The sequence below is a fragment of the Paroedura picta genome, chromosome 3, assembly GCF_049243985.1.
Source record: "Paroedura picta isolate Pp20150507F chromosome 3, Ppicta_v3.0, whole genome shotgun sequence".
In the NCBI taxonomy this organism is placed as follows: Eukaryota; Metazoa; Chordata; class Lepidosauria; order Squamata; family Gekkonidae; genus Paroedura; species Paroedura picta.
Genome location: NC_135371.1, coordinates 135,942,475 through 137,051,916, shown reverse-complemented (window position 1 = coordinate 137,051,916; position 1,109,442 = coordinate 135,942,475). Strand labels below are relative to the sequence as shown.

Here is a 1,109,442-nt window from a genome sequence, read left to right as displayed (position 1 = left end):
ACTCTGAATTTGGGCGGAATGGCAGCACAGAAATACATTTTAAATAAATATTTAATAAATGCCAGGGGAGAAAACACTGAGCAACTGCCTTCTATCTTGGACAACAACAACAATAAAGAGGGTAAATGGTTTTGTGCAAATAAAACAGAAGCAAAAATATGCACTATTGCAGCTACTTCTTGAGGAGCAGGTGGCACTGCTGCTGCCTGAGCTGCCTTCTGCATGATAATGGAAGAGCCTCCCATGAAGCACACCACAGATCCTTTTGCTAATCCTGCTGATTGAAGGAGTGAGCCTACCTACGCAAATCCCTCCCGTGTGCTTGGCTATCTTCTTTCAGTGCTCAAGCAACGGAGCTTCCACAACACTCAAGCCCCAGTAACAGCATTCTCCATAAGATCAGGCCAAGCAGCTCATTATTGAACCCAAAGACTCTTGTGTGTCCTTCAGGCAAACCCAACAGCCTAATCATTTTGGTTTCTTGTCTTTGGCTTGTACTTGCAGAGGTCATAGGAATAGAGCACCACCTGCTGTCTGCAGCCTCAATTACCACGTGTGAGTGGGAGCCCTTCAAGCATCACCTGGCCCTTGGTGCCGGGGCTCCTTGCAACGGCGGGTGTGTGCTGGGAGGATTTTCAGGCAGGCAGTTGCCAGAGTTAATGATGGAATGCTGAATCTCTACTGCTCAGCAGTCCAAAGGTCAAAATCTCATGTTTATTCCACCCATGCAGTGTATTAACCAGAAGCTATTAGAGGATGCTGCTTTACAGCTTAATACTCTTGTCTCAGTAAAAGCCCTGGAAAGAAAGGGAAGGGGGGGGGAGGGGGTTATGAATACATGTTCCTTATTGATCTCATTTAGTTATAAAAAGCAGTTGCTTTAAACATTTTCTGCAGTAGACTAGGAAGTAAGCAGCTTTGAACATTCAGGGGCGGAGCTGGGTATAGCTGGTCCTCTCTAGAGAAATGTCAGAGGAGGAGAAATGAAGTAGGCCAAATAGCTAAGAGAAAGACATTTTTGTAAGCGCAGACTCCAAGCAAACGTGTGGGTAGGCAGGTAATTATAGTTCTATCCCAAACTATCCGAGGCCTTAGTCACGATTTAAGGTTAAGAACAATCTCTTCCACTTAAAGCACCCTTATTTCTAAAAATAGCCGGAGTATGCATTAATAATAATTGCATAGGGATGTGTGTTTCAGAGCACCAATGGACAGGAAGACATTCCGGTTGTGCAGCATTACAATACAGTTTAGGAAACAAAGCTCATAGATAGGCAGTCATTTAGTTACAACAGAGATGAACTTGACAGCTTTTGGAAGGAGGTTTTGCTTCCTCTGAGGTATGCAAGCATTAGTTCCACCTGATTGTCACCACTGGCCAAAGATGTATGAAATGACAAAACAAATTGTCTTTACGTGAGTCAAAAGTAGAATGTTAGTTGCGCCAGTAGCACCTGTGGTGTTTTTTCTTGAGCAATTATGCGAGTTGTTGCTATAAAAATCAACGCATTATGATGATTGCTTGGGCTGGCCCTACCCACAGCGTTCCAGGATTCACATGCATCCCAAAATAGCATGACATCACATGTGAGTACATGAATGAGGTCCTCCAGTTATTCTGTCCAGGTGCCTGGAGTGTTTGGAGGGGTGTGGGGGGGGGGGAATCTCAGTGGCAGAGCATCTGCTGGGTGTGCAGAAGGTTCCAGTTCCAGTCCTCCGCATTTCCGCTTAAAACAATCAAGCAGTAGGTGACTTGAAAGGCCGCCTTCTGAAACCTTGGAATGCTGCTGACCTTGCTTGAGCTATGGTCTGGGTCAGTGGGATTCGGCTTCCTGTGTGCAAGTGCAGAGTGCTGAAGATGAGGATCCCCGCACATGTGTTTGTTTACTTTTATGAAGTTATCCCATCCTGCTCTCGGTTGCCTTCAGTCGTTTGCTGAGATGACCGTGTTTTAATTTCCCCAGACATTCTGGGAACATCATAATATGTTTTGGCAGCCTGAGTCCAAGTGAACCAAACTGGTACAGATGAGTTCTGCTTCTTCATGGTGAATCATGTCATTTTAACTCTAGCTGTTCTGAGGCCTTTGGGTTTTTGCTAGTTCAACCTTTGGGGAAATAAATTAGTGTTAACCCCAAAGCCAGAATACATCAAGAGAGGCCACGAGAAGAATTATAGTAGGCTAACCTCCTCCATAAAGGATATAAGGCATGATTAGACCTCACTCCTTTACAAGAAAATTGATTATAAGGAATTAAAAGGTTAAGGCATCTTGACTTTCTGTTGGCAAGCGGGTCTCTCTTTTTGCTATGGCTATGATTCCACCTTGTGCTGATCCAAACTGGAAAGATGCAGGCATGACCCTATAGCCTTAGTTTTATCAGCCTGAGTATTGTAGAGCAGTGGTCCCCAACCTTTTTATCACCAGGGACCGGTCAATGCTTGACAATTTTACTGAGGTTCGGGGCGGGGGTAGTCTTTTGCTGAGGGACGTTGCCACCGCCTGAGCCCCTGCTCCACTTGCTTTCCCGCCGGTGCCACTGACTTCCCGCCGCCCGCTGGGGGGGGGTGCTGCCAGCAGCAGCTGCGCAGTGCCATGCCAAGGGGGGAGCCCCAGCCATGGCAGCTGCTGGAGAGCACCAAAGGAGAGCCAGTGGCAGAGTGGCAGGGCAGCCCCCGAGGCAGCAGCCGGTGAGGAGGACAAAGAGGAGCCACGGCCCGGTATCGACTGATCCAAGGACTGGCACTGGTCCCCAGATGGGGGGTTGGGGACCACTGTTGTAGAGGTCTGTAGCATTTCAAACAGCAAAACGGTTGTCTCACAGTGTGCAGGGATTTCCCCAGTGTGTAGGCTTTGGCCCCAGTGGATCACTAGCCTGGCCCTTGGTGGAGGAAAGAGGTAAAGGATTACAGCTATACTATAAGAAGGCTTAGAGGCTTGCAAGGACACCAGAGTTGGCTCTTATTATCGCTTTCGTTTATCAAATCCTTTCATGTTCAGGGTATTTTTCCTCCCCAATCAAGGTATGTATGCTTGATGCAAATCTTGCTCGAGACAGCTTTTGAACAGATCATTTTCCAGCTCTTAAACCATCCCTTGTCTGCCTTCCTACCTCAGTTTCAGAAGAGGTACTGCTTTGTTCTGCTGCAATTCTTTGGATCACACTGCAGAAATGGATGCAAATTGCCCATGCAAATCAAGAACATCTCTAAGTTGGAGGGGGAAAGAAGAAGAGTGAAGCTTCTGGGACTGTGTTTTTAATTTTTGTTTTTTATTTATTTCGATTTTTATTTCCCACCACTCCTGGAACCGGCTTGTGACGGGTTACAAATAGTCCATACATTACCCCCCCCCCCCGTAAAACCCCATTAAAATATCAAACATGAGATAAAATTAAATATATAAATAAGAAAACATGCAGGATAAACCACTACCCCCCCATACCCCCAACAAGACATAGAAGTTTCTCCAAGTTTAAGATATATTTATTTTATTTTTTATTTATCTCTTCGATTTATGTCCCGCCACTCCAGAGACTGGCTTGTGGCGGGTTACAACGTCCAATAAAACACCCATAAACCCCCATTAAAACAGACAACTGTCACAATAAAATCCAAACAACATGGCAGTAAGAAATCCCCAAAACTCCCCCCACCTCCCACCCTACTTCTATGTCATACTGATTAAGTCCCAAAGCTGTGTTCCAGGTCTCATGACTCCTTTTGGAAACATTACGTGTCTGTCATTGTGTAGTAGCTGAAAATATAAAGGGGGAGGGGGGACATCCCCTGTTTCCCCTTCAGGAAAACAGCATTTGTGCTAAAGCCTGTGTGTGTGCCATCCTGGTCGTACAACCTCTCAACACTACCTCTCACACTGCCACACACACACACATATACACACACGCACACCCTGTGACCTACAACCCTGAACAGTCAAGTGAAACTTGGCATTTTTAAAAATTTATCTTGTATTTTGCTTGAATCGCTGCTCTGTTGGTAAGTTACAGTCCATTACATTAGCAGGTTAAGAAGATGCTGTACGGCAAAAGGAAATGGCATAAACCTTCTTTAAGCTCTGCTTTGAACTACAACAGAAGAAGGAGAAGAAGAAGAAGAGTTGGTTCTTATATGCCGCTTTTCCCTACCCGAAGGAGGCTCAAAGCGACTTACAGTCGCCTTCCCTTTCCTTTCCTCTCCCCACAACAGACACCCTGTGGGGTGGGTGAGGCTGAGAGAGCCCTGATATCACTGCTCGGTCAGAACAGCTTTATCAGTGCCGTGGCGAGCCCAAGGTCACCCAGCTGGCTGCATGTGGGGGAGCGCAGAATCGAACCCGGCTTGCCAGATTAGAAGTCCGCACTCCTAACCACTACACCAAAGTGGCTGTCCGCTGTTGCAAGAGACGCCATGAATACTCTTGAAAGCAGTGCTCCTGGAGCATTTCAGCAAATCACCTGAGAACGTGATCTTGCTGTATTGGAAAGGTGAGGTCTAGCAGTGCAGTATGTTCTGTGCAGATGGCTATCTCCCTGTGCTGGAAATGAACATGATGTCCTGGCCTGGGCCTGTGTACTAGTAAAATGACTGCTATAATTGTTGAGCACACTTGAGTGGAGAAGATGTGCTGTTCCATCCAAGTATTGGGTGGGGGTGGGGGGGATCTGTTAAATTGGCATACCTTGCAAGGTCATTGTAATGCTCCCATGATCATCTTCAGACCTATTTTGTTTGGTCCTTTCATTGCCGGGCAATATATGCGAAGGTAAACATAAGACTCCTTGCTAGTTGTGTTCAGAGGTCAGTCTAATCCAGTGCTCTGTTTCCAACATGGGCCAGACATACATACACAAAGAGCAGCTCAAAAGTAGGGCAGCGTATAAAACCATGCCCTGTTTCTTGTCCACAGCATTCAGCAGAATGTCAGAGTCTTCAAGCAGGGGATAGAATCATAGAATCGCAGAGTTGGAAGGGGCAATACAGGCCAATACAGGATCAGCCTGTAGCATCCAGGGTAAGTATCTGTCCAGCCACTGCTTGAAGACTGACAATGAGGGGCAGCTCAGGGCAGTTGATTCCACTGCTGATCTATCATTCTACAAGTAGTCTAAACCCATTACTGAGGTTTATATTCTTTGCTACAAACAGGAACCTTTCCTTGCCCTCCTCTAAGTGACAACCTTTCAAATACTTAAAGATGTCCCCTCTCCACCTCCTTTTCTCCAGGCTGAACATTCCCAAGTCTCTCATCCTTTCCTCATAGGGCTTGATCCCCAGGCCCCAGATCATTCTCATCACTCTCCTCTGAAACCTCTCAATGTTGTCCACGTCATTTTTGAAGTGAGGCCTTGTCCGGATCCTCCTGGATGCGAGACCCACAGCTCCTGGGTGGGGGAGAGACCAGCATGCCCCCCCCTGTTCTGGCTAGGGGAGAGGGGGTGACACTGAACCCGCAGGTAGATGGGAGACGGACAGTCGCCCCGACCATGACAAGGAAGACAGCAGGAGCCAGAGCAGTGCAACATGGGAGCAGCTCATCAGCCCCGGGCAGGCCAACATGTCAGGAAACATGCTGCCCAAGTGTGCCAGGACTAGCCCCCCTGCCCCAGGGCAGACACAGGCTGAAAGGCCAAGAAAGGAGGTAGGTCTAGGGTGACCCCTGGACCACCCCCAAAGAGGAAATTCACGAGAGAAGCCAAGAGAAGGCGGAGAGTTGGGACACCCAGGGAGCTGAGAGAAGCTCGACCTCAGACGAGGCAACCATGAGTGGCGGCGTGGGAAAGGCAGGAGGTGGGGCAGAGCAAAACAGACACTGAGACACAGGGCGGGGTTGAAGTAACCTCAGCCCTAGGGGATTGGGAGGTAGAGCCAAGCCAGGTGGTGGGGGTTAGTAGGGGGAAAGGTGGAGTGGCAATAGAGCAGAGAAATGAAGGAGATACAGAGGAAAGAGGAAAGAGATGTGAGTGTGAGCACAGAACAGGTGAAGCCTGGAGCCAAAGCGAATGCTGGCAGGGGCTCATGGGAATTGTAGTCCATGGACATCTGGGGGGCCGCCGTTTGACTACCCCTGGCTTAGTGGCTGTGCAACAAATTCTAAAAATCATACTTGCGCCTTCTTTATTTGCTTTATTTGCTTAAAGGATTTCTGTGCTGCCTCTTCAGAGAGCTGACTGAGGTAACTGCCAAGCAAAAATATAATTAGTTGTGAGTTCCTGCACTGTGCAGGGGGTTGGACTAGATAACCCTGGAGGTCCCTTCCAACTCTGATTCTATGAGTCTATAATAATTTTAAAATATTAGTACTAAAAGCTCATAACTCAAAAGCCCAGGAACATAAAAACTGAATAAAACAACTCCTGAACAAGCAAAAATAAAACAAGACTTTAAAGCAATAATGATGATGATGATGATGATGATGATGATGATGATGATGATAAGAAAACCCTCTAGTTGAGAGTCTGAGTAAAAAACAGTGTTTTGTCTTGCTGCCTACAGTAACTAACACCATGTAACCCACCAGACATCTCAGTGAGAAAAGTGGACTATGAAGTAAATAAAATTTAATCCAATAGAGTTCTTACTTTCTGATCATTGGTCTGGGGCTAGGCAGAGAGCAGAAGCTGGTTTCACTGAGTGTTTCCTGAGGACTGCGGTGAGAGTAATAGGACCCCTGTGTTTTTGCCACTGCCCTCATCTACCCTTAGTGTTTTGTTTTTTAAAAAGGGCCTAGCGGTGTGTTCCATTGCAAGATAACTAAAGATTTCTCTAATAGCTTTAAGATCACAGAGTCGTCCATATGTGGGAGAGCCTTCTGTGTGCTGCTGATCGCATGTCAGAGCCTTGCACATTCACATCATACATACCTCTAACAGTGCTTGCAATGGCTTGTGGAATTGAGGGTATGCTTGTGTTATGTATTGTACTCTTTTTAAATTTTGAAGTATCCCTTGAGACTTTATATAATAAAGTAAATAGAATCTAAAAGGGGAAAAGCTGAGCTATATGCTTTTTTCCACCGCTTCTCCATCAGTTGGGAGCTACAGACACCCTGCTTGATGTATAAATGTTTTGTTCTATTGGGGAATGAATGTGTAAAAATTAGATTATATGCCACATTTCCTCCTTTGATGCAGATAAAAGTGCAAGTGAATGAATATCCTGTGTCTCGTGTTAGGAGACAAAAAGGCCTTTGCATGAAATTGGTTTGGGGGCTGAAATCCAAGCTCTGACCAATTTTTTTCCCACCCACCCCCACTATCACCACCATCTTATGCTGGCTTCATCTCCCCCATGGGTTATTCCTAAAATTCTAAGTGTGTAATATCACATTTCCTACTACAGCAGTAAGTTGTTACTATCAGGGGGTTTTGTAGCAGTCTCAAGCCACCAAGAGTACTTTGCCCAAGTAAATTTAGCATTCTAGCTCAATATAGAGGACTTAACTTAGAAGTCAGAACTGACACTTCTGCCTAAATCACCCATTGCCTTTGTACAAAAGTCTAGCCAGAAGTCCCTGGACCACATGAAAACATAAATGCAGGCTTTAGATTGCTTGCTAAGATTACTTCCAGTTTGCTATGCTGTCTCACTTAGCGATGATATATGTCCCTTTCTGAAGAGTACCAGGTACAGAAGATGAGAGTACCAAACTGTGTTTGGCGTGGGCCTGTTCCATTTTGGAACTTGTAGGCTACAGTTTGGGGGCTCTCTTTTTATATACTGCCTTTATTGCTGAATAGGAGATCTGCAATGAATTATGTTGTAGCAGCTGTTGGCCCTAATAAGTAGCATAAGCAATGTTTGTCCAAGTTACAACTGTCAAGAGGGCTCCTTTTTTGGGGCCAAAGGCACCAATGGGACAATCAGTCCTAGGGCAGTCCCTCTCTGCTTCAGCTGATTCATGTTTGAATACCATGGAGTAGAACCTGGCAGTCTTTTGCCTGAAATGTCAGCAATTTGGATGAGAGCTCTTCTACCACAGTTTAGCGATGAGAGGTTTGAAATCCTGCTGCTGATCCATGTGCACATGTTAAAGGACTTTGTTGCCTTTTAATGTAATATGAAACTCCAATTAAATGCCTTAATTGGATGAGCACAGTGAAGGACATTTGATCCTACAGGTTACACTCTCCCAGGGGAACTAAGAAACAAGGCAAAAGGAACTTGCTCTTAGGGAAATGGCTCATTGCAGAATCCACTAACTACCCATGAAAATGTATTTGGATTATTTCTACTGGGCAAAATCTATTTTCTGGTCAATGAGGGCTTGAAAACGTTCCCTGCATAAACCCCCCTGAAATCACAATAGATTGGGCAGGAGGAGTATTTAGGATGTGGGACTCTTATGATCAGCTTGCATCGTTTGAGACTATATTATATAGTGTCTGGTTTCCACTATGTATCTCGTCGTCTTGCATCTCTGCTTCCTTACATATTGCTCTTTCATTCTGCCATAACAATAATTTGTGACGGGAATTTCTTGTCCATTCAGGAAAATCCAGTTGCAAATGACTGCTATGATCAGTGATGGTACCGTATACAATTATGCTTGCAAACATTCTGGCCCCATGTAATTGGAAGGTGCCCGAATGGCCACTAACTGGCAGGCTCTTAGAAGAGTTTGCAGACGTTGGGAGCAATTGCCCAAACCTGTCCTTCATTTGATTGCCCCTGCTGACATATTGGCCCTAAGAGTGAAACAACATGGAAGTATTGGCACATATAAAAGATTTTTTAAAATCAAGCCAGAGGCTGAGCTTTCTGAAGTAACCTAAGGGAAAGGGGAGAATGATATATTCTATTAATAATAAAGAAAAATAAACTATCTCACAATTACATTTTTTTTATTTTGCCCTTCCTCAAAGGCACTTGAGCAGTAGCCATAGTTTTCTGAAGTCCTTTCCTCCTGCTTTTGACAGCCAGAGAGCAATCCGATTTTAAAATTTGAGTTCATTTATGTCCTATAAAATAAATCATTGGAATAAAATCAGCTCGTATTCTACATGGTAGGTGACCTAGCATGTGCCAATAACCATAGCACTGAGAACTTTAAAGTGTTAAGACCTGTTTGGAAGAGCATTGTTACAGCTTAAATTTTTAAAATTTCTATAGACAAAGAATGACAGAGTGAATGACATGGTAATTCTGTATTCTGTCAGCATGTTATATAGGTACCCTGCTTGTAAGAGGTGGCATTAACTGTGAAAGAAACAGTGACTAGGAGGGGTCTCAGGCAGAGCATTAAGAGTTGGTCCTTATATGCCACTTTTCTCTACCAGGAGTCTCAAAGCGGCTACCAATCCCCTTCCCTTTCCTCTCCCCACAACAGACACCCTGTGAGGTAGGCAAGGCTGAGAGAGCCCTGATATCACTGCTCGGTCAGAACGGCTTTATCAGTGCTGTGGTGAGCCCAAGGTCACCCAGCTGGCTGCATGTGGGGAGCGGGGAATCAAACCCGGCTCGCTGGATTAGAAGTTGGCATTCCTAACCACTACACCAAGCTACCTCCTACATCAAGCTGGCTTTGGTTTTCATGGGAAATTAATGTGCAATTAAAATTGAGACAGAATAACTAAAGTGTGAAATATTTCCTATTGCAACTTTTGAACAACGTTGAGCTTGTAAAAGCAACTCATCATCAATTTTTAGCCTTCGTTAAAATAGAAGAGGGAGAAGAGTTGGCTTTATACCCCACTTACAATTCCCTTCCTTTCCCCACAAAAGACACTCTGGGAAGCAGTCAGGGCTGATCTCCTCTAGAACTGACCAGTTTGTTCGCCTTGCAGTCCAAGTGACTCGCAAGAGTCTTCTCCAGCACCAGAGTTCAAAAGCCTCAATTCTTTGACGCTCGGCTTTCCTTATGGTCCAACTGTGAGTCACCCAGCTGGCTGCATGTGGAGGAGTGGGGAATCAAACCTGCATGTTCAGATTAGAGGCTGCCTCTCTGAACCACGACATCATGCTGGCAAGGTTGGCAAATTTTCTGAATTTCTAATACAAGTCTCTGGTGGCAATGTCAAAGAGATAGGCGTTATCTGAGAATGCATTGGTCAGGCTGTTATAAAGCCAGCAGTGAATACTTGTGCATACAGGCACAAACATCACGTGGTGTAGAAATATTTTCCCCTGTACTGCAGTAGTGACACAACTACTTTTGTTTGTGACTACTGTATGACTCCACTTCTTTTGTGTGCTAACTCCCAATGGAATATCAATGGTATTCCATAGTGTTTCAGCTGTTTCCATAATGGGTAGCTCAGATGGCCATGATGATATATATTGTTGCAGCCCTTGAAAAGAAGAAAGGACAGTGATTTATTTGATGTGGGAATCTTTCCTGTTTCTTTCTGTTACCTGTCTAGACAGGTGGATGTTTCCCAAGAGCATCTCTTTCCTAAGAGAGTTTGCATTTTAGTAGACAACCACATGGCTATCCTTCTGCTTCCTCTGGCCCTGTTACCTAAGAATGTGTTTTGACCTTGATGCAGCCATCTTCAAATGGTTGCCTGCTGGCTTGGAAAGGGTAAATACTTTACTAGCATAATCCTGAAATTTTTACAGCTCTAATTTCTATATTTATATTTATAGACCGCCACTCCCGGCACAGCCGGCTCCTGGCGGTTTATATAAAAACAACATAACCCCCCAATACAATCGGAATACAATTGATGGCGGCAACAATTCACAGTCTACTTCCCCATGTGAACCTTCAGCCCTCCTGAGTAGCAGTCGCTGTTGTGGTGATAGATGACCGCAGGCGATGTTTGGCCTGGAGGGCCTACAGATACAAAGGGGTATAAAGAGTACTGACTTGAGTTTTGTTTTGAAGTCGGGTGCTGAAATGCTCTAGGAATTCACCTTGGTTAACTTTCAAAGAGTAGTTTCAGATGGGGGTGCCTGTCCAGTTGGTGCAGCATGAAAGACCATAGACCACGAATCGAATCGCCTAGCAAGCGTTCACTGATACGATGATGAAATACTTAGTTCAACGTGTAGAGGAAAAGAAGGATCTTTCTTCTACCTGATTTTCCTACTCAGTTATTTCTGAACAACATTTACACACGTATAATACATTCTTTGTCCAATGGAATCAAGCTTAGGAGATCATGGCAGAGCCAGAGCTTTGACTCTAGACTGTATTGAGAGTCAGCCCTTAGCTGTCTTGATTGAGCACGCACATCCTTCTAACAGGATATTCATCCGGTGCATTTCTCCCTCTTAACAACCATTTCCTGTATTTATTTAGAAGTAGGTCCCCCTGATTTCAATCCTGTTGAATTTAAATATGGCAGACTTTAAAAGCCTCTGTCAGTAAAAGATGACTGAATACAAGACAGCAACTCTTAAAGAAAAATAATAAAATATTAATGATTAGAAATAAGATCCCATGGGGTAATTTGCCAAATGCATGCTTTTAAAAATTGCTATTAGGCTTTTCAATTAAGAGTAGGTTAACATGAGCTTAATTTAAGCCTAACCCACTAGGAGTTAATAAACCCTTTTTCTGGGCTGGGATGCAAATATGAAACCTAGGAAATAGCATAATCCACAAACAGTTTGTTCCTTACTAACTAATTGCTGTATAAATCTGAAAATTAAGGGCAAGGTTTCAGCCAGAGGCCAAGCTGCCATGCCTGTGCAGGCCCCAGAATCCTCCTTTTTACAGCCAGTCCAAGGGAAAAAGTCATGTGGGAATCAAGAAGGACGGATTCCATATTTCTTTGACAAATGGCTTTGTTTTGTTCCTAGCAGGTTGCCTCTGTGGGATGCTTTTCTGCTAATGAGTTTTATTAAAATCATTATCCTCTTGCTGAATGGTGACTGTCCTTGCTTTAAAATGCAAACACACCCTGTCAAGCCACATCTCCTCTTGTCGGTTGCTGAACTGGATAGTTGCTATGCTTCCTCGCCTCACGAGTGGGCTATAGGTCTAAGGAGCCCGCAGCTGATCGTTCAAAAACCAGCCCCTTTTCATTGTATCGGAAGAAGTGTGTGCGCACACACGAAAGCCCATACCTTGAATAAAACTGGGTTGGTCTTAAAAGGGCTGCTGGACTCCAAATTTATTCCGCTCCTTTTCAGTGTAGGATCCAGTTACTCAGCAAAGGTGGGCTAAAAACAAGCACTCTCACAGGTTCAAGTGGCTGGGAGGCTGGACTCCTAAGAAAGTAGCTCTTTCTAGCGCAAAGAGTCTGATCACCTGCCCTTTTTGGGTAGACTGGCTCTAGTCTGCCCAGAGACAATTTAGGTCAGGGGTAGTCAAACTGCGGCCCTCCAGATGTCAGTGGACTACAATTCCCAGGAGCCCCTGCCAGCGAATGCTGGCAGGGGCTCCTGGGAATTGTAGTCCATGGACATCTGGAGGGCCGCAGTTTGACTACCCCTGATTTAGGCAAACTTGATGCCTGCTTGAAACTGAAGTAAGAGAAGCTGAGCCCTCCAAGTCCCCATCCTTGATACTAATCCAATAGCATCAGGTGTGCTTTAAATAAATATTAGTCACCACAGTGAAAAAGCCAATTTAATGAGAAGGACATGGGCCAAGATGGAAACATTTATGAGCAATTTATCCTGACTGAACCCAAGTGCTTTTTCTGTGACAACCGTAGCCAGCAGGCAAATGCTTGCAAGTTTGGGTGAGACAATGTTTAGTCTATAGGCAGTTAACGGCACAACAGAGCAATGAGTATTATTATTACTAGCAACTGCGTGTTGAAGCTGTTCCTCCTGTTTTAAAAAGCTGCCTGCTCTTTAAAGCCCTTTTCTGAACTGACAGCCTGGCCTTAGGGATGAAGGCGGAGTCAGGAAAAAACCCAAATCCAGTTGGAAAGTTCCCCTACTTGTGTCATATTTCTTCTTCCACTAGTCCCACACTGAGCTGGGGGGAGGGCCTTTTTGACTGAAATAATCCCATGAATTACTGCTCTGTAATCATTATTCTTGCATGTTCTCAAAGGCATCCATTACTAAGCATGTGGGCAGAATGTGTGCCTCTCCCACTTAACATGTTTATTAGGTGCCGCTAATAAAACATTTAAGCACTTTACAGCATAAGCGAACTGTTATGTATGTGGTTCTGTTAATGATACTCTTGAGGACTAAGCTTGAAGTCCAAGGTAGGATCAGCACAGGCAATGTGACTGACCAATGCACTGCTAGATCCCCGTCTTGGGATCCAGTAAATTTAAACTGAAATTGACCAATGGTGCGCACTGGTGGGAAGATCCATTGTTTGCGATTGTATAAAAACTGGGGTTTCTGGGGAGGTTTTGGTTCACCAAGTTCATCGTGGCCCTCCATAGTGCACCTAGTTTCTCTGAATTCTGGGACTGGGAAGAGATGATCCAGGAATGTCTTGTCTGCAGCCTCAGAGATGAGCGCACCCAGTGCCACCTGTTTGCCATGCAGAACCCTGTGTGGCACTGGCCAAGGCTTTCTTTGCAGAGACTAGAACACCAGGGAGATACGGGACCAGAATTTTAAATAAATATACCACCTTGACCTCCTTGGAGGAAGGGTGGGATAACAATGTACTAACCGGATAGAATAATAATGGATGCTAGTTAAAAGTTGGCTAAGCAAACCTCCTGGGATTCAGAGCCAGAGCAGCCCTGGGAGTGGACACACATGCGTGGCTAAAAGGAAAGATGCATTTCCCTTTGAGGCTGGTATATTCCCACTCATGTATGTATGCACAGAGTGAAGCTAGCAAGAGCTTGTAAGCAAAAAGGGAATTCTGAGTACAAGGAGCTGGACACTTATTGGAGACAAAAGTCCTGGGATGTGTGTCATTTTAAGCAAGATATACTCATGATGCAATCTTAGTTTGCATCACTGACTCACGAGCCTTCTGTGAGGGCAGTATATAATTATAAATAAGTAAGTAAGTAAATAAGTAAATAAGGGTACCCTGACACTGCTGAGGATGCTCTTCACAGAGGGATGTCTTTCCCTGTGCTGGGTACCAAACAAACAAACAGACCCTGAGATGGGGCTGATTAAAGAACGTAGGCAGAGCACCAAGCTTGCTTCTTGTAGTAGGGATAGGAGACAGCTGGACCCAAGCAAATTAGGGTTGGTGTGGAGAACCAATTCCTTCTTAGGGAGGGACTGTTGTAAGCTATGATCAACAGAAGAGCTCATGCTCATACCTCCTTTTAGATAGTAATGATGGGGTATATTGTGAAAGAGGAGAGTGGAGTCATCTTTACTCTTATAAGGAAAAATTTAACATCTGACTTTGCATCAGTTCCCCAAAGAAAACAGGAATGTTTTAACCTTCAGGCAATTCATATTCCTCTGTCCCTAGTCTTTCTGAATTCAGGGATGGATGGATGGAATTTATAAAAGGAGTCTTTACTGTTGTCCCTTTACCATTGTAAGCCCCTGATTTCACTCAACATGCTCTTCTTGGATTCCTGGGAATAATGAGGAATTGGAGGTGGGGGCCTGATACAGGAAAGGGAGCTGCCAAAACTGCCATTCTCTGATGTTGCCTGAGTACCTCTGCAAATGCAGCAAGAAATCATGCAAAGGGCAGTGAGATTTTTGTCAATGCCCTTTCCCACTGCAGCCTGTTTCACATCCCAAACTATTTCTGAGGGTCCTCTGAATTTCTAGACCTAGTTTTCAGGAAAGCAGGAGAATGGAGCATAAGACTGCTCCTTTGAGAGCCAGTTTGGTGCAGTGCTTAGGAGCACAGACTTATAATCTGGCGAGTTGGGTTTGATTCCCCCTCCCCCACATGCAGCCAGCTGGGTGACCTTGGGCTTGCCACAGCACTGATAAAGCTGTTCTGACCGGGCAGTGATATCTGGGCTCTCTCAGCCTCACCTACCTCACAGGGTGTCTGTTGTGGGGAGAGGAAAGGGAAGGCGATTGTAAGCCGCTTTGAAATGCCTTCTGGTAGAGAAACGTGGCATATAAGAACCAACATTTCTTCTTTGACAATAAACTGGATTTAATCCAAAATGCAAAACTGCTTCCAAGGATTTCTCTGCCCTTTCCCCTTACCTGGAAGGCTGCCACTTATCAAAGCTGTATTGGTATGGTATTCCAAAATCTGCAGAGGTATTCTTAGTGAGTACACTTCCTGTCATTAGCTGAACCAACAGGCTGTTAGCCCAGCATCCGTAACAATATCAGAGGAAGGGCTGCAATACACTAAATCCTGTAACTATAAATTCAGGTATATAGCCATGTTGGCAGAACAAAGCAGCAGAACAAAGTTGGAGTCCTGTGACATCTTTAAGACCAACATAGTTTGCATGCACACTTTGTCACATAAAGTGGAACAAAAAAATCTTCAATCATTACATATAATTAAAGGGGGGGTCGTTAATTACTAGGAAGGGCTGGTTAGGATGAAGATACATCACAGTGGGTGATAGTAGCTAAGACTGGATTAAGGCAGTTATCAAGATCTGTGAATTGCCATAAACAAGCATACCAATACAAGAGTCAAGGAACAGACATGAAACGTTTGAGGTCAACAACAGTCAACTGTGCATGCTAGCAGGAGCTGGGAGATGTACACAAGGTACAAGGTAGGTGTAGATGTACACTCCTTCAGTTATATTAGAACAGATTTCTTTAAATGTTTATTTATTTATTTATTTATTTTTCAGTATGTATACCGCCGCTCCTCCAATGGTCTTGTGGCGGTTCACAGGAATAAAACATTAAAATACAATTAAAACCCTATAAAACCCCCCAATTACGACAAAGACAGCAAGTGGCCAGATATTCTTCTAATTAACCCCATCCTATCTCACCTTGTGCAGCCGGAGGCCAAGTCCTCTTCCACTGAGAGTGGGTGCAAGTCTGATGGACCTTGGGGGGTATCTTTGGTGGGAATACCGGGACTCTGCCCTGGCCTCAACCATATGCCTGGCAGAAGAGCTCTGTCATGCAGGCCCTGCGGAAAGCTGACAACTTCGGCAGGACCCTCAGCTCTTCCAGGAGCTCATTCCACCAGGATGGGGCCAGGACCGAAAAGGCCCTGGCCTGCGTCAAGGCCAGGCAAATGTCCCGGGACAACCAGTAAGTTCATACCCACAGAGCGGAGGGCCCTGCGGGGGACATAAGCAACCAAGTAGTCCTGCAGGTAAGTAGGACCCAGGCCGCATATGGCTTTAAAGGTTAGTACCAATACCTTGAACTTGACCCGGAAATAGACTGGTAACCAGTGCAGGTGGTGAAGCACCAGCTGAATATGGGCCCTCCAAGGTGTCCTAGTGAGGACCCTGGCAGCCGCATTTTGTACCAGCTGTAATTTCCGGATCAAAGTCAAGAGCACATGGGGGGGGGCTAGATGCCTAGAGGGGCTTAAAACAACTGTAATTGGAATAGCACATGTGGCAAGATATGTAAATAACAGAAAATTGGCATATAGATGATAAAGGAATAATCTACAAAGGTGAGAACTAAGTTTGAGTACGGTCTCTCCCCCCCCCCCCCCGCCCAAGTTCAATTTTTGGATATAAGTGAAAACTGAGTCAACTTATGCATCTTCACTCTAGCCAGCCCTCCCTGGTAATTAACCCCCCTCCCCCACCACCCTCTTTCCTCTATATGTAATAGCTGAGAATATTTTGTTCCACTGTATCTGACAAAGTGTGCATGTACACAAAATAAAACTCTGTTGGTCTTAAAGGTGCCACTGGACTCAAACTCGGTTCTTCTACATCTATAGTTAACTGCATGTTACTGTTGTTATTTAATGTAGCTGATTATTTTCTGCAAAGTTTAAGAGAGGACTGTGTATTTTGCCTTAAAAAGAATAAAGCTACACACAAATGTCAGTCAAATAAGAATAGAAATTACCTCATCGGTTATTTCAGTCCAGTGCTCCTGAAAACAAAGCCATCTTACATGCTTGTCAAAAAGACAAGAGCAAAATACCATTCTGGACAAGCTCTTACCAAATCTCTTACTTGGCAGGCAAACAGACTGAATTGCCAAGAGAGATTTATTAGTAGACCCGGGTTAGTCAGCGAGGGTGCACTGGAAGAGCCTATCTTCAAATTGCATCTCCAATGAATTTTTTTAATTGGTAAATTTAAATGTCTTTCCTTGCATATTACCTAAATAGCATTTACACTAATGGAGCACTAGAAAATAATTAATACATCATTGTGCTTCATGAGCAACCAGGTGGTGATAAATAACTAATTTCTACTCTTGGCCACTCCAAGGATTATTGTAGACATTGTTTTTTATGCTGTGTATTTCTTGCAGAAGCCTGCTTCACGGGACTTCAATGTCTGTCTTCCCTCTCATTTCCTTTCTTCATGTCCTCAGTATAATAGTTCCAATTTGTAGCTCCAAAACACATGGATATAAAGGGATTAAGAAAAACTTAACCAAAAACAAAAAAGGTTTTCCCTCCAAGATGATCATGGTACTTCCTTTTCTCCTTTCTAATCAAGCCAAATGTGTTTATTCCACTGGGAAAGAAATTATATCTGCTAGTGACTTCACGGTTTATGCTAACTCCCACATTTTGTCTCAAAGAACAGTGCTGAGATGAAACCACCTGTGAAGTTATTTATTGTTGTTCATTTTTCTATGTACATTTTAATAAACACATATTGTTAGGTGGATCACAGAGAACAGGAGGGCCTTCTGGCTATTCAACAGCCCTTTCTGTCTCACTACTTGCCAAGGGATTTGCACTACCCAGCTAGAAGGTGTTTCCTCATGTCACTCCCAAACAGAGCATAGATGTTTTGTCCCAAATCCCTCCAACCCTTTTCATAACCCTTCTTCTTCTTCCTTAAAATCCTGGGTCTAGATGGGATCTCAGAAGACAGGTCAAGGCTCATGTGGCACAAGCATTACAGCCAACAGTGAAATGCAGAATATGTATGTACAGGACATGCCTCCAGCAGATAAGCGTGTAAATAGTCACTTGCCTTATAGATACCAAATAATTAAAAAAAAATTCAAGTAGCCAAATAGGAACCATTTTCTAAACTGGAAGAGAGTTGCTACCTTTCCCCTCCCCTTCTCTTTCGGGTGACCAATATACCAAAATTGACTGGATTATATGATTAGGCAAGCAAGCTTAATAACATTTTGTGTGAGCTGCTGATGCGGATCAATACCTAAATGGGAGACCTCTTGTGAACAGAGTATGTGCTGCCACCTAGAATTGTGTAATGGAAGAGTGGTGAGATACGAATAGATAGCCGCTTTCCGTAGCGAGGTCCAGAGTGGCAATGCCATGCAGCTGTTCTGGGGGATGCAGCTGTTCCTTTATGTCACATACGGGTTCCCCCTCCCCCGGTCGTCTGCCATGCCGAAGAAGCAGTAGCATGAAACGTGGATGCAGCATTTCCCCCCTTTTGCCCTGTCTTACCCCCAGCAGTATGGGAAAGCAATCCTTCCACGCTGATTATGAAAATCCCCTAAATATGTCAAGATTGCCATTTCATCCCTCCCCTTAATTGTCTTTGCTCTAAGGTGAGCGTAACCAGTTCTTCAATCTTTTCTTGTTTGTCAGAATGTCACGGTTTGTGACCCCTGATCCCCTCATGTGAAGCTGAAACCATTTTCTCAATTTTTATGGAGAAGAGTGTTGAGTGGACCTGCTGAACTGCCATAGGCAATGGCCCAGGGACACTCCTGTTCTTTGGGAATGGTGATTTAATTTCCCTTACAATTGCTGCTGCAATATCTTTCAGGTCTTGCTAGTGACGTGAGAAGCCAAGGAGCCATGTTTTGATGCTAATAGAGAAACATCTCTGTTCTTGCGGAGAGGTAACTAATGGCTCCCACTGGGACTTCATGATCATTGCATACTAATCACAGTGTGCAAGGGCAGCCTCTGAGAGTCTGGGCTGTCAGCAAATGACACAAAAACTCACAATATATCCCAGATGTCTGAAGGCTGATAGGATGACATGCTGCAGCAGTCCACAGAGCCAGCTCAGCTGATGCAAGATCAGCTCTTCGTTGCTCACATTGGAGAGCTATTTTGGTCCTCTTTTCACTAAGGGCTCTGCATATTCTGTGGCTTTGTAATTAAAAAATCAATACTGGGTACAGAATTCAGCATCCTGAGAATCTCAGTGTTCTGATTTTGTTATTATTGTTGTTAAAGCTTCTTGGTGCTAAACCTGAAATACCTCGTCCTCTGCTTTATGCTCTTTGAGAAGCAGAATCAATTATGCAAAATCTGTAAATGCTAGAAAATTTTTCAATTCCATAATGCATTTAACTTTTGGTGTTAATTTAGTACAGAATATGAATTTAATACTTGACAATATGGAAGACACCAAGCAACAGTGAATGTAGATGCCCAGTGGGTCCTGTTATGGTACAGGTGATCCCTCTAAAGTGCTGGAAAGGGCAGCTTTGCCTTCGTTAGAGATCCTGGCAGATGTGGGATCTTTGGCATATCTTTCAGTAAAATCTCATTAATAGGCAAAAATATTTGTAGAATGTAAACCATAAATTACCGTGTACAATATCCATTTCTAATATAGGGATGCCTCATTCTGAAACACAGTTTAAAAATTGAAAGTCAGGCAGATGTCTGCTGCTTATTTGCCTGTGTCACGAGATACTCAGGGCCGAGGTATCAGCAGAAATATTATCTTTGCTCTGGAATCTCTCATTATGTAGAGGTTTTTAGGTTTTGAATGGATGGCTTTGGTGGAGGTAGTATCAAATAGAAACATTTTTTTCTTACATCAAATAGTATTTTTATATGTTTACATTTTCTATATTCTTGGGCTACTGTTATCCCCCAGAGAAGCGTGTAGGATTTTCTGCCTTTGCCACCTTTTTACTTGCTCTGGTTATGAAACATGCACTATTACAGTATGGCGTGGGGTTGTTATTAGAGTTGGTGATTCTGGGCTGAGGAAATACCTGGAGACTTTGGGAGTGAAGCCTGGTTTGGTGTAGTGGTTAGGAGTGCGGACTTCTAATCTGGCACGCCAGGTTCGATTCTGCACCTCCCCCACATGCAGCCAGCTGGGTGACCTTGGGCTGACTACAGCGCTGATAAAGCTGTTCTGACCAAGCAGGAATATCAGGGCTCTCTCAGCCTCACCCACCTCACAGGGTGTCTCTTGTGGGGAGAGGAAAGGGAAGGCGACTGTAAGCCACTTTGAGCCTCCTAGTAGAGAAAAGCAGCATATAAGAACCAACTCTTCTTCTTCTTCTTCTTCTTCTTCTTCTTCTTCTTCTTCTTCTTCTTCTTCTTCTTCTTCTTCTTCTTCTTGGGTGGGGAGGGACCCCAGCAGGGTTCAATGCCAGGTGAGAAGTCTAGAAAGCAAAAAGCATATGTGAATTATTCCTTGAACAAACAGGAGTGAGGAGAATTTATCACCAATTATCTAAGAAGTTGTGCTTTATTCCTTGATTTATTATTTTATTGCTAGGACCCCCCCCCCCTGCAAATGAGCTCATGGCAATTATTCATCTCCTGGCAAACAGAGTAGCATGGGCAAAGATCTAGGGCTGCCACAAGTTTATCTTGCATGGTCAGCCTTGCTCTTGTTTCAGTGTTCCTTGTTAGGAAATATAAAATAAATATGAATTAATACAGAGAGCAATGACTGTTGGCCAATGTTTTTGCTCATTTTTTTAAAGAAGAGAAGACAACCAATGAAAATAATCCGAAGGCAGTCTGGCCCGAAAGATAACTGGATTTCAGTTACAGCAGTAGTTCCTACAAAGAATGGAGAAGGCCTCTAGATTAGCTGTCTTCCCCGCCCATCCCCCAAGAATTCCATAGGGTTATACAAACTAAATTTAGAATTTCTGACTTATAAACCATGAGATCCTAATCCAAAGCAGTTATTTGTGTTAACAAGCAACACCATTGCCCACTCAAACCTGACTTAAGCGTAGAGGTGCCAACCTCCAGGTAGGATCTGAGGGTCTCTTGGAATTACAGTTCATCTCCAGACTACAGAGATACGTTCCCCCATAGGGTGGACTCCATGGCATTGTACCCCACTGAAGTCTCTGTCCTCCCCAGATTCTATCCCCACATCTCCAAGGAGCTTCCCAACCTTGATCTGGCAATTCTACTCCCCACCCCCCACCAGGGACATAGACAACCTGGCAAACCCAACTTAAGTGACTCCAGCTGCTTCAGTGTAGGTAGAACATGGTAAATGAGCAAGGAATGTGGATGGGTACAAATAATTATTGAATGACACAGAGGGCAGACACTTATTGAGGGAACTGCTGCCATGGAATGACTTTGTACACATACAAGGATCAGGAGGGCCACGTGGTAGATGAGGTTTAGCAGGCTTGTTTAACAAAGGCCTTTGTTTTATGTTGCTGAGGCCTGACTGACTCTTTCATGGCAGCAATGCCTCTTGCAATAGGATCTGTGTCACTCGTTTATTCTTCCTGCCCACTTTCCTAACTCCCTTATTTAGTTCCACCTACTTTAACAACTGGCTTTTAGTCACCCTTGGTATGTGCAGCTGCAGTGTTCTTCTGATGTACTTCAATGCTTGTGGGAGTACTTCTTGCTTCCTAACTTAATGCAATATGTATGTTGTTATAGTCTCTCAAAAGTTGTTGTTCAGTAACAGAAGGCATGTGCCAATAAACAGGATTCCCCTGTCATGCATAAAGGCCCAACACAAACTCAGAAAAGGTTTTTGAGGTATTTGTCTTGGACTGTAAAAAGAAGGGGATTGTTGGACCCCTGAGAAGCCAAAATACACCATTGTTCAGCTGCAATAAATTTGCAGGTCACAAATTGTACAGGCGTGCACTAAAGCCCCATGTTCTCCAACCTACCTATCAGCTGTCACTTCACCAGTTCTTTGGATAGCAACATTAAGTGACTGCAAACAAATAGATTCATGCTCCCTTTCTTTAGCTCAAAGATAGTCAATTTCAGGGGTAATCAAACTGTGGCCCTCCAGATGTCCATGGACTACAATTCCCAGAAGCCCCTGCCAGCGAATGCTGGCAGGGGCTTCTGGGAATTGTAGTCCATGGACATCTGGAGGGCCGCAGTTTGACTACCCCATTTGCTTCAAACCCCCTACGCCCTTCAGATTATCCAAACTCCTATAATGGCTCTGTTGATTTCTCAAAATGGCTGGTGGAATTGCAATATTGCTACACGAATGTTTGATGGTGTCTCCCTAATACAGCAAGGTTACTCTGGTTAAAATGAAAATGTGCGTATGGGAAAGAAAAGTATCTGTCCATGAAAAAAGTATTAGAAACCGGCAGCCTTTCATCCTGGAACACGATTGAACCTAAAGAAAATGTCAGAAATGTTACTCTGTTTATAGATGTTCTGTGCATAGAAAGTAATATGGGACTAACATAACTCCATATGTCTTTCTTTTTGGGTTGTACCATATTTGGATTCTTTTGTGTATTTCTATGTAATTGTTTTTTTTAAATCAAAATGACTATAAGAGAAAGTTGCTTTTCCTCAGAATCCTGCAGCGTTGAGAGGATGAGGCAATCTCTTCTTCTCTTTACTTCAGCAACTGCCTCTGCTTGTTATTGCCCCTCTCCTCTTGAAAATGTTGTGCTGAAGGGGGTGGTCCAGAGCTCTGGGAGAGCTTTGATTGCCAGGGGAGTCCTGAGGCAGCAGTTTACAGGAGGTGGCGGGAAGGGTCGGTGTGCGTTTCAGAGTCTCCTTTCTGACTAATTGTGTAGCACAGGAACAGGAATGAGGCAGGCCTAAGCTGGCAGAAAGCCAAGGTGGAGGTGTCTGCCCTGGGACTCTCAGGTGTTCCACACAATGATGCAACAGCCTGCTCAGGATTGCAGATGTTGCATTAGTAGGTTCTCACAGTAATCAATGAGGTACAGAGAAGGGGAAATGGGGCAAGCTCTTCACTCACAGCCGAAAGGGTCAGAATGGAATGTGTACACGCATATTATACGTAATATATATCAAGGATCACTTCATACATCTCTTTTTCTTGTAGCACTACTATTAAAAATGTATTTGGCAACATGTAGACTAGACAATAGCCCTTTTCAGATGTTTTACCTATACATAATAGGAGCCCCCCCAGCCCTGCACAGATCCTCCTGATGCATGTGGTTAATATGTTATCTGTATGTTCAGACAATATGAGCATATTGTATGCATGTATTTTGCATCTGGCCACCGAATTTATTTGGCTTTTATGAAGCATGTCTATGTTGTATGCATATAGAAAATCTGTGTTCACATGCATCTGTGTGTTCACATGTACAGGAAACATAAGTAGTATGTACTCTTGATACCCATGGTTGGAGGGCTCCTGGCACACATGGATGTAATGTCTGGGGAGGGCGGTATAGAAATATAATTAAATAAATAAATAAATAAATAAATAAATAAATAAATAAATAAATGTTTCTTGTACCTAAAGTACATACTGAAAAGGAGAGACCTGTATTTTGCCCAGACTGCTCCATTAGGTCTAAGATGATTCTTGCTGAAAACACAATGTAGATTTTACCATATGCCCACCAATATAAAAGCTGTGTGTATACAATGAACTTATAAAAATAACAGTTAGTTTAACTCTAGCAGTTCACTTAAATTACTGAAAACCTGGTATATGTTGAAAAGTGGACCTGCCCTTTTAACAGGCTGCCAGCCTCCAGGTGGTGCCTGGAGATCTCCCAGATTTCTCCAGACTACAGAGATCAGTTCCCTTGGAAGAAATGGCAGCTTTGAAAGGTAGACTGTGTGGCATTATACCATGCTGGGATCCCTTCCTGCTCACAATTTTACCCTCTCCAAGGTCCATCCCCCAATCTCCAGGAATTTCCCAAGCTGGGGTTGTCAGCAGTACTATTACAAAGGTCATGTAAGGAGTTCTTAGTCTGACCAAGAGTGCTTGCACTTGAAAGCTCACGCCCTGAATAAATCTTTGTTGGTCTTAAAGGTGCTACTGGACTCTGATTTTATTGCAAAGAAATATTGTTCTTTTTTTCTTGGACTTTAAATAATGTAGCAATGTATTTTCATAGGACTGAATACACATTGCTACGTATAAGTTTTAAATTTAAAAAAAAGGGCTAGACCAGCAAACAACTGATCGGTTGGCCCCATTGATTGACAGGTGAGTGAAATAGTGCATTGCTTTCTCATTTGCTGTTTGTGCTGCATATGGGAAGGGCAGGAAGGCTGTGAAGTGTGGAGAGGAGGAATAGTGTGGTTTAATATCATGCTATTGCAGGTAGGAGGCATCTCATTGGGCCATTCAGCACAAGGACCAATGTTGCCAAATGTTCACAGAATGCAGAAACGCTATATTAAATAGTGGAATTTTGTCATTCCGCATACCTTTATTTTTAGTGGAATACAGAAGTCCCAGTAGCGTTTCATTCATTCCCCACAGGTTTCCAGTCTCGCTGGCATCGCAACAAAGGAAGCGATTTTTTTTTTCTGCGCTTCTTCCCCCCTCTGGCCGTCAATCAAACGAAACAGCCAATGGGCTGTTGTGTTCATGCTCCCGAAAAGACCCTTTCCCTTTAAGAACTGTCTTTTTAAAAACCAAACACACCCATTGCAACGAATATGCGTTCAATCGTTGCATCAGTAAGACCTTTTTGCTTGAGTAGGAGCTGGCGATTAATCGTTTACATGCTCCTCAAGTAGAACACCCCCCCCACGAGCGCGATTTGTGGCCGAAATTACAGGCAGTACCAAACAGGGGGCTGTGTTGTGCTTGGGAACTTAGGAAGCTTTGTTTTACTTTAAATCACTTCTGTGGAGGGACTTTAGCCAGAGAAGCCTCGCTCATTTGTTGCTTTTGCAAGTCTAAGGGAAAAAATGGCAATCGCTTCTCCGGAAGTTCGAGGCAAGAGCAGGGAGGGACTTTCTTTCTACTGTTACATTGAGAACACACATGTCTTTCACTGGTTTGTTGCAGCTTGTGCGCAGAAGTGTAGTGGTTTTTCAGGGGGGATCCACTTTACCCGATTCCCCGAAAAGCACTACAACAAAGTGCTTTTTGCGGGAGTGTTGCAGGAGTGTTGCAGATTGTGTGCGACATCATGCGGAATGTTGAATTTGTAGCGTTTACCAAAGGTAAGACTTCTGCTATATTTAAGTCATGCGGAATGGCCCATTATTTTGGACACTGTGCGTAAACTAGGGGTTTATTCCCAGAAGAAAATGGACACATCTAGGGGCTGTAGTAGGCAGAAGAAGAAGAGTTGGGTCTTATATGCCACTTTTCTCTACCCGAAGGAGTCTCAAAGCGGCTTACAGTCGCCTTCCCTTTCCTTTCCCCACAACAGACACCCTGTGAGGTAGGTGAGGCTGAGAGAGCCCTGATATTGCTGCTCAGTCAGAACAGTTTTATCAGCGCCGTGGCAAGACCAAGGTCACCCAGCTGGCTGCATGTGGGGGAGCGCAGAATCAAACCCGGCTTGCCAGGTATAGTGTCTGAGTGGCATGGACAGAGAGGTTGTTGAGAGGTACTTGGCTGCACTGGATGAGTTCAGATCCCCTGGGCAGAATAGTGTGCACCCAGGAGTGCTCAAAGAAAGTTCTGGAGAGCTTGTGGAACCCTTGTCCATCATCTTTAGGATCTCTTGGAGGATTAGAGAGATGCCAGAAGACTGGAGGAGAGTTAATATTACCTCAGTCTTCAAAAATGAGAGGAAAGATGACCCAGGAAACTACAGGCCAGTGAGTCTGACCTCAATTGCAGGGAAAATAATGGAGCAGATTTTAAAGGGGTTAATCTGTAATAATCTGGAGAACTATTTGTTGATCCGGGGAAGTCAGCACAGATTTTTCTCCAACTGGTTCTGCAAGACCAACCTGGTTTCCTCCTTTGACCAAATGACGAGCTTATTAGATCATGGAAACTCAGTTGATGTTGTTTACCTAGATTTCACTAAGGCTTTTGACAAGGTTCCTCATGATGTTCTGATTGGTAAATTGGAGGACTGTAAACTGGATTTTCAGATGGTTAGGCGCATAGGGAACTGGCTAGAAAATCACACCCAAAGAGTATTTTATCAGAGTGGAGGGAGGTGAGCAGCAGAGTGTCACAAGGATCAGTACTGGGTCTGGTACTTTTCAACATTTTTATCAATTATCTGGATGAGAAGGTAGGATTAAATTTGCAGATGACACCAAATTGGGAGAAGTAGAAAATACCCCAGAAGATATAGAGTTCAACAAGATCTGAACACACTGGAAAAGTGGGCAAATAAGAACAAGATGCAATTCAATAAGAAGAAGTTTAGAATTCTGCATCTGGCTCACAGAAATGAGAAGCATGCATACTGGATGGAAGATACAATTCTGGGTAGCATTGTGTGTTTGTGTGTGTGAATGTGATCTTGGAGTACTTGTGGTCTGTAAGCTAAATATGAGCAGACAGTGTGATGTGGTGGTAAAGAAGGCAAATGCAGTCTTGGGTGGTATCAATAGAAGGACCACATCAAAATCACAAGATGTCCTAGTCCCAATGCATACCACATTGATCAGATCCCACCTGGGGTACTGTGTGCAGTTCTGGAAGCCTCGCTTCAAAAAGAACATAGACAAAACAGAGAGGGTTCAGAGTAGAGTGATGAGAATGATCCACGGCCTGGGGACAAAGTCCTATGAGGTAAGGGGGCAGGGAAAGGTTTCTGTTAGCAGCAGAGGTTAGGACCTATGGGTTTAAGCTATGTGGATAATGATATTGGCTAGATATCAAGGGGGGGGGGATGACACATAGCTAGAGTAGTTCAGTAGTAGAATCAAGTGCCTAAAGAGATTGTGAGCTCCCCCTCACTAGCAGTCTTCAAGCTGCAGCTGGACAGATATTTATCCTGGATTCTTTAGGCTGATCCTGCATTGAGTAGGAGGTTGGACTAGATGGTCCCGTATGGCCCGTTCCAACTCCATGATTTTATGACTCTTTGATTCTATAAGGAAGAATCCCTATAAAATAGCTATGCTCTCCAACCATCTTTAGATTTCTCTACTCCATTGTAATGTATCATTATTATTTTCCCCACCATTCTCCCCAATGGGGACCCAAAGATATTTACAACTGTGCTCTCCCCTTCTCTACTTTATTTTCACCACAACAGCTTTATTTGGTAGGTTTGTCTGAGAGTGGGGAGGGGGGCTGTCTGCCTGGCTTAGACTCTTCCAGCAAACTTGATAGCAGAGCAGCTTCTCCCAGATCCTACACCAACACTCTGACCCACCAGGGGTCAGTCCAGTGTGTCAGTCCAGTGTGTGGCCTAATCTTAAATTTGCTCACCTTGAAACAAGGAAGAGAAATGAGTTGTGGTGGGAGATCTCTCACAGTTTTAAAGTTAACAATAGTGAAAACAAGGGGCAGGGATGGTGGTAATCAGATTAAAACTGCATTGCAGGGGGAGGGCTAACTCACTTCCATACACCAGTCCCCTGATTCAGGCTCCCCTTCCAGCAGCTAATTTCTTCATACCTGTGTGCCACCAGAACCATCCCCTGAGCAAACAGCAGGTCTAGGGAGGCAATATAAATTGGCAAGAAAGGGCACCTCCCCCCTCCCACACATACAGCCACAGCACATCTGCTGTGATTCTGTTTTCATCTCCACCTGCAGCCATTGCCAACATTTTTTTTTAATGGGGAGATCCAGTCACAGCTCTCCCACCCTCTTGTCTATCCACCATACTGAGTTTTTGCAGCTATAGAAACCATACATAGACCTGCACTGTGGCCATCCAGCCACAGTCTTTGGGAAAGTTTGTCAGGTGCCCATGATGTGGGCAGAGCCACTGGTCTGAAAGCTCTCTCAAGTGAAAGGGCATTCATTGCTGATGGAAGTATTGCGCAAAATGTACGTCACTGGATTCAGACATGTCTTTAATGATTAAAGCAAAAGGCAATCATCTAAGTTTTTGTTTTAATGAGGTCAGCAGTTCTAGCCTAGCTCCCAATACAAATTCTGTCTTGCCTTCATTAATTCGAGGGGAGTCTTGGCTAACTGCTTCCTCCTGACATCTAATAGATGCTTTTCTGATCCATTTGTTCATGTGTACACAAATTCTAGGCTGGCGTACCTGCCTTTGCCAGCTCCGCCTTTCTGTGGCTTCTGCTGAGGCCTAATGTGGCTGATTCATCCTGTTCTGCAGCCCTTGCTTATGCACTGTTTACTTCCGTGCCTGAATGGATAGTTTGCTAAATTAAGCCTTTCAACAATAGTTTGTTAAGTCTATCATTAGATTTCTGTAGAGTTTAAAGGGCAGGAGCAACTGCTGAGCAAGTGATTCAAGAAAGAAACGGACCTTTGCTATTCTGTAAGAGGCCCTTGAATCTAGGCATATCTGGAAGCATGAGCATTCCCTATGGATGTGAGTAGATACATGTGAGGCTGTCGAATTTGTTGCCATTAGCAATGGCAAACTAATAGTCTAGGTTAAAACTGGCTTCATGTGCTAGTTCCTGGCCCACACAGTGAGATGTTATTTACAGGGGAAAAACTCTTAAGGCCATTCCGCACAGCGTTAATGTTGCTGAAGTGTTACCACACTATTTATTTTTCGTTATTCACGATGTCATACACAATCTGCAACACTCCTGCAACACTCCCGCAAAAATCGTTTTATTGTAGCAATTTTCAGGGAATCCACAAAAGTGGATTCCCTCTAAAAAAAAACCCGCTAGATTCTTGGGAACAACCTGCAACACATCCGAAAAAGACATGTGCGTTCTCAGTATAGCGGTAGCAAGCATGTCCCTCCCTAATCTTTCGCACCCGAGCTTCCAGCGTCGCAATTACCATTTTTCCCCCTTAAACCGGCAAAAGCAATGAATAAGCGATGCTTCTTTGGCTGAAATCCCTTCACAAGCAATTGTCTGTAAAATTTCCAAGCACAATACAGCCTCCCGTTTGACACTGCCCATAATTTCAGCCAGAAACAGCACTGGGGGGAGGGGTTTTTTTTTACTTTGTACTTACTGTGTAAACAAATAAGCGCCAGTTCCTATGCCAGTGAAAAAGGTTTTTCTGATACATCAAATGAACGAATATGCGTTGCTAGTGTTGTTTCCATGTTTTTAAAAAACAGTTTTAAAGGGAAGCATAAACACAACAGTTCATTGGCTGCTCTGTTTGATTGGCAGCCAGGTGTGGGAGGAAGCACGGAAAAATATCGCCTCCTTTGTTGCAATTTCGGCGAGACCGGAAACATGTGCGTTACAAGAACAGCGCTAGTGGGAGAACCATTTTTTCAATAGAACCGGCTGTGTGCATTACCAAGACCTGCCGCTTTTGCTTGCAGCGCTTTTCAATAGCGCTTAGATTTAGCAACATTGCCCGTTGTGCGGAATGGCCCTTATTTTTGTCAGTCTAATCTAGGAACCATCTGAAACTCTATGGTTTTACTATAGAGTTTCCAGGAATTCATACAAAGGCATGATGATACTTTTAGGCTTTCCTCAGAAGTGATCTCATGTCATTGCCTATGCACCCCATGTCCCCACACCTCTGGGCCCCTGCCAGTTGGCAGCCACTAGTTGGCAACCCTACAACCAAACTGTTAGGCTTGCTACACTGGGCTTAAGAAGTACAACTGTGCCATTATGTTTTTAAGCACCAGGCTTAGATGCTGTGCTAATTTCCAGGTGCATTTGCAAGCAGAAAACTTTCTATTTGTGTTTTTCCAAAGATCAGGACGTCAAAGATAAGACTCCTTTCAAATTCTGAGCCAAACTTCAAATGGTTTACAGAGCACCCACAAAACCTTTGTGCTTTGACTGTAGCTCTCCAGGCTGCTCCTGGGGGTATTTTGGAATATCCAGCTGGAAACAGATGTATGGCATGTTCAAGATGGAATGGCAGAAATTATTAAGGGTAGCTTTTTTCAGCTTGGGCAGGTGCATTATATCTAGCTAAACCTGACAAGACCTGACTTTGCTATAGTTATGTATGCTTTGGTAACATCTAGACTGTTTCAACGCACTCTACAACACACTCTACATGGTTAAAAAAGGGAGGAAGGATGACCCGGGAAACTACAGACCAGTGAGTCTGACTTCTGTTGTGGGGAAGATAATGGAGCAGATATTAAAGGGAGCGATCTGCAAACATCTGGAGGACAATTTGGTGATCCAAGGAAGTCAGTATGGATTTGTCTCCAACAGGTCCTGCCAGACCAACCTGGTTTCCTTTTTTGACCAAGTAACAGGTTTGCTGGATTGGGGAAATTCAGTTGATGTCATTTACTTGGATTTTAGTAAAGCTTTTGACAAGGTTCCCCATGATGTTCTGATGGATAAGTTGAAGGACTGCAATCTGGATTTTCAGATAGTTAGGTGGATAGGGAATTGGTTAGAGAACCGCACTCAAAGAGTTGTTGTCAATGGTGTTTCATCAGACTGGAGAGAGGCGAGTAGCGGGGTACCTCAGGGCTCGGTGCTCGGCCCGGTACTTTTTAACATATTTATTAATGATCTAGATGAGGGGGTGGAGGGACTACTCATCAAGTTTGCAGATGACACCAAATTGGGAGGACTGGCAAATACTCCGGAAGATAGAGACAGAGTTCAACGAGATCTGAACACAATGGAAAAATGGGCAAATGAGAACAAGATGCAATTTAATAAAGATAAATGTAAAGTTCTGCATCTGGATCAGAAAAATGAAAAGCATGCCTACTGGATGTGGGATACGCTTCTAGGTAACACTGTGTGTGAATGAGACCTTGGGGTACTTGTGGACTGTAAACTAAACATGAGCAGGCAGTGTGATGCAGCGGTAAAAAAGGCAAATGCCATTTTGGGCTGTATCAACAGAGGTATCACATCAAAATCACAAGATGTCATAGTCCCATTGTATACGGCACTGGTCAGACCACACCTGGAGTACTGTGTGCAGTTCTGGAGGCCTCACTTCAAGAAGGATGTAGATAAAATTGAAAGGGTACAGAGGAGAGCAACGAAGATGATCTGGGGCCAAGGGACCAAGCCCTATGAAGATAGGTTGAGGGACTTGGGAATGTTTAGCCTGGAGAAAAGGAGGTTTAGAGGGGACATGATAGCCCTCTTTAAGTATTTGAAATGTTGACACTTGGAGGAGGGCAGGATGCTGTTTCTGTTGGCTGCAGAGGAGACAACACGCAGTAATGGGTTTAAACTTCAAGTACAACGATATAGGCTAGATATCAGGAAAAAAAATTCACAGTCAGAGTAGTTCAGCAGTGGAATAGGCTGCCTAAGGAGGTGGTGAGCTCCCCCTCACTGGCAGTCTTCAAGCAAAGGTTGGATACACACTTTTCTTGGATGCTTTAGGATGCTTAGGGCTGATCCTGTGTTGAGCAGGGGGTTGGACTAGATGGCCTGTATGGCCCAACTCTATGATTCTATGATTCTATGATTCTATGCTCTTGAAGACAGTTTGGAAGCTTCAGCTAATATACAGCAGATAGCATCCTTACTGGAGTCCAGTAAAATGATGAAACAACACTGGTTCATCTATAGCACAGTTGGCCAAACTGTAGCTCTCCATGGCATGGGCTCATGGGAATTGTAGTCTATGGACATCTGGAAAGCCAGTTTGGCCACGCCTGATTCTGCAGCTACTCTGGCTTCCAGTTTGCTTTGAGGCTAAATTCAAGGCACTAACTTTCCTCTTTAAAGCCCTGGACATCTTGAGTTCACGTAGATGAAGGACCATCTTTTCCCATATCAACTTGCCTGGGCCCTGAAATCAGTGTGTGAGAATTTCCTGTGGAACCTGTGTTGTGTAAAATGATACTGGCAGGGGGCCCTGAGAGGCCATGCCATTTGCTGCTGTCAGAACTGCCTCCTGTAAGAGGTGGAGATGACACCCCTCATGGCAAAACCTCTGGAGAAAATTCAAGACATTTCTATTTTGGAAGGCCATTGATCTGACTGAATGCTGAATGGTGCCTCATCCTCATTTTATTGTATATTATGGGTTAATTTAGGTGGTTTTAATATCAAGTATGGCTTATTATCATTGTTAGCTACCTTGGGAGCTTCTGATGGGCACAGAAGGTGACGTACCAATCATCTATAATCTATCTATCCCTGCAAATATAAGGCTGGTATAGAAAGTTGCAGGTACAGAACCAGGGAAGTAGTGACCTTGAACTCACTGTGAAGGTTAGTGGTGGAATGCAGCCCTAGAGGGCTTCCTGGCAGCTCCACATGGGCTGCTTGGCTCAGATTCAGCCACAGCTGCATGGGAGGAGATGTCAAGCAAGGCCACACACCTGTTGTTGCCACTGCTGTGAGCTGGGTCTAGCTGGTTCTAGGGATGCTGATTCTGGGTTAAGAAATTCCTGGAGATTTAGTGGTGGAGCTTGGGAAGGGTGGGATTTGGGGAGATGTATCTCAGCAGGGTATAGTACCATAGAGTATATTCTGCAAAGCAGCCATTTTCTCCAGGGGAACTGAATTTGGCAGTCTGAAGGTTGGCGGTAAGTGAATGTCTCAACGTCCCACCTGGAGATTGGTCATCCAAAAGGCTCAGCTTCCTCCTTGGTGATTTTAACAGTGCAATCTACCCCAGTAGCGCCTCTCTTCCTACCAAACTGAATTTGCATGGAGGGTGTTTTTTCTTAATGATACTAAGGATCATTCAGTGCTGAGATCCACCCCAGTAGGCTTTATGTGGCCAGCTCATTCTACGACCTCATTGCCCCTTCATTTTCCTGCATACAGAAAACAGGACTTAGATACAGGAATAGGAAAGTAACCATCTACTTTTATCCAGAGGGGTGAGAAGACATAAATATGAATGGTTCCAGAATCTTCAGCTTTTGTTATTCTTTTAAAATATGAAAATGTAAGTATCAGTCAGATATCACCACCATACCAGTTTGAAACCATGGAAATTTTTTATAGCTAGGACTTGCATGTACAGAACATAACTTTCTTGCCTCTCCCATTGCAGCCCAAAATATCCCCTGAAAAGCAGCTGCTGGTGGACAAGGACCCTTCCAGGAACATCAGGGAGGAATGTGAGGTCTGCAGCAGCAGGAGGGAATTGGTGAAAATCATCCCTCCTTCTGACAGCAAAATACTTCTATGAATCAGAATCGTACAGAACTGGAAGAGACCACAAAGGACCATCCAGTCCAGCTCCTCACCTTCTCAGGCACTTAAAAAAGCCTGACAGGTGCTTATCCAATCTTCTCCTAAAAGCTTCTGATGAAGGAGACTCCACCATCCCCCAAGGCTGCATATTCCATCTATGAGCAGCCCTCACCAACGGAAAATGCTTTCTAATATTTAAGTGGAACCACCTTTCCTATGATTTGAACTAATTGCTCCTAGTATTTATCTTTAAAGCTGCAGTAAATAGGCTGCCCCCCTCTTTCACATGCCTTTTACACAGCCATGATATCACCCTTGCCCTCCTCTTCTCCAAGCTACACATAACCAACTCCCTCAACCTTTCCTTATAATGCACGGATTCCAACCCGTCAACTATCCTAGTCACCCTTCTCTGAACATGTTCCAACTTGTCAATATTCTTCTTGAATGGGAGCATCCAGAAATGGACACAACATTCCAAGTGAGGTCTACCCAATGTGGAATAGATGTAATATTATTCCCCTTGCTCTAGATTCTATGCTCCTAGCAACACAGCTTAATATACTATCAAGGCAGTATCACATTTTTATTACCCAAATATAATAAAATGTTACATTTTCATACTTCTCCCGATTAAATTTCATTTTGTTGGCTATGGCTCAGTTTTCCAATGTATCAAGATCTCATTGAATAGCAGTCCTTTCCTCAGGAGTATTAGCCACCCCACCCAATTTAGTGTCATCTGCACATTTGATCAATGTACCCACTATTGCCTCATCCCAATCATTAATGAAAATGTTAAACAATACTGGCCACAGAAAGTCAAACTCTGCAGTCCAAAAATATACCAGTCAATACAGTTTCTTGCTGATCCCCAATCCAAAAAAGTAGAGTCACTTTCTCTTTGCTCCCCAGTATTCTGCTGCCTCTGTCTTATGCCTTCTCTACAAGAACCATGTCCGAGGATCACCCATGGCAGGCAGCAACACAGGGTTACAGCTGGCAGGTTCACCCTACATCTCTCTCTCCCTCTTGCAGACACAAATTTCATCCCTGTTTTGTTCTGAATCAATTTAATTTTATTGCCCAAATCACTCAAGAGCAATTTTTCAGGTGCAAAAAGGTCAGCACATCCAGGTCTAATCAATTTTCTTCCCCCACGGCAAGAGGCTGGGTGACATGTACGTCTTGCCACACTTTTATTATCTTTATGATGCTTGTCATTAGTAGCAGGTATGATGTGCCCCAGAGTGTCCTTATGACAGAAAAGAGGCGGGGAATGCCATGTAGCAGGAGCACCCATCAGAGGACACTTACAGCCGTTCAGGACAAGTTTGATCACAATAACTGTGGCTCCAGCTGAGGAACTGGCCAATTAAATGGCAGGAATGATCAGGGAGCTGAATGACTCCCTGAGCAGCTGGATGTAGAAGTGGAGCACGAGGTAAGAGGCACTGCTGGGAGCTGAGGCTGAGATAAAAAGTCATAGACCTAGAATATCAACTCACAAGCATTCATGTCCCTCAAATCTGCAAACTAAGACTAAAGCATTTTTTCAAAAATCTATTCAAGTTGCAAAAATGCATTTGCCCTCTGATAAACACTGTTTTACTTTTGATTAAACAGCTCAGTCCATAATATTTCCCACCCTTCAGAAAGCTTTAAATGAATTGTACACCTCTATTTAAGGAGCTTGCTCCATGAACAAATTCTTAGTACATTTTACAGTACTTAGAGAAACAGATCAATCATGTAGCAAAAACTAGGTTTTCTCCTTGACCCTACAGCTTATAGTCTCTTGGAACAGTGGGCCTGTTTACCTTTGTGAAAGGTTGTCACCTTTGACCCCCACTATGACATGTGGCATTAATCTTCCCAAAGGCCAGGTACTGCTCCAATATTGCTGGGAAAGATATTCTAGACTGATAACAATTTGCAAGAAGAATGTTTTCAGTACTTCATTAAATCAAGCCCAAACCTTGCATTTTACGAAGAAACTGGATCAACTTCCAGGATTCCGTATTGTTTGGCTGAACATTTCTCTTTAAAACATTAATCTTCTCTCCTTTTCTGTCATTCACCACAAACTCCCCCCCCCCCTTTCAGAGTGATTAGACCTCAGCCATGCAAACTGTTCCCAGTGGCATCTGTACTAGTCTCAGAGGTTTCAGAGAAGCAGCTGCAAGTCAACTCTACCAGTTTGAGGTGAATTCATCCAAATTAAGCACTTTAAAAATATATATGTAGCATACTTGTATCCCACCCTTCCCCCTTCCCCCCCACCCTTCCCCCTTATGCAGCTACCCGCCCCAACCAATCGATCTTCACAACAACCATGTAAGGTAGGTCTTCCTCAAATACTGGTTTAATTTCTTCCAGCTCAAAATTCTAGCATTTGTAATATTCTACTCAGTAATGAAGTAATGAAGAAGTAGTGAAGAAGGAGAGGAGTTATCAGAAGGCCAAGAAGGGTGTTTACACCTTATTATCTCGCCAAGGTTTAATTTATATGAGCGGCAGCTTACCCCTAAAATGTATTGTTACAGTCTCTCCACAACAGCATTTTGAATGCCGGAGTACAGACCTGCAAATTGTGAATCAATATTAAACGGAGCCTCAAACTCTGAGTATATTTTCCCTTGCATATTTGCTCCAACAAAGCAAATAACAGTTGTATGGAACAGGTTCATAGCTTGAGGATGCTGCTGGCGTCCAGACTCTTTGTTGATGTCTGAAGTCTCCTCTGTGGCACATACTAATGTCTCTTTTCAGCTCCAGCTGATGCTCCAGCTATGGCTGTTCCTCAAACAGTGTAATCTGGTAATGGTGACCTCCGATCACAGTCTGGCTAGTCTACCGTAATGTACTCTCAATGTGGGGCTGCTTTTGAAAACCATCTGGAAATATCAGTTGGTCCAAAATACGGTAGCCAGGCTATTTCAGGTGTTGATTAAAAAGATGGTACCACTCCCATGCTAAAATATCTGCTCTGGCCATCTATCTGTTTCAAGGAAATGGTTCTTAACTTTAAGGCTTGAGGCTCAAGGACCTGAAGGACTATCTCCTCCTGAACTGTCCAGCCTCCTGGTTAAGCTCTGCTTCCCAGTCCTTGCTGACTGTTCAAGAGATGAGGTGACTGGCAATGAGCACCATGGTATTTTCAGTGGTGGTACCCCACTTCCTCCTGTTACTGTCCATACTGTTTTTAGACACCAGGTCAAAAGTGTTTCCTTTTTTATTCACACTTTTAAACTGGATAACTATTATCTTTTTAGCTGTTTTATAGTATGCTTCTCAGGTCTGTTTTATGGATGTTTCAATGCTTTTTTATATACCCCTGCTTGGCATTTTAACGTTGTGTTTTGACTTCATATTAACTCTGACTGTTTCTGCACTAGTGACATGGTTCTGATTTGCATTATTAAGGGTCAGTGGTTTTCTCTGTTTCCACATGAAGCCTGCTTCTTCAGGCACAGACCCAAAAATGCCCCACACTTGCCCCACAGCAAAGGAATCCCCAGAAAACAGGATTTAATCTTTTCAAGTGTGGTCTTACAGGGTCTAATTCAGGGCTGCCCAATGCAGAGATACATGCAGTCACCATTTTGAGTAGCTTGGGCCTGCCACTTTCCTTGCTGCCATCCTCAATGCCCCCACCCTTCCTCTCCCAATTGAGGGAAAGGTGCCCTATTCCTCCCCATCTTCCATCTGCTGTGCATCTGGGAAGCATAATTCAGAGACCGTCCAAAACAAGTGGAGTCTCTTTGCACCTTTCTTTTAATTTGTCCTCTTCATTACACTATTCCATGTCCTCAATCACCTCCCCCACTTCCTCAGGTGTGTTTTTTTTTTTAACAAGGTTGTCACATTACAACACTGCAGCATCTTTAACCCGCTCCTAGCAGAGCGGATTAAATAAAACAGTAAGGACCCTAAGGGCGGGCCCTGTCTGGGATGAGGAAGGGTGCCGATCGGCCCCTTCCCCCGGACTGACAATTGGAGGGACCAATTGTCAGTCCGGCAGCAAGGAACCAATCATGAGCCACGCAGAGCGCGGCTCGCAATTGGTCCCTTGCCGCCGGACTGACGAACACGCCTCCCGATCCGCCCCACCAACTGAGCCACATCAGGCCGAATGCCACCATTTTCCAGCTCGCCTCTGATACGCGAGTTTGCCGCCTGGCCGACCAGCCAGGAGGACCAGGAGCCGGCCCCAGCCGCCAGCAGGCCACCTCGCCAATGCCCCACGCGACTTCCTTCCACCCACGGCCGAGCCTCCACGAACAACCGCTACTGCTCCCGAGCCGCCGTCGCTTTCCCCCACCACATTGGTTCTGACGCGAGCCGTGGCAGCAGCACCAACTGCTTCGCCCGCCCCACCGGCCCACCCAGGATCCAGCCGCTGCCGCCTGCCGCCCCACAAGCACGGGACAAACCGCCCCCAATCGCCGCCGCCACGTCTGCTGCCAGGACATCAACTTGCTGCTCTCCCTGGCGCCCAGCAGCAGGATCTTTTCCAGGCACTGCATCGCCCTGCATTGCCTCGATCTCCCGCCGCGGCCGTGCCTCACGCTTGCTGTCCCGCCGCTGCTGTTTGCCCTCTGTCCCCTCAGCGACCCCGCCTGTCGCCTCGCCCAACAGCAGGCACCGGATCAGCAGCCACACCACCCCAAACATGGCGGTTGACAGCAGCGCGAGAAGCAGCGGCCCCAACGGCGCCACTGCCGCCTGAACACCGAAGACCTCGACTCTGTCCCGCCAGCCAGCACCGCCAACAACATCTCCCTGCCCTGCCACGATTCAGGTAGGGCCCGCCCAGGGGGGAGACTTTCCACAGCTGCCAGACCACGGGGGAGGGCCTTGCCCCGGCCCATCCACAGGCCTCCGGCCGCCGCCAAGCCGCACAGCCACCCAGATCAACTCCGTTGGCCCGCTAGCGCCCGCTGTATTTAACCTGCAGCGACCTTAATTACTAGTTGTAACATAAAAAACTGCTTCTTAAAAAAAATATTGGGAACAGTGAAAGCAGTCTTGAGAGGTGGGTCAAGAGCACCCAGCACACCCGCTTCCTGGAACATGATGCTGCCTTGAGAAGTCAAGTTCCAAAGAAGTCTCTCCAGCCTACTGCCAAGGCTTGCCTGCACACTTGCCCTTTGCCACTCTGAGGCTGCAGGTAGCAAAGGGCGGGTGCTCTGTGCAAGCGAACCTCAATGATGGGCTGGAGAAGTGCACAAGAAGCCAAGCTTCTCCAGCTCTCTTGCCTGTACAACTTGCCTGCCCTTCACTGCCCTGAGACACCCATGAGCCTCCCCCCCCCCCAGCAGCTAAGGGTGGACATGTTGTGCAGACGAGCCTCAGCAGCAGGCTGGAGAGGCTTGGCTTCATGTGGACTTGACTTCTCCAGGCAGCACTTTCCCTCTTCCTTTTTTTTAAGCAGCTGAGGGGCAAGAGGGGTGAAATTCCAGGGCACGGAATGGTGAAATAAAGGGGCACAATTAAAATACAAGTGAAAGCAGGCATCATTTTGCAAAAAAAAAAAAAAAAAAAAAAACCTTTTGGAATAAGGGAAGGGAGCAAAGCTTTATGGGAGGCTGCTTCCTTCTGACAATGTGGAAACCATATGGCAAATTACAGCCTGGAAAATGAGGTGAGGAAAGCCCAAGTACAGAAATCAAATTTCAACTCGCAGGCTCCAATCGAAATCCAAAGTGAGGCTAAAACAGGATATGTTCTAATGCAGAAATCCATGGCGACATCATGGTGTAGTTTTTTGGGGAGGTAGCAACTTCAGCTTCTGGAAAAGCAGCATAAAAATATTTCCTTAATAAATAATAAATTTCAGATTAGGAAAATGCTGTGTGAGGCCAGTTGACCTCACCGCCCCCCCCCCTCATGCTGCAATCCCCATAGGTTTTTACTTCAAAATCAGGCACACAGTGGCCAAATGCTCAGCAGAGAAAGCACTGGGACCTACACCTTTTGTTGTTGATCTGAGTGACCCATTGTATGGATTACCATGCCTAGGTTAATAAGGAAGGCAGTCAGCGAGTGGGTATGATTTCCAGTCAGGTTTTATCCCTGGTATCTCTCACAAATAGGCACTGTTTTTAGCCCACTGGCAGATGTTACTCAGCTGTATTCAGTTTTTTTTTTACTGTAACAAACTTCTAGCAATATATTAATCTACTAAGTGCACAGAGTTGCAGCCTAGGATCACTGTAGTGGTAAACCATGGAATAGAATCATAGAGTTGGAAGGGGCCATACAGGCCATCTAGTCCAACCCCCTACTTAGTGCAGGATCAGCCTAAAGCATCCAGCCGCTGCTTGACAACTGTCAGTGAAGGGATGCTCGCCATCTCCTTAGGCAGTCAATTCCACTACTGAACTACTCTGTGAAAATTTTTTTCCTGATATCTAGCCAATATTGATCTCCACAAAGTTTAAACCTATTACTGCAAGTCCTATCCTCTGTGGCCAACAGGAATCTTTCCCTGCCCTCCTCTAAGTGACAATCTTTTAAAGGCAGTAATCATGTCCTCCTCTTCTCCAGGCTGAGTATTCCTAAGTCCCTCCTCCTTTCCTCACAGGGTTTATTCCCCAGGCACCGATCATTCTCATTGCTCTCCTCTAAACCCTCCCAATTTTATCCACATCCTTTTGGAATTGAGCCTCCATAACTGCACACAACTGTGGTATACAGTGGGACTATGACATCTTGTGATTCTGATGCCATATCTTTGTTGATACAGCCCAAGACTGCATTTGCCTTCTTTACTGCCGCATCACACTGTCTGCTCATATTTAGCTTACAGACCACAAGTACTCCAAGATCATGTTCACACATACCCAGTGGGTATGCATTTCTTCTTCCTTGGTGTTCACACTTTCACACACTTCTTCCTTGGTGAAGAAGAAATCAGCTTGTCTTCTTAAACTTCATATTCCATAAGTAACATGCAGACTTCTTTAGCATACTGGTCTATATTTATGTATAGACATCTTACTTTATCTAATTATTCCCATTATGCATTTCATAATGTAAGAAAACAAGTCCCAGAGAACAATACAGAGAGAATGAGTTTATTCCCTTCACATGTGCTTAGGCTTAGCTTCACAGAGGATAAGAGCCAAGACGTCGTGCCAAAGGCTCCGGGCTACAGGTGGGCAGCAATGAAGAGGTGAGTGCAGGGTGGGCCTGAGCCTAGGAGCCTATGCAGGCTACCTCCTTTCTCCGGGTCTTTTTGTTTACTGATTGGGTCAGGGAGATAAATTAATGGAAATTACCTATCTTTTCATCAGCCATTCTGGAAAATATCTACCGAGCAGAGCACTCTATTCCCATTCTTTGAGAAGCACATTATATGTTTCAATCTTGTACATTTATTAAGTATAGAACCGTGGATTCCTCAATGTGGACTCAGAAGAAAAAAGGAAAGCACGAGGTACGATGATATAGTCGTCTTCTCTATGTTTGAAAGTGAAAAGGTTATAACAAAGTCTAAATGGTCAAACATAAAGAGTCAACCAAAACGGGATCCTAGGTTAAGTGACCCGCTTTCTGATTTATCTTCGTCAGTGGTTGCTCTTCCAATATACTGTCATAGTAGTAGTTGTAGTATCACATTGGCAAAATGCTCATAATCATCTGGGGATTTCATAGAGTGCCCCTTTATGACAGTTTTGGTTGACTCTTTATGTTTGACCATTTAGACTTTATGTTATAACCTTTTCACTTATAAACATAGAGAAGACTACTATATCATTGTGCCTCGTGATTTCCTTTTTTCTTGTACATTTATTAGTCATATTACATGCAGCCTGAGATAGGAAGAGGAAAATGGGCTGAGCCAGTTCTTAACATTAAACCAGAAACATGAAAGAAAGAACAACCAGATAAAAAGGAAACTCTGAGTCCATTCTGTTATATGGGTGGTGCAGCATATGTGCTGGTACCAAACATTTGGTGTCAGACCTCTATCAAGTACACAAAGAGGGAATGGGGATGATCACCACTCAAGACAGCGTGACGTCAATGAAAGTTCTGGACAGGTCGTCTACATCTACCCCCCCCCCAAAAAAAGCACAACCTGGTCCAGATACATTTTCATTCAAACACTTTCAGAGGTACAATGAAAACCAGATGTGCATAGCGAAGGAGTTGGCACTTTTCTCAATTTGGCTTCCTTTTTCTCAAAGCAAAGCAAACAGATTTACAGCATTCTGCTGATTTGGGATTGGGTATATGTCAAATTCTGCTGTCAAAGTTCAGACCATTTAAACCTTAGCGGCAACTGACAAGATCAACAGCAGCACTGAAATGGCTCTGGCCACCTTGGTCATACAGGCGTAGTTACCATCCATTGACACTAGATGTCCTCTAGAGGTGTTTTGTCAAAGACATATGAAGCCTTGCCTCATATAGAAAAAGACAGCTTTTCCCTCTTAGCATGAGTTTAACATGTGAAATAGCTGCCATTTGTCACTAGGAGCATCCCAGTTGGGGAGGGGGATAGCCGTTCTGTGCAGGAATGCTCTACTTGTCTCTCTTGCTTTCAAAAGAGAAACAGGAGATGTGCACTGCAGAGATGGAACGGGGTGGGGGGGGGAAGCATTTAACACTGAAGGAAATAAATTTAAAAAGAGAGAAATGAATGAAACTGGAAGCAAAATCATGTCCCCCATGAGATTCATAAAGTGGTAAGGCACTGATGCACAGGATGAAAAGTTTGACTCAAACAAAAAGTCAACATTGTCAATGCTACATGAATATATGACTAGTAGGTTAAATTGCTGCCTGGGTTCTCACCCATACATAAACTATCACCGATTTCACAACATCTCAAATGAACAGGATTTTGTGGCACCATAAAGACTAAGAATATTTTATTACAGCGTAATCCTTTATGTTCTCGAGTCTATTTCTTCAAATAATGCTGAGCAGATATTACCTATACAGTCATGTTATATATGCAGTATGAAAAATAAACAGCAAGGCCTGGGGGCCATGAAAAAAACAATGTAAATGGTGAAATGTAATTATGTAAAATCAAGAAAAATACAAAGGCCATTCACTAGTTATGCTAAATCTTTTTAACATCTGTAATGGGTATGGAGTCCAAGGTTTTGCCAAGATAGTTAACACCTGTAATGTGTAAGAAATCCTAAACCTTATTCACATGCTGGGGAAAACCTCTCACCTAATTCCTGTTCAGCAGTTTCATGCCAGAATAAAAATCTGTCATTAAAAATGCAATGTTCATTTAGGGCAGGCTTTTGGGAAACCCTGGGGTTTCTTGATGGCCCTCAAAGGGTTTCCTGAATGGCTGGGAGTTAATCAGTGTTTTATACGTTTTTAAAATGTGTTAAACATTTCTCAGGTGATATGACCACAGATGGTCATGTTGACCCCTGCCTCCCCAAATGGCCAATGATGGGCCTGGAGAGGGTGGGAAGGGGAGGGGCCCCTGGTGGGCGTCTACACAGCTCTGCTTCCCAACCATATTCTGCATGATTCTGCCACTTCTGGGGTTTCTCAAAGCCTGGAGAGTGTTTCAGGGGTTTCTCAACAGTAAAATAATTGAGAGAGGCTGATCTAGGGGGAGAAGATTTCAATCTCCCTGGACACTCTTTTTCTGAAGCCACAGTTCTTTAACAAAAAGAAATTCTGAGAAAGTCTCCAGCATGAAACTGCTGTTGGGATTTATTAAGAGGTTTTACATTACCTCCCCCCCCCCCCCCCGTATTGAACAAAGATGTGAGATTTCTGATTTATCCATTACCAGGGCCACCCTAAGTAAAGTAATTTGAATAGTATTTGGCATTCTTGGTGTCCAGATGCCATATATTTCTGGGGAATATTTGGGGCTGGCATTTAAGGGCTTGTTCCCCCCCCCCCATTTAACTGGTTTTCACCTCATTCACAGGCTTGAGTTTACAGGGTTGGCAAAATTAAGCCAGAGTAGCAACCCTCCTCATCCCCCCTGTTCTGAATAAGCAGGGCCCTTCTGGAAATGGAGCCTTTCTAGTTGGGGGCCAGCCACAGAGGGCTCTGAAAGCGGAAGAGACTGAGGCGGCCTATAAGTTCATAGAGAGAGAGCAGATCCCTAAAGTCCTGTAACTACAAGCAGTCTGTTCAAAATAAAAGATAAGATGAAAAACTCACAGAGCAGCAGTCAACATGCCGATATCCTCAGTGTCTCAAACTGGACGTCAGTCCTTCAAGTCTATCTTTTGAACCAATGAAGTGGGCACTGGTTCACAAAAACTAAGAGCTCAATAAATAGGTTAGTTTTTAAGGGGTCCATGAGGTATTTCATTACAGTGTGATCCTAAACAGACTTACAGAGATGTTACATTACGTTTCCTGGAATACTGATTGTAATTCCATTGCATTCTACTACCATTCAGTTCTTAGGGACATGCTGTACCCTTCCCCCCCCCCGGAAAAAAAAAACAGGAGCTGCCCCCCAAATAGTTTTGATTTCCTCTATGCACTCTTCATAACAATCCTACACAAAGTGATGAAATATTCCTCTACCACCCACATTCAAGGCATAATCTGTGTCCCTTATAAAGCCATGAAAAATGTATGTTTATAGGAATTTGGAAATGGCACAGAAGCATTTTTGACATCACTGGTTTATTCCATTAAAGATAGTAATTGCTTGCAAATCAGCACTCACTCGGTAATGCTTTAGCCTTGTAAATTATTGTAAATTATTGCCATTCCAATAAATCTATGGAAACTGCCTGAGTTCTCTTGGACCTGCTCAAATCAATGGGCCAGTGGCAGATTTGGATGCATGCCAGTGGTCAGAAGATCCCAGGAAACTACACCACAGTGCAAGCTGACTGAGTGCTGACTGTGTGCAAATGCATAAACCAGGGAAGGGATCGAGACATACATTGAGGCAAAAATTAATGCCTGCTCTACATCAAGAGCAAGTGTTGGTGATGGGTCAGGAGTGCACCACACTTGCTTCCTGCTGCATGCAAGCAGCCACAGTGAGAAGTTGCATGTGCAGCCGAGACACAGAGAGAAGATTAATGCTTCATGGCACAGTGGTCGTAGGTCAAACGTGAGATTCTGCTACAAATTTGAGGACAAGTACCTTGCCAGTTGTTCAGAGCAGCACAAGCAAAGGTTGAAACAGACGGAAGCTGTTTGGGGGATTTTTCAGACATAAGTAGCTAGATTTGCCACCCCACATTTTTGTATGTGATACAAAATGACCATTTTTGTCATATTGGTGATAAAGAAATGAAAGCTCCAAATCCATCCCTACCAAACATGAAATTCACATCTTGAATGACAGGGTTTGACAGTGGACGGCATTACATGCAAAAGATTTATTTGGTAAATTTATGTTAGCCTTGTTGACCAATGGGCTGATTGGTGATGCTGTCCACAATGTGTCAGTTTTGGGTTGTATTTTTGATTATTCTAAAGGTGAATCCTCTTGAAAGGCAGAGGTACTGGTTGCCGCTTTGTGGGGAGAAGACCCAAGGCACCTCCTGTTAAAGGATCTCAGGCGGCCAGTGTTGGGAAAGACCTTACTCTGTCAGAGCACTGCTTCTATCAATCTAGACCAGGGGTAGTCAAACTGCAGCCCTCCAGATGTCCATGGACTACAATTCCCATGAGCCCCAGCCAATGTTCTCTGGCAGGGCTCATGGGAATTGTAGTCCATGGACATCTGGAGGGCCGCAGTTTGACTACCCCTGATCCAGATCCAATAATGGTGAACCAGGTGAATTAGGCGTATGAGACCGTTTCATATTCATAAATGAGAAAATGAATGCATGTTTATTTTTTACTTCTGCAATTTGTAACTTGGTATATAGATCCATTGGACTTGGACAGGCTGTGATTTGAGTTCTATCCCAGAATCCCCTGGTGTTACGTTCCATAGATTGTGGTTTGATAGGGATTTTGAAGAAAGTTCTTATTGAAGGAGCTATATACTGAATATGCATCGTTTCTCATATCTCGTTTGACACTCTGAATATGTTCAAATATTTGGGGGCTATGTCATGGCTCAGCATGAATTGTGAGGTAGAAAAGACAAAACAAGTTATGTTCTTCAAGAGTTCTAACTCTTAAGAGAGTTGATTACTTGTGATGCTATGAATGAAAACATTCATAGAATCATAGAGTTGGAAGGGACCGGCAGGGTAATCTAGTCCAACCCCCTGTTGAATGCTGGAAATCCACAATTACCTGCTCACCCACAGTGACCCAGATTCCATGTCCAGATGATGATGATGATGCTGTCCGTTCAGTCATGTCCAACCCTCAGCGATTTTATAGAAAACTATTTGCCATATGTTTCTGTCAATGACTGCTTCTTTTAGTTTGTTCATGGTCATACTTGTTTCGGCTTTAATCTTGCAAGCCAGATGATGCCCTCCCCCCAAAAATCCCCCAGAATCCCTGGTCGGTCTGGCCTGGAAGAAATTCACCTCCCGACCCCAAAGTGGTGATCAGCATCTCCCTGGGCATGCCAGAAAGGGCCACAAGAGCCAAGCAAGGACACAATCCCTTCTGCCCAGCCACTCACAATCTGCCTAAATCCACAGATGTGCAAACAAAAAGACCAGCCAGCCAACAATCCAGATAAACCAATGCAATGCCAGGCTGGCTGCTATGGCTGAAATTTATTCAGTTTCACACAATGCCAGAATGAGATCCGGTGTACCTCATTTTCAGATACATATGCCTTCATCAATGGCTATTAATAAACAAAATTAATAGCAATATCTTATATATTTCTCATTATTAATAATATTTCTTATTTCATGTATATAGTTACCTACTAAATGTCTGATAACTTAGAACCTGTACTGTTAATGTTTCTGTATCATCTGTAAGACAAAATACAACCCACAAGCATCATTCACTATAATTCCATATGTCCCTATATTGCTAACTCTATTAAAATGTTATTTATTTATCATTAATACTTCCTTAATAGTATCACCTTGCCTGAAAGGTCTTCTATTTATAAACTGCACTGGAAGGGATCGTGGTCTCAGCCTACTCCTTCGCCCTCATAGGAGCTCTAAAACGGCTTAATTTAAACACACACACACACATTTCTTCTTTTCGCGTGGCTCTTAAAGCAACAGTTCCCTATTTTTTCAACACAGAGGGTACATTCAATTGGAACCGTTTTTTTTTCACTAAGCAAAATGATAGTTTTAAGATAAAGCAAAAAGCAACTTGGTTTCACAGAATTTGAATGCTATAATGTCTCACCCGCCTTTAGATGTTGGCAACGCTTTTAACAAGATGTTGCTTCGTATAGTGATCTTTTTCTTTTAAAAAACGTATTGCATGGAACTGATGCCCTAAATTTAGTTTGCTTAATAAAATATACATATAATATATCTTTACTACCAAGCTCTTTCAACCTTTCCTCATATGTCTTGGTCTCCGCACCAGTTTGTCAACATCCAAGAGTCATCTTGGTGTAGTGGTCAGTGGTTAGTGGTTAATGGTTAGGTAGTGGTTAGGAGTGCGGACTTCTAACCTGGCAAGCTGGGTTTGATTCCTTGCTCTCTCACATGCAGCCTGCTGGGTGACCTTGGGCTCACCACAGCACTGATAAAGCTGTTCTGACCAAGCAGTGATATCAGGGCTCTCTCAGTCTCACCTACCCCACAGGGTGTCTGTTGTGGGGAGAGGAAAGGGAAGGTGATTGTAAGCCACTTTGAGACTCCTTTGAGTAGAGAAAAGCAGCATATAAGAACCAACTCTTCTTCTTCTTCAATTGTGGTGCCCAAAACTGAACACAGTATTCTAAGTGAGGTCTAACCAGAGCAGAGTAAAGCGGTACCATCACCTCCCGTAATCTGGACACGATACAGTCACCTTGCACAATCTGGACACTATACTTCTTTTGATACAGCCCCAAATCCCATTTGCCTTTTTAGCCACAAAGTCACATTGCTTACTCATGTTCAGTGTATGGTCTACTAAGACTCATAGATCCTTTTCGCACATACTACTGCCAAGGCAGGCCTCCCCAATCCTATAGACTGATTATACATGGGGCAGAACTCCCGAGATGGCAGTGACAGGACTTCTGGGAAAATCCCCAATTATGCCCAACGTTGCTGCCATTCTGGGCACCGCCGAGCCCAGGCCTGACCCAGTCCCCTGGAAGACCTTTAAGGAAACAGAGTCTTCTGCGTTCCAGGGGCTGCTTCAGGCACTGGTGAGGGCTAGGTCGCTAGTGCGTAATCAGCCCTTGGGCCCGGCTCCTCCCCTGACCTATGGCATTGCCTGCACGCTTGTCTGCCTATTTCTAGAAAGGTCTAGAAAATTAGACCTTCTAGACCTGCGGGAACAAGGGAGAGGGAGGCGGGTGTGAGGACGGGAGGAGGCAGGCACCTTTAGTGCATTTGAGCTTCCATACCTTCCTTCTGCTGGTTGCGATGGCCAAATAATAACCCCTCACCCAATCAGTTGCCTGCTGGTTGCTCTCCTCTAGTTCGTGCTAAATAGGTTGAGGAATCGACTTTATGTGATTTCCCCAACTAGTGCTTTAAGATGGAAGATGTAGCCAGCTGGTTAGTGCCCAGACGGATGTTTGCAATGTCATATGGAGGGGCCTGAATATAACAACTACTTAAGGTAAGCATTTCACTATATTTAACGGGTACAGAAATGCCCCAGGAATTTTCCAGCTAGGAGTTGTCAGCTCTGTTATGTACACCATGTTTATGCCTTAGCTGCAGTTGAAGCTCACATATCAGTTGAACTAACTCTTGGAAGATTCTCATGATTGACTTTCTGCAAGAGACCCTATCCCACAAGATAGAAATCGCAATTACTGAAAGGCATTTCTGCGGTGATCTGGCTTTCAGGGAAGGCTGCCTTCTCCCAGCTGGATCACTGTGGCTCCTATACATTCACCAGCAAGGCTAAGTGGGTCATTCTCTGTGCACATCCTGCATTCTGTTCTCTGGTCATTTGTTTGGCTGCTGTTCCTTTCAGGCCTCTTCCTTCCTCCAGACCACATAGTGTGCGCCTTTTTCTTCCACTATGGATGATCTGTGGCAAAACGATCAGATTTTTATTCAAAACTTTCTCTAAGGAGCTTTGGATAGCCCACATAGCTCCCTCTTCATGTTCCTTTTATCCTCCAAATAAGAGGCAGTGCTTGACTTAAGGTCACTGGGTGAGCTCCATAGCCAGTTTAAAATCTGGACCTAGATCTTGCCCTTCACAGTAGGATTCTCCACCACTATCAGGCATGACTTGGGTTTGCCTGTTGATTTTTAATTTCTTCCTGACAGCTTCTTACTCTTACCAACTACAAGCTAAGAACTTGAGTATTACACATGGCAAAAATGCTTTGAGGACTGGTTCTACAATATATGGCAGGGCACATCTAGGCTTGTCTTAGCTCGTGTGCATTTAGTCTATATGCACAACCTTTTGCCTTAGTAATGAATACACATACATATTTAAGACTATATATACTTCCCACATGCTAAACTCCAACTGGATTAAATGGAAACATGGTCTGATTCCATACAAGGCAGTTTCATACCTTTGTTTTTGTTTTTAATGGTCAAAATATACATGAACATGAACCCAATCACCAGAACGCGGACTAGAGCCCCTCTCAAATGAAATCAAGAAGGTAAAGTCTGGGGGAGAAAAATGTAAGTCTCAGCTTGGCAATAGGGATTGCTCAAGGAATCCATCAAGGATATCCCAGTCACTGAATTGCACTTGTGGAAAGAAGCCTGCACCACAGCTGTGCATTTAGTGCGCACAAGAGAAAGCAACATCTGCAAACACCCTGAGTGAGCTGTGACAATCTTGGGGTGACACTTGGCTGTCCTCCATGTTGCTGGAAGTGTTGAATGTCCTTCCCGCCTTTTGCTCGGTGACATGAAACCGCAAGGCAGAAGTGGCATGTATAAAATTAGGACCCACCAGGAAATGACATGCAACTCTTAATGCCCAGCCTGAGACAGCTAGAGTTTCCAGAACCTACCTGGGGAGACTAGAACAGCTTAAAAATAGATAGCCCAAACTGCATAATATCCCCCCACGCTCACAATAACAACAAAATAAAAACGAAGACAGAGAGCTTGGCAAAATTTCCTCTTAATCTTTCAGCCAGCTTCATTTGAATTTTGATTAATATGATATAGCTTCTTCATAGTCTTAAAAAAATTGTACTGCTGCAGATGTGTCCTCAGAAACTGAACAGGAAACCTGGGGCATATTTTTAACAGGAAGGGAATCTTCCTCTCACTCCCTGCCTCTTCTTAACTACAATCCTATTCCAGCTTCATCTCTGAAATTGCGATAAGAAGATTTATTCAATAAGAACCCAGCAGCTTATCTCCACCTTTGGCTCTGACATCATTGTTGTCTCCATAGCAACCAGATGTGATGTAACATTAAAAAGATTGCTGGACTCTCTGGGGGAAGTCAGGTGGACCCTGGAAGGACAATCCCTGTCTCCATGAATAAAATGCAGGTCAGGGCTGATGAGAAGTGGGTTGCATCACTGTGGAATTGTGTCATGTCAGATGGATTCCCCCACCCCTTTGCACGGCAAATGCCCCTGTGGGCTATGGGAGGCATCCTAGTTAATGAATGGCTTTTCTCATTCAGTGAAGTAGGATGGAAGGATAATGACGCAGACTCACCCCGTTTTATCAACAAATGCATTGCCTTGCAGTTCTTAGAGACAGATGCGACAAAGAACGACAGCACTTGGTCAGAATTTCTTGCTAGGTGCTTTTCATCCGGATGTTTTCCTTTCTTATTCCAGATGTGGGGGCTAGGATTATGGATGCTACAGTTATGTCTCTCTTTTCCAAAGCGCTTACTGCCATATTTCAGGCACTGCTAGCAAACAGATCAAAGTGGGTTGTGCTATGTAATTGGTCGAGGTACAATAAGCTCAGTAGTGATTAACCCAATCATTGCTGGGTTCCCCTTTGCAAACCACCCACTGCTAACAGTGGGATGGGGGTGGGACAGGGTGCTGCATGATTAGGGATTGTGGGGACAGCAGAAGAACTGGGTCTGGATGTGGGGGAAGGGATGCAGCGTATTTGTGCTGGGAGAGTTGTTTGTTTGCCTGCTCTTTTCCTTCTGCCTTTCCATCCTATGCATTCCTGATGCTCTGTTACAATAGCCTTGTTGGCTAGTTCAGGTATAAGGAGTTAAGCCACCACAATCATGGCCGTGACTTACTAGTGGAACTGAGTGCCTACCTTCAATGCAAATCATCCAGTAATAGGTTTAGGTCTGTGGCACTAAGCAGCTTTATAGCAGAGAGCAACCCCAGTAACAGCAGCACACAGGGCTCCCTGGCTTGTCAACTAAATCTTTCCAAAACATAAAGGGCCCTCTGTAATCTGCTGAGAGGATAAAGGGGGAAGGCAGGGTGGTCGCTGGGCTGGTGACATCGTCTCACAAATGGCCGTGTGCTGACACTCCTTTGAGCCTGTCAATGCGGTGCTGGTGAGTGCAGGCTCTCCTTGTGGGGAGCTGGCTGGGTGGGCTGTTGGAGGCAAATGCTAGCGATGGGGAGGGCAGCTGCCTTGGCTTCTCTGGTTAGGTATGGAGAGGAAAAGGCAGCCTGCCTGCACAGCAGCCAGCAGTTGGTCTCCTTCCTCTGACAGCAAAGCAGAGTAGAAGAAGGCACCTTATCCAAAACACACAATATACCAAAGCCACAAGCCAGTTATGCAGAAAGCCTTGGTCTGAAGCTGACTGACAGCAAGCTATTGTGCTACATGTTTGACCGCAGCAATGCCACTAGGGGTGTATTTGCCCTTGTGGCTATCCCAGCATCTCATGTCCTGGCTTGCCACTTCTGCTCTCACAGATCCCTCACATATCATCCTTGCTGTGTCTTGCTGGGGCAAAGGGCACTGGGAGCATGTTGCTCCTCTCCACTTGCTGAAAGCCGTTTGTGAATCATAGAGATAGCACACTTCCATGGTGCAGGGGTGCTCTGCCACTTCAGCTAGTGTAGCTTAGTGAGAAATGACCAGGGTGTCACTGTCCTCCATTTTATAAGGTACCACATAATATCCTTGTTAACAAATTTGCAAAATGTGGTATGGATATTAGGTGGCTGATCGCATTCAAAAGGTGCTTGTTAATGGCTTCTCGCCCTCTTGGAGAGGAGTGTCAACTGGAGTTCCTCAGGGATCTGTCCTGGGCTCTGTGTTGTTCAACATATTCATAAATGATTTGGATGAAGGAATAGAGGGGTGCTTATTGCAGAACATACTAAACTTGGAGGGTTAGCAAACAGCAGAAGACAGAATCAGGATACAGGATGATCTTGATGGACTGGAAAACTGAGTTAAAATAAATAAAATGAATTTCAGGTAGGGAAAATCAAATGTATCATTATAGGATGGGGGAGGCCATAAGAAGTTTGTGACAGAGCAGTTCTTCAGTGGAACAGACTTTCTCTGGAGGTGGTGAATTTTCCTTCCTTGAAAGTTTTAAAGCAGAGGCTAGAGAGCCACCTTATTCTGATTATGTGAATTTAGGTAGATTGTAAGTGGATAGGCAGAAGGGATTTTGTCTATGTTTGGCTCTTGTAGCCCTTTCTTACATACCCAGGGAAATACCGATCAAATCAAATAGGAGAAATCAAATGCATCATTGTAGGATGGGGGAGACTTGTCTTGGAAGTAGTATGAGCGAAAAGGATCTAGGGGGTCTCAGTAGACAAAACACTGAGGGCAACCAAGTTGGTGAAGAGTTTGGATACCAAGTTGTATGAAGGAAGGTTGTGGAAGCTTAGGCTGTTTAGCCTGGGGATAAGTGATATGATAACTATCTTCAAGTATGTGAAAAATCCAGATGCACTATTGGTAGAAATACCTCAGTTTGGTAACTTTAGTAAGGAAGAATTAATTGAGCTTGGTCCCATTTCAGACCTGGACATTCTTTATGTTCTTTATATTGCTTAGAGCAGGGGTAGTCAACCTGTGGACTTTGCTGGCATTTGCTGGCAGGGGCTCATGGGAATTGTAGTCCATGAACATCTGGAGGACCACAGGTGTTTTGCTGTAGAGAAAAACCTCCTGTGAAGTGAGGGAATACCAGAACCTTGTGCAGCACTGCTTGCTGATATATTTGTGCAGCTTGTTGGAAACATTTTTCTCTGAATAATTTCCTCTGAAATATTCTCATTCCATATCAAGATTTAAACAGGAAATGATTAAGACTTTTCATTACTTATGCTATATTCTATAAATAGAAGATATTGGCTATGCACGGAACATTGGTTCTTTTCTGTCATATATTGGGGATGGAGCAGAATTGATTTCTGTTGACACAGAGGGTCAGACCAGAATCAGCGGGATGAAATTAATTAAAAATAATTTTCAGCTAAACATCTGAATGAAATTCCTGATAGTTTGATCAGTTCTTTAGTGGAACTGACTTCCTCAGGAGGTGAGTTCCCTCTTTTTTTTGAAGTTTCTAAGCAGATGCTAGATCAGCCTTTGGTAACCTTTTGCCATTGAGAACCCCCTGAAATGTTCTTCAGGCTTCAAGAAATCCCAGAAGTTACATGATTGTGCAGAATATGGTGGGGAGGCATAGCTGTGTCCATGCCCACCTGGGGCCCCTCTCCTTCCTACCCCCTCCAGGCCCATCATTGGCCATTTTGGGAGGGACTACGTGGGTTGATATGACCATATATATGACCATATATGATATGACCATATATGGTCATACCACCTGACAAATGTTAACAAATTTTTAAATGAATTAACTCCCAACAAATCAGGAAACCCTTCCGGGACCATCAAGAAACCCTGGTTGAGAAAGCTTGGGCTAGATATTCATCTTACAGAAATGCCGATTCTGTGAGTGGGTGGGCAGGAAGGGTTGTATCTGTGCTTGGCTCTGTAGCCCTTTCTTGCATGTCCAGGGAAATTATGATTGATTGCCACTTTGGGGTCAGAAAGCAAATTTTCTCCAGGCCAGACTGGCCACAGATTCTGGTTGTTGTTTTTTTTTGGGGGGGGGGGGTATCATCTGGGCATGGAATTGAGGTAACTGCCAGTGACCAGGTAGTTGTGAGTTTTCTGCATTATGCAAGAGGTTGGACTAGACCCTGACGGTCCCTTCCAGCTCTATGACTCTATTCTTCATACCTTTGTATATGCTTGAATTAATGCATTGAAGGAAAAAATGCACATGCTTCTCTTGATTGAATGTTCTGTCTCACCTATATATAGGACCAAGTATGTTGAGTATGGTTAATTCAATCTTAGATTAGGCCTTTTTTAGCCTAGCTCATTGTGCAAGCAGACGGCCTACTGCTGGGGGCCCTGGTACCTGAGAAGAGCTCCTATCATGCAACATGCTTTCTGCTGCACAGCAGGCCTAGCCTAAGATGCCACCCTCTAAAGGAGGCGCTTCCTACAGGAGGCTGGGCAAGGGGTTGCCTGGCAGCTACACAGGAGAAGGAGGGGGAGAACTTCAAAAGGGAGAGCCAGAGGAGACACCGAGGCAGTTTTCCTTCAGATGATGAGAAGCATTTTTCAAGGAGAGATTCCTGGGGAAAGCTGAGTGTGGAAATGGAGAGAGGCAGTTAACAGAGGAGTGGCCTTCTTCTGGACTGAGTTGTCATTTCTGTGAGGGAAAGTGGCTGCTTGATGATGGTGAGATAACCTAGCTTCTCCGTGATTCTGAGGAAAAGGGACCAGAAAACTTACCTCTGTTTTTCTCCTAAGTTTGCCATTATAATTTTTGCAACAAAAGTTGAGTCCAATAGCACCTTTAAGACCAAGGCGGAGTCTGCACGGGGCTTATTACCCACTCCCAGTCCAAATAAATCCCTGCCGTCTACACTGAATTCGAGTTCCACTTTGATTTGGGGCACTTTAAATTTTCCCTCTGCAAAATGCATGATCAATCCTGAATGACCTTAACTTTCCTCCGTGATATCCAGAAGTGGATACAATCCTCTATATTTTAAGCTTCCAGCTTTTTGCGAATTAACTCCTTTCTCTGTGCCTGGTAGCAAAGCAGTATTCCCTGATTGGCCAGGATGACAGTTCAAAGACTTTCTGGTTCCCAATTGCAAGGCTTGTCTTAAAGGGAAAGCCCTAACTTCTCTCAGCAGAGGCTCCAGAAGCCCTAACTTCTCTCAGCAGAGGCTCCAGAAGCCCTAACTTCTCTCAGCAGGATTTTCCCCCCTCTTCTGCTGTCTCCAATCCTCCCCCCCCTCCACCCTCATTGAAGAAAAGAAAGAGACTCCTGCTGAGCTTGGCACCCCTCCCCATTCTGAGCTTCCCCAATTTAGTGCAGAGCACTTTCTGTTTCAATTGTGGGGAGAGGATAGAGGAAGACCTGAGTTCAAATGGATCTGAATTCAGCAGGATCTACAATGGAAAAAAAACAAAGTGCAGAATCAGCCCAACAAAGATCTTTTTGAACTTAAATTTTGTTGTGATACTTCAGACCAACACAGCTACCCACTTGAATCTATTATAATTTTTCTTCATTCATTCTGTTTATTAATCCTCCCTATCTGAACTTATTGTTTCCCTCCCTCCTCAATAAATGTTATATCTTGGTGTTCACATTTTGACTGGGGTATCCAGAAAACGCTGTGGCCAGTAACCTGGCCCTTTAAATGCAAAAAGGGTTACATATTTTTGTTGGGTTTTTTTTGGGGGGTGGGCAGATGTCTACAGATGCTACATCCTTCTTGTTAGATCCATGGGCAGCTGGCTTGCTGTGAAAATCCACATGTGTCCCAGGAACCATGGGAAGGTTTCCAAATGGTGCCTCACTATTAAATTTGTGAGTCAAGGACACACAGACACTGGAATTGTTGCAGCTCTTTACTGGTGACAGCAGTAATGTACTGGTGACAGTACAAGGTCACAAGATCAAGAAGTCACTAAACATCACTCAAACAAACCCCATAATATGTACAGCTGGGGAACAATAGACCAACCTACAGCTGCGGGTGACTGGATGTGCAATGGTTTGAACTGATGGGATCCATGGAGGATCTTGCTGTGAGCCATCCAGTTAGGCTGCAGTTAGCTAATACAAATCTACTGGTTCCCATGGGGAAACCAGCTTGCTACGAGCCAATTGGTGGCTCCAAATATCAGTCCTGTCTAGGACCTCAGGTTCAGTCCTCGGCAGGACTGCATATGCAACACCCCTCTATTCTAAGATAGTAATTTAGCCAATTGCTCACAAAGTCCTGAAGGTACCAGGGAACTGTCCATGTGCGCAAGGACCTCTGGGTTTCCGTGGCTTTGGGAGCCAGAGGTGGAGATGAGCCCAACATGGGATGAGAGTCCGCCACAGCTGGGCTGAGTGACTCACAGGGGGAAGATCCAAAACCACCATTGTCGCGGTCTGTGGTGGCGGCAATGCTGGCTGGGGTGCCAGGACGGGGGTCTCCTCTGCAGGCATGGACAGATAGAACAGTCCAGTATCCTGATGCCACAACTGGTCAATGTGGTGGCTGAAGGTGTGGCCACCAGGAGAGTGGACCTGGTAGGATACTGGCCCAGTGGCCTTGAAGACCATAGCAGGGATCCAGTTGTGGCTATCTGCATAGTTCTGCTCAAACACTGGGTCATCAGGGCCAAGTGACTGGGGCATGGGAGGAGGTGCTCAAAGCTTCTGTGCAGACAGTTCTCTATATGGTCCAACTGTAACCTGTCCAGGAGGGTTGTCAGGTGCTGGTTCATGAATAGTTCTGCTGGGCTCTTTCCAGTCTTGTCCATAGGTGTAATGTGCTAGCGAGCCAGGAAATTCACCAAGCGCAGGTGTCAATTTCCTGCAGTCATCCAGAAGATGGTATACACCATTCTCTTTGCTTGGTGATTTGTGGAAGGATGTAATGGCAGGGAGGTCACATGTTCGATAAGGTGGGCTGCCAGGAAGTTCTTAAAATGCATGGATGTGAACTGGGCCAGTTATCAGACACAATAGTGTCAGCCAATATGTGGGTGGCAAAAAGCCATAACAAAGCCCTGATGACCACAGCTGAGGTCATGGTGGTTGCGAGAACTATCTCCAACAATTTGGAGTATGATTCCACCACCACCAGGAACGTGTGTCCCTGGAATGGGCTGTCAAAGTCCATGTGAAGCCACAACCAGGCCTTCTTAGCTGACTCCCAAGTCTGCACTGGGGCTCAGGGCATCTCGGACCAGAGTTCCTGGCACACCCAGCATTGGTGAACTCAGGACTCAACATCCCTGTTGATCCCTGGCAACTACATGTAGATCCTGGCCAGAGCCTTCATACGGACAATTCCAGGGTGGCCCTCATGAAGAGTGTCCAGAACCTGGGGGCTTGGCTTAGGTGGCACCACTACCCGATGTCCCCACAAGATGTAGCCCCTGTGGATGGTCAGTTCCAGGCATTGTGTAAAGAAGGGCCCAAAGTCTTGATCCAGCTTGCCACTGGGCCACCCCATCCACACTCAGTTGAGGACCCAGAAGAGCAGCCAATCCTTGGAGGAGTATGTGGCAATATCTGAGCTGTGGAGCGACAGAGAGAGAGTCCAGAAGAATGATGCTGCAGTAAGATGTGGGTTTTATTTTGAACATGCCATGGTGCATCACGATTGTCTGGGCCTCAACCAACATGTCATCCAGAGGCAGCTGCTGGTAGACCTGAGTGAGCTCCAGCTTTGTGAAGACCTGGCCGTCTGTGAGGAATGCAAGTAGGTGGCTCATAACAGATACAGGGTAGGAGTGCTGCTGGAGTACCTTGTTCACGGTGCACTTGTAGTCCACGCGGATTCAGATGTCTCCATTGTTCCTGAGTGGGATGACAATCAGGGCCTCCCAATGGGCGTTGGGCACTTGTCCGAGGGCACCTTGCTAGATGAGGCAGTCCAGCTCAGCATCGATTTTTGGCTTCAAGGTGAAACATCAGGCCTTGGGGCAGATTGGGTAACTTGCGGGTGAAGGCCCAGGTGTCTGATTGAAGTCAGCTGGGAATTCCAGGCAGATGTCAGCAAGGGTGGCAGCCTGGAGCCAGTTGATGCCTGTGACACTGAGGCCCAGTGGCTTGAACCATTTGAGGCCAAGGAGACTGATGAGGTCCCCCTTGACCATGACTAGCCACAGTAAGCCAGAAAAGTTCTTGTAGGCTATCTTGAAATCTCCTGTGCCATGGACAGGGACCTTGACTCCCTGAAAGTCCTTCATGGTGAGCAGCAAAGGGTCAAACTGGAGACTCTACAGATGAGCAGAGATGCTAAAGTGTGGAGCTGGGGATGATGGAGAGTGCCAAACCAGTGTCCAGCTACATTTTGCATGGTGAGCCCTCAGTGTTGATGGTGAGCCCACTCTCGGGCTTGTTGTTGAGCCACGTGTTGGTGGTGGTGGTCATGGAGGGATGGCCAAAAGGACAAAGCAGAGGAGGTCAGATGAGGGGACTGGTGGAGGCACTGCTGGGACATAAACCTCCCACTTGGCTGGTTGGCACAGGTCAAATGGCTTGAGTTGGGCCTGGGTGGCCATATCGTTTTCTGTAAGACTGCTTTCCAGGCAGCATATTGAGTCAGTCAGACAGTCCTTGCATATACAACACTCACCCTGACTGTTTCAGGTTAAGAAAATGGTATTAGGAGGAAGGCTGAGCTCCTTTTCAATGGTCCTTCATCAGCACAGGACTTCTGAGAACTGAGGTCTTGCAGCTCACTTCTGACTGTTGCGTCTGATACAAGGTGTGGACCCCCTCCATACTTTGTAAAATGTGAATCTCAAAACAGGAAATATTGGTGTTACTTCTCTAAGGTCTTTATTTTTTTGCAAAAGGGTGCCTGCTGGGCCTCTTCCTTTCAGAATTTTGTGCCCTTGGCTGCCTCCCTCTTTCCTCACCCAAGTTGTTTATTTTTTTTAAAGGTTATTGTGTTACAGCACTGCTGCATTGTAACATGCGAGACTAGGGGGGGTTGCTACTCACAGGAGTTCCTCCTGTCTCCCCTCCCTGATCCAAGCTTGCAACTGCCACCTGCAGCATCAGGGAAGATTGGGGTGGGGAACTCCATGCCAGCCTTCCCCATATTAGTCTGCAGCCCTCTTCTGAAGGAAAGGGGAGGTGGATCAAACCTCCACTCCCTGATTCAAGCCCATAGCCAACTCCCGCAGCATTGGGGAAGGTTGGCTGCCAGATTGCATTGGGGAGGGGAGGTGCAGAGTTCCCCATACCAACCTTCCCTTATGCTGCAGGATGTGGCTGCAAGATCAGGAAGGGGAGGCACAAATTCCTCTGTGCCCACCTCCCCCTGTCCTTCAGAAGCCATCTGAAAGCTCAGATGGGGAAAGGGAGGCAGGGAGAACTCTGCACCTGCCTTCCTCAATTGTTGTAAGTCATAAAAAAAAAGTCTTGCATGTTACAATACAACAGCATTGTAATGCGATTACCTGGGGGAAAGCAGGGGAGGCAATCAAAGACAGTTGGAATGACAGGACACTGTTTGGGTGGAAGAGTTAGACCCATGGCATATTGAAGAGGGGAATGCTAGGGCAACTTTACCATGGGAGGGGAAGGAAGAGCGTAGGGAGGGAAGATGGAGACAAGGGGCATGCCCATACACACAAAACGGTGGTTGCAGCTAAACCCTGTATGCATGCATTTCCATACTGAGCAGCCCCGAGCTAGACCCCTCTTGAAAAGTTGTAATCTGGTTTCCTGAGGAGTCCTGTGCTGTGGGGCAAGTGAGGGGTCAATTAGGGTCCACACCTGAAGAAGCAGATTTCAGTGCAGAAATGGATGAAAAAGTTGACCCTTTAAAAATACAAATCCAAACAATATTGCTAGTGCAGAAACAGTCTCTGTGAGTATCCAAAGCCATCAAGCATTGGGTTTGATCTGTGAGATGGAGGAGCAAGTTGCCTTTCAAGAGGGACAATAATTGCAAATCAGATGGGCTTGTTCAATACTGTATTGACAGATTTGCCTTGGCAACCCAGTGCAAGGATTCTTTGTGTGCCTCTTATTTCTGGCATCCAATTGATTTTCACTTTCATGCTCCCCCTCCTTTAAAAGATCCCCTACATGCTCATCCTTTTCTTTCTCCTCCACAGCATCAAATATGAACCCCCCCCCCTTTTTTTCAGAAAAGTGGATCATTATTACATTTCTGACATATCTGTACTTCAGTAGGACACAGGCCAGACAAAGGCAGGAGGAGCTATAAACAGAATGAGGGAGGGGCTTCTCACCTGTATCTGAGAATGGATGAAGGAAGTAAAGAATATATATCTGGACTTGATTGGATTTTTAGCTTCTTTATAGATAAGATTCAGTCTTCTGTAAATAATTCAGTCTTCTGAGTCTAATAGGAAACCATTAGACTCAAAAAATTTTAAATGGCTATTAGGTGATGATGAAGTTTTTTTAAAAAATTATTTTAAAACAAACCTAATTTCCCCTTTCTTTAATGTGCTTTGTCCCCAATCACACAACAAATATCAAGGGGAATAGCGTCATGCCAGTGAAAGTGACACTATTAAAAATCGTGCCCCCACCATTTCTCACCTTCTTGCTCTGCCGCTTTCTCCCGCTTTCTCCTGCTTCCTGGCACTCCACACCGTTGATTAAAATGGCGGAGGGAAAGAGCACACTATACAGCAGACAATCACCTTTTCCCCTGTTTTAAAGGGACAGTGATTCATTTTCTTTTCTTAGTGAAACTTCTCCATTGCAACACCTATGCAGCTCAAAAACAGTAATTGCTTTCAGAAAGGGGGGGGAGGCTGAGAGGCATGCTTTGTGTGTTAACTGGTAGGGAAAATATTTCTTGGCCTTGCCTGGCCATAGCAATGCATATTCATTGCTCCAAGCTCTTTGCTCAAAAAAAAAATTTTTTTAAGCCCCGTTCGGGTAGAAGGGAGAGGGCGGCGGGCTCAAGGGCGGGCGCTGGAGACAGAGACCGTGCTACTTTGCTCACATTGGTTATGCACATGTCCTTGGCATGTGGCTTGCTGCTTGTTCTCCTCCTGCTAGCACTAGATAATTGGGGGTATCCACTTTTTGGGATTCCCCAACTATCGCTATAAAATGGAGGATTTAGCTGCCAGTTTACTGCTGGGACGCTGGATGCAGACAACGTCATATAAAACATCACAAAAAAAAAGCGTCTGCATAAGGTTAGTATTTCACTTCTTTACTTGGGTGCAGAATGGACCCCAGTCATTCTTCACCAGAGAGCTTTTTTAAAGCCAAGAACAGTCTCGCTTTTGAAGAGCTAAATTTTTGTCCTTTGATTCAAAAATTAAAATAGATGAAAAGAAATATATTTTAAACATAGAATGCTAAAAAATAAAATGTTAATTTGGAGGAACAACATTCCCTATCAAAATGCATTAAAAACAGTTGAAAGAAAATAACAGTAGCTCAATAGCTTAATGTTACCAGTCATAGGCAGAGTTGTTATATGTGGCTGAACTGGATGAGCTCATGCCTGCTAACCAATAGTCCTAAGTGTCTCCTATTCAATATTGGTGATGAGGATGGGATGCTAAGCTTGGTATGCAGCCCTGGCTAGCATTGGCTGAATCACTGGCTCCCTGCTTCTGAGAAAGGACTGCTAAATTGCTCCTGATTTCCTGCCTTCCAAGGGGGACCGCAGAGGTCACTCCATCTGGCCTTCCAAGGAGATCTATCCCTGATGGTCTAGGGGAGATCACTGAATTATACCACTCCACCGTCTGAGGTGGTCTGCCATTGGCTCCTGCTGTCTATCAATCCCAGCTGAAGACATCAAGGACATCAATCCCATGCGCCTAACGCGGGATCTGCACTCCAGTCTTCATCATGGTGAACAGAAGCTGTATCAAAGAATTCAACCTGGCCTTCCCAGCCAAGTGGGAATCCTATGCCATGCGCCTAGACTGGTTACCTATCAGCCAATGATGTCATCGCTGCAGACAAGAAACAAGACACGTTTCGGAACATCTGCAGCCCAGCAACATTTTACCTGTCTCAAGATTTGTTGGCACCTGCCAAGCTCAACATCATCTCATTCAATGAGATTATAAAGGCACTCACACAACACACACCAGCCCACAGAGATCGCCAACTGTCATGCCTTTTACATCCGGAACCAGAGAGAAGGTATGTCCATGGCAGAGTTCATGACTGCACTGCGCCAGGCTGCCCACTACTACTAACGTGGACTCCATTTGCAAGACTGGCTCATCTGCACTTTTGAGACAAGCAGACAGAGCAATGTCTGTTCACCAAGCAGGACCTGATCTCCTGTCCAGCCCTCAAAGTTGCCATTGCTGCTGAGACCGCCACCAGGAACATCCACAAGACCTTCAGTCAAGCATCCAAGCATCGTAATTTTCTGGAACATGTGCACCACAAGGACATGGAGGAAGATGAAGAAGTTGACTCTCTGCATGCCAATACATCTGCCTTTTCCAACCAACCCTGTCAGTCTTCAGCCCCTGCACCAGATGTGGAGGTGACCACCCCAGGAAGCTGGTCAAGTTCAGGAATGCCAAATGCCTGAACTGTGGCAGAGTCAGCCACATCACAAGGGTCTGCTAACCCAAGGGACCACCTTGCACCTCAGCAGAAGAGGGGGGGAACCCTCCTTCAAGTTAGCACCAGTCAGTGGACAGGTGAAGATAACGCATGAAAGTCACTGACTGACATTTGCTAGCACCTTCATCTGTGCTACCCCTGAGTCTGCAGTCCAAGAGATCCAGTTCCCGGTCCAACCAAAGATCAAAGTGATCATCTGAATCCATGGTCAGCCATGCTTCATGGAAATCATCTCAGATTATGCACTTTCCATTGTCTCCTTCATGACTTTTAAGAAACTGAGCTCAGGCAATTTCCCACTCCTGAAGCTGCTGCATCTAACAGACTTTCAAGTGAAGCCTGTCCCGGTCTGTGGAGCCCCCATAATCCAGGTTTTGATAAAGGACTTTACAGGCAACCTTCCCCTTGTGATTGTCATTGGTTTCCATACCAATCTCCTTGGCCTGGATTGGTTTGACCTCTTGGGCCTTGGAAACTCCAGCATCAACCATGTTCTCCTGAAGATGTCTGCACTAGGTTCCTGAGCATCTTTGACTAATCCCTCAGCTGCTACACAAGACCACATGTCTCCTTGGCCTTCAACCCTGGCTGCATCCCAATCCACCTGAAAGCTCACAATGTCCCCTTTGCTTTCAAGCTGAAGATCAACGCTGAACTCGATCATCTCATTGAGCAGGAGGTCTTGGAATGCATATTCCACTCCAAATGGGAAACCCTCATTGTTACTCCACTCAAGCCCAACAGGGATGTACAGATCTGTGCAGATTACAAATGTGCCATAAACAGGGCACTCAGCATCATTCATACCCGGCCCATTATCAACCACCTCCTTGCATCCCTCACCTGTGGCAAGATGTTTGCGAAGCTCAACCTTACCCAGGTGTACCAGCACTTTCCAGAGACAATGTGGCTGCAGGAGCCCAGACAATCATGAACCACAGAGGTGCCTTCCAGGTCCATCGGTTGAAGTTCAACATAAATGTGTCCCTGTGCATCTTCCAAAGCCTCATGGAGGATGTCCTCAAGGGCCTACCAGGTGTCATTCCGCACTCTAATGATGTTCTGGTCTCGGATTGTTCCATAGCTAAACTCACCACTCACCTCTTGAGAAGTCCTGCACAGGTTCCATATTGCTGGGCTCAAGGTGAAAAAGCAATGCCACTTTGGAGTGCTTTCAGTAGAGTTCCTCTGTTTCTGCATCAATGTGGATGTCGTTCACCCCACAGCTGAAGACATCAAGGCCATCCAGCAGGCACTGCCACCCTCATCCAAGTTGGAAATACAAGCTTTTCTGGGACTCCTCCGTTTCTACCATGCATTCCTGCCCAATAAAGCCACCATCACAGAACCTCTCCATAGCTTCCCCGACAAGAAGACATCATGGATCTGGGGCCGGGTACAACAAGCTACATTCTCCTCCATCAAGGGCCTCCTGTCTTCATCTTGGCCCACTTCCACAAGGCACAGCCTGTTGTCCTTGCCTGCAACACATCCCCTCATGGACTCGGTGACATCCTTAGTCACCAGTTGTTGGATGACTGGGAGGCTCCCATCATCTTCTAATCTTGGACTTTGTTATCGGCGGACCAGAACTGCACACAGACAGACAAGGATCTCCTTGCCATCATTGCTGGGGTCAAGAATTTCCACGACTATGTCTATGGCTATAAATTCACAATCTTCACAGATCACAAGCCATTGCTTGGACTCTTTGCGCCTTACTGGCAAACTCTGCAGATCTGGTCCCCTAGGATGCTGTGGTGGTCTATTTTCTTAAATGGCTATGACTACTGACTCCTACACTGGCCTGTTCAGGTCATGGGCAATGCCGGGGCCCTCAGCCACCTGTCCCTGCTGTTTGTTGATGAGGACCCATCATCAGCTGATGGCATCCTCCTCCTGAGGTCCTTGCCTCAACCACCGTTCCATGCATTGGACACCATGGCCTTCTCCACCAAGGACTGCACTTTCTCCCACATCCTCAACTTGGTGTGGAGGGGGTGGCCAGAGGGACATCAGGACTCTGTCTTCAAACTGCTCATATCCTGACAAAATGTCCTGACAACATTTCTTGACAATATGAGTTGTCAGTCCATAAGGGCTGTCTGTTGAGGAGGAACCGAGTTGTCATCAACACAAAGATGCATCTCTAGGTGCTGGAGGCTTTGCACGAGTGCCACCCAGACATCATGCAAATGAAGGTTCTCACAAGCAGCTATGTTCGGTGGCCAGGCACAGACAAAGAAAAGGAGAATTGGATCACTCACTGTAAAACCTGTCAAGCAAGCAGAACAGAGATGCCTCTAGCCCTGGTTTACCATTGCGAGTCTACTTGCCTACATGTGGACTTTGCAGGACCATTTCAGGATAAGACATTCTTAGTTCTGGGAATACAACTTTGAACAGTGTGATAGTATGGAAACTGTTATTTTATGATTTTATGTTTTTATGAGCTCCCACGAGATGGAATGAGCTCCCAGGATAGCTATGGGCCTTGATGGAGCTATCACAGTTCCACAGAACCTGTAAAACAGAGTTCTTCCACCGTCTTTGGTTGAGTTCAGAGCAGGTAAGATCAGGGCCACACCAGAACATCAGACAAACCTATATTCCAGCTCCTTCCCCCAAGGCAGGAGGCCATCTGGTTGCAAGGGGGGAAGGAGGATTTCTGCTGCCAACTTTTGTGATGCTTTTGTGATACTGGATTTTATGTGGGGAGTTTTAATGTTTTTTTTATTTTAACAATGGGTTTTTTATTTTAACAAAAGAGAGCCACTTTGGTGTAGTGGTTAGGAGTACAGACTTCTAATCTGGCATGCCGGGTTCAATTCTGCACTCTCCCACATGCAACCAGCTGGGTGACCTTGGGCTCGCCACGGCACTGATAAAACTGTTCTGACCAGTGGTATTAGGGCTCTCTCCGCCTCACCTACCCCACAGGGTGTCTGTTGTGGGGAGAGGAAAGGGAAGGCAAATGTAAGCCTCTTTGAGCCTCCTTCGGGTAGAGAAAAGCGGCATATAAGAACCAACTCTTCTTCTTCTTCTTCTTTTTACACACATGGTTATTACCCTCCAAGAGTCGCTTGTGAGAGTGGTGGGCTAAAAATCCAGTCAGTCAGTAAACAAACAAATAAATAACGGTCTGAGTTTTTAATGCTAGATTTTAAATAAAATCTTTTAACATTTTGTTTTATTATTATTATTATTATTATTATTATTATTATTATTATTATTATTATTATTATTATGACTTATTGCCCACCACTCTCATTTCTGGCTCGTGGCTTGTTACAAATTCATCTGCAATTTAAAAAAAACATTAAAAACCCCGTTAAAAACCATACCGGACGTAACAATATACATATACATGTCAAACTCCAACAATAAACTGTAACGGAGAACCCCTCTAACCCCACCCGGAACTAATATAGTAAACTGCCTCAGGCAGCTTCATTACCGTTTTCTAAATAAATCTTCCTCTCTGTAGGCTGACTGTTAACTATAGACCTCGGCTTCCATTTGCTTCACTTGTTATTAACATAGTGGACAGTGGGCTGCCATGACCATTCTAGATCAGAACAGAGGCAAAGGTGTTCCGGATGAGTAACAGTTTGGTGATTACTCACCCAAACAATAACTAACATATTTAATAGAATCAGGAGTGCCAGTTTTCCTGCTTGATCTATTTTCACTCACAAGTTAGTGTCAAAACTAAACTGCCCTACTGGGATTTTGTTCCTGGTCTCCACACCTGGAACCCAGAGCAACCGTCTCAAGATCTGGCAAAACCACCAAACCCAAATGTTCCAAGGTGATTCCTACTTACAATCATCAAACCAGATACAACACAGAGATATTTAATTTTAAAAATGATAGAAAGCAAAATTATTAAAATTCCAATACATTCTCTGATTGGCCCAAGAGCAACAAAAATAACAAAATGGACTCACTATAATTCATAAAATGCCTGCAGTACTAGCAGTAAATCTTCTGTCAGCAATCCAATAACACTAAGCAGTAAAATAGTACACATTACAGCAAAACATATCAGCTTGAGCATTGGCTAATAGGCACAGGGAAAGCAGAAGAGAATAAAAGAAATAAAAGTATACCAACCCAAACCCGATTATAGAGTTCGACTATAGCACTGAATAATACACTTCAAACAATAAGATCCTCCCTCCTTAGGAATCTTCCAGAAAACACTGGCACCTGTTCCTTCTTTCCCCCTTACATTCTTTTACCACAGCCAGGCCTGGTTTTCAAAAATTACTCCTAATTTAACATGTTATAGTACCGCCAAACCTTGGGAGAGATAAAGGCCTTTTTAATATTCATATAAACCTCAAGTGAAATAAGGGGGTAATTGTATCACAGTTAGTTCGTAAGTTTCTTTTTTTGTCAGGTTATTTGTTACATGTATTCTTCATTCCCTGACATTTGTGGAGAGAGAATCTCATTTTCCTATGCCCCACTGTTTACATTTCCCATTCTCTGAAAGCTCCGTTAGTCATTTCTCTTTCTCTGCTTCCTTCTGTCCTTCCCACTCATCAATCAGCCTATCTTTATCTCCCTGCATCTTCAACTTTCCTTCTTTCCCTCCCTCTAGCAATGTCTCCCCAGGAAAACTGTGGTTCAATTACTTTGACCTGGCTTGGCCCAGTTGTACAAAGATTTGCACCTTATTTTTTCCTATGTTCCTTTCCCCACACTAATTCCGCTTTCTCTCCTCCAGGCAACCCCCACATTCTTACCTTTCTATGCTTCTTTCTGTCCTTCCCACCCACCAAACCAACCACATTTTTATCTACCACCCATCTTTAACCGCTCCTATTAAATAAAAGGATAAGGCCACCTGGGGAGGAGTTAGGGCGGGCCCTGTCCAGGATAAAAACTCCGAGTGTCCATCCAGGGCCAAGCAGCCAATGGGGAGGCGCGCAAAGTGCCTTCCTATTAGCCCCTCACCAGGACAGACCAAAATTCCATTCACCCAGCCCAGTCTGGCTACCAGTTTGCTCCTGACCACCGCAGGGAGAGGAGGTAAGCAGGGCTGCCAAGGGGGATGAGGCTTGGACAGGCTGCGCCAGCCCTTTTCGCCCCAAGGCTGTCCCAACTGTCATGTCCAACTGCAAATTGCCTCAAAACCCTGACAGAGCTGGCAGGAAGCTGCAGAATGCTCCCCCTCCCCCCCCTTCAGGCCTGCTGTGAAGGAACCTCTGACAGCCCCTGACTGAGGGGTGGGAGGCCTTTCCAAGAGCAATGCAGGGGAGTCTGAGGGCCTTCCTTTTGAGGGGGGGAGGGACTTTCCCCTTCTGCCAAACAGTTGCCAGACAGGGAGGCCACAGAAAAGCCCTTCTCACTTAAAATACTGCTCTGCCCGGAGGTTAGACACAGCCAAGCCATGTGTCTTTCTTCTTTGCAACTCTCTCCAGATTTGAGGCCACTGTACAGCGTTATTCTGCAGAGGAAACTGGCTATTTTGTCTCCTGTTTCATCTGCACAACAACCCTGTGCAGTAGGCCTCAAGTATTTCAATTCAACAACAACCTGTGTGGGAAACCTTAAATGTTTCTTCTCCACCACAACCCTGTCCAACGTAGCCCTTTCTGCCTGGGGAGCTGATCTTTATACTCTGCAGGTGAGCTGTAATTCCAGGAGCTCTCCAGGCCACACCTGTAGGTTGGCTACCCCTGGGTTGGAAATATTCCTGGAGGTCTGGAGGTGGGACTTCAAAATCATACAATGCCTCAGAGTCCAGCGTTCAAATGAGCCATTTTTGCCTGCAGTTGTTAGGGAGTGGTGCAGGAGTGTCCCTCCTGGCCTATAGGTTATGGCCAGCCCTTACCAGCAACTGTTTGTATTCTGGGGCGCAGACAGGCTGACCAGCATCAGTCCTGTGAGTCTGAAAAGTGCAGGAAGATCTAAATAAATATTTACAGCCTGAAACTGTAAATAGAGAACAAGTAAATGTCTGGAGAGACATAATAACTGAAATTACTTATTGGCCTGGCAAATAACCTTGGCCTGACAAATAAAAAAACAGTATAAAAAAACCTTACTAAGGTCAAGACTGCTGTGCACAGAGAGTCTTCCTCTTAGGGTTGCCAGCTACCCTGTGAGGCTCGCTACCCCACCTCCCTCATGGGGAATCTGCTATGGGGAGAGAAGGGGAAGACGATTGGAAAATGCTTTGAGACACCTGAGGCCTGCTGGCTCACTGTGGCCCATTCCCAGTTCTCTCAGATCTCTCACAACCCCACATACCTCACAGGTTGACTATTGTGGAGAGACGAATGGAAAAGGTGTTTGTAAACCGCTTTGAGACTCCTTTGGGTAGTAAGCAACAGGGTACAAAAATCCGTTCTTCTAAGGAGCAACCATGAAAGAAGCATGTGGGCACATAACATTTTACCAACAGTGAAAACATGGGAGACAGAAGGAACAGGGTGGACACCTGTGTACTGTGACTACCCCATGTGTATTAGGGCAGAGGGGCATTTTGGTGAATGTGGCCTAATTCACACAAGAAGGGAAATGACGCAGAACTGGGAGGAATTGGTTGCCATGTAATCTTCCCCTTAGAAGAGTCTCCAGTCTGATTTTCCTTTCAAATATCTGAGGACATGGCTCTGGAAAGCTCATCTGTAACCACTATGCCAAAATTCCCAAAGGTCAGTCCTCTCCCACACTCAACGAACATTCCACACCACAGGTTCTTGACACCCATATCTCCATACCCATACCTTCATTTGCCACCATGCCACCACAACCTCCCACACAACACACACATTCAACCCCATGCCCTTACAGATTGGACAACTCCTCCCCTTCCTCTTCCCACTGCCAATCTCTAGCGCCCGTTGTATTTTTGGATAAAGCGGGCTTTGCCCCTAGTCCTCAACTATATTTTATTTATATCACATCTTAGCCAGCTTGGTGTAGTGGTTAGGGGTGACAACTTCTAATCTGGTGAGTTGGGTTTGATTCCCTGCTACCCCTCCATGTGCAGCCAGCTGGGCTTGTCACAGCACTGATAAAGCTGTTTTGACTGAGCAGTAATATCAGAGCTCCCTCAGCCTCATCTACCTCCCAGGGTGTCTGTTGTGGGGGGAGGGAAGGGGAATGTAATCCACTTTGAGACCCCTTCTGGGAGAGAAAAGCAGCATATAAGAACCAGCTCTTCTTCTTCACCACACAAAGCAGCTTACATCATTCTCCGCTCCTCCATTGTATGCTCGCAACAACTCTATAAGGGAAATTAGGTCAACCAATAAGCTCTCTTAGCAAAGTAATATGTGGAGTTCCACAGAGCGCTATTTTCTCCCCACTATTACTATCTATATGCATCTCCTCATCCAACTGATCTGGAGCTTTGGGTTGGGTTTGATCAATATGCAGTATCCAGCTATGTCTGTTGATGGATGGCCACCCAACCACACCCCTGGATCTCTGGCCAGATGTCTGGAGGCCATGACAGACTGGCTCAAGTTGATTTAAATACAGCTAAGATGGAAGTCCTTTGGGCTGGGATGCCCCAAATGGTCTGCAACAAAACCCAGGTCTTGACTGAGTCTGATTAACAACTTCAGAGACAGTCAGGAGTCTGGGTGGGATTCTGGATGTCTCCTTATCCATGGAGGCCAAGGTTACAAACAGCACCTGCCAGGTGTTTCATCACTAGACCCCACTATTAATATCCTGTCGGTCAGCAGCCAGCCTAGATTCTATGATCCATGCAATGGTCATCTCTGGGGCAGGGCCAGCCTAGATTCTATGATCCATGCAATGGTCATCTCTGGGGCAGGGCCAGACAGGATGCAGCCAGCTTTGCTAGCTGGACCCTGATTGGCCCTAGTCCAACTTGGACAGCCGGACATGTTTTGCCCCAAGGGTGTTTCACAAATATATAGAGGAACCATGGATTGCAGATATCTTAAAGGCACAGTACATTTATGCACTACACTACAGTGATGTTGCAGAATATGGTTGGGAACCATACTTGTGTACATACCCATTGAAGACCCCTCCCCACCCCCTCCAGATCCATCACTGGCCATTTTGGGAGGCAGGGCAGGTCAACGTGCCTATAAATGGTCATGTTACCCGATAAATGTTTAACACATTTTTAAAATATATAAAAAATTAATAAGCCACTAGAAACCCTTCCAGTATACCAAAAAACCCCAGGGTTTCATGAAAGGCTGCCCTAAATTGTTTGAGACCATAGAATCATAGAATCATGGAAACATAGAATCATAGAGTTGGAAGGGGCCATACAGGCCATCTAGTCCAACCCCCTGCTCAACGCAGGATCAGCCCTAACCATCCTAAAGCATCCAAGAAAAGTGTGCATCCAACCTTTGCTTGAAGACTGCCAGTGAGGGGGAGCTCACCACCTCCTTAGGCAGCCTATTCCACTGCTAAACTACTCTGGCTGTGAAAAATTTTTTCCTGGTATCTAGCCTATATCATTGAAATAGGTATTATACTTGTTGGCTGCTCTACTATCAGGAAAAAGAGGGGCATCATAACAATTCCGTCTGAATTAGTCAGTAGATTCTGCCAGGCAAATCAACAGGTCAGATTATTTAGGCCTCAACAACAGGCCTGGCAGAATAGCTCTACCTTACAAGCCCTGTGGAATTGTTTGAGGTCCCACAGGGCTCAGGGCTCAGTTGGCAATGCATTCTATCAAAGCAGGGCCAGGAGCAACAGCATGATCTCATAGGGACTGGGGATCCCACGCAGGTTCTGCTGGCTAGATCTTAATGCTCTCTGGAGGTCATAGTTGGGAGAGGTGGATCCATAGATATGATGCAGATATTAAAGGGAGCGATCTGCAAACATCTGGAGGACAATTTGGTGATCCAAGGAAGTCAGCATGGATTTGTCTCCAACAGGTCCTGCCAACCTGGTTTCCATTTTTTGACCAAGTAACAGGCTTGCTGGATCGTGGAAATTCGGTTGATGTCATTTACTTGGATTTTAGTAAAGCTTTTGACAAGATTCCCCATGATGTTCTGATGGATAAATTGAAGGACTGCAATCTGGATTTTCAGATAGTTAGGTGGATAGGGAATTGGTTAGAGAACCGCACTCAAAGAGTTGTTGTCAATGGTGTTTCATCAGACTGGAGAGAGGTGAGTAGCGGGGTACCTCAGGGCTCGGGGCGCGGCCCGGTACTTTTTAACGTATTTATTAATGATCTAGATGAGGAGGTGGAGGGACTACTCATCAAGTTTGCAGATGACACCAAATTGGGAGGACTAGCAAATACTCCGGAAGATAGAGACAGAGTTCAATGAGATCTGAACACAATGGAAAAATGAGCAAATGAGAACATGATGCATGCCTACTGGATGGGGGATATGCTTCTAGGTAACACTGTGTGTGAACGAGACCTTGGAGTACTTGTGGATTGTAAACTAAACATGAGCAGGCAATGTGATGCAGTAGTAAAAAAGACGAATGCCATTTTGGGTTGTATCAACAGGGGCATCACATCAAAATCACAAGATGTCATAGTCCCATTGTATACGGCACTGGTCAGACCACACCTGGAGTACTGTGTGCAGTTCTGGAGGCCTCACTTCAAGAAGGACGTCGATAAAATTGAAAGGGTACAGAGGAGAGCAACGAAGATGATCTGGGGCCAAGGGACCAAGCCCTATGAAGATAAGTTGAGGGACTTGGGAATGTTCAGCCTGGAGAAAAGGAGGCTGAGAGGGGACATGATAGCCCTCTTTAAGTATTTGAAAGGTTGTCATTTGGAGGAAGGCAGGATGCTGTTTCTGTTGGCTGCAGAGGAGAGGACATGTAGTAATGGGTTTAAACTTCAAGTACAACGATATAGGCTAGATATCAGGAAAAAAATTTCACAGTCAGAGTAGTTTAGCAGTGGAATAGGCTGCCTAAGGAGGTGGTGAACTCCCCCTCACTGGCAGTCTTCAAGCAAAGGTTGGATACACACTTTTCTTGGATGCTTTAGGATGGTTAGGGCTGATCCTGCCTTGAGCAGGGGGTTGGACTAGATGGCCTGTATGGCCCCTTCCAACTCTATGATTCTATGAGATTAGTGACTGAAGGGCTGTCCCCCATATTCTGACATTGGCAAGGCAGCAAGCTAGAACCTTATGGTCGACTGTGTTAAACGCTGCTGAAAGATTTAGTAATAACAGCAGCGCCAACCCACCTTGGTCAAGCTGGCCATGGAGGTCATCCATCAGGGTGACTAGCAGTGTTTCTACCCCATGACCAGGCCAGAAACCTGACTGGGATGGGTCTAGGACTGAAGCTTCTTCCAGGAATGCTGCTATTTGATCCATGGTAGCCCTTTCCATCCATTTCCCCAGAAATGCTAAGTGTGAGATGGGTCAATAGTTGTCAGGCTCTCACAGGTCTAAAATTGTTTTTTTTTTTCAGTAGCAGGTGTACCACTGCTGCTTTTAGTCCCTCCAGGAATTCTCCCATTGTGAGAGAAAGGTTTATTATCTCCCAGAAGGGGGCCCTTATTCTTATATCTGGAGTTTTTAGAAGCCACGATGGGCAAGGTTCTAATGGGTATATGGTTGGCCATGCTATGTTAGCATCCTGTCCACCTCAGTCAGCGTGTGTCATCTTAAGTTACCCAATGTTCTCTCCAGAGACGGCCAAGGGGCCTCTAGTTTACTTTCTGTGCCTAAGGTTGGGGGGAGGCCATGACGAAGTGTCAAGATTTTGTCTGGAAAATGACTTGCAAATACCTCACAGCTGTTGTCCACAAAATCATAGAATCATAGAATAACAGAGTTGGAAGGGATCTCATGGGTCATCTAGTCCAGTGGTCCTTTTTCAGGCTGCGGACCGGCAGTGACAGGGAGGGCGATCGCCCGGGTGCTCACTTGACTACTGTTTTGGTGCCCTTCTATCAGAGCAGTGAGAGATTGAACTATCCTAAACAATTGTGCCATGCATGAGTTTGCAGATGCAGTCCAAGTGTGTGATTAGTTGAGTCTTAGGTCATATTGTGTATTGGGGTTTCTGGTTAGGATTAATTAGTGGAGGCAACGTGGGCACGGGTTGGTTAGGGCAATCAATTTGGAGCAGATTAGGAGCAGTCCATTTGGGTTGGGGCAATCAGTTTGGTTGGGTTAATTAAGAGTGGAGTATTGAATTGATTGAGCTAAGAACTTAGATTGGGGGATTGATGTGGGTAGGAGGAGCAATCAGTTTGGTGCAGACTGAGGGGGATAGGTGAGGTAATTGAGTTGACAGGGTTAGTTGGTACTTATTTTAAATCTATATTTTGTATTATAATTTTATATGCTTTTACTTTTATTGTAATCTGCACTGAATCCGATGAGATAGGGCAAATAATAATAAATATAACAACAACAACAACAACAGCATGATGATGATTTGAATCTGTGTCTCTCAGGTCCTAGTCAGAACTCGGCTTTCGTGGAGTAGTTGCTGTTGAATATTTAGGCCTAGGTGAGTCATACAAGTTGCAAGGTAGTAATTCTCCCAGTAGATTCTGCCATACCTGGCCCTGATAAGTCCCCTCTCAAAGGCCAGAGCCATTTGCTGACTGAAACCAAGGCTGAAGGCTGACAATACAGCCACTGAGAGCATTCATTTCTTAAAGTGACAGGTGCTGCTTCTGTTATCTGGCGTGGGGGATGTTAGCACTTCAATATTTTTTTGTTATTTTAGATTTATCTGCACACTTGAGCCATACCCCCTAAGCATCTCTATAAGTTCTCAAAGCCCTAGTTAGCATTTCTGTCCTTCATCCAGAGTTGGACATTCCATGCCAAACCAAGAAATAGAGCTTGCTTCATACTTGTAGGTTATGTTGAAAATTTGCAGAATTGTTGAAATTATCTATATCAAAGGTACTGTTTTTTTTTTTAAGTTCTATCACTAGGTGCATGGCTTTATCCCTCTAGGTCACATTGCCTATAAAATGCATGTAGGGGGTTTTCACCCATTATCAGAGACATACTCTTTCTACAAAAGTTATTAAGGTCTCATTTTGAAACTCAAAATATCTTTCAAAAATAGTACAGGTGCAGCAATAACTGATGGCAAAGCGTTTCCACATTTTCAGGAATTCCTGTGTCCATAAGCACACATGGACAAGTAAATCCAGTAACAGGTTTTGATATGTGGATTAATGAACTGGTGATAATGTACTCATAATGTTTTTGGGCTGCCAAATTTTGGAAAAATGCAAGATCTCCCATTTTGGCCGCCTAAAATAACATGTATGCAAGATACTATGATAACTAAAATCCACTTCTCTGGTACTTTAGGATATGTTCAGCCCGCCCAAGCAAAATGATTGTAATCCCTGGACAATGGCAGATGGTATACATCTCGTTCTATAGCAGGAATGAACACACATTTTAGGGGAAATTTGATCTTGAACACATTGTTCAAAGGCTAGGGACAGTGATAGATTTTTTAAAGGGCTGTAGATACATTTCAATATGTATAAAGAATACAACATTTCAACAAAATCCATTGCTATGCTTTCATATGCCAAATGATATGTTGGCTTGAAATGATTGGTATACTACATCTGCTAGATTAGTATGAACATAACTGTTTTGCATGTTTTCATTATTTGCATGCCTTTCCTCAAATAAATTTTTAATTAAATCGTGTGTGTTCTGCCAATGAAGATGTAAGACTCTGTTCTACTACTTTAGTCATCATATCAGATTATCCCCACAGCTTGATCCTTTACTTCCAGAATATTTCTGGTGGTAGCAGACTTCTACCATCCAGGTCAACAACAGATTGAAACTTTGAGCTGGTTTGGACTGGATATATCTATTGACAAGGGTGTTCTTATATACCAGAGACCGTAAAAAACATGAAGGGTGTTCCGTTAGTGGGAGGAGAGAGCATAATTTCACTGTCAAACCAAACTGGATCCTTTTGTGTTTGGTTTTAGGATGATATTGTTAGGTAAGAATAGCTGACTAAATGGTTAACCATCTGCCCACTCATACGAATAACTCAGTCTCATATAATCAGCACATTTTCTTCAACTCGCTCTATGATATAGGCAAATATTATTTAAGTCTTACAGAATGAAAAGGAAGGTGAGAAAAGGCAAAAGACTGTGAAAATCTTAAATCCTTAACATTGCAATCCTGAAAATGTTTTCCTAAGAATGTGGTGGTTAGATACAATCACAATGGACACTGGCCAGAACATTACACAACGAAAAGCAGTGGTGCAAGATCAGAAATCATGGTGACAATTGTGCCATAAAATCGTCAATAGTCTGACTTGACTGAATGGCTAACATCATCATCTGAGATACAATTAGGCTCCAAAACCAGTAACTCATCATGGCATATTTGGTTTCAGTTAGTTTTATTGAGGAGTTTTGAGCAAAACTATCTATCTGTATCCAAATTTGTGCTGCTCTATGATTGTAATAATAAAGACTGATTGATCTATTTCCTGAAACAACCTGAACTCTGAGCAGGAATTTATAGTTTGTTTTTTTCAGTGAATAGGCATGTTCCCTATGTATATACTACTCAGAAAGATAACTTGTATTATGTACTGAGAAAATGTGCTCTAATAGATAGACTTTAATGTCAGAAATTTGGTTTACATCTCTGTTTAGCATCACATAGATTTATTGGCTAGAATCAGTTTCCTATCTGTAAAATAGGAGTTGTTAGGATCCATATCTCATGGGAATGTTGTAAGAGCACCCAGGACTGAGATTGTAAAATGTTCTATGGATTATTAAAAGTGTTGTATGAATGATTCTGTTTGCACACACATACTGTAGATGTGTGTGAAATAATACAATGCCAATGAATGCATGCTGGCAGTTATCGGTGCTTCTAATGAACAATAAAACAATATCTATAATAAAGATGGCTTACTCTTCAGCAAGGGTTGTTAAAGCTCTTTAGAAACCTTTCAAAAGAAACCTTGTGAAAGCCTTTTTTCTTTTACCTTTTTGTCTGATATGAATGAGAAGAGTGTCAATAGATTCAGGGGGTTTCTATCACGGAGTCATGTACTGTCCATATAGCTACGCTGGTATCTCAAAACCAGAAATATTTAGAGAATTCTCCAAACACCTTTTTATATTAAACCATCTTAGGCAACTTCTTGAATCAAGGATGTGTACAGTTTACAACAATATCATAACTCTCAAATGCCCTTTCACAAACATCTGCCCTTAAACCTTGATGAATAATCTTTTAAAAAAATAATCACACCTTCTGTTTGACTCATGTTTTCAGGCCTACACGTTTGTAATATGGCCTTTTCATTGCTTGGTTCCAAAAAGGGAAAGTATTGCACAACAGAAGACCTGTGCCTCTCATTTATCAGGCATGCTGGTTTCGCAAGTCCAAGTATAGACTATTAAAAAAACCAAAACCCTATGAGGGAGGAGATGTCCATGGACCTCCCAAGCAGAAGGAAGGCAAAGACAACATTATAAGGCTCATTAGAATCGTTCCTGTCAAATTGTGTGCAATCAGTCTGGGACGGGAAGGCAGATGAATATCCTGCTAAAACCCATATTGTCAGATCTGGCTTTTTAGCAATCAAAACTCTTTGCAACTGAATGACTGGAAGCATCAGTGCTAGCTTCCAAGATAAATCTTTCACCGTTATATACTTCAATGGTGGCCTATATCGTTTCCACCTGAGGACGGATTTTTTTTTATTTATTTAATCTATTTATTTATTAGATTTTTATACTGCCCTCCCAAACACTCACACCAAACAACTGGAGAAAATTAATTTGTGTGTTTAAAAAGGAAAAAAGGTAGCTCTCTGATTGACCACTTTTATGCTTGACTGGTTCTCTAGAGGGAATATTGAGGTTTCAGAGATGCAGTCATCTATTTAAGGTTCAGGGCAATAAATGTGGGATGTCTGCAAAAATACCCTGGTACAGAAGACTGAATGTAATATATCCAGAGTCCCTGAGCATATGTGCTCAGATCAGAGATTTTTCCACTTAGATCTTCTCTAGTTTTCTTGTAAACATTTGTTACTTAAGCAATGTTATGGAGGGAGGGCTGCGAGAGAGGGGGCATTTGATTGGTTCAAAATGTCCGGAGAAGTTTAATGAACTCTTAGAGCATACATTTCAATAAAAATGTTAGCATTTCTTAGGGAAAGCATGTTTTATTATTTATTTCTTAAAAAGCCATTTCCTCTGTACACGCTATATCAGCTGCTATTCACAATGGATAATAATTCTAACATTAAGCTCCTTCAGGTCCCCAGGGAAATCAAAATTGTAATATCAGTTTGCTTTTTATTGGCTCAGCTCTGTGACAGTGCAGTGGGAGAGTCTTTGTTCAGCTCTTAGCCAGAGGAGTGAGATCCAGCAAGCTCAGCTAACATGAATGCTTCACTCCCAGCCAAAATGTTTGTCCTCTCTAATGTGGACAAACCTTGGACTACTGGCTTTTTGGCTTCAGTCTTCTTGCTTATTTTGACTTGGTGATTGAGTAATAGTCTCCCTTGTCCCCTGACAGACACCTCCTGCCTCTTCGCTCTAAATAAAAAATGAGATTTCCCTGTCTGACAGGACCCACACACTATGGGGCAGGGAAACATCCTTTCTTATTTATTTTGCAACACACCAACACCTTACAGAGAATAATGAGCCGCCAATTGAGGAGGGGCCGCCAACTGCCCGGGCCCTGGGGAGGCTTTTCCCATGAAGGGGCCCAGCCCTTCCCACCCGTCCGGCCAGCGCTGCCCAGGTGGTTGGGAACAGCTAGCGCCCACTGTATTTTTCTTACAGCGGGCTTAATTACTAGTTCCTAAATATTTTACTTAACTTAAACTGCTGAACTACTGGATTTGCTCCAGATAAACTGAAAGATGGCCTAAGGCCAAGTCAATACCTGCTGTGGGTTCACAAATGTGTTCACAGAGATTCCAGGCATCCAGTCCATAGGTCTAAGCTGAAATGGGCCTGAGAGTCTGGCCATCTGGCTGGTGTATCATCCGTCTAATACACCGGGAGCTTGCCTGTTGGGCCTGCTTGAGGCAGCTACAGCCTGGGCATTGCAGCACCCAAGACTTATCATCTTGGGCGACTTAAATGTTTATTATTATTATTATTATTATTATTATTTCATTTTTAGACCGCCCTTCTCCAAATAGGTCTCAGGGTGGTTTACAACATAAACAGTTAAAAACACAATAAAATCCCCATTAAAACCCCAATTTACGTCAAACAAATATCACATATAACATATAAGCAGCAGTGGTCACAATTCTAATCGTATTTACCCGACTTCCCCCAAGTTCAGCCTGGTGGGGAGAATAATATTCAGAAAAAGGGTGGTGCCAATGCAATAGATCTAACAATGATCTCGATGTTAGAGATCTCAATATTGGAGGGGATCCTCCAATGGATTAGTGGGAGAGCTGCCCTGGCCTCAACCATATGCCTGGCAGAAGAGCTCCGTCTTGCAGGCCCTACGGAAAGCTGGTAGATCCCGCAGGGCCCTTAGCTCTTCTGGGAGCTCATTCCACCAGGTTGGGGCCAGGACTGAAAAGGCCGTGGCCTGGGTCGAGGCCAGGTGAACATCCTGTGGGCCTGGGACAACCAGTAAATTCATACCCGCAGAGCGGAGTGCCCTGCGGGGGGCATAAGCAACCAAGTGGTCCCACAGGTAGATGGGACCCAGGCCACATATAGCCTTAAAGGTCAATACCAATACCTTGAATCTGATTCGGAAACAGACTGGTAACCAGTACAGATGACAAAGCACCGGCTGAATGTAGGCCCTCAAAGGTGTTCATGCAAATGAGCCTGCCTTGGGATTGGGCTCTGATCCAGTGTCTACCATAGCAACACTAGGGCTCTCTCAAATTGTCACCAGCCCTACCCACCAAGCTGGCCACACCCTTAATCTGATCTTCTTTGCAGGAATAGGAGTGGAACTGACTGTGAATGAAGCAATGCCATGGTCAGACCACCATGCCCTAAAAGCCCTGCTCTGTATCCCCTTACACAGGGTGCATTTTTGTCTGCCTGCAGAAAATCCAAAAGGATTCCTGAATGCTCTGCAGAGCCCAAACCTTCCTAACAACTTGTTAGATGTAATGGTTGAGGACTGGAACAACCGAATATCAGCTGCCATCAACAAGATCGCTCCCAGACATCCTCTCCAACCTCACCACAGACCAGCCTCCTGGTATACAGAGGAGCTGTGCAAAAAAAGAAGAGGGTATTGAGACGAATAGAGAGAGCTTTGAGAAAGACTTGCAATAAAGGATCAAGGACATCCTATAGCAGGGGTCATCAACCCCCGGTCCACGGCCCAGTGCCAGGCCGCAAAGGCCACGGTACCGGGCCACCGGCAGCCGCGCCTGCCTCCCCCCGGCCGCAGCGAGAAGGAAGGGAAGAGGCAGGCGCAGCCGCCAGCACGTCAGTGACACAAATGCGCATGTGCGCAGTTGCCACGCATGTGAGTTAGTGTCGCCTGGTGGTAAAAATGCACACACACAGTTGCCGCGCATGTGCGTTAGCGCCACCTGGTGGTGAAAGTGTGCATGCGCAGCAACTGCGCATGCGCGTTTTCGCAGCACCTGGGCTGTCAGCTCTCCCCTCACCCCAGAGGCGGTCCCTGACCTGAGAAAGGTTGGAGGCCGCTATCCTATAGGACATTTATGTCAGCCTATGAGATCGCAGTGAAGTCTGTAAAACATGCTTACCATACAGCTTCCATTGCATCCCCTAGCTCATGCCCAGCACAGTTGTTCAAAATAATTCAGTCTTTAACCAGCCTTGTTGAAGGACACCAAATTAATAACCAATTAGCTATTAGCTGTGAGGCATTTGAAAGCTTCTTTGTGGGTAACATCTGGATGCTCTGCCACAACCTTCCCCCAACTTTGAATACAGTGACAGTTCTAGAGGCCCCTTAACCATCTCCAAGCAGGGGATTCAATCAATACAGGTTGCTAGCTTCAATGAGGCCCACCACTTGTTCACTAGACCCCTGCCCATCGTGCCTCCTGAAAACGAGCCACAAGAAAGTAGGAGGCCCATTTCAGGAGATTATCAACCTTTCCCTATCTTCAGGAATCTTCCTAAATGAGCTGAAGGAGGTAATGGCATGTCCCCTATTGAAGAAACCATCACTGGACTGGCAGCACCTTGGCAGCTACTGCCTGTCTCACACCTGGCTTTCCTGGGGAAGTTAGCAGAGCAAGCGGCTGCTGACCAGTTATTAGCATACCTGGAGAAAGATTCCGTCCATGATCCCTTCCAGTCTGGCTTCCAACCTGGCCACAGGGTAGAGACAGCACTGGTCATCTGGATGAATGACCTTCAGTGCCAGCTGGACCAAGGCAGTTTGGTGCTGCTAAAATTCCTAGATCTCACAGCAGCATTCAACACTATTGACCACAAGCTCCTTGCTCACTACCTCACCACTGCAAGGATCCGGAGGACAGCCATAAAATGGCGGATCTCTTTTCTCCAAGGTCAAAGATTGGCAATGGGAGAGGACCAATTGCACCACTGTGAACTCAAGTGAAGAGTCCCCAACACTATTTAACATTTTCATGTACCCTCTTGCCTAGCTGGTTCAAAGCTCTGGCCTGGGTTATCACCAATATGCTGATGACACCCAGCTCTACCTCCTGATAGACGGTCAGCTGGATTACCCCCCCCCCCATTCCTTGGCCACTGCTGAAGAAAACATCTCTAGATCTGCGAGAGCCCAATAACTATCGAAACATCTCGCATTTAGCGTTTCTGGGGAAGATGGTAGAAAGGGCAGTCGCAAACCAACGGATGGTTTGGAAGAAGCTTCGGTCTTAGACCCATCCCAGTCATGTTTCCAGCCTGGCCATGGGGTAGAGACAGCGCTAGTCGCCCTGATGGACGACCTCCGCTGCCAGTTGGACCGAGGCGCTGCTGGTATTACTAGACCTCTGCTGATATTACTAGACCTAGACCTGATATTACTAGACCTATTACTGCTGATATTACTAGACCTCTCAGCAGCGTTCGACACAGTCGATCATGAGCTTCTAGCTCGCCGCCTCATCGATGCCAGAATACGAGGCTGATCTTCAATGGCTGATCTCCTTCCTCTGGGATCGTGGACAGAGGGTTGCAATAGGAGAGAGAACATCGGACTGCTGACAACTTACGTGTGGAGTCCCACAAGGAACGGTCCTCTCTCCTATTCTATTCAACATTTTCACGCGCCCTCTTGCACAACTGGTACGGAAGTTTGAGCTGGGTTGCCATCAATATGCAGATGACACCCAGCTCTTCCTCCTGATGGATGGCCGCCCTGACTCTCCCCCAGAAGCATTAGCCAGCTGCCTAGAAGCAGTGACGAGATGGGTCAAGCAGAGTCGCCTGAAGCTCAACCCTTCAAAGATGGAGGTCCTGTGGCTGGGTAGGAAGGGCCCATGTGAGGAAGCGTGCCTGCCCACCCTGGATGGCATAGAGCTCACTACGGCTCACTCCGCCAGGAATCTGAGTGTGATCCTGGATGCTTCCCTCACAATGGAAGCCCAGATCACGAAGGTAGCACAGCTGGCATTCTACCATCTCCGCCAAGCCAAGCTACTAACGCTCAACTTGGCCCCAGAACACCTAGCCACAGTAATCCATGCGACAGTCACCTCCAGGCTGCATTTCTGTAACTCACTGTACGCAGGCCTGCCCTTAGCCTTGACCCGGAAACTACAGCTGGTCCAAAATGCAGCAGCCAGGATCCTCACTGCAACACTGTGGAGGTCCCACATCCAGGGCATACTACATCAGTTGCAATGGTTGCCTGTTGAATTCCGGATCAGGTTAAAGGTTCTGGTAATTACTTTCAAGGCCATACGCAGTCAGGACCCAGTGTACCTGCCTATGCCCCCAAAAGAGCTTTACACTCTGCCGCCACCAAACGGCTACTGATCCCTGGCCCAAAAGAAGTTTGCCTGGCCTCGACCAGGGCCAGAGCATTCTCTGTCCTGGCCCCCACCTGGTGGAATGAGCTCCCAGAGGAGATCAGGGCCTGGACAGGACTAAAACAATTCCGCAGGGCCTGCAAAAGAGAGCTCTTCCACCAGGCATTTGGCTGAGGCCAGGCCAACCAACCAACATATGCAGGGTCCCTGTCCCCTCCCCGCCCCCCAGAAACCCACTAAGACTCCTGGACCTGTTCAAGTTACCACTGTTTGTTATAATGTTATACTGTTAAGTTATAGTGTTACCTGGTTATACCAGTTAATAATATGAATGTTATTATATGTATAGTTTTATGTATAGTTTCAGTTATATGTAAACCGCTCTGAGCCTTCAGGGAGGGTGGTATAAAAATACGAATAGATAGATAGATAGATAGATAGATAGATAGATAGATAGATAGATAGATAGATAGATAGATAGATAGATAGATAGATAGATAGATAGATAGATAGATAGATAGATAGATAGATAGATAGATAGATAGATAGATAGATAGATAGATAGATAGATAGATAGATAGATAGATGATAGATGATAGATAGATAGATGATAGATAGATAGATGATAGATGATAGATGATAGATGATAGATGATAGATGATAGATGATAGATGATGGATGGATGGATGGATGGATGGATGGATGGATGGATGGATGGATGGATGGATGGATGGATGGATGGATGGATGCCTGGAAAAGGGTCAAATCAGGAAGTGTGCCTTCCCAACCTGAACAATGTGCAATTTAAAGTGTCTTAAAGTCAGGAACTTAGGTGTGATCCTTGATGCTTCCCTAAGCATGGATGCTCAAGTCACGAAAGTAGCACAATTGGCATTTTCTCATCTCCGCCAAGCCAATCCAAGCTATTAGAGTCCTATTTGGCCCCAGGGCACCTAACCACAGTGATCCATACAACAGTCACCTCTAGGCTACATTACTGCAACTCGCTCTATGCAGGTTTTCCCTTATCCCTGCTCCAGAAACTGCAGTTGGTTGAAAATGCAGCTGCCCACATTCTCACTCAAACACTATGGAGAGATCACATAACCCTAATTCTCCAGCAGATGCACTGGCTACCAATTGGATACTGGATCAGGTTTAAGGTACCGGTACTCCCCCTTCAAGGCCCATAAGCAGTCAGGGTCCTGAGTATTTCAAGGACTGTTTGCTTGCTTATACACCCCGAAGAGCTACCCACTTATCATTTCAAACAGACTGGTGATCTCTGGCCCTAAGGAGAAGCACCTGGCCTCAACCAGAGCCAGGGCCTTCTCCTCCACCCCCACCCCCACCCCCACCCCCAAGCTGGTGGGATGAGCTCCCCAACAAAATCAAGGCTCTGTCAGAACTCAACAGTTCCACAGGGCCTGCAAAATGGAGCTCTTCTGCCAGGCTTTCAGTTGAGGCCAGCACCAGGGGCCTCCCTCAAACCCAGCCCCCTGTCAAGCAACTCTGAGGGCCATTTCGCACGGCTTCAAAATAGCACAATGGTTGCTAATTGGAAACGCTACTAATTTGCCATAACCCACGACGTCGTAGACAATCTGCAACAATCCTGAAACCGACCCGCAAAAAGCGCTTCGTTGTAGCGCTTTCGGGGGAATCCAGAAAAGTGGATTCACCCTCCGGATAGCGATACACTCCTGCAACCAATCTGCAACAGTAGCGCTAAAGACCTGTGCGTTACCATTGTTGCTGGTTCTTCAAAGTCCCTCCCCCTGGCTCTCTCCTCCAAACTTCCGGCGAAGCGATCGCCATTTTTTTTTCTCCGAGCGAGCGGGGATAAACGCACCAGCGAGCCTCTTTCTGTTTAGAGGCTTCCCTGGCTTCAGTCCTTCACCTTTAGTCACTAAGCACAAACCACATAAAAGCCCGTTTGCTGAAATAAAGTCCCTTTATTTTTTACACATAAATTCAGCCGAAAATCGGGCCCGTGAGGGGGGGGGATTTTTTTTTTATCACTCGAGGCAGCGTGCAAACGATCATACAATCAAACGACAGCTCACGTTAGGCAGCTGGATGGGTCTCTCCGTAGCAACGAATCTACCTAGATTCGTTGCTATGGGTCGGTTTTTTTTTTTTTTAAACCTTTCTTAAAGGGAAAGGGGCTGTTTGGGAGCATGCTAATGGCTGCCCATTGGCTGCTTGACGGCCAGGGGCGGGACGAGCTTGGCAATAGCGCTTCCTTTCTAGCGATTTCTGCCGAGACCGGAAGCCTGTGGGAAACGCTAAAAAACGCAACTGATTCCACTACAAAGGCAGGTATGCATAATGACGAATTCCACTATTTTAAATGGCGATTTTTCATTCTGCAAACAATTTGCAACAAAGATCCCCGTGCGAAAAGGCCCTGACACTCCACACACCTCAGCCGAAAGCTACCACCCAGCTGCTGTCTCCCCTCTCTGAGGTGATCTATTACCCTGTGCATTATCCTGTTTATTACACCCTCTGTTCATATTGTGATACATGTTTAAATGTACGAGTTCTGCTGTTCCATGTAGTAAATGCGTTCCCTGAGACATCGCAGTGAGGGGTGGTATATATATATATATAGAGAGAGAGAGAGAGAGAGATGCTTTCAGACATCTAAGGCCAGAGCAGAGTGGAAGTTGCTGACCTGATGTTATTCTAGGATCCTTGAGACTACCACTGTTTGAAAAGCCTTGAGAATCCAAAGTACAGCTAAAGCATTTGGGGCAGACAGGTGGATTTGTGCATTTGCAAATAATTCGTACAACAAGCAACAGGGAAAGGCAATTCACTTTGTTTCTTGCACACAGATTTTAGGGAAACTGTAACCGAGTATTCCAGGGAGTCTCCTATTTTGGAGACTTTTATGACTATCCCAATAACTGAGGATAGAATCAGATTGGTCTGAAGACCAACAGGGTTTTTTTTAATTCAGGCTATAAACTTCCCTGGGCAAGCACACCTCTCCTGTACACCGAGGCTTACACATTGAATAAGGCTTTGTTGGGCTGCAGGGTGCCTAGAGACTCAAACAGTATTCAAATAAACGAAGGCCCCATTTTTTATTTCTAAACCTGCTCTCTGCCCGGGAAGGTCAGGACTTGGTTCCAGCTGGGCACGGTGACAGAATAGTGTTGTCTTGGAGGTGATCCCGGGTGTGCCATGGTAAGCTTTCCAGGGGCTTCAGCCATGGGGTCCCTTGATGCTGCAGGCGTGACCTTGGACAAGTTTCTTTTGGTTGTACATCAGGGCACCTGGGGCTAATTGGCTGCCGGCCGCCACTGGGAAGATGGGGAGGGGGGTCATTTATGGGGCCAGGCCAGGGACACGATGGGCAGCCCTTCCCTGCTAGTCTGCCAGGTAGCAGCTAGGTCGCCCTGGGAGTCCCTGCGGGGTGCCGAGCGAGCACTTGGCGAGTGGCACCTGCAGCTGCCCCGAGAAACGCTCCTGCAGGGGGACTCTGGGTTGACCCACCCAGCAGCTGGGGACAAAGGGTGGGATTTGGGAGGTGATCCCGGGATTGCGCGGCCGCAAGGGGGAGAGGGCGCTTCGAGCCTCTCGTTTTGATGGATCGGAAGCCCAGCCTTGTTGGCCGGCAGGCCCCCGGCTGCGCCCTGAGTCCGGGCCCTGGAGGAAGGCAGCTCTCCTCCGAGAGAGGCGCCTGCGCTTGCGGACTGCAGAGGATCGGCCACAGTTAGGCAGTTCAGGCTTGTACAGGTCAAGCTATAGGGTTGACGTTCATGACTATAAGGCATTCTCTGGATTGTTCTATGAATTCACTGTAAGCTGCCGGGAGCCGCAAGGGAAGGTGGCATAAAAACGTGGCAGGAAGGAAATTCAGGGGGGCTGCCCCGGAATAAGCCTTTAGAGACCATAGCCTTGATCCTGAGGGGGGATTTCCACTTGCGGGCTTTCCCCCATCCCGGAAGAAAACGACACCTCAACTGGTCGGAGAAACCCGACCGTCATCGACAGCTGTAGAGCTGCTTGAGAGCCGCCCTGGTTTCGCCCACGGCTACTGATTCCCAAGGAAACGCATTCATGGGAGTGTCGCTCTGGTTCCCAATTCAGTCCCGGAGACATCGTGCCCGGGTCACACGGAGGGAGCCTTCGGTTTCCCGACGGAGGGCGGCTGTGGGCGCCCCTTGGGGAGGTCAGGCTGCCCGTGTCTTGGCTGGCCTGCGCAGGCGGAGGGCGTCCACAGCCAGAGGGGGGCGCGGGAGGCGAGCCTCGGAGGCTGAAGCCCCGCTAGGCTCCCTGGAGCCGGGCTCTGCAGCCAGGTGGGTTGCGCTCGGCTGGAAAGAAGCGACTTCCCGGGGGAGGGCGGGGATCAGGGGCGCTTCGCAGCCGGGGCCCGGCCTTCTTCCAGGGGCAGGCGCCGGCATGCTTGGCCGGGGACCCCCGCCCCCCTCCGTCCCCTGTCCCCGCAGCGGGGCTGCCGCCGGGCGAGCGCCTGCAGTGCCTTTCGGAGCGGACGCCGCCCTCTGCCCTGCCTGGTGCCCCCGCCGCCTGCCTCGCTCGCTCGCTCGCTCCGGGGACTCCGCCGGCTCCTGGCCTCCATTCAGCGCCGAGAGCTTGGCAGCCGGCTCTTCGCCCTTCGGCCGCGGGTGACGCAAGCGGAGGCGGCCGAGGCTGCGGGAAAAGGCTTGAGCGTTGTGAAGGGCCAGAGGAGCCCTTCCCCTGGGCGCCCCTCTCCCGGCGGCCGCCGCCCAGAACGGGCCGCCGCCCTGGCGCTCAAATGCAGCAACGACTCCCTCCCCCCCCCCCCCCTTTTGTATTCTTCTTTAAATATTAGGTTTGAGGATGATGCCACACGCCTCCACCACCAGTGCATCAAAGAACATGGAACCGGATTGCTTACCTCTGATTCCCCCCAAATACACCCAAATACACTCCCACCATGATGTCCCTGCAGTCCAGAGGTTTAAAGAGGGTCAAGAGGAATGGTTTCGCATAATAGAATCATCGAATCGAATTGGAAGCGACCTCCAGCATAATCTGGTCCAACCCCCTACAAAATGGAAGAAATTCATTACTACCTGCCCACCCACAGTGACCACAATTCCATACCCAGATGATGCCCCCCCCCCAAAAAAAACCCCAAAGCAGGAATCCCTAGCCAGTCTGGCCTGGAGGAAATTTGCCTCCTGACCTCAAAGTGGTGACTGGCATTTCCCTGGGCATGCCAGAAAGGGCCACAAGAGCCAAACACTGACACAATCCCTTCTGCCCACCCACTCACAATCTGCTCAGTCCACAGAATCAGCATTTCAGTGAGGTGGCTCTCTAGCCTGTGCTGAAAATCTTCCAAAGAAGGAGAAGCCACCACCTCCCGAGGAAGCCTCCCAAGGAAGTTCCGAGGAACCGGAAGGAAGGGTCTATTTAATCCACGATGTTTATGGTCACAGGAGCAAGGGGAGTAGTAAGGTTACATGGATGTAATCTTGTTGCACGACCTGGGCAATCTGTTCAAACAAACGGAGGACTGTCCGCTTCTATCAACCAAATCCACATATTAGGTGGATTTGGACCATTGAAGCTCACCGACTGGAATAGGTTGGGGATTGCCTTCTCATGGATTGTATTCATTCATTGATTCATTCATTCATCGATCGATTGCGCAGGAGCACAGGCCTGCTACGCTGCCTAAGGAGGTCCCAGCAACCGTAGGTAGGGGGCGCGCTTCCAGGCCGTTGGGTAAAGATCAGGTTGCTTCTCAAAATCAAGGTGGGGAAGAAAATTGGGGTTATGAACCACAGTTCCAGAAGTCCGCCTTCCTGCCAGATAATGATGACCCATCTGGGTTCCGTGGTCCTTCCACGGCGCTGAGTGTCTAGAAGAGCTCTATGTAGCCCCGCTTTTGCTGGCTCGCCCTCTATTCAACCGCCTCCGAAGATCAGGCGCCTTTCTGGAGAGCCCCTTTTGCCAATGCAGATATAGGATCGCGAGAAGCAGCTGGACCTCTTTTGCTACCTCGCCCACATCCCTTCAGTGCCCGCCCGCGCATTACCCACACTGGAGGTTTCAGCAAAACCTTCAGCAATTGGCTCCCACTCCGCGGCAAGGAGGATCCCTTTCCCGTCGGCAAAGCCGTCGCGATTCCTTTCCGCACGGGGCGCCCAGACCCTTGGTGCGCCGCAGCATGCTGAGGCCACCCTCGCTTCCCTTGACCCCTAGGCTGCCAGTCCGCAGGGGCTCCCGAGCTAGCGCGCCTCGGGCTCTGCATGGGCGTCCAAGAAAGACGCCATCTGGCCCGGACCGGTGCCCTACGATGAACCGTCGGGTTTCGGAGCAAGGTGCGGCGGCCTAAGTCCAGAGGCCGCCAGGTGGCAGCGGGGCCCTCGGGGACCGGCCAGGGCCATGCCGTCCCTTGCCTTCTCCAGGCGGTGCACCAAATCCGCTAGAAATCTCCCGAGGCGCCCTCGGCCTCCCCGTGCAAAGGCGAGACCTGTCCAGCCCCTTCTCGAGGGAACCCGAGGCCGAGTCCAGCGCCCGAAAGACCTGCCCTTCTTGGCCGCCTTGAGCGAAACTCCGCGGAGAGAAGGGGCCCCCGCCAGCGCCTCAAGCGCCGGTTGCGGGGACTCCCCCCCCCCCCGACACCGCGCCAGCAACGCCGGGTGGGCGCTCTCGATCTGCTCCCCCCCCCCCCCGCTGTGCCCTCCTTCCCTGGCAGGCCCCGAGGCCAGAGCGGATCTCCGCCGCGCCCCTCCTCCGGGCATTGACGGCGCTTCCCCCTTCAGCCCCCTTCCTCCCCAAATGCCCCGGATCCCATTGGGAGGGGGGGGCGCTTTCCCGGGGTTGGAACGCCCTTGCCCACGCCTGGCTGGCATCACTGCCGTTCTCCATCTTGCCAGTCTCTGCCTGCCGCCCAACTTCGCCAGCGGGTGCCCTCCTGCGCAGCAATGGCTCCCCGGCCCCCCCACTCCCCCCCCCAGCGCTTCTGGCCTTGCAGGGGTCGCGCGCAGGGGAGGGCCAGAAACCTCCAGAACCGAGAATTGCCGGGGAAATAAAGGCGCCCCCCCACCGACCCTTAGGGGGACCTTTACTTTGGGGCGGATGCCGACACGGGGCCCGGGCGCCCTGAGCTGTCGGGGGCCGCCCGCGCCCAGGAGGGAGGCAGCCTGGCGAGTGTGGGCACTGCCGAAGGGGCGCCCTTTGCACGGCACACTGCCCCCCCCCGCCCGCCCGCCCCAGCAGCCCCGGAGCGGGCCCGTCATCCCCCCTCCCTCTGCGGCGGCGCCTGCAACGGGGGCCAACGCCGCTCCCCCGCCCCCGCCGGCGCGCAGCCAATCCGCGGCCCGCCTCTTTCTTTGACAGGCAGCGAGGGCCCGCCCCCGCTGACGCGAGGGGCCGGATTTGCATGAGTTGCGCTGCCGCAGGCGGCTGCCGCTCAGTTGTCTGCGCAGGCGAGGAAGCGAGCGGGCTGGGAGAAGCGCCGGCCGCCCGCCTGCCGCCCGCCCGATCCCCGCCCCGCCATGGAGCTGCCGGCCGTGGGCGAGCACGTCTTCGCCGTGGAGAGCATCGAGAAGAAGCGCCTCCGCAAGGTGAGCGAGCCGCTCAGGGCGCCTGGGGCAGGCTGCGGGGGACGGGAGAGGGAGGGAGGGAGAGAGATCCGATCCGCCCGCGGACTGACGCTGCCTCCTCTCCCCGCAGGGCCGAGTCGAGTACCTCGTCAAGTGGAGAGGATGGTCGTCCAAGTAAGTCTCGGGGCCGGCGGGGTGGGGGGGTCCCTTCCGCCCGTCGACGTCGCCCCCCCTCCCCTGCCGCTCCGCCAGCTGGCGCCGGGAGCCCTGCGGAGCCCTCCTCGCTGGTGGCCGCGGGCCTGGCAAGGGGGAGGGCGGCGGCGGCGGCGGCGGCGGTCCTGGGGCGGGAGGCGTGGAGGCGCTGGCGAGCGGCTAGGCGGCGGCTGGCGTGCAGCAGCTGCAGAAAATGGCTCCTTTCCCTGGGCAAGGAGGCTCCCTCCATATTGCAGAAGCCAGCAGCCCGGCGATCGGGAGGGGGGAGGGGAGGGAGAGAGCGGGAGGGGCACTAAGCCCCCCACCCGCCACCAGCTCTGGGCTGCCGCGACGCGAGCGGGACCCGTCCGGCGCTGTCACCCCTCTGGCTGCCCCCGATGCCGTCCTTCTGCCGGGCCGCAGGGGCCGTGCGTGAGCCGCGGCGGTGGGGGGCGACGGGATGGCGGAGCCCGAGTGGCGGGTCGCAGAGCCGGGAGGGGGGGGGGTCGGCGGCGGCGGTGGAGGATTCCTGCGGCATAACAAGTGCGCTCATCCTCTCCGCTCAGCGGCAGCACCTTCCGCCCGGGCCCAGCCCCCCTGCTGGCGGCGCACTCGGAGCGGCGTCCGGGCAGCGGGAGCAGGAGGGGGCGGGGCGGGAGAGGCTCGTTCTGGGCCGGGAGGTCTCCGTGCCAGAGCTCTCTGCAACGGCCCTCCCTCCCTTCCTTCCTTCCTCCCGCAAGATACAACACGTGGGAGCCGGAGGAGAACATCCTCGACCCCAGGCTGCTGATCGCCTTCCAGAACAGGTGAGAGCCGCGCGGCCGGGCTGGCGGGGGGGGGGGGGAGTGCGCCACCGCCGCTGTCTGCTGCGCCGGCCGGAGGGGAGCCTCGAGCCAGCCGATGCCGCGCGGCGGGATGGAGTCGGGCGTGGAGCGGCAGCACCTTACTTGCCTCGGCGGGCAGGCTCCAGCAACTCGCCCGGCGCGCTACGGAACTTCGCTTTAACCCCTTCGCCGCTGCAGCGCCGCGACTTCCTTCGCACTGCCTGCCTGCCTGCCTGCAAGGGGGTGGCGGGCACGTGACGGAAGGGAGCGGCGGCCGCGGCGGGCGGCCGCTGGCTGCAGCTGCGACGCTTGGCGGTCCCTGCTGCAAGCCTTCGGAGAAGGAGGTGTCGCGGTGGTTGCAAGCCGAGCCGTCCCCCTCGTGCCGCAGCGCTGTTGGAGCCGGAGCCCGCCGGGCAGGGGGCAGAGGGCGGGCGGCTGGTCCGCGGAGGCTTACCCCTTGCGGCTTGTCCCGGGGAGATGCCGCTGGGCGGGAGAGGGGGCGGCCCCTGTGGGCTGAAGGGCAGGTGGGTGGGCCAAGCGACGGGCTCCAGCTTCCTTAGGGCCCCTCCTAAGGAAGCCCCCCCCCCCCTAAGGGCAACGGGCCAGCCGCTTTGAAGAGGGCGGTGGGGCCAGGCACTCCTAAGGAGGTGCTTAGCATCCAGGGCAGCTCCTGCTTTTCTGCCGGGCTTGCCGTCCCCCCCTCCCTCACACACACACACACACACTGCATGGGAGGGAAGTGGGTTGCCGCCTGCCGCTGGTGGTTACCAAAACCGTGCAGTGGGGCCAGGAGCAGGCTCAGGCATACTTGTGATCGAGGCTAAGCTGATCCACCCCAAATGTGTTTGCTGGCAGTTCCTCAAGATCCCAGGACAACTCTTTGTCCATGTCCTTCCAGTTGACTCCTTTGTAGGCAGTTGTTTGATTCTCTGCTCCCACTGGCTCTTTGGAGAGAAGTGGAGAAAGCTAAGAAGGAATGTGGAGTGTGGGGGGAAGGGAGGGGAGGGGTAATGTAGCCCAGGCTGCCTCCTTCCCAGGTCTTGTATCCTTTTCTTACTTGAAAGTGGATCTCCCCCTCCCCCCTCCATTGGTTTCAGGGCAGCAGCTCCACAGAGAGACCCTTAGCTTGGAAATAAAGCCAGTAGAGTTCTATAAGGCAGATTGGAAAGTGTCCCTTGTTTAACTTGAAAAGTTTTACCCTCAAGTAATTGTGCATTTGTTTTGATATTTAGACTGGGATAGTCCCATCTTTTATCAGTTTGTAAATTGGGATGAAACAGATTTTCTCAATGGATAACCTACCCTGAGCATTTTAATGTCTTATGCCAGCCTTTCTCACCTTTTTTTACTGCTGAGAAACACCTGAAACATTCCTCCGGTTTCGAGAACCCCCAGAAGTGGTGCAATCATGCAGAATATGGTTGGGAAGCATAGCTGTGTACACACCCACATCCCCTCCCCTTCCCATCCCTCCAGGCCCATTATAGACCATTGGGGGGGTCGACGCGACTATATATGGTTGTCACCCAACAAGTGTTTAACGAAGTTTAATTTTAAAAATTTATCAACTCACCCTTCCAGAGTAATCAAGAAACCCCAGCGTTTTACAAAACCCTGGTTGAGCACGCCTGTCTCATGCAAAGGAAAATAATACTAGGTGATCCAAAAAGTTACTGCTTTTTCTGTGTGAAAAATTGTGTGTTGCTAGGAACTTGAAACATTTCCCTCCAATTTCAACTGATCTACTGCTTCTTAGATTTTCATAGGGGCCTTGATAATTTATTGTTGATACAAGGCAGAGGACACTTTCATCTGAAATGCTGCTTCTGGGACTGCTGTGTTTATATCCAAAAGTCACACTCCTCTACCTTAACCTTCATGCATGAAATATCCAGAGGTGCTTTTGGTTTTGTATAAGAATGCTCTTGAACTGGGTGCATCCATGGCTTTAAGTCTGTTCTGTATGAATAACTCTGGCAGGGGCCTGGGGTAATGCTGCCTGCAGGCTGGTATCAGTTCCAGCAACCTCCCGTTTTCTTCTTGTGCACTTAATACTGTAGGTCTCTCCTCCTCCTGACTATTGCATGGCTACTGAGGAGGAGGAGTGGCTTCCCTGAGGTTCAGTGGGCTTCCTCCTCCCCATCACAGCAGCCCTGGTGCTCTCTGCGGCCTTAAGAAGAATGATAAAGGCCATTCCCCCTTCCCTGCCCAGTTTTGAGTATGCTGTTGAAAGAGAGACTTTCTGAATTACTCGATATTCTTTTCACATATACTAATTTCTTCAGGGAGAGGCAGGAACAGCTGATGGGATACCGCAAGCGAGGACCAAAGCCGAAACCGCTGGTTGTGCAGGTAAGTCTTGTCTATCCTTCTGTTGTTCCTTTGCTTTAATTGGGCCGAAGCAATAAACAGTAACGCTGCCTGAGTCCTGAGGATTGCTTCATAGGCTGATAACAGAAGCTGTATTATTGGTGGCATTTTGCATCTTAATAAGTATCCCCTTCCTTGCTGAGCTCTTTTCCCTGTGGAGGGGAGTTTCATCTTGGTTTCATCATGCTTGGGGGGAGAAGGTGTACACCTGCCATACACAAATCCATTGTTAATTCTGAATGCCAGAGGAAGCCCCGCCTACCTTCTCTCAGCCAACCAGCTGTGACTGCTAGGGCTCTTTGCCAACATGAAAAAAAATATGAACTATATTCTGGTAATTGTTCAGCAGACATGGATTGCACCTGGGATATTCAAACCACTTTTCTCCAAGATGCTTTATGGGGAGCATAAGAGTCCTGACTTTGATTCATCCTCTCTTCCTCTGCCTACTAGTTCTTGTAGAGATTAACAATCTGTGATGCTGAGAAAACACAAATATATAAAGTAAACTGCTGTCTTCTTAATCCTCCATGTATATGTTCAAAATCTGAGTAGGTTGGAAGGATCTCTTTCAGTTCAGCCAATGTGCAGAAGGGTCATAGCTCAGGGGTAGACCTTCTGCTTTGCATGTCAGATGTCCCAGGTTCAACTCCTAGCATCTCCAGTTAAAAAGGATCAGGTAGGAGATGATATGGAAGACCTCTACCCGAGATCCTAGAGGCCTGAGAGGTTGTCAGTGAGAGTAGATCATGCCAACCTTGATAGACCATCAGTCTATGTATACGACAGCTTCATGTGTTCATATATAGCTCAGCCACTTGGGGGGCAGATTAGACAAGTACTTGGCATTCAGAGTTTACTCTTAATGATGTAAAAGCTTTGTTTTTTTTATAGGATGTGATTTTTTTTTTACAGACTTAATAATAGACCGGCTATTTGTTGTTGACTCTTGCTAGTCATTAATGGATGCTTTTCTTTCTCTTCCCATTCCCCTTTACAGTTGCCATCCTTTGCACGACGCTCCAATGTCCTCTCTGGTCTTCAGGACTCTGGTATGGAGAACAGGTCTAAGCTGGACCTCGGCAGTTCTGGGAAAAGCCAGCAGCATCAGTATGAGTTGAATAGCAAGAAGCACCACCAGTACCAGCCTAATGGCAAAGACAGCACCATAAAGCATCAGTCACACAGTAAAGGAAAGTACTACTATCAACTGAATAGCAAGAAGCACCACCACTACCAGCCTGATCCCAAGATGTATGAGCCTCATTACCAGCCAGGCAACAAGGAGCCACAACAAGGGCAGGCCTGCTTGGATCACAGCAAAAACTCCTTGATGTCTCATTCAGACAAATGGTCCCATGGTGCATCAAAAAGCTTGCTGAACCCCGTGAAGAACCTGAATACCACAGAAGGAAAGAATGGGACGGAGAAGAACCTGTCAAGTGGCACAGGGCCGCCACTGCCAACGCCCCGAGATGGGGTAGCCAGCAATGGTATCGGGGGTAAAATGAAGATTGTCAAGAATAAGAACAAGAATGGCCGTATCGTGATTGTCATGAGCAAGTACATGGAGAACGGCATGCAGACGGTGAAGATCAAGTCTGGAGAGCCACCCAAGAAACGAGTGGCTGAGGACAGGACTACTAAGAAAGGGACCGAGGACAGGCAGGAGTCCTGGAAAAAGCACGGGGAGGAGAGATGGCTGGCCAATGATCCCAAAAGGAAATCTGGGACTGAGGCAGGTCAGGTCCCTGCTGAGGGTGGAACCAGTCCCCAGACGGCTACATCACCAGGCAAAGAACCGCCTGTTCCTGATCCACAGCCTCTGCAGCTTACTACCAAGCCAAACTTAGTCCCATGGTCCTTGGAATCCAGTCAGCAAGAGCACAATCCAGCCACCATGGGAGTGAACCTCTCCTCCAGCTGTGGCGGATCCCGAAAACGCTGCCTCTCAGAGCCCCATGGAGACAAGGAGACTGGAAAGAAACGCTTCACCTCCCGGAGCATCAGTACTCCCACCTGCTTGAGCCCACCTATGCCGGAGAGACCCGAACCCTCTACTTTGCTTGCCTCCCAGCCGGAGGTCATCCTGCTGGACTCAGACTTAGATGAACCCATAGACTTGCGGTGCGTAAAGGCTCGGGGGGACAGTGAGCACGGCCTGGTGCAAGTGAAGCCAGAAACCGTGGTGCCACCAGCAGACAAGCCCGTGCCAGAGCATCAGAAGCAGGTGGAACCATTTGAGGTGGAGGAAGAAGAAGATGAGGAGGAGCCCGTGCCAGAGTTCAAACCTTTCTTTGGGAATATAATAATAACAGACGTGACAGCAAACTGCCTGACTGTGACTTTCAAGGAATACGTAACAGTGTGAGGAGGTTCTGGCACAGGCTCTTGGCACTCTCCCTTGGCAGCCTGGTACATGACTCCTCCTCTAAGGTATTGTTCTACCCAGAGTAACTATATGGTACAGTATAGAGGGCTGGTCCTGCTGAGATTGGATGCCTCCCTGTCCAGGAAGAAGAGCCGGGCAGGCAGAGGGATTCAGCCGTGCTTGACAACTGGTTGGTTCCTGAAGTGTCATCTCGGCCCTGGGGGGTGGGTGGGATGTCTTAGGCAATGGGAGGGGCTGAGGGTGGTGGCTTCCCAATTAATGCACGGGAGAGTTACATAGTATTATATTTTAACAGTGCTAACTTGTTGAGTGATTTTTGCTCCCGTTTGTACGTGGTGTTGCTGAAAATGTATTGTTTGAGCTGAAAGCGGGCCTCCCTGGGTGGGCCATGCTAAAATATTTATTTGTAGGTATTTATATAATGAAATATAAAAATAAATCCTAGATTTATGGAGTTTCCTAGATCGCCATATTATATATATATATAATTATATAAAATACATATATTATATATATATAAACTATATCAAATATTTTCTGTTCTTCCTTTTTTGAAAAAAAAGCCACTTGTGGTTTTGTTTTCCTTGCCCTTCCTTTTTCACAAAACTGCAAGACCGTCCCTTCCACTGGTATATATTTTTTGATACTGTCTACACATGTTTTTTTTCAATGTGCAAAAAAAATCATTATCTGAAGCTAAACAAGCTACTATAGAAACTGCTGCTACTAGAAGTATCTAAACTATAAGCTTCCAATTATTATTAATTGCTTGAATGTAAATATTAAATGGAGATGTTAAAAGTGCATTTGATGTTCTGCAGCTAGCCTAGGTCTGCATTACAAAGACTAGCCGTAAAGCAGTGGGAGCTGGTGGCCGCCTGTTGGGTCTTTTGACGGTTGTATCACTGAGGAAGGAAAAGTGTCATGCAATCACTGCAAAGGACTATAAACCTTTCCAAAAACAACAGGAAGTTTTGAGTGCCTTTGTTGCAACTTTGGTGTCTCTTCAATCCTGCTGTTGTACACAGTCTAAGCATATGTTTGGACTCTCCCGTCTTAATTGGGTTACTTTAAATATGGCCATTCTTCTCTGTTGCCGAGAGCTGATCATCTTTAAGGGTTTTCCCCCAAAGGAATGGAACTGAAGGAGGTTCTGCATTTTATTTCTTTACATTTTGAGTCTGTCCCTTTCTCTAAGGAAGTCAGGGCAGTTAATATTCTCCCCTTCCATGCCATTCTCCCTGTAGCCATGGGAAGTACATCAGGCTAAACCAGAATGAGTGGCCCAAGGTCCATCCATTGTGATCATAAACTTGGTCACCCAGTTGACCCATATGTAATTGAAGGAAAAATAAATCTTACCGGATTTTTAGTACCCAATCCCTAGACTCCACATATAGTCTTAAAGTGAATTTTAAAAAGAAGAGGCATGACTTCTTAAGGAATCCTACTCTGACCTATGTTAGAGAATGTTGCAAAGTCAGTGGTTTGTGACTTACCTGCTGAGAAAAGTACCAGGAAGCAAGGTTGCTGCCAGATCAGTATTCCCAAAGGCGAACACTGTAGCGCTGTAGCCATGGATGTCAATTGACCGTATTGTTTTGTGGCACTATGACTTCGAAGAATCTGTGATGTTCCTAGAAATAAAGGATGTCCCTTAGAAACTATGCTGGCTCTGCTGGGAAATGTCTCGAGTAGAATGTGTGATCAGCGCTTGGGGTGTGAGGTCACGGGTGCCCTACAGCTGTTGCTCTGAACTTTTTATTTACTACATTTATATACCACCCTCCCCGAAGGCTCAGGGCGGTTTACATCAAAGAGAGATAACTGTACAAATAACTCAGTATATAATAACACAATAATAATTATAACATTATGAACAATAGAACATTGGGGAGAACAATAACTCAACGCTTACTGATGGCCCAGTGGGATGGGTGAGTCTGCAATGATGGTTGTAGGAGGGACGCTGAGTGGGGCTGATTGGAAGTGGTGGTACTGTTTGATCTCAACCAAATGCCTGGTGGAGGAGCTTCCTTTTGCAGGCCCTGCGGAATTGTTTGAGTTCTGTCAGGGCCCTGATCTCCTCTGGGAGCTCGTTATACCAGGTGGGGGGCAGGATGGAATAAGCTCTGGCCCTGGTTGAGGTCAAGTAGGCTTCCTTGGGTCCAGGGATCACCAATGATGGATACGCACATACGACATAGGCTGCCTGAGGAGGTGGTGAGCTCCCCCTCACTGGTAGTCTTCAAGCAAAGATTGGATACACACTTTTCAGGGTGCTTTAGGATGGTTTGGGCTGATCCTGCGTTGAGCAGGGGGTTGGACTAGATGGCCTGTATGGCCCCCTTCCAACTCTATGATTCTGTGATTCTATGACATACACATCTGAAATGTGCTCAGGGTGTCCTGATAAATTTCTGCAGCTACTGGACTCATATCATCTATCCTTGCGCTATAAGAAAAAAGGTGCTTGCCTTCTGAGACCTTGGTGTTACTGAGTGAATGAAGAATCCATGGACACTTGGAGTTTAGTTATAATTCTGCTCAGAATTAGGAACTGGTGGTCCATACAAGATTCATGGTTGCTAACATGCAGATGTCCTCTTCTAGAATCACTCATGGTTTTGATAGGCATTCCTTGCTACATGTGCAAAGTTTCCCTTTTGTGTAGCAAAAAAAAAACCCACAGATTGCTTAATATCCTTATCCTAACATATTTGAGAATAAGCCTCATTAAACTCTTGAACTTTTTTCTTGGTAAACATGCATAGGATTGGACTGGATGGTTTTACTCTTACAAGAACCTTTTTAAAGAAGGCACTGAGAGCTGTAGTTTCACAAAATTGAACCACAGTTCAGTTACAGCTGTACTTTATCTATATAAACGACTATCTAAAATCACAGGATAGCAGTACAGATGCAAGCAATGGCATAGACTAGTTTATGGAATGTATCACTTGTCTCCCTCCCCCCAAAAAACTCTGCCCTAAGAGCCAAGTGTATTAACTTTGCATATCAAATTTGACTTCTTGCTAAATATGAACCAATCATGTTGGGGAATATTATATTGGTACAGCTGCAATAAATGTCTCTTAGCATTTTAGAAAAGGATTTAGTTTATTTCCATTAAAATTTATATGGCTTTTCAGACAAAAGTTTGATATGTTCTTTAAATGAAAATGTTGCCCCTGGCCCTATCCGCATAGATTTGTGCATTGATGCCTGTGTTAACAGCAGAAAGAACTTTGGTCCAGCTTTTGACTCTCTGGATGAATGCAGGATTTTTACTAGTGGGCTTTCTCCTAAGTAAGCATGCATAGGGTTGCTTGCAGCCTCCTCTCACACGTCAGGCATGGAGCTACACTTCCTATGTCACAAACATGTCAGTCGTTATGAGATGAATCTTCCTGTTTCTCTAGTAACCTTAATTATATTTAATAAACTTTAATCATTGGTGGTTTGCAGTTTGTGCAAAATGCATTTACTCTATGAAAAAACAAAGTAATTTCAACTTGTGTCTTGCTCTCGTGCAGCCCGTGACTTCTGTTGGGCTTCCTCCCCTGCTCTTTTTCCTCCCAACCCCACCCCCCTTAACCGCTACCCAGAAAACAGAAGCAGTTTAAGCATTAGGCTTCCTGGCAGAGCATCTGTGGGTGTTTTGAGGGGCCATTTCCTGCCAGCTAGATTGTGCTCTGAAAACCTATGCAAGTAATTGGCAGCTTGATCAGGTGCAGCAGATTTCATGAATGGCTGAACTTGCTGCAGGCATCTGGGGCTTGTCCAGTCTTCGAATAGTGAGGAAAGTGGGAGTATTTTTAGTGCTTCATGTTTCCTATAGAAGTTCCTTAGTAGCTGTAGTTTAGCGACCTCTCCCCACAGGAATTGCATGGGAGTGTATGTTTAACAAATGTTTTATATAATCCTATTCTTAATGTAGAACCCCCCCCAAAAAAAGTTGGCAATTGTATTGATCCACAGCAAGATCTAAAAACAAAAGCCATTTAAAAACCTTGCAGTAAGACCAATATTCTGTATGTGTTGCTTGTTCATAGGAAAAGGTCTTACATGGCTTTCATTCCCCTGTACTATTAGCTGGCCCTGTTGGGCTTCGTCTAGAACACAGAATGGATTGACAACAGCAGGTTACTTGGAGGTGAAGCAGGTATCATTTTTGTGCCCGGATAAGTAGTGAAAACTGTGGTGCATTTCATGTTGTTTCTTTTGAAAAACAAAGCAGTTGACTTTGGGATTCTTAGGTGGCATTCTAATCCAGGGGCCCTACCAACCTGAGGCCTGCTCAGTTTCAGCGTTCCTTAATACCTCCATGTGAAATTGTGGCATCACAACAGACCTTGCAACCAGGAGGCTATTTTATAAGAGTTCGTGTGGCCAGGTTATGATGTGTCATGCAGTGCCATGGTGGAAACAGCCTTGATTTCTACATGTTCACTATGCTAAAAGTGGGAAGGTGGTGAGTTTTTACTTTAATAGCTTCTCACATAAATGTCTTGGTGTTGAAACATAAGCAATGATTAAGAGTCTTCTGTGCTGTTTCACACATGCAGAAAGGGCTCTGTGATGGCTGGGCTGACACAAGTCAAAAGACCAGCGGAGGGAACTCCTCCTGCACACAGCCTTCTTTGGGGAGGAAACTTTCTCATAGGGAACAGGACAGACAGGAATCAACATTCACTTCATTGAATGGCCTGCAATACTGTGGCTTACCTTGTATGTACTACATGCAGATGGCTGAAGAGATGCAAACCCTGGGAGCTGGTTTTGTGCAAGTAGTTTGGCTTGATTCGATGCATAGGATGCTTCATCTAAATAGCTCTAAGTCACAATGTCCAGATGCACAGTATGTACAAAGAAATAAATGTACATGTTGCCTCTAAATTGCCTGGCCACACCCAGCAGCTAGGCTGCCATATGCTTAAAGGATAAACATTTTGTCATGCACCACACAAATCAACCCGTGCTGCTTGTGTTGGGCTTCTACCACATGGGGCATTGCTTCATATGGGTGTGGAATCTTCTCCCCACACACAGTCTTCCCCAATTAGATGATGTAAATAGAACTAGATGCCAAGGGCATCACTTCTTGTTTTCTGGCTCCCCTCTTTTCTTTCCAAAAGAACAATAATGGATTATCTGTCCAAATCATGCAAATATTTGCACAATACACATGACAGGTTTATCAGCAAGTTAAAATCCAAAATCTAAGCTGTGCAGTTCTCTATAATCTGTATCTCTTGACAAATGGCTTAAACTTATTACTTTTGGTTTTGGTCCTGCTTCTTTAACAGCCCCAGGCAAGTGGAACTTTAGTAGACAAAACTGTTTTTCCCAGCATAGAGCTAATGGCGAGTCCATCACCATCTGTTGTCCAGGGGGCAGCAGGGCTGTAGAATAGCTGCCAACCCTTCTGCCATATATGGCTACCTCTGCCAACTGCCCCTCTACAGTAAGGACTGGCACTGATGGTAACTTTTTGTTTTCCATCGACTTGGGGATGCGAGTTTCAAGACTTATCACCATCAAGCCTAGAAGAAAGTGTCTTATACCTTTAAGAGATGCTCAATGTATAGAAATGAGCAGTTGAAGCTTTTCATGGCATGGAGGTAAATAACATCCCACTATTAAAAGAACAGAATACTTTTCCAGGTAGTTGGTAAGAGGTGGCCCTGTGTATCCTGAAGCCCTGGCAAAACAAAAGCATCCTAGCCACCAGTCCTAATCTGAATTGTTCAGGCAAACGGCAAATTTTGTTTACCTCACATTAAACTTGTATTCTGGGTTTTGATACAAAATATCATCTGTGAAATCAAGATACCCTGGCCAGCTTTCCAGACCCTGTGATTGAGCTTCAGTCTGTTGCTTTGCATGTGTTTCCATAGCACGTGGTTCAACTACACAGTGTTTTTTTTTTAATCTGTGGTTGGGCTTGTTTTTCCTTTTCCAAATACTGCCTCTGGGATTGCTTTCTCAAAAGGAGCAAATTGGAAGGGGGAGGGGAGTTGTTGGACAGGGCCCTGCTTTAGTGCAATAAATAAATAACTGTACCTAGATTTGGTCTCAGTCGCTCCCTGCATGACACATATCACAGAGCAAAATAAAGCTTTACTGAACAAATTGGGGAAAATGGTTTTTAAACAAAGCATGTACCGTATTTGCCGGCGTATAAAACGACTGGGCGTATAAGACGACCCCCAACATTTCCACTCAAAATATAGTACTATGGGCCACTATGGGCAGCTATGTCTATCCCAACTGAAGTGCACCCGGCGTATAGGGCGACCCCCCCCCCACTTGGAGGCATGTTTTTCAGGGGGGGAAGTAGTCTTATACGCCAGCAAAGAGCGGCAGGAGACTCACCGGATGCCGCCATTGACGAGGCGGCGAGGCGGGAAGGAAGGAGGACGCTCTCCGGGGAGCGTGCGCGGCTCGGAGAGCCGTCACGTGGGGGGAAGCGGGCTCGCGGCGCCTTTATAAGCGCCACGTGCCTCGAGCCTGGCCTCTTTCTCCTCCTGGCCTCTTTCTCCTCCGGCAGCAGAGAGAGCAACAGCCCACCCTCCCTCCCTGTGTTTCAGTGCATTGCCATGTTGGCAGTTTGACGTGGTTCTTATTTGTCACAGCTACGGGGACAGCAAGGGGATGGAGCCTGTAACAGGGTCAGGGAATCAGGAGGGAGTAAGGGATTCCCTGCATGGTAGGCCACCTCAGGATTGAGGGGCAAATTGGGGGTGAGCTTACCCGGCTGGGTAGCTCAGGGACCCAAAGAGGGGGTGACCTGGGATGGGCTAAGGGAGGTCCACGCCTCCCAAGGCATTGCAGGAACACACTCTCTGGGTCAAAATCCTACAGCAAGGAGCCCTGCAGATCCAGAGGGATCCTGGGTGGGGTCTCCAGGAAGCTGTGGGAATATTGGTTGGTTATTAAGGCCTAAGGGCCTGTGGACAGGCTCCCTCTCCCCTTGCTGGCGAACACAATTGTTGGAATTTGTTGCTGTTAATAAAGCTGTGGCCTGTTTTTTTGCCAAAAGTTGATGAGTAAGCGTCTCCTTCTAACCCAAAATGCCCGCCTGCAAGTCAAATACTGTAGTTGTGGCAATAAACCTTACTGGAGCCATAGCACAGCTGGTTTTAGGAGTAGAGCACATATGCTTTCCTGGTAGCATCAAGGCACAGAAAAGATAAGACCTAAGGAGAAAAGCTCTTCTCAATGACTACTTTTTATTATTTTAAAAACTATAGGCCCTAGACTCTTGACCTTCTCAACCAATCACTGGTCAATGTCATGGAATACTGCAGGTGAAGGCAAGTGCCCCATCAGATCCACAGCTGACCTAAGTAAGCTCAATTAGCAGGCCTGGCTAGCTAGCTACTTACCCATTACCTGCAGCAAATCAGAGAAGGATGCTCAACCGTGACATAGCTTAGGGAACAGTGCTGCTTCAGCTGGCACAGACTAGAAAATTATCTGAAGATGCTTTCAGGAAGGAGGGGGTTAAAGGAAAGTTATTCTATAGCTTCCCTTTTCTTACCAGTAAAATCCCTCATTTAGCAGGGAACAGGCTACACAATACCTGTGAGTTTTCCCCAGTGGGGTGAGGGTTTTCCCAGTGAGAAAATGGGGGTTAAGGAAAAATGGGGAACACTTCACTGCTCTTTCCCATTCTCCTAATTCCAGAGGATATAGTTATCTAAGATGAAAGCAAGTTGTTTAAAATAAACACAGAAGTCACCATAATGTGTTGTTGACTAGGGACTCAATTTTCGCATAACGAATGAAAACTGTTCTCACTCCATTTCACAGGATCAAGAGGAATAGTTCTTTAAGAACAACTGTCAGAATCAAGAGATATGCTGGGGCCCTAAGAAAGCCAGGTGTCATGTGCAGCTTAATGAAAGGGGCTAAAAGGTATTAATTGGGATGGGAAGGATGGTCATTTAAATTATTATTTAAATAAGCCTGCATTTAATTCTTGCACATTTCTCAATTTGTATTCTAGTCCTCTTTTATTGAGCCTTCTTCTAAAAGGGGCCAAACAAACAAACAAACCTGTAGGAGGGAAAGTTGTGATGTCGTTGGCAAGCCCTGCATGGCTAACTGCTCTTCCCTAATCCCTTTGACATACAGGATCTGTTTTCTCCTTTGGATTTGCTTGCAGGGAAGTTTAGTAGCTGAACTAAGTGGATGATGGAGCCTGAACCTGAAGATAACAACAAAACAATTGCAGGGGACATTCTCCCCTCCCCCCTCAATGCTATGGTTTCAGTGTTGCACAAAAAATGAGCAAAATTCTATTTTTGACAACCGGCTGCTACAAGCAGAGCCTACTACCTACAAAATCTTTCTTAACTAAGGGTGGTATGTTTTGTTTTGAGTGTTTCTTGCCAATCAAGTATATAGGAGACACTGGCAAGGGGGGGGGGGAGTATTATATTCACTGATGTGGGCATAGACCCAGAGCTGGGTCATTGTCTGAGACAACAACAGTTGCTTTCTGGCAGAAGCAGGGCCAAGGAAACTTCAAAGCCAAGCAAACATTCTTCAGCATTATGGTAAGCAGGAGAGAAAGGTGGGGCTCGAAATCTGCTTCACATTTCCAGTCTGGCTTGATTTCAGCCAAGAGCAACTTCTTCCTGCTGTACCCTGGCTGTCACAGGTGAGTGCCAATAAACAATTGTACATCCATATGCCAAAGAGGAAGAACAGAGGGGACACGAAAGTGTGTGTGTGTGTGTGGGGGGGGAAGATAGCATTATTTTTGTTTCTTTCACAGTCAATATAGGTCATTGCAAACTGGAGACTATTGGTTTCTTCTACTTGGGGGTGTCTTTTTGCCTTAAAAGAAAGGGAAAGTATTTTAATGTGCTTCTGGAGGTTATAGAACTATATAGCTGAGTGTTAATTTGAATGCACTGTAGGCTTGTCTAGAAACATTTTGGAGGGAGCCTCATTTCAGAGTGGCTTAAGCCTTTTTTTAGTTTAAAGAACTGACCTACCCCCATGACAAGTGATCTGGCCTTTCAGCAGCAGGAGTCCATCTCAGTATCCCTTTTGCAATTCTTAAGCCACCCTAAGCACGTGTGTGTGTGTGTGTTAAATGGAAAACATCCAAGGGCAACAGTTTGATCTTGATGGACACAGATATCACCCATAGCTATAGTCCTCAGTTTGCCTTATTTTTACCTGCTCTTAAGAGCCAGCCCTGCTCCCAAATGGGTCACAATTCTGTGTATATAAAATGAGGATTGTACTGACCCATTTTGCTAGGTTGTCTTGAGAATAACTGGGATAATCATAGAATCATAGAGCTGGAACAGACCTCCAGGGTCATCTAGTCCACCCCCCCTGGACAATGCAGGAACTCACAATCACTTTAGCCAAGCACACAGCTGCTCTATATTGTAGTCTAGAAACTTTTAGAATTGGCGTTTGAGCCTAAGGAAGTGGGGTAAGCTGGAAGAATACATTTGGAATGGAGCTCCAGTTCATGAGATGTGTGCTTAAAATGGAGGTTCTGTTCACAATATTATTAGCAGGCTAATCACTATCTTTTAAAGAATTGCCTCTTTTCCAACAAAAGAAAGTAAGAAATGGAAACAGGATTTACAATACTTATTTAGAATGATGGGAAAGATACAATGACATACCGTATATACTCGCATATAAGCCGACCCACATATAAGCCGAGGCACCTAATTTTACCACAAAATCTCCGCAAACTTATTGACTCTCATATAAGCCAAGGGTGGGAAATGCAGCAGTTACTGGTAAATTTACATTGAGGCACCAGTAGGTTACAAGTTTTTGAATACTTATTTCAAAGAAAAAACAGTAAACTAGCTCTGTAAACCAGGGCAGTACAACAGTACCCAAAGTTGGCAACCTACTACAACAAGTACAACAGCTACCAAACTGGGAGAATGGACAACTCTAACTACAATTGCAGTGCCCCCCTCCCCAGAACAAAACACTGAAATAAAGAACTATAAAACCCAACACTGAAATAAAGAACTATAAAAATCAACTTTTAAAAGAAACACAGCCCCAAGAAGAAAAGGCAAACAATGCAGCCCCTCAGAAAAAAGAAGAAATAAATATTAGGAGAAACAGTAAATCCCAAAGCAACCCACCCCACCCCACTCACGGAAACCAAAAGAACAGTTTGGAAGAAGTGAAGGCAAGAGGGGGGGAAAAGACCAGAGTCCCTCAGTCAAACCATTGCTGTCCTGCAAGCAGCCAGAGCAAGCAAGCTTCAGCTTGCAGGAGGTTTGCAAAAGCAATGTAACAATTGGCTGGCTGGGAGCAGGCTGTTATTTCAATTACTGTATATACCCGTGTGAATACTGTGCTGAAAAACTTGCCTTATACATGAGTATACACGGTAAATGGAATCTGTATAACAAGTGGCAAAATATTTACAAAGAAATATGTAACACCAGGGTCCAAGCCCATTGCATTCAGGAATACAATGGGTGCTAAATTAGGGGTGTAGAGCAGAAGAACTCTGTGGCCTGCCACCCCCACCCCCCTAGGACCTGGAGGCTGCAGGCAGCTGTTAGAGAATTCACCAGCAGAGGCAGCTCTCACCTGGCAGGGATCTGCAGCCTCTGAGCCTTGGAGGGAAGTGGAGGCCAGGGGTGAGGGACCGGAAGCCAATTGGCTGGCCGCTGGGCAAACAGGCAAGCTGATTGGAGGAGGAGGAGGCACTCAGGGGCGGGACAGCCATCCTGAGTGGATGTTAAACACTGAGTGGTACTTAAGCCATGAGACACATTCTTCCTCCAAGGCCTTACCAGAAATATTAAGTGGAACAGATTATGACTAGTGGATTCCTGTATAACCTCACTAAAGCTCCTCGGTGAACATACACTGCATAACATCCCATCTCTCTCATCCCAATTCTTCTTTCCTAGTCAATACTTGGGAATGTTTTTAAGCTTCACTCTGGGGACCTTCATGTGTAGATATTGATCAGAACTTACAACTTGCTCTTGTATGTCAGCAAAAGATGTGTCCAGCCTGGAAAGTATCTCATCTCCCCTCCCAGGAGTCTCTAAGTGGCTCAACTGAGCCGATTTCCCCTCCTCCTTCTTGATTCCTCCCCCCCTCTTCCCAGTTCAAACTCCTACATTTGTATCTTTCCTGCATACCTGGGAAATCCTCCTGAGTAGGAAGAGACTTTCCCTGCTTCCATCATCCACAGGGAGCCCAAACTCTTTACTGTTAGTTATGATGAATATTCTCAAACTAATGAGGCCAGTTTGTGGAGAATGGATCCATCAGAATCTAGATGTGCAAGGTCTTTATGTTCAAAGTGTCCTTGACTCATGGAAACTCAGAAGGAATGTTAGGAGGCTTTAGTTCTTGTGAAGGGCAGAGCAGCTACATCATTGGTCTGCTCCCATGCAGCAGCACATCGGTCCACTGCAAATGCCCAGTAATGCCCAGTAATGTCCAAGGTTGCACCTTAAAACTTTTGTTCCTGAACAATAGGAATGCTTCGTTGGGAGCCTGAAGAGGAGCTTTTATAGTAGTCCTTTGTTATTACAGTAAAGTCAGTCTCCAATGTTTGTGTTTGTACTTTAGTTCAAAATAAGGGAAATTAATTTTAAGCCTCTGCAGAGTAGAACAGAATTTTTTAAATGTAGTACTAATATTTATTTTTAAAATGCAAGGCTTATCCCATAGCCCCAATAAAATCAGTGCATACTTGCATAACAACACCTCCACTGACCAGACACGTTTTGGCATTACCGACTATACCGATGGTCAGGCATGAAAAAAGGACAGCATACATAAAACACAAGAATTACGAAGACTGTTATATACAGAGTTTGCTCCTATACATAAAATTACATTATATTACATTATACACTATACATTATAGTGTCCATCAGGACACTATGGACCTTAGTCAATTCTGTGGACCTCTAATGTTTCAAAAACAGGCCCTGGTCAAGGTAAACACTTTCAGTGTCCAGTAAGTATCACGTAGGAGCCAACCTCCATACAAAGTATGCTGCAGGATGTCCTCTTCATTTATGGCTTCTCTGCCTTTTGAATGTGCTTTAATATGCCCACTTTGGAACAACTGAGAATTCAAGCTTTTTTCCTCCTCTGTTCTCACTGATATTGCTATTGTTGCTAGTCTATGGCAAGGTACATTAATATACATTTTCCCCATTAAACGTATCTGGTTAGGAAAATGCTTTTCACAAAGTTTGCTGAGGAGCCTTGACAGAGGGCTCTGCGCTCTGCCAGTGAGAATCTTCTGGTCGTTCCCGGCCCTAGGGAAGCACGCCTAGCCTCAACCAGGGCCAGGGCCTTTTCGGTCCTGGCCCCCACCTGGTGGAATGAGCTCCCGGGTGAGCTGCGGGCCCTGCGGGACCCTTCAACGTTACGCAGGGCCCGCAAGACGGAGCTCTTCCGCCAGGTGTATGGTTGAGGCTGGGGCTGCTGGGGTACATCGACTGCTCTCCCCCGGGCTTCTTGACATCGTTGACCTTCTTCTCCTCCACCCCCCCTTTTTTAGGAATGGGGGTAGGAAGGGGATCTTATTATTGTGCTGCCATGTTGTGACATTTTAAAGTCTTTTAATGGGAGTTTTAATGGTTTTTTTAAGACATTGTAACCCGCCGCGAGCCATTTGGGAGTGGCGGGAAATAAATCGAAATAATAATAATAATAATAATAATAATAATAATAATAATAATAATAATAATAATAATAATAATAATAATTGCTAGTATCCTAGATCAAAAGATGACTGAATTTTCCTACAAGATGGTTTGTCCACTATAACCAGGCATTCCATCGCATGTCCCCTGGGGCCACTGTTTGGAGTGTGTTTAGTTCCCCTGGCCAAGGGAGGTGCCTAGGATGACTGTCCCATGTGATCTGAACACATGATCTTCTTGAAATGTCCCCAGAATTTTTTATGGGGGGGGTGATTTCCTGAGGGAAGAATTTGGAAAACTAGAATAGAATAAGATGGTCAGTTTGATTTCTTATAGTCTGAGCAGGGTGAGTCACAAGTGTCCCCAGTAGGGGAAAAGGTAGAGTATAACTGAAGTAAATAATTTAATAACACTTACAATGATCCCGTAAAGTTCACTAGCCAAAGAAAATTTGATATCGTTTTTGTTCTGATTTGTTTGCATTTTATTACTTACTTGATGTTAGATGCCCATGCATTGATTGCTCAGCAGCTTCTATTAAAGAGAGAAAGATGTGTACACAACAGTCCAGTACAAATACAACTATTCTTGAGCCCTTTTAAACTTTCTGGCTTAGCCCGCATGCGTGGGGCTGATCACCGATAACGGATCCTGCCTGAAAAGACATTCCTTCTTCCCCAACCACCCCCCTCCCGCCCCAGGATTTATTCTTGCTCTGTGTTTGAGCCAGATCAGTCATTTCACAGGACTGATAGCAGTTTGTATGCAAGCATCCCATCCACCCCACCCCTTTGCTACACCTGATACAGCTCTCATTGGTCTATCCTTGACACACAGACACCTGGAACTCCTGCCACATTTCTTTAGTTATTGTACACAGTCAGAGCCATCGGGCACCAGGACAAGAAGCTGAGCAACTAAAGGGGAAGACTTGTTAGTTTGCTTCAAACTAAACTCACTGCAAAACGCTTCTACAGGAAGAAACAAAGAGGAACTATGTAAGGCTTCAGTGTACAATTTCTATGAAAAACTCTGATCTAATAAAGTACAATCTATCACTTTTTGCATTATTTTTTTTCCAGCTTACATTACATAGAAGCATTCAAAAGGCAGAATGGATGTCATTTTGTGAATGTATGTGCATTGGATGGACATGAAAAGAAAGGCTTTAATACCCAGGGGGCAGGTTCTTTTAATTAAAACCTAATGGCAGCCATTAGAAAGCTGCTTCGGAGTTGGGAAGCTGTAGACAGATGAGAAAGCAGCCAAAGGTGCAAAATGCATGCAATTTATCACATGGGTCAAACTGTTTCCCAAAGGCTACAAGAAGCACTGAGTTCTGCATTAGGGCATACTTGCCCATCTGTCCCAGACAGCAAAGCACGGCTGCAACCGCTCTGGCTGCTGGAGGAAATCATTCCATGCACAGATTTGTTAATGCTGCTGCTGTCTGTTATCTAGTATGTAGATAGATTTAGTAGTTAGGCTTTCTCTTCCTGATTTTGCCTGTGCTGCCTAAAACTGGGAGGCTGATTTTGGCCCATGTGACTGAGTGGTGATATGCTGGCACAATTGTAGGGGTACCTAGATACTCCCTGAAGGCCAAGTGTTACAATGTCTTTGGGAATATAATGATCCTTTGAGTTACTGTCTGTAAACATTCCCAGGCGTACATGGTCCTTCCTGGGACTCCTATTATTTCTGAAGAACTTCTCTGGGTTTTGTAAGATGGTGTATCTCAAAAACAAAGCTCAAACAGAGTTTGAATAAAACAACAGTATTATGTGAGTTTGGTGGCCTCCTTAGAACATGCCTTGGCCTCCTAGGCATTATTTTCAGAGCACAGAGATCATTTCCTCTGGAGAAAATGGCTGCAGGGTATGATAACCCAATGAGGTCTCTCCCCTTCCCAAAGCCCATCCTCCCTGGGATTCACCACCAAATCTCCAGGTATTTACCAGTTCAGTGCTGGCAACCCTGCTCCCATCTCAGCATGAAAAAATAGCATTGCTATCTCTTTCTTTCCCTCTGTACAAAGCAGCGATCAAGGGCACAGGGACACACAGGCACTGAAATTCTATCACTGGTAAGTACTAAGGCCTACTAACTGTTGTCAAAATCCTTTCAGGGGATTTAAAGCTCCTTGACAGCTGACAACTTCCTACAGTGCTATAAAGTACTTGACTATTAAAAGGGCTTTTTAATTTTTATTCTTTTTGTTAGCACAAACTGACTGTTTCTTCTGGGAGGGTCAGACATCCCTGTACCCTGGAGAGTGTTGGGGATTTTTTAATACCACTCTCCAGTGTCTTGCTCGAGGTGGCTTACAAGTAAAAATACATAAAAACCAGCCCGGACTATCAATGTAGAAACAAGCAAGTTATTCAAAACAGCCTAAATCTATCAATTATCAACAGCCTTCAGCCCAAAAACAAACCATAAAACAGCTTTTAAAAGCCACAAGTTTCAAACCTGGATTTAAAAAACCAAGTTTTTAATCAGATTAATCGTACTGTATGGGCTGCTTTTGTATCTTATTACTGTTGTGAATGGCCATAAGACCTGGAGAGCGGTGGTATAGAAATTTAAGAATAAACATTGTCCAACTAGCTCAAGGCATATTTGCATCCTTTCCCCCCATTTAGGGTTTCCCCCCCCATCAGGCAAGCTTCCAGGGGCGTTTCCCTGTCCAGAAAGGCTGCTGGGCACCTTGCAGATATTTTAGTCTGTATCAGGGTCACTGCAGCACTTCTTGATTCTATACAAAGTTCACTCTCCACGTCTTTAATGGCAGGACGCTTTTAAAAGAGGGAAACCCCCAGTGATGGTCATGCAATCTGCATGATTGTGTTTCTTGAAGCCTTAGGAAAGTTTAGGGGTTTCTCAATGGTAAAAAAGTTGCGAAAGTCTGGTCTAGAGAGAAGCAGAGCCAAATGACTGGACACTCCCCTTTGGGAAGAAAAATATAAAATTTGAAATGAGAAATAATACATGAATAGGGGAATCAGCTGCTGGGACACTCACACAGGGAAGTTGGAGTCTACCCCAGTTCTCATCTAGTACTCAGGAAACTAGTTCCAAAAGCACCAGGGGCAAGAGTCACTTCCTGAATTGGTTTCAGTGACCTTAGAAAGGCAACAGTGCTACTTAGAGTACCTCTGCAGATGTCTTCCTGCTCCTGCCTTTCTGAGGGGGCTCAAAGAGACAATGGCAGGCACTACTTCAGCTCAGAGTTGCCAGCTCTGGGTCGGGAAATACCTGAAGACTTAGTGGGTGAGATTTGGGGCAGGGCGGGACCTCAGTGGAGTATAATGCTGTGGAGTCCACCCTCCAAAGCAGCCATCTTCTCCAAGAGAATTGATCTCTGTCACCTGGAGATGAGCTATAGTTTCAGGGCATCCTCAGGTCTCACCAGGGGACTCCCTACTTCAGGTACGTTCTAATCAGTACTTCAGGCTAGTTACATTCACCCCTATTCCTCACCATTGCACACCCTTTACATTCTGGACCTTTTGCTTAGGTTGGGACTTTTGCTAAGGCCAGTGGTGCCTGTCTGACTGACTGTGAGAACATTTCCTCAGCCTTTAAATATAGTGTAACACTTACCTTATGAAGTCATTATATTCCAGTCCCTCCATATGACGTCGCCAATATGCAGCATCTGGGCAGTAACTGGCCAGCTACATCCTCCATTTTAAAGTGCTAGTTGGTGAATCCCAAAAAGTGGATTCACCAACATATGTAGCGCTACCTAATGGAGACCAGCCAGCAGCCCACCAGCAAAAGAAATGTATGGAGGCTCAAATGTGCGAAAGGCGCCTGCCTCGTCCCACCCTTGCTCCCGCCCCCTCTTCCAGGGACGGGAGCATCATTTTTAAAATGTCTGACATCTTAAAATGCCCCTTCCACCTGCAGCAAGGGAACTCTGCGGAGTGTGTGTGCTTGTGTGTGTGTGCATGCATGCATGCAGGGGAGGGGAAATAGCAGCAGCGAACCCTCACTGCTTGTGTGCGTGTGTGCGTGTACGCATTTGCGTGCAAGGGGGGGGGAAGCAGCGGCAGCAGAAGGGAGGGTTTTTTTCAACTGAATTGCCTAGAGCAACAAATAGGCATTCAGTCATGGAGGCAAAGGGGGGGGGGAATTCCCCAAAGTTGCAGTACAAAGCATGCCTCTCTAAGCTTCCTCCCGCCCTGCAATCAGGAACCAGATTTATTTTTAAAAGAAGCATGTAAAGGAAGCATTGCCACCATAAGGGGTGGCAATAAATAGATGCATAGACACTTCAACAGAAAACTACTGAGTTTTTTAATTAGCGGGCATCGTGGGGGCCCTTCAAAGCATGGAGAAAGGGGATTGGCTGCCTGGTTTGATTGGCAGGCAGAAGAGAGTCAAGTAAAAATCGCATTGCTCTTTTCTACCATTTCCAGCAGTCCTTGTGGAAGGGGCGAAGTGCAAAATGGAGGCAGAGAATAGCAAGACATCCGGAAAGGTGAGGAAGGGATGGGAGGCGCAATTATATTTAGCGTTACACCACTCAGCTGGCATAACACTATTTTTAACCATGTGCGGAAATGCTCTGACTTTCCAGCTAGAGGTGCTAATCACCTAAGATTCCATTTTGTTTTTAGCTGGACAAGCCGCAGGTTGGACCTGGGCCTTTCTGCATGCCAGGCAGATGCTCTGATGACAAGCCACAGCCCTCGCCTGAGCATCTCTGCTTATGAATTTTTGCTTAGCAGCTTGTTTGCATGCTGTGTGTTTACCTTGTTTTCAGCCAATGCTGGGCATGGCCTTGAACCAGCACTGCCAATACATTCTATGTAGTGGTGTATCTGATAAGTAGATCTATGTAGTCTAGAGTCAGGCTAAGATGTTTAATGAGCTGCCCTGGAGCAGGCAGTAACAGAAGAGGTGGAGCAGGTTCAGTCCTAGCTCATGGTTTTTCATATGCAGGGCTTTAAAAGTTCTTCCTTCGTTTTTCTTTATTTTCTCAACACCCTCATGGTGCAGACAAAAAAGTGAGGTGTGGCTGGTCCCTGGAGCACCAAATTATGGAAGCAGTGCAATCTTCTGCCTCCATCTTTAGGTGTTGTTTTTAAAAATGAGTGGGGAGAGGTGTCATTTCTGCTTCAGGTATCAAAATGTCCAAGGTCAGCATGTTAGCATCATGTTCAGTATGCTCTTTTTAAAAATTCATGCAAGCTTTCCTGACTTGCCCCAGTATATTAGCTACTAGCACCCTACCTGCCCCCAAAGCATTTGGCCACAGTGATCCATGCAGTGGTCACTTTCAGGTTAGACTTCTGTAACTCATTCAACGTGGGCCTTCCCGTTTCCTTGACCCAGAAATTACAGTTGGTACAAAATGCAACTGCTAGGGTCCTCAAGAGATCACCTTAGAAGAGGGATAGTCAACCTGTGGTCCTCCAGATGTTCATGGACTACAGAAAATGCTGGCAGGGGCTAATGGTAATTGTATTCCATGAACATTTGGAGGACCACAGGTTGACTACCCCTTCCTGAGAGGGCCCATATCCAGCTTGGGCTGAGGCAGCTGCATTGGTTGCCAATCGTGTACTGCAGGAGTAGTCAACCTGTGGTCCTCCAGATGTTCATGGACTACAATTCCCATGAGCCCCTGCCAGCAAATGCTGGCAGGGGCACATGGGATTTGTAGTCCATGAACATCTGGAGGACCATAGGTTGACTACCCCTGGTGTACTGGATCAGGTTCAGGGTTTTGACATTTACCTTCAAGGCCATATGTGTTCTGGTCTTCACATATCAGAGGGACTACTTGTCTCCTTATGCCCCTCTCAGGGTGCTTCACTCTGCAGATTTGAATCTGTTGGTAGGTCTCGGTCCTTGGAAAGTGCACCTGGTTTCAACCAAGGCCAGGGCCTTTTTGGTCCTGGCCCTGACCTGGTGGAATAAGCTCCTGGAAGAGCTGAGGGCCCTGTTGGTGCTGCCACAGTTCCGCAGAGCCTGCAAGATAAAGCTCTTCCGCCAAGTGTTTGGTTGAGGCCATGCCAGGAAGCTTTGGGTCCTTTCTCTAGTGTCCTAGGATGCCCATCCATCTAGACTAAGGTGACCAGATTTTAACATTGGTAAAGCAGGACACCATTGACCGGGGGGGGGGGTTCTTGATTAAAAATTTGGTCTGTATAGAGCAGGGGTAGTCAAACTGCGGCCCTCCAGATGTCCGTGGACTACAATTCCCAGGAGCCCCTGCCAGCATTCGCTGGCAGGGGCTCCTGGGAATTGTAGTCCATGGACATCTGGAGGGCCGCAGTTTGACTACCCCTGGTATAGAGCAACAAAAAGTTTCATAGAATGCATAGAACGCAAAAATAGTATTGCAATATATATATATATATATATATATATATTTTTTAATTTCAACATAAGTACAATTTGCCAGGTACCCCCAGATGTCCCTCCAAAAGTGGGACAATCTGGTCACCTTAATCTAGGCAGACGGCCTTTCCCAAGGCTGGAGGGTGGCTGGAGAACTGGGTCTGGAGTGGTGTCTTGGGAGGGAATTGATGGGATTATGCTGCTATTTGTGTAAGTTTTATTCTCTTTTTATAAGTTTTATTGTAAACCGCTTTGAGCCTGCATGGCTGGGAGGGGCAGTCAATATATTCAAATATAAATAAATAAATACCCTCACAAAGGCACCATTGGGGTGACTAAGAGTACCCTGGATGTGGCCAGATCTCAGGCCTAAGAAGCACATTTCCAGGCTTTTGTGATCACAACATTTGCTGTTCTTGAAGAAATGATTTGGTAATAATTATTTAACCTAAAAATATCCATAAAGCCTCACTTACAACAATAAAACCTAAAACCCCACCACAAAACTGCTGAAAATGTTTAGTATCTGCATCAGAATTGCCTGGGCCTGCTGCATCAGAGACAGTAAGATCAGTATGGGACCCCACAGAAAACGCCCAGTCTGTAGTTGACAACCTCCTCACCTCTCAGGTGGGGACCTGTAGCAGGCTTTGAAGAGACAGGTTTTAACTGGTGGGCTGGACACAATCAAAGGAGGGGGGTGAAAAAATGATCTATAATGACATACTAAATATAAATCTAAATAAATAAATAAATAAATAAATAAATAATGGAGTTTATTGCATGGGATATTTTGACTGTCAGGGGCATAAATAGCTTTATTAGCCTAGATTAATGAGTGGAAGATGGGCTTCTCATGAGCCATTACCATAATATTCATTTCAGAAGCAGTAGGCCTCTGATCATCAGATACTGGAACCAACTAACATCTATTAACATCTTTGCCTATTTGCCCTGGACTATCACAGGGGAATGGATGGATTCTTAGTGAAACAGTATAATACCTGTTCCACTTAATATTTCTGGTAAGGCCTTGGAGGAGGAGAGTGTCTCATGGCTTAAGTGCCACTCAGCACAACACCCACTCAGGGTGGCTGTCCCGCTACTGCCTCCACCTCTTCCAAATGGTTTGCTTGTCTGTCCGGCAGCCAGCCAATCAGCTTCACCTTGACTACCCCTCCTCCTTCCACTTCCCTCTGAGGCTTGGAGGCTGCAGATCCCTGCCATGTGAAAGCTGCCCATGCGAGTGAGTTCCCTGCCCACAGGCCTCTAGCCTGCAACCTTTCCAGGTCCTGGGGGGAGGAGGAGGCTGTCCACAGAGTTCTTCCATCCCACCCCCCTAATCTAGCGCTCATTATATTCCTGAATACAACAAGCTTGGCCCCTGGTAGGCAATATAAAGGTGCAGAGTAGTTCCCTTTTGATTCTCCAGCTACTCCCAGTGATCTTTTCCCTCAGTTTTTTCTGTTTTTGCATACTCACTTCATTTGTTGAGTATCCACTTGTTCGTAATATGCCATTTGAGAAGGAGGGTTATGGTAGGAGTCAGAAGGAACATGTTCTGTGAAAAGTCATGGACTAGCGAACCCATTAGGCTGCCTTGAACTAGTCCCTGTATCTGAACCTTAAAGCATTGATTTATGCTCATTGCAGCTCTATGTCTCTTGCCATATAATCACATGAAGAACTCTTGTTTTATGATCTTAGTCTGGTATTTAGATGATCTTGAAATGTTATGCACAAGAACAGAGACTGGCGATACAATTGACGGATCATGTTTTAACAGATTTTTCCCCACCCTTCATCTAAGAAGCGCAGGCTGACATACACTGGACATTTCTGAGGAATTGTTAAGAACGTAGGTTAGCATATGTAGTGAGTTGAGAAACCAGTATCTTTCTCAGGTTACAGTACAATTTACTTGTGCAAACCAATTGTTCCAAAGAAGAGATAAATACAAATACATGGGACATTTCTCTTTTCTCTGTTAAGAATGCAGGTTAGCATATGTAGTCACTTAAGAAACCAATGTCCCTGTTGAGTCCTGGGGATTCCATTGTTCTGGGTGTTGTAATAACTTGCATTTCAGCAATTTCCCTTTCCACTCTGTTCTTGACATTCCTTTGTAATAAAACAGCTACTTTGATGTCACCTATTGAATGCCCTGGAATGTCCCCCACAGGTTTATCAGTCTTGTGGTTCCTGATGTCAGATTTGTGTCCATTTATCTTTTTGCATAGGGTTTACACTGTTTGCCCTATGTAGAGAATGGAAGGGCATTGTTTGCATTTGATGGTGTATATAATGTTAGGACTGAGAAAGTGATTGGCCTAAGAAGGTCATTCAGTCAAGTTTATGGTAGAGTAGAGATTTTAATCTAAGTTTCCCAGGCTCCATATGAACAGTGCAATTATATGTAAAGATACACCCTTCTCAATGGATATGGATTCCAAAGGATGTACTTTGCTGAGGACTCACCTGCAGCACTCTAACCCTACACTACACCACTTGAGCAGGCAAGCTAGGGTGCTCCCACTGATATAAATCATTTACTGTCAAAATCCTATTGATCGTCACCTGGGACAAAGTCCCTTCAAAGGAAACATGTATAGAAGCAGGCTGTTGGTATTCACAATAGGAAATTATCAAATGTGTTCCAGAAACAGGACATTCTGTCTCACTTGCTTTCTCTTCGACACTCCCACACACATATACCTTGATGTGCATTTATCTATGATGCATACCTTTGGGCTTCCATGTATATTCATTTTCAAAGAACAAATAATCTCAGAGTGCAAAAACCCTCATCAGAAATCTGCAATCAAAACTCAACCCATAAAAATATTAAATTAAAATGCTTAATTAAAACCTACACAGCAGACCTGACATGCACTTTTATGTATACATAAGTCCACAACTGCCTTTTAAAACCAGGGGATCTGAGCTCTCAGAGTAAGATATATGATGGCAGATTATGCCAAGGTCTTGATTTTAATAGGCCAAGGCTATCTCTTGTCCCACCTGGCAATATGAAGCAAAACTATGACTGGGTTTGGCACATGTAGCCAGAAGTGACTCACAGGTCTGGCCTCCTTCCATATGACCCTGCTGTGCCATTCATACTGATAGAATCTGAGGGGTTCTATATTTGGAGGAAGAATTCTTACTCAGTGTTTTCATCCCCAGGCAGCAGGCGCAGCACAGGAGCTAGAAATGACCCCTCATAGTCAGCAGAAAGCCACTGTGTTATTGTAGCAAGAATGTTGGTCTGGGTTCAGAGCCCCCATGATGTTTAATGTTATGAGACCTATTATTATAATCCATAATTCTCATCAGGATAGAGAAAAGGAGAGATACATAGTAGGTAACATTCATCATGGTAGGTGGATTATGTACATTATTTTTCATGCTCATTTCTAAAAAAACACCAGTTTATAATGCTTACCAAGAAATAAGGCCAAGAAATATGCTGAATGATGCACGACTTTGAGCTCAGGCACATGTATGGGAGAATAATTTATAGGCTACCACATCAACGATATCTAGTCCAACTCTCATTCATTTCAAAGTAGTTCATTCCGCATCAGGAATTATGTTCTTGGGTATTCATGTTGCTGTAATATAAAGGGTCGCTCACTCATCTTGCTATGCAGGAGCTTTTCTGGAAAGTTAATACAAAATGGCTGCCTTACAGGTTAAAAAATTGCCTTTATTTTCCCAAACAGCATCTTTAAGGTCATTGATTTCATGTTATTTTCAGATGGTGAAAGGATCCTGAGGCACTTTAAAAATATCTGGTGCTCCATCCAAATCTCTAATTTTATTGATTGCTTAGAAACCAAGAAACATGACGCCTGAGGGTTAAGGATTAATAGTGTACATTCCAGCTGCTATATGTCTCATTCACTGTGAGTGTGTATGGTCTCTGTGTGTATTTGTCTGTGAATAACTAAGGATTGGGCACAAATCAACTCACAAACTCAAATTCATTATGAATGTTGGCCGGTTTGTGGCAGGATGACTGGCATGAACATTTCAAGGACTTTCATGCTGTTTGTGTTGGTTTGTGAATGGATGCATTTCCAGACAGGCTGTCTCCATTAAATTTAATTTTTTTTTTACAAAACTGCAAAGCAACAGGGGTAGCAGAATTTTCCAGTCTTGGAAATACCAATAGAGGCCCTCCAAAGCTTAACAAGCACTGCTGACTGCCAATAATAAGCGTTCTTGTTCTGCTCTATGGGATCAGAATGCTATATATGCCCTCAGCTCAACAGCCTATATTCTGTTGGCAGGCAGAGCAGCAGGGAACTTGTTAAAAGCAGAGCACATTTATTTATTCCCAATTTGGGAATATGAACACTTCACCCCTGCTGGGATTTAGGTATTAGGCAGACTCGGGGTCCTGAGTCTTTCTGTTCATACTGAGTGGTGGGACTTAACTGCTTAGCTGAGGACCCACATTTTATACTCTCCTGATTGTGAACTCCTCTTCCCTGATGGGGTTTGGATGTTAAGTGGACTCAGGGGATTTGGGGAGGTACTCCCTCACCGTCCCCTCTGCAAAATCCTCTGCCATTGCATTCCTGGTGTCCCATTGCCCCAAATGCTTACTAAACAGAATTTGCGGAGGAAATTACCTTAGCAAGAGGAGGGTAACTGAGATTTTTTCTATTGTGTGCTTACGTTTGTTTGTTTGTTTATAGCACCCTCCCTTGCAGCTCAGGGTAGTTTACAACATAGTTCAGTATACATGTTCCCGTGTACAATAAAATACAAGACACTCCAAAAGTTAGCTTCAGTAAATTGCAACAATATTTTAAAACATTTAATCATTAACCAGTTAACCATTTTATCATGTAACCATAATTTAACATAACAGGTTGTCAGGCTGAGGATTGCCCCGCAATGTATCCAGTGGGCATGTCTGAGGGGAGTGGGGAGGGTTCTGAAGGGCCAAAGAGATGTGATCAACTCATTGGCCCCAGCCAGAAGCTTGGCAGAAGAGCTCCATTTTGCAGGCCCTGTGGAATTGTACTAGTTCTGACAGGGCCTGGATCTCCTTCAGGAGCTCATTCCACCAGGTGGGAGCCAGGACAGAGAATGACCTGGCCCTGGTGAGGCCAGATGTGCCTCCTTGGGGCAAGGGATCACCAGCCAGTTGGAGTTGGCTGAGTGTAGTGTTCTTTGAGGGGCATAGGCAGAGAGGCTGTCCCTCACGCATGCTGGACCTAGACCATGTATGTCCTTAAAGGTGAAAACCAAGACTTTAAACTTGATACAGGATTCAACTGGTAACCAGTGCAGCTGCTGGAACACGGGTCGAATGTGAGCCCTCCAGGGTGTTCCTATGTAGTAGTTGTAGTTGTAGTTTCCAGAGCAGGGATAAGGGTAGGCCTGTGTAGAGTGAGTTACAGTAGTCCAGTCTAGAGGTGACTGTTACAAGGATCATTGTGGCTAGGTGTCCCGGGGTCAAGTAGGGTGCCAGTAGCTTAGCTTAGTGAAGGTTGAGAAATGCCAGCTTCGCTATACTTGTGACTGGTGCCTCCATAGAGAAGGAGGCATCAGAGATCAGGCCCAGATTTCTGATGAAATGTGCCACTGATATCAGCACCCTGTCCAGGCAGGGCAATCACGCTTCCTTGCTGGGACCTTTCCTACCCTGCCACAGGATCTCTGTCCTTGAAGGACTCTGGGAGTGAGTCAGGGCAGCCATCCATCAGGAGGAAGAGTTGGATATCATCTCCATATTGATAACACCCAAGTCCAGACTTCCATATGAGCTGGGCAAGAGGGCACATAAAGATGTTGAGTAAAATTGGGGAACCACTCCCTGTGGTACCCCACACGGGCGTTGGAAGCTATGTGATTGGCTCTCTCCAATTGCTGCCCTCTGTCCACAACCCTGGAGAAAAGAGATCAGCCACTGAAGGGCTGTTCCCACATATCCCAGTGTTGGTGAAGCACTGAGCTAGAGTCTCACGATTGACTGTGTCAAAGACTGCCATGAGATCAAACAACAAAAGCATCACTGTCATGCCTTGATCCAGCTAGCGATGGAGGTCATCCATTAGGGTGGTCAATTCTGTCTCTACCCCATGGCCAGACCAGAAGCCTGATTGGGCTGGATCCAAGACTGAAGCTTTGTCCAGGAATGTTGAATACTTGATCTGCGGTAGCTTTTCTACCACCTTCCTTAGAAATGCCAGATGTGAGACAGGGCAGGAGTTGGTGGGATCCTGTGGATCCAAGGGTGGTTTCTTCAGTAACAGCCATATCGCAGCCGTATATGCACATAGTTTAACATATATGTGTATATACCATGTGCATACAGGAAACCTTGCACTAAGCAGGCCTGAGTGGTTCCAAAAAGGATTTTGTATTTTATTAAGTAACACACATACACTATCGCACTAAGTTCTGTAGGTAGGAAAGTTAGCTAAATAGGGAAACAGAAAATATACTGCACCTATCTTGGAGAAGGGTGAGCCCAAGAAAGCAAAGATTCAGGGCCATTCAGCATTAGTTCAAAATTGCACAATGGTTGCAAATTGAAATCGCTACTAATTTGCAGTTATGCACAACATTGTTGACAATCTGCCACACTCCTGAAACCAATCCGCAAAAAGCGCTTCGTTGTAGCGCTTTCAGGGAAATCCCCAAAAGTGGATTCACCCTCCGGAAAGTGCTACACTCTTGCAACCAATCTGCAACCCCAGTGGGAAAGTTCTGTGCGTTACCATTGTTGCGGTTTCTGCAAAGTCCCTCCCCCTGGCTCTCTCCTCTGATCTTCCGGCGAAGTGATCGCCATTTTTTTTTCTCGGAGCGAGCGGAGATCAACGCACCGGCGAGCCTTCGTTTACCCAGCGAGGCTTCCCCGGCTGCAGTCCCTCCCCAGAGCTGTTTTAAGTCACCAAGCACCAGGCACCACACAGCCCCGTTTGCTGGTTTATTTTCCCTTTTTTTTCCCCTTTATTTTCGGACGAATTCGCGTCCGTGCGGGGGGGGGGGTATTTTTTTTTTCACTCGGGGGGAGCATGGCAACGATGAAATGGCAGCTCAAACACCACCTGCTAGCTAGATTGGTCTCTCCGTTGCAACGAATCAACGCAGATTCATTGCAACGTGTTTAATTCTTTAACCTGCCTTAAAGGGAAAGGGGCTTTTCGCGAGCATGATAACGGCCGCCCATTGGCTGCTCGTTTGATGGAAGGCCAGGGGCGGGACAAAGCTTGGCAATATCGCTTCCTGGCTAGCGATTTTTGCCGAGACCGGAAACCTGTGTGAAACGATAGAAACGCAACTGAATTCCACTACAAAGGCAGGTATGCATAACGATGAATTCCACTATTTAAAATGGCATTTTTTCGTTCCGCAACCAATTTGCTACATGGATCCTGGTGCGGAATGGCCCATAGGGTTGACGACATTGGGCGTGGAAAAAGCGGCGAAGACTTAGCTGCAGCCGCCATTGATGCAGCAGAGGAGCAGGCGGTGGAAAGGCACGCTGGGGGGAGGTTAAGTAGCAGAAAGGACAGGCGCTGTGCGAGAGAGTTGTGCACGCACCATTTGGCGCCTGGGCGTGGGCTCAGGGTGCCTTAAAGGGCACCACGTGGAGAAGCCCTGCCTTTCTCGCCAGGGTCACCGCCCGAGCAGCTTCCCTCCTACCCACCCTGTTTTGTTGGCTGTTTATGTTTGGATGGCCACTGGGTTAAATGTTTATATTGCATTTTGTCACAGCTGGTGATTTTGGCATGGGATGGAGCCTGTTTGGGGGGAGTTCTGTCTGTGCATCAGACTCCCCAGGTTGGGGACCTCTTAAGAGGTGGCAGGTCTGCGAGCAGGGCCGACCTGGCTGGGGAGGCTTGGGGCTCGCAGGGCCAGGTAGCCTGGGGTGGGACCAAGAATGAGGTGGGCACTTCTCCTTGGCACCCCAGGGTTTACAGTGCCGGGTGGCCTGGGGTGGGTCCATGGGAAGTATGCACTTCCTCTTGGCATCCCATTCCCTATGGTGGGAATCCAGCCGCAAGAGGACCCGCATTCCCAGCGGGGGAACCGGGTGGGCCCCAGGGCGCCGCTGGCTCTTCCTGTGGGTGGGATCCTGGCAGCAAGGAGACATGTATTCCCAATGAGGATCTGGATGGGCTCCAGGGCACTGCTGGGGTCCAGATTCTTGTGGTCTTTGGACTGCTTGTCAGGCTCCCTCTCCCATGCTGTGCCAAAACTTTGGAGTAATAATAAAGCTGTGGCCTTTTTCAAGCTGATGAAAATGTGTGCGTGTCTTCCTTGAGCCCAAAATGCCCTCCTGCAAATCAAAGTGATGCCAGATTTGGAAAGATCACAACACACACACACATTCAGCAGAGCCAGGGCTCTGACAGGTAAAGGGTTTGAGAAGTCCGGTCCAGCCCACAGACTGGCCTGCATGGCGGAGCTGTATGATGCAGTTGTTTGGTTATAAGTTATAGACTAACCTGACAGGTGAGTTGGCATTTGATCTTGTGTCATGTAAGGCCATCAGGTAAAACAATACCTTGGCTGAGCATATTCTGAAGATATTAAAATTATCTATGGCTTGGAATCCAAGGAATGGAGTTATCAATTCTTTCCCTAAATCTATTTAATAGCTCATATTATCCAACCAGGAAGGGTCCCAGGGGAGCACAATATGGATAATTGCAGCAAGGGAGATGCTGCTAGAAGTTACTCAGAACAAATAGAGAGCTTGGGGTAAGTAAACAGGACTGGAAATAGACAAAAGAGATTCTAATTAGATCCTGATGGGATATTCCATTCCTGTTGAAATTCCCAAAACCATGGCTGGCAGTGGGTGGGGGTGGGTTTGTTCATAGCTTAGCTAAATCAGTTGGACAAGTTTCAGGGAGGAAGAGACAGCAAGAGAAAAGTTTGATTCTACTCAAGTCCAAACAGGATGGAGGTCTGGCCTGGCTTTACTAGCTTTGCTGCTGGACCATTTTGACTCCATAGTCAGTCTCTTCCAGGCCAGTTTCTGTGTGCACCAGCCAGTAGTAGGGATTCTCCCCAATTGAGCCCTTTGAGGCAGAGGTGCTTTGCCTCTTCCGCCCAGCCTCTTCCACCCACTGTTCCCTCTGGCCATGTCTCTTGGTCTGGAGCAGCTGCTTTTTTCCAGAGCTCATATTTCCAGTGCAGAACCTCTTAATTCCAGAGAGCAATGCTGCCCTTTATCTGGGGGTCACAGATACAGGGCAGCTTATCTTCCCCTTGCTTGCAGAGGATGCAACCTGGTACTGGTGCCCACCGGTAGTCACTCTACAGAGGCCCTGACCCATGGAAGAACAGTTGTCCCCTCGGGGCCCTCCTCCAGTGTGGAGGCCAGCGCTGTGTCTGGCCCTGAAGTCAGGGATGTGGCTTGCCTCAGGATGGCCATATGGGTGCAGAGTATGTTGATGGTGTCTTGGAAGAGCTTGAGAACACACACCATTTGGGAGAAGGTCAGCCAGTCATTAGAGCTGATACTGAGCTCTTCTTCCCCATGCAGGAGGGCACCATGCTCTTCTGCTCCACCAAATGTGCAATCATGGTGTAGGTGGAGTTCCTCATCCCCATAGCCCTGCCTCTTGTGCAGTAGATGGGCAGACTATATGCTACATGATAAGTGGGTGGTCAGGTGCCAGCAGATCTTGAGCAAGGAGCACATCTTGAGGGCCAGGCTCTCAGGTAGCCTTGTCTGTGTCCCCCCAACCCCAGAGCATCCTCCACCACCAGGTCAAATGTGAATGGCAGACAGACAATGCCCTTGAGCACAGCCTTCACCACTGCCCATATGTTGACGCTGGCTTCTGTGACCATATAGCCACAAACCACGTTGCCACCCCCATTCACCCACCTCCACAGGCAACTCTGTATGTTGGCAACAATATTTTGCACCATGTGGCCTGCATCCATCCATCCATCCATCCATCCCCTGCACCTGGAGCACAACCACTTTATAGACTGGTGGCATGATTGTCCCTTCCTGAAGTCTGGGCTGTGCCACAGCAGTCCTTCTGCTTGCTCCAGAGATCTGCCATGAACTGCACAGTTCTGCCCTGCACTCTGGAGAGATGTACCTTGACCATCACTACTGAAACTGACCAATGGCCATGCCTTCTATGAGGGAAAAGGGATGGTCATCCAAAGCAATCATCTAACTGACGAGGCAATTGACTGCATCTCCACATGGCCCTTTTGATCTCTTGGAGAGTAGCCTGCCTTGAGGTCCCACATACAGCAGCCCCAGTGTGGGCAGCCTTTCCTGGAGGGGCTTCCAGTTCCCCCTCCACTTCTCACCCTTGAGAGGGAGTGGGCCTCTTCTTCGTCCAGCTGACTGCCACTCTTTCATCTGGCAGCAGCTTAGTTGGACACACCCTTTGCAGGTGCCTGTGAAGGACAGAGGAGGACAATTGTTGAGGGGTTGCACGGGTGAAGCGCATCTGGCACACAGGCATCACCAGGGAAGGTGTGGAAATGCACCACCACCCCCAGCCCTGAATCACTGCTGTCAGATTCCTCCTTGCTAAAGAGGGTGAGCAAGTGCTGGTGGTGTCTCTAGGCAGCGCCAACAACTCTTTTGCCTCTGTGGAGAGCTCTGCTGAGGCCTTACTAGGGCTAGGCTCCAGTGGGCTGGCAGGATGGGCTTGGTGCCAGGGATGGGGGCCTGTGGTACACAGGGGGTGGAGGACTTCTTCTCCCCAAGATAAAAACTCACCACACTTGGAGGGCAGGCAGAGGAGATGCATCCAGAGATCCCCTCTGAGTTTGGTAAATCTAGCAAGTTGGAAAGGTGGGGGGGCATTCTACCATCTCATGAATGTCACAAATGGAACCAGTTTGGCACCTAAAAGTATGCATTGTTGCATAGTTCACAAACTCAGCGCACCATGAACCACAAACCAGTTTCCCAGTTCGTGCCCATCCCACAGTGGAATGGGTGTGTTTAATCCTTTCAAATGTTGCGTATTAATCTAGCAGGTGAGCTAGCTTTTGAGAGGACATAAATTTATAGGCCCACAACACTGGAAACAAACTTTCACACTGCCTGGAGTAATGCTGTAGACTGGAGATATATATATATATAGGCAGGGAGGCCAGTTGAACACCACACTAGAAAAATGGCGTGTGTTTTAGACATGGCTTTTTGTCGAACATCCTTCCTGGAGAGAAAATTCAGTATGACTCAGATACTTGCTTCCGTTATTGGATCATTCAAATAATAAAATTATTATTTATCAAAATAAAAGTATTATGCTTTGTTTTTAACTATTCCACGTTCTTTATGTAGAGTCGACCTTTTCATCTAAAGGGTGCAGAAAGCCAGACTTTCCTCCGATGTTGTTAGACTTTCTTGCCTACAAAGGTGGCATCACTTGTTTATTTCCCAGCATGGGCCAGGAATACTGCAGGCTTGGCCAGGGGCCCTCAGAAGTCCCTACCACTAAGTTCCCTTTGCTTAGGTGACCCATTGGTCAGCCAGGGGAATATATCTCAGAAAGCAGCAGCTAGACACAACTACTGGATTCCCTCTGCAAACTACTTCCACTCACCCCCCTCCACTAATAAACACACGATCTCCCCAACATTTCAGAAGTTAGCAATTGCCCAAAGATCTCCTTTGTTTGAAAAGAAAGAAAAGGCTGAAGATTCTTAACCTTTTCAGAGTTCTGTTGAAAGATAAGACAATGTTTCCACGACCCCTTTCCTCTCAGTATTTGTTGCTGCTGGATGAGGAACTTCCCCAGCCACCTCAGGTCTGTGTTTCATGGGGGTCAGACACTTCTGCATCTATTCAAAATGCCCAGCCTCTCATCAGACCCTTCCTAAACATTGCCTCCTTTATCCTCCTTTATCGTGTGATAGATGCAGTCCCCCATTTAAGCGTCCCTCACACAAAGCCTTACTCCCATTGATTGCTGGGCAACTTCCAACGATGTTACACCTTAGAAGGACTTAAGCTCCCATTTCAACCAGCCCCATAACCAGCCCGAAGTATTTTGACTTCAACTAGGGGATTGCCTTGAGCACAAGGAAGGAAGGAAGGAAGGAAGGAAGGAAGGAAGGAAGGAAGGAAGGAAGGAAGGAAGGAAGGAAGGCAGGCTAGATGTTAACAAAGATTTCTTTGGGTGTTTTACTGAAATCTATGGGGCGTGATTCTAAATCCGACTCCTATTGTTTATGCTGTCAGGCTATGCAGCCAAAGCTCAAAAATAGCAGCATCTCAGCACAGTGTATTAGGTTGAAGGGAAGTCCCTTTCCCTGTTTCTGCGGGAACATGACTGCCCGTGATAGTGAGAGGAAAGGGTGTGCACCTTCCATTGGTCGAGCCTAAATTCCCCCCAAAATATTCTAGAGCTGAGTCCTCGCTAAGATGAAAAGAAAACCCAACCTACGCAAGGTAGGATCAGACACTAGAGCTTCCGTGGCAGGTGAGCTCCTGGCAGCACGTGATCCGTGTGCCTGGCCAGAGAACGCGGGATCCCTTTGAACCCTGATCGTGGACCGCTGTCCTTGGCTCGGACTGCCAACAGAGAGGCTGCTGTTCCTGCTGGACTAATGCAGTCATGGGTGTATCTGCTGGTGGCGGTTCTCCGGATATAGTTGTTGTAGGCTGCGATGGTCATTGGTGACAGAACACCTGCGCTACGTGCAGAAGGTCCCAGGTTCGAGTCCCAAGCACGTCCCGCGAAATGGTGCTGTGGGGAGCGGAAGGAGACAGAGACAACGGAGCCCCTGCGAGGGAAAGCTTTGTGTGGTTCGCATTGGCTTCCTGGCGGCCCAGGATGAGGTCGACCAGTGAGGACTACACAGGAAAGATGTGCAGGAGGCGCCCCCGCCCACCAAGCCCCCTCTTCCAGGATCAGGGGCCGCTCCCAGAAGGCGGGAGAGAAGAGAAGCCTAGAGGAGCAGCAAAGCCCTCGCCCTTGTATTTTACAAAGAAATAGTGGCGTTCCCGAAAGGGGGGGGTGGGGGATCCAGGCGAATGAGGGCAGGATTACGGGGTGTCGGTGGTGGTGGCTTTAATCGACCAAACCCCGTCTCCTCTAAGGTTGCACAACCGTCCCCCCCCCACACACACACACACACAAACACACACACACAGAGCCCAGCCTGCAATTCACTTTCGGCCCCAGTTAACCCCGCCTCCAAGAATCGTGGCCTGGATTCCTGTGGTCTTCTCTCTGAATTGCTGTTTTCCAAGCAGGCTAGGCATATCTCAAGCATTGTGGCCAGCGCGATCCTAGCTAAGTCCCGCGGCTTCCGGAGCCCGACGCTAGAAGACTCTTCTTGGCCGCGTGGCAGATTTCCTTGGAAGGAATCTCAGTTGCCCAACGAGAGAGAGCCCTCCTGGGCAGCAGAGCGGGCAGCTGACTTGTGAGAAACCCCGGCTAGGACTGCGAGGGCAGGTCTAGGCTCGTCCCTGAGCGCAGTTCATAGAAAGCCCGGTTGAAACCCATGCGGGGCTCCGGGGCCCCGCACACCCCGCCGCGCCCCGAAGGGAGAAGGGCGCCCTCCCGCCCAAGAGAAGACGGACCGGAATGGTCCGAGGCCAGCCCGCGCCTTCGTGCCTGAGCACATCCGCGGGGCTAATTTATGGGGCTGGATAATCCAGTCTCTTGAGACCAAGCAGGCGATGCCGAAATCTTCCCAGCAACTTCCTCTGGAGCTCCAGCTAGCCGGCCTCTGGCGGCTTGATGAACACGGTGGGAGACGGAGAGCGCAATCCTAACACGTCTGCCCGGAATCCTACCCGGGGCTGTCCAGCGGGGCTTGTTTTTAGGATTGCGCTGTAAGTGGGTTTGTGAATTAGGAGCAGTGGAGATCTTAACATTCGCACCCCCACTCCGAAACAAGGGAAATTCTGAAGGGAGAAGGGAAGCTAATTTTCTCTTTCCCCCAATTCTCTTTGCGGACGGTGCTGCGGGCGCCTAGGCTTCGTTTCCAACCCCTCCCCGGTCATCGTAAAACGTTGCGGCTCAGACTCTTTCGCACCTCTACCTCTTTGCTAAACAAGGGGGTTGAGGACTTCAGAGCCACCTATTTCCAGCCCCCGTGTCTAAAGTGGAGGTTTGCATCCTTCCCAGGCTTTCCTCTAAGGTGCAGCTGGATCGGGACCACTCGGCTGCAGGAGGGGAGAGACGGGAGAGTGGGGAGCATCTGGGCAGAGGAGTCCCACGCCCCGGAGAGCCCGCCGGGTCCTGCTCCTCTACCTCCCCCAATCTCCCTTGCAGCCAGACTAGCGCTCCCCACCCCCTACCTGCATTGCAACACTGCGGGTCCCCTTCCCGTTTCCCCCTCTGCGCTGTGCCATCCCCTGCAATGCAGCACTGCAAACGCCGCGCTCCTTGGTCCCTTCTCCGCGGCAGTAAGGAAGCCCGCAGTCCTAGGCGGCGCACTCCCTCGTGGGGGGCATCGGGGCTTCCCGCCGCAGGGCACTCCCCCCCCCCCACCGCAGGATCTCTGTCTCCTTCGGCGCAATTCCTGGACTCTTTTGCACACCCCATCACGAAGGGAGCCCCCCCTCCCCCGTCGCCGCCTCTAACTGAGGCCGCTTTGGATGGGCGGTGGAGAAGGTTCCCGCCAGGCTTTCCACCCGGGCCGGCCCCACCGCGTGCCTCGTGCTTATTTCTGCAGAGGATGTGGCAGGAGATGGGCACGAGAGCACCAGCGCGCCATCTCAGCGCAGGCATGGAGAGATGAAGCCCGCGATCCCGAGCGCTGCTGGGGTCGCGGGAGGGAAGCCGCTGGGCTTGTTCCGAGAGACAAGAGCAGCCTGCTGGGACGCCATTCCGCGGCCAGACATCCGCCCCCTCCTCCTCCTTGTCGCGGGGAAGGCGAGGCTGCGCGGGCCCAGGCAGGCCGCTAGACCCCGAGCCCGTGGCCGGGGCTGTCCGTGCCCCCCTGGCCAAGACCTCGAATGGGCACCCGCTCACCCACCCTCACTGCGGGTGGTTGGGGAAAGCTGAGGGGCTGCAGACCCCCAGAGGGCCAGTGAGTCTCAAGGCCACTGCTTTGAAAGGGGCCTGCTTTGGCGCAGTGCTGCTGATCTCCTGCGCAGGTTCCCAGACCGGGGTTTGCACGAGGCCCGTGGTCGGCGGGCAGCTGCAGGTCTCTGGGCGACGCGAGGCGAGGCTGGAGGCGGCCGCGGGAGACGCCCCCGCAGGGATCCTACCTTGCTCTGGCCTGGCTGGGGGGGGCAGGGTGGCCCCAGGGCTCCGGGCAGAGAGGAGCGGGCCCGGGGGGGGGGGGATGGGCTGCCTGGGAGGGCAGGTGGGCTCGGGAGCGTGGCGAGGGCAGACGCAAAGGAAACGGTGCTCCGCTGAGCCCGCTTGGGCCGCCTCCGGGGGAAGGAGTGGGGCCGGCTTGGCTTCTGGCTGCCCGGGGTTGCCTGGCCGCTGCTAACCCTCGCGAGGCTGAGCCAGGCAGAGGCCCTCATCCCCAGGAAAGGAGAGGGCGGCCGACGCCAGCACGGGCAGTCCTGCCGAGGCCACGGTGGGGGGGGGGGGCGGGGACCTGTAGATCGCCCCTGAGCAGGAGCCCCCCCCCCCACACACACACACACACCTGGGGCAGGAGGCAGTCGCGCCTTGGCACCTCTCCTTCCCCCGGCGCCAATCCCCCCCCCCGCGTCAGCCTCCTTTACCTGCTGGGGCGGGGGGGGGGAGCTGGCGAAGTACAAAATGGCGTGTCAAGGCGGGGGGGGGCAGTCGCCAGGCAGCAATGGCCGCTTCCCGGCCCCCTCCCCGCAGCACCTGGCGGCAGCGACCTGTCCCCCCCCCCGCGGCCCCCCTCCCCGGACTGCCCCCTCCCGCCTTGCTCCTGCCCGGAAAGTGGTCCCGTCCGAAAGGCAGCGGAGGAGCCACAGAAAATGGCTGCCTGGCAGCGGCGGCGGGGCTGGATTCCGCACGAGCCACGAGCGCGGCAGGACGGCGGCTTCCTGGGGGGGGGGAGCCCTTCCCGCCGCCCAGCCCACCCCCCATAGACCGGGAGGCAGGCCGAGGGGAGGAGGGCCAAGGGGCCGGAGCCTGGCCCGGGCGGCTCTTGCCTCGCCTTCTGCCGCACTGGGGGCGGGGGCGAGCCGCGCAGCCGAGGCCCCGACCTGGCGTGGCCCTTGTCGCCGCCGGTGGCCGAGGGGATCCCTGGGGGCGCGGATGAGGGCAAGCGCCGCCACCCAAACCCGCAGGGAAGGGCCAGACGCCGTCAGCAGGCAGAGACCGGTCTGCGCCCCGGAGGGCAGGGGCCCTGTGGCCCGGGGCTCGGGTTCAGGGACGGGGGGGGATGGGAAGCGCCCCTTGCCAGGCGCCCTCCGGCCTCTGCGTTGCTCCGCAGGCTGGCATCCTCCAGAAGCCCTTCCCGCTGGGAGCCTGGGCGGCGCGATCCTGGACCACCTGTCCGGCACAGCTCCTTCTCCCTCCTCTGCCCCCAGCCCCGCAGGCGCGCCCAAGGCAGGGCCCTTTGCAGACGCCCGCCAGGCTTTGGAGTCGGGCTTTAGACCTGGGATGGCCACGGCGATCTCAGAGGCGGAGGAGGGGACCCGTTCCCGGTTCCCTCGACCCGGACAGCGAGGAGACTGCTCTGCAGAGGCAGCAGATAACGCGCCCGGGTCTACCCCACAGGGTCCCGACCTCCGTTCAGGGAGGAGAGGCTTTTTCTGCAGAGATACGGCCCGACTGGCAAGCTGCACCACCCAGCCACAGGCAGAACTGGGGTCTCCTGAATCCGAAGCACATCCCCGTCGCCAGAAGGAAATCGCTTCTATTTGCGCTCCTTTGTGCAATGGGATCCGGAGGAGTGGTCTACCTTTTCGGGATGCTGTGAGGAAGGATGGGTGATCTCAGTCCTCCTAAGCATGCTTACTTGGAAAGAAGCCTCATCACTGAAACAAACGGTGTGGTCTGCTTGTGGAGGCTGCGACCTTGTGCTCGCTTGCTTGCGAGTAAATCTACTGAAACAAGTGGGACACGTCCGAGTTTAGCCTGCTGGTGGCACGGAGCTCGCTCACTGAGCTGGGCAGGACGCTCTGCTTCCCTCGCCCAGCGCCAAGGGGCGGCTCAAACGACCTCCGCAGAAACCAATAGTTAAATCCCGGGAAGCCTTTTTAGGGACTGGCATTTCGCCCTGGCTAAGGCGGGTCAAGGGGAGGAGAACGACGCCGCCGGGGGACGGGGCTTCTCCGCAGTCGCGTCAAGTTTAAACTAGAAGAGCTGATGTCAAGGGTATAAAAAGACGCGGACGGCGGATCGCCAACCCTATAAGGAAGGCAACGTTGCCGCCTTGGCGGGGACGAGCGACAGGATCCAGCCGCAGGGAGCCACCCCCCTCGAGCCCACCCGCACCGGCTGCAGGCACCCTACATCCTTCAAGAGAGAGACACAGACCTGGCTCCCAGTCTCCCTCCTGGCCCTCGCCGATCCCCCCCCCCCATTCCCGTGGCCCCTACAAATGTCTCCGGCTAACCATTCGGCCATCTAGGGACGCAGGTGCAGAGCGATCCTCGGCATGTGTCCTTAGAAGGAGAGTTCCCGGGCAGTTATGGTTTCAGGCGTCAGGTTTCAGAAACCAAGCAGCGTCGCCCCTGGTTAGTTTTGGATGGCAGGCCGCCAAGGAAGGCCAGGGGCCTCTAAGCCGAGGCAGGCAACGGCAAACCACGCTCTGGCTTTGGAAACCCGGCGCGGGGCGAGGGTGGGTAGGTGGGATGAGCCACATGGGCATCGGGCTTGTGTTTGGGTGGCGGCCTGGAACCCTCTTCCTGGCCCTTCTCTTGAAAGGCACAGCTCCAGAGCACAGGGCAGCTCGGGCACCTCCATCCCTTGACTGAGAAGGAAGCCAAGCAGTGTACACACCGAAACGGTTTACTCCGAGTCCGAAAGCTGGCCCTGCCCTGGGACGGTCAAAGAATGTGCGGGTGGTTTTGACTGCGAGGACTGGGATGCGCTGGGGTAGCTGGGCAGGCAGCAGAGGGGAGGGGGCCGGAAGCGGTTTAGCAGTGCCCGAAGGGTGCGGCCGAACCCAAGGTCTCCTTCCTTTGCCTCTTTTCTTCTATGCAGACGCCTGCCATTTTTATTTGGGAAGACAGGTGATAGCGTCCCATTGCCTTTGACCTTCCTATAGGACTCTCTCTCTCTCTCTCTCTCTCTCTCTCTCTCAGTGTTCCTTTGAGGAAGGCCTTGAGCGGAGCTACCCTTGCGGGGCCGGTGTGGTCACTGGAGCCAGAGGTGATTAACCTTTGGGAGAACTTGGGCGTTCTCGGGCAGTCCTGTTCGGTCACCCGGACCTAGGGCTGTTTTTCTTTGTTCCCGAAGCGATCGGGCACTTCCTCGGGAGGATGCCTCACACAATGGCCTGGGACAAACTCTCGAGACTCGGCTGTTGGCAGCTCTCGCGGCGGCTGGAGACCAGAAACGCGGGAAGGCCATCTGACGGGAGGGACAGGTCATGAAAGCAGGCGCGTGTCGCCATTCACCAATGGTGGGGGGTGCCTCAGCCGCTCCGAGGGGCATGGAAGCAACAGTTTTCGCCGGGCAGGGATATTCCGAATAGAAGATAACCCCGAGCTAATTGGGACAGGCCGGCCAAGAAGTGGCAGGATGCCAGGCTTCTGGTCTGCTTGGAGAGACTTCCCTGGCCTTGCCGCCGCCCGCCCAAAGAGGCGATCTCTTGGGATACTCACAGAGGGCCTCCATAGGCTGAGAGAGCTGACAAAGGGACATGTTTCTCCCCCTTCCAAAATACCAAAGGAGAGACTGCGTAACACAGAGAGTGAAGAAAATGTGGAATTCGCTGCCAGATGATGCAATGATGGCCACGGGATTGGACAACTTCAAAAGGGGATGATCTGATTAATGGAGATAAGACTGAGGGGAGCCTCCACGTGCAGAGGCGGTAACCTCTGAATCCCAGAGTCAGGAGGCAACACCTGGCGAAGGACTGGGCCTCTGTGACATGTTCTTGGCTGTCCAGAGGAACTGCCTGGCCACTGGGAAAGACTGGATGGACTAGATGGACCCTCACTGGTCTTCTTCTGTTCTTATATTTCCGGATCCCAAGGTCCGTAGCAGAGGCGCTTCTACTCTACCCTGCAGCACTCGCTACCGAGTTCAAGGCCCTAACTGCATCTGGCTACCTACCAGCCGCACATGTCTCTGGGGAAGCTGGCTCAGCTAGGGAGCTGGGAGCTCCGGCTTGCCATCGGTTGGGACTTCACTCCCCCCCCCCAGCACACTCAAAGGCATCGGAGTAGTGCCGATCCCTCACCCAGGATCCATGGAGGAAGGAGGCTCGGCTGAGTGGCGGACAGACTATTGCGGGGCTGCCAGCCGAGCCATCTCAGCCTGCAAATCTCCCGAGGTGAAGTACATTGCGAACTGCAGGGAGGGGAAGTTAAACCCAGTGAGACGGCGGGCCCAGTTGGGATTGAGTCCCGGAGGAGTCTTGCTGTTGGCATTTTAGACATCGGAAGACCTGGGGGGGGGGGAGGCATCGCCAACCCCAACTGGTTTGCTTCTACTTCGCTCGATCCCTCCCAGAGCAGAGCAGAAAGGCTGGGATTTAGGACGATTTCTACCCACAAAATCGGATGTTCGCGATGCAAGAAGCTAACTGGGCCGTGTGTCTCCCTGGGAACGGCGGGACTGAAACGAGGTGGTCCGTGAGAGACGAACTGACGCATCCACGCCCTCTTTGGCCAGGTTTGCCGCAGCCATTTTCAGCTCCTGTCCTTTAGGCAGAAGCTCCAGAACAGAAGCTCGAGATTGTTGCCGGCCATAAACAAACAAACATTAAAAAAAACCTGCCTCGCCCCCGCAAAGACGGCTTTTTAATTAATGTATTGGGCTATATCCCCTGGTCTTCCTGCTTCACCTGGCAGAACTGGTTTATCCTCCTCCGCACCTCCACCCACAGTGTGTGTGTGTGTGTGTGATATCTATGATCAACTCCCTCTGTGTCCATGAAGCCTCCTTTGAAAGCTCATAGTGCAGCGGATTACTCATTTGGTTAGCTTTGCCCCCCACCCCCCTCCCTTCCGTGTGTCCTTTGCCCACCTTAAAGCTCCTCTAATTCTCCCTCTCTCCTTCCACTGACAGGTTCATGCTGCAGTGCCCCCCTCCCTCCCCGCCCGGTATCTTCAGGGCCCTCCCGGGACTTCGACCTCATTCCCAACGCTGCCTCTCCTTTCCTTGGCAAGCCCTTGGCTTTCCCAAGCCACTGGGCTGAATCTCCTGCCAGGGTGCCTATAACGATCTCTGGAGAGGACGGCGCGCCTGCCAAGTGAACAGTGGAAATGCCTTCGGATGCCTCGAGCTACGTGGGGGGTTCCTGGGGACTTGGTTCAGAATTGCTCTCAATGAGTGACATTCCACAGAACTGAGGTCCCGAACCGGATTTCCATGGAGACCCTATAAAATATAGGCTCTTGTGAGTTCCGAGCTTCCATTGAGGATTTTGACTCGTTTTAAAACCCTGGGGCCCGCAAGCAGCTTCGTGTTGCCAAGGCCTCGTCTTCATCCCCTGTCACAAAAGCCTAGGCCGACGCCTAAGGCTTTGTAAGCCTACACCCTCCACGTGTGAATGCGACAAACAGGTGTTTGGAAACACCTGCATCATGCCCCCCAGGGCCAGGCTGCTGGTCAGCGGCTCTCCTTAAGGCACAAGAACGCGCGAGTGTTCTCGCTTCGCCATAAGTCGATGCCAGCCCCCCCCCAGCTGCCTCCCGCGCCGTAAGCCGCCCCCCTCACCCGAGAGCTCCGTCCCTTTCTTGCACTTGCTTCTCCCTGCCTCCCCGCCCCCCCCCCGGCCCCTCTGCTGCTCAACCCGGCCGTCCACGCACGGCCGCCCGCCTGCCCGCCCCCACGGGCACAGCGCCCTCCGTCCCGCAGACCTGCACCCGCCCCGCCTGCCCCGCCCGCGCTCGCCCCAAGGCCCGCCACTCCACTCGACGCCATCGCGCTTTTCTCTCGGAGGAGCTAATTGTAATTATGGTGACGACGCCGCTTCTGCTTCCCCGGGCAGGCCGCTGCGAGGGGGAGGGGGGAGGGGAGGGGAGGGAAAAGGGGAGAGAAATAAAATTGCCGCCGCCACTGCTGGGGGGGGGGCATTATCCACTCCGGGCCAAATGGGCCGCTGGTGAGAAAGCCCCCACCCCGCTTGCCTGCCTGCCAGCCAGCCATTGGGGGTGGGGAAGACAGGCCTTGGCCTACACGGAGCCTCCGCGGCTTTTTTGCAGGGGGTGCCACCATTTTTGCCTTTCCTGCCTTCAGGGGCGAAGGGAAAAAGGGCAGGAGGGGAGCCAGCGGGGGAGGGGAGTGGGACTCGCAGGCCCGTTTCCACCACTGAAGTCTGGTTGCCGAGAGACGCGCCGACCAATCCGCTCTCAACAGCTCACCCAAGGCTCTCGCGCCGCTTCCTTATATGGTGCAGCTAGTCTGCAGGGCGCCACGTTCATCTCCATATAAGGGCATGAACCTAAATACAGTATCTACCTTGTTCTCGCGCTCGCTCGCTCTTGCCTCCCTCCCTCCCTGCCTGCCTGCCTGCGTTTTTCTTCCTTCGCCCAAGACGAGTTAAAGGCGATCGATGCCAGAGTGGGGAGCAGCCGCCGCCAGAGGCTGGGCACAGCCCCATGCCTAGGCAGAGAGAGACACACGGAGGGAGGAGCAGGCCGCCGACGCCTCTGCAAGGCCGAGAAGAGCGAGCCAGCCACAGATGTTGTGGCCACCCCCCCACCCACACCCCCCCGCAGGCTGCTGCAAAATTCTGCGCTTGTTTATGAGGGGGCGGGAGATTCTCCTGCATGCAGCAATCTGGCTTTTGTTGAAGCGCAGTTCTGGGCTCTGCTTCCCGCACGGCAAGCGGGGCGGGGCGGAGGGGCGGCCGCCGAGGGCGCCTTTTTGCTGCAGTCATCTGGGTACCCCATGGAGAACGCGCAGAAGGCGGGGATCCTTCTGCTTCCAGATGTGGGGGGGAGGCGGCTGACAGCTCTCGCCCTCCCGGCCTGACCGTGTTTCCGGCCTCCCCTCCGCGGGTTCGGCAGCTTCGGCCAGAGAAGGGGGGAGATGGGCCAGGGGTTGCAGCTGACTGCGAGCCTTTAGGAGATGCTTGGGGCGACTGCGGAGCGGGGAGGGAGCCAAGCAGCCCACACACGCTCAGGGGCACTATTTTTGTCGTCATGCTCCATGCTTAAGGCCTTGGTAGTGGAGACGGATCGAGGGGCGAACCCCTGGGGATCTGGGTCCTGCCTGGCTCCAGTTAAACCGGCGAGGTTTGCGGGGGGGGGGAGGGGGGCGTGCTCCGAAGCGCCTCCTCGGCCGATGCGGAGGGGCGAGGGGTGCGGTCACACCTCTTTGCAGCTGTCAGATGCCGAGCTATGCCCCGCCCCCGCCCCTCGCGCTGACGTCAGCGAGCTGCTGCGCCACCGGTGGGGCTGTGCCTTGCGCGCTTTCACGGGAAGACAGGACGGGCCCCCTCCCCTCCCCCTCTGCGCAGCAGGGGGACTTCGCGCCAGCCAAGGGGAGGGGAGAGGAATGGCGCGCGCGCCCGTGCGGGTATGGACGCCGGTCCAGCCCAGATACGCCTCTTCCCTCTCCCCCCTCCCCCCCTCCCCCGCTAGCGTTTGCGGGCTCTTTCCAGGGCCCAGCGGGGAAGACAAGCGATCCCGGAGCGGCCGCCCCGGCCTCGGACTCCAGGGCTGGGAGGGGAACTGGAGGGCGGCCGTCTGCACCGGCGACCTTTCGTTAGCTCTGCCGGGGGACCGGGGCCTTGGCTAACATTTCTCATTCTGACCATCAGGGGCGAATGGGGGGCGGGCAGGCGGGGGGGGGGGGGCTGTCGTCGCTGCCAGGAACAAAAGGCGCCTCGCCTGAAACGTCCTTGCCGAGCGCGGTGGGTCAAATCAAGCTGCCCCCCCCCCCGACTCCGCCTGCTCCGCCCCGCCCCCTCAGAGGGAGGCCATTGAATCTCACGAGGATTTCCCGGGGCTGCAAGAGCCACGTCCCCTTCCCGGCCGACCGGAGAGGCTGGCTGGCAGCCGGCCAGGTACGCGTGTGCGCGTGCGCGCGCCCTGGAGAAGGCGGGAGAGTCTGCTCCGGGCTCTTGCCAAAGGCAGGCTGCTTCGGGGGACCCCTCGGAGATCTTCACCGCCTCGGGAGAAGCGCGCCCGGGCGGGGGTGGAGTATTCTGCGGCATCGTCCCGACGGCTTTCCTCTTGGGAGGGCGATGCCCAACATCTGTACTGCCTGCGGCTCCGGACACGCTCGACGCATCGAGTTCGAGTCTCTGCACACCAAAGCTTAAGTCCAGAATGAAACTCTGCCGGCCTCCAGGGCGCCACTGGGCTCAGCCCCCCCCCCCCCCGACAGCTCCCGCTCCGATTCTGCGGCTTTGTATACCGCCCCCCCCCCCGTCTCCCTCGACTTCTGTTCCATGCCTCAGCGGCAATACACATCGACCACCTTCCATTCAGTCTCGAGTGTCCGCGCCCCCTCCCCGCTCTCCAGATTTAGCCACTTTCAAACTCGTCCAAACCTCTTCCGACCAGTTTCCCTAATCCCCAGCATCTTTCTGTCCCGGGAATGGCTGGTTCCGTCACGGGGCTCTTGGAGCAACCCCCGGCCTCCTCTGCTTAAACTCTCTTCCCCTGGTTCGTTCGGGTCAGGAAAGGGAGGCGCTCAGCACTCCCGATCGGTGCCTTCTCGGCGCGGGACTATTTAGGAGGGAGGCCTCGGGCAAAACCTATTACTGGACGCCCCCCGTTTGAGCTCTCGATTCCCGAGACTCAGTCCCCAAGGGCTCGAGCACCGTCCCTTGAAACAAGAGGCCCCCCTCCACGGCAGGACTCCTCAGACTTCCTGTGTGTGTGTGTGTGCCTGTGTAAAGTGGCCTCAAGTGGCAGCCGGCTGATGAGGACCCCAGCAAGGGGCTTCCAGGGCAAGTGAGAAGCGGGGGAGGGGGAGGGGGTGCCGCTGCCTTCCTCTGCAGAGCCTTCCTTGGCGGCCTCCCCTTCGAGTTTTGGCAGTGTTTCGCTCCCGAGATCGGAGGGGCTGGGTTATGTCATGCCACCTTCCCTCCCAAATGGATAAACATATAACCACAAATATTTCTGCGGACTTAATTATCAGAGTTGGAAAGAGGGGCAGGTAATGGAGCAGAAAGTGTGTTTAGGTCCCAGTTCTAAAGCTACTAGGATTGGCGGAGGGGGAAGAACCCAATAGGACCCCACCGTTCCTAAAGACATGTATCTACAGTCGCAGGTGTGAATCCGTGACTCTGGTTCAGACAGGGTGGAAACCCTGAAGCGCTTTCTCGGCGGCCCACCAGCCTCTTCAGTGGCCTCCGTCCCCCTTGATCGGAGGAAGTCCCATTCAGAGCACGGCCCTCCTTCCAAGGATGCCGTCCCGCGTACAGCTTCTTGGGAGGCGATCTCCTGGGAGGCTGTCCGAGAGCTTTCGGGAACAGCCGTGGCTTAGGCAACTCCAGCTTGGGCCTCAGAAGCCCGGCGGGCCGTGGGCAGCTCGAAGCGAAGCCCGAAGCGAAGTCCCCCCCACCGGGCAAGCGGCCAACTTCCCGCCGGAGCCCCCGAGGCCGCTCTGGCTGCTCGCCTCCCACGCCGAGGCCATTTCCAGTCGCACGGTGCCACCTATGGAATGTACCTGGAATTATTCTTCCCAGCCTCCGCGCCTCTTGCCCCACTCCGGGAAGCCCGGGGCTCGGGAGTGAGAAGTGTGTGTGTGTGGTTTTTGAAAAAAGAATCGACCAGTTTCCCAAACCAAGAACGGGGGTGGGGAGAAGCTGAATGCATCACCTCTGGGGCAGTTTAAATCTCTCCACTGAACACGGGTGCCAAATGAAACCAGAGCCCCACCGATATCGGGGCACCGCGTCGCCGGCTCCTTTTGGCTGGCGGCCTGGAAAATGCCGCCAAGTTGCCGCTGACGACCTTGTAGGGTTTCCAAGGTCAAAAGTCATTCAAGGTTGGGTTGCGGTCGTTGCCGGCCTCTGGTTGGTGACCCTGGACTTCCTTAGCGGTCTCCAGTCCAAATAGTAACAAGACTCTGGGTCGGAGATCAGGAAATGTGAAATCTATGAACTGTAGAACAAGCGTGCCTCTGAGCTTATACAGGGTGCCTTTTTCCTCCCAGTTCCTGAGCAGGTCCTTATTCATTTAAGATTAAAGAACTGGGCTTCCAAAGCGGCTAAGGTGGCATTTTCTGCCCGCTGGCCACGGAAGTGCAGTCACCCAGGGAGGAGCTAGCCCAGGCTTCTGCGCTACAGCGTTACGACGGTTTTAAAACATTTATTTACAGTATCACAACAATCACTAGGGTTTGTATAAGGCTTGCGCAGTTGGAAGTTCTTCACACACATGTCCTGTAATCCTGGAGGGCAGGATGGTGTTATTGCCCCGGGAATGTCGACGAAGAGCCGAAAGGCCGTGCCCCGCGTGAAGAAGACACCTGGCCCCTTGGTGGCATCCCAGCTGCAGAAACTTCGCTTAGTTCCGAAAGACACACGCTCGTCCGCATATCTCTCCCGAATTTCGGCTCAGCAGGTTTTCGGGAGCCTAGGCCTTCTTTGTATGAACAAAGACGTGACCGGAGTCACTCACCCGAAGCCGCGAGCTTCGCCGAAAGCACCTGGGGGGGGGGGGTGGCATTCCCTCGGGAAGCAGCTGGCTCTTCCCCGAGTCGCTGCAGCCCAAACCGAAGTGGAGGCACACGCCCCTCCTCAGCGGGGCTGCGCAGGCTCTTCCTCAGGGCGGTTTAATGAGGTTTACTCCCGGGCAAGTCTCCTTCGGCCTGCAGTAGCCGGAGGGGTTTAAAGCGGCGCTACACGATCGCCTTTTTCAACGGAGAGAGCCGAGCGATGGGAAGAAGGGACGGCCAGGATGCTCTCAGGGGCCGCCTCCAGCCTTCGGGTCACAATCGCCATCCCGTCCTGGAGCTCGAAGTCCTTTGTGTTTCTGAAGCCCCCCCCCCCCCCCCCCCCGGTTGCTCGAGCAAATATTGAAGATGGATGGGGGAGGAGAGGAGCTATCTCTTTGCCTTAATGTTGGGCCTCAGTCTGCTCAGCGGAAAGCAGAGCTCCCTGTGCAGAGAGACATTCAGTCGCAAGGAAGTCCGCCTCTTCGGGGAAACACTTGATTTCTTTGTCACTTCACCGGAAATCGCTTCCTTAATTTGCTGTCCCGTCCCGGCTGCCCCTGAGGCGTGAGAGCCCCCCCCCCCCCGTTGCACTCAGGCAAACTTGACGTTTTTCTTCTCCCCTGCTCAGGATTTTCTGGGGACTCCATGAATATTAAACTGTCATCTGCTACCCTCCCCGGGACAATCCCACGCACAGCTCTCCCCGCTGGGACTCCGAAGGGGAGTGGCAAGCAACGCTCGAGCCTGCCAGAGACCGAACTTCAGCAGAAGTTCTGGAGGGATCCAGGAGCCGCTCTTCTTGAATCTAGGCCAGGAAGGAGCCCTGGCATCCGAAGCATCTCTTCTCTCCGTGGGAGGAGAAGGCTCAGAACACCCCATTGGAACAAGCAGCCCGGCCGCCGGGGACCCTCGCTGGAACTTTTCGCCTGGAGAACACGGCAGAAAATGCCCAGTGCGTTCTTATTGGAGGAGGGAGCCTGCTTTGAATACGCGTAGACTTTGTCCTCTTCCTTCAGTGCCTGTGTCAAGCGTCCCTTCCGGGAGTCGGAGTGCCACTCTTGCTGGCACCTCCAGGAAGAACAGGTGGTCCGAAGCAGGCAGCGGTGGCGCCTTGCCCATGGCTTCAGGTCCCGCAGGCAACACTTGTTGGATAAAGGTGCCCGGTGGATGGGAAACGTTTTGGTCTCTCTCCGTCGTCCTACAAGCTGGCCCGGGCTGTTGGGCATCAGAGAAGGGATTGATGGTGTGGTTTTTGGTACAGCCAACGGAGGTATGATGGCTAACCCTACTTATGAAGCCCATGTGCTTAGAAGTCAGCTGCTAGTCCTTCAAGGAGACTAACTTTATAGTACAAGAAAAGGAGGTAGTTTTGTGTTGTTTGAGAGCTGCGAACCGAGGAGCCGCAAGTGGTCTTGCCGCATCCCTTTTCAGAAAAGTTGTGATCCGGTGCATAGCTGGACCGAAATCCTTGGGTTTAGTTACCTGCATTGTCCAGTAATCGCCTGACTGCCCGTTGTACACATTCATCCCCCTAGCTCTGAGTAATCCTGCCGGCCTGTTTTGATTACACTGAGAGCTCTTGCACCGCAGGAGCCCTCTCTGCTTCTTTCTCCACTGTTTTTTTTTTTAAATCATTGAGAAACCCCTGAAACATTCTTCAGGCTTTGAGAAACCCCAGAAGCAATAGGCTCGTGCAGAATATGGTTGAGAAGTATGGCTAGGTACAGCCTACCCGTGGCCTCTCCTCTTCCCCCCCCCAGGCCAATCTTTAGCCATTTGGGGGGGGGGCAGGTCGACATGACCATATATGGTCACATTATGATAAATGTTTAACACATTTAAAATATGTTAAAATTATTTAACTCCCACCCATTCAGAAAATCCCTCCAGGGCCATCAAGAAGCCCCAGGGTTTCATGAAACTCTGGTTGAGAAAGACTGGAGCAATGGCCCACCTTAGCTGAGCCTCCTTCTGTTTCCCATAATGGACAGCAGATACGCTGGCCTAGACTGAAGAAGGTCCCACCAGGGACACAGCGACCAAAGCCTCTGCCCCCCTAGTACTATTGGCCTTCACCAGTGCGTGGCTGCTAAACACAGAAGTCCCCTTTAGCCATCCTGGTTAATAGCCATTGACGGGCCACAGATGTGTCTAATTCTCAGTTTAAACCACGGAAGGCAGCCATCACTACAACTCCTGAAGGCAATTCCCATAATGAGCGATGCTAATTCCACACTTTAATGATCCATTCTTGGAAGAACTCTTTCCTCTTGTCTGTTCTCAACCTGCTGCCCATCATCCTCACTGGGTGCTCCTAGGTCTAACTTTATAGACTAGTATTGGGGGGGAGGGGCGAGAGACAACATCTCTATCCACTTGGCTCTGCACCACATATAATTTTATATGAATCTTCTGTTCCCTACCCGCTCAGTTTTAGAAAGCAACCTTCAGCGGGGCTACTTGGAAGTAAGTCCCATTTTATTCAATGGGGCTTGCTCCTAGGAAAAAGTTGCAGCCTATCCATCCCCTCGCCTTAGCCTTTCCTCTTAGGACAGCAATGCCTCTTCAGATCCTTGATGGTGGGGGAGGCAATATCCCCCCCCCCCAGTGTTCAGCTGTCCCTTCCGAGATTGGAGAGAGCAGAGGGGGACGCAGCATTTCCAGTGCGGAGGCATCGTGCACTTATGGGCCCTTTTAATAAACTTGGAAATGGACTTTACTTTCAGTCCGACCTATTTCCTGTCCCTGCCACCCAAGGGGATCGGTGAATTCAACACTTCAGCTCTAGGAATAAGATCCATCGATGGTCTTGGCACTTCGCTCCAAAAAAAGGGGCTGCTGTCCTGAACACGCCTCGGGCAAATAATTCCGGGGAAATCCTTAGGAGGAGGTCTCATGATGCCCGGTGGAACCTGCGCCCGAGGGCATGCGGAGAGGTCGGGGCTAACTCAATAACCGGGAGTGCTGCAATAACTCAGTCGTGCCGGCGGCGTTTCGCTTCGGAGTCTTCTTGATTGATTGATGGTGGTCCTTCCGTAGACACAGTTGCAGAGAACAGCGTCGATCCTGTTCAGCGACCAGCAGATAAATTCCGCCGGCTCTGACCTACTTCCTATCATTCCCTCGCCATGGAGCAGGCTGCGCGTCTCCTAGGCCAGTCCTCCGCAAAGTTACCTGGAAGTAAGTCCTGCTGAGTTCAGCGGCGACCTCGCCACTTGCCCATGGCAGCCCCTTGCTTTGGAGTTTTGCATCGCGCGCCGGATTCAAGGGGACCTGCCGCCTTGGTGCTGCCCGTTCACCCTTCGAGGGAACTGCGAGCAAACACTCTCAGCGCAATCCTAAACACTTCTGTGTCCTGCTAAACACGTTGACCTCAACTGCTTTATAAGGGCGCAACTCCGTCGAGGATTGCACCGTTAGGCGTCGTGTGTTCACATTCTTGCATTGACAGGTCAGAACATGCCACAGGGGCACGCAATAGAAAGGCCGCGGAGCGACTGCCGGCGCTTTCACTACGGCCAGCAGGGGTCCGAAAAGGCGAAAAAGCGAAATCCTGCGGGGGGACATAGTTGCCTTCCTTTCACTCCCTGCCCAACTGCTCCCCTCCCTGCGGAGTAGCCTTTCAAGGGCCGCTTCACGCAGGGACGATTGCTCAGCTTTTGAGAACCAGCCGCGGATCCCGTGAACGGCGCCCGCTAGCCAGCTCTGACTTTTGGAGTTGATGGCTGGCGGAAGCGGAAACATGCCCAGGTAACCCCTCTCCTAACAAGCAGCGTCGGAATTCTCCATTTCTCTCCCTTTCTGGAGTGTAGCAATTGGAAGTGGCGGAACAGAATCTGAGAGACCCAGGTTCGAATCCCCACTCTGACAGGAAGCCTGTCGGGTGACCGTGAACCAATAACTACTCCCTTTCAGCCTGCCGTACCTCTCAGGGCTGTAGGATAAAACAAGGGCAGGGAGAACGCTTTGGAGGATAAAGTGTCTAGAGGTTAATAGTCACGTGGGTTGTCCTATGTGCCACGCCCAGATCATATGTATGTGTGTGGGGGGAGACAGGACACGACATCTTTCCTTCTTGGATGTTTGGTTATTGTATTCCAGAATATTCAAAAGAATATTCGAGGACGGTATTAATTAGGAGAGTCTGCTAAGAAAGTTAATACCTTTGAAACACTCTACCCTAGAGAACAAGTGGAACTCTTTCACTTAAGCGGTTCAGATCTTTTCCTCTGACAGACTGGCTTTGTAGCAAACAGGGTTTTCATGGAAAGAAATCATGTTAACCATGCCCCCTCCGCCCCCCGCACTGCAGTGATGCTGTCCCTTTCAGGCCAGGTACGGGGGCTGGTCTACGCGGGCCCAGCGGATTGCAAATAATATCGTTGTCCATTGGCACTTGAAGGATGAAGTACATTTGTTCCGCCATGAGCTTCCCTGAATCAGATCTCGCTTCTGCAGAGGCTTATGGGAAGGAAATCAATTGGAAGGTTTCCTTCCCAGAAACATTTGAAGAGGTGAAACTCTGATTAAGGAAAGCTCATGCTGGGATTTTTCAATAGACGAATAGGGCTACTTCCCCTGCTGGATCACGGGGAAGTTCTCCCAGCCAAGGGAGGAGGGATGGGGCGAAAGATCTTCTGGCTCTCCTTTTTTCCTGACACTTGGCTCCGTGCCCAGGGAAACAGCTGTGCGGACACTCAGAGCCTGGCACGGAGCAATCCTCAGTCACTCCCCACTGAGGCCACGTGGAAGAGCCGCGTTACTTCCACACCAGCATTCTCCTGCGGCGGACTTTGATGTCTTTCCGCAGCCCAGTAAATCACCGAACACCCCCGCACCCAGCCTCTCTCTTACCCGCCAGAACCCTGCAGCGATGGCTTGGCCAGCATGGGGCAGTGGCTAAAGAGAGGAAGACTCCAATTTGGAGGAACAGGTTTGGTTCCCCACTCTTCCACATCCAGCTAAGGTGACCCTTGGCCAGCCACAGTTCTCTTAGAGCTATTCTCACAGAGCAGTTCTCTTAGAGCTTGCTCAGTCCCACCTACCCCACAGGGTGTCTGTTGCTGAGAGAGGAAGGGAAGGCGATTGTAAGCCGCTTTGGGACTCCTTTGCATCGTGAAAAGCAGAGTATAAAAACCAAGCTTTACTTCTTGTGGGCCACCGAGGGTCTCCTTGCATCAATGAGAATTGTGCCTCTGCCAAAGCAGTCTGGCAGCAACTCTGGGTGGTCTGTACCCAGTGAGTTCCACGGAAGGTCAGTGTGCAGAGGTCCAAAGCCTTGTCCAGGCCTGGAGGGCCTGGAAGTCCAAAGTCTTGACCAGGCCTGGAGGGAATGGCTCTCCGTTGAGCAGAAAAACAACTCACAAAACCCGGGGCCTGGACAGCCCTCACTCCCCAGAGCCTGGATGGGGTGTCATGCAGTGGTGGTGACTGGCAAGTCGTTGAGTCTTAGGAGAGCCAATGCGGTGTCAGGGGTGAGTGAGTGTCAGACTGGCCTCTGGGAGCCCCAGGCGAAGCTCCCCTCCCCATCATGGAAGCTTCCTGGGGGATCATCCCCCACCATTCTGGACCCTCGGCCTACCCTCCCAAGGAGGAGCAGTTGGAGGAGACAGGGGCCCCCACCGGGGAGAAAGGCGGGGTAAAGGAAGTAAAAGAATCAATACCAAATTGAAACCATGCATGGCAAAAGCTCTCCAGCCCACCAATACTATTCATCAAGCTGGGTGATACAAAACTGAATAAGCCACCATCCACGACGACTCAAAGAAAGCCCCATCGACAGAGGCAGCCGGTGTCTAAACCCCGGTGCTCGGAGGCCGTAAGAGGGGAAGCTTGGCTTCCGTGCTCTTTGTTGGCTCTCCAGGGCAACTCGTTGGCAGTCGGCTGCTGTGTGAAACGGGGCTAGCCTAGACGGACCACCGGTCGGATGGCTGCAGCTCTGTTACTCCAGCCAGCCAAAGCCAGGGACACCAGTGTGTTCAGACTGGAGCAGCTCTGAGTAGGAGTGCGCTGCAAGCAGATCTCACAAGAGCAACTGGACTGGTTCAACTACTACAGCAACGATGATTTCTGAGAAGCAAGGAGTTGGTCACAACCCAAACCAAGAATGGGTGGAAGCATGCTCAAGGGAAGACTTCTCCTCTTGGCCTCCCCTTGACCCAGGATTCCGAAGAAGAAGACCTGGTTCTTATACACCGCTTTTCTCCACCAGAAGCAGTCTCAAAGCGGCTTACATTCCCCTTCCTTTTCCTCTCCCCACAACACAGACACCCTGTGAGGGAGGTGAGACTGAGAGAGCCCCACTAACCCTAACCATTGGGTTTCCGAAATCATTCACAGATTTTAAAATCTGCAATATACTAAGGCCTGCATTGAAAATATGTGGAAAATTACCCCTGCAACACCACATCCCCCCCCCCCACACACGCTTCTATTTGGGGGCGGGGTGATTAGAAAACGGTGAGTCCTCATGAAGGGACCTTGAGTATCCCCCTTTTGGTGCGGGAAGGCAGTTTTCTCTCTTCTCCAACTCTCTGCCTGGGCCCTTCCTTCCCCTTTCCAAGAAAAAGATCCCAGCCACAGAACCGTTGGTGGTTTCCTCTTTATTAACTGAAGACCGGGGAGAAGATGCAACCGTCTAACTTGGGCTACACCGCCAAGGCTGAAGGGTGGGACCAGGTTTATACAAGCCTGGGAGGGAAAACTGGCTACAGCTGGATTCATTAGATGCCTGCCAAGGTCTACAGAGGTCTGTTGGAGCCTCACACCTAAGGCTGGAATCTGTGTCGAGTCTGGTGACGCTAGAATCTGTGTTGAGTCTGGTAATGCTGGAATTTGTGCCCAGTGCGGCTTGGACAGGTGCTTTAGCTCTTGTGCCCCTGCCTGATGTCTTCGATCGGGAATGTCCCTTCCCTCGTTCTTCAAGACGCTTTGCTTGTCAGGATAACTAACTGTCCATAAAGCCAAGAGTTATATCAATATTACTATGGAATGGGAAGGAAACGGCAGTTCGAGAAAGACAAAGCTGAGACCACCCACCGGTTGTCCCAGAGCTTTGGAATCGGACTCCATAGGAGTCAGTGTAGTTAACAGGGACTGTACTCCGGATTTACTGGCCTTGTGGACCAGGAATTTGTGCGCGTGTCTGAGCCTGTCACGTTTTTTAGAAGTTTTTCCCCTTTCGTTTTTTAACCTCAGATTCTTACGTGAGAGACACCACAGATATTGCCATTGTGTGATCTTTCCAAGCCCATCTGAAGAGTCTTCCTCCTGGCCCTCAACAGCGTGCTGGGCCTTTTGCATTGTTTAAACGTGTATTCGTACCAAAATAGACATATTTCAAATGACCTAAAATAATACTGGAAAGTCAAGGCCTACGGATGAAGCCAAGATTGGAAATGGTGCACATTGTTAATAGAAACAATGGGGCCCGCTCCTACAGAGCTCGACTCGGTTTATCCCTCCACCTCTGGGCTCCCCCTTTGGCCCTGCCACAAGGAAAGCCGCGGGAGCTGACAGACGCAACCTCACCCAGTGGGAGGCGTCCCCTCGGGCTGGGTCGCGGGGGCTGTAATGGCGAAGAGGCCACTGCCCCCCCCCCCCGTCGCAGGATTCCTGGGACCCCTTGCCCCCTGCCTTGGACGCACGCTCCGTGGGGCTGCGTAGAACGGAGCCCCCAGGGACAGCAGCGGAGCTTGGCTCGAGCTGGCCGGGAGGCGCATTTGTGGCCTCGCCTTCGCTTCCCTTCGGCAGTAAGTGGGGGGGGGGAGCACTCCGTCCGCGGCCCCGCCCCGCCCACTGCCGTGAGCGAGGGGGCCTGGGCGGCCGAGAGCTCCTCCCGGAGAACGAAGGCCGGGCCCAAAGGACGCCGCCAGCCCTGCTCCTCTCGGGAGCGACGATCCCCTGGCGGCCACCTGGGCTGCAGGAGCACGGCCTCTCCTTCGCGGGGACGGGGGCCGGCGGGCGAGAAGACTCGGCGCGTTGCCCGCCTCCGCTCGTCCCGGCATTGTCTCGAAGCGCGGCCCGGGCCTCTTCGGGGCGAAGAACGGCATCTTGCCTGGGGCGGGGGGGAGAAAGGGACGGAGGACGGCGCTAGCGGCGGGGGAGGGGGCGTTGCTCTGAAGCAGCAGGAGAAATCTGGATCACCAGAGAGTCCCCCCCCCCGCCTCCGTCGGATTAGCCGCATTCGAGAGAAAGAGCGAGGGAGGGAGGGCGGCGGCGGCAGAAACAGCCAGCCCCGGTCGCCTGTCCTCAGCCAGCCAATGACCAGGCAGCTCCTGCCGATTGGCCCGTCCCCTGGCCGCGCAGAATCAGTCCTTCCTCTCGCCGGCTTCCTGGCCCTCCGCTCTCCGGTGCCCTTCGCTCCCCTCCCCCCCCCCGCCAGCCATTGCAAGCCTTTGCCTGCAGCCAGCGCCTATGCGGGGGGGGGGGGGGCAAGCAGCCCCGCAGTTGCTTTCCAGGCGCTGGGTGGGACTGGGATGAGAAGCCAGACGAAACAAAAGCCACGGCCTTGGCCTGCGCTCCGCAGCGGTTCTCTCGCTCCCTTCGCAGGGGGAGAGACAAGGCACGGGCGACTGAGCAAGCGGCGTGGTGCAGTGGTTGGAATACAAAACTGGGGTTCACAGGACAAACAATGGCTGTCCGGCGACGTTCTCTCTAATAATGGAGGCCATTGGGGCTACCCATCCCCTTGCAATGTGGAATTGCGTGTCAGTGGCCCTAGCATGGCAGCCCCTACCCGAGACCTCGTTCCTGTGCCGGACAGCTGAGCTCCTGAGCAACTGGCTGGGAAGGGCTTCGGCCAGATTCCCGTCTTTTCCAGCGTGTTTCGGCTCGGGGTGTAGAAAAGATGATTCCACGCCGGGCGCAGTCACGATGGCTGGATGACCCACAGCCCTACGAGAGAGGCGTTCATATCATTTCACCTCCACTCCATCACGGTGTTTTGAAAATTTTGCACGGTCGGAGTGGCGTCGGGTGAAATATCCTATGTTTGCGTGAAGAAAATCCTCCGAGCAGATTCCACTGTTCGGACTCGGTTCTGTAATATAGCGCTTGTTTTGCTTTATAGAAAGCCCAGGAGGCCAAGCGCTTGGTAATCCTTTGCCGGGTCCCCCTGTCACATGAGCGTGACAGGCCTTGCTTATTTCACCTTAGATGAGGTGAAGAGAGAGCTTCGGCTGAGCAGGGACAGCGACCTCGATGGCACTCCAGAAGCAGGCAAACCACAAGCGATTGGACCCGGATTAGAAATATTCTCACGCCGTCCGATTGTATGAAAGCTCCCACTGCATTCAGTGGGCTTTTGCTTCCAGATCCGTGTTGATAACATTACACTTGACTGCCTAAATCCCGCTTTCGGGGCAACACTAATAGCTAAAATGTATCTGTCTTTTCTCCACGAGCTCAGCGAGGCCTCCGTGCTTCTCCTCTCCCATCTTGCTCACACAACAACCCTGTCAAGGAGGTCTGAGAGAGACAGATCGTCCCAAAGTCATCGAGGGAATTCCATAGCAGTTTAGAGCCCTGCACCCATTTCACCCAAATCTCAGTGGAACATTTTAACCATGACACCCCACCGGCTTTTTGCCTTCTCATGAGTAAAACATGGATTATAATCCCAGGCGAAGCCTTAAATAATCAGAGGATCCATCCTGTCCTTCGATCTCCAGCCGGCAATGAACACGGCTACCTAATACCATGATAAGCAGAGCTGAGCCACGGGGCTTGCCACCCGCTTCCCTCCCTGGGGCCCGGAATCCCGGCTCTCCCAGCGGGCTCTCTTTGGAAAGCTCCATGGCCCTACCCAGGCCCCTTTCCTGCCCCCTCCGCCCGCCCGTCAACCCTTCGGAGCCGGCTCGCCCCCTGCTGTGCAACGGCCCTCAGCCTCTGGGGCGGAGGGGGGCGGACTCCTCGCCCTCCGCAGTAGCGGGGAGTCTGGGCTTGGCCGCAGCCGGCCCCGGGTCAGCCCTGCCTGACCTTTGTGCCCTCCTTCCCGGTCCCCGTGGCTTGCCGGGTCTCCCGCCTCCCCGCTCCCCCCTTCCCCCTCCGGGGCAGCCAAGCGCGATAATGGGATTGGGCGACCCCCGCTGGCTCTTGCCTGCACGGACAGGAAGGCTCCCGGGGCAGCGGCGACAGCGCTTCAAGGAAGGCGGAGCCCGCCACCTGCTCGCACCGGCCGCCCTGCGCCTGAAAGCCAGTGGATCTCCGCGGGCAGGCAGGCAGACAGGCAGGCAGCGGCCACCGCGGCAGCTCTGCCCCGGCCAGTTCTTGGGTAGCAAGAGAGAGCACCGCTTCTTCCTCCTCCTTCCTCCTCCTGCTTTATCGCCCAAGCCAGTGCCCAGCGCCCAGCCGGGAGGCCTTGGAGGCTTCTGGATGTTCAGGGAGGGAGAGGGGTGCGCGGGGGGGGGGCACAAGACAGACTTCGCCCCACAAGCTCCGGGGTGAGGAGCGATTCTCAAAGAAGGGCCCAGGGATGAGGGCCGCCCCAGAAAGGCCCGTGAACAGCCTCTCTCTGCCGCTCCGAAGTCCCAACTAGCACCCGCCTGCCCCCACTCCGCCCCCTTCTTTCAGTGGCCATGGAGACCCCACCTTGGGGCCAAGAACGACCCAAGAGCCCCGGGATGCCCAGAGCGAGGGAAGCCGAATACTCGGGCCGGGGCTGGGGGAAGGGAGACTTCGGCGAGCATATCCTATTTCTCCCGCAGCCAGACCTTCGCCGGTGCCCCACGGGCCTCATCCCAGTGGAGGGCCTGCTGGGCTGACTGGTGACCAGGATTTTCGACCTCTCTGTCTCCCCTTCCCTCCCCTCAAGTGGTGGCGGGCGCCTAATATGTTCTGTTTAAAAGGTTAGGACGAGAAGGGAAGTGGCCCAGGTATGGAAGAGCGGGGATACGAACTTGGGCCTCCCGGGTTTTCGTTCTTTCCTCCCCAGCCAGATTTCGTCTGGATTGGAAGCGGAGGAGGGGCCACACACTCGCCCACACCTGGAACGCCGGGTTGATTATTTTTAATTTTGTTTCTATTTCAAACCCTGTTCAAAGGTGGTTCCCCGTCGCCTGGCTCCTCGTCGCGACCCGGGTGCTTCTTGGAGGTCGCCCGTGCAAACACTGACTCAGGCCGGCCCTGCTTAGCCCCCGAGATCTGAGGAGTCCGGCTAGGCTGGGCTGTCTGGGTCAGGACGTTTGGCTGATGGGGGCGGAGGCAGGGATTCTTAGGCAAAGAGGAGAGGTCCTCGGAAGGATTCCGGGAACAGGAAAGGCGCCAATCCCCCAGTCCTTGCCATAGCTTCTCCTCTTCCAACCCAAGGCCTTTTGCTAGCACGGGAAGGGTGAAGACACAGAATAAGGTGACAGGGGCAGGGCAGCGTGTCCACCTGCCGCCTGATTCCCCTCCCCGCTCCCCCTCCTCGTCACCGGCGCAGCGCCGTCCTTCCCCACCCTGGGCTCGCTGGTTTCGGCAGAGCGGCAGACAAGCTGACAGGCACCCGCCGTATTTATTGGTTTAGTAGCTCCCACTCGCCGCCCTCCCGTAGCCTTCCCCGCAGGGACTTCGAGTGCCCTGCCCAGCACCGTCCTCAGCAGTTGCAGAGAGACAAGCCGCCGTGGCAAGGAGAGAAACCGCAGGGGGCCCGCTCATCGAGCCGCCCTCGTCAGTTAACAGGTTGGAGGGTCTCGCCGGAGCCGCGGACAGGCAAGTGAGTAAGGGCGGTGCCTGAACTGCCTTTGAACTAGCCTTGGGGAGAATGGGAAAGGATCGGCTGGGATAACCGGTCTAGCACCCTGAAGCGGACGGGAGCTTTCATGCTGGGCGGGTGCAGGATTCACCCGACCTTTCACCAACACACTCACCGTATTCAACCTTACCCAGACGCCGGCGACATGGAGGGACACCTGCGCCCACACAGACAGAGAGCACACTGACTGGCATGCCTGTCGAGGCACACTTGTTTAGCAATAAGCCCCCTAAGAACAACTAGGCTTACTTCAGAGTAAACGTGTTCAGGGTTGGGCAACATTTTGAATTAATTCACGACAGAACTCTAGGTCGCAAAAGACTTGGTGCAGTGGCTAAGAACAGCGGCTCCTCCACGTGCAGCCAGCTGGGTGACCTTGGGCTCATCACAGCACTGATAAAGCTGTTCTGACCGAGCAGTAATATCAGGGCTCTCTCAGCCTCACCTCCCTCACAGGGTGTCTGTTGTGGGGAGAGGAAAGGGAAGGCGACTGTAAGCCACTTTGAAACTCCTTCGGGTAGAGAAAAGTGGCATATAAGAACCAACTCCTCTTCTTCTTTAGTAACATCAGGGCTCTCTCAGCCTCACCTCCCTCACAGGGTGTCTGTTGTGGGGAGAGGAAAGGGAAGGACTCTTTCTGGTAGAGACTCCTTCTGGTAGAGAAAAGCGGCATATAAAATCCAACTCTCCTCTTCCAACTCTGGGTCCAATGGTCCACCTGCTGGAGCCTCACATGTCCCACGAAAACCCAGCTGAGAACCTTGCTCATTTCCTGATAGCTGCCTAGGCAAGCACCCCATTGTCAGAGACAGAAAGCGCTGGGACTCATTAGGCTATCGGGGCTAATCGCCTAGGATAGAGCTATCCTCGGTTGAATGAATCCAACCCGCTTTGAAAGTCCTTAGCAGCCACCACCATTCTTGTGGCAGTGAATCCCACAGGTCAGCCACCCACTGTAGCTCTTCCTTGTGCCTGTTTTGAGCCCGCTGCCTGCCATTTCATAGGTAGACCCATAGGTAGACCAGAGTTCTGCCGTTACTGGCAGATAGAGAAAAAGCTCCCTGTATCTACACCATACAGATTGTTAAGTCTCTCTCATGTCACCCGCTTCTTGCCATAAACGGAAATGTTCTCGATGCTTCCAAAGAAAACCTCTCTCCACTCGAAAGCATTTAAAGCACAGCTGCGCTCCGCCATGGAAGTTCGACGCGCCCGCCACCAGTTGTGTGCTTAGGCATCGTTTCGAGGCTGGCGCCGCCCAGACTCATGAACTGGCAGACACATACACGTCCGTTTCAGAACCGCGTCCCCACGGGATTTCGGTGCCGCTCCAAACGACTTCTCTGGCACAATGAGGGAGAGGGGGCCAAGAACACGGGGCCGACCCAGAGCCAGCCGTGAGTCTGGAAAGAAGACAGCTGCCCTGCCTCTACGAGGAGTCCGGGTCTCATGGCCGAATCTCCCGCCCCGTCGTTTTCGTGGTTCAGTCGGTCCCGCGAGACCTCGAAGCAAGCAGCCCCGGAGCGCGCTGAGGGTTGAACTCCGTCCGCATCATGCGCTCAAGTGAAGGGCCGGGTTATTGTAGTTGTGGCTTTGATTAGACCATTTTCTGCTGCTGCCTTGTGGGTAAATCCCCGGGGAACACGGTGCGGTTCATGAGCCAGATGAAAAATACTGACGGAGTTGTTAGTTTCATAGAGGCAGATGGAGGTGTGATTTAAAAAAAAGAAAGACACGGATTTGGTTCGTTTAGAAAAGGGGAGGAATGTATGCTGCGGACTAGGGGCGCTCAATCGGGCCACGCGGAAGCAGCAGTCGACGCCGATTCCCTGTCGCCGGACAGCCCCGCGCAGAAATGCTCGCTGCAGCCTCGTCAGCCAGCGCCACAGACTCAGGCGGACCGACCGCGCTCCAGGCTGCGAGCCGCTGCGCGTTCCCTCCAGTCGCTCGGTAGGCGCAGGCGCACGGCGCAGGCACGGACGCGCGCTCCGGAAGACTGACACTTCGCCCCGCCCCCTCTCCCGAGCCTCGCAAGAGGCGATTCCCTCCCGCCTCTCGCAGGGCTGCTCCTGACACTGCAGCGGCGCTAGGCCGTCGTCAGGCCGCCAGGCGCAGAGGCGCGCGATTGGCTGAACGGATGGAGAGCGGTGCCAGCTCCGCTTAAAGAACCAAAGGTGGTTCTTGTTCTTGCCTTTCCTCCTTCCAGTATTCGGCCGGCCGGGGGCCTCCTTAGGCAATTCCGTGAGGACAGCTAGAGGCATGCTATGGCGGCCCTGCCTCCTCCCTCCAGGAAAGGAGCTCCCAAAAGGAGCTTTCTCCCTCAAATTCAAAGAGACCAGAAAGAGAGAGAGAGAGAGAGAGAGAGAAAGGGAAATCCGAGCACCGGTAAGAAACAGGTGTCTCGCAGCCCGTATCTCATTAAACGAACACATGCACACAAAGAGACACAGGGAAGGAGGGCAAGGAAAGCCAATGAGAAAGCTTATTTTTCATGCAGCTAACGATCTTAAATGGAGCTGCTGACATTTTTTCCTTCGTGAAATGGCAATGCTCGCCCGTTTTATTTCCACTTTCACACAGGCGCACGCACTCACCCCGAGACAGGCAAAATTGCAGCCAGATGGAGGCGACCTAGGTGGAAGAGAATGCGTTTACCTTATTTATCCAAGCGGAGGCGCAGTTACAAAGCAGTATTGCAGTTCTGGCAAGCCTTCTGCCTGAAAGCCACTGGGAATTGAGCAGCCAGGTCGCAGCGCGTTCTAGATTCTGTCCCGGGGGTGGAGTGGGGTGGGGTGAGATGGGGTGGGGTGGGAACGTGCTATAGAATCTGAGGCTAGGCACATGCAATTGGCTCGAAATTCCCCAAGAGCGATGTGCCCCGTTGCTAAGATCGTGGGGAGGGGCGGGGGGAGTAGAGTCATATGAGAGGCAAAGCTCCGGAGAAAAATGTACTTTAAGAATCAGGTTTTATGCCGGAGATCAGATCTCCGATACGGTAAGCAAAAATATAGGAAGACAACCGCTTTCCGATATTGTTTGGGGGGACTGTGGAGATTGTTGCCTACTGATAAAATAAATAGGCGCCTTTAGCGGGCTTAAAGGTAGCATATTACCCCAGCACCAGCTTTCGATGACTGGAAGGTACCTATTGCTTATCTATATACCCGCCTTCGAGTGGCTGGCCATTCAGACCAGGCTGCACTATGACCATTTTAGGAGGCGGGAAAGAAGCGTCTTCCCTCCGCACTTTCTCCATCGGAGATGGAGAGACGGGACCCCTTCCATGAACGCTACTGCGACACCTGACAGGTGATAGCGCTGGCTCTTCCATTTGCTGCCTCTACTAGCCATGCATTGCACTCCAGCTCTGTGCTAGGAGCCCTACCAAACGTTATTAAATAAGCCTGCCCTTGATCTTGACAGTGAGGCTGCTGTGAATCTCTCCAAATTAATTCGAATTTTGATTTGGACGCCACCCTTTGTGCTCGGATTTTGCCGGACTGACGGCGTCTATGTGCGTATTTAAATTCGAGAATCAGAAAAAAGGTTTCTTTCTCTCTCGATCCCCTCTTCCCGTGGAGCCTGAACTTCGGAGTCCTTTCAGTGTCTAAAAAGTAAACATTGTTAACTAGAATAATGAGCCAGTAAAGTCACTGAGGGATGAAATATAGAGAAGTGCTACCTTGAAGCAAATAACGGAACTCTTGGAGCCATCATTGATTTAAAGGGGCGGGTGGGGGAGGAAGAGAGACCCTGCGAGACTCGAGGATTCCGTCCCCGGGCACCCAAAAGCACAGTGGGGCGTGTGCCTCGTTAGAGCCCGATGGACACTTCTGGGGTGCTGATTGTCGTGACACGCAGGCACAGGCGGCCACAGGAACACGCCTTGCTAGATTCTTAGATCCCGGGGTCACCGGAAGCCCAGGGAATGTGTCAAGCTCAGCCTGGCCACACTTGCGAAAAGCCCAGCGGGACTCGGAGCTAGGAAACCAGAGCTTCCATCGTAGGCTCTTGAGGTCGACTTTATTTGCACGACCCAAACTGTTGGAAAGTATTGAAGCTTTAAGCAGAAACAGCTGGGTGGATGGCACCGGTCTCGGTTACTACGGAGTACTTTGCAGCACAGGACGAAGTGGCTTCTAAAAGGGAAGGCAGCATTGGCAACGCCTGTCCGGCGAGGTGATTTCCCACGTGATTGATAGACGCCCCCCTCCCTCGCGGGTCTACAGCCTCCGACGTCTTCTTAACCCGTAACGGGACTCTCTGTGGGGTGGGTCTGGGTATCTTCTGAGAGGTAAGTATACTCTGAAATATCTATCGATGTTTTAATAAAACCCTGACTAGCTAGTTATTGATGAATGTATGGGTAGCTCTTTATTGCAGACTATTGCAACAGGACCCTCACCAATCAACAGGAAGATTTAAGATAAGTCAGACTTAAAGTCAGTCTATCAGACTGTCGGTTTGCCTGTCTTTCTAGAAAGAGATTTCCCCCTCCCCTTGGTCAGAATTAGTGACTGTTTTGTGACTAAAATACTTGGGTTTAAGGGTGTTTTGGGCTGGTCAGGGATCACCATAATAACACCATAATAACGTCTGGCATTTCCATGCCTAATCTAGCGGAGTCCAAAAAAGCCCCCTGGGTTCAAAGGCGCCTCTTTCCAGCGAAGTCGTCTCGGGTTCTCGCCTTGGAAGCCACCCCGCTCCGCTCCGCTCCCACCGGCTCTGATTTGTTATTAGCGCTGGCCATGGAAGTGACTCCTGCGTAGCGGGACTTGTACTTTTGTTTCTACTTACAGAACAGGAAGATCACTAGTATGTAACAAAAAAGTCCCCCCTGCAAATTGGATGACTGTACAGGCATTCGTAAGAAATGTACGCTCTGTCTGTGTGTGTGCAGGCGCGCGCGTCTCACGCAGAAAATATGCCGAAGTCAAAGTTCACCTAGTTTCGCTCAATGCGTTGTAATAAAAGCGCAAGAGTGTTGCGCGCTAACTTTTCTTGGAGGACTCGCTGTTTGTTAGGCAGTTCATCGGGAGGCGACAGGGCGACTCTTCCCTGGGCATTGGAGCCGACGCAGCGCTGTCTTCAAGGCCCGGCTGCATGGGGATCTGCGGGGGCGGGGGTCCGGCCCGGGGAAGAGAGGGGGGCGCTGCGACGCGGTCCGACTCCGACTTTCCCAGCCCATTGGGTGTGCGCGCCTGTTAAAATCCGTTTCTCCGCCTGCCCGTCGCGGCAGCGTTTCAGGAAAAGCAGCGACTGGCCTCGCCGGCCGCCTGAAGGCCTCGTGCAGGGACTCCGCGGTGGTGGCGGCGCAGAGCCCGCGACGGTCCCGCCTCCCTCGCTGCTCACCGACACTCCGGGCGGCAGAGGCGCCGACGGGGGCGCGCAAGACGCACGGCCGGGCGGGAGGGTGGGGGACGCACCCCTGCCTGCCTGCCTGTTTCCCCGCCCCACGAGCACCCCAGCCGGGAGCGCCCCAAGGAGACCCGCTGAGGCGGACCCGCCGCATCGCGTCCCTCCCCGAACCGCTCGTTAGCGCCCCCTAACCATTTCGGCCGCCGCTCGCGTGCCGGGGGAGACTCGGGTCTGGGAGGGGATTGTGTGTGTGTGTGTGGCGGGGGGGGGGTGTATGGGAAGGGGGGGCGTGATCCCCACGGCCTCGGCCGCCTCCGGCTTCCCCAGATGCCCGCTGGCTCTTTCTTTGGACGCTGCTTCTCCGGTGGCGATGGGAAGGGGCGGGAGCGTGGCGGGGACTCGCTCGGGAGGGCCGGGGAGAGCGGCCGGGCCTGGCCAGGAGGGCTGCCCCGACCGGCGCCCTTCCCTCCGCCCTCCCCCGGCCCGCGCAGCCAGACAGCTGAGGCTCCCTCCCCGCCCCTCCTGCGCCGCCTGGGAGGCCGCCTCCCCGCCCCCCGCCCGGCCTCGGCCTGCTCCGCTTGGCTCCGCCTCCTTGTGATTGAAACGCGGCTCACGTCGCGAGGAGGCGGGTGGAGTTGGGGAGGGTGGCTGGAGCCGGGCCCAGCCAGCCCGCGAGCCTCGGCAGCCCTCCCCCCCTCGCTCCCTCTCTCGCTCCCTGCCTGCCTGCCTGCCTGCCTGCTCCTCCGAAGCAGCCAGCCAGCCAGCCAGCCAGCCAGCAGGCCGCCTTGGCCAGCAACAAGTGCGGAGGCAGGCGAAGCGAGGAGCGGAGAAAGAGGGCGGGCGGGGGCTGACGTCAGCGAGCGGAGTATTATGGTCTGGGCTGCGCTGGCTGCTGCCGCCGCTGCCGCCGCTTTTCTGCTGCCAGCGGCCGAGTAAACATGGAGCTCTCCGCCGTGGGAGAGAGGGTGTTCGCGGCCGAGGCCTTGCTTAAGAGACGCATCCGCAAAGTAGGTGCCTCCGCTTGGCTTGGCCGCGCAGCCTCGCCTTTGTGCGCCGGCCAGCCGACCCGCCAGGCCCGCGCCAGGCCCGCGGGCGACCGCGAGAGGAGCGAGCGGCGCTCCGCTGGTGCACGGCTCCTGCCTGGCTCCCCCCTTTCTGCAGCAGCAGCCCTTCGTCGCCAGCCGCTCCCCCTTCCTCTGGCGCTGCGCAGATCGCCACCATCGAAGGCTGATGCTTGCTTTTTAAAAAATGCATGCACGTTTGGGCTGCGTACATATTGAGCTGCACGAATTTTCCTCCCTCTGCATGCACATTTTAGCATATCTGGCAGCACCGCCCCCCTTTTTCATGCATGGATTTTTCTTCTCCTCCTTTTCATCTTACATATGCATTTGTAAGACTTTGGATACACCTTTATTTTGATTGAATGCATGTTGGAGTGGCGAAATCATTGTTTGCCTGCAGCCCCCCCCCCCCGGAAAAGCATGCTTACTTCTCTTTTCTTGGCCTCTGCAGGGTCGTATGGAATATCTTGTGAAATGGAAGGGCTGGTCCCAGAAGTAAGTAACTGTCAAGGCTGCCCTTGATGTCCACTAAATATGGTGGTTTTGCCTTATTTTACAGTATAATTAGGCCTGATGAGTTTTTGGGTAGAGGGATGGACTAGATGATCTTTTAAGGTGTCTTGCAGTCGCCATGCTCTGGAAAGATAACAAATATATAAAATTATACAGCTTTGTTCTCCCCCACCCATTTGTTAGGTACAGCACTTGGGAACCTGAAGAAAACATTTTAGATGCTCGCCTGCTTGCAGCCTTTGAGGAAAGGTATGCTACTGGGAAACATATCCATCATATTTAGCATAGCAATAGCACTGTCCTGGGGCAATACTAAACTGATGTTCCTTTTAAATCCCCCCTTCAAAAATTACACACACATATAGGGAAAGAGAAATGGAACTTTATGGTCCCAAGAAACGAGGTCCGAAACCGAAAACCTTCTTGTTAAAGGTAAGAGAAAAAGATTAGTATCTGGGCCGAGGACCCATGCATTTATAAAAGATGTGCTTGAGAAACAGACACCAGGACTGGTGTGTACATTGCAATTGTGGAATGCTTGTGGAATCTCCTCTGGTAACTTTATCTGTTTTTCAGGCCCAGGCAAAAGCCAAAGCCAAAACCTATGAATTCCGTAGTGACTCCAATAGGGGAATCCGGATGCCTTACCCAGGAAGGTCTCCCCAGGAACTGGGTTCTACGTCCAGAGCTAGAGAAGGACTGAGACAAATCCCCCTGCCCCCTCAAAGCAGCTCCACCACTGTGACCACCAACCCTTCCCGAGTGGAAACAATCCAGGAGAGCAGGGTTGGGGCAGAGGAGGATCGATCTGAAGGAGCCTTAAAAAAGCGAGGCCCAAAGCCCAGGAAAGACCTTTACAAAGACCTGCCTGAGCCTGCTGATGTGGCCTCCAAGAGGAAATCAGTGGAACCAGGGGACAAGGTGGTGGCAGATTATCTAAAAGCCAGGAAGTTGGAAGAGGCTACAAACCCTGGTGCAGCCAAGTTCAGTTCGGGACATAGTGTGATCCAGTTAGCCCGGAGACGGGAGCCTGAATTACCCAGTACTGTTTCCAGTCCCAGAGCAGAAGGTGGCATGAAGCTGGGAGCGCCTGAGACTTACCCTCCCAGGCTCACCAAGCACAGGGCTGATTTTCTGGATCCAAAGGGGCAAAGTGGTTTGGACTTGGGTGCCCCTAAGATCCTACACAGCTCTGCAAATCAAGGCAGTTTATACCGAGATGGGCTAGGGAGCCAGGCTGGCAGGCCTTCCCTCATCGCTCGCATCCCTGTCTCCAGGATCCTCGGGGACCCTGAAGAAGAAGCTTGGAGCCCATCTCTCAACAACTTGGAGAAAGTGGTTGTGACTGATGTGACATCAAATTTCTTGACAGTTACCATTAAGGAGAGCAGCACAGACCAAGGGTTCTTTAAGGAAAAGCGATGAATACACTTGGAGAAGAGGAGGCATTTAAAGGGTTTGGTAGAGCTTGGTTTTGGCTTTTTTTCTTGGACAAGATTAAAAAATCTGTCCTTAATTCTTTTATTCCTCCCCTTTCACCACCAATTTCAGTTTTGGTTGAAAAGATTATCACTAGAGTTATATTTTCTATTAGATGTAAATATGTTATTTAAAGAAAAATACATATATATATATCTATATACATATATATATATTTCAACTCTAAGTTGTTTTTTTTTTAATTTAAGGCTCTTGGAGGACAAACAAACAAAGAACTGATGTCTCTCTTGCCTCAATGGTAAGAGCAGGTGTAGATAGCAAATGACCTTATTAGCTAATTATAGTGTTTTGATTTCATTTTTTATTCAATTATTTCTCCTCCCTTCCCCCCCAAAAAATGATGTTGATGGCAAATAGGGGATATTGTGTTCATCTGGGGACCCAAAAAGTCTCCAGCTTCTTGATTGTTATATTATAAGGTATTGCTTTGTACAATCAAGTGTGTTGTATACCCAACTGTTGTAGCTGGACAGCTGAAATAAGCACTTGACTTTACAGTATTGTCTTTCTTTTGTGTTGCTCCAGTTTTTAAAAAAAGTTGTTGGCTTCAGATGTTCATTAAAAACAGTTGAAAGATGTTTTAGCAAAGAAGTATTAACTTGAATGACCTTTTCTTGCAAGGGAGAAGAGAAATTGTACGTTTTGAGATTCCGAAAAGGAGTAGCTGCTGTCATGCACTTTAATACAATTGTCAAAGGGGGGAGGAGGGGAACTGAACTGATCCTTTAGTTTAACTTTCTCTGAGATTTTTCTCCCTTAAGTCCATCCCTGCTCATTCCAAAAAGATAATCTGTTTACATTCCTTACATGCCAGAAAAGTTGGGGAGGAGAGTGTTTTCACTGCTCATATTTTAAGTCCTCCTGCTGTTATAATGAAAGTAGAGTCTCCTTGCCCCCCCCCCCCAGTGATTATGGATCTGTTCCAGGTCTCTGGACAAATCGTTGAAAAGTGTTGCATAATATATATTCCTCATAAATAAAAATATCCAGTTAGAGATGCAGAGAATACAACTTTTAAAAGTCCATTAACCATGAGGCAAGACCTGGTACTCCAATAATCTCCTCCCCCCACAAGGCTTCTGCAGTCTGTTAAAAGTGAAGCAGTTCTTTCCCACCAATGCTGTGTAAAATGTAAACCCCCCCCCCTTTTCCCTGCTTCCTTTAAGAAAGCATTATGACATCTGATGGATTTTGGAGTCTCTTTTATTTGTCTCTGCTCCACTAAAGGAAAATAAGCCTTTCTTTCATAGACTAGCATTAACCTCCTTTATTAGGAGGAGATGTGCAGAATGGGGGTTGGGGTTGTTTTCATTTATGTACAGCAGGTGCTGTGGTGTCCCAACAGATATTGATTTAAGGATCTCTTGTTGGTTCAAAAAGCACAAATCTGCCTAGCAGCCCCTAAGGGCCTGGCAGGGGGATGAGTAGCCTTCTCTATCTTCCTGTGAATGGCTTACTCACTCACTGGAGCTCTTTATAGCATTTTCACATTTGGGGACTGCACAGGGGACAGAAGCACATGTGGTATTAGAAAGTGGCCGAGGGGGGGGGGAGGGAGGTAAGCAAGTGGGTGCAGAAGGAGCTTTCACTCTTCTAGGGATCAACCGAAGTCTACCTTTATTTCTCCCATATATTCTTTTGCGACTCCTCCGCCCCTTATCCAGCTAATTAAATATGTTTTTGGTTGTTTATTTAGACTATGAAGTTAAGTTCTTAGTTCCCATCTAAAGATATTGTCAAGGTTTTAAACTTCAGTCATTTCAGATAATTAAGCAAATAAACTGCAGATATGCTCAGTTCCTTTCATATTAAACCTACAAGGGAGTGGAGGTGTATGTCAGCATATGTATGTTCACAGAGGTTCCGTAGCCCTTTACAGAGGATGGGGGAGGATGGGGGCAGAGGAGAGCTATAGGCCAAGAGAAGCACTCCTTGAGTTGAAAAGTCCTACATGGTGTCCTTCCCCCCTCAGGTGTCAAGAGTGGTATATGCCACCTATGATATGTGTTTCTAGAAGACTAGATACACAAATGGGTATATAAATCCTAGACATACATGTGGGTGTATATGTGTATGTACATAGTTACATATATTGAATGTATGTGTGTGTGTGAGTTATTTAATTCTCTTTAAGATTTGTAAAGAAAACAAACCTATAATCATTTGGCCTAACAGTCTCAAAAGTGAAGCTTAAGTAGGTGTCTTCTGCCAATGTTGAATGTCTATTGCAATACCTGCTTTTTATGTGAATTGAAATATATATATATTCCTTTGTAAATAGAGATTTGGCTTTTGTTTTGTGTTTGTTGCTATCAGAGGGGCAAAGAAAGAGAAGGTCATTATGAATTCCCCTTTACTAACTGAGCAGCTCCTCCTGGTGTGCTGGAGGAGTCTGTGTAGGATGCCTTGCCTGAGTGAGGTGCTCCCATGAAGGAAAAGAGTTGCTCTCACTGCCTTACTGGATGAAATCTCCCTTCTAGTGCAATGGCTAGTCTCAAAATTAAGTTGAAATTAAGGGAACTGAAATGGTTCCAATCTGGGTAGACCTCACTGAACACCTGTATCTCTTCCCATACCTTTAGGTAAATTAGCATCTATACAGCAGATGACATTTGATGGCTTTTCAGTTTCCATTATTCCTGGCGTATTTTTCTTTTGCCACACTTTTTGCAGGGTCCCTCCCATCTATAAGGGTCTGGGATTAATAAGGAGTAGTTAACCTGGATTTTGCCCCTGTATGTCTTCCCCAGCTGTGGAGGCTTCATCCAATAGACACTACACAAAGCAGCCTATGGATTTCTTATTTCTTTTCATAAATTCAACATGGCTTCTCCTGGCTGGAGGGTGTTCCAGCCCATTCTTCCATGCAGTTGAGCAGAAATGCAATAGAATGGATCTCATTGACCTCACTGGGGATGAAGTGAGCTGTTGATTGGCTCTGGTCAGTTTTGCCCTCTCTAGAAAAAGCTGTGGCTTCCTAAGGTTAAAGTGACAAAAGTGCCAAAACAGCTGAACAGTCACCTCTGAGGCATCATGTCAGTGACCTCTGTCTCAAGCCAAACTAGAGAACGTTCTGTTGTCCCCATTGCCCCTCCCCCTTTCCAGCTCTTCCAGTAATATCTAGCTGTGTCTTTGTTCTAAATGGAAGCTCAAGGTAAGTAAGCCATGTTTATTTTCCTCTCCAGCACTCGAGCCAAATAAAGTTGCAGCAGCCTCCCCTGATAGTTGACCTATAAGCATGCATTTCTTGCCTCTGAGGTGAGAGAAAAGTCTTTTATTGAAAAATGTATTCCAGCTCTTACCTCTGCTCTGCTCTTACCTCTAGCTTCTAATTCCAGGTCAAAGCAAATGGAAACCTGGGAGACTAGGAAGTCCAGGCAGCTGTCTACAGAGATTTTTCAAGAACCAATTAGGGAGGGCAAGAAAGTAAAGAATCTCTCTTAAAAAATCTCTTGGTCTGCCCAATGTGAATCTTGGCAACCATGAAGCTCAGGGCTGAATCGGCAGGGTCAAATCTCACGGGGCAGTGCTATAACAATCCTTTTTGGATCGGGGTGAAGAAATCTGGAATAAACTGGATTTAGCCACGATTGGTATTTTCTGGGCAAAAGTTTAATGTAACTAGCAGCCCTGTCACCAACTGGACAGAAAACCTCTCAGAGGTTAGCGAGATTCTGCAGCTGCAGCATGACTCGAGGTCTCCTTTCAAGAAGAGGCTTCTGAGTGTAAACAGCAGCTGTGTGGAAGACCACATTGCCTTAAGAAACAAGGGCATCTTTAGCAACTGCCCCTTTTAGAAAAGGAATTTGGGGTGGGGGGTCAGATCAATGACTATACACTTTCCAATCATTCCACGGTTTTCTCACACTCCTTCCCCAGCCAGGAGAGCATCCCAGTTCTTTCCAGGCACTTGACAGGCTACGCTTCTGACCTTATGTTAAATACGACTCCAGCAGCACCACATACCTTGGAAATATTGTTGGTTTACTCGAATCCTGCCTTCCTACTGCAGCAGCCCAACACGGCTAATATCTGCAGCTGTCTTGATGTTGTTGCCAGCAAAAGAAGTGAGGAAGGAGACAGTTTTGTCTCTGAAGAAAGGGATGTTTTGGCTGGAAACTTCTTGCTTACCTAGACGCTGCGCCTGGAATAATTGTTGTTGTTATGGTGCGTTTCCCTTACGTTGTGTGTCATCAGGCGAGCAACTAGCCTGGCCAGAAAAGAGGGTTGGGCTGCCTGGTCTTGGGTGGAAACATTGAGAAACCAGCAGCACATGCCCTTACGCCTCCCACTGTGAAACACTCTCAGCCAACCAGGCCTTTGGCAAGACCAGTAGCAAAGGCTTGGGGAAAGCCTACAGCACCAGAGAGAGAAGGGGGGGGGGTATTTGTTCCTGGGACTGGGACCAAATTCTGATCTGAAAATGTTCTTCCTGTTCTGTCTCAAGTAGAAAGCCAGATTGGAGGGAGGTGGCAGAACCAAGGCCAACCTACACAACTTACCCCTGGGATCTGCCCCTATAGTGGAGGGGACAGCAGCCTTTATTTTTCCCTTGTGAACTCTCTTCTTACATTTACAGGTCATTCAGGACTGAGTTGCAACAATAAGTCCCAGGGCTTAAGTATATGAAAGCAATGATCTTCTCACCTCCTTCCCCAAAGGACTTAATGCCCTGGAAGAGCTGCAAAAGTTGATGGGGCAGGAAAAAAGTGGGTTGGGCAGTCCCTGGTTTCCTTCCACGAGGGTCTAAGAGGAGAAGAGTTCCTGCAGGCCTCCTCCCCTAGCCCATCTCCGGCTTTTGGTCTGATGGGTTGCCTTCTCCCGCATCTCATTCCTGGAACACTGGTTTGGGGTTCCCCGAAGCCTTCTGGCGCTCTTGTGGAGAATGAACTAAGGGTAAAGAAGAGGAAGGGATGTAGTGACTGCCTTAGACAATTTTCACTGGGTTGTTTTGGGATGTGAGCATCCAAGAGTGGAGGTGGGTCTGGAGGAACAAGCTGATGCACCTAGACAAGAGACTTACTCTACAGCCTTGCAGTGCAATCCTAAGCAGAGTTAGGCCCTTGTTAGACCATTAGAAGGGTGCCTCTCTCTTTAAGATTGAGCTACCAGTGATCAACACACAATGAAAACAATGGGTTTAGAAACTCTGATTAGAGCTGTGAGGACCAGCCTAAATATCTCCACTGGGGGAAGGGGACCCATCCAGTGGAGTAAGATAAAGGTCTGTCTCCCCCCCCCCCCATGACGTTCTCTGGCAGTCCAAGCCTTGCTTGACCCCTTGTCTTTCATTGAGGGAGTTCGACCCACCGCTCCTAGGGGCAGGGTGGGGGCTGCGGTGGCTTCTTCCCGGGGAGGCTCTGGGCTGGGGGGAAACTCCCCCGGAATCGAATGGGTTTCCGGCCATGGCGCTTGCTATGCTGGCGTGGTGAGATTTTTTAGAAAACTGGCATGACCTGAACTTCCTGAGTTTAGTTGCAGGGACTGAAATTGGTTTTCTGCACCGCATGTTAAACTCTCGTAAACCGCCCTGAACATTTGGGAAGGTGCGATGTCAATACAAAATGTCACAGGTGGAGGAGCTGAGCCCCTCCCCGTTCTCCTCCTGAAAACGTGTTAGTTCCCAAATCCCCCTGTTCAAGGCTCCAGAAGAGATGGAAACGGAGTGGCAGGATTAACCAGTCCAACCCCCCCCCTCCAGAATTTAGCCGTTTTAATCTTCAGTTTGGACACAAGATGAAGGAGTGGGGGGGGGGGGGCTGAGGGAAGGGAGCGAGCGAGGGAGGGAGAGAGAGAGGGGGGGGGGAGAGAAAGAGAGAGAGAAAACAATGCCCCGCCTAAATCTTCGACGTCTTCATTTGTATAATCTCCCAAACAAAGATATGACTACACAAACACCTCAATTTCCCTTCACTGTTGGGAGAAACTCCAAACAAATCCAAATCAAGTTCTTCCTAATGATGTGTTTAGACATCTCCATATATTTAAAATAATTAAAAGAGAAGAACAAAACAGATCTAGCACTGCTTTCGGGTTCTTCTGCCTTGCTGGGAGCAGACTCGCCCTCCCAGACATGTTTGTTCTGCCCTTGACAAAAAGGGCAAGTGACGTCGGGGCCCAGGAGCGGGAAAGGAGTTTTTGCCCACGTTAAAAAAGACTTCGGGGAGGGATGGCGGGAGGCAGAGCGCGTGGGAGGAACAAAACCTTGGCAAGATGCAGCCCTTTCCCCAGTCGGGACTAAGGAGACCGGGCAGGGATATCAGGGCTCTCTCAGCCTCACTTACCTCACAGGTTGTCTTTTGTGGGGAGAGGAAAGGGAAGGCGACTGTAAGCCGCTTTGAGACTCCTTAAGGGAGAGAAAAGCGGCATATAAGACTTCTTCTTTCCCCCCATCCATTTCCCCAAGTACATGTGGTCCTCCACCCCACCCCTCATGAAACCAGGAGAACGCCAGACTCGGGAGGACTTGAGCTCCTGTAATTTAGCAGGGAAAAGTTTGCCCACATTTAACGAAGCCGTGAAACTTCTAGAGGCGGATCCAACGGCTTCATCAAAGCGCCTTACTCCGTATTCGGGAGGGGTGTTCTACTTCGGATTCGGTGGCCAGTCCCAGCTGAAAATTCTTGCAAAGCGCAGCAGGTGTTTTTCAGAGTAAGAGTTCAGACCTGAACTTATCTACGGGCACCGTGACTCATAAAAGACTTCTGTTGACTGCAGCGACACTGACCCAGGTGGAAGTCTAAAAAAATGCAAATGCTCACCTGCAAGCCCAAACCCCTCTATTGTAGCGAAAGGCCCTCCTCCTCCCCCCCCCCGGTTTCAGATCATTCACTTTTCCCTTGGCGATGAGCTTTGCGCCAGAATAAAGGATACGAAAATGGGCACTTGTATTTCCCCACTCTTCGTTTATAAGGCGCAGCGCTGCGCCGTCTGGATCCAACCCGAACTCCCTCATTCACGGGAACGCAGAAACGGCCTTCTATGAAGCCAGACCCTTGGTCTATCGAGGCCAGGGAGGTCCCCCCAGACAGGCGGCGGCTCTCCCCTGTCCCCGGCTGAGGTCTCCCCAGTCACCAGCGTTTAGCCGTCAGCGGTTGGGCCTGGGACCTCCTCCATGAGAGCACAGCCTGCCCCCCTGAGGCCCTTCCGAGAGCTCTCCGGAGGGTCGTCAATGGTGCAGCTGGGCACTTCTGCCACTGCGCGCTGAACATTCCCGATGTGGCCCTGCTTGCGCTTCAGAGCCTCACTGGACCCCCGGGCCCGCTCGCCTGCCCCGGCCTTGAGGCAGCAGTGCCCTCCTCGGGACGCCGTCTCGGCAGCTCCCCACGGCCGGGGACACGGAAGAGTCGCGCCGTTTGTCATGAAGCCACGACCTGGCCCAGGAGTCGGTCTCCTCTGACAATCGCGACCTCTGCCTGATCAGGAGATGGCAGAATGCCTCGCTCCACCCAGTCTCGCCTCAGTGGGGAAGAAAGCGCGCCTCAAGTCCGTTTTCTCGTCATTCCTTCAGCCTCCAAAGAAGGGCGGCAGCCGCGGCTCCGCCAGCTCTGACTTCTTCGTGCACCCGGGGAAGGCGACGGAGGCGCTAAGGCCGGAGACCCACTGGGTTCTCTAAGACCCCTTCGTTTCCCCTCGGCGCATTTCCTTTGCACCGACGGCAACAACAACATCCCCATTGTAACCGGTTAAAGGTTGCCGGCCTGTTGTCCAGCTGAAAAGACCCTTCGAAGAAGGGAGAATTGTGCTTGTGACCCAGACTACCCGACTCCTCGTGGCCTTCCGGCTCTCCTTTGGCACGGGCAGAGGCAGAGCGGTTTCGCGCAGAAGGCTTTGCAAAGAGATTGGGCTTCAGCGGCAGGACTCGCTTTGGCCACCAGGGGCGCTTGAGTCGAACATTTGCTGTCGGCCTGCGGTTGATTCTTCCCCGAAGCCGGCCCTGCCAGGCACGAGAGTACCTGTGCTGGAATCGGTTAAGAAAGGGCAAAACTGCTTCTCTGGCTGTTCTTCACATTTATTCATTTAAAACTCAGTATCAACCCCCCCAAAATGAATTAAAAATGAATAAAACACGAATAAAAAGGCATAAAAAGTCACATTTTCAGTGCTCCAGTTATGACTGTCAATAAATTAAAAGCTCAATCAGTCAAAAGCAGTCGTGAATAATTTGGCAAATAAGTGTCCATGGCAGCACAGATGGTGGTTTTCCTCACCCATGCCAGGGAGCTCCTTGTTCCTCTGGGTCAGACTTCACCCCAGTGATCCATGCAATGGACACCTCCAGACTGGGCTACCATGCTCTGTGTAGGGCTCCCCTTGAAAATGTTTTGGAGACTGCAGGTGGTCCAGATTGCAGCTGTCAGGCTGCTGACTAGACCACCATAATTAAGTCATACTCTTGCATGTCTAAGGCAACTACCTCTGGATCCAATTCAAAATGTTGGTGTTCACTTTGAAGCCTTTAACATTCTGGGACCCTCATACCTACAGGACCAGCTCTCTTGTTACCATCCCCCATCAGTCATTGTCTGGACTAGAGGCCTCCTGCAGGTACCTGGCCTCAAGATGGGGCTGTTTGCTGTCACCAGGGAAAGGTGCTTTTAAATTGAGGTTCCTATTCAGTAGAGTGCATTCTCAGAAGGTACCCGTTTGCTGCCAGACTGTTTTTCAAGACTGATCTTCAGACTCCGAGGTGGACAACCACCCTGACTGGGTGTTAAGCGGTCAAGTGGCACTTAAGCCATGAGACACGCTCCTCCAAGTCCTTACCAGAAATATATTATGTGGAACAGATTGTATGGCAGGTGTAATATAGTCAGGAGATCCTAGGATTGTCTGGCAGCCAGGCAAAAGACATTCAGAGATGGTTTATATTTGTTCTTATGTTGCTTTTATCTCATTGGTTTTAATGGTGTAGATCACCATGAGACCCTTTGGGTGAGTGGCAACTAAAAAACTAATACACTAAATAGGTTTTCAACTGTCTCCTGGAGACTGACAGTCAGAGGGACTGGTGCACTTTCCTGGAGGGGTGGTCCCATAATGATGAGGCTGCCCCCAAAAAGGACCCATCTCTCTCACTTGCCAAACAAGGCAATTGGATTGGTGGGACAGCCACAGGAAGGCTTGTTTGTGATTTTATCCCAGGCAGGAACAAGCTGTTCTTCAAATACCCCAGGCCTAGACTACATAGGGCGCTAAGAAAATCAAAATCCATATCTTGTTGTATCAGGCCTGGGAGTGGAATGCTAACCAGCATGCCATAGTAACAGCGTCACATGATCCGAGTAGATGGCCCTGAACAGTAGTCTTGTGGTTGCATTCTGCTTTTGCTGCGGCTTCTAAACACACTTCAAGGGTGGTCCTAAGTAGACTGCATGGCAATAGCTCAGTTTAGATATAACATGAATCACAGGGGCTATATTAGATTGATACAGGAATGGGCATAGCTAGGGCACCAGCTGAAGCAGAGGGGACTGCTGTATCCAGCAGCACTTCCTGATTACAGCATTAAATGGAAAGTGTTATGGCTGGAACCATTCCAATAAACCAGAGACAAGATTCAGCCCCCTTGCCCCTGCTTCTCTACCTCCAATTCTATAAATACCTATAGCTTAACATTTAGAAAATGCAGAAAATTCAGGGTTGTCAATTCACACAACACAGAGGTTTTAAAACGGTAAGACTCCACTATGCCCTTTCCCCTTTTGGTCTATTCCACTTCTACACAGCACAATGCTTTCTCTCTTACCATGTGAAGAGAGACTTGCCCTGAACAGGAAAAACAACCACCCATTAACTATTGTTAGATCTATGAAAGTGCAGCAATAATATTGCTTTCAATGTACAGAATTCAATTCAGACATAGTATGTAAGAGTATTTCCCCAAGCCTATAGCAAGAGAAATGCATCCTTTTAGAGAGAATTCTGTTGCTCCAGATCTGATGAAAAATCTGGTCCTTATTCGCCAAAATAGCTTTAATCATTCCATAAATCTGACTTTATTTCTTACTCAGTCATATAATAGCCAAAGGAGAGCAAGGCAATTCAAGTTCACTAGTAAACCCAATAATTTCAATAGAATTTGTGTTTTTTGTGGCTACAGCAGGTCACTGTAGCCAAATGGTCCCTTTGGAAGAGGCAGCAACCACACCGTGTGCTGACCAGTTTCATTGGAGATGAAGACAGTGCACAACTGCATGCTTGCTACCTGCAGCTGTATCAATGTTTAATGTCCTAGAACAAGACGCTCTAACGTGGACTTGTCTATAGCTGTTTGCAGGAAGCAATCCTCTTTAAATAAATCCCTGTACATTAAAGTAATTCTGCCTGTGGCCCAAGTTCATGATTGTTTGGCACAACAATTGCAGAGTGTTACTTATGTTTCAAGTAGAAATATTTCCCAGCACTCAAACTGCACTTTTGTCAGGAAAAAGAATCTTTCCTGAACCAGCATTTGTCACTACATGGAACCAAGTCATGTAAGGCAGGGGTAGTCAACCTGTGGTCCTCCATATTATCATGGACTATAATTCCCATGAACATCTGGGGGACCACAGGTTGACTACCCCTGATGTAAGGCACCTGCTGGCTCTGGTAATATAAATGAGACAATTTCCCTGCCTGCCAGAAACATGGTGTGTCACCATTCAGTACATTCCTAATGCTTTTCCAAGAAGCTCAGGGTGGCATACATGGCTCTTCCCTTCTCCATTTTGTGAGGAGGGTTTGGCTGAGAAAGATGGTGTGGCTCAGTGGCACAAGGTGGTTTTTGTGCCAAATCAGGATTCGAACTCTAGTCTCCTCAGACCTAGACCAATACTTTGATGGCTACTCCACACATTGGCTTACTGCGGATGATACAGCCATTCAAAAGTGTTACAAAGTAGAGTACACATGTGATCCTGCCAGAACTTAAGTATGAAAAAAAAATAAAGCTTTTTGCTTGTTGGTTGTACCTCCTTTCTCAAGCTAGATTAGAATTTTCACCCCAACTTGTTATGGATTCCATCCCCAACCTCTCCACTGCTTACTCTGAATACATAAATTACATGCTAGGCAGCAAAGATGAACCCTCACACAGAAGGGGACCAACATAACTGAACTACCACCTAATCCTATATATCCTACATTTACTCAACCTCAAAGGTCATCTTTCCGCTTTGGGTGTTCCTACCTTCTGATACACAAGAGAGGGCTTGTGTTGGTAACTTGTGGCACCAAAAGTGAAAGCCGTTTTTATTGGTATTTATTAAAGTCTTTAATAGAGAACCAATTTGATTATTTTGGTGATCCCTCATTTTTGCCACGTTTTAATCACTGCTGAGTGACTTACATTTTGGTTTTGTTCTTAAGAATTGTTTGTGCTTTTATGATTTTTTTTCAAGTCCTAGCTTCTGAGTGGTTTTTGGGCAGAAAAGTGGCATACAGATTTTGTAAATAATCGTATAGTGAAAGCTTAGAATCAGTTTTTAAAAAATTGCTGGACAGTTTCTTAAGTCTCAATTAAGACACAAGATGCAGCAGTTTAAGCCAATGCAAGCAGGCCCCCTCCTTTTATGCTTTGAGCAGATCAATTCTAGTAAGACTATCAAAGTGTTAAAGTTTGCCAGTACTTTTAAAACTATTACCCATCTAAGTAATGATGAAATTTCAGTCTCATGCTCAATTGCTCAGTGCACCTCAATCCTCTTCAATGGACACATCAAGCAGGGAACTGAACAGCCAGTGTACAAAGATCACCTCACTTCTATTACTCTTGCAAGTTAACTGGTAGAATTAACTCCTACAAAATAGTATTAAATAAATTAACACGTAAGCCCATTATGAGCCAACATGAACAAGACAATGTCCACAGGGATGATCTTTATGTTCACGATGTTCCTTGGTAGATGGAACAACTCCCATGTTTCTTTTCCCCCATGTACTTCTAAATGCTGTCCAAATCCTACTGGGTTAGATGTCGCGCTTTGTTCTTATGACCACGGTCCTAATGCTGAATCTGACTGTGGAGCACAGTGTTAAGAACTGTACTAAAGTAGCACAGGCCACACAGTGAAATGAAAATTTAAAAAAATATTTATTGAACACTAAAACCAAGAATAGAAAAGTTATACAAAAATTGTCCAGCATACCATCTTCTAGGAATTTTTTCTTTTTAAACCTGCAAAATAAATTAAACAGCCTAGAAAGCTTAAGTTTAAACTAGTGTTAATGGCCAAGAAACACTAGTAGACATCGTACAACAGAAGCCAGCCAGCCAGGGTCAAGCAAACAAACCCCAAACGTAGTACTGAACCCACAGCAAGATCAATGGGCAGACAGTGCTTGCAGCCTTATTTAATATTCTGGTTGGAAAGGCTGCCCCCACTCTAACAAAGAACCTAAGCGTTCCCAGGGTAATAACATGTCCAACTTTTGTTCTTTTAGCATAAAAGCAAAGAAACAGCTCTAGTTAAAGCAATTAGAAAATGTCATACAAGAGCTATTTGGCTTTTAAAAAATTAAACACAGTTACAGACACATATTACAAGAAGATGAACCAATGCGTACAAGTTTCCTCTTGTGAAAGCCATTTTTCTTGCTTAAAACGGAGTATACAATATTATTAGTGTATCAGAAAAGAACACACGATAAAATAAAACTGGTTTGTGTTTTTTGTACTGTGCATATTAATTCTAAGGAAGTGGGCTGTATTTAGCATTTTTCCCAGTCAATGTAAAAGAGTCACTAAATATTCAAAGCAAAAAAATATCCATTTGATATACTTCAGCACTATTTAGTTACAAAACAACCCCACAACAACTCTTCAATAACTGAGCAGAATAGCCAACATAATTTTAGCCAGTTGTCTGCCATACAATTAGAACACTCAGACATATAGCAGCAAACTGAAGAAAATATATAAAGGTTGGCTTTGAATACTAATTGTATTAATTGGTAAATATGGTTAGCATCCACTTGAACCATCTGCCCATAACAGATTTTTAAATTTCAACTGTGAATTCAAATATACTGTTATATGAGATGGTAGTTTCATTTCTCCCCTTCTTTTAATCTTCTACTCAGTTTTATACATCAAGCACTAAGCACCAATGTCAATTGTTAGAAAGTGGTTCATCTTACTGTTTAGTAAGGTATTTTCAGGATTGTAGACTTTGGAATTGAAATAGCTGGTTAAGCAGAAAGGCACAGCACTAGAACTTCTAGGAGGAAGAGCATCAGATTTCTGTTTTCCAAGGGAACAGGGAAATAGCAAGAAATCGATATCTATTAGCATTGATTAAAGAGCATAGTTGAGAATCCCAAGCAACTTGTGCAGATATCTGAAAAAGGTAGGTGCATCCCTGGATAATGGGAAGCTGCTGCAAATTAGAAATTTAAGAGCAACACACAGGCCTGGTCAAAAGAATATACCAGAGCAAAAGGGAACTATATTAGTGAAACAATGTAATGCTCTTGAAAACAAGGTATATACATGCACACACAATAAAGTTAGAACCCAACAGATTTTATTCAAGACAGTGGGGCTTCTGGGTTACAAAAAAGCTGGTACCTACTCTTGCATTCTCAGTTGTATGAACAAACCTCTTACCTCTAACCAGCAACAAAGCCATTCCAGCAGCACAAGACCTTTCCTTATGAATAAAGCTGGTCTCAACAAAGCAGCTGTAAGCTCTATTAGCCAAACAGGCCAATTTAAAATACGCACTCGCATGTTATGAAGTCTTTCCTCCTACTCTGCTTCAGAACCCTGCCTCTTCATAATGACCTTAATATTCAGTTGTGATAAAAACACAAAACTGCTGCTAGCAAACACCCAGAAGGCACATGAGTCAAAAGGGATTTAGTTCCATAAAGGCTAAATACAAGGTAAACATCTAATAGACAGCATAGCAATGAGATTGTAGTTTTTCATTTTACCACAAAAGTAAGACCTGTCAAATTTTCAAAAAAATAGGAGGGGGGGGCATTTTTACCACATCTTGAAGCCTGGTTTTGCCAAGAGCTTTTTAGAACTGAGGAATATTTATTTTCCAGTATCCCAAATGGAGAATTACTTGCCACTAATGGGCAGAAAGAAGCATCAACACAACATTGTATTTTCAGCATCTAGAGAAAAGGATCAATCCTTTTCTTAAAAGAAAAAACCCTAGACCATATGGCCACAGAGGACTTGAATCTCAGGCAGACTAGTCATTCATACTGAAACAGACATTTTACCCCACAAGGCAAGAGTGTAGGCTAGAACTACAGGGGGAGATACCTGCATTCAAAATTAAATGTTCTGCTGCACTTGCGTCTATTTACAAGGATGCCTTTAGTAAGTACTCATAGCTCTCACATCTAGAGAGCATGTGAGAACCAATGACAACGTCTTCTACCATACTAGCAAAAGAGCTGCTAGCTGAGATCTGGCCATGATTCTCTGATGCTATTTTGTTATGCTTCCAAAAGAGGTATGTCATCAACGATGTGCTAAACAGCTATTTAGTGGGCAAAGGGTCACCTGTTCTCTTAACAATGCTCAATCAGTCTTTTTGGCTCTTGAAAATAGGGACTAATGTATCAACTTTGTAGGGAGCCAAAACTTTAACATGCTTCCATCGCCTCATTCCAGTACTGTAGAACAAAAGGATTGAGGAACCATCACCAGAATTTTTATCAAAATTCCTCTTAGATGCTCAGTGCTTCATTGGAAACTTGCACCTCAGCTGTAAACACTACTTAGAAGCAAATCCGATTAGTTTCAATAAAGTTTACTTCTAAGTAAGCAAACTCGGGCTCACAGGATGAGTGAATACTTATGTAGCAGAGATATATTCAACATAAATGCAAGCAACGTCTTATCCTTGTGTTGCAGCCTCTCAGTTCTCATCTTTGTTTCTACTACTACTACATGAATGCCAAAGGATATATGGACAAAGACGATAGCGAGAAACCACCAGGCTTAGCCACTAGATTTCCAACAGAATGCAAAGAAAATGGTCCCAGAGTTAGTTTGGGTATCATAACATGCACTAAGCTTGTTCAGGGCAGACAAACCCAGCACACAATGCCTCTTGACAATCGAAGTATTTGTTTGTAGGAGTCACTCCACGGAAACACACCTCCAATTGCAAAAGCCACACAACTATAGTGAAACTTGGCCATGTGATCCCAGATCATTCAGGTCCAGAAGCTTTTGGCTATCAATACTCTGGCACTCCCTGTTTCCAAGCAATGCTGCAGCTTCTAATACAGTGCCAATTACAAATGTAAATAAACAAGCCATCTGTAAGACGAAACAATAAAACAGAGCTCGGGGAAATAAATTCAACACCATTATTGCACAACTCCAGACTCCTGATGCTTGTACCAGCATTGCTCCCAGTCCTCCACTACTCTTTTGTCCCATAATCTACTTTAGAAGAAGATGCTGGTGTAACAGTAATACTCTTTTCTGAGCCCACCAATGGATGTTTCTGTGTGACAGCACAGAGCTGCCCTGTGGGGACACTGTGGGTTTGGAACCCTTGCAAGAAGCATACTGTACCCCTGGTAAGTTAGCAAGAGAGGATTCATCTGTAATCCTATAAAACAGTCAAGATTGAGAGCTAGACTTGCCGTTCAATACTAGTCCAAGCTTGGAATATAATGGTTGATTCCAATGAGACGTGTCAAATGAGAAAAACAATATAAACCCAAACATAACTTGACTTCAAGAAAACCTAGGCCCAATCTAGACTTTGGTGCTAGATTGCCCTCCAACCTAACTTCTTTCTAGCTTTATGTACTTCCACCAAGGTATGGCTGATGTATGCCTTGGTCTGACGATGTGAGTTTAGCATCCCAATACACAAGTACAGTTGCACATTTCAGTAAAAAACAGCACAGTTTCTTATCAGAATATCAGCGCGGAATGTTTTGTGGCTAAGCTGGAAGTAAGGGTGTGTGACAGTCATTATGATAAAGACTGGTCTCTAAATACTGGAAGTCTTAATTTGGTCAGCACACATCAACAGAATTTGCTTCTCTCACTTGCTCCTTATAAGTTGGATTCTCATCAGGCCCACCTCTTCTCCCAAGATTCTGTTATTATCCTTTTATGCAACATTGTTGTGAGTGATGGGGTACAACCTTAAGCAGAAATACTTTCCATTAAATGCCTTAGTTACAGGTCTATGTTTATGTGTGCATACATGGGTGATAACAGAGGAAAAAGGCAGTGTAAGTAGCATTTGCCAGGTGAAAAAGGTTGCTGTGTCATGGATGGACTTTGTTCTGGGAACATTCCAAGACTTTGTTTTTTCAAACAATTTCTTGCATGGTCCAGTACAAGGGTTGACAGCAGTGATGTTACCAGGGCAAATGATCAATCTGCAATGTGGGAAACAGCAAACAGGCAGTTTCACCTTGTAGCCAATAGCACCTAGTTTCTAGGCCCAGCCCCCAAAGCTCTGAGGGCAATATCCTCTTCCCTTTAGCTTCCAAAGCAAAGCAGACTTAAGGAAATGTAAACATTATTCCCATTTCACAGCCCTTTTGTAGTCACTTAAATGTTAAGATTCTTATTCAAGTTTATACTGGGTTCACTGTCCCAAGCTCAAAAAGTTCTGATACTGATTATTTGGTGGAGGAATACATTTATGTGGATAAAACAATGTAATCATAGAAGTTTGTCTTTAGAATCCTTCCTCACAAACTTACCATGTGGCTGGATACTCAGTTTTCTTTAATTTTAAACCACAAAGCTAGGAAATCAAAGTACAGAAATATCTCAATGAGTAAGTCTCCTCTATATTGGCTGATTTCAACTAAAGCTGATGCTTGCAAGAAAGAATCCTCATCCCTGTCTTGTTTTTTTGGCAGCTGCATGACTAGTTGTTGCCCAAGAACTCCCAAGTCTTCAAGGAATTTCCATAAATTAGACTAGCAGAAGCCAAAAGCTCTCACACTCAGCAAATATACACTTTCTCAATGTAGGCTCACCATTTACTAGAACACAGCTTATTAAGGGTGAACACAGACAGGTTAGGTCTCCCCTTCTGGCATAAAAACCAACAGTCAAGAGTCAGTGAAAAAAGGTGAAAGGAGAAAAATTTCAGTAATGCTGAAGATTAAAAAAGCCAACACTGGTTGGGGATTCCTTGACTGTCACTGTGATCAAGTTAGCTGTCACATCTGTGACAAAGACATGTTCAATGAGACTACGAGGGGGCTTCCAATCCTGGCTGGTCTGGATGGAGACAGACATATTCTGGCCTGTTCCAGGGAAAGACGCAGAATCTCGGTCTGAATCAGAGCTGGTTTCCTCTTCCCCAGTGCTCATTTCTGACAGGGTTGATGTTTTGTGATTTTCTGCTGTGGTACATCCCTCCTGCACACTTGTGGCAGTGCTTTTTGCTGTCAAATCTTTCTCACTGGTAGCTGTTCTTTGTGCTGGCTTCTCAGTTTTGTGAGCACCTGTGTCTGAAGTTGCAGTGTTTGTTCCAACGGTTGTCCCACTGCCCTTGGGCACAACTGTGCTCATAGCTACAGTGCTGCCAGCACTTTTGGCCACTGATCCACAAGAATGCCGTGGAAGGATGCTCCCGCCAGTGGAAGATGGTCCGTTTTTCACACTCTGTAGATTTAAAGCTTGGAGATTGAGCTCCTGATTGGAAGCTAGCTGACTGCCGGGGGAGCTGGCAGAAACCTTGTTCCCATTGTGCAAATTCTGAGCACCAGTACCAAACCCTGTTTTCTGTTCCCCCAATGCACTGCCACTAGGCCTCTTGGTCACTTTGGATCCTTGTACAGTCAACTCCAGATCCCCAGCACTTTTCTGGTTTTTCAGTTTTAAATCCAATCCTAAACCAGTCTTGCAGGACACAGCTGACTTAAGTGTCAGCCTTCCCACACCTGAAGCATCTGTTGAGCTCTGGTTCTGTGACATCCTGTTCATATAATGTACAATGGAGCTCTGCCAACTGATGGCACAGTTTGGACTTCCAGGTGAGTTACCTTTCACAATATTAGAAAGGTTGTCAGCAGAAGATGCTCCAGAACAAAATCCACCAAATGCACCCTGGGCTTCCTTCATATGGGATTTAAGCATGGCAATGCCAGAACTCTGAGCATGGTGCTGTGGTTGTATCTTGCCCATCAGTTTGGGACCACCTCCTCCTTCTCCCCCCAGCTCTTTCCGATTAGTTTTCAGCACTTTTGTTAGGTTGATGGTCCTCTTCACCACCTTCTGCTCTGGAGGTATTGGCTTCCGCCCTCGCTTCTTCCCAATAGCATCCTTACTGTCAGGTTTGGCAACCAGAATCTGAGCTTTCTTTTGTGGCACAGGGTGACTCTCTCTACTCCGCTGACCTCTCTTTGTATCAATGTCACTTTCATCCTCTTCATCAGAAGAGGAAGACGAAGAGGTGGTTGATGAAGAGGAGCTGCTGGATTTGCTCTTTGGTGGTGCCTCAGGTTCCTTTGAAAACAAAGTTGAACAATGAAGAGAAGCAACTGTAACAGGATCTGATTTTTCATTAGTAGTGAAAGATTTTTGAGAAGAGTTACAGTGCAGTCCTAAGCAGAGTTACTCACCTCCAAGACCAATCAAATGAATTTCTGTAAACCATATTGTATTTCTGAAAGGTAGACTATGATACACCCACCATTAGGGAGTTCAGGTTCATTTTACTCATTGTGGGGAGGTCCAAATTATGCCACAATGCCAGAGAATTCTTTCAAAATACCATTTTAATTGCTGCAGCATTAAAGATGTGTGACACTAACTCCTGTCTAAAACCCAGTATCCACCCAAAGCCACACTGCGTTCAGATTTTTATAGTCTGAATATAGCACACCCAAATTAGGTCTATATCTAATTAACCACTCTGTACAAAGTTTGATAAACATTTATCCAATTAGCTCAAGGCCCCTGCCTTATCTCATCTTGTCCATCTTCAGGCACATTGGGGTGGGGAGTGTTTCCCCTGTCCGGGTAAGCTTTTAAGGAGTTTTCTCTGCCCTGGCAAGGTGCCAGGCACCTTGCAGATAAGTCTGTACAAAGTTCACTCTTCATTTCTCTAATGGTAAGATACATAACCCTCAGTAAGCTAACCCAGCCCAGTTAACAGAACTGCTTTATAGTCCACCATTAACTTTTTGCTATTGAAATGTTGTTTTATGCAAGGCTATATTATACTAATTTTGGAATGTCATACAAATATGAGTATGTTCCACCTTGACAACCTCTTATAAATATTTGCCAAAGAAACCTTGTGCAAAGTTAATACATGCAAATAGAGAGCAGAAGCATGCACACTGCACTGTTCCTGCCTCTAACCTATCTGTTCACTTTGAAAGGGGATCTGAGCCTATGGTACAGAAAGTTTATGTACAACGCACACAGCAGCACTTGTCCCTGCTCCCCAAGCCTGCATGGTACCTCCACTTCCATCTGCATCTCAGCAGTCCCCTTACTCACAACATTTTTTCTGGGCCTGCCCCTTGGTCTCTTGCCCTTCTTCCGATTTTGGACCTCCTTCTCATGTTCTCTGGAAAAAAAACAACACCACAAGAGTCCATCATCTCTGTCCCTCATCAACAGACACCATACTTCCACTCAAAACAAAGCTTTTGATTATTCACAGAATTATAGGGTTGGAAGGGGCCATATAGTCCAACCCCGTGCTCAATGCAGGATCAGCCTAAAGCATCCAGGACAAATATCTGTCCAGCTGCTGCCTGAAGACTGCCAGTAAGGGGGAGCTCACCACGCCTTAGGCAGTCGATTCCACTGCTGAACTACTCTGAATTTGAAATCCGCCCCCCGATATCTAGCTGATACAGTTCTCCATGCAGCTTAAAGCCATTACTGCGGGTCCTACCCTCTGCTGCCAACAGGAACCTTTCCCTGCCCTCCACTAAGTGACAACTTTTCAAATACTTAGTCTTCTACTTTTGTTTTTACTGTTGCCTCTGTTCTTGTTTCAGCATCTGTAAATTCTCATACAGAAATTCATCACTGTCAATCTCCAGAATACGCACTGGGCAAGGCAATCTAGATAAGCTCAGGATTCTGTCTCCAGACAGTTATTAGTTTCAAGACCACAATTTTGAGAATTTCTTGTAATTAATTCACTTCATACCAAGCATGACTTGTAAATCTCTTATTTTTTGTTGTTTTTAATACCCCGCTTTTCACTACCTGAAGGAATCTCAATCACCTACCCTTCCTCTCCCCACCATGTCAGGTAGGTGGGGCTGGTAGAATGCAGAGAGATCAGTGATTAGCCCAAGGTCACCCAGCTGGTTGCATGTGGAGGAATGGGGAATCTAACCCGTTTCTCCAGTTTAGAGACCGTTGATCTTGACCACCACACCACACGTCATTGTTATTTTTTCATTTAAGAATTAACACATTAAAAAGCACAGCATTCTCAATGATGGTTACATTTTGTAATTATTTTTTGTATTTTGTGTTATAACCACTAGAGCCATGCATCATATGCAGGGGGATGGTGCCTAGACAAAACACACAGCTAACTGATGGGATTACACAAAAAGCAGGATCAGGCCCTTAAGAAAACAGACAGCAAGCTGGACCTTTAATTGTAATACAGGTAGGAATGGGGTGGGGCTACTTACTGTCACTATAGAGGCAGCACTCACAAGTATGGAAAGTTGTGAAACCAGCAGAGGCCGTTTCTGGACATCACTACAAGGTACTATTGCAGGGACGTATCTTACATAATGAATAGCAAACTTTTATGGGGGGTAGGGAAAGGCAAGACTTTTATTGGGCTTTTACATACAGCCTCTTGCTCACTCACCTGTGAGGATACTACTAATGTAAGAAAGAAAGTGGCAAAGATGGTTTAATTGTAGCCAAAATGTACAATATCAAATTGGGAAAAATGGGAATCACTGTAAACAACCACCATACAAATCCAAGCCTCCCACATCTCCTTAAACCCCATCATGATTAACAACAAAGGAAATGTTTCCGTTTAAGGGGACAACAATGCACATGCAGTAAATCATTTTGTATTCTGTTCCCATACTACCAGTTGGTCAACCTAAAGGAATTTCACATCAACAATTAAAGCTTACTCACTTCTTCTGAAAAGCCAGCAAAAGTCTGGGATCAAGAATGTTCTCCTCAGGTTCCCAGCTGTTGTGCCTAGAAAAAGATTAAGAGGTAACTACAAAAGTAATTTCATAAAGCAGTTAAGTTAAAATGTATTAACTACATCATTACTATTGTAGATGTCTCAATCTGACGCTTTGCATGCCTCTTTCTCCAATTGGTTAGCAGTACTTTCTTTTCCTAGATAGATCTTGAGCCCTACTGCCCCAACTTATACAAAACTCTTATACTAGAAGAGTACTAAATTCATTCTTAGAGTAGATTTAAAAATTATTAGGAAAATGGAATTTTAGAGTTCCAGACATTTAAACAGAGAATTAAATTTAACAGGAAAGATTAAATTTGCTCAAGAGTCAGGGGAAAGCAGACTATTAACTCGATAGGCAAAGATTTGGCTAGATTACTGATATATCACAAATGTGTTTGGGAGCCTAAAGGTAAAAAGAATGAAAAGCAGTGAGAGAGCAGCTGGCAGAACGAGAAAACAGAGAAGGTTCTCCTCTTTGGCTTACAACCCCCACCCCCATGCATCAATTGATGGCTCAGGTTTCAGAAGGGACTCCACAGACAACAAGGGAAGCATTTGCATTTCTGCTCTAGAGCTCTTAGCTGCTGCTTTCCCTACAAGGAGTATAAAAGCAGCCAGGACGTGGCTTTTGGCTTAGCAGGACAAACACAGAGACATGCAACACATGGGAAAGAGAGGCAAGTTGCAGCGGGGAGAGTTTGGGGAGGCGAGGCACACAACAAACCCTTGCTAAACAAAAGAAAGCGCCCTCGTTCCCAAGCACGAAAGTAACTTGTAGCAACCGCCAAAGGAGAGGCCATCGCGACGAAGCCTCCCCCCGCCTTGTTTCCTCGCGGCTCCTCGGCAGCCCCGAGCGCTTTCCCCAGACGCCCTCCTCAGCCTTGTTTTCCCAAACTCTACGGTCGCCTGGGCCCAGCATCCCCAAGCCACGCCCATGGACCCCCTCCCCCCGCCTTGTTCCCTCAGCCCAACGGCTGGCTGGCTGGCGGGCGGGCGCTCAGCTGCTGCGCTCATTGTCCGGACTCACTTGGAAGACCAGCCTCGCCACTTCACCAAATACTCCAGCTTGCCCTGCGCGGAAACAAAAAGAAAGAGGCGCGTTAGCGAGAGGCGAGCGGGCTGCCCAGCCGAGCTGAGCCCCGGCCGGCTTGCCTGCCCACCTTGCGGAGTCGCTTGCTAAGGATGCACTCGGCGGCGAAGACCTGCTCTCCCACGCTGCTCAGTTCCTCCATGGCGCCGGCTGGGCTCCCTCCGTCTTTTCCGCCGCCGACGCCGCCTCTGACTTGCCTGTAGCGGAGCCAGCGTTGTGCCTGCACCAGGCGGGAGGCTCCGGGGGCGCGCGCTGCTCCTCGCCCGCTCCTGCGCTCCTCCAGCCAGGAGCAAGCGCGCGCCGCACCAACCCTGCGCTTTGCTGCTGGCGCACACAATGCAACGCGCGCGCAGTCGACTCCGCCTTCCCACGCCCAGCTCAGGGGCTCCCCAAATTCCCGCTGAGCCAATGAGAAATGAGGAGGCGGAGACTGATCGCGGACGGCAGGCGGGCGGGGAGAGAGAGAGCGGAGCGGAGGGGCTGCTATTGTGTTTGCTCGGAGACGGCTTGCTGGAGAGGACTAGGGTCAGAGCGGCTATTAATCCCTGGAGTTTAATCTTTAGGAAAACAGTATCAAATGGGAAGAAGTACTGCTGTTGTGGAGTTCTCGCGAAGTCGGGCAGAAGTTGAAATTCGTTTGTGGTCTGGGGTTTTGAAGGCAAAGTCCTCCTTTCAAGCATGAGACGAGCCTCATAGATCAGTTAAACGCACAGTATTCCGTTTTAATTCGGTACATGACCCTTGGCCAGGTCTGTAAATTCAGCGGGGCGTCACCGAATTCTGTGATGCTGGTGATAAATCTTTTGGCATTGGACCGAGCCATCCGGGGATGATAAAAAAATCACCGACCTGTTGAGGTTCAAATAGTAATCTCTTAAATAGTTCACAAATTAACAACAGATTTTAAAATATGTGTATTAAATATTGAAAACGGGGAGGGGATAAATAAGTATAGTGGGGAGGGGTGAGCTGTGAGCCAGAAAATACTGACCCTTGAGGTCAGTTGTGACTTTAGGACAAGCCATTATCCTCCTCAGCATCCCTCCAAGGCTTGATAAAACTTCTTAAGAGACTGCTGAGATAATTAAAGGTGCCACTGGACTCTGATTTTGTTGAGCTGCTTCAGACAGGCCAACACGGCTACCCACTAAACAGATCTACTCAATTGTAGGCATGATTTTAGTCAAAGGGGCTTGTTTCCAGGAAAGTGCTTTTAGGATTGTAGCGGTGATGGGTTCAAAATTCTTTAAATGCTCTAAAAATCACCATATGAATATCTAATCTCTTCCTTTTAAGTAACTTAACCTCCCTTCAGCCAGCCAGTGTTGTGTAGTGGTTAGAGTGCTAGACTAGGGTCTGTTCAGTTCTCCACTCTGCCGTGGAAGCTCTCTGAGAGAACGTGAACAAGTCACACCTCCCTCACAGGCTGGAGGAGGGGGCCGGAATGTGGTCAGCTTCAGAGGGAGAAAAGTTAAACAAAATCAACACATTTCAGGAGGGAGGCTGAGAAAGGAAGTTTGCCTAAGGCTTATATGTTTCGCCTTTCTGGTTTGGTTGTCTTGAAGGGGCATTTGAGACTTCTCAGTTGCGAGTGGCGTAAGGGGAGGCTGCTGGCTGTCCTGTCATAATCCGTCATTCTGCTGAACTTGTTCTGATTCAACAAGACAGTTTTTAGACTTATATGAGCATAGTCATCATAAAATATAACAGGTTAACATTGTAATACAGCTGAGGAAGGAGGAAAAAAACTTGTTGACTAATGAGATTCTCAGATCATTCTTCCCTCCTCCTGATACTGACCTGGTAATTGCTGGCTCTGATCCGGGAACATGTGGAGAAGAAAGAGCATCTGGCACACTGTAATTGTTTGAGCCTTCTGTTAACATTCATCAATAGGCTTGGTGTGTTTATGGAGGATTCAGCACTCCATGCTGACCACTGGCACCTGGTGCTAATGAGTATGATCAAACCTGCATTCCTTGTGCATGCTCAGAGTCTAACGTGGTTTTGGGGAATGGAAAAAGGACACGATATGTTGGATGCATCAGACTGGGTTCTTTGTAAGGGATGTCGTGGGCATTTTTTCTGTTCTTAAACTGTTTAAACCTTTCTTTTCTGGCATAACTAGGAGTGGTTTAAGGATTCACGGGGCCATAACACTGCAGCCAGTTTAAGGATTTGTGGGGTCCTAGCAGAGTACAATTGCTATGGGAGCAGCCAGACAGAAGACATAAAAATAAAGGGAGAGAAGAGAGGCTACAGCCCTGATTCATAGAGGGGAGGGGGGGGAGGCACTGCACAAGGCCTCTGGTAGCGTGGGGCTATATGGATAAAATGGCCCTGGGCATAACCTCAGGATTGGGACCTAACTGCCTAGAAGACCTGCACATTCATAAATTTGTTTTGTTTTATTTACTTCATGTATTTATTTACTTCTCAGTGGAAACCCAAAACCTTGTGCATGCTCAGAGTCCAGTGTGGTTTTGGGGGATGGGAAAAGGACACGATATGTTGGCTTTGCCAGACCAGATAACTGAAACTCAACATCAAGAAAACAAAGATCATGGCATCTGGCCCTCTCAATTCCTGGCAAATAGATGTGGAAGAAATGGAGATAGTGACAGATTTTATTTTCCTGGGCTCCAAGATCACTGCAGATGGGGACTGCAGCAAAGAAATTAAAAGACGCTTGCTCCTGGGGAGGAAAGCGATGGTAAATCTAGACAGCATCCTAAAAAGCAGAGACATCACCCTGCCAACAAAAGTGCGTCTAGTCAAGGCTATGGGATTCCCAGTTGTAATGTATGGCTGCGAAAGTTGGACCATAAGGAAGGCCGAGCGTCAAAGAATTGAGGCTTTTGAACTCTGGTGCTGGAGAAGACTCTTGCGAGTCCCTTGGATTGCAAGGCAAACAAACCGGTCAGTCCTAGAGGAGATCAGCCCTGACTGTTCCTTAGAAGACCAGATCCTGAAGATGAAACTCAAATACTTTGGCCACCTCATGGGAAGGAAGGACTTCCTGGAGAAGAGCCTAATGCTGGGAGCGATTGAGGGCAAAAGAAGAAGGGGACGACAGAGAATGAGGTGGCTGGATGGAGTCACTGAGGCAGTAGGTGCAGACTTAAATGGACTCCGGGGAATGGTAGAGGACAGGAACGCCTGGAGGGTCGCGATGGGTCAGACACGACTTTGCACATAACAACAACAACAAATCATGGGTACCCAACCTCCCTTTGTTCTATTTTCCTCCATTTTTTCCTCATAAGAATGCAGTGAAGTCTGTGAGGCTGACAGTATGTGGCCTGCCTTGGTCACTCAGAAAGTTTGCACAAAAAAATGAAGATTATAGCTTGGTTTTTCCAGATGCTGGTCCTACCACATTACACAACAGAAGGAAAAATGTGACATACCTACAACCAGCTCCATCTCTGTCAGACAACTCTATCCGAGCTCATAGTCTCATACTCTGCAAATTGCTGCAGTTAGTGTTCAGTATTTCCAAATTACATTTCTGACATTGATATTATGACTGCTTTGATCTGTTACACTGTTAACAATAGTTCAGTGTATGTTTTACAACTTTAATGGTTCCATATACACCACCCCAAGATGTCATAGTGAGGGGCAGTATATAAATTAATTGAATAAATAAAATAAAAAAAGAAATATTGGGATGTATTACAAACTCAGGTTGATGTAGTGGTTGGTGTATTGGTCAGGAGCACCAGCTTCTAATCTGGTGAGCCTGGTTTGATCCCCCACTCCTCCTCCACATGAAGCCAGCTGGGTGACCTTGGGCTCACCACAGCACTGATAAAGCTGTTCTGACCAAGCAGTAATATCAGGGCTCTTTCAGTCTCACCTCCTGCACAGGGTGTCTGTTGTAAGAAAGAAAATAGGAAAGGGAAGGGATTGTAAGCTGCTTTGAGACTCCTGGTAGAGAAAAGTGGCATATAAGAACCAACTCTTCTTCTAATTCTGTCAACACACTTCTTAGTCAGGCCTAATTCTGCGATAGCATAAGATGTATTCAAACAGGAAACAAATGGAATTCCAGTGACCCTTTAAAGACTGACAGAATTTATTCCAGCATAAATCTTGATGAATCAGAACTCTCTTCAGTACTTCTGAGTAGCGAACTGGCCAGGAAAAATATGTCCAGTATGTTTAATAGAGATTTACTATGCAGAAATGGCCACCGTAAGTTTTTCATGTCATGGAACTAAATATTGTCAGATGATAATTGCTGCAGATTAAACTCATATTAATGGGACATCTGAAGGACCAGTTCAGAAGTTAGGAACCCCACTGGATTATTTTGCTGCTACAGACTAGTACGTTGTCTTTGCAGCACTGATCCTGTGTGTGTTTGTTCAGATGAAAATCCCATTGAGGACCTTTGGGGCTTACTTGCAAGAATGCATAGGGCTGCCCACATAAAGTTCCATTTTCTGGTTGCCAGTTCCTGTTGTAAATAGTTGCAAGCAGCAATGAGTGGGGCATTTCTGGTGCCTTTGGCTGACATTGTCTGTGTAAACTTGTTCCCAAATAAACATTCATTTGTTCACTTCTTTAGTAAATCATATCTGAGAGTTGCTAGTTTTTGCCACTTTAATTTTTTTGTGATGTTAAAAATCTAAGCCATGTTGCTATTTTTTCCAATATTCATAGATGCATATAACTCCTATGTCAGCAGAATTGGTGCTCGTGAGTGCAATCTTGTTCTATTTTCCTGACATGTGACCAGGATAATGAGATCCTCTGTTGACTGATGCTACTTCTGACCATGTTGCCTTATTCAAACTTCTCTCTTTAAGTCTGAGAATAAGTTGGCCTGCTGTGCTTTGCTGAGTTAGCTAGAGATTTTTGCAGAGGCAGCATGAACCTCTAGCTTGTTCTCTGATTACAAGGCCTCCAAAACTGGGGAAGAACGAGCGTGCTCATTTGGAATCTCTGGGCACTGCATGGAGGATTCCAGATGACAAAAGAACCCTTAGCATTTTAAAAATAAAATCCTGACATCTCTGGTCTGGAGGTGTGTAAATTCTGACTCCTACCAAGGTATTCTAGAAAATCTTGAGACATTTGTTATGTGTCATCAAAACAACATGGTGCAAGTGATATTTTTAAGTAGCCAGGCACCAGGTGTTTTGTACAAGATTATGAGATACTTTAAACGTTGTTAAGGGATGTTTATATTTATATCATTTGTGTGCTGCCTGTCTACCCAATCAGGATCTGCCAGCAGCAAACATTAAAAATGTAAACAATTAAAATTACAGTTAGAATTATAAAAATCAACTATAAGCACATGAACACCAGAAGGAATGCCAAAGACTGTTATTAAGAGCATGTCAAATGAAATAAATAGTCTTCACTTGCTGGTGATAGAGTAAGACAGAGGATTCTCTCTGGAGAAGGCATTCCCTTTCACAAGTTGCCACCTGTCTAGTGTCAGGTGCTGGTGGCAACCAAAGCAGGGACTTCAAGGATGATGGGAGTGAGTGGGTATGTTTATGTGGGAGAAGGTAGTCCTAAAGGTATGATGGTCCCAGGCCATATAGGGCTTTAAGGGTGATGCCATGACCTTCAATTGAGTCTGGAAGTAAAATTGGAAGCCAACGCAGATGGAAGAAGACTGAAGTAATATGGTCCCTATGAACTTTCTGATTACAGCATTCTGTACCATCTACAGCTCATGGACAGTTTATACAACAGGAGACCCAGGTCCAGGAGCCCTTGCAAACTATAGTATTTACAGGGAATTGCAATCCCATCCTGAACTGGGGTTAACCCAATAACAAATTTAGAGTCCAGTGGCACCTTTAAGACTAACAACGTTTTATTCCAGGTATGAGCTTTTGTGTGCATGCACACTTCCTCAGATACGATATCATGAAATGGTAGTAAGCAGTTGATACTTATAGGCAAAGAGTGAGAGCGAATTAACATACAAAGCAATGAAAATGGTTAACAAATTCCAAAGATAAATAGGAAAAAAAACAACAATTTGGAGTTGTTTATATTCACTTGAGATTGAATTGCATGGGAGACATTGTGGGTTCAATAAATATGTCTACATTAAGAGATTAATGGGGGACTAGATAATCAATTGCTAGCAGCAATAGGTGAGACCTTGCCCTTCTGCCCCCTGCTTGTCTTCTCAAGCATGGAAGCATCTTTGAAGTAGAGCATTTGGCTGTTTTCTGTTTACAAACCAGAGAAAAGCATGTATATACCATTCTAAATTACACTGAATTATATTAGTTATAGATACATACAATCTACTTGTTCAAATCAATTATTACACTAAAGTGATACATTAAAATATAGAGGATATCTGGCTTTTCTGAGGAATTGTTAAGAATGTAGGTTAGCATATATAGTGAGTTGAGAAACCAATATCTTTCTTAGGTTACAGTACAATCTACTTGTGCAAACCAATTATTCCAAATAAGACAAATAAAAATGCAGAGGATATTTGGCTTTCCTGAGGGACTGTTAAGAATGCAGGTTAGCATCTATAGTGAGTTAAGAAAGTAATGTTGTCAGAAATTGTATTCCTTCTATAAGGTCTTCCCCTGCCCAGTTAGCATTTGCATTTTGTTGGGATTAAGTTTCAGCTTGTTAGTACTCATCCTTCCAAAGCAGCATTCAGGCATCTGTTCATGGTTTCCATAGCTTTCCTGGGATCCTCTGGTAGCACTAGATAGAGTGTCATCAAAATGTCGGTAGCAGCTCTGCCAAGACCTCCAGATGACTTCTTCCAACATATTTATATAGATACTGAAGAGCATGGGGAACAAGATGGAGCCTTGGAGAACCCCATAGGCCAAAGACCAAGACGTAGAACCACTGTCTGTCAGCACTACACTCTGAAACCGATCTTCTAGGAAGGCCTGGAACCCCTGTAGAACAGTGCCACCCAGTCTCAAAAGGCAATCCAGAAGGACACCAGTCCGTGATCAGTGGTATCAAAAGGCACCAAGATGTCCAGGAGAATTAATAGGGCTGTACCCTCCCTGTTCATCTTCACCTTGTCTCCTGGAATCCAGTACATACTCCCCAGCAGATTTAAGAAGCCAGGAGGAGCAAGGGTTGTACAGAGAAGTGGTTGGGTCTCAGATTTCTAAGAATTAATTGTGCTTTTCATTAGGAGCACATAATTTGGTCTGCTAGCTCATCAGGTTCTTCTTCCCCATTTCAGTCTCACAACCCAGTGATCACCCTAAAATCAGAGTCCAGTAGCACCTTTAAGACCAACAAAGATTTATTCAAGGTGTGAGCTTTCGAGTGCTTGCTACTGGACTCTGATTTTATTGTGCTACTACAGATCTAACACTTTAATGGTTAGAGACTAACCTACTACACCACACTGGCTATGTTCCATTACTTATACCTCTGTAAAGCCCTTCAAGCCTTTTGCAGGCTGTCAGAAGTTATGAAGCAGAGAAGCCACTAGTATGTTGCTCCTGGCCTGTCACGAGCAGGAAATCTTTGGGGCAAAGGTACATGATTCCACTCCCCACAGCTTCACCTTGGGGTTCTGAAGAACATGTCCTTAATCAAGGCTCGTTCTACCACATTTTCAAAGAGGTATAAGAAGAACTTTATCAGTCCATATTTGGGAAGCCTACATGCACAAGCTTGTCCTTCTCCAGGTGTGGCACAAGAAGAGGCTTCAAAGCTGGTTGTGTGTGTGTGTGTGTGGGGGGGGGAAGTGTTGCAGTGTGATTCCTCTTATACTGCTTGGTAACATCTGAAGTCATGGGAAATAAAGTAATGCTTCCTCTTATATTGTTTCTTAATTTTTAATTTCCCCCCTAAAATAAAGTGAAATATAGAAGAACACAGAAAGGAAAGGATTATGAATAATATGTATGTAACAAATTGTATGTAATAAGTCATATTGCACTCAAAAGAAAACTTTTCAGGTTATACCAGACAACTTACCCAGGGAGGAAGATATGAAAGCAGGGGCAGCTCCTTAATTGCCCTTTCTGTTTTCTTGAAGTTTTCACCTGGATAATGGGATTGCAGAGATGTGGAATAGGATTGTACAGCCTGATCCTGGATGCTCATCTGGGTTGGTGCTTGGATGGGAAACCACCAAGGAAAACATTGTCCAGAAAGACAATGGCAGGCCACCTCTGCTTAATCACTTGCCTTGAAAACCCTATGGGGTCACTACGCCAGCTGTGATTTGAAGGCACTTTAAACATACACTGTGGGTTAGCTGGCATGCTGGACAAGCGGAAAGGGCCAGTTTTTCTTTTCAAATGACCTAGCTTTTCCAGCCTGTACAGATAATAAAATGCACAGTAGTAAAAGCAAGAATGGCTTATTTCTTGGGCACAGGGAGAGAGACGTTATCTTGCAAAGGAAAAGGGAAAGGGCCATCAACAAAGAACTGCCAAGATTTATCATTTTGTTAAATTGTCATATAGTGGAAATCACAAAATCCCCACCATTTAATTGTGGCTGTTTGGTTTAGTAATTTGGATGCTTCAGATTGAAACTCATGAAAAAAATGCATCCCGATTAGTGTGGGACGACAAAATTCAAATGGGGCACTTGTGTCCACTTAAAAATTAAGAGATTTATAGTGCAGTCCTAAACAGGTCTAATCAGAATCTTGCTAGGTCTATTTAATGGGGCTTGCAACCAGGGAAGTGTTTTTTGGATTGCAAATTATTGTGGCATGAAATTTTGTCGATTGGAGTCCACAAGGCTTCTCTTTGTGAAAATATTTCAGACTTTGAAACGGACTCCTGATCAAGTGCATTCAGCACCATACTGCTGAACATTGACTTGTGTCCTTCACCAGCCAATCATAATGAGTAAATATTTTAACTGAGAATAATGTAATTCCTAGTGTGTGTTTGCAGTATTCGCTGTTGCCATTAAGTATGAAAACAGGGCTGCTGTGTCCCTGTTGATGGCAGCCTTTCGTACAATAACCTATCAGAGTGCGCACAGTGTGCTTTAAGAAAACTACAGATGTATGTTTTTGGAATAGCCATGAGTCAAATGTCTGGAGTCTCCCTTCGTTTCTGTGGCCTTTGGGTAACCATAGGAACACCTGGAGAAAACCTCAAGCTGGTCTCCTGACAGGCAGCTTTTTTGGACTTAGCTTCCAGCTCCTTGGTCAGTGAAGACCCCCTGGGCAGCAAATTTCTTTTCTGCATAAGAGAGAGAAAGGGAAGCAAATGGTGTGGAAATGCATAGCAAATTGGGATGCAGTATAACACAGGACTCTCCCCGCTGTGCTGTGTGGTTCCTCTTAGCCTGGGAGGCAGGACAGGCAGATGGGGAACCAATCGTTCTGGGAAGGGAAAGACAATAATTGCCTTGCCAAACATTTCTTGTGGAAAGAAGCACCAGCTAAACACTCCTGAGGGTTTAAGGCATTTATAACAAGGAGAGTGGGGCAGAGGAATACAGGAACTTGCAGGAATAATTTGGGTTCTGACACGTGTTACAATTGGCTTGGATATTATCATGTTGGTATGTTTTTAAAAAAAATAAAGTTAGTCACAAAAATGGCCAAGACGGTGTTTATATTTTTATTGATTGATGTTTCTCTTTATATACCGCTCATTCTCAAATCAAGTTGTATCTTAACTCCTTACTACCATTCCTAGTTCTCTAGTCACAGCAGTCATCATCAAAATACTACAGTGTTTTAAAAATTCTTTCTGTATACTGAAATGGCCGGGCCATTAATGCTGAGAACTGTCTTATTTGATTGTGCAGTGCATTTATGCATTTTTGTCCTTTTTTCATTTTTGGTTTAAACAACGGATCAGATAAACCAGCTTGGATAAAATGTCCATGCCTGGAGTTTCCACAGGACATCTTGACAAGAACATGTTAGCTGTGTTAATATGGCAATTAGAGAAATTAATTCTTCTCACCAGTATCCTACAATTTACAAGTAGAGGCTGTAGCAGGATTGCAGAAACCATCACCCTATTTCACACGTTCAATGCATTGCTTCTAAGACAATCCAAGAAGGCCAGATGAAGACAATAACCATGGAAGTGACCTTGAGAAGAAAATATCAAAAGTATTGGTTCCTGTTGAATGATATCAAGTGAATAAGCCTGTAGAAGTCCCAGGAGAGATAGACCTGAGCAAGAGAAGCTGTAATCAATAGTCAAAGCCACCCCTGCATTTTCCTTTTATGGGAGAAAGCGGACCCCATCTACTTCAAGGCAAGGAATGTTGTGAAACTGGATGACAGGTTAAAGCTGTGTACTTTTAGTGATGGTGCTACCCATCAAAACTTTGCATAGAAGATGTTGTGGAACAGAGTCAGGAAGACTGTTCCACTGGCTTGGCAACCCTATACAAGCAACAACAAGTCTATTTGGATGCCAAAGAACAGTGAGGGTCCGGGGACCGGGACCGGTCCGTAGATCAGTCAGTACCGGGCTGCGGCTCCTTCTCGTCCTCCCCCCTGGCTGCTGCCCTGCCACTGCCGCCACCTCACCTTTGGTGCACTCCGACGGCCACCATGTCTGGGGCTCCTCCTTGGCGTGGCACTGTGCAGCTGCTGCTGGCAGCATCTCCCAAGGGGCAGTGGGAAGTCAGGGGCGTTGGCAGGAAAGCAACGGAGCAGGGGCTCAGGCGGCACCGATGACGTCCCTCGGCAAAAGACTACCCCCCCCCCGGGCCTCAGTAAAATTGTCAAGCGTTGACCGGTCCACAGTGATAAAAAGGTTGGAGACCACTGCCATAGAACATATGTAATATTCAAGGGAAAGCATTGTAAAGAAGTTTAGCCACTGGTCTTTTTATGAACATCACCCTTGCATAACTAAAGAAGGAATCAAGAATTTAAGAAAACTCAGTCCTGGTGACATTCAGGTTATCAGAAATAGTAGGTATAGTAGTAGGTATACTCTAGGTATAGAGTAGTAGGTATAGAATAGTAGGCTATACATTCAACTAGGATTAAAAAGAAAGAGTTATGCAAGGCCTTAGGAAAGGACAAGATGTGTGATTTTTGCCTTCAGGAAAAAAATGTGGGCTAGGCTCTCATGCAGTTATTCACCTACCCAAAACAGCTGAAATGATGTGCCGAAAGATAAAATAAGTCAGATTTCAATACACCCCTCATGAAACGTATTGAAATCTGACTTGCCTTCTTTCGTCCTTCATTTCACCAGCACTGCTTCAACTGATTTGCCTGGTCAACACCCTGGTAAATAATGAATAATTAATAAATATTTTATTTGTATATTGCCCCATCCTATCATCTTGGGGGCAGTTAACAGCATTATAAAATCAAACATAATACAACCATACAATAAGTTACAGTCTTACAATTAAAACCTGCTTTCTAATCTTAATTCCTTTTAGGGTCTTTCAGAGTTTAGAGGGGTCTCCATTGGTGGATTTTTAATCTGGGGAGGACAATATTTCTTGGTGACATTGCCTGGCCTCAACCTTAGGCCTGGTGGGACAGCTCGGTTTTGCAGGGCCCCTGTGACTGAGTTCCCAGAGGGCCCTGATCTACCAGGCTGGAATCAAGGCTAAAAAGGCCCTGACCCTGGTTTTATCTCCCTGGGACTGTGGACCCTGAGCAGATTTAGACTGCCTGAACTTAATGCTTTTTTTGGGGGGGGGGAATAAGGAAGGATGCAGTCCCAACGATACAGGGGTCCCAGATCATTTAGGGCCTTGAACATCAAGGTCAAAACCTTCTATTTGAACTGGTCTCTAATGTGGAACCAGTAAAGCTGGGAGAGCGCTGGTGTGATATGTGCATTCCATGGGGCTCTTTCTCTGATTTGATGTTTTCTTATGCCATTAAACGTGTCTTCAGTCCACGGGGCTCTTGTCAGGAGCCGCGCTGCTGCATTCTGGACCAGTTCCGGAGCAACCTCAAGGGTAGCCCTGCATAGAATGAGTTACAGAAGTCTAACCTGGAAGTGATCATTGCATGGATCACAGTGGCTAGGTTGGACATTGTCATGTATGGAGCACGCAGTCATGTCTGGCAGAGGAGGAAAGATGCCCAATGGACAGCATCTGTGGCCTAGGTCTCCATGGATAGGGAGGCATCCAGAATCACCCCTAGACTCTTGACAGTAGTTGCAGGTATCAAATGGACCCCATCAAGAGCTAGGATCTGCACCATATTACCTTCTGTGTGTCATCCCAACAGCAGAACCTCCGTCTTTAATTTCAGCTGACTCTACTTGAGTTACTCCACCATGACCAAGATGTCTGGCTGTCCATCAATTGAAATAGCTGGGTGTCATACTGAGTCTCCAGACCAGCTGGGAGAGGGGATACATGTTATTATTAATTAACATAGCCCCTTGTGGGACACCACATACCAGAGCCTGTCACTGGGAGGTTCTCTCCCAAAGTGCCACCCTCTGTTGCTGATTCAGGAGAAATGACAGCAGCTATCTCAAGGCTGTGCCCTGAATCCACCCCCCATTGGCTAGGCAGCGGGCTAGTAGTCCATGATCAACTGTGCTGAACTCTGCTATCAGATCCAGAAGAAACAGCAGGGTCAGTAGGGTCCAGCCCAGAAGTGGCCTAACCACTGGCTCCTTCAAACTCTCTGGAAGGTCCCTGTAGTCAGGGATAGGTTAATGATCTCTCAGGGGGGCAGAAACTACATGCCCTTTCTTCCCAAAGAAACAAAGTCTCTTTCCAACTCCTGAACAGGACATGGAGAGAATTTACATGATTAGGCTCCAGTGATTAGTGCATGATTTATATAAACAGTCTGGCTGGGAACTAGAACACAACCAGGTTTTGAAGTGGTAGAACATCTGTCGCTTTTGGGGTTTTCAGTATAAAATCTAAATGTGAGCCCATCTAAGCTTCCAGAACACTTCTAGCTGAAATTTAGCAGTAATTATTACACTTGAGGGAAAGAGGAGTAGGGAGCTTTACTGTTCTAGATACACAGGCTTGTTCGGCCCCCTCACCATGTCTTCCCAGTTGACTGAGATTGATTTGCAATTAGTCATATTCCAGCTGATGAAATTTGAGTATATAAATATAAATGAATTGTTAACACTTGGGAACAAGATATTAGGATTCAAGAGTCCTAATATCTGTCTTAATAATTTATATTTTCTCATTGTGTGAGAAGAGTGAAATTAAATCCACTTCTGCAAGAGTCTAGAATCAACATTAATAGTTAGGTTCTTTGGTCCCAGCACACATGGAAACTTGCCTGCCAGGTGCTTGCTGCCACACCAATATTACAAACTGCAAGAGAATCTCTGCATAGGAAGCACAATGACGGAGGACCATTTTTTAAACTGATTCTGCACAAAGTCTACAGATGCAGGCGTCTGACAAAGTGATGCTGGATCTTTGACTGGAACTGTTTGCTCATTTGTCTGCAGGGCAAAAATCAGCTTGGGAGGGATACTGATTTGGGATTGGAGTTTTTTGCTTCGAAAAATGTTGCAACGGAATCAGGCTAGAGTTTCTTTCCCTGTAGTGGAGTTCAGATCTCCACCAACCCTGATGGCTTTAGGTTTAAAAAAAAGAAAAGAAAAGAATATGCAGCCAGGGATCCTAAATATCTACGTACCAGAACGTGAAAGTGACTGATCCTTTACTGCCTGATAGTGGCTTGCTCTAGTGCTTGACCATTTGACAGACAGCGAGTTTATGGTGAACACAGGAAGTTAGTTTTCAAGGTAAGCTCTTTTCTGCTGTGGTAATCATAGAATTATAGAGTTGGAAGGGGCCATACAGGCCATCTAGTCCAATCCCCTGCTCAACGCAGGATCAACCCTAAGTATCCTAAAGCATCCAAGAAAAGTGTGTATCCAACCTTTGCTTGAAGACTGCCAGTGAGCAGGAGCTCACCACCTCCTTAGGCAGCCTATTCCACTGCTGAACTACTCCGACTGTGAAAATTTTCTTCCTGATATCTAGCATATATCGTTGTACTTGTAGTTTAAACCCATTACTGCGTGTCCTCCCCTCTGCAGCCAACGGAAACAACACCCTGCCCTCCTCCAAGTGACAACCTTTCAAATACTTAAAGAGGGCTATCATGTCCCCTCTCAACCTCCTTTTCTCCAGGCTGAACATTCCCAAGTCCCTCAATCTATCTTCATAGAGCTTGGTCCCTTGGCCCCAGATCATCTTCGCCGCTCTCCTCTGTACCCTTTCAATTTTATCTACGTCCTTCTTGAAGTGAGGCCTCCAGAACTGCACACAGTACTCCAGGTGTGGTCTGACCAGTGCCGTATACAATGGGGCTATGACATCTTGTGATTTTGATGTGATGCCCCTGTTGATACAGCCCAAAATGGCATTTGCCTTTTTTACCGCTGCATCACACTGCCTGCTCATGTTTAGTTTACAATCCACAAGTACCCCAAGGTCTCGTTCACACACAGTGTTACCTAGAAGCGTATCCCCCATCCAGTAGGCATGCTTTTCATTTTTCTGACCCAGATGCAGAACTTTACACTTACCTTTAATAAATTGCATCTTGTTCTCATTTGCCCATTTTTCCATTGTGTTCAGATCTCGTTGAACTCTGTCTCTATCTTCCGGAGTATTTGCCAGTCCTCCCAATTTGGTGTCATCTGCAAACTTGATGAGTAGTCCCTCTACCCCCTCATCTAGATCATTAATAAATATGTTAAAAAGTACCGGGCCGAGCCCTGAGCCCTGAGCCCTGAGGTACCCCACTACTCACCTCTCTCCAGTCTGATGACTGGTTGGTGCATGCGCTGATCCTACTGAGGAGGAGGAAGGTGTCCATGTGACACTACCCCCCTACCAACATCAACCCCCTCCTCTCCAGGGGAACTCAGATGAGCTCTTTGTGGACTTCAGTGGATCTCTAGTTCTCACCTGTATGCTGGCATCCAAGCAGCTCTGGCATGCAGTATCCCTTTTCCTCAGGCTAGATGATGGTCTCCCCACTGTCTGCCACCAGCCCCCTTTCATGCCTCCCCTTTCTGCCTACCTTAGTGTTGTCCACCCGACTGCCTTGCTCACAAGCCCTGAAACCTGCCTGCCCTCACAGCTACCTGCTCTTTGCCTGACAGTGCTGGTTGGTAGCTGTAGCTGGTAGTGGTGCTTCTGAGGTCACCAGGAGCTACTCAGATGAACTTCTCCATCAGTGCAGGGAAGCTGGAAGCAAAGGGTAAGGGAAAGGCACAGGGACAGGTAGCAGGAGGGAAAGATGGGGGCCCCATCAGAAGCCCAGAGCCCTGGCAACTGCCCCTCCTCAGGTTATGCTTAACTTCTTAACAGCAGTTTTCTAAAACCCTGGGGTTTGTCGACAGCCCTGGAAGGGTTTTGCCAATTGGGTTGGAGTTAATCTATTTTTTAATTAAAAAAAAAGTTTATTGGGTGATATGACCATATATGCTTATGTCAACTGACCTCCCCCTCCCCAAATGGCCATTGGTAGGCCTGGAGGGGGTGGAAGGGGGAGTGGGAGGGACCCCAGTCATAAAAATCCTTGTTGGCTGAGGCTTGTCGCACACGGAAGTGACTGGAGTCCAGAGAGGTAAGTACTCTCATTTTAACTTAACTGCATTGGGGTGTGTGGCAGGGGGTGTTGGAGTGGAGGATGCCTGCCCCAGCCCTGTTCCCAGCCCAGTGGAGCAGGCATTGGGAGGGATGGGGGTGAGAAACGTGATGTCATATCCAGTGGGAGTCTCTGGATGATGTCACTTCTGGGGGCTTGGTAGGGAGGTGTGGCCTGCTGACATCATTTACGTTTTTTTTTTCAAAGCCTGAAGAATGTTTCAGGGGTTCTCAATGGTAAAAAGGTTGAGAATGGCTGCTCCAAAGAGAGAATTTCATGTATCTGGAATTTTTATAATTCTGAGAAACTTGGTATGGTAGAGAGATTTCTGCAGAGTGACTATTACCAAGATATGTTGCTCGATAATCAGTATCAGTAACTGGCCCTGTGTAAGCATATGGATGAGAGTTATTTTGGAAAGATGTCAGGTGACAGTTGTGCTATTGCTTTAGTTCTGGAGCAAACCTAGTTTGCTATTGGGAAAACTTTTAAACTGAGCACTGTTGAGATTTTAATGAGAACAAGAGGGGGGCATCCTTTTAATAGTAATTGAAGGATTATCACAGTCTTTTCATTTTCCATTGCATTGATCAGCTGTCTTTTAGGGAGAAGGATGCCAGTTACCAGCTAGAAGGAACGGATCCAAACCTTACAGCTTTTGGACTTGCATGGCAACCATGCCAGCTATGAGCTGATGAGTATTTCAGCAATATGCTGGGGGAGCTTATTAGACTGTCAACCTTTCTCTTGCCTGTTCTTCTGACCCTGCAGTTGCAAAATGCTTACCCAGGGGGTTGAAATGCAGCTGAGGCTATTTCAATAGTAGCACAACTTGGGGGCCACCATCTGCTTGCAGATGGTATTGCAGAATGCTGGACTGGCTGTGAGCTTGACTCTAAAGCAGGCTTTCTCAACTTTTTACCGTTGAGAAATCCCTGAAACATTCTTCAGGCTTTGAGAAACCCCAGAAGTGGCACGGTTGTGCAGAATATGGTTGGGAAGCATCTGGGCCCCCTCCCCTTTCCTACAGGCCCATAACTGGCCATTTTGGAAACAGTGGACAGGTTGACATGACCATATATGATCATTTCACCTGATAAACATTTAACCAATTAAAAATATTTTAAAAAATTAACCCCCACTCATTCAGGCAACCTTTTCAGGGCTGTCAGGAAACCCCAGGGCCCCCGGAACATTCACCTGGCCCCATCCTGGTAGAATGAGCTCCCTGAAGAGCTATAGGCCCTTTTGGAATTGTCAGCTTTCCGCAGGGCCTGTAAAACAGAGTTCTTCCACCAAGCGTGTGGTTGAGGCCATGGTAATTCCCAGAGTTTCCATTGTTGGGTCCCTTTGCATTGGTAAATCTGGACCCCTGCTCCCAATGAAAAAGAGCTCTCAGTCCTCTATAGTTGGACAGAAGGAGGGGGTGGGGGTGGGGGTTAGAACTCTCTATCACCATCTTTTAATGCTCAGTGTTTAATGCTAATTTTTCACGGGTTTTAATGGGGTCATACTGGTTTTTATAGTTTTATTGTGAATCACCGCGAGTCCGAATGGAAAGTGGTGGTATATAAATACAAAACAAACAAACAAACAAATAAATAAATAAAACCCTGGTTGAGAAAGCCTGGAAGGTAATCAGATAAGTCAGTCTCCCTCCTTCCTAGGAACCATTGTGAGCTTGCAGGAAACACGAACATTAAAAATAGCACAACCTTTCCTCTCCTTTAACAATATAAATAACTATGGTGACACCTCAATTAACATTCCTGGAGTTTTTCCCTTCTAGTTCCTAAAGCATCTACAAAAAGTGTTCTTATTGCCAGGTGGTGCCTGGCTGTGGTTTTTGAGGTCAGTCTACTGGGAAACATCTCCTACACAAGCCCCACTGAAACCAACGGGATCAGTTCATCATTTTGAAGGATCAGCTTGAATATATTTCTCTGATCAAGGGGGCTTACATGTCATCAGCACCAAAATCCTTCTGTAGGGAGTAGATCTGATTAGCAAGCAGCAGCTTTGATCTGTGATAAGGCAATTAATTGCATTGATTAATGCTTTCAGCTGTTTGGGTGTATGATCCAATCTGGTTCACTACAAGGTTCTAGTAACTTGAACTGTTAAGGTAAGTGGGACTTGATTTAAACAGCATGTTAAATTAAGTTGGGTCCTTGATTTGCAGATTCACCCCTTCATTTCATTCTGAACTTTCAAATATAAATAATTGCCTATTTACCAATTATTTTTTGTTAAAACTACTGCATGAAAACAGATATTATTTAAGTAGCTTATGTTATCAAACATATTGAAATATCATATTTCTAAATTGTAAAGTACCACATGATGAATGACTAGCAGAATGTAAATCTGATACTAAAGAGACTGAGACCACTGTTTGCAAAAGGTATGAATTCAGTTTCAGTCCACAAGAGAACTGCTGTGCTGTGATTGGTGTCCTTCTGTGATTGACAAGCCAAAGAGCGGAGGGAGAAGTTTGACTTGCTTTCCCTTGCAGCCTCGTCAGGAGGGGAAAAGCCTCGACAGGGAGGGGTCTCCCTGTGAGGAGGGCTGCAAATACAAGATTTATCAACCCATGTTTGCAAGCAGGAAGCCAGCCTCCATGCAGAAATGGTATTTCTGTTCAGCGTGACCTTAGAAGAAGTGGAAGAGGATGGAGACCATCATTCCCTGTTAATGAGGGGTGGGTGGGTGGGTTATAAGTGAAGCAAATGCACAAGTGTGAGGTTGCCTTCCTTGTTGGTTTCAGACAATGTTCCTTGGTTGCTTACTTTAGAAATGTAATCTGCAAAATTAAAGATAGCTGTGAAATTTAGTGGTTGAAAATCAGGAGTCCTGACTCAGATGTTGCTGCTGGGTGGGAAACGAGCAGAGAGAAATGCTGAAAGAAAAGATTGTCTGTTTCAGCAAATGATAGGATATGGAGTTTTCTGCAGGGAGTTTCACCAGTGACAAAAGATTATCAAAGGGACACTTGGTGGTTTGTGGCCATTTATTACATTTATGGAGCATTCCTGTAAGTGAATAGTCCTGTGAGTGTGTCTCATCTGCTGTAATATGACTATGAATGAAATAAATAAATATAATATAGTCTGTATAAATGAAGAGTGTTGCACACATACAGGCTGATAGAGACCTAGAGGCCTCGTGCATAAATAGAATCATAGAATCATAGAGTTGGAAGGGGCCATACAGGCCATCTAGTCCAACCCCCTGCTCAACGCAGGATTAGCCCTAAGCATCCTAAAGCATCCAAGAAAAGTGTGTATCCAACCTTTGCTTGAAGACTTCCAGTGAGGGGGCACTCACCACCTCCTTAGGCAGCCTATTCCACTGCTGAACGACTCTGACTGAGAAAAACTTTTTCCTGATATCTAGCCTATATCGTTGTACTTGAAGTTTAAACCCATTACTGCGTGTCCTTTCCTCTGCAGCCAGCAGAAACAGCATCCTGCCCTCCTCCAAGTGACAACCTTTCAAATACTTAAAGAGGGCTATCATGTCCCCTCTCAACCTCCTTTTCTCCAGGCTGAACATTCCCAAGTCCCTCAACCTATCTTCATAGGGCTTGGTCCCTTGGCCCCAGATCATCTTCGTCGCTCTCCTCTGTACCCTTTCAATTTTATCGATGTCCTTCTTGAAGTGAGGCCTCCAGAACTGCACACAGTACTCCAGGTGTGGTCTGACCAGTGCCGTATACAATGGGACTATGACATCTTGTGATTTTGATGTGATGCCTCTGTTGATACAGCCCAAAATGGCATTTGCCTTTTTTACCGCTGCATCACACTGCCTGCTCATGTTTAGTTTACAATCCACAAGTACCCCAAGGTCTCGTTCACACACAGTGCTACCTAGAAGCGTATCCCCCATCCAGTAGGCATGCTTTTCATTTTTCTGACCCAGATGCAGAACTTTACACTTATCTTTATTAAATTGCATCTTGTTCTCATTTGCCCATTTTTCCATTGTGTTCAGATCTCGTTGAACTCTGTCTCTATCTTCCGGAGTATTTGCCAGTCCTCCCAATTTGGTGTCATCTGCAAACTTGAGTAGTCCCTCCACCCCCTCATCTAGATCATTAATAAATATGTTAAAAAGTACCGGGCCGAGCACCGAACCCTGAGGTAGCCCGCTACTCACCTCTCTCCAGTCTGATGAAACACCATTGACAACAACTCTTTGAGTGCGGTTCTCTAACCAATTCCCTATCCACCTAACGATCTGAAAATCCAGATTGCAGTCCTTCAACTTATCCATCAGAACATCATGGGGAACCTTGTCAAAAGCTTTACTAAAATCCAAGTAAATGACATCAACCAAATTTCCCTGATCCAGCAAACCTGTTACTTGGTCAAAAAAGGAAACTAGGTTGGTCTGGCAGGACCTGTTGGAGACAAATCCATGCTGACTTCCTTGGATCACCAAATTGTCCTCCAGATGTTTGCAGATCGCTCCCTTTAATATCTGCTCCATTATCTTCCCCACAACAGAGGTCAGACTCACTGGTCTGTAGTTTCCCGGGTCATCCTTCCTCCCTTTTTTGAAGATCGGAATAACGTTTGCTCTTTTCCAGTCCTCCGGGACATCTCCAGTCCTTAAAGAGGTTCCGAAGATGATGGACAAGGGCTGTGCAAGTTCTCTGGAAAGTTCTTTGAGTACTCTCGGGTGCATTTCATCTGGACCAGGGGATTTGAACTCATCCAGTGCAGCTAAATGCCTCTCGACCACCTCTCTATCCATGTTAACCTGCCACCCAGACACTATCCTTTGGCTACAGCCATCTCTAGATGTGCCTAAACACTTAGACCTGTGGGAAAAAACAGATGTAAAATAGGCACTAAGCCTTTCTGCTTTCTCTGCATCTTTCGTTAGAGTTTGTCCATCCGCACCCAACAGCGGGCCTATAGTTGCAACATGAATTCTGCACCAACCTGTACATTCAATTATGCACTAAAATATAAGGAACAGAATCTACCCTCAGCTCTGCAAAGTCATCGGTACTTAATAATGTTAAAAGGCTGTACCTTTTTAAAACGCTGTCATATTTTTTCTATACAGTTTTCAGAGACCCTGGAGCAAGGACTTCTAGTTTCCCGAGCCATCTACCAAATGACCCCTTCCCCAAGATGGAGTCCTGCCCTGATGCTTGTTCAGTGATCGAAGAGATCAGGATGCAGAGGGCCGAACTGGGAATCCGGAAGGCTGGGATCTTTTCAGCCATCAAAAATATGGCTAACATGCTATTTTATTCTGATTACTGTTACTCCTTTTACAGGCTATGCCATTAAAGATTGATTGATTGATTGATTGATTAAAAATGTGGCTACCCGGTGACTTAAAATGTATAACCATTTGCCAGCAATGGAATGATTCATGCCTCCTGTCAACAGCTGACCATTATAATCGTGTTAAAAGTGAACTACTTGGTGTTATTGACTGTGCTGTATTCTGTTTGTTTATTTTTACTCTGACGTTTTTGGGACACAGTGGGATATTCTATGCCCTGTTGCAGAACTGGCAGTTTCTCTTCTCAGCCCCCTCCCCCCGCAACAGGTTTCCAAGCCAAACATTTCCTTCCTGCTTTACTGAGTGAAGAGAACGTCTCTTGTTTCATCTCATTAGTGGGAGAAGTCCACAACCGGTGAGCGCAGCCGGAACTGGTTGCTATGGAAACACATGTTTATTGAGCTCCTGAGATATGAGGTAGTAGGCCGGGGAGAGGCACTCTCAAGCATGAGGGGGGGGGGGTGGGCAGGTTGGGGGTGGTGTTGCCTATGGGGTCACCATGGCAGAGTCTGGGAAAGGGCCTTGTCAGTCTGGCTCCCTGCTCTCTGACCAGGGAAAGGCCTCCTTTCACCTTCGGTGATTTGTGTGGGGATTTGTCTTCCTGTATTCTTTAAGTGGGTCCAGTTTATTGATTTAGGCTACCTTAACTGTTGGATGCAGGGCAGTGTCATATGGTCATAATGGAAGAGGTTGTGAATATTCTTTGTTCCAATTGCAAGCATGCGGGGGATCACAATTTGAGAGGCTCATATTTTTGTGCCTATGGTATCATAACTTTCTTTACTAAAAACAAAACATATTTCTAGTTCCTATGATTGTGAAGATAAGGTTTGGACAGGAAGTAGTGTGTTTTTTTTTACCCCCTTAGAAATAAAGGTTGTGTGCTGTTGTGCAACTAGCAAAGGTTCAACAGGTAAACTTCTTCCATGCAGAGAAATAGAATGAGGAGGAAGAGGCATGGCTCAGTGATGGAGCATCTGTGTTGCATGGAGAAGGTACAGGTTCAATCCCTGTCATTTCCAGTTGAAAGGATCAAGTAGTAGGTATTGTGAAAAATTTGACCCTGGAAATTATTGTGCATATGACTGGAAAAGGATTTAGCTCAGTGGAAAACAACTTCATGTGTTCAATTTTTATTATTTTCCATCTGTTAGGTAGCAGTTTAAGAGCACAACTCTGAAGCAAACAGAAACAACCCCCCCCCGCCCTGTTCCAGCTCTCGATCAATGTCATGAATATTCATGAAATTAGAACAATGTTCTGTGGAGAGCTGATAACCCAGCCAGTTTCTAGTATGTGGCATGTTAGTCCTCTGCAGTGGTACCGGTTTTTCTCCTTCCTGGCAGACTGCTCATATCTTACAAAATAATTTCTTCCCTCTGGAGAGCTTCTGAACTTCTGAAAGCTGTTTGAATTTCATGTATGTTATCAGAATGTATAGAACAGAAGGACAAGACATGCATCAGTTTGCGAGAGTTCTGTAGGTAATGCACCCAAACAATAGGATCAATAGCTGGACTATGCAAAAAGTGGCTTCCTCAGGAGTGTGTGCCGAATAATACACGTAGGACTACTCTAAGGATACCTATCTGGGACTCAATGGGAGGTATGTATGGTCAAGGAAATGGGAGAATGTTCATGGCTGGAGTAGAGTGGAGAGAATCCCTCAAATTTACTATTTCTAGATTAAATACATTTACCTAGAGAATTACGACGTTGCTGTCATAATGTCTAAAACAACTTCTCTCCTCACTTTAGCAGTGTCTGCAGTAGCATTCCCTTCACTGGATCCCAAAGAAGTCACTGATAGTCCCCTTTTACAGAAGATGCTGCCAAAACTGTATGGTAAGTACTAGCGAGGTATTTTAAGGTTTTAATATTAAACCTTAGGGCAAGGAAGTCCCACTGAGTACACTTGAGTAGGATTCTAAGTAGACCTGCTTCGATTCATTTTCAGTTACTCCATTGTTGTGGAATTTTGTTCCCAGCTTGTTTCCACATGGAAACCCCATAAACTTCCATCCAAAAACCTAATAAACTTCTCCTATTCACAGATTCTGTGAATATAAAAAGCTGGATTAATAAGTATGGTATAGTGGTTAAGAGCAGCACCTTCCATCTGGTGAGCTGGGTTTGATTCTCCGCTCCTCTACATGCAGCCAGTTGGGTGACCTTGGGCCAGTCACAGTTTTCTCAGAGCATTCTCAGCCTCACCTACCTCACAGTGTGTCTGCTGTAGGGAGAGATATGGGAGGTAAGCCACTTTGAGACTTAGTAGTAAAAAGCAGAGTACAATAATCCCAGCTCTTCTTCTTATAAGGTGCAAGGATTGTTTTATTTTATTTAAGATGGCCATACACTTCCTTTTGGCCATTTCCCAGCCTTTGACATGGCTGATAAATTACAATCAGAATTAAGTCAATTTAAAAAATCCTCATTAAAACAAATATCCCTACCAGCAATTCAATGAAACAGGTTAAACACAAATAATCAAATGTTGTTTCTTCTCTTGTCTTGTCTTGTCTTGTCTTGTCTTGTCTTGTCTTGTCTTGTCTTGTCTTGTCTTGTCCTGTCCTGTCCTGTCCTGTCCTGTCCTGTCCTGTCCTGTCCTGCCCTGCCCTGCCCTGCCCTGCCCTGCCCTGCCCTGCCCTGCCCTGCCCTGCCCTCTCCTCTCCTCTCCTCTCCTCTCCTCTCCTCTCCTCTCCTCTCCTCTTCTGGGGGGGGGGCTATTTTCACAATGGGAAAGGGACCTGGAAAGGCCAGAGAAAGACAGCAGCACTGTATACAGAGGCCTACTGCCCACTGCCAATTAGGTACGTTGGATGTTCCTGTAGATTGGGAGGAGAAACCACTCCAGCATCCCTCAGAAAGCAGACAGCAGTTTAGAAAATGATGTTCAAATGTGATTGACCACAAATGCTTCAAAACTAGAAGACCAGGCTGTAAACTCCACAGAGCTTTTATTCCAATCCCAGGTCAATTCAGTACCTGCCGTCTACACAGAATGCGATTTCTGTTTTAATTTTGGGCGATTTAAATTTTCCTTCTGCAGCGAGAAGGATTGATCCGGAGTGACCCTACCTTTATTGTGCGATATCTTAGAGTGCTTTTAAACCTCAATGTTTTAAGATTCAGATTAGCAGGCTGTTTTGAATCTGGGTTCTCCTCCGTGGTAGAGACCACCTGATTGGCCAAAGGTGCCCATGTGACAAGCTTGCCTTAAAGGAGAAGCCCCTAATTTCTATCAACTTCTGTCGGTCTTGGATTTTTTCTCCTTCCTCTGCCTTCTTTGATCCTCTCTCACTCCCCCCCCCTCCAAGAAAAGAAAGAGGCTCCCTGCTTGGCTCCTCTCCCCCCCACACACAAGAAAAGAAAAAAAGAGGCTTGGCTCCCCCACCCCCTTCTGAACTACCCTAACCACATGCAAGCACTTTCCTGTTTCAATGGGGAGGGGGGGGGAAGAGGAAGACCCAAGTTCAAATTGATCTGAATTCAACAGGATTGACAATGGAATAAACAAAGTAAGTGCAGACTCTGCCCAGGTCTATAGCACTATGCAGTCTTAGCAAAGTTCACAGAGCACAAAAATAATGATTTCAGAGTAAATTTTTGTGCAAAATCATTTTCATACATCAAAAAAACTTCAAGACAATAAAATCGAGAGGTTATCCTTTAATTGTGTAATTACAGATTGAAAGCTAAAGTATCTTCCAAAAATGCTAAACCAATTTTGCGTGGCATAAGTATTCCAGGATGATTAGTGTTTGGGGCTCAAGGTCATTTCTTCTCAAACAGAAGTTCACCCTTGGTTACAAAAAGCCTTGGAAAATCTGTTGGGTATCCTCAAATGGCTTTGTGAGCCATATAAAACTTGTTTTTACAGCAAACCTATATTGGTGATTTCTTTGCAAAAAACTCAATCTTTCCCCAAAGTTTAATGGGTATGGGGTAAGTGGAGACAGTTATATATGGTCTTGCTTAAGTTAGATATGGCTGGTTGGGAATACAGTAGAAAGAGTAAAGATGACTTTTCCTGTCAACTCTGCTGCATGTAAAACACTCTAAGCAACAACACTGATAGTTGAAATGGCCAAGAGTCTTTCTATATCCCCACAGCACAACTCCTCGGAGCACCTTCCATTCATGCAGACGTGCATCTCTATCTTGTGTGGAAGAGCAATCAATTGCAGGCTTCTTGAAAACTTGATGAGTGATTCTTGAAGCAGTGTCCTCTTGTTTCATTTGGTGGAGTTACTATCTTGTATTAACTGGGTTTAATACTTCTTTCCACTGTAAAGACATCAAACTACAGTTGAGAAATATTCTCTTCTTTCATGGGACTTATACATATTGCTTGACAAGGCATCTGTACTCAGGGCTTCATTAGTTTTAGAGATGTTCTTAGGCCCATAATTGTGTTCACTTTTCTGAATGGACAATAAAATAAACAATATTCGTAGCCAATGGATCATTCCCAACTATAGCGTCCCCCCCTTATATTTGAGGGGAACTGGATCAAGACATATAGAATGCACCTGCAAGTATACAGGGCATTTCCTCACATCGGTAAAAATAGCATTACGCCAGCTGAATGGCGTTACGCTAAATATAATCGTGCCTCCCAGCCCTTCCTCATCTTTTTGATGTCTCACTCTTCTCTGCCAATCTTTTGCGCTTCTCACCCTCCACAAGTGCTGCTTGAAATGGTGGAAGAGAGCAACGTGGTTTATACGCAACTCTCTTTAGCCTGTTAATGAAGCCAGGCAGACAATTCCCTTTCTTCATGCTTTAAAAGTCCCACGATGCCCGCTGTTTTTTAAAAAAATGCATACTTTTCCATTGCTATGCCTTTGCATGTAATCATAGATGCATAGCGCCTTTTGAACACTACCCCTTATGGAATCACAAGTCTTGATAATTTAAAAAATTAATCTCATTCCCAATTTTTTTTTTTGGGGGGGTAGCTTTAGAAAGGCATGCTTTGTGCTACAGCGCTGGGGGAAAAATTATTTCTGGCATTGCCTGCAAGCTTGTCCGCCTATTCGTTGCTCCAGGATGTTAGGCAGCTTTAAAATCTTTAAAAAGACATTCCTGTCTTCTGGAACAAGGGAGAGGAAGGTGGGTGCAAGGGTGGTACAAGGCAGACACCCTCCACTGGTTGCCTGCTGGTTGCTCTCCATTAGGTAGCGCTACATAGGTTGGTGAATCCACTTTTTAGAATCATAGAATCATAGAATCATAGAGTTGAAAGGGGCCATACAGGCCATCTAGTCCAACCCCCTGCTCAACGCAGGATCAGCCCAAAGCATCCTAAAGCATCCAAGAAAAGTGTGTATCCAACCTTTGCTTGAAGACTGCCAGTGAGGGGGAGCTCACCACCTCCTTAGGCAGCCTATTCCACTGCTGAACTACTCTGACTGTGAAATTTCCCCCCCTGATATCTAGCCTATATCATTGTATCAATTTTTGTGATTCACCCACTAGTGCTTTAAAATGGAGGATTTAGCTGGCTGTTTACTGCCCAGACGTTGCATGTTGATGACGTCATATGGAGGGGCTGGAATATAACGACTACCTAAGATAAGCATTTCACTACATTTAAAGGGTGCGGAAATGACCACACTTTCTTTCCTACCTTGGAAATTCTTCATTGGTAACAGTCATTCCATCTACCTCAGCCTGCAGGTGTAGGGTGGGAGGTGCACCCCCTGAAGTTTCCTCCTCCATCATTTTGAATGTATGCTACACAATATTTGTAGTGTATTTGTCAGATATAGCATCCTAACAACCAAACCTTAGAAAGGAAGGTTCTCTTTTCTAAGTTGCAGCCTTTTTACAATCTGCCCTGGTGGAAAGAGGTGTAAACAAGCATAACCCAAGCTTGCTTTCAAAGGCTATTGCTCTCAAAGGCAGCCAGCCCCAGTTCTGACTCATACTAGTGTCACCTGCATAGACAATCTCTGGCTTGCTTGATATGTTTCTCCATGGCTAGATTCAGTTCCCTCCAAAAACTGATAGAATTTTAGCATTTTAAACATTAGAACAATATTAATTTAAACAAGGAATCCATGTGTACTGCACTGGTGTCCTCATACAGTCTGTGTTAGAACTAAAATTCTACAGTAAAGCACATGTAAAACTATCTGGTTCTCTGTGGCTGAGCCATTTACCTCCTACCTGGGACACTGGAGGGCACTCTTACCTGCACAGAAAGCAAGCAATCCCAATCACACATCCCAGGAAGGCAGCCGAGCACAGCACCAATGCCAGTCTCCAAGTAGAATGATCTGCTTCTGTGATGGAAAAGACAGCAGTGAGAGCAACCTACTCTCATTCCAAGTCATACATGGATTGGGCAACTGGGGATTGATTCAGCACTCAATTCTTGACTTTTTCCTTTTTCCTTCCAGCTCAGAGGGAAACCTAACAGTGTCTGTGTGTGTTTGTGTGTGAGAGAGAGGGGGGGGGGGATGTGAAAAAATACTTCAAATTCAAGACAGTGAACTCAGTTTTTATCCACAGGATTTGCACTAATGGAAGCTGAACAAGGCAGTGATACATAGGTGTGGCCACTAGATGTCGTTATTTAAACAAGAGTGTCTTTCAGTTGGTTACTTTGGATCAGTACATGCTATAGGTGAATCCATGCAACTCCCACCACACATGCTTCATGCATGCACACATATTTTCATGCTGCTCTTCTGTCTCAGAGAGGTGGAAAGGTCAGGAATTCAAGTGTATTGCGTGTACTAGTTATGCTACAATTACATGTATATGGGCAGTTTACATGCAGACCCTTGCAACAATTCATCATGCATCAGTGGCTCAATTGCTCCATTTGTTTTGTCATGGCCTCTGTGTGGCTCCTGAGTAAAGTGAAGCTTTGACCATAAAGGTCATTGCCGAATCACTGTGTACCACCTCATTTAAATCAGCTTTTCACTGTAATAATGAATTTAATATTGTTGTTAAATCTCTTCCAATCTGCATTTAAGCCTGATTCAGTTTCATAACTGAATGACTTGTGCCAGAATAAAATCAGAGTCCAGTAGCACCTTTAAGACCAACAAAGATTTATTCAAGGTGTGAGCTTTCGAGTGCAAGCACTCTTCGTCAGACACTCGAAACCTCACGCCTTGAATAAATCTTTGTTGGTCTTAAAGGTGCTACTGGACTTTGATTTTATTGTGCTACTTCAGACCAACATGGCTACTCATTTGAATCTATCCTTGTGCCAGAATGAGAGATGCCATTGATTCCCCTGGACCTTTCAGCAGCTTTTGATACCATTAATCCTAGATCGCTAATCTGGGTTGCGATTGGGAGGCATCATTCTGTGGTAGTTCCAGTTCTACCTGGAGGGTAGGTTTCAGAAGATGGTGCGGATCAGCTCCTTGGCCTTTGGCCTGTAAGGTCCCACAAGGTACCATCTTATCCCCTGTCCTCTTCAACATTTACATGAAACAACTGGGTGAAGTCATCCAGAGATTTGGTCTGAATGGTCACCAATGGGTGGATGATACTCAACTGTATCTCACATTTCTGGCTGATCCCAGGTAGGCTGTAGAAACCCTGAACTGGTGCCTGCAAGCAGTTTTGGAGTGGATGTGGGATAATAAACTGAAACTTAATCCCAACAAGATAGTCAGAAAATCTGTGGGCAGAAGATCTGACCTTCTGGGTTGGGCTGTATTCGCCTTAAAGGAACAGAACTGTAGTATGGGGGTGCTCTTGGATCTAGATATACTGTTTGATAAGTGATAGCTCTAGCCAACATTTTACCCACTTAGCCAGCTGCTGCCTTCCTGTGGTGCATGCCCTGACTACATCTAGATTGGATTATATGCTACATGTTCTACTTGAGGGTGCTCTTGAGAAATCTTTGGAAATCTCAGTGGATACAGAATATTGTACCCAGGATGTTGACTGGAGTGGTTTGTAGGGACCATATCATTCTAGTCATGGTCCATCTACACTAGCTACCAGTTTGTTTCCAGAAACAATTAATTGACCTTGACCTTCAATTAATTGACCTTGACCGTCAGGCCACTGTCAGGCTGCCAGGGGCTCCCTTGCCTAGCGCCCGCTGTATTTTTATTACAGTGGGCTTGATTACTAGTTTATGGTATAAAAATGTGAAATTGACAAAGTGTCAGTCATTGCATGAAATCCTTATCCATTGGTCCTCTTAATATTTATGAAACTGGCCGGGGGGTGAAGCATGTCTGGGGTGTCCAAGTTTGAATATGGGCCAATGAGGGGCCAGCTCACTCTGATTGGGCTGATTGGGCTGGCCCCTACAGCTCCCCCACTCCATTGCTGGCTGCTCGCTGCTCACCTCACACACACACGTGGCTGCCGGAGCCAGTGCGTCTCCAACTGTCCACCGCTCCACCTGCGCCCCGCCTGCACCCACAACACAGAACAGGCCAGCCCAGGCACCGTGGGCACGGGAGGCAAGGTGACGGTGAATGACCTGCCCAGTGCAACCACAAGCCGCCCACCCCGTCCACTCAGGGTCACTGCCAAAGCCTGCTCCACAATGGAGGCTGTGCCCGTGGAGCACCCTTACAAGGCCTGCTGCTGCCGCCGGGAATGCCGCGGGCTTGCTGCTACCTCATGGGTAAGCCAACAGCTTCCTGTGGACCCCACGGTGCCCGCCAGCCCCCGGTGCGCCTGAATCTGTATTTTACTGTTAGGAAGGTATATGCTGAAGCAACCTGCAAAATAGCCATGAATGAATCAATTAACAGGTAGACGGTAAAATAAACTTGCTGCCTGATTGTCACTGGTGAACAGGATGTGAGCTAAACAGACAGACATTCGAGGAACCCTCGTGGCCAGGCAGAGCCAAAGAAATGAATGATGCTGATGGGAATAATGCTGCCCCTCTCTAGAAGAGAAATGCTGGCTGCTGTTGGAGGCCTCTTTCAGTTGGCTGGAACAAGAGAGTTCTGTTCTGTGGGTTAGAAGGCTCTGCTAAATCTGGAGATACCTTTACCTGAGCTGAATGGGCAGCTAGAAAGCTGGAAAGACCCAACAACCCAGATGTTTAACAGGACTGAACATTGCCCCTGCTCGAAAACCTGCCTTTGTGCCTGTTCCTTGCAAGGGAACATCTCTCTCAGTCAGGAAGATCAAACATGCCACAACATGGAAGAGAACTCTTCCACCTTCTGCAAGGGCAGAAAGAATGGGCTTTCCAGTTTTCCAACCCTCATTGTACCCGATGAAGATGCATCACTGTCTTTAGTAATTTGAGCATTATTTTGCAAGGTTGGACTTTGAATAAGGAAGCCCAGGTTCATTCTTCTGTTCAACTGTTGGCATGACTTTTCCCTGCTGCATTTAATTTTACAAATCTTGATTATATTTTCTTGGCTCTTGGCACACACTGTGATTGTTTAAAATTTGTGTCTCAGTACCAGCTGTTAAATTTCAGAACAGGATTTGAAGAATTAAAGGCAACAATAGCTAAACATTTGGCACACTAATTGAAGCAGTGAGTTTAAATCATTTAGTATCCTAGCTCTGTAAATATGCTTTAATATTGAAACAAAAATATAGGTGAAGGGCAGGGATGATTTTTCATGTTTCCTTCTCTTTAAAGGGAAGACAAGGGTTCCTGGCAGTTCATCCTGTACCTAGGGCTCACCAGTATCATAATTCAGCCAACTAGTGTGTTTAAAACACCTTGAAGGGTGTACTAAACAGTAAAACCAGACCTGCAGACTTGAGCAGCATGTGCCGTGTGGCATCCAAGGATCCATCGTGGGGTTCTGGTGTGATCTCCAGGAGTTCGCAAAGGAGGGCATATACATTCACACTTTCAAAAGGCTCCACCTCCAGACCGCTCTTGAAGGCTGGTCCTTCAGCTCGGAATATGGTCTTCATGTTCATCACTTCATTGTCAAAGCCATGTTCCCCTTTGTTGAATTGCACTTTGATTCTCTGTAAAGGGAAGAAAAGGCATGACTTGCTGCACTGTGTTGCCCTCCCTCTAACAGGCAATAAAGCAAAGGTACATCACTCCCAAATTTCAGTAGCCTGGGGAGACTTGGGATCAAATTGATATTCTCCTTTGAAGCTCTGGGTGACCTTGAGTGAGTCAACCATCCTCAGCCAAACCTACTTCACAGGGTGGTTGTGAGGATAAAGTGGGGGAGAAGGATCCATATATGCTTTCTTCAACTCCTTGGAGTGGAGAGTGTGATCAAATTCTAATCAGATTTCTCACTGTAAAATCCCTATATTCCAGATTACATTTTACCTGGTCGCTATAACAAAACACTTTAGTTTGCTACTAAGTAGAACCCTTATAGGAAACAGGAGCAAAAACCTTTGGGGGCTTGAAACCTTCATAAGGACAGGTTTCTGTTTGCAGGCATATTAGAAAGGATCACTAGACTAGAGCTGTAATCAATTTAACAATGATTTGGTAGAAAGGCCTATTGAAAAAAAATAGACAAGATTGGGCTGCAGGAGGTGCCCATGTATTTCCATGTCACTTGATAGTACAGTGTTATTGTTTTCTGAAGCATGGAGGCAACCTTACAGAATCTTCTTCCTTGACATAGGATGGTTGGTTGACTAGAGTTACCTCCCCTGTCCCCCAAAGAGAGAAATACATTCCAGTCTATCATTCCAAATTATATTATGTTATACTATTCATTACATCACAATCTACTATTATAATCTACTATTCCAATTAAGAAATGAAATAAAATTAAACAAGATGTATGTCCCTTCTGGAGGATTGGTGAAAATACAGATGTAAGAACTGAATGAGGTTAGCATATATAGTGAGATAAGAAACCAATTTCCCTGTTAAGTTTTGGGGATTCCATTGTTCTGAGCATTTCAATACTTTGCAACTCTGCAATCTCCCTTTCCAGTCTGTTACTTAAGTTCTTTTGTAATAAAACAACTATTCTGAAACCTTGAATATAACTTTGTTGGACTGCCACTGGACTCAAAGTTTGTTCTGCCGCTTCAAACCAACATGGCTACCCACCTGAAACTCCAACCAAGTCATTTATAATGCTGGCGCTCAGAGATGGAGTATTTTCAGTTTTTGTGTGCTTAGGTCTGAGAGAGAAGTATCTCTTTAAAAGTAACTGACTTTAAAATGAATCCTAAATTTAATACAAGCATGGTAAATGACTTTATAACTAAAGTTTTTTTTTTAATCTCATTTTAGATTTAAAATTCCACATAAATGATTTAAAAAATGTCATTTTGTATAGATATTCATTGAATGGCAGATTGCTTGTTTAGATTACCTATTCCTACCTATTCTTATTCCTATTCCATACAAAATTAATGGACATGTATATTAATTACATATCATCATTAAGTGACCATTAACTGCTGATACCTTTTCAAGAATCCTAGACTCTGGCTATAAGATAATGAAATCAGATATAAGTGCTTTCCTGTTGCAAGTTTGAATTGTCAGTGTGGATAAAGGTAACATGAGAGAGCATCATGCCTGGTCTGGCACTTCTAAACTCTTTTAGATGTACCAGAACTAATGTGTTTAAATTTAAAGTTCCTGCTCCCAGGGAAAAATGTAAAAAAAAAAAAAAAGGAAGACCTATTGACCCTTTGCTGAATGGGAGGGGGGAGGCGGATGTAAATTATTATTGATCGCCATCTGTTGTTTTATTTAAGGGGGTATATGGGTTTTAATATATTTTATTGATTGTAAACTGCCACGAGACACTGAGAGTGGCGGTATATAAATATAATTATTAATTAATTAATGTAAAAGAATTTTCAGTTAAACATCCAGAAGAAGTTCCTGACAGAGCGGTTCCTCAGTGGAACAGGCTTCCTTGGGAAGTGGTGGGTTCTCCTTCTTTGGAAATTTTAAAGCAAGGCTAGATAGTCATCTGACAGAAATGCTGATTTTATGAACTTAGGCAGATTGTGAGTGGGTGGGCAGGAAGGGATGTGCCAGTGTTTGTCTCTTGTGGCCCTTCCTCGCATACCCAGGGAACTGATAATTAACGCTGTGGGAGGTTAGGTGAATTTCCTTCAGACTAGGCTGGATTCTGGAGATTTTTAGTGGACAGTATCACTTTGGCATGAAATTGGGGTCACTGTGGGTGGGCAGGTAGTTGTGCGTTCCTGCATTGTGCAGGGGGTTGGACTAGATGACCCTGGAGGTCCCTCCAGCTCTATGATTCTATGATTAGATATTTCATTCAGAATGGACTAGGGATGTCTGTTACAAGAAGTCTAAATGCATGATTACATTAAATGAGTGGCAGTCAAAAGCAGTTTTGGGAATTCTGAAATTGGTGATGGGGAAGGAAAACTGGTCCTTCCCCTTGAGATTCAAAAGCAGAACCAGATCCAGGATTTTAAGGAATATTAAGGTGGCTGCTCTCCCACTTTATGGTCACAAAAGCCATGCATCCGTGCCATTCATGTACAAGGCAGGGTGTTCTAGGTGAGGGGAGGGACTCCTCAGGCATGCTGGAAAATCTATATCTTTACATTAACCACAGTTTTTTAAATGGCCTGGTAAGTATTATGGATGTTCCTAGTGGTATGGGATTTAGAAGGCAGTTTGAATGTCAAAGGAACCAAGTGCAGGGTAAGGTAAAATTAACCTGATTAAGCACCTGAGAGATTATGGAACTTTGGAGCTTGAATTTCAAAATGGCTTTCTCCCCTCCCGTAATTCCTCATGGCCCCATAACTTGACTTTGCTCAATTCTGATCATTTCATTGCCACACACAATAGAAACCTACTCAAGAAGAGGCAGCAAGTCAGGAGAAGTTGTAAGAAACATGCAATGACTATGCTTGAATGAATAAAGAGCACAATATTTTTCCCCATTTCCAACAAAAAAATCAAAGTTATAACATGAGAAAAGATCAGAGAGGCTGATCTAGAAAACAGAGTATATCATACCCCATGGATGACGTAGCCAGGGTCACTGTACAACACAAGAGGTGTGACTCGACTGTTGTTGGCATAACGGAATCTCTTGGGGAATTCCTCTTTCTTAAAGACATGGAGCTTAGGGTGAGCTATTTTCAGGGCTTCATAAACATGTTGTAGTTTTCCTGGTTTTGGCACCAGCAGCCCCTGTGGTCCATAATCTACCAGTTCAAACTGAATGTCCTGAAAAGAGAAGTTTGCCACTGTGCGAAGGTGAATTTCATCTTCTTTTATTACTGTTTCCATGCCGTGATCAGATGTGATGATCAAATTCAGTGTTGAGTTCAAGCCATGCTCCCAGATGCTCTTCCTCAAGTAACCCACTGTCTGGTCCACTTGACTAACCATTTCCTTTCTCTCCTGAGACTCTGGGCCATATTTATGTCCTGTGGAATCGGGTTCTCCGAAATAAAGGGCAACAAAGTCGATATTGTCCTTGGTGAACCATTCCATGACAAGATTGATGTTCTGCCTCCATTCAGTCGCATTATTGTACTTGTGGAAGAGTCTTTCTACTTTCTTGATGTTCACCTGTTCCCCCTGGTAGGAGGCATTCCCCCCAGGGAAAAAAAGGGAGGCTGTCTTCAAACCCTAGAATAAGAAAAATATATGCTTTGCATTTAGGAACCACATTTTGCATTAAGGAACCACATCTAAGGAACCATGTTGCATTAAGGTACCACATTAAGGAACCACAACATTTTGCATTTTGCATTAAGGAACCACATTCTGTGACTTAAAAAAAAGGAGATTATCAGAGCTACATGATGCATGCCAGCCCAAGTTCCTTGGAGGAAGAAGAGGATAATGCACATCAGCAGATGGGAAGGCGTTGAGCAGGAGGAAGAAATGGATAAGCAGCCCCTCCTACCACATCGCTGGCCCACTTGCAGCCTTGGAGGCTGATCTTTCTTAAAAACACAAACTAGAGGAGAAAATGTGCTGTAAGTTGAGCCCTTGCTCTTAGGAGGAGAAAAATAAAGTGCCGTGTTCTGTGTTCTTCTTCTAAGCCATATTTTATAAAATGGGGAGGAAAATTATATTGAGGAACATGAGCATAAATATCTTCTAGCTCTCTCATGGTGCTATGTCACACTCATAACCTCTGTAAGTTTAAATGTCAAAAGCCATCTGCCAGTTTTTTAAAAACTATTAAATATAAGTTCTTTTGCATTACCCTTAAGGAAGACTGCTTGGATATGGTTCTATTCCTGGTATTCTCTATGTTTCCCTTTCTTTATATGTGGAGGAATATTATAGAACAGGATGCAGCATTACATCCAGGAACACAAAAAAGTATTTTTGAATGGGAAGTGCACAGAGAAAGGGATTGCTGAGTTCTGTCTCACTTACCTGCCTTTGTGCTGTGATCCAAATAGGGAGGCTGCCATTGTCCCACCAGGAAGACACCCCCTGTGTATTGTAATAAGGAAGCTTCTGTCCAGTGCTGGTATTGAACCACATGTTATGAATCACTCCGTGGTTCTCAATATACTTCCCTGCAAGAGGGAAGCCTGGAATTAGTTACAGGTTGTTTGATAGTGGGAATGGTGGATACGTGTTTGTTTACCTGATCTCTGGGATATGGAACAATCATCCCCACATGTCACTTGCTTCCCATTTTGCAAACCCAGAAATATCCTCAGCATATGGTGGATTTTTCAAGGGTACCAAAGGTTGCATAACTTAAGGAACCTAGGTGTTCCTTTCGAATTGATTGAAAACTTCTGGAGACGTTGTAAAATACTCTGTTCTGATTCAGTTTTTCTATGCTAATAGTTCACTAACACTAGAATATACATAGATACTTGGACTTAGTGATGGAGTTATAGACATTTGTTCTGGATATGAAATCACTGGCTTCCCCTTTCCCCCCTGGTTTCCTTTGGATAAGGAGAAGTTCTAAGTACTAATGATGGATGGATGAACCATTACAGGTCACCTGGCTAGTACAAGTATCCCTATGTTCCAGATTACATTTTACCTTATCAGGAGGCAGTGGGTGGGTCTCTCCTCATTCCCCATCTTGCCCTGCTGAAGCGAATGATAAGCCAGGGTGTCTTTTCCCTATCCCTTCTCTTTTTAGGCAGCCATGGACTCACCTGTAAGAAGGCTAAAGTGACATGGGCTTGTCTGGGTAACAAATGGAGGAGTCATGTAACGTGCCTTCACCCCAGCTCTTGCCATGGCATCCAGGTTGGGGGTGTCCACATCATGGTCATAGTTCCAGCGGAAACCATCAAAGGAAACCAGCAGGAGTTTCTTACGGGTGCTTGTTCCTTGCAGTGGGGCACAGGCTCCAAGGGCCAGCAGGGAAACCATCAGCCCTAGGGAAGCAAACATTTCTTATTCTGGCAAGGAAGAGAAAGGAATAATCAGCCCAGAGTCAAAGGTAAAACAGATATGACAGAGTCCTAAGTTCACTTGGCTTTCTTTCTTTAAATCATATTAGAGGCTGGGGAGGGGTTTTCTCTTAAAACTCCTCCCACTGTAAGAGATTCCAGCACTGTTTACTTTATGACATGGGAGACCACTGGCTCATTGTCAGACATGAAAAATTAAGCACTGCTGAGCTGGATGGGAAATGGAAGCTGCAGGGGATCAGGTGTGGCTGGAAGCTTGGCTTTCCTCAGGAACAGAGAAGTCCAGAAGCCAGCAGTATAATCTTCCTCATGTCCCTGGTCAGAAATGAAGGGCTTGTTCCTTGAGGCATGCTGTGTTTGTAGCCCTGCTGAGGACTGAGCTTGAAGTCTGAGGAAGAATCCTGGCTAGCACAAAATTGACCAATGGGGGGCCAAATCCCATCTGCAGGATCCAGTCATTTTAAAGGGAAAGTTACCCATAGTGCACAGTGGCAGGAAGGTATTTTGCAGATTCTTTGGTACAGTTCTCAGTCTTAATAAACTGCTCAAATTGCTACCGGTGTCCGTGTCCACCTCTGAACCCACAGATGGCACATGGTAGCAAAGCAAGAGGGCATTTTCAGGAAGAGGCATGAGGGTAGGAAAATAGTGGAATTTTGGATCAAATTGCAGGTTGCAGCTGGGAAATCTCTCTTTTGGCCTTGGAATGTTCTGCAAGGGACAGGGGTACAGCCTAGGCTCTCTCATTCAGCTAGGACCTTCAAAGGTCGAATGTCTGTATTGATGTTAAAATAAGGTGACTAGATTTTAAAGTGGGACACCTGGAAGAGGGCCAGCCTGGCCCAAAGGTCATATGGCTCCCCCCTCCCCCCGGCTTTTTCCCTTGCTGACAACTGCAAACGCAGCTCTCTCCCAGCCATGCAACGAGCCCTGCAGGCACTCTCCCCTTCCCTCCAATGGCTGCTGCACCTCATTCCTGTTCCCCCCTCCATGTTATGCCGCCTCTGTCCCCAGAATGCAAAGCCTGCTTGGGCTATCCCCACCCCGACGGTGAAGTCTGGAAGAAGCTTGGCCCTTGCCCAGCACTGTAGCCGCTCCGTGCTTTCCCCACGGGCTCCACGTTGGCCGTGCGTGCGCACTGAGGTCACACGTTCCCCAGCTGTGTGTGTGGGGGGTGTAGAATCTTTTGTGGAGGTGGCCATCGCTGCTGCAGCTGCTGCTGGGAAGGGGGTGGCCGGCAGGTCATTATTAGCGGTGAGTGACATCAGCTGCCAGCAGCCCTCCCCGTCCTCCTCCCTGCCCCCGCCTCGCCTTGCACTAAGGAGCCACTCGAGAGGAAATGGCGGGAAACAGCAGGAAAGGCCTCGCAGGGACAGAGAGGGGGAGCCAGACACCCAATTTCCTTCCTTCTCTCCTCCCCTGACGTGGCTGCCACCATGTTCAAGAAGCTGAAGCAGAAAATCAGGGGGGAGGAGGAGGAGAGAGCCGCTCAGCCTGTGGCAGGCCTCACCTGGCCTGAAGCGGGACTTTTAAGGACCTGGACATGGGACAATGTCCTCGGAAGCGTGAGTGTCCCGCAGAAGTCAGGACGGATGGGAAGCTTATGTTAAAACGATATAACTTTTATTATGCACAATTAAAAAGGTTTTTTAGGAATTAAAAGCATATACAGCCCATAGGCTATTGCAAAATAGTGTGCTATGTACTATATGAACCAATAGACCAACGCATTTCGGTCCTCATAGGGCCTTCTTCAAAGGTCTGGTTTTAACACATACCAGTTCATTACACCTATGAGGAGACACTGTGGAGAGGGCAGAACATTATGCATCAGTTTAAAACTTCAGGTAGAGGATTTCTGCTTGGATTGTTACCTAGAGCCCGGATGGCTGAGGCTAGTCCTCTCTCATCAGATCTTGGAAATTAATCAGGGTGAGCTCTGCTTAGTACTTAGATGGGAGACCACCAAGGAAGTCTTCGCAGAGGCGAACAATGGCATATCACCTCTATCCATCGCTTCCCTTGAAAACCCTACAGCAACCTTTCTCAACTCTTTTAGTGTTAAGAAACCCCCAAAGCATTCTTCAGGATTCAATAAACCCCAAAAGTGATGTCAGCCACTCCTTTCTGTCACGTCCCAAAAGTCACATGTCACCCCTCTCCCCCACCGCTACCCCAATGCCAGAAACAGGACTGGAGCAGGGCTATGCCATTCAGTTGCCCCTGCCCAAAACCCAAAATATGGTCATGGCAGGTCTATGCTGCTCTGCTGCCCCTACACCCCAATGCCAGAAACAGGGCCAGAGCAGGACTATGTTGATCCACCACTCAGCGCCCTGCAGTTAACTTAAAATGAGAGCACTTGCCTCTCTTGACTTCAGTCAAGATTATGGTGACGAACGCTGGCCAACAAGGATTTGTATGTCCAGGTGCCCTCCCCTTTTCACCCCCTCCAGTCCAATCATTGTCCATTTTGGGACAGTCAGTTTATCACTCAGTTTATTCTATATAATAACGCAAAATCCAAGTTGAGAAAGCCTGTCCAGCAGCTGTGACCTGATTGTAATCACCACCAGGATTATTCCCCCGCCCTCCCCCTTTGCTTGCTGTGCTGGTTGCTGTCCATTTGCCATCGTTAGGTCTCTGCCACCTCAGTCCCCTGCAGACAAGAACTGGCCTTGAATTCACTGTGCAGTGTTCTGATGTGACTGCTGGTTGGAGGTTCCAAACCAAAATGGGATATGAGTGGGATGCTGGTGTCTTGCTTTGAGCTATGCTTAGAAAGGAGACTCGGTGAGCCTCTTGGGTGAAGCATAAAGCATAAATATAATAACTGGATGATATAATTCCAAAAAGCTGCATCCTTCTATGAAATGCTTCGCAAACTAACAGGTGCTCCCTGCCTCCGCCTACCCTCTCCCAGCCTGCTTCCTAGATTACTCTTTCACAGATGTTTGCTATGCAGGAACCAGCTGGTGAATCCTTTTATGGCACAAAGCTAAAGATTATCACTCCCAAATTGCTGCAGATCAAACTGCCATTCAAAGGGTCAGCTAGAGGAGCTCTGGTTCAAAAGTTCAAAAAACCCTCTTTGAAGCAAAGTTGTTCAGCAATTAAGGCCATCCCAGACTCTTTGGAGAAGTCTTGCTTCCTTAGCAGTCTTTAGTTTGGAGCTTCTCAGGAAGAGGCTCATTTAGCTACAGCCTCTTCTGGAGTGAAATAGCAAAGAGTGAACAAACAGAAATGAAACTAAACCCTGACAAGGCAGAGGGAATGTGGCTGGAACAGCAGAGCTCTAGAAGGATGCTGGGCTTCCCACTTTCCGTGGCATTCAGTGACACTCACTGACTCTGTCAAGAGTTTAGGGGTGTAACAGAAAAAATAGGGCTTCTCCCCCAGAGGCGGAAGACATCTTGGGTGTTTTCAGTCCTCAGTTCAGGGAGGCAGGCTCACTTTTTTCCTTTCCCCGCCTTCTGAGTGGGCGTGCCTCTCTCTCTCCAGTTCTTTCCTGCCTCTTAACCAGGGAGAGCACGTTTTTCATAGCTCTGCTAGCAGGCCTAAATTCTACTACTATTTTCTACCTATTCTAACTCTATTCTTGACTTTTTCTGAAATTTCTTTTGCCCTCTCGCTTGCACTTCAGGGGTTGGTAATTTTAGCCTTTAAGGGGCTGTTGGAGACCGCGTTTTTTTACCGCTCACTCCTGGGACCTCCCCTGACTATTTCTCCGTGCTGTGGAAGACCCAGAGAGAGAAATGGCTGCTTCTCAGGAAGATGAGTTTCTTTCTGAGGAGGACGTCGCGGCACATGTGCTGGAGGGCAATGTGCAGCTCCCTGGGCCGGCGGGCACATCGGAGAAAACTGCCCTGCATCTGGTCGGAGCGGGGGAGGAAAAGCGCGCTTCAAAACGCTCCAGGAAAACTGCCGTGGCGTCAGCAGAGCACGTTCCCCCCAACGCGGCTAGCCAATAAATGGTTCCCACCCTATGCCAAGAAATTATATGCACTTCCTGACTATGCCGAAAGTTTTTTACAGGTGCCTGTCGTGGATGCGGCCGTAGTGGCTCTGCAAGCGCCTGGATTACTATCAGAAGATGGAGAAGGAATGGTTAAGGATCCTATGGACAAAAAAGCTGATTTTGCCTTACGCAAGGCACATGAGGTGGCAGCAATGGCACTGAGGGCCTCTTCGGTTTCTTCTATTGTTATGCGAGCAACCATTGTGTGGGCAAGGAAGATGGTGCAGCTTTTAGGAGATAAGGATAAACGCCTCCTTGAGGGTGCCAATAGGATACTGCAGGGCGTATCCTTTGCAGCTGATGCCACCTTAGATGCTGCTATTTTTAATGCCCGTACTATAGCTTCAGTTTCTGCTGCCCGTAGGGTGCTTTGGCTTAGAGCCTGGCAGGCAGATGTTCGGTCCAAGGCTATAGTTACAGCCTATCAGTTTCACGGGGAGAAGCTGTTTGGAGAGTCTTAACTGACTCAAAGGAGAAAAGAAGGGGAATGCCTAGGTTTATTAGGAAAAACGATCGCAGGCCTTACTCTAACTATTCCTTTTGTGGCAGTGGATCCTTTCCGAGGAACTGACAAGATAGGAGACAGGCCTGGTCCCAGTCCAGACAGCAACCCCGGAGAGGTGGTTTCGGACAGAGGTTCTACAAGAATCAGCGATTTGAGAAGTCTGAGAGAGAGCCCAAGCAGTCTAAGGACTGACTATGCGGGTATTCCGGTGGAGGGCAGGTTACTACTCTTCGCACACACCTGGTCACAGTATGTCCAAGACAAGTGGGCGATGGAAGTAGTTTCGAAAGGCTACTCAATAGAGTTCTGGCATCCTCCACCAGAATTGTTCCTAAAGTCCCCACTAAGCACCCGTCCAGACAAAAGAGCGCGGACTTTAAAGGCCATTGCTCACTTGCTGAAGATAAGAGCCATAGAGGAAGTCCCGCTGTCAGACCGTCGAAAGGGTCTCTATTCGATTTTCTTCACGGTGCCCAAAAGAAACGACGATTGGAGGGCGATACTAGATCTGAAACGCCTCAATCGAGCTGTAAACGTAAGAAAATTCAGAATGGAGACTCTTCTTTCAATCAAGGAAGCTATTCAACAGGGGGAGTATCTCACTTCATTAGATCTCCAAGAGGCTTATCTTCACGTGCCTATAAATCCCTCACACAAGCAATTTCTCAGATTTTGCATAGGGGGTCACCATTACCAATTTCGGGCCCTACCATTCGGCCTAGCATCGGCTCCCCGAGTTTTCTCCAAGGTATTAGTGAACCCCATGGTATTCCTGAGAACTCTCAAGGTACATATCCACCCATACCTGGACGACCTGCTAATAAGGTCGCCATCACGGGAAGCAGCCATATTGAACACCATCTTGGCGGTGGAGACTCTGCAGAAGTTTGGCTTCCTTGTCAACTTTCAGAAGAGCTCCCTGGCCCCGTCACAGAAGATGGAACATCTGGGGGTCATTATAGATATGCAGCAGGGGGCACTGTTTACTACAGAGAAGAGGATTCAAAAGATAAAGGACCTAGCCATTCAGGTAATCAACAACGTTTCCTCCCCTCTGATGTCCCTGGCGAGTCTGATAGGACTGTTCATTTCTTGCCTGGATACAGTCCAGTGGGCCAGACTTCATGCGAGAGAGCTTCAGATGTTCTTAAGACCGCATCACATGAGCATTGTCTACAAGAGACAGGTCATGCTACAGGTTCCGGTGAAGGTGAAAGACAGCCTCCTTTGGTGGACCTGCGAGGAGAATCTCTCCAAGGGAAAGCAATTTATCTTGCCACAGTAGACGGAGATTTTTACAGACGCGAGCTTACGAGGTTGGGGAGCCACTTCGGGGAGCCACCAGGTGCAAGGTGTATGGTCCTCAGGCGAGGCCCTATTGCCGATCAATGTGTTAGAGATGAGAGCAGTTTATCTGGCGTTGTCGAAGCTGAAAGGAACTCTGTTGAACAAGCCAGTACTGGTGAGAACGGACAACATAGCCACGAGGGCGTACATAAATCACCAAGGGGGCTCTCGTTCGATCAAGATGCACACGGAAACCTTGAGGGTTCTTCGTTTTGCAGAGCGACACCTCTTGTCCTTGAGGGCAGAACATGTCAGAGGAGTGGAGAACTGTCAAGCGGACTGGCTGAGCAGGTCCACTCTTTCAGAAGCGGAATGGTCTCTAAAGAAATCGATTTTTCGCAGCATCATGCAAAGGTTTGGGGTCCCGATAGTGGATCTTTTCGCGTCGCATCTGAATCACCAAGTTCCTCGTTTCTTCTCTCGCTACCTGCATCCGCAAGCGGAGGCGACAGATGCTCTAACATCTCCTTGGCCAGAGGGCCTTCTGTTCGCCTTTCCACCAGTACCGGTCATCCCGTGTCTTCTAAGAAGGATAAGGGCACACAGTGCGGACATGATCCTGGTGGCACCGTTCTGGCCGAGAAGACCGTGGTTTTCCACCATTCTACAGTTGGCAGTCACAGACCCCTTTCATCTTCCTCTAGTACCAGATCTGCTACAACAGGGCCCTGTCTGGCATCCAGATCCTGGCTGGTTCCACTTAGCCGCTTGGAGGCTGAGAGGGAACGTTTCGTGAATAAGGGATACACCCTCAAAGTAACCAACACTATGCTGGCTGCAAAAAAGACTTCTACTAACCGTATTTACGAGTATACCTGGAGGGTCTTCAAGGGTTGGTGCAGAAGAAAAAAGGTTCCATTGTACTCACCTTCGGTAGGGAACATTCTGGCCTTTTTGCAGGATGGCATTGATCAAGGTTTGAAAGCGGCCACATTGAGGAGGCAAGTGGCAGCGATTGCTACAGTCATCCCCAAGGTTGATGGAAGAAGGTTGTCGCGGCACCCCCATATAACCCAGTTTCTGAAAGGAGCTACCCTGTTGGGACCTCCAGTAAGACACAGATTTCTGACATGGAAGCTTAATCTGGTACTCAATGCTCTGACAAAGAAGCCTTTTGAACCGATTGCGGATATAAGTCTAAAGTTCCTTCGGATGAAGGTTCTGTTCCTGGTGGCAGTCACCTCAGCCAGAAGGATCGGAGAGCTGGGAGCTCTATCTTCCAATCCGAAGCTGTGCACCTTTCATAAGGAGAAAGTTACTCTCAGACTGGATCCAGCTTTTATTCCCAAAATCAATTGTACCTTTCACAGGCTCCAGGAGATTCAATTGCCTACGTTCTTTCCAGACCCAAAGCATCGGTTGGAGAAGCTTTATCATACCTTAGATGTGAGAAGGGCTTTGAAAGCCTTCTTGATCAGAACAGCAGAATTCAGAAAGACGGAACTGATTTTCATTTCCATCACTGCCCCAAACAAGAGTAATAGGATGTCCAAGTCTTCGATCAGTAAGTGCCTGAAGGATTGCATCGTGGAGGCTTATAGAGCTGCAGGTGTCCAGGTTCCAGAGGGCATTGTGGCGCATTCGGTGCGCAGTGCTGCGACTACGGCTGCTTTTTTGAACCATATTCTGGTGGAAGAAATGTGTAAAGCCGCCACTTGGTCGTCGCTGTCTACTTTTACAAGGCATTACAAGATCGACAGATTTAGTTCAGCTGATGCAGTGTTCGGTACAGCTGTGCTCCAGGAGGTTATATCTTCGTGAGCAACTTCCCACCCTGAGGGACACTGCTCGGGGAGGTCCCAAGATGTCTTCCGCCTCTGGGGGAGAAAGACCAGTGGCCTTACCTATGAGGGGTCCTTCTCCCCAGAGGTAAAGGAAGACATCTTCATCCCCCCCCAGAAGTTGCAAGTGATATGTGGTTCTCTTGTGTTGGCCTGTTAGCATGTTTTTGCTGTTCTGTTCCTTTCTCTGTTATACCTTCCATGTTTTAGGGTTTATGTTTGGTTGGGCGAAGTCCTGATAGCGATGGAAGTCTCGAACTGGAGAGAGAGAGGCACGCCCACTCAGAAGGCGGGGAAAGGAAAAAAGTGAGCCTGCCTCCCTGAACTGAGGACTGAAAACACCCAATATGTCTTCCTTTACCTCTGGGGAGAAGGACCCCTCACAGGTAAGGCCACTGGTCTTTTTGTCTTGCAAGCCCTGTTCTGCTTGCTCCCCCCTTTGACTAGTTGCCAACTCCAGGAGGGCGTCAAAAGGGACTGTCTCTGGGTAACAACACTGCCACCACCTGTTTGTAGTACAGAGCCGGCAGCTGGGAGAACCAGGACATCTAGCTGCCCCGTTTGCTCATGCCTCCGTGTCTCCCTCAGCCCCAGCACATGGGTGCTGTGGGGATGTTTCTGCAAGGGTACATTCCTCCAGAGAAGCTGCTTGCCAAGCTCCTTCCCCTTGCCTGTACTAGTGTTTCTGAGCTCAACGTGGTCAGAGCGAATGTAGTCACAGTTTCAAATCCTACCGTTTCTTCACACAATGGAAAAATAGGCAAAAAAAAGGGGGCAAATGAGAACAAGATGCAATTTAATAAAGATAAGTGTAAAGTTCTGCATCTGGGTCAGAAAAATGAAAAGCATGCCTACTGGATGGGGGATACGCTTCTAGGTAACACTGTGTGTGAACGAGACCTTGGGGTACTTGTGGATTGTAAACTAAACATGAGCAGGCAGTGGGATGCAGCGGTAAAAAAGGCAAATGCCATTTTGGGCTGTATCAACAGGGGCATCACATCAAAATCACAAGATGTCATAGTCCCATTGTATATGGCACTGGTCAGACCACACCTGTGCAGTGTGCAGTTCTGGAGGCCTCACTTCAAGAAGGACATAGATAAAATTGAAAGGGTACAGAGGAGAGTGACGAGGATGATCTGGCGCCAAAGGACCAAGCCCTATGAAGATAGGTTGAGAGAATTGGGAATGTTCAGCCTGGAGAAAAGGAGGTTGAGAGGGGATGTGATAGCCCTCTTTAAGTATTTGAGAGGTTGTCACTTGGAGGAGGGCAGGATGCTGTTTCTGTTGGCTGCAGAGGAGAGGACACGCAGTAATGGGTTTAAACTTCAAGTACAACGATACAGGCTAGATATCAGGAAACAAAATTTCACAGTCAGAGTAGTTCAGCAGTGTAATAGGCTGCTTAAGGAGGTGGTGAGCTCCCCCTCACTGGCAGTCTTCAAGCAAAGGTTGGATACACACTTTTCTTGGATGCTTTGGGCAGATCCTGCGTTGAGCAGGGGGTTGGACTAGATGGCCTGTATGGCCCCTTCCCACTCTATGATTCTATGATTCTATGAGTCACTGGTAGCTTCATTCATGCTAGGGCGACAGATAGTCCAAGCAGAGGGGAATGAGGGAGTGGAGAAGCAGCAGTCCAGGAGAGGAGGAGGAGAAGAGTGGGACTGAAGACTCATGTAGTGGCGCAGGGGACAGTGTGATAGAGTGCCCCACCTCCCGGCTCTTTTTGCCTTCTTGAAACCCCTTTTGAGACAGTAATAAAGGGGGAGACCCACCAGTCTTGCAGTTACAACTTGCTGTGTCAGCTTCAATCTTGAGCCCCCCCCCACCGAGCATCAGGGGCGCCCCACTTACCCTACCAAGCCAGAAGGCGGCACCACCCAACAAACAGCTGATAATGCTGAGAGGCTTTAACTAGTGTTCCCAGCCCAGCAAGCAGCCCAAACAGATCCAGCATCTGTCATAGCCCTCGCTGATCCCCATAGCCCTAGCTGTTTGTTGGGCTTTCTCTCTCTCTTTCTGTGTGCGAGGAGTTGAACCAGGCAGCCCAGCAGGCACTGTCAAACAGCCCTGCCCCACCTGGCTCCTCAAACAACACCCCCTGATCCTGGCCTGGCTACCCAGAATATGCATAGATTATACAGAGTCTCCATGCAACCATAATTCTTTGTGAAATGAGATATTTTAAACTGCTAATTCACATGTGATGAACGCATCCTTCTCTGGGTTGCTATAAAAATAAGTAGGTGCATGGGCATTTATTTTACATTTCTACTGCTTTTCTCCCCCCAGCTGGGACTCAATGCGGCTTAGAACATCATCTTCCCCTGCTCCCTTTCCTCACACTAACGGCCCTGTGAGGAAAGCCTGGCTGACAGTTTGTGATGGGCCCAGTGTGCTTCCATCGTACAGATGGGGATGCAAGCCTATCCTTCCACTCTGCCCTCTGGTTCAGGTTACAGCCATTGGTGTGTATGAGTACTTGGAAATGTAACACTGCAAATAGAACATCTATATCCTTTCACGTAATCTCAAATGGGAGACTTCTTAGTGGAATTTGGTCATACGTTCATCTGCAAGTGTAGAGTAATCTAGAGATATCCACTAAATTAGTTCAAATGGGAGCTGTTAGGTATGGAGGCTTCCAGTGCAAGCTATCATTGGCATTGGCTGTATGCTCCTTACAATGCAGACTGAAAGAAGATTAGACATAGTCTATCAGATGCCTAGTTTCCCAGCTGAGGAAGAGTGCTTACACTCAAAAGCTCACGCCTTAAATAATTTTTTGTTGGTCTTAAAGGTGCTACTGGACTCTGATTTTGTTTAATTTCCCAGCTGTTAACTTTAAACCAGCCAGTGAGGTTTAAACTTATTATGTTGTCCCAAGATATCTTCTTATCTTGTCACAATCCTTTATGAGTTGGCAGAGGTATTTCCAGATGTGGTATTGGAGGCTCCTAGACTGATAATTTTGTGGGTTGCAATATCCACGCTATCAATCAAATTGTGATGGGCTTAACACATTGCGAGGACACCACCCTCTCCTCCAGCCACTTGGTTAGTGGAGTCTCCCTCTTATTTTGGACTTAGTTGTTTTAATAGGCCTTTCCTTGTAGTAGTAGTAGTAGAAGAAGAAGAAGAAGAAGAGTTGGTTCTTATATGCTGCTTTTCTCTACCAGAAGGAGTCTCAAAGCAGCTTACAATCTCCTTCCCTTTCCTCTTGCCACAACAGACACTGTATGAGGGAGGTGAGGCTGAGAGGGTTCTGATATTACTGCTTGGTCAGAACAGCTTTATCAGTGCTGTGGTAAGCCCAAGGTCACCCAGCTGGTTGCATGTGGGTGAGTGGGTGATCAACCCCAGCTCACCAGATTAGAAGTCTGCACTCCAAATCACTACACCAAGCTGTCTCTCAGCCTAAGTGCCAAGGGGCATCTCTTAAAAGGCAACTGACATTGAAAAATCCCAGAGAAGAAGAAGATTGTGCTGAATTAGAACTGATTAAATGCAAGCTCCCCCAGTTCAGTGGCATCTCATAATGAGAGACAAACCACCGTTCAACACTGGAGAAATCATTTAATGTCCCAGAGGCACCTGCCTAGCCCAAGGAGTTGCTATTTCATTAGCCAACACCTGTTTCCTTTTGTTTTTGGTTTTACTAAAACAAGAAGGGCATTAATTTACATTCTACCCTGTTTTGGAAGCTATCTTATCTCACCTTAACTTTTGTATCAATGCACATCTGGTCCACTTCAAACTAAATAACATATGTTGCCTCATCCAGGCTTGTACAGATTTGGCTCACAATAGCCTAATCAATAGCCACAATAGCCCCACTTTTTCCTGCCAATGTTAACTTTAAACTAGCCTGTGAGATGCAAACTTTTCATCTTCACCCATTCCACAACCTGCATGGCCCAAATTCTACCTACCCTGGGGATCTTCTGCCCATAAAATAAGGAGTCAATGCTATAATAAAAGATTCCTCCGATTCCTTTGGAATACTAATATGTACTACTGGCGTATAGCAAGCGGTGTTTTGCAGGCTGATAATTTCTGTCCTTGTGTTTTTTGCTGATCAGCACAGCCGTTTCATATGCCTCTCTTTGGTGGCCCTGAGGGCCATGGAGAAAGTCAGCCATCTATCTGCCTGCTCATAGCTCTGACGAAGACAGGCTTGACCTGACCTTCAGCATGGCAGAGTTTTATTATGTCGACTCTCTGCTTTATCAGTTGCTCTTGCTTTTTATGACTTCTCTGGGGTTTTTATCACTGCTGCTGACTCACCTCACAGTGAAAATGGGAATTAATATTTTAAGGGAATTATGTCATGTGGCTCCCCAGAGACTCAGTTCTATCAACCTTGATGCCTTTTTATGCGTCCCTCTCTGCTTGCTTGTTAGGTTTCAAGTTCCCTCTTCTGCTCTGTTCCTTGCCTGTTTTACCAATCCTTCAGGTTGAGGGGATGATCTTTCCTGGATCTTCTCCATCTCTGGAAGTTTCAGGTCTGCATGTTCAAGCCTTTGTTTCTGTGTCGCAAATGTGTCAGGTCTGTTCCTGATAACATTTTATTATGATAGCCCTTCAGATACTTGTTGGTCTATATCTTATAACTGAATTGAAGAAGAAAAAGAGTTGGTTCTTCTATGTCACTTTTCTCTACCCGAAGGAGTCTCAAAGTGGCTTATAATCACCTTCCCTTTCCTCTCCCCACAACAGATACCTTGTGAGGGAGGTGAGACTGAGAAAGCCCTGATATTACTGCATGATCAGAACAGCTTTATCAGTGTCGTGGTGAGCCCAAGGTCACCCAGCTGGTTGCATGTGGGGGAGCGCAGAATCGAACCCAGCTCACCAGACTAGAAGTCCGCACTCCTAGCCACTATGCCAAACTGGCTCTCTCTACAATTGAGCCTAAGTTTGAAGCCTAACGATACTTTCTCCAACTTAAACAGTTCTTCTTCTAACTGAAGAGCTATTTAAGCACTAACTCCTTAGGCTAGACCAACTTTCTCCAGCCTGAGGCTGCAAACAAACCACTGTATTTAAAAGTTCACTGGGACTGTCGTCTAAAGCTTGTCATGTAACAGCCCAATTCTTTGAGGGTTTACCATCGGCACCTCTGTCTTCTGGTAGAATAAGTGACCAATGTATAGTTCAAGCCCCATTGAAAGTAGGAAATCAAACCATGAGTGATTCATTTGAGTGGGAGCATCCTCTCTCTCCCAAATATCATCCCATCATTTTGCCTTCATAATGTTTGGAATGATAATATCTCTGTTTCATATGTCAGCTTCAGTATTCAATATTCCTGTCTCGATGATCCTATTACTGTTTTAATCTCATGTAGATATTTCCTTCATTCCACCATTTCTCCTCGTTCTATTTGATTCCAAGGAGCCTTGAACTTTTTAAGCCAAACAGGAGAATAACAGAAAGGGACAGTTTTCCATATCTTTCCATATTTGCTTTGGATGCTCAGCATGGAACCTAGTTGTCCAGAAAAAAAATGAAGGCACAGGATCTAAACACACAGTTAAAATTAAAAAAAATGTTTTATTTCCTTCATGCACACCCTGCATTTATCCCCCAAAGGGTCCCATTCTCCTTTCCATTTTAAATATTTGCTTATTTTTAAATTTAAAAAATAGTTCCTCTAAACTGCACTTTACTATGCAAAAGAATTTCAGGATCTGAATGAGGGCCATTCAGAATGAACAGAAATGCTAGTCATAACCATAAATTAGACAGTTTAGACAGTTTACTATCTGTAATGTAGTTTTGAGGAATTTGTGTTGAACCCACTCAAGTGGGGCAAAGCAGGAGGTTGGTGGGCCTAACATCTGAGCTTGGAAGAGTTTAAATGCTGCTAGAATGAAACAGTTCAATGTGGCATTGTAACTCTTGTCAACCGTAGAATAGGTAGGCCACAGTCCATATTACACACAAAACAAACACTTACTTAAGTAAACATAGGCCCGAATAAGGTCATAAAAGAATCAAGCAATTCTTCCTATCTCCTAGATCATTCCTGATCAGCACAAATAACGTAACATAACAAACATAGAAAAGTACCTTGTCTTAATATCTAAAACAAGTATAGTGATCTCTTGCAGTACACCAAATCTGTTGGCACTGTGTACACAGCTTTTGTAGAATCTGCCTGCTGAATGATATTGTGAATCCACAAAGTCTTTATTTTCTTGCATTCTGCATCTCTTAGAATGCTTCCATATTTTGCTTCCCTAGTGAAGAAGAATACCAAACCATCAAAGATCTCATTGAATGGAAAATTTTATCCTTTGAGCAATTTAGAGCAAGTATAAAAAGGCTACATACACATTTTCTAAATTAATTCTGGAGTTCTGTAAAAGGAATGACCCAAGGTAAAGTAGAAAATCTGAATAGCTGGCCCTGACCTGGGTAGCCCAGGTAAGCTTTCTGCCTATATCAACCCAACACAAAGGCAAAATAGGTATTGAGATTTCTGCTTTCTCTCTGTCCTCTGTCAGAGTCTCTCCATCTTCACCCAACAGTGGGCCTATTGCCTCATTCACCTTACAATTGCTCCTCACATATCTGAAGAAGCTTTTCTTGTTATAGTGGACTTCCCTGGCCAGTCTCGGCTCACTCCCAGCTTTGGCCTCTCTGACCTACATTGCCTAATATCCTGCAAATACTCTTTTTTAGAGGTCTGTCCTTCCCTCAATTTCTTGAAATTTTCCCCTTTCTTCTTTAGCTCCTCCATAAAGGCTTCTTGAATCCATGTTTCTATCTTATTGGAATATTCATGATTTGAGCATGCAATAACTCTTAAGAGCCTACCCATCACTTGCTCCTTTCTCTTCTAACATTCTTGTGCATGGGATAACTCTCATCTTGTCCCCCAACATGGATAAGTGAAGCCCATCCCGTGTTAGCAGGCCTTCTTCTAGATAACCTGTCTTGTGGTCCCAGAATCCAAATCCCACCTGCCAGCACCACCAACACAGCCAGCCATTATCTTCAGCTATTGACCTGTTCCTGTTCCCATGACAGGCAGGATCAAAGAGAAAACCACTTGTGCCCCCATTCATTTCAGCAGCCTCCCAATATCTTCGTATCTTCAGAGCAAGTATGTTAGTGGCCATGTCGTTTGTTCCCACGTGGACAAATGGGTAGGGATCCATAGGTTTTATCACTTTAGGCATCTGGCCTATAATAACTTTAATCTTTGCCCCTGGCAAACAACACATCTCTCAAACATGCTGTTCCATGCCCCTCAGATGAGAGTCACCAATGACCAGCACTTTCCTTTACCTTTGAATGCCATTTCCTTCTTCAGATTTGTTTTGGTTCCTCCTCTACCCTTGTTGCTGCCTCCATCTTCTCTGCAAGGATCTTTTCCTGAACTCTAAAGGCTCTGAGTGCCATCATGCTCAACACCTTTAGGTTCATGTTGCACCAGTAAAGGGCGGCTTCATAGTGAAGTCAACCCCCCTCCCTTCTTTGGACTGGTCTCTTTCTCTCTTACTTGAGTTAATGCAGGGGTTAATCCTCAGATGGAGACTCCCTTTCGGACCAAAGAAAGGGGATATAACTTTGAGTGAGAGGAGAACTGACAGCTGCATTATACCTAGGGCTACCAGTACTGAAGCCTCTGGCAGCCACAACTGTCTGAAGACAGCTGCAGCTGCCAGGGCCAAGCAGGGAACCCAGTCTCTTTCATGGTCTTGAATCACCCCTGCCATCCACGTGGAACCTGGAACAATGAGCTCTCTGCACCCCCAAATCATTTTCTGAGGCCCTAAAAGAACAGTTGCCCCAACCCCTGATTTTGTTTCCAGAAAGGGACTCTGTTCCACTTGCAGCCAACCTGGCCATTTCAGGCATGAATGCATTCTCATTAAGTGCTTTCTCATGCAGTCTGGGAAATGACCTTGCCAGTGACCACTAGATTGGCACAAACCTGTATTTCTGATCATTAGCCACTGGCTTTCAAATGGATTTGACAGTGGAAGCTCCATGTTGGTGATTAGAACCAGACTGCTGCCCAACAATCTCCCCAGTGGTTTGAACAGCTTCAGATACCTGTTTATACCACCACATAGAAGAGTACCCAGATGTGATAGTCCTTGTAACATACTGGGGACAAATACACGACTCCCAAAAAACAAAAACAAAAAACAAAAACACCTTTATTACACACGCGCCTAGAGGCATCTAGATAATATTCACATCCTAATGAGTTTCTTCATAGTGTAATTGTATAGTTTAATTAATTATCTAGAGGCCTGTAGGCACTTGTGCAGTAAGGTTTGTGTTGGGGTCCACTGAGGAAACATTCATAAGCGAAACACAGGATTTACCGGTTCCTTGTTTGGATTTGGAATTTCCAGGGGCAGTCCTACAGCTTTTTAATAACTTTGTAGTATTACTATGATTGGTTTGTGCTTTCAACAGATTGGATAAAGCTTTTCTCCATATTGTACAAATTCTTATTCTGTAGTCTTTACACAGTAGAAGAAGAAGAGTTGGTTCTTATATGCCGCTTTTCTCTACCCGAAGTAGGCTCAAAGTGGCTTACAGTCGCCTTCCCTTTCCTCTCCCCACAACAGACACCCTGTAAGGTGAGTGAGGCTGAGAGAGCCCTGATATCACTAGTCAGTCAGAACAGTTTTATCAGTGCAATGGTGAGCCCAAGGTCACCAGCTGGCTATATGGGGGGGAGTGCAGAATCGAGCCCGGCATGCCAGATTAGAAGTCCACACTCCTAACCACTACACCAAACTTCTTCTGTATAACTGTTATACACTGTGTATCCCATTTTGTATTTTTTGGACATCAAAAACAGGCCAGCTGTTCGAGGGCCACCAACTTTAACTCCAGCAGCCACAGCTGGCCAAACACCACTGTACTAGCAAAATAATATATAGTTTGTGTATTCATTAATTGTGTACAATAACACAATGTATAATCAAAAATTCTAAGTCCTATTTATTGTCCAGTCTTTGGAAGCCAAAGAAGAAATTCTCTCTGTCATGCAATCTGAACAGAAATCCAGTATAACAATGCCTGTTTCATTACTTTCTTCAGCAGCATTAACTAGAAGAATAAGAATAACAACATAAAGGATATGAATAGCCATATCATGCAACCTTAATATGCATAAAATACATGCATAAATGAAGCTCACATAAGCTCACAATGGCTTGTGCCTCACCTTTAAACCTATAACGAAGGTTAGATAATAATTACTATCAGTATTTGAACACTATTTTAGGATTTGTTTCCCCCATAACATACTTACTGGGCAACTGCAGGAGATATTTTTTCTGGTACTTATTGATCTTCCATGCCATTAACAAGGAACAGTTGGTAACTGAAACATCCTTTGTGAGCCAGATGCCTTACGATCTCATTAATGCACACACATACATTTATGTCATCACTTACAGTACAAAAATGCCCCCATTTCCCAGACTGTGTTGAGACCATTAGAATATAATGTTGATAACCTGTGGATTAAAAAAAACCAAAAAACTTTCTTCCTACAGCAAATATCTCTGCTAGTCATAATGTTCATAATGTTGTTTCATTACGATTTTCAAATGACAACGCTAAATGTTCCAATTCCTTGATGCTGATTTTGAAAGTGTTGTGTTAAAGGGGAATAATTTCTGGACCTAATTCAAGACTTATGCTCAGCAATACGAGTTCCTACTGTTCTGGTAGTTTGATACACATACCATTTATCACAGAAAGAACATATATGATTGCATAAATCACATTGCAAGATTGACAATTATCAAAAAATGAAAAAGGCAGTTTAAAATGCATCCTGTTTTTCTATCAACTTAATGGTACACATTAGATTACAGATGCCGTCCACATGGAAAGATGACATCTACTCCATGTTTTGGAACTTCTGTTTTCATCTCTGATGTAACTAACCCTGCGTCTCCAGGCTATTAGGGCTGGATTTTGGAAACCAGATAGAGAAGAAAGTCATGTTTTAAAAGAAAGCCAATGTTTTAATTCTAGTAGACATTGGTGAATATTCCATAGAGAAGTTTATTCTAACAAGTTTGTTGTTTTCTTTGTTCTTATCTAATAGTTGCCTTCTAGAGACATTCAGAACCTTAACTTCTGCTGTTTCCACAGTCACCTTAGGGTAACATTTAGCTAGTAATTGTTGTTTTAAAGTCTTTGATGCTCAAACATAACATAACAAGTCTGTTGAATTCATTTTATAAAATAAAAAGAAACTAAATGGTAGATTGTTTTTTAAATGCACTTGGTGGAATGAAGAGTACTGTAAATATGAGTTCCTATCAGTAGCCTTTTGTGGTGCAGAGTGGTAAGACAGCAGACATGCAGTCTGAAAGCTCTGCCCATGAGTCTGAGAGTTCGATCCCAGCAGCCGGCTCAAGGTTGACTCAGCCTTCCATCCTTCCGAGGTCGGTAAAATGAGTACTCAGCTTGCTGTGGGGTAAACGGTAATGACTGGGGAAGGCACTGGCAAACCCCCCCGTATTGAGTCTGCCATGAAAATGCTAGAGGGAGTCACCCCAAGGGTCAGACTTGACACAGTACACAGGGGATACCTTTACCTTATCAGTAGGCTTGTGATAAAGACGAACCACTAGTGTTTGATGGTGAGTTATATATACGTTATTGTCAAGGAAAGGGAGCTGTAGTTCACTACGTTTGCTAGAAAATTTCATTTGGTCATCACACTGGTTAAGCCATTGGCTCAATACTACAGCTGAACTCCTGTGGGTAAATATAAAAAATAAGACCATCAGTTACACAATTAAAAAAGAGCATATTACCCAACTGTAAATTGACTCCAAGTTTCAAAATAAAATTTCTCTCAAATTGAATCACAAGATTTGCCATACTGGGTGTGAAATTTGCTTCCATTGCAACTCCAGAATTCTGCAAAAAATCTTTTTCTAAAGTAATTTTTTTCTAAAGATAACTCAATAAGTTCTAGCAAAAATGGACTGGTGGAGAATTCCCACCTTGCATATGCACATTGAACCACTTTTAATTGCGTGAAATAAGACAATTGTTCTTATCAACCACTCATTGCTATTGACTTGTCAACCCAATGGGATGCTTGTACCCTGGAGCTAGTTGATACCAGAGGAATGAAGGTCCTGATAATATTTCATGGTGATGGCCTTTGGATACAAACATCTGATAATATTTTTAGTGCTTATTCAGAGATAAAAGTAATATTGAAAGATCTTTGTGCTTTGATAATGGGCTCTACCTTTGTCCACCTTACTTAGGTAAGAATTCAAAGATCTGTGGGTGAAGAACAGGCTCTGTTGTTATCTTGTCTGATCCAAGAACATGTATGTTGTACGTGTAATAATTTGAAATAATCAAATTGGAAGAGCCTCTGTGAAGGCTGAATTTTAGGAAAATATGATGGCAAAAATAGCCCTATTTCAGTATGAAGATTCTGCTGGAGTACAGTATAGTCTTGAATGATATTCAGTTGGTGAGGCCTACTGAATGAACAAGCTGCTTAGAACTGAGCAGTATAGCGTCAAGTTTGTGGATGACACCAGGATAGGGAAAACCAAGGGGACATGAAGAGCATCAGGATAATTTCTGTAAATCAGGTCAGTGGTGAATGAATGATGTGGCAAATGAAGTTCAGTGTAGGCAAATGTAAGGTGATCAGTCCAGTGGTCCATCTAGTCCAGTATCCTGTTTCACAGGATCAGTTCTTCTGGAAGCTTAACATGATAGAGAAGTCAAAGTCTTCCCCTGATTTTGCTTCTTAGCATTGTGTCAGAGATTAACTGCCCCTGAACATGGAGATTCCCTTTAATGACCAACAGATAATATGAAAGGAACTTTCAAAAACTCATACTTTGGAAATCTTTTGCTACTGGATTTGTATCCAGCTGTTCTATTGCAGGCCAACACAGAAACCCTCTCAAATTAAGTATATCTATTGGGTAGAACTTGGCTGAAACTGAGAGGGAAAGAGATCCTGGGATTGGACTGCACAGGTCAGAGTTGACTCTATGTGTAGCAGCAGTGAAAAGGGCACTCATGCTGGGGACTATTCAGAAAGGGATTAAAAATGAAATGACCAGTATTGTAACACCAATGCGTGTGGTATAATTTGGTCCATGAGGGTCACCATATATGAAGGGAGCTTTTACTCTTAAAACAAGGATATTGCAGAGATTGAAAAAACACAGAAAAGGACTACTTTTCCTATGAGGAAATGTTGGAGAGTGGGATTTTTTTAGTTTAGAAAAAAAAAAAGTTGGCCAAGGGGTGATACGATAGAGGTTTGTAAAATAATGCATGAAATGGAGAAAGAGAGAACTCGGGGTAAGGCTTCAGCTTCTCTGCTCTCTAGTTGGCCACTGTGTGAAACAGGCAGCTGGATTAGAGGGATCATTGTTTTAATCTAGCAGTGTGCCTTTATGCTCTTATATACAGTCCATCACATCTAGACTCAGCTAGACCCTTTGGAGCTGTTGGTCTCAAGCTAAACTGGCATGGTTGAGTGAATCTGGATGGTAAATTCCTCAGCTCTGTGAGCCACTGTCTTGAAGAAAACCATTGCAAGACCCTTCATAAAGGAGACATTCTCAGACCCTGTTTACTAAAACTTCCTTTTTTGGGCTGAAAGTAAGTGGTGGCTATGCAACTTCTGGTGGTCTTGGAGGAGATTATCTAGAGCCATTTCAATATGGCCACTCTAACTGAACAGGGACAGGAAGAGTGTTTCTTTTTTGAGTCTTATGAAGAAAAACCTTAGTACCTTTCTAAAATTGGGAGCTGGATTGAGAGTGGGTTTGGACTTGGGAGTAGAAGGGGGTTTGGGTGATACGATGCTCTTCTGCTCTCTACAGAATTTGAACGTATCAGTTGAACAAACGCAAAATTGATACAAGTAAGATATTGAAAACAGCAATACTAGGAAGCTGTGGGAGAACATTCTAGTTTCCCAGGGTTTCTGGTCTTAAAAATCAAAATACCCAGGAAAAGAACTTCAATGGGAAAGTCCAAACTGCTAAACTGGAATTCATCAAGATATTTCCAATGGCCAGAATAGGAATTGGAACTCCTTCTATAGCCCTCTGAAGAAGTGCAGTTTGTTAAAATAACCACTTGTTCTGGTTCCTTAAAACTCTTGCCTGTTAACAACTAGTTGCAATAGATGTTGTCATGAGCAATTATGGCCAGATGCCTTTCTTGTGGGTTTTATCTATAAAAAACTTTTCTTCATAAGTAAAACTTTCTGGAAATTAGAATTTCCAAAGTATGAAGATGGGGTAGCTGTGTTGATCTAGGAAATTCCAAAAGAAATAACTATTAGACCAACCAAAATATTCTGTTTTGTACAGAGAATCCAACCTAATGAATTCATGGGAATATGGAAGCTTGCTGGTTGTTTTGTAAAATTTTGGTTGGTCTCAGTAAAAAATTATTATAGGACTTATTAGTTTTTGGCATGTTTTGTGATCTTTCTACAATTGCTATCCTGAAGTCTGACCACAAGGTGGTGGTGTATAGCTTTATATATATAAACACATGTACACATCTGTTAACTATGCGCGCGTGTGTGCACGCACTAAAGCCAGGGTTAAAGGATGTAATGGAGGATTAAACTCTGCTGCAAAAATTGGGTGTTTAGGCATCTATTCAACTCTTCAACATCATCATGGCTCAAGATTCTTCAGAATTTTGAACTAATCTGGTTAAGGTTAAGATGACTCTCTTACCAAATTTTGTGCTGTCATTTTGTATTGGCTCTTAACTACTTCTCCCGCTCTGTTTGTATTTCCTGAATCCCAAAATAAACTTTTCTGAACACGTTGTTTGCTTCCAAAAACCATTCCCCAAACCATAACAGAACAAAAGTCAACTGGCATCTGAAAGACATTTATTTCAGTATAGATATAATGTCGATATAATGCTGGACTAATTGCTGCTGCACAAGACAAAGCTTTGGTTTTTATACCCAGATTTTCACTACCAGAAGTACTCTCAAAGCAGCTTACAAGACCTTGGGCAGTGGAGACAGCAGTCCTGGTATGCCTTTATTCTTATAGTTTGAGCTAGTTTGTGGCATGGAAACCTTGAGTGATAGCACTTGAATTTTTGATGCTAAAAGGTGTTGGGAGGCTGAGAATAACCTTACAGTTAGGCAGGCTTCTGCTATACTTTAGGTTTGGCCAAGTTTTAATGTACCTGCCTCATTAACCCTTCAATAAAGAGTCTGCTTATTGGGGAATTTGACTGGAATGTTACAGCATGTAGGTCAAGATTGACAGATGCATTAGTAGAAGAGGAGGATTATCAGAGAATATCTGTGTCAGGCAGTTGGTTTGAAGACAACCTGACGAAACAAGGATCAGTGATCAGGGACACACACTGACAAAGTTGGCAAACTGGGCTACTGGTGCATATTTCCATGGTCCTTCCTCCTCTTTGGAAAGGAGGAGGGATAATAGAAAGTGAATGGTGATACTATGCACATGGCGGCAGGTTTGCACAGTTCACACCAGTGATAGGATGAACATTACAAGCAGCCTTACATTTTTACTGGCTTCATATATCCTCACTATGAGGCTCCCATTGATATTCTACCTGTAGTAGAAGAAATCTCTTTATTCAGGAACAAGCAGAACAGACTTCTCCAATTCTTGACTAAAGCATACCTACTTAAACACCCCTATATCTCCAAACCTACTCACTCCCCCCGGTTCTGAATTCTGCAGTGAAAACTCCAGATGATGCCCCTCTCGTTCTCTTCTCATCCTTCCCCCAAAACCAAAATACTCACTAGGCACAGCAACACTGCCTGAGTTCCAAGGGCACCGAGATAGCCCTGGCACTAACAGATTTACTGCCTACCCCACCCAACGGAATGGCCGAGGCGGCAAATACTAACCCTAGTAGATCCATCCCTTACACTATAAAGCCAGGCAAAATGGAATCATAAGAGTCACGGCAAAAGTGAATATTGTTAGTTGCAGGGTTTTGACATCCTCTAACCCAGCTGTCCCCAACCCCTGATTTGGGGACTGGTACCGGTCCGCGGATCAGTTGGTACCGAGCCGAGGCTCCTCCTTGTCCTCCTCCTTGGCTGCTGCCTCAGGGGCTGCCCTGCCACTCTGCCGCCGGATCACCTTTGGTGCTCTCCAGCGGCCGCCATGGCTGGGGGTCCCCCTCGGCCTGGCACTGTGCAGTGACTGCTGGCAACGACCCCCAGCAGGCGTCGGGAAAGCAAGTGGAGCAGGGGCTCAGGTGGCGGCGACATCCCTCGGCAAAAGACTACCCCCCCCCCGGGCCTCAGTAAAATTGTCAAGGGTTGACCGGTCCCCGGTGATAAAAAGGTTGGGGACCACTGCTATAAGCACTGCTCTAAGTTCAGAAACCTCATATACTCCTCTTTGTAAGGTTTTCTGCCAGTTTTTTAAATGCTCCAGTTCAAACATTGGTACTACTTGGGCCTAGTGCTCAGTCAGCCAAAGGATATCTCCTGATCAAGATATTTTGACATCCTTTCACCTATTTATAATGTTTATGATGCTCACATCTTGCCCTTTCCTGAAGGACATTAGTGTTCTTACAAGGCGCCTGGGGCCCTCTCTGTTAAGTATCCTGAATAGACAAGTGCATGTTAAATGCCATCAAGTTACTTCTGACTTCTGGTGACCCTGTGAATGAATGTCCTCCAAATGTGCTATTGTGGACAACTTTGCTCAAGTCTTGCAAATGGAAGGCCTTGGCTTCCTTGATTGTGTCAATCCATCTGTATTGGGTCTTCCTCTTTTCCTGCTGCCTTCAACTTTTCCCAGAATTATTGTCTTTTCCAGTGAGTCTTGGGACCAAGGTACGATAGCCACAATTTAGTCATTTTAGCTTTGAGAGAGTTCAGGCTTGATTCAATTTGTCTTTTTGATGGTCCAGGAGATCTGTACAATACCACATTTCAAATGAGAACAGACATGAGAATTCTGGATTCCTCCACTCCCAGCCATTAATTTGTTTTTTATTCTCCTGCTATGTCAGGCAGATAGTTCTGTAACTTTGGCTCCCCATCTTTGTTTTGAGCAGGCCAATACTGTGAAGTCATTGCCTCCATCTGAGCAGCTGCATGTTGTGCCAGAATTGTACACTTTTTTGTATTATCCTGCAAGACGTCCCCCCTATAAGAAACATTCTAAACAGATCTAGTTTAAAACATTGTTTAGTTCCCCCCATCTAAATTTCCTTTCCCTTGCAGGCTTGGAGAAATATTAGCAAATTGGTGTCTTTTCTCCATTGCAGAGACCAGATATCCTGCTGCTATAGCTGTGCTGTTGTGTCAACACATAGTGGGAAGATGGTCTGCTCTTTGTGCTCCAGTATCTAGCTTAACAGGTGGTGGTGAAGATAGGATGCTCAGCTAATGAGCCATTCAGCTGAGTTTTGTTTTAAGCTGGTGCTGAAGATACACAGAAAAAAAAGAATTAAACTGAACTGCATCTACCTCCAGGACCAGGGTTAGCTAAAATCATTTGGATGAACTATGGTCTCTTGACATGTAATCAAGTCCTCTTGATTGTGGTGACATGAGAACTCTGAAGCAGACATTGTGTTACTAAACATACATGCAACCATATAAGTAACATGATTTTATCAATTGAGCCAAGGGCAAAACCATGGGAAGGTTTAAGGAGGAGAAAGCAGTGCAAGGGAAATGCTGATGTCCTGGTCATGATGAGAAAAGGACACGCATGAGTCTGGAAGAAACAAAACTCACATTGAATGTTTCAATGTCCTCATACCATTACTTAACAAACCAAGTCTTTGTAATGCGTAAAGAACCACTTGAGCCAGAAAACACATGGGACCCTCTTCCCTAAATGATATGCACCTGAGACTGGAAACTGATGGTGCATACAAATCTGTGAGGTATTGTGAGAAAATATTTATGTTGCCCCCACCCCCTTCATGAATGTCACTGAGAGATTAGTTGTCATGGGGGATTTGTTCTCTATTCTTAGCCTTAGACAACAATCAACAGTTTACTTGTGTTAATATGTGCCTGAGGGTAAATTTGAATGTTTTAGTCACCTAGTTGCTTACTTGGATTGTTTATGCTCTTGGAGGTTACTTGACTGATAAGACTTTTCTTGCAAGAAGAGCTGGGATTTGCAAAGAAGGAAGGGGTATCATAGAGCTAGCAGTGGAGGGAAAGAACAAAAGCAGTAGAGATGGAGGGTAGAGAGGTGGGAAGGAAGAAAATGGAGTGACATAATCAGACTTTACTACAGATGGACTGAGCTGGAAGCAGGAAGCAACAGGAAGATTGGTAAAGAAGCTGACCAGACTTTCTGTTATACAAAAGAAATATAAAAATATAAGAGGACATTTTCTAGTAGAAGTTTAAATTCCCATTAAATCCTGAATCTATGCCGCTAGGTATATTTCCTGTCAATTGTGACTGAGGGGTTGCTTTGTCATGACCATGGATGACTTAATTCATCTGCCCAACAGCAGCCATATGAATGATAATAGTGATTCTTGTGCACAGGGTGTGGTTTCCTCCACAACTGCAACTGAAGGCTCCAGTGGTAGTGTGACTATATCTAGGGGTCAACTCCATGCATGACCCAAAGCCAAATCAGGGAGGAGGACATGGTTTTACTTCCTGTTAGAAGATCAACCAGGGAAATACAGTCTGTCCAAACACTGACATAAGAAGCCCTGGATTTCCAGTTATGTTCCAGTTCAACAATTAAAAACATTTGTTTCTCAGGTTTCGGTGTGGGTGGATATTATATCTGTGGGCTCATGGAAGAAAGTCAGGACTGTATGAACAGCTCCTTTACTGTGATCTCAGCACAAGTGCAAGTTGTAGTAAGCAACAAGCCAACCAAAGAACCCATCAGAAAACCCCAATAGATCCCCAATAGACAATAGATCTTCCCACCAGTGCACGCAATTGGTTAGATTAGATCTAGCAGATGGGATCTTCGCTGACATTGGTCAGTTGTGTGTCTGTCTTGGACCTAAAGCCTGTTGCTCAGCAGATCCATATACACAACAGTGTACAGTTTGAAATTGATATACTACCCTAATGAAAAGGGAAAAGAAGGGAAAAGTGAAAACCTGGAAAAGAGACCAAAAACAACATCAATAAAGCAAGGTGAACAAAAGAAAATAAGTCACCATCAAACCACCTCTCTGCAATATACAGCCTTTCTGCTGTTGCTGGAAGCAGCCTATTGAGATCTGACTGGCAAGCCCACCCATCCAACTGCCCAGCTGTCTGCTTGGCCAGGGATGCCCACCCACTGGATTGCCAGCCTGATCACCTGGCCAGAGACACCTACCCATCCAACTGTCCAGCCACTACTCGTCCAGAGATGCCTGCTCACCCGACAACCCAGCCTGAATACCCAGCTAAGGACATCACCCACCCGACTGCCTAGTTTGGCCATTTTGATCAGAGACACCCAAGCACCTGACTGGAGCTGCAGAACTCAACTTGCTGGCACCTGAACTGTTGCAAGAAGGCCTTTTCAGCATTGGGGATTCTGCTACGCCTTCCACAAAGTAGGACTCTGAGTAGGATTCTGCTCTGGGACAGTTGGTGAACCTGTACTTGCATTTTTGGGAGGAGTTTTCCCTATAGAAACTATTTAAAGGTAAAGGTATCCCCTGTGCAATCACCGAGTCATGTCTGACCCTTGGGGTGACGCCCTCTAGCATTTTCATGGCAGACTCAGGACAGGGTGGTTTGCCAGTGCCTTCCCCAGTCATTACCGTTTACCCCCCAGCAACCTGGGTACTCATTTTACTGACCTCAGAAGGATGGAAGGCTGAGTCAACCTTGAGCCGGCTGCTGGGATTGAACTCCCAACTTCATGGGCAGAGCTTTCAGACTGCATGTCTGCTGCCTTACCACTCTGTGCCACAAGAGGCTCTCATAGAAACTATTTAGTTGTATTTAAATAAATTGAATTTAACTTTACCCTAGACTGAATCCAGCCCTCCATAAGGGTGCTTCAAGGTCACCCAGTGGGCATCATGGCCAAGCAAGGATTTGAACACAGGTCTCCTGAGGTTAATGTCCTAAGCACTGTATCGAAGAAGCTCAGAATTCCTCCAGTCAAACTGGCAGCAAGCCTTGGTATTATTGTTTCCTATGGCAGTAGAAATGGATAGTGAGCACTTAAAAGGTTTCACTGGGACAGCAAGGGATGAAAGAGAAATTACTTTTGACAAGAATTCTGATCTAGACAGCGCATGGAATATGATTGACGTGTACACACAACAGAACAAGTGCCAAGATTGCATACCAGGTACCTCACAGAGCTGAAAATTTAAAACGCACACACACAAACCCCTCTGGTCTCACAATTTCTGCTTTCATACTCTGGCTCTACTGCCTTCTCTTTGAGCTCAGAAAAGGACCCTGGAGCCTTGGCCACTCCTCTTCCAATCAGTCACAGTAAGGGATCGCTGCCTCCCTTTCAAGTATGGAAATAAGGAAGCCAATACTCCTCTTGGGGTCAGTGGCAACATGAAGCAGGTAGATTAAAAATGTCCAGCCAAAGCAATTCTGCCCAGGAGAGAACACAAGAGCCCATTCTGCCTCATGAAATTAATTAATCTCCAAGCCAACAAGGATGCTCTCATCTATTCTTTACTTAATCCATAACCCTGAAATTATGTCATCTGTTCAATACAGATGAAATTAATTACCTTGGGAATTGGGCAACAGGTTGCATTTCTAATGCCCTCCATATCGCATACAGTAATCAAAGCTACAAAGTGCTTCCCTGAACAGACCTGGCAGCAGCCATCATGGGATTGTTTGTAGCAATCATTGAACACCAGAGCCGCATTCCTCATAAATCTGGCACAGCAACCCTCACTGTTAAGTAAAGCTGCAGCCATTCATAGGGGAAAGGGTAATCGGAGATGGAGCAGAGGAATCCAGAGGGAATCATGGGCATGCACCAGAAGGCACACTTGTCCAGAATCCAAATGTCCTGATCATGTCCTCCTAGAGACAGGCCAAAAACCAGTGTTGGAAAGAGATTCTTGCAGTCATTTGTTGAGCATTTCTTCAATATTGCTGCCGTGATCTGTAGAACTTCAGCTGGTGTTTGTTTCTAAAAGCTCCTTCAGTTTCAGGGGAAAGATACAGAGGGTGAACTGACAAACTGCAGGGGTGGGAAAGAGGGACTGTTTCCTCATTAGGAGACATACCTTGTTTTAGCCTCACTTTGGATTTCGATTGGATGCTGCGAGTTGAAATTTGCTTTCCGTATTTGGGCTTTCCTCCCCTCGTTTTGCAGTCTGTAATTTGCCATATGGTTTGTGCTTCCTCAGAAGAAGGCAGCTTCCCATGATGCTTTGTTCCCTTCCCCTTTTCCAAAAGGTTTTCTTTTTTTAAAAAATACGGTGCCTGCTTACAGCTTTCTTCTAATTGTGCCCCTTCAATTCACTATTCCATGGCCAAGACCACCTCCCCACTTACCACACAGAGGGTTCAGTGGTGCCTTGGGGTGGTGAAGGGCAGGCATGTTGTGCACACAAGCCTCGGCAGCAGACTGGAGAGGCTCATCTTCTCGCTCACTTCTCCAATCACAATCCTCTGGCAGTGGGGTGGAGGGGTGGAGAGAGACCTTGTTGAGAAGCCAGAGAAGGAGCCCCCTCCAGAGGACCTCTTGGAATAAAATCCCATTTTCCCTTTCCTTTTCACTTGGCTTTTGGGAGCATACTGTCAGTGCCCCCAGCAGCAGCTGTCACCTGGACAGTCCCCACAGCTTTCACTGTTTCTAAAATTAGAAATAAAGCTGTCTTCATGTTACAATGCAGTAGCGTTGTAACACAATCAATTTGTTTTTTTAAAAAAATACTTGTGGGGGAAAGGGGAGGTGATCTTGGCCACACACAGCAGATGGAAGAGGGGAGTGTAGAGCACCTTTCCCTCAGGAGGGTGAGGGATGATGGTGACAAGGAAAGGTCCGTGCCCAAACTACACAAAATGGTGGCTGTGAGGAAAACCCTGATTGCATGCATTTAAACATTGGGCAGCCCCAATTTAGATTCCTTAGACCCCCCTACAAATAATGAAAACTGGATTTCTAGGGATTCCTTTGCTGTGGGACGGGTGAGGGGGCATTTCGAGTATGTGCCAGAAAAGGCGAGTTTCAGTGCAGAAATGAACCTAAAGCTTGACCCTTTAAGAATGCAAATCTGAATGATATCCCTCGTGCAGAAGCAATCACATCACCTTTCCTGGCTGTTCAAGCTTAAAAATCTTAACTAAAATATCACAATTCAAAACCAATAAGAATAAAACCTGCTTTTTACAACCTACCCTTCCTCTCTCCACAACAGACACCCTGTGAGGCAGGTGAAGCTTAAAGGGCTCTGACAGAATTGTGACTGGGCCAAAGTCATATAGCTGGCTGCTCCTCTTAATTGCTACACCATGCTGGCTCTCTGAAGATTTTTAAGGAAGATGCTCCTTTCACAACTCCATTCCAGCAAATGGAAGCCACAGTGAAATGGGCTCTGTTTGGTGCCAGGTGGGCCATCTTAAGTGGGAAACAGTCAGTAGGTCGCAACTTGAAGAGTGGAATTGATGACTAGCAACGCATGAGAGGAGGCAGTCCTTTAGATATGTGGATCCTAAAGTGCTTCAAAACTCCTACCCAGTGCCTTGAATTCAAAACAAACTAACAACCAATACAGCTGTTTTAAGATGGGCAAGATATGTCCCAATCAGAGAGAACCTAACAATCACTGGCCTGCAGCACTGTGAAACAGCTACAGTTTCCAGGTTTGTCAAGGGCAGTATGGCCAGACTGGCTGAGTCTAAGAAAAGAGACAGTTGTCAAACCAAATGCAGATGACAGAAGGCACTCTTGACTGCTACACCAATCTGTTTTTCAAATAGCAGGACTGAGTCCTTGAGAATCCCCCAAGCTCTGAACCTGCTCTGTGTGGCCAACTCTACTCTCACCAAGACAAGTGGATCCAGTCCCTCTATGATGGCCTTGTTAGCCATCATCACTCTGTCTTGTCTGAAATTAGCTTCACCTTTGATCTGCCTCAGCCATTTGGCCTCATCCGCAAAACACCAGTTCAGAGCAGAGATGGCTGTATGTATAATAGTATGCAGAACCCAATGTAATCTGCATGTTGATGACACCCAACTACAGAGCTCTGTTCAGCTGCTGCATCTGTCTATTAGACAGCATGGGTGGGAGAATACTGTGCTGTTGCTTCTGCTTCTCCCTAGGCAAGCCACTGGTTTCTTAAATTTGGGGAATCTCTTGTTATCGTTAGGCTGCAGTCCCAAAGACACTGAATAAATGAATAGCATGGGATTTGCTTCTGAGTATACCTACTAGGAAATGTGCAAAAGTGGTGACCCACCCAGGTGAATTCAAACCGTAATCCATGTATTTTGGCTTACTACTGTTAGAAAATTCCTTGTTTTACTTCCCCATGCACGAAGAATGGACAGGAAATTAATGACACCCCAATGACAAACACAAGTTGGGTAGGCTGGAATTAAGACTTACTTAACCACCCCTCTATGTGTGTGTGTGTTTTTGTGTGTGGCATCTTTTCTGATGCCTTAACATCTCTTACCTGCACTACTTCCATTTGTATGCTTACATCCATTAACTCCTCTCCAGCAAGGAAAGAAATGTATTGTCCTGAGAAATTTGTTGTCAGAACTACTGTCTCTCTGTATACTCGCTTTAATAATAATGCTCATTCAGAATACCCAGTAGATCCTACACTATTTTTTTCTATATGATAGGCAAATTATGTCCAGTACTGTTTCAGGTAGATGTCAGGGTTGGGTCAGAGGAATTGCCCTTGGGGGACAAGGATGCTGTGTTGGATGAACAGAGGATGAAACACTGGAAGAACTTGTGTTTTCTGAGCTGTTCAACACCCTGGACACAAGTTGCTAGCTGTGACTGCTGCCCGAGGCACACAGAAAGCCCATGAACCAGACCAGAGACCAGGAACCTACTAAGGATATCTTCCTGTTGTCATAAGTACCTTGCGCTCTACTACATCCAACCCAAGGAAGCCCGCTTGACCTCAACTAGGGCCAGAGCTTTCTCCATTCTGGCCCCCACCTGGTGGAACGAGCTCCCAGAGGAGATCAGGGCCCTGACAGAACCTAAACAGTTCCACAGGGCCTGCAAAAGGGAGCTCCTCCGCCAGGCATTTTGTTGAGGTCGACCCAAACCACCGCTTCCAATTGGTCCCCAAGCCCCCCCCCCCCACTATAACTGACACTAATCAGCTCCCAGTAAGACTTGAGCTAAGGCTCTTGCAATTTCTATTTTATAATGTTACTAGTAATTAAGCCCATTGTACCCAAAATACAATGGGCTCTAGAAAGCGGGGGTAGAGGGGGGGGGGAAAGGCGAGGGCAGCGTTTTGAAAGAAAGAGCACCTGAAAGCAGAGGCATAGTCGAGGGCGGTCGGCAGCAGCAGCGGCGGGACGTCCTTTTTTCAGCGGCGGGGCGCTAAGTAGTGGAGAAGGGAGGCCGTTGCTTCGGGCGGCGGCTCCCAGGCGTTCTGGCGGCGTGTGCGGCGGCGGCTAGGTGGCGGGAATGTTCCTGATGGCATGTTGGGCTGCGGCTCTGTAGGGAGTCCCAGGCAGCCGGGCAGGTCGACGGGCAGGGAGCCCCCGCCAGCCGCGCTGTGCGTGGCTGCCGGGGACTCCCTTGTTGGCTAGCTGACGTGGCGACAGGCGCTTCCAGTCTGTTCCCAGTGTTGGGCGGCGGCTGGTTTCCTCGGGCGGCATCGGCGGCGGCCATCTTCTTGTTGTGCGGGGCAGCGGCGGCCATCTTCTTGTTGTGCGGGGCAGGGAGTCTCCGGCAGTGGTGCTCTGCGCCGCCGCCGGGGGTTCCCTTGAGCGGAGGCAGGCGGCTCCAGGGCGGCATCTTCTCTGCAACGGCCATCTTCTTGTTGTGCCGGGCAGGGAGTCCCCGGCAGCCGCGCTCCGCACGACTGCCAAGGGCTCCTTTGAGCGGAGGCAGGCGGCTCCAGAGCGTCGTCTTCTGAGCGGCGGCCATCTTCTTGTTGTGGCAGGGGCTCCCTCAGGAAGCGGCCTGACGCGGCGAGAGGCGCGAAGCGCCTCTTGTCGCATCAGGTCGGGAGCAACTGCGAGCCACGCTGCGCGCGGCTCGCAGTTGCTGGGGCTGGGAATCAGAGGGAGCAATCGGCAGGCGCTTTGCGCCTGCCGATTGCTCCCTCTGATCGTCTGTCACGAGGAAGGGTCCAATCCGGACCCTTCCTCATCCCGGACGCATCCCGCCCCAGAACCCCTTACTGTTTTATTTAGTCCGTGGCGCCCGTGGCGCCCGTGGCGCCACGGGCGGTGTACAGATTGTTATGATCTTGGTAAGTTATTATTGTTATAATGTTATTACTGTTATCACCTGTTACCATATGTTATCTGTATCTTTTCCTGTTTTCTGTAAACCGCCCTGAGCCCTCGGGGAGGGCGGTATATAAATATACTAACAAACAAACAAACAAACAAACAAATATAAAGTGTTGAGAAGTCTCCTTGCATGCTACCCCTAACAGACCTTGTGTGGTTGCTCTTATTCAGCTTGCCTTGTGAATAAAGACTCTCTGTTTCTCTAAAGAGAAGGCTGAGGAGGACATTTACATTGCACAGTGCAGCATATTTTGTTCTGCAGGCGCCATTCCTGTCTGCCTCCTTCACCGACACTCAGAAGTTGCTCTTTTCTATCCTCTTCCCTGATTCTGACCTTCCCCTCGCAGGGCCCCACCTAGCGAAGGACACTCTGCTTCATTCCCACTCACTCCTGCCAAATGACTTTGAGGGGAATAAAAAGGTCCTCATCAGAATGGATCAGAGGAACATGAGCCTTTACCTCTGGGTACGGAATAATAGTGATTTACTTTTTATTAAAGTCCCCTCATGGGGCGTTAGAGAGACAGAGTGAGAGGACATGAGAGGGAAATGTGATCAAAATTAGTTCCCTCGGCAGAGCTGAAGAGCAGAGGAGGTGTTGGGAAGCAGCAGGTGTGCCCTCTGTGAGGCATTCCCGTCTGCCAGGTCCAGCGCTAGGATGAGCTTGGCAGGAGCGATAAGTGCATAAACTGCCTGACACAGCAGGGCAGATGTCGCAGTCTCCCCTGACAAGGAGCAGCTGATGAATTGTGATGAGCAAAGTTTTGCAGAACTTGCTCTCCCCAGTCAGTGGACTTTGGGCAAAGGCCCCTGCCAGTCTCAGGGTGGTGGAGAACCTTTCTGGACAGGCAGAGTATCACACAATGTCTCTGTGAGCGAGCCGAGGCTAATTTAATTTAATTCATCACCCCTGCATAAAAGCATGGGAAGTTCCAAAATGTGGAAGAGGCAAAGAAGAAGGGTAAAAGCTGACCTTAGACTTCGGAAGAGCTGGGGGGGGGGGGTTAGTACTGCTTTCAGTAATGCTGAATGGAGGCAGGTGGCTGCTCTGTAAAACATGGTGTAGATTGAAACCTGGATCTCCTTGTCTTACCACCCCACCCTTCTGGCATCATGAACATGCAGATACACTGGTGCTTATACTTAAGACTACTTTCATGCTCTTCAGCTATATCCAAAACTAAACCTGGCACAATACCAAGAGCCATTCTGATCTTTTGCCTATTTTTTGAGGTTTTAACGTTTTAAAAAAAGTTTCCTTATTTTGTTCACTTGCTGAAAATTCTAAGAATATAAATATTCTTGACCTGTAGACCAATGGGATACTAGCTCTAACAAAACAATGCTTGTGTACCATTTTGAACAACTGAAAATAATATAATAACCAATAGCTTCAGGCTTATAAATGTAAGATGTCTAATAAGTCATTAGAATGCTAATACATACAAAATAGTTCTGCATTATATTGGCTGAGAAATTGCTGTTTTTTGTGATTTTTAAAAAGGAATCTAGGTGATATTTATTTACTTTTCGCTTCCCAGTGGAAAGTTTGAATTGGTATATAATTTTTCCACTATTAATATGTACCAGACTTTGCTAAGCAAAAGATAAAGAGGGCTGATTTTGGAATCCCATCTTCTTGTCAATGTAGTTATCCACCATTAAAAACAATATTGAGCCATACTAGTAAATGAGAGGAGATTATCCCATCATTGTGCAAATGAGGATCAGCTCTGGATACCTTGGCAGCAGATAAATGGTGATTTTGGCAGCCTTATTCCAAAATCCAAATCTATAGGATACTCTCATTATACATAAAAACATGAATCATTTCTTGCTCATGAGTCCCAACCACTGTCATTGCATCCACTGTCTGAGTAGGGACTTGTTTTCACAAGTGTCATACACTATGTGTTCACAGTTTTGAATGCCAGTTAACTGATGTGGAGAGAGGGGGAGAAGACAGGCAATTTTGCCTGTTGGTCATTCCATGCATTTTGTGCTTGTAGCTCTTCTTATGCAACAGTCTTTAGAAATCTGAAACATGCTCAGTAGAATGTCCATGGGAAACTCTGCTGTCCAAGTACATTCTAAGAATGGTTCCAAGGTCATTAGCACAGATATTTGTCTTGCCTGTAAATATTGGGGACACTGGGCCTGAAACCTTGGGAATTTAGTCAGATACCATCTGAGGAAGGAGCTCAGAGAGACACATGTGACTTTCATCTCTTCCATTTTCACCTTAAGACAACCTTGTAAAGTAGGTTAGGTTGAAAGATGGTGACTGGCACAAGATCACCCTAGAAAATGCATAGAAGAAATGGGATTTGAACAGAAGCCTCTTGGGTCACAGTCTAACAAGGAAACAGCCTCCTTGATCCTCTCATGAAATCCAGTTCATCTGCAGAGCACTCCCAAAATGATTTTCTAGAGTCCTTTGGTTGGGATGAAAAAGGGTTTAAGAGTATTTCTTTAACTATAATAAAGTTCAAGTTGCGTGACAGACAACTCATACCCTACCTGATTAGCCCCCAGGAGAGCCTACTGTTCCATGGAGGGCCAATGGTGGGCCTTCCTTGCTCCAGGCCTCCTCCTCCTTCCTGTTGGAAGAAGAGCAGCCCCCTCTACTGACCCACTTCTCAAAGGTAAGCTGGGCCAGGGAGTGGGGTGGCTGGGAGGGAGGAAGAGGATCAGCCTGCTATCCAGCCACAGGACACTGAGTGCAGCCTCTATGAGAGTCCAGCCCCCATGCAAGTCCCATGGGGCCCCATGGGCTTGGAATTGGCGACACTGTGGGTGGGCAGGTAGTTGTGAATTTCCTGCATTCTGCAGGGGGTTGGACTAGATGACCCTGGAGATACCTTCCAAATCTATGATTCTATGATTGTATGACCAAGTGTGGCCTTTGTGCTCTCCCAAGTCAAGGGGGCAGGAGATATAGGAAAGGCTGCATGCCAACCACATAGGGACCAGTGTGGCATTTTGGCACTCTACTGCACAGCCCCCAGCAATGTAGGCCACGGATGATGGAGAAAGGTCACCCACCAACTCCATAAGGTACAGGGTAGCCTTTGGGTGCTCCTCCTCCACCTCTCCCTCCCTCCCTTCCTTCAGAACAGTAAGAGCAAAATGGCTCAGAAGAAATGAGATCACCCCCAAAACTGACTCTAAGAAATATGCCTGGTGTTGGTGTATGAGTTTTCAATCAGAACTGGAGCCAGACCCTACACGGTGTCTCTTGGGATTGCCCCAGAGAAAAAACAGAAAGCCATTTGGTTTGGGAGGATTTCCAGCAGAAAGCCTATTGATTTTGGAGAATTTCCAGCAGAGGCAAGCCTGAAAGCTCAAAACCCAGAAGGATGAAACTTCAGCCAACTCTCCACCTCCACATGAGGAGCCAGCCATAAGCAGGACCCTCCTCTAAGTGCCCCAGTACTATCTCTAGCAAGTATGCCTGGTGTTGGCATTTGGTTTTTCAGTCATGACAAGGACCATACACAAGAGAGTGTCTCTGAAGATCACCCCAGGGAAACAACAGAAAGGTGAAACTTCAGCCAACACTGACAGTATAAGGGGCCAGATACGAACAGGACCATCCTTTGAGTTCCCCAGTCCTATCTCTCATAAGTATGCCTGGTTTTGGTGTGTCATGTTTCAATGTGGACATGCACCAGACCTCAGAGGGTATCTCTTGGGATCGCCCCATGGAACAAGCAGAAAGCCTACTGATTATGGAGGATTCCCTCCTCCCAATGTGAGAGTGAGCACCAAAGAAAGTGTTTTTCAAAAACCATCCCAGGGAACCAAGGAGCCAATGAGAATTTTTCAGAAAATCCAGCAATCAACTCCTGTTCCAAGGAAACTTTGAGTGTTCCCCACAAAATGCTCTAACTGTGGGTATTTCTTCAAAGCCAAACAAGAAAATACCCAGACTGCAGAGAGGCTTTGTCCAACACCAAGGGGAAAGCATTCTCTGCTAAGATTGCAAAAGGCCTCATCTGTGTGTGTGTGTGGGGGGGGGGGAGATTGCCTTGTCTGAAAAACAGCCAGACACAACCAGGCAAGGAACTGCAGCTGAAAAGTTGGTATTTCAGGAAGTGGTCATCCTCCCTCCCCCCCTTCACAAGACCTAGTATCTATCCAGCAAATCTCTCTCCCAGGTTTGTTAGTTTTACAGCTCTCCCATATGCTACCCACTTCATGCTAGAACAATGAACTGAATACAATCCCAAATGAATACTGAAAATACATAGCTTACTGCTCCCATAGGCAAGAATGGGAGAGATCCTGTTGGTTGCTGTGGATGCCTATACCGCTAAGAGGGGTGTGACTCAAGGTTCCATGGCCACAGGAGAACACTCCCAACCTCTCTTCTGGGAAAGGCAGCATTTCTGCATGCAAGAAATGTGCACTGAAAAGCTAACTCCACACTCCTACAAACCACTAAGCCTGACAGAGGTGAAAATACCCATATTGGCTTGCTTGCCTATGGGGTCTGTGGCCTCCCAAAGACCAGATTGTGAACGATGAACCAGCCCTTTTTTCATGTATTTTCAAGGTTTGTTTTGAGGCCCATTCCCATCTCTAGTGAACAACATAAACTTTCCATGAACTTATTTAATTAATTTATTTCTTGTATTTCTATAACATCCTCCCATGAGGCTCAGGGCAGTTTACAGAAAACGCAGGGATAATAAAGTTCAGTTCTTAACATTAACAACAATAATAGTGGGTTTCATAACTGAAGGCAACAAGTATTGTAACATCTTTATACCGCTCCACGGGAGCGGTATAAATAAAAGAGAAAGGGATGTGGGGGAGGGAGTTGGGCCAGTATGTCACAGACGCGCCCACCCAGCTCCTTCCCCAGCCGGAAAGTGGGGAGACTGGGGTGGGAGGGGGCCGGCAGAGAGGCCCCCCTGCCACAGCCCCTTCCAGCCCGCTCCTAGAGCCTATTGCATTTAAAAGTGCAACGGGCTTTATTTCTAGTTTCTCATAATAACAAACTTTCTAACCATGATCCTGTAGGTTGGTCAGTTTGAGTTCAAAGTGTGAACAGGGCATGTGGGGGTCCAGTGGATGTTATTGAATCAGTTGGCCTGGTACAAATCCCTTTTGGGCGATTTTAATTTTCCTTCTGCAACAAGAAGGATTGATCCGGAGTGACCCTACCTTTATTGTGTGATATCCCAGACTGCTTTTAAGCCTGAATATCCAGCTCGGGAAAGAAAGCTCCGGATTGGGAAAGAAAGCTCTGTGGTAGAGAACCTCTGATAGGCTACACCTGGTCATGTGACATGCTTGCCTTAAAGGAGAAGCCCCTAATTTCTCTCAACTTCTGTCGGTCCTGGATTTTTCCTCCCTCCTCTGCCTTTTTCGATCCTCTCCCCCACCCCTCCAAGAAAAGAAAGAGGCTCCCTGCCTGGCTCCTCCCCCCTTCAAGAAAAGAAAGAAAGAGGCTTGGCTCCCCCCCCCACCTTCTGAGCCTCCCTAACCACGTGCAGAAGACTTTCCTGTTTCAATGGGGAGAGTGGGAGAAAGGAAGAATTGAGTTCAAAGCGATCTGAATTCAACAGGATTGACAATGGAATAAAGAAAGTAAGTGCAGACTCTGCCTAGGATTCAAAATTAGAAACTATGCTGATGGTGTGGTAGTTAGTACAAGAAGACCAGATGCATGAGTTCTGGAATTAATTAAATGTTTGAATGAATTTGGAGTTCTATCCAGTTATAAATAAATATAAATAAAACAAAAAGTTTATTGTAAGGAGACAATGAAGAATTGAAACAAGAACTCACCATCTAATGAATTGTGAAAACCCAGAGAAGGTTAAATACCTGGGTATATATCTTGATAGAAATCTAGAAAATATTTTTAAAACAAATATGGAACTACTTGGCAAAAGATTGTAAATGGTTTACAAAGATGGTCTAAATTAAATTTTTCCTGGTTTTCTAGAATAGCAACAGTTAAAATGAATATTTTCCCAAGATTAAATTTTCTCTTTCAAACATTGCCAATAGAATTGAAAGATACAACTTTAATGAAATGGCAAAGCAATGTGAAAAAATGTATCTGGAAAAACAAGAGACCAAGAGTAGCATTTAAATTTCTACAAGATGACAAGAAGAAGAGTAGCTTTGCCGAATTTTAAAATATATTTTCATGCTTCAGGACTGACTTGGTTGGTAAATTGGATTAAAGACCCCAAGAAGAGGGAGCTTATATTTGAAAGAGATGGAATAATTCAAGGATTACACAACTAATTATGATCTCACTACAAGAAATTGGACTTGGGGAGTCATCACATATGGAGAAGATCTGGAAGAAATATAAACCAAGGATCAGTCCTGGTATTTCATCTATAAAAAGAGTATACCAGAAGCTTATTTGGATTTAAAGCAACAAAAGATTGTTGATCCTTTGTGTATTCAGGACATGATGAAGTAGGAGACAGAAGGCAGAAATATTGTCTGGTTTATACATAGCGAATTGAGTTCAAGACTAAAAGATGATTTGAAAAAAACTCAAGGAAGTCTGAGAGAACAGAGTTTGAACAGCTTGTTTTGCAAAATAAACCACACCTCATGCCATACATATAGATACTTATTAAAATTAGAAAATGAAACAGAGCAGGTGAAGACCTGCATGATAAAATGGATGCAACATTTCGGTGTTTTTAGGCTGATTGGGAGCATTTACAATGTAAAACTGTCAAACTGACAAAATGTCAAATGTTGCATGAGAATTGGTTTAAGATGCTTTACAGATGGTATCTAACACCTAAAGTAATAAGTAAAACATCTAAATCAGTGGTCCCAAACTTTTTATCACCGGGGACCAGTCAACGCTTGACAATTTTACTGATGCCTGGGAGGAGGGGTAGTCTTTTGCCGAGGGACGTCACTGCTGCTGCCTGAGCCCCTGACCCACTTGCTTTCCCACCGGTGCCCCTGACTTCCTGCCACCTGCTGGGGGGCGCTGCCAGCAGCAGCCGTGCAGTGCCATGCCGAGGTGGAGCCCCAGTGGCGGCTGCTGGAGAGCACCAAAGGTGAGCCGGCAGCAGAGTGGCAGGGCAGCCCCCGAGGCAGCAGCTGGGGAGGAGGATGAGGAGGAGCTGCAGCCCGGTACCAACTGATCCACGGACCAGTCCCGGTTCTCTGACCGGGGGTTAGGGACCACAGGTCTAAACAATATGATGATAAATATTGGAGATATGGTGAGGCTACTGGGTTGTATTTTCATATATTTTTCATAACTACAATGTTATTTAAAAATTGGATAAAGGTTCATGACAAATTACAGCCCGTCTTTAAATGCAAATTTGATTTAGACTAGAAAAATATGTTATTAAGCATTATACCAACAGGCTCACTTGAAGGAGGAAGAGCGTTTTTCTTCCATGCAGCTACAGCTACAAGGTTCCAAATTGCCACAGGATGGAAGAGGCAAGAGGCGCGCACATAGACACATGGGTGGGGAAAACAAGAGAACTTGCTGTGATGGCAAAATTGACTAATTCGATCAACCGGAGACCTCCAGAAGAATTTCAAGATTGTTGGGAGGGATACCTAAAAGCTTTGTAATTCTTTTTATGTTTGTAATTTTCTTATAATGAAAAATAAATAAATAATTTAAAAAAAAAAAAAACAGTGCTGGCTGCCAACAACAGAGGTCCTACTCTGATACATAGAAGGAGAATGCTATACACATAACCCTCAGCTTAACTCCATATTCCCCCCCCCCATTGGTTGCTGGCAGTCAGACAGAGAGACAGGCAACTTGTAAATAGCAAAGTACATTCATAATTTATTCCTAATTGTGAGCATCTCTCCCCTGGTGGGGTTTGGATGTTAGTTGAGGTCAGGATTCTGAGCCACCCCATCTCTCTGCTTATACTGTGCACAGGAGTTTAGTTACTGGGTGCATTGACTGAAGACCCAAATTTTATATCTTTCTTATTGTGAACTCCTTTCCTCCAGTGGGGTTTGGATGTTAGGTAGAATCAGGGCTCTGAGCCAACCTGACTCTCTGCTTACACTGAGCAAAGGGGGCTGAGAATGACTCTGGACACAAGAGAGATTACAGGGATTACAGATACAGGCAAGTTCTGCCTGTCACTACGGAGAGCTGAGCCTTGACCATCACTACTGCAGCTGCTGAAAGGCTACGCCCTCTATGAAGCAGAAGGGCTGGTCATACAAAGCAATCACCTTGCTGACAAAGCAGCTGACTGCATCCTCCACCAGGCATTTGCCTAAGACTGACCACAGGTCCCCCCACAGACATCCCCTCCATGGCCTGAAGCAGTCTGACCTCTCTAGGGGGTTTAGCTACGTTTCTGTTCTTGTTATGTTGTTATTGTCGGGATCACTGAAGTTGTGTTGTTTAGAACCACTGTTGGATTGTTATTGTTGTATATTGACTATGTTGTATGTTGACTAGTTCCATGTATCCCCCTATGATGTTGTATGTAAACCACCCTGAGCCATATGGAAGGGCATTATAGAAATCAAATCAATCAAGCAGTCAATAAATGAACAAATAAATCTTGGGGCCACCGCAGAGCCCTACTGATCTCTTGAGGGGTAGCCTGCCTTGATGTCCCCTCCACAGCTGCCTGAGTGTAGGGAACTTTTCTTGAGGGGCCTCCTGCTCGCCCCCCACTTCTCCCTGCTGAGAGGCAGTGGGCCTCTTCTTCCTCCCACGGGAGGAAGGCACTTGCACCCTTTTCTCCGAAGGCACTTGCACCCTTTCCAGGTGCCTGCAGAGGACTGAGAAGGAAAAAGACTGTGGGTTTGCACCCCTCTGGACATGAGTGTAGCACATTAGGCACTCTGTCACACAGGGCCCACTGGGGATGTGCAGAAATGTTTCCAAAGTGTGGGCTGGAAATGGAACCCCAGGAATGGAGAAAGTGGGAGGCACAGCTGCTTTCTGGTACTGGGCTGGGAGGAGCCAAGGAGGAATACACTCTAGGCCGGAGCAGCAACAAGGAGTTAGGATGTGGAAGGGGAGGATGCTTCCCCCCCCCCCAAATCACTGCTGTCCGAGTCATTCTCTCTAAAGAGGGTGAGCAACTGCTGGTGGTGTCTCTGGGCAGTGCCAACAATTCTTTGTTGTACACCAGGAACAGTTCAAGGAAGGAGGCTCTGAGACCCCCGGTGATGCTCTGCTAGGGCTGGGCTCCAGTGGGCTGGCAGGATGGTTTTGGTGCCAGGGATGGGGGGCCTGTGGTACACAGGGGGTGAAGAACTTCTTCCCCCCGTGACAAGCACCGTTTGCACCCACTTTCAATCTCGTGGCACACAGAGGTGTTCACACTCAGGAGGGGTAGACCTTTTTCAGGGATCTGTAACTGGAGCTCCAGAAATCTGCCCCGTGACATTTCTCCCAAAAGTACTTTCCTGGTGGCATCTTCTTTTGGGGGCAAAAACCCCAAAGTCCAAGCTGTGTATAACCAGGAGGGCATGTAAAGGAGCATCAGGCTGAGATGTCTATCTCGTACAGCAGTGGTCCCCAACCTTTTTATCACCGGGGACCACTCAACGCCGGGGACCACTCACCGGGGACCACTCAACGCCTTTTACTGAGGCCCGGTGGGGGGGTAGTTTACTCCTCTACTCTCAACCACTGCCCTAGTGCTCTCTGATAGCTATGGTAATGTTTAAACATCCCTTCAAAATAAGATACAGACACGCCACAACAATGAACATAAGGAACATTTTATTTTCATGGAAATTTTAACTCATGACAATGACAAATCAATGGGAACCCTGAGCTTGTTTCTCTGCAACGAGATAGTCCCATCTGGGAGTGATGGGAGACAATGAAACCCGAAGTGTGTTGTAAAGGGCCGGGGGGGATGAAGTAAAGGGCCGGGGGGGGGGGGGAGAGAAGGCGTCCTTCGGGGCCCACCTCCAATTAGTTGAAGGACCACATGTGGTCCGCGGCCCACAGGTTGGGGATCGCTATTGTACAGGACCCATTCTGTACACTCCTGAACCTGCACCTGACATGTCCCCAGAAAACCTTTTCCTGGAGGCACCTTCTTTGGAGGGGGTGTAACTCTAATTCCATAAATCCAATCCTCCCTAAACTTGGAGAGCAGGCAAAGGAGAGTGAGCTGAAAATCTCCTGTGAGTTTGGTGTCTTCAGAGATGGATTTTTTTTGGGGGGGGGCAGGGTTGTTGTTACTGCATCATTAACTGAACCAGTTCAGTTGAAGTGGAAAATGTGATGGCTCATGGCTTGTAAACCAGGGTCACTGCAAACATGAACTGAACCCCATTTTCTCGGTTTGTGCCCATCCCCACATTTCAACAAGCATTAATAGCCTTATTCCACGTGGCTGGACCCAGCCGGGAATAGGGGCCAGTGTTTCTGCTTCCTGCTGAGGAGCATCTCAGCTCTGTTGGGGTATGTGCTTGTGTGTGCGCTCATCTGTGTGCCCTGACCTGTTCCAGCAAAGTCACCTGCTTTCTTCTGCCTCCAGGAGAATTTCTCTTGTCACTCACACTTCCCACTTTGGCGTTCACCCTGCAGTCCTCCAGCAGGAAGCCTCTGTCTGCAAGGTCATAGCCTAGCCATCCATAGAGAACTGAGGCTCTCCTGCTTTGCCTGCACTGGTCAGCTCTGCTCTGACACACTGGGATTTCCTTTTTAGCTTCCAGCATTGTGACTCATCTAAGCACAGATGTGTTGTTGTCAAAGAAGATATCTGGCAAAACAAACAGAAATCTGTCAGTGCACAATGAATCCCTGGGGCCAGCTGAAGCCCACACACCTGCACAGTGCTGTAAAAAGGGCAAAAAGGAAACAGTCCTCCCTGGTCAGAGTGACCTCTCCCTGTAACAGGCATGAGTGATTTGGGAATCAGCAGCTCCATCCTCTACCAAGATTCTATAAAAGAAGAGTTGACTATTTGCTATGTAAAAAATGTCAAAACTCATTGTTAGAAATGCCATTGTGCCTTCCCCCCAGGGACTGGGAAACTATAGTTTAAAGAATGTCCCACTATGTCTTGTGACTAAAAAGGATTTCTGTGGATAGAGTTCCCATCTACCTCTCATCTGCTCCTCCTACTGCAGATCGAAATGATCCCCATATATTCTGGGGGATAGGGACCCCCCAGAAACAGCATAATGAGGCAGCTGGAGATCTGCAGTGGGGGGCAGTGATGACACAAAACCTCCCACTTCCTCCTGTCCACAGAAATCCTCCACTGGATCTTCCACTTATCTTCTCACTAATGAAAGGTAGGGCCAAGCAAAGGAAGGCCAAAATCAGAGGAAGATTCTCAGGGACCTCACTATGATCCTGATCCAAAACAGATATAATGACAAAAGAAATCACTTTGCTTGTTCTTCTGGATGACTCTCCTTTTCCTGCTGCCCAAGTTTGGTGAGGATTGGATTTACTGGTCCAAGTTACAGTCCCCCAAAGAACATGCCCCAGGAAAGTGCTTTCTCAGGAAATGGCAGGCATAGGTGCATGAGGCAAGATCCCCAGAGTTTCAACAGGGGCTCCACAAAGTGACCCTTTGGCAACTTGGTCCCCTTTGGTGTAGTGGTTAGTATGGGCTTCTAATCTGGCAAACCAGGTTCGATTCTGCACTCCCCCACATGCAGCCAGCTGGGTGACCTTGGGCTCACCACAGCACTGATAAAGCTGTTCTGACCGAGCAGTGATATCAGGGCTCCCTCAGCCTCACCTACCTCACAGGGTGTCTGTTGTGGGGAGAGGAAAGGGAAGGCAATTGTAAGCCGCTGTGAGCCTCCTTCGGGTAGGGAAAAGCGACATATAAGAACCAACTCTTCTTCTTCTTCTTCTTCGGACCAAACAAATAGATCCTCTGGTCACAGCTCCCACCTCATAATCTCTCATTATTCACCATTAGTGGAACACATTCAGATGTGAATTGTACAGATGCAATAGAAAGGGGTAACCAAACAGGGGCTTGCTATATAGGCCAATGTTGTTCCATGAGATAAATGTTGTGTTATGAGGCAGATGTTATTTCATGTAGTAGGTGTTGAGTAAAGGAGTTTTTCTTTGGAAGATAAAAGAAAAAGGGAGAATCCAGGCGTCTTCTCAGTGGGGAAATTTCAGTGAGAAAGGGTTGGGAGTGGGAAGAGAAGAATAGAGGGGTACCTTCCTTTAACGTCAAATTTTTGACAGGTGCCATGTCCCCTTTTGGGTGGTTGCCTCAAAGTACTGGTGATTACCTAACCCAAGGAAGCTCAGGGAAAATGGGCCTTAGGAGGGAGTCAGGCAGGCTCTGCCAGCAGATGGGGTCACTTCTGGGGGGGGGGCTGGGGGGCAGCAGTGGAGGGCTGTGTATGGGGCTGGGAGGGGGAATATGCTTATGGAGACCATAATGGGGGAAGCGGGACTGTTTGTGGATGTGTGTCTGCAGACTTTGTTCTGCTCCCAAGCGTAAGGGGGGATTTTAGACTGTGCTTATGAAAACAAAATAAAGGAGTGAGCCATTTGCATCCTTCTCTTTTCCTCATTGCTCTGGCAGCTGGCTGGAAGCCCCTTTATTCAGATGGCTTTCCAGCCTGCCTGCTTTTTTCATGGATTTCCCCCACCCCCACCCCTCACATCCTCTTTTTTTGCCCCAGGCTCTCAGCTGGAATGTACCAAGAGAGAGCGCCTATTTTCTGCCCTTTGCATACAGTGTGGTTGAGCCAGATGTCACGAACAATACTCAGGGTCTGGGTCTTATGGAATGACCAAAGCTGGATGTTTGGGGTGCTCCTACCCCTGCACTTGCCTCACAGGGGAGGATCTTCCCCGGAATTGGCCCTATGGCACGGGAAACTTGGCAGATGGGTGAAAAGTGGCCAGGGTGGCCAGCAGGGCCACCAAACTCAAGGGAAGCAGAGCAGCAACCAGCAAGGAGCAGCACAGCAAGGAGCAGCACAGTCTAGGAGGCAGCAGCTCTGCAAGCCAGAGGGAGGTGAGGGAGGAGAGGTCTGCAGCCACGTTGGGCAGACTGAGCTTTCAGGGAAAGGGAGGGAGGAAGTAAAGAGAAAGTGAAAGAAAGAAAGAAAGAAAGAAAGAAAGAAAGAAAGAAAGAAAGAAAGAAAGAAAGAAAGAAAGAAAGAAAGAAAGAAAGAAAGAAAGAAAGGGAAGGGCCTTGGGAGGGAGATGTCGAGGAATGCACAAGAACCACCAAATGCCCTCTATGGGGTCAGTGGGTGACCTTTTCTCTGTTTTCTGCTGCCCCGCTTCTGGTGGCTGCACAGAGGTGTGCTGAAATGCCAAGCCAGCCCCTATGGGTCTGACATGCAACCTTTCCTCTATCTCCTACACCCCTATTTCAGGACAGCATGAAGGCTGCACTTGGTCTCATGGGGCTGGGGGTGGCTGGGCCCCTTCTCCCGCTTCCAGGATCTCAGGGTTGTAGAGGCCATACTTCATGTGCTGGGGCTGGATGGCAGGCCAAGCCTCTTCCTCCCTCCCAGCCACTCCACTTTCCCGGTCCAGCTTACAGTGGGCCATCAGGGGTCACTGGCTCATCTTCCACCAGGAAGGAGGAGGCCAGAGTTGGCAGACCCGCCATTGGCCCTCCATGAGAGTGTGGACACTCCTAAGGGCTAATCAAGTAGGGTGTGAGTTGTCTGCATGCAACTTTATTATGGCTAAAGAAGTAGCACCTAGAGGTCTAAATGTGGGTTTTGAGGAGCAAATGGGCCTCCTTGAAAGAGCTGACTTGGCATTGCATGTATGTGTGTCTGTGTGTGTCTGTGTGGGGGCTTCACAGCATACATGACTTCAGCCAAGGTGGCATCATCAGAGGCTGAAGGAAAGCCCTTGTTGCAACTGCCCAATTCCTCTAGCTAGGGCCCCAAATAGGTGTCCCACCATGAAGTGTGAAGCTGGCTGGGAAGTAGCCCTCTCGCTTAGGTCCAGCAGCAGTGCTTGGCCTTCACTGTGACTATCACTATTTTGGGAAGACATTAGGAATGCGTACCCAGATAGAACTGAGCTGAAAATGTATCTTTAAAATACTGTATTTATATACATGTTAATATATGCAGCTCCTCAAAATATATCTGGGATTTTGGGAGATCCCCCCTCAAGAAAAAATGAATCCTGGAAATATTTGGGCTTACCCTGAAATGTCAGGAGTTGGCATTTGCAGACTCCCGGGACTGTTCTTTCCTTCTCTCTCTCCCCCACTCCTTATTTCTGTGTCTCCCAACACAGTATTGGCTTGCGAGGCTGCTTTAGGTAGGTCCTGTCACTTTCCAGGGATTCTGTTTGTTTGTTTGTTTGTTCTTTGTTGGAGCTGCTTTATCTTGAGTTCATAGGTTTTTGTGGATTCTTGCATATTACATTGAAATCTTTGTAGTTTACATCAGTGGTCCCCAACAACTGGGCCGTGGCCCGGTGCCGGGCCACGGCCCTGGCACCAGGCCGCGGCTCCCTCTCCCCGCCACCCCCCTCCCCCGCAGTGAGAAACTTCCCAGGCCGCAAGCAAATCGGCTGCCAAAACGGCCGATTAGCTTGCGGCCTGGCAAGCTTCTTTTTGTGGGAGGGGGGGAGAGGGAAGCAGGGCCGCCGGCGCAAATCGCATATGTGGCCGCCGGATCCCCCACACCCACACCGGTCCGCAGCCTTAGAAAGGTTGCGGACCACTGGTTTACATGGTTCAAGATTCTTGGGTGTTACATAGTTTCAGATTCTCAGGTATTAGTATGACTTACCAGTAGCATTAATAGCATTTCTATTGGGGATTCTCATGTTTTCTCCCCCTCCCCCCCCTCCCAATCTCTTTAGGACACAATGGATGATGGCTTGGTCCAATTCACTTACCACCTCCTCCAGACTTCAGTGAAGAGCTCTGCCTGCTCTGATGGACTCAGCACTAAAGAGCCCTTCCTTCTTTGCTTCCAGGAGTTTTATCACTTCTCTTTCCCCCGCCCACTGACCAGGTCAGGATAAGCCAGAGAGGTTTTCCCTAGAGCAGGGGTAGTCAACCTGTGGTCCTCCAGATGTTCATGGACTACAATTCCCATGAGCCCCTGCCAGCATTTGCTGGCAGGGGCTCATGGGAATTGTAGTCCATGAACATCTGGATGACCACAGGTTGACTACCCCTGCCCTAGAGTCTCCAGAAATGTCTTCCTTTTTAGGATTTAATTCCTCCAGATCTCTATCACTTGACTGGAGTGTATGTGTGGGGAGGGAAGCTTGACCATTCCATTGCCTAGAAATATTAGCATTCAGATGGGCAGGAGGAGGTCTGGAAAGCAATTGAACTGACTTCTACCCTCCTAGTCCATTTTCTACCCAGAGAGGGGGAAAGACACTTTTAAAACTGCTTTCAAACATTCCAAGAAAAAAACACGTTTCTTCACAATGTCTAAATGTTTTCTGTTGCAAATAAATCTCAGCAGAGCCAGCCAGTGACTCTAGAGAGATGCTGATCCCCCATAGCCAAAGTGAAATCTTTCTGCATGAAAGCCAATTCCTGAGCGCAACACTATTAATCCACTATTAATGCATATTAATATGCATAGTCTTCCTATGTAAACAACCTAAATCCCCATCAACAGTTCTAATTAAAGCTCTTTAACCAGAAACCTGTCCTGAGCAAAGCAGAGCAATGCACAGGGAGGAAAGGTCTCAGCCTCGCTCCTGCCTACTGCCTTGGCAACACCATTGGTTAACAAATACCCATCTGCCAGTATTTGCTAGAGGACCGTTCAAAGCTAGTGGAAACAGCTAGAGCCATTTTTGTGAATTGGTTTTGGTGGTTTAATTTTTTTTCTCTGGGGAAGGATTTCCTGCAAGTGCCGAAGACAAATACCAGTACACACGTGGCTAGCACATTAAGGCCAGCTGTAACATAAAATCCATACTAAAAGAGTAGTAATGAATTAAAAGAATTGCCAAGCTGACATAGGCTGATATTTCTGGGGCATTTTAGGAGTCCCTTCATTTCCCCTCCAGCTATTAAGCTGAGCTCCTGGGATCAAAATCTATGGGGGAGTGGGCAGGGAGGGAAACAGAATTGTTATTTCTTGCTCTGCCCTATCAATTTAAATAAATTAACTATTAGATTAACTACACTTAAAACAGAACAAGATCTCAATCCCTTCAAATTACGTTTTGCACCACTAAACCAATAATTGCCAAGGGTGCCTGCAAAAGAGATGCTGGTCAATGGATTCCATTTAAGTGTTTCTTCTACATCCGTGTAACTTAATGAATGCAGAGAAATGTAGATGCTTGCGCAAAATGGAAAATTGACTTCCACCACTGTCCCCCCCCCCGCAACTAATCTGTTTTGTCCTGGATGATAAAGCCGGGGGGGGGGGGGGGGGTTGCCTGCAGCATGCTTCATCATGTGCAATGCATTCACAAGTTGCACATGCACCTGATGTTTCAGAGGGCAGTCTTGTTGGTCTGAAGTAGAATGGCTGGATTCAAGTTCAGTATCACTGAGAGACCAATAAGAATGTCAGACTATGAGCTTTCCAGAGTCAATGCTCCCTTGGTCAGATGCAAATGCACAAGATTTTGTAGGGACAGGGTAAAGCTAGAATGCCCTGGAAAGCCCAGAACAAGCATTAAACAAACAAGAGTACTGCAAAACAAAAACAAAAAACAGTGGGATGCATTACAGACACTTGGGAACAATATTTTAGAAATGAAAAGGTGGAAATTCAGCACCTTTATGAACCCTCACCAGGCCAAAAAGCCTCCGGAACACCCCAAAATGGGCATTGAACAAACAAAAGTATGGCAAACAACAGCTGGATGCATTACAGATACTTGAGGACAATATTTTAGAAATTAAAAAGTGGAACTCTTATACCTTTATTAACCCATCTGGGCCAAAATGTCACTGAAATAGGCCAGAACGGGCATTAAACTGAAGTGTGAAAAACGGTGGGATGCCTTACAGACACTCAAGGACAATGTTTTAGAAATGAAAAAGTGAAATTCTCACATATTTATTAACTCTTTCCAGGTCAAAATGCCTCTAAAACATACCATATTTTCAGATCAGGGGTCTGCAACCTATAGCTACAGAGCCAAATATGGCTCTGTGAACAAAATATGACTTTCAGAAAGAAAATGAAATCGTTAAGCTAAGGGGTACTGGAGAGGTAGCTGAGAGGCTTGAACAACCAGTTTGTGAAAGAAATGAAAAGAAAAGGTTTTCCTGTGACTTACAGGGCTTCCTAGCGATGCTGCACAGAAATGGGAAGGATAGAGGTGAACAGCTGCCAATAGTCCACACGTGCACCATGCATAGGTCTATGCCACCGCACTGAAACATTTTGTGGGCTGTTCCTGTATGTACTTTCTACTTTTTGTGAGACCTCATACTTGCCTTCCCTAAAAAGGGCTGCCAGCAATTATTGTTGGGCTAAATTCACAAATGCATATTTTTCCAGTGATAATAGTGTATGAATGATCCTTTGTGTGGGGAAAAGTGTGAAAAGAGATCCTTAAATTATAGAGGTTGGATTCTGCAGGTAGTTTCAGAGAAGAAGGGAAGATTCTCACCAATTTTTGTAACTTACTTCAGAGGCCCAATTCATCCCTCAGACAGGGGGACCCTACTCACCAGTACAAGCATTGTTTCCCATGTCCTTCCAGGGCATGTAGATACAGGTTGGTTGGGGCAGCTTAAATATCATATGACTGTGGTGCACACAAATACACATGGATGGCTATACACTTCTGTTCCCCTCTTCCCTGCCTGTCTGCCAACGTGCACAAGCAGGGCAGTCAGGTTCCCTGGGGGGAAAAACTGATGCACGCTCTGTAGAATTTGGGGTTTGGTTTGTAAAAATTAGATACTAAAACTCTTGCCTTGGCATCTCTGGGGGTCCTAGATCTCTGATTTTTGCTCTAAAAAAGGGAATGAAAGTTGCCTTTGTGCCTATTATGCAGTATCCTCTCATTGCCCCCATGGTCTCCCCTGGGCTTCTGTACCACACTGTGCTCCCCCATCAGAGGGGCATTAAGCTCGAGCTTTTAGGAGACTTCATGGGAAGTTTTCAGTCGCTGGTTCTTGTGAATTCAACCTTATGCAGGATAACTGGTAATCCTGTTTTGACCAAATTCCATTCTGGAGTAGTGTATATCCCCTGCCCCTCATTCCCCTTCTTGGCTTTTGATCCCTAAATTAAATACCTGTGGTGTCCAGCCAAAGCCTAGTAGAGTTGGAAGTGTGGTTTTGCTGCCCTGTGGAAGCCCAGGTGCCCAGGATGCCTGGCTTCCCCACTCCGACCTGAGCACCGTGCCTGCAGTCTTTGCTGGAGGAAGTGTGGCCTTGGAGCTCCCCAACTGCCTTCTCCCAGGCCAATAAAAACACTTTTTTGTTAAAGCGCCCCTCCATTGTAATGCAATCGCTTTGGCTTTCTAAAAAGACCACAAACCCTTGCAGAGGAAAGGAGCAGCTGATCATGGAAGGGGGGGGGGGGAGGATGCAGGGCACAGGATCTTACTGCTAGAACAACTTTCCCATGGGAGGCGGAGGGAGGGTGACAACGAGGGAAGGGGCATGCCCAAACACGCAAAAAGGAAGGTTCTGTAAAAACTGTCAGGAAGATTTCATTTCATGTCTGTTGTCTCTTTGTGTGTACACAACTCCTGGTGCAAACATGGGGGAGAGGAGCCAAAGGTTGTGTGAAAAATTGGGGCAACTATCCCTGGACCAAAAACCAGGCAGCAGCGCAGCATAACACTTCCCATGCGGTAGATGTCTATGTCCACCTTTTTAAAAAAGAGGCTGGTTTTGCATGGAGCATGTGAACAGATATCTGGAACAGCTTCAGAAAAAAACCCTTTGAGGAGTGGGAATCAAAGGGAAACCATGTTGAAAGGAGAAGTGGGTGCATGAAACCACACAGCGTTGTATGCTGGCAGCCACACTAAGCTGGGGGCATGGGGGCAGAGGCCAGCCAGCTACACCAAGCCCAGCTGTTGAGGTGGAGGATGCTGGCAGCAGATGCCAGAAGCTACTCTTCATGCCCAGCAACTGCGACAGCTTTTGGGACCCACTCTGGGCTTGGCTGCAGCATCAGTGGATGCCGGGAGCACACTGGGCTCTGTCATGGCAGTGGCCGATCCTGGGAATCACTCTGGGCTTGGAGCAGCTCCCAGACATTGCTGCCACTGCAGCCAAGTTCATAACTGAGGTGGGGGAGATGGCATCAGTCCCAATCTCACTTCACTAAATGGGGATGGATTAACATTGAACATTGTAGTAAACAACTCCAAACCACAGCACTCTTCCCCTGAAGCTATAAGGAAGGGCTGTCATAAACCATTGTTTCTCAGCTACTCCCAGAAAGTATAGACATGTCATAGTTTAGTTTTCCCTTCTACGCATATCCTATCTGCAACAACTATATAGAATATTTTTTCTCCTCTAATACAGAAGGCATTTGCATGGCATTTAAGATATGCTAATCTCAAAAATGTTAATGTTTTCTCCAGAGGACCACTACCAATGCCATAGACCTACTGGCCATACTAGAATGCCTGCTGGCATTAATTCCTTGTTGAGAGGTACAAATGGGCTCATTTTGTACCACCTGAACCAGACTTCTCAGTCCCTCAGGGAAGAGGTCAATGTACTTTGACAAACTCTTCCACAAACAGAGCTGGTAGACACCAATAACATCCAGGTAATTTGGTATACAGAAGCTGAGCACTGATGAAGAGAAGACCTCTCTGCTAAGCATATCCAACTGCTTAATGTTCCTATCAACCGGGAACAAAAATTGGCCAGATCTCCTCTTGAGCTGCATATCTATGATGATTGTAGAATCAGGAGAAAGATGCATTGAAGGATGCTCTGCAGAGTCAGGTTTTATTTGGTTCAAAGTCAATCTTTTCCCAGACCAATTGAACCAATGCTGGCCTACTTCCGTTTAGCCTGATTAAGTTTTCCAATCCCTGTATTATAGGTAGAGCTATTATGGTTATAGTGTCTATGAATCTTATCTTTTGGACGAGTTTCTGAAGTCAAGGCATCCAAACCAAGGCCCTTTGCCATGTGGAGAAATTGATTCTCATACAGCTTATAGTCTTCCCTGGGAGAAACAGAGACTGGTTCAGCCACCATGTCATCTGGTGAAGGATCAGAAACCATATCCAGACTGTTTTGAGGAAGGGGAGCCATTCCAACTTCAGGCGCCAAATAAGAAGCCCGACAAGACCCCAATGTTAAGGAGTCCAGGGAGAGGTCCATCTCCTCCTCATCCAGGGCTGAATCTGCACTTAACTTTGTTTATTCCATTATGGATCCTGCTGAATCCAGCTCAATTTGAACTCGGGTCTTCCTCTACCCCCCCCCCATTTAAACAGAAAAGTGTTCTGCACGTGACTAGGGAAGCACAGAAGGGGAGAGGGGAGCCAAGCTCAGCAGGACCCTCTTTCTTTTCTTGAAGGGGGAGAGTAAAGAGGATAGGAGACAGCAGAGGAGGGAGAAAAAAAACAAGAGGCAAATCTCTACTGAGAGAAGTTAGGGCTTCTGGAGCTTCTGCCAGGAGAAGTTAAGGCAAGCTTGCAGCCTGGGAATGAGGAAGCCTTTGAACTTCCCCTTTAAGGCAAGCTTGCAGCCTGGGAATGAGGAAGCCTTTGAACTGAAGCCTTGGCCAATCAGGGCTTCTCTAACACGGAGGCTCAGTAGCAAGTTCGGAATACGGAGACATCTGCATGGTTTCTCATGCCAATTTTTCAAATATAGAGTTATATCCACTATAGAATATTGTGGGGAAAATGTAGGGTCATTCCAGATCAATCATGCTTGTTGCAGAGGGAAAATTTAAATTGGACAAAATCAAAATGGGAATTGCATTCAGTGGAGATGGCAGGGACTGAATCGACCTGGGATTGGAATAAAAGCTCATGGAGCTTTAGCCGTAATATACTAAAGGCTTTCTAAAAGCTCTGTGCAGATTCAGCCCAGGTTTCATTATCCTAAATACGTGAATGTTTGGTGAAAGGGGAGGTAATAGTTTCCAAACAAGTGGCAAAGCTGACTGGTACTGAGCCAGGGGTATGTCCAAGTTCCCTTCCTGGAACTCTACCGGCATTTCCAGGCAAAGGTTTCCCTTACTGGGGGAGCTGTACAAGCCAATCCAGTATCTGTTGACCAAGTGTGAAGTTGAATGACTGCTGAAAACTGAGGGGGTCAGGACTTATGGGATGGGGTGATTCCGAGAGACCACAGCTTAGATGGAGTCACTAAGGGCATAGCCACTGGCCTAGGAGCTTCAGAGGTTGATGAGATGGGTCTCTTAGGAGGCTTTTGTATGATGCCTGATGTGGTCACAATGGACCATATCAAGGGCAGGCCCAGTCATAGAATCATAAAATAATAGAGTTGGAAGGGACCTCCTGGGTCATCTAGTCCAACCCCCTGCACTATGCAGGACACTCACAACCCTATCGCTCACTAACCTGCCACCCCCTTGAACCTTCACAGAATCAGCCTCTCCGTCAGATGGCTATCCAGCCTCTGTTTAAAAGTTTCCAAAGATGGAGAACCCACCACCTCCAGAGGAAGCCTGTTCCACTGAGAAACCACTCTAATTGTCAGGAACTTCTTCCAGATGCTTAGACATGGCAGCCTTTTAAATACTTGAAGATGGCTATTAGATTCTCTCTTAGTCATCTGTTCTTTCTGGCTTTGTTAATCTGTTCCTTGATCTCACTGGCTGGGTACTTAAGTTCCAAAAAGGTTTGTTGTAGATCATTTAGGTGGGAATCTCTGTCCGTGGGATTGGAGCAGATGCAATTGTAACGTAGGGCCTGGCTGTATACAATGGATTGTTTGGTATGTTTAGGATGGTGGCTAGAGGCATGCAGGTATGTTTGTCAGTCAGTAGGCTTTCAGTATAAGGTGGTCTCTAGGCATCCATTGTTTATTTTCACAGTAGTGTCCAGAAAATGTATTTCTTGTGTAGATACATTGTCAGGTTGATAGTGAGGTGAAAGTAATTGTATGCCTGGTGGGAAGTATCCAGGGCTTCTTTACCATGTGTCCAGATGATAAAAATGTCATCAATGAATCGCAGGTCTATGAGAGGTGTGAGCATTCAGGAAATGTTGCTCCAGGTCTGCCATGAAGATGTTCACTTATTGAGGCACCATGTGGGTGCCCATGGCTGTACCATTGATCTGAAGGAACAAGTCATCACCAAATCTGAAGTGGTTATGGGTGAGAACAAATTGCCATAATTTGGTGGCTGAGTCAGCTATGGTGTTGTTAGAAATTGTATTCCTAATGGCTTGTAATCCATCTTTGTGTGGGATATTGGTATACAGGGATTCCACATCCATGGTGGCTACAATGGTATTCTCTGGAAGGTTGTTCAAAGATTGTATTTTCCTCAGAAAGTCTGTGGTGTCTCGAACATAACAAAAAGACTTGATGGCATAGGGCCTTAGACCAGAGTCCATATAGCCAGATACCCCCGTGGTGATAGTGTTTATGCCTGAGACAACTGGGCGCCCTGGGTTGCCAGGTTTGTGAATTTTGGGCAGAAGATAAAAGGTACCTGGACGAGGTTCCTTTGGTGTGTCTGAAAGGATTTCTTCATGAATACATGGGAGTAATTCCTTGATAATCTTGTGTAGTTCTTTTTTGTATTCCTGGGTGGGGTCTGCGTCTAGTTGTTTGTAAAAGGTGGTATTTGAGAGCTGTCTTTGAACCTCCTGGACGTAGTCTGATCTATTCATGATGACAACAGCTCCTCCTATGTCAGTTTCCTTAATTACTACATCTCGATTGTTCCTTTCAACATAGCTGATATTCTGCTGTGTGCGATATTGTTTGTTGATCACATCGGTTTGGACCCTGTGTCGGAAGCATTCTATGTAGAGGTCCAGTGTGGCATTACGACCATCTGTCCACTAATCATGGTGTCAAAAAGGGAACTGAACAGGGTGGGTGCGCTACCCCATAGTCAAATGACCCAACCAGTGGGGAAATCTGTGCATGCACAGTTGGGAGGTGGCACCCTCTTCTGGAGCTTTTTGCTAGGGAAAGTTCTCCATGGAAGGCCTGCACATGCACAGTCCCAATGTGGAGCTGAACAACAAGACAGATGATAAATAAGCAGGACGTCCAGTCTGCAAAGAACAGCTGACCCCTGCCCTTTCTGCTTTAGTAGGAACATCAGGCAATAAAATTGCTGAGAAGAGAAGTTCTAGAGGAAATGGGAGAAAGAGGAGAGTCAGGGAGATGCTTTTCAGTAAATCCCATGCCCAGACAACGAGTAGGCAGGCAGCACAGACCTAACCCCACTAATTCCCATAGATCCGAGTCTGATGAGACGTGTGAAGCAATCAATGTTCCTTCCTGCAACTCTGTGAAACAGCAAGTGCGGAGGGCAGACAGCTGGGCATACAGTATGTGATCCTTCTTACAACAGGCCCCACTAAAGTAGCTTAAGCAAGCAAACAAAACTCATTTTCTTGGAAGGATACATATCAGAGCAAGTACCAGTTTTAACTGCAAATTAGGTTAGCTAGCACTGAATGCTTTCTCTGAAAGCATTAGATTAGGTAGGCACTGTATGCTTTCTCTGAAGCTGTAACTCCCACTCCTTTGTATAATCTGTCTAATGTATAATCTGTCCCCCCTGCACTTTATTTGCTTTTAGATCAATCAGTTAATGGAAGGCCTTGTCCAGAGTTATTCCTCTAAACAAAAATCACCTGGCCTAATGTTTTCCATTCACATTTCACATTGGTTCCTCTATTGCTAAGAATATCAAAGAAGCAATTATTTCTTATTTTTCAGTTACTCTGCAATATACAAAGCTTGCCCATCTGTAACAATTCATGCAAAGTTTAGAAAAAGATTATATTTTGCAGCGCAGCCTTCATGGATTTATTATACATTTGAGCAACACTGGGTAATAATGAAACCTAGCTTTCTTGATATCATAAATAGCAATGTTGCCAAATCCATAATGACCTGGCTTGGTATATTAATTTGATCAGTTTGCGATGTTCACTTGCATTACAAATCAAGCACCATTTCCCGAATAGTTCACTAGCTCCTATCAGATACAATCTGCTTTTAGAAAACCAGGCACCCAAAGTCAGGTGCTTTAAAGCTCTATTCTGGGCTATCCATGAAGTTCAGAACATGCACAGAGAGCCAGCTTGGTGTAGTGGTTAGGAGTGCCGACTTCTAATTTGGCAAGCTGAGTTTGATTCCCCGCTCCTCCATATGCAGCCAGCTGGGTGACCCTGGGCTAGTCATAGCACTGATAAAGCTGTTCTGACTGAGCAGTAATATCAGGGCTCTCTCAGCCTCACCTCCCTCACAGGTTGTCTGATGTGGGGAGAGGAAAGGGAAGGTGACTGAAAGCCACTTTGAGACTCCTTTGGGCATAGAAGAGTGGCATAGAAGAACCAACTCTTCTTCTTCAACACAGCCTTGCATTAGTTGCTGTGAAATGACATGAACTGGAAAACCTGTTGGTCATGATGGTAATGCTGGTGCAGAGCTGGTGAAACAAAAATATAATTCTTGGACAGGGAAAAATACAATAATAAATATACACTTAGCCCCTTCAAAACATAGGAGCCAATATTATAAACTGAGAGTGCTCTGAAAAACAAACCAGCTTTTGGGAAACATTTGCCAAGAATGCTGAATTAAGACTTTGGATTAAGGCAAGGGAAGTTTGTCATACAGGCAGATTCAGAGGCAGCTCAGAGTTTATAAGCTTTCTTGGCAAGTGTCCTGATACTAGTTCTGATTTTGTTGAAGACCCTTGTGATGAGTTACAAAATGCAATGGGATTTGAAAGTGGATAAATAGCACAAATACCTGAGTTAAGTGTGTCTGGGAGGGTGAAATCACTGCAGTCTTTAGTCCTTATGAGTAAGGGATACTTTTTCTTCCAAATCAGAAAAACTGGAAATGAACACCGAATCCTAAATATTTCTGCCTTGTATACCACCTTGAATACCACCATTAGTTGACACACTGTGCTGGAAGAACTCACCTTGTTTCATCATCCTGTGCATTGGTGAGTTCTTTTAAAGCAAACAAGGCTCCAGCTAGAAAGCTATGATTTGAAGGATGTCAATATTTGTTGAAAATTTCCTGTTGTATACAGATAGACCCAATAGATGCCAATATGGCCTTGATATAGTTAATAACAGCACCATTGAGAGAATGCTCGCTGGGGAAAAAAACAGAACGCTGGCTGGCTGGCTGGCTCCTGGGGACTGGATTTTGCCACCCCTGGTCCACCTGGGGGTCTCTGATACTCACCCTGGGGCTGCTCCCAGGCCTTCCAGACCCACCAGCAGCCATCTGCAGAGGCCTTGCTGCCTTGCTGGCAATGCCCTGGCCTGGCCTGCCAGTGATACCAGCAGCCGACTTCAGAGACAGGGCTCTGCCGCCTGCCCCAGAAATGTGTCCATACCCCCCACCCTTGCCAGTGACGAGAAGGCCGCTCAGGGGGCCACCAGGACAGCCACGGGCAGGGATCCCTTTGTGGTGATGCTGCTCTGAAGGCAGCCAGGACCGAGGTGGGGACCCTGCCCCACGCCACCCTAGGCTCTCAGTCTCAGCAGGGAAGACAAGCCTAAGAATGGCAGTGGACAGCACAACCACACACCAGGAGGAAGGGTGGGGAATCTGGTGGGAATGCAGAGCTTGGGGAATATGAGGTCGGAGGGCAGAGCAGCAGCTACACAAACAGAAACTGAGGGAAGGATAAAAGACAGCAAAGGGAAAGACTTGGAGTCTGATGCAGGAGGAGGAAGGAGGTGTGCAGAAGACCAATGGAGCAGAGAGGAGTGAACAGATGGACAAAGAGAGGAGGAGGGGGAGAGAGAGAGAGAGAGAGAAGGTAACAACTACAATGGTGAGTTAATTTTGGTCTGAATGATCGTAAATAAATATTGATTGATTGATTGATTGACAGTGGTGAGTGGAGAACCTGGAGGAAGAGGAGGCAGACAGACCCCGCCTTCCCCAGTGGCGAGAGGAGCCAGACTCAGACATCCCTTCTCCATGGGGAAGAGTCAGCTGAATGATCCAGCAGGCCCGTGGGCCCCACAAACACAAATTCAATATTGTTAGAAGTGATATATTGGAATGGAAAAAAGTATAAAGCAAGAGGGGGTAAAAGTGCATAGACCAGGGGTTGCTCACTGGTAGTACATGGCAAGCTATCAGAAGTAGCTCATGAAGGACCCTCCATTTCCATCATCTGTTCAGCTCAGTGTCAAACAATTGATCGCACCAGGGCATACTGATACTCAAGAGCTTGTGCAGCGCTTCTCCCTCACCAAACAGCCCCTGGTGCTCAGCTGTTGTGCTGCTTTCACTCCCTGGAGTCTCTCCAGGCCTCCGAATGGAAGGGGAGGTAAGGATTGCATCATCCAAGTGCACACTTTCTTTCCTGGATCATTGCCCTTGCCTGGACAGTATAATGCTCTCTCTCTCTCTCATGCTGGCTGTGGAGCTGCCATTTATACTTCCTTCCTGCCTCTTCTAATCAGCCCCAGACTCTGGGGCAGCCCCTATTGTCTGAACCATTATCTGGGTCAGAGGTTGGAGCACCACTTTCCCTAGTCTCTCTTTCAATCCTTTTCAATCTTTTTTCTCTCAGTAGCTGATTTCTGGGAGGTCTTCAGCCAGGCCCTTCCTGCCTAGCTGACCCCTGGTTCTTGCATAGCTGTGCTCCTCACCATGGCTCACCCAGACCACCATGGTTGGGTTTCTGCTGGCTGTCTCCAATGGCCTCTGACTGGCCCAATGGCCTCTGAAGCTCACCCTTCCCTGCTGTTCCCCTTGTTGTCTTTATGCCAGAAGGCAACATCATCAGTCAAAGCCATGTCCAGTTAACCATGGTCTTGTCCTAGGAGTTCGGGCTGAGTTGACAATAGCTGCCTGAAGTATAAGGGAGGTTGTTGGCTGTCTGCACTGTCCACATGGAAGTTCCCAACCTAACCAAGACAGTCCACCAGGCATGCCCTGACTCAAAGGACACTATTTTAAAATAATGTTTGATTATACTGCCATTGGGATAGGTCTTTCTTTTTCTTCTTGGTTGAACAATATAGACCGCCCTACATTACTCCTGTACTAACTCAATTTGTGCCAAAAAGCTTTTACTTTCCTTATCTAACAATGGGGAGACAGTTTGGACTTTTTGAAATGTCCCATTTTGCTAATCTATTTGTAATCCCAGTCACTGGAAGGCCAGTCCCCCTGTAATAGAAAAGGCAACCCTGGTGTTGCAGAATGTAGAGGAAATTGAAAGGAAAAACATTTAGTTCTTCTGGCATGCAGTCTTTTTGTCATCACAGGAGGATGTTACTTAAGCCAGCGGTCCCCACCCTTTCTGAGGTCAGGAACCACCTCCGGGAGTGAGGGGAGAGCCAACGGTCCAGGTGCCGCGCACATGCACGCAAACATGCACGTGCAGTTGCCGCACATGCACTTTTTGCTACTAGGTGGCGCTAATGCGCATGCGTGCAGTTGCCGCACATGCACGTTTTTGCCACCAGGGGTGCAAACGCTCATGCGCTGCAACTGCACGCATGCACGTTTGCGTCACCGGCGTTCCGGCAGCTGCGCCTGCCTCTTCCCTTCCTTCTCTGCAGCAGCGGGCAACCTGGTGACCCTGGGGAAGGGGCCAGGCGACCCCAAATGGGGTCCCAACCCCAAGGTTGAGAACCACTGATCTATTCCCTCATAACACCATTTTGAGTTAGAATATAAAAAAAGGTAAAGGTAAAGGTATCCCCTGTGCAAGCACCGAGTCATGTCTGACCCTTGGGGTGACGCCCTCCAGCGTTTTCATGGCAGACTCAATACGGGGTGGTTTGCCAGTGCCTTCCCCAGTCATGACCGTTTACCCCCCAGCAGCAAGCTGGGTACTCATTTTACCGACCTCGGAAGGATGGAAGGCTGAGTCAACCTTGAGCCGGCTGCTGGGATCGAACTCCCAACCTCATGGGCAAAGCTTTCAGGCGGCTGCCTTACCACTCTGCGCCACAAGAGGCTCATGAGTTAGAATATACTGAGTGACAAAAGCCTCTTGTAGCACAGGGTGCTAAGGCAGCTGACATGCTGTTTGAAGCTTTGATCATGAGGCTGGGAGTTTGATCCCAGCAGCCAGCTCAAGGTTGACTCAGCCTTCCATCCTTCCGAGGTCGGTAAAATGAGTACCCAGCTTGCTGGGGGGTAAATGGTAATGACTGGGGAAGGCACTGGCAAACCACCCCGTATTGAGTCTGCCATGAAAACACTAGAGGGCATCACCCCAAGGGTCAGACATGACTTGGTGCTTGCAAAGGGTATACCTTTACCTTTATATTGAGTGACCTGCTAGAGATAGGTAGCAGATTTCAATAGCAATCAGTTCCACCATATTTTCTCTCATTTCAGTCATTACAAAGCACCAAACCGGTTTTATTAATTACAAGTGACAGCTAGGCCCCATCTTATTTGTCACACTGTTTATTTCACCCACAATCATCACCATTTTAGGGATCACTGGGGAAAAGGAAAGGCAGAGAAAATCTGCCTTGTATTCATATCTGCTTATACTGATCTCTACGCTCTGCCACCTCCAACTGGCTATGGATTCCTAGCCCCAAAGAGTCACATCGAACCTCAACAAGAGCCAGGGCCTTTTCAGTCCTGGTCCCCACCTGGTGGGATGAGCTCCTCAAAGAGATCAGGTTTGATATTATATATTGATATTGTTCCATGTAAATGTTCTATATATGTTTTATGTAAACCGCCCAGAGCTGTAGGGAAGGGCGGTATAAAAATCTAAATAAATAAATAAATAAACAAGTAAATAAATAAATAGTTCAGAAGATTTGATCCTTAAAGTGGTTTTAAAGAAGTCATTTCCAATTTGTTACATAGTCTAGGATCTAAACAAGCATAAGTTTTAGAAAGGATGGTGGATCAATGATCAGCTGCTGCAAATTGACCATTATGGGCCACAAGTTTTGACTAAAAAGAGCTGGGACCATTGCTTAAGGAAAGTGCCTGTTAGAAACTGTACATGTAAATGAAGTGCCCCCAGACAGCTTATGAGTATTTGCCTGTCTCCCTCCTCTGAATTTGTTTAGGCTTAACTTCCAGCTGTTCTTGCTCTGCATTTTCCTGTTAGACTGAAGAGCACTCTAGTGCCCGAACAATTCTCCCTGGGAAGATGCTTATACATAACCATCAAATCCTTAATCTTATTTGTGATGGGCTAAACTGATTTAGAAATTTAAGTCTCTCACACAAAGGGCTCATTCACATGTTGCAATTTGCAAATGGCAGAGCTTCTCTTACGTGTCACAGTCTTCTCTGGTGTCTTGAAGAAAAGTTCTTCCTACAGTTGTCAACTTGCATATCCCTTCTTTCATTAAAAGTATGATAAAGTATGATAAATAAATAAAATAAACCAGTTTTGATATTCCTCAATAACAGTCTCCATTATATAAAGATATATTCATTTGATCTTCCAGGGACCTATACACTACAAAAACATGTGAGTCCTGACATTCTATGTAGTAACAATTCAGCAAGTGAAAAAGGAAGTTCTGCTGAAGATAAGAAGCTTACCGCTGACATCCAGAGCTAACTATGAAGATAGTTTTCTGGCATGTTCCAAGTCGATTGGAAAACTTTAGCAACCATTGCCTTAAAAAAGGACACTCCACCAAGCTCATTGTTGGTTAGTTTAAAGAAGTACAGATACATTGTTATATTTCATCTCCTCTCTTAACCCATAAATAGTACTATTAATGCAAATTTGTTTCTCATTTTAATTACACTGTTAGACAAAATATTAAAGTATTTCCATGTTCACAAATTCTTACAGTACCCAGCATATTATTACATATTGTTTCACACTAGTTCTTTATTGCAACCCAATGAAAATAATTACAGACATAATACAAAGCCTACTACTTACATTAACAAAGTTCCATATACTACTTTTCTTAAATACATACTAGTCTTAATGATTGTAACCCTGTACCACAGTCTATTACTGATTTAACATAAATACCCTTCTACAAGGATACAAGCTCTCTAAGTCATTTAAATACATTAAGGCCGATTCTACATTCCACACCGGGCCACTGGCGGTACATTGCTGTGGTACATGATACATGCCCCACGGCAGTATCCCACTGAAATGTGTCCCTCCAGGAAACACAGCAGCAGTGGATTAACAGGTATGTGTGGGGGGTTATATTACAGGATGGTGTGATTGTGTGGATCACAATCCCACCATCCTGCACAATAAAAATAAATGCTACGGTTTGCCCTGCAGCACAGCAAAATGCCACGAAGCTGACTGGGGAATTTTTTGCCCCCTTTGGGTCACTGTAGGAAAAGGAAGAGTTGGGACAGGCCCTGTTGGCCCCCACAGTGGGCTAAGGGAACTCGGAAGAATCCATGTTCCCTTGGCCCAAGGGTCTGATCTGTGCCAGGCCTGGGAGGGTGGTGGCCTGGCAGCAGTGTCATATTAAAACAAGGATTTGCCCCACTTCCATATGACTGTCTTCTCAGCCTTTTCTGCCAGTGCAGAATTGACCTAAATAAGCAGGCAAATTCTAAGGAAGAATTCAGTCCATATGGAAATCATAATTTCAAAGTAAAAATCAATCTAGCCTCTTTTTGCACAGTGCAACATTTATTTGATTGAACATGTTGTTTTACAATCTCTATTACAAAAATCTAATATCTATTACACCACTGCTTTGTTTCCCATGAGGACACAGTAAACTGAGGAGCTTTATGCTCTGCAGCACCATACCAACAGTGACCTGCTGTAATTGCCACCGTGCAGAATGGGCCTCTGTGACACAAAAGGCTTTAAGACAAAATCTACATACTGAGAAAGAGCTACCATTACCAGATAAAATTGGACAGTCTGGTGAATATTCGTTGTGACTATTAGGGAGTAAATACAACACTGGTACACTAGGTTTTTCCCTTAATAAAAATTCAGCTGTTCTCTTACATGGATATTATTATATAGTCATATCTTCTTGAATGGAAGTCGTAACAATATTGGTTAGTAACTCTCCCTACACTGAACTTTTTTTGGCTTTACTTACCCAATAATCTCTATTTTGTATAACTGTTGCTCCTCCTTTATACATCCTATTATGTCCATACCAATTGATTTATGTAGGACAAACCATGAGCCCTGTAAAAGAATGATTGAACATAGATCTAAAAGAAAACATGGTAGGGAAGATACTCCATTAATTTACCATTTTAAAGAAAAACAGCATATGACTGAAGATATTAGATTTTTGTAATAGAAATTGTAGAACAACAATTAAATACATTGTGTTAATAGTTAATAATTAAGAAGTGTAGTGGACAGTCTTATTTTAATGTGCATGCTAAAGCTTTCCAACCAACTTGGAGCATGCCAGAAAAGTATCTTCATGGTTTTGCTGCCCTACTGGGCCACACTTACTTGGCCAGATTGTTGTGCTGAGGAAGAGACAGTTCACATGGTAGACGGGGCAGGGAGCAAGGTCAAGCCAAGCCAGGGTAAGGAGCCAGAGAAACAGTCAAAGCCAAACTGTGGTCAGAAACCAGGCATGTAGTCAGGAGCCAAGCCATAGGTCTAGACCCAGGAATGTAGTCAGGAACTGAAAGCCAAGAGTCTGGAGCAAGGAGCATAGTCAGGAGTCAGGCCAAAGTCAGGAATCAGGAGTCAGGCCAGAAGAGCTTTGCTGCAGCAAATTGGAACAAAGAGTTGTCTGGGAAGACAGGCAGGAAATGCACCCATTGCACCTATGTAGGATCTTGCCTCAAGGCCCTTCTGAAATACAGCCAAGGCAGGTGGGGCATCTCTCAGCCAGAGGGCTTGCAGCTGGTCCTAATCCTTATAAGAAGAAGGAGGTACAGCTGAGACAGCTGCCAGAGTAGATAGCCTCCTCTGACGTTGCTGTGTGGGACTCTCTGAAGTCTTCACTTGGGACCAGCAGTGCCGTTCCATAGAATCATAGAATAACAGAGCTGAAAGGTACCTCCTGGGTCATCTAGTCCAACCCCCTGCACTATGCAGGACACTCACAACTCTATTGCTCATTCCCTGTAACCTGCCACCCCCTTGAACCTTCACAGAATCAGCCTCTCCATCAAATGGCTATCCAGCCTCTGTTTAAAAATTTCCAAAGATGGAGAACCCACTACCTCCCGAGGAAGATTGTTCCACTGAGAAACCACTCTAATTGTCAGGAACTTCTTCCGGATGTTTAGACGGAATTTCTTTTGAATTAATTTCATCCCATTTGTTCTGTTCGGTCCTTCAGGGGCAAGAGAGAACAACTATGCTCCATCCTCTAAACGTCAGCTTTTTAAATACTTGGAGATCCCCTCTCCAGGCTAAACAGACCAAACTCCCCCAACCTTTCCTCATATATCTTGATCTCCAAACCCCTCACCATCTTTGTTGCCCTCCTCTGGACACACTCCAATTTGTATACATCCCTCTTCAACTGGGGTGCCCAAAATGGAACACAGTACTCCAAGTGAGGCTGAACCAGAGCAGAGTAAAGTGGTACTATCACCTCCCATGACCTGAACATGATACTCCGCTTGATATAGCCCAAAATCTCATTTGCCTTCTTAGCCACTGAGTCACACTGCCGACTCATGTTCAATGTATGGTCTATTGAGACTCCTAGATCCTTTTTGCACATACTACTGCCAAGACAAGTCTCCCCCACAGGCTCTAGGGCAGATCTTTGGGGCAATCCACTCATCACTCTTCTCCAAAAGGATGCCGAACCATTAACAAGTACCCTCTGGGTACGATCTGTCAACCAGTTATCGATCCACCTGACAGAATTAGGAGCCATACTGCATTTTACCAACTTGTCAACAAGAATATCATGTGAAACCTTATCAAAAGATTTACTGAAATCCAGATAAACTATGGCCACAGCATTCCCCTGATCCTGCAAGGTAGTCTCTCGAAAAAAGAGATAAGGTTGGTCTGACATGACTTGTTCTTGCAAAACCCATGCTGAGTCTTAGAAATCACAGCTCTCTGTTCCAGTTGCGCAAGGACCGACTGTTTGATGATTTGTTCTAAAATTTTGCCAGCTACAGATGTCAAGCTGATGGGTCGGTAGTTACCTGGATCCTCCTTTTTCTCTTTCTTGAAGATGGGGACAACATTCACCCGCCTCCAATCATCTGGCACCTTACGTGTTCTCAAAGAAGTTTCAAAAATAATGGACAGAGATTCAGAGATGACATCTGAAAGTTCTTTTAGTACGTTTGGATGCAATTTTTCTGGCCCAGAAGACTTTGTTTCATTTAAAGAAACTAGGTGTTTATGGACTGCCCCCACAGTGATCCTAGGCCACCATTCCCACCCCCCCTGTTATTATACATTTTTGCCATATTGAGCACTATTTCCCTCACTAGAGAAGACTGAGGAGAAATAGGAGTTAAGCAGTTCAGCCCTCTCTTCATCATCCTCTACCATATTTCACTTTCTTGCCCTCTCAGGGGCCCTACTTTTTTCTTACTTTAAATATTACCTAAAGAAGCCTTTTCCCCTATGTTTAGCACTTCTTGCTAGCCTGAGCCCATATTGAGCTTTAGTTTTTCTAACATTCTCCCTACAATTATTGGTTATTTGTTTATACATTCTTTCTCCTTTGTAATTTTGAACATCACCTGTGCTTTAACTTCTATGAGAGATCAAAGTTCTTTGGGTACGTTGAACATTGCAATGTGAACAGACAGCCTAAGCATCATGAACTAGTCCCAGCACAAATGATTTACATATACTTGATTTACATATACTTGACTTGTGTTTATAACAAGTGGACTATAGCAGGTGGGCATTTCCTGCTTTTTCAGGGTATGGATGCACCATATTTTGGATGTGGTGCATTACAGGACAGGCAAAGATGTATGGGCTGATTGGAAAGTGAAGCAAATACTATTAAATGCAGAATGATCTCTGCTTAGTAGGACACAAATGGGTCTTAAATTGTGAAAGTGTCTGAAATATACATAACCTAATGATACTTTATGTTCACATCACAACTCTGTTTCCAGGGCAACTTCCTCCTCAGTCTAGAAATATGAAATAGGAGGATCATTTCTCATGTGTTCTCATGCTGAGTGAGGAGCTTTGGAAGGGAGGAGCAATGAGGGAGATAGGAGGTAACTGCTAATCTAGGCAAATCATCTGAATCAACTGTGGTGATCAATTGTTGCAGCCAGATCATCCTTCCATCTGGATTTCCTGGTCTTCTTGATAACTATGGGCCTACTAGTCGTTATTTGGTGTATTGTTCTAGGCGGGTTGAATGTGATATGAAGGGTGAGGAACTGATGATTCCTTTCTCATAAACAGGTTCCTTCATTTTTTACTTACAGGAATACCAAGATTCTACACTGGTAGAGGATCTATGAGAAAGATCTGCCCCAAAGCCATATGGATCCAGATTAATTTCTGTTGGATCTATGGGATTTTCCTGTTGATATGGTTTCTGCTTCTGCTGATGCCCTGGCAGACTTCGAAACCCAACCATAGCTGTATGAGTTTTCATTGGTTAACCAGATGTTTTAAGTTTTTAAAGTCATTTTAATGTTTTAAGTTTTTAATGTATTAAGTATAAATTGTAGATGATGTGGATTTACAAATTTTGGAAAGAGCCTCAAGCCAGTTTGTTGGAAAAGGTGGTGCATATATCTCAGTGTGAGGAAAATAAAAATTAAATGCATCACCATATCCTGGCCCAAGTTATCTCCAGACACAGGTGTTGTCAGCAATGAAGCTGAGCCTCTGAGGCAGAGTAGCATCCTATTGTCATGTAGGTAAAGGGGAAGGGGAGAGGAAAATACACTTACTATTTTGGTACATTATGGGAAAATATTTATCTCCCCCTCCTGTTTCAGAAAATTAACAAAGGTCTCCTGCTATACTACTATTAAATATATTCTATGTTGCCAAGCAGTATGGATGGGAGTTATCAAGACTGAAAATTAAGTGAAGGATAATTGGAAGAAAAAGAAGAGTTGGTTTTTCACTACTGCTTTTGACTATCCAAAGGAGTCTCAAAGCTGCATACAATCGCCTTCCTTTCCTCTCCCCACAAGAGAAACCCAATGAAGTAGATGTGGCCATGAGAGCTGTGAGAGAAACTGCTCTGTGGAACAGCTCTGTGACTAACCCAAGGCTGCCCAGGTGGGTGCATGTGGAGGAGTGAGGAATCAAGCCCAGTTTGCCAGATTAGAAGCCACTGCTCTCATTTCATTCATTCACCCACCCACCCACCCATCCACCCATATACCGCCCTCCCAGGAGGCTCAGGGCGGTTTACATAAAAACGTATAAACAATACAAGAAACCATCCATTAATACTAATCCATTAATACTAATAACTGATCATTGTAACAGTGCAAACAGGTCCAGAGCACACTGATGGGGTTCTGGGAGAGTGGGAGGGAGCAGGGGCCCTGCAGATGTTGTTGGTTATGCCTGGTCTCAACCAAATGCCTGGTGGAAGAGCTCCTTTTTGCACACCCTGCGGAACTGTTTTATCTGTTTTAGAAGTGGGAGTTGGAGGGATGGCAGATCATGAAAGAAAGAGAACAAAATGAAGGAGAATGATGCTTCTGGGTTTCAAAAAGATTGGACCAGGGGGTCCAATTCTAAGGGCTCCCAAAGAGGTGTCCTCAACCCACCTCCATTATATTCAATGATGAGAAATAATAGACTCTCTATTCTGATCTTCACCATAAGACAGAATGGACCTTTACTTCCAATAGAGAGAATTTATTATCAGAACAGAGAGTCTATTTTAAAATCATTGGATATAATGGAGGTAGGGTGGGGATTGGACCCCTGATCCAATCTTCTTAAACTTGGGGGAAGTCAGAGAAGAGGCTCCTGAAGCTACCCTGAAAGTCTGGAGCCTCTAACTCAAACCCCCACCCCACCCCCAGGCCACGGAGGTGGCGGAAACTTGAACATTTCCAAAGAAGGGAGGGGACTCTCTCTCACTCTCAGGTCTAGCTTGCATATGTCAGCCTCCAGGCAGGAGATGATGGAAATAAACAGCAATTGCAGCTCATCTTCAGACAGAGCAGTTCCCATTCCAATCACCTACCCTGAGGAAAAGGGATACTGCATGCCAGAGCTGCTTGGATGCCAGCCTACAGGTGAGAACTAGAGACCCACTGAAGTCCACAAAGAGCTCATCTGAGTTCCCCTGGAGAGGAGGGGGTTGATGTCGGTGGGGGGGGGGTAGTGTCACATGGACACTTTCCTCCTCCTCAGCAGGATCAGCGCATGCACCAACCCTAATTTCTCCCAGTGGAGGAGCTTACGGTGGCCTAAACGCCGAATCCATACTTCCATCATCACAGGCTCTCCCTTCCAGTCATGCCTCCAACCAAAACGAACAGTCAAGAAGAAGACTAGCTGCTGGTTTTCATACCCTGCTTTTCACTACCCGAAGGAGTCTCAAAGCGGCTTACAATCACCTTTCCCTTCCTCTCCTCATGCCAGACACACTGTTGGGGATGAGAGAGTTATGACAGAACTGCTCTGTGAGAACAGCTCTGACAGGAGTTGGACAAAGCCTCCCAGCTGTCCACACATTGAACACTGGGGTGGGGAAACAGACCCGGCTTTACAGATCACAGGCCACTGCTTAACCACTACCCCAAGTGCTCATCATTCAACCACTGTCTTCACCCCTGGCTCCTGTAACGTACATATGAACTCCTGGGCACCCCCTGGGAACTGATGGCTGCTTCTTGCATTTTACATGAGCTCTAAGGCTCTAAGGCAGTTTGGGAGAGGTTTTCGCATTTGGAGATGGCTTTTGGTGACTGAGGGGCCCCTGATCTCTGGGGCCCTCTGCTACTCTGTCTTTAGAGGGGAAAACCTAATTCGGCACCCCAAGAAGAACCTAGCAGTGGCCCCCAGGCCACAACAGCAGCAAACTAGACCAGAGCAGTGGGCCACCCACCCGAGGAACCACAGTCCCCAAAGTGGGCAACCCACAACAACAACTCTGCGAAGAACAGATCAAAACTTTAAACTGCAACAACAACAGCACCCCAATAAGAACCAAGCACAACAAGCAGTGTCACCTGAGGCCATAACAGCAACAAGCAACAACAGCAGCAGAGCAGAACAACAGCCCCCAAAGTGGGCAACCCCCACCATAACAACAACAGTGAGAATGAATCAATTAAAGCTTAAAAGTGTAAAGAACAAGAGTACACCAAGTAGAAGTCAGCAGGAAACCACCAGAGCAGAACAGAGAAGAAAGAAGAAAAACACCAGGAGAAAACAAAAAACAATGAATCCCAAGCACCCCAAAGCACCCTCAGACCCTATCCCACCCACAGAAACCCAAATAATATTGGTTTAAAAATAAGAAGTGAAGTCAAGTAAAGAATGATTAAAAGTGAGAAGAAGAAAAGTGAGAAAGCGAGAGGGGGGAAATCAGAAGTGGTTCCTCAGGCAAACCATTGGATGTCTTCCCCAGTGATGAAGATCCTCCACGTTTCAGCACAGCAGCAGCACCCATCCCGGCAGCCAGCCAGGCCCAGCACACTCTCTCAATGAATCTCCTCTATGAGAGCAGCAGCCAGCCTCTTGGCCATGCACAGAAGATTTTCAAAGAGGAAAAATCTTCTGTGAAGGTCCAAGAACTGCCCTCCCCCAAAAAAAAATCTGCCTCCCTTTAGGCTAACCTTTCCCCCAGCCTCCTCCCCCTTACTTACCTTGCCTTAATTTGCAGCAAGCAAGCTTAGCAAGCTGCAAGACCTCGTCATTGCAATGCATTTGCAGATGCAAAATACATTGCAATGATTGGCTGGGCTCCTACAGGAAACCCAGCCATCAGTCTGTCTCCTTCCCCCCTCCCCTTTGCCCTGGAGGAGCCCAGGCAAAGGCAGGAACACAGAGTAGGAAAGGTAAGGCAGTTCCTACCTGTCTGTTTCCCTGTAAACTTTAAATGGCCATCTGGAGCGCGTTGGAGCGGCCAGAGCGTGTATCGGACGGCTGCGCTTCAGCTCTGTTTTTTTATGGAGCTTTTTGTTTTGGATCATATTCAGCCAGTCTGTCTCCAAAGCAGCCCTGCTTCAGAGCTTTTTTGGCTGGAGCGGTCCAAAGTGCACATGCCTATTCGTTACAGTAGGGTGGATACGCTGCAGGTGCAGGCAGAGAGTGGAAGAGGAGAGATGGCTTGAGTCTGTCCCATGGTGCATGTGGGCCTTGAAGATCCTGCACTTGACAACACAGGGGGCACTGGGAATTGTTTGGAAGTGGTCCCAAAGCTCTGGCTGAAACCAGGGACCCAATCTGGGACTGTGAGGCAGTCTAAGAAGCTGTGTAAGAGGTCCACCTCTAGTCCTCGAGGATGAGCCTAAGGATGTGTTTGAATTAGATGCAGACATGGTGGCTTTTGGTGTAGCCAGTTTGATGTAGTGGTTAGGAGTGCGGACTTCTAATCTGGCATGCCGGGTTCAATTCTGCACTCCCCCACATGCAGCCAGCTGGGTGACCTTGGGCTCGCCACGGCACTGATAAAACTGTTCTGACCGAGCAGTGATATCAGGGCTCTCTCAGCCTCACCTCCCTCACAGGGTGTCTGTTGTGGGGAGAGGAAAGGGAAGGCGACTGTAAGCCGCTGTGAGCCTCCTTCGGGTAGGGAAAAGCGGCATATAAGAACCACCTCTTCTTCTTCTACTAAACATTATCACGCCTCCAAGCCCCCCCACCTTTTTTCTGTCTCTCTTTCGTCTGCCATCTTTTCGCATTTCTCAAGCTCAGCAAGTGCTGCTGGAGGGGGGTAAACACAGTGGGGTCCTCTTATGAGTCACAAACCACTCCTAGCAGGAAAGCAACAAAGGGATACCTCAAGTGTCATTGAATGTAAAATAAGGGAAAGCCCCAAGGAAAAGGAAACCAAAAAGTGTGATTACTTGGGTAACTGAGCCTGGAAGGGAGGGGAAAGTGGCAAACCAGATCCTCTCAGAAATTGTTCCCAAATTACCCCTTGATATCTATAACTGGACTTGCTGTCGGACAATGGAATGTCAAAAGGGGCAATGCACATGCAGATGGAAAGGAAGGAGGACTGTACAATGGATGTCCTCCAAAGGCAATAGGATGAAGATAGTATATTGGATGTGGTGATGCCAAGCAGTGATGGATTCATGATTTCTGTGTTGTCCTCTGTTGGTATGGAGATGATATTGAATGTTAAATTATAAACGGTTTTATTCAGTGGAAGTTCTCATTAAAGATGTTATATATTTAAGTCAAGATGTTTCCTGTATATATAATTTATGAGAACTCTAATGTAATCCTCCCTGAGCCAAAATTAGATCCAATGAAATTGGATGCTTTAGAATGCTTTGGGCTGATCCTGCGTTGAGCAAGGGGTTGGACTAGATGGCCTGTATGGCCCCTTCCAACTCTATGATTCTGTGATTCTATGAAAGGGAAGGTGGTATATAAACACATCAAAATAAATAAATAAACAAACAAACAAATAAACAAATAAACAAATAAATGATTGTGAGTCTTGGCTGAACCAATACAAAAATCCTTAGGATCCATGCTTTGAAACCATGGATTCACACTATGGCAAGAGCACAAAGCAGTGGATCCATGCTCCTCGTGTTGAAATATGAGGCAAAAAAACCAATATGTGGAGTTGTGTTTTGGATCTCACAACACAAAAGGTCTGAGGATCCATGAGGATACCATGGATCAAATGTTAGCACCATGGCAGAGCCACAGAGATGTGTGTTTGGTGATTTCTGTCATGCTAAAAGACAGTGCCCTTACCCATAGCCATGATATGTAATTGGGTAATGATTTGGGAGTAACTAAAAGTAAAGCTCCATGTATCTATGAGGATCCGTGCTTTGGAACCATGTTTTTGCTCCATGGTGTGGCCAGAAAGGCGTGGATCTGTGATTTTTGTGATATATCCTGTAGCTATTGATAGAACAGATGATCTTATGTTGAGTCTGCAGTGGGAATTTACAGCCAAATATACCCTGTCTATTGGTTACTATGGATGTGACGTCCATCTATATGGCTATCCCTTTAAATGAGGCTAGAACTGTTTTGGAAAACTTATTGCACTCTTGTTAGCATCTGGATCCTCCTACACATTTTCTTATGAACCTTCTTGATATTATTTTGTATTATATTGTTTTCAGATTTGAAGACCAGTTCTTTTTTTCAGATTGATGGAGTCAGTATGGGAAGCTCAGTAGCACCTACTACAGCCATTTTATATGTTGCACATTTTGAAAATAATTCTTTTTTGAATCCTAACAGCAATCCCTACTTTTCCAATATTATCTTTATAAGACGCTATATTGATGATTTTTTAAATTATTATTTTTAAATTATTTGATGATGAAGCTTCTTTGAATAATCAAGTAATTTGCATCATTCTATTAAATGTGAAGGGACATATAATAAATGCAATATAGCTAATACAGATTTGTAGAGGCTGCCAACTCCCTGGCAGGAGATCTTAAAGCTTGTGGGTATCCTGATAAGATCATTTCGAAATCCTTTCACAAGGCAGGGGCCACTATTAGAGACTCTCTCTTTAAAGAAAAATCACCAAAAGAAGAAAAGATACTTACCTGGCTCATAGAATATTCTCCTTTGTCATATGCCTTTAAAATATTGTCTCTAAATACTGGAATGTGGTGAGAGATGTGACAGGGATTGAAGCATCTCCTAGAGTAGCTTTAAATGAACGAAGAATTTTAAAGATCTTAGAACAGATCACTTTAAGAATGTTAAAAAGTCTCATCTCTCACATGGCCACTACCAATGTGGTTCTTGTTCTATTTGTAGTTGTTTTATGGGAAGTTCTGAGATTTATCTTTCTGAATATAATTTGACTTTGAAATGTAATAGCTTCTCGAATTGTGCCAGCTCTTGTGTTCTGTGCCTGATTCTATGCCCATGTTCCCTGGTTTACATTGGAAAAAGTTCTCGTGCAATTAGGACGCGTGTCATTGAACATAAATCTTGTCTCAAAAATAGAGTTCTGTCTGTACCAATAAAGATCATAAATGGGAGCAACTTCATTTCTATGTGTTTAGGAAAGCTGAGACTGTTAGCTTTAAGAGATTGAACATTAACCAGCTATTGGAGCAGGAGGAAGCCCATGCTATTTTTTTAAATTAATAATTCTACACAATGAGACTTTAAATGTTTCTTCTCCGCAACAACCCTGTCCAAACGCCAAAGCAGCCCCTTCTGCATGGGGAGCTGATCTTTATATCTGCAGGTGAGATGTAATTCTAGGAGCCCACAAGGATTCACCTGGAGGTTGGCTGCCCCTGAGTTGAAAATATTTCTGGAGGTTTGGAGGTGGGACTTCAAAATGGTACAATGCCTCAAAGTCTGGCCTCCAAAGTAGCCATTTTTGCTTTCAGAGCTGATCATTATAATCTAGAGATGAGCAGCGATCTAGAGATGATGGTAGAGGCTTGCAGACTGCAATTGGGGTAGAGTGGTATGGGTGTGTCCCTCCTGGGCTATGGGCTTTGGCCAGCCCTTACCAGCAACTGTTTGTAGTCTGGGGTTCATACAGACAGACAGACTAGCATCAGTCCTGCGAGTCTGGAAAGTGCAGTAAGATCTAAATAAAGAATATTTTTGGGCTGAAACTGTAAATAGTGAACAAGTAAATGGCTGGAGAGACATGGGAACTGAAGTGACTTTTTTCAAGCTTGGCCTGGTAAATAAAAAACAGTATTTGTCAGGAAGGTCCTATGACCTCAAAGGCATAAGTAGCCCAGAATTTCAAGTGGAATTAGCTTTACAGGAAAGTAGACAGTGAGACTTTGGGGGAAACTATGGGCAATTATGCATATTAAAAAAATAGTGTTACACCAGCAAAATGGCATAGCGCTAAAAATATCCCACCTCTGGCCATTCCTCACCTTCTGGCTCTCTTGCTTCTGTCTGCCTCCTTCTCGCACTCCTTGCACTCTGCATGCCTGCTTGAAATGGCAGAAGGGAGCAATACACTTTACAGGCAACTCTCTTCCTCCTGTCAATCAAGCCAGGCAGCCAATCCCCATTCTCCATATTCTATCATGGGGATTTTAGCATTCCAGCCTTTCTTGGGGTCTGGGAGGAGTTGGGTTTGAGATAGAGCCTCCAAGCTTTCAGGGTAGCACCAGAAGGTCCTTTCCTGACTCCTCTCCAAATTCCATAATGTTTGGTCCATGGTATATACTTCTAGGGGCTGCCAAAGCGGGTGCCCCCATCCCTCCCATTATATCCTACAGAGAATTCGTCCCATCCCATAAGATATAATGGAGGAATGGGGGCACCCTCTTTGGGAGCCCCTAAATGTGGACCCCTTGGACCAATCGTTCTGAAATTTTTAGAGGAGTCAGGGAAGAGCTGCCTAGAGCTACTCTGAAATCTTGGACACTCTACCTCAAACACAACCCCCCCAGACCCCGGGAATGGTGGGAATGCCAAAATTTCCATTATATTCTATGGAGCCATAGACTTTCACGGGTGCCAAAGCACAGGCGGACAGATTTGGCCTTTAGTGAGTCCTTTGATTTGGGGGGGGGGAAGAATTGTTTCTGATTGGGGAGGAATAAAACTTTAAAGACGCCTGCCTTGTGTTTAAACTAGGAGGGTTTTTTTTCTTTGCCTGTTATGATTCAATGCCTATTCGTTGCTCCAGGCAGTTTGCTTTTATTTTAAAAAACCCATCCCTGGGAGAAGGGAGAGGGAGGTGGTTGTGAGGGCAGGAATTGGAGGCAGAGATAGCACTACTTGGGCTCCACATATCTTCTTAGCATGTGGCCTGCTGGTTGCTCTCCTTTAGCTTATACTTTTTAGGCTGGGGAAGACACTTTATGCAGTTCCCCAGCTAGCACTTTAAAATGGAGGATTTAGCTACTGATTTGCTGCTTGGATGCTGGATGTTGGCAACGTTGTGCAAAATGCCAAAAATATGGCACCTGCATAAACATTTCCATACATTTAATGGGTGCAGAATGGCCCTAGGTGATCCACTTTTATTAGGCAATGACTTGGCCTTGCAGACGACAACAGGGAGTACAGTTGCCAGCAGTAGGCCTCAGGCTTCAGAAGGGCAGACATCACCAGCCAAGCAACAGACTGTGCTAGTCAAGGGGTATCTGTGGCCACATGCATTATTTTGAAGGAGTGCATGTGAGGGGGGAGAGCTCTTCCTTCAGCCTAACTGCCTGGAGATGAGCTGTAATTCCAGGGGATTCTCTGACCCCACCTGGAGGTTGGCATACCTAAACCTGAGTGGGACACAGTGCTACACAGTCACCCCTCCAAAGCAGCCATTGGTTCCTGGGGAGCTAATCTTTAAAGTATGGAGCTGAGCAGCAATTCCAGGAGATCTCCAGGCCCCACCTGGAGGTTGGCAGTCTCTGGTCTGAACATATTTCTTGAAGTCTGGAAGTGAGGTCTCAAAGGTGTATAATGCCCCCACAGCCACCTAACCAGCCACTTAACACCCCGTGACCTATTTCAGATCAAGAAAACATTGCAGAGAGGAGGTAAGGTTGCCAGATTGGTGTAGCTTCATGATCTGGAATTCCACACTACCTAGGTGTGCATAAACCTAAGGTCCAGACTGCTGTGCACAGAGAGACCTCCTATTAGGGTTGCCATCTTCCCAGTGAGGCTCTCTACCCTACCTCCCTCACAGGGAGTCTGCTATGGGGAGAGGCAGGGAAGGCGATTGGAAACTGCTTTGAGACACCTGCCCTCACCCCCCCCCCCATTGTTTCACTGACTTGAAACAGACCCTGGGGAACCATCATTTGCCAAGCTGTAGAGGCTTAAAGTGTAATGATGGCTCCTCCAAATTTCTTTAATAGGGCAAATAACAATTTCCCAAGGCCATTTAACACTAAGAAGGTAAGGGCAAGGGAAGTGTAGAATTATTAATTAAAACAATTAATAGACCTATCTCCAATGAATCTCTGTAGTTCCCTTTGACCCCCAACTAAGTTATCGGCCTTCAAGACCTCCTGGGGCAGACATTCAAGCTACTTTACTATTGCAGAAGTGTTTTTGACTTGACATTCTCCAAACCACCCTGAGCCTCAGGGGAGGGCAGTATATAAATACAAATAAATAAAATTAGATTGATGGTGGTTTACAATAGTATAAATTATATACAATTTAAACCACATAAAGCCTTTAAAAAACAGATGGAATGGCCAATTAAACAGTGAGCCTTTCTAAACTTGTGGACTTCCAACAGCCTCCTTAACAGCTCCAGGGAGGTTATTCCATTGAATGAGAGCAGATACGGCGGAAAATCTAGATCTAGCAATTATATCTTGTGTGGAAGCACTGAACTATTTACCAGCCACCTCAATTCAAGCTTGCCCCCTCCCTGCTGCTTCCACCTGTATATGGAATGAAATGAGGCCTGTAGCTTTTCCTTGTAGGTAGGAAAGCAGCTTCTGAGAAGGATTAAGCAGCCCGTTTCCTTCTCCCTTTCTGCCTCTCTGTTTAAGCTTCCAACTTCCTCTGCATACTTTTGTTTGGAAGAAAAATGGTGGGAAGGGAAATCATGAAATTTCACGCAACATGTAGGTCAGCCCTGAGGCAGGGATTGATGCAGCTGTACAAAACAGACCCAGATTCAAAAATGAAAGAATACTGATGAATGAATCAAGGAATAGGCAAACTCTGGAAATACTGTGCATAAAGAAATGGATACAGGGGAGAGAAGGCTGTAGGTCAGGACAATAAAAGGGAGGTAAAGCCTGTTCCTTTGCAGGTTCAAGTCTTTGAACTACTTATTTTTTAATTTATGTAGAACACGTCAGGGCCACCAAGGTGTGTTGGAGAGTAAGAGAGAAATGGGGGAAATGACACTGTGCTGGTGGCACAATGTCACTTCCAGCAAATGCCAGAAATTATGTCATATCAGGGTGAGATAGTGAGGCAACACTCTAGGATTTGGTTAAAACCATAGAAATCCAAATCCTAGAGCATAACCTCATTATCATGCCAGCAACGTGGTGCCTGCCCCCCTCCTTGAAGAGGTAGTCTGTCTGAGATTGTGATATTTAATTTTTATGTTAATAATTTTAGGATTGTTATAGTTTTTTATGGTTGAGCTACAACCATAAAATTTATGTGATACGTGTGACTGGGGATGGGTAACTCCTGGGTATTTTGAATGTCAGTTCTGATGTGACCCTGTTTACATTTCCCCCCTCCCACCAGCCCTCAGTGGGCTGCAGGCAATTAAAAGAGGGGACAGGAGCTCTCACTGTTTCCCACAGTATCATGGTGTATCCATGTGCCTTGTGAGATTTTCTTTGCTTTTCTTCAGTCTTTTGTAAACCCGCTTTGCTGCTAAACCAGGATGGCCACACTTGGGAAGTGAAAGGTTGGGTTTTCCTGGTCCTGCTCACATGGGATCCATTTTTCTTTTCCATGTAGTGGCCCTTTAGTCCAATAGAGTCTTTTTTAAGGCATATGTCTGCAACTAAAGGAGCAAGAGACCTACTTTTTTTAGAAATGAAAGCTCAAAGAACTTTAAACACAGATTGGTATATCTTTTCTTTACAAAACTGTTCATTTAAAAAACTGGAAAAGGCCTGGTGGGGCAGGCCATTGGGGTGGCCACTACCAGAGGACTGCACCTGGTAAGTTAGGGAAAGCCCATCTAGGCTGTCCATTTTCCCATGGGAGAAGGGGGGATCTCTTGCCTTAACAGGGTGGAAGGAGGAAATGGCCAGTGAATTATGGGGATGCTATATAAAGTTGCTTCCAGTACAACCCAAATGTTACATCATCATACTAAGGGATGCTAAAGCATTCACCTAAACTTTTCTTCTTCAGTGCCACTCTGGCTTCCTGGCCAAACTAGTTGTGATGGTTTAATGGTGCCTTTGTCTCAATCCGAGGCACATATCTCATTTTTAGAGAGAAAAGGAGCTTATGGTTGGTGATGGAAACCTCTGACCTTATTTCCATGATGTCTGCTTCCCCAACAGTTTTTCTTCCTCATACTGGAGGCTTCACTTCCGCTTGCCATTCCTTCTAGCAGCCACTGATTAACTACCACACTTGAAACCACCATCCTTCAGCCCATCTCCTTTGCTGTTTGCAAAGAGAGCGCCTCGCTCGAATCCATTCCATTCTCAGAATGCTGCCCCACTGGAGATACTTCTAAGCAAGGGCAGTAGGCAAAAATCCACTGTGAAAAAAACACTGCCAGAAAAGTGGAGCTGCTCAATTTATTCTGATCAGAAATGTCTGGTAATGTGTTACATGCCTAAACCACCTCCGTGCACACTGAGTCTTTTTCTTTCTCTCCCCCCCCCATCAAATCCAATTTTAAATTGATTTGCTGGTATCAGACCATTCATGGCTCTCAATATGTCATCGCGGGTAATGAGCTGTGCCAGAGACACATTTATATACCTCGATTAGCTTCCTTCTTAAAGAAAGGAATGAGGTTGCTTAATACAATATTTTTTAAACCTTGCCCTACAATTCTAAAATTCCAAAGCAAGATTAAGGAAGAGCCTCAAGGAGCAAGGAAGACTTTGTACTGAAAGAGCTGATTGGAAGCAAATGCCACTGCTGAAGATAAAAAGGAGCTATATTAGAGATTCTTGGATGATTGGAAAATCAGTTAAATCTGTGCCATAGATATTAGTTTGATTTTACAGTGTCTTCCTCTAAGGAGTTGCACCCTTTTCCTGGAATATTTCTCTTATTCTCCTGCACATGTGCTAGACTGCATAGGTGCTACCAGGCTGCTCGTGTGGTACCAGGCTGCTTCTACTATTTCTCCTTTGTTGCTATTCTAGTATTGTACTGAAAAGCTGACTTCTTGGTAAGTCCATCTAGATGATCTCAAGAGGTGGCAGTGAGTGGCCAGTGTATTTTCCAGGGAACACCCTGCTCTAAGGGAGTTTTCGAGTGTAGAAAGACACAATTTCTCCCATCCTACCAACATTCGCTGTCAAAAACTTCTAAAATATCTAAAGACTGATCCACATGTTATGGAGTCCTTGCGTCTGCACAAGAAGTTTCTGGTAGTTTTTGTTGTATGTTGGGAGAGGTATACTGGGATCCCAGTGTTAAATGGCTTTGGGAAATTGTTATTTGCCCTAAGGAAACTTGGAGGAGCCATCATTACACATTAAGCCTCTGCAGCTTGGCAAATTATGGTTCCCCAGGGTCTGTTTCAAGTCAGCAAAACAATGGGGGAGGGGGAGGGCTGCTGCTCTTCCTGCCTGCCTGCCAGGGTCCTAATCTGAATCACCTGGGAGTTAAGTTCCAAGTGGAGAACTCTGAGCTCACATTTGATCAAAAAGTCTCATGGCCACCATGAGGACTTGCTGTCATGTGAATGGTCCCTCATTGCTTTGGCTATGCAGGTTTTTATACAGGATCAGAGGAACTCTGCAAGTCTATTTCTCTGTTTTCCTGTTTGATCGCTGTATTGCCTCCAAGATGCCTTTTAGTGTAATAATAGCTAAATTAAAGACCCACATCACATCACTAAACTAAAAGTTATTCAGTCCACTCAACCTGTATTCATTTTTTCTCTTATCTACACAGAATTTGAGCTGCCATTTAATAGCCCATTAGAGGCATAAACTTTCAAGGAAGGGGGAGTCTTCAAGGAAGGGGGGAGTCTTTACAACAGAGGGTACCGCCATGTACCTTGCATGGGTACAATCTCTTCCGTCACTACTTTCCAAAGTAAGAAAACATGAGGCAGGGGAATGGAAGTGTCTTTTACTGAGTGGTGGCCTGAAAGTGGCAGAACAGGCAAGGTCCACTTGCCCTTCGGTAACCTGAATTATTTTATCATTTTTTTAGCTGTCCATACCTATTTAAAGTAAAGCATATGGGGAAAAAACCAAGGTGTCCAACCACCACTAACCAGCCAGATTGAAAACTGCCCTTTAAAATTAAAGGTAAAAAGCCACTGGGGTTCAAAATCAGTTTAAGCCAAAGTTGGAGAGAGGAAAGCATAACTCTCACCTGGGGGATAATGTGTATGGCAGCTTACACCTGTATAGTATGCCAATTAAACATAGGCTCAGAACAATGCCTACTTGGTGGAATTGATTGCAATCACAGAGTTCAGCATTCTTGAGCAATGATTTTTGAACACTTTGAACATATGTGTCACATCCATTGTGTCTACCTAATGAATTGAAATAGCCACTTACAGGAAACCTTAGGCTTCTTTTGTGGATGCCCACACAGGTTATGCCTTTCTCTTTCTATGTGTGAAAGCCTCTTTCTGCCTTTTGCCCTGATACGATCTCTTTCTCTCATGGAAGCAAATGCTGATGAATATAGAAACAAAATTACTACTACTCATGTCACAAGTGCCTTGAGTTAATTCATGGAACTGCAGGAGAGGAAACCTCTGCAAATACAAAATAATTATTTCTAAACATAGCTCCCTTTCTTCACCCTGTCTGCTCAGATTTCCTGGTTAGTCCTCTGTTAAGTGTCCTGCTATAGCTAATAAGAATATATAGGAGTGGCAGGATAACTACCTCAAGAGCACTGAGGAAGCTACACTGGTCTAAGCAATGTGCTCTGTGGATGAATCCTTTCCAGAATTGTCCTTCCTCTCCTGCCCCAGCACAGGAAAACAAAACTCTTATTAATTTTGCACTGTCTCCCCTCACAGCCTACTTTGCCAGAGGAAAAAAATTCCAGCCCCAAGTGGTCCTTTTTATAACATCTTCAGGCAACCTTGACCAGTAACAAGCAGAACATTATTTCTACTCTTTCATAGTCTAAGCTTCTTGTCTTAGTTCAGTGTGGTGGTTGTGACCACAGTGTTGGACTACAGATCGGAGTCCAACTTAAGGCTGCCAGATCTGGATGAGGAAAACGGCACTAATGGGAGACCCATTTTTCCACTAGAAACAGCTGTGTGCGAAATCAAAACTTGCCGCTATTAACTGTAGCGCTTTGAGATTCCGCTTACATTTAGCAACATTGATGGTTGTGCGGAATTGCCCCTGGTGTTTTTCAAAGGTAGATGGGAAGGACCTCATAAGAGTCTCAGCCTTACCTTCCAAAATAGCCATTTTCTCCAAGGGAACTAAACTTGGTAGTCTAGAGATCAATTGTAATAATTGGAGATAGCCGAATGCTACCTGAAGGTTGGCAACCGTAGGTCAAATGCCACAACATTCATTGGGAAACTTTAGGGCAGCTGCTGCCTGAAAGCCAGCTTGGTGTAGTGTTTGAGCAGTGGCCTTTAACCTCTAGAACCATGTCTGATTCCTCACTTCCTCCATATGCAGCCAGCTGGTTGACCTTAGCCTAGTGACAGTCCTGATAGAGCTCTTCTCAGAGCTCTCTCTGTTAGGGTTCTCCCAATACCACTTACCTCACAGGGTGCCTGTTGTGGGGAGAGGAAGGGTAAGGTGCTTGTAAGTCATGTTGGGTAGTGAAAAGTGGAGTATATGAAAAAAAAACAGTTTCTTTTCTTGAACCTTCATCAACCTCACATAATTGTGAACAGAAAACAGAGAAGAGGGAAGCCATGGATACTGCCAAGCTCCTCTGGGGAAAGGTGAAATAAATGCAGTGGCAACATTTTGCTAATTGTGGAGAAATGTGGTCTTAATTTTGAAAGGAATGTCATCAATATTTCGATCAAACTGTTTTATATTGTATTTAGCTAGTTAGCACTAAGGGAATGCCACCTGGTCCACGACTGCCCATCAATGTCTGCTCTCCATGGCGACAAAAGTGAACCTTCTATTCCACAAAGAGCAGCAAGGAACTTCGGGACACCAGTGCAGCAACATCAGAGAAAAATCTCAGCCTCTGTTTACTGGCTCACCAGTGCCACAGATTGGCTGCTTTTTGAAACAAGATGCTCGACTAGCATGTGTTGATCCCCTGCCTAAAACCACCCTTCTGGCAAGCACAATTGAAAGTGCATAGGATGTGCTTTCAGTCCCAAACCACTCAGTATCGCTTGGCTGCTGGTCCTGTTCACCAGGGAGTCAGGGGCTAGCAGGGAAGATCTCATATTCCCATCCATGCATCATTCCAGGTCCCCCACTTGTCTTTCAGATTTCCTTGTGCCTCTGACTTGAGGTGAGGAGCTCCTCTCTGCAATTCATCAAACCAATTTCTGGCTATTACCATGACAAAATGAAGCAGAAGAGTGTCTGTCTCCAGGAGAAACCTCACTCAGGATCTGTCCATCAAGGACACTCCATGATTAATCAGTATGTCACAAAAATGCCACATAGCATTTCCTAAATAAAACCCTGATTTGGATTGGCTGTCACTATGGTCCACCTGGTATTATAAATTGCCTGCCAAAGCCACATATCTCCAGTCTGATCCAGCCTGCTGTGGAACATAATCCTTCTCCACCTGGGAGCCTTTTATCTTATTTGTAAGTTTCCTCAAGACCTGGAATCAACCTTCCTCCCTTTCACATGGCCAGGCTGCAAAATATATATTTTTTATTTCAAGACCTTGCAAAAAGGAAAGCAACAACATGGGTGATCGTAAGATTGAATTGGACCATAGTCCATCTGACATGTCAATGCTCCTGATCATGCATGGTAACAATACATGAGTGTAGAAAAATTGATATAAAATGTACAACCACAATAATAAACAACTTCATTTTTATAGCCTGCCCTTCCCAGTAGGCTTGGAGCAGGTAACAATAATGGGGAAAAAATGAAGATAGCCTAATGTGAAACCTAAACTCCTTACTTTGTTTGCATTACATGGTGTTTTTCATTGTGATGGATATGTCCTTCCTGGGTGCTGGCTATCCTTCCCCTGCTTGATCTTGAGAAGCTGTTAAAGAGGAATAGACTCTAATCTCAAGGGCCAGGTTTGATTCCCCCACTCCACATACAGGCAGGGGGGTCACTGACTTCCAGGTGGGGGACCTGGAGATCTTCAGCAATAACAATTGCACCAGTTCCTTTGGGGAAAACAACTGGAAGGAAGAAGAAAAGAAAGAAGAAGAAAAAAGGAGGAGGAGGAGGAGGGAGGGAGGATAGCCTTTCCCAGGTCTTCCTCAGTCCCCCCCCCCCCACACTTGGGAGGGCCTTCTGGTTGTGCAAGAAAGCAGTCATGTTTGAGCCTTTGCAGCCAGTGTGAGCTCTGACCTGTCAAAACTCTCAATGTTGAGCTTCCAAACCCAAAAGACACAATGTATTAAAGCATTACAATGCCATTGCAAGCCTGGGGTATGGTAGATTGCAGGGAGCATATCGGGGGGGGGGGGAGATTTTTCCTTTGCTCATTATGCCCTTTTTTCGAGAATCAACCAGATGGCTGCTCTGTTTGCAGTTTTAAAAGAGCAATATTTTAGGTAGTTATCTGTGTTCTTGCAGTGATAGTGTTATAGTGTTCTCTTATAGTTCTAGTGTTCTTCACTGTAGCTGGCTACGAAGCTGTTGTTGATGCATTCTCACAATTTAGTGGTTTGCTTCTATTACGTGTGTCCAGGGTCAACAGGCATGGCTCATGAATTATTTGGAATCAATCTTATTTAGAATATATCTGAGCTGCTTTTGTGCCTGCACAACTGACAGCATTCATCAGTCACTGAAATCCATCATAGGACCCATGCTCAGAACTTAGTCGTGAATTGAACTGTAGTCCCCAGGTGGCAGTGCAATTGCAGTGATACACTAGGTTAAACACAACCATACTCTGCTTTGGGAGTCAAGCAGGGAAGATGGGCAAGGATGCAATAGTGGAGAGACAAGTCATGAAGCTTCCTCTTGCTACCCCACCTTAATAGTCTCAGCAATCAAGAGCAGCACCGAATTTCTCAGCGGATTCCACATTGCCCCTGGGTTGGATGGGTTGAGTGGATGGGGAAAGGAACAGAAACATTCGCCATAGATTTTAGAACCGTTTCAAGCAGCCAAAGAAAATGAATGTTGCTCACATTTTTCTTTCAGTTTGAAGGGAGGATTTAATTCTACAGAGCCAGGAAGCTTAAAGACCTCCATTAGTGCTTGCAAGCAAGGAGCTGTTCACAGAAGCCACAGAACTGAAGGTGCTGAAATGAAGATGGAATGAAGCATATGGAAGGAATCTGCAACTGAGCAATTCCAGGATCTTAGTTTGAGGCCTTATTTAAGGCATATCTGCAAGCTGAATAAAAGACCTTTTGTATGTCATGTTTTAACATATATCTTTATGCTACACAGTACAATCCTAAGCAAAGCTATGCACTTCTACAGCCATTGACATGTCCCTAAGATTGTACTGTAAAACTATACAGCACTTAGAAATGTATGTTTTATACCAGGGGTAGTCAAACTGTGGCCCTCCAGATGTCCATGGACTACAATTCCCAGGAGCCCCCTGCCAGCGAACGCTGGCAGGGGGCTCCTGGGAATTGTAGTCCATGGACATCTGGAGGGCCACAGTTTGACTACCCCTGTTTTATACTGTATCATTGTAATTATCATTATAACTGTATTTATCCCCCCCAATCTAGTGAGATTTATATGCTAAAGCCATATGCTATAGGCATATGCTGTACAAATTACATGTTACAGGTGGCTTCATGGCTCCTTGTACTGTGTACTTTTAATGGAAGACTTGGAGGGCCTTGTATAAAGTGGCTCAGTTGAGGAAGAGGGGACCTTATCTAATAGACTGGGATAAAGCCACACAGAGGCCGATTCCACATGGGTGGAAAAGACCAAGAGGCTGGTCACATGGAAGCGGGGCTAATCCCTGCTTCCACATGACACAGCTGCTGGGTAGGCCCCCTCCTGGGCCTACCACAGATCAGGCCCTCAGTTGTCCCAGGCTAAGGGAACATGGGATAATCTGCATTTCCTTAGCTGCTGCGGAGCCAACAGGGCCTGTTGAGTGGAAAGCCCGTGTGGACAGGAAAGAGCGGACTTTCCAGGCCTGGCTCCTCCATGCCCTCCGGTGGCCCAGAGGGGGCAAATGATGCTACAGTCAGCTTTGTGGTGCTTTGCCATGCTGTGGGGAGGGACAGACTGGGACATTTTTTTATTTTGCAGGAAGGTGGGATTGTGTGGGATGAATTCCCACCGTTCTGTAAAATACCTCCCCTTCACACGGCAAAACCATTTTGCTGTGTTTCCCGGGGAAGTGTATTTTGGTGGTAGAGCAGATCCAGTGCTGACTTGTATACCCCATGGGGACACAGAATGCTGAGGAGCATGCAGCTCCAACGCAATGCACTGTCAGTGGCCCATTATGGTTGGCGCCGTGTGGAATGGCCCAGAGAAAAAGAGACACACAGAGAGTGACTGATGTGGGCTTTTTTTCTTCTTGGGATAAAGCCACAATCATGAAATGGCTAGATGCTATTCCACCGTCCTTTCCCCAAATCATTTCTTCTCAGTAATGAACAGTTACCTTAGAAGTGGACCCAGAAATCAAAATCTAGCAAACCCCATCAGATTCCAAAGCTTTACCATATTTAAAAAATGTGACTAGCTGATGCTAGTTTCTTGAACCTCTGCATTCAGACTTTGCTGTTTAACCAAATGTTTCACCATTGTGACAAGGTAAGGTAAAGGTAAAGGTATCCCCTGTGCAAGCACCGAGTCATGTCTGACCCTTGGAGTGACGCCCTCTAGCGTTTTCATGGCAGACTCAATACGGGGTGGTTTGCCAGTGCCTTCCCCAGTCATTACCGTTTTACCCCCCAGCAGCAAGCTGGGTACTCATTTTACCGACCTCGGAAGGATGGAAGGCTGAGTCAACCTTGAGCCGGCTGCTGGGATCGAACTCCCAGCCTTATGGGCAAAGCTTTCAGACGGCTGCCTTACCACTCTGCGCCACAAGAGGCTCATATTGTGACAAGGGGATGACTCAAAACATCTGCGCAGGTCTTTGTCTCTCTGAAGCCGAGGCTTCGATTCCTTCCCAACCTGCTTGATAGAAAGCTCTGTATGACTTGAACTCTGGCATATTCTTCCTCCCACATAAATGGGCTCAATTCCCATATCTTTCATATACTCCATGTCAGAAGTTATTTTCTGGAGGTTACGGGGAGAAGCTTGTGGATGGAAGATTGCTGCTGCCATTAGAATAGACAGAGTGCCCTGTCAGATGTTAATGAAATTGACAGTATCAACATTTAGTTTTGGCCTCAGTGGCTGGAGCTCTAACAGAAGCCAAAGGAGAGCTGTGTCAGCTTATGTCAGGGATAGAGTATGGCTCATAATGTTAATGTTGTGTAAACTTCATGAACAAAAGAAAAGGGCACAGAGAGAAGGGGTGTGAATGTCATTTCTTTTTTACATCCAGTGAAAGCAACGTTCTTGAACTGAATGTTCAACTCAAAAGGAAAAGAAAAAGAAAAGGAATGTGGTGTCATGAGGGGAACTTGCTATTATGAGAAAACTTCACTCATTCAAAATGTTAAGCAAATCAAAAGTCAAAGTGAGCAGAAGTGCTTCCTGCATAGTATTACATTGACATGCTGAATTCAGAGGACATGAATGGCGAGCAAGACAGTACCCCAGTGACACCCCGTCAGAGAAAGCATCTGGAAAAGGGGAACAACACAAGTTCAACTAGGAAGCCAGAATTTAAGACCCTTGGCCTTTTATTACAAAAGCTGCATAAATTCAAGACTGATTTTAACTTTCAAAGAAAAAGAAAAACATAAAAGTTCTGAAAGCCAAAAGACTCACCAATGCAGAAAGACAGCAGAGCTATAAGGACTATCCAGGGCAGAGCATGGACTCTCTGCCTGCTGAACAAAAATGATGAGTACATGCTCAGAACAATGATTTCCTGGCTCTCAGGGAACAAATTTATACCCATGAAACTGACAGCTGACCTAGAAAAGCTGGGAGAAAAGCATACAAGATTTTCTGGGATATTCTAGAGGCCTCCCACTCCCGTGCTGACAGTTCCTCTGAAGTCACAGTCCAAGGGTACAAGGGCATCTGACAGAGAAGAGGGGAAATGATTCCTTAGAAGAGACGTGTTCTTCAGTTAATTAAGTAATAATCCTCTGAGCTGGGGAAGTAAGGCTCTTTGTAGTGGAAGATGTGATCCTTAGAAATATAGAGATCTGGATTTGTGACAGGCATTTTGATTGCACAGTGATATGCCTGCTTGGTGCAAAATCTGCAGTCATCGCATATTTATATATGATAAATGTGGGGAAAGAGTCAACCATCATAGAACCAATGATGTTGAGAAGTATTTTTTCCCTGGGAAAAAAAATTACCGTTCCAAGGTCCAGATCTAAAACTATTAAATACTACTGCCTGATCCATGCAAAGATGGAGATTATGAATCTCAGCGTAATATGGGAGTAAGCTTTTTGGGACAAGACCAAGTTTTACAAAAGTGTTGAGTTCCACTTGAACAGAAATGGAACCAGAATGTTGGTGCTTAATATGAAAAAAGATTGCAGAACAGTTTACTAACTCCTGAGGGGATGCAGGGGATGACCAGGATGATTCAGCACCAGTGTACAACTGGGGAACATTAGTGAAGAGGAGAGGGGGCTGGGCTAGAACTCGATATAAAGAGTGTGGCATGAAATTACATCTGGTGAAGGAGATAAAAGGATCCTAGAGGAAAATGAGTATACCAAGGACTAAGGTTACCATCCTTTGAAAAACAAAAAAAGGACACATTTCTCGGCTGACTACTTCCAATTGTTGGCAGAGTTTCAACACTTACAACAGTGTTAAGCACCAGTCTGCTTTAAAGTATAAAATAGTTTTATTTAGAAGAGAAACCAATTTGTATAGAAAGAGGAGAGTCCTCTCTAACTGTTCTGTGGTCGTCATTGTGTGCTGTTCTGGAGGTAAGCAGGGAGTAAGTTGCTCAAAGGAGTGGTAAATCTCCAGTTGAACAATGAGGACATAAGAGACTATTTGAAAAACAGGACATTCCTAATCTATGCTAAGGACACTTTTCCTCCAATGCCCCCATATCATGCAGATCTTGCATATTCTGGCACATGCAAATGATCACTATGACAAATCTTATTTTAAATACCCCTATTATTTAAGCTGTGATAATTGCTACTAACTAGGATTGTCCCTAACCTTCTAGCACCAAAATAGGACATTTTCAAAAGTTTTTTTTTTTTTAAAGAGGACGGACACCCAAACCCAGCTTGCCATATGAGAACTGCCTCTCCTAACCACAACACCATGCTGTCGATGGAGTACTTCTATATACCACGGAGGGCATAGAGTTCAATAAAAATAGAAAACAGAAGAATAGACCATTGCACAATATTGGTATGGATGGAAATCCCAGATTCAAAAGGTTACAACACTGGGGTCATACTGTTGCTCAAAATTCTGAGGACTATCTTGAGATAGAGAAAGAAATAAGGAAGGTAACCAGAGGGGAAAGCTGTAGTTTCTTCAGTTGACGTCTTGTCATGTTGAGATGATATAGTGAATACATGAACATTCTATGTACAGTAAACACTTTTCGTTAGATATGCATTGAGCAGTTCTCATACATGTAATTTAATTCCATATTTATCCAGGTAGTGATCCCTGGTTTAATTTGAGAAGTGAAGGTGTGCTGGATCTTTCTTAAAGGTGTATAAAATATAAGGTATGTATATTTAATATATGTTCTTTAATAATTCCCTTTTTGCTGTAAGATTTTTTTTGATATAAAATGTATATATTTGTTTCCAGAATTAGATTGTGGGTTTAAGACTTTGTTTGTATCCCTGAAAAAAAAACAATTCAGAAATAAGGTAGAAAACTATTTTAGTTACATAAAATTTATATTTTCATGTTATATAAGGTCTACATGAAGACTTGATATACTTTGATTTTGATACAGTTTACTGAGGAAGTAAAATATGAAAACAAGGTTTTATACCTAGGAACTCGTTCTGAATAAAGCTTTTTGCCATCGCCAGCTTGGAAATTTCTTTCTGTTTATGGATCTTTCTTAAAAACAGATATATGCACATACATGTTATCTTGCCAGGTCAAAGTGGCAAATAGTTCTTTTATTAGGATTTGAAAACAATAGGCACATCAGTGTAAAGGTAGATTGGTTGTGGTTTATTACTTATAATTAGCAGGCAGTTGCAATATAAGTGTTCCAATTTCACAACAATCATACATACCTAACGAGACAGGTTGTAATTTCTAATCGGCCACTGGAAGCCCAGTCAGCAGCAGAAATATGGACCCCTGGCCTGAGGTGTACAGCATCCAGTGCTAGATCTGTACTGAGCTTCCAGTGTCCAGCTAACAAGGGGGGCGGGGGTCTCTTACTACCCATCATGTCATGTACAACTCTTTTTCCATAATAAAAAATAGAGGCAGGTGAAGTCTCCCAATTATAACACACCACCTGTTTTTAACGAGCTGAGATCATACAAATCTTCACCCAGCTTTCTATGTTGAAGTTCAAAAGGTTGAGATAAGCATGTTTACATATGAACAATACTTGCTGCTTACAGCTGCGTTTCAGCAAGAAAACCAAAAGCAAGACAGCTAAAAAGCAAGGCCTGTCTCTAGACCCATACAAAATGGAGGGAACAGAGCTATGTGATGTGAGAAAGGACAAAGGTCTGTCAATAATGCCTCGTAACAATATCTTCTGCATTATTTTCCCATACACATATGCGATGTATATATGTGCACTAACACATGAACAGGACTTTAGTGAGTGGCTAATTAGATGCTTAGGACATGCCAAAGAGACAAAGCATTAGGCCTTGGAAGAGCTGTTCATGGAGATGATTAAAAGGGTGACAACCTTGGAATTGGGCCTGAGATGTACTTCACACTGGATGCACTAACTGGGAACAGTGATCACGGTGTTACTAAGAATTTTGGGTATGTAAAGAGAAAGTTGTCCAAAAAGTCCAGCATGAATAGCTTTAATTTCAGAAAACACCTGAATTAGTCAAAAGGAACCTTAAGGGAAAGTAAAGAAGGTCAAATCACTTCAGGATACTTGGAAGTTATTTAAATATACAATAACGAAACTCATATAGAACGGCAGAGTTTAAATATGTACGCATTGGCTTAAAGCATAGTTTTATTGTGAAGAGAAACAACTTTGAAAAGAGAACGGAGATAGTCTTAATAGACAGATTAATTATTTATATACAATAAACCTTTATTGGCATACAAAGCCATCATTACATAAGGTTAAGATATAGGGTGCGTAACACAAGATAAAGAAACACAAATAAGAATTTCTCAATGCCATGAGCAGATGACTTAGTCTGCAAGAGAGGGGCTAGCAGGGAAGACCAAAGTTTTTGTTTTCACAAAGTTGATAAAGTCTGGTTACAATAAGAAACAAATGACGCTAGAAGGCATTTAAAGCCTACTTTAGAAAATTAAAGTACAGCATCATCTGCATATAATAACAAGGGCACAGGCTGAGAAGCTAGTTTAGGGGTGTGGCCATCAATTCTAGACATGTAGTTAGGTAAATCTGATAGAATTAAAAAGAAAAGGGGCTAATAGGGAATCTTGCTTGAAACCCTGATTCATAAGTATCCTTCGGGTTAAAGAACCGTTCTCATCATATCTAATTTGGAAAGTATTTGAAGAATGAGATTTATGCAAAATAAAATATTTTTCCTACCCAGACAGAAGGATGGGTTCAATATTATACCAAACCTTTTAGTGATTTATCACTACTTAATCAGTTGAGGATAGATTAACCATCTTAGATGTCCCGGATTGGCCTCCACTTACTCAGGATGTGATACAAGCATATTCTTAGTATGAAATTGGGCAAAGGCTCTGGTCAAAATGGCCTGCTGGTTGATTTGTTGAAGGCCAATCTTGATTGCTGGATGGAACCCCCTGCTCAGTTGTTTATAATGATTGATAAATTTGGTATCCTTCCTGACTTGTGGTTAAATTCCATCATAGTTCCATTTTTTTAAAAAAAGCAGTCCTAATAACCCAGAGAACTATCTTCCATAAGCCTGTTATCCATATTGGGGAAATGATATTTGATTCCGTCAATAGACAAATATTGTGAGAGAAACTGTCACAACTAGGCATAGAGGAGCAATTACATTTTCTTTGGGGTTTGCAATTGATTGTTCTTCATCTGAAAGCAAATGAGGAAGGAGCAGGAAGTCCTCACTTGAGCTGATCAGGACACAGGAGATTATTTGAAAAATAGCAGGAAGTTCCTGGTCTAAATATGCTAATTATGCATCTCTTCCAATACCCCCTATAGAATATTAATCATATATGCTGTTGGATCATGCACAGTACAGATCTTGCATATTCCAACACGAACATGATAAGATATCCTCAAATCTAATAGAGTGGCAGCACGAATAATGAATGTATTCAAGGAAGTCATAAAAGGTTTGAAGGCTCCTTTTAAAGTGTTTTGACCAAGAGAGTTGAAAAAGCAGCAGCACAGATTCTGGCAAAACAAATGTTTTAATACATCAGAAGCAGAAACCTGCCATGGGCTGGTGTGTGAGGCCAAGCCCTAGTGCCAGACCAATTATGTATATTCAGAAAGTAATAAAAGGTGCTTATAACCCTGCATCCCTTATTGCTGTCCCATATTTTTGCCAGAACTTGGAAGAACTTGGATAAAACATCTTGTGGCCCATGAAAGACAATAGATTTATTGTGGCGGAATCTTTTGTGAGCCAGACCTCATAAATTAGAATCATAGAATCATAGAATCATGGAAGGGGCCATTCAGGCCATCTAGTCCAACCCCCTGCTCAACGCAGGATCAGCCCTAAGCATCCTAAAACATCCAAGAAAAGTGTGTATCCAACCTTTGCTTGAAGACTGCCAGTGAGGGGGAGCTCACCACCTCCTTAGGCAGCCTATTCCACTGCTGAACTACTCTGACTGTGAAAATTTGTTTCCTGATATCTAGCCTGTATCGTTGTACTTGAAGTTTAAACCCATTACTGCGTGTCCTCTCCTCTGCAGCCAACAGAAACAGCATCCTGCCCTCCTCCATGTGACAACCTCTCAAATACTTAAAGAGGGCTATCATGTCCCCTCTCAACCTCCTTTTCTCCAGGCTGAACATTCCCAAGTGTCAGGAATCAGGCTGAGCCCAGCATGTGGAGTCCCAAGTGAAAGCGCATCAAGAATCCAACAGTCGGTTGCAAATTCCAAAGCAGAGCTTTATTAGGCAAAGTCCACAGAAAGCTAAAGCAGGCCAAGACCTTCCTAAGCAAAGATCTTGATAATAACAAAGTACATGGGGGACAGGTGGGGTAGTTATAGGGCTCACCAGATAGGGGAGGGGGACCCGGAGGGTTTCGGCGGGAGAGTGGGGAGAAGTGACAAAAGGGATCTTGTTCCCAGGCTGCCAGATGGCCAGGAGCCTTATCGGGAGGTTGGCACATTGTTGAGACTTTGCTGTCTCCGCAAGGACACTTACAGTAAGATTGATACATTTGTTGGAGCTCCTCACCCGCTGGGAAAGGAAGGGAGTGAAGTTCTCAGAAGACAGGTTTATTGCTTTATGGCCTTGGGCAGCACCGGCCGGAGAAGGCATGGAAGTGTGAGAATATGCAGGGTCGGCAGGGATCAAGATGGCATGAAACCAGGGGGGTTCATGACACTCGCCTCCCCTCAAGGCCCCCCCCACCCGTTCAGGCGCCCGCGGCGACGGGGGTCGGGCCCGCCTTGTCGGGGAAGCGGGCATGGAACTTGTGGAGGAGGAGGGGGGCGGCCACGTCCTCCGCGTCTACCCATTCGTTATCAGAGTCAGGGAAACCTTTCCAGGAGACCAGGTATTGCAATTGTTTGCGGAAAAAACGGGAGTCGACCACGTCGGCCAGCTCGTAGTGAGTGTCCTCCCCCACCATGACGGGGGGGGGGAGGACGCAACTTTGGGTGCCAGTCGTCCGGCAGGGGGGCTTTCTTGACCAGGCTGACATGGAAAACGGGGTGGACCTTGCAGTACGCTTTGGGAAGTTCAACCCGTATGGTGACTTCGTTCAGCACCTGCACCACTTTGAAAGGGCCCACGAATTGGTAACTCATTTTCTTACACGGTCGCCTGTTCTTGAGGTGTTTTGTGGAAATGTACACCTCATCCCCCACAGTGTACGGGGGGGGGCTCTGGCGCTTCTGGTCAGCCCACCGTTTAAAGTCCACTTTCGCCTTCCCGAGGGACTCAGTCACCTCCCCCCAGGCCTCCCGCACCCGGGCCGCCCACTCGTCCACCCCTGGCGGGGTCGCGGAGGGGTCCCCTGGCGGTTTCGTGAGCGTGGGGAAGGGGGGTGAGACGTAGCTGTGTACCACCTCAAAAGGGGACTTCCCCATGCTGGAGTGCGGTGCGTTATTGTAAGCGTACTCCGCCAGGGGCAAGAGGGAGACCCAATCGTCCTGATGGTAGTTCAGGAAGCAGCGGAGGTACTGTTCGAGTACTTGGTTTACTTGCTCCGTCTGCCCGTTCGTGGCGGGGTGATACGCTGAGCTGAGCCCCCAGAACACCCCCGCCAGGGTCATCAGGGCCCCCCAGAATTTGGCAACGAATTATGCCCCCCAGTCGCTGATTATTTTGCGGGGGAACCCGTGGAGTCGCACCACGTGGGCAACGAACAGTTTGGCCAGGCGCTGCGCGGTGGGCAGGCCCGGGCAGGGCACGAAGTGGGCCTGCTTTGAGAATTGGTCCACCACTACCCAAATCACCGTCTTCCCCTGGCTGAGGGGTAAGTCCGTGATAAAGTCCATGGAGATAATTTCCCAGGGGCGGGCCGGGATTTCCAGGGGTTTCAACAGGCCCTGGGGTTTCCCCACCCCCCGTTTGCGAGAGAGGCAGACCGGGCAGCCCGTGACGTACTTCCCCACGTCGTGGCGGGCCCCCGGCCACCAGAATTGGCGCCGTAGTAACCCCCACGTTTTCAGGAAGCCAAAGTGCCCAGCCACTTTGCTGTCGTGGCACAGTTCAAGAATCGGTTTGCGGAGAGAGGCGGGAACATACAAGCGGTCCCCCCTGTACCAGACCCCCTCGTGGGCGCGGAGCTGCGAGTGGAGGTCAGCCAGCTGGACTAGATGGCCTGTATGGCCCCTTCCAACTCTATGATTCTATGATTCTATTATTCAGACTAACACAGCTGCCCCTCTGGGATTGTGCACAAAGTTACTGCCAGTACTAGATAATCCAAGCCCATACCATTCCTGATGTTAGAACCATGGTGACCTTTCCCCCACCTCCTGCTGTTTTCAGGACTGAGGCAGCAAAGGGTGCAGACTCAATTTTAGAAATTCAGTTGGGAGGTGTTACTTTCTGACATAATATCCCCCCCTTCAAAGTATTTATCTTGCATACTAAGGATAAGTGATCAGTGAAATTAAGGATAATTTCTCTAGAAGTATGACACATTCCTCATGAACAGTGTTTCTATATGATGAACAGTACACACTGGAGCACATTCCATTGCAGCTGTAATTTTGTCCAAAAACAGCCTTTATGTTCAAACTGCATCATCATTTTTTATCGAATTTCCAGATTTTCCTTACTGCTATTTACCATGGGCAATTCACCTCCCACAGGTACATAATTTTGAAACTCTTTTCTAACATCTCCCAGGCCCAAATAATCACATTCTTCTGGCGGCCATGGACACAAGTTCAGCAGAGGGGTTTCCCTCCACATGGCAGCATGAGGTTGCCTAGCAATCCTACATAATCTCTCCATGGCAGCTTCTGCTCCACTCTGTTCCAGCTAGTAGTGGTACACCTTCTCATTTGCCATATTCTATCTTCATATTTCATTTGCATGCCTACATTTCAGATAAGAGCCTTGTATACCACTCAAAAAGCTAAGATTGGATTAAAGCAGTTGGTAATGATAGCCCTGTGGCCTGATCAGGGTCTTTTTGCCCAGTGCAACACTTCCCAATTATCACACTGAACAGGAAAACCTTTTTGAATTTTTATTTTTCTACTGCAGCAAGAAAATAGGCACAGAGAATTTCTCCAAGTCGGCTTGCCTCTCACAGGATTACACCGAATTTTATATGTCCACATCATGCCTACATCATAGGGCCACCCAGAGACCTAAGCCAATTCCATAATGCCACTCCTTGGGACTGGGAATTTTGGTCAAATTCTGCTAGCTTCTTAAGCTTCTTGGGGGATGTAATGGAGATGGTGGTTTCACACACCACCACCACTTAAGTCCCAGGCTTTAAAACCAACACTTTGACATTGATTTGGCCTTCAATCTAGAGGTGGTGCAGCTGGGAGAGCACCATTGTTGTTGTTGTTGTTAGGTGCGAAGTCGTGTCCGACCCACTGCGACCCCATGGACAATGATCCTCCAGGCCTTCCTGTCCTCTACCATTCCCTGGAGTCCATTTAAGTTCACACCAGCTGCTTCAGTGATTCCATCCAGCCACCTCATTCTCTGTCGTCCCCTTCTTCTTTTGCCCTCAATCACTCCCAGCATAAGGCTCTACTCCAGGGAGTCCTTCCGTCTCATAAGGTGTCCAAAGTATTTGATTTTCATCTTCAGGATCTGGCCTTCTAAGGAGCAGTCAGGGCTGATCTCCTCTAGGACTGATCGGTTTGTTCCCCTTGCAGTCCAAGGGACTTGCAAGAGTCTTCTCCAGCACCAGAGTTCAAAAGCTTCAATTCTTTGACGCTCGTCCTTCCTTATGGTCCAACTTTCACAGCCATACATTGCAACTGGGAAGACCATAGCCTTGACTAAATGCACTTTTGTTGGCAGGGTGATGTCTCTGCTTTTTAGGATGCTGTCTAGATTTTCCATAGCTTTCCTCCCCAGGAACAAGCATCTTTTAATTTCTTTGCTGCAGTCCCCATCTGCAGTGATCTCGGAGCCCAGGAAAATAAAATCTGTCACTACCTTCCTTTCTTCCCCATTTATTTGCCAGGAGAGCACCATTAGACGTTCGTAACTTACTCTGTGCAGGCCCTTGCAGTCTCATTCTGGACTAGCTGAAGCATCCAAAGCAGTCTCAAGGGTAGGCCTGCACAGAGTGAGTGGCAAAAGTCTAATCTAGAGATGACTGTTGCATGGATCACAGTGACCAGACTGGATGTTGACAGATAAGGTGCCAGCTGTCATGCCTGGCGGAGGTCATAAAAAGCCTGGCAGGCAATGTTTGTGACCAGGGCTTCATAGATGAAGAGGAGTCTAGAATCATGTCAGGCTCCTGATGGAAGTTGACATTGTTAATAGGACTCCATCAAGAGCTAAGAATTGCACTAACTCACCTGGGACATGGCAACTCAGCTAGAGGACCTCTTGACTGGATTTAACTTCAGACAATTTAATTGTTTCACCCAGTCCACCACAGTCTCCAAGCAACTGGCCCGCAAATTAGGTGGTGTAGATGGATGGCAGTACATCAGCAGATACAGCTGGGTATCAACAGACTTTCTCTAGCATTACATATAGGTGGGGAGTTAGCTGCTAGGAAGGGCTAATTAGAGTCAAGCTGTATAAGTGAGTATAAGTAACAATAAGTATAGCTAAGAGAGGTAGTAAGAGAGTTAACAATAGATAAGCAAAAACTTAGCATGTGGGGGTTTGCATTGTCTTGAGTGTTGTAATAACTTGTAATTGAGCAATATCCCATTCCAATCTATTTCTGAAATTCCTTTGCAATAAAACAGATATTTTGAGGTCCACCACTGATTGCCCTGGGAGGTTGAAATGTTCTCCTACAGGTTTCTCAGTTTAGCAATCCCTGATGTCAGAGTGGCGTTCAGTCCACATCCTTTGGCATAGAGTTCAACTGGAAGGCATTGTTAGCATTTCATGGCATATACAGTGTTAGAAGATGAGCAAGTACATGCTCTGAGATTGTGCAATTGATGTTGTTAGGTCCAGTGATTATGTTGTGCGGGTCCCTGTGTCAACAAAGTTGGTATCAATGTTCAAATTAATTGTATTAATGTGGGTGAGGAGTTTGAGACTGGAGGACTGTGTGTGAACAGGAAAAGGTTTACTCCCCAGTAATGGGAAACAGACCTGTCCTTATCCAGTAGAGGTTGTAAGCTGCTGCTGACATGGTTTTGAGTGGAGAGCTGTAGGTGACCACTACTGGTATTCTGTTGTTCTTTCTCTTGGGCCTGTTTTCTCTGGATACCATTCTGACTTCTGTTAATCTGTTTCTTGACTTCATCAGATAGATACTTTGGTACCAAAAGGTCTGTTGTAGTTCCTTGAGGTGAGAATCTTTGAAGGATTGGAGCACATGCTACTGTAGCATAGAGCCTGGCTGTACAATGAATTGTTTGGTATGTTTAGGATGGTAGCTGGAGGCATGTTTGTCCATGACCAATTATGCATGGGTCGGAAAGGCTGCACTGGTGGTGGCAGGGCAGCGGGGCTAATCCCCGATTGTACATGAAACTGCCACCATCCTGGCTGCCTCCCAGATCTGGCCCAGATGGCCCACAGTAAGTGAAAGTGGATACTTCCGCGTTCCCTGTAATGCCATGGTTGCCATTTGCATCCTGTTGGGTCAGCCCTGTGCGTAATGGAAGAGTCAGGCCTTTGGGCCCAGCTCCTCCCCTGACTTACGGTGTCCCTGCAGGGACACCAAACGCCCCTGTCAGCTTTACAGAGCTGCAGAGCTGGACAGGGCATTCTCCCACCCCCACAGTGGTGGCATGTTGCTCTCCTGCCATTGTGCGGTGAGACCCCCATACCCCCTGTTCTCCCCACCACTGCTGCTGCCGCCACGCAGCACATTGGGTTCTTCCTGTCCCGGCATTGTGTGTGCATGCTACATTGGGGCAGTCCATGTGTACCAGGGGATTCCATCCCCCATGTGTGCTCAGGGAGTGGTGGGGCATGCCACCCCATTGCAAGGACCCAGCAGCAGCCCGGTGTGGCTGCAGCTGTGCATAATTGGTCCATAGTTTTCCATTGTGTATTTTTACCATAGTATCCAGAAAATGTATTTCTTGAATAGATTGGCTGATGGTGGGTTGAAAGTCACTGAATGCCTGGTGGAAATATGTCCAGGGTTTCTCTCTCATGTGTCCAGACAATAAAAATGTATTGCAAATATGAGGTGTGAGTGTGTCAATGGTGCATACTCACATGCTCACTATGGTGTCACACACTATTGTTTGGTGCCTATGGTATCACACATGTAACTAGAAGTGTTAATAACACAGAGTCTCAGAACATAGTCCATGTATCTAGATACCCCCACAGCTATACTGCCTATGGTGGTGACAGTGGAATTATCTTGCATTCCAAAGCTTATGCCCAGAATTTAACTTTCTTGTCTTAAAGGTGGCATTGGACTAAATCTATGTTTTATAAAGACAGTCTGTGCTACATTAATATGGAGAAACATATTAGGCAGCCCAGAATCCTGTGTATACATTAAAAAGTCGTATGTATAAGGCATACATTATAGTGAGTATGTGAGAAAGGTGCATAAATCTATTTAGCCATGAAATGTAAGTTGCAAAGCAAGATGAACTCGGGGAAGAAGTTGTTGTTACAATGTGAATCTGTTACAATATTCTCTTCAATTTTGGAGCCACTGTTATGATTACTGTTACTATGCTTATGATGGATACCCACAGCGTTTAATGTGAACCGCCCTGAGCCTTAGGGGAGGCCGGTATAGACATTCAAGAAAATAAAATAATGGGAGGTCTGCACAATCTAGTATTGAGCCCTTGTATTATCAGGCTGAACACTGTCAGGATACATGGCATAGTCCACAAATCTTTCCAAAGGTGTATCCAAACAGTCTGCGGCACACAGCTACCAATTAGATCAATAAATCGTATGTAAACCCCCAGGAGGCCTAGAACATGTCAACCAAGTTTCCAATGAAACTGGTGATGTAGTTCCTGCTCGCGAAATGGAAAGAGTTATTTCACTGACTACTAGATTGCTGGCAGCATTGCAGTTTACAAAACATTACCTGAGAATAAGCTGTATGACAAGAGACAACAGGTGAATTCTTGCAGTGCCCAAAGGAACAAGAGCAAGATACTGATCATCTGCACGATAGGCAGTGCTTTCTGTACACCAACTGCCCAGCCATTGTCAGGTTTTAGATTAGCAAAGATTAGTTTGAAGGAAGAAGCTTGAAGGAGGGCAATAGTGCAGCCTTTATGAGCAGTTACAGCAGACATGAAAAGTGCAGCAGGAGACAAAAAGTGCCAAGTTATGTAATACAAGATGGTGTCGGTATCAGCTGTGTGAAGTAGCTAAGGGATGAGACGTGTCCTAAAAGGACAATTGATGTAGTTGCCCATGGAAACCTTAACCTCAGTGAATTTGTATTCTTGTTAGTGGAATGAGACTTTTTCTTGCATGCAGCTAGATCCTCTCTTATTCAGCCCTCTTCTGAAAGAATTCAAAGGTGCAAGGAAGCAGTTGGAAAGGGGGAGAATTAAATGACATTACACAGTAAAAACAATTACCCTACTTATGAACCTCTTGCCTAAAAATGTGTTCCCCATACTATTGCTCAGAACAATGAGAAGAATCATATTGAAATTTGCAAGGGAGGTTGATTTCATTCTGGATTTGGAAGTCGAGGGGTACTTTCACAGTCCAAAAATAATCACTCCCATTGTCATCTGTTCATTTTGAACCAGGTTGAGATAACTACTACAGGGCTGTCACCAGTCAAATGGTTAGAACAGTGTCCTCGGGAAAGAGACATAAGAGGAACAGCAAATGAAATGCAAATATTTTGATTAGGTTGAAATTACTATTATTACACGATAAGTTCAAGGAACATAACACAAAGCATCAACATTCGAAGCTGTCTATGGAATTGCGTGTTCACGCTGAGAAAGAAAATGTTTTCAGAGAAAAGGAAAAAGTGTAGAAACAGCAAAGAAGCGACATAAAAAACACCCAATAAAAGGGCTCGAATTATTTACAGATTATTTACAGAACATAGCTCTATTGCATAAATATCGTAGTTAACATTGCAGTCACAAAATTCTTTGATTCATTTATAACATTCCAGTTGGAACAAAGACAACAACCCTTGACCCTTATTGTGTCCAGACTTGTTATGCTCTTTCTAATTATTTGTTTCCTGCCCACAATTGCTTTATTCTGTGTGGAATTCTGCTACGCACCATGTTTTGTTTTATTTTTACATTTTCTCACATGCCCCCCCCCCCAGAGATGTGTTAGAACTGCTCAGGAGCAATCCACCCCCAAGTCATCCCTGCAGCACTGGTTGCAGTGGAGCCAATAAGCTTGGGCCCAGTCCAAGAACAAAAGAATCAAACCAGGAGTTCATCTGTTCCAGAATAGTGTTGCATACTGCAAACAATTAATTGCCCTGGAGGGCCAACAAACAGCAGCCAAGATCTTCCTCTGATGTGGCCTCCTAGCAATGGGTTCCAGAGGTCTGCTGCCTCTAATTATGGAGGTTCCTTTTCCTCACTAGTGCTAGTAGTCATTAATGGAACTATTCTCTGTAAATCTGCCTAACACCCCCTTAAAGCCATGTGTGCTTGTGGCCATCATTCTGTCCTCTGGCAGTGAATTCCATGATCTTAATAACTCAGTTAAAGAAGTCTTTCCTCATGTCTGTCTTGCTCCCAACAACTTCAGAGAGATAAAGCATCGGAGGAATGGAAAAGAATAATGATGAAATCCTAAAAACATTTTCCTGTAAACTTCTATGCTGGCTCAGGGGTTGATCTTCTCCTTACCCATGACAGCATGAAATTATGCCTGCAAAAGAACTGGCATACATCCTGAAACCCCATCCAAATTAACACAAAACCCTAAAGTAAGGTGACCAGATTTTAACAAAGGTAAAGCGGGACACCATTGACCGGGGGGGGGGGGAGGTTGAAAGAGTCGCTGCAGGTAGCTGGGGAGACTGAGGCCGTGGCGTCAGGCTCAGCGCGTGGGAGGGCGGGTAGTGCACTGGGGAAGGGGGCCAGTCCGGCCTGAAGGTCACTCCATGCAGTGAATGGATGAGTATTGCTTTGCTGACTGTATTATCTCTGCTAACAGATAGCTCTACAAGTGTAGGCAGCAGGGACCCTACAAACGAGAAAGCAGGAAGGAAGGTGGAGGCACTCAGAATGGAAGATCACTTGGGCTATACTCAGTCAATGTCTCCAAAAGACCAGGCCTGTCCATTGTAACTGCTACCCAATGCTCATTACCTTCCCCATGCCTGCCTTTCCTTCCCACCGGCACCCAGGCAATGACATTCCCCACCCCAGTCCCATAAAAGCCACTGTGAGGCCTACAGCAGCGACAGCAGCAGCCGTGCCTTGTGGAAAGCCAGTCTTTCCTCTGTGTGCTTGCCACTGTTTTGTTCCAGTAGTGTTCCTTCTATGCCTTTTCAGATTTCCTGAAATGCCAGTGCAGTGATAGAGAAAGCTGCACCTGTTGTCCTTCAATCATGCTGCTTTCAAAGGAACAAGGATCCTGCACAAATGAGAAAAATTGCACAACACTGTCACACCTCGTTCACAGCTGATGCTGTTCGATACATGCCTGGACAGTCCAGGCAAGACAGCCACACAATCTTAGGATCTCCTGGCTGTATTACACATAGTGGGAAGGAGGCTATGGAGCCATGACCTGCACACCAGGACTGAGGGTCTGTATCTGGCCCATTATGGTAAATCCCCAATGACCTCTTCATTGCTGCCTTATGACCACGCATCATATTTTTAGCTTCCTCCTTCCCCCCAGACAATGTCAGTGGCTTCCCCTTCCTTCCTCTTTATCCTCATCACAATCCCAAAAGGTCTGCTGAGTTTGGGGTAGGGTATGCTGCAGGGTCACCCAGTGAGCTTCATGACAGAATGAACTAGAATTTGGGTCTGCCCCTTTTCCTAAGCTCCTACATCACATAGATGCACAGACAGACAGTAGCTGCATGAAATGAAGGTTAGAAGTTCCATGGCAAAAAGCAGGGCCAAGGCACTGCTCTGAGCTCTGTGCAGATAAATTTGTCCATACCTCTAGATCAGACTTTCTCAACCAGGGTGTCATGAAACCCTGGGGTTTCCTGATGGCCCTGGGTTTCCCAAATGGGTGGGAAATGATTTTTATATATTAAAAAAAAAGTTAGAACATTTATTGGGTGATATGACCATATATAGTCATGTTGACCCGCCCTGCCATCCAAAATGGCTAACAATGAGCCTGGAGGGGGTGGGAAGGGGAGGGGTCCTGGGTGGGCATGTACACGGCTATGCTTCCCAACCATATTCTGCATGATTGTGCCACTTCTGGGGTTTCTAAAAGCCTGGAGAATGTTTCAGGGGGTTCTCAGTGGTAAAAAAGTTGAGAAAGGCTGCTTTAGATGACTCCCAAGCAGCTCCTGAGCAAAGCTACTGGCCTGTGTGCTACTCACTCTGGTTGGAGACCACACTCAAGACCCTGCAGGCCCCCTACCTGGGCTAGAGAGCCTATGGGGTCTCCTCAGCATTTTATTTAGCTAGTTGGTTATAGCCATTGTTCTTTCCAAAGGGGAATTAAAAGTAGATTACATTGTTCCCTCTTCTTCGTGTCCAGGACATGAGTTACTGATCCAAGTTCCCTCACTGAGCTTCAACAGCAGAGCGGGGATTTTCAGTGTCCTGAGACTTGGCTATTGTAACACCCATTATCTATATCTGTCCCCTTTCTTCCTTTAAAACAAGCCTTGTTTCCTGGTATGAACACTGCATATGTGGAACTATTGGTCCTCCTGGGTATGTTCATGGCCTCAGGACATGGCTAGTTGTTGACAATGAAACAGCATCTTCTTAAACCCTCTTGTTCTTTCTGGCTACAAAATATGAATCCAGCAACACCTTTAAGGCCAACCAAGTTTTATTCTTCAAGCAACTGAAGAAGTGTGCATGCACACAAAAGTTTATACCTTGAATACAACTTTTCCCCCAGGCTGTTATTGTTTGAATCCCTCTGTCAGAAAAACCCTTGGCCTAGTGCCTGCAAGCAGCTATTCTGGCCCTCCTGTTCAGTGGGAGGTTTCATGGAGGACTCTCTGAACATATGAGTCAGACCATTTCGGAGGTTCTACCAATTGCCACAATAACGAACCTGGATTTGAAGCAAAGATCAATTTTATTGGGTGCACACGAATAGACCTAATCAATACGTTGCCAACACTAAAGCACAATAGCCCAGGCAGGTTTGTATCAGTGTCTCCACAAGCTTCCCTACAAGTTTCAATTTTGGGGGGAAATGAGCTGAACAAAAAAGGAAGACAAAACACAGTGTCATAACACCAAGCAACTGTACATGGATATGTTCACCAGATAACATCTAGGAAACAAATGGGGTTTGGTGTCAGGCTGAGCAGAAAGGGCAGAGGCATGGAGAATGACTGAGGCAATAATTGACCAAAAGACAGGTGCAATAAGCAAGGGATAGGAAGCATCAAAGGCATATGTGTCAAGCAGACATATGAAAAGAAAGAGAGCATGGAGAGATACAGGGCAGAATGACCCATTCTGACATCCCACCGCCTCAAACCCAGCATCCCCCCCCCCCCTCGACTCCTCAACCTGGAGATAGTTTATCAGGCTAAGGGGTGTGGAAGTCCCAGATCTCTTGGTCTGGACAGCTTCGTCTCCCCATCAGGGAACTCTTTCCAATCCACCAGATACTGCAGCTTCCCCAAGGGGATCTGGAAATCCAGAATCTTGCTCACTTTGTAGTGGGTGTATCCATTCATGAAGATCCGAATCGGAGCATCAGGAGCTGGGTGCCACTGGTCAGGAAGAGGAATGCAGCAGAACAGGCTGCGGTGAAAGGAAAGATGGACATTTTAAAGTCTGAGAGACACAGAGTGCCACAGTGACATCATTCACTTAGCAGACCAAAGGGAATGGGCCCACAAACACTTTCCCAGTTTGTGGGAAGGTTTTGGTACGGAAATGGCAGGTGGACAGATAGGCCAGATCCCCAACCTGCTACGGGGCTTACACACACTCAGGGTGGGCAGGTTGAAGACTTTAAAGGCCGCCCACAGCCCCACAGCAGCCTTTCCAGGGCCCTTTAAACCCCCAAAATTGAGGAGTTGCATTGAAGCTTCTAAAGGTTGGCTTCCTAGAGTGGTGGGTGGCCTTACCGGGGCCTTTTGTGACACCCCAAACTGGGGGGTCTATGTTGAAGCTTCTAAGAGCTGCCCCAGGCCTCAACGCTGACGGGAGGTCTTTCCAGAGCCTTTCATGCCTCCCAAACTCAGGAGGCCACATTGAATATTCTAAAGGCTGCCCTGGCCCCATAGTGCCAATAGGTGGCCTTTCCAGGGCCTTTTGTTTCCCTGAACTTGGGGGGCTGGCTTGAAGCCTCTAATGGCAAACCCCATAGGGCCAGCAGTCAGCCTTTTTAGGTCTTTTCACGGTCCCCCAAATTTGGGAGGGCATACTGAAGCTCTACAGGCCCAGTCCCATAGGGCTGGCGAGCGGCCTTTCCAGGTTCTTTTGCAGCCCCCCAAACTTGGGGATTCCTTGTTGAAGCTTTTCCAGGGCATTTTGCCACTCCACTGAATTAGGGGAAGCATGTTGAAGCCTCTAAAGTCCACCCCCGGCCCCATAGGGCCTGTGGGTGGCCCTTCTAGAGTCTTTCATTCCTCTTTCAAAGGCTTCCCCGGTCCCATATTGTCTGTGAGCAGCTTTTCTAGGGCCTTTCTCACCGCTGAACTGGGGCAGCTGCATTAAAGCTTCTCAAGGCTGCCCCCAACCCCACGGGGTTCATTGGCAGCCTTTCCAGGGCCTTTTATGCCCCTAAAATCAGTTGAGGCCTCTAATAAAATAAAATAATAAAATAAAAGTGGGCCCCCAGGGCCTTCTGCACCCCCAAACCTGGGGGAGGGGTCTGCACTGAAGCTTCTAAAGGTTTCCCCAGGGTCCATGGGGCTAGCAGGCAGCCTTTCTGGGGCCTTTTGTGCCACATGAAATTGGGGAGCTACCAGGTGGAGTCCTTTCCAGGACCTTTTGCTATCCCGCAATCCTCTAAAGGCTGACCCATCACCAGAGGGCTAGGGGATGGCCTTTTCAGGGTATTTGTGGCCCACTGAATTTAGGGGGCTCATTGAAGCTTCTAAAAGCTGCCCCAGGGCTGACAGGGGGACACTACAGCATAACACAAGCCACACAACAGGTCTTCCCACTAGTGTGCACTATGGGTCAGTTTCACCTTGAACTGACTGGATCCCGCAGATGGGTTCTCGCTGCAGACTGGCCAATTTTGTGCTGGCTAGGATCCTGCCTCTGATCTCAAGCTCGGTCTTTGGCGGAATTACAAACACAACACCCGCCCCTTACGTAGTCACTTCATAGAAGGTGCACAAAGTCCTGGAAGTCCTGGGGAGGAGAGTGGGTTCTTGTGGATTAGTGCAGCTCAAGATCTGGGACCGGTGTGAGGACATCCTGCACCACAGGCTGTGCCTCTGGAATGCTGGGCGCTGATTCCACAGTTGAGGCTTCCTGGTGAACAGGAACATCGACGGGGAAACATCCTCAGTGATGGCTGCGTCTGTAGTGGCTGAGCTGGCAGGCTTTGCGGGGTAGTCAGGTCCAGGGTTGCAGCTGCATATCTGGTGCCCATGACAGCAGAGGGTGTGGCCTTCTGGTGACTAGACATGATAGGACACCAGCACCATTGCTTGGGTCAGAGGCAGGGATTCAGTTGGGGCTGGTGCCATATTTGGAGACTTACACTGGGTCATCTGGAACAAAGGAGCACGGGGCGACTGTCCCTGTATGGCAGGCTGCCTGGGTAGCATTGTGGTCCGGGTCCAGGTGGTTCAGAAGTGCAGCTCCATTGGGCTCTTACTGGTGGCTGATTATGGCATCACATGCTGCAGAGCCAGGAAATGGGTGAGACGTTGGTGCTAATCTCCCTAGGTGTGGAGGGAGTCCATTGTCATAACAAACTGAGCACCTTGTCATTTGCGGGGGATGATTCCATACTTGGGTGGAGATGGATGAGGCAAGCAACTGGTCTCTTTTAATTATTTCTTTTTCACAACTGGGAAAGTGTTTGCAATTAATTACTAGCCTTAACTTTTTTATTTCTCCAATGGTTTTGTGAACTAGGACTGAACTCAAAAGGACTGATGAGCTGTTTTAGCAAAGAATTACCATATTGCATAATTTGGATGTTACGACCCAGTTTACTCAGTTGAGAGGGGCAGGGTATGAATTAAATTATAAATAAAAAATAAATAATTTGCCACTAATTTACCTTTCCTTTATACCTATTGCTCTCATGATCCTTGTTCCATTTTGTCTGAGTAAGAGTGCATGCATTTGAAAGCTCACGCTTTGAATAAATTTTTGTTGGTCTTAAAGGCGCTACTGGACTCAGTTTTTGTTGTGCTACTTCAGATCAACATGGATACTCAATTGAATCCATCATCAAAACAGGGAATCACGCCAGGAAAGCCCTTGAGGAGACCTTCCATAAGGTTCTGCAAGATCACTGTTGCCACGCTGATGCCGAATTGGAGCCGCTTAACCTGGAATGCACCACAGAACGTGACAATTATTTGGGCTTCAGCTGGTGCACCATCTACCAGCAGTTTTGGTAAGCTTGGGCAAGGTCAAGTTTTGCAATGACCTTGTCCCCGGCCAGAGATGCCAACAGATGGCTGATAACAGGCACTGGGTAGGAGTGCTGTTGTAAAGCCTTAATGACATGTACTTATAGTATGCACAGATGCCAACTTCCTCATTAGTCTTGATGGGGGTGACTACAGGGGTATCCCAATGCGCATTAGGAACTGGTTCAAGGATGCCCTTTTCCATGAAACTGTCGGGCTTCAGCGTAAAGGAAACTCACCTGGTCTTTAGGCAGATAGGTGCCACTTGTGGGTCAAGGGCCAGGGAGACTGGCAGAGCAGTGTAACGATCCAGCGAGTTGTCAAAAATGGCAGGGAACTCGCTGCACACATCCTCAAGGGACATGGCCTGGAGCCTATGGATCCTGCTGATCGTGATCCCCAAGGGCTCCACCCAGTCAAGGCCAACGAGACTGGTGCAGTTGCCCTCTACTATGGCCAAAGGAAGGGTACCCCCAAAATCCCACATCCCAGACAGGGATCAGCACACCCGGAAAGTCTTTAATGGTGAAACACAGTGTCTGGAGAGGGGGTCCCTTGATGGTACAAAGTCTATTAAGGGTTGCACTAGAAATAATAGAAAACACAGACCCAATGTCCAACTACATTGCTCACTGAAATGTCCAACTACATTGCTCCCCATTCTTCTTGGGGATGATCTTGGTGGAGTTCATGGTGATGGCATTGGTGCTGATGTCACATGATGTTGAATGTCACACACCAGTAGAATGCATGGCGGCTGGCCATCTCTCCTGGCTGGGGGTTGAAAGTTGGGAAAGTTGCTTGTCCAGGTCAGTGGAGTCCATGTCGTCCAGGGCAAGGAGGTCTTAGGCGAGGTTGTAGATGGCAAGGCTGCAAACGTTGAAGAATACAGCCCACTTCCTTTTGCCAACAGTGACGGTCTTCACTATGAGGTAATGGTGGATGCACCACTCATAGGATGACTGGAGTGTGGGGACAAAAGGCTTGATTTGGCCCATGGTGGCCATGGCTTCCGTATGATGTTGAGCCTGTTCTTCAGGCAGTGCATCATTGGAGTGGTGCATTCCTTGGAAGAGTGATATCAACTGGCGGATTGTCCCTCCTTGGCAGCAGGGCCACACACCAGTGATTTCAGAAGGTGATGGCTTACCAGGGTTCCGAACCTAGCATCGTAATCCCATCCTTGTTGCCAGTGTTAAATCCATGGATTTAGAGGCGGACACACAAACCAATAGTAATTTGACAAACAAGTAGAACCAAGACCTGAGCCGAATAACCCCCCAAACCTCCCAACATATATACACAAGCCACACAATAGATCTTCTCATTAGCCAACTATTGCTCACTTCTACTTTGAACTGACTGGATCCCGCAGATGGGATCTCACCGTGCATTGGTCAATTTCCTGCTGGCTAAGATCCTGCCTTGGACCTCAAGCGGGGTCCTCAGGCAGGTTGACAAACGCAGCAGTGCCCCTGCGCTAAGACAACCCGCAGCTGTCCCTCACACATCTGGGATCCAAGCGCCTTGCGCGCCACGGGGCCAGAGCTCGTGAGCAGATCCAGAAGCGGCGCTGAGGCGGGAGGGGCCGGGCAGCTGGCGCCTTCGGGTGGGTCGAGGTCGGAGACGCGGCCTGGGTCAGCGCGCGGTCGGCCGGTCGGGCTGAGGCTTCCCTCGGCTGCGCGCGGCGGCGGCGGCGGCGGCGGGGGCCGAGTGGGAGGCGGGCGCAGGTGCTCCCGCACGTGGCCTCGTCGGGGCTCCCCCTCCCCCGCGATGGGGGCGGGTTCGCGCGCTCCTTCCTTCTCGCTTGCTCGGGGCTACAGGCGGCTCGGGCGCGGCCGCGTGCTCCGCCAGCCTGCCAAGTGGGAGCCGGGCGCTTAGAAGAGCCGCCTCCTCCTCCTCCGCCTCGCTTTCTGCGCCGTCACTTTCTCCTCCTCCTCCTCCTCCCTCGGCGGGGTTGCCCCGGGGATGTCGCTCAGCGCGAAGGGTTCCGGGGTTCCTGCGCTCGCCCGCCCCGATCACAGGCGTCGCTGAGAGAGCGTGAGTCAACCGCGGCGATGCCTGCCCGGGCGCCGGCGGTCTGGGGGTGGGGGGCTTGCCTACCTCGCCTCGGTGGCCGGCTCGCTCATGCTTCGGGGGCTTGGCGCGGGAGAGGGGGCTTCGTCTCTGCTCAGGTGCAACCCAGGAAAGGGGGGGGGGGAGAGGAGGAGGCGCGCGGGCGGGCGGGCGCGCGCTGGTTGGGGGGCGAGGAGGAAATCCCCGTGGCAGCAGCGGCGGCGGCGGCGGCGGCAGGGAAAATCCTGGCTGAACGCGCAGGGGAGGGGGCTGGGCTGCCGATGCCACCCGGTCCCCCGCCCGTGGCGCGGAGGGCTGTTTCGGAGCCGGGTGCCGGGAGATGATTCATGCTTTGCGGGGGCGGCACTAAGACACTTGGCTAATCTCTCTCTCTCTCCCCCCCCCCCCGCCCCATCATGGCGAGCAGCGGGCACGTTTGGAGGGGTGATGGCCCTCGGCTGCCTGGCGTGTGCTGGGGAGGTCTGCGCCCCGTGCAGCTCCCCTCCCCTCCCCGCGGCCGTCCTTGCTCCGCGGAGGGGAAGGGGACGGCGGCCGAGGTTTGCGCGTAGCATGCCCGGTCCCGGGGACGCGACATGTGACCTCCTGTCCCTGCAGTGTGACCCTTTCTCTTGCGAAGCCGAGGTGCGCTTGGGAACAACTTGCTGGGGTTGACTTGTCCGTAAACATGCCCAGGGCAGTCGGTCGTGGCCGAAAATTGGCCTTGTGTAACTTCGAGGGCCTTCCTCGAATTAGGGGGTAGACATAGGCTCGAGTTAAACGCGGTGGGTGCGGCGTGTGTGTGTGTGTTTCAGTCAACGGAGAGGATGCTGAAACTTCCCAATGTGAAGGTTCTGGGTGAAAAAACTAATCCCGTTTGGGAAGCGTATCATTCCCTCTTCCTCTTTCCCCCTCCCCTTTGTGCTAGAGGTTATAGGCTCTGAAGAGTTGGAGGCGGGGGTAATGCGAAGCGAAATCCTTCTCTTTATTGTTTCTTCTGCAGCCTTCACAGAGAAGTTGGGTTGCTGTGCAGAATAACAATACAGGGCTAAGCTCCCTGAACAGATCTGCAACACCATCCCAGGCTGAATTGCTACCAACTGGAAGGGGAGAGGGGATTTATAACCCAGCGGCGCCTCATCCCCCCTCCCCCTTTCCCCCCTGTGTTATCACACACACATTATTACACCTCAGCAGGGAGCTTGCAATGAGAGCTGCCCTTAGAAATCATTATGGAAGCAGTCTGGAGCAAACTAGCTCCAGGGGAAATAGGAGATAACTTCAGCAAGCGCAAAGCCAAATGTAGCTGTGGTTGAAGATTACTGTATTGTGCAAAATCCTACCTTGTCTTTTGTCTCTTTGCTCCCCTTCCCATATTTTACAGATTTCATATCTGTGCGGAAACTGTAGGCTCTGTTCTTTCGGTTTTGTGAAATAGTGCCTGAGTATGGGCAGAGGAAAGAAAATAGGCTTAGGTGCAGTGTTTTGTCTTAAGATGTCAGGATGTGGTGGGGTGGGCAGCCCTCCGTTATATAAGGCAGTTGGAGAAACCCTGGCTGTGTAACCTAGTTGATGCAAAAGCTACGGAGAAGGGAAGGGGATTCATTATTGCTGATGTGATGAGTGGAAAGGCCTGAGTTCAAATTCCAGATCAGTCTTGTGGCTCAGTCACAAAATATAGATGCAGGTGAAGCTACAAAGCAGCTGCTTGCCATCCTGGCTTGGCACTGTTGTAGTACAGAGCTGGAAGCATTGGGTGCAGCCGGGAAAATGCAGTAAACTGTTCTGCTAGGGTAGGGGTGGCCAAACTGTGGTTCTCCAGATGTCCATGGACTACTATTCCCATGAGCCCCTACCAGCATGTGCATGTGCTGGCAGGGGACCATGTAGTACCTGGACATCTGGAGAACCACAGTTTGGCCACCCCTGCCCTAGGGCATCCCCATATTGTAGTTCAGCTCTGTGAACTGATCATGTACCTGATCCCCAAAATAAGAGTTCTGCAGTTGGACTTTGGCTTCCCATATGTAAACTGTTAATTACAGTGGATTGTCCCAGGGATGTTCAAGAAGATGAACCAGGAGTAAAATTGTAAAGCCAGCTGCATTTTAAACTTATGGTTAAGTGTGTAATTGGTTACTTCTCCCAACAGAAAAGCTGCTGTTGAGGAACAATACCTTCTTGTAGGAAACAGGATCAAATAGCATGAGAAGATTCATTCACGTTCACATCTCTCTAAACCTATTTTAGACCAGCTTGGCTATAAACACACGCAAACAACAGTCAGGCATTCATCTGGTGTTCAGGCTGGCTTCAGTAAGTTCTTATTTAAATAATAATAATAATGGCTGCAGAGATGTGGATCCCCATGACTTGCTGATCTGAAGTCTTGTCCTCTCCCCCCCTTTTTTGAAAACATCTGAATGGATGGTGTTTTAATTAAAATATACCCATTAATTATACCTCTTTGGTGTAAAACCTGCCACTTTTTTGTCTGTAAACCCATTCCTCATTAAGTTTGCGTTTTGGATTCTTGGCAGATATCTTAATTAAGGCTATTGTAATAGTCACGTTAACACTAATTAAAATCAGCCCCTGTAGGTGAATGTAAATTGTAAAGAAAAGACTTGTATGAAGTGTAGGCTGATTAAAAGGAAGGCAAGGGTAAGGAATATGTACTAGTTTGTATCTGTATCTGGTGTGTGCATGACTCTTCCCTCTCCCTGGCAGTTGTTTTAGTTCTCAGAGCCTGCTTTGCAGCTCCGAGGAAGAGGACAGGCGTAGGGATGGCATTTTCTGCAGCGGCCAGGGTTAAACCCAGAACCATTAAATATGAAAATGTATATCTTGATTTTAATTTTGTGGGGAAAACTAGTACCTGAAGAACTTTGTTCCAAGTAAGGTTGCTGTATCAAGGATACTTTAAGGATTTTTGGGGGGTGTGGGTGGGAAGTACAGGTAACGTCTCCAATACGTTTTAAAAATAAATCACTTTGTATTGCAGGGGTAGCCAAACTATGGCTCTCCAGATGCCTATGGACTACACTTCCCATGAGCCCCTGCTGGCTCTGTAGTTCCATAGTCCATGGACATCTGGAGAGATGCAGTTTAGCCACTCCTGGACTAGAGCAATAACAGATGTATTGCTGTGATCTGTTGCAGTGAAATCAGAACTATTAGGGCAGTACAGATAGGTAAACCGATGTGCCTTTAGTAGTGAACCTTCATCATTTGGGGTTTAGCATTTTGACTGTGTTCCAGTTTGCACATGGCAAAAAAATGACTATCAAATTGTGAAGTGGCAATGTTATAATTTGGTATCTCAAGTTGGCATATCTGTTGCAGGCTGTAGGTAGCCTTCATGGAGAGCGACAAGGGTGCTCAGAGTGTTGGTCTATGGCTGGGAAAATCCTGGTTTAAAACTCTGTTTGGTGTCCACAAAATATAAATATTGAAACTATATTAACATATAATGGGCACAATTTATAAAGTTAAAAACATAGACAGAGCCCATACTGTAATAACTGAAATCACAAAATATGTACCTTCCCCGGAGAACAAGCAGGAGGATCATGAAAGACCTGGGTTTCTTGGAAGGGGGTGGTGGTGAATAACAGTGGCATCTTTTACTCTTTTCTGCAGTGACTCAAATACATTTCCTTGCCTTTTGAATATTAATTTTGGTATAATTTATGGGGATAGAAAGCTTGGTTATTACTGGGTGTGGGGAATCAAATGAGAAATGGCCATGGAGCTTCTTCTTACAGAGTATTAAGTTTTGAGTGATTTCAGTTTTAAAATAATGGCCCTAAAATAGCATTGCAATGATAGTTTAGCAAGAGAAGGGAATATTTACTTTAAGAAAAATAAGAAAGCCGGGAATGACTTAAGCTAGCAAGAAATGCTAAACACAACAAAAATGTTCAAAATAAGAAAAAGAGTTAAGAACACAGTGAGACCACTGCAGGACAAGAAAGTGAAATTGTAACTGGTGATGGAGAGAGGGCTGAAATGCTCAATTCCTTCTTCTCAGTCTTCTGTTGTGAGGGAAATTGTGCTCACTGTGGCAAAATCATATCACATGAGGAGGGATGAGAGTTGCAGCCTACGATCGCTGTAGGGCTAGTTCATAAATACCTTGTTTCTTTAAATGAAACAAAGTCCTCTGGGTCAGATGAATTGCGTCCAAAGGTACTAAGAGAACTTGCGGATGAACCTCTGTCCATTATTTTTGACAATTCTTGGAAAACAGGTGAAGTGCCAGAAGATTGGAGGTGGGCAAATGTTGTCCCCATCTTCAAGAAGGGGAAAAAGGAGGACCTGGGTAACTACCAACCTGTCAGCCTGACACCTGTAGCTGGCAAAATTTTAGAACAAATAATCAAACTGTCAGTCCTTGAGTAGGTAGAGCAGATGACTGTGATTATGAAGAGTCAGCACGACTTGCTCAAAAACAAGTCATGTCAAACAAACTTTACCTTTCTTTGAGAAAGTTCCGGCCTTGCTGGACCAGGTGAATACTGTGGATGTAGTTTATCTCTATTTCAGTAAAGCTTTTGGTAAGGTTCCACATGATATTCTTGTTGACAAGTTGGTAAAATGCAGTATGGATCCTATCATTGTTAGGCGGATAAATAGCTGGTTGACAGATCGCATCCAAAGACTGCTTGTTAATGGTTCATTGTTTTATGTTGCCCTAGATCAGGGGTAGTCAAACTGTGGCCCTCCGGGTGTCCATGGACTACAGTTCCCATGAGCTAATGCTGGCAGGGGCTCATGGGAATTGTAGTCCATTGACATCTGGAAGGCCACAGTTTGACTACCCCTGCCCTAGATCATTGAACCAGAAGTTCCTGACAGAGTAGTTCCTCAGTGGAACAGGCTTCCTCAGGTGATGGTACATTCTCCTTTGGTAGTTTTTAAGCAAAGGCTAGATAGCCATCTGATATACTAATTCTATGAACTTAGGCAGATTGTAATTGGGTGGACAGAAAGGATTGTGTAGGTGTTTGGCTCTTGTGGCCATTTCTTGCATTGTGCAGGGGGTTGGACTAGATCAGGGGTAGTCAAACTGCAGCCCTCCAGATGTCCATGGACTATAATTCCCATGAGCCCAGCTAGCAGGGGCTCATGGGAATTGTAGTCCATGGACATCTGGAGGGCCGCAGTTTGACTACCCCTGGACTAGATTCTGGAGGTCCCTTCCAGTTCTGATCTTTTAGTTTTATGAATTCAGAGAACCTGCTTAAACTATCATAATGCTTTAGCATTATATCGTTATTTTAAGGCTTTAAAAAAAATATAAAAGGGGTGCCCTCCCTCCCTCCGCATTCATCATAAATCATGAATCTGCTGCTATTTGCAGACAGAGGAAAGGACAATGGATGGCCTCACTGTGAACCAGCTTAGAGTAATGGTTAAGAGTGACAGACTCTAATCTGGAGAACTGGGTTTGATTCCCCACACCTCCACATAAAAATCCAGCAGGGTCTCAGTTCTCTCAGTACACTCTCAGTCCCACGTACTCCACAAAGTGCCTGTTGGGAAAGGAAGGAAAGGCAACTGTAAGCTGCTTGAAACTTTGGGTTACATTACTTGGAGCCTGGAGTTTGAAGCATCTTATCCATTTGGTGCCTATAAATAATTGTGAAACAGCCTTGGGGGACGAACGGTCCGGACTCTCCAGGGTCAATCAGTTCCCGCCCTCCCTGTCCGAGTTGGAATAGGGCCAATCAGGGTGCAGCCACCTGCACCCTGATTGGCCCTGCTCCTACAGCTCCCGCCCTCTCTTGCCAAGCCCTCACCCCCTTCCCTCACGGACGTGCCTGGTCCCCGCTCCATGTCCACATCCCCAGGTAAGAGGGCCGCCGGGAAGCGCTCAGGCAGCAAGGGGGGGAGGGGGAGCGCTTCCTGGCGGCCTGGAAACCTCCCTAACTTGCTGAAGGCTCTTACTCATAGCCAGAGCCCGCCTCCCCCTCAGCCAGCCTAGCTGCTGGCGGCGCCAGCTCGCAGTCTCACGGGCGGGTTGGTATCCTGAATCCGACCAGGGCATGCTGAACGCCCCGCAGTCTGCCTAGGACGCGCCTCCTCCTCTCCAGGCGGGAGAACATCGCACCTTCACCCCACGCTCCTGCTACCAAGGGCCCCAGAGCCCACAAGCCTCCTCAGTGCGCTGCCACAAGCCGGCATGCACTCTGGCCTGTACAGAAGTCCCTCGATACCCCCCATCCCGTTTGCTAGGCTGTCTGCATCCCTCTCTCACCTTGCCTTCTGACGATGTCTTCCTTGGGAAGGCCTCGGCTACGGCACTCCCAGATTGGTTTGCCTTTGCTGTTGTCTCCACGGCAGACCTCCCAGCACTGCTATGCTACTAACAAGAGGGAGGGAGGTTGCCTGCAACAGAGGAGTTTAAAGCCACTGCCCTTCATGTGCATTTGATGGCCTTGCCTTTGTGGAGTTCAGTTAGTTGCACCACCCGGGCAGGAGCGGCAGGGTGCCGAGGCCTGCCTGCCTCCGGCCTGGCCCAGCCAGCGGGTCACAGCCCTCATGGCGATGAGGCTGCTGGCCACGCTGCCTCATGCTTCCGCTGGCCGCCTTCTCCCTGCTGCCGCTGCTGGGCCAAGCAGGGGAGGCTTCGCATGCTGACCAGCCGACTGGGGAGGGGGCTGGGTGCCCTGCTCAGCCCTCGGCTGCCAGCCCCCGGGAAGTGGGACCTGTGCCCCAGCGGGCGGCAACTGGCGTTTCTGGCCTCCTTGTGGGGCTGTGCGGTGCCCTCCTTCGCTGGCCGGGGAATTGCCACCACTCTCCGTCTGGGCCCATGCTCCTCCAGAGTAGGGTCTGCCTGGTGCTCTTTTGGCATGCAGCGTCACCACCACTGCCACCGCGGAGACGGTGAGTCCTGCACCGCACTTCTTTGGCCTGCCGTTGAGCTGCGGCTTCTCAAGACGAAAGAGGCATGCATGCTGGAGGAGGGCAACCCTGGCGAGTGAGGTAGGGTGTGCGTCTCCCTCTTCACAAGGAGAAGTGCTATGGGACATGCTGCTTTGGCAAGAGGACATAGCTCGGGGACTAGCTCTACTTTATGGCGTGGGGGGGGGGAAGGAAGGGGACCTTTCTTTCCTTGTGAAACTGCCAGGGGGATGGATGTGTCTCCTCTCCTCCCCAGATTTGGGGAGGTGTCCATTATTTCGGTGGCAGATCACCCTACCCCCCTCCTCATTCGAGTTGAGCTCTTTCCTGTGAGCTCGCTGCTCACCTGCCTGCATTCTTCGACTCCCCCCATGGTGTCCCGCTTTTCTAATCTTAAACTCTGGACACCTTGCCCATCACACATGCAGCGCCATGCCTTCCGGCGCCAACGAGCCCTCTCCGGCCCTCTGGCACCCACCCGCCACTCTCCGCCACCCAAGACCTCCTATGGTACTCTTCGGGGTGTGTGTGGGGGGGTGCCCTTTCCCTTGCCCCTTCTTCCCTTTCTAAGCCCATTTTTTATAAATGGCCTTTGCTGCTAGTCTTTACATAAAGTAAGTCTTGCTGAAGTCTGGGACATAATGGCTCAGCAAACATGGAATTGGATAGCAATTTAAATTTTAAGTTTTATCTTTTTGCACTGGGATTTCATCTAAACGATGTCTAAAAGCCTGATGGGTGTCCTGTTTCATCTTTACCCCCTCTGATAACTGGAAAGAAATTTTAAAAAATTCTTTGTATTTGACATTGAAGGGAATCTTTCTGCCTGGGGAGGTAGCTATGAAGACATTTTCCTTTATAAAGTTAGTTCTGCTCATAGAATATTCTTCCCTTGCCTTTTAGCTCTTTTATTTTGAAAAGTTTCCACTTGTCCAGAACCCACTAGTAAAATTTAAAACCTCCCCCCAAGTATTGCATTCTTATTGGAGGCAGAGTGATTGTTAAGGAAGCCCCAACACTGAGACTGGTTGTTCTTTTATCAGCTAATGCTGCTGATTATTTCTCTTCCTATCTTTTTATGGGATGGATACTACACTTGGCTGAATTGAGCTGGTCTCTTGCAAATCCCAGAAGAAACAATTTAATTTTCCTTTTTTGTTGCTGTTGCATTACTTGCTACTCCTACTTAACAGCCAGATTCCTGTTGACTGCTAGATGTTGTAAAGTACAGAATACCATGACTGCCTTTGCTATTGTCCCTGACATCTTAGGGGCTAAAATTAAAATATGAAATTGTATGTCTGAAAAGGAACAAAACAGTCCATTGGCCTAAATCTGTGATAATTCTGTGATAAATCTCCTGTATGCATAGGTACCTGATCACTATCCAGGGTAATTCATCAATTGGCTTAGGTTGGAATTATATGTTGGACAGCTGCCTCACACTCTGGCAGCCTGATGTTTACTACTCCTCAGTAGAGCTGCATCAGAAAAAGATGAGCTGTAGAAGAAAAGGGTTCAAGTCTTCCCTTTACTCTTGGTTTTCCTGTGTTCCTCATACACATGGCCATTTGAAGTGAGATGGCATCCTTGACATATGACATGGCAGCATTAACATTTAGTTCTGCCATAATATTAGAAAGATGCCTGGAAAATGAGGGCATTATGTTGTTTCTTATCCCCAATGTATGGTTACTCTAATCCTCCAAAAGGTAAAAAGTTCTGTGATTACAAAAGGAATTAGAAGATGGTGATGGTCACAGAATATATGAGATTTTGGTACTTTATCACATTGGCTTTGATGGGTCAGATATGTTGGGAAGGCTTTGGTTTTTGTAATTTGTACACCAACAGTAGTGGATGTTCTGGCTCTCCCAGTGGCCTGGAGGTATGGGAGCATGGCAGTGCAGGGGGTGCCAGGGGTGCCAGGGTTGATGCTTCAGCAGTGCGCAGTTGACTAGCCTCCCCTAGTCTCCTGGTGGTCCGGAGGTATGGAAGGGTGGTGGTGCAGCCACGGGAAATGAGTACTGCCCTTTGCCACCTTGGTGATGCGCTGCCTGCACTCCTGCCACTGCAACACACACCTTGGCCTGGACTCCTTGCATGGTGCCCATGAGGAGGTGTGTGTTAACTTCAGAAATGCCTGCCCTACAGCTATCTTCAGAGAGCCTACATCCAGGTAAGGCAGCCTATCTGCCCAGCCAGGTGAGCCCCAAGGAAGGGGCACCTGTGTGCCTTTTGGGTGCTATGGCAAGAGGGCAGATGGCAAGGAGTGGGAGGGCTCCTGGAGAGTAGGTTGGCCCACTGGTGAGCTGGTCAAGTGTGGCTGGCCTCCTACACTCCCTGGCAGGCAGGGGGGGGTGGAGCATGGCGGGCCAGCCAGGCACGGCTAGCCTCCTCACCTTAGGAATGCACTGGTTAGTATCTTCAGAATTTTGAATGTGATGCTGCGGAGCTGTCATTAATACACATTTATTTTGTGTGTTCTGCCATAGTTTTTAGTCATAGTAAGAGGGAAGTTGCACATCTTGAGATTAATAGTTGTCTGTATACAGCCAAGATCCGATAATTGTGTGGAGCTATTTTTCAATTCACTGTCCTGACCAGGAATCAGGTTTTATTATTCATGCTGGCCAGAATAGGTAGTGGAATTCAGAGATATTCTAAGGTGCAAATGAATACATTTGCTACATGTCTATAGTATTTTCACTGTTGGATAATGTGAGGCAGTAGTATGGATGAGCATGTTAGCTTGGCTTTGGTACAAAGACTTCTCTGCTGGTCGCTTCTAAAGATACCAAGGTAACTAAATGGCTGGTTGCGGGTAAGAATTACAGTAGTGTGGTGAGGTTCTTTTCAGACTTATTTATTTGGTTGATTAATTTATTATATTTATATACCACCCTCCCCGAAGGCTCAGGGTGGTTCACATGAAACAGAAACAATACAGATAACTCAGTTTAACAATAATACAGTGATAATGGCAAACAATAGTTGAACAATAGAATAATATGGAGAACATTAAATTAGCACATACTGATAGCCCAGTAGGTTGGGCGGAACTGCAGCGGGTGCCGTAGGAGGGACAAGGAAATAGATTACTCATATCAAATTAAGGACTGTTATACATTGTGTAATATAATAAAAAGGATAGATTAAAAAGCAAGAGTCTCCCTCTCTCCTCCTCATCTAAATCTTAACAATAGTTAATATTTAATAGTAGTTAAATAGCTGTAAGAGTCTCTTGTGGCGCAGAGGTAAGGCAGCAGATATGCAGTCTGAAGCTCTGCCCATGAGGCTGGGAGTTCTATCCCAGCAGCCAGCTCAAGGTTGACTCAGCCTTCCATCCTTCCGAGGTCGGTAAAATGAGTACCCAGCTTGCTGGGGGGTAAATGGTAATGACTGGGGAAGGCACTGGCAAACTACCCCCTATTGAGTCTGACATGAAAACGCTAGAGGGCGTCACCCCAAGCGTCAGACATGACTCGGTGCTTGCACAGGGGATACCTTTACCTTTACCTTAAATAGCTGTATTTACCACTATATTAATACTTTTCATTATTACAGCTTATTCCATTAAACATCTTACTGCCTCTACATATCCACCTTAGCATGTCTTCATTTAAACTATAATAACAAATATTTATTATTATTATTATTATTATTATTATTATTTTGTTGTTGTTGTTGTTAGTTGAGAAGTTGTGTCCGACAATGATCCTCCAGGCCTTCCTGTCCTCTACCATTCCCTGGAGTCTATTTATTATTATAACATAATTAAAATTAATAATTCATGCACACTGCATTTGATAAAGGAGGGTGAAGAGTTCCTGGGCAGAACTCACGAAGTAATCTTGGGAGGGCATTTGGGGGAGGAGGGAAAGGTGTCTCGTCAAATAGAGGAGCACACAACACAGGATAACACTTAGAAGAATGCTACCTACAGGTGTAGGTAAATAAGGAGATGTTCTGCCCCTTTGATGTTCAGTATTAGGTTCCAGGATCTGCCTGTGAATATTGATTCAGGACCACAGGAGAAAGGGCTAGTCCCCCAGTCCCCCCAAAGCTGAACATTTTTTTCACAGGCCACTGTGGATGGGAGGACGAGCTCTTCTGCTTCCCAGAGTAGGAAGAGGCAAGTGCTGGTAATTGGGGATTCCCTACTGAGAGAGATGGAGGCCAAAGTACGTCAACCGGACTTGCTGTCTCGAGAGGGATGCTGTCTACATGGTGCATGCATCAGGGACATTACAGAAAGGCTGGAAAGCCTTATAAAGCCCAAGGATCATTATCCCTTCCTCATTCATTAGGGAACAAATGATAGTGCCCAGTGCTGCGTGGAGCATATTAAAAGAATATGTGGCTCTGGATGAAAATGTGAAGGACCTGTGAGTGCAGGTTGTGTTTTCGTCAATTCTTCCTGTTAATGGCTGTGGCCTAGGAACGGAAAGAAGCATAATGCAAATAAATGACTGGCTACATCCTCAAGAAAGGTTTGGTTTTTTGAACGATGGGTTATGCTGTCCTGATGAGGCTCTTCTCTCAGGAGATGGCTTGCACCTTACAAGGGTAGGAAAAAATGTGTTTGCAAATAGCTTTGCAGACTTGGTGAGCTTTAAACTAATCCAATGGAGGAGAGAGACATATATTCAAAACCTAGTTTGATGACAATAACTGTAGATGGGGACCCTGCATATTTACAGGGAATGGCACATATGCAGGGAACCATTAATTTACAGATAAATTAAAAAAACTAAAATCCTGGGACACACGAATGAAGGATTATGATATCTCTATACTAATGCACAGAGTATGGGAAACATATTCCCTAATGCTGGGAGCAATTGAGGGCAAAAAAAGAAGGGGACGACTGAGAATGAGGTGGTTGGATGGAGTCACTGAAGCAGTCGGTGCAAACTTAAATGGACTCTGGGGAATGGTAGAGGACAGGAAGGCCTGGAGGATCATTGTCTGTGGGGTTGCGATGGGTTGGACAAGACTTCGCAACTAACAACAGCAACATGGAAACAAGCGGAAAGAACTAGAAGTCCTAATAGAGGAAAGGAACTATGACCAGATAGGCATTACAGAAACTTGGTGGGATAACACTCATGATTGGAATATGAGGATTGAGCGGTACAGCTTGTTTAAAAGGGTCAGACAAATAAAGAAGGATGAAGGAGTGGAAGTATATTTAAGAATGTGTATACTTATGAGACATGTGTCTGAGCATGGAAGTTCAGTTGAGAGTCTTTGGTTCTCAAAGAGGCAGGACACAGTGGTAGTGGGCGATTTCAATTACCAGATACCTGTTGGAAGACCAATTCTGCTAAAAATGAAAAGTCCAATAAATTCTTGACTTACTAATAGAGGAAGCAAATTATTTACAATTTCTTTGCAATACACCCCATTGGCAACTAAGATATATAAGATCATAAGTACACGTTGACATTTACTGTACAATATACCTTGTGTGCGGATCGACCTATAATAGATTTTCGTAAAACTGCTTCCTTGGGGTACATTCTGATAAAAGCTGATTCATTGGAACTATTGGCTACAAGTACACAATCTAGAGGTCATTTCAAATGTGGTAGGTGCATTGTGTTTGGTGACTAATGTTTTTGAAAGACCTGAAGTAAATTATAGACTCCAATTAGAATATTTCAGTACGTGCTAAGCAAAATGGGTTTTGTATGCAATTATTTGTGGATCTAATAAAAGTTATTTAGGAATTAGTGAGAGGGCTGTGAAGTCTAGAATCCGTCAACACAGATCTAAAATCAAACGAACAACTAGATGCAGGCTGTACAGAAGATGACTTCAAATTTCTGGTTCTTAAAGTATTTCAACCCAACAAATTCAATAATATGGACATGAAGAGAGTTTTATTACAAGAGGCAGCCATGATATTCAGGCTTCAAACACTGGTTCCTCATAGTCTTAACACATCTTTTGATTTATCGTGTTTGTCTAGGTTGCTTGGAGTAGGAGATATCAGAGCCAATATTTGTTTATTAAGAAAATAATTATTTATAATTTATTTAAATTTGAATTGCACGCAGTGCTTTGTGAATATAATGTAACTGATGTGACCTTGTATGATAAGAAAAGATTGTTGCTACATTACGTTAAGATTTTTGTAATTAGGATGGTACACTTTAAGTTTTCTTTACCAATCTCCTTGAAAGATACTACAAAATAGGCTTGTTAGCTCAGTTCAATTAATGACTGGAGCACAGGTGCATGCACAGGGCTGTGTATAAAGATTCCGTTTGTTGAAGAACTTATAACATTAGGTAATTGGAGGGTATTGCTTTCCTGTTTTTGGTGTCCCATCTTTCTGTATTTGTTGTTATCTGTTTATCATTATCACATTGTATGTTTTAGACTTTGTTTGAAGAAGAATTCCACTCTGGAAACTGTCTTTCACAAGGTTTATAAGAATAAAAGAAAATACATTTTACACAAATTTCTCTGCATGAACTTTATTTCATGTTGATGTATAGACCCAACACAGGTTCTTGTTCTGGTTGCTTGCTGCACTGTGTCCCCCAGTACGTTTTGCTTTTGTGTTTACTAAGAGTCAGCACGGGTTTCTCAAGAACAAATCATGTCAAACTAACCTTATTGGTGCTTCGCTTCTTGTAGCCCTTTCTTACATGCTTAGGGAAATGCCAAGTGCCACTTTGGGATCCGGCAGTGAATTTCTTCCAGGCCAAATTGGCCAGAGATTTTGGTTTTGGGAGTGGGCATCATCTCTGCATATAATTGGAGTCACTGTGAGTGGGCATGTAGTTATGAATTTCCTTCATTCTGAAGGAAGTTGGACTAGATGACTCTAGAGTTCTCGTCCAACTCAGATTCTATATGTCACATGTTAAGAAATAAACAATACAATATGTAAATTCTTACTCAGCTTCTAATTTTTAATAAAATTATGTATTATTTCAATTAGTTTCTCATGAATTTAACATCTGCTTCCATAATAAACTCTTGATCTTTACTCAGAATTGATTTTTTCAAATTTCATAATTTTGCCATGCAGCATATTCAGACATTTCATTATTTCAGTCTTCTATGCTTGAGCAAACATAGTTCTTCCGTTTTGCTGCATAAATAGTCCTAGCTGCTGTGACTATATATTCAAATATCTTTTCTAATTTTTTAGTATGTTGTTGGGTAATATTTCCAGTAATATATCCTTGGCATCCATAGGAAATTTGAATTTTAATGCATTCTGTGTTTCTCCACGTATTTCATTCCATTTTTACCATTTTTTTTCAGGTCCACCACATATAATAAAAGTTCCAATACTTTCCTTTATAGATTTTATCTATCTTAATGTCCTTTACCACCTGAAAAACATTTCCTGCCAATTTTCTCAAGTCTTACTGTAAACATGATTTTTAAAATCATATAACCATTCCCATTGTAGTATGTAGTTTACTGTCTAAAATTCTTCATCCATTTCATTTGTCCTGGGGCCTGTGTTGTTCAACATATTTATAAATGATTTAGAAGAGGGTTTAGAGGGGATACATTAAATTTGCAGACGATACTAAACTGGGAGGGGTAGCAAACACAACTGAAGACAGAATCCGAATACAGTATGATCTTGATAGGCTTGAGAAGTGGACTAAACTGAATAAAATGAAGTTCAATAGGGACAAGTGTAAAGTTCTGCATTTAGGTAGGAAAAACCAAACACACCAATACAGGATGGGGGAGACTTGTTTCGGCAGTAGCATGTGCAAAAAGGATCTTAGCAGACCATACATTGAACATGAGTCAACAGTGTGACTCGGTGGCTAAAAAGGCAAATGGGATTTTGGGCTGTATCAAACAGAGTATAGTGTCCAGATCACGGGAGGTGATGGTACCATTTAACTCTGCTCTGGTTCAGCCTCACTTGGAGTACTGTGTTCAGTTTTGGTCACCCCAGTTGAAGAGGGATGTAGACAAACTGGACCATGTCCAGCGGAGGGCAACAAAGATGGTGAGGGGTTTGGAGACCAAGACGTATGAAGAAAGGTTGGGGGAGCTTGGTCTGTTTAGCCTGGAGAGGAGACAACTGAGAGGGGATTTGATAACCATCTTCAAGTATTTAAAAGGCTGCCATATAGAGGATGGAGCAGAGTTGTTCTCTCTTGCCCCAGAGGGATGGACCACAACCAATGGGATGAAGTTAATTCAAAAGAAATTCCGTCTAAACATCAGGAAGAAGTTCCTGATAGAGCGATTTCTCAGTAGAACAGGCTTCCTCGGGAAGTGGTGGGTTTTCCATTTTTGGAAATTTTTAAACAGAGGCTGGATAGCCATATGACAGAGAGGCTGATTCTGTGAAGGCTCAAGGGGGTAGCAGGTTTCAGTGGATGAGCGATAGGGTTGTGAGTATCCTGCATAGTGCAGGGGGTTGGACTAGATGACCCAGGAGGTACCTTCCAACTCTTATTATTCTATGATTCTATGTAATTTTTTTCTTATTCTTCTTGTGTTCGAAATTGAAGTCATAGCTTTTATATCCATTGTAATAATTGAAATTTTTGCTGTGTAATCAGTTGTTCTAACTCAGTCTTTTCTTTTAGGGTTCCCCCTTCCATATTCCTTACTTCCTTTACTATTGTCACTGATTGGTGGTTTATTAATCTCTTAACACTGAATCTTTCATTTCTGATATCTTGCCAGGACTTAAATTTCCCCTGAGTCATATTGTGCGGTGAGGGTCCTGTTGGGTTATTCTGAGCATTGAGGAATATTTGTCACAACTAATGCAGGATTTGGAGCCCAGAAGCTAATCCAGCACAGATAAGGGTGAAGGGGACATCTAGTATTACATAAGTAATTGTTCAAATATTTTAGACTCAGGGTAGTTTATCCAGCCACTTCGGGGCATATTTACTTATTCAGTGTATAAATGCAGATTTTTAAGTGCACACTTTTACTAAATTAATTTGTCATCATAATTTTTTAAAACATACTAGTTGATGACAGATTGAATATTACTTGAATGTTACTTGAGATACTAAAAACAGCATGTAGGGTAGCGATCCCCAACCTGTGGGCTGCGGCCCGCATACGGTCCGTCGACTAATTGGTGGTGGGCCGCGAAGGATGCCTTCTCCCCCCCCGACCCTTTACTTCATCCCCCCCCGGCCCTTTACAACACACTTCGGGTGTCATTGTCTCCCATCACTCCCAGATGGGATTATCCCGTTGCAGAGAAACAAGCTCAGGGTTCCCATTGATTTGCCATTGTCATGAGTTGAAATTTCCATGAAAATAAAATGTTCCTTATGTTCACTGTTGTGGCATGTCTGTATCTTATTTTGAAGGGATGTTTAAACATTACCATAGCGATCAGAGAGCGTTAGGGCAGTGGTTGAGAGTAGAGGAGTAAACTACCCCCCCCCCCGGGCCTCAGTAAAATTGTCAAGTGTTGAGTGGTCCCCGGTGATAAAAAGGTTGGGGACCACTGATGTAGGGAACTCTTTAATTTATAAGCACATTTATATGTCGTATATAACTTTGCTTTTGTGAAACATCTAGGATAGAGGGAAAGGAGAGGAGGATGGAAGTTAATTGCCCCAGAAGAGCCCATACAGTATGTATAAAGATGGTAGAAGATGCATGTGAGTTTGACATGGTCTGAATACCTGGGCTATGGCCAGATTGGAATACCCCTTGGAGAACAAGTTAAAGTCCCTGGTTATCACATTGTAATGATTTAATTAAGACTCCACTAGTGACAGTAATTACGAAATACTAGAAAAGTGGTTCTCTCTTTCTACTTGATTTGGGTTTTCATTCAGGTTTTGCTACTTTAATGCATAGTTATATATCCATTCTGTTCTGTTTTTTTAACTGTCTTTCTGTTTTCTGTGTAGAGTTTTAAAAGGCATTTGAATGCCTTTTCTACATAAACTATTGTCCATTCATATAATTCTAGTTTCTTTTGCTTTCTAGTATAGTATACTTTGATTTCATTCCCTACCTCCAATGCACTTTTATTCTTCAATCCCAAATCAGACATGAGCCCCGAATCAAATCTATACTTTTATTTTTATTTTCTTGAATTAGAAAGTTGAATATTATTTGGAAGTCTTTGTTTAACTCACAGTAGGACAGGGTTTCCAGAGCAGTCCCAAGGGAAGCCCTGTGTAGAGTGAGTTGCAGATATCTAATCTAGAGCTGACTTTTGCATGGATCACCCAGGCTGAGGTAGGGTGCAAGCTGCCTTGCCTGGTGCAGGTGGAAAAATGCCAGGTGAATGACATTAGGAATCTGGGCTTCCATTGAGAGGGAGGTGTCCAGAATCATGGCCAGGCTCTGGATGGAAGGCACCACTGTTAGTTGGGCCCCATCAAGAGCTGGGAAGTGTGCCACTCACCTCTCTGCATGCCATCACAGCCAGAGGACCTCCTTCTTGGCTGGATTCTACTTCAGCCAACTCCACTTGAGCCAGTCCACCATGGCTGCCAGGCATCGGACCAGATTGTCCAGGGGTATTGACAGATGGCTGTCCATGAACAGAGATAGTTGAGTGTCATCCACCTATTGGTGACATTCCAGCCCAAACCTCCAGATCAGCTGGGCAAGGGGTTACATGTAGGTGTTAAATAATATCAGAGAGAATATTACTCTCTGTGTTACCCCACAAATGAGAGCCTGGTGCTGGGGGGTACTCTCTCCTAATGCCACCCTTTCTCCCTGACTTTGAAGAAAAGACTGCAGCTACTTAAGAGCTGTGCCTTGGATCCCCACATTGGCCTGGTGGTGAGTCAAAAACATGTAGTCGACCATCTCGGCTTCTGTTGTCAGATCTAACTAGAACAGCAGCCTAGATCCAGTTTCCTCTGGAGGTCATCTGTTAAGGCGACCAGAGTCATCTCCACCTCAAGGTCAGTCCAGAAGCAATACTAGAAAGGGTCAGGTGCTGATTATTCTTACAAGAATCCTTCCAAATATCCTTTGCAACTACCCATTCAGTCACCTTGCGAAGGAATGCTAAGTGCAAAACTGGGCAGTAACAGACTGCTGTGGAAAGATCCAGCTCTTGTTTTCTTCAAAAGTGGCCTAACCACTGCCGCTTTTAGCCTCTTTTGGAGTGTCCCTGTGACCAGGGTTCATCAGGTACTTTTCAGCTTATCTGAGCTAAATTGCCCATCCATAGATTCTAGTGACACTAAGGACTAGCAAAATTTATTTCAGCAAAAGCTTTGGTTACTCTCCTTTTCTGGTGTGTATGAGTGGGATGTAACGAATGGCAAGAGCAAAATACACAAATTGTGAAAAATTTCTCAGGTCTACATTTGTTGAATATGATTTTAGGGAAGGTCAGATTGTAGTGTTCTGATTGACTTGGATATTCCTCTGTTGGTAATTGGGCCCCTATCTTTCTGGATACCTTACTTTCCTCTTGACTTTTTTAGGAGAGCAAGAGGGTGAGGTTTAGTAATTTTTTTTACCTCCTATAATAGATTGTGATTTCCTAAAACTCCAATTTCAGATAACCTGCTTATTTCTTAATGTAGGGGCTTTGTGAAGCAGTGCAAGTGTTCTGTTTAATCAAAACAATTCATTCCCTTTCAGCAATTTGTCAGCTTTAGTTTTGACAGTTGGAAATGAAAAGTAACTTTAAATAAAGATTTAGGTCATGTTGGTAAATTGCAAGCAGAAGAACACAGACTTCTTAAAATATGTGGAAACCATGCTAATATTTTGGGAGCTTGGTGGCCTGGAAACAGTCATTGTAGCCTGTCACAACACTGATGTGAAACGAGTTTGTGATAGCTCTTTTCTTCCTAATAATCTTCTCTTGCTTTTTTTTTTTAAGCAAGGGGAATACAAAGAGCAATAAAACCCTACAGAATAATTAGCTGATAAAATAGCATGTTTTGTTGTTGGCATTGCATATGTAACCCTTTTGAAGGCAGATCTTCATTAGGTAGTAGACAAATTGTTAGTCTCAGTGCTTGCTATATGAACAGGCCGAGGCTGTTGAAGCTTGGTTTATAGTAAACATTGCTTTTTGTTTTGTTCAGTATCAACAAAATCCTTTTGTTAAGTGTGGAAACTACAAGTATGAGTAAAAATCTAGTTAGTTGGTGATGCCCGAGTGGCATTCTGTGCAGCTGGCTGTTGCTGTATAATCCTCATAGACTCTTCTGTAATTAGCTGGTTTGGTTATTTGTATGTAATTAGATCTACAGCAAGTGAAATAAGGGGCTCTCCCCCCCTCCCACTGTTGGACTCCATGTATGTGCCAGGAATCACTAGACTGTAGTCCTAGGAAGTGGTTTTTGCTAGGGACATTCCTCATGTCAGTCTTCTCAAGTGTCTTCGTTCTTGTGTTAATTTGACTTTGGTGATAGGGTGAGCCACTATATAACTGAACTTCCATGCAACCCTCCCCACCCCACTTCAAACTGTTGTATTTCTGAAGGAGTTTTGATGCCGTCAAGTACGCAGTGGTTTGTAACCGGAGCACTGCAATGCTCATTTGCCCCTTCCCTGCTGGATTGATAAATTTTATCTATGCTGTGATTCTCTGCAGTCAATGTAGAGAGAAAAACCATACCCCCTTTTCCAGTTCATTGTGTGTATGCCTAGGTTTGTAGGTTCACCAAGCAGAGATCAAAGTTTAATTCTGAAGAGTATGACATTTATGCTTGCTGGCCAGCGTAAAATACTGCTTGCTTAGTAGAGAGCAAAGATTCTCTGCAATCAGCATTGGAATAAACTGAACAGTATCAGTTGGACTACTGCGGATAGTTCCCAAGGAATGATTGTTTACGTTTGCTGAAGTATTGTTTACCAATCTCTGGCACCTATGAGCTGCCAAGGATTAAATGCTTTTATTACCAAATTCAGGAGAACTTGATTCTGCCTCATGGATGCTGGGGGATAAAACAGCTCAACAAAAGAGGGCAAATTCTGTTGACATTTCCAATGCAATGAAGAATGGCAGTGAGATGTGAGCCACCCTTCTCCCCTAGGCAAGATGGGAAATCTGCAAGCCTCCCTCAGCAAAGCTGGCTTGAAGTTGTTCACATGTCATGAGGAGCTAGTCTTGGAGAGGGGATGGTGATGGCATGTTGACCACGCTCATGAATGTTACATCTTGTGTAGAGACCGAAGCTAGCTAATTCCTGGCTCCCTCTGTGTGTGCAAAAGTCCTCTGGGAGTGAGTTGTGACTTCTGCAGGTGCTGGGGTATTTATAAAAGCAGCAACCATGCCAACTCTCCCTTTCCTCAATTTGTGTATAGTGATTCGTGCATACTTACAAAGCAATTGTGACAGCCATGAAGACAGTACAGACTGGTAATCAGGCAAGGTATGCTTTTTTGTGTACAATGAAGATGAAAGGAAGTTAAGGCTAAAGGAACATGCAGTGATCTTAGTGTAGTTCTTTGTGAGATTTCTGAATAAGGAGCACAGATGCTGAATGCTAAGCAGATTTGCCAGGGTATATGTGGCATGATACAACAGAGTTGTTATACCAAGTTCCGATTCAGACCAAAGTATTTTTTAAACAAGGAAATCTTATTAAAACAAGCTTCCCAATTCCTTTCATTTTGCAAACTTAATTTCACCATGTATGTCTTATCTATGTTGTCTTCCATTGTTGTACTGATAAAAAAAAATCACACATTGAAGAACCGGCCAAGCTAGAGGAGTCTCAGAGGAGTCTAGAGGAGTTCAGAACCATGTTTTGACTTGATTACAGGGCAGATGGCAAACTTGCATATGAACTAGAGATGCTGCAGTGTTAACAATGAATTTTCTAGTGAATTAGTTGGAAGGCTTATAGCAGGGGTAGTCAAACTGCGGCCCTCCAGATGTCAATGGACTACAATTCCCATGAGCCCCTGCCAGCATTCGCTCATGGGAATTGTAGTCCATGGACATCTGGAGGGCCGCAATTTGACTACCCCTGGCTTATAGGCTGAAATGCTGTTGGGCAGTGTGTTGAAAAAATGCCTTGCTCTCAGCTGTGACATCATAACTGTGGCTTAGCCAGTGGGCAGCTGGACTGCACCACACTGTGTTTGTTTGCGTACTATCTCCAGGGGCACAGTCTACTGTCATACACCTATCTCTGTGGCAGATGCAGATGTAGCATGCTGTTCTGCGCTGAAACACTTTGCAGGTAATAGGCATTAAAGTCCACCGTCTGCTGCAGTGAGTTAAATCAGCATTATAGCAAGAAGAAAATCCACAGACTCATTCCCATTGTGCTGTTGACGATCTCCATCATCAATAAAACATAAAGAGAAGTATTTTTCTCCTTAGTGGCAGCAGTGGTTGTGTCACTGGGCTTGCCTGGCCTCCTCACTGCAGACTACCCTCCACTGAAAGGTTTCCCTGCCTTTAGCATAGTACTATAAAATCCTACTTTATTTTGTGTCTCTCTCTCGTCTGTGCACTGAATGCACTTTATGCAGCTTGCTTGGGTTTATGTTTGCAGAAAGAGGTGTCTGTTTCTGTTTATGATCTGCCTCTACGTGATATTGCAATGGTAATTAGGAGTCCTGAGATAGAGATGCAGCTATCTTTGAAGCAACGAGACTCATAAAGCTTGATTCAGGGACCTCGTTATCTTTAATTTTAAAAAGAAGGGGTTTTTATTTAACTTTCATGAAGTTACCATGGTTACTCCCATACTTAGTGGCTCCTTTGCCTTCCCTGTGCCTTAAATGCAGTTGTGTTGCCATTAAGAATTAAATCATCGACACCGGAAACATTCCCAGTGTCTGCCAGCCGTAAACCCTATTTGTGGAGAGGGAAGCTGCAGTGGCTGCTATTCAGAGGGACTGTGGAATTGGGGGTGTTTTAATGCTGTCCTCCTAAGACACTGGACAGAGTAAAATGGCTGTGCCTGGCCTGCTAGAATAATTAGAGGCGTTGCGCAGGGAAACTTAGAAAGGGATACAGCATTAGTCTGTAGCAGGGAGACAACATTACCCTCCTCCCACCAGAGTTGCTTTGCTTCCTTGTCATGCATGTCAATTCAGGAGCAAATTGATTCACTGAGCTCAGCCAGCAGTGAGCTAATACTGCCACTTTATCTCCTTGTTTTAGTTGCAGTGAATGGCATATTGGTTAATTTTGCTGCATGCCACTGTCTATCCCAGCTACTTGCTGTCTTGACTGCTCTGCCTTTAGGAGATATTTCGCAGGCATATGAAGTAGTTGTGAATTTCCTGCATTCTGTAGGGGGTTGGACTAGATGACTCCAGAGGTCCCTTCCAACTCTATGATTCTATGAAGTGACTTTACAGTGAGCTGGATCATGGGTCTATCTAGCCCAGTATCACCTTGTCTCTGACTGGGACCTTCTTCCTGCAAAGCACCATGGACTTGCCCCCAGGGCACAGGTATTACATGTCAGTACATATTCTGATGAAACATTGCTGCATTGCTGCCTGTTGCTATAAATGAGGAAGTGTACAGTGAAACACTATTTTTTCAGGACTGTTTTGATTAAAACGGGGGACTCCCCTACAATGACCTACCAGCTAACATTTTAATTCAGTTGCCATTAACTAATTAATTGTTTTACAATCAATTATATTAATATATTACCAATACTTTTGTATACGTGTCTTACAGTAGTCAAATCTGCTACCCATTCAATACCCCGTATTGAGTCTGCCATGAAAATGCTGGAAGGCGTCACCCAAGGGTCAGAAATGACTCGGTGTTTGCACAGGGGATACATTTACTTTTTTACCTTTTAATCCCCCAAAAGAACACTAGGGATTTGCTTGAGTTGTATATCCCTGTTTTGAATGCATTATTGGTTGTTAACCTGGGTTAACAATGGACTCTCAATTGGATCCAATGGAGAGATGGGAGCACCCTCTTTCAGAACCTCTGGACATGGACCCCATGGTCCAATCATTGTGAAATTCAGAGGCGGGGTCAGGGAAGGGCCTCCTGGAGCTACCCTGAAAGTTTGGAGGCTGTAACTGGAACCCCCACCCCCTGGGCCCAGGAAAGGTGGACTTCCCATTAAAGTCAATGGCACCATTGACCTTAATGGGTGCCGAAGATGAATAGGTTCGGATTGGGCCCCTGATGCACAAGGCTAGTCAGAACTTTGGAAGCAACTGTCAGCTTCACTTTGCTGAAACGATTTCTTGAACATTGACAGAACACGCAAGCACAATGCTCCAACATCTAAGGGGACCTTCATGTTTATGTGGCTTGTGGTCTACACACTTGCTCAATGAGCGATAAACATGCTCAGTTATTAATGGAGCATGTGTATTGTCCTTTTTTTGTTCTTCCAGTCCACAAGCTGCATAAGTATGAAGACCTTTCAGATTTGGAAACTTGGAGTTGCATGAGAGCTGCTCTTTGCATATAAGATCCCTTTTTTCCCTGGTTAGTAAAATCATGCCAAGAGAAAGTGAGAACCCCTCCTGCCAGGACTGTGAGACCGTTGGTGAAAGGTATTTTTTCCAAACTCTTTTGAGAAACCAGTAATTAAGCTGGTGCTGAAAACATCTTCCTTGGCAAAGGATAATTTGAATAGCTTGTATTTAAATTGGCCTTTTTTGGTAAAATGAGCGAGAATTTTCAGGAGTTCATGGATAATGCATCTTCACTCAGATGCATTTCAGTCTGGTTTCAGACCTGGTTTGGGGATTCTTTGTATTCTCTTGTTGGTAGAGTTGCCAAATCCTACTTAGGAAATACTTGGCAATTTGGAGATGGAGGCTGTGGAGGATGGGGTTTCGGAATATGAGGGACCTTTGTAGGTCATAATGCCATAGTCTACCCTTTGAAGCAGCCATTTTCTCCAGGGGAAGTGTCTTCTGGAAAGTAGCTGTAATTCCAGGAGATCTTTAGCTTTCAGCTTGAGGTTGGCAAACCTGGTAGGTTATCTCTATTTACAAGGAGGATCTAGAGTATGTATCTGTGATAGGTCCTTGGTAGCATTTCATCTTTTCTGTGTAATCTATTCAGATCTGAAAAGAACATTTCTTTCTGGATCTTCATCATCTGAATATGAAGCCTTTTCAGTTTTCTGATTGTCATTTAATGACTCTGTTAGTGGACCTGAATTTTCGTATAACATTAGATGTGAGTAAATATGTTGTTGCAATTAAATGTCATTTGTTTTTAATGAATATTGAACAGCAAAAGACATCAGAGACTTGTGGGACCTTAACCACTTCCACAAGGCCTGCAAGACAGAGCTTGTTCCACCAGGCCTATGGTTGGGTCCCTGAAAGACCATTAAGAGGTCTTGCTGCTGGAAAGGGAGAGAAGCCCTGCTCTGAGAATTCTACCCCCTCTTTAACTAGTTGGGGTTATTAAGATGATAAACTTATAATTTTATGATGTTACCTGTTATTACTTATATTGTCACCTGAACCACACAGGATGGGTGCGTTATAAGAAAAAAGATTTGTTTTACTTAATTTTTTTTTGTATATCGCTTTCTGATTGAACAGCCTTTTGGCCTTAAGATTTAGATAGGGAATATTTAGCAGATATTGCTGAACAAAGGAATTAAAATCCAAGATCAGGAACAGCCAATACAGCGGCATGTAGTTGCTTTGATCAGTTACTAAATTGGAAAGAACATATAAATATCTTTAATATCATGAGGTTGATTTTTTTCCCTCTTTTAAAGTTGCACTGTAATGATGTAATATTGTCAAGACCTAGTTTTAGGCAAGACAGGGGTTGGTAATGGACTAAACCGGTGTTCGTTTGTCTTGTCTTAAATAAGGGGAACTTGCATCTCAGATTTGATGCTAGTGAAGATGAAGGCCTTTGGTAAACAGAGCATGAAAAGGATTTATAATGGGATGAACTGTGCCTACTTTTAGGTAACAAATGGTCATCAGCTGGAGTGAAAGAAGTTACAAGCACCACAAATGAAGACATGCAACGAAAAAAGTTCTGGAAAAACTTCCAGTGCTGCTTATTTATCTGCTTTCCATTTCCATTTTTTTTTTTGGGGGGGGGTATGTATCCATGTAGAGGGAGCCAGTTGGTGTTTCATCTCAAGATATTCACTGGCCTCAACCAAATGTCTGGCAGAAGAGCTCAGTTTTGCAGGACCTTTGAAACTGAACAAGCTCTTGGAGGGCCCAAAGCTCTTCCTGAAGCTCATTCCACCAGGTTGGGGGCAAGACTGAAAAGACCCTGGCCCTAGTTAAGGCCAGATGTACTTCCTCAGAGCCAAAGATCACCAATTTGCTGGGATTGGATGATTTTAATTTCCTTTGGGGGGGTATAGTTAGCTAAGTGGCCCCTCAGATACACTGGCCCAGACCGCATATGGCTTTAAAGGTTAGCACCAGAACCTTAAAGTGGATCCGGAATTCAATTAGGAGCCAGTGCAGCTGTCTCAGGACAGGCAGCTGTGTGAGTCCCCCCAAATTGATTGATTGATTTTTATTTATTGTTGGATTTGTTTCCCACTGTTTTCAGCATGCTGGCTCGTGGTGGGTTACATATTAAAACCTCACAACGTCATAATGTCAATAAAGTACAAAACCAATCCCAAATTACAAAAATTAAGTCCTATCAACGGTGGCATTACCGAAATCTAATCTGGAGGTGACCATCTCATGGATCACTGTGACTATGTGTTCTGGGGCCAGGTAGGGTGCTAGTAGCTGTTTCTGGTGAACATGGTAAAATGCCAGTTGAGCTACCTTAGTAACCTGCATCTCCATTGATAAAGAGGCATCAAAGATCATGCCCAGATTCCTAGCTGATTGTGCAGCAGCAAGCTGTGCACTGTCTAGACAGGGCAATCACGCTTCCTTGCCCGGGCCTTTCTTTCCCTGCCACAGGACCTCCGTCTTGGAGGGGTTCAGTTTTAGATGACTCTGCTTAAACCAGAGCATCCCAACTTCCAAAAATCTGGTGAATGTTTCTGGGGTGGAGCCCATCCATCCTTTAGGAAGTAGAGCTGGGTGTCATCTTGGTGACATCCCAGCCCCAAACCCTGAACTAGCTGGGCTAGAGGGCACATAAAGATGTAGAAAAATCTGGGAGAGAACTGCACCCTACAGTAATCCACAAGGGACCTGGAAGAGTCATGAATGACTCCCTCCCTCCCTATGAATGACTCCCTCCCTCCCTATTTGCAGCCCTGGAGGAAAGAAATCAGCCACTAAAGGGCTGTCCCCTGAATGCTAGTGTGACTGTGGTGGTAAGTCAGAATGCTGAATGCTGCTGTGAGATCTAGCCCTATGAGCATCGCCAACCTGCCTTTGTCCAGCTGTCATTAGAGGTCATCCATCAGGGCAATCAAATGGCCAGCTCAAAAACCAGATTGAAATGGGCTGAGGACCAAAGCTTCCTCTAAGTATACCATGAGTTGGTTGGTGGCTGCCCTTTCTACTACTTTCCCCAGAAATACCAGACGGGGCAGAAGCTGACTGGGTCCTGAGGTTCCAAAGCTGTTTTTTTCCCCAGTAAGGGCTGGGCCACTGCCTACTCTTCAGGAATTCCCCAGAATTTATAAAGATTTGGTGCTGTGGTGCCAATGAAACTCCAGCAGTGTGCTTTAAAAACCTGTTGTCTCAAAGGAGTGGGATTCCATTAACACAAGTGTCATTTGACAAGCTAGCATCCTGAACAGGTGTCCCTCTTTCCCAGGCTCACTTGCAGGGTTGCTGGCTAGTCTTGCTTGCCTGGCTCTGGTGGGGAGGTTACTTCCTGCTTACCCTCCTGTAACTATGTTGTTTTGTAGGGAAGCCAGTGCAGGCAGGGCTGGCATCTGGGTTGTGCTGTCCCTACCTCTTGACAGGGATAGTAGTGATCAATGACTGCAGCTACACAAATAAGCAGCAAGAACAGAATAGCATCAGAATAGCATCTTGCGCAAGAGTGTAGCACGAAGTTCAAACGAAAAAACGAATATTCTGCGAATATAATCTTTAAATTAGTGGAGGGGTAATGTTGGATCTATGCCATTGTTTTACAAAATTAGCTACAGTTAATGAGTGTCACTGCTAGTACAATGTCAAATAAGTTGCAAATGTAATACATGTTTTCCATGTGATTTTCCCTAGGCATTGAGAGTCAGAGCGAGAGAGAGAGCGCACTTGTGGGGGTTATAACCACAAATACATAGACAATCCATTTTTGTAAAAAACACCCCAAAACCCTCAAGTAATAAATTCACCTGACTGCTTTTGCCTACCAAATCATAAGTAGAGCGAAAATTGTTATTTGTAACTCTACTTTCACCGGGAAGAAGAGGTATTGTAATCCATTAATTTGATATGGAAGTAGCAAGTAATGCAAATTATATTACAGAGATTGACAGTGAAATTGAGGTGGCCCAGTGCCCTGAAAAGAGTGACATGCCGTGAAAGTGAGTTAAATGCTATTGTGGCTGTCTGTGGAGTACTTTTTCCTCAATTCTGGTATATCTTGCTCTGTTCTTTGGGTATGCTAAAATTAGTGTCAGCAGTTTCCAGTGTCTTCGGGGTTTTTTTTAATTAAATAATCTAAGGGAAGAAGTAACTGCTCTCCTGTCTTTCAACTTTTTCAAATATTATGCCAGTAAAATAATTTCTGCATAAAGATTTGACTTTTTAAAATGTGATATTTAATGCTCACTTGATTCCCCCCTCCCATGATTAAATATTCAGTTCAAGTGTTTGCTGCAGTTGGGACCTAAAATTAATATAAGCTACTTAGAAAAAAGAAGTTTAGGAATTACTAGCTAAAATAAGCATGCTAAATCAGATTATTTTGTTCAGATTGTTTTGGGCATAAAATCTTGCTGTTTTTGTTGGGAGAATCCATGAAGCCGCTTTGCATAGAGTCTGGTCTGTTTACTCTGGCAGAGGCTTTCCAAGGCATCTCCCATCAGCTGCTACCTGATCCTTTCAGCTGGAGGTGGCAGGGATTGGACCTAGGACCTTCTGCATGCCAAGCAGATGTTCTGCTTCTGAATCATGACTCCTCACTTTAAGTGAAGTGATGTGCACCTGCTTTAAAACGTTGCCAATTTGATTTAACTGTTAATAGACCTTTGGTGCATTCTTGAAGCAGTTTTTGTTGTGATGTTCATGCAGCTCCTTGTTTCCCTGGCTTACAAGTTAGTAGGATGGATGTCATAAACTAGTAATGATAGTGATAGTTTGTGCTAGCACTGAACTTTGCCTTAAGCTCTCTTGTCTGTTTTAAAAGAATGACTTCTGATGAGCTATGTAGTGATCAATGTTGCTTACATTTGAAGTCGACAGGATGGAAATTTGGGCTGTAAATTATTACTGTGATTACCTAATTAGTTCTCATTTATTCTGTTAAACATTTTCATTTCAACTGTCCCTCTGCTTTTTAAAATTCAGTTTCCTTGTTTTTCTCTCCCAATCTTTTCATCACCTCAGTTTCTTTTGTTCTTTTCATCTCCTCTTTTCCTCCTTCCCGCTGAAAGAATTTTTTACCTTTTCTTGCTGTGTTAAGACAATGTGGCCTGGTTATTTAATAAAGAGACGGCTTATTAGAATTAAAGCCTAACAGTCTTTTAAAAAGCGATCTCTGCAAGACTGAAGCCACAGGAGAATTGTAAATTCTCAGCAAAGACCTCATTTAAGGACTGGAATGAAAGTGTGTGCATGGGTGCGAGCAGCATAAAACCCTCACTAGAGAAGAGAAGTTTTAGTTTGAAATTAAACTAAGTGAAGAAGAATCATGGGGGGGGGGGGGGGGGAGACCTGAGGTGTGCCTGCTCCTTCTAGGTTTGTTATTTGGGAAATGTTAAATTCTGGAATTTTCCTTTCTCTGGGTAATGTATTTTTAACTTCAATCTCAGCACCATTTGCTAGACAATTTGAATGTAAATATATTTAAATTAACATGTATACAAGCAAAGGTAGTTCTGTTTCTCTTCTAGGGAAGATGTGTCAAACATAGCAGCCTGCATTCAATGACATAGATTCATTTATTAAAAATATTTCCCACAGTTCATTTCTTTAAAATATTTATATGCCTGTCTTGCTCTCTCTAGAGCAGAGCACATCTGACAAGTGGGTTTTCTCATTGGCTTCCCAGAGAGGCAGGAGAGAAAACACCCTCCTTCTTGCTGCAGCCATGTGTTCTGAGACTCCTCTCCATTCTTTCTCCTGCCTTTGAAAGGAAGAGCAGCATGCTGTGAGTTCTACTCCCGATTCTGCTTAGAATTTCAAACTCATTTCTCTTACCCTTTCCTTCTTCCCTATCACCTTTTCTGTAGTCTCCTGACCTGCTCATCTGATTATTTTCTTGTCTTTTCTCTCTGTGATTGTGAGTGAGAAGGTAATTCCTCTCCCTGGCTCTGGAGGCCATTTTAGGTGTTCTTTTTCCCCCATCTTTGTGCCCAGCCTAATAGATGGCTCTAGAGCCCAGGTATGATGATTTCTTTTCCAAAGATTTCTTCTCCAAGGGTCTGGAGGCTCATCTTCCCATCCCAGATTGAGAGTCAATGGCCCGGTGCATGCTGCTCTGCAAAGGACCCCTGCAACTGAGGCGAAGACAGCCCATGGAGATAAGGTGAGGCAAGTGGCCACACATGTTAAAGCAGGAGCCAGTGGCAGTCTTGCCACGAGGGCTCAAGAACAAGGGCTGGTGCAGCCTGGTGGCCATCAAGCCTCTGAGCCCACTGTGGGGACTACTTCAGAGGAAGCCCAATATGTTTCAGTGTGGCCTTTTTCTCAGGTCCAGGTTTATGAACAGGCTGTTTGATTTTTTCAAGCAGGAAGATTACCAGTATCTCCTGTCCAAGTCTATGGCAGCCATGAATTTGAAACAGAGAAACCAGACCGTCATGACATCCCAGTCAAAAGGAATAGGAACACCTTGGAGGTGGAGGAATTTTTTCCAGTCACTGTGGGTGCTCCCAAGGTTTTCCCTGTATTCTTCTTTGAAAAAAAAAGATGAGAGTGGAGTGGAAGAGACCCATAATCAATAAACTTTGATAAATATGTCTGCACACTTATGTAGAGATGATCCTGCAGGTCTCCATAGTCGATACTTCTGTAGCATCCCTGAGGATGGGGAAGGACTATATTAAAGATCCCATGGACAAAAAAGCTGTGATGGTGCTATGATGAGCCCACAAGGCCATGGCCATGATGATCTGAACAGTGACAATCACTTCTATAGTTTCAAGGGCAGCCATAGTGTGGGTGAAAAAGGCCATTCAGCTCTTACCTGATGACAGTGCTAGACGTATGGACATTGTGAATAGGTTACTAAAGGCAGCATCATTTTCTGCAGATGTCACCCTGGACTCCATCATTCTTAATTCCAGCCCAAAGGCCTCTAGAGCCTCAGCAAGTAGGATTCTTTGGCTCAAGGCTTGGTTGGCTTATAACAGATCTAAAACTATCATCCTCCTATCCTTTCCAGGGGGACCATCTGATTGGTGAGGCCCCAGAGTACAGCAATAAGTGGTATATGCCAAGTTATGTTAGAAGAGGAGCAGATAATAGACCCATTCAACTGTGTTCTTTTCATTCCCAGGGAACATTGCCATGCTTCAATCAGCATGTTCTCAGAGGTTACTGGTCCCAGCTCATACAGGGCTCATGTAGAGGAAACCCCTTCTCCAGATTATCTAGAGTAGTGTTTCCCAACCAGGAGTCCATGGACCCCCAGAAGTCTGGGGGGGGGGCGGAGGGTTGGAAGGGGTCCCTGGCATTTCCCCTGCTGCCTTAGCTAAGTTTGGGATCTAGCCATATCCTTCATTCGCTCTTCCCCACAAGCATGAGTGGTTTAGCCCGCTGATGGTTTTCATGGCTGGTGGGAGGTGGGGCCTGCATACTCATTCTCAACTTAAACTGCCTACTGTCTGGCTCTTAATAGCTCTTAGCCCATCCCCCTGCTCCCTCTCTTGTTGCATGCTCTGATAGCAAGGAAGAAATTAGGGGGCCCCACCCGGAGGTTGGCATCCCTGACCCTGTGTGGGGAACAATGCCATAGAGTCCACCCTCCAAAGCAGCAATAAAACCCCATAATACAATAAAACTCCAATTAAAACCCAATTAAAATTGATATTAACAAACACAAGCATGGTGGTAAAAACAAGCCCTCCCCCACTACAGAAGAGGTCCCCTGTTGGGCAACATCTGCTGGCTACTACTGATGGAACAAAGCGTGGAGCATTTTCCTTAGGGGAGGGGGCATTAGATCTTCTCCTGGCACTGGCCTCACTCATGGACCTGCAGAAGACCTCCATCTTCCAGGTAGAATGCCAGAAGCTCCCACAGAGCCCGTAGCTCTTATGGGAGCTCATTCCACCAGGCGGGGGCCAGGACCAACAAGGCCTTGGCCCTGGTTGAGGCCAGTCAAGCTTCTCTGGGTCTGGGAATGATCAATAAATTGGTACTCGCAAAGCGCAGAGCTTTGCAGGGATCATAGGGCCACAAACGGTCCCACAGATATGTGTGTCCCAGCTCGTGTAGGGCCTTATAGGTCAAAACCAGAACCTTGAACCTAATCCAGGCCACATCTGGCAACCAGTGCAGCTGTCTCAGCACTGGCTCAACATGGGCTCTCCAAGTTGTTCCTTTGAGGATCCTAGCAGCCGCATTTTGTACCAGTTGCAATTACTGGGTCAGAGATAAGGGCAGGCCCACACAGAGCGAGTTATAGAAGTCAGTTCTGGAGGTGACCATTGCATGGATCATCATGGCCAAGTGCTTGGAAGACAGATAGGGTGCTAGTAGATTCGCCTAACAAAGATGGAAGAATGCCTGGCAGGCTACCTTCTTGACCTGTGCGTCCATGGTCATCAAGGCATCAAAGGCCACCCCCAAGTTCCTGGCCTTCAGGACTTTCTCAGACCATATCAGTCGCAGATCATGAACAGACAAGACGGATCAGTGCTACTATCATTGATCCTGAAACAGAGTCTGAGACAGGGCCATTTCTTTCTGATTTTGCAAGAACTCCAGATATTCATTGACACCAGTTTGCACAGATGGAGAGCCATTCTGCACCTTACCGCAGTGTGGGGAACCTGGTTTCTGCAGGAGGCGAGGCTTCCGATAAATGTCTTAGAGGTGAGAGCAAGTCTACTAGTCCTGAAGAGATTGCAGAAGACACTACATTGCAAATGTGTTAATCAGAACCAACAACACAGCAGCAAAAGCATACCTAACCAAATAAGGGTGTGTGTGTCGCAGATGAAAACACTACACAGGTTCTTGAGGTTCTCAGATGGGTGGAGAAGAACCTCTTATCCCTGAAGGCAGAACATGTCAAAGGGACACTGAACGTACAGGTGGATTGGCTCAGTCGTCAAGGGGAGTGATCCCTAAAATTGGAAGTCTTCAATGTGGTCACGGAGTTTCAGAATGTCAACACTGAATGTTTGCCTCGGCATACAACCACTAGATCAACAGGTTAATTTCAAGGTTCTACCATCCATATCTAGAAAGCCTCGACACTCTGACTTGACACAATGATATTATATACTCTGGACACTGCAGACCTTAGTCAATTCTGTGGGCCAGAAGGCTAGATAAAACAAATTGAGGCCTCTAATGTTTCAAAAGCCGGCCCTGGTCAAGGTAAGCACTTTCATTACCTGGTAAGCATCATGTAGGTGTCAACCTTCATCCAATGTATGCAGCAGTGTCCAGAGTATATAATATCATTTTATGTTTAGGAGCTAACTCTGCATATAACCATCTTTGAAATTCTTGTAGTTTATGCATGCTGTTTTTATTTATTTCATGCCTGAAATAATGCTGAAATGTGTCTGGTCAGTGGAGGCATCGCTATGCATATATGCACTGATTTTACTGAGGCTATGAGATAAGCCTTGGGTTTTCAATTTTAATAAATATTAGTACTTTTAAAGTTGTGTTCAACCTTACACAGGCTTGAATTCATTCCCTTTGTTCCTAGAGTATTCCTCCTCCGTTTGATCTATGTCTTTCCTTCCTGTTTTCATCTCTTGATAATAGTTACTAAGACAGTTAAGATTTTACTGCCTAAGATTATTTAGCTTTTGCAGTTACCAGACAGGAGAGGAGGAGTCTCAGAGCACATGGCTGCAGCAGGAAAGAGGGCATTTCTTTCAGCTCCCGCCTCCCTTAAAAGCCGGTGAGAAAAACCCACTCATCAGATGTCTTCCTTACTCCAGAGAAGTGCCTCACAGTAAGTGCCCATTGGTTGTTTTCCAGACCAAGTCAGGATTAAAGACAGGTAGCAGTAAATTAAACACAACACAATTGTATAAAGTTCACATAAATTGAAACATTAAAATAATAAATAAAACACATGTAAAAAAACAGCTTAAAAATCCCCTGTGAAATTTCCCCCTTGGTTTATACTCAGCAATCGCTAAATGCTCTATGGAACAGCAGGCTTTCTCTATGGTATCAAAGTTGAGAAAGGCTAGATTAAAGTCTTGCTGGAAGACAATGAGGGTAGAAGCCCCCGTTCTATTCCACAAGCAACTACTGAAAAAGCCCATCTCTGGACTAATACCAAGGGATCACTGTTAGTAGGCCCTGCTAGGAAGAGTGAAGCGCCAACATGTGAACATCCAGGTAGGAGCATCCTTCAGGTATGAGGGTCCCAGGTCATGCAGGGCTTAAAGATAAGTACCAATCCTGAAGTTTTCCTGAGAGCAAAGCAACAATCTCTGCTGATTGTGCTTCTCATTTCACAGGAAAGGAACAGAGAAAGGCTAGACTATTGGAGAAAATTATTATTGTTATTATTGTAATTCTTATTATTTATATTTGTCTGCCTTATAGCTGTGGACTATGTGCAGGAAAATGACCTGCAGACTGGCATTTACTATAGCAGCTATCAGTGTGCTGACCTGCACGATCTATTAAACAAGTTTGTTTCAGTCTTGGAGGAAGGGAAGGCTAGTGGATCCTAGAGTGCTTAGCCCTAGTGGTTGCAGCCAAAACTGTGTTTTTTAGAAGAAGAAGAGTTGGTTCTTATATGCTGCTTTTCTCTACCCGAAGGAGTCTCAAAGCAACTTACAGTTGCCTTCCCTTTCCTTACCCCAAAAAGACACCCTGTGAGGTGGGTGAGGCTGAGAGAGCTCTGATATTCCTGCTCGGTCAGAACAGTTTTATCAGTGCCATGGTGAGCCCAAGGTCACCCAGCTGGCTGCATGTGGGGGAGTGCAGAATCGAACTCGGCATGCCGGATTAGAAGTCCGCACTCCTAACCACTACACCAAGCTGGCTCTCTTTTAAATATAAAAGGAAAGACTTCTGGTTGAAGGCAACACTTAAGGCCTTTCCTCAAGTTGCACTCAGTGCAGAGTGCACCCCCCCCTGTCCTTGACATGTCACTGGCTGTTATTCCTATTGCCCAATAAAGGGGCTCACATGTAATGGTTGTTGTAATCCACTTTTGTCTTTCATTTAAAATTCTTTATTTAAAAAAAACAACTTGTGGTGTGCATGAAGTATCTACTTGAAGTAGAGTACTTCAGTGGAGCACTAAGGGCAAAGCCTGTTGCACTCAGGAATACAATGGATGCTAGGAGACACACCTGCACTATAGCCATCACAGGCACTGGCTGTTCCCTTCTTGATCTTGAGATCCAGCATGGTTAAGTGGTTAAAGAGTGACAGCCTCTAATATCAAGGGCCAGGTCTGATCTTGTACTCCTCCTCCTTGTGCAGGCAGGTGAGTTGCCAACCTCCAGGCGAGGGCCTGGAGATCTTAAGGAACAAAAACTGATCTCCAGGCACCAGTTCCTATGGAGAAAACAGCTGGAAGGAAGGAAGACAACAAGAAAGATGAAAAGACTCTTCCCCCACTCAGGAGGGCCACAGAGAAGCACCCAAAGACATCCCTGGGCCACGTAGGGTTGGTAGGCAGCCTGTAGCAGTCTTTCTGTGGCCCTCTGAACCTGGAAGGGCAGTGAAGAGGCCACAATGGGCCCCACAGGGCCCCATAGGCTCTCCCCCTAGGACCTGAAAAGGCTGCAGGCTGGAGGTCAGTGGGCAGGAAACTCAACAGCAGGGGCAGCTCTCAGCCTCCAAGCCTCAGAGGGAAGTGTGAGGAGGAGGGGATGGTTGGGGGTGGGGGACGGAAGGCGATTGGCTGGCTACTGGACAGACAGTTGAGCCGGTTGGAGGAGGAGGCACTCAAGGGCGGGACAACCGCCCTGAGTGAGTGTTAAGCGCTGAGTGGCACTCAAGCCATGAGACATGCTCCTCCAATATACCAGAAATATATTATGTGGAACAGATGCCTCCAGCTGCCACCTGAAATGTACCAAACAATCAATTACATACAGCCAGGTGCTACAGTACACCCGTATCTGCTCTAGTCCTACACAGAGAGATTCTCACCTGAGGGGTCTACAACAAGCTTTTTTGGAAGTAAACCTGATGAGGCTAAGAAACAGATTAACAAAGGCAGGCTGGTACCCAGAGAGAACCTGTTGGAAGACAGGCCCCAAAGAGACTAACAGAGCACCACTAGTTATCACACACAGCTCTCATTTCAAAACAGTTTGATGCAACATCCTCCACTAGATAATGACCGTTCTCTTTCACACATACTGGGGGGGCTAACCTTTTCTTTCACACAGACAGCCCCCCAATCTCAAAGCACTCCTCACCCACAGCAGTGCAACATGTAATTTGAACATGGATGCTGGCACCAGAGCTTGCAGTAAATCCAGGTGTAAACTTTGCTACACAGACTACACAATCACTCAGTGCAACATCAGCCCCACCATATCAGGCTTATTCATTTGCGCATCTTCTAATATTAAACTGCTAATCTTCTAACATTAAATGCCAGCAATGCCCTTTCATTGTCTATGTGGGGCAAACAGATTAAACCCTACATCAAAGGATAAATGGACACAAGGCTGACATCAAGAATCGCAAGAAGATCTGGTTTTTGTTCTCCACTTTTTACTTATCTAAAGGAATCCTAAAACAGCTTATGATCACCTACCCTTCCTTTCCCTACAACAGATACCCTGAGAGGCTGAGAGAGATCTGAGAACTCTGACTGGCTCAAGGCCACCCAGCTGCCTCCATGTGGGCAATCAAAATCAGTTCTGTCTGGTTCCATATTCGCCTACTTCCTCAAAGTCTTGGTCTTCAGGTTTCATGCCAGCATTTCATCTAAATGATAAGAGAAGAAATACACTTCTCAAACTGGTTCAAGGGAAGCTGAGAAGGGGATTTGACACAGGAGTGGAGAATCAAACCTGGTTCTCCAGATTAGAGGCTGGCTCTTAAGACTGAGATACCTGTAGGAGAACACGTCAGTCTTCCTTAACCTTAAAGTAACCTTAAAGGAGCTGTTCTTTTAGTAAAAGAACTTCAAGAAGAGACTGGAAACAGAAACTGCTGACTTTTAAATCATAGCACTCAAAATAATGAAATTCCCAGGGATGTTGATTTCTCATCCCACTATATATGCAAACCTCATTCAGCATTTATATCTTCATTCCTAACATCGTCTTCATTTTATTTGCTCATTTGGAATTGGAACTATAGAATAGTCGATTGTAATGTAACATAATGAATACTAGAACGTAATGTAAGTTGGAATGGTACATTGGTCTGTATTTCTCTGGTCTGAGGACAGGGGAAACAGCTCTACACAGCCAATCTGACCAAAGAAGACGATTCTGTAAAGATGCTTGAGAGGAGATGGATGGAGTGTAATGGCAGGGTCTCAGTTAATTGCTCTCAGCATCCCACAGTTAAGGATGCATCTGCCTATTAATCTCCAATCTTGACCTATTTATTTCCTTCACTATCCCCCCCCCAATTAAGCACAAACAAATGATAACTTTATAAACTGAGCTTGTTATTCCTGCATGGTCCTTGAATCTGTTAAACATCTTCATTATGTTGTATGCTGATTTGCTGCTCACGTTCTGCCTGTCTGTGTGAACTGGTAGTTCCTGTTTAATTGTGTCTGAGGAAGTGTGCATACACATGAAAGCCTCCACCTTGAATAAAACTTTGCTGGTCTTAAAGGTGTCACAGGACCCAAACAAAGATATATCAATTGATAGGGATGCCGTCGTTTTCTCCCGTGTAACATCTGCAGGCCAGCAGTAAAGTGGCCAGAGGTTCCTTGACTCCTTCCTGGTTATTAATTTAGAAGGGAGGATGCTAAAATGAGAAAGATCTTTTGTATAGTAAGCGTATGGAATCTGATCAAAATCCCTGCTGAATCTGGTTTAGCTGTGCTTATTGGTGCCGTTGGAGACTGGCATAAATCACCATGGCCATGATCGGGGACACAAAGGAGAACTGTGTGGATAGTTGGAAGAAAGTGCTGTTCATTACAAATTGTAACTGTATCTATAGCATTTTTCTCAGTAGGGATAGGTTAATGTTCTGAGTTGCCTCAGCCATTAAACGATAGGTTGGTATTCTCATTTTGTAGTTGGGGTGCTGTGGCGCCAGATCTTTTTATGAAGTGGGTTATATTGTTAGTATGTTATATTAAAAATTGTTGGCCCACAAAAGAATATTTACTGGCTCCCTTACCCACATACCTGTGGTGTTCATTTGTGGACTTGGAGATGGGAAAATGATTCAGATTCCCTGACTGGTTGTCCCCTGTGGTAAGAGAAATTCTCTTACAAACTTGCTAAGAATATTTCATAGGTTGGGCTAAAGTTACTTGAAGTGGAGGAAGACTATGTGAACAAGTTTCTGGGGGCTTCGGTGATCCTCAGGGCCCTCCAAAGCCAGAGAACCCAAGTAATTTCGTTTTTCATGTGATGTTTGAGTAGGAACTGAGTGGGGGTGGGGAGAGATTCTTACTCCTATCTTCAGGCTGCTGTAAATAAGAGGGGAAAACCAAGGCATTTTTTCTTCTTATTGGGTCTTACTTTGGAGGGAATTTTTTATATTGGAGAAATGGTGCCTCCCAATGCACTTGCTCTGATCCATATTTGGACTCACTTGCACCTGCTATTTACAGACAGATTACACAATAGGAGAATCAAGAAATGTGAACATTGCATGTAGTTTGATGCTCAGAATCCTGTTATGACATTGCTCCTGCTGTTTTTGTTTTTTTAGTCTTCTTGTTTGTGGAGGTTCTTTACTGTTGCTGGGTGGTTAGTGATGTCTCCTTAATGCTAGGCATCAAAATAAGAAGGCCACATAGTTTCAAACAGAAGCAGCGTTTAATAAGTCTAGTTTGTTTTCTGTGTGGAGCTGAAGTAACAACTTCTCTGTGTTCCTGCCCACCCCACATTCTGAAGTGGACTCGGCCTGGATTTTCCCTCAAAATTTTTATTTTATTTTATAATTACACTTATATATCAAAGAATAAGTTGGCTTCGAAATTCCTTGAGACATTCTCTGATCGTCTCTTTGTGACAAAGAAGAAATCTTTTTTAATCCCCCACATCATCAATTTAACATTATGCCTCTGTGATAAGGTTGAAGCAGGTTTTTATGCCCCATCTAGCTATTTTTGGAGCACAAGAGTTACGCTATTTATACTTGGCAATGGCTCAGGAATGTGATGCCAAAGTGCTTGAAACTGCCATTTCCTTTAGGGGAACTGATCTCTGTTGTCTGGAGATAGTTGTAATTCTAGGAGAAATCCAGGAACCCACTTTGGTAGCCCTTATCCTAAAGAACTACAGTTGGCAATCTAACACTATGTCAGTTTACATAGCCCAGTTCTGGCATGGCTGAACCTCTCTCAGACCCCCTTTTCAGCTTCATTTGAACCAGTTGGAGAAGTGTATTTCTTCTGCTGTCAGTTAGAGGACCAAGACTTTGAGGGAGTAGGTGAATATGGAACCAGACAGGAGTGATATAGTCTTTATGACTCAAAGTCAGTTCTGGAAAACACAAAGTACTTTCATCATCATGGTGTTTATGAAGCAAATGGGTCTGTCAGGGAAATAGACCCTTTTATCTATTTCCCCCAGTGTCCAATTTGAACCAGCAAGCAAGTTCCATAATTAGAAGGTGTTCTAAATGTTCCTTTAGGTTTTGGAAGTCCCAACATAGACATAATACAGAAAGGGAGCAAACTCCAATAGCTGAGTGCTTGCTACCTAGTAAGGAGATTACTGTTTTCTAAGCAGTCGCTATATAGCTTGCTGTTTGCTGGCTTCTGTTTCCTCACTACTGGCATGTGCTTTCTGCAGAGCCTTTCTTGGCTTGGCAGTGTTCTCTTGGGCTGGCCTCCAGAAAAGGGGCTCTTCCTGAGGATAGTTTGGAAGCCTCAATCAGTTGGGAATGCAGCAGAAATATTGGGGTAGGTAACAGGCAGCATATCTATTTAAGTACTCTTACTAGCTGTCTTTTTGTTTCTGGTCCCGATTAATGGTACTAGTTTTGATCTCTAAAGACAGACGACCTGGGTATTTAACTGACTGTCAATTCTTACACAGCCCCATCCAGATGCTGCGTTTCTTATCCCAGCCCTTTTTCTGTCCCTCTGTTTTCAGCAGTGAGGTGAGGCTTGATAGCTGTGAGAGACAGGCTTCCTAAGTGGCGGTCTCCTAATTTCAGAATGCCCTCTTTTTCTAACTGTGCCTGGTACCCTCACTGTGTGTGGGTTTTTTGGACCTGACAAAAAAAAATTCAGCTGGGTTTTAATTGGACAGTGTTCCATACCTTTCTCAACTCCCTTGTGTTCTTTTTGGGTAGCACTTCTGGATTTCACTTGGCTGTGGTCTGCAGCTCTGCGGTGCCCTATTGTTTTTAGATCTGTTTTAACATTGTTGTCATTTTAATAGACTTGGTAGATTGTGTGTTTTCAATTGCTGTAAACCAGTTTGAGCATTATGTTGGAAAAGCAGCATATAAATATTTTAGGAAACTAGTGACTCGTTCGCAAAGAATAAAGCCAAACAGTGTCACACACTTGAAGAATTAAAAAGTTCAGCTGCTGGAGCTGGTAAGATACTACATCAACTTGCTGTGCATTCTTTCCTGCAAGATGCCTTGCAAGTCTTTGTCTTTCTTTTGTCGTCCACCCATTCTTTTTATTTCTGTGCCTTTTCCTCCAACAAGTGCTTCGTTTTCCAGGGGCTGTCACATTGTATAAATTTCTCAGCAAGATACATCCATTCCTACTGTCAGAATCTCCATCTCAAACACTTATAAAATGCCTCTGAACTGACGGCCCTCACTACACATGTTTTTGCAACTTTACAGAAGACATGCTGTGTGTATGAGGGATAGAATTATGTGGCCTGTGTGTGGATGCATTTTCCACCTGCTATCTTGGACTAGGGAGGCCAAGCCCTCACCCACATGCCCCATGCAAAATGTGGCTTTAGTCAAGAGAAGAGGAACAGAAGCATATGAGCCCCTTGGGCCAAGAGATCCAGAGTTCTAGAGTGCCATGTGATGTGTGCTGGATGATGGGTTGGTGGGCAAGAGCCTATACCAGGGGTAGTCAAACTGCGCCCCTTCAGATGTCCATGGACTACAATTCCCAGGAGCCCCTGCCAGCATTCGCTGGCAGGGGCCCATGGGAATTGTAGTCCATGGACATCTGGAGGGCCGCAGTTTGATTACCCCTGGCCTATACCTTTCCCCTGCTCAGCAGAGGGTTCAGGGGGATACTTCCTGCAAGTGATGTGCCTAACCCTAGAAGCTGCAGAGAGGCAGGGAATTTATGGGAGCTTCTGGCCCCAGCAGCTCTTTCTCTGGTAGCCTGGAATTAGGAGGGAGTCTGAGATATAGAATCATAGAATCATAGAATCATAGAGTTGGAAGGGGCCATACAGGCCATCTAGTCCAACCCCCTGCTCAACACAGGATTAGCCCTAAGCATCCTAAAGCATCTAAGAAAAGTGTGTATCCAACCTTTGCTTGAAGACTGCCAGTGAGGGGGAGCTCACCACCTCCTTAGGCAGCCTATTCCACTGCTGAACTACTCTGACTGTGAAAATTTTTTTCCTGATATCTAGCCTATATCGTTGTACTTGAAGTTTAAACCCATTACTGCATGTCCTCTCCTCTGCAGCCAGCAGAAACAGCATCCTGCCCTCCTCCAAGTGACAACCTTTCAAATACTTAAAGAGGGCTATCATGTCCCCTCTCAACCTCCTTTTCTCCAGGCTGAACATTCCCAAGTCCCTCAACCATATCTCATTCTTCCCTTTGAATGCCAACATTGGATTAGTGTTTCTTTGGATTTGTACACATGCTTATGCACATGTTAGTAAATTGTCTTTATATCCAGCTGTGTATAAAGGTTATATGGCTGGTGGAGAGAAATGTTGAGGAAGGGCCAGTTCAGGAGGCAGAGTGCAGTGGGCCAGAGTTCAAAAGTTTGTGATATCCTGTAGTAAGTAGCTCAGATATCTCTACGCAGAGCAAAGGCACTTACACAAATTAAGGAGGAAACCTCCATGTTTTCAGTAAGATTTACAATTGTGTCTGCTCTGGTGAGAATGGAACTCATTCGCATCAAAGCAGAAGGTACAGAAGAATGTACACTTGGGGCATTTCCGCACATCGGCAAAAATAGCGTTATGCCAGCTGAATGGCGTAGTACTAAACATTATTGCGCCTCCAAGCCACCCCTCAACTTTTTTCTGTCTCGCTTTCGTCTGCCACCTTTTCACACTTCTCAAGCTCCACAAGTGCTGCTGGAAATGGCGGAAGAGAACAACGCACTTTACACGCGGCTGTCTTCCTCCTGTCAATCAATTCAGGCAGACAATCCCCTTTCTCTATGTTTTAAAGCAGTGGTCCCCAACCTTTTTATCACTGGGGACCACTCAACACCGGGGACCACTCAACGCCTTTTACTGAGGCCCGGGGCGGGAGGGAGTTTACTCCTCTACTCTCAACCACTGCCCTAGCGCTCTCTGATCGCTATGGTAATGTTTAAACATCCCTTCAAAATAAGATACAGACATGCCACAACAATGAAGTGTGTTGTAAATGGCTGGGGGGGGGTGAAGTAAAGGGCTGGGGGGGGGGGAGAAGGCATCCTTCGGAGCCCACCTCCAATTAGTCGAAGGACCACATATGGTCCTTGGCCCACAGGTTGGGGATTGCTATTTTAAAGGGCTTGCAATGCCTGCCATTTTTTAAAAAATCATAGTTCTTCATTTAAACACCTATACATGTAATCATAGATGCATAGTGCTTTTTGAATGCCACCCCTTATGGAATCACGCTTTTTGACACTTAAAAAAATTAATCTTGTTCCTGATTTTTTTTGGGGGGGGGACTTTAGAGACATACTTTGTGTTTACAACTTTTTTGGGGGAAATTATTCCTGGCATTGCCTGCACGCTTGTCCGCCTAGTCGTTGCTCCAGGATTTTAGACCTTTTTAAAGAGACATTCCCATCCCCAGGAACAAGGGAGAGGGAGGTGGGGTGAGGGCGGGACGAGATAGGTGACTTTAGCCTCCACACCTTCCCTCTGCTGGTTACCTGCTGATTGCTCTCCCTTAGTTAGTGCTAAATCCACTTTATGTGATTCCCCAACTAGTGCTTTAAAATGGAGGATGTAGTCCTCTGGGTTACTGCCCAGTGGTTGGATGTGGGCGACGTCATATGGAGGGCTGGAATATAATGACTACTTAAGGTAAGCATTTAACTACATTTAAAGAGTGTGGAAATGCCCTTGCTTTCAGCTTGTGTAACAAAGTAGCATTACAGTTTGCTTTCCCTTGTTTCCCTCTGCATGCACATTAGAGATTCTGGTGGGATGGCCTTTGTGGTGCAGAATGAGCACATTATAGACAAGTTGTAGGTGTGGTCTGCATGAATCTGCTCAGAACAGCAAGTTACAAAGTTGGATTGATCAACCTGGTTCAACAGATACAGAGTAACCTTGGGCAAAGTATTTTTTTTTGTTTCTATGCCTGGCTTTTCCTGCAGTGTTGTACTTGTGAAACTTTTGTTCGCTGTTCGCTGCTACCACTTCTCAGTTGGTAGTGTTTGTGTGTTCTAGAATGCTAAAAGTCTGTGCCCTGGACAGAATTTGGAAGAGGCTGGGTCAGACATCCTCCTCTTGAGGAAAACAGTTTGATGTCCGAGAGTACAGGAGGAAAGGGAAAACAGTAGGTTGGAGATGAAATTACTTACTGTAAATGGAAAACGGAGTGAATTCTCCTGGCCTCTAGACAAAACAGTCTTGGTTCCTTGCAGCATTCTGCGTATCTTTTTAAAAAAAAATATAACTTTTTATTTTTGTTTTTTGAGAATTGTACAAATGAGATATATCTGTTATTTCCTCGAATTATAGATTTTGAGATACCCCCAACATTGTAATATTATTGTCCATATATATTTCTTCCTGATCTTATTACAAGGGGATCTGCGTATCTTTCTTAAACAACACACTTCTTTGCTGCAAGTAACAGCGAAACTCTTCATGCCTCTCACTTGCAACAGGAGGTCAGCTGTGGTGAGGATTTTAGTAATACACTCCCAGCTGTTGTATAATGACAGTCTCCCTGGTGGCAGGTCATTGCCATAATCTCAAGACCCTTGTGTGGTGCTCTGTGGAGAAAGTCTTTCTTGGTCCAAAATACAGCTCTCTGTACACCTTCTGCTTTGTAACATATGCATATTGGATTGCATCCCAGCTCTGTTCTGTTGTGAGTTTGGCTTATTAGCATGGAAACATTTGCTGGGGGACGTGTCATCACTCCCTCTCCGCCCCCAGCATGCAGACCTGTATTGCTTCTCTGTTCCATTGAACCATCCTGCAACTGGTATTCAAGGTCACTGAAAGAATTTGAGGAGGATGAGTTGGCATCGAAGAGTCTAGAGGGGCAAGCTTTTTCTCCCCCTGCCAGTTGATACTCCTCACAGTCATGATTTATGCCAGACTACCTTTTTTGAATGGCATCCAAATGGTATTTTCTTCAAGGCAAATCTTTGTACTGTCCAACTGTAGAGGGGCTGGGGTGTACGTGCATGGAATTTTCTAGTCACCTGGTATCCTTCTAGTATTTACCCTGATGTATATCCCAAACATCTGAATAATTGCTACTTTACAATGAAATAGTGCAACAAAACAAAATCAGTGTCCAGTGGCACCTTTAAGACCAACAAAGATTTATTCAAGGTGTGAGCTTTCAAGTGCAAGCACTCTTCCTCAGGGGTTGCAATGGTAAGAGTGGTAGGCATTGGAGTTCCACACTTTCTAACGCCTGCCCTGTAGCCAAGTAAAAAGGGTTTTTACCTTTGCTTCACTCACAAAGGGCCAGGGCATTGGATTCAATCTGGGGAGATGTGAGTTCAAATCACTGCTCTGCCACTCTGAAGCTCACTAGTTGATCTTGTGCCTGTCACTATTTTGCAGCTGAACTCACAAGTTGTTGTGAGCATAAATGGAAACCATGAGCTCTTCAAAATAAATAAGAAATAGAAATCAAATAAATAAACTTTTGCTTTGGTAACATCATTTGAATTTTGAGTGAAGAATATGGAAGTCCTGAAATTGCCTTGAGGACACCTGGGCAAATGGAAAATAAATCTGAAAAAAAAACAGCAGGGAAACATCTAGATTTTTGGGTTATACATTATTCTTAACTATGGTAAATGGGAAAGAGTTTAACTTCAAAAAATGGTAATAGGGGAAGAAATAAATCTCAAGATGGTACCTAATGGAAATTTTCTCTTTCTGAAAGCACTTTGTGGAAAGAGGTAAATGTGTAGGACGACAACCCTTGAAGGATGCAGAGTCAAAACAAATTTGATGTTTTTATTCAGGTTTAATTCTCCGTTTACTAGCTCGGAACCCCTGCTCTGTAGGTATTTTGTAGAGATGAGGAACAACTTCAAAATCCCTCCCTGTTTGCAAAACCTTCCTCTCCAGTATTCTCTAAACTTGAGCAGGAGAGTCTCTTCCCCTTCTGTATTCTTTTAATTGATTCTACTGCCCAGTACTTTGTGACTTCTGGGATGTGTTACTATCCTTATCAGGAGTGCTTGAGAGACGGTGCCTTTTGGTTACTTTTCAGCCATGGTCTTCAGCATATCTGAGCAAGCAACCTTGCCTGTGGGTGACCTGGCTTGGCTTGTTTGTGACCATAATAGGGTACCTACCACTTTACTACTATTGAGAGTCAGTGTGGTGTAGCAATTAGTGGGCTAGACTAACATTTTGGAGATGCAGGTTTAAATCCCAAAATCTCTTTGCCATAGAAGCTTGCTGAGTGACCCCAAATGCATGCTCAACCTAACCTACCATGCAGGGTTATTGTGAAGAGAAAGTAGAGGAGGAGGATAATGATATAAGTCACGTTGGGGCTAAAAATGAGATATAAAGAAATTGTGCTTAATTATGGGCATAAATAAAAGTAGTATACATCTGAACATATAAATAAAATGGTAAGAGGGTGCTGGGGAGGAGTTTGGACTCATTGCCCACCAATCAGGTAGGCTGTCCTGGCTGTCCCATCTCTGATTGGCCATTTGTCCAACGAACGGCCGATCAAGTGGGATCTCCTGTCCCTGGCTGCATCCCCCTCCAACGTCTTCCATCTGGAAGAAGTGCCAGCCTGGTAAAGTGGGAGCTGGGAGGGATGGGTGGAGGGCCTGGGTCTGTGGGCCCAGTGGGGGTGGGGGAAGGAGGGAGGGAGCCCCCGCCAGCACTCATCCCTGCCCTGAGCAGTTCTGGCTGTGGTCTTGCCAGGCCTCAGCAGTGCTGCTGGGGGGGGGGGGGTAGGGAGAGGGAGAGCTAGTCCCCATCAGCACTCCCGCTACCCTGATAAGCTCCAACCATGGCCTTGCTAGACCTTGACAGGATGCCCGGGGAGGGGGTGGGAGGGACGGGCCTGCCTGGGGGGGGGGTCACTAGCGTCTGTTGTATTTTTAGATATAACGGGCTTTGTTAGTATTGTTAATAAATTAATGTTCCCTGAGAAAACATTTGAGAACCACTGTATATATTTGTGAATGTTCTATGGGCATCTTTAACTTGGTACAATCTATATTTTTCTATTTAGTCTGGAATGAGTAGATGCTTATTATATATAATGGAAGTCAGAAAGGACGGTGGATTTCTTTGCTTGAAGATGGTGGATTTTAAAAATTATTGCCAGCCATACTCATTAGGGTGCAAAGGGAGGAAAAAACAAGATTGTAAAAGAAGATGTGTAAATAAAATGTATATTTAGTGAACACATGGTTGCTTTGAATGAGTTACAAGTAACAAGCAAGGAGGTACAAATTACAATGTTCATTGAATGTTTGATTGAGATTCAGTTGCCTCTTCTGGGTTGGCCAATACCTGGAGAATTTGGGGCTATATTCTGGAGTAGGACAGGTTTGGAGAGGAAAGGGACCTCAGCAAAGTATGATGCCATACAGCCCCCCAAAACAGCATCAGGGGAACTGGTTGTGGTTGTAATAGTAGTAATAGCAGGACATATCCAGGTGCTACCTGGAGGTTGGCAACCCTAGATTAAGGCTTGAGCCCAGAAAACCGAACATATTAAAGACAGACATTGTTTAAAAGGGGGATTTTTTTGTGTCCACAGGTTGTTGTTATTGTTGTTATGTGCGAAGTCATGTCCGACCCATCGCGACCCCATGGACAATGATCCTCTAGGCCTTCCTGTCCTCTACCATTCCCCGGAGTCCATTTAAGTTCGCACCGACTGCTTCAGTGACTCCATCCATCCACCTCATTCTCTGTCGTCCCCTTCTTCTTTTGCCCTCGATCGCTCCCAGCATTAGGCTCTTCTCCAGGGAGTCCTTCCTTCTCATGAGGTGGCCAAAGTATTTGAGTCCACAGGTTATTGGGCCCAATTTTCTTTCTCTGCACAAAGAGAGTCTCTGACATGATGTTGGCAGGCAGAGCTTGTCTACATTACTGGGGACCACTTGTTTTTGCAATGTACTGTGTGTCCTTGAGCTGAGTCCCTGTCAAGTATTGACTTTACCTGACCCTGTGTGGTTTGTGGCTGCTTGAGGGGAGAAGCAATTTTGAAGGGACAGAGAGGTCAGGCATAATTAGAGGTCTAGGTGTGAACGAATTTTAACAAGGGCTACAAAGTTTGGAAGGAAAGTGAGAGAAGAGAGAGTGGCTGGCAAAATTCTCCCCTTTAGGTAAAGTTGTAAAGAACAAGTAATGGCGGTGTTTTGGTGAGATTAAGGTCTCAATTGGTGGTGGGGGGGGGGGAGGTATCTCCAATTGAATTTGACTATGATTGTGTTGTTGTATCCAGAAGGACCAAGTATTGGATGTTTCTTGCTTTTATTTAAAAAGGGGTGGAATTAGGTAAAGCCTTATCCTTGGAAAGAGCTTGGAAGACCTGTGCGCTATGACCATGGAAGCCTCAGAACAAGGAGGGGTTTCTGTAGGGATTCAGGGGGTGAATAGGAAGGTTTTCTCATAGCTATTTGCCTGACTTCCTTCTGTAAGGCTTCCAACCTTCTTTTCCTCTTCTTCCTGCACTGATAGGCTGAAGAAAAAATTATTTTCAGAGTATGTTATTTCAAGGGTATTGTGTGTCTTTGTGCACATGTTCCTCTCCTGGGAACAGATTCTGCATGGTTTTGTGTTTCCAAAATCCTTATGATTTGTCTGACAGGAGTTAACAGTAGCACAAAAGACACACCTGGAAGACAGACCCCATTATAACTCTCACCTGTGTCATAAATTCCTTTCTTATAGGCTTCCCCCACCCAGTATATCAACCAAATGCACCAGGTACCTTCCTTCCTTTACCATGGGCAGTCACATTTTGCACCTGTTTCCCTGAATACTTCAGCATGGAGGAATTGAGCCAGTGCTTATGAAATATGCCCACTTGCATATTTTATTCTGGCACAGTGATTTGGATTTTCTGATTGCAGAATGGAGAAGCTTTAAGTGGAGTAAAGTAGACTTCCTGGTAACAGGTTGGGGCATAGGAGAACAGGTTGCTGTAATTGGCAAAGGAGGGCTCCCCTGGCATGCTGAAATTGCCTTGGGAATCAGCTTGACAAATGATTTTCTGCACCTGGCGGGTAAAGCTTTTTGCATCTTCCCACCTGCAGTAGTTGAACAAAAGCATATCAGTGTAATTCTGTTAAAATGTCTCTCTCTTCCTTTATTCCCTTCAGCTCATCTCTCTTTCCTTTTGTCTTTTTTGGTTATTTGTTCTGTCAGTCCACAGAGAAAGACAATGCCATCTTTATGTAAAGGTCCACCAGAAGGTTGACACTAATATTTGCTGTTGCTGTTTCAAGTTTGTTTGTGCATTTTGCCAAGATGAACCTTTCAGCAAAAGAAGCAGAACAATTTGCCTCAGATCCTGAGTCCCAGAATTGTGAATTTCCTACCTGGTATGAAATTTTGAGCAGGACAATATGCACAGCATCTTAAGAAATTTGCTTCATTTTTTTTTAGTTCACTCTCTGCTAGTGTGAATTTGGAAGTGCACAATGCTTGGTGAGATTTCCAAAGCCATAGGTTGCCAGGTATGCTGTCAACCTCCAGGTGGTAGCTGGAGAACTCCCAGAGTTATAACTGGTCTCCAGATGACAGAGATCAGTTCCACTGGAGAAAAGTACTGCTTTGGAGGGTGGAATCTGGCATTTTACCCCCCTGATGACCCAAATCCACCCTCCTCAGGCTCCACTCCCCAAATCTCTAGGTTTTCCCCACCCAGAACTGACAGCAGGATTTCCAGCGGTTGTGAACAGTCACCTGCCTAGCTTCTTGTCATCATTTGTAGTTTTCTGGTGAATAGCATGCAAAATAAACAAATTGTCACAACCCCGCAGTGTACTTCCAGGGAGACATAGAAAACAACCTTAGGCAGACTGTAAGAAGTTTTTTTTTAGTCTGTCCTAATCTAATCTATCTAAGAGAGTAATAATGGGCAAACAATCACAACAGGCAATTGCTTAAGACAGGATACAGTTGCAGAGTCAAGGTACATATGGGCTTTAGCCCAAACCCTCCTTCATTCATGCATTTTTTGCACCTAAAGTTGTTTCTATGGAAGAATTCTTTCATCTCCCAAAATGAAAGCAACTCAGGATTTGATACCTGTTTGCTGAACATTCCCCAAGGACGGCCCTCACAAGAGATAACAGCTATAAACCATGTACTAAGTGAATTAAGAATCCAAGAAGAGAGTCACGGTATGGAAAAATACTGAGCGATCCCTGAGACCGCTGAGGAGAGGGAGTCCCCTTGATTGATGCCATGGTGCCAGTGGGGTGGCATGACACAAATATTTCGATATAGCTATTCTTGAATGTCAGAATCCAGCTTTTCTTGGCCCAGGATTAGTTTAGTCAGGGACCCTGTTACACAACTTCTATGCTCTGCATGTGAGCCATACTTTTACAAAGCCAAAGCAGTTCTTCCTGTTCTTGTGAAGACGGCAGAATAAGGCAAAAATTATAGCAGGTGGCAAATCTTCATGCTTTTTGGAAGTTAGTTGGAGGAGAACTTTTCTTCTAAATTTTCTTGAGTCTGACCTAGATTAGCACAGTAGTATCCAACCGTCTCCTCTTTTCCATACTAGGTTGCAAACAGAATTAAGATCTGCCTACCTTCTAAGCTCCATTGCTGCCATTGAGAGACCTCTGACATGGTGAGACAAGCTGTGGCTGCTAATGGAAGCTGTAATTGGTGAAGTGTGCATCCCATCATCTTAATGCAGCATTTGTAGAGATTTCTGCCTTGCCTGCGCAGTGGGAGGAAGCCTTGTCATTAAAAGTGCAAGTTACTTTTTAATGTAATGTCATTAAAATGGTTTTTAATTGAGTTCATTTCTACAAATTCCATAATAAATTTTTAACCACCTTGGCTTGAGAGTAAGAGTGGCTCTCTCTGGTGTACATGAACACGAGGGGGATGCTGGTGGAGGGTAGAATTTAAGCTTAGATGTTTGAAGTCTTCAGCTGTTTCTCATATGCTCCCTCCCCCAACCCCCAGGGGTTAACAGAATTGATAATGCCATGGTGAGCTACAATGGATATAAATAGTGATCTGGACACCCATAGCTAATTTTCATACTCTGTTAAGGTATCACTATTGTTTGTGCTAAACCCTTGGCTGTTTGTATGTTGCAAACATTTTGTGATACTCATCTCTAGAATGCTTTAAATTCCAGTAATAAGGAAAAAATAGCAAATCTTGACAATGGGGAGGTGGGGGGGAACTCAAACATGGAATTTCAAAATTACACAAATTTAGAAAAATACAAGTAACTTGAGCTTCTTTCAGTGATGCTTGGAGCTTTGTGTGCCTCTGTTTGTATATAATACATATAAAATGTAATCCTTCAAATTTGGAAACTCTAAAAAGAGTGAATAGTGGAATTGTGAGGATCCAAAACCAGATCAGAAAGACTCAACTGGATTCTTTCAGGGTTGCTGCACTGCTCACTCTTGCTTAAATTGTATTTTGAGGGTATCTTGCACTTTGTCCCTCTGACCGTTGTAATTGACTTCAACCTCTTACAAATATGCTGCTATTCTGAGCCACTGAGAAAGTATAAGGTCTTGTGCTTCCATGATCCCTGTGAATTGCACACAGCATGAGTGTTTAGGGTGTGATGTTGCTTGCTGTCCTCTGACTAATATTTCTGTACTTCAGTCTCTCCACTTCTTGATGGACTTGCAGTCTTTGTAGAAATTGAGTGGCAAGTGGGTTGCCAGTCTGCTCTGACAGACAGCTGGCTCCTTGTTTTGTTTCCTTTCCAGACACTTCCACATCCTCACCAAACTCTGTGTCTGTTTGCACACTTCCTATACGCTCTCCATGTTTGATTGGCACACTTCTCAATGAAGGGATAGTTTTGAAGCAGTTTCAGATTTGTGCTTGGTTTGTGTGGAATATAAACAAAATTATTCAGTATGGTAAAATGCAAGATCTGTTTCTGTTAGCCAAATTATTTGTTTTAGCCTTTAGTTCCCAGTTTGTCTGACCTGCAGTTGATCATTGATCTTCTGTGCAGTTTACACATGGGGACTGTGCATGCACAGGCCTGCCCCAGAAGAAGTTTTTGTAGCTAAAAGCCTCTAGAGGAGGTAGAGGATATGGATCTAGATGCTTCAGTTCCAAGCCCTGATGTATGCTTTACTGATTTACTGATTTATTACCTGTTATTAATATTATTGTATGGTTATTCATGTGTTATTGATAGTTTTATGTATCATTCATATGTTCCATGTAAACCGCCCTGAGGCTCCGTGGAGGGCGATAAATAAATAAATAAATTTATCTACTGCCTCCCCTATGGAGGATTTGAAAATGTATGGGGAGCAGATGATCAGGGTGGCAAACTCCTTAGAAATTTAAGATAGTACCACAGAGCAAAAGACAAAGAATAAGATCCTAAGCAGTCTTTATTCAGATTCATCAGGAATTATTACATTCTCAATACTGGAAGGATTAGAAGTGTTGACCCAGGAGATCTGGCAACTTCCAGCTTCCATTCAACCCACCTCTTGAAGGGCTGAACATTTTGATAAGTCAAGAAGGGACCATTTAACTGCTTCTCTATCCACCCTGGTGCCTTCATCTCTAGTTGTGTCCTGCTATACATGTAAGAAAGGAAATTGTTTATTATGCCCCTTCTTACACAGTTTAACCCTCTTGAAAAGATGTTTAAACATGCTGAGGGCCTGATAATGAGATATCTTTTGGATGATGGGCACAAGTGATTCATAAATGCAAAGCTTTTTAAATAACATAATTTTATAATTTTCATCTTTGTTATTATCCTATTGCTTATTCTAATCTTTTTTATGATTCATTTATCATTATTGACATACATTATTAATTTTAATGTATGTATGCCACACTGATTTAATTTTATCTGTACTGATTAGGTACAGTTATACACTTTGTTTAACCATGGAAGGTGTAATTTTACCCATTTGTTGGCATTTGCTGGTCAATGGACTGTAAATAAACTGTATCTCTAGTTGAGGAAGAGATGTAACCTAAGGGGAAGCAGGGATACCATGCTGCTCCCACTGACAAAGAAGGAAGGAAATTAGATGGCCTAGGCAGAAAGCTCTATTCTTCTACATTGTTGGGATTCAAGACTGCCAACTATCAAACAATAATGGATGGATACCAGTTGTTTCTTCAGGAGCGTATGATCCCATTTATTGAACTTTTGCCAGAAGACAAGAGACAAGCCAGAGTTTTTCAATCAGAAGCAAGAAAACTGTCTAAACAACAGATTCATGCTAGCAGGCACTCTGCAGACTCAGCCCTTTGCACTGTGGCGAATACAGTAGTCTTGAGATGTCATTCTTGGCTTCAGTTCACAGCACTGTCATTTGATATGAAGTCTAAAGTAGAAGATTTATCCTTTGAGGATTCCACATTATTTTCCTCCTCAGAAACAGATGAGACTCTGTTAACAATAAAGAAAAAGAAGCAAACACAACAGGCACCAAACTAATTTAAGCAGCACCCATTTCAACAGTACCAGTGGCATCCCTATCAGAGGGACAGCAGGCTCAGTGGCTCACAGGGAGCACAATATCCCCAAGCAAAGGTGTACTTTCACCAGGGATTTTCTAAGAAGTTTAAATGGTTACCGTTTGGGTTTAATATTGTGTGCGTGTGTGTAGGGGGGATCACAGTGAAGGAAATAAATATGTCAAAATTGGAGATTAATAGGCTACATAAGCAATTGGCTTATAGAGTTTTCTGGGGACAGCAGAGATAACTCTACACAGCAAATTACCCCCATTTAAAGAAGAAGATGCTATAAAAACATTTCCAAGCTTGAGAGGGATTTTTGGATGGTTAGATGGATAGGGAACTGGCTAGAAAATTACACCCAGTTTACACACTGGAGGTTTCATGCTGGATTGCGGGATGGAGTTTTAATTGTGGCAGATTGCCCCATCTCTTCCTGCACCCACACGGGGGGAGTATTTGGCCCAGTGTGCCTCATCCACCCACAATTTGTGCTCCTGCACGAGAGCTGGGGCAGTGAAGTTCCCGGTATGTAAACGGTCAAAGAGTGGTATTTCATCAGACTGGAGGGAGGAGAGCAACGGAGTGCCACAGGGGTCAGTACTGGGTCTGATACTTTTCAACATTTTTATCAGTGATTTGGATGAGGGGATAGGGGGACTCCTCGTTAAATTTGTTGATGACACCAAATTGGGAGGAGTAGCAAACATCCCTGAAGACAGAGGTAGAGTTCAATGAGATCTGAACACTTGTAAGCTCTGCCAGAAACCCCAATTCTCAGGGGGCACCAGGCTTGTAAGCTAATGGCAGCAATGTTGGAGAAAGCCTTGCAGGCCTCATCCAAATTGGCTTTGTCTAAAGCTTTGACAGAAGGCACTGTACTTTGACGTATTCAACTCTGCTCCCAGGTTCAATGTCTACATAGATCCGAATGAGATTGAAGCCTCCTTACGAGAAGAGGGCCTTGTTGGAGCTGACTTCAGAAAAGGCTAAGTAAGCGTAAGGCTTCTACCCACCCGCCAGTTCCTAGTGTTACCCTGGAATTGATTCACCGGTTTATGGACAGAACTATGGTGTTGTCCCTGGCTCCAAGATCTCTAGTTGCCTTGATTTCAGAAGGAAAGCTGGAAGTTGAGATCCCTGTGCATCAGCAAGCTCCTTACTTTGAGTCGGAGCAACAGTGTTAACCACCTATGCACTTGCCATCTCAGGCATATCCAGGACGTCAAAGCGGTATGGATCCATGGGAAGACCACAGATCCAAGTGTTGATAATTTAATTACTATTTGCAAGTAAGTTGCCTGTGATTGGCTCCAGGATCATTCAGACCCTTGGTTCCCCCATCTCACCCAAACTATGGAGTTGCAACTGGGGAATTGGAGGCATCGGATCCAAGTCTAGATGAGAGATCTGGAGTCACAGTGTCTGCATTCTCCACTGAGGACTTGCAGGTTTATGGTGAACAGATGGTGAGGATGGCTAAGTCCCTGGAAATCGAGGTTACTTCTACAGATCACAAGACCAAGCAATCTTGAGTTGTGTCTACTCTCATTCACCTGGCAATCTTGAGTTGTGTCTACTCTCATTCACCTGGCAATCTTGAGTTGTGTCTACTCTCATTCACCTGGTTTAATTGCTCTTCTGGTACTGGAGGGATTGGAAGAATTATGTGTTCACATTTGGCAAAGGCGTCAACCTACCTTGAAAAAAGCTGAGCATTCTTACAATGTCCACTAAAATCTTTTGATTTCCTTTCTGCCCATAACCCCCCACCTCTCTGCCCCTACTGATAAGCCTGTGCTGAGGCCAGTTGTGGCCTGGATCAAGTTCAAGGTTTTGGTACTGACCATTTGTGGTCTGAGCCCCACATATCTGCAGGACTGCCTATCTCCTTATGTCCCCCACCGAACTCTTCACTTGGTGGGTGTGAACTTGCTGGTTATTCCTGGCAAGTGAGCAGTATGCCTGGACTTGACCTAGGCCATGGCCTTTTCAGTCCTGGCCCTGACCTGGTGGAATGTTCACCTGGGAAATCTGAGGGCCCTGTTGGACTTTCTCAGCTCCTCAAGGTCTGCAAAACAGAGCTCTTTCCCCAGGTCTTTGGTTGAGGCCAGAGCAATTAAGATCTGACCCCCCCCCTTTAAAGGGGCTAGAACAACTTCCCACCCCTTTTCCAACTGTTCCCTGGTTCTCTTCTCCTCTGTTTGTGTAATAACTGTTCCCTGAGGCATGAGGCTATTGGTAGTCTATCGAGTGGGGTGGGGGAAGGCATTTTCCTGCTGCTTGGGAGGGATAACTGTTCTATTGTTTTATGGGGAGTTTTATTGTGGGGATTTTATTGTGTTACTTGCCATGAGCCAGCTTATCTGGGAGTGGTGGGCTATAAATCAAGCACAAACAAACAAAATAAGAAGAGACAGAAGTTGGAAGCTTTAGAGATGAAACTTTACTGGTCAGCAGTGCCTGAATATAAAATTGCTAATTACCAGCCTGTGATGGCCGGTTATCAACTCTTTCTTTTGGAAGGGATGGTCCTATTTATAGAACTTCTCCTGGAGAACAAGAGGTCTCTGGCCAAGGTCTCCCAAGGTGAGGCTGCTCAGCCGTCTAAGCGACAGATTCAGGCCAGCAAGCACTTGGCTGACACTGTCCTACACACCATAGCAAGCTTGGTTGTGTGTTGTCAACACATTTGTTTGTGTTCAACAGCTCTGCCCTTTAAGATGAGATATAAGGTAGAGGACCTTCCATTCAAAGGGTCCACTATGGTTTCTTCAAAGACAGATGAGACTTCTTACCATCAGGAAGAACAAGCAGACTACAAAGTCCTTGATGATTCAGCAGACTTTTCAGTTCAAACTGTGTCCATCCCAGAGACAGCAGTGACACTCATATCAGAGGGAGAGCAGATTTGGTCATGTGCAACCTAAATAGTATCCAGCAAAATATTACCCTCGACAGGGTTATTCAAGGAGGAAGAGTTCCAGGAAAATTAGAGCTGGACCCTCTGCTTCTTCTCACAACCAGATAGCCCAACAGCAGAAACAGGGGTTCTGACTAGAGGGGTTGTGGCAGCACAGTTTGGGGAATGATTTGCCAATCATGTTACAACTTGGTGGGAAATCACCTTGGATCAGTGGGTTCTGGAGATTGTCTAGAACGGCAACAGGCTGGAGTTTGTCCCCAAGCATTGTCCCCTAGTTCTTGGAAATATACAGGCAATCTGAATCATAGAATCATAGAGTTGGAAGGGGCCATACAGGCCATCTAGTCCAACCCCCTGCTCAACGCAGGATCAGCCCTAAGCATCCTAAAGCATCCAAGAAAAGTGTGTATCCAACCTTTGCTTGAAGACTGCCAGTGAGGGGAAGTTCTCCTTCTGCTAAAATCCCCATTCCCTTCTAAAAGGTCTCCTTCCAACATGCACTTGGTAGAAAAGCCCTCTGCCCTCTGAGATCAATCAGCACCATCTGGAAAGCCCTAAAATCTGTATAAACCTTTTTGGCAAAACAGTATTTGCTTCCTATGTTTAGAAGTGGTGAAATGCTGTGCCTGGCGTAAAATGCCAGGTACTTTAGGACTCTCTTGACTGATACAGCTGCAGCAGATCTCAAGAGCTGCCTCCTAGTGCCATCCTGGCAATAGGAGGCTGATTGCTAATGCACAGCATAAATTGCTGCAGAGACAAGGTAGGTCGGAGGAGTAAGATGGGATCAGTAAAACATTATGGTCAGCAAGACACAGTCTTCAGAGGAAAAACGGAATCTAATTATAAAGAGAAGGAAGGCTATGACATGTGAGAGGCTGCAAGGACCTAAAGAGCTTTGCGTTCTCCTTCCAACTTGAAAAGGAGTTTCTGCTAGATCTGTGTGCACATCACAGATTATATCTTCAAGCTCTCATAGAGCAAACTGTGTGGTACAGTGTACCTGGTAGAGGAATATGCCTAAAGTACTCAGGTTGAGGGGGAGATATTTAGTAAGATACCGTTGGAAGAGGTATTCTGTAAGTTAAGTAGGCTAGCTTATCCTCAGGTGCAGTCTGGAGATCCCTCTGAAATTGCACCTGATCTCCAGGCAACAGTTCCCCTGGGGAAAAAATGGCTGCTTTGGAAGATGGACTCTGTGGACACAAATCTCCAACCTATAGCTGATAACCCTATGTCCAACAAGCATATACTGGGAAGAACGGCATCTGTGTATGCATGGCCAACAATTTCTGGACTTGAGCTCTGTGGCAGGACAGAGATGCACAGGCAGCCCAGGGTTGAGAGTGAGGTCAGCAGCAATGTGTGTCTCCCATTATCTCCTTGCAGCCTTCTCCTTTCATCTCTTTTGGAGCCTTGCTCTTCTGAGGCTCAGAAGGCCCAACTGTGGAAGACATGCCATAAAAGAACTGAAGAAAACCAGCAGTTCCATATTCTTTGTATCTCTGAGTTTGAAAGGTCCAAGTTTAGGATGCTTTAGGATGTTTTGGGCTGATCCTGCGTTGAACAGGGGGTTGATGGCCTGGATGGCCCCTTCCAACTCTGTGATTATGTGATTCTGTGAAGTTTGTTCTTGCACATATGTAGGGTATAGTCATTCTTTTCACCAGGACAATCTTTCCCTATATGTCCAGGACCTAACTGATGGCTTTAAAAACCAAACGTTTCTATTCTTCCTACATGGAATCTATTCGAGATTAGAATCATAGAATCATAGAATCATAGAGTTGGAAGGGGCCATACAGGCCATCTAGTCCAACCCCCTGCTCAATGCAGGATTAGCCCTAAGCATCCTAAAGCATCCAAGAAAAGTGTGTATCCAACCTTTGCTTGAAGACTGCCAGTGAGGGGGAGCTCACCACCTCCTTAGGCAGCCTATTCCACTGCTGAACTACTCTGACTGAGAAAAACTTTTTCCTGATATCTAGCCTATATCGTTGTACTTGAAGTTTAAACCCATTACTGCGTGTCCTTTCCTCTGCAGCCAGCAGAAACAGCATCCTGCCCTCCTCCAAGTGACAACCTTTCAAATACTTAAAGAGGGCTATCATGTCCCCTCTCAACCTCCTTTTCTCCAGGCTGAACATTCCCAAGTCCCTCAACCTATCTTCATAGGGCTTGGTCCCTTGGCCCCAGATCATCTTCGTCACTCTCCTCTGTACACTTTCAATTTTATCTACGTCCTTCTTGAAGTGAGGCCTCCAGAACTGCACACAGTACTCCAGGTGTGGTCTGACCAGTGCCGTATACAATGGGACTATGACATCTTGTGATTTTGATGTGATGGCTCTGTTGATACAGCCCAAAATGGCATTTGCCTTTTTTACCGCTGCATCACACTGCCTGCTCATGTTTAGTTTACAATCCACAAGTACCCCAAGGTCTCGTTCACACACAGTGCTACCTAGAAGCGTATCCCCCATCCAGTAGGCATGCTTTTCATTTTTCTGACCCAGATGCAGAACTTTACACTTATCTTTATTAAATTGCATCTTGTTCTCATTTGCCCATTTTTCCATTGTGTTCAGATCTCGTTGAACTCTGTCTCTATCTTCCGGAGTATTTGCCAGTCCTCCCAATTTGGTGTCATCTGCAAACTTGATGAGTAGTCCCTCCACCCCCTCATCTAGATCATTAATAAATATGTTAAAAAGTACCGGGCCGAGCACCGAACCCTGAGGTACCCCGCTACTCACCTCTCTCCAGTCTGATGAAACACCATTGACAACAACTCTTTGAGTGCGGTTCTCTAACCAATTCCCTATCCACCTAACGATCTGAAAATCCAGATTGCAGTCCTTCAACTTATCCATCAGAACATCATGGGGAACCTTGTCAAAAGCTTTACTAAAATCCAAGTAAATGACATCAACCAAATTTCCCCGATCCAGCAAACCTGTTACTTGGTCAAAAAAGGAAACTAGGTTGGTCTGGCAGGACCTGTTGGAGACAAATCCATGCTGACTTCCTTGGATCACCAAATTGTCCTCCAGATGTTTGCAGATCGCTCCCTTTAATATCTGCTCCATTATCTTCCCCACAACAGAGGTCAGACTCACTGGTCTGTAGTTTCCCGGTCATCCTTCCTCCCTTTTTTGAAGATCGGAATAACGTTTGCTCGTTTCCAGTCCTCCGGGACATCTCCAGTCCTTAAAGAGGTTCCGAAGATGATGGACAAGGGCTGTGCAAGATTAGAGATCTATTACTCAAATACAGGCAGCAAAGGTGGGCAAAAGCAGTGTCAGATGGGAATTATGTTAGAAACCCTCATTTGGATTTTTGGAAACAAAGGAAGGAAATGGGCTATCCCAGTAACAAGCAACAAGCTTTCACCTAAGACCAGCTGGCCCTGCACAAGCCTCTCATATTTCTTGTCAGTTATCTTTTTCAAACATTGTGTTTCTCACAGAATAGGAATAGTCACAGTCCGTATTTGTGGTGGAAAATCAACTTATTCCAAATTAAGCAGTCTGACACTTTCTGACTGCCTCTGATTCAATAATCTGTTAACTGATGGCTCTTTGGTGGGTCCTCAGTGACGGTTGTTATGAGATCATGGGGCCATTTGCTTTGTAGTGGTCTCCTTTTTTAAAAAAATGGCGCAAGAACCAGATTATTGGATAAGATTTTATGTGAAAACATCTTATGCAGGAGCCCTGGATCACCCAGCGCTTTCTGGGCAAGGGAGGGTGCCGTGGCCAGCCAAGCACTGTTCTTCCTCCTGAGCCTGCAGGCTCCTTGCCCAAGAGGTGGATCTTACCATAGCTAGATAGATAAACTCAGCCCCCTCTCGCTAATCACCAGGAATTTCCCAGCCTGGGGTTGGCAGCCCTAAGATGCCAGGCAGCTGCTTTGCCCAGCAGCCAGCCCAGTTAGAGCACGACAGCATGTGCACACAAAGAATGCTTCTGCCAATGGGCTAGGTTTGCCAGCTTCAGGCTAGGAGATTCCTGGAGATTTGGGGTGGGGGAACAGAGACCGAGGAGGTCAGGGCTTTGGTGAGGGGAAGGAACATCATCAATGGGGTGTAACGCCATAGAGTCCACCTTCCAAAAGGAGCTGATCTTTGTAACCAGGATATCAGTTCCAGGAAGTCTCCAGCTACTATCAGAAGAAAGGAGCCAGCCCCACTCCAATGGGGCACAGGTCTTTGTCCACTAATGAAAGGGTGAAGGAGGCGAAAAGCAGACCCACCTGCGAGTTCTGCACCCTCTGCACCCTCTGTTCACAAGGACCCAGATGGTGCTGACAGTTCTTCTTCTGGAGCTGGGGGTGGGTAGTGGGATGCCTGCCTTCCTCTCCTTTCCATGCACAAAGACCCCCACTGAAAGCTGAGCAGAAGCGCTCCCTCCCCCTGCCTTCCTCCCCAGCACCGGACTCAACGTTCCAAGCTAGCGTAATACAAACAGCTGAACCTAGGGTTGAAGGCAGAATTCACTTGGCCTTACTTTATATTGCTGGTGATTTTCATTGGTGGAGGCAGGGAAGGGTCTGGGATGAAGGATGGCAGAGGTACCCCTTCCTCTTTGACGGAGGGGGTTGCAACCGCTCCCGCCCCTTGTCATCAGAGACATGCCCTGTGGAAAATGGCGTGGGAGATAGCCGCTCCCGTCCCCTGGAGCTGTGTGTCACCCAGTTGGGGTAGAGCGGAGTGATGGCAGTGGAAAAGGTGTTAAGAGGCTGCAGCAGGAGGAGGCTGTGGTGGTGGCTGGTTGGTGACCTGAGAGCGCATGGCTGAGAGAGTTCCATTGCACACAGGCTCGCTTAACCACGGTTTCTTGATAGCCATGGAAGGGTTTTCCAAATGAGTGGGAGTACAGAATATGGTCATATTGCCCGATAAATAAGTAACACATTAAAATAAATATAAATTTATATATATATATATATGCATACCACTTCTGGGGTTTCTCAAAGCCTGAAGAATGTTTCAGGGATTTCTCAGTGTTCAGAAAGGCTTGTTGCACAGCTTAGCTGTACATGCAGCTATGGGTGTTTTCACATTTTAAAAAAAACGCCTGTTCCTTCCCAGCCTTCTAGGGTGCCAGTCACTAGTGGATTTCAACATTAGTATAATTTGCCAGGTACGCCCAGATGTCCCTCCAAAAGTGGGACAATCTGGTCACCTTACACTTGAGACAATGTGGAATACACATTTAATAAATAAGGCATTATACCTCATTGGTTCTACCCACAAAACTTGCAGGATATTTTCTAACCAGGAGTTGGCAACCCTATTGCCTTTTATGCTTAAAAAGCTTTGTGAGGCCACAAGTGCTTTGGATTTTATTACAGGACATTTAGAAATTGTCTTCTGTCCTGAGAATGTATCTGTAGGACCCATTATGCACGGGGGAAATAACGCACATTCGGGGTGGAATGGCGGCGACTAAAATCACCGATAACACACGGAGCCGGCTACAACCAGCCGCAGCTTCGGTGCATGCCGCCGAAAAAGCCGAGTTAGCAAAACGCGGAAGAAAGCGCAGCTTCCGGGTGACCGGGGCGCAACCAGAAGCGGCGCCGGGATCGCCGCGTGAATAATCGGTTACTCTGGGTTTTGCTGCTGTCACGCCCCGTCCCGTGCATAACCGGTGTGCTTCGCGCCTTCCCCCTCCGAGTTTTCCATGTGCCCCGAAATCGCCGTTTCGGCGGCCGTGCATAATGGGCCTAGGGGAAAACAGGACATTCATAGGCTTCTGCCCGGACAAGCGATTTCCTCATCCCCTTTGATCCTTCTCTAGTGCTCCTTATGGCAAATGAACCCTTCTCATCTGCAGCTGCAGTTCTGGGTGGAGCATGCTTGGGAAGGGAAGGGCGATCTCATGGGAGTGAGGAGGGGGAGGGGGAAAAGAGAGTGGTGGCTGTTTTTCAAGCTGCTTAGAAATTCCTCTGCTCTAGTTCCTTCATTTAAATCAGTCTGTGGATGCTGGAATGAGGGATTCTGTGAATATTTAGCCTGCCAAGAGATAAGGAGGGCAGCTGCAAATGCAGCCCTGGGGGTACTCGTTCCCTTCTACCCTGAGTGCATCTCTTGTTTTCTTTTCAGTAAATGATCTGTTATACAGGAGCTGGACAGGGATGTCTCTACTTGGATTTGCTGGGATGGCAAAGGGCTGCTTCCTTGGTTGCTAATGTTGGGCTAGCCATTATGTTTGTGACGCTTCCGTCTAAAATCAAATCACATCATGTGCCTAAATCTGCTGCAGTATGGCTATTTCTACAGGGGGAATCATACAGGCAGTTTTCCTCACCTTTCCTTACCTTTCTTTGGCTCAGCTTCTGGCTTTTCACACACTGGATATGACCCTTGAAATAATGTCAGTAAACAGGATACCTGGAAACCTCAAGTGGACCATCAAACATCTGGGAATATTACCTCCCCTGGATGCATAATGCTTTTTATCCTGCAGACTGCAACTCTGTATGCAATGTTTTCCTTGTTGGTGGGAGGGGTACCAGGGCTCTCCTTATTCCTGTAGCCCCACTTCTCCCCATCTTCTGGTGTCCCATAGCAGCTGGCAGGTGGAGAACACCAGGAAAGATCAGAGCCTCAGATCCACCCTAGGCATTCCCCCTTCACTTATGGTCTTCTGTCACAGCCAGGAGAGGCCAGGCACGTAACCCTAAGAGACACCTTAATTTGGGTGAGGGAGAGAGGGATTGTGGCTGACATAAACTTCTTCCTTTCAAATAAACACCCCTTCCTCTTCCTTTCTGCTGGTGAGCTTTTTGTATATTCTCCCTTCTAGGCTTTATTGTGTTTGTCCCACCTGTGCCTGGCTATTATAAGAGAAAACAGCACCAGCCTACTGGATTAAGGAGTTCTACCCCAGAATCAATGAAATTTAATTCTGTCTCAGTAAACGACCATGTTGCAACGTTTAACAAAGAAGAAAATAAAACTTATTAACACTTGGGGGTGGAACTAAATAAAAGAATCAAGACTAGATTATGGTTTAGCAGTATATACCTGTTCAAATACGCTTATTTATATAGCCACAAGTTTCTAGTCTTCCCTGAATCCCTTACTGGTACTCTCAAAACACAGGACACCCGCTATCCACAGAAGAGAATTCCTATTTTTGGCTAGGTTTGGGATAATCTCCCCATAGCCAGACCCTTTATGTTCTTCCCTCAAGAGCACCCTGTGAGAGCCGGTCTCCCTCACACTCTGGATTCAACCTAGACTTCGTTGACTAAACAGTTCCAGAGTCTGCCCCCGAACTGTCTCTCTCCCAGCATCTTTCCCCCTCCAGCCTCTGTAACTCCTCCCTCCTGTATCAGCCAATTAGATCCCTTCTGTAGAGCAGGGGTAGTCACCCTGTGGTCCTCCGGATGTTCATGGACTACAATTCCCATGAGCCCCTGCCAGCATTCGCTGTAGAGGATTAACTGTCCACAGGATGGCTTCTCCAGGCAAACACAAATGAAGGTTTAGCTGAGAGGGAAGCCTCTTTCATCACTGCTCCATCACATCTTCTTAACTGTATTTTGAAGCTTGTGCTTTTCCAGTGGCCAAAGAAACCCCGCAGGCTACACTAGTGGTGCACACTTAGTAATGTGCCTTTTGCTTTTTCGGAGGCAGTGGGGATGTGGGAATGTCATGCATTTAAAATTAGCAGTGCCTCATTAGGCCTTTTCAGGCTAATTCAGAATGAAATGCTTTAGCAGCGGTGGGCTGATTCTGTCAGGAGAACAAGGACTAATTAAATTCACTCTGGCCATCCAGAAGTAGATTATTTATATCCAGACGGATGTAATCTAATCTCTAGCATCTAACCCAGCCCTTCCTTCTTGATGGGTGATGAAAGAGGGATTAAAAAGTGAGGTGTCCATACAAGGGAACATGTGATGGGCAGCTGGGTGAGATAACACTTGGGAGTGCCAACAGGTGACCTTGGTTTTCTTCAAAGTTGATTCCTCCCTCCTATTTTTAATTCTGTGTGTAAGTTTGTCAGTAAGTGTATGATTGCTAATAGGGCGGGCAAGATTTTGTATGCAGTGAGTAGGGCTACAAGCTGTAATTGGTAAATAAATCAATGAAAGCTTTAGTTGATTGGTGAAGTTAGATTTTAATGGCTGAAGCTGTGACGAGGTCTCAACACGGTGGAAAAGTGGGTAAATGAGAACAAGATGCAATTCAATAAGGGGAAGTGCAGAGTTCTACATCTGGGTCACAGAAATGAGAAGCCTGAACACGGGACGGGAGATACGCTTCTGGGTAGCCGTGTGTGTGACCGTGATCTTGGGGAACTTGTGGACTGTAAGCTGAATATGAGCTGACCATGTGATGTGGCCATAAAGAAGCGAAAAGCAGTCTTGGGCTGTTTCGACAGAGAAATCACGTCAAAATCACAAGCTGTCATAGTCCCATTGTACACTGCATTGGTCAGACCCCACCTGGAGTAGTGTGTGCAGTTCTGGAGGCCTCACTTCAAGAAGGATGGAAAAAATTGAGAGGGTCCAGGAGTGATGAGAATGATCCGGGGCCTGGGGATCAGGGCCTATGAAGAAAGGCTGAAGGATTTGGGAATGTTCAGCTGGGAGAAGAGGCGGCTGAGAGGGGACAGGACTGCTGTCTTTAAGTATCTGAAAGGTTGCCACTTAAAGGAGGGCAGGGAGAGGTTCATGTTGGCAGCAGAGGTTATAGGACCCACAGTAATAGGTTTAAACCAGTGGTCCACAACCTTTTTCAGGCTGCGGACTGGTGGCAGCACGGAGGGTGATCGCCCGGCCGCACATGCTACGCATGTGTAGCACTCCCGCTCATGCTGTGTATGCGCAGCACTCCCACGCATGTGCGCATGCATGGCTGGGTCACGCATGCATGTTTGCACCACATGCAGCTGCAAACGGGCATGCGTGGCACTCCTGAACATGCGTAGGAATGCCGCGAATGCGCGTTTGCGGCTGTGCATGGCGCAAAAACGCATACGCGGACCGGCCTGGTCCTGCAGAGACAGGGAGCTGTGGCCCGGTGCCGGGCCGCGGCCCCATGGTTGGGAACCACCGGTTTAAACTACATGTGGAACAATATCGACTAGATATCAGGAAAAAAATTCACAGAGTAGTTCAGCAGTAAAACCAACTGCCTAAGGAGGTGGTGAGTTCCCCCTCACTGGCAGCCTTCAAGCAGTGGCTGGCCATAGCCTTATCCTGGATAATTTAGGCTGATCCTGCGTTGAGCAGGGGGTTGGACTAGATGGCCTGTATGGCCCCTTCCAACTCTATGATTCAAAGACTCATTTTGGGAGTTTTCCTTTTAGATTGCCTTGGTTCTGATATGCAGTTATCCAACCTATAGCAGAACAGTTAACATACTTGAACAGAAAGGTAATCTATAGCGGAGGAGAGTCAGTTTTCTAATTCACACATCAACTAAGAATAATTTGTATGGTATTAGTGGTTTTTAGGGATAAAATGCCTTCGGTCGTAAAATGTTTTATGAATTTTTAGCCATGTGGCTAAAGTGCTAACAACTTTGTCTAGTGCTGTAACTGTGCACGGGACTTTCCGTCGTTAATGTAAAACAGTGCAGTACAATGGCAAGACTGGCATATAGTTACTATTATTTTTCATGCACATGCTGTTGCAGAGTTTAATTAATAACCAGCTTTTATCTCTAGTGGGGACCCGAAGTGGCTAATGACATAGAAAAAATACAACAGAACTAAACATGCAAGTGGGAAGAAGGTGTCTGACTGCCGAGCGGGACTTTTCTCTCTCTCTGGTAGCCTACCTCTTCCTTGTTCAAGGCTAAGACCCTTAGGCTAAGAGCTGAAGGACTTGTATAGGTATGCTCAGGCCTTTACCCAAAGAGGAGACAATTCAGCCGAATGCTATGTAATTGCTGTGCTGTTAGGTCTTTTCCAATTTTTCCTCATTTCCCTCATGCTCCAGATCAGGAATAAAGGAGGTATAAATGCGGCCTTGTACTCACTGCCAGGCTGCCAGATTACTGTGTTGGAGATGCGTGCTGCTCCGAGGACTGTGCTGCTCTAGTGGAAGCAGTGACAGGGCTCTGGCTAGCGCAGCAGCTGCGAGTGGGGTGAGGGCAAGTGGCCAGCACATGACCTTGGGGCTCATGGGATTCCCCCTCACACCTCATCTGCAGCCGTGCTTCACGGGGCTGGTGTGTGGGGCAGTCAGGGAGGAAGGAGAAGGCAGCAGGAGGAGAAAAGTGAAACCTCCTCCCCCATCCTATCATTTATGGCCCCCATCAAATGGGCAAGAAGAAGGTCGATCCCAAAGTCCCATGTGTGGCCCAGAGGCAGTGAAAGGCTGCAGTTCTAAATAACAGAATCATAGAGAGTTGGGAGGTCCAGCCCCCTGCACTATGCAGGACACTCACATCCCAATCGCTCATCCACTGTAACCTGCCACCCCCTTGAGCCTTCACAGAATCAGCCTCTCTGTCAAATGGCTATCCAGCCTCTGTTTAAAAATTTCCAAAGATGGAGAACCCACCATCTCCCAAGCCTGTTCCACTCAGAATCTGCTCTGACTGCTAAGAAGTTCTTCCTGATGTTTAGACGGAATTTCTTTTGAATTAATTTCATCCCTTTGGTTCTGGTCCATCCCTCCAGGGCAAGAGAGAACAACTCTGCTCCATCCTCTATATGGCACCCTTTTAAATACTTGAAGATGGTTATCAGATCCCCTCTCAGTCATCTCCTTTCCAGGCTAAACAGACCAAACTCCCCCAACCTTTCTTCATACGTCTTGGTCTCCAAACCCCTCACCATCTTGTTGCCTTCCTCTGGACACGTTCCACTATGTCTACATCCCTCTTCAGCTGGGGTGACCAAAACTGAACACTGTACTCCAAGTGAGGCCGAACCAGAGCAGAGTACAGAGTACGTGCCCCAAGTCTGTTGGTCTTGGCATGGGATGGAGCCTGTTGGGGGAGTCTGGTCTGCGCATTGGACTGACTGTATTTGGAGCCCCCCTAAGAGGTGCCATTGATGAGAGCCAGTTCCAACCTGGCTGGGGAGGCGGGGAGGGTGGGGAGGACTTGCATTGCCAGATGGCTGGAGGAACCAGACAGAGGCTTGTGCCCATTGGTTCCCCCGCATGGCCACTATCCAGGTTAGGATTCCAGCAGGCAAGGGGATCCACATTCAGGTTAAAGGTAAAGGTAAAGGTATCCCCTGTGCAAGCACCGAGTCATGTCTGACCCTTGGGGTGACGCCCTCTAGCGTTTTCATGGCAGACTCAATACAGGGTGGTTTGCCAGTGCCTTCCCCAGTCATTACCGTTTACCCCCCAGCAAGCTGGGTACTCATTTTACCGACCTTGGAAGGATGGAAGGCTGAGTCAACCTTGAGCCGGCTGCTGGGATTGAACTCCCAACCTCATGGGCAAAGCTTTCAGGCGGCTGCCTTAACACTCTGCGCCACAAGAGGCTCTTCACATTCAGGTTAAGACCTGGCAATAGTGTCCCCAGGATGCTGCTGGGGTGTGGGGGTCTTGCAGCCAGTTGTCTGTAGGAAAAGGATCCTTCCCATGGTCTGCCAATGTTCCCGCTGGAGATAATAAAAGCTGTGGACTATTTTAAGCCAATGCCACTGTGTTGCATCGTCTTTGCAGGCCAAAATCCCATCCTGCTAGGCAATTGAGAGGCTTGCAAGGAGGGCTGCGATGATTATGAAAAATTGATTAGGCTGAGAATGGACATATACACTCCATTTCTCCAGTATTGCACTGTTTGAATGGAACAAAAATATGCTTCCGGTGAGTACTTACCAAAGGACAGTTACTTCCAATCTCCTCTCCAGTTTATCTTGAGTCCATCTACTCTGCTTATATTATTCCTATGTAGACAAAACTAATAATGTGTGCGTGCTCATTCTAAAAAAACTGAGACCACCATTCTTGCCAGTTAATATTGGCTACATTCCAGTCTATGGTTTCACTGAAACTGAGAACAGATTATCTGTTTTTGAGGAGAGGAAAAAATCTCTTAGGGCTTCATGCTTGGGTTTTTTTCCACAGCCTTCCTTTCGTGCAATTTGTTTATAGCAAGAAAAAGGATTACATGTCTTTGATATACCAGTTCTTATTGAAAAATAAGAAGTTCTGTCAATGATTCATCTTGTCCAGTATCCCACTTCTGACAACTATGTGTGCAAGAAGCAGCAGAGAACAGTGAATAAGAAACTACAAAGCGACTGTTGGTCAATCTTTTCTAATTTGCATATTATGCTATAGCTTCATGGAAATAAGTTCTGTGTAGGAAAAAGGATGAACTTTGTATGTAGGACTTTCACAGTGCAAAACCTGGGACTAATCTAAATGTAGTTGCATGGAAGTCTTATATCTGAAGTAAAAGTATGAAGAATCTCTAGCTAATCATGAGGTTCACAGATTATGGTTAAATTACATGAAAAAATAGTCCTGATTGACTACAGCAACATTCTGGAACTATCTCAGGATGAGTCTTTCTAGCAATCAAATGATTTCAAAATATTTGTAAGGAAAGCCTCAACCTGATAGCATGGTGCCTGTATGGGAGGAGTCCAGATGCAGAGCATGGCTATTACAGTAGAAGCAGGAGATGTTTTACTTTGGGTTAAATCAAAACATGTTATTCCCTCCCCACATCTGACTATAACTTTAATGGCCTGATTTTGTCTCCATTAGGTCCTATAACTGCCATGTAATCACTCTGCCGTCATGTCTTTATCCAACCTGCCTCCTGACATAACCCACCCCCTGGAGTTTTCCTTCTAGACACAGGCAGGTAGCACAGCCTAATCTCAGAGCAGATACAAACTGTTATGATCTTCTTTAAAGACCTTGCTTTCTTTTGAGTTATCTGACCCCAGTGTCTGATTAGATCATTCTTGTGTCTCAGTGGTAACATGAGCTTTGACTGCTTAAAAGCTGCAGTTCACTGTAATTACTATTGAGCTGACACACCACTCCTTCCCTCCAGTTGAAAGGACGGGGAAGGTGTGTATGTGTGTGTGTGTGGGGGGGGGGGGATGAAGAAAAGGGAATTGTTGTTTAATCCTTGAGGGCCTTGGGAAGATCTGCAGTATCCATCTTCCTTCAACTGATGGTTGGTAAGAATGCTGTGTTGGGGGGGGGGGGAGGGATAACAGTTTCATCTCACAATTTGTCCAGCGATTCAGCTCTTTTAGCCTAACAACAACCCTGTGAAGTAGATTATGTTGACTGAAAACTGGTCCAAGGTCACCCGGTGAACTTATGGCTGAGTGGGGATTTGAACCAGGTCATTCAGTCCTAGTCCAACTAACAAATCTCATTTTCAACTTGATTTTTCTCAGCGATTTTGCCCTCTCTAATTTTTTTTTGTCTCTAATACTGAGTTTGCAAATTGCCGAAGTAGTCATGCCTTGCTGTGTCCACCAATGTCACTTTCCCACCTTCCTCTTTTTCTTCTCCCCTGTTCTGCCAACAGCACCGGCAAACCCTCCCATCTCCCCTACGCAAATTTATTCTAAGGTATTCCCTTCTAGTCTGAAATAACAACAGGAGTCAGGTCACAGGTATAACTTTCATAGCAATGTTTCTTCATGAAGAAGCTGCACATTTGGATTTAAGCATGACATTTATTTACTTTTCAGTCTGATTTGCTCCCAAAGCAGCTAAGAATTAGAAAAAATACCGTTGCTGCCATTGAAGCAAACCACAGAAGTCTGTCTGACTGACATAGCAGAGGTTTACTTTATGGAGAGTGGAAAATCTTTGTCCTGGAGATTCAATGTTGTTCAGTGGCTGATGTGTTAAAAATGGTGAACCAAAGACGGAAAAGATGGCAGGATCACTCTTACTTGGGAGTATCCTGTTTGATGGATAGAGGGATGAATAGAGGGACACCTTCTACAAGTGTCCTTCTGGCCTGCCTGCTGCATATACTATTGCTATTCTGTTTATTCCATCTCAAGCAGGGGCAGTCTTCACAGGCCAGACTGTTGACTGGTGACTCTATTGCTCTGCAGTCTTTCTTCTTCCTGACAGCAGAAACAAGGTTTTGGAGGAAGATGATGGCTCGAGTCCTCTTTTGGCACCTCCTGTTGACCAAACTGCAGTTGCTGTTGTTTCTATTTCTCCCCAATATATACAGCTGTCTTATGCCAGGGCTCCCCAACCTTTGTGAATGTGAGAACATCTTTGGGTTTTGACTCAGGGTGGTAGGCACAACCACAATATGGCTGCCGGTGGAGGTGGAGCCAACTACAAAGGTCAGGGGGTGAGATTATATATAATGATAACAGAAATTCTTAATATTTCAGGCAGAAATTAAACAGAATGCCTTGTTTAAAATATCTTCTTGCATCCCGACAAAGTAACTGAGTGAAGTCCCTTATGCTGTGGTGGAAACTGTCACTGAAACATTATTTATTTATTCATTTTAAAACATCTGCATAGCCAATCAGAATCCCTGCTGGGCCAGAGCCCCACTTGACCCCACCTACTTTCTAAGTCGTGCCAGGAAAGTTGCTGGTGGTACCATGGTGCCCACGGACATCACATTGGGAAGATGTCATTTTCCTGATGCCTTTGTACATGGACTTATTTTGTAGGAAATGTAAGCATGCAGGCCAAAATGGGACAGCCCATTGATGGTGGACCATGTGGTAGATTCCACTCATGTGTTTTGACTATTTCTGTATCTTTTACAAGAAGGAAGAAGATGAGAGAACTGGCATACCCTATATCACTGTCTTGGAGGAGATCATTGTGTAAACTACGCAAACTACTCTGTCCCCTCTAACAGCAGCCATTGCAATAGTTATGGGGGTGCCTGATTTCCTGTAGCCAGTTGTTACTTGCCACAAGCGATCAACCAAGTGCTAAATTACCTGGCTCTTTTTGTTTCTCCCAAGGCCACTCAGTAATTTTTCATCTTTAAATGGGAAGCTTTGTCAGGCTTCAGGGCTTGCTACTTGGCTTGTGAGCAGTGTGCAACAGCTTATTATCTGATATTTTTCTTCAGTAAATTTATTTTTCCATTATATTCAAGGGTAAGACATAGGGAAGAAGCTGTGAAAATACGAGAGGTATGCTTTATGCTATCAATTTTATAGCCCTTTAGAAAATAAAGACGTTTTCTTTCCTATCTTGTTTTTGCTCGAACTCACTCCAAATCTCTTCCTGACTCCACCAAAATGTTTGGGAGTGAGACCAAGTCTTCCTGCCCATTCCTGTGTCAGCCCTAGTTGCTGCACATTCCGTTTAGGCTTCTACTGCACAACAAGTTCTCTAACAGTGCAGTCCTAAGCAGAGTTAAACACAAGACTGTTAAAGGCAGTAGGATTGCACTGTTAATAGCATTGAGATGAGAGCTTGTGTTGTAATTACACATGAATGTAGACTTGCTCTTTGTCAGCATAAGAATAACGCGACGTCCTAGTCTCTGCAAACTCTTAAGGGTCAGTTCAGCTGTTACGGATTGAATGTGCATATTGTGTTAGTCATTATATTTCAAGTAGCTGCAAGTACTCTTCTTAACACACCACAATGAGAAAGGGAAATTGGCCACACCCTCCTGGTCTTGTCTGCCTGGATTAAATAAATGGCTGCAGATGCTTCATGTGGGCATGATTTCATTTCATCTACCTGTGTTTACCCAGTGCGTACGTGGTGGCCCTTAGTTATACCTTTTTGAAGGTATACATGTGCCTTGATCACTGTATGGTATAATCTCTGTTTAGTTAAATGTATTTTCTCTTTCGGCTGCTACCGTATCCCATGGAAGTGATTTGTGTGATCCTAAAAGGTCACAAGTGAGTGTCCTGGTGCTCTCTTTTCATACTCCATGACTCCTTTGTGAACAGGGTAATGATCATGGCAGGGCAGGCAGCAGCAGTGCTGGCCTTTGAATGTACAACACACCTGGATGTCATACAGGGCTGGGGAAAGGATGTATTTCAAGATCTTGTAATTTCAGTTGCCCTGCTAGGGTCCTGAAGGTGGTTACAAGGTGGTTCGTGGGACAAGTCCTACTGAATCTTTTCCAGCAAGAATAAAAGGCAATATACAGCAGAACAAACTCAGAAACACAAACCGACTTCAAAAGGCCAAACAGCTCTCTTACCCCGTGTCTCCAGGAGCTTGTCTCTGTGTGTAGTATGTTCATGCAGGCATATGCGTGGTCAGTTTTTATCTTTTTGGCAGTGTGTGTCAGTAAGATTAGTCAGGTGAGGATGTGCATTACAGCTTGAAACAAGCGGCAGAGGTTGAAACGGTAACATGAAGAAAGACAAGCCTATGGTTTGAACTTGCCGGCGAAGAGGATAATGGGAGGGTTGATTAAACAATATCTCTTCCAGGGAGGAATTAAGAATTTCCCTCTGGGTTTGGTGAAATTGGTTGGAAGGGAGAGGGAGTAGGAGGCAGGGAGTGGAAGTCAGTCGGGCGGAATAAAAAGAACTTGGAAGTGTCAGTCAGGAAGGGCCAGTGCTGTGGTCTTCGTGACTCTCTGGCTATGGTTGGTGACAGCAGATTGGCTGCCATGAGGCAAATTGCCATCGAGGATGTTTTAAAGCAGGGGTAGTCAACCTGTGGTCCTCCAGGTGTTCATGGACTACAATTCCCATGAGCAGACACTGGCAGGGGCTCATTAGAATTGTAGTCCATGGATATCGGGAGGACCACAGGTTGACTACCCCCATAGCCATGCAAGCAGGGGCCATCTTGAATGAGAGAGAGAGAGAGAGAGAGAGAGAGAGAGAGCCAGTAGCTTCTTAGAAACATCAAAACCTTATGCCAGGCTTTCTCAACCAGGGTTTCATAAAACCCTGGCGTTTCTTGACAGCCCTAGAAGAGTTTCCTAAATAGTGAGAGTTAATTAATTTTTACTATATCTTTAAAGTATGTTGTTGTTGTTAGTTGTGAAGTCGTGTCCGACCCATCGCGACCCCATGGACAATGATCCTCCAGGCCTTCCTGTCCTCTACCATTCCCCGGAGTCCATTTAAATTTGCACCTACTGCTTCAGTGACTCCATCCAGCCACCTCATTCTCTGTCGTCCCCTTCTTCTTTTGCCCTCAATCGCTCCCACCATTAGGCTCTTCTCCAGGGAGTCCTTCCTTCTCATGAGGTGGCCATGTATATTAAGTTTTAAAACATATATTGGGTGATATGACCATATACGCTCATGTTGACACACTCCCCCCCTCCTGAAATAGCCAATGATGGGCCTGGAGAGAGTGGGAAAGGGAGGGATTCCAGGTGGGCACGTGCACAACTATTCTTCCCAGTCATATTCTGCATGATCATGACACTTTTGGGGTCTCTTGAAACCTGAAGATTGTTTCAGGGGTTTCTCAGTGGTAAAAAAAAAAAAAGAGAAAGGCTGGCTTAACACATAAGATCAATTTTCTTAGAAAAATAACCTTAAGAATTATGGCATCTCTGTAAACCCTAAGGTTTGCACATCCTTTTGAAAAAAGATGTTGACTGTTAATTTGTTGTCGCACTAACCATGTTGTGTCATGCACCACAGTCTACAATATATAAAGAGGAAAAACAGATTGTGAATTCTTTTCTGGGCTTGTTAGAAGATACAGTTGCAATCTAGCTCTTCTCCCCTGCCTGTATATCTGAAGGCATAATGTACACACTGAAAAGTACACACTGCTACTGCAAATGACTGCCTTGTGTTCTGTTTGCTCATCCTTCATAATAATATGTAATAAAACTCACCAAAAGCTGCTATCGTTCCATTGTGCATGTCTGTATCCTCATTCTACATCAGTTTCCGTTGCTGACAGGGATGGGTGAGCAGAATTTATTTACCCGCTACATTTATACTCCACCTTCCTAATGGGGGGTGTGGGAACCAAAGCAGGTTACCTCATTCCCTTTCATTTTATCCTCACAATAATCCTGTGCGGTGGGTTAGGCTAAGTGTATCTGACTGGCCCAAGGTACCCCCAACAAGCCTAATGGCAAATTGTAGATATTACCTGGATTTCCCACATCCTCGTTCAACACTTTTAACGATATAAGTCTGACATCAGGACATGGTTATATCTAGCCAGAAGCATCTGAAAAGAAAACAATTACAATGATAAAGGTTGATTGGTCAGCATATAAAAAAGAGACATTCCATGTTGCTTTTTCAATTAGTTTAGGGATTTATATGTCTCCTCCACAAGAAGACCAAGAATATTTGGTTAATATCCTTCTGCATAAATTTTCAGAACATCGAAAATGTTCTAAATCAAAGAATAAATATCCCAAAGGTAAATGATGCAATAACATTTATGAAGCAGAACAAGGCACCTGGTCTGGATTGTTTGCTGGCAGAATATCATAAAAGAATTATAAAAGAATGATCCACATAATTACAATTACATTCCAACAAATAATGAATGGCATCATTGTACAACCTGTTGGAGCTTATCCAGAATCATGGGAGCAAGTTTTTTTGTCACTGATATATACAGATCCATCTATCCCACAGTCGATTATAAACTTTTTGCAAATAATTTAGCAGAAATATGAAGCAAATGTGTCTCTGAAGTGGTCCACAAACAGGCTTTATGCCAAATAGATATTTGAGATTCAATGTATGTTTGGCATTAAATGCATTAGATTTTACCAATAAGTCTAAAGAAACAAGCAGCCTTTTAATATGTAGATGTTGCAAAAGCATTTGATAACATCTTTTGGTTTTTTTAAAAGAATATGCTCCATGTGAAGCAATGTTGAAACAATTTTATGAAATGATACAGCAGATTTACTCCAAGCAAGATGCTAATGTTTTGGTAAATGGTATGGTCACAGAGGATATAATAAAGATCACAGAATCACAGAATCATAGAGTTGGAAGGGGCCACACAGGCCATCTAGTCCAACCCCCTGCTCAATGCAGGACCAGCCCAAAGCATCCTAAAGCATCCAAGAAAAGTGTGTATCCAACCTTTGCTTGAAGACTGCCAGTGAGAGGGAGCACACCACCTCCTTAGGCAGCCTATTCTACTGCTGAACTACTCTGTCTGTGAAATGTTTTTTTCCTGATATCTAGCCTATATCATTGTACTTGTAGTTTTAACCCATTACTGTGCGTCCTTTCCTCTGCAGCCAATGGAAACAGCATCCTGCCCTCCTCCAAGTGACAACCTTTTAAATACTTAAAGAGGGCTATCAAAAGGAATGAGAAAAGGGCTATTACAAAAGGAATGAGAAAAGGCTGTCCTCTATCACCACTTTTATCTAATTTGGTCCTGGAAATTTTGGCTACCAAATTTGGACTGAGTCCAAATACAAGGACCTAGACTTTCTGAAGATGAAGAATTTAAAACGAGAAGCTATGCTGACGATGTGGTGATAACAACTAAACTGGACTGGTTAATACCAAAGTTGATGAATTGCTTATATGAGTTTGGACAGGTATCTGGATATAAAACCACAGTTTTTCTTCGAGGAGTACCCCTAAAATGAAATAAGATATTGCTTGTATGACAAGCTGTGAAATAAATCCAGATAAGGTCAAGTATCTTGGAATATACTTGACAAAGATTTAAAGAATATTTCTAAATAACAACTACAGAATGAGATGGTAGAACATTCAAAAAGATCTGCAGAGATGGTCCATAAAACTAGCAACAGTCAAGGTTAACATTTTACCAAGATTAATTTTTTTTTGTTTCAAACACAGCCAATAGAATTGAAGGACAAAGATGTGATGAAATGGCAAAGTCAAGTTAATAAGTTTATCTGGAAAAACAAGAGGCCTAGGATCATTTTTAAAGTTAGATTCTAAATTACATTACATACTAATTTATGTCACATTACAGTCTCATTGTCCCAAATAAAAGAAGAAGAGGGGATTGTAAAGAATGTAGATATAAGAGTTGAATGAGGTCAGCATATATAGTAAGATAAGAAACCAATATCTGTGTTGAGTCCTGGGGATTCCATTATTTTGAGTGTTGTAATAAGTTGCATTTTCCCCATTTCCTTTTCCAGTCTGTTCTTGAAGTTCCTTTGCAATAAAACAGCTACTTTGATGTCCCTTATTGAATGTCCTGGAAGGTTGAAGTGTTCCCCTACAGGTTTCTCAGTCCTGTGATTTTTGATGTCAGACTTGTGTCCATTAATTCTTTGGTCGAGGGTTTGACTTGTTTGCCCCATGTAGAGAATGGAGGGGCATTGTTGTCATTTAGTGGCATATACAGTGTTAGAAGATGAGCATGTAAATAAGCCTTTGATGGATTAGGCATTGTTAGATCCAGTGATTGTGTTATTGGAGTGTATGTGGTAGCAAAGTTGACATCTGGGTTTGTTGCAATCTCTGATGCCAGTGTCCATGTTCAAATTAGATGTTGCATTGTGGGAGTGGAGTTGTTTGAGATTGGGTGGTTGTCTGTGCACAAGAAAAGGTTTACTCCCCCCAGTACTTGAGAAAGAGAATTGTCATTTTCCAGTAGAGGTTGTAAGCCACTGATGATGCATTGAACTATTTTGAGTTGAGAGCTATATGTAGCCACTAGTGGTGTTGTGTTATTGTCTATCTTGGGCCTGTCTTCCAACAGGTTTTCTCTGGGTATCCTTTTGGCTTTTTAATCAGTTTCTTGTCCTCATTGGGTGGGTACTTTAGTTCCAGGAAGGTTTGTTGTAGATCCTTCAGATGGGAATCTCTGTCTGTAAAACTGGAGCAGATTCAGTTGTAACACCCAACTTGGCTATGTACGGTGGATAATTTGGTACGTTTAGGATGGTAACTAGAGGCATGCATGTATATTTGTTGGTCAGTAGGTTTTCGATCTAAGAGAGTCTGTAGGCATCCATTGTTTATTTTTACAGTAGTGTCCAGGAGATGCATTTCTTGTGTTGATTGGTTCCTTGCCAGGTTGATGGTGGGGTCAAAATCATTGTATGCCTGATGGAAAGTATCCAGGTCTTCTTTGCCATGTGTCCAGATGATAAAAATGTCATCAATGAATCGCAGGGATAAGAGAGGTGAGAGTGGGTGGGAGTTGAAGTGTTGCTCCAAGTCTGCCATTAAGATGCTGGCACACTGAGAGGCCATGCGGGTGCCCATGGCTGTACCATTGACCTGAGGGTGCTGTTGCTAAGCTTAGCATTTTTTCACCTTTCACTGCATTGCATTACACAGCCACAGTTTCTGGGCCATCCCAAAAAAGAACCAGCAAAGAAGTTAATCCAGTTTCTGGGAAGAAACCACCAACTCCCACTGAGTATACTTGGACCAGTAGTTGAAGTTTTCTGTCTTACATCTTATCTTGAAGCATGAAGAGTTTGTTAAGAAATAGCAACAAGCAGCAGGAAACACTTCACTAAGGGGAGCATGGATAAATCTACAAACTGATACAAAGGGAAATGAACATACCCATCTGCTGTTCTCTCTTTGTCTCTACTGTGCAGTTTTCAGAGGAAGGTTATTCTTTAAACTGTTTTACAAGTAATGCACACAATACTTGGACTGTACCAGTTTAGACTGCAAATTGGGGGGTATCATTTTGGAAATCCACCATATGGGGAAAATAACCCTGCGTGCATTTTGGGTGAAAATATGGGCAAAATAACCCTGTGTGCACATAGGGTGAAAAGTTCAGTGAAGATTTCCTTAGAATGTGGTAGTTTTAATTTATGAGAGTATTAACAGGTGCCCTGACCTGGATGACCCAGGCGGGCCTGGTCGTGGGCTTAGCAGAGTCAAATACTAACCTGGTTAGTATTTGAATGAGCAACCAGCAAGCGAGTCCAGGGCTTCCATGCAGAGGCAGGAAATGGCAAACCACCTCTGAACATGTCTTGCCTTGAAAATCCTACTGGGTCATAGAATCATAGAGTATACTGGGACATTTTTTGTTTGACATCAAGAATGAGTAAGAGGCATTCATCTTATTCCTTATAAGTTTCAAACAGAGACAATGTTATATTCTTGTTCACTTTTTATAGGAAAGTTTCTTAAAAGTGTAACTGGTCAGTGGCCAGAATTCACATGGTTCCCTTGAGTTCAGTCCCATCATGAGCTGGCAAATCAATGTACCTAAGCCATTAGGGTTGGATGTCATTCAAAGCAGTTAAGCATTGGTGGTCTTTATTATCCTTGCTGCTTTTTACATTTTGGGCTGCTCTCAAGGCAGTGATTAAAAGGCAGAAATCCTCAGGTTTTGGAGGGGATCTTTTTTGTAACAGTCTTGGTATTCCACTTCTTGCATGTTTTTAGAGTTCTGAGAGAGCTATCTGGGCCTTTAGGTCCATCATTATTTTAACACTTTAAAGCCTAAATGTTCTACACACAAAGGAGTAATTAAAATTTTAAATGCAGGAAAAGAAAGATATCTTGAACTTACAAATGTATTGATCTCTGACCTCCAGTCCATGTAGAAAATTTTCTCTACTGTATGCTTCAGCATACATATAGATCACACTTCTTTTAGGATTATTTTATGAGGGGGTTATCTGTTTCCATTTTAAACTTACAAACTAGCAAAATATGCATAGGAATGAGGTTTATATTCCCCTGGTAAAAAGAAAATTTATAAAAATGATGATGGGGCATGTGCTGGTTTTCTTAAGAATAAGGTGCACCCAACTTCAGTTGAAGCATTATCCGGACTTTTTTTGTCCGTGTGCTTACTTCTTCATTCTCATGTGGAAAATCCTGGGCTGTTTCTGCACATGTTGGATAACTCACATTCAGTGTGCTTTTGCTGCTGAATTTCCCTGTGCAGAACAGGATAGTCTACTTCTAAACTGCATTGAAAGTGGAGTATCCAACATGTGCAGAATCAGCCCTCGTTAGACACTAGCACTGGTTACCTATGCCATATAAATGAAGAGGAACACTATCTCTAGTTTATTTTATTTGTTTATTTATTTATTTATTTTATTTCTACACCGCCCTCCCCGGAGGCTCATGGCGGTTTACATTAAACTTTTAAACAATACACGGAACAGTCTTCATTAATAATCATACAATAATAACAGTGGTTGTAACAGAATAACAGTATAATAAACAGTATAACAATAATAATAATACAACAGTATAACAATGCAACCGTGCAAATGGCACAACAGGTCCAGAGCACTCTGGTGGATGCCCTATTCACATACTAGTGCAATTAACCAAAGTTTGCTATTAACCTAGATATTCCCAGGCAGCAAATAACACACAGCTTGGCTTGATGGTGGCTCGAAGTGATATATGAATGCTGCATAAATAGCAGCCTGTGGAGTCTCACATGTGGTAGAGAGGCAACCCCAAACTTGTTAAAATTGCTACTGAAAATGAGGTTTCAGTAAATAAAACTTAAAAAGTCAGGGATTTGTAACAAGTTTTTATTCCAAGAATTTTTCAGTGTCACAGGAACTGAAAAGTTTATTTGGGCAACATCAAAATGAAAGCATCTGATGATAAAGAATGACACCTAGGTTTTAGAGGGATCATAAGACAAAGGTATGTCCCAAGGTGAAAACGTGACATGAGGGATCTGTGTAACAACCATCCCCCCTCCCCCGCAATTCCATTACAGGAGCTACAACTGAGGGTTATGAGACAGGAGAGAACCTCTCTAAAAATTGCCAAACAAATCCATGGTGAAATGTTAAGCTATGCTAGGCATAACCAGTAAGGCCCAGGGGGATGAAATCTTTTGAAGAACAATTTCCTGCATGGCCAATATGAAAGAAGCCAACAAAGCTACAGAAACCATTTTAAGGGAGGTTTCATGAATTAGGGAGGATGAAGATGTTGGAGGGATGTCATAGCGTCAGGCCTGCTGTGGCTTGCAAGCCATATAGAGGAGCAAGTGAAAAGAAACCATGTAAAACTGTAGTGATGACTCTGCTTTTACCTTCTACAAATGTTTTTTATAGGTAGCAATTCTGCCATCAGCAGTAATAACAACAATACTAAGCTATGCCTTGGGATAGGGCAGAGGTACCACTTGTAGAGCCAGAGCCCTATAAATCTCTTTGTGTGTGCGTGTATGTATGTACGTATGTACATATGTATGTAAAAAGAGCCTCCTGTGGCGCAGAGTGGTAAGGCAGCAGACATGCAGTCTGAAGCTCTGCCCATGAGGCTGGGAGTTCAATCCCAGCAGCTGGCTCAAGGTTGACTCAGCCTTCCATCCTTCCGAGGTCGGTAAAATGAGTACCCAGCTTGCTGGGGGGTAAACGGTAATGACTGGGGAAGGCACTGGCAAACCACCCCGTATTGAGTCTGCCATGAAAACGATGGAGGGCGTCACCCCAAGGGTCAGACATGACCCGGTGCTTGCACAGGGAATACCATGTATGTATGTTTGTATGTATGTATGTATGTATGTATGTATGTATGTATCTATGTATGTATCTATGTATGTATCTATGTATGTATCTATGTATGTATGTATGTATGCATTTTTCTGTTTTTGACATTATTCCTCAGCCCTTCTTTTCATGCCACTTGTTAAGCTGTTAACTCACTCCATTTATTTAGTGCACATGTTGCTGAGAGCTGAAATTTATCTTAGTGAAAACCAGGCTTGCTCATGGACACATAATGAAATTGTATAAATATACCCTTAGCCAGGGAATCTAATTTATTTTCCCTGTTCATTAAGGGGAGAAGGCCATTATGAAATGTATAAGTTTTTTTTCTCCTTTCCCCAGTGCTGGAATTGAAAGGCAGGCACACGGACTCTTTTTGTACTGATGATTTTGCCCTGATTCAATTTAAAGCTGGTTAGAGCTCAAATACTGTAGTGTAATTGACAAAGATCAGTGTGGGTTGTAATGCTAATGTCTTGGCTGTGGCTTCAGAGGCTCGACTAGAGAGCAGGTTAGAAGCACTGTCTGGGGAGAATGGACCCGTAATAACTTCCCTAGTTTAAGAGGCACCAAACATGTGAGTTGCTGCGATTTAGTCCTCTTCTGATTTTATTTCGGATGTAGGGGGGTATTACACAGAATAATGATTTGGTTAGTGATATGGGTTTTTATTTATAAGCATGTTAAAATTTAGAGAATATGTCTGAATGAGGCTCTGCAACTTATTGCATTGCAAATCAACAGGATGGGTCAAGTAAAAGATGATGCAACCATCCAGGGAATATTCTAACATTCACCCCCTTCCATGCTATATACGTGGGGAGTCAAGTGCGTAATCTGCTAAGATACCTTTGATGACAAATTGGATTAAAGGTCTCCACAGTTTATGAGAACAGTTTTACAAGTGGGTTGTTAAGCATAGTGACTGATGGAAAAATTGTATGACATGCATGGTTTGGCCCATGTACCCAGCATAAAATATAATACATCTTCTCTGAGACTGGAGCTAGATACCACAGAAGATATATATTTCCAAAATAAGAGGTTCTTGATATTAGTCCCCCACCCCTTTCCGGTAGCCATACAAAATGCATGGTGTGATTTCACTGCATTTCAAATTTGCCATCATTGACTGCTGCTTTTAGGGGCAAAGGAATTTTCTGTGCAGTGATGTCAAGAGCATTTTGTATTGCTAGATGTTATCAGTTGATAGAGGAGAAGCTGGTGAAGTAGCAGCTGTGCATTTCAAATAATGTTTAGTATCTTATTATCTGAAATCAGAGATGTTGTCTATACCTATTTGCTAGTGATTCTGCACTCATGCTTTCACCTTCAGTAACTGCCGCTGTAATTTGTAGAAATAACTGAGTATATATAGCCTGATGGAAGTTTTTGTATATTACTTAATACATGGGAAAGATTGTATTGAGAAATCAGGTGTCCATAGAAGTCTGCACATGAGTACAAGATTTTTGGGATTAGTATCCTTGGTTGAGCTGGAAGAGATGCATCCTTGGAAGATGTGCACCAGCCACCCTGGAGCAGCCCTGTCCTTTAGTCCAGCAGCCCAATTGATTAACTACATTGACACAGCTGTAAAATCAACATTTATAGCATTATAATGAAATGGAGATGCCTGCTTAGGTGCTGATGGGAGGATTTATGCAATGTTGCAGAATTAAATTAAATTTTTTTAAAAGGACAGTCTTCAACAATTGTGTTAGTTTGATGGTCATTAGTATAATGGAGGCTTCTAAGGTCATATTGTCAAGCTAAGGAAAGGGCAATTATACCCCAGCTATTGTATCAGCCTAATTGCCTCCTGCATGAGAAATGTTTGGAATACATGTGTACAGGAGAGGCATGTGATGATGAATGAAGAGATATTGGAGACTTGCAGCAGATTTTTCCTTCTTCATAGAAATTGAAGTGTTTCCTGAACAGTCCAAACTTGCATCAGAAAACTGGAAGATTTAAGTTGAAACTGCAGATTGGATGAAAGTATATAAATCTATGCCCTTTCAAAATGAGCTTCCCATTCTGGATGTATGTGTACATTAGGGATAAAAAGGTAAAAGTATCCCCTGTGCAAGCACCGAGTCATGTCTGACCCTTGGGGTGACGCCCTCTAGCATTTTCATGGCAGACTCAATACGGGGTGGTTTGCCAGTGCCTTCCCCAGTCATTACCGTTTACCCCCCAGCAAGCTGGGTACAATTTTACTGACCTCGGAAGGATGGAAGGCTGAGTGAATCTTGAGCCGGCTGCTGGGATTGAACTCCCAGCCTCATGGACAGAGCTTTCAGACTGCATGTCTGCTGCCTTACCACCTTGCACCACAAGAGGCTCTTACATTAGGGATATGCAGCTTGAAAAAAATGAGGTTTTTCTTTCAGATATGGATATCAGGAAGCAAAAATATTGATATTTCCAGTTTTCCATATTCGAATCCACAGAAACCCAGCAGAACCCAGAGCTAAAGTTGGAGAGCAAGCCCAGGAGAACCAATGTCAAACCAGAAAATCCTAGCAGAACAAATAAAAGGAAGTGCTTTTTAGTAGGCTATCAGAACTAATGGCGATCTGCAGCCCATGAGAACCTAGGGCTGGTGTGGCAGATCAAGCTCAACAGAACCAATGGCAATTCACAGAAACACAGCAGATCCAGAAATAGGCAGGCTTGTAAGACACTGACACACACTAATATTACACTTAACATCAGTTTTCCCTAACATATAAATCATCTTTACCATGACAGCTGCCTCCTTCTCTGCCACCCTCATGTTGCCTGAATAGGGAAATAATCATGATGCCTTTGAGTGCTTTCAAGTTTAAATTGCCAGCTCTGGATATACCTGAATATATCTGAATATATTGGGAATTTGATTTTCCAACTTTGGCAGAGATTCTCTGATGTGTATTCAGATCAGAATATACATAAAATACTGATACATTTTTCCAGGGATATTTTGGGATCTCATATATTCAAGGGCATGTCCCCAGTGCAGCTGCCACCTACGAGTGGGTTTTATAAAAGTAGCACATACTGCAAGCTAGAGGGCTTGAAGAGCTTAGCGAGTGTCACTTAGATTCACACATGATAGACAGCACTCTGTTTTCCATGTTTCCTGTGCTTAGTGAGATGGGGTTAATATTTTAATTGCTTGACTTGCTAGGGTGTTGGGGAGGATTAATTATTGAAAACTAGTAAAGTGCTTTTTGAATGCAAGTGCAAAGCTTTGTGATTATTTTATTCTGGTCCACCATCTAGGGACAGAGCAAGCTTTCCTTACGTTGTTACAGGAGAGTATTAACCTGGCACTTGGCAGTGTTTGGTGGCATTACTATTGTTTCCAAAGCAGAAAGACACCTTAACTGTAATGGAAGTTTCTCTGTCCAGGAAGGGGTAGGTTTTTTCCAGCAGCAATTGCTGGAGCTGATGGGATAGACATTCTCCCTGCATTCTGGCTCAACTGATCAGTGTCTTGAATATATTATAAATAAATTGTGTTGCCTAGTCTGTGAAAAAGCTTTACCTACACAGATTTGCTGGTCATAAAGTCACAGCAGGTATGGCATCACATTTTAATTATGATCATTCAGCATTCTGAATGCACATTCTCTTGGTAGCGTCCTAAAGAGCAACAAGTTTCAGAGGAAAGGAATTGAGTGCTGAAGGCTCTTTGTGTTTTGTTTTTTCCATATCTGCCTTTCTTTATTCTATTGTGTTAAATTTTGCATCATATTTTACTTCATAAATCATTCCATCACAGAAATAATCTGCAGGTATAACATCACAAAATTAAAGTTGTGTAGACAGTCCTCAGGTCATTGCTAGAAAGTTATCAGTTATGGCCACCTGATGCATTTATCACTTGTCTTTCAATCTTATGCAGAGTTATTATTTATTTCTGTTGAAACCCTTTGATTAAAATGCAGTCTCACATTACTGGTTTTGTTTGAGGGAGCATAGCTGCAAGGCACTTACGAGATCCAGTTCACAATGTGGGAAGCATTTGTATCCATGGCCATTCATTGGCCCAATACAAATATGCCAAGCTGCTTATGTTTGAATTGGAAGTTTCAAATGAAACATGTGTATGTACTCTAATTTTGCACAAGGGCACAATGATCAAATATGTGATCCTGGGAGCTGAAATTTTCCTAAGAATTTCAGCATTCACAACCCCCCCCCCCAGTTTCTAGTCAGAAAGGAGTAAAAGTGTATAAGCAAAGCATAATAAAATTCCTGAAGCCTGAATCATCTTTAGTACCATTCAGCATGTTATCATGGCCTTGTGTAGCTCTTTGCTCTTCCTCAAGGCTAAAAAATGCAGAATACATTATGCAAAATAGCAAAAAAATTTAAGAATTTTATAGGAAGAAAAATTATACAATTATTTTTCATAATTCATATGAGTCATTGAATTATATGATAGATTCTGGATGATTGCATGCACCAACTAAGGTCATAGAGCATCTCCTGTTCATGAGGTTTGTCCAGGCACAGCACATGTATCCTCATTTTCATTGGCTATGCTCAGATTTTGGGATAACTGGCTAGACTTGCTACAGAAACCTCCTATACTAGTATCTTCTTTCCATAAAAGGTGCAAAGCAAATATTTTAGTATACCTTTAGTGGAAGTGACTAATGAATGTCTCTAGCAATAATAGTAACAATGTTTTTCATTAGCTGTATTTGTTTTAACTATGTTTTATAATTTTATAAAATATTTACATTTTCTAAGCTGCTTTGGGCATTGTGGAAAGGTGGGATATATTTTAAACAATAATCTTTTCTAGTACAGAATACATTGCTGCAGAATTTTCTTTTATGTGCAGGGTGCATGGAATCCTGGGCACCATATGCATGGCAAGAAACCTGGCAAAAAGTCTGCCTACAAAGACATTGTTGTTATTTCTGCACAAGGGACCATTTTCACTGTGCGAAACCCGTTGTGTTTTGTTTGATTATGCATGACAGCCTCTCCTCATAGCATTGATTGCCTTTCTTCAGTGCGGTATTTGAAACTAGCTTTGCATCGACTTTTTTTGTCTAATGGCACTGAGGACGGTCTTTTTTGATGCATAAATGTTAGCGTGTTTTTTGTCTCCTCCCCTATTCTACTCACAGTCCCTCATCCTCCAGTGGGAGCTTGAGTGCCTGCTGCTGATACTCTGCCTCTGTCAGCGATCACATGAACATGCCATTTGCCCTGGCAACCGAGCCAACTTTATCGCTATGCTATCTATCTATCTATCTATCTATCTATCTATCTATCTATCTATCTATCTATCTATCTATCTATCTATCTATCTATCTATCTATCTATCTATCTATCTATCTATCTATCTATCTATCTATCTATCTATCTATCTATCTATCTGTTCGATTTGTATCCCGCCACTCCCCAATGGGCTTGTGGTGGGTAACATGGTAGAAATTAGTAGATATTACCCTGTGATATATATGGCATAGAGCCTCTTGTGGCGCAGAGTGGTAAGGCAGCAGTCATGCAGTCTGAAAGCTCTGCCCATGAGGCTGGGAGTTCAATCCCAGCAGCCAGCTCAAAGTTGACTTAGCATCCTTCCGAGGTCGGTAAAATGAGTACCCAGCTTGCTGGGGGGATAAACGGTAATGACTGGGGAAGGCACTGGCAAACCACCCCGTATTGAGTCTGCCATGGAAACGCTAGAGGGTGTCACCCCAAGGCTCAGACATGACCCGGTGCTTGCACAGGGGATAGCTTTACTTTTATATATGGCATTTTCTCCAAAGCCTTCCACAAATGCTCCTGAGACTCCAAATCTCTACCTCTGATCAGTGACCATGGTAGTGGTGGGGGTTGTTTGAAAGTTTATCAGGCTGGCGAAGTGGAGAGGTCTGAAATTCTGGGTTGCAGGAGAGTGAGGAAGCAGAGCTGCTTCAGGCTATGGGCAGAGTCTCCTGTTTTGGGCTTGCCAGTGATTTTTAAAAAATCTTCATGAGGAAGGCATGGTAAGTTTGTATGGGGGCCTGCAGTTTGCTGTGGTCCATTCTGCCTACTCTCTAAAAAGAACAGTATACCTCAGAAAGGGAAAGGTGGTAGTTTTGGCATTCAGAAGTGTGTGTGTCTCCATGGAAAAGTCTCCATGTCCATGAACTACAATTCCCATAAGGCCCTGCCAGCAGAATGTGCCAGAGTGGTGGTGAGGCGGACTTTGCAGCACAATGGAGGAAGTTCCCCCACCCACAGTTACGGTTTAGAATGCCAATTTGCTCAAAAAAAATTACAGAATCAGAGCACATGCATAAACAGGAATGTTTTAAAAATGTATTTTTAAAGGATGATTTAAAAGGGTCAGCGAATTGACTGCAGAGGAAAGCAGTACATGCATAATAGGCCCTGGTTAAAATGCTGTTTAGTCTGTTAGCACTTGCTTCCATGTACACTTGTTGGGGAGTGGTTTTTTTTGTGAGTATTCACCATGAGCTGCTTTTTGAGAGCCACTGCCATACATAATACATGTAAAGTCATCCCTCCCCCTATAAAGTATATTCTAATAGCTTTCTTTGGTTTACAGCAGTGAATCTTAATGTGGACTGTTTGACCTCCCCCATGTCAAGTGACATGTGCTTTGGGATGGCATTTGGAATGACATCTATTGAGACAGCTTTTGAAAATTGAGGTTTTTGAAGCAGGCTGCCTCAGCGTATGATCTGAGATCCCCCATCTCAAGGATGTACTGCTTTATTATGTGCAAATGGTCAGGACTGCCCTGCAAAGGACCACTGGAAAAAGGAATTTCCCCCCCACTTACCGTGAATCTTCGTTCTCTGTGGTATGAAAACGGGACAGTCCATTTTTGGCAGTCCCTTAGGTATTTTGATTCTTGGGATCACCGGCTTCTAAGGCTGGGTTGGTCTCCAGCACAACTATCCCTTTGTTTGAAGGAGGCTGCAGTCTTTGTACAGGTTTTCAACATGATGGTTTCCTGGTTATCTCCATTATTGGACATTAGCACTAGTGTGGTGATGTTCCTTCTTTAGTGTTAGGGGAGAGGTGTTACGGTAGGTTTAGTTTTCTTCACTGGTACTGCTTCAGAACCAGACTGAGACAGCTGGGAGAAGCATTTTTCCCTAGTGGAGTCACAAGATTTTGCGACCTTGCCTACAAGGAGGAGGGGCTAATTCCCAGTGGTCAGGACTGCCATGCTTTCGGACCACAGAGATTCATGGTAAGTGAAACAGATCTGTTATCACTCAAATGCACATCTGGAGAGCCAGAGTGGTGTGGTGGGTAAGAGCGGCAGCCTTTGATCTGAAGAACCATATTTGATTTCTCATTCCTCCACATGCAGCTGACTGGGTGACCTTGGGCTAGGCACAATTCTCTCAGAGCTCTCTTGGCCTCAGCTACCTCACAGGGTGAGTGCTGTGGGGAGAGGAAGGGTAGGTGATTGTAAGCCACTTTGAGATTCCTTCAGATAGTTAAAAAGGGGAGTAAAAATAGTTATTTTTCTTCTTGCTGTTTGTAAAGGGGGCAGACACATTAGGAAAAATGTTGCTGCCCCACTTTTGTCTGTCTGTCTTGGCCTATGTGTGATGAACACAGCATCTGTTCAGTTTAGATCAAAATGATAACCACTTGGGGGTGGTGTTGAATTATATATATACTAGATTCAAAGCCCAATCGTGAGAATGGGCTTTGAAAGCCCCCCCCCCCGGCTATGGCGGCCCAGCAGACACATAGAGGTGGCATTGCCCCCAGGTGCGGCGTTTCTGGGCCTGGTGGGAAGGCGTGCTCCCCCCCCTCCCCCCTGGCAGCGGCACGGCCCTCCCCTCGGGCCTAGAAGCACACCGAAAAGGCCCCGGGTGTGCTTCTAGGCTCGAAGGGAAGGCCTCCTATACTTATGGTATCCTGCCACTTCCCCGTCGCTTTCTGTCCTGTCCTGGTGAGGGCCTCACCCAATTAGCTAGAACTGCTGTCTGTCCTGGTGGCCCCTCACTTAGACCGCCCACGCCCACTTTCTGCCCACTGACCCCTTAGCGAAATATGAAGGTGGAAATATATATATATACACACACACACACACACACACGCCATATATGCTCGCATATAAGCCAAGTTTTTCAGCCCTTTTTTAAAGCTGAAAAGGTCCCCCTCGGCTTATATGCGGGTATTAAAAAAACAGCTTCCAGGCAAGACTGGAGGGTGGGGGTGGGAGCGGGCATACTTGCCTGAACAAGCAGAAGCAGGAACAGCAGAGACATAGCAAACCTGGGAGGCAAGAACAGTCTCCGCCTCCCCCCCTCACTGCCTTAATGAGGCTTGCACAAAGCTAGCATGTGTTGCAGGAAGCTCTGCAGGAAGCTCTGAAGCCTCTGCCTTATAGGGAGAACAGAGAGCAGAAGGAGGAAACGCCCCTAGAGGAAGGAATAAAGGCAAGAGGGGTCAGAGGGAAAGAGGAGGGAGGAGGAGCAGGATGGGAAGAAAAGGGAAATAAACCTGCCCAAAACAGGGGGGAGGGGAGGAAAGGAGAAAAAGCTACGATCCAAACACCACCCTCGGCTTATATGTGAGTCAATACGTTTTTCCAGCATTTTGTGGTGTAATTAGGTGCCTCGGCTTATATGCGAGTCGGCTTATATGCAAATATATACGGTATATGCAAAATATCAAGATGGCGACTCAGAAGAGGCATGACAGAAGACTATTGCTTGGTTCCAGAGCTTTTGCATGTGTGGATTTAAAAGCTAGTGTATTCCCATGTTATCTTGGAGCCTGCTGCAATAGTGCTTTCCCCCTACTTAATTCCTTAGGGTGCTGATAAAACATGACGTTCCATTTCCGTTGTCCTCTTTTTAAGCACAGAGGAACACTATCTCTGTACCTTGTAATGACATCATCTCTTCCTTCTGTGAAAGCAAAAGTAGTGCCTGTGAACCTCTTCCCGACAGAGAGTGAGAGACAGATGTACAAACAACATAGGCAGTCCATGGGGAGGTACCCATATGCTCTGCTATCTCCAGTAATACACTTATTCCATAGATACCGAACTCACACAGTTATTAAAAGCTCAACAGTTTTTTGAGCCGTCTGTTGCCAGTCTTTGCCATTTGCCACTACTGTTGTCTAAGACGGCAGAATTTATTTAGCCCCCATTTCCAGCATTCATGTATCCTGTTTATCACCAGTATGATTTCTGTATTTGCAAAGTTGTGGTATAATTTCCCCCCTTTTCTTCTGTGAAATGAGAAACAACCAAAACTGAAAATGGGAGTATGGGGTGGGACATATATTTTGTAGGCGAGAGATGAAGGGATTGCTGTTGGGAGGACTGCATATTTAATGTGTTTTGCAGTAAAGATCCAGCATTACCATAATGTATTGCCATATGTGGTTTCTGGAAGGCCTTGGGCCACAGCTTTTGGTATGTTAACACAAAAGATATTCCAAAAAGCTTTTCAATACCTGAGTGATGAAATATCAGTAGTCTACTAGGCGGTGCATGTCGAAACACAATTGAAACACAACTGAAAGACATGTAAAGAAAAATGTTTCTTCCCCACTTCTGTCTGTCTTAGCCCATGTGCAACAAATTGAATCGAGAACCTAAAGGTTTAGAAGATCTGAGTCTATAGGCCTAATAATTCTATTAGTCAAGTTAAAACATAAATATTAACAGGTATACAAAACTATACATGTATTTATTAATACAAAGTAAATTAAAAAACAGATGATAGCCCTGGTGATAGCTTCAATTAAGAATCAAATTGTACAGTAACAAACAAAAATGGCCATTTTTGTACCTCAACATATGTGCTTTAGCCCATTGACCTTCCTCAGTTGTCAAACAAATGCTTTTACAGAATGTCTGCTGACATTACGGTGCAACAATGATTTCTTGTAAATTGACCAGGAAAAATATCAGGAAAAAAAATTCACAGTCAAAGTAGTTCAGCAGTGGAATTGACTGCCTAAGGAGGTGGTGAGCTCCCCCTCACTGGCAGTCTTCAAGCAGCGGCTGGACAGATACTTTTTCTGGATGCTTTAGGCTGATCCTGCATTGGGCAAGGGATTGGACTAGATGGCCTGTATGGCTCCTTCCAACTCTGTGATTCTATGACCAAGGACAGTTTTTTAAATGATCATTGTCTGTGACCAAAGGGAAAAATATTAATCAGAAGCCTCCCTCTTGATAGTTATCAGTCAGGTAAACTTTCTTATAGTAATGGTTCAAATGTGTACCTTTCTTGCTCACATCACTATTGACGCCTGGCTGTGTTAAATTTTTTTGATCAAGCACCAATATCTGTTTTTTAATATACTTCGTAATAAATAACTGCATATTTTTGTAAATCTGTTGTATTTAACTGAATTATTGGACACATATGCTCATATTAACTTTTAGGTTCTTAATCCATCTGTAGAAACCCCTGTAGGTTAATTTGTGTTGGCAGTGGCATTAATAATACCCATATGCTGAATGGGGCTAAAATCTAAAAGATGTTTTATTTACCTAATATCTCTGTAACAATATCTGTCTTGCTCCCACCCTTCTGTGTCCCCCCCTATAAACACCTTTAAAATTGTTTTGTCTTTATAGCATTTGAAGAAGTGAGCTCACTTAAGCTCATGCTGGATAAATGTTGATAGTCACTGGATACCTGTTTTATTTTTCTACAAGAGAGTCATTTAGGAAATGGAAAGAGGGCCTTATAACTAAGGATGAATATAAACAAACTAGGGGCTAAACCCATTTCATTCAGGAATACAACGGACACTGGATTGGGGGGTGGGGTGGAAGAACTCTGCGGATGGCCTCTCCCTCCCCCCAGGTCTTGGAAAGGCTGCAGGCAGCTATTATGGAATGCATTGGCAGGGGCAGCTCTCATGCGGCAGGAATCTGCAGCCTCTGAGCCTCGGAGGGATGTGGAAGGAGGAGGGGATGGTCAGGGGTAGGGGAAGTAAAGCGATTGGCTGGCTGCTGAACAGACAGGCAAGCTGGTTGGAGATGGAGGCGCTTGGGGCGGGACAGCAGCCCTGAGTGGATGTTAAGCGCTGAGTGGCACTTAAGCCATGAGACACACTCCTCCTCCAAGCCCTTACCTGGAATATATTATGTGGAACAGATAATCAACGCTTGCAGGGATAGTGTTAGAAAAGGTAGAGCTCACCAAGAAATGCTAAACACAACAAAAAAGTAGCCTAGGATCACTGTAGGGGTAGTCCATAAACACCTAGTGTCTTTAAGAGAAACTAAGTCCTCTGGGCCAGATTAATTGCATTCAAGGGTACTAAAAGAACTTGCTGATGTAATTTCTGAACCTATATTCATTATTTTTTGACAATTCTTGGAGAACATGTGAAATGCCAGAAGATTGGAGATGGGCAAATATTGTTCCCATTTTCAAGAAGGGAAAAAAGGAGGATCCAGGTGACTACTGACCTGTTAGCTTGATGTCTGTAGTTGGCTAAATTCTGGAACAAATAATTGATCCTTGAGCAGCTAGAACAGACGGTTATAATTACTATGAGTTAGCCCAGCTTTCTCAAGAACAAATCATGTCAGACTAACCTCTCTTTTTTTTTTTTTTTGAGAAGGTTACTACCTTGCTGGATCAGGGGAATGCTGTGGATATAGCTTATCTCAATTTCAGTAAAACTTTTCATAAGGCTCCGCATGATATTCTTTTGGACAAATGTGATATGGATCCTATTAATATTAGGTGGATTAATAACTGGTTTACAGTTCACACCCAAAGGGTGCTTGTTAATGGTTTGTCATCCTTAACGGTTCAGCATTCTCTTGGAGAAGAGTAACAACTGGAGTTCCTCAGAGATCTGTCCTGGGGCCTATGTTGTTCAACATATTCATACATGATTTGGATTAAGGAATAGAGAGGGTATTTATTAAATTTGTAGATGATATTAAAATGGCAGGGGTAGTAAACACTGTAGAAGACAGATTAAGGATACAGAATGATCTTGACAGGTTGGAAAACTGGGCTAAAATGAATTTCAATACTGATAAATGTAAAGTTCTGCATTTAGGTAGGGAAAATAAAATGCATCATTATAAGATGGGGGAGACCTATCTTGGCAGTAGTATGTGCGATAAGGATCTAGGGGCCTCAGTAGGCCATAAACCAAACATGAGTTAGCAGTGTGACTTGGTGGCTAAAAAGGCAAACTGTATCAAAAGGGGTATAGTGTCCAGATTGTGTGAGGAGATGATGCTGATTTACTCTGCTCTGGTTAGACCTCACTTAGAATACTGTGTTCAGTTTTGGGCACCACAATTGAAGAAGGATGTCAACAAACTGGAGCACATCCAGAGGAGGGCAACAAAAATGGTGAGGGGTTTGGAGACCAAGACGTATGAGGAAAGGTTGAGGGAGCTTGGTCTATTAGCCTGAAGAGAAGATGACTAAGAGCTGATATGATAGCTATCTTCAAGTTCTTGAAGGGCTGTCATGTAGAGGATGGAGCAGAGTTGTTTCTGCTGCCCTAGAGGGTAGGACCAGAACCAGTGGGATGAAATTAATCCAAAAGAATTTTCAGGTTAACACGCAGAAGAGGTTCTTGACAGTTAGAGCAGTTCCTCAGTGGAACAGGCTTTCCCAGGGGGTTCTCCTTCCTTAGCTAGATAGCCACCTCACAGAAATGCTTATTCTGTGTATTAGGCAGATTGTAAGTGGCTGGGCAGAAGGGATTGTGTCCATGTTTGGCTCTTGTGGCGTTTTCTTGCATGCCCAGGGAAATGCTGATCACTACGTTGAGGTCAGTTTATAACATTAAAATCCATAATTAATCCTTTAATCAATTCTTTAGCCACCTTTTTCTTATGGTGGGGGAGCATTGATATAGGTCTAGATTTCAGATTATTATATAAATGTTGCTAGTGTTGTGAGCTGCCCCTCACTGGCAGCCTTCAAGCGGTGGGTAGACAGATATCCTGGATGCTTTAGGCTGATCCTGCATTGAGCAGGGGGTTGGGCTAAATGGCCTGTATGACCCCTTCCAATTCTGCGATTCTATGAATAGGGAGGTCAGGGTTTCAACACCATTTTAGGCCTCAACTGTAGGCCTGGCAGAACAGCTGTGTCTTGCAAGCCCTGTAGAACTGTCCAAGGTCCTGCTGGGCCCTGATTTCCTCAGGGAGCTGAAAAGGCCCTGGCTCTGGCTGAGGCCAGTTTGATATCTTTGGGGCTGGATATTTTGAACAAATTTCTACCCTAAATATTAAGTTTCTTTGGAGGATGTATGGAAAGAGGTGGTCCCAAAATATAAAGGTTCCAGACCATTTAGCACTTTAAGAGTAATGACCAAAACCTTGAATTTGATTCGGTCTTCAGTCTGGAACCAGTGCAGCTGGGAGAGCACAAGTCAAATATGTGCTTTTTACTGGGCTGCCTTGAGGAAGCATACTGCTGCCCTGTGTGGAGTGGGTTGCAGAAGTCCTGTCTACATTGGCCAAGGAGAGCAGGGTGAAATGATCCAAAATTGAATCCTGAGATGGCCAAGGGCCTTCCAATTCTCTAGCTACATCAAATTAGGTCGATAGGTCCTGGTGAAATGACAAGAGTTTATCTGCAGAAAAGCTCATAAAATTTCACAGCTAATAACTAGTTGTAAATTTGGGACCGGTCTGTAGTCAGAGACATCAGTAACTGAACTGTCTTAAATAATTGTGCCAAGCATGAGTTAATGCTAGCAACTGACTTAGCAAAATAGCCTCTTTTTTAGGCCTTTTTTGCCTCTCACGAGTATCATAAGTGTATTATAGGATGTTCTTCCAGCTTCGTCATGAGTTTTCTGCCAAACTTGCTCTAGCCATCTCAGTTCCTGTTTCCTGTTTCCGTGCATGCTATGGAGCTGGCCTGTTTCCATGCATGCTGTGGAGCTTGCTTCCTGTTTCCATGCATGCTATGGAGCAGGGCCAGAGAGGGTATCAGGGAACAATCTTGTTGATGATTTCAGAGAGGCGGCAATGCCTGTCTTTTTGTAGTTCATTGATGCATTGGATGCCACTGAGCCTTCTGGAAGCCAGTTGGATCTATCAGAATCTTAGAGAGAACATAAAACTGCCCTCCACCTATATTTGTATTTGCAGACCTCTGCAGGTCATATATTCCCAAAACTTACTGCACTACTACTTTTTTGCCCATCAATACCACTGTCAATGGCTGGAAAAGTTCCTCTTGATACATGAGTAAAGTCTTGCTTGCCAATGAAACACTGTTATTAAAGTGGAGTTTAAATGTGCCTGAATTTTTGATGGGCATGAACCAGAAGGTTTTTGTTTGCTCCATTTTTGTTGCTTTCATTTGGAACAAATAGCAGAGTGGATTAAATTTATTATTAAATTTATATCTTGCCCCTCCCAACAAATCGGCTCGGAGCAGCTTACAGAATAAAATGGGTTTGGTAGCCCAAATACAATCTGTAAACCGCTACGCGGGAGCGGTATAAATAAAAGAGTAAGGGGCAAGTTGGAGGAGAAAGGGGCGGGGCGAGTCCAGGATAAAAACTCGAGGGGCCAATCGGAAGGCGCAAAGCGCCTTCCGATTGGCCCCTCCGCCCACTGCCAGTGGGAAAGCTATCGTAGCTCGCTCTGGACCAGCGTGCTGAGCCCAGCCAACTGGCCAGTGTGGCAAACTGGCGGCACGCGAGGAAGCCCTATTGAGGAATGCACCATGGTGTGGGACAGCGGATTGGCTGGGGAACAGGTAAGGGCGGGGCGGTGCCAGGAAGAAGCTGTGGGGGGCGGAGGGAAGGAAACACCTCCCCGAGACTCCACATTCCCCTCGTGGACCCCACGGCTGGGAAAGCTGTTGGGCCATGTGAGGATCACGCCGCCAGCAAGCTGCCCATGGGGCCGGGAAGGCCTGTAGGCGCACCACAGACTCGGTCAGAGCTGTTGCCAAAGGCCCGGGTGGCCAGCGTCATGGCCACAAGGGTCTTGGCTGGGGAAGGGGGTGGGTTGGCTGCTCACTCCGCAACGACACGCTGAGGCCGGCCAGCAACTGGGCAGGGCGGCAAACCGGCAGCTTGCAAGGTTCATGCATGCTCTGGGCAGGGAATCCATCTGCGTGCCTCCCTTTCCGCCGCGACGGCGTGGTGCTGCCGGAGTGTGTGTGTTGATTCGTGAGAGAGAGAGAAAGGAGAAAAAGTGGAAGGATAGAAGGAAGACAGAGAGAGAGAAAGAGAGATGGAGAGATAGAGGCAGAGAGAGAGAGAAAGACAGGAAGGACAGAGAGAGGAAGGAAGGAAGGATGGAAGGAAGGAAGGAAGGAAGGAAGGAAGGAAGGAAGGAAGGAAGGAAGGAAGGAAGGAAGGAAGGAAGGAAGGAAGGAAGGCAAGAATGGGAGATAAAGTGATGGAAGACAGAAAGGAAGAGAGACAGAAAGTAAGACAGAGAAAGGGATGGATGGGAGAGAGAAAGGAGATTAATGGATGGCTGGATGGGTGGAAGGATAGAAGGAAGGAAGGAAGAAAGACAGAGAGAGAGAGAGAGAGAGAGAGAGACATGGAAAGATAACGGAAAGAAGAAAGGAGAGAAATGGATATAAAGGGATGGAAGAAATAAAGGAAGAAAGACAGAAAGTAAGTTAGAAAAGAAAGGGATGGATGGGAGAGAGAAACAAGATACAGGAATGGATGGATGTATGGAAGGATAGAAGGAAGGAAAAAAGAAAGACAGGGAGAGAGGAAGAGAGATAGAGGCAGAGACAGAGACAGAGAGAAAGAAAGGAGAGAGAGGAAGAAAGGAAGGTAGGAAGGAACACACACTACAAGCCAAGACACTCTCTAATCCACCCTTTCTAGCGTCCATTGTATTTACACGTACAACGGCTCTAAATCTAGTAAAACAATAAAATCAACACGCTCCCCCATAATATTCACAAGAAAACAATATAACAGCAACAAGATGGCAGGCAAAAATCAAAATACCTCCCCCCCCCACTGCCCATATCCTTATAAATGGGATCATTTATAAGATAGTTTACCTTTATGGACCTTTGATACTAATAGACCGAAATTATATGGCTTAAAATATAATGTATAAGGTATATAAAAATATAAGAATTAGGTAGTCAGTTGAAGACTTTGTTTGTATCCCTGAAAAAAAACAATTAAGTAATAAGTTTACTGAGGAAGTAAAATATGAAAACGAGGTTTTATACCTAGGAACTCGTTTTGAATAAAGCTTTTTGCAATCACCAGCTTGGAAATTTCTTTCTGTTTATGCATCTAAGGTCGGCAATTGACATAGGGCGGAACCCACAGATCGATTGAACCCCGGTATCTTTCCTGGCCTCAACCGAATGCCTTGCAGAACAGCTCCATCTTACAGGCCCTGCAGAAAGCCTGCAGGGCCCTCAGCTCTTCTGGGAGCTTGTTCCACCAGGCCAAAAAGTCCCTGGCCCTGGTCAAGGCCAGGCATACTTCCTGGGGACCCGGGACCCACAGAGCGAAGTGCTCTACAGGGGGCATAGGCAGATAAACGGTCCCTCAGATAGCAAGGACCCAGGCTGCATATATCCTTAAAGGTAAGAACCAAAACCTTGAACTTGATCTGGAAACAGACAGATAACCAGTGCAGTTATTGTAGCACAGGCTGGATATGGGCCCTCCAAGGAGTTCTAGTGAGGACCCTTGCAGCCGCATTTTGTACCAGCTGTAATTTCTGGGTCAAGGAAAGGGTAGGCCTGCACAGAGCAAGTTACAGAAGTCTAACCTGGAGGTGACTTACATGGATCACTGTGGCCAGATGGTCCTGGGACAGGTAAGGTGCTTAGTAGCTGGGCTTGGAAAAATGCTGACCGAGCTACATTCGTGACCTGAGCCTCCATTGAAAGGGAAGCAACAAGAATCACACCCAAGTCCCTGTCTGATGGTGCAGGTGTTAATTGCACCCTGTCCGGGCATGGGAGATGCGCTGCCTGCTCCTGCCCCTTCCCACCCAACCACAGGACCTCCGTTTTGGAGGGGTTGAGTTTCAGTGTCCCTTTAAACCCCTGCTTTCTGCTCTATCCACAACCTGCCATAGCCTGCTTTAGAAGTTCTTGGAAGTTCATGACAGTAGACCAGTCACAAACTTTGGTTTGTAAAGTGAACCACTTAAAATGGCAAAATTCATTATGACCTTTACTTTGTGGATTGGTTGGCACCCATCCTTACTGACCTTACTGAAAGTAGTTCTTACAGCTTTGCCCTGCATGTTTCTAGTTTTAAGAATCTTCTTGGAGAAGTGGTCAGGAAAACAGGACAAAAAAATTCTAGGAGTGTTTTGCAAATCAAAGCAGAACAGCAGGCATCTCACATCTGCTTACTACACTTCGGGTTAATAACAAAATGAACTAGTCTACTACAGCATTACATAGCTGCTCTTCTATACATGCCCAAGGAGTATTGCAAAGAATGATGGCTAAGGAGTGAAAAAAGCTGCTTTCTAGTTGAAGAAATGGAGATGCCTGACAGCTTTGCATCTGCAGCCTTATGTACTAAGAGGGCATTTCCTCAATCAGTCAAACACAAGCAGAGCTGAGGCTGGGGGGAGCAGCAGGTGGTGTCCTGATCCTTTGATGTGGAAATACCCTGCTGCTGTTTCCTTTCATGTCAGTCAGAGTTTTGTCTCCTCAGTTAAATAGTTCATTTTTGGACGGCTGCTTTGGAGAATTAATGCACAGACTGGAGAAGAATAGCAGAACCCTGGATAATCGCAGAAGAAAAATAGACATTCAACAAAAGCAACTGTCCCCACAAGACCAACTAAGATTTTAGTATCCAGGGAGTGCACACAACTTCCTTCATCTACTCTAGGTCTAATAAGAGGGCAAATACAGTTAATGAAGTAATTTTGTGTACGTGGTATCAAAAGAACAATGTGCTATGCAGGAACATTATACTTAAATGCAGGGGTAGTCAAACTGCGGCCCTCCAGATGTCCTTGGACTACAGTTCCCATGAGCCCCTGCCAGCATTCAGTTTGATTACCTCTGCTTAAATGGAACTGTGCAATCTTATTAACTGTCCTGTGTTGTGGTGGTTTCCTTAAGCGATCCTTATAGCAAAAAACTATATTTCCTGATTAAATTATTGGGGGTATAAGTCCAGAAGAAATGGCAATAAATACTTCTTTACTCGATTAGTAATTAAAACATGGAATTTACTGTCAGGGGAGGTAGTGATGGCCACAGCATAAATAAATTGAAAAGGGGGTTAGAGAGAGTCAGGGAAGAGAGGTCCATTAGTGACTACTAGCCATGGTGACTGAAGGGAACCTCCATCTCCAGAGGCAGCAAACCTCTGAGCACCAGTGCTGGAAAGCAGCAGCAGGGAATGCTTCTGCTTATGTCCTGTTTACTTTCCAGAGCAACTGGTTGGCAGCTGTTAGAAACCAGATACTATTGATCTTCGTTAGGCGTGGATATTTAAAGAGAATAAAGCCCACTTTAAATGCATGAGCAGGACATGCGTGCACTAGGATTGCCAGGGCTCCCTAGTCACCAGCAGGGGGCAGGTTGGGAGAAGGTTTGCAAAATCCAGGTTGGACAACTCCGGGAAATGTGGGGATGGAACCTGGAGAGAACAGGGACCTCAGTGGGGTGCAGTGCCACTGAGTCCATCCTCCAAAGCATCCACTTTTTCCAGGGGAACTGATACAAATACTGTGGGGCTTTTTGCACGCCTTCAAAATAGCACAATGGTTGCCAATTGAAAACGCTACTGATTTGCTGTTATGCACAACGTCGTCGACAATCTGCCACACACCTGAAACCAATCTGCAAAAAGCGCTTCCTTGTAGCGCTTTCAGGGAAATCCCCAAAAGTGGATTCACCCTCCGGAAAGCGATACACTCCTGCAACCAATCTGCAACACTAGCGAAAAAGACCTGTGCGTTAACATTGTTGCGGTTTCTACAAAGTCCCTCCCCCTGGCTCTCTTCTCTGATCTTCCGGCGAAGCGATCGCCATTTTTTTTTCTCCGAGCGAGCGGGGATAAACGCACCAGCGAGCCTCTTTCAGTTTAGAGGCTTCCCCGGCTTCAGTCCCTCCCCTTCAGTCACTAAGCACAAAGAACAGAGAAGCCCGTTTGCTGATGTATTTTCCCTTTATTTTTTACACATTCATTCAGCCGAAAATCGGGCCCGTGAGAGGGGGGGGGATTTTTTTTTTTTTACTCGGAGGGAGCGTGGCAACGATCAAACGACAGCTCAAACACACTAGGCAGCTGGATGGGTCTCTCCGTTGCAACGAATTAACACAGATTCGTTGCAATGGGTCTGTTTTTTTTTTTTTAAAAACCTTTCTTAAAGGGAAAGGGGCTGTTTGGGAGCATGCTAACGGCTGCCCATTGGCTGCTTGACGGCCAGGGGCGGGACGAGCTTGGCAATAGCGCTTCCTTTCTAGCGATTTCTGCCGAGACCGGAACCCTGTGGGAAACGCTACAAAACGCAACTGGATTCCACTACAAAGGCAGGTATGCATAACGACGAATTCCACTATTTTAAATGGCGATTTTTCATTCAGTGACCAACTTGCTACAAAGATCCCGGTGCGTAAAGCCCCTGTATCTCTGCATGTTGATAGTATAGACCTATTTTACGAATTTCTATTAGGGTTGCCACTGACTTACTGGCAGTAGGGCCCTGCTTGGCAGCAGTGTTGCTAGTAAACTCTGGTATTTGGGGAAATCTCTATGGTGGAAGCCATTTTTACATGGAAATTTTGTCCAAACACCAGGGCATCTCACGTCAGTGGCAATGTGATGATGTCACATGTAGTGCTTGCTGAAGAGACACTGATGGTGATGTCACTGCCATGCCAGGCTAGTCATCTACCCACTTCTGGTGATTTCCTCTTACTGGCCAGCCGACCGACAGCTGGGGATGGAGAATCACCCAACCTGGTGGGACCTTCCCATCCCTAGTTAATCCATACAGTCACTATAAATCAGAGGCAACTTGACAGCACTACAAGAAATACACAGAAAGATACTTCTACAACATACCTCTAGAAAGGAATTCATTATGCAGTGGGAAGGGGGTAGGAAGCAAAGGAAGAAGATTAAAACTCAAGCTTAGGTTATAGTCTATCTGTCTGCAAATATGAAACCCTCATCTCTTGGGTCATTTTCTCTCCACCTTTTCCAAGTGATTGATGCTTGTGACTGTAGGGTGATAACCAAGTGAACGGTTATTCTTCCTCTGCGGGCTGATGGAATGCAAGTTTTATGGCTCCTAGAAAACTGGCCTGTTTGGAAGGAGGAGGGGGCACATTAACCTCAAAGTATAAAAAGAAGGTGTGGATGTAGGAAGCATATATCTCCTTGGCTGTTAGAGCAGAGAAGATTTCAGGGAATGTGGAAGGTAGAAGAAGAAGAGTTATTTTTTATACCCTGCTTTTCTCTATCCTAAGGATTCTCAAAGCGGCTTACAATCGCCTTCCCTTCCTCTTCTCACAACAGGTACTCTGTGAAGTAGGTTGAGCTGAGAGAGCCCTGATGTTATTGCTCTATAAGAGCAGCACTATCAGTGCTGTGATGAGCTCAAGGTCATCCAATTGGCTGCATGTGGAAGAGCGGGGAATCAAACCCAGCTTGCCTGATTAGAATCCACCACTCTTAAACCACTACACCAAGCTGGCTGTGTCCATTATGTCCTTGGAAGAAGTAAAAGACACGGATTGATGCGATGGGAAACTAGGGCGAAATGCTAGATGTGGACTATGTTTTGCCTTATACCAGATGCATTTGGACACAAGTAGATTTTTCTCCCACCCTGTATAAAATTTGTTCATATGGATGTTTCTGAATGAACTTTTAGTCCTTTTTCTTCTTCCAACAATAATCTATAATAATCCGTGGGCTAAATAAATAATACTTGCTCACCAGTTACCGAAACTTTGGTTCATCAAATGTTAGGATTAGAAGATGTTTAATCAAATATTTACACCTGTTTTCTTTCGTGGAAATGGATGGTTTCCATTGACATTTGTGGAATGAAGTAGAGGACTTATAATTGGGATACTGTTAGCAGTAGACGAGACTTTTCCTTCTCAGTTCCAGGAACCTGTCCCCAGGATACATGCATGTGAGAATCTTTCCTTGAAATTCGGCATTCTTATTCTGATGAGGCTGTATATCTGCTTCCATTGCTCTTCCTTATTCATACATGTGTTGGACGAGAATAAATTTTTTAGTCCAATGGCATCTATGAGACCAACAAAGTTTTATGAGTTTTTCTGTGCATACACAATTCTTCAGATATAGTGTCATGGAATGGAAATAATCAATTCATACTTAAAGGCGGATTGTGAGAATAAATTAACATACAACATAATGAAAATGGTTAACAGATTCCAGAGATAAATAGGAAAAAACCCCAGCAATTTGGATTTGTTTGTATTCATTTGTGACTGAACTGCATGGGAAACATTTTAGGGCATCATCTTCTTTGACGTAGAGCATTTGGCTCTCTCTGATGGCAGACCAGAGAAAGATACATTCATATACCATTCCAAACTACATTGCATCGTACTAGCCATAGTTACATTACAAACCAGTGATTACAGATAAGAGAGAAATTAAAATACAGAAGACATACAGTCTTTATGGGGAATTGTTAAGAATGCAGGTTAGCATATGCCGTGAGATAAGAAAACAATATCCCTGTTGAGTCCCGGGGATTCCATTGAGTGTTGTAATAACTTGCATTTCATCAATTTCCCTTTCCATTCTGTTCTTGAAGTTCCTTTGTAAGGTCACCTATTGAATGTCTTGGAAGGTTGAAATGTTTGTCCAGGCTTCTCAGTCTTGTCATTCCTGATGTCAGTGAAAGCATTCTCTGTAGAGATCCAGTGGGGCACCGCAACCATCAGAAGGGGTCCGTGTGGAGTCTCTTTCCTTGTAGTGGAGGTCAGCATCCTGTTTACTGGTGATTTGGAGGGATGGTAGCTGTTCTCCAGTAGATTCCCTGATGTCATGTTGTATAGATGCTGTCTTGTCCAGTCCCTGGATATGTTTAAAGTACTCCTTCAGGCATAAGTAGTGGGGAAGGACTTCCAGGTCCTTGCAGAACTCTATCATCATCTTTATAAAAGTGGTGGGGCAGAATGAATACCCACATGAAAAAAAAAACTGTTCTTCTACTGGGCTGAGCCTGTGCTGTGACAGGTTGACAATATTGTTGGAGTTATTGCTATTAAGGTTATCAGCCTACAGGTTCGAGAGCTTTTAAATTTTTTGTGTGTTCTCAGGAATTCCAAATGAGAGCAGTAGATGGACTATCTTGTGGAAATTCTGCCAGGTAGAATCATAGAGTTGGAAGGGTTCTCCAAGATCATCTAGTCCAACTCCCTGCAGAGTGCAGAAAATTCACAACTACCTGCCAACCAAAGTAACCCCAATTCCATGCCCAGATTATGCCTCCCAACCCCAAAGTGGTGATTAGTATTTCCCTGGGCATGCGAGAAAGAGCCACATGAGCTAAGCATGGACACAATCCTTTCTACCCAGCCATTTACAATCTACCTACATTCACAGAATAAGCATTTCTGTGAGGTGGCTAAAAAACTCCCAAGGAAGGAAACCCCACCACCTCTGAAGGAAGCCTGTTCCACTGAGGAACCACTCTTAACTGTCAGGAACTTCTTCCAGATGTTTAGCCAAAAATTCTTTTGAATTAATTTTATCACATTAGTTCTGGTTCTGCCCTATGCTCCATCCTTTATGTCAGCTGTCCCCAACCCCTCGTCCGGGGACCGGGATCGGTCCGTGGATCAGTTGGTATCGGGCTATGGCTCCTCCTCATCCTCCTCCCTGGCTGCTGTCTTGGGGGCTGCCCTACCACTCTGCCGCCGGCTCACCTTTAGTGTTTTCCGGCGGCCGCCAAGGCTGGGGCTCCCCCTCCGTGTGGCACTGCGCAGCTGCTGCTGACAGCGTCCCCCAGTGGGCGGTGGGAAGTCAGGGGCGCCGGCGGGAAAGCAAGCAGAGCAGGGGCTCAGGCAGTGGCAGCGGCATCCCTCGGCAAAAGACTACCCCTCCCCAGGCCTCAGTAAGCATTGACCGGTCTCTGGTGATAAAAAGGTTGGGGACCACTGCTCTGTGTGACAGCCCTTAAACTACTTGAAGGTAGCCATCTTATCACCTCTTAGTCATCTTCTCTTCAGGCTAAACACACCAAACTCTCTCAAACTTTCCTTATATATTTTGGTCTCTAAACCCCTCACCATTAGTCTCTAAACCCCTCACCATGTGCTCCAGTTTGTATACATCCTTCTTCAATTGTGGTACCCCAAACTTAACATAGTATTCTAAATGATGTCTATCCAGGAAAGAGTAAAATGGTACCATGGCCTTGCGCAATCTGGACACTATACTTTTTAAAATACACCCCAAAATTTGATTTGTCTTTTTAGCCACCAAGTCACATGGCTGACTCACATTCAGTATATGGCCTACTACTGCTGGATCTTGTTTGGACATACTACTGCCAAGATAGGTCTTTCCCATCCTATAATATTGGACAGCTGTTCAGAAATTACATCTGCAAGCTCTTTTAGTACTTCTGGATACAATTCATCTGGCCCAGAGGATTTAGCTTCGTTTAAAGAAATTACATGTTTATGGACTACCCCCACAGTGATCCTAGGCTGCAGTTCCCATCCCTCATCATGTGATATGATTTTGCCACATTGAGCACAATTTCCCTTGCAAGAGAAAACTGAGGAGAAGTAGGAATTGAGCATTATAGCTCTCTCTTCATCACGTGTTACAATTGCATTTTCACTTTCCATATCCTTAGGCTTTTTCTTTCTTTGAGCATAACTAAAGAACCCTTTTTTGTTGCTTAGTGTTTCTCGCTGAGCTTTAGCTTTTCTAAAAGCTTTTCTTAGCTTTTCTGAGCTTTAGCTTTAGCTCTCCCTGCAAGCATTGGTTACTTGTTTAAATTCATCCTTGGTTTTAAGACCCTCTTTCCATTTCCTAAATGAGTCTTTTTTACTACTCAAATCTTTTGAAAGTTGTTTATGGAACCATCCTGGCTTTTAAAGGCTTCTGTTTTCCCTTCTGAAGGGTATTGTTTATGGTTGTACCTTCAGTATTTCAGTTTTAAGAAACTCCTACCCTTTTTGAACTCTCATCATCTTAAGTTTTTCTGACCATGAGATCCTACCCAGCATAACTTTAAATTTGTTAGTTCGCTTTCTTGAAATCCAGCCTAAGATTGCAAATTCCAAAATCACATGTTCACTACAGCTGTGTCCACCGTTTTCACCTCATCAACCAGTTCCTCCCTATTGGTGAGAATCAAGTCTAAAATTGTAGACTCCCTAGTTGTCCACTCCACCTTCTGGGAAATGAAGTTGTCAGCAAGACAAGTCAAAAACGTATTGGACTATTCATTTTTAACAGAGCTGGTCTTCCAACAGATATCTGGGTAATTGAAATCACCAATGACCACTGTGTCCTGTCTCTTTGAGAACGTTGTAATCAGGTCTAGGAGCATCACAGTCAAGTCCTCTGACTGGTCTGGTGGTCTACAGCAGACCCCACAATAATACCACTATTATTTCTTACCCCTTTTATTTTTACCCAAAGACATTCAACTGAATTCCATGCTCAGATATATGTACTTCCTCACAAGTATACACATTCTTAACATAAACTTTTATTCCACTCCCTCTTTATTTGCCTGTCCCTTTAAAATAAGTTGTACACCTCAGTCTTAATATTCCAATCATGAGTGTTAGCCCACCAGGTTTCTGTAATGCCTATTAGGTCATCGTTCCCTTCTTCTATTAGGACTTTTAGTTCTTCCTGCTTGTTTCTCATATTCTGTACATTAGTATAGAGTCATCATAATCCTTCATTTGTGTGTCCCAGGGTTTTAGTTCATGAATTTACCTGTAAGTTAATGGTTCCCTGCTTATGGGCCATCTTTAAACCGCTCCGCGGGAGTGGTAGAAATAAAGCCGTAAAGGCCCTTGAGGTGGGCCCTGTCCGGGATGGGGAAGGGTGGCCATTGGCCCCTTCCCCCTGGATTGACAACCGGAGGGCCCAATGGCCAGGTGCAAAGTGCCTGGCGATTGGGCCCTCAGGTTGTCAGTCCACCGCCAAGGGGCCAATTGGCTCCTTGGCCCTGACTGACGAATCGGCAGGCGTTTGCGCCTGCCGCCCTGCCCCCCATTTTACCCACCCTGATTGCCGCCATTACCCTGCAGGCAAGCAAGGTAGGCGGCGGTCAGGGCGCCCCCCCCCCCCCAGCTTCAGCCCGTCAAAGGGACAGCCTGGCTGCGGCACAGCCGCAGCTAGACTGTCTCTTTACCGCAATGGATGCTCCGGACCCGGCCTGGAGCCTGCCGGGCCCGTCGGGCTTCTTGCGCGGCAAAGGAACAGCCCGGCCGCAGCATGGCCACGGCGGGACTGTCCCTTTGCTGTGGCCACGGTGGGACTGTTCCTTTGCCGCGCTGGAAGCTTCGGACCCGGCCTGGAGCCTGCCGGCCCCGTCGGGCTTCCTGCGCTGTGCCCGCCCCCACTGCCTTCTACCCCACCCTCCACATGCCCATTTTTAAAAATGGCCTTTGTTCCTAGTTCCGTATAAATATGCAGGGTTCTCATCTACAGTTATTGTCATCAAACTAGGTTTTGAATTTATGTCTTGCTCCCCCATTGGATTTAGTTTAAAGCCCACCACACCAGGTCTGCAAGGAAAAATATTTTTCCTACCATTGTGAGGTGCAAACCATCTCCCAAGAGAAGAGCCTCATCAAGACAGCGTAAGTGATGGTCCAAAAATTCAAACCTTTCACGATGACACCAATGACATAGGCAGTCATTTATTTGCATTTCCCCCCTTTCTACATCATGGGAAGAACTAACAAAAAAACAACCTGTACTTCCAGGTCCTTTACATCCCTCCCCGAGCCACATAGTCTCTTTTAATATGCTCCACACAGCACCGGGCAGGATCGTTTGTTCCCTAGCCTTTCCAGCCTTTCTGTGACATTCTTGATGCATGTACCAGGTAGACATCATTCCTTTGAGACAGGAAGTCCTGTCAATATACTTTAGCTTCCACTCTTCTTGGTAGGGAATCCCCAATTACCAGAAACCACCTCCTACTACATTGAGTAGCAGAAGAGCTAGTCCTCTCATCTGCAAGGGCCTGTGAAAAATCTTTTGAGCTTTCGGGGGATTGGGGGAATAGTCCTTGTTACTGTGATCCTCTATCAATGCCTATAGGCACATTACTGAGATTTCAAAGGGGCAGAACATCTCCTTATTTTTCTACACCTATTTGTAACTTTCCTCCATGTATTTGTCCTCCTGTTTCGGATGCCCCTCTATTTGGCAAGATGCCTTTCTGTCTTCCCTCAAAAGTGCTTCATGAGTTCTGTCCAAGAACCTTTCACCATCCTTTATAGAAGTAAAAGAAGAAGAAGAGTTGGTTCTTATATGCCACTTTTCTCTATTAGAAGGAGGCTCAAAGCGGCTTACATTCGCTTTCCTTTTCCTCTCCCCACAACAGACATCCTGTGAGGTGGGTGAGGCTAAGAAAGCCTTGATATCACTGCTCGGTCAGAACAGTTTTATCTGTGCCATGGCGAGCCCAAGGTCACCCAGCTGGCTGCACGTGGGTGAGTGCAGAATCGAACCCGGCATGCCAGATTAGAATTCCACACTCCTAACCACTGCACCAAACTGGCAGTGTGGCCAGGTGTGCCTTTAGCCTCTGTATCTTTTCCTTGAGTAGAGCTACCAACATACTTGCTGCAAGTGTTATTGCAGTTTCCCTGAGGTAAGGACACAAACATGCAATAGACCATGCATGTCACTGCCTTGGCTCGATCAAGAGCCATGTTGCTTTGGTCAAGTGCAGAAGTTGTTTGTATGTTCCTGCACTCCCCTGAATACTTACAGAAACTTCTGGATTGACCCTTATAGTGCAAAGGCCCACCCATCAGAGGGCTGAATCAACAGTCAGCCCCAAGCAAACACTCTCTCCCCTCTTTGCATAACAATCAACTACCTAATCAAATCAGCTGCAGTCACTTGCCACCCGGGCAATCTTTAAATAGGACAGGGTCCTATTATCTTTAAATAGGACAGGGTCCTATTAAATAAAAGAGTAAGGTCACCTGGGGAGGAGTTAGGGCGGGCCCTGTCCAGGATAAAAACTCAGAGGGCCCAATCAGGAGCCGCAAAGCGGCTCCTGATTGGGCCCTCTGAGTGTCCATCCAGGGCCAAGCAGCCAATGGGGAGGCGTGCAAAGTGCCTTCCTATTGGCCCCTCACCAGGACAGACCAAAATTCCATTCACCCAGCCCAGTCTGGCTGCCAGTCTGCTCCTGACCACCGCAGGGACAGGAGGTCAGTAGGGCTGCTAAGGGGGATGAGAACAGAGGCTTGGACAGGCTGCGCCAGCCCTTTTCGCCCCAAGGCTGTCCTAACTGTCATGTCCAACTTCAAATTGCCTCAGAACCCTGACAGAGCTGGCAGGAGGCTGCAGAGTGCTCCCCTCCCCCCCTTCAGGCCTGCTGTGAAGGAGCCTCTGACAGACCCTGACTGAGGGAAGGAGGCCTTTCCAAGAGCAGCGCAGGGGAGCCTGAGGGCCTTCTTTTTGAGGGGGGGGGGACTTTCCCCTTCTGCCAAACAGTTGCCTGACAGGGAGGCCACAGAAAAGCCCCTTCTCACTTCAAATACTGCTCTGGCCGGGGGTTAGACACAGCCAAGCCATGTGTCTTTCTTCTTTGCACCTCTCTGCAGATTTGAGGCCACTGCACAGCGTTATTCTGCAGAGGAAGCTGGCTCTTTTGTCTCCTGTTTCATCTGCACAACAACCCTGTGCAGTAGGCCTCAAGTCTTTCAATTCAACAACAACCTGTGTGGGAAGCCTTAAATGTTTCTTCTCTACCACAACCCTGTCCAAAGTAGCCCTTTCTGCCTGGGGAGCTGATCTTTATACTCTGCAGGTGAGCTGTAATTCCAGGAGCTCTCCAGGCCACACCTGTAGGTTGGCTACCCCTGGGTTGGAAATATTCCTGGAGGTTTGGAGGTGGGACTTCAAAATTGTACAATGCCTCAGAGTCCAGCCTTCAAATGAGCCATTTTTGCCTGCAGTTGGTGGGGAGTGGTGCAGGAGTGTCCCTCCTGGCCTATGGGTTATGGCCAGCTCTTATCAGCAACTGTTTGTATTCTGGGGCGCAGACAGGCAGACCAGCATCAGTCCTGTGAGTCTGGAAAGTGCAGGAAGATCTAAATAAATATTTACAGCCTGAAACTAAATAGAGAACAAGTAAATGTCTGGAGACACATCGTAACTGAAATAGTAACTGGCAAATAACCTTGGCTTGGCAAATAAAAAAAACAGTATTAAAAACCTTACTAAGGTCAAGACTGCTGTGCACAGAGAGTCTTCCTCTTAGGGTTGCCAGCTTCCCTGTGAGGCTCGCTACCCCACCTCCCTCATGGGGAGTCTGCTATGGGGAGAGAAGGGGAAGACGATTGGAAAATGCTTTGAGACACCTGAGGCCTGCTGGGTCACTGCGGCCCATTCCCAGTTCTCTCAGATCTCTCACAACCCTACATACCTCACAGGTTGACTATTGTGGAGAGACAAATGGAAAAGGTGTTTGTAAACCGCTTTGAGACTCCTTTGGGTAGTAAGCAATAGGGTACAAAAATCCGTTCTTCTAAGGAGAAACTATGAAAGAAGCATGTGGGCACATAACATTTTACCAACAGTGAAAATATGGGAGACAGAAGGAACAGGGTGGACACCTGTGTACTGTAACTACCCCATGTGTATTAGGGCAGAGGGGCATTTCGGTGAATGTGGCCTAATTCACACAAGAAGGGAAATGACGCAAAACTGGGGGGAATTGGTTGCCATGTAATCTTCCCCTAAGTAGAGTCTCCAGTTTGATTTTCCCTTCACATATCTGAGGACATGGCTCTGAAAAGCTCATCTGTAACCACTATGCCACAATTCCCAAAGGTCAGTCCTCTCCCACAATCAACGAACATTCCACACCACAGATTCTTGACACCCATATCTCCACACCCATGGCCTCATTTGCCACCATGCCACCACAACCTCCCACACAACACACACATTCAACCCCATGCCCTTACAGACTGGACAACTCCTCCCCTTCCTCTTCCCACTGCTAGCTCTAGCGCCCGTTGTATTCTTGGAGACAACGGGCTTTGCCCCTAGTGAATAGATAAAAACAACACTTACTCAAACATCCCCCAGTCTCCTGCAAGTTATATACCATTTCACACACCCTTCCACGCAAGAAGCAAGACTCACCACTTTAGCAGCTCACCACCTGGCCCCTTCTACTTCCCTTGCCTAGCTGCTGGATAGGTAGTTCCTTGTGCAGATGTCAAGTTCAGAGAGTTTTTTCCTTGATCAGCTAATGTTAGGGTACAGGACTGTGATGAGAAGTTTGAGTAGTTTCTTGGAGAATGTGAGACATAGCTTTTTTGTGTAGTTTGTAGGATAAGTAGATTGTCAAAGATTCTTAATTTTCAGTCCTCTGGGTATTTCCATGTGTTTGCATTTTATAAGAAAAGATATATCAGTTTGTACCTGTGCAAGTTTTTTTGTAAGGTTGGTGGAGTTCCATTCCATGCAGCTTAATGTGGTGCCTTCCATGAAGATAGATTGAGATGGGTAGTAGTGTTGGTCTGGAGCAGAACAAATTTTTAAGTCCAGTGGCTCAAAGTCGTATTCACAGTATGAGCTTCCTTGTACATGCATACTTCCTCAGATACAATGTTATGAAACAGAAGTAATCCATTCGTACTTACAAGCAAAGTGTGAGAGTAAATTAACATACAACATAATGAAAATGGTTAATACGTTCTAGAGATAATAAGAAAGCACAGCTATTTGGATTTGTTTGTATTCACTTGAGATTGAATTGCATGAAAAATATTTTGGATTCAATTAAATAAAGGTGTCTACATCTGTTCCACTATTTATTTTTCGTAAAGCCTTAGAGGAGGAGCATGTCTCATGGCTTACCACCCACTCAGGCGGTTGTCCCACCCCTGAGAACCTCCTCCTCCAACCAACTTTCCTGTCTTTCCAGCAGCCAGCCAATCACCTTCCATCCCCCACTCCTGATCACCCCCTCCTCCTTCCACTTCCCTCTGATGTTTGAAGGCTACAGATCCCTGTTGCGGGAGAGCTACCCCTGCTGGTGACTTCCCTGCAACCTGTAGCCTTTCCAGGCCCTGGGGGGATGGAGAGGCCATCCACAGAGTTCTTCCACACTCCCCCCCCCCCATCTAGCGCCCTCAATGCTATTCTCTATGTAGAGCAAACAAGATAAACCCTATATCGAAGGATAAATGGACACAAGACTGAGAAACTGGGCAAATGCTTCAATCTTCCAGGACATTCAATAGGTAACCTGAAATCAGATGATGTATTACAAAGGAACTTCAAGAACAGAATGGAAAGGAAAATTGATGAAATGTAAGTTATTACAACACTCAGAACAATGGAATCCCCTGGACTCAACAGGGATATTGGTTTCTTATCTCACTATATATGCTAACCTGCATTCTTAACAATCTCCCAGAAAGGCCAGATGTCCTCTGTATTTTAATTTATCTCTTATTTGGAATAATTGATTTGAACAAGTAGATTTTAATGTGATTATGGCTCGTATAATCCATTGTAGTTTGGAATCTTTTATTGATGCTTTTCTCTAGTCTGTGAACTGAGGAGACAGCCAAATGCTCTACTTCAAAGAAGATGATGCCCCAAGATGCTTCCATGCTTTAGAGGAGAAGAAGGGGGCATAAGGGCAACTGCTGTCAGCAGTTGATTATTTAGTTACACATTATTCTACCATGTCAACACCTTTATTGAAAATAAAATGTTTCCCATGCAATTCAGTTGCAAGTGAATACAAACAAATCCAAATTTATCTCTGAAATCTGTTAACCATTTTCATTATGCTGCATACTAATTTATTGTCCCACTTTGCCTTTAAATATGAACTGCTTACTTCCATTCCGTGACATTAAATCTGAGGAAGTGGGCGTGCACGTGAAAACTCATGCCAAGAATAAAACTTCACTGGTCTTAAAGGTGCTGGTCTTAAAGGTGCCACTGGATTCAGAATTTATACTGCTGTTTCAGACCAACATGGCTATCCACTTGAATGTTTTGGAGCAGTAAGACTGTTCCACTGTTTCACAATGCTTCACCATGCCTGCTTGTCTCTCTGTCTAGTGCTCACACAATATTCCATGGTATGGACGGGGGAGGGGAGATGCAGTTCAAAGCTGGCTTTCTAGAGCATGAGTACTTCCCTACGTTTATTCAAGGACATCCCTTCTCAATTAAACCCTAGAGTGGGACTGAACAAAAGGGCTGGCAAGATTAAAAGGAATTTTTATTATTTACCTTAAAAAAAAAAGCTGCCTGAAAGCCTCTGCTTGAACAAAAGAAGTGCTTTCTTTTTCCATTAGTCTAGTTAGAGGGAGGGGGGGAAAGGTACCCATTGAATCCTTACAAGAGCTCTATGTTAAAATAAAAACAGTGTTTGTAAATATTGGTTCTCGGGTAATGGGCTTGGAAGACTGTGCAGTGGATGTTAGAAAGCTTGCTGGTTTGCATTGTTATTTATGGATCCATTATACTGTCCATTGTGTATCCATTTTACTATAACAGGAGTTGACTGCAGGAAGAGGTAGCATGGCCTGTTCACAGTTTCTCATGCATACTGGGAAATCGTTTTGGAGTCATGCCGCAGACTGCACAGCTGCTCGTGAATCATATCGGCTTGGAGTAGGTCCTTGATGTGCTCACACGTGGCCTGCATGAACAGGTCAAAATCCAGCATCTCGGGGGCATTTAGGTCATGGAGCCTAAAATGCCAACCCACAGCTTCCTTCTCCAGGTGGGCACCCACATAGTGCACTCAGGAGACTGCGTCATGGCAGATGAACCCCCACTCATCCATGTAGGCCTCCACATGTACTAGGAAAAACAACAGCTTTTCAGCTGACCCATGAAAGTCGGTGTGGAGCTTCAGAGCCAGTTTGGTGTAGTGATTAGGAGTGCGGACTTCTAATCCGGCATGCCGGGTTTGATTCTGCGCTCCCCCACATGCAACCAGCTGGGTGACCTTGGGCTCACCATGGCACTGATAAAACTGTTCTGACCAAGCAGGAATATCAGGGCTCTCTCAGCCTCACCCACCCCACAGGGTGTCTGTTGTGGGGAGAGGAATGGGAAGGTGACTGTAAGCCACTTTGAGCCTCCTTCGGGTAGGGAAAAGCGGCATATAAGAACCAACTCTTCTTCTTCTTCTTCTTGGCAAAGGCACCAGGGACAGGGATTAGGACTGCCATTCCAGCATTACCTCCACTGCCTGATGGGTCCGTGGCAGTGGTTGTAGATGCTTTTGCAGTCACCATTGAGGTCCCCGTAGTCGCTGTTGTGACCTTCGAAGTACTCAATGTCTCTCCTCTACCAGCCTGTGACATGGTGGGCAAATTTCTCTGCCTTTTTCTTCTCTTCCAGGAGCATCACTGCTAGCGCACACATCATTTCATCCATCTGGGTCTTGAACTTGAGACGCAGTTCAGAGATCTCTTGCCCTACCACAGTCTCTAGGTTTGGCTGACTCTGCCACCCTGGCTTCCAATCAGCTGGATCTCGGTTGTAGACTGTGGATGCCCGAATCCCTCTATGTACGGTCATATAGTGGCCCATCTCAATCCTGGCACCCCCAGGTCAGGGTGCTTGACCATGTAGGTGATTGTGTAGTGGGTCCCAGTATCTACTCTGACATCTTGGCTGGAGGGATGCAATGCTTCCTCCTCACCATTGTTTTTGGAGCCCAAATTGCTTTCCTCTGACATGTTGTCTGAACGAGGGACACAGGTCTAGTAGTATGAGTTCCAACAATCTGTGAAGTTCTTTCAGGTTGATCACAAAATGCAAATACTTGACTTGGTGCAAAAGACTGAGTTTATTGAAAGCAAGTAAGTTAACCCAACAATACTTTGTCAGAACTAAAGCATCGCAGACCAGACACAGTATATAACTCCAAAACCAGTTCCCCCTCCCATGAGAACCTTTGAAATGCAGAAAATCTTCAAAAGACCAAATAATCTGGCACCCAAGGTCATGGTATTGCATTCCAGTGACAAGAGGAGATGGATGTGGCAGGGTGTGTATGTGTGAGAAAATGAAAGGAAACAGTCCAAGCAATAAACCTAACCAGAGGTCTTGCATCTATAAATATAACAAATGCTAATAATCATGGCAGAAGCATAGCACTTCTGACAATACCCTCCCACACACTCTCCCACACTGTATGAATAGAAAGAAGCAGCACTCATCACTCCAGCAGTCTACCAACCGGTTCTTTCTCCTGACCCAGCTGCTCATCCCTGTTTGCCCAATAGAAGACACCCACACTTTCACCTACAATTCATTTGTCAATATCATCTGTCCAGGTTTTTTCCCCAGTAGCTAAACTTGACATTTTTGTGATCCCAGAGACTAATTACTTCAGAATCTAGCTTCTCTAGATTAAAAAAAAGAGATCTTCTGCCATCTTCTTTCCTGGGATATTTGCAAGTGCAAATTCCACTTTCATTAAGAAAAAATATACAAGAATAGAACTCTGTAATTTTCAGAAGGGGCAATGCAGACAAGTCAAAAACAAATATGTTCTGAATTTAAATGGGATGTTTTGAGTACTGGGCAGACTCTAACCTTAAAAATAAAAGAGTCTGCAGAATAGCAAAGCCACCTACTTGAGCAGTTACTCTGCAAATTATACCTGTATTCATTTTAAGTTTCTTATCTGCAGTTGTGCCTCATCCTTTTGAAAAGCTCTTGTTGCTGGTGAGTACAACTAGTTTCTTAAAAAGCAGAAATAGTAACTCAGCACCCTTTCCCATCCTTCACAAAACTTTTTATCTGTCTTCCCCAAGAATCCCTCCTCCCCTCAACCCCCAGGCCCAAATGCACTCGGGCTGCTCTGGAATTGATGATCTCATTAAAGTGTCAAGCTAGCCCAGGGATGGTTCCATTGCGAATGAGGATTTATGGCAGAATCTGCTTTGGTGAAGGTTTTATCTCAGGCTTTAAACAGAGCTGGGCAAGTCCTCCCAGGCTTGGCTGCACCGGCTGCCTCGTTCCTTAAAAGAACCAATCAGGACTACTTGAGGAGGAATTTAGAAGAAGTTGGGGTATTATTCAAGATGCAGAAAAATTGATGGCGACCACTAAAAGTATCCAATCCCTGACTGCAGAAGGAGCAGAGTATGTCACTATAGGTGATCTAAGCTGGGGTCTATCTCTGGTAGTATTGCTCTTGATAATGGGGACTGACAGTGTCATCCTAGCCTAGAATCACACTGTTCTAAGTCTGTTGAAGTTAATAGGCTTAGAAGAATGTGACTGTGCTTAGGATGCACAGAGAAAGGCTCACCAATGTGTTTTCTTGTTGGTGAAGTAGTATCTAAGGATTTCTCCTTGTTCCCACTGTGTTGGAGTGGAACGATAGAAATCAAAGTATAAATATAAATTAAAATTAAAATAAAATAGATAGAAAATTCTGGCTGCAGAGGCTCTTGCTGGGAATTGAACATATCTTCTTTCTGGTAGGAATTGGGCCATTGAAAAAGAAAGGAATTAGCTAACGTAATTATGTTTCTTCTTCTCCTTTAATCACCCAGTTATTGACCAAAACCAGGCTAATTCTTCTTTGAGAAATGGTTGCTTAGATCTCTGTCTTTCAGGGATGAGGAAAGCAGGCTGTGAGGTGCTGACAGTTGGCAAAAGCACAATGGCCATCTGCTCTTGTGAATATCTATTTTTGCCTTCCTTCTTTCCTGACATCTCTGTGCCCATGTTAAATCACCAGGTTTGTTATCCAGGCTAAAGACAAAAGGTGCAGTGCTGAAACCAACATGGTCAGATGTGCAACTGCTTAACCCTCTGGCTTGGGAGAAAGCTGTTACAAGGATTAAAACTGCACTTGCCTGAGCCTGGTCTCTCTAGCTCAGCCTTTCTCTACTTTTTTACTATTGAGAGCCCCCTCAAACATTCTTCAGGCTTCCAGAAACCCCAGAAGTGGCATGATCATGCAGAATATGTTTGGGAAGCAGCTGTGTTCATGCCCACCCGGGGCTCCTCCCCATCCCACCCCCTCCAGGCCCATCAATGGCCATTATGAGAGGTGGGGAGAGAGATCAACATGACCATATAGGGTCATATCACCTGGTAAACATTTAACACATTTAATATAAATAATTAACTTCCACACATTTGTGAAACCTTTTCAGGGACGTCAAGAAACCCCAGGGTTTCACGAAATCCTGGTTGAGAAAGCATTCTTTAGGGTTGCAGCAGCATTTCTTGTTTCAAGAAGTATGGAACATGCAAATGGAGTTTCAAAGTGGCATTGTGCCTTGGTGCAGCAACACCGATATCCTTGGTTGAGCACTTGCCTCACAGCCACGAGAGCAAGATATTATAACTCTGAATCATAGAATCATAGAATCATAGAGTTGGAAGGGGCCATTCAGGCCATCTAGTCCAACCCCCTGCTTTATGCAGGATCAGCCCTAAGCATCCTAAAGCATCCAAGAAAAGTGTGTATCCAACCTTTGCTTGAAGACTGCCAGTGAGGGGGAGCTCACCACCTCCTTAGGCAGCCTATTCCACTGCTGAACTACTCTGACTGTGAAAAATTTTTTTCCTAATATCAAGCCTATATCATTGTACTTGAAGTTTAAACCCATTACTGCTGAATAACTGTAGATGAGAACCCTGCAGATTTAATGGGAATGGCACATATGCAGGGAACAATTAACTTACAGACAAATTCAAAAACTAAAACTCTGGGACAGACAAATGATTACAGTGTCTCTACACTAATGCACAGAATATGGAAAACAAGCAGGAAGAACAAAAAGTCCTAGTAGAGGAGAGGAATTACGACCTAATAAGCATGACAGAAACTTATTGGGATAACACTCACAATTGGAATATTAAGATTGAGGGGTAAAACTTATTTAAAAGGGACAGACAAAGAAGGGGGAGGAATCATAGAATCATAGAGTTGGAAGGGGCCATACAGGCCATCTAGTCCAACCCCCTGCTCAACGCAGGATTAGCCATAAGCATCCTAAAGCATCCAAGAAAAGTGTGTATCCAACCTTTGCTTGAAGACTGCCAGTGAGGGGGAGCTCACCACCTCCTTAGGCAGCTTATTCCACTGCTGAGCTACTCTGACTGTGAATTTTTTTTCCTGATATCTAGCCTATATCGTTGTACTTGAAGTTTAAACCCATTACTGCATGTCCTCTCCTCTGCAGCCAACAGAAACAGCATCCTGCCCTCCTCCAAGTGACAACCTTTCAAATACTTAAAGAGGGCTATCATGTCCCCTCTCAACCTCCTTTTCTCCAGGCTGAACATTCCCAAGTCCCTCAACCTATCTTCATAGGGCTTGGTCCCTTGGCCCCAGATCATCTTCGTCGCTCTCCTCTGTACCCTTTCAATTTTATCTACATCCTTCTTGAAGTGAGGCCTCCCGAACTGCACACAGTACTCCAGGTGTGGTCTGACCAGTGCCATATACAATGGGACTATGACATCTTGTGATTTTGATGTGATACCCCTGTTGATACAGCCCAAAATGGCATTCGCCTTTTTTACCGCTGCATCACACTGCCTGCTCATGTTTAGTTTACAATCCACAAGTACCCCAAGGTCTCATTCACTCACAGTGTTACCTAGAAGCGTATCCCCCATCCAGTAGGCATGCTTTTCATTATTCTGACCCAGATGCAGAACTTTACACTTATCTCTATTAAATTGCATCTTGTTCTCATTTTCCAATTTTCCCATTGTGTTCAGATCTTGTTGAACTCTGTCTCTATCTTCCGAAGCATTTGTCATTCCTCCCAATTTGGTGTCATCTGCAAACTTGATGAGTAGTCCCTCCACCCCCTCATCTAGATCATTAATAAATATGTTTATTAATAAATAATAAATAAGCCGTTGTGCAATTTTAAGTGCCTTTTGATCACATACATGGTGGCCAGCTTTCATAGCTATGAATTAAAGAAGAGCCCTGCTCGATCAGACCAGTGGTCAGACCAGTTCAGCAGCCTGTCTTACAAAGTCCTCAACTAGTTACCCCAGAGGGCCAGCAAGCAGGGCATAGAGGCCAGTGCTCCCCCCCTAATGTTTGCCTAATCAGAGTTTACATGCCTTTGAATACTGAGATTATGGGATGTGGTAGCTCTTTGGCTTTGCTGTTGCTTCTTTACCATTCCATTCCCAGCCTTTAATCTCAGAGCTGCATGCCTGTGAATGCTCCTACCACCCCACCTTCCTGATCACAATATGATTCATAGATACTCTGAGTACTTTACAAAGGTTCTAGTCAGGGCTATATTGCACTCTTATGCTGATTAATATTGTGGCATAGGATCCCAGCCTAATGGCAGTGATCTTAGCTAAGGTTGTCCTGGCCTTAGAACATTTTATGCACTTAAAAAAACCCCAACTCTAAGTTGTTTGGAACACTGCAGTTGTTGCATCGCTAATAATCTCGGTTACTGATTAATTGAAAATGCCAAATTGAAAACGCCAGCAACCTTCTCAGCTTGAGATGCTAAACTGCCAAACTTTCTACATGTGGCAGATCACAGAGGGAATTTTGTATTTGCATTCGCCTTCTGTGGCCCTGTGTCAATACCCCCCCCCCAGACACTGTCAGTGGGCAGGTATGTAGTTTATGGGTCAGATAATTGGAGGAGTATATGCTAAAACGGTCATCATGGAATCTCCATCTCAGTTTATTATGATTCCAGTTGTAGTCATGCATATGTACTGTTAATAGTAGCCTAATAATACAGAATGCATATCGCTACAAAAACAGTTCAAATGGTCATCACATTTCTGAGCAGATTTTGATACTGAACTATTACATCCCATTTGTAACGGAATATTAAATATCTAAAATTGCTTACAGTAAAACCTAGCTTTGCCAAACTTTTCTAATCAGAAATCCGAATGCATTTTGGCCATGGCTTTATTTTCCATGCTACTATGTACTTACCATTTTCCTCCATTGTAGGCATTCTTTTATCACAGGCAGGTCAGTCCTTCTACTCTCTACCTCTTTTCCCAATAAGAGAAGAAGTGGGGAGGTGCACACTTTATGGTATTTTTTAGCCAATGGCTTGTTAATACATTATTCATTAAAAATGTTAACAGTTTTAGACTTGGAGCTTATTGGTCTGAATTTATTGTAAATGTATAAGAACCTGGTGAATCAACACAATTTGTTTCATCCAGTTTGGTATAATAGAGGTAAGGATTCTCAGGTGGGAAAATGAAGGCAGTGGAGGGGATAGGCTGACCCAGCACGTCATTATCAAAGAGGAAACTGGAACCAATATCCTGTGCTAAAAGTCCACTTGCTGAATCTGGGAGTGGTGGTCTACATCTGTAAACCTGCCCGAGATCTTTATGCTTTCAGTTTTTGCTGATATACAGGATCCTGCCCTGGAGACACTGTAAGCAGTGGGATGGCTTTCTTATAGGGTGACCCCTAGTTGATAACCCAAGCTTAGTAAAACTTTGTGCTCTATAGGTCATCACTTGAATGCATTAAAAATTGATTTCCTTCTCTGTCTCTCCCCCCCTCCCCCAATCTCCTCTGGCATCAAAAGCTGAGCCTGACTTTCCCTTTGAAAACAGCATTGCTCTTAAATTTTCTGTCCTCTTAATAGATTTTTATATAATCACTACAGTGCACTTTTAAAGAGCGATAGATCATGTTCATTGCCTTTCCCTGTGATTAATTTCCCATAATAGTCTTAGGTAATGCCAAGGCAAGGAGAGAGGAAGAGAGGAGGACAAAAAAATCAACACCACATTATCCACTTTGTGCTGGGAGTATAAATGAATTAGATTTAATTTTTGTTTAATTGTTCTGATAGCTCAGACTCTTAAGTTTGTGTGATAATTTATTTTGCAACCTGGTGGGCCAAAGAGGAGAGAGAAGGAAAAGAGCATCACCAAACCTATGAGGATTTACATTGTATCATCTTTAATTGAATTGGATAGCCTTATCTTTTTATAATTGTTTGTCTCATTGGGACTTTCTTTAACTGCCAGGTTTCCCTTTGGCTTGTTGTTTAATTGATGGATAGACTGTGGATGCCTGTGGTGACTTGGTAGTGGAATGTAGGCAGGGCATCTTTGGCAAGGGGCCTGTGGAACACATGGAGACATTAAGGTAGGAGGACTGTCACAGAGTCATTTCATCTGTTCTTGGTGCCTAGTTAGAGGACAGGCTAATTCTAGATAATCCAAAATAGAAATGTTGATTCCTTGAAGTAGAAGCCAAAGAAAATAATAAAAAATTGGCTGTACAATAAAGTTTGTAGAACCTTGCAAAATCTCTGTATTTATTTCATATAAGATGATGTCAAGAATGTTTCATATAGATATATGTGGTATGCCAGAATTGTGGAAAAACAAGGTGCCAGGTACAATCCCCGTTTTCAGTGTGAAGCCCTTCCTCAGTGGCTACTCCCTAAATAATAGCATTACAATGTGTTTAAAGAAATCATAAATCTCAAATTAAAATACAACCACCTTAGCCTACCTCTGCTAATTTCAAGTCTTGTTGATCCTCGCTTAACTGATAGTCCCAAGTACCCCGGTTAAATTTCTTATTATATTTTTATATTCCTTAATCATGTCAGTAAATTCCTTCTTAGAGAGGTTCAATTTGTTTCAGGCACTTTACAACCTTCCATTCCTACTGATATTTGACAAGAAATTAGCAGACATAGAAAATGATTTGAAAACATTTACTAACATGCTCAAGGAATATAAAAATAAGAAATTTAACCAAGGCACTCAAGACTCTCAATCAGAAAACATTTATCCCTGGATGACAGTTAAGAATCCTAAATTCAGATCCAAATCCATCACCTGGGATCCGAGCACGTTTTCCAGCTCAGACTCTATGAATTCTGCCAGTAAGAATCCTTTGCCCCAATGCCTAACACAGCGTCCGGCTTGCAAGGCTCGGCAACCGCACAGATATCAGCCAGATTTTCAGAGGGGCAAAAGGGAGGGCAGACTCAGGCATTCTTTAACCTCTTGAGTCGACTACTCTCACCCATAGAGAATCTTTTAAGCAAAGGACTTAGCTTGGCACCTTCTTACAAATACAACACCTTTATGACCCGCGTTGATTTATTTAAGTTGAGGAGACTTGAAATAAACTTTTTTTTTCCAAACAGCAATGCTCCTCCATTGAATACCTTTGAGGTTAACTCAAGGTTCAATCCCACACTCAAAGTGGGAGAAATTCCCACTTCAGAAAAAGTTGTACTGAGAGATCTGAAACATATGGAAGCACATCCATCATTCAACAAACTGAACCTCTCTAAGGACGAGTTTAAGACTTTGAGAACATTTGTTGTTGTTGTCAGCCATTTAGTCATGTCCGACTCTTGGCCATCCCATGGCACAGCCGCCACCATGATTCTGCACCACGTCCCTCAGCCATGCAGTGTTCTGGCCTGTGTCCACTTTGATGATGTCTAACCACCACACCCTTTGCTGGCCTGGTTTCCTTTTTCCACTGACCATTACTGAACATTACAGAGTGACAACTCCATTGTCATCAAACTCGTTGATAAAGTGGGCGGAGTAGTGATTCTGGATAAGATAGATTACGATGCAGAAATCAATAGACAACTTTTGGTCTAGAGACACTATCAGAAAATTGAAGAGGAACAAAATTTAATACACTGCAGTCCATTTCCAGGTTGATGTGGTTGATGAAGGACTGGGCTTAGACTCTCTGAAGCTGAAGCACAGTTTCTCGAGAATAAACATCCAAAAATTTTACATTTTACTAAAAATAAACAAAAATATTAGACTAGTACTAGGCAGACTTAGTTGTCCAACAGGACTTTCTTTTAGCACCACCTTTAGGGTATTTAGATTTGCATCTTCAAAAGAGATTGCTGATACCCAATTCGATGTTATGGGACTTGCATTTCATTAATTCTATCAAAAAAGTTATGGTTTCCCAGGGGGCTTGTTTAATAACTTTGGACATTAATGCTCTAAATACCAACATCCCTCATGAAGAAGCATGCAGGGTAGTGGAGAATTGCCTTAATGAATGTCCGAATCCACACCCTCTGACCCATTTTCTTATGGATCTGTTTGATATTGTGTTAGAAAATAAGTGTTTTATTTATGAGGGGGGTTTGTATTTACAAATTAGCATATTGGCCTTGGGAGCAGTGATCACCTACGTGGTCACCAATTTATTCATGTTATGCATAGAACAGATGTGGTTGTGCAACTCTCAGATCAATGTCTTTTTTGATGACATTCTGTTTTTTGCAAGATTTCCTGATTATGTTTTCATTGTTTTTGGTAATCAGGATTGGTAATCATGGATTAACTCACAGTATCAAATCATTAAATTTTCTCTGCAATATCACCATGAAAGATTAGCACTTTTGGACCCCTTAGTCAATATAATTGGAGAGGAAAATTTTAGTGTCTCCTCATACTGGAAAGACACTGGCAGAAACACTTTATTAAATTTTGAATTATTTCATTTTTGGCATTTAAAAGTTAATTTACTGGTGAGACAATTCTTGCGAATTAAACATAACAGCTCTTTGGGGGAATCTTACAAAATTGCCTGTGATTTTCTTAGCATGGTCCTAACAGAGAGAGGCTACCCTGCTTGGTCTATAGAACACACGACAACAGGCTGATGTGATGCTCTGGGAGACCCTGTTAATATATAAGGAATGGGCCCCTTCCAGTAGACTGACATGTTCTTTTGAATTTTCTAATTTTGCTCATCATTTAAAATCCATTATTTATAGATATTGGCACCTAGTTTCAGAAATTCCAGGGTGTGAATCCAAACCTTTACTGGCATGATGCTGCAGCCACAGCATCAGCGACTTAATAAATACCAAATAATTTACCAAAGAGCAACCTCAAACGTGGTAACTGTTCCTTGTGCAAATTAATGTTGGAAATTTCTGAATATACCCATTCAAATAATTTCAAGGTGAAAATCGATTGTTTTATAATTTTGTTATCTAAAAACATTATCTATGCGATTAAATGCACATGTGGTCTTCTATATGTGGACATCTCGCAAACTTTAAAGCAGTGGTTCTCAACCTAGAGGTCCCGACCCAAAGTGGGGTCACCTGGCCCCTTCCACAGGGTTGCCAGGTTGGTGGCGGTGGCAGTGGGCGGTGGCAGGTGTCGTGGTGGTGGTGGCCAGCGGTGGCAGAGCCATGGCACTGGCCACCTCCACACCGCCTCCAGATTGTTGTGTGCCTGCATGCACACCCCTGCACGTGCGCATGCTGCCCCTGCTGCCGCTGCAGTTGGGGTTGTGGCATTACAGTGGTTGAGATCCACTGCTTTAAAGATTTGTATCATGGAGCACCTGTTCAGAATTTGCAACTGTACTATGGAAGCTTCTCTGGTAACACACTGGACTGGACATCATCATTCTATTGAGAACTTTACTTTTTTGGACTTAGAAATAATCCAATGTAGTCAATTTCAAGGAGCAATTTGAATCAGCACATATTATAGATAATGTTTTTTTCATTTTCACAATGGACACCATCACATCAAATGGAATGAACACTTCTTGGTACTTGTCCTGTTTTCTATAGTTGGTTATTGTAATATAAGTTTATAATATACATGAACCCTTTAATTGTGTTAATTGCTAGCACCTGCGGTGCACCTGTTCATTACAAGCTGAGCATGAAATAGCGTCAGCTAGGAACAATGAGATGGGATTCTATGAGATAATTTGAATTCGCCTATGCTTATATGATACTAGAAGGTATGCTATTATATATATATTATATAATATATTAGAAATATATATTTTAATATCACTATAATATTTTATTATTGAACTACATGGCTGTCATTATTAATTTTCATTCTGTTTTAGATTAAGTTCCAATAGAGTTAAGCAATGATCAACCAAACTTGAAATCAGCAGAGGTAGGTTGAGGTGGCTGTATTTTAATTTGTGATTTATGATTTCTTGTAAACACATTGTGATGGTATGTTATTATTATTTAGGGAGGAGCCACTGAGGAAAGTATTCACATTAAAAACAGGGACCTCGTTTTAGCAAGCTCCTGGAATGCCACATATATTTATCTATATGAAACATTATTGATGACTTCTTATATGAAATAAATACATGGATTTTGCAAGGTTCTACACACTTAATTGAACAGTCAATTTTAAAATTCTTTTTTCAGTTTTAATTCTAGATCATGCCTAGTGGATAATCAACCAACCTTAAAAACACACACACACACACACACATCCAATTATACTTACGTTAGATATTCTAATAATTTCAGAGACATTTGGCCTGAAATATTTTTATTCTGTTGATGATACTGCTGGTGTTCTGTTGACAGTGGCCTCTGTAGCTGTGGGAGCTAATTTCCAAATGTTTCTGGGCAGTATTCTTCATACATTGTAACTCTCTCTTGTCTGCAATTTAATAGGCTTTCTTACCCATGTGGTGAGCTCCACAGTTTCCCTCTAGATAATTAATTGTCAAAATATTCTTGAGTTTTCAGGATTCAAATCCTGAATTGCGGGACTTTCTCTGATGGCTTGTAGCGAATTGCCTTTCCTTTCATATATATAATAGCCAGAACAACCCTTTTTGCGATGATCAAAAACAAGGAAATAGAAATTCAGAAATTTGTTAAATTCTTACAGAGTCCTGGTTTCCACTCCTCCCCCCGGTGCATTAACTTCTGTGATTATGATTGATTGATTGATTTGATTTGACTTTTAGCCCACCACTCTATGGAGACTTGTGGCGGGGTACAATATAAAACCTGCATAAAACATGATAAAACCCCATCCCATAAAAGAACACCAAAACATAGTTAAAAAGAGGATAAAGCATCCCTACAGCCATCCAGTACATGGAAATAGGTCTTAAGTTGCTAATGGTCCCTTCCTCTTGGCAATTGAAAAAAAATGTAGCCTAGAATGTGCGAAGAACTGTGCTGGATTAGGCAGATGGTCTATAGTCCAACATCATGATCCACACAATGGCTAACCAGATACCTTGTCAACAGTTCCCATGTAATCAATACAGATTTTTGTTTTTGCCATTGTCAGCATCGGTGGGATTATTCTAGGATGCTTAAACTGTCTTTTGTAATGCTTAGCTAGGATTTTAAGGTTTACTCTTTGGTTACAAATTTGATTTCTGAGCATGCAGGCAGTACTGGCACAGTGCAGTCTGAAGAACAAGCAAAGGAACAGCAGTAACTTTTGTGAACTGGCCAACTGAGGATTTAGAATCATAGACTCATAGAGTTGGAAGGGGCCATACAAGCCATCTAATTCAACCCCCTGCTCAACGCAGGATCAGTCCAAAGTATCCTAAAGTAGCGGTCCCCAACCTTCTTGTAGTCGGGGGCCGCCTCCGAGGGTGGGAGAGAGCCAGCGGCCTGGCTGCTGCAGCTGCACGTAAATGCGCACGCGCAGTTGCTGTACATGCACGTTTTCACCACTAGGTGGCGCTAACCATGCGCAGAGCTGCCGCACGTGCACGTTTTCGCCAGCAGGGGGTGCAAACACACATGTGCGGCAGCTCCGCGCATGCACGTTTGCGTTGCTGGTGTGCCTGCGGCCACGCCTGCCTCTTTCCCTCCCTCTCACTATGGGGGGGAGGCAGGCGCGGCTGCTGGCGGCCCGGTACTATGGCCTTTGGGCCGCGGACCGGGGGTTGAGGACCCCCGTCCTAAAGCATCCAAGAAAAGTGTGTATCCAACCTTTGCTTGAAGACTGCCAGTGAGGGGGAGCTCACCACCCCCTTAGGCAGCCTATTCCACTACTGAACTAATCTGACTGTGAAATTTTTTTTCCTGATATCTAGCCTATATCGTTGTGCTTGTAGTTTACCTAGAAGCGTATCCCCCATCCAGTAGGCATGCTTTTCATTTTTCTGACCCAGATGCAGAACTTTACACTTATCTTTATTAAATTGCATCTTTGCCCATTTTTCCATTGTGTTCAGATCTCGTTGAACTCTGTCTCTATCTTCCGGAGTATTTGTCAGTCCTCCCAATTTGGTGTCATCTGCAAACTTGATGAGTAGTCCCTCCACCCTCTCATCGAAATCATTAATAAATATGTTAAAAAGTACCGGACCGAGCCCCGACCCCCGAGGTACCCCGCTACTCACCTCCCTCCAGTCTGATGAAACACCATTGATAACAACTCTCTGAGTGCGGTTCTCTAACCAATTTCCTATCCACCTAACTATCTGAAAATCCAGATTGCAGTCCTTCAATTTATCCATCAGAACTTCATGGGTACCTTATCAAAAGCTTTATTAAAATCCAAGTAAATGACATCAAACGAATTTCCACGATCCAGCAAACCTGTTAATTGGTCAAAAAAGGAAACCAGGTTGGTCTGACAGGACCTGTTGGAGACAAATCCATGCTGACTTCCTTGGATCACCAAATTGTCCTCCATATGTTTGCAAATTGCTCCCTTTATCTTACCCACAACAGAGGTCAGACTCACTGGTCTGTAGTTTCCCGGGTCATCCTTCCTCCCGTTTTTGAAGATCGGAATAACGTTTGCTCTCTTCCAGTCCTCCGGGACATCTCCAGTCCTTAAAGAGGTCCTGAAGATGATGGACAAGGGTTGTGCAAGTTCTCTGGAAAGTTCTTTGAGCACTCTCGGGTGCATTTCATCTGGCCCAGGGGATTTGAACTCATCCAGTGCAACTAAATGCCTCTCGACAACCTCTCTGTCCATGTCAACTTGCCACCCAGACACTATCCCTTGGTTACTGCCATCTCTAGATGTGCCTAAACTCTTTGACCTGTGGGGAAAAAACAGATGTAAAATAGGCACTGAGCCTTTCTGCTTTCTCTGCATCTTCTATTAGAGTTTGTCCATCCGCACCCAACAGTGGGCCTATTGCCTTCATTACTTTACGTTTGCTCCTCACATAACTGAAAAATCTTTTCTTGTTACAGTGGGCTTCCCTGGCCAATCTTAGCTCACTCTCAGCTTTGGCCTTTCTGATGATTGATCTATAGTGCCTAGTAACCTGTAGGTACTCTTCTTTATAGCTCTGTCCTTCCCTCCAGCCAGCGGCTGGCTGGCGGCGGCGGTGGCTGGCTGGTGGCGGCGGCGGGGTCTGGCTGGCGGCGGCGGCGGCTGGCTGGTGGCGGCGGCGGGGTCTGGCTGGCGGCGGGGTCTGGCTGGCGGCGGTGGCTGGCTGGTGGCGGCGGCGGGATCTGGCTGGCGGCGGCGGTTGGCTGGTGGCGGCGGCGGCGGCCATTTCCGTCGGAAGAACGGACGGGAGTCCCCGGCAGCCGCACGCTGGGCAGCTGCTGGGGGCTCCCTGGGCGGCGGCCTGATGCGGCGAGAGGCGCTTTGCGCCTCTCGCTGCATCAGGCCCCCGCCCAGGGAGCCCCCAGCAGCCGCCCAGCATGCGGTTGCCGGGGACTCAATAGCCGGCGGCCTGACGCAGCGGGAGGCGCTTTGCGCCTCCGGCCGCGTCAGGCCGCCGGGCAGGGAGCAACTGTGAGCCACGCTGTGCGCGGCTCGCAGTTGCTCCGGCAAGGAATCGGAGGGACCAATCGGCAGGCGCTTCGCACCTGCCAATTGGTCCCTCCGATAGTCTGTCAGGGGGAAGGGGCCAATCGGCACCCTTCCTCATCCCGGACACAGCCCGCCTTCCAAGGGCTTACTGTTTCATTTAGTCCGTGTACAGACTAGTTTCAAAGCCGGCTGCATGCAGAAATGCAGCAGGCTCTAGCGGGAGGCAGGTTGGGGGGAGAGAGGCAGGGCTGGGGAGGCGCGGAGAGGGCTGGTGGCCTCTTAGGCAGCAGGCCGTCCCCAGGCTGCAGGGCGAGGACATGCAGGGCATGGTGTTGGCTGCAGCCAACCAGGCCTCCCTCCTGTTGGCTGTGGCGGTCTGTCGGCAGCACAGGCTGCTTTCTGGGGGGCGCGCCACCGGCCCGTGTCACCATGCCTGCATGGCCTCTTTATTAGCGGCGGCACCTTTTCGCCATTGCAGGTTCCCTTGCGCCGCTGGCAGCTTCCTCAGTTGCAGCCTCTCGGCAGTGCTGCTGCTGCCGCATTTTCTGAGCCGGCACACTTCCTTGCCACCGCTGCGTTCTTGCAAAGAGCTGGCTGTGTAGGGGCTAGGCCAAGCTGGCCGCAACCTGTTTGGGCAAGATTCAAACTCGGACACTGTCCAGGGGCCGAACACGCTTCACACCCCCAGGCAGTTTCACAAATATATATAGGAAAAGCATGGATAAGGATTTACTTGCTTTCTTACTTGATCTACTTAAGGTGAATTGCAGCATTTTAACACATACAAATAATTTGTCTTGTCAAGTGCCACATCCTTAACAAAAAAGGAGGGGGGGTGGTTGGCCAAATGATAAGCCCAAGAATATAGACTGGGCTAGATAGGGTTAAATAAATAGAGCTATATAGACACATGTACTGCCTCATGGTCACTGTGCATCACTTGCAGCTGTCATGCCATGACTTCTGCTTTGTTGGGAATTCTCAAAGTTTGCCCACATTGTCACCCCTGCTATACACAGCTATGTCAGGGAGGAAAGTAGATGGATAAGACTATTCAGGAAACAAGGGAATGTCACGTTTCCTGTATAGATAATGGATGCTGTGGCTCTCATAGGTCTTGGCTTTGTCCCAGCATCTTCTGGAAGACATTGGTTGGGTTAAGGACCAGCATAGATAAAAATGAAGCACCTAGCTAAGATGTTCTTGAATCTGTGACTAGGTTTGGATGCAGTGACCTGATTCTGAGGCACAGATGGCACCTGCAGAGATGGCAACACTTTGTCCCTGGATCCCAGTCTCAGATCATGAGGCTCCCCATTTCAGTTCTGGGACCCCCAAGCTGCCCTGCCCAGCATTTGCACACAGAACTCAGTGTGGTTAAGGAGGAATGCAGAAGCTGGGGGGGGGGCGGCATTGGTAATGATCACTCTACCAGAAAAGCTGTTCCTGGTGGCTTGTTGCCTGTTATGCAAATCATCTGCATTTGGGCAGGTTGGACTGTTGGAAGGTGGATTGTTTCAATCCAGCAGAAGAAATAAATAATATTAATTAGGCCTGGGAAAAAGCACAGCAAAATTAGCTACCTGATTGCCTTTCTACTTTCAATTCAAGGAAGGGTCAAAGCATAAAGAATTTGTGGGGAAAACAGGCTTCATTTCTGCTCTCTCCACTCCTTCGTGTAGCAGAAAGTCTACCTTCGTCTGCCAAGTTCAGAAACTCTCCCCCCAATCTAGCCAGGATCTCCTGAGAGATGAAATCCCAGGGTAGTATTAATTAAGCCAGTATGATTTCCCAGAGTGGCAGATATGCAGCTGCATAGCTGGAGGCTACAGATAGTTACCTTCCAAACTCGGGCCAAAATACCATATTGTGAACTTTTGTGGCTGCTTGAATATCTACTGATAAGCCACTGCTTGGGATACCATGAATATCTATGAGGAAAAATAGCTGAAGAAGTCAGCAGTGGCTCACAAAAGCTCATCATACCCTGTGACAAATTGTGTAAAGGATGCCAGTCCCCAGGTGGGGCCTGAGGATCCCCTGCTGGAAATTCTCCAAAACCATGTCCCAATTGAAAACTCGCATGTCAAAACCAGGCACATTTGTTGGGAGATATTTTGGGGGGTGATCACATTTCTTCTGAGTCTTCTTTGCTCCTGCTAACCTGAAGCTTGGTCTGAATTGGGGGAGATCCCTAAGTGCCCTTTTTCAGCTCTCTGCAATTGTGTCCTGCGAGAGTAGACACTGGAAGGGGTGACTGCCTGTCCTCTCTCTTTGTGACCAACCACTGTGTGTGTGCCTAGGGAGGTTGCCTCCAAACCATGAGGGGGAGAGGGCAAATGAGGGGTACTCATCATGGGGTGGTGAGGGAGGATGCGAGGGATCCCAATGAGGTTGAGGGAGGGCATTGCACAGAAAAGTCTGGAGGGGGTGGTAGAGGAGGAACGTCTGTCTCAGCAGTCTGCCACCAGATAATGTCGTTGCTGAACCCTGGGGGAAGGCCACTACTGGCCCTCAGTGGTGACCTGGGAAGTCGGTGGCATCAGGCAGGCCAGGCTAGTTCTCTTGGAAGACTTGGCTGAGGTCATGGTGATGGCATACCTAGCTAAGCCTCCGGAGCCCCCCTAACTCAAATCCCCTGGAGTACAGGACACACAAGGCTGTCACATGGCTTGACCTCTCAAATTGTGCCATTAATCTACTGTCTCCGCCCCCCCCCCCCAGCATGCAGAGCAAACTGGTATTCTCTCACATGGGAGATATCATCAGCCCATGCCACTCACACCTGGACCTGTGATGTGGGGAGGTGGGTGGGTGACCACTTCCCAGGGGCAAAGAGGAGAGGGGTGGCCCACACCCAGAAACTAAACTGACCTTGAATTTCACATCTCTAGCACACTAGGGAGACAGCTTACTGCATAAGAAACCCAACTGAACCACGATGGGGCTTGTGCAAGTTTGGGGTTCGAGGTTCGGGATGCCCCATGACCTGTGAATTCCCATAAACCTCCAGTTTTCAGGTTCATGCCCATCTCTAGTCATAGGCGCTGGGAGGAGAGTGCTGGGATACCAAAATGCTGTCCCTGTTTAAAACCCATGCCCTGGCAACCTGTACATTGCACTCCTTTGCTTACAGGGTGAGAACTTGGGGTGCTTATCTCAGAGTGTATTGTTTCAGGTGAAGCATAAGACTATTCAGTAATTGTGTAGGGCTGCAGGGATTAATGGGAAACCTAAAAACAATGGCAGGTCAGAGGGGGGAAAGATACTGGGAATGGATTCAGAGATGCAACTATTAAAAGTTGCCCAGATAAAAAAAATTCCTTATGGCATACATGGTTGCTGTGCTAACCCTGAAGAGGGTATGAATACTGCATTAGGCAGTGTGAGTACCGCAAAGACTATTGGGTAATGTGCAGGGGTGTGTGTGTGTGTTTTGTTTTGGCTTTGTTGTAACTGTTTGTGCAACCCAATATGGTCTTGCTACATTTGGATTATCAGAGGACCGCATAAGGATTGCCTTGGTCACCATGTGGCGTGCAACTCATACTTGGGGAAGATCTGCTGCTGCCTGGAAACATTTTAGTGCTGCTCCATTTTTGCAGTGAGTCTTCAGTGTGAGGGATGAGTTTTCGTTGTGGGAGAAGCAGACTGTCAGGCCATGTGTGCTGAAAGTTAGCAAGCTCCTCCCTGAGAAACACTGCCAAGAAATCTGTAGAGATGTAACGTGGTTTAATATTGAACAGAGGAGGGTGACTAAGCAGAGATGAATAATAAGGAGCAGGGTGTGCAGGATGGAATAAACCCGATGAGGAATGGATTTGGCAGGGGAGGCTTGGTTTGAAATTTCACTGGTCTTTGGTCCTCACTGCAAATGAGCAGCCTTGCTCTGTTGAAAAAAGTCAATATGCAACCAGAGTTGGAAAGGGTCTCCAACTCTCTCTGCCATTTTTCTGTCTCTGTATCACCCCCAGCATGGCTCTTTTTTCTTTACCAGTCAAATCATTTGCATCATGTAGCCTTTTGAATCTAATATGCAATTTGCTGCTCTTGGGTGTATCTTAGCTGGCATTGCTTTTTTGGTGAGGGAGGGGCTTCCAGCTGTCTTCTCTTCATTCCTGCCCAAACCAGATGTTTAATATCCCATCCTTCCACCGTGGCATCCCCTATTTGCTCTCCAATCCATCAGACTGCACCCTCATTTCCAATGAGTTTTTAAATAGATTTTGCTAAAGCTTCTCCTTTTCCTGTTTCTTGTGTAGGCCATAAATCTGCTGCTCAACCTTTCTTGTCTCGGGAGCCTTGCCAGTCTCCAAGCAATCTGATTCTCACTTTGAGGGAATCTCTGTTTCCTTCACCTCGGCAAAGGGCAACAATCTGGGTAAGCCAATCTTATTGCCTGATACTTTCAGAAAAGGGGCAACATACCATTTTTGTCTAACTGTGAGAATCTATAGGAATCTTTGAGCATAATTGTGCAATTTTATTTGAGTTCCTTAGTTGGCTTATGCAGAAGGTTCAGTTTTTCTACCCCTCTTTTTAATAAAAATATGTGCCTGATGGGTCAGGCTGAATGGAGCTTCCAAGAATCAGCAGACAAATTCTTCACTCCTTTTTTGTCTCTTGGAACTTTGCCTTCATCCCTTGCCCCATCCTGTATGTAATGCTGCAATTATTCTTATGTGTCTTAAGCCGTCACTAGTTTGTGCTCAAATCCCTCAAGTTAAGGAAAAAAGCCATATTGTGCAGTTGGGTCTTATCAGCAAACGTAAACATATTAATGCAAAGCCGACTAAATTGCATAATCTATTTAAGCTGCAAATAAGGGATTCACTGGTTATAGATTCTGACTTTTTCATCTTAATTTTTAATACAAAATCTTAAGTAGTGCCAGACTGGAATTTAGAGTGCCACAAGGGAGCCCTCTTGGAGAGTAACATCAGCATTCTTCATCCCTTGTCTGGGTAATTTGGTAGCCAAGTATGTTTTGAATACTGAGCATGCAGTCATGACTAGCAGCTAGGAGTGAATATTCCTAGTGGGTCAGACCGACATAGGACTACTAGTAGCCAGTGATAAGCCTGCCGTCACTGCATTAATTAATTACGACACGGCAAGTCCAGGAGTGGCAACATATAAATAGGACTATTAATTAATTGATTAATTGAATAATTAATTAATTGAATAATTAATTAATTAATAGTCCTATTTATGTGTTGCCACTCCTGAACTTGCCGTGTCGTGGTGGCGAACAACAGTGATAATAAAACGTACAGTAAAACAGTATCATGAATACAGTCCTATAACCTCTCCAGACCCTAACACCTACCCTTCCTTTCTCCCCAGTCTGTCAGTTCCACCAAGTCTCCTGGAGGTCATGTTGCAATGAGAGACTAAACAAGAGGAGGGCAAGATCTTCTGTCTGCCTGACCTCAACCAAAAGCCTGGCAGAAGAGATCTGTCTTATAGGTCCTGCAAAACTGAGCTAGTTCCAAAAGGGCCCTTAGTCCTTCCAGGAGCTCACTCTACCAGGCAGAAATCAGGGCCAAAAAGGCCCTGGCCCTGGTCGCGGTCAGGTGAACGTCTCATGGGCCAGGGAACACCAACAAATTTGCACCTGCAGAGCAAAGAGCCCTGCAGGGGGCATAGGGAGAAAGTACACTGGGGGCGAACCGCATATGGCCTTTTTCAAAGCCATTCATCCAATAGTAGTATTGCATCCTGTGACAATTGAGTTAGTTAGCTGTTTACTCTGTCAGTATTGTCTGCTCTGACAAACAGCAGCTCTCCAGAGTCTCAAGCAGAGGTCTTCCATATCCCCTGCTACCTGAAATTCTCAACTGAAAAAAATCTAACCTTCTTCCTGCAGTGCAAGTGCTCTGCCACTGACTCATGACCTCAGCCTTCTTCCTGTCTCATCCGAAAAAAAGGGTAGCAATATATTCTTATTTACTCAACATGCCCCATTTAATAAACTGCAGCAGTTTATTAAAAACTGGGGAAATACTCATCTTTTAAGTTGCTACTTTTAGAGTTGCAGGCATCTCGGTGGGTGTGATGTGACTTCCAGGGAAGATATACAGTTGGCAAAATGTCTCCTGTATCTCACAGCTGTGCTGTCCTCAGGTTAAACCAACAAAGAGAGTTTGCTGATACGTTGCTTCTGGAGAGGCATTGTGGCTTTGCTTTAAGAAGTGAGTAATAGGGAATCTATTACTTTGTTTTTAAACCTTGGTTTGAGCCTTTAGTCCTTATGTGAGGTAGCAATGTCATATAATACGAGCTATGTTACTGTCATGTGCCATGTCAATCTTGGTGTTGACCTCCTGGGCTGACGGTTCAGTCCTCCTTACCAGCCCTCCCATTGGGTGCTTTTGTTCTCAGCCTAGCCTTTTTGTGTCGCCACCCAGGCCCTGTTATGGAAATGTCTTATCTTGTGTCCCTGCTTAGAATATAAACATGTTGTGCTTTCTCTATGGAGATGTTTTCTCACATGCTGGCAAACCAGACTGACTCTAGCTTTCACACTTTCCTGGATCAAACGAGTTCCCTGTCGGAATGGACTTTCCCATGTGATCTTAAGGGGCCAGGAGCCAAAGGTTTAATTGTCCTGGTCCCTCCTGGCATCGGCGTCTTCGGCAGTCACCTTGCCTGTATATGACTTCTCTTCATGCTTTCCTGATGCACCTTCAACAAAGACTAACTTCAGTTTATGTTCCACTGATAATTGGGACTCCTGTCTGTTGGTTTTGAGGGGAACTATTGGACTGCATTGCATGGGTCACGACTGTTATCAGATTGCAGCAGGAAAGACTGTAGTGCTAGGAGCAGCCATGCTTATGAGGCTAGCATGAGGAATATAATTTGTCTGCAGCAGTAAGGCTGATTGATTCTGCCTATAGTTTCTGAAACTCTGATGGTCAGCAGTGCTGGGGAAGAGGGTGCAAGGTCAAAGATAATTCAGTATGAACTCCCTAGCTGAGACTGGGCTTGTCCTTAAAAAAAAAATAACAACCACCAAAACAGAGCCAGTTGGAAAAGGGAGATGGAACATGAATTGGCTTGAACAGCCAAATCTAAGCACAGTGACAATCCCTTGGGGAGTTCCATGGGTCAAAGGGCTACCCCGAGTCAGAATTATGAATTCCCCTCGTTTCCTGGTCCTTGACACTGATGGGGCTTCTGCAGGGCTGATCAAAGAGAAGCTGTCACTTCCCTCTTTAAAATATAACTGCTGAGTGGCAGATGGCGAGGAGGAGAGTTTAAGATCTAATAATAAAAGGAAGAGTGGGAAGGGGCTAATGAATGCATGCATCCCTGTATTTCTGAGATGTCACCTTGGGAGACAGGTTGATGTGTATGTGTGTCAGGATTTTTTTTTTGGGGGGGGGATGCATATTCAGGATGAGCAATCTTGCTTTCTTATTCTGAATATATGGAATAAATTGGGTGGGGTATCAGATTGGCTCAGTCTATTCAGGGAGATGAGAAGTACATTGTTCCTGAATGCTACACTCCTTCATCTCCGGTACAGCCTCTGGAGAGCTGAAGTGCCAAGATCAAGACAAGATATTTTGCCTCTTTCTGCAGTGTCACTTACCCACAAGGAGGCCTGATTTGCTGGAAATTACATTTAGAGCCAGAATTCTTGGGGGAGTGCTGGAGGAATCTGCCACTCCTTTTCTCTCTGTGCAGGGCTGGGTGTGGAGAGGAAAATGATGCTTCTGGGAACGCCAGCAATGATCCTTGGGTTTTTTTCCCCTTTCATTTTCTATCAAAATGTCTGTTTGATGATTATTTAGTTATTTCAAATATTTATATCTCCCCTTACCTTCTTAGATGCCAAAGGAACAAGGTGCTGTAAACACATAAAACATAACATAACAGTAAATCAACAAGATAAAACAGCATAGCCTGATCTTTCAGGACAATTTACTCTCCACCAAATGCCTTTTGAAATGAAACCATTTTACATGCCTTCCTGAATGCAGAACATGAAGGTGCCCTCTGCACCCACCCTGATAAGCCATTCAAAGGACTGATTCTGCCACATGAAAAAAGGCAGCTTAACTTCTAGCTATTCAGGCAGTGCTGAAAGAGGGCATTGCAAAGAGAAAGCTATCTGAAACCGCTGAAAGATGCAGAGCATTTAAGATGAGGACTTTAGGCTGTAAAGTGTTGCAAAGGTAATTAACCAGTGTTTTGAAATAGGCCTGGAAGGAAGTCGGTAACCAGTGCAGTTGATGGAGCACTGGAGCGAAGTCATTCTTGTACCAAGTGAAGCTGCCAAGGGATCTTCATAGAGCATGTTATAGTAATCCATTCTGGAGATTACAGCAGCATGGTTCACCATGGCAAGTTGAGTCTTAAGCAAGGGATCAGTTTATGAGTTAGTGTCTTTGGAAGAAGGATGCATCATTTCAGCTGATGCTACAGTTTCTCCCTTCTCCATGCTTCAGTGGTGAACGTCCTCAAGATCTTTGTAAAGCCAAGAACTGTAAAGGTTAAAGGACTTTCATTGTTTTCCCTCTTCTCCCATCCCACTCTCTTTGCTACCCCCACTCCCCCCTCTCTCTCTGTGCTTTGTGTGTCAGCAGATTTGCTATGTCTCTAGTGACTGAGAAGAAATTAACTTCTTGAAGTATGAATTCAAACTAGACAGATAACTGAATTGGAAAGCATGTGGAAGTGCCCATTCTAGTGCTGGTTCCTTTCCTACCTTGGAGGATCTTTCCGCTTTGAATTCTTGATAGTGAGACTTCATAAGGGCTATATGGTGTTCATTTTCTTCCTTAGTATTCCCTTCTTATTCCATATCACTGTTGTAACCTATGTCTGCCTGTTCTTGAAGAAGAGAATTTATTGACCATAACTGAGGAATAATGATGCTAACCGAAACCAAATGTAAGCTCTGGATGAAGCAAGTATGAGTGTTTCCCCACAATTTTAAACAAGTTTCCAGGAGGTACAGAATGAAGTTCTAAGTAAATAATTGAAAAACACTTCTCCTTGCCCCCTTCTTTCATGAGGATATATATTTGGCCATTTTATGAAGAGATTTTTTACCATAACTTGTAGAAAGGTCAGTCAAGGTTCCTACTTGGCTGTTCAGTTCCCAGAACATCACTTAAAAATGTAGCCAGCCTTAAAAAGATGTGCACTGTCTATTGTGTTCTAAATTTCTGGCACATTTTTTCCATGCAGTTACTTTTCATAATCAGTATCATCAAGAAGGAAGAAAAATACATAAACTATGTATATGATTCTGGATCAGGTGCAAACTACCTGGTTTTCTTGAAGGGTTTTCTTAGCTACCAACACTTCAGAAATTACAGTTGAAATTTCAGTGTACTTGTTCTTTCACTTGTCCAGCTCCACACCCCAGCTGGGGACCTGGTTCCAGATGAATAACTACATTTCTCCTAAAGCAAGTGGCAGCTTAAGTGCAACACCAAGGAAGGGGAGGCTGGCGGCAGCTGCAATCAGCAGTGGGCGGCAGTGGCCACAATCAGCGGCATGCAACAGTGGCCACAAGCAGCAGCAAGCAGCGGCTGCAAGTGGTGGTGGGCAGCGGCGGGCAGCGGCCGCAAGTGGCGGTGGGCGGTGGTGGGCAGAGACCGCATTTGGGAGTAGGTGGTGGTGGCGGCTGCCAGTGTTGGCTGGCGGCGGTGGGCAGTGGCCATTGGCAGAGGAGCTCTGGCAATGGCCGCCTCTACGCTGCTCGAGTGTCAAGTGCCTGCATGCGCACTGACCCCGCTGTCACCGGGGTCTCCAGTTAAAAGCGGTTGAGAACCGCTGCTGTAGAGTGAGTGGTAGTGCTCCAATTGTAGTGATGAGGGGGTGCCCCAACACCCAAGCCCTATCTGACTCAGGAACATCTGGCCACAGTGATCCATGTGATGGTCATCTCCAGAGTAGATTTCTGTAACTTGCTCTCTGTGGGCCTACCGTTGGCCTTGGTCTGAAAACTACAGCTGGTTCAGAATGCAGCTGGCTAAGATCCTCACGAGCTGCATTAGCTCTCTGTTGAATACTGGATCAAGTACAAGGTTCCTTTAAGGCCATACATGGTCTTGGCCCAGTGTATTTGATGAACTTACGCCCTCTGCAGGGCCAAAGCCTGCCCTTATCAAGTTCCCAACCTGCCTAACCCATACGTGGGCCTTGATGGAGAGAGCAGGCCTCATAATCCCCATGGAAACCACCTGATGGAACGCAGTGTCTTCTACCTTATAACAATGATGATTACATATATGGATGAATGCATGGCTAAAAATATTAAAAAGAAATATGATTATGAGGATATGCTACTAACATGTTAAACTATTGCTATATGAACTAAGATATGTATAATTAAATAACTGCTATCTGTCCATCTTTCGTTAAGGGGTAAGTGGGCAGAGAAAGGGGTGTAGCCAGTCTGGGTGAGGGGCCAATTGGAAGCTGTGAAGTACCTTCTGATTGGTCCATTATCCGACTGGCGAGTTCGGCGGCCGCCGCAGGCCTCCCCCCTTACAAGTGGGCTTTGAAGCCTAGTCTAATATAAGTGAGTTAAAATGTAAATAGAAAAATACAAAATGCTGAACATTACTAACCTTAAAAGAACTACAAAAAGTTACATGATTTAACCTATGGAATAGAATGAGAAGTAGCATGAATAATGAATAAATGAAGATTAATGAATAATAAAAACTGAAACCTCATTCCCACATACCTACCAGCCTTGAAAGCACAGAGGAGACAAGCCAAAACAACCCGACAGCAGGCCAGCCACACACCTCCCACTTGGGAAAATGTACAATAGCAGGGCTGTGTTCCTAACAAGGCAAGGCTTTCTGGGAGAAAGGACAATGCTTAGGCCAAAATATACCCAGCCTACCACAGGCAGACTCCAAGCTCAAAGCCCACAGGCAACCAGGGATCAAAGAACCCAAATCCCAACCAAATTATAACAGAATTAAGCCTAATCTTGTCACTGACTTTATTCCATGCTACACAAGGAAGTTCAACAGATGGTAACTTGGGCAGAGAGTGGTTTGGTGTCCTTAAGGGCTGAACACATACAAGGGGAGTTAAATGTCCAGGCAGACTGGCTGAGCAGGAGGTGGATTTGGAATGGTCCCTCATCCTGGAGACTTTCAGGTAATTTGTGATCATTTTGGGACCCCATAGATAGACCTGTTTGTGAACCCAGTGAATCACTAACTCCTATACAATCATAGAATCATAGAATCATAGAGTTTGAAAGGCCATACAGGCCATCTAGTCCAACCCCCTGCTCAACGCAGGATCAGCCCAAAGCATCCAAGAAAATTGTGTATCTAACCTTTGCTTGAAGACTACCAGCGAGTTTTCACAAATTAAGTCAAATAATAACTGGGTTATCTATGGTTTTAGATAAGATTTTTTCACCCGAGAGCAGAACGTACAGATGCCCTGACATCCCTGTGGCCAAAGGAATTGCTTGATGCATTCCCATCACATCTACCAAAGGTGATCAGGCGAATCAGGGGACAGCAAGCCAGGGTAATACTGGTGTCCCCCTATTGGCCCAGGAAACAGTGCTTCATGTCAATCTTACAACTGGCAGTGCGTCAACATCTGGATCTGCAGATAAAGCCAGACATGCTAAAACAGGGGCCTATTTGGCACCAGGACCCAGAGTGGCTGCACTTGACCACATGGCTACTGAATGGTGAGCATTGGTAAGAGAGGAAATTAGCCCCCAGGTGACAGCCTGGCATCCATAGGGCCTATACTATGAAGATTTATAATTCCATGTGGAAGGCTTCTGTCAGGTAGGAAGAAAAAAATAATTTATTTCAGCAATAACTAAAAATTACTTTGGACTTCTTACAGAAGGGTGTAGGCTGGGGGCTGATACCTCCTGCCTTGGGAAGACAGGTGGCGGCATTGGCCCCAATTATTCCATGGTGGAGGGAAATCCCTTATCACAACTCAGGCTAGTGACTAGGTTTCTTAAGGGGAACAGTAGCCCTTTCTCTTCCCATTGTGCACAGGTTTCGTACCTGGAACTCACAAGTGGTCCTGTCAGCCTTAATGCAGGAGCCCTTTGAGCCTATTTAGTAACATCTCTTTGGGGTTTTTGCTAATGAAGGTAATTTTCCTCGGGGCTATCACATCAGCCAGGAGGATGTGGATCATTATCAATCAGAAAGGAGCTTTGCATCTTCCATACAGACATGATGATGCTCAGAACAGATCCAACCCTCATACTTAACTCAAATAATAACTGGGTTATTATTTTTAATCTAATTAAATTTTTAAATTTTTAATTTAAAAAAAAATTAAATTTAAAATTTTAAAATTCTTAAAATTTTTAATTTTTAACATTTAATTAAATTTTAAAAAATTATCCCCAGAGCTGTCCTACTGGCACTTTAGTTTTTGATGTGGGAATATCTTTAGTGGCACTTTGGGGGGTGGCAATGAAACGAATGTCAGAATGGGAATTGTGTGGGGCAGCAGGAAAAGGAACGAAGGAGCGAACAAGAGGGAGGGGTGAAGCGTGTAGGCGCATGTTAATTGGGGCAATGAAGGAGGAGGAGTCAGCAATGGGATGGTGATGGGCATGACAGTCGCTGCTGCTGCTGTCACCACCATAAGGAGCAATGACAGCAAATGCTGGCAGGGGCTCATGGGAATTGTAGTCCATGGACATATGGAGGACCACAGGTTGACTACCCCTGCCCTAGAGTTCATGGAAGCCCTTTGAGAAGGGGGAAGGGGGGGAAACCCAGGGATTCGCATCTCCCCTCCCCCCGCGCATGATGTTCCCACATAGATTATATACGAGAATCAGATCCTAACAACTTTTATTTAAATGTCTTTGTGCTCCCATTATTCCTGGTGCCACGGAGGCTCAAAATATGTAGGTGTTTCTACCAGGCTCTTCTGAGTAAGAACATTAAACCACATGTGTTTTGCAGAACTTCTTATAGGGCTGAAATATTAGGGTGATTGCCCCGTGTCCTAACAGGATCAGTTTGCCCAGCATGACGTTATCCAATGACAAGTCAGACTAGAACATCTTTTAATGAGATTTTATTTTAGCTGCAGCAAAAAGAAAATGTCACAGGGGGGCTACGTGTCCAAAGCTCCCCATGCAAAGAATAAAGGGATACAACGAATTTTATACATCTACCTCATATCAGATTCCTGCATGGATCCAATGATGCCACTCCTTCAATGTCATCTCAAGGACCACCCCAAAGTCTCCAGGCCAACCCTGGAGCCCCTGACATAGCATGGGATCACTACTTACCACTTCAAACATATAGAAACAAAGCATATGCTCTAAACAATCCTCCACTCCTGATGCCTGCTCGTATCAGACATTGTTTCATCAAGGATGTGAAGTCACAGCAATCTAGAATCTTAGTTAAAACATAATTTCTTAGCATATTTGGATGGCACTCTGTAACCCATTTCATTGCAGGAGAACAGTTATATCTAACAAACAGCATTTCTTAATACAGAAAGAGAGATCAGACCAAAGCCAATTTCTAGTAACTGTTTGATCAATTAGAAGGTTTTAATCATTTCCTTATACACCACTCTACCAAAGGCAGGTAAAATGTAGAGGGCTGTGTCTTTTGTGCCTTAAAAACAGAAGGGTAACCTAGGCAGAGTCTGCACTTACTTTCTTTATTCCATTGCCAATCCTGTTGAATTCAGATCGCTTTGAACTCGGGTCTTCCTCTCCCCTCCTCCCCATTGAAACAGGAAAGTCTTTTGCACGTGATTAGGGTAGTTCAGAAGGGGGGGGGGGTAGCCAAGCCTCTTTCTTTCTTTTCTTGAAGGGGGGGGGGAGAAGCCAAGCAGGGAGCCTCTTTCTTTTCTTGGAGGGGGGGGGGAGAAGAAGATTGAAAATGGCAGAGGAGGGAGGAAAAATCCAGGACCGACAGAAGTTGAGAGAAATTAGGGGCTTCTCCTTTAAGGCAAGTTTGTCACATGACCAGGTGTGGCCTATCAGAGGTTCTCTACCAGGGAGCTTGGTTTCCGAATCCAGATATTGAGCATTAAAAGCGCTCTAAGATATCGCACAATAAAGGTAAGGTCACTCCGGATCAATCCTTCTTGCTGCAGAAGGAAAATTCAAATCGCCCTAAATCCAAACGGAAATCGCATTCTGTGTAGAGGGCAGGGACTGAATCGATCTGGGGTTGGAATAAAAGCTCCGTGCAGTTTAAACCCTAGTCACACTTGAATGTATGGAGATATACTGTGTTTGACCACAAGTTCATCTAACCCAGCCTTTCTTAACTTTTTTACTGTTCAAAAATCCCTGAAACATTCTTCAGGCTTCAAGAAACTCCAGAAGTGGTGTGATCATGCAGATTATGGTTGGGAAGCATAGCTGTATACATGCTCAGCTGGAAGCCCTCCCATTCCCACCACCTGCAGGCCCAGGGTGGGTGGGTTGACATGACCATATATGGTTATATATATATATAAACTACCACCCATTTGGGAAACCCTTCCAGGGATATCAAGAAAACCCAGGGCTTCACGAAACCCTAGTTGTGAAAGCTTAATTCAGTGGTTCTCAACCTTCCGAATGCCGCAACCCTTTAATACAGTTCCTAATATTGTGGTGACCCACAACCATAAAATCATGCAAGTGTTCATTCACAGAAATTAAACCAAAGCTGACCAATGGCATGAAGATCCATTCATGATTGTATATAAATTGGTTTTTCCCCAGTGTTTCTCAGTGTTTCTCAGTTCATTTCTGCCTCTTGTCCCACCATGCCAATCTTGCTCTTTTCCGCTGTCTTTCTGTTAAATAGGGACTGAGGTTTGGTCCTCAGCATCTCCAACTCAGTTCTGCATCTGCAGGAGGGCTGTGATTTCTACCGGTTCTCGCTGAGTACTTGAAATCTGGTTCCTAGGGTTTAGTGAATCTTCAGGAACAGCACAAGTGGCAAAGTGTGCAGTTTTCTGACTGGAGTTGATGAATTTCACTCCCACTACAGATCCCTAAATATCTAAACCTTTTCATGCTCCACATGTTGCTCTTTGTGGAGAATTCCAGACATGCTACAGGGAGACCTAATTTCTCCCACTCACGACTTTCTGTTTTTGGACTCAAGACACATATGGTGATTGCTGCTGATTTGAGTTACAGATTAAGACCCAGCTATGCCTGAGGAAGAAGAGAACCATGTTTGTTCGTTTGTGTCTGCCTATATACTCTGTGTGTGGGCGGAGGCTTTTATCAAAGAAAGACAAAGCACAGAAAAGCTTGCTCCCTTGCTGTTTCTTTCCCTGTCCGCAAATGCTTGAAATGGCTTTACTCCAACTTAATTTTGTATTGTAGCTGGGTTGGGAGAAGAATGCCTCAAATAATGGTTCATTCGAAATATTTTACCCCTCATCTTCTCTATCTTAAGTTTATTTAGTCATACGGTCTTGGACCAAAATACAAAAGATAAAAAACATATAAAGGATAAAAGGATAAAAATACAATGCTTGTGATACTCAAGCATTTAAAACTGTTTATGGATGTATTAAAATGATAAGCTAAAAGATATCATTATTAAAAATTAGTGGAGAAAAAATGTAAAGTTTAAGAGATTAAAAGTTCAGAATCATTCAGTATATTTCTTATCCTCCTGGCGAGTTTGAATCACAAACACACAGAATTCCGCCATTTGCAGAGAGATCTGAGGCTTTTCATGGAGAACAAGTTATCTAATCTGCTCTGCATTCATTCATTCATTCATTCATTCATTCATTCATTCATTCATTCATTCATTCATTCATTCATTCATTCATTCAACTTTTCCTAAGAACCCACGGCAGTTCACAGAATAAAATGTTAAAATACAGTAAAACCCCATAAAACCCCAAATTACAATTTAAAAAGTGGCCGGACAACCTCTAGAAAATTAATCCTGTTTGATGTGGCATCACATCAATTAGTGGGCAAATAAGTTTGGAGCGTGCTTGCAGGCAGTGGAGGAGAATGTGTTCTATTGTCTCAGCTTCTTTAAATGGACAGGAACAGAGTCTCTCTACAAGAGGAATTCTTCTGTTTCTGCCCTCCAGGACTTCAGAAGGCAACACAGAACATATAGCAAAGGTGAAGGCTCTTCTGTGGTTTTGGAAGCTGATAGCTGATAAATAGGCAGTTAGTGTTAGAGTATATCTTGAAGATGCTGGTGTTAAGAAGGCAGAAGTGCTTGCAATACTCTTCTGTCATTCAGTATTTTCAGTTCCTTGATGAGTTGCCTTGCATGAGCCTCATCCAGCCTAAGGTGATCATTGAGGGAGAGCCCCAAGGTTGCCAGTTTGATCCCATTATCTTTCAGCCAGCCCGATTGGAAAGAGTCCTGGACTGTCAGGGGGAGAAAACCTTGTGAGTTCAAAATTGCTTTAAGCCAGATGTAGAAAGACCCAAGATGGACCCTTGCCTTGACCCTTATAATTCCAGTTTAGAGTCTGATCATAGCATTTGAGACACATCTGGGTGTTTGTAACACAGCTTTCAGGAACTTAGATTGAACTTTCTCGAGGGGCTTGAAACAGGATTCAGGGGGCAGCTTCTCTATCTAAAAATGTCAGTTTACAGCAAAATGTCATTCAGAATTTTAAAAAAGCACCAGCAGTTTGCATTATAAAACACAGCAGAGGTTCTCAACATGGTGCATCTGGACACCATGGTGTCCTTTCTTGATGTTTGCAAAATGTTTTTAGAATGTGGGTGGGTCTTTTGCACAGTAGGGCTTCTCATTGCCTATTGGAAATCTGATTGGCTGAGCAGATTTTAAAAACTTGCTTTCAGCAGCAGCCACCACCATAGCACAAGGATCATCACTGTGTAACTGAAGATAAGGTGTGCGTATGGAAGAAAATATTTTAAATTGTATGTTTATTTTAAAAGGCATCCTATTAAACAGAACTTCTGCCTAAATTGCTGAAGTGCTACTATTAGAATCATGCATAACCTTACTTCCTGACATTTTATGGTAGGCTCTGCATCCTGTGGCAGCCATTTTGTTTGGCTCCATCTCCTGCAGCAGCCATTTTGTTGTTTTACCCAGAATTCTAAGGTGTCCACAGACTCAAAAACAGAATGAAAAACCCCATCCTAAATGCATAGCCAAATAGATACCCAATACAGAGCAGCAGAAATATTATATACGTTGTTGCTGATACAACGGACGCTAGCAGGGGGGAGGAGGGAAAGGGAGGTAGAAAGGAAGAGAGGGATTAATAGAGAGAGAGCTTGGCATTGGGAAGATGAAGGGGAGGGGTTCTCCAGTCTGTAAGGGCATGAGGTTGAATATGTGTTGTGTGGGGGGTGTGGTGACAAATGAGGGCATGGTTGTGGGTGTCAAGAACCTGTGGTTTGGAATGTTCGTTGAGTGTGGGAGAGGACTGACCTTTGGGAATTTTGGCATAGTGGTTACAGATGAGCTTTCAAGAGCCATGTCTTCAGATATGTGAAGGGAAAATCAGACTGAAGACTCTTCTTAGGGGGAGATTACATGGCAACCAATTCCTCCCAGTTCTGTGGCCCTACTCCTTCTGTCTCCATTTTTTTACTGTTGATATAACGTTATGTGCCCACATGATTCTTTCACTGTTGCCCCTTAGAAGAAGAAGGACTGGATTTTTATACCCTGCTGTTTATTACCAAAAGGAGTCACAAAGCAGTTTACAAACACCTTTTCCCTGAATGGTCCACAGTCACCCAGCATGGCCTCAGGTATCTCTAAGCAGTTTAAAATCACCTTCCCTTCCTCTCCCCATAACAGACACCCTCCCCATAACAGACACCCTGCTGAATGTGGAGAAGTGAAAAGTTTGATAGAACTGGGAATGGGCCACAGTAATCACCTTCCCTTTCTCTCCTGTGCGGGAGCTGCTAGGGAGGGCAGTGAGTGTAGGGGCTGGCCCAATTCAAGCCTGTATTCAAGCGTGGGTACCCCGGACAAGCTCCTCCCACAGGGCCATTTCACAAATATATAGAGGAACCATGGATAAGATTAATTGCAGCAATTTGGATAAGGGATGTGGGGTGAAACATACATTCAGCCAATTGTCTACAACAGCCTTCCTCAACCTTTTTACTGCTGAGAAACTTTGAAACATTCTTCAGACTTCAGGAAACCTCAGAAGTGATGTCATCAGGTCACCCTTCCCTGCCACATCCCCAGAAGTCACATGTCACATCACTTAGACACTCCCATCAGATGTCACATCACGCTATGTTGCTCCCCTGATGCCAGAAATGGCCCTGTGGCCTAATCTGCTGGGCTGTGAACAGGGCTGGGGCAGGCATATTCTGATCAATTTTCCCCTGCCACCCCCCACTCGCCCAATGTAGTTAAGTTAAAATGGGCTCTCATGTGCAATGAGCTTCAGCCAGCAAAGATTTTTATGGCCAGGGCCCTTTCTATCCTCTTCAGTCGCAATACAGGCCATTTTGGGAGGCCTGGCTGGTCAGCATAACCATATGTGGCCATATCAACCAACAATTTTTTTTAATTAAAAAAAACTAAAAAATACAGTATTTGCTGGCATATAAGACTACTTCCCCCCCCCTGAAAAACATGGCGCCAAGTGGGGGGGGGGTCGTCCTATCCGCTGGGTGCACTTCAGTTGGGATAGACATAGCTGCCCATAGTGGCCCATAGTACTGTAATGTAATGTAACAAACTCTATATTTTGAGTGGAAAGTTTGGGGGGTCGTCTTATACGCCCAGTCGTCTTATACGCCAGCAAATACGGTATATAAAAATTCATTCATTCCTACCCAATCAGTGAAACCCTGCTGGGACCATCAAAAAACCACAGGCTTTCATGAAACCCATGTTGAAGAAGCCTGGTCTATGACAGCAAGAAAATAGGGTTTTTAAACAGGTCTACAACTTGGCAAGGTACCATCTCTATCACTGATTTAACCTCAAAAGTTCACAGAAACAGGCCTCTCATCAGTAATGAGAAGAGAAAAGGTATGAAAGGGACATGGGCTTGCTCCCTCTCTCAAACACAAATCGAGCTTTATTTTAACTTGTGGACATAAGTTTATAGGAGAGCCGGCTTGGAATAGTGGTTAGGAGTGTGGACTTCTAATCTGGCGAGCCAGGATATAGTCTGCACAGGGCTTTTTACCCACTCCCAGATTGACTATATCCCTGCAGTCTACACTGAATTCGATTTGCATTTTGATTTTAGGCACTTTAAATTTTCCCTCTTCAACAAGCGTGATTGATTCATGATGACCCTACCTTTCCTCCGTGACATCCTGGAGTGGATATAAGCCTCAATATTTCAAAAAACGCCATGAGTAAATGGACAGCTCTCTGCTGTTTCTGAATTAACTCTGCCTGTGCCTCCAACACTGTAACAAAGAAGTTTTACCTGACTGAGAGAGTCTTGATATCACTGCTCAGTTAGAACAGTTTTATCAGTGCCCTGGCGAGCCCAAGGTCACCCAGCTGGCCGCAGAATTGGACCCGGCATGCCAGTACACTAAATCTGCCTGGGATTATTCCTGGTGTGCAATGCAGGTCTGGCCCCTTCTCTTTTTTCTTTTTGTCCTGGCGCACCCATTCTTTATAAATAGGTGGGGTGAGTGCAGGTGTAGTTCCACCCCTCACTGCCTCTCTACTCACATATCCCTGGGACCAAGTTGCTACCCCATGGTTGGTTAGTTCCCCCATGTCCATCACAGCACCTGTAGTGTTTTGTCACTTAACATGCTTCCACATGGGATCTGAACCTGAGTTTCCCAAATCCTAGTCCAATGTTCTAATCAGTACACCACAGCAACTCTATACGTTGGAAATGTTTTCTGATTCTTCCCCCCTTCGGCTCAGGTGACTTAATAGAGTGTAGTTCATTGTGCCTTTTGCTGCTAGAATCTTGCCTTACCTGAGGATGGGGGAACAAAGAATGATCCCTCTGGTGTGCATGTTCTTGCTAAACATGTTCTCTCTTTGACACAGTCTCTTCAGAGCTGCCCCTCTGGTGCCTCCCTAGTCCTAAAGAAGCTTTTCAGCAGCCTTGCCACAATGGAATCCAATTCTTAAATCCCTCTCTATTCTGCCACCTCCTGTGTTAACTCCTATCCTGCTCACCCTGCGGCAAAAGCTAGTGAATGTGTCACAAAGATAACGCTAGTCAAACGAGCGAATCTGGAAAGGGAAACCCTGTACGAGATCCAACTGGGCTAATGTGGGGTACCGCATATACTTAGCGAAGTTTGCTTTGTCTCCCTTTAGGGCAGGGAAGTCTTAGCGTCTGCCTGTTTTGCTGCTCTGGTAGGTATCAAACATCAAACTCTGGCCTGTGGTGTTTTTATCATCTCTCCCTATGAATGGCACATGCCAGAAGAGCTTTAGGTAACGTTTCAGTGCTTTCACAACCTTTCTCTTTTTTTCCTGTGGCCTGCCAGTAGTGATAACTCCTTCACGCGTCTCTATTGACTAGGCACAGAAATGCTGCAAGGGGCCTTCCTGAATTCCTACTACACACAGCAGGGAGGTGCTTCATAGGGGTTGCTAGGCTTGGGGGGATGGGCTTTTGGAGCAGCGTGTGCCTTCTTTATGCAAATGCTTTGTTCTTTGAGGCATTTCCTCTGTAGCCCACAGGGTGCTGCCTTCACAGGCCAACATGAATGCCTAAGAAAAAGCTGTAAAAATAAACTGCGTATATCCCATTTTCAACATTGTTTGCTGCTTTTATGGCCATGGTAGGAGGGAAGTGGTAGTCTGTGAAATATTACAGGCTACGATTGCACTGGAACATGTTTATTAATCCACCACATTTGTCTCACACTTACTATAGATATAGGTAATCTACTCATAACTGTCTCAAAAACATTTTCCTGCCATTTCTTTTTATTAATTTGATGTTTGTATAAACCTGGATATCTTAGTGTGCATCCAACTATGTGTACATTGGCTCTGTTGGTGTCATCAGTATCGTTATATGTAATAATGGACTATATGAGCTCCTTTGCCAGGCATTCAACTGAGACTGACAGGGTTGACACCATTTAACTGCCCCCCGGACATACATACATACATACATTCATTTCATTTCATTCATTCATTCATTCATTCATTCAAGGATCAGGGCAGTTTACATGAAATGGGAACAATACAATTAACTCAGTTTATGGTAATGTGGTAACAACAGTAACAATAACAACAATATAATGATAATAACAAACATTGTGGAATGGTAGAATACTAGAAACATGGATTAACTCGTACTGAGGACCAGTGGGTTGGGCGAATTTGTAGTGGTTGTCATAGGAGGAAGGCTTGGGGGCCAGTGGGAAGCAGTGGTTCAGAATGACCTCAACCAAATGCCTGGTGGAGGATCTCCCTTTTGCAGGTCCTGTGGAATTGTCCCTGTTCCATCAGTGCCCTGATCTGTTCTGGGAGCTTGTTCCACCAGGTGGAGGTCAGGATGGAGAAAGCTCTGGCCCTGGTTGAGGTCAGGTGGGTTTTTTGGGGGCCAGGGACTACTTGGAAGTTGGAGGTGGTAGAGTGCAAGGCTCTTTGAGATGTGTAGGTAGAGAGGCGATCCCTTAGGTATACTGGGCCCAGAACATGTGTGGCCTTAAAGGTGATAACCAAAACCTGAAGCCTCATACAGAATTCGACCAGAAGCCAGCACAGCTGCTGGAGGATGGGCTGGATGTGGGACCTCTGAGGTGTTGCTGTGAGGACCCTGGCAGCTGCGTTCTGGACCAGTTGTAGTTTCTGGATTAAGGATAATGGCAGGCCAGTGTAAAGTGAGTTGCAGTCTAGGGGTGACCGTTGTGTGGATCACCTTGGCTAGGTGCTCTGGGGCCAAATATGGCGCTAGTAGTTTGGCTTGGCAAGAGCCTCTTGTGGCGCAGAGTGGTAAGGCAGCTGTCTGAAAGCTTTGCCCATGAGGCTGGGAGTTCAATCCCAGCAGCCGGCTCAAGGTTGACTCAGCCTTCCATCCTTCCGAGGTCGGTAAAATGAGTACCCAGCTTGCTGGGGGGTAAACGGTAATGACTGGGGAAGGCACTGGCAAACCACCCCGTATTGAGTCTGCCATGAAAACGCTGGAGGGCGTCACCCCAAGGGTCAGACATGACCCGGTGCTTGCACAGGGGATACCTTTACCTTTACCTAGTTTGGCTTGGCAAAGATGGTAAAATGTCAGCCATATTACCGATGTGATCTGAGCCTCCATCACCGACATCCTCCACATCCTGAACCCAACTGACCCCCCCACGGATTCCATTTGAAAAGTTATATTGTATTGCTAATTGTAATGCTATTGTTGATCAAACTGATTCATACTGTTAATGTTCTGATTATTGTTATTATGGTTATAATGTACTCCCCCATGTTTTATGTAAACTGCCCTGAGCCTTATGGGAGGGTGGTATAGAAATATAGTAAACAAATAAATCTATAAATAAAATGTCTACAGCAGGGTCCCCAACCTTTTGATGGTCGAGGGCCATCTCCGGGGGTGGGGAAGAGCCAGTGGCCCGGGCGCCACGCATGCACGTTAGTGCCCCCTGGTGGTGAAAATGCGCATTGCTGTGGGGGAGGGGGGGAGAGGCAGGTTGATGACCCCCGGTCTACAGTACTGGGAAGACTGCAGGGAGATGCATTACTGTTAGAGGGCTGCTAGTTTAGGCTGCCAACCTGTATGTTGTGACTGGAGATTTCCCTACTATTACAATTGATTTCCAGGTCAATTCATCTGCAGAAAATGGCTGCTTTGGAAGGTGGACTCTGTGCGATATCATTGGTAGTCTGGCTTATGCCCAAGGCAAACAATCAATTGCTGAAATCTTTTCCAGGTTCCCTTAGCACAGAGTGCAGATAATGAACACGCTGTGAACCCCCTGACCGGACGGACCCATGTGTGTCTTCTCCCCATGCTAATTCTTACCAGGGTGCGCAGACGTATCAACCTCCCACAAGGAAGTGTCGTCCTGATAGCTGATTAGGAGCATGCAGGCTGTGGGCTCTACAGTAGCTCACCTGGCAATTAAGGATCCCTTCCACCTTCTGGCTACACTGGATCTTCTCTATCAGGATTATCTCATAATTCTTAAATTCAGTTTGGCCTATTATGGTTGTTTGGAGACCAAATGGACTAAACTCCCAAGATGATTTATTACAAGGTTACATATACCTATTGGTGGCTAGAGGGAAGGCTGCCAGTGAGAAGTACGAGTATACTTGGTAGAACTCCACCAGGTGGTATAGGAGAACAAAGGGACTGCAGTGGACTACTAAAATAGAGATACACTGACCTCTTACAGGAGGAATCAGATTGGCCTCCATGCCATGGACACAGGAAGTGGTTGTTGCAAAATGCCATCAAAGAGTGCAGGGAGGAGGTTGGCTCATCTTCTCTCCATAGTGCGGTCTCCTAAGGGGGTGGCAGTCAAAGGATCTCCAGTCCACCACAGATCTCCTACATGCAGGGTTCTTAAATGCTCTGATTAGGTTTCCTTTGAATCCATCTTCATCTTTAGTCTGAAATGGCTACTCTTGAAGACCATTTTTCTTGCGGCAGTTGCCTCAATCAGACAGGTATTGGGAATAGGAGTGTTCTCAAGCAACCAGTTTCTTGCATCCTTTGTAACGCCTAGGTGGTTGTCTATGGGACGTCCTTTCTGTCCTAGGCTGAATTCAGGTATCCACAACCTTTCAGGTATCCACAACCACTCACAGGTATCCACAACCTTTCTTCCCACATTTTGTCTTAACCCAAAGCATCAGTTGGCAAGGGTTTGGCACTCCGTTGAGGTAAGTAGAGCCTCAAAAGTCTTCCTGCCGTGAACAACTGAGTTACATAAGACAGGACACACCTTGGAACTCACACCAGTCTAAATAAGGGTGTGAGAACATTCAGACCCACCAGTGGAAAATGCTGGAAGAGTTGGATTGCAGAGGCCTTCAAAACCTCTGGTGTTTCCGGCCCGCCAGGGATTATGGTATATGCCCTTAGTAGCTCAGAGGCTGCTGCAGCCTTTAACAGCCTGGTCAATCTGAAGCAACAGCATAGAATGCCAGCATTTGTGCTTAATTTTATGTGTGAAAGCTTTCCTAGGTCATAGCTCACTTAGTCAGATATCAGGTATCTAATAAAGTGAACTTTCAGTCTTGAAAGGTTTTACACCTGGAAAATTCAGCTTTTGGGGGTAGGCAGTTGATATATAGTGACTGCCCACTAGGAGGCATGAGACTAGATGATTGGATCCCACTCCTTCATCTTTTAAAGAGGCTCAACAGAATGTTGTTTATCAGATATTGTTATTTATTTCTGTGCCATGAAGAGCTTCAGCTGCCTGCTTCCACATATTAAGCTGCTGTTCAAGAAGCCAAAAACATTTTTCTCTAGGATGGTGGTATAAAAGACTTCGCTCCCCAAACTCAGCACTGGAATGCCTCACCTGCATAGACAAGAACTGAGTTTTTTACTCCCACTCACTTATCTAGCCCCTAATCCCTTTTGTGTGCAGGAGAAGAAAGTAGCAGTGAATGCCCTTTTAGAAATCTGTTTTTAAGTCACGGCATTATCTAAGTTTGTGACTAAATAGTTACTGGCATGTTCCTTGATTGCTGATGCTGGAGAAATCAGCTAAAATTCTTAGGGAGGGAAAAGAACTTTTGAGGGAATAAAAAGCAAAGCCTGAAAATTTAATGCAAAGCCGAGAACAGTGGTGAATATACCCTGCAAAGAATTGGGCTGTGTTGCCTTTAAAGGTGGCTGATGGAAAGAGCAGGTTGAAAAAGCAGGGAGCCTTTTGGCAAGGAGCTGAGTCATACTAAGCAGCTACTCAGCTGTGCACATCAATAGAGTCTAATGAATGGGTATAATTAGGTGGAAAGGGAATTCCAGCCAGTTGGGGGTGGTCTGTGGATTAGTTGCTATAAGCGAAAGGTTCATTCCTTAGCTTCCCTTCTTTGCCCCCCCCCCTTCTCTGTTAGTGGAATGCTGATTGTTAAATAACAGCATGTAGTTTCATTTTAGCATATTTTGAATGTGTTTTAGTGCTAGGGATGTCATTTACCCATGGGAGGCAGAAAATCTCTTAACCCCAGGTCCTGTTAGTAGCCGTCACTCCAGTGGCTGGTGGAAGAAAAAAGCTTTGTTTTAACATAGGGTTTCCAGGGATTCTTACTGGAGGGACATCACTTCCAGGTTTTCCTTGGCAGTGATGGGACACAGTTGTGCTAAGCACCCTCATATCCTTGTGCCTCTGCCTAGAATTCTGCTGCAAACGTATCTAGTGCAAGTATTTAGAATACTTTCTTGGAATTATAGGACTATATCTGCTGCTATAGGAGACTCAGGAAATTACTTAAATCAGCAAAGGAATAATCTGACTGGCTTTGGGAGGTGAACTCAAGTATCCAATCAGGATAGTTCTCAGTCCTGGTAATGGCAAGTATGTGAGTGTGGGTGAATATACGTGTACACATGCAGAGATTTCAGAGCCTGGAAGATACTCACTCGTGGTGCTTAGTTATTTATTTTAATAAAACTTTTATGGAGTACAAACCACTTTGTCAGATTCTGCCTAGTCTGGACTCCTTAGGTGCTTCTGGTGAAGTGGACTGTAGTCTACATGTGGTTAGGAAAAAAATACGTTAATCTTTAAAGTGCTACTTTATTAAGGTCCCACACTAAACATAACTCCCTTTGTAGAAATATTTTATTCACTAGGGTTGCCAGCTTTGGGTTGAAAAACACCTGGAGGTTTTGGAAGTGGAGGTCAGGTTTTGGGGGAGGGGAGGGACTTCAATAACGCCCCAGAGCACCTTCCAAAGCAGTCTTTTCTTCTTTGCTTGGAGATCAGTTGTAATCCTAGGAGATCTCCAGCCAACATCTGGAGGTTGGCAACCCTGTAAATCTCAATAGATTTCTTTTCCCTATAATGGATCTGATCTGCATCCAGAAATTTGTGGTTGTGTTTAGAAGAAAAAATTAGACCAAATTGTCTCATTCCTGGTCTGTTGGGAAACTTTATCCTGTATTACCTTCAGTGCTTTTGCATGCCTGTACTTGTGCTGTGAGTTAGGGTTGCCGTCCTCCAATTGGGCCTGGAGATCTCAAAGAATTAAGATGAATTTCCAGACTACACTGGGTTCCCCTGGAGAAAATGGCTGCTTTAGAGACTATGGCATTCGTCTCAACTGAAGTGTCCCCTGTCTCCAAACCTGCTTCTTGGAATACATGAAGTTGTTTTAGCTCCCCCCCCCCCAGACATTCCAATAATTTGTCTACCCATGAGTCTCCTGATATATGCAGTTACATAGTGTGAGCAGGGCCGTATAGTTGCCTTGTGTATACAGCTTCAGTGTTCACCGTCTACTGGAATGTTCAGGAAGCACGTTCACACATACAAAGGGTTGTACATGCATGGTAAATACACACATTACCCCTGTTTGCATGAAAGATTTGAACTTTAAAAGCGGCAAGTATTGGTGCTATTAAAGTATAGGTTGTTGTCCGTTTCATTTAGATTTTTCACTGCTGATGCAAAATGTCTTGGGCCTTCTTTGCCCATTGCACTTCTGAAGGATTCGGGGAGAAGAGAGGGTTAGTGATATTGGAGCCATTCCACTGCAGGCATTCTTATTCCCTTTCTTCCAGGTTTTAAAAGCAATTTAACCTTGCAGGAGTCCTTGAGTGCAGTTCCTGCAGCTTTTCCCATAATATAGTTCCCATCTTCTGTTTGCTGTTCTGTGGGAATAAATCTTACATTCTAGATACACAATGCATTTCACTGCTTGCTGACTTGTGGAGGATATAATGGGGGAAAAGAGGTACTGCATAGCTGAGGCTGTTGGGTAGATGTGTTCCACTCAGTGCCTTGGTTGATAGCACTCTAAGTGCAAAGTTTGAGTGAAAAAGCCCCATAACAATAGGGGACAAGCTGTTGAACTATCTCTGCTCAATCCAGGCATGGCAAGTAACCTCTGCCAGCTGAGATCAATCAAAGATGACATGGCAGACTTTTGGAGAGTTTGTGTCTCTAGGGAGGGCTAATTTTTCTGTCATCTGCTGTTGTCCCTCTGGATATGATAAAGCTCTGGACCCTTACAAAAGCAGTGGGAAGTGGGGTAAAGACATCATGGGGGAATGTACTCCTTTATTATGAGATTAATTTGTGGCCAAAGGATAAGAACAAGGCCAAAGGATAAGAACTCAATACTTAAACATAGATATCGTTATCCATAAACCAAGGTATATGTAACCTTGTAATAAAGCAGTATGCATACAAAATGTTTCCTTCCACATAATCCCTTAGCTTTGTTTAAGGTTTATTTTATTTATTTATTTATTTTGCGATTTATTGGCCACTACTATCAGCCAAACTGGCTCACAATGGCTTATGTTGTAATAAGAAAATTACAATATCCTAAAATAATAAATCCAATTTGAAACCTCAAAAATAATAACAATGATGAAATTGTCAACACAATTCCGTCCCTTGGTGGGAAATCCTCAAAAATCTTGTGCTATAACTTAATAAGGGAAGATACAGTATCTATGATGGAAACTCTTCTATAAGGGAGGGAAGGGGGAAGAAGATCTTACAGCCCTGACCAAATGCCCAGTGGAAAAGCTCCATCTTGCAGTCCCTGCACAACAGTGATCGTTCTGACAGAGCCCTCAGCTCATCCGGGAGTTCATACCACCAGGTAGGGGCCAGGACCCAAAAGGCCCTGGCTCAGGCTCTGGATGAGGCCAGACATACTTCACAGGCGAGGGACCATCAGATTGTTAGTACTTGCAGAGCGTAGGGGGATAAGCAGTCCCTAAGATCTGTAAGGCCCAGACCTTGAAGGTCAGTACCAAAACCTTGTACTGGCTAGGTATGGGCACTCCTGTGAGGAACCTAGCAGCTGCATTCTGTACCAACTGTTACTTCTGGGTCAGGCACAAGGGCAGACTCAAGTAGTGTGAGTTACAGAAGTCTAGCCTAGAGGTGACTATTGCATGTATCACTATAGCGAGGTGTTCTGGGACCAGATAGGGCTCACTTTTTGCAGATGGAAAAATGCCAGTTGGGCTACTCTGGTGACCTGTGCCTCTTGACAGGGCGGCATCAAGGATCACTCTCAGATTCCTGGCTGAAGATGAGTTCTTTAATTGCACTCCATCTAGGCAGGGGATATGTGCTTCTAGTTTGGCCTTTTATAATCCAGCCACAGGACCTCCGTGTTGGAAGGGTTGAGTTTCAGGTGACTCTGCTTGAGCCAAACCATCACTGCTTCCAAACTACCAGCAAGTATTTCTGGGTGAGAGTCAGGCTGGCCATCCACCAGGAGGAAAAACTGGATGTCATCTGTATATAGATGACAGCCCAGCCCATAGCTCTGAATCATCTGGGCCAGAGGGCACATGGCTGTTTAACAATGTGGGGGAGAGAATCACACCCTGTGGTACTCTGCAATGGAGTTGATAAGGGCACAACAAGTCCTCTCCCACTGCAACTACCTGTATCCTGTTCTGGAGAAAAGAGATCAGCCTTTTCAAGCTTGTCCCATGAATCCCATTTCTGGCGAGGCAGTAGACTAACAACTCATGGTTGACCACGCCGAATGTGGCTGAGAGATCTAACATCACAAGTAATGCCAACCCCCTCCTGTCCAGCTGTCTCCGGAAATCATCCATCAAGGCGGCCAGTGCTGTCTCCACCCCATGGCCAAGACAAAGGTTAGACTGGAAAGATTCCTCCAAGAATGCCAGGAGCTGATCTGCAGTGGCCCTTTAAATTACCTTGCTCACAAGATGCAAGACTAGGTGGTAATTGGCTAAGTCCTACAAATCATGTTATAGTTTCTTGAGCAAGGGACAGACCAGTACCTCCTTGAATGGATGATAGGGAGATATTTACAATATCGCTGGGTCCCCCTTCAATCTGCTGGTTGCTGGATCTTTGCAGCCAAGACGGACAAGGGTCTAAGAACAAGTGGATGCACTTGCTGAGCCAACAAACTTGTCTACTTTGGTTATAGGGAGCCACCTTAAGCCATCAAATACCCACTCCCATGGTAGCCAAGGGGTGTGATCTACATATTGATGACAATCCAGTTGACTATTAATCATGGCCAGGAGGTCACTGTGGAGTGATGAGACTTTATCCTCAAAAAAACTCACTAATGCCTCTCATCTCAAATCCAATTTACTAATTTTTGGCACCCTTCTTTGAGGGCAGTAAGTGATTAAAATACCCTAAATAATTGTGCCAGGCAATAGCTTGCAGATGCAATAGAGGAGGCAAAAAACTCACGTTTCGCCACCTTAACCGACATCTCATACTTCCTTATAGACATGTGATAAGATATTCATTCAGCTTTGTTGTGAGTCTTCCTCCACACTTACTTAGCAGCAAGGCTGTCTTGCAGCAGGTTACACAATAATAAAACCCCATATAAAATACATATTATTAATCCCACCATTAAAATTAAATATCCCAGTCGCAAAAACCTATTGTCCCATCCCCAGATTGACTATCTCCCTCTCTGTGCATCATGGGGGTAATCTATGGATGCCGGTGGTCCACTACCAGGCGATGGTCTTGCCCGGTGATGATTAACCTTGGAGGGCCCTTCTGATCTCCCATGCCCTGGCCTCAACCAGAGACTTGGTGGAAGAGCTCCATCTTGCACGCCCTGTGGAACTCAGGGAGCTACTGCAGGGTTCTCAGCTCTTCTGGGAGCTCATTCCACCAGGTTGGGGCCAGGACTGAAAAGGCCCTGGCCCTGGTCAAGGCCAGGCACACTTCTAGGGGGCTGGGTAGCACCAACAAGTTAGTGCCCGCAGAGCATAAAGCTTTGCGGGGGGCATAAGGCAACAGTCAATCCCTCAGATATGTGGGTCCCAGACTGCAAAGGTCTTAAGGTCAAAACTAAAACCTTGAACCTGATCTGGCTGCAACTGGCAGCCCATGTAGCTGCCTCAGCACAGGCTGGATATCGGCCCTCCAAGATGTTCCTGTGAAGACCCTGGCAGCTGCATTCTGTACCAAATGCAAGTTCCAGGTCAGAGACAAGGTTAGGCCAGCATAGAGTGAGTTACAGAAGTCAATTCTGGAATTGACTGTCTCATGGATCACGATTGCCAGGTGGTCTGCAGACAAGCAGGGCACTAGTAGCCTCACTTGGCATAGATGGTAAAATGCCTGGCGGGCTACCTTCATAACCTGAGCCTCCATAGAAAGTGACGGATCAAGGATCACCCCCAAATTTCTGGCCAGGGGCACGATGTTAAGTTGCGTCCTGGTCAGGATGGGTAAACACACTTCCTGAACTGCCCTCTTCCTAGCTATAGTAGGACCTCCATCTTGGAGGGGTTTCAGGGAACTCTGCTCGAGCCACCCAGCTACAGCTTCCAGACATCTGGCGAATGGTTCTGGGGGGGAGTCTGATAGGGAGATGGAGCTGGGTGTGATCCTCATATTGATGACAATCCAGCCTGCAACTCTGGACCGGCTGAACCAGAGGGCGCATAAAGATGTTAAAAGGGATAGCACCGCCCCTTGTGGGACCCCACAAGGGAGTCGAAAGGGGCACAACAACTCATCCCCTACTGCCACCCTCTGTATCCAGTTCTGCAGGAAGGCGAGCAGCCATTGAAGAGCTGTTCCATATATCCCTATCCTGGCGAGGCGGTAGGCCAACAACTCATGGTCAACCATATTAAATGTGACTGACAGATCTAACATCATGAGCATGGCCAAACCACCCCAGTCCAGCTGGCATCGGACATCGTCTGTCAGAATGACCAACACTGTGTCCACACTGTAGCCAGGACAGAAGCCCGAGTGGTATGGGTTGAGTGCTAAAGTTTCCTCCAAGAATGCCAGGAGCTGGTCCACAGTGGCCCTTTCAACCACCCTACCCAGAAATGCAAAATGTGAGACTAGGTGGTAGCTGGCCAGGTTCTGCGGATCAAGCAACAGTTTCTTTAGTAAAGGATGAACTACTGCCTCTTTCAGTATCTCAGGGAACTCCCCAGAACACAGGAAGAGATTTATAATATCCCTGAGTGGGCATCCTATCCACTGGCTGCCCTCCTTGAGCAGCCAAGATGGTCAGGGATCTAGGGGATAGGTGGTTGCCCTCACAATACCAGCAACGTGTCCACTTTGATTAACAAGAGTCATCTGAAACCATTAAATGTCACATCCAAAGATGGGCCATTCTTGAATCAACAATACAAACATTGCAATTTTGATTGCTTGGTCAGCTGGGTCCCATTCCAACAACAGTGTAGTAGCCAAATGCAAGATCATATCTTTAGAAATAAAGATCAGACAGAGTTACAGAACTGGTATGAGTGTGCTGGAAAGCAGTTTAATGAAACCTTTTGTGTAATGCTATAACTGACTGATTTTGGTTAAAGTGATAATTGTTATCGTGTGTATGAAAACTGGGTCTAGAATTCCTTTCCTCCTTTTATTTCAGGTGGAGCAACCTGATGGCTCTCCTTTCTTGCACAGATCATTTATAGCTTCACTGGATCTTTACATCTATTAGAAGTGACACAGCCCCTTGGTAGTCCAGGTAAGAATCTTAGCTGGATAGAGATCCTAGAAATATCTACAGCTGGGAAGAGGGGTGAAATCTTACAGTGATCCCCCAATCTCAGACCTTCATGCTAGTGCTACGAAAATTTATAGAGAGAAAAAAAATGATCGCATCTTTCCACCAGGGGTATGATTGAGGCCAGAACAAGCAAATAAAATCGTATGGGCCTCTCTCCTTCCTATCCAGAATAGAATCCCATCAGTGAAAACTGAATATACGGGAAAATAGTGGGCATATTGGTGTATTTCGTATATTTATTGTTTTGTTGTAATTTAAACTGATTTTAACATGATGTAAACCACCCCGAGTCTGGCTACAGAGAGGGGTACTATATAAATTTAATAATAATAAAATAAATTAAATAACTGATCATTTGGAAACGTCTGTGGGATTTGCCAAAAAATCCTATTTTCTTTGTGATATATCCACATCTACCTTAAAGCTTACCCTACTGCCTCCCTTGAGGATTATACAGTTCTCACTTGATCCCTTCCCAAGTGTTTCAGATGAGTGTTATTGGACAACTTCCTCTACTTTTCCTTGGGGCACTCTTTCAATTTCTATTAAGTGAACAAATAGAATTTGCCTTGTAATGTGTGAACGCCAAGGCTTGGTAACATATATACCTTTAAAACATATGCCATAGGAAAGCTCACAAAGAAAACCTGCAGATGACAGCCCTCACATACATACCAGGGTTGCCAATCAGTTGTCATGACAAATCTCCAATGACCAATCTATCTTCCTTCATAAATCTGTCTAGTTCTTTCTTATATTCTTTTAAGTTGGTGGCCAACACTGCATGTTATGGCAAGGAGTTCTGCATGTCAACTACCCACTGTATTACGTAGTCACTGTTTATAGTTTATTGTTTTGTCTGTCTTGAATCTTCTACCAGTATCATTAGGTGGCCTAGAGTTCTATTTTTTGACAGAGGAAAAAATTCTCTGCCCCCTTTTTCTTCACCACACAAACGTGTAGATCTTGATTATGTCAACTCCAACAGTTGTCCTTTTTCTAAACTCAGAAGTAGAGATGGGCATGAACTGGTTGACAAACTAAACTTTATCATGAGTTTTGGCTTATTCAGGATTTGTGAACTGAAGTTTCTGAACTGAAGAACCATGGCAGACTTTCCTGAATTTTGGCAAGTCTTCACACTATTCAGGAGGGGAGTGTACAAATCTTCTCCTCCTCCTCCTCTTCCTCTTCCTCCTCCTCCTCCTCCTTCTTCTTATTGTTATCTTATCCATTGGGTGCCTCTTAATAATTGTGAAACAGCCTTGGGGAATGAACGGTCTGGCCTTTCCAGAGCCAATCAGGGTGCACCCAGCTGCACCCTGATTGGCCCTACCCCTACAGATCCCGCCCTCTCTCATCAAGCCCTCACCCCTTGCTTCACAGATGTGCCTGGCTCTACCTCTCCACTTGCAGGGCCACAGGTGAGAGGCCGCAGGGGAGGGGGTGCTTCCCAAAGGTCTGGAAAGCACACCTTTCCTGCGAGGCCCCAGATGTACTTGCCAGGCCCCCAGGAAACCATCCAGCCACAGGGGGGGGAGCGCTTCTCAAAGGGCTGAAAAGCATACCTAGGGCCTCACTGAGGCCCCAAGTGTGCTTTCCAGGCCCCTGGGAAGCCTTCCGGCCGTGGGGGGGGGGCAGCGCTTCCCAAAGGCCTGGAAAGCGCTTCCCAGAGGCCTGGTGTGCTTGCCAGGCCTCCGGAAAGTCATCAGGCCATGGGGGGTGCTTCCTGGGGGCCTGGCATAAAGGAGGGGGTGGAATACCCCCTGGGAGGTACTTCATTCCCATATTTAATCCTCGGATATGCAAGGGTTTAAACTTTAAATAGATCATGAGATTATATGAATGGGTTCTGCTTGGGAACTGGCATATCTGTTGGTGTAGGCTCATGGTTTGGTTTGTGGTTCATGCCCGTCCATACTTCTCACAGTCCCTCAGTTCTGAGTCAACATGTATTAGGGCAGAAGGAAATAAAGAAGAGATTATGTCAGTTGAAGAAGTTAGGTGGGGATGTTATTGGACTGTGATGTTGTCTAGCTCTTGACCATTTGAAGATTTTGTGAGGATTGCAGCCTTCAAACATACAGTTGCATTTCTGTTAACTGGGGGATCTTCTAACAACTAATGCTATTTCTGTTCTTCAGCAACATGTCTAATCCTTTCTGGATCTTAGTTTCACTGCTGACCTTTATTTCATGAACTCTTAATAGCCACTCAAGAGCCCACAATTATGCTATATATAAGTTAATTTACCATTAGACAAAGTGAAGATTTTCACAGTGTAAAATGAATTCTAGGGAAAGTTTAAACAAAGAAGGGTGTAACTGTCAATGGATTTGTATGCACAACCTTTATATTAAATAGATGAGAAAATGTATGACTTTGAAGATTTTAAACTATTTGAAAGAGAACGATGTGCAAATGATGAATATGTCTTTGCAAAAAAAGTATAACCTTTTAATGAAATAGGACACCGAAGATGAAAAGGGAAAGAGTGTATGACAAAGTGGCACAGGAATTTTGATTATGACATACAAATGGAACAATGGGAAGGAAAGTGGTTGAAGGGAATTAAATTTACATTACGTTCTAAGTTTAAGGAGAATTATTATGATGACTAGAGGCAAAGCCTGTTTCACCCAGGAATACAACGGGGTTAGCACATACTACTGCACTGTGACCTTCCTGGGTAATGACCCTCCTTCCTGCACTCCCCACTCAATCTTGAGATCCAGTGTGGTGAAGGGGTTAAAGAGTAGCAGATTCTGATCTCAAGAACTGGATTTAATTCCCGACTCTTCCTCCGTGTGCTGCCAGCTGGGTTGCCAACTTCCAGGTCGGGCCTGGAAACCTTCAGGAAGATGAAAGAGAGAAAGACAGGATGATAGAGAGAGAAAGAGACAGAGAAAAATACAGAGAAAAAAGAGAGAAAGCCATGGGGGATGGGCTGCCTCCTTCCCCATCTCACAGAGCAGGGCAGGCAGGGGAGGCCATGTGTGTGGAATTCTAGAAATTAGAACCCTTAGTTCAGTTAATTCTCCTGAATTTATTTTTCAATGGAAACTCTCAGTGTAAGCAGAAAACAGTGGTGAACTTCCTTATTATAGCAACAAGAGTGATAATTGAAACAGATTGAGAAAATGCAGATAATATCTCATTTGATAAATTGCAAAATCAAATAAGGCAGTTTATGATTTTGGAAAAATTAAGCAGTAAGATTAAGGTATTTCAAGGGGGGAAACTATGAAGAGTTCAATAAAATTTGGATTAAGTTGGCAAATAAGGAATTTTTCAGAATGTAATATAAGTTAAATGATATTGTAATGGAGGTTGTGCTATAACGAGTGATGGATTGTATGGTAACAGAAATCAAAATGAAGTTTCAGACTATATTCTTTTTAGTCTTTCTTGTGTTCTTTCTGCTGTATTGTCTTTAGTTTTATATGCTATTTCTTTTCTTGAAATAAAATTAAATTATTGATTTAAAAAATTGGGGGATACAAATTCATGCATATATATCATGCTTTCTCAGCAGGGGTTTCTCAGCAGTCCTGGAAGGGTTTCACCAATTGGGTGGGAGTTAATTATTTTTTTTCTATTATTTATTTATTTTTTTAATTGGGTGATATCACCATATATTATTATGTTGGCCTGTGCCCCCCAATAGTCAATAATGGCCATGTGGGGGTGGAGAGGGGAGGAGGCCCAATCATAAAAATCATTGATGACCAAGGCTCATCACACCTTGTAGCGACTGGAGTGCAGAGAGGTAAGTACCGTATATACACATAAGTTGATCCGCATATAAGCCGAGGCACCTAATTACACCACAAAATGCTGGAAAAAATTATCAACTCACATATAAGCTGAGGGTGGTGTTTGGATAGGTTTTTCTCCTTTCCTCCCCTCCCCCCTGTTTTGGGCAGGATTTTTTCCCCTTTTCTTCCCACCCTCCTCTTCCCTCCTCTTTCCCTCTGACCCCTCTTGCCTTTATTCCTTGCTCTAGGGGCGTTTCCTCCTTCTGCTCTTTGCTCTCCCTCTGTGGCAGAGGATTCAGAGCTTCCTGCAGAGCTTCCTGCAAAATGTGATAGCCTCGTGCTATGGCAGGGGTGGAGACTGCTCTTTCCCTCCCAGGCTTGATGCGTCTCTGCTGTTCCTGCCTTTGCTTCTTTGGGCAAGTATACTTGTCTCCCATCCCCACCCTCCTGTCTTGTCTGGAAGCTGGTTTTGTAATACCAACATATAAGCCGAGGGGGACTTTTTCAGCTTTAAAAAAGGGCTGGAAAACTCGGCTTATATGCAAGTATATACGGTACTCTAATTTTAACTTTATTGCATGGGGGGGTAGCAGGGAGTGATGCAGTGGCAGGTGGCTGCCCCAGCCCACTTCTAGGCCCAGCAGAATAGGTTGCTGAAGGAGCATGATGTCACATCCAGAGGGAGTCTCTGGGTGATGTTACTCCTGGTGACATTTGACTTCCAGGGGCATGGCAGGGGTGTGTATGGCCTGCTGACATCACTTCTGGGTTTTCTCAAAGGCTAAAGAATGTTTCAGGGGTTCCTTAATAGTAAAACGTTTGAGAAAGGCTGATCATACAAAAGATTCTTAAGACTAACCTACAAATGAAACCAGAAGTATTTTTGCTTGATATATAGAAATTTAGAAAAAATCATCGGAGTCTGCTTTTATATATGATAACAGCTGTGCAATTACTGTATGTTCAAAACTGGAAAACAACAAATATATCTATTATAGAATAGAGGACTGGCTGATAAAAATGAAAGATTTTGCAGAAATGGCTAAATTTACATCATTGGTTAGAGAAAAATCAACAATTTCTTGTACTACTAACTAGAAACTTCTTATAGACTTCTTGCAATACAGAGATAAAAATGATTTTATGACTTGTGGCTTCAGAGATTAAAGTTGAAATAATTTCAAAGTGACATGATTTTGGGCATGGCTGACTGGAAACTCAAAAATTTATTGTAACGAGACTGTTCTTTGTTCTTTCTTTTTCCCTTTTTATTTTCTCTTTTCTTCTTTTGTCTGTATTGGAACAACTAATAAAAATAATAGTATTAACAGATTTTCACACTACCACTCTAAACTAAATGTTATGTATTGTTGACCCAGTTTTGAGTCAAGCAATATAGGGATGGGGGTTTCATACAGCAAATTTCCTTTTGTAAATGAGCTGCCTCTGAAGTGCCTTGGTAATCTCAAATAGTGGCACTTTTCCTCCCACGCACACTTTTGGGTGATCTTCCTTGGAGTACAACAGCGCTAAATCTATATGGCACTGAATATTGACTCAATGGAGTAAAATAAAATCAGAGTCCAGTGGCACCTTTAATACCAACAAAGATTTATTCAAGGCATGAGCTTTCGAGTGCAAGCACTCTTCATCTTCTTTCATGACAAGGAATATATAGCAAAAATCAATTCTGTTACATCAGTAGACTGTGTCATAATCAAATACAGCCAATGAGGCACCCAGATGGTAGTGATTATAGTACTGGAATTCTTTATTGGTTTGGTGCTATAGGGCTAAACCTAGAACATTTTAAAAGTCCATAAAAGATCACACTGTGAACAAGAACAGGGGTGGGGAAACAACGTTGTAGAAAGTACGTACTATGGACATTTGAAACAGCAGATCAGAAGCTCAATGAAGGGTTAGAAAATGGAAGAAAACAGTTTCCCTCAGAAGTAAAGTCAACCAGACTTTACTAACCTGATGCAAATAGGTTTGCATAAACAGGTAAATAAATTCCACTATCAGACAGTTACTAAAATGAGTCTGTCTGAAATGACAGGAAAAAATGCATTAGCAACCAGTTACTCAAATGGAATACAAGGGCTGTTGGAAAATGGCCAGGATGTCTTTTTCTTATAGTTCCATTCCAGCGTTGCCCTTTGTGGAAGCAATCCCTCATTAAGCATTCCTATTCTAAACTGACATTTAAAATTTTTAATTTTATTTCTTTTTAAATTAAAAAAATCTTTACTGTTCATTTTATTTTTTTTATTAGAGAGAAACTAAGCTTCATTTGTTGTACAGGTGGTTCTATATACCGCTTTGCCTACTGTGCTTGCCTGTTGATGTACAACTTACTTGCAAGGAGATGTGTGTGCCTGCCCATGGCATGTCACTTCTTGACATTCTGAGCTAATCTCCCATCATAATCTAGTGTGTAGGAATGGGCAGGGATATGCAGCTACAGAAAAGGCTTGGTTGTGCATGTCACGGTTAGTGGAGAGCAGGTTTTGCTTACATTCTAGAAATGTGCTTGGATTCCTTATATTTCTGCCAATATAAGTGAATGGCGGCCATTTTTTCCTATAGGAAAAATGACTTTGCCGACAGTGCTGTAGCCTGGATGAGAAATGAGCATCTAACCTTTCTTCCCATGGATGACCTGCTGTCATCTTGACTGTGTGCCTTTGCATGGAGAACATAGTGACTTGCACCCACCCCTTTCTGTGGAGTCTCCCTGCAATTCACAGAGCCTCCTCCAGCATGCACACCCCATGTCATATTGGTGGGCATTTTGCTAGCCCTCAAAAGTCCTTCACAGCTTGCAGTTACTGAACATGACATGGGTACTTGAATAGGACACTGAACTGGTCAATTACGGAGGTATGGTATTTTGAAGGAAACCTCTATGCACCTTCAGTGATTCAAAGAAGGCACTGCTGAAGTCCCAGGAACTAAATCCATGTCTTGTGGAAGGCCAGAAAAGAGGGTTACTTCTGTTCGGAGTAAGAGAGCCGATACCTAGTAGAGGGCAAATGGAAGTTCAAGAAAGAGGATGCTGATTTGCTTAACATAGTTTAATTGCCATGCTGTAGGTATCCCAAATTGCCATTGAAGTTGTGCTGGTTTTGATGTGCAGTGTCAGTGGCATTTTTTAATATCTAAAAAGTGCCTGGCAGTTATATTATTAACATTCTTCCAGATGTTTACCTGAAAATTCTTTTAAATTAATTGCATCCTGTTGGCTCTGGTCCTACTTTCTGGGGCAACAGAAAACAACTCTGCTCCATCTTCTATATGGCAGCCTTTCAAGTACTTGAATACGGCTATCATATCACCACTTAGTCGTCTTCTCTCCAGGCTATACAGACCAAGGTCTCTCAACCTTTCCTCTTATGTCTTGGTCTCCAAACCGCTCACCATTTTCATTGCCCTTCTCTGGACACACTCCTTAATTGTGATGCCCAAAACCGGACACAGTATTCTAAGTGAGGTCTAAGCAGAGCAGTAAAAATGGGTAACATCACCTCACACGATCTGGACACTATAGTTATTTTGATACAGCCCAGTTTTCCAGCCTGTCAAGATCATCCTATATCCTGATTCTGTTTTTTGCTGTTTGGTAACTCCCCCCCCCACCCAGTTTAGTAAATTTAATAAGCACCCCCTCTGAAAATTTAATAAGCACCCCCTCTGTTCCTTCATTCAAATCATTTATGGATATGTTGAACAACACAGGGCCCAGGACAGGTCTCTTAGATACTCCACTTGTCAGTCCTCTCCAAGAGGTTGATAAACCATTAGCAAGCACCCATTGGGTGCCATCTGTCAATCAGCTATCAATCCACCTAATACTAGTAAGATCCATACCTCATTTTACCAACTTGTCAACAAGAACCTGAACTCTTACTGTGGGAGGCTGCTCTTACTGTGCAGTGCTGGGAGTTGGGGGTAGGTCCTCCCAGGAGCTCTTGGGGTGGCTGGCAGGCCAAGGTGGAGGCTGCAAGGACTTGTGGCTCACACAGAGGGCTAGAAGAGCCTCTGATTGGCCCTCAGTAAGAAAAGAGACCCTCCCAGTGAGGGCCAATCAGAGGTCCTGTGGCACTTACTGACATAGCGCCAGCTTCTCTGAGTGGCCTTCAAGGGGTAGGGTCCTCCCCACAAGGGCAAATCAGAGGGCCAGCACATCATCAGGGTGCATGGTTATGATTTTATGTATATAGGTATGATATGATAGATATTTCTGAAATGAGTCACCTGTTCATACATACACAATGAGTAACATAAAAGCAAGAGATACAAAAGGCAGGATGATAAAAGCTTTGCTACTGTTCTGACCAAGCAGTGATGTCAGGGCTCTCTCGGCCTCACCTCCCTCGCAGGGTGTCTATTGTGGGGGGAGGAGAAGGAGGACAGGTGTGGGCCACTTTGGGACTCCTTCGGGTAGAGAAAAGTGGCATATAGGAGCCAACTCTTCAGTAATATCAGGGCTCACATGGCCTCACCTCCCTTGTTGGGTGTCTGTTGTGGGGAGAGGAAAGGGAAGGCAAATGTGGGCCACTTTGGGACTTCTTCAGGTGGAGAAAGGCGGCATATAAGAACCAACTCTTCTTCTTCTACCTCCAAATTATTAATGTTAATATTATTATTGTGGTGGTTATCTATATGTTATGGAAAAACTAAGTTCCATGTATTGTTCTACGTTTTATGTAAACTGCCCTGAGCCTCAGGGGAGGGTGGCATATGAATACTGCCACTGGAACAATTATCTGGGCTTAAACCATTTTCTCTTTGCATGCAAGCATTGAGGTTTCTCCAAGGCTAGGCTTCCTCTGCCATTATGTCCACCCTGTATCATGGAAAGCTCCTGCCATTAGTGATTGGTGGCCCTTGAGGCCTAGAAGAAGAAGAGTTGGTTTTTATACTCTGCTTTTCACTGCCCCTAAGGAATCTCAAAGCAGCTTACAATTGCCTTCTCTTCTTCTCCCCACACCAGGACAGCCTTTGAGATAGGTGAGGCTGAGATAGCTCAAACAGGACTACTTGGTCAGAGCAACACTATCAGGGCTATGATGAGCCTAAGAACTTCCAGTTTAAGGTAGGATTTTGGGGTGCTTTGTACATGGATGGTAGAATGAGGACCTGAGGGGTCAGCAATGCCAGGAGAGAACACAATGTAATTTGGTGTCTGCAAGCATACTCCCTGTCATCCCTAAATCCTTCCGGGAAAGAAACTCTCTTAAAAAGAAGAACTGGCAAAAGGCAGCCGAGCAGCATCCAAGAGGGGAGCCCTCAAGGTACTTTTGTTCCAGTGAGTAGGAGTCTTTAGATCCGCTTAGACATTAAAGGCAACACAGTTCCATTCCCAAAGTTTCAGCTGAAAGGGAGAGGGAGAAATGTGGCTGCAAAGGAAGGAAGGGAGGTCATTAAAAATGGCATCTAGAAACCAGCCTTTCTTCTCCCTCTCTCCATCTAGCCCCAGGAAATAAATTGGGTCAGACTTGAAAGTGAGTTGCCTTGCTGTGGATTTAATTTTAGCTCTTGCAGACTAGTTACCATATCGTAAATGCCAGGTGATTTTTAGGAAACATGCCCAGCGAGGCTTAGCTGCTGTGTAACAAGATTTCTGTCTTTTTTCTTCGGTAGCATGCTTTCAGTAAGCAATTGTGGGTTAGTCTGCAGCAAGGATAAAGGGAAGCAGCTAGCCCTGTGTCAGTTGTTTAGCTTTTGAGTGAAGTGCAAGTACTGTCATACGTGTTCCCTATGGATGCAGGATCCTTTTTACTTGGAGAAGGGGATGAAAAAGAACGGGTGTACAGGCATTCTTATCGGCCCACTTGCAGACAGCACTAGCTGCAAGCTTCCGTTTGATTCTCAGGGGCCTTTTCATCATGATGATCTTTACAGACTAGGGATGCCAGTCCCCATGTGGTCCCTGGAGATCCCTGGGAATTACAGCTCATCTCTGGGTTACAGAGATCAGTTCCTGTGGAGAAAATGTCTGGTTTGTAGAGCGAATGCCTTGGCACTGTACCCCACAGAGGTCCCCATCCCCTCCAGGCTGCATCACCAAATCCTCAAGAGTTTCCCAACCTGGACCTGGCAACCCTGTCCCCCACCCCCCTGCCAGTAGCCAGGGGGATTTGGCAACCCTTGTCACAAACATAAGAAATAAGGCAATGGTTCAGACCTCTGGTTCACACAGAACAGTGTTCCTTATTGAGAAATCTGTGGTGGGGCAGGCTTCCATGTTTGGGAGGAGCTCCTCTAGGCAAGCAAGGTCAATCTTGCAATCCCTGAGGGGGGAGGGGCTTCTCTTACAGAACCCAGACTTTGACCCTTCCTGAAGTCAAAAGACAAAAGTCGTTTTCTGTATTCCAAGGATCACTGCAATTCTGAGACTTTCCTTGTTCCCTACCTAACTTTTGTTACTGACTTTGGAGATTGTCTGGGAAAGGGAAACCCCCCCCCCTTTGGTGGCTAGAGAGCAATGGACAGTCCTGCTTGAGAAGAAGGCTTCCTTCTTTTGAAGTAGAAGTGTTGGTTCTTATATGCCGCTTTTCTCTACCCAAAGAAGTCTCAAAGGGGCTTACAATTGCCTTCCCTTTCCTCTCCCCACAACAGACACCCTGTGAGGTAGGTTAGGCTGAGAGAGCCCAGAAGGCAGTCCTGGACTTCCAGCGCCATTTACTGGCTTTTAGGATAATTATCCAGGACTATTCTGCTGGATTAACTGTGGTGCTACCCTTGTACCACTTTGATAGCAGGAGTCTGGTTAAAGTGGGAAGATCTGGTTCCAGCACCTCCTTTGAATTAGCTGTCAGGGTTTTTTAGGGGGAGAATAAGGGAATACTTAAGACCATCTACAGGGGATTAAGTTAGTTAATGGTATCCCTGGTGGTGGTTTCTTGGAACCAGCTGGGGGCAGAGCTGTGAGAACTCCCTTGAGGCGGGATCTGGCCTTGCTCCAATCAGCCGGTGACATAAGACCACTGGCTGGTAGACGTGAGGTTAGGGAGGGTTTTGTTACGGGTGGGACTGGGTTGGGTGGGTTAGGGTGGGTTATTATTAGGCAGCTAGTGGGATTGTTAGCGCTAGGGAATTAGTTGAGATTGTAGTCCCCTGGTAAGTACAATCTCAACTAATTGGGGGAGCCCAATCTGGGGCTGGGATCATGATCGTACTGGGTTGAGAGCGATATGGTTGGGGGAGGAGGCTGGACAAGAGAAGGCCACGGAGCACTTGGCCTCGGGCCAAGCCGTGGTTACACAGCAGAGGCTCGGGGCATGCTCACTGCCCTTCTAAATTCTGTCCCATCCCTAGATATACTGGGGAAGAGGCTAGGGTGGATCCGGTCTTGGTCTTGTGCAATGCAAGGTCAATTAACAACCAAGCCTTGAACCTGCAACAATTTTTTGCGGAGTCTGGGGCTGACCTTGCGTGCATGACCGAGACCTGGGTGCGGGGTGGCGAAACGGTCGCCTTAAAAGAACTCCCCCCCCCTGGTTTTGCAGTCCTCCACCAACCCCGGGTCCATAGTAGGGGAGGGGGGTGGCAATCTTAGTCCGGGAGGCTTTCTCCTACAGGGCTCTCCCGGCTCCTGACGTCCGGGGAGTGGAGTGTGTCTGGAGATCAGATGCTATTCCTGAAGATCTCCTGGCCCTCACCTTGAGGTTGGCAACCCAGATATGCAAAGTCCCCCCACCATGATATGCTCACATAGATTTTATGCAAGAATCAGATCTTTGCCTGGATTTCTTCATATAATGTAATGCGAGAATTGGATCTCATTCATTCATTCATTCATTCATTCATTGGATTTTTATCCTGCTGCTCTTGTCACAGCTGGCTCGTGGTGGCTCAGAACCATAAAAAACAATATAGTCAATATAGTCAATAAAACAATTCCAATACAAACATCAGTTTACAGTAAACAAAACAACATTGGTTGTTTATACTAATAAAATACATGTCACAGTCTCCAGCATTGTCATATGAATTTTGTAATGGGGAGTTGCTGTTATATAGAGGAGTGACCATTAGATGCTAACCACATTTCCTTTTCTTGTTAGATCTTTGGGAGATGTTTCAAAGTTTAGTCTCTATATCAGCAATGTATAAGAGCAGTGGGGATATGGGGACTAAGTCCTGTAACTTGGGAATATTCAGACTGGAGAAGAGGAGGTTGAGAGGGGACATGATTGCTGTCTTTAAGTATCTGAAAGGTTTTCACTTGGAGGGGGGCAGGGAAAAGTTCCTGTTGGCAGCAGAGGATAGGACCTGAAGTAATGGCTTTAAACTAAGTATAGAGTGGTAACAGCCAGATAATCAGGAAAAAAATTTTCACAGTCAGAAGTTCAGCAGTGGAATTGACTGTCTAAGGAGGTGGTGAGCTCCCCCGCACTGACAGTCTTCAAGCAGTGGCTGGACCAATACTTACCATGGATGCTATAGGGAGATCCTGCATTGATGGCATATATGACCCCTTCCAACTATATGATTCTGTAAATACATTTTATCCACCAAGTAAGCTCCTCTTCTTGGAAACCCCGTCTAGCAACTCTCTAAAGAAATTATTAGCTTAGCATTACACTCCACCCCATCACTGATTTGATAGCAAAGTATTTCGCTTGGGGCAGTCTTTGCTGTGACTAGGATGATGGCAGGGGCAGTAACTATCATCAACGCTCGCTTTCCCCTTTCCCCTGAATCTTGCTTTTCCTGTTAAATCTGTCCAATTAGTGTCTATTAGTCACTCAGTGTTAAAGCAATGAGAACAATTAAGGGTGTGAAGAGTTTCCAGATGCAGCATTAAGCACAGGAACTGGCAGGCTGCTGTCTGATCCCATATGCAAGCAGTTGTTGGAGCGAAGGAAAGAGTAGAGGCTGTGAGATAGATCTGGATACTCTGTTTAGATACTGTGCCATCCTGTGCATGGTAGAGAGGAGGCAGGTTTCCTTCTTTGTGCAGCAATCTAATTACAAATCTGTTCTAAAACCATATTTATGGGATACTCGGGGCAAAGCCCATTGCACCATCCAGCAGGTTGAAGTGAAATTCCAGTTATGGTATTATAAGCTATGGAAGCCTCTCTCTGGTAGTGTTACTGGAAGGATACAGTGTCAGCCAGTTCATGTATACTTTACAAACAATCTAAGTAAAATGTGAGTACGGTGCCTAAAAGTTTAGGTTCCAGAAGGTAGCTGATTCTACAAGATTACAACTTTAAATGGCCATGATCCAGATCCAGTTAATTCTCATCCCTTTAATGAAAGGACTGATGTTACAGATGGCAAGAAGTTCCCTGAGTGGCTAATGAATTCTGCCCAGATCCTGGCTTAAAAAGGATGGTAAGGGGTCTTGAAAAGGGATGTTCATAGAAATAGAAGACCAGCGTTGCACAAAACTAGAACTTCCTATTCACAGTTGAAATCCACCACTGGCTATTATTGTCTGTGAGCAGAGAGCAGTACAATCCTGTGCATTGGAACATACATGAAATACGTCTGACAATTGTACCCGCTTGTCCACTCAGGCAATTAAATTCCCTAAGGCTGAGCTAGTATATCTTGACAATGAAAGCAAGCTTCCTAGCTAGTTCTGTGAGGTGGTTTGGAAACTAGGTGTCTGTGGGCACCAGCTCCCTTTGAAAGAGCGGGAATGCAATTCCTTCCCTTCAGGTGTAGTATCTTTGTCCCCATTCATAGAAAACGGGGAAAGTTTCATTTTAACATTACCTATGAGAAGGTCTTGCCCCCTCTTCTTACAAGGCACTTGCAGGCCTCCCTTGTGAACCCTGATTGGTTTCCAGACTCCAAGAAATGCTGCTCAGTGGAACAGCAAAATTCAAATATTACTTCATGATATTTGAAGTCATACTCCAATTTCTGGGTTGGGCCCAAGAGTCTTCAGTAGATAAGGAAGCACAATAAAATGGTAACCAGGACATTTCTCCAGCAGATAAGGAACTAGAGTACCAGGGGAAATTGATACCAAAGAAAAGTTGGCTAGTGATGATCCACAGATGAATTTAAATATGAGATTTATGGTACTGATAGATTTTTTACTGTGGATAATCACTAGCTGGCTTTTCTTTGGTACTAAGATCCCTTGGTACTCTAGTCCCTTATCTGTTGGAGAAATGACCTAGTTCCCTTTTTATTGTGCTTGCTTATCTATTGAGGACAGTTGGACCCAGCCCTGAAATTGCCACCATGTACTGGTGGGTAACGGTGCATCATTAAGGAATTGATTTTTAGATACAGCTTTATTCTTTGTTCAGTAACTTTGATTGAGGCTGGGGTTAGAGATTCTTTTAATGGGATTCAAATGGTTTTAAATTTTAAAAATATTATTTTTGTAATATCTGTAACCTTCTCTATCTTGCACTCTTCATCCAAGCATCACGGACTGGTGTTTGTGCTGGTTGTACCATCTAGCTTTTCAATATCCTACTCTATACAGTAAATTAGGCTGAGAGGTAGAAACTTTCTCAGAAAGCTTAATATGGGGATTTGAACCCCAGTTTCCATTGTCCAACTCAGACATTCCCTATTATTTTGCATGCAGAAGACGTAAAAAGATTACTGCAAGTGGGTCTTCCCTTATCTCTGACTTGGAAATTACAATTGGTACATAATACAGCTGTTCAGGTCCTCATGAGGACCCTGTGGAGAACCCACATTTGACCTGTTCTCCATCAGCTGCACTGGATGATGATCAAGTTCTGGATCAGAAGAAGAAGAAACAGGTTGGTTGGTTCTTATATGCTGGTTTTCTCTACCTGAAGGTGCCTCAGGTTTAAGGCATTGGTTTTAACCTTCAAGGCTTTATGTGGTCTGGGATCTTCATGCCTAAGGGACCACCTATCCCTATATGCTCCCCAAAGAGCTCTTCATTTTGTGAATTCCAACTCACTGGTGACCCCAACCCCAGAATGGTGCTCTTGCCTTCAACCAGAGCCAGGGCCTTTTTAGCCCTGGTTCCAGGCTGGTGGAATGTGCTCCCAGTGGGGATTCTAAGTTCCAAAGGGCCTCAAAATGGCACTCTTCCACCAGTCATCTGGTTGAGGCTAAGGGCTCCAACCATGCCATCTGTATGAGCCCCCTGCCAGCCCCTACACCTGGGATCCTGCCCAGGTTGTTGGCCCCATCTGTGTTGGGCCAGAAATCTGCATGTCATCAGCCTTGGCTTATTAGGAAAAAACTTGGGACAGAGCAAATATGCAAGTAATTTTTTAACTGATAATTTTTTAGATTTTATATGCATTTGTACTTCGCATGTTATTTCACAAAACTATTGTGAGCCACCCCGAGACCTTTTCAGAGAGGGGGGTAGCCTGAAATCACAAACAAACAAAAACAATTTTCTTGGAAACTGGATTTTCCTTGTCAAGGAGGTAGCAGATATTTCCTCTTTCAAAAAGTGGTGTTGTCTGCAAAGACAGCCTAGGAAAGATGGAATACTTAGCTATGGGGTACAGGTTTTGAGCATTGGTAAAAGGTTCACAGGTTTTTCCTGTCTGGGGGTACTACCAGCAGCTGGCTTGGGCTTTTCCCTACTATCCTGTGTGTTGAAGGGATTGGGAGTAGGGGGTGGAAGAGGCATTCAAAACTTTTGAGAAATTCTCTGAAGTCAAAGCCCATGATGCTCAGACAGATGGTTTGGATGTGTTTTTGTGTGTGTTTTTTAATGACCTTGTTGTTGTGCTAAGCAGTTCCCTCACTTGCGGAGTAGAGGCAGGTGGACTGTTGCTGGAAGCTAGCCATAGAATTACAATCTACTGCTGCTGCCAGGAATTCACTACCTAACTATTGCCAAAAGAAGGGTGTAGGTGGAAGCGGAGAAAATAATAGTAAGAGAGAGTCAAGGCTTAATGAATGTTATGTAATGGATAATTAAAAATACAATATTCTGTTCCCTCTCATTGTCCTGAGTATTCTTTGTCCTGCTGAGTGCAACTTAACTCTATTTTTTGTTTGAAAGAGAGAAGCTGCCCAACTTCTTTTTGTTTAGGAAAGACCACATGACACACCACACACACACAAAAAAAAGCCTAGGCAACACCCAATTGCTTAGTACTAGGATCCTCTTTCCCATCATTTGCTGTAGGGAGCAAGAGATACATATGGAGACTAAGATTCGAAATGAATGCTTTGATGTTGTCCTTAAAAAAGCAAGCCACCATGTGTTCCATTTACCCTGGATGTAGGTACAGTTTGGATGTCTGGGGATTATAATTGGATAGTTTGGGGAAGGAGTGGGCTTGCAGAATCAAGTTGCTTGCTTCCATGGATGGAAATGGGAATGATATGTTCCCTCTGTCTTCAGCTAGTATGGCTTGCTGAGGTGGTACGTCCCTGGCATCAGAAAAGCTTGCAGCATCTGAGCAACGGCAGATACTTAGTATGCAGCAAGTGTTGTGCCCAGAGAAATTTAGATGTAATTGTGTGTGTGTGTGCATACATATTCACATGTAAATGTGGGTAGGTGCTGTCCTGATTGATGGCAATTAGCATTTTCTAACGGTAACAGATGTTCAGATTGCCAGGAGGCTGGTACCTAATGCCCACGCCACCATCTGTTCCACTGGGCACTGCCACAGGAATCATTGCTATCAATGCTGAATGTGTCTGAAGAGTCCTTGTTGGGGCAGATTGAATGCATAAGTGAATGCATCTATGTATTTGGGAAAAGGGAAGAATCATACCAAACAGCAGCAAAGATACCCTCAGGCTTATAAATACTTGGCTCAGGTTATGATGTTTTAGACTGTTTTAATGCTTATATTCATAATTATGTCATGTACATGTGCCTTTGGCCACACACAGACAATAAACTTTTATTGTGCTATTGTTCTTAGGGGATGGAGGTTTTCCATCTGAGAAAACATCTTTGGGTATTGAGTAAGCAGTTAAAGACATACATGGAATAAAAGCCACATACTTCAGTTTTTGACCCTTGCTTTGATGTGCACAGAGTGGTGGTGGTAGGTGTAGGGTAGCATAGAATACTTCCCACACTACTTATTGGCAAATTTTCACTTTTCCATTGCATTATAAAATTCCGGGAGTCCAGCTGTCACAGCTGAGCATTATCACAGCCGTTCCCCCTCACCAAGTCAGAAACATGCTGGGTTGAATGATTACTCAGTAGAGATTGCAAACAACAATTCATGCCCCCAAGACTAGCAAATCCAAGATATTTTCCTGGGCTCCATCAGTCAATTGCACCCTTAATTTGGTTTTAAGTAGAAAGCCAGGGAGAATTTGGCTTTTAATTTTAAGATCTTTCCCCTTGGTACTTTATTATTTATTTTATTAATTTGCAGATGATAAATTATTTAAGAGGGTTGCATCCAAATTAGCTTGTACAGAATTGCAGGAAGGTTTTCTAGAACTAGCAGTATATTGATAACTGCAAGTGATACAAATAGGAAAAAAAATACTTCTAGCTATACATATGCAAGGCTGAGTGAATTAGTGATTTCTGTTCAAGTAAAATCTTAAGCATTGTCACTGATCCTTCCTGGAAAATACCACATGTATATATTCTAAAGCTATGCAACAGCAGAGAGAGGCAGGATAGGGGTGGTGGGTGGGTGTGTTTTAATATTAAGAATAGAGGATGAGGACCTGAAAAACGGAGGTCCAGTGGGGTTCATGGGCCAGGCACAATCACAAACCTTGAACCCCAAACTTCCACAAACCCCATCGTATTCGAGGACCAGTTTGGTGGTTCGTTGGTTCATTGTGCAGTAGTTTGTGTCTTGGTCTGCTAGAGATGTAAAATTCACCATGGAGCCCCCCTCCCACCAAGAGTATGAACTCATCATGGACATGGTTTCTGGGTGTGAGCCACTCCTCTCCCCTTTGCCCCTGGGAAGTGGTCAGGCATCCACTGTCAAAACCATGCCTGATTTTGCCATTTGCTCTTTTCTTCTGCCATTTGTTCTTTTATTGCTTTCCTCTGTTTTCTGTCCATGCAATTGAGTACCTTAGATGTCTTAGATGTGAATAATCAGTAGTGAGTTAGTTTGGAGCGGGAATCTTCTGTTCTGTCTGGTTGCCATGGCACTGTTATCTCTGGCAGCAGACTTGAAGGGCAGTTGTGTCTCTTCAGTAAACTGAAGAAAACCATCTTGGGATCTTTATGCCTAAATGTACTGGCAGGGGGAGCAGAGGGGACTTTGGGGGTTAAGGCAGGACAGCAGACAGGGAATATTAGTCTTAGCAGAGTCTCAGGTAGCAAGCATTGTTGTACTTTCCAATAAAGGAACTTTCTTGCATATGGATATTTTTTTATTGAAGGCAATTGGCTGAAACTTCACACTCACTTCCCCACATCTTGAGAGAGAGTGGTGGTTATCCACATACCTCTGCATGTCACACCTTTAGAGGCTTCTAGGTAGGTACAGTGGAAGGTAGGTTAATGGACTTCTGGATGAGTTTGCATGCTTCTGTTTAGGAAGAGAGATGGGTTTTGTAAACTTGTTAGGTATGCTGAGAGATAGACAGGTGCAGTGAACTTCTGAGTATGTGAGCTGGGAGAGATAGTTCAGTAGACTGCTGGGTGAGTATACTGGGTGAGAGAGATGGACTTAGTAGCCTTCACTGGGATGTTTGGAGAGAGAGAGAGGGATTGTGGACTTATCTGGGGGAATGCTTGGAGAAGAATAGAGATTGTGGACTCAACTATAAAGGTGTATCCAGAAAGATAGAAATTTTGGACTTTTTATTGATCCCTGGAGAAAGGTAGAAACTGTAGATATATTTCTAGGGGTTCTTGGAGATAGAGATAGACTTCTTTGTAGGGAGGCTTGGAGCCAGATAGAGACTCTAGATTTATTTGTAGGAACACTTGGACTAGCCAACGTGGGATGAACAGGCTTGGGGGGGGGGGCACACAACTACATGTCCCATCCCAACCTGTGGAAAACTCATTGTCTACCATGAGAAGATACTGAGACATGGACACTTTGAGAAAGAAGGGGGAAAGAAACCAGCAACAGCAAATCACTCCCCCAACAGGAACCCCCAAACAGATAGCAAGCAAGTACCCCCAAAATTCAAAAAAAAGAAAAGAAACCAGAACAAAAAACAGGGGGAGGGATAGGAAAAGCTCTCCCCACACAGCACTCCCCCCAGAAACCCAAAGAGTGACTGAAAGGTAGAAAAATGAGTTAAAAATAAAAAGCTAGTTTAAAACTACGAAGAAGAGAAAAGAAGTTTCAGGGACAGTCCCTCAGGCCTAACTGGCCAAAGTCTTGTCCACTGATAACAATCCTCCAAGGTGCAGTGCAGCAAGCAGCAGAAGCCCACAGGTACACTCTCCGGGGGTCAGAGAAGAATCTCCTCTCTACCAGAGCAGCTCAGCTAGGCAATCAAGCAGCAATGGAGTCAGGTAAGACCCCCCCCCCACATCCATATGGCCTTTTGGCCATGCACAGAAGATTTTCAGAAAGGAAAAATCTTCTGTGATTGTTGACTCCCTATATGCTAAAATTCCCCTCATGCCTTCCTCCCCACTTACTTTGGCCTAGACCAGGGATTCCCAACTAGGGGTCCCATGGGGGTCTCCATGAGTTCCAGAGGGGGTCCACAGCCTTTCCCCTCCTATCTTAATGGACAAGCTAGGGAACTGGCTGCCTCCACCAAGAGGGCTCGGTGATTAGGCTGTGGGAGTAAAAATAAAAATGGGGAAGGTTGCTTGTGTTTTGGTATGGGGGGCCTGGACTGTCTTCTTAGCCCCTGACATTATTTCAAACCAATGTGAGGCAGAGCTGCTGTAGTAGTAGTAAAGGTGAGGGGAGTGAAAGGAGGGTGAAGGGTGTGGGTGAGGATGTCACTTCCAATGACATGTTACTTCCTGGGGGTGTGACAGGGAGGTGTGGCCAGCTAATATAACTTCTGGGGGTCCTTGAAGCTTGAAAATGTACTTCAGAGGCTCCTCCACCATCAAAAGGTTGAAAAAGGCTGGCCTAGACACATGTAGCAAGCTTAGCATGCTGCAAGACTGCACTGAAATGATTGGCTAAGCTTCCTCTATGGAGCTTAGCCATTGGTCTGTCTCCTTCCTCCCCTTTGCCCTTGGAAGCACGGCAAAGGTAGGAAAGAGAGAGCAGAAAAGCTAGAATGCAGCTCCCATTCTCCCTTTCAAAAGTGCTGAAGAAATCACGCTGAATCGCCCTGAATCACGCCGAACTGTGATTCAGCCATACAAATCAATGGAACTGGCTGATTAGGACCATTTTCAGATGATCTGTGCCCAAATCAAGCCTGATTTGGTTACTTTTTACCGAAATGGTCCAAAATTCACATGCCTACTTTTGATACTCTTTTTATACACTGGATAAAGAAAAGATACATGATCACTTCCTTATACTGATTGCCCAGAGTTCTCTGTATAATAAGTGCATGCCAAGAAAATGCTCTTCTCAGCATTATTTTCTGGCTGCTTGTTAGGATTAAGGTCTTACCCATCTACTTTGCTGGGGGCTTTTCCTCTCACAGTTTATTCCCAAACTGATCTGCTTTCCATCTCCTTTCTGTGGTTCTCTGTAACTCTAGATCAGGTTGGTATGTTGTGGGATGGCAGCTCAATTCCTGAATTCAATACATGAAGAATTCAGAACACATACCTAGGACAAGCAACGGAAGGAGGAAGTTTAGAATGCTGGCTCTCCCCAAGCATTGGCAGTTGTTATACCCACAGACATCTCTTTGCATCCCTCCCTGGTGGTACTGCAGGATAAGGTGTCTTGACAATGCATATACTGGAATGTGTCCAGAGGAGGGCAACAAAGGTGGTGAGGGGTTTGGAGACCAAGACATATGAAGAAAGGTTGGGGGAGCTTGGTCTGTTTAGCCTGGAGAGGAGACAACTGAGATGGGATCTGATAACCATCTTCAAGTATTTAAAAGGGTGCCATATAGAGGATGGAGCAGAATTGTTCTCTCTTGCCCCAGAGGGACAGACCAGAACCAATGGGATGAAATTAATTCAAAAGAAATTCCATCTAAACATCCGGAAGAAGTTCCTGACAGTTAGAGTGGTTTCTCTGTGGAACAGGCTTCCTCGGGAGGTGGTGGGTTCTCCATCTTTAGAAATTTTTAAAAATAGGCAAGATAGCCATCTGACAGAGAGGCTGATTCTGTGAAGGCACAAAGGGGAGGCAGGTTACAGTAGATGAGCGATTGGGATGTGAGCATCCTGCATAGTGCAGGAGGTTGGACTAGATGACCCATGAGGTCCCTTCCAACTCCATTATTCTATGATTCCGTTGTCCCCTTCTGGTGCTTCCACATACCTACTTGCAAGCCATCTGAAGTTCCACAAGGTATGTCACTGTTTAATATATGTCTCAAATAAATAAATAAAAATACTCTGGAATTGTATGTCTAATTCTACTCCAGTTTCACTATTTACAACTGTTCTATCCTATATAGAATGAATGCATTTTCATAAGCTACATCGCCCAAGGAGATATGTATGGACTGTTTTGCTCATGGATTCAGAATTTATACCTCCAGCTTTCTTACTAATTCCCTCCCTGCTTTCTTTGCCCAAGCTTGCTGTCAAAAGGTTTCAAACACAAATTGTTTTCCCTGCTCAACAGTCAGATGGTGCCACCACTGCATCTCCCCTACCCCATCAAGATAGAGCTGAGCCTCCAATTTAGCCAGCATGCTCCCAGATCGATACACCACTCTTTAGCATGCTCTCTGTTTTTTCTTCACTTCTCAGTCAGCCTTGAGCATTAGTGGCGGCAGAAGCTGGCATGAGCTGCATGCACCCCATGTACTAATTATTAGGAATTCTGGTGCAGTCCGGAAATTGACTGAGCCATTCCTTTTTGCTGCTCCTGGAATAAAGAAGGACAAGGTGTTGGAATACATCAGGTCAATGATAGTTTATCAGCACAGCAAGTGATATATTATGACATAATCATTAAAATTGTATACAATGGATAACGAGTGTCTTCTTATGTTTCTTTAGATTTGTGATTCTGAAGGACAAAGCAGGTTTTTTTTCCTGTTTGTACTAGTAATTTGAACTGCCCTTGATCTTTCATGTTCAGTGATTGCGCCTCACCTCGGTATGAATTTAGCATATGAGTGCAACTTCTGCTAACTCCCCCTGTGTAATAATACTCTGCAGTGATTAGTAACAATGATTAGTAGTGATATTTTGTTTTCTAATTCTAGCAGCTGTTCCTGATAAGGGCAATATTCATTCCATGTTCCTGCTGCCCTTCTAGAAATCTGAGCACCCTTGATTTTTTGGCAGATTGCTGGTGCTTATTTGGAATCTGTACTCTGAATATATTCTTCAGATTTATATACCAGGTAGCTCCACTGTCTTGAACCCAATCAGGATAATATGAATTTGTTAGGCATGGTTGTATCTTGGCCCTGCATTTATTTAATTTATATAGAAATGATTTTCATCCTATCCAGGACTGGTGTTCAGCCTGTAGCTAAATAGTCAGCCTATACCTTATTTAGCATATGCAGATCTAGTTTTATTATCTCATACTCTTAGTGAAAATGTTAAATAAGTTTTATGATTTCTGCATCAAGGAATATTTAGAAATAAATTTTGATAAAACAAAGGTATAAATCTTTTCTAAATCTAAACTTAAAATTATGTGTTCATTATCTTTGTGTGGAAACTCAATTGAGATAATAAGAAAGTTCAAATTCCTTGGGGTTACATTTTCACAAAACCTCTCTTGGGATTTGGATATCCATATGTTAATTCAGAAGTTAAACTCCTTTATTTTCTTATTTAAAGTTCTTTTATTGTAAAGGAGGGCAATTTGTTCTAATACTTTTGATCCTTTGTAGAGCAATTAATAGGTTTGTTGTCAGATATGTTGCTCCAGTATGGTATCCTCCTCATATAGAGGTTTTCTTCAAGTCAAATTCTTTAGAAACCTATTGGGTATTCCGTGATGTAATTTCTCCTCTACCTTGCAATTAGAACTGGGGCTTCCAAACCTATCATTATTTATCAATCTGTTATTAAATTTCAGGGCCATTCCACAAAGTAAAAAAACTAGCGTTAAGCCAGCGTAATGATAAAAAATAAGTTGTTGGACATGACAGTTAGTTCAGCCCTGGGGCAAAAAGCTTCCATTCCCCCCTTGGCAACCCTACTGACCACCTCTCATGGTGGTGGTCAGGGGCAGGCTGGTGACAATTGTGCCAGATTGCCCCTCGACGGGTTGTTGGGGGCAGGGGCCAGTGGGGCCAGGCCAATCAGGATGTGCTGTGCATGTCCTGATTGGCCTGCAAACAGGAAGTGATGGCTGGACAGGAAGTGAAGGCTGGACAGTCTCCACCCAGAGGGCCTCTGCTCAAATATTAATAGCAAAAACTGTTACAGATTAGGGCAATTTAGCTTGATTGCTAACAAAAGGGGAGTTCATTTAACCTCCATTCAATATTTATCCATTTTTATTTGAGCTAGGAACCCAAAACTTTGACATTGGCTTTAAGCCTGGCGGGGCATTGGCTGGAATCTCCTTTCACTTTCCCATGTTGTGTTTTCAGCAGTACTCTGTCTTATTCTGACCAGTCTTTTCTTGGCAACTAGCAGAAACACCTGATGGACTGCAGGGTTAACCTTGAACACGATGTTACAATTCCCATTAGTTAGACAACTTAAGGATGAGTGGTATATTGATATAGGCCATAAGCTACAGTTAGATGTTTGGGGGATGGTTGTTACCCTGCAAAATAATCTCCACTGGGAGATTAATTCATTGCCAGATTCTTTAGTTCATTTTATAGTATTATACGAAAAGGTCATAGTATTATACCAAAAGCTTCACTCCTACAAGTTAGCACAGGGAATGTCTTAATAGACTTGCAAACTTTTGAACTATCATATTCAATTGACACTGAGTTTATATGCTGCCCCTTCCCTTTACTGCTTTTTTAAAAGCAAAAGCTAACATGGCCTTTTGGAAACCCAGCGTGGTATAGCGGTTGAGAGTGGCACACTCCACTCCTAAACATGCAGCCAGTTGGGTGACCTTGGGCTAGTTCCAAGCTGTTCTCACAAATCAGTTCTCTTAGATCTCTTTCAGCCCCACCTACCTGTGGGGAGAGGAAGGGAATGGTGATTGTAAACTGCTTTGGGATTCCTTTGCATAGTGGAAAGTGGAGTATAAAAAAATCAGCTCTTCTTTTTACTTAGATCAGGCTTCAAATTTGCAAAATAAGAACACTTAATAAACATAAAAAGAGTACATATGGTGTGGTCAAGCATCTTTCTGATCAAAGATACAGCAAAAAGGAGAAAATATGACATTTTCTTAAGGCCTCAAATGCTATGGTTATCTGAAGCAAAAATTTTAGGATCTTGAAGTTCCAGTATTTATAAGTCCTTCATTGCCTTTGTTCTCAGAGTTGGGACTTCTGTCTCATTGTACCTCGACTTATGGATGAGATCAGTCCCAGAGAAAATGTTTAGTCTTTCATGGCATGGGCCTTCTTGGGAAGTTAAAAGCTGTCTGAAAGATGAAAGCGACTGTCCTGTCCCAAGAACTTTTTCTGCCCCAAAGTCACCCATCTGTCTCCTCCCCATGCAACCAGCTGGGTGACCTTGCACCTGTCGCAGTTCTCTAAGAGCTCTCTCAGCCTCACTTACCTCACAGGGTACCTGTTGTGGGGAGAGGAAGGGTAGGCAATCTTAAGCTGCTTTGAGTCTCCTATGGGTAGTGAACAGCAGGGTACTAAAAAACAGCTCTTCCTCTACTTCTCTATAACTTTCCCTTTTGATTGTAACATTCTAGCACAAGAACCAAAGTTTGACTTTTTTGGCATAGCTTTCCCACATGTTGTCAGCCACATCTGCAGACACAGGCATACTATCTTCTGGCTCAGCATTTACTGGCTCAAATTTTACATTTGTGATGTGGAAGCTGTCAAAAATAGAAATGAGTGGGTGCCAGTCCATGTGACAAACTGTTGCATGGAGCTGCTTCGCAGGTGATTTGACAAATTTTTATTCATGCCAATGAAATCTGGCATGTGAGTTTGGAAAAGGTAAATCCATGCAGGAATGTTTCATAAATACATATACATATGTATTTCTAAAAAAGCCTCTTGTGGTGCAGGGTGGTAAGGCAGCTGACATGCAATCTGAAAGCTCTGCCCATGAGGCTGGGAGTTCAATCCCAGCAGCCGGCTCAAGATTGACTCAGCCTTCCATCCTTCTGAGGTCGGTAAAATGAGTACCCAGCTTGCTGGGGGGTAATGACTGGGGAAGGCACTGGCAAACCACCCCGTATTGAGTCTGCCAAGACTCTGCCAACACTAGAGGGCGTCACCCCAAGGGTCAGACATAACTTGGTGCTTGCACAGGGGATACCTTTACCTTTACCTTTACCTTTACCTTTACCTTTACCTTTACGTATTTCTACCACCATAAGCAGGAATTTACTTATTTGCCTCTGCTGTATTTTACCATCCTAGCGTATGTCTGTGCATTGCTGATGCTCCCAACCAATGGAATATATTTAGAGAAAAAGATCTGCATGTGAAAATCAAGGTGACAGATATGCAACTTCACTAAAATGTGTTATGAATTCTAGAGTCAGTGGCGCTGCAGAAAGCTTGAAAAGTTGGCTAGTAGTTTGACGAAGAATGAGGAACCAAAGGGCCATCTTTCTAGCCTTGCTCCCAGTGAATGTGTTAGTTCTTAGAGGGGGATTCAATGGCAGTGTCTGCTGTAGAATGATCTCCTTCAGTGATGGATTTATCAATGGTTTAGTAGCTGATGTGTTCCTTTTACTCTTCTCCCCTAGCAGAAATAATAAAGGATTTGGTGGGGAGAATCCAACACAGATGCTTTGAGATGGTCACAGGTGTTTTAGCCATAACATAAACTCAATGCATGTGTGCACTTGTTTAAGGAAAAGGTGCTGATGGGTGAAATCAAAGTGGTTATTGGTACCAGTTTGCAGCTGTCTAGTAGAATGTGCCCAATAGGATAACTGTGTGCTTTAAAAATATTTATGTATAGGTAAATGCAGGACATGAACCATTGGATTGGAGGGACCTCCAGTTTTGGTCCATCTTCACACTGACTCCCAGTTTGTTTCTGGGCCCAATTCAAGGTGTTGATATTGACCTTTAAAGCCCTATACTGTTTGGGACAGGCATAACTTAAGAATTGTCTGCACTTGCATGAACCTACCTGACTGTCATGATCATCTTCTGAAGCCTTGCTGTGGGTGCTCCCACCTTTTGAGTTTATTTATTTAAATCTGTAACCCTCCCTCTCCACCAGAGGCAGACTCAGGGTGGCGGACAACACATATACCATAATGCAAGTTAATCACATTAAAAATATGCTAATAATTAAAAAATTAGGCAGGTGGCAATTCGAGAGAGGCTCTGATTAGTTTATTTATTTGTTTGTTTGTTTGGATTTTTATATTGCCCATTCTTTACAGCTCTGGGCGGTTTAATTGGATTTCTATCCCGCCACTCCCAAAAAGGCTCGTGGCGGGTTACAACATACATAAAAACCCCAATAAAATTCCCCTAAAACACTAACAGCCCCATAAAATACTCAACAGTATACAAGATGTCCAGAAGTGGTGGAATTACAAAGAACTGACTTCACCCACTATACAAGGGGGCAAAAAAGGGTTGTTGATCATTAACCCGCCATAAGAGTAACCCAGTGTTTCTGGCTCTTCCTTAGTGCGCCGACCTCAATCATAAACCTGGCGGAAGAGCTCCGTCTCGCAGGCACCAAAACTGTGGAATTCTGTTCCATGAGATATTCATCTGTCCCCTTCTATCAGGAGTGAAAACATCTTTGTTTCATTTTGCATTAACTCAGTGAACTTTCCTGCCTGACCTACATTTTAGTTGATGATTTGTATTTGATTTTATCCTGGCAAATAGATGGGGAAGAAATGGAGGTAGTGACAGACTTTATTTTCCTGGTCTCCAAAATCACTGCAGATGGGGACTGCAGCAAAGAAATTAAAAGACGTTTGCTCCTGGGGAGAAAAGCTGTGGCAAATCTAGACGGCATCCTAAAAAGCAGAGACATCACCCTGCCAACAAAAGTGTGTCTAGTCAAGGCTATGGTATTCCCAGTTGCAATGTATGGCTGTGAAAGTTGGACCATAAGGAAGGCCGAATGTCAAAGAATTGAGGCTTTTGAACTCTGGTGCTGGAGAAGACTCCTGCGAGTCCCTTGGACTGCAAGGCGAACAAACCGGTCAGTCCTAGAGGAGATCAGCCCTGACTGCTCCTTAGAAGGCCAGATCCTGAAGATGAAACTCAAATACTTTGGCCACCTCATGAGAAGGAAGGACTCCCTGGAAAAGAGCCTAATGCTGGGAGCGATTGAGGGCAAAAGAAGAAGGGGATGACAGAGAATGAGGTGGCTGGATGGAGTCACCGAAGCAGTAGGTGCAAACTTAAATGGACTCCGGGGAATGGTAGAGGACAGGAAGGCCTGGAGGATCATTGTCCATGGGGTCACAATGGGTCGGACATGACTTTGCACCTAACCACAATAACATTTGATTTTTTTTAACAAGATTTTTATTTTTATTTTCCAGGATTAAAGGTAATAGAATACATGTAATCTATATTATTAATACAGAAAAAAGAAAGGTTATGCTCTTCATTTAATACATTTAGTTCCCCGTTTCAATCCCCTTTTGTATTATTTTCTTAGATAGTTCAGGTAAGGGCTCCATTGTTCTTGAAAAGCCTCTTTTGTTCTTCCATTGACTATCAGTGTCAGTTTAGCCATCTTGGCAAAGTCAGCTAATTTATTCAGCCAGTCTTCTATCGAGGGTAGTTCTTGCGTTTTCCATTTCTTGGCCAATTCTAGTCTTGCTGCCGTCGTCGCGTAGAAGAATAAACTTTGTGTGTGGGTTGGGAGGCACTGCGGAGGAATACTTAATAACATAGCTTCAGCTTTCATAGGAAATCTAAGACCCCACATTTTCTGCATAATAGTTATAACATTTGATTTTAATTGATTTTATGATGCAAGTAATAAAATTCTGTTTTTAGTTGTTAAGATGCTTGGGTGCCATTTGGGCTGACAGGTAGGATATACATTTTGTAAGCCATCTATGGATTTTGGCATGTACATGTGAATATCTATATACATGTAGGAAAGCTATTTCGGAAAGCTATTTCATCACATTTTCCCTCTTATTGTTCTGCTCTTGAGGGCAGCCCTGAATGTATTTGGGTGCATGTCTTCACTGCCTGATGTCTGCAAAGACGTGTGAAATGTGGCATGAAATGTGGAAACAGCCCAAGGCTGTGGGGTTGTTGCATCTTGTCCCATGCATTTCTGTTCCACCTTACATTTTGCTGGCAAAATAGAACACTCTTTTCCTCTCCTTGAATGGTATAACTTGCATTGCTTTTGCCAAGGTATCAGCTGGCCAGGAGGGTTGTTATTTTTTTAGCAACATTTACCAAGTCCCTCCTGGGGAAGACAGAGCTGGCAGGTTGCTTCTTTACTCTGATGATTGTGAAATTTAAAGAAGCCAACAACTCAGTGAAGTACCTTGTGGCCAAGTTGCTGTCTTTAGGGCCTACATTCGAGCCATTGTTTATTAGGATGTGGGTACTGGAGACTGGCTGACATTGATATAAAAGATTTCCCAGACACTAGCAATCTATGAAGAATCAAAATTCACTTAAGCTGGAAATCTGACCAGACTAGGAAGGTTGGGGCACAAATGACAGGGGTTGTGAGAGTAGACCTGAGAGAAATCTGAGGGTATAGATAAGTGCATTGTAGACAGTAGCAACTGAACAGGTGGACTGGATCATGGTTTTGGAGAAGTAAAGGAGAAAGTAGAATGTTGAATGAAAGGCATATTATATCTTGGGTAGGATGGTAGTTTGTTACTCAGTTATTAGCACTTGTGGGACAACAATGAAGTTGTAGGATGCATTTCATGTCTGAGTCAACCTGACCTTCTTTATGAGCATTGTCATGACCCTGGAGTCCTTAGGTCAGCATTTCCCAACCAGGATTACACCAGAGCCCTGGAGAGATTACATCAATTGGGAGGGGGTTAATTTTTTTAAAGGATCCAGTGCGGCTTTCACCTTATTTGGGCAGGTTAACTTACCTGCTCCAAAAATGGCCAATGATGGCTGAAAGAGGTGGGCAGGGGAGGGTTCTGGCCATGCAAACCTTTGTCAGCTGAGGCTCCTCTACTGTGATTGACCGGTTGGTGGTACCTGGAGTCCAGCACAGTGGGGTTGATTGGGTGGGGGAGGTCTTTAATTTTTTTTAAAACTCTGGCTGGGTGAGTGGGTTGTGGGGGCAGGGACTACCCGGGCCTCAGGCTCAGCCTGGCTAAGTAGGCTGCTGGGCTGCTTTGGTGCCTGGGGGTGGTGGATACCGGGTCATAGCTGCTGTGGAATGACATTATGTTCCCAACACGTGGAGCTGGTAACTGCTGTCAAGCTAGGTGAATCCTCTTGGGGTTGGTTTGGTAGGAGGTTGTTTTGTTTTGTTTTGTTTTGTTTTGTTTTGTTTTGTTTTGTTTTGTTTTGTTTTGTTTTGTTTTGTTTTGTTTTGTTTTGTTTTGTTTTGTTTTGTTTTGTTTTGTTTTGTTTTGTTTTGTTTTGTTAACTCTTGGTGTGTTGGAGGAAGAGAGAAGGGGTAACATGTCACTTGCAGGGGTGTAGCAGGGGAGGCATGTGCAGTTCACTTTAGGTTTGCCTTGAAGTCTGCATATTTTTTCAGGGGTTGCTCCGTAGTCAAAAGGTAGAAAAAGGCTGCCTTGAAAAGGCTAGCCTTACCGGTTAGAAAGGGTTTCTTGATGGCCCTGGAAGAGTTTCCCAAATGGGTGGGAGTTATTTAATTCTTTATATATTTTTAAAATCTGTTAAAAATTTATTTATATGACCAATGGTGGTCATGTGGACCTAACCCCCCCCACACACACACCCAAAATGGCCAGTGATTGGCCTGGAGGAGATGGTAAGGGGAGGGGCCCCAGGTGGGCATGAACACAGCTGTGCTTCCCAACCATATTCTGCACAATTGTGCCACTTCTGGGGTTTCTTAAAGCCTGATGTATGTTTCAAGGGTTTCTTATTGTTAAAAAGTTGAGAAAGGCTGAGTTAGACACCGGTTGGGGTGCTGGATATTTGAGCCTTAGGTTAGCTGAGCTCTAAGATGGCTACAGAAGCCGTTTAATCTTGTGCTCCCCCCCCCCTGCATTCTTCCACTGCTCAGCTCTCCAGGGAGAGTCTCTTGCTCTGTTTCAGAGTTTCTATACCGTGATGATTATTCTTTCTGGTCTGGCATCTGTTACAGTGACAGCAGCAGGGGAGAGCAGGGTGATCAGAACAAATTTCTCATAAAAGGGAGCTAAGTTGATGAAACTATTACAGTGCATGTATCCTGTACTCCATCATTGTGACACATCAGTGGGGGAAGTGTGGGCAGGACACACACATGAGCATGCGCACATGCACTTGCACACACACACACTCTCTGAGCAAGTGAGTGTCCCTTCAGGCAATCTTGGCTGTTGTCTCCCCCTCTTAATGTCTCCTGCCACTCCTCCATTTGCTGCTGCCTCTCACTCACCATCCTTGCCTATCTTGTGAGCCTTTCAGGGAGGCTTCTCCCATTTGCTGATGCAGCTACTGATGCTTGATAGCAAAGCCTCTTCCCTTCCCAGTTCTTATACCTGATCAGGAGTCCTTTTTCTGATTTTCCTAATAATACGATGAAGAGGAAAAGCAGGCTGTCTGGCAGATTGTTGCTCCACTACTTGACCTGTTCTCTCCCTGTTATGGCACATGTCAAGGTGTGCACGTTTGATGCTCTGCTCCATTCCTGTGCTTCATCTGCATAGGGAGGGATGGCAGGTCTTATGTATGTGTGTGTGTGTCTGCGTATACACACATACATACATACACACACATACATATATATGTGCATCTGTGTCTATGTATTCTGTGCACTTGGGACTCATATGACCCTAAGAATGAATTACCTCCAAAATTTTCTATCCCCGATAGTCTTGTTCAGGTCTTGCAAACTGATGGACATGGCTTCCTTTATTGAAGCCATCCACTTCTGCCTTTCATGCCCATCGTATTATGGTGAGGAGGTTTGAGTGTGTCAGTGAAGCTGATAACAATACCATTGGGAGTTAAAGAGTTAAAGTCCTAGCAGAGTCACTCCAGGCAGCATGGGAAAAGCTGAGGCCCCCAACTGAGATGCACCCACTCCATTCAGGAATCAAGGTCACATCAGCAGAACAGAATGGATAGTTCCAATGGTGATGGAGGAGAAGGAATCCTTATTGATTGATTGATTGATTTGATTTATATCCCGCCACTCCCCAAGGGCTCGTGACGGTTTAAAATTCATTAAAACCCCAATAAAATCCCGTAACAATAAAACAATCTCACAAAACCAACAATCAATAAGAGGATCCAGCTGGGGGGGGGGACTCATCCCAATTTAGCCCACCTAATACCATCACTAAGGGGAGGGAAAAGAGGAGGGGGAAAGGGAGAGGGCGCTGATGGAATACGCTACCACCGCTTCTATACCACCTTGAATGATAGCTACTGGGCAGCAGCAGTAGTGGTGGGGGTTGGACTAGGTGGCCTGTATGGCTCCTTCCAACTCTATGATTCTATGGTGGGGCAGAGGATCTTTCATAGGCAACAGCCTATGATATTATATCTGCATGCTCCACAGCAAATGGATACAATTTGAAGTAAAAACATGCATGAACATACATCTTGGTTGCCAGGACTAATAAAGGATTCCAGATACATATGTTTGAAATGTGTCTATACATGAATGTCGTACAGTCCTGCATTATCCTTTGGTGCCACAATAACAGGTGTTTCTCTCAAGTTAGGGGAGTAGTGCTGTCCTTGGACAGGAGGTGTCTTTGCTTTGAAAGGAGTTTGAAGTAGGGTACATTCAAATGTTGAATGAGGTGTAAAGCTCTCATAGAAAGGTTCTCTGTTCCCTGTGCCTCTTGGGCTGTTAGCTGTAGGAGAAAACTAGAGGCCATTCGCACTGGGAGTTTGTCATAGCAGGCAAGTCAAGTAACACTGGAGAACCAGTTTGGTTCTAGTGGATGATCTAAAGATTTACCTGCTGTGTGGAGTAAAGATCAATTGGAAAAAGAACTGCAAGGAACCTGCCTGATCCTTCTCTGCTTCTCCATATTTCTAGCTTCTAATCTGTCAGTCTTTTTCCTGTCAGCTTGTTACTGCTTCACTTCTGCTGTACTGTAAGAACAGAAGAACCTTGCAGTATCAGATCCATGGTTCATCTAGGCCCATTATGCACGGAGTGGAAAGTCTGCATTCGGGGTGGAATGGCGGCGGCTAAAATCACCAATTATGCACGCTGCAGGCGGCAACCGGGTGTAGAGTCAACTTATGCCGCCAAAAAAGCCTCATTAGCGAGATGCAGAAGAAAGTGGAGCTTCCTGGGACCAGGGCACAACCAGAAGCGGCTCTGGAGTATCTGCGTGCATAATCGGATACTCTGGGTTTTGCCACCGTTGTGTTCCATCCCGTGCATAATCGGTTTGCTTCGCTTCTTCCTCCTCCTCGTTCTCCATGCCACCGTTTCAGCGGCCATGCATAATAGGCCATTGTCCAGCATCTTGTATCAAACAGTGGCTAACTAGTTCCTCCGGATGGCGAAAAACAGGGCATAGAGGTTGAGGACTTCTCCTGATGTTGCCTCTTGACTCTAGGATTCAGAGATCAGTGCCTCTGAAAGCAGAGGTTCCCCTCAGTCACCGTGGATAGTAGCCATTATTCTCCATGAATATATCTAATCCCCTTTTAAAGCTGTTTATTCTTGTGGCCATCTCTGCATTTTTTGGCAGTGAATTCCACATTTCAATCATTTTCTTAGTAAAGTAGCATTTCCTTTTGTCTATCCTGAACTTTCTGCCCATCAGTTTTATTGCATGCCTTCAAGTGGTAGTACTTTGGGAGAGAGAGAAAAAAATTCTCTATGGCAATTCTCTCCAGCCCTTGCATAATTGCATAAAATTCTAGCATGTTTATTATTTTATAAACTTATTGCACCCCTTTGTTGTCGCTTTCCTAAACTGAAAAGTCCCAAACTCTTCAGTGTTTCCTCATAGGGAAGGTGCTCCAAACCCGCCCCTGCCCCATCATCTTGGTTCCCTTCATCTTCTGTCCTTTTTCCAGTTCTGCAAATCCCTTGTTGAGATACGGTGAACAGAACTGTGCCATCTGGGTCAACAGAATTTGCTTGCAGGTCCCCTTATCCTGCTTTTTTCTTGTTGTTCTTTGCTTCTTTGACTCCCAGCTTCCATGCCTCTGCTCTTCTTTTCTACAAATAGAATTCAGATCCCACTTCCCTGCGCCTTGGATTGAAGTTATTTGTCCATAGCCTTCTTCCCCAGCTTCTCTTATCGACAGCCTTTGCCTTAGCTTGTACAGGTGGATTGATACTATGTTTTGCCCAAGCTAGCTTTGCACTGCTTCATAAGAGATTTTGTAGAGAGTAGGAGAAGAAGAAGAGTTGGTTCTTATATGCTGCTTTTCTCTACCTGAAAGAGTCTCAAAGCGGTTTATAATCCCCTTCCCTTTCCGCTCCCCACAACAAACACCCTGTGAGGTAGGTGAGGCTGAGGGAGCCCTGATATCACTGCTCGGTCAGAACAGCTCTTTCAGTGCTGTGGCAAGCCCAAGGTCACCCAGCTGGCTGCATGTGGAGGAGCATGGAATCAAACCAGGCTTGCTAGATTAAAAGTCAGTGCTCCTAACCACTTCAGCAAGCTGGATCAGTAAAAAGGTTTTATCGAACTCTTCAGTTACAGTTTCATTAAGAGGATTACTGGAAACTGTTATATCAGTCCATAGGGGGGAGGAAGTTTCCAAAAAGCCAAAGGATAGAAGGGAAGTAGAAAACAAAGTAGTATGTGAGCTTTGAAGCCCATTCTTCCCATATCCCTATGGATAATCTAAGGCCTAGTCTGCACACAAAGGATAATGTACTTTCAATGTGCTTTGGCAGCTGGATTTTCCAGTGCAGAACAGGAAAATCTACTTCTAAACTGCATTGAAAGTGCATTATCTATTGTGTGCAGACTGGGCCTAGGGCTGATGAGTCGCTTGCGTATGCCCATCACTTTACTCAGGCTTCACAGCCAAGGCTGTAGCATTCAGCAAAAGAGGCTCTGTCATCAGCAAGTATCTCCAGACTGCTTCTCCTTAGTGTTGGTGTTCCTGCAACTAGATCAGATTATAATCTGATTGGCATAATTTGTTTGGAGTACAGCAGTGAGTTGGGTGTGTGGGTCATACATATAAGGAGAATGCAATTCTGATGGGTCTTTTTTGCTCACTTGAATTCAGCACACACTTCAATACAGGAAAGAGTCGCCTGCCACAGCATCCTTGGGATTTATAAGCTTGAACTGAAGTCCAGTGTGATCATTATTAAGGACGACACTGATTGGCAGCTGCTGCTTGCAGGAGCAGTAGGTTTCCCCATCTCTCAGCTGTCCTTCCTACCAAGCATTATTTATTTAACGACTTCTTTGTATTTCTGGGACAACAGCAGGAACTGCATGGGGAAATGGTTTGGAAGGGGGAGGGGGAGGAAAGAGCTTCTGCTTTAAAAGTATTTAGGCAGACAGCTGTCAGTTAAATGTGGTGGAGTCTTCCAAGCCTGCAGGTAGCATTGACATGCTGGTTTTTTATATGGCTAGGGAGAAAACAGAAGGTGGCTGACTATCTGTAAAAATCTGTATTTGCAATTCAGGCCTGGAGAAAGTAGCAAATGAAAACAATGTTGGTCCTTAATGCCTTCATGCGAAGACTAGAGAGGGATCACCATTTCTTAACTTTAAAGGCAAATAGTAGCAAAACATATTATATTTCTCTACCTACTGCAGATTTGTACTAGTAGCAAAAAAGCATATCAGGAGCCTGATGGGGTTCCCAACTCCATGTGAGGTTCTGTCAATTACTCCCAATAAGCAGACTTCATTGAAGGAAAATATCTTTATTTAAGGAAGAATGAACTGATCATCACAGGGTCTTTGCTAAGACTACAGATATTGACCAAACTATCCCTTATCTATTCCCTGGCCACAGCCCCTCCCAGAGCCAAATGGTTTGGGTGTGAAGACACCTTGTTGCCAAAAGGGACCATCTCTGCTTGAAGTGTCTCTATAGTAATTAAGTTTCTTTTTAAGCAACTGGAGAACACCATCTGAATTTTTGCACCTGATAACACAGGCCAAAAGCCTGGAGTGTCACTTTCAGGTAGTATGAGGAGGAGTTAGCATTGTTGTCTTTTCAATCAAATAATTCCCTTCAAGAGATGTCTATTTATTGATGGCAATTGTCTGTTCTTTCACAGATTGCTGAAACTCACTTTAAGACAGCTCTTGACGCTTTGCTGTTCTCATCATCATGTCTGACAGTGGGGACAAGGGGTTACCAGCTCCCAATTGGAAAGAGACACCAGAGTCTCCAATGCCCTTTCCCCTCAGTCTACTTGGACATGATGCAGGTGGGGCAATCCTGGACGTAACCTTCCATGTCTTTATGTAAAGTCAGCCACTGATAACGTGGCCAGATCAAGTGGAGGGTTTCCACAAAGTCAAAATGTCCCACAGCCGAGTTGTCATGACATACCTTTAGTACATTGGCAAGGGATGGGGCAGGGACATACAGTTTGGTGCCTTGGAGGACTTGCCCCCTTCCCGGTGGGTCAGTGTCATCCTTCTCCATGACCTTTTTGAGGATTTTATAATCCTGTCTTTTTAGAACAAATTATAATTCTGTACCCCTTCAAGGATCGCTGCCTTTTCATGGCAAAGGGGCTTGCGTAGCTCAGTGAAGCTATGAGCTATGTCATGCAGGGACACCCAAGACGGACAGGTCATAGCAAAGAGCTCTGACAAAAGGTGATCCACTGGAGAAGGAAATGGCAAACCGCTCCAGTATCTTTGCCATGAAAACCCAATGGACAAGTTCAAAAGGCAAAACAATATGGCACCGGAAGATGAGCCTCTCAGGTCAAAAGGTGTCCAATAAGCTACTGGGGATGACCAGACAGCTAGTATGAGTAGCAGCAGAATGAATGAAGCAACTGGGCCAAAGCTGAAAGGATGCTCAGTTGTGGAGGGAACTGGTGGTAAAAAGCCAGTCGGATGCTGTAAACACTTTTATTCCATAGGAACCTGGAACGTCAGATCCATGAATCAAGGCAAGCTGGACGTGGTCAAACAAGATATGACAAGACAGTCCATCCACATTTTAGGAATTAGTGAACTCAAATGGAAACTAATGGATGAATTCAATTCAGATGTATACTACTGTGAGCAAGAATCTCTCAGAAGAAATGGAGTAGCCTTCATAATCAATACAAGAGTAGGAAAAGCAGTATTGGGATACAATCCCCTACAGCAGTGGTCCCCAACCTTTTTATCACTGGGGACTGGTCAACGCTTGACAATTTTACTAAGGCCTGGGGATAGCCTTTGCTGAGGGACATCGCTGCTGCCTCCACTTGCTTTCCCGCCAGCACCCCCAATTTCCCACCGCCCACTGGGGGAGCTGCCAGCAGCAGCTGCACTGTGCCACACGAGGGGGAGCCCCAGCCATTGCAACACCAGACTGTCAACACAGAAATAAGATTGACTATGTGCTCTGCAGCCAAAGATGGAGAAGTTCTATACAGTTAGTATAAACAAGACTAGGAGCCGATTGTGGTTCAGATCATCAGCTTCTTGTTGAAAAATTTAGGCTCAAATTGAAGAAAGTAGGGAAAAGCACTAGGCCACTCAGGTATGAACTAAATCATATCCATGACGAATATACAGCAGAGGTCACAAATAGATTTAAGGAATTAGATCTGATAGACAGAGTGGCTGAAGAACTATGGACGGAGGTTCGCAACATTGTACAAGAGGTAGCAACTAAAACCATCCCAAAGAAAAAGAAATGCAAGAAAGCAAAATGGCTGTCTGAGGAAGCTTTACAAATAGCTGAGGAGAGAAGGGAAGTGAAAGGCAAGGGAGAAAGAGAAAGATGCACCCAATTGAATGCAGAATTCCAGAGAAAAGCTAGAAGAGAAAAGAATGCCTTCTTAAACGAACAGTGCAAACAAATAGAAGAAAACAATAGAATCGGGAGGACCAGAGATCTTTTCAAGAAAATTGGAGATATGAATAGAAGGTTTCATGCAAAGATGGATATGAGAAAGGACCAAAATGGTAGGGACCTAACAGAAGCAGAGGAGATTTTTAAAAGGTGGCAAAATTATACAGAAGAACTATACAAGAGAGAGCTTAACATCCCTGATAACCATGAGGGGGTAGTCAGTGACCTGGAGCCAGACATCCTGGAATGTGAAACCAGGGTTGATGCAGGACGGAAAACCCAGGCGGTGCCAGATCTTTCAAGGCGACGGTCTCACCTTCGCGCACCCAGCTTTCCGTCACGCAAGCCAGGTCAGCCTCATGCCTCATGAAGTAATCCCGCAGGGTTGAGGACTTGTTGTTTATTGACCTGGCATTGCATAGGATCAACACCGGTTCCACCCTAGCCCTCTCCCCCATGAACCTGGGGATGGGATGAAGATTTGAAGGGCAACGTCCATATCGACCAGGCCACCGTCGATGTTTCTTATTTCCTCCATTTTATCCTCCCAACAGTGTTCTGATTTAAGTTAGATTATGTATGACTGCCTCAAGGTCCCCTAGCAAACTTCTATGGCAGAAAGGAGGTTTAAACCTGAGTCTCACAGATCTTCATCTAACATTCTAACCACTATACCAAACAGCAACAGAGAATGGAGCTTTATGCACATTAGCCATGTGCTGAGAACCTTCTCATTGTATTTGTATACACTGAATAAATCTTATGATGATGCTAAAACATGATCTGATCACAACTCAATGTGTCATGTGCAACACATTTCTTAAAGTTTTTTCAGACTGTATTGAATCATGACCTAGATACATGATGATGCATTCAGGAATGCATTCTAACATGCATCAGCGCACCAAAGGGAGTAAACTTAAAATGATTTTAACAAGGAAAGGGTCATGAAAATTTACAGTCTTTTGAGTAGAAGTTACTTTTTAAAGGGTAAATAAATACTTCTTTTCACCCTTGCAAAGCCACGTATTCCAATGCTTTGTTGAGAAAAATGTAAGATAACTCTGATTTATGTATGGAAACTGGCAATGGAGGGAGACCTTTGTTCTAAATTGTAATTTTAGAATTATTGTTTCAGAAATGTGGGGAGTTCCTGTGGGACCCTCATTTTGGACATCAGAGCATGGAGTGTTCAGCTGGAGACTTCTTGGTCCACCAGCAAGAGAGAAAAGATGGACTTTTTATGTGGCAGGCTATGAAGGAGGGCAAAGTTGATTGTTTGGACTTTAAAAGATCACTGTTCTGTTGTATTACTAAGGTCTAGGTATTTGTTACATGACATGATGTTAAGTGAAAAGTGAAAGCATTTTATTCTCTTTGAATTATTGCAAGATTCATTCCAGGTTCTGCCCCATAGAACCCACAAAATGAGGTTGCACAAATATTCCCAATACAGGTGATGAATACACTGGAAGTACTCGGTTTGGCTGAAGTTATATCTGTGCATTAGATCTTTGTCATCCTTTGCTGTACATGTGTGTGAGAGTGAGAAGTGGGTGATTAGGAGATAGAGAGCTGCTGAGAGATTCCTCTACTTACTATTTGACAACACAGTCATCTCTGGGACAACAGGGCCTAATGAAACTAGATTACATAGTTTCACTTTGACAGTTCATTTTTTAAAATGTGACATTTTCATTCTGTTACTCTTATTCATCATTATTCTGGGCTGGCTGTTCTGGTGGGTGTGGGGAGCAATTGGCCCATCACCATTTACAGAAATTTAATAGCAGGATATGTTGTCAATTTAGAAAGGAGGGTAGACTGGCCCTGGCCTGTGGGGAAGGTTTGATTCTGCTGTTTTATGGTCTGAATTCTTTTGGTCCATTGGCTTCATCCAGTCTTCATTTAGTGGACATTTCAATGCAAAATAATCTATTCAAATACCAGTATCTTTTATTCTATCAAATGCCTCTCAAATTGAGCTTTCCCACATCTCTGCACCTTGTCAAATTTCTAATTTTTAGTAGTTCAGAATTGAAATACAATCTATGTCTACTTTCCTGGATGAGCTGGAAGAAAATTAGAACTTTTCTTGAATAGTTTTGGTAGTATTTTGACCCAAGAAACCTGTGCCCTTAAATATTTTATTTAAAGGATATTTTTGTTCTTATTCAATAAGTACCAAAAATAGGTTCTAAGGCTCAGCCCAGTGGGGGCCTGATTAGTTTGTTTGTTGAAAATACACTGTTGAAAGTTAGGCCACTGATTACAAATGATACAGAAGCCCAAATAAGTCTATTTTTAATATATTCACTAAAATGAATAGTTAATGTTTACTTTCATTCCCAACGCTTTAATTTAGAATCAGGAGCCCAAGGGCAAGAATTGACCAAGTTGTGTCTATGAATACAGTGAATTTGCCCATATATTTCCTGGATTGACCAACTATATTGGCATTGTAACTTGGCGAAAATGAAAGTTTGCTGCATTTTATTGTGATAGTAAAACCTGTTGGTAAGTGGTGAATACAATTAACAAACCTTTTCCAATACAGAAAACTCTGCAAATTCCAATGAGTCTTTGGGAAATTATTTTACCACCCTTTTAAATTAAAAAGAACCCACTACACTTCCTTATTATATTCTACTTCAAATGGTCACCAGTTGAATTAGAGGAAATGTTTTCCTTAATAAAAAGGATTAAACTCAGGTAAGACCCCCAGTTCATATAGGATATCCCCAGAACTCTGAAAAACATACTGTGATTTCCGATTGCTGTAACCAGAAGTTACTGAGGATGGATTGTACCTGTGGAGTTGAACCTCCCCAGCTGCGCAGTCCAGGAGGTTTGGAGACAGTCGGTCTGCTTGGCCACCAGGGACTTCCAGCCTTCAAGCTTGGAGCTCCCCCCCCCCCATTCTCTGACATGGAGAGTAGGTGGCCTGTGCCCTCCGAGTGACTTAGAGTCTGTGGCTTTCTTTGGAACAGCAACCTGATTGGTCCAGCAAAGCCTGGTAAGATAGGGGTCTGTTGGAGGGCCTGTGGGGTTTCGGAAAGCTTCTTTTGATTTGGCGAGAAGGTATTCCTTTTGGCAGTAAAACAAGAGAGGGTGGGCCTGGCAGAAGGGCCCTCTGTTCATAGCATGTCATCTAGATTAGATATTCCTTCCTCCCTGGGGCAGTCTTTGCCATATGGATCCACACTCGGACCTGGCTCCTTTGGCCCTGTTCCCAACCTTTTTTGGGGAAAATATGCAGGCCATTCACCAGACTTGAGTCACCATCTTGAGAGAGATGTTGAGGAAGATCAGAATGGCTGTTGCCCAGGCTGGGGCCAATACCAGGGGATCCACTATCAAGGTCCCAAATAGCCACCCAGCTTCCACCTCTCATTCCAGCAGGAAGGTGATGAAAGGTGGGGTGAATTCAGAAACCAGTAGTTGAGCCTCACTGGGGGATTTGAGGATCTGGATTCAGAGAGCTAAGAGTTCACCTCCTAGAAGGAAGGAAAAATGGTAAAGCCTCAGGTTACAACTATGCAAGCCAGGCTATTCCTACAAGATTCTCTTTCTTTCCAATGGGGGCTTTGCATTTTAGAAATGCAAGGTTACCACTAAGGAGACAGAGTCCTCAGATTCTGACTTGCCAGCTGGGTTGGTTGGAACCTTGCCCAATGTAGAGGGTTTTTTAAAAAAACATTTATTTCAGGGATACCTTTTCCCCTTACTGTTTAATATGGTGGTGTAGGCAGTATGGGAGAACCCAGCTAGATATTAGTCAGTGTTACCCACTGAATCTAATGGATTGCCTGAGGGTTATGGTGATAGAAGGATCATACAGGTTCTTCATTAGAGTTCAAGGCAGCCTCCACTGCTTTCAAGTCTTTTCTGTCAGTTCCTTACACTAGCATGGTTTCATTGTAAGCCAGGAGAAGTGCAATTTGGCTCCATCTCCAGAATTCTTCATGTTCACAGACTTAGCAGGAGACCAGGTCCCTGTGCTGCCAGAGAGGCAGATCAAGAGCAGATTGACAGTATAACAGCAATCAGACATGATGTTCCTAGCAACTTGCTTGGCACGTTGCTATGTGGTCAGGATACATTTCCCAGGGCATGTTTCCATGTACATCCTTTTCAAAAATTTGAGTCCTTGCCAGAACATCTTTTCCAAGAGAGTGACTAAGCTGCTCTCCCCTCCATTGTCTCTTTGGCAAGTCCTCCTGGATGGGTGTATCCTTCCAGGTTCCTAGGAGGGTTTCCCTTTTGAGATTCAAAGAGGATAAATTTCACTTCAGATGCCAGTCTCCTAGGATGGGGGGCTCCTCACAGTGGAAGGCAGTCTATGAAACTTGGTCCTGGGAGGAGGCAACACAGAGCATACATTTTCTGGAGGGGACAGTGACCCATCTGGGTTCTTTTCCTTTCAGTATGTTCTTCAGAACAAGGATATAAGGTCTACCTGGACAATAAGTCCAACAAACATATGTGAATGGGCATGAGGTCTAGGAGACTTCTGTACTTTTGTCAGTAGTGCATCTAGGTGGCGCATCTAGCCAGAATGGACAATATACTAGTAGACTAGCTCAGCAAAAGGAAGCTGCAGCAGTTGGAGAAGGTGCTGAACAAATCAGTGTTTTCATCAGATTTGCAGCATGCATGGCAAAACAAATCCCCAGCTGCCAAGCCTCTCCTGGTGAGATGAGGGTTAATGCCCTAAACTGTGACTGGGCCTGGGCATCTTTATACATTTTTTCCCTCCCACATAAATATTGTCGGGATCATTCTAAAAATTTCAATCTACAAAAAGTAGTTGTGCTCCATTTTATTAATGGAGGTCATGATTCCAGGACTTGAAGAGGTTGGCCATCAAGGGATTCTGGAAGATTCCAGTTAAGCAGAATCTTTGTTCCAGGGACCAGGTTACACACACAGCTAGAACTCCCATAGGTCACACTATCAAGGTTGAGCTGGAGGTCACACTCTCGAGGATAATCTTGATCTCTACCAAGCATAGTGGATAGACACCATTGTGACATATATTTGTTTATTTATGTATTTACACCAGTTTGGTGTAGTGGTTAGGAGTGCGGACTTCTAATCTGGCGAGCCGGGTTCGATTCTGCGCTCCCCCACATGCATCCAGCTGGGTGACCTTGGGCTCGCCACGGCACTGATAAAATTGTTCTGACCGAGCAGTGATATCAGGGCTCTCTCAGCCTCACCTACCCCACAGGGTGTCTGTTGTGGGGAGAGGAATGTGAAGGTGACTGTAAGCCGCTTTGAGCCTCCTTCGGGTAGGGAAAAGCGGCATATAAGAACCAACTCTTCTTCTTCTTCTTCTTCTTCTATAATCATATTTATATACCATGTCTCCCAGGAATACTGGCTCATGGTGGTTTACATATAAGGATAAAAACCCCACACATATAAAACCAAGTAAAACATTCTAATAATCAAATTCTAATCCAGTTTATCAAAAAAGATAATTTCAATTTCCAAATATGGTCACATAAATACTATCTAATGATGTTCATTGAGTCTAGATCTCAGAACTCTACATAACAGCACTGCCAACATCAACCTTATTGAATGACAGAGGAATGTCAAAACATTGTCAAGAACAGGAGGGGTGAGACAGCAATTAGAGGGGAGGAGTAGCCCGATCTTATCACTCTGGTTCTTTCTACCCGGCCTCAACTAAACGCCTGGTGGAAGAGTTCCATTTTGCAGGCCCTGTGTAACCCAGAGAGTTCTGACGGGCCCACGGCTCCTTTGGGAGAAAATTCCACCAGGTAGGGGCCAGGACCGAAAAGGCCCTGGCCCTGCTTGAGACCAGGCATACTTCCCAGGGGCCCATCAGGAAATTTATACCCACCAAGTGGGTTCTACCAATAGGGTCTCTAATGTCACTTGGTAGACTTTCTAAATAGTGCTTTTGTAAGGAGCTAGATCCACTCTAGGCTAAGGCTGGAGAGGTCTTAGTTTCTGCAGAAAGAGTTAAGAAACAAACAAAAAGGTGCTTCACAGTAGTTTCCTTAAAAGGCAGGTAGTAGCTATCCCAGTCATCAGGGGTCTCAAGGGAGGAAAGCATTTGTCTCAACATTTACACAGGGAAGGTCTCCGCAATTCTACCGGGTTGTCTCACCTGGAGGCTTAACACTGTGTTGAGTGTTCTGAGTAGAGCTTACTGTGAGCTCAGCCATTTGCCTAGTCAAGGGATTTATTTAAATAATAATAATAATAACAACACCTGTCCTGGTTTTTATTATTATAGCTAGAGTGGTGCTGTAGACTGAGGCCTTTTCTATAAATAAGGTGTTGTGGTCCAGCTCTCATACCTAGCCTACAAACCCTTTAGAGAGGGAATGGCACTGTTTTAATGCCAAATGGACCTTTTGTTGTTTTAACATAAGGCCCACTTGGCATTAAAACAGTGCCATTCCCTCTCTAAAGGGAATGGGACCACATGGTTATACTAGTTGGACTCCGTGTTGGTTTTATTTAGAAATTCTTGTTTTGGAAGTACCATCTTGACCTCCAATATTAGTGGGGCCATCAGAAGTTGCATCTTTTCGCCTACAAGGCTAAAAGTTATACAGCAGATTATCCTTTAACAGCAGTCCTGATGCAATTTGATTGCACTTTGCAAAAATTTGGCCATATTTTCTATTATTTCTCTGTTGGTTTTATCCAGAATAAAGAAAACCCTAAGAAGGTCAGGAAGTCCCTGCTTATTTAACAAAATGGGACCCAGATATTATGTATGAATACTTGTATAAAAGGGACAATAAAAAGGACATGTGGGACAGTTTCAATATTGCATGTTTTTCATGGACAATATGTCAGGAACCAATCGGTTGAGACCCAGCAGATTCACACAGCAGACATCACTCTCGGGCTTCAGGCGGAAGCTTTAAGTAGAAGACTTTATTTGGAGAATCAGGACATAGATCAGCACTTCGCAAACAGCTCACAGGCAAGACTCTTGACAGCTACGTTAAGGAAGGGGGTTACATAGCTTATATGCCTTGGAGAGGGAAAGGGTGTCACAGGGGGTGCTTTTGGCAGGAACGCCAATTCACACAGAAAGGGCAATACAGTTTCCTCTGATCTACAAGGTGCCAAAACAGCCCATTCGGCCATCTGGTATTTAGTCTGAGCTCCCAGTAAGGTCACCCTTGCGAGAGGCGATAAGGGAGGGAAAGTAGGAGGATGCTTTGAAATGCAAGGGGGGGGCGGAAGGGGCACTTTCAAGCAGGCTCAGGATGGTGCCACAGCTTTACGGGAGATCCGGGAGCACAAAGGAAAAAGCCAAACATCAAAAGGAATGAAACCTATAGGTCAGGAACAGGGGTTCATGACACAATACCTATCTATGACCAATTATGCATTAGCTGGAATGCCTAAGATGGCGGCGACAGGGCTTTGGAGAAAATCCCCGATAATGCTTGACGCCACGATCCTGCTGAGCCCTGGCCCAACCCAGACCCTCGGAAGGCCCGCATTAAGGAAACGTGGAGTCTTCCATGTTCCTGGGCCTGCTGCAGGCACAGGCGAGAGCTAGGTTGGGCTAGCCCAGTGCATAATCCCCCGAGCTATGGCATCCCTGCAGGGACGCCTCTCACCCCTGCCAGCTGCACAGAGCTGACAGGGGCATCCCCCCACCCTCACCATGGTGGGAGAACAGCATGCTGCTTCCCGCCATGGTGCATTGGGGGGCCCATGCACCTGCTCGCCCTCACACCGCCACCACTGTCACTGTCACAGGATACTTGTGGCGCATTCAGTCCTGCATTGTGTGCATAGGGCTATTGCGTCAGGGTGGCCAGTGTGCACACGGGGGAGACCCTCCCCCATGCGCATACAGGGAATGGCGGAACTTTTTACCCCACTGCAACAGAATGGCGACAACCCAGTGTGGCTGCCACCATGCATACATAATACGTCTAAAAGTGGCATCTTTGGAATCTTCCTACAAGTATTTGTGAGGGAAGGGCCAGAGAGAAAGCTCTCGGTTTGGAATTAGAAGATGGTATAAGTAAGGAGCTATCTAGACTGTTTTTTGTGAGATCCCCAAATTCAAGTGGGAGCAGGTTTTATTAGATGCACTGATGAGGTTTTGTTGTTCAATGTCTAAAAGCCTGCATTTTATAGTTTGAAAAGCCTCCGATACTGAGAGAGGAAATAATGAGTCCAAAGCAATGCCTAAGGACCTAATTTTAGTTTCAATATGGATCAGCCAATTTGAAGAATTAGATTCTTCAAGCATTTGATAAGTGAGACTCGACAAGTCTGGATTATGATGCAGTCGCAGCCAATATTTGATGGTTAATAGCCACGCTTTTGTTTCAAGTAAGCCCTGGCCAGACTCCAAGCATTAAGCTGCATATGGTATACAACGTGGCATACCAAAAAATTTCACAGAGTTTTGAATTGGGTACATTCTGTAGATTGTTCAAATGCTCCAATCCACAGTAGAATTCCTTATAGCAATTGTGCAATTATTTGGGCATTGAAAACTTTCAAAGCAACAGGCATATATTAATTTCCTCTGCTGAAGAAGAAATAAATAATGGCCAGAGTTGTAGTTTTAGCCATATCTGCTGCCAACTTGCAGTAAATAGTTCAGAATTCAAATATTGGAAGTGTATACCAAGTTATTTGAAAAGCTTGACCTACTCTAATTGGTTACCATTAATTTTCCACATATATGATTTCCAGGTTCTCAAAAAATAAGGATTTTTCATTCCTCATAATTCAGTTCTAAACTATTAACCACACGGAACTCACATTTTAGTACGTTTCAGACTCATAGGCCTATTATGCACGGCCGCTGAAACGGCAGCAAAACCCAGAGTATCCGATTATGCACGTGGCTACTCTGGAGCCGATTCTGGTTCCGCCCTGGTCCTGGGAAGCTCCACTTTCTTCTGCATCTCGTTAATGCGGCTTTTTCGGCGGCATACGTTGACTCTGCGCCCGGTTGCCACCTGCAGCGTGCATAATTGGTGATTTTAGCCGCTGCCATTCCACCCCGAATGTGGACCTTCCACTCCGTGCATAGTGGGCCATACTGGAGCAAGACAGTAAAACATCATCAGCAGCATAAAGCAACAAAGGCACATGAATGGCACTGAGTATTGGGCTGTGGCCATCTACTCCTAATAGAGCAGGTGCCAGATCGTTTAGAACAGTGATTCTTAACCTGGGGGTCAGGACCCCTTCGGGGGTTGAATGACCCTTTCACAGGGGTCATGGCAGGGCGAGCAGCTTGGCCGGGGGGGGGTGTCATCTATGCAACAGCCTTGTGGGGTACATCGATATAGAGCGTTCGTCTATCTGGGGCAGCAGAAAACAGCGAGATTGGCATGGTGGGACAAGAGGCAGAGCTGAACTGAGAAACCCTAGGGAAAAAAAAACAATTGATATACAATCATGAACAATGGATCTTCACGCCATTGTTCAGTTTCAGTTTAATTTCTGTGCAAGAACACTTGCATAATTTTATGGTTGGGGATCACCACAACATGAGGAATTGTATTAAAAGGTTGTGGTATTAGGAAGGTTAACATCACTGGTCTAGAAAGAGGTTGAATAAAAAAGGGGCTATAATGCAGTCCTGTTTAACTGTCAAATTAAGTGCTCACTGGTAGGAAAATTTTTGGACTTAATTTTCCAATCAGCAAGCATTTAATTTGACAGCATGTAGAGGTATGAAGCTGGTTTATAAGAAACCGTAACCTTTTGTCCATATTCATCCTAGATAGTTTGTAAGCCTCCTATTAGTGAGAATCAAATCTTAAATTGCTGGCCTCCTAGTTGCCCACTCTACCTTCTGAGGAAATGAAGTTGTCAATAAGACAAGTCAAGAACTTATTGGACTTTTTATTTTAGCAGTCTTGGTCTTCCACCAGATATCTGGGTAATTGAAGTAACCCATGACCATTATGTCCTGGTCTAGGACATCTCATCCAAGCACTCTGCCTGGCCTGGTGGTCTATAGCAGACCCCCATGATAATACCACTATTATTTCTTACTCCTTTTATTTTTACTGAAAGACTCTCAACTAAAATACATATATGTATTTTCTCACATATTTACACATTCTTAACATATACTGCTACTCCGAAGCATGGGCAATAAAAAGGAAGAGCTGGAACTTCTCATGCTGATGGAAAGGTATGATCTAGTAGGCATCACAGAAACTTGGTGGAATGATTCTCATGACTGGAATATAATGGTGGATGGATATGAACTGTTCAGAAAAAACAGAATAGACCGAAGAGGTGGAGGAGTGGCACTGTATGTGAGGAAAGGGCTTACCTGTCAGGAAATTCTAGTGAAGGAGAGCATATCTACAGTGGAAAGCATCTGGGTGAAAATAAGCGAGGGGAAAACAAACAGTGTGGTGGTTGGGGTCTGCTACCGACTGCCTGACTAACGAGAGGATGTGGATGCTGCACTTTGTGAGCAGCTTGAGAAAATATCCAAGCGGCAGGACCTTGTCATCATGGGTGACTTCAATTTCCCAGATGTGTGCTGGGAAACAAACTCTGCGAAGCGTCCTCAGTCATGCAAGTTTCTGACCTGCCTGGCTGACAATTTCATTTATCAAATGGTAGATGAACCCACAAGAGGTTCAGCCATACTGGACTTAATACTGACCAACAGGCAAGAGTTGGTGGATGAGGTGAAGGAGGTGGGGAACCTAGGGGGAAGTGACCATGTCCTCATAGAATTCCTTTTGAGATGGGGAGCCAAGGAAGCTTGTAGCCAGATGCGGATGTTGGATTTTCGTAGGGCAAACTTTAATAAACTCAGAGACATGATGAGTGTCATAACATGGACGAGAATGCTGGAAGGGAAGGGAGCATGTGAAGGGTGGGCGCTACTCAAACAGGAGCTATTGCATGCTCAATCAATGATTATCCCAGAAAGACGAAAACACTGCAGGAGCTCTAAGAAGCCTATTTGGATGAACAGAGAACTTCAAGAGGAACTAAGAAAGAAAAGGAAAATGTTCAGGAAATGGAGAGAAGGACAGAGCTCTAAAGAAGAGTACCTACAGGTTACTAGGCACTGTAGATCAATCATAAGAAAGGCCAAAGCTGAGAGTGAGCTAAGATTGGCCAGGGAAGCCCATTGTAACAAGAAAAGATTTTTCAGTTATGTGAGGAGCAAACGTAAAGCAAAGGAGACAATAGGCCCACTGTTGGGTGCGGATGGACAAACTCTAACGGAAGATGCAGAAAAAGCAGAAAGGCTTAGTGCCTATTTTACATCTGTTTTTTCCCACAGGTCAAAGTGTTTAGGCACATCTAGAGATGGCCATAGCCAAAGGACAGTGTCTGGGTGGCAGGTTAACATGGATAGAGAGGTTGTTGAGAGGTATTTAGCTGCACTGGATGAGTTCAAATCCCCTGGTCCAGATGAAATGCACCCGAGAGTACTCAAAGAACTTTCCAGAGAACTTGCACAGCCCTTGTCCATCATCTTCGGAACCTCTTTAAGGACTGGAAATGTCCCGGAGGACTGGAAGAGAGCAAATGTTATTCCGATCTTCAAAAAAGGGAGGAAGGATGACCCGGGAAACTACAGACCAGTGAGTCTGACCTCTGTTGTGGGGAAGATAATGGAGCAGATATTAAAGGGAGCGATCTGCAAACATCTCGAGGACAATTTGGTGATCCAAGGAAGTCAGCATGGATTTGTCTCCAACAGGTCCTGCCAGACCAACCTGGTTTCCTTTTTTGACCAAGTAACAGGTTTGCTGGATCGGGGAAATTCGGTTGATGTCATTTACTTGGATTTTAGTAAAGCTTTTGACAAGGTTCCCCATGATGTTCTGATGGATAAGTTGAAGGACTGCAATCTGGATTTTCAGATAGTCAGGTGGATAGGGAATTGGTTAGAGAACCGCACTCAAAGAGTTGTTGTCAATGGTGTTTCATCAGACTGGAGAGAGGTGAGTAGCAGGGTACCTCAGGGCTCGGTGCTTGGCCCGGTACTTTTTAACATATTTATTAATGATCTAGATGAGGGGGTGGAGGGACTACTCATCAACTTTGCAGATGACACCAAATTGGGAGGACTGGCAAATACTCCGGAAGATAGAGACAGAGCTCAACGAGATCTGAACACAATGGAAAAATGGGCAAATGAGAACAAGATGCAATTTAATAAAGATAAGTGTAAAGTTCTGCATCTGGGTCAGAAAAATGAAAAGCATGCCTACTGGATGGGGGATACGCTTCTAGGTAGCACTGTGTGTGAACGAGACCTTGGGGTACTTGTGGATTGTAAACTAAACATGAGCAGGCAGTGTGATGCAGCGGTAAAAAAGGCAAATGCCATTTTGGGTTGTATCAACAGAAGCATCACATCAAAATCACAAGATGTCATAGTCCCATTGTATACGGCACTGGTCAGACCACACCTGGAGTACTGTGTGCAGTTCTGGAGGCCTCACTTCAAGAAGGACGTAGATAAAATTGAAAGGGTACAGAGGAGAGCGACGAGGATGATCTGGGGCCAAGGGACCAAGCCCTATGAAGATAGGTTGAGGGACTTGGGAATGTTCAGCCTGGAGAAAAGGAGGTTGAGAGGGAACATGATATCCCTCTTTAAGTATTTGAAAGGTTGTCACTTGGAGGAGGGCAGGATGCTGTTTCTGTTGGCTGCAGAGGAGAGGACACGCAGTAATGGGTTTTAAACTTCAAGTACAACGATATAGGCTAGATATCAGGAAAAAAAATTTCACAGTCAGAGTAGTTCAGCAGTGGAATAGGCTGCCTAAGGAGGTGGTGAGCTCCCCCTCACTGGCAGTCTTCAAGCAAAGGTTGGATACACACTTTTCTTGGATGCTTTAGGATGCTTATGGCTAATCCTGCGTTGAGCAGGGGGTTGGACTAGATGGCCTGTATGGCCCCTTCCAACTCTATGATTCTATGATTCCTCCCCCCTTCTTTGTCCCTTTTAAATAAGTTTTACCCCTCAATCTTAATATTCCAATTGTGAGTGTTATCCCAACAAGTTTCTGTCATGCTTATTAGGTTGTAATTCCTCTCATCTACTAGGACTTTTTGTTCTTCCTGCTTGTTTTCCATATTCTGTGCATTAGTGTAGAGACACTGTAATCATTTGTCTGTCCCAGAGTTTTAGTTTTTGAATTTGTCTGTAAGTTAATTGTTCCCTGCATATGTGCCATTCCCAGTAAATCTGCAGGGTTCTCATCTACAGTTATTCAGCTGAACGAGAACAAACAAACACGACATGGCCATCATGTGCTAAAAAGCAGTCTTTTAAAAATATGGGCAAAATATTGGGCTAGGATTAGCCCTAATATCTCCCCTTTGAAAGCTCTGACAGAAACCTTTATTAATGAGTGGGTACAAAAGAAGATAGACCTTATCAAATATCAAGACCATCTGCGTGTATCTGGATGGACAAAGGACTGGCAGAAGGTACAAGAAGAAAGTGAGAAGGTAGATTGGTTTACCAATGCACAACTTGTGTCAAGGATGAAAGAGGACTTAAAAATGGGTGGTGGGAAACTAAAAACTTGACTGAGTTTAAATTAGAAGTAATGTTGAAGAAATCCCACCTTTGAGGAAGAGTGTATAAATATTTGCTAAAGCTGGAGATGGAAACGGAGCAGGTTAAGACTTGTATGGTGAGTTGGATGCAAAACTTTGAGGAAGAAATAAGTTTTGATGTATGGGAATTACTTTGTTCTTAACATTTGAAATTAACAAGGTGTCAATTCCTGAGGGAACACTGATATAAAATATTCTATAGGTGTTATTTAACCCTTAAAAATATAAGCAAAATGTCTGGTCATGCTGATGGGAGGGGCTGGAGATATAAGGTTTTTTTTACTATTGGGTTTATTTTACCCATGTTGTGGCTATGTAGGGGGGGGTTAAAATGTTTTTATCAATCATCAGGATGATGGGGTGGACTGACTGCTCATTAAATTTGCAGATGACACCAAATTGGGAGGAGTAGAAAGCAACCCAGAAGACAGAGAGAGTTCAATGAGATCTGAACATGCTGGGAAAGTGCGCAAATGAGATGCAATGAGAATAAGATATTTTATAACTGGTTATCTTTCAAACCCAGTCTTGGTTAAAAAAAAGTGTTCAACAGGGCACCAGATTTATTTAAACTCTACTTATGATGATGATGTTATCCGTTCAGTCATGTCCAACCCTCGGTGATTCTATAGGAAAGTCTCTGCCATGCACCCCTGTCTCCGACTGGATCTGTCTCCCAGTTGGTTCATGGTCATCCCTGTATCGGCTTTGATTGTGTCAAGCCAGCAGATCCTTTGGCAACCACGTTTCCTTTTGCCACTGACCATGCTGAGTATTAATGATTTTTCTAGCGAGTTTGATCGCATGATGTGTCCAAAGTAAGTGAGCTTTAGTTGTAATATCTTCCCTTCTAATGACATAGTTGGTTTGCTCCTCTCTAAAACTATCTTGTTGGTAACTTTGGCTGTCCATGGTATTCGCTGCATTAGTCTCCAACACCATAATTCTAAAGCATCTATTCTCCTCCTGTCTTCCTTTTTCAGGGTCCAGCTTTCACATCTATAGGTTGTTATGGGGAAGACAATGGTGTTGACTAGTTGACTAGACTTATATGATTTATGAAATTACAAGTTAATCATTTTCATGTTCATGTCAAGATCCTGTTGTCACATGTTCTTGCCATGATCTGTGTTGCATTTATTCATTTGCCATTATTGTTCTGGTATGCCTTACTGTGCTTGGGGCCTGCTGGGAAATGTTTTATGGGCTTTGTTGTTTTAACTTTTCATCCCCAGGGAGACTCTGTAGTAAATTTCCAATGAGGCTCTACTAAGTTGCCTGGTTATTTCCTGACCTTGGGCAGCAGTGACCATGCTCCTGATATGTTTTGGGCAGTTAGCTTCACTTTGGTAGACTTGTAGCATGGGAACATTGAGTTATAGGACCTAGCATTTTGCATGCCAAAGGCTCTTGGGTAGGCAGGTTTGTGTTTGTGTTAACTTTAGTTTCGGCAAAGAACATCATGCACCTGTTTTGCTAATCTTTTCAATAAAGAGATTTCTTCAACCAAGAGTCTCTTATTGGGGAAGTTCATTCTATACTGCTTCTACTTTATGCAGATGATGTAGCTCTTCTTTCTAGCTCAAGGATAAGATTAAGACGCTTTTTTTTGCAAGCTTTTGTTTCATACTGTCATGATAATTTGCTTCCTGTTAACTATGCAAAATCTAAAATAATGTATTTTCTGAAATATCCATCATGAAATAAACCTGTAGATTTTGTATGGGCATATGATTGAGCAGGTGTTGAATTTTAACTTCTTAGACCTTCATTTTGCTTCTTCCAATAAGTAGAAATTTCATTATTTTCATCTTCTTGAGTCCACTAAATCACACTTAGCTGCAATCTGTTATGTTGTTTAATTGTTTTACTGACTGTTATGAACTGCCTCAAGATGGCTACGTCAATGGGGGCAGGTTATAAACAAACAAACAAACAAACAAACAAACAAAAGCATGAGATTCTTCTTACCATTCTGGAGGGGAATTTGTACCTTTTGCTCTGTAAGTCTATAAAGCAAAAACATTAGATCTTTTCTGTTTTATGGAGTTTCAATTTCGTTTCCTTATTTCTTCTAAAATTGAATCTCTACAGTCAAAATTTCTCAGCGCCAATTTTTCAAGTGCCTAATTGTATTTCAAATTAGAATTTATATTTAGACTACAAGCCAAGCCATTGCATTCAGGAATACAACGGACACTAGATGGGGTATGTGTTTGTGTGTGGAAGAACTCTGTGGACAGCCTTCCCCTAGGACCTAGAAAGGCTGCAGGCAGCTGCTATGAAACTCACCGACAGGGGCAGCTCTCACACAGCAGGGATCTGTAGCCTCCAAGCCTCAGAGAGAAGTGGAAGGAGAAGGGGGTGATCAGGGGGTGGGGGACAGAAGGCGATTGGCTGGCTGTTGGACAGACAGGTAAGCTAGTTGGAGGAGGAGGCACTCAGGGGTGGGACAGTGCCCTGAGTGGTGTTGTGGCGCTTAAGCCATGAGACATGCTCCTCCTCCAAGCCCTTACCAGAAATACATTATGTGGAACAGATGCTGGTCTTGGTCCCCCCCCCCCCCCTGTTAGCATGGAAAGCCATCCAAGTTTTCCCTTAGACCTCCTTTAGTTAAGAATAAGTTACGAAACTGCTTAGAATAAAAGGACCATCTTGAGTTACATAGTGATGCCCAAAGGAAATGTGACCCTCTTTCTGGAGACTGAGTGTACTATGTTTTCTGGTGCTTCCAGATTATTTAAAATTCTTAACTATTCCAACCTTTGAAGACTTCTTGCTCTTACCCCTTAATTAATTATTTGGCAGATTCTCAGATAGTCCTATTGAACAAAGTCTGCCCATGTGGAAATGCAAAGATTGAAACACTTACTCATTTTTTATTCAGATGTGATCTATATTCTTCGATAAGATCTTTTTTTATTTCACATTTCCAGTATGTTCACTTGATTACTAGAGATAAGGCTGTAATGCTATCCATAGCTCATTATTCAACTGTTGCCCTGAAGATTTGTCCAAAGGTATAATTAATGTAGCCTAAACACTTATTTGCATACAAGTGCTCTTTTTGCACTGGGACTGATATTGGAATTGTTAGGCTCAAAATGCCTGGTAAGGTCTGCCATCTGCTGACACAGAGAAGCAAGGCTGCATCAAGCTGCTGGTACAATAGAACTTCTAAAGTACCGTGTATGGTGGGCGTCAGAAAGCAGAAGAAATTGTCAAAGACATGCGGGGGTGGGGGTGGGGACACAGTGGACACAGATGAGAGTCTAGGAATCACATCTCTATTATACAGGAGCTTTGGATAGATAATTTTCCTGGAATTTTCCAGCATGCAGATCGCTGAAGCCAGATCCAAGCAAAGAGTGCACGGCTATTCACCTTGCAGCCAAGCATAATATACTTGCTAAACTTTTCTTGAATCTGTGTTGATTTGAAGCTTACCTTGTCTGTATGCTAATGCCAATGTAGGTGAGGTGTTTGCATGCTGCAAGCAGTAGCAGTGTGAAGAGGGATATGTTTTTCTGCCTTACTTGTATTATGCTACAGAAATGGGTCGTGATCACCTGTGGTGTGCTCTGTCATTGCATCTCTTGCAATTGCCCTTGTCCACTGTTCCTAATTCAGAAGCAGTATGCAGTGTAGTGTTGTGTTACTAGATAGAAGACTTTCCCTTTAATTTCAGGAGACACTTGTATCAGCCGTTCCCCCAAATCCATTATTCTTGCAACCCTGATGAGTTCCTTCTGTATCATGTATCTTGCCCTGATTACCTCTGTGCTCTCAGTGGTGCTTTTGCTTTTGTTTTGTCTTTTTAATTCAGACATGTGTTTTCAAGGGTGATGTTGGGCTATTTCCCAATATAAATCCCCATTGTGTTCACCCCTATCCCTGCTTTGTGTGCTTCTCGTGCCTTGGTGCTCTGGCTCTCTTATTCATTTTACCCTCCTTATAAACAGGTGTGCTTGTCCATGTGAAACTGTGGTGTTTTTTTTTTCTTTTTCTGTGTGTGCTGCCCCTATTTAAAAAGAAATCACTATCAAAGCAATATAACACTGAAACACCTGAGAAACTTATTTTCAGTGAGGTGCAATTTCAAAAAGTTACATTAGCCACGGATGTTAAGAAGAGTCGCTGGTTTTTGAAACAGTGTGAAAAGGAATTGTAAGATATATTGAATACAGACCAGTCACTGCATCCACACATCACTTGGGCATTGCACTATTAGCGATAGTTCACAAGTGGATTTTTCAGCATGGACAGGACAGACCACTTGTAAATGACTGTTGTGGCACAATCACAGTGTAATTCACTGTCTTGTTTGGTGACCATCAGAATGGCACAAGACAGGTAGACCTTGTGCCTACATTGGTGGTTCTGGAGTCCCCTCGCCTTCTGATTGGCACTTGCAAACAAGGAACACTAATGCCAATATTAGAGTCAGGATGAACAAAAGAGGCTTATAGGCTTCCCATGTCTTCTTTGCTTGGAGATCTTTCCTCACATACCTGAAGGTTGGCATTCATCCTGTTAGCTCTCCACCTTTTCAGGTTTAGAGAAACTTCCTTACTTAGAATTTTAGGTATCAGTAGGGAGGGGCTGTGGCTCAGTGAAAGAGCCTCTGCTTTGTAGGCTGGATGTCCCAGGTTCAATCCCTGGCACTTCCAGAAAACCTCTACCTGAGACCCTGGAGAGTTGCTGCCAGGCAGAGAAGACAATATTGACCCTGATGATCTGGTTCGGTCTAAGGCAGTTTCATGTGTGTCCAACCCTCAGTACTTCAGCACCTTTTAAAAAGTCTGTTGCTACTGTCTCCATCAGTAGTTATGCCGAGCAATATAGCAGCCAAGTGTGGACATTTGTGGGTGTTAACACCCAGTGGCAATTGCTGGAGGCATCATCATAGACCAGGATGTTGGTGACTTGCATGTTTTCCCTTTTGTGATGACTTCTCTCTCCTGAGCCCCCATTGTTGACATCTGGAGGTCTTTAAAAAAGCAAGAAGAGGGTTCCCCACCTCTGTCAGAAGATAAAGCCATAGAACCCCCATTATCAGCTGTCTGTTTCTTAAAATAATACAGAAAGGGGAAGGGGAAGAAAGCATCAGTCTTATAATAAGAAAAAGGAGGAAAATGCAGTCACTAGCAGTTACCCTATCACTGCTGTTGGGATATATCCTGCCAATTTAAACTTTTAGCTGGATAGTGGATGCACTCTCTCTGTGACATACCTGAAGCCAGGAAAGGCTGTGTCCTAATGTACAAAGCTGTAATCCTCCCACATTTAACCCACAGTTTGTGGAATCTATTTGGCTGAATATAAGTGCAGCTGATGAGACTTAAATCTAGATGGGCCATGACCCAGCCTTACCAAGAGCACAGAAAGTTCCTTGTCTACCAACCCCACTCTGTTTCCAGGCACATCTTGCACTAGGGGAGGCATTTATCTTCCATCCGACCTCTGTGTATTAGCAAGGGGAGGCAGAGCTGCTCTGTGGTTGTTTTTCTCCCTTAATCATCCCTCCTTTTCTCTCCAAGAGACAGGTCTGAACACAGTGGATTCAAGTTCCAAGTCTGGGACAGCTGTGAGTATGTCTTACTTCTAAATAACTGTTAATTGCAAAAGAAATCCATATGGTAATTGGCAAATTTGCTAGCACATTGCTGGTTTTGTTGGCCATTCCATAGACTTTTTCTGCAAAAGGGGAGCACCCTTTTTTACTGCATGACCCAACATGCTTTGTGCCAACATGTTTCATGAATGCAGGGGTTGAAGAGGTTCTTTCAAAAACTCGTGTGATTTCATGGCCTTTTCTTTTTGTGTAGAAATGGGTTTCAGAGAAATCAAGCTCCCCCCCCCCTTATATATACCATTACTACTAGAGAATGGAAATATAACAGAAAAATAGTGCTTTGATATGCCTCTATGTGTAGATGGTGTGGAGAGAAACTTGTAGGTTTTTTCCAGCTGTTTGTTCGGAAGTGTACCTCTGCTGGGTGTTAAGGATACTTTCAAATACCAGGATTGTGTTTTGTTTTGTTTCGGGAAGGAATATTGGAATTCATTGTTGCTCACAATGTGTATATTTTTATTTCTTTAATCTTAATAGCATTACTAGTTAGATAGCAGGTTCTGGATTAATTTTGAGTACCGATAAGACCCTGTAAAATCTGTCGGATTGAATGGAACAAAAAATAAGTGTTCACACCATGGGCCATGATGGACCTGTCATATCATTCCCTGCTGTTTTAAAAATGGTTGTCTGTCTCCATCCTGACAGTCTACTGGAGGCAAAGGGCTGGCATGTGCTTTTCTGGGCTCTCTTGCAGCAAGCATACAAGCGTTCCTTCCTTTCATCAGGAAGCAGAGCCACTGGGATGCTGTAGCACAGGGGTAGTCAAACTGCGGCCCTCCAGATGTCCAGCGAATGCTGGCAGGGGCTCCTGGGAATTGTAGTCCATGGACATCTGGAGGGCCGCAGTTTGACTACCCCTGTGTTTGTACGGTGTAGGTAATACAGACATAGACCCGCACTGAGAATAGTATGCCAGCCCTCCTATGTAAGAATTTTAGACCTAGCCTGATAAAATCCTGATACTGACGTAGGCTGTGATCACATCCCTACCCTTGTAGAAATTAAATGCTATTACTGAAGATTACCCCTCCCCCACAGCTTTTTTGTTTGTGTACAAAGGAACAAACTACTTCTGCAGCTTTATACTTCGCTAAACGTTAAAGATTTGTGAAATGGAATGTCAGAGACTCGTTTTTAAAAGCCCACGATTTTTAGAACAATATCTGTGATTTGTTCAATATAACAAAATATATAAACCTGTGAAGATAAATATAAACTAGCTGCTGTGGCATGGCTGCTCTTGAAAAATGCAGCCCTTACCACGTCTAAACAATAAAACTGGGCATCATGATGTCACCATGCATGAATTTTTTCTCAGCATTGCATGACTGGGGGGGGGGGGGGAAGCAGGGAAACTTGCAGTGTGTTGATGTTGTGTCCTGCATGTTCTAGTCCTAGATGGCACAGTGGGAGGAGATGCTGGCCTTTTGTTTTAGTGCTGCAATGGCTGCTTCTTGTGACTATCGATGCCCCATTCCAATAGTACTTTGTATATACACTCCCCTTGGCCATTTAAGTCTGCCCAAGGTGATGGTGACCCTTTGGCTACTATGGAGGGAGAGGTTGTAAGGGAGACTATGCTCTGTATACAGAGTGTAAAAGGACATGTGTGTGCCTGTTGAAATGGTACCTGCTGGGATCTAGCCCAATGTTCTCTTTCAGGCCAGTGGAGAAACTTTTTACCTAGGGTCATATCATCTGAGCCAAATTTGTTCACCTGCATGACCTTAAGCCATGTTCCTGACTTGATAGGGGTGCTGCTGAATTTAATGTATTGTATACATATTAAGAGCCTCTTGTGGCGCAGAGTGGTAAGGCAGCCGTCTGAAAGCTTTGCCCATGAGGCTGGGAGTTCAATCCCAGCAGCCGGCTCAAGGTTGACACAGCCTTCCATCCTTCCGAGGTCGGTAAAATGAGTACCCAGCTTGCTGGGGGGTAAACGGTAATGACTGGGGAAGGCACTGGCAAACCACCCCGTATTGAGTCTGCCATGAAAACGCTAGAGGGCGTCACCCCAAGGGTCAGACATGACTCGGTGCTTGCACAGGGGAAACCTTTACCTTTACCTTATACATATTAGGTAAAAGAGCCTCTTGTGGTGCAGAGTGGTATGGCAGCAGACATGCAGTCTGAAGCTCTGCCCATGAGGCTGGGAGTTCGATCCCAGCAGCTGGCTCAAGGCTGACTCAGCCTTCCATCCTTCCGAGGTCAGTAAAATGAGTACCCAGCTTGCTGTGGGTAAAACGGTAATGACTGGAGAAGGCAGTGGCAAACCACCCCACATTGAGTCTGCCATGAAAACGCTAGAGGGTGTCACCCCAAGGGTCAGACATGACCTGGTGCTTGCACAGGGGATAACTTTACCTTACAAGAGCCTCTTGTGGCGCAGAGTGGTAAGGCAGCAGACATGCAGTCTGAAAGCTCTGCCCATGAAGCTGGGAGTTCGATCCCAGCAGCCGGCTCAAGGTTGACTCAGCCTCCCATCCTTCCGAGGTCGGTAAAATGAGTACCCAGCTTGCTGGGGGGTAAATGGTAATGACTGGGGAAGGCACTGGCAAACCACCCCATATTAAGTCTGCCATGAAAACCCTAGAGGGCGTCACCCCAAGGGTCAGACATGACCTGGTGCTTACACAGGGGATACCTTTACCTTTACCTTTATACATAGTAGGTAACTAGTGAGCCTTTGTCTTCTCCTGACCTAAGAGGCTGAAGATCAGCAAACAACTTTGTGGCAGAGAGAGTTATTAGCCATTGACAACTCATCTAGAGTAAGTAGGAGAGTTAGCATAGAAACTGGGAAGAGTTTAAGCTATTTCTCTCTAAAATGTATGACTTAATTACTGCATAAATGTGGTAGCTTTGGGTTTCCAGGAGGCCAGGCTGTGTGATCACAATGATTGACGTGACCATCGTGATTGACCCTTGCCAATAAATATTGTGATAGCCGTGCAGAAGAGAAGATTAGACAGACCTACAGAGAGAACATCCATTTAATAGCTTTTAGCAAAGGGTAATCAGGATAATGAAGCATAGTCATAACATCTAGAACTGCAGGAAGTTTTGTATGGAGCTGTTCGTTTGGTTGGTTGATTACTCTGGTCTGGCTGTTTGCAACTTAGGCTGCAGTGCTATCCATACTTGCAGATAAGATCCATTAAAATCAGTGGGGCTTGCTGAATCAACACGCATGAACTACGTGCTTAATTTCACACCACTACAATTATTCTTGAGGTAATCCATCACAAATTTACATGGATTCAGTAAACTAAACAAGCATGACGCAAAACAACTGGATGATGGGCACACATGGGCAACTTGTTACAGATTTTGAGATAATGAATTGGCCAATGTCAGACAAGACTCTGGGGCACAATTAATTGATTGTCTCTTCTAGCATTTAACACTATGAACTGCGCCAGCTGTCTTGTGAAATCCTGTACACTGTAGTCACTGCCTTGGAAAGTGTACAGATGGAAAGCAGAATGACTTAGGGACGTAACTGCATCATGGTATCTTTGCACTAATGTAGCAGGCTCACTGAAGTTCTTGACCCATGCAGAGAAGATCCCTGCTTCCTTGCAAAAAACCATATCTGAGCTCCAGTGGCTGGTTTTGCTAGGCTAAGAGTTGCTGGCATGGGAAGAGTTAACCTAGAGCAATTTGTTGTTCTGTTTACCCTGTGGCATAAACATTTTGAGATGCATGCTGGCCTTTATTTGCATATTGATATGTATCCTGAAGGGACTCAGTTTGTAAAGTTTTTGTGCTTTTCTAGAAATCCATCTTCCCGTGCAAGGGAGGAAATTATTCATAATTAAAAAGCAATAATAACACAAACTGAAGGAACCCAGCTGTATCGTACCCCCCCTCTGTGTGTGTGTGTGTGTGTGTGTGTGTGTGTGTGTGTGTGTGGAGAGTGTGAAGGAACACGGGAGAATCTATTTTTAATAGTTTCCACAGCAACAGAAGATTTTGCTTACAGTAAATTTCATCCTGTGCAAGGAGGCTATTCTGATGCTACGTTTGTGAGGCACTCCAAAATGGGTGGAAAATGGTGTCATGCTAGGCAACCTCTCCTTGTCCTGTGGCATCCTTGAGAGCCCAGTGGTTGTTGTCCCAAAGACAGGGCCCACTGAATGCTGAAGTCATTCCCTTAGCTTGTGAAACTAAGCTGCTAGAAGAACCGCCTGAAGTAAGGCAGCAGCTGCTGCGACATCTGCCTCCAATGTGCATGTGCAAGCCCAGCTCTGCCTTGACCTTTTGGTATCCTCCTGTTTGTGTGCTAAGATAGAGCTCTGCAAAATGTGCCATGAATGGACTATGCAGCTAAAATACCAGTAGTCCAAGGATTGGCTTTGCATTTTCCTAGCCTCAGCTGGCAGCATGCGAACTTCTTGGCCTTCCTGCCAACTTCCCTATGCATCCCCTCAGTCCTTTTGTGCCCTGCTTCAATTAGCACATCTGCAAAGTACATCAGGTGCCAATCTCTTTTTCACTTGCATGAGTCACAGCTACAGCAGTAGGTGGCTATACTTTTGGGAGGAAGTTGAATTAGGGGGTCTAATTCCAGAAGAGCCCTTCACAGTTGGCTTGCCAAGGACTGGTGTTTCATGCTGGACTGACTGATGAAAATGTGTCTGACCAGTTGACATAGCAGTTGCGTGTCATTATAGCATATCCTAATGTATTCATTGCTTCTGCTGCCCTCATTCCATATGCCGATTGTAGCAATGAAGCAGAGACAAGAGAGTAGACACGAGAGAAATTTCCAAGCTGGCAATGGCAAAAACTTTATTCAAACAATAGAATGAGTTCCTAGGTATAAAACCTCCTTTTTTTATTTTACTTCGTTGGTGAACTTATTACTTAATAGGTTTTTTTCAGGGATACTAACAAAGTCTTCAACAAACTACCCTTCTTTCTCTCCCATGAAAGCCCCCATTGCCTTTCACCTTTTCCTGCTTACCCCTCTCCTTCCCATCCACCATCTTCTCTATTTTTATCTGTGCCCATATCTTTAGCTTTCCCTCCTTCCCTCTCACTGACAGCCTTTTCTTGGAAAACTATGGTCTAGATAAGGAGTTAAAGCTACCAGGCAAGGACCAGTTATGTGCTGGGAAACCGTCAATAACTTGTGGGAAGCACTTCTCTTTCCCCTGTATCCGCCTCCCCATACTTTCCTTTCTCCTTGGTACCACCATATCCCCACTTTTCCCTTCTTCCTTCTCTCCTTCCCACCCAGCAACCAGCTTACATGTTATTTTCTCCATCTTCAACTATACTTGCCATTTACTTACTTCATACCCTGCCTTCACAATGGGGACCCAAATAGTTCACATTATTCTCCTGTACTCCATTATATCCTCACAATAAGTACCTGTTGGTGTAGGATAGTCTGAGAGGATATGACTGGCCCAAGGTTACCTAGAAAACTTCCATGACAGATTAGAGATTAAACCTGGGTCTCCCAGATCTTAGTCTGAAACTCTAACCATTATATCACTATTTTTGTGGGGTGGCTCTTCCTGAGCAGCCAGTGCTGGGTAAGTCTTGCAAGTCATGTTGTAGGGAGTTGCCCAGTGGATGCTGGTCAGCCTGGCCTTGATAAGTCCTCCCTCAAAGGTTGGGACAGCCCTGGAAAGATTCCTGCCCCTCCTTCTGCTGTTTACTGTTAGAAACTCAGACTTGAAGGTAAACAATATTGATCTACCTATTTATTTTTATTTATTTATTATATTTATATACTGCCCTCCCTGGGTGCTCAGGGTATAATAACATAACAACAATACTTGCCTAGCAATCCCTATAATAGCCACTGTAAAGGTAAAGGTAAAGGTATCCCCTGTGCAAGCACCGAGTCATGTCTGACCCTTGGGGTGACTCCCTCCAGCGTTTTCATGGCAGACTCAATACGGGGTGGTTTGCCAGTGCCTTCCCCAGTCATTACCGTTTACCCCCCAGCAAGCTGGGTACTCATTTTACCGACCTCGGAAGGATGGAAGGCTGAGTCAACCTTGAGCCGGCTGCTGGGATTGAACCCCCAGCCTCATGGGCAAAGCTTTCAGACGGCTGCCTTACCACTCTGCGCCACAAGAGGCTCATTAGCCACTGTAAAAGGCATCAATTATCTTAAAGCTACACGTACTGCTCCTATTATTTGAGGGGTTTACACACACACACGCATATTGGTTTTTAAATTTCAGATTTAAATTTATATTTAATTTTCAGATTTTTCTTGAGTTTCTACAAAGTTTTGTTTTGTATGACTCCAATCTCCAGATTTAAGTTTCCATAGATTTGACAATGTTAAGAATTGGATATATTGATGGGTGAAGTTCAGCCCTCAGAAGGGCTCTGCCCTACATCCTGTGACTCTGAAAATTGTTGGGATATGTCATGTTTCTGTTTGGAAATAAACATCAGAGGTCAGCTATCAGAACAATCTGCCGCAGGGTTGTGAATGGGCAGCTATGGCCAGTGGACGTGGAATAAAACTCGCTCAGTGAAATTTGACCTCATATCTGAGGAGGAGGCGTTTCTTTCTCCCAAGTGTATGAAATTCCAGAATATGAATTTGGGGCACGAGTTCAGCACAATTTATTATTGGTCTCTTTTGCATTTTGCTATTACTTAAAAAGGTTAGATCACTAAGATCTAATATTAGAGAGCATATGTTGCTGTGTTTTAGATGATGCTTAGGCAGAAGAAGAATTTCCTTTGCCTCAGATGGAAGGACTTGGCTGCCCTCCTTCCAGCTGACCTTATGAATCAATGGCAAAGAACTTTCCTCATCTGCTCTGGATAGCTTTGGGAAGCAGGTAACTGTAGCAATCACTTTACATATGTTGATGTTGAAAGGAATTGAGGTGGGGGTTGGAAGAAAGGGGGTAGCTAATTAGCTGCCCATCTGGTGAACCGAAAATTGCAAGCTCTTATAATGTGGAAACCGGCTGGCTTTAATGATGAGGGAAACAGGAATGCAAGATCTGCTGGTTGGACAGGGTAAGGGTAAAAAGTACATGGGAGATCAGCAGGAAAGGCAAGTATGGGATTGGACTTAGTTTGTTACTGGAGGGATAGAGCAGCACCCCAGTTATTTGTTGTTGTTAGGTGCAAAGTCGTGTCCGACCCATCGCGACCCCATGGACAATGATCCTCCAGGCCTTCCTGTCCTCTACCATTCCCCGGAGTCCATTTAAGTTTGCACCTACTGATTCAGTGACTCCATCCAGCCACCTCATTCTCTGTCGTCCCCTTCTTCTTTTGCCCTCAATCGCTCCCAGCATTAGGCTCTTCTCCAGGGAGTCCTTCCTTCTCATGAGGTGGCCAAAGTATTTGAATTTCATCTTCAGGATTTGGCCTTCTAAAGAGCAGTTATAGAGTTGCTGTAGATAAATTTTTATAGAAATATCTACCATTGGTAGGATTAGTAGTGCGACTATGACCAGTATAATCAGAAATCATAGACGAATGGAATCATAGATTAATAGATTTGCTAGGGACCTCCAGGATCACCTAGTCCAACCCCCTGCAGAATGCAGGAAATTCACAACTACCTTCCCAGTGGCTCCAATTCCATCCTCGTATAATCCCCACCCCCCGGAAAAACCAGAGTCCCTGGCCAATCTGGCCTGGAAGAAATTTGCTTTCTGACCCCAAAGTGGCAGTTGGCATTTCCCTGGGCATGCAAGAAAGGACCACAAGAGCCAAGCACTGACACAGTCCTCTCTGCCCACTCACAGTCTGTCAGGTGGCTACCTAGCCTCTGCTTTAAAACTTCCAAAGAAGAATCTACCATCTCCTGAGGAAGCCTGTTCCACTAAGGAACTGCTCTAATGGTCAGGAACTTCTTCCAGATGTTTAGCCAAAAAAAATTCAACCTATTGGTTCTTGTCCAACCCTCTGGGCAACAGAAAACAATTCCACTCCATCCTCTACATGACAGGCCTTCAAATACCATATCACCTCTTAGTCATCTTCTCTCCAGGCTAAACAGACCAAGCTCCTTCAACCTTTCCTCATATGTCTTGGTCTCCAAACCCCTCACCACTTTCATTGCCTTCCTCTGGATGTACTCCAGTTTGTCTACATCCTTCTTCAATTGTGGTACCCAAAACTGAATCCAATACTCTAAGTGAGGTCTAACGAGAGCAGAGTAAAGCAGTACCATCACCTCACACGATCTGGACACTATATTACTTTTGATACAGCCCAAAATCCCATTTGCCTTTTTAGCCACCGAGTCACACCGCTGACTCATGTTCAGTGTATGGTCTACTAAGACCCCAAGATCCTTTTTGCACATACTACTGCCAAGACAGGCCTCCCCCATCCTATAATGATGCATTTGATTTTTCCTACCTAAATGCAGATCTCTTGTGGGTTCATACTTTTTCACTCCTGCCTGCATTCAGGTCTTCATCACTGAGTCTGGTGATAGTGCCTCTAACCACTAATGTTTGCTTTTGTGTTACCACAGTGTCAGACATGCATAGATGGGAACACAGATTCCCTTACTCCATGGCCTTGCCTTATTCTTTCCTCACAGATGATGTGGACTAAGAATCCTCTCTAAGGCTGACATGGGGTAACTGGGGACAGTCTGTGATAGACAGCTGGAGTTGTCTGGCTGCTCTTGGATTATAGCTACAGATATTTCTGCCTGGATCTTAGAAGCAATAGATGGGAAATCAGAAAGCTTTCAAAACCAGGATAAAAGGGGAGGGGAGTGGTGGAAGGTGAGAGGAGGCAAGAAAAGGAGAGTCTCTTTCCCAGAAATGTCTTGATGTTGTAATGCCTGGTTGGGTGAAGACAGGGGCCTCATGCATCTGATTCAGTAGACTTGACAATGATATGACCCACTGGTCACTGAGATGACATCCAGGACTAGCGGTGTTTGAAGCAGCATCTAGAAGATAAGGTAATGTACAACAATCACATTGTGCACTCTCTCATTTGGACTTCAGCATCCGTGTGGATCCCATAACTTCCTGGTCCGCCATACAGACTAGCAAAGGTCAGCCCTGGGGCCATAGTCCCTGTAGGGCTTGTAGCAGCTTTCAGGTAAGCCTGATCAGCCCAGTACGCTCCTCTCATCAGCATTCTCTATATGAAAGAACCAGATTCAACTGCCATGGGCATGTGTTAAAGGATATGCTTCTTAGCCCACTCGGTCCCTGCAGGTTGCATGATGTGTGTACACAACAGATTCTCCTATGTGGTGGGTCAGAGAAATCAGGGCTAAGGGGCACTGTATGGGTAATTTCTTCGGTGCAAGAGTGTCTCCTATACTTCAGTTCAGTGTAAAGGTGGGATGTCCCCTGCAAGCATACCTTAAGTCGGTTGCAGAGAAAAAAGTGTTCAGGGGTGTGCATGCGTGTGTGTGTGCTTGCTAGAATCAAAACCAATGATATACTTTTGGCAAATAGTTGTCAGAGTTTAGGTTTAATTGCTACAGAGTTTGGTTTCTTTTTATGTTTGCTATTAATATTAAAATCTATAATTACAAGAAATTGGGCTAAATTCTGCACTTCCTTCAAGTTAGCATATAATTGAGAAAATTCTGACAATTATCAAGGTTTGCTGCATACTTGACCTGCCACTTCTCCATGTGTTCAGAGATCCTCATCATCTGGTTTTTGCTGTCCTGTTACATTTAATCCTTTTGTATCACAGTCTGTAGGTTTTTATGGACTTGTGGTCCCTAATATCTTTGCCAAGGAAGTTTGTCGTTATCCTCCCATTAGCTTTAATTCCATTTCTGACCATACTAACACTAATGATAAGGCCATGAATGAAATCACATGGTCAGAAATTGAGAAAACAATGAACACACATGAAAGATAGACAATTTAAAAGGAAATCCTAAACAGAGTTATATCCTTTTATTTTCACTGGCCTTTTACAAGGTTATCAGTAGATCCCCCCTCCCCAATCCCACCTCCAGAACTCCGTTTCGTAGGAGACCAAGCTGACAAGGAATTCCTTCTGTTGGTATTTCCCCTACCTGATCCTGCTCACTTTTCTCATCCCATAACAAGAAGTTTCTGCTGGAAATCACTGCTTCTCATTGGCACTCCACAACTGAATCCCGAGCTGGTTTTCTTTGTTTTCTTTAACAGTTGAGCTTTTCAAAAGGCAGTGAATAAATTTGCACCTGCTATTGGAGAAAAAGTATCTGTTCAGTAAAGAAATTGAGAGCCCCATATAAGCTTATATTCATAGTTGCATTTTTCACTTCAAAAAGGACATGGACAAAATTGAGAGGATTCAGAGGAGAGTGACACAGATGATCCGGGGCCTGGGGACCAAGCCCTATAAGGAAAGGCTGAGAGACCTGGGAATATTCAGCCTGGAGAAGAGGAGATATGATTGATGTCTTTAAGTATTTGAAAGGTTGTCACTTAGAGGAGGGCAGGGGAAAGTTCCTGTTGGCAGCAGAGGACAGAACTCACACTAAGGGATTTAAACTATGTGGAGAGCTAGATATCAGGTAAATATCAGGTAGATATGAGCTAGATATCAGGTAAAGATTTTCACAGAGTTGTTCAGCAGTGGAATTGACTGCCTAAGGAGATGGTGAGCTCTCCCTCATTGTCAGTCTTTAAGCAGCAGCTGGACAGATACATTCCTGGATGCTTTAGGCTGATCCTGCATTGAGCAGGAGGTTGGACTAGATGGCCTTTATGGACCCTTCCAACTCTATTATTCTACTCCTGTTGTGTTCTTTATGTATTTGGGTACCTGCTTCTGGCAATGACAGTGCAAAAGAACCTGGTGGATAGGGGTGCAAAATCCATCCATTCTTCTTTCAGACCTCATTGTACATTTTGTTTGTCAGGTGACCCAATTGTAGCCTAAACTCGGGCTAAGCAGTCAAGTAGCGTCATTCTATCCTATTCTGCTGAGGAGGCTGCCACCTTCTCCAGTGCTGTGCATTTGAAGATGCAGGAAAGAGCAAGTTCATATTGCTACATATGCATCCCTTCTCTACATATCGCTACATATGCATCCCTACATATGCATATGCTACATATGCATCCCTTCTCAGGAGCCTCCTAATGGCATTCACATAGTCTGCTGTGCATTCTGCTGTTTTTCATCTGGATCCGACAGCCAGCATGTTGTGTTGCTTAGACTGTGATCTGTGAGACCAGGGGTCAGATACTCACCCTGCCATGGAATATTTCCAGATGACCTTGGGTCAGTCACATTCTCTCAATCCAACCTGTTAGGGAGTGGCATGGACAACACTAGACCCCCTCCCCTTCCTTGGCACCCCATGTTGTCAGGTCTGGCATCCACCTGGCTCAAGGAGGCTATGGGTGTACTCTGTAAAAATCCACATACCAGCCAATAGCAGCTGGTCTTTTACGAGTCAGCCAGTCACTCACTGTCAGCCCTTTGACAGCCGGCGGTCTGACAATCAGCTTGTGGGAGGCTATGCTAAATGGGGAAGGAAGGAGAGTGGCAGGAGAGGGTTTCTTAGAAGGTGCTGTTGATCCCTCACAGACTTGACAATACCCTCCGTTGTGTACGCAGCCCTGCCGAAGACCAAGCTTCAGGTCCGAGTCAGGTTTGAAAATCAGAGCCACAGAGTGGCACATGGCTGGCTGGCTGCCTTCCACATGGGAGCCAGTAGGTTTGTATGGGGTAGCTGCAGCCTGACTGGTCAGCTCATGGCAGGATCCTCAGTGGATCCAATCAATTAAAACTGCTGTGTAACCAATCACCCACAGCCACGGGTAGATCTGTTATTCAATGTGTGTGTATATTGTTGGTTTGTTGGGGGGTGGGTTCAGTGAAGTCTTGATACTACCTGGTATCATGTGCTGCCCATCAATAAAAAGCTGCAGTGATTCCAGTGTTGGTGTGTCCTTGATCCACAGATCTAACACCCCCATAGGCTTTTGAGGAGAGGAGAGGCCACTAGCTACTGTGCCTGGTTATGGCCCATAAATCTTGAGGGAGCAGGTTGGTAAGGACAAGATCTACTCAGGCTCCTAGCTCAGAAGGGACTAAGCAAGAAGATGAAATAGGATGGATTTCACCACTATCCCTCACGGCCAAAGGGGATATGCTAATCTGAGGATAAAATAGAGAAGGTGAGAATGTTGTAAGCCACTTTGGGTCCTCATTGTGGAGAAATTGGGGTATAAATGAAGTAATCTTATTTCATAAGATTGTTGTGGGAATTAAGAGGAACAATCCCCACCACAAACACACACACACAACCCTAAACTTGGAGACTCTGCACCAAGGTACTTGAAAACTTGGAACAATTTATAAAGTCTACTTGATGTTAGCGACTGTGGAGAAGCTGACATTGAACAATAGTTTGAACAGAATTTCCTTGTACATTTTGCCAAAGATGTTTTCTTTATGCTAACCTGAATGGATGCAACTTGTTTCTCATGTTGTATTCTGACCACAGCTGTTCTGAAGTCATTTGAAAAGAGGTTATTGAAATGTAAGGATATGGTTTTGTCTTCTATTAATGATTCATTTTCTTGCAGTGTCCCATGTTCCCTCCTGTAAGTATTTTGGATCCCCCTGCTGGGTTTGTTTGCGTGTTCGTAGTGCTGTTTTATCTCCGTCACAGCCTGGGTGCTGAAAAGCAGTTACCCTCCCCACATAGCTACAAAGTTGTACCATAATCTCCTACTGCTCCACAGCACAGACACTCAAAGTAATTTTCCTTGTAACTTTTTGCTGGATCAAGCATACTATTTTATTAGTATTGTGCCAAGAGTCTTGCAGCTGTGGTGGCACAGCATGCATGTTGCTATGACTTTGACTGAAAAAACGACATTTTAGAGTTTTATTTTGTACTTTCAATATTACCTCATTGTTCCAAATAATTTGAAGGCAAAGCGTTTGGGTGAATGAATGCCCACCCTGCATGGGTCGCTGTGGACTGGGATTGCTTGTGAGTTCAGTTAATGGAATTTGGTAAAAATGGATATTCTCCTACTTGAGTGGTACCTCAAATTGATACGGGTTCTTCATCGTGAGAGAGTCTTATACTTATGAACATCTGATCACATTATAAAAGATGGTGCCGTTGACATGTATCCCATATCATAATTCAGGGATGGCCAAAATGTGGCTCTCCAGATGTCCATGGACCACATTACCATGAGCCCCCGCCAGCATGGTCATTGTAGTCCATCTGGAGAATAAGACATGAATAAGACATATCTGCATTTAATATCATGCCAAACAGGGCTAGACCTTATAGTGGGATAGAGAAGGGCTGCGGCTTAGTGGTGTCAAACATGGCTTCACATGGGAAAGGTCCTAGGTTCAGTCCTTGATATATTCACTTAGAGCAGGGGTAATTCGCTGGCAGGGGCTTCTGGGAATTGTAGTCCATGGACATCTGGAGGGCCGCAGTTTGACTACCCCTGACTTGGAGTCTTGGGGACTGAGGTTTGCCTTGAATCTAGAGAGAGTCACTGCCAGTCAGTGTGGATAACACTGAACTAGAAGGATCAGTGGACTGACTTAGTAAGAGGCAGTTTCATATAGGATGCAAAATTATTTGTGCTTCACTGGCACTGGAAAACGTTTTTGGCTTGAAAGTGTCGAAGGCTTAGTTTTTAGTGCAAAGCTTGTCCCATCAAGGGGGTAAAGCTCCCACCAAAAAGTAAGATATCCCTTTTGGAAATATTCACTTTTGTGACTGAGCAGTACGCAATACGACAACTTGACAGTGCTTCGCCAAGGCGGGGAGGGGAGGGATGCTGAGCATTATGCTGCTGGTGGCCTCTTTTGAAGTGGAAACTTAATGTAAATGAGGCAACCTGCAGCAGGATTGACATGCCTTTCTTCTCCCTTGGCAAGAGGTTTACCAAGAGCAGGGAGGCATGCTGCTATATGGGAATCATGGCTGCCAGTTTAAAGGAAACAAACCTTTTTGCCCTTGTTTGCATGAGATCCCAAGGTGGTAATGAATATTGTTAAGATCTCTGCTTTGCCAGGTTCACAAGGGTACTTTCCCGTTGACACCGTCCAAAGGTGTGTACCTTTGGAGACCTACCATGTTCCTTGTCCTTCCTGACTGATTAAATCTGCCAGGGGTCGGGGCTGTCTTAATTGTTAGTAGAGATAATATTTGCTTCCATAAGGGAAGTAATAGTAGCAAAAGATTATTAAGGAAACTATTGTTGAATTCCACAAAGTGTAGATTTTCAAATGTGGTGCTATCAGTATGGGGGCAATCTCCTTTCTGTCAGATTCTGGGCAGAATCTGGAAACCCTAAATCATTGAATGGAACCATCAGAAAAACTAGATTTCTGTCCAGTGGTACCCTATAGACCAACAATACATTTGGGGTATAAGCTTTCAAGATCCAAAGCTCCCTTTGCAAGTAAGAATGGAGATTCCTAGGTCCTTTTATTGCAGTCAGAGGGTGAGAGGGATATTTATTATTCATTGCAGCCCAGGTCAGTTTACATAGAACATAGGAGAACATGAGGATAAGTACAGTATAATTCAGTAATATCATCAATAACAGTAACAAGAGTGGTTTCATAACATTCTATAACTAGTGGTAGCAATGTTAAACATGTTAACTATGACCCCAAAGGTTGCTCAGTTGAGGATTTAGTTCAGAGGGAAGGGTTCTGGGGGGCCCAGTAGATGTTGTGATTTTGTCAACCTTAACTAAATGCTTGGCAGAAGAGCTCCATTTTGCAGGCCCTGCAGGACTGTGCTAACTACACCAGGGCCCTGATCTCTTCAGGGAGCTCATTCCACCAAGTGGGGGCCAGCACAGAGAAACCTTTGGGGCCAGGGATTGCCAGCTGGTTGTAAGTGGCATAGCTTAAAGTTCTTTGGGGGGGGGTATAGACAATGAGGCGATCCCTCAAGTACACTGGGCCCAGACCGCGTAAGGAGTCAGGGTGCAAATGTACAGTGTAAAATGTAATCAGCTATTAGGTCAGCAGTGGGATAAAAATTAAAAAGATTAAAATATTATCCCATGGTTTAAACCAAAAAATATTATGGTTTTTGAGTGCTGTAGTTTCTTAATGTCAGATTTATGCCCATCTATTCTTTTGTGCAGAATCTGACTTGTTCATGTAATGTAGAAAGCAGAAGGGCATTGCTGATGTTGTTGTTATGTGCGAAGTCGTGTCCGACCCATCGCGACCCCATGGACAATGATCCTCCAGGCCTTCCTGTCCTCTACCATTCCCCGGGGTCCATTTAAGTTTGCACCTACTGCTTCAGTGACTCCATCCAGCCACCTCATTCTCTGTCGTCCCCTTCTTCTTTTGCCCTCAATCACTCCCAGCATTAGGCTCTTCTCCAGGGCGTCCTTCCTTCAGCATTGCTGATACTTGATGGCATATATAATGTTGGAAGCTGAACAAGTGAATGAACCTGAGATGGCATCACTAGTGTTGTTAGATATGGAGATTGTGTTGTCAGAGTGAATATGGGGACAGAGTGGCATCTTGGATTGATTGCAGGCTCTGGTCCCAGAGACTATATCCACGTTAAAGTGCATTGTTGTGAGTGAGTTTGTGGGTGAGCTTAAGGATAAGAGGTTGTCTGTGGGCAAGAAAAGGTTTACCCCTCAGAGACTACAAGAGAAGAATATCATTGTCAAGCATAGATTGTTGGTCATTAATGATGCATTGAACCAGTTTGAGTTGAGAGCTGTATGTGTCCCCCTGTAGTATTCTGTTCGGTTCAATCATACCTTTCCTAAGCAGGATATAAACCCCTGCCAGGGCACCCATTGCTTAGGTAATGAGGCATCACCCCTCAAAGGAGCCCCAGGATTATTTGTATCTGCTGCAACACTCTAATGAAGATCCCTCTCTAAAATTCATGACATCTCAATAGCCTTTCTAGATGGGCACTTTTGTGAGTGATAGTAGCCAAGTATTTGTCGCCACTGATGATAACTTTGCTTCTCTTGCAACAAACCAGCAAAAGTTTATTTCGCATAGTGCTGTCTATAGCCTACGTGCCTATTGTATTTCCAGTTTAACCAGCAGATGGCAGCAACAACCTATTCAGTGTGCGCTATTAAACGGGCAGGAAAAGCTTTGGTGGTGGGTGGGCTGTATTAGATTGGCCACTAGCTGGCCATGCATCAGCCAAAAGGAAACACTGTGGTGATAAGAGAAGGGGCAGCAGGATCAATGGTACACACTTCTGAATCATTCAGTGGAAGCTGCAACTGATCTCAGAAGGTCTTGGAAGGAAAATAAGTGCTGAGCTTAGGGAACAAGAAGAAAATATCGAGAGCTGCAAAGGAGGGACTGTGGCTCAGTGGAAAAGCATCCGCTTGGCATGCAGATGGTCCCAAGTTAAATCTCCGGAATCTCCAGCTGAAAGGACTGGGCAGGAGGTATGTGAAAGACCCCTGCTTTCCTCTGCCAGTCTGAGTGAGCAAGACTGACTTCTGATGGGCAAAGGATCTGATTCCCTATAAGGCAGTGTTCAAGTGTCCTTACATGCAAAGAGATACTATCATGTAGAAATGCACTGTTGCCCACCAACACAGGCTTGTTTTCCACCTGCAAAACCATCAGCTTCTGTTTATCCTTGTGCTAGTCCTGTCCTCCTGATGCTGCAAGGTTCTAGCGCTCTCTTTAGTGCATGGGTCCCCAACCTTTTTGAAGTGCGGGAACTTTGAGAATTTTCAGAGAGGATAGCAGACAATATCACAAAATAGCTGCCACGGGAGAGCCCTAACCTTTCTCCAAATGTATTTTCAAGGTAATATTTAAACAAATCTTTCAGGAAGGAAAACAAAAGATTTCAGCTTTGAGGGGGCCAGGAAACTAAGTTTGAGCTTCCAAAATATTTATCCAATTGAAATGCATTGTGCCTTGGGTGGCCTTTGCACGTCTTTTGCAGAACTGAGCATTTTAATAGGAAACTCTAGTGGAAATCAAGAGTGAGGAATGCATAATAGGGATGGGCACTTCGGCTCAGCCTCCTCGGCGATCACCGAAGCCCAAGGCGGCTCATCGGAGGCTTTGGTGATTCCTGAGGCGGACATGCCGAAACGCACATCCCTAGCATAAGCCTGCGTCCAAAGGATGTCATGGAGTGGTGGGTGTGGTGACTGGGCAGCAGTATTCTGGATGGATGGGAGTCCATTAATTTTTAATATTTTTGTAAAATTTGTTGAGTGGCATGACCATATATGGTCATGTTGACCTGCCTCTCCAATGGCCAATGATGGGTCTGGAGGGGGTGGGAAGGGGAGGACCCCGGCGGGCACGTACACAGCTTTGCTTCCCAGCCATATTTTGCATGATTGCATTTCTGGAGCTTCTCGGAGCCTGAAGAATGTTTTTTTTTGGGGGGGGGGGAGGGGAGGGGTTCTCAACAGCAAAAGAGTTGAGAAAGGCTGCCCTACAGGGTCACCCATAAGTAGCTGCATCTTGGTGGCACTTCCCACCACCCTTCTGAGTTCAGCTGGGAGGACAGCAGTCCAGAGAAATAAATGAAAATAAATAAATTCTGGATGTGGCAGTTGTTAGGAGGGGGTGGATGAGTTACTCTGGCTGAGACGGGGGAGGGGAAGGGTAAGCGCCCATTCCCCTATTCTGCCTCTCCTCAAAAGAGAAGGAAGAACACATCAGGAGGAAGAAAGGAATGTGGAAGGTTATGAGAAGAGAGGTGTGTGAATGGGTCAAAGACGGACAAAGAGAAGACGGTAGTTTGAACAATGACAAAGAACATGTGCAGTAAGAGATCAGGACATAAAGCAGCATTTGGCTACTAGTATTCGCACCTGCAGGTTTCCTGGGACCCACGGGAGCCACCATTGGGAATTGCAGCTCTAGGGCTTCAGCCTTCTCATTTGCCGCAGAATGAGCTCCTCCACACACACACACACAAACACACACACACACACATATACATACCAGTCTCCAGCTGCTAACTTTAAGCATTATTTCCTTTTGTTAACCTGAGTACTAAATCCAAAACTGCATCATCAACACTACTAATTACCTTCCTAGGGGAAAGGGGCAAAGGGTTAGGCGTTTTGGTTTTATGATACCTTAAAAATAAATAAACGGTGGCTTATAAAAACTTACCATACCACAAGACACTCTTGTTTAATTAGTTTTTATTTGTCTTCCTGTTTTCCATCTTGTATTATCACTTGTCTAGATCTATGACTACTGTTCCCAAAATGATGGCATGAAAGTGACATTAAGCAGCTTTCTGTCTTGACTTTCCCCCATGTAAATAATCTCTGCAGTCCCTGCGTCTGAGCCTTTCCTGTTGTAGTCGGTCATTGATGATCATATTCACGTGGCATGCTGTGTTATGGATGTGCAAGTCACTAGGTCCTGAGTAACCAGAGGGAGCATTCCTTCGAAGATCGAGTGAATCTGCCTTCTCCGCTACTTTCCCACTGCGGCTACGGCTGACTGCAGAACCTGCTGGATCCACTAGAGGGTGCTACAGCTTACTAGAGTTGTGGAAGGCCTTTGCCATAAATCAGTGGTTAGCTCAAAGCACAGTGCTGGTTTCCCCAGCAGGGAGTATGTGGCAGAGCTTCTCATTTTGCGTAAATTCCATGCACCGTGGTTTTAAATGCTGCTGCTAGCATGGCTAGGGGGGGGGTGTAGACACCATTCTAGGTTTCGTGGTGTTTTCCGAACCAAAGGTCGATAGGAATTAAAAGCCATTTCCAGTGCTTTATAGCAAAGCAAAAGCAGCAGCAGCAGCAGCAACAACAATAAGAAAACCTACCTAGCAATGCTTCCTCCTGCAGGGTTTGCAGCTTTAAGGAATTCTGCAGTATTGAGCTAACACCTGCGAAGGAAATTGAGTGGAAACTGACAAGGGAACAGAGATGAAACGGTGACTTTTCTTTCTCTCCCATTGGCAGCTGAGAAGGGACGTTCAGGCTATTGCCTTGGTTATTTATCTGGGTAATAAGGCCATCCCCTAGATAAGAACAGATGGGGTATGTGAACTAGATACAAATAGAGAACTGCAGAAGGCCCTGCTTCAGGAAGCTTCAAGGTCTGGATCTGCTCATCTTTCCAAGTTAAGCTTTACTTATCCATGTAGCACTCTTTGGAGGGGGGGGGGGACACATCTAGGAGTCATAAAGTGGCTAGGATTGGGGTCTGGTGTTATTCTGTGTCCTCGTAAAGTCCTAACGTAATTGCTGATTTCTTTTTAATCCTCCTAGGTTAAGCAGACACTTCCTTTTTCTTAAAAAAAGAGGCTAATACAAACACACTTGAGTTTCATTAAGCTGTATCTACAAGCGTGCATTTGGCTTACCTGAGCAAAAAAACAAACAAAAAACTGAAAAATACCTTATTAATATTCAATCAGATTTTAGTTGTTATTTTTTTGGCTATCCAAAATGGCTATCCCAAAAATGCAGTTAGAATGCATTTAAAGGGCTCTCAGTCCCTTGAAAGGCTTTCAGAGAAGGCATTTAAAGACACTGCAAGCCTTTTAAAAGACTAGAGCTCACTTGCACCACGACTTGCAAAAGGTGATTTTAACATCGGTAAAGCGGGACACCGTTGACTAGGGGGGGGGGGTCTTGATTAAAAATTTGGTCTATATGGAGCAACAAAAAGTTTCATAGAACGCATAGAATGCAAAAATACTATTGTAATATATATTTTTTAATTTCAACATAAGTACAATTTGCCAGGTGTCCCCAGATGTCCCTTCAAAAGTGGGACAATCTGGTCACCTTATTTTAAAGGGACCGTGTGACCGAGGAGGGATTTGAAATCCTGCCTCCCAGGCCCTTGTAGGACATTCTACCCTCCACAGCACAGGATGGGGTCCAGCTATTATTTAGGTGCTGCTAGCTCCAACAGGGGAAAAAAGTGCTGCAGTATCAGTACCTGACTTTTTCTTAAAAGCAGCAGTGGGGGAGGAATCCCCCAGAACTATAGCCTCAGTCCATGTGACACACTGTGCAACTGAAGTGCTCGTCAGGGAAGCCCAACATGGCTCCCAGTGTCAAACTACAGCCTGAGAAGGGGGATAGAGGGAACCTGCTTGTTCAGTACAAAGCTTTGGCAAAATTGAATATGGAATCAATGGATGATCACTTTCATGAGCCCAGAACTGTGCCAAAGGAGTTAAGTGTGGGAGAGGCTATGTCCTTGAGCATGTTCAGAGTATGTTTTCACTTACTATGAAGAAACCACAGGGTTGTGTTCTGCCATTTCTTTTTTAAAAAGGGAGGGAAAACCGGACACTGATCGGCTAGCATTGCTTCAATACCAAGAGCTGAAATGGGAGGCTTTTCAGAGCTCACCCATGCCTTTTCCCAGCTCAGATGATACTATGAGGACATGTGTAGTAACAGGTATGAGAATGATGCAAGAGACACCCCTGCCAAAAAAAGGAATGGCTATTTCAGAGTAGAGACAAGTTGCACAAGGGGGTTAATGAGAATGTGAGGGAAATAGCCAGGCCCCTTCCGCCACTCAAATGTTACCAGCTGACAGGAGGGCTCAGGGCGCCTGATGCCCAGAGGAATACTACCTAAGCACTTAAAGTTCCAAGGCCATCTCTAGTAAATCTTGTAGAACCTTGGGAGGCCTGGGAATGGCATAAACAACAAATGTGCTCCTAAAGATCCTGTTAACTCATGCCCACAACTTAGCTGGTTTTATATATTCCCTGTGTCACTGTGAGCACGCACAACCCCCGGATCCCCTGATCCGACTATAGTGACCCGATTTCTCACCTGGCTCCTTCAGGGACTTAAGGGAGAGGTCCTCCCCCCTCCCCCCCCCCCCATATAGCAGCAGCAGCACAGCACTGTGGACCGATCTCAACACAGTAAACATCAATAGACTGTTACAGAAACCTTGGGATGGGAAGAATGGAATCAGTATTAGCCCTTGAAGAAAGAAAACAAATAGGGCAACAGAGATTTGGACTTGCAATTTGTAAACCACATAGTCAGGTGTCAGGAGTCCTGGGAAGTAGACAGGGAAGTAGACAGGCTGCTGGCTGTAAGGCCATTTTGTTCAATACAGTACTCTTCCCCCTTCCTCTTTTCTGCTGCTCAGCTGCAACATTCACCAAATTTCAGTGCCTCATTTGAAGCCACTCAATTACTTGTGCTTCAGCACAGTAATGGTGCCTAGAACTGGAGACAGATGGTGTGGAATCACAGATGATAGTTAGAGGGATGCAGAAAACCCCAACACAGTATTTTTGGGGGGGGGGAAAGGGTGTTCAGCTACATTGAACTAAAAAACCTTGGTATTTCCCCGACCATTTCCACATGAGGAATCTGTTCCTGGACAGCCTTTGGATGTTGGTGGGTTTTAGAGCCCCCTGCGCATGATGTCACCTGTATCCCAAGGCTGTCCAGTAGCTGGGTTGAGTTTTGGCCATTTTTAACTCACAATTTCAGAAATCACCAAAACTGGATTTACATCTCTAAATCACGCATTCCATCAGTAAGCAACCAGGGATAAGCCCGTATAGAGGGGGGGATGTACAATAGTCTTGGCAGCTTTGTCCCACCCTTGCACTTGGCCTCCCCTCTCCATTTCCTGCTCTGAGTAATTAAAAAAAAACATTGCACAGTCTGCATTGCAGCACAATTGCAAACCTACATTGTCAAAGGTAAAATAAAATCTTTAACGTGTCCATAGTCTTTTGGGGATCAGGCAGGCAAAACACAGCCCCTTTTCTGTTTTCTGGAGGTGGGAAATGACCTGGGAAAGAGGGAGGGGGTGATTGGGCAGTCTTCTCCCAATCATACAGGAGTCTTGAGCACCTTGTTTTTAAGGCAACCATTAACACAAAATGTCTTTTTGGGTTCCAAGGACCATGCTCAGCGTCTCAGAAATCCACCCAGATAGAAAAAAAAATTCCAAAGAACAGGGGGGGAGGGGATGCTGTATTGTTCTGGCATTTCTTCATAGCAACGCAACAGTGTTGATTTTTATTAAAAATGCATCTGTGGCATTACCACATAGCAATGTGGAAGTGCCTTTTAAAAAAATAATAAGAATGTTGGGGCTTCTGGGGGAGAATGTTTCAGTCCACAAGAGAACTGCTGTGCTGTGATTGGTGGCTTGCTGTGATTGCCAGCCAAAGAGCAGAGGGAGAAGTTTAGTTTGTTTTCCCTTGCAGCCTCGTCAGGAGGCAAAGGGAAAACATGGGAGGGGTCTTCCCGTGAGGAGGGCTGCAAACGCAAGATTTACCATCCCGCATTTGCAAGTAGGATGCCACTTGTGTTTTACCCTCCATGCAGAAATGGTCTCCATATTCCTGAATCCCAGTATCCAAATCCCATATACCAGAATCCCAATTCAAATTCAGTAAATATTCAGGAATACAAGATTTTTTTCACAGCCATTATAGCCTACAGGGTCAATGGTTCCCATAGGCTATAATGAAGAATCAATCCAAGATTATCCGGGCTGGAGGTGGCCTTTCTTTTAGACAGAAGCACCAAATTTGCTGATTTCTCTCCTCCAAAAAGCAAACCCATGTTTGAGAAAGATTGTACCAAGGAGTCCACTTCTATAAGCCCCCCTCCCCCATGTGCCCATTCCTCCAATGATTCCAATGGAGAGAGGGAGATCTTTGGAGAGCACCAAAGATGAGCCGGCGGCAGAGTGGCAGGGCAGCCCCTGAGGCAGCAGCCGGGGAAGAGGATGAGGAGGAGCTGCGGCCCGGTACTGACTGATCCACGGACCAGTACCAGTCCCCGGACCGGGGGTTGGGGACCACTGATGTAAAGGGTATGCAGTATCTTTAAATGACTTCTCTAAGCAGAGAGTCACTCCAAAGGCATTTAAAGGGACCGTGAGTCCTTTAAATGCACTCTAACTTTAACTATTTGGTAGTCTCCAAAATACTGAATGTTTTGGGGATTTTTCAGGGCAGCCATTTTATATAGAAAAAAAGGGGCTGGATTAATATTCCCAAAATGTTTCAGCTCCGATTAGCTGAAGGAACATCCCTACATATCACCCCTTAGCTGTTGAGTTCCTGAAGACCTGAGCACAACAATGTTGATAGTTTGTAAGTAGCTCAAATCCAGGCTTGTATGATTTCACATTCAATCCAAAAATAAAATGTAAATAGTAAAGCAAGGAATTTTTTTAAATTAAAAATTGTGGACAGGTAGGGATTGTATTGGAGCTACTGACCTTTGTTACGGCTTACAATCTTTGTTGGTCTTAAAGGTGCCACTGGACTCTGATTTTATTGTGCTACTTCAGGCCAACACGGCTACTCATCTGCCTCAATTATATAAAGACAACAAAAAAGTTACCCCCGCACATCTTAAAGCAAAAGTATTCGTCACTTTGGCATGCGTCTCCAGTACATAATTTACTGTATGACTGCTTATGTCGCTAGTCATGTTGTGTGCACAGCCAGGGATTCAGGTGCTGTTGAGAAATAATCCCAGGTCTTATGAAGCTCTGTGGGGAGCAAGTAGCTTTCTGTCCTTCTAACAGTGCCCCAGTTGTCACAGTTCTCACACGGGTAACCGCTGGGAAATACAGATGTTCTGGGCAGCAAAATATGGAAACTAGAACACAGAAAGCTCCTCAGGTAGCTCCTCCAAATGAGCCATCATTAAGAATATGCAGTACTTGCTTAGAACCTCTTCATGAAGGAAGGCAGCCGGTCGTATTGGAACTGCAGTTTATGAGCTGACCTACAGACTTTGAATTCAGATATCACAAACTCTGATTTGTTTGGCAAGAATGGCAAATAATAGAGGCTTGATGGATGACAATGGCTAGCTGAAAGCTCTCATGGCAAGTTTAAAAGCATAACCCGGTACACTAATTCATTTACAGAATTTGTATTCCACCTTTCTGCCATTACAAGGACCACCAAGGCAACTAACATCATGTTTTGAAAGAACTACAATCACCCTTCCAAAGACACATCATTAAAACAATTTAAAATAAACATATCATCATACCACATAAAATGTGAAAAGTGCTTCCGATGACTTGCCAGCCCCCTGATTAGCCCTCGGGGGGGGGTGTCTTTGATTGGCCATCACTGGGAAGGCCCTGTTTCCTGCCCCTCCCCCTCCTCTCATTTCAACCACATGGGACCAGCAAGAGGTAAGCTGCACAGCTCCATAACCAACCAGCACACCTCCTTGCCAATGGTGGGGGCTGCATGAACTGGCTGCCTCCTTTGTGGAGCCCCCGCCAGAGCCTACTGCCACCTACCGCCTACAACAGCTCAGAACACTGGCTGCCTACATCACCTTCCGTGGACCTGCCCCATCTCTTTATTGCTGGCAGGGATTGTGAGGCCTGTCTGCTGCCTCCACGGACACCCAGCTGTCCTTCCTGGCCCACTATGGCAGTGACAAGCCACCAGAGGCTGCAGTGAGGATGCCCCTGGATGTCTCACCCGCCTCCTTCCCACTGGCACTGGTACAGCCAGCTTACACCCTCCATGCTGTCCTTGCTGTGGGGGAGGGTTGTGGCAGAGGAGCCTGATACCCCCTTCAGGGCCACTGTGCGACTGTGGAAGGCCACCTGGATTTCCCATTACTATCCCGACCCTCTTGGTGTCCTCACTATGTGGTGGAGGCTAAAAAGGTCCACCACCTCGTCCTCTGCCACAGCCCCACCACTTTCCCCAGACTCGGACCCATTGGCAGACAGTGGGGAAACCCCTTTCCCCACACTTATCTGCCTATTTTAAAAACAGTCTTCTCCACTAGTTAAAAATGTAAAAAAAACAGCAATTAAAACATTGGCTAGGGGGGAGGGATCATGAGGGAAAGCCAACAAAACAAAAAAGGCCTCATCTGCTGATGGAAGAAAGGAACAGAAGGAGACCAATGAACCTCCCTGGGGAGAGAGTTCCAGAGATTGGGTGCCATGACCAAGAAGGCCCTTCCTTGGGTTGCTGCCTGCCCAATCTCAGAAAGTGGAGGCACCCAAAGCAGAGCCCTCAAAGATGACTTTAGTGGCCAAGCAGGTTCATAAGGGAGTAGGAGGTCCTTTAGTTACATTGGTCCTAAACTCAGAATCAAATTGTGTCACAGTAGATGAGCCAAGACAGGAGTGATGTGATCCCTTTAACCCACTCTAGTGGCACTGCCTTCTTGTTGGTGCTTCCAGAAAGGCTGTGACATCACATTAAGCCTCCATTAAAGGGATATGGGGCTCTGGAGTTTGTTCTATCTATCCAGTACATCACCCTCATCGCACTCTTCTTCCAGGGATCTTTGAATGGTGCTTGTGAGTCTTCCTTCTCTATCTTTTCCTCACAAGAAACCTGTGAGACGGATTAGGCTGGAAGGAAGAAACTGGTTCCAGGGACACAACAATGAGTGCCATGGGAAAGTGGGGATTGGCACCTAAGTCTCCCTAATGCTCTCATTTGGAAAACACTTAGCCACAACTTGTTGTAATGTTCCAGTTCAGACACTTCAACAAACTGGTTTGTGTTTCTTTCTTATTAGTAAGCAACAAATTCCAGTATATTAAATCACCCAGTCAGATGTCACAAATATGGTTCTATCTGAAGCCTGCTTTTTTAAAAAAAAAGCCTATGTTGGTCCTGAATTCAAAGGGGATACAGGTGGGATTGTGCAAGCATGCGAATCAACCAGATTTTTAAAAAGATTAAGTGTCAGTTTTTGAAATCTGAGGAGAGGGGCCATTCAGTGACAGTTTGCATTTCTCTTTCCCGATTCTCATAGCTTTTGAAGGGCATCTTGCTTCCTGTGATACAGACTCTGGTTTTAAGCAACCTGGCTGGCAATTTGCTTTTACCAGTGTGTAATGCTTGACAGTGCAAAATGACTGTTGAGCACTGCAGTTGAATTCTCAATGTATTACAGCTATTGAACCACTTTTGGAGGTGGACAACAGTCTTATTAATTGGCATTCATTAACCATTGTAAATGCAGAATATGTAATGAATACATTTCAGAACCTAATGATGCACAGTGCAGAGCTAGTGAAAAGAAGGAATAGCCTTTTGGAAAGTGACTTTTGGGAGGGTGGGTGGATGAAAACAGTTGTTGTTGTCGTCTGGTAGTCAGAAAAATCTACTGGGAAAAGCACGCTGTTAAGTAGGGAGTTTGGAAACAGGCTATGGTGGTTTGTGAGAAAGAATTATTTCATCAACAAAGGCCAACTCGGAAAGAGCAATAGAAGCAGGAGACGGAATTGTGACGCATTTGGGAGTGTGTAAGCTTGCAGGAGTCATCTGAGAGAAGAGATTCGTAAACAGTAGTTACCCTTCTGACTGGTATCAAAATTTAAGAAAAAGAGGAGATGATTTTTATATCTCACTTTTCTCCTCCCTTGGGAGTCTCAAAGCAGCATTCCTTCTCTTCCTTCTTCCATAACAGGGACCTTGTGTGGTAGGGCAGGGCTGAGAGAGTTCTGAGAGAACTGTGACTGGGCCAAGGTCACCCAGCAGGCTTCGTGTGGCAGAACGGGGCATTCAACCCAGTTCTTCTACACCACACTGGTGTATCTTGCAGCTGTTGTTGAGTTGTTGTTGTTGGGTCTTTTTTTTTTGGTATGCAATTTTTGTTTTTGCTTCATTTTTTATCTTATTATTTGGAGTTTTAAAATGTGTGTGTGACCTGGATCAGTTCTTTCCCAGACTCAGATGACCCAGACTAGTCCTGTCTCATCAGATCCTGGAAGATAAGAAGGTTAGATTTTGGATGGGAGACCACCCATGGAGTCCAGGGTCACCATGCAGAGGCAGGGAATGGCGATCTACCCCAGAGCCTCTCTTGCCATAATGCAGCTGTGGCTGAAGTGCACTTTCTGCCACCACCATCCCTTTTGCCTCTGTGGCTGCCTGGCCTTCCTCCTCCTCGGTGGGCTTATTTCCAGAAATTGATAATATGATTCTGCAAAAAATACATTCCAACTTTGAATGTCGTTGTCTTTAAAGCAACTGCATACCCCCTCCGCATTGCTTTCCTGCCTCCCTTTCCTACGTCACTCTCCTAGTCATGGGTAATAAGAAGAAACTAGGAGGCAGCATCGTTGTCGTTTTCTTGTCGCAGATGACTGGCCGTGCTCCACAGCATCGCACTGAGGACTAGAATACAAGCCTTACCTCTAACCACCCAGCTTGTGAATGCCTCTTCCAAAATGAGCAGCTCTGGTGATGCTTAAAATAATTCAATCTGAGATGCTCTTGTTTGGTAGGTGCAGGATGACTGCAACCCCACCCCATGCTGAGACCGGTTTCATTTCTGAAGCAGGCGCTTTTCTGTCCTCCTGCAGCAATTGACAGTATTAATCCTGTTGATCTTGGCAATTTCTGCAGGTGCTGAGAAGGCTTTTGTTGGAGACTGGCTGGTTGGCTGACAGGAGAAGTAATTGTCCATGGCAATATCCCTTGGAAGCAGTCTGGCAGGAGCAGCCCTGATTCGAGTTTTTCAGGGAACCAGTGTATGTAAAGATGCTGGTACATCACATGAGCAGTGGGGCTGCCAGAGATGAGGGAAAGAAGATTTAGCCCCAGGATACTCATGAGCCCGCTGCTGGGCGTGTGGCTTCCTAGGAATGTCCCGGACAGGGCCAAGCTGCCAGAGGGAGGAAGCCTTTGCATCTGTGTACCCATGCAAGCTGGTCCCCCAAGAGCTGATAAAGCAAAGCGCAGGAAAGGAAGGGGCCAGCAGTCATTCCCGCCTCGGGAATGAACAGCCGTTGTCTTAATTGTTAGTCGGGACTTGTCAGCAGCATCGCAGGAGCATGGGATAAAGTGTTCCAGTGAAAGAGATAATTGAAAATCAAAAAAAGACTTTGTTAATTTGATTAGACAGAGCCGGAGTTGAATTGTTCTTCATCAAAAGAGATTTAATTTTGACACACAATTAAATCCTTCTGCTGTACTGGTGCCCTGCTCCCTTCCCAGCAACCGAGGCTGGCTCAGGGAGGCAGGAGTAGGGAGCTTTAAAGGATGGTGAGGGGATTAGAGGGGCAAAGAGGGGAGAGAGACAGGGAGGGGTGGCTGGAACTGGCAACGATGGAGCGAGCAAGTTGGCTGGGTAGGGATGGGAAAGCCAGAACAGGAGGAAAAGGAGCCATGATGGAGGAATCATTACCATCCCCTGAAGGCTTCTCTCTCTCTGACCCATCATCATAATATCAGGCAGTGAGAATCACGAAACAGCTCAGATCTCTTGATTAAGGAAACACTGGGACAGCTGATGCACAGGGATGTGGCACTGAGTGGGAAGGATCGGAAGGCATCACTTTCCCACTTGTATCTGCTGCTGCTGCTGCTGCTGCTCAAATCTCTGAAGAGGGAGCCTGCTGGAGTCTTTGCTGCATTGCTAAGTATTCAGCAAGGACTCTGGGCCGCTTCCACTCGCCGCCCGGTGCCTTCTGCATATAGGCTTCTGTTCACACGGCAGGACTCGCTTCCCTTTGCTGAAGCTTTGGAGGGCCCTGGGAAGGGAGGAAGGCACAAGTCTTGTTCAGCCATGTGGTTCCCAGTGTCAGGTGACATAAGCAAGTCCACCGTTTTTCATTCCAAAATAACTTACACGTTTTGCTGGCAGATGAGATTGTGAAGCATTGTTGTGCCATTTAAAGGTGAGATGTCATAAAACCCTTGAATTCTAGGCTGCTGTGCCTGAAGATTAGGTCTGTTTGAGTGAACTGGCAACACCAGGGAATCCTAAGGCTCACACACAGAAAGGCAGCTGGCCGTAGCAGCATGCCACCTCATCTCGCCAACTGTAGCTTCCTTATTTTTGCTCCCCCCCCCCGCTGCTTGCACAAGACATAATTTGGAGGCACTGCAGTGAAATGACAATGGAAAGGGCTCTCCGAAGAACTGCTGCTTTGGCTGTCGTCCTAGTGAGAGAAGGGGCAGTGGTGGCAGGTGTTGGTGGTCTGGACGTGTTTATTTCAGAAGCATAAATGTGCTGGAAGTTTGGAGCTCGTAATATCCCTGCTCACATTTAGCACCTCTAAGGATGAATGATCATCTTGTACTCACTGGTTGTTTCCCAGCTTCTTGATCTGTGCCTGTGCCTGTCTCAATGGTCGGTCCTGTTCCATTTCCTTCAGATCCCTCTCTGTCCCATATGGAAATCCCGCCAGTACTTTGTATACTTGCAGAATTTGACTCGCTCCAGTGTGTGTTTGAGCACCCTGCACTGAATAGATCGATTAGGACTGAAGGACCTCAGGCTGTGCTGTCGTAATGGGAAGGCCACCTTTTGGTGCTAAGCCATTAGGGACAAGCTTACTGGTTTACATTACCTTCCATTCACCACGAACCCCTGGGGGTCTGCGACAGGTCCGGAGGGGTCCACCTCAAGTGCACAAATTTCCCATTAAATTTAGTTCTCAAGTTGCTGCCCAGAGTTCCCTTTGTGCCAGTGGCCACATGTCCCTTAAAGGAGTTGACTTTTAAGATGATTTTCTTAGTGGCCATCATATGAGCAAGAAGGGTATCTGAGATTAATTCAGAATCCTATGCCCACCTGGACACACTGCTTTTGTATGTCCCAGGTGTAAGACTGCCCCACCAGAGGACCACTGGAGAATGGAAGACTTGTTTCGCTTACCATTAATTTTCCTTCTCGGTGGTCCGAAGGCGGGGCAGTCTTAATTTCGCCCCCACCCCTGGGGTTCTGGGATTCTAGCTAGCTCTCATTCTGGTCTGCAGTAGTCAGAAGATGTGAGACATGCCTAGAGCATGGGGAGGCCAGCTAGAGAGAGGATGAGGTGAGTCTCTGGCTTGACTATGGAGAGTGAGGGGTTCTGCTGAGTCTCCTAATGGACAAGCCTAGGGGGGGGGGCTTGTAGAGCCTCTTGTGGTGCAGAGTGGTAAGGCAGCAATGCAGTCTGAAAGCTCTGCCCATGAGGCTGGGAGTTCAATCCCAGCAGCCAGCTCAAGGTTGACTCAGCCTTTCATCCTTCCGAGGTCGGTAAAATGAGTACCCAGCTTGCTGGGGGGTAAACGGTAATGACTGGGGAAGGCACTGGCAAACCACCCCATATTGAGTCTGCCATGAAAACGCTGGAGGGAGTCACCCCAAGGGTCAGACATGACCCAGTGCTTGCACAGGGGATACCTTTACCTTTACCTTAGGGGGCTCTTATGCTTTTCCTGTGATGCACTGCTCTGATTGGAACTGAGGACTTGAGCATCTTTGCAAGAAAGCTCTCGACCCTGCCCCCTAGAGGAGGAGCTTATCCCATGTCTAAGACTGTTCCACCTTGGGACCACTGACAAGGGAGATTCACAGTAAGTGAAATAAATCTTCCGTTTCCAAACCCGGGACACAGCTGGGAAGATGGGGCATGGAGCAGAAGGGCCCAGTGGTGAAGGCTGATCTTGAAGGGTGAATGCTTGCTTGCCCCACATGCTCTTTTTGTGGTGCTTCGCTGCTCTCCATCTCTAGATCAGCAGCACTGCAGCCGTGCTGCTCATCTGGGGTGAGATAATTGAGCAAACAGGCAGGAGGCAGGGGACGCTGGGGCCAGTGTTAATTTAATTGAGTCACTTTGTTCACAGCAGAATATTAACCTCTCGGGCAATAGTTTGAGAGTGAATTCCACTAAAGCGTTGGTCCAGGGCGGGGGCTGCGAGCCAGCATCCCCCTGGTGTCCGTGGAGGAGGGGCCGTGGAAGCAGTCCCTGCACACCCTTGCTCAGTGATCTGAGGATGCAGACGTCTTATTGCTGCAGCAGCCAGAGATGGCTCCCCTGGGAGAGGGGATTGCAAGCGAAATAACCCCAGCGGGACCAGCTGGGGAGTGAAATAGAAGGGGTGTCTTAGGTAAACCTGGGAGAGGGAAGCAAATCTCTCTTGCTCAGGAGGACGCTATTGTGAGCTACTGAAGTGCTGTGGGGAAATGGGGATTCCCTTTCCCATCACAGATGGCTGTGACAGAGCACTGGCAGTTTCAGACAGCTCTGCATAATCGGTTTTTTAAAAAATATCCTCTCCACTTGAAGCATCAAAGCGCTACACAGGCGAGAATGCGGTATGGTAGGACAATTCGGCAGGGGGAGGAGGCTTAGAGGTTAAGGGGAGGTAATCTGTGCAGAAGGGCCACAGTTTGAGACAGGAGGGGTTCATGTGTGTGTGTCCTGAGGGAGAGGAGACACCTCTGAAGCCAATGTAGTGTCACATACAAGGGGAAATCCTGATGCTGGCAGGATGGTTGATGTTGAGACCTGTAAGGAACTGGCTGAGAAGGGGGGATCCACAGAAATGTTGAGGGCCTGGAGTTAGTGGGCTGTCCTGCTGGGCAGACAGAGAGAGAGAGAGAGAGAGAGAGAGAGAGAGAGAGAGAGAGAGACCAAATAGCTATGTCTTCCGCCAAGGAGCCAAAACCAAAGTGCTGTCTGTTAGCTTTTTCGGAGTCCAGTCTGCGTCTTTTAACCAGCCAAGCCAACAGTCTGAAGGGGAAAAGCCAAAGAGTATTTGGGGCAGCACAGGTGAAAGCCTTTCAAGCAGTCGATAAGCAAGGCGGGAGAAAGGGAGGTGAGGAAGGAGATGTAGAATGGGAGACCTGTCCAAGTTCCCAGAGTCCAGAGCTGAGATTCAAAAAGCCAAGTCAGAAGTCCAAGGTCCAGGATGCTGAGCCATAGTCGAGGAGCCGAAAGCGGAAGACGGAACCAGGTAGCAAACAGGTAGAGCTTCAGTGAGACAGGATTAATGCATGATTGCACCATGGAGAGGCTAGTGCTCCACCTCTCCATAAGTGCAACCCCAAACTGGCACCCAACCCACCGCAGCTGTGGCCTTTGCCTCATCTGTTGAAGTGCCTTCACCTGACTCCCATCTGCTCTGACTGTGCACGGGTTCAAGCCAGGAGCAGATGGGAGCCAGATGCTTCTGTCAGGTTGACCTGCTGCCAGGGCCTTCTATGCTCCAGGGAGCTTTCCAGGCTGGTCTGGGGGTCAGGAACCATTGGGGTTGGCACTGGCAAGATGGGTGGGGTTTCAGCCTGGCTGGGCCCAGGCTGATTTTCCTGAGCAGAATCGGGATCCTGCCGATCGCACCTTGGATCCTCACCGCCTGGCCCCGCCTCCCCCTCTGCCTTTACTGGCAGAGATGGTGGCATAGGTGCAGGCATGACACCACCACCCCGGGCACCCCTTGGTAGGGTCGGATCCTGGTTTGGCTGGGAAGTGGGAATGGAAAGCCCAGAACTGGTGGCTTCCCAGGATCCAACGCATCAGTTTCAACTGTGGCAGGGAAAAAAAGACACTTTTCCCATCAGGTGCACCTTCGACGTTCACCAAACAGGAACAAAACCCAAACAAGGGGGTGGGTGAGAGCTGTTTGATTGAACACTCCTAATCCAATTCAGCAAAATATGATATTAGTACTGCAAAGTTGGTGCTGGGCTAATCAGTCCATGTGGACCACATCAAAGCTTAGAGTTCCTGTGTGCTGATGCACCTGGAGAAACAGGGATGCCATTTCCATTTTACCCAGCTGGCTTGAGTCAGGTGCCCACCAATAGCCTCCACCCTAGTGAGTCTCTTTTCTCCTAAAGGGCACCACATTCTGTTCTTCAGATGGTTTCTCCACCTAGGACTGAGTTGCCCTGGAATCGACCATAGCGTGCACCAGTAGCCATCGCTCGTCAGGGAGCTGATGGTGGACAGGCAAGTGTAGGTGATGTAATTGTGGGATCGGCTCTCTGGTGCTTCCCAAGCGACCGAGTCCTGAATCATAGAATCATAGAATAATAGAGTTGGAAGGGACCTCACGGGCCATCCAGTCCAACCCCCGGCACTATGCAGGACACTCACATCCAAATCGCTCATCTACTGTAACCTACCACCTCTTTAAGCCTTCACAGAATCAGCCTCTCCGTCAGATGGCTATCCAGCCTCTGTTTAAGAATTCCCAAAGTTGGAGAACCCACCACCTCCCGAGGAAGCCTGTTCCACTCAGAACCCGCTCTAACTGCTAAAAACTTCTTCCTGATGTTTAGATGGAATTTCTTTTGAATTAATTTCATCCCATTGGTTCTGGTCCGTCCCTCTGGGGCAAGAGAGAATAACTCTGCTCCATCCTTTATTTGGCAGCCTTTTAAGTACTTGATGGTTATCAGATCCCCTCTCAGTCGTCTCCTTTCCAGGCTCAACAGACGAAGCTCCCCCAACTTTTCTTCATATGTCTTGGTCTCCAAACTCCTTACCATCTTTGTTGCCCTCCTTTGGACATGTTCCAGTTTGTCTACATCCCTCTTCAACTGGGGTGCCCAAAACTGAACACTGTACTCCAAGTGAGGCCGAACCACAGCAGAGTAAAGTGAGACATCTGGGAGCAGGAGTTTCCTGCCAGCTGTTCTGGTGCTTGGACTTCACGGGACATTGTCTGGTGTAATGCCCATGAGCCCTGCACTACAAACACAGGTTCTACTGACACTGCTGTTTCTTGGCAGAGTCCAGACAAGGCTGAGTGTCTCCCAACTCCATCCCCACATTCACGGTGAATGTAGACCTTGGCCAATAGGCACGCCGGGAGGGGGGAGGGGAGGACTGACTCCCTCAGGGACATATGCGCACCTCAGCACAAGAGAGCCTGTACTCCTCCAGGTGGTTTTCAATGCAGTAGCAAAGTTGGATGACCTTACTCAGGACCCGGAGCCAGTCCACATGTGCCAGAATGTCTAGTAGCTCATCAGCCAGTCTGGCCATGTACTGGTCTACTAGCACAGGTTCATTCCAATCTAAGTCTTGGGAGAGCACCTGGGACTCTGAGGTGTAGTTCTGGACTGTCTTAGACCCCTGGTGCAAGCAACAACTAGCCCGGATCACAACTAGTCATAAGCAACAACTAGCCCGGACCACTTTCAGTGTGTCCCTGAAAGTGGTATCCATTTTGCCCTCAAAGGCTTGCCCGTTAGCCCGCTCTGGTGCATCAGCAGCCAACAATGGGGTTGCCCAGTGAGCTGCTGGCCCATTTAACAAACTGATCAGAAAGCTGACCATGGCATGCTTGGACGGGTTCTAAAGAATCATTTGACTTGAGACAGGAAAGTTTGGTAGTCATCCTGATGCCCATTGGATTTTTCAGGTGCCTTTAGAGGGCAGAACGTTGCAGTTGTGGTGTGTCAGGCTGGCCAGACCCAGGCTGATTTTCCTGATCAAAGTCTGGATCCTGCTGATTGCGCCCCAAATCCTTGCTGCCTGGCTCCGCCTCCCTGTCCCCCTCTTCTGGCAGCAGCGGCAGTGCAGGTGCCAGCAAGCCGTCTGACAGTGGCGGCGGCATCTGCAGTGCAGGTGCAGGCATGACAGAAGGACTGGGGATTGTTAATTGACCTTATGTCACAGGCAGCTAAAACTGGTGGTGGGAGGCGGAACTGTCTTCAGGGTTTCAATTTTCTTGAGTTACTCTCCAGTTACAGCTCTCTCAAATGAAGCTATCTACACCACTTTGACCATAGCTGCTTGAGGCCTTAGACATACCCAGCACAATGTCTAGCAGCTGATTTTCCAAGGGTCCACTAAACTGAGCTGTGGCCCAGGCCCCAATCCTGACTAGCGTGATGGGGGGAACTGAAGAACATGGAAAGGATCTGCTTGTGTGCGGCCATTGTAGAAAAGGAGAAATCATGCCCTGCCAGGTGGCAAATATCTTAAGCAATCTGGTATTATTTCTTTAGTTATAATTGGTTGTATGTACACCCCTGTGTGTGAACGGGCTTGGGCAGTTTATAATACAATCATTAAAACATCAATAAAATTGTAAATAACACCCATAACCAATATTAATAACTACTCCACCCCCATCCATTTCCATTATTCAGGGGAAAAGGGCACAAGATGCAAGAAAAGAGAGAAAGAAAATAGAAGAAGAAGGAAATAAAAGAGAAAAGCCCATCTAACTATAGGTCATCATAGCCTCAACCCTAGGTCTGGTGGAAGATTGCCGTTTTGCAGTCTAGTGATCCTAGCAGCAGAAAGGATGGAACTTCCTTTGCTTTAAAGTTCAGGTGGCTGCCAGGAACCACATTCTGCTTTGGTTGGTTTATTACTATGAAATTCTAAGAGGTGATCTAAGCTGCATAGAATGCCTTTTAATCTTCAGTTGCACTACACGTTGGAATCTATGGGACAGGCATGAGAGAGTAAATTAGGTGCCATGACTGTGTCTCTTGCTTTAAAGTACTGCCTTAAATTCTCCTAATAATTCAATTGTAGTAATTCCTTAGGGACTGAATAGTTTAAGACCCTATCCCATGTGAGTAGTCCTATAAAAGGCAGGGCTTCCAAAATCTACATCGTTAGCTACTCTAAGACCACACTCTAATGTGGTCTCTGCCTTGGCACTGCAACAGCGAATTCTGCCTCGCCCCCTTCCTGCAGGACTTCTATTCTTTCAAGACCGAAGACTGAAGAGGGCAGGTGAATGAGAACCAGGAGGAGGAACAGCTTTCTAAATATGGTCTTGCTATGTTGAAGCGGTAGGTGTCATGTTCCATGGCAGTTCTCCCAAGAAGATAACTCTGAATCTTAGAGTAAGAACTTTCAGGGGTTTATTTGGAGAGAGATGCTAACAGCAACACCAGAACTCTGTGCTGCCAAAGCTGACTACATACAAAGATCCAAGACAATCATAGGGTTCAGTTCATCCCTCCCATAGACCGTTTATGCACTGGGAACTTCACTGCCCCAGCTCCCGTGCAGGAGCACAAATCGGGGGTAGATGAGGCACACCAGGCCAAATGCTCCCCCACGTGGGTGCAGGAAGAGGTGAGGCAACCTGCCACGACTAAAACTCCAGCCTGCAGCCCAGCATGAAACCTCCAGTGCATAAACGGTCATACTGTTGGTTTTGCACACTCTATGATCTTACAGAAAGTGCCCCTTATCATCATAACATAAGTACAATTTACAACCTAGGACCTCTAGCAATGAAATAGGCACAATATACATAGGACAGGAAAGTCTACTGTGCAGAACAGGAAAATCTACTTCTAAAGTGCATTGAAAGTGCATTATCTATTGTGTGCAGAATAGGACCAGGTCAGTTGATGCACAACCCTCATCCTAGAGGAACTGACAGTGGAGGTTCTGACACTTCCAAGGTCAGGAATGCAGTCCAAATTGAAATTGCAGTTCCAGTCATGAAGTCATCTATAAAACAGAAAACCAGCTCTGTCTGCTTACAGAATCCTGTTGAACTGTCTGTGGTGTTTAAAACTGAGGGTTTTTAACATGGAATATGCCCCCTCCTTTGTTCTTAGAAGGACATTGACTGATGATGGGAAGAAGATGTGCCTTCCACTGACCCTTCACCCACCAAGAGTTCCACTACATTGAATACTGGTAATTTCATAAACAGAGCTACCAGTGTGTGTTTTTCCATAAAAGATCAGGCACATGGACACCTCATTTGGATCAGTCCAGAGAGCCATTGTGATGTAGTGGTTAAGAGTGGTGGCCTCTAACCTCGCAAGCTGGGTTTGATTCCCCACTCCTTCACATGCAGCCAGCTGGATGACCTTGGACTCATCACAGCCCTGGTGTGCTGTTCTCACAGAGCAGTAATGCCAGGGTTCTCTCAGAGAAGATGCTTTGAGACTCCTTTGAGTAGAGAAAAGTGGGGTATAAAAACGAGCTGTTTCTTCCACCTTAGAGCAAGGGGAGATGAGTTTAAGTCTTCATCTCTACCCCCTTTTTCCTAACTTGACATAGCCCTGGGAGATGTTATTTGTTCCATTGGAGAAATGTCTCCATTCTGATCCAGCTGCCATTGCTCAGTGGGGAAGGTCACAGCTGCCAGGGACAGATCATTCAGGAAATTATATGGGTGGAGTTGTAACACCCATGCTGCAGTCCTGATCCAGCTTGGCTCCCAGTGGTGTCTGGCTGTTCAAGGGACAAGCCTTGAGAGCTCCATTCACAGAACTTCTTGTAGTGTCTGCAGTTTGGCATTTAGTATCTGGGTCAGTGCTGCTTACCCAAAAAGGGAAACAGGGACTTAACCTTAGATATTTTCTCTTCCCCAACCACTAAGTGGCCATCCATAATCATGCAGGTGTACAAGTGAGACTGTTTTCTATTTATGTTCCACAGACATTTCCCATTGGGTTGCATTTCATTTTGGGAAACTTTAATATATGCTTTGAGGGCCAGCAAGGCTTTTCTACCTTGCCTTGCATAGGCTGTATGAGTTTGTGCTATTAGCTGTGTCTGTTTTTAGTCTCATGATGCCAGGGACTACATTTGAGCAACAAATATATACATGCTATAGGGCAACTATGTGTATACTGCCTTGTGTGCATAGCACATGTCTGACATTAGGTGTGTCCGTGAATATGGAAGCTATGGCTCATAGTAGGCTTCCTGGATGTACATAATCTGTAAATCTGCAGCAAAGAATCTGCAGTAATGATGATTTGTATTTTTTTAATGCAAGGTTTTAGCCTTGGTGATTATAGAGAGCAGTCTTTGAACCTAGAAAACTGCAAATGTAGATCTTCTGGAAGTCAGAGGCAGTATTTCTGTACTTCCAAGGGGTGACTAAGCAAACCATGTTTGTGATAAGATATTCAGTTAAGGAAAATTTCTTCAATTTCTCTATATTTTGCTCTGCTGCAGAACTTAGAATATTTTCATCTTGGTATGGTGCCATCATGGTTACTGAGTAGAGGTGGATCATGTGTCCTTGATCTTAAGTCTGCAGAAGTCCATAGCAAAGGAGAAAAATATCTAATTCTGGTGATTGGGAGATGAATGTACTATGTGCCTTCTCACCCTTCCTTTCTTGGCTTGCAGTTTTCAGGTTAGAGGTGCTCACTCTGAGAGGTGGAGGAGGCAGATGAATGAAAGGGCAATCCAGTGTCCCACTGATACATGGCCCATGGCCCACGAAACCCAGGGACCAGCACTGCTATAAATGTAGGAGCTGCAGCACCTCTTGTTTGGGTACAGCAATCCTCAGTCGCTCTCCACAGTGTTTATCTACACCATGTTGGCTTGTTGCCTTATTTGTTCCTCTCTAATTGAGCAAATGTGCTGTACGCATGGAAGCTAGGCCAGCTCTGACTTTATTAGAGGAGAGCATCAATAAAAAGGCTGCACATTTCGAGGCTTGGCTTGGGATCCATCAGAAGAGAGAAGCTTTAAAGTTGCACTTTATTCATGATGTTTTGATTTCTCTTGCTCTGGGGATGCTGACTTTGATAGATTGCAGTGCAGCAGCAGAACAATGTAATAATATAGCACGGTAGCCAGCTTTTTCAAATCAGAGGTTTGCCATGTGCTCTATGCCCTCTTCCTCCTGTTTCAGTGCATTATATCTGTAACCCACAAGTAGGCTTAATTAACGGAGCAATAGATTCCGGGGTTTTTTGTCCATTCATAGTGTGGCTGGTGCTGGTTAAATCTGCTGTGGTTCTGACTGAACATTGCAGGTTTGTTTTGGTTCTAACCGTCTCCTAAGTATGCTGGATGGCTAACGTTGCTATAATAACTGGTGATGTGATGTTACACCAGAAGCAATCTCCTGGTACAGTGTCCAAGAGGGAGCTATTTCAGTAGCACTGTGTGATAGCTGTGATTGCAGGTTAATGTTATTCTACCTGGCATGTTGCTCACCTTACTTAACAGCATACCTGGCCATCTGCTCCTTAATTTTATCCTGTGTCAATACACAGTGGGATTGTCACACAACCCTTTGACTGTCCATGTCCAAGCAAATACCTCAATACTTCCCAAATTGACATGAGCTTTTTTTGAACCCTGATCTCAGCTGCTATGATGTCCATGCAAACTCCTGATTTTCATTGTTGAGGAGCTGTGCTATTAGCCACCTAAAACTTGGAGTCTTTCGAGGTGCTTGACAGAGAATACAAAAGCAGAATACTGCATGTTTCACTGGCTCACCACATTTTCTCTTTTTCTTAATTTGCATTAAGTCAGGTATAGTGAACAAAATAACAGTTTAACTGAGAACCAAGATAAGTGGGGTAATGGCATTTGAAATAAATGTATGTGGGAAGGATTGAATATAAATGGCCACAGCTAGAAGTCCAAAGCAATCTTCATTGCATTCTAATTGCCAGTGCCTCTGCTGGTCCCCAATTTTGTCTAGTTCAAGGGTCTCTATAAAAGGCAAAGAAGTGTCCTCACAATAAGGGTTTTTATCAGCACTCCCCCTTGGTGAGCAATCTGTCTGTCTCTCTCTCACACACACACGCACACACACACAAACTCTGTCTTCTGGACAAATGCTTACTGCTCAGCCAGTTGTAGCACTGACGCTCTTAAGCACACCTTTCTTTCCTTGAAGGAGTGAAATTTAAGGCAAATAACTTTGCCTCTGAGCATGCCTTTGCTCAGAAGGCAGGATGCTGTCTTGGATGTAGAAGGAACTGACTTATTCATAATTTATTTCAGACTAGCAATAAAGCCCATTGTGCAAAAAATACAAACTGTTGATAGGAAAAAATGTGGACACATAAGCATTATGTACATAAAATGAAATAAATTGAATCCAGCCAAGACAGAGATTCCCTGGCTGGGCCAGTACGTAGAGGGGCGGGTGATACAGCTCCCAGAATTTGACAGGGTACAGTTAACACCAGTTGTTATTGTTGTTATGTGCGAAGTCGTGTCCGACCCATCGCGACCCCATGGACAATGATCCTCCAGGCCTTCCTGTCCTCTACCATTCCCCGGAGTCCATTTAAGTTTGCACCTACTGCTTCAGTGACTCCATCCATCCACCTCATTCTCTGTCGTCCCCTTCTTCTTTTGCCCTCGATCTCTCCCAGCATTAGGCTCTTCTCCAGGGAGTCCTTCCTTCTCATGAGGTGGCCAAAATATTTGAGTTTCATCTTCAGGATCTGGCCTTCTAAAGAGCAGTCAGGGCTGATCTCCTCTAGGACTGACTGGTTTGTTCGCCTTGCAGTCCAAGGGACTCGCAAGAGTCTTCTCCAGCACCAGAGTTCAAAAGCCTCAATTCTTTGACGCTCGGCCTTCCTTATGGTCCAACTTTCGCAGCCATACATTGCAACTGGGAAGACCATAGCCTTGACTAAACGCACTTTTGTTGGCAGGGTGATGTCTCTGCTTTTTAGGATGCTGTCTAGATTTGCCATAGCTTTCCTCCCCAGGAGCAAGCGTCTTTTAATTTCTTTGCTGCAGTCCCCATCTGCAGTCATCTTGGAGCCCAGGAAAATAAAATCTGTCACTATCTCCATTTCTTCCCCTTCTATTTGCCAGGAATTGAGAGGGCCGGATGCCATGATCTTTGTTTTCTTGATGTTGAGTTTCAAGCCAACTTTGGCACTCTCCTCCTTCACCCGCATCAACAGGCTCTTTAGTTCCTCTTCACTTTCTGCCATTAGAGTGGTATCATCTGCATATCTGAGGTTGTTGATATTTCTCCCTGCAATCTTGATCCCAATTTGTGACTCCTCTAATCCCGCATTTCTCATGATGTGCTCTGCATACAAGTTAAATAGGCAAGGCGACAGTATACAGCCTTGCCGAACTCCTTTCTCAATTTTGAACCAGTCAGTGATTCCATGTTCAGTTCTCACTGTTGCTTCTTGACCTGCATATAAATTTCTCAAGAGACAAATAAGATGCTCTGGTATTCCCATCTCTTTAAGAACTTGCCACAATTTGTTGTGCTCCACACAATCAAAGGCTTTAGCATAGTCAATGAAGCAGAAGTAGACGTTCTTCTGGTACTCCCTAGCTTTCTCCATGATCCAGCGTATGTTGGCAATTTGATCTCTAGTTCCTCTGCCTCTTCGAAATCCTGCCTGTACTTCTGGAAGTTCTCGGTCCACATATTGCTGGAGCCTAGCTTGTAGGATTTTGAGCATAACTTTGCTAGCATGAGAAATTAGTGCGATGGTGCGGTAGTTTGAACATTCTTTGGCATTGCCCTTCTTTGGGATTGGAATGTAAACTGACCTTTTCCAATCCTGTGGCCATTGTTGAGTTTTCCAAATTTGCTGGCATATTGAGTGTAGCACTTTTACTGCATCGTCCTTTAAGATTTTGAATAGTTCAACTGGAATGCTGTCACTACCACTAGCTTTATTGTTGCTCAGACTTCCTAAGGCCCATTTGACTTCAGTTAACACCAGTACCGACTGTCAAAAGCTTGGGTGTGATCTTGGACCCTTCATTAACAATAGAGGCCTAAGTAATGAAGGCAGCCAACCTGGCATTTTTCTATCTTGGCCAGGCAAGGCAGCTTGCCCCGTACCTCTCGGAGCCGGATCTAGCTAGTGTGATCCATGAGACATTCACGTCCACACTAGATTTCTGCAACTCGCTCTATGCAGCGCTGTCATTGAGACCGCTCCAGAAACTCCAGCTGGTCCAAAATGCGGCAGCATGAGTCCTCACAGGAGCTCTGTATGGAGCACATAAAACACCATTGCTCGCTTAGCTGCATTGGCTCCAGAATGGAGACTAAGTCAGATTCAAGATGCTGGTCCTAACCTTTAAAGCCCTAAACCATCTTGGACTGCCTTTTCCCTTATATTCCCCCAAGAGCACTGAGATCCTTCAGATGAGCTGATTGGCAGGCCCTTTAAATGCCTCCCTCCAGACCAGCCTTTCTCAACTTTTTTACTGTTGTGAAAGCCCTGAAACATTCTTTAGGCTTTGAGGAAACCCAGAAGAGGTGCATTCATGGTTGGGAAACATAACTGTTTACATGCCCACCTGCTCCCCCTTACCACCCCTCCAGGCCCATCATTAGCCATGAGAAGGGGGCAGATCGACATGACTATATATGGTCATATCACCAAATAAATGGTTAACAAATTTAAAAAACATATAAACAATTAATTAACCCAACCATTAAGGAAACCTTTCCAGGTTTCATGAACTCTTGGTGGAGAAAGCCTGCTCCAATCCGTTCCCAAGCTGTGGAGAGTGAGTTGAGCCCTTTTAAATGCTCCCCTTTGCTTTCTGAAGCTGCGGAGAAGGCCATGCCTTATGCCATGGCTCCACCGACAAATCTTCTGGCCTCGGCACAGCTAGACATTCTGATGCCGACCCTTTTGGTAGCAACCTGCTTTGCTTTCACTGGGTTTGGCTAGCACGGTTTGTTTCTTGGCTGATGATATCTGCCCTTCTGAAGCCTGAGGTCTACTGTTTGTGTCTGCAAAGCCGTCATTGCCTAAGAAAATTGGGACACCCATTTCCTCCAACCCTTACTGTCCACTTCCCTGTAAAGCCTTTGTATATGAACTCTCAAGCTAATTCCACTTGAAATTTTGGGCCACTTATTCCTTTGATTTTGTAGGACCTTCCTGGCAAATACTGCTCTGCATTTACTAGGCCAGGGTTTGCCCCTGTGTCTCTCCAGCCAGTTGCTAGTTTCCCATTTACAGTTACAGACTCTAAATATTCCTGATTTAGATTCCCCTGTACTCTCCAGACTTGCAGGAACCTTGCTGGTCTGTCTGTTTGTGCTTCCTGTGGCTCAGGATTTGTCACTGGGGTTTCAATGGGTGTTTCTGCCCTTTTTACTATTTTGACAGTTTGCGTTTATGTTTGGGTTTGTCCCTTCTCTAATTATGGGCAATAAGCCTTTACATGTCCCGCTTGCTAATGGTGATAACATAGTATCCCTTCCTGTCTATTTTATATGGGAGTATTCTGCCTCACAAAGTTGGTGTGTGATGGCTCAGTTTTCTCTGAGGTGAGCAAAATATATTTCTTGATGGGAGGTAGGAAAAGAGATCCCCCCTCCCCCAAGTCTTTCTCAATCTCATCTAATAAAGTGGCCACTGAATGCACTGTTTGTTTGTTTTTTTTATCCCTCAGGAACCATCCAAACTGGAAGGGAACTTGCCTGTTCCTTCAGTTCTTAGAAATGTTTCTTTCTTCCCCTCAACCCATATATTCAAGGCACCATCTAAACAACAACTTAGCTTGGCATATGTTTCACCTGGCTTTCTTTTAATTTCTCTAAGGGTTTTCCTGTTTTGTTCTAACCCCATCAACCTGTTAGCACCATTCCTCATGAGGGCTAACCCCATCAAGCCTTCCCTCACCCCTCTTTCCCGTCCAGTCCCCTAGCTAATATAGCAGATAGTATCTTCTCTATGAACCAGCTGCCCGTGGTGTGAAAAAATTCAGCATCCAAGAAACTGTTAGCCCAGCCCCTGCCAGAAGAGATAGACGTTAGAACTCTTGTGGCAATCCTCCCCCAAAGTCCCACCTCCCCTTCAGGGCTCCAAGCCAACTGCCTCTTTTTTTAAAGAAGTGAAGTCCAGCATGTCAAGCAAATTGTATATATACTAGAGGCAAAGCCCGTTGCACCCAGGAATACAATGGGTGCCATCACATACACCTGTACTATGACTTTCCTGGGTTCTGGCCCTCCTCCCACCCACTTCCTGCTCGATCTTGAGATCCAGAGTGGTGAAGAGGTTAAAGAGCAGCAGACTCTAATCTCAAGAGCTGGGTTTGATTCCTGACTCCTCCTCCATATGCAGCCAGCTGGGTTGCCTACCTCCAGGTGGGAGCCTGGAGACATTCAAGAATAGCAGCTGATATCCAAGGGAGAAGGAAAGAAACAAAGAAGGAAGGAAGAAAAAGAAAGAGGAGGATGGAAGGGAGGGAGGAAAAAGAGGGAGAGAGACAGAAAGAAAGGGAAGGAAGGAGGGAGGGAAGGAGAGGAAGATAGAGACGGACGGACAGAAGGAAGGAAGGAAGGAAGGAAGGAAGGAAGGAAGGAAGGAAGGAAGGAAGGAAGGAAGGAAGGAAGGAAGGAAGGAAGGAAGGAAAAGAAAAAGTGAGGGGGGAGGGGACAGACAAAGAAAGGGAGGGAGGAAGGAAGCCTGAAAGAGAAAGACACAGAGAAAGTAGGAGGAGGGAAGGAAGGCATAAGTTCTCCTGCTTTGGAGGACCACTGAAGGGCCACTTCAGCTGCTTTGGAGGGCCTCTGGCCCTCCTACCCTCCCCCATGCAACAGGGCCTACACAGATCCCCACTGTCACCACCTTCTCATCCAATCCCACATCTTCCAAAGAGCAGGCTGTGAAGAGGTGGGTTACCACCTTCCCACATCTCCCAAAGGCTGGGCCGGGCAGGGAATACCATGGGGGAGCTGCCTTATTCCCCCATATCTCCCAAAGGTCACACTGTGTGGGGAAGGCTATGGGGATGGTCTTCCTCCTTCCCACCCATCTCCAACATCTCCCAAAGTCCAGGGTGGATGGGGAAGCCTGTGGGGAAACTGCATCTTTCCCATCTACTGCCCACATCTTCCAAAGGGCAGGCTGCTCAGGGAAGCCATGGAGGGTTGGCTGCTTGCTTCCCAATCCCCCATCTCCCATGGGGCAGGCCAGGCAGGGAAGGCTGTGGGGGGAAGTCTGCTGCCTTCTCTCCCCGCCCCCCCCCCCACATCTTCCAAGGTCCAGGCTGGGCAGGGAAGGCCATTGATCCCCCAAGCCCCTCCAAAGAGAGGGAGGGTGGGAGAAAGCAAAGAATGCTCAGGCAGACAATTCTGACCACCAGAAGGAAATGGAGTTGCAGACAAACCAGGCCTTAGATTCCAAAGTTGTTTCAGGAGCTTAATTCCTCTGCACAGCCTCCTGCTGCAGCTCTCTGCCTTGTCAGCCTACCTGACAAGTATTACCAGCTATGTGCTGGAAGAGAGCTCCAGTCTAAAAGGCACCACACCACATTAGCCAGACAGTTGCTGACTGGAGAAGCCTGTGAGTTATCACAGAGTAAGGACTGAGAGACTGATGACAGCCTATATTAACTTGGGGCTGGGAGGCCTGGGTTGTGACCACAACTTTACAGATACCTGTGACCTGCTTCTTCTGCTGATGCTCTTGGATTGCCTGAATGAACCCTTGATGCACTGGACTGAGTCAAGACATTCATTACATTTTTCTGTCCTTTGGCATTCTGTTTTTGAAATACTGATTATCTCTGCCTTCCTGTCATCTTGTCTGTGCTTCCAGCAGAGAGTGGAAACCTGAGACTAATACATGAAGCTAAGGAAACAGGTGTTTTCCCTCCCTTGCCTGGGGGAGATAGAGAGTGGGAAGAGGCTGTGGATGGGACAACTTACCAGCAGCAGGGCCTTTCAGAGAGGCCGACACCTCTTTCAGCCAGTAAGCAACAGGAAGTGGAAGAGGAGAACAGCTAAGCCCCATGACTGACCCTCATTGGAAGAGTGCTCTCTCGCTATTAGCAGCACACCCCCATGAAGGGCCAATCAGGGAGGGCATGAGTTGTCTTCATGCAACTTGAACTTTATTATGTTTAAAGACTAGTAGAGAAGCCTGCTTTAAAAGCAGGTCCCCCCATCCCCGACAGTCCTAGCCAGAGGCAGTGGAGAGCAGTGGGGCCTTGGTGGAGGACACAGAGGCGGGGAGGCTGCTGGAGGACACAGAGGCGGGGAGGTCTTCGCAGCCTCTGTGGGTGGCAAGGAGGTGGTGGACACTGCCGTGGGCTCCCTGGAAAAGGCAGCCACCTTCACAGCCACCACCAAGGAGGCCCGCTGGCATAGTGTGTGGCTTACCTCCTTCTGCATCTCTGTGCTACAGCAAAATGGGAGGAGAAGGAGTGGGGAAGAGCCTCTGACTGGCCCTTAGTGGGGCGGAGACCCCTGGTGTTTCCTGATAGCACACCAGCTGTTCTGAGTGGCCCTTGGGGACCCTCTCCCCTGAGGGCTAATCAGAGGGCTGGCACATCATAGGATGCATGTTCACAATTTTATGTCTTATGATAATGTTATAATTCTCTGCCTAACATTAATGGAGGTTGTGTGTGTGTGTTGGGGGGAGGGTCAAACTACACTATGTTGTTGTTGTTATGTGCGAAGTCGTGTCCGACCCATCGCGACCCCATGGACAATGATCCTCCAGGCCTTCCTGTCCTCTACCATTCCCCAGAGTCCATTTAAGTTTGCACCTACTGCTTCAGTGTCTCCATCCATCCACCTCATTCTCTGTCGTCCCCTTCTTCTTTTGCCCGCGATCGCTCCCAGCATTAGGCTCTTCTCCAGGGAGTTCTTCCTTCTCATGAGGTGGCCAAATTATTTGAGTTTCATCTTCAGGATCTGGCCTTCTAAAGAGCAGTCAGGGCTGATCTCCTCTAGGACTGACTGGTTTGTTCACCTTGCAGTCCAAGGGACTCGCAAGAGTCTTCTCCAGCACCAGAGTTCAAAAGCCTCAATTCTTTGATGCTCAGCCTTCTTTATGGTCCAACTTTCGCAGCCATACATTGCAACTGGGAAGACCATAGCCTTGACTAAACGCACTTTTGTTGGCAGGGTGATGTCTCTGCTTTTTAGGATGCTGTCTAGATTTGCCGTAGCTTTCCTCCCCAGGAGCAAGCGTCTTTTAATTTCTTTGCTGCAGTCCCCATCTGCAGTGATCTTGGAGCCCAGGAAAATAAAATCTGTCACTATCTCCATTTCTTCCCCATCTATTTGCCAGGAATTGAGAGGGCCGGATGCCATGATCTTCGTTTAACTACACTATGATCTTCGTATAACTACACTATAGAAAGCCTCAAAAACTTCCAAGAGCATCACAGATGAGAGCCAGTGTCGTGTAGTGGTTAAGGGGGGTGAACTCTGCTCTTAAGAATGATACTATTAGAGCTCACTCAGTCCCACCTACCTCACAGGGTAGAGGAAGGGAAGTTGATTGTAAGCCACTTTAAGACCCCTTTGGGTAGTGAAAAGCAGGATATAAAAATCAACTCTTGTTATTTAAGGACCATTTGGTTCATGTGGTCATGGCTTCTACTAAAAAGGAATCTCTTAGGACATTTTTCTGGTTTTAATACTATTTCAGGACAGAAACATATATTCCAGGAAACTATCTTGCTTGATGCTTTTGTGTATATAATATATGAAGCCTGTTTGGGAAGGTCAACCTTGATCCCTTAAGAAAAGGTACCTGGAACACCCATTCTGCACTTATGCAGTCATCGCCATGGGGGGCTTTGTTTGCCCAGTTGTACAAGGCTCAATTAAATATAGCCTTTTGCACTGCACAAGAGGAAGGAAAAAATGATGATCCCCAAATCTGGATGGAAGATCCCTTTCTACACCTGCATCCAGAATACTTTGCTAAAATACGGAAATGGAAAGCAGTTATGAGAGTTCTATTTGAGGAGTCTGGTTCTTAGAATGTTTTTCTGTCTCCAATTTATTCTGTGATGTCTCTCATATTCCTCCTCTGCCCACAGTTGTTGTCCATCATGAGTTTGCCCGTCTCTGCATATTTGGTTTACAGGGTGCATAAAGATTTCTGTAGAGGTCTGTCTTATTTTGAATATTGTATTGGTTCCACGTTGCTATGTATGTAAGAAAACATCAGCTCTGAGGTGTCCCAAGTGCTGAGGGATCTTGGGTAATAGGACTGGGATGTGAGCATAGGTATGAAGGCTCATTATCAGGAACAATGGACTTACACTTCACACCCTTCTTACTGACCATGTTTATTTCACTTATGCAGGGCCAGGCTCAGTGAGATGGTAGGAGACAAGGGACACACAACCCCAAGCAAAGACTAGTGGATTGAGGCTACAGTACTGGGGATGTATGTTTCGCTCTTCCCTACTCTTCGGAATGGGGGGTAAAACATGCAGCAAATAGTGATACTAGAACTAAGTCTAAGCCTACCCACCAGCTGACCATTTACTTAATCATGGATAAGCCTCTTGATATGAATCCTTGAACATACAAAAACTTAGGAGATAGTTGCCAGCTATGAACAAGAAGAGCTCTTGAGGAAATGAGTAGATGGAGAGTTACTTTTGTTGCTGATGACCTAATGCATGGATAGCCAAAATGTGGTTCTCCAAATGTCCATGAACTACAATTACCACGGGTCCCTGCAAGCATGGTGATGGCAGAGGTTCATGGTAATTGTAGTCCATAAACAACTGAAGAGCCACAGTTTGGGCATCCTTGAGCCTTAAAGAGTTGTAAGGGGTGTGTATGATTATTTTGTGATGGTAAAGCAGTTTTGTTTTGTTTTTTAAAGGAGAAAACTGTGCTTACAAGGATGGGACGGCAGCTAATCAGTAAGAAGCTGCTGCACTGTATCCTGGGTGTAAACTGCACGGAGCTTTTATTCCAATTCCAGGTCAATTCAGTCCCTGCCATTTACACAGAATGCGATTTCTGTTTTGATTTGGGGCAATTAAAATTTTCCTTTTGCAACAAGCAGGATTGATCTGTAGTGCGATATCTTAGAGTACTTTTAAACCTCAATATTTTAAGATTCGGATTGAGAAAGCAGGCTGTTTTGAATCTGGGCTCTGCTCCTTGGTAGAGAACCCCTGATTGGCCAAAGCTGCTCATGTGACAAGGTTACCTTAAAGGAGAAGCCCCTAATTTCTCTCAACTTCTGTCGGTCTTGGATTTTTTTCTCCCTCCTCTGCCTTCTTCAATCCTCTCCCCCCCCCTTCAAGAAAAGAAAGAAAGAGGCTGTGCATGGCTCCCCCCCTTCTGAACTACCCTAACCACATGCAGAACACTTTTCTATTTCAGTGGGGGGGGGGAGAGGAAGACCCGAGTTCAAATCGATCTGAATTAAACAGGATTGACAATGCCCTAGTCTGCATTTAGCTGGCCCTGTAGGCAGTGCACACTCCAGAGAGGCTGGCTGTATTATTTACAGAGAGGCACGGGGTGTCTCCTAGGAGGGGGGGAGGAGAACCACTTGCATATTAAACTGGGAAGTGCAATTAACAACAGAAAAAGACATTTTTATCACACTTTTATTGAAGCCTTAATGAACAAATAAAAAGAAGCACAGAGATCTGTGGACTGAGTCTGAGAGAGAAGGAGCTTGCTTGAAATAAAATACTATAAAGCCCCAGTTTCCATCCCCATCCTGAGAGATAAATAAAAGAGCACAACGAAGAGAAGGAATGGAAAGGTACCTCGTGTGCTTGAGAGGGCTTGGTGAACCCCAGGACTTCTTTCTAAGCCTAGGGAGCTATTTGGGTCTGAATTGTTCTCATAAGAACCCCAACAAAGGGCTTATAAAAATCTTGATGCTGGTAGCCAAGTGGGAATGTAGATCTGAACTCTGAAAGCAAAGGCTATTATGAATAATAACAGTAATAATAATTTTATATTACAGTTGTGCATGGAGAGTTCCCAATTCCTTTATGCTGTAACCTACACTGTAATTTATCCTGTATGCTTGGATCAGGGCACAGCTTTTAAGTATATTTTTTGAAATTATGATCCACCCTATCTTGGTGGTTGCCAGTGGATTTAAAAGCATATATAAAGATACTGAAGTATGTTTTTAAAATATTGTTTGACTTGAGGCAAGTCATGGACATTTAATTTGTTGATCATATCCAATAAGTAAATAGCAATTGAGTTTATACAAGATGCTTTGTGAAAACAAGAGTCAAAGGGGAGGGGGGGGTAGCATCCTGAAGATTTTGCAGTTCTTCAGCTGTAGAATATATATAATAGAATTTGATATATTTTATAGAATATGATGATGGTTTTACGGAACTTCTGCAAAGTTCTTCCTGTATAGCCTGCTGAACAAATGGCATAACCAGAGTTATGTTTTTTAGTTAATCTTAGGTACCATAGCAGAAAGGGAGTATGGGGTCCTTCCCATCAAGAAAATCAGCATGTGCCTGTTCATCTAGTATAGATAGCTCCTAAAATAAGTGCATTATTATCTCTGCTCTGCAATGTTTATTGGACCCACCTGGCCCTTATCCCCCTTGGTCATAAAGTGAGCACCCAGCAGCCCTTCCATCTCATCATGGATTGTTGGGACCTTATTTCTTCCCCCACAGAATCACGTGCACCTTGACCCTGCAGCCATCTCAGTTATTTCACAAGTATTCCTGTAATTCTCTTAGCATTCATATGCTTTATTTCAATAGACAAAATTAACTTTGCATAGGTTTGTACTGTAATAGATGCAAGAACATTAGGCTCCCTAAGCATTTAGCACCATCTTTTTGGACTTTGGCCAGTGTGTATAGTGATTAGTGTGTCATATTAGAAGCTGGGTGACCCAGATCTGAATTCCTATTCCGACATGAAAGCTTGCTTGATGACTTTGCACTAGTCACATACTCTCAGTCTGGCCTACCTCACAGGGTTGTGCAGATGAAAGAGAAGGGGGTAATGTTGTAATCAGTTTTGCATTCCCTTTGAGGCTAAGGGTGAGGTATAAGTGAAGTAAATTAACATGGTTGAGACTTAGCCTATTTTCTCCTTCCTACTGAATCAAGCATGCCATCTGTTACAGAAATGAAGTGAGGTAACCTTTTATTTGGAGGCTTATGTGCTTCTCTTTTTAGGCAGAAAACGTTATAGGACTTATCTGGGTATTTTATTTTTGGTCTTTTTCTTTTAAATATTGTCACCCATTCTGAGGAGCTCAGGGGGATAACTAGAAATGGGAATGTTAAATGGCGTCAGACCATTGGTCCCTCTACCACGGTATCATCTTTGACAGTGGCTCTCTGGGATTTCAAGCAAAGGTATTTCTAGCTCTGCCACCTGAGATTCTCATAGCCAGTGATGATGACTGAACCCGGGATTTTATCAATACAAAGCATGAGCTTTATCACTGAGCCAAAGCCACTGCTCAGTGCACTTCTGCTGAACGATGTGAGCAGATGCATGGTTGAAAAGGTTTCAGACATTTTCCAGTTTGGTTTGTCGGCACCATCTCACTTCCTTATCTGGAGCAGGAGGTAGTAGATACTGGCCAATTAACTGAGCGTTTGGGAGGAGTTGAGAGAGAGTTTGAAGAACACTGCTGATAATTGCTCAAGATATATGTATGTTAGGCATATACACCACATTTGGGCCACCCTAGCTAGGCTGTTTTTTCCTTACGTTCTTGAGCTGCAGGTAGAAATATCTGCTTTGGGATATATATATATATATATATATATATAAACTGCTGTTTATAAACCTCTAAAATGAATTTCAAGAAGGTTGTCTTTATTAAAATCAGTGCCCGCATTTTTTTATGCTTCTGCTGTGGGTATTTCTTTTCAATCCCCTGACATCATTTTGTTTCTTTCTAAATTGCTGACACAAGTAGCCCTATAAATTAGCAGATGATGGCACAGGGAAATCTCTTGGCTTCTTTCTTTTTTCCCTTTTTCTCAAACAGTTTGATTTTTATAAGAGGAGATTTGGGTTGAAGCCAGGAATTCCTCAACTGGCTAAAATGGAGTCTGAGCAAGCCAGGTAGCGGAGGTGGGGGGGGAGGGATGAGTGAGTGTATGGCTGGATCCATACATGAGATAGTTTATTAAGGGCTTGAGTAGATACTTCCAACTAGGTTTGTGAACAGTGGTGTGTTAGATCCTCATTACATGCAGAAGAAAAGCTGGCCTGTATTAAGAACGCAGTTTTAAAAGATCAAATGCCTCAGTTTAAAAGTACAGTGTACAGTTTGGCAATATAACTTTCAATTCTGTTTTATTCATCTCCAGTTTGGAGGCTTAAAGGGAATCTAGCGATGGTTTGCCTTTGGGACAAACATAAACCACCTCACAGAATACTCTGTGTTGTATTAGATAACCGTTAGCTGAGTAAAGGTTCTATTTCTTCAGTAACACTGGGAAAATGTCTGGTTTCTTTAGAGCAGATTGCTGGATTTCTTTTCTTGAAAATATGCCTTCTAGTCTAGTCAATAAAGTCAGTCACTTTGTAATCTGTTAACAATAGCGCCAGTTGCAGCCTTCCTACTCTTTGTTTTAAAGAGCTTTTTTTTCAGGCTAAAATCACCTGTCATGTAATTGTATTCTTCAGTTTGTTTGTTTATTGTGGTGGAAGGGGCTGCTGGTTTATGTATTTCAGTTCTGTGGAACTGTTTTGACTTTGAAGACTGTTTCAGTACAACAAATTCCCTTCTCTTTCTCTTCTCACATTATCATAACCAGTAATCCTTCTGAGTTTGGGATAAGAGTGGTATTTATTTATTTATTTATTTATTTATTTATTTATTTATTTATCTATCTATCTATCTATCTATCTATCTATCTATCTATCTATCTATCTATCTATCTATCTATCTATCTATCTATCTATCTATCTATCTATCTATCTATCATACTTTTATACTGCCGCTCCCAGCACAGCTGGCTCATGGCGGTCCACAACATATCATAAGCAATGCAAGAATACCATAAAACAACTCCATATCATAACAATCCCATAAAAGCATTAACAATTAAATATTAACTACAAGATGGTGGTACAATATAATCTATATATTATGAAAACCCCAACATTTCAAGTCATGGGTGAGAGTATGGAACATTAATGTTTGGTGATGGGTAAATCGGGGCATGTTGCCTAGTGGCTCAGGGCTGGTCTAATACCCAATCCACAACCATGAGAGAGGGCAAGACCCATTCGTATAGCCCCAGGAATTCAACCCAGCCTCAACCAAATGCCTGGCAGAAGAGCTCCATCTTGCAGGCCCTCCGGAACCCCAAGAGGTCCATTAGGGCCCGCAGCTCTTCAGGGAGCTCATTCCACCAGATAGGGGCCAGGACCAAAAGAGCCCTGGCCCTGGCCCTGGTCAAGGCCAGGTGTGCTTCCCAGGGCTCCAGGACCGTCAGCAAATTCATACCAGCAGAGAGAAGCGCCCTGTGGGGAGCATGAGGAGGCAAGCGGTCCCACAGGTAGGTAGGACCCAAGTCGCATATAGCCTTAAAGGTCAAAAAAGTACCTTGAATTTGATCCGGAAGCAGATTGGCAACCAGTGCAGTTGTTTCAGAAGCAGCTGAACATAGACCCTTCAAGATGACTTAGTGAGGATCTGTGCAGCCACATTCTGTACCAACTGTAATTTCCATATCAAGGACAAGGGTACACCTGCATAGACCGAGTTACAGAAGTTTAGTCTGGAAGTGACTGTTGCATGGATCACCATGGCCACGCCTGGCGTAGATGAAAAATGCCATCTGAGCTACCTTTGAGACCTAAGCCTCCATGGATAGACATCACAGATCACCCCCAAATTCCTAGCCAAGGGTGCAGATGTCAATCGCACTCTATCCAGGCAGGGGAGTTGCGCTTCCTGTTCCTGCTCCCTTCTTCCCAGCCACAGGACCTCCGTTTTGGAGGAGTTGAGTGTCAAGAGACCCAGCTAAATCCCTAATAAAGTAAGTAAATAAAAACCTAAAAGATCACTAACTTGATTAGGTCTAATTCCTCAGGTTGAAATCCACCCAAATTACATTTGGCTAACATTAGCAAGACCTTTTCTACGATGGGAATTTGCCCTGGCCTGCTGCTTATCTGGTGGCAGAAGAATTCCAAGTTCCACATGATGTCCCAGGCTGGCCAGACTCAGGCCCTTGTTTGCCAATGGGACCTATGTCAGGCCTGGCCCATTGGGAAGGAAAGTTAGGCTGTCTTCCTCAACTGGCTCCTCCTCACCCTTGCCCCAGCGTCCCAGAAGGGACGAAAAATGCCCGAGGCAGCTTGCTGCAATGTGCAGCGGAGCTGTCTGGACCATTTTTTTGTTTCAGGAGTTGTTATGCAGTACCACATTCTTAAAAAAATAGTCCCCCACTGTCTTGCAATGTGGCAGAACCTCAGCGCCCCAGCTGCCTTGCCTGGAGGCACATATCCGGGCCAAACCTGGTGTAGTGACGAAAATGCTCCCCCATCTGGACCCAGGAAGAGTCAGGACAATATGCCCTGATGCCCTGGTGGCAGCCCAGCACAATGCTACCAGTGCAGAATGGGTCCAAGTAGGGGATAATAGCCAACTATTGATTCGTAAACTAACCCACTGGCAGAATTCACCATGCCCACATTAAGAATATTAGCCCACATAGAAGAAAAAATGTAGACGATGATAATCAGTAGGCAGGTTTGAAGAGTTACTGAGGTTCAAAGAATTCCTGCCAAGTTCCCAGTGCTTTTCTTGATGATTCAGAGGGGGATCTGATTGCACCTGCATAGAAGAGGGCAATGGAATTGTCTTGTGTTGTTCAACAGAAATGATGAAAAGCATCATCTTACTAATATGAGTTGCATTTTTCAGTGTACAGTTTGCTTTCTACATTTTAGGTGCCTTTTTGGTTTACAGTGAATTTGACCCATGGCTTGTATCCATTTTTTAACCTCTACAAACACATTTGATTCATTGTAACTGCACTTCCAAGTATAGCTAGGTAAAAGGTGAGGAACTGGGATAAACTTTTGATTGTTTAGAAGGTGGCATTCCTATTCAGATTCTTTGCGTGTGTCCATTCTGTGGACCCACAGTAGGACCTGTCCCTCAAGCCCAGAGCCCTGCAGAAGTTTTACTTGTACCTTGGAGAAGGCAGCTAGGTTGAAGTTCACGACACAGCCCATTTGATAAATGCTGGGTGTGGGCAACTAACAGTTCTGTGGTTTTGGTTCCCCTGTCCTTCTAGGCTCTTTGTACCAAGAATACATGTTTTTGTCTTTAGTGTAGAATCCTAACTTTATGCTTTGGTTTATCACCATTTGCCAGAAAGCTGTAAAGTGTCTTCTTTATTCCACTGGGGGAAGTTTTTGTGCCTCCCCTGAGTGCCACGCATCCAAATACGAATGTATTCCACTCGAAGTGCAGTCGTCAGAGAAAACCAAAGACTGTTTGTCAGGCCAACTTCAGAGGAGCTGCATGCATTCTGACAAACTGCAGAGCCTTATGTTTTATTCACCAGGCCTGAAAAATACCTTCCTGAATAAGGGGGCCCATAAATAAACCAGCATGATGAATATTACACAGGATAAAAAGTGATACAGTGGGAGCCCTCCATGATCACAGCACAATGAGCCTAGAGAAGGAAGTGGCTTCCTTTGCATGTAATTTAGCTTTATGTGGAACAGGAGAGAATTTCCTAGAGAGAGGCTTTTCTTCTTACTAGAGAGATGGAAAGGGGGTTAGAGACACTAGATCTTTGTGTTTTGTCAGTACCTTATCCATCTCAATGCAAAAGATGTTGTGGTGTCATGAAGGTGAAAGTGGGTAGTCTTGGCCCACAGCACCCACATCTTGCACCTCCACCTCTTGCAAACCACCTGCATATTGCACATGCTGGCAGGGACTCATGGTAATTGTAGTCCATGGACATCTGCAGAGCCACAATTTGGCCACCGCTGACCTAAAGTATAAAGTTAGTCTTCTGTTTGTGTTCAGAAGCTTGATCCTTACATACCTGAGGTGTCACAGATAAGGATGAGAAGAGAACAGGCACTGGGGCATGCAGGATACAGTCTTAGGAGGCTGAAAGCAGACCCTCACTGTCTCTAACAGCACAAGTGTCTGGTTTCTGCTTTGAAGGGGGACAACTGCCCATAAGAATCTTTTCCACTCTCTTCTCAGCTGAGAAAACCTACCAGCAGGATGAGATCTTCATTTTTGAATTGTCTGTCAGTTATGTGTCCCAGTCTGGTGTCCAGGAGAGTCCTGTGGGATGCCTTAGCCCATACTTTGTGGTCCACCATTCTCTTTTGACTGTTCTGGTGACTCTCTGCCTGAAGGTTAACTTTCAGCTAGTTCTGCAACAAATTGCATGGCCAAGTTTTGCATTCAATTACTTAATAATGAGTGGCTGTTTGTGCTGGGATGCTGCTGTCTTTCTCAGACAGACATGGATTTCTCACACAGCAAATAAGTGGCAGGCATTTAATTTGGAAAAAGTAGTGGCTAACCTTTTACATGTGGCAGTGAGGTTGTGGTGGATCATCTTCACTGTAGCAATGCTGCTGAAGGGAGACACTGTCCCTTGACCATGGCATCACTGTTGCTAATGCCCCACGTTCCTGCTGTTAACTGTATAGTGGCTGCTCTTACCGCCTTGCCTGCAATGAAGAGATGTGTCTCATTTGGTTTTCAGCATCCCACTGCTTTTATTCCTAGTATCACTACTAAAACTTCATTGTTCATGACATTCCACCACCACCTCCACCCCAGAGCACACCTGGCAATTGGGGGAACTCCAGCATATCTCAGATGCTTTCATAGCCATGATGTGTACAGACTCATTTTGGCACGATGAAGAGTGAATCACTGCATAGCACTTCCTCTGCATCACAGATCTTCAACTTTTTACCAACCACCTTTTTCTTTAGCTCTTCCAAGTGGTTTAGGATTATTTGTTCAAGCCCCAGTCCTGTCTGCTGGTTTAAATCAGCTTGGAAGCAAATGCTCTCAGCTCATATTTCCTCTCTATAATAAAAGAGCAGCAAAAGATTTATCACAGACATGAACATTGCAAGGACTAATTGTGAAACATTGGTGGGCGTAGGATAATAGAAGTGGTCCATGGCAGTTTAAGTATATACTGTATTCTCTTCGCTGTCTGGCTAAGTATTTTTTCCCGGGCTGTTAGTAAACAAGGAGAGGGCCCTTTAACCTGTTTTAAACCAGCCTTCCTTGTTGAGCTATCAAGGCAGTTGGCAACTTTGAACTGCAGGAGTGATACAAAAGGGTCCTATGGGAAACTGTAGACACCATGTCTGCAGTTTCCCATAGCACAGAGAACTTACCATTTCTCTATTCTGATTGCCTCTTCTCTCCACATTGTCTCTAAAATTCCACTTAGTCTGATTAATGAAAGAAGATGGTCAGGCTTTTCTTCTAAGCTAGTAAATATTCACCATAGGAAGATGCAGTCCATAATCTCAGTCATTGCTGCCACCATTACAGCAACCAGGAAGGATACGAGCCTGAGATAGTCTGAACTCTTTGCAGCTCAGTCACTGCACAAAATGGCTCACCTTATCTGCTGTCAAGTGGTTGGCTCTCAGGTGCAGAGAGTGAAGAAATGTGTTTGCCTCTGGAAAAAAAGCAGCATATTGTAGTTGGCTAGAGTGCTGTGCTAGGATCTCAGAAATCCACATTTAAATCTGCTCTCTGCCTAAGCTTGTTCGGTGATCTTTCTAATTCACCATGTTTTTTTGAAGGTAAAAGAGAGGATAACAATGTTGTAAGCTGCATTGCACTCTCAAAGGGGGAAAAAAGCTGGGCATAAAGATGTAACTAAATGTGGGATGAACTATGGTTCAGTGGTATAGCATCTGCTTGGTATGCTGGTGGTCCCTGGTTCAATCTCTGGCATCTCCAGTTTAGAGGAGGAGGCAGTAATTGATGTGAAAGACCTCTCCTAGAGCCCCTGGAGAGCCATTGCCGGTCTGAGTGGACAATACTGACTTCCATGGACCAAGGTTTTGTTTCATAAGGTAGCCCTGTGTGTTCAATAAATAACTGAATAGGGCTTGCTTCAGACTATGGGTATACCCAGAACCAAGGGAACAAGCAGACCCATTTTGTGCAGCTGACTTGCCCTACATTAATCATATTACGTTTTGATTAATTATATTATGTTTTGCCTAATCATTAAAGCTTCCCTCTTCCTACTCTTTTCCCTTTATGGAAAATACTATTCTTGAAAGTATTCAAGACATTGCAGTTTCCTAGACTTCTGATTATGGGGGACTTCAGTGTCCATGTAGATCCGCTGTCCCCAGGACTTGGCCCAGATCTAGTGTCTGCCATGGGGACACTAGGGTTCTCACAGTTTATTGCTGGTCCCACTCATCAGGCTAGCCACATGCTGGATCTTTGGCACAGGGGTAGAGGTGGATCTGTGCCAAAGAATAACATCATCCCATGGTCAGACCACCATGCCCTGAAGGCTCAACTAAGGATACCACCCCCTTTCTGGTTGGGTGCCGGATGTTCAAGCCCCACTCCACCTGCGGAGACTTAGGGAATCTGAGAGATTCCCAAATGCTCTGTGAGACCCGATGCGCTCTGGCATCTCATCAATGGCTTTGGTAGAGGACTGGCAGTCCCACCTCGGGGCCACTATTGAGTGCTCCTAGGCGCCGTCTCTGGCCTTGCCTCAAACAGGCTCCTTGGTATACCCGGGAGCTTCGGGAGAGGAAGAGGGATGGCTAGAGTGGGCATGGTGGAAGAATTGTGACAAGGCAACAAAAACATCTTTATCTCACACTTATGAGGGTGTATGAGATGAGAGTGAAAATGGTGAAGCATGATTTCTTCACCATGGAAATTGCATCTGCAAGCTCTTGCCCGGCACAATTGTTTAGGGTAGTTTGACTGCTTACCACCCTGGAGAAATGGTGCCCAAATATTAGTACATTGGATTTACACTGTGAGACATTAGAGAACTTTTTTGTTGATAGTGTTGTCACTCTACCGTGAACATACTGCCATGATTGATACAGAATGTGAACTGGGAGCTCCATGGCCGTCACGGGGGTTAAGGTTTGATGGCTTCAGATGGCTCTCTTTAACTGAAGTGGACAAATTGCTAGAGTCAGTGAGGGCAACCACCTGCCCCTTAGACCCCTGTCCGTCATGGTTGCTCAAGGGTGGTGATCAGCAAATAGGAGGCTCCTTGATGGAGATTGTTAACCTCTCCCTTTCTTCAGGAGAATTCCCTCAGGGGCGGTGGTCCTCCCTCTACTTAAGAAACCATCACTGGAACCATGGGACCCCTCCAGCTACCATCCAGTATCGCATCTTGTGTTCTTGGGTAAGGTAGTTGAGAGGGCCGCAGTGGACCAGCTGCTGGCATTTTTGAAGGAAACGTCAGTCCTAGATCCATACCAGTCTGGCTTCCATCCTGGCCATGGGGTGAAAGCTGTGCTAGTTAGTCTGATGGATGATCTCCGATGCCAGTTGGACCGGGGCGGTTCAGTCATTCTCGTGTTATTAGATCTATCGGCCGCATTTGATGTGGTCGATCATGAGTTATTGGTACACTGCCTCGGGGACATAGGCATTGGAGGAACAGCTTTGGAATGGCTGGCCTCCATTCTTACAAACTGATCACAGAGGGTTGCAGTGGTTGCAGTGGGGGAAGAGTTGTCAAAACCCTTTGTACTCCTTTGTGGGGTGCCACAGGGGGAAATACTCTCCTCCACACTTTTTAACATCTACATGTACCCTCTGGCCCAATTGGTCTGGAGCTATGGGCTGGAGTGTCACCAGTATTGAGATGACACCCAACTCCTAATGGACAGATGGATGGATCTTCCCTCAGGTACATTTGCCAGTTGTTTGGAAGCATGGCTGGATGGATCAGGAAGAGTCATCTGAAACTCAGCCCCTCCAAGATGGAAGTCCTGTGGCTGGATGGAAGGGGACAGTATCAGGAAGCATGTCTCCCTTGCCTGGATGAAGTATAACTCACATCGGCCCCCATGGCCAGGAACTTGGGTGTGATTTTTGATGCCTCCTTGTCAATGGAGGCTCAGGTCATGAAGGGAACCCAGATGGCGTTTTTCTATCTGCACCAAGTACGGCTATTAGTGCCCTACCTGTCCCCAGAACACTTGGCCGCAGTGATCCATGCAACAGTCACTTCCAGATTAGACTTCTGTAACTCACTCTACATGGGTCTATCCTTGTCCCTGACTTGGAAACTGCAACTGGTACAAAATGCAGCTGCCCGGGTCCTTACAAAGTCATCTTGTAGGGCCCATGTCCAGCCGTTGCTGAGGAAGCTTCATTGTTTGCTGGTTTGCTTCTGAATCAAGTTCAAGGTATTGGTCTTGACTTTAAAGGCTATACGCAGCCTGAGTCCGGCCAATCTGCAGGATCGCTTGTTTACTTATGCCCCTACAGGGCATTATGTGCTGTGGGTTCAAATTTGTTGAGGATCCCAGGCCTCCAGGAAGCACGCCTGGCCTCGACCAGGGCCAGGGCTTTTTCAGTCCTGGCCCCTATCTGGTGGAATGAGCCCCCGGTAGAGCTGAGGGCACTGTTAGAACTCTCTGGGTTCCAGAGGGCCTGCAAGACGGAGCTCTTCCACCAGGCTTTTGGTTGAGGCTGGGCAGCATACTGGGCTATAAAATCGGGTCCTCCCCGGCCCTTGTGGCATCTAGATCCCTCTGGGGCCATCCATTGCCCCAGCTTACATCTGTTGATACTGCCGGGAATAGGTGAAATATGACGGGTCTATTAGGAACTGTTATACCTACTATCTTTGTCTTTTTAAAGGGTTATTTTATTGTATTTTATTGTAATATCAGCAAGGTGGTAATCTTGCCATCTTATGTTTTTATGCTTTTATGGTTGTGAACTGCCACGAGCCGGCTGGTCTGGGAGTTGGTGGTATAAAAATTTAATAAATAAATAAATATTCTGTATACTTCCAGATGTTTATAATGTAAATTTAGAAATGAGAATGTTCCCAGGTCATTTCAACCTGGCTGGGGTGGGAAAGGAATAGAGTGTTCATACACTTGGAAAGATGTTAAAAAATCCATCATGGGTTTGGGGCATGGATTGGAAGCCAAACCAACTTGAATGGACTTTTCAGGTTTGGTGCAGTGAGGCTTTTGCTGTGTCATGTTCAGACCTAGAACTTGTAATCTAGAAGGTGCGATTAATATTATTTGGACCTTGACAAATGTACATAAGCATCTGGGCCTTACAAACTTATTTCTCAGTCTGAGAAAGGAAAGTGCTGAGCCTAAGTTCTCAGCTAATGGTGTCATACAAACGGAGTCTGCTGCCAACTTTACCATTCTGTGCTCTTTTAATTGCAAAGTCTCTGCTCATTTCAACTTGGCTGCAGCTTCCCAGGTTATGAAAAGCAAGTGAATTTGCACCTCTCCCTCACCACAACCAACAAAAACCAATAGCATACTTCACTCAGATTCGAACAGTGTTTTGTTAGATGTTAGGCTAAATGAGACCCTGTTCAAAGCAAAGTGTGTGGTTTCTTGGAATGTCAATGATTGTCCCTTTATTACCCAGTTTGTTGTTAACTGTTAAATTACCTACCAAATGTTTGTCCTGCCCTCCTGTCAGGAAAGTCAAGATAGCAACCATGATGCCCGTCTTCACCTCCATTTTTGTTTCAAAACCGACCTCCCCTAGGCTAGGCTAAGAGAAAAATGTCTAGTCCAGTGTCACACAAGAAGCTTCATTTAGTGTAAAAACTATATAATTCTGAAACTGGTCCTGGAGTGTAGATCAAAAACTGTGCAAGTGACAGACAATGTTTCTCCAAGCACAGGGAAACCCCAGGGTTTGCAAAAAGTAGAAAAAAGTGGAGGGAAATGGTGGGTTAGAACACCCCCCATGCCAGTGAAAAAGTTTACACATTGCAACTTCTAAAAAATTGCTGAGCAAGATCTCTCAAAAAATTGCTGAGCAAGATCTCTCAAAATTGTTGTCAGTATTGTGGGTTTGCCTAGTGATCCCATACAAATAGGCACTTTTTAAAAAAGGAATAGCCAAGAGAAGGGGCAGAAAACCACAAGGGGCAAGGCAGAAGGAAGGGATGAAGGAGGACAGAATGAAAGAGAAGGCTGTGGCAATGATGGGAGTTGATGGAGGTGATATGAGAAAGGTGGTTGTAGAAGAAGAAAGTCATAGAATCATATTGTTGGAAGGGACCTCCTGGGTCATCTAGTCCAGTGGTCCCCAACCTTTTTGAGGCTTGGGACCGGCAGGGCAACTGCCCGCCCGCACATGCCGTGCATGCGCACCCACGCATTGTGCACGAGTGGCCAGACCGCACATGCGCCATGCACGACCAAAATCGTTTTCAGCCTCGCGTGAGCGAAAGTGCCGCAAATGCGCGATTTTGGCAACGCGTGGTGCATGTGCGCATGCGCGGCCCCGACCCTAATTTCCTCTCCCCCCCTCCCGCAGTAAGAAGCTTTTTACTGTGGGGGGGGGCGGGGAGAGGGAGCTGCAGCCTGGCGCCAAGGCCTTCGGCCCGCGGGTTGGGAACCACTGATCTAGTCTAACCCCCTGCACTGTGCAGGACACTCGCAACCCTATCGCTCATCTACTGTAACCTGCCTCCCCCTTGAACCTTCACAAAATCAGCCTCTCCGTCAGATGGCTATCCAGCCTCTGCTTAAAAATTTCCAAAGTGCTAATGCTTAGAGGAAGGGGAGTCAGTGCTACTGATGGGAGGGGAAAGTGGCGAAAGCAGAGGTGGTGATGGGAGGGTGGGAAGCAGCAGAGGCAGGAGACATTCAAAGAGGTCAGTAGTGATGCGGGGAGAAGGTAGCCCAGAGAATTATTATTATTATTATTATTATTATTATTATTATTATTATTATTATTATTATTTAGATTTATTTCCCGCCACTCCACGTAGGCTCGTGGCGGGTCACAATAGTCTTGTCCCCATTAAAATACCCATTAAAAGACTTTAAAACAATCCCAACATGGCGGAAGCTCTCATTATTCCTACCCCCTACTATCAGAGTGGCAGGGAGGATGGGGAGGAGATCTAACTTACTAGGTCCGGGGGGGGGGGAATGCTGGCTCTCGTTCGCTGACCCCGGCCTCAACCAAAAACCTGGCGAAATAGCTCCATTTTGCAGGCCCTGTGGAAAGCCGGACCAATCAATGGATAGGATTCCATCTCCTGTTAATTCCTTAAGGGTCCCCTATATGTAATAATTATTGTTCAGTGATATGGAAGAATTTGTTACACTTCAGAGACTTCAACAATTTAATCCTGCAAGGTAAGCCAAGACTACTGTCCCCTTATTTCGTTAGCTGTGGGGGAGAGAATGAGACATTCTAAAAGATGGTAGTGTTTCATATGATCATGGTTGAAGTAAGATTTGAATGAAAATTATGTGCCTCGGTATCTTTCACTTCACTAGGGAGAGGATGACTCTGGCTTAGATTTCCTTCTCTACTTCTGCATTAAACTGGAAGTTATTTGGGCTATGCTGAAATGTCAATTTCCCTTCAGTTATTCTAACAGGAAGCTGGGGAGAAAAATCTAACATTACGGGATTCTGCTACCATTGCTAATGATTATCTAAATGGAGAAACATCCCAGACAATTTGGATTATACAGAGCCACCCATATGGCAAAAGAGGTTCCCATCATAGCTATCTGGAAATGCCCATGAAGCTGATGGAAGCCCATGAGTAGGATAGCAGAAATATTTCAGGTCAAAAGTGATGCGGAAACAAATACAGTTGGAAGGTCAGGAAGCAACATACAAGGACCAAGCCATCTGAGATATGTGGTTTATGGCTTCCTCTTTCTCTGTGTTTGAATTTTGTATGACGTTTGCCTGCAGTAGCATCTTCTCGATCTTTTAAACTTTTTTTCCTGAATGTTTGTTTCTTCTTCTTTATTGAATTTCAAAGAAATAAACTCCAACACACTGCAAAAGAACAGCTAGGCCTCCAGTCACAAACAGCAAGCCACAAAGAACATGAGAAGCCACTGCCTCCAAAGCAAGCTGCTCAAAGACAGGCAAGGAAGATGTTGGGGCAGAATTCGACTCCATCTCCCTGGGCTCAGCATGTTCTGGATGAGCTGCACAAAGCCTTCTCTTGAAAAATATATTCCCCCCCCTCCATTCCCACAATAAAAACCAGGGGAGCAGCTCATCTCCACCCAGTCTAATCCTCCCTGCAGCAGAGGAGGTAGGAGACATGAAATATGAACACTTAGCATTTTATGACATTTTTTAAAAATTCTTGCCTGACAGCCATAATCCACTGCTTAAAAACCATAACAGAAGTGCAGCGAGTTGGCTATTGCTATTCATTATATACTTCCCTCTGTTCAGAGGCTTGGACCTTTGGTAGCAAGTTGAAGTGGGAAGAAAGCAAAGAGGAGAGATCGCAGTGAATGTTTACAAACACCCCCCCTCTCTCTCTGGGTTTCTCTTTTGAAATCCATGTGGATGTGGTTGAGAAGGGCATGCTTTTAAGCACTCAAGTCTTCAGGCAATGCATAGATATTAAGAGGAAAATGTATGTACACAAACACCTATGCACATGGAGCTGGTATGTTCTCCTTCAAACAGAATTCTTTGGAGATGCCCATTCAAAGTGTTGAACAAAATGTGCACTGAACTCATGGATCCCATTGCCAAGTTATACAAATGGAAGGTAAAAACATTAAATTCATAGGAGGATTTTGTTTGTTTTAATACTTATGCACTGTCTCTCCCTAACTATGTGCATGGGATGACTTACAGTACAGTAATTTTTTAAAAAATCCCACAGTGTCACTATAAAATTATCTAAAACCATGTAGAACAACTGTTCTAAAATAAAGCATTCAAAGGGAAATACCTGTTTGTCCATGTTGTTAGCCATTTCTGCAGATTTTTAAAAATTATATTCGTATTGAAAATTTTAAGACAAAAGGATAAAAGTTCATAAAAAGAAAAAAAGGTAAATAAGAAAGAAAAAGATAAAGTAAAACTTCTGAGTTTCTCAGCAACTAAAACACAAAGTTATCAATTAATCCAAGATTATGGCAAGATTACTTACTTATTCTATTTCTGCAGATATTTTTCAGTCAATAGGTTGTGGTGCCTGCCTGCTAAGAAACTCTGTAATGGGTTGTTTGGGATCAGTTGCAAAGGTCGGTCAAAGTATTTAGTTGCATCATGGTAAACTTATGCTTCCCTGTCTTTGCTTTAAGCACACGGAGTGTCCATAATAAAGGGCCGTTCCGGGTCAAGTTCTATTCTCGCTCTCTCTCTCTCATATGCAAACTCTCTCACACACACCCATGCCCCATGCTGCTGCCAAGAGCATATTAAAAAAATATAATTGATTTTCCTTCTTGCCAGTTCTTAACCTGGACGTTGCAGTGGTGGCAGAAAAGGCCTGATTAGAATCTTTCCGAAGAGGCCAGTGAGTTATAGTAATGGACATTCTTTGAGCTGTCCGTACGACTCATAAATCTATCCCCCTCTGAAAGTGCAGATGGCCCATAATCGTCCATCATCCCAGAGTTCAGCACTGTACAGCTCCTGGGTGGGTTTCTCCTGAGAGGCTGCTTTTTCTGCAAGCTAAACGGAACTACACCGCAGCAGTGCAGGGCTGTCTCCGTAATGGAGAGCAGGCGAGTGAACAGGCCAGCCTTCAGCCATGATTTAGAAGGAAATAGACAATAAATATCTTGGAGGCTGGAAGCAACCGGAGGCAGGTGGAAGAGAGAGCGAGGAAGCTAAAGAGTGTTGCTGTGCTTACAGCAAATATACTAAGGCATCACTGCTTTAGGCAAGGGTGACATCACAGGCTCAGTGGTGAAAGAGGCACTTGTTAGTTCTGCCTGCATACTGAAGAGGCTGAGGCTATTTCTGCACTGGGAACTTCACTGCCCTGGCTCCTGTGCAGGAGCACGAATCCAAAGCAGACAAGGTACACTGGGCCAAATCGTCTCCCATGCAGGAGTGGGGCCACCTGCCCTGGATCAAACTCTAGCCTGCAGCCTGGCACGGAGCCTCCAGTGCAGAAATGGTTTGAAAGGGGTAACTGTTCGAAAATGGCAAGGTTTTCTCTTCCTTATTCTTTGTGGCCATTTGGACCAAAGAGACTCCTGCAACATTTCTGAAAAGTATAGCAGCAAAGAATAATTAGGAAAAAACAAATTTGCAATATTTATTCCATGTGCGGGTCACTCTTTAAATCTGCTGGGCCATTTGGCTGTTGATTGCTGCCTTGATGAGTGAACTGTTTTGCATGATCAGTGAAATGTATACTTTCTTTTTATCCTCCACAAAGAGATGGGCAATTCTGAAATCATTTTTGTGACCTCAGTCAAAAACACCTAAATATTTGTCAAACAGTAGGTGGGAGGCACATGGAAAGACCACAGAATTTGGTTTGGAAAGTTGCAGTGCCATCATAGATGCCCTCAGTCACCTGTACTCCGATATGAATGGGAAGGGTGATACCAAGCTTCAAGCCAACAATCCTTCACAAAAATGGAAGAACTGGAATTTGTGTTTATGCTGCATTTTTGAACCCATTGGTAGATCATTTTCACAAGATCAGCAAAACCATTCAGAAAACAGAACTCTTACTAAGTACTTGTGTAAGTTTGTATAGTTTACTTCAGGATTTTTAAAGCAAAATTAGAGAAGATTTTGATGAGCGTGAGCAACAAGCGAAAGCCACCTTGCCAAATGTCAACTATAGAGTTTCACAAGGAGCCAAAGAGTAAGGAAACAGCAAGGAAATGATGGAAGTGCACCTGGTCCTGATGCTTGGATGAACTCTCTTCAAGGGACACGTTTAAGATAAAATCCTTTATTTCTACACAAAGAAGAGCTACAGCGTTAAGTGATGTTGCAGAAGTGTTTTCCTTTCTTGCTAATCTGGCAGCATCTAAGAAAGAAATTCAGCAAGATGTTGAACTGTTGATGGAAGCATACCTAGAAGATGTTGACCTGAAACTAATGCACTTTCACTTGTATGTGAGATCAAGCCATAGGCCTATAGAAGAGCACTCTTCAGACCTTCATCAAATTATATACAAGGAAAATACCAGATGGCCTTCCCTAATGTGGAAGAAATTTTGTGGTTATTTCTTAGCTTAATGAGCAAAACTGCTTGGGAGAGAGGTCTTTTTCAAGAGTCAAAAGAATTAAAAATGAATTAAGGACCACAATGTCTCAGGAGAGGTTGTTGGCACTGAGTGTTCTGTGCATTGAAAGTGACAAATTTAGACAAATTTTGATCAACTCTTGGATCATTTTGCTGTAAGGAAGGCTAGAAAAACACTTTTTTAGTCTTAGTGTACTTGATTAGTGTGTGTGTCAGATCCATGAATCAAGGCAAGCTTGACGTGGTCAAACAAGAGATGAAAAGACTGAACATCGACATTTTAGGAATCAGTGAACTCAAATGGACAGGAATGGGTGAATTTAATTCAGATGACCATCAGGTATACTACTGTGGACAAGAATCTCTCAGAAGAAATGGAGTAGCCTTCATAATCAATAAAAGAGTAGGAAAAGCAGTCTTGGGATACAATCTCCAAAATGACAGAATGATCTTAGTTCGAATCCAAGGCAAACCATTCAACATGACAGTAATCCAGGTCTATGCCCCAACCACTGCTGCTGAAGAAGATGAAGTTGACCAGTTCTACGAAGCCCTACAACACCTTCTAGAAGCAACACCAAAAATGATGTGCTTATCATCATGGGGGATTGGAATGCTAAAGTAGAAATTTTGTCAAGAGAATACAATGATCATAGCAAACACTCTTTTCTCACAACCCAAGATACGCCTCTACACATGGACAACACCAGACAGTCAACACAGAAATCAGATTGACTATGTGCTCTGCAGCCAAAGATAGAGAAGTTCTATACAGTTAGTATAAACAAGACTAGGAGCTGATTGTGGTTCAGATCATCAGCTTCTTGTTGAAAAATTTAGGCTCAAATTGAAGAAAGTAGGGAAAAGCACTAGGCCACTCAGGTATGAACTAAATCATATCCCTGACGAATATACAGCAGAGGTGACAAATAGATTTAAGGAATTAGATCTGATAGATAGAGTGCCTGAAGAACTGTGGATGGAGGTTTGCAACATTGTACAAGAGGTAGCAACTAAAACCATCCCAAAGAAAAAGAAATGCAAGAAAACAAAATGGCTGTCTGAGGAAGCTTTACAAATAGCTGAGGAGACAAGGGAAGTGAAAGGCGAGAAAGATACACCCAAATGAATGCTGAATTCCAGAGAATAGCTAGAAGAGATAAGAATGCCTTCTTAAATGAACAGTGCAAAAAATAGAAGAAAACAATAGAATAGGGAGGACCAGAGATCACTTCAAAAAAATTGGAGATATGAAGAGAACATTTCATGCAAAGATGGGTATGATAAAGGACCAAAATGGTAGGGACCTAACAGAAACAAAAGAGGTTTTAAAAAGGTGGAAAAATTATACAGAAGAACTATACAAGAGCGAGCTAAACATCCCTGATAACCACGAGGGGGTAGTCACTGACCTGGAGCCAGTCATCCTGGAATATGAAGTTAAATGGGCCTTAGGAAGTCTGAGCTAGTGGAGGTGACAGCATTCCAGTTGAACTATTCAAAATCTTAAAAGACTGCACTAAAAGTGCTACACTCAATATGCCAGAAAATTTGGAAAACTCAACAGTGGCCACAGGACGGGAAAAGGTCAGTTTACATTCTAATCCCAAAGAAGGGCAACGCCAAAGAATGTCCAAACTACCGCACCATTGCACTCATTTCTCATGCTAGCAAAGTTATGCTCAAAATCCTACAAGCTAGGCTCCAGCAATATGTGGACCGAGAACTTCCAGAAGTACAGGCAGGATTTCGAAGAGGCAGAGGAACTAGAGATCAAATTGCCAACATACGCTGGATCATGGAGAAAGCTAGGGAGTTCCAGAAGAACATCTACTTTTGCTTCATTGATTATGCTAAAGCCTTTGATTGTGTGGCAAGTTCTTCAAGAGATGGGAATACCAGAGCATTATGGCAAGTTCTTCAAGAGATGGGAATACCAGAGCATCTTATCTGTCTCTTGAGAAACCTATATGCAGTTCAAGAAGCAACAGTGAGAACTGGGCATGGAATCACTGATTGGTACAAAATTGAGAAAGGAGTTCGGCAAGGCTGTATACTGTCGCCTTGTGTATTTAACTTGTATGCGGAGCACATTATGAGAAAGGCGGAGTTAGATGAGTCACAAATTGGATCAAGATTGCAGGGAGAAATATCAACAACCTCAGATTTGCAGATGATACCACTCTAATGGCAGAAAGCGAAGAGGAACTAAAGAGCCTTTTGATGCTGGTGAAGGAGGACAGTCCAAAAGTTGTCTTGAAACTCAACATAAAGAAAATGAAGATCATGGCATATGGCCCTCTCAGTTCCTGGCAAGTAGATAGGGAAGAAATGGAGGTAGTGACAGATTTTATTTTCTTGGGCTCCAAAAGGACTGCAGGTGGGGACTGCAGCAAAGAAATTAAAAGACGTTTGTTCCTGGGGAGGAAAGCTATGGCAAATCTAGACAGCATCCTAAAAAGCAGAGACATCACCCTGCCAGCAAAATTGCGTGTAATCAAGGACTCTGGTCTTCCCAGTTACAATCTATGGCTGTGAAAGTTGGACCATAAGGAAGGCCGAGCATCAAAGAGTTGAGGCTTTTGAACTCTGGTGCTGGAGAAGACTCTTGCGAGTCCCTTGGTCTGCAAGGCAAACAAACTGGTCAGTCCTAGAGGAGATCTGCCCTGCCTGCTCCTTAGAAGGCCAGATCCTGAAGATGAAACTCAAATACTTTGGCCACCTCATGAGAAGGAAGGACTCCCTGGAGAAGACTGAGGGCAAAAGAAGAAGGGGACGACAGAGAATGAGGTAGCTGGATGGAGTCACTGAAGCAGCTGATGCGAGCTTAAATGGACTTCGAGGAATCGTAGAGGACAGGAAGGCCTGGAGGATCATTGTCCATGGGGTCGTGATGGGTTGGACATGACTTTGCACCTAACAACAACAACAAGTTCATTATTGTAGTTTATTTCTTAATGTATTTTTTTAAACTGACTGTTTAATGACAACATATACTAGGATCTATGTCACATTGTCACTGCCAGGTAGTCATGATCATCTTGTTAACACTTCCCAGGCTATAAAATTTGTAAATTCAAGGTTGTTTGTTTGTTTGTTTTTAAAGAAAACAGCAGTAAACTTACAATTTCATTTTCCTAAAAATTCCTGCTTATCCCACAGAATGTTCAGAGGTCAGTTTTTGCAAAGGTTTTTCACAGTGGTAATCTTAAAATTTATTCATTTTTTCATTCACCATGGTATTTATCAACTAGCTTCAAAGCCCGTTCCTAAGAACGGATCTTGAAAGGGTTCCCTCCCCTGGACCCCAGCTCGCAGCTGGATCAAGTGGTGTTGGCAGGGGCTCGCCAGTTCGTTAGCTAGCCTGGGACAGAGCTCCTAAGCAGTCTGTCAGCAGGCCAGGAGGCCCTCGTTAGCAAGCCTAGCAGGCCAAAAGGCCCTAGTTAGCAGGCACTGCTTAGCAGGCCGGGAGGCCCACGTTATCAGGCCCTGCTTAGCAGACCAACAGGCCCTCCTTAGCAGGCCCTCCACCACAACCCTTTGCCCAGGGCCTTTTCCCCTTACCTGCTGCTGGCTCCAGGCACAAAGGCGCACCTGAGAGCAAAGAGGCTAGAGTCCAGGGACAGAGGGCGGGAGCTGCAGGGTCAGGGCCAATCAGGGTGCAGCAGCTTTGCTTTTGTGCACCCTGATTGACCCTATTACAACTTGGACAGCTGGACACGTTCCACCCTCCAGGCTGTTACACAAATATATAGAGGAACCATGGATAAGGATAAAATCTTATATATTTTAGAGAAGGAGTTGTGAATTGTCGGAATTTACCCACCTGTCATTCATCCTCAGCTTTACTTATTTTTTTTAAAACACTCTTGACTCTTCCATCTTCCTTTAGTTGTCAGGGCAGGCAGGGGATTGAGGGGGGGGGCTCAGCAGTGGAATCACCTAGGGCAGTGTTCCCCAACCTTTTTATCACCAGGGACCAGTCAACACTTGACAATTTTACTGAGGCCTGGGGGGGGGGGGTTGTCTTTTGCCGTGGGACGTCACTGCAGCCTGAGCCCCTGCTCCACTTGCTTTCCCACTGGTGCCCCTGACTGCCCACTGGGGGGCACTGCCAGCAGCAACTGCACAGTGCCACGTCGAGGGGGAGCCCCAGCCATGGCAGCTGCTAGAGAGCACCAAAGGTGAGCCAGCAGCAGAGTGACAGGGCAGCCTCCGAGACAGCAGCCAGGGAGGAGGACAAAGAGGAGCTGCGGAATGGTACCGGTCTCCAGACTGGGGGTTGGGGACCACTGGCCTACAGGATTAATGAGAGACCTCTGCAATAGGATCAAGCATGAGAGAAAGTGACAGTGAGTTTCAGCATTTATTGAATCTACAAAAATCTCCCAACAAGGATTCTCACCACTTATGTGGAACATCTATACAAGAGGCGATAATCCTTGCCCCCTCCCCACTCTTCCCTTTCAGACACACCACCCAGATTCACTCCCCCTTTCCCTCCTTATCTTTGGGCCTCGGAATAGTGGTGACCGTGGTGCCTGAGCAGTGAGCCCCAGCACTGAGACCTGCTCACTGTTCTGGTGCTGCTGCTGCCGTTGCAGGCCATCCACTGGTGCACTCCCTAAATCGGGACAACGAATGTCACATCCGTTATCATTTCCATTATAGGGACTGCACCAGTAGATGTTCCACATCAATAAGCAACATGACTAGCTACAAAGAGCCATAACTTAATTTCCCTCCTTAGTGGCTACTGCTAGAGTAGAATTCACTAGTTAATATTAATAACATTAGGACCCTGCTTTTCTTTCAAGCAGAAAGTAGTGTATATCAGAGGGTTTTTTTCCCCATTTCACCCTGTGAGGTAGAGTGGTTGTGACAAACTGTGTTGCCCACGGTGGGTGCTTCTAGCAAGAAATAACTGTTAGAGTGACAGGCGCTGGAATCAGGCAGTAAGCACTTTGGCTCGCTCTGCACAGATGCTTGATCTTGCCAGCATATGCATTTCGAAGGTGACTGCAAACAAAGCTATATATTCAGTCAGCATAACCCTGCCAGAGAACTCCTCTGCCTCTTGCTAACATATAAAATCCAGGACCAATAGACTGGCCCTTACTGGACCATGTGTGTGTGAGATGGATGTTAAAATTGCTCCCACCCCTCATTTGCCAGATGTCAGCTTGCATCAGGGTTGCTACTGGACCATGGATGATGGGATATCGTGTGGTGAGGCAGCATTGTGTGGTGGGTCAGGAGACCAACACTGTACACACTGCACTGTCCAAGTGTCAGGCACCTTTCCCTATGTTTTTCTTGGTTTGCCTTGCCATGCCTCCTTCAGCAAGAGCTTGTGAGATCTTCTTGTGTTTATCCTCGCACTGATACAGTTCATTGGAAGGGCTGGTTCTATGTAATCATGGACCCAACAGATGTCTCTGCCGTCCCTCCTGGGTTATCCCCTAGACTCAGGCTTAGGCTTGAGCGAATCAGCTGCTTTGGCGGCCGATCACTCCCAGCACACCAAGCGCTGTGCTGCGGGGGGGGGGAGGCATGGGCGCTGGCGCAAACAGGCGAGTGCAGCAGCTCCACGCCTTCACGTTTGCGCCCGCCGGGTATCAGCCCCACGGCTATCCTCAGAGCTATCCTAAAAGAGCAATGAAAACTCAGATATGAAGTGAAGGTGTTTCAGGGGAAATTTTTACTTGGATAGAATATTCTTCCACCTTTCCACTGCACCACCAGCCATCTGACTTGGTGCCTTGTATTCAAAATATATAGTAAGTTTTGTATCCTAGCAGCCATCACTCCCCTTGCAGGCTCCCAGGGTCAATCTGCCATTCATCTGTTGCGCTTTGCAATATGTAACATGCTCCTCCAACAAGTACTGAGTATTGGAAATATCAAAGTGAAATAATTTTGGGTTGAAAACCTGGATAAAATGGGTAAGGATGCCAGGACAGAAATATGGTATCCATTGGGGCCCAAATGTGAAAGGTAAAATCTGTGTGAGATTTTTATGGAAAGCTTAAATGGTCTTATAACAAGATCAATGATAATCTTAATTGCACCAAACTAATTTTACACCTGTGCTGGGTTAAGAAAGACTTGCTATGTAAGGAGGAGAAGAGAAGCTCATTTTTGGTATTTGCTTTTTACTACCCAAAAGAGTCTCAAAGTAGCTTACAATCACCTTCCTTTCCTCTCCCCTCAACAGACATCCAGTGAGGTAGTTGGGGCTGAGAGAGCTCTGAGAGAAGTGTGACTGGTCCAAGGTCACCCAGCTGGCTGCATGTGGAGAACTAGAGAATCAAATTCAGTTCTCCAAATCAGAGGCCATTGCTCTTAATTGCTGCCTGAGCAAAACAAGGAAGCATTCATCTCAGCTGTCATAAAGCCCAAAGCAGCAGTTCTCCTTGGGGAAAATGATATGTGTGATTTAGAGATCACTTTTAACTTTAGGAGATCTCGCTCCTGCTCCTTTTCCATTGTGTGTGAATTCAACAAGGCTACCAGACCATATAGATGAGGAGAAAGCCACTCTGTCTTCCTGACTCATCAGGTTAGTTTAAAGAAAATTAAATATATATATTTTAAAAATGTAATCCCCTCCCCAACTGGGGTAACCCTGGGGTTACTAGTAGCCCTGGTTGAGAATTACTGCTCTACATTGCCTGAGGAAGTGTGCATGCACACAAAAGTGCACACCTTGAATAAAACTTTGTTGGTCTTAAAGGTGCCATTGAATTCAAAATTTTGTTGTGCTGTACTTGGATAATGGTCTATTTGAGCTGTGCAGACAGCATAAGGGTATTTTTGGCAAGTGATGGCATTTATCACGTTGCATGGCAAGCAGGTAAATGAGCTTTTAATAGTATTCTTGGGGATGATGGTTTCTAGAAAGGGTAACAGGAAAAGCAGTGACATGGAGATAGGGTTCTTGTATGATCCTTTGGCTCCTGTGTTCAAATCAGCACCTCTGACACTCAGGTAAGCAGAAACAAGCTCATGCTTGCTCACTCACTGTCCCTGGTCTTTATTTAGCTACAACCAACCTTACCTTTCAAATGCATGTCAAAAAATAAGACTGAGATTTCTTCTGTGTGGACCAAGCATGCCACAGCTGAGTTTCCTTTGGATTCTCATTCTGTAATCACCCAGCTTGGTGTCCTGTAAAACCATTCATTCTTTAATAACGTTCATTATACAGGCCAGAGAAGGAATATGGAACACGTCGCTAAGCAAAATGAAATTAAATGCAGAATTTTAGGTTACACTTGAGTATTATACTATAATGAAAGGAATGGGTTTTTTATTCCCAATGTATGACCTAGAGGAGAGAAATGAATACAGTTTTTCCCTGTCTGCAATATCCACTGATACTTTTCCCAAGTGCAAGACCTTACTTACCCTTCTAAACTTTTGAAGTCCAAATCTACTTTTGTGTTTACAGACACATCCCATCGTACCATCAGTTTCAGAGAGGGTTTCTCCCCTCCACTTGTTTGCTGTAAGTGACAGAGGACCTTACGAAAAGGAATGTGGAAGAAGGGAAGAAAGACTGCCAGAATCCACTTTAGGTAGAATTCCTGGCCTTTCTGTGTTGGCAGGGAGAGAAACAGGACATATGAGATGCATTGGAAGTTGGATGCATATTTCATTAAATGTTTATTGCATAGATACAGAAAGGGGATATTTTGACTAGGTGCACTGGAGCAAAATGAAGCTCCAGCATCCTGTATGCAACATGCCAGGCTACCTCTCTGTGGCCAGTTCAACCTCTTTCTCTCTGCTTTGGTCACTCACTGGTTCCTCGTAGTCCTGTAGCTGTTGGTGCAACAGTGTTACATCTGTAATGCCTAGATCCGTGCTCCAGAATACCTCCCTTTCCTATATCAAATCCGGCTTTGCAAGTATTTCTAGCAGATCTGTGGGTTGCATGCAGAGTAAGTAATGGGTAATAGATAATAATTAATAGAGCACTAAGGTGGTGAGGTAGAGAAATAGAGAGATAATTTTCATTATCCCTGGGGAGGTTATAGTTTGCACACTGCCCTTTTAAAAACCCTGTTTACGGCAGGCACTTGGGTTACACATTACTTTGTATAAAGCTCCTTTGGGGATATGTAATAATGGCTCTTTGATGAGCGGCTTTTTGGCTGGAGAAGGAACAATCAGGGCTTTACTAAGCTGTCCAAGACGGGAGGCTGCAAACACCCTACTGCCTCCTTCACCTGCTAGTACTGAGGTGGACAACCCCAACCTGTGACTGGAGTCCACAGTCCCTGGGAGCAGCCGATGCTCCTTAATATGGATACAATCACGATGCTGACTGTCATCCCTCTCTGGATTTTAGTCTAGTTTTGTTTATTTAAAACAAATTATATCACACCACAGTTACCTGATGATATAAAGCAGTGGTCCCCAACCCCCGGTCCGGGGATTGGTACCAGTCCGTGGATCAGTCGGTACCGGGCTGCAGCTCTTCTTCGTCCTCCTCCCTGGCTGCTGCCTTGGGGGCTGCCCTGCCACTCTGCCACCGGCTCACCTTTGGTGCTCTCCAGCAGCCACCATGGCTGGGGCTCCCCCTTGGCATGGCACTGCGCAGGTGCTGCTGGCAGTGCCCCCCAGTGGGTGGCAGGAAATCAGGGGCGCTGGCGGGAAAGCAAGTGGAGCAGGGACTCAGGTGGTGGTGACGTCCTTCGGCAAAAGATTACCCCCCCCCCCCAGGCCTCAGTAAAATTGTCAAGCGTTGACTGGTCCCTGGTGATAAAAAGATATATAAATATATATAAAACGCAAGTCTTAAAAGATGGCATTTCACTAGCACCATGCCAACAGCTTGTTAAGACTACAAGCAGAAACATAATTGCCCAACAAAAATCTAGCTGCTTTATACACTGAAGATGGTTAACATCTATACCCGCTAGTCAGCTAAGAAACACATTGACTTAACAGCCAGGCCAAATGCCTGCTAGAAAAGCAGCAAAACTGAATGCCAATGCTAGTGAGAAGCATCAGGAGAAGGCCTTGGCCTCTATGCTCTATTTACTTGTCCTCTGGATGGTGCCCCTATTCCCCACTGGATGGTCATTTCTGGCAACTTCGTTTCTGGTACAAAACAGGAAGTGATGCTGTTGCATTGGCATGATGCTCTAGGAGTCACTCAAAACAGTATGGTTTAACCACATGTTATGGGTGAATTGTAGAGCATTGCCTCAACACAGTCACGTCACTCCAAAATCTCCAGCTGGGCCAATGGATTGCCTGCTTAGTGAAATATTATACGGAAGTAGAAAGAACACTGTTCTTATCTAGTCTTATGGAACTTTCAAAATTTCATCAGAGACGATCCCCTCCAGATCTCCTCAAGAAGACTGTTCCACCTAAAATGGACTACACAGGTTGCCTCCTGGGAGGGCAGGTACAAATATATGCAAAACAATTAAAAGCAATTGATAGACAAATGAATGGGAATGAGGGTCCGTGAGAATCCATGAGGTAATGTCAGGCCAAGCAGAAAAGACTTCACCTGCTCTCTGGTGGGACTTTGTGAACAGTTTAAGATGTAACTGAGTCCCAGCTATATTGCAAGTGGATGCTAGAGTTCCTGAGACAAATCTGCACACTAGCCAGGATCCTGCAAGGCCAACCTGGTGTTCTGCCTCCTTTGTGCCACTTCCATCCAGGCCTTCTGCTTGAGAGAGTGTCCTGGCAGGGTGAGGGTTGCTACAGGGCTGGTCTCACGTCCTGCATGGCATAGGCCTGGAGACTCTCAGGGACTGGTAAGATGCTTTCCCTTGCAGGCTCTGGCATGGCGGCTTTTGGCCTTCAAGGGGCATTGTCTGCAGGTGGCTCTTCCTGGTCCTCCACTGACTGTGGCTCTTCCTCTGCGGATTCTAAGTTAGAATCAGTGAGTGGGCTGTAGGGGGTCATGGCAAGAACCTGACTTCCAGTTAATCTGATGTGATTTGGCTCCTGATTCTCCCCCCACCCCCCAAAAAATATGCGTTTGCTGGGTACATAGTAAAATGTCCTCAGCAAGAAATCAGGAGCCAGCTTCCAGCTCCCTCTTCCTCAAGGAGTGCCTTCTAAAGTTGCAAGTAGCCCGTTGCTGCAAATACAGAGGTTGAGAACAGCTAAACAGCCCTCTGACTAATTGGCTGCCTGATCACTACTGGCAGATCGGAAGTGATCTGAACTGGCAGGTGCTCGAGCCCCTGTACATGTACATCCACACTGCTGGGTGAGTAACAGAGTTGTTGAGTGACTGGCTCTCATCTGGTCCCACCATCCGGTCCTATCAGCAACACCGCTGCAGAATTAAATGGGTCTTGGGGCATCCTGAAACTCAATCTTTGTCCTGTCGGTTGCTCTCTAAGCCCCAGGATATAGCGTTTAGTTGGCAGGTCCAAATGGACTCTGGATCCAAGGACACCCGTCTAATTCTAGCAGGAGATGAGATACTGATGTCAAGGATGAGTCTTTGTAAAAATAGTGTAAGTTGGAAAGCAGGCAGAAACCAGCCTCCCCTTGTTAGTTCCTGACCCACAGCCCCACAAATCTGGGTATTTCCCTTGTCTGTCTCTTCCAAAAAGCTTGACCACCCCTTTCTTCACGGTTCATCTGATATTTTTCTGCTGATGGCAGGGGATTTTCTTTAACACCCCAGGCAGGCTCTCTGCACCTGCGCTTCCCAAAGGATCATAAATTCCAAGTAGTGCAATACTGCTGTGTCAGCAAGTCTACAAAATAAATTGATATTAAATGCAACAAAAGTCTCTTCTAATTCACCATGGTGCCTTCTCCAGCCTTGCTGTGAAGAAGTAACTGAGAAGAGGAAGAATACAGTTTGTTCCAGCCCCTGCCTGGAATAACCCTCGGCTCTTACAGGCAGGAAACCCTGTTAATTAAGGACTCCTTGCGCCTGCAGTTGCCACTACCCCATTTGCTGTGCCTGCTTTATATGCACATACACTGCACCTTTTCATGCACATACACATTTATTCTCAACCTCAGATACATGTGTGGGAATCCATACATATTCCGGCCCCCCAGGGCTGTATCTACAGGACTGCATGCACATTCATGCTAGCTTCTCTCTTGAGAATGCAATAAATACATTGGCACTCAAATTGTTACCACCACCCTTCCTCTTTTTGTCAACACACCGTGCCAAGGTATTGCCTGAGGCCATTTTGCAGCCATGGGGTGGGATCAGGGGCAGGGAGGACCCAGCTGCATCCAGCAGCACTCTGCCTTATCAGCCAGGTTTGGGGCAATTTGGGAGCAGCTTGGCTTGCCCAGGCCCACCCCTTCCCTTTTTAAGGGCACTTTGCTGCCAGACTTTCCCAGTTTGGGCTTCAGCCATTCCTCCCTCCCTCAGTTATCTTGTTTTTTAGCATGAATGTAAGTCTTATTATTTCCTTCTTGTCACAGCTTGTGCCAGTTTTAGACATTTGGCAGAATACATTTGTGGGGAGGTTCATGCCCTCCTCTCCTAAGTGGAGACCTGCTTAAGGGGGTTTGGGATACAGCCAGGTAACGTCATGATCAGCTGGGGGCTGTCATGTGGCTCCACATGCAAGTGGCAAGGGAACCATGCAGAAGCTCGTGCCCATGTGGGACCACTGGACTTGCCATCCCAGATTCACCCCCAGCAGGTGGGCTGGAGAGGGTTTCACTGGCTGGCAGGTGGATCTCCCAGTGCCTGAGTCCTTGCCCAATGACATGCCAATGTTTCAGCAGCTGTAATCAATAAAGCTGTACCAAAGACAAAAGAGGAGGGGGAAATGTAACCCAAAATAAATTGAATTAAGAATCAAAAGGGTAACGAAATCAGAATATAAGGTCTCAATAGTTCTGTGTCTATAATTGAACCATAAATATTATTATTATTAAATATAATATACATTTATGTATTATTACAAATTCAATAAAAACAAATATACGCCCACATAGTAGCCTCAGTTTCAGAATAAAGCCATACATTAATCCCAAAGATACACCATTATTGACCCTGAACAAGTACGTTTCGGCCAATTGGCCTTCCTCAGTGGTCAAACAATGTCATTACAGAATGACTCCAGATATGAAAATAATACAATTACTTCTTTAATTTAGATCAGTGTAAAATAAAATAATTGTACATATCAATAGAAATTACTGTTCTCTCCTGGTCAAAAAAAGTTTAGATGCATTCTGTAGCCAATAGTAATGTAATAGTGCACACTGCAAAGTGTCACTCCCCTGATATGTCAGGCAAAGCAATGATGCAATCAGAATGGAGGAAAAAACATATTGTGCATATGACCAATCACAGGTACAGGAGGAATGCGGGAGGGAGAAAATACCAATATTGCCTCACACAATTAATTAATGTTCCCCCCATCCCTCCTGTAACTTCCATACCTAATTTTTTTTTAATTGACAAGGAAAGAAAAGTAATTTTTAATTATATGTAAGATTGCGGTATTTGACTTTAATTTTTCTATGTCATTTGAGTTCCTCTTTATATAATTTTTAAAAAAATTAAAAATACACAACTGAACCATTATTCAAGGAAAGCATATCTGACCATAGCTGCACGTTATCTAAAATGAGGCCTTTGATATATAGCACTGCCTCGGTTCAAAGATACAGACTATAAGTAAGTAACTGAAAATATATCTTTATGAACAAATCGTTTTGGCATATTATTCCTAATAGCATACAAATTTTCTTCTCCAGAACAATTTCACCTTGATCCAAGTTTAAGAAATGACTATATTATTGTAATATCTGGAGCCATTCTGTTTGACCACTGAGGAAGGACAATTGGCCAAAAAGCATTTGGTCAGGGTCAACAAGGTTCTATGAGAGTAATATATTTTATTCTGAATGGAGGCTATTACTTGGACCTATATTTGTTTTAATATTCTAATCCAGGGGTAGTCAACCTGTGGTCCTCCAGATGTTCATGGACTACAATTAACATGAGCCCCTGCCAGCAACCGTTGGCAGGGGCTCATGGGAATTGTAGTCCATGAACATCTGGAGGACCACAGGTTGACTAAAGGTAAAGGTATCCCCTGTGCAAGCACCGGGTCATGTCTGACCCTTGGGGTCACACCCTCTAGCGTTTTCATGGCAGACTCAATACGGGGTGGTTTGCCAGTGCCTTCCCCAGTCATTACCGTTTACCCCCCAGCAAGCTGGGTACTCATTTTACCGACCTCGGAAGGATGGAAGGCTGAGTCAACCTTGAGCCGGCTGCTGGGATTGAACTCCCAACCTCATGGGCAGACAGCTTCAGACAGCATGTCGCTGCCATACCACTCTACGCCACAAGAGGCTCTACAGGTTGACTACCCCTGTTCTAATCAATGCAACTGTAGCCTGTTGCACCCCAAATTGGTAGTGGGATATGTGTTTCTCTACCCTGCTGCCTACCCCAGGTCCTTGCCTCCCCCCCCCCCCCAATTGCAAGTTAAAATGAATCCACTGTAGGTATAGAAAAGATGGGACTTATATTGGTCATGCCAATTTGATATTTTTTGCGGTTTTGAAATCATGGTGCTGCCATTTTTAAAACATGAGCTATTTAAAGGCTGGATCCAATTGGTTTAAACCTTGATCCAACCAATCGCATGCACTGACGGGAAGATCTGTTGTCTGCTGTGTGTATATAAGTTGGAGTTTTCTGGTTGGGGGGTTTCTCAGTTTTGTTGCTTACTACAAGTTGCACTCATGCTGAGATCATAATAAAAGAGTTGTTCTTACACCCAGTGTCCTGACTTCCTTTCATGGACCCAAGGATCTAAGAAAGGGTATCCAGAAGAAAAGCTTCTTGCAAGACTTAAGGTGAGCTTATAACAAGAATTAGTACTTAAGCAGTACTGCAATTCAGATAAAATGAAAGTAGAAACTTGCTCCTAGAAGCCCTCTCCGCCCTCCACTCAAACGGGCTACCTGGTACACCGGGGAGCTCTGGGAGATGAAAAGGGGAGTGAGACGGCTAGAGCGAGTGTGGCGGAAAACTCGCGACGAAGAAACAAGAACATCTCATTGCATGCTTATGAGGGCGTATGAGATGGTAGTGAATGTAGCAAAACGGGATTTTTTTGCTGCAGAAATTGCGTCCGCAAGCTCTCGCCCGGCCCAATTATTTAGGGTAGTTCGATCACTTACCACCCTGAGGAAGGGCGTCAAAGCATTAGTCAACTGGATCTTGGCTGTGAGGCATTAGCGAGCTATTTTGTGGATAAGGTCTTGTCACTCCGCTGTGACCTTCCTGCCATGATTGATACAGTAAATGAACTGGAGGCCTGTTGGCCGCCATTGGAGGTGCTGTTTGATGGCTTCAGATGGCTCTCTTTATCTGAATTGGACAAGTTGATAGGATCGGTTGCTAGGATAGGCTACCACTTGCTCCCTTGATCTCTGCCCGTCTTGGCTCCTCAAAGGAGGTGACAGGCAGATGTGGTCAGCGCAGGGAGATTGTCAATCTCTCCCTGGCTACTGGGGAGCTGCTAAAGGAGGCAGTGGTATGCTCTCTCCAAAATAACCATTTCTGGACCCGCAGGACCAGGCTAGCTACCACCCCGTGTTACATTCGGCGTTCCTGGGTAATGTTGTTGAAAGGGCCACGGCAGACCAGCTCTTGGCATTGTTGGAAGAAACTTCAGTGCTTGACCCATACCATCCTGGCCATGGGGTGGAGACGGTTTTGGTTACCTTGATGGATGATCTCTGTCGCCAGCTGGATTGGGGCAGGTCGGCCTTGCTTGTTCTGTTAGATCTGTTCGGCACTTTTGATATGGTAGACCATGAACTGCTGGTCCACTGCCTCGCCGGGATGGGGATACGGGGAACAGCCCTTGGCTGGATACGCTCCTTTCTCCATAACCAGACCAGAGGGTTGCGATGGGGGATGAGTTGTCATGCTCTTACCGACTCCTTGTGGGGTCCCACAGAGCACAGTTCTCTCCCCCATGCTTTTTAATATCTTTATGCACCCTCTGGCACAGCTGGTACAGTTTCGGGCTAGGCTGTCATCAATATGCCGATGACACCCAGCTCTATCTCCTGATGGACAACCATCCAGACTCCCCCCAGAACCATTTGCCAGATGTTTGGAATCTGTTGCTGGATGGTTAGAGCAGAGCTGCCTGAAACTCAACCCCTCCAAGACTGAGGTCCTGTGGCTGGGTGACAGGGTTGGGTCAGAAAGAGCACTTACCCTCTCTGGCCTGGACGCTACTTATGACTGTACCCATAGGCAGGAATTTGGGAGTGACCATCAATGCCTCACTGAGGCTACAAGCGCCCTACCTAGCCTCTGAACTTTTGGCCACAGTGATCCATGTGGCAGTCACCTCCAGAATAGATTTCTGTAACACGCTTTCCGTGGGCCTTCCCTTGGCCATGATCTGGAAATTGCAGCTGGTGTAGAATGCATCTGCCAGGGTTCTCACAGGGACATCTTGGAGGGCCCATATCCGGCCTGTGCTGAGGCAGCTGCACTGGTTGCCAGTTGCCATCCGGATGCAGTTCAGGGTTCGGGTTCTGACCTTCAAGGCCCTATACAGTCTGAGTCCCATATATCTGAGGGACTGCCTTTTGCTCTAGGCCCCCCGCACCCTCCAGGGCTTTACGCTCTGCGGGTACTAATTTATTGATCATGCCCAGCCTCAGGGAGGCGCACCTGGCCTCAACCAGGGCCAGGGCCCTTTTGGTCCTTTTCAGAGCTCTGCACCTGCGTGTGTGTGGCAGCCAGCACAACACCTGCACCCCCCCCCCCCCGCGCACGCTGCGGCACTGGCTTTTTCGGACACTGCTTCGGTTTTCGGACTGGCTTTCGGACAAATGGCCGCTTCAGACACTGCAGCACTCAACCCTACCTGTGATGTGTAAGTGAGTTGGCATGCAGAAGAGAAAAATACACCTGAGGGGAATGCAGAGCGAAAGCAAAGGGGAAGGCAGTGTATAAACAGCCAGTTACAGTTCTCTTAAGAGTAGTTCTGTTAGAGCTGTCTCAGCCCCATCACAGGGCGTCTGTTGGGGGTGAAGAAGGGAAAGGTGTTTCCTTGAGGTCATGCTAAGTCCAGTATGAAAAACCAGCTCTTCCCCTTTTTCATTTTGGGTAGCCTCCACATTGGCTACAATTGTTATTGTGGACAAATAGCGCAGAGCAGAGATGCTCCACTGGTGTGGTGCATTCTCACTCCGGTTTCCTCTGCTCTCTCTCTGAAGCTTTTGAGGCAAGCGGGCTGCAAGAAAGGTACTCAGAGAGCTAGATAGTTTAATATCCTAGTCATCAGAACTGACATTTATGTTATTAATTTTAAAACATTTTATTCCTTCTCTATTAAGTTAGCTACGTTTTCAACAAACGAAATAACTTTCTCTCTCCAGCTGCAGCCGAGCGGTTTTATTGACATTGGATTTCTTTATTTTCTTCCCTGTCATGTTTTCTTTCTCTCCCATTCCCCCTTTTGGGTGACATTCCAATAGACATGTTGCATTTGGGTTCAAGTATGTTAATTCAGTAAAGTCTGAATGGCATGGAGCGCACAAGGAACACAGCATTATCTGGTGCCTTCCAGGAAAGTCTGATTGAGTGGAACAAAACCGGCCCTTTCCATCTCCTAATGGGATATGTCTAAACAGGTTATAAGCTTTTTGGAACCACAGGGCTACAATAACTGTTGGCCAGAGCTTTTGTATCTCAAAATTCAAAAGAAGTGAAGTGAAAACACAGAAGGTGAATCTGTGGATTATCAGTGTCAGTTCCTGTGAACAGTGGCCTTCTAACTTTGCTATCCAGATAGCTTTAGAGGCGTGCAAGCAGCGGTGGCTAATTAACTGGGGAGGGGGGGCAGTTGAATGGGCTCTCCAGTGACCAAAGGGCCAGTGCTTCTGCATTTCCCTTGCTCTTCAGTAAAACAGAAGCAAAATTAATGTACTTAATTTGCATGCTTTTTAAGAGATTGCAGAATTCATCTTTGTCCTATGGAGAACTTGGGTAATTTTGGAACAGGCTTAATTTTTGTGAGGACCGAGTCCTCCCAACTGTCAACTTTCAATGCAGTGTTTGACCATGGGGCAATTAAAGAACATTGGAAGGCAAGCAAGGGAATGAATTTTTGTGGAGGGGAGGTCTCCCCAGAAGTAGCTTAACCTCTTGCCTGTCATTTAGTCCCCATCCTGTTCCACATTCACAAAATTACTGCCCAGACTCTTTGGTTAGCCAAAGCAATTTTGCTAAGTGTGCAGTGACCCTTTGGCAATGCCCCATTCTTTTTATCAATTCAGGACACTGAGATGAGTTGCCCTCATTTTTTGCTGCCATACACTGGGAAGCAAAGCTGGTGGGAAGAGAGGTTCACATGGCTGTGGGGTTTTCTTGTTCTCACAGCAAGGTGAATTCTTCAATAGTCCCATAATTTCTGAGTTCACAAGTCCCAGTCTCATGAGCTCTTCAGCATGAATTCAGATTAAGAACTGAACTATAGTCATCACAGTTCAAGACTTCCAAGAGCAGGATAGTCTGTGACCTCAACATGTGTTAAGACATTGCAATCCTCAGCAGAATCAGGCCTTTCTAGGTCAATCACAGTCCGTGAAGTCAGAAGGAGGTAATGCTGCTTAGGGTGGCAGTAGGAGGGGGTGGACAAGGGTTTCCTAAGTGAGCAGTAATCATGAAAAATGTGGCATTTCATGGTGTGAAACCAACCTTGCGCATCGTATGCGAATAAACAAAAAGATTCCTGCTAAATGTCTGACTTGTTTCTTAGTTCATTCATCTGTCTCACTTTTTGTATCAGAGATCTGCCAAACTTTTTCTATGACACTTTTTAGCATTTTGTGCCTCCCCCGATCTCTGATACTGGAGATTAAAATGTAATATGCCTTGCCCAATTCTAGCTAGGGTCATCTCTGTGCATTTCTTTGTAGGCTTCTACACTAGCAAGGACCTGTAAAACTCATGGTGGGGGGGGGAATACCATGCCCCTCCCTGTTTGGCTGGCCACTTGATGCTGCTAACTCTGCCTGACTGGCTCAGGTGATGGCAGCTCCCCTCGCCTCCCCCACATAAAGGTTCCTGTTCCCCTTCCGTTGCCTGTCTGCTTGCAGCAGCAGTACCACCAGCACCTGCCTCATTCACACAGGGGAGGGGAGGGGAGGGGGGCGGCTGTTTCCATTCCTCCTCACCCATCCCCCCACGGTATGTATGTGTGTGTGGGGGGGGGGGGGTGGGATTCTACTCCTTCTTGGACCGGCTGCAAGGCCACCACAGGGACAACAACTGTGCTCTTCCAGTTTTTTTGCCCACCATATTACATGCGGTAGTAGGAGCAGCCTTGTCCTCACCTCCTCTGCCACCTGTTTGCCTGACCTTCATGCACTTCCATCATACCAAATCACTCTTTTAGACTTTCTGTGCAAACACAAACATCATTCCTCCCCCTCCCCCCCCCGATCTAGAAAAATAGTGTCCATCTGAATGAAGTTCCATTCTCTGTGTCTATTTATTCACATGATTCTAGGTTCAGCCTTACATATAGAGTGCATATCCATATGCTCATAAAACTACTCTACGAACTTCTTACAGGCCTCATTTCAAAATATTTTCAGCAGTGCTTACATCCTAATACTGCTCGTCTCGGCTTCCCACTTGAACCCAAACTGTGAAAAAGACAACCACACCTCTGTGCCTGGATATTACCAAATGTGCCTTCTTTGGCAGGAAGAACCAACGTATTCTGGGCACCTGTATGCCTCTTGGTTAAAACTGCAGATGCTCCTCTCTCATAATCCAACCTGTGGGCCCAGCCTCTCACTGCTGTCTGTGGAGCACACCTGTTTGCAGCAAACACACACAGTGATTTTTATGTTCCTGCTCTGAGCAGCTCCCAGCCCGGCCCTGGGTTATTAGTTATTTTTAGCAATCAATGTTATTGACGCCATGCTCACTGGAGGAAGCCACTGGAGGGCTGTTCTTCTAACTCATTACATTTAGAGCTGAACTATCCCCTTTTCATATAAATCCTGACACATCAAGATAAAATATGCCACTTTGCGGGACTGCTATGGCTCCAGATGGGCAAGTTGTGCCCCTCTGCCAGTGAATGCTGTAGATGCTCCCCCCCTCTTTCTCTGTGTGTATGAGACAAAGTGAGAGAATGAAAAGGAATATAAATTTGTGGGTTTGTTCAGCAAACTTCTTTCTGGAATTTTTCCATAGGTCAATTTTCACATCCTGGTTTTTTATTCTGATGTTCCTAACATGAGGGTGATGAATCCTTCACCCTCATTAGTTCAGATTACTTCTTTTTTGTGTTGGCACATCTCCCTGGAGGATGGACATCTAAATGAAACACCTAAAATTCAAGAAGAAAATGCATGCAGGAATGAAATACAGGGAAATATTGCTGCCCACCCCAGCCCCCTACACTCAATAGAAACTTAATTCCAGGGAGGAGAAGTTCGATGTTAACCAATTTACCTCCCGATCTGTGCAATTCCAAGGGCAGGTTGCAAATATTGCTATTCAAGGAGAAGCTCAGACCACCTCCAAGGAATTTGTCCTGCCTCATAACCCAACACCCTTCTACAACAACTGTAGAAGCCAGCTATACAGTCCTTGCAGTCTCAGTAAATACCACCATGGCAATGCAAAGAGTAATGATAAAAAAGAGGGCAATATGTATTTTCTACAGTTAGCTTTTTGGATCAAAGAATGACAGGTCCCTAGTGCCTCACACAAACATACACCTCTTTCTTGTTAGGTCTACTGCTAATTCAAATAACACTATTTTGTTTTTATTTATTTATTTTATATTTCTATATTGCCCTCCCATAAGGCTCAGGGCGGTTTACACAAAACATACATATATATATCACAATCATAACAATATCAACCATAACAATGGGTTCCAATTGAACAACAGTATTATAACCATTCACATCACAGCAATAACTCTCTGAACATGAACCTACAGGGAGATCAGTTTAGGTTTAGGTTGTGGAGGGGGTGTCTGGGGGACTAGCAGATGTTGTTGAGTCGGTCAGATCTCAGCTAAATGCCTGGTGGAGAAGCTACTTTTTACAGGCCCTGCAAAATTATGGAAGTTCAGGAAGGGGCCTGATCTCTTTGGAGTTCTCGTTCCATCAGGTGGGGGCCAGGACAGAAAATGCTCTGGCCCTAGTTGAGGCCTGACACACTTCTTTGGGAGCAGGGATCACCAGCCTGTTGGATGTGATGGATCATAGAGCTCTTTGGGGGGTGTAGGCAGCAAGGTGGTCTCTCAGATACATGAGGCCCAGACTGTGTATGGTCTTGAAGGTGATTACCTTAAGCCTGATCTGGAATTCAACTGGGAGCCAGTGTAGTTGTTGGAGGGCAGGCTAGGTGTGGGACCTCCATGGTGTATTTTGAGGATCCTGGCCATGGCATTCTGGACCAACTGCAATTTTCAGATCGAGGTTAAGGATAGCTCACGTAGCGTGAGTTGCAGAAGTCTAGTCTAGAGGTAACCGTTACATAGATCACAGTGGCTAAGTGTTCCGGGGGCCAAGTAGGGTGCTTGTAGCTTGGCTTGGCATAGATGGTAGAATGCCCGCTTCACTGCTCTCCTGACCTGTGCCACCATTGAGATGGAGGTATCAAGGATCACACCTAGGTGTCTGGTGGAGTGAGCTACTGATAGCTGCCTTCCACCCAGGTTAGGTAGGCATGCTTCTTCACTTGGGCCCTTCCTACCCAGCCACAGGACCACTGTCTTTGAAGGGTTGAGCTTCAGTTGATTCTGCTTGAGTCACCTCATCACTGCTTTCAGGCATCTGGGTATGGAATTAGGGGGAGAATCAGGGTGACCATCTATCAGGAGGAAGAGCTGGGTATCATCGGCGTATTGATGACATTCCACACCAACTGAGCAAAAGGGTATGTGAAGATGTTAAATAGGATTGGAGAGAGGACTGTTCCCTGTGGGACACCACATATGAGCAAATGGCAGCTTGATACTATTGCTACCCTTTGTCTGTGGCCCCAGAGGAAGGAGATCAGCCATTTGAGGGCTGTCCCCCATATCCCAGTGTTGGTGAGGCGGTGAGCTAAAAACTCATGGTCAACTGTATCAAACACTGCTGAAAAGTCTAAAAGTACAAGCAGCGCTGACCCGCCTTGGTGGACCTGGTTGTCATCCGTCAGGGTGACTAGCACAGTTTCTATCCGATGGCCAGGCCAGAAACCTGACTGGAGTAGGTCAAGGACTGAAGTTTCCTCCAGGAACGTTGATATTTGGTTTATGACAGCCCTTTAAACCAACTTCCCCAGAAACGCTAAGTGCAAGACGGGTCGGTAGTTGTCAGGTTCCTGCAGGTCCAAAGATGTTTTTCCCCCCCAGCAATGGCCATACCACTGCCTCTTTTAGCCCTTTTGGGAATTCTCCTGTTGAGAGGGAGAGGTTGATTATTTCCCAGAGTGGGGCCCAGTTGTTTTTAGAAGCCATGATGGGCAGAGGTCTAGTGGTCATGTAGTTGGCCTCATTGCAGCTAACATCCCGTCCACTTCAGCTAACGAGAGTCATCTGAAGTAACTCAGTGTTATCTCCAGAGACGGCCAAGGGGCCTCTAGTCCGTTTTTTGTGTCTAGGTTGGAGGGAGGTCACAGTGGAGTGTTGAAATTCTGTCTGTAAAATGATTCACAAATGCATCACAGCCGATACCTGATTGACTGTTATTTTGGTGCCCTTCATCAAGGGCAGTGAGGGACCAAACTATCCTATACTAAATATTATCCTATACTACCAACACTTCTTTTATTTATATTATTGGGTTGCAGCTATATTTTAGTCTTGGAAAAACATGCCTTTATAAGTCATTTGTAAAATCCACTTTGGGTCCTCATTCAAAGAAAGATGGGAAAAGACAGAAAGAAAGAGAGAAGCAAGCAATTGAAAATCTCATGGCCTGGAACAAGCAGGAGAAGGCTTTTCCAGCCTCCCAAAGATGAAGACTTTTGGGGAAGGGTTGCCAACCTTGGGTTAAGAAATTCCTGTAGATTTGAGGTAGAGTCTGTGAAGGACATAGTTTGAGGAGGGGAAGGACTTCAGCAGAAATATGATCTCAACTAGTCCATCTTCCGATGCTGTCATTTTCTTTAGGGAGCTAAGCAGATTTGGCCCTGGTCAGCTCTGGGATGGGAGACCACCAAGGAATTCCTAGGTCACTACTACTTAGAGGCCAGCAATGGCAAGACAACTTGGAACATCTCTCACAAGGAAAATGCAGCCACAGTGGGTAGAGTCAGACTGCTGCCCCCTATTGCCCCCAAACTCATGACCTACTGCCCCAAAATTCCTCACCCCAACCCCTGGATCCTTCGACAGCCCCCATGGGGGGCATACTGCCCACTTTGAGAACTCCTATGCTAAAAGTACTTTTTGTTCTCAAAATGATTTGCCACCTTTGTACTGGTTTTATGGTATTCCCCACTACATCAACCCTGAATGATCTTCTTCATTTTATTCACTATGCTATCACTCCATCTTTCCTGATAAAAAACCTTTTATAAATCTTTCCACGATATAATAAACCCCAAATGTATATGGATGACTCACTGCCTACCTGATTGGCCATCCGAGGGTGTAGGCCAATATGGATCGTTCTCTCTTCCATTAATGGCCAATGGTGAATCTGCACCACCTCCCCCTCCTCCTCCTCCTCCTACCCAGAAGAAGAGCTGGCCAGCTCTGGCAGCCCACCTCTGAAAGGTAAGCTGCCAGAGAGTAGGGTGGCTTGGAGGGAGGCAGAGATTGGGCCACAAGTCAGTCCCAGGGAACCCAATGCATCATCTATGGTTACCTGCCTGAGATCCTGGGGATGGGGGAGGGAGGCCCAGGAAAGGCCACCTCTATGTGGACTGCCCCATTATGGGACAGTGGTAGGACACCTTGTAATGGTTGGCCACTGGCCCAATAGGGCCTGCTGCTCCATGGCCCACCCCACTCCAGAGTACCAGCAGGAAGTGTGGAAATGGTTTCCCACCGGCCCTATTGGCCCAGGGTGCTTCCCTGCTGCCCTTCCTACAATGGGGTGCCGCAGTAGGCCTGGGAAAGGCTGCCTGCTGGCACTAGGGAGCCCAGGGTGGCCTTTGTGCAATCCTCCATGGCCCTATCAATTGGACATGTGTAGGAGAATAATTTTATCTTTCTTCCTTCATCCTTTTCCTTCCTTCTTTCCTTTTTTCTGTCTGCCTTCCTTTTCTGTCTGTCTGTCTGTCTGTCTCCCGTCCTTCCTGTCTTCATCCCTTTTCCTTCATTGCCTTTCCTTGGCCTTCTTTTCTTCTCTCCTCCCTTCTTTTATTTCTTTCTCCATCCCTCTTTCTGTCTTCCCTATTTCTTTCTTCTTTCCTTCCTTCACCTTTTTTCTTCTTTCTTTGTTTCTTTTCTTCTTCCTTCCATCTATTTGCTCCAGAGGAAGTGCTGTCTGGGAATAAGCTGTCATTCTTCAAGCTCTCCAGGCCCCCATCTGGAGGTTGGCGACCCACCTACCTGTACATGGAGGGAGAGTGGTGGATCAGACCTGGCCCTTGAGATTGGAGTCTGCTACTCTTTGACCACTTTACCATACCAAGGGAAGGAGGGCCAGCACCCAGGAAGGATACAATGAAAGTCTGTCCTAGCACCAGCTGCATTCCTCGGAGCGATGGGCTTTGCCCGTAGGAAATACAATGAGATAGAGATGTGCATCTGAGCAGCAAGAGGCCAAGGCTGCTTTGAAGTGTAGGAGAAGGAGATTAGCATACCAACCACAAAGTCACAGGCAGTAACATTGCAAAGAGAGGACCAGAATCAATAACCAAATAACTAGAATAAACTTTGCAATGTTACTGCCTGTGACTTTGTGGTTGGTATGCTAATCTCCTAAAGAGCCTCTTGTGGCGCAGAGTGGTAAGGCAGCCGTCTGAAAGCTTTGCCCATAAGGCTGGGAGTTCAATCCCAGCAGCCGGCTCAAGGTTGACTCAGCCTCCCATCCTTCCGAGGTCGGTCAAATGAGTACCCAGCTTGCTGGGGGGTAAACGGTCATGACTGGGGAAGGCACTGGCAAACCACCCCGTATTGAGTCTGCCATGAAAACGCTAGAGGGCGTCACCCCAAGGGTCAGACATGACTCGGTGCTTGCACAGGGGATACCTTTACCTTTAGAATAAACAATGAGCATTATATGATAGTGTGTCTACCAATCTAGCACACATAGACAAGGATCTTCGAAAGGCAGGAAAGTGGAGGCAGTGTTTGCACTGAAACAAGCCCAGTGCCAGTTTTAAGACTGCAGTAGTGTCCCTGGTTGGACACAAAAAGCTATTTCAATTTGCTTTTGTATTTCTCCATTCTGAGATGAAATTAAGCCACAGAGAGCCAAAAAAAGAAAAAAAGAAAAAACCCTCCACTCTTTTTCCTTCCCTCTTAAAGTAATTCATCAGTGAATCCCTTAAGGGTGAAAAATTTCTGCATGGAAGTTTTCCATGTATTTTATTCATCTTTTGTGTCTTGGATCCCGCAGCACTTTCAAAATCCTCGCTTCCAGCCAAATCCCTGCACATTCCGGGCTGTTGGGTTTTCTAACTATTGTTTCCAATCAATTTTATAACAGACTAGCAAGAAAGCCCATTGCAACCAGGAATGCAATGGGCGCTAGGACCCAGGGGACACCAGGAGGTGCTTTTTTTTTCTGCTGCGTGGAGCTGTGAAAGGCTCCTACAGGGTTTTTTTTTCTGCTGCCTCTCCTGGGCGTGCTGGCTTGGAGCTCCTACAGGGTTTTTTTTTTCTGCTGCTTGGAGCTGGGAAAGGCTCCTACAGGGTTTTGTTTTCTGCTGCTTGGATCTGCGAAAGGCTCCTACAGGGTTTTTTTTTCTGCTGCTTGGAGCTGTGAAAGGCTCCTACAGGGTTTTTTTTTCTGCTGCCTCTCGTGGGCGTGCCGGCTTGGAGCTCCTTCAGGGTTTTTTTTTTCTGCTGCCTGGAGCTGGGAAAGGCTCCTACAGGGTTTTTTTTTCTGCTGCCTCTCGTGGGCGTGCCAGCTTGGAGCTCCTTCAGGGTTTTTTTTTTCTGCTGCTTGGAGCTGGGAAAGGCTCCTTCAGGGTTTTGTTTTCTGCTGCTTGGAGCTGGGAAAGGCTCCTTCAGGGTTTTGTTTTCTGCTGCTTGGAGCTGGGAAAGGCTCCTACAGGGTTTTTTTTTTCTGCTGCCTCTCGTGGGCGTGCTGGCTTGGAGCTCCTACAGGGGTTTTGTTTTCTGCTGCTTGGAGCTGGGAAAGGCTCCTACAGGGGTTTTTTTTTCTGCTGCCTCTTGTGGGCGTGCTGGCTTGGAGCTCCTACAGGGGTTTTGTTTTCTGCTGCTTGGAGCTGGGAAAGGCTCCTACAGGGTTTTTTTTTCTGCTGCCTCTCGTGGGCGTGCTGGCTTGGAGCTCCTACAGGGGTTTTGTTTTCTGCTGCTTGGAGCTGGGAAAGGCTCCTTCAGGGTTTTGTTTTCTGCTGCTTGGAGCTGGGAAAGGCTCCTTCAGGGTTTTGTTTTCTGCTGCTTGGAGCTGGGAAAGGCTCCTACAGGGTTTTTTTTTCTGCTGCTTGGAGCTGGGAAAGGCTCCTACAGGGTTTTTTTTTCTGCTGCTTGGAGCTGTGAAAGGCTCCTACAGGGTTTTTTTTTCCTGCTAGCTCTCGTGGGCGTGCCGGCTTGGAGCTCCTACAGGGGTTTTTTTTTCTGCTGCTTGGAGCTGGGAAAGGCTCCTTCAGGGTTTTGTTTTCTGCTGCTTGGATCTGCGAAAGGCTCCTACAGGGATTTTTTTTCTGTCTACGACGCTGTGAGCCCGCTGCGGCCGGCGGCAGAAGGCTTCCCTTCCCCCCCCCCCACCCATCCACCCCCCCCCCCGAGGCTCTCTGGAGCCTTCTCTCGGCCGGCGGAGCGGGCTCGCAGCGTCCACAACGCTGCGAGGCCGCTCCGCCGGCCGAGAGAAGGCTTCCCGGCCCACCCCCCAGCCGAGGCTCTCACCAGGCGGGCCGCCATTTTCCGAGCGAGTGAAGCAGGCAATGGGGAGCCGCGCTTTGCGCGGCTCCCCATTGTCTGCTTGGGGCGGGATTGACACTCGGAGGGGCCAATCAGGAGCCGCTTCGCGGCTCCTGATTGGCCCCCCCTGAGTTTTTATCCCGGACCGGTCCCGCCCTAACTCCTCCCCACTACCCCTTACTCCTTTATACAGTCCGTGGCGCCCGTGGCGCCACGGGCTGTTTACAGATTTGTATTTCTGATAAAAACCTTTCCCATCCTCAACTACTCTTTTTCTATCATGCAGTATGCCAGTAAGAGACTCCCCTGCTGACATGAGCTCAGGGAACTAATAAAATCACAAGGAAAACAGTTTTTACAATGGTGTCCAGACTGCCTGAGTTAAGATTTTTTTTACACACTCTTCTATTGGTATTTACACAAGATAGAATTACAGCCAATATGTCTCCTATGATCTTGCACTGCTTTTGCATATCAGTTTTCTCACATATATCTTTAATGAAGTTATAAGTTGCAGCATCATACTTGACTGTATTTGCATAGGGTCCTTCTTCCTAGCCTTTGCGCTTCGGCCTCCTTCAAAGTCAAAGCTGATGGGCATAATTTTGTTTGTTTAACCCAAGTTTAAGCCGATTAATCCAATTTTATGTTGCTGATCAGGGTCCACAAATTAAAACATTTGATCAATTAAAAATAATTCAACTCAAAACACACAAACACCAGAAACAGGGCCAGTAACTAACGTCAGGGTGTATGCCAGATATTTAAAAAGAAAAGAATCTTCACCTGCCGGCAAAACACATCAATAGAGGGGCATAGAAGAATTGACTTGGAGACTTCCAAAGTTTTGCTAAATCTACAAAGTCCCTTTCTCAGATTACTGCCTGTCTAGCTTCAGACGGTGGGGCAACCATGGCAGCAAACGCTAGGAGCTGCTTGGGGACTGGCTGTGACCGTGGTCGCTTGGAGGGGCTCCCAGACCCTGGCACGGTTGTGGGAGGTGGGTGAGCAGTTGGGTCTGGACGTGCCAGGTCATTAGTGTGGGGGGAAGATTGGGTCCCTCCCCACTCCGCAAGTTTTGCAGGCCCCCTTTGTCAATCCTAAAGATCGATGTACCTTGGATTTCTCCTTTTAAAAGTAAAGGAGATGCATTAACCATGTACATGTGTGTGTTGTTTTATGACACTCTTAATAAAATAGCTTTTTGATACAAACATACTTTTCTGGGGGGCATTCCGCACAGTGTTAATCGTATCACAATGTTACCATTGTGTAATGCTATTTATTTTTCATTACTCACGACGTCGTACACAATCTGCAACACTCCTGCAACACTCCTGCAAAAATCACTTCATTGTAGAGCTTTCCGCTAGACTCTTGAGAACAACCTGCAACACATCCAAAAAAGACATGTGCATTCTCAATATAGCAGTAGCAAGCATGTCCCTCCCTAAGCTCTCGCACCCGAGCTTCCGGTGTCATAATTTCGGCCAGAAATTGCACTGGGGGGATTTTTTTTTAACTTTAAGAGCATGTAAACGATTAAGCGCCAGCTCCTATGCCAGCGAAAAAGGTCTTTCTGATACATCGAATGAACGAATATGCATTGCTACTGGTGTTTTCGTTTTTTTTTTTTAACAGTTTTTAAAGGGAAGCATGAACACAACAGTTAATTGGCTGTTCTGTTTGATTGATGGCCAGGGGTGGGAGGAAGCTTGGAAAAATATCTCCTCCTTTGTTGCGATTTCGGCGAGACTGGAAACTTGTACATTACGAGAACAACACTCGTGGGAGAGCCTTTTTTTTTATAGAAACGGCTATGTGCATTATCGAGACCCACCGCTTTTGATTGCAGCGCTTTTCAATAGCACTCAGATTTAGCAACATTGCCCGTTGTGCGGAATGGCCCCAGGAATTGCAGAAAGTTCTGACTTTATCCCTGGTTTACAAGAGTGTAGTGATTTAGAGTATACAAGGGAGGTAGACAAAGGATGCCAAGATTTTTTTTTTCTAGCCTAGAAAGGAGGGTGCCCAGGCATCTGCATTTGCACAGGTGTTTTCAACCTTTATGACAAAAAATGGAATTGGAAATGGAAACAAACTTGGCTGATCTTGGAGCTTTCATATGTACCCAGCCCCTTTGTGCATATTGCTGAAACTGAAGATTTCCTGATGTAAGAAGTTTCCAATACAACCACAGTTTCACACAACATTATACCTTTATTGGCATAAAACAAGTTAGGAGCGAGGGAAACAGAAATACAATAGTTATAATGCACCGGTCATTTTAGAGTTAAAAACTATAGACAAAAAAACAGCCATGATAAAAGTCACATTAGCATCCTTATCACTCAGTAGAAATTGGCAGATCTGGTCTTTTTGATGAGCTCCATTTAGGTATTAAGGATATGATATACCTTTGCTGGACCATATACAAAGGACAATCAAGTAAAATATTTTGAAAGATATCAGGGATGTTTTGTTTGCAAAGATATACGGTAATCTGTTTTCGAAAGGAATCTTAGCAAATCTCTCTTGTAACACTTTGGCACAACTACAGTTTGTTAGTGTCTCCTTTTCAATGCTGAAACAAATCTGGCTTGTTTGCTTTCCTCCAATTTGTTAAACAGTGCCTGAATTTGACATTTACATCCCCCGGGAGAGGGGGAACAGACAGACATAGTTGGACAGAAATAAACCAGGGTACTTGTCACATCCAAACTCTGATTTACTTGTGGTGTCTGAATACAACACTTTCTACCTCCTGCCATGTAAACTTGGCAGCCCTGGACATCCCATTGTCTTGAGCATGGGTTCCATCGATATATGAGTATCGACATATATGGACTCCATCCTGAGACCATAGGTTATTAATACCCTGAGCTATGTCCGTGACACCACAGACTTCCTGAGGAAACTGCAGTTCATCAATCCTTTTCCAGAAAATAGCATTATCCAGTGGTCTTCAGCGGGGCAGTCTCACAACTCGGGTGAAGCTCCTCCTCTAAGTGGCAGGGTCAAGCAGCTTTTGCGATCCCTGTTGGGGAGGGGCTTTACATAGTCCAATTTTTTCTTTGAAAAATTGGTAAGAGATCAGGTGTGAGGTACTCTTTTTTTCCTTCCATTTTGCTGCATTGGGAGGGGTGGTGGCCACGTACTGGCATAGTGCAGAGCATGGTGGGAGAAGCAGTGGCCATGTACAGCTCACCCAGTAAGCACTGGGGAAGTGCAAAGCAGCCTGCCTTGTGGCCTGGAGCCAGCCATCAGGTGGAGGAGAGCGCGACGAATCCACTGGAGCACATGGCATGTGGGTGTGAGGCTCCATCAGCTGTCAGTTCGGCCAGTAGGGAGCAAGCACTTTGAAAGGCCTACTGTCCTCTGACCATGTGACATGCAGCTGGCTAGTGGGGACTGGGAGGCAGATCAGCCTCCAGGATTCAGGGACCTCCAATTAGGTGACTGGCAGACTTCTTCCCTGGACGCACTTGGTGACATAAGCATGGTATGAACAGCCTTGTTGCAGAGCTCAGTGCCGTAGGCAGCCAGAGATAACGGTGAGGACTGCTTTCATCCAGCCTTCTTCTTTGGAGACGGTAAGATCAGGACCACCCATTCTTTCTGTTCTCCATGCAAGGGTACAAGGACGCAAAATCCGTGAAGGGAACACAAGTACAAGGAAATACTTAGCCTCTCAGCCTAGAGCAAAAGGAGGACAATTTGAAAGGGAACATAGCCTTAGCACAATCTTTTGATGGAAACAGAGGGCCGGGTCTCCTGCTATTTAGAGGTTTTATGCCAATAAAAGGTTACTGACTGGCTATTCAGAGGAAGGCTCTGATCCAGCACTAGGGGAATTTTCTGTGGAGGAAGAACCTCGGATCACTGCTATGCAGAATTAGCTACTTCTTCAGGAGGTTTTCATAAGTTGCTGCCAAAGGTCATGAGGATGCTAGAAATTCAGTGTCCTACTAGGGAGGTGGTTTATCAGGACCAAGACATGCCTTCAGGGTCAGGGAAGTTCCTCCCAGAAACTAAGCTGGCCCCTTTGGGAATACTCTTTCCTTCAGTGTTTGCCAAGGTGGTTAGGGAAGAGTGGGAGGCATCAGCCCAACTGAAGTCTAACCAACCCATCATAGGCAAGCTTGACTCTACAGGGCCAGAGGCAACACAGCTCTTCAAGGTTTCTCTGGTTGATGAGCCTATGTCTACCCTGGTCTCTACCTCACTTCTTCCTAAGGAGCCAGATTTTCTGCCAAGGGATCCTTGCAACCGTAAGATAGAGAAGGCCCCTTGCAGGAACTTCAAGGAGAATTCTGTGGCTGCCGAGACAGCCTCAGCCAGCCCCCTGTTTGTGAGGGTGGCATGTGTGTGGGCTTCACAGGTTGCAGCAGCAGAGAGAACACTCCCTAAGGAAGCCAAAAATGGGCTGGGAAAAATGGTCCTGGCCTCGGCATACGCTGCAGATGCAGCCCTCAGTAACATTCAGCTTATAGCAAGGGCCAAGACATCTATTGCGACAACCAAGAGAAAGACCCGTTTCAGAACTTGGGAGGCAGACCCTTCTCACAATCAAGGGTTGCTGGTATCCCCTTCAAGAGCAAACTGCTCTTTGGGGAGGGTATAGATAACTATTTGGTCAAGGATGAGGATGAAAAGGGACACCAGAATGAGCTAAAGTTTTCAGTCCTTTTGTGATGTAAAAAGATCCTCAGGTTTTAGACCAAAGCAGTCTACAAACAGGTGGCAACCCAGAAGGACAGGGGGTTCAGGCCACACAAAGGGGTCCAGTCATGGTTCCAAGCCCAGAAATAAGCCACAATCAGCTTGCAGTTCGAGGGTGGGGAGTTGCAGAATTATAGAATCGTAGAGTTGGAAGGGACCTCAATGGTCATCTAGTCCAATCCCCTGCACAATGCAGAAAACTCACAACTGTCTGCCCACTCACAGTGTCCCCAGTTTCATGCCCAGTTAATGCCCCCCCCCCAAATACAGATTCTCTGACCAGTCAGACCTGGAAGAAATTTGCCTCCTGACCCCAAAGCAGCGATGGGCATCAAAGGTGCACAAGAGCCAAGCACTGACACAATCCCTTATACCCACCCACTTAAAATCTGCTAAAATTCACAGAATCAGCATTTCAGTGAAGTGGTTATCTAGCCTCTGCTTAAAAGCTTCCAATGAAGGAGAATGCACCACCTCCAGAGAAATCTTATTCCACAGAGGAACTGCTCTAACTGTCAGGAACTTCTGCCAGATGTTTAGCTGAAAATTCTTTTGAATTAATTTCAACCCATTGGTTCTGATCTGACCCACTGGGGCAACAGAAAACAGCTCTGCTCCATCCTCTGGTCCCCAACCTTTTTATCACCGGGGACAATTTTACTGAGGCCCGGGGAGGGGGTAGTCTTTTGCCGAGGGACGCTGCCGCCTGAGCCCCTGCTCCACTTGCTTTCCCACCAGCGCCCCTGACTTCCTGCCACCCGCTGGGGGGGGGGGGTGCTGCCAGCAGCAGCTGTGCAGTGCCACACCGAAGGGGAGCCCCAGCCATGGCAGCCGCTGGAGAGCACCAAAGGTGAGCCGGCGGCAGAGTGGCAGGGCAGCCCCCGAGGTAGCAGCCAGGGAGGAGGATGAGGAGGAGCTGTGGCCCGGTATTGACTGATCCAAGGACCGGGGGTTGGGGACAGCTGCTCTATATGACATCCTTTCAAGTTGGTTATTATATCACCTCTTAGTCACCTTTTCAGACTAAACAGACCAAGCTCCCTCAACCTTTCCTCATACAACTTGGTCTCTAAACTCCTCACCATTTTTGTTGCCCTCCTCTGGACATGCTCCAGTTTGTCTACATCCTCCTTCAATTTCAGTGCCCAAAACTGAACACAATACTATAAGTGAGGTCTAACCAGAGTAGAGTAAATAGTACCATCACCTTGCGTGATCTGGACACTATACTTCTTTTGAAACAGCCCAAAATCCCATTTGTCTTTTTAGCCATTGAGTCACACTGCTGACTCATGTTCAGGGTATGGTCTACTAAGACTCCTAGATCCTTTTTGTACATACTACTGCCAAGAGAAGTCTCTTCCCTCATCCTATAATGATGTATTTAATTTTTCCTACCTAAATGCACACCTTTACATTTATCACTATTGAAATTCCTTTTAGCCCAGCCTGTCAAAGTCATCCTGCATCCTGACTCTGTATTCTGCTGGTGTTTGCTACTCCTCCCAGTCTAGTATCATCTGCAAATTTAATAAGCACCCCCTCTATTTCTTCATCCAAATCATTTACAGCCTGCTAACTAAAACAGCCTGGTAATGATAAACTACTTAACAGTAACATGAACTCTGAGACCAAGGCCTGCAACAAACTCAGATGTCAACTTTACTCTCATATAGATCCTAGCAATACCATCAGCCATACCATCTCCAGTTCATACTCCTGCTCATCCTCTAATGCAGGGGTCATCAACCCCCGGTCTGCGGCCTGGCAAACACCACGGTACCGGGCCGCTGGTAGCCGCGCCTGCCTCTCTCTGCCTGCAGCGAGAAGGAACGGAAGAGGCAGGCGCAGCTGCCGGCACGCTGGTGACGCAAACGTGCATGCACGCAGTTGCCGCACATGTGCATTAGCACCACCTGGTGGCAAAAACGTGCATGAGTGGCAACTGTGCATGCGCGTTTTCGCAGCACCCGGGCCGTCAGCTCTCCTCTCACCCCGGAGGCGGTCCCTGACCTGAGAAAGGTTGGGGACCGCTACTCTAATGTGTTTGCAGTGACCTTCTATCTTCTACATAGCATCCTCCTGGGCTGATTCAAGACCTAGGTTTCCTGTCTCATAGTTAATACTGATTTCTCCATACCTATTATCCCTCTGCATATCATAACTAATCCAATAATTCCTGCCATTGTCATTCACCTGTTGTTGTCATTTGACATCTGAAGCCACTCTGCTCTCCAATTATAAGAACAGATGAACTCACATTCTAGCTGCATTTGAAGAAGTGAGCTGTGATTCATGAAATACCCGGCCAGAAATGTTGTCAGTCTTTAAGGTGCCACTGGATTCTTGCTCTTTTTTACTGAATGCAGCCTATTTGTATTCATGCCTCACAATGGTTTTCCTGGCCTTTTTCCAGCAAGTGCATATAAGAGATTGGTAGGCAATGACCAGGATTAAGATCCATCTCCGTCACAGATTACTTAGTCCTCTCTGCTGCATGGATATGTTACTGGCAAACTAGACTCTGGGCAGTAAAACTTGGGCAGTCTGCCTGCATCAGGCTGTTGCTTGTCACAGAATCCTCAATCCCAGATCCCTCTTTTATTGTAGTTTCCCTTGTCCTTCCTTGGCCAGCAGGCAGTCAGAGGAGGTCCTCATAGTTTTGGTATGTCTATACATGATTAAAAAATTACCCGTTATCCTAGATTAGAAGAATGATACTATTATTTTATAAGTGTTCCTACTCGTACAGTTGAATCCTTCATAGAATCATAGAATCATATAATAGAATAATAGAGTTGGAAGGGACCTCATGGGTCATCTAGTCCTTCAGTATAAAATTCAGAAATCATTGGATATTACAAAATTCTAAGGCTACTAGAGTTCTTCTATTTACATAAATTATGCAACGTTGCCCCAATGTATTCTGAGTATGACTAGCGGAAGCAGTAACAAGGACTTCTGGCAAGTAAGGGTCTGCCCTGAGCCATGAAAATCATCCAGCTGTCATTACAGCTTCTCTGATCTCCCTACCCATACACTTTCAAAAAAAAAAAAAACCTGGCTTCATAGAAATTTATTTTAAAAACAAATAAAGCCTGAGATTCACAAGATACTGGATTTAGTGCCAAGTTCCTATATTTTAATTTGCTGCACTTATATACAGTTTAAGCTGTAGTAGGCAACAACCAATATAATCAAGACAGATTGTATATTTGAAATTATAGGAGGTGTACAGTGGCTGCTATCACTTTAGTGATATAGTGCGTGCCTGTGGAGGAAGTATGAAAAACTAATTGCATGTAAATATTCTTAATTTACATAATTTCATCTAATTGAGATTCTGATTTTCTGGTTTGTGTTTTTATTTTGCTTCATATAGAATGTACACAAATCAGCTCAGAAATAATAGCCTCTCATTTTGCACGCACAAATCCCTTTGAGGCAATATCACTTGCTTGCATGCTAAATATTATGTAGCAATTCTAAAACGCTTTCTCCCAACCCTGGGCAGCCATTCTGAATTAGATCTTCCCTCACCTGCAGATAAAATTACTGTGAATTTTGGTTTGTATTTTCTTCTGGACTCCCCAGTAATGTGAAAACAGACCTTGTAGAACTGCCTTGCACCATACGCTCAAATAATCTGCCCATTTTTTGAAATACGCATTCTTTAATATCGTTTTCCCTAATCGCTTTTGCTTTCTCAGCAGTTTTCAGGACTGTTTTACCAGCATCAGACTCACAAGTCTATTAGCTGCAAAATGTTATGACTCAAGTGTTCTGTGTTTCAGCTTTGCAATATTAGTCCCAAATATTTTCTGGTGTTGCAAAGCAAATACAAATAAACTGTAGCCTGAGGTGGTGGTGGTGTTGGCGAATGTCCTGGAATTCTCAATCTCAGCTCTACAGGATAAGGAAATGATGGAGCTGATAAAAACTCTGCCTCTGGAGCACACATAGGTCAGATCAGTCATACAAAACAGCCATGCACACAGACACCTTGACTTAATGTTTGCTGTATACTGCAGTATATTCATATGTGCAGAAATGCACCTTGGGCAAAGATAGCAATTTCCCACCTCCGAATCCAAGGGTGATCCTCCAAAGCAGAGTTACGTACTTGAAAGCCTATCCCTATCCACGATTCCTCTATATATTTGTGAAATGCCCCTGTGGGAGGAGTGTGTCCGGGGTGTCCGTGCTTGAATACAGGCCAATCAGGGTGTAGCCAGTGCAGCTAGCCATACCCTGATTGGGCTGGCCCCTACGCTTGCTGCCCTCCCTAGCAGCCTCCTAGACACCTGAGGCCTGCTGGGTGACTGTGGCCCACTCCCAGTTATCTCAGCCCTCCCTCCCACACATGGTGTCTGTTATGAGGAGAGGAAGGGAAGGTGATTTAAAACTGCTTAGAGACACCTGAGGCCTCCTGGGTGACTGTGGCCCACTCCCAGTTATCTCAGAGCTCTCAGCCCTACCTCCCTCACAGGGTATCTGTTATGGGGAGAAGAAGGGAAGGCAATTTTAAACTGCTTAGAGACACCTGAGGCCTGTTGGGTGACTGCAGACCACTCCCAGTTCTCTCAGAGCTCTCTCAGCCCCACCTCTCTCACGGGGAGTCTGCTATGGGGAGAGGAAGGGAAGGCAATTTTAAACTGCTTTGAGACACCTGAGGGCTGCTGGGTGACTGTGGAACATTCCCAGTTCTTCCAGAGCTCCCTCAGCTCCACCTCTCTCACAGGGTGTCTGTTATGAGGACAGAAAGGGAAGGCAATTGGAAAATGATTTGAGACACCTGAGGCCTGTTGGGTCATTGTGGCCCATTCCCAGTTCTCTCAGACCTCTCACAGCCCCACAGCCCTCACAGGTTGTCTATTGTGGGGAGATGAAGGGAAAAGGTGTTTGTATACTGCTTTGAGACTCCTTTGGGTAGTAAACCGAAGGGCTTTTCTAGTTGCTTTATAAGAGTGTACCTCTGATTAGGTCTTTTTCCATTGAGAAGCTAGTAGTTTGAGAGCAGGTCCACTGTAAAACAATCCATTTGTGAAACAGGCATTTCCTTTTTGCACAGAGCTCTTTTTCCTTCGCAGCAGTCATTGCAAAGAGCATTCAAATCACTCACCGACTCTTTTAGATAGTGATGACGAAGGGGCCCTGCCCTCACAGGAGATAGCCATATCAACCTTATTGAGGCTCCTAATCAATTTACGCCAGTCCTCAGATGCCGCCTGCACCCCGTGTGATTAACTGACTTCTTATTCATTGATTTCCTCCCAACCCCCCAACCCGCCATGGCTGCCACCACCAAAGACGGGAGCAACTGCAAAGACAGCTGCAGAGCATCTTGTTTGCAGGCAGCCCACTGCTAGGCTGACAGTGGCTTTGTTTTCCCTGTTTGTGGGGGTTTGGCTTGCCAAAATGCCTTTGCTCAGAGAAAAGTGTGAGTGGTATCTTCACCCCTACAGGTTCGGCATCAGTGCAGTTGCACTGCTGCACGTGAGCATGCCTAAAATCTATTGGAGGCTGGAGTACAGCTGACTCACTGCCCAGAATGTTCAAGAATCTTAGCTTTGCTTTGATCACCCGCCAATCCCCACTCCCTCTTGCAATTTCTCTCCAAGGCCCTAGTTTGCCATGACGTGTCTGTCTGTCTCCACCATCCTTCACAGGGTTTTTTTAAATGATGGTACGATAACATTTATTCTCTGTGGCCAAAGGCCGTTACAATCTGACACATGTCCATAGCACAGTTACAAATATCAACATGAAAACTTTTAAAACAGTCTATCTAGAAAGTACTAATCAAATAAAAGCATTACCCTCTTTTGATGAAGCTCTAGCCCGTATTTTCTTGACTGCTAAAGCAAAGAGTGACACTCCATAAGAGACAAAAGGATCAACTGACTCATCCTCTGAGAGTAGAAAGAGCAGCTTCTCAGAGTCTGAGGAAGAATCTAAGCCCAAAAACACTGTGAGAAAGTTGATTCTGGGGTCAATATATGGACAGGCTCTTTGTGACCCTTTGTGGCATGCCCAAGGAAATGCCGATTGCCACTTTGGGTTCGGGAGGTGAATTTCCACCAGGCCAGAGTGGCCAGGGACCCTGGGTTTGGGGGAGGGGGTCATCTGGGCATGGAACTGAGGTCACTGTGGGTGAGCAGGTAGTTTTGAATTTCCTGCACTGTGCAGGGGGCTGAACTAGATGACCCTGAAGTTCTGCAGATGCAAAGATGTGAAGGCAGCAGTATTTAGGAGTGACATACAGCTAACAAAGCTGTTGGCATGTTTTGAAACTGAATTGAAGTTAAGGCTATTCTGAGGTTATAATAGGAGGTATTAGCCAGGTATTTTTTTGTTTTCACTTCTATAACAAACCTATTTGAGCGTCATTTCTACAAATCACTCCAGTATGAGAATCTAATATTCTGAGCTGAATCCTAAACACTGTCCCACTTATAAGCCGTAAATAGGCCTGGTTATTTTCCAGTGCTCATCATCAGAAGTAACGGAAAGAGGCCCCAGATTGGGGAGGTGAGATAAGGTGAGTGGCTAGGATGAGGTTTTTCATTCTCACCTGCTGAACAGATAGGCTGTCCCCTCAAAGGGCCTATATAGGGTTCCTCTTCTCATTAAGACTCGTCAGAAAGAAGCTTTGGTGTCAGTGTCAGAATCTTTGCAGTACTTTGTTTCCCCGCAGCTTTGGGCTCACCGGATCTCTACCCTGAATGCTTCTGTCAAATGGATATTACCTGGCAATCTATCCTGTCCTAACTGAGTAGAATCAAATGTGTGAGCAGAGTGCATGGCAGGATTGGATGCCCAGGTTTATATCTATGAAGAGAGACTCATCAGAAGCACAGACCACTACAAGAAGGTCTGGGTCAAAACAGACTTGCCCGCCCCCCACAAAACGTGCTCCCCACTCATGCATTATGAAGACAACTGAACTAATAAAGTGAGTTGCAGACTTCTCCTTCCCTGCAGCCCTAATACATGATCCTTCTATCCAAAGCGCAAAAGAATTTTCCTCGGTGATGCTGAATCCCAGGAGATGTATCTGTTTGCCTGCTTTTGGAAGAACAAATCAGTGCAGCCCTTTTTCGAGATTTCAGGCACTGCAGATAGACTCAGTTTGCATTTCACATTTCCCCTTTTGCCAGTATTGCTCCTTTCTTATCTCATCCAAACTGCTTTCTTGCTTCTTCACTCAGCGTCCTGCTTGATTTTGCCACTATTATCTCTGAGTACCACTTTGTTTAAAGAGGGGTTGCATCACAGTGAATGAATGGCCAGCTTCTAGAGGTTTGTGTCACCCCACTACAAATTCTGAGTATTTTGGACAAATACCAAAGATTTCGCTGTGTGCCCACTGATTGATCTGAGAGAATTGAAGCAGAGGAATATCATTGCAAGTGGACTTTGTTTGCTGGTGAGAGAGCCCAAGGTCCAAGTTACAATGGTCAGATAAAAAGAAGGCTGAAAGCACAGATTCTCCTGCAGAAAGAAATGTCCCCACTCTTTAAAGCCAGCCTAATGATTCTTGTGTTGATTTTGTTTCCACACATATTCACATATTCAGTGCTTTCTTTGTGGTGGCCAATCTGTACATCACCCGTGGCGCCGCGGGCGCCACGGACTAAATAAAACCGTAAGCCCTCCTGGGGCGGGATGTGTCCGGGATGAGGAAGGGTCCGGATTCCCAGCAACTTCGAGCCGCGCACAGCGCGGCTCGTAGTTGCTCCCGGCCTGACGCGGCGAGAGGCGCAAAGCGCCTCTCGCCGCATCAGGTGGCCGCTCGAGGGAACCCCCGGCAGTCGCGCGGAGCGCAGCTGCCGGGGGCTCCCTGCTTCCTCCATTGATGGCGGCTCTTCCGGCGCCAACAGTCATGGCACCATCGTCGATCGCGTCGCCGCCGCCGCAGCCGCCGCCGATGTGGGACCTCGCGACAGGCCGCCGGGAGCGCGGCTTCCGGGGGCTCCCTGCTTCCTCTGTTGATGGCGGCTCTTCCGGCGCCAACAGTCATGGCGCCATCGTCCATCGCGTTGTTGCCGCCGCCGCCCGCATCTGATGTGGGACCTCGCATCAGGCCGCCGGGCAGGGAGCCCCCGGCAGTCGCGCAGAGGAGCCCCCGGCGGCCTGACGCGAGGTCCCACATCAGATGCGGGCGGCGGCGGCGGCGGCGACGCGATGGACGATGGCGCCATGACTGTTGCCGCCGGAAGAGCCGCCATCAACGGAGGAAGCGGCGCCGCGATCCCAGGCGGCGCCCTCCCAGCGAACGGCGGAGCCTGGGCCGCGATCGCCGCTGGGCCCATGCTTCGCCGCGCCGCCAAGCCGCAGCAGCAGCAGCAACTCCCCCGCCAGCACCACGGGCCGCCGAAGAGCCGGCAGCACGCCGAGGAGCCACTTCAGGAGCCGGCGAAGAGCAGCCGGCAGGAGCCGCGGAGGTGCGTGTCGAGGAGCTCAACCCGCAGCCCAACCCGCAGCCGAGGAGCCACCGAGGAGCCGCAGCCCTCTTTCAGATAGCCTTCCGTCCCTCGCTCTCGCTGCTGCCTGCTAGAGCCCATTGTATAAAGAATACAATGGGCTTTTTTTACTAGTAATAATAATATTATTATAATAACCCTGTTAGCTTGGCACCTAACCAGGTCTTATGTTGCAGCTCTTTGGGCCCAATAGTGCTGATGATCTAAAATGGTTAACAACACATGTGTCTATTAGACTTCTTTAAATGCATCTTGTTTGTAACTCTTACTTATCTGTTCTTTGTAACTCTAAAAAGAAGGGATAATTTTTTGTGCCCCAATTTTTACTACCGAAGGAGTAGTGGCTTACAATCTTGTCAAAACCATGATTGATGTTTTGACATGTAACCTGGTTTTCAGCACTTGCATACTCGTGTCAGTTAATTATGACTGTGCTCCCTGCTACCCCTTTGCTAGCCATCTTGCCTTAGATCATAGGTGTGAATAATTCTTCTGCCTCATGCCTGACCCCACAGAGGCCTTGAACACCGTCAATTCTGTTAACATGGACTGTTCATGCCCAGTTAACAAACTGTTTGTCACTGGGAGGAGCTGTGAGCATTAGGTAGATAAGGGGGTCTTAATTTTGAATCCCCAGTCTTAGCAAAGGCCCCATGATGATTTGATTGTTGTTCTTTCAATAAAGAGATTTCTTTCTCCAAATAAAGCCTGATTATTGGGAGCAATTGGAAATCTTCACAGATTACTAGGGCTCCTTTTATTTGGACCTTGTACATCAGAGTTCACATCACCATATCTGACACTAATGATGGGGACCTAAAAACTGATGACAGTATGGCCCTAAGTGGTGACTCCAAGGAGCAGGGCACAGGTCTACCAGCCAAGCCTGAGTAAACCAGTGGGCCCACAGAGACCAACGCCTACACACCAAGTGACCACCACGTTCATGATGAGCACCCCATCCTGGAAGGGGGGAGCTATGGCCTGGTGATGGTCTGAGATGAACCCAGGCATGATGATACAGCACAAGAACTTTGTCTATCAGGAGTACCCCATGTATGATGAGCGTGGGGCATGGGAGGAGCCAGTGAGTTGAACCCACAGCGGCCTCAGTGGAGAGAAGCTGTTCCTCTGTAGGGAAGGATCTCAAGGACCTGGTCAGGACCCTCAGGCCAGCACTAGCACTCATTGCTATTGCCTTCACCAGTCCTGGCCCACCCACCTCTGCCACTTCTAGTGGCTCCCCCACCAGGACTTCTGCATGTGGCATGGAAACTGAGGGCCCACTACAACTGGCAAACTCTCCTAATTCACCATGCAAATGGCTTCCTACATGAGTGAGAACGGTGAGTTCTGTGATTTAAACTTGAGTCAGGTGCACTATGTAGGCAGTTTCCTGGAGGGCAATGGTGCAGAGTGGCTGGTAGATCTCTGTGATATGGAGGCTCCAGAGCTGTACAACTTTGACCTGTTTATGCAAACCCTCCAAAAGCAGTTCAGTGACCCAGTGCCGGTGTGATGCTTGAAGCAAGGGATCTGGCCAGTGGCATGGTATGCCAAGGAGTCCCGCTGGCCTGTGAGCAAGATGTACACCTGGACTGATGCCATGATGGCTCAGAACCCAGAGATCCTTGACTGGGTGTTGCAATATGATGATCCACAGACCCTGATGGGCTGAGTGTGGTTGGCATTGGAGATCAAGAGCCGTCTCCAGCGGGTGAAGATTGCAAGGCATCAGCAGTCCAGAGGGGACAAAGTGGAAGAGGCATCTGATAGGCCATCTCACAAACTGGATGGGTGAGCCTGGTTCCAGGCCAGTGGTTTATGAGTTGTGGAGCCACTGGGCATTTCTTTGCAGAGTAGTTGAAGAAAGCCCCTGGACAGGTGGGACCGGGCAAGGAGATGTCGCTCTCCCCACCTGGAGGGGATGGAAGAAGCCAGGGAGGAAAAGTACATCACAAACCAGGGAGCCACCCAGAACAAGTCCTGCTGGCCCCGGCTGAGTCAAAGACCACCTCATCCACATGAGGACCCAGGGCATTTGCGAAACAGTCGCAACCTGCTGTAAAAGGTGCCCAACAGCAGGTCTCAAAATGAGGTGCAGGTGGAACAATGGTGAGTTCTCCCATACCCCTAGTGTTAGTCCTGGTGATGTTGAGGAACCCTGCCGGGGGCTTCAGCTAAAATTGCACCAGATATTGGATTCAGGCTGCATGTGAACTTTGATAAATCCAGAGGTAGCCCAGGCCCTAGAGCTGCAACTCAATCAGCTAAAGAGGCCGTTGACTAATGCCCAAATGGATGGTTGGCCAGCTGGGTGGGGGCTGCCATCTATAGGACAGAGACTTTGGATGTAGAGGATGGGTTAGCATTGGGGGCAATTGCAGTTGATGGTGGTACCCAGTTTGGAATACCCACTCATCATAGGAATGGACTGGCTGTGAGAACACAACCTCATTATAGATTCAGCATGGCAGGGAGGTGGCAATCCCCCTTACTGACCGGCTGAAAACTAAAAAAAGGAGGGGAAACTAAAAAAACGGAAGCTTGGAGCCAGGCTGCGATGGACTGCAGAGTGTCAGCAGGCATTCAATGAACTGAAGATACACTTTACATTTGAACCCGATCTCAGACACACCAACCAGTCAAGCAATTTAGGGTCCAAGTTGATTCAAGTGGTGTGTATATGGAGGCAGTGTTGTTGCAAATGGCCCTGGGACCAGCTGCACCCATGTGCCTGTCTGTCAAGGAAATTTAAAGACACTGAGAGGAACTGGGCAATTTGGGAGAAGGAAGCAGCGGCTATAAAAATGGTGCTGACAACCTGCCAACACTGGCTGGAAGGGGGGATTGTCCCATTTGAGATGTGGATTGACCATAAAAATCTCCAAGTGCTCAAATAACCATGCAAATTGACCGCCAAACAGATCCCGTAGGCAGAGTTCTTTTCCCACTTTACTTTTACATTGAAACATCTGTCCAGTAAACAGAACTTCCTGGCTGATGCTCTGTCCCACCTCCCACAGCATGACAGCCAGGCTGATCCAGTAGGGAACATAGTATTTTCTCCCACCAGCTGGGATCAGCCGTGGTCATGTGCAGCCAAGCCCAGCGGGTGGGAAGGCCCACTGACACTCCTAGCGGACCCCAACAAGACTTGGAATCAGATGCAGAGTTTATGCAGCTGCATGCCCACCTGACAGAAAAGAAGGGGAAGTTCTACAGTGGTGGGGGCTGTATGTTTCTGCAGTCACTAGACAACAAGTACTGTAGGATGTGCCAAGACAGCCACTTTGGTTTTATAAAAACTCTACATCTGGTTCGCTGGCGGTACTGGTGGCCAACCATGGAAAAGGACATTGAGGCTTATGTGCAGAGCTGTCCTACGTGTATTACAGCCAGATGGGCAATGGGCAAACAGGGGCCGTTACAGCCACTAAAGGCCCCCTCTGTTCCTTGGTCATTGATCTCCATGGACTTCATCACGGATGGCACCCAACCACAGAAATAATGCCATTTGGGTGATTGATAGTGGACCTTTTTTCGAAGCAGGAACATTTCATCCCTTGCACTCCCCCCTCCCCCATGACTCAGTGGCTTACCACTCTATTTGCCCAGCACATCTTTGGATCCAGTGCCACTACTAAAGTCATGTTGGATCAGGGCTCTTAGTTCATTGCCAACTTCTGGCATGATTTCTTAAAGCTTCTTGGGGTGGAGCAGGGGCTTACCTTGGGGTATCACTGGGACTTGCATGATGTGTTTGGCTAATGACCAAACCAAATGAGTGAACCAAGTCCTAGAAATTGCTGCTACATCTTTTTCCAACAGGATGACTGGACTGGGATAGTCCCTTTCACTGAATTCACGTATGACAATGCTGTACATCCCAGTACTGGAATGGTGCTGTTTGATGTGGTCTTGAGAGTGGGAGCCAGCCTCTGCCCTGTGTCCATGGATGCTCCATCCAACCTAATAGCCTGGGCTGATCAGATCTGCCAAACCTGGCCCCACTTAATGGACTCACTGAATGCAGCAAAAGATGCTTATAAAGACCAAGCTGATAAGAAATTTGCCAATGCCAGCATGGGAAGTGGGGGCTATGGTGTTTGTCCCCACAAAGCATCTCCAGGGTTAGCAGCCCTCCAAAAAGCTAGGGAATATCTTCATGGGACCTTTCTCTGTAACCCGTGTCAACAACTTAGTAATTGTGGAATTGTCCTTGCCTAAAACTTGAATGAGCATGTTGTTTTCCATTCCAGCCTGCTCAAGTGTGCCCCTCTTCTACACCGGTGGCACCTGGCAGCTGCCTCCCCTGTTCTGGTATTTATGAACAAATACGCCCTCCTTTGGTGGGGGGATCTGCAGTACTTCATAGATTGGAAGGAGTTCCTAGAGGACAAACAGGAGTGGGTTGACGCAGTGCATGTTTGTGCCCCAAAGCTTGTTTCGGCATTGCACAAGCATTTCACTGGCTCCAGTGTGAGGGGGGGGGACCATTTTGGGGTGGCCATATGTCAAAACCATGGTTGATGTTTTACCATGTAACCTGCTAATTCATTGTGTCTGTATTCCTTGATACCCATTTGATCTTTTAGCTAGCCATCCTGCGTTAGATCTTAGGTGTGAAGGCCCATCCTTCTTGCCTCGTTTTCTACCCACACTAGGCATTGCCTGGGAAACACTATCTCAAAGGCCTTGTCAACAAGAACGATTTGCTCCCAGACTTTTTGTTACTGGGAGGGGCTGTGGGCATTGGGTAGATAATGGGATATTAGTTTTGAATCCCCAGCCTTAGCAAGGACCCCTTGATGATCTGATTATTGTTCATTCAATAAAGAGCTTTCTTTCTCCAAATGAAGCCTGATTATTTGGAGCAATCAGAGATTCTCACACCTCTCCCCACAACAGACATCCTTTGAGGTAGGTGAGGTTGAGATAGCTCTGAGAGAAATGTAACTAGCCCAAGATCACCTATCTGGCTGCCTGTGGAGGAGTAAGGAATCAAACCCAGCTACACCAACCATTACTGTAAATCAAAGCATTAATGGGCAGGTTCATACATTGACTGTGACATGTACATGAGAATTAACTGCCCCAAATGACCCCATATAGTATTTCGGTACCCCATATAGTATTTTGGCACTAAAGTGCAGATTCACAATACATGGAAGAAGTTTACTTTCAGTAATCCATTGAAGTTACATGCATGTGTGAACCAGCACTTCAAAATCAATGGTGATTGTACCTGGATAAATTTAAAACAGGACTGAGATTCTAGAAACTGGGCAGAAATCTGCTTTCCCTTGCATAGGTGCACACATAGTCTAGATTGAAGCGCTTCCTGTGACTTCACCTAGAAATTACAACTCTGATGCTCAAAGCAAGAAATTCCTTTCTCTTCTTTCTCTCCTCTTTGGAACCATTTTCATATAGCATGCAATTTCATGGATCAGGCAGATGCCAAGAAAGTCACAATGAAAGAGGAGGTATCTTATATGAATTACCCCACACTACACAAGTGGTCATTTCTGATAAGAGACTTACAAATGCTACATTTGGTATTCAGTAGCCTGGTATTGATAAAGCCATTATTGGAAACAATGATGAAGTCCCATGAATGCCTTCTTTATTGTTTGTCATTCTCAGTTCTCTTGCAAGCCTACGGAAAGGAAAGGAGGTTGGGTTGTCCCCTTTAGAATTTATGCAGTACAGGCCTTCTCAGTATAGGAAAGAACACCGGCTGGCAACCCAATCAAAAAATTCAAAGGTTTGTATAAAATTGTCTTCTTTTTTTATTCCAGTTGTATATATTATTCTGCATTAATATGCGACAAGGTTCTGTTATTGAACACCTTGTTTCACCTCTGCTTTGTCATAGCATATTTCATTAGCACAGAGAAAAAATGTACTCCCAAACAGTGTAGTGACCTGCATTGCATGGATCCAGTCTTTTGTTGTGAAACCCTGGGTTTCTTGAGGGCACTGGAAGAGTTTCTCAAATGGGTGGGAGCTAAGATAGACAGACAGACAGACTGAAGCCTGAAGAATGTTTCAGAGGTTTCTCAACTAAAAAAACTGAGAAAGGCTGATGTAGTGCTTTTTGTCTGTCCAAAATGCTTCTGGAACATAATCTCTAAACAATCCTATGAGACAGATTACTATTACTTCCCCTAAATGACAGAAAAGAAGTAGAGGGTGGGAAAAGAGAATGGCTTGTCTAAAGTCACGTGGTAAGAGTATGGGTGAAATAAGGTTTTAACCACGGCCTTCTCACTTCCTCTTCTGGTTCCATAGTTTACTGGGCATCTTTGTGCAGGAACAGGGCTCACATGCTTAGGAAACACAAAGCATGCAAAAAAATTATCCCAATACATACTATTGTAAGATGTTTCTTTATAAACATTCGAAATCTATTTAGCCGTCTTTGATGTTGTTTATTTTTAATTTCATTTTTTTAATTGCAAAGCTACAACACAGTCCGCCAGGAAGTTCTCATTAGATCGAAATGGCATTCTTGTCAACAGAATTCTTGGAGGCCCCTCAGCTATAATTAATGTAATATGCAAACTTTTAAAATTCTAATGCAAACTAAAGCACATATTCACCCTGATCATGATCTTTTATTAAATAAAACCATTTCTGTCTGGCTAACCTTTTTGCTACATCATCCATTCCTTTTTTTCCCCCATTCAGATTCTAAAAATGGCATACAGACACCATGAAATTTATTAGGCTCTTTAACAAGAAACTAATAAATTGTACATTGCCAGAACTTGCCAGATTTTTATCTTGCCAAGCTACTATCACCAAGGGTATTCATTGCATCCCAGCATCTGTGATCCTTAGCTATACGGTGCTTCCATCCAAAACTGGTAGCACATCTTGTGGGGTTTCCTTTCTTTCTCTGAGGGTGTTCCTTTTAGCAACTCTGTGGTAACTTCCAGACACATTGGACTCCAACCCGGAGGCTATGTGCCCATCACTGCCTCACAGTGTAGCCTGGATTAGCCTGAAAGCCAGTTTGGTGTAGTGGTTAGGAGCGCAGATTTCTAATCTGGCAAGCTGGGTTTGATTCTACACTTCCCCACATGCAGCCAGCTGGGTGACCTTGGGCTCTCCACAGCACTGATAAAACTGTTCTGATCGGGCAGTGATATCAGCGCTCTCTCAGTCTCACCCACCCCACAGGGTGTCTGTTGTGGGGAGAGGAAAGGGAAGGCGACGGTAAACTACTTTGAGACTGTTTATGCACTGGAGGTTTCATGACGTGCTGCAGGCTGGAGTTTTAGTTGTGGCAGGTTGCCCCACCTCTTCCTGCACCCACATGGGGGAGCATTTGGCCTGGTGCACCTCATCCACCCCCGATTTGTGCTCGTGCACAGGAGCTGGGGCAGTGAAGTTCCCAGTGCATAAATGGTCTGAGACTCTTTTGCAGGGGTAGTCAAACTATGGCCCGCCAGATGTCCATGGACTACAATTCCCCTGAGCCCCTGCAACATTCTCTGGCAGGGGCTAATGGGAATTGTAGTCCATGGACATCTGGAGGGCCGTAGTTTGACTTCCCCAGCTCTTTTGGGTAGAGAAAAGCGGCATATAAGAACCAACTCTTCTTCTTCTTCAGTAATATCAGGGCTCTCTCAGCCTAACTTCCCTCACAGAGTGTCTGTTGTGGGGAGAGGAAAGGGAAGGCAACTGTAAGCCTCCTTCGGGTAGAGAAAAGTGGCATATAAGAACCAACTCTTCTTCTTCTTCTATTTGGTAGGATGCTGTAAAATGATATTAAAAGCTGATGTGTGAGTTCAGTCTCTGGCAGTCTCATGCATGTGACCCCCGAGTGTGCCTGGAGTCATTGAAACCACAGCTTCTGACAGTGCAGAGGGTGCTGTGACTAGCCCCAGTCAGTTACTGGAGTCCATGACTACTGGGCAGATGCTGGTGGGCACCACAGTGGTGCCAACTTTTCTGCTGAGTCCTCCCTCCCGCATCTTTTGCACCACCATCTGCCCGGCCTGTTGCTTAGCACTTTGTTAGCTGGGTGTGGCAGTGAATGTTAACTTAAAGCAGCATCACACAGGCACACTGAGTGCCTGCCTTGCTGTGTGTTACTCCTCTGAGCCTCATTCATTCCCTGGAGTGGGTGAAGAACTCTTAGACCACATTCCTTCTGGGAGCTCCCTTTTTCTCAGCCACTGCAGTACTTCTCTAGGGTACGGATGTTGCATTGGTGCGGGGGGCGGGGGGCTCTCTCGGGTACCTTGATTGATTGAAGCGGTTACTTAGAGGTGCTCTCCTGTGTGTGACAGATATTTCTCTTTCTTAGAAGAGGGGAGAAAGATGACACGATTCCTCCAGCTCTTTCCTCCAGCGGCACTTGTGCGATTTACATTAAGGCCTATAACCGGGGTTGGAGTAAATGGAGCAGGTTTGCAATTAGTTTTCAAAGTACTTATCTCATTAAAGTAAATGAATTATTGATTTAGTGACACTCATGCTTTTAGTGAGCGGCACCGTGCCATCACTGCTCTGTTCTCCAGCTCAATGAGCCGGCGGCCAGCCCCAGCAAACTCGCTTTGTGTGTGGCTCCCCACCACCACCTTTCCTTTAAACACAAACAACATTCCTCATATGTCCTACTCGGTATTCAGCTTGATAATTAAAGTGGATCCATGTCAGGAGGGAGGGTACGAGATTACCTTTGGAAGGGAGCCTGTGGCCTTCTTTGGGCAGGGCAATTATATTCTATTTGGGAGCCCGTCCCAGTAGCCTTGTGTGTCAGGGAGCAGCCGATGCCAGGGCTGAATGCAGCCGTTTTTGGCTGGTTCCCTCTGCCAGCCATTTCCTGGAGTGCCTGCAACAATGACAGAAGTCTGCCCACTCAGGGGAAAGTACCCAAGGACGGAGGAAATGGCAGCGTCTGTCAAAGTCTGCAAGGGCATTTTTCTGGGCAGAACCATCCTGGCGTGAGCTTCGGGTCATGCCTCAGGATAGATGGTTTATCCCTGTCAGTTTCTTGGCATATCCCACTTGCAAACACTCTTTCTGTGTGGATCAGAGGAGACAAAGCCCGACAATGTAAACTGGCATGGAAAACTTAGATTTTGGACTAAAGGAACTGCCAGGGCTAAGCACACTCCTAATTCAATGTTTTGTCATCGTTTTCTCAGGCAATTTAGTCTTGTCTTAATACATAGAGTGCCTTTTAATAAGAGAGGTGCTCCAAGTGTGCTCACCTTCTCTTATGGATTCCCTTTCCCAGTCCAAGTGCCCGGAATGAGGGACAGAGGTTTTATGAGGCAGACTTCCTCCTGGGATGTGCTGGAATAGAAGCCTGTGCTGTGAAGAAGGTCTTTCCTTGAGACAGATTAGCTTTCCTCATATCTCACTCCAGTTACACAAAGTATTAGGGCATGATGAACAGTAGACGTTTTGAATGTTTGTGTTATCCTTGAAAGATCAACACTACTTATCTGTTTATTTATATTTCAATTTATAGGCCGCCCCTCTCTTCGCCCTCTCAGAGCGACTTATACAATAAGGGCAATTCTGCACCCGTTAAATGTAGTGAAATGCTTAGCTTAGGTAGTAGTTATATTCTGGCCGCTCTGCACGAGGTCGCGAACATCCAGCGTCTAAGTAGCAAACTGATTGCTACATCCTCCATTTTAACGCGCTAGTTGGGGAATCGCATAAAGTGGATTCCCCAGCCTAAAAAGCGTGAGCTACAGGACAGCAACCAGCAGGCCACCAGCCAAAGAAATGTGTGGAGGCGAAGAAGCACTACCTCCGCCTACAATGTCCCACCCTTACACCTGCCTCTCTCTCCCTTCTTCCGGGGGAAGGGAAGTGCTTTTTAAAAATTAAGAACAGCCTGGAGCAACAAATAGGTGGACAGTCATACAGGCGATGCCAGGAATAATTCTCTCCCAAAGTTGTAACACAAAACATGCCTCTCTAAAGTCCTCCCCCCCACAAAAAAAAATCAGTAACTAGATTATTTTTTTAAATATGAAGACTCGTGATTCCATAAGGCACTATACATCTATGATTAGATACATAGGCATTTAAACAGAGAAGTATTTAATAAAAAAAATAGCAGGAGAAAGGGGATTGGTTGCCAGGATTCATTGACAGGCAGAAGAGAGTTACATATAAAGCCCATTGCTCTCTTCTGCCATTTCCAGCAGCACTTGTGGAGTTTAAGGTAAAGGTATCCCCTGTGCAAGCTCCGAGTCATGTCTGACCCTTGGGGTGACGCCCTCTAGCGTTTTCATTGCAGAATCAATATGGGGTGGTTTGCCAATGCCTTCCCCAGTCATTACCGTTTTACCCCCCAGCAAGCTGGGTACTCATTTTACCGACCTCGGAAGAATGGAAGGCTGAGTCAACCTTGAGCCGGCTGCTGGGATTGAACTCCCAGCCTCATGGGCAGAGCTTTCAGACTGCATATCTGCTGCCTTACCACTCTGCGCCACAAGAGACTCATCTTGTGGAGTGTAAGAAGGGCAAAGAGGCAGCAGACAAGAGCAAGACGGCAAGAAAGTGTAGAGTAGCCAGGAGGCGTAATAATGTTTAGCGCTACGCCATTCAGTTTGAGTAACACTACTTTTAATAATGTGTGGAAATGCCCTAAGTTAACACCAATATAGCAATTTTACGTTTTAAAATATATTTAAACAGTCTGTATACATTGCTCCTGCTCATCCTATGTTCCTGGAGATAAGATGGTTGCAGTTAGTCAATCAGGCACAAAATGGAGGATAGTGGGGGGTCTGGTTTGGGGCCTGTCTTGATGGTAATGGTGGTCCTTGGCCTCAACGAATGCTTGCTGGAAGAGCCATCTTGGAAGCCTTCTGGAACTTAGGAACCTCTGTAAGAGCTTGCAGTTCAGATCGTAACTCATTCTGCCAGGCTGGAGCCAGGGCCAAGTGCATCTGTCTGGGGCTGGAGACCATCAGCAAGTTGGTATTTGCTGAGCGGAGAGCTCTTTGGGGAATGTATTCAGAGATATGGTCCCTCAGATGAACTTGTCCCAGACCATGCAAGGCCTTAAAAGTTAAGACCAGCACCTTAAACCTGATCCAGAATTCAATCGGTAACCAGTGCAGCTGTTAGAGAACTGGTCATATATGTGCTCTCCAGGGGGGTCCTTATAGGTCCTGTGCAGCTGCGTTCTAGACCAACTGTAGCTTCTGGTTCAGGGATAAGGGAAGGTCCACGTAGAGCAAGTTACAGTAGTCTAATCTGGAGGTGCCTGTCACATGGATAACTATAGTCAACACCTTTTTTGCACGGCGAATTAGGCCTAGGCCAGCGCTCGTCTTCTTGCAGGGCCAATGCCTGCTTCCAGATGACATCGGCACTGGCCTGGGCTTGTCCCGATTTAGGCCCTCTGTGGCCCCATAGCCTCCATAGGTCATTATTGAAAAATCATCATATGCAATGTACAATCTTAGATGTTAGAGCTGATGCAACCCTCACTGGGTCTTCCTCAGAGGTCTAATTTTGACACATATTCCTTGATAAAATCAATAACAAAAGAGACTATATGCCCTTAGCAGTGAACACTTTAGATGGAAAGGGATTACCAAGAGGTTATTTTCATTACCAGCCTTGCAAGGCCTGTCAGGATGCTTAAAAAATGTATAACTTTAAGATTTGCAATAACAATAAAACTTTTCCCATCAGTCAATACATTTTGTGTGTAACATTTGGGGAGATGTGTGTGTGTGTGTGTGTGTGTGTGTAAATACACACTCTGTGTCTCAGCTTCTGTGATCCAGCACTTCAGAACGTCTCAGCAAACCACAAAAGATCTTCACTTTTATGGCATTGAGAAGATCTCAGCATCTACTGAACATCTCTTATCTGCACTGAATAGAAGAGAGAATTTCTGGATATCCACACCTGGGACTCTGGAACCCACAGATTTAAATCAGGAGATTGATTGGATGTGTATTTAAATATGAAATATAGTTCTTTTTTCTTTTCCCTCTACCTTGATTGTATATGTAAAAATGTCCATTTACAAATCCACAGATAGAAGTCTATTCACTCCTTTTCTCCCACACCCTCCTCTGATTCCGGTCCTTACAGGCCAGTTCCAGCTTTTTGCCAGAATTGTTGTATCCTCTTCCTGTAACATTAAATTCTCTCCCTCCATCAATTAACTACCTCACCTGCCTTTGTACATGCACTGATTTCATAGGTACACAACAGAATTTTTTTGCAGCCTGAAAGGAGGTAATTTTCACTTAACTTCTTTTTCCCTCCCCTCTTTAATGCATAAACAAATTATTCCAGTTTTCCATAATTATTTAAATTTCTTACAGGGGACTATTATCTGATAAATGGACATTTTCCATCTGATCCATTTCGATTGATTTTGTCACCCTAAAAATAAGTAAGCCTGATGATTATATAGTCTCTTTCGCTATTGATTTGAGTTGTTTGAATTTATAACAATTATTCCATTCTCTTATCTTACACAGATTCTCATTATTTATTTAGTTTATACTGGCTACTTTATGTATTTTACATTCCATCAATGAATGTGTGACAAAATTAGACCTCTGAGGAAGACCCAGTGAGAGTTGAAATGCGTCACATCTAAGAAGGCCTAAGACTGTACAGTGCATATGATAATTTTTCAATAATGGCCTATGGATTATGTGTGTGTTTTTTTAATCTTAAATAATTTTTTAAAAGCTTCACACTGTAAACTTTTTTGTAACCTGTTGTTTGCTGAGACAGATGGAAGAAAGCCTGGTGTACTATTTTCATGACCTGCTCCATAAGGGAGGTTTTGAAGGTCACAACCAAGTTCTTGACTGTCTGTGTAGTCTGAAGCTGCACTGCATCAAGATGAAGGAGATGTGCTTCCTCCTCTGGACCTCTCCTTCCCACCCACAGGACCTCCGCCTTCAGAGGCCTGAGCTTTGGGTGGCTCTGCTGGAGCCACTCTATCACAGCCTCCAGGCAGTGATCTAAAAATACCAGCAGCATCAACCCGCGTTGGTCCAGGTGTCTTCGCACTCGCTCACACACACACACACTGCCCGTGCCCATGTGCATGCTGACCCCACCGCCACCGCAGTTGAGGTCGCCAACTCAGAGCAGTTGAGAACCGCTGCTCTAGGTGCCCCTTTAACTTGTCTGCAGCTGCCTGCTCCACCACCTTCCTCAGAAATGCTAAATGTGAGATGGGATGGTAGTTTGCAGGGTCCTGTGGATCCAGGGGTGGTTTCTTCAACAGAGGCCGCACCACTGCCTCCTTTAGCCCACTTGGGAATGTCCCTGTTAGTAGGGCCCAGTTGATTATGTCACCCATTTTAAGGAGCCATGAGAGGCAGGAGACAAGTGGTCAGACTAATCAAAGAAAGAAGCATATGCACCTTGGTCTGCAAGAGCCCGCTGAAGCATTCAAAAACATCCTCCGAAGGTGGCCAAGAGTCCTCCAGTTCTTGTACTATATTAGCCCTTGGTGGAAGGTTATGGTGAAGCAATAAGATTTTGTCTGCGAAAACGCTCCCAAAGGCCTCCCAGCTAAGTGCCAATTGTGTGCTATTTGAGCACCCCTCTTCAAGGGCAGTTAAAGACCGAATTAACCTAAATAATTGTGCTGTGTGTGAGCTCGCAGATGCAATGGAGCCTGTGTAGAAGTCTCTCTTTGCTACCTTCACTGCTATCTCATAGGCTTTTGTAAGCACCCTATAAGATGTTCTTGTTGCTTCATCGTGACTCTTCCTCCAAACTCACTCTAGCTGTCTCAGCTCCTGCTTTGCATAATTGGCATCCAGCACAGGACACGCTAGTAAAAGAAGAGCCCTGCAGGATTAGTCTGTTAGTCCCTTTTGACCAGCATCCTGTTTCCAGACAGTTCTGGAAAACCCAAAAACTTTCCATGCAGGAAACAGCCTTTGTGGGTGGTTTGCTTAGCAATTGGTGACGGCAGATATGCTGCCTTTGGACTGGTTGCCACATGAAGGGGGGTTCAGCATTCTGTGTTAACTGGAGCTTCTCGGAAGCCCTGCATAGGTCAGTATGGCAAGATCCCTGTTCCCTAGAAAAGGATGTAACTTGCTTAAGAGATGGATGATAAAACACACTCATTTTTTACACCCACTTTTCAAGGAGTAAAGCATGATTAAAGAGAATTTTTAGGCTCCTGTACTAGTCAGTCAGAGAAGAATCCAGAGTAGGAGGATTACTTGCCAGTATTACTTGTGTCATATCTAGATTCAGTTTTGTTCTGTTGAACATTCATGCTACAGTAGCTTCAGGGGATAAAGGTAAAGGTATCCCCTGTGCAAGCACTGGGTCATGTCTGACCCTTGGGGTGACGCCCTCCAGCGTTTTCATGGCAGACTCAATACGGGGTGGTTTGCCAGTGCCTTCCCCAGTCATTACCGTTTACCCCCCAGCAAGCTGGGTACTCATTTTACCGACCTTGGAAAGATGGAAGGCTGAGTCAACCTTGAGCCGGCTGCTGGGATCGAACTCCCAGCCTCATGGGCTTCAGATAGCATGTCGCTGCCTTATCACTCTGCGCCACAAGAGGCTCTATGCACAGGGGATACCTTTACCTTTACCTTTATCACCAGTCCACCAGAAGTCTGCCCAGCTGAAACGCGTAGATCCAACGTGATCTTTCATATAGGTTGGCCCCACAATAACCTACGGAGCTTATGAGATGTCACAAGACAAGAATATCTCAGCATGAATGTTAAATTCCTTTAGTAGCATAAATTAAATTGCTTTAGTTAAATTCCTTTAGTAGTAGGTGGCAGCGCATCTTGCTTGTGGTGACTGCAAGGGAGTTGGTTGGACTAGAGGGGGGGGGTTATTTTCACCACCATGCTGTTATTTACTAATTTTGTTCATTTTATTGGGTTTTTAATGGGAGTTTTATTGCATGGGGGTTTTATCATGTAACCCACCACGAGCCAGTTAGCCAAGAGTGGCAGGAAATAAAGCAAATAAATAAACAAACAAACAAATAAATAATCCTGGATGGGTCTATATCACCAAGTTAGAGATTTTCTTCACTTTGCCTGCTAGGAAAACCACTGAGCAAGTGGAGTGGTACACCAGCAAAAATCTTTTGTTCTGCCTCTGGATCCGAACATCAGGCCCACATGTCACTACAGATTTCATTGCTTTGCAGGGTTCTTTGCAGGGCAACCTCTCTCCTCGCTTTCCATTTTGTGTTTGCTGCTGGATTGAGAATTTGGGCAGGCAGGTGGTCTTGTGTAGACCTTCTTGCCTTTCCCAAGCAAGTGTAAGTAACTCACACTGTACACTTGTTCTGTTACAATCAAATCATGGTGTTTTTATTTCTTTAACCAACCCAGCACTCTCAGAAGCAAGGTTACATATCTCAGACCCAAACTGGTAATATGAAAATAAGAAACATTCTTAACTGCCTTCTTTTATGACTTCTCATTCTACCAACGTATCTCTTTTAGCCTATAACCACTTGTTTAGAAGTTTTGATGCTGTAGCCTAACCCAGTTAGTAAAACAGAAAAAAACAGTGTGACCTGGCTAAATATTTTTCTAGAACAAGAGCCACTGTGACACATCATCTGGGCTCTCAGATAAGGGGCTGCTTAAGGAAGTAATGTTTTTGCAATAAGGGAAATCTCCTTTAAATAACAGTTACCTTGAGTGAAATTCTCTATAGCAATAAGGGCTGTAGCAGAGACAAAGCTGGACTTGGGTGTGTCAGATGCCTCCCAACACAGAGAAAAATTCCATCACTGAATCACCCTCAGTAGGAATGTTTCAGACAAGTTCATGGAGGAGAGGTCTGTCAGTGGCTACAGGCAATGGTGACTAAAGGAAGCCTCCATGTTCAGGGGCTGTAAACCTCTGAATCCCAGTGCCTGGAGTCAACGTCAGTGGAATGCTTCAGCCTCTATGCCCTATTGTTGGCCACTGTGTGAGAGAGGTGCTGGGTTAGATGGACCACTGATCAGATCCAGCAAAGCTCTTCTTGTGATTGTCTGGGGCAGGGCGGATACTTTCTCCCTAATAAGATTTCCTTCTCCCTACATGTCATGTGCAACTAGTGAGAAGGACAAAGTCTGCTTATCTTGTCTGAGCCAAGGCCTCACCACAGTGGTTTCCTAAGCAGTTGCCGAAAACATGGCCCCTTTTCCGAGCAAAAGCTCTCCTCATTTAATTAAAAGTGTTGGCTTTGTGACCGGCCAACCCACCTACCTGAGAACATAACAATAAATTATACATTAAACTTGTAATGGCCCATAAAGAAACACTTCAACTGTTTCTTGTCCATGGAGAGGGACAAAAAAAAATAGGGAAGAGGTGGGTGGGAGCAGGTTATATGGCCATATTATCTCAGCTCATGAATTTGCTTAAGCAGCAAAATTAGTTTAGGAATAATAAAGGGAAGAGGGCAGAAGGTGGGACATGACAGGAGTAGTTGAAAGGGTTATGGGACGCTGCTGTTTGTTTGATTTGGTCTCTGTGGCTCCCCAACAGAGAACTCAGTGCCTCTAGAAAACCCACACATTCATGATTATAGTTTTGTAAAATAAGCATACAGATAGATGATGCTTTTTATAATTGATATATAGGATTTTCAATTTCCCTATTCTGATTAGAATAGAAAGGCAGGGTAGACATAGTTAAAATAAATGATACCACTTGAAAAACCTCTGATGTTAGCTGATTTTTCAAGTGAATGTTTAGGGAATCTTAAGAGTACTAGACCCAGCTCTGTCATAGACTTTTCCCTACATCCTTGGACAAATCTCATGTATCCTGAGCCCATTTATTTAAAAAGAATGGGGGAAGCTTATATGTTTAGGATCACAGCCTTACTTTAGGCCCTGAGATTCTACAGAGGAGTAACTGGCTCCTCTAGCGAAATCCCTAAGAGTGATCACTAGTTGCCAACCCAGTCAGAGAAAACGAAGAAAACAAAATGGCATCAAAATAAAGTCTCTTCTCCACTCCTGGGTGTTCTTTCTTGTCACCTTTATTCAAATTCACCGGGTCAGGCCATAACAGGACCCAGATAACCCCCATTTTCAAAGCCAACGCTTTGAATGAGCCACTGGGGGAAAGTGTTGGCTATGAAAATGGGGTTATCTGGCCTCACCTGGTGAATTTGAATAAAGGTGACAAGAAAGAACACGCGAGAGTGGAGAAGAGACTTTATTTTTGATGCCGTTTTGTTGGTTCTTTTAATTTCTTAGCCGAAAGTCTGGCAGGGGCTCATGAGAATTGTAGTCCATGGACATCTGGAGGACCACAGGTTGACTACCCCTGCCATGTATGATGGCTGAGAATGGGGTGGGGGTCTTGCCAGAAGTGGCTGACCCACCATTCTCTACCCTTTCCCCAGTTTTGCCCATCATTTGGTCACTGGAGTTTGAGTCTCTGATGAGCTTCTCCTTGCAGGACCTTTGGCCTAAAACATGCACTTGGTGCATGTCTGCACAGATAAAGGAATGGCTTTTGAAGAAGGTGTGAGTTGTCCAACTCTTCGTTTTGTCTGGCTCACATCAAACGTAGAATGCAGGTTCTATGAGGGTGCAATGAGAGTCCTAGTATGTTCAGAATAAAATGCTTTCCAGTGGAAAGGGAAGCCAACCCTTAGATATATTCAGCTTCATAATGAGTATGAAGGCTCGGACCAATGTCACATCTGCAATGCTGGAAGCTCAATAATCACCAGCCCCTGTCTTCCTTGCTTTAACTAGAAGCCGTGATATGTATGCCTTTGTTGTATGAGCTGCCTGCATTTAGCTCTGAATCCACACAGATTCCACTGTCATGAATGTCACAGGTTACTGTCTTAAGGACTCTTAATACCTGACCTGTCTGCAACAATTGGCTAGAACTACTTGACAATGCAGCTCCCTGCCACACTCCATGCCATGCACAAGAATTTCACCTGAAAATATCCTTCAGCAAAGGCCCTTGAATTTGCCTTGGCAGACATGATAATTTGGTACTGAAGTTGTTCTTGGCCCTGCCTTCCACCATTTGTCTCCCCAGGGTCTTGTCAACTTGTCTGGGGCCACAAACAGTCCACTGCCAAGATTTTTCTATCAGAGCCCAGGGAGAAATCTGTTCTTGACACATACTCGTGGGATAGATTGGAGTGCTGTGTTTCCTCCCCAAGGACTCTGACTTTTCTATCAGGAGGGAAGGCGAGCAGTGACTGCTTTGTAGCAGCCTTTCTATTCCTTCAGTTGTGGTAGTCAGGTCACCGGACTGAGTTGCAAATGAGGAGCTTTTTGAGTGACTCCCAGTGAAACCAGTGTTGGGGGTAGATAGCACTAATGAAAGTGAGCTCTGGCTTAATCAGCCGTGATTGCCCCTGAATTGGGTTCACAGAGACAGGAATTTCTGTCGCTGATCTCCTTGCTGCACGTCCCCAGGAATACATGCAAAGTGGAATAGCTGCAAAGAGCAGAGAATGGCAAGAGCGTAAGAGGAAAGGCTTCAGGGGTGCCAACTTCCAGCTGGGGCCTGGAGTTCTCTGGGCATTATAACTGAACTCCAAGCTGCAAAGATCAGTTCCCCTAGAGGGAATAGTATCTTTGGAGGACAGACTCTAGGGCAGGAGTGCACGAACTGTGGCTCTCCAGATGTCCATGAACTACAATTACCATCAGCCCCTGACAGCATGGGAAAGCAAGCACTAATGGGAATTGTAGTCCATGGACATCTGGAGAGCCACAGTTCATTCCCAATGAGCTCCTTACCCTCTCTAAGTGCCTGTCTCCCCACTTCCCCCATGCTGGAGCTAGCAACTCAGATTCGAGGGGATCTCATGGGGTTAGCCTCAGCAGCAGTTTGTCAGGAGGGCTTCATTCAAAAGCTGTGCTGGTTTTGAAAGAGAGAAGCTACATACAAAATGTTCCGCAGTCTAGAAAATCCAGTGCTTAGGTCCTCCAAACAGTGATCTCTCCACTTGAGCCTCTTCAGCAATGAAAAGTTTACAGAAGTCTATGGATTGCAAGCAGTCACTTTAGAAAAATTCCCTGAACCCTGCTGGTATTACTCAGTCAAGGCTCCCGTAGGTCAGCCTACAAATGAGAAGCTCTCCTGTTCCACCCACTTAGATAACTGTCCGAGCTAATTTCCAGTTGGATTTGTAAAAAGCAGCAGTGACTCAATAAAATCAGCATTTTCTTGTTTCATGCAAGTTGTTGAGCAGGTAGATGATGAAAGGAAAAGGAGGAAGCGACTAGATCCTGCTGACGAGTGACTGAACTGAAAGGAAGGAATTGTTTATGGCACTGGGAAGTGCTTATTTGGGTGGGTTTACTTTTTATGTAACCACAGTGCATGAACAAAGATGGCTGTGCCTTCCTTAAATAGTTACACTCCCTTCTAAGTCCATTGAAGTCAATGAACCTAGAAGGGCCTAACTCTGTTGAGGCAGGCACTGCAGATGACTTACCACAATTTAGCTTTGTAGTGTAACCCTTACAGTGAGACTACACAGCCTCCGAGCACCCGTGGAGAAGTGCCATCAATCAAGCCAGGTCATCATCATCATCATAGGATCAACAGCTGTTACCTTGTGTAAGCAGGATCATGGTTCATACTGCCATTTTTGGGGGGCCTGGGCAGATCTCCAAAAACTCCTAGGGAGATAATAATGTGTGCTCGTAAAGAATATTGCCACTCAGTGAGCAAAATACATCAACCACGGGTATGTTAGCCATGACAATAATTGATGGTAATGCTTCCTCGTCTCTCTTTTCTTCCTTAGCGATCCCCAAGTGAGCGAGCACCACGGGGGAGGCTTGGCTGATTCCAAAGGTACCACAATTGTTCCATTTTCTTGCCCCAGAACTCTTGGAGGAAAAGTGGCTACAACTTTTAAATTTAGAATGCCCTGTTTTCCCCAAGTGTGAGATTAGGAGGGAAATGTTCCCCTTTTAGTCAATGGTATAACACCATCCTGTCTTGCTCAGGAGTTAGTCATTTAGGAGAAGAAGAATGAAGAATAAAAATAGCTGGCAAGTGACCAGATTGTCATACTGTAGAAGAGGCACCAAGGAGGGAATGCCACACAGGTTCATCTTTAGTCCAAAAAGACGGCAGCATTTGGTCAAATGCCATTCGCTAACCTTATCTACAATGCTAGCATTTAAGAACCTGAAAGTAAACAGGAAGGCATGGCAGTGTTATGGTCTGAACACTTACAGGGCTGTCCATAATCCTTACAACAGCCTCATTAGGTAGACAGCAGCCTTATCATCCCCAGATGCAGGCTGAACCTTACAAGTAATGCCTCTTAATTCCTAGGAAATTCATGGGCGAGAGGAACTTTGAATGAGGGATTTCATGATGCATGGCTTGCACAGGAAAATCTTGATCTACATCTGCTCTCTGAGAATGTGGGAGATTTGGCCAGTTCTTACGCCTCTAAACCCTACGCTTTGGAGCAAAGCTAGAAAGAGAACATAAGTGCTAGCCATCTCAGCCACTTGGGTGAACTGCTCCTTCTCCCACCTATTGATTCCTCTGGAAGTTCCTGAATAGCCTCAGGAGATGACATGTTGTTGTTTTCCTGGCACCCCATTTTTGTGTTGGTTCTCTACAGATGAATGTAGGCGGAATGTTCTGCGCAAGGGCCAAAATGTCTGCCAGTGTTCTATCCCCATCACTGCACACTGCTTCAGCAGTAGCTCTCATCCCATTTGAAAATGGTGTGGGTAGTAAGGCAGGACTTAAACTAGGCACAGCTGTCTGGAAACCCTGGTTATTCTCGAAGCAGAACACATGGAGAAAATGTGCACCCGCAGGCCTGTATTTGGATTTGTTACTGACCAATCGCTCTATCCCACAGACTCTAAAACTCATACTTTGTAGATCTGGGGAACCCAAAAGGCCAAATTCTTTTGAGAGAATGGGTGCAGTATCTTCTCCCAACTTAAAACCCTCTTGTTTATACTCTTCAATGATAACATATCAGGGGTGGGGGTGACAGGAAGGAGCCACTGGAAAGTGGCTGCTAGTGGGTATTTGTTATGCCTTTACTGTATTTTGGAGTGTCCCAAAGCATTTGGGTGTATTGCTTTAATAATACTTACTACCAAGCTGCAAATCAGTGTGAGTCCCAAATTACAGATAGAGAGCTGAGGCTGATGGGAGTGGAGTTGCTTAACATCTCCCAGATCGTTTCTGCACTGAGGACTCAACCAGCTGTCAGATGTGGAAGGGAAGTGCCGAGGTCCCCTTGCTTCCCAGATCCGAGCCCGTGCTGCAGGAGGTGGCTGTGGCTGGGATCAGGAGGGTAAGCAAGGGGACCTCGGCAGTTCTGTGCAGCATCGGGGAGGTGCTGTGGATTTGTTGATGCCCACCTTCCCCTTCATGCTTCAGAAGCCCAATGCCTTCTTCAGTCCTCCAGGAATGGGGAGGGAAATTCCTTGTTACAACCCAGCAGCATTGTAATGCAATAACCTTATTATGTTTTTAAAAAACCACGTGGGGGGAAAGGGGGGCGAGGGAATGTTGAATAAGGGGTGCTGTTAGCAGCAAAATAGATGCAGGACATATGGAAGAGAAGAGAGCAAAGGCACCTTTTCCAATGGGAGGGGGATTTCTGAGGATTCCCTTGCGGTATGGCAAGTAAGGAGACAATTTGGGTCTATGCCCAAAAGGGCAATTCTCAGTACATAAATGGGCAAAAATCCCGACCTGAGCCAAAACCCTAGTGTGGAAACAGTCCTTGTGTGTTCATTCATACTCAGGACATCTTGGCTCATAACTTGGAATCTGGGAAATGAATTGCATATACAGCAGATGTGTGGACATGGTGTCATTATACTTTTACTTTCCTCTCTCTTCATTAGCTGGTACTTGTGCAGAGTAGAAATGCAAAGGTCAACAACATCACACTAACCTGTTACATTGTTAGACCCCATACCAGGCAGATAGGGGGACCAGGCAGGCTCCCCCACCTCAGATGTCATGCCAAGTTTTGAGAATGACTTGAAATACACGTTTTAGAAATGTAATGAGTACAGAAGTCCTCACCATGCTTGGTGTTCAGATCAAATGATCTGTTTGTAGGCAGCTATAGTTGCCCCTTTCTATTTGTATTGGTGCCCCTTTCCCACAGTTGCATCACTGCAGGGCTGCTGAATGTGGGGGGGGGGGGGCTGGGGAACAAAATCCCCAGGGCCAAGTCAGCTGGGGGGCCCCACAGCCAGTGTCATGCTGCAGTCACAGAATACATTTATTTTTTAAAAAACTTTTACATGCAGTTCTGCACTGCCACCACTAGGAGTGCAGGGAAAGCAGAGCTTAATAAACAGGAGTTGTTCTGACTCTGCTGGCCAGACCTCTCTGCAACTTTTACTAGGAGCCTGCAGGGAACCCACGCTTCTCAGATCCTACTCAATCAATCAGTCAAGCTAGCACAGGAGCAAGGCAAGATGGGCCAGGGCAAGCTACAGTCACCGTAAGGCCGCTACTTTCAGCAGTCTATAGTTTCCTTCTTCTTTTCATTCCATTATTTTGTCTGCACAGCCAGAACTTGCAAAGAGGCAGTTCTGTTATTTGTGATAGCAAAACAAAAAATCCCTTATGTTGTCTTCCTTTTCTCTACCTCATTCCCACCTTGTTCTCTTCTTTCATTTAATTCTCTTCCTTTCATGATCTGCCATTCTTCCATCACAGCTTTGAATTCTCCCCAGCTCTTCATTCATATTGGTTGGCAACTTAGAACTTTATTTAAATTACATTAGGAAACATTTGTTAATATTGTGATCAGAAGAGTGGAGTTAACATTTCCTGATAATCTATACAAGCATGATAATAGAATAGCTGCCAGTCTGCCTTATAGCAACAATAAATGAGGAACAGAAGTTAAACTTCAGTTACCTAACATTGCAAAAAGTATGAAAGACGGGTCTAGGTATAACCTGGGCCATGATATTCCCATTCCTTTCATTTTTGGCCCTGGAACACCCTCCATGATCCTGAAGCTGGTAGCCAAGTTCAAGATTCCTAGTTTTATTCGCTGATGAGTTATGCCAGCCACAAATGGACAGGTAGATGAAAATGCTGGTTACGTTATTATTAAAGATGTAGGGTAACAGCTAACCAAGTGATTTGTTTTGTTACTATACCCGGTTTGGATCAGGGTCATATGGGGGGGGGGCAGGTGGAATCTTTATCGGGGGTCCCATGTGGCTCTTGGCTGCCCTGCGTCACTGCTGCAGCTATGACTAGCCAGTCTTCTAGAGTGCCATGGCCTCTTGGGTGAGTTGGCAGTGGACCAAAGTATCATGGACAAGCTCCACTCTATCTGTTTGTGGCTTGCTAATCTGACATGAGTTTGCCACCTGAGCCTTTGTGTGGCATCATTCTGGGTCATTAAGCAAACATGACAGTCCAACCTGGTGCCAGGCAGGGTGTATGATTTCCCCTGTGTGTTAATTGCAGATGGATTTCTGTGTGTGTGTGTTCCTCTTGGACAATGTAATTTATCATTCTGCTGCCTCCTTGCTGGAACTAGTCATATCCCCCAAAGTCTCACTGTCTGCAATGGAACAAGCCCAGGCTGAAGGTCAGGAAATGGAGTGAGAGAGGTGAGAGTAAGCTTGAAAGACTCAGGCTGTGATCTTATTGGGCTGGTCCTTCTGGAGCAGAGTCAGGGATTAGTTTATAAACACCCAACTGTCAGCAACTAGATCAATAGCTGAATGCTCTGCCTTTCATAAAGAACACTGCTTTCTTCCTTCTGATAGTGTAGGTCATCCGATGGAAGGGTTAGTTCTAGTCACTGATCCATAATGCAAAGGGGGAAGCTGTGCTGAAGGCTACAGGATTGCACACTGCAATATATAATCCCATAATACAAGACAGCAGAAGGGCCATCGCCCAATCTAAAGTAGTGGATTAATTAACCAAGAAGGAGAAGCAAGACCACCCACTGCAAAGTACTTTGTTTGGGATGTTTATATTCTAAGAAAGATCTGTGAGAGCTTAGAAGGGGGACCAGGGTTTAACAGGTGCTGATATGCCTACCATCCGTGGAACATTTGAGCTGTGAAACAAATAGAAACCCCTGTTCCGTTTGAACTGTCCCATCAATAATTTAGCTGCCAATTATTTACAAATGGCATGAGTATGGCATGCAGATTGCTAGTTCTAATTCACATTAGTCAATGGAACAGTTGGCCTTGAGGGAACCCTCTTGCCCTCTAAAACGATCAGCAGAAACTCACTGATGGAGACAGAATTGGCTAGAAAACTGCACCCAAAGAAAATACCAGTCAATGGTATTCCATAAGGTTGGAGGGAGGAGAGCAGTGAGGTGCCACAGGGCTCAGTACTGCCTCTGGTACTTTTCAACATTTTGATCAATTATCTGGATGAGGGGGTAGGGGACTCATTAAATTTGCAGATGACACCAAATTGGGAGGAATAGTGAACACCCCAGGATAGAATTCAACAAGATCTGAACATGCTAGAGAAGTGGGCAAATAAGAAAAAGATGCAATTCAATAAGGGGAAGTGCAGAGTTCTACATCTGGGTCACAGAAATGAGAAGGTTGCATACTGGATGGGAGATACACTTCTGGGTAGCAGTGTGTGTGACCGTGATCTTGGGGTACTTGTGAACTGTAAGCTAAATATGAGCAGACAGTGTAATGTGAAGGTGTTGTTGTTAGTTGCGAAGTTGTGTCTGTCCCATCGCAACCCCATGGACAATGATCCAAGCCTTCCTGTCCTCTACCATTCCCCTGATTCTATTTAAGCTCGCACCAACTGTTTAAGTGACTCCATCCATCCCCCTCATTCTCTGTCGTCCCCTTCTTCTTTTGCCCTCAGTCGCTTCCAGCATTAGGCTCTTCTCCAGGGCGTCCTTCCTTCTCATGAGATGGCCAAAGTATGTGAGTTTCATCTTCAGGATCTGGCCTTCTAAGGAGCAGTCAGGGCTGATCTCCTCTAGGACTGACGAGTTTGTTCACCTTGCAGTCCAAGGGACTCGCAAGAGTCTTCTCCAGCACCAGTGCTGGAGAATGTGGAGGTAAAGAATATCAACAGAGACATCACATCAAAATCACATGATGTCATAGTCCCACTGTACACTGCATTGGTCAGACCACACCAGGAGTACTATGTGCCGTTTTGGAGGCATCACTTCTGAAAGAACGTGGACAAAATTGAGAGGGTTCAGAGGAGAGTGACGAGGATGATCTGGGGCCTGGGGACCAATCCCTATAAGGAAAGGCTGAGGGACTTGGGAATGTTCAGCCTGGAGAAGAGGAAGTGGAGAGGGGACACAGTTGCTGTCTTTAAGTATTTGAAATAGGCTTGTGTACTTTGGTGCGCTTTGGCTGCTTTGGCAGCCATTCAAACCCTAGGCAGTCAGTGCTACAGCGCGGAGGGGAAGGGCGGTGCCGGTGGCGCCATGCAACCCAGTGCCCGCATGCAGGCGCAGCATGTGTGTGCCGACTGGTGCACTGCCACCAGCACCGCCCCTCCTCTCCTCCCTGTGCCGTGGCACTCGCCACCTCAGGCTTGAATGACCGCCAAAGCAGCCAAAGAGTGTCGAAGCACAAAAGCCTAATGTTATTTGGAGGAGGGCTGGGAAAGGTTCCTGTTAGCAGCAGAGGATAGGACCTGCAGTTAATGGGTTTAAACTAGGTGGAGAATGATATTGGCTAGATAGGGGGGGGGGGGGAGATCATAGAGTAGTTCAGCAGTGGAATCGGCTGCCTAAGGAGTTGGTGAGCTCCCCCTCACTGACAGTCTTCAAGCAGTGGTTGGATAGATACTTTTCCTGGATGCTTTAGCCTGATCCGGCATTGAACAGGGGGTTGGACTAGATGGCCTGTATGGCCCCTTCCAAATCTCTGTTTCTATGATTGAATGTCCAGTTAATATCAATGTCTGAAGGCTCAACCCGTCAGTCCTCTGATTGTTGCCTTTCTTGTGGCCGGAATGATTCTGTGGTATGATGCTCAAATGCTCCTGAGCATTAGTCTTGCACAGAATTCCAGAACTCTGTTCTCTCACATCTGGGATGGATGCAAAGTTTCCTCAGTCTGTTTCCTGTATTTTTACTTTGTGGTCCAGTCTAATATAGTACAGTGTGTAGTTTAACCTACTTATGCTGTGTATTTCTCACAGCATAGACAAACAGCACAGTGTTATATTGCCTGTTCCATTATGCCGGGCTTCATCACAAAAAGAAGAGAAAGAAATATGGTGTGATAGCATGGGGATGACCTAGGATCTGAGAGACATAGGTTCAGGTCCCCGCCCTGAGTCAGCTGGCCAGGAGGGGCAGCATATAAATCTAATAATAATTAAATTTTAAAAATAAGTAGAATAAATACTCTGTAATACAGGTTTTCAGGATGACCTTTGGCCAAGAAGACACACTCAGCCTAACCTACATCATAGGGTTGTTGTTACAAGGAAAAAGTGAAACAGGGGGATGCTATTGCAAGCATCTTTGAGCCCTCACTGGGGAGAAAAACAGAGTATAAATATCTAAATTAATGACTTAATAGCATTTAGTTCTTCCCTCAGATTGACAGAGGCTAAAAATCTGGCTGCCTTGTCTCCTGTTTGCTCCTGGATCCAGGGCTGTCTTAGTGCCTGTGGCCTTCCAGGAATAATAACGTTAAAGCAGCTACAGAGATGATGGACACCATGTGAGCTCTCCATGCAAATACACTGGAACTTTCCCCCCCAGCCATGAAAAATGCCACAATGGTCTCCCTAAAGTCCCTAAAGTTTGGAACAGCGGTAGTCAAACTGCAGCCCTCCAGATGTCCATGGACTACAATTCCTATGAGCCCCTGCCAGCATTTGCAGAGGATAGGGCCTGCAGTTAATTGGTTTGCTGGCAGGGGCTCATGGGAATTGTAGTCCATGGACATCTGGAGGGCCGCAGTTTGACTACCCCTGGTTTGGAATAACAAACCTTTCTCACAGGCTCTTAAGGTGGAGATCCAGATGCAATCCCTGCTTATCCAGTGGGAAAGCTCAGGATTCAAATCTGCTTCCTTCTCCATTCCCACTTGAGTGATGCCAATAATCTACCACTCCTCCTGCCCTCCCCTCCAAATGTTTTTTTTTTAATTGCAGTAACAATAGCACCTGCTCTCTGGGGATGCTCCAGAAAGTTAAAAGTGAAAAACAATGACTCCATCCCCCCCTCCCCCATCTCCTTCACCAGATTCACAGTGTGCTTCATGATTTAAGACAGTGGTCCCCAACCTTTTTATCACCTGGGACCGGTCAACGCTTGACAATTTTACTGAGGCCCGGGGGGGGGGGTAGTCTTTTGCCGATGGATGTCGCCACTGCCTGAGCTCCTGCTCCACTTGCTTTCCTGCCAGCAACCCTGACTTCCTGCTGCCCACTGGGGGGCGCTGCCAGCAGCAGCTGCGCAGTGCCATGCCGAGGGGGAGCCCCAGCCATGGCGACCGCTGGAGAGCACCAAAGGTGAGCCGGCAGCAGAGTGGCAGGGCAGCCCCTAAGGCAGCAGCCGAGGAAGAGCCTCGGACCGGTACCGACTGATCCGCGGACCGGTCCTGGTCCCCGGACCGGGGGTTGGGGACCACTGATTTAAGATACAACCGGCCACTTTGAAACATTTGTGCAGAAAAACAGTGGCATAATGGCAGCCAATGTGCCTTGTTTTCATGCCTGCATGGTGATTGAGTGCATATCAACACCAGAATGTGTATGTGGCACTGCCAAGGACCAAACCTGAGGTCCAAGGCAGGATCCAGACAGATGCAAAAACAGCCAACAAGCTGCAAGGATCCCCACCCGTGGGATCCAGTCGGTTTAAATTAATCATGTTTGATCCAGCCAATCACATGCTTGATTCTTTTGTCTGTTTTGTGTATATAAATCGGGGTTTTCTCGGGGGGGGGGGGTAGTCTTGTCGCCTGCCACAACATATACTCACTGCTAAGATCACTAATAAAGAGCTGTTTGTTTGCCCAGTAGCCTGGTGTCTCATCCATGAACCCATGGATTTAACAACAACCCCCCCCTCCCATTATTTGGGTGATTTGACTACCATGGGAATCAAGGGATTGTGGAGGGGGGGTACAATTTCTCTTGACCAGTGATGGGAGAAAACCACAGATGCAGAATGCCAGGCATAAATTTGGAGTCTACGTTGAGAATCTGATGCGGTGAAAACGCACCAGCAAATCATAGCTGCGGAATCTGTCCCAGAGTTTCCTTCTTGAACAGGGACTGTCCAGGGAGGGGCCCTGGGCTCTAGCATCACAGTGCTTTGGCAGAGGAAGGGAGGTAATTAAGGCAACTAAGGCAGGGATGCCGGTCCATCTTCTGATCTGGGGGAGCATCTGGGGCATGAACATACCAACAGCAGGGGGCATCTTGGGACTTCTCCCTCACAAAACCTTCCCCGTCTTGCTCCTTCCGAGGCAGAAACACTGTGAATACAACTGCAGTTCCCCTTCTTGACCCTTGTGAGGGGAACAGAGCCTTTCTCAGGGGGATCTCGCATGTGGCAGCATCCCCACCAAAGGAAAAAGCATAGCAACAAGGGTCAAGCAAGATGGGAAAGTAAAATAAAGAAGCATGCTACTGTACAACATATGCTGTATCTTCCATTACCACCACTGCCATGGCATTTACCAGAAACTCCAGTTCAGCCTGGTAGAGAAATGCGCTGCTCTCAAATTAATACGGGCCATGAAAACTTCCTCCCAAAGAACCGTGGCTCTCCAATCTTTTGCAAGCTTGTCCAAGGTCCTTGGTTTCCTAGTCAGCCAGCGCTTTGTCACATACCCTTTCCCTCACCATTGCCACAATGGGACTCTGACTCCAGCCAGACCTCTGGGCCTTTTCTCTGTAGCCTTTCAGCTAAGAGACCTGGCTCTTGGCATGCTCCCGTGAAGCTGAAGGCTGGATGCCTTGTAAACCAGGGGCTTACCAGCTGTCCTGGCCCTCCTAAATCATAGCAAGCCCTGCTGTCAGTAACATGGCAAGGGCAGAGAGCCGCCAGAGAGCTGGAGGCTCAGCACCAGTCAGGAGAAAGCTGGCGCCTCACAGGTTAATTACATGAGCGGCCAGTTCCCTTATTGACAGGGTAGCTTGGAAAATGCTGAGGCAGGACATACACTGCAGAGTGTCAGAGCGGCGGGAGCCTCCGCTCCCAGCTGCCTCTCTCTTTCCCTTTCTTTCTTTCCTTCTCTCACACAGACACGCATCCTCCCGGTGCAGCCCCTCCACCCCCACCCATCCCGTCCACAGCCGACCTGCCAACTTAGCCTGCTGGTCCGGCAGCTGAAGCACCTTTTCTCTGACTGGAGCCAAATATCCAGCCTGAAACCCCTGTGCTGCGAGCCATCCCTCTTCCAGCACTGTGTGGAGAACAGGCTGGGCTCTGAGCTGTCTTTGCTTCTTGCCCATTTCCCTCCCACTGGGTGGTGTTTTTTGCTGTCCAACCCCACCCCCAACTTCCTGTGGTCAGGGTCTTGCTCCCTTTACCACCCAACTGGAAGCCCCCCCCCCATACACACACACACACCTGAAATTCCTGCATCAGGCTGGCACATCGGATACCCATGGCCAACTCTGAGGCTCTCGGCGGCCTGCAGCGATTGTCAACGGGGCCGTGCCACTGAAAGGGGAAACCCCAGCCGACATCACAGGACAGGGGACACATCCAACGGCCTGGGCCGGATCGCCTCTCCGTGGCTCTGTGGACATCCCTGCTGCCAGCATGATGATGTATTTCTGGGTAGGTCCTGGCTTTGGGTCTGTTTCGGGAGAATCCAGATTGGCTTGTTGTGTGTTATTGCTGGTTGCCAGAGTTTTGGTGTCTAGTTGGAGTTGGGTGTTCTCATGCAAAGGTTTTTGCTACTTCCTTCAGTGCCCAGTAGGCGTGAGCTCCTGATCTTAATTTTCTATCATGATTCTGAATTTCAGTAGTGGCAGTTGATACTATCCCCCTGCCTGGACTGCGTTGCCATGCTTTGTGTTAGCCTCACCAGGGGATATTCCTCCAAGTGCAATTAGAGGGGGGATCCTCTGCTTCTATACGTACAAACATCCATCCAATGGCCTAGGCACCCGGCTGAAGGTGTGTGCTTCTCAGGTACCTTGTCTCCCTGCTGTGTGCTCATTGGAATCACAGCTGATGTAGTAAATCTCTGTCTGACAGTGGAAGAGCCCTCTCTAGATTTGTGCATTACTCTGAAGAGGCTGGGATTACAGATTAACTGTTATCTGGTATCCTGGGGGGGAAGGGGGGGGAGTAGTGTGAGCCTGACAATTACAAGTTCTTGTAGCAGCCTATTGCTTCCTTCTTTTACCTGCCATTATTGTATCTGAGTTCCCAGCAGATTAGTCAATGCAGAATGGAATGCAGGCCCCTGATTCAATGATATCCCAGACAGAATCCTAAATTTCTAGTTTTGTCTTCTGCACCATTGGTGTTATGGAATTGGCGAGGTGGATGGGGAACCGGTTTTTGCAAGAAAGGCACTGCGCAATTGGATTATGCATGAAAGAGGCTTCTTTGAGTCTTCAGGACTTCATCATCTAGGTAGATGAGTTAAGACATTCAGCCAGGTGACAAAGGAATCGTTTCTGAAATCAAGAATACACTTCAATCTTAACTGTTCGTTAAGGTGAAGCAGGGCCTTGCTAGGGTTGGCATTTCACCCCTGCTTACTTGTTAAAGTGGGCCAGCTAAAGAGGGCTGATGTGCCCCAATGGCCAATGTTCACTTTTAAGATATTTTAACAATTCCCAAGAGAACTAATATCCTGTTGCAAAATTTTTGCTTTTTCAACCTCCTCTTTACTCTACCTTCCCAGCAGCTCCAAATTCTTGAGGTATCTGACAAGTACACTTTGGGAAACCGTCACTGCCCTCTCTGCTCCTCCAAACCATTGTGTTTTACTGCCGTGGCAAGTCACGGTGGCTGATTCGAAAGTGCTCAGCTTAATTTGGATCCAGATGTTGCTGGGCTGCTGCCTGACACAGGTGGAGAAATGCTAGAATTGACAGAAACGTTGCAGATGCAAGAAGGACAAGGCACCCTAAGACTTGCAACCAGTCACAGTCATATTAATTCCTCTGCAGGTCCAGCCATGAGAATTCCACCCCAGCAGCCATGGTTTGGCCTTGATACATTTCCCAGCAAACACTTAAATATGACGTATTCGTGCTTAGAAAGCAGGTTGCAGCAAACAGAATATCGGTACCGGGGGGGGAAAAAGAGTGCCAAGTAACTCCTTGTTTAGAGAAGGAGCTTGACCACTGCTAGCCTTATCGGTTGCTAGAGAGAAACCCTATATAATTGTACTTCCTTGCCTCTTGTTAAATATGATGTATGTATCAGTTATGGTGTGTGGGAAAGCTGCTAACAACTGATGTGGATGACTGATGTAGAAATTAGTTCACTTTTGTGCATAGACAGACCAGAGGTGATGCTTCTTGGTCAAGCAGTGATCCTGTGGGGTGTGTACAGAAATATGCTTGAAGTAAGCCCAGTTGGGCTTGGGGCTGTCATCATTGCTCTTTGTGCTTGCAGCACTGGGATATCATCCCCTAAATATATGATGGAGACATTGGGGCTGATAGTTTTCACCTGGAGCATGAAACCAACCTTATGGCTGACCTGGAGGCAATAGCAAAAAGTTTGTAAGGTAGATGCTTCTCTAGAGCTGACCAAAATGTGACCCAGCGATAAATGTGACATTGCTGTGCATACCAGAGGTGCACAGGCTATGGGATTCATAGACAGTTGCAACAGCTAAGAACCCATGATGTCCCTTTCTGTTTCCTGCAACAGAAGTGGCTTCACTCTTGTCGCATTGCAATGCTCCTTGTGCCCCCAACATTGACCTAGGTCAGAACTGAACTTATATGCAGAGGGTAGACAATAAACCAGGATTGAAGAAGCCAGAATACAACCTAAAAGAGCATCACATTCAAGTCAACAGGGCTAGGACTGAGCAAGAACCAAGATCTGTTTTAAAGTCTTTGTGTCATCAGCTTCCTGGCCAGTTTTTAATCACAATAATGAGGGGGGGGGGAATCTATATTTGCATATGCTAGATGAATGGCAGCTTTTGGATTTACTTCTTCTATTCTATTTATATCCTTCCATTCCCACATAGTTGTCAGTTTGACATAATCAAGTGATAACACTGAGGATATAACACTTGACCACTTGTCCAAACGCAGAGTGAATTTGAATTTCTGAAGAGCCATGACCTGCCCACACTTCTTTAGCAGGCTTTGCTTAGGGAGCCTTTGCCCTCTTGACATCCAGGCAACATCCAAGGGAACTGAAAGGGTCTATGAAGCCTCTATGTTGTCGCTGCTTGTGCCATGCTGACAGGTGCCTACGTCAGACTTACCACAGGTGGCTGGCTGGCTGGCTGCAGGAAGGATTCTAAGATTTTCAACCAGTAAAAAAGGGCAGCAGAAAAAGTGACAGTAGTTTTCATATATGAAGATGGCTCCCAATGACAGTCCTTGCTAAACTGGACATGGGCACAAAATACTGGAGACAGGGATTATGAAAAGAAATTTTGCAAACCTTTCTTGGTACCCTCAGATACAATCTTTGATCATCTCCAAACAGGAACCTGCACAGACAAACCAAATGTGCAGTCCCAGCAAACATGAACACTGCTGCAAGAAACTCTCAGGATCGCAGCAGTCACAGAAGTGGCCATGGAATTTTCTTGGCCGGACCATGTGTTAGGAGTCCTGGTCCTGACCTGGTGGAATAAGCTCTTGGAGGAGCTGAGGGCCCTGACGGGGCTATCTTAGTTCCACAGGGCCTGCAAGACGAAGCTCTTCCGCCAGGCATTTGGTTGAGGCCAGGATAGGAAGATCGGGTCCCCCCTGTAGAGGCCCCATAGGCCAGACATCTGGGCAGAATATACCCTCCCCCGGGTGGTGGGGTGTTGTTACTGTCAGACAGGGGCACGTGGGGAAGGGAAGAGATAGATTGGATTTTGCCACCAGCATTTGGTATTTTGTACTTCGTAATTTTAGGTGGGGCTTATGTTTTACTGTTTCTACTGTAGACCACCATGAGCCAGCAGGGAGTGGCGGTCAACAAATTTAAATATAAATAAATAAAAAATAAATAACATACGTTGCTGCAAAAGAGCCAAGATGACTTGCAAGAGAGTAGGGAAATTCTGTGAACTAGACCCCCACATTTCCTCATCCACATTTAAACGTTTGCCAGATCAGGGGTTTCTTTTTAAATCCATGATGAAAATGAGTGTGTCAGGTGGGGAGTGTGAGAGAGCATCTACGCCTGTATGAAGAAGTATTGCAATATGCCTCCAATGGCTGATTCTCACTTTACATTTTGTATTCTGGAAGGCATTCTCCGGTGTAGAGAATTAAATATACGTCTCTTTTAAAAAGCAACAATCCAAAAGCAGCAGACAGGAAGGAATCAGTCCTCCGCTTCTGATTTCATTTCAAAAGACATACACTGACTGTACACATTCCCATTTGTCACAGGTGATGTGGTGCCCATATATTTTGTACTTGCGCATACCTTACCAGGCTACAAAAACCCAGCGAAATTGGCCTTTGTTTATTATGAAACTTCATTGGCAACTTGAGGGCCTGAAACCCCCTGTGTGTGCATGCAGGCAGACTTGTGATTGGCTATAGGCTGATACTTTGGAATTAAGTTTTAATCTCACTAGCAATTTCAAAGTGAAACTGAGCCGAGGGAATGGCAGTCCCTCGGAGCCTGCTCAGCAGTGTGCTTTAGGGAGCTGGATGTGTAATTACGGTGACGTTTAGTGTAATTAGAATCAGAACTCCCCACCCCGGGCTCTTCCCTAACAAGCTATGGATCAAAACAAAGGGGCAGGAAGCGAGCAGCTTTCTGCTTTGTCTGCTCAAGATTCCCAGGCCCCAGGGATTAATTTAATGAGGGCCAAGGATCGGGAGTTGGGCTGTGGCTGACTTGTGGAATTTTCTCTATACTGGTGCAGAAACGGTTGGAGTGTTCTGTGGACTGTTTTTGTAATTAGTTTGCATAACAAAATGGCACTCACAGAGGTTCCTGTTCCAACAGGGTGTGTGTGTGTTTTAAAATCATGATGCAGTTTCTCTTGGTATCTTTAGAGCAGGGGTAGTCAAACTGTGGCCCTCCAGATGTCTGTGGACTACAATTCCCATGAGCCCCTGCCAGCATTGCTCATGGGAATTGTAGTCCATGGACATCTGGAGGGCCGCAGTTTGACTACCCCTGCTTTAGAGAGACTGTTCCTCTGAGTATTTCCATCAGCAGTTGCTTGCTTGGAGAGGTCCAGCCTAGCAACTTCTGTACCAGGTCCGAGTCCAGGTCACTAAAGAAACGGAAGCGCTTTGGCGGCTGCCTTGCAGCTGTTACTTTGAACAATGTCCACAATGCAGCTGGGACACTGCAGCAAACTGCTAAGGAGCCAACCCTTTTGCGTGCTTAACAAGTGGGATTTCACTGTCTCTCAAGAATTGTGGTTGCTGTGGCAGGGCACTAAAGTAGATGAATAGAGGGATGAAAGGATGTGCTTATAAATGAGCTGGAGGGGATGTAAGGTGTGGGATAAACAACCCGTTTGGAGCCAAGTCACAGGGTCTCTTTTCAGACAGGGAGCTCAGGGGCTGCATTCCTGTGTATGTGTAAAGTGCCGCCAAGCTGCAGCCGACTTATAGCAAACTCAGCAAGGGGCTGGGCTTCCAAGGCAAGTGAGAAGCAGAGGTGGCTTGCCATTGCCTTCCTCTGCAGAGGCTTCCTTGGTGGTCTCCCTTCCAAGTACTGTTCCCACTCAGCTTCCAGAATCTGACGAGTTTGCTCTCTCCTTTCCTGGCTGCATTCCTACAAAAACTGGAAAATAGTTCATGAGTGCATGCGGTGTTCCCCCTTCTCAAACAAAATGTGCAAAAGCTCCTTCCTCCAGTTTTACCCCTTTGGGGGCAGGCAAGTCCCGTTCCCTCCCCCCCACCTGCCATTCTTATAGTGCTTGTTTTGCATTTAGTATTTTCACCTAAACCCCTCATTTCTCTAGAGCAGGGGTAGTCAAACTTCAGTAGTAGTCCATGGACATCTGGAGGGCTGCAGTTTGACTACCCCTGCTCTAGATCCTCAGTTCTTATTTAGCAGCATGTCTAGTTCCTGCAGTGCATGTGCTCAGGCAGTTCATACTCAGTTCATACTCCCCACCCCTCGCATTTCTGACAGTGACAATTACCGGATGGCTGGAGCCGGGCAATTTATGCATGGTCAAGTCTTCACTTCTTGTGGAGACATTTCCTTCACAGAGACACTCTGAGTTACAATATTCAGCTCTATGATCCTCCGTGTCCACGCCCTAAGAGTCACCTGCTGAATGGCAATTTCTTTCCCAGCATAGCCTCTTAAGAGCTTGACCCTGAGATGCCGTTTGCCACCGGGCAGAGGGAGAGGGGTTGTGCATTACACTGTAGGCCCTTATTTCCTTCTCTGCCGAGCAAAATGCACCCTATTCTGCATTCCAACGAACAGCCAGCCAGGGACCCCATTCTGCTGCGAGCCATCTAATCTTGCCGTGTACACCCCGCATATTTCAGAAGCAGATCGGCCAGAACTCGTTGGGCTCAGCCAGGCTGCTTGTACTATCAGTCTCAGTGTTTTGTCTCCAGCCCCATACCTGGATACTGCCACGGGACACGGCCAGATTCTTGGTTTTGTGTCTGGGGGGGGGGGAATATAACCATTTGCAAGGGATCAAAACGCCTCTCTCCAAAGTCAAGCAGTTGTTTTGTGGGTTATTGTGGGTAATCTAGACCTTTCCCTAGGTAGTGCTTTGTGGCAGGGAAATTGCATTTTCTCATGACTCAAACCACAAGGCTCAGCATGAGGTTGCTGAGCTTCTCTTTACCCTTCCCTCAGGCCCAGAGAAATGTGGGGGAAATTGTTCACCTCACTCCAAGCCTCAGTGAACCAGGGAGCCCAGAGGAGGCGGCAAATGATTAACTGGGGGGGAGGGGCTGTTTTTAATTGATCCATAGACATGTAATTGATCGGTTGGATTACTCAATTCTTGTTGCAACCTTAATTATTACTAATCGTTAGGAGCTGAGTAATTTCTACCCCTGATACAACTCAAGTGAGGGTTGGGCCCATGTAGCCCTTTAAACACGCACACACCAAAGTGCCAAACAGGACTATTTCACATTCTTGCAGCAAACCCTCCCCCCTCCCATTTCATAGGCCTCTTCCCTTTCTTCTTTAAAAAAAAAAAACTGCACTCCCTCCCATGCAGCACAGTCTCCCCATTTGTTAGCAAAAACCAACACACATGAGTAATTGCTCTTCATCATTGTTGCTAGATGGAGTGAAATTACATTTCTGCAGCAAGACTTTGCCTTCATCTAGATCTGGTTCTGGTGGGTAGCTGTGTTGGTCTGAAGTAGCACAACAAAAATTGAGTCCAATAGCACCTTTAAGACCAGCAAAGATTTATTCATGGCGTGAGCATGCACTTGAAAGCTCTCACCTTGAATAAATCTTGTCTCAAAGGTGCTATTGGACTCAATTTTTGTTTAGATCTGGTTCTGTACAGATAGCATTATGAAAGGGTTTATTGGGGAGGGGGTGGTGTTGAGAAAAATGCCTAGGATTTGAAGAAGAGACTGCATATTGTAGCGAGAAGGGCAGCAGGAGGAATGCATATAGACCTGCGTGAAGCCATACACAGTCCCAGGCAACAGGCCATGCTGTCTCCCATAAATTTCGCCTTGAAGCTTTGTTCCACATTCCTCCCAGGCAGCAGTGGTTTTATGGGGCTTCTGCATGACATTATCATGCAGTCATCTGCTTTCTGGGTTTCCCAAACCCGCTTTGACCTGCCCATTCCTAAAAGTACTCCACCAGTTGGGGGGAGGGCAGGGGCAGATGCCAGGCAGGAGAGGATACCCAGGGAATACTCTTGTGTGGAAACTTCACTGCAAATGCAAACTCAGACATCTTTCCTACGTTCATCATTTGCCTGTTTCCCAATGAAGGGAAGTTTGACTCAGAAGCTTGTATCCTGAAAATCTTGAATCAAGCTCTTCTGTTTTCCAACTTGCCATATACTTTATTGTACTTCTTTTAGTCAAGCTCACAGGAGTCTCTTATGTATCCAGAAGGGTAGGCTATCAATGCTGTAAAGGGCCACCGCAGACCAGCTTTTAGCATATCTAGATCAGGCTTCGGTCCTTGATCTGTATCATTCTGGCTTCCTGGCTGGCCATGGGATGGTGATGGAATCTGTGCCCTAGTAGATGATCTCCAACACCAGTTGGACTGGTGTGGGGCGGTACTGTTCATGTTGTGAGGCCTCACAGCAACGTTGAGCTTAGTTGACCACAAGCTTCTTGCTTGCTGCCTCACTAGAGCTGGAATTTGAGGGACAGCCCTTCAATAGCTGATCTCTTTTCTCCAGGGCCATGGATAGAGGGTTGCTGTGGGTGATAGTCCCACCACTGCCAACTCCCTTGTGGGTCCCACAGGGCACGGTTCTGTCCCCCACTTTATTCAACATCTTGCTGGTCCAGAGATTTGGACTTGGGTGTCACCAATATGCTGATGACACTTAACTCTGGATGGCCAACCAGACTCGCCCCCTGACCCCTTTGCCAGTTGCCGGGAAGCAGTGACCGTTTGGCTCAGCCCAAGTCACCTGAAGCTCAATCCCTCAAAGATGGAGGTCCTGTGGCTGGGTAGGAAATGGCCAAAAGAGGAAGTGCACTTGCCCATCCTAGATGGGGTGCAGTTTATAGCTGCGCAGTCTGCTAAGAATTTAGGCATGATCTTTGATGCTTCCCTATCTATGGTCGCTAGAGTAGCACAGCTAGTATTTTATCATCTATGCCAAGCAAGGCTACTAGTGCCCTACTTGTCCCCAGAACACCTAGCCACAGTGATTCTTGTGACGGTCACCTCAGATTGGATTACTGCATTTCAATCTATGTGGGCCTGTCCTTGTCCCTGATCCAGTAATTGCAGTGGATCCAAGATGCAGGTGCTTGGGTTCTCATCAGAGCCCCATGTAGAGCCCCCATCAGGCCTGTCCTCATGCAGCTGCTTTGGCTTCCAGTTGAATTCTGGATCAGGTTCAAGGTTCTGATTTTAACCTTTAATGCCATATTCAGTCTGGGCCCCACATACCTGAGGAACAGCCTACTATATCCCCCCCCCCCCCAAGGGCACCACACTCAACCAATACATACAGGCTGGTGATCCCTAGCCCTCAAGAGGTACCTCTGGCCTCAACCAGAATAAATTCATACTTCCCTTCCTCATACCATACAGGCCCTCTTGACCCTAAGCACTGTGAATTTTCTTTAGTGCCCCTTCTAGCTATCCAAGACGCCTTCAGGAGAGAACTGGAAATTCCAGAGAGTGTTTGAGTTGGGTTTAGAAGAAGAAGAAGAAGAGTTGGTTCTTATATGCCGCTTTTCCCTACCCGAAGGAGGCTCAAAGCGGCTTACAGTCGCCTTCCCATTCCTCTCCCCACAACAGACACCCTGTGAGGTGGGTGAGGCCGAGAGAGCCCTGATATCACTGCTCGGTCAGAACAGTTTTATCAGTGCCGTGGCAAGCCCAAGGTCATCCAGCTGGCTGCATGTGGGGGACAGCGTCTTAGATAACTGAGGATATTTGAGATCCTTTTATGTTAATATTATAAACAGTTATTAATATTGAAACCTGCTCTCTATGTAGGGCGGTATATAAATAAAATAAATAAATAATGGTGAGCCATCTTGGGGATTTTGGGCTAAGAAGGAGGTTTATAAATATGTTCTGGAATTGACTAGAACTGTACTGGGAAAAAAACATTTGCTGCACAGTGATGGTCTGCACAGAACTTGCCAGTTCATCATGTTGGGGAACATTAACCCATTTGCATGGCTAATGCAGAATGTATTCCCTCTCTAACCTCCAACCTATTTTAAAGGGATTTATTTGTCCTCGCTGAGATCATTATGTAGCCAGATCTGACTGGATACGTGATGTTATAGCATCAGGCTCACTATAGGATCCCTGACTACTCAGAACAATGTAGTCAGAAAGCACAGAATTTTAAAAATAATATTTCTGCCATAGCGTATCAAGACTGTGAACAGGTATAGAACCCACGAATACCCACTTTCATTTTGAAAACTGAATGCAATAGAAATTTGGCACGGTGTATTCCCAAGCTTCCTTGCTTTAAAACAAATCCAATTATTTTTAAAATTGGAATTCCTGGATTTGGGGGCTATATTAGAGGCAGCCAGCTGGCTGTGATCACTGGAAGTGTGCTAGGGATAGTGAGATCAGGAAGGTAGGAATTACCTGCCTGGTTCATTCCCAAAAACCTTTCCAACTCATTATCCTGTCTCCAACAGCGGCAGCACCTGACTGCTTCAGAGCTTGGTGCCAGACTCCCCATGTGTTGGGCAGAACAGGGCTAATCTGCCCCGGGAAGCCCTCATCCAAATGGCCCCATATTGGAAGCCGGAAGGCTTATATCCTCTTCAGAGTTTGGTTATATTAAGTCATTTTTCTGGAGCATTTGATCAGAGCTTCAAGGTTTTTCAAGCCGAAGGGACCATTCAGTATGATCTCCTGCACATACAAGCTGCAACGTTCCAAATGTAATAAAGCAAGGCAATCTTGGTTCAAAGATCCTAAACATCAATAAGATCTGCTGCACTGCCCAAGCAAGATTTTCTGTGTTTGCTTGCTCTTACTGTTGGGTAGCTGCCTCATTATTTTTTCATGGGTGAATTTTGGTAATTTAACCACATGTTTTGGCCACTTCAAAGCTTTTACTGCTTGGTAGTGCAGACAAGCACTTAGGCAGCCACTGCCCAAGGCTATCCAGCAGTGAAAGCCACAGATTCACTCAATACGCCTGCACTGAATGTGGGAAATACTGATCATGTGGATGTCATGTATGCATCTTGGATTGTATGCCCCCCAGGTGGCTCTTACAGCTTCCCTTCAACCCAGCCTTCTTCCCAATGGATGACTGGGAAGTGGACATGAACCAGTATATTCCCAGGATGATTGGGTGCCCTGCTACCGGTGGGACCATTGTTGAGATTTGCTCATAGTGGTGACTAATCAGCATTAAAAATGATGTTGTGGCCATCGTGATTGCTCCCCTGCCTACAGGGTTCCCATCTCCCCGTTCCAGAATGAGTGAGCTGTCAGTCTTCTCCCAAGTCCAGTGATGATGATGTTATCCGTTCAGTCTCCGCCATGTGCCCCCCTGTCTCTGACTGCTTCTTGTGTCGAGCCAGCGGATCCTTTGGCAATCACTACTTTTGCTGCTGACCATGCCGAGCATTAATGATTTTTCTAATGAGTTTGATTGCATGATGTGTCCTAAGAAAGTGAGCTTTAGCTTCCCTTCTAATGACAGAGTTGGTTTGCTCATCTCTAAAAGTATCTTGTTGGTAACTTTGGCCGTCCATGGTATTCGCAGCATTCATCTCCAACACCATAATCTGAAAACATCTATTCTTCTCCTGTCTTTCTTCCTCAGGGTCCAGCTTTCACATCCATAGGTTGTTATGGGGAAGACAATGGCATTGACTAGCTGGCACTTTGCATTAAGGCTGATATCCTTACTCTTCCATATTCGGTCCATGCCTAACATTGTGTTTGATTTCACGGCTGCATCCACCACTTAGATTGATCATAGAGCCAAGAAAGATGAAATCATCAATACATTCAGTGTTCTCATTGTCAGTCATGACTTTGGTGCTCCTGCCAGTAGTTGTCATGATCTTGGTCTTTTTGATATTTAGGTATACTCCCATATTTTCACTTTCTTCTTTTAGTCTCTTTATCGGGATCTTCAGATCACGCTCCTATTCACCAAATCCAATACCAGCCCTTTAACAATGGAAGGGCTTATGAGACTTCCACTATAACCAGACTCCAGTGCTGCCCAGATGGACACACAGGGTCCTGTTCACTTGTTGACAAGTATAGCTGGAACCAACGGGAGGAGGGGTAAAAGCGATGGGGTGACGCCAGTGTGTCATGTGCCATGTCTGTCTCATGTCAAGGTTGATTTCTCCTGGGCTTGAGTTGTACTCCTGGTTGGTACCACTCCTTGCCTCTGTGCCCTGCCTCTGTGCCTGGTTATTCTCTGGCTCTTTGAAGTGCAGAGAACTCCTCTGTTATGCTAATGTTTTACTGCTGTGTTCCCGGATAGTATCGCTGTGTTCTCAGATAGACTGTAAACGTATCCTTTCCATGGCTTTAACACCTGCGTGTTGCCAAGACATCCTGTCTCTTGTTTTCCCATCATTGCTAACCAGACAAAGGGGAAGAATATTTCCATACGGCATATGGTGACAGGTGTAAGTGTGTGTGTGGTATGAAGGTATAACTGTTCTGGTTCCCCTAGACAAACTTGCCTTCAACAGTGTTTGCCTGTATAAGGTCTCCATCTGACTGCTTCCTGATTTCCTTCAATAAGGACTAACTTTAGTTTCATCCTAATGACAGGCAAACACCCTCTAGAGCAGGGGTAGTCAAACTGCAGCCCTCTAGATGTCCATGGAAATGCTGGCGGGGGCTCATGGGAATTGTAGTCCATAGACATCTGGAGGGCCGCAGTTTGACTACCCCTGCTCTAGACAGTATATAAAGCTCTTAAAAATATAAAGTTCTGAGATGGAACCAAGCTCTGTAATAGAACCAAGTTCAATTTGCTATATTTTAATTCTTACTTGCTCTAATCAAGAAATGAGAAAATAATCATAAAATTGTCTTAGGAATTCAATTATTTTCTGTTGGAATTTGTAACCAGTATTCAGCACTGTTAATGTTTATCTAATATTTTCTAGCCTTGCAGTTGAGAAAACCTCTAGTGAAACAAAAAATATTGGAACCTCTTCTAGCATGGTTTGGTTGATTTATTTGTGCAGCATTGCTTGTTGGAAAAATATTTTTTTCTAAATTATTTCCTCTGGATTACTTCAATTGCATATTAAGTTATCAGGATTAAAACAGAAAATAAACAAAACTTTTTAACTATTGCATAAATGTATAAATAGATATCATCCACACTTAGTTTTTTCACTTTTTTGTGATCCAGATGTAGAACTCTTATCCTTATTTAATTGCATCTTGTTCTCATTTCCAGCATGTTCAGATCTCATTCAACTCTATATCTTCTGGGGTGTTCGCTGCTCCTTCCAGTTTGGTTTTATCTGCAAATTTAATGAGGAGTTCTTCCACACTCTCACCCATATCATTGATTAAAATGTTGAAAAGTACTGAACCCTGTACCAAACTGTTCACCTCCCACCAATCTGATGAAATATGATTGACAAACACTCTTTGGGTGCAGTTTTCTAGCCTGCTCTACCCACCTATCTATCTGAAAATCCAGTCTACAGTCCTCCAGTTTACCTATCAAAACATCATAGGAAATCTTCTCAAAAGTTTTACTGAAATCCAGAAAAACAACATCAACTGCGTTACCACGATTTAATAAACCTGTCACTAGGACAAAGAAGGAAACTAGGTTATCTGGCAGGAACGGTTGGAGACAAATCTGTGCTGATTTCTCAGGATCAATACATTTTCCTTCAAATATTTGCAAAACACGCCCTTTAAAATCTGTTCCATTATCTTTCCTGCAATTTAGGTCAAATTCACTGGCCTGTAGCTTTGCGAGTCATTTCTCCTCCCTTTTTGGACATGGCTTGAGCATACAATAGTTCTTGTTTAAAGAGAGCCCAGCACTTGCTCTTTTCTCTTCCAGCATTCTGGTCCATGGGATGACTCTCATCATGTCTCTGCCCTAGGAAATTCTAACAGGCACATCTGACTATAAACTTCCTTGCCCCCCACCATCTTATAAGAAATTCTAGGAGGACATGGTCAGTCCCCCAGAAGGTCCCCACCTCCTTCACCCCACCCACCCAGTCTTGCCTGTTGGTCAGTATTAAGTTGAGTATGGATGAGCCTCTCATAGGTTCTTCCACCATTTGATAAATGAAATTGTCAGCCAGGCAGATTAGAAAATTGCACAACTCTGGAAAGTTAGTGTAGTTTTTTTCCCCAGTTTACATCAGGGGTATTGAAGTCACCCATTATTACAAGGTCCTGATGCTCAGATAGAGCCTCTTGTGGCGCAGAGTGGTAAGGCAGCTGTCTGAAAGCTTTGCCCACGAGGCTGGGAGTTCAATCCCAGCAGCCGGCTCAAGGTTGACTCAGCCTTCTATCCTTCCGAGGTCGGTAAAATGAGTACCCAGCTTGCTGCTGGGGGGTAAACGGTAATGACTGGGGAAGGCACTGGCAAACCACCCCGTATTGAGTCTGCCATGAAAACGCTGGAGGGCGTCACCCCAAGGGTCAGACATGACTCGGTGCTTGCACAGGGGATACCTTTACCTTTTTACCTTTACCTGATGCTCAGATATTGCATCAAGCTGCTCAAGGAGGGCAGCATCCACGCCTTCACTATGGTTGGGCAGTCTGTAGCGGAGGCCAATCACTATACACTTTGTATTTCCCTCCCTTATCTTCACCCAGGTGCTTTCCACTGAAGTATCACCCTGATCCTCAAAATTACAAATTGTCATAGTCTCACTGTATACCGCATTGGTCCGACCTCACCTGGAGTACTTTATGTAGCTCTGGTGGTCTCACTTCAAAAAGGAAATCATAGAGGAGGTACTTATTAAATTTGCAGATGACACTAAACTGGGAGGGGTAGCAAATAGAGTTCTGTGCTTCAGCGTCCGAAGCAGCCGTTCCAGATCGAAGCAGCCAGAGCCGTGGCGCGGGGGGGGGGGGGGGAGGTGCCATGGGAGGCGCACAACCCCAGTAGCAAACACACCAGAAGACAGAATCAGACTGCAAGTGACTTTGACAGGCTAGAAAACTGGGCCACAACAACTGATGAAAGATGTAGAGAAAGTGGAGCGTGTCCAGAGGAGGACTACTCAGATGGTGAGGGGTTTGGAGACCAAGTTGTATGGGGAAAGTTTGAGGGAGCTTGGTCTGTTTAGCCTGGAGAGAAGATGACTAAGAGGTGATATGATAACCATCTTGAAGGGCTGTCATATAGAAGATGGAGCAGAGTTGTTTTCTGTAGCCCCAGAGGGTCGGACCAGAACCAATGGATTGAAATAAATAACTTCAGATAAACATCTGGAAAAAATTCCTGACAGAGCGGTTCCTCAGTGGAACAGATGATGAGTTTTCCTTCTTTGGAAGTTTTTAAGCAGAGCTAGATAGTCATCTGACAGAAATGCTGTTTTTATGAACTTAGGCAGATTGTGAGTTGGTGGGCAGGATGCATCAGTGTTTGTCTCTTGTGGTCCTTCCTTGCATACCCAGGGAATTGCTGATCGCCACCATGGGATGGTAGGTGAATCTCCTCCAGGCCAGGCTGGATTCTGAAGATTTTTGGCTGGAAGGGGGGGTCACTTGGGCATGAAATTGGGGTCACGGTGGGTGTGCAGGTAGTTGTGAGTTCCTGCATTGTACATGGCGTTGGACTAGATGACCCTAGAGTCCCTTCCAACTCTATGATTCTATGATTCTAGGACAAAATTGAGAGGGTTCAGAAGAGAGCTATGATGATGAGACAAGGCCTGAGTGCCAAGCCCTATGAGGAAAGACTGGGTATCTTGGGAGTGTTTAGCTTGGAGAAGAGGAGGTCGAGAGGGAACATAATTACAGTCTTTAAGTACTTGAAAGATTATCACTTCAAAGAGCAAATATAAAGGTTCCTGTTGGCAACATAGGATAGGACCTGCAGTAATAGGTTTAAACTGCATGTAGAATGGTACCAGCTAGATATCAAGGAAAATTTGTTCACAATCAGAATAGTTCAGCAGTGGAATTGACTGCCTAAGGACTGCCCTCACAGGCAATCTTCAAGCAGCGGCTGGATAGTGGCTGATCCTGCATTGAGAATAGGATTGGACTGGATGGCCAGGATGGCCCCTTCCAACTCTACGATTTTAATTCATTTAATCCATAAATTGGACAGGAAACAACCAGTGGCAAGGCAGGTCAAGCGATACAGGCAATACATGGCAAAAGCATAACCTGTGGTTTGGACAATAGCACAACACGCAAACATACAAGGCATGGGAGTCATCGTGACTTTGCAAATTCATTTCACATCAGCATGTGCTACATAACATACACACATGGGGATGAACAAGGGGTGCTAAGAGCAGAATTGGACACAGCGATCAGAGATTGATAAATTGATCTCCCACTTTAAAAAATGTATTGCAGGTAGAATGTGGCACAGAACAAAGGAAAGAGGTTTAACACTTTCACCCCCCACTCCATTGTGGTTTGCCCAGCAATGGGGAAAGCATACAGACCTATTTGCAGTCTTAAACACAGTGGGAGATCTCTTCATGGAAGCCTCAATACATCTAGTGTCATCCTCAGATACTGTATTCAGAACAGAGAGATGTACCGGTGCATAGTCTAAATGTATTGTACCAAATGGCAGCCAAGATCAGTGCAAAGGTAACATAGTATCTTTGGTACTATCAGTCGTACCAAAAGTGCATAGTAAAGAGCTTTAGGGAAGTTCTGAGTTTAGAGGTTGCCAATCTCCAGGTGGTGACTGGAGATATCCTTGGATTACAGCTGATCTCCAGACAACAGAACTTTGCAGTGTAGACTCGATGGCATTATACCCCATCAAAGTCCCTCCCCACCCCAAACCCTACCGTTCTCAAGCTCCAGCTCAAAATATCCAGGTATTTCTGAACCTGGAACCGGGAATTCTAAGTTCCTGACAAGCTTTTAACATCAAAAGTAGTGTGTTTTGTTTGGGGGGAGGGATGCTTTCCAATGTGCTGAATTGCACAAAAAAACAAATGTTTTTGAACCCAGAGTGGCCATGATGGAGATATTAGATAACTTTTTGCACGTAAGATTCTAGTTTAAAGATTTACAGTGCTGTCCTAAACAGAGTTGCCTCCTTTTAAGTGCATTCACTTCAATGGACTTAGAAGGACATAATACTATTTAGGACTTCACTGATACTCTATCCTGTGGTGCTGACATAAACGTGACAATGAAATAGCGAAACTTTCAAGTACAATTGTCAGTGATGTACAGAGGAGATATCCTGTGCTGGACTGTCTGTGTCCCCACAACCCTGCCCTGTAGGAATCTTATTTCATTCGATGTAAAATAATACCTGACTGACTCACATGGGGAAGTGGGAAGGCAGTAAGTGAATAGTGATTTTCTATCGATGTAATGCACAGGCTACTCCCTCCCTCCCTTGCAAGTCCTTAAACTCTCAGGCTTGGGGAAGTGGTGATGGAATGCAATTCTGATAATGAACCAAAATGTGTTCCTGGTACTAACTCTGTTGTGCCATGACACTGCCTTTTAAGAATCAGGGCTGTTGTGACTGGGGATTGGTGTCTGTGTGCATGCACACATGCGCAGGTATGAGTTGGTTGCATTCACAAATGTCCTTGGCATAGGGGACACCTGTGCTCTCTTTCCCAGCCTACTTGTTTGCCTCTAGCCAATGTCGGTTCCCTCCAGCTCCAGCTCCCCTATCTCTGTCCAGAGCCATTTCTCACTTTTACACTATCTTTTCCTTTTCCTTCTGTAATGCGGCCTTGACTCCTGTGGGCAGTATTGCAAGGGGATGGTAGTTGCCACCATGGTCAAGCTAGAGCAAACCTGCTTGTGTCTTTCTAATTTGAGGGGCACTTAGCGAATGGCTAATGTTGTATAAAGTGCTGATCTGATGGGTCAAAAAGGCTCACGTTAATTCTTTCACAAGAAATTACAAGCAGTTTGAAGTGGCGTGAGAACTGGGTAACCAGAAACAACATTCTGTAAAATTTTCTGTGCAAAGGATGTATGTCAGCATGGGAGGAGGGGGATTCCTCAGAAGATGCACCAGGCCCTAGGGGGGATAATTTATACAGTATGGAGGAGGACTCTCTGTACATTTTGCCACATCTCATATCCACCAAGCAGCTCTAATACGTGCTGAGTCCCAGGCTCTGAACCATGCTCCATTCTTCCAGCTTAGGAGTAATTGCTACAGAAAGCCAATCTACCTGCTGAGAAGCCACCTGTCGTATGTCCTCCCCCCACCTCACGAACTGTGGCTGTGTGCCCTTTGCAGCCAAGGTCATGCTGTACTCTGTGTGGTCTTCAGAGCAGGCTACCCTAACTTGGTTTCTTGCCATCTGGAGGTGTTCTGTCCCAGGAGCTTCAGTTCTCCAGGAACATTGGCTCAGAGGCAGATGTAGCTTGAGGTAGCCAGAGAACATATAGACTACCAACTCACACATAAAAGTGGGCCCACGTGTACCTATTCAGCACAGACTGACAGTCCTCTGAACTGTTGTTTCATAAGCTAATGGTAGCAAGAAAATGTTAAAGGAAGCAAGATGTTATGGAAAATGCATGGTTTTTCAGTTCTTGGGGTTTCTGAAATCATATTTGAAGCTTTTACAAGAGCTGTCCCAGTTTTCTATATTTGAAGGGGAACATTTCCCCAATTAAAATGTTATGAAATAAATGCAACATGCACTCTGGGACATGGATCCACTCAAGGATTTCCATGGATGGAACGTGGAGGTTAAATTTCATGGATTTCCATCTTTCCATTGCAGATTTCCAACTTCCCTGCTTGTGTTACCACTGGGGTCTGCCGCTCCCCAAAAGCAGCATTTCAGAGGGTATTTTAGGCTGAAGCAGGCAGAGAGAGGAGAGAAAGTCATGCTCTGCAGACAGAAATCATTTCCATCAGTGGAAATTTCCAGTGGATCCACCTTATTCTGCTGTTTGGCATTTACAGTCTTTTGGGAAATGCTCTGCAAATTACATTAAGTAACAAATATAAAAAATTGGAAATAGTATATATAATATACAATAAAGAAGAAGAGTTGGGTTTTATACCCTGCTTTTCACCACCCTAAAGAGTCTCAAAGCAGCTTACAATCACCTCCCCTTCCTCTCCCCATAACAGACACCTTGGATGGAAGGTGGAGGAATAAACTGCATGTTGCCCAGAAAAATAAAACAGAACACAGCCTTTATGGAAATATCAGGGGCCAATCGACAGCGGGTAGATTTCGAAGGACTTCACTTTCCTGTGGCAGGATGCTTGCTGTAATTTTCAAAAACGTGTTCACTGGTAATAGTTAACAACATACACAGGGCCAGGCAGACTGCACAAGTAAGCCAGGCACCATATAATCTAAACAAAGAGACCACAGGAACCACGCTTATAATGCAGAGAGCACCAGGGCACAACTTTAAATTGTGTGCAGATGTGCATGTCCAAAAGGTGTGACCCAGCATTTCTGGGGATGCTCCTCTCAAAATTTGTGGTGCAGCCACCAAGAGCACAGAATCTCTTAGACTGTATGGAATGCAGAAATAACATGATAATCACCTGGAGGGCAAGACAAGATAAATGTGAAAGGGCAGTGGGAGAGCTTGGGCCTGGCAGGGGAATAAGAAGAATGGTCACCGAATGCAGAACAAGTGAGGCTGAAGTGATCCACAGAAAGAATGTTTGGGGGAAAGATTACTGGAGGAGAAGGAAGCAGCTTTGAAGGGGCAAAAGGAGAATAGCAAATGAGCCTGCAGAAAGAGTGGAGTGTATTTGTGGAATGGAGAGTGTTTTTCCATGACTGAATGTTGTCCTTTTTACCATGTTGTTCCATGTTGAGTTTTATCCTGTTGTCTCTCCATTGTCCATCTTTGTTCCCATATTGCTTTGTGCGTGTTTGTGATCAAAACACAAAAATACTAGAGGAATAATAAATGATACATAGTCCCCTGACTTGCTTCCATACAGGTAGATTATCTGTTAAGGGAATATTCTATCCTCGCATTCAACATGGGATGTCAAAGGCCTTCCTTACCAATAGATCTCTTTGTAAATGTGTGCATGTTACTTGACACACTAGTATAGGTGTCTGCAAGCAAGGATTCTTAGGTGCCTCTTCAAAAGGCCAAATTACTTCCTCGTGGGGAATACAAGCATGCAAATAAGCACACCCACTTGCCACCCCTCCAGCAGTCTTAAAAGAACCATTTTTCTGATAATCTCTGTCTCAAACAGAAGCCCTAGGTGAGATCAGGCGCAACCTATACCAGCTGTGTCCTGGACAATATTCCACTAACAGGCAGGTAATGTGTGTGTGTGTCACTGAAAGGAAATGTAAGGGAAGGGAATATTCAGAATTCGAGTGTCATGCAAAATCAAGCTTGTGAAGCAGTTTTCTGAAATGGAAACGTTATGATATCCTACTATACTTTACTGGGACAGACAGGTTTCTCCTTTTCACTTTTTACCAGATAATTTTGGCTTCCACATTCTCAAGGCTATGGTTTGGAGATTCAATTCCCCCCCTCCAAAAAAACCCTTTTTTCACAGACTGTTTTATCAGAATACTGTGTCACCGTCAGATTTGCAAGCCCACTCGCTGCCAAGTTGTGCTGTTCTTGTGTACCTTTGACATTGTTTTATATTAATATTAGTGTGAGGTGTCAGAAAATGAACGTATATTTATCACGAGTTGTTCAGATGTCTAGAACTCTGAGTCCTGGCAGATTCCTTGGCTACAACACAGGCTGGGGTGTCACTAGATTCCTGTTTGTTGGGAGGAAGAACAGAACAGATCCCATGCCCATGTAACAATAAACTAATGTGATCACAATTGTCCTCCAGTGGCAGCTCAGGATGAGTGTGGAACTGAATAAAAGTTTAGAATGTGGAGTTCAAACATGTCGTGGGATTGTTGTAAGATATTATGTCTGAGAATAGAGAGGGTGTAATGATAATTATGCCAATGATTTGCATGGACAGCCCCTTAAGATGGATACCTGATCCCAATGATGCCTACTTCTGTGGCCTTATGTCCTCACAAGCCTCTGCCGGGCTAGACCCTGTTGGTACCAGGAGTGTTTAAGGGGAACACGGAAAATATCCACATTCCCCTAAAACGGGGCAACAAAAGCCTAATGTGTGACAGGTCCAGGAGAGGGCCAGCCTGGCAGAAACATCATGTGAAAGAGGGAATTAGCCCTGCTTCCACATGAGCACCCACTCGGCCTTTTCCGCCCAGGCAGAATTGGCCAAAGTGTATTTATTCCCGCCAGGCTGCGTGAAATGAGAAGGATGAGGCTGTATACTGAAAATATCCTTTCTCCTTGAGAAAACTGACCTTCTTTCATTTCAGGGGGATCATGGCATCATTCTAGGCATGACTTTCAGAATGTGAAGGTAACTGGGGTGGGGAACGAAAGTGATGCCAGGCTACACTGGAGGGCCTGGCAGGATCCTTTGGATGGTCGTGAGTCTCCTTTTTGCTGTTGGGAGTTAGCACCTAGGGGGAACTGCCGATCGGCAACCTAACCAGCCAACTCTGCTTAAGTGCCATCTGTCCCATCCTCATCTAGTCTCAGAATGGGCAGTTCTGTGTGGCTCTGGCCATATATCCCTTGCTACGAAGAGAACTGTGAATAACATCCACAAATCTGCTATATGCCTGATGGCGGAAGCTACTTTGCTAAGGCTGCTGTTATGCACCATTTCTTCAGATGGGCCAAGATGTTGCATCTTATGTCAACTTCTGTTCATGCCATAAATCTGCCGCTGCCTGCACCCCATTTGTCCCAAAGCTCTCAAGTGCAGCTGCACCCAACACATGTTCACCAAATAGCTCTGCCCTGTGGAGCTTATAGAGAGCCCTCGTGGGAGGAGAGGATGTTCCCTTTGGACCCCACAGTACAGCGAAGAAGAGGAGGGACACACCAAACTGCCATTGCCCTGACAGAGTGCCTGTGTGTGTTGAGTCAGATCTGAAAACTATGCAAGCCCCTGGTCCTGCACTCTGCATTTTTCAGATGGTTGCTGCACCAGGAAGAATTACCCAATAAAACTCACTTAGAAGCATCTCTGCCTGGCGGGGAATATTCTGAGCCTTGGAAGGCAGCCCAATTGCAGTGAACCCCACATTGTGGCTGTACTGAATGCAGGATTCACATTTATGCTGCTCTTCTACACTGCGCAGTGAAGCCTAGCGCAGGTGGCTCTGCAGCTGGGCAGAACGTTTAAACGGGGCCCTGCAGTGCATCAGCTTTGAGCATTCAGGAAAGATGGGCCAATGTCCTGGAGAGCCAGCCTTCAGGTAATGCAAGCCCTTCTGTTATGGCAGGCAGACGAGCCCTGGCCTTCCCTAACATTTGCACTTGGAGCTAGGAGCTCTGAAGTCAAACAGCTGTCTCAAAGCTACCCATGCAACATGAGTCATTGACTTTTTTTAGGGGATGGCCCCCAGCAGTGGACTTCCCTTTGCCCAAAGCAATAGAGTCTGGACCTGAGCACTTAATAGAAGTGCTGAGACATTCTTGTTTAACTAGCCCTGGATTAATCTTAATCTGGGATGTACTGCAGTGTTATCTTTTCATAAGGATTTTACTAGTAATGCATGTTTTCAACACTGTTATCACAGTTGGGTTTTGGCTCAGATTTGCATTTGTATAGGGTTGAGTTTTTTGTCCATTTCCACATGGAAAATCACCCTTTTGGGCATAGACCCAATTTGCCCCCTCAATTGCCTCACAGCAAGGAAATCCTCAGAAAATCCGTTTTTCCATTTTTTGAAGCAGGGGTAAGTAAAGATAAAGGCATCCCCTGTGCAAGCACTGGGTCAAGTCTGACCCTTGGGGTGACGCCCTCTAGCGTTTTCATGGCAGACTCAATACGGGGTGGTTTGCCATTCCCTTCTCCAGTCATTACCGTTTACCCCCCAGCAAGCTGGGTACTCATTTTACCGACCTCGGAAGGATGGAAGGCTGAGTCGACCTTGAGCCGGCTGCTGGGATCGAACTCCCAGCCTCATGGGCAGAGCTTCAGACTGCATATCTGCTGCCTTACCACTCTGCCCACAAGAGGCTCTTGAAGCAGGGGTAACGGGGTCTAAATTGGGACTGGGCAATGCTGAAATGTAGACATTCAGGCTTTTTCACTGTGTCCAACATCATCCCCCACCCCCCATAGCATCACTTGCATCATCAACTCCCCCAACCTCCTCCACCCTTTAAAAAAAATGGCTGGTTGCATTACAACACAATTCCAATATATCAAAATAGCCCTCCACACACACACCTGCCACCACGTTTGGTCGGCATCTTCCCTCACTTGTCTCCTTAAGTTTAAACTTTAGCCTTAATGTTAGTGACTGCTTTTGTTGTTGTTGTTACTAGGAACAGTGAAATTCACGGGGGCTGCTGCTGCTGAGGGCAATGCCAGCATGGTCCCCAGAAGCCAAGCCTCTCCAGCTGACCGCCGAATTTTGCCTGCGCACCATGCCTCCTCTTTGCTGCCTGGAGCCTTGGGGCAGGAAAGGGGGGAGCGTTCTGCACATGAGAGACTGTGGCGATCTGGAGAAGCGTCCAGATTGCCATCGAGTCTTGCCTGTGCAACGCACTTCCTCTTTGCCATCTGGAGCCTCAGGGGGGGGGGTGTTCAGGTGAGACTTGGTAGCACACAAGACTCAATCACTTGCATCATTTTTAAAAATGCTTTTTCCTGTATGGGAGGGGAAATGGTGCAAAACAACAACCTACCTCTTTTTATCCCCACCAACTTGTTTGTGTTAAAACACGTTTGCATTGTAATGTGATTGGGGTGATTTAAAAAACAACCAGAATGATTTCAGACTTGGAGCTGTTCAAAGGCAACAAAGTGGAACTGGCAGATGATTGGGTCGTTTTGTCATGTGACAAAGATGGACAGGTTAAAAAAAAGGCTGCCAGGAAGCTTTCACTTCCTGTCCCTCAGCTTCAGTGTGCAAACAAATGGGGGCTTAATTCTGGGGGCAAAAAGGGGGGGAAGGGGGGCAAAGGCTCCCAATGCAGAACTCGGAAACGGTCGAGGAAGGGATCCCAAACTTTATAAACAGGAATCATTGCAAAATGATGGCTGGGTGAGTCCTCAGTGTGGAAACAGTCCAAGTTGCTCCTCACCCTTGAGAAGGGGTTCATTAAAAATCATAAGTAACTCCATATAGCCAGAATGTCTTATGTAGCAGCTGCATGATGTGGCTATCCAATGACCATTTTCTGAGCATAGAATCTAATAAACAACATAAACAAATACTTGTCACTTATAAGTTACTTAATATTTTTTCTTGAGGTTACTTGGTTGTGTGAAGGTACAGTTTGTTAAGATGCTGGAGATCCATGATCTGATCTTTAGATGTCCTTAATTTTCCTCAGAAGTGGCTGTGAAAATGTATGTGATTTGAATCCGGCCACAGTGATGGCGGTTAATCTCTGACCTGTTGGAAATCAGCCCTGCCAAGTAGCTCCTTGTCCTTTTATTGTTTCCCCCTTCCCCTCACTGGGGTCAGTAACAAGTAAAGAGGGTGCAGAGGTATATCCCAAAAGGGTTCATATCCCCCCCCCCCATACTAGTGCTAAGACCCCAGTCCTAATCCCTCTTTCAGCTGCCTTTAAAGAAAATTAAGGAAATCTGGAACAGGCCTCCACATGATTCATCAGTTCCTTCCTATTGGTCCATACATTTTAAACATCAAAGAAGATGGTAGCAAAGGCATTACAGTGGGCTTTCTCCATAACAGGACTCTGCAAATGGACTCTGTCAGCATGTGTAACTCTGGTGGCATGCTATGAAATGGATAGGGGGAGAGGGGTGAGTACAGATAATGGTTTACTTGACTCAGTGCATGTGCAACCATTTGATAAGCTGCTTGTCTCTGTAATGGGCTATGGAGTGATGGAGATAATCATTTATTTCATTGTTTCTATAAACAGAACAGTATGTAATTTGGTGTTAATAAGCAGGAGGGGAATGAGGACAGTTGTATTGGTTATAGACTCTTCCCATTCAGGGCTCCTGAGCTGCATCCAGTGACCGAGCGCTTTCTAAAGTGAGTTCTCTGACGGTGTATATGACCGTGAGCTTGGCTTGGAGCCCCTGACACAACTTCATCAACTATTGTGTAGATGAGCCTGAAGACCTGTATCCTTGAGAAGGGGATTGATCCCTTCAAGTGAAAGGAACTCTGTGCATGTTCAGAGATACTCTGGCCAGAGTCCCAGAATTTTTTTAATCAAAAGTTGGCAGCTGTAGAATATATAACTACACAAACTTCAAAGGAGCAAGGAAGAGAATGTTACTTGAGAAGAACCACCATATCTCAGTACATTTCTAGTATCTTCTATTAATTGCCCTGTCTCAAAGTTGGAGGAGCATTGTGGCTTAATGGAAGGGCATCTTCTTGGCATGTCCTAGATTCAATCCCTGGCATCTCCAGTTAATGAAACCAAGCCTCAGGTAATGTAAAAGACCTCTAACCAAGACCCTGCAGGGCCGCAATCAGAGTAGAGACAATACTTACCTTGGTAGACTAGTGGATTTATACTGTACTAGATTCAAAGCCCGTTCATCAGAACGGGCTTTGAAATGCCCCCCCATGGCCACCCAGCACACCCGGTGGCCCAGTGAGGCTGCGGGTGTGCTACTGGGTAGAACTTCAAGGTTGGGCGAGGCCAGACCGGGTGAGGCCCTGCTCACTCTCCACCCCCCAGGTCTTACCCAATTATGTATACCGCTCCCCGAGCTATTCCAAATAAGGCGGCCTCATGTGTTCAAAGCAAGAAAATGGGAAGCCTGTTCCAGGCCACCTGAGGTGAGAGATCCTGTGCAGAAAGTTGACCAGTCACTAACCCAGTGCCATCTTACCCAGCTAGCAAACTGATAGCCAAATGGCCAAATTAGGGTTCTTTTGCCTAGCCCCAATCAATCATACAGAGAGAAAAACCTTTTTATATTTTTATGGCAGAAGAAGTAAAAGACACAAGGGAGTGTCCAAATATGTGCAGAGAACAATAGGATTATATCGTATTAAATAACCCTCCCTTGGAGGTTGGGCTTGCAGGATGAGCCAATAGCATGAGGTCTCTACCTCCCCATCAGGCCATCAAAATGTAGAGTGTACAGAAAACCCTTTAGATTTCCATGGATTCGATTCCATTCATTCATTCAGTGGGCTAAATTTCAGTCTGATAGTTTATTAAACTAGAGTACAGGCCATAGAGACAGGTTACAAATATTCAAATCACAACAGACCATGTATTGTGACTGCGCTGCTCTGTATAGCCTTTAGCCACCCAAAATGGAGGGAGACCCACCCCTGCCTCCCTGCAGCCCCAAGGAAACCATAGCTTGAAAAGGAATGTCCTCAGATAATGCAGACCTAGATAATGCAGAAGATACCTTCTTGTTCTCCTGGGATCCTCCAGTGGGGCAGTTCGGGGAAGATCCTACCAGGCTCAGAGCCTATTTTCTTGGGAATACCCTTCCCTTCAGTCTTTGTTAAGGCAGTTAGGCCTGAGTGGAAGGTGCCCGCCTGACCTAAATCTAACCATCCCATCATCAACAAGCTGTATGCCACAGCACCTGAGGCAACACAGTTGTTTAAGCTCCCACTGGTGAATGAGCCAAAGCTTCCACTTTGTTTCTCCCTAAGACATTGGAAAGCCTGCCTAGGGACCCATGCAATTGCAAGGTAGAGCAGTCTCTGTGTAGGAACTTTGAGGCTGGTGCCATGGCCATCAGGACAGCTTCAGCCGGCTTCCTGTTTGTGAAGACAGCCTATGCCTGGGCTTCCCAGATGGCAGCAGCGGATATTTCACTTCCCAAGGAGGCTAAAGATGGGCTGAAGAAGATCACTCTGGTTTCAGCTTTCACTGCCAATGAGTCACTGATAGCATTCAGTTCTCAGCAGGGTTATGGTGTCCAGCACCACAGCCAGGAGAAACATCTGGCTTCGATGTTTCTCCTCGCTGGGGCCTGGAACAACCAGTAAATTCTCACCCGCAAAGCGTAAAGCCCTGTGGGGGACATAGGGCGATAGGTGGTCCCTCAGGTATGTGGGGCCCAACTCGTGTAAGGCTTTGAACGTCAAGACCAAAACCTTGAATCGGATCCGGACAGCTACTGGCAACCAGTGCAGCTGCCTCAGCACAGGCTGGATATGGGTCCTCCATGGTGTAGCAGCTGCATTCCATACCAGTTGGAACCTCCGGGTCAGGGACAAGGGCAGGCCCATCTCAGCCATCCAGAAGGACAGCTTCCTGCCTTCCCTAGAGACAGCTTCCTGCCTTCCCTTCCCCTGCCTTCTATCAGAGGCCTATTTGCACATCCCCATCTTGCAATCTCACTGCCAGTTCCTGTGTTTCACTTACGATGGATAAAACTTCCAATATAGGGCCATCCTGTAAGAGCTGTGATGCACAATATCAAGGCCAAGTCATGCCCATTGGTGAACGTTGGCCAGTCTGCAGGGCATGATGGTTTCATGACAGGAAGTGGTTCAGTGGGTGAGATTCCACACCCGACCGTTACAGATCTTCCTTATGCCTTTTCAGAGCTTCATTGCTCAGAAGAAATATAGGAAAGTAGTTGTCCCCAAGTCCCTGTTCAATCAGCTTCTCTGGTGGGAGGTTCCTTCCAGGTTTCAGGTGGGGATGCTCTTGAGGAATCCAAACAGATGGGTCCTCACCATGGAAGCCAGCCTTTTTGCTGGGGGGCCCAACTGCATTGAGCGACGGCTCAGGGGACATGGTCAGAAGTGGAGAGAGTTCTGAGCATCAACCTTCTGGAACAACAGTCAATCAGGCTAGGGTTGCTGGTCTTCCAGAGTCAGCTGGAAGGGAGGGATCTGATGTACACATGGACAATATGAGTGCCAAGGCATATGTCAATCGTCAAGGAGATACCAGATCTCAAGGTCTCACCACAGAGGCAGAGTAACAGTTCCAGTGGGCGGAAGGGCATCTTTCTCAAAAAAGGAGGTCCATTTAGGGGGATAGAAAACTTTCTGGCAGATGGCATATAACAACCAGCTCTTCATCTTCTTCTTCTTCATGGCTAAGTCGGGAAATGGTGGATGAGGCACAGTGGATGCCAGGTAGAATGCAAGTGGGACACCCATGAAATAGACCTATTTGTGTCAGACCTCAACCACCAGCTCGTTGATTTCTTGAACCTGCTCCCATCTGGCAGAAGGTATATATGCCTTGAGCCATGAATGGCCAAATGCCCATCTATGCGCTTTTACACCCACCCAAATAACTCAGAGTATCCTCCAAAGGGTGATGGATCTGGAGGCAGAGATTGTGTACTAGCTCCCTGTTGGCTCAGGAGGCCATGGTTTCAGGATCTGTGAAGGCTCTTGGTCAGAGAACCATGGAGGATCCTAGCGAAGCCAGAGCTTCTAATTCAGGGCCTGCTGCTTACAACCTATGGCCTGGAGGTTGAGTGGGCGCAATTCTGGGATCTAGAGCATCAAAATAAGGTGATTCAGACATTGGTGGCCTTGAAGAAGGAGATACAATCTCACTTGGCAGGTGTTCCAGCAGTGCTGCAATCAGAGAGGTCTGAATCCCTTGAGGGTGGTTATAAGGGACTTTTGGGTCTTCTTGCAGGATGGCCTCAATAAGGAGCTTAGCACTAGCACCATGGAGTGGCAGGTAATGGCCAAAATAGCAATCCAGGAGGCTGGGAAGTGGAAGTTCTTTATTCAGCACCCGCACATTCAGCATTTCCTTAAGGAGATAGCACTGCTCAACTCACTTCAGGTCCATAGGTTTCTGACTTGGAGTCTCAGCCAGGAATTGAAGGCTCTTTCCAGGGCACCTTTTGAGCCTATGGCAACGTGCCCCTGGAAGGAGTTGACCCTCAGGACCATTTTCTTGGCGGCCATCATGTCAACAAGAAGGTTGTCGGAAATCAGTGCACTGTCTGCCAACGTGGAATTGTGTGTTTTCCACAGGGTTATCCTGTGTCTTGACCCAGCCTTCATCCCCAAGGTAAATTCTCTGTTTCATAGGGGGGAGGAACTTGTGTTACCATCCTTTTGTCCAAATTCCTAAGATTCACAGGAACATGAGTGGCACAGCCTGGATGTGTGACAAACCTTAAGTTTCTACTTGGACAGGATTAGGGCCTTCAGGTGTTCAGAGGCCTTGTTTGTTTTGTTCAGGAAGTCTTCCTTGGGGAGGAAGGTATTCACTGCATTAGCTGCATTAGCTGATGGGTCATGGGCTGCATCATTACAGCTTATAAGGTGAGGGGTGAGGAACTGTCTCAAAGAGTGATGGGCCATTCACTGAGAGGGGCAGCAACATCTGCCACTTACAGAGCTCTTCCCTCCTTGGTGGTTATATGCATGGTGGCCACATGGAAGTCCGTTCACTCTTTCACCAGGCATTATAGAATGGATGAGTTGGAGTCTGCTGAGGCAGCCTTTGGCAGATAGATTTTATAGTGGGTTATCTCACCACTTCTTGGTCCAAAGGCAGGACAGTCCAATTTTTCCCGCCTCTGAGGTTATGGGATTCCAGCTAACTTCAGATCTGTAGAATCATAGAGTTGGAAGGGTCCATACAGGCCATCTAGTCCACCCCTCTGCCCAATGCAGGATCAGCCTAAAGAATCCAGGATAAATATCTGTCCAGCCACTGCTTGAAGACTGCTCACCACTTCCCTAGGCAGTTGATTCCACTGCAGAACTACTCATACTGTAAAAAAAAAAACTTTTCCTGGTATATAGCCAATATCGTTCTACATTAAGCTGACCATCTGTCCTGACTTTGGCGGGGTAGTCCCGCATTTGGGGCATTTGCCCCGTGTCTCGTGTCATTTTCAAAATGTCCTGCAGTGTTCGCATATCTTTTAAAAAAATTTAAATTAAAAAAAATTATTTTGCTCGCACAACAGGCAGCCCACTAGACAGCCTGGGCTCAGGAGGACCCCGCTCTGGCTCCTGGGCTCAGGAGGCCCCCACGCAGGGGCCTTGAGTTTTCCCTTGACCTGGGCCTCTGCCGCCCTAAGGCCAGTCGGGGAGGGAGGTGGGAGGGAGGGAGCAGGGAGGGCCCACTGCCATCACCCCACCACCACCCTTCTAAGGGTCAGGAAGGGAGGGCCTGCCTGCCTGCCGCCTCCGCCAGCGCCACGGCGCTTCCCACCTTGCAGGGCCAGATATCTGGTCACCTTATTCTACATGTATTTTAAACCCATTACTGCGGATCTTATCCTCTGCTGCCAAAGGAATCTTTTCCTGTCCTTCTCTAAATACTTAAAGACAGCAATCATGTCCCCTCCTAACCTCCTCTTCTCCAGGTCCTCAGCCTTTCTACAGAGGACTTGGTCTCCAGGCCCCAGATTATTCTCATTGCTCTCTTCTGCATCCTTTCAATTTTGTCCATGTCCTATTTTAAGTGAGGCCTCCAGGAGTGCACACAGCATTCCAGGTGGGGTCTGACCAATGTGATATACAGTGCGACTATGACATCTTGTGATTTTGATGTGATGCCTCTGTTGCTAAGACTGCATTTGCCTTCTTTACCACTGCATCACACTGTCTTCTCATATTTAGCTTACAATCCACAAGTACCCCAAGATCATGTTTACACACACGGCTACCCAGAAGTGTATTTCCCACCCAGTATGCATGTTTCTCATTTTAGTGACCCAGATGTAGAACTCTGCACTTCTCCTTCTTGAATTGCATCTTGTTCTCATTTGCCCACTTTTCCGTCGTGTTCAGATCTCATTGAACTCTATCTCCTGGGGTGTTTGCTACTCCTCCCAATTTGGTATCATCCGCAAATTTAATGAGGGCTCCATCCATCAAGTCACCTATAATTACAAGGTCCTGTTGCCTGGATATTCTATCAAGCTGCTTAAGGAGGGCAGTGTCCAAACCTTCACCCTAGTTAGGTGATCTGTAGCAGATGAAAACCACTATACTCTTTGTTTTTCCCTTCCTTATATTAACCCAGATATTTTCCGGTGGATATTTTCCAGTGGATTTTTCAGTGGTGGGCGGGCAGGGTGAGACACGCTGTGAGTGTGTGGAGGCTAACTATAGAGAGGATGAAATGAGCATCGGACTTGCTGGGGAGGCAAGGTTTTTGTTTTTGCTGAGTCCCCCTAAGACAGTGGTCCCTAACCCCCGTCCGGGGACCGGGACGGGTCTGTGGATCAGTCGGTGCCGGGCCGCGGCTCCTCCCCGGCTGCTGCCTCGGGGGCTGCCCTGCTACTCTGCCGCCAGCTCACCTTTGGTGCTCTCAATCGGCCGCCATGGCTGGGGCTCCCCCTTGGCATGGCACTGTGCAGCTGCTGCTGGCAGCGCCCCTCAGCAGGAGGCAGGAAGACAGGGGCGCCGGCAGGAAAGCAAGCAGAGCAGGGACTCAGGTGGCAGGTATGTCACTTGGCAAAAGACTACCCCCACGGGCCTCAGTAAAATTGTCAAGCGTTGACCAGTCCCCGGTGATAAAAAGGTTGGGGACCACTGCCCTGAGAGACAGGCTTCGGGGAGGCTTGTGATATGAACTGAGGACTCCTGGGAGAAGCATCTCCCCAAAATGGATCGCAAGAAGCTCTCGACCCTGCCACCTAGAGGAGGAGCTTATTACAAGCATAGAACTGCCCTGCCTTTGGACCACTGAGAAGTTAAATTCATGGTAAGTGAGGCAAATCTTCCACTCCTGCAAGTAGTGCTAGGAACCAGTTCTCTGCGGTGAGTTTGAATCTGTTGGAACTCTTAAGGGACAACCCAGCACAGGAATAATCCAGCAAATGTGTCTCCTGCCAAATTCTACTTATATTCAAGAGAAATTAGTTGACTTCCATCAGTGTAGGCCTGGCATTCAACAATATCTGCATGCCTTTAAGTGTGCAACTCCATCTGGCTTCCATGTGTAGATTTCTGTGGCTGAGAATAAGGTCTCTGCATTTCTTTCTGGATAGTGGAGTTGTTTCTAGTCCAGTACTGGTGTGTGTGTGGGGGGGGGGGGATTCAAGTTCCTGAATTAGCTTATCTGTGGAAGCAGTGTGTTCATGATATTTGTGTGTGTGTGTGTGTGTTCAACCCACAGGTTTTTTTTTGCTAGATGTTCCCTGTCCTCATGGCTGTATCATAGAGAATCTTTCAGTCCCATGGCACTAGAATTCCCTACTATGTCACTGGAGAGGCCTACTAGAACTTAGTCTGTTCCTCCGAACTGATGCAAGACAGGGGGCAGCCAGTGTGTCAAGGCTGGCTTAGTGGCCTATTTATCCCAGGACAGGAGGCAGAGCTGCAGCAGGTGAGGGGTTAAGTGCAGGCTCAGCTGTTCCGGATTTTCTTGGTTTTGCAGTGAGCTGTTTGATGTCTGGATGCACAGGGGACTCCCCCGCCTCCCAACCCTGGCTTGCTACTTCCTCCTTTGCTCTCTCTCTCTCTCTCCCCCTCCCTCCCCTCCCCCCCCCCCCGCGCACACATGCACACACGCACACACACCCTTTGCGGACCAGGCATTCATTCAGCGCCTCCGTCTAATGGCACCAAGTCACTCGCAGCTTTGCGTGCCGCTCCTTTTCTGTTTCAGCCGAGGGCACAGTATGCAGCTCCTCTGATGGAGCCCTCTTAAATAACTCCGCACGGGGGAGCCTGCCAAAAGGGAAAACCACGGAGGAAAAGCGAGTGCTGTGAAGGGAAGAAGCAGAGGGTCTCGGAGCAGAGCTGCCAGCATAGCCGCTCCTGGGCTTGCCGGCAACACATGCTCTGCTCGATGGCTAACTCGGGCTGCCTCCTGGTCTCCAACTCAGCCTTGCTCCCCCACTCTCTACCTTGTCCCCCGGCCTTCCTCTACCTCCAGCAGGTAAGTCTGCCGGCTGGTGCCTCCGACTTCCCACGTGGTGGAATCCCCAGAGCCACAGGCCAAGGCTGGGATTACCCCCTTTCCCTGAACTGCATGCCCAGTTGGGTGTCCCGGTCGGTCGTCACACGAGTTCAGGGTTCTGGGGCAGCAGCACCTGTGTGCTGTCTGGCTGCAGAGGCACTGTGGCATCAGCCATGGGAGGTGACACTTCTTCTGCATTGTGATATTCAGTGTGGGCGCATCTGTGCTCAACTTTTGGTGGATGCATGTTTAGAAAAATAGATGCTGCATATGTACGTATGTTTCGGCACAGTGCCATAAAATGCCTTTATTGTAGACCTTTATTTTGGATGCCATCCAGCGGCATGCATGTGCCGCTGTCCTCCTCCCCCCAGTGCAGTCAGATTCTGTGGCCCTGAGGGTGGCTGGGTGTGTGTGTGTGTGTAGTAATGTAAAATATAAATCTGTCTCCACTTGGCCCTCTAAAGTGCTGCAACCCAATTTCCAGCCAGCTTTGGTATTGCCAGCTGAATCCCAGGCGTGTCTTCCTTAGCCGAGGAATCTCGCTGTGATGCGAGTCTAGTTCCTTAAGTCCCCCTCTGCGGGGGGGGGGGGGGGAGCACTCCTTGTGCCTACCCCACCCTCCACCGGCACTTCCTTTCACCTCATCCCTGTGGTCTTGAGAACCGCACATGTTTCCTTGCCTGGGATGCCCAGGGGGAAAGGAAGCCATTGCTTCAAAAACCTCTTTGCAGCATCGGAAATCCCCATTTCCCCGCTGGGCTGACCCTTCCATTTGCGCTTGGAGGAGTTTAAAAAATTCATGGCATCCTAACCGCTGGCTCTAAGTGGTCCATCGATGTAGCCTACCAGCTTTGGGGAGGGGGGGGGGGGCTCTGCTGCTTTGCTCTAAGCACTTAGTTGGGGGAAGAAAGGCAACTGCTCCTTTGGCTTAATTCGTTAATCTTTTGAAATGGAGGACTGCAGGAAGGAGGCAGCGGAGACCCAGGACTTCCTCAAGTTTTGTAGAGTGAGGTGGCTGTTTCTTCATCTCAGCAGTCTGAGACATGGGGATTCTCTGACACGGTCTCTGAGCATAGATTGTGCCGGGCATGTGGAGAGAGCCCAGATTGTATACTTCACTGTCCTGGAGGAAGAAGGAATAGGTTGGGTCTTTGAGCAGATTCCCACATATTGCGCCTTGTACTTGGGATTCACTGGGGCTTCCTGTGAAAAGGAAAACTCATTCACAAAATCCATATTCTCTAGATCAGGGGTAGTCAAACTGCGGCCCTCCATATGTCCATGGACTACAATTCCCATGAGCCACTGCCAACGAATTGTAGTCAATGGACATCTGGAGGGCCGCAATTTGACTACCCCTGCTCTAAAGGGTTGCTGGTGGAATTTATGGCTGTCTGGCGAGGGAGGAACAGTGGGGGAATCTGTCTCATTTTGAACTAGATGACAGTCTAGGCTGAGATTATTAAAGTGGGAAGTGGAATCCCTTTGGGTTTCTGCTCTTTGGTCGCACTGCGTAGCACTTCAGTTTGCTAACTCTTCAGGAAAGCTGCATGGACATGTTTAGCTTGGTGCTTATTGCATTTCCCTTAGACTGGGCAGAAAAATATTGCAAGCAAGTCCATTAAAAGAGTGGGGAGAGCCCACAACACCAGCACAGAAGGATTTAGGAGGAGCGAGCTTCATTCATTGCCTCTGTCCTATCAGCTTTTTATTTGGCCTCCTTTGCTTGGATGCAGATTTTCAGATCTTGAATAAGAAGGAGGCTCTACACGTATGCAGATTTGGGGAACGAGTTAGGGTCTTGTCTTGAGTTTGAGATGAAATTTCTCTCCTCTTGTGTTTGACAGAACTCAGTATTCTGCATCCAGAACCCCTATGGCTTTACAATAGCAATAGTTTTAAATTGCAAGATGGAAAAGTAAAGGAAATGCATGCAAAGACTCAAACGGTTAGCGGCATTCAAAATCTGGAGCTCCTGACACAATTGTTCTTATTCTGCCGCAGTGTGGTATAGTGGTCTAGAATCTGGAAGACCCGGGTGCAAATCACCGCTCTGATTTCAAGCTTGGTTGGTGACACCGGGCCAGTCAATTTCTCTCAGTCTAATTTATCTCACAGGGTTGTTGTGAAGTTAAAATGGAGGAGCACAGAACAGCGTATGTTGTGGAGGAGCACAGAACAGCGTATGTGGCCCTGAGTTCCTTGGAAGAAAGCAGGATAAAAATGAACTAAAAAAACAAATGCCTGCCTCTTGTGAAGTCGTGCTGCATAACCCTTGGTGACAGAGTGTAAGCCCCCATAACCTGCTCTGTATCTTCACAGGTCACTTCCTAAATTTCTCAATAGCTGGAGGCATTTATTTTATCTTCTGCTTTGGCCCAGCCTGAGCCCAGTTCTGAGTCCTCTTGTCTAATCATGTGTCAGAACAGTGCTTTCTAGTGAGTAGGCCGAACATCCAGAGGGCAGGCTGGAACTTCCTCGGGGCTTCTAAAAAAATGTTGTCAACTCCGGAAGAAAACTTGTGGATTCACAGTTCAAAAACTAATCTGCCAATATTTTATATGCCATTGGTGGTCTACTGATCATCACAGGGGCATTATGCCACACTGTCCCCTGATTTTTGGCCCTGGGATAGTTGCCCTGATTCTCCCCACTACCTCACAGGGAGCATTTGGCTCGCTTCCCCTCTCTCCACCCTGGATTCTTGTTCCCGCATACGTAACCAATGGACAGGAAGTGGTGCAGGAAGGGAAAGCAAAGCCATTTTAAAAATCCAAAGCAAATGTGTTGTTGATCCCCCCCCCAAGCACAATTTGTTGGTTTTAAAAAAAACAGCTCAGTACCTTTGTCCCTTTCTGATTCAGTCGGATATCAATGTTAACTTTTTTGCTCAGGAGCTTAGGGCAAAGAAACCTTTTGTTGGGGGTGGTCCTCGTTTTGAAACTGTGACCGTAATTTTTGAGGATTAAGGGCATCTATTGCTGTTACAGTTCACTTTTGAACGCCATTGGGGGTTTTGGAGGTTTGTCTGCCTTGGAATTAAAATTAAAAAGCTCCCCCTGCCCCATGGCCACAATCCCTGTTGACCTTCGCTCAAGACGAAGCTGCAACTTCATAGAGGTCTTCCAAATGCTCCAAGCCACCCCACAGCGCAGCAGAGCCATGTGGAGCATTAAAAAAATTTTTTTAAGAGGAGTGATTGCTCTACTACGCAATAAGTCCTTTTTAAAAATTAAAAAAATGTTCCACACTACCCCACAGCGCGGCTACGCCTCGCCGACCCAGAGCTGTGCTGCGGGGCACTGTGGAGCATTTTTTTTTTGTAGTTTCTCAAAGGAGTCTTCCTAACAACATTGAAATAAATCCTCCATGCCACCCCACAGTGCGGCAGAGCTTCTTGGAGCATTTCAAAAAATTTTTTAAAGAGGGGAGTTATTATGTAATAACACTTTTACTTAAAAAATTTTTAAAATGCTCCACGTGGCTGTGTCATGCTGCGGGGTGGCATGGAGCATATTTATTTGTTTGTTTGTTTATTTAGAAAGGCTCCTTTGAGAAACTGCAAAAATTGCTCCATGCTTCCCCGCGGTACGGCCGAGCCGCATGGAGCATTTTTTGCAGTTCCTTAGAAGGGGTTTTTGCGGCCAAGGGCAGGGAGAAGCCAGGCCAGGCTCTGTCGGCAGCAGCAGATGCTGACAGACTACAAGCAGGCAGCCGGAGGCGAAAATGACACTGGGGGGGGGGGGTGCAAGGGCGGCCTGAGTTTTCCCAAGCAGAAGGCCCAGGCCCAACAGATACCTCGGATTTCTCCGTGTTCCCCTGCTGTGGGGCAACTGCGGGCCTGAGTCGCATGAGGCCTGGGATTGCCCCCAGCTGGGCCCGATTCCGCCAGGAAGCTGGAATTAGACTCGTGCCCGAACGAGCAGTGCGGCCAGCCAAATCCCTCGTGCAGAAGCCATTTCAGGTTATCCTAACATGTGAAGCAATGCTATATCAAGTCAGGCCACATGTCCATCCAGGCTCAATAATGTCTGCTCTAGCTGGCTAAAGCTTCATAGAATCATAGAGTTGGATGGTACCTCCAGGGTCATCTAGTCCAACCCCCTGCACAATGCAGGAACTCAAAACTACCTGCCCACCCACAGTGACCCCAATTTTATGCCCAAGCGATCCTTCCACCAGAAATCTCCAGAACCCAGCCTGGCCTGGAGGACATTCACCAACCATCCCACAGCAGCGATTAGCAATTCCCTGGGTAGGCAAGGAAGGGTCTCAAGAGACAAACCTTCCTTCCCAATCTCCTGGGCAGAGAAAACTCTTTCTGAAACCTGCTGCTTCAGATTCTTTAGCTGGTGATGTCCCTCGCTGATTCTGGGACATTCTCATCTGATCCTCATGCAGTGCTTTTCCTCTGCCACTGAATCAGCTGGGTGTGAACAAGCACATTGTATTTCAGGCTTGGCCTAAGACATTTTGGCTCTTAAGGCAGCAAGTGTGAATGTGTCCCTTTGCATTACAATGATCAAATAATACAACTTGCTACCCCATTAACGGGACTTCAGATCTGTCATTTAAGGGGTCCCTTCTGATGGCCTAACAGTAGAGCTGGCCTGCTTCAGGTTGGTCACACCATAACTTCTCTGTATGTCCAGCCATGAGCCCCTTGAGGGCCGTCCTAGACTCTCCCCCCTCCCCTGCTGAGCCCACCCAGGAGGCCCATGCCAACACATCTGGCTCCCCACCAAGCGCAATCAGTAGGACTTCCCAGCAGTGACCACCTAAGTCCTGTCGCCACTGCAGCTCAGTCCCACACAGCACTGGAATGAGTCTGTGGCAACCTGACAGTCCCAAGTTCTGCCAGAGGCTCCTGGTGAGTCAGGCTCGGGGCGCAAAAACCCTGAGGGGTAGCCACACCCTGTGGGGATGGGTCCAATGAGTGACGCTTGGGATGGATGGGTGGAGGTTTGGTGTAGTGGTTAGGAGTGCGGACTTCTAATCTGGCATGCCGGGTTCGATTCTGCGCTCCCCCACATGCCACCAGCTGGGTGACCTTGGGCTCGCCACGGCACTGATAAAGCTGTTCTGACCGAGCAGGAATATCAGGGCTCTCTCAGCCTCACCCACCTCACAAACTGGCTCTCAATATTATTTGAAAGCAGCAGTGCCCCTTGGCGTTCTTAATCATAAAATGTTTATTATTGGATGCTTTTTCCAAGAATCTCTGGAGCTGTCTTACAATCACCCATTCAGCCACCTTGCCCAGAAACACTAGATGCGAGACTGGGCGGTGATTAGCTGGGTTGGAGGGATCCAGCTCTTGTTTTATTCAGTGAAGGCTGCACCACTGCCTCTATCAGCCTCACTGGGAATGTCCCTGAAGTCAGAGACAAGTGGATAATGTCCCGACAGCCTTAACCAGCCATGAGGGACACTGATCAAGAGGACAAGTGGTTGACTGGACAACTGCCAGGGTCTTGTCTGCTTCTGCCAAGGAGAGGGGACTGAAGGGGTCCAAATTAGAACTCTGAGATGGCCGAGGAATCTCTAGTTCAGATTCTGCATCAAACCAGGTGGGAAAGTCGTGGTGGAGCAGCAAGATTTTCTCCGTAAAATGGCTTGCAAAAACCTCACAGCTAATATCCAGTTTATTTTGGGACAGTCCTATGGATGTCAATGATCTGATAGTTTTAAATAATGTGCTGGATGCAAGCTCACGGAGGCAATGGCAGCCACATAGAATTCCTTCTTAGTGGCTTTCACTTGCCATCTCATAAGCATTCATAAGCATTTTATAAGATGTTCTTGATTCTTGATGCTTCATCATGAGTTTTCTGCCTGACTCGCTCTAGCTGTCTCAGCTCCTGTTTCCATTTGCACAGCTCTGGTGTATACTAAGGAGCTAGCTTCAGACGGGAGATGAGCGGGCATCAGGGGCGATCTTGTCAGTGGCCTTGGAGAGTTGATCCTGTCAGTCTTTCACAAGCTCATCAAGTGAGTTGCCAGGGGGCAGGTGTGTGTGTTTTTGAATCCAGCAGAGCATTCCAGAATCCAATCAGATCCATAAGCTGATGGGAGAGTATGTCAATCAGAGCCTTCAGGGCATAGTGGTCCAACTATGGCACCATTGTAAATTGGACCAGGAAGACATTTATCCCCATTCCAAAGATCAGCTCCAGGATGTGGCCTGCTTGAGGGGCCAGCAACAAATTGGGAGAGTCCTAGAGCTGCCATGGCTGACAGCAGGTCTGAACTCTGCGAGGAGTCGGTCTTCTCTGCATGGACACTGAAGTCCCTCAGGATTAGCAATCTGGGGAACTGGATAGCCCTCGCAGCAACCAACTCCAGGAAGTTTGACAACACATCTGTGTTAGATGGTTGCTACACCAAGCAGATGGCCAAACTCTCCAGTGTGCCCCTGCCCAGCATGAGATCCGCAAATTCAGTTCCTGGGATCTTTGGGATGGGGAGCGCCTGAAAGGGGAAAGATTCTCAGACTTGCACTGCTCCCTGAACTCTTGTCTGAGACTGGTGAAGGACTGAAAACCCAGGTGGGGTTGGTTGCCCCAGGGCAACTATTTTACCCTCCCACACCTAGGTGTCTGTCAAGCAAGCCAGGTTGATACCTTGTCCTGCAGGGTTGAGGTCTTATTATTTATGGATCTGGCAAACACTAGTGTCGGAGAGAGGGTGTACTTCCTTACCCCACCACCAGCGTCTCTCGGGATGGGATGGAGGTTAGAAGGAGTATGAGCCTTACCATATTTCCTACTCCTTTGTAATTGCCACCACCTCCTCCCACCACTGTAATTGCAAACAATAAAAACAGCAGCAGGAACAAACCAGTTCAGCTTCTCCTTCACTAGCTCTTTTAGTTGTTAATTGCTTAATATTCTTCATGTGGCCATCTAGACATTTATGTATTATATATGCAATTTTATCTGGTCAGCTTGACCATTTGTGATATTTCGTTGAAAGAGCAGAGACAAGGAATTGGGAGCTGTGGAAAATTAGGGTGCAGAGAGTTTGAATTCTTCAGTGAAGTAGGTAAATTGAACATGTGTTCATAAATCCCGGTGCCTTTCAATGTGTTCTTATGCATTTATGGCATACTTATGATACCTGCTTTAAAAAAGATTAATGATGTTATCTCTGTGTTTCTGGTGTGCATGTGTATTTGTAGAAATGGAGAGTAAACACGGAGCTTTATAGCTGGAGCAGAAGATTGTGGTTGGGTATCCAAGGACCAGCTGAATGCTGATATGAATGTTTCCAGACTCCATTGGCAGTGAGTGCCTCTAGTAAATGGCAGGGCTGAAAGTAATTGGGTGTTACCACTGCTGAAATAAAATGTAAACATTTGGTTCATTAAGTTTGATTTATTCAGCCCCTAGTTAAAGCCAAAGTTTTAGCTGAATTGCTTTAATATTAATTAATACTTCATATGTTGAAAAAATGCTCATCCAACAACAAGGTGACCCACAACAACAAGTCATGTTGCACATTAATTCTTTGGACAGTTCCTTTGCAATTAACTAGTATGCTAAAAAATTCATCTGATACTCCCTTCACTTTGCACGTTTTAGCCATGGAAAGTAGCACAGAAATATAACCATAGTACCCTTCATACCCAATATCCCCCCCCCCCGTTTCTGCCTGGTCACCAGTTCTCTCTTGGGGAGGGGGAGCTATGTTGTGGAACAACTCTGAGAGAAGCTAGTAACTGTCTCTCTTTTAATCATTAGAAAGAATGCCTCCAATCCTGTTTATATTAGTATTTCATGGAGGGGGGGGGCAGTCTCCAAAACCAGTTTTTTGGGAACCCGTGGCCAGCCAGACACCTGTGAAGGTTCGGGACCCTGGAGCCAGCTGCTGTCTCATACTCATTGCAAATGGTTGGTCCTTAGAAGGAAGCGGGGATACATCCGTATATTTGTGGGGCTCAATGCACGCCCAAAAAAAGAGGGTTATCTTCGGGAGCTAAATCAGAGGTAGATTTAGGATGGGGAAATAATTTCAAAGAGTGTCTCTGTTATAAATCTGTAGGACGGTTTGTTACAATTGCAGAATCTGTTCTTCGTGCAGCATGCTAGGCAGAGATTGCGATTATCCTGCTGGATTGCTTGGTGTTTAAAACCTGCCCTTGGCATAATTAGGAAAGAATCCTTAATGGTTTCCACAGTAAACAGCCATCCTACTGCCCCAGTTGGTGTATCTGCTGCCATGAAATGCCCTGGATATCTGTTAATGGCTACAGCAGATTTGGTTGCCGATGGGTGACTTTATTAATGTATGCTAATTTGCAGAGTGGGTCAAAGCTACTATAAAATTTGTGCTTGCATGGCCACTGCGAGTTGTTTGAAGTTAGAAGGCATCTGGGGCTCCTGTAAAGCTCTTGGGTCACCCCAAATAGAGTGTGTCTCTAAACTGACAGCTTCTTCCGGAATAGAAAATCGCCATAGCTCAAAGGTGAGGTGGGGGGATGATGCCGTCCGGTTAAGCATCTTACAAGAATGAGTGTTCCTTCATTAGTAACCACATTGCTGCTGGTGAAATCCTTTATTTATCTATCCTAGGTGCTGCCTTTTCATTGTTCTTTACTTCTGGCAATCCTGGGTAGAGTCTGCACTTGCTTTCTTTATTCCATTGTCAATCCTGTTGAATTCAGATCGTTTTGAACTCGGGTCTTCCACTCCCCCCCCCCATTGAAACAGGAAAGTCTTCTGCACATGGTTAGGGAGGCTCAGAAGGTGGGGGGGGGGCAAGCCTCTTTCTTTCTTTTCTTGAGGGGGGGGGGGAGAGGAGCCAGGCAGGGAGCCTCTTTCTTTTCTTGGAGGGGTGGGGGAGAGGATCGAAAAAGGCAGAGGAGGGAGGAAAAATCCAGGACTGACAGAAGTTGAGAGAAATTAGGGGCCTCTCCTTTAAGGCAAGCTTGTCACATGACTAGGTGTGGCCTATCAGAGAGCTTGGTTTCACAATCCAGATTTGAAAAATATTGAGCATTAAAAGCACTCTAAGATATCGCACAATAAAGGTAGGGTCACTCCGGATCAATCCTTCTTGCTGCAGAAGGAAAATTTAAATCGCTCAAAATCCAAACGGAAATCGCATTCTGTGTAGAGGGCAGGGACTGAATCGATCTGGGGTTGGAATAAAAGCTCCATGCAGTTTACACCCTGGTCTAGCTGGGATCTTCTTTGCAAAGTGGCATTTTGGTAGCTGGTACAGCTAAGCCAAAGGAAGTGTTTTGTCAGTCCGTATTATTTAATGATCCTTGAAATGACACTAATATAACACGTTTTGCTAAATTCTTTGTCCTATGTTTTCATTTAATGTGGCAACCCAGCTTTCCTTAATAAAAATTACTAAAAATACACCATAGAGAGAGAGACTAGATGAGAGTTGTTGGCTGTTTAGACCATGTTGCTTATTCAGTAAACCCCAAAAAACCAATACCCCAAATGTGAATTTTCATAGTAGAGTCATACCATTTGTGTGTGTACTCACCCCACTTAAAGTCACACAAAGTGGCTTCTGAGTCTATACAAAATCATACAACAGACTGTTTGTGCACAATCATGGTTCAAGCATCAGTTATCTGCAGCTGATATAAACTTGCAACATAGATCTCACTCCACTCCCATATCTGTGCACCGTGAAAGGAAAAGAACCTTAATTCGGAAATGTCACAAATAAATCACATGGGTTTCTAGCCTACAGCACGCCCCCTGGAGTCCCAGGCCCTAGTAAACTGGGCACGTGCTAGTTAGCTCAATGAAAATGTCAACGCAGTGTGCACCAATGATGAAAAAGGAACATTTCTGTATTAGATTATTGGGGAAAGGAATGAAAGAAAAATAGACAAAATTGTAATGCCTTGGTATAGATTTGTGCAGCTGCATTTAGAATACTGGGTACAGTTCTGGTTGCCTTTTCTACACAGGGATATGGAAGCACCAGAAAAGGAGCAAAAAACCAACCACCACCAAAATGTTCCATGGGATCTTCCCTGTAAAAGAAGTCGAAGGAGTCCAGGGCTTTTTAGTTTAAAGCAGTGGTTCTCAACCTGGGGATCGGGACCCCTTTGGGGGTCGAATGACCCTTTCACAAGGGTCGCAGCCGGGCAAGCAGCTTGGCGGAGGAGGGGGTGCTGCCACTGTTGCCGCTCCTCCTGAAGCCGCCTGCCAATTTATATACAATGTATAACCAATTTATATACAATCATGAACAATGGATCTCCATGCCATTGGTCAGTTTCGGTTTAATTTCTGTGAAAGAACACTTGCATAATTTTATGGTTGGGGTCACCTCAACATGAGGAACTACAGTTAAAGGGTCGTGGCATTAGGAAGGTTGAGAACCCCACTGGTTTAAAGGAAAGATGACTTGGGAAGTGGGACAGGACAGGGGGTTCAAAATTATGAATGGGATGGAGAAAGTGGAAAGAAGAACCTTTTTCTCCTTCTGCCAGAACATCAGAATTCACAGACACCCAGGTGGCAGGACAGGCAAAAGGAAGTGCTTCTTCCCTCAAAGGGCAAGTGGAATTCACTGCCAAAGGTTGCAGTGACAGCTGCTAGTTTAGTTGGCTTTAAAAGGGAATTAGACAGGTTTGTGTCCAATCATTGATTAGCGACCATAATAACTAAATGAAGCCTCCATGTTCAAAGACCGTGCCTTTCTAAATACCAGTGCCATGGAGGGGGGAAATAACCAGAGGAGGCTCTAAACTTGATGTCCTGTTTGTGAAACTTCTGGAAACATCTTGCTAGCCATTGCATGTAACTGAACTCGATGGCCCATTGCTCAGATCAAGAAAGGCTGCTCTTATGGACCAGTTTTCTCCCCCCCCCCCCTTTCATGTTTAGGCCCTATGTCTAGTACAGATTCATAGAATTAAAGAAGTGTCTAGGAATATTTATTTATTTATTTATTTATTTACTAGTAGCTTAAGCCCGTTGTAGGCAGAAATACAATGGGCGCTAGAACTCCCGTCCCCCACCCACCCACCCACCCACCCGAGGCTCTCTGGAGCCTTCTGCCGGCGGGCGGAGCGGGCTCGCAGCGTCTATGACGCTGCGAGGCCGCTCCGCCCGCCGGCAGAAGGCTTCCCGTCCCCCCCCCCCCAGCCGAGGCTCTCTGGAGCCTTCTGCCAGCTGGCGGAGCAGCCTCGCAGCGTCTACGACGCTGCGAGGCCGCTCCGCCGGCCGAGAGAAGGCTTCCCGGCCCACCCCCCAGCCGAGGCTCTCACCAGCCGCCCCGCCATTTTCCGAGCGAGTGAAGCAGGCAATGGGGAGCCGCGCTTTGCGCGGCTCCCCATTGTCTGCTTCGGGCGGGATTGACACTCGGAGGGGCCAATCAGGAGCTCCTTCACGGCTCCTGATTGGCCCCTCCGAGTTTTTATCCCGGACCGGTCCCCCCCTAACTCCTCCCCACTACCCCTTACTCTTTTATTCAGTCCGTGGCGCCTGTGGCGCCACGGGCTGTGTACAAATATTTCTATACCGTTGCTCTTAGCATTTGCTGGCTCATGGCGGTTCACAGCATAACATAAAAATAATATCCCAACAATAAAACATCCTTAGTTAAAAGTTTCCCTAAAGGACTAGCAAGATTTATAACAATAATAATGATAAAATGGTGGTACAAATTCATAGAAATTCCCTCCAACATTTCTAATAGTTGGCGACAGATGATACATGTGGCCGAAGATGGTAGACAGGGAAGATTTATAGCAGCTCAACGGATTAGTACTAAATCCTAAGCCTGGAAGGAAGGGAAGCCCGTTCTTAAACCCCAGGAGTTCAGCCCAACCTCAATTTGCATACTTTCTGTGTTGGAACTTCTCAAACCTGCCCAGCCTCAATATTCATACTTACCGTGTTGGAACTTCTCAAAGCAGTATCAACTAAATATCTTACGCAAATTCATACACTTACATATACATATTTAGATTTTTATTCCAATTGTCCCAGTAGCCTAAAGTAGACTTACACAGAAGGAATCAAATTCAACATGTCTGCTGTCTCCAATATACTTAACTCAGTGACCAATTCAGTGTTCCGCTATCATTGTCCAGACAATGTTCATAGGCTCTCCTTTTGGCATCTTTCAGTCCTGTTGCTCATTCACAGTTTATTTCTAAGGACGCAATTGAGAGGGAGAAAAGTGTCTGATGGAAAGCATATTGCGGATTTAATAAATGATCTATTCTCCCACCACACGCAGTTCCACTTGAAAGGATGCTGGCAGAGTTCTGTGCCATAACAGTGAACATTCCACACTGGCTAATTCAACCAGGCAATGTGTGTGAATCCTGTGCTAGAAAGCATAGACTAGCCTGGTCTTGTCAGATCTCAGAAGCTGATCATGCTAGTATTTGGATGGGAGACCTCCAAGGATTCCCAGGACACTGTGATGCAGAGGCCGGCAGTGGCAATCCACCTCTGAACGTCTTTTGCCTTGCAAAGCCTATGGGGTTGTGGTAAGTCAGCTGTGACTTGATGGCACTGCCCAACACCACCAATATGTGTGAATCCTATAGGTGTTCCAACATAATACTTTGCCTCTGCTGATTACATTTTGTTGATTTCATGCTTTGGCTCCGTCGGGCAGAAAGATCAGGAGAGGGCCCTGTAGAACAGAGCATGTCCAGAAATAGTACACAAGTCTGCTAATCTTGGGAATGGCCTGTTCCTTGATTTGCTTGTTTTTTCTGCCTTCCCTCTTCATCTCCTCTCAACAGGCTTTTGTGACAAAGAGTGTTTTTGAGCATGTACGAAATCAGTTTTTCATTTTTTAAATCATGGTATAATCTTCTCCACACTGTAAATGGTTCCTGGCCTCAGTGTCATCTCTACTGTCTCGTTCTTTTCCAGATGCCAGTGTGGTCAAGTTTTGGATTTTGAGAAACAGTTTTTGCACCATTTGGGACAATGAAACTGAAAAGATGTGTTGGCACTTACATTCTGCAGCCAAACTCCCTCAGTTCTGTTGTTATAAATAAATGTGAAGATTAACAAAGCAAATTGGGGAAGGGAGAATAATGCAAACATTTTGACAGATGAGATTAGAATCAGTTGGAAGGGACCTCCAAGGTCATCTAGTCCAATCCCCTGCAGAATGCAGGAAATTCACAACTACCTGCCCACCTACAGTGACCCCAGTTACATAAACAGATGAGCCCCACCCCCCAAAAAAATAAACAGAATCCCTGACCAGTCTGGCCTGGAAGAAATTCACTTCCTGCTCCAAAGTGGTGATCAGCATTTCCCTGGGCATGCCAGAAAGGGCCACAAGAGCCAAACACTGACACAGTCCCTTCCCTTCTGCCCACCCACTCACAATCTGCCTAAGAGATTAATGGCAGTAAAAGGAAAGATGGTACTCATGAGTCATATTTATAAACAATAATCTGGAAAGAGGTGGAAAGGGACAATCTAATATAAATATCCACCCCCCCCCCCGAAAAAAAAAAACTCTGGAAGTCCTATGCAGACACTCTGATTTTCTTTTCTGTTGACAAAAATGACCCATATATTTTTAAGTTTTGTGGCATGATTGTGAATGTTAAAATCTTTGGACTTAAAAAAAAATCAATTAAGCTTTTTTAAGAGATACTAGAATCTATGCTTTTTCTGAAGATTTTTGGACAGCTCCTTCCCCTGCTTGCATGTGGTCATTTTCAAAGAGTATCTGGAGTTTAGAGTTGCCACGTGTTTTATTTCTTCTTTCAAATTGATATACCTTTCCAAAAGAAAAAATCTGGTCATGGAAAATTGGAACCATTAATACAACTGGCCAAATTCATCAGGCCATAGGAAGAGGTGCAGTTCAGAAACATGTCCCTGGACATTTAGAGACCCTGATGTGGTCTAGCCTGGGCTTCTCTTTGCCAGGCATCTCTCTGAATACGGAGAGGTCTAGCTGGCTCTTGGCTATGCCATCCCTGAACAGCCTCTGCCAGCTCTGAGCATTATAGTTGCTGTACCTGAGAAGCACACCCATTACCAATGAAGTTTCCGTTGAATCAGCAGGTTCCATTCCAAGCATCTGGATATGTTTGGATCAGATTATGCAAGTATGTGATCCCTGGCATTGGGAATCTGCTACAAGGAGAGAGACAACACAGTCTGGAAAGCAGTCCTGGTGGTGGGGCTGATTACCTACGCATAAAAAGAAGAAGAGCTACTACAGGCCTTCTCTCTTGATACGTATCTGAATACCTATAAAACCAGTTTAGACAGGGAATCAGGGCGTGAAGCAATCCATAGTATAGACAAGGTTAGAGCATAATATTTGGGGCAATACATGTTTCTAAAATGAAAACCCTTGTTCTACTACATGGCTCCACAAACATAACCAAAATCCATGACTCAGGCTTGCTCACTATTCCTGTTTCTCTCAGTGCTTACTCCCCATTCTCCTTATAGCTTGCAGCACGTTTACATGGAATCTTTGGTTCTGTATGGGGGCTCTCACAATTTTTGACATGGAAGATACCTTCTGGTATGCCTGCGGTACAAAAATGGGTACGGACATGACATCAGTAGGCCTGCCTCAGAGAGAGTGCCAGAAGAGGCAGGGAGGCAGCCAGCAGAGGTGACTGAAGCTGAGGCAGCAGCTGTGCCACTGAAGGGGCCCAAGGAAGAAGCAGCAGCAGCAGAAGCCCCAGGGCCTGAGGTGGCAGTGACAGCCCTGGGGCCCAAGGCAGCATGAGATGGTGGGAGAGGAGGAGCAGCACTGCTGCCAGGAGAGCAGAGCACCTCACAGGTGAAGCCTGTCTAGGCCAGCCCAGGTGCGCAGGGGCAGAGGGAAGGAAGGCGGGCAGACGAGGGGGCTTCTGGGACTGAGGAGTCATGCTCACCCTGGGAATGGTGGGGCCCCATCCTACTTGGTGCCTGTAGAGGACACTGCCCACTCGCCCCTTTGGCCCTGTGATTATCTTCCCCGCCTGGGTCACCAGGTTGCCTTTGGAGTGGGGGCTGCCCCGGCACTTCAAGTGGGACATGTGTGGGTGCAAGGCTGTTTTGCCTGCAGTGTGCCCCTGCTGCCCTGTTTGCCTGCCTGCCAGAGGCTGGACATAGTCCGGGGGGAGTGGTGTGGAGCTCCTGGCAACACCTGTCACACATCTCTTAGCCCCAGGAAGGGCTCAGTCCACTGCTTCTGCGACCCAGAGAGTAGGTGGTCTTGGGTGGGGGAAGGAAGGCATTGAAACTGCTCCACTGTACCTGCCCCTCTCCCATGGGGCCTGCATCCTGCCTGTGCTTGGCCTCTGGCCTCACTCAGACATTTTTTCTTTTTAGACAGTAGCCCTGTAGGGCCTGAATTTGGATTGGGATTACAGAGCAGCTAGTGTAAAATCTTTAACCCATGCCATTTTTTTCAACCATCAATGATACCACAGGACACTGTTTGTCAATTTAAATCAGGGCATGTATATGTCCCCACACTGTCGTCCCAATTCAAATTGAGCCTTGTGCACTAGTTGTTTTTTCAAACAAAAAGAACACTACAAGCTCCGTACATTGAACTAATATCTCTTCTGCTTTGGTCCTTACTCTGCCACATCACTGAAGGTACATATAGACTATTGTTTTTAAGACCTGACTGTTTCCCCTCCTGCTTTTCTCCAGAGGTACTACAAGTCCCAAATGTCAGTTATGATTTGACCACTGAGGAAAAGAGCTTATTAAGGCCCTATCTATTCCTGAAGACCATTAATCCCATTGAGATGTGATCATGGCCGTAGTTTGGACAGCTTCTGGTCCAGTCAGTTTTCATTCCATAATGAGGCCCATGGTGTGTGTGTGTGGGGGGTGCATGTGCGTGTTTGCACGCGTGTGTGTGTGGTATAATTTGTCAAAAAGAATGGACCCATTTTTTCACGAGGTCATTTTTTATGCCATTCTTTATCCACACTGTTAAGGTGAGGTGAAGAGTGTTTGAGTGAAGATTTGAATTCTGTCTCAGTCCAAGTTGAACACTCTATTGGGTATGCCACATAGTTATTAATGAAATTCTTTAGCCTGCAGTGTTCTAGAGACAGGTAGAAAAGGACTATAGAAGTTGTTTCTGGATCCTTCTTTAGTACAAAAGAAAGGAGAATGCTTGTGAAAAATAGAAGGATGCCTTATCAGCAAATGAAGGTCTTGGGTTGGCAATGGGCCTCCTTGTTGGGGCCATTTCCAGATTTTGGGAGACTCTTGGAAGAGAACACCCTCCACTTCTCAGGCCCCCTTGCCACCCACTCACATGCCCTACACTTTCCTCTGTATTGTTTCCCTGTTTCTATATGGCATTCCATGTGTCCTTTCTCCAGTGGTGCTAAGTAGCATACATGGCTGGGAATGCTTCTGCCATAGCCCCCAGAAGCAATACCAATGTGCTTCACCTTCTCATCTTCACCTGGCTGTGCTGGGCAGCACATGCAGCCAGGTTTGAGAGAGTGAGCAGACAGGGGAAGTATGTGTGGGTTGGGTACCACCAGAGGCCCTGAGATCTGCCCCACCTCAGGAAATGCTGGTCCAACCCTGATGCAGATAAAGAGAACGGACTATACCTTGAATACCAAAATATTAAAAGAAAAACAAATCTCCTGCTTGGCTGGCCTCAGGATAGATAGGCATTCTAGAGTAGCTCCTGTATTCCCCACCCCAAGAAAAAGAGCTGTTCTAAGAGGAATATGAAGAAGGAAGAAAGAGAATGAGCCAGCATGTTGGTTTGGGAGCTGCATGTTGTGGGAAGTTAATTAGAGTTAATTAGACTAATTAGCTTGCAAATGAAACTCAGCGTTTCCTAACATTTCTTCTTTCATATGAAAATCCTAACCAGATAAATAATCTACTGTAGCTGTCCTGGATCTAGAAGGAAAGGCAGTGGCAGCATCTGCCTCTCTAGTCTCAGCTACTCCTGCCCCTTGTCTTTGGTGTGAGAATCTTCACTGTTCTTTCTGCTCTGCACACACATTCCCTCTCCAAACTTCCTAGCCCACATCCTCTGTTGATCTCCCAAGGAAACCTCTTGTTTGAAGTGGTTTTCAGTTGTTATTTAAATGTGTGCTGCCTTGATGGCCAATGCCTAATATAGCTGTAGAACTGGCAGCCCATAGACTTCACTGTAGCGAGAGGGTGTTATAGACTTCAAGGCAGCATGGCAGTTTGGAAACCATGGAGCCAGTCTGAAAGCATAATCTGCACTCAGGACAAACATAGCTATTTGGGACTGATTGCTGAAAGGGGAGGAGCCCCAGCTCTGAGTAGGAACGTAAGTCTGCTGTGCACAGTCCTGGCTGGCCAATTGCTTGTGATGATACCAAGTAACTCCCTCACTAGAGCAATTTGACTTTTAAAAAATATATATTATTTTAAACATTTTTAAAGGAGAATAGCCCATCTGTTTGTATAAATGGAGGAACAGAATTTATAACAGAGCCATAATTTGATCTGCTGATCTACATATCAGCTGCAAAGCCATGTTTATTGAAGGATGGACAATGAACTCTCTCTCTCCCTCTCTGGATCAGGAGTTCCCAACAGGAGCTCTGAAGGGGATCTGTGGCCTTTCCCCTCCTGCCATCATGGACTCGGCCACAAGCTATGGAACTAGTTGCTTCCATTGCTCCTCTAGACACCCCGTCAGCCATGGAATAACCATGAAGAAGAAGAAGAGTCGGTTCTTATGTGCCGCTTTTCTCTACCCGAAGGAGTTTCAAAGCGGCTTACATTCGCCTTCCCTTTCCTCACCCAATAACAGACACTCTGTGAGGTAGGTGAGGCTTAGAGAGCCCTGATATTACTGAAGAAGAAGAGTTGGTTCTTATATGCCACTTTTCTCTAACCAAAGGAGTCTCCAAGCGGCTTACAATCACCTTCCCTTTCCTCTCTCCACAACAGATACCCTGTGAGGTAGGGTGAGGCTGAGAGAGCCCTGGTGTTACTGCCTGGTCGGAACAGCTTTATCAGTGCTGTGACTAGCCCTATCAGTGCTGTGACTAACCCGAGGTCACCCAACTGGCTGCATGTGGGAGAGTGCGGAATCAAACCTGGCTCGCCATATTAGAATTCCGTACTCCTAACCACTGCTGGCTCTCAAAAGCAAAATAAGCACATGCACCACCAAGGGAAGTGGGATTCACCAGAGAGTTCCCCCCCCCACACAGTTATCATGCCCTTAACCCTTTCACTGCCACACTCGACTTGTGTCAATTTCTTTGTAATTGCCCTTACTTGCTGTGTTCGACTTTAAAGCAGTGGTCCCCAACCTGCGGCCCGCGGCCCGGTGCGAAGGCCATGGAGCCGGGCCTCGGCTCCCTCTCCCCGCCCGCCCCCCGACCAAGCTTGCGGCCCGGGAAGCTTCTTACAGCGGGAGGGCGGGGAGAGGGAATCAGCCGCGCCGTGCATGGCGCATGCGTGGCAGCGCATGTGCACATGTTCCATGCGTGGCTGAAATCGTGCATCTGCGGCACTTTTGCACATGCGCACGTGCACGAAAGTGCCGTGCATGCGCGATTTAGGCCGCGCATGCGTGGGCGGGACAGTTGCCCTGCCGGGCCCCAGCCTCAGAAAGGTTGGGGACCACTGCTTTAAAGGATTCCATCTCATGGTGTGAGACTTTTGCTTCCATCTTGCCAGTTAACCCATGGAAGGGCCAAGAGGGCACCATTCTTGGGCTGTGCTTGGGGCATAAATTGGCCTTAATCCAGCCCTGCGGTCCATCCCTCGCTGTCATTGCCTGTGAAGTTATAGGGATATGAGCATCACTCAGACAACCGTCCACCATCAGCTGTAGGATAGTCAGGGGTTGGTTGCAGCCCTGAAGCCACTGCTACCTTCACAATTCTAAAGGCAGCAACAGTGAGGGGAGAATACTCCATCTCTTACCATCATCTCCTGTAGAGTTATGGCAGTAGCTTCTGACCTGTGGCCAGCAATCAGCTGTAGGACGTGGTACAGGTGCTGTCCCAGTTGCTACCCTGACTCCTGAATTTGGTGATTCTATAGGTTGTATCTTGCCTTAGGCTTTGCGGCATAAAAATGTGGTGATTCTAGGGGCTCATCCTTGCATTTGGCCTAGTGCCCCAGAATCACTAGTATGAACGGCAAGTGTGAGATTGCAGCTTCTTATTTGGTGGAGAGAGGATAGGGCAACTTTGTCGGAATGCAGACCTGTGCCTTGCTGAAAAGTGACAACAGGATGAGAACCTTACCATCCCCAGCTTTAGCTGTTTTAGAACTCCACATTAAACAGACCAACAGACCAAGATCCCTTGCACGGTCAGTCTCCAGTTATAAATGCTGACAGAGCTCATTTCCTCCTGCCTAGCACCACCTCCGCCGCACTATTGTTATAACCTGATTCTATCAATCGCCCACCCTTTCCGAGTGACCACTTCAGCACTTTCCCACCTAGCAGAGCCAGAGCACTTTTCCCTGGCCCGCATCAGCCCATTCAGAGCCCCTGACAGCCACAAATCCCTGACGCCAACACCTTCTCGCTCCGTATCGATCCCCTTTCCTTTCCAATCTGCGCTGCCAGGGTGATAGATCAGAGATGTTGTGGCCTGGTGCCCCTTTCCTCCCTCCCTGTTCTCACTGCTGATGCCCCACAAAGCTTGGAGGGACGTCCCGAGTTCCTCATTCTCCCATGGAAAGCTTGGGTGGATATTAACCATACCCTCGTCTGGCATTTCTTACCCAAATACATTTATCCCCAATGGCTCCTCTTCCTGAATCTGCACATTCTTTGCAATGGTTTCTGAAGCCCTTTCCTTTGGGTGATGTTTAGGGTTTCTGGGTACAACCTTTCTGCTGGGCCTGCCTCAGTGACAAGTGGGTAGCCATGTTGGTCTGAAGCAGTAGAACAAATAAAAATGTGTTGGTCTTAAAGCTGTCACTGGATTCTAATTTATTTTTCAATGACAGAGAATATCTTTGTGAACTATTTGCTAAGACTACAGACAATGTATGAGGGCAATATGACCCACGAATACTTGAGCTGTATGGGGTCATGAGGCCATTATTTACAAATATATTTAATTTGGTATTGAAAGAAATGGAATGAAGGGAGCCAAGGGAACAAATGTGCTGAGAATTAAAAAAGGAAATGCCAAAATGAGTTCCCAGTGGCACACTAATCATGACCCCCCCCCACACACACACAAGTTTCACATAGTAAGTGATAAGAATTTTAGACTTAAGAATAGAAACGGAAAGTTTCTAAATTTGTCATGCATGCTTATGTCTGTTGTATATGTGCAAAATTTGCCTTCCCCTAAAATTAATTTTCTTTAAAAAATTAACTTTTTAAAAATCAAATTTGGTATTTGTCTTGTGGATCTGAATGCTGATTATTTTGTTTGATCTCTGGACTCCTGTTGGATGGATAGCGAGGACATCCGTGATGAAAAAAAGAATGTGATGTAATATAGTGATGTAGTATAGAAAACGGGCTTGCAGGGCAGCTTTTCACTGCAGGAGAAGCCCACCTTCCTCTTAGCTTTGTAACTGATATTAGGGAATCAAACACAGGCCCAGGCATTATTGCTGTATAGGCATTGTGTTTCACGTAAGTTCTCCAGCCCTGTTAAAAGCACCATGTAAGAGACCATGTCTTTATTCATTAAGTTCCTTTGCATTTCAGTAAGAAAAGTGGACTATAAATAAATTGAAATTCTGAAGCTGCCTTAGCGAAATGTCAGGGGTTGCTAAGTTTGGGGTAGTGTGCAGATTTTGTAGGTGCATGTCAGAACGCAATGTGGGTAAAACCCCCTTTGGCACACAAACACTGAGAACCATCTAAGGCTCTCCCCCACCAGGTCCCCTGGGTTACCTGTATAATAATGATTGATTTTTAAGGTTTATGGATTCAAGCAGACCTGTGAAAATGGAGACATGATAATGGAACTTGTCTGGCATCCTGTCTCTTTTCCTTGTTTCAGATCACTGGGTTCCTTTCCTTTCCAGAACCTGCCTTTCTACCACAGTCAGAAAGGTGCTGCTTTATATCTGAAAAAGCTGCATCCCCTCTAGTCTGAACAGCTAGATCTATCCCCGTTTTCAAAGAAAGTGATTTCGTTTTTAAATCACTATGATTGATATCCTTCCTCCCTTTTCTGTGTTATTGCAAACTGTAACACGCTATGTTTAGTTCTGTTCCTTTGCTGGCAGTGTAGTTGTTCTTACCTTACAGTTTCTACAGCAGCCGATGAACTTTGTTAGCACAATGTGGTTCAAATGTCTGAGTAGTCGTTAGGAGAGCAAAGGGTCAATTTGCCAGCGCTCCTTCCTCTCCATTTAACTAATTTAACTGTGGAATTGTTACAAATTCCATTTTATTAGAGCCCTGTTTCTCAGTCCAATTGAATTACCCAAATCTCATTTTCTCAGAAGTGCTGAATATGTAATTAGAGGGAAAAATTATGCTCCTGATTCCTATTAGTGTGGTGTATGTGTGTGAGAGAGCGTGTCTGCATGGGGGAGGATGATTGCATGTGTATTTGCATTAGTAGACGCAGACCATGTGTGTGACTTTGCCATTTTGTCTAGCTTTTTTCAATGCCTTATGAGGGATGTGCGTAGTCTATGTGCACAGTTTTATGTCAAACAATGTTCATGCCTGTAATTTTGCCTGAGAAAGGGTGTTTTACAGTGTGTTGTATTTTAATGGATTTTTTTCATGAAAATAATTAATTCCTTTAGTGCTTACAAAAATAAATCCTCAAGGATTTATTCCGAATTGGGATTTTGATGCCCTGGTGGTAACTGGAAGCAAACAAATTGGTCAAATAGCTTATCTTTTCAGTAACTTTTGCTTTGAAAACATCTATTTGGTTCTTGGAATGTACTATTGCAGGGAATTTGGGCAGGGGGAGAGCATGCACATTTAGGATTATATATTTGACAATCCACACTGACCAAACCTTTGTCTCACAAAACAAGGCAAATGACTTCCATAGCATTTACCTGGATGCATTTATTTCTAAACAAGAAATAAATGACACACAGTTTATCACCAAACATGTCTCAATTTATTTCATCCAAATAGCACATTGCCGTCTTTGGGGTCTGTCAAAAATGGCTGGGATTAATTAATTTAGTAGATTATAGTACTCTGCAGTGAGATAGTCTCCTATGTTCAGCATCCCTTAGCCCGTATCACAGTTACACTTAAGCAAGAGATAAAACTGATAGACTGGGAAGATGGAGGGATGTGGTTAAGGTGAAGTAGAACTAAGGAAAATATATAAAATCTCTTTATCTCTTCATGTTCAGCGGCACTAGCATAGATAAAATGAAGAAGTTCTTATTGATGTTTATTTGAAGAATATAATATACTTGGGATCTAAGTGTCAATAGTGCAGGTGATTTCAAGAACTCCAGCTTCACCCACAAAGGATTTGATTTCCTGATTCACAAACATCATTTTATTTACTCCCCTGAGTGCCAAGCGAAGGAGAACTAGGTTCAATCCCCCACTTGGCCATGATGCTTTCAGGGTCAATTTGGGATAGTCTCTGTCACTCTCTCAGTCTCAGTTCAGACACTATGTACAAGCAGTTAGTCTTGTGCATTGCATTCCCCCTTCCCATCCCTGGCATGTCATGCAAGGACTGAAGGTGGAATTATTCAAGTAACTTGAATTAACTGTGATGTCTCAGTACAGGCACCTTCACTAATGAAGATTTGTGCTTCCTTAGCAAGTGGGAATCTTAACTTCACTTTAATCTTGGTAAAGTATTGCAGTTCCTGGATTAATATTATACCTCAGTTAGCAAAGTTGCCTGCATTCTGCACAGAGATCCAGTGTTGTCCAGTGCTTAGGATCTGAGAGACCCAGGTTCCAATCCCCACACTGCACTGAGGGTCCTGGGAGGCCTGGGCCAGACGTGCACTACTCAGCCTAACTTACCCGACAGGGGAGTTGTGTAGCAGAAATGAAAGAGAGGAGAAATGGGGTAAGTTATTTTGGGTCTCCATTTGAATAGAAAGGTGGACTGTAAATGATTTTGAAATTCAAGGATCATAATTAATTGGAATTGAAAACTTCCGTGTTGTAACTTGGCGCTCTGAATGAAGCCTTACTATTAATTCCCCATTTTGTTCGTGATGTCTTAATTGAGCCTCACAGGGCAGTTAAGAAGATCAAAAGAGACAGGTGAGCTCCTTGGAGGAAAGGTGGTATAAAAATGTAATGATGACTTCTTTAAAGGTAAAGGTAAAGGTATCCCCTGTGCAAGCACCGAGTCATGTCTGACCCTTGGGGTGACGCCGGTCCACATTATTAGACCAGTGACTAATTTGGGGAAAATATGTTCATAATTTGCAAGGGCCAGATTTGGAGGGCCAGAACACAACTTGTCAGTTTGGATGTGATGGATGAGGATAGTTTCTCAAAACCCAGAAAGTAACTTACTTACTAGCTTATTGAGTGAGGGGTGGAAGGAACATGCAGTTCTGCTGTTTACACCAACTATGGTTTGATGTGGCCTTTGAAGTTCGCCTTCTAAGTATTTCCAGACATCCTTTCTCAGGTTTTCAATATAAATTAAGTGCTCATGTTTCAAAAGTGTAAGACCTAACCTAACTTCCTTCTGGATCTTGCCAGTAGATGACAAAGAGAGAAATGGGAAACTAGAGGTGGCAGGTCTCCTTGCAAAGTGATTGGACTAATAGCTCCAAAAGTCAAAGCTGGCTTCTGAGTATGATGTGCCAGGGAAGTGGGCAAAGGAATTGATTTTTGCAAAAGGAAAGAAACTATTTAATGTTTAGTGGACACAGATTGAGTAATGGGGACTCACTGAAGAAGCACCTGAATTGGATGCTGAATTTATATTCTTCCTATAACAAACAGCTCCCCCCGCTCCCCCCATAAAATGCTTTATTTGGATGGATCAGGACATGGTTGCTCATAGTACATCAGACAGCTATGGAGGCAGGAAACTGGGATTCCTCCAGAGTCTCTTTGGGAGACATCCACTTCTGCAAAGTCCCTCTTTGGACTTTACAGTCTCTGGAAAAAGCCAGAAGAAGGGACCTGCTTATTCTTGGATTGGCCACTTATGTGGACAGATACTGTCTGGTTATCTGGCAAAGAGGGAACTGAACCTCTTCTGAATAAGTCAGAAACAGTACGCAAGAAGCAGAGGAAGCAATATGAGAAACAGTTTTGCAAAACACACATGTTTATTTATCTAACTTGTTCTGCCCCCTGAGTTTAAGTTGGGTAATATTAGAAATCCAATACAAATCCAAGATAAAATGCCTTTTACTAGCTAAAATACTGTACTATTACGCCATACTGTCTAACATCTGAGCTATTAAACTGGAATGTTAGGAACTGGGGAAGGAGTTGACAGGGATTGCTGCTGCTCTCTGATGCAAAGACAAGAAAGGAATGAAGATCAAGACTAGGTTCATTCTGGTTTAGCATATGAGTGTGGGGGGGAGTGGTTATTCTCCTCAAGGAAGGTAGCACTAGCTTGGGGAAGACATCTAGGCTGGGGAGAGGCACAGGGGAGGGTGTGAATATCAATAGATGGTACGGGGGAAAGCTAGAAGATTTTAGAATTTTTTTGTCTATTGAGCTTCTGGAATTAGTCAGACTAAAAAGTTATCCAATTTATCTGGTGACAAATACCACATCATTGTTTGAAGTTCTCTTTCAGAGAAAAGATAATGTAAATTTAAGTCCTTTCAGTCACATTCCTTTCCATTGTTACATTGCCATATATCTAAGAGTCCCCCCCCCAAAAAAAATTTACCATATATTTTACCTGTTCTTCAGTTTCGTACTTTAACAAGAGTTTATGCATTTTTGCTATCAGATGGTCATCATTCATACATAGTTCTGTTTCAAAAACAGTCTTAGTTTCTTCAAAGCCAAACTGTTTTTTTATCCATTTTAAATCTCTGTATTAATTGAGCATTCTAAAAACCATTTACAGTTAAAGACTTCTTGCATGAAGTCTTCTCTTGATTTCATTCTATAATCTCCTTGATCAAAGCTTAAGATGTCTTTATAGGGTATCTTTATTGTAAGTACAATGCTCGCAAATGAAAATGGTCTTGTATAGACAGTCGTAAGGAAGCATGTATGCGTACTGTAGGTGCATGTGTGCTCAGTGGATTTGGAGCTGTTGGTTGGTAATAGCTGTACAGTGAGCAGGCACTGAGCGACAGAAGCATTTCCACCTTTCAATCTCCATGCAAAGAAAATCTTTGTTGATGAATTTCAGCTTGTGTTGCAGATGTTAAATGTCGCAAGATCCTCTTGCCAGGAAAAACATTGCTCATGTCTGCAGGACCAGGGAGCTTTGTGGCTAAGGTCTTCTACTCCATATTTAAAAGATGAAAATTGCTGCCACCAGGTATAGCAGGGACTTCAGATCAGGGCTTCAGCACAGGGGGAGACATATTTTAAAGCCTTTTCCTGTGCTGTTTTCCTGATTTCAGTTGTTTTCCCATGGGTATGCTTTTCTTCCCAGGAAGCGGCAAGGAGGATGTGAGCAAATAAGAGAGAGATGGGGCAATAGGCCTGATCAAGTCCCTGAGATTTCATAGAAGCCTCAATAAACAAATGTTCACATTTCTATCTTCCTGTCCTCATGGTTCCTCATGAGCCTCCTGCTTCTCATGGTCATGCACCCAGAAGGAATATGAGGAACAAACTGACCTGTTCTTGCCCCATTGACCAGGGATTTGAACGGCAGGTGTGTCAAGAATTAGCAATAAGACCGCTATTTTGGGGGGGCTTTGGGGCCTGGAGATCACTTCAGCCTTTCCACTGTAGGTAGTTAGTATTTCTGGGGTACTTCTCTAAACCTTCCAGTTTAGAGAATGTCTGCCTACAAATTGCTCCCCTGAATAGTCTAATGTTTCTTCCAGTGACCCATGGCTGGCCAGCCTATTGAGTATGCCAGCACAGAAGGCTGAAGTAATGCCCCCTTATCCCAGCACATTGTGCCCCTCACATTTTGCCTTGGTTACACAACGTTATCATCCCATCACAATCTGAAATATACATGAAGTTGGCTGAATGCAGATGAAATTGCACCATTTACAGCATTAATATTTCATGCAGTCTCAGCTCCTCGCTTTCTGGCGAAGGAAGCCAAGAACCAGACCCCCCCATATGTACTGTCCTATTGTGCATCTCTGTACAGATAGAGATCATAACTTTGTGCATGCCCAAAAGTGCAAAGCCCTGTTCCGAAGTATTAAGAGGCCATTCATATGCATGTCCCTTTCTGCCATTCTGGCTAGGTGGCAGTGGACCTTTCCTGATGTGAGACCCAGTCTTGCACAGGTGAAGAATGGACTAACGTAGGCTGAGCTTGCTGGGAAGCCACACTCTGACCATCAAGGAGTTGTGAACAAGTTGTTCTTTTGCCCATTGTGTGACTGAACTCCTTGAGTCCCAAGTCGTCAAAAGAGAATGAACCTTTCCATCAAATGGGGTTGGGAATGAAGAGGGTATGATAGGGAAGCCAGTAGGTTTTGTGAGGTGTGGATAGGTGGGCAGAATTCTGTCAGAGAAGGGAGGGGTGGAATGTCGGCGTTCTGGTGAGTTTTGTTCAGTGGAAGGGAGACAGAAGAGGTTTCTTGGATTATAAAGTTCCCTTTTCAGCTGGATTATTCTCATACGAGATGCTTTTCCTGGATTCCATCTCCAGGATCCATTAGATCTCAGTCAGTCTGTCTCTCTTGCTGAGCCAGACTATGGATCTGTTCCCCGGCCCTGTAACTACATCCCCACTGATATCAGAACATTCTGCAATCTCTGCCAAATGAATTGGGGGAGGAGGAGTGAGATTTACTGAATGCATTTTCTGTTGTGCTGTGTTGCAGCTGATTACGGGTTGTGTTAATAGATGCAGAGAATCGGACTCAAAATTGGGATTTGGGCACAATTTACCTGCTTTGCACTTAGCTGTCCATCCCTCTGTTGGCATTTGCTCTCCCTAGCTTGGCAACGCTTGTGTAACTTCTCCAGCCGGTCAGTTCAAAGTACTGGAATGCACATTCATTGTGAGGTGAGGATTTCAGGATCATGGCCTTGGGCACCAATGCCCAGAGGTGTCCTTCCAGGAGTGAGAGCCTGTTCCTTGCTAATGAGTAGTTTGGGTAGAGAATGCCAGAGATGGGTGATGAGTGCCATTGCTGTGCATTGTCTTGCATGTTTAGCCCGGACTAGTGAAGCCACAAGTCTCATTTTTCACAATGCACTGCTTTTACCTGTGACACTGCAAAGGAGGGACAGTTGAACCACACTGTAGTTTTCATTACATGCTCAAGAGACAGAACTACTATGCCTTCTTGCCAGTGTCTGGAAAGTCTGTTTTAGCAACCAGCTTTGCCCATCCCCAACCCCACTGGAGTTATCCCCCCTTTCCTGGTAGTGTGACTAGTTCTTGTTCCCACAGGCCGGGCTCTCTGCTTGGTATGGATGGTGCAGTGTTTAGGGTAATGAAATATTCACAGGTCAGTGCTTTGCTGAATGATGGCAGGAGCCGTCAGTTCCTTCTCAGGGAGGCAGTTGCTTCCACAGCACGACCTCTGCTTCCTGGCAACAGGCATTAGTGTGAAAAGGAGGCCAAATTGGGAAGAAGACAGCAGTGTGCTAGTCACCCCGAGCTGCGCCCCATTTTCATGACACAGTCCCCAGTGCCCAGGCCAGAAAGTAAAAGAAGGAACCTATTTGCTCATTAAGGATAGCTATACTTTAAAGAAAATTGAAAGGAGTAGCCCTGGTAAAAGTGAGGTATACGTAATATACATAAATAGGCTTACTGATTTTTATAAGGCCACAGTAATAAGCTTTTGCAAATGGGTTGTACACGTGTGAATTGCTCTGTGCACTTTTGTGGTCGCAGCCTCCAGAATTTCTTGTACCTTGTGGCATTTCAAGTCAGAACCTTCACCCTCCCTCAAGCTTCCTGAGACCCAGGGAAGGTGGTGGCTTTTTGCCACAGGCTCCCCACCGCCTTTACAATGTGCTGAGCTGAGCACAAGCGGGGTGGCTGTGGGGACTGAGGAATGGGAGGGAGGAGAGAGAGAGAGAGGGGGAGAATGGCCCTCTTGGACTTAGCTGTGCTGCTTAATAGCTTTTGTGCTGGGAACATAACACTCTGAGCAAAGCTTTATCTGGCAGCCGGCTTCGTTCTGGCAGGGACCCAGGAAACACAGACACAGGCTGCGGTGAGTGCATGGAACCCTTGACACTACAGGCCGGGCATTCAGATCCCCAGCAACCCGTGGCTAGAAAAGGCCTGTGCAGAGCATGGAGCAACTTCCTTTTCTGAAATTGTCCTTCTCCAGTTTGCCAGGTACATCCAAAGTATATATGCGCTTTTGGTTCTTGAGGTACATATGGCACCGTGTAAATTATTACGCCGTGAATTATTGTGGAGCAGGCACTTGGAGGTTCTTGCAGCCTATATGATTAGTTCTGGGGGTTTGTTGTGTTTTGTTTCTCACATATGTGACATCCATGGAGAGATGGGCTGGTCGGGGGAAAGAAAAATATATTGGTTTGATTTATGGGAAATAAAAAAGGCTACGATGATTTCCCCTGTTAAAGAACTTGTTGATTCAAAGGAAGACCCAGTTTGAACTCCGTGCCAGACAAACAAGTAGAATTAACCCATGCAGCACTGCACATACCCACATGCTGTTGCTTGATTGCTTCTCCTCCATATTCACTGCTAGCATACCAAAAATCCATCATGCGAGAAGCTATTGGGCTGGCATCCTACTACTGCATGTGTAGGCTACCAGAGAGATGCCTGAAAGAGAGATCTTCGTCTGAAATGTCCCCACCCCACCCGCACCTTGCAGCACCGTTAATATTCAGCCTGATAAGTTTTGAAAAACTTAGCTATTGCACACTGTTTATGTTGATCTCGTTGTCCTTAATCAAAGCTGTTGCATTAAATCTTCAGTGTCTGAAGTCCCAGTGTAAAGGAGATGGCAGGTATTTGTGATCCACACAAATAAGTTCTTCTTTCCCACCAAGTGTGACACTGAACATTCAATCAAACTTCGCTTTGCATCCAGAGAGAATAAGAAGGCTTGTTTTCAGGATGGGCATAAGTCCTCCTAAACGTGGCTCAGTATGTATGTTTCAGATCTGGCCCTTATGCTGCCTTCCTTGGGCCATGCACTGTGCACATATGTTCAACTAAGTGCCTATAATTCATCTTAAAGATAGTTGGGAATTCTTTCTCCTGGACAGGACTCTGCCCTAGGAACACCATTGGGTAAATAGTGCAGGGGGTTGTAGATCCAGAGTAGTATTCCATGTCACCTTCCAGTTGATAACGTGCTCTGTGTCTTTTCCCCTCATTTATTTACCCTAACATTAAAATAGCTCTTGCAAAGTTAGGCAGAGAGATTGCAGCTTGCTACTGGTCCTCTGCCCTGATTTATAACTGAATGAGAGTCTGAACCTTTGCATCAAGTTGCAGTCCTGACAGTACAATTTCTAGTTTCCTGGGTGCCTGGAAAAGGCAAAGTAACATCTCACTCATTTCATGGGGCAAGGGTGAGCGATAGAGAGGGGAATTGTAGTAAAAGGTTTTTGTTGCACTCTGAAATCTCAGCAGATGGATTGCTGGGGTATAGGAAAGGGAGTCTAACAGACTCAGGACTGTGGGTGCGGTTGCCCGTTTTGCCTCCCTCCTGGTGGGTCTGATTGATACCTTGATAGCGAACCCTTTCCTGTGCACGTTCAGCTTGACAGGAATATATGGCTCTTGCTTCCTCCTCCTCCTCCTCCCCCCCCCAAATAAAAAGGGGAAATGTTAAAAATGGAGTCATCAGGTGCGAGGCGACAGGCGCCATCAGCAAAGTGCGGTGTCGGCAGGAAGCAGCCCCACTCACTAAACGACTCGGAAGGGAATGGCCCCGTGTTTGTGCTGAGACGGCAGAGAGCTGTGGGGAGAGAGCAAGCCAAGCAAGCCCAAAAACTCCATTAATTAAAAAAACTCGTTAATGAGGGACATTTAATCAGTGCAAGATTAGATCCAGCTCCGAGTCTTGCCAATGAGGCAGGCGAGGCGGCCTGGGCCAGGCGCTGCAGAGGCGTCCAGCGGAGAGGAGGGAGCTCTGGGTAGATGAGACACCTGCAGCAGGCCAGGTGGGCAGGCTGAGCATAAGGAAGGTCCCTGGGAGGGGGGAGTCAAGGGCTGGCGAGGCAGCCCCTGAGCAACAGGGTGAAGACTAGATGGTGCCCCTCATTCTTATTTTGGCTATTTCTTCACCCAGGTGGACAAGAGAAGGACTGTAGGAAGCGATGGATTCAATCCCACCTGTCATTTCTGTGGTTGAAGGGAAGGGGGCTGATTTTCACAGGCTTCATCCCTTCTACTGCATTCCCCTGCCATCCCCCAACTGTAGTGTTTGCAGTGGGCATTTGCAGAGGCAGCAAGAGAGGATGGCAGGAAATAGATGTCCCACTGAGATTTAAAGCTGTTGGGAAGTGATCTCTTTTGCCCCTCTTCAGTTTCAACAACCCCCCATTTGCAAATGGATAAATGCATGCTGACATTCTGTACGTATTTCAGTTTTCTTCCTCCTGGATCTCCATTTGCCCTGATTCACCTATGGAAGAATGTTTGCAAGGAACAAGGCTGAAGTCTGATGGGAAGAACAGAAGAGGCTGGAGAGAAGAATATATGATCACATTGACCATATATGATCATGTAGACCCACCCCCTCTTCCTAAATGGCCACTGATGGGCCTGAAGGGGATGGGAAGGGGAGAGGTACCAAGAGAGTGCGTACACAGCTAAGCTTCCCAACCATATTCTACACACTTGTGCCACTTCTGGGGTTTCTCCAAGCCTGAAGAACGTTTCTGGGGTTTCTCAATGGTAAAGAAATTGAGGAAGGTTGACGTAGAGACAGACATTCTCAGATATTTGGCTTCCTTCTAAGCATATTTCCATACCAGTGACTGCTGTTAGGCTGGCTTTGTTTAAGGAGATGAAGGCAGTACCTGCTTAGATGATCCAGATATTTGTCTATTGAAGGACAAGATTCAAGAGACAATACAAGCCAGTCTCTAAACAAGGGCCAGAGCCTTCTCTGTACTGGCCCCCACCTGGTGGAACGAGCTCCCTGAAGAGATCAGGGCCCTGACCAAACCCCCAGAATTCTGCAGGGCCTGCAAAAGGGAGCTTCTCCACCAGGCATTCAGCTGAGGTTAATCTGACCTATAAACATCCGGTGGTCCCCCTCATACCCTCCATAATCTGAATGTTTCTGACCTCCCTAGGTGTTCTGTTGATGTTCTATTGAAATTATTCAATGAGTTAACTATGGTAACCTGTTAAACTTATATTCACTGTTAGAATTGTTATTGATATATTGTTGTGACTGTTATTAATGTATGACATTCTATGTATTCCACAATGTACCCATGTAAACCTCCCTGGGCCATATGGGAAGGCCCGTCTAAGTAAATAAACAAACAAACAAATAAATAAATGCTAGTTTATATGAGCAACGAGGTAGTGGAGTGGTCTATACTCGAGGTGAGATGTCTTTTTAACATATTGCTGTACTACTGTGCAACCTCTCTACAAGTAGAAAATTAATGCTACTAAGAGGGGGATGGACTTATCATTAATAATTAAAATTTCCTTATTATTTACAAAATGTCTATGTGTTTATATCAGCCTTTCTCAACATTTTTATCACTGAGAGACCCCTGAAACATTCTTCAAGAATGTTAAGAAACCCCAGAAGTGGCACAATTGGGCAGAATTTGGTTGAAAAGCATAGCTGTGTACCCATCCCCCTGGGGCCCCTCCCCTTCCCAGCCCTCCAGGCCCATCACTGGCCATGTGGGGGGGGGGGAGGTCATCATGACAATATGTTGTCATATCAACCATTAAATGTTTAACAAATATAAAATAAATATATTAAAATTAATCAACTCCCACCAATCAGGAAACCCTTCCAGGGCAGTCAAGAAACCTCAGGACTTCAGAAACCCATATTTGAGAAAGCCTGGTTTAGATCATATTCAATATAAGATAGTAGAATCCCTTCAATGGATGGGCTGTATTTTAAAACATCTATGTAAGGGTTGAGAATCCTTGTACCCTGCTCACTCCTTAATCCCCCCACCATCCCTTTCCCTACCTGAGAGGGCGGCTGGTGCAGCCTTGGCAGCTGGGGCCTACACTGAGGCACACTTGCTCCCGTAGCCCCCACTAGTCTCCCAAGGCTTCTACCACTCTCTGGAGTGCAGGAGCTGCCTTGAAAGTCTAGCAGGGACGGCACCAGCCCAGCAAGCCCCAGCACTGGGGCATGCTTGCCACCGCCGGCCCCACCAGACTCCCAAGGCTTCTCCCACTCTCCGGAGTGGAGCAGCTTCAGAACCCTAGTGGGGGCAGCACCAACCCAGCAAGCACCAGCACCAGGGCACACTTGCCGCTGCCAGTCCCACCAGTCTCCCAAGGCTGCTCCTGCTCCTCGGATGGTGGGAACAGCCTTGGAAGACTGGCAGCAACACAGAGCAATGAGTGCACCTCAGTGCTAGGCCTCACTGCTCTGGCGCCACTGCCGCTGCTGCGGGCCATCTACTGGCGCTCTGCCTGAGGCGGGATAATGGATCTACATATCCATTTGAGGGAGTGTGCCAGTAGATGTAACACATGAAAAATGTTCATTGTGGGGAAAAATCCATGTGTGCCATATATTGGCACATCAGTTGTACAACATCTGATTCTAGCTTCCACATTGCTCTAGAGTAAACAGCAGAGGGGATGCCTATTAAATTTGCAGATGATTGTTGTTGTTAGGTGTGAAGTCATGTCCAACCCATCACGACCCCATGGACAATGATCCTCCAGGCCTTCCTGTCCTCCACCATTCCCCGGAGTCCATTTAAGCTCGCACCGACTGCTTCAGTGACTCCATCCAGCCACCTCATTCTCTGTCGTACCCTTCTTCTTTTGCCCTAGATCGCTCCCAGCATTAGGCTCTTCTCCAGGGAGTCCTTCCTTCTCATGAGGTGGCCAAAGTATTTGAGTTTCATCTTCAGGATCTGGCCTTCTAAGGAGCAGGCAGGGCTGATCTCCTCTAGGACTGACCGGTTTGTTCGCCTTGCAGTCCAAGGGACTCACAAGAGTCTTCTCCAGCACCAGAGTTCAAAAGCCTCAATTCTTTGACGCTCGGCCTTCCTTATAGTCCAACTTTCACAGCCATATATTGCAACTGGGAATACCATAGCCTTGACTAAACGCACTTTTGTTGGCAGGGTGATGTCTCGGCCTTTTAGGATACTGTCTAGATTTGCCATAGCTTTCCTCCTCAGGAGCAAGCGTCTTTTGTCCCCATCTGCAGTGATCTTGGAGCCCAGGGAAATAAAATCTGTCACTATCTCCATTTCTTCCCCATCTATTTGCCGGGAATTGAGAGGGCCAGATGCCATGATCCTTGTTTTCTTGATATTGAGTTTCAAGCCAACTTTTGCACTCTCCTCCTTCACCCGCATCAACAAGCTCTTTAGTTCCTCTTCACTTTCTGCCATTAGAGTGGTATCATCTGCATATCTGAGGTTGTTGATATTTCTCCCTGCAATCTTGATCCCAATTTGTGACTCCTCTAATCCCACCTTTTTCATGATGTGCTCCGCATACAAGTTAAATAGGCAAGGTGACAGTATACAGCCTTGCCGAACTCCTTTCTCAATTTTGAACCAATCAGTGATTCCATTCCCGGTTCTCACTGTTGCTTCTTGACCTGCATATAAGTTTCTGAAGAGACAAATAAGATGCTCTGGTATTCCCACCTCTTTAAGAACTTGCCACAATTTGTTGTGCTCCACACAATCAAAGGCTTTAGCATAGTCAATGAAGCAGAAGTAGATGTTCTTCTGGAACTCCCTAGCTTTCTCCATGATCCAGCGTATGTTGACAATTTGATCTCTAGTTCCTCTGCCTCTTCGAAATCCTGCCTGTACTTCTGGAAGTTCTCGGTCCACATATTGCTGGAGCCTAGCTTGTAGGATTTTGAGCATAACTTTGCTAGCATGAGAAATGAGTGCAATGGTGCGGTAGTTTGAACATTCTTTGGCATTGCCCTTCTTTGGGATTGGAATGTAAACTGACCTTTTCCAATCCTGTGGCCATTGTTGAGTTTTCCAAATTTGCTGGCATATTGAGTGTAGCACTTTTATGGCATCGTCTTTTAAGATTTTGAATAGTTCAACTGGAATGCTATCACCACCACTAGCTTTATTGTTGCTCAGACTTCCTAAGGCCCATTTGACTTCACATTCCAAGATGTCTGGCTCCAGGTCAGTAACTACTAAACTTCAAAAGTTCAAGTTGCATACAGACAATTCACACTCTACCTGATTGGCCTCAGGAGTGTCCACTCTCCCATGGAGGGCCAATGACAGATATGTCCCACCCCCAGCCTCTTCCTCCTCCTCCTTCTCCCTGCTAGAAGAGCCAGCCCCCTCTGCTAGCCCACTTTCCAAAGGTACGCTGGGCCAGAGAGTGGGATTGCCAGGAGAGAGGAAGAGGCTCGGCCTGCCATCCAGCCTCAGCACACCGAGCATGGCCTGCAAGACTGCCCACAATCCTGGGGGTGGAGGGTGGGAGAAGGGGTCTATCCCCTCCACAAACCCCATTGTGCTCTCCCAAAATGGGTGCAGAAGACACAGGAAAAGCCACACACCAACCCCATAGGGGCTTGTGTGGCTTTTTGGTGTTCCTGGGCCCCCAAGAAGGGGGCGGCATAAGATGAAGAAAAGGTCCCCCAGCAACCTCATAGGATATAGGGCTGCCTTGAGACATTCCTCCATGCCCCCTCCCCCCACGATTCAGCGGGGGCGTGGGAGAACCTCCCTCCTTCCCTAACTTCCTTCCTCTTTCTTGGTGTCTTTCTCTCTCTTCCTGCCTTGATCCCTTCCTTCCTTCCATTCTTTCTTTCTTTCTTCCCCATTCGTTTCTTTCCTACTTTCTTTTTCTTTCTCCCTCCTTCCCTCTCCATCTCTCTTCCTTCTTCCATTCTTCCCCTTTCTTTTTGTCTTCCTTCCTTATTTCCTTCTGTTTTCCTTTATCCACTTTCCTTCCTCCCTTCTTTTTTCTTTCTTTCTCCCTCACTCTTTTTCCTTCCTTCCTCCCTCCCTCCCAAGTGTTTTCTCTAGATGAACTGGTGCCTGGACATGTTTTTATTCCTGAAGTTCTCCAGCCCCCCACCAGGAAGTTGGTAACCCCGTTTCCTGCATATGGAGGTGGGGTAGGGGATCAGACCCAGCCCTTGAGATTAGGGTCTGCTACTCTTTAACCACTTCACTATGCTGGATCTCAAGTTTGAGCTGGGAGGAGGGCCAGACCCAAGAAGGACACAGTGCAGGCATGCATCCTAGAACCCGTTATATTCCTGGATGCGACGGGCTTTGCCCCTAGTTCTCTTTCTCACTAAAGCATAAACCACAGGAAGGAACAAAAATGATGTTTAAAGGAGGGCAACTTACCTGCAGCAGGTGAGTGAAGGAATAGTTTGTGGGAAACTCAGGATGGGGAACATTATGTGCATTTGGGGAGAATGGCATGACTGGAATCTGATATATGGATAAGATTTCCTGCTTGAGCAAACCTCAAGAAGATTTCATCATTAACTGGAGTTTGTGTGTGAGGCAGCCTAGTAAGAGAACTGATGGGAAATGTTCAACTCCATTTTAGGACCCCACACATTCCCTGTTCTAGACAGACCAGCATGTGTGTGTGCCCATCGTGATCATCTCGCTGTCGGGAAATTTGTCACAGAGAGCAATACATCTGGGCAGATGTGTCACACAAAGACACTCAGGAGATCAGGTGTGTCTAATGGCCCTGAAAGAAATCATCTGAGGGATGATGACCTCCAGGACAAGCCAAATTAATAATGGAGCTTAGCTTGGAGGTTGTATATACCAAAGAAACTGAGGTGTAGAACATTAGGAGATGGCAAGTGGGAGGGCAAGTGTATTCTGCACACTTTCCTGTCCCTTCTGGCATCATTCCTGCCAGCAAGCCAGTCTCTGCCCCCTGCTGCTCCATCTGTTGTATAGATAGAAAAACTCCCCTATGTTGCCCAGGTAGAGAGTCAAAGAGAGCAATTGCTGAAGGATACATCACATGGGCAGGGAACAAAGCACAGTACAGTAGATGTTGTTCCTTGTTTCTGTTCCCACCACATTGCCCCATCCCACCCACTATATGCATTTGGGAGCTTTGGCTTCTTGTATCTGTGCAGGGGCAGATGAGCTCATTCCATAACAGACATAGAGAGACAAACTCTCTCTTCAGAAGCCATGGATTATGATTGGCAGATGTCTGTTATTTTAAGAAGACATCTTATGTTGTGAAAAGTTCCCTCTATTTCTAGGATATCACCACAACATAGAATATGTTTGTCATTAGTCCCACAACATTATATAGCCCACTCAACTGTACCTCCTGTGTCTTTTTATGACATGTTTATCTGACAGCCTTTCCTTCAGGTGGGCTAGCACAAGAACCTTTTCCAGAGCTATGGGGAAAGGCATACTGTGAACAATCGTTGCAGGGGACCTTAGGAGAACAAACCAGAAACTGAGGCAAGAAAGACAATCCAAACAGTGAAAGACCTGGATATAATTCAGGTCCAAGAAACTGAATTGGCATGATAAAATATGCAATCATTACCAAAGTCTATGACAGCCTTTCTCAATATTTTTGCCATTGAAAAACCTGCAACATTTTCAGGCTTCGAGAAACCCCAGAAGTGGCGAGATCGTCCAGAATAAGGTTGGGAGTTGGACTTTTAGACTTGAGAACACGCCCCTCACCTCCCCATCCCCTCCAGGCCCATCATTGGCTATTTTGGGAGGCGGGGCAGGCTGCCATGACCATAAAAAAATAATGAACTCCCACCCATTCTGGAAACCATTCCAGGGCTGTCAAGAAACCTAAGTGTTTCACAAAGCCCTGGTTGAGAAAGCGTGGTATATGGGAAGAACAGGTCACTGATTTGTGTGTGTCAAGTGGACGTCTCCGTCTCTCAGCACAGGGGAGCTCAGATTTTGCGGCTAAGGTATGGATTTCATGTCTGGCATTCAGTATAGTCCATTCTTGAATCAATGTGCCAGGTAGCTTGTACACAATGTACAGACGATTGTCTTTCTCCTCTTTCAGAATTAGGCACAATTCATTCTCTTATATTTTTGTTGGACTTCATTTGGAATCCTTTATCTCTGTTCCTTCTAACACCCACTGAGGTTAAATTCTATATGTTATACATAATTCAGTGTTAGTACTACGGGCAGTATTAATTCAGACTGCTGGGTAGTGCAACATTTTGAATGTTTCCTACTTTTAAAAAAATGTAGTAATCTAGTTTATTAGTGGGAGAGAGTATGGTTCCACTAATCCTCTCTCTTCCACTAATAAACTAGATCAGTAGTCCTCAACCTTTTTAAGGCTGCAGACCGGTGGGGGGGGAGGGTGATCCGGCGGCCGCAGCCCAGTGGTTGGGGACCACTGAATTAGATTACTACATTTTTTAAAAAGTAGGAAACATTCAAGTAGGAAGTAGGAAAGATTAGTGGAACCCTTCTCTCTTCTGTTACAACAGTATATGGAGAATTAAATACATCATGACTACATCATGCTGGTATCATCCAGACTTTCTTGTTCTGAATATTAATATTCTTGGAAATGTGTCAGATCTTATGGAGAAAAGGGATGTTTTGGAGGGTGGACTCTATAGAATTGTACTCCACTGAGGTCCCTGTCCTCCTCAGGCGCCATCCCCAAATATCCAGGTGTTTCCAATCTGAACCTGGCGCTCCTACCCCCCCCCCATTCCTGCCAGTTGCTAGGGTGGACATGACCAGTTGCTAGGGTTTATATAGGTGGCTGTCCTTTGTGAGCTGTGGAAATAGCAAAGAATCATTGAAGATGATACAAGTCATCATAGGGTTGGCAACTCAAGGTTGCGAAGTTTCTGGATGTTTGTGTAGAGCCTAGGGTGGGGGCTCACGAAAGGTGCGATACTCTCCATAGGTGTCATCTCCCCCAGGGGAATGGATCTCCCTAGTGTGGAAATCAGTTGCAATTCCAGAAGATGTTCAGGCAATTCCAGAGGAAGTTCAGGGTGCTCATAGCTTCTTGTAATCTGGATCTGCTAGGTCAAATTATGCATGACAAATTCTAGAAGTACTACTGGGATTTTAGAGACAGCTGCATTAGAATGGGGAGTCCTATCTAAATGTTTCTTTATGTCTAGCCCTCCTTCTCAGACTCTTCTGACTGAAAATGGTCCCCAGCCTACTCTAAGCCCTGGTAGGGAAGAAAGATGGGACTTATATGGATGTCTTTCCCTCCACTAGAGCTTAAAGGGGGGTGCATTTTGAATCAACAAAATATCATAAAGGGAAGGACTGTACCCCCTTCCCCAGTACCACAGACCTGACCCCCCCTACCACTCTCATGGTTGTTTTTTGGGACCCAATGACATACTTGGAGTTTCAGTAACAATTCCAGTGTCACCAGCTCTCTGATCTGATCCTAATATACTATGCATGGATTGGATAATGGTAACATCAGAAACCAGTGTATAACAATGAATAATGTTCAGATAACATGAACCCATTCAGCTACTTTATACTGAATCATCATCCAGGTCACTATTGGCTGTTCGGACTGTCAGCAGCTCTACTGCAAGTCCTGCCAGATTCTTTCAACTGCAGATGCAGGGGACTGAGTCTCAGACCTTCAGCACGCCAAGCAGATGTTCTACCACTGGGCCGCTGCCCCTCCCACTGCTTGCTGAAGTTGGAAATGGTTGCTGTAATTCGGTGTGTCTAAAGAAATTGCGGGCTACTACGTATGGATCAAGAGCCTCTTGTGGTGCAGAGTGGTAATGCAGCAGACATGCAGTCTGAAGCTCTGCTCATGAGGCTGGGAGTTCGATCCCAGCAGCTGGCTCAAGGTTGACTCAGCCTTCCATCTTTCCAAGGTCGGTAAAATGAGTACCCAGCTTCCTGGGGATAAATGGTAATGACGGGGGAAGGCACTGGCAAACCACCCTTTATTGAGTCTGCCAAGAAAATGCTAGAGGGTGTTACCCCAAGGGTCAGACATGACCCAGTGCTTGCACAGGGGATACCTTTTCCTTTACGTATGGATCAAGATTTCTAACATTTTTATCCCCAAGTAGTGTATCCTCTAACTGAAGCAGATCTCAGCATTTCATACCACAAATGAGAGAGTCAGACAACACTATGAAAAAAGTTTTAGTGGCTGCTTTATTAACAATTTTATTTAGTCAGTAGGCTTTTTGTCCTCTGTTGCATAGACAGCTTTCTCTTTATGGGCTTTGACAGCTAGTCAGAAATGTCCTGCCATCTCTATTAGGAGCCTCATATAAGTAAATTTATGATCTTTGCAGGATGGTTTTTATTTTGTTCTGAATTTGAACATGTTTCTCAAATACCTTTTCTGCATGAGGAGAAAAAGCTGGGCCAGCACTTGTCTGGCAGCGGGTTAATCCCTACTGTCACATGATGTTGGCACCATCACGGCCCTAACCTGCTTATGGCTCTCCGTTGCCCCACATTTTCAACCTGAGGGGCCATCACGGCCTATCCCAGCACAGGCCCAAGTGGAAGGTGAAGAGTCAGGCCTTCCAGTCCCGGCTCCTTCCCCTCCCCCCGAAGGGATAGAAAATGCCCCAGTCAACTCTGCAGCACTTTCCAGTGGTATGGAGTCAACCCGGACATTTTAAAAATTTTAATGAATGTGGGATTGCATAACAATGTAATTTGTGAATTTTCACCTTTGTGAAAATTAAAAACCCCGCTCCCCCTCCCCCGCATTTCTGCCCCAGCTGCCTCATGTGGAGGCAGAAATCTGGGGCTGACAGGGTCTGCCACTGGAAATGGTCCGCAATGGGGACACAGGAAGCAGTGGGGCAAACAACCCATTGCAGACTCCTGGCTGTGCAGAATAGATCAAAGTTCTTGATTTTGGATCTTGCTAGTTATTTAGTGCCCCTGTATTGCAAACATATGTGGGATTTATGATGGGCAGCTCTTTCTAGGGACACATTGTCGTCTCAAGGGAGCTGTAAAAAGTCTTCTACTCTAACTCAGCAAGGCAGATATGTGTACAAAAACAGATATCCATATGTCCAGCTGGCACATAAGCACATCTTAGTAGATATTCCAGGCTCATCCAGATCATATTGAACTGGCTGGTTGTGTTTGGGGTATTTTAAATGCATCCAGGGACACACCCACCTGGACCACAAGTTTTATGTAGTGTTAGATAACTACAGGTAGGATCAGCTGTTGTCACGTGTAGCTGACTAGGTTGCTCCTACATGCTAACTGGTAGCATATCTAGGGTATGGCAACCATGGCACATGCCCCAGATGCCAGTTGATGGAGGCACAGGACCTCAGCTGGGCTGGTCTAGTGACATTGGGGAGGGGACACATGAAACCTTGTCTCAGCTGTGCTGCATAAGCCATTCTTTTCCTTGCTTGCTGGACAGTGTACCTCCATCCACCCACTCACCAGAAACCCAGTTCAGCACGCTTCTCAGGTACACTTCTTTGGACTTTAAGAGATGGCTGCTCCTTCTAAGCTGGCATCTAACCTCCATGGCTGCCTCCTTCAGGTTCCTTCCTGACTGGCAGATCAGGGAATAAATATACATGTCCTGACCTGTTGCCCCCCCCTCCCCTTCTGAGTTTCCCTAACCACGTGCAGAACACTTTTCTGTTTCAATGGGGAGTGGGGAGAGGAAGACCCGAGTTCAAATCAATCTGAATTCAGCAGGATCCACAACAGAATAAACAAAGTAAGTGAAGAATCAGCCCTAGAAAGAGAGAGATCGGTATATACTTTACCATGGATCCTTCAGGTATAGCTTTAATAAGGCACAGGAACAAGAAAGCTTATGATCAATAAAGTTTACTTGCTTAGATATATAAACAACTATATCATACTCACTGATTGGCCAGCCTTGCTAATCAGGGCTCCATAATCTTAAGCAAGTTTCAGGGGAAAAACAGTTCTCACGTGCTGCTGCCAAATGTAGGAGGCCTTGTAGACTCTGAGCCTGCCTGCCACAGACAAAGACAGAGTGTCTGGGAACAAAGCCTCGCTTTTCTTTTTCCTGTGCCAGAGGAAATGGGTGTTCCCATTCAAAAGAAAAGACTCAGGTGAGTCAGTGGGAACAAGCTCAGGCATGCCTTTTGGCAACAACTGAAATTCCTATTCTGCCACCACCAGGGGTCTCTGCTGAGCACATGACCAGGACCTTTCAGTTTACAACAACCAGCCCAACAAGGTAGGCCTGTTCCAAATAATTTGTTGGTTATATTCCAACACTATTTACCACCAGCAGCCTTCTCTTGTTTTCCCGGAGCCAGTGTTGCCGTGCCACTAAAAACCAGCAGGGCTCTCTGTCTCTTTTGGGCTAGATCATTCCTGCCTGGCGCACAGCTCCCTGGCCATTCCCATTTTCATGCTGCCCTTGTGACATGTGTGTCATCCCCTGTGGTCTACCCTGTGGTTCAGTACCTTGGGAGATGGGGGTGGGATCCTGCCCACCTGGATGAGAGAGGAGGGAGAAGTGCATTCCCTGGGCTCCTGACCTGCTTTTCAAAGGCTGCCACAACACATGAGTGAGTCTGCTAATCTGGGAAGGGAAAAGCAAAGAATTCCCTCAACAGGAGTGGCCAGGAGGGGTGGAGGTTGTGTGGCTGTCAGAGGAGCCGGGAAATGAGTGCAGGCTTGCGGTTGCCTCAGCCGTGGCAAATCTAAGTTTCTTTCCTCCCTACCATCTCCCCATGCTGGGGTGGCCAAACTGTGGCTCTCCAGATGTTCATGGATTACAATTCCCATAAGCCCCTATCAGCATCATGCTCTCCACCCTATGCACCGTTCAGCAATCATTATGCAGAGCTGAGGAGCAGGAACTGTGACTTGACTTATGCATTTTTTATAAAAAGGCTTTGAATCAATCCACATCACTAAGCCCTACCCACTCACCCACCCCATGCCATCTAGCCCCGCCTGCCCCAGTCACCAAATAGGCTCAGTATGCCCCTGATGCCAACATCATTTTTAACTAATCAAGAGAAATGCTGAGCATGTGGGTTGTGTGAGAGGTACCTGCCTCTTTGGCATCAGTTCCGAGTGTCTTCATAGTCCCAGTCTGCTGCTGTAATGCTATTAAAACAAACAAAAAATAATAATTGTCTCCTTGAAAGAAACAAGGTCTCATGTAGCCAATCAAATCTAACTAGGCAATAATAGTGTTGGGCCAGATGAAGTTGTTTGTTTGTTTGTTTGTTTGTTTGTTTATTTATTTATTTATTTATTTATCATACTTCTATACCGCCCTCCCTGGAGGCTCAGGGGAGTTCATTCTGAAGTTCATTCAGAATGAGGGCGATGCATCTTCACTCAGCCCTCCCCTGAATGACTGTAGCTGCATTTGCCCTCAGTGCCATGGTGTAAGGTTTTTAAAAATATATAGCAGCCAGCCCAGGTTATGAAGAGGCTCAGTTGCCTCAGATGCCCTCTCAACCTGCTCCCCCAAAGAAGGGCCCTTTTTTTGAAGCTGTTAGACAAAGTACGGGGTATAGCTGATCTTCATAACAGGCTCAAAGAGGTTGAAAGGTCTTTGATGAAACAGGAATAGACAATTGGGTATCTCCCACTACATGTTTAGGCTTCAGGCAGCTCTCAGAAACCAAAGCGGACAAGTTGCTCGGGAGGGCAAGGGTAACGGCACGCCCCCTGGATCCCTGTCTGTCATGGTTGCTGAAGACAGCGATCAGTGGATAGGAGGCCCTCTGAGGGAGATCATCAATCTCTCCCTGTCTACCGGGGAGTTCCCAGAGGCGCTGAAGGGAGAAGTGCTTCATCCCTTGCTGAAAAAGCTATCGCTGGACCCACAGTACCCAGCCAGCTACCGCCCAGTTTCGCATCTTGCATTTCTGGGTAAGGTAGTTGAAAAGTGTGCCGTGGACCAGCTCCTTGCATACTTGGAGGAAACTTCGATGCTTGGCCCATACCAGTTGGGCTTCCATCCTGGCCACAGAGTGGAGATGGTGCTGGTTACCTTGATGGATGACCTCCAATGCCAGCTGGATTGGGGCGGTACAGCTGGGCTTGTGATGTTAGATCTGTGGGCTGCATTTGATGTGGTGGTCAGCCATGAGCTACTGGCACACCAGCTCACCGGGGCCAGGATACAGGGAACAGCCCTTCAGTGGCTGTGGTCCATTCTCTGGAACCAGACACAGAAGGTTGTTGTGGGGGAAGAGTTATCACGCTCCTTCCATGTCCCCTGCGGGATTTCACAGGGGGCAGTGTTCTCCCTCACATTGTTTAACATCTATAAGTGCCCTCTGGCACAACTGGTTCAGAGTTATGGGCTGGGTTTTTACCAATGTGCAGATGACATCCAGCTCTATCTCCTCATGGATGGCTGCCTAGATTCCCCCCAGATACATTCACCAGATGTTTGGAAGCAGTGGCTGGAATTTTGGAGTAGAGTCTCCTGAAGTTCAACCCCTCCAAGATGGAGGCCCTGTGGCTGGGTGGAAAGCGGACAGCTCAGGAAGTTTGGCTTCTCACCTTGGCCGAGGTGCAACTTAACATCACACCTTCAGCAAGGAACCTGAGAGTGATCTTGTATTCCTCCTTAGGCCCAGGTCACAGGAGTACCCCTCTCTGTGTTCTTCCACCTTCACCAGGCATGGCTACTAGTGGTCCATGGGAGATAATTGACTGGTGGCCCCTGGCCCAAGGGAAGTTTGCCTGGCCTCGACCTAAGCCAGGGCCTTTTCGGTCCTGGCCCCAACCTGGAGAAATGAATTCCCAGAAGATTTGAGGGCCCTGACAGAGCTCTCAGAATTCCTCAGGGGCCTGCAAGATGGAGTTCTTCCACCAGGTCTTTGGTTGAGGCCTGTATCCAATTTCCAGTTCTAGCTGGGTTCGATTGTTAGGCAGAACTCATAAAGTCACATGTTTTCTTCCTAATTCCCAGGCTTAATCTGGGACCTATCACATATACTTTAAAAAACAAAAATAAGTAGAGCAAATAAAAACTTACTCATCAGAAAACCCCAAAAATCGAGTATCTTTTGTAACTATGTGAACGGGAAGAAATTTTTGTTGTTGTTCATGGCCTGTTTTGTATTTCTTTTGGTCAGGAGCCAGCAATATAACCCACAGAAATGTATTTTCATGGTCCCCTGCATGTATATTATTTGCAACCTGAGTCCAGTCTCTTCTGTGGCCTCTGTTATGGGTTTTTTTCTGGCTTATTTGACCACTATGGAGTTACTTTCCCGCATATAGTCACGCCTGTCACATCGTCACAGCAGCCAGTGTACCTCTGCAGTACACCAAGTGGGCGCAAAAAATGCCTCCCAATGTAGGCACGGCTGTGGAAGTTCACAGTGGTCATACCTGCCATAGTTCGTCTGGCCTAATTAAGTGGGAGTTCCTTGGCATACGAACTGATGGATTGAAGAAGCTGCCAAGTTGTGCATTAGGTATTACATTATCCTTTTGTTGGGGATGTTGCAGAATATCAGCTTGCTGATGTTGCAGCTGTGGGAAATCGCAGAGCACCTACTGTTCCTTGCCATTGACCCCCCCCCCCCGATTTGAAAAGATTTATTCATTACTATCTATGAGCCATGTAGACTAGCAAACCCACCTTCCTTCTCCAGAGACAAGGAAGGTAACTCTAGTTAAGGACAGCTATGGGAATCTAAAATTGCAGTCCTACTGAAACTTCTACCTGCCTTTCACAAGGACAAGGTAATTCGTTGCCTGGGGCCTTTGGAGCATAGAAGGGATGAATCTTGTATGCAAATCACCAGGTGTCCAGTATTGACCTGGACAGTCCAGTATCTTCACTGTCCAGGAAAATACTAAAAAAATACTCAACATTTAAAGGACCAGTATTGTTCAGACTTTTCTGTAGGCAGTCAGTGAAAACACTGGGCTGTCTGGGTCAACTGGCCACGTTGAAGCACACTGTTTGGGCTTGGAGGAAGCAGTGCTGAGGCAGCCCAAGCACAAAGCACCTTCCACTACTGCTGCTGCTTCACGTGGGGACTGGGGGCTTCTCCCAGTACAAACAATGTGCACCAAGCCTTGGTATGTCCACTACTTTAAAAACAAAACTATCTGGCAATCCTAATTGTATATATGGAAAGTATCTAGGTGAAGATGTGGGGGAAGGAATCAAAGTGTATAGTGGTTGACATCAGCTACAGACTGCCTTGCCAGGTTGACATGGACAGAGAGGTTGTCAAGAGGCACTTGGCTGCACTGGATGAAGAACTTTCTGGGAGCTTGTGGAACTCTTGTCCATCATCTGGGGAGGTACAAGAAGCCTGGAGGACAGCAAATGTTATCCCAATCTTTAAAAAAGGTAGAAGAAATAACCCAGGAAACTACAAGCCAGTGAGTCTGACATCAATTGCTGAGAAAATAATGGAGAAGATTTTAAATGGGGTGATTTGCAAACATCTGAAGAACAATTTGTTGATTCAGGGAAGTTAGCACTGATTTGTCTCCAGCAGATCCTGCCAGACCAACCTGGTTTCCTTCTTTGACCAATTGATGGGCTTATTAAATCATGGAAACTCAATGGATGTTGTTTACTTAGATTTCAATAAGGCTTTTGACAAGGTTCCCCATGATGTTCAGATGGGTAAACTGGAGGGCTATAGACTAGATTTTCTGATGGTTGGGTTGATAGGCTAGAAAACTGCACCCAAAGAGTGGTTGTCAGTGGTATTTCATCAGAGTAGAGGGAGGTGAGCAGAAGAGTGCCACAGGGCTCGGTACTGGGTCTGGTACTTTTCAATATTTTTATCAAGGATCTGGATGAGGGGGTAGGGGGACTCCTCATTACATTTGCTGATGACACCAAATTGGGAGGAGTAGAAAACACCCCAGAAGACAGAGTTCAATAAGATCTGAACATGCTGGAAGTGAGCAAATGAGAACAAGGTACAAATCAATAAAGAGAAGTACAACATTCTAGATCTGCGTCGCACAAATGATAAGCATGCATACTGGGCGGGAGATACACTTCTGGGTAGCAGTGTGTGTGAACAAGATCTTCGGATACTTGTAAGATAATATGAGCAGACTGTGTGATGTGGCAGCAAAGAAGGCAAATGCAGTCTTGGGCTGTATCGATAGAGCCATCACATCAGAATCAAAAGATGTCATAGTCCCACTGTACACTGCATTGGTCAGACTGCACCTGGAGTATTGTGTGCAGTTCTGGAAGCCTCCCGTCAAAAAGTACGTGGACAAAATTGAGAGGGTTCAGAGGAGAGTGACGAGGATGATCCAGGGCCTGGGGACCAAGCTCTATGAGGAAAGGCTGAGGGACTTGGGAATGTTCAGCCTGGAGAAGAGGAGGTTGAGAGGGGACATGATTACTGCCTTTAAGTATGTGAAATGGTTGTCACTTAGAGCAGGGCAGGGAAAGGTTCCTGTTGGCAGCAGAGGATAGGACCCTCGGTAATGGGTTTTAACTACATGTATGGGGGGGGGGTTTCAGTTAGAGCAGTTCAGCAGTGGAATCAACTGCCTAAAGAGACAGTGAACTCCCCCTCACTGGCAGTCTTTAAACAGCAACTGGGCAGATCCTGGATGCTTTAGGCTGATCCTGCATTGAGCAAGGTTTATATGGGGAGTTGATGGCCCTTCAGGTACCTTGTGCCCAATCCACTTAGTGATTAAAAAGAGGTTCTTGAGTTGTACTCAGATACAGGCTAGTGAGTCTGAACTTGGTATGTCCAGTACTTTACCACAACAACAACAAGCCTTTAATAGCATATAAAAGTACAATATAAGAAGGGAAAGTACAAAAGTATCCACTGCTAGTGAGCACAAAGGCAAAGATCATGCTTTAGACATAATACATTCACAATTTCTCATGGCAAGTCCAGTACTTTAAAAATAAAAACAACCTGGCCATCCTAACTGTATGTATGGAAAGTATCTGGGGGAAGATGTGTGGGGGAGGAATCAAAGTTGCCTGTCTGGCCCCTTCGAACTCTATGATATGATATTACCGTGACCAGTTCCACACTTCAAATGGGTGGCTTATCAAACAATTCTATTGCCCAGAAGCAGGACCTTTCCAGCCCAATGTGCCATTCAGTTAACTCCCTGAGGAGGTAGTACATTAAGGAGTCTAGAGTATTTTGGAAATCCTAAAAGGAGGAAGACTGTTTCCCCTTCAGACTCTTGAGCAGGGGTAGTCAAACTGCGGCCCTCCAGATGTCCATGGACTACAATTCCCAGCATTCGCTGGCAGGGGCTCCTGGGAATTGTAGTCCATGGACATCTGGAGGGCCGCAGTTTGACTACCCCTGCTCTTGAGCATATGAACTCATGAAGCTGCTATATGCTGAGTCAGGCAAATTGTCTCTCAAGTTCAGTATGATCAACTTGGACTGGCAGTGGCTCTCCCAGGTTTCAGGTTGCAGCCTTTCCTACCACCTCCTTTTTAAAAAAAACAACAACAACTGGATATGGCAGGGATTGAACTGGAGATCTTCCATGTATAAACCTGGCACTTTACCAAAACAGTGTCTGAGATGTCCTCCCCTTCCCCCCTGAGTTTTGCATCCTCTTTTCTTGTACTCTGTGAAAGCTTCTAGAGCAAAAGTCTAATTCGGTATGGAATGGGAGGACAGGTCTGCGACTATGATAACTGGGGTGGGTGTTCTTTTGTCTCTCCAGAAAAAATCAAAATCCGTAAAGGTAAAGGTATCCCCTGTGCAAGCACCGAGTCATGTCTGACCCTTGGGGTGACGCCCTCTAGGGTTTTCATGGCAGACTCAATACGGGGTGGTTTGCCAGTGCCTTCCCCAGTCATTACCATTTACCCCCCAGCAAGCTGGGTATCATTTTACCGACCTCAGAAGGATGGAAGGCTGAGTCAACCTTGAGCCGGCTGCTGGGACTGAACTCCCAGCCTCATGGGCAGAGCTTTCAGACTATATGTCTGCTGCCTTACCACTCTTGCACCACAAGAGGCTCTCAAAATCCATATTATACCTTAATTTATTGAGGCCAACCAGAATGATGCAAAAGCTTACCAAATATTTTAATCAGAGTCGGAGTTATGAAAATTAAGAAATAAGGGAAGAAAACAATGGATTTTCCAGCTCTGGATTATAGGAGAGTGTCATGCCAATCTTTGGTGTTCAGTGCTGGGAGGCTCACAGACTCTGGTTTAATTGCGGTAGGTGCTGGATTGCACCTATGCAATCAATGGAGGGTCATCTTATTTGGGAGGAAAAACAGAGTCAGGCAAGTTCCAAATTATCCTTCCAGACTCTTTTGTTCCAAAAACCTGGAATGGGGATGGGATCCTTCATACTCACTACATAGATCTGCTAGTTTTTAACTCTAACCAGTTATATCAAAAGGGAAAGGAAGCAGCAACTGGGGATCCTGATGAGGAAATGCCATTTCCACCATCAAACAATGTGAGAAGGAAGGGATGCTTACCAAAAAAAAATGAAATTGGAAAGTAACCTGATCGGTTTTCTGGACAAAGTTCAGGAGATGGATGAGCCATATCCATTAATATAATATGGCAATATTTACATTACAAGCTCCTGAATCTCAGCATACTGGAAATCTACCATATGTTTCTCATCTAAATGTTTCCTGAACGCAGTATGTGGGTTTGTTATTTTTAAAAAACAAAATCATCCACATTAAAGCCTTCAGAAGAGGTGACATACAAATAGAAGGACATGCCAAGATTGTGGAAATCTGTATGACTCAAGTCTTGAAAATTACAGCTTTCTTTTGAAATATTTTAGCTGGCTTCTAACCCATACTATTGGAGGGAAGAGGTATTTGTTTGTTTGCCGAAGGTATGAGATAATACTAGACCAGATACAGTTCCAAAAGTCATAGAGAGTAGCTTTATTCAGGACTAGGGGCAAAGGTCCTTGCATTTAGGAGTACGCTAGACGGACTCCCTCTCCACCCACACCTGGGTAGCCCTGGCGAGGCTGCAGCTGGGGCTGCTCAGATTGGCTGGAGCACTGAAAGGGATGAGCTCCCTTCCCTCTCCCCCAGTCAGCCCAGCTGAGGACTGGTGAGGCTGCGCCTGGGGTGGCTCAGGCTAGCAGGAGTGGGCTGCTCCCCCCCCCAGGCAGCCCTGCCAAGGCCACGACTAGGGCTGCTGGGGATGGTGGGAGTGCTGGCAGGGACAAGCTCCCTCCCTCTCCCCACCCACCTGGGCAGCCCTGCTGTGGCCTGTCAAGACAAAGGCTGGGGCTGCTCAGGGCAGTAAGAGTGCTGATGGGGGTGGGTTCCCTCCCCCCCCCAGGCAGCCCTGCCAAGGCCTGGCAAGGGCGTGGCCAGGGCTGCTCGGGGCAGTGAGTGCATTGGCGGGGACTGGGTCTCTCCCTCCTTCCCTCCCACCAGGTGAGAGCGGCCGGCAAGGCTGCAGCCGGGGCTGCTGGGGGCACTGGGAGTGCTGGTGAGGATGGGCTCCCTCCCTCTTTCCCCTACTCGGGCAGCCCTGCCAAGTCCTGGTGAGACCGCAGCCGGGGCTGCTCAGGGTGGGGACGAGTGCTAGCGGAGATACTCTCCCTCCCTCCTTCCCCCCACTGGCCTGAAATCCCAAACCCTTCTCCCCCTCCCTCCCAGCTCCCATTCACCACCTGGCTGGCCCTTCTTCCCCACTGAAGAATGTGGAGCGGGATGCAGCCAAGGGCAGGACATGCTACCTGATTGGATGGATGGCTAATCAGGGGCAGGACCTGATTGGCAGTTAGGAAATGAGTCCCAACTCCTCCCACGACCCCATTCCTGTTTTTTTATGGTTCATGCAATGATCAGTCTTTCCCATTCTGTGGCCACAATCCAAAGATTTTCCCCTGCATCGTGCATATAGGAATAACGGTATCCCATTGCTGAGTGTGAAAGACAAAAAGGCCTGTGCATTCACTGAACTACATCTACCAGAGTCAGAGTCAAGGTTTTCTTCATAGATCTAGATCATGGCACACGGCAATCACCACAGTGAACTTTTCCAGTTAAATATGATGTCTCAAACCTCACTTCCCATAAAAGCAATTCTCATAAAACCATATGATGCATCTGTTCCAAGTATATGGAAAGCACAAATGACATGTGTGTTGGGAATTAGCACAAAACACATAATACCAATTACAGACTTTGGTATTCTTTGCCCCGCTAAAAATTCCTAGGCCTTTTTCTTTAACTTTAAAGGATTATGCTTATCACTGTGTGGACTGCTTAGCATTTGTTAGGGATTCTCTGTCCCTCTCCTGGAAAAGATTTTGCATTAGTTCAAATCATTTCTCACAGAACAGACTCTTAAGAGTCAGCTACTGGAAACCAGTTATCACTAGTGTGGGACCTAACTTGTGGCATTCTGTCTCCCATGCTTTTTAATCCCTGTGTTAGGGCTCCCCAACATGGTGCCCATTGCCGTTTTTGGTGCCTGTCAAATGTTTTTAGGAAGCAGCTGCCACCACAGCATAAATATCTACACTGTGTTACTGAAATTAAGCTGTGGCAATCATTTTGTGGCTGGTTCCACCTCTTCTAGCCACCGCTCTGTGGCAGCCATTCTGTTGTTGCACCCAACATATTGTGTTGGAATTCCAAATGGGCCTGCAGACTCAAAAACTTTGGGGACTTCTGCTCTATGGAAAGCTCTTAGAGCAAATAATTCCCAGCTTTGAGGTTGGTTGTCTTCAAAACGTGAGTGATATCCCCCAGGCTCCTGGGGGTACAGCAGAATTCCTAAATGCCTGCCTGGCTGTTATGGTGAATTGGCTACAGAGAACAAACTTAAACAAAACCTTGGAAAGACAAAGGTAATGTTGGTTGTGAAGGCAGAGATCATGAAGAGTATTGTGCTCTCCATTTTTGATGGAGTTAAGCTGATCTTTGCTGGGATTATTGCTGGAGAAGTAAATTAATGCAGCTGTACAAAAGACTTTATCCTAACTCAACTTAGTTCATAAGATAGCCCCTTACCTTTATACAGCTTAGCTATTCCCCCGAATCCATGTCACAGTGATATCTAGACGAGGCTGCTATAATGCACTGTACATTGGTCCCCACTCAAAATCAATTTGGAAACACACCAGTTGGTTCAGAATTCTGCCTCTCAACTATTACCTGGAGCTAGATGGACCAGACATATGACTCCCAATCTAGTCCCTCTACTGGCGGCCCATCAGTTATTAGGCTCAATTTAAAGTATTGGCTATCATATACAAAGCCCTTCATGGCCTTGGACCTTCATATCTGAAATCACTTCTTCCCCTAAGCACTACCATGACAGCTTTGTTTATCTGAACAAGATCTGCAGGAACCAGCGCAGCAAATGAACAAAATAAACTGCCCACAGATATGCCTTCGCCATTGAGACTCCCGCCTAATGGAATGGCCTGCCTGAGGAGGTCTGGAAGGCTCTCACTCTTCAGTCTTTCCACAAACTATGCAAAACTGAATAATTCAGGAGATCTTTTCTACACAGGGATGTCTGAGCTCAGTTGTACCTGGCCCCTCTGACACTCAAAAGAGAGTCAATAAGGACAGCATCCACCACAGCCTCGGGCAATGGCAGAACTTCCCACCCCCAGGGTTCACCTGGCTGGGTTTCCAAAGTGGAGCAATGGAATCAACAGATACCACCTGAAAGCTGCTCCGGTGGAAACAGCCCCCAGCTGAGCATGGAGGCAGGACCTGTGCTGGTCCATATACAGTCCATGGACTTTGGAAGCTGTGGCTTCTACAGTGCCTGAGGCCCAGGATCAGCTGGTAGCCACCGAAGTGACAGGGCGAAGGCTGTTGGAGGACTGGACATTCACATTGGGCCCAGCCCCCATTCTAGAAAGGCAGCAGCTAGTTCCACCCCAGCTAAGCTTCCACGGGAGAGGCAAGCCAATTTGGGGGGTGGGTTGTCAAATTATCTGGAGTGAAGGAATGGGAGGCAAGGCTGCAAAGGCTGGAGGGGGGTAGTAAGGAGCTGATAGGCAGAGGTTGAGGAGGAGAGATGCTGGGGAGCCCAAAGCACACAGAACTGAGACCCAGCCAGGAGTTGGAAGTGAAGTCACTCCCTCCCATCCCATTCTGAGGCCTCTTGCTGCTCTTGGCAGCTGAAGGGTATGGCAGCTGAAGAAGGCAAGTTCATGGAGGGGCAGGTGGGGCCTGACAAGGCCATAGAGTTGCACTGCAGTAAATGATTACTTAGGTTAATATTACTGGGTTTAGCTTACTAAAATTAGGATCCAGCTACGTAATTTTCGCACCGTTTAATGTGTCATATGATTTGCGAAAACATTTTTGAAGGAAATGGTCTATCAAGCATCCGTGCTGCCCCACCGTTTTGCCCCAACGGAGAAGCCTAATTTGTGTCTCTTTTCTGGCGCATCACCCACCCCGTTCAATGCTTTCCTTTCCAGCAAACAAGATGATTGATGCAAAGTGGTTTCAGGTAGCGTCGTCTAAGTATGGATGCACCTCTGTTTCCCCACCGTACCTCCCAATGCATCAGGTACTGACACGGTACAGAAAGAAACTGAGTAGTACTTGAGTGATTTTGCCAATCTGGAACTGTTTTCCTCATGCTCTCTGTGTGTTTTTCTTACTTTGTTCCTGGTAAGAAGGCTTTTTGATATCCTCCAGTTAGTAGGCTACAGCAGGGAATAAAACATGCGATGGACAAGGCCTGGGGTGGAAAGGTTTCTCTCTTCCTGCAGGGGAAGCTGCCTACCCAAGCCTGTCCCACTGTGATCTTGCTTTGTCATAAATTAACCACACACACAATTAAGAAGCCTGTCTCTGCTCCGGGAACTGCAGATGTATTTCATCCAGAGAGGGAGGGAGAGAGAGGCAATGCTGTGTGAGGGCTATAAAGCATCTGGGAGCAGTGCTTGGGCTCCAAGCTGAAGGGTTTGTGGCTGTTTGTCAGCATAAGGAACAGGGACATGGTGTGGCATGGGAGGGGGGCAGAGGGGAGCAGTGAAGTGTGAAGCACTGTGTTTGTGGGCAGCAGAGAGAAATGGTGATTTCAGAGGGAGAGGGGCTGTAAGTGTGAGAGTTCCTGTAAGAGGGTCGGTCTCTGGGTGTGTACGTACACCCTTCCACAGGTCCGCAGTCACATGTCACCCACCTTGCCCTCTGGATTGTTCCCATTACACAGATAGTGTCTGTACTGGCAGCAGCGAATGGCAGGGATATCTCAGAAGATCCACCCCATAATGTGAGAGAGCCACTAATGAGCTGATCATACGTTATGACTCTCATGTGGAGCAGCTGCCGTACAGAGAATGTTTCAAGCAGCTTCCCACATGGCAGTCACAACTTGTAGAAGTCAGAGGTGTGCTGATTTTTGCTTTGGGAGGGAAGGCATGTTCTCATTACCCTAATTTTTCTCTCCTCAAGCGGAAGGGTACGGGAGACCACAGTGGGGGCTCAGCCATCCTGTACTGCCCGCTCCTGCTGAATTACTGTTAGGCCTCCAGTCATGAATCCAGGGGCTGCTGAAGTCAGCCTCATTTTAAGACACAGCCCTTGGCTGATCTTTCTTTATCATTTCTTTAAACATAATAAAGTTCAAGTTGCATACAGACAACTCACACCCTACTGGATTGGCGCTCAGGAGAGTCCACGCTCTCATGGAGAGCAAATGATGGGTCTGCCCCACCCCAGAATCCTGATCTTCCTCCTCCTCCTCCTTCTCTTCCTCCTTGCTCCTGGAAGAAGAGCCCCCTCTGCTGGCCCTCTCCCAAAGGTAAGCTGGGCCAGAGAGTGGGATTGCCGGGAGGGAGGAAGAGGCTCGGCCTGCCATCCAGCCCCAGCACACAGAGCGTGGCCTCTAAGACTGTCCAGGATCCTGAGGCTGGGGGTGGGAGAAGGGGTCCAGCCCCTCCACAAGCTCCATAGGATCAAGCACGGCCTTTGCGCTCTCCCAAAACGGGTGCAGGAGATGCAGGAAAAGCCACTCACCAACCCCATAGGGGCTGGCATGGCTTTTTGGTGCCATATACAATCTTACCTTGCCACAGCCAGTAGAGAGAAAATACTGCCCTGGGGCCCATACCACTTCTATGCAAATAAAGAAACACACAAAAAATAAAACAACTGCACGACTGTGGGAAGCGTATTGTATAAGCTGACCATCCGTCCCGGCTTCCGCGCGACACTCACACCTTCCAGGACATTGTCTTGCGTCCTGCCCGGTTAAAGTCCCGCTTCCACCTCCTCTTGGCCATGGCCCAGCTGGAGCCCTCTCCTTGACTCCATCCCTCCCTGCCCCCCGGCCAGCAGGATGGCTGGCAGTGGCACTCTGCCCTGGCTGGCCCTGTGACTGGCCTACACAGGTGCATCAGGCAGAGGCCCGCCCTCAGTCCCCCCCCCCGACCTGCGCCAATGGAGGCTGTGCAGGCACACAAGACGGGCTCGCAGGAGAGGTACACGGGAGGCAACGGTGAGCCCAGTCGGAGCAAGGGAGGGAGTCCGCTGCCGCCGCTGCACTGCACCCCACCTTACGGTCCCTTCAACTCGGGTCACCTTAGTATTGTAACACCAAGGAAACAAGCTGCAAAAGAATCAAGACAGGGCAGCAGGGCCAGGGTCACTGGAATGACCTTTTCCAGGGCCATTTTTTCCATCAGTCTGCCTTCATACGTGTGCAGACTGATAGGTAGAAAGCCCGTTAATATAAAACAGAACCCCTAAAACAGAAAAGAAGTCTGTGCATTCCTTCCTTATTTCATACAGGGCTCTTTTTTGGACTCACCCCTCAGTTTCCTCCGAACTTCTTCAAGAAGTGGAGTTAAAATTATTTGCCTTGTGGAATAAAAATGGGTTATTGGTTTCAGAATAACCTGAGTATTTGGACTACTTGTGGCCTCCCGGCCAGGAGACATACTCAGCCGTCCCCACCCTGCCCAGAAGACCCCCGAAACCACGGGTGTTGGAGCCACCCACACAATGCCCAGGCCAACAGCAAAACAACCAGCTGGCTGCAGGGACAAGCCCCTCGTCAAACTACCTGGAGCGGAGAAGACGGATGGGACCTGGGGGAGGAGGGGGAGGAGAAGCTACAGAACAACAGAATTCAAAACTGGAGGAGGAGATGGAGGCGGATGCCCCCCCCCCTTCCCCAGCGGGGAGGAGGAGTCTGACTTGGACAAGGACATCCCATCCCCACCACCCATCCGGCGCCCTCCAAAAGGGGGAATGTGCAACCCAGTACATTAGCCAGTATGGGGAGCTCTACTCACCGGGGCCCCAATGGCCCACACAGAGAAAATTAATAATCTTAAACAAAAAAATATTTGGTATAGGAAAAACACAGTATAAATTCAACAAATACAAAGACATAAAAATCACATGCTAACATAGCTAAAATATTGACAGCAGGGGGATGGTAAATGTTCTAGGTTAGGAAGGAATTTATTTAGAAACTTGCCTAATGCTTGTGAGGGTAGTTCTTTTCTCCACCTTGCAACAGTACTAATCCCAGCCACAATGCATCTTGCAAACGGGCCCAGGTAAACCCCATGTTTTCTCTCTGTGCGCATCTCTCTCTCTCTCTCTCTCTCTCTCTCTCTCTCTCTCTCTCTCTCTCTCTCTCTCTCTCTCTCTCTCTCTCTCTCTCTCTCTCTCTCTCTCTCTGGAACCTGCTCACATTTTACAGGAAGAAAGATCAATTTCAGGTACATTAGGAATCCAGACCTCTTGAATAAATCAACAGATTTTGCTTATCATTTCAGGATAATCTGGTTTATCAGTTTGATCCCAGCTGGAAGCCAGGAGTGGGGAAACTAGATGGCCTGTGGGATACTGAACTGGATAGCAATAATCAAAATGGTGATAGGTTTCCATACACATTTCAGAGTAAAGGTTGTCTCCAGTCATCAGCTAACAAATCACAATATAATAATTTAAATAATAAAATACACTGTAATAAAACAATCCATTAAAATTATAGGCAACAAACAATAAACATCCAGCAGTTGATAGAAGCCCTCCATCCTCCTTGGTCCAGGAAGTGTGAACATCCGGTTTCCCAGAAGTAGTTAATTTTGCCATGATGAGATTGTGTGTGTGTCAATCTGCTATGATATAGCATGTAGTGGATGCACTAGCTTCAGCCAAAGCCTTGGCAGAAGAACTCTATTTGACAGGCCCTGCAGAGTTACCGTAGTTCAGGCAGGACCCTGATCTCACTAGGGAGCTCATTCCACCAAGCCGGGGCCAAAGCAGAAAAGGCCCTGGCCCTGGTCGAGAGGCCAGATGCACCCTCTGGGGTAAGGGATCACCAGCCTGCTGCCATTTGCCCAGAATAATGCTCGTCCGGGAGGACTCAGATAGGTGGTTTCTTAGATACATTGGACTTGGACCGCAGATGGCCTTATGAGCAACGTATCCCTCCACGGATATACCATGACCAGGCTGTGTAACATTCCTTGTGTTTTTAATTTAGCCATAGAAGCTGTTGTCCAGTACAGAATCCAGCATCCCAAAAACCTATGCTTCCTTTTTTTTTTTCCAAGTCTCTACTCAAAGGAGCTGTTTTTAAAAATCACATGTATGGGTAATGCCTGGTGCAGTTTCCAGAGGAGCTGAGCAGAGCTTTATTCTTTCCCACCATCTTCTCTGTGCCTTCCCTACCTCCCAGCAGCCCACCCCATGGCCTTTTTCTCCTTTGATTGTCTCTGTGTTTGCCAAAAGATTTCAAGTTCCCTGAAAATGAAGATAATGGTAGATAGCTACAAATGTCCTCAAGTTGCTTCAGGATGATTTTTTTTTCCTGGCCTCAGAATTTGGGCTTCCGTGATGCAGAATTTGGACTACCGCCTTTCCTTTTCACTTTTAGCACAACCCAGCACTGACTGGCATGTAGAGCCAGGGATTATAGCTGGGAGCTAAAATTACTCCGAAAGAAGTCCTCAGTCTGCTTGCTGATGTGCCGTGACCAAGATGACGATTTCTCAATAGGTTTTGGGCAGTGAGTAAGCATGTTTTCTCCTTCTGTATCCTCAGGGCAACCAGGACGCCACGGCTCCGCCTGACGCAATGGCCCAGCCCTACCCTCCAGCCACATACCCCCCACCCCCACAGAATGGCATCCCTGCAGAATATGTTCCTCCGCCACACCCACACCCCGCACAGGACTACTCAGGGCAAAGCACGGTACCTGAGCACGCCTTGACTCTCTACACGCCAGCACAGAGCCACCCCGAACAGCCGGGCACTGACGCCAGCACGCAGTCCATAGCGGGCACACAGACAGTACCGGTAAGTGATTCCGTGGGAAGACAGCCCGAAAAGGGAATCGGCTTTGGCACGGAGAGGGCCTGGCGTGTGCCGGGCAGTTGTGGAAAGCATTCCGCACAGGGAAGAAGGAAGGCAGTTGTCTCTGCACGAACGCAGAACAGAAGCAAGGGGCTGGAGAATTCATGCGCAGCCTTGGGTGTGAAGCCCCAGGAGAAGCTTCGGGTAGCTGGATAGGTGGAGGGAAATGAGGCCCACCAGGCAGCACGGCTTCACAAAGGGCAGTTAGGAGCAGCAGGCCACACTGCATCTCTCTAGCCCTCTTGTCCACAGGATGACAGAGACCGGGAGACAGCCAGGAATTTATGGGCCAGAATTGATATGAGGGAGGGCTGGAACAATCGGGGGCTTTGTGCTGCAGGAGGCAGGTCTGTTGAGGCTATGGTAGCACCCTTCTGCCCCCATGGGCATTTGTGGCTCAGCACTTAAGTTTCCTGGCTCCCCTCTTGTCCCTAATCGCTTGTAATCTACCTGCTTGGCAGTTTGCCAATCCCATCCTGCCAATGATGTGGTTGTAATGCAGCTCAGCAAGGAAGCGCTGAGTGTGCAGTTCCAAGCTGCTCCTCAGTCCCCGAGTGCCAGGCTGGCTTTTTGCCACCAGCCAGCTAGGAGAGCAAGCTCCGGCTCCCCACGTGTCAGGCCAGCCAGCCACCATGGAAGCCGAGAGCCCAGCAACCCTTTCTCCCCATCCACAGATGCATCTGCTCTGTCCCAGCCCTTATCACACTGTCTCACCTACAGGCATTGCACTTCGGAAGTGCCTCACAGTGCATTAAATGCTGCAGTTGGAGTTGGAGGAACTGTGGTTTTCCAAAGACAAATGAGTGAACAAGAGGAGATTTGACCTCGAGAAAGTGACGCCACTTGGCCACTCCTGCATGACCCCTGCTCTATCTGTCATTAAAGGATAAGAAGTCATATTCAGGCATGTCGGCAGATGACTGCCCCTGGTCAGGCTTCTGAAGGGCTGACCCCCCCCCTTCTAAACCCATCTGTGACCAGTAGAACCCACCCACTCATGCCTGTGCACCTATTTGCCCATTGCAAAGTGTGGCAAGAAGCATGTCTGTATGCTGATGTTTGAAACAGTGCTGAAGCCATGGTGGAAATGTCTCCCCTCCCCCAGCAGACAGATGAAGCGGCACAGACAGACAGCCAAACGCTACACCCGCCAGACAGCGGCTCCGATAAGCAGCAGCCCAAACGGTTACATGTTTCCAACATCCCTTTCCGCTTTCGGGACCCTGACCTGCGGCAAATGTTTGGGGTAAGTCCTTCTCGTCCACACCTAGTGCTTTCACGTGCGTGCGTGCCCCAGGGGGCTCAGGAAGTATCCTGGCAGTGGTAAAGGCAGACCCGAGGTTGTGAAGACCCAAGCTTGTCCCCAAGCCCATGCAGCCTGACTGACCGAACTCTCTACAGTTCCTTTGCAAACAAGCGAATCCTCAGCAGGTCTGCCTTGCAGAGCCATGGGTCTCATGCAGGGTCTCTCACTCTCTGCATCCCCTCCAAGATTTGCTTTAGCTCCTGGGCTACGCCACACTATGTCAGGAGTCCCCTCCATTTCTCATGACTCTGGGCCCCGGCAGAGTGACATGCCCGACTAGCCGAGCGTGTTTTTAAACTGAGTGGCTCTCTGTGCTGGGACATGAAGTGCACAGGTGATGCTGAAATGCTGAGGGATCCACCCTGTTGTGGATGGGCTCCCGAGGGATGGAGGTGGGACTCAGTGGGCAGCGTGAGAGAGAAGAGGCGTCAGGTCTGAGGATGCTTCTGCCTGGGCCCCTGCCCTTCTGAGACTGGCCTCTGATTCCTGCCGCTGCCTGAGTGCAGTGCCCAGGGAGTGTGAGTGAATCGAAGCAGATGAGGCCACAATGCTAAGACAGAGTGCAATGGGGATGTTTGCCCGTGTCCCATTTTCACCATCCATTTGCCCTTCTTTGCAGCAATTTGGAAAGATCCTGGATGTTGAGATCATTTTCAATGAACGTGGCTCCAAGGTGGGTTCAACCTGTCGGTGTCTGGTAGGGCCTTAATTTCCACCTGGGCACCTCTTCCCGGTGGGCTCGCCTGCCCTCGCACCCTTCCTCCTGCCTCACTCACTGACTCCCGTCCCTCCCGTTCTCTTTGCCACTGCCTCTCAGGGCCTCAGTTGCCCAAGTGTTTTAGCTGCCCCTTTCCACCTGCACAACTCCGCAGCCATGTTTTAAACAGCCTTTTGACATGAACTTTCCACCTTAACGCTGAGATGCAGAATTGATGGTCCTTATTGTAAAGGTTTTGCATTCTTCCAATCCTCAATTCATAACAGCATAACTTTTTAAGGTGATAAACTAGCAGCCGCAAGCTTATATAACCATAGCAATTCAAAGCAGGAGAAGAGCATTCGATCGTGGCGTAATGAGTAATCATTCTCGCAGAGGAAAAGCAGTATTTTACATAGGGCAACTTGGCACACAAGGCTGAAGGCTTCAAATACCGGCATGCTTCTATAGTTGCCTTTTTAAGAAACAAACACCAAAACGTTTTTGACACGGCCTGAACTTTATTTCCCTGCAGTTATGAGACATTCAGAGTTTGATAGGATTTCAGATTCCTTCCAACTAGTAAAGGACTCTCAGGAAAAGACAGATATCTTTTACAAAGACTCTCACAGTGCTGTGAATGCACCTCTCTTTCATTATGAGCGGCTGCAATAGATCAGCAAAGTGTATGCTCACGTATGCTACAGCTGCTGGCTGGTAGCTCTGTTACTGCCGCCTCATAGGGACAAAGCCCCATGGGAGGGGGGCGGGGAGAGGCTGGTCTGCTTCTGTCTCAGGCAAATGAGCACCGAGCAAAAGGGAGCTCTTAGATGCAGGTAGCTTCCTTGCCCTGCCACTCCCCCTGCATGCAGGCAATAGCACAGCTTCTCCTTCGCCTGGAAAGCAAAGCACCCACAGCCTACTTCTTTTCTGAACCAAGGGGCAGGCAGGGAACTAGCAGTCAGGGCGTGACCAATGGATTTAGTATATTCTAGAGTTGGATTTGGTAATCGGCTACAGCCAAATATAGATAAAAAAAGGGATCGCCAGCCCTGGTGCACAACACTGTGAGCCTCTTTTCCAAGTCCTGGTCAGTTTCAGAAATGGCACTTAGTCCCCTTAAAACGTCTTCCAATGGCCTCTTTTCATCTTCCAGAAAAAGCAATCCAGGTCTAGATGGATTCCATTGCAAGTACCAGTAGCACAGCCCAGAACATGCCTACATCCATTGCCCTCTAGGGGCCCATGGCCTGCAGGTGTGATCGGCACCCCGCCATTGCCTGACCTGCAGCTATCACCTCTTCGGAAGCCTTATTCCTCTCCAGCCATACCCTATTCCATTCTCCTTCCATTGCCCCTTCCCCACAGCCCTTGGGTGGTTTGGGAAGTCCACATTCTGTCTCTTCTCCCAGGCCCTGGGAGTTTCTGTCTCTGCTGCTCCTTACTCACCCCCTTCTTTCTGTGCCATCCCTCCCTCCCTCCCTCCCACCCACCTACCTCTTTCTCTCTCTCTCTCTCTCTCTCTCCCCCCCTCCCTCCATCCATCCTTTTCTCCTCCTTGCTCTTTCCCTTCCCTTCCCATCTCTCTCTCTCTCTCTCTCTCTCTCTCTCTCTCTCTGTTTCCCTTTCTCTCCCCCACTCACAGGGTTTTGGGTTTGTAACTTTTGAAACTAGTGCAGATGCCGATCGGGCACGGGAGAAGCTGAACGGCACCATCGTAGAAGGACGCAAAATTGAGGTGCGGCCAAGTGCACTGCCTGCTCTGCTTCGGGCACTAGAAGCCAAGCCACGTGTGCTCTCCTCCACCCCACCCCTCTTGCCTCCCTTCTTCTTGAGCCTCACAGGACAAGCAGGCGGGCCAATGGATGTTGCATGCCCAGAGGGTGAGAGGGAGGGAAGGCGGGATCTTTTCCACAAGCAACTACTGATGGGGGCCAGGCATTCTGGCCAACCCAGAGGAAGTAAGGCCCAGCTGTAGCGGCCATGGGCTCTTGCGATGCTTCAGCTGTGCAGGGAAGATTTGCCATTTGGCTTCCGTTCCTTCCAACCTTTATTTAAAATATTCAATGGTAAATGTAAACAATGCAAATGACAAATGGCTTAGTTTTATCCTGGGACAGCCAGCATGGCCCTTCTTGCTTCCACTATTGCATAAGGATCATGCCTGCTGTGTAAGGTGCTCCTACCAGAGTTGCTTCGTTCTGATAAGCCAAATCTGTGTGGAAGGGAAGTTGTGCTGTGGTGATCCAGACATTCTCTTTCACTCGATCTCCTGCAATTTCGCTCTGGGGTTGGTTTCTTATGTCCTCTCTCGTGTGGCATTGCATGGTCTGTCTGTCAACTGGTACATCCACTGTGCATGCAGCCTGGGCAGGGCCCTGCATGTTAGTGATGAATGTGACACAGGGATTGTGTAGGGGGAAGTTTCAGGAATGTGCCAAGCCTACAGGGGGTTTTGAACTCTTTTGCATCTTTCCCATGCTCTGCAAGGGGCTGCAAGGTGAAAAGTGGAGGACATTATGAATGAAGTGGCGATCGTAATCAGCGGTCAGTGGGTCGAGAAGCAGAGCATCTCCCATGAGGATGAATTTGATCCGGGATCCCAAATGGTGTTTGTGAATCCTGAAACTTTCCTTGTTTTACTAGTCCCTTTATATCACGAGAAGATTTGGTCCAAGACCTACCTATCCATCACACACTTTCTCTGCTCTTTATCTACTCAGGTCAACAATGCCACAGCACGGGTAATGACAAACAAGAAGTCAGCTAATCCCTACACAAATGGTAATGGGTTGGGGAGGGCAGAACTGGGGAGGGGTTGATTTCTGCCAAACTAGCAGTCCCTTTGATACATTGGTTGACCTCCATTTCTGTTTTCTGGAAAGTGGAGGATATTCAAGAAGTGCAAGATATGTGTGGCTGTAGAGCCTGGTTTTGTGATATATTCTGGGGGACAAGAGTGACCAGACAAGCTAAAGAAACTGACCTAGCAGGTCTCAGCCTCCATCTCTAGTGGGCCTGACATCCATTGTTCCCGAGGGCCAGGGCTCTTTTTGTCAGGCTGCCAGCCCTTTGTCAGGCATACAGGAAGGAGGGATGGAAGTAGAGAGCAGGTAGGACCTAAAGGGTGTTCTCATGTTAACTTGGTTTTTCTCCCTCCCAGGTTGGAAGCTGAACCCTGTAGTGGGCACTGTCTATGGCCCTGAGTTCTATGCAGGTAAAGTCTGGGCAAGAACTGCTCCTAGGGAATCTTGGGAAGACCATGGAGTTTCACAGCAGATCCTAATTATTTCTTGTTCTTAATATGCAGCTGTCTGTTGCTGCTGGTGAAAACCAAGGGGGAAAGGAAGAGGGGGAGTTGATGGATAGAATTAGGGCTTCAGTAGGACAGATACTGCATGGTGATACTGGGGACCTCATGTTGGGGGGCAGGAGGATTGGGAGTAAAAGGATTATTCCAGGTCAGTGCATAAGTCAGAGATGGAAGAGAAGGGGGAGATGTCTCCCAATGGGCTGCAAATCCTCCTTTGCAGCCCATTGGGAGACGTCTAAAATCCTTTGTCTGCCAACCCCTTCACCCAGCCCCCAAAAATGGACATTAAATGTTTAAATGTGTTCTGGCCTATTCCTGGGCAGTACTCATGGGAATGTCTTTCCTTCTCTCCTGCAGTGACAGGTTTCCCATACCCAGCCACAGGGACAGCCGTAGCATACCGAGGGGCACACTTACGAGGAAGGGGCCGCACAGTCTACAACACGTTTCGGGCAGCTCCTCCACCACCTCCCATCCCCACTTACGGAGCGTGAGTATTTGACAGCAGCTGGGCCTTTCGGGAGGGGAGGGTGAACCGCTTTAGCAGGAGCAGGGGAACTTGCTTGGTTGACAAGTGTCCTGGAGGGCCTTTGGTAGAGGAAGCCTGCCCCCTCTCACACCTCCCTCAACCATGGCAGCTCCAGAATCTGCCTGCCCCCCACCCCCAGCACTCACACACCTCTGCCTCACCAGCGTGGCCCTCGCCCATCTACCCTCTGCACTTGAGGAACTGCTTGATAGAGATGGAGAGGAGGGACTCCCTGGAAGAGCTAGGCCCAAATCCTTGCAGCTCAGATAGACAAAAGAGCAAACAACATAGCTCATCCCAGACAGGTAACCCTCATTTCCTTCTGTCCTCCCTGTCTTCCATCCCCTGCCCTACCTCCGTTCTCCTTTCCTCTCCCTCTTCCTTCTCTCTTCCTCCTGCCCTTCTAGCCAGCCACCTCCCAGGCACATTTCCCAGCCTGCTCCTGGCAGGGGAGGGGGGACTCTAGCCCTGCCTTTCCTATCATTTGCCCGGCCAGTCCCCTGCAGGAGGGCATGGAAATGGGATTGTGGTGGAACTGCACGTCATCCTTCTCTCCTGAGGCAAAAGCGCATGATGGAAGTTTTTGCTTCTCAGGGATGCCAGGAAATACTTTTAGGACTGCATCTCTGTGTGCCTGATTGAGAGAGAGATTTTCCGTCCTTATTAAATAGTTGCATTTTAGTGATAGTTCTACAAGTTAATATCAGTGAAGAGTTTGAATGGAGAACTTTTATGTTTTCCATTCTAAATTAAATCCTTGATGCCTGTATTTAACTAATATGATATGTTTTACCAATAAAAATATATTAATTCAATTTCATGAAGGCTGCAATCCTAAGAACACTTTCCTGGGGGTAAGACCTGTTGAATGGAACCAAGTAGGATTCTGAATAGACCTCTTAGGACTTCTCTCTATAGGATCAAGCCTAAAACAGGAACTCCCATTTTATTAAATGGGGGCTGCTCTGGGAACGGGTTTGTAGAGTTGCAGCCTCAGTTGCCTATAATCACTCCAAAGTCTTTAATTGTTTCAGCAGAAGGAGATTAAATGTATTCCCCCGATGGCAGAATTATTAAAGGTTTTTGAATTCTGAAATGGGCCGTGGCAGAGGTGCTGTAAGGAGGGATGTCCCCATGTTGCTCCCAGCCTTGTCTCTTCAGGCAACTTCTTACAGGATGAATTAAAATCATACCAGCTGATGCCTCTTATTTAATGTTGTCTGTGCATTAGGGAATTATCAAAGGAAAGAGGTGAATATTTTAGATCAAAAGTTTTCCTTTTCCATACAGTATTCTCCCCCCCCCCCCAATCTTGGAGTAGCTATGAGAATTAACTCACGTAGGGATGGGCACAAACCAGCTCTAACAGTCCAGGGTTCATGAACTGAAGCACTGAGCTTCTATGAACATTCAAGGGCTTTTTGATGTTTAGTGGAAGTTCATGAATTTCCAAACAGATTGTTTCCGCACAATGAAAATGTTTCCAAAATGTCAAAGCTTCCAGTCTGGGGGCTGCCCAGGTGAAGTTTCCCTGTGAGTCTGGTGTCAATGGCTTCTTCCGTAGCCATTCCATAGACTCCAGTAACTGCAGCTATCTTTTCCAGAAAGAGCACTTTGGTGGGGGTCTGTAACTGGACCTCAGAAATGTAATCTGCTTCCAACATGGAGATATTGTAGAGGAGTGGGCAGCAGGGTCAGGTTCCCTGTGTGTTTGGTGTGCACAGCTTGCAGGGGGCCCATTCTGTACACTTTTGAACCAGCACCTGACCTTTCCCCGCAAAGTACTTCCCTGGGGCATCTTATTTGAGGGCCATGACCTGCACATAACATGGGAGGGCATGTAGAGAAACATCGAGGGAGGTCCCCTGCAAGCTTAATGTCTCTAGTATGCACAGAGTCCATTCCATGCAGTCATGAACTTCCTGAACCAGTGCCTGTCATTTCCCCAGAAAGCACTTTCTTGGGTCATGTTCCTGGGGGGCCATAACTCAGGCCCCATAAATCCAATCCTCACCAGACTTGAAGGGCAGGTGGAGGAAAATCAGTCAGAAATCTTGTGTACATTTTGTGTCTCGAGCATGGGGTGTGTGGCTTCTAGTGCATGACAAACTAAAGTGATCCATTTGGTGCCTAAAAATTGTGGCTCATGAAATGGGCACACTACAGACCATGAAAATAAACTGCAGGTTCCCAGTTAATTACAAGTGTCATTCATTAGATTTTTTTAAATGATCCATTAGCATGTTGTGGCCACATTTAGAATATTTTGTACACTTCTTCTTCCTGGGCCACCTCATCCCCCACCCGATTTCAAAATAGATTTTGTGAAGCGAAAAAGTTTATCAACCTACAAGAAAAGGCTCAGGGGACTCAGGCATTTCGGTTTCAAAGAGAGGTGATTAATGAAGAGAGGGGAAACAAGACAGACGTTTGTAAAGTTATGCGTGGCTGAAAACTGATTTCAAAGAGCACTCTTCTCCCTCTGCTAGAATTCTAGAACTTGACATTGATGGACAGCACAGGGAGACTGACAGGGCCTTGGAATGCCTCCAGCGCTGCAGTCCCAAGCACACTTCCCTCCAAATAAGCCCCATGGAATAGAGTGGGACTTACTTCGGGGAAGACATACTTAGGATTGTGTTTCAAGCCATCTGGGTAGCCCTGTGTTGGCCTGAATAGAATCATAGAATCATCATAAAATCATCATAGAATCATAGAATCTTAGAGTTGGAATGGGCCATACAGGCCATCTAGTCCAACCCCCTGCTCAACGCCGGATCAGCCCTAAGCATCCTAAAGCACCCAAGAAAAGTGTGTATCCAACCTTTGCTTGAAGACTGCCTGTGAGGGGGAGCTCACCACCTCCTTAGGCAGCCTTATTCCACTGCTGAATAGCCAAGTACAAAGACTGTAGTATTTTCCAGTCTGCAGCTGCCTTTTGGATTTTATTTATTTAGATTTATTTATTTAGATTTTCATGGGTATCACGTTGGTTCAAATGATTGCACTATTGGTGTGATCCGTTCACACTTACATTGTCCTCCTGTCATAGTCTCACGACCCAAGGAATGCAATCCACAGTTCCCTTCAGAACCCACTGACTAGAGTCCCAGGCAGAGGAACAATACTGAAGTTAGTCTTCATTGAGGAAAGACCAGGAGCATCGGAAAAGAGTCACAGTACAGGCAAAATAATTGTCATGGATGCTGTCGGTCTGAGGGGCTGGGGCCTTGGACCCCCGTCCCCGTAAAGGAGTGGGGAAAGTCCATTCCTACAGAATAACAGTTTGTGAGAAAGCTAGAGACATCTAGTCTGTGCAGCACCCAGGTGCCAAAATAACTGCACAGCCACTACATAGCATGTTTACATTCTGATTATAAACAAGCAATAAGGCATTACCATAACAAACCCAGGCTCTCCACATCAGAGCATAAAGCATAAAGATACCAGTTGGGTGGGGATATTGCCAGGGGATAATTGCCAACTCCAGCCCAGGGGATTAACACCAAGATTGACATGGCCTAAGACACATAGTTCCCTACAGTTCCCTTCAGAGTTAAGCAGTATCACTTGATAAATCTGTCAGTGTCACCCAAGCCTGTCCCAGAACACATGGCAGGACATGACCCCCTTACATGAGAGTAACCTTTTGGCTTTAGCATGCCTACTCTGGTGTAAAGCAAGGGGTGGGGAATGGGATTCAGGGCATTCAAAATAGGGCAGTGTCCTTCCCCTGCAAATATGTGTATCTTCTTCAGTTTCTCTGTCTCTCTCTGCATTGTTCTGGTAAACATCTCTAGAAGTGGGTTTTTAAGGGAGTGGAGTTGAACAATCCTTATTATTCCGCCTTGAAGTTTCTCTGAGTCAACTTCCTGTATAAGCTGAGCTGCAGGAGCTGGTGTCGGGCCTCCCAATAAGACTGTTTGTTTTGGAGCAGGTACCCTCCAGCACTGAAACATTTCATAGCTGGCATGCAAATATATTTTAAAAGCTCACCGCCCAAACCCAGCCTTTCCGGGCAGGCTTTGGGCAGCAATCCATAAGGTGGTTCCAAGCAAGAATCTTGCAAATTCATTCTGCAGAGGGGAAGGGGGCATACAGGGGGAAACTAGATTAGGAAAGAACAGAGGAGAGGGGAAAAACACAAGGAAAGGCCTGGACAGCACAGGGATGTTAACAAAGTTGTCTGAACACAAGAAGTGACATTGGGAAATTAAGGCAATCTGGAAAATGCCTATGATACTTTTTCCCTGGGCTGTTTTACTCCCCAGTCCTCACCTGCCCTTAGGCAGGGGAAGCAAGCTAGAGGACAGTATCCTCATTTTCTTCTTGGAGGTGATTCTGGAGCTCAATAAAAAGCCACCTGGTGGGGACACACTAGACTTCTGACCATATCATTGATAAATCCTAATGCCATGCATAATTAGGTGGTTGGACAACGTAGGGTTCCCCATTCTGGAAGTGTCTTGGTATGCCTGATTTTGTGAGTAGCATCCTTTGCCATTTTATCTGGGCATAAATATGAAATGTATAATGAAGTCCTCTAGCATTAGGTAGGTACCAAACTTCTTAGGCTTTCTGCAGAAAACACTCCGTTTACATGCTCTGTTCTAAAACTGATTATTTTGCATCTTGTGGAGAGCAGAAGTGGTGGGATAGCAAGAACCTACATTACTCTGGCAGCAAGAGAAATATGGGTATACTTGGGACATCTGGGAGCCTATGGGGAGGAAAGCCTAAATAGAAGCCATGCAAGTGGGGGCAGATGGTCTGGGATGGCCCCAAATCCCCCCCTTACTTTCAATACCCTACAGGCATGCAGTTCAGAAACTTGTGTATCAAAAAAAAAGGATATAAATGAGCTGAAAGGTAGCATTTGTGTGAATTCCCAAATATATGAAATGTGTCTGAGGGTGACTGCTCTTCCTTGGTCATCCCACTCACTTGTCAGGCAGATCACCCCATCTGCCAGATGACTTGCACAGCCCCTACTGTCTTCTAGGCAGAGAAAGGCAATTAACAGCAACTAAACCAACTCACAGAGGTTGATTTGGTTTCAGGATTGGGGCTGTCCCTTGTAATAAATTTGCAGCCCGGCAGAATGGACAGAGTGCTTCTTCAAACACAGAAGTCACAGTTGCCCTCTCTCTCTCTCTCTCTCTCTCTCTCTCTCTCTCTCATTTCCTTTGCAGAGTGGTTTACCAGGACGGATTCTACGGTGCTGAAATTTATGTAAGTCCAGCTCTTCTGATTGCTCTTGGGGATCCTTGTTTATGAAACATACACAGCATTTTAGTTTCAAGTCAGGGCTGTAGTCACTCGTGCCGTTTACTTCCCATTCCCTCCAACGGTGTCCACGGCTGATAAATGTGCATGCTGCTTCATGGAGGTTATATTGGGTCTGGCAAATTGCACCTGCTGACTGGGTTCTGAACTGGTAGGGACAGTGGGCAATCCGCAAGTTTGTGGAGGCCAAAGAGACAGAGCACTACTTGCATGGCTCCCACAGCTGCGTCTTCTTTTTGTCCCGCTGCGTGGCCAGTCATCATGAAAAAAGCTTCAGAAACATGATTGTAGGAATGCTTGGAATCAGCTTCCCTGTGCATGTGCTAGGAGGGAACCCGTGGGAAGAAGCACCTTGGATGCAGGGCAAGACAATGACCTAGGGCTGGGGATTAAGGCTGCGTAGGTATGATACACCTGTTCCCTTTTACATCTGCTCCCCCAGAGGGCAGAATTTATTTTCTGGCCCAGTGTCAGCAGGCTGTATTACAGCCGCATTTCCCCTCCATATTTAAAGTGCTCTGGGCAATATTTCAGGCAGGCTGTGACGGATTTATCGAAGGTGACATCTCGTTAACACTGCCACCCACCAGGGAGGTGACATTCTCTCCTCAGCATGTTTAATTTCTGCAGGTTAATGTTAGCAAGACCCCCAGGGAATGCTAATGAGACTGGCGTTGGGCTAGTCTTGGAGGAGGATACATGACTCCCTCCTGGGCTGGGCTTGTGCCTGGTGTGCCCCATTCCTTGGCTAGGCCTCTTGGCCTCTTGGCCTAGGCACCCCCTCTCCCAACTGGCAGGGTAGGCAGGTTTCTCATCTTGAAGGCCTTGTTTCTCTTGCTTGCTTCAGGGAGGTTATGCAGCCTACAGATACGCTCAGCCTGCGGCGGCGGCAGCAGCAGCTTACAGCGACAGGTAAGCAACCTTGTGCCTAGAGAACAGCATTTCTACCAGATGGAGAACTGATCTTGCAGTGCATGTCCTTGTCCCCTCCACACGTTATCAGCTGGTCTCCAGGAGACAGGGATTAAGAAGAGAGCCACCATTTAAGGGATCTTCTCCAGGAAGTGGGGGAGAGGCACCGTCTTTGTCTCTGGCAAGTACCTGTTTAAAATGCCTCTAAGTCATAGGAAGTCATGTGAAAGTACCGGTGTGTCACAGCAGTGAAGAGGGCAAAGGCTGAGTTTTTACGTCGTCTGTTACTTAAGTTGAAAGAGATTTTAAGTCTGCTACTCTCCAATATGAGAACAACAACAGTGGCTCACCTTATAGGACTATTCAAAGATTACTGAAACAATGTGTGTGAAGTCATTCCAACACTTTGAAAAAGTGCTGTATAAATTATTTATTATTATTATTATTATTATTATTATTATTATTATTATTATTATTATTATTATTATTATTATTATTATTATTAAGATCCCCTGAGCTTTCCCTGCTTCAGGCCTTGACTATTGAATATCTGTCAAGTTATAGCTTCATTCTCCTTTTGGAATGCTGATCTAAGAGCGCTGAAATTCAGCTCCCCCCCCCTTTAAAATAATTTCATTCTCTTCATTCATATTATCCAATATTGACAAAGGATCTGCTCCAATCTTACTAATTTTCACGTGGAGCCAGAAATCTATTTCATCTTCATTTCCTACATTAAAAAGTAGTTATTTTCAGTTTGCACAGGGGAAGCCTATGGCTGCCTCCACTAATCCCCCAGGGACAAAAAAGTCTTGCTAATTCTGGTGTAGTACCGTATTAATTAACTGATTATGGTTCAGTCTTCCTTGTTACAACGTCGCAGCGTTGCAACACAATAACCTTGTTAAAAACAAACAAACACCTGGGGTGGGAAGTGGGGAGGCAATCGAGTCCACGGAATCCTGAAAGGAAGGGATGCAATTAAAAGAAAGGTGCAAGCAAGCACCATTTTGGGAAGAAAAAATAAAAACCCTTTTGGAATGGAGATGGGAGCAAAACATTATGGGAGGCTGCCTCCTTCCAACCCCAATGTGGAAAACATGGTGAACAAACAAGGAAAGGAAAGCCCAAATGTGGAAAGCAGAGTGCCAACTCACAGCATCCAATCAAAGTCCAAAGTGAGGCTACAATGAGGTATGTCTCCTGATGTGGAAATGATCCCTGTTCCATGGTTATATGAAATCTTCAAAATTATCAATTTCTCTCTCTCATGGAATGGCAAAATTGCTAGTTTCTATTATGTTGGCTATAAAAAAGAAGGCACATCTCAGATGAGGGTCTCCTGCAACCTCTGATGGCACAGATGTTACTTCCCATGTTTTCCTCCCACGCCTCCCTCCCGAGCCGGCAGGGAAGGCAATGAGTTGGTAGGAGCCACCCCATTTATTAGCTCTGCCCACATGTTGACAAGCTTTCAAACATCGCAGTAGCAGTATGGGAGAAGGCCCCTGGGAGCTGCTCTTATGCTGCAGCAATAACATTAGAAGGCTGCTTTGGCCCAGTTCGGAAGGCTGGGACAAGAAATGAAAAGCTCATGTGGTCTGGAATTGCCTCACATCCCTTGAAGGCTGATTTTAAAAGCCCATGGGTTTTAAAGACCTTCTCCTTAGTGAAAAATGGCATCTAAAATGCAGGCATCAAGCACACACACACACACAAGGCTCTCAAGGATCCCAGTCAAGCACATGAACCTGTGAATAGAAGCCAAGTTGCAGATCTCAGCCTGTTAAGTCTAGCATTGTTTGTGAAGAGGTTTCCCACCCCCTCAGCTTTGGCCATTTCTTGTTATGTTTCTGAAATGCAGCACCCTCTCCTCTTTTCCTGCCCATTCCACGCCACTGCTGTTTGAACACTCCCTCCCTTTGAGATTTTCTTTCTAAGTAGCAGGTTGGGGTTATCAAGATCCTTTACAGTTTGTGTTAGAAATGTCAGATAAGATTATTTAAAACTTTGTGCAATAAAGCTGGCTTTTTTGTGACCCATTAAGCATTTAAAATATATTCCTTTTAAAAAGGTACTTGTGCAAGTTTCATCTCTATTAAGAACATTCACATTGTGGAAGTATTTAAATATATTCCTTTCCTCCAGTGCTTTTTCATAGGAGGAGTGACTTGGAAGGCTGTAGTGTGAAATGGCTTGGGACTCAATGTTTGTAAAATCAAACCCAGTAAAATATAAATATATGTTTTTAATTTCCTTCTACTTTATTCCCTAGGGCCAAATGGTTTTCAGATTCTTTAAAACAAGTCTGTTTTCGGATATAACTGATAGAAGTTGTCCCAGACTTTAACTCTCCGTTTTAACTAAATGCTAGACAGCTAGAGCACATGAGAGCCTCTTGTAGCGCAGGGTGATAAGGCAGCTGACATGCTGTCTGAAGCTCTGCCCATGAGGCTGGGAGTTCGATCCCAGCAGCCGGTTCAAGGTTGACTCAGCCTTTCATCCTTCCGAGGTCGGTAAAATGAGTACCCAGCTTGCTTGGGGGTAAAATGGTAATGACTGGGGAAGGGAATGGCAAACCACCCCGTATTGAGTCTGCCATGAAAATGCTAGAGGGCGTCACCTCAAGGGTCAGACATGACTCAGTGCTTGCACAGGGGATACCTTTACCTTTTTTAGAGCACATGAAGCTCACCCCAGATTCAGCGCCTGGACCACTTCTGTTAAAGGCCCTTGCTTATTCCTGGAATTGCACAGCCAGTTCTATTTACAAACCCCCACACACCACTCCTCTGTCACAGAGCCACATAAGGAGGCAGCAACTGGAAAGTGAACTGCAGAGAATATCCCCACCCCCTCCCCACCCCCCCACACACATACCGCTGCAAATCTGTGGCTCCTGACCCATAAGTTCATTGCAGGCAGGCGTCATCAGCTCCCTTGGGAGCCATCCCCTCTCAAGACTGCTTTATAGCAGAAGAGCGATGCCAGGTGGTTGGAAATGCTACTGAGCTGGCCATGTAATTCATAGGCCTTGGGGAGCCGCTGCCAGTTACACTGAGGCTGGGTGGCTGGTGGATCAATGCTCTGACTCCACAGAAAGGCCACTCCACTATACATTTGCAATATAGCCACCGTTTATAAATTTGTAATGTTCAGGACGGGAACCCACCTTGGCTGCTTCATAAGCTGAGACAGTAGACTGAAAATATTGTAAATAAGCAAACAGGCAGTTAGCAATGAGGCCATGTGCTTGGCCCAGGTTTGGCCAGGTCATCCTCAATGTAGATCTCGAAACCCTTACAAAAATTGTCCTTTTCACAAATTGTTTTTTACGTTGAGAGCCTGAAACTCTTCTTGGGATTTCTTTATTTCACTCAGACTTCAGCCCTTTCTTCTTTCAAGTGCAAATGTACAGTCTTCCTGTTTATCTTTCTGCACAGTGACCAATTGTTGGTTACTAGTAATTATCCACCCCACCCAGCCCTCTGGAAACTTCCAGGCAAACAACAACAACAGCAACAATTAGAGGGGGGAGAGGACCTCTGTTTCCATCTTGCTCACAAAGCTTGTTTTAAAATTGCCCCGATTTTTGACAGTTTCTTTATAGTTGCAGAGAAAATTTGATGCCAGATCTTTAGCGAGTTCTGCAAAAGTTAAGAAAAGAACCCCTCAATCTCTCTCTTGTGTGTCTTGTGACTTTCTTTAAACTTATGATGCCTGACTCATAATTTTTTGGACATTTAGGGTTGGCTACTCTGCGACCCCCCAGTTTCTAACGCTGCCCCCTGTGTTCGCTCCTAGTTACGGCAGAGTTTATGCAGCTGCAGATCCTTACCATCATACCATCGGCCCTGCTGCCACCTACAGCATTGGCACCATGGTAAGATCTGCTCCTTTCTGCCTGATCTGGATGTGTGTGTGAGAGGGGGTTGTTGCCTGGGAAGCATGCCTGCTCGGGGTCAGTTCAGCTCCTCAGAGTAAAGGGGATGGTATTGGGATGCCTCTGAGAGCGCCCCACACACATTCTGCAGTTGTTCCCTCATGGTCTGGGCTCCACCAGGGGAGAAAGCTGAAGCAGTGCAGGAAGGAGAACCCACAAAGGGGAGAAGCTCGCAAACAGGGCATGACAGAGACCCGTCTACCTTCACAGCGCAGTGGGGAAAGCACTCAGAGATGCCCATTTGGAGCCGTTCAGGGTGCTTAAGCTGGCTTCGTAGAAACTGGCTGCTTTGCTCCATAGAAAATCACCTGACCATTTCTTTAGGGGGATATGATCATTTGCTCAGGAACATGTATCTCATCCCCCCTCCCGCCCCAAGGAGAAGATAATTCTTAGCTAGAGAACTGTAGTAGCTTATGTAGGCCCCTGGCCCTTCTCTTGCCCTTCCCAGTCTTGCACACTAGTTCTTGCAGTGATGCCTCCTTGCAAGCAGCTATAGCTACAGCATCAAAGAGGAGAAACATCCAAGCCATCCGGCAATCCTTTTTGCTCTTACAAATGTTCCTCAACGCCTCTCCTGGGACCATCCGCTAGCGCTCCCACTGGTGTCAGTGCCTTTCTGTTGATAAACCCAAAAAATCACATGTAGCAGTAATCCCAGAGGTTTATCAGTAAGGTTCAACTTCCATTGCTTTGGTTGGGGGACTCAGGGGAGAGGAGAAGGATTCTGGGCTGCTTTAGAGGAAACCAAGGCTTGTCCTGTCACGGTTCACAGGGAACAGGTAGAGACACCTGTTTTTGAAACCTTTTTTTCCTCTAAGAAACTATATTGGCACTTTGATTCATACATCATTATCTGGACTTCCTTTGAAACCCGGCCTGAAGCAGCTTTGCATGCTAAGAATTCAGTCTCCCCACTCCCACTCGGCCACCAACACAAAACGGGCCTCTGCCAGCCCAGGGTCCCCAGGGACCACCCTACTGGCTGAAATAACAGGGCAGGGATGGGCTGTGCCTCTCCTGTATACTGATTGGCTTTTTCTCCATCTTTGATGTTGCAGGCTAGTCTATACCGAGGAGGGTACAGCCGCTTCACTCCCTACTAGCAAGACAGACCCAGCCCCTCCTCACAATAATAACATTGACTGCTCCTTAGAAACCAAACCAAATTCAAATGGACATGGGGTGCCCTGCCCCACGCTGCTGGCCCTCAGCAGCCCAAACCACATATTGCTTTACCTCAAGCCGCCTTCCCACGCCTCACATCCCAACGGCCTCTGATGGTGTACAGCCAAGTTTTGTTTCCATTTCCAAAGCAACCAACCGAGGGTTGGGACAGGTACCTGCTTTCACCAGACAAAGCCACCAGCAAGCAGAACCTCAGAGAGAACATTCCCAGAGCCCGGTCTGCTCTCCTGTCATGCCCTGCTCTAGGAATCCCGGGTGGGACACGGTTGCACTCAAAAGAGCTCCCACCCCACCCCACCCGCTAAAGCAGGAGTGGCCACACTGGGGCTCTCCAGATGTTCGTGGATGACGATTACCCTGCCAGCATGGGGCTCATGGCAATTGTAGCCTGTGGACATCTGGAGAGTGACAACTTGGCCACTCTGCAATAAAGCACCCTGAATGTGCTGGACATGTCCGTCTTGCACGTCTCAAGAGGCAGGGAGAGGATACAGTTTGAAAGACCTCAGGATCTTATCCCTCTCAGAGAGGACCTTGCCCATTCTCCTCACTCACTCCTGAGAAGGAACACCACTGCTGCTAGCATTAAGCTAGGCCAGACGGACAGGGCTGCAGAATGCCTCTTCGCCCAGGCCCCGACCCTGTCCTCTCTTGCTCAGGTGTGCCCAGTCTCCAAAGAGCAACAGGGAGGCTTTCCCCCATCCCTTTCCATCACCCCCCCACCCTCATCCAGGAGTGGTATCTTCAGGAACGATGGGCAGTGGGGTGGGACTTTGACCACTAAGCGTGTCTTGGTGGGGCCACAGAGCATCCTGCATCCCCTGGGGTTAATGTTGCCCAGAAGTGATAGCAAGGGGAATGGGTCCCTTCTAGGGCTCCCCTCTAGGTTAGCAGCAGGATGAAGGAGCTGGCTGGGAACTGCTCCTGAGTGGGCTGAATGATCCCGGCTCCTTTGTCAGTTCTGTAGGGGAGGCGGATCATGCCCACTCCTTTTTGGAGGGCTGGCACAGGCTTTTTGTACAGCAGGGGGACTGGTGGGGAGGAGAGATAGGGGAGACCTGGTGGAGGGCCACAGGGGCTGAGTGCCAGTGCCCCACTTTCCAGCTCTGATGCTTTGGACCAGCACACACCAGAGAGCACAAAGCTCTTTCCCACCTCCTTCTACAGCCCTCTTCCCCCACCCCCCATCCCGGCCACTGCCTGCAGGTTGCTCCATGGAACGTTCTGCCTTTGTTTTCTGTTGTAGTGAAACCTTCAGCTGTTTCCTTCTGGGACCAGGAAGGGCACAAAAAAATTTTTTTAAGCAAAGCAACAAAACAATTACAAAACTAACGAACCAAGCGACTGAGTGAAAGCCCCCTTCTGTCCACACATGCGCCCCAAGCGACAGGCCACCCGGAGCGCAAGCACCGACCAACCCAACTGGATGGAGGGACGGCAGCTGTCCACATATTCTGCAAAGCCGTCCACACCGGGAGATCCGTGCCCTGCTCCCCTGCTGCAGACCACAGAGCCAGGAGGCACAGGTGCTGACACAGACCGGACTCCGCAGGCCCCGAGGCCACCATGTCTTCCTTCCAGCCCTCCTGAAGAAGAACTGCGGCTCTCCCATGCTGCAGATTATGCCACGAGTGCACCTGCAGGGCTAGCTATCCTGCTTCTTGCTTCCCAGAACCTCCTAATGCTTTTTGTGCTTTGCTGGTTCATCCATTTGTTGAGTAGGCAAGGCCTTGGGTCCCAGGGAGGGCCGGGCCAGGCCAGGCCAGGGGCGTTTGGGAGCAACTGCCCTGTTCCAGGGGGCAGGCATCTTGGGTTTCAGAGGGTTCTTTTTTTCCTTTGAAAAGATTGCACTTTGCCCTCCACCTGAGGCTCCTATCTGGTCACAACTTGGCTTATGCAACCATGAGACACCTGAAAGCATTCATGCCATGTCCCTGGACCCCAGATCGGACAGGAGGCTCCAAGTCTGGTCTCAAGGGCTTGGCCAAGAGATGCCATGTGCCCTTTCATGGTGCCTGGGGCAAGCACATGCTTAAGGTCTGCATGGTCAAGCCGGTGGGAAGAGCCAGGGCCCCATGGTGGCAGCAGGAAGTGAGGCAGGCTAGGGCACTAGGAGGAGGAGCTATTTGCTGCACATACTAAGCAAATGTCCGCTAGCCCAAATCCCCACTTGCTGGTGCCACTAGCGCTCCACTCATCAGTGTCCTTCCTGCCGTGAGCTTCAGTGGGAGGAGTGCATGCCCAGTGGTCCATTCCCCCTCCCTACCCCAGAGCCAGATGGACTCAGGGCCTCCCCCTGCCCCTGACCCCACCTCGGCTTATTCATTTCATCAGACTTCACTTTCTATTCAGCATTAAAGCTCCTGACACGCCAGCAGCCGGATAATCCTCCTTTTCTACTCCCGTTGTATAGAGCCCCCTCCTGTCCCGTTCTCCTCCCCCCCCCCATCCTTGTATAAATCTCCTCCCATTTGCTGTGCGGGCTCCCCTCCCCCGGGAGTATCAGCCACCCGCCCCATTCTGTATGCTTCTAAGGTGTGACCATTCAAATAAACAGTATTATTGTTAATTATTATTTATTGATTATCAAGATTATTAATAAAGGTTTCTTTCTTCAACCAGGATGGCTCAAGATTGTGATTCAGGTGCTATGGAAGATAAAGGTTACAGATGGGGAGTAATTTGGGAATATGATCCCCAAGTATATGATTTCAAACCATGTTTCTGCAAGCAAGCAGAACTGGAAACATGGGGCTGTGGGAACAATTTTGGGCTGAAGATGGTGATAGGAACTTAGGATGAATACACACTGCGTACACACACCCGTGCACCATTGAAGTCGAAGTCGAAGGTAAACAGTTCATGATTAAAGCCATGTGCCAGGCCTGGCATTTTTCAAAATGTCAATTTGTTGATCTTGCTGCAATCGTGCCCACCACAGCAGCAATGGGACTGTAAATGTTGACATATCAATTTCCGTAGCTTCAAGCTATTGCCATGTGTAGGGACAGGGCCCAGGCAGCAAGGGAGCCAAGCTCCCTGTGCAGGCCGTGTCTGGCCAAACGCCCTGCTGCTAATTGTCTGCATGCCAGACTGCAAAGGAATAATTGCCGTTATCAGTTCTATTGCCAGCTCTGCATCACTAGGTCGAGGGGAGGGGTACAGGAGAGACGGGGTGATTGTAGACATGATGCAACAAGTAAGGCTGCAGGATCGCCTCCACTCACCCAGAGGCAAGAGATCTTGAAAAAAGAATTTGCAAATGGCAGGCTCCAGCTCTAGACTAGCTGTCATGCCAGGTCCCTTCCTTGCCTGTCTCCTCATCAGGTTTGCTGTGCAACAACATTCTCTGCACACTGGGTTTTACTTCAGAACATACTCATTTGCTCTGCAAGACAGGGAGGACTCGATGTGAACTGTTTGTCAAAGTTCAGAATCTTTATTTTTTTGTAAAAGCCTGAAGCATTCTCCTAGCCCAGAATGCAAGTATTGATTTCCTTTAAGCATTTATGAGCCGTCTTTCATCCTTATGAAGCTCAAGGTGGCTTACATAAATAAAATACATAAAAAACACAAAACCAAAAATTTTAAATCACTGTTACTAACCACAACCAAATGCGGTCCTAAATAAAACCAACTGTTCCTAAAGAGCAGAGGTGATGGAGCCAGGCACACTTCCCTGGGGAGGTCATTCCATACTCATAGGGCTGCCACTGAAAAGGCCGTCTCTTCTATACTCAATGAATAAGCTGTGACCGATGAGTTAGTCACCCTGTGATCTTAATTCCCCAGCAGGAACATATCAGAGAAGACAGTCCTTCAGGCAACCCAGGCCCAAGCCACCTAGGGCTTCGAAGAGCAAAGTAGGCTTAGGAAGAGCTTTAGAACAATAACCCAATGGGAAGAGAGGAGAGGTAGTAAGGGCAGAAGAAAGGCCAAGGTTCCGGAAGACGGAAATGCATGAGGGAAACTAAAATAGTCACAGCAGTTTTATACGACTTGCTTAGGAGATGAGAAGGCTAAAGTGGCCCTGGCTTTTCACGTCCGTGGGGAGGTGTTTCACCTGCTTTCCAAGATACCATGAGAATCTCTATAAATGTGATCAACAAAAAGAGCTATCCAATGGTACCCAATGGGCCATTCCCATTAAAAACCGTCATAATAGACAGGCTTCTCTTGACACTGACTGCTCAGGACAGAATTACTGACAGAACTGAGCCCGATTCTGGACCAGGCTGCCTTCATTCTCCTCAGTTCAGGCCAGGAAAGGCTGAAGGCCCTGCAGGAGTCAGACAATAATCTGCTGCCACTCAGTGGTCCTTATTGGGAACTGCACTGCCATTCTCTTCCTGGTTGCATTTCCAAACTTTATGTTCTATCTCAGACCATTTCCGGCTCAGATTTCCATTTGCATGGGGTTGAGAGTTTTGTTGTCCATATTTTATCATTTAAATTTTCTGGGGAAGACCCTAGTTACCCCCTCAGTTGCCCTGCAGCAAGGGAATCCTCAGAAATCCCAGTTCTCACTTTTTGGACCAGGAGCAAATGGAGTATGGAATATGAATCAGGGTAGTCTTAACCAAAGGACAAGTACTTGTGACTGTGAATATGCTGGCTGAATCTGCCAAAGGAAGTAAAGTCCAGAGAATTTTCATTATGAATTTATTAGAAGCTGCAGAGAAAGACAGTAGCAAAATGACAAAAAAATTCAACATGGGTGTAACTTGTAGAGTTGCATTAGTTTATGATAGGAGTGCTGCTTTTAATAGGCTGTGACTCAGAATTTCGATCCTAATTGGAGTGCTGGATTAGGGTGATCATGGGTCAGTTGCTCCTCTAGCCTAGCCTACCTTGTTGTGAGGAAAATATGGGGGAAGGGAGAACCATATGCCACCCTGCACTCCGTGGAGCAGAACAAATGGATAGTAACAACAGATACTTTTAAAAAAAATAAAGATTAAGCTCTGCTTAAGAGCTTTCATTTCTGGAAAGTTTACATCCCAGAAATCTTAGAACAATACAATCATCGAGTTGAGAAGGGTCCAATCTCCTTCAGAATGTAGGCAATTCACAACTACCTGCCCACTCACCATGACCCCAACTCCATGCCCAGATGATGCCCCCCCTCAAAAACCCAGAATCCCTAGCCAATCTGGCCTGGAGGAAATTTGCCTCCTGACCCCAAAATGGTGACTGGCATTTCCCTGGGCATGCAAGAAAGGGCCACAAGAGCCAAGCACCAACACAATCACTTCTGCCCACCTACTCTCAATCTGCCTAAGTTCACAGAATCAGCATTTCTGTAAGGTGGCTCTCTAGCCTCTGCTTAAGAACTTCTAAAGAAGGAGAACCCTCCCAACATCTCTTGTGGGCTCTTAAAATGCTACTGGACTTGAATCTGGCTCTTCTATGCTGCAGGCCAACACAGCTACCTTCCTGAAACTAACTATGGGTGCCCACAGTTCCCTCCGGTGAGCATGAATGGACACAGGAGGAGAAAACAGAACTTGCTGTCAAGACTTTATACATTTTTTTTGACATCTTAGGAGTAAAAAACTATCGATTCCACCTCCAGAGCTCCAAAGAGCTCCAGCCTTCCTATGAATCTGTGTACGAACATGGAGATAATAAAAAGTCCTACGCTAGTAGCTTTCCTTGTATTCCTTAGCAAATGATCAATGCTGCATTGTCTCTGGGTAGAAGAATTCTGGAAGGAGCACGGCTAGTCCAAGCAACCTGTATCAGTTAGCATTCTATGCATTGTAAGGTCTTATCAGGATGCTGTGGCTTTCAAGAAATCTGTTCTATGTAATTTTGTATCCTGACTAGAATAGTTACCCCACACCATGACCCTTTCCACACTGGGGAAAGACAGCATGATATTCCTCTCAATGCTCTGCAGAATTACCAGCATTCCACACAAAAATATTGCAATTCAGGTGCAGTGCCAAATGCGCTCCCTGTTTGCTGGGCATTTTGGAGATGCTGCTAAAACTGCTTTCGCCCCTGTCCCCTGCGAAGGACTTCACGGTAACCTAAAAGTGGAAGCTCAAGAGAGTTGTGTTGGCTTCCTCTACTGTTTCCCACCTCAGGTGATGTTTGAGATGCGACCAATGCTGTGTCTCTGCCCACCCTCCCCTCCAAATTGAGCTTGACTGTGTGACAACACTAATTGCTAATTGGCAGTCTCCTGCATCCCACCTGCTTGATGCTGGGCAAACCCCTTCACCCAGCCACTTCCCTCTTCCCTTCCTGGTTGCACTCAGTTCCCAAATATAGCAGCTGTTTTGTTTTAACCAAAGTGCATTGCAATGGAGCTCCCCCTCTCTTCCCTTCTGCACTTGCTCTCCAAGCAGAATGGCTCCCTTGGTCAAAAGTAATCTAAGAGGAAAGCCCCATCAGCTAGCTTTTGTAGGGAGAGGGAACCCCACCACCATGCAAAGCAGAAGACTCCTGTTCAGATCTGCAAGTCCCTTCCAGTCCCAGGCAGCTCCTATTTATTTATTTGATTTGTTGATCACCACTTCTGGGCCAAGCCAGCTTGTGGTGGCTTCAATAAACTGCCAATAATAAAACATCAATAAAATGCAGAACCCCATTTTATTCCCTTGCAATACACCAGTCCAGCATGGGCCAAAGCAGTCCTTCCCCTACACACACTGCCTACTGGCCTTGGGGGGTGGGGGTGCCTCCTGCCCTAGGTATTCAGGGTATCTTGAGGAGAGACCCAAGATCTTTCACAGCCTGCCCTCAACCAAATGCCTGGTGGAAGAGCTCCTCAGCTCTTCCAGGAGCTCATCCCACCAGGTCAGGGTCTAGACCAAAAAGGCGCTGGCCCTAGTTGAGGCCAGCAAATCTTCCGTGGCCCAAGAGCCACCAGCAGATTCAAACCCACAAAGTGAAGGGCCCTATTTGGGTGGCGGGGGTGGGTGGGTGGGGAGAAATCCATTAGAAGGGGTTGGGAAATATTCCCCCGTCCCTTACAGAGTGGCAGCTAGCCCCAAAAGGGCTACAGTGTGGGATCATTGTAATGTGATAACCAAGGCTTTAAAAAGAAATACACACACTATATGGGAGGAAGGGAGAGGCAACTGAGGGCACAGAATGCTTGCTTGAAGGAGCGCACTTAAAAGAAATCTGCAAGCAAGTACCATTTTTCCCAAGCCATCTGTTAATTGGCATTGCTCCTGAGGTGCCTTGGGGGGGGGGGGAGCTGTGCAGCAAAGGGAAGAGGGGAGTGCTTGAGCACCTTTCCCATGGGAGGGGGAAGAAAGGAATGACGGAGGATTTTTTAATGTCTGGTTGGGTTTTTGTGCCTGCTAATGCATCCCACTTGTTATGGGTGAAAAAGGAGGAGCATGTTCCTTTTTAAAATCACGTTAGTACGCGGTTGTTATTAGGCATACTCAGGTTTTAAAAAATGGAAGAAAGCAGGACCACTGCCCAGCCTTCTGAGAAAACCATGGAAGGCAGGACCAGCCACCCCCACCTCCAAAGTAAATGTGAAAGGCATAATGCGAAATCAATTCTCGCTATTGCTGTTCAGAGACAACATATGCGGAAAGCAAGCCGCAAATTCAACATCAAATTACAGAGACCGATACAAAGGAAACCCAGACAAAAAAGACAACTGCGGAAAGAGTCCAATAGAGTTTTGCAGAGATAACCGATGTTGTAACATACGTTAAAAATGGATGGGCATTTTCCTGAGGAACCCACACTGCTGAACAAGGAAACAGTACTTTTTGCTCTGTTTTTGATCAAAATGTGTGTAGTTTTGCATGCTGACTCCTAAGTACACTCTTTGCAAGGATTTATTTTCCATCAAAATATCACTGGAATCAAAAGGTATCTTTGGTATCAGTGCAAAAATAGTTGCATTTCTGAAGCCTGAGAACAGGAATAATAGTGCTTGTGCATTTAATAGAACAGCTCTGCGATCTGATCCACCAGACGCGGAAATAAAAAAGGGCTACATTCATTTACCGGATATCAGTACTGCCCCCAGTGCTAGGTAGCTTTGGGTTGGAGTAGACCAATAACAGTTTCCCCCACAGGGCAGCAGCTACCTGGACCCCATTCTGGGGCACTGGCTCCACAAGGAACTCCAAGCGACAGGAAGCCCCAGACTGTGCATTAGGCACCCTCAGCTCAGCCACACGGTAGAGGGGAGCATGAGCCTCCCCGATCAGAAGAGGAGACTCAGAATCACTGACACATGACCCATGTCGGTAGTGCACACGAAAGCACTTGGCCTCGCTCAGAGGATAAGTCCACTGCAACGTAAGACTGACAGAGAGCTCCTCCTGGGAAGGGTGATGCCACTGGATGTGGGCAACTTCAATAGGGTAGATTGGACTGGCAGCAGCAGTGAAGAGCGGCGAAGACAGGTGGGCAGCATCCATCACCTAGGGAAATTCAGGCACCAGGTTACTGCTGGGACAGCACAACAAGAGGAAAGCGCCTATTGAAGGCAAGAAGCAAAATTACATGAAGTCCGCACAAAGGAGCCCTGGTTATTAAAATGTAGGACAGAAAGATGTCCCTGGACAGTGAACCAAGCATAGGGGGAGAGAAATGAATCTAGAGCAGGTCTCATCCTGGCCCGAACTGCAGCCAAGTCAGCCTTTCTAGGACTGTAACAAAAATAGCACCTTTAAAACCAACAAGGATTTATTCAAGGCGTGAGCTTTCGAGTGCAAGAGTGCTACTTCAGACCAACACGGCTACCCACTTGAATCTTTCTAAGGCTATGTGATTTGAACTGAGAAGTACTTGCAGGATCAGGGGTTAGTTGGGAAAGCCAATGTAATCTCTGTATTACACTCTCCCCTTTTGAGTTCAAGGAAATTGCATCACAGGGGAAAAAAGGAGGGGAAAAATGGGAGTTGGTTCTTATATGCTGCTTTTTTTTACCAGGAGTCTCAAAGTGGCTTACAATCACCTTCCCCCTCCTCTTTCCACAACAGACACCCTGTGAATATCAGTGCCCTAAGAGGACTGCTCTATGAGAACAGCTCTATCAGGACTGTGACTAGCCTAAGAAGAAAAAGAAGAGTTGGTTCTTATATGCTGTTTTTCTCTCCTAGGAGTCTCAATGCGTCTTACAATCGCCTTCCCTTTCCTCTCCCCAAAACAGACACCCTGTGAATATCAGTGCCTTGATATTACTACTCAGTCAGAACTGCTTTATCAGTGCTGTGGTGAGCCCAAGGTCACCCAACTGGCTGCATGTGGGGGAGTGGGGAATCAAACCCGGCTCACCAGATTAGAAGTCCCAGATGCTCCTAACACCGACTACACTAAGGTCTTGTTACGATTAGGATCTTCAAGAACACGTGGCAAGGTCTGGCAATTACTAGGCAAAAAAAGTTTCCCAACTCTGGCTGTTGGGAAACTTTCAAGTGCCAACTGTAGCCATGAGGTGAACTATACATTTCCTCACTCATTTACATTAGTTTGCCCATGCTTCCCACAGCCATTCAACAGCTGCTGGGAACTGCTTCTTTAAAAAGAGAGAGAGTAAGAAAGAGACAGAAAACCCAGGTGAATGGCAAAGAAACTTATAGTTTGCCTCTATGCCTTTCACAGCTGCTTGACATGAAGAAACTAACAGGAGATGATCATTTTTATCTCCAGGGTGTGAAAAATCTCTGCTGATTTCTACACACAGGGCTGTTAAAGCACAAGGCTATTCCAGGCATGTTTCTTCTGATCAGCTGGCATCAGAGCACTGTGTCCATTGTGGCTGGTGAGGGAACAAGAATCTTGCCAGGTCTTTAATCCCAAAAGCGTGAGTGCAAGACTCTAGTCTCCTTATTACTCACCCACAGCCTTCCAACAAGGCTGAAGAGTGACAACTGGCTTAGTTTCCAGTAAGACTGTCTATGGCAGGGGTGGCCAGATGTTCATAGACTGCACTGACCATGAGCCAGGGGCTCCTGGTCACTGTAGTCCACGTATATCTAAAGAACCACAGTTTGGCCACTCCTGACCTGTAGTAAGTATCTCCTTGCCTTGGTGAGAATGATGTTTCCTTTAGTGATTTAGTAGAGTTAAGAATTTAACCTAAGGCAACTCTTAGGCCTTAACTTCTCCTCTTGTTATAAAAACAGAAAATGTTATCTGAAAAGAGAACTTCTAAGGCAACAATTCCTTTAAGGATTATTTCAGGCCAATGCAATGCAATGTAGTGGTGACAGCTGCAGATTAACCATACTGCGAGGGACAAAGAGCACGAATCCATCTCATGGCTGCCAGCATCGCTTTAAAAGTATCTCTCTTAAAAGGTATTGGCGGCCCTCAGTTGTAGTTTGGCCCTAAGGTTCAAACCCCCCATCTATCATGCCCTTGGGCCAGACACTCTTTCCCAGACTAACCAAGGTTAGTGGGAAGACAGAATGGAAGGGAGCGTGCTTTAAAAACCACTGAAAGTGCCCACTGGGAAGGAAAGCAGAGCATAAATAAATAAAAATCCAAAAGTTCACGTGTGTTTCTAGGCCCAGCTCATACCAAGAGACTGATAACAGGGCTGTGAAGAATCCTCCTGCCTGTCCCAGGGCTGCTAAAAAGGAGACTCCCCCTGCCCGCCCGCATTCCCACAACCAGTTCAGATTGTTCACCCAAACTCCCCTCTGCTCCCTCACCCAGATCTCTCCCAGGCGGTAGGTGAAGGGCACTTCATCCTGGCCACTGTGCTGGCGGGAGACAGCAACCGAGAGTTCACTCAGGACACAGTTCTGGAGCTCCAGCTCATAGCATCTGGGAATAAGAGGAAGCTGAGCGTCAGGGTGTGGCCAGCTGCAAAAGTGCCAAGAAGTCCTTACTACGGTGCTCGCAGCCCTCTTCTTAGGAAACCCAAAAGCCATCCTCACAAGGGCCAGTGTTTAGGCTACTGAGGTCAGGTAAGAAACAAGCGGTTTGCACAAGAAGGTTCTTGCAGAATGATGCTGTCCGCTATTCACCATCCACTCACCGGCCCTGCCAGCCAGGATCCCCATGTTGTCCACACCCTTTTAGTAACTGGGCCAGGTGGAAAGGAGGCGTGGGGAGAAGTGAGGGCTTATGCCGAGTAGCTTCTACTGGAGGAAAGAGAACAATCAGAGAGAGGCAGCAGACATAGCAGGCAAGAGATTGGGGCAGGAGGAACCCAAGTCTCTAGAGCAGCCTGTTTTAACCATAAAAGAGACCCTGAAAAAAACCCTGTTCATCTACTCCCTTTTAATATTTATTTATTTATAATTTCATTTCTATACCACCATTCTCAGAGATTCTGGCTCATGGCAGTTTGCAACATCTTTAAACCGCTCGGGGAGCAGTATCCTATTTGGTTAAGGCTGTTATGGGCGCAGAGTGGGTGGGGCCGGTCCGATTGGGCCCTCACCTGGACAGGCCAGAGCGCCTCCCGCCCCCCCCCCCAGGAAGCATTGTGAGGCGCCACAATCACTTTGCTCTTGGCCACTCGCAGAGAAGGATATCAGGTTACTGCTGTGCATGTCCCTTCTAACACAAGTGGGGCCTACAGGCCTGGGCCCAGGGAATGGCTTCCTCAGGGCTGCGGGGCGCACCTGCCGCCTCGCAGAGGTGGTGGGTGTGCTCCACGGGCCCTGGGGAAGCCGCGGCCTCACCTGGGGGGGGGGGGCGGGGATGGCTTCTCCAGCCAGGTGCAGCATCGGTGGGGGGAGGGGGCCAGGGATGGCTTTCCCGTGGCCGCTGAGCACACCCACAGCCTCCCTGGGGCGCCGGGGGGGGGGGGGGGGGCTTTCAAGGCCCGTTATTACAAATGGGCTTTGAAGCTAGTATATAATAAAACAGTAAAACCACAATTCATAAAAACACCAAACCCAATAAAACATCCTAATATTACACAAATTCCCAAGGAAGTGCTCCTGGTAACATTCTAGTGTTTTCTGTGGTTTTTAAATTTTCTTTTTCCAAATTTAACTTATAGGCATGTAATAAATAAATAAATAAACAAACAAACAAACAACCAAATACATAAATAAATAATATAGAGCTTCAAACACCTCCGTGACTCCTATGGGCAGTTGGCAGAACTCCTGAAGTTTGTCAGGGCAATCTTCCCTTACAATTTTCTTCCCTCCCTCATCTTTCCCAGCTTAACTACTTATCCCTCCCTAATGACTGACTCTCACTTTCATGCGTCAATTGTAAATAAGCAATGTTAGTATGTGTGTGTATGAGAAGGGGGTTAAATACTGCTTTTACTTTGTAGCCAGTTCAAATCATTGATCGTTTATTTAGAAAATATCTTATCACTGTTTATTATTATAATCATATAAAAAGGCAATAATGTCTGACTTAAAAATAAACAAACAGTGATTTTGGCTGGCTAGGAAGTAGGGAGAAAAAACCCTTTCATCTCCCCACCTCCTCAAATGAACCAATAAATTAGTTGTGGGGCTATATTTAAATGGAGAACCTAGTGTTATATCAAGAAGTATGTTGAATCCCCCCTTCAGCTTCAGTTGCAGTTGAATCCATATAACACAGTGGTAGTCAAACTGCGGCCCTCCAGATGTCCATGGACTACAGTTCCCATGAATCCCTGCCAGCATTCACTGGCAGGGGCTCATGGGAACTGTAGTCCATGGACATCTGGAGGGCCGCAGTTTGACTACCCCTGCAACAGATCCTTCAGAAATACGCAAAGACCATTGTTTGGACAGCATCCTGGGAGCCACCTAAGCAAGTAGCCTGAAGCTATGGATTTCTAGGCTATGAGAAAGAAGACGTCCAAAGAAAGAAAATGAGAAGTCCTTACCTGGCTGAGAAAACACATAACACCAGCGTGACTCCTTTGTTGTCAACTCTGGGGCAATTGTCACTACTTGAGACGGGTCTTCATGTTTATAAATTAAGACAAGATATAATCGACGAGGTGCTGGCATCTGAAAGGAAAACAGCCTAGCGATACCCCCCCCCCAATCCCCAGACAGACAAGGAGAGACACAGAGAGAGGACACAGTCACTGCCAGTTATAGGCATAAGGATTCCAAAAGCAGTGAGCTAGAACTCCCAGCTACAAGTGGCTTGGCCAGACCAGTACAAATGGAATGTCTGGACCCAGCAAGGGCTAGCCCAAAGGATCTCAGACCCTCCCAGGGGCCTCCTGGCCCCATCACAGGCCTACTGACATTACAAGTATGTAACAGTATACCTGAGACTTCCAGATTAGTGATATAGATCCAGCTACCCTCCACTCATAACAACCATGTCCATGAAAGCATCTACCCCCTGAATTTCTTTCTCTGTCGTTGATTTTTACACCCACACGTAGTATTTCCTCCCCATGCTGTCCCTTGCATGAAGAATACTACTACAAGGACCAATTCAGTTATTCATTCTCCACCCCTTTGCTCAAATCCACATCTAGATTCTTGCAGAATGAAACTAAGTCACTAGCTTCATACCGCTTTTTACAAGTCAAGGGCACAGGCAAAGAACAGGTTCATTAATAACCAGAAGAATTAATTTAGTCCAGCTACAGCTGACCCAGGATGAAGTTTTGACCAATATATTTGGAGAGAGAAAAAAGAATGTGAGGAGAGCCTGAAGTAAAGTGCAGAGCATCTGAGTCTTCATCTAGCTCAACAAAAATTGAAGGCATTTCCGCACATTGGAAAAAATAGTGTTATGCCAGCGTAATGGTGTAGTGCTAAATATTATCGCACCTCCAGCCATTCCTCACCTTCTCGCTGACTCACTTCCGTCTGCTGCCTTTTCGCCCTTCTTACACTCCACATTGCCTGCTGGAAATGGCGGAAGAGAGCAATGCGCTTTACACGCAACTCTCTTCTGCCTGTCAATCAATCTTGTCAACCAATTCCCTTTCTCAATGTTTTAAAGGGCCCACGGTACCTGCTATTTATTTAATTAAATACTTCTCCGTAGAAACGCCTATGCATAGAATCATAGATGCATAGTGCTTTTTGAATGCCACCCCTTATGGAATCACAAGTCTTGATACTTAAAAAAAAATCTCATTCCTGAATTGGGGAGGGGGGACTTTAGAGAGGCATGCTTTGTGTGACAACTTTGGGGGAAAATAATTTTTTGCTTTGCCTGCATGCTTGTATGCCTATTTGTTGCTCCAAGCAGTTCACTTTAAAAAAAACCCATCCCCGGGAGAAGGGAGGCGGTGTGAGGGCAGGACATTGGAGGCAGAGATAGCGCTTCTTTGCCTCCACATATTTCTTTTGCTGGTGGCCTGCTGGTTGCTCTCCTCTAGCTTGTGTTTTTTATGTTGGGGAATCCACTTTATGTGATTCCCCAACTAGCACTTTAAAATGGAGGATGTAGCCAGGCGTTTGCTGCCTGGACACTGGATGTTGGCGACGTCATATGGAGCAGCCAGAATATAACGATTACCTAAGGTAAGCATTTCACTATATTTTATGAGTATGGAAAGGCCCTGAGTCCAAGACCAATATGCTTGTGGGTCCGTAAGGTACTATTGGACTCAATTTTTGTTGTGCTACTTCAAACCAACATGGCTACCCAGTTGAATTCATCTAGATCAGGCTTTCTCAACCAGGATTTTGTGGAACTCTGGGGTTTTGCAATGGCCCCAGGAGGATTTTGCCAATTAGGTGGGAATTAATTAGTTGTTAATATGTTTTTTATTTTAAATATTTATCCATGATATGACCATATATGAGCACTGTCACCCACCCCTCCCAAAATGGCCAAAGATGGGCCTGGAGGTGGTGGGAAGGGGAGGGGCCCTGGTCATACAAATCCTCGCTGGCCAAGACTTGGCATACATGGTAGCAAATGGAGTCCAGAGAGGTAAGTACTCTCATTTTAACGTAACTGTGTGTTTGGGGGGGGGGAGTAGCATATCCCAGTTCCTGCCGACTCCCACAGCAAGTTCCCTTTGATGACGAATAGCAAACTGGTAGAAAACCCAGAGTGCAGGTATGCTTCTGTTCGCAAATTATCTGAAAATATTTCTGTGCTGTCACTTCCTATATTGTGAGAATGGCCTGGTGATGTCGCAACCAGTGGGAGTGTCTGGGTACTTCTGCTAACATGACTTCCTAGCGTGTAGCAGGAAGGTGTGGCCTGCTGACATCACTTCCTGGGGTTCTCGAAGCCTGAAGAATGTTGCAGGGAGTTTTCAATGGTATAAAGGTTGAGAAAGGCTAATCTAGATGCTTAACAGAATTGAAACAGTTCAGTGCAATCTCTTATATCCAGCACAGTGATATTTTGAGCTCTTGGTTCAGTGGCTTGATTTCAGCTGAACCAAGAGTGCACACACATACACAAGAGAGAAAGAGTGAGTTTTACTCACTAGTAGTTTGTTTTCGGTACAGACTCAAATATTTAAAGACAAAACTGGTGTAACCTCAAAAAAAAGGTGACGAGGTAAAAATCAGTAGTGTCTTGCAGTCTTCTAGAGCTTTACTGCCTGCCTTTAATGATGGCTAATCAGAAGTAAACGAGTTCAATGTGCCCACTATACTACAACAACTCTATAATCCATCCATAGTACTGGCATCAGCAAGGTTTGTTATGCCATGTAAAGATATGTATTGGATTATCTGCTAAGTGCATAGGCAGCTTCTGCATCAGGCTTTCGTGAAACCCTTTGTTTTCTTGACAGCCCTGGAAACGTTTCCCGAATGGGTGGGGGTTATTTAATTTTTAATATATTTTTTAAATTTGTTAAACATTTATTTGTTGATATCACCATACATGGTCATGTCGACCCCGCCCACCCGCTCCCCACATGGCCAGTGATAGGTCTGGAGGGAGTGGGGAGGGGAGGGGCCCAGGTGGGCACACAGCCATATTGTGCATGATTGCGCCACTTCTGGGGTTTCTCAAAGCCTGAAGAATATTTCAGGGGGTTTTAAATGGTAAAAAAGTTGAGAAAGGCTGTTCTAGAGTGGGATGAGAAGACAAAAAAAAGATCACCTTTATAAAAAGACACAAAAACTGCAGAGTGTATGCAAAACAGCAAAAGAAAAAAAAATCCAAAGTATTTGGCTACAGTTGCCAGCTGCCAGGAGGGAAAATGTCCTGTCATTTCAGAAGATGTTTAATAGGATGGTTTCTAGCAAGTGATGCCATGAAAAGCTTCAGCTACCTGTCCCCACAAATTAAGCCTTCATTAAAGGGACAGAACATTTTTCTCCTGGACTGCTGCCACCCCCTTGGCTAGCATAACCATGAAGAAAAGCAGAATTTGATTATGTTTCATTAGAACAAACTGATGGGATGCATGTTTCTTTTTTTTAAGTAGATTAGTGGAGTAAAGAGCAAGGAAACTTGGCGCAGTGAATATTTACTGTCTGTACAACTACTAAGCAACAATAGCCAGAGGAAGTTAGAGAACCTTCTCTTAGAGAAAGAGGGATGTGGCTGACCAGACCTCATTTCAGCTGAGAAAACTCAGAAAAATACACAGGCTCAACTGAATAACCATTCAAACCCTAACCCTGTTTGAATGGGCCTGCCCAGTGGTGAACAGCCACCATGTGTGTTGCAAATGCAAACACAAGCACTGTCTTCACAGGTCACACCTGGTGCCCTACATGCTCCCCTCTCCTTCTCCTGCTATGAGTCAGTGTTTGTGAGGTGCAACTTCCGACTCTGCACAGTGTCACCTCCCAGCTCTTCTGGACAGCCAGCCTCAGCTGGGACTCACCTTGCTGTGATGTGATTAGCATTGGGTGGGATAGCCCCCTCCAGCAGAAGGGAACTACCCCCACACCAGGCGTCCTGCAAGCAGCAGCGGGTCCGCAACCAGCTGCCAGTGGGGAGCTGGTGACTGGTGTACAGGGGCTGGACCTCTTGAGCACTCATGTTGTACCACGGTTTGGTCCCGTTCACCTGATTTTTAAAAAGAATATATCATTTACACATTGTCAGTCAGTCAGTCAGAGTACCTTTATTGGCATAAAAATGGCAAAGCATAAAACTAAAATTTTGAAACAGTTTCAGTTACAGATTCCATCATGGAAAGATTTTAATTTAAAATTGCCAGCAAGGACTTTTCAATTATTGCTGAGTCCCTCACACTTAGTATACTTTTAATCCAATGTTTCTCGTCAACACAGAAAGATCTCAGTTTCTTCGAATAATTAAAGTGGGATGATATAGAGCAAACTTAGGACGTTCCAAGAGTATGTGATATAACATATCAGGGACATTACACCCATGCAAAAAGTATCTCTTCTGATCTTCAAAAATCCACCTTATGTTTGAGGGAAAGATGTTTAGACGAGTTAACAGAAATGCTCTTTTTAATGGCTGTGCCAACAAAATTTGGAAATTCAAGGACATGGTTTTGTATATTAAAGGAATATCTCAGAAATGGGGAGAACATATGCTGTTATAAGAAGAACCTAAAAACTGAACATCCTGATTTGCTAATCTCTGTGAGATTGATTTTAGTATAATTCCTTCTTGTGCACTAGGATTTGAGATATCCAGACCCATTATTTGAAGTTTCTGTGACATTTTACTTAACCAGTTAAGAGAGTAAGGATCACTCAAAAGATTAATCAGCAGAGTACCTAGTTTAGCATGGAAACAAATTTTTAACCAGTATTTGAAGGACTGAAGCCAAGCCCCAGCTTCTAAACTGTGTTGGCCAAGTTCTGTGACAAGTGAATGATTCGCCACGGAGTTTGGGACTCCTAATAGGTTTCTGAAAAAAGAAGGCTGGCTGTTTTCTTGTATGTTGTTAAATGCTTCCATCCATACTTGAATTCCATAAAGAATCTGAGAAATTATTTTAGCGCTATACCATTTATTTTCCAGAGAAACTTGTAACGGGTCTTTGCAAAAACCATGATCTTAGTTTTTTCAAAAAATAAATTTAGTTGATTGTCTCTACAGTAAACTGTAAATGATTGAAGATAGCGAATTAGGCCTATTCGCATTCTAGATAAGATTACAGTGTCATCCACATATAAAAGAACTGAGAATTGAGAGTCAAATAAAGATGATGATGAAAACAACATGGAAAAGTAATCCATATATTTGGAAGCTGGAATGGGGCTTACAGTTTTACTGGAGTTGTTTCTTAAGGCATTAATCACAGTTCTCCAAAACATCCAGTTCAGACAAATTTAGCGCTTTATTTAATGTTTCCCAATTTTTTGTTGTAAAACTGGAATTTTTTTTCTTTAGTCAGCTAAAAAAATAGTCAGCTTTAACTTTGAGATAGTGGGTTTGGTCATCGAGAGACCTTGATTTATGGAAGAACATAAAATAATGTCTTAATAACTTCTTTTCTAACAAGCATTCTTTATCAAACCAAGTAGGGGTTGAGATGTTCTTGCTAGGAGGTTTAGCTAGGTGGTAGAGAAGCCCAATTAGTGACTCATAAGACTGCAAAGTAGAGTTAATGGAGTCTGCTGTAATAAGCTTATACCTCAATTCTTACATTTTATGGGGAGGGGGGGTTATCACTTGCTCAATCAGTGGGACTAAAACAGGTGCCCAAGTTAATTTTTAAAAAGTCTGGGGGTAATCTAGAATTATGGGATCTAGCTCTGGAAAGCACTCCATCAAGTCTATCTTGACAGAAAGAATTAGTGGTATGTGGTCACTTTCTGTTCAACTGCCAACTACAAAGTTGCTAATCTGACTGACAAGGGACAGGAAGTCAAACAAAATTGATGACACCACTGTCTCTAACCGAGAGGTGAATATATTCATTTGAATATGGAAACCTTTTAGAGTAATTTAGGATTCTTAAATTCATCTCAGGGCACATTTTGATATAATTTGTGTTCACCATGTTGAATTTCATATTGATTCCATGAGTAAGGCACCTATTATCAATAACTAATGGATTTATATCTAATAAGAACGGCTCCTAGCCTGGCACTGAAATCCCCAGTCAGGGCTATTTCAGCACGTGGATGATCACTTTTGAGGGTTGAAATATAATGTGTCACCTCTTCCCAGTTTAAATATCCTTTAATAGTGTCCAAATTTGGGGGAATATAAACTAGAATAATACTTGGGTTGGCATGGATTAAGAGTACTTGAGCATATGGGGAGGGGGGCATCCCTTATATATGATATAATTTCTTTAAGATTCATTTCCCCTCAGATGGAAAGGCCCATTCAGTTTCTACCTCTTACTCGTGACATCACGGCCAGAGTGCAAAAATTGCAATATACTTGTAAATGGCCTTTACCAAGAGCCCAAGTTTCCTCAAAGAAAATTATATCATAGTTTTGGAGGAACTAACAAAAGTCAGTATCTCCCCTCTTATTATGCCATCCCACAATATTCCATGGCAATATCTGGGGGGTTGAGGTTGGGGGTTTTGATAGTAGTTAATTTAGACCTGTTACCAAAGCAATTGGGTGAGCAAAGTTGATTCCAGGTTTATTCTCCGTTGTCAGTATTTCAATAATATGTAGATAGGGATCTAGAGCTATGCATCTGTTTTTGGCAGAGTGTAGTTTACTCTGGGCCAGCATATAGGAATGGGGATGCACTTGAATTTTGTTAGTTGCACTCACCTCCATACTACTGTGTGCATCAGATAAGTCAGTTAACTCAATTAGTGGATGGTCTTGCTCCATCTGAATTTTAATAACCTTGACAGTTTGTTACTTAAACGGTTCAGTTGAGTTATTTTGTTGTTTTGAAGTTCAGGTGAAAGCAAAAGGAAGAAGGACAACACATTATCCTCTAAAGAACTGTTAGGTGTAGAAGATGCCCTATTTCCTGAATCCAAGAGTATTTTTAAAAGTTTCTATTCAAGGTTAGGCCTTTCTTTCCTAATGTTAGCTATTATTTCCTGAAGGGAGCTTTGATTTCAGGTTTAAATATACCCTTGTAGGAATTATTCCCTTGGACTGAAGATAGCTCTGCCAATTTTGTAGTAAAAAAGGGAGTTTGGTCCCCCTAAAGCTTAAAATTACTCTTTGTGAAAATTGAGAGATATTTAAAGTTTCATAGCAGATTAAGTCAATCTGATTAGTATTTAGGCCTAGTAACAGGCTCAAGTGTTTTTTAATTTGGTGGGTTGACAATGAGAGAGGAAGAATATCTCTGTATTTAAAAATTGATAGACAGATTTTAGTCCGCTGTAGAACTAATTTTTCCTTTTGCCCCTTGGTATCAGTTTCCTTATGATTATTTAGATGGCATCAGCTACACAGTGAAACAAGGTGCATCGATAAAGTACAATGACTTACAAGGGATCATTCTTGTACTCCCGCCCCATCTCAAACACGCACACACCCCTTTCTTGAGAGCACTTCAGTGAAGTTAGCATTTGCCTGCTTCCTCCAACTATCCATTTACCATCTGGAAACATCAGGTCCCTTGTTCTTCAAAGGTCAGTCTCGTATGCATTTCGTTCTAGCTAATTAGTCAGTGTATTTCTTCCTGCTGAATAGTTCAAAGTTTTCCTTCTAATCAGCAAATACTTACAGACCCTTCCTGCTGAGACAGTGGACATTCCAAAAGGTCATCCCATTGTTATATTCATGAAGAACAGCACAAGTAATTAAGTTTAATTCTTTTGCTGCAGATCTAAAAGTCACTATTGTTCAACAAAAGAGCTTCATAAAGAAACTCAACTGAGAAAATACTGGAGGTTTAATAGTATTAGTTTTAATTGAAATAAGGAGTCTTAATTGAAATCAGGATTCTCACACCCACTTCAGGCATTAATTAGCTTACAATAAAAATCACCATAATTTACCATAGAATATGTGGTGGGGAAATGGATAGTACAATACCAATGAAACAAAGTACACCATTCCTACATCTGCTGAAAGGCTTGTGGGAACATCTGTTTTCATCTGTTTCCAGATGTTCAGATTCAATAGATCTGTTCATGGAAGGAGTCTCACAATTGAGGACACCTTGTTATGTGCCCTTAAAAATCATATCACAATGAGATGTGACTTACAGCAAGCCTTTGTCACCAGAACCAGTGCTGAATTAGAACTGGGGAAACCTGGGTTTATATCCCTACTCAGACATTAAGTTACCAGGATGACCTTTGGTCACTTACTCTCTGTCTCCTTTACCTACTGCATAGGGCTGCTACGAGGATAAAATGGGGGGAATTTGATCCATGAGGTTGCCAGCTGGCCCCAGAGATTGCACTAGACTGCCATCTCTATCACATTTAAGTGTAGTAGGACTTGGCATGGCAGCAGCTAAGTAGCTTTCCAGCTAAGTTCTACATGTATTCATTCAACGATACTGCCTGGTGCAGCGTGGAACATGTCAAAAGAGACTATGTGGCTCTGGGGGGGAAAGGGGAAGGACCTGGGAGCACAGGTGGTGCTTTTGCCGGAGCTTAAGCAGAGAAGGGAAAGAAAAACAATGCAAGTAAATGACTGGCTACGTCATTGATGGTGTTGTGAAAGGTTTGTATTTTTGAACCATGGCTTACACTATCATGATGAGGCTCTTTCCTTGGGATATGGTTTGTACCTCACAAGAGTAGGAAAAAATGTGTTTGCAAAGAGCCTTGCAGATCTGGTGTGGTGGGCTTTAAACTAAATCCAGTGGGGGAACAAGATACAAATTCAAAACCTAGTTTGATGACAATAACTGTAGATGGGAATACAGCAGATATACTTGGAATGGCACATAAGCAGGGAGCCATTAACTTACAGGTAAATTCAAAAACTAAATCCCTGGGACACACAAATGAAGGATTACAATGTCTCTACACTAATATACAGGGTATGGGAAACAAGCAGGAAGAACTAGAAGTCCTAATAGAGGAAGGGAACTATAGCCTAATAGGCATTACAGAAACTTGGTGGGGTAACACTCACAATTGGTATTGTGGGGTACAACTTATTTTAAAGGGACAGACAAATAAAGGAGGGGGGAAGAGTATCAGTATATGTTAAGGATGTGTATACTTGTGAGGAAGTACATGTATCTGAGCATGGAATTCAGTTGAGAGTCTTTGGGTAAAAATAAAAGGGGTAAGAAATAATAGCAGTATTATTGTGGGGTCTGATATAAACCAGCAGGCCAGGCAGAGGACTTGAATGTGATGCTCCTAGACCAGATTACAAATTTCTCAAAAAGGCAGGAGAGAGTGATCATAGGTGATTTCAATTACCCAGATATCTGTTGGAAGACCAACTCTGCTAAAAATGAATAGTAGGGGGTCTGCAATTTTAGATTTGATTCTCACCAATAGGGGAGGAACTGGTTGATGAGGTGTAAGTAGTGGGCACATTTGGTAGTAGTGATCACGTGACTTTGAAATTTACAATCACGGGGAAGAGAAAAACTACATAGTCAGACATATAGGCTATACTTCAGGAAAGCAAAAATTAAGGAGATGGGAGTTCAAGAGGAATGGGAGTTTCTTAAAAGTGAAATATTGAAGGCCCAATCACAAACAATTCCCTTAAGGAGCCTTAAAAAAAGAGGGTGGCTCCATGAACAGCTTTCAAAAGATTGGAGTAATAAAAAAGACTCACTTAGGAAATGGAAGGAGGGCCTTACAACCAAGGATTAATATAAACAAATAACCAACGCTTGTAGGGAGAATATGAGAAAAGCTAAAGCTCAGTATGAGCTAAGGCTAGCAAGAAATGCTAAACACAACAAATGCTAAACACTCCCCCTCGCTGGCAGTCTTCAAGCAGCATATCAAAAAAGGAAACCAGAGTATCTGGAATCCAGTGTACACTATCACACTGTAATTTTACAAAGCCATTTCTGTATTGTTTATAACTCAAAAGATTCACATTTGTGCAACCAAGACTTATATTTAGAAATTAAACATGTTATTTATTGATTGATTTGATTTATAGACCACCACAAGTTGAACACTCAAAGTCCTTTCATTTCAGTGATTCTTCAAAAATGTTTTGATTCTTTTAGAAAGACTGTAATTGAAGAATGTGGCTGGACAGATACTTATCCTGGATGCTTTAGGCTGATCCTGCACTGATCAGAGGATTGGACTAGATGGCCTGTATGGCCCCTACCAACTCTATGATTCTGTGATTCTAGAACTCAAATGTGAAATTATTGATCTACTAATTTGTATCTGTTAACTTGCCACTAAAGTCATCCACTGTTCCAAAAGACACCGATTTCTGAAAAGGAGTCCAGAGGGGAGCCAGGAAATTACAGGCCAATTAGCCTAATGCATGTTCCAAACAAATTAATAGATAGTCTAGTTATTAGGTATACAGAGGAACAAAATGTCCAAAGAAAATCTGAATGGCTTCTGCCTAACCAGCCTTCTCGAGTTCTTTGAGAAAGTCAACAAACCTGTACATAAAATGACACAGTAAACATTATATAGTTGGACTTTTAAGGTTTTGACAGTGTACCTCTCCAAACACTCCTGAGTAAACTTAGCAGTCATGGGATAAGACTATTGATCCTTTTATGGATTAAAAATTGACTAAGCAAGTGGAAGTAGAGAGCAGGAATAAATAGACAGTTCTCTCCATGGAAAGAAGTAAACAGTGGGGCCCCACAAGGATTGGTACTGTGGTTAGTGCTATTTAATTTGTTCATAAATAGTGTTGGAGACGAATGCTGCGAATACCATGGACAACCAAAGTTACCAACAAGATAGTTTTAGAGAGGAGCAAACCAACTATGTCATTAGTAAGCAAGATATTACGGTTAAAGCTCACTTACTTTGGATACAACATGCGATCAAACTCGATAGAAAAATCATTAATGCTTGGCATGGTCATCAGCAAAAGGAAACGTGGTAACCAAAGGATCCACTGGATTGACATGATCAAAGCCGATGCAGGGATGACCATGAACCAACTAAAAAAAGCAGTCATTAACAGAAACGTATGGCAAAAACTTTCCTATAGAATCGCCGAGGGTCGGACACGACTGAACAGATAACATCATCACAGTCTGGCAGCATGGCCAAGTCAGTAGATGACATACAATTTCTCAGGATGATGAAAAAGTTGGCTGTGAAGAGCTCCAGGAGGATCTCTACGCAATGGGTGAATGGGCAACAGTATGGAAATTAAGTTCAGTGTAGGTAAGGTGATCCACACTAGAACAAAGAATCCAAATATTAAGAATATGCTAATGAAATGTGAACTTGCTGAGTCTAAAAGGAAAGAGATCTTGAGGTTGCAGTGGATAACGCAATGAAAATGTCAACTGAATGTGCTGCAGTACTAAAGGAGGCTAACTGGGGATTATTAAGAGAGAGATTGAAAGTGACTAAAGGGAACCTCCACATCCAGAGGCAGCGAACATCTGAATCACAGTGCCAGGAGGCAACATTAGCGGAAGGCCTCAGCCTCTATGCCCTGCTATTGGCCCTCCATAGTAACTGGTTGGCCATTCTGAGAGGCAGGATGCTGGGCCAGATGGGCTACTATTATGATCTAGAAGGACTCTATTTATGTTCTTTTGCAGTCTTAGCCAGAGAGATAGCTAGTCTGAAGCAGAAAAGACCAGAAGGAAGAAAGTCCACAGGCTAAACTGGCAAGTAAATAAGTGGGAAGCTGAGGACATGTGCTCTTCTTCCTTTGGGCCCCAATGCCTAAAGGATCCTTGTTTTTTGTTGTTTAAATGGGATTTGAGATTCAAGAAGACCAGTGCAGCCAGTCACTTTCCACAGGAAGAAAAATAGCTCAGAAGGGCAATGCCCTAGAATGGAACCTCTTGGAGCCCACCAAGTGACTGTTATTCCCAGCATAGTAACTGACTAGGGAGCTATTTATTCACTTCATTTATACTCCCCTTCTGTCTTCTGTGAAAATGCAAAGTGGCTTTCAACGTTTCCCCTTCCTCCATTTCCTCCTCACAACAATCCTATGAGGTAGCTTGGGCTGGAAGTGGGTTACTAGCCCCAGGTTCCCCAACTAGTGATGATTCAAATCTGGGCTCCCCAAAATGGAGTCCAACCCCACACTGACCAACAGCCAAAGCCATCAACTGACACCTAAGGACTCAAGGCATGACAAGGCCCAGTTACCTTCCCTCAGAAGGGCTCCCTCTTATCCAGTGTGCTTACCTGGCCCTTGTTGAAGTGCTTCTTACCCATGCCTAGACTGAAGGTAGTGCCAAAGGGAAGGGAGCCAACACTATGAGTGGGCAGCCATTCAGATAGCAGGCCCCAGAATCTGCAAACAGAAAAGAGGCTCTTACCAAGCAATCTTTCTCCTGCAGCACCAAAGACTGCCTAATGCCAGGAGGTTTGGCAGAGAAGGGGTAGACTTGGCACCCCGGCATGTCTTCACACCTGGCTGCAGGGCCTGATCAGACCCAGGGGTTAGAGGGAGCCAATCACACAGAGCCTACCCCAGAGCTCAACTCCATTCCCCAGAAGACTGGCTGGGGAACCCCCCCCCCCCCACTTGCTTCCCATGGTTCTCACTTGTTCTCATTGTGCAGGAAGTCTGTTGAGCCCAAATGCTCATACACCCAGCCAGGTGCAAAGATGGCCACAGAAAGGCCATGATGACGAATCAGGCGCAGAGACTGAAGAGACACAAGGAAAACAAAGTGAATATTGCCTTGCAGATGTTCTCCCAGCGCTCTGGTGAGTTCAAGGAGGACACTGACTGCATTACAGGGATGACAACTTCCTCTGTACAGAAATACTGCCATAATACTGAACCCCGTTTAGCCCTGTGTCCTAGTACAACCATGCCCACTTATGCAGAGGAAAGGTCCCAGTGGTCACAATGCCCACTCACCTTGTTAGTCTCAAAGCCACTACCCACAACATCACCACGGCCGAACACATCCACCCCCACATAGATGTCACACTGACGCTCGCCTGCCATCTCTCTCGTCTGCAGCAGTTGCTCTTCCTTCCAGTTGTAGTTAGTAAAGAAGCCATCACAAGCGTCAAAGTAAACCCTGCAAAGGCACAATCAAAGGATGGATGCCATGAGGCCTTAAGTCTTGCAGATATTTTGAGTCTCTGTGTTTCTGAGATGGATTAAGGGTAAGAATTCCTTAAATCAATCTCTGCAGACCTTCATGGCTGAGAAGGATCAGTGCACCCTCTATGATATGCACAGCCAGTTTCCCATCCTGAGCACTGGGGTGAAAAAGGTACGTGCCCTTTCCAGGGCAATTCCAGTGTTTCTGCTGGGTAACCTTTGTATCTAGCAGCCCAAATAGCCCCTCTTAGGCCGAATTTGTCAGAGATTAGGAGCCACACAGAAATTGCCACAGTCATTACTTGGATGGGAGACTACCAAGGGATACCGGGATTGCTATGCAATGGAGAACCACCTCTGCTCCTCAAACATCCTGTGGATGGGGTCAACTAAGCAGCATATTCTTATTAACTTTAATCATTAGCACCTAGTAGTTGACATTTTGTGCAGATTTTAAAAATCCACACAATGGACCAGTCATGGTTACAATGTTGGATTCTGCAAATCTGGGAAAATACTAGTTTTGGAAGAAAACATTGTTTTTTAAAATAAAAATTGGGAAGAATTTTTTTTAAACACCAAAATTAAGATCAAGGTCTGCCCATGGAGAAACACAACAAAAACAAACATTGTAAAATCTAAACAAACTGGAGTTTGAGTCTCTCATCCTTCCAGTCTAGGTGGCATTTTGCATTGCTGTTAACAACCTATTGTGGCACCCAACACTGCAACACAACAGCTGGGACAACAGTTGTTATAGTTTAGATTTGTATAGCCTGCTTTTCTCTCCAATGGGGAACTAAAGTAGTTCATGACATCATTCTGCCCGCCTTCATTCACAACAAGCTGAGTGTGTATGATTATGGTCACCTGGGAACTTGGAGACACAATGGGGTTTTGAAACTGGGCTTCCCAGATCCCAACCATTACACCATACTGGCTCCTCCCCACTCTCCCAAAGGAGCTTGGGACAAAATATATGGTTAGTCCCATCTGCACAACAATCCTATGAGATTTTTTAGGTTGGGACATGCTCCAAGCCTGCCCTGTCAGACTGAGGTATGCTCTTCTGCGTTTGTATGTTGGCTTCAAGAACCTTTTGGCTTCACCCAACTTTCTTGCAGAGCATCTCATTTCTATTGTTTCTGGGCATTTTCATGCCATTAACACAAAACCAAGCATCAGTTTAACCGTAATTGTTCACCATGTTTCATTTGTAAAGCCAGGGAGCAGGAGGACATCCACAATTAATTCCTGGTTTTAATGGATGTTTTTGTATCATCTTGTGCTGATCTATGACCGTAATAAAACTAACTAACTAACTAACTAACTAACTAACTAACTAACATCCACAATTATGTCCTCAACAAGGAAAACCCATGTCAGAAACTGGGATTTTCAAACAGAACCAGTGTGCCCATGCAAACAGGTAGCACCTCTAGTCCAAACCCACTCTGCTTCTCACACTGGTGCATCCTAAGCAATGCGGGGCTCTTGTCCAAAATGTAACAGGAAGATACAACAGAGAGGCAGTAAAAACCCTTCATTTGGGATTCTCTGCCTTTCTGAGCAAGGTGTGCTATCTCTGGATTTGAGGGGTTGCCAGAAGGCTCACATCACTCACTGGTTGTTATTGTTGAGTTCATTCTGCCACATGAGCTCTCCACTCTTCAGGACACTGTCATACCACAGCACCTTTCCTCCTGGCACAGCTTGATGCACTCGGTCTGTCAGATATCGCAAGAAGTGGGGCATGTTCTTTGCAGCCGTCACCTGCCACAAAATAACTGCATGAGCACCCTGCCAGAAGGGTCCTTTAGAAGATCCAGCCATCCCACAGTGCCCCATGCACATTGTGATTTATCCTGCATATGTTCTTGAAGTTCTATCAAGAGCTCACTCAATGACAATGGAAATGCTGCACATCGATGTGCAAACCTACTTTCCAGTGCATACAGACTTACCACATTTTGTTCACAAAAAATAAAATTCCTCACTGAGATAGAGCTCAGAAAATCTGTGTTAGTTAGGCCAGTGCTTCCACTATCCTACATACACACACTGTCTGGAGCAGTTTCTTTGCAAACTGGTTTTAAATTTTCCTTTGGGGGCGGGAAGGTGATGAATGAGTTACTTCAATTGAATGTAGATGCAGGGCTTGAAAAACTAAAGAAGTCAGACAGCACACCTGAAACACAGGCAGTGGTGGAGGTGTCAGATAGATCTCTCAATCAGGCCTCAATTAACTGCTAAGTAACTTATAAACTGGAGGCAAGAGAGTCAGTGAGCTCATTCTGCAGGAGGATTTTAAGGAAGTTTGGACATACCTCTATGTCCCACATGGCTCAAGAGAAGCAGTAACAAAATCACTTGTATATGGCAAAGTTAGTATGACAAACAAAATTCAGCAAGCTGGTATGCCTCCAACTCAGCATTCTCCTTCCTTTCAGTCTTTTCCTTTGGATTGGTCTTTACCACCCTCTTCCCCTTCTTGAAATTCTTCCCCATTGATCTATGCTCCTCTTAGTACATTGGACTAGCACTTTGGTCGGGCTCTGAATAAGCATGTGTTGACATCACCATCAATGTTCCATGCCATATAACTTCAGCCAGAGCAGAAGATGAAAAAGTTCCAGGACTACAGTTCAGAACAGATTAATGGTGTCTTTGTAGAAGCTGGAGACAAGGCAGGCTGGTTGTTGTGAAATAGAGGAAGTGCTGAACTGTCAGGAAGATTGTATCACTTGTGGCAGGAAGAGGAGGTAGGTGGACACGATTTCTAAACTGCTGTTACTTCCAGCCTCCTCCCCTAATTATCCAATATGCCTAAACTTTTATGATATTCTCTATAGTAACTGGAATTTCCCACAAAAATACTATCCAACTTCCTATACTTCAGAGACTTTCTTTGCCATGGTATACAGTGGTCCTCTAGGATGCCTACACAACATTACACCTTTTATATTTCAAATTAACCTGGAAAATCTAATACTCCTTCATTTATACCAATGGTGGCCAAACTGTGGCTCTCCAGATATCCATGGACTACAATTCCCATGAGCCTCTGCTATAGGAGAGCCACAGTTTGGCCACCCCTGTTGTATACTAATAGCTATAATGCAGATCAGTATCATCAATCTACACTGAGACGCACAGACAAACTCAGCCTTCTCCTGCCTCTTAATCACTGTAAGAAGGGGTAATAAAGCTGCATCAGGCAATTGAGTGTGCTCATAGTCATATTCCTTTCAGCCCTACCAGATTTCTCAAGGAACTTCAGAAGGAACAGATAACTGGGCTCATGCATCTACAAACACAGCAAGGAAGTAAGGTGATCTTGAGCTTCAACCGAGTCCAAGGGGCCCCTTGTCTGTGCATGGAGGGAGCAACAAGAGACCTGGGAAGGGATGCAAGGGGGAGGGAGGAATATCGCTCACACTCAAAGAATTCTCAATGTTGACCAGCCAGCCATCAAAACGATAGAACTGTGTAATTGCAGCCAGCTGGTCAGCCACAGAATGGTATGCCTCCTCGCCTCCCAGAAACGACTCACAGATCTTTGCGCCGTCGGTCCACTCTGTGATGAATGTCCCTGGGGGCATGGGGAGACAGAGAGGCAGAGAGAACATGAATCTCTTATCTCCTGCCTTATCCAGAACCTCTTTGCTGCAGGAGAAAAGCAAACATGGAAGCCCTGGCTCTGAAGAACCCTCAGGAGACAACAGGGAGTCACCAAAAGACAAGAAATGCCAGAGGTCATTTCTGATTCCTCTCCCACTAAGGAGTGCAATAAAGAGGTGAAGAACTGGCAGAAAAGCTGCTTGCAGGAACTTGCAGCATATCTCAGGATGAGAATGCAATACCAAATTAACAGGAACTCACAAAACAATTCAGAATATTTTGGAATAATGCAACTATTTGGATGAAAATGCATCCCTGTCTTTCCAAAAAGGAAAACTCTTTGTCACCAGTGCATCAAATTTGGATCCGTTTGGAGAAATGCAGAAACAACAACTTTGTCTTACTTATTCCTCTTCTGCATTTACTGATAACAGAATTTAAAATGTGGCTCAGTATGGCATTTTATCTAGCACTGTTTCCCAGTACTGCAATGCTCATCCCCAAGGAAATATTTACCTGGAACTGTATTCAGCAATAATTTCCACTTCTCCTTATGACTGCTGTTTTCAATATCGCTTGTTTGTTTTACAGATAATTCTACTTAATATATTAATTTCTGTTTACCCAGAGTAGCAGTGGCATTCCTCAATAGATCTGTAATTATTGGTATTTGTTCAAGGAAGGCAGGCGTGAGTTTTAATTACTTATTTACTTTTTGCAGCCAAAGTTTTTTTTTTAAGTGTGGTAATTGTATAACAGTGCAATGATAATTACAAAATCAAAGGATAAATAAGCATGTGCCATTGCTGCATACAGACAAGAAATAATACCCCCTCCGCTATCAGGAAGAAGATCTGCTAATTAAGGAAATTCAGAAAAACTGCATCTACTGTGAAAAACAGGAAAGTGACTAATTGAGCAGAGAAAAAGTGGCTGTAAAACAAAGCAGCAAATTTGAAAGGGACAGTATTCCTGAGAAATCTCAACAGCATTTTGCTGTCCACATTAACCCGGTGATTGCATTTTAAGGTTTGTTTTTTAATTGCCATGCATCAGACCTGAACCAAGAAAGGAGGACAATGGAGAATGGTGGCCATAAAAACTTAATGCAGGACCTCTGAGTACTCCTTTAAACCAAAGTTGACATCCCATAATCCAGAATGCTCCAATCTTCCCAAAACTCACCCAGCATAAGGACACCGTTGCGATGAGCAGCATTGGTCCAGACCACTGGAGGGATGGTAACTGTGTGATGGCTGAAGTAGACAAAAATGTCGATGTAGCACCAGTGGTAGAACACAAAAGGGTCGCAGACCTCTGACCCCTGGATGAACCTGTCCCAGTGAAAAGAGAGAGACTTTGTCAGGAATAAGTAATTCCAAACCCAAAGACAGACTGAACAGATGACATTATTTGTATTGTTCCTGTTTGATGTAAACCACCATGAGCCTTTGGGGAGGGTGGAGAAAGAAAGAAAGAAAGAAAGAAAGAAAGAAAGAAAGAAAGAAAGAAAGAAAGAAAGAAAGAAAGAAAGAAAGAAAGAAAGAAAGAAAGAAAGAAAGAAAGAAAGAAAGAAAGAAAGAAAGAAAGAAAGAAAGAATTTTTATTGAAAAGTACTTCTATATTGGGGTCAGGCCAAAATGGTATCTAGATAACTTTTGCTGCAATTGCTAAATCTAAAGCGATCGCTCCGACATTGATCAGGATCCCCGGTACCTTTAGGAGCCAGTGGCCAAATTATACTAAATACCACATTGATTTAGATTTTTGAATGTGAATACAATACCAAAAATGACAATTTGTCAAAGAATATCAGGATAAGAGTTTGTTTGTTTTTTTAAAGCCACTGAGGAAAGGCCAGGTCCTTGAAAATGACAAAAGCTATCTAAATACCATTTTGGATTGGCCCCTATATAAAAATACTTTTCAATAAAAATAAATAGGAAGAAAATGGATTACAAGTGATTTATTATTTGAAACACCATCTGGTCTGTCTGTCTTAGGTTTGGACTTCAGAGACTGATCTGCCTTCATCTCTTTACTAGGAACAAGTAATTAGCAAGGACCAGCACTGCATACAGCAAAGTACAGCTTCAATGGAGCAGGAGTGGGTTATAATCCCAGTGCTCAACAAAGCTGATGTTAACATCCCCTGAAGTTCAATTGGCACAGAGCCATTCTCTCTTAAGAGACTCTGTAATAACACCTGGCGTTTCCCGGTCACTTACAGAAATTAAATTTACTTCTCTTTTTTCCCTGTAAAAGGAGCAGCCATAAACCAATTTTTCAGTCTTTTAGTTCAGTGCCTCAGAACAAATGCAAATAAAAGATTTGCAGAAGCAGGCTCCTTCTACCATGGACTCACAACAAGCACAGGTGTGTACATCCTCCACAGGCTGCTCTGGTTCTGCAGGAGGACAGGGGAATTGGGATGGTGTGAAGTTACAGGGGCTCCCAACACAATGGCACACAGTAGAAGTGTGAACCAGTTCCTAGCTCACTTCCATCCCTGAAGCAGCTGTTTGCGCAGTTCCCTTCTCCTTCTCCATGCACCAGTCTCAATAAAATAACATAGACATACTTAACAGGGCCAGGGCATGGGACAGGGAGTTATTAACGTATATAAAACACTCGGGCTCCTTTCAGAACTGTAGGGATTCACCCAAGGGGCACACGGCTCACTCAAATGTCCCGCCAAGACTAGCACTGCAGATCTGGCAACTGCCAGCAATGGTTTCCACCTTTGGAACTTTCCCCTTTTCAGCCTCTATTCCAGACTCCAACAAGTCCCAACCTGTCTTCCAGGTAGCCACCCTTCATATCATGGCACACCAGCGTGCGGGGCCTGTTGCTGTCAAGCGGAGGTTGCCGTTTAGCTAGGGGCTCAATAGATACGTTGAAAGCATCGTCAGTGCTGGGGTTCCAAGACAGCAGCTCCTCCAAGCCTGCAAGGTAGAAGCTGATTGGCTCGCTGGTTTGTCTGTCATATTGCCTGGCTGGGGAGATGGAAACAGGAGGTTAACATTGTAGGTTGATGATAACAGCAGCTCCAAGGGATATGGGGATGCACCCTCCTGTAGCAAACCATACCAGGGAGAGGAGCAGGGGCCAAACTGACCACCTGATGGAGGACGGAAGTTCTTTGGCTCTCCATATCAAGCTGCAAGCTGAAAACAAGAGTCATTCAGAAAAAGAATGCATCAGAATGGCAGATGCTACAGAATTGTCCTGCTGGGCTCACACTCCATTCCCTGACTGTCTTTTCCCTGAACCCCTAAGGAGAAATGTTTAATGAATGCTAAATCTTCCTGTGCCAGTAATTTTCCCTGCCAGCTTCCAGGAGTTGGACAGAACACCCGTGATGGTAGTTCACTAGAAATCAGTTTCCAGTATTCACCAAGACTGCTTCCACATGGAGATGATTCTCTGAGTGGCTCTCCTTGCCACTGTGAATGCAGAGGCATTTGCTGTGGCAACGCAGTATCCCCACACCAGTTTTCCCCACAATTTTTCTTGACTCAGCCCCTACAGGTTCCCGCCTTCTACTGAAGGGCCTTTTAAAACAACTGGTAAGTAACATGCCTCTATTGCATGAATGTAATGGCATAAACTTCTTCAACAATGGACCATTTCTCAGCTTTCTTTTTTAAACTGGAAGCCTCTAGTCCAGTGATTCTCAACCTTCCTACTGCTACAACTCTTTAATACAGTTCCTCACGTTGTGGTGACCCCCAACCATACAATTATGCAAGTGTTCTTTCACAGAAATTAAACCGAAACTGACCAATGGTGTGAAGATCCATTGTTCATGATTGTATATAGTTTTTTCCCCAGGGTTTCTCAGTTCAGTTCTGTCTCTTGTCCCGCCGAGGTGCGCTGCTACCTAGAGTACCTGGTGGGAGACTGCGCTGTGCTGGAGGCATTGCTGGAGCGACTGGCGACTGAGTGCGGGCACCTGCAGGAGGTGTGGCAACAGTGGCAGTGGCCCCCCCAGGCCAAGCTGCTCGCCCTGCCACAACCCCCATGAAAGGGTCATTTGACCCCCAAAGGGTTCCGACCCCCAGGTTGAGAACCACTGCTCTAGTGATTTTTGTTGTAAAACTATAAGAGAAAATATGCAGTACATGCTTTCCCCCATATAACACCACAAGGGAAAGAGATGGAGACTTAAACTAACTGGCACATTGTTGCAGTAGATCATTATAAAGTCACTGCATTTTTGCAATCTGTCAATTCTTTTTTTTTTTAAGCATTATGGTGGGAGACAGGAGAAATAGTGGGGACTTAAATAAGGAAAATCTTCCCGTTGCAAACAGCATCTAAAGGCACTTTGACTCATCTTTTCTTTAAAACTTGGGAAACATCACAGGAGTCAAGAGAAAACACCAGACAGTGTCCTGTAAAGAAGCCAAGGCACAGCAAAGCATCCATGACAGTGTGAAAGCTGCCTTAGGCACTATGCATGTCCTAACATGGAGGAAGCAAAGGAGTAGTAATAGGGAGGAAGTAAAGGAGTAATAATTTAAGCTTGCTGATTAAAGGAGTGTGGCACCCGAGAGACAGTGAGATGGAGGTAATGATAGCGGCATGATTCACAGAATTATTCCAGTGTGAACTTATTAAGTCTGCGGGTTTGACAGACACAGTTCTTCGAAAACAGTCAGCTCTTTATTAACTCCAACTCCAACCATCGAGGACAGAAACATCGAGGACAGAACACAACAGAACTTATATACAGTTTGGCTAGCCCACCAAAGAACCTGACTGGTCTTTAATGCAGGCTGCTGAATGGCCCACGAGTCCTTAGAATCCAAATTTGTGATCGGTTCACTTACGATTCCTCATTTACATTGTGTTCAGGATTATTATTATTACTAGTAAATAAGCCCGCTGCACTCTGTATGCAGCAGGCGCTAGCGGGGCTCGGGAGTCTCTGGGGCCGGCCTACCTGGGCCTGTGGTGGCGCTGAAGGCGAGGCCACGGCGACCTGCCCTCTCGGATCCGAGGCAGGTAATGGCGGCAGCCGAGCAGGAAGGGGGGCGGATCAGGAGGCGCTTCGCGGCTCGCAATTGGTCCCTTGCTGCTGGACTGACAATCGGAGGGTCCTCCGATAGTCAGTCTGGGGGAAGGGGCTTATCGGCACCCTTCCTCATCACGGACAGGGCCTGCCCTCGGGGCCCTTAACGAATTATTTAATCCACTCCGCTAGGTTAAAGATTATCATCATCATCATTTTATTTATATCCCTACTAATTAGTCCATGAGTACTTAGAGCTAGTCTATGACTGGTTCAGTTATGATTCCACATTTGCAGGGTCAAGAATTTGGGAGTGATTCTGGATGCCTCCTTGAATATGAAGGCACAGGTCACCAAAATCGCTTGCCAAGCGTTTTTCCATACCAGGCGCTATATCTGGCCCCAGAACACCTAGCCACAATGATCCATGCGACGGTCATCTCCAGGCCGGACTACTGTAACTCACTCAATGCAGACCTTCCCTTATCCCTGACCCAGAAGTTTCAGTTGGTGCAAAATGCAGTTGCCTGGGTCCTCAAAAGGACCCCATGGAGAACATTTGACCTGTTCTCCAGCAGCTGCACTGATTGCTAATTGAGTTCTGGATCAGGTTTAAGGTGCTGGTTTTAACCTTTCAAGACCTTATCCAGTCTGGGACCTGCGTACCGGAGGGATCAACCACTTCTCCATATACACCTCTCAAAGAGTCTAAGGCCAACAAATTCTAACCTACTGATGATTCCCGGCCCCAAAGAGATGCACCTAGCCTCAACCAGAGCCAGGGCCCTTTTGGCCCTGGCTTCAACCTGGTGGAATGAGCTGCTGGCAGAAGCAGGGCCCTCACCGAGCTCTCAAAGTTCTGGAGGGCCGACAAAATAGCGCTCTTCCACCAGGCATTGGTTGCCAGGCGGCACCTCAATTATTCATCTGGTCCCCCTGCCTACCTCCACTGGGGGGGGGGCTCTCACTGGATGGGCTCCCCCTCATCAAGACAGGCATCTCTGATGCACATTCCAACCTGTTATCTGGCATGCCAGTATGCTTTGTCTAAAGCAAAGCACGACAGCAGGAGCAAGTGTTTAGTTTTTAGTCACATGTTTAGAATTTTATTCAGATTTCTACTTAATATATTGTAATTTGTATTTTAACTTATGTATGCCACCCTGCGATCAATTTTGGAGAAATACCAAAATAAACAATAAATAAAATAAAATGTTCAGGATTAGTATTATTGAGCCCACATACATAACCCTCCTCCCCCTAAGATAAGCACTAAAGAAATTGCAAACCAAGTCCTCCAGGTACTTTGGTGCATTTCTTACTCTATCGGAATGTCTGAGTTAAGTCTGGGGTGTTGGTGTTGAGGCCAAGAGGGCCGGTGTCCATGTTGAAGCAGCCAGTATCACAGCTGAAGATGGTGTCATAGCAACTGGGGGTGTCAGCATCTGAGGCCTCGGCTACAACAGGGAGAAGGTTGCCATGGCTGTTGGCTCAGCATTATTGTATGGCAGCTGGCTGTCCATGTTGAAGTCGTCTAGTGCAGTGGTCCCCAACCCCCGGTCCGTGGATCACCAGGCTGCAGCTCCTCCTCGTCCTCCTTCCCGGCTGCTGCCTTGGGGGCTGCCCTGCCAGTCTGCTGCCGGCTCACCTTTGGTGCTCTCCAGTGGCCGCCATGTCTGGGGCTCCCCCTCGGCATGGCACTGCACAGCTGCTGCTGGCAGCGCCCTCCCAGTGGGCGATGGGAAATCAGGGGCGCTGGCGGGAAAGCAAATGAAGCAGTGGCTCAGGCGGCGGCGACATCCCTCGGCAAAAGACTACCCCCCCCCCACGGGCCTCAGTAAAATTGTCAAGCGTTGAGCGGTCCCCGTTGATAAAAAGGTTGGGGGCCACTTATCTAGTGTACTGGTTGATGAGCCAGCAGGCTGTGGTGTGTTTTCTCCATTGGTGGGAAACCAGTCCCCGCATCTGGTCCACATGATGGCATGTGTTGCCACCAGAAGTTTCACCACATATGAAACGGGCCCCATGCTGTGGAGAATCCATGCTGGTATCCAGCTAGGCTCACCAGCATAGTTCCAGACATAGAGAGGGGTTCCATCAGGAACGGACTGTGGGGTCTCCTGGTGCTCCTGGCTGGGACAAGTGGTGGTTAGATTGGGGTGGAGCTGTTCCAGAAGCAATGTCAGGTGGAAACCCATTAGCAGTTCAGCTGGGCTTCTCCTAGTGGTAGACAAGGAGGTGATGTGCTGATGGAAAAGGAACTCAGCAAAGTCTTAGTGCCAGTCCCCCTGAATGATCTGCTGCAGCGCATCCTTTGTGGATCTCATCGTCTGCTTGGCCTGCCTATTGGTGGAGGGATAAAAAGGGGCTGAAGTGATGTGGTGGATCAGCAGGCCTGAGGTGAACACCCAGAACTCCTCAGAAACAAATTGGGCCTCATTGTCTGACACAAGTGCGTCCAGCAGCCCATGTGTCACAGTTTCTTCAGGGCTTTGATGAAGGACAAGAACCACCATGAGCCACTTTTAAAATGAGTCCACAATTAACTGACCCCTGGAAAGGTGGCAAAGTCCAAATGCAAGTGGTACCAGGGCATCCTGGTTGACTCCCACTGTTGGATGGGAGCTTGCGGCATTTCAGGATTGTTTTCCTGACAGGGAACACAGCATTTGACCCACGCTTCAATGTCTGTGTTGATGCCCAGCCACCTTGAGAAAGATCTCAGGGTGCCCTAGGTAGAGAGCAGTCAACACACAGAACCTTAGTTTGTGGGGAATCACATCCTGATTTCCCCAGAGCAGGCCATTGTGCGCAGACAGTTTGTGCTGCCTTGAAATAAATGGGCTGAACTGATCAGCCGAACAATCCTTCTGCAACCCCACCACCACCACTATACACACACACACAGAGCAGAACATTATCAAAATAGGGTATGAGCTCTGGAAGACCCAAGCAGGTTCTCCATCAAGCTCTGAAAGATCCTGAAGGCGACACTGACCCCAAACTGGAGGCATTTGATCCAGGAGGCAGCTTGGTGCATGATGATGATTTGAGTGTCATTGGCCATTGTTGGTACGCCTGGGCAAAGCGGAGCTTGGCAAAAACCTTGTTGCCACAGTAGAAGGCCAAGAGATGGCTGATGATGAGATCTGGGTATGCATACTGTTGTAAGGCCTTGTCAATATTGAATTTGTAGTAGGCACAAATATGAATGCTGCTGTTGGCTTTCAAGGGCTAAATGGGGGTCTCCCATTTGGTGTGGGAAGCTGGTTCAAAGACACCTTGTGCAATGAGATGGTCAATCTCTGCATTGATGCACAGCCTGAGACCAAAGGGTACAAACTGAGCCTTCAGTTGGATGGGCTTGATGGCTGGATTGAGGATGAAGGAGATGGGCGGTCCTGTATAGTAGCGATCCCCAACCTGTGGGCTGCGGACCACATGTGGTCCTTCGACTAATTGGAGGTGGGCCCCAAAGGACACCTCCCCCCCGCCAGCCCTTTACCTCATCCCCCCCAGCCCTTTACAACACACTTCGGGTGTCATTGTCTCCCATCACTCCCAGATGGGACTATCTCGTTGCAGAGAAACAAGCTCAGGGTTCCCATTGATTTGTCATTGTCATGAGTTAAAATAGTGAATATTTTCATGAGTGAAAATAAAATGTTCCTTATGTTCATTGTTGTGGCGTGTCTGTATCTTATTTTGAAGGGATGTTTAAACATTACCATAGCGATCAGAGAGTGTTAGGGCAGTGGTTGAGAGTAGAGGAGTAAACTACCCCCCCACCAGGCCTCAGCATTGAGTGGTCCCCGGTGAGTGGTCCACGGCGTTGAGTGGTCCCCAGTGATAAAAAGGTTGGGGACCACTGCTGTATAGCACCCTAACGTGCTGTCGAAAACAGCTGCAATTTCCATGCAGTGACCAGTGGAGATAGCTGCAAGTGGTGGACCCCGAAGGTGGTGATGCTCAGTTCTTATATTGAACCCAGAATGTGCCAACACCCACAATGGGAACTCAGTTCCCCTGCAAGTTGGTCAGCCTCAACTTCAGTGGTTGTAAGCAAGGCGTTTTGGTGAGGTCTAGCTTGCATAAAGTCTTTCACCATATTATGGACAGGGCTGAGCCTATGTCTACTTCCATGCAGCAAGATAAACCCTCAATCAGCACGGTGACACAATTTTCTTTTGGTTAGCCCAGGTGGACTGGATCTTTAGTGATGGGGGCCATCAGTGCACAGTGTTGGCCATGGAACATGGGATGCAGTGAACAATTGTGTGTGGCGCTGGTTTTCTGGAATTGTTGCCAATCCTCACCAGCGCTGCTCTGGCCCTGAGTCTTGGATCAGCAGGCCTTAGCAATGTGGCCAACACAGCCAGCACTGCATGTCCCAGAAACAGCAGGTCCTTCAATTATGTGGGCCGTCGCAGCTGGTGCAGTGACTAGTTGGCTGTTTGATCAGAGTGCGACAACCTGTAGCTGATGAATGGAGCTTCTCCTCCTCTTTGTCTGACGCACTGTCATCACTCGCGACATTTTATGATTGGACAGGTGCCGGTTTGGGCGTGATTACAGTGGTTCTTAGTAGGCAGAACACCTTGGTGTTAGCCACTACAACCTCAGCAGCAAAAGCCTCATCAAGGGCTTGTTGGATGGTCAGTTTGTGCTGTGAGATGAGGTGACACTGGGTGCACTCACTGCAGACTAGTTGATCTCTTAGCATTATTTCCATATTGTCGAATTTGCAGTAGCAGGTGGCTAGGCGCAATGCCACTATGAAATCGGTGACGCACTCCCTTTTGCGTTGATCCTGACAGTTGATCCCACCTTGTTTACCTCATCAGGCTGCCGGTCGAAGTGCTGTTGCAGCTTATTGGCGATGGTATCATACTCTGCCTTCTGTGGCTTGACTGGAGCCTCCAGGTCTCTAGCAAGGGTGAAGCTGGATCATCCACAGGCACTCAACAGTGTGCTGTGCTTCTTCACAGGGTTTGTGATGTCATTTGCCTCAAAGTAAAGCTCCAACCAATCTGGCGACTTTTGTGGCTTAAGGCAGTACAGCGATTTCAACAGTGACTGGGCCTGTTCTCTCTGGAGTGGGGCCCAGCTAATCAGATGGCTCCCCGCAGATGGCACAGTGTGGCAGTCCCTGTGGCAATAGGGTGTCGCCGTTCTCCCCTCATCATGAGACAGAGTGAGAAGTGGATGCGCTTGACTGGACAATCCCTCCTGGGCAGGCAGGGCACTGAGAGCCAGGTAGTCTCATTGGTGGCTGCCTAAACAAACTACAAGGGGAACATGGGCCATGCACTAAGCCAACAAAAACTGAAAAATCCATGTAAATCCAGCTATCAAACATAATCATGTAGATAAAACAGTGTATCTTGTATTAACTAACAATTATTATTACTATCATCATCATCATCATCTTATTTATATCCCACCTCCCCCCGGAGGCTCGAGGCAGGTTACATAAAACATATTGAGCCCACATACGTATCCAGACCCACAGGCTCTGACTAGAGTTAACTCTGTGTATGATTCTGCTTTAACCCCCCAGACAGAGACCAGTCTTAATTTTGCCAAGTGAGTCAGTTTAAATGGGAAAGCTTTGTCAGTTACTCCCTACGCTGTAGGGCAAGTCAGGGCTGGAATCAATGCAGCATCTTGCTCACTGAGTGTTCTTTCCCTGCCTGCCACCTCCATGTGTCATTGGAAGCAAGTGACGGGTGGCATTGCCCAGCCTACTAATCCAGGCCATGGCTAGGCCATAGAGGGGCAGAAGGATGCTGTACAGAGAATACGGTGACCAGGCTGTTTACCTCCATTTGGCCCAGACTGCATAGCTAGGCTTGCCCCCTGGTCACTTGTAAGAACTGATCTTTGTCATTCACACACACACACACACACAGGCTGTCCAGCAACTCCGCTCCTTCTCCTGCTTGCTCTATCTATTCATATGCTTCATCCTAGTTCACAAATCCTAGCCCCAATACTAGGGGGCGATTGTGAAATGCATAGAGTAGAAAACCGCTTTGGATGCTAACAGAAAGTTTTGTGCTCATCTCCCAATCAACCACCGCCCACCCTCAGACCCAAGACTGCGAGTTCATCCCTGAAACCCGATTTCCCACAAGCGGCAGCCCAGCCCTGTGTGGCACCAGCAATGGTCCAGGGTCTATCTGAAGGCTGCGTCGAGCTCTTCTCCACGGCCAGGCCCCCGTCAACGGACCTGCCCGCTCCTAAGGCGGCAATGGCTAAGCATGTGCAGAGTGCCGCTGCTTCCCTCCGCAGTTACTACGGCCAGTCTTCACGGGAGAGGGAGAGGTCGAAAGAGGACTCGTAGCCCTCTCTCCTGAAATACCTGCTGGCCGGCCGGCCTCCCACCGCCCCCCAGATCTCCCAGCCGGGGACACCTCCGCGGCATCCCCCAGCTCCGCGTCCCGAGCGCTCCTTACCGCGGACCGGGCCTAAAAGGCCCCCTCGCTGGCCGCCGCCCTCCACCCCCGTCATCTTGCCAGGCGCCCCCCTCCTCTCCGTCCGGCTCGGCTCGCTTGGCCCCCCTGCTCCTCGCGCCGTCCTGCTCCCCGCCGTCCATCACTCGCGTCTGCCTTCCCGCCCCGTCACGTGGAGGCCCAGCCCCAGCCAATCCCCGCCGCGAGAGTCACCCGGGTCGCCCGGAGGGCTCGCGGCCCCGCCAGCCCGGCCGCGGAAGGGGGGTGGGGGGCGTTCCGGCCGGCGCAGTCGGGATCCTCGGGGGCGGGGGTGCTGCCTTCCCAGGGCGACCCACGCCCTGCCCCCGCCCCCGATACGACTTTCGCTTCCCTGTCTTGGGCCCCCTTGGGCGCCGCTACTAGGGGCGGGTTTAACTTTCACCCATTCCTTTTATAGGAGATAGGGGTGTTCCTTCCTCATGGGTTGCCAGCCTCCAGGTGGGACCTGGGGATCCCCTGGAATTATAGCTCATCTCCAGACTACAGATAATGTTTCCCTGGAGGAAATGGCTGCTTTGGTGGGTGGACTGTAAGGCATTGTATCCCACTGATCCCCCTGTCCTCCATAGGTTCCTTCCCCTAATCTCCAGGAGTTCCCCAACTTGTATTTGGCAACCCTACTCCCCCCCTCCCTCCTCACAAGTCCATAAGTCATATGAGGACAAACTTTCTTCCTGCTCAGTAGGCTTCTTTTGTCAAGCATTAGCTGTTGGTTGTTGTGTATGTAAATAAATCACAAGCACTTTGCCAGTTGGACTTTGTGTGGCTTGTGTGATGACTACTGAACAAGATGCTCTAACCCAGTGGTCCCCAACCTTTTTATCACCGGGGACCACTCAACGCCACCAACCACTCAACGCCTTTTACTGAGGCCCGGTGGGGGGGGTAGTTTACTCCTCTACTCTCAACCACTGCCCTAGCGCTCTCTGGTCGCTATGGTAATGTTTAAACATCCTTTCAAAATAAGATACAGACACGCCACAACAATGAACATAAGGAACATTTTATTTTCATGGAAATTTTAACTCATGACAATGGCAAATCAATGGGAACCCTGAGCTTGTTTCTCTGCAACGAAATAGTGATGGGAGACAATGACACCTGAAGTGTGTTGTAAAGGGCGGGCGGGGGGGGGGGGGAGGCGGCCTTTGCGGCCCACTTCCAATTAGTCGAAGGACCACATGTGGTCCGCGGCCCACAGGTTGGGGATCACTACGTCTAACCAACATCTAGGAAACTGGCAGGACTGGATACAGCTGAATCCTTCTTGACAGAATGAGCAAAGTTAGCAGCATGTTACACTTCAAAAGACCTACCGCACAAATGAACAGAAGTGTGACTGACATATCAGCTGTGACTGGACCCCTATCCGTCTCCATATGTCTTCCTTTTACTGTTTCAAATGTTATATTGTTAAGTCTCTTCTGGACAGGGATCTGTTTTATTTCTGCAGTATTCTATTCTGAATACATTCCTCGATAAGGAGTAAAACAAAAAATTAAGGCTCCTGGAGTTTCCCTGCAAGATTGAGGGGAGGCAGCTGCAAATAATATACTTTGAGCAGAAGATATTTGCGTCATTGGCACAGCAACAGAGACTGCTTACACAGATATGTCCCATTTCTAGATCTGCAGTAGAGCGAGCACAGCTACATCATCTGATTTAAGTTCACTGACTTAAATGCATTTAGAAGAGTTTTACAGTGCTTAGGATGGCACTATGATTACAGTAGAATATATACAGCTGTCACTGAATGAATACAGACTATGAGCTTACCTTATTGTAGGAAGAAGAGGTGGTTCTTATACGCTGTTTTTCTCTACCAGGGGTTTCAAAGCGGCTTACAACCACCTTCCCTTTCCTCTCCTCACAACAGACAACCTGTGAGGCTGAGAGAGCCCTGATATTACTGCTTGGTCAGAACATCTTTCTCAGTGCTGTGGTGAGCCCAGTTGGCTGCATGTGGAAGAAGAGCAGGGAATCAAACCCAGCTCACCAGATTAGATGTCCGCACTCCTAACCAGTACACCAAGTTGGGGAAGTTTGCCCAGTTATTAAATGTACTATTTCATCATCCAAGGCAACCTTAGATGGTTATATAGTGTTATGTGGTTAATAATTGTACCCATTTCTCCATGCATTGCTGAAGCATTTTGTAAGTATTCCTTGATTTTTCTGGGTTTTTAAATCAACTTTATTAAAGATTTTAAAGCAACATAAAAGATATATTAAAGAGAAAGGAGAAAGAAGAAAAGGAAAAAATCTAAAGAAAAATATGTTTCTTTGTTTACAGAGGTAGACAGAGGAACTGGAGTGAGTCTACAGAGGAAAGCTACAAAGATAGTGAGGGGTTCGGAGGCCAAGTTACATGAGGAAAAGTTGGGGGAGCTTGGTCTGTTTAGCCTGGGGAGAAGACAACAAAGATGATATGATGACCATCTTCAAATATTTTGAAGGGCTGTCATGTAAAATAGCGATCCCCAACCTGTGGGCCACAGACCACATGTGGTCCGTCAACTAATTGGAGGTGGGCCGCGAAGGACGCCTTCTCCCCCCTCCCGGCCCTTTACTTCATCCCCCCCCCCTTTACAACACACTTCGGGTGTCATTGTCTCCCATCACTCCCAGATGGGACTATCTTGTTTCAGAGAAACAAGCTCAGGGTTCCTATTGATTTGTCATTGTCATGAGTTAAAATTTCCATGAAAATAAAATGTTCCTTATGTTCATTGTTGTGGCGTGTCTGTATCTTATTTTGAAGGGATGTTTAAACATTACCATAGCGATCAGAGAGCGTTAGGGCAGTGGTTGAGAGTAGAGGAGTAAACTACCCACCCCCTCACCGGGCCTCAGTAAAATTGTCAAGCATTGAGTGGTCCCCGGTGATAAAAAGGTTGTAGAAGATGGAGCAGTGTTGTTGAACTAATGGCTTGAAATTAATGCAAAAGTTTTTTTGGCTAAACATCCAGAAGGAATTCTTGACAGAGCAGTTCCTCAGTGGAACAGGCTTCCTCGGGAAGCTTTTAAGCAGAGGCTAGATAGTCATCTGACAGGAAAGCTGATTTTATGAACTTAGGCAGATTGTGAGTGGGTGGACAGGAAGGGATGTGCCAGTGTTTGTCTCTTGTGGCTGTTCCTCTCATACCCAGGGAATTCATAATTGCCACTGTGGGATGGTAGGTGAATTTCCTCCAGGCCAGGCTGGATTCTAGAGATTTTTAGTGGAGGGGATCACTTGGCCATGAAATTGGAGTCACGGTGGGTGGGCAGGTAGTTGTGAGTTCCTGCATTGTGCCGGGGGTTGAACTAGATGACCCTGGAGGTCCCTTCTAACTCTATGATCATATGATTCTGTTTTCATAGTGTTGTAATTGGTTCCAATATAAATATGTTTTGCTGTTAATGAAAAAAATTATTTGAAAACAACTACTAAAATTGCTTATGTGTGCGTGTAGAATACCACCAGATAAAAACAATAGCATACCAAATGGAAGAAAAAGAAAACCACCTAATGAAATATTTAGGTACCTAAAGCAGCCTTTCTCAACTTTTTTACTGTTGAGAAACTCTGAAACATTTTTCAAGCTTCAAGAAACCCCAGAAGTAGCGCTTGGCTGGGAAGCATGCCTGTGTACACACCTTCCTGGGGCCCCTCCCCTTCCCACCCCCTCCAGGCCCATCATTGGCCATTTCGGGAGGGAAATGGGTCAACATGACCATATATAGTCATATCACCCGATAAATGTTTAAGACATTTTTAAAAATATTTAAAATTAATTAACTCCCATTTGGGAAACCCTTCCAGGGCCTTCACAAAACCCTGGTTGAGAAAGCCTGACCTAAAGTATGAGTCAGTGGCATCTTAAAAACAACAAAATTGTATTCAAGGTATACATTTTTGTGTGCCTTTTGTTGGTCTTAAAAGTGTCCCTGGACACAAACTTTGTTCTGCTACTTCAGAACAATACAGCTACCCACTTGAATACCTGCAAGTACTTAAAGAACTTAAAGAACAAAAGAACAGCTGGAAATGTGTTGTATGAAAATGATAGGGGAAAAAACAGACAACTAAAAAGACAACTCTAACCATGTCTTTTCATATCATTCACCATGTAATGTCACCAGCAACAGGGTACCAATACATTTGATTGTCCAGCATGGAAAATGTGGAGAAGCTGTACTACTTAATAAAGACAATGCGTGGCAGAAAAAAAGGGCATCTCTTGAGTACATATCTAGAGGTGATAAAACTGCTATAATGTGATAAGTTAGTTGTTTGTCTTTTCTCACCAAGCCTCTTCATATGTTAAGGTGATGGCTATAAACAGGAGACTGCAACTGAGAAAGACCCATCCCCACCCCTAAGAAGAGCAAACAGCATTTAGAAAAGGTTGATGAGTAGCAATGGGGATGAAGTGGTTCACAGATATTCATGACAAATTTTGGCTAAGTTGCTAACAGAAGAGCCACCATAAACTTCTATGAATGTTAAGGCAGCTTGTGGTCTGTTCTTGAAGAACAGAAAGAAGGGGTTGAAATGGTTCACAGCCATTTAGCCCCTGCTTTCTGTTTCAAGTGAAATAGTGGGGAACAGGAAGCAGGGACTGAAATGGCTCAGAGTAATTTCAATCCTTGTTTTCTGTTCCCTGCCGTTCAGCTGTTCTTTATCAGGAGCAAAAGGGGTTCTCCTGAGCAGGAAACAGAAAGCTTTTGGCAGGGAGCAGAAAGCAGGGGTCACAAAGAGGTTTGGTTCATTATTATTATTATTATTATTATTATTATTATTATTATTATTATTATTATTATTATTATTATATTTATTTCCCGCCTCTCCTGACAGGCTCGAGGCGGGTCACAACAACTAACCCCATTAAAATTCCCATTAAAACATCAATCTATAACATGACGGCTAAAAATCCCATCCCTCCCCCAATTATTAAAGAGGTGAAGAGGAAAGGATAGGGGAGTAGCGTACACTCCATTCAGACACTGCTTCCAAACAAATGGTTCCGGGGGGGAGTTCGGGTGGCCGTCCATTAGGAGATAGAGCTGGGTGTCATCAGCGTACTGATGGCAACCCAGCCCAAAGCTCCGTACCAGCTGGGCCAGAGGGCGCATAAAGATGTTAAACAATGTGGGGGAGAGGACTGCACCCTGAGGGACCCCGCAAGGGAGTCTATAGGGCCGCGAGAGCTCTTTCCCCACAGCAACCCTCTGGGACTGGTTCTGGAGGAAGAAGCGTATCCAGCACAAGGCTGTGCTCCATATCCCCATACCGGCCAGGCGATGGACCAACAGTTCGTGGTCCACGATGTCAAAAGCTGCCGATAGGTCTAAAAGGACCAACACGGCTGACCCGCCTCTATCCAGCTGGTGACGGAGGTCATCCAGCAGGGCGACCAAAACCGTCTCCACCCCGTGGCCAGGGTGGAAGCCAGACTGATATGGATCAAGTGCTGAAGTTTCCTCCAAGAATGCCAGGAGCTGGCCCGCTGCAGCCCACCTTGCCCGGGAACACTAAATGCGACACTGGGTGGTAGTTAGCAGGGCCCAGCGGGTCCAGCGATGGTTTCTTCAGGAGAGGGCGGACCACCGCCTCCTTGAGCCGCTCAGGAAACTCTCCCGTACTCAGGGAGGAGTTGATGATGTCTCTGAGCTGGCCTCCTATCATGAACCAGCCTCCCACTTTCTATCAGTTCATGGTTCAGCTATGAACCACAAACCCTTCAAATGCAGTTAATTCTCATCCCTATTGATGAGTCTCTCCTACTATAAATAGAGGAAGCACAAGATATTCCTTCATATTCATAAATGTACATGTTGAAAAGATAAGAATAGTGGCCTGGATACCCACTGCACAGAACTGTCATTGCTCTGTTATCTGATTCCATTCTAAATATTAACATCCTGCTCTGCTGACATAGTTCATTTCACTGCTAGTTTATCCTGTCTTTCTGCCCTGCCTGCCACCATTCAATTATTATTCCATATACTAGACTTGAACATTTAACTGCCGTTTCATTAAGCATAGCTTTTTCTGGCTGTGAACTGTCACTTCATAGTTATTTTCTTTTGAAAGCAGCCTTTACACTGTTCATCAGATTTGGACAATTTTGAGGACTGTCATTGTCTAGAATCTAGACAATTAATTTACGTTTCTCCCCTGGTGACTTCAATGCCATTCTACTCCTATGTGTACAAATAAAAAGGAGAAGAAAAACTGCTGTGTTGGTCCATAGCAAAGTGCAAAAATTAAAGTCATTTTAGGAAGACCAATCAAGCTTTTGAGTTTTCTAGAACTGATAGTTAGGAATTTTATTTATTTAAAATGTGTTTACACTCAATTTATCCTTAGTATTTCAAGACCAAAGGTAAAAGGTTCTTCATCCGAAAGGTTCTAGAGCAGTGATCCCCAACCTTTTTATCACCGGGACCGGTCTACATTTGACAATTTTACTGAGGCCCAGGGGGGTAGTCTTTTGCCGAGGGATGTCACTACCGCCTGAAACCCTGCTCCATTTGCTTTCCCGCTGGCGCCCCTGACTTCCCGCCACACACTGGGGGGCACTGCCAGCAGCAGCTGCTCAATGCCTTGCTGAGTGGGAGCCCCAGACATGGTGGCTGCCGGAGAGCACCAACGGTGAGCCAGCAGTAGAGTTGCAGGGCAGCCCCTGAGGCAGCAGTAGGGGAGGAGAATGAGGAGGAACCGTGGCCCGGTACCAACTGATCCACGGACCGGTCCCGGTCCCCGGACCATGGGTTGGGGACCACTGTTCTAGAGAACACACAATCTTGCCTAGTGTGTTGTGTCACTTTGTTTTCTTTTAAAGTATTTTTTTGTATGATTATAACATGATGATACAGATAGAATAACAATATAACAAACACAATGAACCCCCCATTTGGGATTTTGGAAATGTCCATTATCCCGAGCCCACCATTAGTTCTGAAATCGATGTAGTAATGCCATTGTTCTTGAAATTCTTTTTTTTAATAATTTTATTATTTATTATTATATAAAGCATTTACAGAAAAATTAAGAAAAAAGCGACCAGCTGATATGGTTTGCCATCTCTTTTAACATACATATTCAGTTCCCATCACATATTATTCCTAATCTAGAAGTTTTTACCATTTTTCTTAGCCAAGTGATTGTTAATACATATGAGAATATGATCTGTTATAAGAATATATTCTGTTATTATCTTAAATGATATAAGGTCAGTCCCCTTCATAAATTGGCCCTGACCTAAGAGTTACTACTGCCGTCTTGTTAATACCTATGAAGTATAGTTTGTCATCCTCTTTTAGCATACATATTGACATACATATTCAATTCCCATCACATATTGATCCTGATCTAGGAGTTATTACCATCTTCCTTAGTAGAGTAGTTGTTGATACATATGAGAGTATAATCTATTATAAGGATATATTCTATTATTGTCTTAGATGATATAAAGTCAGTTCCCTTCATATATTGGTCCTGTCCTAAAAGTTACTGCTGCTGTCTTTCCCACAGGAAGCCAGGAGAATACTCCATTGTTCAACTCATCCTTCAGGTGGTCGCAGCAAATGAAATTGTGTTTTTTTCCATAGTAGAGTGTTTCTGATTGTCCTTCTGTCAGGGCCAAAGAAGTCTCTTACTTGATTCTTGCTTGCAGTCGCCTTTGAGTAGGCTCTGTATACTTTATCAATCTGGATCTCTTCCTCTGGTCGCACAGGAATATCTCCTGATAGCTTCCTGGGTGCTGTCGCTTTTGAATAGACTCTTTATTTTGCTGATCCAAATCACTTCCTGCTCTGAATAGACTTCCAGGTTTTCAGTGCTTTCCTTCCTTGAATCTGTTTTCCCAGGTTCTTCAAAGTTACTTTGGGTTTTTACATCCCTAGCTCTCTCCCACTCCTGTTGATTAACTTCCAAGCATTGAATTTTCGTTTGATTTATTATTGGCTGAGCTGTATCAGCTGCTCTCTCCAGACCGTCAGCTCCGTCCAAAAGCTCCCCCTTAATCCCACGGATTTCCTTTTCCAGCTTATTGACTGCTTTCAGTATTTTTGAGTTCCCTCGCATAACAAATGGAAAAGCTGTGCCTTAGTTAATTTTTCCATAGTTCTAGGCAGTCACAAATTATAAACAGAAAGTCTCGTGAGGTCTCGCGGGAGCACGGGCGATCCAAAATTATCAGTTTGTCGATCTCCGTATCAAGTCAGCTACCCCCACTGAACTTTTTCCAACAAAACTTCAAAGCTCTCTCTTTGTTTGGTTAGTGGGTATAATTAGCTGGGAGTCTCTCACTCGACGAAAGAAGGAATTCACTTGTAAATTGATTGGGGGGGGGGGGAAGAGCTTGTGGGAAAAGAAAGAGAAAAGCCAGAAAGCTTTCAATCCTTACTGTTGTAGACTTCAGCTTCTGTCAGTGCTCCTGTCAATCTGGTAAAAGATGGTCTGGGAAGAATGTAAGGTCAGCTGGTCATTTCAAGCTTGTAAAGTTGTTTGCGACAAGGGCGCCATCATGACCTTGAGCACACGCCGCTGTTGATCCGGTCCCCCTACCTCCCCACGGATCTGTAGGACCCTCAGGATGCCGTTCCCGGTTCCTGGGGTGACCGGCGAGCAGATTTGCGTATCTGCTCAGGTCAGCCAGGTGCAGAAGCTCCTGACCCTCGGCATGGCTTAAGAGCTGAACAGAAGTCCAGCTTTTATGGCGCCATCTTCAGTCGACCTGTTCTTGAAATTCTTGTGTTGGTCTCCCATTAACTTGACTTGTTAGTTTGGAACATTTTCGAAAGATCTGCTAGTTTGTTAAACCTAGCCAATAATGAAGGTAAAGTTGACGCTTTACATTCTCTCGCCAAGATGGTTTTGCCTGAGGTCGTGGTGTGAAAAAAGAAGACCTCTAATTGATGTGGTAACTTATCTGGACAAACACTTAAGAATATATACTAAGGTTTCATAGGAAAGTTAAAATTAAGCATTGACTCTAATACCGTGTGCCCAAAATTTAGCCATTTTATTACAGCTCCACCACATACGAAAAAAGGAACAAGTTTTATCATTATACTTCCAAGTATCTTTATACTCTTCTGCAATTTTAGTAATAATCTTAAGAGTAATATACCAATGATAAAACATTTCATACCTGTTCTCTCTTAATGGTTGACATTTTGTGAGTTTGGGTAGTTTAAACCATAATCTTACCCATTCTTCCATTGATATATTAGATTGTAAATTTTGCATCCATTTAATCATGTATTAACCTGCTCAGTTTCTGTATCATATTTCAACAAGAGCTTGTATAATTGGCCTTGCAGGTGTTGTTTGTTTTGAAATAAAATATTTTCAAACTCTGATAATGCTGATGAAGGATCCAACTGTGTAGGAAATTCTGACTTGAGCCTAGAAACTCGCTGATTATATCCCAACCATTGTTTCCTTCTTTATTCAAAACTGATAAACTTTTGAGCAAACCAGAGCAAATTAAAAGGTCCTTGTACTTTAAACAACCTAATATTTTCTGATGTAGTTTAGAAAAGTATGCCTCAATTTGGAGATTTCAGCAGTGATGATTTACCTGAGAGCCTTACTTTGTAATTGTTCCATATTTCCAGCATAATCACCCATGTGTTCATGTTCACTTTTCTTTTCCATCCAGGCAGTGGCCAAAGAACACTGTGAAAGCCTTCTTGCCAGCCCACTTTTTCCAATATTAGACCTCTTGCTGAGGAGTCTAAGATCCATTCTGATAATGCCGTCAATACAATAGCATGTAAATAAAGTTTTAGGTTTCGTATTCCTTGCCCTCCTCTTTTCTTTTCATCTTGTAAAATTTTAAAAGCAATCCTTGGTCTCTTATTACCCCAAATAAATGTGTTTACTCTGCTTTGCCATTTTTGTATAACAGTCTTTAATTTGTAAAGGTAAAACTTGAAACAAAAAATTTAACTTGGGTACGATGTTCGTTTTTACAATGGCCATGAGCATGGACCAATATAGTTTCAGCTTAGACCATCTTGAGATTTCCTGTTGGATTTCTTTCCATAATTTAGAATAATTGTTATCCAAAAGTTTTTTAATATCCTTGTCTATTACCACACCAAGATATTTTATGCTAAGCAGATTGACTTCACACCCAGAGTTGATTTGAATGTCTTTTATAATCTGTTCAGAGAGCCCTAGAAGCAAGATTTTGTTTTATTATTATTAATTTTATACCCAGAATATACACCAAACTCTTTTAGAATATCAAATAGCAAGTAAATAGAAATTTTGGGGTTAGTCAATGCACAAACAACATCATCAGCCTAGCTTTTCAACTTAAATTCATCTACATCAACTTTAAGACCTGTAAGCTTAACAGTTGATCTAATCTTAGTAGCCAACATTTCTAACATCAGATTAAACAACAGTGGAGAAAGTGGACAACTTTGTCTGGTACCTTTAATAATTTGGATATTGTCAACAGTGAACATTCTGTTAACCAAAATTCTTGGAGTTTGAGCTGCATAAATTTGTTGAATAAACAATTGAAATTTTTCACCACAGCTCAATGTTAGTAAAGTTGCATGCAAGAAATTCCATGATACATTATCAAACACCTTTTCTGCATCCAAGAACACAAATGCTGCCCCGTGCTGATTTCTATGTACATATTCCAAGGCATTTAATACAAAATGTATATTATTTTTCATAAACCTTTTTGGCATAAAACCCTTTTGACCAACATGTATCACTTCTCCTATACATTTCTTTAGCCTCTCTGTTAATATCTTAACAAATATTTTATAATCTACATTGAGAAGAGATATTGCCCTATAGGACTGTGGGAAGAGTGGATCATAGCTGTTGTTATGAATCTGGGTTACAGATGTTTGTTACCAGGATTCTGGTAATTTGTAATGTGAGTTATCTAACATACCATTCAACACTGAATGAGAATCAGGGAAATAATTTGTATTAATTTCTTATAGTAGCTGGCTGATAGTCCATCTGGTCCAGGGGCCTTTGACAATTTCATTGCTGCTATAACCTTGGTTATTTCCCGAGTTGAAACTTTTTGATCCAAAATTCTATGATGTTCATCTGAGAATTTTTTGATTGGGATGTTCCTTAAATATTTTAGTTCTTCTTCAATGCTCTGATGTTTCCCATCAACTTGGTAAAGATTTTAAAAAAAAACACAACTTTGTATCTCCTTCTCTGAAACATACTCAGTTCCCTTGTATTTTAATTGTGAGATACTCTGTTTTTGAAGATTTTTTTGTATCTTATATGCCATCTTCCAGGTTTATCTGCAAATTCAAAATCTTTTGTTTGAAATAGTCTAATTTTCCTCATTTCTTCAGTTTCAATAAGGTCTCTCTTCATTCTTAATAATTTGATTTGATTTCCAATTCGTTTGGACTGGTGAAGCTGATGTTGTTCTAATTGAACAAGGGATGTTCTAATTTGTTGAATAAACAATTGAAATTTTTCACCACAGCTCAATGTTAGTAAAGTTGTTCTTTCTTCTTTCTAAGTATAGCACTCATCCGTATTAAGCTGACTCTCATAAAGGCATTACTTGCATCCCATACTGTTGATAATTGAACATCAGATGTTAAATTAATTTGTAAAAATTCTTGGAGATCCGCTTTGTGTCACTTTGGTGGATCTTATTAATGGGCTTTTCATTTATGATGTTCTCACGTTTCTATATGTAAAACACATGCCCCAGCCTATTCTAACCATAGCAAGGGTGACAATAAAACATACCATTTTGTTGCTGTCCCTCTTTACAAACATGCATACATTCAGCTTTCTTTGAGCTCCAATATCTCTCTTAGATCTGTATTGTGAGTTCACTGTCCTCTTTAAGATCTCCTTTGTATCTGTTGTGATGGGTTACACTTTTCTACCATTTCGTTAATATTTGCTTTGACTGTGCCCAATGACATCACAAACCACTGATTACCCACTTTCCCCCACACTTCTGATGAATCTGGGGATGAGTCAATATTTTCTAACTCTGGTGAATTTTCTTCAGAACAGTCTGATTAGGGCAACATTTTAAATTACATGGATGTCAGCTAACCTGAGAGGAGCCCTTACTGTGCAGTGCCCCTATAATATGCAGTAATAGACCATCACTGGATCCCTTCTCCTCATCCTTAAGAAGAACGTTGTTGTGTATGGAGGGTAGCAGACCCACAGAGTGGGAACTATGATTCAAACAGCGGGGACATTTAGGTCTATTGGTTAGCATGCAGAATCCATCCTGCCTCTGGATCATCTGAATGGTCCAATTAGTTCAAACCAGGGATTTTGCAAGGAGCCAATTAAAGACTCTGGCGGGAACCTGGAGTTGTATATAAGTTCAACTGGTAGGCTATGTTTTACAGCTCCATTGGTGAGAACTAATAAAGTGCTGATGTTTCATATCACTAGCAACTCTGCACTTTATTGAATCCACTATTCAATAAACATAAAAACTTTTAATCAGTTATGGTCACTACAATGAGAAGAAGCACCAGGCTAGTTTACTGCATGTCTCCATTAGAGATACCTAAATCTCTGCACTGTGGATCAATAAAACAAGTTGCAGCTTTTGTTCATATCAAAAGATATGGGCAAGTCTTTCAGAGGATTTTGTAGCTGAAGAAAAAAGTGATACCATACCTGCAAGGTGCCTTCATCAGTGTTTCCTGAACTTGCAGGTAAATGCTGGAGGCACCTGAGACTTGGAAGTTAAAATACAATACAAGTGAAACACTTTCTGCCTGTTTCTTTCATTTTGTGACTCCTGCCACAACCTATTGATTCTGATGCACTAATATGATGACACTGTATTTGGTATATGAGTAGGATATACCTTTGCTGGGCACTTGCGTAACAGGTAAGAAACAAGAAATGCATGCATTTTAGGACTCCTATTTTAGCGTGGTATCTTGAAATTCAAAGCAGTGTTCACCACTCCTCCCTTAGTATTTGGAAAGTTCAGGTAATCTTTATAGAGTCCATTTTAAAATAGCCAGCATGAGAGCTAGGTTGGTGTAAGAAGAGTGGAGGCCTCTAATCTGGAGAGCTGGGTTTGATTTCCCACTTCTCTTCCACATGCAGCCAGCCAGGTGACCTGGGCCAGTCACAGTCCTCAGACCTCTCTCACCTTCACCTACCTCACAGGGTGTCTGCTTTGGGAGAGGAAGGAAAAGGTGTTTGTAAGCTGCTTTGAGACTCATTTGGGTAGTTCTTCTTCCTCTTTTTTTCTTCTTCTTTCTGTTTATTTCTTTTTCTTCTTTGTTTATAATAATCTGGTATATTTACAAATGAGCTAGTATAAAAAGGATCTGCGAATCCAATGGCTGGAGGGCTAGATCTAGAATATCTGGAGGTCAGTTGCTTTGGTGTCAGACTAGGTTTCAGATCATTAAAATACAAAGACTTGCTTCTCATAACTTTTATGAGAATAAAAAATATGGCAAAGTACCTTGTAAATTAGAGGCATTATGTAAATTATAGTGCTTCAAGCTTAACTGTTTGTGTGCAGTACAAATATGTTACTGTGCCAGTAGCATTTGTGTGACTATTTTAGCCATCCTACCAGACATATCACTAGTAAACAAATAAAAAAGAGTGATGTGATCTGTTTATGGTCCACACAGGAGGTAAAAATGTCAAGAGAACCTGAAAGGTAGAGCCTCTGGAGACATGTAAAGCCCTTGTTAGTACAAATTATCAATTTGGACTATTAAAAAAACTGTTTGGAGGGCAGTGTCACAAGAAGACATCCAGCTAAAAGCCCTAGGCAGTGCTAATAACTGCTGGCAAATGCTGCATCATTTGTACTGAGATAATTAGAAAGAAATTGGACAATCTGAAGTTGGTCCAAATGTTCCTTCCAAGGACCAACTGGCGGTAAGAAAAATGAGCGACCTCTCTGGGAAGAATGTCTTTCTGTTGCCAAGACTGCAAAATGAAGAAAGAAAGAAAGAAAGAAAGAAAGAAAGAAAGAAAGAAAGAAAGAAAGAAAGAAAGAAAGAAAGAAAGAAAGAAAGAAAGAAAGAAAGAAAGAAAGAAAGAAATCATGCACCTTCTGGGAATGGGAACAGTCCATGCTATTCCACAGACAGGATATATATAATAGTATTTTTGATTGTGTTTTGATTCTTAACAAACACCTGGTTAGCTATCTTGAAAATGTGAATTGAAAGATTTTAATGGAATAGTAGAGTATAAATATTAATGAGGAGGTGGAAGGATAGCTTTGAATCCATTCTTCTTGCTGTGATTTATAAGATCAGAAATTTCTCAGTCTCTATTATTTTAATAAACACCCAACAGAGCCCAGCTAAAATTAGGTCTGGATTCACTCTTGTTTTCACAAAATATTCTTTTCAGCAGTAGCTTGCCCCTTATTTGTTCACATCTCATTCTAGAATCGCACACTTCGAAATTAGAACTACATCCTGGTGGTCAAGCTTTGACATAGTCTTACTGCTACAGCTCCTTATTGGCACTTTATGTTCTTGCATATGTACAGTGGTCCCCAACCCCTGGTCCGGGGACTGGTACCGGTCCGTTGATCAGTCGGTACCGGGCCGCAGCTCTTCCTCATCCTCCTCCCCAGCTGCTGCCTCAGGAGCTGCCCTGCCACTCTGCCACCGGCTCACCTTTGGTGCTCTCCAGAGGCTGCCATGGCAGGGGTTCCCCCTCAGCATGGCACTGGGCAGCTGCTACTGGCAGTGCCCCCCAGCGGGCGGTGGGAAGTCAGGGAAGCCAGCAGGAAAGCAAGTGGAGCAGGGCTCAGGCAGCGGCGACGTCCCTTGGCAAAAGTCTACCCCCCCTCCGGGCCTCAGTAAAATTGTTAAGCGTTGACTGGTCCCCGGTGATAAAAAGGTTGGGGACCACTGCATATGTAGACCAGTCCTACAGTTCCTCTGGATCAGAGTGCTTTTATGAAGCAGGCTGAAGGCCAGCCATCCATGGGATAGCTGTTCACACTGATGTAGAGGAACAGCTATAAGAACTCTATTCACAGATCCTTTAATCCATCTTCCTGCATGGCTACAATTTCCATCTAGAACATTCCCCAAGGAAGTCCATTAGCCATGTAGATTCCCTCAGCTGCCTGCCAGTGCCCCAGTGTCCTGGTACTGGACACCCTGCTTCAGCCACTGCTGCACATCACAGACATTTTATTTATGCATTCATTTATTTAAGGATTTATATGCCATCCCTCTTGGACATATTGTCTCAGGGCAGTTTACAATCTAAAACTCAGTAAAACCAGTATATTCCATATAAAAGACAATGTAAAAACAGATTTAAAACTTTGAAACCACAACTAGACACAGTAGCATCAGCCAAGATTACTAGGGTGATGATTATGGCGTGCCAGGTGCTGGAAAGCAGGAGGTACTGGAAGACAGAGAGCAGAAGAGGTGGGAGAGAGGCCCAAGAACTGGATATAATTGTCCTCAACCATAGGCCCGGTGGAAGAGCTCCATCTTACAGGCCCTGGGGAACTTGGGCAGGGCTCTTTCAGGAGCTCATTCCACCAGACTGGAGCCAGGGCTGAAAAGGCCAAATGTATTTCCTTAGGGCCAGGAATCCTTCGTTGACAGATGTTGCTCAATCAAAAAGCTCTCTGAGGAACATATTCAGAGAGGTAGTCACTCTGATATGTAGGACTGTGTAAGGCCTTAAAGGTTAGAACCATGACCTTGTTTATTTGTTTGTTTGTTTAGATTCATCCCCGCCACTCCTGAAGCCAGTCCAGCTCATGGCAGTCTACAATCCATAACATTTTGCTTCCCTTATATTTGAGAAACAGCCTCCTGGGTGGAGACTCTCCAGGGCCTGTCCAGGGTGTCCGGACTTTGCTCCCAATCGCTGGAGGCCAATCAGCCTCACTCAGGAACGCCCCCCACAAACCCAGCGATGCCACTTACCTCCATTTCACTGAAGGACATCACTGGGGATGGAGGTGGGCTTCTGGGCAGCTTCCAGGGAGTCCTGACCAAGGCACCTGCCCGCCCCGGCCCGGCCAAGCCACAGAGGCTGTGCAAGTGGCCTCCAAGGCTTCGCTGGGACAGGCCAGGCCTAAAGCACTTGGGGGAGAGGGGGGAAGCATCAAGAGGGGGAGGGGGGCCACAGAGCTGCCTGCTTCAGCCCGACGAAACCTTGGAGGCCATACAAGCAGGACTTTACCATTCGGTAGAAGACATTTTCAGCCAAATCAAGTTCTGGGCATGAAAAATGCCTCCTTCTACACTCCATCAGCGGTGTCAGGAATCAGCCCATAGCAAACAGGGATTTTCAACTGGGAGTTTGACAGCAAACAGACACAGTCCCTTGAATTAGTTTCTTTGTGGTCGATCAAAGAAGTGCCTTGACCACCACAAACAAGGAACACAGGGTATAGAAAGGCAAGGATGATACTTGGTGTGTGTGTGGGTCTACATAGCTGAAAAAAAATGTACAGTTTCAGATATTGCATGCCAGTGGTGCATTGCTAAAAAAAACAAACAAAAAAAACAAACAAAAAGAAACAGAATTTTGACAAAGCACAACTCTTAGCTAGAAAAATTTGCCACTTCTCTGATAAGCCTATTGCTGAATCTGGTAGCCAGGGAAAGCTCATTCTTGGGGTTTTCTCAGCATAGCATTTTGGATACGTGACCTGTCCACTTTGTTCGGCCAGATTCCTTTTTGTTTGTTTATTCCCCCACAACAGACATCCACCCTGTGGCTGGCAGAAGGAAAGGGAGTGCACCATATTTCTTCCATGATTTTTTTAGGACCAGATGCTGCATGGTCCCTCCTTGGCTGGAGCTAAAAGCAGCAGCTAGCTACTCCAGCTGGCAGAAGGAGTGAAAGGCAATGAGGCCTGAGGCCAGCTGTATTGATAGGCACTCTACGCTGAATGAATTGGACCCCTAAGGCAACAAAATTTGGGTACTGTTGATGGGTGGTTAATAGGCAGCTATTTATTTATTATATATATTTTTACTGCTGAGTGGCATTATGTAGATTTTTCCATCTCAGGTGCCAAACTGTCTTTGCCAGGCTCTGGTGGGATCCTTTCCATGTGATTGTCATGACCCATGTATATTTTAGACTTAAGTAGGAAAAGAAAAACAAGAAATAAAGATTCCTATAACTGCTTTTTTCATTTAGCTTATGCAACAGGACTCTTCACTAGGGACTGCTTTTTCTCTCAGTTTTAGGAAGGTACACCCTGCACATTTATGACTCCAAAGTGTTTGACAGCAAGCCAGTCCAAGTCATTAGGAAGAGGGGTTGGGTAAGCCTTTGTAAAAAGAGTCTGCCTAGGAGGAAATCATGTTACCAAGTCAATGAGAAATGCATGTTAGGAGTTAATTTTATAAGAACATTAGAAGCAAGTTCAGACCAAGCATTTCCCCATCAATAGCAACAGAAAAATGGGAACTCGAGTGTTTTTTGTCATATTAGTGAAGAAGAAATTCTTCGCATGTGAAAAACAAACATTGGCTGCATATAACTGGCTTCCAAAAGGTGCTCTTCAGTAAATGGCTGAAACAACAAAACAGTCTATGTTATGAAGAATTTCACTCAATTACTCAAGTTATTTTGGGACATGAGCATTGACTACTCCATTCCCAGCCTGCAATCAAGATGGTCAGTTGAATGCTCCAGGTAGGTAATGTGTGTGAAAAGAGATAGGGTGACCTAAGTAATTCCAGGATCACATCAGATCTGAGAAGCTAACCAGAGCTGACATCTCTTGCCTTGAAAACCATACAAAGTCACCATAATTCAGCTGTGACTCAAGGGGGGGGGGGGATCCATCAAACCGCTTGTATTCTGAGCAGGCACTTGGGAGGGCATCTTTCTCCCATTTTGAAGCCCTAGAAATGATTACCCCAAACATCTACAAGACATTCTTGAGAGCGAAGAGTCTGCCTTTCTACTAACTTTCACCAACACTAGCCAAAGCATCACAAAATTTCAAGCTTCACCAGACTGAAAGTCAAAGAAGGTGCTCCCATCCTCCATTGTTTCCAAAAAAAGGCTAAAGTTGAACCATAGAATCTGCAGTAGTAGGGGGGCATTTTTTCATCCCAGCATAATATTAAGAAAGGTTTACTATTATACCACTTTTAAATACATTCAGTCGCCAAACAGGATAGGGATGAGAAAATCTTGAGACCCAAAAGTGAAAATAAAGGGAGGGGAAGGCACAGAAAAATTAGGTGAAGGAAAATAGAAATGAATGAAAAATGTGTGGGGAAAAAAGGATGGAAATTAAGAAAGGGAAAGGATTATTTAAAAAAAAAACTTTGCTGTAACTTCCTAACTACTGCTTTGCAAGGTCTGGCTCAGCTGGGTGCAAGGAAAGGGAGAGAGAGAAAGGCTACACCTTTGGAGAAAATGCCCTTCAGGCTGGCAATTACAGTAGCACCTACCAGCGCAAAGTTTAATTGAGCCTTGGAGAAAAAGGAAGCTTAGGCAAACCTAGAAATGTTTGATTCGCTCAGACTTCTCAGCGCTCCTAGTGGCTGCAGTTAGAACTGCACCTTAACAATAAAACGGAAGAGATTCAAATGAGTAGCCGTGTTGGTCTGGAGTAGCACAATAAAATCAGAGCCCAGTAGCACCTTTAAGACCAACAAAGATTTATTCAAGGCGAGAGCTTTGAGTGCAAGCACTCTTCGTCAATAAAATGGAAGAGGTTTGCCGGAAGCAGCAGGATGACGTAGCTTTAAGGACCCCCTGCAAAGGCCTTCCTTATCCCTGTGCCCTGGGTTGACCACCCCTTCTTGATACATCACTGTCCCTAGGTGACACTTCTGGCCATCAGCAGAATATACTGTATAGATCACCTGCTATGAATTGTACAAATGCAGTGGAAAGGGGTAGTTAGGCAGGGGCTTGCTTGTATAGGCACGTGTTTGCTAAGGCAGATGTTGTTCCATGAGGTAGGTGTCATGTTATGAAGTAGATGTTGTGGGAGAGAGATTTTCTTTACAAAGTAAAAATAGGGGGTTTTCGCAGTGGGGAAATTTCTCTGCGGGGCAGCAACGTATTTGGGTGCACCATTTGCAACTCTCTGTGGAGGAAGGAGGACAAGGCTTCTCCTTGTCCTCCTCCCTGGCTGCTGCCTCGGGGCTGCCCGGAGAACACTCAGTGGGGTCCGCAGCAGATGGGTCCAGAGTCCAAGGCAGAATGCCTTGCCAGGACGTGCGGGGGGCAGCAGCAAGCTGCTTGTGCCCAGGGGAGGGGGCATAGCCACTTGGAGTTGCCCGGCCAGGTGAGAGGCAGCCTCAGAGTACTCCAGCGCTCTCTTTGGGCCCTGGGGCAGAAGTGCATGGTTGCGGCTACACTCTGACATCGGGGTTTGTGCCCTCGTGCTGCAATAAAAAGTTGCAGGTCTTCTAAAGACAGTGGCAGAGGGGAGGGGGGAGGAGGACTTCTATATGCCCCTTTTACTGCCCCTGACTATCCGTGTAGTTCTTAGGGGGGGGGAGATGCCTTTCAGAGTCATAATGCAATTCGGCAACCCAGTTTGTTGCAACCCAAACAAATCCAGTGTGGGTCACTGGAACAAAGTTTGAGTCTGGTGGCACTTTTAAGACCCACAAAGTTGTATCCAAGGTGTAAGCCTTCTTGTGCAAGCAGGTATCTGAAGAAGTATGTGTGTACATCACTTGGTGGCATTGCTGGTGGTCGCTGAGCAATCGTGGGAACGGGGGGGGGGGGTAGGGACTCTTCTCACCGGCGGTGAGTGACAGTTTGGCCTCCAGGGCAGCCCTTGGTCTCCATGCTGTGCAGGCTTGAGAGGTGATTCCAGAACTCCAGGCAGTATCTGGAGGTTGGCAACACCCCCAGTCAATGGTGTCCTTTTTTACCAATCTTAAAATCTGGTCACCTTAGGCAAAAGGCAAAAAGGGATGTTTAAACGTTACCATAGCAACCAGAGTCAGAGAGCGTTAGGGCAGTGGTCGAGAGGAGAGGAGTAGACTACCCCCCCCCCGGCTTCAGTAAAATTGTCAAGTGTTGACCGGTCCCCAGTGATAAAAAAGTTTGGGGACCACTGCTCTACATGGCAACCTTTTAAATACTTGAAGATGGTTATTAGATCCCCCCTCAGTCATTTCCTCTCCAGGCTAAACTGACCAACCTAAACACAACAACCCACAACCTTTCTTCATATGTCTTGGTCTCCAAACCCCTCACCATCTTTGTTGCCCTTCTCTGGACACGCTCCAGTTTGTCTACATCCCTCTTCAACTGTGGTGCCCAAAACTGAACACATGATCGCCCTTTGTACCTACTTACACCCTTGTGGCACACAGGTGCTCACATTCAGGAGGGGTGAGAGGGTATCAATGTGGGTCATCACCCAAGGTGCCCAGTAGTTAAGCCCCTCTGTCTGGCATGAGCAGAGAGACAGGGCAGCTCAAAGTCCTTAGTCTACCTAACTGCCAACACCCATGAGCAGAGAAAATGTGGAGCTGAGTTGAGGGTATATATAGTATTCTTATCCCATAGAACAGAACGGGAACTCTGTTATTGGCAGCCAGCAGTGCCTGTTAAGCTTTGATGGGCCTCTACTGGTGTTTCCAAGGCTGAATAATTCTGCCCGCTCCCCACATTCGTCTGAAGTTTGATAAATATTTTGATTGAGAGGAGACAGTCTGCCTGAAAATGTATCCATTCACAAACTGCCACAAACTACTTGAACTTTCGTGAAAAGTTTATGCCAATTGACATGCCATGAACATCAGTTTGTGAATCCCAACAGGCCCAAAATCAACACCTCAGTTCATGGGCTGGTTCGTGCCCATTGTTAGCAGCCAGTACATGCAAAAATTTCAAATGGCCACTCATATATTCAGAAAATTATGTGAATACACTGCAATGCACGGTTCTTTGCAGACAGTGTTGCAACATAAGAACACCTGAATTTAGGGTCTGAACCTGGGTAAGGAAGTAAACCTGGATAAGTCAGAACCTGGGTAAGGAAGTAAAGGCTCACAGAGTATAGATGACAAAAAGGAAGATTTCCAGCTGTAAGGAGGCATGTGTATTCCAATGGTCCATTCTTAAATGGAGTTACACCCTTATAAACTCGCTAAAGGGTGTAACTCTGTTTCGAATTGTAGTGATAAAAATAATTTGCTAAGGTGTGGTTAAGAAACTGAAAGAACCAGTTGCTGAAAAGCCCACTGGTATGTATTTGGAATTAAAAGAAGTTAAGGAATTTGTGTTTAAACTGACCAAAGTGTTTATGGTCTAGAAAATTGTGTGTGGGGAGGGGAGGGGGATAACGAAACAAAGTAATTATTTAGAGGTAAACTATTGCTTGAAGCAACATACAAAGAAAGTCTATAGGAAGATGGAACAGAATAGGAATGTTTAGGAACTATTAAAATTTTTCTTAAGCCTTTGCTTCACATGTATATTTGAGATGTAGTCAGAATATGCATGGAAGTTGATTGATTGAATGGCTTGGACTCCATCCCGTTTTGTCCTGCTCAATTAACTGGTTTGACCCAGTGTATATGTGGTTGATCTTGCTCTTGCTAGAATTCTGAAAAGAAGCCTCAGCAGTCCAGCCTACTCAACAGAGCTGAGTATAGAAAAAAAACACAGGAATTTGGTTGAAAGCAGCCCCATTTTATTAAGTAGAGTTTGTAGTACAAGAAAGCACAAAGGATTACCTGGTTTTACACATAAAGATTAAAATGCATTTCTAACCCATATAGTCCTTCACAACCTTTCTGTCCTGCACCTCATTCGATATATATAGCAGCCATATACACAGAGCATATATCCTGGTGCGTGCATATATGAGCAGTCAATATTTATCCGGGGGTGTCGCCTGTTAACTGAACTCTTCTTATAACAGCTTGCTACAGTATAGTCGAATGTGGGGTTGTAATGGTGTGCAGAAGCATAGACTTTTTAATACTGTGGGTGGGCTGGCCGAGTGACATCACAGGGAAGAGCCTATGGAGGTGGGGCCACGGGGGATTTAGGGAGGGAAAATGTAGAGTTCAGAGTACTAGTAGCTAAAAGTTTAACTTTCTGCTCCCTTGAAATATTCAAAAGCATGTTCCAATGAAGTTGTAGTCAGGGAACATCCAAGTCAGCTTTGTAAAACTTTAGTTTACTATCTTCTCCTATAGCAAGCTTTTCAGTTTTGCACATGTATTGGGACACATCTGAAGAAAAGCGATTGTGTAAACTGCTGTAGACAATATTAATAATTTCATTAAAGATTTTCCTGTAGAAATCCTTAGGAGATGGAAACTGGCGAGGATTACATGCAGCATCAATAGGCAGAGCAGGCTACCTTTGTGACCTGAGCCTTCATGGAAAGGGAGGCATCAAAGATCAGCCCCAAATTCCTGGTGGTTGGTGCAGGTGTCAATTGCACCCCATCCAGGCATGGGAGGCGTGCTTCCTGGTCCTGCCCTCATCTCCCCAGCCACAGGACCTCCATCTTGGAGGAGTTTAGTTTCAGCCATCCAGCCACTGCTTCCAAACATCAGGCGAATATTTCGGGGGGGGGCATAAGGAGATAGAGCTGGGTGTCATCTGCATATTGGTGATAACCCAGCCCATACTCCAGACCAAGGATCAGCAACCTGTTAGAGTGGATGGATCGTACCACTCTTTGAGGGGTGTGGACAAGCAGACAGTCCTTGAGGAATGCAGGATGGGCTTGAAGGTGAGTAAAGGTAAAGGTATCCCCTGTGCAAGCACCGAGTAATGTCTGACCCTTGGGTTGATGCCCTCTAGCGTTTTCATGGCAGACTCAATACGGGGTGGTTTGCCAGTGCCTTCCCCAGTCATTACCGTTTACCCCCCAGCAAGCTGGGTACTCATTTTACCAACCTCGGAAGGATGGAAGGCTGAGTCAACCTTGTGCCGGCTGCTGGGATTGAACTCCCAGCCTCATGGGCAAAGTTTTCAGACGACATTTCTGCTGCCTTACCACTCTGCGCCACAAGAGGCTCTATTGAAGGTGAGTACCAGTACCTTAAAACTGAGCTGGTACTCAACTGGTACCAAGGATTGGGGTATTCTCCATGGTGTTCGGGTAAAGATGCAAGCAGCTGCATTTTGGACCAGTTGTAATTTCAAGAGCAGGGATAAAGGAAGGCCTGAATAGAACAAGCTACAGTGATCCAGCCTAGATTCAGGCTTGGGAGACACACTTCCTGGTCTGACCCTTTCCCACCTTTCCACAGGACCTCTTTCTTTGAGGAGTTGATTTTCATGCAACAGTGCTGAAACCATTCTGCTACAGCCTCCAGGCATCCACCTGGAGAGCCAACCACATAGAATAAAGTTCAGATGTTTGAGATCCACATGACATGAACAAGTACAAACATTTTAAAATTGCAGTATGCATATTTTGCCACAGCCACCTCTGTCAATGTGTTCCTTCTAGATCACCCAAGATACTCCTGCTTCATCCTGAAGGGAAAGTTCTCTCTCCACAGTTAAACCAACCAGCTATGCCAACCAGTCCAAAATAAATGCCTTTTCCTGGTTCCCTCTGGTGAGAAGCTATGGCAAACATGGAGGGTTTTATTTCCTGCAGAGTGGGAGTGTTGCTCAGCAGCCATTGTAACCGAGTCCTTCTTGTGACTTGGCACTGATTGTCCAGGTAGGGGGGCTGATTCCTCCCTGGCCAACCTGAGGGGCAAGCTCCTCAGCCCCCCCCCCCAAACGTACACCTCGCTGGTGTGTTTCCAAAGTGTCCAAAAGGATGTTAGAATGACACTTGGCAAAACCAACACCAGTTTGAGAAACAACACCTGTTCTTTCACAATGTGTGCTCTCTGTATCCATGCCTAAGTCTTTGCATCCCCCCCCCACTCTGACCTTGCCCAACATTATGCCACACACACAGCTGACCCACTGCAACGTCTTCAAGGACTGCAAGAAGTCTTCACATATACCGCTCAGCATTTAATTAACAGCATGGCAACTGGAAGGCTGGACAATTAAACAACAAAAATGCAACATTTGTTCTTATCAGGGATCTTTCTTATACACCAGGACTTTCAATGGCCAATCGTTGACCCGTAAAAGATGCTGCATTACTTTTTTACAGAACTCTGCTAACTGCACAAGCTAAGATGTAAACTATTAATTGGTATTTTACACAGTTATTCATGGTATTAGCATGTTTTCCCTGTTCTTAAGCAGTGTGACAAATCCCCCCAGTCCTGATAAAGGTGTTCACTTTCTGGTCCTTTTGAACTTATATTAAACATTTTACCACATTTTTTAAAATGCTTGTTAAATAACCAGGCCACAAGCATAATTTCTTTGGGCTTGGTTGAAAATTATAACACAAAGCTCTGCTTGATCATAGAATCACAGAGTTGGGAGGGGCCAATTTGGTGTAGTGAGAGCCAGTTTGGTGTAGTGGTTAGGAGTGTAGACTTCTAATCTGGCATGCCGGGTTCGATTCTGCACTCCCCCACACGCAGCCACCCTTCTTCTGCACTCCCCCACATGCAGCCACCCTTCTTCTCCCCACAACAGACACCCTGCGAGGTACGTGGGGCTGAGAGAACTGTGACTAGCCCAAGGTCACCCAGCAGGCTGCATGTGGAAGGGCAGGGAAACGAATGTAGGCTCTCTAGATTAGAGGCCACCACCCTTAACCACTACACCATGCTGACTCTCCTGAGCTCCTTAAGAAACATCTGGCATCTCATTGTATGTCCTGGTATTACAGAAGCTTTTTGTTAATAATCATAGAAGCGTGTGGCTGACTTTAGGGTTACTGTGGCAGGGAGGATATCCTTTCCCTTTAATGAGATGCTATTTACTAGGTGGTGTTTTCATTCATGCCATGAAAGTCTTTGCCCATTAAACCACTGCTAAAGAAACAAGACATTTTTTTCTTCATGTTACTGGCTGGGATTCTCATCTTTGATTTCCATCTAGCTTGTTTTCCATCTGGAAAACCAGTTTCAAAGTAAGTTGTCCAAGCACAGGGCAATAAAAAGGCACCCATGGTCACTAAACAATATAGCAAGGGAGCCTCAGAGAACCGAATGGCATATTCTCATAAATTCAGTTTAGGGACCAACTATTTAGGGACCAACCTGTTGCCCCATATGCCAGAAATTAGCCCTGGGTCGTGGAAGATTCAGGTGTGCAGCTGTGTTTAGGTTTTCCACAGTGTGACCCTTTCTGTTTGCACTGAGATTGTTTGGAACATCTCTGAAGCACCCTCTTCAGAGAAAGCAGTTTGTTTTCACAAAAAGAGGCCTAGATTTGAGTTGGCATCGCCTCTTTAAATGCAAACAACAGTTCCCTGAGGAAAGCTTATTTATTTTTTATCAGTCTCCATGGAAACTTCTTTGCTGAGTGGAGGAAGTTAAAAGAGGGACAATATAAAGATTAAACACACTCAAGTATAATCTGGAGACAAATTCCATAACTCCGTGTGTGTCCTGAGAGCTTGGTTTGGTTGCACGTATTTGTAGATAACATTATCTAGAGCCACTTCCTGTTAAAGTTTTTGCTTAAAAAACAAAACTCTGCTAAACCCCATGTGCTTTGTATGTTATCACTTTCTGGGTGCTCCTATAAAATATATTGTAAAACCAATGTATTACATGCTTTATGACACTTAAATAACAAAATGGTGAGGCAAGGTTTTAGTTTTGTTATTTTCTAGAACATATTGTATGTTCACAGTTAAGAGAGCAGCCCTGCTCTAGGGTTGTTAACCTGTAAATCCCTGCTGGAATGATCCCTGAGGGAATCCTTGCTGATCTGTAAAGAAGAGAGCTGGTTACAAGGTTATTGCTTTGTATATTCATGGTACTTCACACATTACATTAGTGAAAAGCCCATGGGCTCTGAGGTATGTGAGAACTGAATACAACAGTTTTGTGATAAATACGGATGTTGGAAAGCTGAAGATTACATAAATACACATTGTAATGTGAGAAATAAAACACACATAGCAGTACCATTACACTTGGTCAGGAACACTGAATTGCTCATCACAAAAGAAGACAAGGTTTCCAAATGGACAGGGGCTGGAAGGGCAGGGGGCACGGAAATGCCCTGTCTCTTTAAGTTTAAGCTTGACAAAACATGGAGCTGAATGGCACCACCTGATCATCACTTCATAGCATATTGGTACTAGAGGGATCAGTTTAAAAGCTTTCAACCCTACTGGCTCTTACTAGGCCTAGAATTGGTGAGGTCAGGGTGATCTGAAGCCCCAGACAAGTCTATTCAGCAGAGGAGCTCCTGGGTTCATACAGCATGAGCAGTCGTGGGTCAAAGCTGTCTGCCACTGCTGAAGCAATAGAGGTGATCCTGAGGAGATACAGAGTCCTCTGGTGAGACATAGAACTAAGGTGCTATCTGGAGACAGTACTCAGCAAGGTGGATCCCAGCAGCTGAGCATTGATGGCTCTTACGCAGAATGTTTCCTTTGGCACTCATATTTTGGTTACTTCACCTAAACTTAGAGGAAGAAGATCTACCCAAAGGAGTCTAAAAACAGCTTACAATTGCCTACCTTTTTTCTCCCCACAACAGACATGGTGTGAGACAGGTGAGGCTGAGAGAGCTCAGAGAGACCTATGGCTGGCTGCATGTGGAGGACTAGGGACTCAAATACGGTTCTCCAGATTAGAGGCCCCCACTCTTAACCAATGCACAACAAACGCCCTCGGTGGTTTGTTCTCTGTCTCTCCCTACCTCGTTGCTCTAAATTTTCACACTTGAAGGGGTCGGTGCTGATCACACACCAAAGGACAGAGCTTGATTGCTTCTCTGGCTGGAACATGAGTTGGATCAAAGCTGGGGTGGGGGCAGTTTGAGGAGACCTAGCCTGTAACTGAAAAACACTGAAGCATGAGGTGCGGTTATGAACGTGTGAACATGTGTCTTTTAGAAAGAGGCTTCATTTTCTAGCCACTGCCCTGCCTGTGTTTTAAGAGCAGCGGAAAGGACAATCAGTATGAGATTTTCAATATGAGAACTGACCTCAGAAACAGGATGAAAATCTCTAAAGTTAAATGGGAGGCCTTGGTTTTTTTCTCCACTTTGTCATAGACCATTTTCCAACTGCCCCTTGCCTTTTCCTCCATGGGGCACTGATTGAGTAAGGCTTAGGGTCCCTTGGGGGGTGGGGCTACCTTACAAGCTCCCCCGGTTCAAGGGGACCTTCTCACAGCCCTTGTCTGTCTAGCCACTGCCTCCCTCAAAGGGAGCCCCGGGAGTAGAACAAACCACATGCAAATTAAACACCAGAAGGAACTTGTACTGCTGCTGCTTGTCCGGTTGTGCTAAAGAGAACCAGTGGGCCTTGCGGGGCATGGGAGTCATGTGTGCCACACCCTTTAGCACAGTCCCACATGTTGGTAGGAAGAGGTGGTTGTCTTCCTGCTCCCCCCCCACCAAACTGAGTAGCTTTCTGTATTATTTTTTAAACTTTTGGGGAGGTTAAACCCCAAATCTGCCCCCCTGAGCATGGCCTTGCCAAAAGGTTATGGTTGTTATCCTCATGTGTAAAGCAGCAGTCTTGTCCTGTAAGGCTTCCAGAAAGTGAGCAGATGTGTGCAGAAATAGAAATCTTCAGGAAGATGTCTGCCCAATGACCTTACATTCCAGACTTACAAAGGGAGAAAGAGCCAAGCAGAAGGAAAAGGTTTGCCAAGAGCCTGGTTTGTGGGCCTAATGGCTTTGCGCGTTTTATATAAAAAGCAGTGTGTTCTATAGAACCAACACATCACCCCTCCCTGAAGTCCAAGGCCTGATCAGCAGATCTAACAAAGAAAAAAATGGGTTGACTGTAGTTCCCTGTTAATCACAGGGGAGGGGACCAGAGATTGTTAGCAATGGAAACTATGTGATTGAGCAACCTCAGAATCAGTGCTAGAATTTGAGGTCAAAACAGCTGCTGGACTTATCCAGCAAGAATCCATGCACTTGGACCCATTCATGCACAAAAACATTTAGTATCAGTAGAATGCAACAGCGGTATTGGGGGAGGGGGAGACCTCTTCTGAGCTAAAGTATAGCTGGAATGCTTCATGACACTAAATGCTGAAGATTAAGATCAGCCTTTTCCTGTTCTAGGGAACTGGATACTGTTCTAGGTTACTGCACAAACACTTTTCAGAGCAAACAATATTGCTACCCATTTTCTACAAGGTGAGAAAGACAGGACATTGTGAGCGATCCCTGTCCAGCAGGGCAGATTTGGCACCAACTTTTCTGTAGAGCACCAACCTTTGCTAGCCTCACTCACCTTAGAGCAGAGGTAGTCAACCTGTGGTCCTCCAGATGTCCATTGACTACAGTTCCCATAAGCCCATACCAGTGTTTGCTGGCAGGGGCTCATGGGAATTGTAGTCCATGAACATCTGGAGGACCACAGGTTGACTACCCCTGCCTTAGAGATCAGTGCGGCAGGGAAGGCAATGCTTGGTCCCTCATTGCTGGGATATTTGGAGAATCCAGATGTGAACAGAAGAACATGATGCACCTGAATGGAATTGCTGCCTAAGAGTGTCTGGTTTCCAATAGGATGGGGAAAGCCTTGCTTCCTTTGCACCAAGGAACACCTCATATTCCAAATCATCTTAGGCAATTTTAGGGATTACCATGCAAGGACCGAATATTGACTAAATATTTTTCTCTGGTTGGAGGTATCTAGATAATAGCTCTTGGGACAGATACAATGAAAAGGACTAGGGAGAGACCAGACTGGGACAGGAAAGGCTCAGGGAATAGGATATGTCCTTGGGCATGGAAGGTAAAGATGTACTGCTCAGTATTCTAAGACGAAGCAGCTAAGGGAAGTCTGATGTACAGGACACAGAAAAACTCCTTGCCAAGCTGCTGAAGTAAGAGATGGGAACCAATAGACAGACTTCAGTGAAGTCCGGGGTGATTTCAGGGAATGTGAATGAACAGAGTAGATGAGAACATTGACTTGGCTTCAGTTAATCAAGATGGGCTATTACAATCACAGTTTGAAGGTCAAAATGAATTCAGAAATCAAGGCAGAGGAAATCTAGGCATTGACAGCAGGGAACAGAATCCAAGGCCTGGGAATAAAAAAGGGACAGAATCAGGAATCATTACAGAGGAAGGGCTGGAAGGAGTCATATTGGTTTCTGAGGGGACCAATTTCAGTTTAAGGTGAAGGGAGAGTGGAAATGTGGAACATGGATAGCCCTATCAAGGCAAATGCTGTGCCTTTATGTTTGTTTTTATGACAAGGCTTAAATTCATGGACAGAGGAGAAAAGAGCAAAGAGTCAGTGGTTGATAAAGAAGGAAAGATCTGTCCAAGAGAAGTCAGGTCAGTTTTGTGGGAGTGATGAACCAAGGAGAATTTTGGTATTGTGGTGGATTCCAGAGGATGAAGCATAGGATCAGAAATCAATAACGAAGAAGAAACTGGAAAGACAGAGCAAGGTGAAGTTCTTATAAGAATTTTGTCCATCTGCCTGCAGATTTAGGGCTCTGAGTTGGGCTTAATTAGGTATCCACTGAAGGTAACGTATGTATCATATTCATCACTGAAAACAGCATTATCACGTTCACCCTTGAAGAGCCGGATCCAGACTTCATCCTGGTCCTGTAGATCTAACATGAGGCTCTGACTCTGCATGATGCTTCGGTCACTGGCCTGTGCATACAAGATGGCGACTTCAGCCCCATTGTGCATTATGTGCAGGTAGGTTTCCTTCTGGTTCCAAGTGTGCACATTGAGGCTGAAGAAGTACACACCAGACACATAGCAGTAGAATTTGCCCATGAACATGTTGAAGTGTCCATAGAGGTTCACAAACTCAGTGTCAAAAATCAGTGTCTGGTAGTAGTCATTGCTGTGCAGGGGTTTCTTACGGCCCACCGAAAAGGCAGCATAGGTGGTCTTGTACCGTTCTCCTGGAGACCCCAAGCTGCCTTTTTGACCTTTGGGGCCTATATGGCCCTTCATCCCTGGAGAACCAGCCTTGCCCAACTTTCCTTGGAAGCCCCGTTCTCCACGATCCCCTTTCTCACCTAAATTAACAGAGAGGTTGTAATTGAGCATCACCTCTACCAAATCTGCTCCTTCTACCTAACGCACGAGAATGCACTTTGAATGAGAGTCGGGCAACGCTGAGAGTGGTGGCTTTTGAACAATATTTCACAATGTGGACTCCATGTTAGACATTCTTATATAAATAGATCCAAGTGAGTAGCCATGTTGGTCTGAAACAGCACAACAAAATTTTAGTCCAATGGCCCCTTTAAGACCAACAAAGATTTATTCAAGGCATGAGTTTTCGTGTACATGCACACTTGCATGTGCACTAAAGCTCATGCCTTGAATAAATCTTTGTTAGTCTTAAAGGGGCCATTGGACTCAAATTTTGTTATTCTTATATACAATACGTATTAGTTGGAGCTTCACTTTCTAGATTTTTTTACTACCTAGCAAGCCTTAATAATAGTATATATTTCTATACTGTACAAGTGCATTTGAACTTATTTGACCACTGAGGAAGACCCCTTGCTGTACTACACAGCATATACAACTGAGATTTTATCAATGTTTTAAACTTTTATTATGTCCATGTATAATAAATACAAATATTTATCCAGCTCAACCTTTAGGTTCCTAACTAAGGTAAAGAGGATTTTGCCATATATGACACCCCTACTTCCCTGGGTTACATCATGGGTGTAGAAACTTGGTAAAATTCTCATCATGAAGGCAGCCACCAGAAATGTGTGCCCGTCAGGGTTTATTACCTCTTGGGAAATGGTCATCTGTTTTAAACTGATTTTCATTATAAGCAAATTCCAGGGCAAAATTCTCTGCTTGAGCAAAATATCAAAATCTTGAATGAAGGCTCAAGGGATGCAGTAAGAATTTCTGGGGAAAGGCTTGCATTCCCATGTTTATCCTCTGTGATCTCTGCTGTGAGTACCCATACTCTCCCTGTGGCTAATCTTATACCTATGAGGGCAGTATATTCGGCTTAAGTTTGTGGCATCAGGGGGTCAAATCTCTTCTTAGTTATAAAGTGTACAAGCATCCCGGACAACACTTTGACTATGCTTCAGTTTCAATTTGTCATCTTGATGGACAGTGTGGTGTAGTGGTTATAATATGAGACTTGGACTTTGGTTCAGATCCACTGACCATTGTTAGGCAGGTTTGTTTTACCATCCTGGTGGTGTCTTGTTTCCAACTCCACTGTGTCAGGAACCTCCCTGAGACCGTTTATGCACTGGGAACTTCACTGCCTGAACTCCTGTACAGGAGCACAAATCGGAAACGGATGAGGAGCACCAAGCCAAGTGCTCCCCATGTGGGTGCAGGAAGAGATGGGGCAACCTGCCACGACTAAATCTCCAGCCTGCAGCCTGGCATGAAACCTCCAGTGCGTAAACAGTCTGAGTGAGCTCGAGTCATTCAGCCCTGATCAACTTCTCATGAGTAGCTGCCAGCAGGCAGAGCATCTGATCTGAAAATACAGGCAAAGAGAGCCATGCATGCCACACTGATCTCCTTGAAGGGAAGGGCAGGATCAAAAGGAAAGGACAGACATCTGCAAGGAATGTCTTGTTCAGCATGGCTGTTGTAAGATGAATGAGACAAGGATTGTAAAGCAATCTGCACATGGCTGTAATGCATGTGCTGCAGATGTCAATCTGCCTTCTTGGAACTTGCTGTTCTTAACTCAGCTGGCAGCTTTCTTCAGCCTGGATGCTTCTTTCTCTTTGAAGGTTAATCTGTTTCCGTGACACATTTTGATCTTAGATACCACCTTTTAGCTTGTTTTTGTTCTGGGCCATTTCATCATTGGTATTATAAGCTATTTTTGGTTTGTTTTCTGCCTTAACATTCTTCTTACTGGAGAGCTTAGGTAAGCTTTACAAGGGCTGCACCACTACTGTCAAGGACTCAGTTGTTCCCGTGGTTTGCTAGGGTAAACCATCTAAGCTTTCAGGCATACCAAAATTTCTGTCTACTTTGACCTCCTTTAATACAGCACTATTAACAGGGTTGCTTTTAATCTAGTAAAGGGATGAATGGATCCCAAGGTTAATATTTGGCCATTTATTTTATTATGGGTAGGGTACCAAGATGTTTACTGGGGGAGGAAGGAAGAGAACTGAAGCAACCCAAATCTACTTCCTGCTTTCCTAGAAGGCAACTGGTGAGGGATAGGGGGGCAGGGTTATCAGATCCAGGTTGGAAAATCTCAGGAAATTTGAGGATGGATCCTGGGGAGAACAGTGACTGCAGTCGGGTACAATGCCAGAGAGTCTACCCTTCAAAGCATCCGTTTTCTCCAGGGGAACTGTCTGGAGATGATCTGTGATTTCAGGGGATCCCCAGGTCCCACCTGGAGGCTGCTGGCATCCTTAAGTTGCCCCCACTCTTAATTTATGAGAAGGCATCTAGAGGTCCAGCAATATAAGAAACTGATGTCTGGCTTTCCCATTCTTCCTGCCAAGTCAGGCTATGTCCTAATGCAACCTCTTGATTCCTGGTTTTAGATCAAGATTCATTTGGCTGTTTCCCCTGGCCTGTGTAAAGAAGAAGCTCGAAGGAGACTATCATAACAGCTCCTTCAGGCCAGAGAATTTATTTAGCTCACATAATTTCTCCCAAACCGGTCTCTCTGGAATGAGAAGAACCAAACAGCAGTGACCCAACCCTCACGTCAAAAACATGGGAATAAACAGCCAACTCATCATAGTTTACAGAAACCTACTCCTTTGCTATTGGCTGCTAAATGCATCTGGTTTTGATAAGATTGTGTGGCATTTCAAACAATAGTCCGGGAACAGCCACAAGTCCCAAGGAGTTCGCCACCCCACCACAGTGTGTAGGGTTGCCAGTCTCCAAGGGGTAGCTGGAGATATCCCGCTTTACAAGACATCTCCTGGAGACAGCGACTAGTTAATGGCGGTCTTGGAAGGTGGAAGGACTCTATGGGATTCTACCTCATTGAAGTCCTTCCTCAGGCTCCACCTGCTCCCTAGTCTTCAGGTATTTCCCAATCCAGAGCTGGCACCCCTAAGCATGAAATACAGGGATGCCAGACTGACTTAAAGTTGTGCTCTGTACCTCTAAATTATCAGGAGACAAAGCGGCAGCAACCTCTTTTCACTCTTTTCCTCTCCTGGTTGTGCCACTAATAAGCAGATGCCTATAGGCTCTATCTTGCAGGTTAGCAGGTGGCAGAGAACAGGACCAGGGTAGGAACATGTGGGAGAAGACATGGCAGAATAATTTCTTAATACAGGAAGTTTGCAAAATGGATCTCTGGGATGACATGTGATGGTTCCTACACTGTTATAGTCATCTGTGAGGCCCATTCCACACCAGGATCAATGTTGCAAATTGGTTTCGGAATGAAAAAAATGCCATTTTAAATAGTGGAATTCGTCGTTATGCATACCTGTAGTGGAATCCAGTTGCATTTCAATCATTTCCCACAGGTTTCTGGTCTTGGCAAAAATCGCTATCCAGGAAGCAATATTTGCCGAGCTTTGTCCCACCCCTGGCCGTCAATCAAACGAGCAGCCAATGGGCGGCCATTATCATGCTCCTGAAAAGCACCTTTCTCTTTAAGGCAGGTTTAAAAAAACACACACACACACGTTGCAACGAATCTGCGTTGATTCGTTGCAACAGAGAGACCCATCTAGCTAGCAGGTGGCGTGTGAGCTGCCGTTTCATCGTTGCCACACTCCCCCGAGGGGGAAAAAAATCCTGCCCTCCCCCCCCCCTCTGCTCGCTCCGAGAAAAAAAATGGCGATAACTTCGCCGGAAGATCAGGGGAGAGAGCTAGGGGGAGGGACTTTGCTGAAACCACAACAATGGTAACGCGCAGAACTTTTCTGCTAGTGTTGCAGATTGGTTGCAAGAGTGTATCGCTTTCCAGAGGGTGAATCCACTTTTTGGGATTTCCCTGGAAGCACTACAACGAAGCGTTTTTTGCTGATCGGTTTCAGGGGTGTGGCAGATCATGTACAACGTTGTGCATAACTGAATTTTAGTAGCGATTACAATTTGCCACACTCCTGCTACAATTAATCTGTGCGGAATGGCCCTGAGTATTAAGTCTTGGACCAGTGAACAAACTGGTCCAGTTGTGGAATCTTAGAAGGGCATTCAGAGCCTCTCCTTGTAGCCCAGAGACTGTCCACAGTTAGTCCCCCTTACCTTTTAAGATGGTAATGTTGATCTGAGGCACAGGCTGGTAGTGCACAGGATATGATGGGAAATGGTTTGGAGGATCACAGCAGCGCACACACTCGGAGCCTCGAGGCGGCCGGTTGTACTTTTCATAGTCTTTCTCAACCCTGGGAGGGCAGAAGCAACACAGACAGAACAACAGAAACTGAAAAAATTAGCCTGCCTTCCTTGTATAGTGTTCAATGTTCAGTCCCTGTTCTGCGGCCACAAAGTCATAATTTTCTTAATGTCATCATTTCACAAAGCATACGTTGAAGGAAATATGTAGAAAACAGTCTATGGGAATTTTCCTAGACTAGAGGCTAGGGATTGAGATGGAACATAATTTCTAGAGTCCCAAGTAAACAATCATTTGCTCCACTTGCTCCCACCAACGGTTAAGGCAGGGCTGGCCCTTCACTTACTTGCCTGGGATGTTGGCTCCAAACTGCAGTGTCACCTGAAAGCTGTCCAATCACTTCCCCTCTCCAGCTGGCATCTGCAGAACGATCCAGATGCAGATGACACCCCTTTCCATGGAATAAAGCTACCTAGCAACAGTAACCACCCAGGTTGGATTTAAATCTGCACCTGAATGAACAATAGAAGACTGACCAAGAGAGCCAGATCTGAGAAAGAGAGAGTAGCAGCATTCCCCCCCCCCAATATTTTACAGTTGAGCATAAGGATATGTATGCTGGAAACCCATCTGTTCTCACCTGTGGCCTGGGCTTCCTCCCACATAGCATTCTGAAAGAGGATGTATTACTTAACAGAATATAGCGCCTGCCTTTATAACCCCACCAACCTCAATATGGTTTTTTCTCACAGTGGATCTGGTGGCACTGATATTCACCATTCAAACACACTACAAAATGTGCATTGTCTGAATAAACAAATGCAAATTCAAGATCTTTGTTGGCATAGTTAAAACAATAGAAGTAGTCCATAAAACAGCATAAAGCAAAACAAAATTCAAACTCAGGCTGTCAAGAGGATTTATCGTGATGTATGCATAGGGAGAGGTAGTCTGAATAAACGGATGAATAAACAGTCTGGATAATCCTATATTAAAGACTGGACTGACGCATTGTAATATGCCATGTAGTCAGGGCAGGCCTCAGTTAGATATGTCAACACTGTGTTGTTGATGTAGCAAACTCCTGTTTTATTGGGTTTTAAAAAAAATCTTGACATTGTAGGTGTATGGCTTATGGCTTGCCTTAATAAAACCGATATGCCAGGCAAAGTTGCCAACCACCAGGTGGGGCTGGGAGAATTACCAGAATTGGAACTGATCATGAGACAACAGAGACCAGCCACATTTTGTACCAGTTGCAGTTTCCGGCTCAAAGACAAGGGTAGGCCTCCGTTGACAAGAAGGCGTTGACCGTCATTGCTGGAGGCAAGAAGTGCCATGACTTTGTCTGCAGCCATCTCTTCGCCATCGTGATTGAACATAAGCCACTGTTGGGCTTCTTCACTGCACACTGGCAAATGCCTCAGATCCTCTCCTGCTGGATGCTCCATTGGTCTGTGATTCTCTCCAGTTTCAGTACCAACCTGGAAAGTCCATCTGCAGTGCTGATGCTTTGAGCTGACTGCGCAGGACTGTGGCATCGTGCTGCTGGACTCCCTGCCTGCCCCCTGATGCACACCTTGGACATTGCTGTCTCCTCCCCCAGGGACAGGCTGTTCCCCTATGTTCTCACCTGGGTGTGGAGGGGGTAGCCCAGGGGTAGGCTGGACCCAGAAATTGGGCTGTTCCTCACCAGGTGGCATGAGTTGTCTATGCTCAAAGGCTACCTGCTGTGGGGATATGGCATGGTGGTGCCACCAAAGCTGCAGTGCCATGTCCTAGAAGCACTACACAAGGGCCATCCCAGCATCATCCACATGAAGAGTCTGGCCCAGAGCTACATGGGGTGGTTGGGCATCAACAAGGAGGTCAAAGCCTGGGTGCATCAATGTCAGGTGTGCCAGGAGAGCCCCAATAACAGGAAGATTGGGCCAAGGGCAGGCAAATGACCAGCCTACAGCTAAGTCTCTTTTCATGGCTGAACATCCAACTGACCTTGCCACAACTCCATACCCCAGCTGTATGCAACTGTGCAAGGGAAGACATTCTATCATGTAGTGGAGCTGAAATTTAGAAGCAGATCACTGAGCTGAAGAGAATTCAAGAACATCTAAATGTTTAAGTAGAGCCTCTTGTGGCGCAGAGTGGTAAGGCAGCGATATGCTGTCTGAATTTGTCTGCCCATGAGGTTGGGAGTTCAATCCCAGCAGCCGGCTCAAGGTTGACTCAGCCTTCCATCCTTCCGAGGTCGGTAAAATGAGTACCCAGCTTGCTGGGGGGTAAACGGTGATGACTGGGGAAGGCACTGGCAAACCACCCCGTATTGAGTCTGCCAAGAAAACGCTAGAGGGCGTCACCCCAAGGGTCAGACATGACTCGGTGCTTGCACAGGGGATACCTTTACCTTTACCTTTAAATGTTTAAGTGGATTAACAGCTACTAAGACAAAGATTGCTCTAAAGCAGGAGAAGTCAACCTGTGGCCCTCCAGATGTTCATGGACTACAATTCCCATGAGCACCTGCCAGCAAACACTGGCAGGGGCTCATGGGAATTGTAGTCCATGGACATCTGGAGGACCACAGGTTGACTACCCCTGCTCTAAAGCATTTGGGGTACCATCAACTACTGGATTCACTCAGGACAAATCAACATCAGTATGGTGTCAGTCCGGTCCTTTAGTGAGAATAACATGTCCTCCAGCTGTGCCCCTTAAATAAGTACAGTACCCTCTTTTCTTGTTATAGAAGAAGAGTTGATTCTTATATGCTGCTTTTCTCTACCCGAAGGAGTCTCAAAGCGGCTTACAGTCGCCTTCCCTTTCCTCTCCCCACAACAGACACCCTGTGAAATGGGTGAGGCTGAGATTACTGCTTGGTCAGAACGGCTTTATCACTGCTGTGGCAAGCCCAAGATCACCCAGCCAGCTGCATGTGGAGGAGGGGCGGGGAATCAAACCCGACTCGCCAGATTAGATAGATAGCAATCACTTATTTTAACCAAATGTGTACATGCATTATTTGGGCTATTACTGGAACAGGAACTATTATAGCCAGCAGACTGGGTCAATTGTCAGTGCTCCAGGAAGCTGCCTATGTATGCTTGCTTTGGCAATGATGGGATGTGTGACTTGGGCAATACCTTTCTTGGTACTTTCCCTTTTGTGTTTGAGCCCAGGGCCCCATAATTCCTAAGGAGGTTTCTGTCTGAAACCCTAAACTGGCAGTGGATTTGCAGCTTCCACACAACACACGGAGGGAGAGAAACATTCGGACTGAACCACCATTTAAGAACCTTGTGTTTGTGTGGAGAGGAAAGGGTTGCAAAAGTCTGAGCCATGTGAATGGTGCAGCACTTGGAAGCCACTTGCACATTAAGAACCTCAGCAAGCTTCATTGAACTAAAGCAGTGATGTTTAAAGGCTTGGGAGGCACCTTTGACCCTTTTGAGCACCATTTCCAATACACGACCTCCCCATCTTGAAGAAAAGTGGGCAATTCCTTTAGAAATTGGAATACATTCAGGGGCTTTTCGCACGCCTTCAAAATCGCACAATGGTTGCCAATTGAAAACGCTATTGATTTGCCGTTATGCACAACGTCGTTGACAATCTGCCACACACCTGAAACCGATCCGCAAAAAGTGCTTCCTTGTAGCGCTTTCAGGGAAATCCCCTATTGGCTGCTTGACGGCCAGGGGCGGGACGAGCTTGGCAAGAGCGCTTCCTTTCTAGCGATTTTTGCCGAGACCGGAAGCCTGTGGGAAACGCTACAAAACGCAACTGGATTCCACTACAAAGGCAGGTATGCATAACGACGAATTCCACTATTTTAAATGGCGATTTTTCATTCAGCAACCAATTTGCTACAAAGATCCCGGTGCGGAAAGCCCCTCATTGTTTCTATGTTTTTATTGTTTTTCCTCCCAAAATGCAACACAGCTTGTCCATATATATCAAAGTTGTGGAGATGTAGGGGTTCTGTATACGAATCTAGTTCAACATATGCATCTAAATGAGGTGGCAGAACTGGGCATACCTCTGTTAATTGCTGACATATGAAACTGAATAGAAAAAGACAACCTTACATGCTCAGAGGTACTCTGTTATTAAAAAGTGTATAGTTCTATATTATAGGGTTGTATATTTCTCCTTTCAATTAGAGAGGCAAAAATACCAGCGTTATCTCTGCTCCCCAGACCCGCTATCACATTCCAGTGAACGGACCAGATGAAAACTGGGTGGCGGGATGGGTTGTGCTTGTTTCCTGGGTCTGGAGGGAGACCTGGAGGAGACAGCCCACTGCTGCACAAAGATATATTGTGGAATGCTTACTCTGGTTATTGGAAACTAAATGTTATGCCTCTGAAATGCCCAGTACGGCAATCCTTTGCAGCCATTTGTACCTCCTCCAGAGTCATTATCATCACCCACCAGACTCTTCCTTCAAATTGGGAAAGAGCAATAGAACTAATTGTGCATTAACTGCAGACTGAAAATGCACATTAATGGAGTTAATCAGGCATTGAAGTACAACATGGAATTATTTCTTTAAAACGTGACAGCTGGAGGAGGGAGATTCTGAGTCCAGGTACACTCTGTGTGGCTCAACAGGGCCAGAGTGATAAAGCCCATTGCATGATTCAGGTCATCTTCCACAAGTCAAGGGCAAAGTCATAGCTTTTTAGGATGTCCTGTCACAACCTACCTGGCAGCGTGATCCGGATGAGGTGCTCGGGTTGGTGTTCCAGTCCTCTCTTCTGGCTCACTCTCACTGCAGCGAGCCCAGGGGAGCAGGCAGATGAGCAAGAGGGACCTTGGTGCTAGGCGTCCCTTCATTGCACTGGACCCTGCCAGAGAAGGGCGAATCAGGCAAGGAGAAGTGCTGAAGGGGGCAGAAGAGACCTTGCTTAAATTGTACAAGAACTTGGGGGCTGTTCACAGAGGACAAAGAGCAAACTGTAGCCTCCAGGAAAGCTTTGAGGAGGCTGAATGTCCCATTTCTCCATGGTGGGCAGAATTTCCACCAGTCTGCTGGGTGTCCAGAGTCAAGAAGTAGGTCATCCTTCCCTCCCTGCCAAACACTTGACCAGAATATGGAACAGAGTCTTTCAGAGCAACAACATTAGAACCAAACAATGCTGGGGTATCTGCCATCTGCACTACACTGCCAGGAATAGTCACAATAAAGGGTAGAGGGAAGACACAGGTCTCCAACAACACAGTGGTCATACATCAGGGAGATGTGGTCAGTTGCTCTGGTCCCCAAATACCCTCCTCTCTCCACACTCTAGTATCACAGCAAACAAATGCAGAGCATAGGCAGATCCAGACTGCTGTTTACAGTCTGATTTCTGAGGCAGCTCAAAATTAATTCCTGGTTCTGAAGTTCAAAAAAGGGGCAAGTAACACTGTTGTATATGTGGCCAGGCTACTGATCCCACAGAGGACCAAGCACATGGGCCAAGGTAGGATTAGCCACCAATGGGTTCTAACCATTGCACTCCAAGGATCCCCGCTGCAGGATCCAGTAGTTTTAAATCAATCACGTGGGATCCAGCCAATGGTGCATTGCTACAGCTGATCCCTGTATCTGATGTGTATATAAGTTGGGTTTTTTTTTGGGGGGGGGGGGTCTCAGTGCAGTCTTGGTACTACTTGTATCATGTTCTGGCATCAATAAAGAGCTGCACCGATTCCTAAGTCTGTGAGTCTTTCATCCACAGGATTCACATGGATCTAGTACACTCATGCCTATGTTTCCATGTTTCCTTCCACATTTGCATTGTGCCTGTCCTTTACACAGCCAATTTCTTTCTTGCAGGTTTGTAAAACTGACTCCAGGGCTGAAGATTTTCAGAGGAGGAGCAGAAGTCCTTAACTTCATTGCCTCCCAGCCACTTGGCAACTGTGCTATGATCAGCAAAGTTGGGCTTACACCTTCAGCAGCAGGCACAGTCTGGTTGTTTCGTCTGCACTGGTAATAAGGGGCCAAGAAACCTATTGGCGAGGGAGGGTGTTGCTTACAGCCCCTTCTCCTTCTCACCCTTGCATAGCCCCAACTCACACTGGGCGTCCAAGGTAGGGGTTTGTTGCATCAAGTGCATAAAAGTATCTGGGAGTGAAGAATTATGAATGCCCTTGTTCATTGCTTTCTGCTTTCTAATCACCATGGAGAAGTACTGCAAGAATGCCAACGAGAATGTAGATTGGCTTTTAACAGGATGAGAAGATCCAGTGAAAAGCAAAGTGGACCCGTTTTCCGTAAGGAGAAGAATCATGTTTTATATCTCACTTTTCACTACCCAAAGGGATCTCCAAGCAGCTTACAATCGCCTTCCCTTCCCCACAACGAGCACCCTGTGAGTTAGGTGGGCTGAGAGAGCTCTGAGAGAACTGTGACTGATCCAGGTACTTTTTTTAATGTGGAAGAGTATGGAATCAAACTCGGTTCTCCAGATAAGAGGCTGCTGGCACCACACTGGCTCTCTGGTTCTCAGTGGCTTATATGTTATTTTTTGTCTCAGTGACAATTGCTGAAGAGAGTAGCTGAGAAACTTGGAATTGAGGGTGGGGGGTCAGGGCTGTCCCTGCAACACTACACTGATGCTGTGATTCAGTTTGAATACAAGTGCCTTTCAGCTGCCAGCAATGTGCATGGTAGAATAGCAGTCCCATTGATCTATTCCTGTGACAGGATTCATGTCAATGTGCAGAGTTTGGACATTTGCCCCATTTTTGCCCTACAAGAAGGCAAGGAAGTACAGTGCCAAGCAAAACTGGCCATTCTCCTAAAATGTGTTTGGTTATCCAGCCTCTGGAGAGATAACATTTCTCAGGGAACAAGCTATTTCACTGGGTCGAAATTCAGAGCAAGGAAAATTTCATGAAAGTAGTTCTGACACAGCAGAATGTGGCAGCATAGGGACCAAAGGGCCCGAGTTGCAAGCAGAAGCCACACTTACAAGAACTAGAGTGACCATTTACGCACAGGGAACTTCACTGTCCCAGCTCCCGTGCAGGAGCACAAATCGGGGACAGATGAGGTACACTAGGCCAAATGCTCCCCCATGTGGGTGCAGGAAGAGGTGGGGCAACCTGCCATGACTAAAACTCCAGCCTGCATCCAGGCATGAAACCTCCAGTGCATAAATGGTCATTGTGTATCCCACACCCAAAGCTTTTGCATGCTTAGACTAAGATACTACTATAGTGCACATGGAGGTATGGGCATTTGCACAGTGTGTGAGGACCATGAGTGTGTTTCAACTCAATATTTAAATGACTTCCTCCAAGGGTCTCTGGGAATTGTAGTTTTCTGAGGATGACAGAACTTTGCAGAAAACTACAGTTCTTATCTTGGGGAGAAGCCATGACCATTAATCTAGTTTAAAGGATTGTGCACTGGAAGCAACAATTACACACTGTACATTAATTGAGCTCACATGGTTGCCAGCTCTAGGCTGGGAAATTCCTGGAGAATTAGAGGTGGAGCGAAAGGAGGACAAAGACCTCGGTGGGGGAAAATGCCATAGAATCCACCCTCCAAAGCAGAGGTGGGAAACTGTGGCTCTCCAGATGTTCATGGACTACAATTTCCATGAACCTCTGCCAGTGAATGCTGGCAGGGGCTCATAGGAATTGTAGTCCATGGACATCTGGAGGGCCACAGTTTGCCCACCCCTGCTCCAAAGCATCCATTTAATCCAGGGGAACGGATCTGTGTAGTCTGGGCATGAGCTATAATTCCTGGAAATCCCCAAGCCCCACTTGGAGACTGGCATCCCTCCTCCCTCCCCATGTGCTTGATGCATAACATACAAACTTTATAAGCATACTCACTGTGATCATGAATTTAATAAATATGGCTCCTTCCCCTTTGTGTCAAACACCAGCCTATATTAGTGTATAGATGTACATAGATAGGCATAGTTTGCATGTATCTATGTGTGAAGATGTCAGCAGTAAAATTAGGAAATCAAGTATCCCACACAATTGAGGGGAGAGGGGATGTGAATATAGGTTTGGGAAAATTCGGGCTATAAAGCCTCTTCAGCATATGCCATATATTGATGGGAACCTCATGCAGAAGAAAAACATGTTCCTTAGGCCTACCTCACAACTATGTCATCCCCTTCCACTGGAGACTCATTGAGGTCTGAGCATAAGCATGTTCAGCCTTTTTCTGTGGACAGACTTTGTTCAAGTACTGTTAAAATGGTTTGCAGTATTTTTTAATTTATCCACACTTAGAAGTGGGTTTAAACTATTTTAATTGCAGATTTTAAAGCTCTGTTCTTTGAGATTAAGAAGGGCAAGTAATTAAGTGGGTTAATTATCATATCTTTTATTATTTATGAATCATAAAAAGTCTACTAAGCAGTCTAGAAAATTAAGATCACTAAGATGTTCCCTGCCAGCTCAGAACTAATTGTTTCATCCTTGTACACAAGCTCACAACACACACCCAAAACCCCCCACAATAAATGGGGCGGCCTTCTTTCCATATAGAGGCTCATAGCTCTTCAAGGATACTAGCAGAGACTGGACACACAGATGTGAACTACCAGAGAATACAGAGAGACAAGAACATGGGTGCAGTAATATATATGCTGAGAGAGTGCATTTGTTTTTTTCCGGTTTCCGCTGGCCACTCTCCATCTCTGCAGGGCCTGATACAGCAGCCTTCAATGCCTGGGAATGTGCAGTCCCCACATCCTGGGGGAAATTCTCTCTGCAATAGAAACCCAGATGCCCAGGGATCCATTTCAATGGCATCAAAAAGCCAAAGGACATTAGGGTGATGTGGAAACAGGTCAAGTGACCAGAATTCCTGCACTTGCCACAACAAAGAAGCCATTCCTGGATTAGCCCACCACTTGGTGTTTGCTCGTTCATGGCCTGGTGCTATAATGCATCAGAACTGCTAGTGACCAGCAGCCTAGCAAACTGGGGGCAGGAGTCTGTGTTCCCTTCTCCCATGCCTGGATAATGGTGCATAAGTAGTTTGCCTCATCCCTCTGGTCCTCTGGTGATACTTCAGCAGCGGCAAAGGGAGCTGAGGATGGCACTTGCCTGTAGAAGAAACAAGTCCTGCCAGACCCTGTGGCAGGGGTGGCCAAACTGTGGCGCTCTGGATGTCCATGAACTACAATTCCCACGAGCCCCTGCCATGAGCATGCTCTATGGGAAGCATTTGCAACATGATGTATAGACCAGTGCCAAACAAGACTGCATAAGTAATCTCCCTATGGTGGTAACGGGAGGATGCCACATTGGGAAGATTCTGTCTCCTCTCCCAACGCATTAAACATGCCCTCAATCTGAGTCACCATTGTGCCTCTGGACGAAAGGCCCTTATACAGGGTCCCAGGCAGCCTTGAACTGCTGTACCCCTGCCACCCACTTCCCAACCAAGTGTAATTCCACACAGACCTGAGCCCCTGGCTCCAGAACTCTACTCAGCTGGCTGGCACCTACCTTTGGGACAGGGTTACAGACAGGGTTACTTGTCTTTGCCTTTAATCTTCTAGAGCATCCCCTTCTGAGGAAACACTTCCAGCCCCTCGTCGGGAAGAGGAGAGCAGGGCTGTTCTGCCCCTAGCCTTCAGATCGTGGGCTTTCGGCAGAAAGACGCTTAGTGGAAAATCCAGAGAGAAAGAGAGAGGGAAAGAAAGGGGCAGCCTCTGCAAGCCAGCCCTCCTCCCTTGGAAGGGAACACAGCTGCCGTTAACCATATGTATGCCCAGCTCCTACAGCTGAGACAGGGAAGGCAGGTCGCTTCTGCCAAAAAATATCTCCAGATGTTGGGGTCTACAGCCAAAAATGGAAGGAGAGAGGGAGGGGGGGGAATGACAGGCATTGCCCACAGCGCTAGAGATCAGCAAAGAGGTGGCTGAGGCAGCCTGTATCAGGCTGACGCAAAAACTCATTGCCGGTTTCCGTCTGACTTCTCAGGGACGACCCTTTGTGTGCAGCCTGCACCCACACTGCCCTAGACTGCAGGCATGTCTCCCAAGACCTGTTGTGCTTCACTCTTACTACAGACCAAGGCAGACTTCTGCCAGAATGCAAAAGAATCCCACTATCAAGTGTGTAGGAAAAACTGAAATTGTTAGCAGTTGTCATGATGTGAGGTGGAAAGGGAATTAAAAAATAAGTCAGGCAGGCAGGAGACTTCCTTGTAGCATATTGGTCTTTGCAGCTCAGCACTTAAAGAAATCTCCAGCTAAAGGTTCAGGGTGGACTTTGAGCTCTTTTTTATTCAATTAACTTTTACAATGGAACTCTGTACTTTGTGACCTGGATACTATATTGCCTATATCAGAAGGTCTAGAACCAAAATTAATATCCACATTCGAAAAAAAATTGTCAGCATGCCAAATGTTACTGTTCAATTACTAAATGCGAAAATTAGTTTTATTTAGCATTTGTACACTTCAAAGTTGCTGTTATCTGTTGATTGCTTTTATTTTGGCTGTCCTCAGACATTAAATATCATCGGCTGTCACTTCACACTGCATTTCTTGTCCTACTCTTTTCCAAGGAGCTCCGGGCACAGGGAGAGGCATTCTCTTCTCCTCTCAAAGATGGCCTGCATTGTTGTATCAAATACTATCCATACTAGGCTGCATTAACAACCAATAATGTGTCTATGGGGTATGGCCTAAAGCAGGGGTAGTCAAACTGCGGCCTTCCAGATGTCCATGGACTACAATTCCCATGAGCCCCTGCCAGCATTCACTGACAAGGGCTCATGGGCAGTTTGACTACCCTTGGCCTAAAGCATTTGGATATGTATATAGAGAGACTGTCTCTTTGTGTTAAAGCTGAAGTGTCTGTGTCCTGACGGAACCCACAGATTTAATACTGATAATGAGGATGGGTCTGCTAGACTAGGCAGCCAGCCCTAGTGAGCAACTGAAATCACTGACAAGCTGAAATCACTGGTGTCCTGCCATCCACGGAAGGAATCATGGCCCCCAGGGGACACATTAAATAGTTCAACACCACAGTCAACAGCAAATTGGGCTTGTGTGCCACCCACCTTGGCCGTTCTTTGGTGGCAAACAAAATTACAAAACACAAACGGAAGCAAGGGACCCTGCTCAGCGTATGCAGAGCTGCCATGTTTGTACTAGACCCAATGGTGCCAGGCAAAAATGAAGAAGTGTCCTGTGACGCCATCATTGTGACAGTTCAGAAGCATTTCACTGTGCAACCGGTGGAGATTGTCAGCCAACACGCATTCTATAAGCAGGACCAAGGCCCCACTGTGTCTGTGGCCACATAAATAAAGGACCTGCAACAGGCTGCCAAGCAGTTCAACTCTCCTGACCTTAAAAACATGCTCAGAGTTTGGCTCTTGTGTGGTTTCAGGAATGAGCATGTGCAATAGCATCTGTTTGCTCAGTGGGACCTCACATTCCAGACCACACTGCAGGGGCCATAGAGTTGAACACCAGAGAAGTGTGCAAGATTCAGAGTCCACTTCTGGGACCTAAGGCCAAGGTGAGCCATTCGGAAGACCTAGACAAAGGGATCCATAGAATCATAGAATCATAGAGTTGGAAGGGGCCATACAGGCCATCTAGTCCAACCCCCTGCTCTACGCAGGATCAGCCCTAAGCATTCTAAAGCATCCAAGAAAAGTGTGTATCCAACCTTTGCTTGAAGACTGCGAGTGAGGGGGAGCTCACCACCTCCTTAGGCAGCCTATTCCACTGCTGAACTACTCTGACTGTGAATTTTTTTTTCCTGATAGCTAGCCTATATCGTTGTACTTGAAGTTTAAACCCATTACTGCGTGTCCTCTCCTCTGCAGCCAGCAGAAACAGCATCCTGCCCTCCTCCAAGTGATAACCTTTCAAATACTTAAAGAGGGCTATCATGTCCCCTCTCAACCTCCTTTTCTCCAGGCTGAACATTCCCAAGTCCCTCAACCTATCTTCATAGGTCTTGGTCCCTTGGCCCCAGATCATCTTCGTCGCTCTCCTCTGTACCCTTTCAATTTTATCTACGTCCTTCTTGAAGTGAGGCCTCCAGATCCAATGCATTCACCTCAGGTCCTGCTGTCTAAGTCCCAAGAGCGAACATGGCACCCAGAGGCTATGAAGTACTTGAGGGTCTGTCATAAAGGAGATGAAGCAGAGTTGTTCTCTGTTGCCTTGGAGCAGCCTTTCTCAACTTTTTTACCATTGAGAACCCCCCAAAAACATTCTTCAGGCTTTGAGAAACCCCGGAAGTGGTCAGCAGGCCACACCTCCCTGTCATGCCTCTGGAAATCATCAAATGACACTCTCACCAGATGTGACATTATGTCTGTTGCCCCCCATCCCAATGCAGTTTAACTAAAACCAGAGTACTTACCAACGAGCCTTGGGCAGCAAGGATTTTGTTTACCAGGGCCCTTCCCTTTCCACTCCATTCAAGCCCATCACTGGCCATTTTGGGAGGGGGGAAGGTAAACATAACCATATATAGTGGTGTCACCCAATTATTTATTTAATTTTTAATATATATATTAAAAATAAATTAACTTGCAACCCATAGGAAAATCCTTCTAGATCTGTCAAGAAACCCCAGGGTTTTACGAAACCCCTATTGAGAAGGCCTGCCCCAGAGGGTAGGACCAGAACCAATGAGATGAAATTAATTCAAAAGAATTTTCAGCCAAACATCTGGAAGAAGTTCCTGACAGAGCAGTTCCTCAGTGGAACAGACTTCCTCCGGATGTGGTGAGTTCCTTGGAAGTTTTTAAGTAGATAGCCATCTGACAGAAATGCTGATTCTGTGGATTTAGGCAGATTGTAAGTGGTTGGGTGGAAGGGATTGTGTTGATGTTTGGCTCTTGTGGCCCTTTCTTGCAAGCCCAGGGAAATACTGATCACCACTTTGGGGTCAGGAGGCAAATTTCTTCCAGGCCAGATTGCCTAGGGATTCTGGCTCTTGGGGGTGGAAGCATCATCTGGGTATGGATTTGGGGTCACTGTGGGTGGGCAGGTAGTTGTGAATTCCCTGCATTCTGCAGGAGGTTGGACTAGATAACCCTGGAGGTTCCTTAAACTCTATGATTCTATCTCCCTTGAGGCATTCTGCAGGGGGTGGTATTCTCCCCTACCTTGTTTAACATTTTTATGCACCCTCTGGCCTAACTGGTCTGGAATTTTGGACTGGATTGTCATCAGTACATTGATGACACCCAGCTCTATCTCTTGATGATTAGTTGCCCTAACTCCCCCCTAGAAAGATTTGCCAGTTGTTTGCAAGCAGTGATAGTTTGGCTCAAGAAAAGCTGGATGAAACTCAACCCCTCCAAGACAGAGGTCCTGTGGTTTGGTAGGAAAGGGAAGCATGTTTACCAACCCTGGAGGGAGTGCAATTGTTGATCTCGCAATCTGTCAGGAATTTTGGAATGACTCTGGATTCCTCCTTGTCCATGGAGGCCCAGGTCACTAAAGTAGCTCAGCTGGCATTTTTTCCATGTGCACCAAGCAGAGATATTAGCACCCTATCTGTCCCATGAACACCTTGCCACTTTGATCTACGTGGTCATCTCTCAACTAAACTTCTTTAATTCACTCTATGCAGACTTTCTCTTTAACACAGAAACTCCAGCTAGTGCAAAATGAAGTTGCTAGGGTCCTCACAGGGACACTGTGGAAGGCCCACATCCAGCCAGTGCTGAGGTAACTGCACTGGTTACCAGTTGAATACCGAATCAAGTTCAAGGTTCTGGTTTTGACCTTCAATGCCATTCACAGTCTGAGCCCAATGTATTTGAAGGACTGTTTAACCTCATATGCCCCCTGCAGGGCCTTGCTCTCTTCGGTGCAAACAGGTTGGCGGTCCCTGGCATTTGTGAGATTTACCTGAACCAGGGCTAGGGCCTTTTCAGCCCTGGCCCCTGCCTGGCAGAATGAGCTCCCAGGACAGCAGAAAGCCCTGATGGAACTTTTACAGTACTACAGGTACTGCAAGACAGAGCCTTTCCATCAGGCACTTGGTTGAGGCCTGGTTATGGAAGATCTGGCCCCTCTTCCAGCACCTGCCTGTTACATCTTCTGGGCTTATATGTCAGTTATTGCCAGCTGGTATGGGGATTGATTGGGATTAAGGTAGGGTGGGTAGGAGGGAGTTTCTTAACTCTCCTCTGTTCTTCTGTTATTTTATATTGTTGTAAGCTTCCACAGGCCAGCTGAACTGGGAGCAGTGGCATAAAAGTGGTACAGAAAATAAATATAAATATTTATTGGTTTCTTATCTCACTATGTATGCTAATCTCATTCAAATATTATATCTACATAATTTACAATCCCCTCTCTTCATCTTACTGCATTTTATTTTAGACAATGAGACTGTAATGTGAAATAAGTATGTAATGTAATTTAAAATCCAATTCTCTGGTCTTAGAAGAGAACAAACTCAACACTTCTGGGGATGCTTCCATGCTTGGGTGGACATGGATGGGGCTAGCAACAAGTCTCTTTTAATTACTTTTCTTCCACAACTGTGAAAATGTTTGCCATTAGTCACTAACCTTAACAATTTTATTCCCCCTATGTTTTTGTGAATGACAACTGAATCTAAAGGACTGATTTGTTATTCTAGCAAAGAATTATCATAATGCATATTTGTGAACATTGTGATGCTGTTTACTAATTTACTCTCTCATATCTGTACTTTTATTATCCCTGTTCCATTGTCTAAGGAAGCTGACCAGAATTAAATAGGGTGGCCAACTCTAGATCAAGAAATACCTGGATATTTTAAATTTATTTTTCCATTGGAGGGTGGAGCATGGGGAGGGTGGGGTTTGGGGAGGGACACGGCCTCAGTGAGGTAGCATGCCAGAGTTCACCTTCAAAATCATCATTCTCTCCAGGGAAACAGATCTGTAATTCTGGGAGATCTTTAGGCCACATCTGGAAGTTGGCAACCCTAGAATAAAAGTCCTATCTTGCTCCTGCGTCTTCTATAAACAGCCACTGAAGTAGCAGAAATAAGTTAAAGAAAGAAATTTGATCATCAGATCAAACTGAAGTTAAAGACACTGGAGCAAGGCCTGGTTTAAAAGCTGGCAACATTGTATCGGGACAGTATGTATAGGATACAAGTGAGCACCTTTATTGAGCAGGTAGTATGGATTTATGGAAGGTTTCAGGGAAACATCATGTGCATGTTCTCCCAATTGCATCCATTTGAGTATTTTGGTTATTTTTCTAATGGCTATGAGGGCATTGAACTCAGCTAATTATATTCTGCCCTGACCGGATGTCCAATTTCATAAGACCTTGGAAGCTAAGCAGTCTGGCCCTGGTTAGTATTTGGATAGGAAACCAATGAGAATGCCCAGCATCATTATGCAGAGGCAGGCAATGACTAAACCACTCCTGAACGTCTCTTGCCTTGCAAACCCTACTAAGCTGCCATCAGCCAGCTGTGGGTTGACAGCACTGCCTGTTCTACCACCAAATTATATGCATGTCCTTTACTAAAAAGATGGTGCTGTGGTCAACACGAAGCCCCCTTTTAAAAACATCTCAGCGGCGTCCCGGAATGGACAGCAAGCTCTACTATTCCCTCAATCAAAGGCTCTAGCATCATGCCAGCCAGTGTAGTCTGTTTCGAGTGCCAGACTGGGATCTGGGATAACCGCACTACCTCGAGGTTCTCTGGTTGACTCTCTCGCTCTGAATCACACCCACCTCACAAGGTTGTTGTGAGGTCACAATGGGGGAGGGGAACACCACCCTGTGCTTCTTGGGGAAATGACAAGAATGCACTGCATAGGTAGGGTCTATTTTCGAAACTTTGCCCTCCCATGAATCAAGCTCCCTCTGCCACCGTGCAGCGCACTCCACACACGCAGAAAATCCGACAGCGCGCCATCCACCATTTAACCTAGGAAATGCCTTTGCCTGCCTCAGCCCTTCAGAGTTTTTCTGTCTCGCGCTTCCTTCGCTCCAACCGCGCGGGATATTGAACCCTGTCGCCGGTGTTTCCCGCGCGGTGCATGTCGGGAGTTGTAGTCCTCGCGAAAGAGGAGGGCGCGCCGCGAGAGCTCCTTTCCTCCCTCTGGTGGTTCCCGGCGCGGGGAGGAGCCCGGTCGGTGAGTGGTTGCCTGGAAGGAAGCGGGGGCATTTTGTCGGGCGCCTGGGCTGCGCGGTGCCCGGGGAGTGGGGTCGCCGTCGTCGAGAAGGGGCGCCTGCATTGGCGCTAGCCCCGCACCGGCATGGACGGGGACTGCCGGCCGGTCCCCTCCTGGCCCGCCGTGGCCCTGGCCTTCGCCGCCCCGGAGAGATCCCCGCCTTTGGCGCGCCTTCGGGGCCACTGTAGCCCGTGGCCACAGGAAGCCTCGGGGGCCTTCCCGACGGGCCTGAAGGCGATGCGGGGGTTACAGCGCCAGAGACCTCCTTTTCTCTCCCCGCCCCGGAAAAATTCAGGAGCTCTTGGGAGGGAGGGACTGAAAGGCATCGTTCAGTTGCACACGACGGTTCACCTGGAAAGTAGGCCAACGCTACCTGCCTAGCGACGGTGCCGGAACATTAAACGCCTCTCCCCAACCGCAGCAAGGATACTTCCCCTCCCAGTCCTCGTAAGCCCCAGTGGCTAAGGCGTAGGCGAAGCACGCTTTTGTAAGGCGATGGGATTCCGCAGAACTGCCGCTTGTAGGAAGATGTCACCATGTCTGTGCAATTCTAGGTAGTGGGGGAGGAAAGTGCCATCAAGTCGCAGCAAGGCAGGACACATTTTGCCATTGCCTGCCTCTGCATCACAGCCCTAGTACTCCTGGGGGGCTTCCCATCCAAATGCTGACCCTGCTTAAGCTTCCAAGATCTGACAAAATCAGGCTAGCCTCAGCTATTCAGGTCAGGGGGTATGAGATTTGTAGTCCTCCTTTAGTGTTCCTAGTGTGTCTGTAAATATACCAGTCCCTCATGTGCCTGGGGCTTGTAATGTGCAGGGAAGGTATTGTCAGTGGGTTGCCACTGGCAGGGGATGGGGGCAGTAGGGTTGCCAGATCTAGGATGGGAAACCCTTAAAGAGATTTGAGAATGGAGCACGGGAAGGTCAGGGACCTATGTGGGGTGCAATGCCAGGAATATCAAAAGAACCCTCAAAAGTATCCATTTTCTCTAGGAAACTGACCTCTGGAGTCTGGAGATGAGCTGCAATTCCTGGGAGTCACCAGTACCCATCTGGAGACTGTTATCCCTAAAGCATAGACCTTCATGTGCGTGCATGCACACGTCATCAGACGCATGGGCATGAATGCTTATACTCAGAATTAGACTTCATTGGTCTCAGAAGTGCCACTGGACTCAGGCTTTGTTTTGCTGCTTCAGACCAGCCTGGCTACCCACCTGATTCCCTAAGGTATATTAATTATGCTGAGTGAAGGACCTCAATGCAAAATACTCTTGTTTTTCCACAAGCCCCAGCAGATGGACCTTCTCAGCTAAGGCTGGCAAACAAGGGTCCTACAGAAATTGTTCTGGGAATTTAGGCATCTGTGACCCAACAGGTTTCATGGAGAGGTTAATTTATATCCACACCTTTCTCCTCAAGCAGTCATGGCGGCTTAAGTGATTTTCCTCTCCACTGTTGTCTCCTCACAACAACTTTGTGAAGTACATTAGGATGAGAGTATGTGATTGGCCCAAGACTATCCAGGAAGTTTCCAGGGAAGAGTCTTTGACAGGATTTTCTGAGTAAACAGAATCAAGGCAAATGGTGGGACCCATTTGAATGTGAATGTAATGCCATCTGTTTGCATGCTAGGTGTTTTCCAGTAAATAGCTTATTTTCTCTCCTCTTTTGGAGCCACATGGATTGTTTGGTTGATGCAGACATGGTATAGGACAGGCTTTTTCAGCAGGGGGTTCTTGAACCCCTGGGATTTCTTGAAGGCCTCAGAAGAATTTCCCCAATTGGGTGGGAGTTAATTAATTTTTTATATATTTTTCATTTTTAAAAATAATTATCAGGTGATATGACCATATATGGTGTGTTGACCTGTCCCCCTCCCCAAATGGCCTATGATGGGTCTGGAAGGGGTACAAAGAGGAGGGGTCTCAGTCATAAAACTCCTTGCTGGCCGAGGCTTGTTGTACGTGGTAGTGATTGGAGTCCAGGCTCATTTTAACTTAAATGGGTTGGGGGGGGGGGTTGACAGAGCGGCAAATGCCCATCCCAGTCCTGTTCCTGGCGTAGAAGAATAGGCTACTGGTCTGTTTCTGGGGAGTGATGTCACTTCAGATGATATATGACTTCTAGGGACAGGGAGGTGTGGCCTGCTGACATCACTTCTGCGGTTTTTTGAAGCCCAACAAATGTTTCAGGGGTTTCTCAGTGGTATAAAGATTCAGAAAGGTTTGTGTAGGGAGAGAATTGGGAAAACTGTTGCCATGGGGGTTATAGAAGTACTGCCATTCTTGCCAGATCTTTCAGGCTGTATCACAGTAGCTCCTCAAGCAGAGCAGGAAAGAAGGCCTATTATATCTTCAAGCAGAATGGGTTGGGCAAGGGAAGGCTCTCTTTGACTTGCAGTTGCTGCATTTCCTGGTTTCTGCTTTGGGAGGAGCTGTGTTTTACCACCTGGCACAGTCCTACAGGTGTGGCATGTCCCCAGAGCTGCCAGAAAGATATGAATTGGGAACAGTCGAGCAATGCCGGAAGGGCAGGAAACGTGGCATAATTGTTTTCAAGATGGTGTAACCAGCAAGTTTATGAGGTGGGAGAATCACTATGGCTCTGAGGGGCCTTATTGACAGGTGAGAGGTTAAGATACCTGAGTTCTCTGGGTTGAAAATGCTTGCTGGAGAGGGTCTGGTGTACAGCCATAGATGACCCTGCTTGAGAGAGAAGTTGGGTTTAGGGATGCGACTGTGATGCAGGACGGTTAGGTTTTGTTTTTACACTTAGAAAGGAAGGATGACCTCTGCACACTATTTTAGTTTTCTTCCCCAGCTCCCTTCCTACACGTTTTTTCTTTGAGGTTGATTTCATTAAGTTAATTAGCAGGTTAATCAGCTAAAGCTCTGCTTGTTTTATTTGTGGGATGGTATGTTCAGTGCACCCTGGTTAAATGTCTTCTGTGGTTTTAAGTATTAAATCCAGGGCAGTAGCTGTGTTGGTTTGTTGCAGCAAATGCTTATGCTGGGATAAAATCTTGTCAGACTTTTAAGATCTCATAATGCTCTCGATTATTTAAGTATTAAAGATGCCTTTCCAAGTGAATGGTCAGTATAGAGGATTTTATATTGATTTTTTTGGTATGTTTAACATTAACATCAGTTAATGTTAAAGAGAAGACTATTAATCAAACAGATTATTCCAGCCATTTGGTGCCCTTAGTTTTCGAGCACCCCCTCCCCTTCTCCTGCACAGAGGGGAACCAGTTTCTCCCAGCCGGAATCCTTCTAAACATATTGCTCAGATGGACCGCAACTTGCCCTGCCGCACTGCCTGTTCTACTGGAGGAATCCTAGCCCAGTTGCCTGGCTTCCTCCCCTGCTGCTGCAGTCAATATCTATTGGTTTCTTTCCTTTTTTCATTAGCATCTTCCACCATTGACATGAACAAGCATCAAGAATCATCTCTCTGCTGCTCTCTCTCTCTCTCTGTGCTCTCTTGGGAGCTCTTCCTTGGCCTCTTGTGCTCCTTAACTTGTCCCTACTGACCCTGTTTTTTCTTCCCCAGGTTCCCAGGAACCTCAGGCTCATGCCAGTCCCACTTCGCCCACGCCTGCAATGGGATGAGTCTCTGAGTCCCTTGCGGATTAGCGTGGGCAGCCTCCCAGTGCTGGCGTCCATGACCAAGGCAACTGACCCCCGCTTCCGTCTGCGCTGGAAGGCCATTGTGGCAACCTCTCTGGCCTTGGCCCTTGTGCTTCTACTCCTCTGCTTCCAGCGAACACCCTCAGTAAGCAGGGCAGTGCCTGTCAATGCCCATAACTGGAGGATCAGTGTGCTGCCCAGCGAACGATACAATGACACCTACCCTCTGTCACCAGCCCAGCGGATCCCTGAAGGTGTGCGATATCGCATTGGACTCATTGCTGACCTGGACACAGACTCCAAGGCCCCTCGTGAGCATACCTGGTTCAGCTACCTGAAAAAGGGGTACCTGACACTGTCGGCCAGTGGGGACCATGTTTCCGTTGAGTGGGATACCAAGGACCATGTATTGGAGTCCCACCTGGCTGAGAAAGGACGTGGCATGGAGCTCTCTGAACTAGTAGTCTTTAATGGCAAGCTCTATGCTGTGGATGATCGCACGGGGGTTGTCTACCAGATTGATGGCACCAAGGTGGTCCCTTGGGTGATCCTGTCAGATGGAGATGGCAGCATTGGCAAAGGTGAGCCGTTTTTGTTTTGGGGAATGCCTTAATAGCCAGACCAGGTCCCAGTTTTATTTCCTTCATGTGTAGCTATGCCCCCCTAAATCTTTTGGCAGTTAGCAAATATAAATCATGATGATGATTGCTACCATAGAATGGCAGTATCCCCACTTCAGTGATCTTTTACTGTAGGCTCCAAGACAAAAGCAGTGGAGTCATGCTGCAACGCTATTCCGTTGTGCTTTGTACAGGGCCCTGGGGAGTAAATATTCCCTACCATCTCACCTTCCCCCTCCTTCATATGAGGGCAGGCTTTGGGCATGTGGCTATGATGCATTCTTTGACTAGAAATGTCACTTTCAAAAGCATTTCATGTCCTATCTTATGCCCTGAATTATGTGCTGTTTTGTTCAGGTTTTAAAGCAGAATGGTTGGCAGTGAAGGATGAACATCTCTATGTAGGAGGCCTGGGCAAAGACTGGACAACTGCTACAGGAGAGGTGCTCAACCAAAATCCTGAATGGGTGAAAGTCATTGGCTACAAAGGTGATGTGGCTCATGAGAACTGGGTGGCCAATTACAATGCACTCAGGGCGGCAGCAGGGATCAAGCCCCCAGGTAAGCATGGGCAGATTTTTAAGACTGCAAAATGGGCACATTGGCATTTGTTTACTTCATGTGATTCTGCTTCCAAGAGATCGGGTTTTTGAAGTTTTATGTTTTTACTGAGGACTGTACTGGCTAAACAGAAGAAAAGAAGGCGAGGAAGCTGTGTGATTTGGGAAGGCAGGACACAGCAGTGCTTGGGGGGTGGGTAAGGAATTGTTTCTTAATTCTTGTGCTGCCTTGCCAAGACCTATGCACTAGTTCTATCCACCGAGCTTTGTTTGTTGTAACCATTTCCTAAATCTTGCTGAGAATATTTCAGCACTGGCCTGTCCTTGTGTTTAGGCCTTTGGTGGCCTCACTGCTTCTGTTCCTAACCCCATGCTTACCTATGTCCATTTTGGTTCCATCTCTCCCAGGTTACTTGATCCATGAGTCTGCCTCCTGGAGTGAAACACTCCAGCGCTGGTTCTTTCTGCCTCGCAGGGCTAGTCATAAACGTTACAATGAACAGGAGGATGAACGCCGTGGCACCAACCTACTTATCAGTTCCACCCCAAGCTTTGCCGATATCACTGTGAGCCATATCGGAGACATCACTCCGACCCACGGCTTCTCCTCCTTCAAGTTTGTTCCTGGCACCGATGACCAGATCATTGTGGCACTGAAGTCTGAGGAAGATGCCGGGCGAGTGGCTACCTACATCACAGCCTTCACTCTGGACGGGCGTTCCCTACTGCCTGAGACCCGCATTGGCTCAGTCAAATATGAGGGCATTGAGTTTATATAGTTGAGAGAATGGACATTTTGAGATAGGACAAGTGGACTAGGGGAGCGGGAACTTGCTTGCTTGGGTATTTTCCTCTAATTGCAGAACATGATGGGACTGCCATAAAAGCAACTTTCTTACTGCACATGTGGCCTCACTGTTTCTGTGCCAATCCCTAGTGGTGCAAGCTAGGCAGTGCCTCTGTAGCTTTCTTTTCTTGGCTTCATGGCAGCCCACAAGGCATTTGTCTTAGCTACCATTTGTTTCCCTGCTTTACTCAACTAGTTTGGTGGGCGAACGTGTGGAGGAATGGGCTTGACGTTCTTCCTACCCTGCTTCATCTCCCTCAGCGTTTATTTACTATGATGATTCATACGTGCCTTTGCTGAGAAGGGGGAGTTTTGGTGCCTGATTCTTCAGCAAGGTGATTATCTAGTTACTTCTTCCTTCATCTTCCCCACCTCATCTCACAGTTGTGCTGATATTGATTGGGTAGGTGCTCCTCTGATGGGACTGGGCTTCTAATTTGGGGGCTGCTTCCAGTCAGAAGGGGATAACCGCATAGCTGAGCATTGATGCATTTGGAGCTAGGGAATGTTGGTGTGAGACAAAGGGGATCCCTGAGGCACTTTGTGCCATTTGTAATTTTTAGGACATGGCATTCTATCAAGCATGCATGCATCCAAAATGTCATAAACCATCTTTTAGAATCCATTCAGTGTCCCTAAATACTTCAAAAGATAGGTGTAGGAAAAATCCATCTTGTGGTGTTTGGAGTTTATTATTAGAGAAGACTGTTCTCCATAATCATGGTCCTTTTTTAAATGTCAGGTGTTTCAAAAAGGAGGGGGAGGGTGGGATTCAGGGTCAGGAAGCCAAAATCCTAAAAAGAGTATTGAAATTAGAATAAATGGAATGCAATTGTCCGATGTGTGTGTTCCTTGGTCTCCTTGTGCAATGGGAGGGGGAATATGACTGTGACTCTGTGTTTCCTGGGCAGGGAAGCCTGTAAGCGGCCCTAGTATGGCATGTGCTCCTCACAGCCCATAATCCATGACCTTTCCCAGTCCAAGAGCCTGTGCTAACTGGTGGTTCTAATGGCTTTTGTTTGGGCCGCAAGTCGTAATTTTACAGAAAATGTGCTTATTTCCTGACAGGTAAACTTTTTGATGTGTGTCAGAGTCTTATGAATTCACTTGGAGGAATTTATATGACCAGGTATCCCAAAAGTACTTTTAGTGGATGCCATAAAATACATGACTGAAACCTGGGCCTTTTTTTCCTGTAGAAGTATGTCCTAATACAAGATAAGTGATGTTTGGTTTTGTTTAGCAATGCTTACCCAAATCGGGTATTTTCAAAATGTTCTCCACTCCATGCTTTTGGTTTCTCTGTCCCTAGCTGCTGAATCAATTATGGGATCATGTTCAGAAGGATAAATCGCTAGATGGCAGCACTTGGTTGCCGCACAATCAGGTGGCTGTTTCTCTCAGCTCCTTCAGCCTTCCCTGCAATATGGGGGGGGGGGGGGAGGAGTGTCGCAGTGTTTACATCAGCTGTATCAAGTCAAAGTGTTCTATTTGGTTTTTTTACTGTTAAATTTTAAGAAAATCCACACGACACTGTAAAATATAAAGCTGAATCCAGGATAAAAATAAATGAGGTTGACACTCACGCTGGTAGTTTTGGCCGGAGATTGTTATTGTATCCGTACAAGAGAATAGGGCTGGCTGCTGTTGCAGCCCTTCAGCAATAATCTGATCAGGCAGAAGTGGCAGCTGAGAAGCCCCTGCAAGTCAGAGGTCAGGCTGGGGGGCAAGGTCAGAGTGAAATAGCTTAAGTTTTGTCATTTGGTTCTCACAATCACTGGCATGAGCATAAGTTTGAAAACACTACTTGTTTTATTCTAATCTGCATCCTCAAGGATCGAGATCTGATGGATCTGTGCTAAAGAGCTGTATGAAGCTGGGCTTGTATTCTGTAGACAGCGTCTTGTTCACAGTTCTTCAAGAGCATATTGGAAAACAAGAAGCACCAAGCTGCAGTACACCCCTGCCCGCCCCCTATGCATGCACCTCCACCACAGAGTCTGCTCTCCCTTCTGAAGTACTGCTGCCTTCCAAAGAACAGGGACCGGCTCCCACCATTGTAACTTGATCTTTTTGTTAAGTCCAGTGCTGAAAGAATATGGATGATTACTTTGAGCCTGCTCCATCAGGATCATAAAGAGCATAAACAGCTATGACATCCTGTAACCTTTCCTTGGTCCATGTGTACCTTCACCCACATTTGCAGGTACCGTCATGTTCTGTTTTTCAGAGTTCCAGCATGGGACTTTTATAACCTAGGCTGCTGTTCACAGATTCCTCACAGTTTTGAGTATGCTCCTTATCTCTTTTAAAATAAGGGGCTTGCTATTTTGGTTGTTGCCATATGGCCACAAGGTGGCATCAATAAAAATATCCATTGTAGTGTATGAGTTGAATCATACATTGCCAGTTGCTGCTTTTGACTTATTTTCAGCTTGAGCTTTATATGTGTAAGCATTCAAATAAAAGATTGTGCTTAGGTTTCTTAGTGTGCATCTGTTACTACTGCAAAATAAAATTGATATTAACCAACCATTTCAGGTACAAGTTTGGTAGCAACTGGGGAGTTTTGGCTTTAATTGTACTATCCTTAGTAGTCATTTGTCCACTAACATGAGACTTGAGTCTTGTGTATTATCAATTAACTTGTTTTTCACTGCTACCTTTTCCCCATGAAAGTAAAATTCTCTTGTTTTTATTTACACTTCAGTAAATAGCACTGCTGCCTTAACCTGAATTGCGCAGGGTAACCTGATCTCATCAGATATTGGAAGACTGCAAGCCCAAACCACCAAACCAGGGTAGGGCTGGTCAAGCAAGATAACAAAAAAAGACAGAGATAGGAATCCTCACAGTGGTTCTGCCACCAATCCCCTTCTACTATCCAGACAGCCAGAGACCTAGGCTCTGGCCATCCTAGAACTCTGTCATCACCTTTGGCACTATTTATTTAGGTATGAGCTTATTGCTGAGAAGAGACCATTTCTTTTGCTGAATGCACTACAGAGATCTCACAGCCTAGTCTGATCCCTCAGTCACTTCTAGATAGATTCCTGTGCATAGTGATAATTGTCAAGGAGGCAAAATATAGGAACGTCTCAGACAGTCGTGTTATCAGCAATAATTACATTATTTGAGGAAATGGAAGGAAAACAGCAAGTGCACTTCATTCAGGATTTGAAATAGCTTTCTTTGGATCACTTAGAGCACCATACACTCACCTATTGCATTCTCTTTTGAATATATTTCATTCAGAAACTGCCAAAGCAGTTGTCTTCTTGCCTTGGCGAGTCCATTCAGGTAAGTATCTGCAGTACATACTCTGGCACTTTTAACATCACCTTGAAAATCACTTGTCCCCAGTGCCCAACAACTCAAAGGAAAATTTGCACTGTAAGAACCCCCCTCGCCTCAATTCATTTCAGGCCAACCAGTTTTATCAGTTTTGCTTAGGAATGCAATGCTCTCTTGCAACTACTGGAGTGTGAGTTCCATTAAAACACTGCGATAGATTTAATGATTTCCAGTGCACATTCCAACTTTTGAAGGAGTCTTCAAAAACAGACACAAGACAATTGATTTCTGGCACACAATCTGTGGAGGTTCTTTAGCTACTGGCATGGGATCTTGCCCATGAAATGCTATCAAGGGTACTGAGCAAAACACGCTTTTCTATCAGTTATAGCAATGCCTCATATCTGTTAATTAAACAAAATTTGCAACTGAACCAAGCAAATCTGTAACTAGAGAAAATGGTCAAATCCCTGCTCATAGGAAGAAGAAAGTATACTTTTTAAACTATTTATAATAAACTAGATTTAAAGCCCATTGTATTGGTAAATACAATGGGCACTAGCATGCCGTCTCCCGCCCCCAGCCCCCTTGCAGTTCTCCTACAGGCCCCCCACCCCGCTGCCCCCGGCCCCCTCCCCCCAAGTCCCTGTGCTCGGCACGGGGAAAGGAGCAGGCCCACCGGCTGTCCAACGTGGCGGGCCTGCTCCTTTCCCCACATCAAAGCCTTTCCCCCGCCCCCGGGGCTTCGGCACGGGGTAAGGAGCATGCCCGCCACATCTCCTTTCCCGGTGGCGAAGCCTCTCCCCCCCCCCAACGGGCCAATCACCCCCGAATCTGGGATGGGCCAAGGGGCCAATCGGGAGCCATGTGCTGTGCGGCTCCTGAATGGCCCCTTGGCCCCGGACTGACATTTGGGGGTGCCAATTGCGAGCCACTTCGCAGCTCCCGATTGGCCCCTTCGAGTTTTTATCCCAGACTCACCCTGCCCCTTTCTCCTCCCACATAGCCTTGACCCTTTTATTTTTACCGCTCCCGCGGAACAGTTTACAGATAATGTGAAATTATGTGAAATAATAATGGTTTACAGGCTCAATTCACCCTTCACAAGATTCTACTCATTTCCTCCATTGCAAACTGCAACCACAGGGGGAAAAGAAAATGAACACAAGACATTTTGCATTTTAAGTTAAAGCAGGAACTGTAAATTTGCTAGTAGTAAATATCGACAGAGACAGGAACCCACAAGGAGTTGTTGGGGGGGGGGGGGGAGGAATCTCATTTCCTCCTTAATATTTCTTCTTTCCCTGAAAGCCCCCAAAGCCTTTCCCCTTTTCCTGCTGCCTCCTTCCTACCCAATGTCAAATCTATCTTTATCTGTCCTCCCCCCACCATCTTCAGTTTCCCCTTCTTTCCTGGTTGTTTCTACCCAGGCATGCTATAGCCTAGTGATGCAATGTTGGTTACTGGGCTAGGCTCACTTGTTCAGTGGGGAACCTAGAAGGACTTGCAAGGAGTACCTCATTTTTCCTTGCATCACCTTCCCCACACTATTTCCTCTTTTACCCTCTCCTGGCCACTGGCATATCCTCATCCTTCTCTGCTTCCTTCCTGCTAACATTTATCTGCCCCCTATCTTTAGTATTATTTTACTTTATTTATACCCCACTGTTGCCCACAATGGGGATCCAAACTCAACGGGAGTTATAGGGGAAGAGAATGAAAAAATAATACAAGTGCATGGCATCAAAACCTACCCACCAAAAAAGAAAAGAAAGGGATTTCATAGACTGGTAATTGCATGGAGAAGGCGACATGAAGACTCGCTGCCTGTTTGGTGTAGTGGTTAAGAGCAATGACCTCCAATGTGGAGAACCGAATTTTATTCCACTCCTCCAAATGCAGCCAGCTTCGTGTCCTTCGACCAGTCACAGTTCTGTTACAGCTGTTCTTACAGAGCAGTTGTGGAGAGAGGAAGGGGAAGGTGTTTGTAAGCTGCTTCAAGACTTCTTTGGGTAATGTCAAGTGGGGTGTAAAAACCAGCTCTTCTTCTTTTGTCTGGTCTGTAGTGGTTTGTTGAATTCACACTCAATGGAAAAGCAATGGGAGGGAAGAGCTGAATCTGCTGGACCCCCCATTGGCTCCTCCCATTCCCCCCTCCCTGAATTTCTTTGCAGAGCACCACTGGCAGAAAATGGTTGGAGGAAGGCTGTTGCAGGCAGATATTCATGCAGGAGGGAACAGGCACAGAGTCCACCCTCCAAAGTAGCCCTTTTATCCAGGGAAACTGATCTCTGTAGTCTGGAGATGAGCTGTAATTCCAGGGGATCCCCAAGTCCCACTTGGGGGCAAGCATCCTTAGTTAAGAGCTACCATACCTGGATCCAGTACAAGGACTATGCATAGTGTGCATAAAGATTCCTTTCTTCCCAGATTTCCCCTTGCCCTGGCAGCCATTTCCAACCCTGAGAAAATATATTCTCAGGTCTTGCTAGGATCGCCAACTTCTTGGTGGTGCTTGGAGATCTCCCAATCACATATCATTTCCCTGAGAAGAGTTGCTGCTTTCCATGGTGGGCTTTATGACAACTGAGATGAATGCTTCTTCGTTTTGCTCAGGCAAGGTACTGCGCACACAAAAATGAAGCTAACTTATTTAACAAACATTTTATTTTATTAGTGATACCATGGACACTGTAAATATGTGACTTCTGAGGATGTGGCACAGAAGTGTGGTCATCTGGCATCACATCCAGGATTACTCAAAGCCTGAAGAATATTTCAGGTGTTACTCCACTGTCAAAAGGTTGAGATAAGGGGTACAGCGTTACGCTGGATACGCTCCTTCCTCCAAAACCGGACACAGAGGGTAGCCGTGGGAGAGGAAGTATCGGGCCCTTACCGGCTCCCTTGTGGGGTCCCACAGGGCTCGGTGCTCTCTCCTACATTATTTAACATCTTTATGCACCCTCTGGCTCAACTGGTACGGAGCTATGGGCTGGGTTGCCACCAGTACGCTGATGACACCCAGCTCTTTCTCCTCGTGGATGGCCACCCGGACTCCCCCCCAGATCCATTTGCCAGATGTTTGGAAGCCGTAGCTGGATGGCTCGAGCAGAGTCGCCTGAAACTCAACCCCTCCAAGACGGAGGTTCTGTGGTTGGGCCGTAGGGGGGCAGATCAGGAAGCGCGCTTACCCTTTCTGGCCGGGACGCAACTTAATATCGCATCTCAGGCCAGGAATTTAGGGGTGACCATCGATGCCTCACTAACACTCGAGGCACAGGTTAAACAGGTAGCTAGCCGGGCATTTTTCCATCTTCGCCAGGCTCGGCTACTAGCGCCCTATCTGTCCTCTGAACACCTGGCCACAGTGATCCATGCGATGGTCACCTCTAGACTAGATTTCTGTAACTCGCTCTACACCGGCCTGCCTCTGGGCTTGATCCGGAAACTGCAACTCGTCCAAAATGCGGCTGCTAGAGTCCTCACAGCTACACCATGGAGGGCTCACATCCAGCCAGTTCTGAGGCAGCTGCATTGGTTACCGGTCGCCTTCCGGATCAGGTTCAAGGTTTTGGTTTTGACCTTCAAGGCCATCCGTGGTCTAGGCCCAGCATATATGAGGGACCGCCTTTTGCCCTATATCCCCCGCAGGGCTTTACGCTCTGCGGGGGCTAACCTACTGGTCGTTCCCGGCCCCAAGGAAGCCCGCCTGGCCTCGACTAGGGCCAGGGCCTTTTCGGTCCTGGCCCCAACCTGGTGGAATGAGCTCCCGGAAGAGCTGAGGGCCCTGCGGGAATTACCAGCATTCCGCAGGGCCTGTAAGACGGAGCTCTTCCGCCAGGCTTATAACTGAGGCCGGGCGGAAAGAAGATCAGCCCCCCCCTCACAAACTGGTGGTAGAGAGCGTCACCCCCCACCGTAGATGAGGATGCGGAGAGCAAATGAGTAGGCTACGCCATCGCTGTTACAATTATTGTAAATCATTGGGTTTTATTGTCATTTTATGGTTTTAGGGGACGGGTTTATGTAAGCCGCCTCGAGCCTTCAGGGGGAGGCGGGGTATAAATATAAATATAATAATAATAATAATAATATGCTGCTCTATTATAATGGAGGGGAGTGCCATAATTCAATCAACATGCTTAAAAATTAATTGGATTGTTGGGGGGGGCAGTAATGGAGTAAACTGATGACACAAAAAGGGCAGTGCAGCAGAAACCAAATTCAGATCTGGGAATTCCTCACTGGCAAACTGCAAGTTAAGATCCAAAGGAAGAAAAACATTGCTGTAAAGGAGGATTTGGAAACTGCATGATAAAGGAGATAAAATTTTTGTGCAGAAAGTTTGCATTGTTCAGTTCTTTAAGAATGCTTTTATGGAGTGTGCACTTGTGCTGAAATGGTCCTTGTGTGGGCTGGGATGGTCATCACTGCTTCCGTTGCTTCCCAAGGGGCCAGGCCAGGTGAAGTGCTATGATCCTCCTTTGCCTCTGGTGGACCAGAACAGGCCGAGGCACCATCTTCTCCCCTGACTTGCACTGGGCTTGGGTGAGCTAGTCACAGTCTCCCACACTTTGTCTCAGGCAGGCTGTCTGCCCTCTCCCTGTCAAAGAGAGCTGTACACCACTTCGTCCTCCTTGCCTTGCGTGGGGCGTTGGCAGGTTTGGCACTGCCTCTTCCACTTCCTGTTCAGCAGGCTGTGCACTGGCTGTGCACTGTCTTCCTCACCTTGCATGGTACTCAGGCCAGCCAGGTTTGGTCCTTGGTGTTATAGACCTGGCTAAGCCCAGGTGGGGGGCAAGACCTTCATCCCCCAGGAGGTGTCGCAGTGCTCTTAATGTCCAAGCCTAGCAACAAGCAGGTGGTCTGGGAGCACAGGCATAGTGAGTAACGTTGATGAGGTCACCAATTTTTCTGATGATGCACCATGCAAGAGGCCTAGGAAGCCTAGTATTGAGGACCAAAACATGAGCTCGCTGCTGCCTCAGAGAAGTCCTACAGCGCCACTTCCAGTCTGCAGGCCTCAAGGTCAAGCACAAGAAGTGTTGCCTCGGTATGCTAATTGTGGAGTTCCTGGGGCTCCTGATTGATGCCACCAGAGTCACCCATGCCGGACAAGGTAAAAGCCATCAAAGATGTGTCTCCACCACAGGTCATGCTAGCCTTCCTGTGCCTTTTGAACTTTTACCACTCTTTCAAGCCCAACAAGCCCACAGTCCCTGAGCCGCTGCACCAGCTCCTAGATATTGGTCCACCTTCGCACCTCATTTTGTCAGGCGGTGTTCTCGCACACTTCAATGAGATGCAGCCAATTGTCCTTGCATGTGACACCTCCCAGCACAGCATCAACACAATCCTCAGCCACTGCCTTCCCGATGGCTACAAAGCATTGGTGGATTTCTTTTTGCAAACTCTGTCCTCCGCTGAGCACAACTATGCTCAATTGACAAGGTAATTACCAACATCATTAGAATAAAGAACTTCCCCAACTATGTCTATGGTCATCACTTCACTGTCGTCACAGTCCACAAGTTCTTCACAACAGATCACCAAACTCCATAGATTCCCTCATCCCCCACCCGCCATATGCTGTGATCATCCATCTTCCTGCATGGCTACAGCTTCCATCTAGAACATTGCTCTGGGAAGTCCATCAGCCACTCAGATGCCCTCAGCCACCTGAGACTGCCCCAGATCTTTTCCAAAGTGGCTGGAGGTGGTTCCAGTGTTGGCAATGACCTCTGTAATGGTCATCTATCCCTTGCATCGCCTCTTTGCAGCCCACAGATTGCTGGGAACTATCATCTCTGGCAACGGGGCACAGTTCACCTCATCAGAGTTTGAAGAGTTCCTTGCGGCCTGCCTCATGCAGCATGTCACATCAGCCCCATTTCATCTGTCCACCAATGGGAAAGCGGAGCTCATGGTCTGCATGATCAAAGACATTCTCTCCCGATTGACCCAGGGAGATTGACACTAGCAGCTCAACAGCATCCTTGCACACCCCGACATTGGCCACCGGCAAGGGCCCAGCAGAGCTACTTATGAACTGGTGCTACCAACTCTTCTTGACTGCCTGCATCCAGATCACAACACAGCCAAGCAGAGATAGCTGCCCCTTGTTCCTTCACACTGGACAGCCTAGTCTACATATGGAGCTATGGGGCCCAGTACCAGATCCAGTTGCCAGACGGCTACACCCTCCACCACCACATGGACAGTGCCATGACCCCAGACCTGTCAATGTTGAGGAACCTGCCAGTCCGGATTCTCCAGACACAGCCCCCTGCTGAGGATGTGCCTTCACCTGCTCCAGTTTTAGCTCTTTTTGATCAGCCAACCATGGAGCCAGCATCTAGAAATCTGGCAGCGCAACCCATGGCTTCAGACATTTCCACACAAGCCCCAGCTTCTGAGCTGTGCCAGTCCACAAGGACTCATTCCCACCCCGGTACCTCCAAGACTTTGTACATAATCTACTTAGGGACTATCGTAGGGGGAGGGATGTTGTGTTTGTAGACCAAGGCAGGATTGTAAATCTGCACTGCAATTAGCCAATGTATGGATAGATCCCAACATCAAGGTCCAGTCAATTTAAAGTGGATCTGACCAATAGCGCACACTGGCAGGTAGATCCTATTGTCTGTATATGTATATAAGGGGGTGTTGCAAGAGGGTTAGTTCAGTTCAGTTTCTTCTTGCAACATGCTGGAGTCCTAATAAAGAGCTCAAACCATTTCCAATGTCAGTGTCCACCTCTGAACCCATGGATCTAACCCCTTGTTTTAGGAAGCATAGAATGTACTGCTCTTCATCATCAGTGGGCAGCTCAATATTGCCAAGGGGCATTACTGCTGAGTATTGTTTCAGAAAAGAAATGACGTTATTTGCTGCAGTATGGCTATGGTAATGCCTTTGATGGAACATTAGACATTGTACATTTGTGTGATCAGTGCTACCATATCCTGCCATCATCAAGATTTCTTTTGGTAATTCTGCTGGACAAACAAGTTTTTCTTCCTCAAAGTGGACATTGGACGGAGAAGTTGGGACTGCCAACAGACAGGCCAATATTCTGCAATATCTCCCCATTTCCCCTTTTTAATATTTAGACACCCACAAGTGCACTGGCAAAGGACTTTCGTTGTTAGCCTGAGGTCCAGCTTTATTTCCAGTTGCCTTTAAAAAACTTTGCATGAATATACACACACGAAGCTTGTCCCTGGCATTTGTGACACGTCTAGAACAGCACACAGCATTTGTGGCACATGTTTAATTTGGCAGTCTTTCTTAAATTGACCATCAAAAATGCTGTTCTGCTCAACGGTTTCCACTCCAGTTGTTTTCACAATCCACTTCAGAGGTAGTGATTCTTCATCGTAATCTTCTCAGCAGCTCACCTCCTCATGTGGCCAGCATTTTTGTCATAGATCAACAGTTACCCTCTTCCAAACTTTTTGCTGTCCTGCATGGAAAGTGTGAGGGAATCCTTTAAGGTAAATGGGTTATGAACCTCGTTGTTGATCCTCATTGTTGCTGCCCTGCGAGACCCACACCTGTACTTTTAGCCCAGCCTTCACAGCTAGATTCTGGGCTTATTTCATTTGCTCTTTCATAATCATCTTTAAACCGCCCGTGGCGCCACGGGCGCCACGGACTAAATAATTCGTTAAGGCCTGCCGAGGCGGGATGTGTCCGTGATGAGGAAGGGTCCGGATTGGACCCTTCCTCACGACAGACAATCGGAGGGACCAATAGGCAGGCGCGAAGCGCCTGCCGATTGGTCCCTCCGAGTCCCAGCTCCCGGCCACCGACCCAGTTCCTCCCGGCCACCGACCCAGGGAGCCCCCGGCAGTCGCGCAAAGCGTGCCTGCTGGGGGTTCCCTGCCTGGCGGCCTGGTGCGGCGAGAGGCGCGAAGCGCCTCTCGCCGCGTCAGCCCGCCGCCAATAATAGAACCTCGCCAGCCAACCACCCAACCCTCCCCAGACCCCTTCCCAACCCGCCGCCGCTTCCCGAGACAACAAAACCCACCCAGCCACACACTCCAACACCCACCCGCCGCCACCCAACCCCCCAAATCCTCCCCAGACCCCTGCGCTACCTCCCGCCGCTTCCCAACACAAAACAACCCACCCCGCCTCCCACCCGCAGCCCGCTCACCCGCCCACCCTCCGCAAACCCCTTCCCGACACGCCACAACGCCCCAAAAACCATCTGCCGCCTCTACCCCAGCCCCTGTCCCCACACTTCTTAACCCCACACCAACTCACCCTTCCCCCGGCCGCTCCCTGCTCCGCACTCACCTTCTGCCGGGCCTCCTGCTCCCTCTCTCTCTCTTCCCTTTGTCCTGCTAGCCACGCCGCCAGCCAGCGCGGCTTGCCCGCTGGGCGGCAGCCCACGTGAATGAACCAGGCATGCGCGGACTCACGCGCATGCCTGGTTGCTTGCCCCGACGCGCCGCCCCCCGCCCCTAGCTCCAGCACGCATGCCCAGACTCCCGAGCATGCGTGCTTCCCTTCCCCATCGCCTGCACCCTCGGACCTCCAAACCGCGCCGCTTACCAGCCTGTCCCCACCAGCTGCTCTGCGAGCTCCCAGGTACGGAGCCCTGGCACTATGCCTGCTCTCTGCCCATTTTTATAAATGGGCTTTTTTTTCTAGTTATTATATAATTATCAATTGAGCTAAAGCTTCCCTTGCAGGGCAGAACTCTGTTGGTCTTACTGAATCTCAGCTCCAGGACTACTTGCATAGCTTAACCAGATTTTTTTTTTTTTGGGGGGGGGGGGGAGATGATCTGCCCTGCATTGGTAATTTGGAAATAATTGCCATTTTGTTGCTTATTCACATGCTGTTGGACCTTTCTATCTATTTTTATAATTGTAGTGTATTGAATATTAGATCACAATAAGTTGCTGTCAAGCCTCCACTTTATCGTATTGTCTTTGCCTCCCTTCCCCCATCAAGATGTGGAACTAGCTTATGGGCTAAGAGTCACGAGAGGCAAAGAAATAGAATTTCTATTGGAATATTTGGTTAATAGGGCAGAGTTTGCCCAGTCATAGGAGCATGACAATGAGTACAGTCAATAAATCTCCCAAGAAGTATACTGCAAAGATATTATTCAAGTTGATGGTTCCTACAAGAGAGTTCTATAGAGACATGTGACTCCATTAAGAGCCATGTGCAGAATGGAAAGAAAAAAGGCAGAGTGAGAGATGAGGGGTCAGAGGCCAGGTGAAGACAAAGAGAAGCATCCCGTTCACAGAGATAACACAACTTATACAATTAGAGTGATGTAACACCCCTCAATGTCCAGTCAAGCTTAGTCATTCTCTCCAAAAGTTTCTGCCCATTAGCATCCAAAAGGCTGAAAGCCAGTAGAGAGAGCAGGACTATACCTTAAATCTCATCATGATGACTGAGGACAAAAATAACTGTTAAATCCGTGGGTTCAAGGAAGCCAGGTGTGCAGCCCATACAGCTAGGTTGTTGTACCAAGGCAGGGGTGCATGAGCCAGAAACCAGAGTCCAGTCTGAGAGGTCAAGAGCCAGAGAAACAGTTAAAGCCAAACCAGAGTCAAGCTGGAAGTATAGTCAGAAGCTGAGAGACAAGTATCTTGAGCTGGGAGCATAGTCAGGAACTAAAGTATTTCAATTTATTTCCCGTCACTCCCGGAACCCAAGAACATTGTGTTCTGATAATGCTAATCTTTTGGTAATCACTGTCCCTAAAGCTATTCACTCGGTTTCAACCAGGGCCTTTGTAGCCCTTGCTCAGTCCTGGTGGAATGGGTGGCCAGTTGAAATCTGGGCCCTTACTGAACTGTTCTGCAGGGCCTGCTAAATGGTACTCTTCTGCCAAGCTTATGGTTGAGGCCATGGCTCTCTGAAAATTATATGGGCCTCCTTCCTTCTCCTTGGTTCCTCTCCCTGTTGCTTTAGACTAGCGATCCCCAACCTGTGGTCCGCGGACCACATGTGGTCCTTCAACTAATCGGAGGTGGGCCCCGAAGGACGCCTTCTCCCCCCCCCCGGCCCTTTACTTCATTCCCCCCGGCCCTTTACACTCCATTGTTGTGGCGTGTCTGTATCTTATTTTGAAGGGATGTTTAAACATTACCATAGCGGTCAGAGAGCACTAGGGCAGTGGTTAAGAGTAGAGGAGTAAACTACCCCCCCACCGGGCCTTAGTAAAAGGCGTTGAGTGGTCCCTGGTGATAAAAAGGTTGGGGACCACTGCTTTAGACCATCCCATTCTGATTAGTCCAGCAGAAGGTATTTAAGTGTGTGTGTGTGTGTGGGGGGGGGGGGGTTTACTGGCTTTAACTGCCTGTAGGGAGGGTGATATAGAGGTTACATACATGAAAAAATAAACATGCCTTCTTTGCGTTGTTTAAGGAACAATGATGTCTATCAGTATTTTGGGGGGCAATGCTACTTTCTGTTTGAATAGGGTATTATCTGCACTGGGCTTTTGAAGCTCATTCAGCTTGGTTTAAAAAAGCAATCTTCATCTGACCTTGATCTCCACTCTGATGCTGCTTGCCCCCCCCCCCCCCCAATACTGCTCAGGATCAATATGCACTGGTCATATTCCACAGAATATCTGAAAGTAGATTTTTTTTCACTTCACCAGATAAATGTGGGCCCATCACACTCTCTTCTGAGTGCAGATGCACTGCCTATTTTCGATTTTCTTCCTCCCAACCCAGTTGCACTTCCAGCACTGACATGCAGGGGTCTCTGCTGATTAGTTTCATTTTAGTGCTTCCTTCATTTCATCTCAGACTTTGTACTATAGAATAATTTTTTCTGCTTTACCAGCAGCGTTAAGTAATGTGATAAGCACTCTTATCATAAGGAGTTAAAGATGAGCCTATAGTTGCCTTCAGGTGCCTCTCCCTTTTCCCTGTCTGCATGTGCTTCACACAGTGAGGGGGGGTGAGAAATGCTTGCCAGGGGTTCCCTCTCTCTGCTCTTTCCCACCCTGCCATTTCCCTCCCAGTTTAGCAATTTTTTTTTAATTCAAGGGTATGTTTTACACTGGGATTCTGTTCTTTAAAAATAATTGAGCCATTTCATTTCTTTCTTTAATTTAAAACAAAACACCAGTGACCCTTGTGAATAGGGCCCACGGGCAATACATTTCAATATATCTGAGGTGGCTCAGTCAGTAAGATGCTTACCTTGAGACCACAACTTTTTGAGATCAAATAAGGCTGTTGGTCTTGATTTTTTTTCCTCATGCAGGAGTTTTTATTTTATTTTTTTTACTTTTAAAAAGTAAAAAAAATGCTTAAAAGTTTTAAAATTTCCATTTTTAAAACATACTTTTAATTTAAAAAAATAATTAAATGAAATGGCTCCTTACAATAGTTTTTAAAAAAAGGAATATCAGTGTAAAGCATTCCCTTCACTTTAAAAAAGAAATTGCCAAGCTGGGAGGGAAAGGGTTGGGGGGGGGAGCGGAAGGAGGGCAACCCTGGTGAGTATTTCTCTTCTCCTCCATTGTGAAGACTGGGAGGAGGGAGGAGGAAGCAGCTCAAGGCAAGAATGGCTCATCTTCTGACATTAATGCTTATCATATTATCTACAGGGGCTTATAACACAGGGGGAAAGCTTTCATAGCACAGAAGCTGAGACAAAATGAAGGCAGCATTAAAATGCAAAGTCTGGAAGTGAAAACCCTGCTCATGCTGAAAATCAACAGCTCAAAAAAGGGAGGGGGGGAGAAAAAAAATCTCAGCAATCCAGTTTTTCTTATTAGCGTGCAGAGCTAAATTCTGTGATTTGGAGGAGAAAATCTGAGAAAGAAGATAGGCGCAGAGTACAGGAAGAAATGCAAACAGGATGTGAATTAAAGAAATATTGCTTCAGTTCAGTAAAAATTGAAATCAAATACTGAATGCAAAAGCACCCTGATCTAATTAATGCTAGAAGGACCAGAAGACTGATTTAGTATAGTACAACTTTGATTGCATTGATTGCAACATTTTAGGAAGTACAGCTGGCTGGGCACTGAATTAAGGAAGTCCCTGGATAAGTTTATGAAGCCATGTGATTTTGGTAGGGAAATGCCTCTTCGTCAACTCCTTTGAAAGTGCCAGTTTCAAAATTCTGTCTCTTATTCCTCTCTGGGTCAATGATGTCTCTCCTAGGAACCAGCATTTTCCAGGGTAAGTTCAAATAGTATTGTGTTGGAATAGAGAATGGATACAGAAGGTATACTTAATTGGCAGAGGTGGGAAATACATATTTGTTCATGGATATTTTCTGTTTTCTCTGTCCTGGTGTGCAACACTAACCATTGGCTATGAGTGCTTGGACTTACTGTGGACTTGCATGATCAACAGAGTGACAGTTTAAACTTCAAATGTGGCCCTCTTATATGTCACAGTACTAAACCCAAGAACATAGGAAATCCACCAAACAACATTTTCTGCTCTCCTTACAGCTATTGATCAATCAGGAATATTTCCTGAATCATGGCTTAATTCAGTTATTATGCCTAGCCACAAAAAATGGTGGTCTCAACTCTCCAGAAAATTATCATCCTATTTGGTATCCTATCTATTGCCAGTAAAATCTATGCCAAATATGTGGAACTTAAATGATTAGATTGGGTGACCTCAAATAACATATTAGGCCCTGGACAAATTGGTTTCACACAAAAAATGTTCTACTATTTGTTAGGTGCAAAGTCGTGTCCGACCCATTGCAACCCCATGGACAATGATCCTCCAGACCTTCCTGTCCTCTACCATTCCCCGGAGTCCATTTAAGTTTGCACCGACTGCTTCAGTGACTCCATCCAGCCACCTCATTCTCTGTCGTCCCCTTCTTCTTTTGCCCTCGATCGCTCCCAGCATTAGGCTCTTCTCCAGGGAGTCCTTCCTTCTCATGAGGTGGCCAAAGTATTTGAGTTTCATCTTCAGGATCTGGCCTTCTAAGGAGCAGGCAGGGCTGATCTCCTCTAGGACTGACCGGTTTGTTCACCTTGCAGTCCAAGGGACTCGCAAGAGTCTTCCCCAGCACCAGAGTTCAAAAGCTTCAATTCTTTGACACTCAGCCTTCCTTATGGTCCAACTTTCGCAGCCATAAATTGCAACTGGGAATACCATAGCCTTGACTAAATGCACTTTTGTTGGCAGGGTGATGTCTCTGCTTTTTAGGATGCTGTCTAGATTTTCCATAGCTTTCCTCCCCAGGAGCAAGCGTCTTTTAATGTCGTTGCTGCAGTCCCCATCTGCAGTGATCTTGGAGCCCAAGAAAATAAAATCTGTCACTATCTCAATTTCTTCCCCATCTATTTGCCAGGAATTGAGATGCCATGATCTTTGTTTTCTTGATGTTGAGTTTCAAGCCAATTTTTGCACTCTCCTCCTTCACCCGCATCAACAGGCTCTTTAGTTTCTCTTTACTTTCTGCCATTAGAGTGGTATCATCTGCATATCTGAGGTTGCTGATATTTCTCCCTGCAATCTAGATCCCAATTTGTGACTCCTCTAATCCCGCCTTTCTCATGATGAGCTCCGCAAACAAGTTAAATAGGCAAGGCAACAGTATACACCTTTGCCGAACTCCTTTCTCAATTTTGAACCAATCAGTGATTCCATGTTCAGTTCTCACTGCTGCTTCTTGACCTGCATATAAGTTTCTCAAGAGACAAATAAAATGCTCTGGTATTCCCATCCCTTTAAGAACTTGCCACAATTTGTTGTGCTCCACACAATCAAAAGCTTTAGCATAGTCAATGAAGCAGAAGTAGATGTTCTTCTGGAACTCCCTAGCTTTCTCCATGATCCAGCGTATGTTGACAATTTGATCTCTAGTTCCTCTGCCTCTTCAAAATCCTGCCTGTATTTCTGGAAGTTCTCGGTCCACATATTGCTGGAGCCTAGCTTGTAAAATTTTGAGCATAACTTTGCTAGCATGAGAAATGAGTGCAATGGTACGATAGTTTGAACATTCTTTGGCATTGCCCTTCTTTGGGATTGGAATGTAAACGGACCTTTTCCAATCCTGTGGCCATTATTGAGTTTTCCAAATTTGCTGGCATGTTGAGTGTAGCACTTTTACTGCATCGTCTTTTAAGATTTTGAGTAGTTCAACTGGAATGCTGTCACCACCACTAGCTTTATTGTTGCTCAGACTTCCTAAGGCCCATTTGACTTCACATTCCAGGATGCCTGGCTCCAGGTCAGTAACTACCCCACTGTGGTTATCAGGGATGTTAAGCTCGCTCTTGTATAGTTGTTCTGTATAATCTTGCAAACTTTTTTAAATCTGCTTCTGTGAGGTCCCTACCATTTTGGTCCTTTATCATACCCATCTTTGCATGAAACATTCTCTTCATATCTCCAATTTTCTTGAAAAGATCTCTGGTCCTCCCCATTCTATTGTTTTCTTCTATTTGTTTGCACTGTTCATTTAAGAAGGCATTCTTATCTCTTCTAGCTTTTCTCTTTCTCCCTTGCTTCCCTTCTCTCCTCAGCTATTTGTAAAGCTTCTTCAGACAGCCATTTTGATTTCTTGCATTTCTTTTTCTTTGGGGTGGCTTTAGTTGCTACCTCTTGTACAATGTTGCAAACCTCTGTCCATAGTTCTTCAGGCACTCTGTCTATCAGATAGACCACTGTTTAATTTGTATTCCCTTGGAGATAAATATCTGAATACAGATAGGAGGAAACTCTTATGTAGCCTTTGCTGATTTAAAGGGTGTATTCAACTCGATCTCTAAGTCTCCACTGTGGGGGAAATTGGAAGCCCTTATGATAGATTCACATTTACTTTTACTGTTAACGAATCTTCACTCCAATAATACCTGCCAAGTTAAATTTACTGCAAAAAGGTCACTTAATTGATAAAATTACCCATCCTCAAGAGCCAGTTTGGTGTAGTGGTTAGGAGTGCGGACTACTAATCTGGCATGCCAGGTTTGATTCTGCGCTCCCCCACATGCAACCTGTTGGGTGACCGTGGGCTCGCCATGGCACTGATAAAACTGTTCTGACCAAGCAGTAATATCAGGGCTCTCTCAGCCTCACCCACCCCACAGGGTGTCTGTTGTGGGAAGAGGAATGGGCAGGCAACTGTAAGCCGCTTTGAGCCTCCTTCGGGTAGGGAAAAGCGGCATGTAAGAACCAACTCTTCTTCTTCTTCTTTTTCTTCTTCTTCTTCTTCACCGAGACTGTGTCCTTGCTCTTCATTTATTTAACCTTTTTTTTTTACATGATTGTCTGGAAACCCTAAGTTTTATAAATGGACATCCGCCTATATTAGATAATTTACCAATTCATATTCTTCTATATGCTGACAATACAGTTTTGCTTTCTTACATAGAATTGGTTTGAATAGATACCTGAATGCTTTCTACAAATACTGTCAATATCTCTTCATTTATCTATGGGAAAAAAGTGACGATTTTTGTGCAGAAACGGTATATTGATGGCCATCAAATTGAACAGGTCAAATGGTTTAAATATTTGGTAGCTACCTTCCAATATAACCTTTATTGGACTAAGCACAGAAATAGAATAATCTCCAAAACTAATTGCTCTTCTACCCTCTTAAATAATTTCTTTCCCCATAAAGCTAATTGATTTGTTCCTGTTAAAGCTAATTGATTTGTGACTGTTGTGTTTTTGATTCTAAGGTTCTCCCTCAGATTTTATATGGTATCCCACTGTGGATTTCGGCTTTCAATAATAGCTTGGAAAGACTACAAACCACCTTTTTTCAACAACTCTTGGGAACTCCAAATTGTGTTCCTTATTTTTTCCTATGTCTTGAAACAGGCCATATTATTCTTGAAACCAAGGCCTGGTTTTCTACCTTTAAATATTGATTAAAATTGCATTTCAGGGTCCATTCAGATAGTCTATTGGCCTTTTTACTGAGGGACAGCTATAAATTCAAATTGTTCTCTACTATTCTGAGCTTGCTCAAACAAATTGGCATTGACTGTGACTACATGTGATCTCTGGATGAGGCTTCCAAAATGCACCCAATTAAACAAAAGCTTCTTGATCAAGAATTCCAAAAAATCCATCCAACCATTGATTTGCTTTCCTCATGCTCTTGTTCTCCAAGTGCAGCATGGGGTAATGCTGGTTTATTCCTACAATTTGGTGAGCCCCCTTTATTGCAGAGTGCTTATGTTTGCACAGCTTAATGCCTCCATCAAACGTGCTACAAGGGAGATTTGCTAACATCTCTTTCAAAAACAGATTATGTCTTTGTTAACTATGTGTCCCTGACACTATTCAACATATTATACTTGACTGCCCTTTGTATACAGTCCAGTGAAGGCATGTCATGCCCTTTATATCTAAACTAGATTCAAAGCCCATTTTAAATACCAATAAAATGGGTGCTAGAAGGGCTGGATGTATGGCACAGCGATCCCAAAAGGGTCCTGTGTGGGTGGGAAGGCAGGCGGAAGAGGGGCATGGGGCGTCTACCGCGGACCTCGGGGAGTCCACCGCGGTGGAACTGGGCCAGGGCAGCTGCGGCATGAAGGAGGCGAGGAGGGCATCAGGCGGCCATGTTGTGGCACACGGGTGGCGAGGCCTGCGTGCGGCACTGGCGGCGGCGCGATGGCGCGATGGCGCGGTGGGCTGCGGTGGCGCAACAGCACGGTGGGCTGCTTTGGCGCGCTGCGAAGTAGAGGCCGGGTGCTGACGTCTGGAGGCGCCACTTACGGCGGAGCGGCTCGGCGGCGGCCTCGTCGTGTCGGCGGACATCTTTGATGTCGCTGGCTGGGCGCAGCGGCGTTGGTGAAGTTCGGAGGGCGATGACCGTGGTGGATGTTGTCGGGGGCATGCGGCTTACAGTGGAGTGGCTCGGCAGCGGCCTCGTCGTCTCGGGGGCCATCTTGGAGGTTGCGGGCTGGGCGCCATGGCAGTGGCGAATTGCGGAGGCCGGCGAGCATGTTGGCTGGTGTCCACGGCAGCAGCAAAAGTCAGTGAGAGGCAAGGGGGGAAGTGAGCCATTGGGGAAGGGCAGTAGCTGGGCGGAGGGGAAGAAATGTTCTCCGAGGCCCGCGGCATGGGGCGAGGCTCCGCCCTGGCAGCCATCCGGCCAGGATGGCGGCTCGGGAGGACTGGAGAGTTCTCGGCGCGGCATTCAGGAGACGGGCTAAGTGGCCTCCCAATTGGCCACTTGGCCCTGGAGTGCCACTCGGAGGAGTGAATTAGGAGCCGCTTTGCTCCTCCGAGTTTTTATCCCAGACAGGGCCCACCGTAACTCCTCCCCGACAGCCTTTACTCTTTTATTTAATCCGCTCTGCAGGAGCGGATTAAAGATTAAAGATGGTGGCCTCATCAAAAAGATCTGATCTGTCAATTTCTATTGAGTGATAAGTATGTTAATATCACTTTTTAATGGCTGATTTTTTTGTTTCCTATTCTTAAATCAAAAACTACTGGTATACTATGATTATCTATCTTAGTTTTCCCTGTTCTTAACCTCGTTTTATGCTTATACTGCTAAAGAAAGGAAATCCATCATCCTTCCTGGTGGAACAGAAGAGAGCACATAGTGATGGAATCTGAAACTGCTGGAGACTAGTGTAATTTAAGTTTGTTTAGTCATCTCAGTGTATTTAAAAAGTAGTGAGTGTGTTGGGATTGTTGGCAGAAATTAGTACTAAACAGCACAAGATAGATATGTTATGTCTATGGATAATAATTCATTTTCATCTACTAGCGTATTTATGGATGAACTTTAAATACTGGTTTTAAGTGAAATAGTTCTGTGGGTAAACAAAGCACAGTAATGTTTAAATTGCATCATATTGTTGACCACTGTTTTGGTTCTCTTGTTCTCACTGTATTCCTGTTGCATTTTCTTCCTTTAATAGCAGAATGGCTGTCATAGGGGAAGTTGCTTGAAAGGGTTGCAAATACAAACTCGGTTCCTTCTGCTCTATGGTACCGTGGAAATGAATTAACCTGGCAAGGACAAACTTTGCTAGAGTTTCCTTGTCATGGAGAAATGACTCAGAGCTGGTTCCAATTGCAGCTCTCTCTTGGAATAGACCTAGCTATCTCTAGCAAAAATTCTCATTCTCATTCTGGGCAATTCAGTGCTAATTATACATGATGCATAAGTGTGAATTTTAAAATATGGTTTATGATTAGATGATTGAAAGCAGAGAAGCAATGATGGGAGGGAAATGACAGTTAAAAGTGCTGCTTGGGATGGGGAAATAGCTATTAGGAAGACTACATTTCTGCTACTTCCATAGTCTCTATCACTCTCTTCCAACGTTTGCTTGCTTGCTTTCTTACTTAAATGGTACTGGGGCTTGATTTCTGAACTGACTGCTGTCCATGAAGGCATGTTGATGTACAATTTCATTTCCAGCCTTTACACTTTACACTGAATTTGCACTCTGGAATTTGGAATTAATTTAAAGAAATCTTAGATTGCCTTCCAGATTTTCAAAGGACTCATATATGGAATAAGTGGCCACATGATGAAAATCTACTGAGCGAAACTGCATGTTGTTGACTCTATTTTACTTCCCCTCATTCCTGTTCCTGAGCTCCTTGCCCCTCCAAACCAATCTAAGTTCTTCCGAGTGATGAATGAGGAATTAAGCTGAAGTCATCTCCTTGTGTTGGACTGAACTTTTACATGCACTTTAAACCCCAGTCACCCATGACGTGCCTGGCCCTACCTGCTTGTTCACATTTGTTGTTTTCCATCAGGTTGGCTGCACGGGACTCAGTATGGAGTGCTGATGCTCAGTCTGCTTTTGCTGTGGCTGAACTTAACTGACTCACTGGGTAAGTTAGCCTATTCATGGTCTTGAACAGGGATGCCTTATCAAGATGGAACAGCTTCCGCAGGGAGCATGCCCTAGTGACAACAGAGGACAATGTTCCTGCACCTTTGCCTTGTGACTAGAGACTTTAGGGGGAGAACCAGACTGTTCCATTTCTGTCAAGCTTCCTCCTGTGCCATATTAACCAGACTGTGCCATATTAATAGTCAAGGTTTTCCTCTATTACTGACACTAAGTTGCAGTTGCTGTTCTGTGAACCAAACAATTATTTACCAAAGGACAAAATAGAAAAATACACTCTCAGAATTAAAGTAGCAATATACAGCAGTGTACGCTGTACTCGAACTTTCTGTAGTATGTATAATATGATTAGGGTTGCTAATTCTGGGATGGGAAATTCCTGGATATTTTGGGGTGGAGCCTGAGGGTAGTGGGGTTTGAAGAGGGGAGGGACCTCAGCAGAGTATAATGCCATGGACTCCACCTTTCAAAGCAGCCATTTTTTTTTTTTTTTGCTGGGGAATAGTTGTGATTCCAGGAGATCTCCAGCCAACAAATGGAGGTTGGCAGCCCTAAATGTGAAATAGGCAAACTAGCAAGGTTAAATGGAGAGCATTTTCTGTTTATCTCTGTTTTGAATATAGGAACAGATCAGAGCATCCAAGATGGTGTTCCTGTTTAGGGACACCAACCTTTCAGGCATCTAGAGCCCTGTGCTATCTCAGACAGAGGTGGTCTATGTTCAACAGCCCTGGAGAAAGTTGAGTCAGCTCAGACCTGGACAACACAACAATAATAGCTAGTGTTTTAATGATGGTGGCTTGGGATAGGAGCTGTCATCTGACTCCAACACAGGAGAGAAACATATCCAGGAATGCTATCTTGGATGGCCAGTTGTGGCACTGAACCTTCAGCTGGCAAAGTAATGACACCGCATTACTTGTTTAGCTTGGAGGCATAGAAGGCAAAGGATGGGGGTATTGCAGTGGCCATCTGTGGTCTGGAAGCTCATGGCACAGGATCCTGGGTGTCATTCCCATGGAGGTGCAAGAGGCTCAGGAGCTGGTGGAGTTACTGGAGGTTAAAGGCTGGCAGCAGCTCATTTAAAAGTTGATTCAGCGGCTGCTAGTTGACTTCAGCAAGACCAAGCTGCATGTGGCCAATCATGCTGGGAGTTTTGGCCACTTGTGCAACAATGTGACACATGCCAAATCTGCTGGGTACTACATGAGCAGCATAGTGCCACAGCCAACATTCTTGGAGGGTCATGGGTACTTCTTAAGGGAAAATTGAAAGAGCAGATGCTAGTGCAACTATGAAATCTACCCCATCAATTTTGATGGAGAATGTGTGACTGTTCAGCAAATATTAGGTAAATATTTGATATTTAACATCAGAATCTAGAAACGTTCAGTAGCAACCAATGGTTGACAAGACTGTGCCTGATAGGCAGAAGCGGTCTATATTATTAGACAATAATTGAGTGACTCCTTTCTATGTCATATCATACTTTTTTCTTTAATAGAATCATAGATTCATAGAATCATAGAGTTGGAAGGTACTTCTATGGTCATCTAGTCCAACCTCCTGCAGAATGTAGGATATTCACAACTACTTGCCCACAACAGTGACTCCAATTCCATGCCCAGATGATGCCTCCCCCCCCAAAAAAAATCCAGAATCTCTGGCCAGTCTTGCCTGGAAGAAATTCACTTCCTGATCCCAAAGTGGATATTGGCATTTTCCTGGCCATGCAAGAAAGGGCGACAAGAGCCAAGCACCGACACATTCCCTTCTGCCCACCTACAATCTGCTTAAGTTCACAGAATCAGCATTTCTGTCAGACAGCTGTCTAGCCTCTGCTTAAAAACTTCCAAAGAAGGAGAACCCACCACCTCCTGAGGAATCCTGTTCCACTGAAGAACTACTCTGTCAGGAACTTCTTCCAGAAGTTCTTTTGAATTAATTTCAACTCATTGGTTCTGGTCCAACCCTCTGGGGCAAGATAAAACAACTCTGTTCCATATGACAGCCCTTCAAGTACTTGAAGATGGCTATCATATCATCTTGTAGTCTTCTCTTTTCCAGGCTAAACAGACCAATCTCCATCAGCCTTTCCTCATACATCTTTGTTTCCTAACTCCTCACTATTTTTGTTGCCTTCCTCTGGATGCATTTGTTTGTCTACATCCTTCTTCAATTTTGGTGCCTAAAACTCTAACTGGGGTCTAACCAGAGCAGAGTAAAGCAGTATCATCACCTTGTGTGAACTGGGCACAATGCTTATTTTTATACAGCCCAAAATCCCATTTCCCTCATACTACTGCCAAGACAAGTTTCCTGTATCCTATAATGATGCATCTGATTTTTTCCTACCTAAGTGCAAAACTTAACATTTATCACTATTGAAATTCAGTTTATTCATTTTAGCCTAGTTTTCCAACCTGTTGAGATCATCCTGTGTCCTGATTCTATCTTTTGCTGTGTTTGCTGTGTCTGCTACCCCTCCCAGTTTAGTATCACCTGCATATTTAATAAGTACCCCCTCTATTCCTTCATCCAAATCATTTATAAATATACTGAACAACTCAGGGCCCAGGACTGATCTCTGAGGCACTCCATTTGTCACTCCTCTCCAAGAGGATGATGAACAATTAACAAGCACCCTTTGGGTGTGATCTATCAACTGTTATCTATCTATCTATCTATCTATCTATCTATCTATCTATCTATCTATCTATCTATCTATCTATCTATCTATCTATCTATCTATCTATCTATCTATCTATCTATCTATCTATCTATCTATCTATCTATCTATCTATCTATCTATCTATCTATCTATCTATCTATCTATCTATCTATCTATCTGCCATCCTCCCTAAAGGCTCAGGGCAGTTCACATAAAACAGAACAGAAACAATAAAGATAATGTAGATTGACAATAATGAATGAAGTGAAACAGCAAGCAACATGGAACAGTAGAAAAATGTGGGAAACATTAAATTAACGCATACTGATAGCCCAGTAGATTGGGTGAAATTATGGTGGGTGCCATAGGAGGGGGCTCAGGGGGAGGGCCCTTGGGAAGGGATGGTACAGGTCAACCTCAGCCAAATGCCTGGTGGAGGAGCTCCCTTTTGCAGGCCCTGAGGAACTGTTCAAGTTATAGTCAGTGTAAATTCCATCATGGTACATAAATTAACAAACCCAATTTACAAAATTATGAAAATTATCCTTGAAAGTTTCCAATATTCCAAATATTTTTCCTAAGTATTAGCTATAAACATAATTCATGCCTATATCAATATAATTCATATAAGGTAAACTCTTGCCTATTCTATATTGCTGACGATCACGTCTTTCTCCTATATATCCTATAATAAATATAAAGAATATTTATACCAACTAGAAAACATATTTAAAGTATTTAAATTATATAACTCTTGAAAAGTCATCTTACCAACTCAAAGTTTTAGCATGAACTCTATTCATATAACATTGGCCTTCAGCTCACAGGTATGGGAGAGCTTTGTCAAGAGATCACTCCCATTGTACCATTGTCAAGCTGGAGTAATTATGCTCAAGCCCTAATTGAACCCCAACTACTCCTGGCTTGCACTTACAGGTATAGCTTTATAAAAAGCAAGATAGCTCCAAACTAATATTCAAGCCCCTAGGTATCAAAGTGTCCAATGAGTATATATAAAATTTTTCTCATTGTCTCAAAATTCTGTTAAAGTCCAATTATGTTGTCCAACTTGTACAATTTTCTCAATCACAAAGAAGTGTAGATCCTCTGCTGTGTGTCCTTCTACAAAGTGGCTCACCATTGGGGCATCCATAAAGTGATGTCTAATTCTGGATTGATGCTCTTGGATCCTGACTTTTATTGGGTGAGTGCTAATACCGATGTACGATTTAGCACAAGGACATCTCACACAGTATATGACATTTTTGCTGTTACAATTGATAAACTGGTTCACCTTAAAAGAAAAACCATTCTTTGGCTCACTAAACTCTACCATGGTGTGAAGGTAATCTTAGATTGGCATAGAGACGCAACCACAATATAGGGGAGTTAGTCAGTAAGAAAGCATTGCCAACAGAGATGTCTTCTAACAATTTACCTAAGGGGAACTTTAGGTGTGGCTCCTACGGAGTCTGTAAGTTTTCACTCCTGATTTAAGAGTTTAGTTTTTCTTTTAAGGTGCTGTTCTCACTGAGCAGTCCTGTCAGAGCTCTCTCAGCCCCACTTATCTCATAGAAAGTTTGTTATGGGGAGAGGAAGGGAAGGCAATGGTAAGTCACTTTGAGACTCCTTTGGGCAGTAAAAAGCAGCATATAAAAACAAACTCTTCTCCTTCTGTGTTGCTATTGTCTTCCGTCCAGCATTTTTTACTCTACTGTCTGAGCATGAGAATCCCATTTAGATGCCACAGCTGTCATTTTCCAATCCCTAGTCCATGAATACTCCTTTGATAGCCATCCAAGCTAGTGGACATCATCTCATCCCGTAGCAGTGAGTTCGACAAGATAATTGTGTATTTTGTAAAGAAGTAATTTATCCAGAAATTACTGTCCATCAGCCTCATTGTGTGTTCTTGGATTCTAGACTTTGCAGAGGGGGGAAAAGTTTCCTCTGTCTACTTTCTCAACATCGTGAATAATTTTAGAAAGTTCTATAAATTAAAAATTATATAAATCTTTGTTACACTGGTATCTTGTCACTAACCATGTGCTTTTATTATGTTTCTTTTCTGCATCTGCAGATATCCTCAATCCAGATGTGAGGTTGGTTGGTGGAAACGACTTCAATGAGGGCCGTGTGGAGATCTTCTATGCCGGACAGTGGGGGACAATATGTGATGATAATTGGGATATGGCTGATGCAAACGTTGTCTGCCGCTCCCTGGGTTTTCCAGGTGCCACAGAAGTGAAGACAAGTGCAGCATTTGGGGAAGGTACAACAGAACAGAATACAGAGGCATGCAGCTGTCATCTGCCTCAACACAATAGTTTCTGGTCCCACATCTTAATACATTTGGAGTCACTAACCATATTGACTGAGTAGACATGTGTTTGAGCCATGCTGTAGAAAAAAAAAAGATTCTTACACATCATAAATGACTGTGCACTGGAGCACTTGGTCACAGAGAGCTGAAGTGAATCTGCTCTGCTACCAGGCCCGACTACTAGCGCCCTACCTGTCCCCCGAACACCTGGCCACGGTGATCCATGCAACGGTCACCTCCAGAATAGATTTCTGTAACTCGCTCTACGCGGGCCTTCCCTTGTCCTTGATCTGGAAACTTCAGCTAGTGCAGAATGCAGCTGCTAGGGTCCTAACTGGTACACCTTGGAGGGCCCATATCCAGCCAGTGCTGAGGCAGCTGCACTGGTTGCCGATTGCTGCCCGGATCCAGTTCAAGGTTTTGGTTTTAACCTACAAGGCTTTACGTGAGTTGGGACCCACATACCTGAGGGACCGCTTATCGCCCTATGCCCCCCGCAGAGCTTTACGTTCTGCGGGAGAAAAACTGTTGGTCGTTCCCGGCCCTAGGGAAGCACGCCTGGCCTCGACCAGGGCCAGGGCCTTTTTGGTCCTGGCCCCCGTCTGGTGGAATGAGCTCCCGGGAGAGCTGCGGGCCCTGCGGGACCTTCCATTGTTCCGCAGGGCTTGCAAGACGGAGCTCTTCCGCCAGGTTTACGGTTGAGACCAGGCTTAACATCTATCCCCCCCCCGGGACCTGAGGATTGGGATTAAAGAGACGGGTACCATCAGTATCCCCTCTCCACCCGCTAGTGGGGGAATGGGTAGTCGATTAGCCGCTCTTGCCAGGCAGCTTTTAATTGTAGATGTGTCAATGGGATTTTAATGTATTTTATGGGGTTTTATACTGTTGTAACCTGCCACGAGCCGCAAGGGAATGGCGGGTAATAAATCCAATAATAATAAAATAATAATAATAATTCAACAATAATAACAGTAGGGGGGAAAGTAAGTGCAGAACAAGCCTTGGGCAGATTCTGCACTGCCTGATTTTTGCCGCACTCATTCTTGCCGATCTCCGTTCGATCCGGGTCCGGACATGGTAATGATCTGCAACAGTTTCCCCAATCTGAAACAGATTTCACTTGTCTCCACCATCTGCACCAGATAAGAAAAAACCTATCATTCTCTATGGATACATATTTTTGATGGGTTGACGTGGTATCTACATGACTCTTTGCACATTGGTCCCAAGAGTAGTAGCTTAGAGCAATGTAATGGTACAGAGGATCCACAAGTGGAAGCCTCCTGGTTGCCAAATTCCATGACTGCAGGTAGTGACATGAATCCGCTAACAGGGGTGAAAAACTGATTGAAAGCAGTCTGAAGATCTAAAGTTGTTTGGTGTTTTTATTCAGGCTTATTATGTTGAATGAATGAAATTTAAAAAAAAATGTTTTCTCAATTAAAAAAACCCTCCCCCCTGGTCTTGAACCCATGAATCATTATGTTGTGATAACTTTCGTAGGCACCTTACCAGCAGCACCACCTCCCAAGATTGCCTTTTTGTGTGACAAAGATGATGTTACATGTCCATCCCATCAGTTTTGCAATAAAAAAGAAAAAGAAAGCCAGCAAACCATCAAAAGAATGAATGTACAGAGTAGGGAGCAGTGAGTTCAATGGAAACCAGGTAACGATTGAAGAAATCCAATGAGAGCCTCTCAATACTGCAAACAAGGCATAGAAGAAGTGACGTGTGCCCGTTACACCGGCAATCTCAAACTGTCGACTATGAACAATTACAGCCTCAGCATAGAAAGAGGAGGGTGGGGTGGGAAATAAAGAAAAAAAATCTAAAACTTAAAATGCTCAAGGTAAAATTACCCAGGAACCCTTTCTGATTGAGTCCACATCTTGACAAATCAGCGAGAGACTACTGCATCACGTCAGCACTAGGGGCGCGGGGAAAGGAATGGCAGTTAATCCAAAACCTTGGACATCTGCACTTTCATTTCTGGGGCTTTTGGAGCACTTTTGTCTGATATAGCAGATAATATGCATTCCCTGATATTCTGGCGAAAAGGTTGTTTCACCACAGGGTCAATAACAAATGCTGCAGATAGAAAATTTAAAGTGAAAAACATCCCGATGGAAATCATGTAAGGTGAGGATTGGTTTATTTTGTTTGTGTTCGTAGAGGGAAAACTGCCCAGTGCAGAAGGGACCCTGGTGAGAGATGTAGAGGTCATTGCACCAATTGGAAACAGTGACTACAATGCTATTAAGTTCAGCATTCAGGTAAATGAAAAGTTACCTCTGAAGTTCAAAACTGTAATATTTAATGTTTTAAAAGGGAAGAGTAAAATGGAAGCTAAAGGGGAAACACAAGAGAGTAAAATCCCTAAAAGATGCTTGGAAGCTATTCCAGTTCTTTATTTAAACTGTCATAGACCAGAACAGTAGAAAAACATGGTACATAAAAATAGATAGAGATAAAGATAAAAGGTAAAACAGAACCATCCTTTGTGGGACAGGCTGCTTAGAAGCTATGGAAAAAACACAGTACATGACACCCAAATAGAATGCATTCCATAGGTTAGCAAAGGCACTGCCAAATCTGAGAAGGCCTGCTCAGTTAACAACGCAGCAAGTTAAGGAAGCTATAAAAAGTAAAGACACTTTAAAAAAATGGAAAGTTTGACCCAGTGACTTGAACACGAAGCTCTGAACATTGAACATAGGATCTGGCAAAAGACATGTAAGTCAATAATTAGGTATTTTGAGGAGCAGGTTGCTGAAAGCATCAAGACAAATCATAAATATTTTAAAAAATATATCTGGAGTGGTAAGCCAACCAGCCAAGCAACAGACTGTACTAGCCATAGGGTGTCTGTGGCCATGTGCATTCCGTTTGGTAAGGTACATGTGAGGGGGGAGAGCTTTCCCTTCAGCCTAATTGCCTGAAGTTTAGCTGTATTTTCAGGGGATCCTCAGATCCCACCTGGAGGCTAGCATCCCTAAACCTCAGTGGGGTACAGTGCTACAGAGTCACCCCTCCAAAGCAGCCATTTTTACCTGGGGAGCTCATCTTTATAGTCTGGAGATGAGCAGTAATTCCAGGAGATCTCCAGGCCCGACCTGGAGGTTGGCTGTCCCTGGTCTGGGAATATTCCTTGAGGTTTGGAAACAGGGTCTCAAAAGTGTATAATGCCTCCACAGCCACCTAACCAGCCACATAGCACCCCTGATCTATTTCAGGTCAAGAAAACATTGCATAGAGGAAGTCAAGTTACCAGATTGGTGTTGGTTCATGTTCTAGAATTCCACATTACCTAGGTGTGCATGAACCTGACTAGGGTCAGCAGGGCAGCAGCTTGCCAAGGAAGACACAACTCACTCATTTGGTATAAACATGGCCACAGCAGTTTATTGAACTCCAGCCCCTCCTAGAGCGGGGAGGGGGTTGGCTTAGCGTGCGCAGGGCCTGACCCCTCAGCCGCCCGGCTGCTTTTCCGAGGGTGCCAGGATGGCCATGGCCCACCTCCTCCTGTACGGGCGAACAGGCCAATGTCATCCACCCCTTCCCGGGAAGTGACCCTGGCGGGGCCCCACCAGATGTCCACCTCATCTTGGTACCCCTAGGTCACTTGGCTACGAGCCCCTGGCTTCCCAGTCGGGTAGGCCGCGCTCATATGCATGCCGGTCTCGTTATGGAGACCCTCACCTCAGGGCTTCAGGGCACAAACTGAAGCCCTGCCAACAGGCAGTCGCCATGCTAAACCGCCTGCACCACTGTGACGGATTGTGAGAACCCAAGCCACTCCTGTGGCCCCCAAAGGGAGGGAAGGAGGGAAACTGATTTTGGTGAAAGGCCCAGAACAAAGAAGCCGTAGGCTACGTGGCATCGCAACAAAAGGGAGTGCCACGCTCCGCCCCCAGCGCCAGGCCAACGCTCGCCTGCATCATCTCCGGCATACCCCCCACTGGATCAACGGTGGCTGCACTGAATCACGGCCACTTTTTGTGTACAGAGACCTCTTATTAGGGTTGCCAGCTTCCAAGTGAGGTACTAAACCCACTCCAAACCATGAGCTAGCACTCACTGCATTATAGAATACAACGGGATTTGCTACTAGTGTTCTTATAAAACAGAAACAGAACACAAATTTCCATATAAGAACCAGTTTCCAATGTCCTGGGAATGGTGTGCCTAGGTCTAGTGAGAAAAGATGGAAATAGGAGGAACTGTAGCATCTGACACACACACACACACACCCCGCACACGTTGAACTGAGAGGAATTGTTCAGGTCAGGAAGGTGATATAATTCTGGTCCAAATGCTGAAGCATTCCCACAAGCATGGTCACAAGTTGGCATGGCAGAGCAGAACTTGCCTTGCTGTAGCACCAAACATTCTGAGCCTCAATTGTTTCCATCGATGGACAACAAATCCTGTTATAAGATACACTGCTCTTTCTTGGATTGGGGCCTATTTGCATAAGATGTTTGTATAAGATGTTGAGTGGGAGAAAAGATAGGAGATCCTTTCGGTTTGGCTTCTCAAACTGGTGTTTAATTGGTTTTTATCAGTTTGGTTTTTTATCTGATTTGTATTTATTGTTTTTTTTAATGGTGTAAGCTGCCCTGACTTGTCCATAGGGAGAGAGTGCAGATTAATTAATTAAATTGACCAGCAAAGTGTTTACATAGTCCCATGAAGTAAAGTCCCAACCTTCTCATGATGTTCTGCTAGTGTATTTCCACACTAATATCAATAACTTTGCAGGGAAGGTCACGTTGGCTGACCAACTTTGGGTACTGGCATGTGAAATTGAGTATTTAAATCCTTTGCAGTCGGGAATTGGATTTGGGCACAGAAACAAATTCTTTAGTGCCTTTTCCCCTAAAGTGCCATGCATGATGCTAGCGTATAACAATAATGCTGTCCATATCTGAGGTTCCAACTTATGCCGCCGGATTGTATTCAGGGCCCAAGCTGTCCCAGAAAGGCTTGCTATGAATTTCTGAAATCCAGACTGGCAACTGGAATAATTTAGAGCCTGAATGTTGTGAGTGCAGGAGAACCTGCTCGGAGCACTCTTATTCCAGAGTGACTGGCTGTATGTTTGCTTTCTGCACAGGATCAGGACCCATTGTTTTAGATGACATCACCTGCATTGGGACAGAGACATCTCTCACACAGTGTACTTCTGGAGGATGGCTCAACCACAACTGTGGACATGGGGAGGATGCCGGGGTGGTGTGCACCAACAGTGAGTCTCCAGTGGGCTGTTGTTAATATGTGTAGAAGTGATTATCACCTGCTGTTGTTTCAGTTGTGCTGTGTCTTACTCTTTTGGAGTTTCTGTTGTAGGACCTTAAAGTCACAGTAATCAGGTTATCAATGTAGACATCTTATACCACTTTGGGCCTCTCATTTCAGGAAGCGTTTACAATCCTGGGACTTTTGTTTTCAATCATTTTGGAAATTTTTCTGAGGACCTGGGTAAATTATTTGACAGCCAGCAAGACTGTGACATCAACATTACCATCATGACAGCAGCAAGTGATTTGGAGCTCCATGGTTATTTGTGTGTACACAGTCTGATTCTCTGTGCAAACAGTGAGGCCAGCATTTTGCTGCAACAAAGTAATAATAACTCATATAGATTGCTGGTGGAAGAGGAGTGTCTGCCTAGTGTGAACAGCTTTCTCAGGTAAGAAGTATAGGTGGCATACTAAGTCCAACCTGCTCTCTTGCACTTAAAATTCTCACTGCTGCTATAACCTACAAGGTTCCAGACACATAATTAATAGTACACAACTGCATTTGGAATCTCACAGAGTGGGAGAAAACAAGAACAGAGGCCATAACAGAAAGGGTTGCACATTCATCTGCTCATAGCTGTAGCCTTCTGAGGCCACAACTACTTGCATGTAACATGTGGCTTGCCTCTGAGCATGAACTGAGTTCAATTACGTGAAGGCTAAACTGCCATCCATTTAAGCATGCTGACCATTGCTTGCATTATTTTTTGTTAATGTGTGGAAGGTCATAGAAACTGAGGACCTTAGTAACACTTCACTTTTTAGTTATTTCAAATTTGGGGCAGAACAAAAAGTTTCACTTGAAGATGGTTCCAAAACCTTCACAATGAAATGTAGAACTGGGATGTTCAAATACAATTAACTCTCTTTTATTTTCCTTTGTTTGTTTGTCCCCTCAGATACTTCTACTCCAGGCAAATTGAAATCACATTGGATTCAGTAAAGTGCATCCACAAGTTGGCTTCAGCCTACGGGGTGCCAGGTCTGCAAGCTGACTGCCGGCAGATCTTCCCATATCTTCTTCCATTGGACCCATCCTTCCATGGCGCACTGGAGTTGTATGAACACAGCTTGTCTAGTGAAGATAGCCCCCTGCAACAGCTCATCCTGCAGTACCTGGCCTGGAACTGTGAGGGCCTGTTCCGCACTAAGGCCTGGTTGGGCCTCAAACCAGACAAAATGGAGGTTTTGCTTTCTCGTACTGATTTGGTGGTTGAGAGTGAGTGGTCACTGTTGAAATCTCTTGACCGCTGGGCTCAGGCCAATGGGCCAGGTAACATGTCAAAAGGACTTTTGAAAAAGATCAGATTCCCCATGCTCAACCCAGAACAGTTATTTAAGTTGCGTTTCAACCTGACATTGTATGAGGATCATAACAATGTTTTCCAGGAAAAGATTCTGGAGGCACTTGAATTCCACACAGTCCCATTGGAAGTCCTTAGACAATACAAACCCCAAGAACTCAAAAGTGATGCCTATGTCCCTCGTTATTTTGCTTCTGCTTGGAGCATGTACTTAAAACATGGATTCTTGACAAAGCACACTGGATCTAATGCCTCCCAGTCATTTGAAACCCCTAAACACCCTAGTTTTCTTTTCAACACTGAGAATATATCCTGGTCCTTCACTTATCATGAAATTGCACCAGGCTGCCAAAATGATCACTTCTGCTCCTCAGAAACTTCCCCTATTCTCCATCTTGCATCGGCAGGTTCCAAAGAAGACACCATCTGGTATGAGAACAAAGCACTTGTCGTCTGCCAGGGTTCTTATATCATAGATGTCCTTGACTTTAAGAACAATACAGCTGTGGTCCCCAAGGCCAACTTGTTTGCCTTCCCTTGTCCAACTGGCTACACAGGTATCATGGCTCTGGTGCGCCCTGGTTACAAGCTGAATGCATAAAGAACTAGGTATTTCCTTTCTAACAAGGCAGGTTCTGAGAACAGTGGAAGTCTTTCTCTGGAGGCATTTGGTAATATCCCTGCTTTTATTGTTTTCCTGGTTTGCACACCAGCTCTAGATCCAGAACTGTAATCTGATTGTAATGCTCACTTAAAACGTAATATTTAAAGGTTCAGAATGTTTGTAAAAGAAAATAGCAATAACGAGAAAAATTCTACACCAATAGGATTTCAAGATTTTATGGCATTTTTACATTGGTTGTGTGATACTTCTACGTATTATTTGGTTTTAATTTTGATTGCTTCATGTATGTTAAGCTCAACCTCTTCCTCAAAATTGTTTTGGATTTTTAAAGCATTTTGGACTAGTTATCATACAACAATCACACAATCAATCCCAAGCTTTTGTGCGAGTCTTTGATTATTACTAATAAGAAAGCTCTTTATTGGAAAAATGACAAACAGAACATCACGGGGATTTTGCTAAGACTGGGGAATTGTACCTAACGATCTCTTATCTACCCTTTGCCCACAGCCCCTTGCAGCACTAAACAGTTTAAGCACAATGAAATAGACAGTCTCTAGTGTTCAAAGCCTTTGGAAGATGAGCACTTCCCCTGCATGGCAGAGTGGGGAAGGAAAGAAGCAGGAAGAACATGCCCAGGAACCAGGTTATACGGCAAAAGCATAAATCATGAGTTGACAGCATTTAAGAATCGCAAACATTGGTGGAAGGGAGGTCTGAGGCTATACAAAGGGAATATGCAAGTGTGCTAGGGTAGTCAGCTCCAAGCTGAGAAATACCTGGAGATTTGGCAGGTAGCCTGAGTTAAGCAAGGGGAGGGACTTTAATGGGATAATGTCATAGAGTTCACCTGGTCATTTTCTCCAGGTGAACTGATCTCTGTCACCTGGAGCTCAGTTGTAATAATGAGAGATCTCCAGGTACCACCTGGAGGTTGGCAGCCCTAAAGTATGCTAAGCCTAGTATTGTCCCTTAAGACAGGAGTGTCCTTTGAGGTTTTTTTGGTCCCCAAATAGTAGCCAGTTTGGGGTATCCAAGTTGTGGGTGATAGTGACTTCTCTGAAATAAAGCAGAAAAGTATAAACAAAATAAATATATTTTCTGCATCTCACCCCAAGCAAGGTCTGAGAGCAAGCTTGGTGTAGTGGTTAGGAGTTTTCTAATCTGACAAGCTGAGTTTGATTCCCCACTCCTCCACATGCAGCCAGCTCACCACGGCACTGATAAAGCTGTTCTGACTGCACAGTAATATCAGGGCTCTCTCACATGCACACATTGTTTGAGTATTAGTGGCAATTTATTATTCATTTACTAAGATGTGTTCCACACACACAGTGTGTTCCATTGGATGTACTAACAACATCCAATGCACATTGCATGTGACCCTCCAAGTCTTGGAGAGAGGGTGGAAGTTTCCATGAGTCCTAAGTGCAAGCTCTCCACCCATGACAAGCCTCCATAGCATATCAGCCACATCTGGCAAACCATTTACATTAGTTAACGACCCATATTGATTTGTCTCAAAGAAAACTTTTCATAGGATGTTTTTAGATAGACGCTACATTAATCAGATGGGTCTAAAAGAAAAAGCATTCCTGTTCTTACAAAAAACATTCATGTTCTTATTTCAGACTAGCAAGAAAGCCCATTGCAAGCAAGAATGCAATGGGCGCTAGGACCCAGGGGACACTGGGAGGTGCAGATCTCTCTGTGTGTCTCTTTCTCTCCCTCTCCCTCTTGCTGCATGTCTCCTGTGCCTCCTCACAGCAGAAGGCATAGGAGGTAATTAGGGCTGGTTTGTAAGAGGGAAGAAGGTTAGTGTGCAGTTTGGGGTAGCTCTGTCTGTCTGTCTCTCTCTGCCTCCCTTGCAGCAGGAGCAATAGGAGGGAATGAAGGTTTGTGTTCAGTCTGGCAGGGCTCTGTGTGTCTCTCACTGTCTCTGGCATGTCTGAGAGAAAAGTGGCTAGTGTCCAGGGAAGGAGGGCGGGAGCTGTAGGGGTAGGGTGTTGCTGGCTGCACCCTGATTGGCCCTATTCCAACTTGGACAGCTGGAAAAGTCCCACCCCCCAGGCTGTTTCACAAATATATAGAGGAAACGTGGATAAGGCTTAGACAAAGTTCATTTAAAGTGGGGGCCACAATATGAGACATTCATGTATCCTGTCTGACAGAAACCACCACAATGAATAATGTCATGATTAAAGATGTGAAGTTATGCTGCACTGAGTGACATTACTGGCCCATGTAGTCCTCTGATCTCTATTCTGACTGGCATCAGGTGGCTAAGATCCAGCACCAAAGGATGACTAATATGTCAAAATATCTGTCTACCTCTGAACTATGACTTAAAGTTGCCTTAGAAGACACAGCCATTGTCTTCTTTGACAGTAGTTCCTCTGGGTATCTTCAAGCCCTATTGCCTGGGGGCCTTTTAGCCTACAGTTAAATAAATGTGGTGTGTTATGTGCTTCCACAATGACCTCTAGTCTCTCTCCTCATGTTTCTAAACACATTCAACAATAGTCACAGTTTTATTTTTGGTGTTGTCAGTAGTGAGAGTATAAACCTTCACATATATGAACTTGTGTATATTTGGCAAATTTAAGGGGAAACTATCTGATGGGATGCTGCGGAGCAGCATGGAATTGCTCATAATACCTTATTCAACTGAAAGGAAGATCCAGTTTTCTTCCATTAGGAAAGCATGGTGGGGTGGGATCTGTTTTACATGTGGATCCAAACTGCAGTTATGTACAATAAAAAAAATTGTGTTTGTATGCAACCTATTTAAAGGTGAATTGTACTACAATACAATACCTTTATTGGCATAAAGCAGATAAGCAGGATAAACAAAGTTAGTCAGGATACGTCAGACAGTTTAAATTTAAAAACTGAGGACAGAAATTCAGCCGTAATAAAAGTGATGTTGGCATCCTTATCACTCAGTAAAAATTGGCAAATCAGGTCTCTTGAATGGTTTCTCCGTTTTGGTATGAGAGGTATGATATGCCTTCTCTGTTCAGTGAACAAGGGACAATCCAGTAGGATATGTTGGATGGTGTCAGGAGAACTTGATTCACAGGTGCATAGTCTGTTTTCGAAGGGGATCTTGGCAAATCTCCCTTGTAATACTTTAGATGGAAAGGCGTTAAGCCGAGCAAGTGAAAACGCTCTGCGATGGAGGGGATTTGCCAAGTTATGGAAATAAGCCGGCATTATCCCGTGCTTCACTTGGAGACCAAGCGCACAAGGAGAGCAGATTGCTGGCACAGTGGGATGGATTTTTTGAAATTCCTGATCAAGTAGCCTTTGTTTGATCTGGTACATAATGGAGGATTCATTCAGAGATAAGATGTAATCGTAGTCAATGCCAATTTGTTGGAGTGTAGTCAGGATGGTAGAGAACCATTTAAATTTAAAAGTGTCTCTCAGTAAATAGGCCAATAGACTATCTGATCGAACCCTAAAATGCAGTTTTAGTCAATATTTAAAGGTGAAAATCCAGGCCTTAGTTTCGAGAAGATTGTATCCAGTTTCAAGACATAAAGAGGAGTAAGGGACGCAATTTGGAGTTCTCAAAATCTGCCGGAGAAAGGCAGACTGTAACCTCTCTATGTTTTGTTAAAACCTGTAGTCCACAGAGGGATACCATATAAAATTTGGGGAAGAATTTTAGAGTCAAACACACGACAGACATCTAGGACAAACTGATTGCCTTTAAGGAAGAAAAAACGGTTTAGATGGGTAATGGAACAGTTAGCCTGCAAAGTAATCCTATTTCTGTGTCTAGTGCAAATTATGTTGGAAGGTGATTCCTAGGTATTTGAAACATTTGACCTGCTCGATTTTATGACCACCAATGCGCCAGTTTGAGGGAGACCACTTCTGTGCAAAGACCATCACTTTGGTTTTTTTAAAGTTTATCGATAGGTCATTGAGTTGGCAATATTCGTGGAAAGCATTCAGATATCTATTCAGATCAATTCTGGAATGGGAAAGCAAAACGGTGTCATCAGCATACAGAAGAAGTGGGATTGGCAGTTTATCTAGTTTGGGTGGATGACCATTTATGAGTCTTAGGGTTTTTGGGAGATCATGTAAAAAGAGGTTGAATAAGTGAGGAGCAAGGACGCAGCCTTGTTTAACTCCTCTCAGGATGGGAATTTGATTAGTTAAATGACCCTTTTCAGTAAGTTTATTGTTGGAATGGAGGTTCACTAGAAGTAGTAATAGGCGCAAATCAATATTAAGGTCTTGCAATTTTCTCCATAGTAAACACCTGGAGATAGAATCAAATGCACCCTTGAGGTCAACAAAAGCTACATAGAGTTTCCTCCTACCTGTATGGAGATATTTGTCTGCAAGAGAGTAGAGGGTTAAGCAGTGGTCTAAGGTGGAACAGTTTTTAGTGAAGCCAATTTGTTCAGGACCTATTAGGTCATTTGAAGTCACCCAATCTAATAGCTTAAGTTCTAGATGTTTGGCATACATTTTGCTGGCAATGGATAGAAGGCTAATAGGGCGGTAATTTTCTGGAGAGCTGGAGCCACCTTTTTTATAAATTGGGACAATGATTGAGTTAAGCCAGGATTCAGGGAATATTCCCGATTGGTCGATGGCTGTAAAAAGGACAGCCAGGAGTTGTTTCCACCAGTTAGAGTTTAGTTTAAATAGTTCAGCTGGTAGACCATCAGGCCCTGGAGATTTGCCTAATTTTAGTTCTTGGATAAGGTTTTCAATTTCATCTAGGCTAACAGGAGGCCAGCTAGGAAGAGAATCAGCAGAGGGTAGGCTGAGATGATTGTTTTGGATTGGGGAGGCAGCAAAAAGTGTAGAAAAATAATTGTGCCATGTTTGGGAAGGGATGGAAGATTTAACTGGCCTGTTGCTTTCACCTAAGTAGTTTGCGATAGTTTTCCAAAAAGCGCTGCTGTTGTTAGATTTAAATGTTGCTAGAAGATGGTCCCATTTTGCCTGATAATAAGAGCGCTTCTTAGTGTTTATTAAAGATTCATAGTGTCTTTTTTGGAGTGTATAGTTTTCTAACAAAGTGAGGTCTTTGGACAGACGAGCCTCATGGAATGACTTCCTCAGAGCAACCTTTGCACTGAGGCAATCATTATCAAACCAAGAAGAAGGTTGGGTTGTAGTAGATCTTAGGGGTTGGGCCTTAGTTCTGCAGGCCAAAGCAATTTGATCAAATGTTCTTAGAATCTCAGAAGGGGAACCAGTTCTAGTGATAACCTGTTTTAGGTTAGTCATCTGAGCAGAGTTAAGGAATAGGGTGAATTCACTGCCAACTTTAGGTGACCATCTAATTCTATTAAGGATCATAGTGTTTTCCAGGGGAGAGGGTTGAGTTTGGTCTGGAGTAACGGTATAAAGGGTTCGGAATGAGAGCTGGAGTGGTAGATGGTCACTTTCGGTGCGTGAGCCTATTGACAGAGAATAAACTGATGCGAAAAAATTGAAAGAACATAAGCTATAGTCAAGTACACTCCTACCACGGGTTGTGCAAAAAGTGAAATCCTTTGAACCGGGAAATTGGTCGAGACCATTTAGAACAAGCAGATTGTGTGCCAGACAGTATTCGATCAATTTAAGACCTGCCCTATTCAGTGTGACATCCGAGGATGACCGATTGAAAGAAAATTGAAAAGGTATATGATCTTCAATGTCAATCCCCAGGGAGGAGGCTAAGTCTGAGTTAGACACACCTATGCGAGCATTGAGGTCTCCCATGACAACTAAGTGGGCCGTGGGAAATTGGCCTTGGGTTGTTAGGGTGAATTCTGAAAGTTTGGACCAGTTATCATTCAGTTCACTCTCAGTTGTAACTGGGGGTAAATATGTGTTAATCAGGATGATATGGTAGTCCGCAGAGAGCGACAGCAGAATAGCTATAGCAATCGGGGGACAAGATCCTAAAAATAGGCTATTGATTCCTGAGTTGGCTTTGACAAAACATGCCAACCCAGCTTTACAACGACCTTTGCGATGGACTCTAGTTGCAGGAGAATGATAAACTATAAAATCTTTGAAGTTGGGAGCATCAGCTGACCAGGTTTCTTGAAGTAAAATGCAGTGGGAATTAGAAAGATAGTTAATAAAGTCTACGTTCAGTATTGCCTTCCCTTTGGTAAGTATGCTAATGATTGCCTGTGAGAGCCAGCAACTCTAAATAAGTGAGGGAAAACAGACTGCAAGGTTTCTGGGCTGGCTATAAAACAGGGGGAGTTGCCTAAGGGAGATGGACAAGATGAAGCAAGGCAATAAGATAGCCTTGTCCCTTCTAGCATAGATATAATCTATTCTATGCAAAGCAAGAGCACTTTCACACCACGGGTGGAAGGCTTGCAGTTGGCTCCATGGAAACTTCCACCCTCTCTCCAAGGCTTGGAAGGTCACACCTTAAAGCATAACAGTTTTTCTAATTGTGCCAGTTCTTGTGTCTTATGTTTAATTTTATGCCCTTGTTCCTTGATCTACATTGGCAAAAGTACTCATACCATAAGAACACGTCTGAGCGGGCATAAATCTTGAATTAAAAATGGTATGCTGTCTGCTCCAGTTGTTTAACATTGTCTAATTAAAATCATAAATGGGAAGAATTGTATTTCTATGTGTTCAAAAGGTTTGAAAAAAAAAAGCTTTAAGACTAGATATTAATCATTTATTGACCGTTTATGCACTGGAGGTTTCATGCCAGGATGTAGGCTGGAGTTTTAGTCGTGACAGGTTGGCCTACCTCTTCCTGCACCCGCATGGAGGAGTATTTGGCCTGGTGCACCTCATCTGCCCCCGATCTGCACTCCTGCATGGGAGCTGGGGCAGTGAAGTTTCCAGTGCGTAAACCGTCACTGAAACAGAAGGAAACTCGTGCCATTTTTAACATAGGTACTATGGAACCTAAGGGGTTGAGCAACCTGTTGGATTTCTGCTGCTTTTTGTAACTGCTGACTTATCAGTGCTTTACAGTATCCCACAGCTGTTGTTGGTTACAAATGGTATTTAACATTCATCCCACCCCAATTCAGGTGCATTTGGAATGCCTTAAGCTAGGAGTAGCAGTTGTTATAACAGTCTTATACGTCTCTATTATAACTTGGGTTTAAAAAGAGAAAAATAATTTAGGACTTTGTAGTCCTTCTAGCTCTGTTTATTCAATTAATTTTATAGTGGTTGACTCTATGGTATACGTTTATATACTCGGTAGAGGTTGCTATTCATGTGATCATAATTAAATTTTGTTTGTTTATTTTAGACTCTCTGTTAAGAGATTGTTTCTCTAAATTGAAGTTTCCTGTTGAAAACATTGAGTATGTATTCATGGCATCAGTCAATTGTATCTTTGTTATGTATTTATTATTTTTTTAACAATCACTAATTGTACCTTTATATATTTTCTAACAATTGATGTCCCTTGAAAAAACCACACAGTGAAACACGTTGGGATTTGTTTAATATTCTGGACATGAAAGAACCACTGAAGTCTCCTTAGAAGTCTGTTTATTATACTGTAACATTTGATACACCATATTGGTATTCCACTGCCGTATTACTTGCTTTGTGTCTGGTCCTTCACTGGGTCCTACCCCTCCTATTTCATTTTTGCTTAAACAAGTGCTTCTCAACCTTGGGGTCCAGACCCCAATTAGGGTTGCCTGGCCCGTTCTGTGGGGTTGGCAGGTTGGTGGCTGCCGTGGTGGCGGTGGGCAGCAGTGGCGGCAGGTGGTGGTGGCCAGTGGCGGGTGGTAGTGGAGCCATGGCACTGGCTGCCTCCACACTGCCTCCAGATTCTTATGTGCCTATGCGCGCGCGCATGTGTGAGCCGCTGCTGCCGCAGTTCGGGTCGCAGCATTAAGGCCGTTGAGAACTGCTAGGTTAAACAATGTCAAGAGGCAGGGCTACCTATCAACTTTGACCAAACAAAAGTTGTCCATTTTCATAATAGATTAAAGAAATTCTATGGGAGGATTAATGGCCATGACATCGAGCAAGCAAAAAGCTTTAAGTATTTAGGGGTGACTTTCACTTGCAATGGCAGTTCTGTCATTCACATTCAAGCTGCAGCCTGTCTTGCAGAAAGAAGTACCTTTGCCACCTTGGGCTATTTCGGGAGGGATGATGCCCGTTTTGTGCCTCCTGCATTAAAACTTCATAGAGCAAAAGCTCTAGTCCAGATATGTTATGGAATGCAAGTCATACAATTTGGCAATTTGAGAGCGTTAGAACTTGTTCTAACTTCTAAATTCTTCAGATTATTATTTGGTACTCCAAGAGGATTTCACAATGTGATCCTGAGACAGGAAGCTTGCTTGCTCACGATAGGCTCCATATTGTGACAACATACACTAGATAATTGGGTAAGAGTTTATTTAAAACCCATTGGTTTAATTCCTGCCTTGTTAGCATCTATCCCATATCCACAATGGTCTCTCAGAGCCTTGGACAAATTAAGATCAATGGGACTAGACCCAGAACAGCTGCTAGAGAGTGGGCCCATTAAAGCAAAAAGCTTGATAAAGCAGCTTTTAACGGGCATGAAACACAAAATGAGTTATCTGCTCCAACCCCATTTTATAAGAAGATAAAATCGGATTTGAACATGAATCCAGCAACATATCTTAGTAAAATCACAAGCCCAAAATTTAGATGAGCCTTCTGAAAGGCAAGATTTAAGGCTCTTCCCTCAGCAGTTCTATAGGGCAGTGGTCCCCAACCTTTTTATCACCGGGGACCGGTCAACGCTTGACAATTTTACTGAGGCCCGGGGGGTGGTAGTCTTTGGCCGAGGGACGTCACCGCCTGAGCCCCTGCTCCGCTTGCTTTCCCACCGGCACCCCTGACTTCCCGTTGCCCGCTGGGGGGCGCTGCCAGCAGCAGCTGTGCAGTGCCACGCTGAGGGAGAGCCCCAGCCATAGCGGCCGCTGGAGAGCACCAAAGGTGAGCCGGTGGCAGGGCAGTCCCCAAGGCAGCAGCTGGGGAGGAAGATGAGGTGGAGCTGCGGCCTGATACCAAGTGATCTACGGACCGGTACCGATCGCCAGACCAGGGGTTGGGGACCGCTGCTATAGGGTAAATTTTCCTGTGCCCATATGTCTCTGGTGGATGCAATCGAGACAATTGGCCATATTTTATTATTTTGCCCCTTATATACAGACATGAGGAAATTGTTAATTATGCCCCTCCTTACGCCTTTTAGACCTCTTGAAAATGCCTTCAAACAGACTGAGGGCTTAATATTGAAACATCTTTTGGATGATAGTCATCAGAGAATCTCATATATGGTCGCAAGTTTTGCCTTACAGTGGTTTTCAAGTGCAAAGCACTCTTATTATCAATGCAATTTTATAACCTTTATTATATCATCATCATCATCATCGAAGCTTTAAAAAAAATATTGTTACTGATATATTAGCTCTCAATAAAACATTTTCCTCTGATACAATAAGTAAATTTGACCCAGATTTCTGGCTTTGGTTTGTAGTAAGTCTGTGGGTTTAGTAGACACAGATGACAAGTTCTTCAAGCACCAACCAAATATCAAACAACAACCATTTATCTTTATTTATTTATTTATATACTGCCCTCCCTGAACGCTCTGGGTGGTTTACATGAAACAAGAACAATACAGGTAACTCCATTTGTAATAATAATGTAGTGACAACAATAACATTAACGTAATAATAACAATAACAACATTATAGAATGATAGAATACAGCAAGAACATTGAATTCAACTCATACTGAGGCCCAGTGGGTTAGGCAAATTTGTAGTATTTGTTGTAGGAGGGAGACTAGGGGGCCAATGGGAAGCGGTGGTTCCAGTCGACCTCAGCCAAATGCCTGGCTGAGGAGCTCCCTTTTGCAGGCCCTGCAGAACTGTTCAAGTGGGAAAACATGAAATTATATACAACTAGCAAGAAAGCCCATTGCAACCAGGAATGCAATGGGCACTGGACCTAGGGGACACCAGGAAGTGCAGATCTCTCTGTGTGTCTGTTTCTCTCCCTTTCACTGCATGTCTCTCGGTGTTCCTCACAGCAAGAGGCATAGCAGGTAATCAGGGCTTGTTCTTAGGAGGGAAGCAGGGGTGGTCAGCAGCTTGGGCAGCTCTCTCTGTGTCTCTCTCTGCCTCCCTCGCAGCAGGAGCGATAGGAGGGAATCAGGGCTCGTGTTTGGTCTGGTAGGGCTCTGTATGTCTCTCTCTGTCTCTGGCGCATCTGAGAGGAACGTGGCCAGCGTCCAGGGAAGGAGGTTAGGAGCTGTAGGGGCAGGGCCAATCAGGGTGCAGCCAATGTTGCTGGCTGCACCCTGATTGGCCCTATTCCAACTCGGACACCTGGACACATTCCACCCCCCCAGGCTGTTTCACAAATATATTGAGGAACCGTGGATAAGGATTCATTGGGAGACCGCAAGAATTCTGATTGGCCTTTAATGTGGCCCTGTGATTGGACCTCAGAGTTCAGGAATTAGAGTCTGTGACTAGTCCTTTTACAAGCCTTCATTTGCATGGTGGTTCATATTAACACCATTCTGTCCACATACAGAACAGTTTGACACCTCTCTAGGTATGGGAAACAATATCCTTGCTTCTCAGTTTACTTACTGAGTTAAATAATCCACAAATGAATTACTGTAATACAAGCTAGTATTTGCTCTTTAGAATGACTCAAATACAGACTTATGGAAAAACTCAAAATTGCAAATGAATACATTTATTTAGTCGTATGACACTTCAATAAAAGATCTGTCATCCTGAATATGATTGACAGTCCCAGTTCTTAACCAACATGATTAAAATCAGACACATATTTTTGAACAGGACATATGGTTAGAAAAGCTCTTTTTAGAAAGGATTTGCAAGAAAGAAGGCAATCATAATTATGGCATACACATATGAGATCTCCACCAGCACCAAAGAGCTGAGTAGATGTGGCACATGCACAGCCAAAAGCAGGCGTGCTGAAAACTTTGTGGAGAACATGCTCACCGAGCTAATGTGTGTTATTTAAATGCCTTGAATCACATCAAGGTGAGCTTCGCATTGGTTCATTTCAACATTCCTAAGACAGAATACAAGAGCATCGTACAATGCTGAGGAGCTTTGCACTTTGATAGTTTCAGCTCATTGTGGCTTGCAGCTTTTTATGTTCCCTGAAATCTATGTCAGTTGTGAGGATAATATAGAGAAAGGGAGAGAACCATCTGTGCTGCCCTGAGGTTCAGGGACGAAGAGTGAAACAAACATGCTGCAGAATATTGTCATATCACACTGTAGGGTAGCCTATAATTATTATTTAAATTTACTGACGGACACTCCCGGGCCAAGCCAGCTTGTGGCGGTTTACAATAAAACCCCAGTGAAGCATTGATAGCTAGGGTATTGTTGCATGGTTTTGAGAAACACAAACCAGCCAGTCATCCAGGAAATAAAGGCATTTTCAGAGAATTTCAAATATTTCCAAATCTCAATTTCGTAATTCCAGATGTTCAAATTTCTGTTGACTCAATGGGAAGCAGACGCCCCCCCACAAGCCCCACCCACACTTCAAAATAAGATTTATGTTCACTTTAATTACGTTAATTAGATTTAAAATTAACAGGAATACTTGGGTCCATTCTGCACAACCGCCAGTGTAGCTAATTCTGAGCGCTATCAAAAAGCGCTGCAATTAATAGCGGCAGGTCTCAGTAATGCACACAGCTATTTTTCTCGGAAAAGAGGCTCTCTCACTAGCGCTGTTCTCATAACGCACAAGTTTCCGGTCTCACGGTAATCGCAACAAAGGAGGCAATGTTTTCCTGTGCTTCCTCACGCCCCTCGCTGTCAATCAAACCTAGCAGCCAATGAACAGTTGTGTTCATGCTTCCCTTTAAAAACTGTTTTTTAAAAACCCGAAAACACCTGTACCAACACATATTTGTTCATTTCTGTGTGGGGTTTTTTTTGGTGACTTTCTTTTTTTTTTTCTGGATTGTGGTGTGGTTTTTTTGGTAGAGGTAGGAATAGGCCTGTTGATCCCAAGGTCCCACCTGGAATGTGGCATCAGCATGGCACAATGCTGTTTTGATCTCCCTATTTTGCACAAAATAAAATTTTCTGTTTGCTTCATCCAGAAGTTCTCTTACCAGACTTATTTTGGATTATTGGAACTTGGGGGGGGGGGATTTCCACACTCTTTAAAAATAGTGAAATACTTAACTTTTGTTGTCATTATATTCTGGCCCCTCCATATGATGTCACCAACATGCAGCATCTGGGCAGTAAACAGCTAGCTACATCCTCCATTTTAAAGCACTAGTTGGTGAATCCCAAAAAGTAGATTCACTAATGGAGAGCAACCAGCAGGCAACCAGCAAAAAAAAATGTACGGAGGCAAAGAAGCCTCCTCTGCCTCCAATGTCCTGCCCTCGCACCCGTCTCCTTCTCCTCCTTGGGATGGGAGGGTTCTTTTTTTAAGCATGGAGAAACGGGATTTGCTGCCTGGCTTCACTGATAGGCAGAAGAGAGTCACGTATAGTGCGTGTTGCTCTCTTCTGCCATTTCAAGTAGTACTTGGGGGGAGAAGCGTGAAACAACAGCAGAGAAGAGCAAAAAGGAGAGGAGGAGCCGGGAGGTGTGATTATATTTAGTGTTATGCCATTCAGCAGGTTGTTTCCCAAAGCAGGATTTAGAATCATAGAATCACATAGAGTTGGAAGGGGCCATACAGGCCATCTAGTCCAACCCCCTACTCAACACAGGATCAGCCCAAAGCATCCTAAAGCATCCAAGAAAAGTGTGTATCCAACCTTTGCTTGAAGACTGCCAGTGAGGGGGAGTTCACCATCTCCTTGGGCAGCCTATTCCACTGCTGAACTACTCTGACTGTGAAAAATTTTTTCCTGATATCTAGCCTATATCATTGTACTTGTAGTTTAAACCCATTACTGCACGTCCTTTCCTCTGCAGCCAATGGAAACAGCATCCTGCCCTCCTCCAAGTGACAACCTTTCAAATACTTATCTATCATGTCCTCTATCTATCTATCCATCTATTCATCCATCCATCCATCCATCCATCCATCTATCTATCATGTCCCCTCTCAACCTCCTTTTCTCCAGGCTGAACATTCCCAAGGCCCTCAACCTATCTTCATAGGGCTTGGTCCCTTGGCCCCAGATCATCCTCGTCACTCTCCTCTGTACCCTTTCAATTTTATCTATGTCCTTCTTGAAGTGAGGCCTCCAGAACTGCACACAGTACTTCAGGTGTGGTCTGACCAGTGCCATATACAATGGGACTATGACATCTTGTGATTTTGATGTGAAGCTCCTGTTGATACAGCCCAAAATGGCATTTGCCTTTTTTACTGCTGCATCAGACTGCCTGCTCATGTTTAGCTTACAATCCACAATTACCCGTTCACACACAGTGTTACCTAGAAGCCTATCCCCCATCCAGTAGGCATGCTTTTCATTTTTCTGACCCAGATGTAGAACTTTACACTTATCTTTATTAAATTGCATCTTGTTCTTATTTGCCCATTTTTCCATTGTGTTCAGATCTCGTTGAACTCTGTCTTTATCTTCTGGAGTATTTGCCAGTCCTCCCAATTTGGTGTCATCTACAAACATGATGAGTTGTCCCTCCACCCCCTCATCTAGATCATTAATAAATATGTTAAAAAGTACCGGGCCGAGCACCGAGCCCTGAGACACCCCGCTACGCACCTCTCTCCAGTCTGATGAAACACCATTGACAACAACTCTTTGAGTGTGGTTCTCTAACCAATTCCCTATCCACCTATCTGAAATCCAGACTGCAGTCCTTCAATTTATCCATCAGAACATTTACACTAGGATATGTACAGAACCCCCCTTCAAGGATCGCTGCCTTGTTGTGGCAAGGGGGCTTGCGTAGTTCAGTGAAGCTATGAGCTATGCCGTGCAGGGCCACCCAAGACGGACAGGTCATAGCTGAGAGCTCTGACAAAAGGTGATCCACTGGAGAAGGCAATGGCAAACCACTCCAGTATCTTTGCCATGAAAACTCTATGGACAGTTCCAATAGGCATAACGATATGACGCTGGAAGATGAGCCCCTCAGGTCGGAAGGTGTCCAATATGCTACTGGGGATGAGCAGACGGCTAGTACGAGTAGCGCCAGAATGAATGAAGCGGCTGGGCCAAAGCCGAAAGGACGCTCAGTTGTGGAAGTAACTGGTGGCGAAAAGACAGTCCGATGCTGTAAAGATTTTTATTCCATAGGAACCTGGAACGTCAGATCCATGAATCAAGGCAAGCTGGACGTGGTTAAACAAGAAATGAGAAGACTGAACATCGACATTTTAGGAATCAGTGAACTAAAATGGACAGGAATGGGTGAATTTAATTCAGATGACCATCAGGTATACTACTGTGGACAAGAATCTCGCAGAAGAAATGGAGTAGCATTCATAATCAATAAGAGAGTAGGAAAAGCAGTCTTGGGATACAATCCCCAAAATGACAGAATGATCTCAGTTCGAATCCAAGGCAAACCATTCAACATCACAGTGATCCAGGTCTACGCCCCAACCACTGCTGCTGAAGAGGATGAAGTTGATCAGTTCTATGAAGCCCTACAACACCTTCTAGAAGCAACGCCCAAAAATGATGTGCTTATCATCATGGGGGATTGGAATGCTAAAGTAGGAAGCCAAAAGATAACCGGGATAACAGGCAAGTTTGGCCTTGGAGTACAAAATGAAGCAGGGCACAGGCTGGTAGAATTTTGTCAAGAGAATACAATGGTCATAGCAAACACTCTTTTCCAGCAACCCAAGAGACGACTCTACACATGGACATCACCAGACGGTCAACACAGAAATCAGATTGACTATGTGCTCTGCAGCCAAAGATGGAAAAGTTCTATCCAGTCAATAAAAACAAGACCAGGAGCTGATTGTGGTTCAGATCATGAGCTTCTTGTTGCAAAATTTAGGCTTAAATTGAAGAAAGTAGGGAAAAGCACTAGGCCACTCAGGTATGAACTAAATCATATCCCTGACGAATACACAGTGGAGGTGACAAATAGATTTAAGGAATTAGATCTGATAGACAGAGTGCCTGAAGAACTATGGACGGAGGTTCGCAACATTGTACAAGAGGTAGCAACTAAAACCATCCCAAAGAAAAAGAAATGCAAGAAATCAAAATGGCTGTCTGAGGAAGCTTTACAAATAGCTAAGGAGAGAAGGGAAGTGAAAGGCAAGGGAGAAAGAGAAAGATACACCCAATTGAATGCAGAATTCCAGAGAAAAGCTAGAAGAGATAAGAATGCCTTCTTAAATGAACAGTGCAAACAAATAGAAGAAAACAATAGAATGGGGAGGACCAGAGATCTTTTCAAGAAAATTGGAGATATGAAGAGAACGTTTCATGCAAAGATGGGTATGATAAGGGACCAAAATGGTAGGGACCTCACAGAAGCAGAAGAGATCAAACAAAGGTGGCAAAATTATACAGAAGAACTATACAAGAGCGAGCTTAACATCCCTGATGACCACAGTGGGGTAGTTACTGACCTGGAGCCAGACATCCTGGAATGTGAAGTCAAATGGGCCTTAGGAAGTCTGAGCAACAATAAAGCTAGTGGTAGTGACAGCATTCCAGTTGAACTATTCAAAATCTTAAAGGACGATGCAGTAAAAGTGCTACACTCAATATGCCAGCAAATTTGGAAAACTCAACAATGGCCACAGGATTGGAAAAGGTCAGTTTACATTCCAATCCCAAAGAAGGGCAATGCCAAAGAATGTTCAAACTACCGCACCATCGCACTAATTTCTCATGCTAGCAAAGTTATGCTCAAAATCCTACAAGCTAGGCTCCAGCAATATGTGGACCGAGAACTTCCAGAAGTACAGGCAGGATTTCGAAGAGGCAGAGGAACTAGAGATCAAATTGCCAACATACGCTGGATCATGGAGAAAGCTAGGGAGTACCAGAAGAACGTCTACTTCTGCTTCATTGACTATGCTAAAGCCTTTGATTGTGTGGAGCACAACAAATTGTGGCAAGTTCTTAAAGAGATGGGAATACCAGAGCATCTTATTTGTCTCTTGAGAAATTTATATGCAGGTCAAGAAGCAACAGTGAGAACTGAACATGGAATCACTGACTGGTTCAAAATTGAGAAAGGAGTTCGGCAAGGCTGTATACTGTCGCCTTGCCTATTTAACTTGTATGCAGAGCACATCATGAGAAATGCGGGATTAGAGGAGTCACAAATTGGGATCAAGATTGCAGGGAGAAATATCAACAACCTCAGATATGCAGATGATACCACTCTAATGGCAGAAAGTGAAGAGGAACTAAAGAGCCTGTTGATGCGGGTGAAGGAGGAGAGTGCCAAAGTTGGCTTGAAACTCAACATCAAGAAAACAAAGATCATGGCATCCGGCCCTCTCAATTCCTGGCAAATAGAAGGGGAAGAAATGGAGATAGTGACAGATTTTATTTTCCTGGGCTCCAAGATCACTGCAGATGGGGACTGCAGCAAAGAAATTAAAAGACGCTTGCTCCTGGGGAGGAAAGCTATGGCAAATCTAGACAGCATCCTAAAAAGCAGAGACATCACCCTGCCAACAAAAGTGCGTTTAGTCAAGGCTATGGTCTTCCCAGTTGCAATGTATGGCTGCGAAAGTTGGACCATAAGGAAGGCCGAGCGTCAAAGAATTGAGGCTTTTGAACTCTGGTGCTGGAGAAGACTCTTGCGAGTCCCTTGGACTGCAAGGCGAACAAACCAGTCAGTCCTAGAGGAGATCAGCCCTGACTGCTCTTTAGAAGGCCAGATCCTGAAGATGAAACTCAAATATTTTGGCCACCTCATGAGAAGGAAGGACTCCCTGGAGAAGAGCCTAATGCTGGGAGAGATCGAGGGCAAAAGAAGAAGGGGACGACAGAGAATGAGGTGGATGGATGGAGTCACTGAAGCAGTAGGTGCAAACTTAAATGGATTCCGGGGAATGGTAGAGGACAGGAAGGCCTGGAGGATCATTGTCCATGGGGTCGCGATGGGTCGGACACGACTTCGCACATAACAACAACAAAATGTACAGAACACATAGTTATAAACTAGACTGGCACTAACTGTCAAAATTTGGGCATAAAGCACACGTCTGCCTGGGCAATAATGGGTGCTGGAAGTGCTGACCAGCTTGTGGATCAACTGCTTGGACCATCTCTGGGCTTGGTTTACCAAGTATCCACGTTTTGTGTGCTATGAGCAATAAAGCCTGCAAATGGCTGGACATGTGTTTCCATTTAATTCCAATAGCCATGACTCACTGCTGGGCACTCTGCCGGCTCCACTCCCCAGCTTTCAGCAGGACTCGCCTCCACCCTAGCTTCTTGACCCTTGCATTGAGAAAACACTAATTTAGATCTTTCTGTGCCCATAGCAAATGCACATCACCAGGGTGTGTTAAAGGTGCCTATGGACACCTGCTTCTCAGCATCTGGGAACTTGGAGGGGGGAATGCCACCATGAGAGTTCAGAGATGGATGGAGTGGATAGGAATCAAGATTCAGTGCCTAGATGAAATTCCATGAGAGGACAGAGAGGTAAGACACAGAAAGTTTTAAAAAGGAAGAAGGCCTCCAAAGGAGCTTTGAGCATTTCAGCACCAAAGTATGGTGGAAACAGGTAACGGAACAAGGAGCAATGATGAGAAGCATTTTCTTCCATGGAAAGCACTCATCAACAGTGTGGTCTCAAGTTTCCCATCAAGTCAGGAGCTTTAGCCCTTGCTACAAAGTGCAGGTAACAAACAGGATATGGTGATTGTGGTGAAGAGTGCCATAAAGTCACAGCTGACTTATGGTGTTCCCATATAAAATCGGAGTCCAATAGCACCTTTAAGACCAAGAAAGATTTATTCAGGGTGTGCTTGCCTGAATAAATCTTTGTTGGTCTTAAAGGTGCTACTGGACTCTGATTTTAATGTGCTACTTCAGACCAACATGGCTACCCACTTGAAGGTGTCCCCATACAGTTTTCAAGGCAAGAGACATTCAGAGGTGGTTTGTCATTGCCTGCCTTTGTGTTGTGATCTCGGGGTTCCTTGGTGGTTTCCCATCCAAATACTAACCAGAACCAACCTTGCTTAGCTTCTAAGATCTGACAAGATCAGTCTAGCCTGTGTGATCCAGGTCAGGGATAAAACAGGATATAGGGTATTTTTTTGTTGTTTGTTCTTGTTTTGGGGGGACCACCACACCTGGTTAAAAAACCCCAATAATCTCACCTTCTGAAACCCATACTACTCTTTAAGCATGGGCAGAGCAGAGTGTCTAACTTTTTTCCCTGGGGGAGTTTAGGATTCACTGATGTATCAACATGCATAAAGACTTCCAGCATTTATTACTGCTAAGCAGTTCAGCAGAACCAAGCTGGGATGTTTGGGAAGGATTGTGACGGAAGCACTTGTTTGCGTCTGAAGAAATTGAAAGGGTTCTCAACTCCTTCACAGCCTAGCAAAACCCGGTTAGTCTCTGGTTTGAGGATGGAGAAAGAGGGAAAGCATATTGGAAGCAGATGCTGTGGAAGTTTCTGCCTTGTGGTCAAGAAAGAAACCCTTTTCCTTTAATTGATTAAAACCTTTTAATCTCACCTTTCTTCTTGGTTCTAGGCAGCTTACAATAATAGTTAAAACATCCCCAGATAAGACCAAAGATAAAATAGCAAACCTTGCATAGGAAGGGTAGGAACAGACTGGGTTTCACATTTGATCCGTGACAATGACAACAATTTTCCAGGGAGCCAAGACTCATTGGGGTTTAGCCCTGAGAACTGTCTTCAGTGTCGTGCTTCTGCTCTAAATGTGTTACGTGATAATAAATTGAAATAATCTTCTCTTTCTTACCAGTATATCCAATGTAAAGCCTCCAATCATTTTGGATGAGAATGTTGGTAAAAGGAGTTCTAGAAAAAATACACATAACCCAAATTCATCAGATTGGTGCATCAACACTAGGTGTTCAAGAAAGTTACATATTTCACTAGGTTGAGGAGAACAGCTTTCAAATCAGGGGGAAAAATTTCTAGGCAAGTTTACTGTCTGGCAATTTTTATGCTAGCATGTGCTCTGGCATGCCTAGGTGATTTAAAATGCAATCCTAAGGAATGTTGCACTCTTCAAAGCTAATTGAAGTCAACTCTGTTCAGGACTGTTGTGTCACATATGGAATTCACTGCCACAAGATGTAGTGATGACACTAAAGCTGTCTTTAAAAGGGGAGGACAGGTCCAACAATGGCCATTAGCCATGATTACTAAATGGAACCTCCATGTCCTGATGCCATAACAACAGGGGGAAATTTGGCCTTCATGACCTGTTTGTAGGTCTTCTAGGGCAGGGGTAGTCAACCTGTGGTCCTCCAGATGTTCATAACTACAATTCCCATGAGCCCCTGCCAGCGTTTGAATTGTAGTCCATGAGAACTGTAGTCCATGAACATCTGGAGGACCACAGGTTGACTACTCCTGTTCTACGGGCATCTTGCTGGCCACTGTGTGCGAAGCAGAAGTCGATGGTGAAACAGAACTCGATAGACCACTATTCTGACACACATTGCTGCTGGCATGTATTTCAGACAAAATGTGTCCAAAGAGTGCCCTGCTTGTTCCAGTGCCTGCATTCTTCCCTCTATTTCCTCTAATAGCATCAGTTCAGGAATGTCTGCTGGAGTTCTTGCTTCCATCCCTAACTTGCAAACCAGGGCTGGCTCTGTGGGGAACATCTAATACCCAACATCACAACCTGAGAAGGGTAACTAACAGCTTGGCCAGTGCACACACATGCTCCTGGAGGGCAGGGGCAGGGGAAGACAGGACAGCTTTCAGCTCAGAGCACAGCTGCTTCCAAAGCTGCTCTCAGAAAGGGAGAAAAGGCAGCCAGCTTATCTAGGCCAGGTTTGCCGACAGATATGAGGGAATGATTGAGTGAAATGTGCGGGCTACACTAAACAGTTGATGTGGGCCAGTCAGGGGTACATCGGAGCCGCCGGTTCTGTGCGGAGGGTGTGGCAGAGGAGTGTGGCTCCGGCATGTGTCCGGGGGCGGGGAGGCCACGTCGCGTCGCGATGCTTCCTTTCGTCACGTTCTTAAACGGCTACCCCTCTGAAGAATTTCCCGCCCATCATCCCGTCTCCATCATAAATCTTTCCCCAGTATTGCTCAGCGTGCCTGGGGCTGCATCGACCGAAGCAGGGAATACTCCCTCTCCTCCCCCGCCCCCTGCGCCTGGGGCTTGCCTGCAGCCGGAGAGGCAGCTGTCAAGCGAAGAAAGCCCGCGGAAAGCAGCAGAACCCGAGCGTCGCCGGGGCCAGAGGCGAAGGCAGGCAGAGCCGCGCAAGAGCGCTGACGGGAGTAGGCGAGCCGCCCGCTCTGGCCCTGTGCCACCGAGAGGAGGGGCAGCGAATCCCCAGAGCCCATTAAAAAGCCAGGCTTCGCAGAAGCCAGGCGAAGCAAACACCTCCATAGAAGGCAGCAGCAGCAGCACAGCCGCAGCAGCAGAAGAGCAGCACCCGCGGCGACCAAGAGCGCCTTTCCCAGCGGCCGGCTCCTTCTCCTCCTCCCCTGCCGAGCGAGCGGGAGGCCCTCGGCGAGGCAAACTTTCCGGGCTTCGCCTGCTGAAACCCCCGAGCTTCCGCCCTCCCCTTCCCTCCCCTCCTTTCCCTTCCCCTCCCCAGGGGCGCCGCAGACGCAGAGCCCGGCGACCGAGCGTGCGCGCGCCTGGATGAAGCGGCTGGAGCGGTGAGCCGCGAATTGCGCCTGCCTGCCCGCCCGCCCTCCCCCTGCAAGATGAGTGCTGCGCTCCCCAGCCTTGTGGCCTGGCTGGCCGTTTTGCTCCTGGGAAGGACGGACCGCCTCGCCGACGCCTGCAGCTGCTCTCCGGTGCATCCGCAACAGGCGTTTTGCAATGCAGATGTAGGTAAGGAAAGGACGCCCACCCGCCCTTCTCTGCGGCTCCCCTAGTGGCTTCTTTTCGTGGCGTGAGCCAAACCCCGAATGTCTCTCGCCACCGGGAGCTGCCTTGTCTCGCCCTACAAACTCACTTGTTAACAGCCAAAAGAACCGCACCCCTTTATCCTGGCACAGAAAAGCCCCAAAGAATGGTGGGTGTGCGGAGAGAGGCGTGAGGTCGGCTACCCCGTTCTCCCCGGCCCCGGATAAGTTCCTATTGTTAACGTCAGATTGCCCTTCCTCCGAGTGACCCCCCCTCCCCCCCGGTTATAAAATACTGTCCTTTCCCCCATTTTCTCTGTCTGCTTCCCCACGCCCAAACACGCTTCCTCTGACCCGGTCCACAGGAATTCACTGGAAAGCACAAAGGCAACCACGGACTCAAATTCCTTTTTTTCTGTGCTTTTTTTGTGATGACTCTCTGCCTGCAAGATTTAGGAGGCTGCCAGAAGCTGGTGGGTAGTAGAAGGGAAGCGATTAAGAAATCAAAACTTCAACAGAAAACTGGGAGGCCCTTCCAAGAGCCACAGACCCAGAGATGGGAAGAAGGCTCATTTCCAGTGTATCTAGGTTCATTCTGTAAACAAATGCACCTTGAAGAGGAGTTATTTCTAGAATGGAACGGGAGGCATCCCCCACATCCCTGTATCTCACCTTGGCCCACCAAACTTTCTACCAGTTGGCAATATTTCAGGTTGCTGGACCGTTCTAGCTTAAATTGGCATGTGCACAAAAGTTTTTATTTGCCTCTTGAAGTCAAGGGACAGCTTACCACCTTCCCTGTTTTGGGATTTTCTCATACATGCAAACCCTGAAGCAAGGCGGTTCTCTTTGAATGGATTTATTTGGAGAAAGGCTGTTTCAGCCTTTCCATGCTGGTAGCCCACAGAGGCCTGGGGTGCCTTTGACCTACAGAGTGGAGGAAACCAGAGAGACACATGGAGGGAGGCATGGAAAGATATGAGTCTGCTGTCTGGCTGATGGTAATGGCAGAGACTGTGGGATATGAGCAAGCTGGGTTGGCACGAAGCGGAAGCTCATTTCTCATTGTCTTACTGCGCAGAAATATCTCCTGTCTCTTGAGGGCCTGAGGAGTAGGTTAGCCTGTTTGCTTTTGCTTTTCAGGTGCATTTAGCAAACCTAGATCACTAGGAAAACAGCATTCTTATTGTGCAATTCTCACTGTAGCCAAAAGGGCTCTGCTTGCCCCATCAGCATATCCTTCCTGTGCAGTAATCAAGCTTGAGTCCCATGTTGCTTAAAAACCCCTCATCTTTCACCATGTCCAGGGCCCCTACTTATTGGTTACTCCCTTTCCCAGGAAATGAGGAGAGGCATAAAGTCAATATACTATTCCTCCATTTAAGAACTCTAGCTATGTGTAACCTGTGACTGGCCTGGCAGGGAGCCTGCTTAGCACTTATGTCGATGGGTTTTAATTAATTAATTTAATTTATTTATTTGCATTTACATCTAGCCCTCCCTTGCAGCTCAGGGTGGTTTATAGAAAACGTTAGATGAGTAACATAGTACAAGATAAGTTTGATAATGGTCAGCAATCTTAACATCAGTAATCATAACATGATATATCATGTTCAGACAACTATATTGACAATCTTAACATCATCCTTTAGGACAGTGGTAGTCAAACTGCGGCCCTCCAGATGTCCATGGACTACAATGCTGGCAGGGGCGAATGCTGGCAGGGGCTCCTGGGAAATGTAGTCCATGGACATCTGGAGGGCCGCAGTTTGACTACCCCTGCTTTAGGATCTTTTGTTTGGAGAAAGATGAGAAATAAGTGCGATATCCCCTTGTCTTCCAGGCATTCTGTGTCCGACCCCATTAGTGTAACTTGACAGCTATGTCTTCAAGCCCACAGAACCCATTTTCAAGTGTAACTCCGGAATATATGAATCATGAGGCAAGTGTCTCTGAGCGTATGTCTTTCCCTAATGTAGTGGGTTAGTGGGTTTGATCCCCAAACATCTTGTCTTTTAAGAAATTAACCAGGGCAACCCAGTAGGTCTTTATGGTTCGGAAGGAGGAGAGAGCCTGTGTTCAACTCTGGCAGTATTCTGAACAAAGATTGTTTTGGAGAGGCTGAATAACTCGTTTCCTTCTATCTGCTACCTTTAATAGTTTTGAGAAATACGGGGTATTGGAGACTGTTCACTGCTGTCCCTCCTCTAGTTTCTTACAACTTAACATAATGAATCTTGGGTACTGTCTTTCGAGTGCAGAGAGAGTTCTTCACTATGGCCTCTGGCCCAGCATGGCTGAGCTTCTTATGAGGCAAATTAGCATGCATGTTTCCATCTTGATTCAATCAAAGCCTTCATCTGCCGACTCAGCAAAATGCTGAAAGGAGGGCTTGATCATCCTTTTTAGTGATGTCATTGTACATCCCTTTGCACTTGGCAACTGACAGAAAAAGCTGAATATAGTGAGACTGTTTGCCCTTCTAGCTTGGCCACTTTGTGCTGGGTCACTCACCAGTTGCTTTTTATTTGTAGGCGTTGTCCTCCTTCCTTCCCAGTTTGCTCAACTTGGAAGCTGCTAAAAGGCAGGGCCTGGCAGAGACTGGGACTCAAATTCCTTTTTCCATGAATAATCCCCTTATTAAATCTTAACATATTAAACAAACAGCCCTGGCCCTAGCTTCCAGATCTCACTCCAGAGATGGAATTTGGAAATATTTTGGCAGAGCACCCACTTTGCTACAATGATGGTGTCAATTAGAAGACCCAGACTCTCTTTCTTTCTCTGTCCCAAGCCGCCTCCCCGGATGTTCAGAAAATGGAGTGGCTGTTTTGAGCTGCAACTGTCTGCGGTTTCATTTTGCTTTCCAATATCTTTTCCTTCCATGGGAGTAGACAGTTCTGAGATCTGAAAATAAGTTATTTGCATTCTCCCTTGTGAACATATTCTGAGTATATGAAATCTTGTAAGCTCTTATGACAGCTTATTTGATTCCTAGATCTCTATTGGGGCCTCTGTGGTCCCTGAAAGGAGCAGGAGCGAGCCCTGCTTGCAAACTCTGGGACTGGGACATTGGCCCCAGCTGTTTCAGCAGCAAACCTCCTCTTGTTTATTTATTTAGGCATTTATTGTTTACTTTTCTCCCCTCTTTCATTTTATCCTCACAGCAACAACTCTTAAGTTAGACAGGCCAAAGCTTCCATATTGGAATCACGATTTGAACCTCTATCCCCTGGATCAGTGGTTCTCAGCCTGGGGGTCGGGAGCCCCTTTGGGTGTTGAATGACCCTTTCACAGGGGTCGTGGCAGGACAAGCAGCTTGGCGGGGGGGGGGCTGCCACTGTTGCTGCTCCTCCTGCAGGTGCTCACGTTTGGCCGCCAGCCGCTCTAGCAGCGCCTCCAGTGCAGGGCAGTCTCCCGCCAGGCACTCCAGGTGGCAGCACAGCTTGGCAGGACAAGAACTGAACTGAGAAACCCCAGAAAAAAACCAATTTATATACAGTCATGAACAATGGATCTTCATGCCATTGGTCGGTTTTGGTTTAATTTCTGTGAAAGAACACTTGCATAATTTTATGGTTGGGGGTCACCACAACATGAGGAACTGTATTAAAGGGTTGCGGCATTCGGAAGTTTGAGAAGATTGAGAACCACTGCTCTAGATCCTATGTTCTGATACAGTACCTATTGCATCTCATTGGCTCTCTGCTGCTGACAGTAGTCGGTGAGGACAATCTGAGTCCTCATACTCTTCCAAACCTGGAATCTGAGCATGCAATTTAACCTGTTTACTCCTTCTCATTAGTATTCTGTAAATTGCACATAGAATCATAGAGTTGGAAGGGCCCTAGTCCAACCCCCTGCAGAATGTAGGAAACTCACAACTCTAATTTATCGCAATGCATACCAGATGTTTAATGAGAAAAATACATAGTCTAATAGGAACCGGAGATTATAGAGAAGCAGTGTTGGTTATCCATAAAATATAAAACAAAAACATTTCACTCAGGAACTCTCATAAAATTACTAACTTTCAAAAGAGTCTAGCCATCATTTTTGTTGTCTGGGGGCAGGCAACCAAAAATGGGAGCTGAATTTGCATGAGAAGAGCAAATCTCTCAGAATTGGGGATCCGGACCATGTGATTTGCTACACTGCTTTTAAAGAAGCCTGAGGGAACAAAGAGGTAACCAGAATTCTCTTTGGTGGCTTGAAGGCAGGAGTGGCCATTGAACAGGTCTCAAATAGGCAGACAGGCAGCATGTAGGAGAAGAGGCTAATTCCCAGATCTGCTGTTTGAGGCAACTGCCTCAAATTTCCTCATTGTAAAATTGGCCCTGTCAACTGGAATCCAAGCTATGAGCTTGTCTTTGGATATAGTTGATAAAGAGACATCTTGCTGTAGTTAGATTCAGATGCATAGCTGTGTTGGTCTGAAGCAGCAGAACAAAGTTTGAGTCTTGGGGCATTTATCTTGCTGTAGTGTTTTCTGTCTTCCTATATCATTAAATAATATTTTCATGTAATATCCTGATAGCTGCTCCTGGGGTTTTCTTCCAAAACTGATAAGAGCTGCCCAAGACTGACATAGAAGCCCATTTCATCATGGCTCAATAGGAGGCTCCCATGATTCCTAGTCTGAGAGAAAATTTAGAACTAGACGGAAAATGTAAGTCACAGTAGCAGCAAGTGTATGAGGAACAACTAGCATAAAAATCCATGGTAAAGGGCTAAAAATATATCTACAGCAACATATATCTGAGAATTCTAGTCATGTTTCGAATAGGGGGAGGGAAGGAGGGAAGAACCAGCCAAGTGAGCTTCAGTATAGGAGCTTCAATATTCCTTCTCGTCATGGAACAGGTAGGCAGTCTGCTGGCTTTCTGGAACCACAAGAGATCTGATGGGCCCAGATGTTTTATTTCTCCTATCTTTGCTGCCCATGTTCCATTCCTACAAATGACAGATAGTCAAACTGCGGCCCTGCAGATGTCCATGGACTACAATTCCCATGATTCATCTGGAGGGCCGCAGTTTGGCTACCCCTGACACCTTTGTATGTCTTTCCACAGAACTGGCTGTCACAAAACTCTCATTTTGTAGGTGACTGCTGTTCACAGCCAGTTTCCTAAGTTGCTAGTGGAAGGGTGTCAATTATGTGAACAGAAACATAGAAGTTGCAATGAATGATATAGAAATAAATGTCGGTTGGCAAAAAATGCTGATGGGAAACAATCTGCATAACCATTGAAAAATCTCCCTGTGCCTATCTGTTTGCTGAGTTCTCTAACTTGGGTCATGTAAGGTTCTGCAGATTTTTTAAAGACTGGGGAAATGAGTAGACATGGTGGTAGACAAAAATTAATACTTGCCTCTACTGCCTGCTTCTTGCATTGCTGTTTCTTAGGGGACAGGTGTGCAATCTTGTGTCTTGCCAGGAGGTGTCATTGTCAGTATCAAATGGCTGTGACCCAATGGGTTAGGTTTACACAGTCAACAGATGTCTGTTGCTTTTTTAAAATGATTTGTTAGCTTAAAAGTAAAATGAGATGAATTTGGGGGTCATAGGTCAATTAATAATCATTAATGATAGCCAAATGGAAGGTGCATGTTCTGATGCACTCAGCCTCTGAGCTCAAGACCCTGGTAGCAAATGACTTGAGGTGGACATCACCTTCCTCCTGAGCATGTGACTTTCCTAGAAAACCTTGCAGATTGCTGACTGCTGGAAATAGAGCTTGGTGTAATGGTTAGGAGCACTGACATTGTGGAATATAATGAGTTATATGGGTCTGTTTGTAATGGCAGGAATGAATATGTAGCGCCGGTTTGGGTTAATACCCACTTTAAGGTAGTAGATGGAGTAGCGGTTAAGAGTGGTGGTTTGTAAACTGGCTAGCCGGGTTTGATTCCTCACTCCTCTTCCACGTGCAGCCAGCTGGGTGACCTTGGGCTCATCACAGCCCTGATAAAGCTGTTCTGACCGAGTAGGAATATCAGGGCTCTCTCAGCCTCACCTACTTTGCCGGGTGCCTGTTGTGGGGAGAGGAAAGGGAAGGCGATTGTAAGAAACTTTGAGACTCCTTTAGGTAGAGAAAAGTGGCATATAAGAACCAATTCTTCTTCCTCTTCTTCTTCTACAAGATGGTCACGCCACTGCATAGATATGTGCACTGTTGTGCTGTTTTCACTTCCCCGGGCTGACTTGGCACATGAAGAACCAAAAATGTCTCTTTATTTGCGTTCCATGCACTGGCTTGTAGCGGAGCCTGTAGAAAACAGCAATTGTACTGATTCCCCCCCTTTTTTGACATTTATTTTCATGTCAACAGCAGGGAGCACTGGGCCTTAGGATGGCATAATCTCCAGGCTTTGTTCCAAACCTAGAACTTGCAGCGGGAACCGTACCAGACAGCTGGTGTTTGTATGGCTGTCTATTTCCTTCCAGGCCTTATGATTGCCTTGGAACTCTCCCAGTCCATTGCCTGTCATGTCAGATAAGCATAGAAAGCTACATCTACTCTAGCCTCAGCTAATGCATCACTTCCAAACTCATAAAGCACAAAGATAGGGGATTGTAGGTTGTCCTGGCTGTTCTTCTGGCAGCCGCCCCTCCATCTTAGGTGATGTACATTTCAAGACGAAGACACTCATAATGGAAGTGCTCTTACAATCCTCAGGCCAAATATAGTTTCTTATCTAGTATCATTTGCCTCCCCCCCTCCCCGTTCAGTAAATGTAGAGCAGAAATCCACTTTGCACAGCTCTGATTGGCTGGCTCCTGTGACATCTCCAAAAGAAAGTTATTAGAACTGGATTGTCACATAAGATATATGTGTAAACATCAAAGATTAAAACTCTGTATTTTTATTTTTTAATATGTACATTTTTTATGTTAAATTATTTTTATGTCAAATTAAAGATCTCAATGAGATGAAATTGTTGCTTTTTAAAGTTTTTAAATCATCATAATGCAACATTGGAGTGTTACACTTGCTGCCTGTGTATCTTACAGAATATGGTGTGTTATTGAAGTGCACACCTTGTACCCAGCCTCCATGATGTTTATAGCTCGTGTCTTCACGTCCTTTACATTTTGCTGGTTGCTGATTACTTCTGTAACAGATTTTTCTTGCATCTTTCATTGCATATCTTAAAGGTTTTCCCTGTGGCTGCTGCATAAGATGTTCTCATATCAGAAATCTCTTTAACCGTATGCATGTTGCACATGAGGGGACAATCTGACAAGTTTTATTTGCTAACATGCATGTCTGTCATTTTATTTGGAAAACTGGATTTGTGTTGCAGTTGAAGAATTAGTCGTGAGCTCTGTTTTTGTATTATGTTTCTTTTCATCCAGACCCTTCCAGCCATATACATACCCTTAGTACCAGTATCTAGATTCTGCTCCTAGAATGCCAAGGTTTGGTTCTAGTTCTTTCTGTCCAGACTATGCTCTCTGATGGCAGAGCATCCTGGCGTATGTTATAGTCATTAGCGTTACTTGTGCAATATGTCATGAGCTGATTTCTCAGTACTTCGCTGTGATAACCTATACTGATGCTAGTAGTTTATGAAAATAATTTTCAGCCCAGAAGTCATGAACAACTCTGTAGGTTGCTGCTTTACAGCCTAAAGTCATAAGATATGTGTGTGTATACACAAGATTTCTGCTCTTTAATGGTCCACATTCTTCCAGTGGAACATACCCATTATGGTATCAGAACAATATGTTTTTATGTTGGCATTCCTAATATATGCATGTTACAGAATTGTGACTTTTCAGAATGTAAGGTGTTGCTGCAGAGACTGAAGTGTGCATAGGATTTAGAGAAACAATTTGCATGTAGGGGAAAAGAATGGGTTGATGGTACATCAAAAGAATCACAGCATTAAAATATTCTGCTAGTTGGTTGGTAGAAACATCATACTAGTTAGTACATCATACCAACATACAAAGTCAAAACATTTTCAAGGTTCTCTTCCATAGTCATGATGTGCTCCTGTTAATAATTGAAAAGGGATGTGTCTATGCCATCAGGAGCTCTAATGACCTAATAGATTTCACATTGTACAGTAGAATTGCAGTCTCACAGAATTCTGAATACTCTGATCATAAAAGGGTCACTGATTCATTTCAGAGTGGACCCATGTCCATTCTGAATTCATTCTGTACATCTCCCAAATCAAGCAGAGCTATAAATCTCAGGCTGTTGCTTAAGCAACTATTTGCTGGAATGCAATAGCCAAATGAATGTGACTGAGCATTTTTGGTTCTGGCTTGCCCATGTTGCATTCACTGACCTCGGGCAGAGCCATAGCAAGGGCCAGTCCAGCTTTGGCTGGTTCCTGGTCTCTAAGTTTACTAGTTTACTAGTGGTCAGTTTAATTGCATAGGAAACATAAAGACTGCCTCTTTTCCTCTTTCCACGCTGAAGATTTTCCATTTCAGCAATCTTGGGCTGATTCTGCACTTACTTTATTTATTCCGTTGTGGATCCTGCTGAATTCAGATTGAATCCCCCCCCCCCCCCATTGAAACAGAAAAGTGTTCTGCGCGTGATTAGGAAAGCTCAGAAGGGGGGAGCCAAGCGCAGCAGGAGCCTCTTTCTTTCCTTTCTTGAAGGGGGTGGATGGGAGAGGATTGAAGACAGCAGAGGAGGGGGAATCAATCCAAGAGGAAAAATCTCTGCCAAGAGAAGTTAGGGCTTCTGGAGCCTCTGCTGGGAGAAGTTAGGGCTTTCCCTTTAAGGGAAACCTTGCAGCCTGGGAACGAAGGAGCCTTTGAACTGATGCCCTGGCCAATCAGGGCTTTTCTACAGCGTTGGAGGCTTGAGGCAGATAGTTATTTCGGGACAAGCAGAGAGCTGCACCTTTACTCAAGCTGATTTTTCAAATATCGAGGGTTATATCCACTCCAGAATAATGTGGGGGAAAGGTAGAGTCACTCCAGATCAATCCTGCTTGTTGCAGAGGGAAAATTTAAATCGCCCAAAATCAAAATGGAAATCGCATTCATGGTAGACGGCAAGGACTGAATCAACCTGGGATTGGAATAAAAGTTCCATGCAGATTTAGCCTTGGTTTCTATTGTTTTGCTTCAGAGAAGTTGGTCCTGCCACAATATAAAAGCCACCTTTCTGCAGCTCTGTTGGGAAGTTGGGTTTGCACTGCAACCCTCTCTGTAATTAAAATACATTGTTTGGGTTGCACAAACCCATCCTCCCACCTTCTCCTAAATTTAATTCTCCTGGACTGCAACCCTCTACATTCATTCTAACTTGGGTACAAAATAGGTTTTTATTTTCTGTTGCCCCCTTTTTCTTTGTAACATTATTTTTGTTGTTAGGGCACTGTTTCCTATTTGTGTGTGAGTTCAGTAAAAGTTTCAGAGACCTACTCATGGATGGAGTGTTTTTTTTACAGTTACTCTTTAAATTTCCTAAAAAGGACAAGGTTATCAATAGAGGACAGTCACACATCTTCCCTTGCTATTCTCTCCTTGAGTATACAGCATGATTTAGTTGTTTATAATAACAATAGGTAGTATCTGTTCATAGGTGCTCTTGCTGAATAATCACACAAAGTGCAATAGACCTGAACAGTAAATTGGGGACAGGTCTTGCTAGGGAATGCAGAATAAGGGTGCGCATTTTGAGAAGTCGGAGGAAAGACTGAAAATTAATTGTTGTAGGGTTTGGCAATATGGCTACCTTTTTCTTAGCGGTCAAGGTCGCTATAACATCATGGTATTCAGGAGCTCATTTAATTCACTGTAACATACTTATTTAGTAATATTTATTTATCACTAGTAGCCTTGCTATGGCAACTAACAGGAGTGTAAGTGGCACCATCTCAGGACTTAGTAAGTAGTTAAAAACAAAAACGAGAAAAACATTCAGATAACCCAAAGAGCAAAACAGAGATAGGGAATATATAGTTTATGGGTTTGTTTATTTCAACTAGGGGCAAAGCTGGTTACACCCAGGAATACAACGGGTGCTAGGAAAGATGACTGTGTCCTCCCTGGGTGGTGGTTGTCCTCCTCCTGCTCAAACTTGAGATCCAGAACAATGAAGTGATTAAAGAGTAGCAGACTCTAATCTCAAGGACTGGTCTGATCCCCCACTTCTCTACCATGAGTAGGAAGCTGGGTTGCCAACTTCCAGGGGGGGGGGCTGGAGATCTTCAGGAACAACAACTGATCTCCAGTCACCAGTTCCTCTGGAGAAAACAGCTGGAGGGAAGAAGGAAAGAAACGAGGAAGGAAGGAGGAGGAGGAAGGAAAGAAAAAAAGAAAAAGGAAGGAAGGAAGGAAAGGAGAAAAAGAGGGGGATGGAGGGAAAAAGAAAGAAAAAGGAAGGAGGGAGGGAATAATGAAAGGAAGGAACAGATGAAGGAAGATGGAAGGAAGATGGAAGGAAGGAAGGAAGACAAAAAAGGAAAGTGGATGAAGGAACGGAGAAAGAAAAAGAGGGAAGGAGGAAGGAAGACAGGCATGTAGACAGGAAAAGGAAGGAAAGGGAGGAAGGAAGGAATATAAAAGGAGAGGGATAGAGGGAGAAAGATAAAGGAGAGAGAGAGAGAAAGCAAGGGAGAGGGAGGGAGGGAGAACAAGATGCAATTCAATAAGAAGTGCACAGTGCTACATCTGGGTCACAAAAATGAGAAGTATGCCTACTGGATGCGAGATACACTTCTGGGTAGCAGTGTATGTGAACAAGATGTTCTAGCTGAGATATTATTGTTATTTGTTATATAGATATCTGTTATATTGTTATGTTGATATTGTTCCATGTAAATGTTCTATATGTTTTATGTAAACCACCCAGAGCCATAGGGAAGGGCAGTATAAAAATCTAAAATAAATAAATACATACATATCTTGGGGACTGCAAGCTAAATATGAGCAGACAGTGTGATGCAATGATAAAGAATGCAAATGTAGCCTTGAGCTGTATCAGTAGAGGCATCACATCAAAATCACAAGATGTCCTAGTCCCACTGTATACCACACTGGTCAGACCCCAGCTGGAGTACTGAGTGCAGTTCTGGAGGCTTCACTTCAAAAAGGATGTGGACATATTTGAGAAGGTGCATAGAAGAGGGATGAGGATGATCCGGGGCCTGATGTCCAAGCCCTATGAGGAAAGGCTGAGGGAATGTTCAGCCTGGAGATGAGGAGGTTGAGAGAGGACATGATTGCTGTCTGTAAGTATATGAAAGGTTGTCACTTAGAAGAGGGCAGGGAGCAGTTCCTGTTGGCACCAGATGTAGTTTAATGGCTTTAAACTACATATACATCGGTACCAGCTAGATATCAAGAAAAAAATGGTCATAGAATAGTTCAGCAGTGAGGAGGTGGTGAGCTCTCCCTCACTGGTAGTCTTCAAGCAACAACTGGGCAAATACTTTTAATGGATGTTTTAGGCTGATCCTGCATTGTGCAGTGGGTTGGACTAGATGGCCATTGTGGCCCCTTCCAACTCTATGATTCTATATAGATGTTAATTAACGTTGGGGAGAGAATCATGCCTTGTGACACTTCACAAGGGAATGTACAGCACTGAGATTGTTCTTCCCCAATGGCTACCCTTTGTCCCTATTCTTGGAGAAAGGAGATCAGTATTGTAGGGCTGACCCCACCCCCGAATACCTGTGTCGATGAGGTGGCTGACTATGTCAAATGCTGCTCTGAAGTCTAATAGCACAAGCGGTGCTGAACCACTGTGGTCTAACTGCCTCCAGAGATCACCTATAAAAGTGACCAAGGCCATTTTTACCCCATGGCCAGCCCGGAAAGCAGACTGGAATGGATCTAAAAATGAGGATTCTGTGTTTATGATATTCTGTATTGGTGGGAGCAACTTGAATTTTGATCCACAGCAAAATTTTGAGAGAATCCAGCTTCTGAATTGAGCAAGTGTTGAATGTATAGATCTGTGAATGGGGACATTTCTGGCTATGACACTGGGTGATATTGGGTTGCCATTCACACTGGAAAGGAGGGGGATCAATAATCTAATGCCTGTGTATTTTATGGAATAAACTAGTAGAGATGCACCATAAGAAATGTCTTTGGGACCAAGGGCTTTGCTGTGGGCCAAATTAAAGTCCTGGGCTGCTATTTGTCTACTTCTGCATTAGAACAATAGCACAGAAATGTTGCCAACTGACTTCTGTGGGTTACACCCTCCTAAAGTATATTGAGAAAAAAACCCACGAAATTACACAAAAGAACATGTAAATTGCTGTGTTGTAAAAATAAATCGTTCTAGTATCTTTGGCTCAAATCAGATGTGATGGCACCTGAAAATACTTCTGCTGCTGAAAATACTTATAAAGCCAAACATGGGGAATCTGATTTTTTAATATAAGCATGTGGATAATGGGAGCTAAATCCTTGTTCCCCCCATGGCTTGGTGGTGGTGGTAAATGTCATCATAGTTATATCATATGTTGCAGCTAATTTAGAGTGGGTATTGAAGGCAAGTGGCAAAGAGAGGTGTTTTGCCACTGCCTGCCACTGTGTACCCATCCTGGGTGTTCTTGGTGATCTTGTGTCTAAATACTAAATAGGGCTAACTCGGCTTATCTACTGAGATCAGACAAAATCAGGCCATCCAGATAAGGGCTACCACCATGCCTTAACTGTGTACAGTCCCTCTTCCCTAGATACTTTCCCCCAGCATTGCTCACTTGTGGCATTGGAGCCAGGCACTGGGGAAAAATAGGAGCATGACACTGTAGGTTATAAGGTGGATGAAGAGGGTGGATCTAGCACCTATTACATATGTACTTCAGTGGCTCTTAAAAACAGCCCCTCCCTCTTTTATAAGAGACTGATGAGGGTACAAACAAACTTCATACCATATGAGTCATGGACATCCTGTTTGGTTCCTTCCTCCCAATGTGATTCTAGTTTAGTGTTGCAAAATTAACTGTACTGATTCAGTTTGATCATGCCAAAAGACAGGGCTTGCTGTTTAATCCACTTGTTGGGACTTGTTTTGCTTTGCAATTTGTGGCAGAGATTGGTAGGTCAAACTAGCAACTAAGTCGTGTGCTAAGCATCCCAGGATGCTAGAATGTAAAGTGGAGCAACAGATGATTGCAGACCAAGAAAGGATGCGGCAAAGTCCAGAATTTCCAGATCTAAGTGTATAGAAAGGATAGCTGACTTTATCACAATTCCATTAGAATGCCTCCTTAAAAAAAAAACACAAGTTATCAATTATGTATATTATTGTCAAAAGAGCCTCTTGTGGCGCAGGGTGGTAAGGCAGCCGACATGCTGTCTGAAGCTCTGACCATGAAGCTGGGAGTTCGATCCCAGTGGCCGGCTCAAGGTTGACTCAGCCTTCCATCCTTCTGAGGTCGGTAAAATGAGTACCCAGCTTGTTGGGGAATAAACAGTAATGACTGGGGAAGGGAACGGCAAACCACCCTGTATTGCGTCTGCCAAGAAAACGCTAGAGGGCATCACCCCAAGGATCAGACATGACTCGGTGCTTGTACAGGGGATACCTTTACCTTCACCTTATGTTATTGTCATGCCCACACCACTAACCTCTGAACTGATGCAGCAGCTGCCATCACCACCAGAGGACTCGCTTGCACCTGCACCCCTAGCTCTGCTGCTGGAGGACTCATCTGCACCTGCGCCATCAGCTCGCTACCACCACTATCGGAGCATACGGTGGAGGAGGAGGGGCTGGACGGCGAGGAGCCAAGGCGTGATCAGTGAGCCCCAAGCCCCAATTGGGCATAACAACCAGGGCCCAGCCAAGTGGACACTCTGCCCTTTCTGCCAGCTTTCCCCTCAACGGCATCAGCGCCCCACTCCAGCACAGAGAGCTCACTGAAGCGCAGAAGGCGGCAACAGCGGGTTGACTTCACAGAGCGCTACCAGAGCACCCAGCTCATGGTGCACTGTCAAAGTAGATGGGGCCCAGGTGAAGGTACTTTAACAGAGAATACCTGAGGCCCCAGATGTGTGGCTGTTTAGGTCCTGGTCAGCAGTTGCACTTAAGGAAGGGCAAAGCATTTCCTTATGGGTGCAACTGCGTGTTGATCCTACCATCACCTTGGACCTTAACCCCCGCTTCAGCAAAGCTCTGTCCGTTTGCTCACTGGTTCCTGACTCCTGTTTCTGCTCTTGGACTTTGGATCCTTGACTCGCTCCTTCCTGACCTCAACTTGTGATTTGACTATTCTTCTGTCTCACCTTCTGGACTCAGACTTGCTTGGTTGGTAATAAGACGCAGACTGGGCTGGGACTTGATATTTGGAAAGTGATTTGGTCTCGGCTTAATGGCTGAGGGTGTCAGGACTTGAACTCTCCCTTGAGTGTGGCTGGGTAGGGCAGCACACATCTATTTCCATGGGTCAGTTTTTACTCTTACACTTTAGTTTGAGAATCTCTCCAGGACATCTGCCAGGGAATCCATTTAGACCTCGTTATTATTGTGTGTTGCACTGCCAGTGCTTCTGCTCTCTAGATCACAACTGGGATCACATTACTGTTGTTACTTCTTAGACTTCTTGTCTTCTATTTACACATAACCTGCAGTTTCTCAAAATGTTGCAGCCTTTTTCTATAAGGATTTAAACTAAATGTACCACGATTGGATCAAATTTTGTATGTGCTTTTTGACATCACTGTTCATCCAGGCTTCTTAATAAGGCTCTAAGTTGCATAGAAGGCCTTGGCAAAGACCTTTTCCCCAGTTCTCAAACACTGAAGGTGGACTATCTAGTTAATCTGGATAAGGTGGGAGTTCATTTTGCCCCATAATATGTAGCTGAGTGTATTTGGCTTCTATTATCTGGGTTGCCTTGCTGACTATTTCTTGCCTAGGGCTAAACCAGCAAAGGCACTAGGAATTCTGATTCTGGAGCACTAGCTATTTTTACAACTCCATTATCAAGTACTTGATTGCCTGATTCAGATAGGGACTGCAGTGCAAGGATAGGGGATGTTTAAACCTCTGTGTTTCTTGGCTGACCTAAACTGGCCTCAGAGAGATGCAGTTTGCCCCTGGGGGGGGGGGAATACAAGTAACCCATATTTATACTCATATTTCCTCTACAAGGCAAATAGTGTCTCCCCAGAGCCATTTTAGACTAGGGAAATTGCATGGGGAAAGGGTTGAAATGGCTCCACCTGTACAGAATCAAGGACTAACCTGAGTGTCATAGCCTTGAAAATATGACAGGTATACCTATCACCCTTCTGCCTCATAACTGCTGAAGAAATGATCCCAGTGAGTTAAATGCTTTCCTTTTTCAAGAAATCCCCCCATTGGCACCCTGCAGTGTGGCTTATAAAGATCCCAGCTAGATCTCCAACAAACAGAGCAGCTTCTTTCTTGTATGATAGGTTAGATCCCCAAACAGGGAACTCTTGCCTTCCAGAGCATATGATCAATCTGTTAGTCTTTTAGCTGCTGCAAAGCTCCTGTTTGTTTATCCAGCAGCCTGTATCTGAGCCTGGGTTACGTCCAGAGTCTGTACTTGTTGCTGTGTTGATAGTGCTGTGGATTAACATATCCTGCAGCAGTATGTACCATCCAGCTAACACAATCTCAACACTCACTTGTAGATTTGGTTGTCTGTCTGGTTTGAAGTTAGCTCATGGAAAAGGTTCTGTCTAGATGGCTCTGAGGTACAAGAAATCGGTTGGTCTAGGTGCTTTTGTCAATATTGGGTTGGAGCCATGTGTAACTTCAGCGGATACATAAGAAATGAGAGGGAGTTGTCTGGTCTCTCCTAAATTGATTGTCTCCACTGTCCATTCTGTTAAAATCTCAGAAGCCATTTGTCGCATCACCACATATCTCATTCACTGTTTCTTCCAAAGAATACAGTAAAAGAATATGGATTATAAGGATGATCTAGGCTCTAGAATGAATTGTCAAAGGCTTTGGCCTGGAGCAGGCTTTCTCAACCAAGGTTTTTTGAAAAAACTGGGGTTTCTAGATGGCCCAGGAAGAGTTTCCTGAATGGGCCAGAGTTAATTAATTTTTAATATATTTTTAAAACGTGTTCAACATTTATCAGGTGATATGGCCATATATGGTCATGTCGACCTGCCCCCCCCCCCACAAATGGCCACTGATGGGCCTGGAGGGTGTGGGAAGGGGCCCCAGGTGGGCATGTACACAGCTACACTTCCCAGCCATATTCTGCACAATCACACAACTTCTGGGGTTTCTCGAAGCCTGAAGAATGTTTCAGGGATTTCTCAATGGTAAAAAAGTTGAGAAAGGCTAGCCTGGAGAGATGCCAGCTACAATTACTGGTAAAATGTCAGGGACTACAACTACCAGACCATGGCCACACAGCCCAGAATGTCCACACCAACCAGTATGTTAGAACCCTTATTTAAGTTCTAACAGTGATTAAGCAAAAAATGGAAAGGAGATGATAACAATGTTTTATTTCATTCTTTAACATGCTGAAGGGGATAGAATGACTGAAACTGGACATTAGTCAGTGCTTCTTTGAAGAACTGAGAGGTTGTGTCCACCTTAGCCGTCATGAAGCATCTTTGAAGAAGCCCTCCTTGGTCCCAAATTACGTTAAAAGCTGTCTGAAAAAGTGTGCATACACGTGAAAGCTTATATCCAAAATCAAACTTTGCTGGTCTTAAAGATGCCACTGGACTCAAACTTGAGCTTCTCACAGTTGCACATATCCCATTTTTGGATGAGATGAATTCTTTAAAATCATTTCAATGTGACTTCATGCCCAGTTTTGAAACTGAATCTCCCTTGTTTGTCTTGACTGATGACCTCTGCCAGGGGAAACATTTTCCTGGACCTCATGACAGTTTTCAGTATTATCAGACATGGTTTACTTTTGCACTGCTTGGATCAGATGGGTGTCTGTGGCACTCTGCTAATTGTATTCCAAAGTTAAATGCAAGAGCCAAACTCCAGGAGTTTAATTCCCACAGAGATGGTTCCTGGCCTTTGAAAAACAGGGCAGATGGGAAGCCAAAATGACCTTGGCAGCTCCCTCCCTCCCCCTCCCGGCAAAGAGAGGATTAATCCAGGCTGACTGGCTCCAGAATGTGTTACTGGGGAACTATTGCTTGACTCCATGGCCCTTGTACTGCAGTGTCCTGCAGTGTTCCATTTTGTCCTAGTTCTGGTTACCATAACATAACATGGATAACTATTATATGCCCACAAAACTGGGCATCCAGGTTAGCAAAACATATGGTTAACTCTTATATGCCTGCAAATCTGTTCTGATTGTCAGACCAAGGATCATTATTAGATTTATGAGAGGTGTTTCTGTTTGGGCTCAGGATTTCTCAGGACCACTCCTGTTCCATGAAATGGATTTCCTGAGGGTGTGAGGGAAGCCCCAACCTTGCATGATTTCAGAGACTCTGTATGGCAGAATGTGCTTTTGTAGTGAATGGAGGCCAGCTAACACAACGGAGTAATGGCTTGTTCTCTTTTGAATTTGTATTGGATTTCTGTGAAATGAAATTTTAGCTGGTTTTAAGGTCGTAAGCAGCTTTTTGAGCTCTGCTGATTGGAAGAAATGGGAGATTATTGTAAACAAATAACATAAAATCACTGAGAGAAGATGTCTGTCAACTTGGAGTAGATGGATGACACAGTACTCTCCTTCCCAGTTGGTATGGGGGCCAGTGAACTAAAGCTCAATCCAGATAAGTGTTGTTAGTCAGAAACAGAATTCATCAGGGACTGAGGCGACAGCCTGTTCTAAATGGAGCAGATTTGCAACATGGTGGGACTTTTAGATCTGTGGTGTCAGATTAGTCCTCTCTGTAGCACTTAGCATTTCTAAACAACTTTGGTTGATTCACTAGCTGGAGCCTTTCTATGACCCCCCCCCCCAGTATCTGGTGACATGTCCAAGTTCTTGTCACATCCAGATAAGATTACTACAGTGTATGGGTTGCCGTTGAAGAGTGTTCAGAAACTTCATTTGGTTGAGAATGGCAAGACTTTTATTGGTAAGGATCATTAGGAATATACTTTGCTTAAACTTGAAGGAACTTGATTGCTGCCAGTTATGTTCCAGATGGAATTCAAAATGTAAAGCCTTAAACCAACCCTATTCAACCTTTTAAAAATTGAGAACCCCTTAAAACTTCCTTGAGGCCTCGAGATACCCCAGAAGTGGCATGATCAATGCAGAATATGGTTGGGAAGCATAGCTGTGTAAATGCTGACTAAGGGACCCTCCCTTTCCCACCCCCTCCAGGCCCATCATTGGCCGTTTGGGGAGTGGGGAGAAATGGGTCAAATGACCATATATGGTGGTATCACCAAATAAATGCTTAACAAATTTTAAAAATATATAAAATATTAATTCCTACCCATTTGGGTAACCCTTCCAAGGCCAGCAAGAAACCTCAGGGTTTCATGAAGCCATGGCTGACAAAACCTGCCTTAAACAGACTGGTACCAGGGCATCTAAAACTGTTTTGCTCTCATAAAAACACTTTAACATTTTTGCCAGAGGCCCCACTCTGTGTGCATCCATCTTCAGAAATGAGGTGGGTGGCAACCCAGACAAGCCCCCCCCCCCCGGTCTTCTGTTATTACGCTCCTATAGTGATACATACTGTTGTTGGATTAATAAACATTGTGGTTGCAAACTATTCACTTGTGTGAGTAGTGCATTCTGTGCACATTGTTGGGAGATGCATTATAAAAGTCTCTTGCTCACCAGGGGGTCAGCCGAGGGGGTCAAGCTGGAAGTTTCTGTGAGTATTCAGGGGAGTGCAGGAAGATACAAACTACTTCTGCATGGACGAAAGCAGCATGGCTGGTGATGGAACCCAGGCAGTGTCATGCATTGTCTGTTGCATGTTTGTGTTCTTACCTCAGGGAAACTGCAGTTACACTTGCAGCAAGTATAAGTTGGCAGCTCTACTAGAGGGCAAGATATGGAGGCTGGAGGCACGCCTGTCCACATTGCATTCTATAAAGGAGGGTGAAGGGATAGAACTCATGAAGCACTTTTGAGGGAGGAGAGGAAGGCATCTCACCAGACAGCACACAAAGCAGGAGGACAATGCATGGAGACAAGTTACAAATAGGTGTAGAAAAATAAGGAGATATTCTGGCCCTTTGAATTTCTCTAATAGATTCCAGGATCTGCCTGTAGATCCCTTCCTCCTCATTCATGTGGGAACAAATGATACTGCCCATTGTGCAGCATATTAAAAGAGACTATGTGGTGAAGGACCTGGGGGGGCTGGTTGTGTTTTCATCAGTTTTCCTTGTTAATGGCCATGGTTTAGGAAGGGAAAGAAAGATAGTGCAAATACATGATTGGCTACTTCATTGGTGTTCTAGTGAAAAGGTCTGGATTTTTGGACCATGGCTTAAACCATTGTGATGAGGCTCTTCTCTCCAGAGATGGTTTGCGCCTCACAAGGGTAGGAAAAAATGTGTTTGCAAAAGAGCCTTGCAGACCTGGGTGTAATCTACACGGGGCTTTTTACCCACTCCCAGCTCAAATAAATCACTCCCGTCTACATTGAATTCGATTTCCATTTTGATTTTGGGTGCTTTAAATTTTCCCTCTGCAGCAGGCATGATCAATCCAGAGCAACCCTACCTTTCCCCCACGATATCCAGAATTGGATATAAGCCTCGATATTTGAAAAATTGCCATCAGTAAGTGTGCAGATTTCTACTTTTACAAATTAACTTCCTTCTCGTGCCTCATAGCAAAACAGTCTTCCCTGATTGGCCAGGGCGTCAGTTCAAAGACTTCCTGGTTTCCCATTGCAAGGCTTGTCTTAAAGTGTCTGCCCTCCAGAAGCCCTAACTTCTCTCAGCAGAGATATGCCTCTTGGATTTATTTCCCCTCCCCCTCTGCTTTCTCCAATCCTCCCCCCCCCCTTGTTCAAGAAAAGAAAGAGACTCCTGCTGAGCTTGGCTCCCCTCCCTGCTCTAAGCTTCCACAATCAATTGCAGAACACTTTCTGTTTCAATTGGGGGGAGGATAAAAGAAGACCCAAGTTCAAATTGATCCGAATTCAGCAGGATCTACAACTTTAAGTGCAGAATCAGCTCTGGTGAGGAGGGCTTTAAACTAAATCCAGTGGGGGAGAGAGACATAAATTCAAATCTTAGTTTGATGACAATAACTATAGATGGGAACCCTGTAAATTTACAAGGAATGGCACATTAAAAAACTAAAACCCTGGGACACACAAATAAAGAATTAAGATGTCTTTAATGCAGAGTATGGGAAACAAGCAGGAAGAAGTAGAAGTCCTAATAGAGGAAGGGAACTATAACCTAATAGGCACTACAGAAATTCATGATTGGAATATTAAGATTGCGGGGTACAACTTACTTAAAAGGGACAGACAAATAAAGGGGGGGGAGAGGAGTGGCAGCAATATATGTTAAGAATGTGTATACTTGTGAGGAAGTACACGTATCTGAGCATGGAATTCAGTTGAGAGTCTTTGGGTAAAAATAAAAGGGGTAAGAAATAATAGTGGTATTATTGTGGGGTCTGATATAGACCACCAGGCCAGGCAGATTTGAATGTGATGCTCCTAGACCAGATAACAAAGTTCTCAAAGAGGCAGGACACAGTGATCATAGGTGATTTCAATTACCCAAGTATCTGCTGGAAGACCAACTCTGCTAAAAATGAAAGGTATAATAATTGCTTGACATGTCCTGCTGACAACTTCATTTCCCAGAAGGTGGAGTGGACAGCTAGGGGGTTTGCAATTTTAGATTTGATTCTCACCTATAGGGAGGTACTGGTTGATGAGGTGAAAGTAGTGGGCACATTTGGTAGTAGTGACCATGTGATTTTGAAATTTCCAATCTTGGGGAAGAGAAAAATTGTACATAGTCAGACACATAGGCTAGAATTCAGGAAAGCAAATGCTAAAAAACTTAAAGTTATGCTGGGTAAAATCCCATGATCAGAAAAACAAGGATATGGGAGTTCAAGAGGAATGGGAGTTTCTTAAGGCACAATCACAAACAATTCCCTTGAGAAGGAAAAATGGGAGGAGGCCAAAAAAGTGAGGGTGGTGCCCTAAATAGCTTTAAAAAGATTTGAGAAATAAAAAAGACTCATTTAGGAAACGGAAGGAATGCCTTATAACCAACGATGGATATAAACAAATAACCAATGCTTGTAGGGAGAGTATTAAAAAAGCTAAAGCTCAGTTTGAGCTTAGGTTAGCGAGAAATGCAAAACACAACAAAAACGGATTCTTTAGTTATGTTAGCATTAAGAAAGAGTGGAGACATGGCAGGATCACTGCAGGGACAAGAAAGTAAAATTGTAGCAGGTGATGAAGAGAGGGCCGAACTGTTTAATTCCTACTTCTCAGTCTTCTCTTGCGAGGGAAATTGTGCTCAATGAGGCAAAAAATGGGAGATGCAGCCTAGGATCACTGTAGGACTAGTCCATAAACACCTTGTTTCTTTAAATGAGAAAAGGAGGATCAGGTAACTGCTGACCTGTCAGCTTGACATCTACAGCTGGCAAATCATCAAACTGTCAGTCCTTGACCAGCTAGAGCAGATGGCTGGGTTACTAATAGTCAGCATGGCCTTCTGAAGTACAAGACCTGTCAGATGAACTTTATTTCTTTTTTTGAGGAAGTTACTACCTTGCTGGATCATGGGGAACAGTGTGGATATAGTTCATCTTGATTTCAGTAAAGCTTTTGATAAGGGTCCACCTGATAGTTTTGTTGACAAGTTTTTAAAATGTGGTATGGATCCTATTATTGTTAGGTGGATTGATAACTGGCTGACAAATCGCACCCAAAATGTACTTGTCGATGGTTCGTCATCTTCTTGGAGAGGAGTGACAGGTGGAGTGCCTCAGGGATCTGTCCTGGGCCCTCTGTTGTTCAACATATTTATAAATGATTTGGATAAAGGAATAGAGGTGGTGATTACATTTGCAGATGATACTAAACTGGGAGGGGTAGCAAACACAGCAGAAGACAGAATCAGGATACAGGATGATCTTGACAGGCTGGCAAACTAGGCTAAAATGAATTTCAATAGTGATAAATATAAAGTTCTGCATTTAGGTAGGAGAAATCAAATGCATCATTATAGGATGGGGGAGGCTCATCTTGGCAGTAATATGTGGGGAAGGTATCCAGAGGTCTTAGTAGACCATACACTGAAATGAGTCAATAGTGTGATTCAGTGGCTAAAAAGACAAATGGGATTTGGGATTGTATCAAAAGAAGTATAGTGTCCAGGTTGCGTGACGTGATGGTACTACTTTACTCTGCTGGGGTTAGACCTCACTTAGAATACTATGGTCAGTTTTGGGTACCACAGTTGAAGTAAGATGTAGACAAACTGGAACATGTCCAGAGAAGGGCAACGGAAATGTTGAGGGGTTTGGAGATCAAAACGCATGAGGAAAGGTTGAAAGAGTTTGGTCTGTTTAGCCTGGAGAGAAGACGATTAAGATTTTATATGATAGCCATCTTCAAGTACTTGAAGGGTTGGATGGAACAGAATTGTTTTCTGTTGCCCCAGAGGGTAGGACCAGAATCAATGGGATGAAATTTTAACCAGAGGCTAGATAGCTACTTCACAGAAATACTGATTCTGTGAATTTAGGCAGATTGTAAATGGCTGGGCAGAAGGGATTATGTTGATGTGGCCCTTTCTTGCATGCCCAGGGTAATGCTTATTGCCATTTTGGCGTCAGGAAGTGAATTTCTTCCAGGCCAGACTGGCCAGGGGTTCAAGGGTTTTTTTTTCAGGGTGTGGATCATCTGGGCATGAGATTGGGGTTACTATGGGTGGCAGGTAGTTGTGAATTTCCTGCATTCTGCAGTGGGTTGGACTAAATGACCGTGCAATCAAATGTAATCTAACTGTGGTTCTATGATTCTGTGTGTACTTTGTGTCTTCTGCTGGGACATTGGCTATAGTCTTTCTACAGTTGCTGTGATTCTGTTACAACACAGTTTTCTGCGTGCTCAAGCAGCCTGCTGATTGTAGTTATTGCTGATCTTGTGATTGCATTAAAATTATTTTATCTTTCCTAAATATACTGTTGATTAATATAATTGAGTGTCTGAAGTATTGTATTATGGAAGAGGGACAAATATCCCTATCTGCTTCCTCCAGCCTTTACTATCCCCTCCCCCTCTTAGATTCCTGTCCTAAGGTTACCTGCTACCTTGACAAAAGAAGTTCCTGTCATTTTAATAGAAGTTTAATGGTATTTTTATCAGGTAACATTATTTACCTCCATGCCATGAAAACCTTCAACTGACCATTTCTATATATTAACCTTGTATTAAAGAGGCAGGACATTTTCTCCAGGCCTGCTGGCAACTGGGGGCATGTTTTCTAGGTTTAAAAGACCTGAGTGCTTTTGGCTTTCTTTTCAGGGGAAACACCTCTTGATCATTTTGTTTCTTTTTTGAGAGTGGTACCTTTTCTTTTTGAAACTGGATAATCAGAATAATCAGAATAGTATATGAGCCTCTTGTGGCGCAGAGTGGTAAGGCAGCCGTCTGAAAGCTTTGCCCATTGAGGCTGGGAGTTCGATCCCAGCAGCCGGCTCAAGGTTGACTCAGCCTTCCATCCTTCCGAGGTCGGTAAAATGAGTACCCAGCTTGCTGCTGGGGGGTAAACGGTCATGACTGGGGAAGGCACTGGCAAACCACCCCGTATTGAGTCTGCCATGAAAATGCTAGAGGGCGTCACCCCAAGGGTCAGACATGACTCGGTGCTTGCACAGGGGATACCTTTACCTTTACCATTTTACCTTTTCTTTTTGAAACTGGATAATCAGAATAGTATACTATATTTTGAATATACTGGCTATTTCATTTTAGAACCATTTCCTACTAATTCATAGGAAAAGGTGACCAGATTGTCCCACTTTTGGAGGGACATCTGGGGGCACCTGGCAAATTGTACTTATATTGAAATTTAAAAATATATATTACAATACTATTTTTGCATTCTATGCGTTCTATGAAACTTTTTGTTGCTCCATATAGACCAACTTTTAAATCAAGAACCCCCCCTCCCCCCTCCCCCCTCCCCCCGGTCAATGGTGTCCCGCTTTACCAATGTCAAAATCTCGTAACCTTATTCGAAACATTTTATTGTTAAAGGGAATGATTACAGATGAAGAAGAACAGTTTGTTCTTATATGCTGCTTTACCCAAAGAAGTCTTAAAGCAGCTTACATTCGCCTTGCCTTTCCTCTCCCCACAACAGACACTCTGTGAGGTAGGTGAGGCTGAGAGAGCCCTGATATTACTGCTCGGTTGGAACAGCTTTATCAGTGCTGTGACTAGCCCAAGGTAACCCAGCTGGCTGCTTGTGGGGAAGCGGGGAATCAAATTTGGCTTGCCAGGTTAGAAGTCCACACTTCTAACCATTACACGAAGCTGGCTAAACTGAAGCAATGGCTTATACTCTCAGCCTACAGCTCTAGTATGCTACTCTGAAAGAGACAAATAAACTGTCAGGAGACAAGCCAGATATGATGATGTGTTGAAATGTAATATTGGAAGGGTAATAAAGGTTTTGTATACCTTCTACATCTTGATTGTCGTGTTTCTCTCCTAAGGGGGAAAAACACTGAAGTTTAACAAATTATGTGAAGTATTATGCTGCATAAGCCTATTTTTTCTGTTTTTCTTAATTCTGGTTTGTTCAGGGAGATGCAAGATCATGGAAACTTCACCCTCAACCACTGAAAAATTTTACTCGGCAGTTCTTCTAATTTTTCTCTCTATTACAGCAGGGATTGACTGTGCATTTTCAAGCATACCATTATAGTTATAAGGTCTAGAAATCATGAATATGCATGCACTGGTTCATTAGCCAAAATTTGTAATGAATTTGGCCCAGTTTGTAGTCCCCAAACCAAAGTTAGGGGAAGGTGTTTTCGCTGAACATTTCCCGGACTTTTGCCCTGTTCAGTTTGGTTGTATGGGCTGAGCAGGGTGGGTCCACCCATCAGGCATTAGTTTTAACTGGCTGTGAGCCATTTAACCCCTTTGTTCACCCCCTTGCTTCCAAACAAGGGGGCAGTGAAAGGAACTATTGGAATAGCTCACAGAATGCAGGTATGCCTGTCTGCTGTTAGGTTTTTAGAATCATAGAATCATAGAGTTGGAAAGGGTCATACAGGCCATCTAGTCCAACCCCCTGCTCAACGCAGGATCAGCCCAAAGCATCCTAAAGCATCCAAAAAAAGTGTGTATCCAGCCTTTGCTTGAATACTGCCAGTGAGGGGGAGCTCACCACCTCCTTAGGCAGCCTATTCCACTGCTGAACTACTCTGACTGTGAAAAACTTTTTCCTGATATCTATCGTTGTACTTTAAACCCATTACTGCGTGTCCTTTCCTCTGCAGCCAATGGGAACAGCATCCTGCCCTCCTCCAAATGACAACCTTTCAAATACTTAAAGAGGGCTATCATGTCCCCTCTCAGCCTCCTTTTCTCCGGGCTGAACATTCCCAAGTCCCTCAACCTATCTTCATAGGGCTTGGTCCCTTGGCCCCAGATCATCCTCGTCACTCTCCTCTGTACCCTTTCAATTTTATCTACGTCCTTGAAGTGAGGCCACCAGAACTGCACACAGTACTCCAGGTGTGGTCTGACCAGTGCTGTATACAATGGGACTATGACATCTTGTGATCTTGTTTTTATAACAATATAATACATTTTTATTTCCTTCTGAATCACTCAGGGTGGGTAACAGCAGTAAAAACAACACACAAGTTAAAATTAAAAAACATTTACAGTTTTACCAAGTACCTCCAACTAAAATTCCTACAAAGGGGAGTCCTTTTGCAAGGAGTTGATCTTCTGTCTCTCCTCCTCCTCCCAGCAACGAAGTCAGCTAACTTTGGTGGATGTTATTATATCGGCCACAACCATAAGCCCGTTGGAATAGCTCCATCTTGCAGGTCTTGAGGAACTGATTAAGTCCCGGCAGAATGTAGTATCTCCCTGGAGCTCGTTCCGCCAGGCTAGTGTTATATGTGCTTCCCACTGAGTCCCTAGTAGGATTCATGCCATCATATTTTGTACTAGTTGAAGTTTCCAGAGCAGTTTCAAGGGCAGTCCTGTGTAGAATGAGTTGCAGAAGTCTAATCTAGAGGTGACCTTTGCATGGATCACTCAGTGATCAGTCAGTGAGTGAGTCAGTCAGTGAGAGATAAGGTGCAAGCTGCCTTGCCTGGCGCAGATGGAAAAATGCCTGGAGGGCTGTATTCATGATTTGGGCCTCCACAGATAAGGAGGAATCCAAAATCATCTCCAAGCTCTTGACAGTAGGTGCCAGTGTTAGTTACACCCCATCAAGAGCTGGAAGTTTCTCTGTTTCTCTGCACACTGGTCCAGCCAGAGGACCTCAGTCTTGTCTATATCCTCCAGACACCTGGCCAGATTGGGGGTGTTGATGGATAGTTGTCCATTAACAGAAAGAGCTGGGTATCGTCTGCATATTGATGATAACGCAGCATGAAATTCCAAATCAGTGGAGCAAGGGAGTGCATATAGGTGTTGAACAGCATCAAGGAAAGAATGGCTCCTTGTGGGACACCATAGTTCAGGGTCCTATGCTGGGCCATACTTTTCCCAACAGCCACCCTTTGTCCCTGATTTTGGAGACAGGACCTCAGCCATTTCAAGGCTGTGTCACTAACTCCTATTTCAGCTAGGTGGAGGGTCAAACGTTTGTGATCAGCCATGTCAAGCTGCTGTCAGAACTAATAAGAGCAGCAGTGCCGACCCACTTAGATCCAGCTTCCTCTGGAGAGTGTCTATCAGGGTGACCAGGCTGGAAGCCACACTGGAAGGGGTCAAGTGCTTAAGTTTCTTTCAAAAATCCTTGGCGTTGTTCTGCCACTGCCCATTAAGTTACGCTATATTCAAGACTGGGTGATAACTGGTGTGGTTCGTGGGATCCAGCTCCCTTCAAGAAAGGTCACACCACTGCCTCTTTAAGCCTCTCCAGGAATGTCCCAGAGGTTAGGGACAAGTGGATCATGTTCAGAGAGGGCCCCGTATCTCTTTACTGCAAATTTATATTAATCATGAGGGACATGGGTCAAGAAGACATGGGGTTGGCTGGACTGTTGCCAGGGCCTTGTCAATTTCTTCCAAAGAGAACAGACTGATCCAAAGTAGGACTTTAGTTCACATTCTGCATAAAACTTGTGGAGCAAGATGATTTTCTCCATGAAATAGTTCACAAAGCCTCACAGCCAGAGTCCAATTTCAAATTTGGGGGTGATCCTAAGAGTGTTAACGGTATAATTGTTTTAAATAATTGAGCTTGGTGAGAGCTTACGGAGGCAATGACAGCCACATAGAACTCTTTCTTGGTGGCTTTCATTGTCATCTCATAGGCATCTTATAAGATGTTCTTGCTGCTTTGCCATGAGTGTTCTGCCACATTCACTCTAGCCATCTCAACTCCTTTATCTGTATGCACAGCTCTGGTGTATACCAAGGAGCTGGCTTTGGGAGGGTGTTGGGGAGCAATCTTGTCAATAGCTTCAGAGAGTCAGACATGCCAATCCTCTACCAGCTCATTGGCTGAATTGCTTAGGGGCTTCAGATCCTGGAGAGCATTTGGAATCCAACAGGATCTATAATTCTTTTTGGGCGAGAATAAATCTACTCTCTGCCCACACAGGGAGGGGGTGGCATGTCAGTCCGAGCCCTTAGGACATAGTGGTCTGACCATGGCATTCTAGTTGATTGGACCAGGCCAACATTTATTCCCATTCCAAATATCAAATATAGGGTGTGGCCTGTTTGATGGGTCTGTCCAGCAACGTGTGGTGAGTCCTAGTGCTGCTATGGCTGAAAACATGTCTGAGCTCAGCAAGAAGTCAGCTTTCTCTACATGGACATTGAATTCCCCCCAAATTAATAATCTGGGGAACTGCATAGCCCAACCAGCAACCAACTCCAGGAAGCTTGGCAGGGCCTCTGCTGAGGCATTAGGTGGTTGGTACACCAAGCAAATGGCTGAACTCTCCACCGAGTCCCATATGAGAGCACACATTCAGTTCCTGGGATTTTTGAGACAAGATTCTTGGACTAACATTGCCACCTCTTCCCCCATCCTCTTATCCGAGATTACTACTTTGCTGGACCAGGGGAATGCTGTGGATTTCGTTTATCTTGATTTCAGTAAAGCTTTTGATAAGGTTCCACATGATATTCTTGTTAATCTACAGTTAGTAGAATGCGGTACGGATCCTATTACTGTTAGGTGGATCGAGAGCTGAGTGATGTACGCATGCAACGTCTGACATGTTTGGAACAGCTATGCACCTCTTTTTAAACTATATGCACCCATGACCTGGTTGTCTCAGATGAACAATAGAGGCAGGAATTCTGTGCTCAGACAAGACCTTTAGAGAAAACACCCTCTTCAGGGTGTGGGGTGGGGTGTAAAAGGAAGACAGCACATGGAATTTCTCTTTTGTTTTTCTGGGATACTTACATGTATGTATGTATCCTCATGCATGTACCCTTGCTCTTTGTTTCTGGTCCCTGGCTTGGCTGAACTGCTGGATGCTTGGCTTAAAAAGTGCAAAGCAGCAGTTCCCCCTACAAAGCCGCACTGTTCAGAACAAAAAATCCTCCTTCAACGAGGCTGCATTTTTTGCCAGTGATTCAGCAGCACGTGAGTGGAAAAGCCTGGAGCCATAACTATTAACCAGGCCTAAAAACTCTTAGCCGCTGTCACACAGTCATCTCAGCCAGGCCAAAAGTGTCCAAGCCAGGCCACGGGCAGTTTGCTTCAGACTGAATTTGAAGGGGGTTGTGAAACTGAGCCGGATGATGAACACACCATATGTGTATTATGCTGGGAGAGGACTCTGCAAGCAGGGTTGTATCCTTCCCATGTTCAGTTATTCTGGAAACTCCTGGCTGGGACTAGCATAGAACGCAAAGGTGAGTAACCCAGAATCTCAGGCCCAGAATTACCTTCCAAGGTCCTTCTCTGTACTGTATGATACAATCCCTCCAGAACCACAAATTCAATAAGATAGCTCCTCTGTTAGGATGAGTTGGTATACAGAATGTGATAATCTTTAAATTATTCAGAATACTTCCTCATTTTTGATGTTTACAAAAATCATTTTTGGAGGGGAGAATAGATGTGCCTCAGTGAGGTTGTGGAGAGTACATCATGCTGTCTTGGTGTGGTGGTTAGGAGCACCAACTTCTAATCTGCTGATCCAGGTTTGATGCCCCGGTCCCCTACTTGCAGCCAGCTGGCTGACCTAGGGCTTGCCACCGCACTGATAAAGCTGTTCTGACTGAGCAGTAATATCAGGGCCCTCTCAGCCTCACCCACCTCACAGGGTGTCTGTTGTGGAGGGAAGACAATTATAAGCCGCTTTGAGACTCCTGGTAGAGAAAAGTGGCATTTAAGAACCAACTCTTCTTGCCAAACAACCAGTTATGTAGGGGAGATTTCATAGTTTTCTAGATAACTTTTTGCAGTTGTTCAATTGCCTTTCTGATTAAGATGTTTCCTCCTTACTGTTCCTGTGTGCAAAACATTTTCCCAGACTTTCAGGTAAAGGGAACCACCAAAAATGTTGGGATTTGCTTTCTTGTTTAGCCACAGTATAGAAATTGCCTGCTTAGGTTTTTGGTACTACAGAGTCTTCAGAATCCACAGTGAAGAGAAGTACACCATTTAACCTCATATAGGTCATTGATTGAGAGCTTAAAACTCCCATCTTTCTAAAGTTTATTGTAAATACAACCAAGGGTTCTCCAGCATGGAGTAGTGGTTAAGAGCAGTGGCCTCTAATCTAGGCCACTCCTCAATCGAGGCCATTCCTCAATTCCTCTAATCAATTCCTCTAATCTAGGCCACTCCTAATCTAGGCCATTCCTCAATTCTCAATGTGCAGCCAACTGGATGAAAACCAATCACATTTCTCTCAGAGCTGTTGTTGTCAAGCAGTTCTCTTAGAGCTTTCTCAGCCTCATCTACCTCGCAGGGTGTCTGTTGTAGGAAGAGGAAGGGAAATGTGTTTGTAAGCTGCTTTGGGACTCCTTTGGGTAGTCAGGAATATAAAATAGCACTTTTTCATATTGCTTGTGTCTCTCTTTGCTGTGTCATCCCTTAATTTTCTGTATTCTAAATGCCGCCATTTGGCTTAAGATTCACTTTATGGAGAGACTAGCTTCAAAGCCAGTTTGTAGCAACCCAGCACGCCAGGGAGGCTGTGGGTGTGCTCTGGGACTGCAGGGAAGCCATCCCCGGCCCCCTTCCCCCCCACTGAGGCCACGGCTGGGCCCCCCTGCCAAAGCCACAGTGACGGGCCTTCGCAGGCCCACGGGGAAGGGAACCCCCTCCCCCCACCCCAGGGAACTTAAATGTGTTCTGGGGAGCATCTGGGGCAAACTGCTGACAATGGCGGTAGAGAACCCCTGGCCGGCTGCGTGGGCAGGAGTGGGCTGGGCCTGTGCCATCTCGATTGGACCCTCACCCGGACTGGCCACACCCACTCTCCACCCACTTAGGCCTTAGCCTTTATGTAACAGTGACCCGCTGTTAAAATGTTTTATCTGAAGTAAGAGAAGCACATCCTAGATAAATCTCTTCTTGGGGAAACTGGGATGGATGCAGGTGAAGCTTATTGCAGATTGTTTGTTGTTCACAACAACCAGGGATAGACTATGAATATGATAAGCTGTATTTAAGGTAGTGGTCAGTGTACTATGTTCAAGACACCGCTTTTTCACATCTGTTTGCTGATCTGCTTCTGCAGCCTCATTGCAAGTTTTGGGCTAAATATTTATCTGTTACTTTGAATAAATGTCATTATACACTGCCCAGTTCATGTAGGGTCTATGCTGCAGAATGTAGTTTAGGCTAAGAGAACTATGTTGCCAGCTAACCTTTCAGCCTAACCTTCCTCGCACACTGTTTGTAAAATTAAAATGGAGACCACTTGGAGCTCCTTAGAAGAAGGGTGGAATAAAAGTTCTATCAGTAAACAAAATGGCTAATATCCAGTTCTATATATTCCCAACCTAATCAGAGCTTTAGGATGTTACCCCTGGTGCAGGCATGCCATCGCTGTAACGGTTTTTAACCTGTCTTCTCTGGCCTATGAAGCATTTACTATGATGTTGGCCATGATGACTGTGTCATTAAGTTTGAACCAGTGGCTGTTGGTGTAGGTGGGGAATCCTGCAGTGTGATGGGACCAAGTCATGGAGCTTCTAATGACAGAACTTCTGAATGATAGAGAGGTGTTGTCATTCATCTGAGCGCCCAAAGGGTGCTCCAAAGGCTGTAACAGAACCCAGTGCATTGCCTGAGCCCAGCGTACTCCCAGTGACCCCTGGAGATCCTGCTATCAGGTATTGGGGTCTGCCTGATCCCCCCCTGGATGATGAGCAGCCTGGCTGATACTCAGCCCTATGTGGAAGCTTACATGAAACTGTGGGACAAGCCCTGATGATTTGCCGGAGCAGCAATGAAGGCAACAGCATGAAAATCTGACAGCTGTCAGAAGATCAGCATGGCTGTCAAACTAGATGGGGTCCAGCTATATTTTACTACAACTCCTTCCTTGGATGAGGATTAGGCCCAGCTGCAAGTCTTCTGGCTGAAGGCTACTCCACCCAGCTTTGGTGTACTTTAGGAGAACCTTGAGGCAAGGTTCTCCATGGGTGCAATGTGTGCGTTTCCTGTCCGTCTACCTTGACACCCAGTGTTCCAGTTCACTATGGTGAAGCTCTGCTCAACTGACTCCTGGTTCAAGACTTCGGCTTTGAATTTTGACTCTGTTCTAAGCTCCTGACTTCAGTTTTGGCTTCTGACTTTGTCCCAAGCCTGCTCCTCTACTCCATTCCTGGCTCTCAACTCCGGTCTTGCTCTCAACTCAGCTCGTGGCTACTTGACCATGGTATGGCTTCAGCACTTTCCCTGGCATCCAACCCCGACCAGGCTGTGCTCCCTGCCCTACCCCCTTTGGTGAACTATTTCCCTCTGCTTCAACTCTCTGGACTGGACTTTGACATTGAACCTGCTTATCGATACAGTCTCAGCTTCTCAACCAAGGGTGTAATTAACTTGTAACCTGGCAGAGCAGCACAAGTGTAGAGGTAACACCTGGAGGGTGTAGACTCATGTTTATGTTAAATCACTCTTGTCACAAATGGCTGGGCAGCTGACTGGGGACCCATCTGTTAACAAAAAAAGTAAGATGGACCCCTTTATTTCTTTCTTCTCCTTGTTCTCATAGTTGGTTTAAGCTCAACATTACAGGTCTCCATGAAGGCTAACTCAAAGCAAAAACTCTGTGGAATACATCGAGGACCAACTAGAAATTACATTAGAACCTTCTCTACCTCAGTTGCAATTAAAATACTGCAGAAATCTTCTGTGAAACCCAATTTCAAAATTGTCTATGCTATCCTATATGGAATTGTACAACCAGAAGGACCTAAAGCTCATGACTGTGGAAAATGTCCTGTTTTCAGTCCCCAGCATTTTCAGTGACAAAGCTGCAATAAATAGGGTTAGGACAGTGCTCTCCATCTGTGACCTTAGAAAGTCCCTGCCATTCAGCCTGAGCATGATGGGTCAGTGGACTGTGCAAAATGCAGTTTCATATATTCGTGGGTGGACTCTGCTCAGTAAACAGGATGTTGAGTCAGACTTGTGCCTTTCTTAGCATCAGAGGGAAAAATTATTCACTCCCAAAACAGCAGAATTTTATTCTAGGGAAATTGATGGGCAACATGTAGAGGGCAAATAAAAAGTGGGATATAAAAAAACTGCTTTTTTTCTTCCTTCCAGCCCTGTTTGATTCTTGGAAGCAAGCAAATCCAATTTCTTTTTTGTTTTGTTTATTTATTAGACAAATCTTTTTAAAAATATGACAATGCCAACACAAATACTTTGGAGAAAAACACACAAAATGATTAACTAAATACACTAACATAATTACATGATTAACTATACATTGCTATATGAAGAATTATTATATTTTACTACATTTCAGGCTGAATCAAATTCATTATTTTGGCAAGCTCCTTGAATTACTTTCATATTGTAAGTTATTTTTTCTAGAATCATAAGTTGCTTCAGTTTGTTCCAACATTTGTCTATTACCAAATTTTCTGCATTTTTCCAATTGTTAGCAATAACCATTCTGGCAGCTGCAATCATAAAAGTAACCAAAGTTTTTTGTTTACAACACACGCTATGATTCAAAAATAAATTAAGGCGAGCTAAAGAGGATGATGGTTCTAGTTTATCTTTTATAATTTCATCTATTTCTTTAAAAAAAATTTCCCCAGAATTCTTTAACAACTTGGCAATCCCACCACATATGAATATAGGTCCCCAACTGGCCACATCCTCTCCAGCAGTTTTTGTTTCGAGAACCACTTAAATAAGATAATCTAGTTGGAGTATAGTACCATTTCTGAATTCCTTTTAAACCATGTTCTTGAATATTTCTCGATATTGAATTAAAATGAGCTTGCTTAAATATTTTGTACCATTCCTTATCTTTTATATTTATATATGAAGTTCTGATTAGCAAATCCAATTTCTAAACTATCTACAGTATAAATGCTTATGTGTCCAATTTTGATAATACCTTGTATGGCTTAGCTCCTAAGTCGTTCAGGCACTTGGGTGTGGTAGACCTGGCTCCTGCCTCATTTGGGGCAATTTGTGGTCATTAGAGTATAGGAGTTTAATGCATGGATGGCTGTTCAGGGATCTGCAGGGGACTTTGTGATCATCCTTTAAAAAAAAAATCTTAGGGTTGAAAAGAAAACTGTTGCTTGTTCCCAGGGATGGTTCTCAGTGGTTTTTGTGTCAGTGTTATTAGTGAATACAGCTTGTGCCAGAGTGATCGATTATGAACAGCAGTAGCCATGCCGGGCTGCTGCCGGGTCCTTGTGGTGGGGTGGCGTGCCCCACCGCTTCCTGCGTTATGCATGGGAGAGGGAATCCCCTGGCGTATACAGACGGCCCCGATGTAGTGCGCAAGCACACACAACGGCAAGGCTGGGAGAGCCCAGCGTGTTGCACAAAGACAGCAGCGGGGGGGGGAAGCGGGGGGCATGGTGCCCCCAATGCACAATGGCATGCTGCTATCCTGCCAAGTTGTGGGCAGGGGAACGCCCTATCCAGCTCTGCGGCTCTGCGGAGCTGACAAGGGCGTGTGGCCTACCCGCCCCGTGCATAATCAGTCAGTGGGAGCATATGAGGGGATTTGAAGGCGTTATTTGAACTCTGTTTTTTTCCATCCCTGGGCACTACAATTTGTGAGGCAGTAATGATAAGAGAGTGCCTTTGCTCATGATCTTGGACCTGGAATATGTTTTCTATGCAACAACTCAGTTCCCAGTTTTATGTGAAGCAAGATACTTTTCCTTCTTGCTGAATTTTACAGGTGATGCTTTATAGAACAGACTTAAATTTAACTCTTTCTGAATGTTGTGACCTGCCATGAGCCTTGTGGGAGTGGCGAGCTATAAGTCAAATAAATAAACAAACAAACAAACAAACAAATAATTGTTAGTGCCAAATGTGTGATTACTGTTGAAAAGAATTAGAGGCTAGATCAGTGGATGGAGGAAACATTGGTATCTGGAGGTAACTTTGGTACAAGAGGCATAGACTCCATGTTCAGAACTAGCTTGATGAAGTCTAACAATAGCAAATATTGCCTTTGTGCCCAGATTACAGGCTTTCCTGTAATGCTTGGATGGCAGAACTGTTGAGATGCATGCACTATCAGTAGGTCTGGCCCCACCATGGGAATTCCTGTGTTCTTTTATTTGGTGAAATCCTTCAGTCTTAGATAATAGATATTGTCTTGCTTCATTTGTATATCTTGTCCTTAAGCATCAACATGACACTAGGTCTCTGAAATAAACTACCAGAGGATTTTAAGCAGAGGCTGAGATTTATTGAGAGAATTTTCAGTGGGTGACATTGAACAGCTTCTCTTAAGGATAACTTACCAGATGTGTTGTATGCAGATTAACAGGAAAAGCTTCTCACTGCTATTTGTTGTTAACAAGCTGCCAATAAATAGTCTTGAGACTTCAGATATAAGAGCCTACCCTTTCTTGGAATGAGGGTTCACAGTAAAAACTTGAGCATGCCTCCTGCTCCTGGCAATTCCATCCCATACTTACAATCTCATAAGTCATTAAAAGAAATATCCATGTTATTTCTGAAATGGTGATGTAACTGGGACATAATTTGAGTGTAGCGGCACCTTTAAGACCAACAAAGTTTCATTCAAGGCATGAGCTTTTGTGTGCACTTTGTTGGTCTTGAAGGTACCATTGGACTCAAACTTTATTGAGAGTCAGCTAAAAAAGAAGGCATGGTATTATTCAAGGCATGCTACGTGAACTGCCCCCCCTCTCCAGCAGCTACCAGTGGGTCCAGCATGGCCTCCTAGGTTCTACAGCAGCCACTGCGAGGCCCAGCATAGCCCCCATACTCTCCTTGGGCTGGGATGCAGGGCTTCTGCTGCTGGACCTGGTGCAGCCCTTGAGCTCTCCATGGGCTCTCCATTGCTGGGCCCAGCATGGCTCCAAGGCTGTGAGACCACTGACAGCATGCGAGCGCAACTCCCAGGCTTTGGTGCCATGTCTAGCCCAACTCTCCGGCTGTGCTGGCATGCCAAGTATGGCTCCTGGGCTAGTTGGCTGCCACCAGGCCCAGTGCAGCTCCCTGGCTGTGTGGCCACTGCCACCAGGCTCAGTGTGGGCCACTGCTGGACCAAGCGCAGAGCCCCAGGTACCGGAGGTAAGTGCTTCTCTTTGTTTTGGGGAAAAAATTAGTCCTCTGATTTTTTCTGATTTTTCTGCAAACTGAAAAATCTACTTAGCCTCCATGTGGCCCTGATGGAGATAGGGGTCACTGCGCAGCTGCTAACCAACTGACATGTGCAAGTGCAGAGAATGCTACTTTATTTGGGGGGGGTTGGTTTAAAAACACCAGAGTTCTTGTTGTTGCTGTTTGGTTTTTTTGTTTTGTTTTTTTCCAGATTTTTCTGCAAATTTGAGGAGTGCCCCCAAGTTTGCTGAAGAATCTGTTTAGCCTCTCCGTGGCCCCAATTGGTTTATTTAGCTATCCACAAATAGGGGCCACGAGTGGCTAACAGTGTACAGATTAACAGCTCTAAATCTGGTTGTTGGTATTGTTGTTGAGTGTGGGGGTGTGATGGGCAGTGAGATTCACTGTTGCTAGGACAATAATAAGCCTCAGAAGGCTTAGAGGCCAATTTCCTCTGTGTCTTTGTATTTTCAGTGATCAGAGCAAAAGCTGTTTCTGAGAGAGAGGTAGACTCCGGTAATGACATCTATGGAAATCCCATCAAACGTATCCAGTATGAGATCAAGCAGATAAAGGTAAATATATTATTTTCATGATGGTCTCATTAGCATGTAATTAAAAAATAATGGTTGAGAAAAATTAAGAGGAACACAGCCTAATGCCAAGGATAAAAAATACAGAGGCTCTATCAACATGTTACCATTGTGTTGCTCTAGCCTTTGAGGCAATACAGGTGTTTTGTTAGATGCAAAAAAAGGTCTCTGAAGGTTTGTAGTTTTCACTGATATCAGTGACAGTCTCTTTCACTCCTGTGTCCCTAATGCTCAAGACTGGAACAACTGAAGGAATCCAAAACTTGTGATTCACATGCCATTGAAGATTTTTAAAAGTCTATGGTCTAGCCTATTTAATGGTGAAATAAGGCCCTCATACACCCTAGATTTAGACCCAGGGTGTCCTAACAAAAATCCTAACAATCCATAGTGAATTTGGGATAGAGAAGTAGGCATGGTGTTACTAATGAATGATTTCTCAAAAAGCTGCCAAAGCAGCTGAACATAAATGTCCCTTTAGAACTGTCAGGACTTTGCATCACCCACTACCTGTCTGGCCAAAACTCTGATGGAGCCAAGGGGGAAAAGACTGTGGCAACTATTGATGACAATTCTTCTCTTTAACTACTTTTCTGGAAGGACTTCAACTAGCACTTCTAGTGAAAAGAGCTTTGTGCTCTTAAAATGGCTTCAGCTAATCAATTAAGCTGCAAAATATTAATAACTAGCACAAAATGGCTGCCATTATGACAGATGAGAACTTGTACAGCACAAGGACCTTGGAGAGTGCAGTGCTTGCTTGCATTAGCGCTGCTAAGTGATAATTCAGTATTTATCTTACTTGACCGTCAAGTAGGAAGGGTTGAATGTATCATCATTGGCTTTGCCAGACTTTGGGGCTGGGGAGAAGAGTGAGCATCATCAGTCCAGTTGTTTGCATGCTTTCAGTTTGGCTCAAATTGTTTGGGGGAGTCTTATTATGTCAGCACGCTGGAACTCCTTTTCTAGACTATTACAACTCAGTAGAACACAATGAACCTATTTTATTTCAGAGCACAAAAAATGCATGCAGTCAGTATCCACTGACCCTTACTTGATCTTGCAAGCCTGCATTAGGCAATCTTAATCCCACCCAGTTCTGTAGAATATTTCAGTGTACTCAATACATTGCTGCCTGTGATTACAGACAAGAAACTGAAGGATCAGGAGTCCTATAGGTTACTCTTAGTGAAAGACAGATCTTTCCTTTGATGAAAGATGCTTGATGCAAAAGTCTTTCATTCTGGTTTGTGTTGCTGTGTTTGGGTTGAAGAATGCACAATAGTGCTAAACAATCTGGACAAGTATTTGCTGTGCGGGGCAGGCATGCCTGTTGCTTGTCATCACCACACTCCAAAATGAGCCAAAAGGCTGAACATCACCAAACACCTGGCTAGACAAGGCCCTTGCTGCGGAATGGATATCCCATTTATCCCAAGACTGCTGGTGGCTTGAACCCCACAGCATCTTGTCTTGTCTCTCTTTCACGGCAATGCTGGCCATGGTGTCTCCGGTATTTGGCCTCACCATCCTCTTCCCTTCTAGATGTTCAAAGGGCCTGACCAAGACATTGAATTCATCTACACAGCTCCTTCATCTGCAGTGTGTGGGGTGACACTGGATGTTGGCGGCAAAAAGGAATATCTCATTGCAGGTAAGGAATACGTCCAACACAGGATCATTGCCCCCCACCCCACCCCAGAAAGGCCAGGGAGAAGGAGAAGAGCAACTATAATGCTTCTGGAAAATGTTATTTTATATAATAAAGTACCTCACAGATCTGCTTTGAAAACTCTGCCCTTATGAACTCCTTGGAGAAAGAATGGGATGCAGATGAATGAATCCAAGAATTCCTTGGGATGCAATCAAATAATTCTTATATCCTGTGCTGACTACCAGGTGCCACTAGGATTCTATGCAGTTCCCACTGAAATAAATGCAATGCTGCCTGGCGCCCAGGCCAAGAGGAGCTTCCAATATATGATGGCTGGGATGGGATGATGTCAGCATGCAGAGCTGGAACTGATGCCTGTGAGCTGCACTTGCTGTTAAGTTATAGGCACAGAGGTTTGCCAAGCGCCATCTACTGGCATTTTCGTGCAAGGCCCCTCAATATTGTTTCTGCAGCCTATTTTTATTTCAGCAAGACTGGGGGAGGGGGCTGTGATAAGGCATGCTATGTAGCAAACCTTCAAGGCATGGTTGCCAACCTCCAAGTGGATGCTGGAGATCCCCAGGGATTACAATTGATCACCAGTCTACAGAGATCAGTTTTCTTGGAGAAATGGCTGCCTTATACCCTGCTGAGGTACCTCTCCGACCTTAATACTGTCCAGTCCTCGTTCAGTCCACCCTGAATGTACCAGACTTTGTAGCAACAGGTACTTTTTGCATCCCAAACTTCTATAATTGGCCCTTCTTGGTGAAGCTGAGACACTTGCAAGTGGATAAAATGACTTTGGGAGCTGATGAAGATGTTTGATATGGGGTATTAGTAACGCTGTGTGTGATACATATCCCAATTAAAAAACATTTTGTTCTGCTAGGAAAATCTGAGGGCAACGGCAACATGCACATCACACTATGTGACTTCATTGTCCCTTGGGATTCTCTCAGTGCTACCCAGAAGAAGAGTCTAAACCAGCGATACCAAATGGGCTGTGAATGCAAGGTAAAGCTAAACCTGACCAACTTAGATGGTGGACTTTCTGCTACTTTATAGGAGGATCCTAAATTTCAGGGTGTGGGGTGTATGGCTCTTGTTAGGAATCATTTTAGAGACTTGCTTAAGGCAAGGTGGATGTGTCCAAGTTAAAGTTCGATGGGAAGATTTTATAGCCAGAATAAGAGACTGTACTCAGTCCTTCAATTTGAACAGTAACACTTTTACTAGTGGTTAATATCTAAAATAATTTGACATTGCTCTAGTCTGCCTAAACATCACATCCTCATAAGCCCTGCCATGTAACAACGAAATGGAAATGCAAAAATTTCAAATATCTGGAGGATTCTTGAAGGTTATTTAAAACTTGGAGGTTATTTAAGGCCCAGATCAAATGCATCCCCCAGGTTAGGAAAGGCACTGCTGACTCAAATAATCCAAGTCAAGGAAACCATAAAACACAAAAATGTCTGCCCCAATAAGGCGAACAGAAGGGAGCACAGGATCTGTAAGTTGATAATAGTGCAAGCAAAAAGACAGTTTGATAAGTGGTAAAATCATCAGGACAAACAATAATCATTTAAATATATGCAGAGCAGGAAACTGGCCAGAGAGACAGGTGAGCCTTTTGATGACAAAATTAAAAGGAAGATGTTGAGATGATAGAGCAGTTAAATGAATTCTTTGCATTTTGAGTTAACTGGAAAATTGGGGGCATGTACCCAGACCAGAGCAACTGTATTTAGGAAGGGCATCCGAAGAGCTGAGTCAAGTTGAGTTGAGGAGACATGAAAGTTCTAGACCAGGGTCTCCAACGTGGTGCCCATGGGCACCATGGCATTCAGCAGCACTTTTCCTGGGGGCCACCAAGTGGTTTTAGAAAGTGGGTGCAGCCCTCTGAGGCTTCTGAATGGACATTGGGTATTTGATTGCTTGGGCAGGTTTTTAAAAATTGCTTTGGCAGCAGCTGCCACTTCAGCAGAAGAATCTTCCGTATGTAACTGAAGGGAAGTAGCAGAGGCCATTGTGTGGCTGGCTCCACCTCCTGTGGCTGCGCTCGCCATGCTACAATGGAATTCCAAAAGCATCTGCGGGCTCGAAAGAGGTTGGGGACCCCTGTTGTACGCCTACTGGGGGAAATTACTGTTTTTTAAGTCTCCGGGTCCTGATAGTATCACTCAAATATGAAATTGTTGATCTACTAAGCAGGGCATGTAACCTGTCACTAAAATGAGCCACTGTCTCAGAAGACTGGAGAGTATCAAATATTACAGGTTTTTTTAAACGGGGGCCCGGAGGTGAACCTGGAAATTACAGACCAGTTAGTCTAGACTCTAAGATACCTTCCAGACAAATTAGTAGAAATAGTAACCAAAGACAGAATTATTAGACACATAGAGGAACAAAACCTGCTGAGGGAAAATGGCTTCTGCCTAACCACACTTTTGGAGTTCTTTGAGAAAGTGAGTAACAGTGACCCAGTAGACATTATTATATACTTGGAAAAATGTTTTGCAAGGTTCCTCACCAAAGATTCCAAACTTTGCAATCATGGGGTGAGCGAATGGATCCTTTTAGAGATTAAAAATTGCCTTGGAAGCAGCCAGCAGGAATAAATGGACAGTTCTCTCCATGGAAGGAATTACACAGGAATTGGTACTGGGCTTGGTGCTGTTTAATTTGTTCAGAAATAGTCTGGGACTGAGGGTGAGAAGTGTAGAGGCCAGGTCAGCAGATGATGCAAATGATTCGTGATGTTGAAAACCAAGGCGGACTCTGAAGGGCTCCAGGTCAGCCTCTACACAATGGGTGACTGGGGCAACAATGTGCCAACTGAATTTCAGTGTAGTCAACTGTAAAAGGATGTACGCGGAAATAAAAATCCCTGCTTCAACTATATGCTAATGGAGTATGAACTGTTTGAGAGGAAAAGAGACTTTGGGATTGTAGCAGACAGTTTAATGAAAATACCAGCCCATTGTGCCACAAAAGGGCAAACTCTGTGCTGGGGATTATTAGGAAAAAGGGTCAAAAATAAAATTTAAAAGGGCATTAGACAGATTCACGTTCAGAGGCAATAAACCTCTGAATATTAGTGCCAGGAGGCAACATCAGGGAAGGCCTTGGCCTTTGTGCCCTGTTTGCCCTCCGGCTGTTCGGCAGGATGCTGGATTAGATGCTCGTCTCATCCAGCAGGGCTCTTCTTATGATATACGCTATGGTGATTCCTTAGGAAATGTGCCATTGGGAACCTCTTTTTGTGACTGCAACTGCAGGACTAGCTGGATGTGAGATTCCAAGCTGATGGTGACGATCCATTGATATTTGGGAGGAAAAATGCAACCAGAATGTTAGCAGGAAAGGGCGAAAGGTGTAGAAAGCCCATGGCTGAGTGACAAGATTTGGAAAGGCTGTGTCTAGTTTGCTTTTAATCCCCTCCAGCTTGTTTGTTTGCTGCTGAGCAACTGAAGAGACTAGCTCTTTACCTGTGGTGGTGGAGGCTTTTAGGTGCTCAAAGCAATAACCCCTGCCTGGTTTGATATCCTTGGTTACAGCTATTCTCATCTGCAGAAGAAATGTGTTTGTACAAGATGCTTCCATCTCCACCGCTGCTGATGAATGTACGTTAGCAATTGAAACGGTGTTTGTTGCCACTTGTCTCTTCTCTCTGCAGATCTCCCGCTGCCCCTCCATCCCTTGCTTTGTGTCTGCTCAGGATGAGTGTCTGTGGACTGACTGGGTAACTGAGAAGAACATCAACGGGCGGCAGGCAAAGCACTATGCCTGCATCAAGCGAAGTGACGGTTCATGTGCATGGTACCGCGGAGTGGCCCCACCAAAGCAAGAGTTTCTTGACATTGAGGACCCTTGAGTCCCCAGCGCCACGGCAGTCAAGTAGCAACAAAGCCTGCAAGAAATTAGACTGGTCCACCTCTGACATCACTTCCTGGAAACAGCATGAAAATAAGGTCTTCTGGGCAGGCATGATGGTGGCGGAGGGGAGGGGTTAAAGGAGATGTCTAAGCCACTCATATACTGGTTTCCTCCCCTGTGTTGTGTCAGTGAGTGGTTTTTTACAGCCAGGATCACAGTTACCAACATGCCAAGGCATAGTAGGGGTGGGGCGGGACCAGAATGAACAGTACAAGTGGCTGAGAAGTATTTCCTCTGATTCTGTGTAGCAGGCCTACCAGGTTCTTGTTGTCTTGAGACAGGGCAGCCACCACTGTGGGGACAGCTTCCATTACAACCCTACTGGTTTCTGCTTGTGTAAAACCCTTTTCCTCCCTTTATATACATACATGCATGCTCATACACACACACACATACACATAGCACAAATTAAACTCCCTCCTCAGTGCTTCAGAATTATTCCCTTCTTTCCCACATGTACACACAACTAGTGGACTGAGAGCAAATCTAGCCCCCCAAACTAAACAAGATGGTTTTGTCACACCGCTGGTGAATGCTGCATTCTCCCTTCTGTTGCAAAGCATCCTGCTCCTGAGTGTCACAAGGGCAAAAGGCACACACTGCTTTCAAGAACCATGTTTTGGTGACTAGTTGGGTCCCAGAGTCAGTTAATGGGTATTAAACCACTGCTGTCATGCATATGGAATAGCTGCATGTGCAGACTTTAGTACTGCACTATTCACATGGGAAACTGGGTTACCTATTAGGTCTCCCAATCAACCTACTTCCACTTCCTATAGAAGCCTTTCTCAACCTTTTTACCATTGAGAAACCTTGAAATATTCTTCAAGCTTTGAGAAACATCATAAGTGGTGCGATGGTGCAGAATATGGTTGGGAAGTGCAGCTGTGTACACGCCCACCCAGGGCCCCTCCCCTTCCCACCCCCTCCAGGCCCATCATTGGCCATTGGGGGAGGAGGGTGGGTTGACATGACCATATATGGTCATATCACCCAATAAATGTTTAACAAATGTTAAAAATATATAAAATATTAATTAACTCCCACCCATTTGGGAAACCCTTCCAGGGACTTCAAGAAACCCCAGGGTTTCATGAAATCCTGGTTGAGAAAGCTGGTCCTACAGCATGTGTGTGGAAAGGACTGCCTTAGAAGTGAGACTGTGTGTGTCCCCCTCCCAGAAATGTGATCCCGGAAGCCAGAAAGTTGAGGCACACCTATCTAAACTGTGATTATAACTGTTCCCTTGGGGTCACAAAACGAACACTGGCTGCCTGCAAAATAATCACATCATCCAGCTCTGTCTCCAGATTTTCTGAGCCAGCTTTGTTTCTTCGCTGTGGCTCCCAAGCTTTGCTTAGTCCACCCCCATTTGCAAGACATCAAAATCAGTTGGGAAAAGTGCCCGGAAGTACTGTCAGCCAGACCGGCCCCCTCCCCCATGGCCTTTTCATGCTGTTCATCAAGGTAACATTTTTAAAGATGTCATATTGGACCAGTCTGTTTGATTTTCACTATATTTTAAAAAAAGAAAAAAAATCTGTTCAATCCAATATAAGACTCCTGTTTTTGCCTCCTGTATGGTTATATCATATGTGACATTTACCTCTCTCTGCTGATACTCTTTGATTGAAATGTTTTCCATTTGTTTTGGCAATCAGTTGTATCATTCCTGTGCTCTATTATTATTATTATTTTAAATTTTCTTGTTTAGCTGTTAGATTTGCACTTACTATTTTTAAAGGGGTTCTGCATTGGAAGCTTTCAACATACAATGGGAAGAATGTTAAAACGTATGGAGGGTAGAGACCTCCGGTTATTTTGTAATGCCAGTGGCGGTAGTATTTCTCCTCCTGTCTCCTTCCTCCTGCCCCTACATCAGGCACAGACTTTTTCCAAAGGTGAGAGGCTGGCTGTGTGATGAAAGGCTGCTTCTTGCTAGCCAAATGGCAGTCCTGCCAAGGAGAAAGATCAGCTGGCCATTCCAGTAGCTGTGCAAAAAGCAACCATTGTGAAAAATCTATTTATGGAAAAAGCAGTTAACAAAAAGGGTCTTCATTTGGCTTAATTTATCACTGTGGCTTCTGGTGCCGCATTGAGCCCTCCCAGAAACACACAAATATATAGGTTTCCCTTCTTCCTCATGCCAGCAACTCAAAATATTTAAAAGAAAGTTTACATTATTTTCAAATCTTTGCTTAGTAAGTGTGAAAAATAAGTATCTAACTTGCAGCCATAATTTAAAGCTTATTGGGGAGCTGGGATGTTGTTTGGTGGGTGAAGTAATATTGGGGTGGGGGACCTTTTTTCTGTTGGATTCTGAAAGCTGAGATTTTCTTGTGCTGGGAACACATGAAAGTTGTTGAATAGACAAGCAGACTGTGCATGTCTTAGAAGCTTTGTATAATTCATACGTGGACATTTGAGTCTTCGGACAATAAACAGTATTATCAAATAAAATTGGAACAGTCTATTCTTGTGTGGAGAACAGTTTGCAGAAGGGCAGTAATTGAAAATGATCACGCTATGCCCTGCGAAGGGATTAGTATTGCCACCCAAGCCTTTTAACTGCTGTGGACCATGTAATACGATTGTCATGGCATGAAGCTCAGCTAAACTTAGGATTCTAAGTTTCCTACAGGTAGATTTTTGTTCTCCCTCTTGCCTTGGCAAAAACTGGTCTGTGACCCTGAACAATGGAGATATTTTTCTGCTTCTTAGACTATTCCCAAAGTTCGTTTCATTCCCATGCTGAAGCCTTCTATGAGTTTCAGGACAGACACCAAGAGGCTCAAAAAGCCATTACTTCATGGATTTCACATGTAGTGATGGGCTGGACTTAAGCTGGCTTTGAAAAGGGTTAGACAAATGCACGGATAGGCCCATCAATGGAACCTCCATGTTCAGAGGCAGTAACATTCTGAACACTAGTGATAGAGGGTAACAAGTAAGGGAAGACTTCAGTCTACATGGCCAGTTCATAAGCCTTTATGAGAACATCTGATTAGTGTGAAGTAGAATGATGGCTAGATGGACTATTGCTTTGGTCCTACATGGCTGGTTCTACTTCCTTATGAACATCTGTCTTTCAAACACTGCAGTTGTAGGCAAAGGACTTTCCTCAAAATCAGTTATTTCAGTAGCACACAATGATTTGCCCAAATCAAGCCACATATCAAATATGTGCTACCTTCACCTACTTTACTGAAGGAATCTAGCAGGTATCAAGAATCTAGATCTGACACTATAAAAATAATCTCTGTCTTTAATTATTTCATGAGGTCCCAGTTAACCTGGAAATCAGCGAGGTCCAAAGGATCCCTGGAGCTCTCGGTAGAAGGTCACAGAATTATCTACAAGCCTGAAACTTAAAACAAAAAACTGAATGGAATCACAGACTAGCATCTCAGTCAATTTCTCCCACCCTAGATGTCTGACCTGGGACTCTCCCACGGGCACCCCAGGCTCCTGGCCACCTTCTGGAATGGCCCAGCAAGCACCTACTCCACCCCCCGTCAGGCCTCAAAGACTCCCTCAGCTGACAACTGTGGGGAGAGAGGCACAATTTGCACCTGGCCACAACCAAGACGCTGCCGCATCTCCGCATCATGAACGGGCCAGGACTGAGGCCAATTCTGCACGGGCGGTAAAGGCCAGGGTGTTGTTTATATGGACCCAGGGCTAATTCCTGTGTCCACATGATGCCAGTGCCAGGCCGCCGCCCTCCTGGGCCTGGCGCGAATCAAGCCCCAGAAGCACCATGCTAAGAGAACACAGATTCTTCTGCGTTCCCTTTTGGCGCTGTGGGGGCCAACAGAGCCTGTCCCATGCCAGGCCCATCTGGACGGGGCCTGTCCCTCCGTATGAAGACCTGCAGGGGACAAAATTGCCTTGGACAGCTTTGCAGCGCTTCATGACGCTGCAGGGTGGACCAGGGCATTGTTTGTTTACTTTACAGGAAGGTGGGGTTGCATTCCAGCAAAATAAAACACCCCCTGCTGCTGCCACCCCCACGTGGCAGAACCTTCCTGCCACCACTGTTTCCCGGGGCGGGGGGGGGACACAGTTCAGTGCCGGAGATGCCACTGCTGTAGAATCAACCTGACAGGCAGCCAGTGCAGCAGCCCCGGGCCTCAGGCAAGGCAGCAGCTGCACTGGACTCTGACTGCACCCCGCTGGGGCAGGCGCACAGAAAGCGGAGGTGGGAGAGCCTGCCCCCACTTAAGAAGTGCTTGGGGAGAGAGAGGGCAGGAGGCCAAGGCGAGTGGGGAAAGGCTGAGCAGCAGGTTGACAGATCAGCTGAGGGGTGAGAAGAGGAGCAGAAAGGATGGGGGTGTGACACATGAGAAGATGGAAAAAAGGAGCCACTGGGAAGGACACAGAGTGGCGAGAATATAAAGGAGAAAGAGTGGACACTTAGTTAACCATGTCTGGATATTGTATTTACAATCCCATAACATAGAATTTTGTCTATTTTGTCTTCTAAAATTCACAAAACATTTTGACATTCTTGCTGATCATATGCCTGTTTGGGGTGAACATGTCATTTATCAAATGGCTGCAATGGATCTGTGGAAAACCTACTCTTGCATATATGTAACAACAGCAATCCAAGGGCTCTACACCCTGAAATAACATATCATTGTAATGGCCTGTGGTAGATTGTTTATCTAGTCACCAGCTCTATGGTAGAGCATATGCTTTATATGCAGATGGCCCTTGGGACAATTCCTACTATTTCAAATTCAAAGGTTCTCAGGCAGCAAAAACTGGAGAAGGCTTTGCTCAACAAAATGGAAAACTCTTCTGCATCATACTCAGTAGTGCTGACCATGGTGGATCTGATTCATTATTAGACAGTTTGACCTGAAGTTCAGCAATTCCCTACAACTTAAACCCCCTAAGTGTAGGAGCAGACCACGGATTTTGGCAAGCACTATGAAGGGTTTGCTGATCATCTTGACCTAGGGTTGCAAGATGCCTCCAAACACTACTTCAAGGGTTGCAGGGTAAAGAGGATGGCACAGTGACCAAAAGAGCTTTGTAACAGGATTTGTTGCTGCTTACTCTGGACTTGAAGCCTCTGAGCTCCAAAGACAATCAATTCTTCCATTCACATTGGAATGACAGTGATGTTAGCAATGTCACAGTGCGATCCCATGTGACATTATACTGCCCGCTGAAGTACATGGGAGTAGAAGAGTGTACTCCTGCTAGAGACCCATTGTGGTGTAGTGCTTAAGAGTGGTGACCCCGGTTTGATTCCCTACTCCTCCTCCACACACAGTCTGCTGGGTGACCTTGGGCTAGTCAGAGTCCTGTTAATGCTGTTCTCACAAAGCAATCCTGACAGAGCTCATCAGCCTCACCTACCTCACAGGATATCTTGTGCAGGGAGGAAGGGAAGGCCTTCCTTTGAGACTCTTTGAGACTCTTTTTGGTAGTGAAAAGTAAGGTATAAAAACAACAATTCTTCTAAGAATGGTACAGTTATATAGGCATGAGTCAGTTGTTAAGCCATTTAATATGCACTCTGAAGTTTCATATGATCAAATTTTCTGAAATAAAGATTGTGTGTATATGGCCTTTCCATATCAAAAGTCCACTCCTGCAAGGAATAAATAACATCAATTTCCTGCTACTTAAGCATTATTATTCCAGCACAAGCTTTTGTGACTCAGAATTCAGTTCCTCAGATATATGAGGTGTATCTGCATAGAAGGTATATCGCAACAGAGAGGATGGAGCTGGGGAGATGTTATGAAGAGAGACTAGTTATAAACAATAACCAATCAAAGGAAAGATCAGTCTGTCCATTGGTGAAGACCACTCCCAACTGTTGATTGATAGGCAGAGTAAGATCAAAATAAACCAGATACAATCAAGGAAGGAGCAGTGTGAAACCAGTGAAGTCAATTCAATCAGTGCAGAACAAAGAGTTTGTAAAACTATAGCTGAACAAGTTCACAGCCCCAAAAGGATGAGTCAGGCTAAGCTATTAGCACCCTATAGTGAAGAAAGAAACCCAAGTACTTATTTGGATGAGGAGGATGTTGAATCTGAGGAGGCTACTTTTTGCTTCTGAAAGATATCCTCACTATATAGGGAGAGCCTATACAATTGATTGATTGATTTTTGCAGAAATGTGAAATCTAATGCTGGGTAGTGAAAAGAGAATTCTCACTTCATTTTGGAGATTGTTTAATAATCACGAGTTTCCCTCCTGGTTTACAATGAAGAAAAAATGGGGGAGGGGGGAATAAAATGGGGGGGAGTGGGCAATAAAAATAGTGGCGGTAAGAAGATCTGGATGGCCCAATCTTGGCAGAAGCCGAGCAGAGTCAGCCCTGGTTAGTCCTTGAATGGGAGACCACCAAGGAAGTCCAGGGTTACTACAGACAGCACCTTCTACCAAGTAGATGATGAGAAATGGAATACTTTGCAAGCCCCAAGATGCATGTGGGAGGAAGGACTGTCCCTGCAACACCTGGAAATCACTGATAAAAGGCCAACAAGAAGGCACTGTTTTGGCCATTTTTAGGATTACAGAAATACAGGTTGTTTTTTTTTCTGGATATTGTTCATTCCTAATGGAAAGCACCCAGCTCAAAATGCATAGAATGAACTATTTATAACAGTATCTGCTTTATTTGTCTTTCTACAAAGAAATACGTTGGACGCCAGCTAGGGCCAGAGCCTTTTTTGCCCTGGCCCCCACCTGGTGGAATGGACTCCCTGAAGAGATCAGGGCCCTGCCTGAACTCCTGCAGGGCCTGCAAAAGGGAGCTCCTCTACCAGGCAATCGGTTGAGGCCGACCGATCCAATGGCATCTGCTGTCCCCCTCCCCCCGAAACCCTCCCCACAATCTGAACTCAAATCAACCACCTACGGGTTAGAAGTTACTGTTGTTATTTTGAAATGTTGTAGTTCTTGTTGTCTTCAATTATGGTATCCGTTATTATAGTTCTGATGTTTATATTGTTTATTCACAGTGTAATACTGTGAATTACACTGTAATTTTACTACGTTTTGTGTAAACTGCCCTGAGCCTCAGGGGAGGGCGCTATAGAAATATAATCAATTAACTAATTTCCAGAACTCGATATTCTCCCCAATGGGAGTCCAAAGTTCTGTGCTTTTCCATTTGATCTTCACAACCATCCTATGAGATAGGGCAGGCCCAGAGAGAGTAACCATCAAGGAAGCTGTCACAGCAGAAACACCTGATGCTGTGGTAGTCTCTTCCTCAATAGATACGACTACCAACTCCTACATTGGCTTAGTCAGGGCATGGGGAACGCCGATGCCTTCAGTTGCTTGCTTGCCTGCCCCTGCTTGCTGTTGACCTGGACTCATCACCCACCCACAGTATCATGCTGATCGAGTCCCTGCCTTGGCCACCACTCCATGCCTTGGACATTGCTGTGCCCCCTGCCAAAGGTCGCACCCACTCCTGCATCCTCAACTGAGTGTGGAAAGCGTGGCCAGAAGGGTGCCAGGACTTTATTTTCACACCCTTCATGTCCTGGCAGCCCTCAAGGGCTGTCTGCTGTGGGGAGTTATGCTGATGATGTGGCTATCATATTAACAAAGCCGGAAACATCAATTCTAAAGTCAATGGACTGTCTAAAAGATTTTGGAGTTGCATCTGAATATAAAATTAACAAAGATAAAACAAAATCTTTATGATGCCAACTTCAGAAAATACAGTAAAGGAAATGAAGTGACTAACAGGTTGAGATCAACCCAAATAAAATAAAATACTTGGAGTGTATATCGACAAAGATCTGAAACATTTTTTGAGAATAATTATAAAAGAGTATGGGACAAAATACAGGCTGGCCTTAAAAGATGGTCTAAGATGAACTTTTCATGGTCAGCAAGGATGACAGCTGTTCAAATGAGTGTTATATGAGTTGCATTTTCTATTCCATATCCTACCTAAAGATTTACAAGATAAAACCTTGCAGGAATGGCAAAGTTGCCTGAACAAATATATATGATAAGATAAAACACACACCTGGAATAACTGATTGGTTGGACAAAATTGCTGAGCTGAGTAAGATGGCAAAGCTGACAAATTTAGTAAACAGAAGGCCCCTGGACAAATTCTAGAAACTTGGCAACTTTACTTGGACTTTGTGAATAGGTAGTTCTAAAAATGCATTAGTATATACATTAAGACGGAGAATGTATTATTCTGTTTTTTTCTGTTCTATCCTTCATATCAATGCCTTAAAACTAATTAAAATATTAATTAAAAAAAAAGAGATGCCCCAAGCTCTGGTGCAGTCCTGAGAGATGACATGGGCACCATGGTCAAGGCTCCACATTGATTTTGTGGGACAGTTCCAAGGTCAGACCTTCCTCATTGTAGTGGGATTGCACTCCAAGTGGCTGGAGGTAGTACTGGTCACCACAATGTCTTCACGAGTCATCCTCAAGTTCCTCACTTACTCTTTGCAATCCATTACCTGCCGGACACCATCATTTCAGACTATGGGACCAAATTCACCTCAACAGAATTTAAGGAATCCATGGACGCTCACCTGATCCAGCACATCAGTTCAGCACCCTTCCACCTCTCAACCAATGGCCAAAGCATGGTCCAGACAACAAAACAGGTGCTGACCCAGATAATCCAGGGTGAATGGATAGAGACTAGCACACTTCCTTCTTTGGCAGCACATTGCTCCCAGTTCAACAACTGGCCAGAGTCCTGCCAAACTGCTGATGGGCTGCTGGCTGGCCATTGGATCAGCCACTACGCCAGGTGGAAATCACAGCACCCCAGTCCTTCACCCTAGGAGACATGGTCTACATCCACAACTATGTGGACCAGGTGCAGCAGACAGAGAGTAGCAATAGGAGAGAGAGTATCTAACCGTCATCAGCTCACATGTGGACTGGAGTCTCACAAGGAGCAGTCCTCTCTCCTAGCTTATTTAACATCTTTATGCACCCTCTGGCTCAGCTGGTAAGGAGGGTTGGGCTGGGTTGCCACCAATATGCGGATGATACCCAGCTCTTCCTCCTGATGGATGATTGCCCTGACTCTCCTCCAGATTCCTTAGCCAGATGCCTGGAAGCAGTGATGAAATGGATCAAGCAGAGTTGTCAGAAGCTCAACCCTGCAAAGACGGAGGTCCTGTGGCTGGGTAGGAAGGGACCAAGTATGGAAGCACGTCTGCCCACCCAGAATGGTGTGCAGCTCTCAGCAACTCACTCCGCCAGGAACCAGGGCGTGATCCTGGATACTTCACTTACATTGGTCACAAAGGTAGCACGGCTGGCATTTTACCACCTCCACCAAGCCAAGCTACTAGCGCCCTACCTGGGCCTAGAACACCTAGCCACTGTGATCCATGCAACCGTCACCTCTAGACTGGACTTCTGCAAGTCGCTCTATGCAGGCCTACCCTTATCCTTGATCCGAAAACTACAATTGGTGCAGAATTCTGTGGCCAGGATTCTCACTCAGACATCATAGAGATCCCACATTCGACCGACACTCCAACAACTCGGCTGGCTCCCGCTTGAATTCTGGATTAAGCTTAAGGTTCGGGTAATCCCATTCAAGGCCATACATGGACTGGGCACAGTGTATCTGAGAAGCCACCTCCCTGCCTATAACCTCAAAAGAGCCTTACGCTTTGCCCCCACCAACTGGCTGCAGATCCCTAGCTCCAAAGAAGCATATCAGACCTCAACAAGGGCCAGAGCCTTCTCTGTACTGGCCCCCACCTGGTGGAACGAGCTCCCTGAAGAGATCAGGGCCCTGACCAAACTCCCAGAATTCCGAAGGGCCTACAAAAAGTAGCTCCTCCACCAGGCATTTGTGTGAGGCCGACCGACTCAAAACATCTGCTGGTCCCGGACCCCACCCCCTTCAGATGCCCTTTCATGACTGAACAATCTGACCTGCCCAGGGATTGTCATTGTTATTGTTCTGATAAAAGACTGTTCTAGTTTTCATTTTATGTTATGACTAGCAAATATGCCCGCTGCAGCCCAAATACAGTGAGCGCTAGCGGGGTTCTGGAGGTTGGTGGGGCGGCGTTGGGCTGCTCGTCCTTGGGCTGCTCGTCCTTGGCCCCCCCCCCCGGACCGTGGCTTACCTGTGAGGCGGCGAGGGAGTAAATGGCGGTGAGCTGGAGGGCACGGAGACAGCTGGCTGGCCGGGTGTTCAGGAGCAGGCAGGGCCAGGGTCGCGGTGGGCGCGGGCGCTTGCAGCGCCTTTGCCACCGGCTCCGAAGGCTCGTTGCCGTGGCCGCTGCTCCCGTCCTGTGTGCGGCCGGCCGCAGCTTGTAGTGTGGGCCGGCAGGCGAAGCATCCTGTATGCAGCCGGGGTGCGCCGCTGCCGCCGGCGTGTCTGGCAGCTCCATGTGGATCCGGCGCCTCGAGGTTGCTCCGCAGGCCGCTCCGGCGTGTGCGACCATGCGGCGAGGTGTCCTGCAGGTGGGAGCGGCTGGTGGGCAGCAGGCGAGGCGCCCTGTGTGCGGGCGTGCCGGGCTGCGGCGCCGGCTCCGCGTCTGCTGGCTTGAGGTTGGTCCGCGGGCCGCTCCGGCATGTGTGGCCACGCGGCGAGGTGTCCTGCTGGCGGCACGGTGGCCTCCGCCGCTGGAGTATCCTGGGTGGCCGGGAAGGCAGTGACCTGCCACCTCCCAACCGAGGCAGATAATGGCACTGTTTGGCCGCAGATGGGCGAACTCGTGGGGGGGTGGATCTTCGCGCCTCCTGAATCGTCAGTCCAGCGGCCAGGGACCAATTGCGAGCCGCGCTGTGTGTGGCTCGCAATTGGTCCCTCGCCGGCGGACTGACAATCGGAGGGCCCAATTGGCAGGCGCTTTGTGCCTGCTGATTGGGCCCTCCGATTGTCAGTCCGGGGGAAGGGGCCTATCGGCACCCTTCCTCATCCCGGACAGGGCCCACCTTCGGTGCCCTTACTGTTTTATTTCTTCTGCTCCGCAAGGAGCGGTTAAAGATTATGCCATGTTATGTTATTTATTGCATTGTTTTAATATTCTATGAAACCACCACCCAGAGCCATATGGAAGGGTGGTATAGAAATTTAAACAAACAAACAAATATATGCCAGCCTCAGTGGACTCTAGCCCTGTGACTGCCGTAGCTCCAGAACCTGAAGTCTCAGAGTCTGCGACATCCTTGAACTAGTGGAACAAGCGGCAATGTTCAAGACTGCCACTCCGACCCTGGCTACCCTGACTCCTGCAGAACCACACTGTTCTCAACTGATCTGGACGCAGCCCTGCTATCTGCAGGACTTCAGCTGCCGTTTGGTGGAAACGTACTTGTGGGGGGAGGGTATGCAGATTAGCCGAACCACAGAGCAGAAACTGCAATTCAAACATCGGGGACTCCTAATGTATTGGCTAGCATGAAGGATCCATCCTGCTACTGGATCATCTAAATGGTTCAATAAGTTTGAACTTGGCAAACTTGTACTGGGACAATCACAGGCCCTGGCAGGAAACCTTCACCCTTGTTTGGGCAGTAGCATGTGCGAAAAGGTTCTAGGTGTCCTAGTAGACCATATATTGAACATGAGTCAGCACTGCAGTGTGTCTCGGTTGCTAAAAAGGCAAATGGGATTTGGGGCTGTATATAACGGAGTATTGTGTCCAGATCATGGGAGGTGATCACGCTTTACTCTGCTCTGGTTCGGCCTCACTTGGAGTACTGTGCTCCGTTTTGGGCACCCCAGTTGAAGAGGGATGTAGACAAACTGGAGCATGTCCAGAGGAGGGCAACAAAGATGGTAAGGGGTTTGGAGACCATGATGTATGAAGAAAGGTTGAGGGAGCTTGGTTTGTTTAGCCTGGAGAGGAGATGACTTAAAATATTTAAAATATTTAAAAGGGTGCCGTGTAGAGGATGGAGCCTCTGGACCAGAATGGACCAGATTCAGTGGGATGGAATTAATTCAAAAGAAATTCCATCTCAACATCCGGAAGAAATTCCTGACAGCGGTTTCTCAGTGGAACAGGCTTCCTTGGGAGGTGGTGGGTTCTCCATCTTTGGAGATTTTTAAACAGAGGCCGGATAGCCATCTGACAGAGAGGCTGACTGTCAGGGGGTGGCAGGTTACAGTGGATGAGTGATAGGGTTGTGAGTGTCCTGCATAGCGCAGGGGGCTGGACTAGATGACCCAGGAGGTCCCTTCCAACTCTATGCTTCTATGGTTCTATGTACATTATTATTTTTATTAATTAAATTTCAGTCACCGCCATCTCCAGTTAAAAGATTCAGGGCGCCTATGATAGGAAAGGCCCATCCAGTCAGAGACAGTACTGACATTGCTAGTCCAAAGGTCCGACTCCGCAGTTCTGAGCACCTGACTCGTCCTCCCGTTCATGCAACGCTGGGCGACGGCAACGGTCATCCCGGAGCCTGTCCTGCCCCCACGCAGACGCTGGGTTAGCCGTACAGCGCTCTGGCCTAGAAGAGCGCGGGGAGAGGCTCGCTTCTGCCCGCCTGGATCCTCTACCGCCCTCCCTATCCGCCCCTAGAGCGGACCGCGGTGCCACAAAAACAGCGGCCTCCCAAGCCAACGCCAAGAGCGGGGCACGTCCTGGCGAAGCCGCTGCGGCACCAGGCGGCGCTGCCTCCTCGAAACCGGCCGGCAGGAGGCGGGCGGGAGGACGGGCTTCGTGGCGTCAGAGGGGACGGGCGCAGCGCCCACCTTCCCCCGCCCCTGGAGGCTGAGGATTGGGCCCTGCGCGGCGGCCTAGCAGCTCCCGGAGCCTTCTGTTAACGCCGCGGGGACACGTGTGTGGGTGAGCGTGCGCGCGGGAGGCTGCGGGGACCCCGTATGGGGGGGGGGGTAGGGAGGGCAGCCAGCCAGGGCGCTTAGAAAGGTTACAGCCCAGCCCAGCCCCCCCTTCCCCGGTTGGCGACTTGCTGCTCGGTCCCCGCGTTGGGGAGAAGTTGGGGAGCCGGGCCCGCGGTAGGTGCCTCTTGGCACGGGTGTGCGTGCGCGTGTCGGGGACTTGAGCCCGGGCCCTGCCAGTGGAGGCCACTGTTGCGATGGTGTTGCAACCCTTCGCCTGCTCTTGCCGCCCGGATCCCGAGCAGATTGGCTCGACCCCTGGGGGCGGTGGGGGGAGAGGGGCGGCGGTGTTTTGCGAGGAGGCGCCGGGATTGGGGCCCGGGCACGAGTATTCCCGAGGACGCGAACGGGGTGAGGGCGGCGGCGGCGGCGGGGGTGCCCTTGGCACCAATGCAGAAGGCTGCTTGGGAAGCGGCTGGGACTGGCGGCATCGCCCGTGTCTGGGGGGTGGGGGGAGAGAGGGCACCCTTGAGTCTGGCTCGGGCCGACCGTGTTTGGCGGTGGCTCTGTGCTTAGGGGCACCGGCGGGTCGAATGCGCATTCCAGAGGAGGAGGAGGAGGAAAAGCCGGGCCAGGCTGCCTCGGGAAGACCGAAGGGAAGTGGCGAGAGAGCTCTTCCTAGAGCCAGGCCACGCCGAATGCAGTTTCATTTTCCTGCTTGCTTTCCGTTACATTGTAGGCCGGCCCTAGCTGTGAGGTATTTCCCCGAATGTAGCCAGGATGGGTTCAATCCTAGTTGGTGTGCTGAGCTAGTTTATGGGATATTTAAAGGGGTGGTGGGATGGACGCCCTTGGGCCCGGACAAGCCCTCACCTACAGTCTGGAATAGTCTAGAAGTACTCAGTTCTTCATGCACCCAGTTTTGCTGCATGCATGGATTGGGTTTGAGCCCGCAGTGCCCTGCATATTTGCTCACAGAGGAACTCCATTATATTTCCGATCCCCATCTGAACTGTAGGTAATATGTTTACTGTACGTGACCAAACACTTCTTGTGAGCATTCCTCTCTTTGCCTTGATGTTTTAGCTTCATAAATTTCCTTTCAGGCAGGAAAGTGCTCAGAGCAACACCCCCCACCCCAGCTGTTGTCTTTGTGTTTGAGTCCAGAATCTGTTGGGTTAGATGCTGCTGCTGTGGCAAGAGGCAGCTGTCTGGACACACAAGGGTATCATAGTACTGAGCCCTTGGCCACATGGATAAACACTCTATCCCTAGAACATATCTTTTGCTCACCAAATGAAATCATGCTGGCTCAGTGCAGGAAATTAGAGCAAGGTATCTGCTTCTTGGTTCCAGAATTTCTCAAAGTATTTGAAAGGCTAGCCAGCCACAGTGTACCTCCTTGCACAGTGTACCTCTGTATGTAGGATGATGCCAGTAATGAAGGACCAATTTTGGGGGGAAGCTTATAAAATGCCATTGCATACCTATGGTAGAATGTGCCTCTTTATTGTGTTTGTAAGTGATGCGGTTAGTTTGGTTACTGCTGAAAACTGATTCTGTGTGCTGAGAATTCCAGGCAGTGGTTGGAACATATGGAAATGTTTGGCATATCTCTTAACTATTTATAAATTCCCTGTGCCATTGGTTCCCAAACAGTTGAAGTATTCACAGAGCAAGCTGCTTATTGAATTTATACCCTGCCCCCTTCTCCAGATGGAAGCTCAAATATTTTTTGGGTAGTGAAAGTGATGGTGCCACCAGCGTTATACAGCCTTGAGCTTTTCAAGTGTAGTGGCAGGCTTTCTGCTAGTGTTGTGGTACTTGTGTGTTCTAATACAAGATTTGATGATGATGTCATCCGTTCAGTTGTGTCTGACTCTCAGCGATTCTATAGGAAAGTTTCCACCACGCATCTCTGTCAATGACGCTTCTTTTAGTTGGTTCATGGTCATCCCTGTGTCGGCTTTGATCGTGTGGAGCCAGTGGATTCTTTGGCGACCATGTTTCCTTTTGCTGCTGACCATGCTGATTTTTCTAACAGTTTGATCATATGATGTGTCCAAAGATTTATATTGCTGCAAACCTCTCTTCCAAAAATCAAGTAGCCTTGTCTTCCAGGAAGTCCTGTTATATTTACAAAGCGAACACTTTTTTTTGCATGGCAGCTTTAAAACAACTACAAAAAAATTATCCATCAGCAAAGACACCTGGGACTTCTTGATGGCATGTTGTTTTTCTATTGCTGCGGCAACCTTGGGGCAGTCCAAGCAGTCTCAAGTGATCCAGTAGACTCTTTGTTTACACACTGCTGTTAACCTGCCTAGCTGAGCATGTGGCATAACATCAAGCCTGATAATAAAAAAGCATTGATATGGATTGTTTGCTGCAAAGCAAAGCTGCCTTGTGCCTGAAATTGCTCTGGAATGAAAGCATTATGGCCAGAGCAAATTGAAAAGGCACTATTCCTCTTTGGTAACCTGTTTCTGAATTAGGTGCAGAACATCTTGAGAACTAACTTAGGAGGACCTTCTTTGTTAAAGAGTTTCATCTGGCAGAACATATAGTCAAATCCAGGGGTAGTCAAACTGCGACCCTCCAGATATCCATGGACTACAATTTCCAGAAGCCCCTGCCAGCATTTGGCCTCATATCCCAGAGCCTTTCTCTTTGTTGAGAGTAGAAGATGTCTGCAGAGTATGGTGCCAGCTCCTAAGCTATTGTATTCTGGGTTTCAGTGTTTCTAACCCTCATGGTGAGTAAGTGTTGGAGATACTGGAAGAATGTCTGTTGCTGAATAAACAAGGCATTGCAGGCTTCCCAGTGAAAAGGAGGCAGGATTTGTATGGCGCTCCCATGAATTCCTCCTAAAAATATAAGTCACAATTTGCAACTGAAATAACAACCTAATCCTTCTCCCAGAAAAGGAATGGAGGAACAGTGCTAAAGAACATTGGGTTAGTGTATTCTCTGGAAAGAATGTTGTTGAATTAAAATTCGTAGTAATAGTTTTGAAGTTTTGCTTAACATTGTGGATTAACCTGCCAGTATTTGTTGTCTTTTTTGCTTTGTCCTGTAGAGCAAAGTTCTCTTGCTAGCAGGGCAACACTTGCCACCACATGGTGACGCACCATGCCCATAGTTGACAAGCTGAAAGAAGCCCTGAAGTCTGGGCGGAAGGACTCTGCGGATGATGGTGAACTGAGCAAGCTGTTGGCAACTTCTGCCAAGAAAGTCTTGCTGCAGAAGATAGAATTTGAACCAGCCTCCAAAAGTTTCTCCTATCAACTGGAGAGCCTCAAAAGCAAATATGTTCTGCTGAATCCGAAGACAGAAAACTCTAGTAGGCATAAAGGCTGCGAAGATGGATCTGTTAGGAAACAAGGTGCCACCTGCCTGTGCCCATATTTGAAGAATTTGGCTGTGTTTCTGTTTTGGCTAATTTTGCTGACCTCTCTCTCTTTGTCTCTCTTCTCTCTCTGGCAGGCACTGAGCATGTGCTGGGTGGTGATGGTGTGCCAGCCCCACAGAAGGTCCTCTTTCCTGTAGATCGTCTCTCTTTGAAATGGGAGCGGGTGTACCGTGTTGGAGCTGGTCTCCACAACCTTGGCAACACTTGTTTCCTCAACTCCACCTTACAGTGTCTGACATATACACCACCTCTAACCAATTACCTGCTTTCCAAGGAGCACAGCCGTAGTTGTGAGTGCAAAGATGGGGTTTTGGAATGTTGTGTCGGGGGGTGAGGCCTCAGTTTATGCCCTGACACCAAAGCACACAAGTGATTTGATGCTTGAAATTCTGTGGGGCAAAAGCTGCTGTATTTTTTCATAGAATCATAGAGTTGGAAGGGCCATAAAGGCCATCTAGTCCAACCCCCTGCTCAACGCAGGATCAGCCCTAAGCATCCTAAAGCATCCAAGAAAAGTGTGTATCCAACCTTTGCTTGAAGACTGCCAGTGAGGGGGAGCTCACCACCTCCTTAGGCAGCCTATTCCACTGCTGAACTACTCTGACTGTGAAAATTTTTTTCCTGATATCTAGCCTATATCGTTGTACTTGAAGTTTAAACCCATTACTGTGTGTCCTCTCCTCTGCAGCCAACAGAAACAGCATCCTGCCCTCCTCCAAGGGACAACCTTTCAAATACTTAAAGAGGGCTATCATGTCCCCTCTCCTTTTCTCCAGGCTGAACATTCCCAAGTCCCTCAACCTATCTTCATAGGGCTTGGTTCCTTGGCCCCAGATCATCCTCGTCACTCTCCTCTGTACCCTTTCAATTTTATCTACGTCCTTCCTGAAGTGAGGCCTCCAGAACTGCACACAGTACTCCAGGTGTGATCTGACCAGTGCCGTATACAATGGGACTATAACATCTTGTGATTTTGATGTGATGCCTCAGTTGATACAGCCCAAAATGGCATTTGCCTTTTTTACTGCTGCATCACACTGCCTGCTCATGTTTAGTTTACAATCCACAAGTACCCCAAGGTCTCGTTCACACACAGTGTTACCTAGAAGCATACCCCCCCCCCCCATCCTTGATGTGTGCCCATTTCTCCATTGTGTTCAGATCTTGTTGAACTCTGTCTCTATCTTCTGGAGTATTTGCCAGTCCTCCCAATTTGGTGTCATCTGCAAACTTGATTAGTCCCTTCATCCCCTCATCTAGATCATTAATAAATATGTTAAAAAGTACCGGGCCGAGCACCGAGCCCTGAGGTACCCCGCTACTCACCTCCCTCCAGTCTGATGAAACACCATTGACAACAACTCTTTGAGTGCGGTTCTCTAACCAATTCCCTATCCACCAAACTATCTGAAAAACCAGATTGCAGTCCTTCAATTTATCCATCAGAACATCATGGGGAACCTTATCAAAAGCTTTACTAAAATCCAAGTAAGCGACATCAACCGAATTTCCACGATCCAGCAAACCTGTTACTTGGTCAAAAAAGGAAACCAGGTTGGTCTGACAGGACCTTTTGGAGACAAATCCATGCTGACTTCCTTGGATCACCAAATTGTCCTCCAGATGTTTGTAGATCGCTCCCTTTAATATCTGCTCCATTATCTTCCCCACAACAGAGGTCAGACTCACTGGTCTGTAGTTTCCCGAGTCATCCTTCCTCCCTTTTTTGAAGATCGGAATAACGTTTGTTCTCTTCCAGTCCTCCGGGACATCTCCAGTCCTTAAAGAGGTCCCGAAGATGATGGACACGGGTTGTGCAATTTCTCCGGAATGTTCTTTGAGCACTCTCAAGTGCATTTCATCTGGCCCAGGGGATTTGAACTCATCCAGTGCAGCTAAATGCCTCTCCACAACCTATCTGTCCATGTCAACCTGCCACCCAGACACTATGTCTTGGCTACTGCCATCTCTAGATGTGCCTAAACTCCTTGACCTGTGGGGAAAAACAGATGTAAAATAGGCGCTGAGCCTTTCTGCTTTCTCTGCATCCTCCGTTAGAGTTTGTCCATCTGCACCCAACAGTGGGCCTAATCCCTCCATTACTTTACGTTTGCTCCTCACATAACTGAAAAATCTTTTCTTGTTACAATGGGCTTCCCTGGCCAATCTTAGCTCACTCTCAGCTTTGGCCTTTCTGATGATTGATCTACAGCGCCTAGTAACCTGTAGGTACTCTTCTTTAGAGCTCTGTCCTTCCCTCCATTTCCTGAACATTTTCCTTTTCTTTCTTAGTTCCTCTTGAAGTTCTCTGTTCATCCAAATAGGCTTCTTAGAGCTCCTGCAGTGTTGTCGTCTTTCTGGGATAGTCGATTGAGCATGCAATAGCTCTTGTTTGAGTAGTGCCCACACTTCACATGCTCCCTTCCCTTCCAGCATTCTCGTCCATGGTATGACACTCATCATGTCTCTGAGTTTATTAAAGTTTGCCCTACGAAAATCTTTACATCCAAGGGCATTGTCTATGAGCAGGGGATCCTTTAACACCTCTACCTAACAAATGATGTTTAGTGCTACAACTCTTTTGTGAAGCACTCATCGTACCTTCTTGCATTAAAGAATCAAGTGCCACAACTATAAAACAATCTTGACTACAGTCCAGTGTGTTCTGAACAGTAATGTGAGCTCTCTGGAACGCCCTAAACAGTTTGGGATTGGATTTGGCATGTTTAGATTAGATCATTTGAAACTAAAGTATGCCTTACAGTTAAGCTTTAAGTATTTCAAAACAATTATCTTGGCAAAATTGATTGAGCTCTGAAATATTTGATTGAGGGGGAAACAATAAATCATATGTGATGGAAACATGATGATGGTCAAATATATTCACTTTGCCCCCCCAGGGATTATCAACTGGATAATCCTAATTGTAGCATTTGGATTAGCCCAGTTTTACTAGTCATCTCTCCCATACATTTTATTACTAATTATTATTATGCTATGAAAAAATGCAATTTTAGAAATTGGAAAACTTTCATAGAAAAATACATGCTTCTGACAAAGGAGTGAGTTTATGGAAGCAGATTTTTAGTGGCTTTGACAATAATCTCCTGTGCCTTTCCCCGAAAACTGCTATTTGAATGGGGACTCGCTTGAACACATCTGGCAAGGAGGGACTATAGGAGGAAAGGGCCTCCCCTTGCTTGTGTTCTTGGATTCAGTCCATATTAGTGCTATACTTTTCATTACAGAAAACTGGGTTTTTAAAACATTTTCTGTCCTGTGTCAGTATTTTTGGATTAAAATCCTTTTTCAGGGGATACTTAAACTCTTCCATTCTCTATTTTAATATTCCTTGGAGGAAGCACTGAGTTAGGTTCTCCTTCCAAATGATTTAGAGCAGGGGTAGTCAAACTGTGGCCCTCCAGATGTCCATGGACTACAATTCCCATGAGCCTCTGCCAGCTCCCTTCCTCCTCCCATCTCCCTCAGAGGCTACAGATCCCTGCTGCATGAGAACTGCCCCCACCAGTGAGTTCCCTTCCCCAGGGGCCTCCAGCCTGTAGCCTTTCCAGGTCCTGGGGGAAGGGAGAGGCCACCCACAGAGTTCTTCCCCCCTCCCCCCCCAGTCTAGCGCCTGTTGTATTCTTGAATGCAACGGGCTTGGCCCCTAGTTATGCTGTATTATAGTTATGCATTCACAGTGAGACGTAACTCATTCAGGATTTTTTATCTCTTGGATTCATATTATTAAAACAATCCTTCATGATTAAAGTAATTTAGATGCTCTGCTCCAGTGGTAGCAGTGGAGTTGCACTGCTTTGGAAGGTTTGAGGGGAAGGTGGGGTCTACTGGCTAGGTATTTGGGAATGAAGGGGAATGGCTCCCAGGACAGCTTGCAGGCCGTGTAACTTTTGTCTTTGTGAATAGTGTTTTGCATCAAGTGGCTGCTTTCCAGGCCACTGCATTCATCCTTCCAGGGAGGGTCTGGCAGCCTGGTCAAACAGCTGCAAAGTAGTTGGTTGAATGAGAATCGCTGCTCTCAGCACAAATGCTATCCCTGCTAGTAGAGTTGACTGCTGGTTGGGAGAAATATCATGAATGGCTGGAGTGATATGTGGGTAGATAAAAGCTACTGCTGAGGGAGCTATTTGGATAGAAGTGTAAGTTGTTTTACACCTGTCCAAATTGCTCATCTGGTTAAAGTGCAGATAAACTTTCATAAACGTCTGCTACTGTCAAGCATTTGGTCTGTTGAGCTGCTCAGCAGAAAGGATGTCATTTGATTGAAATTTATGCCCTACTTCTTCCAAAGTGGTTTACAATTCATGCTCTTAATTAGGGTTGTGTGATCTGGCTGCCGAAGCGGCCGTTCCCACCCGTAGCAAGAGGTACTGGCTGCTACAGGCAGGAATGGCTGCTTTGGCGGCCGAATCACACAACCCTGCAATAGTGTCAAATACAAAAAATGGCTTCAGCTGCTCAAGTACTTGCCAGAAATCTGTCTTACTAGAGGAGTAGCTGTTTTGCTTTAGAAACCAGGAAAACATATGTTTGAGGAATTGTGCTTTTTGGTGATGATTGAGTTAAAAAGTAAGGAACAAGTGCTTAGGAATGGCTACTTGGACTCTTGTTCTCAACTGGAAGTGTTCATTTCTAGTTCTTTCCAGAAACTTCTGGCTGACTTCCTTGTTGTAGCAATTGCTGTAGTTCTGTCTACTGTCTTGACAGGCTTCAGGAAAATGTTCCACCCACCTCATGTTGACTGTTAGTGGTGGGTTTTCTTTAGTCAGACTGAACTCCCAACATGCAGCCCTGTTTGCAACTCATGCCTAAACTAATTTTTACTGTTAGATAACATAAAATGTACTTTATGAGTCAGTTCATGAGCTAGCTCTTTGGCATATTTATGACATTTAAAAGTACAAATTCTTTGTTTTTCTTCAAGTAGAATTTCAAATACACTGAATGCTAAAGAGATTATATGGCAAATTGCCATACTCACTGCTACTTTTCACATACCCACTTAGCTTTTGCCATCTGAAAGGTAGGAAAAATAAGTGGTAGTAAACAGAATGGAGTATGTTACTTGGGTGGAAATGGACTCATACAGTTGTAATTGGACTAACAGCACTTTTGGATATAGTGTTAAACTTTGCAGCATTGAAAACATCTCCATCCATCCATCGTTTGCTATCAATTCAAACAGATTGTGGCATATTGACTGGTCAAAAATACTTAATACAAACGTATTCCTTAAATACTAGCTTTGCCTACAGAAATGTGGGGCAGTAAGCAGATTGTTTCCGATTTGTGGGTGCACAATCTTAGAAGAAAGCTCCAGAGGTTGACCATAGGGGTCAGGTCAAGAGGACAGCAGAATCAGAGTAAGAGCTCCTACTGGTTCCATCAGGCTGGAGCAACATCAGGTAGTTCACAAACAAAGAACAGTCTGCTTGGTTCTTTCTTAAGAGCACATTTTGGATTTTAGTATGCACGGGACTTAGTCCCATAATGAAGAAGAAGAAGAGTTGGTTCTTATATGCCGCTTTTCCCTACCCGAAGGAGGCTCAAAGCGGCTTACAGTCGCCTTCCCATTCCTCTCCCCACAACAGACACCCTGTGGGGTGGGTGAGGCTGAGAGAGCCCTGATATCACTGCTCGGTCAGAACAGCTTTATCAGTGCCATGGTGAGCCCAAGGTCACCCAGCTGGTTGCATGTGGGGGAGTGCAGAATCGAACCCGGCATGCCAGATTAGAAGTCCGCACTCCTAACCACTACACCAAACTGGCTCTTGTAGAATGTTCTAAATAAAAATTATCATAATGTACATTTAGAACTGTCTTAAGAAAATGTTTCATTTCCCTCCAAAAGATAAAATATAGCACAGAAGTTTATTTTAACGCACCTCAAATTTCCAGTGTTTTATTCTTGAACTGAAAAAATCTACCCCAGGACTTAACATGTATAATGTGCATTGTTATAGATGACTAAAGTGAGTATAGCATGTGCATCAAAATATGTCTTTTCTCTCTTTGTTTTTTTCTGTAACAGTTGGCAAAACAAGTGAAGCAGTCTTAGCTGGCCAATTGGTAGCCTAGAATGCAGTGGTTTCCAAATCTTTCTCAAGTATACTTAATACTTTTGTTTACAGAAAATGAAGTCATTCACATTTTTGAATTGCATGAATATGCCAAATAGTGCAATTTATATACTGTTAGAAATTACACATTTTATGTTCAACCAGTAAAAGATAATTAGATTTGATGGAAACCATCACATATTTTTCAATCCCCCCCCCCCATTTCTGCTTTTCTTATGGTAAAAAAATGAATGTTTTTTTTCCTATGTGGCTTCAGTAGTTCTGGAAATCTTGTATTGGGAAGGAGCTATTGGGGTCCTTTCAAGGACTTTCTATGAGCCTGTGGGTTGTCTCCATGATATCATTGCTTTTGCTGCAGACCTTAAAATGGATGTGTTTTTCTGAAGTGTGTGTGAGATCATTCTCAATCTCCTCTTTTCCAGGCCACCACGGAGGCTTCTGTATGATGTGCATTATGCAGAATCACATGATTCAGGCCTTTGCTAACAGTGGCAATGCTATCAAGCCAGTGTCCTTCATCCGAGACCTTAAAAGTAAGTATTGGAGGGAGACTCCAGAGCCCTTGGCAGATTCTGCTGGGGCTTTCCAGCTTTGGGAGTGAATAGTAGCATGAGAGTCATGCGTGAAAAGTCTATAAAGGGCAGTGATCAGAAACTTAATTATTTAAAGTCCCAGGTATATCCTATCAGTTATATACAATAAGGGGATGCCAAGAATATTGGCTTCAGCAAGTTTCTGGTGAGATGGAACCTTGAAAGTGTGACACCAGTGAGTGGGAGAGTCACAAGCTAGTGATATTTAGGTCCTCACATTCTTTCAGCTACCTAAATGTAGCCAGTACCATTTTAACCCATGTATGTAGTGCTGGCCATAATATCACTTAGCTGTATTAAGTAAAGAACCAGAATTTCCTTGCTGTGGGATTGGACCTTTTTTGGGGGGGGGGGGAGGGGGCAGGGGTGACAGATTCCATGAAACAGTTTCAGATTCTCCATCACTCCAGTGTAAGTTGTGTATTCCTGGCACTGTGGAACATTTTTTAAGTGGCACAGGAGGCAAAATCTGTCTCTTTCTCCTTCACCCTAATCTGTCTCTTTCTCCTTCACCCTAACAGAGATTGCTCGACACTTCCGTTTTGGCAGTCAGGAGGATGCACATGAATTCTTGCGCTACACCATTGATGCCATGCAGAAGGCCTGTCTCAATGGTTACACCAAGTATGGACAGCTCTTTATGTTTGGTTCAAAGTTTCAATGAGTTTTGGTAGGCTGAATTGTCTGAGTTTCTAATTCCTCCCCTCCCTTGCAGGGTGATAAGGGGAAGGTTAAATCATGATATGTAGATGGGTAGGATATGGGCAGGGGATATGGTGTTAATATTTGGTTAACAACTGTTCAGCTGTTGGGTTCCTTTCTTTACCCAGGGAGGAAGGAACTTGTTTGTTAAACTTGCAGTTTTACCAAGAAGGAAAGCCTTTGTCTTAGAAAGCCTATGCACCCCAGCTGTTGTACTGAACTGGTCTTGACACCTATTATCACTTAGGAAATTTACTCTGGCATGTTTTAATGCTCCGTCACTTGGGTCTCCAGGCTGGATCGTCAGACGCAGGCTACTACATTGGTGCATCAGATCTTTGGGGGCTACCTCCGATCAAGAGGTGAGGAATGTAGCTTAGCAGGCATCTTTGAAGGTGTTATGACCCATTCATTTTGAATCCTTGGTGAGCGTCTACTGCATATATGCTCATATCACCCTATAATTTTTCAATTACAAAATTGAAGTTAAAAATTAACTACCACCCAATCAGGGAAACTCATTTGGGACCATCGGAAAACCCCAGGGTTTCTCAATATGAGTTTTGTAAAACCCTGGGGTTTCCCAATGGTCCCAAACAAGTTTCCTGATTGGGTGGGAGTTAGTTAATTTTTTACGTATTTTTAATTGAAAAATTTATAGGACGATATGAGCATATATATGGTTATGCCGACCTACTTCCCTTCCCATAATGGGCAATGATGGGGTGGAGGAGGTGGAAAGGGGAGGGACCCCAGGAATAAAAATCCTTACTGGCTGAGGCTCGTTGCAGTGAATGGAGTTCAGAGAGGTAAGTACTCTCACTTTATCTTAACTGTGGCGGGGGCAATGGAGTGCCCAGCCTTGTTCCCAGTGAAGTAAGCCACTGGCCATTTTAGGGGTGGGTGGGTGGGTGGGTGGGTGACAGAGTGTGATGTCATTTGCAGTGGGAGTGTCTGATGTCACTTGGGGTGAGGTCACTTCTGGGGACATGGCAGGGAGGTATGGCCTGCTGACATCACTGCCAGGATTTCTAGAAGCTTGAAGACTGTTTCAGGGGTTTCTCACCAGTAAAAAGGTTGCAAAGGGCTGGTCTACTAAGAGATCCCCTTACTACCCCACAGCTGTCTAAACACCTGTGTGCGTACAGCTTTGAGCCCAGTGATAACAATTATAATTCTCTTCTTTGCAGTTAAGTGCTCTGTATGCAAGAGTGTTTCTGACACTTATGACCCCTATCTGGACGTGGCTTTGGAGATCAGGGTATGGCAGAGTTATTCATTTACTTTTAAAAAGTGGCAGAAATGTGACTAAAATCTGTGGGTTCGTGTACATGAATGGATTTCCGGTAGTTTTTGATTTGTAATTTCTGCAGTGTCAGTAGATATAGGAAGATGTATACATAGGAGGCCTGGAGCATATGGCTAAAGTCCCTTCCAAAGGACATTAAGCTTGGAATGGGGCCCAACCCTTCTCTAAGGGTTATGTCCCAAAGGACAGGGGATAGTGATCAGCTGACTAGAGAGCAATCTCAGCTTCTGTGTGAGCCTGTTCTTTGGCTTGTCATAGAGCTATGCAGGAGGTACCTCTGAATGTCTCTTTTCTCTTTTATTAACAGCAGGCTGCCAACATTGTTCGAGCGTTGGAGTTGTTTGTAAAGGCCGATGTGTTGAGTGGAGAGAATGCTTACATGTGTGCCAAGTAAGTTGTAATGTAGGCTCATACTCCACCTTGCCTTTGCCATTCTCTCTCAATAAAGAAAACGTGTGCATTTTAGAAGAGGAAAAGAAGAGCTGGCTTTTTATACCTTGCTTTTCACTACCGAAAGGAATCCCAAAGCAGCTTACAAACACTTTCTGTCCTCTCCTAACAGATGCCCTGTGATGTAGTTGGGGCTGAGAGAGCTGTAAGAGAACTGATCTGTGAGAACAGTTCTAAGAGAACTGTGACTGGCCCAAGGTCACCCAGCTGGCTGCATGTGGAGACGCGCAGAATCAAACCCTGTTCTCCAGATCAGAGTCTGCTACTCATTAACCACTACATCATGCTGGCTAAAAATATGTCTTGTACCAGAGCCTTGCTTCAAACAATTGAGCAGATGTGTTCTGCTTACAGATTCAGTAATTGCTCATTCTTTCTTGAAAATGGAGACCGTAGAAGCAAAAGGGAGCAAGCTCTGGGCAAAACAGAGGGGAGGGGGAGCAAATGATTAGGAAGAGAAGTGGCTATGCTGGGTAAATCCATCTTCTCCTTGACATTGGATCGTTCCATTGAAAGTTTAGAGAGTGCACGTAGCACCAATGGGACTGCACTGGGACATGAGGGCACATTCCTTTTATGGGTGTGAAGGGGCAGTTGCATAGCAAAAGGGCCATTATAGGGTTTTTCTGCATTCTATACTTAACCCTCTGAATTCTGCATCAAAGGACTACATGGTTGTCTGCATATCATTGCCTTTTCTGTTTTTTTTTGTGCAGGTGCAAAAAGAAGGTGCCAGCCACCAAACGCTTTACCATCCATCGGGCGTCGAATGTCCTTACGATATCCCTCAAGCGCTTTGCCAATTTTAGTGGAGGCAAAATCACCAAGGTGTGGAGAACTGGATGCAGGAAGAGTGCTGGAAATGGTCCCCTCTTAAGTAACTTTCAAAGAGTGGAAGTGGCCAGTGGCTGGGTTCAAATCCTGGGTCACTTACACAGTCCTTGTGGCCCCCTTTGTTTCTTGCCTTTTGATCACGAAAGACCTCCTAAGGGCATACATATGTGTCTCTGAAATGGCAAAAGCTGCCTTGTGCTTGCCCTCGCAAGCTCACATTTGAAATGGGAAACATGGCATTGTTACTTCGGAATGGGGGGTTGCGGGGGAGAGAACAGTATTGCAACAGCTGCGTATTATATATATATGGTTTATTATTATGGTATAAATGGTATCTTACATCTGCTTTCAGCCTTGTTTCTGTAGTGAAACAAGCCACTATATTTCTGGATATGGACATGACAAGAGACTATTGTTGGAGTCAATTCTAGGACCCAACATGGGCTTGTAGAAGCTAGAAATCGTAGATTCCTGACATGTAACATGTACCTTCTGGTACTTGTGCTTCCCGGTTGCAGACGTGGTTATCCATCAAAGAGATTTCAAATGGGTTGCCCATGAATGTCAAACCCTTTTCTCCCTCTCTTGCAGGATGTGGGCTATCCTGAGTTCCTGAACATCCGTCCTTACATGTCACAGAGCACAGGTGACCCTGTCATGTATGGCCTCTATGCTGTGCTTGTGCATTCAGGATACAGCTGCCATGCAGGGCATTACTACTGCTATGTCAAGGTGAGTCCTTTACCTGTTAGCACCAAGCAAGGAGTTGCAATGGGGTTGAATGGGAAGAGGTCACTTGCACTCAAGTCTGTGTGGAGACAAACTTGCAGCTTCTTGCAAGGAATATTTCTGGTACTTCTGATTGCATGAATGCCCCTGCAACACCCAGCTGTGCTTGAATGTGGTTCTGCATCTAGCATTTCCTTCTGAAATTTCAGGTTTCATTCTCTCCATGTTCATGGGTTTAACTGCAAGAGTAAGTGGTTGCTACAGAACATGCAGTTGCTTGGACACCTTAGAATTGAAAGTTAACTGGAAGTAGCAGCAGGCAGCTGATAAATCAGCTATTTATCAGCTGGGTAGGCTGCTTACAAGTGATCTAAATATTGGGCATTCTGAATACTGCATTTCCCAGGATGTCTTGGGCATGGCTGCCTTAGACCAGTGGTCCCCAACCTTTTTGAGGCTGGGGACCAGCAGGGCAACTGCCCGCCTGCGCATGCCGTGCATGCGTGGCCAAAATCGCGCATGCACGGCACTTTCCCGCATGTGCGAAAGTGCTGCACGTGCGCGATTTCGCATTCGCGATGCGCGGGTGCGGCCCTGATTCCCTCTCCCCCCCCTCCTCCCACAGTAAGAAGCTTCCCAGGCCGTAAGCTTGCGACCTGGGAGGTTTTTTACTGTGTGGGGGGGGCGGGGAGAGGGAGCCGCGGCCCGGCGCCATGGCCTTCGTGGCCCGGCACCAGGCCGCGGCCGGCGGGTTGGGGACCACTGCCTTAGACGGTGCTGACACAGCATTCAGGGCATAGGGATGAGAGAGAGTGGAGGGTGGGAAAGAGAGAAATGAATGGCTGTTTTGCCAGTAGGTTTGCCTGGAGGTTTCAGGGTGGAGCTTGGCGAGGGAGAGATATGGGGACAGGCAGAACCTCAAGGGTATGAAGCCATCGAATCCATTCGCCAAAGCAGAACTGATTTATGTAGTTTGGTGATCATTTGCCCTTCCAGGAGATCTCGGGCCCCACCTGGAGTTTGGCAGCTGAATTTGTCAGCCTGCATGTAGTCTGTTGCTGCCCATACCATAGCCCACAAGTGAAGTGGGGAAGAAGGAGAAAATTATTTTCTCACTCAGATATATAATCCAAGCAACAGAAAAATGTGAAGCTGTAATATTTACTGCTATATTGTAGGTGAGCATTGCAATCTGCTGAAGCTTGCAGTCCCTATGCATGGGATACAGTTTTGGGCAGTGTGTAAAGGACTGTGAACTGCCAAGGACCCGATCTAGAGCAGTATAAGATTTTAAGGCCAGTAGTCGATCACAAGTCAGGAGGATTTCTGAAAGAGTGAGGTGGGGCTGACATGATCCATCTCCTGGGTTAGTCTCCATCATCTAATTGTCTTGGTATTGCTGTCAGCAAACACTGATATTACTTTTCTGGCTCCCCAGCTGGCAGAAGCCGAGAGGCCTGTGTTCCTGGAATTTATTGCATTGCATTTTCAGTGACATTAGCCTTTGAAATGCTACTGGTAACTTTTGCCTGACTTTATGTGCAGGGAGTCAGTTACGAGTCCTCTTTTCTTTCTCCCGTGTTCAGGCAAGCAATGGCCAGTGGTATCAGATGAATGACTCTCTGGTGCATTCAAGCAACATCAAAGTTGTTCTCAATCAGCAGGCCTATGTGCTGTTCTATCTTAGGTAAGTGAGGCGTCAGTGTCACTAGCTGCTAGCAAAACTCTTCTTAGCCATTTTGCCTGTTTCCTAAGGAAATCTTATTGCCTGTACATGCCCAGTCTGCTCACCAGATGGGGTGGAAGCGGAGTGAGGGGTCAGTTGAAGAGTTGAGCTTACTAAGTAGCATTGGGGAGATGAGGATAAAAAAACTGCTGTCAGTGTAAGCCTGTATTCTTGGTTGGCAGACTCTCTTGCAGCTTCTTACCTGTTACTGTTCCCTGATAATCCCAAGAAGTTCTACTAAACAAGGTAGCTTAATCCATCATACTGGTTGTAATTCCTGGATTCTGAGTAACATTCCTGGATTCTGAGTAACATCTAGGCTAACTTTTCTGCTCCTGCAAAGCACTTCTATCAGTGGAACAGAACATTTCCCCTCACCCCTAGCAACCCACTGATTTCCCCAAAATACTGCTCCTTGGGGGATAGGAAACTCTCAGCAACATCATTTGTGCATCAGGGATCTGGAAGAGAGAATTAGTGGAAATTGCCTCCTTCCCTTTGGTTTTCCCTCCCTTTCAGCAACATTTGGCTTGGATCCCTGCCTTGGTTGTGTAAAAGTCCTTCGGAGGGATTGTCAGTTACTCCCAATGAGCAGACTTCATTGAAGGAAAATCTCTTTATTGTGAGAATAGCAAATTGATCAGCACGGGGCTCATGCTAAGATTAAAGATCCCATCTCTACAGCCCTTTTATCCACCCTCCGCCCAATGGCTTTGGTGCAAAGGCATTTTCCTGACCAAATGGCCAGGACAGATGCCGGCTCCAGCAAAGTCCCAAAGACAGTGGGAAAGATGGTCATTCTCAGCTTCAAACATGGGACCCCCCCATAAAACCCCGGGCTAGCTAGCTGTATTCACACCTATGCTAATAAATTATCAGTGGATCAAATGCTTATGCAGGATCAAAGGCCACAGTGATATGCAGATAGGGCAGAAAACAACCTGTGGCAAGGCAGGTCAAGCAATACAAGGTGAAAGTATAAAATATGATTGTGACATCAGAACAGTTTGTGGCAAAGCTGGTCAAGCAACACAGGCAATATATGGCAAAAGCATAGAATATGGTTTGACTGAGATGACATTTCATGTGTTTCCTCCTTCCTTTCTAAGGATCCCAACCATCAGGAAGAGTCCTGAAGGGTCTTTCTCCAAGAGCAATTGCCCTGTGTCCAACCGAGCAAGTATTGTCTCAGACCACATGAAGAGAAGCACGACCAATGGTGCCCTTGCATCACCACTGATTAGCAAAGTGAGTTTCTGCTTAGCTTGTTAATCCACATCACCGAATCAGCTACTTCTAGGAACTCTGTATTCCCAACCTAAGATTAAATACTGCAATGAGGGCCTGTGTAAATTGTGCCAATACAGCCCAATGACATAATGACTTTGCATAATTCTAATTTTTCTAGTCCTGAGAGAGGACTAGAAATTCTGATTTTTCTAGTCCTGAGAGAAGCAAGGCCACAGAAGCCCAACCTATGAAGCCCAAGGTGAATCTTAGTCACCTTTTTGAGATTTCACAGCTATAAAGACAAGAAACTTGGTTTCGAAAAAATACACAATTTTAGATTTTCAGGAAGCATCATCATCAACCTACTGTGTAGTCCTGTATGGGGACTGCAAATGAGCAGGCCTGCCACTGGATAGGTCTTTTCGTCTAGAAACCTCCAGGGGGAACTGTATGCTGGAGCCAGAAGCTCGTTCCTGCCCAGGGACAATCATGGTGCTCTTATGCAGCAATGCCCTCCTACCCTCAGCTCCTCTTTTGCTACCAAAGGAGAAATTTGTGTTTTTGGAGTCTCCTGCTACAGTTTATAACTATGAAATACCCCTGTCATTTACCCCACAACAGGGTTACAATAGATGGAAAGTTTCCAGATGACCTTGATTAAATCAGCAGCTGCCTTCTTCTAGAGAGGCAACTTCATCCTGAAATTGTTGATTCATCATTATTAATTTTCATCTTTCTGCCTATTTTCATGTCCACCCTCAACATTGCAAGTTCTTACATTTTTCATGTGAGGGATGAAATTTTTAGTACATTGTCCTACCCTTTGGTCTACCTGTCAGACGTTCTTTAATGTGGCTGTCTTCTATGGATAATTTATCCCCAGATATTTCCTTCAAAGTTTCTGGACATGAGGTAGTCCTTAATATGGATGCTTTGGTCTTGAGCTGGGTCACTCACTGTGAGAGATTGTCAGCTGGGGTACTTGGTTAGAAGATGAGAAAATGCTGCACATTAACATTTTAGAATTGCAAGCAGTTCGTTATGCCCTTAGTTGTTTCACAGATATTCTTTGGAACTGATCCACTCATGTCCAGATGGACAATACAGTTCTGATTTTTTATTTCAATCAGTAAAGGGGTCTAGAGGTCTGTATGAGAAAGATACAATTGCATGGGACACAGCAGTGAAGCTCAGTGCTTCCATTCAAGCTATCAACATCCTTGGGAGTTTAAACGCAGAAGCTGACAGATTGAGCAGGGCCACTCTCCCATGAGTGGTCCATAAAGGCTAATTACCTAGAACTGCCCCCCCCTTCTGCAGGGTGCTGGATATTGACCCTTTTGCAATGCAAGCAAAAATGAAGGTTATAAGGTTCTGTTCCCAACCAGGAATAGGAATTGGTTCCCCCGGGGACGCATTTCAACTGCGTTGACAGTAAGCCTTGTTTTATGTATTTTCCCTGTTCCTACTCCTTATCGGGGTGATAGAGAAGGCCAGGAGGGAGAGATCAAACATGATCCTGATAGCACCCTTTGGACCTCATCAACTATGGCTTCTGATCTTTATGGGGGTTGTCTGGGGACAGTCCCTTTACCTACCAAACTGACCCGATTTAATCAGCATCCCAGGTGCTTCATCATGATCTAAACTTCCTCAACCTGAAAGCCTGGAGACTTCAGACAGAGACCTAATATTTTTTACACAGGTTAATGATGTTCACATGAGCCTAGTACTAGGAAATCGTATATGGATAAATGGAAGCAGTTTTCCCTCTGGTGCAGTTAGAAGGACATCTTGCTAGGTGGCATCTTGTTTCAGGTTATATTTGATTATTTATTACACCTGAAAGTTAAGGGCTTTTCTTCTTTGAAGGTTCCCTTGGGTGCCATCTCTTGCGATCACAAATGAATTGAGGGAGGATGCGTTTTCTTCCATCATTTGTCTAAGTGGTTTCTTAAGAGGTTAGGTAATCTCTGCCCTCCAAGGGATCCCTTTGTGTTAACCCCTTGCCACCTGTTTTTGTTTTTGTTTCTTTTTTGGAGAACTTTCTATGAAAGTGTGTTTCTTAGTAGTTGTTAGCTAGGAGGGTGAATGAACTAGCAGCTCTTCAGATAGATTTATTTATTTATAATTATATACCGCCACTCACGGATGTCTCGCGGTGGTTTACAAGAATCAATAAAATACAATAAAATCCCCAACAATACCCTTAAAATACAGCAATATAACATCACTAAAACAAGATGGCGAACCATAAAACATCAACCTTCCCCCTCTGTTCAGCATGTAGGTCAAGAAACCAGGAGCGAGGATCCTAGCTGATCTTCATTGGTCTCAGATGGAGATCTCAGATGGTAACACCAGGGATGCTCCCCTGGCCTCAACTGTATGCCTGGTAGAAGACTCTGTCTTACAGGCCCTGCGGAAAGCTGACAAGTCCAACAGGGCCCTTAGCTCTGGGCTACATTGTATCCGGGCAACATTGTATCGCAGCGGGGGGACTATGCAGTGTGAAAATGCAAGGATCAAAGCTAGAGGAATCAAAGTAAACTACAGGCATAAGCATTCTGGTTACATGGAAACATTTCGGTAAAGGCACAGCACTCCAAGATGGAGTTCCCATTGTTCACGAGAAACTAAAGCATGGCAGAGAACAGGGACTGATCCTGACATTAGGGAGTTCATTCCACCAGGTTGGGACCAAGGCCAAAAAAGCCCTGGCCTGGGTCAAGACCAAGTGAACATCCTGGGGGCCCAGAGCATAATGCTCTGCGGTGGGGGAGCATAAACAGATAAGCGGTCCCGCAGATAGATAGGACCCAGGCCACTTATAGCCTTAAAGGTTAAAACCAATACCTTAAACTTGATCTGGAAACAGACTGGTAAGCCGTGCAAATGAAGGAGTACCGGGTGAATATGGGCCCTCCAAGATGTCCCAGTGTGGACCCTTGCAGCCATATTTTGTACCAGCTGTAATTTGCTTATTTTTGAAGTTCTGTAAAAGGTAATCTTCCTCCCTAGTCTTAGGTTTTTCCCTAAGGTAGTTTCTATGTTCCATTTATCCCAATATATTGTTTGCCCGTATTCTTGCGGTATGCTTTGGATCTGTAAGTGAGATATGAGGTTCAAGTGGATATATGTAGAAAGTATGACTGGTTGGGAATGACTGGTCTAGTGAGTATCTTGGTAGAATTCCTATGTGCGACTGCTCAGAAGATCAATAATGAAAACAGAGTTGCACTTATGTGTAATAGTTGTTCATCGAGTATCTTCTTTGCAGTCACACAGACCCTCCCTCCTTCCTCAGTACTTGCTCTGGCTTAGCAGCACTAGAGGTCTGAGGATTGGGGGCATTGCTGTGCAGAAGCATGTAGTCCCTAGGCAGGAACAAGCTTTTGACTCTGGCACGCCTTGCCCCCTGGAAGCTTCAAGTTATAGGACTTATCTGAAGGCAGGCCTGGTCATGTGCAGAAGACAGTCAATGAACAATAGTTACAGATAAGTGCAACTTTGTTTTCTGTTCTCCAACATGTTTGTGGGCAACTCACTCTAAAGTTCACTTTAACATAGGTGTTCCTGTGAGTGGGTGCTCACTTAAGTGGTAAGCTTCTGCCTGGGCTGTACCACTTCAGATTGTAGGTGAAGGAGTGTCACATGATTTGAATATTCCTTCATATAAAACATCCTGCTCACAAAAAAAGATAGGAAGAATTGTTCTCGCATGTTTTCTTTGACATGCTATGAGAAGGGAGAGGTAAAGACACATTACATTTATTTGTAATCTTACTTGATACAGGTTTACTGCTTCATTGGTAGTTTTGGAGAACATGGCTCAAAACGTGTAATATTTATTCATTCCTTATCAGCAGATTATTTGGTGAATCTCAGTGTGCATGCAATTAATTATAATGCTTTTGGAGGTGTATGTCACAGCAGATTCTGAGCCAGTAGTTGGCTTTATTGTGTGGGTGTTATCTCCTGTAAAACTGGGCTTGGTGTTCCATGTTGTTGACTGTATGCACCTCTCTCCAGTGTCTGTGCCTTTCTTCTCTGCAGAGGCCAGATGTGATTCAGGCCAAGAAAACCATGGAGCCTGAGGAATCTGGAACCCTTGTGGCCCGCAGCTCCTTTGCTTCCAACTCCAAACCTCAAAATGGAACTGGTCCTCCTCTCAAGCTCTTCCCTACCACTGGCTTCTTGTCACCAAAACTCTCCAACAAGCCAACTTTCCTGGATGACTTAAGCAAGAAATCCAAGAAGCAGCCTCTCCTCAAAACATCTCAGGACTACCGTGAGGCTGGTGGTGCCAGGGTGGAGATGTGCAAGCAGAATTCCTGGGAAGACAAGGGCTTGACACACTCTGCACAGCTGATAGAGAGTCCTGCAGAAGATTTCCATGGCAAAGTTCGTGAAGAAAGTCTGGAGCTGACAAGCAAGGACTCTTCATCTTTAACCACCTCTTCTTCGTCTTCGAGCAGTTCCTCTTCTTGCAGCCCAGCACATAACTCAGTCAAGGGGCTGCCACAGGCCACAATGGGCATCAATGGCTACTGCTCCTCTCAGGAAACAGACTGTGCCTCTGGGAAACTTGCTTCTGAGGACTCCAAGTTTGCCAAGTTAAAATCACCGTTGCTGACTACTGTGACCAATCTAGAGCTGGGAAGCACCATGTCACCCCCACCTGCAAAGAAGTTGGCACTCTCTGCCAGGAAGGTGCGTTTGTTTTGGAGGGGGGCTCCCCAGGGTGAGAACAAAATGGATAAGGGAGGTGGAAGGAAGGTGGAGTATTTGGAATTGTCACCCTAACCCCTGGCAGCACTTTCAGGCTTAGCATTGTGCTGGTAATAGCCCAAGTAGCCTAACTTGGCCCAGCTTACTAGTAGACTGTCCCTACTTTGGAGCAGAATTTTTGGAGGAACACTGCTTGCCTCGAGTTCTCATTCATTATTGTTGGATCTGCTTTTTCATGCTCCAAAGGGAGGCCCTTGGTCCAAAAGAGCCTTCTCTTAGAAGAAGCAGGTGATGCTTCTTTTTCTCCCCACTGTCCAGAGGTGTTGTTTGGCTTCAGGTGCAGAGCTCAGAAGCACAGGCTAGCTCTCCTGGGGGGTGAGCCTTGGTAAGCAACTGGGAGATGAGAAGATGCCAGTTGTCTGTTATTCTTGCTAACACTGTTCTGTCTTCTTACATGTCCTTCCTCTTCCTTTGTTTCTAACAACAAATACTTTTCTGATTCTTTTTCCCCTCCTTGTCCCCACCCCACCTCTTTTTGTTTTTTACCCCTCCCTATCTTCTTACTCCACCCCCTGCTCCCTTGGGTCATGGAAACCTTTTTTAGACCACCAAGTTTTTATTTATGTCGATAACTACAGGGCAACAACACACTGCAGAAAGTGAGCGGCAGTGAGCGTCGGGCACCGCCCCACTCCCCACCAGCCGCCACAAACACCACCCACCCTGTCTGCACCGCTGTACTTGGCTATCCCAGGTAAGCTATCCCAAGATACCCTTCTGGGTGATAATCTAGGCATCATCTGGAAGGTTTCCTTGCTATGTGGCTGTCTCAGTTGATGGAGTAATGATTGAAGCACTTGGGAAAGGCACTAAGAGTTCAGTGCACTTATGGGATGGATTGTGTTGCTTTTAGTGCTGGGGTCCCTAGTGAGTCTGGCTCTCTAATGGCGTTTGCCAGCTCCTGTCTGATGCTTCTCCTTCAGAGGCACTTCAGCTGTGTGGTCTGGAATCGAGAGTCCTTCTCATGCTTTATCACAGTGCTTGAAAACACAATCTAGCTATATAACACATCAGCAAGGATTGCTCTTCCCTCCTTCCTTTGTCTGTCCTCTACTCTTTGCTAGTCCTTAGCTGGCTGCTCCCTTTCTTGGGATGTGATAAGCTCAGCATGATTTATCTGGGTTCCCCAGAGACAAATAATACCTCTTAGCTCAGGGCTTCCATATACTTCTGCCTTTCCAAATTGTTTTTCATGCTGTATTCAGTGTCCTTGGTGCTTTGCAGTTAAAGTATCCAAATTCTGTACTCTAACTTGTTTATGTAGCATAAACTACTTGAATGTGCATGCTTTATTTGTTGGGTTTTTTTGTGCAAGGCTTAGAAACTTTTTAAAACAAGAAGCAGTGTGCAGACAGGATGAGCACTAACGGGTAATAGGAACAAAGAAAAAGTATCTGTAGGAAAATAGCTTTCAGCAGCATGAGGGAGAAACAGGAAATAGTGTGGGGCATAGAAGCTTCCTCTGCACCAGTAAAGCACTGAAACATTTACTGATGCTGCCAATCTGAATATGTTTTTACAACCATTGAAGAATGTTTTGAAAAAAATAATCAGTAAGATGGTGAGGGTTTGAAATGTTTTACCAGCCAGCTTGGTGTAGTGGTTAGGAGTGCTGACTTCTAGTCTAGCAACCTGGGTTCGATTCTATGCTTCCCCGCATGTAACCAGCTGGGTGACCTTGGGTTAGTCATAGCACTGATAAAGCTGTTCTGACCGAGCAGTAATATCAGGGCTCTCTCAGCGTCACCTACCTCACAGGGTGTCTGTTGTGGGGAGAGGAAAGGGAAGGCGACTGTAAGCTGCATTGAGATCCTTCGGATACAGAAAAGCAGCACATAAGAACCAACTCTTCTTCTGCCTTCCAGATTATCTGATGAATTTTCCTAAGGACAGAGTCCCGGGTGTTAGCGGTACTCCCTTAAAATAGGAAGATTTAACACTGAACACCAGCAGTTCTTCACTGAATGCGTTTTGGCAACTCTTAACTAGCACTGGCTCATTAGAGTCAGGCAAAGAAAAATCTTTTTCCAACACTTGTTAACCAGGCTACCTGAACTGTAGAGGGCTGAGATTAAATTTGGGATTGATTTATTACATGCCCTCTAGCCAAATTTGGGTTTTGAAGAGGATCTTGCTGTGCAGCCACAGCCTTTATAAATTCCACAATTGAGGTTGTCATTCTGGGTATATACACACAAAGTTGCATGTCTGTTTCGTAGAAATGAGTGGAGAGACAGTTCTGCTTGGTGCTAATTGTGATGATTCTATTTGAAAAGGTTGTGACAGGGATGGAAGTGTAGCTTGTAAAAGAAATCTCACATTTGGAAAGTGAGAAGGGGCTGGTGGACCTCTTGGAAAAATAAAGTGATTCTTGAATCTGATTTCACACCACCCTACGGAGCATGAGCCTGGAAGCAGCCCGTGCAGTCTGATGCCTGGTTGACAGTCTGTGGCGCTTGCATATGGGGCTGACATGTCTGACATTGAAGGGGTTGAAAGCAGCAAGCCTTATGTAGGAACAATGGGGATTTTCTGCAGCAATGTTTACAGTGGCAGAATGTATTAGGTTGTAAGGGCTGTGTATGCGTTCTTCTCCAGGGTGCTCTCATCTGCTTCCAAATCTTCAGCACCTCCACACTCAGCCAACAGCACCTTTGTCAACTCCATGCCCTCATCCAGCTTCAAATCCTGCTGCCCTTCTGCCGCCCCTCTGTCACCACCTGCTATGCCCAAAGGGGCATGGAGCCACTTTGACTCAAGCAAGGCCAAGGGCCCATTCTTTGCCAGCTCCAAGAAAAGAAAAAGGAAGCATAGCCCTTCTGGGAAGGAACAGGGTATTCATTGCAGCCCAGGTGTGACAGAAGACAATGTGGACAGGACTGGGCCCTCCAACCCTCCGAAGAAGAAGAGGCAACTGAAGGAAAATGGCAGTGTGTCTTCTGTACAGGCAGAGCTGGCAGACAGGAAGGGGGAAGAGGAGGAAATGGCTGAGGACCAGATAGCGCCTGGTTTGAATCGAACCACTTTCATCCAGAAAAAAAAGAGAAAAAGGAGGCTGCAGCAGAGAGAAGATGATTGCCAACCTTTGCTGTCCCCTGTGAACTGGTAAGAGTTTGCTGCCTGCAATCCTTGCGGTGTTGGATGACTCACAGCAGCACTGGTACAGATAGTGCTTCCATAGCTGAGCAGAGCCACAAACCTTAAAAAACAGGGCCTTTTCTTCATGCTGACATAACACGGCTCTGGCTGCTCCTTTGCATTCCCAGGTAGAGGTTTCCTTGGTACTGGGCTAGGATGGCAAAAAACCCTCCCCATAATAGCCTTTTGACCCCTTTGTTGCCAAGCCCATCAGCACTTTTGAGCAGTTGCTTCCTGGTGCCCTTCTAGCTCATATTTCACAAGATGCTTCGGCAATCAGATTGGGTTTTTGTAAAATTAAATCTGCGTCTCCTGTATATTCTAAATGAGCATTTGTATTAATATTGGTGCTGTAATCATTAAAAAATATTTTCACAATTAAATACTGAACAAGAGCATGATATAAAACCTCTCATTGGATATAAATTATGGAATTCTGCACTCCGTAATTTAGAACGGCTTACAGAAGTGGGTTGTGAGATTTAGAATTTCTGTCTGGTTCATTTTATGCTCATGATCATTGAGCAAGACTGTTTAATAGGAGTAAGTGCACAGAACTTTCTGGAGACATTGGCCTGCATCCTGCCTAGGGTATTTGTGGGTAGTGGGGGATGGCAGAAATCATCCCCTCCTTTGCATTTGCAGAAATCGTAGGCAGGATCAAAGGCACTGTCCAGTTGTGACTAGATAGATGGTGTTTCTCTGAGACATGGGTGGGCCTGAGCCACAAGGAGAGGGCGATATGTAAAATGTATGTATGTATTTATGCATGCCCACCCATCTGTCCCTCTGTGCATTTGTTCACCACACAAGCATTTGGAATTGGCACAGTTATAAAAGTGATAGGACCCCTCTGGTTGAAGTGGCTGAGTATAAACTTTATATATTTGCAGCTGCTCTCCACAGTATGAGGCAGAAGTTTGCCTAGAACGTGTGTCTACCAAGGAGCCCTGCTGCTTGAAGAAGAGAAAGAAGAAAAAGCTGTCTTTACCAAGCATAGACAGAGGCAGCACTGCTGCAGAGAGTGAGCACCGCAAGCACAAGAGGCGGGAGAAGCTGGGTGGTTCTACCGCTGAGGCCAACAGCCCCTCAGAAGAGCTAAGTGAGAATGGCCTTTGCTCAGCCAGAGTTGGTCTTCCAGGTATGGCAGAGCTGTCTGCATCAGGAGTGGTTTGGGTATAGGTGGGTGTGAAATAGCTTGATCTGTAGGGAGATGGTTCACACTCCTCTGGTAGGCCAGGCTAGCCTCACTGCTTTTCAGAACCAAGCTGTGACTTGAATGTTACACTTTGCCTTTAATTTGCTGAGGACAAAGGGTGCTGCATACCTTGTACCTACAGTTCATCAAGGTCCTATTTACTTCCATTATTGAGCATCTCTAGCTCATATAAGAGCCTCTTGTGGCGCAGAGTGGTAAGGCAGCCGTCTGAAAGCTTTGCCCATGAGGCTGGGAGTTCGATCCCAGCAGCCGGCTCAAGGTTGACTCAGCCTTCCATCCTTCCGAGGTCGGTAAAATGAGTACCCAGCTTGCTGGGGGGTAAATGGTAATGACTGGGGAAGGCACTGGCAAACCACCCCGTATTGAGTCTGCCATGAAAACGCTAGAGGGTGTCACCCCAAGGGTCAGACATGACTCGGTGCTTGCACAGGAGATACCTTTACCTTTAGCTCATATTCAAAGAATTTGAATGGCTACCATTCCACCAAAGAATTGAATTGACTAGTACTGGCTTGGATGTAATACAGGTTTCAGGAACTTACATTTTTATCCCCAAAGTCTACCCTGAATCTCCAGGAATTCTCCAACTTTGAGCTGGCAACCCTATCCAGGCCCAGCCCCAATGAATACTCTCTCAAAGGCCAACAGAGGGCTGAAAAGGGCCTTCATCCTTGCCTTGTTACTCACAGAAACTCATCCTTGCTCTATTTTCTGAATTTTTAAGCTAACCACCATATTTTTTTGTAAGAGTTTGTGTTTTTCTGCACACTTAGGGCCCTTTTCAGGATTGTAGAAAGATCTGTTTTCTTGTTCGCAGCTCCAGTCACCAGATTTAAGTATCCAAAGGTATCCTGACTTTGCTATAAGAATATAAGATATGGTCATGATTCCCAGATTCGATAACATTTCCCCTTTGGGGGTTGGCTGGAATTGGGCATCAGTTCTTGGAGTACAGGTGCTCCAAAAGGTGGTTCTGGGTTCAGTTCACACAAGCAGGCAACCCATCCTCACTTCAGTTCCCGGCATAGACACATGGTGCTTTTGGCAGTGTACAGATTAAACAACTCTGTGACTAGTCCTGTGTGCATTATGCAGGACTGTTTTGTGGGTCATTTGGCTTTGGCAATTGTGGATAGGAATGCTTGTTTGTATGTTGATCGGATTTTGAGGGGGGAAAGTTTCCTGGCAGCAGACATCTAAAAATGTTTTCTGGCACTTGGTGTGCAGTGAATATGGTTTTTTCCTCTAACACCCCCCACCCGTAGGGTTGTCTCAGTACAATTTGAAAATAAAAAGCCTAATGTTGCATTTGCATCTCCCATTTATGTGTTCAGATGTCTCCTACCACTTTTTTTTTGTACACAGCAGCACTGAGCTTGGACAACCAGCTTAAACACTGGGACAAGAGCCCCTCAAATGTCCTGAGTCCAAGAAAGGAAGTGACTCAGTACAAACATGGGCAGTCTGATGTGGTCCAGGAACTGCTGAAGGATTCTTTGGATAAAGCTTATGGGAAAAAAGGTAATAGATGCAAACTTTTCAGGAGCCATCTATAGGCAGTCAAAGTCTTCATATGCTATGAAAGCTGTGCGAAGTTAATTTAAAAGCGGTTTACTTCTGGTTCGTGGTTCTGTGTGTGTTGCTGTGACATGCAACTGGCGGACTAAGCGTCTTTGTAGCATCTTTAAATCTGCTTACTACGTGTGTACCTGGTTTCTGTTTCATGCCAGTTGCCAGTGTAGGTATGTTGCAGTGGATATTATGGAAATGAGCAAAAGCAGTATGTGTCTGGAGTGTAAAACTGAGCAGATATGTGGAAGTGAAGCTTCAAGCAGACTTCTTTTGCTTTTCACTACCAAAAGGAGTCCGAAAGCGGTATACAATCACCTTTTTCCTTCCTCTCCCGAGAACAGACACCCTGTGAGGTAGGTAGGCTGAGAGGGCTCCAAGAGAACGGCTCTGTGAGAACAGTTCTAAGAGAACTGTGACTGGCCTGTGGTCACCCAACTGATTGCATGTGGAGGAGGAGTGGGAAATTGAACCCGATTCTCCCTTTTGGGGTCAGTCGCTTTTTAATCACTCCACCACGCTGGCGCTCATGGTGTAACCAAGGCCATACGCGGTCAGGGCCCCGTGTACCTGAGGGATTGCCTCCCTGCCTATGCCCCCAAAAGTGCTTTACGCTCCGCAGCCACCAACAGGCTACTGGTCCCTGGCCCAAAAGAAGTTTGCCTGGCCTCGACCAGTGCCAGAGCATTCTCTGTCCTGGCCCCCACCTGGTGGAACGAGCTCCTGGAGGAGATCAGGGCCCTGACGGGGCTAAAAAGTTCCGCAGGGCCTGCAAAAGGGAGCTCTTCCACCAGGCATTTGGCTGAGGCCAGGCCAGCCAACCAACATCTGCAGCCCCCCCCCCCCCCCCAGAAACCCACTAAGACTCCTGGACCTGTTCGAGTTACCACTGTTTATGTCATGATATACTGTTAAGTTATACTGTCACCCAGTTTATCAATTAATGATATTAATGTTATTATATGTATGGTTTCATGTATAGTTTCAGTTATATGTAAACCGCTCTGAGCCTTCCAGGAGAGCAGTATATAAATCTGACTGACTGACTGACTGACTGACTGACTGACTGACTGACTGACTGACTGACTGACTGACTGACTGACTGACTGACTGACTGACTGACTGACTGACTGACTGACTGACTGACTGACTGACTGACTGACTGACTGACTGACTGACTGACTGACAAAGTGACTCTGGTTCAGGGGAGCTGATAATGCACGTATGCATATTAGTACGAACCCAAAGGAAGTTCTTGGTGTTCTCCCAAGGCCACCGGGTTTTACAGTAGAGTATAATGGCTGATTGCAGCCACTGTTCCTGTTGCCACTTGTGAGACTCTTGGGGAGAGAAGCAGAGTCCGTAGGACGTGGAGTTCCCGCAGTTTCTGAGTCCTTCTGATTGGTTCCACAGTACTGACATGGGATGGGGAGGTGTCGGCTGTCAGCCAGGATGCTGTGTGCGATACCGTGTGGTTCCGAAGCAAGACAGTCCTTGATGATTGGGATGAAGAGTTTGACAGTGGGAAGGTGAGTCTCTCTGAACTGCCCCAGGTAGACTGAAAATCAAGTTTCATTTTAAAATGAATATGTTACCTGAACAAACATAAAATTTTGGTTGCTATAACAGTTGGAACATATAGATTTGCCACTAAGCAAAACCTTTATTTTATTTTATCTGGGAGAGTAATCCAAAATCTTTCTTCATGCAGCCTGCAAGGATAGCAAGCAACAAGTTCTTAATGTAAGGTTAGGGTTACAGTTCTGCAACCGCTTATTTGGAAGAAAGTCCCTTTGGCCGAGATGGTAAATAGGGCACAAACAGACATAATGGGGACCAGGAATCCTCTGCTGCCAACAGGAACTTTCCCTTCCCTTGTCGCTCTCCTCTGTACCCTCTAAATTTTTTTCACGTTCTTTCTGAAGTGAGGCCTCCAGAATAGGGTTGGGTGCTTCGGCATCGCTTTGACACCTGCGCCTCCCCCCCCCCCCACACACACACACTGTAGCACTGGCTTCTTCAGGTGTGAGCGGCAGCTTTGGACGCTAAAGCACCCAACCTTACTCCAGAACTGCAGACAGAACTCCAGGTGGGGTCTAACCAATGTGATATATAATGGGACTATGACATCTTGCAGTTTTGATGTGATGCCCCTGTTGATTCAGGCCAAAACTGCATTTGCCTTCTTTAGCACTGCATCACACTGTCTGCTAATATTTAGCTTTCAGTCCACAAATACCCCAGGATCACGTTCACACACACTGCTACCCAGATGTAGCATCTCCCATCCAGTATACATGCTTCTGATTTTGGTGTCCCAGATGTAGAACTCTACAATTTCTCCTTACTGAATTGCATTTCGTTCTCATTTGCCCACTTTTCCAGCATGTTCAGATTTTGTTGAACTCTATATCTTTTGGGGTTTTTGCTACTCCTCCCAAGTTGGTGTCATCTGCAAATTTAACAAGGGGCAATTATTCTCTTATCCAGATCAGTGATAAAAATGTTGGAAAGTATTGGACCCAGTACTGAGCCCTGTAGCGCTCTGTTGCTCACCTCCCTCCACTCTGATAAAATATCACTGACAACCACTCTTTGGGTGTAGTCTTCTAGCCAGTTCTCTATTCACCAAACCAACTGAAAATCCAGTCTACAGTCCTCCAGTTTACCCATCAGAACATCATGGGGAACCTTATCAAAAGCCCTATTGAAATCCAGATAAACAACATCCACTGAATTTCCATGATCTAATAAGTCCATCCTTCGGTCAAAGAAGGAAACCAGGTTGGTCTGGCAGGACCTGTTGGAGGTGAATCCATGCTGACTTCCCCAGATCAACAAACTGTTCTCTAGATGATTGCAGATCGTCCCCTTTAAAATTTGCTTCATTATCTTTCCTGCAGTTGAGGTCAGACTCACTGGCCTGTAGTTTCCTGGGTCACCTCTCCTCCCTTTTTTGAAGATTGGAATAACACTTGCTCTCCTCCAGTCTTCTGGCACCTCTTCAGTCCTCCAAGAGTTCTTAAAGATGATGGACACGGGTTCCGCAAACTCTCCTGCAAGTTCTATGAGCATTCTCGAGTGCACCCCATCCGGCCCAGGGGGTTTGAACTCATCCAGTACAGCCAGGTGCTTCTTGACAACCTCTCTGTCCATGGCAACCTGCCACCCAGACACTATACCTTGTCTACTACCATCCCAAGATGTATCAATATTCTTTTGGGCAAAATAGGTACTGAGGCTTTCTGCTTCTCTCTGTCGTCTGCCAGAGTTTTTGCATCCTCACCCAACAGCAGGCCTATTGCCTCATTTACCTTAAGCTTTTCTTGTTATACTGGGCTTCCCTGGCCAGCTTCAGCTCACTCCCAGCTTTGGCCTCTCTGATGGCTGACTTACAGTGCCTAGTTACCTGAAGATACTCTTCTTTAGAGTTCTGTCCTTCCCTCCATTTTTTGAATATTTCCTTTTTCCTCCTTAGCTTCTCCTGAATTTCTCTGTTCATTCAAATAGGCTTCTTGGGTCCCTTACCATGTCTCCATCTTGCTGGAATAGTCATAGCTTGAGCATGCAACAGCTCTTGTTTAAAGAGAGCCCACCTGTCAGTTGCTCCTTTCTCTTCCAGCATTCTGTTCCGTGGGATGACTCTTATCATGTGTCTGAGTTTATTAAAATCTGCCCTACGAAAGTCTAACAGACACGTCTGACTATGAGCTTCCTTGGCTGCCCCATTTTATAAGCAATTCTAGGAGGACATGTTACTCCTCCCCTGGGTCCCCATCTCTTTCAACCCATTCACCATCTCTTGTCTGTTGGTCAGTATTAAGTTGAGTATTAAATCCTCATCTGGATAAGGCTGTAGAAAGGGGGCTTAACCTTTAATTCACTGAGTAGCTTCACTGTTGATACTTTAAAGGGAAAAATGTTCTTTAAAGCCCATGTTTTATTTTAAATGTTGATAATGGCATGGGAAGGTTGATTTTGGTTATCAAAACTGACTAGAGATTAAATGGTTAACCCCCCCCCCCTTACAGAGAAAGAGGGGTTTCCAAATGTGCACATGTAAGTGCAAGTATTTTGTATAATTTCTGCAAGTATTTTGTATAATTTCTCCATGGAATGGAGAGTAGATGTTCCTATTGATATTATTAATAGTATCCTAAATATTCATTACTTGTGACCAGAAAACCTTGCAGAATTCGGATAGCCACAAAGCATGAAATAGGAAGAACAGGGTCACCAGGAAGAGGCTGCATGGATTATTCTGGTAATAGATTGGATAGCATGTCCTAGGGCATGCGCTGACTGACTGGCCTTTGTGCCTGGTAAGAAGAACAAAAGCAAGTACAGTTAGAATCGAGTCCATTAACACTCTAGTGACCAGTAAGGTTTGCCAATGTAGGCTTTTGAGACTCAATGCTCCAGGAGCTTATACCTGGAAATTTTTCTTGGTCTCTCAAGTTTTCCTGGACTTGAATTTCCCTGATCTACTGCAGACCAACATGGATGCCCTCTTAAAGTACATAATTTTAAAAATTCCTACCTGACTTAAATTCAAATGAGTAGCTGTGTTGGTCTGAAGTAGCACAATAAAATCAGAGTCCAGCAGCACCTTTAAGACCAACACAGATTTATTCAAGGCGTGAGCTTTCGAAGAAGAGTGCTTGCACTCGAAAGCTCACGCCTTGAATAAATCTTTGTTGGTCTTAAAGGTGCTACTGGATTCTGATTTTATTGTACCTGACTTAAATTCACCCTTCCAGTGACTTTGGTAATTCCATAATGACCTTCTGCTTTACCCAGCTCTTTGAGAGGGTGGCTGCTTGAATGTTAGAAGTCTGCATGTGCTCTCTTTATCCACAGATGAAGAAAAGCAAAAAACCCAAACGTGAGCGGAGGAGAAACTTCAATGCCTTTCAGAAGCTACAAAGTCGTCGCAATTTCTGGGCTATAACTCATCCAGCTAAAGTGGCTAGTCTGAGCTACCGACTCTGAGAAGGTGAGGAGCCTGAGGGAAGCTGTACATTCTGGGGTTTCCTCATTTGCAAGAATCACGTTTCCTGGGATGGGCTGAGAGAAAACCAGAGATGGGAGAGCCAAGGGGTATTTACTAGAGGTCCAAAGATGCTTTTAATTCTACAATAATTAATGCAAATTATGTGAGGCTGTGTAACAAAAAAGATCCAAAACCCAGCATCCTTTACTGATGCCATCTTGCCATGATCCAATTTTTATATCTTGAATAATACAAAATCTGACTTGACAAATCCTAACATTTAGGAGCCAGCGTGGTGTAGTGGTTAAGAGTGGCAGCATCTAATCAGGCAAGGTGGGTTTGAGTCCCTGCTCCTCCACATGTAGTCAGCTGGGTGACCTGGGGCTTGCCACAGCGCTGATAAAGCTTTTCTGGCCGAGCAGGAATATCAGGGCTCACTCAGCCTCACCTACCTCACAGGGTGTCTGTGGTGGGGAGAGGAAGGTAAGGTAAGTCTTTGGGCACTGAAAAGCAGGGCATAAAAACCCAGTCTTCTTCAAACAAAAACATGAAATTCCAGTGTCTGCTTGGGCAATGAGTGAGGGGTCTCTCTAGGAATTCTGCAGTGTACAAACACTTTACATACAAGTGAGTGTAGTCCAATCAGAAAAGGTTTTCTTGTGGTGCTAATCTGTTCTTTCTTAACCCCGCAGATGAGTTCTTGGCTCCAGCCGTACTCTGATGGAATCCTGTATGTTGGAGTATAATATCATCAACACAGTTAAAATCTGCCCGGCTCCAGAAGAGTTTTCAGGAAAGGTCCTCTTCCTGTCCTGATCAGGATGCTTCCATCTCTGAGTACTTTGGTTCTTTTATGCAGGATTTGGGAAAGAAGGCACCAGGCTTTGAGGGGCCATTTGTCTCTGGAAGGCAATAGCAGTGGAACATTCCTCCTAGCCTGGGTTGATCAGCCCCTGGAATACAAAGCTGCCTGTGGCTTCTGCCCCAGAATCCTAGCTGCGGCAAGCTGTAGCCCTCCTCTGCCTTTCCTGGCAGGAAGAAATGAAGAGAGCTATGTCCAGCTTCAGGGAGCGGGTGATTGCCTTGCCTGATGTGGCAATTGCCCCTTGCCCTCATCCCTAGCTACGTTGTCATTCAGAGAAGGTTACTGATGTGGCTGTTTTTCATTCCTCATGCATCCTGCCTCTGGTTTCTGCTTTTCCCCAGAAGTCTCCACATCCCATTCCTGCTATGTGGATCTTGTTGGAGCTGAGTTCTGCATGATAAGAAAAGCTGTTAGTGGGGGTTTGGCTGCACTTAATAGTTTTTCATAGAGAAGTATTGGGAACCCTCAAATTGCTGCTTAACTCATGACAACTGCTCACTGGTACGCTATGCACGAGATGCACATCAGTGAGGTAGTGATGCATCTATTGTTAGGCTGGTCCATTTCAGTTTGGAGGCGGGAAGACAAATAATCAAAGGCTCCTACATATTCAGACATTCCATTCCTCACCTGTGGTCTGAGCTGAGTAGAGAAACATAATTTGGGAGTTGTTGAGTATGTTGTCATCACAAATTAGAGCTGCAGGAACGAGGCAAAGCTCTTGGCTTCTCCAGCACACTTCCTCTGCCCTTTTGTTAATTCATTTCTGGTGGCTTTTAGTGCACCACTTCCTTGATAAAAACTTTGTACTCAAGAGGACCCAACTCTGTGGACCAGAGCAGATTGAGGGAGTTGTTCCATATCAGAAGAGATCCAGCTGTGCCTGTGCTGAGCTTTCCCAGGATGGTGGCTCTCTTATCAAGTTTAAGGGTGCTGTACTTCTCCTGGACTGTGGACTGGTCTTCTCTTTTGTTTTTAATGTTGGGTTGCTGCTGTCTAACCTTCGTGGCTCTCTTAAATGAGCAGCCGTGATCTGCAGCGTCCCAAATGTCCACGATCAGTTCTAGGCGCAGGTCCATGTGCATCCATCCCATTGATTCTCACACCCTTGCATTTTCCATATTGTTCCCCATTCCACTCTTGCACCCATCTCCTCTTATTTGCATGGTGTGTGCAAGAGTGGAAAATGAGCCTAATTCACTCCAGCATGAAAACACTGGAACCGTCTTGGCCCTTGAATTTATTTTGAGTTAACAATTTTTCCCCCCTAGCGGGGAGTGGGACATTGAGCCACTTCACTCTCTTGGTGGGGTGGGGTGGGGTGGGGAGCCAGGTCTCTCCCACTTGCCCTCTGGCAGTGCCCTTTTACAACCTCCTGCCAAACATGTCTAAAATAACTGCAGATACCCTTGATGGGGGTATATTTTGCACCTTGTGCTGGGGTTTATTGGAAATAGCCCTGGTTGTAGCAAAGGTTCATGGTGCAATAAAAAGAAAATTTTGTGTATGTCTTTTCTTTGTTTAGTCTGTCATTCTGCTCCTAGTGTTTAGCTAACAACACACTGATGCCACTGAGAGCTGTGGCACTGATGAAGTGTGACGACTACCCAGTATTCAGTGTTGACTTTGTTCTTTCCCATTCCCAGGCCGATGAAAGGCAGAAGAGAAAATGTCTGGTTGCAAAAAAATGTTGGGGGGACTTCAGGAGAGGTATAAAGGAAGAGTAAGGAAAAGAGTGTGAATGGGAAGGATAGGACTTGGGGTATGATATGGCCATTGCAGGGTTGCAGGACTAGGAAAAGGTGGAATGTTGAGGTACCAACCTCTGAAGCAACGGGCCAGCTGATGCAGTTGGCAGGATCAAGTGGTAACGCATTTCCTAGGTTGTACCCCTTCAAGAGAGAAGCAGGATTGTACCTTCCTGTAAGTTGCCGCAAGGATCTATGGCCTGATATTTAATATCCAGTATGGTAAAGGTAAAGGTATCCCCTGTGCAAGCACCGGGTCATGCCTGACCCTTGGGGTGACGCCCTCTAGCGTTTTCATGGCAGCCTCAATACGGGGTGGTTTGCTAGTGCCTTCCCCAGTCATTACCATTTACCCCCCAGCAAGCTGGGTACTGATTTTACTGACCTCAGAAGGATGGAAGGCTGAGTCAACCTTGAGCCAGCTGCTGGGATTGAACTCCTAACCTCATGGGCAGACAGCTTCAGACAGCATGTCGCTGCCTTACCACTCTGCGCCACAAGAGGCTCTTGATCCAGTATGGTAGGGGTCTGTAAATTGTTATTTATTTAAATTGTTTATTAGTCACTTTTCTTCCTTATATAGCTCAAGGTGGTTTACAGCATGGATGTAATACAGAAAATACATTAAAAACAAGACATGAAATTTAAAATCAGAGCTTAGGAGTGCTGAACCAAGTGCAGTCCTAACAAAGTCTTCAACAAGACTGGAAGTGAGAGAGCCAGGCACACCTGTGGGGCTGCCACTGAAAAGATCCTCCCTCTGAACCCAACAAATGGGCTTCTTTTCCTGATGGGCGTCTCCTGTGGTCTTAATTCCCAAGCAGGAACATACAAACAAGACTGTCCCTCAGGTACCCTGGGTCTAAGCCATTTGGAGCTTTAAAGGTCTCCTTTAATTGGGTTTGGGAGCAGATCAGTAGCCTGGGCAACTGCTATCATTGGAGTCACATACCTCTGATAGTTGGCCCTGACCAAGAGTCTAGCTACAGTGTTCTGCAATAATTGCAGATGTTTTTGCTCTCGTTTGTCCTCAGACCAAGGGTTTCCAAAAGGCAACTCATTGAACTTACACAAGCTACCCCATAGCAGCCAGTATCCCCCAGAGAAAGATCTTTAGCTCTTCTGTCATAAGGAGTCTCTGTGTATTGCTTAGCTGATAGTTTCATTCTTGGTTGTCTGCCTGAGACAGTATTTTGCTTCTAGGAGAGAATAAAACTCAGCCACATGCTAGAGTGGAGTAGTAGTTCAGGATATCTTTCATTACTCAGTAGTTTTCAAGATATCTTAGAAGGACTTAAGTGAGGAAAATGCAGCTTCTCCATGTTGCAATGAAGGAGAAATGAGAAAATGCTGCTAGCTAACACCATCTTTCCTCGACTTATTGATTAAAAAAATAAAAAACAGAACCATTTTGATTTTAAACTAGGGTAATGAAAGAGTGGGCCAATTAGTATGAGGAAGCTGGGGAACTGTTTCCAGTGGACGTGTTGTAGCTATTACTTTTGCACCTGTGGCTCTTACTTGCAGAGAACCACATCTACAATGGCCCTGTTCATTACCCTGCCATATGCACAATAAGTGACAATATAGCCAAATAATTTTTCACTGGGATGAACATTTGTTCATCACGTGCCTCTACTTTTGGGAATGTGGCTGGTGATGTGGTGGAAACTGGAAGAAGAGCTGGAGGTGGCACATGGGAGAGCTACTGCAGGAGTGCCTCTGTGTTATCGCAACGGCTTTTAGGGGAGCAGAAGGACCATGCTTTAACTTTAGTACAGAGCCTGCCAAGGCGTTCTGTATCAAATTTTCTGTTAAATTATCACAGCTGATGGGAAAGCCCTTCCTTCAGCAGTGCCATTTTCTTGCAGTTTCAATAGCAATCCTGATCTATAAGCATTGGCTATGCTGGAAACAAAGATGCCATACTTTTGAGCTAAGCCTTAGGCTCACGCTCTTATAAAATATCCTCTAGGATTGGCATTACAGTTAAAAGGCTACATTATAGGACTAAGCTGTCTCATGGTAGCCGGAACTACAGACAACTTGCACTACTGAAGAGGCAGGAGTATTTTGCCTGTGAATTTATTTACATAACTAGTAATCAAGCCCACTGTAATCAAAATACAGTGGGCGCTAGGTTAGGGAGCCCCCGCCAGCCGTGCTGCGCTTGCCTCTTCACGCCTTCCACTTCGCGCCTCCGCAGCTTCGCGCCTCCCAACGCGTCAGGGCGCCGGCAAGGGAGCAACTGCGAGCGGCGGTACGCATGGCTCGCAGTTGCTCCCTTTTCGCCAGGGCAGGAATTGGTGAGGCCAATCAGCAGGCGCTTTGCTCCTGCCGATTGGCCCCGCTGATGGTCTGTCCAGAGGAAGGGGCCAATCGGCACCCTTCCTCATCCCGGACAGAGCCTGCCCTAACTCCTCCCCCAAAGCCCTTACGGCTTTAGCGCCGCGGGTGAGGTTAGGATGATGGAGGGAAAGAGAATTTTGACTGTGCTCATATTCTTAGTACATGATTTTTAAAAAGCCTCTTCATGCTTTGAGAATCAGTTCCAACAGGACCATTAGGAGTCTTAGGTCCATTAAGCAGTGATTCATCTGCCCTGTCATAGTGGTGAATGGCAGATGCTACCCAAGGTACAAGTTATGCAAGGATTTCCTGCTATTCAGCTCTAGGAATTGGTGTGGAATTTGGAAATGTGCTCTCCTTCCCCCTTGTAAGCTGAAGGCTATAGGGGGGATGTGCCAATTTGGTGTAGTGGTCTCGAATTTGGAGAACCAGGTTTGATTTGAGAGTCATCCCATGGACCACAATGCTGGGAGAGAAAGGTACAAGCGACGGGTGGGCTCTCTTTAAAGAAGAGGTGTTGCATGCTTGTGCCATGACAGCAAAATGGAAACATAGTAAAGGATTCAAGAAGCCTATCTGGGTGAACAGAACTTCAGGAGGAGCTAAGGAAGAATAAGGAAATGTTCAAGAAATGGAGGGAAGGACAGACTCTAAAGAAGAGCCTCAGCAGGTTACTAGGCACTGTAGGTCAGCCATCAGATACCAAAGCTGTGAGCTGAGACTGGCCAGGGAAGCCCACTATAATAAGAAAAGATTTTTCAGATATGTGAGGAGTCAATATAAGGTAAACAAGGCAATAGGCCTGCTCTGACAGGACAGAGAAAGCAGAAAGGCTCAATACCTATTTTGCCTCTCTGTTTTCCCAGAAGAATATGGACACATCTAGGGATGATAGTAGGCAAGGTGTAGTGTTTGGGTGGAAGGTTGATATGGCAGAGAGGTTGTCACGAGGCACCTGGCTGCACTGGCTAGAAAACCGCACCCAAAGAGTGGTTGTCAATGGAATTTCATCAGATTGGAGGAAAATAAAATCAGAATCTAGTAGCACCTTTAAGACCAACAAAAATGTATTCCGGGCGTGAGCTTTCGAGTGCAAGCACTCTTCATCTTGCACTCAAAAGCTCACACCCTGAATAAATCTTTGTTGGTCTTAAAAGTGCTACTGGAATCTGATCTTATTGTGCTACTTCAGACCAACATGGCTACTCATTTGAATATCCAGATTGGAGGAAAGTGAGCAGTGGAGTGTCACAGGGATGAGTACTGGCTCTGGTTCTTTTCAACATTTTTATCAATCATTTGGATGAAGGCTTAGGACTCATTAAATTTGCAGATGACACCAATTTCAGAGAAGTAGCAAACATCCCAGAATATAGAGTTCAACAAGATCTGAACATGTTGGAAAAGTGGGCAAATGGGAACAAGATGCAATTCAACAAGGAGAAATGTAGAGTTTTACATCTGGGTCACAAAAATGAGAAGTATGCATACTGGATGGGAGACATACTTCTGGGTAGTAGTGTGTGTGTGTGATCTTGGATTACTTGTGGACGGTAAGCCAAATATGAGCAGGCAGTGTTATGTGGCAGTAAAGAAGACAAATAATCTTGGGTTGTATTGAACAGGCATCACATCAAAATCACAAGATGTCATAGTCCCACTGTATACCGCATTGGTTAGACCCTACCTGGAGTACTCTGTGCAGTTCTTAAGCCTCATTTCAAAAAGGATGTGGACAAAATTGAGAGGGTTCAGAGGAGAGTGACACAGATTATCTGGGGCCTGGGGATTGATCCCTGTGAGGAAAGGCTGAGGGACTCAGGAATGTTCAGCCTGGAGAAGAGGCGGTTGAGAGGGGACATGATCAGGGCCATCTTAACAGCATTATGGGCTCCTGAGCAAACCAGTGGGCTGGGGCCTGTACAACAACCACTAACAGGAATAAAATGTAATGTTCGATAATAAAGATTTATTTTATTGTCACTTCAACAAAACTGATGTTAAAATAAGAACATGATGTACAGCAGCAACTAATCAACATGACAAAAATTTGAACAATACACAAGACTTGAAAAACACAATAATACTCAGTAAAGTACACAGATTAGATGGCACAGTATGAAATTACTATGAATGTCTTATAAGAATAAATTGCGGCATTTTTCAGATAATTGCTTTATTATTGGCTTGAAGTCAATGGTTTTCAGGATCTCATTTTCCATGCATGTGAGTGAAAGCCAGTTCAAACGATGCTGCCCCATTGTGCTACAAGATCCATAGGAGGTGGCTTCAATACTAACCCAGGGATACTAAATCAGAGATGAATCACAATGTCCATTTGTAACAATGGCATTGCAGCAAAAATTATTTTACTTCTTAGCATAGTCTAAACCAGTGGTCCCCAACCTTTTTATCACCGGGGACCAGTCAACGCTTGACAATTTTATTGAGGCCTGGGGGGGGTAGTCTTTTGCTGAGGGATGTTGCCGCCGCATGAGCCCGTTCCACTTGCTTTCCTGTCAGCACCCCTGACATCCTGCCGCCCGCTGGGGGTTGCTGCCAGCAGCAGCCGTGCAGTGCTACGCCGAGGGGAGGCGCTGGCAGCCACTGGAGAGCACCAAAGGTGAGCCGGCGACAGAGTGGCAGGGCAGCTCCCAAGACAACAGCCGGGGAGGAGGATGAGGAGGAGCTGTGGCCCGGTACAACTGATCTTCAGACTGGGGACTGGGGACCACTGGTCTAAACTACTGCATGGTTATATTTGTTTATGGCAAGTCACTTAACATACACAGATCAGCATGGGGCTCCTATGCTCGTCGGGCTTCCAGGCAAGTGCCCATTGGGCCCATGCATTACGACAGCCCTGGGCATGATTGCTGTCTAAGTATTTGAAAGCTTGTCACTTAAAGGAGGGCAGGGAAAGATTCCTGTTGGCAGCAGAGGATAGGACCCCCAGTAGTGGGTTTAAGCTACATGGAGAATAGTACAGGCTAGATGTCAGGAATAAAAATTCAGTCTTCAGTAGTGGAACTTACTCCCTAAGGAGGTGGTGAGCTCCCCCTCACTGGCAGCCTTCAAGCAGTGGCTGGCCATAGCCTTATCCTGGATGCTTTAGGCTGATCCTGGCATTGGGCAGGAGGTTGGACTTGATGGCCCCTTCCAGCTCTGACGATTCTGATTCCCAGCCAGCTGGATGACCTTGGGCCAGACACAAGTATACAGCCCGCTCTCAGCCTCACTTACCTCATAGTGTTTCTATTGTGGGGAGAGGAAGGACAGGCGATTGTAAACAACTTTGAGATTCCTTCGTGTAGTAAAAGGCAGGACACAACCCCCCCCCCCCCCGCTGGTCCTATGTTCTGCACCAGAGAGGTTGCACCTGGGCAAAAGAAAACCCCTCCTTCGACTAGAACAGAAGCGAATTCCCCCGTCAGTCGCGCCCTTCTGGGCCGCTCCTCCACTTTTCTCCCTGCCTCAAGCCGGCTTTAGGCCACCCGGTTCCCCTTCCTTCCGGCTCAGCCATTCCCAGCAGTGCCATATTATACGGAGCCATGCCCGTCTAAATGCACTGGAATGAAGGGAGCCTGCAGAGGGCCGCTGCTTCGATGGCCCTGGGGGGGCTGTGGCCCCTTCGTGCCTCTTCAAGCGCTTGTCGTCACGCAGTCGGGGTCGTGGCGGCGTGGTTAAAGGGGCGACGCCTTCTCCGCACGAGCCAGTCTTGCTCCGGGCTGCGAATCTGAGGCCAGAGTTCTTTCGGGTGGAACGACGCAGAGCACGAGCCGGGAGACGGGTTGCGCGGGGGTCGCTCGGCGGCTCCCCACCTCCAGCCCCGCCATCACGTGGCGCAACCCTCCCCAGCCCCGAGCGGCCGAGGTCCCGCCCCTCCTGCTCCGCCGGGGCGGCCGGTCTCCGTCACGTGTGCTCGGCGGTGGGAAGGAACTTGCTGAGTAGCGGCAGGAGCCTCGCATCGCTGGCAGCGGCCGCCGCGCCGGGCTCTGGTTGGGAACATGGAGGAAGAGGACGAGAGCGGCAGCGGTGAGCGAACGGACGGATCCAGGGCTTGCGCCAGGAGGGAATACTGGCGGGCGGGGGGGAGTGGAGCGGGCCCTTCGGCGCTCGGCACGCTGCCCTTCGACGGGACTGCGGTAGGGATCGCGCTGCCTGCAACCCTGCCAACACAATTGGAGGGGAGCGGGAGGTGGGAAAGTGCGGGATTGCATTGAATAACTTAACGGGGTGTTCGCCGTTGGCCATTCAGGAGCACGGGAGTTGGCCTCAAGGGAGCCCCCGCACATCAGTCAACGCTTCTGAAGGGGAGTCGGCGCGGGGCCGGGGCCTGGAGCGAGCATGGCCCTGGTCTGAAGCGGGGGGCTGGCGGGGGGCAGTTACCCTATTGCCAGCGGCAGGCTTCTCTAGACAGCTGTTGTGCTGGGTGATCCTGGGCAGGAGCAGCCGTGCCATTGGTATGGGGGGGGGCGCGTTTGGCAGAATCACTTCGGGGAAACTGCTGCGTTTTGCGAGTGGTGGCGAAGGGGCTCCGCGGCAGGCAGGCAGGCAGGCGCCGGCAAGGGGCGCGCGTGTACGTGTGCCGAGCGGGGCGGCGAGAGTTAATGAGCGACAGCTGGGCAGGCCGAGGGTGCCTTGGCCGGGGACTTTCTGCAGGCGTGTCTCCGCTCGGCCGGCCAGGCAGGGCAGCTGGGCAGAGAAGTGCGAACTCTTCCCGGGAAGGAGGCGGCTGCGGGACAGCTGCGTGGCCAGCTGATGCCCCTTCCTTTCCCCTCCGGCCCCTCTGACTGTCCCCTCGCAGCCCGGTGCCGGAGCTCTTTCCGAGGCCGAGCCTATCTTTGGGGCCGAGTAGACTCATTGCCGCGGTTGGCAGGGGCACCCAACCCCAGCCGCTGCTTTGCTGGCAGTGGAAGCCGGGGAGGATCTGGTGGGTTTCCTCTGGCCCATTGGCCTGTCCGGGGCCTTATGGGACTTGTAGGGAAGAGGCCCCAGCCAGATCCTGTTCTTAGCCAAATCACAACTCCAGGCATGCCCGTGGGAGTGCCTGCAGTGCTCACAAAATGGCCAAGTTCAGGGGGTGTACTTTTTAACCCCAGTGGCAGGGCTGGATTATCCATGTAGCACAGGGGTGGCCGAACTGTGGCTCTCCAGATGTCCATGGACTACAATTCCCATGTAAGGTAAAGGTAAAGGTATCCCCTGTGCAAGCACCGAGTCATGTCTGACCCTTGGGGTGACGCCCTCTAGCGTTTTCATGGCAGACTCAATACGGGGTGGTTTGCCAGTGCCTTCCCCAGTCATTACCGTTTACCCCCCAGCAAGCTGGGTACTCAATTCCCATGAGACCTTGCCAATTGGCTATGCCGGCTGGGTTCATGGGAATTGTAGTCCATGAACATCTGGGGAACCACAGTTCAGCTGCTATAGCACATGTAGCATGTACTACAGGCCCCACAATCCCAGGGGCCCCGTGCAGTGCCTTCCCCCAATGGATCAAGACCATAGCCTGTCTCTTCCCCCCATTTCCCTCTAAAGACACTCATCGAGTCACCCCTTTTCCATTGTGGGGGGGGGGGGCCCTCTGCCCCCAGTCTGGCTGCTTCCCCCACAATTGTACTCTGCTAGGGCCCCACAACTTCTTAAACTGGCTCTGGTGCTACAGGCCCCACAAATCCTTAAACCACTCCCACCCAGGGGAGGTAAAGGGATGGGAGAGGAAGCAGTAGAATCAGACCTGGAAGACTAAACTTATAAGGACTTGAATCCTTCCATGCACAAGGAGTTGTAATAAATTCAGAAATACTACCATGTATTTAATGATACGAGAATGGCTAAATTGCTAAGTGTTTTGCTTCTTTCTTTTGTTTTCTGCATCTGGTAAGGCTTGTGAGAGTTTGTACCCCAAAATTTCACGAGTCTGAAAGACTTCTTTTGCCCCCTGAGTTGTAATTTGAAGAAATGAATAAGATAAGTCTGTATTTATGACCCAAATTCTCTATCGCTTGTCATTTCTGCATAAGTCTAGACCTAGTAGGCAGGCTACTGTAACATGGAAGTTTTTAATCTTTCAGAATCAATGATCCGTGCCTGGTCTTGAGAAGAAAGAGAAAGGGCAACAGTATGAAATCTCTATATTGATTCAAGATGTACATGTTCCAAGTCATGTACTCTAGGCTTTCTTGCTCAATGGATATCACAATGTGTGTTGAAAGCAACTTTCTTGGTACATGTTGGGTCATAAGCGAGGGACATGATTGTAGGATGCCCCCCCCCCCCACACACACACCAATCAGTCCTTTGCTTACTTGGCTTGGTGTGTATGACCGAGCAATTGAGGAAATTCTCCTTCTTGGTTTAAAAATTTCTTGGTTGTGCTGCTCCCGGATCCATCTCTAATACTGGGAGCCTCTCTGCAGTGGGGTTGCAGCAAGAGAATTAATATGTATGATCCATTTATGAACTTGGAGGCTTCCTGTAGTGGAGCTGGGAACTCAGCCTTCATTTAGCAGCTGTGATGCATGCTTAGGGTGTAAAGACTTGCTCAGTTTGTTCCCTCTCTTGCATATCCTGTCATGAAAATGACACTCTGGGCTTTCAATGCCCAGGATGGCTTACGGCAGGAGTAGTCAACCTGTGGTCCTCCAGATGTTCATGGACTACAATTCCAATGAGGGGCTCATGGGAATTGTAGTCCATGGACATCTGGAGGACCACAGGTTGACTACCCCTGGCTTACGGGATCAGATACCCTTTGATGTCCCTGTGCTGTGGTGGTGTGTGGATTTGGCATGTGCTAGCTTCCAACCTTGGCTGTCTTGAATGCATCGGTTTTTAATCAAAAGATACTCCATGCTGAAGATGAAAGCCATAGCTGTAGGTCTATGGACATCTGGAGAATTCCAGTTTGGCTGCCCCTGCTGTAGGTTACGCTGGAGAGGCAAGAAGCGCTTTCCAGCAGGCTGTGTGTATGTCCCTGCTGTCAGCAACACGCCTGCTCTTGGTATAGTTGGGTGAATATCCCAGTTTGGTTGCTTCCTTCTTGTTGTGATTCTCCAAGTCTGGTGAAGGTGAAATGATGTTAAACTATGATGAATGCAGCTGCTTTCTCATTAATGAGTGCTGGATTCAACGTACAGCAGTAATCTCCCTTTCAGGCAAGCTGCCCAGCTTTGCTCATCATGTTGTGGAGACCTGTGTGCTCTGCCTGAAGAGTGCTGGGGGTGGGCTTCCTACATTTTCATCCGCTGAGGTGACCTGGGGAAAACAGCCGCTCCAGGGACAGAAGATCCTCCTTCCCAATGTCAGCCGGCAGATGCCAGGATGGGTGGAGGATTAGGATTTCTGAAGCTCAGCTGCCTCTTCACTAAACAGTTGGCTACCGTCAGGCTAGATGTTTTATCAGATTCACAGCCCTGCTATAAAACAGCCTGTGATTATGGCACCTCCAGCGTCGAGCAGAAAGTTGAAATACTTTTTTTAGTTGTCTGAACTATTGGATGCTTGAGATTTTTAAAGTTTTCATCTTCCACAGCATGCAGCATGTTTACATTTAAATAGCAGCAAAATTTGCTTGTACCTTTAGTGTAGTACCACTCAGAATTTTTCATACAGAGATTTTTAAAAACCCCTCTCAAATAGCCTTGCTCACCCAGAAGGAACTGGGAAAGATGAGGAGAGAATCAAGACCTTTGGGGGACTCTACTGGAATTGCACTTCACAGGAGAAACAATGTCTCTTTCTTTCTTTCTTTCTTTCTTTCTTTCTTTCTTTCTTTCTTTCTTTCTTTCTTTCTTTCTTTCTTTCTTTCTTTCTTTCTTTCTTTCTTTCTTTCTTTCTTTCTTTCTTTCTTTCTTTCTTTCTTTCTTTCTTCCCAGTATCCCCCCCCCCCCCAGTTAGCACATATGGCTGCACTGCTCCTTTGCTGCCTCAACTTGCGAGTGTGTTTGTTGCGTCCCTGATCTGGCTCTGGTAGGACAGCACTGAATGCCATCAACTTGTGGAGGCAGGGAGCTGGCTGCGCTATGTTGTGCTGTTTGTTTACAGGATAGCTAAATTTATCTGGATTTGCATTGGATGGGAGACATACTTCTGGGTTGTTCCAACTGTAGAGGACGCAAAGGGCACTCCTGCCAGTCCTGTAATTCTTCTATCATGGTAAGAATCTGCTCAAGAAATCCTTGCAATGTCTCCATTGATTTCATCCAGTAAGCCTTTAGGAGCAGCGAGCAGGAGCTGTTCCATTTTGCTGGGAATTGGGCACATGAGCCCCCTGCAGAAAGCCAGGTCTGAAACTATGAGCAGATGGGGGTTTTTTTTGCCTGACGCTGCATGACATCTGAGAACAGAGAGAGAAACTGCTGTGCGTGCACTCATGCATTGTATACCACATCCTCTGTAGCACATCTTTCATCATAACTAGATTGTTGCCCCACATCTCTGTTCCTCTTCTTGAGAGTCATGTGTGCACACCTCACCTCAACATCTTTGGCTTCACTTTCTTCTGCCAGACTCCCTTCATGCCTTGTTCCCACTGTCTAACCCAGGGGTAGTCAAACTGCGGCCCTCCAGATGTCCATGGACTACAATTCCCAGAAGCCCCTGCCAGCATTCGCTGGCAGGGGATCCTGGGAATTGTAGTCCATGGACATCTGGAGGGCCGCAGTTTGACTACCCCTGGTCTAACCCATCTGTGGGACTGGGCAAAATCTACTTGCCTGGTCAGCTAGTCCACTCCAGTTTTTAAAAATAAGACATGCATAGTGTGTGTGCCCTCTTAAGTTCTACCTTGTTTTTAGTCACGCCATTTCCTGGGCTTTGCTGTCTTGCCCTGTGGCAGCACTGTCTCTTCCACCTCTAGACTGTTGGGGAGATCTCTTACATAACTTATGGTTTGCTTGCCGTTGACATTGCTTCGTATGCTGGGCTGGTAATGAAATTTTTGTATGTGGGATGTGAACAAAGCAGAAGCTAGGCTTGTGTTACATTGCCGTGTGATAGCTACACACAGGGAGAATGCCACTGAATAAGGACTGTTAAGAGCTGTTAAAAACAGAAGTGACAGTCTGATAGGGATACAGTCCTATAGGGCATGAGGGGGAGGCTCTACACCAGGGGTGGTCAAACTGCGGCCTTCCAGATGTGCATGGACTACAATTCCCATGAGCTCATGCCAGCATTTGCTGGCAGGGGCTCATGGGAATTATAGTCCATGCACATCTGGAGGGCCACAGTTTGACTACCCCTGCTCTACACCAGTGAACATCCTGCCCAAGTGCTTCAATTTTTCTTGGAGCCTCATGGGAAAACAGGTTGCTGTTGATGTTCGTGGCTTTGTTGCTATAGGTATGTTGTTCTTGCTAACAAAGGAATATTCCTGCAGATTTCCACTCAGTGGGATTGGGCTACTTCTCTGAAATGAAACTGAAATGATGCCTTAGAACCAGCAGGTGGCACTCTTCTATTTCAGGTGACACATCTATTTCAAATGTTATGTTAGAGTCTAGATCAGGGGTAGTCAAACTGCGGCCCTCCAGATGTCCATGGACTACAATTCCCAGGAGCCCCCTGCCAGCATTCGCTTTATATACCTTTCGCATTCGCTGGCAGGGGGCTCCTGGGAATTGTAGTCCAAGGACATCTGGAGGGCCGCAGTTTGACTACCCCTGGTCTAGATTGACTCTCCACACTGGTCAGTTTTCAGTCCTGTGTGTTTGTAGCCCAGAAAAGGGGTATCCTTCTCTTACAGTCTTTTCTTACTATCCTGAGGTTGTCCCAGGGACTGCTGAGTTGATACCCTGGTTTTGCTGAGCCAAACCTCCTGATTGTACATCTGCCAAAGGAAGGAGACATGGGATCTGTGTGTGGAAATGCCTGTAGGGAGACAGAAAGTGATTCTTGGATTTGACGTGAACAGAACACAGGCTGCATGTAAGAGCATCATCACATGGGGACTTGGGTATTCACTTAGTAATTATTGCATGGCAAACTTACACACAGGAAGTGTAAATAATTTTTAACACTTAGCTGTATAAATATTTGCGCAGAGCCCTCCTGGGTGGAGCTGGTCCAGCCTCTGCTTCCAGTCCCTGGAATGCTACGGCCCAATCAGGACATCCTGATTGGGCCAGCCCCACTTGCACCTGCCCCAAAAACACCAGCCCAGGAGCGCTCTGGCACACTCGCCACCAATCAGAGCCTGAACACCCCTAGGACTGGTGCAGCCTTTCTCAGCCTCAGTGACTTGGCATGAAGGAGAGGGCTGGCTGGGACTTGCCTGAACCCCCCTGCCCCAAGCAGGCTTGCCAAGACGAGGAAATGCCACAGTGCACCTTCTGGGGGTTGGAGGAAGAGAGGAGGTGGGTCCCAGCCAGGGCTCTCATTTGCCCCTGGGGATGGGTGTGGGGTTGCTGTTGGCAGTGTCTGGAGCCTGCCAGGGAGAGGAGCGAGGCCCTGGCCTCCACCGAGAGCCATGGAGAACTGTGGGGGAAGGGCTGTGATGCAAGCCCTTGCCGCTGCATGCCAAGCCGTCGGTCAGTCTGTCTCCAAGCGGCCTGCTCAGCTGCCTGTACCACGCGAGGAGGCTGCCCAGCTGGCGGGGGGGGGCAGGGGGAGAGGGAGTCCCCACCATCTACCCGTGAGCTGGCCTGGCTTTGGTATGTAGGCAGGGGGCCTGCGGTAGCTGTGTGGCTTGTCGTTCCTGGCGCCTGCCTGCCCAACCACTCACACGTGGCCCCAGACCACCTCCGAGCCACACACTCAGCTAGCTGCCTTGCCCAGCTGGGTGCTAGACTCCGTGAGGAGGGCTGGTGGCTGCGGGAAGGCAAGTGTCGGCCTCACAGCCACAAGGGAGCCCTGCTACTGTGGGCAGGGGGGCCTGTAGCAACTGGGCATGGGGCGAGGCTGCTTGACGTTTGTGGGGAAGCAGGAAGGGGAGCCTTGGGCTTCCATGAGGGATGTCGTCACTGCTACCTGCCTGCAGCCGTGGCATGCCTCCAAGCTGCGCGTTTCCTCGGTGTGGTCCGGCCATGTGCTGGCCTCCTGTGAGAATGCTAGCCAGCTGGTGGCCAGGGACAGGGGGGAGGCAAGATCTACCATTGGGAGTCGGGTAGGGGGCCAAGGCTTTGGTGAGCATTTTTGGTATGGTGGAGGGAGGTGAGGAGTCCCCACTGGTGCTTCCTGCTGCTGCCCTGAAAACAGCCGCCAAAGCTTGTGGAGGTTTTGGGGAGCCTTTTCGGGGCAGCAGAGGGAGGTGCGGAGTCCCTGCCAGTGCAACCCCCAAATGCCCGCCAAGGCCTCTCCAGGACTCAGCTGGCTTGCTTGACTGGCTTTTTAGATAGTAATAATATAAAACATGTAGCCAAGTAGGTAAAATGGTTATGTAGGGGGATTGGACAATCCCCCTAAATACTAAAATCTAAGGGTTCTTGGGTGCAGAACCTAATACTGTCCTACAAACACCACACACTTTGAACATCCAATGCAACATTAATAGATTTCACTGTTCAGGGTTGTGTTCTGGGAAAGTGCAGAATTTAAAAGTGCAGAATTTAGTCTTCTGGCCATGTAACTCTTGACAGCAGAGGAAATTCATGGAGGACCAATAGGTGCCGGGAAAAGGGATGCAGAGTACTGTGAAGTATAGAGACTTTACTCTTGTATGATTGAAAAGCATCTTGCATATCTCCTCTGGCTTCTGAGCTGTGCTTGAGATCAGTCCATTTGCAAACCATTATATGTTAATGCAAGGGATGACATTTAAAAAAAAATAAACAATCATGATTTCAGGCTTCTAAAACTCGGAACGATAGCATGGCATATGCACAACCAGGGCTCATTTCATTTTTGTAAAAGGCCTGCCACACAGCAGCCCTCCCTCTCACTGTAGTCGCATGTATATATGGTTGTCCCCTGGGAAATGGTTGCTCACAGAGAACTGGCAGTTTTGTGGGGACAAGTCACATCCGAACAAAATCTGCTTGTCTGATCAGCAAATTTCACAACGGAACTTGCTTGGGAAAACAAACAGATGTGCATATGGTGTGCTCTGGCATTGGGGGTTCTGCTGGTGGAATGTTGCTGAGCATGCAACTTCTCTCTTTGTCTCTTTTGATTCTGATCATGGGGGAAATCGGGAGCTGAATTGGTGTCTCATGCTGTGGCCTGATTCAGGAGAGGTGAGGGGGAACATGGGTTTCAAACACCATTTCTCTTTTCTCTGAGGCCTCAGCTGATTGCCCCACCATTCACTGGAAAAATACTTTTTGAGTCTTCCATTTCCTCTCATGTTTGCTAATGCAGGCTCTTCCAGTACAATATTGCTAAACTTGGGTATTCTTGGTTTCAGAGGAAGTTGCATTTCTGTGCACTGTGTGTAAGCAGACTGCTGGAGTACTGGAAAGATGCTAAACTATATTTGTGACAGAGCGTGGAGAAGGCTTAGGAAGTCTCTTTAGAATAATTGGCATTTTGGCTTTTCACTAAAACTCTATACTGCTGTTAGTAAAAGTTTCAGTAACTTTGTTTCCAACACTGTTTTATTTTAACGTAAGATGAAAAGCAGTATTCTAGTCTCTGTGATGGTAGAAGGCACAGAGGCAGTATCTGCTCAAGGCTTAAATCATAGTGGTACGTAGGGCCAGGGTGGGTTGAGAGGAGTACATAGAGAGTATGGTCAATTCCAGTGCTGCATTTCTCTTTTTCCACCAGTCCTTTTATCTTTCACATCCCAGCCTGCCAACGACACTGTACTCCCAAGATTTCAGATTTTGTAAATGATACAGAGAGGAAATCACAAATGAGGTTGATGCAGCCTTATGTGAAATGTATTGTCATAACCAAGCAGCTGTAAACTTTAGGGTGTGTGTCCTAAAATAACTACACACTGCTGGCTGGGCTGGCTATCACGTTGGAAGTTCCAAACAACCAGGAACAGGAGTACTTAAAAAGGGATGCTGTTTCTTTCATTAAGATCATCCTTTGAAGCTCTGTTCTCTGTGTAACCACCGTCTGAAGAACGCTGGCTAGTCACGGCAGACAGGGCCCTCTCTAGAGTGGCCTCTTCATAGTAGGAATCCTCTCTCTGCTGTTGGGGAATGATTAGCTCCAAGAATGTCTTGACGTATGCCACTTGTTGTCCATCCCCCCCCCCCCAATTGTTTACTGGACACCCAGCAGCTTTGCATGTAGACATTGCACACATACACAACTTTGGCCATAAAAGGCTGCTTGTTCTTTCAGATGTATAATGTTTGAAAAAGGAGGGCTGTAATCGACAGGCTAGAATAAGTATTTGTTAATTTCTCCGCTGTGTTTTGCTCACAGTGCCTCCTTTTCTCTCCCCTCAAGCAATGTGCATTGGTGCTGATCAAGATCTTGAAGGTAGAGGGGGTAGTGTGGGTGGGGTACAAGCCCCTGTGGTTTATAGCAGGGGCAGTCAACCTGTGGTCCCTCAGATGTTCATGGACTACAATTCCCATGAGCCCCTGCCAGCAAATGCTGGCAGGGGCTTATGGGAATTGCAGTCCATGAACATCTGGAGGACCACAGGTTGACTGCCCCTGGTTTATAGGACAAGAGGAGTGGAGTATTGCATAAGGTGTGTGTCGCTTCCTACTCTGCTGGGAATTTTAACCTGTTATTTATCAGACTCCCCAAAGTGGGAGCCTTCTCCCCACCCACCACCCACCCCCATCGCGGCAGGTGGGTTTGAATGCCTGTGCTTCCTTGTCTCTGCTGGAAGCAGATTGGCCATGGCATTAATCCTGCTGTGCAGAGGATTATCAGACCCCGGGATTAAAGGATTTCGGTACAAAGAGCTGGGGAGGGACAGGGGGATGGGGCGTGCATGGGAACTGGAAAGGAGGGTGGGACTGACTGGGAGAAGCAGAAGTTCTTGCTGGCTAACGGGAACAGACTGCTGCTCTGTGGAGGTGGAAGGGCCACCAAGCCAGTCCTAGTGCTCACTGAAAACAGCCATTACACCACTGGCTGGGGATGGAGCTGACTGTGTGAAGCAATCTATCCGAGGTCCCCAGCTATATGTTCCCCTTGCTTTGCTAATCTGATGGGAGGACAGATGGGGAAGAGACTAAAACGATTGGCTGGGAATGCATAACCCCTCCCCACTCCCCATTGTAGCATATAATCCTCAGACATTTCAGCAAATTCCTCAAACATTGCAGAAAAGTCCACTAACTCTGAGAGCCAGCATGGAGTAGTAGTTAAGAGCGGCAGCCTCTAATCCAGGGGTAGTCAAACTGCAGCCCTCCAGATGTCCATGGACTACAATTCCCATGAGCCCCCGCCAGCAAATGCTGGCAGGGGCATCTGGAGGGCCGCAGTTTGACTACCCCTGCATAGAACAGCGTTTGACTCCCCACTCCTTTATATAGAGTCAGCTGGGTGACCTTGAGCCAGTCACAGTTCTGTTAGACCTTTCTTCACCTTCTTCACAGGGTATCTGTTGTGGGGAGAGGAAGAGAAAGCAATTGTTAAGTCACTTTGAGATCCCTTCGGGTAGTAAAAAGCAGGGTACAAAACACCCAGCTGTTCTTCTTTTCTGTTTTGAGGTGAGCCTCCTCCACAGACATTTTCATGTGGATACCATTGATTGATCAGTCTCTTTACTTGTTTCTTTTCGAGCAGACATAACCTCAGCATTCAGCCAGTATCACAATCCCAGTGTCTTTTCTAAATGTCTTGCATCAGCTCCTGCAAGGTGAAAAATGAGATCAGCTGAGCAATTGAGCGCATGCATCAGCCCTCCACAATCAGGGGTTTGAAGAGGACTCCAGAGGATCTGTACTCTGTTGGAACTCATTGCAATGATAAAAGGACTGGAAAGTTACCTGGCTCCTTTGACTGTGATCACAGTGTGTTTTGCACATAGCTTTATAATGGTTGAGTCATCCTTTTTAAAGGGTATATGTAAAAGGAGGCTTACGTACTACATTTGGGCTTTGTAGCATCTGCAACTACTGTCCGTTGTTTCTGAGTCACCTTCCCCCCTGTTCAAGTACTGTGTGTTCTCCCAATGTGCCACCTAGAGGATTTTTAAATGATTTTCTCCCAGTTGGGTTCCAAAATGGGGTAAACCCAGGAAGAAAGTGATATGACTGGGGGAAGGAGTGGACAGAACTTCCTGGTTTCCCAAAATGCTGGAACTCTGAGACATTCAATGAAGTTGATGGGCAGTAGATTCGGGAGAGCAAAAGGAAACAGGTGCTTTGCACAGGTGCTTGAAATGTGGTTGGGCACTTCGGCATCCAAAGCAGCCAGTGCCCATGCCTCCCCTTCTACCCCAACTATACTAAATATTATTTATGTAACACTAACTAGCAGTAAGCAATATAAACTATTTACTTATAATTAGGGCAACAAGCATTTCAGAACGTTATAACACATTTTAAAAATAAAATTGTTATGAGGGAAAAATGCAAACACAAAATTTAGTGAAAACTATTTTAAATCACCTTCATTATAAGGCAAAATATGACATTATCTCTGCTGAAATTATGTGAGCTCAAGAGCATACCTTTCCATTCTGAAAATAATCTTTCTACAGAAATCAACGTTGGATGGACAATTTAAAAAAAGATATTTTAAGGAAAAATATCATTATTTGTATTTTAAAAAATATTTTATTCTATTGCTTTGTAACCTTGAAGATACATAGCATTTCAATATAAATGGATCAAAAGATGCAAAATAATGCCTATTGTTGCCTATTTATAAGTTTAGTTTTACTTTTAAAAGTTGTAAGTTTTTGATCAAGTCCTCAAAACAATTCTGCTTCCGTACTTTGCAGAGACAACGCATGTAGCCTGCCTTGCTGCATTGTTGCTCCTGATAACCCCCCGCTTTTTCCTGCTAGTGGTTCCACTGCCAATCATGAATAGCGGAATGACTGAGAAATATATTTTATCTTGAAGGTGCCCCCTTTCCCTTGGTTCCCTAAGCAGCTGCTTATTCGATTAACACAGGGCTGACTAGATGAACCACTCATTCAACAGGGTTCTTAGGTTCTCCTGAGGTGATTTGCAAACATCAGCAGGCACTGGAGAAATAATGAATGGAACTTCCCCCAGTTCATTCTTTGTTGGCAATAAGGACATGGTAATGTGTGCTTGCCAAAACAACATATACTTCTATTGTTTAACAATCCTGAATGATGCCCCTTCTTTCCCAGCTTTCCTGGGAACTGTAACTCTATGTCTATATGACAGGTTAAGATCTTCAGGATGGCACAGATCTCTCCATTCACAAAGTTCTTTGGGCAGTTAGATATGCCTCTTAGTTAGGTTTCACATCTGTTTGCCTGCATTGAAAAGGTTCCGTAAAGGTAAAGTTTTTGGAATCCTGTTTCCAGGGCTTGAATCTGGGATTCCTGTCTCTTTTCATCAATGACACCTATGAACTCATCATTAGGTCAGATGTTAAAAAAAATTAAAAGCTGGAATTCAGCTTTGAAGCATATTGGTGAACTCCTGGTGAAGGCCACCTTCTCATGCCAGTGTATGTTGGATTTGCTGACAAAGAAGAATCAAGTTTCAGATCACTGCAGGGCAAGTGCCACAAAAGCAAGCAATACTAAAACGAAGACCATAGCAACAAGAACCCCGTGTCTCTTCACCCCTCCTTTATCCAGAAGACCCGAGTCTCTCTTTGGAAGGAAGTGGCCTGTATGTTTTTCTAAATAAATAAAATATAATAAAAAGTCCTGCGTGTGGAGACATGCAGAGGTTATATCTCTCGTATGATTTCTCACCAAGCTAGACAGCAGCTGCGACAGAGGGAACTGGTAGCCAGACTCTCTCCTGTTACCATGAGGGCTAGAAACTTTAAAAGAGACTAACTAATATCTCACTAGTAAAATGCCTCATTTGTCTCTGCAGGGCAGAATTGCATGCAGCCTTTTGCATGGAAGGAGGCCCGCTATGGCTGATCAATCTTGCCTTCCTAGGTGGGTGATGCAGCCTGGAGAAAGGCTCTTGTCTCCCACTGCGCAGAGAAGGGGCTTTGAACTGTGTCTGCCAGCAAGATCCACAGGGCTCTGGTTCTGATTCCTGTTTATAGAGTGGGCAGAAGTAAGCAAGAGTCCTGCTGGCTTCCTCATTCTACAGCTCCAGCCCTGCTGCTTTTTTGCACTTTCCATATGCAGACATGCCAGTCTTTGGCTCTGTATACACTATACATTCATACACCTTCCTTTTATGCAGCAACTGTTGCTATGCAACAGCCCAGCTTGCTAGATGCCTAAAGTTCTAATAATGCAGCCAGATAAAACCAGCCTAAAAGTACCCCCTGTCCAAACCTCCCCGGGGCAGCTGGGAGGAGTGGCTGGGATGGAGCTAGGGGGGTACCTAGGAAAAAGTTCCCAAGCTGAATTGCTGTGTGAATGGCATTGTGAGCCTCTCCAGCTGTACAGTACTAGTAATAATTTCCTGGCAAGGCGCTGGGATTGGCCAGGCTCAGTGCGTGGGAGCCTCTACTGTTCCTTCTGCTCCAGCCGGACTGGGGATCCCTCGATTGGTGTCTCTCCCCTGCCTCCTGCTAAGAGGAAGAGGCGGCGGCAGCAGCAGCTGCTGCTGCTCAGAGAGCTGCTTGGTGCTGCAAAGCTGGCCCTCCAGAGGCTCCAGCCCCTTAGCTATACCTTCTGGCTGCTGGCTGTGTCCTAGGCCTATCCTGTCTGCCTTACGGGCTGCATCACCTGCCCATCTTTGAGAGGGCATTGTGGCAAGGCATCGTTATGGGCACAGTCAGTGAGCTTTGTGCTTCCAGTTTTCAAGCCTTCCTCCTCTGCCCCTCCTCATTAGCCAGTAAGTCAGGTAAGTGCTTGATATATCCTCTTCAGGTGACACTGATGGGAAGCAAATCTTAGATACACGAACGGGGGAACGTGAACGTATGGGAAAAGGTTGGTTGTCTATTGTGATTACTTCCCCCTCCCCCTCCTCTGATGCTGAGTTCCTTTGCAAGGTGAGTCATGGTAGGAATAGTTTGCTGGTGTCTCCAGTGTCATGGTTGCTCGTGGGAAAGGCTCTGGACCATGCCTTTGGTGCTGTTAGCTGTGTGTTAGCATCCCCCTACTTGCTGAGACTCAATTCCTGATGTTTTAACCAAGCTGATTTGTCGTCAGAGATTGGGGCATTAGTGATTTTGGGGTGGGAAGTCTATTCTCATGCAATGAAGGTGAGTTCATGTTTAGTCACTGTGCTGAACCATTTCTTCTTGGTATTTTTGTGTGAGAATTTTGGCTCATGCACAGGAGCAGCTTGCACTGGATACAAACACTGGGCCATCTTACAACGGACACTTCCCCTGCTGACATCACCAGTTGTACACTTCTCTGCATATGTGTGTACATTACTGTTGTAAAAACACTCCCTTGGGCTGTTTTGAATGCATACCTGTTCTGGTCTTCTTTTGTGGGTGACTGAAGTAATCCTTATGAACTGTTCCCTTGCTTAGTTGGGTTTCTGTCTGTGGGACTGTGGTTGTGATCTCTTGCTTGACCTCTCTAGGAAAAGTATACACTCTCCAGCCTCATGTGTGCTGTAATCTGTCTGAGCAATTTGGAGTCTGCCTTATGGAATATCTGGGATAAACTAGGATTATATTAAATAGAAGATGCTTCTTGGGTCTTGGCCTTTTCTCCATTCTTAGCCTGTCCTTTATTTATTTCATTTTTAAAATGTATTAGCTAGCTCACCTCAGGGAGATGACTTACAATAATATCAGTGCTGTGTATTCAGCCACTCAGTTTGAAAGACTTAATGGTGCTTTAGTTTTTGGAAGGTTTCTGTACGTTTCGCTTTTTGTCACCTTCTGCTTTCATAGAATCATAGAGTTGGAAGGGACCGCATGGGTCATCTAGTCCAACCCCCTGCACTATTCAGGACACTCACAACCCTATTGCTCATCCACTGTAATTTGCCACCCCCTTAAGCCTTCACAGAATTAACCTCTCTGTCAGATGGCTATCCAGCCTCTGTTTAAAAATTTCCAAAGATGGAGAAACCACCGCCTCCCGAGGAAGCCTGTTCCTTTGGGAAATCACTCTGTCAGGAACTTCTTCTGGAGGTTTAGATGGAATTTCTTTTGAATTAATTTCATCCCATTGGTTCTGGCCCATCCCTCTGGGGCAAGAGAGAACAATCCTCTATATGGCAGCCTTTTAAATACTTGAAGATGATTATCAGATCCCTCTTAGTCGCCTCTTCTCCAGGCTAAACAGACCAAGCTCTCCCTACCTTTCCTCATATGTCTTGGTCTCCAAACTCCTCACCATCTTTGTAGCCCTCCTCTGGCCCCGCTCCAGCTTGTCTACATCCCTCTTCAACTGTGGTGCCCAAAACTGAACAGAGTACTCCAAGGGAGGCCGAACCAGAGCAGAGGAAAGTGGTACCATCACCTCCCGTGATCTGGACACGATATTCCATTTCATACAGCCCAAAATCACATTTGCCTTTTTAGCCACTGAGTCATACTGTTGATTCATGCTCAATGTGTGGTCTGCGAAGACTCCTAGATCCTTTTCGCACATACTACTTCCAAGACAAGTCTCTCAAAATCCTATATTGGTGTATGTGGTTTTTCCTACCTAAATGCAGAACTTTACATTTGTCCCTTTTATTCAGTTTAGTCCACTTCTTGAGTTTATCAAGATCATAAAGCTCTTTAAGGACTGGAGATGTCCCGGAGGACTGGAAGAGAGCAAACGTTATTCCGATCTTCAAATAAGGGAGGAAGGATGACCTGGGAAACTACAGACCAGTGAGTCTGACCTCTGTTGTGGGGAAGATAATGGAGCAGATATTAAAGGGAGCGATCTGCAAACATCTGGAGGACAATTTGGTGATCCAAGGAAGTCGGCATGGATTTGTCTCCAACAGGTCCTGTCAGACCAACCTGAGTGTAAACTGCACGGGGCTTTTATTCCAACCTCAGATCGATTCAGTCCCTGCCCTCTACACAGAATGCGATTTCCGTTTGGATTTGGGGCGATTTAAAATTTCCTTCTGCAGCAAGAAGGATTGATCCGGAGTGACCCTACCTTTATTGTGCGATATCTTAGAGTGTTTTTAATCCTGAATATATTATAAAATCACATTGTTTTGAATCGGGGCTCTCCTCTGTGGTAGAGGACCCGTGATTGGCCACTGGTGGTCATGTGACGAATTTGCTTTAAAGGAGAAGCCCCTAATTTCTCTCAACTTCTGTCGGTCCTGGATTTTTTCTCCCTCCTCTGCCTTTTTCTATCTTCTCCCCCACCGCCTCCAAGAAAAGAAAGAGACTCCCTGCCTGGCTCCTCTCCCCTCCCCCCCTTCAAGAAAAGAAGGAAAGAGGCTTGGCTCCCCCCCCCCTTCTGAACTACCCTAACCACGTGCAGAAGACTTTCCTGTTTCAATGGGGGGGGGGAGAGGAAGACCTGGGTTCAAAGTGATCTGAATTCAACAGGATTGCCGATGGAATAAACAAAGTGCAGACTCTGCCCTGGTTTCCTTTTTTGACCAAGTAACAGGTTTGCTGGATCATGGAAATTCGGTTGATGTTGTTTACTTGGATTTTAGTAAAGCTTTTGATAAGGTTCCCCATGATGTTCTGAAGGATAAATTGAAGGACTGCAATCTGGTTTTTCAGATAGTTAGGTGGATAGGGAATTTGTTAGAGAACCGCACTCAAAGAGTTGTTGTCAATGGTGTTTCATCAGATTGGAGGGAGGTGAGTAGCGGGGTAATAAAGATAAGTGTAAAGTTCGGCATCTGGGTCAGAAAAATGAAAAGCATGCCTACTGGATGGGGGATACGCTTCTAGGTAACACTGTGTGTGAACGAGACCTTGGGGTACTTGTGGATTGTAAGCTAAACATGAGCAGGCAGTGTGATGCAGCGGTAAAAAAGGTGAATGCCATTTTGGACTGTATCAACAGGGGCATCACATCAAAATCACAAGATGTCATAGTCCCATTGTATACAACACTGGTCAGACCACACCTGGAGTACTGTGTGCAGTTCTGGAGGCCTCACTTCAAGAAGGACGTAGATAAAATCGAAAGGGTACAGAGGAGAGCGACGAGGATGATCAGGGACCAAGTCCTATGAAGATAGGTTGAGGGACTTGGGAATGTTCAGCCGGGAGAAAAGGAGGTTGAGAGGGGACATGATAGCCCTCTTTAAATATTTGAAAGGTTGTCACTTGGAGGAGGGCAGGATGCTGTTTCCGTTGGCTGCAGAGGAAAGGACGCACAGTAATGGGTTTAAACCACAAGTACAACGATATAGGCTAGATATAAGGAAAAAAAAATTCACAGTCAGAGTAGTTCAGCAGTGGAATAGGCTGCCTAAGGAGGTGGTGAACTCCCCCTCACTGGCAGTCTTCAAGCAAAGGCTGGATACACACTTTTCTTGGATACTTTAGGATGCTTTGGGCTGATCCTGCATTGAGCAGGGGGTTGGACTAGATGGCCTATATGGCCCCTTCAACTCTATGATTCTATTCATCCTATATTCTGGTTCTGTTGTGTTTACTAGCCCTCCCAGTTTAGTATCGTCTGCAAATTTAATAAGTACCTCTTCTAATCCCTCATCCAAATCATTTATAAATATGTTGAACAACAGTGGCCCTAAGACAGATCCCTGGGGAACTCCACTTGTCACTCTTCTCCAAGAGGATGCCGAACCATTAACAAGTACCTTTTGGGTATGATCTGTCAACCAGTTGTTGATCCACCTGACAGAATGAGGATCCATACCACATTTAACCAACCTGTGAACAAGAATATCATATGGAACCTTATCAAAAGCTTTACTGAAATCCAGATAAATTCTGTCCACAGCATTCCCTTGATCCAGCAAGTATTTTTTTTCTTGAAAAAAGAGATAAGGTTGATCCGGTATATTACTTGTTCTTGAGAAACCTTTGCTGAGTCTTAGAAATCACAGCTCTGTTCAAGCTGCTCAAGAACCGACTGTTTGATGATTTGTTCCAAAATTTTGCCAGCTACAGATTTCAAGCTGATGAGTTGGTAGTTGCCCCAGTGCTGGCTCTGAGGGTCTACTCCAGGGGTAGTCAAACTGTGGCCCTCCAGATGTCCATGGACTACAGTTCCCAGGAGCCCCTGCCAGCATTCGCTGGCAGGGGCTCCTGGGAATTGTAGTCCATGGACATCTGGAGGGCCGCAGTTTGACTACCCCTGGCATTCACATCAACTGTGGGAGGGGCTCAGTGGGCTGCCATGAGAGGGCAGAGGGAGAGCTCCTGCTTCACAAAATCTGCAGTGAGGGGATACATTGCAGTAATGTATACAGTAAAGTGAACTGTACAGAGAAGGTAGAACTAACAACACAACTGTATATACCCTGTTTGAGGTGTCAGGAGGGTGGCCCGCTACTGAGTTGACTGGCTTCATAGGAGACAGAAGTTGTGCAGGTGCAGCTTATCCCAGCATGGTGATGCAGCGACTGATAAACATTCATCTGATAACTGTCTGCTGTCTGAATAGAGCTTAGATTCAGTTGATCTGAAGCAGTAGACCTGAGATTGAATCCAGTGGCACCTTTAATACCAACAAAAGCTTACACTCAGAATTAGGCTTTGTTGGCATTAAAAGTGCCACTGGACTCAGACTTCTCGGTATAGAGCTTATGCCAGTACAAATACCCGAATAGAAAACATTGTATTGGCCTCTGTTTGTTGTGCCGAAAGAAAACCGGATGGGTGGAGGGGACTGGTTTGGCTGGCAGTGTTTGTGGTTTGAGTGTGTGGAAAGGAGAGATGAGACAGAGCAGTCAGCTATTAGCCACACAACCACCCTCTGCCCCAAGTTATTTCAGTTTTGAATAGGAGCTTCTTTGCCAAGCCCGCTAGTGTAAGTTCAACTTAGATGGCTGAGATTCACACCCACTGCAAGTTGTTTAGAGCAACTAGGAACTCTCCTGTTATCCTCGGCACCCAGTTCTTCATTTATTAAAAGCAGACAGTCCCAGTTCTCTATCTATATAAACAAGCATTTTAAAAGGACGATTCCTGCGTATAACTGTAGGAACCAGAGTTGGTCTCACTGCCAAGAGATGATGATGCTTCCTGCCAGGTCTCTCCCATCATTCTAACTTCCCTTTCCTTTGCGTCTGCAATTACAAACACACAGAGAGAGAGAGAGAAGCCTTTTGAGCCAACTTCCATCTTCCTCAACAGGTGTAAGATCCAGTCCTCGCAAGTATTTTTTTTTTAATAGGCAGCATCCAGAACCCTGATTTGGACTGCTCTCCTGGCTGGATCTGTGTGAATGTAAAAGCATTTCCCCCGTGCTATTTTTGTCAACCAGCAGTGACACCACAAAAATGTTGCTTGTTTCTTAGGGTAAATGTACATATAGGTACTATTACTTATATACTTGGCTCAGACAAAGCCAGTAGCCAGGTGTGCACAAAGGGGGACTTAAGGGTTGGAAAGTGTCTCAGTCTCCCCCTATATTTTGGTCTGAGTTGGATTCCTATGACTTACTGTTTTAAAAAACAAAAGCAAGGGAACTCTCAGTGTCAAGTCTGTTTGGGCCTCAGTGTTCTGACAGATTGAAAGTACCTCCAGTGCATTTTCTAAGGAAAATGAAATCAGAATTTTGGTCCAAATGAAACATGCAATATGCTTTAGGAAAGCCAGTGTGATGTAGTAGTTAGAGCAGGCTTTCTCAACCAGGTTTTTGTGAAACCCTAGTGGGTTTTTTTATGGCCCGGGAAGGGTTTCCTGAGTGGGTGGGAGTTAATTAATTTTTAATATATATTTAAAATTTGTTAAACATTCAGCGGGTGACATGACCATATATGGTCAAGCCCCCTCATTGACCAGTGATAGGCCTGGAAGGGTGGGAAGGGGAGGGGCCTTGGGCAGGCATGTACACAGCTATGCTTACGAACCATATTCTGCGTGATCATGCTAATTCTGGGAGTTCTCAAAGCCTGGAGAATGTTTCAGGGGTTTCTCAGTGGTAAAAGGGTTGAGAAAAGATGAGAGCGTTAGACTAGGATCTGAAAGACCCAAGTTCAGACCCCCACTGTGCCATGGAAGTTTGCTAGGTGACCTTGGACCAATCCACACTCTTTCAACCTCCTAACCTATCTCACAGGGTTGTTGAATGGAAGAATTATGCGAGCCACCTTGAGTCCCTATTGGGGTGACGGGTGGAAAAAAAATGTATATTAATGTATTGCTTTTATTGATGTTACCCACCTTAGTTTCCAGTGTTCTGGGAGAAAGTTCCATTTTATATATATTTTAAATGAATGTATTAAAAACATGCTTAAAATTTTGGTTTTCCAGTCAGAAACTTTGCTGCTTATTTAAATATACTATCATACTGATTAAGGCACCCTTAAGCAGAGACTAGATAGTCATCTGACAAAAATGCAGATTTCATGAATTTAGGCAGATTGAGTGGGTGGGCAGGAAGAGCTGTGTAAGCGTTTGTTTCTTCTGGCCCTTCTTTGCATACGCAGGGAATTGCTGATTGCCACTGCGGGATGGTAGGTGAATCCAGGTTGGATTCTGGAGATTTTTGGTGGTGGTGGAGGATCATGAAATTGGGGTCATCATGGGTGGGCAGGTACTTGTGAGTTCTTGCATTATGCAGGGAGTTAGACTAGATGACTCTGGAGGCACCTTCCAACTTTATTATTCTGTGATTCTAAAGGGAGGAGGCAGAACCTTGTACTAGAAACCCAATGCAGAGCAAGGGGGAGAATTGAAGTGACACACAGCTCTATTTAGATAGCTAAATAATAGTCATCTAAAATATTTTTTCAACTCATGCTGGTAGACACCTACTTTTACAGATGCAGATGAAATAAAATATTGCCTACACTTTAAAATATTAATTCTGTGACACCGATGTTGCAACCACTGTCTCAACTTCAACATGCAGTCTGGCAACGCTGTGGAACTGGGCAGTGGCTGTCAGGCCAGAGTCGAAGGATTTCTCACTGGTGCTTCTCATGAAGTAGGTAAGGCGGAAATCCAAATGGCTGATTGCTCTCTTCTCCCTGCCTCTGCAGATGTTGGGCAGAGCCATTTCCCAGACAGGAGCTACTTGCATCCCCAGCAGTGAAACAGAAGGGGCTTCTGGCTTGGCATGAGTTGTGGGAAGCTGAAGCCAGAAGGTGTCCATGGAAACCAGAAGATCTAGGCAAAGCATGACTGTGAGGGCTCTCATGCTTCAGCTGGGATTGGGAGGGAGGGGGATAAATAGGCATATTTTGTGCACCCTCCACCTTAGAAGCTAGGGCTTGGGAGCAGAAGGTGCTGCTGCTGAAGGGGTTAGCCTTCTGGCATCATGCAAGTCCCCTGGTTGTGAGGCAATAGCAACAGGGGCCTGTCATGAGGAAAACAGCATAGGGTAGCCACAGCAGCCAGCAGCAGGAAGAAGAGTTGGTTGTTATGTGCTGCTTTTCTCTACCCGAAGGAGGCTCAAAGCGGCTTACATTCGCCTTCCCTTTCCTCTCCCCACAACACTCTGTGAGGGAGGTGAGGCTGAGAGAGCCCTGATGTTATTGCTTGGTCAGAACAGCTTTATCAGTGATTTGGCGAGCCCAAGGCACCCAGCTGGCTGCATGTGAGAGCGGGGAATCAAACCTAGCTCACCAGATTAGAAGTCCACGTTCCTAACCACTACACCAAGCTTGCTTTACACCAAGTTGTTGTAGGGCATTTTGCACTGACTGTTTAAAAGTATCCTTAACAGGAAATCCTGCATATGTGTCTGATTCTATTTTAAACTGGGGTGTCATCCAAAGCTCTTTCCAAAGTCAGGCTCTTGTAGGTTTCCAGCTCAGCTTGCTGTTAGAGGGAACTTATGATTTAACAGCTTTCCTGGCTGTATGCAGATAATTGGTTTTCTCTAATGGGACTTGAAAACTGCAGTTGGGATTTTTCTGAGAGCATCCACACAACCTTCTCTGCTTTCCAGGCTTTTCCCCGTCACCAGTGTCTTCTTCCTCAAGCCTGGTTTAGCAGGATGAAAAAAATACAGCTCAAGTCTGTGTTTTTTCTTGGTATGCCTGGAATGGTTCATTCATTCATTTGTTTATTTACGGTCATTGACCAGCACCAGAACATAGGGAACCCCAGGAATTCTATTAAAACATTTAAACAACCAAGCCATGGGTTTCCACAACTCTGCTGGCGATATAATTGAACTTCACCACTCCATAAGAAATAGAATTATCTTTATCTGCAAGTAATATGTTAACTAGCAGATCATCGGCATATCTAGAAAACTGCAGTAACAAAGGTGAAATTAGACTACTTCTGATATCTTGGTAAAAATCGCAGTGCAATAGAATATGAGCAATCGATTCAATTGGAACTTGAATGGCAAGGGTACATTCGATCCTTCATAGGCACATGATGTAATCTTCCACTGAGGAGTGACGATGGAAACGCATTGAAACGGGCTCTTGAAAAAACACCAACAGTGGAATTTAGCAAGGGTGATATGTGTGAAGCATGGAGCAGTAGAAAATCCCTCCCAGGACTTTCATAGTCTATATGGGCTTGGAAGGAGGGCCATTTCGTTCTGCAGCTCAATATCCATAAATTGTTGATAAACCAAGTGTTTTGCTTGCCTGTATCCCATCTCCAGTAATTGTTCAGGAACTAATCCTATTTTGGGAAGTGTATCAGGTGGGTTGTTGGTTAACTGACAGAAAGAAGGGAATAAGACCTACAAGTTGAAGGTAAAATCTCAGCCAGTAGTTAATTATAACTATCCATGGTCCCTACTTTTATCACCCCTGCCTCTTGCCTGAGTACCACATTAACTGTATATTTCAGGGCATTAAAGAGGGCTCTAAGAAAGTCTACTTGAATTTTCTCAAAAGGAGCAAAGTTGGAATAAGGACCTAATTGGGCACCATATGTAAGTTGAACTAATGATTTAGCCAAAAAACAGTTTTAAGTGTGGCAGGAATGAAGCCACCACTCTTACTGTGATAGAATCTTAAAATAGCCTCTGAGCTCCGCTGAGCAGAGTCTGCTACAGAGTAAATTATTATACTGGAAAGTCACCCCAAGTTATTTAAAGCATTTAACTTGCTCAGTATGATGTTCATCTATGTACTAAGTAAAAAGATTTGCCTGGTTATTAAAGCATATAATTGTTGCTTTGGTATAATTAATAACTAGGTGTTCTTTCTGACAGTGTAAAGCCAGTGCTGTCAAAACCTTTTTGCAGTCCTATTCTAGTCTGTGAGAGAATCCCTGCATCACTGGCATGCAGAAGTACAGGTGACCTTTTATCTGTAGGTTTAGGGGCACGACTGTCTAATTTCAGTAAACACATGGTTTCCACAAACACATTTTGATTGGTTGTTTTCTATATAGCTGCTCTTTAGCAGCCTAAATGAAAGGTGTTGCTTGAAGTTGTGGGCAGAGAAGAAAAAAATGGAATTGCCCATAGAATGCCTGATAATGGGAGAAGAGCAGAATCTGTTTTTTTTAAACTTTCATAGAAATACAGTTCACACTTATGTGCTGGGGTATTACAAATGTGTTTCCTTGGGTTTGTGAGGTTTCTACTGATTGCCACAGTAATAGACCTTGACTTGGTGTAAGGCTAAGAAACAATCGTATCAGGGTGCTTATATCTCTAATACGATTGTTTCTTATCCCAGCCCCTCTGAGTTTCAGGAGAACAGACGATGCAGGATCAAAGACACATCTCCCTGTGAAAATCCAGATGAGACCTTTATAGCAAAGGAGAGGAAATAAAGAACACTTCACACACCCTGCACTCTTCAGGGTTCCCTCCCAATTGCCCACTAACATCGTTCAGCATGACAAATGGGGACAGGTACATGGTTTGATCAAAGGCTAAACAACTGGCACGGCGCGGCCAAATGGCTAGGTGCGTATAAAAGCAAAAGGTCCTTATAAATGAAATACATGGATACATAACAGATGAAAGCATATATGGCAGAGTCACCAACTTCTGACATCCTGCCCCACCAATTCCAACTCCCCCCAATTTGCACTATCCCCGGGAGTGCTTGTCAGGGTAAGCAGTATGAAAGTCCTGGACCAGCCTGGGCACCTGCGCTTGGACAACTTCCACTCCCTCCCTCTGCCATTTGGGGAACTTCCAATCCACGAGGTACTGCAGTTTGCCTTGGTGGACCCGGGAGGCCAGGATATTGTTCATTTCGTAATGTGTGTGCTTGTCCACAAAGTTCAGAATTGGTGCACCTGGGGTGGGGAGTCGGCAGTCATGGCACAATAGAGCAGGCTGCTGTGGAAAAGAGGATGAATGTTTTACTGAATTCAGCAGTAAAATCGATCACTATGCAGATCGTGGGGAGTGGACCCCCAAACTTTCCCTCCAGCTTGTGGGAAGGCTGTTAGCACAGCAGCTATTCGGTGGACAAATAAGCCTGATCTCCCACCTTCCACAATGGTTCAGGGAGCCGTTTCTAGTCTGCCCTTTGCTTGTAGTCCTCTTTGGCAGCATTTAGGGTAATTTCCAGTTTTGACCAGGCTTACAGGATGTGGACTGCTTAAGCCTGCACATCAAATTGTCAGAAGGCGGTTCCGAACTAGGGTCAGCTTGGACCCCTATCCTGTAGACTACTTTGAAGGAGACTACTCCATGCTGGCATGGACAGAATTGTTGAAAGCAAACTCACTGAATGGGAGCAGTTCAGTCCAGTCATCCTGTTTGGTAATTGATAAAACATTGCAAATATTGCTCTAAAGTTTGGTTCACTCATTCAGTTTGGCCATTGGTTTTAGAGTGGTACGCAGAGCTGAGGGCTTGCTCCACCCCCAACAATTTCAACAGCTCTTACCAAAATTTGGCAACAAATTGGGAGCCTTGGTCATACATGATCTTGCATGGAATCCCGTGGAATCTAAATATGTGGTGAATAAAGCCAGCCAGCTATAGAAGGAAGCGCATGACATGAAATGGGCTTGTTTTGATAATAGGTCCATTACCATCCAAATGACTGTTTTACCATGGCTGAGTGTTAAATCATTGATAAAATCCATAGAAATGTCCTGTCAGGCCACAGCAGAGGTCTCTAGTGGACCTAGCAATCCCTGTAGTTTTGCCCCCCACACCCTATTTGCAGTGATACACATGTGGCAGATTGACTGTGGGTGACTGCCATGAGTCCCAGCTGAGAGGGAGAGAAAACTGAGTTTGCATTAGGCTCTGACTGGCTGTCATGTTAAGGGAGGCAGAGCAGTGCATCAACCAGGAAGTTTTGTTTCCCTGGCAGATGATTGAACATGAAAGAGAACTGTGAGAAAACCTCTGCCTATTGCACCTCCTTGGTAGTCAGTTTTCGTGGTTGCTTCAGGGCTTGCAAGTTCTTGTGGTCAGTCCAGACCTCACAAGGCACCACTCCCCCCTCCAACCAATGCTTCCAGGTAGGAAGAGCCAGTTTAATGGCTGCTGCCTCCTTTTCCCAGGTGTCCCAGTTATGCTTGGTGTCACTGAATTTCTTAGATAAATAAGAACAAAGGTGTAGGAGGACCTCTCCCCTTATTGAAAGAGGACCACTCCCATATTTGTGTCCCTTGAATCTACTTGGACAATGAAGGGTTCTGCACAGTTGGCATTCCAAAGCACAGGATCAGAGGTGAATTTGCATTTCAGTTCCTCGAATGGCCTTTGGCACTCAGGCGTCCACTGCAATTGAGTGCTGATCCTCTTTGCTGCAATCCTACTACCCTTTGTTTTTAGCAGTTCTGTGAGGGGAAGGGCGAGGGAAATCATGGCAGAAGTTTGGAAAGCACCAAAAACCTTTAAGGTGCCTGCAAGTATGGGGAGGTGCCCATCCCAATACATCCTTGCACCTTGTCAGGGTCCATCTCCAGTCTTTGCCGGGAAACCTGATACCCCAAAAAGTCCAGGAGTTCATTATGGAACTCACACTTTGACAGCTTTGCATAGGGATTGTGTTTGCTTAGCCATTGTAATGCCTCCTGGATCAGCTGGACATGTTCAGCCTCCATAGAGGAATAAATCAACATGTCATCTAACTAAACCAGGAACACTTTGTGCAACAGATCATGAAGCAGCTTATTGATTAAGTTCATGATTAAGTTCATGAACACCCCTGGAGTGTCACTGCGCCTGAACAGCATTACTAAGTGTTTGAATTGTCCCAGGGGGGGTGTTGAAGGCTGTCAACTATTCCCACCCCTCCTCTGTTCACACCCTATAATACAGCAGTCCCCAATCCCTAGTCTGGAGACCGGTATCGGTCCATGGATCAGTGAGTACCGGGCCGCGGCTCCTCTTCATCCTCCTCCCCAGCTGCTCCTAGCTGCCGCAAGATCATCTCCAGCGGCCACCATGGCTGGGGCTCCCCTCAGTGTGGCACTGCGCAGCTGCTGCTGGCAGTGCCCCCAGTGGGCGGCAGGAAGTCAGGGGTACTGGCGGGAAAGCAAGTGGAGCAGGGGCTCAGGCAGCAGTGGTGACATCCCTCAGCAAAAGACTACCCCCCAATAGCATGGGGGTAGACATGCTAGGGTAGCTGGGTGAATGAATCCTTGGTTCCCCCCATTTCCCAGTGGCTCATGGAATAGATTTTTGCTTTGGGGAGGGGCTCTCCCAACTTAAGCTCAATGGGGGAATTTGTTGCACTCTCTCTCCTCAAACATGCCACCAGATTCTCTATGCACTTTCTGCCAAACGTTTAGTTCTTCCTTAGCTAGTCCCACTTGCTTGAGCCCTGTAGATGGCGGTGGGAGTTCACTGGTCAGCCAGGGTGAGGTAAGACCTGATGTACATTGCTATGCCTGGCAGGTGCATTTCCAGAAAGTTATCACCTGCTCTAGCCAGTCCAGCCCTGATACTAGCGGGAAAGCCACCCTAGGAACCACCACAGGCTGAACCTCTCTCCAATGCTTCCCAATATCAAGGCTCATCAGTGTTGAGTGGTGAGTAGCTACCCCCCTTCAGAATAGGCAGCCGTCCATCTGGGAGAAATGCATGGGGTGTTCTAGCTCTTCTAACTCCAGCCCTAGTTTGTGGGCAGTAGCGGGGTTCACTGGTGACTGGGTACATCCATAGTCCAGTACCCCATGTAGCCACAGCCCCAACCTCCTACTTGGGTACTCCAATGTCACTGGTATGAAGATTGGGGGGGGGATCACTCACCGAAGCCACTTTAGCACCGCTAGATAGGATCTGCTGTCAGGGCCGCCTCACAGCAGGTTGCCCCTGTTTCCTGCTGACTAAGGATCTTTGGGCTCCTTCTCTGAGGACTCCTTGGCTACAGACTAACTGTTTTTGGCAATTGTTAGGTTTCCATCGATTGCAACAATAATAGGACTTGGTGCAAGGATCAATTTATTGGAAGAATATGAGTAGACCTGATCAATACGTTGCCAAGACAAAGAAACAGTAGCATCAGTGTACTTATATCCTTTTAACTACCCCCCCAAGTTCCAGTTCAAGTGGGGAAACAGACTATGCAGGATCAAAGACACAACATTTCCTTGTGAAAATCCAGATAAGATCTTGTAGCAAAGGGAAAGGAAATCAAGGACAGTTCACACAGCTCACGCTCCCCCCCCCCCCCAATTGCCTGCTAACATCATTCAGCAGGACAAATGGGGACAGGTACATGGTTTGATCAAGGGCTAAACAACTGGAAAGGTGCAGCCAAATGGCTAGGTGCATATAAAAGCAAAAGTTCCCAATAAATGAAATATATGAATACATAACAGATGAAAGCATATACAGCAGAATCACCAACTTCTGACAGGCTTTTAATTGGTGACATCTAGAGCCATGGCTTTCTTTAGCAGCCCCCTGTCTGTCTTGAGGCTGCTGTCAGGATGTGATGCTCATAGGGTGGGTAAGATCTGGCATTAGATCAGCCAAAATCACAGGGTGAGTCTAGAATGATTCACATGTGCATCCTTCCAATCCTTCCAGAACCCTAGAGGAGAAAAAGTGCCCCGAAGGTGATCTCACCATTTCCCAGAAAAATAAATGTGTAATACATTTTGGAGACAGATTGTGTTATATGAGTTATGCTAGCAGTAAATTATTTCTGCTGACAGACTCTTATCCATGCCTTTGTTCTAAGGCAGGAGTTTCTTCTGGTCTTAGGCACTGAAGACTGAGTAACAATGCCATTCTCTGTCCAGAAGGGGGCCAATGTTCCCCCGCATGCTGCTTTTGCTTGCCTTGGGTTTGAATTGCAGGTCAGTAGAAATGTCTGAGCACATGATAACAATGTACTTATCAGACTGATCCACCTTCATACATAGTGCAATTAGGAGTGGGAGAGCTGATGGTCCTTAGCTCTACTTATTTCTGAAAATCCTGGAATAGTTAGTATGTTGTCTCACTAACTGTACATGCACCATTCTGATATTGCTCGCAAATAGGGTTTCTACCTTCTAGGTCACACTTTCTCAACTTTTTTACCATTGCGAACCCCCTGAGACATTCAGGCTTCAAGAAACCCCAGAAGTGGTGCCATCGTGCAGAATATAGTTGGGAACATGCCCATCCAGGGCCCCTCCCCTTCCAACCCCTTCTAGGCCCATCACTGGCCATCAATGTGACCATATAAGGCCCTATAACCTAAAAATGCTTAACAAATTATATATATATATATATATATATATATATATATATATATCAAAAATATTTAACTTCCACTCACTTAGGAAGCCCTTCCATGGCCATCAAGAAACCCCAGTGTTTCATGAAATACTTGTTGAGAACGCCTGTTCTAGGTGATAGTTATAGATGTCCTGCTATTACAGCTGCTCTCTAGGCAACAGGGAACTTTCACATAGTGAATATGACTACTTTGGAAGGTGGGTTCTGATTACATACTCTTGAAGTCCCTCCCCAAACTCCTCCCTCCTCAGGCTCTGCCCCAAAAATCTGCAGGTATTTCCCAGCCCAAAGCTAGCAACCCTACTTGCAAACCATTATATTCTCATGTTTTCCTTGTTATGTACAATATTTGTGTTGCGGTGTTGTTCCAAGCTTTAAATAGGATTGTTTCACAATACTTGAATAGTTAGAATAGCAAGCTACTTTGTCTGTACCATCTGAAGAGGTGTTTTCTGTGATGTATGGGCATGTGCACAAACACATTTGCACTGTTTCCAGAAAGGTTCTGACCAAATTGGAAATGCATGCATACTCCTTCACCTTTTTGGATTCAGCCAAATCTGAAAGTTTCAGGGCTTTTTGTACACATGCTTCTGTTCTCCCTCTGAGGGGTGAAGACATCCTCTGGGTGATTTCCACCGTTCCATCAGGGAGGCAGGACTTATTCAAATCCTTCTTCCTGTTTGAGCTTCGTGGTAGTCACCCAAGCTCAGTTCGTTTCCTGCCTCAGCATAGGGAGACATCTAGTCAGGCAGCAGGCAGTCCTTCTATATATTCTAATTATTTCTATTCTAATTCTAACTCTATTCTAATCTAAGTTCTATCTAAGACTCTTGTAGCTGGCAGAACACTATTATTATAGTTGTTCAGGGCAGCTGGAATAAAGAAGAGACAAGACGGTAGAGACACACTCTCCAAATGATGAGAGCGGGTGGCCATGACAAGCCTCTGGTGGGCAGCTTACAACCATGCAAAGCCATGATTCAGCAAGCATTCTTCCTTCAGAGATGGAAATGAAATGGAAGCCCAGATGCCTGGGGGAGAGGCTGAAAAGTCGGTGGGTGCGTCCTCTTGGACCGTCCCATACCTGACCGATGAGGAGGCTTCCCAATTGGTGGTGAAAGCCCACAGGGGAGAGAGAGTAGCACGTGAAGCCTCAAAAAAGCATGCCAAGAAAGATGCCGGCCATTTTGTAGACGTGGGAGACGTGGAGCAGCAAAAAGCCTTGTCCGAGACTGATTCGGGGGAGGAAGTCACAGTAAGTGCCTCTGGGCATAAGAAAATGTCTAATGATTTAATTAAAATAATTATAAGGATGGTGAGTTCTGAATTGTGTGCAAAAAAGTAGCCCTGGAACCCATAATGGTGTTGTGGGGGAGAGGGGTAAAGCAGATCCCCATCTACTGGCTGCACTTGGGTGAGTGAAGCCGGAGGACACCAGGAGAAATCCTGGAGAAATAATAAGCAGTCCAAAAGGGTGTTTATTTCAGCATTTTGAAAGGTTATATAGGGCTGAGTGGCTAAAGCCAATGGCAAACAAACTATCTCCTCAATCAGCCAAAAAGTTATATGCTGTGCCTAAATATGCTGAGGAGTTTCTTCAAGCACCTTTAAATAAGGTGCCTATTCTGGCGTAAAAACCTATGGGTAGTTATCAGAAGGGGATGGGGGATCTGTTAAAGACCACTTAAATAGAAAGACAGATTATGAATTACAAAAAACTTCTGTAGCAGTAGCCAGAGCAACTAAAGCAGCCTTAATTAGCTCTGTTGTGGTAAGGGTGTATATAGAGTTCTCAGTTCCCTGGATGTGCAAGTGTTCTCAGTTAATCCTGAGGACAGAAGATTATCTGAAAGTGTGCAATGAGTGCTAAATGTAGTGTCATTGTTAGCTGACACATCTCTAAACACTTATATTTTCACAACTAGAGACATGGCTACAAGCTCTGCAGCGAGAAGCACTCTGTGGCTGAGAGCATGGCAAGCAGAACTAAAGGCCATTCTGTGATGGAAAGTAAGCGTTAGCCTGGGTGTTAGTTGTAAAAAGGGATAAAAAGGAAGTAATGCCCAAAACCTTGAGAAGGTTTGACAGGAGGTTTCTGTCTGGTTCATCTGTCACCTTTTGATCTCAGTATGCCCTACCTAGATTCGCCTGGTGGGCAAGAGGCCTTTTTGGCAACAAAGCAGGGAGCCCTGGTGAGCAGGGTACAACAATAGGAAACCAAACTATGTTTTCAACAAAGGAAACTATCAAAACAGAGAACAGAAACCTTCAAAACAATGACTGCATGACAGCGCCAGTGGGATGCTGGCTAGCCTTCTTCAAGATTTGATGGGTAGGATCAGAGGTGGACCAGTGGTCACAGGAGGTGGCCTATAAGGGTTATGCCATAGAATTTCAGTTCTTCCCACTAGACAGGTTTCTGAAGTCTCCACAAATAAGTCAAAAGAAATAGAATTCTAGCAGCACAAGTGGCTATAGATCATTTAGATCAAATTCGGGTCATAGGAATGTGCCACAGGCAGAAAGAAAACAGTAGAGGATATTCAGCATTATTCCTTGTAACAAAACCAAACAGAGTTGGAGAGCAATTTTAAATCTGAAGTATTTAAACAACTTCATAAAAACAAGAAGGTTCAGAATGGAAACATTAAGATTCATAACAGAGTCCATACAAAAAGGAGACCTGCTTACGTCCTTCGATGAAAGCAAGCGTATCTCCATGTTCCAGTATTAGAAAAATATCGGAGGGTCTGTGTTCAAGAGGAGTGGTTTCAATACAAGGCTCTTCCATGAGGCTTCTCAACGGCCCCATGGATTTTCTAAAACCTGATGGTAGTTCTGGTAGCAATACTAAGAGGATCGAGAGTACATCTGTATGCCTATTTGGGCAACTTGCTAGTATAAGCGCCTTCTGGAGACAGGTTGCAGAATGACACAGAACTCTCAACAAAAATATTTCTGGAGTTTGGAGTGGTGATAAATGTCACAGAGAGTTCATTGGAGCTGACACACAAGATGGAACATCTAGGAGTGTTCTTTGACATACAGAATGCGAAGTTGTTATTGACACAGAAAAAGGTGGGGGGAAACCATAAAGGCGGCAGCAAGACTGGTATGCAGCAAGATGTCTCTCTGAATGGAAATGACTGCACTGATGGTATTGATGGTATCTACCCTGGACACAAGAGTGTAGAACAGGTGACACTCCAGGTCCTTACAGAAGTAGCTTAGACCATTGCAGGGAAAGATCATGAACAAGCAGGTAAGAAAATTAAAAGTTCCAGCAGTGGTGAAAATGAGTTTACACTGGTGGATGAAGATGGTAAGTCTGAATCAAGGAATATCCTTCCAGATGTTGGATGTATTGCAGATGTTTACAGATGTCAGTCTGACAGGCTGGGGAGCAACAGTAGGAAGGAACTTAAGATAAGGGACATGGTCCCAGCTAGAACACAAAATGATGATCAGCATCTTGGAGATGAGAGAGGTCTTCCTGGCACTGACGCACTTCGCTCAACTAACGCGTCAGAGAAGCGTCTAGATAAGAACCGACAATAGGGCGATGAACACCTATATAAACAATCACGGGAGATCCAGCTCAGCACATCTGCAGAAAGAAACCTGGGGCGTACTGAAGTGGGCAGAGAAGAATCCCAAATCAATAGGAGCAGAGCTCATAAAAGCGAAAGAAACCGTGACAGCAGATTGGCTGAGCTATACAACGATTTCAGAAGCAGAGTGGCAGTGAAGGGAGGAGGTATTTTCAGTGGATCATAAACACAGATAGATCTGTTCGCTTCGTATGAAAACAGGCAGTGACAGGTTCTATCATACAGAGGCCGGAGCAACGGAGGTTCTAACAGCAAATTGGCCAAAAACACTAATATATGCGTTCCTCCATTAATGGTTATACTGCGAAGGTTAAAAATAATAATTCATCTCAAAGCAGAGATAATTGTGATAATTCCTTGCGGACCAAGAAGGCCATGGGGTTCTGCAACATCCACAGACTATCAGTATCTCCAGACTTACTGGGAAAAGTGCATGGAAGATTTGCCTGAAGCAAACAAAATAATTTAGGATCATCCAGGCACTATTAGAGCTAGTTCACCGCATAACAAAGGATCAAAAATGTCTGCATAAGCAGCGGGTTAAGGGAGTGTATAAGCAAAGCCTTTAAGTGCCAAAAGAGGCATCCAGCAGTAGGAGTGACACCACTCATAACCACTACACCAAGTTAGCTCTCTAAGCCTGGAGGTGCCAACTTAATAGGTCCCGTAAGCATTTTTGGAATGTTGAGAACTGGTGATGGTTTGCTGCCACACAATGTCTGCCTTTTTGTTGTTGTTGTTGTTATGTGCGAAGTCGTGTCCGACCCATCGCGACCCCATGGACAATGATCCTCCAGGCCTTCCTGTCCTCTACCATTCCCTGGAGTCCATTTAGGTTTGCACCTACTGCTTCAGTGACTCCATCCAGCCACCTCATTCTCTGTTGTCCCCTTCTTCTTTTGCCCTCGATCGCTCCCAGCATTAGGCTCTTCTCCAGGGAGTCCTTCCTTCTCATGAGGTGGCCAAAGTATTTGAGTTTCATCTTCAGGATCTGGCCTTCTAAGGAGCAGTCAGGGCTGATCTCCTCTAGGACTGACTGGTTTATTTGCCTTGCAGTCCAAGGGGCTCGCAAGAGTCTTCTCCAGCACCAGAGTTCAAAAGCCTCAATTCTTTGACGCTCGGCCTTCCTTACGGTCCAACTTTCGCAGCCATACATTGCAACTGGGAAGACCATAGCCTTGACTAGACGCACTTTTGTTGGCAGGGTGATGTCTCTGCTTTTTAGGATGCTGTCTAGATTTGCCATAGCTTTCCTCCCCAGGAGCAGGCGTCTTTTAATTTCTTTGCTGCAGTCCCCATCTGCAGTGATCTTGGAGCCCAGGAAAATAAAATCTGTCACTATCTGCCTTTTTATAACTTCTAAAAGTATAGGAGTCTTTTTTATAATACCTCCTCTCTGGTAACCATATCCCTCTCAGCAGATCTGAAAATCTGGCCCTGGGCCCAGAGCATTGTAATCCTGCTGAGAAACATGTGTCATTCTGTGGCAAGGTGGGCAAGTTGGAATGACTCCAAAGTGACTGAAGTCATGAACAGGAGCAGGAAACAGCCAGCCGACACTTAGCTGGACTGGAAGCAGCAGTGAATGAATAACGATGTTCAAGGATGGGGTGGGAAAAGCCTAATGCAGCCGGCTCGTGTGGGGGGTGGGGGTGAGTTAAGGTGTCTTCCTCATATGGACTATTGCTTAGAGGTCTTCTCGTGATGAATTGCCTGGGTCCTCTATCTGTGCTTGCTCCAGGGTATTCTTTGAGAGATCTCTGGGGGCCCCAGCAGCAGAATTGGATCCCGAAGAAGGCCTGGCAGATGTCATGGGTAGAAAAGGAGACTCGTGAGGAGGAATGTCCATCCAGTTTCCGGAGCTGGAGGGGAATAAGTGTGAGCACCAGGAGCCCCAAGAGATAAGAAAAGCTGCACTGTGGTTGGCTGCTGTTATTTATCTACGGAAGAATATGTAAGGTCTGGTTCCTCCTGTCAGCCTGCTCCCCTGAACTTCAGAGCATCTGCACAAACAAACCTTTTAAAGTTGATGGTTTCTTATTCCAAATTTTTGCTCTCCTAAGATCTCTGTGAGGCGACTTACCACTCTTTCCTTCTTGACTATATAAGTAAAACATAGCATTTCCTATATCATAAAGACCAGGACAAAACGAGATAGTCATCCAACTAAATTGGCAGTTCAGCTCCCGGTCAGATGAAGATACACCTGGATTCCTAAGCTTTCCTTTAATGTCTGGTTATTTTTCCATCCTGTCTGTTGTCTAAACAAGTGTGGGACTTTTTTTGGGGGGGTATTAATTCTGAAATGAGCCTCTTGTGGCGCAGAGTGGTAAGGCAGCCGTCTGACAGCTTTGCCCATAAGGCTGGGAGTTCAATCCCAGCAGCCGGCTCAAGGTTGACTCAGCCTTCCATCCTTCCGAGGTCGGTAAAATGAGTACCCAGCTTGCTGGGGGGTAAACGGTAATGACTGGGGAAGGCACTGGCAAACCACCCCGTATTGAGTCTGCCAAGAAAACGCTAGAGGGCGTCACCCCAAGGGTCAGACATGACTCGGTGCTTGCACAGGGGATACCTTTACCTTTACCTTTATTAATTCTGAGCTTGGGGGTTAATGTATTTATCAGTCTCAAGGTAGGCTGTAATGATCAGTATCCAGCATCCTTACTCTTTTGCTCCCAAGATTTTGAGAATCAGAGCTTTCTGTTACTGTGGGGCTTCCAGACAGCGCAGCTTGTGTCAGCTTGCATTTGCTTTCATTAGAACATTGTTTTTCCTCTCTAGCATTGAGCATGAGGGGTTAATCGTTGTCTAAAGCCATAGGGGATCAGCACAGGAACAGGGTGTTGCTGGTTATCTCAGTTGCGGTTTGGACTGTAATGACGCCTCTCCCTATTCTGCCCAGGCAAGGGCTGCTCATTGGCTGGGACAAGCCCTGACTCATTCCAGGAAGCAGCAGGCAGGCACTAAGCTAAACTCAGGAGTCTACCCTGCTAAACTGCACTGCCTCAGAACCGACAGCCGGCAGTGGTCCTTGGTCTCCTGGTGCTGCGGGCAGCATGGTGCTCAGGATGGAGAATGGTGAGTTTGTAAGGGGGGGGGGACCTCCATGCTTCCATACTGGGCAAGGAGGTCATTTGAGGGCAGCCCTCCTCTACCAGGGTTTTGTGAAAGTCTGGAGTTTCTTGAAGGCCCTGGAAGTGTTTCCTGATTAGGTAGGGGTTAATTATGTTTGTTTTAAAGTTTTTAAACATTTATTGGGTGCTATGACCATATATAGTCATGTCAACCTGTACCCCCCCCCCTTCTAAATGGCCAATGATGGGCCTGGTGGGGCTGGGAAGGGGAGGACCCCTAGGTGGGCATGTACCTAGCCATGTTTCTCAACCATATTCTGCATGATTGCGCCACTCCTGGAGTTTATCAAAGCCTGAAGAGTGTTTCAGGGGGTTCTCAATAGTAAAAAAGTTGAGAAAAGCTGGCCTACGGTAATAGGAACGCCAAGGTCTCTCCTGGAGCTGTACAAAGGAGCTCTTCTTTTGAAGGGCTTATCCCACATCACTTGCCTTATGTGTGCATGCGTACCTGAATGGACTGTTGGTAGAAAAGTGCTTTGCAACTCTGACTAATGCCCAGCTGCGTATTCTAGTTTCCCACTGTGCTTTCCTGTCTAGGCATTGGGGGGGGGGGGCTGCTTTCAGAGTTGCTGCACAAAAATGGTAGAGTGGTGTTAGAACTTAAATATGCCAGACAGGCCTGCCAGTTGATTCCATGGATTTAGTGGTGGGTTAGATTTTAAGGGATCCTAAGTGAAAGGAAGCAGCCTTCTCCTGCATGTGTGGGATGAGACAAGACTTTCACTGTACTTGAAGGGTGAGAGTTTCTGTTGGCAGCTCTGGAGCTGCATGCCCTGGCCTGCCTCTGGTATAAGACACTGCCTGCCTGTTCTGGTTACACCTCAGCCTACAGGCATCAAGAGGCTGCTGGGAGTTGAGCAAGTGAAGCAACATGTTTCTTCGTGTGTGTTTTGGGGCTGGAGTTCTGCTTCTTTAATCCCAAAGTTTGCATGCACTGGATGATGACGTGACTGCTGCACAAGCCTATCAAGAAATCTTGACAGTAACACTGCAGGAAACTAGCACAGCCACCAGCATTTTGCAGGCTATGCAGTGACGGGGGAAATTTGGGAGAACATTGAAAATGGGTACAGTGCAAGCCGGGAGCCCCACAGAATTCTGACCTGTTGATCAGAGTAGGCAACAATGTGACAAATTATTCTCAGTGTTGGTGAGTTGGGACTTTGGGACAACTTCCCCCACCCTCAACTTCATGTGTAGGCTAATAGGGTCTGAACTTGCTGAGGCTGAGAGGGGGGGGGGGAGATCTTGGGGTCATAGTGGATGGCTCAATGGAAGTGTCAACCCTGTTTGCTGCAGCAATGAAAAAGGCAAACTCTGTCTTAGGGCTCCTTAGGGATGGAGAATAAAATAGTCAATATGCCCCTGTATAAATCTATGGTGTGGCCTCATTTGGAATACTGTGTGCAGTTCTGGTCCCTATATCTCAAAATGGACACTGCAGAGCTAGAAAAAGTACAGAGGAGATCATTAAAGGCTTGGGTGAAAATTTCATATGGGGAAAGGGTGAAGAGTCTGGGACTTTCGAAAGCAGACAACTGAAGCAGGGGGGGGGCATGTTAGAGGTTTGTAAAATTATACATGGGATGGAGAGAGTTGACAAAGAGACATTTCTTCCCCCCCCCCCCCATGTGCTGTAAAACTCGGCATTCAATGAAACTGATGGATAGTAGGTTCAGGATGGGCAAAAGGATATACTGCTGTACACAGAGTGTGATGACAATGTAGAATTTGCTGTTAGAGGTTGTGGTGGCGGCCATAAGGATAAACAACTTTAAATGGGGATTAGAAAGATTCATGGAGAATAAGTCTTTCAATTCCCAGTGCAAGGAGGCAACATCCAGAACTCAACACAGGATTCCATATGAAGTCTAACCAATGAGGAATAGAGTGGTATTATCACTTCCCTTGCTCTAGGTTCTATGCTCCTAGCAATGCAGCCCAATATCCCACGAGCCTCCTTAGCTGCCGTATTGCACTGTTGGCTCATACTCAAATATTGTCCACCAGAACTTCTAAGTCCCTTTCACATGTACTGCTATCAAGCCAGGTATCCCCCATCTTATATTTATACATCATGTTTTTATTATCCAAATAGAATATTTTTCATTTCTCTCTATTAACATTAATTTTGCTGGCTATGGCCCAATTTTCCAGTCCACCCAGATCTCCTTGAATAGTAATAATCTGCAAATTTGATCAATGTACTCTCTATTGCCTCGTCCATATGTCCTGTCTGTCCTGTGCAGTGTTGTCAGTGGTCTGCTCCAGGGAGGGGTAGGCTTTGTTTGAGAGGAAGTTTGAGTGGCTGCCTGACCACAGTTCCCATGGTAAAGGCTAGAAAAATGCTGCGTAGAACATCAAGGAATCCCTCTTATCGTGGCTTGCAGCTCCAGGCTGTGGCTGTAATGGTGACAGAAGTGTAATTGGCTCCTTGGAATCTTATCTTGTCAAGGTTTTGTGGTCAGGGAGAGAGAAGGGGCACAGGAGTTGGGAAGACTAGCCATGCGGGGGCGGGGGGGGGGACCTGCATAGACAAATGCATAGAAACTAACAATATTAAGAATTTGTCTTGCCATGCATCAGCAGACTGGCCAAGTGTCATTGACAAGAACATTGATTCTCAGCCTTAATTTGCTGCATTCAATACTTACTTGGTATTCAGAAGTCCTCTCCGATATGATAACTGTCTCCCTTAGGGCAGTGGTCCCCAAGCTTTTTATCACCGGGGACCGGTCAACGCTTGACAATTTTACTGAGGCCCGGGGGGGAGGGGGGATAGTCTTTTGCCGAGGAATGTCACCGCTGCCGCCTGAGCCCCTGCTCCACTTACTTTCCCGCCGGCGCCCCTAAGTTCCCGCCGCCCACTGGGGGATGCTGCCATCAGCAACTGCACAGTGCCACATCGAGGGGGAGCCCCAGCCATGGCGGCCGCTGGAAAGCACCAAAGGTGAGCCGGCGGCAGAGTGACAGGGCAGCCCCCAAGGCAGCAGCCAGGGAGGAGGATGAGGAGGAGCTGCGGTCCAGTACCAACTGATCCACGGACCGGTCCCGGTCCCTGGACCGGGGGTTGGGGACCACTGCCTTAGGGTACCTCAGCACTACCTCAGCCCCTTTCTCATCTAGCCCAGGCCTGATTTTGAGTTTTGGCCAGGAGAGACTATAATGAAAACATGCACTCTTGCATCTTAAGACTTCCTTTGTTACCACTTTCCAGGCCATCTTGCCTATATATGTATTTCTGCATCCTTCCTCATCTTGCCTAGTGTTTTTTTCTAACCTGCCCCATGTGGTCAAGATGAGCTTGAACTGGAGAAAGCCTTTTTTGCATGCTGTCATTGTCATTTCCTTCACCGTTTAACATTGATGGATATACCTAATACCTAATATTTGCTCTCCTAATCTCACTGTGAGGCGACTTACCACTCTTTCTTGCTTGATGGAAGTTCCTTCTTGACTATACAAGTAAAACCTCACATTTACTATATCCTAAAGACCACGGCAAAACTTTTAAGTAATTCAGGTCATAATAAATCTTGGATCTTGTTATATGTTGGCTCTAGGAAGTGGAGTTCATCATGAAGGGAAGATGGATGTTACCTCGTGGCAGAATTACTGTGTCGTAAAAGAATGTCAGAATCTGGACTAAGCTTTTAAATGTCATGAGATGGTCTTACAGAGAGTGAATGAGCCTCAAGGCCTGAATCCAAGCTGCATGGCTGCCACTCAGGTTTCAGTATCTCCTCAGTGCCGCTGAACAGCAGTTCTGCAGAAGGACCGTCTGATAGTTTTCTTCCAAGGCCCTGCCACGCCTTTATATTTTGTAGTTTATAGCTGCATGGTAAAAACTTCCATTGTCTATCCATGTAGTACCCAAACAGTTTCACCATTACCGATTATGCATGGGAAATTCTTCCAGGGCTGTCAAGAAGCCCCAGGATTGAACGAAACCCTGGCTGAGAATCCTGCCCTAGTGGCTTGCACTAATGGCCTGAAGGAAGCCTGCTAGGCACTAATCCAAGCCAGGAGAGCAGAAAAGGTGCATATAAAGGGGCTTACCCAAAAGGATAAGGGAAGCCATGCTTCTTTTGTTAAATAAGTATCTCTAAGCAGTGGAGGTAATACAGCCTGAATCAAGGAGTAAATGGGGGAGGGTAGAGGACTGAGCAAATGTGACTGTCAGTGGATTATAAGGTTCTGAATTCTAATGGGACCTTCTTAGAATGGGAATCTACCTTTACTGCAAGTGAGAGCCATAAACAAGGGACTCTCAGCTTTCTAGCCATTTAAGATGCACAAGAATACTCAGACTGACAAGATACAGACAAATGTCAAAACGTGAGTCATTTTTTGGGAAGAAGAATGCGATGTGTTAGTATTACGTAATTTTATTATATTATTATTATACTGCCCTTCCATCAAGGAGGTTTGGTACACACGGTGCTCCCTTATTCTATTTATACCCTTATGACAATCCTGTTAGGTAGGTTAGGTCAAGAAGAAATGACTGGTTGCAAGGTCATCCGTAGAGTTTCTTGGCAGAGGTGAAGTTTGATTCAGGGTTTCTCCAGTGCTAAAGTTATATAATCACCACTAAACCAAACAGGCTATTCTAGACTCTTTGGGGAGAAATCTCTTGTAGACTTCAGAGAAAATGCACAACTCTACTGGGGATGTTGGGATTCAGGAAAAGTACAGTAATGTAAAGAAGCAGAATGATGAATGTGCCTTCTTCTCTGCAGGGCAGCCTTCCTCAACTTTTTTACCATTGGGAAACCCCTGAAACATTCTTCAGGCTTCAAGAAACCCCAGAAGTGGTATGATGGTGCAGAATATGGTTGGGAAGCGTAGCTGTGTATACGTCCACTCAGGACCCTTCCCTTGCCTCCCCCCCCCCCCCAGGCTCATCATTTGACACGACTATATATGGTCATATCACCTGATACATGCTTAACAAATTTAAAATATAAATTAAAAACTAATTAACTTCCACCCATTCAGGACACCATTCCAGTGCCATCAAGAATCCACAGGGTTTCCCGAAACCCTGGCTGAGAAAGCCTGCTGTAGGGAATAGGAAAGAGAGGCAGTTCTCACTTCAAGAAAGGTTGTTTTGCTTAGTAGGTAGGTCGGGCACTAGAAAAGAAACATCAAATCAGCAGACTTTGCATGGGAATCTGGCTAAGAACCAGAAATATAAGATGCCTGGCTGGGCATGAAGTAGCTGCTGCAGAGTCTGTATCTGACCCGCATAAGCCCTTTAAACCAAATGAGCCGAATGAAGGAAGGATAAATGATAACTTTCCAAAAATCTTCCTAGAAATTATGACTGTCCTGAATGGTCAAGAAAATCCTTTAGGGCTTATGTGAAAGCACACACCTTGAAGAGGATAGAGTTGAAATAATGGAGATCGATATTCATGGGGGCAGGTAATGCTGAAGCATCTAATCTGAAAATAGTTTATTCATGCATGCAACCTGATACAAGTTTGAATTTGCAGGCAAGAATCTTCAAGCAGAAGGTTCTATCTAGTGCATTGTTTGGGATTTACAGGTTAAACCTGGATTGTGCAGTGCTTGGAGCTGCTGGTTTGTTTGTTGTTGTTTGGTTTTTTTGTATGTTAGGCTTGTGTAAAATGTATCAAAACCAGTGTATATAGGAAGGGCAAACTACCCAATTGCTTACCAGTGTTGTTATAGTGTTTGCACTTTATTAGAGTTCTGGGGAAGGTCTGACATGGAGACTGTAAGAGACTGTAAGAGAAGGAACTTTTAAAAAAACTGGAAGGACTTTCCTAATTAGGTACATTACTCCACTACAAGCTCCAGTAGAGACAACACTGGTTCAGAAAGAACTGGCTTGCAAAATATTGAGCAGTGGATTTTGCTCTCGGCTCTGTCACTACCTGTATGCATGCATGCATGTCCCCTGCTTTCTGGCTTTGCTGCATTCCGGGCTAGCAGCAGTTAATTGTTGAGCTCTATGCAGTGGCTGGTGGGCGGTTCCTTGCAAAGCTGTCATCCTCCATGGAAGCCAGCACAGGCAGGGAAGCCCAGCAGAGTAGAAAGAGAGGAGGCCAAGGCATGGCCCGTTCCCTTTGACAGGGCTGGGCTCCCCAGCACATGGGCTACTAGCGCACTGATGGTCCCTCACAGAGCTTGCTTTGACTGCGGGCAGGAGGAGTGGGGTGGCAGTCTATGGTAAGCCTGTGTGTGTGTGTGTGTATGTGTGTGTTTATACACAGAATGAAAATTGTAATGCTGCTGTTTGGCAGCTTGTTGGTGTACTGGATTTGTCATCATGATTGCATTTAGTGCTGTGTGTCTCTGTTTCTTGTTCATGCACAGCACCATGTGTCTTTCCGTGCTTTGCTTGGTGCAGAGTGGCTTTCGACTCTCTCCCGGGCATGCTGTGCTTTCTGTGCCTGTCTGATTGCCTGTGTTTTCCTACTGACACACTTTGGCGATGGAGGGCAGCGTGTGAAGGCTGCTCTTCTCTGAGGTCCCAGTTCTCCACCTTCTTGGTGCTTTGAAGGGTTGAAGTACAAACAAGAAAATTGAGTGTTAATTTGGTTTGAAGATCCTCCGGATTTATTTATGGGAATCTGTATTTCTACTGGCTCTCAGCATCCCCCCCCCCAACCCCATAAGACTGGTGTGTCAGAACTGGATTTTACTGGAATGAGTAGGATGTGGATGGAGTTTTCACTCGAGTGGGGCTATAACTTTCTAGCATGTGGATATTTAATGTTCAATAATGAAGGATCATACAGTCTATGCTCAAGATGAACTGGTGCGGGGTGGTGGTGCCAGAGAAGATCTCCCACCACCATCATCAGTATGGCCTGCCATTGTCCTGCCCAAAGAGTTGGCACATATGGCAGCATGGGGGAGAACCCAACTTATGGCCCTTTTGGCCCTCAGAGTTTTATTCTCAGGAGTCTTGTGTGGAGTACAGACGGGCGTTATAGCTCAAGGGGTTGAGGGAATTTCCCATCTTCAGTTCAGAAACAGCAGGTGGATCCTGGGGAAAGAAGAAATTGAAAGCATGGGCAAAATGGTTTTAAAGTCACTTTCATGAAAAGGGAGGTGAAAAATAGAAATACTTGGGAACAGCCAGCTACTATTTTAGTCAGAATAGGAGTCTGTCATCAGTATGCCCTTAGAGTGCCTGGACTTAGCCCTTGCCGTCAGTTCTGTTGGGGTCCTCCTCAGAATGCTTCTGGACATCTGGAGAAGCATTAAAGGAAGAAGAGAAATGTGTGTCTGTGAGCAACACTTCCTGTCTCTAGGAACTGAGCAGGACTCTCATGAATGTTGGCTTGGGCTGAGGTTGTTGCAAGCGTTTCTTCTTTTTAGGCCTAGACCCCCAATCAGGGAGAACTCACTTTGGGATAACTTGTACCATTGGGCTAGCGGTTTGCCCCTCAGCTGAATGGAAACACTTCTGTATATCAAAGCCAGAACGGAGTCTGCCTGGCATCAGCAGGCTGCCTGTTTGGGAACAAAAGGTAGGTTGTTCTATAAGCATGTCTTATCCAGGGCCTGAAATCAGGGAGACTCATGCACTGATGAATAACACTGGAGGACTCATCACCCCTTGGGAACTGCTACTTGCATGCCCAAAGAACTGAGAAGAGAGTTTCCTTGGGCTCAAACTGTCCAGTGTGCCTTGGTTCATTTAACCTTTGCAGAAGCCCATGCAGGTGCATTTCCTACATAGGGCTGACTGCCAGCCACCTGGGCAAATATTGTCAGTGGCCTCATATTTGATTCAGCCGCACATGGCCTGGGGTCTAGAATGACGTTCTGTGCCATCCTACCTTTTAATTGGGTCGTGGGGCCATCCTCAAAGCCTGGTTTCTCCTACTTGGAATCTCTGAAGAAGGAGAGCTGGCTTTTTGTTCCCCACTTTTTACTACCCAAAGGAAAAAGCGACTTACAATCGCCATTCTTTCCTCTCCCCACAACAGACAGGCTGTGAGGTAGGTGAAGCTGAGTGAGCTCTGTAAGAACTGAGTGGCCCAAGGTGACCCAGCTGGTTGCATGTGGAGGAAGAATGGAGAATCAAACCCAGTTCTCCATATTTGAGACCACCTCTCTTAACTGTTATACCAAGCTGACTACATCAAGTTCAAGAAGCAACATGAATTTGCACAAGACATTAGCAGGGAAAATGTGGGGATTTAGCCTCTTTGAGAGACTTCTGTAATGGCTCTGCTCTGCACTTCACCTTTGGGCCCTTTTAAAAGAAGCAGCTAGATGCAGAAGAGTGTGGGGACTGAGACTGGTCCATAGGAAACATTGTCATGATAGAAGTCTAGCATTCCCAGCTAGCCATAATTTTGCATGGGAAGGACAATTGTACTTACCATATAACCCATATAAGCATGCTTTGACATATTTGTGATGTGAACTTTAATTGACACAAGTTATGATGTTTTCCTAAGCTCTGCCCCTAAGAAGGGGCCACACAAGTGCCTGACTGCATGCTTGCTGTCTCTCAGATGTTATGCAGATGAACTATCCAACCTCTCTCAAAAGTCTGAGCTTTCCTTTCCTTTCCTAGTTCAACTGACTTTCTAGCATCTTGCCCTAAGCTACTTTTCAGGCAGTGAAGCATCTTTGGGGCTATTTCCTAGGCCAGCCTTTCTCCGTTTTTTTACCATTGAGAAACCCGTAAAACATTCTTCAGGCTCCAAGAAACCCCAGAAGTAGCAGGATCATGCAGAATATGGCATACACGTATATACAGCCACACCCATGCCCTCCAGTCCCATCAATGGCCATTTTGGGAGGGGGGGGGCGGGTCAACATGACCATATAGGGTCATATCACCCAAACATGTTTAATACATTTAAATAATATATTAACAATTAATTAACTCCCACCCATTCAGGTAACCCTTCCAGAGCCATCAATAAACCCCAGGGTTTCATTAAACCCTGGTTGAGAAAGCCTGTCCTAAGCAAGAAACCAAGGTGGGTCCACGGAATCCCAACTGTGTTAATTGGCCCTTGGTTCTTTCTTTGGAAGGAACCTTTCCATTGTAAAGGGATCCTGGATATGTTTGGCTTAGCCTGGCCTTAGTTGCCAGCAGTTTTTATTTACAAAATGTGGCAGTTCCAAGAGCCATGGATCATGCATTTGCATTTTAAGCCTAGAGACTGTCATTTGTCCCATGCTCACCCAATCAGATGTAGGTCAAACACATTTTATGAAGCAAAGTCTCCATAAGATCTGGCACTGTGCTCTGTAAGACATGGGTGCAAATGACCACTGAAATTAGCTGAATTCTCTGTGCTGGTGGTATGCGTTGGATACTTCAAGTCCTTGACGGTATTTGACCTATATCTGGTTTGGTGGGACAAGTGACTGGCTCTAGGCTTAGCATGTCAGTCACCTTGCCCTCCTGCTTTCTGTCCTCCGGCCTAATTGCTGGAAGTTGAGAACCGCTGCCTCTTTAAGAACAGCCGCCTCTGTATGCTATTACCACAGCAGTAAGTTTGGCTTCGGGTTCCTGCCCTCGTGTCCAACTGCAAAGCAACAAAAAGGCACTTCCCTTGTTTGGTTTCTCTGTTCATACAGCCGTACAATGGAGCCTTGTTGTGTCAGGAACTTTGATCTCCCTGAAATAGGCTTGAGGCTTGGCTCCCCGTTCCAGCTATGGATCTGGGCTGCCTCTAAAAATGGGAAAGGGGGGGGGAGGGGGGAGGATTGCTCTCTCTCCTCAAGCTGAGGAGTGCTGAGATGTAGTGGAGCTTCTTATCCTATTCCCAGTATCTGAAAGAAATTAGATCTTGTCCCATGGGATCATTGGTCTTTCCATTCTGCCTGCAACCTTGGTAGGAACGGTACAAGCAATCCCAGTTCTGATTGTGACCCTCTGGGCTCTGTCCTGCCTCTCCCAATTGAAGCCAGCTGAGTTTGCAAAAGTCCTGGCAGGATCAAGCCAAGACATTCTCCCTGCCTGCCCACTCAGCTACCGTGTGATAGACAAAAGCATTGCTTGAATTCTTCTGGTGGTATTTGGGGAATGTCTGTCCCATTGTATGGTGGGGAGTTTGTTTGTTTGTTTGTTTGTTTGTTGAGTCAAAAGTCAAAGTCAAAAGGAACCCATGCAAGCAACCAGGAACATAAATCTTTAAAGCAGATGTGTGAGCAGGAAGTAGCTTTAATCCTCAGCTTCCTCAGAATCAGAAGTCAGAGGATCCAAAATGTAACAACTTCTGCTCCGATATCAAACTTACCCCAGTTACAGGCTAAAGTTTCATAAATCCTTCCTCAGTGACAATTAACAGTCAGGCTTACAAGAGATCAAACAACCGAATGAATGTTCCCAACACTCTGAGCCTTTCAGAAACACATTTCGGGAAACGTCAAGTGAATTCCCCCCCAATATGGGTCCTAAAAGGCTCAGAGGGATGGGACCGTTTGTTCTGCTGTTTGAGCTCTTGTAAGTCTGACTGTTAATTGTCACTGAGGAAATATTTATGAAACTTTAGCCTGTAACTGGGGTAAGTTTGATATCAAGCAGTAGTTATTGCATTTTAAATCCTCTGACTTCTGATTTTGAGGAAGCTGATAATTAAAGCTATTTTATGTTCACTCATCTGCTTTAAAGTTTTATGTTCCTGACTGCCTACATGAGTTCCTTCTGACTTTGATTGTGGTTTAGCGTAAAGGTATCCCCTGTGCAAGCACCGAGTCATGTCTGACCCTTGGGGTGACGCCCTCTAGCGTTTTCATGGCAGACTCAATACGGGGTGGTTTGCCAGTGCCTTCCCCAGTCATTACCGTTTACCCCCCAGCAAGCTGGGTACTCATTTTACCAACCTCGGAAGGATGGAAGGCTGAGTCAACCTTGAGCCGGCTGCTGGGATTGAACTCCCAGCCTCATGGACAAAGCTTTCAGACGGCTGCCTTACCACTCTGCACCACAAGAGGCTCGTGGTTTAGCATATACTTCCCTTTTAGTATCTGTTTTTTGAGGTGGGAGAGCCCACTGGGTCTGTGCTGCCACACACAGGTAGGTCCAGCATCTGGAGCACAGTTCAGCTTTCCTGTAGTCCTTCAGGTGATTGATTTGAATTACGCCTTTCGTCCAGCTATAAAGCCCTGGCCAAATATGGTCTTCCAGACAATTCTGTGGCCCCCCCCCCCCATAAAGCAAAAGTTGGGTTGTGATTTGCCTTGTGTGTGCCTTTCCTCTGTGACCTCATTATCTGGTATGGCAGGTAGGAAATGGAGAGCACAGGTTACAAAAGGAAATTGGTCAAAGCACAATTATTATTAAAATAAAACAACATTTACTACTGTTATTAAATCCAGGTTGAAAATGTCATACCTCATTGCTCAGTGACTGCTTTTGATCCAGTGTCTTTAGTTTAAACTTTTTATTCTGGGATTCAAGACCATGGTAACCTCCCCAATATTTAATGGTTGTAATCTAATACCTTTATTGCCAGTCAGAAAAACCTGTAATTTCAGTCATTTTTCCCCCTTTTCAAGTCAAAAGGAAGGAAGGAAGGAAGGAAGAATTGAAAGAAAGAAAGAAAGAAAGAAAGAAAGAAAGAAAGAAAGAAAGAAAGAAAGAAAGAAAGAAAGAAAGAAAGAAAGAAAGAAAGAAAGAAAGAAAGAAAGAAAGAAAGAAAGAAAGAAAGAAAGAAAGAAAGAAGGACGGGGATGAAGAAAGGAGGGAAGGAAGAATTGAAAGAAAGGAAGGGAAGTGGAATAGAATCATAGAGTTGGAAAGGGGGGACATGATAGAGGTTTATAAAGTTTTGGATGGGGTGGAGAGAACTCACAAAAAGAATTTTTTCTCCTACTCCCAGAATATCAGAACCCAAAGGCAATAGGTTCAGGACTTTAAAGAGAAGGATGAAAATGTGGAATTTGCTGACAGAGGATGGCCACAGGAATAAACAGCTTTAAATGGGGATTAGATAGATTCATGGAGATAAGTCTATCAAAGGCTAATAGCCATGGTGACTGGGAGGAACCTCTACAATCAGAGACCCTAATCCTCTGAATCCCAGAGCCTGGAGGCAATATCACGGGAAGGCCTTGGCCTCTATGACATGTTGCTGGTTAGCTACTGAATGAGACAGGATGCTGGACTAGATGATCTGTTGGTCAGATCCTACAGGGCTCCTCTTTTGTTAGCTTTTGATCTCACCTTTTAGCTCATCTCCTTGCCTCCTTCCATGGGGGTTGGGGTGTGTATGTGAAAGAAACTTAATTACTATAACTAATAAGTCTGTGGGTTCGGCAAGACACAAACGCAGTTTCTCAAATCCAGCAGTTCTTTATTCAATCAACACCAACTCCAGACACCAAACAGGGAAGAGAGGAACAACACAGGCTTACATACAGCTTGGCTAGCCCACCAAAGAACCTGATTGGTCCTAAGTGGGAGCCTTTCATTGATCCATGAGTTGGGGTGATGAAAGGTCTCTTATTGGTAGAGTTACAATCCTTCATATTGTCCAAGGTTAGCATTCTTAAATCATGACACCGGCTGTCTCTTGAAGAGCTCCAAGCAGAAGATGAGATGCACTGGCCGGTATTGGCTTACTTTGATTCCAACTGACATTTCAAAACTTCCGCATTTAGGGTTCTTCCGCATTTAGGGTTGAGAGCCAGTTTGGTGTAGTGGTTAGGAGTGTGGACTTCTAATCTGGTATGCCAGGTTCGATTCTGCACTCCCCCACATGCAGCCAGCTGGGTGACCTTGGGCTCGCCATGGCACTGATAAAACTGTTCTGACCGGGCAGTGATATCAGGGCTCTCTCAGCCTCACCCACCCCACAGGGTGTCTGTTGTGGGGAGAGGAATGGGAAGGCGACTGTAAGCCGCTTTGAGCCTCCTTCAGGTAGGGAAAAGCGGCATATAAGAACCAACTCTTCTTCTTCTTCTTCTCTCCCCACTTAATATAAATGGATGGCTGAGTGTTCATGTGGGTCCTCTTTCTAACAGCAGGAGACAGCAGGTGCAGGTTTCTTGAGTGCAGTGCTTGCTCATGCTCCAGTGTTTTGAATTGCTACATTGGAGAATGCAAACCCTGTTCAGTCCTAGGCAGAGAGGGCTGTAATTAGGGCCACATGGAGAAGGGGAGAGGTTGCTGTGTGATGACTCCCATTTGCACCCTCCTGTAATCTTCAGGTGATACACCTGCAGGCCGGCTCATTCAGGGGGAGTGGGGGTACTGTTGTTGTCCGGGGTGTGTGTGTGTGTGAGGGGGCTTCACATGCATAGAACAGGATCACATGTTGTTGTGTACAGTATTTAACAGGAATAGGCTTCATGTAGTTCCCAGCCCACGTCCAGCAATTGTGAGTGAATTAAGCCATTGCTGTCTGCACTCCTCTTGCAGCCTGTTTTCAGAATGAAGAGTTCAAAGTATAACCTGGAAACTCTAGAGCCTGGTGCAGCAGCATGTAGTAGGTTAGCTGGGTTCATTAGGAGTCAGGTTCATCCCGTACCTTTGTAACAGCTGTATAGAAAGGGGAATTTCAGTGGGTGTAAATCCTTCTGCTTCTCCAAAATTATAGGGTGAAGTCTATACCTTTTTTGCATATTTTCCTTGTATGCAACTAATTGCAACAGCTCAAGAACCCATTTCATACTGAATTTGAATTTCTGAACATTTAGAAATGTTGGAGAAGAAAATATCTTTTGGCTTCTGTTCCTTGCTAGTTTTGGTGCAGTCACGTTGCCCTTCCTAGTGGATTTGTGGCTTTCCCTTTCTGTAAAATAATGCCCTCCCCCCCAACTATGAGTGTTGTGTAGCTGCCATTGTGTTCAAAGCATCTTTCATTGCCAGTGACAATGACAGTCATCTGAAGCCTTATATGCAAAACTTGTCGCACCCATTCTGTTCTTACAGGACAAAACAATTTGAGTGGCCTTGATGTCACTTGCTGTTAAGCAAAGGGGGTCTTGGCCAGCCTGGGAGCCCAGCGTAAACTGGTTTGAGTTTTCTAAAGGGCTTAGTACAGTGGTTCTCAACCACTCCAGTGCTGCGACCCCAACTGTGGCGCTGTCGGCAGGATCAGCATGTGCATGCATGCAGGACAGCGTGTGCATGCGCACATGCGCAGAACGGTTGGACAGTATGGAGGCAGCCATTTCAATGCCTCCGCTGCCACCCGCCACCGCTGCCCCGCTGCTGCCACTTGCAGCCGCCTGCAGCCGTCGCCGCCAGACACCGCTGCTTGTGGCTGCTGGCCTCGGCCGCCAAGAACCACTGGCTTAGTACATGTTAGAATCAGACAAGTGTACCCCTCTTGCCCAGCATTCTGTGCCTGACAGTGGCAAGCCAAATGCTTTTGGAAAGCTGGGCATGGTCATAGCCACACCTTGTTTTCCTGAAGCAGCCAGAGATACGTAGTGTGGTATAGTGGTTAAGAGTGGTGGCCTCTAACCTGGAGAACCAGGTTTGATTATGCACTTCTCCATATGCAGCTGGCTGGGAAACCTTGGACCTAGTTACTGTTCTCTTAGAGCTCTCTCAGCCCCACCTACCTCACAGGGTGAAAGTTGTGGGAGAGAAAGGCAATTACAAGCCACTTTATGACCCCTTTAGGTAATGAAAAGTGGGCTATAAAATGACACAGGATCATTGTAGCTTGTCGTGGCTAACATCTACAGATAGGTCTAACTTCCCCTGCCTATGACCACTGAAGAGCACTCTGTTCTGAACATTCCAACTGGTTGGTGGCCTCTGGCCCCAAGGAAGTACATTTGGCCTCAATGAGGGCCAGGACATTCTCAGTCCTGTCCCCTACTTGGTGGAATAAGATCCCGGAGGAGATCAGGGTCCTCTTGGAACTGACACAGTTGCACAGGGCCTGTAAGATGGAGCTCTTCCACCAAACCTTTGGTTGAGGCCAATGACTATGAAACATCTATGGACCCTCCTAATAGAAAAGACACCCTCATGGGGACACTACCCTGGGAAGACCCACTGGCAGTGACCAGCTTCTGGATAGAAGACAATCAATGCTGCTAATCAGATGCTACTAAATTGTTAACAGGTTTTTAACAGTGCGGTGTAGTGGTTAGGAGTGACAACTTCTAATCTGGCAAGCTGGGTTTGATTCCCCACTCCCCCCATACAGCCAGCTGGGTGACCTTGGGCTCACCACAGCACTGATAAAGCTGTTCTGACTGAGCAGTAATATCAGGGCTCTCTCAGCCTCACCTACCTCACAGGGTGTCTGTTGTGGGGAGAGGAAAGGGAAGGTGATTGTCAGCCACTCTGAGACTCCTGGTAGAGATTAGTGGCATATAAGAAACAGCTCTTCTTCTTTGTCTTAATTAGACTGTATTGTTTATTGTGGTTTTGTTGTAACAGTTGTTTGTAATCTATGTATGTACACCACCCTGAGCTGGTCTTGGGAGGGCGGTTTAGACATTTAATAAATAACAATAAAAATTTGTCTAATCGCCCTTTTTGTTATTTATTTGGCAAACCAGGGACACTTAGGTGGTGTAATGAATCCCATTTAAAAACATAAGCATTGGAAAGAATGGAGCCTACAAAATGAGTAAACAAAATTAGTGTATCCCCATTGACCATACCCTAGAAAACTTCTCTATATATTCTGGCCACAGAAAGTAGCATGGCCTGTAATTGCTGCTTTTGGGTCAGGCTCTCTAGGAACAAGCCATGGCATTATGTGACTTTTATGGTGCTCCTAGCTGGTTTTTGTTTTAATTGAATTAGTGTACATGTGTTTTTAATGTTTGCTGTCTTGGGGGTCCTGTTTGGGTGACATAACATAGGTCCACTCATGGTAGGTGACCTGTCTGTCTTTGCCCAACAGTGCCCAGCGACCTGTCCCCCGAGGAGTGTCAGGAGCTTGAGAACATCCGGCGACGCAAGCAGGAGCTGCTGGCAGACATACAGGTATGGTCTGTGTATGGGGGGGGGGGGAGGGGGAGGGGAATCAGAAGAGACGTAACAGGGATTGATGAATAGGTGTGTGCGTGTTTCTGATATATAAGACAGCACTTCCTGCTATCCCAGGTTCCCTCTTGAAGGCTGTTTGGCCACTTTGGGGTACTTTGGTCTTTGTGTTCTGGCGGTTGTCTCTCACTCTCTTTGGGCCCGAAGTACTTGCTGCTATTGGGGAACAGTCTCACGGCTGGTTATAGTCAAAGATAAAATGCCCACATAAAATAGAAATGTTAAAAACCCAACCCAAATCAGTACTCAATTTCTGGTTTTAAAACTGAGTCCTGGGTCTTATCTGCACTGGGCTTTTGAAGTTCATTTGACTTTGTAAAAAAAAAAAAATCTGCACCTGACCCTGATTTCCACTCTGATGCTGCTTGCTCCCCACCCCCATCTGCACTGCTTAGGATCAACTCTGGAGTCACACTACTTATTCCCTGGCATATCCAAGAGTGGATTTTCTCCACTTCATTGGAGGAGTGCAGACCCATTGAACTCTATTTCACATGTAGATGTCCTCCCTCTTTCTAATTTTCTCTCCTCCCCCCCCCCCCCACTGCAGCTGTGCCTACAGCATTGACATTGTGCATAGGTCTCTGCTGAATGTTTGGTTTCTGGCAGGAACAGCCCTTTTACTTTTGAAAAGCTCATACTTTGAAAAAGTAAAAATAAATAAATAAATGAGAACTCCTACATGGAGGGGAAAAAATCAAGCTCTACCGCCAAACTTGAACTGATAAAGTTGTAATATCAAGGCAAGCACCTTACTGATTGGAAGTTTACTGCCTGTGGGCCCTATTCACAAGGTTCACTAGTGTTTTTTTTTTTTGTTTAAAGAATGAAGTGAACTGGCCCCATACAATCATTTTTTTAAAGAAAGGAATCCCAGTGTAAAGTGTCCCCTTCACTTAAAAAAAAAGAAATTGCCAAGATGGGAGGGAAAGGCAGGGGGAAAGTGCAGACTGAGGACAGCCCTGGTGAATGTCCCCTCCCCTAACACGTGAAGCACATATGGAGACTTGGAGAAGGGGGGAGGGGCAGCTGGAGGAAAAGACAGACTGATTTTTAACTCCTTCTGATAAGAGTGCTTATCAAGGAGCTAGTAAAGCAGGGGAAATGTCTTCACAGCACAAAAGTTGAGACAAAATAAAGGCAGAACTAAAACAGAGCCATCTTAAGTGAAAGGGGTTGCTCCTGCCGGAAACCAATCAACAGAGACCAAACAACAGCTCAAAAAAAGGGTGGGGTGGGAGAGAAAAAATCTTGGCAATTTGGTTTTTTTTTTTTAGAGTACAGAGTTTAACTCTGTGATTTGGAGGAAATAATCTGAGAAAGAAGATAGGCAGAGTGCAGGAACAGATGCAAACAGGATATGGATTAAAGAGATACCACCAATCAAAATTAAACGGTGAATACAGAAAGCACCCTGGAAACAAGAGGGTAAAAATAAGAGTGCTTCTGAGCATCCACGGTGTTTCTTTCATGAGTAACCACAGCTAAGCCCCAGACATCTTGTGCTGGTATTAGATGTTTCTTTGCAGAAACAGTTGACTTTTAGAAATAAAACACAGGTGCTCCCAAAACAAATCCAAAAAGGATTATATGCTTGGCAACCAGGAAGTGAGGGTTTATAAGGTGGAGAGATTGAGCACGGTCTTTGCAGAGCAGTCAGCTGTATACTATTGGCTGCCTCAGCGAGCAGGAGATGCTGCCTGTGATGATAACAACGTGGGGAGATGTGTTGGGCTTGACGGTTCTCTGTCTTCAGTCACTATTTTCATTTTCAGGGCTGTTTGAAACTGGTGCTCTTCTTCAAGATGGTGTGTGTGTGGGGGGGGGAGCCATCCTCTTCCAGAAGGATGTGTAAGAATTTGGCCCATGTCCTAGCTGCTCATTGAATTGGCCAGTAGCCTATTTGTGGCTGAGGCATGGGGCTTTGCACTCCCTCAGAGTGCTGCCTTTGGCAGACATACTCATCAGTCCCATCAGCAACAATTAAGGCCGCATGGAGGCGAATCACTGTCGTATACTGGACACCTCTTAATGAGATTAGCCAGTAATTAAGTTAGCCCCAGGGGCTCACTCCTCTTGCTTCCTTCTTAGAGGAGCTGGAGAGAGACCATAGGTCCAACGAAGCTACAAGCCAGAAGAGAACCGACAATGGCTGTTCAATAAAAACAGTTTATTATACTTCAAGTGTCTTCGAATCAATCTTTTAAAACTGGTAGTCAATGGGGAGGCCCATTCAGAGAGAGATGTGATACTTTCCACTACTGTATGAGTGTGCTGCCTTTGTGATGCTGTGGGAACAGAAAATTCTTTGTTTCACCCTGTTCTAAAAATTGGACTTGATGAGAATTATTAGAAGGAAAACCATTGAAAAGGGAGGGTCTCCAAAAACATGGCTGGAACCTGGATACCAACTTTAAAACATTGATCTGAAGACAACTTAAAGTATAATAAGCTGCTTTTATTGAAGAGCCATTGTCAGTTCTTCCCTTCTGAGAGGAGCCTGGCACATGAAAACCTCCTGCAGACTGCCATCCTCAGCCTGCCTGGCCTCTGAGCCAAGACGGAGCCCCGTGCTTTTCTTAGGTCCCCATGCTCAGGGGTGGGGGTGGGTTGCCTCCAGCAGGCTTCCACTAAGAATGGTTAATATTGAAGGACCTGAAGTGCAGGAGTTGCCCCTTAGGCAGGAGACAGAGAGAGATTTCCTGGCTATTATATTTATGGCCAGAACTCTGGCCTCCCTTTCCCGCAAGCAGGCTCTCTGAACATAAAGCCTTTCCAGTCTCTTGTGTGCATCTCTTCTCTTGTGGATTAATGAGACTGGAGAAGAGACATGGTGATCAGATAAGGCTGGAGTGACAGCAGCCTTTCTCTTCATCCTGAAGTTCTCTCCCCCCCCCCCCCCTTGCTGAGCAAGAGCCTTCCCCTGTCATGGCTCCCACAGTGGTTTTCTCCTGCTTCCCCCCCTCTTTGCAGCGCCTGAAAGATGAGATAGCAGAGGTGACTAATGAAATCGAGAACCTGGGGTCCACGGAAGAGAGGTGAGTGCTGCTTCTGTCAGAAAGCTCGGGAGGGTTTCATTTTGGACACCTGGGGGAAAGGGAAATCTCTGTGGTGAAGCTGAAATTAATCCTGTCATCACCTTCATCTGGGGTCCAAATTTACCCATTGAAATAGCACTGCCTGTTTCTGGGGCAGCTTCTGTACTCAGCACTTGGGCCAGGCTGAGAATCAAACACAACCCACACATAGCCAGGTTTCCATACACCTGCATGCAAAGGTGTGTTGGATTTGTTCCTGTTCCCTAGTAAAATCTATGTGCTCCGTCTGCTGCTGACTTCCCTTGTCAGAGAAGTGAGAATCTCTTGGTCTGGATTTGCCCATGGTTGTGCACAGCACCTAATTTTTCTTCTTAGCACTGCTCCACAGCGCAAGATGGGTGTCTGTGTTCAGACCCAGTAAGATGAAGTCTGAGGAAAGCTGTGTCAGTCTATGGAGAGGGATGGGGTGGCCAAAATCCCTGTCCTGTAAGCAGCTGGTGCAGGTTAGAGGAATCCCACAGGCTTCCTATTGCCCTGCAGTGTTATCAAAGGATCTCTGGTTTGAGCTTGTCTTCCCTTCCCTTCTCCTCCCTCCAGCCCAAACTCCACTAAGATTACTTTGCTTCCCCCATCTGCCACTAGATTCCCTGTCTTAGGCAGTTAGCTGAACTGGGGCAGATGGAGTCAGTCACCAGTGGATTAGGCAGCCCTAATTGTCAATGGGAACTTGGCATGTGGTGCCCCTCTTGGTCGCCCAGTGTGTTTTCCTCACTTTTCCCTGCAGCAGCCAGGCCTTGGCTACTGAGGGTAAGCCAGGGCTCCTCTGTGTCTGCATCACAGGGCAGACTGAGGCATCTTCAGGGGCGGGCCTGCTGATTTATGCCGTTTCCCTGTAGCAGCCTCTGTTCTAGAGCTGGAATGCATTCACATCCTACAATAGACAGCTGGGGGCTTGAGCGATGTTATCCCTTTGGTGGCTGGGAGGGAAGGCAGTTGCTTGTCTCTCGGGAGCTTGGCTTCAGGATGGGAGTGTCGAGGGAAGCAATACGCCCCGTTCGAGAAGAGCTGTGTCCTTAGCCCCGCTTGTGCCTGTGAGGAAGCAAGAGGCAGAGAGACTTCATGAAGTAGTGTCCACTTGCTGTGCCTCATCAAATCGGTCTCTTTCGTGCCGTCTAGGAAAACAATGCAGAGGAACAAGCAGGTGGCAATGGGCAGGAAGAAGTTCAACATGGACCCCAAGAAGGTAATGACTGCTGCCTGATCGAGGGCTTGGCGGGCTGGACTGAACACAAAATGGCTAGCTTCATTTTGAACTCTGTGGTTGGGTTTGATCTCTGATTCGTTTATCTCACTTTGATCAGTCCCTTCCTCGTTAGAGGCTCATGCTTCCCTTGTAGCATCTTCTTACTGGGGGAAGCTAGGGTGGGGATGCTTCTTATTTGCAGAGCTCCTTGGATCATGGCTCCTGCACATCCCAATAGCCCTGTGAGGAGGTGGGTTATGTGGAGAGCGTGGGGCTCTCACGCAGTGAATGTCCGGGCAAAGTGAAGACTTGAACCTGCATCTCCCCAATCTGAAGTTGCATTCAGACATTGTGGCATTCTAAGATTTGTCTCTGATCGACATGAATGCAGGAGTTAGGAGAGTGATTAAGTGTGGCAACAAGCTGTGCTTGTGCCTACCATGGCTGAATCTTCCCCAGCCTCCAAATCTGCACTGTGGCCTATCTTCACAACTGATAGAAAAATTGCAAAGATAGTTTATGTGATGCATTTGGAACAGCTTGATATGTGCTGAATGCATGCTAAGTACTGAATGGGAGCTGTGGCTTCTTGTATAAAAGGAATCTGGAGAGAGACTCTCCCATCTTTGTGTTCTCAGGGGATCCAGTTCTTGATTGAAAATGACTTGTTGAAGAACACATGTGATGACATCGCCCAGTTTCTCTACAAGGGGGAAGGACTCAATAAGACGGCCATTGGTGACTACTTGGGTGAAAGGTAATCAGATGGGTGTGCTGGGGCTCTCTGTGCATGATGCTCAGTCTGCTCTCTTAGGAGCGATGTTATAACTGCTGCCTGTTTCTTGGGAACATTCAGGAAGGCATTTAGACATGGTGGTGATCTCTAGATTCAGCTATGTATGGCTGTTTTTCATGGCTTTGAGCTGACCATATGGACTGGCCAAGGAGCACTTTGTGGCCAAGATCTTAGTGCCTCTGGCCATTTGGAGTGTTTCTGTGGCCTGAGCCAGTGCTGAGCTGCTTGTCCTGTCAGGGGGATTAACTAGAAATGCCTGATGAGATTTGGCCATTTTAACTGCTATCTCTGTGGCTGGGCAGAGTACTTCACAGTACTTCCCCATAAAATCTGGAACCGTGAAGCAGTCTGTGTTCTTAACCTCCTGGAACACTTTCAGAAGCTTCTTTTGAATAGAGTGAAGACCATATTCAAGGCCTGATTGCATGTTAATTCAACTCTTTTACCCCCTTTATGATAATTCTAGCAGGCAAGAGAGAGAGATGGTGTAGCCTGTGGCAAGTGTATGATGTAGAGTAGAGGTTCTTAAAAGTTTGGGGGACTCGCTCCCACATTCACAGTTTTCTTTTCTCCCCCTCTAGAGATGACTTCAATATCCAGGTGTTGCATGCATTTGTGGAGCTGCATGAGTTTACTGACCTTAACCTGGTGCAAGCACTGCGGTGAGTAATTGTGGGGAGATCAGGGTCTGTCTTCTTTTCTTGCTTGCATAAAGGAAACCACATTTAACTGTACGTATATGTTCACATAGTTCAACAATGCCTAAAATATTCCCAAGAGGAAACTACTTTGTTTTGTGGGAAGATGGGCACAATTTTGCTATAAGTAGCCAGTTCTCTAAGCCAGGGGTAGTCAACCTGTGGTCCTCCAGATGTTCATGGACTACAATTCCCTTGAGCCCCTGCCAGCATTTGCTGGCAGGGGCTCATGGGAATTGTAGTTCATGAACATTTGGAGGACCACAGGTTGACTACCCCTGCTCTAAGCCGTTTTATAGTCCTCGCAGAGCATAAATTCATGCTTTCTGCTTGCCCATTTTTGTTGCACCTGCAGGCAGTTCCTCTGGAGCTTTCGGCTGCCGGGGGAAGCTCAGAAGATTGACAGGATGATGGAGGCTTTTGCACAACGGTACTGCCAATGCAACCCTGGCGTCTTCCAGTCCACAGGTATTGTCCTGAAGTGTACAGGCAGGGGTCTAGGAAGGAATAATCCCCGGGTCCTTGGCTCAAAGTGCTGGCAGAGTATGGCCTAAGACAGCCTTTCTCAAATTTTTCTGTTGAGAAACCCCTGAAACAATCTTCATGTTTAGAGAAACCCCAGAAGAGGTGCGATTATGCAGAATGAGGTTGTTCACCTAGAGTTTTGTTTTCACTTGGCTTGGGCAAGAAGGAAGATTTGGTGTTCTTAACATCCTTTAAGTCTTGTTCCCCGGGGGGGGGGGGGGCTGAGTGTGTGTATGTGTGTGTCAGAGCATGTGTGTTTGTGTCTGAGTGTGATTTATGGTACCTTAACTTAGTTAATTCTGTTTATGATTATTTTAAGGATTCATTGTGGCCATTAGTTTTTTATAGCTATTAAATCACAGAGGCTTGATATTTTAACTAATGTTTGTTGACAAGTCGTATTTTAAATTGTAAACTGCCTCAAAATACATTTAGCCTGAAAGGCAGACTGTAACTCTTTAAAAATTAGCATTGTACTACATGAGATTTGAAATGGGAAGTTTCATTCCTACATCTGTATTCAGATTTTCAACCATGAACGGGACCATTCCCTCCCCGCAACACACACTGGGGGCAGTTAATAACCCAGATGGGGCTTGATGCCATGTTTGGTCTAACTTGGCATCAGACTTGTGCTTTGATAATGGAGGTCAAAAAGGATAGCTCACTCAGAGCCTGATTCCCCCGCCCCACTCCTCTTGCCCCGCTTGACCACAGATACATGCTACGTGCTCTCCTTTGCCATCATCATGCTCAACACCAGCCTGCACAACCCCAATGTCAAGGACAAGCCAACCGTGGAGCGTTTCATCGCCATGAACCGGGGCATCAATGATGGTGGAGACCTGCCCGAGGAGCTGCTCAGGGTGAGCTCAGTGGGGAATTAGCGTGGTGTTTTCTTAACAGGGGTGTAGATTGATACTGGTGGAGGAGGGGAGGTGGTGAAATTGCCTGCCTTCAAGCAAGTGGCAGCTGGGTTTGTGAGGGCAGAAGAGGCTGATGTCATGCACGTCTCACTCCCTACCAGAACCTCTATGAGAGTATAAAAAATGAGCCTTTCAAAATTCCTGAGGATGATGGCAATGACTTGACACACACCTTCTTCAACCCCGACCGTGAAGGCTGGCTTCTGAAACTTGGTGAGTGTGTTTGCGCAAGGTAAAGCCAGAACTGTAGGGAGCAGGGTTGCTGTTGTCAGAGCATGGGTTGCAGGGAGCTCTGCAGGAGTCTGGTGACTTCTGGGTTCTTTGCATGGGGCTTTGGAGGGAGCCACAGTATAGTGCAGAAGGCCGTTGCAGAATTCGGGGTGGGCCGCATGTCCAGCAAAAGGGAGGGTCTTGACTGCAATGTTAACTTCCTGTGGTCCTCTACCATTGGTTTTGGCCAGCCAGTTCTTGCTACAGTTGTGTGGGAAGAACGTATCTGTGGTGGTGGGGAAAGGGATGTGGACTTTGTGAATCTCAAGAGCAGCAGGGGGAAAAATTGCATTGCAGGCTTGTGTCTGGCATCACGGCAACCTCACAGCTTGTGCACACCCAGGCAGTGCATGCATGGCATCTTCAAGACGTTCACCAGCCCTCCGTGCCTAGCACTTGTCACTCTACCAGCTCATTCCAAGTTTCCAGTTCTCTTGCTGTTGTTTGGCCTGAGCAGGGTTTTTTACCCCCTCTCCTCTAGGGCTCTTACATCTCTTGGAATCTGCAAATCAAATTTGAAAACTCCAATTCTCTGAATATTCAGATTTGCCATTGTTGCATCCTTCATGAAATATGACTAATGGAATTATCCATCTGTGTTTTAACATGACCTTTTCTGATTTTGCTTTGTGTCTTCTATGAATTAAAATGAAACAGATGTTTTTGATTCCAAGGGAGCAGTTTTGATTAATGGGATCTGAGCTGAGACTGGGTTAGAGGCCTCCCTCCTGTCCTCTGAAGTCCACTCTTCCTTTTCCTTTCAAGTAAGGTCTTGCAGAAGGCAGTAAAGAATGCCTGCTCCTTGTTCATTGAGGAAAGCAACCAAGCCTGCAGCAAAGCTTAGAACCAGGCCTTGCTGGGCTCTTGGAGTGCGCAGCTAAGGGCGATGTAACTTCTACTGCTAAGAAGGCCTTAAGCTTACCACTTTTAGATATACACAGAAGCAGCAAATATGTGGTTACTTGAAAACCCAGTTGCATGTAACCGTCTAGCAAAACACCACTTAGTTTGCTGGGGAACTGCTTGTCGCTTCTGTTCCTCAAGAGATATGCTGAGAAAAATGCACTTGATTCTATGCCTCAAGTAGCACAGGAGGGAGCAGAGGTTCAGTTCTGACTTGGGTGAATATTTTCTGGCTCTTTGTTGGGGCCTTACTTCTCAAAGTTCTGTAGTCTTTGGCCCTACCTTAGTTTTAGACTTTGCAATGGAGTCAGAGTGTCAGTCCTGTTCAAGACACCAGAGAAATTCATCCACAATACAGGGCTTGGGTTTATTTTTTTATTTTTTTTCCCTCTCACTCCCCTTCACATCGCTTGCTGTGAAGCTACAGGCTCAATTAACTGACTCTTTAGTGGCAACATAATGGAACTTTATACAGTTCCCCAGCGAAAAGAGTTTGTGTGTGGGGGCAAGCTATAGAATAGCTGCAGTATCTATGCAGAGTAATTATTATTAAGCTGTTCATCTACCAGGACCTGGGGTTGTAGCTACAGCATATGGTGAAGGATGCAATACAGAAGAAGCTGATTGTAGCTGAGCCAACAGGCATTCTGCATTCAGCCCTAGCCTTAGGGTGACTTTTGACATTAAGCTAATAGTTTTTTTGAGCTGATATTTAAGAATTGCTGCCACTGCTGTACTGCATATGCAAATGCTTACATGGAGATAAATGCACACAAACAGAACAAATGATAATAAAGTCTGTAAACACGGTAAGTTTCCAGCCTGTTGGGGATTGGGTCCAAGTAATATGGCTTCACTATAAAAACTGATACAAACAACATACATTATAGCTAGCCGTGATTGAACATATGAACGAATGATGCTGCCTTACACTGAGCCAGGATGTTGGCTTTCTAGGATCTTAGGTGGAGGTCTTTCACATCACCTTGTGCCTGATCCTTTTAATTGGAAATGCCAGGGATTAAACCTGGATCTTTTGCATACAAAGCAGCTGCTCTGCCACTGATCCGTGATCCCTCCTGCAGTTAAAGCTGCCTTATACCAAGTCAGAATATTGTTCCATCTAACTGAGCATTAATCAGGCGTAATTCTCTGGGATTTAAATAAAGGAAGGCCTTTCCTGGCCTTGGCTAAGAGCCTTCCACTGGAGGTTCTGGCCCTGGGTCCTTCTGCATGCAAAGCATGTGCTCTGCTGCTTTGATTTTAACCCTTTTGTGGTATTGGTATGGACCTGCATAGCTCATTTCTATCAAATGGAACAAACCTTGATTGAAGGAAAAAGGAATGGGGATTTGAAAAATGGGGCTCAAACTCTAACTCTCCTGTCCCATCTCAAGAAATATTCCCCAGACCTATATTGGTATGCATGTCCGTTTGGGTACAAGGCTATTAGTTTATACTTCAAATTCTGATTATACTTCAAATACTGATGTAACAAGTGCAAAGGCTGCACTTGGGGTATTCCTTTTGTACTGTCTCCCTCTGGATCATTAGAAAGGTGTGGAACTAGCAGCCATGAATAAATTTTCCTAAGGAAAAATGCCTTCTGTCTGGAGGGGCTGGTGAGATGAGAACCCCGACTTCAGCCATACTGAAACTGGGCTCTTTGGTTCTCAGAACTGGCTTTACAGCTTCAGCTGTCTGGGGGTGACACTCCAGGGGAAGGTTCCCTTTAACCCCCACATGCCAAGCACATTGCTCTCTGGAATAAAATCCCACTGTGGCAGACAGATCGAGAGAATGGGAGAGGTTATTGTATCTGTAGTGCTCCCAGCTGAGGGGGTAGCCCCCAGAGGCCAGACTTGGTGATCCAGGGTTACAAAGGAATGAGCCCTTGTTCTGCCCTGGTTGTATGCCACTGGCAAAGGTCCAGTTTGGTGCCTTCATTGCTGCATGCCACTCCCAGATTATCCACAGAGGTGGCCTGGCTTCAAGCCATTTATCTTGTCACTAAAATCACTGACTAACCCTGGTTGCCTGTTCTTGTGATGAACATATTGGTGATGCTGCCAGAATGTCCTCGAGTTCTTGGGTAAACTTCCCTGCCAGGAAAAAAAGAAAAAAGAAAATCAAATGGCTGCTGTATTCTTGGATTTGACATGCTGCTGACCCAGAAGCTGCAGGCTGGCCATGCTCCCTTCTGAGTATTCTACGGGAGAGGGTGCCCTGCACAAACAACATTCAAGATGCTGGCCAAGCTTTAAGACCAACCCTCTCTCCTATGCTTCCCTACTGCTTAAAACCTTTTAGCTCAGGAAGCACCCCTGTCTGACTGCAACAGGGTGTTCACCAGGGGCAAGTTAAAGTCCTTTGTTTTTTAATTTTCTTTTCTCCCTCATTTTGTATGTTTCCATGATTTTGGCTCTACCTTTCCCTGCCCCCAAACTCCAGGAGGTATGTACCCCAATATCCCCTTGCTAGCTTTGCTGGGGCCAGGGGTGTGCTGCAGTGCTTGTTTTTTGTTTGTTTGTTGTTTTGTTTGTTTTCTATTCTCTTTTTATTTTAAATGGCTGGTGATTTAGTCTTATTGCTGCTGTTGCTAACTGGCTGCACAGTCCCTGGGGAACTGGGAGAGAGGGGGAACGGGGATGGGCGGTCCAAAAGTACCTGTTCTGTGAGGAGTGAGAAGCCCCCAGGTGGAATGATGTCTCAGTCTGGTAGTTTTCTCTTCCCCAATACCCAGGCTCTTTGGCATTTCTTTTTGGGAACTGTAATGGGGCAAAGCCATCTTGAATGTCCTAGCCCTAAACTGATAGCATTTTATGAGCTGGAGAAGCAGTACCCAGAGAGGTCCTGCTAGCATTAAGAGCAAGCAGCTTGCCTTTCAGCGGTTCACTTGGCATTTAAGTAGCTAGGTGAACTCTGCGTTTCACCTGCTACAAGCGTGTGACGCTTCAGACTGGCTTCTTGGTGCTTTCTAAAACCCTTTCCAGATAACAGAGTTGCACGCAGCCATAACCGATCCATCCAGATGATATTCCGGCATGCATCCCGAGAGAACCTAACGATTTCTAGCTGGCAGAAAAAGGTGTTGCTTGTATAATAAAGACTAATCAAGTATTAATCCCATTAAACTGATGCATGTTGGTGGCCATTTGATGCTCGGAGCCTGGTCAGTTAAGGATGTACTTCCAAGTCAAAATGTTCAGCCTTTGAATGCTGGTCAGATCATCATCGGATCATGCCATGGTTTTTACCAGGCTTTCTATGACACTGTTAATCCTTTATCATCTGTAGCCCTTCAATTTCTGCAACAATTTCAATTTCTTCTTCCAATTTCTGCAAAGTAGGTGATTTCCCCCCATTTTGCGAGAGCACATAAGTCAAAGACAGATCTTTGCCTGATGCCACATAATGAATCCATGGCCAAAAAGGTCTTAGTCCCTTGTTTCATAGGTGGAACACCTCTAGTTTCCATGTGCCTTTAAAAAAGCAGCATTTAACACATCCATGGTGTTGTGCCAGCATCCTGTGCAGTTACAAGTTCAAGAATTTCTCAACTCACATAAGAGGTTCAAAATTTAATCAGCTGAAATTCTCGTGACTTCATTTGAATCTGCCTCATACCAAGTCGCACCATTGATTAGTTGAGTTCAGTATTATCTGCTCTTGGACTGGGAGTTGCTCTCCAGGTGGAGAGGGCTGTTTCCTGCCTGAAAACCTTTGAGCCAGCGGTTGAACCTGGGACCTTTTGCATCCAAAGCAGGTGCTTTTCCACTAAGCCCCATTAAAAGGTTATCATAACGATACTCCTGACATTTAGTGTTTGTCTCATGGTTGAGAGGGGAAACTAACCTGTTTTCTCAGCCTTTAAACTTATGAACTGGAGACACTATATATCTCACACTCCTAATTAAAAGTTCATGCACTGGCTACTAGACAATAAATTAGGCTACTCCAGAATAAGTGCCTGGAACTTAAATTGGGTGCTTTATATGGACTTGGCTGTGAATGGAAGGGCCTGAAAATAAATTTTTAGAAAAAAACTTGTGTTCTACATCTCTCTGTACCGAAATCTTGGCTTCTTGAGCTTGTAAGTACAATATGGGAGAACCAGTTTTGAAAACAGCTTCAAATAATTCAGCCTTGTTATCCTAAATCAACATTCCTGCCATGGACTTCTCACAAGGTATCACTCACATTCTTTCTGCCATGCTTTTCTTCCCTGCGTGAATTCAGGAGCAAGTAAGAGCTGCTGCCTGATTATTCAAGGATTCTCTTCCTCAGCTATTGACTTATCCGTTTAGCATTGAAATACCTCTGTGTGTAATGTTTTGGCTGGCAGAGTGTCATCTCTCTTTGACACAGCCTGTTTGAACCCTTGCATGACAAGGCAGCCAGCCTAGAAGTCACTTCATTATATACTCGTTTGCTCCCTTTTGCTTTATCATGGAGGGACTCTTACCTGCTGCTGAGGTGACATGCACCATCCCATGATGTCAGGGGCTTGCAACAAGTGGTGGGGCCTTCTGTGTTCCCTGGGGACTGTGGCAGGCACTATCTGGAGCAACTGGCTTGTTATGTCTTGTGTGTGTGTCGCTGAATGGGGTGTCATTGTTTTTTTTCTGTGTGTGAGTATGTGGCTATAAGAGTTTCTCTGGGAAGGACGTCTGCTTATAAATTCTGCATCCTTAACCTGTGACTAGATAGCCACCATTCCCTTGGGCTTCAGCAAGCAGTGAATGCTAGCAGAAGATTATCCTCACTCCCAGATTTCTGTAGCCTTGTCACATGACCCTCTGGTCCCATGTGGACCTTTATGATGGACACGGAGTGCAGCCTTTGACTGGGGTCTAGTCTGGAGACCCCAGTGGGCTTATATCCTCTTGTGTATAATTTTCCCATCAGTGAGAGCAGGCAGTTTGCTTTAGAGGCTTTCTGTTCAGAATAACACAAGCTGTACGATTTGGCAGCTTCAGGGATTATTTGTTATGATTCCCAGCTGGTATAAAGGCTGGTGCTTCCTCTGTACTCTGGCTTCTGAAGTTGAATCTTGCCTTGTTGATGGCCCCCTTGATTTCCTTGATTGAAAATCTTGACTGGGCCTGAGGAAGATTAGCATCAGCTTGGTGTCAGGAGTGTGTAGAGCGCCTGTGGTGATCTCAGATGCGGAGCATGGGATATTCCCTCCCTAACTGGTGTCAGTCCGAAGCTCCCTCCCCTGCAAGTGATAAGAACTGGATCCCAGAAAGTTTCTTTTTGAGAGATTATTGTTTTAATGGGTAGCTGGTGATGTTGGCTGTGTCTTTAAGCTGGTAGTTGGTGATGATTGCAGTCTTTAAGTATTTGAAAGGTTGTCACTTAATAGGAGGGCAGGGAAAGGTTCCTGTTGGCAGCAGAGGATAGGACCTGCAGCAGTGGGTTTAAACTACATGGAGAACCATATCGGCTAGATATTAGGGGGAAAGTTTTTCACAGTCAGAGTAGTTCAACAGTGGAATCAACTGTCTAAGGAGGGGATGAGCTCCCCCTCCCTGACAGTCTTTAAGCAGCGGCTGGACAGATCCTTACCCTGGATGCTTTGGGCTGATCCTGCGTTGAGCAGGGGGCTGGACTAGATGGCTTGTGTGGCCCCTTCCAACTGTATCCTTCTATGATTCTAAGTCAGATCTCAGAGCCTCCTCTTTTTTCCTTTGAGGAACTCAACCTCTCTTTCCTATTTCACTGTGCGCCCAACAAGTTGGTATCTCTGGCTTGACTTTTGCAGCTTAATGCTCAAAATGCATGCTTGAAACAGGGTAGAGAAGCTATTCCTGTCATAAACCGTTTACGCACTGGAGGTTTCATGCCGGGTTGCAGGCTGGAGTTTTAGTCGTGGCAGGTGGTCCCACCTCTTCCTGGACTCACATGGGGGAGTACTTGGCCTGGTGCATCTCATCCACCCCCGATCTGTGCTCCTGACAGGGGGGCGGGGCAATGAAGTTGCCAGTGCATAAACGGTCATAGACATTCCAGGTGGTCCAAAGGAAAAACAAACAAGAAAAAAAATAATACCCTTATAATTTTGTGGTAGGACAGTGTGATCAAGGCTGAGGTGTGAAACAGAATTATAGCATTGGAAGGGACCTCCATGGTCATGTAATCCAAACCCCTGCAGAATACAGGGCATTAACAACTACCTGCCTACCCACAGTGACCCCAGTTTCATGCCCAGATGATGCCCACCTCCCAACCAGAATCCATGGCCAGTGTAGCCTGGAGGAAATTTGCCTTCTGACCCCAAAGCGGTGATTGGAATTCCCCTGGGCATGCAAGAAAGGGCTAAAAGAGCCAAGCACTGACACAATCCCTTCTGCCCACCCCCTGCAAACAGCATAAATTCACAGCATTAGCATAAGTTCATACAACTGTACTTGAAAAGAAAATACCTTTCTACATAGCTGGTTTTCAGGTTCTCGCTGATGGGTGGTTCTTTATAGGGAAGATTATTCTATACTCTCCTTTCTCTCTATTTAAAAATACCTGGGGCTGACTGAATCAAGATGTTCTGTTAGCAGGCCTAGGCTCCAAGCTTAATCTTGTGGAGAACAGCTGTGACTAAGATATGAGATCATGGGAGATGTGTGTGTTTGGATCTTCCATACTTGGAAAGAGTCATAGGAGTCTTTTAGTTTACAGTGAGGGCATGGGGTGGACTAATTCTTTCTTCTTGCCAGTTGCACCCTAGAGATATTAACATCCTGGATATATACCCTACTGTGGATCATACTCCCATGAAAACGGAGGTAGTGAAAAGGGGTTAATGTCTTCTGTCCTTATTTGCCCTGTCCTCTATTCCCCAAACACACCTATAGAAGGACTGGAGATCGTGCACAGATCACTTCCCTTTTGTCAGAGCCACCTTGGACCAAGCTTGATTTGTGAAGTGTATTCCTCCAACGGCTCCTTCTCCCCTCAAGTGTGGTGAGATCTGTGACTGCCACCTTTCAACTGCAATGTACAGAGCAGGGTCCTCCCCCAACCACCTTCCCCCTGCCCTGCTGTTGTGATCGCCATGTGGCCACCTGCTGCTCTGGTGTGGCTCTGCTTCTGCTCTTTGACACGGCTCACTCCAACACACGTCTGTCCACGCTGATAAGCTCTAGCTCTGCCTTCGTTGCTTATGTGCCCGTTGCTTATGTCTTTGGACTGGGCATGCATTGTCAAGCTTGCCTCTTCATTGTGCAGGTGGACGGGTGAAGACGTGGAAGCGGCGATGGTTCATCTTGACAGATAACTGCCTTTACTACTTTGAATATACTACGGTGAGTGGCAGACGGCTGTGCTGATTAGCCAGGCACAGATGTGTGCATATATACATAAAGCCCATGGGAGTATGCATGCAAGGGGGTGCTAATGTATGGTCCTGAAAGAGGGACTGTTGACTGCAAAGAAACCTTTTGGATATCTGGTCTGATTTATTTCTGAGATAGGGTGTGCGTCTGAACTCTATAAGTTCCAGGCAAGGTTTATTTCTAGAACAGGGGCCTCCAGACTTTTTGAGCCTTTGGCCACCATTTGAAACCTGCAGCAAAATGGCTGTCAATGAGACAGAGCCACACGCACAACCAGAGGAAATCTACGTAAAGAAGAAAACAAAAATGGCTGTCAATGAGAGCCACACAAACAACCAGAGGAAATCTACGTATAGCAGAAAACAAAATGGCTGTCAGTGAGACAGAGCCACACACACACCCAGGGGAAATATAGGGGAAAACATGGCAAGAAAGAGGAATGAGGCAGAGAATAAAACCAACACTGTGGTTATAGTCAGTATTCTGTAATCTACACAGCCAATCAGAAGTGGCCTCGCCCACTTGGTGGGCATCAGTTGTCCATGAGTGCCCAGGTGCCCACTATCACCATGCTGGAGATCCCTGGTCTAGGAGAAGGCAGTATCTTCCCATTTGTTCACTTTTGGGGTGGAAAAGCATGCAGTGTTATCAGACCGACCAAGCACAGTCCTTGTTGAATTTACAAGTGGTCATCTGTTTATTTACGGTCATTTTGCAGGACAAGGAACCACGAGGCATTATCCCACTGGAAAATCTGAGTATCCGCGAGGTAGAGGATTCAAAAAAGCCCGTAAGTGCTGTGTCTAGGAAAGTTCACTGATTGGGAGGGTAGCAACCAATGTTGTGTGTGTGTGTGTGTATTTGGTGTTTCAGAAACAGCTGCTAGCAGAGCTACATTCTAAGAAGAGGCTTCCAAATTATCACCTGGCCTCACATTCCCAAGCAACTCTAAAGGATAGAAACTTAATTTGTTTGAAGCCAATTTTTGCATTCTGAGACAAGAAAAATGTAGAATATACAGAGACCTGTTGGAAAACTGTATGTAGTGAAGAGCTCTGTGGAATTAGGATGAGGAGAGATGCCACCTTTAGCATTCCTATTAGCTCCCTAGCCTAAAACAGTTTGTCAGGGATGGGGGTCAACTAACCTCCAGCAACCCAATAATCTGATCTCTGCTAGTCTACAACTCTGGTCTCGAGGGTCACTGCTTTGGGCCAGAAGCCCAAAAGTTAGTTTGTGCAAATTGGCCCTTACTAAGAATTGGTTTCCTAGCAGGAGTCTGTGCACAGTTTCAGGGAATCTGACATTCACTGCAGAAATCCTGTGACTTCTCGCCAAACCCAGCAGGCAAGGGAATGACCCATGTGGTAATATCCCAAAGAATCTCAGAGTGTGGAAGCCTTGGTGACCACCAATCCTTTCCACTTTTCCCCTCTCGCAGAATTGCTTTGAGTTGTATATTCCTGACAACAAGGACCAGGTGATTAAGGCCTGCAAGACTGAGGCAGATGGGCGCGTGGTGGAAGGGAACCACACTGTATACCGTATCTCTGCACCCACCCCGGAAGAGAAGGAAGAATGGATCAAATGCATCAAGTGAGCATAAATTTTTTTGGGGGGGCAGCACACTGGGGATTTTGCTGGGGCTTGAATAACAGACACTGGGATGCCTGGACAGAGCAGTTTATCTGTCTGCTTCTCTGTCTATACTCCCATAAAGGGTGATGGTGGCTTCTGGACTTTGTGGAATTTCAGAAGTAGCTCAGAATGGGTCCCCGTTCCAAGGAACGCTCCCTTTCCGATCTTTTACCCAGGGGCTTTGTGCAATGTCTGAGCATCCCTGATCAGTTTTGGATCTTTCCTAACTCATCTTCTCTCCCTCCCATGCTTTTCCGCTTTTGTTTCCATTCAGAGCTGCCATCAGCCGTGACCCATTCTATGAGATGCTCGCAGCGCGCAAGAAGAAGGTGTCCTCCACCAAGCGACATTAGTCTTCCTGGTCTCCTTCAGTGGCGGCAACAGCATTGGCGGCTGATGCCTCGCAGTCCCCTGGCGGAGGGGGAAGAGACTATGCAAAGGCACCTGCCACCTGGGGGGGGGGGACGACTAGCTTCTGCTATTCTTTTCTGGCTTGGAGGCAGGCGGAGGGAAGGGGCTACACTGATAGCAGCTCTTGCTGGCTCTTTCTCTACCAGGAGGCCATCATCTCAGTTAGTCCCTCCACTGGTCTTCTTGAAGCCAGCAGTCCAAAGGTCAGGAGGAGAGGCTGCCGTTCCCTTCCACTCCCCACCAGTATTGGCTCACTGGTTCATTGCTTGAGCCAGTGGAGAGGCAGAGTGTATCATACAGGCTGTGTCCCACAAAGGGGCAAGAAATCCACCCACGCTGCCATTGGGAAGACTCGCTGTGCTCGGTTCCAGACTGATGCTCTGCAACACAGAACTGGGCGTGGACTACAAGGGCACTGATCCCTCTGCAATAACAAGGGGAGGGGGTCAAGGGGCTCGTGTTGCACCGTAGAGATTCCCATGCCATTCTGGTTTGACATGACTACCTTTTGCTTTAGTTGCGCAGGCCTTCTGGCTTCTTTGCTCCCAAAAGCAATTGAGCTTCTTGATTTCCAGGGGGTTCTCCTTAATAAGAAATTGAATGAGATTTGTTGGGAGGAGCAGAGCAGCGAGTCAGCCACCTCCAAATGCGATATTGCCCTTGTTCTAGAGGGTGCTGTTTTTGAGGCCAGGCAGGACTGAGGCCATCATGGGGTTCACTGCTTCACCATGCCATCAGGAGAAAGGGGGGCTCTTGTGAGCCTGGGGAGGGGCATGTGTGGCTGTGGTTGGGCCAGTGGGGTAACAATTGCTGGTGCATTACAGGCATCCTATCAACAGCAGCTGGAAAGCATCTCATGATCCTGTCCCACGCAGGCAGCCCAGGGCATTTATCATCCTTTGTTACCTTTGCAGCTGATAGTCCAAGAGCTGGCAGCAGCCCTCGCCTGACCGAAGGCATTTGTGTGAAAGGGGATGCCTGTCTTGCTGCAGTGGCATTTTTCAGTAGGGAGGGGGGTTGGGTGGGTTAGGGTAAAGGCTGCCCTTAAGCACAAGCACATGGGTGGTGTGGGGAAGCCCATGGCAGGGGGGAACTGAGGGTGTGATGTGGGGGTTGCTGATGTCTGAGGTATGCTGCTGGGGTGTTTCTGGCTGCCTTGAGGTTTGTGGTGGGGGGAGGAGGTGGTGGTGCTCTGTTAGAAGATGGCCATCCCTCATTAAAGGATCATGGTGCTCCACATCCATTGAGCACCTTGGCAAACTCCACTTTCCTGGCTCAGTATTGGACTATTTATCTGAGATGTACATAATCTCTGTATAGATTCCCCCCCCCTTTTTAGATTTATTTGTATTTGTTTTAAATAAGAAAACCTGTTTTTGTGAAACAGACAGGATGCTGAATTATTGCTGTGGCACGAGGGCAAAGCAAGTGGGTTGTGGGAAGAGGGCGGAAGGTATCCCCATTCCAACCACTGGTACAGTTTTATTCTGAATCCTTTTCCTCTTAAAGTTTTTGCCACAGCCTTGTGATCTAGCACAGAGCAATTGCAGCAAATAAATGTTGATCTCACACTTGGCCCTGTCTCCACCTGTGTCTTCCTGGTTTCAAGTTATGTGAATTTCCTGTTTTGTTCGGGACGGTAACATCCTCAGGCAGAGCCTGATGTTTGGGGTTGCTGGAGGGAGTTGTGTGAGGAGTCCCAGGACAAAAATGGAAGGGAGAGTGATAGGTAGACAAGTCACTCTTTGGCTAAAGAGAGTTTTATGTGTGGGAACTGGAGATCCAACTGACCTCTTTGCCTGGGCACATGTGTACAGGCACACATGTTAAGGAGCAAGAGCCCCAGGTAGAATCAGGAGGCTCCAAATTGTGGCCCTTCTGAAATAATAGTGAAGGGTCCTCTCAGAAGATGTAGGTGGCAGGCACTATTTTCTAGCCACCTTTTAATTTGAACACGGGGTGTGGTAGACCTGAAATAGAGTATTAGTGTGCAAGCTCCCTGCCAATAACCATCTCTGTGAGACTCGCATAGCTTCATTTTCCAGGGAGTTGGAGCCTCTTTTCCATTAGACTGGACAACCCTGCATGAAAGAGCTGCAGCAGGTATATAGTACAGGTATGTACAACAGGTATAGGGTTTATATCATGGCCCTGAAGGACCTATTGCAGTTCTGCAGGTCCTGTAAGCACTCTTCCACCCGGCCTATGGCAGTTTAACACCATGTAAGTCTCCTTCCTCTCCTCTCTGGTTTCTTCCTCTCCTTCTGCCAGTGGCACATCCTATGAACCCCGCAAGCCAGGAGAAGGGGGGCTTTGTTTCTTGCTACAACCGTTAATTTTAGTACTTTTATGCTGTTTTAATTGTATTGATTTATCCTGCTGTTGTGAACTGCCCCAAACTCATTCATGAAGAAGGTTGGTATACAAGCTGATAAAATAATAATAATAAATAGTATACTGGGGAAATAAATAGATGACAAATACTAGGCATTGGAGTAGTGGGAGGATCCTTAGCACCTGAGTAAGATGCACAGTCTATTCCATTTACGGGTAATCAGTTCTACGTTTGAATTGTAGGATTTCCAGCCTTTCAACCATTGACTGGTTGTTTCCGCCCCACTGGATTGGTCCAGTCATCGAAAACTCCATCGTAGGTTGTGGAAGTCCTGGTCTTGCCTCTGCGGTCCATCACATAATATTTGGGATCGGACCATCAGGCCCTTTGTTTTCATTGTGGCATACCCATCAAGTGGGGGGCTATGTAACGGGACCCATCACCCTCTCCAGTTGTGGCTGTGAGGGTCACTGTAGCTTTGTCCATCACCACCACCTGAGTCCCCATCTCAGTGTTTGCCTTGAAACCTGATCGTCCCCATCAGACATGCTGATACGAACAGGGGATTCAGGCCCTGTTTTGGAGTTCTGGCAATCCTTGACTTGGTGCAAAAGATCAATTTTATTGAAAGCAGGCAAGGAAAACCAGATCAATACTTTGCCAGAACTGACTTCTGGCTTTACAACATAAGCATATATCCCCCAGTTCCACAATCCCTCCTGTTGGAATCCTGGATCGAGAAAGTGAACTCCAAAAGCTGAAACCAGCCTTTTTTTCAACCTTCTGACCATGGAGGAGTCCCTGAAATCAATTTTTAGGCTTCAAGTGACATCCTGGAAGTGACATCAGCTGGTCATGCCTCCTTGCCACACCCTGGAAGTAACTTAACCAGCCTGATCCCTTTGCCCTCCTTTCACTTGCTCCCTCTGCTTTTGCTACTACTACAGTGGCTTTGCCTCATGCAGGCCAGAAAGAAGGGCAGAAGCTGAGAAGACATCCTGGACCACTCACAGCACACCATAACTGATTCCCCATCTTTGATTTTTTTACACCCACGAAGCCCTCTGGGAGGATCCTGCCAGTTCCCTAGTTTATGACGAAGTCTATCAAGGCAGGAAATACTGTGGACCCCCTCCAGAACTCCCACAGAACTCTGGGGGGCCACAGACCGCTGGTTGAGGATCCCTGGCCTAAACAAATGCAGTGTGAATTCAACATGTCCTTATCAAGGACACGGGCTAATCCTCCCAGGAACACTGGGAGATAGATGGGGGTGGTGTGAAAGCAGAGGGAAACCGGAGCAGGCCATAAAGCAATATATATTCAAAATTCCTACATCTACATTCCTAACTAACTATGAATTATATGGCAGAAAACACACTTCTGACTTGGGGCTTTTCTGCATGCCGTAAATATAGTGAAATACTTACCTGGTGAAGACACTACATTTTGGCATTTCACAGGATGTCGCCAACATCCAGCGTCCAAGCAGCAAACCGCTAGCTACATTCTCATCGGGATTTTCATTGCCATAGAGCAGTAAAGAAACCTCCATGAAACACTGAGCGTGAGGGACTATATGATAAAAACCACTTAGGAAGAAAACAACTTTGAAAATGGGCTATTGAAAAAGAAAAAGAAGCGTTTATCCGGAACCTGTTTTGGTTTATGTTTGTACATCATACAAGCTTGCGGCCCTGGGAAGGTTTTTACTGCAGGGGGCGGGGAGAGGGAACCGCAGCCCGGCGTCCTGGCCTTCGCGGCCTGGCACTGGGCCGCAGACCGCAGGTTGGGGACCACTGATCTACAGAATAAATTGGAATAATTATAAACAAAAAAGATTACATTTTTGTACTAGCCAAATGGTTGAATTTTTCTAGTTTGGATTGATTGACAGGCAGAAGAGGGTCACATGTAAGGCGTGTTCCTCTCCTGCCATTTCTAGCAGCACATGTGAATTGTAAGAAGCATGAAATGGTGGCAGAAAAGGCGAGACAGCAGAAAAGCTGAGGAGTGACTGGGAAGCGATGTAACATTCAGATGGCAAAACGCTATTTTTACTGATGTGCGGAAATGCCCTTACTTTTTTTCATAGCTTTTGAATATCAAACTGTGCTATTTAATATTAAACCAGTAGATGGCAGCAGAGAACCAGATTTGTTTCACTGAACAGAAAGACCTTTAGTACATTAAATAGCTTGTGACTGTTGACCATATTTTGCTGTACTTTATCCTTGTTTTTTTCTTTTTTTTAAGGACTCGATAGCTCCTACAAAATGTCATGCAGAGTTCCCAGTTACCTGCTACTAGTGTGGACACGTGTCCCTTAACCGAAGTCCTGGGCTTAATGCTCGATTCTGCCCTACTTAACCTAATTTCCCCGTCACTGACCCAAGCCCCTTCCCACCTTAATGTACACAAATGTCTTGACCCCAGTGAAATAGTAAGTTTTCAGCAGAAAACCTGGGAATTCAAATTTGCCTATTGGTAGTCCCAGGAAGCTGAAGAAAAGGGGGTTAAGCAAGGCCTATTGTGGCTACCTGATGTGATGTCAGAAAGTGCTCCTGCATTGGGCTGCTAACTCTGGGTTTGGAAATGCCTAAAGATCTGTGGACCAAATGGTGGATATAATGCCATAGAATCCCCCCTCCAATGCAGCCATTTTCTCCAGGGGATCGGATCTCTGTAATCTGGGGTTCAGTTGTAATTCCAGGAGACCTCCCATCTCTTCTTTTAGGTTGGCTAATTTATTCCTGACATAGTAGAAGATGCATCAGCTGACAAAACCAAGAAGATGAAGAACAAGCTGGCATAGGCTAAGAGTCAGAGTACACTTGCTGGCATAAAAATGGCAAAATATGTAAACTAAAATTGTAAACAATTTCAATTACAAAAAAGATTTTCATTTAAAATTGCCAAGAGGAATTTAGCTACTTTTAGAATTATTGCTGAGTCCTTTGCACTTAGTATAGCTTTTATCTGTCAAGTGGTAAAAGAACTCACAACAAACTTCTGTGAAAAGAAAGCTTTAATGGAAGTTTACTTCAGTCACTATAACTAGCAAAGTCAAATCTGCCTTACAATACAAAAGCAAGCCCTGTTCAAGACAATTCTCCCGCCCAAAACTTGAAGGTTCCCAGGGGGAGGGCTCCAGGTGGCAGTCTGGGCAATTAGCCAGGGAGTGTTACTTCTGGAGCGTCCTTGGATCGCTTGGCGCCCATTGACAAGATAACTATTATTGTTACATTAAGCAGAGCTAGCTGGCCGGGTTCAAAAGACAAACAGTTCACAGCGAGCACTGCAAATCATGATAACAAGTGAATAGCAGACAGGTTTCGTTTTGAGGCAGACAGCTAATATAACAGGCCAGGGTTACATAGGGGCCCAGCAATAAACTAACAATTAAGAAAACATGGAAGAACTCTGGTTAGAATAAAACATGGCAGAGAACAGGCACTGATCCTGACATTATCCTATGTTTCTCGTCAATGCAGATAGATCTCAATTTCTTCAAATATTCCACTAAAGGACGACAGTGTAGAACAAACTTGGGACATTCCAGGAGTAAGTGATATCGTGTGTTGATGACATTATACCCATGCAAACAATATCTTTCCTGAGAAGGAATCTACAAAAATCTACCCTGAGTCAGGTTTGAAGAGGGCATGGTTTTGTATGTTAAGGGAACGCCCCAGAATTGAGGAGAGCGTAACCTATTAGTAGAAGAACCTAATCACTGAGCATCCAGATCTTCTAATCTCTGAGAGACTGATTTTACTATTTTTATTTTATTCTGTTACATTTATACATTTTGGGAGAAAACTGGGCCAGAAACAAGCAGGCAGCTTCTTTCATTAAATATATTCCTAAATGTTCTTATAGCCAGCCATGTGGTGGCAGCAGAGTATCAGGTTTGAGGTTTTAGAAGGCGGAAAGAACCCACCTGGCAGACAGGTCCTTTTAAGGAAACTTTAGTTTAAGTATCCAGCCATGTTCCTGTCTGATTGCTTTTTTCATTGTTCAGTGTTCCTGCAGAATGGTGTTCACTGTCCATAGTCCGTGCTTTCCAGTTTGTCTAAAGCAGGGGTAGTCAAATTGCGGCCTTCCAGATGTCCATGGACTACAATTCCCATGAGCCCCTGCCATGGACATCTGGAGAGCCGCAGTTTGACTACCCTTGGTCTAAAGGTTTAGATACAGAGGTGGCCATACTGTGGCTCTCCAGATGCCCATGGACTACAATTACCATGAGCCCCTGCTATAATTGTAGTCCATGGACATCTGCAGACCCCCTGATTTAGAACACGTTCAGTAAGAGCTGATTGAGATATCTCTGCTTTGTTTGATATGTAGTAAGAGAACATATTTCCCTGTCCTCATGAGTAGATGCCACTTCTTACACATATGTGCTTCTCTGTGAATCTCCTGAATTAAGGTGCAACTACATGCCCAGATAATTAACTGCATGCTAAATGTGTGCTATACTCATGCTTCAGGCTAAGGACTGCATGAGACAACTATGTGCAAGGAGGAATGGCTGTCATCCATTAAATGTAGGCAAACTTGTTGCTGAATTGGCAACTGGAGATAAGGCAAATAAGAACTGGCAGAAAAAGAAAATACTGTTAATAGAAATGCCAACTGGGACAACAGGAAAACTGGCAAACTCATCTCAGTGGATGATGTCATGTTGTAGTGAATGGACTCACACCTTCAGAAGGGCAATTCATTTTTGTTTATTGCCTGTTTCTTAATTCAGCCTTACCCAAATTTTGGAATATGAAGAAAGTGTGTATCTCCCTAATCTGGGAAGCAAAAGAATAATCTCTTTGCATTGAGACATTTCTTCTACAACAAAGGGAGGAAGGCAATTGAGAATCTGCTTGGGAATGGACACATTACCTTGTATCTACCCCTTCCAAGGTAATAGCAGTGTGTCAGTGAATTGATCCTTGCATTGTATAGACATGTAACAGCTTGTGATTTAGGGGTGACATGTAAGCACATCAACCATTCAGGTAGACATTTTTATTCCCTTTCACTATGTTCCCCCAGAATTCAGTCTTACTATTTGGCAACTGTACTTAGTTTGTTCTATTTTGGCTATGCTATTGTCACTGAAACAGTCACTGAAGCAGTAGGTACAAACTTAAATGGACTCCGGGGAACGGTAGAGGACAGGAAGGCCTGGAGGATCATTGTCCATGGGGTCGCGATGGGTCGGACACAACTTCGCACCTAACAACAACAGCTTAGTTTGTTCTATTTTGGCTATGCTATTAATCAAAGGTGACATCAGCACCTACAAAATCCCTCTCATTAGGAAATATTTTTCATTATTCACCTGATCCACCAATAAGGTTTGAAATTGTTGGCACCAATCCAATATGTTTTGAGGATCATCCTATGTCCCCTGCTACATTGGCATTTTTAGATATAAAGCTAGCTCCCTGAAACCTCAGTCCTTTATTCTGGCTGTTGGATCTCCATCCAGCACAGGTGACCCTAAAGACTGCATTTTTCTTTTGGTTCTTCATTGCTGCTATTTTCTTTTTCCCTATGAACTTTCCTGCTGGACTATGTTTGTTACCCTCTTTCTCTTAAAGCTAGCAAAACTGCTTAGGATAGGATTTAGAATACGTTAGTTTTATAGGACAGTCATTTGGTGTGTGTATGAATCAGAATGACACAGAGCTGGCAGAGGCTACAAAGGACCATCCAGTCCAGGCCCCCACCTTCTCAGGAACTTAAAAATCACACACTCCTGACAGGTACTCATCCAATCTCCTCCTAAAAACTTCCAACAAAGGAGATTCCACCATCCTTCCAGACAGCATATTCAACCTATGAGCAGCCCTCACCAACAGAAAATGCTTTCTAATATTTAAGTGGAGCCTCCCTTCTCATAATTTGAATCAATTGCTCCTAGTCCCTCTATTCCACATTAAATGCTGCAGGGAATTTAGCATGTTAACAAGAACACCAAAGCAATAGGGACTGCAAAAAGCAAGAAAACAGGAAACTCAGATGAACTTAAATATACAGTGTAACAGTTTGGGGAGAAATAAGTTTTAGTACATTTACAGGTATGCAGAACTATCTGGTGGGCTTATCCCATTGAAATCAATGGGAAAAATTATATAGGATCACATGAAAACTAAATGTAAACCAGTTTCTCTGGAGAGGCAGCACAGAGATTTCTAAAGTAAGAATGTAGCATCTGAAATGAA

At 45.8% G+C, this 1,109,442-nt stretch overlaps 12 protein-coding genes and 2 long non-coding RNA genes across 63 annotated transcripts; 9 read left to right on the top strand and 5 right to left on the bottom strand.

The window, feature by feature from the left end:
* Positions 1-88,908: 88,908 nt before the first annotated feature.
* Positions 88,909-96,500, top strand: CBX4 (chromobox 4). Its single transcript, XM_077328179.1, has 5 exons — positions 88,909-89,076; positions 89,186-89,229; positions 89,988-90,053; positions 92,357-92,423; positions 93,442-96,500. The coding sequence occupies exons 1-5, from the start codon at positions 89,008-89,010 to the stop codon at positions 94,810-94,812; spliced, it is 1,617 nt and encodes a 538-aa protein (XP_077184294.1). The 5' UTR covers positions 88,909-89,007; the 3' UTR covers positions 94,813-96,500.
* A 60,746-nt stretch (positions 96,501-157,246) lies between these two features.
* Positions 157,247-161,985, top strand: CBX8 (chromobox 8). Its single transcript, XM_077328180.1, has 5 exons — positions 157,247-157,633; positions 158,142-158,185; positions 158,387-158,452; positions 158,569-158,635; positions 158,780-161,985. Exons 1-5 carry the CDS (start codon positions 157,565-157,567, stop codon positions 159,626-159,628), a joined length of 1,095 nt encoding a protein of 364 aa, XP_077184295.1. The 5' UTR covers positions 157,247-157,564; the 3' UTR covers positions 159,629-161,985.
* Positions 161,986-171,760: 9,775 nt separating this feature from the next.
* CBX2 (chromobox 2) lies at positions 171,761-182,285 on the bottom strand. Of its 14 annotated transcripts, none has more exons than XM_077328168.1 (5): positions 182,004-182,285; positions 181,871-181,914; positions 180,783-180,848; positions 179,112-179,220; positions 171,761-178,148 (listed from the first exon to the last, which is right to left on the bottom strand). In XM_077328168.1, the coding sequence occupies exons 1-5, from the start codon at positions 182,073-182,075 to the stop codon at positions 176,784-176,786; spliced, it is 1,656 nt and encodes a 551-aa protein (XP_077184283.1). In that variant the 5' UTR covers positions 182,076-182,285; the 3' UTR covers positions 171,761-176,783. The 14 variants fall into 14 exon arrangements, with proteins under 14 accessions (XP_077184283.1, XP_077184287.1, XP_077184288.1 ...); XM_077328172.1 differs by having other exon boundaries at positions 179,151-179,220; XM_077328173.1 differs by having other exon boundaries at positions 179,154-179,220.
* A 20,823-nt stretch (positions 182,286-203,108) lies between these two features.
* LOC143832967 (uncharacterized) lies at positions 203,109-216,733 on the top strand. 4 transcript variants are annotated; one of them, XR_013229468.1, is made up of 4 exons: positions 203,109-203,198; positions 204,214-204,387; positions 204,540-204,626; positions 216,361-216,733. It is a non-coding gene; the product is annotated as an uncharacterized LOC143832967 (long non-coding RNA). The 4 variants fall into 4 exon arrangements; XR_013229467.1 differs by lacking the exon at positions 204,214-204,387 and having other exon boundaries at positions 216,456-216,733; XR_013229465.1 differs by lacking the exon at positions 204,214-204,387.
* On the bottom strand, positions 206,441-218,119 carry ENPP7 (ectonucleotide pyrophosphatase/phosphodiesterase 7). The gene is made up of 6 exons (XM_077328162.1): positions 217,839-218,119; positions 217,090-217,235; positions 215,707-216,327; positions 212,507-212,732; positions 208,984-209,074; positions 206,441-207,071 (listed from the first exon to the last, which is right to left on the bottom strand). The coding sequence occupies exons 1-6, from the start codon at positions 218,077-218,079 to the stop codon at positions 207,056-207,058; spliced, it is 1,341 nt and encodes a 446-aa protein (XP_077184277.1). The 5' UTR covers positions 218,080-218,119; the 3' UTR covers positions 206,441-207,055.
* Positions 218,120-317,636: 99,517 nt separating this feature from the next.
* LOC143832965 (uncharacterized) lies at positions 317,637-326,706 on the bottom strand. 2 transcript variants are annotated; one of them, XR_013229464.1, is made up of 3 exons: positions 323,381-326,706; positions 321,891-321,981; positions 317,637-319,648 (listed from the first exon to the last, which is right to left on the bottom strand). It is a non-coding gene; the product is annotated as an uncharacterized LOC143832965 (long non-coding RNA). The 2 variants fall into 2 exon arrangements; XR_013229463.1 differs by lacking the exon at positions 317,637-319,648 and having other exon boundaries at positions 321,283-321,981.
* On the top strand, positions 326,680-785,308 carry RBFOX3 (RNA binding fox-1 homolog 3). Of its 20 annotated transcripts, none has more exons than XM_077328148.1 (16): positions 326,811-326,828; positions 457,299-457,417; positions 484,506-484,604; positions 540,715-540,755; positions 666,102-666,151; positions 765,204-765,458; positions 766,621-766,761; positions 767,441-767,494; positions 769,164-769,256; positions 770,242-770,302; positions 770,682-770,735; positions 771,189-771,321; positions 776,553-776,592; positions 777,494-777,558; positions 781,363-781,441; positions 782,563-785,308. In XM_077328148.1, exons 6-16 carry the CDS (start codon positions 765,237-765,239, stop codon positions 782,605-782,607), a joined length of 987 nt encoding a protein of 328 aa, XP_077184263.1. In that variant the 5' UTR covers positions 326,811-326,828; positions 457,299-457,417; positions 484,506-484,604; positions 540,715-540,755; positions 666,102-666,151; positions 765,204-765,236; the 3' UTR covers positions 782,608-785,308. The 20 variants fall into 20 exon arrangements, with proteins under 20 accessions (XP_077184265.1, XP_077184260.1, XP_077184270.1 ...); XM_077328149.1 differs by having other exon boundaries at positions 540,711-540,755; XM_077328146.1 differs by lacking the exon at positions 666,102-666,151.
* A 2,026-nt stretch (positions 785,309-787,334) lies between these two features.
* Positions 787,335-823,807, bottom strand: ENGASE (endo-beta-N-acetylglucosaminidase). Of its 2 annotated transcripts, none has more exons than XM_077328132.1 (14): positions 823,664-823,807; positions 815,279-815,355; positions 814,983-815,184; positions 813,374-813,522; positions 812,005-812,159; positions 810,192-810,340; positions 808,376-808,541; positions 808,054-808,157; positions 807,691-807,799; positions 799,368-799,552; positions 795,474-795,616; positions 793,665-793,770; positions 793,336-793,450; positions 787,335-791,097 (listed from the first exon to the last, which is right to left on the bottom strand). In XM_077328132.1, exons 1-14 carry the CDS (start codon positions 823,801-823,803, stop codon positions 790,672-790,674), a joined length of 2,226 nt encoding a protein of 741 aa, XP_077184247.1. In that variant the 5' UTR covers positions 823,804-823,807; the 3' UTR covers positions 787,335-790,671. The 2 variants fall into 2 exon arrangements, with proteins under 2 accessions (XP_077184247.1, XP_077184248.1); XM_077328133.1 differs by having other exon boundaries at positions 793,665-793,767.
* Positions 823,808-845,259: 21,452 nt separating this feature from the next.
* Positions 845,260-867,830, bottom strand: C1QTNF1 (C1q and TNF related 1). Of its 2 annotated transcripts, none has more exons than XM_077328161.1 (4): positions 867,475-867,830; positions 862,703-862,879; positions 857,907-858,046; positions 845,260-853,738 (listed from the first exon to the last, which is right to left on the bottom strand). In XM_077328161.1, the coding sequence occupies exons 2-4, from the start codon at positions 862,831-862,833 to the stop codon at positions 853,188-853,190; spliced, it is 822 nt and encodes a 273-aa protein (XP_077184276.1). In that variant the 5' UTR covers positions 862,834-862,879; positions 867,475-867,830; the 3' UTR covers positions 845,260-853,187. The 2 variants fall into 2 exon arrangements, with proteins under 2 accessions (XP_077184276.1, XP_077184275.1); XM_077328160.1 differs by having other exon boundaries at positions 862,703-862,844; positions 867,475-867,828.
* A 6,141-nt stretch (positions 867,831-873,971) lies between these two features.
* Positions 873,972-882,281, top strand: CANT1 (calcium activated nucleotidase 1). 5 transcript variants are annotated; one of them, XM_077328128.1, is made up of 5 exons: positions 874,025-874,105; positions 875,137-875,373; positions 877,699-878,356; positions 878,753-878,956; positions 879,364-882,281. In XM_077328128.1, the coding sequence occupies exons 3-5, from the start codon at positions 877,720-877,722 to the stop codon at positions 879,732-879,734; spliced, it is 1,212 nt and encodes a 403-aa protein (XP_077184243.1). In that variant the 5' UTR covers positions 874,025-874,105; positions 875,137-875,373; positions 877,699-877,719; the 3' UTR covers positions 879,735-882,281. The 5 variants fall into 5 exon arrangements, with proteins under 5 accessions (XP_077184241.1, XP_077184243.1, XP_077184244.1 ...); XM_077328129.1 differs by lacking the exon at positions 874,025-874,105 and adding an exon at positions 874,123-874,591; XM_077328127.1 differs by lacking the exon at positions 874,025-874,105 and adding an exon at positions 874,123-874,631.
* A 12,939-nt stretch (positions 882,282-895,220) lies between these two features.
* Positions 895,221-916,639, top strand: LGALS3BP (galectin 3 binding protein). The gene is made up of 6 exons (XM_077328124.1): positions 895,221-895,278; positions 901,819-901,896; positions 906,668-906,859; positions 912,033-912,164; positions 912,335-912,608; positions 913,119-916,639. Exons 1-6 carry the CDS (start codon positions 895,245-895,247, stop codon positions 914,122-914,124), a joined length of 1,716 nt encoding a protein of 571 aa, XP_077184239.1. The 5' UTR covers positions 895,221-895,244; the 3' UTR covers positions 914,125-916,639.
* A 17,687-nt stretch (positions 916,640-934,326) lies between these two features.
* Positions 934,327-979,641, top strand: TIMP2 (TIMP metallopeptidase inhibitor 2). Its single transcript, XM_077328125.1, has 5 exons — positions 934,327-935,117; positions 971,467-971,567; positions 973,131-973,239; positions 974,132-974,256; positions 976,922-979,641. Exons 1-5 carry the CDS (start codon positions 934,988-934,990, stop codon positions 977,117-977,119), a joined length of 663 nt encoding a protein of 220 aa, XP_077184240.1. The 5' UTR covers positions 934,327-934,987; the 3' UTR covers positions 977,120-979,641.
* Positions 979,642-989,726: 10,085 nt separating this feature from the next.
* Positions 989,727-1,025,140, top strand: USP36 (ubiquitin specific peptidase 36). Of its 5 annotated transcripts, none has more exons than XM_077328123.1 (20): positions 989,727-989,979; positions 993,052-993,357; positions 993,459-993,674; positions 999,908-1,000,018; positions 1,000,600-1,000,702; positions 1,001,075-1,001,142; positions 1,001,971-1,002,041; positions 1,002,400-1,002,479; positions 1,003,256-1,003,367; positions 1,003,965-1,004,105; positions 1,005,689-1,005,789; positions 1,006,938-1,007,076; positions 1,011,115-1,011,771; positions 1,012,428-1,012,543; positions 1,014,448-1,014,954; positions 1,015,881-1,016,128; positions 1,017,572-1,017,727; positions 1,019,189-1,019,304; positions 1,022,636-1,022,771; positions 1,023,461-1,025,140. In XM_077328123.1, the coding sequence occupies exons 2-19, from the start codon at positions 993,105-993,107 to the stop codon at positions 1,022,765-1,022,767; spliced, it is 3,327 nt and encodes a 1,108-aa protein (XP_077184238.1). In that variant the 5' UTR covers positions 989,727-989,979; positions 993,052-993,104; the 3' UTR covers positions 1,022,768-1,022,771; positions 1,023,461-1,025,140. The 5 variants fall into 5 exon arrangements, with proteins under 5 accessions (XP_077184238.1, XP_077184236.1, XP_077184233.1 ...); XM_077328121.1 differs by having other exon boundaries at positions 989,728-989,979; positions 1,002,397-1,002,479; positions 1,017,575-1,017,727; XM_077328118.1 differs by having other exon boundaries at positions 989,728-989,979; positions 1,002,397-1,002,479.
* Positions 1,025,141-1,031,298: 6,158 nt separating this feature from the next.
* On the top strand, positions 1,031,299-1,102,452 carry CYTH1 (cytohesin 1). Of its 4 annotated transcripts, none has more exons than XM_077328135.1 (13): positions 1,031,299-1,031,765; positions 1,082,953-1,083,035; positions 1,086,069-1,086,133; positions 1,087,310-1,087,376; positions 1,088,015-1,088,133; positions 1,088,754-1,088,834; positions 1,089,226-1,089,338; positions 1,090,113-1,090,261; positions 1,090,423-1,090,535; positions 1,098,720-1,098,798; positions 1,099,547-1,099,618; positions 1,100,270-1,100,424; positions 1,100,741-1,102,452. In XM_077328135.1, exons 1-13 carry the CDS (start codon positions 1,031,738-1,031,740, stop codon positions 1,100,817-1,100,819), a joined length of 1,203 nt encoding a protein of 400 aa, XP_077184250.1. In that variant the 5' UTR covers positions 1,031,299-1,031,737; the 3' UTR covers positions 1,100,820-1,102,452. The 4 variants fall into 4 exon arrangements, with proteins under 4 accessions (XP_077184250.1, XP_077184249.1, XP_077184251.1 ...); XM_077328134.1 differs by lacking the exon at positions 1,031,299-1,031,765 and adding an exon at positions 1,045,409-1,045,561 and having other exon boundaries at positions 1,090,423-1,090,534; positions 1,098,722-1,098,798; XM_077328136.1 differs by lacking the exon at positions 1,031,299-1,031,765 and adding an exon at positions 1,066,924-1,067,066.
* Positions 1,102,453-1,109,442: the final 6,990 nt, after the last annotated feature.

Bases quoted from the DNA above. Each gene is read 5' to 3' on its own strand.
- CBX4 (XM_077328179.1), top strand. From the start codon at position 89,008: ATGGAGCTGCCGGCCGTGGGCGAGCACGTCTTCGCCGTGGAGAGCATC. The intron at 89,077-89,185 runs GTGAGCGAGCCG...CTCTCCCCGCAG, and splicing joins AGAAGAAGCGCCTCCGCAAG to GGCCGAGTCGAGTACCTCGT. The intron at 92,424-93,441 runs GTAAGTCTTGTC...TCCCCTTTACAG, and splicing joins CGAAACCGCTGGTTGTGCAG to TTGCCATCCTTTGCACGACG.
- CBX8 (XM_077328180.1), top strand. From the start codon at position 157,565: ATGGAGCTCTCCGCCGTGGGAGAGAGGGTGTTCGCGGCCGAGGCCTTG. The intron at 157,634-158,141 runs GTAGGTGCCTCC...TGGCCTCTGCAG, and splicing joins TTAAGAGACGCATCCGCAAA to GGTCGTATGGAATATCTTGT. The intron at 158,453-158,568 runs GTATGCTACTGG...ACACACATATAG, and splicing joins CTTGCAGCCTTTGAGGAAAG to GGAAAGAGAAATGGAACTTT.
- CBX2 (XM_077328164.1), bottom strand. From the start codon at position 181,857: ATGAGCGCAGCAGCTGAGCGCCCGCCCGCCAGCCAGCCAGCCGTTGGG. The intron at 180,849-181,625 runs GTTGCTACAAGT...ATCTTTTTCTAG, and splicing joins CGATGGCCTCTCCTTTGGCG to GCACAACAGCTGGGAACCTG. The intron at 179,221-180,778 runs GTAAGCTTTAAT...TTTTTTTTCCAG, and splicing joins TGGCTTTTCAGAAGAAGTGA to AGAACATGAGAAGGAGGTCC.
- ENPP7 (XM_077328162.1), bottom strand. From the start codon at position 218,079: ATGTTTGCTTCCCTAGGGCTGATGGTTTCCCTGCTGGCCCTTGGAGCC. The intron at 216,328-217,089 runs GTAAGTGAGACA...TTCTTATTCTAG, and splicing joins GGATCACAGCACAAAGGCAG to GGTTTGAAGACAGCCTCCCT. The intron at 212,733-215,706 runs GTATGATATACT...TTCCCTTTACAG, and splicing joins CTGGCTACGTCATCCATGGG to AGAATCAAAGTGCAATTCAA.
- RBFOX3 (XM_077328138.1), top strand. From the start codon at position 707,973: ATGCTCTGCTCGATGGCTAACTCGGGCTGCCTCCTGGTCTCCAACTCA. The intron at 708,075-765,203 runs GTAAGTCTGCCG...CTGTATCCTCAG, and splicing joins CCTTCCTCTACCTCCAGCAG to GGCAACCAGGACGCCACGGC. The intron at 765,459-766,620 runs GTAAGTGATTCC...CCCCTCCCCCAG, and splicing joins CGGGCACACAGACAGTACCG to CAGACAGATGAAGCGGCACA.
- ENGASE (XM_077328132.1), bottom strand. From the start codon at position 823,803: ATGGACGGCGGGGAGCAGGACGGCGCGAGGAGCAGGGGGGCCAAGCGA. The intron at 813,523-814,982 runs GTTGGGACTTGT...TCACTGGGACAG, and splicing joins GGTGGCTACCTGGAAGACAG to GTTCATCCAGGGGTCAGAGG. The intron at 812,160-813,373 runs GTGAGTTTTGGG...CCATGCCCCCAG, and splicing joins CAACGGTGTCCTTATGCTGG to GGACATTCATCACAGAGTGG.
- C1QTNF1 (XM_077328161.1), bottom strand. From the start codon at position 862,833: ATGAAGGGACGCCTAGCACCAAGGTCCCTCTTGCTCATCTGCCTGCTC. The intron at 858,047-862,702 runs GTAGGTTGTGAC...CTGCCCTCCCAG, and splicing joins CATCCGGATCACGCTGCCAG to GGTTGAGAAAGACTATGAAA. The intron at 853,739-857,906 runs GTAAGGGGGACT...CTGTTAATTTAG, and splicing joins CAACATTACCATCTTAAAAG to GTGAGAAAGGGGATCGTGGA.
- CANT1 (XM_077328126.1), top strand. From the start codon at position 874,010: ATGTCGGGAGTTGTAGTCCTCGCGAAAGAGGAGGGCGCGCCGCGAGAG. The intron at 874,106-877,698 runs GTGAGTGGTTGC...TTTCTTCCCCAG, and splicing joins CGCGGGGAGGAGCCCGGTCG to GTTCCCAGGAACCTCAGGCT. The intron at 878,357-878,752 runs GTGAGCCGTTTT...TGTTTTGTTCAG, and splicing joins AGATGGCAGCATTGGCAAAG to GTTTTAAAGCAGAATGGTTG.
- LGALS3BP (XM_077328124.1), top strand. From the start codon at position 895,245: ATGATGTCTCTCCTAGGAACCAGCATTTTCCAGG. The intron at 901,897-906,667 runs GTAAGTTAGCCT...CTGCATCTGCAG, and splicing joins GAACTTAACTGACTCACTGG to ATATCCTCAATCCAGATGTG. The intron at 906,860-912,032 runs GTACAACAGAAC...CTTTCTGCACAG, and splicing joins AAGTGCAGCATTTGGGGAAG to GATCAGGACCCATTGTTTTA.
- TIMP2 (XM_077328125.1), top strand. From the start codon at position 934,988: ATGAGTGCTGCGCTCCCCAGCCTTGTGGCCTGGCTGGCCGTTTTGCTC. The intron at 935,118-971,466 runs GTAAGGAAAGGA...TTGTATTTTCAG, and splicing joins GTTTTGCAATGCAGATGTAG to TGATCAGAGCAAAAGCTGTT. The intron at 971,568-973,130 runs GTAAATATATTA...CTTCCCTTCTAG, and splicing joins ATGAGATCAAGCAGATAAAG to ATGTTCAAAGGGCCTGACCA.
- USP36 (XM_077328118.1), top strand. From the start codon at position 993,105: ATGCCCATAGTTGACAAGCTGAAAGAAGCCCTGAAGTCTGGGCGGAAG. The intron at 1,002,480-1,003,255 runs GTAAGTTGTAAT...TTTTTTGTGCAG, and splicing joins AATGCTTACATGTGTGCCAA to GTGCAAAAAGAAGGTGCCAG. The intron at 1,016,129-1,017,571 runs GTATGGCAGAGC...TTTTGTACACAG, and splicing joins AGCCAGAGTTGGTCTTCCAG to CAGCACTGAGCTTGGACAAC.
- CYTH1 (XM_077328134.1), top strand. From the start codon at position 1,045,483: ATGGGCACAGTCAGTGAGCTTTGTGCTTCCAGTTTTCAAGCCTTCCTC. The intron at 1,087,377-1,088,014 runs GTAATGACTGCT...TTGTGTTCTCAG, and splicing joins TCAACATGGACCCCAAGAAG to GGGATCCAGTTCTTGATTGA. The intron at 1,098,799-1,099,546 runs GTGAGTGGCAGA...GTCATTTTGCAG, and splicing joins ACTACTTTGAATATACTACG to GACAAGGAACCACGAGGCAT.